The sequence below is a fragment of the Schistocerca piceifrons genome, chromosome 2 (assembly GCF_021461385.2).
Source record: "Schistocerca piceifrons isolate TAMUIC-IGC-003096 chromosome 2, iqSchPice1.1, whole genome shotgun sequence".
Taxonomy (NCBI): Eukaryota; Metazoa; Arthropoda; class Insecta; order Orthoptera; family Acrididae; genus Schistocerca; species Schistocerca piceifrons.
Window position 1 is genome coordinate 653,924,281 of NC_060139.1, and position 1,153,433 is coordinate 655,077,713.

The following is a 1,153,433-nucleotide window of genomic DNA, read 5'->3' on the forward strand; positions in this document are numbered from 1 at the left end:
CACTTCTTACCACAAACAGTTGCCATCACTTTCAGGTGCATATAGCCTTATCATCTTATGATGTTTTAAAATTACTAACCTGAGGTCTTCATTAATGTACCTGAAACACAAAGATATTTTCTGATGTATGTGGTAAAAGTAACCCTGTATCTGCTCTCCTACACTTTAATTTAGTGAATATGTGTTGATAGTTTTCCAATTTAGTGCATTTAACAGATCTGTGTCTTGATCCTAGCTTGTTAATGTGAAATAAATTAGTAAATGCAAATGACAGTCATGATAGTGGTAAGAATTTATGGAACAGACAGTCTGCTCTGTAACTTACTTTACATATTTTGAACCAGTTTTCATTCTATGTTGTTATAATCTTCTTTTATGTGGGTGTTCTGCTGTCCCTTGATAAGGAGATTTTTTATCTATCCAGTTACATTATAAAGACTCATATTGTGCAATTTCAGGTTAGCAATAATTCATTCACTCATTCATAGTGTTCCATGGATCCAACCAAGAAGGAGAAACTTCAGGGATTTGGAGCAAATGCCCTGTCAGCACCAGTAGTCACTAATGGCCATACAATGAACAAACAGACACAATAAAACTTCTTGGCGTGGAGCTGGACAACAAATTAAAATGTAGTCAACACATACATAAACCAATGAAGAACCTATGTTTAGTGTGTTATGTTCTTAAATGCAACTTTCATTCTGTTAATCTAAAGACGAGAGTGGTGGATTATTTTACATATTTTCACTGCCTCTTGCCTTATGGAATTATATTCTGTAGCAGTACAGCATAAGTTTTTTCACAGCTATCGCACTTCATATATTTCCCACAGTGACTTCAATTTTCCATTAGGTGGCCACATGGTTTTACAGTGGACACAAAGGACCATGCACCAGCTAGCATGTTTTCAGTCAAATTTGTGGCCTCCTACATCAGTAAACACATCTTTCAGCAGAATGCTTCGGGCAGGCATGTGACAAGTACCTATCATCTGCAGCCCAAGCAGTGAGCTACTGCCTCACCTCTGAAGTCTGACAGCTGGCTCTGCCCAGCACACATAAGTTGCCATGCCCCCTCAGCTCATGAGTGCATTTGTATGCATGATATTCCTCTGTGGCATAAGGTGTGTACTGTGACATGTTTTACATGGCTGTGGGTGGTACACTAGTCCTTGCACACACATTGAACATGTCGCACTGATACACCAATAAATCAGGCAGCTTCATTTAAAGCAGGTGCAGACAGGAATTTGGCTCACAATATGTGCCCTGGCCCAAGTGATATAGTGCTCCACCTCAATGAACATCTACCCACCACCATGGCACACAGCCTGAGTGCGAGGAGGGAGGAGAGGGGGGAATTGCGAACAAGCTGCAGTCAAATGGCAGTGTAGTCGCACTGCATACAAGTTGGTTTCATGTTTCACATTTAGCAACAACATCGATCACAAACAAAACAAAATTTCAGTATTATTTAATTATCTTCGAGGTGCTGAAAAAATTATAATTTTTATCTGGTACATATTATTCACATACAGAAAATGCAGACAATATCACAGATTTCTCACACTCAGATTGCCAAGTATTTGTGTCACACATTTAGTTTCATAGTAAAAAAAAAAAAAATTGTAGCACTTTCGCAAGCTCATTATGGAGATGTGGAAACTATACATGAGGAAAGCAACATAGACATCATGGATAGTTTTAACACAAAAGGATTTGTCACTCAAACAGGAATTATCTTGCAGATCAGTTAGTTACACACACACACACACACACACACACACACACACACACACACACACACAGGGGTGCTTTCAACTGAAATGGCAACACATCTCAAAAACAGCTTGGAAACTGATGCTAGACTGACAGTGTCCTCGGCACATTTAGGAAAGAAACTATTCCTGTAATTTTTTCATGGTCGCAATGAATTCTTCATACCTCACATTCTCTTTAATGGCAGTGGGCTTAGAAAGCTGGACAGTGTTTCTCAGAATGCATCCCTTCTATAGCACAATTTTCTTTTTAAATAGATCCCCATCTCATCAGAAAGAAGTTGTCTATTATCTTGCTGTGTCTTACAGTGGGCAGTGTACAGTCAAATCCCAAGGTCTGCAATCCATTCCAGATGTTCTAATTTTCGTTCTTGCACTCCTTCTTCCTTCATAAATTCAACAATAATGTGTTTTAAACTGAAAAATCATTCCAAATTTGACCTTACAGTAATATATCAAGGCCCCATACTCTTCATTTGATTCCATCAAAAACTGCTGCAACTGACAGTTTAATAATGCAAGTGACTCCAGAAATTTTACTTTTCTGACCACCAATTTCTTCATGTGTTGCATGCTGCAAATCTGACACAAAGTGCTTCTTGATGCACAGAACAATGATCCTGTCTGTCCATCATTGTATTTTTTGCTCGATCAATGTGAGCTAAATCTTTAAATTCTCTCTGCACAGTATTGTAACATTGTTTCATAACAAATTTGCAGTACATATCACTTACATGTCTGCATAATATACATATTGAGAATTCTCATCCCTCTCTTCGGTCATTCCCATACATTTTTAAAGCTGTCTGACAATAGATCATTAGATCGCCTCTGTTTGTGTAAATAGGCACTGAACCTGTGAAATTTCTGAAGTTCCATCTTGTCTACGTATGTCTTTGTACTGCAGTTGTGACATTACCTATCACATTGGTGTACAATTACTTGTTTTATTTTCAACATAATGCCTTAGTTTTATTTATTTATATAGCATAGCAGTCAGAGGACAGTAATTTCCCCTGCCTTTAACTGACAGGTCTTTCCTCAAATCAAACAGTGGAAAATCCAGGATGGAATGAACAGTATTCTGAGAAGGAAATTTGCTACTCACCATATAGTGGAGATTCTGAGTCGCAGATAGGCACAACGAAGTGTGAAAACCTTTTTGTTGTGCCTGTCTGGGACTCAGCATCTCCACTATATGGTGAGTAGCAACTTTCCTTTTCCTGTCTTTCTTCAAGTTTCAGTTAGCTCCTCAGCAGATCTAGTGATGCTGGTTGCATGCCATTGGTGAGTTACTTTATTTGTTTATATATTTTTGATAACCTCTTCCAGCTTTCTGATCTGTCCTGATATATGCTTTCACCCATATGATCAATGACCACTACATTTTAAATAAAAGATCCTCCTATTGTCTCCCTCATTATTAACTACTATCTTAAATTGAGGGTGCTGGGTTATCAATATACTATGCTTTGGCATTTACACACATTGCCACACAACAAGTACATGTAGTATGGGCATAGTTATGGTGACAGAAAACCAATGGTGGCTATTTCTCACTTTCGAACACTTTTTTTTTGTATGTGGCAGTTGATGATAGGGTGTTATTTGTGGATGTGATTGTATACGTCATTCCTTCTTGTAGCCTTTCCTTGTTTGATGGTCTCCTTCACTTGCCCTCCTTTATTCAACATAGCTTCCAAATTTGACCTCATCGGTTCACATTTTGGCTTCATTGACATGAGACAGTCTCAACACAATGTTGCTTCATATTACCATAATGTTACTGATGTTATTTTACATTACACCGGAACCCTAAGACAACTTTTTGTATTCTACATTTTATTTTGGCATTTTTTGTGTAATACAGTCCAGCTTATTCAAAATTAAGATATTCACTACATATTGTCCACTATAGCAGATGCATTGTTTCCACTTTAGCCTAATGTAGTACATTAATTTTGCATCTGCAATACGGTTTGATTCCAATACCGACATTTTTGCCATTATGGTACTGTAGTTATGGTGAGTGTTGAATGTGATGACAGTTGCTTTTTTAGCATCATGCCTTACTTTTATTTTTTATTTATTTACATATTGTAGCAACCTGAGGACAACAAGTTCTATTGCTAACAGACAGGTCAATCATCAGGTTTTGTTCAGCTTCTCAATGGATTTCTTGTTTCGGGTGTGCCATCAGTGTTACTTCTTCAATTCATATTTTAAAAATTTGTTTTGTTTTTCAACCTTTTTTTCACTGTGTTGTATGTATATTCTCATCATTAACATTTATGTAACTTTTTGAACTTTTTGTCGCTATGGTTTTAGTTGTCTTCCCAGGATTCTCACTACTTTCTAACACTACCCATTTTTCTATTTCCATATGTATTCAATGTGCTCATTATTGTCTTATCTCCAGTATATGTATGGCATTTCTATGATTTGATGGATATTGATCCAAATCCTGTCTTATTTTTATTTTTCAGCCTCTGTTGGTCCTTTATTCATACACTCATATTTTATTGAGAATCTGTTCTCATTATTTTAACATATCAGCTTTCTTCATAAACTATTTTATTCTATGCTATTACTGTTTATAAAGACTGAAAAGGTTTTCATTACAATAATTCTCATATTACATAATGCCATGGTGGCTACTGTAAGGCTTGTCTGAGTTTTAGAATTTATTTCTTCGATGTTTCTATACCAGCATATACAGCTTGAAAGTTACTTTGTTGATGACTTCTGGTTTTATATTTTCTTGTGTTTTATACCTTTCGTTATTTTTAAAATTTGGTTTTTTGGTCAATATGAAGTATGTGTAACAGGATATGTAAATCGTTGTCACATAAAGTGAAAAATAAATAAAAACTTTTTCGATCATAGTTTCTTACTTTGACCTAAATGCAGGATTCACTTCTCGTTTTTGAGTCTTTTTAATGATAATTGCATTCAGTCACATTCTATTTACACTGCTAGGATTACCTTTGCCTTATTCCTGAATTATGTTTATGTATTCGTTATTTTTATTGCTTATTTTTCAGTATTTATGTATTGAGTTAGATCCTGTCTTCAGGATGTTTCGTTACAGTATGACCATTGTATACGATACCACTGTTTGTCTTATGTGACTCAGCATATGCTTTTAATGAAGGCATTTCTGATACAATATGATAACTTTTAATTTGTTGTTGTTGTGGTCTTCAGTCCTGAGACTGGTTTGATGCAGCTCTCCATGCTACTCTATCCTGTGCAAGCTTCTTCATCTCCCAGTACCTACTGCAACCTACATCCTTCTGAATCTGCTTAGTGTATTCATCTCTTGGTCTCCCCCTACGATTTTTACCCTCCACGCTGCCCTCCAATACTAAATTGGTGATCCCTTGATGCCTCAGAACATGTCCTACCAACCGATCCCTTCTTCTGGTCAAGTTGTGCCACAAACTTCTCTTCTCCCCAATCCTATTCAATACTTCCTCATTAGTTATGTGATCTACCCATCTAATCTTCAGCATTCTTCTGTAGCACCACATTTCGAAAGCTTCTATTCTCTTCTTTTCCAAACTATTTATCGTCCATGTTTCACTTCCATACATGGCTACACTCCATACGAATACTTTCAGAAATGACTTCCTGACACTTAAATCAATACTGGATGTTAACAAATTTCTCTTCTTCAGAAACGCTTTCCTTGCCATTGCCAGCCTACATTTTATATCCTCTCTACTTCGACCATCATCAGTTATTTTGCTCCCCAAATAGCAAAACTCCTTTACTACTTTAAGTGCCTCATTTCCTAATCTAATTCCCTCTGCATCACCCGACTTAATTAGACTACATTCCATTATCCTCGTTTTGCTTTTGTTGATGTTCATCTTATATCCTCCTTTCAAGACACTGTCCATTCCATTCAACTGCTCTTCCAAGTCCTTTGCTGTCTCTGACAGAATTACAATGTCATCGGCGAACCTCAAAGTTTTTATTTCTTCTCCATGAATTTTAATACCTACTCCGAATTTTTCTTTTGTTTCCTTTACTGCTTGCTCAATATACAGATTGAACAACATCGGGGAGAGGCTACAACCCTGTCTTACTCCCTTCCCAACCACTGCTTCCCTTTCACGTCCCTCGACTCTTATAACTGCCATCTGGTTTCTGTACAAATTGTAAATAGCCTTTCGCTCCCTGTATTTTACCCCTGCCACCTTTAGAATTTGAAAGAGAGTATTCCAGTCAACATTGTCAAAAGCTTTCTCTAAGTCTACAAATGCTAGAAACGTAGGTTTGCCTTTCCTTAATCTTTCTTCTAAGATAAGTCGTAAGGTCAGTATTGCCTCACGTGTTCCAGTGTTTCTACGGAATCCAAACTGATCTTCCCCGAGGTTGGCTTCTACTAGTTTTTCCATTCGTCTGCAAAGAATTCGTGTCAGTATTTTGCAGCTGTGACTTATTAAGCTGATAGTTCGGTAATTTTCACATCTGTCAACACCTGCTTTCTTTGGGATTGGAATTATTATATTCTTCTTGAAGTCTGAGGGTATTTCGCCTGTTTCATACATCTTGCTCACCAGATGGTAGAGTTTTGTCAGGACTGGCTCTCCCACGGCCGTCAGTAGTTCCAATGGAATATTGTCTACTCCGGGGGCCTTGTTTCGACTCAGGTCTTTCAGTGCTCTGTCAAACTCTTCACGCAGTATCGTATCTCCCATTTCATCTTCATCTACATCCTCTTCCATTTCCATAATATTGTCCTCAAGTACATCGCCCTTGTATAGACCCTCTATATACTCCTTCCACCTTTCTGCTTTCCCTTCTTTGCTTAGAACTGGGTTTCCATCTGAGCTCTTGATATTCATACAAGTCGTTCTCTTATCTCCAAAGGTCTCTTTAATTTTCCTGTAGGCGGTATCTATCTTACCCCTAGTGAGATAGGCCTCTACATCCTTACATTTGTCCTCTAGCCATCCCTGCTTAGCCATTTTGCACTTCCTGTCGATCTCATTTTTGAGACTTTTAATTTATTTCACAATATTATGTTAACATTGTACTGTATGTGGTTTTTATTAATACAGCTGATAGGTACGCAACAGTCCTGTGACCAGTTTTTGTATGTCACACATTTTAGTTCACCATCTTGGTATCTTTGATCTCTCTTCTTATATTTTTTACTAGTGTATATGTATGGTTAATTTATTTTAAATAATGATATAAAAAGGTGCATGAAGATAGTGCCAAATCTGGTAGTCAAATAAAATAATAAGCATTTATTTTCTTGAAGTTCAGGACCTGTGAATGTCCTTCATACCACAAACAAATAGCATAGGTACACAGTGCTGGCACCACAATCCTGCTGAAATGAAGAGAGTTCTGCCAACTGAAAAGTGCCACACAGTTATAGTAAATGACATGCTGTACTATTCCAAGTACTCCTGGCAAGAAACAAGCAGACCCAGAAAGGCCGAGTTTTGGCCCACACACCTGGAAACTCATTAAGTTTGCCACGTCATGGCTGGCCTGACTTACAGTGTGATCATGGTCACAACAATCAAGATAACTCCTCCTGTCATTCTGCCAAGTTTCCACATCAGTTCATCTTACTGCAATCATTCCACACAAATGATTGGCCATACACAACACTTAACTATAATGACTAACATCAGCTGAGGTGGGTCACATGACTAGCTGGTACTAGTTCTGTACCATCTATGGAATTCCAAAGCCATAAGTGCATTCTTTCAAGGTGTTGACTAATACTTTGTCTGGTAGACTAACAACTTTGATGAAGTAATTGTAATAGTGTGAAATGAGCAAAATTTCGTGTAGGATCATACATTTCTCCCGAGCTTCAATGATGTTGAGTTGCAATTGCAATTCAAGGAGTGGGGATCAACTATAAAGTCTGTGGGAAAATCACTAAATCATAGTGTGATATATTTTTTTAACTGTGTGGTGACAAAACTTTGCAAAACAGGAATAATATGTCTCCTCCAAAACAAGTTATATCATGACTAACTAATTTTTAGATTTAAACATTTTACCACAAAGGCAGGATGACAACTTATGCAGCATTGTTTTTTGACGAAGAAATAGCAGAAGTTAAAAACATGAGAACAAATTTCCACGCAGAAAACTTCTTACTCAAGGTAGGTGGAAAAATATCATTACTGAAAAAATAATGGTCTGGAAAACTGTTCTCAGGTGGTGGTGATGAAGTTAAAACAGCAACAAAAAGCAGAAGAGAAGGTTCAAGGGCAAGTGTTTTTTTGTACTGTATGAGAGTAAGACATCCCGCAGTGAGCTCCATCATATGCAGAAGAACAGTGATTTCTAATTTTTTTATAGTACTTAAAAATGTCTGAAGCTAAAACAGATTGTCCATTACATTCTATACTTTATTTCCTATTCACATTTTTTTCCTTAATGTTTGCTTCACCAATTTATTAGATGTAGCATCTGCAAAAGGTCGTAGCAATGTAAGATGTACATGATACAAGGGACTTTGCAAGGGATATTAGGTAGGGTGCAAAAGTAATGCTTGAGCAGTTAATATGAAATGTATAGAGGGCCAGGACCATGGCTACTACAATCATCAAGACAGCATCATGCAGAATGCGATCATGAGGATCTATCAAATGCCCAAAGGCACTAATGACACATTGTTATGAGAATACACATTTATTTATCAAAGGTACAGAGTTCTCTTTCTTTTTGGATGTCTGTAGTGCAGCAAGTGGAAGGGCACTAACCATCCCAGTATGCACCAACACCAGCACATCTCAAAGTGTCAACTGCCACAGTGATGAAGGTGCATACTTGGTGCCTCGTGCTACAGCCATGGATAGCATGGACATTATGTCTGTGCTGCCTCAGCAGCTGGCAGAATGGCCAGTGGAATACAGGGGACACTTGTTGGCATTGTAGACTGTGCCCTGAAAAGAAAACCAACTGCTCTGCCATAGGTGGCCATAGTTGTGGAGAATTATGTCACAGCCTCTCTGTGAGACACTGGCTCAAAACTCTGGACTCTGCACGTGGCTGCAAATTGGGGCTTAAATTACTGTGATCCCAGAACAATGGTGATTAGTAGGTCAACCCAGTACCATCAGTGTTGTGGTCTGCAGAGGCCTGGTGTCAGAATGCATCATGGTCTCCCTATCAACAGACAAAGATGAGGCAGCAGCAGCTCTCAGCAGCATTGTCCATCAGATCTAGTTGGCGGTTTCGTCTCAGATTATAGTCATCTCAGTAGACCACCTTGGTACTAGTTAGCTGCAACACTGAGCTACAACTGAGATCTAAGCTGTGGAAATTAGGATATATGTGATTGTCAGGCTAAACTGGTGACATTACCCTTCTGTGGGGATGGCCGAATGTACCCAAGTTTCCTGAGCTCATCAGCATTCTTGGTCACTTCAGGATGTCACAACTATGCTTTTCATACTTTTTTTTCCACTGTCTCCATAACTGAATAGTTACTCTAGCATCTGCTCTGAGTTTTTTTGTGACATTTTGCACAGTCACTGTTAGGATGACATCCCTCTTTCACCAAGATATCATTTTGCTATGGTGCTTGCTTGAGCACTCAGCCTGTCCAGGCTTTTGCAACTTCTGTGTTTGCTACTATTCCATCAGCATTTCTCTTTAGTTGCCATTATGCATGGCCATTGACCAATTCTGCTCTGCCTCTGGTGTTGCAAGGGAACAAATTTTTAATAGCCACCTGGAGTATCATTCCAGGGCACAACAAACTATCTGAGTATTACCTGATTGAATAGATAAAAAATCTACTCACCAAGCAGTGGCCGAACACACATGTAAAAGACGGTTGTAAGCTTTCAGAACCAGTGGGTCCTTCTTCAGGCAGAAGTGTTGAAGGGGAAGGAAGAGGGGTGAAGGAAAAGGACTGGAGAAATCTAGGAAGAGGGGTAGATTTTGGGAAAGTCACCCAGAACCACGGGTCAGGGGAGACTTACCATATGGCCATATGGGATGAGAAAGAAAGACCTTTCCTTTCCAGGGTGTATACATGGACAAGGAAAAAAAAATTATCGTATTTCCCAGTTAAGAATACACTTTCTCCCAGGTGAAAACACACTTTTTCCATGTCAAGTGACAGTGTATTTTCCCTCTAAACTGCGAAACTTACCAATCCTTTGAATAGTTATGGTTTTATACACAGGCATAGAATTTTCCGGTACTTTAGAAAATGAAACTCTGAGAAAAAGACATGCTTTGGAAATATCTTTAATGTGCAGCAACATGTACACTGCGTATTTTCGTATTACGAAAGTATACATTGGAATTCCACCAAACATCGCATGTTACTTTGCGAAATATTGAAATTGAGATTGTGATGTGCTTTTGTAAGCCAGTCATAGCTCATGTCATGTGATCTCGCCAGCTGATGACAGCGGATATTCAGAGCATAGGATACGTGATGTAATCAGCCATAAGCAACATCACTGTTACCGGTAAGTAGCACAAACACACAAACAGGGAAAGTTAATAGTTTGAATTAGTATATATAGTGTTGCTACAAGAAAAGCAAGGTTTTCACGTATAATTTTGGACTCTAAGATTAATAAGTTGCAAGAGAAGCTAAGCTTTCGCATACAATGTTGATCTTTTCTACGCGTGTTACATCTTCAGGGTTCAAAATTCTGCTAAATGGCTCGTCATCAAAGAGTTGATTTTTAAATGAGAGTCAAATGCTCTGTGATTTAAGAAATTCATGGTAGATTCTCACACATAGTTCAACTTAGGTAAAAGGATATCTACTTTGAAAGTAACGCTTTTCAAACTACCATTCACAATATTTTCCTGCGACTTGTTAGAAACAGGTTCGTTTTAGCAGTTGACAGAGAGTGCAGATAATAGGCAACACTGCGCTTGCGCAGCTACCACGACGTAGGAAGCCTGTATGTACATACATGTAAAACATTGAAAAATCATACATTATGTCATAATATCAGATGATATTCCAAGAGCATCAGAATTTCGTGAACCGTACTAAAAGGCGCACATTTAAAGTGCATACTTAAAGTGCAGATCCCCAATGAAGTAGACCTCAACCTGATATTAAGCTTTTCGGTGTGGTTTTCGGGATGTAAATTTTCCTGGAGCACCAGTACTGTATAATATAATGTTTGGTTCTTTATTATGGCATAATGCCATATGTGCTAGAAGATGAAAATATGCACCTGAAATGCAGCAAACAGTTGAAATTAGCCAGTACTGTGGAACTAACCATTTTGTTTCAAATACATTGACTGCCTCTGTGGAAAAGGTTAATAAAAGTCAAATTTCTTTAGCAAATAGACAAAAATAACTTCATTGTTCTGCAAGGTGATTAATGCTTGACTGTCAGAAAGGTGGAAATAAAAATAAAATCTGAAACCAATAACATATTTTAGCCCTCCGTAATTATGTGAATGTATTTTAATTTACTCGATAGCTCCCGGCCACAGATATACATTTTGTTTTCATTTGACGTGAGAGTAAATGAAGAGGAAGCAGCAAAATCACTAAATGTAAACATGGGTCACATGGAGACTACCCACTATAACTCAGACTGCTCTGCGCATCAGCCCTGGATCTACGATATTTGCTAACTGGGTCAATATGAAAAAACAATCGAATTTTCAAAAATATGTTCATCTTGTAGCACACATCTTTCTGAAAAGTCTGAAACATAAAACATATGTGTTTGAGGAAATGTAAGACTTGTTATTTGGTGTTAAGTGTGCCAAAGGGCAGAGCCACACATCTTCATACAGCATTCTTCTATCTCACATCACTGTATTTCGCTCTGTGGAATTGAAATGTGTATATTTTGTAATGGATGCAATCAAACTATATTCAGGACAGTGGAAATTGAAATGTCCTGTGGTGCCTCTCCTGCTCCTAGTCAGCTGGTTTGACAGCCTGCCCCTCTTAAAAAATATCTCGCAATTATTAGCGGATGGGATTATTTGTAATCGGGAGAACAAGAACTCTTCAGAAAGTTTGCACTCTTTATTGCCTATTAGCTAATAACTTGCTGTTTTGTGTGACATAAAATTAAATATAGGATACATAAAACATATAAAGACAAGAAACAAGCAAGAAAGTAAACATTTCTATAATCCATAGCTCCTAGCATTTTTTTTCCTCTCTAATCTTGCTACAGCTTTACATGGCATGCTTTCCTTTCTGTAAAAGAATCTATTACCTCATCAAAGTTCGTCAAACGTTTTGCTACATGAAAAATCGAAATGTCGTTATCTAACACAGAAAAAGCTGTTAATACAAATAATACCCAAGGCTGGTGTGGTTTCTCGATCTGCTTATGTCCATTTCGTCACTGTCTGCTAGATAAAACAAAATAGGCCTTTCTAATATTGCAGCAGTTTTGTAACACACACCGGAAGTCGTTCTTCCCGCGATCCATACGCGAGTGGAACAGGAAAGGGAGGCAATGACAGCGGCACATAAAGTGCCCTCCGCCACACAGCGTTGGGTGGCTTGCGGAGTATAAATGTAGATGTAGATGAAATAAACAAGACTGTTTTGGCACAAATGGTCATTTTTGTAACGCGACAGAATATAATTCATGAAGTACCAATATCAAATGCCTATAAGGCCTACTACAAGCAAAAAGCTTTATGTTAGAAAATAGTTTCACATTTCTTTCTTATGCACCAGTTTCTCAAGCACGAGATCGAAAAGTAGCATTATGAAATTTTTATATAAATTTGGATTCGTCTTACTCTTCCATAATTTGTATGATGTCTCCATTTCTTCTCCTGTCTCGTTCTAACATTACATGTTCGTACAACACATTTTCCGCATTAATTCCAGAATAGAACTTAAGCAGCTGCTAGCTGAGGACTGTACAACTGGTCCTAACTAGAATAGTGATCTGGCCTAAAATTTACTGTCAAAATGCCATTTTCTTGAATACACCGGAAACATAATACGTAATCTTTCTCACCTGTTATTCCTGTTAGTTGTTTATTTCCATTATGGTAGTCTGACTCTACGTATTTTGATAGTAATTATAACAATGCCGATCATTTGCAAACCCAATCAACCACATAATCAGACAGCGATTGGCATTCATCTGTTCGGCTTTACTCCACTCAGCTCGTATAGCCACATCCCCTTTTGTCTGTGGAAAGTTTATTTCGAGATGCAACGAGGATTCTCCTGACAGAGACAGCACATTCAAAAATCAACTTCTGATTCATTCAGAAATCAACTTAAAAGGTGTTCAAAAATGTTCAAAAACCAACAGGAATGCTTTTCAAAATCATATGAATAATCGATAGACCAACGTGCACTGGATGCTAGGCACTTTGTGAAATAAGTTTTTTTTTTCCTCAAGAACATGAATTTGGTGCCCCCTTTCCCGGTAGCATCTAGCTGCTTCCTGCGACTGCTTGCACAGCCAACAGCCACATTCCTGTAGCCAGAAGTGGGAGAATCTACTACTCAAATGTGACTCACCTGGACATGCACATGAGCCCACTCGTAACTGCTGAAACGAATCTAATGTAAACAGTTGTGATTTCACACTCATCAGACGCAATTTGTTGTTATGAAGCATTACATAGTCTTCCTAAAGCCTTTGACACATTTTGCCGTTGGCAGATACTTGCATGAGCAGTGTGTGTCATTGTTGTATACAGCAAGTTTCCTTTGCAATTTAAGTTATTTTCAATTGTTTCTCTCGTTTACGTTTTATTGTTTAAGTATTATTCTGCAGTAGTGGGTTACAGTAATATCTTTAGTTAGAGTATTGGTTCTTATTAGTCAAAATTACAAAAATTTAACAGGAAAATAAAACAATGAAAAATTCCCAGGTTTTTCCCAGTTTTCTCCCAGATGAAAAAATTCACGGGTTTTTCCCAGATCTCCCAGTTGTCCCGGGTCATATACACCCTGCTTTCTTTCCCTCTCACCCATATGGTAAGTCTCCCCTGATCCGCAGTTCTGGATCACATTCCCAAAATCTACCCCTTTTCATAGACCTCTCCAGTCCTTTTCCTTCACCCCCCTTCCTTCCCCTTCAACCTTTCTGCCTGAAGAAGGAAGTACTGGTTCTGAAAGCTTGCCAGTTGCAACCATCTGTTATGTGTGTGTTCTGACGTTTTTTTATCTATCCAGTTAAATAATTTTGTCAATAATTGACTGTTTTTGTGAGTATTACCTGAGGTAAAGCAGACAAGACAGGCATGGAAATGATAAAGGAAGGAGCATGACATGTTGCTCTTGGGACACAGTTGAGGATGGGTATAGGTACATGCTTTTAAATATAAAAAAAAAATAAGTTAGGTATAAAATCAAATTAACAATTGATATTCTTACAGATGGAGCACTACATCAAATTTCCAAGGATAAGGGAAAGAAATAACTTTGGTATTTTTAAGGAATTAATATTATATTCATTGGAAATAATTTAGGGAAACTATGGAAACTGTTTTGAGTTACATCAGCATGGAAGTGAGTAGAAGAAACATATTAGAAGGATGTAAAAAGAACATATGTCTACACTGAGACTACAAATATAGAGTATGGAACAGGGAAAAATATGGAGCTGATGGACAAGGGAGGGGGTAGGAGGAGAAGACAGAAAAACAGGGAGGGAAAAGAAGAATAGAAAGGAAACTGGGAAGCAGGCAGAAGTAGGTGGAGCACAGGAACTATTTTAGATTGAAACCATGAGGGACATGGGATCAAAAGCTTTATTGGCAAAGCAGATCCAGTCTGTGCAATTCAGGATTTGGCAAACATGTGCATACAGCTGACACATATTATAAGCAGCTGTTGATGTTGAACATACTCTGCTGATATCACACTCTGTAACTGTGTGGTTAAGCATGTCCTTGGCCACAGTCTGGTGGTGATCAATCATTTTTGTGGACAGTTGTACCATATTTATCAAACATAGGTGGCAGCAGTAAAGTTAATTATCGCATAGCTACTTTCGTCAGTGGACTTTCCTTTCCTGGGGCAAGATACTCCAGCAGCAGCATCGGAATACGATGTGCTGCTGGAAGCATGAAAAAAATATTGCAACTGGATCTTCAACAAGACTTGACTTACATGAATTTGAAGTAAAGCACTTTATTACGGCATTACTTGTCGAAGACTCAATACATCTGCAGGTGAACAATAATACTTTTATTTGTTTACAAATTGTATTACTACAGTATCTTCAAAATAAAAATGATATCAGCAAATTTTTGTAAGTCTTCTTCTTTTTTAAGAAATCTGCAGTTCATGATTCACTATATTTCCAGGACTGCTGCTTTTCCTAGTTTCCCTTTATATTTTTCAAGAACTGGTTGAATTTCCTCCTCAAGAAACTCAGTAACCTGAAACAAACAAGACAGTATTGACAAAAGAAAAAGGTGTATATATTATAAATAGCATTTAAAATATGGATAACAACAGCACAAGTAGTAAGAGTGTTTTTCAATAAATGATTTGACATGGCAAGACAAACACGACACATGACTACATCTACTATGTAAATGTTCAAATTGAAACATATGTTGTTAAAGCTGTGAGCTGTAGCATTATGCAATATCTCTAGCAGAGCATTTCTGATCAGTATCAAACAACTGAAAGTCCAGGATGGAATAACATCAACAGATAAAGGATACACTGCTACCCACCACATAGACGATGTGTTGAGTCAGAGGCAGGCACAAGGAGAAAGACTGCTAAAATATTTAAGCTTTTGGACAAAGTCCTTCTTCCAACTACAAAACACACACACACACACACACACACACACACACACACACACACACACACGCGCACATGGCCACTGTCTCCAGGCACTGAGGCATTGTAGTATATAAGCAAGGATAACATTTTTACTCCACAAACATTATATGTTTTGTTGCAAAAACTGCTTCTGCACAAAACAAGGAACTAGCAATTATTTGGATGTATCACATGAGGTGTGATAAAAAAGTAACACGAATTTTTTTAATTTTGTGGGTTTTATACTTCTTTTCAATTTCTTTTATCTTGTTGGTACACGTGTTCCTGACATATGTTTCCATTTTTGGCTGTTCTGAATATGTTGTTTATTGTTTACAGTCAAAAAGCTTACAAGTGATTTTGAGTGCTCAGCGTATTTTTACTTTCAAAAAAGATGGATCAAAGAATTTGCATCAAATTTTGCTTGAAAAATGTAATAAAGTGTAGTAGTACATTTAAAATGTTGACTGTGACTTTTGGTGACTCTACTATGAGGAAGACAGAAATTTACAAGTGGAATAAACATACTGACAACAACGTGCAAGAAGTAAAGAAAATGGTTCTGGAAAGTCACCTAATCACCGTCTGAGATATTGCCAATGATGTCAGCGTATCCTTTGGCTCACACCAAGCAATTTTTCTGGATGGTTTGGGAATGAAACATGTAGCAGCAAAGTCTGTTCTGAAATTGTCAAATTCTGACCAAAAACAAAGCCTCGCAAACATCACTCAGGAGTTGCTGAATGAAGTCAACAACAATCCAGAACTTCTAAATAAGGTTACAACAGGTGATCAAATATGGGTATTAAGTATGATGTCAAAATCAAGCCCAATTATCCCAATGGAAACTGCATGAAGAGCCAAACCAAAAAAAATTCAACAGGTTCATCAAATGTAAACATTCTTGTCACTGTTTACTTCAATTACAATGGGATAGTGCATCTTGAGTTCTTGCCATCTGGTCATACAGTCAACAAGTAATACTATCTGAAAGTTATGCACTATTCACATGAAACAATCTGAAGAAAATAACCAGAATTGTTGCAAAACCACTCGTGAAAACTGCACCACGATAATGCTCATACCTCAACGTTTGCTCGTGATTTTTTTGGCAAAAAACAAAACTGTTACGTGGCCTCAGCCACCATATTGCCTGGACATGGCCTCCTGTGACTTCCTTCTATTCCTGAGGCTGAAAATAACCATGAAAGGTTGTCATTTTGCCACCACTGATGAGATATGAACAAAATCGCTGAAAGAGCTGAACATCATAATGAAAAGTGAGCTCCATAAGTGCTTCCAAGATTGGAAACAGTGCTGGCACACATATTTACTATATATGACAGGGATTACATTGAAGGGGACAAAGTTGATATTGAACAAATAAAGTTTCGTCGGAGGGGGGAAAAAAATTTACTTTTGATCAAACCTCTTACAAACACGTCTCTTTCATTTGAGAGCCCACTGGATGTAAAAGGTGTATGAGATTCTTAGAGTCCATATACAGGAGTGTATGGAAGAAAGGAGTGTCCTTGGATTGACTAGACAATCCATTATACAGTAGTTATCACAATGAGTGGGGAAACTGGAGCCTGGAGCTTCACAACTTGTCAAAACAAAATTTATTGTGAATGAGAGTGGCCATGACAGTTCACTGCAATTTACTCCCACAAATTAGATCAGGCTGAAAATCAAAGAAGCACAATCAATCAGTAAATTTGATTTCAAAGTACACAAAAAATTCAGATCACATGTTCTTTCATTCAATAATCTGAGACAGCTTGAGCTGTTTCATACAGTTACCTCACTGGGTTCCAATACTGCTGATTCAGAAGCCTGCACCATTTTAAAATTGCTCACACATTCAGAAAGAGACTAGATGGGAAGGTGTATAGTATCTTGCTTGCTGACAGCCATGGAAGAAAGCTGGCTGAGATTCTACAAAGTGTTACTCAAAATATCCAAGTAAGTAGTGTGGTGAAGCCAGGTGCGAAAACAAATAACATTGTAATAAACACATCTTTAGATGGCAAAATGTCGCATGACAATGACTATGTTGCATGTATAGCAGGTTCAAATGATGTGGCTTGTAATGAAGCTGATTCGTGTATTGGGAGGTTTGTCTAAATTTCTGGAATGAAACAAATCAAAAAACACTATTGTTGCTACCATCCCGCACTGACACGACTTAATGTACAACTCTTGTGTAAACAAAGAGATTATAAAAACAAATGCCAGGATTAAATTATTGTGTCCAAGCTACGAAAAATGTTTAATTCTAGATGTAAGCAACCTAGATAAGGGCATCCATACTAAACACGGACTGCATCTAAACTATGAGGGTAAGCGTTTTCTTTGTGAAAAAGTAAGCATATTGATCACTGAAAAGATAGAACTCAGTAGCCGAATATATAAAAATAGTTTGCTTTGGAGTGAAATTGATGTTCCTGTTTTAGTGCAAATTGGCCTTCAGTGTGCACACACGAAGGTGAAAGCTTTATTGACTGCATCAAGGAAGACGAAAAATGTAAGATAATGTTTCAGAATGTTCAGTACATTACTAACAAAATAGAGCAAATTGACGAAATTCTAGGAGAATGTAAACCACACATATATATTGGGAATGAATGCAAGTCTGAAGAGGCTCGTAGTTTTAAGTTAAACAATTACAAAATTGTGAGTGCATACTACAGAAAGAATCTTCGTGATAGAAGACCGTGCACGAAACTAAATTATAAGAATGAAAGTAAGATCCAAACAGTAAAGTCAGCATACAGAACTCTCAATTGTGGAATTCCCCAAGGAAGTATACTTGGACTATTCTTGTTTATAGTATATATTAATGATATATCACAGCCACAAAATTCCAAACTAGTGAACTATGCTGATGATACACCTTTTATTAGCTGGGGCTGTACAGAGCACGCAGCAGTCCAAAGCAACAAAGAGAACTTTGAAATGATCACAGAATATCTAACAGTTACACTGAATAAGGACAAGACTGTAGTAATAAAGTTCTTGCTACATTTTAATAATACTCATATCCATTCACTTTCTACAGTTGAAATATATGACAAACATAAGTTTTTAGGCATACTGATTGATGAACATCTCACTTGGAAAGAGCATATCAACTCCACCTGTAAAAAGGTTTCTAGTAATATTTACTTACTAAAATGTCTTGCAAATATAATAGCTCCCCTTGACCTTAAACAAGTGTATTATGGGTTAAAACACTCACATCTGCAATACGGGATTGAGGTCTGGGGTTGGGCACCCACTGTCCATATGGATCGCATTTTCAGGCTTCAAAAGAGAGCAGTTAGGATAATTGCTAATATAAGCAAATGCCAGTCCTGTAGGAACTATTTCAAAAATTATAAATTACTGACTGTGTACTCATTGTATGTATTTAAGGCCATAATGTTTGTAAAAGAGAATGAGGAAAATAGTGTAAAGCACAGCGACATCCGTAATTACAATACTTGAGCCAAAAGTGACTATCATAGGGTATGGACTAACAAGAAAGCTACAGACCACAGTCCATATGTAACTGGGAGACAATTCTATAATAAGTTGCCAAAAAATATAAAGCAACTCCAAGGCAATCTTTTCAAGGGCAAGTTCAAAAATTTGTTAATAGAAAGATGTTTATACTCATTAAAAGAATTTTGAGCTGCAGTACTGTTAGTTTATTCTTTTACATACTGCAGTATATTAGCGGTGGAATTGTTATAATTGGCTAATTGATGTACATAATCATTATATGTATGGAGTGATATACAATGTGCAAATGTGTTTGTAACATTATTGCATGGAATGATATACAATGTGCTACTTGACGTATATATTCATTCTTGGAATGACATGATATCGATATAATTGTACAAAAAAATTATGATGTCCAAGACTGTAAAGTTAACATGGACAAATAAACATTATTATTATTATTATCTCATTAAAAGGTTAATCATAAGCCTCTGGAGCCAATCACATCATTTAAATGTCCGGAACTAATACCAAACAACAATACAAAATGGGATAAATATGTATAATCAGTAGTAGGGAGATTATCAGAGACTTGTTAGGAGGGTTCTGAGAGATTACAGTGAATCTGTAAATGAAACTGCATTCAAAGCAATAATGAGATCAATCACAGAGACCTCCCCCACTGTTTGGAGTCCTTATCAAGTAGGAACAAGTGGAGACATCAAACCAATTTGGCTACATGCTACTAGGGTCACAGAATGTCAATACAAACCATTACATCAGTGTTACTGAGGTGTTAAGGGAATCTGAAAAATAATCTTCAGAGAACCAGTGTTAGAGAAAAAGTGTGTGACAGTTGCACTATATTGCTTTATATCTTGCATAGAGACCATGCAAATAAGATAAGGGTGGTCTGGGTTCATGTGGAAACATATAAACAGTCATTTTCCCTTGCTCATTGCATTAATGGAATAAATCACTAATATTGACATGGTATGTCCACCAGCATGCATTGTACAGCAGCTTAAGGAGCACAAATGTAAATATAAATGTTGTCACAAGGAAATTTTTCACTACTATTAACATCATACCAAACGTTTCAAAAAAATTAATAATAAACATATACAAACCAATATGTTTCAACTGCCGTGCTATTATCAAGACAAAAAAATTACAGTACAGCTTAAAGAATGGCCGTGCACATGCACAGATACAAACACACACTTGCACTAATAAGCTGTTTTAGTCTGCTATATTGTGCCAGCTCTGCAACTTGACTCAGTCTTCAGTTCTCACTCCTGTTCATGTATCTATCAATGACTTAGCTATAAGGCAAGTTGTTACTTTCGCTCCTTTCATTATTAATTAACATTAATTACAATGTCATTACATGCTGGACCAATTCACAACACTATAATTTCACCAAGCCTGCACATAAATACTTAATATCAAAGAGAAGTGTTTGTAGTTTTTATGCCAATCATGAATGTACATGATGTGCATCCCCTCCCTACATCCCTGCCATATGTAATATGACAGAGATCCAGAAGGTAATCTCATTCTAATCAAGCGCTTGAAGATAATCTCATTCTAATCAAGAGCTTGTGTAATAAAGTCCTATCTTGGGAAATGATCATCAGTCGTACTTCCTCCTTTGTGAGTTGGTGGACATGGGCTATGATAGTTCACTTCACTGAGAAAAATTAGCCTTAGTCTCTTCATATCACAAACATATTTACTTCTGCTCTATAACATTTGATTTGGTGACTGAAGGAAGTTTTCCTGAGCCTGTCTGTACTTTTGATTCCTTTCACAAGTGCAGACGAAATAAATCTGCTTCACAATCATAAAGGCTGCTTCTTAAAAGCCTTAATTCCATGTCAGTAATAATTTAATATTGTTACAAAATGCCTGCCTTTGTATGAGATCATTAGCTGTAGTCTGCATGGAATGAATTGCAACCATTTCCATAGAACTACATCATCACTTGGCTACTCTGTGCATCCCATTATGTAATTCTAAACATATCCATCCTCTGCTGTGAAACTGGCACAACAAGCTTTCATCTGTCAAACAGTAAGAGCATGTAATCAAAATTACCATATGCTGTTCACAAAACAGGTATTCAATACACACACTAGGCATGACAACCAACAAGCAGTCTGTCCACATGAATGACCACTGTCAAACTGTGGCCAAAAAACAAGTGGACCACCTCGTTGCTCAACACGCTGCCAAACATGATATCCCTCATCTCAATGACTGCTTCACAGCCTTGCCATATGGATCCTTCCCACCAACATGAGCTTTTCTGAACTGTGCAGGTGGGAACTTTCCCTGCAATACATCCTATGTTCCCGTAACCCTCCTGGCCTCAACCTTCGTTAGTCACTGTCCTCACCCATCCAGACCCCTCCCTGTTCCTATTCCAGCACTACATTTACATCTACATCTACATTTATACTCAGCAAACCACCCAACGGTGTGCCATCATTTCACCACCACACCCAGTCTTTTAATTTCTTTATTTTTATTTCTTTTTATTTCTCTCCTTTCTGCTACATACCCCTCCCCCCTCCGCACCTTCTCTCCTGCCCTCCGTCTAAACTGCAACATTTCACTGTCTGCAACTCCCACCATACTATCCTACCCCCTCCCCGCCCCAGCCTCCTCCTTACCCCACCCAGTCGCCACTCCCATCATGCACTTGTGCTGCTGTTTGCAGTGTGGTTTCAGCTCTCAGACTGCAGACGAGTGTGCAAGTTGCAATTATGAGTGTGTGTGTGTGTGTGTGTGTGTGTGTGTGTGTGTGTGTGTGTGTGTGTGTGTGTGTGTCTACTGCTGACAAAGGCCTTAATGGCCAAAAGCTTTAATTGTGTGAATCTTTTTGTTGTACTTGTCGTGATTCAGCATCTCTGCTATGTGGTGAGTAGCAACTTTCCCTCTCTGGTATTGTTACATTCCATCCTGGATTTCCCATTGTTTCATGTAGAAAATATCATCAGAGAGGTGAAAAACCAAGTAAAGGACTAAGAGAGTTGTTCTTTCTTGTTTGCTTTTAACCACCTTACTTAAAGGTAAGAGACAAGGCAAGCTTACTTTTTACAAGAAGGGCATTTTATTACCTGCAAGCCCATTGCGGAATCATTATGTTAGTCATGAATAATAACTTTAAAAAATCACAGGAATCATACATTTCTTGGCAATCAAAACAGGTTTTGAATGTGTTTCATGCAAAATACTACAGTTCAGTGTCACGCTACCAAGGTATTCTCTGTAATAATTGACCATCTGGTTCATTATAAAAGAGAAAATTATGGGAAATCTATAGAAGAGATGTGCCTCATTATTGTACTAACAAATGTAGTATCAAAATTTGATAGAGATAATTTAATTTATAATCACAACACTCTTAAAGCTACTTGTGCACCTGAATGGTGTATTATGAGCATCATGTTTCAAACTACCTGGCAGATTAAAACGGTGTGCCAGACCAAGACTTGAACCCGAGACCTTTGCCTTTCGCGGGCAAGTGCTCTACCATCTGAGCAACCCAAGCATGACTCACGACCCATCCCCACAGCTTCAATTCTGCCAGTACCTCGTCTCCTACCATCCAAACTTCACTGAAGCTCTTCTGCAAACTTGTCTAAACACGTAATAAACATTGAATGATACATTCCCAGCCTAAAATAATGCAGGAATTACCTTAAACAAAGAAAATGGAGGAAAATATATTGTAAAGCGCATCTCCGATATGTGTGGCTTTGTCTTCTTATTCTTTGAAATGATCTGTTCTGCTCTGGTGGTCACAGTATGAAACAAAACAGATGCCAAATGCATGCCAGGAACTCACAGAATCATTGCATTCCGCAGAAAAATGATGTGGTTGACCCATGGCAAATTCAAAACAAAACCCACATGATCACACCAGCCAGGGTGGAAGGGATTATTGGTTGCAGTTCATTCTTGGTACATAAACGCCTGTAATTTATTACCCCACTGCTTCTATTACCCTCTTCCATTTGTAAATGAACCAGCTGTGCACTCAAACAACAAAATGCTCATCTTATTTAACTGCCATCTGGCTCTCCGTTTGTTATCGCCAGTGTTATACCTGTTTCAGCTGATACTATCTCCAAAACTCTTAGCATTTTTGTCATTGGCCATTACCTCACAATAAAAGATATTAAATTCAGTCTTCCTAATTGATATGTCATTAACATGACAAATTGCATACAACTATTTTTCTTTGAAGGTCATATTCTAAAACAAACCCCTGAAACAAGTATGTCATCTTCCTGTGAAAGAAAGGAAGACAATACTTCAAAGTTCCATCAATAACAATTTCCTGATAATATGCTTAAGTGTGCTGGTGAATACGATAACAAAATGAAAAATACATGAATATTTTCAAAATAAAAAGCTGGGTTTGGAACAGATGTACAGAACACTGTGAAGTTCTTAGAAGATATTTCATTATCTGTATACACTGAAGTTGTATCACCTTCAGTAGCATAATTGTGCTGTGACTTGCCATTCTTTATAAGCAACAATAAATAACAAGTAAATTAATGTTCTAAAATCATTTTTACTATTTCTGTGCAAGTAAATATAGAATCGAATCCATTAGAGACAAACAAGGTGTTTGGTTTACTAACGGTAAAGTAAAGCTTTATACCTGTTCTGGAGCTCTTCCAATGAATGTTGATGGATTGAGGAGATCATCCAGCTGAGACAAAATTGGAGAAAAGTATGGGTCACGACGTATTCTCTCCAGCAAATCATTGTCAAGACCCTTTTGTTTCACCTGTGCTCCAGCTTCATGCGACAGAACACGAATTTTTTCATGGCACACCTTTAAATCAAATATCCACAAATTAAATTCAGATTACTAAATGCATGGTTAAATGATGATTATGCAGCTGTGACTATGTAACACAGACTTCAGTGCACAGCAACATATACCTGAAAGAAATATGGCTTACACATTACACAGTGCCACTACTCGCAACTCTCCCTTTCTCTAAAAACACACACACACACACACACACACACACACACACACACACACACACAGAGAGAGAGAGAGAGAGAGAGAGAGAGAGAGAGAGAGAGAGAGAGAGACTGCAGATTTAAAAACATATTAAGAAGGAAGGAAGAAAGAAAGAAGACTGGAAAATCAGTTGAAAGAGTGTATATTTAAGACAAAAGCTTCTTGTAATAGACATTTATCTTACATATATTTAGGACTCCTAATGTCAGCTTCTCTTGTTATGCTCTCTATCCTAACCAACAAACACATGCACACAGCAAACTCACCCCTACTCCCTACTCATGCCAAGCTTACTAAGCTATTAAAACATTCTATACACTGTTATTACAGGTTAGTTTTCTTAAGTTATTTGGATATTTCAGGGATGATATCTGCAATATCTCACAATGATACTGAATGTGTCAATCACATACACTGATCAGCCAGAACATCATGACCATTTACCTAATAGCACAGACACCAGCAGCGACATGGCATAGCATGCAAGCAATGAGGCCATGGTAGGTCACCAGAGGGAACTGGCACCACATCTGCACACACAAGTCGCCTAATTCTCGTAAATTCAAGGGAAGGGGTAATGAGCTGTGATGCCATGTTCAATTACATCCCAGATGTGTGCAATCAGGTTCATGCCTGGCGAGCTGTGGGGCGGCACATGCATTGGAACTCCACACTGTGTTCTTCAAACCACTCCACCAACTCCTGGCCTTGTGACATGGCGCAATATCTTGTTGGAAAATACCACTGCCATCAAGAAACATGATGATCATGAAGGTGTGTACGTGGTCTTCAACCAATGTACAATATTCCTTGGCTATCATTGTGCCTTGCATGAGCTCCACTAGACCCACGGATGCCCACATGAATGTTCCCCAGAGCACAATGGAGCCACCTCCAGTTTGTCTCCATCCTGCAGTACAGTTGTCAAGAAGCTGTTCCCCTGAAAGACAATGGATTTGTGCTTTCCCAAAAGCATGATGGAGAAGGTACCAGGATTCATTATACCATGCAATGCTCTGCCACTGCACCAACATCCAGTGCCAACATCGCATGTCCATTTCAGTCATAGTGGCCGATGTAGTGGTGTTAACGTTGGCATACGCCTGGGTCGTTGGCTGCAGAGGCCCATCATTAGGAGTGTTCAGGGCACTGCATGTTCAGACGCATTTGTATTTGCCCAGTATTAAATACTGATGTTAGTTCCACCACAGATTGCTGCCTGTCCTGTTTTATCAGTCTGCCCAGTCTACAATGTCTGACATCTGTAATGAGGGGTGGCTGCCCAACCCCACAACACCTGCATGTGGTTTCACCTTGGTTTTTCCATGGGATGAAGACACTTACCACAGTACTCCTTCAACACCCAACAAGTTGTGCAATTTTCGAAATGTTCATGCTGAGCCTCTGGGCCATCACAATCTGCCCTCAGTCAAACTCAGTTTGGTCACACGCCTTCCCCATTCTACACAGGGACAGCATGCTCACAGATACTACATGCACTCTGTGTGTGTGTGTGTGTGTGTGTGTGTGTGTGTGTGTGTGTGTAACAGTCATTACTTGCCAAGTGATGCTACTATTACCTGGACGGGTTTATATTGGCATTAGGTTGGTGGTGATAATTCTATTGCTGATAAGAATATACACATATGAGCCAAAATATTATGACTACCTACTGTATTTAATAGCATGTTGGTCCAGCTTTGGAGCACAACATGAGTGATTCTGTATGGCATGGATCTGACAAGTTCTTGGTAGGTTTTTGGAGGTATGTGGGAACAAATGTTTTTGCACAGGTCACACAGTTCCTGTCATTACATACGTGAGGTTTATGGGCACAGAACTGATGCCCAATAATGTCCCAGGTCTGTTCTTCAGAATTCAGATCAGGAGAATTTGGAGGCCCACACATCACATTGAGTTAATTACAGTGCTCTGCAGACCACTCTAGAATGCTTCTGGACTTGTTACAGGGACAGTTATCCTGTTTGAAGATGTCATCACCATCAGGGAACACATCAAGCCTGAATGGATCCAGGTGATCTGCAATAATGTTCTCATAGTCCACAGCTTTTTGATTACTACTACTAGTCCCATGAAAGCCTAGGTGAATGTCCCCTATAATATAACACTGCCACCACAGGCCAGCACCCATGGTACATTCATGTCTCAAGTAGCTTTTCATCTGGATGAACCTGCAGCTCTGAGCAGTAACATCCAGGAGGATGCTGTCATCATTAAAAACTGCACTTTCCTTTGCTGTTACAACCATGCTGTACACTGCACTTTACTGCACTTTATGTTGCTGCTACGCGAACTGGCAGATTATGGGAATTGTATAGTGTAGCAGTGGAGTTAGATATTGGTGTAGAGAGGGTAGGTGAGTGGTGCAGCAGTACAGGCACTCAAATGATTTTTTTTTTGTGTGTGTGTGTGTGTGTGTGTGTGTGTGTGTGTGTTTATACTGCAGTTTTTGGCTTCCCACTAATTAATACAACTGGCAATTTATTGCAATTTAGCAGCAAAATGTTTCAGGATTACCCTAGGAAAGGCTTAGTGACAATTACTGGTCTGATGAAATCTTCTCGGGCTTCCATCCGGGTAGCTGCGTCAAAAATCTGCGACATTTCGATGAGTGTCATTCTCATCATCTTCTGGTGAAGATGATGAGAATGATACCCTCCGGAAACATCGCGGATTTTCAACGCAGCTACCCAGATGGAAGCCCGAGAAGATTTCATCTGCAGTGTACACCAGGAAAGCCTACATTCACATATAATTACTGGTCTGGTTACCCAGATGTGCTCTGAATATTAGTTGAGTGAGTAACCATTTCCTGGAAGCATCCTGTGTGTGGTATGACTTTGTGATGGGTGATCCATCAGTCACGCCCATGTGTAATTGCCCCAACATGTTGATCAACCCTTCAAGCTCTGTATTTATATATTTGGCAGAATGCATTGTCTACACCTTTACATATTGCTCACAGAATGGCAAAAACTTCACACCGCATTCCCAGCGATGTGTCTAATGTTACCATCAACATATTTTGTGATCTCTCAAAGCCTTTTGATAGTGTGAATCATGAAATTCTTCTAGATAAGCTTAAGTATTGTGGTATGAGTGGGACAGTACACAAATAGGTTAATTCATACTTAACTGTAAGAATGCAGAAGGTTGAAATTAACAGTACAGATAGTCTGCAAAAACCAGCAGAGTCCTCAAATTGGAGAGGTATCAAGAATGGTGTCCCACAGGGTTCAGTCTTGGGTCCCTTATTGTTCTTAATATATAGTAACGACGTGTAACTCTATATTCATGAAGATGCAAAGCTAGTTCTTTTTGCTGATGATACAAGTATAGTAATCACACCCAAGAACCAAGAATCAGCTGAGGAAATTGCAAATAAAGTCTTTCAGAAAATTATTAAGTGGTTCCCTGCAATTGGACTCCCACTAAATTTTGAGAAAACACAGTTTATACAATTCTGTACAGTAAATGGCATAACACTATTGATAAATATAAACTATGAACAGAAGTCTATTGCTAAGGCAGAATACTCAAAATTTCTGAGTGTGTGCATTGATGAGAAATTGAATTGGAAGAAACACATTGATGATCTGCTGAAATGGTTAGGTTCAGCTGCTTATGCTAATACGGTTATTGCAAATTTTGGCGATAAACATATCAGTAAATTAGCCTACTATGCCTATTTTCATTCACTGCTTTCATATTGCATCATACTTTGGGGCAATTTGCCATTAAGAGAGAAAGTATTCATTGCACAAAAGCGTGTAATCAGAATAATAGCTGGAGCCCACCCAAGACCACCTTGCAGACATTTATTTAAGGAACTTGGGATATTCACAGTACTTTCACAATACTTATATTCATTAATCATTACTCTGTGGTGGTTTCCACATTTGTCCACACTGAAAAATATCTGGTTACTAAACATTCCTTAGTGGAAGATGATGTTTGCCATAGGTGATTTAGCTGGCAATACAACAGAGACTGAGATTAGGTTAATCTGCATTTGCTACACAAGTATATAGGGCCCAAAAACAGTGAATTAAAATAATGTAATGCAATTAATTAGTTTATATTGTAATGTCCCTTTACAAAATACTGACTACTATTAACAAAATGCTTAATTTTGTGTCCTTTGCATTAACAGTATGTGACAATTACTGCAAACACACACATGCTGATACATCTATGGCTGCAAATGTACTAAAATTTCTAAGTATTAATTATATCTACAGCAGTTTTTGTGACAAAAATAATCAACTTTTGTAGCACTTCAAAAATTTTATGAATGTTACAGCATCAGTGCTGTCATTGTGGCTGAACAACTTGTTAATCTAACAAAACTGTGTCTCTGGAACAGGGCACTAGCTCAAGATTAAGTATGATAAATTGCACAGAAAGTAATGTAGTATGACTATGTGCTATAGTGAGAAACTTGAGCTCCATGATTCTTCACATTCTTCCAATATGTATGAAATGTTTCCCAGCAAATGGCTAGACATCATGATAATATATTCCACAATAATCTTATCATTTGAACAATCTTCATACAACTAGCTTTACAATTATCCTAAATTCATTGTCCCACTTAAATTATTACTTGATCAAGATATACTTTGGTACTCACCTGCCTATCACCGCCAGCTTTTACCATAGCCATAATGATGTTTTCTGCACACATGAAAGGAAGTTCTTGCCGAATATGCCTTTCTATAACTTTTGGATACACTACCAGGCCTTCAAAAACATTTTGCAGTGTCACCAGCACACTATCAGCAGACAGGAAAGCCTCAGCCAATGTAATTCTCCTGAAAGACATTTGATTAGCAAATGAGTGCCCACATTGAAATTTTTGAATAGCTTTTCATGGTGAACAAATTTTTATCGCCACAAAAAACAAAGCTGCTTTTCAACTCTTACATGCAACACCAAGAAACAAATAGAGACTTTCATTTCATTTGCTCAACTACAAAAAGTAAGAATGAAAATTATTTTTATTATTTTATATAGGGACTGCTATCCCAGCCCATCGGCACCTGAAAGGAAAAAAAGGAACACCTTCTCCTCTAAATAAGGGTGGGCACACTAAGCTCATTCTAAAACTAAAAGCTGAAGCTACATGCAAAAATAAAGTTATTTCTTCACAGTTACACAAAGCTTTAGATGCTTTAACAAGATAACATGCTTTCAGAAGTTGGCAATATGATAAGGATTTCGTTTCTTAAAAGCTACATTTGTTTGACTGGTATTTTCCGTTGCTGTATAAAACAGACAGTGTGCAGAAGATTTCAAATACTTGTGTGACCTACCTAATCAAGAACTAATTAATCAGTGATTCACAATGAACAGTATAATTTATCTGAAGAGTAGAATATGCCAATGCAGTTTAGTTTTTAGATATTCTTCCTAATTGAGTATTCATACATTTGATTGCCCACACTATGCAATGGGCACAAGGTTAATTGTATGTCCAAATGGTAGTGAAGCAATTTTATAAAATGGAACACCTCACTGATGACCTCTCTGTGATTTGAACCCATGGGAAGGACATCCTCTGCTCTTTTTGCCAGAACTTCAGCACCTGCCCCAAAACCCACTCACCAAGGAGTTTTCCTTCTGGGTGTAGATCTTCACCATTCTGATGATTCCTTCAAAACAACTGTCTATATCATACACAGCAATCACATGCAATGCCCCTCTTATATCATCTGGCAGCTTTTTAATGTTAAAAAGTCACTCTTTCTGCAGCCATAAAATGGCCGAATGATACATCTGCCATTGAAAACATGTGCTATCCAAATATATCAATCAAACTGCTGGAATGTTTAAAGCTATCAGCTCAGATAATCCTTAAACCATCTCCTATGTATCATTTATGGTTATTATGCCAAAGAATCTATCACAATTGCTAAACAATCACCAATGAGTACCTCCTTCTCCCGCAGTAAAATCCACACTCAGTTAAAGTTAACCATCTACTTTGAACACTGGAAGTCAGTCTGGAGGAATGATTGGAAAGCTTTATGATAGATAAATTCTGTTAGAAAGTATGAAACAGTCAGTAAATATAATATGTCTGAATGGACAGTGACTTAAAAGTGGAAATATCAACATACTCAAGAAACTTCCACATTACACACTGGCCAACAACTTTTGTAGAACTAAACGGTATGGAGGCTCATGCATATTAGTCCATTCCTCATTATACTATGAAATGAGAGATAATTTTAGCCAAAAATTAAGAAATTACTTTTGAAAGTTGTTGCACAGAACATGAAGAGTACAAAATGGTATCGTCAGTACGTATTGCAACCCTGAGTACCATGTAAGCTCTGTATTCTTAAAGACATTTGAACTCTTTTACATAAATTAAAAACTGAAAAACTGCATAAGAATCAAATTATATGTGCCGACTTCAACGTAGATGTAAGAACTGATGTAAAATTTGCTTCACATTTAAAGAATCTGATAGCCACAAATGGGCTATATCTAATTTTTGGCCAATGCACAAGAGTTACTGCAACTACTTCAACATGTATTGATAATATTATAAGCAGTCATAATTACAGCATCAAAGAAGATTGTATTTCAAAAATTAAATTCAGGCTGCACAACAAATAGATGTAGGGACTTCAGCCAAGCAAAAGTGGAGGTATTTATTAAAAACCAAGCCTCACTGTATGGTCAGTCAGCAAACACACTTCAATAAATAAAAACTACAAGAAGGTTTCAACCAAATTCACATGCATATTCAATGAATGCTTCCCTTTTTTAAAAGTATGGACTGAGTCTCATAAAAGTGGATCATGGGTAATGAAAGAAATTAGTGTGTCTAGCATCAAAAAGAGGAAACTTGATATGGAGGCAAAAGTCAATCAAAATCCTGAATTTCTTAAATATGTTAGCACATTCAAAAAACATTTAACAAATTAGTTAAACTAGCAAATCGTACTGAAAACAATACATTCATTTCAAAAGCAAAAAAAAATCCAAAGCTATTTGGTCTGTTATAAGAAGTGAGGCTAGCAGTGAAATGAGAAAAAAATGTCCCACTAAACTAATGATAAATGGTAGGACAGAAACAGATTCCAGTGGCATTTGTGAATCCTTCAATAATTTCTTCATTAGTTGTAACAAAATTGGTTACTCCTCACCACCAAGTACAGTTCCCAGTATGGCAGAGAGAAATTGCTCGGATTTTAAGTTCTCACATGTTTCAAGATCTGATGTCTAAATCATAATATCTCTAAAACATTTAAACTCAGTGGGTTGGGGTGATCTTCCCATTAGAATAATATAAGGGGCTTTAAAAAGAAACAAGCTGGAGGCATAATTACAGAAACCAGTACCTGTATGTTAGAAATACTGACCCTGGCTGTTGACACAGTTGTCCCACTGTGACACAAGGCAGTGAATGGCTGTCTCTTAAAATTCCCGGGGCTGCGATATTAACAAGTTCCGCATGTACAGCTGGAAGTCGTCATCTGAGGTGAATCGTTTGCCCCTCAGAGCCTTTTTAAGGGGACCAAAACTAGCATAATCACAGGAAGAGAGATCCAGACTGTATGGACGGTGGGTGGCCCAGAACCTTCCATTTGAATTTCTGCAAGAGTGTCACGACTATGTTGGCCGTATGATGCTTTGCATTGTCATGGAGCAGAATGACCCAAGGTTTGCAAGTAATGCTGGGCATACACTGTTGTCCCATGCTGCAGAAACTGAATCAGAAGGGGGCCGTTTTTAGTCCCCTTCAAAAGGCTCTGAGGGGCAAACAATTCACCTCGGACAATGACGTCCAGCCGTATGTGCAGAACTGGTTAACATCGCAGCCCCTGGAATTTTATGAGACAGCCATTCACCACCTTGTGTCACAGTGGGACAAGTGTCTCAACAACCAGGGTCAATACTTCTAACATACAGGTACAGGTTTCTGTAATTATGCCTCCGGCTCATTTCTTTTTGAACGCCCCTTGTACAATCAGTATCAATTAAAATATGCTCAAGTTCTGCCAATTCATAAAAGGGACAAACAAGATGAAAAGGGAAACTATAAGCCTATGTCACTGTTACCAATTTTTTTCAAAACATATTTGAGAGAGCTGCATGTGACCAGATAGAAAATTATAATTCATCCCACAATATTATTTTATACAATCAGTATGGTTTCAGGAAAGGCTCCAGCACACCCCATGCAATAAATGAATTGGTCACAAAAGTTAGCACTTGTCTCAATAATAAAATGTATGTATCAGGCATCTTTTGCGATCCTACCAAACCCTTCAACACTGTAAATCATGACTGGCTTCTTCAAAAACTGACTACCTATGGTTTTCAAGGAAAATCTTGACAAACAGAAAACAAAGTGTACTTGTTAATAACACTGGCAACCAATTCCTTTCTGGCTGGAAACACATACAATTAGGTGTCCCACAAAGCTCAACATTAGGGCCACTGCTATTTCTGTATTACATCAACGATATGCCATGCCAGGTTGAGTCAGATATCATCATCTAAGCAGATAGTCTTCTGTAAAACCAATGAAGACTTAATATGCAATCCACTGTATTGTGCAGACACTTGGGGACGTGGAGGCATGGGTAAAAAACAATAATTTGAAATTAAACTTTGCAAAAACAGAAATTGTTCATGTATAAGTGAAATAAGCTACACAGACAAAAAAAGTTTCCAATCATTTAACTAATCATTTGAATACCACAACAAAAAGTAGAATTTCATCCTACTATTCAATACCGTAGGTTTCTTACAGGATTACTGCATATAGGTGAATGTTCACATTCTGTGAACTCTTGTTATTTCCATAACAAATGCAATCCTGAAACTGGAAAAGTTTTAAGTTTCTTTGTTTGTGCACATCTCTCTCTCTCTCTCTCTCTCTCTCTCTCTCTCTCTCTCTCTCTCTCTCTCTCACACACACACACACACACACACACACACACACACACACACACACATTACAGAATTATGCATATTCCTGACAGTTAAAAATCTTTCACTTGCTAACCTAAGATGCCCTCAAGGTAATGAATGTATTAAAAAAAAATTCACAATGGTATCACTGAAAAAGTATTTTTTTGTTAGATACACCAAGGCAAAACCCAGCTGAAAAATGTAGAGATAAAACTAAGAAAGTGGTTGACCAGTAGATTGCATAAGAATTCTTTTCAGTTTACTTTACCTGTTAGCCGAGTCATCAAGTGTCCTCTCCATCCACTGGGTGGCAGCAGTTTGGAGAGTGTTATTGCACAGTGACATAAGGTGGCGAGCTATGGAGCAACTACGTTCACTACGCATCGGATTGCGTTTGTATGGCATAGCACTTGAACCAATTTGTGTCTGCTCAAAAGGCTCTTCCAGTTCTTTCATATTTGCTAACAAACGTATGTCAGTGCAAATCTAAAAAACAAAATTATGCAAGTATCAATTAAATTTAAGTACATGTTTCTTCTTGTGGAGCTCTATCAAAAAGTCCACGACAACCATATAACGGATAATTTTATTTTAAAAAGAAACTGTTTTTTTGCCAAGTACTTACAATGGGTTTGTGGGTACTGTATATCATGTAGGCAAAGAGATATTTTAAAAAGTGATATTATTTAAAAAATAATCACAATACATCTCTTATCGACTTCAGGAAAGATTATTATTTAATAATAATACTAGAGGTACTTATATGAGTACATTCCAGAATCCTACAGTCAACTGAATGTATATTTATTCCACACTTTTTGTGGGAGGTAAGTATTTCACAGTGCCAACTGACTGCTTCACAATAACAAAACTAAACTGTTTGAATTCACAGCACTGACGAATATTCTTACAGAGTGGTTTATTGGAACATTCTACAAACTGAATAAGAACAAGCAAGCAAACAAACAAACAAGAAACTTAAAGCACATAGAAGAACAGATATTATTACAATGAGTCACCTTATGTACAGAGGCACCAAGGCTGCTCAGCGTTGCTACACACTCAGTGTCCACCTTCCTTGTGTATGTCTGACCACAAATTATGAATGATCTGGAGAATCCTGCCATCTCAGTTACTAGTTTGTCAAGTTCTTTGACCTTTCTGCTGTCACCTGAAATTTTGGGTAAGATTGTTTAGTAGTCATGCAAAATTACCAGCTACGAAATAAAGTTCATTTATTTATTCAATCATTCAATTGCCATGTTTTTTACACTCTACAGGAAAGGAAAACCTATAGGAATGTGGACCAAGTCAAAGTATACATTAGTAAGGATAAGCACAGGTTTGTTTCTTTTTATTTATTTATTAATCTCTCTTTAACCATTTGCATGTAATTGATTTCATGATGAGTAATTTAAAATTACACTAATAATTAACTATTCATATGCTACTATAAACTATGAGGGTGATTCAAATGAAAGTTCAAAAAAATTTTGAAAAGTTGTGTGTTGGAGTTGGTAGGTGGCAGTAGTGTTTTTATTCAGACATGCTGAAAAATCAATTCTGCTCTGCAATCAGGAGTAAACAATTAGGACTTCTAACTTCAGGAGTATTGCTATAGTACGACAACACCCGACCTCATACAGCCCGTGAGATAGTTGAGGCCATTTGGGAACATAAATTTGAATGCCTGATACATACTCCTTATTCACTAGACCTCAATCCTAGTGACTTGCATCTGTCTGGTGCACTGAAAAAAGCAATAGAAGGCAGGCATTTCAGAAATGACAAAGAGGTGAAAACAACAGTGCATGACTGACCACACAAATGACCAAAATAATTATTTCATCATGGTATCTATGCACTCCCAAAACAATGAAATAATTCACTCAACATTAGGGAGACTATATCACAAAATGACATGTAAGTTTGTTGTTCATTGTTACACTTAGAAATATTATAGCACTTTTAAGGTTTTCGTTTGAATCATCCTTGTATTTATGCTCACTCGGCTTAGCTTTCTCATAATTAGATTCCTAACAAAGTTGCAACTTTGGAAAAATAGCTGCTAGTCCACCTCTGTTGCTGAGTGGTCATTGTGACTGTCTTGTGGTGGACCCGCTTATGATTCCTGGTAATACCAGGGAGTTTTCCTTGGTGGTAGAACTGGTATGGAGTGTACTCAGCCTCATGAGGCCAACTAAGGACCTACTTGACCAATAAGTAGCAGTTCCAAGGTCAAGAAACCAGACAACAACTGGGAGGGTAGTGTTCTGACCACAAGCACCCCATACCACATCCAATGATGCCAATGGCAGAGAATGAAATGTTGATCAGCCAGGTCTGTTTGGCTCCTTAGATCCAGGATTCAGATCTTTACCTTTACCTTACCTTCCTTGTGTACTTATTACTAGTTGTTGTTATTTGTATGAGTAAACCACTACTTATCAACAACTAAAGATATCAAAACTACTAAAAAAAACTGTTTTGCAGCATCTGCATATCAGTGGACATGTAGAGTAGCAAGGAATAAATGAATAAACATAACCAAAATAAAGGCAGCCAAATCAAAATCTGCTGTTAATGATGATGATGATGATGATGACGATGATGATGATTGGTTGGCGGGGTACTCAACTGCACAATCATCAGTGCCCGTACAAAGTCCCAATTTTTTCACAGTCCATTTTTTTTACACAGGCCAATCAAGCCACTGTCATGAATGATGATGAGGATGATGATGATGATGATGATGATGATGATGATGAAAATCTGCTGTTAGGCACTATTCCTCCAACACGTGCACTGCACTTAACATGTTGTTTTCTCAGGGTAAATTTAACTCATTTCTATTTGTTTATTAGCAGCTGCACTATTTCTTACCACAGGGAGGGAGTAATCATTCACTATACAACAAATTATTTCAGTATCCAGCCCATACTACTGCAGACATTTGTTAATCTCTTCCCACAGTTTCCCTTATATTCTTACTAAACATTATGATCACAGAATTGGTTATCATTCAATTGTTCAAATGGCTCTGAGCACTATGTGACTCAACTGCTGAGGTCATTAGTCCCCTAGAACTTAGAACTAGTTAAACCGAACTAACCTAAGGACATCACAAACATCCATGCCCGAGGCAGGATTCGAACCTGCGACCATAGCGATCACGCGGTTCCAGACTGCAGCGCCTTTAACCGCACGGCCACTTCGGCCGGCTGTTATCATTCAATTGTGCATTATTTTTATTTTTTATATAACTCAAAAATGGTCATCATCTTTTACTGTTAATATTTGACAATAATGGCCACTGCCTGGTGACATATGGGTCACAAGTCCGCTTCTTGCCTCCTGCAGTTATTTATCATTTAACATTTGTGATCTCCAGAATGCTCTTGGACTTCCTTATGTCTGTACTACTGTAATCTGGTTGGTTTGGGGAAGGAGACCAGACAGCGTGGTCATTGGTCTCATTGGATTAGGGAAGGATGGGGAAGGAAGTCGGCCGTGCCCTTTCAGGGGAACCATCCCGGCATTTGCCTGGAGTGATTTAGGGAAATCACGGAAAACCTAAATCAGGATGGCCGGACGTGGGATTGAACCTACTGTAATCTGTTAGAAAATTCTATGTGTGTATAAATAGGAGCACACACTGCTGAGACAGGTAGTTCAGATATATCTGTACTTTTTTATGAGCTCAATAAATGGAATTTCAGTTAGTTCTTACTGATGATCCAGCTCTCAAAACTAGTACTCATTTCTGGAGAAAGATTCAAACCAACCCAAGAAAGTCATCTCTCACTCACTGCTACTGGTTGAGAATCATGCTACACTATCATTACCAACTACCCACCAGAAGAATGTATTATACAGCTGCCAGTAGGCTCCAGGTTGACCAAGAAACAGCATAGACAAGTGAGAATGTATTATCCAGCTGCCAATTGGACCCAGATTGACAGAGAAACAGCATAGACAAGAGTGAGCCATTCCATGTCAGTTCTTTGGACTGTTCTTCAATGGTCATGTTTTCATATTTACAATGACTTTGCGATACTGAACTCTGCTATTCCCAATCAGTCAGGAATGTTTGCTTGTTCATGAATGAGGTGCAGTCTGCATATAGGTGGCTACTGTGTGTGTACCAACAGTGAGTGCATGCTCTGAGAGTGCAGTCTGTATTAGTGTACTTCTCAATCTGAAAAAAGGTACTGTGTTCTCAAACACTAATTAAATTAGTAATAATATCCTTGAACAGATCACATAAGGGTATCATCAACATATTTTTAGAAAAATTAGATATGCTGTTAGATGTATTTAGAGAGACTAGAACTTTAGAACATATTAATAGGTTGAGATCTGAATGCTGATTTTGAGACAACAGTGTATAAACTTTGTGTCACAGACTGAAAAATGTACTAATACAGTTCAATTTTCATTCTATCAATAATGCGTCCACAAGGGATCGGCATGCCTTGACAATATTTTTGTCACTTTTAAAAGTACTGAAGTATCATGTGATGTGACAGTGTTTCTGTTTTCTGAACATAATTTTGTATCTTTAAATTTTATAAAATGGTTCCCTCTTGCAAAAAGTAATATAATTTGGCCTGTCCCAAAAGCTGTCATCGTCAGACTTGTCACTGATGAAAAAATTATCGGGCTTTGTAGAGCTCTTGTAGAGAGAGACTCTTCTGGCCAATGTTATGGTGACACACAATACCTTTTACATACTGATCTGTCAGGAAAAACAACATCTGATCAGTTTTTAAAGCATTTTTGTTACAATCAGATGACATCATTCCCATAAAGATATGCAATTCAATTGACAAAGGCTTCAACACCAAAATCTCAAAGAAAAAAAATCCATGGTATGACAGACAGCTGACAAATATGAAAACTTAAGTTATGTTCTTGCACAAAATATTTAATAGTCTGAAGACTGACTATGCCAGAGTAGCCTATATTGCATGTAGGAAAGAGTATAAAAAAGCCAATGTGGAAGCCAGAAAAGCACACAATTGCAGCAGTATTGAGAATTCCACCAGTAAGTGCATAGCTGCATGGAAACTAATAAATAGTGTTGCCAAATATGCAAGAAACAAAAAAAAATAATATCAGTTCCCAACAATACAATGATTTTTTATTAAATCAATTGAAGAAATAGGAAATACTACACTCAAACTTAATATCAGCTCATTAGAATTATTTTTAAAAACTTTTTGTAAATCATCTACAACAAATACAAGTATATTTAACTTCTCCAAGGTCTCATCTCATTTCATTCTAAGAATAGTGAAACAGTTGAAATCAGCAGACAATGCAGATGTATACAACATATCTTGTCACATGTTAAAGAAAGTATTGTGTATCACTTAACATATTGTATAAACAAGTGTATATCTGAGGGATATTTTTCTGGTGAACTTAAACAGTCTAGGGTAATTCCAGTATACAAAAAGGGAGATACAGGCTCACCCACAAGTTACAGGCAAAGTTCCATAGTTCCATCTTTCTCTAAAGTATTTGAATGTACTGTTTACCAACAGTTATATGACTACTTTAAAACTCTAGCAATAATTAGTGGATCTCAATATGGCTCTAGGAAAAATTTGTCAGCAATTACTACTATAGCATCTAAAGTCAAATATGTTCTTGGAATGTTTAAGGACAAAGGCTTTGCTTAAATCAATTTAAAAAATTTGTCTGAGTTGCGAAAAAAAAATGTCCAGTACAGAATAAGTTAAGGTAGGTGTTCCACAGGGATCTTTTCTTGGCCCTTTCTTGTTCCTCATATGATTAACAACCAGCCATCATTTATCAAATCCAGTACAATTCTATATGCTGATGATATCACTGTTCTACACACTAGTAATGATTTTAGTAGGCTTAAAACTTGTGTCATAACATCATATTTTTCATTTTTGCAAAGCGTAGTACCATTTGGTATTATCTTACAGGGGCACTCTAATGGTGTGCATGACATCTTATTACTGCAGAAGAAAGATGTTAGGTTCTTCAGATAAGGTACACTGTAAACCTTTGTTTTGTGAATAAAAGAAATCTTGACAGTAATAAACTTTACAAACACACACACATACACAGACACACTGTTTTAATTTATACAAATAATAAGTTAGCGGAAGCACATTACAGAGAAAATATATATTGCTACAACACAAGAAGCAATACATGTATTTATACTTCATACAACATTCACTCAAAATCACTTAACAGCTATGAACTCATAGGGCACAAATTATTTAATAAGCTTCCACGAACTGTAAACGATTTACCAGATCAAGCATTCAAACATAGAAAGTATGACTGGTTAGTAGGCAACCCACTCCATGATGTAAAAGAATTTACCAACTGCAACATAAAACTTAATGTTAAAAACCAGCCTGTTGTTTCTTTTAAATTATCAGTTGCATTGTATTATGTGTGTGGCATTGTGTAGAGTACTTAAATTGTCAGGAGCCTTTGTTCTCTGTTTGGTTCAAGAAGAGTTAGGCTCTGTTATTTTCTGTCATTTATTTGTACTTATTTGGTGTCCAACAAAACCTGTGTTGTTGAAGAAGCAAACATGCAATTACCAAATTAAAAAAGTACTGACAAAGCCCTTATAAACAGCAAACCTAGGAGAAATGAAGGAACGGAAAAGAACTCTTGAGAGAAGGGGAGAGGATAGGACAGATGGGTGGGAGAGGAGCATTCTCACAATGAAGAAAGAGATCAGAAAAAAAATCATTTTCTATGGAATAACGTACCATTGAACAGCTGCAAGAAGGAAGCCTGTGTACCAGTTGTGCCTTTGACTCCACGAAAGCGAAGGTCATCTCTGGCTCGGCAAAGAGCTCGTTCATCCATTAGCAGGTCTTGCAGCCAGAGGCAAGCTCGCTTCCCCACAGTTGTTAACTGTGCAGGTCTACCAAAATTATTATTATTAAAGAAAATAATTTAACAGCAGCCTTCCATTATTTATATGCATACAATAAACAAGAACAGAATACAGCAAAATCTTTGTCTGAAACTGACAATTCTTCATTTGGCAAAAGAAATGAATGGGTGAAGGAAACAGTGTTATTAACCATCTAAGTAATAAATTTATCCAGGAGGTCAAGAAGACCTAGCAAGACAGTACAAATTTACAATAAAAAATTAATATAAAACATTTGTCATAAGTACTCCAATGACTCCTCCCCCCCCCCCCCAAATGCTGTTCAATTTGTGTAATATGTTGTATCTTTTAAATTAGTTTATATCTCCAGTACTAAATGCAAGCACAAGTTAAAACTAATGATGGTCAGTTTTTGCCCAGTGATAAAAACGAAAATTTTCAGTGCAGTAAAGATTTGTTTCCTATATTCTGTATAAAATTTCAAGACATCAGCGCAGAGTGTCACACACTATGAACTTGAAGCACAAAAAAAGGCTGCGAAAAATCTTGCTTCACAAAAATAACAAGTACTCTGCTATACCCAAAATATTTGTATTTTTGTACTCAATGGTGTGTATGCATGTGAAACAAAATCATTCCTGGACTCAGGAGATGAAGATTTCAAGAATTTATGAGTTTTTCAATCACTTGCTAACTAGTAGCCATTCAATGAATAGATGTGAAAGCTGAAACTCACTACAGTATCGCATAACAACAATATTCAGCAATAAACATTCTGTTGTAATTACTGAAGCCACCCAATTACAAATAATAAAAGAAAAAAATTATTGGAACATTGCATACGTCAAAAAAGAGAGAGAGAGAGAGAGAGAGAGAGAGAGAGAGAGAGAGAGAGAGAGAGAGAGAGAGAGAGAGAGAGAGCCTATTAAGAAGTAGTTGTGCAATCACACCAAAAGTGTACGCAAATGTTTTTGTTGACACATTATCATTGAAAATGAAGAGAAATGTGAGTAAAATTAGCCAATTTACTGGCATATTCTTTCAAACAGTCATTCATCCATTCATAGTCAAAGAGCTCCACAGGTTTAAAAAAATTTATCTGTAGGAAAATAGGAAAATACACCTTTATCAACTACACAAAGTAGCAATCACAGAATGTACACTAACTGATATAAAAATGTGCATCTTCATTACAAACCAATATTTATTTTCTAGTTTTGTAAGATAAACCTTTAGAACCTACCCCTTGTACAATCTCATAATGATTTCATCTGGAAAAAGTTATTTATTTTCTTACAACAATTAAACAAGACAGTTTCATAGATGATTTAAAAATACATATAATAATGGAGATTACAGGGTAAAAAGGATATTTCTTAATAAACAAGCATTCATTTCAAGGCACCATTGAGCTATGTAACACTACAGAACTGTACAGTGTTATCGTGACTTGATACTCACTGCATGTGTGTAAATCCAAGTGTAGGCATATCCTTGTATGCAGCTGCAAACTTGGACAGTTTATCAATGCAGTTAGCCAATTTAGGCAGGAGAATGTTGAAACCATCACGAATTATAATCAAGTCCTGCAGAAGTAAAATCAAGCATACATTATTTTTTTAAGCATACTACTATAACAATTTTACTGTAGTGATTAATATGTATGCAAAGTTAATGTAAATCATTAGCCCTTAACTTTTTTGTGATTTCATGGTAGAGAGTATTTAACAATGAGTACAAAATGTTATCAACAGAAACTTCAATATTGCCTGAGCAATGGTGAGTTGGTATACAGTACAGATGGAATGGTCAAGAAGAAACCCAGATTTAAATATATTTATTCTGTCATAAATTTTATTTTTGTAGGTAGATTTTCAAAGTATTATCCCGAATATTCTGAGTCAATGAGAGGACAGTGCACATCATTTTTCTCCTTCTCGTATTATTTTCATGAATATTGTTACAATTATGAAAGTTGAGTCCATTGTGATTGACAGAGTTCAGAAAATGTTGGAGATGGTTATCATCTTATTCTTGTTGTAAGGAAATTTTTTTATACTTGTTTAAAATAGTGTTAATCTGAAATTTGTAAATGATGGCATATGATAGTTAATTTCCATTTACAATTGTTATTAATTTCGGCATTTCTTTAAAAAAATGTTCCCCATTTTGTACAAATGTAGTGGCTGAATAGTCAAGTTACTAAATATGGGCATAAATAAATTAAAATAGAAGACTATAAAGGAACTGTGAGGCTACATAGCAATATGCACATACACAGGTGGCGGTATTGGCACCTACGCATGATACAAAAGGGCAGTGCAAGGTTGTAGCTGTCATTCGCACTCAGATGACTCACAAGAAGTGATTTTTGACATGATTATGGCCACATGAAGGAAATTAACAGACTTTGAACACAGAATGGTAGTTGGAGTTAGAGGCACAGGACACTCAATTTTGGAAATCGTTGGGGAATTCAATATTCCAAAATCCACAGTGTCAAGAGTGTGCCACCAATATAAATTTTCAGGCATTAGCTCTCACCATGGGCAATGCAGTGGCTGACAGCTTTCACTTAGTGATTGAGAACAGTGGTGTTTGCACAGTTGTCTATGCTAACAGACAAGCAACACTGCATTAAATAATCACGGATATTAAAGTCAAATGTACAACGAATGTATCTGTTAGGGCAGAGTAGAAAAATTTGGCATTATTGGGCTATGCCAGCATACAACCGAAGCAAGTGCCTTTGGTAATAGCACAATAGTACCTGCAGTGCCTCTCCTGGAGACGTGTATCTCTAACGTCGATCAGTTGTAGAATTTTGGAACACGTATTATGTTCGAGTATAATGGTTTTTCTGGAGACTAGAAATCTACTCTGAAGGAATCAGCATGGGTTTCGAAAAAGACGATCGTGTGAAACCCAGCTCGCACTATTCGTTCACGAGACTCAGAGGGCCATAGACACGGGTTCCCAGGTAGATGCCGTATTTCTTTTCTTCTGCAAGGTGTTCGGTACAGTTCCCCACAGTCGTTTAATGAACAAAGTAAGATCATATGGACTATCAGACCAATTGTGTGATTGGATTGAAGAGTTCCTAGATATCAGAATGCAGGATGTCATTCTCAATTGAGAGAAGTCTTCCAAAGTAAGAGTGATTTCAGGTGTGCCACAGGGGAGTGTCATAGAACCGTTGCTATTCACAATATATGTAAATGACCTTGTGGATAACGTCGGAAGTTCACTGAGGCTTTTTGCGGATGATGTAGTATATCAAGAGGTTGTAACAATGGAAAATTGTACTGAAATGCAGGAGGATCTGAAACGAATTGACACATGGTGCAGGGAAGGGCAATTGAATCTCAATGTAGTCAAGTGTAATGTGCTGCGAATACATACAAAGAAAGATCCTTTATCATTTAGCTACAATGTAGCAGGTCAGCAACTGGATGCAGTTAAGTCTGTAAATTATCTGGGAGTAGGCATTAGGAGTGATTTACAATGGAATGATCATATAAAGTTGATTGTCGGTAAAGCAGATGCCAGACTGAGATTCACTGGAAGAATCCTAAGGAAATGCAATCTGAAAACAAAGGAAGTACGTTACAGTACACTTATTCGCCCACTGCTTGAATATTGCTCACCACTGTGGGATCCGTACCAAATAGGGTTGATAGAAGAAGTAGAGAAGATCCAACGGAGAGCAGCGCGCTTCGTTACAGTATCATTTAGTAATCGCGAAAGCATTACAGAGATGATAGATAAACTCCAGTAGCTCGGCATGGGCTTTTGTTGAAGTTTCGAGAACACACCTTCACTGAGGAGTCAAGCAGTATATTGCTCCCTCCTACGTATATCTCGTGAAGAGACCATGAGGATAAGATCAGAGAGATTAGAGCCCACACAGAGGCATACCGACAATCTTTCTTTCCATGAACAATACAAGACTGGAATAGAAGGAAGAACCGATAGAGGTACTCAAAGTTCCCTCCGCCACACACCGCCAGGAGGCTTGCGGAGTATGGATGTAGATGTAGATGATCACATCAGTTAGACCATAGATGACTGTAAAACTGTGGCCTCGTCAGATGAGTCCCAATTTCAGTTGGGAAGAGCTGATGGTAGGGTTTGAGTGTGGCACAAAACTCATGAAGCTGTTGACCCAAGTTTTCAACAAGTGGTCCAAGTGTACCTATAATTGACTGGAAATGGTTATATTTGATTACATGCATTCATGGACTTCATGGTCCCAAACAATGATTGAATGTTTATGGATGATAATGCACTGTGTCAGAACATTCTGTACAATTTCAGTGAATGATTTGTCCACCCAGATTGCCAAACATGAATCCAATTGAATATTTATGGGACATAATTGAGAGGTCTCTTTGTGAACAAAATCCTGAACCAGCATCACTTTCGCAATTATGGACAGCTATAGAGGCAGCATGGCTCAACATTTCTGCAGGGGACTTCCAACCAGTTGTTGAATCCACAGTACATCGACTTGCTGCACTATGGCGGGCAAAAGGAGGTCCAGCATGATATTAGGAGTTTCCCACGACTCTTGTCACTTCAGTGTAATTCTGATTACCTCACTTAGTGCAATGAATAATGTCATCATCATCATCATCATCATTTAAGACTGATTATGCCTTTCAGCGTTCAGTCTGGAGCATAGCCCCCCTTATACAGTTCCTCCATGATCCCCTATTCAGTGCTAACATTGGTGCCTCTTCTGATGTTAAACCTATTACTTCAAAATCATTCTTAACCGAATCCAGGTACCTTCTCCTCGGTCTGCCCCGACTCCTCCTACCCTCTACTGCTGAATCCATGAGTCTCTTGGGTAACCTTGCTTCTCCCATGCGTGTAACATGACCCCACCATCTAAGCCTGTTTGCCCTGACTGCTACATCTATAGAGTTCATTCCCAGTTTTTCTTTGATTTCCTCATTGTGGTCACCCTCCTGCCATTGTTCCCATCTACTAGTACCTGCAATCATCCTAGCTACTTTCATATCCGTAACCTCAACCTTGTTGATAAGGTAACCTGAATCCACCCAGCTTTCACTCCCATACAACAAAGTTGGTCGAAAGATTGAACGGTGCACAGATAACTTAGTCTTGGTACTGACTTCCTTCTTGCAGAAGGAGAGTAGACCGTAGCTGAGCGCTCACTGCATTAGCTTTGCTACACCTCGCTTCCAGTTCTTTCACTATGTTGCCATCCTGTGAGAATATGCATCCTAAGTACTTGAAACCGTCCGCCTGTTCTAACTTTGTTCCTCCTATTTGGCACTCAATCCGTTTATATTTCTTTCTCACTGACATTACTTTCGTTTTGGAAATGCTAATCTTCATACCATAGTCCTTACATTTCTGATCTAGCTCTGAAATATTACTTTGCAAACTTTCAATCGAATCTGCCATCACAACTAAGTCATCCGCATATGCAAGACTGCTTATTTTGTGTTCACATATCTTAATCTCACCCAGCCAGTCTATTGTTTTCAACATATGATCCATAAATAATATGAACAACAGTGGAGACAGGTTGCAGCCTTGTCTTACCCCTGAAACTACTCTGAACCATGAACTCAATTTACCGTCAACTCTAACTGCTGCCTGACTGTCCATGTAAAGATCTTTTTAATTGCTTGCAAAAGTTTGCCTCCTATTCCATAATCTCATAGAACAGACAATAACTTCCTCCTAGGAACCCGGTCATATGCCTTTTCTAGATCTATAAAGCATAGATACAATTCCCTGTTCCACTCATAACACTTCTCCATTATTTGCCGTAAGCTAAAGATCTGGTCCTGACAACCTCTAAGAGGCCTAAACCCACACTGATTTTCATCCAATTGGTCCTCAACTAATACTCGCACTTTCCTTTCAACAATACCTGAGAAGATTTTACCCACAACACTGATTAAAGAGATACCTCTGTAGTTGTTACAATCTTTTCTCTTTCCATGTTTAAAGATTGGTGTGATTACTGCTTTTGTCCAGTCTGATGGAACCTGTCCCGACTCCCAGGCCATTTCAATTATCCTGTGTAGCCATTTAAGACCTGACATTCGACTGTATTTGATGAGTTCCGACTTAATTTCATCCACCCCAGCCGCTTTATTGCACTGCAATCTATTGATCATTTTTTCCACTTCCTCAAATGTGATCCTATTTCCATCATCATTCCTATCCCATTCTACCTCGAAATCTGAAACATTACTGATCGCATTTTCACCTACATTGAGCAACTCTTCAAAATATTCCCTCCATCTGCCCAAGGCATCCACAGGATTCACCAGCAGTTTTCCTGACCTGTCCAAAATACTTGTCATTTCCTTCTTACCTCCCTTTCAAAGACTGCTAATTACACTCCAGAATGGTTTTCCAGCAGCTTGACCCATAGTCTCCAACCTGTTTCCAAAGTCTTCCCACAATTTCTTCTTGGATGCTGCAATTATCTGTTTGGCTTTGTTTCTTCCTTCAACATAACTTTCTCTGTCTACCTGGGTTCTGGTATGTAGCCATTTTTGATACGCCTTCTTTTTCCTTTTACAGGCTGCCTTGACTGTATCATTCCAACAAGCTGTTTGCTTCATCCTACTTTTACACACTACTGTTCCAAGACATTCTTTAGCCACTTCTAGTACTGTGTCCCTGTACCTTGTCCATTCCTTTTCCAATGACTGTAATTGACTACATTCAACTAACTGGTACCTTTCTGAGATCGCTGTTATGTACTTGTGCCTGATTTCCTTATCCTGAAGTTTCTCCACTCTTATCCTCCTACATATGGACCTGACCTCCTGCACTTTCGGCCTCACAATCCCAATTTCACTGCAGATTAAATAATGATCAGTGTCATCAAAGAATCCCCTGAATACACGTGTGTCCCTCACAGCCTTCCTGAATTCCTGATCTGTTATTATATAGTCAATGACAGATCTGGTTCCCCTGCCTTCCCAAGTATACCGGTGAATCTTCTTATGTTTAAAAAAGGAGTTTGTGATTACTAAGCCCATACTGGCACAGAAATCCAAGAGTTGTTTCCCCTTCCTGTTGGCCTCCATATCCTCTCCAAATTTACCCATAACCTTTTCATACCCTTCTGTTCAATTTCCAATCCTGGCGTTAAAATCACCCATGAGGAGAACACTGTCCTTGTCCTTGTCCTTTACTCTAACAACTACATCACTGAGTGCCTCATAAAAACTATCCATCTTATCTTGATCGGTCCCTTCAAAATGCGAATATACTGACACAATCCTAATTTTCTTGCTAGACACTGTCAAATCTATCCACATCAGTCGTTCGTTTACATACCTTATTGCAACTACGCTGGGTTCCATTTCTTTCCTGATGTAAAGCCCTACACCCCATTGTGCTATCCCTGCTTTGACTCCTGACAGGTAGACCTTGTATTCTCCCACTACCTCTTCTTTCCCACCCCTTACCCGAATGTCACTAACAGCTAAAACGTCCAGCCCCATCTTACTTGCAGCCTCTGCCAGTTCTACCTTCTTCCCAGAGTAGCCCCCATTGATATTAATAGCTCCCCATCTCATTACCATTTGTTTGCCAAGTCGTATCTTAGGAGTCCCTGGTGTCAGTTAGAGGTGGGACTCCGTCACCTCCAAAGGTCCGAGGCATTTTGCTCTGATTGTTGCCAGCATCATATTTAAAGTACCAGGGAAGCAGGTTGCTAGCCTTACTTGCCCCGAGTCCCATTGGGTTTTACCCCTAACGGCTGAGGGACTAACCGGTGGATTTGGTAGTCTTTGCCGTATGAGCACAAAGGTGACCACGACTCAGAATATGTCCGAGATGCCCAGCCTTATTCCAAAGTAACTGGTATCCCGACTGTCGGGACCACTTACTTGGCCACTCATACGTTGCCCGTGGTTCATGAACTAGGACATGACTACAGGAACCCACACCATGAATAATGTTTACCACAATATTTTCGTGTAGGTAATCATCGAATGACAATGTTTGAAATATGTTAACTAACCTTTCCAACAAAAGTCAGCAGTTTAACCTTAAGATAAAAGAGACCAAATCTAATCATTTTAGCAGCTGTACAGTATGTAGCATCAACTTTATTTCCAATCAATATGTACCACAAACAAGTAGAATTTTCTACCCCATGCTTCCATACTACAGCTGCTAATGAGTTTTGCAAAAACACCATTTCTCATTACCTCTGTTGATCTTTCTTTACTTATTTTGACAAAAGTATAATCCCCAGTTCTCTTCCAAATAAAGAATCATTTACACATAGAGCGAAGGGTAGTGGACTCATGATTGGATTTTGTAGAACAGTTCTTGTAGACAACAGTAGCAATGGTGAAATAGAAATTGTAAATTGCACAGAGTGCTTCCACGGTCTAGTGATTCTAAGAAGTTTGCTTTGTTCTCATTTCTATTTTGATGCAGTCAATCCACCACATTTATCTCGTTTTACCGCTTCTGTCGCCATCTTCCATGTCAAAGTTCACCCATGAAGAAAGATGAATATCTACTGATAAGATGTGCTGTGTGCACTCCATTTAGTGTGCACTTTCTATTATTGAGCCGATACATTCCATTCTTGTACAAGTGGCAAAATTACATAGCACTTTGAGCCTATCAGATCACTATTACCTCTACAGAAGCAAGATGGAGAGAAATTAGCGAATAAATTCAGGATGTTTCCACAAGTTGGTGATTGAAAATTGTACCTCTCCATCTCTTTTCCTCAGCAGTCAATATAAGGAAATAAAATTTTCTTATATGTTTAGGAAGGGAAAAAAATCAACAAATTTTCAACAACGAGCACATTTGTAACAGAGCACTACTTCAAGGAGACAAGTGTTGGCTAAGGAACTAGGTTAACACACCATCCAAGCACTACCCTTAAGGTCTAGAGATGCAACATAAAATGTAAATCAAGGTAATCTAGTGGAAACTTGTATCGTAACCAATGCACCATCTCACTCCAGTTCATCGTTCATAGATAATACGGGTCGACAGTAGCGTCCGATCCCACGCGTCGGCTTTGACCCGTGACGTAAGGGTGTTGTCGTGTGTGACGTCATGACGGCGCGGAGTTTGGTTTGTGAGTGTGGCGTGTTTGTAGATGTCGTCGTGTTGTGCTCTCTGGTAGTATGTTCGGGGTTTTCGTTTGTGTGGTGTAATGGGCTCAGTTTGCTTTTGCTCATTATCCAGAATTGTTCGAGTGTCGGCTGTGTTTGTAGTAGAATTCGTTTCAGTGAGTTAACGATTTTGTGCGAAGGTTAATTTAGTGTTGTTCGCTGTACATCGTGTGGTAATTTTAGTAATATTAATCGGTTGTTCTTTTTGTTCAGGAATGGATATGACGGATAAAATTAACAGTGCGTAGGTCAAGGGAAGTGTTCGATCCCAATGTATGGCTGTGTATGTTGATATTGGTATCGGGAGATGTTTTTAAGTTATATAGGCCAAGGGAAGTGTTTGATCGTAATTTATCGGATCGGGAGCTGCTGTTGAGCTATATAGGTCAAGGGAAGTGTCCGATTCCAGACTATATTGTGTTTAGTTGTATTTGGGGAGTTTTGTGACGTCGGTTTTTTTTCGTCGTTTAGTGTGGTTTTGTATGGGGGTGGGTGTCTAAATTTGTTCATATTTAGTTTGCCCCCACCCAAAAAAAAACCATTTCCCGCGCTTGTCCCGTTAGTGTCATTAGGCTTTTTGTGGAAAGTGTGTGTGTTTTTCGATGTATTTTCGTCCTCATAATGTGTACGTATCGACTTTATATGCGCCATATTGGAATCGTGATTTATGGTCGTTTCCACCATATTTGTGACGTCATGAGTCAAAGCAGACGGGCGGGATCGGACGCTTCCGTATTTCCGGTAATAGTGCAAGTTTGTTGTATTTGTCCAGTTGAAACCACAGCATGTAAGTTACAGTTGGTTATCAGGAGACTGGAAAAGGAAAAGGTCGTTTTAGACAGCCATCAATCAGAATTATGTGTACAGATTTTAATTTTTTATATTGTGTTTTTAAGCAGGTAGAGCTCAAAATGGGGACACTGTCCCGAAGTACGATAAATCTGTTGAATTTTTATACCCAATCTTTCTTGCAAAAAATTAACTTGTTTATCATACCTGAAGAATAAAATTGGTAAAATAAATGATTTTGAAATAAATAATCACGGAAAGGTAGATTGCTACTCACCATAAAGATGACACGCTGAGTGACAGACAGGCAAAATGAAAAAAGACTGTTACACACTGCCAAGCATTCCGACCAGAGTGGCTGGAGATAGCGCTCGCGCGCGCGCGCGAGTTTGCCTTCTTGTGTGAATGTGCGTGTGCTTTCCTTTCTTTTCTGAAGAAGGCTTTGGCTGAAATCCAGTAACAGCCTTTTTATCGAGCCGTCCGCAACTCAACGTCTTGTCTTATAGTGAGCAGCAATCTATCTTTTTCATAATTGTTGATATTCCAACCTGGACTTTCCATTGTTTAATTTCAAATTGAAGCAGATTAAGTTCAGGTTCCAAACGGCACTGCCCTCCACAGATATATAAAGCACGTTTGCCCAACAAGAGTGAACAGACCACTCCTCTGAATGTGACAGTACTTCATGTTTGTATTGTTACTGTCACTGACATCCAGCACTGTTGCCCACCTGATTTTCAGACAGGTTCTCGGGAATTGTCTTCAGGTGCCTAAAATATTCATTGTTCATGTCAAGGACTAGAGAAATGTCTTGTGCATCAGACCTGAGGATAGTGGGGCAGGCATTAAATAAACAATGACTGTGGCAATTACAGAAATCGGGAGAAACCAGAAACTTGCTGGACTACAAGAAAATATGTAGTGTATGGAGAAGAACAATGTTGATCCAGGCACTTAAAAATCTCTTTTAATAATATATCAGGATAGAAAGTAAATAATTTGAAGGAACTCCATCCTGAATATTTACAAGCTGTATTTTTGTTTTCAGTTCAGCAGGCCACAGAAAAATTTCTCTTTTTTTTTCAGGCACATTCATGCAAACACTTACGTAACAGAATTTTCACAGCTGTATTCACGCTAATATCAAGAACAAGGACGTGATGTCACTATTAGTAAAACAAACAACACTGTTCGTAGAGCCATGAAAGGATTGTTTGTGGAATGCCAGTTATTTATTAATGATGTGTGACTCAGTTTGACGTGTTTATATTGACGAAAGGTGTTTATCCAAATGTGTTGTGGCGAAAGCGAAATTTAATGGAAACTGTGCAACTGTCTGGCTATTTTCTCCTGGTTTTGAGTGGGGTTATTGGTTTTGGTCAGCAGAATAATAAACACTTTTGTTAATTAAAACATTTTAGGCAACATTATACAGTAGACACTGTGACAAAATTTTGGAGACGGCTCTTTTCTGTTTCAGAAAAACGTACTGTCCACAAGGCCCGATAAACTGTGTTGTGGTTCAATACAGGATTGTCCAAACCCACTGAACGTTTCTCCTATGAAGTAGAAAATTACCTGTGTGCCATATCAGTTTGCCCCAAAACACGGAAATAGTATTCAATGTGTTTCAAGCAAATGAAAACATTTTCCAACTCCACTAAGCTAGAACTTAATACTAAACATTCCCTTACAAACAAGCACTGTAGTATAACAGAGGAGGTCGTACATGGTACATTTTCATCGACGTTATCTGTGGAAGGAACTGACGTTATCTCTGGAAGAAATAGTTAGTTTGGAGTAATATTCATCTTTCATGAGGGGTAGACAAAGCTTTATTATCAACGTAGAACTGTAAATCAACACAATTAATTTTTGTTTGACTCATATACATGACTATACACACTGAGATCCCCTCCCCACACTAACTAGCCACGTTCGTACAGTAGCCAAATGAAAATGGCGCAGCCCATTGATATGGAGGAGTACCGTGCAGTTTACAGTTGTAGCGGATATGCTGATGCTGTGTTAGGCTAGTCCAGATAGCTGAAGAATTCATCTAGATAGGCCTGACAACTGCAACATTTCCACTTCAAACGACAACGATTTATCGCATGATACTACACTTTGTAAAGGGGCTGTGTCATTCCGATTTGGCCACTCCTAGCGACGTGATACTGTGCTATAGGGCGGGGACTGCAGACATGTACATGCAATCAGACAAAAAATTAATTACGTAACTTTTTTTACCCCCCCATGAACCATGGACCTTGCCGTTGGTGGGGAGGCTTGCGTGCCTCAGCGATACAGATAGCCGTACCGTAGGTGCAACCACAACGGAGGGGTATCTGTTGAGAGGCCAGACAAACGTGTGGTTCCTGAAGAGGGGCAGCAGCCTTTTCAGTAGTTGCAAGGGCAACAGTCTGGATGATTGACTGATCTGGCCTTGTAACAATAACCAAAACGGCCTTGCTGTGCTGGTACTGCGAACGGCTGAAAGCAAGGGGAAACTACAGCCGTAATTTTTCCCGAGGGCATGCAGCTTTACTGTATGATTACATGATGATGGCGTCCTGTTGGGTAAAATATTCCGGAGGTAAAATAGTCCCCCATTCGGATCTCCGGGTGGGGACTACTCAAGAGGATGTCGTTATCAGGAGAAAGAAAACTGGCGTTCTACGGATCGGAGCGTGGAATGTCAGATCCCTTAATCGGGCAGGTAGGTTAGAAAATTTGAAAAGGGAAATGGATAGGTTGAAGTTAGATATAGTGGGAATTAGTGAAGTTCGGTGGCAGGAGGAACAAGACTTCTGGTCAGGTGACTACAGTGTTATAAACACAAAATCAAATAGGGGTAATGCAGGAGTAGGTTTAATAATGAATAGGAAAATAGGAATGCGGGTAAGCTACTACAAACACCATAGTGAACGCATTATTGTGGCCAAGATAGATACGAAGCCCACGCCTACTACAGTAGTACAAGTTTATATGCCAACTAGCTCTGCAGATGACGAAGAAATTGAAGAAATGTATGATGAAATAAAAGAAATTATTCAGATTGTGAAGGGAGACGAAAATTTAATAATCTTGGGTGACTGGAATTCGAGTGTAGGAAAAGGGAGAGAAGGAAACGTAGTAGGTGAATATGGATTGGGGGACAGAAATGAAAGAGGAAGCCGCCTGGTCGAATTTTGCACAGAGCACAACATAATCATAACTAACACTTGGTTTAAGAATCATGAAAGAAGGTTGTATACATGGAAGAACCCTGGAGATACTAAAAGGTATCAGATAGATTATATAATGGTAAGACAGAGATTTAGGAACCAGGTTTTAAATTGTAAGACATTTCCAGGGGCAGATGTGGACTCTGACCACAATCTATTGGTTATGACCTGTAGATTAAAACTGAAGAAACTGCAAAAAGGTGGGAATTTAAGGAGATGGGACCTGGATAAACTAAAAGAACCAGAGGTTGTACAGAGATTCAGGGAGAGCATAAGGGAGCAATTGACAGGAATGGGGGAAATGAATACAGTAGAAGAAGAATGGGTAGCTTTGAGGGATGAAGTAGTGAAGGCAGCAGAGGATCAAGTAGGTAAAAAGACTAGGGCTAGTAGAAATCCTTGGGTAACAGAAGAAATATTGAATTTAATTGATGAAAGGAGAAAATATAAAAATGCAGTAAGTGAAACAGGCAAAAAGGAATACAAATGTCTCAAAAATGAGATCGACAGGAAGTGCAAAATGGCTAAGCAGGGATGGCTAGAGGACAAATGTAAGGATGTAGAGGCCTATCTCACTAGGGGTAAGATAGATACCGCCTACAGGAAAATTAAAGAGGCCTTTGGAGATAAGAGAACGACTTGTATGAATATCAAGAGCTCAGATGGAAACCCAGTTCTAAGCAAAGAAGGGAAAGCAGAAAGGTGGAAGGAGTATATAGAGGGTTTATACAAGGGCGATGTACTTGAGGACAATATTATGGAAATGGAAGAGGATGTAGATGAAGATGAAATGGGAGATATGATACTGCGTGAAGAGTATGACAGAGCACTGAAAGACCTGAGTCGAAACAAGGCTCCCGGAGTAGACAATATTCCATTGGAACTACTGACGGCCGTGGGAGAGCCAGTCCTGACAAAACTCTACCATCTGGTGAGCAAGATGTATGAAGCAAGCGAAATACCCTCAGACTTCAAGAAGAATATAATAATTCCAATCCCAAAGAAAGCAGGTGTTGACAGATGTGAAAATTACCGAACTATCAGCTTAATAAGTCACAGCTGCAAAATACTAACACGAATTCTTTACAGACGAATGGAAAAACTAGTAGAAGCCAACCTCGGGGAAGATCAGTTTGGATTCCGTAGAAACAATGGAACACGTGAGGCAATACTGACCTTACGACTTATCTTAGAAGAAAGATTAAGGAAAGGCAAACCTACGTTTCTAGCATTTGTAGACTTAGAGAAAGCTTTTGACAATGTTGACTGGAATACTCTCTTTCAAATTCTAAAGGTGGCAGGGGTAAAATACAGGGAGCGAAAGGCTATTTACAATTTGTACAGAAACCAGATGGCAGTTATAAGAGTCGAGGGACATGAAAGGGATGCAGTGGTTGGGAAGGGAGTAAGACAGGGTTGTAGCCTCTCCCCGATGTTATTCAATCTGTATATAGAGCAAGCAGTAAAGGAAACAAAAGAAAAATTCGGAGTAGGTATTAAAATTCATGGAGAAGAAATAAAAACTTTGAGGTTCGCCGATGACATTGTAATTCTGTCAGAGACAGCAAAGGACTTGGAAGAGCAGTTGAATGGAATGGACAGTGTCTTGAAAGGAGGATATAAGATGAACATCAACAAAAGCAAAACAAGGATAATGGAATGTAGTCTAATTAAGTCGGGTGATGCAGAGGGAATTAGATTAGGAAATGAGGCACTTAAAGTAGTAAAGGAGTTTTGCTATTTGGGGAGCAAAATAACTGATGATGGTCGAAGTAGAGAGGATATAAAATGTAGGCTGGCAATGGCAAGGAAAGCGTTTCTGAAGAAGAGAAATTTGTTAACATCGAGTATAGATTTAAGTGTCAGGAAGTCATTTCTTAAAGTATTCGTATGGAGTGTAGCCATGTATGGAAGTGAAACATGGACGATAAATAGTTTGGACAAGAAGAGAATAGAAGCTTTCGAAATGTGGTGCTACAGAAGAATGCTGAAGATTAGATGGGTAGATCACATAACTAATGAGGAAGTATTGAATAGGATTGGGGAGAAGAGAAGTTTGTGGCACAACTTGACCAGAAGAAGGGATCGGTTGGTAGGACATGTTCTGAGGCATGAAGGGATCACCAATTTAGTATTGGAGGGCAGCGTGGAGGGTAAAAATCGTAGAGGGAGACCAAGAGATGAATACACTAAGCAGATTCAGAAGGATGTAGGTTGCAGTAGGTACTGGGAGATGAAAAAGCTTGCACAGGATAGAGTAGCATGGAGAGCTGCATCAAACCAGTCTCAGGACTGAAGACCACAACAACAACAACAACTTTTTTTACGGGTGACTTTTAAAACTTTATGGCTACCCCTCGTAGAGATACTTTCTCAGCAACATGCAAAGGTGTTGAGAACGAGACCGACCGTGTTATCACCCACGTAGCAGGAGGTGGCGCCCAGGTGTATAATGGGCGCCGCCAGGGGGCACTGCTTGGCCAGCACGTGCACGTGCGCCATGACGTCATGACGCGTCAGCTTCTCCTCAGCAGCGGCTGCTGCCAGGTCCACCTGGTACACGTGCGCCTCCAGCTCGGCCAACTGCTCCTCCGTCACCGGCAGTCCCAGCGCCTGCAACAATACAACGTTCTCACACACCACTGGTCCACTTCCTCAAGTGTCTGTTTCTGGACAAGCTATCTCACCTCCAAATAGATGCTACGAATTCATCAAAATGCACGGCATAGCAATAGCAAAGGAGTTTCCCCCGCCCTACACGTCCACAGACGGGTCGCTGAGAACCGGGACTGGGCCCGGGGCACGATCTATCATTGGGCCCCTTCTTCAAATACAGCAACCCAATTTTGATGTTATTTTAAACAAGGTTTGACATGATTTAAAAATAATGTAACTCGGGGATGTTGGAAATGCACAAAAAATACTCATTAGAGTGAAATAGAAGAAACACAGTTTCTTATTAAACACTAAGTATATGTTCACAAATGCAATCGGTACTAATATGTTCCAAAAAGCCTCGGGTTCTATTGGTCGCAGTGATAAGGGGTCAACTGTTCTGGATGGCCTCGGCCTAGCGACCATTTGTATGCCTATCGGAAGAATAGGCATTTTGTGGCTAACCAGTACAGGGTCAAAATTTAAGCGTTACACACTTCCTCCAGCCAGAGAAATTAAGAAAATGGGTTGGCTCTTTTGCATTAGGTGGACATTACGTAGCTTATATATAATCATCATTTGTTAATGGATGATTTTTGAGAAAACCGTAATGTTTGGGTACGAAAAGTACCAGTTGTGGGGATGGCCACTTCTATGATTGCTACTCATAGCAAATCGTTGAAAATTTTACCATACTTCCTTAAGATGATATTTTTGGAAACTTTCTAAACTTTTTTCGATATCGGTATCCGTTACCAAGATCCAGAGGTTCAAATTTGCCTTAATTATCGAGTAACGTATGCATTTAATATCCGGTCTGAGGCGACGTTGTGGGCACATGGCAAGAATTCTTGTGTCACCGCAAGGGTTCTGAGGTCACCAAACTTTTTCTTCAGCATTTTTTTACCAATAAAACTTTATGACGTACTGTCTCTGTAAAACTGGCACTTCACGCTTAAACAAATATGCCCAACGTGGTACTGAAGTAACAAAACATGAGCTATAAGGTATCTTAACAGGCCTAAAAAATCTCCAATTTTCTGAGCTGAATCTCTTAAGACCGAGCCTCGCTGACCAAGATATTATGTCACATCAAGTCTATGGGTAGCGTCTTTGATTAGTCATCGAAACGTCCTCGGTCCCAGGTTCGAACCGCGACACTGCTTAAATTCTCAATAAAAGTCACAAGTCATGGCGGCCGAAGATGTCCGGCATAAGAAGTCACCTTCATTCTGTCAACGACCTTGTCAAAGAGGGCGGAGGAGAGTCAGAGGTTAAGTTCACTCTCTTGTCCTCGGGATGGTAACCTGCCCCCCTAAAACGCGCAATATCCAATAATGATCAACGAAATGAGGATGCAGATGGCAATGGAAACCTCTGCTAGAAAGACACTTAATGTGTATCCACAAGACAAGTGGCCTGTATCTGAAAAAATGTCCTGACGGTCTCTCCATTGGTAAAAGATCCCAGACTAACTAGATATAGTGGGAGCCAGTGGCGTGAAATGGAAAGAAGGTAAGGATTTCTGGTCATATTAGTATAGGGTAATATCAACAGCAGCAGAAGATTGTATAACGTGAGTAGGATTCTCTATGAATAGGAAGGTAGGGCAGAGAGTGAGTTACTGTAAACAGTTCTCATCAGAATACACAGCAAACCAACACTAAAACAATAGTTCAGGTACACATGCCGACGTCTAAGCATAAGATGAAGAGATACTGAAAGTATATGAGAATACCGAACGGATAATTCAGCACATAAAATGAAAGGAAAATCTAATAGTCATGGAGGATTGGAACGCGGTTGTAGGAGAAGGAGTACAAGAAAGGTTTACGGGAGAATATGGGTTTGGTACCAGGAATGAAAGACGAGAAAGACTAACTGCGTTCGAGAAAGACTAACTGCGTTTTGCAGTACATTTCAGCTAGTAATAGCAAATATTTTGTTCGAGAACCACAAGAGGAGGAGGTTTACTTGGAAAGGGCTGGGTGATAAACGGAAGAGTCCAGTTAGATTACATCATCGTTAGGCAGAGAATCCGAAATCATATATTGGATTGTAAGGCATACACAAGAGCAGATATAGACTCAGGACACAACTTAGTAATGATGAAGAATAGGCTGAAGTTTGACAGACTAGTCGGGAAGAATCAACGTGCAAATGATTGGGATACGGAAATTCTAAGGAATGAAGAGATAAGTTGAAGTTCTCTGAGGCTATGGATACTGCGATAATGAGCAGCTCAGCAAGCAGTTCAATTAAAGAGGAATAGACGCCTCTAGAAAGGGCAATCACAGGAGTAGAGAAAAGAACGTCGGTACAAGGAAGGTAACTGCGAAGAAACCATGAATAACAGAATAAATTCTTCAGCTAATCGACGAAAAGAGGAAGTACAAAAATGGCCAGAGAAATTCTGGAATACAGAAATACTAGTCCCTTAGGAATGAAATAAACAGGAAATGCAGGGAAGCCAAGGCGAAATGGTTGTATGAAAAATGTGAAGAAATCGAAAAAAGAAATTACTGTCGGAAGGACTGACTCAGCATACAGAAAAGTCAAAACAACCTTTGGTGAAATTAAAAGCAAGATTGGTAACATTAAGAGTGGAATTGGAATTCCACTGTTAAATGCAGGGAGAAAGCGGATAGATGGAAAGAGTTCTTTGAAGGCCTCTATGAGGTGGAGGACTCGTCTGATGTCGTGATAAAGGAAGAAACGGGAGTCAGCAGGGATGAGATAGGGGATCCAGCATCAGAATCAGAATTTGAAAGAGCTTTAGACGACTTAAGATCAAATACGGCAGAAGAGATAGACAACATTCCATCAGAATTTCTAAAATCATTGGGGGAAGTGGCAACAAAACGACTACTCACGTTGGTGTGTACAATGTACGAGACTGGTGAAATACCCTCAGACTTTCGGAAAAACGCCATCCACGCAATTCCGCAGACACCGAGAGCCGACCAGTGCGAGAATTATCGCACAATCAGGTTAACAACTCATACATGCAAGTCAGGATCAATTAGATGACAATCAGTTTGGTTTTAGGAAAAGTAAAGGCAGCAGAGAGGCTGTTCTGACGTTGCGGTTGATAATGGAAGCAAGAGTGAAGAAAAGTAAAGACACGTTCATAGGATTTGTCAACCTGGTAAAAGCGTTCGGTAGTGCCAAATGCTGCACGATGTTCGAAATTCTGAGAAAAATAGGGGTAAGCTACAGGGAAAGACGGATAATAAGAACCGAGAGGGAATAATAAGAATGGAAGACGAAGAACGAAGAGCTGCTGCTGTTCAATCTGTACATCGAAGAATCAGTGATGGAAATAAAAGAAAGGTTCAAGAGTGGAATTAAAATTCAGGGCGAAAGGATATCAATGATACGATTCTCTGATGACATTGCTATCCTCAGTGAAAATGAAAAAGAATTATAGGGACTGCCGAACGGAATGAACGGCCTTATGAGTACATAATATGGCTGAGAGTAGAACGAAAGCAGACAAAAGTAATGAGAAGTAAAAGAAATGAGAACAGCGTGTAACAACAATAGAACTGGGGATCACGGAGTAGATAAAGTTAAGGAATTCTGTACCTAGCCAACAAAACAGCCTATGCTGGAAGGAGCAAGGCGGCCATAAAAAGTAGAGTATCACCAGCAAAAAGGTAAAAATGGCATTCCTGGCCAAGAGCAGTCTACAAGTATCAAACATAGGTCTTAATATGAGGAAGAAATTTCGGAGAATGTAGGTTTTGAGCACAGCATTGTATGGTAGTGAATCACAGACCATGTAAAAAGTGGAAGAGAATCGAAGCATTTGAGATGTGGTGCTACAAAATAATGCTAAAAATTCGGTAGACTGATAAGATAAAAAATGAGGAGGAAAGGAGTATGTGGAAAACGTTGAAAAGAAGACGGGACAGGATGACAGAACCTATGTTAAGAAACCAGGGAATAATTTGCTTTGGTACTAGAGTGGAGCTACAGAGGATAAAAACCGTAGAGGAAGACAGAGATTAGAATACATTCTGCGCAGATGAAAATGTTGGCACAGAAGAAGAGGCTAGGCGCAAATTGAGACGCGTATAGCGCGTGTGGCGCTACGCAGCGCAACGCGCGTTTTTGTAACTTCACTTATTCAAATGGGACCGCGCAAATTCCGACGCGACGTGACTGGGACGCGACACGCGCCTGCCTGCGCCAGGTCGCGCGGCGTTGTGGTTGAGGCACAGTTTCTCGCGCCGAGTGTCGCGCGTGCCTCGTGCACCGTGGGAAATTTGAGGCGGGGAACGGATAAGTAGCCCGGCCATATGCTCACTTCGGAACGGCGCATATGAGCAGTGGTAGCATTGCCCATACGATAAATTTTGTCTTACTGTATAACTAAATTTTATTGCCTTTGGGTAGTGTTTCGTTTTTCGCCATTTAAGCGCTGCAGTATTCATCGTTAGTACATTACACTTTTCTGTTATTTATATCTGTATAGTTTTGTTTTGTTTTTCTTCTGCCAAGAAAAATGCATACTTCAGTAATTGATGAGCCATTGGCCGCTGGAATTGTATTATATGCCTCCGCGATGTTTTCAGATCGCAAGAAGGGACAGAGGGTAGTGGGTGTTGTGTGTTGTCCTTAGGTTAGTTAGGTTTAAGTAGTTTTAAGTTCTAGGGGACTGATGACCATAGATGTTAAGTCCCATAGTGCTCAGAGCCATTTGAACCATTTGACAGAGGGGGTAGTGAATAAGAAACTAAGGAATATTATAAAATCATGTGATTAAGAATTAAGGTAGGAAAGTAAAACAAGGTTATCTTCTCGCTGCCTAGTATGCTGGCGTATCTGTACGATACGTTACAAAAATGTAGAAAGCGATTATCTCCACAGGTGTGATCCCTTTGTGCTCCTGGTAAAAAGCGTCCAAGATCTGAAGTATAGAAGTCTCACTGTGATTACTCTAATATGGATGTAATAATGTAATACGACACATTGTACTACATGCATGTGAACATCACATTTCCACTGCAAGCTAGAAACAGTCGAAAAGCAGTCACAAATAACCATGTTTTAATTGGTTCGCTGTGATGAGAAAAAGCATTTCAATTGTTGCATGCATATTATCAGCATTAGCAAACTAATTATACAACAGGCTACACAAATGAAGAAAATGGTCGGTATTATTACGAAAGTAGGAATATTCTAAAAGAGTGTTATGATTAGATACATTTAATTTGTTGAAATGTACAGCTGACAAAGGCAGATCTACTTTGACGACAATGTTTTTTCCAACTCCAACTCACAAGGCACACATGGCTATCTTGTGCATTCCTGTCGCGCGCATTATCCTCCGCTGCTGACAATACACTGACCATTGTGAAGGAATAAAATCCTTTGTTAATGTTTCCATTCCAGACGCTCATTGTTAAAAATACGGTGGCTTCCGGGGATTCCACCAAAATTCCAACAGAATTGGCAACCTATTTTTGCGTGAGTTGGTAACTTTTCTCATTTGAAGAAGCATCACCGTTTGTGAGTAACGGCCACATTTCTCTTGGCGACTGGTTTAATTGCACTTGCTTTGTCACAGTGTAATTTGCCAAACTCATCTCACAGCAGCTATTGCGACAGAATTCCGAAACGGAGTGCCTCATTAAACAACTACTTGGCAATCACAGAGCTCAATAGCTTACGAAAAACCTCATAGTGTCGCTTTGCAGTAACATAAAAGAAGAAATTTCATGTTTATTTTCATACTAGGAAGCTCTTGATTCGGTAGCTGTCGATAACTCTTAAAAAATTAGTCACTGGAGTAAAATAAATAAAAAGGGAAGTATAAATACTGATATATCCCCATAGATAAGAAAGTTCCGTGTGTTTAAGAATTGGCAAAACACTCTCCTCCTTGTGTGCTATAATTCGCCAAACTTTCGTTTCGATGTCTCGAGCGGTTTAGGAAATATGAGAGATGTTGCGAGTATTTCATTCTCGCGAGCGTGAGATCGGAAGTGAGCGCGCTACATGGGATCCATTTCCTCGAGACCGGAGGCAGATAGAGACCTCCTCCCAAGACTAAACAAAAATTCAACATGTTAGCTAAATTTCATACGCAGCAACATATGGTGTAATACGCACCAAACGTAAAATCATAGCGACCCCTAATTTTCGTTGCAAACTTTTTGAGTTTTGCGTAGGGTCTTACTAAAATGTGTACATCACAATAAGAATGGTCATTGGCAAAATAATTTCTGTATAGTAGTTTTTCGCGTAAGATCCGAATCAGAAAGCCCTTGTTTCTGAATCTTGTAGGTAAACATACCTCATTATAACGACGTTTCATAGTTGTCGAGTACATTTGTTGGGGAAATGTTTTGGGAGGATTTCCAACAACATTTAAAGGAAGCACACTTTCTAATCCATCACAAGGTGGGTTTAGTGCACTGTGTCTAAAGAAAATATTATGCATTTATGATTAAACACGAAATAGAACTGTATGCAGCTGGCCGGTGTGACTCTTAAAAACTGAAGTGGAAACGAAGAATGATTATGCCGCTGCTGGGAGTAACGTTCTTTTATTTATAATTTGATACAAAAATTGTTTTGGAGAAGCAGTATGATTTTCCCAACTTAGCAAGCTGAAGGATCCGAACCCTTGATAAACTGGGGCTCCCATGAAGCTTGAGCACCGGGGATTCCGTCGCCGCCCCCCACCCCCCATAGTCGGGCCTGCTTACAGATGGCGGTAGTATGGTGTACACAAGGTATAACAGAGCAATGCCTTGACGGAGCTGTCGTTTGTACTCAGGTGATTCCAGTGAAAAAGTTTTCGACGTGATTGTGGCCGCGCGGCGGGAATTAACAGACTTTGAACGTAGAACAGTAGTTGGAACTAGACGCATGGGACATTCCATGGAAATCGCTAAGGAATTCCAATATTCCGAGAGCCACAGTGTCAAGAGGGTACCGAGAATAACACATTTTAGGCAACAATGCGTGAAATAACCGCAGAAATCAATGTGGGACGTGCAATGAACTTATCGGTTAGGATAGTGAGGAGAAATTTGGTGTTAACGGGAAATGGCAGCAGACGATCGACGCGAGCACCTTTGTTAACAGCACAACATCGCCTGCAGCAGCTCTCCTGGCCTTGTGACCATATCGGTTGGACCCTGGACGACTGCAAAACCGTGGCCTGGTCTGCCGGGTCCTGATTTTAGTTGGTAAGATCTGATGGTAGGGGTCGAGTGTGGCGCAGACCCTACGAAGCCATGGATCTAAGTTGTCGTCAAGGCACTGTGCAAGCTGGTGGTGTCTCGATAATGGCGTGGGCTGTGTTTACGTGGAACTGACTGGATCATCTGGTCCAACTGAACCGATCATTGACTGGAAATGGTTATGTTCGGCTACTTGGACACCATCTGCGGCCATTCATGCACTTAATGTTCCTCGATACAAAGATATCAAGTCACCATTAGCACTGTAGGACATTTCTATTCGCCAGCAGGGTGCGAGAAGAATGACTGCTTCAATTCCATTGTGCGCACTATAAACTAGTGCAATGTTGTGTTCGCAATTTCTGAGGGAGCGACGCGTAGTGGGGTTCATGCACATTTCTAGATTCTTCACTTAACACCGCTTTGGAGACTTTGTGAACACGCTTTCGCAGAATAACTTGCGTCCACTTCAATCGTCTACCAATTCTGGTTTGACAACATTTCTGCCATGCTCTGCCGTGGCAAACAAATCTGTGACTATTCGTGCTGCTCTTGTTTGTATACGCTTAATGTCCTATTTAAGCTGTATCTGATATGGGTTGCACACACCTGACCAATATTTTTCCACGGTGATGACCTGCAAAAACTGGGAAATGGGTGTCCAGTGATACCAAATGAATCAGTTTGGAGCTAATGGGATACTGATGCGTTGCTCGGCATGAAATCTGACAAGTGGTTTGCCATTGGCAGTTTCAGGCGAGGGCACTGCGCTAAGTGTCTGCGGTAAGATGAGTTAGCGCGGACGTAATTAGGGCAGCATTAGCATCGACGTGATAACTGGCTGGCTCCTCCGGCCTCACCAGCAGTTTCCTTCGCGAATGCTGACGCCTGCGTCTTTAGCGCCCGTTTCTCATATTACGACTTTCTAAGGGGGTCATAAATACAGCTTGTGTGATCTGGCGGAACACTCGGCAAACCCCTGAAAGGGAAGGTTTAGGCAATTACTTTTAATGTCAGAGCCTGCGTGCACAAAAGGACAGAATATAAATGCAAAGTTCTGATGTGATTTATTTCCGTAATGAGTCGACAACAAATGGACCTTCGGTTTCGTTCGCTGGATCATTATTTCTCTCCGCAGCACGAAAGAAAAGACTTTCCAGTGAACTCACACATCACCTGAGTATACTGCCTATTACAATTACGTAGATTTATACGGCAGTTCACTCCTGACGTGCTCCTCAGTTGAGTGGAATCCTCCTGAAAAAAACCGGACCGCAACGGAGTTTAATTATTGTGCAATAATTTAAGTAAACGAGTACTATTTCTATATTTTATTTCCATTTTCTACCTCAGAAAACATCCGTCCCAATTATTTTTAACTGAGCTTGTAGCCTAAGCAACAGTAACTAAATTGTAAGGATGACAGGCGAAAGAGGCAGCTTAGTATTGTCGAGGCGAAATCTTCGTGTGTGTGTGTGTGTGTGTGTGTGTGTGTGTGTGTGTGTGTGTGTGTGTGTGTGTGTGGGTGAGGGGTGGGGGCTGGGGTTGGAGAGGAGGGGAAGGTGGTTTTCGCCCCCTTTGATGTAACTACATCATAGTTAATTAGGTAGATGACACATAACAAGCCATATCTTTGCAAATAGATGGTTGAAACTGTTACCATAGAAAATGAGAACTGCTTGTTGTCGTTTCTAAAAGTTTACATTATCAAACTTGCAGTCAGTCGAATATTCTCAATCCATGACAGATCATCGGAAAAGTGCATAATGGTTCCTTTTGCGTCGTCTGTACTGATGGTATATAACTGATGCAGTGAGCGATGAGACGCCAAACTTCAGACTACATTCGAACCATCTCTACTGGTCAAAAATAGCTGTAAATAACAGTGAAAACATCTGTTTGACTGAAACAGGACTTCGAAAAAAGTATTTCGTATTTTAAGAGATTGCAGTACGGACCAAAACAAGGAGAAAATTTCGAGTAAATATGAGCTCTAAAATGAATGCTTTACGAGCTATGAAGCTTTGTTCTGTACACGACAGCAGTTACATAGTAGTGAAGATGAACAACTGCTCATAGCTCTAAAGGTCCGCATATTGTAGCCTATGTTTACTGGACATTTGTTTCTTGTTTTGATCCATGCTACCACCCCTCAAAACTTATGCTCTGTACATAAGCCGAGTGTTTTCACCGAAGGAGAATGGCACAGAGCACACACACACAAATCCGTTTTCTGTCGCAATGTCACTTTCGTGGATCACCGTACAAAGCACACGAAATCGCAGAGTAGCTTCCTTCATTTCTTTTATATTTTCCAAGCCATCGACATTGGGTGAAAATAGTGTTACTATAGCAAACGTGCCGCACTCCCGGAAACATTGAACCTTACTACCGTATGAACAAAACGCTGAAATACATTAAATGTAATCGCAGTTGGGATGACAACAATGAAAATCTGTGCCGGACCGGTACTCGAACTCGGATTTCCCGCTTATCGCGAGTGGCAGCCTTGCCATTAGACTATCCGACCAAGCTTCAAATGGTTCAAATGTCTCTGAGCACTATGGGACTTAACATCTATGGTCATCAGTCCCATAGAACTTAGAACTACTTAAACCTAACTAACCTAAGGACATCACACAACACCCAGTCATCACGAGGCAGAGAAAATCCCTGACCCCGCCGGGAATCGAACGACCAAGCTTCATGGCCACAACTAACCTTCGGTATGTCCTCAATCATGCGTCTCAAACGTGCACTCGTGCGTCCCTTTGTATCATCTCGTACAGGAGAGACATTTTAATTAAAAGCCGCCTGTCCAATGCGGCGGATATATACGATATGTGAATAAACATAATGAATGTATGAGTACAGACTGCAGACTCATAGTTGACAACATGGAAGTTTGTCTCGCCGTGTAGCGTGCTCGAATAGCACAACAAGGCGACCGCTCGCGACACGCGGGAAATCCGGGCTCGAGTCCTGGTCCTGCACCAATTTTGAATGTCGTCATTCCATTGTACAACTGATTATTGTCCATACTCGCAACTGCATATACATTTCGTGCATTTCGTAACAGCTGTAGTCGCCGCATTGCCTGTTCCTTCATGCATGCATGCATGCATGAGCATAGGAACACTGCGTCGTACTTCGGAACAACACAGGAACTGCAAATTCGTAAAAAGGTGAAAAGAGAACGCTGGGGGAGGGGGAAGGGAGATCCTCCTAGTTCGCCTGTTGGGTCTCTGATGGTTTTCCACTCTCTATTAGGCGAATACTAGGTTGGTCCACACTCTTCGTCTCAGAAAACAAGTTTACAAACAGTGAAAGTATGACAACAAACAGAACACTGTTTACACGATTCATATACAGATAGCACATATGAGTCAGGTCCTAAGTTTATTTGACGACTTTGGCATCACGAAGGGCATGAAGCCACTAAGTTACATGAAAAATAAATTTGTGAAATCATGAAAAGCTGTGGACCCTACACTGATCAGCTGGGACTCTATGATGACCTACGTAATAGCCGGTATGTCCACCTTTGGCGCGGATAACAGTAACGACGAGTCGTGGCGTGGAAGCAGTGGGGCCTTGGTGGGTCGCCAGAGGGAGTTGGCACCACATCTGCACACTCAAGTCATCTGATTCCCGCGAATCCCGGAGAGGGGGGAAGATGAGCTCTAACATCACGTTTAATCATATCCCAGATGCCTTGGAACAGGTTCAGATCTGGCGAATTGGAGTGTCAGCACGTCAAATGGGATTTGTTATACCGGGTTCAGATGTGGCGAGTTGGGATGCCAGAACATCAATGGAACTCGCAGCTGTGTTCCTCGAACCATCCCGTCACACTCCTGGCCTTGTGACATGGCTCATTACCTTGTTGAAACAGACCACTGCCGGGGGGAAAAACTATCATCATGAAGAGGTTTGTGTGGTCTGCAACCAGTGTACGATACTCCCTGGCCATCACAGTGTCTTGTACGAATTCCACTGGGCCCATGGATGCCAACGTGAATGTTCCCCGGAGCATAATGGAGCCGCCGCCAGCTTGTCAGCCTCCCACAGCACACGTGTCAAGGAGCCGTTCCCCTAGATGACGATGGGTTCGTGCTCTCCCATCAGCATAATGAAAAAGGTATCAGGATTCATCAGAGCATACAACGCTCTGCCACTGCACCAACGTCCTGTGCCGATGGTCACGTGCCCATTACAGTCGTAGTTGCCCATGTCATGATGATAACATTGGCACATGCATGGGTCGCCGGATGCGGAGGCCCATCCTTAGGAGTGTTCAGTGCACTCCGTGTTCAGACACACTTCTACTGTGCCTAGCATTAAAGTCTGATCGTAGTTCCGCCACAGTTCGCCGCCTGCCCTCTTTTACCAAGCTGCCCAGCCTACAACGTCCGACATCTGTAATGACGGATGGCTTCCCATCCCATGACGACCGGATGTGGTTTCGCCACGTGTTGAAGATACTCACCACAGCACTCTTCGAGCGCCCGACAAGTGGTGCGTTTCCGACAAGCTCGTGACGAGCCTCCAGGCCATCACAACCTGTTCTCGGTCAAACTCAGATAGGTCGGATGCCTTCCCCATTTTACATGCTCACTGATACTACATGCACAGTGTGTGTGTCTGACTAGAAGTCATTCCTCGCCACGTGACGCTGCTATCGCCTGGACGGGTTTATACCGATAGTAGTTCGGTGGTCATAATGTTCTGGCTGATCAGTGTATATTACCGGATAACTGTTGGGGGGGGGGGGGAGGGAGGGAGAGATAGAGAGGGGGGAGGAGGGGAGGGGGGGGGGAAGATGCTTCTATTGCGGAAAGCTTCACTGCTAGGCTTTGTAAGAGACATGTTGCTACCATGCCTCATGTCAAGCATCTGAATATCTGAATATTTGCTGGGAATTGAGGCAAGTCTTCGCCGGCGTGCGGAAGCAGTGATCATCAGCAAGTTATAGCCAGTAGCCAGCTACTTACGCATACACAGAGTGATGTTCCTACATAGGCACAAGTTGCATGAAATGATCCCAGGGAGGGGAAGGACCAAAAAACGACATATAGACGTATGGCCGGAAAACTACTGCAGCTACACACACTTGAAGGTGGAGATCAAAGATCTTTAACAGTGATACCAGTATCAGCACCAGCCAGGCGGGCGCCAGCATGGAGTAAGCCTTATGGCCGTGTGGAACGTTCTCCACGACGACTGCCACTATTCTTATCCCTTATAATGCGTGCAGCCCTTATTACCTATGCATGTCGCTGGTTCGTCCAAAGGTCACCACGGTGCTGGGATTTTAGTCATCCATCCTATTTGCAAGTGAGACTACCTTTACAGAGAGCAATAGCGTCAATTTTCACAATACCCATCTGTGAGCTACGGGAAATCCCCCATGATTTATGGTGGCAGCAAACCATCACAACCGGTTTAGCCTCAACTTGTGGACGGGGATTATTGGCGACCACCTCGTGTGACCTGTCATCCTTCCACGCCGCCTCACAAGCGAGTAATATCTGCACTTCCTGCGGGTGGCCGAGCCTCCTCTGCCAGAAGGCGTACCTTTGCTGGCACGAAGGGTAAAGCGGGTGCCACACGGTGGTACTCCAGTTCATTGCTCTGTTCAGTTTGGAGCTAGAAAACTAATACACACAGAACATATTCACTTGCCTGGGACGCTTTTATGCGTGCTTTCATCGTTGTAATAAATAGTAATAAATTTTCAAAAGGGTAACTGCAATGAAGTCTTCGTTCTGGTCGAAACAGTCATATTTTGCAGAAATAAAATTGTTGTAATGAATTCCATTTGTATTTCTGCAGCTGGTGCACCCAACCCTTTTACTTGTTAATAATTCCAAATTCCAACTCAGCTGCAATTATTTTATTATTAATAAACATAATTAACAACGATTAGCGCCCAATGTGTGGTTAACAGAATTCATCACTGCAAACTTCGTTATGTATGGAGGAACTGCTGCATGGTTGTGGTGGTTTGGGGCCGTGCATTTCCGTACACCAGACCCGAGGACACATTCGCTGTACTGTGTGGTGGTACGGTACGTGTCGGATCCTCGCCAGGAAACGATCTAACAAGGGAACCTCCCCATAGCACCCCCTCAGATTTAGTTATAAGTTGGCACAGTGGATAGGCCTTGAAAAACTGAACACAGATCAATCGAGGAAACAGGAAGAAGTTGTGTGGAACCGTGAAAAAATAGTAAAATATACAAACTGAGTAGTCCATGCGCAAGATAGGCAACATCAAGGATACCGGGAGCTGAGGAACGCCGTGGTCTCGTGGTTAGCGTGAGCAGCTGCGGAACGAGAGGTCCTCGGATCAAGTCTTCCCTCAACTGAAAATTTTACTTTCTTTATTTTCTCAAAGTTATATTGTGTCCGTTCGTTCATTGACGTCTCTGTTCACTGCAATAAGTTTAGTGTCTGTGTTTTGCGACCGCACCGCAAAACCGTGCGATTAGTAGACGAAAGGACGTGCCTCTCCAATGGGAACCGAAAATATTTGATCGCAAGGTCATAGGTCAACCGATTCCTCCACAGGAAAACACGTCTGATATATTCTATACGACACTGGTGACGGCATGTGCGTCACATGACTGGAATATGTTTGTTGACCCACCTAACTTGTACACTTAGCGAATGGGTAAAAAGATTCTTCTACCTTGCCCGATTTAGGTTTTCTTGTGGATGTGATAATCACTCCCAAAAAAGTGATGAAAACATAAGAGTTTGTCACATAAACTAAAAATAAAAAATTAAACTTTTCACTCGAGGGAAGACTTGAACCTAGGACCTCTCGTTCCGTAGCTGCTCTCGCTAACCACGGGACCACGGCGCTCCTCGACTCCAAGTGTCCTTGGTGTTGCCTATCTTCGCATGGACTACTCAGTTTGTATATTTTACTATTTTTTTCATAGTTCCACACAACTTCTTCCTGTTTTCTCGATTGATCTGTGTTCAGTTTTTCAAGGCCTATCCACTGTGCCAACTTATAACTAAATCTGAGGGGGGTGCGATGGGGAGGTTCCCTTGTAAGATGTTCACATATGCGCCTGCAGTCAGTGTCACGTCTTAAGGCAGATACCTCTTGTGAATCATTCCCTTACCATAAAAAAAGGTAATCAGCGGGTCCTAACTATTTTGGATTTCCATGCTTCGCCTCTTCTATTCTGGATCGTACGTCAGTTACCACGACTAGTCACCCGTAAGTTCAGGAAAGGTGGCACTACTACCCACCTTGTCAATAAGATTCCCGCACGCCTCCATTCTGTCCTGTTACTGTTTGCAGCCTTGCCGTGACGTACTAACCGTGAACATCGTTCGCTCTTGCAACTTTTCGGTTACGGCTGTATAAGCACTCTCATACGACACTCTACATCATCACGGACCTACAGGGTGTTTCAAAAATGACCGGTATATTTGAAACGGCAATAAAAACTAAACGAGCAGCGATAGAAATACACCGTTTGTTGCAATATGCTTGGGACAACAGTACATTTTCAGGCGGACAAACTTTCGAAATTACAGTAGTTACAATTTTCAACAACAGATGGCGCTGCAAGTGATGTGAAAGATATAGAAGACAACGCAGTCTGTGGGTGCGCCATTCTGTACGTCGTCTTTCTGCTGTAAGCGTGTGCTGTTCACAACGAGCAAGTGTGCTGTAGACAACATGGTTTATTCCTTAGAACAGAGGATTTTTCTGGTGTTGGTATTCCACCGCCTAGAACACAGTGTTGTTGCAACAAGACGAAGTTTTCAACGGAGGTTTAATGTAACCAAAGGACCGAAAAGCGATACAATAAAGGATCTGTTTGAAAAATTTCAACGGACTGGGAACGTGACGGATGAACGTGCTGGAAAGGTAGGGCGACCGCGTACGGCAACCACAGAGGGCAACGCGCAGCTAGTGCAGCAGGTGATCCAACAGCGGCCTCGGGTTTCCGTTCGCCGTGTTGCAGCTGCGGTCCAAATGACGCCAACGTCCACGTATCGTCTCATGTGCCAGAGTTTACACCTCCATCCATACAAAATTCAAACGCGGCAACCCCTCAGCGCCGCTACCATTGCTGCACGAGAGACATTCGCTAACGATATAGTGCACAGGATTGATGACGGCGATATGCATGTGGGCAGCATTTGGTTTACTGACGAAGCTTATTTTTACCTGGACGGCTTCGTCAATAAACAGAACTGGCGCATATGGGGAACCGAAAAGCCCCATGTTGCAGTCCCATCGTCCCTGCATCCTCAAAAAGTACTGGTCTGGGCCGCCATTTCTTCCAAAGGAATCATTGGCCCATTTTTCAGATCCGAAACGATTACTGCATTACGCTATCTGGACATTCTTCGTGAATCTGTGGCGGTACAAACTGCCTTAGACGACACTGCGAACACCTCGTGGTTTATGCAAGATGGTGCCCGGCCACATCGCACGGCCGACGTCTTTAATTTCCTGAATGAATATTTCGATGATCGTGTGATTGCTTTGGGCTATCCGAAACATACAGGAGGCGGCGTGGATTGGCCTCCCTATTCGCCAGACATGAACCCCTGTGACTTCTTTCTGTGGGGACACTTGAAAGACCAGGTGTACCGTCAGAATCCAGAAACAATTGAACAGCTGAAGCAGTACATCTCATCTGCATGTGAAGCCATTCCGCCAGACACGTTGTCAAAGGTTTCGGGTAATTTCATTCAGAGACTACGCCATATTATTGCTACGCATGGTGGATATGTGGAAAATATCGTACTATAGAGTTTTGCAGGCCGCAGCGCCATCTGTTGTTGAAAATTGTAACTACTGTAATTTCGAAAGTTTGTCTGCCTGAAAATGTACTGTTTTCCCAAGCATATTGCAACAAACGGTGTATTTCTATCGCTGCTCGTTTAGTTTTTATTGGCGTTTCAAATATACCGGTCATTTTTGAAACACCCTGTATCTATACCTGTTGCACATCTTTCACTCTGTCTCGAGCATCATGGAAGCACATGTATACACACTTTTTAGAAACAATGTTTTCCATACATCTTGTGCAGCATTTCGTAATATTCTCCAGCCATTGTCTGAACTATGAAGTCAAATTTCAGGTTCGTGCGGCGAATACGATGCACCTTTGGTGGTCGTGTGGACCCCTACATTATCTAAATGAAAATGGTTATTAAAGGTTTTCGGAACGAATCCTCTATTTGTCTGTGGAGCCTTGCTGACACATTGGCGAGTTTTATGTTGTTTGCTCTGTTGGTGATTCCTTTAGAAGAAGGGCACGGCCGACTTCCTTCCCCATCCTCCCCTAATCCGATGGGACCGCTGACCTCGCCGTCTGGTCTCTTTTCAAGCAGTGGCGTGCTCTCGCGCGCCTGCAAATGTATCTCGCCCGAGTGCACGTCTCCACCACCACGCTGCTACACTGTCTGAGCGGTAAGAAGGGGAAGAGGGGAGAGCTGCGAACGCACAACATCAAACGAAGTGAAGTCGCACGAGGAACACTTAACGTATTGCATGGGTCATAGTGTCACAGTTAATATTTCTCAACAATACAGATCACAAACAAAACTCATTTTCAGTATTATTTAATTAATTTCGGCACGTTGAAGACATAATGAAATTTATATCTGGCGCAAATTGTCGGCATACGGGCACACGTAGGGAGTCTCACAGATTTTCGTCATCCATGTCGCCATGTAATCGTGACTTGCTTAGATTCATAATCGATAAAAGCCTTTCATGCACATATGTTGACCGAAACATTGTTATCACTTTGGCAACCTCATTATGGAGATGTGGAAACTCTTCCAGAGGAACACAACGTTAAACTCCTGGGCAGTGTCAAAGTAAAATAATTTGTCTTTTAAACAGGAACTACACTACAGAGCGGCTAGTTCCGTCTGTACAAGTGCAGGGGTGCTTTCAACTGAAACAGCTATCAGCATCGAAAATGCTCAAAAACATATGTAACATTGACACTGTCCTCAAAACGTTTAGAAAACTATTCTTGTAATTATTTCAACGACACAATAAATTATTCAAAATCTGCGTTTTCTTTAAGGCCAGTAAGCCTCAGGCAATGGAAGTTGTTTTATGTCAGAAGTTGTCCCTTGCACAATGCGATTTTCTTTTGAAATGCGTCCATCTTCCCCATGAAATAAGATTAAGATGTTCTCTTCTTATAATTCTTTCTGGGGGCAGTCTGCAAGTTAACTCCATTTAAAATGCGAGGTCTCCAATCCATTCCGGATCGTCTAATTTTCGTTCTTGCTTTTCCTTTTTCCATCAGAAATTCAACAATAGCGGGTCTTAAATCGAAAAATCGTTCAAGATATACCCCCTGATTTAACCAACGTCCTTTATAGCTATACATTCTTTCCATACTCAGCTTTCAGTTCCATCGAAAACTATTGCAACTGACAATGTAATAATGTGTGCAACTTCAGAAAAATTGCTATTCATACCATCAGTTTCATCACGAGTTCCATGGCTGAAAAATTAACACGAAATACAGGAATCCTGTACAAATCGTCTGTCAATCATTGCGTTTTTTTACATCATCAGCTAAGTTCAAAAATGGCTCAAATGGCTCTGAGCACTATGGGACTTAACTGCTGAGGTCATCAGTCCCCTAGAACATAGAACTACTTAAACCTAACTAACCTAAGGACATCACACACATCCATGCCCGAGGCAGGGTTCGAATCTGCGACCGTAGCGGTCTCGCTGTTCCAAACTGTCCATCAGCTAAGTCTTTGAACTCTTTCTGCATGGTACTGCAATGGTGTTTCAAAGAACATTTACGGAATCCGTCCATTATGCGACCGCGTCATAGGTAATGAAAACTCTCATGCTTTTCTTCTCTCATACCCATTTATTTTTAAAGACTTGAGACGACATATCGCTAGACACACTCTTTCTGTGACAAGAACCACTGGAACTGTTAACTTCCTTTATACTGACATAGCAAAAGATAAACAGCGCTGACACAACTATTCCGCCGAACTGAAGAAAAGCCGGCCGACCCAAAATGCCTTACATAAAGCCATAAGAAACTGTCCCATCGCACTGCTAAATGAAATATCGTGCTACGCCGAATTAACTGAGACGTAGCGAGTAGTTCCGGGACAACCCGAGTTCTGCACACTGCGCGCTACATAAGGAAACGTTTTGCACGCAGATATATAGATCGAGAGTGACCCGCAGAATGGGCGTCAGACATTCATAACTTTAATTATAAACATTAATAACAATAATTCATTTTCAAGCAAAAACTATCATAACAAGCCTATGTCATTGGTCATAAATGTGACATTATTACAATCGGACGAACTTTTAAGTTTTTCTATCCAGGTGATGGTGAAAGAGTCATCTGAATATGTATGTGAAGGTACAAAGTCACACAGCATGGCTGCGCGGGGTAGCCGAGCGGTCTCACGCGGGTTCACGCGGCTACCCCCGTCGGAGGTTCTAGTCCTCCCTCGGGCATGGTTGTGTATATTGTCCCTAGCGTAAGTTTGTTTCAAGTTAGATTAAGTAGTGTGCAAGCCTAGGAACCGATGACTTCAGCGGTTTGGTCCCACAGGAACTTATCACAAATTTCCAAAATTTTCACACAGCATATTTTGTAGCGCAACTTGTGGGCCTGCGGTCGCTTACACATGATCCAGGTGGCACATCAGTGTTGGTTTGGAGTGCAAACTTTTCCATTTTTGATTTTGTCATATTTATTGATATCAGAAGTATATCACTGTAATGTTCGTGGTGTTTAATTACAATATACACACTGTTAAAGCAATCCAATTTTTCGTTTAATAATGGTAGCTACCAGCTATCCGAAGCTGTACTTCATCGGTTTGCTGCTAGGCAGCACCACCGGCTGCAGGGGACATCATCAGAAGGAACTGCAACACGGTGCGGGTGGAAGGCTGTCTCAGTACTTGATCAAGTGGTTAGCTCACGGCTGAGCTAACCTCACCTTACCCACTCTCAGTGAAACAGAAATGGAAACTGGATCTGTAAGGCACCGAGGTCACTGCTCACGGGTAAAAATCCTGCTTAAATGCAACAATATTAGGGGCAAGGTGTGAGAGCGCTGTAGCATTCTTCCTTTCCACGCTGTTTCCTGTTTCTGTCTTTCACGCTCAATCGTAACACACATCACTACATTTCTCAGAATGAGATTTTCACTCTGCAGGGGAGTATGCGCTGATGTGAAACTTCCTGGCAGATTAAAACTGTGTGCCGGACCGAGATTCGAACTCGGGACCTTTGCCTTGCCCGCGAAAGTCAAAGGTCCCGAGTTCGAGTCTCGGTCCGGCACACAGTTTTGATCTGCCAGGAAGTTTTACTAAATTTCTCGCTGTACAACTCATGACTTTCCGCATTTCTGTCCCTGTTTCACTGCTAAAAGGCAAAACAGAACTCTGTAAATTTGTCTTTGCTCATAAAGGAGCGTTTGCATGTGATACTCTTCTCAATCTGCAGCCGGCTCTTCAGGTCAAGTTGACACAATAGCACAATATGTGGAGAGTCCTTTGCTGGCCATAATCTTAAGGTGATACGCTCTTGTTGCTCAGTCTCGACGAACTGATGCTACTAGGGAGCCAACGCCCCAATGTAGGCCAGCAGAAAGTATTTGGTACATGCGCCAACTGCCGTAGACACACACAAAATGGGGTAAGCGCTGTCGTAACGAATCAACAAAATCTGAAAACGTCGTGTTTTAAGGGGATACGGAATCACCTATCCCCGCAATGTTAATATATGCCTACTATAGGGAACATTTTCTCACAAACTACTGGAGACAGAGAGGTAAAAATTTTACTGTATGTGCATTCATATGTTACAACAATACTGAAACAACAGTTTATTGTCAAAGTATTTTCTTACAGAGATATTGTACATTTATTTTTAAGTAAATTTTTTCCATCGCTTTTTACTAGACTATCACCCCTAAGTCTTTTGTAAATCAAGTAATTAAAAAATCGTTGTTTCAGTATGTAATAGGGACCTATGTCACTACGTCATAAAAATTTCAGACTTCTAGGTTGACCAGTACCTGAGATAATGTTCCTAGATGAAGTAAAAAGTAAACTTACGGGAAACGGAGAAAGAAGATTAAAACATTCCTGATCCGTAGCTAATACCCCCTTCACAGTCTTCATAATCATCTTCAAGTCTTCTTTTGGCACCCCTCTGCACCTGTCTTGCTTTTTTCACTAATGTCTTGATTATATTATCAGCATGCCTTAGTCTGTGCTGATCTAAAAAGAACATAGCACGTACCGTACGGGAACCAACACACATACCCAACTTTTGAAGGACCTGGCATTTAGTTATATTTCCAAGATTGAAGGTTGCCACAGCATCATACACACCAAAATGTAGTGTATTAATTCCGACAAACACTGTTTTTGGGAGACGATGCCATATCACACTATTCAAGCACTCGTTGGGGTTCTGCGTTTTTCCGTGAAGACATTTCATCAGAAGACTTCTGTCAGCCAGATCTCTGAAAATGGGCTTTATTTCTGCTATGATGGCTGATGGTAGACTGTGGTGGTGAATGTATTTCTCTCCTGTTGTTAGTCCCCTATTGTATTTACACCAGCTGTTTTCACCTTTGGGGCACAAACCATGTTGTGGATGCTCATCCGTGGATGCGGTGTGGAAATATAAAGCCCATATAGCTCTCCTCATTTCTTCAAGATTGCCTGTATTTTGCCTGATTGCAAGGCCATAGCAGTTCTGAATGTGGTCTATTATGGAATCAGTCAATCTTCCTCTGCCATCCAAGGTTTTCCCATCATCTAGTTTTTTCCCTTTCATAACTGATTTTAACCTTCTCAGCCTGGCACCCATTCTCTTCTGCACATGTCCTATACATTCAAGTTTGCTTATATTTACACTGTTCCCATATGGTTTGCTTTCCAAAACTTCTTTGAATGCTTTAGAGTCACCATCTCCCAGATATTTGACATAGCGAACATTATACCACTGTGAAGAGCGATGAAAAATTTTCTTCACCCCAGCAACCTCCATGCCACCACTACTACCATAATAATTAGCAATACAGTCATCACTGTGTTCATTTTTCAGCCTGCCTGTGCACCTACAGTATTTAGACATTATTGCAACATCAATAACCTTGCCAGTATCAACACTAGTTGCTGTTACAACACCATTGTTGGAGGTGTGGCCCCTTTTCTGCCACGTGCCATCAAACGCCACTGTGAGGTCACGACTGCCGTCATTTTCTTCCACTGCTTCTTCCACAGCAACCTGCATTGACTTCTGTGCTACATCTTCAACTGCAGATCCTAGTACATAATTGTAAGCTTCAAACTTTGAAGGTGCACTTGGAAGATTTAGAACACCACATAGCATATCACCAGCTGCTTTGCCCTTACCAATTGCTCGCAATCCATAAACTAACCTAATATTTACACTATAAAGTTCAGTTTTCTTGTATCCATTATTTACAGTTACTGAAACCGAACTTGGAAACTTACAGCTGTATTTACAAACACTGCATATTAAATTAAACTGGGCAGCCAGGCCAACATGGGATTCTACTTTCAGAGAAACGTTTCCATGACATTTTTTGCAGCACAAACTGTTTTCAAGAGCTTCACACAATATATTCGTATCAATGAGTTCAAAAACTTCATTCCCTCTATCAAGTAAATTATATTTCTCTTCCAAATCTCTTAGTTTTTTATGAGAAGCACTGTTTTCATTTGGTGTAAGTTCGTTCGGCAAATCAGTAATAAGTGGATTCACATTTTCCAACAGTGATGATGATGAACTGCTTTGCTTTGCTAATGAATCATTATTTCTTTTCTTTTGCCAGTTCACACGCTTTTTAAATACTTTTGCTTTAGCTCTAGGCATTTTCACTGCGAAAAATGAAGCACTAAATACGAAATAACTCAACAACAACTACTTTCTTATATCACACTGTTTACAAAACAGTCCCGCCACAAAGTCAAAGAGTAACTTGAGGAAACCAGAGAGAAACATTTTCGGGCAACTAGTGTATAAATAGTCGCTGGAAACCGGGATATTTGAATTCATGTCACTTTAAAGGTACTGCCAAAAAGTTCATGGTCAGCCACGAGAGACGTGTATAACTAAAGCGCAATACCCGATCTCACAAATATATAAAAATAAAATAGTTATAATTGTAGTAGAGCTATGTATGATACGTCATTTTAAAGAGGAAACATGACAGAATATAATACGCCAATAAAAAAAAATTCGATTTTTTAACCCAAAATCCGATTCCGTATCCCCTTAATGCAGGTCAACTACGGGTTCTAATACTTGCTCATAGTATGGCCTCTGTTCCTGTTAAGTAGGTTATCAGCCAACCTAATTACAATAGATTCTTTCAGAATACAATACTAGTAACGCGTAGCGGCAGCGAACACCAGTGTCTTACTATATTTCGTTCCCTATCCCTTGGCTAATCAGTACTCTGCCACCGTTGTTTTTTTGGGTTGTTGCAACCTTGTGTGGTGACATGCTCCACACACCTGTCGTCAACAGTACAGGTACAATGCTTTACACCAGGAGTCAGCAAACTTTTTAGTCCGCGGGCCACATTGACTCCTCCACGAAGTCATAAGGGCCAAGATCTACGTAGTGGGATTGAAGCACCCTAGCACTCAATGATCACCGCAATGTAAGGCTAAAGGAAAGATGAAATGGCAAAAATCTAAGGTTGTCGGAATAGCTAGCACTGAAACGAACTACGATTTTTATTTAATTGCATAATTTTGATTGGTGGACGCACCTGACCAAAATTCTGGCGTATTTTACTCTGGCGAATTTCACCGACAAAGAAGTATGTCAACTGCACATTCTTCACGAAAGCGCCCTGCAAAGTTAACGAAATCTCAAAATCATTATTAGCAACACTATTACTGCAAGACGTAACAGAGGTAGAGTATGACAACGCATTGTTATTTCAAGCGGCGCAACAATAAGTTTAGTTATGTAGTCTTGTAGCGAGTAGCAGAGCCAATGTCGCGGTGTATTGGTCGCGATAGGCCTCGAAACTCAATTGTTGGCAGTATAGGTACCACCTCAAATATTTTGGCGGGCCGGATACCGGGGATGTCCGGCCAGCTAACGCGGGCAGGTTTGCCGGCCCTCGCGGGCCGGTTTCGGCCCGCGGGCCGTAGTTTGGAGACCCCTGCTTTACACAATGACGTGAAATCTCACGAACACCGGACTCCCTTAGCGCCAGGTCATCTTTAACAGAACACAGAGCACCATTAATTTCTTTCGTGGATGAATCTCAGAAGTGATCTCAAAATTTCTTAATATTCTCCCTATATTAACTAATGCGCTTCTAGCATATGGTAGAATGGTAAAGGATGTAGATCACCCAGCTGTGCTTCCACCAATGGTCCGAAATCCAAGGCATGACGGATCTGTTTCTCGGAAAATCTGTTCTGTTTAAATTTCGACTTCAATTTATTTTGGTAAGCTTTCCCCATCAAATACGCTATAAGCTCTTCGTAGCAGCGTCCTAAGGACCCCAGTGGGTTTGTATGGTGGGTAGTTTTCATAGTGAATATATAACACCTAACACGTAACAAACTGAAGTAAACTGAACTGCCTGGCAAAAAAAAAGTGGATTATTAGAAGGGGATGAGAAAACCATATGAAACTTCACGGTTTGACAGGTTATGTGATATTATGTCAGTGACTACAAAACAGAGTCAAATTTACTACGAACCCACTTCTCAGTATGACGTTGAACCCCCTCTGACCGGGATGCATGCACTGACTCAGTTGGGAAGGGTGTCTCAAAGCTATTGTATGCGATCCTGAGGCAAGATGGCCCACACTTTCTCACTGGCCCTTGACATCCTTGATACCGACTCTGCGACAGGTCTGACGTTCGAACTGGTCCCACACATGTTCTATAGGGGACATGTCTGGAGTTCTTGCTGGCCATATGCGTACCTGAACATCATGCAGACACTTCATAGAGACGCATGTGGTGTGTGTGGACGACATTGTGCTGTTGAAAAATTGCACCACAGTGCTGTCGCAAGAGAGGTAACAGATGAGGAAGCACTTTGTTCGTGACGTACAGTTGTGCCATCAGAGTTCCTCCAGACACTACCAGTCTTAACCTGAAATTAAATTATACACGATGGCTCCTCACACTATATCATACAACACAGAACAGCTGTGCCTCTCCAAAACATAGGAAGTATGGGACCCCCCCCCAATAGATTGGCGCCAAACTCGCTGTCGACGATCGTCAGGAGCACTGCAAAACTGCGATTCATCACTGAACACAATGCGACGTCATTCGTGGTGAGTCCATACTTCCCATCCACTGCACCAGCGCAGAAACAGCCGTTTCTGTTGTTCTGTCAACGCCAGCCTACGTGTGGAACTGCAATTCCCTCGTCCGCCTGCTCCTAGGCTCCGATCAAAGGTGTGGGGGGGGGGGGGGGGATGACACAAACTGTTGCGAAGTACTTGTTTTCAGACAGCAGGCGCAGATGTGACAGGATTACGACGTGCTTGGTGCACCTTACTCCCCAAGGGTGGCCACACGTGGCCGACTGCAACCTCGACGATAAGTATGTCTGCCCTCAAGCGTCCATGCAATCCAATATCAGGCCGCCGCCATATTCGAATGCCCCAATCGAACATTGAGCCACTATCGCATTCGAATTCTTCATAAATCTGGATATTGCACGATTTGACCAGCTGGCCACATGGAGACCCACAATCAAGCCCATCCTAAACTCCTTCAGTTCCTTATAATGGTCTCACACGAATACGCAGCATCACCGTGTCCTTGGAAGTAATCACTCAACATCGTAGAGGACTCCTTACATACCCTACCACACCTGGTAGCAACTCTAAACAAGAACAACAGTAGTGTACTCTGCTGGGCATTCTACGTGACACAGAGAACTGCAACTCTGATCATTTACATAACAGTCGATGGTTCGTACTTGTTCTGACATGCGACCATATCCTTTGGGTGCTTCACTTTTTTGGCAGGCAGTGTATCTGCGTTTGATACAATACAACGGCAGAAAGGCAACAGACGTTGTCCTCGATGGTGAGAGTTCATGGGAGGTGAGGGTGTCATCTGGAGTGCCCCAGGGAAGCCGGCTGGAGTGGCCAAGCGGTTCTAGGCGCTACAGTCCGGAACCGCGCGACCGCTACGGTCGCAGGTTCGAATCCTGCCTCGGGCATGGATGTGTGTGATGTCCTTAGGTTAGTTAGGTTTAAGTAGTTCTAAGTTCTAGGGGACTTATGACCTCAGCAGTTGAGTCCCATAGTGCTCAGAGCCATTTGAACCCCAGGGAAGTGTGGTAGGTCCGCTGTTGTTTTCTATCTACATAAATGATCTTTTGGATAGGGTGGATAGCAATGTGCGGCTGTGTGCTGATGATGCTGTGGTGTACGGGAAGGTGTCGTCGTTGAGTGACTGTAGGAGGATACAAGATGACTTGGACAGGATCTGTGATTGGTGTGAAGAATGGCAGCTAACTCTAAATATAGATAAATGTAAATGAATGCAGATGAATAGGAAAAAGAATCCTGTAATGTTTGAATACTCCATTAGTAGTGTAGCGCTTGACACAGTCACGTCGATTAAATATTTAGGCGTAACATTGGAGAGCGATATGAAGTGGGACAAGCATGTAATGGCAGTTGTGGGGAAGGCGGATAGTCTTCTTCGGTTCATTGGGAAGATGTGGTTCATCTGTATAGGAGACCGCTTATAAAACACTAATACGACCTATTCTTGAGTACTGCTCGAGCGTTTGGGATCCCTATCAGGTCGGATTGAGGGAGGACATAGAAGCAATTCAGAGGCGGGCTGCTAGATTTGTTACTGGTAGGTTTGATCATCACGCGAGTGTTACGGAAATGCTTCAGGAACTCGGGTGGGAGTCTCTAGAGGAAAGGAGGCGTTGTTTCCGTGAATCGCTACTGAGGAAATTTAGAGAACCAGCATTTGAGGCTGACTGCAGTACAATTTTACTGCTGCCAACTTACATTTCGGGGAAAGACCCCAAAGATAAGAGAGATTAGGGCTCGTACAGAGGCATACAGGCAGTCATTTTTCCCTCGTTCTGTTTGGGAGTGGAACACGGAGAGAAGATGCTAGTTGTGATACGAGGTATCCTCCGCCACGCACCGTATGGTGGATTGCGGAGTATGTATGTAGATGTAGATGTAGGCAACAGAAGTCCGCTGTCAAGAGGGAGAAGTGATGTTCTGGTTCTGTTCAAATGGCTCTGAGCACTATGCGACTTAACGTCTGAGACCATCAGTCGCCTAGATCTTAGAACCAATTAAACCTAACTAACCTAAGGACATCACGCACATCCATGCCCGAGGCAGGATTCGAACCTGCGACCGTAGCGGTCACGCGGTTCCAGACTGAAGCGCCTTTAACCGCACGGCCACACCGGCCGGCTTCTGGCTCTGTCACGACCTCATTATCAAGATAAAATACTGCAAAGGCACCACTATAGAAGTGACGTGTTGTTTCAATTGTTGTGGGAGACGGCGAAGTTCAGCGAACTGTTGGGATGGAGCGCTATCGCTATGTGGTGCCCCTCACATTCCCTCATTGCCAACGAGCGCGGCCCCTGGCAGCCCAGTGGGCATGTCGCAGTGTGGCAGCCCAGATATGGCGGCGCTGTGATCCGCGGCGTCACAGAGGGAGCACCCGACAGGTGTGTCGGCGTTATCGGGTGGCGCGAGTTATCTACCGGGCAGGCCACAGCTGCAGCCACGCCAGGACCCGCCATTGTCGGCTGAGACGTGACGCGCGCGGCACCACCATGTCCGCCAAGATCCTCAGCATCGCCTCCATCTTCATCAAGCTGCTCAAGCTGGTGAGTACCTACACGGCGCCCGGCCCTCTCTGCACGCGTCGCGCCACAAGCAGCTGTAAGCTGTACCTCTGCGCAGCTGCAGCAGCAGCCTAAAACCGTGCGGACTTTCATCACACAGTGACACATTTCTCGAGACGCTCAATGGAGGCATTACTGGATTCCTGACTCACTCTCAGGCAGTTCGTCCGCCACGAACAAGAAAAGGGATCTTCCAAGCACTAATGAACATATCGTGACGTTTACTGGCACAAATGTGGTGGTTGTGGAAGAGTAAACTGTTCTTTCTTGCCGCACTTTGTGGTCTAGCAGCGGCCTCTCATTCTCCAATAACGGAGAGATTTTCAATGTGGTGTTCCAATGATACTGGTGGAGTACATGCTATTTCAGTGTAAACGCTGTCGTTGTGGAACTTTGGAAACGCGAAGCTTAAGGTTTCTTATGGGCTTCCGATATAATTTTAAACAAACAATATTTTAACTTCAACTTCAACTTCAGAAATTCCAACTCACTCTCCAATTGGGATATGGTTAAACAATTGCGTTTGTGGTGCCCCTCACATTCCCTATATGGACGTCGACCAGCCAGTTACGAGCATTTGAAACTGTAACGGCTAATAAGAAGCAGGCCACAATGCAATGCGCACTGTTGGCTGGATCTTCAATCACAAAAATTAGAAACGATATCCCCCTTCGCTAAAACGTTAACTTACCTGTGCGGTGTATTATGCTTATTGAGCTTACATGTATCTGTTTACTGCAGATGACTCATGCGATCGTGTTAGGTGCTTGTTAATAAGAGAAGCGAGGCGTTGAAATCCTTTCTTTCTGGATAGCCACTGCGCGTGAGTGTGTGTGTGTGTGTGTGTGTGTGTGTGTGTGTGTGTGTGATATCCAGATGCTGTTTATTCTAAAGTTTAAGTGAAGTAGCGGGATGAATGGTTATTCCTCATATCAGGTTATCAGACATGTCAGTTTGTAATAACAAATATCAATATGAGAAAAAAGAATAGGAATGTCAACAAAAACTAACTTACGTACGGTATTTACAAACCGTCAGCACGCGTGTAGTATAGTAAATTTCATACTAATCCCGCAGATCTCATTCACATTAAAATACGGATAAATTTAAGTTACCTGTGGTATGACTGTGTAGTGGAAGAAGCAGAACTTCAAACTCCTAAAATCTGAAGCAGGTCGGTCAACTGAATTAATAACTATTCTGCTTTATTCCGAAGTACGACTTCATCAATACGTTTTTGACAGACACATATAGGCAAGTGTTTGCTCAGAAAATTATCGCCCAGAATCATGACAGCACAAATCACACCTTTGCGAATGAATATAAATATACAGTATTATAGGAGGACTAAAGCGACACTTTCAGAATTCGAAAGTCAAGAGCCAAACATACAGTACGGTCTTTCCCAGGGTAGTGGATGGATTTCAATAGTTTTTATTGAGTGAGACCAAAGTGAAGCTATTCATGGATTAGTCTTTTACACGTATGGATAAATGTGAGCGCACAACATGTGTCACAGAAAATAAGCTGATTCCCTCTGCCATTGTTAGCAAGCTGATGCAACACTTACTCTTGAGTGTCAGACAGACACAAAGGTACCTGGAGTGTGCCTCAGAACCCTGTAGTAGGCCCAATGACGTTTCCGAGCTACATTAAGGAGTTAGTATACCACATTTACAGGCTGCGACAGACCCTTTTCAATTGAAGCAGTTCCCTGTGACAAAGCCAAACATCATGAAAACTGCACCCTTACACGTATATGGCTGCAGGAGGTTTTGGAGCGCAAATCTCGGAAACGGGTTTCGAAAAACAAATGAGATTATATGTTTAGTAAATTTTAGTTTCCCAGTGATTTCCGATAACAATATTAAGGCACCGACCCAATCCATGATGACAGAAAGAAAATACTTCACACGAAGTAGAGCTGTGGATAAGAAATACACTCGTGTTCGGTAGGTGCGAGGTTCCTATTCTTCTACACGGTGAGGTAAATATTCCTTAAACTGTGTTCTTGTCTGCCATTCTAGTTTCAGCGATCCGGGGTATCTCAATGTAACAGACCAGTAATTAACCAGCACAGTCGTGGAAGCGATCACAGCCGCAGGACAGCAGGTGACTCGCGTCACGATATCGCACAACGACGCTACAGATAAGAGCAGGAGGGAAGCCTGTCATGACTCATTCATACATCTGCCCTGTTTTTCTAAGATCGTTGGTAAACGTTTCGCTGCGACTAATCTCAGTCTGTTTTTTTTATTTTTTTATGTTGTTATAAATGACCTGTCGTCGTCGTCGTCATCGTCTTCCTTTCAAGGGTAAGGATATTGGCTGTTCTGAAGTCACAAAGAAAATCATAACCATTTTTTTCCGAGGTCTTAAAGTATCTCTTTTTCCCATTCGGCTTGTAGTTCAAGATCTTCTGGGAAATTCTACGACCTGTCCTTTACATGCATATTTTCTCCAATTCACACGATACTTTTGACATTTTTCATTCATATTGAAGATATTTAATTCTTTTCTAGTATCTTTATTACAAATCATATCTCTTCTGCTGTAAATTGTAAATGTATTAGCCACCTTGTAAACTATCATTTTTATATCATAACCTTTAGATAGTTCTTAGATCCAGCAAGAAGAATATTTTGTGATTCAAATGTAGTGTACTTTACCCTGTTATCAATTTAGATACAAGTGTTGACCAGTAAGTACTGCGCCGTATTTTTTCTTCAACAATTCTTACACACATGGAAGAATGGTAATCTCCATCCTGTTCTATGGCCTTCCTCCAGTGTGAAACAAGGACGTGTGTGCCCTGTCGGTACCAATCCTTGCCCTGGTGACGGAGCCAGTGCTTTACTGTGTGAATCACTTCCTCATAATCCTCAAAATGTCTTCCACGAACGGCATCCTTCAATGTCCCAAACAACTGGAAATCCGAGGGGGCTAGGTCAGGGCTGTAGGGTGGATGAAGTTAACAGTGTCCAACCCTGTTTCGCGATGTGTCCAGCAGTCCTCAGACTTGTTTGGGGCCGAGCGTTATCGTGTTGCAACAAACCATCTCCTGGATTGCACAAAACATCTCCTGGATTGCACAAAACATCTCCTGGATTGCTGTGGCGCGGAAGTCGCCGGAAGCGCGTCTTGAGTTTTGTTAGTGTGTTGACATATGCTTCTGAATTAATGGTACCGCCTAATGGCATCACATCAATGAGAATCACACCTTCACAGTCCCAGAACACTGTGATCATGATCTTACCGACGGAAGCAGTTAGTTTGTAGCGCCATTCTATCGATTGCCGCTTTGTTTCGCGCTGAAAACGGCGAACCCATGCTTCATCACCTGTCACAATTCGGGATAAGAAGGCCTTCCCCTCAGCTTCAAAACGTTGCAACAAATAAAGATAAATGTTTTTTCTGTGCGATTTGTGACCCTCCGTTAGACACCGCGTGACCCATCTAGCACAGACTTTTTGAATATCCAAGAAAAAAAAATGGTTCAAATGGCTCTGAGCACTATGGGACTTAACTGCTGAGGTCATCAGTCCCCTAGAACTTAGAACTACTTTAACCTAACTAACCTAAGGACATCACACACATCCATGCCCGAGGCAGGATTCGAACCTGCGACCGTAGCGGTCGCGTGGTTCAAGGCAGAAGCGCCTAGAACCGCTCGGACACACCGGCCGGCGAATATTCAAGAGTGTGGATAATTGCATCCACACTTCCCCTGCTGATTAACAGATACAGTGCCAACTGCCCAGTCGTAATGCGTCTGTCCTCGCGAATGACATCAGCTCGCTGCAACATGTCAGGTGTGACAGCCGTGGACGTTCTCCCCGACCGCTGCAAATCGTGGAAGCTCCGCCGAACCGCCTTCTGATGACTTCACCCTCCGTGCCCAGCGACTAACTGTACTTCTGTCGACAGCAGATGCTCAACAGACTTTGCACAAACGTTTGTACATATTCCCCACAGTTTCTGTTTCTGCAATGAGAAATTCAATGACGGCACCTTGCTTGTAACGTACATCACCTACAAACGCCATTTTGAAACTGTCCTGCAGCTACGCTATCTGTCGGAAGTGACGAACACTTGGCGCGCTCACTCAAGAGACTTCAAATAATACATACGTAATGTTTCGCATTCGTAGCATTGTTATCGGTTGAGAAAAAAAATGCGGTGCATTACTTTCTGAGCAACCCTCGTATATTGATAGAAGACACATGTTGTAATTACACCCGAGGGCTTTGTTGAAATTGGTGTATGCCATAAAATGATTAATGTGGAGTTTATGCCATAAAATGATTAATGTGAAGGAGTTCATAATAGTTTGGGTGTCTGAAGATGGGTTAATGATTGTACTTCCATTTTGAACAAAAAAAGACACACACACACACACACACACACACACACACACACACACACACACACACACACATGCTTATAAAAGTTAGTAATTAATTCCGTCTACTGTCTTCGTAGCATTTGTATTATGCCAATATCATAATTAAAAACTCTACGGTCAACACATGCAAGTTGCTTCGTTAATTTGATGTATACAAAAGAAATCAACGAATTTCACAGCTACACGTTTCTGGAGTGTTGATAACAACAGAAAGCCGGATTATTAAGCTGCTACTCCGAAATGTGCAAAGGCGCGATAAAAATATTACGGAATGTATTATCCATTTATTTCAGTGTTTCACTATGTCTACAATCGAATTTGAAATGACCTACAAAGAGGCGGCAAGAATAATGGGATACGTCCTAAAATCGCGTCGGACGTTCTTCTCCCGGTGTAACAGAGTAGCTCGACGTGGAATGGACTCAACAAGTCGTTGGTAGTCCCTACAGAAATATCGAGCCATGTTGCTCCTATAGCCGTCCATAATTACGAGCCGGCCGGAGTGGCCGAGTGGTTCTAGGCGCTACAGTCTGGAGCCGAGCGACCGCTACGGTCGCAGGTTCGAATCCTGCCTCGGGCATGGATGTGTGTGATGTCCTTAGGTTAGTTAGGTTTAATTAGTTCTAAGTTCTAGGCGACTGATGACCACAGAAGTTAAGTCGCATAGTGCTCAGAGCCATTTGAACCATAATTACGAGAGTGTTGTCGACGCACGATTTTGTGCACGAACTAACCTCTCGATTATGTCCGACAAATGTTCTATAGGATTCATGACGGTCGATCTTGGTGGCCATTTTATTCGCTCTAATTGCCCACAAACTTCTTCGAACCAATCGGGAACAACTGTAGGCCAGTGACATGACACAATGTCAACCATAAAAATTCCATCGTTGTTTGAGAAGATGAAGTCCATGAATGGCTGCTAATGGTCTCCAAGTATCAGAACATAAACATTTTCAATCAATGATGGGTTCAGTTGGACCAAAGGATCCAGCTGATTCCATGTAAACACAGCTCACTCCATTATGGAGCCACTACCAGCTCGCAGAGTGTGTTGTGGACTCGTGGGGCCTAGGCCACACTCGAACCCTATCATCAGCTCTTACCAACTAAATTCGGGATTCATCTGACCAGGCCACGGATTTCCAGTCATCTAGGGTCCAACCGACATGGCCATAATCTCTGGAGAGGCGCTGCAGGCGACGTCGCGCTGTTAGCAAAGGCACTCGCGTCACTCGTCTGTCGCCATAGCCCATTAACGCAAATATTCGCCGCACTGACCTAACGAATACGTTCGTTGTACGTAATACAGTGATTTCTGCGGTTATTTCACGCTGTGTTCCTTGTCTATTAGCACTGGCAACTCAACGCAAACGCCGCTGCTCTCGGTCGTTATGTGAAGGCTGTCGGCCACTGCGTTGTCCGTGCTAAGAGCTAGTGCCTAATTAACAGTGTGGGTCGCGAAATCACCGTTCATCGTTCACAATCTGTTAATTCTCGTCGTGTAGCCATAATCACGTGGGAAACATTACACACGAATAGCCTGAGTACCAATGACAGCACCGCCAATGCACTGCCCTTTTGTACCCTGTGTACGTGACACTAGCGCCATCCGCATACGTGCATATCGCTCTCCCGTGAGTGTGTGTTGGTGATTACTTAAGACTGGAATGCTACTAAGATCACTTGATGCTCAAGTCGGCGTTACCTCACAAAGTTATAAAATACGTCGTATCGTCTTCTAGATGCCTAACTCAGTCAGGCCGTGTCTCACTTTGATATCTAGGAACAGAACAGTGCATTCAGAAAGACATTTTAGCACAAAAAGTCCAGTATTTCTGAAAATCTACTTTTCTAATTATGTATAAGATGAACAGAATACGTAAAAAGCTAATCAAAATGTATTGAACAGAATAGGCACCGTGAGATGAAATTATCTTCTCTCGAAGATCTGTCGGTATTATAACATCAGTTTCGCTGTGTATCTGACCGGCCTTCACTTTGGTATTTTCTTTGAGCATCGTCCCCGGCTAGTGAGTTTGTTCACCACTTTAGTTAATAGTTTTAAAGGTATTAGCAACTGAAATACTCAATTATTTACAACAAACGGAAGACGCCAACTAACAGTGGTACGAATGGTAAACTAATTGCTAGGCAGAGTACAGGGGCATCTTTAAGAAGACAACTAATGAGGACATCTCGCAGTAGCAGATCTACACACAGTTACTGTGAAGTTTGCTCATTGTTTCCCTATTGGAAACAGAATAGTTTAGATGTATCACAATTCACAATAGTCACATGAATTTGAAACATTGTTATCACGTCTATTACTAAAGCTGTCGAATCTCATCTTTGATGTAAAGTTTATTCAGCTTGTTAATGACAGTACAGAATCACAGTGAATGTAGACAGTCCACTACTAAAACATTTTCCCCTCTGTTTTTTTATCTGTATGCCGAAACTATAACATCGATACCATTTCTTCTTCGGGGTAAGCTAATATTGCCCCACCCACATATCACTGCAAGCGATTTTTGCACGGCCTGATCCGTTCTTTTTCTAAAAAAACTGATGTACGAGCAGCAATTTTGAGTCTTCTATTGTGAGACAGTTAGAGAAAGTGAGCTGAAGTGACTGAAACATTTCAAATAAAATTTTCCAACACAATTATAGGCGAAAAAAGTATTCTGCGTAAACCAACTTTGGACTGCAAGTATTACCCAAAGGAAGATCGTTGCATCCTTCTGTCCAAAAGATATAGAATGATGTTAACAAGAAACAGAGTTCATTTTTAAAAACAATCTCAGACGCAACAGTATCTTCGTAGATTGCCCCACTGCATACTGTTTCTTGGCCGAAAGCGCAGTTCAGCAGTTTTAGTTATTGGTAAAATATTAGGAACGCCCTGCGTATTCTGCAGAATGTACGGAGCAGAGTGCTTCGCACCATTTTCATCTGCTCCGTTTCTCTCTACATTCGAATATGGACTGAAGGGGGGAAAATATCTGGCTGCATGCCTCTGGACGCGTCATACTCCCTCTTGCCCCTATATGTACTTCTACATCCGCAACATTTTATACATTGTATGTCGCGGGGACTTTGCACCACAACTGGCTACTCTTAATCTTATTCCATTCGTATAAGAAACGAGAGATAATTGTTCTTTATACCTCTACGCATGCCCCAATCTCTCTTCCATTTCTCTTATGGACTCTGGACTAGATGCAGGTATACACTGGGCAGCTGAATTGTTGCGTAATCTCCTTCACATACAGGACCTCCAAATTTGCCGAACAGGGTTTCGCTAGACAAGCGCTTTATTTCTTCAAAAGGTTCTCATTTAATCTCCTGAAGCATCTGTGTTACATTTGCGTACATGCTATACAGAAAGGTAGGAAGCCTGACAATAAGCCGACGTCTTCTGTCAGTGTCACAGGTTGATGATCCTAAGCACTGTGGCATACTGAGCCGTTATCTACTGACCTTTGGATCTCGTGAACGAACAGAGGAGTTTAGTGGGGTACACGTACGTACATTCTGCATTAAAAGAAACAGGAAGGTGACACGGTAAAGCAGAGAGATCTAATACGAAAACTACTGTTTGTATTAAACTTGGTGACGACCGTTGGCATAAGCTGACAAAGACATATGAGCCTCTTAGAACCCAAGTGGCTTATCTCACATAATTCTTGTTTTGAGATATTTAATTCTGTACTAGTACTGTTATACAAAATTGAACAGTACTTTTTGTATTACGTTCGAATCATATTTTTTTAATATATAACTCAGATTAGCAATTTCTAGAAATTAGTGATACAAACACGTAAAGGATTTTATTTACTATGAAAATATACATGCAAGTCAACATCACTGCATTTATATTATTTTATTTAATCTTTGTTAGTCGTCGCCAATACTACCATTTCCATTCAGTGGCTCAGCGTCTTTAGCATTGTTAGAAGAACGAAGACGCTAAAACAAGTCGTGATGAACGGACCGAATGAAGAGGAAACGTTGTTTCCCATCTTTCTTCTTCTCTTTTGTAAAAGCTCGGGTCCTGCGTAAAACTTTCCCTGATGCATGTCATCCAGGGCAGCTTTTGAAATCCCATGTCCGTCGAAGGTGTTTCCTTGAAAGAGACTGTGAATGGATCGCTTTTATTGCATCGAATCCACTACATCTTCAGACATTACACGGCATGTTTTCCAGTGTCGGTCCTTTCTTTTGTGACTGACTTCAGCAAGAAGTCACTGTTTGTCATTACAGTGACATGAAACGGATTTTCATTTCCCTGCCTTGGCGGTAATATTGTACTAATCAATGGGACAAAATATTTATTGTGTCTTGCTGCGGTTTTCTACTGAGGAAAAACCACCATCATTGGGGAAATAGGAATCGCCCTTCTCAGGAATTTTTGGGAGCGACTTCAGTGTCAGTCTGAACTAGTTTCATTAACGCCAGGACTATTATCCATTTCCTGTTATGTCCTGTTGAACTAACGCTACACATTACATCATGTATTGTGGACAGCGCTGTCGCTTCAGTGTGTTTGGCCGAAAGGGCACCAGTTTCCAGGGAACCTCGAGATACAGTCACTGCATCACAGCAGTTTTATGAATCCTAATTTTGATGATAGTTTGTGGCAGTCCAAACTGTAAATATATAAACCAACATTTGTAATAAGCAATTTGTCGGTCTAGGGAAGTCTAGGGCTATTCCAAATCAAAAGAAAAGGCATATTAGGACCTACCATAAGCTGTTTATTCATTGTCCACTTTCATGGACTCCTGAGCTTTTACAGCCTTACGGAAGCGCTATTCGTAGTCTTGTTTAAGCTGTGCAGTCTCTTACTCATCTGCTGAATGCTTGAGTTCAGTATGAAACGAATCACATTATACACAAGTAGTCCTTGTGATGAGCGCGGAAATGCAGGTTGAAGTCGTCATTAAAAGTTCCGCCATAAATGATTTCTGTAACTGCTTCTTTTCCTTGACTTTCACCACGTTCCTTGTATAAATTATAGAGCAGTCGAAAATTCAAATATCTTCTGCTCGGATTGTGGGATCTTATATAGTGGGATTGGTAAGAGGGTGTGATGTCTCTTGCAGCTGTCTCTCCGCGATATTTTCAGAAATTTTATAAATTATATAACTCAGCACATATCTCGAAATATCTGTTCTTATCTTACCGATTCCTAAACTTTAATATACGATGTTATCAATGCAAAGTAGTTTCAAGCCCTATTATTCCTTGGAGCGTGCATTTACTCCATGGAATAGCTTCTCTGCTATCTATGTTTTCTCTTATGAAAAGAATGAAGGAGATCTTGCAGATTAGCTGGAAAGAACGAAGATGTATATGTATGTATTGTTGAGCTAGTCGCCATCTTGACGAGATTCTGTGTGAGAAGGAATTTAATACATGAACTAAACTAAAGTAAGTGTGTTCGCGTACTATTTAACTGATTATTATTGACAGAGTCTGCTTACTACGCTGTGTTGCACGGGATCAGTGGGGAACGTCTGATTTACACTGGACGAACTGCCGTTTTGTATGCTCAAGACATCCAGCTTATTACTTTCAATAAATAGGCTAACACGGTCTTACCAGCAGATCTCCGGTCTTCCCCATGTGATCACCGAAAGTTAATAATTATTACAAGTGTTTTCAGGAGATCGACTGACAATTTTCGTCGCACCGAGACTTCGAAATTGCTTCACTGCCTTATGGAATTTAAGTTAAGCTCGATTTAATCAGGATAGAACAGTATTGAACTGTGTGAATGTGACAAGCCTGCTTTGTGAATGAAAATTCCCTTAATATAGGCATGTTTTTTACTATCCTGATCAGTGAAGCTAAAACAGGCCGGTGTGAGAGAGGTTTTTAAATTTTTAGATCCCACAAAAAATATTAAAAGGGGAATGATGCTACCTGATGACAAACAATCACTATTTCTTGTTCTGGAGTTTTGTTATCAGGAACTATGTTGCCTCATTTATCTTCACCTGTAGGCTGTGTAAGTTGTACCTTCTTTATGGCCTGGGTAAATCTACCACCAGAAAATTCGGAATGTATCCAAGATGTATTTAGTGCACACTGCTCCACTTCTTCCAGCAATGCTCAGATGAAAAATGTTGGTTTTTTTCTTCTTCTTCTTTCGATTTCGGCCATCTTTGGACCACGTTCAACAATTCACTTGCCCGGCTTTTTGATCTTTTTTTCTCTCTTCCCAATACTTCCTCATCATTTTCGAGTGGTTCCTCCTCCGCTCTTCCGACCATTTCCTGTTATTATTCTTTAGTTTCGTTTCTTCTGGAAAACACTTAATTTCGTTCACTATTTGTCTAAACTTTTCCCTGTCCCTGATTGACTCACGGGTGACATTAAAATAGGCCAAATCCTTTTTCACCATCTGTATCCATTTATTGTTGGTTTTTTCGTTCCTGTTACTATGTTCAAACACTTTTCTTGTTAGTCTGTTCCCATCCATCCTCGACAGGTGACCATAAAACGTTAGTCTGCGTTTACGCATTGCCTCACTCACTTTCTCAATAGTTTTGTATATTTCCTTATTACTCTTTAGCTTGTACTCTTCTCCAATCTTTCTCGGTCCTAATATTTTTCTCAAAATTTTCCTTTCTTTCTTTTCCATGTTTTCTATTTCCCCCTTTTTGTTAAGAGTTAGGCACTCCGATGCATACAGGCATTCTGGTCTAATGACAGTTTTATAATGTCTTAATTTGGCTTGAATCGAAATGTTTTTTTTGTTATATATGTCTTTGGTTTTTTGAAAAGCAAATTCCATTTTCCTTGCTCTCGCCTGGTTTGCACTCTTGTCTAAACCATTCACTTGAATTATTTCACCTAAATACTTAAATTTTTCTACTCTCTTAATATTGCCGTATTTAGTAATAAGATTTTTCTTGTTATTTCTATGATTAGACATATACACGGTTTTTTCAAATGAAATCTGCAGTCCAGCTCTGGCCGAAACTTCTTGTAGTTTCTCCAGGTAGTTCTGAGCTATTTCTTCGTTTTCTGTAACTATTGCCAGATCGTCTGCAAAAGCTAAACAGTCCACTTCTATTTTTTCTTTTTTTGTTCCAATTCTGATGTCATTCTTGGTGCCTTTGAGTTCTTCTTTCCATATTCTCAATATCTTTTCCAGTACGCAGTTGAAGAGGATTGGGGATAAACCATCACCTTGTCTAACACCTGTTTTAATTTCGAACTTCCTTGAAATTTCACCCATAAATTTAACTTTGGCCTTACTGTTTGTTAGCGTCTGTTTGATAATTTGAATTGTTTTCTTATCGACCCCAAATTCTTCCAATACTTTCAGTAATGTTTCTCTATCTACCGAGTCGTATGCTTTTTTGAAATCTACAAATACTATTGCAAATCTCTGGCCTCTTGAGATTCTGTAACGAATTAGTGTTTTCAGGTTAAATATTTGTTCAACACAGGATCTACCTTGTCTAAAACCTGCTTGATATTCACCTATTTTTTTTTATCCAGAACTGGCTCCACGATTTGAAGTAATTTCCTTGACAAAATTTTGTATCCTACTGGTAGTAGCGAGATCCCTCTATAATTATTAACATTCATCTTATCCCCCTTTTTGTGTAGTGGGTGTATCAGGGCACACTGCCAGTCTTCAGGAATTCTTTCTTCGTCCCAGATCTTCTTAAACATATGTTCCAAAACTTGTGGGAGGTTGGTATCCATTATTTTTAGGATTTCTGGTACTATGGAGTCTTCACCTGGGGCTTTATTGTTTTTTAGACTGTGTATTATGTGTTTTATTTCTTCAGCGTCTGGAGGTTTTGACTCGGTATTAGTATTTCGGTGGTTTTCAAAACTCATTTTATCTTTGGGTGGTTCACAATTTAGTAGATTCTCGAAATATTTTGCTAATATTTCACAATTAGTCTTGTTTGTCAAACCTAGCTTGTTCTCTTCATCTTTAAAACATAAATTTGGGGATTGGTATTTGGTTAGCTGTTTTCTAAAAGTTTTGTAGAAATCTCTAGAATTATTTCTTTTAAAGTCTTCCTCAATCTGTTCTAGGTTATCCTGAAATTGTCTTCTTTTTTTATTACGGAAAAGCTTAGCTGTTTCTCTTCTCTGGATTTTAAAATTGTCAAGATCTTGAGGATCTTTTGTGGAGTTCCATTTCTGCCACAATTTCTGTCTCTTCTCCAGGTTCTCATCACATTCATTGTCCCACCATGGATGTCTTCTTACTCTTTTCACGAGACAATTTTCTTTTGCTATTTCAACTATTTCGTTTTTGATCTCCTCCCATCCCGCTTCCTTATTTATTGTGGATATGCCATCGCTATCTTTGTGCAATGCTCTTTGAAACCGTTGTTTAATTTCTTCATTTTTTAAAGTTTCTGTGTTATATTTTGGAATTTTGTAAAAGGTTTTCTTCTCTTTTCGAAATGGGAGTGGTCTGAATTTAATCGTAGTCAAATAGTGGTCTGAATCAACATCAAGGCTTTTCAGCACTTTAGTGTTTTGAATTTCTTCTTGACAATGAAGTGAGATAGCCACATGGTCAATTTGGAATTCTCCGAGAAGTGGATTTGGTGATCTCCATGTTTTAGTTTTTCGGCTCAGCTTTTTGAAATGTGTTGTCATTATTTTCAAGTTGAAATGCCTACATACCTCTATAAGCCTTTCTCCATTTTTTGAAGTTCTTTTGTGACCTGGGAAGAGGCCTACTGTTCCATGGTATTTTTTCTCCCTTCCTATTTGTGCGTTAAAATCGCCTACTAACATTTTTATGTTCTTCTTTGAGCATCTATCCAGTTCCATTTCAAGTATCTCCCAACACGAAAACAAAAAAAAACCTGATCACCACTGGATGACCCCGAAAGTGATGGAAAATACTCATCGTTGGATCCATTTTCATCCCAAATAAGTGGTTCCCCGATGCTGTCTTAACACAGCATGAATCACACAGAACACAATTTAGCTTACCGCAAAGCACCTACAGGGGAAGGACAAAAATATGGGATGAGTGCGAGAAATGCATGGTTGAATAAAAATGCAAATGCTAGCCAAGCATGCAGGTTTCACCTACCGTATTTGGCTTTTCACGTCACCTGCGCAATGTCCTCAATACGTTGTAAGGGTCAGTCACTGTCAGAACAGTGTTCTGTGTAGTTGTGAGCGCATCATGTCCGAGCTCAGGGAATTCGAACGTGGACAAATTGTTGGTGCTCGTATTACTTTTTCTGTAACCAGGTATCCGATGTGTTTGGTGTTTCAAGAGACAACCGCACACAAGAGAGCGCGGGAAAACATGATCCGCTAAGTCGGGGGGGGAGGGGGGGGGGGCGTGGAATAGCACGTTTCGGGAGTCTTTCTGAACGTGCAGAGCAATATCTGGCATGTCAGATATTCTGAGCGTTGGCCGATGAACTGACACAACGCCACCTACGTCGCACGCACGCCGCCTCCTTTGAGTACTGAGTTTTGAGACGCCACATTGGCATTCATTTCAAGCCTATATGTATATATGTCGTTTCTGACAAGGGAACCTCCCCATCGCACCCCCCTCAGATTTAGTTATAAGTTGGCACAGTGGATAGGCCTTGAAAAGTTGAACACAGATCAATCGAGAAAACAGGAAGAAGTTGTGTGGAACTAAGAAAAAAATAAGCAAAATATAAAAACTGAGTAGTCCATGCGCATGATATGCAATATCAAGGATAGTGCGACCTCAGGAGCGCCGCGGTCCCGTGGTTAGCGTGAGCAGCTGCGGAACGAGAGGTCCTTGGTTCAAGTCTTGCCTCGACCGAAAAGTTTAATTTTTTATTTTTAGACAATTATTATCTGTCCGTCCGATGTGATGTAACTGCGCCGTAGTATGGGGACGCTACACCTATACAAACATCGAAACACAAGTCAGTCGACTACCGCGCACGGAAGAGAGAGTGTTCCTGCTAACGAGACTCCCTGGCTGGCAGTTGAGTGTTCGCTACTTTGGACGAGAGTGCATTAAATACGTGAGATGTATTCCGTGGGCAATATGAATCCAGCAAATATAGCTCGCGACTTCAATAACAATCACACGATTTTGCGGTGCGGTCGCTAAACACAGACACTAAACTTATTACAGTCAACAGAGACGTCAATGAACGAACGGACAGATCATAACTTTGCGAAAATAAAGAATATAAACTTCTCACTCGAGGGAAGACTTGAACCAAGGAACTCTCGTTCTGCAGCTGCTCACGCTAACCACGGAACCACGGCGCTCCGTAGCTCACGCTCTCCTTGATGTTGCCTATCTTGCGCATGGACTACTCAGTTTGTATATTTTGCTTATTTTTTTCATAGTTTCACACAACTTCTTCCTGTTTTCTCGATTGATCTGTGTTCAGTTTTTCAAGACCTATCCACTGTGCCAACTTATAACTAAATCTGAAGGGGGTGAGCACCAGGAAATTGAGAATCACTGGACAACCCGTTGTTAACTGTGTTATTCGTTCCAATAAAATAATGAGAAGCATCATAATCGTGACAAAAGAATTATTGTGAAGGCAGCGACACACTGAAGATCCACCCAAAAAGGCATTGTTCTTGGTACAATTTGTTATAATTAAATTTCAATTAGTAGCACATATACGATTAAGGTTTTTAGTAAGGGGTAACATAATATGATTAGATGCAAGAGCTGTATTGTTGGTTCAGCGTAATGAGTAGTGTCACTGTCCCGTATTGAGTTGTTTATTAGGGCGGTGGTTCTCATTTTGACGCTTCCATTTTTTTTCTCTTAACATTCCTGTTTTTATTAGGTTCTGATACTTTATTATTAGTTTAATATAAGTATATACTATAATATTTGATGTTATGTAAACCTTTTTTTGAGGGGTGACTTTGTTCGATTGGCTTACTCTACAGGACATCTTGAGCTACTTGTTTAAAGATATTTTGCTCATTTTTCTTTTACGCTTCGTAATTCACATGTTGCAAAGATTCTGCTGCTGGGTAGGAACAGTGATCAAGTAAGACTGACCTGGGGTTTTATTAAAATGTGGGAATGATGAAATAATGTTTATCTTATGCGGAGAAGTATTCCAAATTTGTACCGCACTGTTTGTAATGGAACCTATTGATTGGACATGGTACTTTCCTTTTCGTGGACGATGGAGGAAATGTGCGTTTTAATAGAGCTAACGTGGGAATTTTAGGCGCGCCCGTTGAGTAAACAGTGTGATTTACGAACTAGAAACATCCCTGAACTGCCGCTGGAGTGCGCTGCGATCGCTTGTACCACGTTGGGGCCCACGTACCGTATGCACAATCCGCATCGTTCCTGAGCGTTCAGCAGCACGTTGAACTTGGCACGCTCAACGTTAACGTTCGACAGCACGGTCCGTGTGCCAAAGGCTTTATGTGATCGCGAAGGCCGCTCATTGCAGCCGATAGTGAGGAAACCTAAGACGACGATAGCTGCTAAAGTCACTGCAGAACAGAATGTCGCACTCGCGAACACTGCGAGCAACAAAACAACACGAAGGAAGCTCCTTCAGCTGAAAATTGCAGGACAGCTAGAATTCCAAAACTAGAAAACGTAGTGCAGAAGCCCTAAAACCAAGGCTATGGATCAATGAAAGTATGAGTCTTGTTTCACACTGTTTCCAAATTCTGTCCGAGTTTACGTCCCAAAAGCGAAATATGGCGGGTGCTCATTGATGATTTGGGCAGCCATGTCGTGGTATTCCACGGGCACCATGGTTATTCTGTACGGTTGCTTTACTTGGCTGATCACGTCCATCCCACATTACAATGCTGTGTTCCAAGACGACAGCGCCCCTTTTCGCAAAGTTCCCGACGTCCAGGACTGGTTTTGTGAAAACAAGGATGAACCATCGCATCACCCCTAGCCTCCGCAGTCACGACACATCAGTATTATTCAGTCTTTTGGACAGAAGACTGCACGGTCGCTGTCCGCCTCCAGTATCGTTCCCTAAGTTTCTCCAGTTTTGTGGGAAGAACAGTGTAAGATTCCCTTGATAACAGGCAGGATCTGTATTTCTCCATTCCGAGACGACTGAAAGACGTTTTGAATGCCAACGGTTTTCCTACACCGTTTTAGGCACGGTAATGTGTTGCGTTTCTGGTGCTTCCATCTTTTGTCAACCTCCTGTATCGCTACAGATACCTCTAGAATTACTGCTTCGGTGTACGTGTAAGCTATCTCAATGTCTTAGCCTATGGAATAGCTTTATGTTGGAGTGGATTTCACATTGCAGTCCGACCATCCCGATTTAGGTTTTTCCCATGTCCTCTCTTTTGTGACGGCTCCCAAACCCAAGGTCCTCTGCGGTACTTTTGGAGCAGCCACCACAAATTGTATAAAGCGTGGGTAGTGACCAGGGTGTAGCTATGTCTGTTGGCCGAAAAATAATTAATAACAAGAATTGCGCCAGCTAGAATGAAGAGATAACTTATCTTTATTTCTGACGAAACGTGCACCAGCAATACAAGTTCAAGTAATATCCAAGAGTAAACCGTGTACTGAGCCGAGTCGAATACAATAGCAAATAGCACACTGTAATGGTTCCGCTATAAACTCCACGAAAGGCTAGCAATAGACAATCGACAATAGACTGTCCGTCTCGGAGCCAGCGCTCCTCCTTATACGCAAAAGGCAGAGGGCGCTGCGGACCCGAGCTCAGCCATGGCGCGACATCCGTCGGCGGTAACGCCCTGAGACGCCGACGGCCGCGACAGGAACTGCGGCCAGGGCGCGCGTGCGCGAGTTGGTTGGTCGGGTCCGTGGATACAACACACACTAATTCCAAGAAGCTAATTTCTAGAATGGTTGCCGAGAAAAGGGAATGGCTGGTTTTTGCCCCTCCTCCCCGGAGGTTGTCGAGAGAATCAGGGAGGAGTTTTTCCGGAGGTGGAGCTTTCCCGCCACTTCCACTGGCGCCCAGAGTTGCTCCGATCGAACAGGGAGCGAGGGAATTCCAAACAGCCGGCAGTGTGGTACTTCAAATCCCACATACAGGATGAGGCATCTATTTCCTTTTAAATACTTTTTGATATGATGAAGACACTGACCAGCTATTTTCGCTATGGTAGACAGACAATGTGGCTCCATAAAAAGACGAACACACTGTTAATTATCATAACCATATCGACCTTTGAGAAGATATGGAATTCGCTTTTTTCATTTGAAACTATGCGGATTGTGGATTACAGAATTGTAGTTCTAGCTAGGTTCAACGATTATTTATGCATTCTCTATAAGTTCCATTAATAAAAATCACTGCAGACTTCAAAAAACACAAATTAATAACGCTACGGTACTGTATACGAGGGCCGTTCAGTAAGTACTTCAACAAATTTCTCCTCGGCCAGTTTCGACTGAAAAAATGCGGAATTTCCTGTGGGACATCGTGGAATATTTCTGCTTCAGTCCCTGGTAGTTTCATGAAGCTCCGATAGGTGACGGTGCTATGCATAGCCTTCAAAATGGATGCTGCAACGGAGCTGCGTTCCAACCAGAGAGTTGTCATTCGCGGAAAAGCAGAGCGTCGCTGGTATTCGTAGATGCTTGTATAATGTCTACGGAGTTCTGGCACGACGAGTCGTTGGGCGAGGCGTCTGTCATCATCGCAAGAAGGTCGTGCAAACCTAACTGTGCGATCACTGGGTTCCTCGTCGCCTAACAGAATACCATAAAGAGCTACAAAGAACTATCTTTGCGGAATTACTTGCATGTTACGAGGCTGATTATGACAATTCTTTGTCGAACATCTTCCATAGGTGATGAAACACTGGTCCGTCATTTCGAACCAATCATTGGATTGGAACCACATCCTCTCTCCTCCGCAGAAAAAGTTCAAAGCCGCACCCTCATCTGATGAGAGTCATGGCGACGGTCTTCTAGAGCTCTGAAGCGTTATTCAGTTTGATGTCCTCCCTTATGGTGCAACGATCAACTCGGAAGTGTCCTGTGCTACCCTCAGGAAATTGAAGAAACGACTTCAGCGTGATGAATTCTTCTCGGGTTATCAGCCTTCTGGCGACTTCGCGAAGTCGCCAGAAGATGATGGGTATGAAACTCATTGAAACGTTGCGACAAGATGACGCCACCACTCGGCTGATAACCCCAGAAGAATTCATCAGTGGAATACGCCGAGAAAGACTGCAATCGCAGACTTTAGCGTGTTCGTCGCCACAAAGATGCAAACGAACTCCTCCATGACAACACAAGACCTCATATAAGTCTGCGCACCTGAGAGCAGCTCACAAAACTTCGCGAAGCAATTCTTTCTCACCTATCCCACAGCTCGGATTCCGCACCTTCCGAATTGTATCTGTTTCTCCCAACGAAGAATGCACTCCGCGGGAAGCAGTTCAAATGGCTCTGAGCACCATGGAACTTAACTTCTGAGGTCATCAGTTCCCCAGAACTTAGAACTACTTAAACATAACTAACCTAAGGACATCACACACATCCACGCCCGAGGCAGGATTCGAATCTGCATCGTAGCGGTCGCGCGGTTCCAGACTGAAGCGCCTAGAACCGCTCGGCCACACCGGCCGGCGCGGGAAGCAGTATGTGGACGATGGAGAGGTTATTGATGCAGCGAAATTTGAGTCCGACGTCCACCAGAAGAGTGATACCATACGGGCATACAAGCTCCCCCAATAAGGTGGCGTAAGGCCGTCGCATTGAACAGATATTATGCTGAAAAATAGGATTTTGTAGACAAAAGACTGGGGAATAATATGGTGTATTGGAATCTTGAATAAAACCAACCTGCTTTCATAAAATAAATATGTTGCATTACTCATTGAACGCCCCTCTTACATCACAAGTAGCATAGCTTACATGAACATTTACATGCCAATACACCTGATCTATGCAGTCTTTGATTCCACTGTGTTTCAATCAAATCCACAGAAGGGCAATACACAGTTAACCGCGTCTCTCCTGTCTCGGGGGAGCGTTTTATTGTTAAAAGAAGCACAAAATTCTGGATGCAGTGCAACCCACTATACGAACGTAGGGAAAACCTAATGTTAAATACATTTCTATGCAATACCCAAGCAGCCCAAAAATTCTGGGGAGGTCCAATTTACTTTCCCCTGTACCCAAGTGTTTAAAATTTCGGTCCGAAATACGCTCTCCCCTATACCTGCATGCTGCAGTTCGCTGGTTTAGGAGGGTCCAGACCTCCCAAGCCTTTTTAGTGTCTCCTCTCATCTGTGCTTTTCATTTCCACTGTCTCGTATCTCTTTTGCTCCCACTGCTACTATCTCCATCCATCTCCCTTTCTCTTGCAACCCGCAATGTCATGTCTGTCCTTCAAAAATCATGCGCAAGATTTTCATATTCTCTCGCACACTACGCGTATACTATTAGTCCTATAGAAAAAAACTTAACAGGACGTTTTTCTAGAAAATTTATTGTAGTTAAGTTTTGTACTGGGATACGTTTCCGCTAGAGGCCTTCGTTTTCGAGTTATTCGAGAAAAACGTACAAAAGTAACCTTCAAACGCACCCACACTCAGCCCCCACCAGTCAGGATTTCTAGTATGTTACTCATAGCACTCCCTCCTTCTACCACTGTATCAGAATTTGCGATTGCACGAATTATTCGTCCGTTTCTGGTCTTTGCTGGCTGGCCTTATTATGCCACCGGCTTATTCGAGCACTTACAAAATGTAAAATTGACCTCTGTGTATATTTTACCTAACAATTTTGTGACTAAGAATCTACTGTGCTTCTAACTACGAAACTACTGTGCTTGTAAAGGTTGAGTTTGGATCGAATTTATCAACATAATTAGTTTTAGCGTAACGTTTCCAAAAATCGTTTTCCTTTCATTGTCCTCATGTGCACATTTAAATTAATAATATTAGAAAAACAACCAACTATTCTGGTGGTGTAATGGCCCAATCCATAGAGAATAAAAACGATCGAATATAGGGAATCGTTGGTGTAGTCGGAAATTTTTGTACAATGGTAGGAGAAAGTGGCACGAATAATATACTAGAAATTCTGACTCGTGGGAGATGACTGTGGGAGTGGAGGTGCCTTTGAATGTCATTTCTTGAGTAAATCAAAAATTGTGGCCTCCAGCAGAAACGTATCCCTGTACAAAATTTAATTACATTTCGTAGAAAAAGGATCTGTTCATTTTTGCTGTAGGACTAATAGTTTGTGCGTAGCGAGTGAGAGAATACGAAAATCTCATGCGTAGTTTTTGAAGGCCAGATATAACATTGCAGGTTGCATAAAACGACATCGGTAGGCGCAGCTGAATCGCCCTGTATAAAACAAATTATACCGGTCGGTAAGGTTTTGAGAGTTTATGTATATAATTCGGCACATTTATGCATCTTGACACGTATAAATAACAAAGAAGTACGCGAAATATAAAGTTAACTCAGAATCGTTCGCTTTAAAGTTTTGCTGGATGCTTTGCTCATCGATCGCATTTCATCGAAAACGTTCGGTTTATGATTTGTATCTCAAAAGAGTAACAAAGTTATTAGAAATATTTTACTGAATTTGCAGCCTATGTAGTTTTCCACAATTTTGGTAGTCAGGCATGTTAATATCCTTTTTAGTCAATTTTCTGTCACTCCATTACCACTTTGGTCATATGTGTATAGGCGCGTAGCATCCATAACACAGAGACAGAGCGCTATAAAGTTTTATTGGTGAAAAATGTTGACTAAAAACATAGGTTGGTGACGTCAGAACCCTTGTGACGACTCTAGAATCCTGGCCATACGTCCACAAAGTCAGCCGAAATTTACGCCTCAGACCGGATATTATGTGCGTATTTGACGCGCAAACCGGTGGTAATCTGGTACCTCTGGATCTGGGTAACCGACTCTGATATCGAAAAAAAAGTTTAGAAGTTCTCCGAGAACATTATCTTCAGAACATATGCTAAAAATTTACACGATCTGCCATGAATATAAATTATAGAAGCGGCCGTCCCCAAAAGAGGTACATTTCGTACCCAAAAATCATGATTTGCAGGAGTTTCTCAGGAACCGCCCATTGTGCTTTCATAAGCCGCCAAAGGTCCATCCTAGACCATACCTAATGTAAAAGAACGAACCGACTTAGTCCATACGCCTGGGTTACAGGAAGAGTGTAATATTTAAATTTTGACCCTATACTGTAGAATAGCTACAGTATGACCGTTTTTCCGATAAGTATGGAAATGTGGCTAGGACTACACCAAAAACTTGATTCCTTACCTCTGTGACCAATAGAACCCGAAATATGACCTCCCAGAAAAATCACATGTTCGCATTCTTTTATTGGAACATACTGGTATCGCGTATTGTCGTGCACGGACCGATTTTCATACAATGCACGTATGCAAGTAGAATCCGTGAATTTATATAAATTTTAGTCTCCCTGCTCCTCTGTATGAGATGTTGAGTACAGTGTGTTAAAAAAGAGTCACCTGGCCCAACAGGAGGTGGCATTGATGAAAACCAGAAGAAAAGTGTCTATAATATGCCTGGAAACCAATACTTGTTGAGAAATGGGTCGTTTTACTTGTGACGAGTAATGTGTAGTATTCTGTTCAAATGGTTCAAATGGCTCTGAGCACTATGCGACTTAACTTCTGAGGTCATCAGTCGCCTAGCACTCAGAACTAATTAAACCTAACTAACCTAAGGACATCACACACATCCATGCCCGAGGCAGGATTCAAACCTGCGACCGTAGCGGTCGCTCGGTTCCAGACTGTAGCGCCTAGAACCGCACGGCCGCTCCGGCCGGCGTAGTATTCTGCACTGTAGACTGTCACAAGAGGTCGTGTTGTAAATTACCACAGTATGCACATGCGTGCAGATGAAAATCTCACGAAATCATGGCGATGTGACATGACAACCGCATCAGCATCAATGTATGAGTAGGGACTGTCGGTGACAGACATATAGGGCCATACACTTTACCTAACGGGCTAATAAGTTCTCTGTATCACAGGTATCACAGATTCCTGCGCGATGAAGTACCGGAGCTACTGGGAAAGGCTACCCTTGCAGGAAGAGAACGACTATAGGTTTATACACGACGGAACATCTCCCCATTTTCTACGGATCGCACCACAGTACCTCCTCGCAACATTTCATGGGCGATGGCCCTACTGAGAGCATTATGGACTTGGTCAGGTAGCATGGTCTCCAAGTTACCAGACCTGAATCCGATGGGTTTCTAGCTCTGAGATCATCTGAAGCCATTGGTGTATGCCCAACATACTGACAGTGTGTGAACGTTACAGCAGCGTGTGACCAATTCATGTGACGCAGTCCGAATGCAGCCAGATGTATTTGAAAGTGTGCGTGATTTACTGGAAAGAAGGGTCGAAGGACATGTCAAGGATGTGTGGTAATCACATGCGCACTGCTTTGGTAACAGACACTACTCTTACTAACAGAGGGATGGGAATGAGTGGGCACATTGGCCTGTATCTCAACAGGCACTGATTTCCAAACGTCATTATAGGAACTTTACTTCTACTTTTGACCAATACTCCCTCCTATAGAAACATATGACACGATATTTTAAAAAGTTATATGTATTACAATAGACAGCGTCAATGTGCGCTCATCGTTTTTCGTCAAAGGACGGCCTCATCTGTTTCCTCGTCGCCTCCTTTTGAAAGCACTGTAAGTAACCGGAGGGAGAGCACTAGCCGCAAGCTCCAATATACTCGCCGTTTAACCGGATCCGCTGATCAATTCTGCGAGGTAGTGTTACCACTTTTTCAACAACATTTTTGTTTCTCGTCTTCCTTCCTTTGCTCTTTAACGATACGCACCCACGCCTCCTTAATGTTATCTTCATCTTACGACAGAAAACGATTGCGCCTAAGCCATAAAACGAGTGAGTGTCGCGTCAGTGACTCACCAATGGACAAACTAAACAAGATACGTCATTCGTGCGTATGACTCAAAAGATGGTTGCAACACGCATGTGTTAGAACTGCGATAACAGACCAGTCAGTCCTGAGTGATGATCTGTTTCAGAATACACTAACCAATGTAAACGATATGTCAGCAGCATAAGAATACTTTACGCAAAGTCAGCTGCAAATAAGCAGATACAGGCGCACAGGTTGCTGTCCTGTTCCTTCCGTTATCCTCACTGCTGCCTAATGAACAGGATACGAGCGTACAGATGGTCACAGCTGTGTGACTGCATTGAAGAGTTTCTGGCAAACAGATCACTGTATTTCATTCGCAATGGAGAGAAATTTTCAGACGTAAAAGTATGGTACGGGAACTGGGGCGGCAGTCATTAAAGTAATAGCGTTTCTCGCTGCGCCAGGACCTTCTCATGAAATTTCAATCATTAATTTTTTCCTCAGGAGGTAAAAATACTTTGTTGGCGCCCACGTACAAAGGATGAAACGATCATCATAACAAAATACCAAAAATCAGAGCTCGCATGGAAAGAGTTAAGTGTTCGCCTTTCCCGCGTGCTGTTCGATAATGCAACGGTAGAGAAGTAACTTAAAGGTGGTTCAATGAACACTCTACCAGGCATTTAATTGTGAATTGCAGCGTAATCATGTAGACGTAGAAACGTCAGGCGCAACACAAGGGAGTCTTACAGTACCATTTATTTTCACAATATATGAAAATGAGCTAGTGGATCATGTTGGATGTTCCATTAGGCCTTTCGTGGATGATGCTGTTGTACACAGAAGACGCAACACAGGAAAACTATAGCGAAATGCAAGAAGATCTGTAGACAATCGACGTTTGGAGCAGTGATCGGCAGTTGAATCTGAACACAAACAAATCTAACGTACTGTGTACACATAGGCACAAAGACCCATTACTCTACCATTACACGATTGCAGAACGATCGCTGGAAGCAGTTACCTCCATGAAATGTACAGGGGTATGTCTACGGTGCAGTTTGAAGTGGAACGACCACATAAAAATAATAGCGGGTAATGAAAATGTCAGACTGAGAGATTCATTGGAAGAATCCCACGAAAATGTAGTCCATCAACTAAGTGGGTACACTATGTGATCAAAAGTATCCGGACACTCCCAAAAACATGCGTTTCTCATATTAGGTGCATTGTGCTGCCACCTACTGCTAAGTACGCCATATCAGCGACCTCAGTAGCCATTAGACATCGTGAGAGAGTAGAATGAGGCGCTCCGCGTAACTCACGGACTTCGAACTTGGTCAGTTGATTGGCTGTCACTTGCGTCATACGTCTGTACGGGAGATTTACACACTCCTAAACATCCCTAGGTCCACTGTTTCCGATGTGATAGTGAAATGGAAACGTGAAGGGACACATACAGCACAAAAGCATACAGGCCGACCACGCCTGTTGTCTGACAGAGACCGCCGACAGTTGAAGAGGGTCTTAATGTGTAACAGGCAGACATCTATCCAGATCATTACACAGGAATTCCAAACTGCATCAGGATCCACTGCAAGTACTGTGACAGTTAGGCGGAATGTGAGAAAACTTGGATTTCATGATTGAGCGACTGCTCATAAGCCACACATCATGCCGGTAACTGCCGAACGACGCCTCGGTTGGTGTAAGGAGCTTAAACATTGGACGATTGAACAGTGGAGAAAAGTTGTATGGAGTGACGAATCACGGTACACAATGTGGCGATCCGATGGCAGGGTGTGGGTATGGCGAATGCCCGGTGAACTTCATCTGTCAGCTTGTGTAGTGCCAACAGTAAAATTCAGAGGCGGTGGTATTATGGCGTTGTCGTGTTTTCAATGGAAGGGGCTTGCACCCCTTGTTGTTTTGCGTGGCACTTGTTTTGCGTGGCACTGTCACAACATAGGCCTACATTGATGTTTTAAGCACCTTCTTGCTTCCCACTGTTGAAGAGCTATATGGGGATGGCGACTGTATCTTCCAACACGATCGAGCACCTGTTCATAATGCACGGCCTGTGGCGCAGTGGTTACACGACAATAACATCCCTGAAATGGACTGTCCTGCACAGAGTCCTGACCTGAATCCTACAGAACACCTTTGGGATGTTTTGGAACGCCGACTTCGTGCCAGGCCTCACCGACCGACATCGTTACCACTCCTCAGTGCAGCACTCTGTGAAGAATGGGCTACCATTCCCCCATGAAACCTTCCAGCACCTGACTGAACGTATGCCTGCGAGAGTGGAAGCTGTCATCAAGGCTAAAGGTGGGCCAACACCATACTGAATTCCAGCATTACCGATGGAAGGCGCAACGAACTTTTAAGTCATTTTCAGCCCCGTGTACAGATACCTCGTACTTTTGATCACATAGTGTAGCTTACAAAGCATTCGTTCGACCAAATCTTGAATATTGCTCGTCAGTCTGCAATCCGTACCAAGCAGGACTGATAGAGAAGAGCAGTACTTTTCTCTACTGGTTCATTTAGTAAGCAACACTAAATCGTCACGGAGATGTTCAGTCAGCTCCAGAGGCAGACGCTGAGAGAGGGCGCTCTGCATCACAGTGTGGTTTAGTTTTAAAATTCTGAGACCGCACATTCCTAGAAGAATCAACCAATATACTGCTTTCTCCTACATATAGACTGAAGCGCCAAACTGGTATAGATATGCGTACTCAAATACAGAGGTATGTAAACAGAATATGGCGCGGTGGTCGGCAACGCTCATATAAGACAAGTGTCTGGCGCGGTTGCTAGATCGGTTACTGCTACTACAATCGCAAGTTATCAAGATGTAAGTGTGTTTCAAGGTGGTGTTATAGCCGGCGGACGAGCGATGGGACTCAGCATCTCCGAGGTAGCGATGAAGCGGGGATTTTCCAGTACGACAATTTCATGAGTGTACCGTGAATATCAGGAATTCGGTAAAACATCAAATCTCCGACATCGCTGCAGCCGGAAAAAGATCCTGCAAGAAAAGGACCAACGACGACTGAAGAGAATAATTCAACGCAACAAAAGTGCAACCCTTCCGCAAGTTGCTACAGGTTTCAATGCTGGGCCATCAACAAGTGTCAGCGTGCGAACCTTTCAACGAAACATTATTGATATGGGCTTCCGGAGCCGAAGACCCACTCATGTATCTTTGATGATTGCACGACACAAAGCTTTACGCCTCGCCTGGGTCCTTCAAAACCGACATTGGACAGTTTATGAATGGAATCACGTTGTCTGGTTGGAAGGACGTGTACGGGTATGGAGACAACCTCATGGACCCTGCTTTTCAGCGAGGGACTGTTCAAGCTGGTGGGGACTTTGTAATGGTGTGGGGCGTGTGCAGTTGGAGTGATATGGGACCCCTTATACGTCTACCTCTGACAGGTAACACGTACGTAAGCATCCAGTCTGATCACCTGCAACCACTCATGTCCATTGTATATTCCGACGGACTTGGGCAATTCCAGCAGGGTAATGCGACATTCCAGAATTCGAGAAATGCTACAGAGTGGTTAAAGGAACATTCTTCTTAGTTTAAACACTTCCGCTGGGCACCAAGCTCCGCAGACGTAAACATTATTGAGCATATCTGGCATCCCTTGCAACGTCCAGTCCTGTTACGGATTTATGGACAACCCTGCAGAATTCACTGTGTCAACTCCCTCCAGGACTACTTTAGACGTTAGTCGAGTCCAGGCCACGTCGTGTTGTGGCCCTTCTGCGTGCTCGCAGAGGTCCTACACGCTATTAGGCAGGTGTGCCCGTTTCTTTGGCTCTTCACTGTATCTCGCGAAAACACCATGAAGATAACATTAGAGAGATTCGAGTCCATATGGAGGCTTACTAAGACAGTCTCCCTGTGAACCATTCGCGACTGAAACAACAAAGGGGGGAAGTGACAGTGGCACACGAAATACCCTAAACACTGTAACATGACTTGCGGTGTATACACGTAAACTAAACACGCGACTTCTTCGAACTACTCCTCCATATGGATAGTCTGTTTACAATGAAGACAAACACCTTACACTCACAAAATAGTCCACACGAAACATCTTTAAACGCCTTTACACAGATTTAGAGCACTCTAACTGGCAGAATTTTCTGCTTTTTTTGCTCAATAAATTGTTATCCTAGATAACGTGGGCGACATAACATTGTTTTGGTCTGATTTATTTCCTTCCTTGAGACATGTTACGCATTCGCTGGCGAGATGCTCCGTAAGTTAATGTTAATATTGTTATGTCACCATAGAGATAACGCTGAACAGAAGTAAAATTGTACAAGCAAACGGAACTGAAAGCCGAGTTATAAATCATCTCTGATTGTATACCAATATGTTTGAGACAAACATATCGGTCTCACAATCAGAAATTATGTTTAATATTCCACATACTATAAACTATCCATCATCTCTCCTTATTTTACTTCATCACAAAAGTCTGCTACATTTAACGGTCGGAGGTAATCCCAAGTCTGTCTCCCTCTGGTACTCATTCCAGTGCTTTCGAGACTGCATCGCGTGAGTTAACATATGCAGAGTCTAAGTTGCAGCTATTAATATTTTAATTACATTAGTGCATGTTTATTTTGAGAATTAAATACATAAATAACTGCAAATGTATTTACCTTTCCCAAAATACTCAATTTCTCAACGCATCTTCCAACGACTTTCCTTACTCAGCAGTTACCAGAAAAGCCTCTGCTACATTAAGAATGCTCTGTTGTTCGACTGACATTTCGTGGTTTCCTCTGCCTTAAACCCCTTAAGTGTTGCATAAAACACAAGAGTTCAGTTAATGATCTTCGCTTTTAGTTGCTGAAGCTATGATCAGCTCGTTTCCTCCCATTACATGTAGAGTGTTCAATATTTTCAGTTCAAGTGGCCATTTCTTGCCAACTTCTTTTTGCACTTGCGAAAATTACTTCGCGCTGCCGATACGATACTGATCTTCGAACCAATTGTTCATGTTCTGACTGTGGGGCCACTGATCAGCAGAACTGCATGCCCATGTGGTTAGCGCAACACGCTCCCAGCCGTTAACGCGATCTTCCGAAGCGTGATTCGCTATTTCTTCTTCAGTAACTTTTCAGTTGCTGTGTGAACCTCTTAACATCTCTACCCGAAGGAACAGCACCAGATCGAACGTGTGTCCTCCAAGTGGCGGTCAGTTAACTATGACTGCAGCTCAGCCACAGTGGTGGAGATCTGGTTTATTATTCTTCATTTGTTATTGTTAACATTCAGTTACAAAAAAGGGACTACGTGGGCAGGTGTCAGACGACATATCGAAAGCTCCGCTCTTCCAATTATTATTATTGTTATTATTATTATTTCACGGTCTGACCAAAAAGGTGAAGCACTCGAAAAGGGAAGAGGAAACAAATTGTAACTTCATGCCTTGAGAGGGTGTGTGATGGTATATCGGTGGTAACAGAATGCACTCAGCTCAAGAACTTGGCAGTATAAACCCACTTATCAGCACGACGCTGTACCAATTGTAATCTTGATGCATGCACCGATTCGGCTGGGAAAGATGTCGTAAAGCTGTTGCATCCTCTCATGAGGAAAGCGGCCCCTACAGCTGTGGTAACTGGTTCTTGATGACCTGGATAGTGGCACCAGGACTGAGTTGACGTCCGAGCTGATCCCACAATGTTCTATCAGGGAGAAATATGGGGATATTGCTGGCCGAGGGAGTACCTCAGCTTGACGCAGACAGTTCATAGATATACGTGCCACCTGTGGACGAGCAATGGCCTGTTAAAAATGGAAATACGACACTGTCGCTGGCGCAAAAGAGGTACTACACGAGGGCTCAGGACATCCGTGACGTACTATTGGGCTGTCGCAATTCCCTCGATCACTACTGGCGGTGACCTGAAGTCAAAGCCAATGGTTTGCCACACCATGAGCCAGGGGTATCATCGCTATGCCGCTCCAAAACACTACAAGAATGGCATATCTCCCCAGATAGACGCCATACTAACCAACGATGATCATACCAGGATAATGGAGAATTGCGGTTCATGGTTGAACATCATGCGATGCTATCGAACGGCAGTCCATGCTTCCTGGTGACGGTGCCACTCCAAATGCAGCCGTTTTTGTTTTGGTGTTAAAAAAGAGGCTACGCATGGGACAGTAATTCTATATTCCGACTGCTGCTACTCTCCGATTAATGAAGCGGGATGACGTAGAACGTTGCAAGGAGTCCATTACATGTTCTCGGATGGCAGGCACAGGTGTGAAAGGCCTACGATACGCATGGTGCACAATACGGATTTTCTCTGTCGAGGCGGTCAGAACAGCTCGACTGGGACACAGACGACAAGTACGCCAGCCCTCACGTCCCCATGCAGTCCAACAACGGGCCACTGCCATATTCGAAAACCCCAAGTATCTGGATACTGCACGATTCGAACAGCTGGCAGAATGGAGACCCACAAATGGGGCCTTTTGATTACACCATCTCACAGCAGGACACGGCATCTCTGTGCCCTTCAGAGTGATCACTCAACATCTGACGTTGTTCACCTGCATACCTGACAAGGCCTGGTGGAAAAAACTAAACATGAACCATGCTGGTACACTCTGGTGGCCGTTCTACCTCCCACAGAGAACTGCAGCTCTAATCATTTACATACCAGCCAATGGCGTGTACGTGTGCTAAGTTATATTGGCATCCGACCATATCTTCTGTGCGCTTCACTCTTTTTTATTATGCAATGTATTTTCTCACGTATCGCTTCAATAAAGTCTGATAATACTTGCGGTATGTTAGAAACGTCTTGTTGTAATGTGGTTCAGGTTCCACTTTAAACTGTTAGTCCCCCTATAACTGGCTGAAGTCATTTCAAAAAAGGGAAGAAGACAAGTCCATAATGCGTTCAGTAGGGCCATATTATACAGTAACGCACTGCTATGTTCACACCATCCTTCCTGTTGGCAAAGGCTTTAGTTAAGGAGAGACAGGGAGTAGCAATAAATGGTAGAGGATATACTGCGACAGTCACCGCTGCATGCTTTAGCTGAAGGGATGGTGGAAGAAAGGAACCTTAGTGGTAGGATTTGACTACATACGACAGACCGTTGATGATGCGGTATACAGCAGTTATGGTGAAGTCAGGATACGTCACGCAAGCGGCGGGACTGTGGGAGTGCACCAAACCGACTTTTCACCTCAAACGAGACGCACATTACGCCCGTACACAACCAGCTGTTGACTGTAATCTCATTGCAAGAGAAGCTGCCGAATAGAAAGAGTGTACAATGACCTTGCAGCAGTCAACGTAGATACGCGGCGTGCCCCGGGTCCAATAATGACGTATCGTTTCACCAGGAACATTTACAGAGACAAAAATAATGCTATATTGGTTCTGCCTCAAAAATGGAAGTCTTCGAGCGCAAGTCGATATTGTCCAGCCGGATGAGTGTAATCTAATCTCACTGATAAGGGTTATCGTCCACCGATTATCGCGGTATTTAGTGCGAAGCAGACCCTGACGTGTCGATGGAAAAGCACCTCTGCTCGACTTGAATATGCCAAGCGTTTTCTTTTTTACAGGCTGGCTTAGCATTTTGAAGACCTACCTTCACAGGTATAGAAGAACAATGAAGAAAGGTACTTATATGATACGTTAATTACTAATTGACATAACGCAACATTGGTGAATTAATGAGGAAGACAGGTGACGCAATGCATATATGCAACTTCACAGTCCAAACTTTATCTTTAAGAAGAATGCATTACATTAGTAAGTGGACTAGAAGCTTCCTGTTTCAGTAGAATACAAGGATATTTGATGATAAATACAAGAATATACTCCGTTTCATTACATAAAATATATCCAAGAACTCCCACGCTGAAGGTAAAATCACCTGCGTCATTACGTCGCGTAGTATCCCTCGACGTTTCGATTATTCTGGTGAGATCTTCCTCAGAAGACTTCTGATTTATTTATTTATTTATCGTATGACGACAGGAAAAAATACAAGGCAACTATTTACAATAAATATAAGTATATATTTCTAAGTAGATGCAAACAATCTCATATCATAATGTATTCATCGCCTAAGTTCGGATATGAAATACAATCAGAAGCCTCTACAGGCCAATTGTGGAGGTCCCTCAATGTCCCTTTGAATCCTCTGACGGAACATTCAGCTGTTGTATGATGTATAGTTTGCCGCTGTTCGCCGCAGTCACATTGAGGAGAGGCTTGCAGCTCCACTGATGCAAGGGTGCTCCACATCTGTCCCGTCAATTCTGATCTGACGCAGTACACACTATGTGCTGTAGGCGTAAACGAAAATCTGCTGGTCGCTCCCAAGGAATTTTGATTAGTTGGTGATGCAGCAAGGAAGTCTGCTTCTCTCACTGACTGTTCCAGGCATGCTGCACTTTGAAATGATTGCTCTGCAAACTGACTGATGTGTCCAACCATGATTTTCTAGACCTTAATCGCTGGGATTTTTTCTTTTTGTCCACACGTTTAGCAATGAATGTGATCTTCTTATGGATGCTTGTGGAATATTACTAAGTATCGGTGGCCAGTGCTTGTTTCTGGGGCGAATGCACTTGTGATGAGGCGCATAGCTTGGCTGAGCCGTGTGTCAATTGTATTGTATTGTATTGTATTGTTTGGGGAAGGAGACCAGACAGCGAGGTCATCGGTCTCATCGGATTAGGGAGGGACGGGGAAGGAAGTCGGCCGTTCCCTTTCAGAGGAACCATCCCGTCATTTGCCTGGAGCGATTTAGGGTAATCACGGAAAACCTAAATCAGGATGGCCGGACGCGGGATTGAATTGTCGTCCTCCCGAATGCGAGGCCAGTGTGCTAGCCACTGCGCCACCTCGCTCGGTGTGTGTCAATTATTTTAGTGTGAGCACTGTTTATCCAGGTGGAATAGCAGTATTCTGCGACCGAACATGAAAGAGTTAGAGCAGATGATCTTAGAACTGTTGCAGTGGGACCCCAGGCTGCTCCTATTAACTTATGGAGTATATTTTTCCTACGTTTGATTCTAGCTGCCACATTCCAGAGTTGGGTTTTGTACATCAGTGATCTGTCTACCGTCACACCTACGAATTTTGGAGTGTTGCAATAAATGAGAGTCTGATTTCTATTGCTGATGTTAGGTTTGTAGTTTGCTTGTTTATTCCGCAAGTGGAAAGTTGATGCAGTGGTCTTCTGAGGATTTGGTCCCAGTATTTTGTGTATTTATCCAAATTTTCAGGTCAGGTATTAGCGTTGCGTTAGTTTCCCTAAAGCTTTGACCCTGAGCAATTAAAGCAATGTTATCAGTGTAAATAAAATTTCCTGGACTTTCTTTCTGAAGGGTATTATGTAAACAGATTAAAAAAGCGGGGCCAAAACAGAATCTTGTGGGATACCAGTCATTTATTTTGTGAACGCTGCTTTTGGAGTTCTCCGATGTTTCCGAGTGACTGAACATTGGCGAAACCTAGTTACAAAATGTTTCCCTGGGCTTTTCTGCGTTCTCGTTGGTGATTCGTTGATGGTGTGAATGTACAGATAACATATTGCAACGAGTAGTGCAAAGTCAACAAAATGTTGTGGTTGCTGTGCCACACAGGTGGTTTTCCAACAGTTTTCAGTCTGAAAGTTCCTCTGCTTTTCAAGTTTCCTGGAAGACTAAAACTCTAGGGCGGACCGAGACTCGAATACGGAACGCCGTCTTTCACGGGAAATGCTCTTAACGAGTGAGCTATTCACTACTCGCCCTCACAGCTTTGCTTCGGGTAGTATCTTCCGTCAAACTTCCCAACCTTTCCACAAGCCCTCCTGCATACTGTGCTGGGCTAGTACTCCCGGAAGAAAGGATATTGCGAAGAAATGGCTTAGCCGTAGCCTACTGTTACTGTTTCTCCAGTGAATAATTCACTCTGCAGAGACGAGTACGCAGTTTATGAAACTTCCTGGCATATTAAAAGTGTATGCCGGAACATTGCCTTTCACGCGACTTGCCCTTACCTGATAAACCATCAACGCACGACTCACGACCCGCTCCCACACCTTCACTTTGGCCAGTGACTCTCTCCTACCTGCCACAGAGCAGTGACCGTGGAAGGTAGGGTTCCTGGTTCTAATCCCGGTCTGCTACACAGTTTAAATGTGCCAGGAAGTGTCCTGATATTTGTTTATATTTGATAATTAATTGAAACCCTCAGCTGCCGACAGGTGTTGTTGACATAATTTGATAAGGATAGCTGAAAATCTGTGCGCCGACTGGGACTCAAACCCGGGATCTCCTGCTTACATGGCAGACGCTCTATCCATCTGAGCCACCGAGGACACAGATGAATAGCGCGACTGCAGGGTCTAATCCCTTGCACGCTTCCCGTGAGACCCACATTCCCAATTGTCCACAATCTAGTTACGTAATGTTCCTAATAGATACTTTGCCCATCCACTCGTTACTCGCGCCCACTTAAGTTGACGATCCCCGTAAGAGTTCGGGCAACCTGTGCGCACTCGCACAGACGAAGGTCAATTGAGTAACGAGTGGATGGGCACAGTATCTATTAGGAACATTACGTATGTAGATTGTGGACAGTTCGGAATGTGGGTCTCACGGGAATCGTAGAAGTGATAAGTCCCTGCAGGCGCGCTATTCATCTGTGTCCTCGGTGGCTCAGATGGATAGAGCATCTGCCATGTAAGCAGGAGATCCCGGGTTCGAGTCCCGCTCGGGGCACACATTTTCAGCTGTCCCCATCAAGGTATGTCAACAACACCTGTCGGCAGCTGAGGGTTTCAATAAATCATCATTTATTGTAAGAAGCTGCACGATCATCAACGGTATCTGCTGTTTCGAGAACAGTTACTATCTTCATATCTGTTTATATTCCTTGCGAGTCGTGGCAGGGTACTTAATTAATCGATAGCAAGACTGTACGAAGCGGGAAACGTAGGGTCGCCATCTCTATCGAAATTACACTCATTCTTAGAGATTTCAACTGCCTCCTGGACTTTCTTTCTGCATGTATTACATTCTTCGGCTAATAGTATCATGTTATTAAAACCTATATCCTGACGATAGTATTCCTGATGCTCCGTTACAGCAGATTTCATTCTGTATTCTAAATATGTTTGGCGTTCACGTTCTCTAACGTGTTCTATTAATGCCGAATCAGTTTCACGTATGTATTAGGATGGTGCACTAAGTTCGTAGCTTTTTACCTTAAGTTTAATAAACACAACAGATACACTCAACAGAGACTTTAGTCAACAACAATATATTCTCCTCCATTACTTACAACAGTGGGCCAACGCTGGGGTAACTTTTCGATTCCGCTACTGTACAAGCCACGTGGTGTTACGGCAAACAACTCGTCGAGCCATGTTCGCAGTGTATTTTGATCTGGAAAGGAAGTTCCTTGAAGGTTGTTGGACGGAAAGCGGAAAATGTGAAAGTCCGACGGCGCAAGATCACGTGAATAAGGTGGGTGCAGAATGACTTCCTATCCCAACTACTGTACAGCGTTTTTAGCGAAGCTAGCAAAATGCCGATGGGAGTTATCGTGGAGTAGCATCGCTACACACTTGCTTCCTGGTCGTTATTCTTGGGTTGCGTCTACGAGAGGCCTCAGTTGTTGACAATAAATGTCAGCAGTGACAGTTACACCTCGGGAAAGCAATTCGTAGTACCCCACGCCGTCGCTGTTCCATCACATACATAACGTTATCTTTTGTGGTTGCACACAGGTCTTCGTACGAGGAGTTGCTGCTTTGATAGAGCTCAACCATTCTTTTCTTTTCCTTATGTTGGCATAAAGACAGCACTTATCATCACCAGTAACGATGCAGAATAGGAATAATCGGTGTTGTTCACGAGCCATTTGATGACGAGCAATCAGCGATGCACATCTGGCCACCCGCTGATTTTTGTAATTTTGGCTTAGAGCACGCGGTACCCATACATTCAATTTTTGAACCATCCCCATTGAATGAAAATGTACGATGATGGAATGACTACTGTTCATCACATTTGATACTTCCCGAGAACAATGACGTGGATCATTGTGGATTAACGCGTTTAAACGATCTATATCAAACCCCGAACATCTTCCTGAACGTGGAGGGTCACCAATGTCAAAATTATCGTCTTGAAAACAATTTTCTTGTCGTGCTGTGTCTGATGGCATTATCCCCATACACGGCACAAATGTTTCTGGCTGCCTCTGCTGCTGTTACCCCTCTACTGAACTCAGAATAGGTCGGAAACGTTCCAATTTCTCCACTTGGCACTCCATTTTCTAGCGTCCACAGCTCGATTCACTATCTCCAAAAGACAAAATCTGAACCGAAATAGCAACTTTATTGATTGGCGACTCCATGGAGTGCTGTGTGCACAACGACCATACATGTTAAATTAAAAGGAAGGTCAGCGTTAGCCGCAATATTGATGATGATAGCAAAATCGATTTTCAATTACATAGTTTCAGTTTCAGTTATTGTGATCGCTTCTCAGTTTTGGTTACTGATAACTTGATACCACTGTCTATGAGTATAATTTGTACACCACAGCACTGAAGATTATCACTATGTGATTTAAAATCGATTTTGCTATCAATAAACCATCAATATTACGCCCAACGCTGACCTTCCTTTTAATTTTAATGAAATAGCAACACTGAACTACAAATAAAAAATAATAATTGAGGAATAAACCCACTGCAACCGGAATACCATTGTACAAAACAAAAACCCTACGAACTTATTCACCAACCTAATATAAGGGGCAATGAAATGAAAACGGGACAGACGGAAAAAAATAAATAAACTGGTTATTGTTTCAAAAGTAATCTCCATAAGTGCTAATACATTTATCCCACTACGAGACAAAACGTTAAATGACTTCATGAAAAAATATTTTAGATCACCTAGAGAACCATCATTGCGCCCAGGAGAGCACCTACTCATCCGAAGCAAATGCACGGCCACGAATGTCATTCTTCAGAGATACAAAAATATGTAAATCACATGGGGAGAGATCGGGACTGTAAGGAGAATGTGGAAGGGAGTCGCAGCTAAACTTCCTGCAGCGTAGTCGAAACAACCTTGGCAGCATGTGGGCGGGTCCACATTTTCCCATGAAGGCACTAGCCGTCTTGGTTGGTTGGTAGCTTGGTTGATATGGTGGGTGGGGACCTAACAGCGAGGTCATCAGTCCCATTTAGGAAAGACGGGGAAGGTAGTCGGCCGTGCCCCTTTGTGTCTTTTACAGTTCGTCTGTAATAAGTGAAATCTTTTCTTTCTTTTTGAATCACCCGGCACTACACGCGCGGTAGGAGAAGTCACAGACTCTTGTAGGCTTTTCAGCTGGTACCGATGCTACAACACTGGCCCACCTACCACCAAACAACGAGAGGGCCAACGTTTGCTGCTGGACTTCCTACTCCTGTTGAGCATGCACCAGGGCGTTCGGGTCTTAGCGCGCCCCTCCGACAGCGTACAACTCCCGACGCGACTGTAGTAACTTTGCCACAACTGGTCACTTCTTGGACTGCCGTAGTGGGGAGGCGATCAAGCGTATCCCTTGTAGACCCGGAAAAGCCTCACAGTTTCACGAGAGGGTGTATTTTTTACTGATGAAACAAATGAAATAAAAATGCACTTTACTGTGTTAAAATTCAAGTACTATGCGATACGAGTTTGGTAAAACACATTACAAACATTTAGCTTTGTGTGCCTGTATGGTGAGCTTTGGCGACTGCCGGCAGGTGCTGAACTTCATCGCGCTGCTGCTGTACCGGCTTGGCTACGATGGCATGTTCCTGGGAGTCGGCGGCACGTGGAACATCAACGAGAACAAAGACCCCAGCGCCGAGGTGTTCGCCTCCGGCATCATGGTGGGCTACCTCGTCTACACGTGCATCTCGCTCGTCGGCATGTGCCTCCACCAGCCCAAGACCATCACGGTACGCAAAGTCACAGCATTGTTAACTAATCGCTGCAAATGCAAAAACTTCGCTGTGCACCTCTCTCTCCCTCTCTTCACCAATCCTGACGCGACGTACCACGATTAGCTCTCCTCTGCTAATATCTTGCTCTCAGAGTACTGCACCCAATGTTCTCGAATATATGCCAGTCTCTGTCTTTCCCTAAATACTTTGTCCTCTACGCCCCTTTCTGTTACAATGGAACTTATTCCCTGATGTACTAACACCCTAGCTGGCCGCTGTGGCCATGCGGTTCTAGGCACTTCAGTCCGGAACCGCGCTGCTGCTACGGTCGCAGGTTCGAATCCTGTCTCGGGCATGGATGTGTGTGATGTCTTGAGGTTAGTTAAGTTTAAGTAGTTCTAAGTCTAGGGGACTGATGACCTCAGATGTTAAGTTCCATAGTGCTTAGAGCCATTTGAAACATTTTAGATTGGATTGTTTGGGGGAAGAGATCAAACGCCGAGGTCATCGGTCATATCGTATTAGGGAAGGACGAGGAAGGAAGTCGGCCCTGCTCTTTCAAAGGAACCATCCCGGCATTTGCTTGGAGTGATTCAGGGAAATCACGGAAAACCTAAATCAGGATGGCCGGACGCGGGATTGAACCGTCGTCCTCTCGATTAAGAACCATTTTACTAACACCCTAACTCTTCTTGTAGACAGTGTTTTCCATACATTACCTTCTTCGTCGATTCTACGAAGAGCCGCCTCGTTCGTTATCAGTCCATCTCATTTTCAACATTCTTCTATAGCATCATATCTCAAACCCTTCGATTCTCTTCTTTGCCGCATTCCCAGTATTCACGATTACTACTATACAATGTTGAATTACAATCAAACATTCTCGGACATTTCTTCCTCAGATTAAGGCCAGTAGACTTCTCTTGGCTAGGAACGCCGCCATTGTCTGTGTGAGTCTGCTTTGTCCTCGATGCTTCCTCCGTCACGTGTTACTTTGCTTCCAAGCCAGCAGGTGTCCTTAACTTCGTCTACTTCGTGGTCACCAATTTTGAAGTTAAGTTTATTCCTAATCTCATTTTTGTTGCCGCTCATTGCTTTCATCTTCCTTCAGTTTCTCCTAAATTCATATTCTGTGCCTGCTAGAGTGTTCATTCCATTCAAGAGGTCTCTTAACCCTTTCTCAAATTCACCGAGGCCACCAATGTCATCACCGAATCTTATCATTGATATGCTTTCATCCTAATTTTTAATCCCACTCCTGAACTTTTCTCTCATTTTGTCATTGTTTCTTTGATGTACATGTGGAACAGCAGGGGAGAAAGATCGCATCCCTGCCCGATCTCCTTTTGAATCCAAACATTTGTGTCTTGGTTTATCATTCTCATCGATCCCTTTTGGTTCTTATACATATTGCATATTATCCGTCTTTCTCTACAGCTTAGAGCTACTTTTGTGACAAATTCAAACATTTTTCACCCTTTTATGCCACGGGAGGCTTTTCCTAGCTCGACATACCCTGTGAATGATTTGTCCTCAGCAGATACAACAGCTGCGCTGTAAACTGGATCCACGGCATTAAGATTGCATCAAAACGTTCGAATCTTTTTCACTGACAAAGAGACGTGTAACTACAGGCTTACATCATTGACGTCAATTTATTGTAGATTAATGGAAAATTTTTTTGCTCATGTCGACTGCGCAAACAGCGATAGTGTGAAAATCAACTCGCTCTGTTCGCCCATAAGCTTAGAAGTCAGCCATGTTAATGCCGTATTCATTGACTTCCGTAGACGTTCGACAGTTCTGGACTGTTGCCTAATGAACGAAGTACGAGCTCAGTGAATATTTGACCAGCTTTGTGACACGATTCAGGACTTAATAGCTAATATACACTCAAAAAAAAAAAAAAAAAAAAGGCGGCGCCATGAAAGAATAATCTGAATAGGGCGGAAATCAGGCAGGAGGTGTGATGTACATGCACAGACAAACAAATGATGAAAATGTCAGAAAAACTGTATGCTCTATTCAAGGGAAAAAGCTTCACAAATCAAGCAAGTCAATGACGTATTGGTCCTCCATTATGTACGCAGTTATTCGGCTTGGATTGATTGACAGCGTTGATAATGTCCTCCTGAGAGACAGGGTGCCTAATTGTGTCCAATTGGCGCGTTAGACTGCCAAAATGTCGAGATGGGTGGACTGCCCAGGATGCCTTATCTCAAAGGGCAATAAAACAAAATTTAGAATATCGTCGACGTACTTCTGTACCACGGATGACAATCAAATGGATCTTACTGTGAAATGAAATGGCACCCCAGATCATCACTCTTGGTTGTCGGGTCAAATGGTGGGCAAAGTCATGCTGATATGCCAGCGCTGTCCAGAACGTCTCCAACCAAGTCTTCTCTGATCCTCGGGGTTCAGTTAGAAGCGAGACTGATCACAGAAGACAATTCTACTCCATTCAATGAGATTACAGGCTGCAGACGTGTTTAGAGACGCCCTGGACGGTGGTGCGATACCGACCTGACCGTCGTCCGCCACATCAAGAGTGATGGTCTGGGATGCCATGTCATTTCACAGCAAGACCCCTTTGGTTGCCATCCATGGCACCGTTACACAACAGCGGTAAGCGCACAATCTTCTACGCCTCGTTTTGTTGCCCTTTATGGCAACCCATCCTGGGATTACATTTCAACAACAAAATGTCCGTGCGCACACGGTGAGAGTTTCTGCTGCTTGTTATAGTGCTTGCCAAACTCTACCTTGGCTAGCTGAGTTGCCAGATCTTTCCCCAATTGAGAACGTTTGGAGAGTATTGTGGGCAGGGTCCTCCAACCATGTCGAGATTTTTGCGATCTACACGGGATGTTTGCGATCTACACGCTCCAACTGGACTGTAAAGGCCACAATATCTCTCAGGGGGACATACAAAAACTCTATCAACCAAAGCCAAGCCGAATAGCTGCTTGCATAAGGGCCAGACGAGGAGGAGCGCGTTACTGACTTGCTCAATTTGTGAAGCTTTTCCTCTTGAATGAATTTGCCAGTTTTTCTGAAATCGTTATCATTTGTTTGTCGGTGCATGTACTTTTTTTGAGTGGTATATGCCCGTACGTCGTTCTTTCACTGTAGCTTCGGGGATACCCAGAAGACTGTTATAGGTCTTTTACTGTTAACGATGTATACGTATAAACTGGTTTGATGAACAACGTCGAGAAATTGTGGAAGTGCTTGCCAATGACGCTGTTACGTGTAGGAAAGTCGCAACGGAAGAAAATCGTATATAATCCGGGAGAGCATCAACGCTCAAGCCAGAGCCTGTCAGTTTGCCACCATCATAAATAAATACAATGTAGGCCACAAAAAAGCGAACATATACATTATTGTTCGATTACATGAATAATGAGATCACTACAAACAGTAAAAAAATCGTAGACAGTTAGGAGTATACGTCTGGAACAACCTAGAGTGGAACAACCAACAAAACAAGTTGTAGGAAATGCAGATGCCACACAAAAATTCTCTGGAAAGGTGGTACGGCAATAGAGTTCATCCTTCAAAGCTGCAGCTTACAAAATCCACTACTGACCGATTCTTAAGTGTTGCTCCATAATTTGAGCGCTTTACAGGGAAATATTAATAGAGGAGACAGAGAATCTCCAAAGAAGAGCAGTGAATTTTTTCACGGGTTCTTTCAGTAAGCGCGAGAACATAACGAAGATGTTCGTCAAAATCCAGTGGCTACAAGACAGACGTTGTGCGTTAAAGATGATGAAATTGCGAGGTTCGAAAAAGAGTATCGAAATGTATTACCTCGTCCCACATGTACCTAATGAAATGCAGAAAATCAGAGAAACTGGAGTTCATATCAAGGTTTACGACAGGTGTTCTTCCCGAGCATTACTCGGAAATGGCAAATAACGGTGGTACCCGAAATAGCCTGTGCTACACACCGTAAGGTGGCTTTCAGTATCCAAATCTAGATGAAAGAGTATACATACAAATTTCTACATCTGCAGTATATACTTAAACTTTGCACGGCTGCCACAATTCCGTCAATCAGCCTGCCACACCAAGGTAAGACATTTCTCCCTCTCCAGCCTGAATTACGGCCTTACCACAGTGGTAACACCGATTCCCGTCAAATCACCGAAGTTAAGCAATGTCGGGCTGGGCTAGCACTTGGATGGGTGACCATCCAGTTTGCCGAGAGCTGTTGGCATGCGGGGTGCACTCAGCCCTTGTGAGGCAAACTGAGGAGCTACTTGATTGAGAAGTAGTGGCGCCGGTCTCGTAATCTGACTTACGGCCGGGAGAGCGGTACGCTGGCCACATGCCCCTCCATATCCGTATTCAGTGACGCCTGTGGGCCACGGATGACACGGCGGCCAGCTGGTACCGTTGGGCCTTCATGGCCTGTTCCGGCGGAGTTTATTAGTGTGAATTACGAATCAAAACAAAACACCTGATATAGACGTAGAATTAAGGCGTCGAAATATCCTGTTGTGAAGACGCGGACCACCGGCAAAACACCCGATCCCAACGACATGGCAACGAAACGCCGGGAAAAACTAAGATACTACAAAACCATCTGCGGCCATAAGTATCATAAATTCAATAGCCTTAGGACAAATCTTAAAAGAACGAAGTTGACTAATGTGCATGTGAACAGCTGCCAAGCGAAAAGAAAAGAATGAAACTCGTTCTGAACGATGAAGATTATGCCGTACAATGTACAAAAAAATTTGAAACTTTCAACTGTATGAAGTACCAGGCCATTGCTGCATCCATTAATCCGTAGTCGTTTCTTCATATAATTGCACAGCTCTTTTTGGATTCACATAAGCGCACTAAATGGACTACGACTACTTGTTCAAACTGTAAATTGGGCATGGAGTTATCTCATTGTGAAATTGCGTCTGATAGTTGGCTGGAAGTGAGAAGATCGTGCTATGCCTCGTGTAAGGACGACAAACGTCTATCAGTATGTGTTGGAATTCGACAGCTGTAGTACCGTGGCCTATCAAGACAGCTGTTTATTGCCCCAAACTCTATGCTGTTGTATTTCAACAAGATAATGCAAGACCACATTTCGCCCATACTGTTATGACCTATCTCAATACAGGGGATATTCGACTGTTACCTTTCCAGAACGTTCTCTTTACCTCTCATTTACTATAAACCACATTTCCTGTGTTTAACAAGAGACTGGTTTGCAACCACTCGCCAATTCACTGATGAACTCTGGCAAAGAGTTGAATCAGCACGGAATGACGTAGTCATATCTGTCATCCTAGTTTAATCTGACTCAGTGACTATCTGACAGTCATTGTTGCCTACAAATTTAACCATGCATTTATCGTACTATACAGGGTTATTCGTACGTCTGGGGTTTCAGAAGATGACTGCAAAAACGACGAGACATACAGAAAACACACACTTCAGTGACAGGGGCATCTCTCAAAGTTTTTAATTCTCATTAAAGGTGCTCAATATGGTAACCGTTTGAGATGCAGCAAATGTCGACAGACATGTGGAATTCATTCCCATGGATTGTGTGAGACGGTTTGTCAACAGCCTTCTTTGTAAATCTGTTCATTGGGTTGTAATACAGAGCTTGTTTTCTGACACACCAGCCCCTTAATCCAATGTTGGCATGGCACTTATTACGAATCAAAACTTGGAGAGATGCTGTATGGACTGACCTCTTCAATTTTTCTGTTTATCTTGTAATTTCTGTACAGTCAGCTTATAAAACCCTACATATACATTTGAGTAACCCTTTACTTTATATGCAGAATAAATAAATGTATTTGCTATCCGTCCTTGCATTGTAGTTTTAATTGTCAGCTGTGTATACATGCAGAGTGATTCAGCTGCCCCCACACCTGGGTTATATGCAACTTGCAGCACATTATAATACCACATGCAAGATTTCCATTTCTCTCACTTGCTGTGCACAGTGCTACAGAAAAAAAACAGGACTATTTTTTAAGGAAATTTAATGTAGTTAAATTTTGTACTGGGGTGCGTATTCACTAGAGGCTGTAGTATCAGAATTATTCAGGTAAAACATACAAAAGTGAACTTCAAATACTTTTTTTTCAATAACTTGAACATCGTGATCTCCAGCGAAAAGTTATCCCAGTACAAGGTTTAAGTACAATAAATTTTCCACAAAAAATCATGGACCTTTTTTCTGCAGCAAAAATAATTTGCACATAGCGAGGGAGTGTGTATGAAAAACTCACATGTAGTTTTTGAAGGCGTTGCGGGTTGCATAAAAGCGACCGTTAGGGGCAGCTGACTCACCCCGTACAATGCTCGAGCAGTTGAGGCGCTAAGCCACGCTTGTGTGTGTTCCGGCAGGACGTGATTATGAACTTCATCGGGCTTTTCGTGTGGATGGCGGTGGGCGCGATCGCGATCCACTACTGGATGGGCTACCAGAGCGAGTACAAGTACATCCACATGAGCACCGAGAAGCAGAAGGGGCTGGCGGTGGGCGCGCTCTGCGTGCTCTCGGGCACCGCCTACCTGCTCGACACCGTCGTCTCCTTCCTCTCCTACGCCGCTGCCAAGAACAAGTACTGAGCCTGTCTGCCTACTGTCTCACAGGCTCAGCACCATCACTGCTGGGTTCGTCGTGGGAGTTAATAAGCTCTCGGGTTTCCTCTGCGAGCTCGGATGTTACAATAAAGTGACATATCCTGTGATCATCGCTCACGCTACTGACTCTCGTTTACCATCTTGGCTGGCAAGCAAAGTTCGTATGGTTTACAATAAGAACTCAGATAATTCAATCGTTCATCTCTTCAAGACAGAAATAACTTATACATGCCATTTCATCTTCCACAATTGCGCAATTTCAATTTTTTTAACATTACTGCTACCTGCTTCTTTGTGTTATCTTTATGTAGAAATATAACTGTTATGTAGATATAGTATGTGTAAAGTAAAATACCAGACTATTTTATAAATAAAGTGACATACCCTCAAAATTGTAATTACTTGCTGGCCATCCTTATCCACAATAAGCAGATCTTTCAGGTGTGTCGAAAGGAACTGTGAAAGCTTCGAAAATAACTCTTCTTTGTGTGTTGGACAACTTTTCCTGACTTGTAGGAATCGGTCATTTCCGTGGTAGTCAGTGAAAGCCACCGAAATATCACTGGCATTATTTCCACCTCGGCACTCCAACCACGCAACACCACAAAGGAAGTTAAGCAGCAGTGAGCTGTTCATAGAGATTTTCGGGATGCATTTGAAAAAAAAGTTGATCATAGTCGTCCTAGACAGATAGTGGTGGAGGATGGGAAAGAAATTAACCTCACGTATAATCATCAAACGTGACTCATCTTCACGTAGTGTGTCTGTATTGTTCCCCAGTTTGTCCCACGAATTTTTCTAATCAACCTGTTTCCGTCGACTAGTTACGGCTTATACAACTGTTCAGCAATAACATTCATGTGTGTGTTTTACTTTGGCAGGCAGTTTTTTTACGCACAAGACCAGCGACGGCGTGCTGAGTGGACCGTCTTCAATAGAGAGGCACATTTTGAATGTGGACCTAAGGAACTGTGACAGGCATCATCTTGAAGTTGCCGAGTTCGCTAATCGACTATTAACCGTAGCTCAGCAGTGCGCGACTGTTTTTTGATCTACAACTGAATAATGTGACGAGGGTAATCAAAATCGATCAACTTACAATCGTATTCTTGCGCTCAGCTGCAGAACTTTGGGTACGAGGTCTCGTACAATAGAATCAAAATTGATTCTGCAAATCTGTTCTGTTAGTTGTGTTCCCGTTCAAAGTAGAGCACATTCGAGTCCAAACAGTCCTGCATTTGTTCCTTTCCCCGCTCGAAACAAGGTCAGCGATTATGCCAAGCGTAGTCAGTGAAGAGCCTATATCAAAATTCGACAGTAAGGACAAATATATCTCGGAGGGGACAGGCACAATGTGTGGGAATAATGTTACATTATGCTTCTGGGGAACCAGTGGATGCAAGGAGGTTGTACGGACTGACGACCTGGTAGCGGACTACGTAGTTTGGCCGTAGTACGAGATGATTACTATTTTGTCGTAATGGCTGTAATTGACACAGCTACTTCCACAGTGATGTTCGAATTGTAGCACTACAGCGGGTGGACTGGTAAACACGTGTCAGGCACATTTCCCCGGATGGCAGCAATGGAAGTCATCCCAGCAGAGACAAAAGACAGGTCGAGCCAACTGCAGTTGCCTACTGTGTGTGTGTGTGTGTGTGTGTGTGTGTGTAATCACGCTGCAGCTGTATAGTTTATCTATATCTAAAGACATGCTTTAATGTCGTCTGAAATAAATAGATCAGCTGTCCCTAGAGCTTAGTAGAATGGCCCCAAAAACAAAATGCAAAATACAACGCAACAGTAGCATCAGTTTGTGCAGTTAAACCATTACACTACTGCCGTGAATCAGCATTTCATCCGGATATTTCAAACGAGTAGTTACGACGAAATCCTATTTACGAACTACAGCAAACAAGAACACAAAAAATCACATTCTAGTTATAGTGCGTTTAACACACGAAAACTCGTCTAACAGCGTAGAATGTAAACTTGCAACACTTGGAGGAAATGAAAAGACCAGGAGGGAACGTTATTTGCAGATACACATTAAACCTTTAGTAAGCATCACGCCAAGAGATAATGACTGGTAAACAAAAAAGGAAAGGTGTAATTGCATATGAGCAGTTGATTATCGCAAGCCCCATCCTCAAAAATAACACAAACTTTTGCAGTCTTTCTACCAAGCTTTATAAAAAAAACGTCTGTCTGTAACTGTTGTTGGAAAACATTTACGAACTATACCATACAGTAGAAATATCTAAGCCGAGGAGTGAGCGAACATCAAACAGAAACAGTCACATGATGCTGATATCTGTTTTCACATTTTGCTCTAAGACGTAAACTTTTTTATACCACATGTCCACTTTCTTTTTATACATTTATTCATTACTGATAGAAATAGTGCTGAATTGTTGCTGCTACAGATAAAATTCGTAATTCATCAAAGGAGGAAAAGTTACTTTTGAAACGTAAATCACACAAAGCTCTCACTACAATAATCACACTAATAGGAGGCGTTTTGTGTGATGATTCATAGCGAGGCACAGTGCAATTAAAGCATAAAATCTTGGTGTTGATTTATGTTACTATATGGCCACGCATAAGAAGGGTCGTCGAACAGATGCACAGAACTACAGGCTCTTATATTTGATGTCGGTCTCTTGTAGAATTTTGGAATTCCTTTGTGGGAATCATTACAGGTTCCGAAAACAACGATGATATGAAACTCAGGTCGCTCTGTTCGTACCCGAGGCTCAGAAAGTAGTCAGTAACGGCGCCCACGTGGTTGCCGTTTACCTTGATTTCTGGAAAGCATACGATGCAGTTACCCACTGCTGTCCAGTGAACAAAATCTACATCTACATCTACATTTATACTCCGCAAGTTACCCAACGGTGTGTGGCGGAGTGCACTTTACGTGCCACTGTCATTACCTCCCTTTCCTGTTCCAGTCGCGTATGGTTCGCGGGAAGAACGACTGTCTGAAAGCCTCCGTGCGCGCTCTAATCTCTCTAATTTTACATTCGTGATCTCCTCGGGAGGTATAAGTAGGGGGAAGCAATATATTCGATACCTCATCCAGAAACGCACCCTCTCGAAACCTGGACAGCAAGCTACACCGCGGTGCAGAGCGCCTCTCTTGCAGAGTCTGCCACTGGAGTTTGTTAAACATCTCCGTAACGCTATCACGCTTACGAAATAACCCTGTGACGAAACGCGCCGCTCTTCTTTGTATCTTCTCTATCTCCTCTGTCAACCCGACCCGGTACGGATTCCACACTGATGAGCAATACTCAACTATAGGTCGAACGAGTGTTTTGTAAGCCACCTCCTTTGTTGATGGACTACATTTTCTAAGAATTCTCCCAATGAATCTCAACCTGGTACCCGCCTTACCAACAATTAATTTTATATGATCATTCCACTTCAAATCGTTCCGCACGCATACTCCCAGATATTTTACAGAAGTAACTGCTACCAGTGTTTGTTCCGCTATCATATAATCATACAATAAAGGATCCTTCTTTCTATGTATTCGCAATACATTACATTTGTCTATGTTAAGGGTCAGTTGCCACTCCCTGCACCAAGTGCCTATCCGCTGCAGACCTTCCTGCATTTCGCTACAATTTTCTAATGCTGCAACTTCTCTGTATACTACAGCATCATCCGCGAAAAGCCGCATGGAACTTCCGACACTATCTACTAGGTCATTTATATATATTGTGAAAAGCAATGGTCCCATAACACTCCCCTGTGGCACGCCAGAGGTTACCTTAACGTCTGTAGACGTCTCTCCATTGAGAACAACATACTGTGTTCTGTTTGCTAAAAACTCTTCAATCCAGCCACACAGCTGGTCTGATATTCCGTAGGCTCTTACTTTGTTTATCAGGCGACAGTGCGGAACTGTATCGAACGCCTTCCGGAAGTCAAGAAAAATAGCATCTACCTGGGAGCCTGTATCTAATATTTTCTGGGTCTCATGAACAAATAAAGCGAGTTGGGTCTCACACGATCGCTGTTTCCGGAATCCATGTTGATTCCTACATAGTAGATTCTGGGTTTCCAAAAACGACATGATACTCGAGCGAAAAACATGTTCTAAAATTCTACAACAGATCGACGTCAGAGATATAGGTCTATAGTTTTGCGCATCTGCTCGACGACCCTTCTTGAATACTGGGACTACCTGTGCTCTTTTCCAATCATTTGGAACCTTCCGTTCCTCTAGAGACTTGCGGTACACGGCTGTTAGAAGGGGGGCAAGTTCTTTCGCGTACTCTGTGTAGAATAGAATTGGTATCCCGTCAGGTCCAGTGGACTTCCCTCTGTTGAGTGATTCCAGTTGCTTTTCTATTCCTTGGACACTTATTTCGATGTCAGCCATTTTTTCGTTTGTGTGAGGATTTAGAGAAGGAACTGCAGTGCGGACTTCCTCTGTGAAACAGCTTTGGAAAAAGGTGTTTAGTATTTCAGCTTTACGCGTGTCATCCTCTGTTTCAATGTCATCATCATCCCGGAGTGTCTGGATATGCTGTTTCGAGCCACTTACTGATTTAACGTAAGACCAGAACTTCCTATGATTTTCTGCCAAGTCGGTACATAGAATTTTACTTTCGAATTCACTGAACGCTTCACGCATAGCCTTCCTTACGCTAACTTTGACATCGTTTAGCTTCTGTTTGTCTGAGAGGTTTCGGCTGCGTTTAAACTTGGAGTGAAGCTCTCTTTGCTTTCGCAGTAGTTTCCTAACTTTGTTGTTGTACCACGGTGGGTTTTTCCCGTCCCTCACAGTTTTACTCGGCACGTACCTGTCTAAAACGCATTTTACGATATGAGGGTGCAGAACATCAGACCAACGACGTGATTAGATTGAAGAGTATTAGCAACAGAATAAAGCATGTCATTCTCAAGGGAGAGAGGAGATGAGAAGTAAAAATAGCATCGGGCGTACCCAAAGGGAGGGTTATAGGAACATTACTTTTCACAATATACAAATATATATAAATGACTTAGTAGATAACGTCAAAAGTTTCTTGACAGTTTTCGCGGATGCTGCTGTCGTATACAGAGAAGTAGCAACTTTCGAACATCGTAGCGAAATGCAGGAAGCCCGGACGTGGATTGACGCCTGGTGCAGGGAGAGGCTACTGACGCTTAACATAAACAAATATAGCGTACTGCGAATACGTAAACAGAAAGACCCGTTGTTCTAAGATCACACGATTTCAGGACAATTTCAATAAAGTAACTAGCAGTATGAGTATGGAGCGATTTTAAATGGAACGACTACATAGAAATAACCGCGAGTAAGGCAGATGTCAGACTGCGATTCTTGGAAAGTATCCTCTGGAAACGTAGTCCACCCACAATGGAGGTAGCTTCAAACCCTTGTTCGATCACAACTTGCAGTCTGCTCGTGAGTTTGGAATCAGCACCTTTATAGCACTGATAGAGGAAATGCAGAAGATCCAAAGTAGACCAGAGAGTTTCGTTGCAGTTTCATTTCGTAAGCGCGAAATGGTCACAGAGAAACTCAGCCAACCCCAGTAGCAAAAGCTACATGAGAGGCGTTCTGCATCACGATATGGTCTACTGTTAAAATTCCGAGAGTGTACGTTCCTAGTAGCATCGACCAATATACTGCGTGCTTCTATGTATATCTGGGGAAAAGTCCGTGAAGGTAAAACTAGACAGATTCGAACTCACATGAAGGCTTACCAGCAATCTTCTCGTGAACCACTGGCGACTAAAGCAGGAAAATGGTATGGTGACAAGGTACATAAGGTGTCCTCCACCACACACCGAAAGATGGCTTGCGGAGTAGACGTAGCAGATACTTACGAGACAAGTGCTAGGCAAACACTGTAGTGCGCTACCAGTCAATCCGCTGAATGTACACACATTTCGACCAATTTTCAACTGCAGACAAAGTCTATATCTGAAGATCCCAGTCAATACTTCCGGATTATACAGATTTCCAAAACATTGTGCTTGTTGTAAGTAGTCGCGCTACTAAACTGTAGAATTGTATCGATGGTTTCCCTAAGGCTGTAGGAAGAGTAAACGTATAAAAACAAATAGGAAGTAAGAAACGTAAGAATTCGCAGCGCGTCATAACTCAAAATTCGATGTTTTTGCGTAACTTTCACCCTGGCGCAATAGGAAGCAATTGCAAACGCAGCATATTTTTTTAAAACAGAGCCGCGCCTTTACGGTGAATCGTTGGCTACCACTTCTTTTTCTGTAACGAAATATTGTCAACAATTGACCTGTGTAGACTTGTTGCAAACAAGCGAAACGCCCTTACATTTATCTCTAACAGATTTAAGCCGAAGTCATTGCAGAAGACGAATGCAAATTACTGAGATACTAATGAAAGGCGTGCACAAAATATATGGTAGTTTTGAGGGATGTAATGACGTTCAAAATCTGCAGGACGGTTACGGGCAAATCGTGTGCCTTATCATAATCAAGTGACTGTTGGAGTTGTATGTTAATTACAAAACTTGGCGTTCTGCGCATCTGAATGCTCATTCCACAGACATTCCTACTCTTTGACTATGTATAATAGTGGATGCTACAAAACAGTTGTGAGTGTAAGCCTGCTGGTGAATTAATTTGAAGATTCGCAGTGTTCGTATACGTGTGTTGACATAACTCTTCTGTCCTTTAGACAATCAAATGATGTAGCCTCACGCGAAAACCCCGAGGTTGCGAATTCTACGTGTAGTTAATTTTAATTCACTAAACAGCAGCTTGCTGTTCTTAAAAAAATGTAAAAAAATGCTATGCTCTTAACTAAGCCCAACACAGAAGGTAATTTAATTTAGGTTTATCATGAAAAATAAACAACACCAATCCCAGATGTCGATAAATTAATTTTAATAGGATAAAATATTTAAGACTTACTAATCACTTCTGTTGTCTGATTATTTAGAGACAGTTACTGTCTTCGCCTCGTTAGTGGCGCTTGAATATGGCAATGGTAACTCGAAACTACCACACCTACTGACATGTCTTTGCGAATACTCAGCATACGACGAGTGTCCAAACAACGAAACATTTCTGAAGACAACACCGTTCACGTTTAATACGAAATCACTGGCCTGAAAATCCAGTATATTTCAACAGTTTACAGGCAAGAATTCGTTGCTTCATAGCTGAAGCTTCACATAGAGAAGTTACTTATTCATCAACGTGAGACTTGCAGTACAAGAAGGTAGACGAAGCTACGCGCATGACTGGCTCGAACAAGAGGTGAACGAGTAAGCTTTTGTCAACTGTCTCAGTCTAACGTTATATTGTCGCTAGTGCTAATGCGCTGCCCAAGAGGTCGGCTACCAGGTACTTTTTAATCCAGCAATATTTTCTGAGTTCAAAGACGACAGCTGTTGCACTTCGAGTTCTCGTCTCTTTGCAGTCTGCAGGAGACCGCTAAAGGTAAGACAATTACAAATGAAGCCATAACATGATTTCCGTTGGTCAACACGTATTCTTATTACCGTGTTACATGCTTCCCTTAGCCTTGTTTCTTATCGTTCTAAGGCACTACTCGCTAAGACGTAAAATGAAATTTTCTGAGGGGTAAAAACAAAAGATCCAACTGTGTTTCAGTCACTAAACTAAAACATTTTTAAAGGTCATTACTTTTATCACTATTTTTTTAAGACTGTGATATGGATTACATAAGTTACCATTTCTTTCAAATACGGCTACCATGTGAGCATCACACACAGTGTGATGGAAATTACAGCTTATGAAACGAATTTATGAATATCTTCTTACTCGCATAATCCACCAACTACACACGTACTTAATACATTGCATCATGCATCTATAACAATGAAATTGATACATATACACTACATACGCTTAAGCTGTGGTGTCACCGCCAGACACCACACTTGCTAGGTGGTAGCCCTCAAATCGGCCGCGGTCCGTTGGTATACGTCGGACCCGCGTGTCGCCACTATCAGTGACTGCAGACCGAGCGTCGCCACACGGCAGGTCTAGAGAGACTTCCTAGCACTCGCCCCAGTTGTACAGCCGACTTTGCTAGCGACGGTTCACTGACAAATTACGCTCTCATTTGCCGAGACGATAGTTAGCATAGCCTTCAGCTAAACCAGATATTCATTGAGTATTCACTTCGCAGTAGATACACGAACTAGTCGTCAGCATAACATAACAGTAACTATGTCATCGCTACTACATTGCTGTAGGGCCTGCAAAGTACAGGGTGTTTCAAAATAAATTTTAAGGCTCTGTAGCATTTATTACATTCAACTTACAATTATAAACAATACATCAAGCGAAACAGCAATCAAAACAGTTTTGTTGCTATACCTGTGTGCAAAGGCAAGAGTATGGAACGACCAAGAGTGACTGAAGAAGATGTTGAACGAGACAGTCTTTCGCGCGTAACTCCAAGAAATCAGTTTGGAAGGCTAGTCGTGAATTATCAGTTCCAGCGACTTCTGTGTGGAGACTTTTAAGGAGATGCTTACAACTACATCCTTATTGCTTACAGCTGTTACAAGTTCTAAAGCCTATAGACTCCGGTTTACACGTCAATTTTGCAAATGAAATGTTGCTATATGACGACGAAGATTTTCCGAGTAGCGCCGTCTTCTGTGATGAAACGACATCTCACCTAAGTGGAAATGTGAACACACGCAATGTGCGCATCTGGGGGTTAGCAAATCCCAACTAGATGGTACATTCGCAAGAGAGACCCCTAAATTGAATTTTTTGGTGTCATATCCCATCGGAAAGTTTACCGGCGTTTCTTTTTCGGTGAAGCAACTGTAAGTGGTGTTCTTTATCTCGATGCGCTAGAACTATAGGTCTTTCTCAGCTGGAAGAAGCTGAACCACAGAAGTTCATTTGTCTACAAGGTGGTGCATCGCCTCACTGACGTAACTCAGTCCGCGATAGGTTAAACGACGTTGTAGCCGACCGCTGGATTGGCGCAACGGGCCGGACGTCAAGAGCTTGTTTTTCATTACCTCCACGGTCACACACTCTCTGACACGATGCGATTTTTACCTTTGTGTGTTTATAAAGAATCACTTGTAAATGCCTCCGTTACCAACTGAACTACCCGACATTAGAAACAGCGTTGTCGCAACAATTACTCCAGACACACTCATCAAAGATTGGGAAGAACTCGCCTATCGATTCGATGTGTGACGAATGGTGCTCTCATTGAACACTCGTACGAAAAACTGTTTGTAACTGTAAGTTGAATGTAACAAATGCAACAAAGTCTTAAAAAAATCGTATACTCATTTTGAAACACCCTGTATTATATTATTATTATTATTATTATTATTATTATTAGTTTCATTATTAGTGGTAGTAGTCATAGGAAAAGCACTAGCTGCCTTAAGTCTTCTACTTTTTGCCAATTCAAAAGCAAGGAGTGCAGGAATCAAATGATTTACGAACAGTAATTATAGTATGCACTTTTTATCTCGGTTGCTGTTTAACAAAAGTAGATGGCGTGGGTGAAGCAAGTGTCGCTAGGAAGTGGAGTTCTGCAAAGGAATCATGTTTCGTAACAAATGTCTACCCTCACTGCACATAATTTTCTTCTCTGAAGTGCAATAGTTACACTCACGATGCACTGAAAATTGATTCATCATTCTGTAAACGTAAGCTTGATAGTAGTAAGGAGTAAACATGGTCTCACTGACTAATCAATTGGTGGTTTAATAAAACACATATAAAAAGTAAATACCATTTACCTTTCGTCATTTTAAAAATAAAAGTGCTCAAAGAAAATTCTTTTTCATTCTACAGTATAGAAGGCACTAATGTTAATGATGTTGGGGGGGGGGGGGGGAAGTTATCAGCCAATATCTGATTGTACTCAGGGGCAATGGCCTCCGAAACGTCGGGAAACGCTGTTCTAAAAGGACTTTTATTATATCCGCAGACATGAGGCAGAGTCACCATTCTGCTTTGTTGAGTGAACTTAAACGATCAATATATAAGCATTTGCACAGCTACACAATGCTAGTTTCATGCAATAATTAACTGTACAGCAGTTTGTTTTCGACTTTCAAAGTCACCCGCGTTATTTCGGGAATTAATTTAATGAACTTCATGTCTCTTCACTGAGAGCACATCGCACAAAAACAGAATCGAAATATGTCTCCACTACTCAATATGAGAGCGATATCGAAGTTATTACTTCGACGTGTTACCTCAACGTCACACATGGTGGGTCCGTATACTGGCAGAGATACGCTCTCGTCCTTCCGCCATGACCAACGTAAACGAAGTCCTTCAACCAAAGTTGAAATGAAATGACTCTCCCGCATACTCCGCATGCACTCCCATAAAGATGATGTCGTTTACATCATCACTAAGTCAAAATACGGCGGAAGACAAAAATCTGCTCCACTGTCTGAAATACACGTTCCTCAAATCTACGGGGGCCATACTGTGAGCCATGAGCAAACCAATGTTAAAAACCCAATCCCAAAAACGCAACGAAATACGATTTCATTAGCGTCTATCACATGGCTACAGGTAGTACTTCCAAAATGGCCGATATCAATGTTTCATTTCGACAGCATGCAATTATTGAATTCCTTGTAAAAGATGGAAAATGTTCTGCTGAAATTCAGTTCCGACTTCAACATGCCTATGGAGATGTCTGCATGGATGCCAGCAGTATTAGAAGATGTGTGAAACATTTCAAAGACGGATACACGAGGTATCCATGATAAGCTTCGTAGTGGTTGCTATCTAACTGAATCCACAGAACGCTACAAGGGAAGATTCTGCTTGATTTCCTTGAACCTGAAAAACAACCATAAAGGTGCCTGCTTTATCCAGGCACTTTTGAAGCTCCGTCATGCATTGTGCGATTAACGCCCTGGGAAGGAGATCATCCTGCAACTGTGAAGAAGTTCAGGACATTTGGGTGGGTAACTCCTCCACATCCTCCCTGTAGTTCCGACTTGGCGCCCTTCCACTACCGTCTGCTCGGTTCTGTTAAAGAAGAGATGCGACGCCAGGACTACACGACCATGGAGGGCGTTTGACAAGCAGTGCGTCACTGTCGGTGGGGAAAATGTGTGCAAAGGCACGGAGACTATGATAAAAAGTGACAGAAAGTATGTAGATTAAGATGATGTGCTTCATTTGTCTAAAAAATTAAAATTAAAAATTTTAAACATGGTTGCCCATTACTTTTAGTATGGCCATCGTACGTCAAGCTTTCTGTAGGAGGCCGGTCGCTTTTCTTTGGATATCTTCCCTTACAGCTCACAGTGCATTTCCATAACACATTCATATGGGCAACACCGGTAGACTGCATACACAGCAGCACGTGTCTGAGTTTACTTGACTTCTTCCTTCTGGTAGACTTAATGAGGGATGTAAACAGCCTTACTCATGTTCCATTTGCTGACTGCTACCATTCCTAAGGAGTCTTCTTCAAAACGAAAGCAGCCATATTACACATCAAGAAGTCAAAAGATATTAACATAAAATTCATCTAAAGGTGACAAAAAAGTCAACGCCAAGAGCAAGAAGAGGAAACGTTACGGACTGAGAGCTTATGTGATTTTATTTCAGTGATTACAAACCTGAATCACATTTGCAGTGACGCTGACAGTATGAGCCCACGTATCACTACGACGTTACACTCCTCCTGGCCTGGATACATGAAGTGATTCGCTTGGGAAGGGTTTCATAGAACCATTTTATCCTCTCCTAAGGCAGGCTGGCCTACAACTATTTTAACTGGTCCTTGACATCCTGGGTAACGGGACAGGCACAAAGTTGATTCCTCGCGTTTTCTATTGAGAACACACCTGTAGATCTAGCTGGCCAAGGGAGTAACTCTACATTTCGCAGGCAGTTCATAGAGCCAGCCGGCCGGAGTGGCCGTGCCGTTTTAGGCGCTACAGTCAGGAGCCGAGCGACCGCACCGGACGCAGGTTCGAATCTTGCCTCGGGCATGGATGTGTGTAATGTCCTTAGGTTAGTTAGGTTTAATTAGTTCTAAGTTCTAGGCGACTGATGACCTCAGAAGTTAAGTCGCATAGTTCTCAGAGCCATTTGAACCAGTTCATAGAACCACATGTCGTGTGTGAACGAACATTGTCGTGTTGAAAAATAGCGCCACGATACTGTCGCATCAGTCCTGACGTGTCGGTGTGCCATCAGAGTTCGTTCCCTCAAGAACTACCAACTGTGACCGGAAGTCATACCCGATGGCTCCCCACTCCATGTCCGATGTAGTAAGATTTCCGTGCCTATCCAAACCAGTGGAAGAATGGGAACTCCCCCCCCCCCCCCCTTGATCGCCATCAATGGTGATTCTTGGTAAAGCAAAACCGTGATTCATAGCCGAATGCGAGGTGATTCATCAGCAGTACATGCTTCTCGGACACAACAACTCTACAGACGCAGCCGTTGTGTTGTTGTGATAACGGCAGCCTATGTATGGGACGGCGATTTTCTAGCCCAGTTGCTGCCCGTCTCCGACCAATGGCGCAGGATGACACAATGTTGCAGGGAGTCCATTACTGCATCTCGGATGGGAGGGACAGATATGAAAGGGCTACGATGAACTTGGTGCACAATACGGCGAACCCTCCTTGTGATGGTTAGACGTGGTCGACCGGAACTTTGACAAATATGCCTGCCTTCACGTTCCCACTTGGTAGAACATCGGGCCCCTGTCTTATCCATACGCCTCACAAACCTGGATACTACACGACTCGACCTGTTGGCCAAATGGAGTCTCCTTTCAAACGCTGTCTCACACGAGTACACCGTATCCCTGTGTCCTACACAGTGATCACGTAACATCTGACATTGTTAGTGCTCCGTGGCACTACACACGAAAAACAGTAACGTCTCTGGTGGGCGGTCACTTGTCACAGGGAACTGCAACTGTAATCATTCAAATACGCGCCGATAGTGTGGACATGAACGTTGACGCGCGGCTATGTCTTCTGGTTGCTTCGCCTGCGACATCGCTTCTACATAAATATTTTTCTTTTTTCCTACATAAGAGAAGGAAGGTTTTAATCCGCATATTGGTTCTAAAAGAAAAATTCTTGTTACAGTTTGAATGTACACGTGACTCCGTTTATTTTCGATTCTTTTTTTACTGTTATCTTTTCTGTGGTCAAATATGTATGTCAATACGTTGTGCTTACGCCGTGTCGTATGAAGACGGCGAGTGATGGTGCAATTTCTGAAACTGTAACTAGTACGGCGCCTCCTCTTTCGGAATATTGCGCAATTTGTCGTCTATATCATTGAGATGGGTAACTGACTCACGGAATGCCGGAATATAACCATTTCTAGGAACTCAATATAAAGTGTTGGCTGAAGAGCCAACACCGTGTTGCTAGAGGAGGCCGAAATGCACGCGTTTAATTACACGCAGACTGGCGTGAGGTCTGGAACATTTAAGGGAATTTTTAGTAGCAAATAAAGTACGTAGTTGATGTAATACTTAACTTTAATCCATAATCGGTGTACATCGCTCTTGACGGTACATTAATAATAATATCAATATAAACTGGTAATGGCGCCTTGCTAGGTCGTAGCAAATGACGTAGCTGAAGGCTATGCTAACTATCGTCTCGGCAAATGAGAGCGTATTTGTCAGTGTAGCATCGCTAGCAAAGTCGGCTGTACAACTGGGGCGAGTGCCAGGAAGTCTCTCTAGACCTGCCGTGTGGTGGCGCTCGGTTTGCAATCACTGACAGTGGCGACACGCGGGTCCGACGTATACTAGCGGACCGCGGCCGATTTAAAGGCTACCACCTAGCAAGTGTGGTGTCTGGCGGTGACACCACACAATATATGTAAATAGTTTATGGTGTGATATTCTGATGGGGTGTAAAGTAAACGCTCACAGATACCACTTTCATTCATGTAACGTCACACCCTCAAATTTTATTTGAACAAATTAGCGATCTCTTACTGATCGCTAATCAAAGCGAATTAGATGTACTGCGCCCTCACTTTGTCATTATACAGGGCGATTCCGTAATGATGGTACAAACTTTCATGGATAATTGTTAGGGAACGAAGGAGTCGAAAGCTATAAGTAAAAATTATTCTGATACCGCCGGCCGGAGTGGCCGAGCGGTTCTAGGCACTACAGTCTGGACCCGCGCGGCCGCTGTGGACGCAGGTTCGAATCCTGCGTCGGGCATGGATGTGTGTGATGTCCTTAGGTTAGTTAGGTTTAAGTAGTTCTAAGTTCTAGGGGCCTGATGACCTCAGAAGTTAAGTCCCGTAGCGGTCAGAGTCATTTGAACCATTTATTCTGATACCTCTGACAGTGGGATATACGTAGAGGTACTGTCGGTAAAACTGTACGGTAGGCAACTTTCAGATGTGGTACGCTATTACGGACTAAACTAGAAAAATTGTCTAGTAAATACGGGCTCTAAAATGCATACTTTAAGAGCTACGACCACTTGTTCATCTTAGCTACTGTGAAACACGTGTCTTCCACTGAACAGGTGCGGTTTTAGAGTCCCTGTTTAATAGACATTTTTTTCTTGTTCTGGTCCATACTACCACTTCCGAAAGTTGCCTACCCTACAACTTTAGTAACAACAGTACCAGCACGTTTATTCCATTGTCAGAGGTGTCAGAAACATTTTCACTAATAGCTTTCGACTCGGTCGTTTCCGGACCAGGCTCATTTACGTCGAATTCATACAGTTTCCCTTCTCCATCATCCGTGAAAGTCTAAAACATCATTACGGAATCACCTCATACATTCATCCTCCAGAGCATTATTTATGTGAAGGATGCTTCGCTGAATAAGTGTAGCACTCTTTAACCACGCTCTGTAGCACTGGCCTGTAAATCCTGCAACTCAAGCTCCAGCAGCCTGCGTTCCCTTACTTCATATGCCACATCGGTAATTGATTAATGATGTCCTTTGCTATAAATTTTCGAACCTATTCATTTTCATTTCTCTGGGCATAGCAGTTACACAACAGAATATTTATGTGTACAGTAAACACAAATAAAAAAGAAGAACCCAAAGGACAAGGCCGGATGCTACTACAAGACAGCGTTATCAGCACCTAACAGAGTTTGAAAGGGACTTCACTGCGGATATCCACTTGGCCGGCTAGTTGAATCGTGGGAGTTTATGGGGCATTCGCAGGTGATACTGGCCCGATGTTATCGCAGGTGATACTGGCCCGATGTTACGACTGCATGGGGACGTGAAATCAGGCGTATTAGTCGTGATGATTACGGTCAACCACGTCTGACCTCCATAAGTGAGGATTGCCATATTGTGCACCAAGCACACAGTAAACCCCTTCACAGCTGCGCCTGCCATCCGAGAACATATAATGGGCTCCCTGCAACGTTCTGTGTTACCCCGTGCTACTGGCCAGAGACAAACAGCAACCGGACTAGAGAATTACCGGCCCACGCGTAGACTGGGGTTAACAGCACAACACAAACGGCTGCGTTTGGAATGATGCCGTGAGAGGGAAGCATGAACTGCCGATGAATGGCATCGCAATGTGTTCAGCAATGAACTGCGGCTCTGCACTTTCCTGGATGACCGTCGTCTTCTGCGAGTATGGAGGAATCTGAGGAGAGGTCCCATTCTTCCATCGTCTGAAGAGGCACATCAGTGTTGCTGCTGGCGTCATGATGTGGGAACCCACTGGGCACCAAAGGGGTATGACTTCAAGTCACGGCTGCTAGTGACTGAAGGGACTCTGACGGCTCAACGTTACGTCACGGGCATCCTGCGTCCTCATGTGTTGCCTCTCACGCACCAACATAATGGCGGCCTTTTTTCAGGACGACAAAGTTCTTCCACACGTGGCACATGTGTCCATGAACTGTCTGTGTGATACTGAGGTATCCCCGTGGCGAAGGAGAGTCCCAGATCAGCCCCTCACAGAACATGCGTGGGACAAGCTGAGACGTCGTCAACTCCTTCCCAGAGCCAGTGTGAGGGTATCAAGGGCCTGTTACAGCACTTGTGGGACAGCCTGCGTCAGCAGAGGATGCAACAGCTTTACGGCACTCTTCCCAACCGAATCAGTGCCTACATCCAGGACAGAGGTGGTGCAATGGCATGCTGGTAAATGGGCTCATACCGCCAACTTCTTTGTAAATTTGACTGGATTGTGTAATCAATGAAATAGCTCCACACCCCCTCTTAACCACTGAAGTTTCATTTCGTTTCCTCCTCCCGTTCCGGTTGCTTCATTATCTTTGTCAGGCAGTGTACACACTAGCTCAGGTACGATACACAGTGTACGGAAAAACAGTTTACCCAAAAGCATAAAGAAGAAAGACAGCATCAAATGAAGGAATTTGAGTATAGAAACTAGAGTTCCCAATTGCGTATTTTCGCCGCTATATGAACGTAATTTCAATCTGACATATGGACGACTTTACTCAAAATGATGAGTAATTCACAGAAAATGCATACATAAAAATGTTTTTCGGACTAACTAATCGTCATTAAGAGAACAAGAGAAACATAAAGCGTTACATATAGTGTATCACATTCAGCTGACGTACCACACAGCACATCCTTAGAAATGAAAACAATCGCACTTCCTAAGAAAGTCAAAGTAAATAAAAAACGATTATGGTCTTGTACACAGACTTGCCACCATTTAATTAACATGAGTATGTCGTAGCAAATGTTCAAGCTGATCACTGTTTTCACGGTGTCACAGAAGATACTGGCGATGCTGTAATTGGAGGGATTGGGATGATCTCTGAAATTCACCGGTAGTAGACTGAATCACTTCTGCTGCTGCCATGATGCGAGCCACAACGTTCTGTTCATCCTCAACTGTTGTTTCATACACGCTGGCTTGCGTGGTACCCCAGAGGAAAAAAAAACCAGCGATGTGAAGTCTGACGAACTTGGAAGTCTCCGCGTTGGTCCACCGCGTCCGATTCATCTGTCACCTAATATACTATCTAGGTGATCTCGCACAGCACGTGCAAAATGTAAAATTACGTCGTCACGTTGGAACAACTACAAGCGGTACATCCTCCAGGAATGCAGGCAATACACGCAGCAAAAACACGAAGCACATCTGAGCGTGTCACTCACAATTCCCGCCCACATGTTCACAGCGAATCGCTCTTGATGACCTTGGGCGTACGCTGCAAGTGGATTCTGTGCGGCCCAAACGTGTCTGTTGTGCGAACTGTAAATGCCTTCACGGGCAAAGCAAGCCTCGTCTGCAAATAACACACGTTCAGGAAAAAGCGACTGTCGCCGTACTCGTTGCAGGAACCTGTCAACAAATTCCAGACGCGCATGGAAGCCTTCCGGACCAATAGCTTGTACCTTTTCCCGCTGGAAACCATGTAGACCAATCTCATGAACGACTTTCCAGACCTTGTGCCTCTACGCGACAAGTTCACGAGCGACTACTTGCCACTGGATCTATCTCTATGCGATGTAACACGTCTTCGTCAAAATCAACGGTACGAACAGTACGTCACTTTCCCGTATCATGCTTATTAGGCCACAAAGACCCTGCCACTCTCATACGTCTTTCAATTGACACAAAAGTATTTTTTCTGAGGCGGCCTGCGACGTGGATAACGTTCCTAATAAATCTTACGAGCTGCTCTTGCAGTGTCGTCAACAGCGCCATAGGCCAAATGCACGTCACTTACCTTATCCCATGTGAAACCGTATTCTATGTTGCTACTTCGGAATACTTACTCACTCGTTGGTACTTACTCTAGTCGGACCTACTGAGTACGATGAAAGGGTATTTAAAACCAACGTTCTGCAATGCACGCGAGTCCCACTTAGCGACAGCAATAGAGTGCAGTTTGTTTACGACTGCCAAAGGCAAAGAAGTTGCAGACTGGACGACCGACACATAGCCGGAGTTGATGCTGATGCAGCGTCGCAAATGTGAACTGCGACCCATAGTTCCTATACTCAAATTTCTAAGTTTGATGTTGTCTTTCTGCCCTACACTTCTGGTCAAATTGATTCTCGCATCCTGTTTGACACAGAACACATAAATTAAAGAAAAAAAATTAAAAAATAACGAATCAAAGAGAATACGGTTATTGCTTAACCACCATGGTAGTGAATATCTGAGATCGCCCTCCCGTCCAACGAGCAAGACTAGAATAAAACACACGACCTGTGGCGCTTTATCTGCACAAAATAACAAGACGGAAAGAAGTCGCAACACCAAAAATAATTAATGTATACTAATGAAATTTCGGGAATACATTTGTCTAGGTAAGATATTTGAGTGATGAACACCGCAAGACCACAGGTTAATGTAAACATGAGATCAGCCTTTTGTAAATGTGAAATGCTGATATAATAACCTATATAACCAGCAGAATGTTGAATGCAAGCATGCAAACGTGCATACATTGCGCTGTACAGGTGCCGGAGGTCAGTTTGTGGGATAGAGTTCTATGCCTGTTGCACTTGGTCGGCCAATACAGAGATGGTTAATGCTGCAGTTGTCTTTCGAGGATGTCCCATACGTGCACGACTGGACACAGATTTGGTGATCGAGCAGGCCTATGCAACATGTCGACACTCTGTAGAGCACGTTGGTTTATTACAATGATATAAGGGCGAGCGTTATCCTGTTGGAAAACACCCCTGGAATGTTGTTATGAATGGCAGCACAACAGCTCGAATCACCAGACTGACGTACAATTTTGCTGTTACGGCGCGTGGGATAACCACAACAGAGCTCTTGCCATCATACGAAATCGCACCCCCTACCGTAACTCCAGTTCAAGGTCCAGTGTGTCTAGCAAGCAGACAGGTTGGTTGCGGGCCCTTAATTGGCCTCCATTTAACCCACACACGGCCATCACTGGCACCGAACGGAACCACCTTTTATCAGAAAACACAACAGAGTTAGCTCTCGCTTGAAACAACCGAAGTCGCAAATGGCGGTGGTTTGAGGTCAGTGGTATGCTCGTACAGGCCGCATGGCTCGGAACTGTGCCTGAAGTAACCGAATTTGTCACAGTTTGTTGTGTCACTGTGGTGGCGAACTGCTGCCGCATATGCAGTACGAAACGCCAGGGCACTACGCCGAACACGTGATCTTCCCTCTCAGTAGTGCCACGTGGGCGTACGGAGCCTGATCTTCTTGTAACCGTACATTCTCTTGAAACTTCCTGGAGGATTAAAACTGTGTGCCGGACCGAGACTCGAACTCGGGACCTATGCCTTTCGCGGGCAAGTGCTCTACCAACTGAGCTACCCAATAACGACTCACGCCCCGTCCTCACAGCTTTAATCCCGCCAGTACCTCGTCTCCTACCTTCCAAACTTCACAGAAGCTCTCCTGCGAACCTTGCAGAATTAGCAGTCCTGGAAGAAAGGATATTGCGGAGACATGGCTTAGCCACAGCCTTGGGGTTGTTTCTAGAATGAAATTTTCACTCTACATCGGAGAGCGCGCTGATATGAAACTTTCTGTTGGATTAAAACTGTGTGCCGGACAGAGACTCGAACTCGGGACCTATGCCTTTCGCGGGAAGTGCTCTAACCAACTGAGCTACCCAAGCACGACTCACGCCCCGTCCTCACAGCTTTAATTCCGCCAGCACTTGCCCGTGAAAGGCAATGGTCCCAAGTTCGAGTCTCGGTCCGGCACACAGTTTTAATCCTCCAGGAAGTTTCATATCAGCGCACACTCCGCTGTAGAGTGAAAATTTCATTCTAGGTACAGTCTCTCGACCACCGCTCTCAGCAATCATTTACGGTGTCTGCATTCCTGCCGAGTCTTTCTGCAATATCAAAAAAGAAACATCCATCTTCTCGTAGCCCTGCTACGCAAACTCTTTCAATCTCAGTGAGGTGTCGATAATGGCGTCTTTGTCGCCTTAAAGGCGTACTTGACTAACGTCAGCTCACCACAACCAATCAAAAGGTAACCAAGGCTAACGACCGTTACAGCGGGTATCTAAAGCAAACCTCATTTGCATGCTCATAGTGACACTACTAGCGCCACTCTTATGCGACTGGCGCGAAATTTGAGTAGGCATCATCTTTCAGGTATAGAAACACGCCTACCAACTTTCGTTTATGTCGCACAACTCTTTGTTGGTGCTGCGATTTTTTCCCGGTTGGTTTAGATCGGCCGTTGTGTCCCGTACAGCCGTGGAGACGATGCCTGCATTTGTTAAATTTCCTAACCATTTTTCTTTCTCGCGTTAACGCGCCAGCACGCTACGGATTCAGCTTGCATGTGCTGCTAACAAGCAGAGGGACGGTCCCCTGATACGCCCGTCGGTGAGTTTACCAGGCGCACTTCCGAATCGCGGGCCGGCTGCGCTAGAGGAGTCCGCTATCAGGCCGTCCGTCCGTTATCGGCGCTATCAGACGAGGCGAGCAGCGGGCGCGGCCGCCAGGTCCCAGGTGTCGCCATTGTGAGCCGAGGCAGCCGCGGACGCAGCCATGGACCTCTTCTTCATTGTGTCGGTCGTCATCAAGGTGCTCAAGCTGGTGAGTGTTCGCACCGTACCAAGCACGCCGCACGCGCCTCCTGTCTCACTTGCTGTCTGCGGCACCTCTGCTGTTTGTAGAGAATACGGGTAGTCTCCAGCACCCGGCACATAGTCTTATTTTATTTCGCCGAGTCGCGAAAAGCAGACCGAACTTATTTCTTTAACGATCAAAACGTTTTCCGATTGCAAAGAGTTCCTTGTGTAACCATTAGCCATGTTGGTAAATAACTTTTCTGTGACTGTGTTATAATAAAGGATATATGCGTGTACCACAACCAGTCTAAATGTTTAAGATTATTAATCTCATCAAATTAATTTATCAGCTGCGCGTTTCCAGCCATTAGTGTTCATCATCAGGCACAGTGGTCATCTTGTGTTCATAATGTGATGCTTGTGCAAATATAACGTATTAATCGTATATAAGGGACATATACATATGTCGTTGTTAAGTATCAGCACAATGTTTCGCGTTAGACTCACTTTAGAAAACAAAACAAAAAACATTGAGGAAAGTTAAAAGTGACTGCAAAATTTTAAAAAAAAAAAAAAATAGGGCTACACAAACGAGGCCTGATGCTCGACTACCGCAGCAACCAACGGACGTGCATGCATGGACATAGTAAAGACCCTAGCAACTCAAGAAACAGCGATAGTCTAATTATTGCTATAAGTAGTACAAATAATGTTTAAGTGACCTTAAATAAAATGCCGCATCATTATGAAAACCTAAAATAATTAAAATGTCAGAGTTTCGACTGACTTTACAGCGGTCCTCTTCAGAGCGGCTAGCTGCTGCACTCTAGGATGCGACTGAACAGTTTGAAGTAACGATTTGTATGGAGGGATGGCTGTACGGTAGGATATTGCCCTTGCTACTCTGGCAGTTGATGCGTAAGCAACAGCGAATCGGCAGCTTTATCAGAATCAAGCAGTTAGTTGTCCTGAAGAGCCGTGCTGTAAATTCAGCCGAAACGTCGGCGTTTTGGTTAACCGTTTCATAATAACGCGCCCTTATATCCGAAATCGCTTTATTGAAGTTGACACAGGCCGCGGAAACCTATGAACTTACAATATTTAAGCGGTTTGCGACGCTTCATGCCTGGTGATGAGCACTAGTGACTCTAAGCGCGTCGCTAATAAATTGTCATAAGAGTATCTTAGACATTGGAATGATTGCGTAAATACCTTACATTGACTGGTTTCCGACATCGTAAGAATATATAGTGCAGGTGGTGCCCCACAGCCCGTAGACATTTCAAAGAAAGTCGTATTCCCGAACCAGAACCGTCAAGATCTGCAGATAAAATAATTCTTTATCAACTTGTGTGTCTCGACCATACTCAGACATCATAGAAATTATTTACAGCGTGTCAGATTTTGTACTGTTGCGTCAAACAAAATAAAACCTACCTTGCGTCACTGCCACCAGTAACAAAATGTTTTATACAGTCAATAGTAAAATGCACTACGGTACTATAGGTATAGTTAATTAATCAAGGCAAACAGTCATAATCAGATTTCACATTTCCGAGTGGTGTGCACTCTACACTGTGTATTGCCCTTTACTATTGACGGTAATGCGATATCATGGTTTTTATTTTATTTGACGCCACAGTAAGAACGTTGCGATGCTGTAAGTACTTTTATGATACCTAAAGAGGATTAGATGGTCAAAGCAGGTAGTTAATAAAGACTTATTTTATCAGCAAGTCTACCCGGTTTTGAAATCCGATTCAAAAATGTATCAGAATTGATAATACTCTTCTTTAAGGATCTCACTTCGCTGAAGAAGAAAGGAAGGAAGATTGGCGTCTGACGACTTGTAGACGACAAACTTGTTAGGAACGCATTGTACACGGAAGAGTATGAAATTAAATAGGTGCTTTCCAAAGGAAATAGCCCAGTATTTTTCTTAAGCGATTTACTAAAATTACGGAAAACTTAAAACTGGATGGTCAGACATTTATTTATTTCAGTGTAGCCTATTACCTATAATTTAAACAGGGAGTGTAATCATTCTTACACAAATTACTACTATCATCAGCATTTTTCCTATACACCGGCAACTAGTTATACAATACACACCACGGGGTAGCCGCGCGGTCTAGGGCGCACTGCCACGTCTCGCACGGCTCCACCGTCGGAGGTTGGAGTCCTCCCTCGGGCATGGGGGTGTGTGTCGTCCTTAGCGCCAGTTAGTTTAAGTCAGATTATGTAGTGTGTAAGCCTAGAGACCGATTACCTCAGCAGTTTGGTCCCGCAGGAACTTACCACCACCACTATCAATAAAAACCACACCTACTATCAAATCTACGTCTACCAGTACTATAAGGACATCAGTTCTTGTCTGCTTGATTCCACAATGCACTCCATTACACCCCGTCAGTAGGCATACCCTGCCGGTTCATTGGGGTTGCAGAAAACGTTGAGATTGCATCTGCCCCTTACCGTTGGCTGTCGGCTCGCTGGTTGCAGGGTACGACTCACCTGTTCCGAGGCAGCATGGCTGCTGCAGGTGAAAGTGCAGCCACATGCCGGCCCACATGACGCGGTTGTATTCCTTGGACGGCGAGACAAGGCCCACAGCTGCGTATATACTTTGGTGGTGATGGTGGTGGTGGTGGTATGGTCGTCGTGCATGCGTTGTTGGCTGTTCGCCTTTGGCAACTGTTGATTACAGCTGTCTTCCAAATGTTTATTATTCCAGTCTTTGATCACAGTATCAATTCCTGATTGATATTGTGACCAAAGACTGGAATAATAAACATTTGACAGTATTGGACCACTGTTTGTATACGCGACCATGTCGCAGTTGGTGAAACAGCTGTCTTCGCTGCTTCTCTACGTAACACGCTACCCAAACCTTCCTTGAAGTAGTTTCGGCAGTATTGCCCAGAATCTGTTATTCTATCTTACATCGGGGTATCTTCTTGATGTCCAGTCTTCCGTACGGATTCAGTTCCTGATGATCTGCAACATCGGCATACAGCGGACATGCCGATATAGTATATTCCGGCGAGCCTTCACCACAGGCACTTTCGGAGGTTTTCCTTCGACCAGTTCGATGCCAATTGGTGGCGTAAGGCTCGTGACCCATCAAGAAATGTGAAGACCTCTTAATAGATTCAGTGGCCTCATTCCCAGTCGGTTTTATATTTAGGGAAAAACCATGGGTGCGCCTCGCTGTTTGGCCATCAACTTACCGTTACTGCCACAGGTGGAGGATCTGGTCAAGAATTTACTGCCTGCTTGTGACCCGTATTCCAATTACATTCAGCAGTTTACGATATTGCTCTTTCTTAAGCCAGTACAGAGCAGTTTTTTTCCTGTATCTGGAGATCGAGTGGACATTCCAGCGCCTCAGATTCTGCGTTGCGCCCGGTTGACTACCCGTGCTGGTGTTATGAGTAGGAGTCAGTCTGCCCTTAACACTCGCGCAGTATCCCACGATCGCACTTGGGTTAGCGTATGATATGTTCTTATTGTCAGCACTGGTAGTTAACAATCGCAACTGGCTAGACTAATCATTTTATTGATGGTGCCGGCCGCGGTGGTCTAGCGGTTCTGGCGCTGCAGTCCGGAACCGCGAGACTGCTACGGTCGCAGGTTCGAATCCTGCCTCGGGCATGGGTGTGTGTGATGTCCTTAGGTTAGTTAGGTTTAAGTAGTTCTAAGTTCTAGGGGGGCTTATGACCTAAGATGTTGAGTCCCATAGTGCTCAGAGCCATTTGAACCATATTGATGGTCAGACAGGGGTCTGAATCTCGAATGCGTCTGCACTGCCTTAACCACTGCGCCAAATCGCGCGGTGATTGAAGTTGAAATAGTGCCAGGAGAAAGACGATCGTAAAATTTATGGCTGGCGGAGAATACGCTAGTGATAATTAAAAAACCACCATTCACCACGTGTGACGCGTATCATGTTCTGTGGATAACGTCTACTCAATAATCCGGAAACCACCTGGCAGTGTATGGCGGAACTGGTACTATTAACTCATCTCCCCTTTGTCCGCCCCCGGTAGCTGAGTGGTCAGCGCGACAGAATGTCAATCCTAAGCGCCCGGGTTCGATTCCCGGCTGGGTCGGAGCTTTTCTCCTCTCAGGGACTGGGTGTTGTGTTGTCCTAATCATCATCATTTCATCCCCATCGACGCGCAAGTCGCCGAAGTGCCGTCAAATCGAAAGACTTGCACCCGGCGAACGGTCTACCCGACGGGAGGTCCTAGCCACACGACTGACGATCTCCCCTTTCCCTGATCCACTCACGAATGGCGCAGGTTCGAATCCTGCCTGGGGCATGGATGTGTATGATTTCCTTAGGTTAGTTAGGTTTAAGTAGCTCTAAGTTCTAGGGGACTGATGACCTCGGACGTTAAGTCCCATAGTGCTCAGATCTATTTGAACCATTTGATTGTTGATAAGCCTCTGCATTCCCTCTAATTTCTCGAATTTTCTCGTCGCGGTCATTTTGTGAGATGTATGTGGGAAGAAGTAATGTGTTGACCGACTCTTCCTGGAAAGCACTTTCTCGAAATTTCAGTAGTAGCAGAGGAACAAGGTGAAGTAATGTATTCAACTTTTGGGACAAAGTCATCACAGCACTGGACGCTGCTACAGAACCGTAGCCTGCAGACGACCGGTACATGCCGTATCCCCGCTGCCGACCGTTCCACACTTTGCTGATACATACTAAAATCAATAAAATCAGTAACTGAGTATCTGTTCGTCTTCACATCGCAGCCAAGTCTAGCCAAGGCCGTTAATTCTAATGCTGTATCGGCGATGTTTTAACATTTTGCTGCGATTGTTATCTGCCGTTATTTCATATGTGCTGCCTTAAATATCTTTTAACGGTTCAGACGCTAAAAACAACAAGATAAATCTCTGTTTGGGTGGCAACTTTCCACAGCAGCCGTTATAAATAATTTTACTTCACCTTCATCCGTCTTAAACGAACTGCAAATTGAGAAACATTTTCAACAGAGGCGTTTCGCTTTATTGGAAAATGTTTACAGCGTCTCCGTTAAGAATGATTAGCCAATAAAGTGTAATGAATCTGAAGAATAACTTCCTGAATTTGCAGTGAGGTCAGGGTAGTCGTGCACGAGTACGCTCTTAAGGGAGAATATCTTTTAAGTATTAAAAGCTTTACCTTGTTCTTTGATCTGTTAGCTTCCCTATTTAGTTTCCCTAATTAATTTTCCTAATTTTTAAAATAACAACCAGTAGTCACATTGGCGCACTACACTCACATTTCGTAACGATAAAATGATTAGTTGTTATGAAATGAGAACAGACGATCTGGTACAGCGAAAAAACACGCCTATGCAGGAGAATGGAAGTGCCGATGAAACTTTCCATAAAGTATGCGAACTGTTGAATAGTTCTTTGAAGTTAAAGTGATTACAAATATGTTATCTGCTCTTACATTAATTTATTTTCGAGTACGAAATCTAGTACGTCATTTCTTGAGGAAATGTATAACATTTTTGTCGTACATCAGTGAATGGAGCAGAGGGCAGACAAACTGTGATTTCAAATCCACCTCGGTGCATATGAAGGAGAAAAACGTGCAATAAACACAGCTAGTAAACTAGAACATGGTCTCTGCAAGAAAAAAATGTATCGAAATGAATGTAACAGCCTTGGCCAGAATGAGTCTGCTCTAATTCCAATGCATTTAGCAAAAATAATTCCCAACAATATGTGTATAAACTTCAAAGAATCTCTTCCAACGCTCCAGACAAGTCGGCAATGGTCGACAGCCACCAGCAGTCAAGCTGTTATACGTACAGAGAAAGACTGGTCACGTGCAATTAAACAGATCTAATGTGTGTCACAACTTCCATCCTAATCAAGTTACGCAACCAAATAAATCTTACACAGCCGCAGTGCTTAACCGCACATAACGGAAAGTGATTGCAGATGTATCCTACAAGTTGCCTCTTCAGGTCGGAACAATGTGATAACATGATCCGTAAAGTCCCCTCTCAATTCTTTAGCACGTAATGCGTAACGTTGCCACGACGCAGCGACCAATGGGTCCTACAGTGCACGGTAGGCAACCCGCGTTACTCTGAGGTGCCAACCACCAGCCAGCGGCGAATACACCGAACAGAATGAAAACGAACACAAACGAATGAGCATTCGCAGACGATTCGCCAGTGTTCAGAACCATTCGCTTGTACCTGGGAACAAGCATTTATCCTGGAGCGAACGGAAGGCAACAGGAGGGAACGAACATAGCGAGCCAACCCTGTTGATGTTGTGTTATTGTTTTGAAGCTAATAATCGTCACACACTATATAACGTCACACAGTTACCGCCATAATACAAAATTGTGATATTCAGATATTTTGCAAGGCGAGTCTCTGATTTTCACGAAGTAAGCAAAACGGCGTAGGAAAAGAAGAATTTAGATATCTGAATTTCTAGCGTAAAACAGCCTATATTGAGCACTTATGGACACTGGGATTTTAAATCAAAAATTTGAACAGGGACAAATTATGAAAACATGTATACTTAGAGCCACATTTATTGTGAATCACAATGCGCACATATTAATTATATTTACAATTTATAAAGTTCCAAAAAAGTATTTAGTTTAAATCTACAGTAGTCCAATTTCTGGATACACGGTCTAACACAGACCTTCAGTTTCGTACACTGAACCATGTTGAAAAAAATATGTAACAACATTGGCCCCATTCTAGCACAATCTTGATATCATCACCAACAATAAAAGTGAAAATAACTTTGTAATTCAACTAAACAATCTCACTACATTCATCACAATAATATTTCTTCTTCTTTGATCCCACTCTAGCGTCGTCTTGTTGTGTTCACTCCCGGGACTTCATACATTCAACCATGTACCTTTGTTCATCTTCCTGGGATAGCTTACAGAACCATTCTTCGACACCACCTAGGCAGAAAGTCGTTCTTCGTCCCCTTGGTATTCAGCTTCTTTTTATATCGAGACGAAGTCAAAACAGTACAGTACACAATTCCCCTTTCTTACTCCATTGCTTCTCGACAGCGGAGATATATGCTTCGCCTTGATGTAGGTTTCAGATTTTGGAGAGCTTTCCATATTGATGAGAAGTGGTATCACTTTCAGTACAGTTTCCTAGATCAGAAACGGCTGCTGGTGTAATTCCTGCAGAATCTTCTGTTGAAACAGCGGCTGAAGTTTCTGCTTAAACTGCTGATGAATCTGCTGCTGCAAAGTCGTCATCATCAAAAACATTGCTTTTAACACGCTTAACTCCAGTCCTTTTGAATCCGTTTACAACAAACTGTTGCAGCTAACCTCTATGAATTGTCGAGCATTTCATTTATCTGGAATTGCGTAACAGACTACATAGGATGTTTTCTCATTCAAGTGCCACAAGATTGACTGCGGAACGCACAGAGAGCTTAAAAAGGGCCACATCCAAACGTTGCAGGCGGTGGATAGTATGTGCAGTATGACTCAGTGATCTCTTGCCAAGGTACTGCGGCAAATCTGCGGTTAGTCTGTGTAGTGTGCCTATCCAAAAGCAAAACTTTTAATGCGTTTGGTCGATTTAACAGTGTCATAGTGTTCGAGCCATTGCACAAAAATTTCACTTGTTATCCAGCCACTTTGTGAGCATGCAAATTAAGTTTCTGGAGGAGCTCTTGCAGAGAGCTCAAATTTAAACCAGAGCCTTTGAAACACAAACATGGATGGCACAAACATCCCGGCAACACTCATGCAACAACCTGCCGTAGTGTTGCTTCCTCTTTCGCCACTTGTCATCGCGCCAACTTGATGTTTTCCCTTACGTGCTAATATTTTATGAGGCTTCTATCGACACAGGCTGGCGTTGTCATATTCCAGGGTGACAAGAGATAAATTTGTAATACCACTTCCACCAGCCACCAGCCACCAGCCACCTTCAATTCCCGGTTGAATCCATGGGGTAAGTTGTTCGCTTCCGTTGTTTCAGTTGCTTGGCATAGAAGATCACGGCTCGTTCGACCAAAAAAATCTTTCTTCCAACGTTAATAGGCGAAGCTTCCTGGCAGATTAAAACTGTGTGCCGGACCGAGACTCGAACTCGGGGCCTTTGCCTTTCGCGGGCAAGGTTCGCAGGAGAGCTTCCGTAAAGTTTGGAAGGTAGGACGCGAGGTACTGGCTGAAGTAAAGCTGTGAGGACGGGGTGTGAGTCGTGCTTGGGTAGCTCAGATGGTACAGCACTTGCCCGCGAAAGGCAAAGGTCCCGAGTTCTCGGTCCGGCACACAGTTTTGATCTGTCAGGAAGTTTCATATCTGCGCACACTCCTCTGCAGAGTCAAAATCTCATTCTGTTAACAGGTGAATTACCAAGTCTCTCTCTTCTTTTTCATGGAAATCAACACTTCTTCCAAAAGACTATTTTCTACCGCGTTCATATTAACTCCATCAATACGCCTTTTCAAAGCGGCTTTCGGAGCAATGCAAGAGCGAATTGCACAATTTAACCCCATACACCATTTCCGTAGGCATCTAAGGCTCTTTCCATCATTTTTCCCGCCCAGATACCGTATTTACCAGATTTAGACATTATCTACAAAACAAGAAAGATAATGACTAGTACCAGCTTCATTGATTACGAAATTGAAGTATAGTTTCAGTACTCATAGTAAAAAGTGATTTAGTACTATTTAGAAAAACGCCAAGTTTGGTTTGGATTTATTTTCCTAACCTGTATCACTCCAAATAAGCAGCCTAATATAGGAAAATACCAGTACAGGACAACAGGCGATTTTTATTTCCATCAAGGACGTACGGATAACAGAGTACAGTCACAAAGAGAAATACGGTATTTCTGTCACTATTAAGCACTTTTTACAAAGCGGATAGTACAATTTACCCAATCTGCAGTATACTCGTCTGTTGGCCTAGAAGTAAGGACGAAAATCTATAAACCACAGCTACTTAAAAGAAAAGCATAGAAACAGCACAGCATACGCATATAATATTGCGGAACGTTCTCCTCGTAACGACGAGAGTGCAAGGTTCGGTTTAACGGCGCTAGAGGGTTCCATTATTATTCCTACCCCTTTTTTACTGATCAGTTCAATTTAAGAAGGGATCCAATATAAGAGGTGTTAACCTATGTAAGCGTGAAATGTTTGAAAATGGTGCACTTCACACTAAAATGCAACTCCAGCTTTGCGCTAGTTGACACTTTTTGCTGGCTTCGCAGTACAACTGAAGATGAAATTTAAATGCAGAACATTAACGACGACGAAAAACAACCTGAAGAAAGGCTATCGTTCACTCTTCGGTTATTAACAACTGGAGATGTTTTAAGTTAGCAACTGTTTCGCATTTCAATAGTCGCTCTAACTCCAATAGTTTCCGATATCTGCAGTGATATATGACAAGCAAATCCTGAATATTATTAAAGTACATATAAGGAAGATAAAGTCAGTAAAAGTATGATTAATGAAATGTTAAATATACAAACAACCTGTCACACAGGCTACTTGATAAAATCTGCTACGTAGTTTGTTATTCGGCAGAAAGCGCGAACCCTGTTAAACGATTTTCATGTATCATCAAAAATCTCTAACGTGACATTGATGCACATAATCCACGTAACTGTAACCACAACGAAAGTAAACAACGACAATGACCACATATTTCGTATATTTATTATTTTAATCAGGATCACTTGCGTCTATTTATTTACATGTAAAAATACTGTGCTTTTTTTTCAATAATACGAAATGAAAGCTTGTGCTTGTTCACGGCGTTCCCACCTGATGCAAGCATGTAATGAATTTATCGTCTTTCTCACGCCCCATTTGGACCTTTGAGTGCTTCGGCAGTTTTCTACCAAGCATATTTCTGTTCTTCGGAATTTGTGCTGCGGATCTCTTGGATCCCAAACAGCGTATGACATCTGTATCCTTATATTTCCAAACATTACATTCTCTCCAGGCCACTCCACTGCTCATGAAACAAACGGCGGACAAAAGCATTCTGTGCTGCCAGCGTCCAAGCGTAGAGGACGAGAACTCGCTTCGATGGTTCGTTAGAAGACCAACTTGCGGAATACGAGCAGGCGCTAGCGAATGCGAACCAGACACAATTACCGAGCGAGGTGGCGCCGTTGTTAGCGCACTGGACGCGCATTCGGGAGGACGACGGTTCAAATCCGCGTCCAGCCATCCTGATTTAAGTTTTCCGTGATTTCAGGCAAATGCCGGGATGGTTCCTTTGAAAGGGCACGGCCGACTTCCTTCCCAATCCTTCCCTGATCCGATGGGACCGATAACCTCGCTGTTTGGTCCTCTCCCCCAAATCAACCAAACACGACGAACTGCAATTCGCTCGCGGTCTTTGCCAGTTCGCTCCAGCGCAAACCAGGCTTAACGGGAACTGGGCCGCTTGACAACAATTTCGTACATTAGCGACAATGTTTCCACCTCGGTCATGGCACTGGACTGATGTGTTTGCATGAATTTACAGCGGTTCGTGATATTACTAATTCAACTTCCTGCTGGAAAAAATTTTATAGCGATATGATTCCGCATGATTAATGAGGTTGTAGGCTGCCTAAAAAGCGTCAACTGAATCATAAATAAGAACCTTGAAAGCCTTGTGATTTGATAAAAAGTCTCAAACTTTGCAAGTTAAATGCAAAGGCAAAAGTGCAGTCTCACAATTGAATCTAGCCACTGCTATGGTGGATCAGCTCTGCACGCGCACCCGCTTATCTTTAAAGACGAACATTAAGCAGAGATAATACGTAATAATCTAAATAATGGAAAGAAAAATAATCGCGTCTTCTGCAGATTTTGCTTCAAATTCTGGTGCTATTTCACTGACTTACATCCACCAAAGTGACATATTGCAATGATTTGTTGCATTTTGTGGTTGTGAGCAGCAGCAGCGGGTAGGACGAAGTTCTTATACTGTACACAGTTCAATAACGCAAGAATACACGCCACATATCTCGAGGGGGATCACTCGCATGGTAACAGTGTGTAACGAGATGGTGGAAGGATATGGTTGACTTTCGGCTAGTACATTACGTAGTGTGCGTCAACTTCTCCCCGCGGAAAACCTCACGTTACTGAGATACAAAAGCGAGGAAGAGAAGAGCGAAGAGCAGGGAGGGGTAGACGGGGGGGGGGGGGGGGGGGGGAAGGTGTGGAGACGCCTGAAGATTCAATGAACCAAAATTCTGAACTACCCTCTCGGGAGATATATTGCGCTCTGCCTATCTTTTGGACAGCCTCAATGACATTGTCTCGAACACCTGTTGACGACAAATTATTATCTGTGGTACGTATGCCTCTTACCGGTGAGATAAAGACGATTCTTGAGATCATACGCTTCTCTGATGCACTCTTCCAGCTATCCACAAAAAGGAACTTCTGCTACAAGTTGACATACTGTCGAGGTGTTTACAAGGTCTTTCAAAGCCCCAGTGCCCACGTTACAGGAAACACTACACGATGTATGATTGTTTTTTAGCAACTTTGCAGCAGTATTTATAAAAGTGCACATTCTCCTACTACACAGTACAGACAGACTTAGTCCTCCACTTTCTTCTAATTACTGTTTTCCCTTATTATGAACTCCTCGTGCTGGATTCACGTAATAGATGTGGGTTATCAGTCTGGTGTTTTCGCAGTTGAAAGCCCCAAAATACGGCACTCTGGTAGGCTTGCCGAACTAGTTCCTTAGGTTTTGGTACCACGAGTTTTTTTATCTATAAGTTCCCTGATTGACATAATTTTTTTCTTCTAAGGCGATCTACAGCACTGTGTATCTCTTAGGATATGATAATGCGGCACACGGCCAATAATTTTTCTTTTTTATATATTTCACAATTCGTCAGGGACTTCTTAATTTGTATATAACAAGATAGTTTCTCATAAACGTATTTTCAGACACAGTCACAGAGGATATTGTGCTCGTGTTTACCGCTAGCTGGTGCTTTCGCTAATGAAAGCACTATGACAGCTATGAACTACGATTGCAGTGAGCACGGGATCATAGAGATCAGTGGTAACGTGTCGCCCCGTCGGACGAATCACGTTTCTTGTTACACCAGATTGATCTTCGTGTATAGATATTCCACCATAGAAGTGAACGGCAGCCCGTATCATGCACAGCGTCATGGTGGCAGTCCAGTGGGGGCAGATTATGCTATGCAGCACATTCACCTGGGCTTCCATGGCAGTAACGGAAGGCGCTATGGCAGCTGTGAACTATGCGAACGTCACTGTGGACTACATGCATCCCTATATGCTTGATATCCTCCCCGACGGCAATGGCTTCTTCCGGCAGCATAACTGTCCGTATCACAAGGCCAGAATCGTGATACAGTCGATAGAGAAGCATGATAGCGAACCCACGTTGGCGTCTTGGCCAACAAATTCGTCTAATATGAAACCATTAGAACATATCTCGGATGCTATTGGACGCCATCTCCGCGCCCACTGATCCTGCCCGTAATTTATGGGAATTGTGTGACGTGTGCTTAGATATCTGATGTCACATACCTCCGGAAACCTACCAAGACTTGACGAATCGCTGCTTTATTGCTTTCCAAAGGTGTATCAACATGCAGGTGGTCATTGTTTTGGTTCATTGGTGTAAGTTATTGTGAAGTATAAAAATAACCTCAAATATATTGCTGACCGCTCAATAAAACAGTTGACACGGACCGCTAAACTTGGCCGCTGCTGCCGAGGACTTACGTTGTACGTGGCAGTTCATAGGTCAATGACTGAATGATCACGGAGATTTAATATGGTTCGGTTTTCATAGTCATGTTGTCCCCTAGAGCTCACTGCCCATATACACGACGTCATTGATCGATGGCGTAGTGCAAGAAAATTTTACAGAAAGATGAATGACGATTTATGACATAGCTGTCATATGTATGTGGAGATGATGGATGTGGGAACGGGAGAGGGAGGGAAGGAGGCGGAAGGGAGAGGGGAGAGAGAGAGAGAGAGAGAGAGAGAGAGAGAGAGAGAGAGAGAGAGAGAGAGAGAGACCCAGAAAATATTAGATACAGGCTCCTAGGTAGATACCATTTTCCTTTTCCGCACTGTCGCCTGACAAAGCAAGAGCGTACGGAATATCAGACCAGCTGTGTGGCTGGATTGAAGAGTTTTTAGCAAACAGAACACAGCATGTTGTTATCAATGGAGAGACGTCTACAGACGTTAAAGTAACCTCTGGCGTGCCACAGGGGAGTGTTATGGGACCATTGCTTTTCACAATATATATAAATGACCTAGTAGATAGTGTCGGAAGTTCCATGCGGCTTTTCGCGGATGATGCTGTAATATACAGAGAAGTTACAGCATTAGAAAATTGCAGCGAAATGCAGGAAGATCTGCAGCGGATAGGCATTTGGTGCAGGGAGTGGCAACTGACCCTTAACCTAGACAAATGTAATGTATTGTGCCAAATACATACAAACAAGGAGCCTTTATAGTATGATTATATGATAGCGGAACAAACACTGGTAGCAGTTACTTCTGTAACATATCTGGGAGTATGCGTACGGAACGATTTGAAGTGGAATGATCATATAAAATTAATTGTTGGTAAGGCGGGTGCCAGGTTGAGATTCATTGGGAGAGTCCTTAGAAAATGTAGTCCATCAGCAAAGGAGGTGGCTTACAAAACACTCGTTCGACCTATACTTGAGTATTGCTCATCAGTGTGGGATCCGTACCAGGTCGGGTTGACAGAGGAGATAGAGAAGATCCATAGAAGAGCGGCGCGTTTCGTCACAGGGTTATTTCGTAAGCGTGGTAGCGTTACGGAGATGTTTAGCAAACTCAAGTGTCAGACTCTGCAAAAGAGGCGCTCTGCATCGCGGTGTAGCTTGCTGTCCAGGTTTCGAGAGGGTGCGTTTCTGGGTTGAGGTATCGAATATATTGCTTCCCCCTACTTATACCTCCCGAAGAGCTCACGAATGAAAAATTAGAGAGATTCGAGCGCGCACAGAGGCTTTCCGGCAGTCGGCATTCCCGCGAACCATACGCGACTGGAACAGGAAAGGGAGGTAATGAAATTTGGCACATAAAGTGCCCTCCGCCACACACCGTTGGGTGGATTGCGGAGTATAAATGTAGATTGTAGATGTAGATGGAGAGAGAGACAGAAAGAGAGAGCGTGGCGGATTCTTCAAGAGCGATCTTTGCCTGAGTGTGGTATTGCGACAGTGAAATTTGTCTGGCATTCTGGGAGTGCCTGGGGCTACTTTTCCAAGTTAGCGATCTCATTGTTAGTTTTGGACGGTTGGGTAGCTGAAGGTGGTGTCGAAACCGTGTTAGCAATAGCGCGCTTCGAACAATGAGCTAACAATTTGCGATTGTTTTCTTTCTCATCATGATAATGCCTCTGGCAAACAATTATGCACAAATATAGCTCTGTTTTTGTCTGATTGTAATCCCGTTTTTGACTCCTATAAAATATAGTAATGATTTTATAAATTATAATCCTGATTTGTTCCCGCATTTTGTTTCTTACAGAGCTGTTTACTGTTGTACACATATTCCCTACTTATTTATGTTATTATTAATTTATAAGTGGTGCCTCAGTCTACATAATCACAAAGCCTAACTTGTTTTATTGTTAAATTATCATTTTCAAGTTTTATGAGATGCCCGCCGACAACTGACATAGTGTTTGTGTTCTTTTGGATGACAAACCGGACTACCACTGGGTCAAATCTTTCACCTTCACACACTCATCTGAGCAATAATATGAAGCAGTATCATTTAAGAGCGTCTTAACAAATAAAGAGATGTAGTGCCAGTAAAGCGGCTTACAAAATTATACGTAACAAATACACTTCGCAACCAGTCGGTAAAATTTACATTTATTGCACCTGACGCCCTTCGGAGACTTAACGCCCTCTTGAGGTAACAGTGTTTGACTTCTAACTGAGCTCATCTGCTAATTTCATCACGATAACACACTACATAAATGGGACAAAACTTCAGATATTTCGGCAGCAAGTATCCAAAAGAAGCCTATTATTAATTTGTTGTTCTTCTACGGTTTTCATTGGGATATCTTTCGCCGATGTGTGAATGGAAGCTACGCTGACAACTGAAGTCCACGATTGCTAACTGTAGATGAAGCTAAGTCTTCGAAACGCGCCGTGACTGAAACACGTAAGTTTTTGTGACTGGTTACGGAGCGTCCAGTATATGAAAAGTTTCAGCTACAAGCAGTTTTTCACTGAAGTGTCAGCACACCTGCCTACGCGATTTTGCTCAGTCGATGTCTCTTCCACTACCAATTCGGCTCGACTCCGTACCGAGCGAGATAGTGCAGCGGGTATGGTATAAGACTCGTATGTGGGAGGACTGAGTTTCACATCCCTGTCTGGCGTCCAGATCTGGGTTTTCCGTGGTTTCTCTAAAATACCGGGATGTTTCTTTCGAAAAGGACACGGCTCATTTGCTTCACTATCCATATCCGATCCGTGTTTCAGCTGTCTACAACGACTTTCTCACCTCCATCTAACCGTCCATTTATTGCACATCGACAACCTTTTTAGAGACTTTTCTGGTATTGCCGCAACTGATGTCACGAACGCGTGCAGTCTTCCCTGTAATCTCAAAGACGCTGAGTAGCCTGTTCTTGAAATTGGCAGCAATGTTAGGGGTCTGCACGCCTTCCGCGATAAAATATTAGTGCTGCTGCTGAGTCATAAATGCTGTGTTATCTGCCTTTATTTCACGGGTGACCAGTAGAACTATAGGAGTAAATGTGAAACATTCGGTAACGGTGTGGCATCAATTGTAATTCAGACAACCCACATTATTAGACTCTCTCTTTTAGGTCAACCTCTTCTTTATTTTCCCAATGCTTTGTTCTGCAATTTCTTCATGCAGCTGTTACTGTCGGGAATGTAACAAAACGCTTTCCTGGAAATGACTGTCGTGTGTTAAGGCTACACGCCCATGACGTGAAAAAGGCACTTTACACTTTTATGTCTGAAACAGACGACCTTTCCATAGCATTTAAAACCATTACTAACAATAATCTTTCTTTCTGCGGGATAAACGAGGCGCACGAATCTCTCGTAAATAATTCCTAGAAAAAAAATGGGCAGACTTCTCTCCCTCACCTTTTAATACTACTCATGTTCAGTGTTCTTTCGCCTCATTTCATTAGACGTTTTAGTTTTCTACAACCGTGTACACAGCAAGCTATCTTACGGTGTCGAGCGTAATTTATTTCGAAAATCACAATCGCCCACTCCCCTTTTCCTCTTCCATTCCTAAACGGTTTTCAGGAAGGACTGCCGGTGAGCGTCTGTGAGAACTCTTATTTCTCTAATTGTCCTGCCATAGTGAGACGCGTTAAAGCGTCACATTGCCACTACTGCCAGGGCTCTTCGATATTGGAAAATCACACAATGTTGGACGTATTGGGAAAGTCCTGTATTACATGTGATCGCATAGCTCTTACAATCAAATTAATCTTATAGTTTCATTATAATGATAACGCTCTTTCACACGCAGCAAATCCTAAGCTAGGCGACGCTGTAGTAAGGCACTGGAATCTTACTTGGGAGGACGACTGTTCAGATCTCGATCCGGCCATTTAGATTTACATTTTACATGGCTACATGCCAATTCCGGGATAGTTCCTCCACATACTTCTTCTACCCGCGCACGTCCTCCGTCTCTAATGATCCCATCGCAGACGAGACGTTAAACGCCAATCTTCCTTCCTTCTTTCTTCTTTGAAATTAACAACATATCATTGAGAAGTTAAATGAAAGTGAATCATCATTACGACTGGTGGTTACTTGAAACTTATGAACCACTAACAACATTTTTTTTTCGAGATTGCTCAGTACGGAACGGCTAACACAAGCTAAAGAAATACACAGAAACACATTTTGACTGTGTTTTGTACAATACGGTGTAACAGTCACTATCTTTGGCTGTGCATCGATGTCGCGTGACTCACTTTTGATTCGACAGCCACACGAGATAAGTGCAATAAACTAAAGATTAGATAAACTGTGCTGCGTGGATGTCTCCGATAGCTGATAAGCGGAGTTCACCGGGAAACGCGGAATGTCAGTAAAATTCTGCCAAAACACAAATGATATCCGTGCCGCAGAAATTTGCACGTGACAACTTCAATTCGAGTGCCTACGGTTTCTCTCAACCATTTCACACTAATTTTGAAAAAGACGTTCCAAGAAGACGACGGAAAATTCCTTGCACAGTAATGGCATCAATTTCTCAGTATTTCTTATACCATAGCGTCGTTTCAGATCAGTAGGATATAAACTATTTTCACTGTGAAGAAGAAGAAACTCTCCCTAACGATTTTTTTAATTAGTGTTTTAAAAAAGAGACAGATAATTTGGTACAATTTTATTTCACAGAACGATAATCAGTTTACAGCATTTCTGCTGTCTTACGTAATGGCTCAGTAATTTTAAATAGAGAGTATGTTTAGTTAAGCTACTGAAGTTACGCGAAATGTCGAAATTATTATGAAGTAGCTCATAAGAATTTTTAAATCAAGAAATTTTAGTTTGATTTCCTTGTTGTACTGGTATCTTGAATGCTTATGAATGTCACCCACGCCGAGGTATACAAGCATGGCCAATACTTTTTTTATTATTATTTTTGCCCTCTAGTGAGTCATTTCTCAATAATTACGTTTCTCAAATTTCCTAATTTCAGGAGAAGAATCAATTGCACATACGATTCAAAATATGGAACCGTTGCACAAAATATTTTTTCCTGCACAACCATATGAAGACGTGGATGTATACTTGAACGAGCCCGCCCGGTTGGCCGTGCGACCTAACGCCCGGCTCTCCGGGCGGGAAGGAACACCTGGGGGAACCACCGGGGGCCGAACCGAACCGCACAATAACCCTGGGTTCGGCGTGGGGCGGAGGAGGGGTGAAGTGGACTGCGGTAGTCGTCGTGGGGTTGTGGACCACTGCGGCTGCGGCGATGCCTCTCTGTCGTTTCTAGGTCCCCGGTTAACATACAACACAATACTTGAACGAGAAGATACTTGCGTCATTGAAATCTGATTGAGGTAAACAGTGTTATTTGGAATAGATGACAAAATTATCTCAGCCGTAGCTGAAAATTTTGAAGGAACTGTTATTCACAATTTAGGGATAAACTCTGTCCTTCTCAGAGCGAAGAAACTGAAGTTCTTCGCTGTTTTGACACAGCTTATCTTCGTAGCTCTTGGAGATACTTTTAATTCGTAGAGTCTACATAGTATTATAGAATGGCGTAAGACGCCAACATTTAGCGCAAGTAGTTGTGTGGGAAGCTGGAGCGTTTGTCGCCGACTCCGTTGGACAAAGGTTTTTATCGTAAGAAGAATGCGGATTCGGATAAAATTCGCCATTGATTAAAATAAATAGTGGATGAAAGTGTGCAAATAAGCTCCCGCCAAAATAGATGTGTGTAGGTGACATAAAAAATCTGAAATCAGGTGTTTGAGTGTAGCCAATATCCTCTCTACTCATATGATTTTGTCTCCTTAAGATTAAGTCTTTGGAGGGAGAGAGATTCACAAATGCACTTGTCTAACAGGAAGCTCTTCACGAATAGCGCTGAGTGAGGCAAAAGTATCGGCGTACGAGAAAATAGCTTCGGTGTATAAAGTTGCAAAATAACTACTTCATTCATTTCTACCGCTCTTCCTGTACTCATGGCGTAGCTCTGCTTTTAATGATGTACAACGTATTTTAAAATATAGTTGTCACATCATACGTGATCTAGTCCTAAAATAGAAAAATTAAATTATAATACAGGCCTATTAGTTACCAAAACTATAATTCTTCTAAAGCTCTTGAAATATGTTTTGATGAAAGGAGAGAAACTCACATGAGACTCCGGAAGTGAAGGAACAAGAGAAAGGAACGCTTAACGTCTTGTTGACGTCGTGGTCGCTGGAGACTGACCTCCGCTCAGCCGTGAAAGAGTAGCCAAATTTACGAAACCAACCTGCATTAGCCTTAATGTTGGCGAGTTAACCAGAGTCACAAAACGCAGATTTGAGCCCCAAGTATTCTAGTGACAGTATGACCTTTTCCTAGCAGACACATATCATGAACCGTAAACACTGCCAGTGTCGTTTTTAGATTAACGGACCAGACCAGGTCAGTTGAGTGGAGACAGTGATGGATAGCACTGACGTCACATCCGTTGTTTGCAGGCGCTGAACATCGTGGCGCTGATCCTGTACCGCTCGGGCAACAATGGCGACTTCCTGGGCGTGGGCGGCAGCTGGAACATCAACGACGAGAAGGACCCTGACGCCGAAATGGTCGCCTCTGGGGTGATGGTGGGCTTCTTCATCTACACATTCTCCGCGCTCGTCGCCAGCTGCCTCGGCCAAAGAAGGACGCTCACGGTGAGCAAATGCACACACTACTAGCAAGCTAGCGCCGACTCCCCCTCAGGTGGGACCACGGTCTGTGTGGAAAAAGTATCCCTTCACGTGAAAATCCACAACTTCATCATGTACTTCTTTTGTTATCAGCGAAGCATACAATCAACGGGTTAAAGATATGTGCATGAATGTACCATCAATACGTGCGTCAATGTATCGATAAATAACTCTTCCTTTCATCATTATTCCTCACTGTACCTAGATTATACATTGTCATGAAATTACCACAATGACCGTTTTGAAAGAAACGTGATACGTTCTAGCAATACGAGTGTTTGGTGAAAGACTAGACAAAAAATAAAAGAAAACGACGAGAAAGGGCAGACTTGATGCCTGCAGTCTTATCCGGTTTGCGCCAACGCCGCTGCTCGACGTCTAGCGCTCTCACATGCTGTTCAACTAGTTCGTAAAATTTTGAATAATAATTTCTCGAAAAAGATGGAAAAGTGCACGATGCTAGAGCAGTGTTTGTTGCATTTAAGTATGTACTAGAACCATGCGAAATATGAGCAAAATCCGTGACCTGACCCGTGGGATGTATGCTTCCCCTTTCAGTTTTGCTGCTTCCATCTTCCATGTTTGACTCGTCAGCAACACACCACTAGTCGTTGTCTTAAACACCGAAAGTAATTCATACCGAAGTCCTAATTCCGCGTCCCCCTGTCTTTAATCATTGCTTGGGAGATGAACGACAGCTGTATTACCGTAAATTTCAGTCGACACTCAGGACCACCATTAATTATCAATATTCCGCGTCATAGTCTCGTTACACATACCAGGTATCTCTTTTTCTTGGCCTAAAATGCCGCAAACTGGATATACGTAGTTTGTGGTTTGTCAGAAAGACTAACAGACTTGTTCTCCACTACTCGTAACAAACAAATGTGGGCTCAACTCGTAGCAGAATGGTTGCCGGCAACACACACACACACACACACACACACACACACACACACACACACACTTCAGACGTACTGTATATTCGGGATGAAATCGTCATCTCCTATTTAATCCAAGTCACGGTAGCATCAAAATCTGATTTCGTGACATTGATTTGACTGGACTGATATTTCAGTGATTTAATTGTATCCCAACTATTCTTATATACCCTCAATCGAAACTGCGCTGCATTATTTTGTCCAGTCGTACGATACCGCAAGTGAATACGTTAGTTATTTTACTATATAGAATTTAGATAAACTTACTGATCTGAGACGAGACATTTTTACCGCTCAACAGAATCTTCCTTTACATTATGACAGGCGAGAATAACCAGCATCTTTGGGCTGCCTTCGGAACCAGGTGGTGAGTTCCTTTTCTACAGTTGCATCGTCTAAAAAATGTTCACGCAAAGTGCAATGTTCCTTTATCTGACAGCGCCATTAATTCACAAGAATTCTGGTCAAATATTTTTATGATTGCATACTTTGCTCCTTCCTGTCCGAAAGTAACGTTAAGTTGTAAACAGTGGAGGATATCTTCAACTTTTGTAGTCCTGTCTTCCTCAGCTGCGTGTAATATTACGGTATATTGATAATTTTTACTTATGGGCCGTCTGACAGCAACTGAATTAAAACATAATTTTAGTGCCATATGCGTTTCGCCTTTATTTTCTGCAAGGCATCATCAGTGGCCTGGAATATGTACATATGTTAGCTATTTAATTTACATTTTTGTCACTGTGCCTATAGGTTATAAACAGTTCTGGTGGTTTGCATTTCCTATTAAGTAGTAATGTTTTGAACTGTACTTACAGGTTGCGTGGACAATTTCCTACATATTACGCTCCTGTTGCATTTTTGGTGTTGTTCTTCTTCTTATGAACGCCAATTTGCGGGTTTTTTTTTCCCACATTCCACAGCACTATGAACTGAACGCTTGTTTTAATGCAATGTTTTGGTTTTTGTTGCCGACTGTCAAATGTTTTTACAAAAGATCGGATGTTATTCCCAAACTTATGAGTGTAATTATTGAAGTATCTGTGGTCTGTTCGTATATGCATTTGTGTGTGCGTTTGTGTGTGTATGTGTGTGTCCAGATGGTGTGGGGAAGAGTTTTTTTGTTTTATGTTCTCATTTCCTTTATTAAGTGTAGTAGGGAGTCTGTGTTGATGTGTGTTTGTTCATTTATCACATGTTTGTTTTCTGCTATGGCTTTCTGGATGTGGAAGTTTTCTTGCGTTTGTATAAGATGTTAGTCATGGTTGCTTATTCTCATTATTTTCATTTCTTGTTCCATGTTTGTAGGATGATGTTTATAGTGTTTTAAATGCTCTGCATATGTGGAATGGTTTGTTTCATACTTCCAACATCTGATATGTTCTTTGTATCTTGTTTCAAAATTCCTGCATGTCATGCCTATGTACATTGCATCACAACTTTCACATTCAAGTTTATATATTCCAGATTGTTGGAATTTGTCCCTCTTGGTAGCTGGCTGGCTTAGGTGTGATTGGAGGGTTTGCCCAGGCTTATATGCTATTTTGAAGCCCTGTCTCTTTAGGATGTTTGCAACTCTGTGTGTTAGTTTATGTGTGTAGGTCATGGTGTACCATCTGGTTCTTTTCTGTGTGGTGTTGTCATTGTGTGTGTTTGTTGAGTGTGGTTGTAACTTTTCAGCTTGTGAGTTCTTTTGTATTCTGGAAATGTTGTGTTTGTTTTGTATTTGTGTTTTTATTTTTTGATTGAGCCTGTGTACCACATGTGTGTCATACCCGTTGCTCCTAGCTATTTGTATGATTGTACTCATTTCTTGTTCATAGTTTCTCTTGCTGAGTGGGATTCTGTTTAATATATGTAACATGTGTCTTAGTGCTGCAAGTTTCTGGCTGTGGGGTGGTTGAATGTGGGATGTATTAGTGTGTCTGTGACTGTTGGTTTTCTAGAGATGTTAAATGTATGTTTGCCATTTTCTTTTTTAATTGTAATGTCAAGAAAATTTATTTGATTTTGTTTTTCTTTTTCAAGTGTGAATTTTATGTTCTGATGAGCTTTGTTTATTTCTGAATGGAGTTCATCTATTTTTTCACTTGGCTCATCTACCAGACACACACACACACACACACACACACACACACACACACACACACACACACACATACATACACAAACAAACGCACATACAAATGCATACACGAACAGACCACAGATACTTCAATAATTACACTCATAAGTTGGCAATAACATTCGATCTTTGGCAAAAACATTTGACAGTCGGCAACAGGAACAAAAACATTGCATTAAAAGAAGCGTTCAGTTCATAGTGCTGTGGAATGTGGGGGGAAAAAAACCGCAAATTGGCGTTCATAAGAAGAAGAACAACAACACCAAAAATGCAACAGGAGCGTAATATGTAATAAATTGTCCACGCAACCTGTAAGTACAGTTCAAAACATTGCTACTTAATAGGAAAGACCGACCACCAGATCTGTTTATAACCTATAGGCACAGTGACAAAAATGTAAATTAAATAGCTAACATATGTACATATTCCAGGCCACTGAGGATGCCTTGCAGAAAATAAAGGCGAAACGCGTATGGCACTAAAATTGTGTTTTGTTCATTTGCTGTCAGACGGTCCATAAGTAAGAATTATCAATATACCGCAATAAGTGGAGGCTATTTTTATTCGTAGTGTTTTGTAAAACATGTGTAACGTGTTATCTGTGCTACGTGTGTGCAGTAAAATTAAGGTTCACTGGAAAACATTTATTATGTTTTCCAGAATACTGTGTGCACCAGCAACCAGCCAACGGAAGCCAATAACTGTACATGACTCCCACACCTGTGAACAACCAATAAATATGTACCATCTGATGATGAATCGCTAGTCGGTTCGAAACCGGCAATGGTGTAATACAAATTCAAGAACAAAACAAAAGGCGACTGGTTCCAGTTCTTTCAAGAAAAACAGTTGCAAAAACACTGCTTTCATCGCAATAAATACGGAACAGCTCATAATCCTATTATAATGTTTCTTCCTCTTGGACTATTACTCATAACATCAATCAGTGTCAAGAAAAAACAGCTAATTCGTAGATCAGTATATAAACGCGGTCTCAATTTCCATTTGTTTTGTTCGCATGTAAGAAGATACAGTCCTCTGTTTGTATTAACACGAGTAGATTTTTTTCATAAAATTTACAGACTGCTCAGTAGAGCTAATTTAACTTTTTTTCAATGACTGTCGAGAGAAACAAGAACAGTTAACGGACCCCTAACGTTAATAGGGATATCTGAGGCGTCATGGAGTTCGTCCTATCGATCTCCTTGGCGTGGGCAGCAGACGCAACAGCGGCCAGTTAAATCTAACAAAGGAAACTCCCCCCCCCCCCCGAAATTTAGTGTTAAGATGGCCCAGTGTATAGCCCGTTAAATACTGGACACAGATCAGCATCAAAACAGGAAGAAGGGGTACTGAACTGTGGGAAAAAAAGCGAAGTAGAAACAGCGAGCGGTCCAAGCTCAACATGTGCAACATCGAGCGACTCGGAAAAACGACGACGTCGTGGTTGTGTGGACACAGCGTTCGACTGCAAAGCAGGCGACCCGTGTTTCTAATTCCCCCTGTGCCCTTCTTTCTCACATATTTATGAACTGTCCGTCCTGTCACTGACGTGTCCGTTCTCCTTCTGTAATTTTGATAATAGTCGTACTATACATTGGTTATAGAATATGAGTCATATGGTAAGAATATACTACGGTCGCAAGTAAATGTGATGAATATTGAGAGCAGGAGAGGTGCCTCATAGAGCTATCACAGAAACGAAAACAATAAATAAATTGTCTATATCAGTGAAATTCTCCAACAGCTAACATGTTACTTTATTTTATTTTGATGACATCCAGTTCCGGCAATCCACTATGCCATCTTCAGGCGGCATAAGCATCTCCCAAAATAAACGAAAATGCCATACAATGCCACATATAAGTGGATTTCGTGAATTCAAACCGTTTCACACGTACTTCATTCGAAGACTTGGTAGCAATGAAGCATTTATGGAACGGTCTGAATTCACGAAATCCAGGGATATATGCCACTGTATGGCATTATCGTTTATTTTCAGAGATGCTTATGGGATCTGAAGATGTCATAGTGGAATGCCGAAACTGGTTGTCGTCAAAATAAAATTAAATAGCACATTAGTTGCACAGTTGTTGCATAATTTCATTGATAGTGATAATTACTTAACCAGCTGATGTTCCCTTTCCATGCTGGATCGACAGAGATTGAATGTACAACAAATAAAGGTTATGACCTGTGTTACAACGAAGGTGTTCAAGAGTCAAAACTTACAAAACGTAACGCAAGAAGCATTAAATGCGGTACTTGTGCAGAACGAATAGGAGGTACGTAGGTCTGGAGTTTCCTTCGTTACACGTCGCTGTCGTGAAAGGACGTTACATGACGATACAGACACAAATTTGAATACAGAAAACAGACATCTCCATGAATGGAAGTGCATTTCATTATTTTGTGAAAAAAAAACGGCATCTCCCCCTTCGAAGTCGAACACTGTCACCACATGACCACAACGCCATTCGAAGTCGCTCAATACTGCACATTTTAAACTTGGACCGGTCAGTATTTCTATTTGGCTTCTTTTTACAAAAAATGGTTCAAATGGCTCTGAGCACTATGGGACTTAACTTCCGTGGTTATCAGTCCCCTAGAACTTACAACTACTTAAACCTAACTAACCTAAGGACATCACACACATCCATGCCCGAGGCAGGATTCGAACCTGCGAGCGTAGCGGTCGCGCGTTTCCAGACTGTAGCGCCTAGAACCGCTCGGCCACTACAGCCGGCGCTTCTTTTCCCACACACACAGTACACATACTTCCTGTTTTCATGCCTGATCTGTGTTCAGTTTTTGACAGGCTATCAAGAGCGCCAGCTTACCACTAAATCTGAAACGAGCGAGGTGGCGCACTGAGCACTGGACTCGCATTCTGAAGGTTGAAAGTTCAAATCCGCGTCCGGCCATACTGATTTAGGTTTTCCGTTATTTCCCTAAATCGCTTCAGGCAAATGTCGGGATGGTTCCTTTGAAAGCGCACTGCCGACTTCCTTCTCCATCGTTCCCTTATGCGATGGGATCGATGACCTCGCCCTTTGGCCCCTTCCCCAAATCAGACAACCAACCAAATCTGAGGATAGCGCGATGGGGAGCTTCCCTCGTTAATATCTGACGTGATTTGGAACCTCACACATCAACCTGTTTCTGAGAAAAAGAGGTCTTAACAGACGGACGGACGGAGAGACAAGCGGGCAACAAAGCGATCCTCATAAAGATTGCGTTTTAACCGATTGAAGTGCGGAACAAACAAATTACTTAGAGACTGTAGAAAGAGAAATATGAATTTCAGATTTTTCATATGATTCTTGTGGGAGAGAGATTTTCTGTGACCGCGGAAGGCAGCGCGCTGTGGTGGCTGGCTGTAGACTATTTGTGGCGACCGTAAACGTCAGACTGCGGCTGATTGCAACCAGACTAGAGACACGCGTGTGCGTGTGTGTGTGTGTTGCAGGACGCGCTACTCAACTTCGCGGGCACGTTCCTGTGGGTGGCGGTGGGCGCGACGGCGCTGCACTACTGGGTGCGCTACCAGAGTGAGTACCAGTACCAGTTCCTGGAGGTCAGCGCCGAGAAGAAGGTGGGGATCGCCCTGGGCGCGCTTTGCGTCTTCAACGGCGTCGGCTACCTGCTCGACACCGGCATCGAGTCCTACGTCTACTTCAAGGAGATGTAGCTGCTTCACAGAGTCTAACCAAAGCCTCCCACAGGCAGTCCACTGTGCACAAATACGTAATAAGTGTGTCAACGCGACTGATTACTGACTGCTAACAAGCATACTGTGTCAGACAAATGCAGGCAACACTGTTGCTCTTTCTCTAACACGTGTGTGTGTGTGTGTGTGTGTGTGTGTGTGTGTGTGAGTGAGTCCAGACATTTCATTTCATTAGCATTAGATTAGATTAGGAACATATTAAATGCAACAAATTCCAGTGGTTGGAGATTTTGCACCGTTCAACATACAATTCATTAGTGTAGGTTGTGTTAGAAAACACGTAGTTCATAAACACACAGTGAAACTGGTAGAGCAACAAGTGCTCTGACATGCGAGAAACAATATTTCCGAGTATCACCTACAACTGTTGTCGATCTACAACTTTAAGACGGTGCACTCACATGAAAACGAGACAACGAATTCTAATCTAGTTGTTTCGAAAATCCACACATAATCAGTTCACTATCTTAATTGATTTTTTTAATTCTCAGAGCTCGCAATAAGTACACTTCTCGATGTACGAAGTATTGTTGTGATCTAGCATACGAAATATCAAATGAACAGCTCATAGGCTGGACTAACATGAAATGAACAGCTCGTAGTCTCGAATATTTCAGCCTGTACTCAGATAAATAAGAACTGTAAACTTCTAACAACTCAGAGTGATAAGAACATGACACACCAGTAGATACAGTATATAGATCCAGATTTCTTAGGAAATCTTCTGACATCCGTAATAAATTTCTCCATTACAATATATGTTAAGAAACAATATGCTGACTGCTAATATAACAAAAAAAACTTTTTGTGTAAGACAGAATCTAATTGAGGATATATACGAGACTATAATGTGTAGCTGTACCAGTGGCATGTTTTTGATAATAAAACATTTATTTATACAATACCTTTACAGCGTATAATATGAATGATCTCGCCATATACAAAGAGTGAAATATAATGCATCAATCTAAGCTCCACTGAATTTGGTAAGTCACCAATATCACAGTGACTACCATAACTCTTTCACTAATATGCGTTAATAAATACACAGCTGAGATAACAACTCTTAGCGGAAATATGCAACGATTAACATTTTTGTGGCAAGTTAAAACATCGTCTCTGATTGAGACTCAAACCTGCAACCTCCATATTCGCCTAAAACTTTAAATATTGAATTTTTTCCTTCGTTCTCGTAATGGTTTCAATGCCTCCTCGCGGACTCTTACCAGTTATTGTTGTGACGCCCTGTGTACAGGGCCTTAACAAAACATTCACGTTGGTAGTTACTGACCCCGATGTGGATGCAGTACGAGATTAGGCAGGCACAAAGTTGTACACGCGCGAAATGGCCCACTCTTTGTTATCAGTTGTCACGAAGGAGGAGACCAAGCATTTTGAGGATTATAGCGCAGACAGGGTGACGAAACTCAGCGCCACGATCCGCAGGTTTAGGTTAGCGACAACAGCACTCGATATCTCTAAAACTGATACAGTCGAACCAGAACCCAAAAGCGCATCAATTCATTTGTTTACCTATACAAAAAAAAAAAAAAAATGTGTGTGTGTGTGAATTCCTATGGGACCAAACTGCTGAGTCATTGGTCCCTAAACCTACACACTACTTAAACTAACATACACTAAGAACAACACACACACACACACACACACACACACACACACACACACACTCGAGGGAGGACACGAACTTCCGACGGGAGGGTCCACCTCAAACCGCGCGGCCACTCCGCGTGGCTTACCTTTACAGATCGCACAGATATCAGGCATGGAGAAGAAGCAATTATGAACAGAGAAGAGAACGAACACAGGAGAAAATAAGAAAATGTCTAGCATTGACAAAGAGATCGCCAATATCGACAATATTTTTGTTGCCCAACAACGTAAGTCAAGTATTAATTGACGATCGGAATAAAGTTGGTAATACTGCTTTTCAAGGTAGTCGTTCTGTGTGTGTTTCGTTCAAATGAATAAACTGGACGTTCCAAACTGCACCACAAAGCAAACGTCTAAAAAGTGCACAATACATTTGTGAAAGATTGGCGCCGATTGGGAAAGATTGGCGCCGCGTTTGTTGAATGACGCCCGCAAGCACAAATGCTAAAACGAATTTCTCAGCAATGTCTGTGCCCAGCCAAAAACACTACAGTAGATAATGTGCACCGTTTTGTTTATGTGTAAGGGAATATAGATCCACCACTGCACGTCAGACGAAACAATAACTGAAGCAATGGGATAAAGCCAATGGCAAAAAGGTAGTCGGCCTGTCTGCCGGAAAGGGTAGAACCAGTATTTTCAAGGATGTAAAAAAAATTCATTTTACAGATTATCTTGCAAATGCTAACAAAATAACTAGTACTTTCGAAAACATTTTGGGAAAACCAGCAACAGATTCTCAAAACTTCACTTAGAAAAACAGTCGGCAGTTGACTGCATTCGGAAGTTTCTGCAGTTCTTCCTCCGTGGATCCGTCTTTCCACATCAACTTTGAAGTACGGTCTGAAGATGGTCCGTCCTTGGGCAGAAACCGGACACCAGCAAATATAATGTTTGCGATCTACACTGTTTTCCGAAGCACAAAAATAACTAGTGAAAAACAAAATAAAAATGAAAAAATACATGAGAAAAGCCCTGGATTGTAAAAGGGTGATTCGCGCGCACCTACGCTCAACGTAATTTGATTCTACAATATCAAAATTACTGTCACTCCCGAAACTCTTTCGTTAAAATGTACATAACTGAGATAAAAAAAAATACTGTTAGCAGAGAAAGCGTTACGGTTAACATTTTTTGCCAATGTCAATATATCTTCATACAAAACTCACTGACTATAATATATCTGAGCTATTTGCAGTACGAGTGCTTGGAACCCTGTTCATCAGACTTAGCCCTTCTCACTTCCACTTCCAGCTACGTTTTGCCGTAAATGGTTATTTTGCAGTCACTCTTAAAATTAATCACTGCAAAAATGTTGGAAAGTGCATGCATCTAAATGTGGTGGACTACGTCGAATAGTATGTTCACTTTTGGCAAAAAAAGGCTTATCATTAATAATACACAGAATCATATATTCAATATCTTATCTGGTGGAGGCGCATCAATCGAGGCTTCAGGAGAGTTGTTTATTAAACCATACGCCATGTTCCGGGTAGGTTCCGCATTTTCTGTCTGGTTTATCAATTGGTAAGCAGTAATTTCGATGTAGGTTATCCTTCGATAAGTACCTGTCCCATGCCTGCTTCGCGGAGGCCATAAAATATAATTTTACTGTTTTCTAGCGAATCATAAACTTCCAGCTAATTAGCCAGCTATCTTCACAACTTTTTATTAACTCATCTGGTGTAGTGAGAACATGACATTGTAGTAATAGATGGCAGTTTCCCATTTTTATCAGATAGTAAGAATTTTACACTGTGGAAGAACAATTCAGATCGTGTGCACGGACATCAGTTTGTGTAGAAACATTCCTACTGAGGTTATTTTTGGCTAAGGAGTATAAAGTTTGCAGAGGTAAAGTATTCAACGCTCTTCACAAAAGTTTGCAATCAAATTTCTCGTAAACCACTATGTAAAGAATGGAATGTGTTGAGGCCAAAGTAAAAATAGTGCCCAATGATAAATCGCCCACTGCTGAAACGCAAATACACACCTGGAAATGGAAAAAAGAACACATTGACACCGGTGTGTCAGACCCACCATACTTGCTCCGGACACTGCGAGAGGGCTGTACAAGCAATGATCACACGCACGGCACAGCGGACACACCAGGAACCGTGGTGTTGGCCGTCGAATGGCGCTAGCTGCGCAGCATTTGTGCACCGCCGCCGTCAGTGTCAGCCAGTTTGCCGTGGCATACGGAGCTCCATCGCAGTCTTTAACCGTGCAGTTGACGGACTTTGAGCGAGGGCGTATAGTGGGCATGCGGGAGGCCGGGTGGACGTACCGCCGAATTGCTCTACACGTGGGGCGTGAGGTCTCCACAGTACATCGATGTTGTCGCCAGTGGTCGGCGGAAGGTGCACGTGCCCGTCGACCTGGGACCGGACCGCAGCGACGCACGGATGCACGCCAAGACCGTAGGATCCTACGCAGTGCCGTAGGGGACCGCACCGCCACTTCCCAGCAAATTAGGGACACTGTTGCTCCTGGGGTATCGGCGAGGACCATTCGCAACCGTCTCCATGAAGCTGGGCTACGGTCCCGCACACCGTTAGGCCGTCTTCCGCTCACGCCCCAACATCGTGCAGCCCGCCTCCAGTGGTGTCGCGACAGGCGTGAATGGAGGGACGAATGGAGACGTGTCGTCTTCAGCTATGAGAGTCGCTTCTGCCTTGGTGCCAATGATGGTCGTATGCGTGTTTGGCGCCGTGCAGGTGAGCGCCACAATCAGGACTGCATACGACCGAGGCACACAGGGCCAACACCCGGCATCATGGTGTGGGGAGCGATCTCCTACACTGGCCGTACACCACTGGTGATCGTCGAGGGGACACTGAATAGTGCACGGTACTTCCAAACCGTCATCTAACCCATCGTTCTACCATTCCTAGACCGGCAAGGGAACTTGCTGTTCCAACAGGACAATGCACGTCCGCATGTATCCCGTGCCACCCAACGTGCTCTAGAAGGTGTAAGTCAACTACCCTGGCCAGCAAGATCTCCGGATCTGTCCCCCATTGAGCATGTTTGGGACTGGATGAAGCGTCGTCTCACGCGGTCTGCACGTCCAGCACGAACGCTGGTCCAACTGAGGCGCCAGGTGGAAATGGCATGGCAAGCCGTTCCACAGGACTACATCCAGCATCTCTACGATCGTCTCCATGGGAGAATAGCAGCCTGCATTGCTGCGAAAGGTGGATATACACTGTACTAGTGCCGACATTGTGCATGCTCTGTTGCCTGTGTCTATGTGCCTGTGGTTCTGTCAGTGTGATCATGTGATGTATCTGACCCCAGGAATGTGTCAATAAAGTTCCCCTTCCTGGGACAATGAATTCGCGGTGTTCTTATTTCAATTTCCAGGAGTGTAGCTCGCTCATCGGCTGGTAGTAGCACAGTATCAGGAGAAGTATTAGCTATTATGCCAAACCTTTAAAACGATTTGATCGATTCACTTGTGCCGACCTCACGGTGAGGTACTTCTTAGTGCAGAGAGATAATTGGAGTATCAGCCACGCCGTTGATAGAGACGAATCTCTATTATGGGGTGGTGTGGGATCAGAGAATCCTGCATGGCGTAAAATCAGTGCAAATGCATTTTACAACACAACTGTTATGCACACAAATAAGATTATCAAAGTTATCTGGAATGAAAACGGTGCAAGGATACTGCTTTCCCGCAACTGCACATATAGTAAAACCTCCACATTTTTTGTTAGAGCTTTGTTGTATTCGATTCAGCACTGATTGAATATACTGTTGACATCTTTAAAGTAAAATAGTTATACAATTATTACTCAGTTACGACCCTGAACTTAACCTCAGTCACAGGTCGTGAAAGCAATATGTCGGGCTCCGAGCGTAAGTCAGGACGGAATATCAGCAACGATAATAACTAGAAATGTATGCAGCGCAAGTAAACTGTAGAGCGTACAGTTCTTGGAACGCTAGCAAAAATGAACACGTTGCCAACATTGTATGGATGTCCGCACCAACGCTAGGAGCGGGCAGTTCGTGGAAAATACGCTCGTTCTTTCCGCTTATGGCCATCAGTCGTTAACTGTTGACCAATTTTTCATATCCTCTAACAACATACCAATTTCCAGTTACCTGCGACACGCTAAGATTCAAACGTTATCACATATTCCAATTCAATCGTTCTCTTCGGATTGTAGACTTCTGAACTTTCACAAATGGACACATAACGACTTTCACCACCAGCAAGGACGAACGACAGTTAAAAACGGCCATTAGTGTTTCGTAAACTATCCATCGCTTATAACAGTTTTCACTTTCACGTCTTATTCTCCTTTTTATTCGTGTCCGACGATCCAGATTTAGGTTTTCAGTGATTTCCCTAAATCGCTCCCGAGAAATGCCGGGATGGTTCCTTTGAAAGGACACGGCCGATTTCCTTCCGTACCCTTGAAATAATCGTAGGTTCTGCTTCGTCTCTAATAACCTCGATGTCGATGGGAAGTTAAACGCTAATCTTCCTTTCTTCTCCTCCTTCTTCTGGCTTCTCCGTGACATATATCTAGGGTTCAAAAAAAAATTAAATTTAGATCTGGAAGATCGGTGACGATTCTGTGATAACAATAATAATAATAACAATGACAATAATTTTGTTGTGCAAGTCTTTCAATCGGGCGCCACATCAGCGACTTGCAAGTACCTACCCTACCTCAGTAATCCTGCTCGGAAAGGGACCCTAGAGTCTAATGTGGCATCCGAAACATGTGTCGTTTTTGGCGAATCTCCATATCGTTGAGACTTGAATGCTAGGTTAAAGAGCGGACTGAAAAATCCGTAGTCCGCCCTGGATACGATCACGTAGTCTTTCCGTTTCCAGGAATCCGCTTTACCGGTAGACTACCAAGGCCCGACACGCTGCTCATTAAAGCCAATAAAACGGCTGAAAAAATGTGTAGCTGACGTTTCTACAGAAAGCGTGCTTCATGAACCCGGAAAATACTGCTAGAAACAGCCAAAATGGGCAGATAAACCCTACAAGGATAACACAATGACACTTGTTAAGCTGTTCATTTCAAAATGATCGTGTAGCTTAACAATCTCGTACGAAGAAGGAGCTTATGGGTGCTCAGTGCCGAGGTATGAAGTGCAGCGTCAATACGAAAGAAGTGTAAATCGGCTGTTTTAAGAACGGCGTACAAATTGTCGTACTTGGATTGCTTATTCTTACCCCTTTTTTAAAGGCAGTGGCTGGTGTTAGTTAAAGGTGCCCCTTACATCACGTTTATTTCTTCTCATCTTCTTTCCCATCCGCTTACCTGAAAAAAAATAGGCTTGGATGAGTAAATCTGTAAAACACTATGAAGCAAGGAAGGAGATACAGTAAGAAAGTGTGCATTTCGCTCCTAAGAGAGAGAGGATCATCGTCCTCAAGTACACGATGATAATAATTAAACTTTCTGTACATGAACCAGTGTAGATGGAAAACTATTTAGCATATGGCTACCCAACTTCATAGGAATGATGTTTAGACTGTGTGCTGCAGGATTTGCGTTGTTAGGAGCGTCAGTGTCAAAACTTGCCGTCAGGCGCCGATACTGGTACGGCGACAACGTAGGCTACTTCATTCTGGTCATTGTACTGTGTTGTCTGTGATTCATGCAACGTGCAGCTGTATCGTTATCTCGGCATATATGCTGTGCCCTGTCAGTCAACTATCGTTTATCACTCGCTAAGGCTTTCCAAGGTGCTAAAAGGTGTAAGGAAACGATGTGTTTCAAAAAATTCCGTATATCACATGAAATGAGGCTGGCCTACCTATGATGTGGCGAGGTTCGATAGTATGACGTCCACTGCTGCGAAGGAACGCAATTTCACACATGGTAGCAAAGCGGGCTGCCGGTGTTGGAGACGATCGGTCGAGTAACCACTCAGAATGACTCTCTTGGGTGCATCTATTTCTACATCTGATTCTAAGCACTCATTATGTGAGGGACAGTTAGTACTTTTGTAGCGCCATACCGTTCAACCGCAACATTACATACAAAATTCTATCCAATTATGTCACTTGCCCAAAACTGGAACGATAGTTTTAACTGTTCTCCTAAGTAAGAAAGGAGACAAACAATGGATAAAAATCTGTAGACTCACTGGCTTCTTTTCACAACACATTCACTTAAATTATTACTAGCCGCACAGAACAAAGAATAGATGTAATCAAGCTTGCATTAAAAGTGGTACAGCGCACTAGACCACTGTAACTCATAAATGAAATTACAGAACGAATTCATAGATTCAGAGACTTTGAGAAAACTTTTTGACGCAATTTCGTCAATATCTGCCTCAACAGTAACTGAGAAACAAAGGCACTGATTCAGTCAATGTTGGTTCTGAGCACTATGGGACTTAACATCTATGGTCATCAGTCCCCTAGAACTTAGAACTACTTAAACCTAACTAACCTAAGGACATCACACAACACCCAGCCATCACGAGGCAGAGAAAATCCCTGACCCCGCCGGGAATCGAACCCGGGAACCCGGGCGTGGGAAGCGAGAACGCTACCGCACGACCACGAGATGCGTCAGTCAATGTTAGTACACTAAAGAACATGTGCGTCAGTTAACAAGAATGTGATACAACTAGCTGATTAATTTTTGTATTTGGAACAATCAAAGACATCGACAGCATGGAAATAAAAATATAAGTAGAAGAACCAAAATGGCCTGGGGACTTTTGGTAAACTAAACAGAGTTATCAAATCGGTGGCAATGATACGCGGACCTCTGTTAGCTGTTTACTTCATTCGTCGATAATAAACGGGACAGCTTGGTACGATATGGAACTTGTCAGTAGGGTTACACATCAAATACTGTTCTCAGTGAAACTATGGCTACATACTGCCCATTTACATAAGTGGATTTTTAATTTAATCTTGCTCTACAAATAAGTGTAATTATTTTGTCCCGATCACATACAGTTATTATCTATTTAGAAAGTAATCTTTAGAGCAAGGTAAGCTGGCAAGCAGAAATAATTTCAATTTGTTTTTAAAACTTTTTATTGTTCGCCGGTACCTCTAATACACAAGAAGGTGGTTAAATTTGTGATATGTAATGCTACAGTCTTTCTTTCTCCAAATGTCATGATATTAGTAAATCGTAGTGATCAAAATTAAGGTCATATTCATTAATCTTACGGCAGCTGCATTGTGATACGCGCAGAACATGAAAATAAGATGAAACATTTTTCGTTTGACACTGAGAGACTGTTCTCTATGACAAAGCTTCACCTCTTTTTCAGTTAATCGCCTCTAGGTGTACATATACATTTAGATCTATACCCTGCAAACTAGCGTGAGGTGCGTGGCAGAGGGTATGTCCCATTGTACGAGTTATTAAGATTTCTTCTCATTCCTTTCACGTATGGAGCGAGGAAAGAATGATTTTTTTAATGCCTCTGTGCATGCAGTAATTATTCTAATCTTATCCTCACGACCCCTGTGTCAGCGATACGTAGGAGACTGTAATATATCGCTAGAGTCATCATTTAAAGCTGCTTCTTGAAACTTTGTTAGTAGGCGTTCTCGGAATAATTTACGTCTGTCTTCAAGAATCTTCCAGTTCAGTTCCTTCAGTATCTCTATGACATTCTCCCCTGGATAGAACAAACATGTGACCATTCGAGCTGCCCTTCTTTGTATACGTTCAATATCCCCTCTTAGTCCTATTTGATACGGGTCCCACACACTTGAGCAACATTCTAGAGCCGGTCGCATAAGTGACTTGTTAGCAATCTCCTTTGTAGATTGACTGCATTCCCCCACTATTCTATCAATAAACCGAAGTTTACCATCCGCTTCACCCATGACTGAACCTATGCGATAGTTCCATTTGATATCCCTACAAAGTGTTACACCCAGGTATTTGTACGAGTTGGCCGATTCCAGCACTGATTCATTGATATTATAGTCATAGGACACTACATTTCTTCGTTTTGCGAAGTGCAAAATTTTACATTTCTGAAGATTTAAAGCAAGTTATCAATATTTGCACCATTTTGAAATCTTATCAAGATCTGACTGAATATTTGTCAGCTTCTTTCAGATAGGACTTCATTATAGACAATTTCAGATAGTACTTCATTATAGACAACTGCATCATCTGCAAAAAGCCTGATGTGCCAGTACTACTGTCTGCAAGATCTTTAATAAACAAGATGAACATCAAGGGTCCCAACATATTTCCCTGGGGGCATACTCTAAGTTACTTCTATATGTGACGATGACTCTCCATCCAAGATAACACGCTGTGTCCTCTCTACCAAAAAGTCCTCAATCCAGTCACATGTTTCACTTGATACCCCATATGATCGTACTATTGACAATAAACGTAGATGAGGTACTGAGTCAAATGCTTTTCGGAAATAGAGAAACACTGCATATACATGGTTGTCTTGATCCGAAGCTTTCAGTATGTCATGTGAGAAAAGTGCGAGTTGGGTTTTACATGATCAATGTTTTCGATAACCATGCTGGTTGGCACTGAGGAGGTCATTCTGTTGAAGACACGTCATTGTGTTTGAACTCAGAATATGTTCTAAGATTCTACAACAAATCGATGTCAAGGATACTGGACGGCAGTTTTGTTGATCAATTCTACTACCCTTCTTGTAGGCAAGTCGATGCACTTTGACGAACGTTTCACTGTAAGGTCTGACGAAAACCCACCAAATATTTCCGAGTCACAAAATTCTTTACAAGTGTTAGTAGGTCGAAGTCATAGGGGCCCAAGTCTAAATATGCTGGATGATCCATCGATGTGTACCGAATATATCTCAGTTTTCCGATTACAAACACACCATGGAGGGCAAGTGTACTACGGCGATAAGATTTACTTTCAATTTCCTTGCGTACTTTTTTCATCACTTGATCCATGGGATCGGTGTGATGATGACAATTAATTGTTTTCACCTTTAAAAGGTCATCAATAAGAAGGCTACCTCTTGATTCCGACAGTACCGACCACAGATGGTAGATGAGATCGATTTCCAGTCTTTGTTGCAGAGCTACAAGCTTCCACTCACTGCTTTCCTCGCTGTTTCGTTTCTGACGTGAAGCGTCATCGGAGAAAATCGGTTGCATTATATTTTCAGTCTGCCCATTGATTCGTTTTGCATTTGATTTGATCTTAATTCAACAAGTGTGACATCCCTCTTGTACTGAGCTGCCTCACAGTCAGTTCTTCACGCACAATGTATCGTACTCTTTCTTCATAGAAGCCTGTGGCGTATTTATCTCACACATCTTTGATCCCCGGTAGTACAAACCAGGTAGTACACATTGTCGATGTTTCAATCTGCGGTTACAGTTAGGGCACCTTTCACTTGACCTGCCTGTCAAAGAAGTATTGCTGCGTTTGACTTTAGACATGTATTTCTTAATTTGTCAACAGTTCAGGAAGATTTATTGCAAATTTTTATCATCTTTGTATGAATTTATGTAGTCGATAAACTGAAAAAATAAAAAGAAATATGTTGACACAATATTCCAATTTATTCATGTAAACGGAACATATAAAACTAGCTGCAAAAGCAGGGCAAAGAAAATCAATCCTCAGATGTAGTTGGCGCTTAAATTACATGATTTGTAAACACGTGCCAACATAAGAGGAACGCCTACAATATCCCATAATATCAGTGTCATGTTTGTGCCTGGCCGACAACTGTTCACTTTGCCATTGCAATTAACAAATTTTGATATTGGGAGAAGAGTAAAGTGGGGGGAGGGGTGGTTCTGGTACGAGGCAAGTACGCCCCCCTTCCCCCCCCCCCCTCCCCGACGCAAAATGAGGTCTTGTAATCAGTTAGGCAGCTTCACAATGAGGACGACGCAATGACTCCTTAAAAAGTTTGTATTTATCAAATTATGCGTAGTATCTGTACGACACAACGTTTGATAATTGCGTAGTGTCACCGGACAGACAAAATGGTTCTAATGGCTCTGAGCACTATGGGACTTAACTTCTGAGGTCATCAGTCCCCTAGATCTTAGCACTACTTAAACCTAACTAACCTAAGGACATCACACACATCCATGCCCGAGGCAGGATTCGAACCTGCGACCGTAGCAGCGGCGCGGTTCCGGACTGAAGCGCCTAGAACCGCTCGGCCACCCCGGCCGGCCAGGACGGACAGCTCGTTTCAGTAATTTGAGACGTTTACGAAAGTCAAGGTGTATATCTAGGCGCGGCTGGCTCATATATATGTATGCGCAGTGAGTTGTGGCTCTCCGCGCAACCGCCCTCTTACACGGATGACGCCGCAGCTGCGGCGATACCAAGACCTGCAGCGCAGCCCAGAAGAAAGGACGTCGAAATGCCGAGAACGGCAGTGTCCGAGCGCGCTGCGCCTCCAGTACAGTGTCTGCACCGTCTCCCTACAGAGACAGTTACACAATTCACACTCCCTCGACTTCCTTTTTACAAATTACATTTTTAATAAATTTTTATGTTGATAAAATAAGGTAATAAAAATAAAAAAGTAAAATGACATTAAAAGCATAATACTTATCTTCAAGTTTTCATCAAGTTTCAAAGTAATTAGAATAATTAAGTCAGAAAAGTAAAGCCCTGCAGATATTTCACAATATGAAGGAATTAATTATTTATGGTTTGAGTTTTACACCTTTCCAGACTGTAGAAACTAACCGATGAAAAAGACACGATGTTTCAGGCATAATTTTTTTGCTACAATTTATAAAGTAATAAGGCAAACGACATTTATTTACATGGCAAATGCCTGAAACTTTTCGTGATTTAAATAAAAAAATCTTCAACTGAGACTGGTAGTGGATTTTATTCAACACAGCCTTATATTTTTTAAAGATACCTCTTTGCTATAATTCTCTGGCGAACAACTAAATAAAGTACGAGGGCGTGCTGAAAAGTAATGCCCCGAATTTATCTCTTTAAAGCGTTCGAAATAAAACAAGCGTTATTAACATTCAACACATTTATTCTTCACGACTCCACATTTGCAGCCCCCTGCCGCTAGAAGACTCCGAATTGAAGCGTCTAACGTGGCAGTGCGTAACTTAATACTGTCCGTGCGTGAGAAATAGCGTACTGTAACTTAGTTTCCAATTCGAAGAGTTCGTCCACACATCGAGCAGCCTCTCCTTCAGCACGACAACACCAGGCCATACGCGAGCGCTGCGACATCTGCAACAATCCGATGCCTTTGGTCCACTGTCATCGATCGTCCTCCATACAGTCCCGACTTGGCCCCATCCAATTTTCATGTTTCCAAAACTTAAGGAACACCTTCGAAGGATTCGACTTCGATCATGATGATGCAAGCAAAGCCAAAATAGTGGCTCCGTCAACAAACACTCTACAGCGACGGTATCAACAAACTGGTCTTTCGTTGAGAGAATTGTGTTCGTCGTCAAAGTGACTATGTTGATGAATAAGTATGTAGGTATGAGGAATAAACATTTAGAATGTTAATTAGGTTTGTTTCATTTTAAATGCTTGAACAGTTCTCACACACAAAAATCAGAGGCATTACTTTTAAGCACGCCCTTCTATGAGTTCGTAATTCCACAAGAAGCGAAACGTTTCTCTAACTACGTAAATATTTGGAGAAAAACAATAAGGTTAGAGTAAACTTCCCAAACATCCACAGGTAGGAAATGCACCGTTGTGGAGCTATGCCTGCAAAATCAGAGCCAATACGTGGCATGAGCGCAGAAGTTCGTCCGATAAGAGGACGAGTATTTAGCAACGCACTTTTGTCCAGCTAGGCTGCTGATATGTCACGCTGTGGTGATTGTTCTGCGTTGCATTTGATGACGTGTCTTGCACAGCGCTGGTGTTTGCAATGTTTGATGTGAAAAAAATAAAAACAATGTTTAAAAATTAATTTATGTTTTCTTTTCCAACGTGCTCTCTGCATATAAACGAAATTTAAAAAATGTAGCCTTTAGTTTTCATTGAATAGTATCTTACTACATCAGTTTTCTGCAGTATTATTTCTGCAGTAGAGCTTATTACTTACCAAAGTAATGGCATTACAATACCTTTAGCCTAGCTGATTAAATAGTCGCGCATTAGTCAGTTAACATCACAGCAAAATCGCGTCTTACGTAACCAGTCACGGGTAGGAATTTGAAGTTCATCTTTCTTCAATTGTTCAGTTGAAACCACAATCTTCTGTTATTTTAGTCACTGCTTCATTAGCATACAGGTATTAGCCGGGCAAGTTGGTTCACATTCCCACACTTCAATGCACTTGTCGCTGATGTGGCTGTGTTTTCATGGCCGTAGTTTCTCGACGGTGCATTTCTGACCTGTGATTATCTGGGAAATATTATGTAGGCGGCAGGACACACACACACACACACACACACACACACACACACACACACACACACACACACACACACAAAGAAAATTATACAGGGCGTCTCTGATGTGTACAGAAACTGAAACGACGTACAAATAATGGTGAACGTAAACGAAAAGTTATCTCCCATTTTTCACGCAAACCAATATTTAGGGAGGTATGGCTCCTTTTCCATACTTCAAACGCGACAAGTCAGAACAACATAAAACTGATTCATTTGTAAAATTTTCAGCAATATTCAACTAAATGAATGTGGGAAATTCCCAAGACTACTCTCAAATTGAACTAGAATGGAACCAATCTGACACTTCAATCTGACACACATCCTTTCAGCCATTCAACTGGTTTGCAGAATTCATAATTGTATGACAGGATACGCCACTGTGTTTCATTCCATAGAATTCGAGAAGATACCTACTTCTGAAGCAGGCTATTTCTATGACACTAAAATTTCTGAATTTTTCTAACTGTTGGATTTGAGTCCACACAGGTGAGTCCAACTACAGTATAAAAAGGCAGCGTTTACAAAAATTTCTCGGTCATATAAAACTGAATAGTGTCTCATCTAGGCATCACAGTTACTTTATTCTTTTCTTTCTCGCACCGGTGAAACGGAAATTACTAGTTTGGTTACGTTGTGCAGTAATGATAGGACGGGGGCACGGTGAGGTGGAGGTGGTAGATGGGAAGTTCTTATGGCAACTTGGCACAAACGTTCGATCAGGCACCCAACAGCCACGTTTACGTTCGTTTTATTGATTTTAACTTGCTGCAATGTAGTTTATTTGCTTTTCCTTTTGCATAAAGTCATCTTCAGTAAATTTAATTCGGATATTATCTGTAGTTCTAGAAAACTCACCCCTGCTTACCGTATCTCGTTCAGTAACACTGCAGATCATTTAACATCACTAATAAACATTGCAGAGATTTTGACCGAAATACCATGTAAACGATCCCAGCAGTAGACAGATGACGTAACTTTGTTACCATAGCACGAGAGGCGTTGAATGAGAAATGCAACAAATTTTTTTCTCGGCTAATTTCGGTTGAAAAAGTGCTGAATTTATTGTGCGACATCGTGGAATATTCCCGATTCAGCTCTTTAGTTTCATAAAGTTCCTATGTGTGGTGGCTCTGTACCTAGCCTCCAAAACAGCATCTGTAAGGGAGATGTGTTCCAAGCAGAGAGCTGTCATTTTCTTCTGGAGGAAAACCAGAGCATCGCAGATATTCATAGGCGCCTGCAGAATGTCTACGCAGAGCTGGCAGTGAACTAAAGCACGGTGAGTCGGTGGGCGAGGAATCTGTCATCATCACAGTAATGTCGTGCAAACCTGTCCGACTTCCTGCGTGCCAACTGGCCGCACTCAGCTGTGACTCCTGCAAAGCTGGAACGTGCGGACACTCTCATTCGAGGCGACGGGCGGACCACAATCTGCCACCCAGTTAAACAACAGGAGGTCTCTATTGGCAGTGCTGACACACTCGTCGAACAGTTGCTGTACTCAAAGGGGCATGCCCGCTGTGTTCCCAGTCCACTTTACGGCCCAGAATTCGTACCTTCCGTCTTCCATCTGGTTGGCTCAATGAAGAACGATCTCCGTGGAAACAGTGCGTAGATGATGGGGAGGTTATTGATGCAGCACGACCTTGTCTCTGACGCCAACCAGTAGGGTGCGGGCATACAGGCCCTTTCAGTAAGAAGGCGTAAGGCTGTGGCATTGAACAGCGATTGTTTTGAAAAATGAGGTTTTGTAGCCAAAAGAGTGGGCAATAACATGCTGTTTTGGAATCCTAAGTAAAACCAACGTACTTCCAGAAAAAAGAATGTGTTGCATCAGTTACTAAAACCCTCGTATCGTGGGGTTTTCAAAAGCTACCACTCAGTTGATCTCACATTTTGATGCCATGTCCAAACCAACACTTCCGCTACCAGTACCGTTCAGATTGTAAGTTGCGGTGAATAGCAGCAGCTTCACGTTGATGTTGCACGAAGATAGCGAGTGAATGATCGGTGGAGATCTTCAGACGTTCCGACGATCGAAGATACTTGCTGAGAGGTTCCAAACACGGACGACTCGGGTAGCACGTGCAGAGCCGCTGACGGGAGTTTCCCAGAGCGCTGGCAGGAAGCGGCGCGCCGGCTGCAGGAAGCCGTCGTCGGCTGGCCCGGCCAGTGGTGTCCGGGATGTCGCTGCCGGCGGTCGCCGAGGAGGACTGCGCCGGCCCTGCAACGGCGGCGGCGGCGGCGGCGGCGGCGGCGCGCTCGCCCTACCGCATGCTCATGCGCTCCATCAGGTACTCCGCCACAGCGACCCGCAGCGCGCGCACACACCTGCACTGTCTCAACAGTTTTACATCCGACACGAGCCCACTATGCGGTATTACTGACTAATTACGGAGTTTTTTTTATATTACCTCAATGAATGATGTAGAACTCTACTAACTTGGAGCTGTAGAATAAGAACCAGATGGCAGTTATAAGAGTCGAGGGACATGAAATGGAAGCACTGGTTGGGAAGGGAGTGAGACAGGGTTGTAGACTATCCCCGATGTTATTCAATCTGTACATTCAATAAGCAGTAGAAAAATTCGGAGTAGGTATTAAAATCCATGGAGAAGAAATAAAAACTTTGAGGTTCGCCGATGACATTGTAATTCTGTCAGAGACAGCAAAGGACCTGGAAGAGCAGCTAAACGGAATGGACAGTGTCTTGAAAGGAGGAAATAAGATGAACATCAACAAAAGCAAAACGGGGATAATGGAATGTAGTCGAATTAAGTCGGGTGATGCTGAGGGAATTAGATTAGGAAATGGGACGCTAGAAGTGAATTTTGCTATTTGGGGATCAAATAACTGATGATGGTCGAAGTAGAGAGGATATGAAATGTACACTGGCAATGGCATGGAAAGCATTTCTGAAGAAGTTAAATTTGTTAACATCGAGTATAGATTTAAAGGTCAGGAAGTCGTTTCTGAAAGTATTTCTGTGGAGTGTAGCCATGTATGGAAGTGAAACATCGATCATAACTAGTTTAGACACGAAGAGAATAGAAGCTTTCGAAATGTGGTCTACAGAAGAATGCTGAATATAAGATGGGTAGACCACATAACTAATGAGGAGGTTGTTGTTGTGGTCTTCAGTCCTGAGACTGGTTTGATGCAGCTCTCCATGCTACTCTATCCTGTGCAAAGCCTCTTCATTTCCCAGTACCTACTGCAGCCTACATCTTTCTGAATCTGCTTACTGTATTCATCTCTTGGTCTCGCTCTACGATTTTTATCCTCCACGCTGCCCTCCAGTACTAAATTGGTGAGCCCTTGATGTCTCAGAACATGTCCTACCAACAGATCCCTTCTTCTAGTCAAGTTGTGCCACAAACTCCTCTTCTCCCCAATTCTATTCAATACTTCCTCATTAGTTATGTAATCTACCCACCTAATTTTCAGCATTCTTCTGTAAATGTGGAGGTATTGAATAGAATTGGGGAGAAGAGAAATTTGTGGCACAACTTGACTAGAAGAAGGGATCGATTGGTAGAACATGTTCTGAGGCATCAAGGGATCACCAATTTAGTATTGGAGGCCAGCGTGGAGGGGAAAAATTGTAGAGGGAGACCAAGAGATGAATACACTAAGCAGATGCAGAAGGATGTAGGTTGCAGTAGGTACTGGGAGATGAAGAAGCTTGCACAGATTAGAGTAGCATGGAGAGCTGCATCAAACCAATCTGTGGACTGAAGACCACAACAACAGAGTAAGAATCTTCTACTAACTTTTTATCAGATCTCGTTTTGGAGATACATAATAATAGAGTGTCAGCGAGACGCAACATTTAACAGTATCATATGAAACTAGTACAAAGTGTCTGAACGTAACTTTTTAGAATGAGAATAAGATCGAAACAAATTATAATTAACTTAACTATACAAACATACTGCGTGGTTATAATTTAAAGTGCAGCTGCTCACAGAGGACCAGTGTGGGCTGCAACTATCACACGGCAGCGGAACTTGGTATATATCTAATGCATTATTGCGGAACCTATTTACGCTGAAAAAAAGTTCCACTTTTGACCACCAGGTGCCAATCCGGCGCTGTACTCTATATGTATGACGGTATAACGCCGACGCTTTCATTTGAGAAGCCATAACGTGAGTAAACATTATGGCTATCGAGAAGTCAGACCGGGCGCGGTTAGTGAAACTGCTTTATGTGAACAGCAGCAATTAGAGCGCTGCACTGAGAGAGTATTGCTGACTAAAAGTTCTGAGAAGACGCCCAGTGTCTTTAAATAGTTTTAAGTGGTTTAAATAATGATAATGAAATTAGAGAACAAGGTTGAGCTTGATGTGGTATAACTGACCATGCAGCACGTGCCCCGAGTAGTGCTAGTGCTCGTGCAGTATCACGAGGATTGTCAATCCCATAGGCTGCACAACCGAAAGTTTTCCCGTCTATTTTCCATTGGTACCCTCACAAGATCCGCAGCAACGTCCTGGATTTGCTCTTCGGTTTCTGCCGTGGATCTAAGTTGATGACATGTGGCCGGACAGCGATCTACGGTGTGACGAGGCATATTTTAAACTACAGGGCGTAGTGAATACATAGTGTGGTGTCACCGCCAGACACGACACTTGCTAGGTGGTAGCCTTTAAATCGGCCGCGGTCCGTTAGTATACGTCGGACCAGCGTGTCGCCACTATCAGTGATTGCAGACCGAGCGCTGCCACATGGCAGGTCTAGTCTAGACAGACTCCCTAGCACTCGCCCCAGTTGTACAGCCTACTTTGCTAGCGATGGTTCACTGTCTACATAAGCTCTCATTTGCAAAGACGACAGTTTAGCATAGCCTTCATCAGCTACGTCATTTGCTACGACCTAGCAAGGCGCCATATTCAGTTACTATAAGTACTATCTTCAAGAATTTATTCTGAACAGATACTATTGTCACTCATGTACCGTCAAGAGCAACGTTCATCATTAATGGATTAAAGTTAAGTATCAAACTAATTACGTCCACTTTCTGAATTCTCATTCCTTGTCATGTTCCAGACCTCACGCCAGTATAGTTCTTCCCTCCTCACGCCAGCCTACGTGGGATAAAACGCGTGCATTTAGGCCTCAAAAATGGTTCAAATGGCTCTGAGCACTGTGGGACTTAACATCTTAGGTTATCAGTCCCCTAGAACTTAGAACTACTTAAACCTAACTAACCTAAGGACATCACACACATCCATGCCCGAGGCAGGATTCGAACCTGCGACCGTAGCAGTCCCGCGGTTCCGGACTGCAGCGCCTAGAACCGCACGACCACCGCGGCCGGCATTTCGGCCTCCACTAGTAACACGGTGTTGGCTCTTCTGCTAACACAAAACATAGAACCATCGAATTTACGGTACTGTTAAACGGTATGTTGCGCACGAAGAGCCATTACATTCACCGTATATGACTGTGTCGTGCGGTTTCACAAACATTTTTATTCTCTGTCCGCTCTTCTTTGAAGAGAACACATCCAGAGATCCTGTCAAGTGTACTGTGACGTTTTCACGTTATCGAGGCTTCCTCCTATAAGTGTATGATTCCTGCTCTGGAAGAGCGCACGTGTGTGAAAGCGACTGTTTTCACGCAAGATAGGGCAGCACCAAATGTCGCTCGCCCAGTGAACGATCTGCTTCCACGAACGTCTTATCTCCAGAACGTTTCCAGATACAGGTCCTGCGAAATCACCTGATCTCAATCCATGTGACATTTGGCTTTTGGGACATCTAAAATAACGCGTTTACTACGGAAACGTTCGGTCTCTACCTGATCTGTTGGGCAGTGTACAGGAACACGTTGCTCAGAGACAGAGGAAGTACTGCGGGAAACAGTTAATCACATAGTTTCACGGATGCAGCATCTCGCCGACGTCTCCGATGCTCATACTGAACAAATTCTGTAAGCCGCAAAGGAAGTACTGCGGGAAACAGTTAATCACATAGTTTCACGGATGCAGCATCTCGCCGACGTCTCCGATGCTCATACTGAACAAATTCTGTAAGCCGCAATTAATGATAAAATTAGCAGTATGCGTTACTTACTTGCTTTACCTTTTCTGCCGACGTCTCGTTCCTAATCCGTTAGATATCGGAACATTTCTGTATGTCGTTCTTGCATTCACAGAGACAGATTTGCACATGTTGGCCACAATTGAAACCATTTTTTTTCTTTCCCAACGTAAATCGGTTCCGCAGTAACGCATTAACATATCTACCAAGTTTGGCTGCCATACGATGATTACAGCCCATATGGACTTTCATGAATAGCTGCACTTTATTTATAACCACCCTGTACATGAATACAAAACAATACATCAAACACAGACGTGTGCTCCTGTAGGAGAGGACGCTGAGTCTATGCTTGTCTACTGTGACCCTGTTCTTGTACATCTCCAAACAATACTCAACCGCAATATGTAATCAGAGAACAAATCCACCGACATTGACACACTATGTGATCAAAAGTATCCGGACACCCTAAAAAACATACGTTTTTCATATTACGTGCACTGTGCCGCCACCTACTGCCAGGTACTCCATATCAGCGACCTAAGTAGTCATTACACATCGTGAGAGCAGAATGCGGCGCTCCGCGGAACTCACGGACTTCCAACGTGGTCAGGTGATTGGGTGTCACTTGTGGCACACGTCTGTACGCGAGATTTCCACACTCCTAAACATCCCTAGGTCCACTGTTTCCGATGTGATAGTGAAGTGGAGACGTGAAGGTACACTTACAGCACAAAAGCGTCTGTTGACTGACAGAGACCGCCGACACATGAAGAGGATCGTAATGTGTAATAGGCAGACATCTATCCAGACCATCACACAGAAATTCCAAACTGCATCAGGATCCACTGCAAGCACTATGACAGTTCGACGGGAGGTGATAAAACTTGGATTTCATGGTCGAGCGGCTGCTCATAAGCCACACATCACGCCGGTAAATTCCAAACGACGCCTCCCTTGGTGTAAGGAGCGAAAACACTGGACGATTTAACAGTGGAAAAGCGTTGTTTGGAGTGACGAATCACGGTACACAATGTGTCGATCCGACGGCACGGTGTGGGTATGGCGAATGCCCGGCGAATTTCATCTGCCAGCGTGTGTAGTGCCAACAGTAAAATTCGGAGGCGGTGGTGTTATGGTTCAAGTGGCTCTGAGCACTATGGGACTTAACATCTGACGTCATCAATCCCCTAGAACTTAGAACTACTTAAACCTAACTAATCTAAGGACATCACACACATCCATGCCCAAGGCAGGATTCGAACCTGCGACCGCAGCGGTCGCGCGGTTCCGGACTGAAGCACCTAGAACCGCTCGGCCACAGCGACCGGCGGTGGTGTTATTTTGCGGTTGTGTTTTTCGAGGAGGGAGCTTTGCGTGGCACTATCACAGCATAATCCTACGCTGATATTTTAAGCACCTTCTTGCTTCTCACTGTTGAAGAGCAATTGGGGATAGCGACTGCATCTTTGAACACGATCGAGCACCTGTTCATAATGCGCAGCCTGTGGCGGAGTGGTTACACGACAATAACATACATGAAATGGACTGGCCTGCACAGAGTCCTGACCTGAATCTTATAGCACACCTTTGCGACTTCCTGTCACGCCTCACCGACTGACATCGATACCTCTCCTCAGTGCAGCAATCCGTGAAGAATGGGCTGCCATTCGCCAAGAAACCTTCCAGCGCCTGACTGTATGCCTGCGAGAGTGGAAGCAATTATCATGGCTAAAGGTGGGCCAACACCATATTGAATTCCAGCATTACCGATAAGGGCACGACGAACTTGTAAGTCATTCTCAGCCAGGTGTCTGGATACTTCTGATCACATAGTGTATCTTCATTGTACTATTAATATGTCTCCTTGGAACAGTTCATCGTACTCACCACTCATTACACCGCAATTTTCCCGACAGAAGTCTAAATGTCAGAGGAGAAAGTGCATTTTGAGTGACACGTTGCAGCGTTAGCGACGATACTTGTCCACAAGTTGTTCACCAGTTTAACATAGTTTTCAGCCCATATGTTACCCAATACGTCACGAACAACAACTTTGAAGGCTTCTCAAGCTTGTTTCTCATTGCCCTGGAGGACTAAGGCAATGTTTTGATCAACAAGAATTTTACATATTTCCGGAACAATGTAGAATCCTTCCTTCCATTTCACCTCACTCAACTGTGGAAATTTGTCTCTCACTCACTTAGAAGAGTGGCTCAAATGGCTCTGAGCACTATGGGACTTAACTTCGGAGGTCATCAGTCCCCTAGAACTTAGAACTAGTTAAACCTAACTAACCTAAGGACATCACACACATCCATGCCCGAGGCAGGATTCGAACCTGCGACCGTAGCGGTCGCGCGGTTCCAAACTGTAGCGCCTAGATCCGCTCGGCCACTTCGGCCGGCCTTAGAAGAGTCTCCATCCTCGTTCATTCTCTTTACAAAGTTCTTCTTGGGGTCGAGTTTGATGTGTAAGGGCGGCAGAATAATTTTACTTCAATCTACCAGCGGACTGTGCTGGACGTTCTTATAACCGGATCGCAGAGTTTCCCACGAGACCAGCGTTTTCCGTCGTAGTCTGCAAATCGATCCCGACTGTCCCACTCACATAGCAAACAGCAGTATTTTGTGCATCCCACCTGTATGCCCACCAATACTGCAGTCACTCCGACGTCTCCACATATCTGTCAGTTGTGGCTTTTCTACTAGTTTGTTCCAGAAGAAAAATTCACATTGGTATATGGTTCCTTTATATGGATAGCATACCTACAGGAACTGAAGGCATACAATTGCTGTTATGTAGTAACACAGCTTTCAAAATAAGCTCTGATGCATCTACGAACAACCTCATTCATCTCGTCCACGTACCACATTCATAACTGTCATCAAATTATTCACGTCGCAGCATACATTTTAGTTAGTCTTCTTTCTAAAAATTGAATGAAATCTTTCTCCCACGTGCTATAGATGACAAATTAGTATGTAGTTTCCTCCGTAGAAGACTACATTGTTTTAGCGCAGAACTAAGAAACTCAGTTTTATTTTTTGGAAGGCCTAGGTCTCGAATGAAATAAATTAAATCACCTTGAGCTATTTGTTCAGCTGCAAAATCAAGATTCTGTGATGTGGAAGCAAAGTATATTTGATCAAATGTTCACCCGTTTTGGCTTCATCGACATCTGCCTCCAGTCTGAAATCCCCTGGCGGATTTGGTAAAGGCAGGTCATCTCCATGCGGAACTGCGCGGATAGCAGACGTGATGATGGGGTATGTGATTTTCAATCTCTTTTTTCATGACAGACCTTTGTGAATAGCATGTACTATGCAGGGATCGCAAACATGTACATGACTAGTCGTCTCCATCGAAATCATATGGATGGCAAACGGGACTTAACGCCCACTTTTATTGGTCCAGCCACGCAAATTTGAAAGACAAGAACTGCAGTAAACAAGACGTGCCCACGGTTTGTCTTGATCGTTTAACTTCACCTCAAAATAATGGTGGTGGGCTGTCTGCATTACTGAAGTAATATGACTTTTTTGGCTCTCACATGTCTCGCTCCCACTGATATAGTAGAATTGGTCTGGGTCGCTAACGCATTTAAGTGATATTACCGGTTTTTTAGCCGAGATGCTTCCAAATTGAAACTGAAAGAACAAAAGTCGTTTCAAGTTTCATTAAAAACAATCTTCAAACAAATAATTCAATCAAACATGTAACTATGGGTGTTCGGTAAGTAATGGAAAACATTTTTTTCTGAACGCATATTGGTTTTATTCAGGATTCCACTACACCATATTATTCCCCATTCTTTTAGCTACAAAACGGTATTTTTCAACATAATATCAGTTCAATGCGACGGCCTTACGCCACCTTACTGGAAGGGCCTGTCTGCCCAGGTAGTACCACTCTACGGAGCCAGCGTCTTGTTGCGTCAATAATCTTCCCATCATTCACGTACTGCTTCCCGCAGAAAGCTCCGAAGGCCTATATCGTTGATATTTCGACGAGTGGTTCGCACGCTGACACTTGTTTATGACCCAGCATTGAAATCTGCAGCAATTTGCGGAAGGGCTGCACTTCTGTCACCTTGAACCGTTGGTCCCGTTCTTGCAGGATCTATTTCCGGCCGGAGCGATGTCGGAGGTTTGATGTTTTACTGGATTCCTAATATTCACGGTACATTGGTGAAATGGTCTGGTCGTACGCGAAAATCCCCACTTCATAGCTACCTCGGAGATGCTGTGTCCCATCGCTCGTGCGCCGACTATAACACCACGTTCAATCACTGATAACCTGCCACTGTAGCAGCAGTAACCGATCTAACACTTGCGCCAAATACTTCTACATAGGCGTTGCCGACCGTAGCACCATATTCTGCCTGTTTACATATCTCTGTATTTTAATACGTATGCCTATACCAGTTTCTTTGGCGCTTTAATGTCTATGGCAGCTTGCCCGGACTAAACCAAAAACTTTTAACACCATGTTCGTAGCTTAAATAGAAACCGAGCACCGAACCCCTCTCCCCAAAACTGTGATTCCGCGTGTTTGTTTTTTAGACATATTTTTTGCAGCGCTTCCGCACTGTAACGATTTACGCACGTTTGATTGCTGCCAGCAGAAAGTTATGGGTCATATTAACCTAGAAACAGCAATCAGTACTAGTATACACAGGGGTTGGACAAAAATACGAAAATACATGAGAAATGTATGCCTGAACATAAATGCAGATACTAGCAGAGTTAGTGGGTTGCGCTGTTGTGTTTGACGACGAAGGCACCTGTGCAATTTCCTCAATAAGCTGAAACTGTCAGTCGTGGTCAGAACAGTGTTCTGTGTGGTTGTGAGTGCATTGTGCCGAAGCTAAATAACTGTGAACTTGACCAATTGTCGGTGCTCGTATGGTGGGTGCTTTCGTAACCAAGGTAACAGAAGTATTTGGTGATTCTACAGGGACCGTATCGAATATATGTGCTGCGTACAGGGAAAGCGGAGAAACATTATCCGCTAAGTCACAACATGGGTGGATGTGTGCGCTGAGTGATCGTGACAGACGGTCAATGAAAATGGTTGTGATGAGAAATAACAGGACGACAGCTGTAAAAGTCACTGCAGAACTGAATATCGCATTCGCCAACCCTGCCAGCTCCTACACGACATGAAGGGAGCTCCGTAAGCAGGGAACTGAAGGGCGAGATGGAATTCCAAAACTACACATCAGTGATGCAAAGGCAGGAAAACGTGGTGCCGATACGAAAACGTGGTGCCGAATCCGTAAAACCTTTATTATGGAGCATTGGAAGAGAGTCATTTGGTCGAATGAGTCTTGTATCACACTGTTTCCAACTTCTGACCGAGTTTATATCCCAAGAGTGAAACATGGTTGGCGCTCGGTGATAATTTGCGCAGCCATGCCGTCTTCCCCCCATGAACCACGGAACTTGCCGTTGGTGGGGAGGCTTGCGTGCCTCAACGATGAGTGTAGATGAAGATGAAATGGGAGATATGACTTTCCGTGGAGAGTTTGACAGAGCACTGAAAGACCTAAGTCGAAACAAGGCCCCCGGAGAAGACAACATTTCATTAGAACTACTGACAGCCTTGGGAGAGCCAGTCCTGACAAAACTCTACCATCTGGTGAGGAAGATGTATGAGACAGGCGAAGTACCCTCAGACTGCAAGAAGAATATAATAATTCCAATCCTAAAGAAAGCAGGTGCTGACAGATGTGAAAATTACCGAATTATCAGTTTAATAAGTCACAGCTGCAAAATACTAACGCGAATTCTTTACAGACGAATGGAAAAACTGGTAGAAGCCGACATCGGGGAAGATCAGTTTGGATTCCGTAGAAATGTTGGAACACGTGAGGCAATACTGACCCTACGACGTATCTTAGAAGAAAGATTAAGGAAAGGCAAACCTACGTTTCTAGCATTTGTAGACTTAGAGAAAGCTTTTCACAATGTTGACTGGAATTCTCTCTTTCAAATTCTGAAGGTGGCAGGGGTAAAATACAGGGAGCGAAAGGCTATTTACAATTTGTACAGAAGCCAGATGGCAGTTATAAGAGTCGAGGGGCACGAAAGGGAAGCAGTGGTTGGGAAGGGAGTGAGACAGGGTTGTAGCCCACCCCCGGCGGTATTCAATCTGTATATTGAGCAAGCAATAAAGGAAACAAAAGAAAAGTTCGGAGTAGGTATTAAAATCCATGGAGAAGAAATACAAACTTTGAGGTTCGCCGATGACATTGTAATTCTGTCAGAGACAGCAAAGGACTTGGAAGAGCAGCTGAACGGAATGGACAGTGCCTTAAAAGGAGGATACAAGATGAACATCAACAAAAGCAAAATGAGGATAATGGAATGTAGTAAAATTAAATCGGGTGATGCTGAGGGAATTAGATTAGGAAATGAGACATTTAAAGTAGTAAAGGAGTTTTGCTATTTGGGGAGCAAAATAACTTATGATGGTCGAAGTAGAGAGGATATAAAATGTAGACTGGCAATGGCAAGCAAAGCGTTTCTGAAGAAGAAAAATTTGTTAACATCGAGTATAGATTTAAATGCCAGGAAGTCGTTTCTGAAAGTATTTGTAAGGAGTGTAGCCATGTATGGAAGTGAAACAAGGACGATATATAGCTTAGACAAGAAGAGAATAGAAGCTTTCGAAATGTGGTGCTACAGAAGAATGCTGAAGATTAGATGGGTAGATCACATAACTAATGAGGAGGTATTGAATAGAATTGGGGAGAAGAGGAGCTTGTGGCACAACTTGACTAGAAGAAGGGATCGGTTGGTAGGACATGTTCTGAGGCATCAAGGGTCACAAATTTAGCATTGGAGGGCAGCGTGGAGGGTAAAAATCGTAGAGGGAGACCAAGAGATAAATACACTAAGCAGATTCAGAAGGGTGTAGGATGCAGTAGGCAGTGGGAGATGATGAAGCTTGCACAGGATAGAGTAGTATGGAGAGCTACATCAAACCAGTCTCAGGACTGGAGACCACAACAACAACAATGCCGTGGTGTTCCATGGGATCCACAGTTACTCTGTAAGTTCACATACTGCCGAGGATTATTTGACCATTTTGGCTGATCAGGTCCACCGCATAATGGAATGTTTGTTCCAAGAAGACAGGGCCTCTGCTCACGCAATTTGCATTGTCAAGGACAGGTTTTGTGAACACGAGGGTGAATCGTCGCATCTCTCTTAGCCACCAGTCACCACATCTCAATACTGCTCCGCTTTTGTGGTCTACTTCTGAGAGGAAGGTGCGTGGTCGCTATCGACTTCCATCATGGTCATCTGAGCTTGCCACTGTTCTGCACGAAGAATGGTATAAGATTCCTTCGCGAACCATACAAGATCTGTATTTATTCATTCTGTGACGCCTTTAAGCTGTTTTGAATGCCAGCTGTTTTTCTACGCCGTATTAGGTTTTGTAAAGTGTCGTGTTTGTGGTGTTTCCATATTGTTGTCCACTCCCTGTATGTACATATTTTGCTTACATAAAACCCGATAACTGGTTTCAGATTTGAAAATTTCCTCTTCACTTACCTACTACAGGACTGTCTGTTGACGCTGTGAACAAGGCTATTTTAGTGCTTGAGTGCAACTGCAGAACAGGACAGTCACTGTAATAGTGAAAACGTCTGACAAAAAACTGTCATGAAATTATTATTTGATTTACCGTATTAATGACTCACTTGCGAGGAACTGTCTCCTGAACTGCAAAGTTACCTTTGTAATAAGCAATTTTCTCTTTTAGTAGTAGGCACTTTTTGACTGTTTAAAGGCTTTTATCATAGTGAACTGTGTAACCTAACTACAACCAGGGTGTATACGTAGACAAGGAAAAAAAATTCCCGGATTTCCCGGTTAAAAATACACTTTCTCCCGGGTGGAAACATAGTTTTTCCCTGTTAATTGACAGTATATTTTCTCTCTGAACTGTATAACTTATCAGTCCTTTGAATGGTTATGGTTTTATACATGGGCGTAGAATTTCCCAGTGCTTTAGAAAACGAAACACCTTTTGGAAAGATATTTGATGTGCAGCAACATGGGTGTTGTGTGATGTCCTTAGGTTACTTAGGTTTAAGTAGTTCTAAGTTCTAGGGGACTGATGGCTATAGATGTTAAGTCCCATAGTGCTCAGAGCCATTTGAACCATTTGCAGTAACATGTACGCTGCATATTTTCGTATTACGAAAGTATAAATTCGAATTCCACCAAACACCGCAGGTTACTTTCCGAAGCATTGAAATCGAGATTGCGATGCGTATTTGTAAGCCAGTCATAGCTCATGTCATGTGATCTCGCCAGCCGATGACAGCGAATATTCAGAGCATTGGACACGTGGTGTAGTCTGCCAATAACAACATCACTGTTAAGTAGTGCGATCACATTAACAGGAAAAGTTTATGGTTTAAATTAATATATATAATGTTGCTACAAGAAAAACAAAGCTTTCACATCTAATATTGGTCTCTAAGGCCAATACGCTGCAAGACAAGCTTAGCTTTCACATATAATGTTGGTCTTTTATGCACGTATTAAAATTTAAGATATATCACACAAAAATGCCAGTAAATTTTTTAATAACGACATAAAAGTGTGATCTTCTGGGCTATAAATTCTTCTACATGGCTCGTCATCAAAGAGCTGATTTTTAAATGAGTCCCAGATTCCCAGTGAAGTAGGCATCGACCTGATATTAAACTTTTCAATGTGGTTTCGGGATGTAAATTTCCTTGGGTACCAGTACTTTGTTATCTCATGTCTGGTTCTTTGTTATGGCATAATGCCATACGTGCTAGAAGATGAAAACGTACACTTGAAATTTAGTGAACAGTTGAAACTAGCCAATAGTTTGAAATTAAACCCTTTGTTTCAAATATATTGACTGCCTCAGCGGAAAAGATTAATAAAAGAAAATTTCTTCACCAAACCGATAAAAATAACTTCATTGTTCTGCATGGCAATTAATGCTTGACTGTCAGAAAGGTGGAAATAAAATAAAATCTGAAACTAATAACGTATTTTAGCCTTCCGTAATTATGTGAATGTATTTTAATTCACATGATAGCTCCCGGTCAAAGAAATCAATTTTGTTTTTATTTGACGTGAGTGCAGTAGACAAAGAGGAAAGACTGCTCTGCACATCAGACCCGTATCTACGATGTTTCCGAATCGGGGCAATAGTAGATAGTGGCGTCCATCGAGCGTTTGAGATAGGACGTCAAAAATTTTAAAAAATCGAATTTTCAAAAAATACGTTGATTTTGTAGCGCGCAACTTTCTGAAGACTCTGATACATAAAACATACGTGTCCGGGGAATTGTAAGACATGTTATTTGATCTTAAGTGTGCCAAAGTGCAACGCCACACCTCTTCACACAGCATTCTTCTATCGCACGTCACTGTATTTCGGTCTGTGGAATTGAAACGTGTATATTTTGTACTGGAAGCCATCAAACTATATTCAGGACAGTGGAAAGTAAAATGTCCTATGGTGCCTCTCCTTCTTCCAGTCGGCCGGTTTGATATCCTGCAAGACAGTACACATTTCTTCAATCCCTAGCTCCTAGAAATTTTTTCTCTCTAATCTTGCTATCGCTACAGCTTTACGTTAGGAAATAGTTTTAGACTTCATTCATACGCTCCAGTTTTTCAAGCATGAGATCGAAAAGTAGTAGTGCGAAATTTTTATATAAATTTGGAATCGTCATATTCTTCCATAATTTAAGTGATGTCACCGTTTCTTCTCCTTCCTCGTGCTAACAAACAATGTTGTCATCACTAATTCTGTATCTATTCCTTCCAGTGTCAAAGCTTATTCGCCGGTTAACTTGACTAACTCTGCCAGAATCACCAGTTTAGTTATCCTGCGATTATTCTCGGGTTAGGCGTTATTACGTGTTCCTACAACGCGTTTTCCGCGCTACTTCCAGAATAGACCTTAAAGCGGCTGATAGCCGGAGACTGTACAACTGGCCCTTGCTAGTTTATCGATCTGGCCACAAATTTTCAGTCAAAATTTCATTTTCTTGGACACACCGAGAAGATAATACGTAATTTCTCTTACCTGTTATTCCTGTTAGTCGTTTATTCGCACTCTGGTAGTCTGAATCAATGGATTTCGCTGGTAATCATAACAACGCTCATCATTCGCAAACCCCATCAACCACATAATCGGACAGTGGTTGGCTTTCTTTCGTTCGGCTATACTCTACTCAGCTCGTATAGCCCCTTTTGTCTGCAGGAAAGATTATTTCTAGATGTGACAAAAATTCCACTGACAGACATCACGTACACTATGCACGCATTCAGAAATCAACTTAGAATGTGTTCAACAATGTTCAAAAACCGACAGGGACACGTTTCAAAGTCATACGAATAATCGATAGACCAACGTGCGCTGGATGCTAGGCGCTTTGTGAAACAAGGTTTTTTCCTCAAGAATATGAATTGCCCCCCCCCCCCCCAAACACACACACACTTCTAGATCCAGGGCTGCTGCACAATCTGGCAACTTGGGCGCGCCAGTAAAACTTTTTCCCGGTAGCACCTAGCCGACTGCTTACACAGACAACAGTCAGGTTTCTGTAGCCAGAAGCGGAAGAAGGTACTACGCAACTGCGCATGTGCATGATCCCACTCGTAACTGCTAAAACAAATCTAATGTTAACAGTTGTGACGTCATGCTCGTCGGAGGCAATTTGTTGTTACGAAGCACTGCATAGTCTTCCTAGAGCCTTTGACACATTTTGCTGTTGGCAGACGCTTGTGTGAGCACTGTGTTTAGTTGCTGTAGATGGCGCATTTCCTTTGCAATTTAAGTTTTATTTCAGTTTTTTCTCTCGTTCATGTTTTATTGCTGTAGTATTATTCTGCAGTAGCAGGATACAGTAATATCATTTATCAGAGTATTGGTTCTTAACAGTCAAAATTACAAACATTTAACTAAGAACAAAAACAATGAAAAATTCCCGGAATTCAAAAAAATTACTGTGTTTTTCCCGGTTTTCTCCCGGATGAAAAAATCCCGGGTTTTTCCCGGATCTTCTGGTTGTCCTGGGTCGTAGACACCCTGTACAACAAATGTGTAATGTATATGCAAATAATATGTAACGTGGCTACAGCCAATATGTAACGTAGCTACGACAAGTATTGCCTAAGTTCGTCTGTGAAAATGGACTCGATAAGCAACCTGAGCTATCAGTTAACGGACTCAAAACTGCATAACACTGCGTGCGTTTTGAATGAGTGTCAGTTTCACTGTCATTTAAGCCCTCAACAGATCGTTACATGAACATGTTAAAACTAACATTTCGATAAGCTATCTGACTGCGTGTTTGAATACGAAAAACTACAGGAACATATGAACCTGTAACATTGAAAACCTATGCTATCTGTCTGCGTTTTTAATATGAATTTTCATGTGATACAGAATCTTACTTGTCCAAGGGAATTTACTAGATTAGGGTACATGACATGTTCTCGTGCGTCAATGTCTCTGTTTAGCCCTACGTTTTGCACTCACCTCTTTAGATGACTCTTTTTTCATGTGGTTTACAGCAATTCGTTGCAGCCCGCAGCAGCAGCGGCTAAAACTTATTGTCAGTAAGAATGAATTCAATAAAAAGGAGTTTGCTTGGGTCCTGTTAATTACTAAATAACTTGTGAGAAGGGATTTCATAAATTAAGTCTGTTTAATTCGTCAGAAATAATAGACAATAACAATGACATAGGGATCAATCATGGCTGAGAGTCACATTAACAAATTATTTAAATTTCAAAGTTACACTAACATTTAATAACCACAGCATATTATTTAGATGTGGAGAATGATTATTATTATTATTATTATTATTTGGAGGTTAAAGAGGCTTCTTTAATTGGCAAGCAAAACATGGGACTATTGCAAACTCGGACAAACAATCACAAGCCTAACCCTGCAGCTGCGCTTTACGCTATGCTTGCGAATTTTACCTTGGATTCCATCTTCAAGCGTAGTGAAGCCATCTAAATCTCTCCTGGCTATATAAATGAAATCAGGCCTTGAGTGTGCTAAGATCTGCCACAACCGATGTGGGGGCAGCACGACAGAAGTTTCCGAGTCCTCGACCGACACTACTGAAATTTTACTCTCGCAGACAGACCTTGTCTCACAACAATGCTTAGAATCGCGCTCCCATGTTTCGCTCTCAGATTGTTACTATCGATAACTGAGTGCTTAAATAATATAAGGAATAGCGTTAAGTTGGCTGTATTGTTTTCAATGTAATGGAGAGTTCTGACACACTCCTTACAACTGACATAACAAACAAAAATTGGAATCTCAAAGATAGTGATATATCAGAGAAAAAATAGAAGCGCTGAGGAAAGTATATGTCGCAGAATAAAATATTTCGTCGCTAGTAAGAGACTAACAACAACAAAAAATACGAAACATGCAAGTAAGATTACGTAATACAACAGAGCACACGAACTGAAATGTACAGGAAATAAATGGTCTATGAAACCCATGTGCCTTTGAGGGCAGGTAATACATATGAAGCTTGCAAGTTGTATCAGTATTTCAATTTATATCTATTTACTCGAGTGAAATGCAATACAAAACTCTATACACGTCACTGATAAATTATAGCAATTACAGAACACGCACGGGATGAATTAAAATTCATTCTGTAACGAGCACGCTGTGTTACTGTCATGAATGTGGAAATCTGGAGGCTGATTTGTGTGGTTAACATTATTTAGAATCGTGGCCAGAAATCAAAGTTTAGCCCTCAAATTACAGGTTATGTGTTTTCAAATGAGAAATTGATGATTGTGTTTCTTTACAAAAAAAAAAATACATAATTTATGAATGGATGCTAGTTATGGCTTAAAACTCTATGATATCGTACTAGAAATGAGTGGGCAGTGTGATTTGAAGACAGAAAAGCAAACCAGCCGGTGTTCAAACTGAACAATGTCAGTGACAGAAAATAGAATTGGAAAGAAAGTCACAGATAAATAAGAGATGATAACCAATGAAAGACTTGTGGAAGAGAACTACATGAAATAAAGAATCGGCTGGAAGCGTTGAAGATGATGTATGGTTGACGTTTACCAAACTTCTGATAATGGTGACAGTAAAATAGCGTATTATTTTAAAAAAAAATGAAAACAGAGTAGTAAGACTTTACATCCTGTACGACGGGGTGATCCGATTCAGGCAGAATGGGGAAGCAAAATGGTGGCGTCATTTTAAAAGGAACCATACCGCCAACTACCTTGTGCGTTATAGGGAAGGCACTCAAAAGGGAAATCTGAATGGCAGAACGGGGAAAAGAACCAGGGCCCCCGGAAAGTGGGTCCTGTGATTTTCCAGTACGCTACCTCGCACGGTAATACTACTGCAGAAACGACAAATGGAGAAGAATCTGAAAGAGATAGTGAACCAGTAGCCTGAATGAAGAAAAGGAGAAAAAGTATAACGTACAGAATTGTACTGATAAGAATAACATACAAAGCTTAAGGACACCCTGCAATGATAAAACATTTGTGAAGTAATCCCTTTAACTTTTGTTGTCCTGTCGTCCGAAGTTGCGTGTAATATTATGTTGAGATCCGTCTAATTGCAACTGAATGAAACAAATTTTTCGTGCCGTATGCATTTCGCCATTATTATTTGCAAGGCATCTCAGTGACATGAAATAATACATATTTGTATGGGCGTACCCAGCGAGGGGCAGCTGCCCTCCCCCCTCCCCCTAGAAGATATTCGCAGTTTTTCACTAGTTTACTGTTTTATTTAATAAGATATGCTGCATGTTTTCTCGGATTGTACAAGTGCGTTCTTGTATTTAAAATGTTTATTAAAAGCAGTTTTTCACTGGTTTACTGTTTTATTTAATAAGAAGTGCTGTATGTTGTCTCGAGTCCTTGTTTCCTGAGACTAGTATGAGCTGCCCCCCCCCCCCCCCCCCGCCCCCCAGTTCAGATCCTGGGTACGCCCTTGCATATTTGTGTTTATAGCATATTGTTTTTCATATTCGACATCATACCCTGAGATTATAAACCGTTCTGGCACTTTCTGCTTTCCTATGACATAATAATAATTTAAATATCTACTGACAAATTTCGCAGATGCTGTTGCACATGTGTTCTTTTTCACTGGCAGCTTTTGAACGTGTGTTTGTGATATTAGTGCTCTCTCTCTCTCTCTCTGTCCGTGTGTGTGTGTGTGTGTGTGTGTGTGTGTGTGTGTGTGTGTGTGTGTGTTGGTAATAATATCAATTTTTTTTTCTTTATTGATTTTCGATTCCCCCCGAAGGGGGCGGGCTGGCAGCAGCTTACTACGCTGCTCTACAGCCTACAGACTTTTTTTAAAAAAAAGGAAGAAGAAAGAAACAAGAAAAAACAGGCGATAAAATGGTGATTTAAAGTGGAAAATGGCGTAAAAATGCGGAAAGTTGAAACAGAAAGCAAAAGCGGACGGCAATGTTGATAAAATACACAGGAATAATATCAAATTATGCGAGTATAAGTTCAAACCGACTTCTGTACAAATGCAGTGTGGTAATGCGATCATTGCAAATAAGTTTTATAGAATGATTTTTCTATTAAGTATTTATTACCTCATAAATGAAAATACGAAGGTTGCCCAGAAAGTAATGGACCCCATTTTTTTTCCTCAGCCGAAAACAAGCCTACGAACGCGAAACGGTACGTATGTATTATTTGAAGCCTCCTGCGTTAAGAGCGCCAAGTTTCCGTCACTTCCGACAGATAGCGTAGCTGCAGGACAAGTTCAAAATGGCGTCTGTAGGTGATATACGTTACAAGCAACGTGCCGTCATTGAATTACTCACTGTAGAAAGAGAAACTGCGGGGAATATTCACATACGCTTGTGCAACGTCAATGGAGCATCTGCTGTCGACGGAAGTCCGAAGTACAGTTAGTCGCTGGGCACGGAGGACGAGGTCATCAGACGGCGGTTCGGCGGAGCTCCACGACTTGCAGCGCTCGGGAAGAACGTCCACGGCTGTCACACCTGACAGCCTTGACCTAGCCCTTTCGGACTTCCACTTGTTTGGGCCGTTCAAGAATGCCATACGCGGAAGACATTTTGAGGACGATAGGGAGGCGATTCACACACTGAAGCACTGCCTCCGCCACCGGGACAAGGATTTGTACCGCCAGAGCAGACACGCCCTTGTTTCGCGTTGGAGGAAGGGCATACAACGGGATGGAAATTATGTGGAAAAATAGGGAGTGTAGATAAAACACCATTCTTCCGTGTGTGTAATTATCATTATGTTGAATAAAGAATTGTTGAAGAAAAAACTGCGGTGCAGTACTTTCAGGGCAAGCTTCGTATGTTCAATTTTTTTTTCAAAAATGGTTCAAATGGCTCTGAGCACTATGGGACTCAACTTCTGAGGTCATCAGTCCCCTAGAACTTAGAACTACTTAAACCCCTAACTAACCTAAGGACATCACACACATCCATGCCCGAGGCAGGATTTGAACCTGCGACCGTAGCGGTCTCGCGGTTCCAGACTGTAGCGCCACTCCGGCCGGCCTCAATTTTTTTTTTCCCCCACATGTTGCACATCCATGACGATCATTCCATTTGGGACGCGTTGAAGGTACGTTGGCATATTTGTTTCACTGTAAATACACTGAAGCGCCAAAGAAACTGGCATAGGCATCCGTATCGAAATACAGAGATATATAAACAGGCAGATTACGGCGCTGCGGTTGGCAACGCCTACATAAGACGACAAATGTCTGGCGCAGTTGTCAGATCGGTTATTGCTGCTACAATTCCAGGTTATAAAGAATTAACTGAGTTTGAACGTGGTGTTATAGTCGGCGCACGAGCGATGGGACATAGCATCTCCGAGGTAGAGATGACGTGGGGATTTTCCCATACGACCATTTCACGAGTGTACCGTGAATATCAGGAATTGGGTAAAACATCAAATCTCCAACATCGCTGCGGCCGGAAAAAGATCCTGCAAGAACGGGACCAACGATCACTGAAGAGAATCGTTCAAAGTGACAGAAGTGCAATCGTTCCGCAAATTGTTGTAGATTTCAATGCTGGGTCATTAGTAAGTGTCAGCATGCGAACCATACAACAAAACGTCATCGATATGGGCTTTCGGAGCCAAAGACCCACTCGTGTACCATTGACGACTGCACGACACAAAGGTTTACGCTTGCCTGGGCCTGTCAAAACCGACATTGGACTGTTGATGACTGGAAACATGTTGCCTGGTCGGACTAGTCTCGTTTCAGTGTACGGATATGGAGCCAAACTCATGAATTTGAGTTTAAACGCTTCCGCTGGCCGGCCACCAACCCCCCCCCCCCCCCCCAAGACATGAACATTATTACATTATTGAGCATATGTGGGATGCCTTGCAACGTGCTGTTCAGAAGAGATCTCCACTCCCTCGTACTCTTACGGATTTATGGACAGCCCTGAAGGATTCATGGTGTCAGTTCCCTCCAGCACTACTTCAGACATTAGTCGAGTCCATGCCACGTCGTGTTGCGGCACTTCTGGGAACTCGCGGGGGCCCTACGCGATTTAGGCAGGTGTACCAGTTTCTTTGGCTCTTCAATCTATTTATTGTGTATTCTTGTTCTTCTGACATGTTCTGCATCCCGGAATATCTCCTAACTGAGGACCAATTGGAACGAAAAGTACATCTAATCTAATATCTATAGGAGAGAACCGACGGGACAGCTCTGAGGTACGGCTGCAGGATTTCAGGACAGCATTTGTCTGCACACTTGAATGTTGCGATGTTGCAGCGTGTATCGGTGGCGTGTGTGTTGCAGTGACGAGCCGACCAGCGAGTCGCCGTACGCGACCGGCTACCGCCGCGTCTCCATCTCCGCAGCCCTGCACCGAGCAGACCCGCCGCCTAAGTACGCCACCAGCCTCTGCTCGGCCGCCTTCCTGCTCAAGCTACTGCAGCTGGTAACCTCCGCTCGCAGCTAACGCGCATACAAAATCCTGAAATAAAACAGTCTCAGCTGCGAAGACTTTTTTATTTACTTTTTTTATCTCCCCATTTTAATCTACATTGTCATTTTTTTACCCCTAAAACAATCTGATGATGCCCCAAACGGGTGAAACGCGGTATTCCCAGCAAATAAAAAATATCGTGCAACAGAGACTGTTTCATTTCAAGAAAATCATAACCGGTTGCTGTACCAGGCGGCCAGTATGGGATGGAACCAATTTTGCGTACAAAATGTTCGTTGCGCTGCAACAATGGTCTCCGTCGGCCTGCTATTCGACAAAACAGTTGCGATCAGGCGAAACTACTTTCGTCTCGCCCCGACTTTGATTGCTCTGGGAGAACGCTCATCACATTAGAACACATGAAATATTAGTTCACTTTATTACATCACTGAATAAAAAATTTACCTCACCTCTGACACACTTGTTTGCCACATGAGTACTGCATAATTTACAACTGTCACGATATAGAAAAGCATCACTTCACGCACTAAGTAACAAACTATTTCCTTAAGGTACAATGTCCAACAATGACAAAAGTATATATCCATCTGAAACTTTAACGCCGGCCGTTGTAGCCGAGCGGTTCTAGGCGCTTCAGTCTGGAACCGCGCAACCGCTACGGTCGCAGCTTCGAATCCTGCCTCGGGCATGGATGCGTGTGATGTCCTTAGGCTAGTTAGGTTTAAGTAGTTCTACGTTCTAGGGGACTGATGACCTCGCATGTTAAGTCCCATAGTGCTCAGAGCCATTTGAACCATTTATTTGAAACTTAAACTCTCACTGTCCTACTAGATGATGCTGACTGCTGTAGCTGAGGTCTCAAACTAGGTGAGCTGTGGCATGCTCAGCACTATACTGACCTCAGCATGAGGACGCTGTAAGATCTGATAGGCGGATTGCTGCGAGCCCTCGCTAATGCCGGTCCTTTCGCTTCGCGTTGCCAACTTTGTTCTGGCACTGCGATCTCTGGACGATTTCATAAAAACGGTATCAAGGCTCACCTAATACACTGATATTCAAAACCAACCTGAATCACCCTGCGACTCGGCGAATATAAAATCTGGCTGGCAGCTAGTGAATTATTTACGTTTCTTTGCACAGCTGAAAATAAATAATAAAAATAGCCGGTGGTTTTACTTAAACTTTTCCTATTCAACACATTATAACAAGGAAACTAATTACCGTACCAGTACCAAACTTCGTAGCATTAATGCCCAGAGTATGGGGTGCACAATTTCCAAGCACAACAGCGCCACCGTCCGGCTCCAACTATGGCCGCGACGTGCCGTGATCAGTCGTCTGGACACCTGACCAGTCGTAGTGCACTTATTTAAGTGCCACCGTGACCTTGGACAAAAGAAGCAGGGCATTATTGCTGAAGCTCTATTAACAAAACAACAGTACCGTTGCAGCTGCACTTCGAGAATATCGCCGGCTGAAAGGATCACGGATGGGTTTTTTATTTCCACCTGCTGTGCGGAGCATGATTAAGTTCGAATCAGCTGGAGAACTTGGCGTCGTTCACACATATGCTGATCTGAAGCGCAGCATATTAAGAGAGGAAGACAGCATACCCACCGACATGCATCGTTGTGCTGTGCAGAATGCAATTCTGTGCTTTCAAACTCTTCTGGACACTGATGGGAGCCATACTGAGCCCCTTTCGCAGTACTAATGGTACCTGTATGTAATGGTATGATGTACCGTGGCAGCACAAAAGTGTTTGAATTGAATTGATTCTGCATCATTTCTCTTCCCCATCTCCTTGACATTAATGCTACCAAGTTTGGTACTCGTACAGTGATTAGTTTCTTTGTTATAGCGTGTTAAACATGGAAAGTTTAATTATAACCACCAGTGCTGTCAAGTTCCTTGAGAGGCACCGGATACCAGAAATGGACATTCAATTATTTGTCAGCGATCGACAACAATGGTTCCACAATATTCATATGAAGGGTTTGCGAAGGCCAAGAGCGACGTGTAATTTCACCTCAGTGCACCACCCCTCCCCAATCACTAAATAAATCTTCGGCACTTCAAGCCGAGAGAGTGGGCCTATTATCTATACTAATATATAAATGGGAAAAGTCATTAGCAAAAACTTCGACAAGTTCCTGACAAACTTACTTCAAATTATTACACAATATTCTGCTAAACAGTCGAACGAACATAGGTTATGTATTTTTTAAACAACAACTTCGTTCTTGTTCGGTGTTTGGTAGAATGTGAAGTAATAAGAAAAATAAAGATTTTCTTGATATTCTGCAAGTATTATTTATTTACTGACAATCCGCCTTTAAGCTTCTTGGGGTATCATGATGTGTCAACTGAATGTCACAATCCAAGATAAAAAGTGCAACTTACAGAGACCTTAGCGAAACACAGTATCGGGTCTTGCAAAGGAACGCAGAACATTAAAAAGCACAAAGTATATCGTTACATTTCATAAATGAATAATAAAACTGCCTGTTATATTGTAACCTGCCGGCCGCTGTGACCGAACGGTTCTAGGCGCTTCAGTCCGAAACCGCGCTGCTGCTACGGTCGCAGGTTCAAATCCTGCCTCGGGCATGGATGTGTGTGATGTCCTCAAGTTAGTTAGGTTTAAGTAGTTTCCAAGTCTAGGAGACTGATGACCTCAGATGTTAAGTCCCATAGTGCTTAGAGCCATTATTGTAACATGGTTCAATCACATACACATAACTGAAATTTTTTTGAGAATATAAGCTTTCGGCCGTTGACTGTAAAGTTTTATTTTTCAGTAGAGTATTGCAATTTCGACACTGTTCCCGCCGAATTGTGTATTTTATTTTCTGATACTGTGCTGATGACACAGAGAGAAGCCTGTTTGATAGTATTTTCATTTAACGTCAAATTATGATGCCACTTAAGCTCTCGTGGCAAAGGCCTCACATATCTCGATGTTTGCATAATGCGTAGATACTTTTTAATTTTGCAAACGCGCTGTTTTAAGCACTTTAAAATGGCCTAAGTGACGAAATTGTATATTAAAAAATAAAAAATTATAGGAAACGGCGAAAAGGTTATGTCCTTCAAAAAATTCATTTTGACCGTGGGCCCAAAGCCCCAGCACATTCTGTGTCATAAGGGTTATTGATTTCAAATGTTTCCAGTGGTGTCATCTTACTGTTTTTCTTATTAGTATGTAGAACATCGCACTGTACAAAATACGAATGCTTTACTCTTAAAATATGTTCCCCTAACTAAAAGCTGCCTTTTATAGGCACGGCTTTTTCTATGTTCCGAGAATCCAATTGATAAAGCTCTCCCTATCAGACCAAACATACTTTTCAAAGTGCTTGCAAGGGATTGTATTGGCTCTGAGCACTATGGGACTCAACTGCTGAGGTCATTAGTCCCCTAGAACTTAGAACTAGTTAAACCTAACTAACCTAAGGACACCACAAACATCCACGCCCGAGGCAGGATTCGAACCTGCGACCGTAGCGGTCTTGCGGTTCCAGACTGCAGCGCCTTTAACCGCACGGCCACTTCGGCCGGCTGGGATTGTATTACACACCACTTTGCACCCAAGGTTTGACAGTACTTTCATTACTGAATAATAATATCTTAGTTGCGTTAATGTTATTGTAAAACAAAGTTGTAGGTTTGAGATGAATTCGGAGAGTTTGAAAGCTCAGTCTGGGTTACGGTAGGATTTAAAATAGTGATTTGTCCAAAGAGGGGGGAGTAGTGACCTTGAAACAGCTTTACTAACGTTGCGGTACCGATCACAATGTGTATTCCACGACTCTCGACTGAACGGAGGTCAGGTATAGCAGATATCAAGAGCAGTTTGGACATCAGGCATGATCGTACTGGAGGTGCTATGTCCTTGTCTTTCTCCGACCGATGAATTGATACAAATAACCAGTCACACCTATAGTTTAGAGTAGATTGCGAACCATGTACACATTATTTACAGAGGCGAAAACAGCAACAAAGCAAGGAAACAGGTTGTAGGATCGTCTGTGGATTGAACCTAGGACTTTTATATTTGTAATCTGACACACAGTGTGCCCATTTAGCCACGGAGACACCGGAGACGTGTCCTTAACTGAGTTACGGGCTCCACATTTCCAGAGTTCATTCCTCTGCAAGCAATACAGTTTCTCTTAAAAAAAAGCAGTGGCCGAAAAGTGTTCACTCCTTCAGACATCATTAATTTTCAGAACAATTGCCGCATTTTATTATGTATCAATAAACAATTCGTCCGCTTCGGTCTGACGAGATTTCTTGCTAGCAAGCATTCTTCAAACGATAAGTCACATTAGCAGTTAACGTTCGCAACGCGAAGTGAAAGATATTTTCTTATACATTCTTTTTATATAAACTGGTATTTTTGCGTCAATGAATGCACAGTCTGAAGATTTTAGTTCGTTTCTCGTAGGAATAATTACATACGAAGACATTAATAACAGGTTTCCTGACTACTGTCACAATGTTCTGATTCTCCAGTCTCCCATGTACAGAAAAAAAAATGGTTCAAATGGCTCTGAGCACTACGGGACTCAACATCTGAGGTCACCAGTCCCCTGGAACTTAGAACTACCTAAACCTAACTAACCTAAGGACATCACACACATCCATGCCCGAGGCATGATTCGAACCTGCGACCGTAGCGGTAGCGCGGTTCCGGACTGAAGCGCCAAGAACCGCTCGGCCACATTGGCCGGCTCCCATGTACAACTAAGAATTACAGGAGCTTCGTGGAATGCAACTTACTCGTGTCGAAGAATCGTCCTTAAATCTTTAATTACCAAAAGCATGCCTGTGGAGACAATCAGGGAAATGAAAGAAAGCACTGAGCAATCTGCATGTCAAAAATGAACTGATCTGCCCAAGAATTGAGCGTCGTAACTATTCCGCAAACTCGCTAGGTTCTCTGATGGAGAATAACTTCGCTGCCCATGGAAACTACGCTGTACAAATGTGAAACAAAGTGCCCAATGAGTAATCAGGAAGCGTGGAATGAATGCAAATTATCGGCTGTCTTATCTTTCTGGAAAAAAGTCAAAGACAGGGAAGCGATGAGTAAGGAGCGAAACAGACATGGCTCTTCGTACACTAAACAGTCACCAAGTCAATTGCGAACTCCGAGCGTTTCCAGTGGCTCGCTGCAAGCTTAAAATGTTGTGTAATTTTCGTGTAATCAACTTTACTTGTCAAAGCCATTCATGTAGTTGCGTCAGGAACCGGACTGACCCTGTCCGAGACAACTCCGCTGAAACCTCATGGAAACCGACTCCACGAACATGCAAAACTAGCCACCAAATGGAAGCTCTTATGTGGCACTTAATAACAGTTCACGCAATGCGATGTCAACTGTAGAAAGCCATCAGTATGACAATAGTTAAGCGAAAAATATTCAAAGTTGTTCACTGACTGACCGAGTCTCTGCACCCACCAGTCACACCATAAAACCACATCCACTATAGGTTACACCTAGTATCGATTCTTTGTCGGTGGCTACAACCCTTACATTTGATAATTTTCTCCAGTTGCTATTTGGCTACACAAAGATGTTGTGTAATTTCAGTTTCATTACACTATTAAGTTTCTTATTTTAACATCCTTAGATTGTGCATCTTTCATTTTTCGAACAGTTTCTTCTGCTATCCACTACTTAAAGTCTCAGTTTTCTGCTTCCGATCTGATCAGTTGGCAGGGCTTACAGAACCTAGTGTGTCATAAATCAGTACTATCTTGACAATCCTGTCCGCTTGAGTGTATGAGCGACGGATAATTTCCATTAAATTCAAAAAATAAAACATTCACGTCGTTTGTTAATAGTCTTCATCTATTCATTGCAAAAAAGAAGAATTTACTGTATTCTACGCATCGAAGTAATTAGCGTTTAAAAGTGAAAAGTAGGTGATGAAAGAGGGGTCACATATGGCTGTAGGCGTTCAAATTCGCGAGTCATGTATTGCAGGACATTGTTCGAATTAAGGCCGTAGGTACAGGAACGGCAGTTCGGATATTGACCAAGCAGCAAGTTTTGCCATTTGGAACGGTAGTAAAAAGTAATAAAGTCTTTAACAGTGAGATTTGTTTGGACGTCATGGTGCATCACCTGCTTTCCGTATTAAAAATTACGCCGCCAGTTGGTTCATCTGATATAATTCAACATGATAAAGCAAGTCGATCATCTCAAAGACTGTCCGTCTTCTATTGTACTATTATGCTTCGAAAGGGCCCTTTATAGCACACTACCTGGAGATTTCCCTACTTCTGATGGTATGATTACGAGCTCCTACAACGAGCAGTGAAGGTAGGACCGGGCAATTTATCTACGGTCGTCGCCCGCGCAAGTGAGCTAATGTGTTGATGTGGTGAAGCACGGAGCATTCACAGAACAGCTCTAATTAACTTCTGATATGTCGGTTGATGGCTGGTGATCAAAATGTGCACAAATTACAACAAATTTTTTTGTAAAAGGTGGCGAGGCTACAATCAAACCAAGTAACGTATTTTGGAGTCACTTGTTGGGTATATTTGAATCTGCTGCTACAAAACATCAAAGCCTTATAGCACGTCAGCCAGAAGAGCGAATTTCCAAATTTCGATTTTTCGAAGGTAGTTACTTTCCCTTCCCTCTAGGAGAGGATACAGTTGATACAGTTGTGAGGAAATTTTATTGTGTGCTTCATTAATGTGCGTACTGAAGGTGTTGTTTATCGATTTAGTTAATCGAATCCCACGAGGAGAGGTTTAAATCATTGGCCTAGGTGTTGTTAATCGACAACCTCCTCCTAGTAGTGAACACGACTGATTGCCATTTCTGGGGATTGATTTTAGCTTTTTCAGATGTTGCACAAGTTGGTAATTTGGTTAAAGTGGTGGCGGTATAGTCTAAGGGCGGTGTAATTAAGGGTAATGCAGCTGTAATTTTGGGTTGTATCGTCTGCATACAAAGGAATCTGCCCGCCGGACTCATTTGTAAAGATCAACTAGAGAGGGAGGATTACTCTGCGAGAGACATTTTCCTGAGTTTTCATCGGACTTTTGCCAGTAGTCGAAAGCGGCAGTTTCCTTCAAGCGACGCCATCTCCTAGCAGGCTAATTGTCCATGACACAAGGCCACAATCCTGCTACAGTGGTTTCAGGATTCGCGCAGATGTTTTGGCCGCCAAATTCGCAAGATCTGAACACGATGGGACACACGAGTGACGCTACTGGGCGGCAGCTCGGCGCGCATTAACAACCAGCACGTAATTTATGGGAACTGTCACCTGTACGTAGACATATGGTGCCAAGTACCTCCGGAAATCTACGAAGGACATGCCAGATCCACGGGTCGCAAAATGACAGCTGTACTGTATTCGAAAGGTAGAACAACATCCTGTTAAACAAGTGATCATCGTGTTCTATCTCATCACCGTGTGTTATGCTTCATTATATTACGGGTTTCCTCTTTGCGCACGCACAACTTCTTTTTGAGTCATCCAGTTTTCTGACTGGTTTGATGCGGCCCACCGCGAATCTCTCTCCTGTGCCAACCATTTCCTCTCAGAGTAGCACTTGCAACCTACGTTCTCAATTATTTGCCGGATGTATTCCAATCTCTGTCTTCGGCTACAGTTTTTACCTTCTACGGCTCTCTCTAGTACCATGAAAGCTATTCCCTGTACCTTAACAGAGGTCCTATCATCCTATCTCTTCTTCTTGTCAACGTTTTCCATATATTCCTTTCCTTGCCGCATCTGCGAAGAAGAACCTCATTCCTTACCTTAACCCACCATGTTTTCAAAATTCTTCCGTAGCACCACATCTCCAATGATTCGATTCCCTTCTGTTCCGATTTCCTCACAGTTCATGTTTCACTAACATACAATGCTGCGCTCTAAACGTACATTTTCAGAATTTTCTTCCGCAAATAGAGACCTGTACCTGATACTTCTTTTGGCCAGGATGACCTTTTTGGCAGTGCTAGTCTGCTTTTTATGTCCTCCTTACCTGATCTGTCATGGGTTATTTTCCTGCCCATATATCATAATTACTTAACTTCTTCTACTTCGTCACCACCAATCCTGATGTTAACTTTCTAGCTGTTCTCATTTCTGCTACTTCTCATTACTTTCGTCTTTCTTCGATTTACCCTCAACCTAGTCTCTGTACTCATTACACTGTTCATTCCACTCAGCAGATGCGGTAATTCTTCCTCAGTTTCACTGAGGATAGTAATATTATGAGCGAATCTTATCACTGATATCCTTCCACCTTGTATTTTAATTCGACTCTTGAACCTTTCTTTAATTTCCATCATCGCTTCTTCGATGTATAGATTGAATAGCAGGTGCGAAACACTACATTCCTGTCTTATACCCTATTTAATCAGAGCATTTCGTTCTTAGTCTTCCACTCTTATTTTTCTTTCTTGGTTCTTGTACATATTGTATATTACTCATCTTTCCCTATAGCTTACCCCTATTTTCTCAGAATTTCGAAAATCTTACACCATTTGATACTGTCGAACGCTTTTTCAGGTCGACAGATCCTATGAACGTGTCTTGATTTTTCTTTAGTCTTGCCTCCATTATCAATCGCAACGTCAAAATTGCTACTCCAGTGTCTTTACATTTCCTAAAGCCAAATCTGATCATATCTGACAATTACCCGGCGAATAATTCATAACATCCGTTGCCGCCCAATGAATTACGGGTATGAAAAACTCGTTCAAATGACTCTAAGCACTATGGGACTTAACATCTGAGGTTATCAGTCCCCTAGACTTAAAACTACTTAAACCTAACCAACCTAAGGACATCACACACATCCATGCCCGGGGCAGGATTCGTAACTGTGACCGTAGTAGCAGCGCGGTTCCGGAGTGAAGCGCCTATAACCGCTCGGTAACAATGACCGGCAATTACGTGTATGAAAAAGATAATTTGCAGACAGCATATGCAGGTGCCCGAAAGTCAGAGCCCAGTGATCCTAACTACAGATTTAGCGTTTTGTTGCTCTACCTAAAAGGCCAGTAAACAGCCTGAAGAGCAGATAACAAAGTGGAGGGGTAAAGAGGTGACGCGTGTGTTCTGCGACAGGTGCTGACGACTGCGGCAGCGGCTCTGCTGGCCGAGGGCAACGGGCTGCTGCATGTGCCCGCCAGCCCCAAGCTCATCTTCCCACACGTCACCTACACCGCCTACATCGTCATCCCCAGCGTCATCGTGCTCAGCTACCTGCTCGGACAGAAGATGCACGAGATGCTGGTCAGTACCACGGCTCGGCCGCTGCAAACCTACCACGCTTTAACAGATAGTCTCAACTCTACCAACTAATCAGCAGACTACGTTTGTACCATCTCCTCCAAGCTTAGCATTATAAAAACATTTTTCATAACCCGCAGTAGCAAGGAAGTGAATTTTTTTTAATTCATTAACAGTTGTTGAATTATAGCAATACTAGGGTGAGTCAAATGAAAACCTTAAATTTGTAATAGCAAATCCAAATTTCGCGCCGTTATCCTGTAAGTTGGTAAGCGTGCTACAAAGCTACAAACAGCGTGCAGAATGGCCTGTAGGTGGCAGCATGGTGCAGATGCACACAAACCGTCGCAGTATCAGTATAAATATGGCCGCCCCACTTGCGACTTGCACCAGGGAAGAACAGCGTTCTGTTATTCGGTATTTGCGTAGTGAAGGTGTGAAATTCATCGACGAATGAAGGTTCAGTACGGTGATGCATGTCTGTCACAGCAGCAAGTATACGAATGGAGTAGGAGGTTCGCAAATGGTGTGACTTCAGTGGAAGATGCTCCTCGTCCAGGTCAGGCACAACGAGTTGTGACTCCACAGAACATTGCAGCAGTTGATGCCATAGTGAAGGAAAACCGCCGAGTGACACTGAATGACAATGCAGCATTTTTACAGATTAGTCATGGGTCAGCACACCACTTTGTGCATGATGTGCTCCAGTTTCACAAAATGTCTGCAAGATGGGTGCCACGGTAGCTGACTCCTGAAATGAAAGAACGACGTGTTGATGCTTGTGAAGAAATTCTTCGGTACTTTAAACGAGAAGGTGATGGCTTCCTTGCAAGAATCGTTACTGGAGACGAAACCTGTGTTCACTTACACCAACCGGATACGAAGAGAGCGAGCAAGGAATGCCGCCATTCCTCATCACCAAAACCAAAGAAGTTTCGAACAGAGCCATCAGCAGGGAAGGTTAAGCTGACCCTTTTGGGACGAAAAAGGCGTCACTTTGGAGCATTACATGCCTAGAGGGACCACTGTCACCAGTACCTCATTCAAAGATTTCCCAAAAATTCATCTGCGGCCTGCAATCACATCAAAGCGACGTGGATTGCTGTCAGCAGGTGTCCTTTTGCAACATGATAATGCAAGGCCCCACACGGCCCGTACAACACTTGCAACAATCACAGACCTGCATTTTGAGTGTCTTCCTCATCCACCATACTCACCAGACCTTACCCCAAGTGATTTCCATATGTTTGGACCACTCAAAGACGCAATGGGAGGAAAGAAGTTCCGTTCTGATGAAGAAGTACGCCACATGGTGCATGAGTGGTTGCGCGGACTACCAAAAGAACTTGTTTCTAAAGGAATTTATGCACTTCGTAAGCGCTGGAGGACTTGCATTGAGCGTGGGGGAGATTATGTTAAAAAGTGATACAGCTTTGTACCACTTCTGCACAATAAATAATATTTTTAAAAAATATTTAAGGTTTTCATCTGACTCACTCTCGTATCATATTGTTAAATAAGTACTGATGTGTAAGTAGAGTCCAGAACCTGAAAATATCATTTAGCACCCTCTTAGCGATATCAACGCATTTTCAATAACGTGTACGGCCCACTTTATGACCACCACAAAAAAATTTAAAAATTGAAATTTCGTTCATTGTTGTTGACTCTTACTCTCAACATAATTTTTAAGGACATACTGATGTCTAAGTAAGGCCCTGAACCTGGAAATATTGAATACCACGTTCACTGGGGAACGTACATCTACAACTGATGTTTAAATTTTTGAGTTACGTTTAACTTCAAAAGATATATGCACTCTGGTAGAGAAACTTATTAAAAACAATACATATTTTTTTTCAAAATTTTAAAATACAGGGTTATTACAAATGATTGAAGCGATTTCACAGCTCTACAATAACTTTATTATTTGAGATATTTTCACAATGCTTTGCACACACATACAAAAACTCAAAAAGTTTTTTTAGGCATTCACAAATGTTCGATATGTGCCCCTTTAGTGATTCGGCAGACATCAAGCCGATAATCAAGTTCCTCCCACACTCGGCACAGCATGTCCCCATCAATGAGTTCGAAAGCATCGTTGATGCGAGCTCGCAGTTCTGGCACGTTTCTTGGTAGAGGAGGTTTAAACACTGAATCTTTCACATAACCCCACAGAAAGAAATCGCATGGGGTTAAGTAGGGAGAGCGTGGAGGCCATGACATGAATTGCTGATCATGATCTCCACCACGACCGATCCATCGGTTTTCCAATCTCCTGTTTAAGAAATGCCGAACATCATGATGGAAGTGCGGTGGAGCACCATCCTGTTGAAAGATGAAGTCGGCGCTGTCGGTCTCCAGTTGTGGCATGAGCCAATTTTCCAGCATGTCCAGATACACGTGTCCTGTAACGTTTTTTTCGCAGAATAAAAAGGGGCCGTAAACTTTAAACCGTGAGATTGCACAAAACACGTTAACTTTTGGTGAATTGCGAATTTGCTGCACGAATGCGTGAGGATTCTCTACCGTCCAGGTTCGCACATTGCGTCTGTTCACTTCACCATTAAGAAACAATGTTGCTTCATCACTGAAAACGAGTTTCGCACTGAACGCATCCTCTTCCATGAGCTGTTGCAACCGCGCCGAAAATTCAAAGCGTTTGACTTTGTCATCGGGTGTCAGGGCTTGTAGCAATTGTAAACGGTAAGGCTTCTGCTTTAGCCTTTTCCGTAAGATTTTCCAAACCGTCGGCTGTGGTACGTTTAGCTCCCTGCTTGCTTTATTCGTCGACTTCCGCGGGCTACGCGTGAAACTTGCCCGCACGCGTTCAACCGTTTCTTCGCTCACTGCAGGCCGACCCGTTGATTTCCCCTTACAGAGGCATCCAGAAGCTTTAAACTGCGCATACCATCGCCGAATGGAGTTAGCAGTTGGTGGATCTTTGTTGAACTTCGTCCTGAAGTGTCGTTGCGCTGTTATGACTGACTGATGTGAGTGCATTTCAAGCACGACATACGCTTTCTCGGCTCCTGTCGCCATTTTGTCTCACTGCGCTCTCAGGCGCTTGGCGGCAGAAACCTGAAGTGCGGCTTCAGCCGAACAAAACTTTGTGAGTTTTTCTACGTATCTGTAGTGTGTCGTGACCATATGTCAATGAATGGAGCTACAGTGAATTTATGAAATCGCTTCAATCATTTGTAATAGCCCTGTATGTAGTAACTGACTATATTACAACATTTTTAAAACGGGCATAAAGTACCCCCCCCCCCAACCTCCCATCCCTTCCTGTACTGCAGGTGCTAATTCCCTCAGTCATCTGCTTCCATCCAACATTTGCCCAAAACATGTTCATAGTACTAATATATCAGTCTTGTTTTTACTCGGATGTTTAAATATCAAACATTTTAATACCTCTCGCCATTTAGTTCTTTATGAGCATCCTCTTGGCATATCACGGGTACAACTCCCACAACTACACACATAAACTGTAAATGTTTAATAGGGTAAAGAATAAAATGGAAACATCAGATGTGAGCCTCACTGTAAACTGCATTCAAAGTTTTCCCAGATATGGAAACTGTGATGTGTGTATGAGAAATAAGTGTCTAGTCTCTTGGTGAAGTCGTCAGTTTAGTGCCACGAAGGAGCTATTCAGACTTGTTCTGCAGATAGAATCATCGGATGGAGTTCTCGGGCGCCTGATAGACTGGAGACAGACCTGATTTTCAGCATCAATGAATGTGTAATGGATTCGTGTGAAGGATTTGACGACGGTTCCGATACAGCGGAATGGTTCGTCGCTGGCGAAAGGGAGCCAATGTAGAGATGAGGTTTCGTTTTAATATAAGGATGCCATGCTGTGTTTGGTTAACTACTAAACAGGTGCAGCATCAAAATGCGGAGGAAAGAGCTTCATGGAATAATTTGACTAACGGATGTCATAGTTTGATAAGACACATTCTGACAAATCAATGGATACTTCTTTGGTAACGGAGAGAAATGTGTGGGGTAAAAATTAAGGAGGAACACCTAGGCTTGAACACAGTAAGCACAAATGTACGTAGGCTACAGTAATCCTACAGTGATGAAAATAGGCTCCAAGCCAAAAGAAAAAAAGAATCAAGGAATTATCTGAAAGCAGTTTGTACATGTACATCATATTTCCGTCCCATTTGGATAATTTCTGCGTGGTTCCTTTTTCTTAATTTTTGTATGTTTAGAGTGTATATCAGCTATTAGGTCCTGAATCGAGTCTCAAATATGGTCAGATATTCCTTGAGCTCATATTTTTATCACTAGGCAACAGGGCGGAACTGTGTCGAGTGTCTCCTCAATACAAGGAACACAGCATTAAAATGGGTGCCGATACCTTCTGCCTTCTGAGAGCATGGGCGAAGAGAGCGACCTGATCTTCAAGCTATTGCTGTTTGCGCAAGGCACGCGAGCATCAAAATTTTCTATTATTATACAATAAATTCACGTCAGTGACGCAAGTCTATAGCTACGCATACCTGCCTGGCAGTGAAAATGCTTCGAACGTCTTGATACAATCTTAATGTGCAGCTATATGTCCGCTAAGGAAAAATCTTTCACAAGCCTTGCCGACCTAGCAATAGCCTTCCATGACTTAAAATCGAGCAACTTGTCTGAGTTGTAACTGTAAGCTATAGGGAATGATGGATAATATGCAATACGTATGAAAATCAAAAGGGAACAATGAGTGTGACAAAGACAAAAATGTTTGGATTAAAAAAGATATCAGGCATGGATGCAGTCTTTCTCCCCTGCTCTTCAACATGTACTGACGTAACTAAAAGGAAGGTTCTTAAAATTCAGGATAAAAGCATATCAATGATAAGATTCGCTGATGACATTGGTGTTGTCAGTGAATATGAGAAAGATTTACGAGACCTCCTAAATGGAATAAACAGTGTAAAGGGCACAGAATACTGACTGAGGGGAAACTGAAGAAATATGAAAGCAGTGAGCAGTAGCAAAAATAACATTAGCAACATATTTAATGTCAGAATTAACGACCACGAAGTAGACGAAGATAAGGACACCTGCTGGCTTGAAAGCAAAATAACACGTGACGGAGGAAGCAACGAGGACAAACCAGGCTGACACAGACAATGGGGGCGTTAATGGTCAAGGAAAGCCTATTAATATCAAACATAGGCCTTAATCTGAGGAAGAAATTTCTGAGAATGACATTGTATAGTTGTGAGTTATCGACTCTGGGAATTTCAGAAATGAAGAGAATCGAATCGTTTGAGATACAGTGCTACAGAAGAATGTAGAAAATTAGATGGACTGATAAAGAACGAAGAGACCCTTTGCAGAATCGGCAAAGAAGGGATCGTACGGAACACACTGTCTAGAAGGAGAGTTAGGATGATACCACATGTGATAAAACATCAGGGAGTATCTTCCAAGGTAATGCAAAAAGCTGTAGAGGACAAAAAACACGAGGTGACAAAAGTCATGGGGTACCTCCAAATATCGTGTCAGACCTCCTTTTGCTCACGTCGTGCAGCAACTCGACGTGGCATGGACTCAAAAAGTCGTTGGAAGCCCCCTGCAGAAACATTGAGTCATACAGCCTCTACAGCCGTCAATAATTGCGAATATGTTGCCAGTGCAGGATGTTGTGCACGAATTGACTGTTGATTATGTCCCATAAATTTTCGTTGGGATTCATATTATGACGATCTGGACGCCCAAATCATTCGCTCTAATTGTCCAGCATGTTATGCAAGCCAGTCGCGAACAATTGTGGCCCAGTGATATGGTGCATAGTCATCCATAAAAATTTCATCGTTGTTTGGGAACATGAAGTCCATGAATGGCTGCGAATGGTCTCCAAGTAGCCGAACATGACTATTTCCAGTCAATGATCAGTTCCGTTGGACCAAAGGACCCAGTCCATCCCACGTAAACACATCCCACGCCATCACGGAGCCAAGACCAGTTTGCATAGTGCCTTGTTGACAACTTAGGGCCTTGCCGCAGTGGATACACCGGTTCCCGTCAGATCACCGAAGTTAAGCGCTGTCGGGCGTGGCCGGCACTCGGATGGGCGACCACCCGGGCCGCCATGCGCTGTTGCCATTTTTCGGGGTTCTCTCAGCCTCGTGATGCCAACTGAGGAGCTACTCGACCGAATAGTAGCGCCTCCGGTCAAAGAAAACCACCTTAACATCCGGGAGAGCGGCGTGGTGACCACACGCCCCTCCTATCCGCATCCTCATGTGAGGTCCAGATGGGCCAGTTGTGGCCTGAAGACGGAGTGCTTTGTTGAAAACTTATGTCCATGGATTCGTGGGGTCTGCACCACACTCGAATCCTACCAGCAGCTCTTACCAACTAAAATCGGGGCTAATCTGATCAGGCAACTGTTTTCCAGTCGTCTATGGTCGAACCAATATGGTCACGAATCCACAAGAGGCACTGCAGGTTCTGATGCGCTGTTAACAAATGCATTCAGGTCTCCTGTCGTAGCTCTGTAACGCCAAATTTCTCCGCACTGTCCAAACGGGTATGTTGACCGTACATCCTGCATTGATTTCTGTGGTTATTTCACGCAGTGTTGCTTGTCTGTTAGCACTGGCAACTCTACACGAATGCCGCTGCTCTCGGTCGTTAAGTGAAGACTGTCGGACATTGGGTTGTTCGTTGTGAGAGGAAATACCTGAAACTTGGCAATCTCGGCACATTCTTGAGACTGTGGGTCTCGGAATACTGAATTCCCAACCGAAATAGAATGTCTTATGTGTCTTGCTCCAACCAACATTCCTCATTCGAAGTATGTTAATTCCCATCGTGCGACCATAATGACGTAGGACACTTTTTCCCATGAATCGCCTGAATACAAATGACAACTCCGGCAATGCACTGTCTTTTTATGCCTTGTGTATGCGATACTACTGGCATCTGTGTATGAAGGTATCAGTATCCCGTGACTTTTGCCACCTCAGTGTATGTCGACTGCTGTGTGACAGTATGTACTTGTATCTGTGCTGCACACACGGTGGAGAACTCGTACGAAGCGAGGGGCGTGGTGTTGCAGATTCGCCTGGTGCTGGCTGTGGGCATCGTGATGCACGTGTCGGCAGCGGTGTGCGCAGGCGCGGAGCTGCGGCCCAACTGGGAGCAGTGGTCGGAGGGCAGCCTGCACCTGGGCAGGTGGCTGTGGGTGCTGGAGGCGCTCATGGCGCTCGCCGCCGCCGCCGTCCAGGCCGCGGACCTCGCCACCTCCGTCACCCTCTCCTACCGGCGCGCAGCCTCCCTCTGAAGCCGCACAGACCCATCACTCCTCTGAACAAGAACAGACTGAAGTGCAGGCATAGTGTATGAGCGACACTATCTTTGGACATGCTAACAGTTTCACTTGTGTTGCAATTATGCGATTCAGAGTGTCGTTAAATGTAAATACACCTAGGTATGGTCCCCCTTAGTTTAAGAGCCGCTGTTTTATAAAAACACAGAAAATTAAATTAGCGCATTTATTTACTGACAAGAAGGTATACACCGTCCTCCCAAATAGTTTTGAGGCTATTTTATTACTGGCGTATAAGTGACATCAGCGCAGTAACTACGATGGCAGCAAAACTGTGTGCAGTGTTTGTCTCACACACCTTGACTCCCAAACAAAAACAACGATGGACGCCTACTGCAACTGAAATGCGAAGCGCAGACAATTGTTTTATCGAAAAAATCGTCACGGGTAACGAGACTTCGTGTTATCAATACGAACCTACCAAAAAAAGAGAAAGCGCAGAAATTCACATGAAGCCTCAACGATTTGACATCATAACCAACACTCACTACACAGGGTGTTCAAGGAAAGGTATCGAATACTTTGAGAGGCCGTTGTACTGACCGAAACAAGAAAAATAAGTGAAATACACATGGGTCCGGAAACGCATAATTTCCGAGATAAACACGTGTGCATAGGAAAGCGCTGCATCGTGCTTGGTTGCGAATATTAGCGCAATCGTTGCAATGGCGCTCCGCCAAATGTGTCGGCAGGGTATTATGGCGTCTTACTCACAGTATTCTACCTACCATTAGGTGGTCTGCAGTCTAGTCGTGTAGTGGGCTACGTTAGCTTTCGTCGTGTTTGTTTGCCTTGTTGTACAGCACTGTGAACCCTGGGTACGTATCATGGCGTTTTATCTCCTTCCAAACCCGGATTCACTTTTGTGTTTACTATCATTACGCTGTTTGTACGCGCAAATGGTATACGAGGGTGGTTTGAAAACTTCTCGGAATCACCACGATAGGTCAGCGCCAGCGGAACGAGTTGTTCACGTGGTATTCAAAGGACTGTTGCCTGTAAACATGTGCCACGTCAGTGCTCTTGGAAGAGAGCTGTAGCGGTAACGTGGCTCTGTTGTTGTTCCCGCGTAGCGATTTGCGAAGATGGAAAAAAATCTAGATTCGAGCAATGATTACGTACTTTGTAAAGGAAGGTATGAAAGCAAAGGATATTCATGCCGATTTCCAGAATACAGTAGGGGACTCTGCTCCTTCATATTCAAGTGTTGCCAAGTGGACAAATGAATTACAAATTGGTCGGGAGAGCTTAGATAATGATCCGCGCAGTGGTCGGCCAAGATGCGTCACTACTCCAGAAATCGTTGCAAAAGTGCACAAAATGATCATGGAGGATCGCCGATTGAAAGTGTGTCAAACTGCTCACGCTTGTCAGATGTTATCTGAAAGGGTCTATCACATTGTAACTGAAGAATTAGAAATGAAAAAATTATCTGCAAGACGGTTGCCGCGACTCTTGACGCTGGATCAAAAATGCACGCCGTCGCCATGGCAAAATTACGTGAACTAAGGTATGAATTGTTGCCACACCCGCCTTGTTCACCTGGTATGGCTCCGTCAGACTTCAAAATGGTTCAAATGGCTCTGAGCACTATGGGACTTAACTTCTGAGGTCATCAGTCGCCTAGAACTTAGAACTAATTAAACCTAACGAACCTAAGGGCATCACACACATCCATGCCCGAGGCAGGATTCGAACCTGCGACCGTAGCGGTCGCTCGGCTCCAGACTGTAGCGCCTAGAACCGCTCGGCCACTGCGGCCGGCGTCAGACTTCCATCTCTTCCCAAAACTGAAAATTTTTCTTGGTAGACGAAGATTCACTTCAAACGAAGGGTTGATAGCCGGAGTTGACAACTATGTTGCAGGTCTGGAGGAAACTCATTTTCGAGGCGCTTTTTTTTCTATTCCGTTCCAAGAACTTTTCAAACCACCCTCGTATTTCTCACTTCCCTCACTTCTTAGCAATGGAAGCCTATTACTCGACAAGTGAAGTGGCGGATATATTATTCTGCCATGGTTTAGCAAATGGACGAAGCCCGCGAGCCCGTGCCCTCTACGGTGAAAAATATCCACAGCGCAGACTGCCCTCTGATGAGCTATTCGGTAGACTTTTCCAGCGACAGGTACCCCTGCACCTGGGAAGACTGGCAGTGGAAGGGCTCGCAAAGTCCGCATGCCTGACATGGGAGAGCGTGTACTACAAAAAATGGTTCAAATGGCTCTGAGCACTATGGGACTTAACATCGATTGTCATCAGTCCCCTAGAACTTAGAACTACTTAAACCTAACTAAACTAAGGACGGCACACAACACCCAGTCATCACGAGGCAGAGAAAATCCCTGACCCCGCCGGGAATCGAACCCGGGAACCCGGGGCGTGTACTACATCCTGTGGAAGAAACCCCTGGAAGAAGCAGCTGTGTGCGACGATTAGCAGCAGCAGAAGGCGTGTCTCACTCTCTTATCTGGGGGGAGGGGGTATTTCATGAGGAATTGTTGTACCCGTATCATCTACAGCGCATTCAGATCCTAAGGCCACAGGATCATGATGACAGACGGCGGTTCTGTCAATGGCTTTTTGCAGAAGTGTGTCGCAGATCCACTGTTCACATCCAAGATTTTATTACCGATGAGGCATGGTCCACAAGAGACGGTGCTGTGAAATCCATAAACAGCATGCATAGGCAGATGTAAATCCACAAGCAATTCAAGAAAGAGGGCATCTACACCGATTCTCAGTCACATATAAACAGGCGTACTTGGCGACAGATTAATAGGGGCCGGCCGTTGTGGCTGAGCGGTTCTAGGCGCTTCAGTCTGCAACTGCGCGACCGCTACGGTCGCAGCTTCGAATCCTGCCTCGGGCATGGATGTGTGTGATGTCCTTAGGTTAGTTAGGTTTAAGTAGTTCTAAGTTCGAGGGGACTGATGACCTCAGATGTTAAGTCTCATAGTGCTCAGAGCCATTTAGATTAATAGGGCCGTACGTCCTACCACAAAGGTTAAACGGGGAGCATTATCTGGACTTTCTCATTAATGTATTGCATACCTTGCTGGAGGCTGTGCCATTGCAGCAATGAATAAAAATGTGGTTCATGCGTGATGGCGCACCAGCACACTTTCGGCACACTGCGAGATCACTTCAGTGTCACCCTGCATTGGTCAGGGATGCCCGACACCTTGGCCTGCTCGTTCCCCAGACCTCAATCCCCTAGACACCTCGTTATTGGGACACTTGAAGGAATTGGTCTACGCCATGCCAATCAACGTTGTGCGGAAACTACAGAGCTGCGTCTTCAATGCGTGCTTGCAGGTACAACAACTACTGCATATACTTCAATGGGTGCGCCTTCGTCATTCCGTACGCTGGAAGGCAGAGTGGTGCTTTGTCATGAATGGACGCCACGTTGAACACCTCCTGTAAACGTTAAAACCCCGATCTTAACCTGAATTTTTTATTAATACATTTTCAAAACTTAATGGACTGACGGGGTATTGTATGCATTTCGCTTCATAAATTTCTCAAAAAGGTTTTGCATTAGCCTCAAGACATCTACAGCGTGTATTTTCTTAAAATATTGGAAACCGCGTTCTCAGTAGCCTTTTCACCTTAGAAATTGCTACCCACTGCCACTTCTCGAATGGATGTTCAAATAAACTTAGAGGTGTCTGCAATCGTGAACGAGACAATGCGGCTGTTGTAGTCTGTGGTGTTAATCAGCAAGCAGTCAAGCATCACATCAAATTCAAGACTGCGCATGCATTCTCACTTTATAGAAAAAGGATTGTCAGCACGGGAAATTGCCGGCCGAATTGGCTATGTAACAGCGACGTCATCCCAACACCCAAACGCTATCGTGACATCTGGGCGTTTATCATCGGCAATAGCGCAAGCCCTCCAATACTGTGCTCCACGAAGAATCTGGGCAAGGCGAAATCTACAATAGAACCTGGCTCAGTGATGTAGCGCTCTCTTCGCTGACTAGTCCAGGATTTCTCTGCCCACCTGATGATCATCACAGAAGACTGTGGAGATGGCCAAACACCAATGCGTTTGAGGAATGTAGCCCCACGGCTTCAGAAGGAGGGAGAGTAATCAGGTTTTGGGCGGGCATCGTGTACCAATGCCATACGCGTTTTACAAGGGGTCTTTTGACAGCTGAGCGCCATTGGGACAGGAGAGTATCCAAGCTATTGCGCAGTCCTGCAAACAATGTTTTAGTGTTGGCCAATACACTGTCCTGAGGTATCTGCTGACATAAACCTGGCTGAGCGTGCTTTAAGCGGTTGAAAATTGAGGAGCTTCGTCGCAAGTACCCTCGTCACACAATGGGTGACCTCAGGAGGACCGCCCTCGAACAGTGGGAGACGCCTGACCACCAACCTTGTGGCCTGCACAGTTACAACGCATATGGTGAAGCAACTCGGCACTTCGTTTTTACATCACAGTACGCCTTTTTGAGGCTCATTCTTTCATTTGCTGATCACCTGAATCCACTCCCCCACACATTCGTAGATTGCAGATATGCTTTTTTTAACTTTAATCTATGCTATGATGAAATTATCTGAATGCTACATTAATAAGAATCACGTGAAATGTCCCTACAAGTGTCAAAACTAAAACACATTGACGAAAAAAACTCGAAACACCAAAAATTATTAACGTAGAGTAATGAAATTTCGAGAACACATTTGTCTAGGGAACATATGTAGAGATTAACAATACAAGATTACAGGTTAATGTAACGTGAAATTCTGGTACATTAATAACCGGTGTAACCGCCAGAATGTTACATGCAAACGTGAACGCATTATGTTGTACAGGTGCCGGATCTCGGTTAGTGGGATGGACTTCCATGCTTGTTGCACTTGGTCGGTCAATAAAGGGACGGTTAATGCTATTTGTGGATTATGCTGCAGTTATCGTCCGATGATGTCCCATACATGCTCGATTGGAGACAGATCTGGTGATCGAGCACGCCAAGACAACTTGTCGACGCTCTGTAGAGCATGTTGGGTTACAACAGCGCTATGTGAGCGAACGTTATCCTGTTGGAAAACACCCTTTGGAATGCTGTTATGAATTACAACACAACAGATCGAATCACTGACGAACGAACTTTCAGTCACCGTGCGTGGGAGCCTGCTCTCATGCGAAATCGCACTCCAGGCCATAACTCCAGGTGCAGGTCCAGTGTGTATAGCATGCAGGCGGGTTGGCTACAGGGCCTGAAGTGTCCTCCTTCTAACCAACATACAGCTATCGCTGGCGTCTGGGCGGAACCAGCTTTCATCGGAAATCACAACAGACCTGCACACTCTCGTTTTTCCCCAGTCACCGACCCAATATATGTCATACAGGTTCTTTTTTGTAGACACAAAAGGATTGTGTTCTGCAGATTTTCCATGTTACTCACGATTATCCGCAGACCTAACCGCGTCGAATGCCTGGTCACTAGATGCATACGAGTCGACGGCCATTGCTCCTCGGAGATACGTTTGTTTTGTCCTAGGAGATTCTGTGCGTTGTAAAATACTAAAAACATCTTATTTTTAATTAAGGAAGATGGACACTAATGGTTTTGTTCTCTGGTGGAGTAACGTTATCAGTGTTATTCTGGAGAGGTTGTAACTAGACATGCAAATTTAGTCGATTTTAATAAGAGTCAAAGTCTTACGCAAATTGGCGGTGTTTGTTTTTGTGTACTTAGATACTGACCAGGATATTTTCGACGAGGGATTTATTTTAAAGATAAGACTGATATTGCTGAAGAGTTTACTCACGTTATTACTTGAAGTTAAGACTTTAGTACTGAGAATTTTTATTAGATATTGCTTATACATAGTCTGTGGCAATGAGGGCGGCATATTTCAATTCACTGACGGCAGCTTATGCGGAAGAAGTTAATTATTGTCGTCATTCCTGCACTTCTCCTACCAAATGATTTCTCTGTGGTTGTGAGATAACGAACCCCTACTATATTTTAAAAATTAACTCACAGGATGAGGTTATCGGGCTTTTGTGACGACCAAGATTGTTTCACGCAATTTCCAGTCTCACGTAACACCGCGACATGTAGACGAGATATGGTGGCGTTCAGTTCCCGTGCGCCATACTGAGCGACAACGTCCAGGACAGAGCGGAGTATCCGTGCCCACATGACACTAAGACATATTCTGCATACAGCTCTGAGGTAAATAGAAGACGACAATCCCGAACACATCAGTATACATACTGAGCACCAATAGAAAGTGATTACAGCAAACAGTTTCGGTCTGAAGACTCGACATTTACAAGGCTTGTTTTTAAGTTAAGAATCGTTTCTATATTAAACAAATATAATTACATTTTTAAAAATGCGAGGAGTGTTCAATAAGTCATGCAACACTTTTCTCTGAAAGCAGGTTGGTTTTATTCAGGATTCCGATACACCCACTCTTGTGGCTATAAAACCCTATTTTTCACCATAATCTACATTGAATGCGACGGCCTTACGCTACCTTACTGAGAGAGTCTGTATGGCCGAATGGTACTTTACCACTTCACTGATCGACGTCGGAGCCCACATCTTGCTGCATAAGTAACATCCCCGTCATCTACGTACTGCTTTCCACGGAGCGCATCCCTCATTGGGCCAACCAGATGAAAGTCGGAATGTGCAAGATTCGGGTTGTAGAGTGAAGTTTCGTGAGATCCTATTTGGCGTGAGGACTGTGTGAGGCCTTCCGTTGTCATGGAGAAGTTAGATTTCAGTTTTGTGGCGACAGACACGCTGAAGTCTTTGCTTAAACTACCTGAGGGTAGTACATTACACTTCAGAGTCGATCGCTGCACCATGAGGCAGGGCATCAAGCATAATTCGGTGGAAAGGCGGTGTGGCGCCACTCCATGGATTCCCGTTTTGTTTCCGGTTTCAAGTGATGAACCCATATTTCATCGCCTGTGACGACGTTCGACAAAAAATTATCACGATCAACCCCTCGTAATGCGCAAGCAATTCAAAACAGATCGTCCTTCGTTGCACATTATGGTCTTGTGTTAGGCGTCAAGGAACCTAACGGGCACACACCTTTGAGTAGCCCAACTAGTGGACGAGTGTGTCAGAGCTACCAACAGAGATGCCTAGTTCACCAGCGGAGGTTTGATTGTGATCCGTCGATCACCTCGAATGAGAGTTTCCGCACGTACCAACATTGCATGAGTTACACCTGTATGCGGCCAGCCGGCACGCGGGAGATCGTACAGATTTGCGCGACGTTGCGATGTGACAGATGCCTCGCCCAACAACACTGTGCTTTTGTTCACTGCCAGGTCTCCGTACACATTATGCAACGCCTATAAGTATCTGTGAAGCTCTTGTTTTCCACCAAAAGAAACTCAATGACAGCTCTCTACTTGGAACGCACCTCCGTTACAGACGCCATTTTGGAGGCTGTGTATAGCGGCGCCTCCCATTGGAACTTCATGAAACTATAGGGGCTGATGCGGGAATATTCCGCGATGTCTCACAGCAAATACCTAAATTGGCCGAGAATTAAAAAAAAAAGTGTTGCATCACTTATTGAAGGCCTCTCATTTTTAAAAGTTACCAGTATGCATGCACCTTAAGCGACTTTTCAAAATAATTCCCACCAGTATTAAGACGTTTATTATAACTTACAACCAACATCTAACTTGCACTCTCAAGAGCCCGCCGCGGTGGCCGAGCGGTTCTAGGCGCTTCCGTCCGGAACCGCGCGACTGCTACAGTCTCAGGTTCGAATCCTGCCTCGGACATGGATATGTGTGATATCCTTACGTTAGCTAGGTTTAAGTAGTTTTAAGTTCTAGGGGACTGATGACCTCAGATGTTAAGTCCCATAGTACTCAGAGCCATTTTTTTGCACTCTCAAGAAACTCTGCCGCCAGATTTTCTAGATCAGGGATTACGTTGAGTCGTATGTGGACGGGCTTGTCATGAGCAACAAAGACTATTTTACTGAGCTCTCCACACCTGTTGTTTTGAATTGCTCGGTGCAGTTTCCTCTTACAGAAGGCCTCACAATAGGAATTAATTCTGATAAAATTAAGTAAAAAGAACCGCTGCTTAACTTAAACAACAGTGAACATCAATTTTCGGACTGAAATTGTTTGTTTAAACTTCACTCTCTTTGATTACGTTCAATGCTTCCATTTCAGGAGCTGTTATTTCCATTTAGGTGTTACTGGAATTTGGCATCATCATTGTGCACTACGTCTTCTGCGATGACAGATGGTCGCGCACTTCGCACTTCATCATAACCATTAATTCTGTGTTTGTAATCTGTCATAAACTAAGTAGGTTACTGCCGCGAAACACGTTTATAGCGTGTGGAAACTAAGATCGACACTAAGTTAATAACCGAAACGCAACAGACAGAGAAAGTCACGCCTGTAAATAATGTGAGGCCAATGAACAAAACAAGAATCGTCTTATACAACACACTATCACAGTCACAATCAATAGCCACGTCCGAAGACGATGTAATAGTCGTATTTTCCAATCGGCAAACGAAGGCTTCAGTACCGGCAAAGAGATACGATTACTGGGTCATGTATTTATTTCCAGTAGCCGGCTACCGGCCATCCGCATGAGACATGTTTGACGCGACCCGTGGAGTGGCAGCGGCTGAAAGGAGAACTATCTGTCACACAGGTAACTTTGCCGCCATTCTCTATGTGCCACGCAGATCACTTCGTCGACATTCTCCGAGGCTGCCTCCACCCCGAAGAGGTGGCGCGAAATTAGAGAAGTAGCATGTCCATCTTTGAACGCTGTAACCCATTGTCTTACGATTCCGTCGCTCGTTGTGCTTAAAATTATTCGAGATACAGAAACATGCTGCCACAGGGCGGGAGTGAGGAGGCAGTTACCAGTCCACTTCACCTTGTCTACCAAGACGGCATTTCTACTGAACCGAGCTTCCAGTCTAGTGCGAAATCACATACGTTTCACGTCAAAAATTGAAGACCCTCAAAGGACAGACAAGCAGCAATATCCTTTGGTGCTAGCTGGCGGGATTACGAAGACGTCGACATACTGGCTGTTTCAAAGTGTAGTGGTAGATTGCGCCATGGGGAACAACTTTTGTTACAGGCAGAATGTGCGCTGACGCTTCTCGACGACACTAGGTGTCATGCCACTGAGAGGCGACAGGGCGTAGGCACACTGTGGCGTGAGCATGCAATGTGTGTTGCCTATAATCAGTCACCTGCTCTGCCTGAAAGAGAACAGGTATAGTTGATGATTTTCCTCTAAAATATCTCTCTATGCCTAGAGACACTCACTCTTGAGAATTTTCTTGTAGAAAATCATTCTATCAGTTTATTAGGGTAGGTAATATGCAGATACAGCACACCTGCTTAGTATATCCCGCTAATCTGCTGAACTCTCGTCGACCTACGGCCGGAGAATCCAATTAAAAGACGTCTGCCTCACTGGGAAACACTAGCGAACATTTTTATCCTTAACAGAAGTTGTTCGTCGTGACGTGATCTACCGCCCCTGATGTTTCTCACAAAGACTTTGAAACACCCCGACTAAATTAATTTGCAACGGAACGTGGCTTGTTCCCAGCGCGGTTTGTGGAGGCTGTGTGTGGCCAGCGCAGCTGAGAGGATGTGACGCACCGAGATTGCGTGTGCGTGCGCTGACATCACTGCGCTAAGCCCGCTCCCTGTCTTTCGTACCGCGCACACTCAAAACATCACCGGCACATAGACTGGTAATCCCGCTTTGCGACGCTCTATTGTTACAAGAAGTCTTAACGGCTCCAATTCGGTGATCTCACGACCAGTCAAAAGTTTCAAGTATTGTATATGACGATAGTATCTGTTCCCGAAAGAACAGTTACCGTTGATGACCTTGCAGCTTTGCTAGAAATGAAATGATAAGTAAATGGACACCCTAGCTGCAACAGGCTTTGATATACTTCACTGGAGACATGTTGAAAATGTGTGCCCCGACCGGGACTCGAACCCGGGATCTCCTGCTTACATGGCAGACGCTCTATCCATCTGAGCCACCGAGGGCACAGAGGATAGTGCACCTGCAGGGAATTATCCCTTGCACACTCCCCGTGAGACCCACATTCACAACATGTCCACACCACTACATTCGTAGTGCGCCTAATAAATGTTTGCCCATCATACTCATTACTCGTGGCAGATTAATCTACATGTCCCGTACGAGTTCGGGCATAGCGTGTGCGTTCGCACAAGAAGGTCAATGGCCGGGAAGCCATATTTTAATGAGTATGATGGGCAAACATCTATTAGGCGCACTACGAATGTAGTGGTGTGGACATGTTGTGAATGTGGGTCTCACGGGGAGCGTGCAAGGGATACGTCCCTGCAGGTGCACTATCCTCTGTGCCCTCGGTGGCTCAGATGGATAGAGCGTCTGCCATGTAAGCAGGAGATCCCGGGTTCGAGTCCCGGTCGGGGCACACATTTTCAACATGTCCCGAGTGAAGTATATCAACGCCTGTTGCAGCTAGGGTGTCCATTTACTTATCATTTCATTTCAAGTATTGCATATTATGGCAACTAAATAACTTTTACTGTGCTAAACTAGTCTGCCAAATAAAATAAGTACCGCAATTTGTCTCCGGACCCTAGCGCTTTACCTGCCGTACAAGGGCAAGAATACATTTTCTCTCAGAAATGGCGTTGATACCACTGGTTTTTGTTTTTGTTTTTTTATTTTTTCGTTATGTCGACACACGTTGCGCAGAAAAGTAAGTCAAGTTCCAAATTATTTGCAGAATAATCCTGTTAATTACGCTTCTTACGAGGGGTAAGTTACAAATTGGCAGACCAAGTAAGTTTTACTTAATGCTGATCTACATTGCAAAAATTATACAGATGCATGGAAACTATTTTTCAACTTAGTCGCCAGGTCTCTGTAATAAACAGTCGAACGATCTACCAATCGTTCACTTCTCGACGATATAAAACCGCCCCTTGTTCAAGGAGCTGTTCGAGAACAGCTGTGTGAACGTCATCATCTTTGGGAAATCTCATCCCCCTCACATACTCTTACAGCTTGCCGAAAAGATGGATATCGCGTAGTGCGAGTTGTGGACCACGTGATGGATCAGCGTCATCCACGTTTGTGCGTCGTTGGTCAAATTACCGACCACATATCACTACGGCTAGATTTAACATTGCATTTCATTTCATATACACACCACCAGAATTTCACGGTGAATGTGTGCGCAATTTAGACGTTCTGCTTTCTAAAACTGTCCTGTCCCAAGTACTTGAGCTTTGGAGTAAACTGCACCCTGTGGTGCACCTGTTGTCCGTATCGCCGCAGAACGGTGTCTACAGGGAACCCGCTTGTGGTGAGGTCAAACAGAGCAATAACAACATTCTGCAGTCACAAAAACTTTTTGTTCTGTCGCTTCATCGACAATGTAAATCAATACAATGAAGTTGAAGTTTTATAAGTAATGGTTCAAATGGCTATGAGCACTATGGGACTTAACATCTGTGGTCATCAGTCCCCTACAACTTAGAACTACTTAAACCTAACTAACCTAAGGACATCACACACATCCATGCCCGAGGCAGGATTCCAACCTGCGACCGTGGCAGTTGCGCGGTTCCGGACTGAGCGCCTAGAACCGCTAGACCACCGCGGCCGGCTTTATAAGTAATCTGATTTTAAATTTTAACCAGTTAATAAATAGGCGACTGGACTCTAACTACGCTGTGCATTTCTTGAAGATAATCTCCGTGGAACATATCAAAAAGTTGCCACCACAAATGTCCAGAAAGTGCATAGTGATTAAAGGTGTATCAAATAGTTGACGCAAGAGGCACATTAGAAGAAAGAATAAGGTAGATTTTATGCCAAGACTTAGTAATAACAAAGCTTTTGCCAAGACGTTGCTGTATTTGTTGAATTCTGAGAAATGTGTGGGCAGTCTTATAAAGAATCCACATAGCCAGCTGACGCAATGATTAAGATACTGAACTCGCGTTTGGAAGACGCTGACATAAAATTCCAGTCATGCCATCAAGAATTAAGGTTTCCGTAGTATTCATAAATTGATTAATACGAATGCCAACATGGTTGTATTATGAAGAACACGGTCGATTTTCATTTCCATAAATGTGCTATCCAAGTATGTGGTACTGCTGTAATCATCATCGACTTGATCTTCCTTTCTTCCTCAAAATAACCGACCTGATATTGTGCCAATTTGTTAGTATGGAGGAGACATGGGTCGACCAATAAATGAATAGCATTCACAGTAGTGGGTAACAGGTTGCAAACTTGAAAAAATACATGTGATCAATATCGTCTGCCGGGAGCTAGTGGCCAGTGTGTATTCTGCAACGCAAAAGGGTGTCTTCTTTTTCATTACCTGGGAAACTGGTAAAAGAATGCTTGACAAACATTACGCCAGGAATTATATTAAAAACCACCTGAGAACAGGTCTACATTGCAAAAGGGAGAAAAAGGGGCACGTCACTTGTCCAAAAAACGTGATTTGACAAACGGAAAACAGAGATTTCAACTACGAATTCTTGGAACATCCACCTTATTCATCGGATCTGGCACTCTCTGACTTCCAGGACACAAAGCATGAATTGGAAGAGTTCGTCCACACACGGAGCACTCTGTCCTTCAGCGTGACAATTCCAGACCACACACGAACGCTGCAACATCTGCAACATCTGCAACAATCCGACGCCTTGGGTTCACTGTCATCCATCATCTTCCATACGGTCCCAACATAGCCCCACCCGATTTTTATCATTTTCCAAAACTTAAAGAACACCTTCGGGATTCCGGTTTGATAATGATGAAGCAGTGCGAGCAGAGATGAGTTCTGGTTCCGTCAACAAATTCAAACAATCTACAATGACGGCGTCAACAAACGGGTCTCTCGTTTCGAGAAATGTCATCGTCCCCAGGGTCGTTTTGTTGAGAAATAAATATGTAGACATGAAGAAAACGATGTAGAATATTAATTACGTTTGTTTTATTTAAAAATCTTTTAGAGTTTTCACATAAAAAATTCGGGACATTTCTTTTCAGCACACTCCCGAACAGAGTACAATATAGTCAAGTCAAGGTAAATACGGAGAAATGTAAAAATGCCACCGTACTCTCTTAGTAGACGTCTCAGACACAATTCTCTGGTGGTAATAATAAATTCATCAAAAAAGCGGCCTTCTGTCGTTGAGACGCCAGCTGCTCCAGATGCTCTATTGGTCCGAATTCTTGCTGCGGCCGCCGAGCGATATGCAATGACTGCAAGCCCAATGCGACAATCCAAGCGAGAATCTGTACGCCGCTGCCACCCGGAATCAGGACGATGAATATTGTACCACCGGCACCAATACTGTCACCAACCAACCGCACGTTAGGCGTTGGGTAATTCTTTCGTATGACTATCCATCCATGAAGTCACGAATACGAACTCGCTAAAATTCAATTAACCGCGCGATATGTGTTCGTCGACACCGCCTTGTCATGTCTACAATCTCTGCTGTTCTATAACCATGTTCAAAATCAGAAACCGCTCTTCAGCAAGCCTCACACAGTTTTTATGGGTTCAGCAGATGGTCGTTACTCGATCCAAAGGACGACTCTTTCAGTCACTGTCTTTACTGCACTCTTATCACCGACTCATGCAAATATTGTGTTTTTAAGTTATCAGTGTTTCTTACGATGATTTCACCAGCGGGTTATTTTCCATTCTACACTCCAAAGAGCAAAGTGAGTTTTTTTGAAATGCGACTCATTACAGATATTACTTCTGTTTTACTCGATGACTTTCCGTCAATCATTATAAACTGTGACCTTTCTGACAGGAAATCACTAATCCAGTCACACAACTGACAATAAGATGATACTCAATTTAGAAGTCGCTTGTGAGGAACGGTTTGAAAAGCCTTCTGGAAATCTAAAAATGTGGAATCAATATGACGTCCTCAGTCGACAGCACTCATTACTTCGTTAGTATAAAGAGCTAGTTGTGTTCCACAAGAACGATACTTTCTGAATCCGTGTTGGCTATTTGTCAATGAATCGTTTTGTTCGAGGTGATTCATAATGTTCGAGCGCGTATGTTCCAAACCCTGCTGCAAGTCGACGTTAGTGATATGGGTCTGTAATTCAGCGGATTACTCCTATTGCCTTTCTTGGGTACTGGTGTGACTTGGGCAAATTTCCACTCTCTGGGTACGGATCTTTCTAAGAGTGAGCGGTTGTGTATGATTGCTAAGTATGGAGATGAATTTTATCCGTAGTAGATGCTGTTGAACTCCGTGACTGTTCCTTTATAAGGTGTAGAAAAATTTCCGGTGCCATCCAGAATAAAAGATTATTTATTTGTCACACGACGGGTTTCGGGATCGTGCCCATCCTCAGGTGTTTATACATTCGTGTACATGTTACTACTGCTGGAGATCACTGTATAAATACAAAAAGTTATTTGCCGGTGACTAAACAGATACAAGTGGGACAATTGTAAGTGGCAAGACAGTATGGGGATACTGTGTCAGCATATTCTAAAAGGAAGTTAATGGTATACAGTCTGAACCGGAAGCCTTGCCTTTTTAAGTGTTTTAAGCTGCTTTGCTACACCGTGGATATCTACTTTTAAGTTCTTCATGTTGGCAGATGTTCTTGATTCGAATTCTGGAACACTTTCTTAGCATTCTTTTGGGAAAAAATTTCGAAAAATCATGTTTAGCAACTCCACTTCAGCGGCGCTGTTATCAATAACATCGCCACTGTAATCGCGCAGTGAAAATAGTGATTGCGTCTTGCCACTGATGTACCTTACATACGCCCAGAATCTCTCTGCGTTTTCTGCCAGATTTCGAGACAGATTATCGTTGTGGAAACTATTAAAAGCATCTCGTATTGAAGTTCGCACTACATTTCGGGCTCCTGTAAAACTTTCTCAATCTTGGGGATTCTGCATTCTTTTAAATATGGCATGCTTTTTTTCGTTGCTTCTGCAATAGTGTCCTGACCTGTTTTCCTCTCATGAGGGATCAGAACCACATCTCATTAATTTATTTGGTATATATCTCTCGATTGCCGTCGATAGTATTTCACTGAATTTAAACCAAATCTGATCTACGCTTACATAGTCAGACTGGAAGGAGTGCAGACTATCTCTTAGGAATATGTCAAACGAATTTTTATCTGCTTTTGTAAATAGACGTATTTTGCGTTTATTTTTAACGGATTTAGATTTTACAATATTCAATCTAGCTACAACAACCTTGTGGTCACTAATCGCTGTATTAGTCATGATGCTCTTTCTTTGATCAGGATTATTTATTGCTAAGACGTCAAGTACGTTTTCGCAACCATTTACATTTTGACTTGGCTCCTGAACTAGTTGTTCTACATAATTTTCTGAGATGGCTTTCAATACGATTTCGGATAACGTTTTATGCCTACCACCGACTTTAAACATGTGTTTTCGCCAACAAATAAAGTTTTTTGGAAATTTGTGGTAAGTTCCTATGGGACCAAACTGCTATGGTCATCGGTCCCTTGGCTTAACACAACTTAATCTAACTTAAACCAACTTACGTTAAGGACAACACACACCCACGGCCGAGGGAGGACTCGAACCGCCGACGGGGAGAGCCGCGCGAACCGTGGCAAGGTGCCCAAGACCACGCGGCTACCCCGCGCGGCAGCAAATAAAGGGTAGACTGAGGTCACCACCAACGATAGTTGTATGATTGGGATACCTATTGAAATGAGACTCAAGTTTTCTTTGAACTGAACTACATTATCTGAGTCGTGGGGTCGGTAAAAGGAACCAGTTATTCCGGTAGTCAAGTAATAGCGTCTACCAATACTAACTCATAGGAACTTTCTACTTCTATTTCACTACAAGGTAAACTATTTCTGACAGCAATAAACACTCCACCACTAACTAACTGTATTTAATCTAACCTTTCTGAACATGGTTAGGTCCTTTGTAAAAATTTCTGCTGAACTTCTTTCCAGCTTTGGCCAGCTTTCCATACCCATAACGATTCGAGATTCAGTGCTCTTATTAGCGCTTGGAGCTCTGGTTTTTTTTCAACACAGCTACGACAGTTTGCAACTACAATATTTACTGTTCAAATGTCTACCCTCTTCCTGCGTGCGCCCAGCATCCTTTGAAACTGAAGTCATTTCTGCACGTTCCAGAGACTCTCTTATCTATTACCCACCCAGTCCCCTCCACACCGCCCCCGTTACCTGTGTAGATGCTTCCTGCGTGTAGTGGACCCGTGATCTATTTAGCAGAACCCGGAAACCCACCACCGCCGGCCGAAGTGGCCGTGCGGTTAAAGGCGCTACAGTCTGGAACCGCAAGACCGCTACGGTCGCAGGTTCGAATCCTGCCTCGGGCATGGATGTTAGTGATGTCCTTAGGTTAGTTAGGTTTAACTAGTTCTAAGTTCTAGGGGACTAATGACCTCAGCAGTTGAGTCCCATAGTGCTCAGAGCGATTTGAACCATTTGAACCAAACCCACCACCCTACGGCTCAAGTCGAGGAATCCGCAACCTACATGGTGGCAAAACCGTCTGAGCCGCTGATTCAGACCCTCCACTCGGTTCTGTACCAAAGGACCACAGTCGGTTCTGTCGACATTACCAACGGTGAGCTTCGTGTTCATCTCGCAAGCAAGACTGACAGTCTTTACTACTTCAGCTACCCGCCCGAAACCAGAGAGAATCTCTTCCGATCCAAAGCGGCACACATCTTTAATATCAAGATGAGGCACCACCTGCAGTTGGCTGCACCCTTTGCTCTTCATGGCATCTGGAAGCATCCATTCCGCATCGGGAATGATTCCTCCAAGTATGTACACAGAGTGCACACTGGATTCCCTCCCATCCTTTGCAGTCATATCCCTGAGAGGTCCTACTAAGCACCTACCGTTCGAAGTCCCAACTACTACTAGTTGCACCCACTACGAATGCCACCGAGTGCGAGGGAATTCATTTGGCCCAGGGACTTTTGTAAGCCACACATAGCGCCCAAGCTTGTGTGTCAGACGAACCGAGTAAGCCCACCCATCGGCCCACCGGGAAGTCTTGTGCTGCCGGCCACACTCTGAAATGACCTCCCACTTGAGGGGACCAACCTCAGTGTGGGCACTACCTGGAATAGCCACAATAGAGGACCGATTGGCGGACACATGGCTTGTGGTCGACGTCCCTCAGATTGCCCTGTCTGGTACCCCACAGTGATCCCCATGGGTAACACCCTGAAGCTGCGTAACCAAAGCCAATGACACTCGGAGCTGTGAGGGAAGGGTCACCAACAAGGCCTACATCCGAACAAACGAACAGTGACCTCATCTTTATCTGCAGCAGGAACGCAAGTCCTCTCTCACTAATGGTCTACGAACTGCGTACACTGATCTACCTTAAAAATGCTAAGTACACAACTCTCAATAATTCGAGATCGATGTAGATTATAGTGGACGATTACGATTGGTATGAACTGATGGAACGCCAAGGACACACCTATAGAGCGAGTAAATGGCTTTGTAATTTACACACTGCAGTGGAGAGTGGGCGGGAGTGACTATCGTATAAGCATCCACATTTTGACAGTCTCGGAGTGCACCTCGTACAAAGCAAACAACACAGCGCATACACGGCCCTCGAGAAAGGGCTGCAAGTGTCTTGCACCTATCCCTGCGACTCAAATCGCTGAAACGTTAGTTATTTTACTCTACGTATCAGAGTAAAAAAATGGCTCTGAGCACTGTGGGATTTAACTTCTGAGGTCATCAGTCCCCTAGAACTTAGAACTACTTAAACCTAACTAACCTAAGGACATGACATACATCGATGCCTGAGGCAGGATTCGAACCTGCGACCGTGGCGGTCGCGCGGTTCCAGACTGAAGCGCCTAGAACCGCTCGGCCACTCCGGCCGGCACGTATCAGAGTACAATAACACAAATTTGTGTACTGGAAATCTATGACAGCCGGCCGCTGTGACCGAGCGGTTTTAGGCGCTTCAGTCCGGAACCGCGCTGGTGCTACGGTCGTAGGTTCGAATCCTGCCTCGGGCATGGATGTGTGTGATGTCCTTAGATTAGTTGGGTTTAAGTAGTTCTAAGTCTAGGGGACTGATGACTTAAGATGTTAAGTCTCATAGTGCTTAGAGCCAAATCTATGACCAAAAAAAAACCTGAAACTGCGTAAGATTATATACGTCGAGCATCGGACACGGCATTCGTATTAGGAAAGTATGGAGTTGAGCGCCTCGTCGAATCACATACAAACCTAGGACATCGTTAGTTTCCCTGGGCTCCTTAACGCGAATGCCAGGGCAGTTATTCCAAAACGACCATGATTTCTTGCTCCAGGCTTGCCCTTTTCGAACTAGCGCTACCTCTCCCATGAAGTCACCATCAAATCTATTTTAAATTCTAAATTTCCACGCTTGCTTTTTCAGAAACATCCAGAAGTAATGTCGGGGTATTGGTATTTTTGTTGTTTTGGTCATCAACCCAAGATCTGTTTGATTCAGCTCCCCATTGCCATTGGTTGCTAGCTATCCTTTCATTTCAGCGTAACAGCTACACTGCACGTCATCGACATCTGCCCTACATACAAATACGTAATATGATCTTGCTCTACCTTCCCTTCAACTACTGTTTTCAGCACGCCTAATGCCGCAATACACTGAAGTGACAAAAGTCATGAGATACCTCCTCTAATATTGTGTCAGGACTCCTTTTGCGCAGCGTAGAGCAACAACTCGACGTTTCATGGGCTTAGCAAGTGGTTGGAAGTTCCCTGCAGAACTACTGAGCTACACTTTCTCTCTGTAGTCGTCCATAATTGGGAAAATGTTGGCGGTGCACGATTTTGTTCACTATCTAACCTCTAGATTATGTACCATGAATGTACGATGAGATTCATGACGGGCGATCTGGATGGCTGAATCATTCGCTCGAATTGTCCAGAGTCCAGAATGTTCTCCAAATCAATGATGAACAACTGTGGATCTATGACATGGCGTATTATCATCCATTAATCACAACGTTGTTTGGCAACATGAAGTCCAAGAATGGCTGCTAGTGGTCTCCAAGTAGTCCAACATAAATATTTGCAGTTAATGATCGGTTCAGTTAGACCAGAGAAACCAGTCCATTCGATGGGTACAAACAGCCCACAATATTATGGAGCCCCTACAAGCTTGAGCAATGCCTTGTTGAAAACATGGGTCCATGGCTTCGTGGGATCTCAGCCACACTCGAACCCTACCACCAGCTCTTACCAACTGAAACCGAAACTCATCTGACTGGGCCACAATGGCAACTCCACCAACGCACTGCCCTCTCATACTTTGTGTAGCCGATACTACCGCCATCTGTGTAGATGCATATCGCTATTCCATGATCTTTGACACCTCAGTGTACATAATCAACTATTCTTTTTGTTGCATTACTTTATTATGAGACATACTTTTTCCTTGAGTTGTTGCAGGACTTCTTTAGCTCATACTCGATCAAACTATCTGATCTTCAACAGCCTCCCGTGACACCACATTTCAAGCGCTTCTAATCGTATGATCTCCGTCTTCCTCTCAGCTGTGCTGCAAACACCGTTCTTCATCAATCTTCTTTAGGTCCCAAGATTTATATTTTTGGATGTTAGTAGCTGTTTCTTTTTATACCAGTCGGGCCAGTTGGTTAAAAGCTTTTAAGGTTTGCCCCCCCCCCCCCCCCCCGCATCACTCTCTCTTCATGCTGACTCGTGACGCCTCCCAACAGAGAAGTCAATGTGTCGACTTTCATTAGTGTTTAAGTACACGCAAACGAACAACAATGGTTAACACCATGCATTAGTGTTCAGAAGAAGAGGAGTTCAAATCCACATATAGGCTTCCACTCTTTGGTTTTGCATGTTTTCCATAAACAGAGGTGAATGACAAGATGATTCCACAGAAATATAAATATTTTTGAAGAATGGTAATTATTGTTACAGTGTGAGGTGTTATACAGGGTGAGGCAGAAACGACGGACGTTTTTAGAACAGCTAGTACTCCGGCTCAGACGGTCGGAGTGCGGTGAGTGATGTGATAATGTGATCGGTAGCTCCTGCATTTTGTTTAATCAAGGTCATGGAGCCGTGGACTGTGCAACATCGTGTGTTTAGCTATGAAAGTTTTGTGCGCAACAGTGAGTCTATCGCTGCAGTGCAGCGTGAGCTTCGTCGCCATTTCAATCTCGCTAGACATGATAAGTGTTCCCACTCGTAACACCATTTTACGTTGGCTAGAATCATTTCGAACACGAGAAACAGTTATGAACAAAAAACGGCCAGGAGCTCCTCGCTCAGTTCGGACACAAGAAAATATGGAAAGAGTTCGGCAAGCCATACACCGTAGTCTTGGTCGATCTGCTAGAAGACACTCGGCTGAGCTGCGCCCCCTTAATCGCTCGGTAAGGCGTATTTTGCACACTAACCTAAAATTTCATCCCTACAAAATGGCCATTGTGCAAAAATTAACCCAAGAGATTATGAACAGCGGATAAATTTTGCCCGAGAAATGGAGGCCATATCTGAGCAAAATGACAACATTATTTTGCATGTGAGTGATGAAACTCATTTCCATTTGAATGGAATGGTAAATCAGCACAACTGTTGTTATTGGGCCAGTGAAAACCCAAAACTACTGCATGAGAAACCATTACATAGTCTCAAGGTGACTTGTTTGGTGTGCTGTGACAGGTACAGATGTTATTGATCCATACTTTTCCATGACGAGAACGACCTATCAACGATATAGAGAGATCCAGATTGAGATTTTCACTCTGCAGCGGAGTGTGCGCTGATATGAAACTTCCTGGCAGATTAAAACTGTGTGCCGGACCGAGACTCGAACTCGGGACCTTTGCCTTTCGCGGGCAAGTGCTCTACCAACTGAGCTACCCAAGCACGACTCACGCCCCGTCCTCACAGCTTTACTTCTGCCAGTACCTAGTCTCCTACTTTCCAAACGTTGCAGAAGCTCTCCTGGTTCGCAGGCAAAGGTCCCGAGTTCGAGTCTCGCTCCGGCACACAGTTTTAATCTGCCAGGAAGTTTCATATAGAGAGATGATCACTGAACTCTTCCTACCTCAGATTACTATCCGGCGAGTGTGGTTTCAGCAAGATGGAGCTACAGCTCACACGGCAAAATTGACTATGGAAGCAATTAAGACTCTTTTTCGTGGTACAGTTATTTCCCGGTTCGGAGACATTCATTGGCCTCCTCGTTCTCCTGACCTGTCCATGTGTGACAACTTTTTGTGGGGTTACCTCAAATCACGTGTGTATGCGCATAAATCACGTACACTTGAAGAATTGAAAGAAGCTGTTCGTGTGGAATCGTCGAAATAGACAGTGGCATCTTGCAGGGAGTTGAAGCCAACTTCCGAGAGCACCTTGAGAAGTGCATCGCTCAAAACGGCCGTCACCTGAGAGATGTTGTTTTCAAGCATTAATTTTGTTAAATGGTAATATTATTTTAGTGTTATTCTGCAATTAAAATTTTTTTGAAGCACCCCTAACGATGTATTGTTCATTTGAAAACCGTTCATCCCTTTTGCCTCACCCTGTAGATGGGTACGGTGCCTACTGTGGAAAGCGGCTCTCTATATCTGACACGTACACCAGTGGGCCCTGTCCCAGATGACACAGTGGCAGCTTATCAGAACGCGGACGGAGGATGCGGTGGTCGGACAGCGCAGGAAGAGGAAGCCACGGGACCGCGGCGTGGGTATGCGTGTCAGGCTGGCAGACAAGTGCGTGCGGTCAGTGTGCAGCTCAGCACAGCACAGCACAGCAGAGGCCAGCCAGCCAGCCATGGACGTGAAGGCGGCCGCCCGCACGCCAGCGCAGGCCCCAAGCAGGTCCTCATACAGGTCAGTCCGCCCACACACTCACAACACGCGGACTCCCTAATCGCAATGCCTAACGTCGTTACACATACAACATTATTACTTTCCTCTGGGCACGTATTACTGGCAAGGAAAACTGAAGATCTGGCCAGCGTGGCACCACCGTCGCGACTACGCCAGATAGACATGGAAGGGAGTTACTAACTGCGTAGAGTACAATACTGTTAACAATGGAGCGATGCCATACGTTACACGTCGATGTGCGAATGTCTTGCATAGCCCAACATTTCAATACTGGGCGGCACTTTCCTTTGACAATACTCCTCGCACATTGGACCCATTTACTCACAGAGTAACGTGTGCGTATCGAAATCCCTTCTGAATAAACCATTGCGCGGTTTAGTTCTGTTGCTTTAATTTATCAAAAAATATAGTATCGCTTTTTGAAACTATGTCTTCAGGTTTGCACGCGAACACTCGCTTAATCTAGTATCTTTCAAATCTAATCTTTCAGTCCTGCGAGGTATGCGGGAGAACAACTGTGAAATATGGAAGGTAGGAGAAGAGGTACGGCCAGAAGTAAGGTCGTGAGCGGTGGTCATGAGTCATGCTTGACACCTCAGACAGCAGAGCACTTGCCTGTGAAAGACAAAAGATCCCAGGTTCGAGTCCCGGTCCTGCACACAGTTTTAACCTCCCTGGAAGCTCTGAGTAAGCACGCAACCCCCTGCAGCGAAAATTCATTTTGAAATGCCAGACAGCCACCAGAGGAAGCTTTTATACATAAGTTGAAAGCAACTTTGGGCAACGTGACTGGTAAGGGAACATTCCCAGGTGTAAATAAGCGACCTTGATGAAACTTGGCGGCTATGTAGAGCTATCAAAATTACGCAATACGTTTTTGTTAGCTTTTCCCAATTTCACTTTTACACAGCCCAAAATGTTATTTGGCATATTAGGTTCAGAGGAAATATATTCGAAAAATTGAAGTATAAAAAAAGTGTATTAAATAAAACCTGGAATGTACTTAACGTTCTTGAAAACTCTATAATCAACTTTTATAACAATCCGAAGTTTTGCAAAATACCTCACCACAATTAACTAATTCTGAATAATGAAAGCTTTTGTTAGAACGTAAATTAAAGAATTATCCATCCATATATAATAAAGTTGGTTTCTGAAATACCATTTTGGAAAACAAGCTGTACACAATATACTCTCGTAGTATTTTCAACACACCTAATCAAAATATCTAAACATTTATTGTTACTCTAATTATTTGTTTTGTATTGTATTGAATTGGGGACCTGGAAACGACGGAGAGGCTTCGTCCCCGCACAAGCCCACACAACAGGCCACAGCAGTCCACTCACCTCACCTCCACCCCACACAAGACGAGTGTAGCCCCAACGTTTGCGTGGTAGAGTAACTATCTTGTACGCGTACGTCGAGACAGTGTTTGCGCAGCAATCGCCGACATAGTGTAACTGAGGCGGAATAAGGGGAACCAAGCCGCATTCGCCAAGGCAGATGGAAAACCGCCTAAAAACCATCCAGACTGGCCGGCACACCGGACCTCGACACTACACCAGGCGGATTCGTGCCGCGCAACGGCACGCCTTCCCGCCCGGAAAGCAAAATTATTTGTTTTACTTATTATTGTTTTATGTTTTAAATTTTACGTTTTAAATTCATGTTGCTTGTCTTTCTAGTTTACCCTTTCATATATGTGTATTTTGTTAGTAACTCATTATTAGGATACAAACTCATTATAGAAATATTGTAAATAAATGCTTAAAATTTAACATTTTTTTTACACAGTGCACATAAAATAAACCGAATTTCTACACAATATACACGACAGATAAAGAAATATAAAACAAAATTCAGAATGCTACCCTGAAAACTAATACACAATCGTCCGCCATGTGTCCACGATGTTTTCCAATGTTTACAGTTCATAACCATTTATAAAACAGGGACCATGTGACTGAACCACGTAGGACAAGCTAACATTAAATACACTGATGGAAAATAAAACTGCAACATCCAAAAATAATTAATGTAGAGTATTGAAACTTCGGGAATGCATTTGTTTAGGTAACATATTTAAGTGATTAACACTGCAAGATCATAGGCTACTCTAAGCGCGAGATAAGCCATTGCAAATGTGAAATGCTGGTACATTAATAACCGATGTAACCGCCAGAATGTTGAATGAAAGCATGCAAACAGGCATGCATTTTGTGGTACAGGTGCCGATGTCAGTTTGTGGGATGGTGTTCGATGCCTGCTGTACTTGGTCGGTCAATACAGGGACGGTTAACGCTGTTTGTGGATGACGCTGCAGTTGTCATCCGATGATGTCCCACAAGTGCACGATTGGAAACCGATCTGGTGATCAAGCAGGCCAAGGCAACATGTCGACGCACTGTAGAGAATGTTGGGTTACAACAACGGTGTGTGGGCAAGCACTGTCTTGCTGGAAAATACCCCCTGGAATGTTGTTCACGAATGGCAGCACAACAGGTCGAATCACCAGAGTGACGAACAAATTTGCTGTCAGGGTGTGAGGAATGGCTGCGAGAATGCTCCTGCTTGCATACGAAATCGCACCCAAACCATAACTCCAGATGTAGGTCCAGGGTGTCTATCATGCAGAGGTTAATTGCAGACACTCAGCGAACCTCCTCCTAATCAACACACTGCCATTACTGGCACCCAGGCAGGCCGAGTTTCCATCAGAAAACAAAACAGATCTTCACCCTGCCCTCCAATGAGCTCTCACTTGACACCACTGAAGTCGAAAATGGTCTGGGGTCAGTGGACTGCACGCTACAGGGCGTCTGGCTCGGAGCCTTCCTTTAAGTAACCGATGTAGAACGATTCGTTGTGTGATTGTGGTGCCAAGCGTTGCTCAAATTGCTGCTGCAGATGACGTATGACGTCACATAGTCATGTGCCGAACACGATGGTCTTCCCTCGCAGTAGTGCCACGTGACAGTCCGGAGCCTGGTTTTCTTGAGACCGTACATTCCCGTGACCACCGCTGCCACCAATATGTACAGCTGCTACATTTGTGCCAAGTCTTTCTGTAATGTCGCAGAAGGAACATCCAGCTTCTCGTAGCCCTATTACACCTCGTTCTAACTCTGTGAAGTTCTGACAATGGCGTCATTGTCGCCTTAAACGCATTCTTGCCTAACAACTCATCGCGTCCTATCTCAAAGGTAACTAACGTTCCCTGTATGCAAACTTGCAAAGTGATTTCATACAACAGTTAACCCATTTCTCATCAACCATTAGCAACTAATTAACAACTCTCCTTCATCAAAATAATATATTAATTTTAATTACGATATTTTTGATAAATGTAACCTTACTCTAAAATTCCAAAAGACTAAGATGGTCCTCGATGGTGAGTGTTCACCGGAGGTGAAGGTATCATCTGGAGTGACTGAGGGAAGTGTGGTAGGTCCGCTGTTGTTTTCTATCTACATAAATGATCTTTTGGATAGGGTGGATAGCAATATGCGACTGTTTGCTGATGATGCTGTGGTGTACGGGAAGGTGTCGTCGTTGAGTGACTGTAGGAGGATACAAGATGACTTGGACAGGATTTGTGATTGGTGTAAAGAATGGCAGCTAACTCTAAATATAGATAAATGTAAATTAATGCAGATGAATAGGAAAAAGAATCCCGTAATGTTTGAATACTCCATTAGTAGTGTAGCGCTTCACACAGTCACGTCGATTAAATATTTGGGCGTAACATGGCAGAGCGATATGAAGTGGGACATGCATGTAATGGCAGTTGTGGGGAAGGCGGATAGTCGTCTTCGGTTCATTGGTAGAATTTTGGGAAGATGTGGTTCATCTGTAAAGGACACCGCTCATAAAACACTAATACGACCTATTCTTGAGTACTGCTCGAGCGTTTGGGACCCCTATCAGGTCGGATTGAGGGAGGACATAGAAGCAATTCAGAGGCGGGCTGCTAGATTTGTTACTGGTAGGTTTTATCATCACGCGAGTGTTACGGAAATGCTTCAGGAACTCGGGTGGGAGTCTCTAGAGGAAAGGAGGGGTTTTTTTCGTGAATCACTACTGAGGAAATTTAGAAAACCAGCATTTGAGGCTGACTGTAGTACGATTTTACTGCCGCCAACTTACATTACGCGGAAAGACCAAGAAGATAAGATAAGAGAGATTAGGGCTCGTACAGAGGCGTATAGGCAGTCATTTTTCCCTCCTTCTGTTTGGGAGTGGAACAGGGAGATAAGATGCTAGTTGTGGTACGAGGTACCCTCCGCCACGCACCGTATGGTGGATTGCGGAGTATGTATGTAGATGTACAAATGGCTGGATGGCCTTCAGGCCAAAAGCCACAAATTGTAAAATAATAATGAAAAAAGAAGGAGCATTTACTTGTTACAGGACCTTGCAGACATAGATTTAATGCACTATGCAGTAGTGCCTGAATAGCTGAAGACGGAGCAAAGTGTCGCTACAGTCTTATTGTAAATGGGAAAAGATTAACATTGCGGAGGGGGCTGGGTGGGCACAGTAGTATCAGCTGCCTGGACAATGTTGAGCCCAGAATGTTGCATGTCGTTTGTGGAAGTGAACAAACCAGCATTTCGGAGCTCCATATTTATCGCCAAAACCGTAACAAGATTTCGCTGTGCAACTCTACATTATAATAGTGAGCAGCCTGCCGCTTTGACGGATTTCGCTGCAGAGGGGTGCTGGAGTGTTGAGGGCGCTGTGTGTGGACGTGTTGCAGCATGGACCCCAAGGTGAGCTTCTGGCGGACGGCGGAGGGCGGCCGCGCCAGCATCTGCGGCAGCTCGTCCTCGTCGGCCTACGTGTACGTCGACCTGCCGCCCGCCACCGGCGCCGGCGACGAAGACCTCAAGGGCGCCGCGCCGCCCGTGCTCTCGCTCAGCTTCGCCGCCAAGCTGTTCGAGCTGGTGGGTCTCACTCGCTCACACATCGCGTCCCATACAGCCCGTCGTGAAAGAGACCCACGCACCCAGGCGTAAATCAAGAGGCAGAAACAGCTGCTTCAGCGTACCTCTGCAGAGTTCACTAACACGCATATGAGCCGCGCGGGATTAGCCGAGCGGGCTAGGGCGCTACAGTCCTGGACTGTGCGGCTGGTCCCGGCGGAGGTTCGAGTCCTCCCTCGGGTATGGGTGTGTGTGTTTGTCCTTAGGATAATTTAGCTGAAGTAGTGTGTAAGCTTAGGGACTGATGACCTTAGCAGTTAAGTCCCATAAGATTTCACACACATTTTTTGAACTAACACGCACGCAAATACAGCTTGTCCCTGGAGGAGCTGTCAATATTCAAGGATATGACAGGAACAATCATCTGAAGTAAAAATCTTCTTGTGCACCTATGCGCTATTCCGAATGGTTTCCGAGGTAGAACATATTTCAGGTGTATTATTCAAGTGTATTATTTTTGGACTAGTGTCGTGCAAGCACGTCTTTTGCCCACCCAACCTCTTTCACGTTTTATTCCAGTCCAACCTAACTCGTTGCCTTCAGCCTTTTTGCTCGGGATGTCTTTCTGCCATTAAACCAGACCACTGATCGCGGAGTTCTCCGTGGTGCGCTGTGAGTGAAGTACTGCGACGGATTGAGATGGTATCAGAGAGAAGCATAGGTTAACTGTGTTTGTACACATGCTGGCTAAAATATCACACATCTACAGTAATGAAGAACATGCAGATATTTTGCACGAAGGTGGTTTGATAAGTCTGGTAAAAATGCAAGAAAAAAATATTTGTTTCGTAAACAACTCAATCCGCTTCTCGACAAAGTCTCCTTTGAGGGATATGCACTTGCTCCAGCGATCATCCGGCATTTTCATTCCATCGCAAAAACACGTTGTGCCCAACTCCGCAAAATACTGGTCGCTTCCTCATTTGATGAAAAATTCTTACCAGCAAGTTAACGTTTCACGTTAGGGAATAGGAAGAAGTCACTTGGAGCTAAGTGTGGTGAATAGGGTGGACGAGGAAAGAATTCAACGTCCAATTCATGCACTTTCGACATTGTTATCGCTGATGTGTGAGACGGTACATTATCCTGCAGAAAGAGCACTTTTTTGTGTGCCAACATTGGTCTTTTTCCAACCGACGCAAGTTTCAAACGATTCAACAATGAAACATAATACGGTGCTGTTAAGGTTCTACCTTTTTCCAAGTAATCCATGAGGATTACTCCTTGGGAACCCAAAAAAAAGTGACCATCACTGTACCAGCTGACAAAATAGTCTTTGCCTTCTGCGGTGCACTTGAACCAGCCCTTTTCCATTGTTTTGACTGCCGTTTTGCGCCGGTGTGTAATGATGGACGCATGTTTCATCAATAGTCACAAATCGCCGCACGTCTTGCGTATTGCGACTAAACAACGACAAGCATTGTGTTGAAATGTCGTGCAAGATGCGCTTTTGAACGACTGTAAGCAATAGTGGCACCCACATCGCATACAGCTTCTTCATAGCCAATTCTCCGTGCAGGATATTTTGTTCCCGCTCAGTTTTGATGCCTACAGTCTCACCAATCTCATGAATTTTCATTTAGCCGTCTTGTATTGCCATATCATCGATTTTGTCAGAGGTTTCCTTTGTGCTGACCTCAATTGGCTGCCCGGAGCGCACTTCTTCCTCAGCTTGTCCGACCGTTAACACAAAAACAAATGGTCTCAAATGGCGGTGCAGAGTGCGTGTGAACTCCTCCGAATTCTGTTTTGATTTCTGCGGCTGTCCAACCCTTCAAATGAAAATGTTTAATAAGAGCACGAAACACAGGTTTCTCCCATTTCAGTCGCAGGAGACACGCTGACCAATTCAGACGGCTGTCAATAATAAACTGCACGCTGTACATTGTGGAAATTCTTTATACGACCCTTAGAATAATGAAGCTTACCTACCATGGAGGTGCAACAAAAATGTTCCATTATTTCATGGAAATTCACGAGACTTATTAAACCATCATCGTATGTTTACGGCTTGTGCAGTCGTGTACGTCTCCTGCTGCTGTCGAAGAATACCGTCGGCGCTTTCCGACAAGTCAAACACGTCGAATTCCTGGTCGTAGAGCGTTTACCGTATTTATCAGCACACTGCGTGAAACAGGTATTCTTCCAAGTTCTCATATTTCTTCTGAACGTGCACTTCAACAATCTGTGCGGGAATAGTGACGCATTGTTGAGCTGGTTCAGCGTAGTCCTGCTACCAGTACTAGGCGACTTTCTGACTGTCGCCCAGGAAAATGTGTATGGCGAACATCTGATGGGAAAATTTGTACTCGTTTCAGATACTGCGTGTCCACAATCTTCTCACATTCGACAATGCCACACGACCTGAACTTTGTCACTAACAATCGCCATTTGCTATACTATGAAAAGATGTTTACACGGAGTGGATGAAGAGCACAATTAATAATCGTCGATGGTCGCAGGAAAACCTACACGCTATAGTGGAAATCAATTTCTAACGTCGCTTTTCGACCAATGTTTGGTGCGTCACGATCGCTAACATGCTGACAGGTCCAGTCATTTTTAAAGAGCGAATTACGAGACAGAATTACTTGCAAAACTTTGCAAAATTCGTTTGTTGAACGCCTTGAGGACGATCCTTTGGCCACGCCAACTGCAATGTACTTCCAGCATAACGGAGCCTCTCCACATTTTACCAGACATGTGAGGAAACACCTCAAACGGAATTACCCTAATCGCTGGGTTGGTCGTGGTAGCACAATCAACTGGCTACCAAGATCGCCAGACCTCACGCTAATTAGGTTTCAGTTTATAGGGTTGTGGTTGGGCACACAAATGAAAGGTGAATATGCGAGGTGAACTGTTTGGTTGCATCATGGACGCTGCTGCAGTTATTAGGAATCGTGCAAAAGCACTGAGACAAGCAACGCAACATTTTCTCCCAAGATCGCACAAATGCAATTAAGTTGACGAACATTTATTGTGAACAGCTCGAACGAGACGTGTACGTAATTCTTACAGGCGAAAGTGTTAAAAATACGCAATTTTTCAATTTTTATTTTATAAAACGCATGATGTAATATTTACGAACAGCTGTACATATGTGTACATCATACAAACGTATGGCAGGAAATGCGTTCCAAGGGAATTACACTCACTTTTTAGGTGTTGATAAAAGATCTTTGACAGTTTAAGTTTCAATGATTAGCACAGATGAGGAAACTCCAGGTAATACATTGTACTCCGCAGGTATGCTTAATTAATGAGTACACATGACGGCACTAAAACGTAACAAAACTGAGTTGACTCTCCGTAGTAGCAAAAATGGTTCAAATGGCTCTAAGCACTACGGGACTTAACATCTGAGGTCAGCAGTCCCCTAGACTTAGAACTACTGAAACGTAACTAAACTAAGGACATCACACTCATCCATGCCCGAGGTAGGATTCGAACCTGCGACCGTAGCAGCGGCGCGGTTCCGGACTGAAGCGCCTAGAACCGCTAGGCCACAGCAGCCGGCTCCGTAGTAGCAAACAGAGCAGATAGCCGAAGTAATATAACTCGCTCACTTGCTGGAGCAGTTAGTAAACAAATGGAAACACGAGAAAAACGCGCACTGCTCATTTAGCCAAGCGTCTTTACTTGAAGATTTGTGTAAGTACGATGTAGACCAACGAGGAGAACGTAGAAATGCTACTCGTCTCTGGAGAATGTACGTTAGCAGAAGAGTAACTGCAATAACCTTTTCTTATTTACAATACTGATACATGCAGTACAGTACTGTAGCACTTTTAAACGACAGATTGGCGACGGTAAAGACAGGTATTCATTAAAAACTGCATCACCACACAAATCTCAACTGAAGAAGGCTGACTGAATGACGCACGTGCATTTTCCTTGTGTTTCCATTTGTTTACCGTCAATTAGCCCAGGTACGTGCACTGTTTACTATTACAGGAGATTCAAACTCAGTTTTGTGCTAAGTTTTTAATAACGCCATGTTTATGTAAATGGTACACTGTGATACGTGTTTCAACAAGTCTTGAGAGAACGAAGTGGCTTACCGAATAACAAAAATATATAGTGCTACTTAAAGAAGATGAACAAAGTTCGAGGAAAGTCAATTATGCTGTCTCACTAGTAGCTAACCAACATTTGCTCTTGGTGTAAAAGTTATTTGGGGTGTTCGAGATAAATTGGTTGGATGTCTGTCTATATTACTAACCAGTACTTCCAAAAAAAAGTACTGTATTTACGTAACTTTACACATAGATCTATCATGTGTCTACATATTGTCCAAGACAAATCTGTTTAACAAGCTCATAGATCAAAATATTGGTCAGCCTCTTAAAAGAGTAAACTAGTCGCTTTGGAGCGCTGTAAATATCGTATAACTGGTATCGCTTAATCATGTGACCCTCATGACGTCATAGCAGTGAAGTGCTGTCTACGTGCCAGCGCAATGAGATGGGTCGCTGTGGATACGTGACTGAATGGCAGAAAGAGTTATCGTGTTTGGATGTCCCCATGAGCACACCGTGAATGAAGTTGCCCGATTTGTTGGCACGCCAACGGAGACTGTTCAACTTGGGCGCAAGGGGTGGTGCATCACTTACAGCCACGGAATACGGCGTAAGAACAGCGCTAGGGAAAACATCCTAATCGACAGGGACCGGAGACGAATATTACGACTTGCTAATTTCAGTTTGTTGCTATCAATGAATGCAGGTCCATCTTAACCAGTTTCCGAGCGAAAATAACGAAGGGGACCGCATTCGGAGTCGGGTACCTCGTACAAGGCCACTAGTCACAACAGCACGTCTACACAGGGCCAAACAACACAGGAACTGAACAGTCGCTAACTTGGGGGCGAGACGCGATTTTGCCCTTTATCTCAAGACGGAGCGCGCCGAGTCCGCCAACGGCCCAATGAGGCACTTAACCTACTGTGGGTGGAGTATGTAGTTCAGGCCGGTGGTAGTTATGTAATGTTGCGGGAATGTTTTTCACAGCGTGATTTAGGGCCATTCATTCAGGTTATGGCGAAAAAGAACCAAAATGTTTATCTCAGCATTTTCGGTAGCCTCGTGTTGCCCTTTCTTCTACATCTGCATGATGAGTCTGCTGTGAACAGTCCCGCCTTCCAAGACATTGCCTGTGCTCACAGGGCTGCCTCCAGCACTGGCCTGCTAAATAACCCGATTTTAAACCCACAGAAAGTATCTGGGACTACTTGGAGGAGCGGCTGAAAGCAGCAGTCAAACTCCCTGCAATTTCCCAGCCCCGCGGTATCCAATCGTCAATGAGTGTTCTTAGCTGCTTATGTCGGAACTGAAGACGTGCTTTTTCTTTTCTTTTTTTAATCGTTGCTTAGATGCTGCTCTCTACCTAGTAACAAATCAGAAGGATACTAACGTAATGATTCCTCGCATACGAGGTCCTCTTTTAATATTGATTTCTTTGTGTGTGTGTGTGTGTGTGTGTGTGTGTGTGTGTGTTTTTTTTACTTTGCTTTTTGTGCTAACTATGGCTGTAAAATTTATGTCTTTTCTACTGAATACTGTAAAAAATACATAGTTGTTTACTAATCAGGATAGCGTTTCATTTCACTCCTTGAAGAACTGCCTTCCCTCATACGACCTGCTAGTGAATATTCGGCCATTTCTATTAATAACTGAGGCTATTTAACTCCGGACGTAACATCAAAGTCCGATTCACCTAATCAGTAGCAGAACATTTTCCCTGGCTTCGCCCAATAGCGGACGGGAGCGTAGGTAGTATTACATTATCTCCTTGTGGTTGGTCTGGTTTAGCATGCCCTAAATGAGGCAAGCTGTTTCTCTGTTGATGGTTAATAAACCTCAACGAATAGTAAGAATGAAATGTCTTCAGTCGCACCTGATGAGCTTCATACTATATCCTTCGGTAGTCGCGTGCACCCGGTCCCATACCACTAATGACTGGCATGGATACTCTCTCGGAGGATCGCTCATACTTATCCTTCCATTCCGTAATTACAAACGAGACTAACTTACTCGTATAAGGCGATCCTGGCGGTGTTACGCGAAGCAGCAGACTTCCATCAGCTGGTCTTACCTGCAACAAAAAAAGAGAGGGTAGGTCATTGGAGAGTGTTATCGCAGTCTTCCTTGTCCTGTTGAAGCACTGCAACTGCAGATGGGTTTACGAGAATATAAACGACAATGAGATGAGCTTATTGTTTCCTTCCCGTTGTATATAGTTTTACCAATTTAGCTGTCCTGTTGGGTTTTACCCTAGTGGGTTGATACAGAGAAAACTGCTATTTATTACGTTCCAACAATATACACCACTGTATCACCTTTAGACGGCCACAATCTTTAGTGCAACAAAGTGTTAACTAACCACTTCAAGATACCTGAATGTACAAGATCTAAAAAGTCGCATCAAATGTGGGGATGCTAAGTCGGGTAACCACGCTGTACTCATGTAAGAAGATGCCTTCCCCGATACAGTGTTCCTCCTAATAGTTGTTCACATGTATCTTAGTGGCTAATATTAACTAAACAGAAACAGATTCGAAATTTACTTGTCCCACTTGCAAGAGCAACATCCACCCTGCACCGTACGGTTCTGTGATTGATTCAAAACACGGAAATCAATTGTTGATATACACTAATGGGCAAATCAGGTGCATGTAACTGCTACATCTACATGGATACTCTGCAAACCACATTTAGGTGCCTCACTGAGAGTTCGTCGAACCACCTTCGCAATTCTCTATTAGTCCAATCCCGTATAGCACGCGGAACACCATCTTTCGGTAAGAGCTCTGATTTCCGTTATTTTATGATGGTGATCATTTCTTCCCATGTAGGTCAGCGTCAACAAAATATTTTCGCATTCGGAGGAGAAAGTTGGTGATTAGGATTTCGTCAGAAGATTCCTCCGCAACGAAAAAGGCCTTTGTTTTAATGATGTCCAACCCAAATCCTGTATCATTTCAGTGACACTCTCTTCCCTATTTCGTGATCATACAAAACGTGCTCCCTTTCTTTGAACTTTTCGATGCACTCTGTCAGTCCTATCCGGTAAGGATCCCACACCGCGCAGCAGTATTCTAAAAGAGGAAGGACAAGCGTAGTGTAGGCGGTCTCCTTAGGAGATCTGTTAAATTTTCGAAGTGTCTTTCAATAGAACGCATTCTTTCGTTAGCCTTCCCCACAATATTTTCTGTGCGTTCGTTCCAATTTAAGTTTTCATAATTGTAATTCCTAGGTATTACACTGGAAAGACACCACTTCCTGAACCACGACACATAAAATAGTTGTTGAGTGCGTCAGGTCCTGTACTGACCGTCAGTCGAGCAAACGCGAGAGTCAAGCACCGCAAGCAACGAAGCGTGAATGACTGGGACTGATTGTAACAATGATAGACAGGCCACGGGCCAGTTCAGCGTTGGATAGTAACAACCAGAGAGCAGCCATACTATTCAGGACCACCACTGCGCTATGAGGTACAGAACCCGACGTCCGACACGGGTGCATCTATACTCACTGCATGCCATAGGTTACAGGGTTATTATGGGCATAGGAACAGGGCTACTGGATGCTCTAACAAGTAAGCATAGAATAAAGTCACCATGGTTGATGGTCACGGATACATACAGATAGACATATGTCGCTGGCCAGGTGGGAATACGTCTTAAACAACCTATCCCGGGCGACGGACTAGACAAGCTGAGGTCGTGTTCTCGTCAATAGTGGTATACGAGACGCTGAGCCACACGTACACATGAGCAGTGGCTGACGTGCGTGTTGCAGGTGCTGACGCTGGTGGCAGAAGGCCTGTACGCGGCGGGCGACGCGCTCATCACGGACAACTTCCGCACGTTCATATTCCCGCACGTCGTCTACAACACGTTCATCATCGTCAGCGGAATCGTCGTCACAAGCTACCTGCTGCGCATCAAGATGCAGGAGCTGCTCGTGAGTTCACTCTGTCTTCGTTCACGATTAGAAAATGTGCCTCGTTATTAATACGATGATATCAGGCAACAAAATTCTTTTGTGCTACTGTCGCATCTACTATACTAACTTACAATGCGACCGCTAATTAAATCATGGATCTCCTCACTTGATATTTAGTAGGTTTGGAAGTTCATTATACCTGTGTGACAGGTATCAGACATTCTAGTCCTAGGTAAGGGTGCAGGTGGCTGTAACAACTCAGCAGACATTTGGTGTCATGTTGTTAATTTTTAGTTCATCTGACTCGCAGCATTTTAACAGTGTATGGCTAGCCATACGTGAGGCATTGATTGTAACTCAAAAATGCCTGCTAGCGGGTTATAATGCACCACGTGAAACTGTCTACACAACTGAAACTGCGCAGCAGTGGAGAATCCAAAATAAGACTCCATGTTACTATAACTAACGACAGCCAGTGCGGCAGACTGTTGTAATTCAGAAAGTTGTTTTAGCTCTGTAACTTACCGCAACTAAAATACTTTGAGACACTGAAATTCAGTAACGCTTATGCAAATCTAGCGCAGTAAGCTGTTCTAAGCTACTCTGCTGCCTAGCACGCACCCAATCCGCCTGGAAACCCGACAAGAAATGCGGTCGGACGCAAAGCAAATGGGGGCTCACAATTTATTAGAGGCAATCATCAATACTCTTGTCAGACAGCACACTCACAAGAGCTACTCAAAATTGAATGACCCACTGCCTGACCTAAGCCAAAATGTCTATTGCATTGATGTTGTTCTACATTTCAAGTAAGTTATTTATATACTAGCTGAGAAATTCGACGTTGCCTTAGTACACATTTATCGCTGTGCCTGAGACTTCGTATGCGCGAAATTGATTTGTGACTTATAAAACTTCTTTGTATACAACGTTTGAAGTAGTACGACAGGAGTCATGAACGAAGAGGTTCTATGCTTTACTAACACGGGAGAGACTCAAGCAGAGCTGAGCGTGCAAAAGGCAACTACCACATGGGTCACACCCACAGCAAGTGGCATCTGGTCTTGTACTTACTTTTGGTCACGGAATAACATAAGCTCACCGTAAACTGCGAAAATTTAAAGTGAAATGGTGAACAGTTACATATGAAAACGCGCTCGCCTCCGCCACTTCCCGTCAAAATTTCCCCTTCTATGACGTTACTTTGGAGAGAAGTAACTTTAAGCCTCTTTGGTGAAAGGTTTTGAGGGCGAGATAATTCGTGACTCTCACGATCAGAGCTACGCCGCACCTCGCTTTCGGAAGGAGTTTCCAAAGAGCGATAGACGTCTCAGTTTCCTATTCATAGGATTCTTGAGATAGCATACTCTTCACTCTTTCAGCCGTTCTGATGTATTCAGAAGGACGTGACTATTTTCAATGCATTTTTATTTGTAAATAAAACAAAATCAAAATGTAATGAGTAGACACCAAGATCACAAAGAAATGTTAAATAAATTCGATTTTCCTAGCAAAGAATATAAACGAAGCGTATTAAAACAAGCAAAGGAATGTCATTAGGATTTTAATAAACAAAGCGTAATCAGTAAAACATGTATATTCTACCCAAGTAAATATGCTCTAAGATTTTATTTGTAAAGATAAGATAACGGCATTTAATGCTGTCACTGACGTAAACTTCCGAAAATACATGACGCAGAGTTAAAAAAACTAACAACGCCATGTACTAGTTCTTTGGTGTACTACAAAACTAACAACGCTGTTTATTGATTACTCAGCGTACTACGCTATGACGGTTATACATGCGAATTACTAAACAGCAGACAAAACTTTAAATTATTAAAAATGGTTCAAATGGCTCTGAGCACTATGCGACTTAACTTCTGAGGTCATAAGTCGCCTATAACTTAGAACTAATTAAACCTAACTAACCTAAGGACATAACACACATCCATGCCCGAGGCAGGATTCGAACCTGCGACCGTAGCGGTCACGCGGTTCCAGACTGAAGCGCCTAGAACCGCTCTGCCACACCGGCCGGCTTAAATTATTAAATTATGATTTTTTTTCGTGATCCGAGATTGGTAAAATAAAGCTTAAACGTTACTTCAAGCTACGCTCTATTTATCAGTGAAAATCCCAGGGAAATGCGTTTAGTAGTTTTACAGAGTAGCATCTTCAGACAAACACGTCAGTTTTACAGTTTTAGTATAGACATGTATCGCCTTGAGCAGCTAATAGACAAACCTTTCCCGCGCGACCGCTACGGTCGAAGGTTCGAATTCTGCCTCGGGCATGGATGTGTGTGATGTCCTTAGGTTAGTTAGTTTTAAGCAGTTCTAAGTTCTAGGGGACTAACGACCTCAGAAGTTAAGTCCCATAGTGCTCAGAGCCATACACAAACCTCTATTTGCTGCCGGTTCAATCTAGCTGATCATGAACAACAACATGTTGTTGTTGTGGTCTTCAGTTCTGAGACTGGTTTGATGCAGCTCTCCATGCTACTCATTTAACCATACAGTAAAGCTGCATGCCCTCGGGAAAAATTACGGCTGTAGTTTCCTCTTGCTTTCAGCCGTTCGCAGTACCAGCACAGCAAGGCCGTTTTGGTTAGTGTTACAAGGCCAGATCAGTCAATCTTCCAGACTGTTGCCCCTGCAACTACTGAAAAGGCAGCTGCCCCTCTTCAGGAACCACACGTTTGTCTGGCCTCTCAACAGATACCCCTCTGTTGTGGTTGCACCTACTGTACGGCCATCTGTATCGCTGAGGCACGCAAGCCTCCCCACCAACGGCAAGGTCCATGGTTCATGGGGAGGGGGGTGGGGGGGGGGGGGGGGGACGACAACATAAAAATTGCAATTTCATCCTATGTGACAAAACTACTGTAGCGGTGCTAACAATAAAAATAAAATTCATAAGAAACCATTATTTGTCACTGTCGTCAAGAGGATGCCCATTTTTCGTCTACATGTTGAGTGCACTCCATAGAGCAGCATCGAATATTAAAGCTCACATTGTAGTACCATTTTACGAGTATGCACATGGATTTCATCCTTCCAACGACAGTGACTCAAAATAGTTTCTTATAATTTAATTTTATTGTTGACTTCACAGCAGTAGTGATGCTACACAATAAGACCGCCAGCAGTCACACTGGGCTCTCATTCGGGGGGACGACAGTTCAAATCCACGTCCAGGCATTCCGCTTTATGTTTTCCGTGATTTTCCTAAGTCGGTTCAGAAAATTGCCGGAATGGTTGCTTTTAAAGAGCATGGCCGACTTCCTTCCCATCCTTCCCTAATCCAATGGGACCGATGACTTCGCTGTTTGGTCCCCTCCCCCGAATCAATCAGCAGTAGTGATGCCGCACTGTAACTTCACCATCTGGACCTCGTGGGCCAATCGGCACCGACTGTCCGCCGTGTCATCCTCTGCCTATGGCGACATGGGGATGCAGTATGGCAGGGAGGGGGTCAGGGGTCCCGGTCGTTCCCAGCTCTTCGACGCGATACTTCTCAATCAAGTAGCTCCTCAACTGGCATCACGAGGCTGAGTGGGTGGTGGTAAAGCCCTCCCACTAAGGAAAAATCACTGGCAGTACTGGAAACTGCACACGGGTCCTCCACATGGCAATTAACCACGCTGGCCACTCAGCTACGGATGTGACGGATGATGCTACGTTGCCATTTTTACGTTGCTGATAAATGTAAATGTCGTGTGACTAGGGCCTCCCGTCGGATAGGCCGTTCGCCGGGTGCAAGTCTTTCGATTTGACGCCACTTCGGCGACTTGCACATCGATGGGGATGAAATAATGATGGCCACGCGGGATTAGCCGAGCGGTCAGAGGCGCTGCACTCATGGACTGTGCGGCTGGTCCCGGCGGAGGTTCGAGTCCTCCCTCGGGCATGGGTGTGTGTGTTTGTCCTTAGGATAATTTAGGTTAAGTAGTGTGTAAACTTAGGGACTGATGACCTTAGCAGTTAAGTCCCGTAAGATTTCACACACATTTGAACATTTTTTGAGATAATGATGATTAGGACAACACAACACCCAGTCCCTGAGCGGAGAAAATCTCGAACCCAGCTGGGAATCGAACCCGGGCCCTTGGACTGACATTCTGCCGCGCTGACCACTCAGCTACCGCGGGCGGACATGTTGCTGATGATGATCAGCTAGACAAATTGGAAGCAGATAAATGTCTGTTCATTTGCAGGTATTGCTTTTACACATAAAAATGACATCCTTGAAAATTTCGCAACATATTTTTCTCCATTCCCTTAAAATTAATTTTTGCTGGTGTAATAAATGCTTTTGATCACTCTTAGATGGTTGTAAACCCCAGAATCTTATGTGTTTGTGATAAATTTGATCAGTACCTGTAATTTTCCGCTGGTCTGGTACCCAGCACAAGCACGTGCAAAAGGAAAAGAATGGAGCCCTTTGTGACAGACAGAGTGACCAATTAACGAAATATTCAGTTTGCGTAATAAATGATTCAACTGGCTCTGAGCACTATGGGACTTAACACCTGATGTCATCAGTCCCGTAGAACTTAGAACTACTTAAACCTAATTAACCTAAGGACATCACACACATCCATGCCCGAGGCAGGATTCGAACCTGTGACCGCAGCGGTCGCGCGGTTCCAGACTGAAGCGCCTAGAACCGCCTAGCCACTACGGCCGGTATTTTGCGTAATAATTCATCTCTTCAAGGAATGCGACAACCTAACAGAGGATCAAGCCAGGAGCCCAAACTTTACCCGCATTCATTGGCCACTACAAACCGTAGAATCGATAAGCGACTTTCTTCCCGCCTCTTTTCCTGTAAACATGACTGATACAGATTTACACTGTTTTCTGCTTGGTTGTATGATGCTCACTGTAAGACAATGATGACATTCTGGATCAGTAATGTCAGCTTTGGCTCGGAGGTTCTTGTCGTCAGTGTAGCCAGATTGCCGGCCGAAGTGGCCGTGCGGTTAAAGGCGCTACAGTCTGGAACCGCGCGACTGCTACGGTCGCAGGTTCAAATCCTGCCTCGGGCATGGATGTGTGTGATGTCCTTAGGTTAGTTAGGTTTAAGTAGTTCTAAGTTCTAGGGGACTGATGACCTTAGGAGTTAAGTCCCATAGTGCTCAGAGCCATTTTTGTAGCCAGATTTCTGGATGCTGAGGCTGGTAATTGGAAGGTACAGCGGTTAGCTCGACGCAGTGTGGTGAATGTCTGCTTTGCGTGCCGGGCAGATGCGCGTGCTGGGCACGATGGCGGCGGTGATGATGCTGACGGCGGAGGGCGCGGTGCTGCGCTACTGCGTGACGGCGTGGCCCAAGTGGTCGGAGTACATCGAGGACGAGCAGTCCAACCCCGAGCAGCTGGACGAGGAGGTGAAGGGCGCGGGCCCGCGGCGCGCCTTCCTCGCCGCGCACCTCGCCGTCGCCGGCCTGCTCGCCGCCACGCACCTCGCCGACGTCGCGGCCTCGCTCGCCAGGACGCTGCGCGCCCTCTGACCTCACCTGTGGCGCTCCACACACCGCCGTCTCGTGGCCGCTCACAACAACGGTGACAGACTGGGGAGGCGATCGCTGCGATGTGAACTTTCAGTCACCTCTCATAACAGCTGTTGCAACAAACGCGCCGTAGTCGGTTTCCCTACTTAAAAGAAGAACGCGCTTGAGCCGGGTTTTCCTGGGAGCAGGGATCTTGCACAGCGCTAACAGGACGGGGCATTTTGCGTCGTTAGGGACGCAAAAACTTAAGTAACTAACGCCTTTGTGTTCTCCCAAAAGATGAAACTGCAAACGCATTAATTATTCAGTCCACACGTGCTGTCTGCGTAGTACGATGGGCGTTCAATAGGCACTGCAGCACTTTTCTTCTGGTTTTATTGACGATTCTAATACACTCTTTTCTAGAAAAACCTATTTTTCAAAATAATCTCCAGCCTAAGGCCACTGTACTGGGAGAGTCTGTACTACTCTCCTGGCCTGCCCGGTTGGCCGTGCGGTCTAACGCACGGCTTTCCGGGCGGGAAGGAGCGCCTGGTCCCCGCCTCGAATCCGCCCGGCGGATTAGTGGCGAGGTCCGGTGAGCCGGCCAGTCTGTGGATGGTGTTTAGGCGGTTTTCCATCTGCCTCGGCGAAAGCGGGCTTGTTCCCCTTATTCCGCCTCAGCTACACTGTGTCGGCGATTGCTGCGCAAACAAGTTCTCCACGTTCGCGTACACCACCATTACTCTAGCACGCAAACATAGGGGTTACATTCGTTTGGTGTGAGACGTTCCCTGGGGGGGGGGGGGGGGGTCCACCGGGGGCCGAACCTCACAATAACCCTGGGTTCGGTGTGGGGCGGCGGAGGGGTGAAGTGGACTGCGGTAGTCGTCGTGGGGATGCGGACCACTGCGGCTGCGGCGGGGACGAAGCCTCTCCATCGTTGCTAGGTCCCCGGTTAACATAACATAACCACTCTGCTAGTCGACGTCAGAACCAACGTCTTGCTGCATCAGTAACCTCCCCATCATCAACGGACGCATCCAGCGGAGTGCATAAAAGTCGGAAGGTGCAAGAACCTGGGGATGAGAGAGGACACTCCAATTATGACAGACGCCTCGCCAACGTCTCACCGCGCTATTGTTCACTGACAAGTCCCCATAGACAGGCTGCAAGTGCCTATGAATATCTGCGATGCTACGCTTTTCCGTGAAAAGAAATTCAGTAACAACTCTCTGCTTGGAACACATCTTCGTTTCGGACACCAATTTAAAGACTCGTTACAGCGCCGTTACCTATTGGAATTTCACTGAATTGTAAGGGCTACAGCGGGAATATTTCACGATGTCCCACAGCAAATTCCGCATTTTTTCAAGCGAAACTGGTCGAGAAACAAAATGTGTTGCATTACTTACTGAACGCCTCTCGTACAGTGTATGAAAGCAGTTATCGTATTGTTGTTATGAATAATTTTTACTATTTGGAAGAAATTCAATGAAAATATAATCGTTTTACAGATCTATAACACACAACAAAAACTTCTGCTACATACAACCACAAAACATTTACATAAATTTCAGTCTGTTTTATACGCAAATAAAGCATAGAACTTATACAAAATATTTTCCCTCTCCGTAATATATGATGTATTACTAATACTCATCAATAAGGACATTTAGTGAAAAGCCGAGTGCTTGAGTGACAATAGTCACTTGTTCGAGTAAGTTCACTACGAGGTGTTGCAGGTGTGTGAGTGGTCAATCTGGGGAACGAGGCTAGCGAGTGCTGAGGGGACGAATACCTTTCACTATCGTACATAGTCGGTGAATTATAACGGTACTGACGCTCTTCATTTAACACTCCCAGCCGACCGCGGTGGCCGAGCGGTTCTAACGCGCTGCAGTCTGGAACCGCGCGACTGCTACGGTCGCAGGTTCGAATCCTGCCTCGGGCATGGATGTGTGTGGTGTGAAACGTCCCCTTAGAAAAATTATTCATGACTGTCCTTAAACTGACACACAATATTTTTTAGCGCAACGCAATCTGACTTTCAAAAATCTCTACGAAAGAAATGGCCTGAGTAACATTAACCTATACCTTTCACAAATCACTTACCTCACCAAAAATCTTCGTTACTCGCACTACCGCAATACAGCGAGCGCCACTACTGCCAGCTAAATAAAAGATTCAAACTACTGAAGGCACTAACTACTGATAGGCATAGTTAGCAAATGAAAGATTCTGATAGAGAACAAACAATGTATTTACCTTAATAGTCATTATATATATATATATATATATATATATATATATATACATCCACCACTGCTGGCGGCTCACCTCCAACTGCGCAATGCTACGCGCTGTTAACAGCCGACAGCCCAACACTACAACAATGTCACCCAGCCACAGACTGCACACAGCACAGCCAGTGATTTTCATACAGAGCGCTACGTGGCGTTACCAATATAAAAACCTAAACAGCCTACTTACATAGCCCCCATGCTCCCCACAAAAAATTTTACAAATTGTTTTGAGCAGTGGCCAATGCAGATTTGAAAAAAATTTTCATAGTTACAATATCAAAGATATCAAATGCACACACTTATTGATACAATGTTGGTCATAAACTAAAATTTTCTCACAGTCCATAAAGACAGTCCTGGTCATTCATCACAGTAAAATTGCAGTGTTTTTCTCAAAGTCTGAGCAGTAAAAGAAAATGCACATGCAAGTAGTGGATTTCCATGCAGTCTTGAAGAAGTAGTGTTGTCCTTCCAACGGAAAGACAGTGCTGACTCTTGACATGCAGACAGGTAATGGGCCACAACAGAGGAAACCCACAGCAGAGTCATTCGACGTTTTGAAGAATATTGTTAGGTAGGTCATCACAGAGTAGACCCACTGTAGTCCTGGTAGAGATTACGGTATTGGTGGGCCACCAGAGGTGCAGACCCACTGTAGTCCTGGTAGAGATTGTGGTATTGGTGGGCCACCAGAGGTGCAGACCCACTGCAGTCCTTGTATAAATAATGGTACTGGTGAGTCAGCAAAGGTGTAGACCCACTGTAGTCCTTGTAGAAATAATGGTATTGGTGGGTCATCAAAGATGCAGACCCACTGTAGTCCTTGTAGAGATGGCCAGCAGCCATCTGTTGTGACTGTGCAGGTACACAATCACCATTGAAGAGTCTCGCGGATAATATAGCAAGTCCATAACCACCACTTGTGCACTCACAAAGTGTTTGGAATTCTCCTTAGAACCAGCAATGCTGTTACCCAATCCCTTGCTGAATTATTAACACACGTGCAAACACTAACAGTCCCTACTTCTCACATATTGTCCATATACTATGACCAACAGAAACGTGTGCAGTGAAATGGAACTCACAAGTTAATAATATGATGAACTGGTGTCAATTACAATTTTATAACATAAGAATACAATTACAAAGGTACAAAATACATCATTAAAGAACATAACAATACAGATAACATTTGCAGTACAAGCTTTACAAAAGAATCGAAATAACATGTACATCAGTGTTACAGGAATTATGACATGAGTACATACATAAAAGATCAGAATAACTTTCGAAACATCAACTTCACACATGAGCATAAAACAGAACAGAATAAATAATGTCTAAACATCTTTACAAAGAAGATAACATAGTATCTGAAAAATTCTACAACATAAATCTTATTAGCTAAACACATAAAGACAGGAAAAAGACAAATACACAAGGGTACATAAACACATAGCAGAATAACACAGGAGAAAAGGACAGGGTTTGTTTTCAGTGTAACATTTGGTACTGCAGTCCAACCCAAAACTTCATTCCATAGATCTTTCATCTTATTTCAACATTTGTTTCCACCAAAAAAAAATCCTATTCAAGCATGCTTTCTGTATTCTGTTCACACCCTCTTTCAAAAATAGTTTTTCTCCACTGTGCACTACTTTTTTGGCGAAACCATTTTCTTATAGCTTCTCAATGCATTTCTTCCAATTCATCATAGTTATGTTCTTATATAGTCTACCCCCTCTTAAGCTAACTTAAATCTTCTGAGCTCAGATGCTAAACTAAGGGACAAGGCAATGCAGCAGCACAAAACAATTAACACAGACAGCAATGACAAAAAATTCAAATTGGCAAAGCAAGCTGCAGTACATATAAATTAGCAAAGCAATTGCAATATTACAACTAATATAAGGCAATGTGCAGCAAACAAGAAAAATAAATCCGTAGTACAACTGGATTAACACAGTAATACAAAGTCAAATTCAGTAACATTATGCCTGGCAAACAGCAGCAGCAAATGAAATAATTTATACCTAAACATGACATAGCTCAAGCAGAAAAATTATTACACTAAAGACAACAACGCAGATAAGGGAAATGTCTGTTCACATCTTAATATCTATGTCATTAAAGTAGTGCACCACAAAAACTAATTCTACAAAAAATTACCAAGTACTTGAAAAGAAAATTATATATGCAGTTACTGTTATTAGTCCCTTCTTATTGTTCTTTCCATTCCAAGAGCTCCTTTTTCGAAGAATGTGGATCATAAAGTAATTATTTAATAGATCTGTTGACAGAAAGTGTTCACATTAGCAAATGCATTTAATTTTATTTTATAAAACTAATGCTGCAACACAGCTGGAAACCAGATATTAAACAAAATGAGTAATCTCTCAACTAGAAAGACAATAGATGTAAAATGTTTCTCATCATTTCATTAGGCATTTTAGTAAATATCATAAATTAAGAGCTCCACAGATTAATCATATGTTTCCAAGTTATGAGCGTGTCGTATTTGCAAGGCTTTCTACAAATAAATGTCAATAGCGAGGATAATGGCCTCTCCTTTTGTTTTCTCCGCCTGTGCCTCTGAAAGGCACACACTAATGGCTTTTTTCCAGGCGATTGTCCAGCAGCTGGGTGCCCACGACGCATTACGTGCAGGTGGTCACTTAACTTTCTTATAGAAATATTTACGACACCAGTTTGCACTACAGTGACAGTCTCATATAAAAAGTTTCACAGGTCAAGAATTTGTGTTACAGATATGTAGAAACAAAATCCTATTAATATAACAGTGTCCAAAAAATTTTCGTCGGCATTGTAATACATTCATGCATTTACATACATTTCATAACTCTTACAGTACGATTCTTTGTTTCCAACATCCTTTTTCACAAGTCAGAGTCCCTAACTACTATTCATTATTCCTTACCTTATTACACATATAAATATTCGTCGACAAGTGAATCTTGTGGCGACACTTCAATATTTCATCATAATAAATACATAGCAAAATCAAATTTCTCATATAGCATCAGCTTATTGACCATAAACATACCTCAACAGCATAATACACATTGTCATCGTAATAAAAACATCATAAAAACTCAGCCAAATCTCAAAAACGTCGTAGCTTTCTGCAATAATTTCAAACCCTAAAGAAAATTCTCTGCTCATTTCAATAGTGTCATCTACCTCAAACGTACTTCAAAAATCATGATCCCTTACCAAATACATCATTCAAAGCTCTCATAGTATCACAGTCGTTCCGAAAAAATATGAACAGTTCACAAAGTACAGACAAAATACAATTTCATAAGTATGAAATTATCCAACTGTGTAATTGCGTAAACATGTGCCACTGATACAGTAAAAAAAATGTTTGTCTCTCTCAGTTAAATGATCAGATAGCTGTGTAATTTATGTGTTAGAGAAATATAATACCAATGTGTAAAGTTGTATAAGCAAACACCATATTAGCTAGGACTCCTTGTGCTTGCCAAACACATGGTACACAAAGTAAGCGTGTACCCCCCTGAGGATTAATGTATTTATACCCTCAGGTGTTACAGATTACAGCAATGGAATGAAATGTATCACGGAAAACCTTTGTATCATTGTACTTCAAATATCCTTAAAAATAAATGATTTAAGTACAAAATTAATCACTCAAATACGTGTCCTGTATCGCTAAACTGTGCGTCTTGTTGTAAGATAATCCCTGTGGAAGTGTCGTAGTTATCGTCCTCCAAAAGCTAAGTTCTGCAGAAGTCAATGTACTTACCTCATGATAAACAAAAGTGAAATGCTTTCGTATAGATACTGTAGTTATTACGTACCTTACCGTGATCAAGAAAGTACTACAATGTAACGTATTGTTGTGCTACGAAAAAGGATGTCTCATTGTAGCTATACCACAAACGTTACTACTAAAACGTGTTTTATTTCCAGAATAATACAGAAAAACTGTGCAGATATAAAACAGATACACAGCAAAAACAACATTGTAAATTGTCACTCATTAGTAGCGTCGTGATAAAATCATGTAGCTGTCACATGAACTAACCACTGTGTCATCTGGTATCTCACAGAAAGTACTTTAAATCCAGAACGTATTTTCAAGTAAACCAAAATGTTGCATTAAAATCTCATTAGCAGTACTGGTAATTGTTCTAAGTATGTGAGCCTTATAGTCGTTACATAATCGTGCAACTAACAAGCAAGAATGTACACACACAATAAGACTGTCTTGTCTGTTCACTATAACAATGCATTCGTAATTTCTGTTTAAATAAGTTCTCTTGGTTCTTGACTGGATATTTAACTTCAAACATTGTTGCATGTTAACAGATTCTAAGTCTGACAAAGCATACTAGTAACGTAAAGTGAAAAGTTATATGGCAAAGACAAAGTTAAAAAGCAAATTATCTTTCAATAAACGGTTTTACATGTGAAAAGTGCTGTAAAACTTTACTCTTCCTAGTACGCAGAGTTTCAGCTTCAGTGGAATTATCATGTGGTATATGGTACATCGGTAAAGAACGCTAAAATTTTTCTCACAGTTAGCATCTATGTAATTTTCCCCTGAGCCAACCGGCGCACGTGGCTGCCTGCGGTGCGAGTCATTGTCTGTCTCTTTGTTGGCGTGCGTCGTTATTGGGATTAGGAGACCTAACTTGTACAAATTCACCTTGTCGAGAGTGCCCTGCTCTGTTTGAATCCCGCCAGTTCTGATGGAATTCAGGTCTGTCGTTTTGTCGGTAGTTTACATAGTTTCTTTTTTGTCGGTCATGTGGTGAATTTCTCCCAGAATCGTAACTGCGCGCTGAACTGTTGCATCTGAAGTTATTCTGTCTCCCTTGATAATAATTGTTTTTGTTCCCATACTGTCTGTTTCTATGGCTATCTCTGTCATATTCATTACTACGGAAATGCGATCTTTCTCTGTAACTATTATTACTCTGCCAACGGTTGTCATATGGGTGGTGTCTGTTTTGGTCACGATTTGCGTTGTAGGAATAGACTTGTCGTGTCCAGTTATTGTTTCTGTCGTCACGGAATTGTGACAGATGTGACCTGTAGTGATTGTTTTCCTGTTTTCGCATCCCACGACTGTCTGTGTCAATTTCTAATTCTGGTAAGAGTCCCTGAAAAGCTTCAATGTTGTCTTTGCAACGTCCTGCCAAAATAATATTTCTTAAATGTTCAGGCAATTTCATTAAGCAAATGCGGATGAGTTCTGAGGGGCTGTATGGGTTTGACAGGTACTGATTCTTGTGCAACATGTCTTCAAAATATTTCACAAGAATGGAAAATTCAGATTGTTCAAAGTGTTTCATCATCATGATGCTATGTTTTACTCGGTCTTGTGTAGCTTGAGACCAATATGCTGAGAGGAAGGCATAGTAAAATTCTCCTTCACTGTGACAATCGTGAATGACCGATCGCATTCTTTCAGCTGGTTCATTCTCTAAGTAGCTACACATAAATTCTAATCTGTGCTCTAACGACCAGTTGGGAGGAAAACAATGAGAGAATTGATGGAGCCACGCTTGTCGATGAATGTCGTTGCCAGAATTCTTAAATGTTTTGAATTTACGTGTGGTAATGAAAAGCTTATAGTCAAAATCATCATGTCGGCGAATCGCATATCGGTCATTGTTACGTAGTTTCGGCGGTTCCATTTCAAAATTCGGGGCACCTTGCAAATTTCTTTCATAATTTCCGAAGTGTCCTGTGTTATTATTTTGTGGTTGTTCCGTATTTCTATGTCCCTCTTCCCGTACTGGAGCGCGAGTGTCCTCTGATATATGTAATTATTGTATTACTTGTGCCAACTGATATTGTACTTCCCGGATTTCTCTTTTGTACTGTGTATTGATTTGATTTTGATTTTCTAATTTGTTCATACTCTTCAGTGTCCGTGAAGGCTACAGGTCTTGTGTCATTCAGATCATCATCTACCTTTGTAGATAAGTTAGTGAACTGATCTGAAAGTTCGGCTACTTTATCCATTAGTGAAATTATTTCCTCTGTGTGTTTTTCTGAACCAAGTTTCAGAGTGTCCATTTGTGTTGAAATCGTATCTACTGTGTCTTTTAAGTTTTCCTGTTGCTTTGCAAGTTGCGTAACCGAATCGGTAGATGCAACTGAGTCAATTTTAGCTTGCAAAGTGTCGTGATTTTCATGAACAATAGTTTGCAGTTCTTTTATGGCTGCTTCGTGATTCTGTAATGCATTTTCATTACGCGAAAAAATAGGTTCGAAATGCTCACAAATTTGTGTTTTTTACGTCGTTACAGACTTTTTGACATTTCGATTCGATTTTATGTAACTCAGTAGTTAAATCTTCACATGTTTGTTCAAGTGTGGTGTGAAGATTTTGTTCCATTGCGTCTAACTGTTGCTGTGTTTGTCTCTGGTGTTGTTCCATTGTGTCTAACTTTTGAAGATTTTGTCCCATCTGTTTCTGATTTTGTTCAAGCGTTGTGTCTAACTTTTGAAGATTTTGTTCCATTGTGTCTAACTTTTGTAGCCTTTGTCCCATTTGTTGCATTAACTGTAATAACAATGCACTGGTGTCTGAAACATGTTCCTCAGTGCTATTCGGCAGTGCATTTGAACCGGCAATATTCGCATTTTGAAAAGCAGAAAATGTGTCTTGATTTATTTGAGAAAACGGTGAGGACGCAAAACCTGAATCTACAGTATTTGCAAGATTGTGTCTTGTCATTTCGGAATCCTGAGGCGAGCTGTTGCCGACCGATCGATCGATAATGCTTCCCTGTTCACTAATTGTTTCACTGTCTACACCATTATTTGCCGCCCGCTCCATTTCCCTATGCACAATTACCAAATTACTACTTTGAATGTCTGTTAATTCATTACACAGCGGTGCTGATAAGCTACGCTCGTCATCACTATTATTTCTCAGTTTACTTTCGAGCCTAGTGTTACGTTTTTCACACGCCATTGTCACAATATTTCACACGATAACACAGAAAGGCACAAGAAAAGCACAATTTGAAGAGCAAAAATAAGAACACATTAACATAGCACTGAAAATAATATCTAGTTAATTGCAAGCGCAGCTGCGAAATACTTGGTGCAAATGTACATGCATGCCACAACTGTTTTACTGTACAACAATGAAAGACTGCAACTACAAAGGAGATTCTCTCTACAATTACGCGCTAGCAATAAACAAAAGCTACACTAATTACACAAACTACAAGAAAAAATCGGAAGATTCCAGTCAGGTGTCCTCGGCTAAGGGTCGACATATGAAACGTCCCCTTAGAAAAATTATTCATGACTGTCCTTAAACTGACACACAATATTTTTTAGCGCAACGCAATCTGACTTTCAAAAATCTCTACAAAGGAATGGCCCTGACTAACATTAACCTATAACTTTCACAAATCACTTACCTCACCAAAAATCTTCGTTACTCGCACTACTGCAATACAGCGAGCGCCACTACTGCCAGCTAAATAAAAGATTCAAACTACTGAAGGCACTAACTACTGATAGGCATAGTTAGCAAATGAAAGATTTTGATAGACAAAAAACAATGTATTTGCCTTAATAGTCATAATATATATATATATATCAGTTCATGACATCCAGTCTTACAAATTTCAAAACTCCGCCATCTCTCTCCCCACATCCACCACTGCTGGCGGCTCACCTCCAACTGCGCAACGCTACGCGCTGTTAACAGCTGACAGCCCAACACTACAATAGCGAATATTACAACAATGCCACCCAGCCACAGACTGCACACAGCACAGCCAGTGATTTTCATACAGAGCGCTACGTGGCGTTACCAATATAAAAACCTAAACAGCCTACTTACAGGTGTCCTTAGGTTAGTTAGGTTTAAGTAGTTCTAAGTTCTACGGGACTGATGACCTCAGATGTTAAGTCACATAGTGCTCAGAACCATTTTTTGTAACACTCCGATCCCCGTGACGATTCGGAAAACTCCAGTCACGGTGTGAGGAATGGTATCTGGCCGAATTTTTTTCACAATCGTAGTCATGGTTCTGAAGAACATATCTATGCTTCATCCTCTTGTGGTGGTGGTTTCGACAACTCTTCCAGACAATTTGGAAAGCGGAGTCTATCTTCCTTGATCTCATTTAAATACTTGAGAAGGGCACTCTTTCCTTCTACTTTTTGGTCGGAGGACGTTCGGATGTGGCTGAAAAAGGTGGTCCCAATGGTTGCTGAGATAGGGGAGAATGTGTTTCACACTTAGTTGTTTCTGGACAATTATCGTCGCTGTTGCTGCAAAGGCCTTCCTTGGGTTCCTCAGACATGTTGGGGCAAAATTCCGTACTTTAAAAAAGTGTCCTGCCATCTTACACACAGTCTAGAAATCTCAGCCTATCGCTGTAGCTCGCTCTTTTCTTTTTTGCAGGAGACCCTATATTACTCACTTCTACTTTTGTCTGTTGTCTGTAATGATCCCTTCGTGAAACCATGTAGCACATTGTTGGCACTTTATACAGGTGGAGCTACCTACAGCACTTGTTACTGCTTGTTTCATGTCTTCCTCGGGCCATGACGCACTTGGCTTTTTCCCTTTGCGTGCACGGACCATCCGAAAAGAAACCAATGCAACATATCCAACTTACAGGTAACGTGGACACAATCTTAACTGATTGTGCTCCGTGCCGTCGTTGGATAAGCAGCTGCAGCAGCAAGTCGTATACTCCTAGCTCACTCATTTGTTACATAGTTTAATTCTTAATTTATTTGCGTGTTTTTCGTACTTGCATTGTTTAATTCATAAATTTCGGGCGTATTATAGTATTTGAGAGTTGTAGCATCGCGTTTTAGTACATGAATAGTGTAAAATCGCGTAGTCACCTTCCGCCGCCAAATAGTGTGTCAGCAGTGCGCAAGTAGCAGCATTACTGCATTTACTAGGTGTGGTGTCACCGCCAGACACCACACTTGCTAGGTGGTAGTTTAAATCGGCCGCGGTCCATGTAGTACATGTCGGACCCGCGTGTCGCCACTGTGATCGCAGACCTAGCGCCACCACCAAGGCAGGTCTCGTGATACGAGAGTGGACTCGACCCCAGTTGTACGCGAACCTAGCTATCGCCCAGTTGTACGCGAACCTAGCTATCGCCCAGTTGTACGCGAACCTAGCTATCGCCCAGTTGTACGAAGCCTTTCTCTCTCATTAGCCGAGAGACAGAATAGCCATCAGAAGTTAATGGCTACGAACTAACAAGGAGCCATTTGTATCAGTGCCTATAGCTTACGAGTAATCAAGAGAGATGTATTCCAAGGAATTATTAAAAGTTAAGTAAAAAGCATCTACATACTTTTCTTCTTATTCATTCATAAGTTTTTATGTTCCAGACTTCACGCCCGTATGCTTATTGCCGTGCGTGCACTATCGGCTACAGCTTTAGTCTAGCATTCCTTTTCAGCAATCCACATCACGGTGTCGGTCCAGCTACCGACACTACAATTATTGGCGACGAGGATGGGATAAGTGACCTTTTTTCTGCTTGCTTACATTTATTTCTGATTGCTTACATTTCATTGTGTCATGGCTTCGCCACATTCTCCAGATGTACTGTCCGAATTTTATCGCTTGCAGAATCAGCAGACGCAGGCGTTACTGGATGCCCTTGGACAGCTCGTCCAGGGTCAACGTACCATTCAAACCGATGCGGCCGCCGCCGCTTCTTCGCTACCGCTGCCACTGAACGCTGTTGCACCTCCCTTTCGACCATACGTGGCAGCCGATGAGACCTGGCAAGAGTGGTCTCGTCAGTTCGCCTTCCACCTTGCTGCCTACAGAATTCAAGGTAATGAGCGGCAGCCGTTTTTGCTTTCTTGTGTCGGTGTGTCCACATACCGTGTGATAGTGAAATTGTTTCCCCGCCGCGACGTAGCAACTTTGTCTTACGAGGAAATTTTGTCTGCATTAGATGCCTATTTCAAAGAAACAGTTAATGTGGTTGCAAAACGGTATACGTTTTTTCGTACAAAACGTACGGCCGGTCAAACTAATAGGGAGTGGGTAGCAACATTGCAAGGACTTACTAGGGACTGTGCCTTTGAATGTGACTGTGGTCTTTCTTATTCAGATACAATGGTGCGTGATGCAATTGCACAGAACGTTTCTGATGTTCGCATACGGGAGCAAATTTTGAAACTAGTTAATCCCTCCCTTCAACAAGTGATAGACATATTGGATAGACAGGACACACTTGACTGTGCTCATGAATCTTTTGAAACTTCGCCGGCCGTGTGTAACATTAACCGGCCCGCTGGACGCGCTGCACGGCCCGGTAACCGGACCTCGCGCTCGTCCGCACAGCGACCGCCGCGTGCTACGCCAGGTGTGCCGCGCCAGCCCACAAAGGCAGTGAAATCGTGCCCGCGGTGTGCTACTAGACATTCGCGTGAACATTGCCCGTCACGCCAAGCTATTTGCTTTTTCTGCAATAAGAAGGGACATGTTCAAAGTGTTTGCCAGAAAAAGCTCAGATCAGACAATCACAATCATTTCAGGCCCTTTGCTTCGCGCCGGAATCGAACCAAGGACGCTCAGGCTCGTGGACCTTCGCCTATGGACATTCATGTCGTTAATTCCGCTTCGTACAGTGACACTTTCTCTAACAGTAACTGTGATCGTCCCACAAAAACTGTGCGTCGACGTCGCCGGAAATCACGTCAATTAGCAAGTGATTCTGTACCAGTGTCTGTTCCAATTGCACAAAACGGTCGCTCTTGTCGTCAGCAGGACAATAAACTTTTTGTGGACTTAGACTTTGAAGGCCAAGTGATACCATTCCAGCTCGATACCGGAGCTGCAGTTTCATTGCTCAATCACGACACATACAAACAACTGGGCGCACCTCCGTTGCGTGCCGCAAATGTTAAGCTCACTACATATTCCGGACAGAAAATTCCTGTGTTAGGACAGTGCAGCCTTCTTGCAACATTCAAGGGACAAACAAAACTTGTGTCATTTTACGTTCTTCGTTCTTCTTCTGCAGTGAACTTATTTGGTCTAGATTTATTTAAGTTGTTTAACATGTCTATTGTAAATCAGGTCCTATCAGTGAATCAGACTGTGCCTACAGACAGTGTTTCTCGGCTGTGAAACGAATTTGCAGACGTTTTTGCACCGGGCTTAGGTTGCGCTAAAAACTATGCAGCACATTTAGAACTGAAGGTAAACGCGCAACCGAAATTTTTCAGGGCGCGCAATGTTCCCCACGCATTGCGTCAGGAGGTCGCAAGAACATTGAACAATGTAGAATCACAAGGTGTGAGTGAATGTGCGCAATGCCTCTTCCATTTCAGCTCCGCTTCATCGCTTACGCCGTAAAGGTGTTCCGTTCGTCTGGACGCCGGAATGTGAACGCGCCTTTCGCCAGTTGAAATCGGCGTTGCTTTCTAATACTTGCCTTACGCCATTCGATCCCCAGAAACCCCTTTTATTGATGGTAGATGCATCGGATTTCGGGATCGGTGCTGTGCTTGCGCACAAAGTTGGCTCCCATGATCGCCCTATTGCCTTTGCGTCCAAATTGCTCTCGTCTGCGCAAAGAAATTATTCACAAATAGAGAAAGAAGCTTTGGCTCTCGTGTTTGGTGTTACTAAGTTCCATGATTTCTTGTATGGTCGTCACTTTACCATCATCACAGACCACAAACCTTTGACGTCGCTTTTTCATCCGACCAAGCCTGTACCTCCACGTACAGCGCAGAAATTCATTCGCTGGTCTATTTTCCTCTCGCAGTACCGCTACGATATCTTGTATCGGTCCACTGCTAAGCACGGAAACGCCGATGCGTTGTCCCGTTTGCCTGTTGCTGAGGATAAAGCATTCGATTCTTCCGAACTTGCTTGCATGTTCATTGATTCGGAAACCGATGAAGTGGTCGAATCGTTTCCGATTGATTTTCGTCGTGTCGCTACAGCCACAGCTGCTGACCCTGTCCTTGCTACTGTTTTACGTTTTGTTGCTACGCAATGGCCTTTGTCAACGTCTCGGATCGAGGATCCGTTGGTTCGCCGATTTTTTGCTCACAAGGAGAGACTTTTTGTTCGACGTGGTGTTTTGTTGTTGCGTTCTGATAATGATCAGTCCAGAGTCGTGGTCCCACGTTCGTTACAGTCCTCTGTTTTACGGCTTCTTCATCAAGGACATTGGGGTATAGTGCGAACGAAACAACTTGCTCGTCAGCACTGTACTTGGTTCGGAATCGATGCTGCGATTACGAATATGTGTTCTTCGTGCCCGGCGTGTGCCGAACAACCGTCCGCACCGCCGCGGAAAGTCTTTGCGTGGCCAAAAGCCACTTCCCCTTGGCAACGCTTGCACATTGATTTTGCTGGTCCATTTTGGAATGCTCGATGGTTGGTTCTGGTCGACGCCTTCAGTAATTTTCCTTTTGTTGTTCGGATGTCTTCCACGACGTCCTCCGCCACCATCCAAGCGTTGTCTGCTATCTTTTGCATTGAAGGTCTTCCGCAGACTATTGTTTCCGACAATGGCCCACAATTCATGTCCGCAGAATTTCAGTCATTCTGCCAGGCCAATGGTATTCAACATCTGACTTCCGCGCCGTTTTCGCCTCAGTCCAACGGTGCCGCTGAACGATTGGTCCGGACTTTCAAGTCACAGATGTTGAAATTGAAAGAGTCGCATTCTCGGGAGGACGCATTGTTGCTCTTTTTGTCTTCGTATCGCTCTCAGCCCCGAGATGGTCGCTCGCCGGCTGAGTTGCTCCACGGTCGTCCTCATCGCACCTTGATGTCTTTGCTGCATCCGCCGCATCAGGTTCCTGCGCAGCGGCAGACTCCTGCTTTTGCTCCAGGCGACGTTGTATTTTATCGCAACTATCGAGGTTCACGGCGTTGGCTCGCAGGGCGCATTCTTCGCTGCCTCGGCCGCGCGATGTATTTGGTTTTGGGGGCCTCTGGTGAGGTGCGTCGGCATCTCAATCAGCTGCGCCTCTGTCGTCGCTCGGGTTCTGCCGCTCCCCGTCTGCTTTCAGCGACGGTGCCGTCCGGTCAGCGCCCTGGGGACCCATCTACTGGCTCGCCTCATCCCCAGGTGTTACCGACGATGCCTTCCATTTTGCCCCATGGCGACGCGCCGCCGCCGCCGCAGCAGCAGCAGCAGCAGCCGCCGCCGCCGCCGCCGACCGCATTCGACGCTTCGTTGCAGCCGCCAAGCGCCTCCCAGGGTCACGCGCCGCCGATCGCTTCCCGTGACCAGCTGTCCTCCGCCATGGAACGCCCGCCCGCTCCGGACCACATGACGTCATCGCGCGTCGGCTACCCCGACGCAATGGAGGTCGACCCTTCAGTACCTCCTGTCTCTTTACGGGCGCATACACCGCATGTTGACGTGCACCCTGGACTAGTTTTGCAGGCGTTTCCTAGCTCCCCTCGGACCGGATGGCCGGGTGCGGGTGGCACAGCCTCGCCTGTTGTTAGGCTCCCCACCTCATCGCATACGTCAACATGTGGTCCTCCCCACGGCGGGCGGAAGCCTTATTACACGACCGTTCGCCGATTTGCGGGGGAGGAATGTGGTGTCACCGCCAGACACCACACTTGCTAGGTGGTAGTTTAAATCGGCCGCGGTCCATGTAGTACATGTCGGACCCGCGGGTCGCCACTGTGATCGCAGACCTAGCGCCACCACCAAGGCAGGTCTCGTGATACGAGAGTGGACTCGACCCCAGTTGTACGCGAACCTAGCTATCGCCCAGTTGTACGCGAACCTAGCTATCGCCCAGTTGTACGCGAACCTAGCTATCGCCCAGTTGTACGAAGCCTTTCTCTCTCATTAGCCGAGAGACAGAATAGCCATCAGAAGTTAATGGCTACGAACTAACAAGGAGCCATTTGTATCAGTGCCTATAGCTTACGAGTAATCAAGAGAGATGTATTCCAAGGAATTATTAAAAGTTACGTAAAAAGCATCTACATACTTTTCTTCTTATTCATTCATAAGTTTTTATGTTCCAGACTTCACGCCCGTATGCTTATTGCCGTGCGTGCACTATCGGCTACAGCTTTAGTCTAGCATTCCTTTTCAGCAATCCACATCACGGTGTCGGTCCAGCTACCGACACTACACTAGGTAAGCTTGTATTTTAATAACCGTTTAAATTTTGTGTCGATTTGTTTGCGCTCTCTGTACATTAGTTCAGACGTTCTTTGCACAACAGTTTTTAGCATGGATAGGGACTGCAACTGCTGTGTTCGGATGCAGGCTGAGTTGGCATCCCTTCGCTCCCAGCTTCAGGCAGTGTTGGTTTCGGTCACACAGCTTGAGGCTGTTGCCAATGTGCATCACTGTGGGGGTCCAGATAGTGGTTTGTCGGGGACGGCCAGCTCGTCCCACGCACCCCCCGATCGGACTACGACTGTGGTTGCCCGGGATACTGCCCGCATTGAGGCTGATCCCTCACCTGTGATAGAGTGGGAGCTCGTCTCAAGGTATGGCAGGGGGCGAAAGACATTCCGGAGGGCTGAACGGAAGGCCTCTCCAGTTTGTCTGACGAACCGGTTTCAGGCTCTGTCTCAGGCTGATACTGATCTTCGGCCTGACATGGCTGCTTGTCCTTTTCCAGAGGTTGCCCCTCAGCCTGCAAGATCTGGGTAGTCGCAGAGGGTGGGCTTACTGGTAGTTGGGAGCTCCAACGTCAGGCGCGTAATGGGGGCCCCTTAGGGATATGGCAGCAAGAGAGGGGAAGAAAACCAATGAACACTCCGTGTGCATACCAGGGGGAGTCATTCCAGATGTGGAAAGGGCCCTTCCGGATGCCATGAAGGGTACGGGGTGCACCCATCTGCAGGTGGTCGCTCATGTTGGCACCAATGATGTGTGTCGCTATGGATCGGAGGAATCCCCTCTGGCTTCCGGCGGCTATCTGATTTGGTGAAGACTGCCAGTCTCGCTAGCGGGAAAAACCCATCGTGGTACAACAACAACGTTAGGAAACTACTGCGAAAGCAAAGAGAGCTTCACTCCAAGTTTAAACGCAGCCAAAACCTCTCAGACAAACAGAAGCTAAACGATGTCAAAGTTAGCGTAAGAAGGGCTATGCGTGAAGCGTTCAGTGAATTCGAAAGTAAAATTCTATGTACCGACTTGACAGAAAGTCCTAGGAAGTTCTGGTCTTACGTTAAATCAGTAAGTGGCTCGAAACAGCATATCCAAACACTCCGGGATGATGATGGCATTCAAACAGAGGATGACACGCATAAAGCTGAAATACTAAACACCTTTTTCCAAAGCTGTTTCACAGAGGAAGACCGCACTGCAGTTCCTTCTCTAAATCCTCGCACAAACGAAAAAATGGCTGACATCGAAATAAGTGTCCAAGGAATAGAAAAGCAACTGGAATCACTCAACAGAGGAAAGTCCACTGGACGTGACGGGATACCAATTCGATTCTACACAGAGTACGCGAAAGAACTTGCCCCCCTTCTAACAGCCGTGTACCGCAAGTCTCTAGAGGAACGGAAGGTTCTAAATGATTGGAAAAGAGCACAGGTAGTCCCAGTCTTCAAGAAGGGTCGTCGAGCAGATGCGCAAAACTATAGACCTATATCTCTGACGTCGATCTGTTGTAGAATTTTAGAACATGTTTTTTGCTCGAGTATCATGTCGTTTTTGGAAACCCAGAATCCACTCTGTAGGAATCAACATGGATTCCGGAAACAGCGATCGTGTGAGACCCAACTCGCTTTATTTTTTCATGAGACCCAGAAAATATTAGATACAGGCTCCCAGGTAGATGCTATTTTTCTTGACTTCCGGAAGGCGTTCGATACAGTTCCGCACTGTCGCCTGATAAACAAAGTAAGAGCCTACGGAATATCAGACCAGCTGTGTGGCTGGATTGAAGAGTTTTTAGCAAACAGAACACAGCATGTTGTTATCAATGGAGAGACGTCTACAGACGTTAAGGTAACCTCTGGCGTGCCACAGGGGAGTGTTATGGGACCATTGCTTTTCACAATATATATAAATGACCTAGTAGATAGTGTCGGAAGTTCCATGCGGCTTTTCGCGGATGATGCTGTAGTATACAGAGAAGTTGCAGCATTAGAAAATTGTAGCGAAATGCAGGAAGATCTGCAGCGGATAGGCACTTGGTGCAGGGAGTGGCAACTGACCCTTAACATAGACAAATGTAATGTATTGCGAATACATAGAAAGAAGGATCCTTTATTGTATGATTATATGATAGCGGAACAAACACTGGTAGCAGTTACTTCTGTAAAATATCTGGGAGTATGCGTGCGGAACGATTTGAAGTGGAATGATCATATAAAATTAATTGTTGGTAAGGCGGGTACCAGGTTGAGATTCATTGGGAGAGTCTTTAGAAAACGTAGTCCATCAACAAAGGAGGTGGCTTACAAAACACTCGTTCGACCTATACTTGAGTATTGCTCATCAGTGTGGGATCCGTACCAGATGGGGTTGACGGAGGAGATAGAGAAGATCCAAAGAAGAGCGGCGCGTTTCGTCACAGGGTTATTTGGTAAGCGTGACAGCGTTACGGAGATGTTTAGCAAACTCAAGTGGCAGACTCTGCAAGAGAGGCGCTCTGCACCGCGGTGTAGCTTGCTCGCCAGGTTACGAGAGGGTCCGTTTCTGGATGAGGTATCGAATATATTGCTTCCCCCTACTTATACCTCCCGAGGAGATCACGAATGTAAAATTAGAGAGATTAGAGCGCGCACGGAGGCTTTCAGACAGTCGTTCTTCCCGCGAACCATACGCGACTGGAACAGGAAAGGGAGGTAATGACAATGGCACATAAAGTGCCCTCCGCCACACACCATTGGGTGGCTTGCGGAGTATAAATATAGATGTAGATGTAGATTGGTTGGTTGGTTTGGGCGAAGGAACCAAACAGCGAGGTTATCGGTCCCATCGGATTACGGAAGGATGGGGAACGAAGTCGGCCGTGTCCTGTCAAAGGAACTATCCCGGCATTTGCCTGAAGTGATTTAGGGAAATCACGGATGGCCGGACGTGGGGTTGAACCGTGGTCCTTCCGAATGCGAGTCCACAATCTTAACTGACCAAAGATACTTGGAAAACTACCGTAATCTAGGCTTCCTTATGGTAGTTTACAGCAGGCTATGGTAGTTTTACAACTCTACGTAACGCCATTGTTCATGCAATACTTTCCCACTTATCTTGACGCTGTTATATGGCAACGAGGAAATTCACAGTGACAACGTCCAACTGATATCTTGGTTTTACTTTTAGCTTCCCGTTTGCAGTCTGCATCACACCCGGAAATATAGTGACAGACTAAAAAAGGTTGCCCGTTCTTGTCGCAAAATGAAGCTCTTCCAATTCTAGAGTAATCTCGTTCTATAACATACTTAAATAGCTGATTCCCACCGGGTGGTTCGGTAAGAAAGTAGAAACAGTTACCGAACGCGGAGGCGCTGTAGTTAGCACGATGAACTCGCGTCCGGCCATCCCGATTTAGGTTTTCCATGATTTCCCTAAATCGGTTTAGGCAAATGCCAGGATAGATTCTTTGAAAGGGCACGGTCGACTTTCTTTCCCTTCCTTCCCTAATCCAATGGGATCGATGACCTCGTTGTTTAGTTCACGTTCCCAAATCAACCAACCAACCACAGCCAACTAACTGATCATCAGTTAGACATCGCCATACATTCAAAGAGAAGCGCTGACGGAGTGACGTGTGTATTTCCATAGAGCTACTAGTGAGACGCGGTTGTCTGTGATTCCCTCACGAGTGAATGCAATTTCAACAAGCATACATGAAAGTAGTAGTCAACTAAGAGTTATTTAAGCTAGATTACTAAACACTCGTAAAATTTACGATTGTAGTAGGGTATAAAACAGGACATGTGGTACCTAATTTGGTACGTAACAAACCATGGAGATCTAATAACTGTAATTAACTAATGCATAATCTATAAATGACTTCATTTGAATAAAATTTGTAGTAGTAAAATTTACGATGATTTAGTAGCAATTTAGCAATCTTCCCCCTTTAATGTTCTAGGGTTAAAGGAAAAAATAGATGTCATCCAACTGCCTCTCCTCGAAGGTGCTTCATCCGCTGTCACTACGCAAGAAACAAGCCACGTTGTTTTTAATTTACCCGTGCCATAGCTTTTTCCACAGAGACGTTTCCCAAACTCTGCAGCTGCTTCTCGTAGGACTCCACTATGTTGGCTGAAATCCTTTTCTGCATCCCATTTCGTTACCAGTCTAACAAATACGTTCAAAACAATTTCAAACATGTTTAATATTCTTAAATGCGGCATTCTGAGGCAGATAAGGCATAGACTTAAAACAACACACAAGAATGTAAATAATTTATCGACACATTCACATCATGTCATGACATATGGCGTTGTCCAGAAATATGATCACTTCTATTTACCTATTACAACTTGTTTACAAATGACGTGAGATCGATAGAACCTTACCGGTTCTTACGGGTAGCACAGTTTAATGTGGTATCTGAAACGCGGTACTGCTAGATCTCTTCACGAACGCAAAGCACTCTCAGACCGAGAACGTCACGTGAACAGCAAGAAAAATCCCAGGATCAGCAATTGACCCCAAGATATCTGCAATCATACTCTGACCCCCATGCAGATATCAATCCACCATTTAAAAAAACTGCAAACAAAACAGTTACCGACTACGAAATTTATGAATGGGAACAATTTTTCAAAATCATCTGCATGGACGGAAGTGAGGAGAAAAGAAAAATCGCAAGTCACAACGTCAGTGAAAGACAAAGATAATTCAGAGATCAAATAATTCAACTATTTTATTCAGGACATTTTGAAGGCTGGATTTCTGGGACATAGCCGAAATAGTGAGATAACAGACAAATTTGAGAGAAGACATGTCATACACAAAGAACTACACGTATTTCTTATTAAGGAACACACACGGAGTGGTTGTATAATTGAAGTGCACCAACTCACATAGGCCGGCCGCAGTGACCGAGCGGTTCTAGGCGCTTCAGTCTGGAACCGCGCGACCGCTGCGGTCGCAGGTTCGAATCCTGCCTCGGGCATGGTTGTGTGTCATGTCCTTAGGTTAGTTAGGTTTAAGTAGTTCTAAGTTCTAGGAGACTGATGACCTCAGAAGTTTAGTCCCACAGTGCTCAGAGCCATCTGAACCATTTTGAAACCCCGCTCAAACAATTTGTTCAATATGAGACGTCGACGAGACGCTGTATCCGCAAAACGATATTGAGTAACATTTGTTCACAGCAGTTCCGGTGATTGCTGCTGTTCACATAAAGCAGTTTCACTAAAAGCGCACTGTCTCTCTTCTCGATAGCCACACTGTTCACCCACGTTGTGGCTTCTCAGATGAAAGCACACGATGTCATACAGTCACACAAACAGTGTACAGTGCCAGATTTGCACCTGGTGGCCACAACTGGAACTATTTTTTCCAGCGTAAATCGGTTCCGCATTAGCGCATCATCTACACTGAAAAGCCAAAACATTACGATCACTGTCCACTGCCTTAGTGGCGTTGCAAGCGCGTGACGCGGTAACAAAAGTATGTGAGCGGAGCAGATATGGCCGCAAATGAGGAAATCCACTGAGATAAGCGACTTCGACAAAGGGCAGATTATCATCACACAGAGGTTGTAAACGAGTATCTCAAAAACGGCGCAGTTGGTCGAATGTTGACGTGCAGTTGTCTTGAGCGTCTACGAAAAGAGGTAGTTGACAACTGACCAAAAGGCGCTAAACGATTGGACGTCCACAACTCTTCACAGAAGGTGTGGTGTGGAAGCTTGTCTGCTCTGTAAAGTAGGATAGATCGTGATCCGTGACATCTCGGCCGAAAGAGTGCAATGCTGGTGCACGCACAAATGTTTCGGAGCACGCCGTTCACCGTACATTGTAGAACATAGAGCTCCGTAGCAGACCACCCCTACGTGATCCCATGTGGACCCAACGACATCGTCAGTTACAATTGCAGTGGGAACGGGATCATCGGGATTCGATCGTCAATCAATGGAAACGTGTCGGCTCTTCGGGTGAATCACATTTCGTCTACGTTTGGTCGCTGGTCGTATCCACAAACGCCGTCATCGGGGTGAACGACGAATCTAAACGTGCAGCGCGCCACGAACGCGGACTGGCGGGAGCAGTATTATGCTATGGGAGACAGGGAGACATTCTCCTGCGTTTGCATGTAGTAAACGAAGACACGCTGAGCCTACGAACCATCTACATCCCTCCATTCTTGATGTCTTTCCCGACAGCGATGTCGTCTTTCAGCAGTGTAATTGTCTCGGAGCCCGAACCGTGTTACAGTGGTATGAGAAGCATTATAGTGAACCCACGTTGGTGTCTCGGCGACTAAATTCACCTGATGTAAATCCTATGGAAAGCATCTGAGCCTCTATCGGACGCCATCACCGCCTACGCAAATCAGCGGCCCTTTATTTACGCGAATTACGAAACCTGTGCGTAGACATCTAATGCCACATACTTCCATAAATATACCAAAAACTGTCGGATCCCTGATACGCAGAATCAGTGATGTGTTTCATTCCAAGGAAGGGCAAACAAGCTATTACCCACGTGATCGTAATGTTTTGGCTCATCAGTATATCAACCAATGCAATAATTAAGAGCCCACAATGAGCCTCCGTGAGCAGCCGCACTTTAGTTATAACCAGCCGGTATTTTGCGACCTGACATTCTTGAGTTGTAGGCACATGCGAGAAAAATTGGTCACGGAACGCAGTGCTTCGTGGCCATCAGATGCAATTATCCTGTTTCTAGGTCTTCGCTATATCACATCAGCCGTTTACGTATGAGAATCTGGATGATGTAAGGGCCACAAATCGTTTCAGCTCACTGACAATGGATAGGTCCAGCGATGCCTGTTACGTGTTCGACACTTTCACCTGTCCGACGTCTACCGATTTTCTTTCTTTGAAGGCATGTCAAGAGGTTACGAACATTATTCCAACTGTTATCAGAACACAGTCACTGGCCGAATTAATTATAGCTTTCACGGCATTCTGCCATGCTTGACAGATGAAGGATCACTGTTGCGAAGCTATCAAGCACGTAAAAACGCTCAGGCCAGAAACTTTCAAAGCCTGCTAAAAGTGTAGCCAGACATGCCTTTAATGAAACATATGTTGTGTGTATTTGTTATTATCCACTCTCAGAAATGTACGGGCTTGAATATGTATATAATCATAAATAACATGCTTAAAAAGAATGTCGTCATTTCAGCATCCATGGTGTCTGTTAAAAGAGTACCATTACGTAAGCTAGTTCAGTTAGGCGAATGCTAAAATAAATACGCATTTTCAGCTGCTGCACAGACGAAGTAATTATAATAATGTGTTCGTTCAACAAATCTAGACTTTCGTTTGTGACTGACCTTTCGTCGAACAGGCTCTGAAATGCCCTACATTTAGTATTATGGAAAATCACGAAAGCGACAGCTTTTAACAGACAATTGTTTACAAGGCCTACACTTTAGGGAGAGTTTAACTCATGAATACCCTGTATCACAGAGTGATCTGTTTATTATACAAAGGTTGATCATCATTTCTGTTTTGAAGGAAACCCACAATTGTACAGAGCATTAAAAGTAATTTATATTGCATCCCTTGCACAAGGGAGTATTTCTGAACATATGTAAAGAACAAAACTGAGTAAGCTACGTTGGCAAATAACGCAGCCATCAGATCGTGTTACTCACCAACAATCATTAAAGGCGGCGGAGTTCACGTAGATAAAATAACATTTAAACTATGAATATTGTTAGGGTTCCGCACCTCAGTCGGTAAAAACGAGCTCCTTAAGGAATCATTTTATTGTCCGTCTGTTAAGACCACTTTTTCTCAGGAGCGGGTAGAGGTACAACTTGAAATTTAGATAAAGAACTAGGTCTTCGGTCCATTGGAAGTGTACAAAATTTAAGTTTCTACGTCAATGCAGTCAAAAGATACGGCCATTTATGTCACGTATTTTGATACTTGCCAATCACTCGTTAACATCTACAGAAGAACTGCTGGTCAGAAACAGTCTGAAAAGCTTGTAAGGGTGTTGCACGCTAGGTTGTGCTGAGAAATAACTGTACCAAAAAAATTCTATACGATAAGTTAGCCAATCAGGTCGTTGCGCGCGAAAATTCAAGCACCCCGACAAACGACGGTGTCGCCAAACATGTTCTTCATTTGGTTTCCCAAAACCGAACAAGAGAGCGATGCAAAAATTGGACAAGTGACGGTAGTAATGATCGAACCATAGCCAAAGGCTGAGTCTCGTTCGTTACCATCTACGCCGTGAGAAGAACAGATACTAGTTGTATCTGTGCGTTGCCTGAATTAGCGCGTCCAACGGCCTGATTGGCTAACTTCAATACTAATTAACTCGGAAACGACGCAACGTATCGAATTCTTTTCTTAACAATTATTTCTCAACACAGCCCATCCTGCAACACCCTTACTACTTTTCGGACTATTTTTGGCAAATCTATCTACATAATTAAGTTTGTACGGAACAGTCAGACAGCGAGTCCGGCTCGCGCTTGTCCGGTGTTATCTTTTTTTTTTTTTTTGTTTTCTATTCGAACTAGGAGTATGGTTGCGTAATTAGTGCTTACCTGCCTTCTCAAAATAACATTTAGACTGTTTACAAGCAGAATTTCCTTTTTATTGCTTACAAGCGCAGTATGTTTTATCACTTCAGGGCCAGAGTTTTTCTTTTTCTTTCAGTTTTCATGATGACAAGTAATAGTAATCCATAGACTACAGTGACGAATGACTTCTTCATCCGTTGTCTACACAATGTTTTCCTTAAAAAATGCTACTTTATATTTTATATCCTACACTATTATCCTACCTGGAGTACATTTACACACAAAATTTTATGCATACATGTTGCTAAGCGGATAAAACTACGTGTATACGTTCCAGTCAATAAGAAAAACTGCGGTGTATGGACAAGACGGATCCTAATGCATAAAGAGAAGAATCTAGACAATTCCTTCATAATTTTTTATTTAAATTTATGTCACGGTTGCGCGTATAAATTAACTGATGTGTAGTTTCAAACGTAGCCATTCTTTATCAAAATAGATCTGCATGGAAAGTGCTTGTCAAAGCAAAATTCCACTGACATATTCGCATTTGAGTAACGTCCACAAGAACTGCACAGTGCAGTTTCATCTGCTGTATGTATCACGCGTGTAATTAAAACACACTATATGTGCTGTATGACTGTTGTGTGGACGCTAACCAAGTACGTCTGTGGAATTTTGCTTTCATAAGCACTTCTAGTGCACGCCTTCTCCAAGAAAATGATGGAACTACGTAAATTCCTTGATATTTATGAATATGATTATCACACGTGTCCCAAATGACTGTATTAAGCGAAAGACATTTCTGACCAGTTAACAATGGCAAATGTACTGTGTAACTGGACTTGCTAGGAGCCCCGCGTTATATATTTGCCACCTCTTCGCTGAATACCAACGCTGAACATCTACTGTGCCTTCGAAAACAGCTGGTGGCACGACTTCACGACCAGTAGTACCGACTAGCGGTCTGAGGATGATGTGCCACGTATGTCGACGGTGACACGGCACACATGCCTTGCGGACATCACTTTCTCTGTTCTTACGACCGTCCAGCGTACCGAACGACAGCTTTATGAACATTTCAAAATCTTGGCCTCGTCTCAGCTCGCTACGCCGACGCCAGGGACGAAATTATGTCGCAAAAATTTTGGCTGTAAGCGAGATAGACCATTTTGCCAGCACGTACTCCAACATCGCCCACAACAGCAGTTACTTCATAAATCAATGCGTATTCACAAGCTATATACGTGCATGCTACATACTGATTAGTACAGTGTCGTAAAACTCACAGTGGAAACCGTTATTGGTGAACACACAAAGCAGATGAATGTTATCACTAAGATTTCATAGAACCAATATTCATTAGCGACCATTTATCTTACGTCGGCACAACACTTTGTCACTAGTAATGAACCCCTCACATTCCGCTTGCAACAAGCAACGTGCCATTTCGATCAGCGTCATGTTAAGGAAATTTATTTCGACTACCTTGTTAGAACATACACAGACGGACCACTGCGTTACTTGAACTGATCACTTTATAGGAACATCAGGTTAAACGCAAACATATGGTGGGAACGACTTTTTTTTTCGTTGAGCAAGTTAGTCCACGTCGCTTATAGCTAGAGCGAATACGAACCTCGCCAATGAAATATGGGAGGTTTTTAAGGTAAGTATGCTAAATGCTTTCATATAAGCAACTAATCTTCTCCAACAGCTCATAACGAAATAGCCTGATGTTCAAATTGTAGACAGTGGTTCTGGTAAGCAGGTTTTGACATTACAAATAATCTATCATTCACTCCGTCGTGAAAACAGTTATACCACGTGTACAGGAAGAGACAACTAAAACTTACAAAACGTGTAACATGAATAGTATCCACATAAAGCCAACATTACCATTACAGCATTATTGAATATCTTTTTCGAAACTGCACTAAGTATTATTGTAAAGAAGTTGTTCAAAATATAACGACGAACTGAATAGTAACGCATTAGATGCTTTACCATTGCAGCAGTTTGGTGCCCTAGCTGCGCTGTTGCGACATTCCTAGCAGAAAAGTTCGAGTGAGCGTCGCCTAACGGCGACATACCTGGAGACAGAGCTGGTCACGGAGAACGTCCATCGTGACCAACTACCGTACTCCAAAATGTACTGGGGTATACAGAGTTCATGGAATATTTCCAGAAATCAGTGCAAATAAATGGCCAAGAACAATTTAACAAATGATATAGTACGGCGCCCGTGGCGGCTACGCGAATGGCTGGGCCAAACCAGCGTTCACAACACGGGCTATCCAGCGACGTGGCGACGTTTCATTCAGGTAATCTCGTACAGTATTGTGGAATGGCGCCATCTTGTTGAAAGATGAAATCCCTGCTATCACTTTCTAATTGTGGCATGAGGCACAACTGCAGCATGTAGAGATAGGTAATATCATTCACGCCTATTTCAGCGAAGAAGATCGTTCCATGGACGATCTTGTTGGACATGGAACAGAACACGTTAACTGTCTCAGAATAACGGACGTGTTCGATAGTTGCACATGGAGTCTCTGTCCTCGATATGTCTGTCTTTTGTCGGCTGACCTTTCCCGACAGACGAAAAATGGCTTCATCACTGAAGTTTACTTTGGTTACAAGTCGTCATTTTCAGGATGGTTCTGTATATGAACGCAGAACTGCAGAAGGCGCAATTTTTGTTGCAACTTGTACGGCTTCCCTTTTAATGGCTTAAGAAGGTTTTCCCACACTTCTGGCAGAGGCATGTTCACTTCCGCACTAGGTCGACAGGTAAACGTTGTGGGACTTCGCAACATCTTGTCCTCACGTGGTCCACTGTTTGTTCCCACACACCTGGTAGGCCCCAACATTTTGCATCGCATTCCCCTCGAATTTCTTTTACCAGTTCACTATACTGTTGTTAACTAGTGGTGTGAAATGTGTCTCGGGAAGCTCTTTGCACACTCACGACAGATCGGGAATGTGCAAACTCCAACCCACAAAATACTGTCTCTGTCTGGTTCGCCCCCCATTTTCAGCAACTACTGTCGATGCCGTCCCAGTTCGCAATTTTCCAAATTCGCCGAAATAAAAAAAGTGAGAGTTTATCTTTCACATACTGAATCATTTGTTACGTTATTTTTACCCATTTACTTACACCGATTTTTTAAAATGTTTCATGGACTTAATAATACCCTTCACTTCAAGATGGTCCTCAACATCGCCTGCGGAGTTTGACCGAACCCTATAATATTAAAACTTAGAACGCTTACGGATTATCAGCGATCGGGAAATGATAACATTCGACAACGTGCATCTGCAGACCAGGGACACCTGACAAATTATTTAACAAACATGGCTAAATCTCCTCTGCGGGTTTGTCGGTATAGTTCAGAAACACACTGAATAGCTGCGTAAAGAATTGCAGGACGGTGAACCTTATACAGCACAGACACCTGTTCCATTTATTCAGTGTAGACTTTTTCAGTATGCTGTACAATTTCGCACATTATGTGTTGCTCTTAGAAACCGAGGATGTTTTGATCATCTATGTGTAACTAAAAAAAAGAGTTTCACTTCTTTCAAAATATCAGCAATTAAAATCGAATAAGCAACAAATAGGCTACAATTTTCAAAATACAAAGGCTTCGATGCATAATAGAAAATAGCTCACAGTAGACTATCAGAACAACAATACAGTAGCAAAGTTAGTGACAGTCGGCTTTGACAACGTAGGCTATCCAGGAAGAAACAAGAAAATAGTTCTTCTCTAAGCCATGACGGAAAGGCCTGATGCTACAAGACAAAATATTTCTAATCCTCCATCAGTCATCTACAATAATGTCTTCTGCTTCTTCTCATATCAATTCGGGTACTTCCAGGATACTTGGAAATCACTGTCTACATCACTAAAGATAAATGCAAAATAAACCACACAATGTGTGGGGCGGCGGGTAGAATTAATTGTTATATTAATGTTTGAATGTAGAAACACTGCATTTCCCGGCCGATTAACCATATGTGCGGCGGCGGGTGGAATTATTGTTGTTAAATGTTCCTATTATTTATGCTGTCTTTTGCCGTTCTCAACACTGGCTTTCTAACTACAATATTGGCAACCAGAAAGTGATTAGCAAAACGTGAAGCCTGTAATTAGAATTCCTAGTGCCCACTTCATCTGAGAATACACTTATAGTTACAGCTTATAGCTCTGAGGAATTAGGAGATTGTTGGGATTTCTAATCAAAAACGGTCGTGAAAAAAACGTTCTGTATTCTGAAAGTCATGGATGAAAATAAAAGAATCCACACAATCTAACTAACAGAGCAGTTCAGAGTCTAATGCGCTGAAGTCACTATAACTGTCCAAATTAAATATTTAAAAGAATGCTCGCCATAATTTGATGATTAGGTTCATCAAACACCACGCTAAATAATGATAGAATGTTTGTCCCGCGGCGGCACGTGAAAATACGACAATACGCAAACTGAAGATTGATAATTAAGTCAACCCAGAATTAACACTTCACTCGAAAATGATTTCATGGTTACGCGTATCTCGAGTAACTTAAGACGGCATCCGAGGCTGTTTGTAGCAATGATACCGACGCGACTCCCGACACAAATGGCGTGCTATTCAGCGTCTGGAGAGAACTGGGGCCTTGCTTCCTCGCGCAGCGTTCTTATATATAAAGCCGCGGTGCGGACGGCTAAGGGAACGCCTGATCAAATCGGCTCTCCCGACTAGCCGCTGGGCTAGTAATGCACCACTTTAAGTTACCTAATAAATTATAGCTTCTCTTGCTGATGGCCGATGAAGCTCTTAATTTAAATGTGCATTCAGCACACAGGTAAGCATTGATAATAAAATTTTGACGTGGCTAAGTTAAATATTTTGGGCGAGAGAATTAATTTAATTACACTGCATGCAGTAGACGAGCTCTGAACTGGCCCTTTGGAGATACGCTATCGCTATAGTTTTATAGGTATTCAAATGAAACTTCTCACATTCTTATGGTGATAGCGGATCTCCATTCTACCTAAATATAAACATCCTAGCCTTATTTATTAGCCTACTTAATCTATCTTGCTTCCTTAAGTTTTAAGACGAAAACCAGAAAATCATGAATTTCCACTAAAATCTTAATTCGTGAAATCCAAAGTACTGTTTTTATTAAATAATTATGAAAAATGAATCTAATTATAAATTTTTAACTCTCTAGCTCTTTTCTGTTGTGCCAATGATTTTTACAGAAAAACGTCCAAATTTCGAAAATGGCTAAAGTTATCGAACTGATATTCAACACACATTAATTTAGTATTACTCCTGACATGCTAGAAATGTTTTAGGTTATTTGCTTGATTTTTAATGTATTGCGCAACATTTATGACGTCAGAGCTAGTTACAGCGGACTGGCTGGCACACAATGGAAAGACTGATGTGAATTTACTACAGCGTGAGTAGGCTGCTTCCCTACAAATGGTTAACTGAAACTACGTGAACAAAGGAGCAACATACTTGGGCGCATTCATCTCTGTCTAAAGCATTCATTGTTTCTTTCTCATAATGAACATGAACTATATCAACTGTTCAATAAGAATAACGAAAACTCCAATTCGCATTACTGCCTGTTTGAAATCAGAGTGACGCAAGTATAATTTGCAAGGCAGATTCACAGCATATTTACAAGAGAAAATATGAATATTCTTGACGCACAGTCTCTCGCTATCACACACAAACTGACAGCACGAGAAACTGTAATAACATGATAAGGTAAGGAATGAGGAGGTTCTCCTAAGAATCGATGAAGGAAGAGACATATGGAAAATGCTGACAAGAAGAAGGGACAGAATGAAAGAATGTATGTAAAGACACCAGGGAATAGCTTCCATTGTACTAGAGGGTGCTGTGGAGGGTACAAATAGAATCTGTGTTAGGCATCAAGGAATAACTTCCATGATACTAGAGGGTGCAGTAGAGGCTAAAAACTGTACAGGAAGACGGGGACTGGTATACACCCAGAAAATAATTGAAGATGAAGGTTGCAGGTGCTACTCTGAGGTGAGGAGGTTGACACGGGAGAGGAATTCATGATGAGCTGTATATAACCTGACAGAAGACTGGTGAATCAAAATAAGTAAATAAGTAAAAGTAAAATAAAATTGTCGACAGAGACAGCACACAAAAAGCAGAATACTCTGCAAATTTTCCTCTGGCTATGGAATCTTTAGGACGATATATGCTTTAACAGACCTTTTCTCACGCCGTTTAAACTTTTTTTTCTGTCTCCTTAACCAAAGGTAGCGCGTAGTGGCATGGGATTTGAAAACTTTGACCATTGGTCGATTAGGAAGGAGTTCTGGAGCCAAGTTTTAAGAAGCTCTGTATGAATTGTAAAATTTTGCAGGAACCAACTTGATGAGGAAACCGGGTGAATCACAATGGACACTCAATCAAATGCGGGCCCGTAAAAGCATTTTCAGTGAAAAGCAAAGATCATATTTTACACATAGAGTGGACAAAATAAAACTGACCATGACAATATTTAATGCACTTTAAGACAACCCAGTTTACATCATCAGCCGTGAGAGGGGAAGATGTGCGCGGTCTATCCTAGGGTACATGAAATGTTTTCCAGGCCGGTCTTCTTTTGTCCACCCTGTACAAGCAGAATAATGAACATCTATGGAAAAAATTAGTCTCAATATTTCAGGGTAATTCATCGCAGATAATAAATAAGACTCAGAATGCCCCACATCCTATGTGACATCAGAGAATGCAGACACAACGAGTCAGTACGATAGAGATATTTCCTCTCAACAAGAAATGACAGAAAGAATTGTGTGATATCTAATTAGTTCAACATCTCTATAACAGGCATAAGAAGTTAAGGATATGCGCCACCGAAAATTAGAACTCATATAACGAGCCACTGTCAGATTACCTTGTCAACTAATGTGGGGGATACATGTTACACTCCTCCAAAATTCAAGTCACAGAATTATCCGCTCAAAGATACGACATGAAACCCGTCAAACGTCTTTGAATTAAATTCGCTAAATGAAATGGAGTCAGTAGCGTTAGACTCAGTGAGGACAGAATGACGTGAAATAATATCAGTGAAAACCGTTCAGAGGTATGGAACCTGAAATGTTATGAATTTGTCACAAAAAATAAAGATTTGTGCCAGAATGGGACTCGAACCTGCGTCGCCTCTTGATCGCCATTTGGCTGTCTCAACACAACTCCAGGCCTGATTCATAGGTTCACTGCCACTGATGTTTCCTCCAATTTCTTCTGTACACTGTATCAAGAGGTTCTCCCACTAGGTACATGGGAACAGCAGGAGCCGCCTAATACCCAAGTACCGGTTGTCTATGGCTTGGACACGATTAAATAAATAACCCAAGTACAGACCTGTGACATCGCAAGATATATGGGAGTAGTGTTTGCCAGGCAGCTTACTTTCAAGAAGCTCTGCATGAATTGCAATACTGAACCTCTGCACAAACCACCTTTTGGACGAAAGTAGCTGGATCGCAGTGGAGGATTCAACAACAGACAATCTGGACATGAACATTGATCCACTCCAATGTTCTGTTGCAAAACACGCATGCCAGAGACTCCTATACAGTAAACACTTCATATAAACATCACGATAAATAACCAGGTCATTTGAAACGGAAAGAGGTGGGTCGTTAGAAAAAACCTTCCCCAGCATCCCACGACAGATCCCGCCTCACTGCCTCACTACGCCCTATACAAATATACAGCTGTGGGCAGGACAGGAAATGTTCAAAGACAATTTAGTGAGATGGAGATACATCTATCCTACGTGCATCAAATGTAACGACAGCGAAGAGCAAAGTAAGAAACACATGCTGCATTATTCGGAGTGTTTTTCTACGAATAGATCCAGGTAGCATAGTGGTCATGTCATTGGTCCGACTTTCGAGAAGACCGAAGTTTAATTCCCTGTCTGGTCATCTAGAACTGGGATTTGCATGGTTTTCCTACATAGCGAAAGTCAATTTTCGGGACGATTCCTTTGAAAAAGTCGCGACTGGTTTCCTTCCCAAAGTCGAACTTGTGCTCCGTCTCATATGTCCTCGTCGGCGGCTTCTTTCCTTACCCTTTACTGAAGGTGAACTGAGTCAAAAACGCCAATTAATGTCACAACGCAACGGCACCACTCGAGGAAGGTAATAATTAACGGAATTGCCTACCTACCTCAATTAGTATAATAAATTATATCGAGGTATCAAAAAACAATGTTTAAAATATTTTACAACCTGTAGACTATGCCTTACTACTTCAAGAATCAGAAGACGGTCTACAGCGTTCAATCAATCATTTAAGTAACCTAGGTAAAGAATATAATGTACAAATTTAGTAAGGTAAAACGAAGGTAATGGCGTTCCAAGGCAGAGATCCAGGCTCAAGTAAAAACTGTTATAGATGACATAATATTAGAGCAAGTATCATTATTCAGCTATTTAGATTGTTACATTGGACACGATAATAATAAAGATCTTAAAACATAGTTGGTCAGAGTTGAACATCCATTGAGGAGCCAAAACATAAATGGTCACGTGCTTACCAGCCTGTTGCTCCACCTTTCGAACTTTATATAGCAGCGATTCTGTGTAGCATGCGTTCGGCAGGTCCTTCGTACTTTTCTGGAGGCATTTGGCAAAAAAAGTCTACGTGCAGGTCACGAAATTAGGGGCCGGTGGATTGTGGACGAGGACCTGATGCTCCAATGTGTCCTAGATCTGTTCCGTCGGGTTCAGATCAGGCGAATGTGGTGGGAAGCACATCGAGAATTGACTATCATGCTTCTAAGCGCACCATGTAACTGTTTTTGTGATACTGACAATTACCCTACTGGGACATGCCATCACCGTTGGGGACCCTGTCATGGTGCCTTCGATTACTACCAAATGTCTCACTGAAGCACAGGCTAATGTCCCACCTAGCATAATAGTGGCCCACCGGCCTGCGTCCGGGCCGCGGAGCATGTTTAGAGTAGCTGTTCATCTGGATGACACCGTATCCGGACTAGATCATCGACCTGGCATATGAACGACCGGTTTCAGCTGATCCGCAGTGCAAATTCGATGACCCTGTGCCCACACCAGCCGTAACTGTGAGGCGAGAACGTCAAACACTCTTTCGCCTGCTCAAGGTTTCACCGGGGTTCAACCACTTTCCATAGATGCTGGCCATAAAAATTTGCCACTTGTCAAACTCGTCTACGTCAGCGGATTTCCCCATTTGCGGTCCGCACCATCGCTACAATGATTCCCCCTTTGTTCCTGCTTCGCTTATGCACTTTCCTTACCGTGTCACACGCCAGCAGCGCCTCCACTCGGTTCCTTGGTGGGCTGTGGTCATAGTGGAATTATCTATAACGCGCTGAAGGTGGAAATGCAGCAAAAATAACGGTGCATGAAGCTGTGGCCCTTTCACTACTTTTATATGGCAGCGAAAGCTGTGTTAGAAAAAAAAAGGGGAGGAGCAGTAATTCTAATATATGGTGCGGAAATAAAATTTCTAAGAAGAACAGGAGGTTACGTTAGAACACAATGTAAGAGGCGACTTCAAAATGGCTCAAATGGCTCTGAGCACTATGGGACTTAACATCTGCGGTCACCAGTCCCCTAGATCTTAGAACTACTTAAACCTGACTAACCTAAGGACATCGCACTCATCCATGCCCGAGGCAGGATTCGAACCTGCGACCGTAGCAGCCGCGTGGCTCCGGTCTATAGCGCCTAGAACCGCTCGGTCACGCCGGCCGGCTCTCGTTTAATGGTCTTAGCGTTGGAGGACACGTGTTGCTTACTTTCTGAAGTGCCTACGCATTACGAAAGAAATAGGACGACAAAATCTAGACGCTGAGACATTCCAGGAGAAAATAAACAAGTTCCCTAACAACTGTTATGAACACATATAAAGAATGAATGATAAAAAACTTCCAAAAATAAGCTTCAGATTACAAACAATATGGGAGAAGAAGCCTCGGAAGATCTAACAAAAGATGGTGCGATTTTTGTGACGACTAAGCACACTTACAAGTCTAATCCATGAAATGAAGAAGAACAAGGAATTCCGATCGACCTGAATGCATTGGAACACCTTGGTTCAAAAAAATGGTTCAAATGGCTCTGAGCACTATGGGACTTAACTGCTAACGTCATCAGTCCCCTAGGACTTAGAACTACTTAAACCTAACTAACCTAAGGACATCACACACATCCATGCCCGAAGCAGGATTCGAACCTGCGACCGTAGCGGTCCCGCGGTTTCAGAATGTAGCGCCTAGAACCGCTCGGCTACCCCGGCCGGCGGAACACCTTGGGAATCAGTCAGAACGTCGACTTCGCTCCAGACACCAGTGTCCCTCTAATCAAAAGTATCCGGACACCGTTCTGTGAAATTGAGCACCAGATGTCACGAGAGGCGTATCCGCCAGTATAACAGAAAGCAAGAAGTATTGCGTTGTCAGTAGAGAAGCAGTAACAGCTCAGTGGGTCGGTCAGCAGAGCTTTCGAACTTGGATCTGTCACTGGATATCTCCAGAGTAAGAAACCCATCAGGGGCATTTCAATCCTGCCACAGTTCTTCAAGTCAACAGTTGGTGATATGACTTTGAAGTGAAACGGCGGAAAACAACCACAGGTAAACCAAGGTCAGGTAGACCTTATGTAATGACGGCCACGGACCGTTGAACATACCGGAGGGTGGCTGTAAAAAATCGCATGAAATCAGCGGAAGGAATCCCTTGTGAATTCCAGCGTGCTACGCTCTGTCCAGCTAGCATAATGACTATGCATAAGGGATTGAAAAGAATGGGTAAAATTGGTCGAGCAGCTTCTCGTAAAGCCACACAGCTGTGTAGTCAGTGCTAAGCGATTCAGCAGGTGGTGGAGTGATGACTCATGCTGTATCCTGTGCCAATCCGATGGAACAGTTTCGTTTTGGCAAATGTCAAGAGTGAGGTACAGAGGAAGTGGTGTTGCGGTATAAAAAAAATGTTCAAATGTGTGTGAAATCTTATGGGACTGAACTGCTAAGGTCATCAGTCCCTAAGCTGACACACTACTTAATCTAAATTATCCTAAGGACAAACACACACATCCATGCCCGAGGGAGGACTCGAACCTCCGCCGGGACCAGCCGCACAGTCCATGACTGCAGCGCCTGAGACCGCTCGGCTAATCCCGCGCGGCCGTTGCGGTATAAGGATGTGTTTCGTGGTTAGGATGTATTCCCGTCATTACGCTTAAGAAAACGGCAAATTTGGAAGGATATCAGCACATTTTACAACATTCAGTACTGTGTACAACAGAGGAACAGTTCGCAGACGATATTTGTTTGAATCAGCGCGATAAAGCAGCATATGTGAGTCAATATTCCTGAAATGGAGAGGGCCTGCCCAGAGTCCCGACCTGAACGTAGTGAAGCACTTTGGGGGTGAGTTAGAAGGTCGACTCCGCTCCAGATACCAGTGTCCAACGTCATCACTACCTGATCTGGTTTCGGCTCTTGAAGAAGAATGGGCTGCCATTCCCACAAAGACGTTCACACACCTGTTTGAAAGTCTTTCGAGAAGTGTTCAGGCCTTCATAAAAGCCAAGGGGACATAACCCATATTAAGACGCGTGCACACCTCGCCAACGAAGACCAACGAACGACAGGCAACCGCTTCGTTGACCGATATTTGCTTGGTGTGCAAGGGCCGAAATCGGAGCAAACAAAGCGGTTCGTCTTGGTTGTGGTTTAGTCTGCTGGCGGTAACATCGGGCCGGCCGCTGTGGCCGAGCGCTTCTAGGCGCATCAGTCCGGAACCACGCGGCAGGTTCGAATCCTGCCTCGGGCATGGATGTGTGTGATGTCCTTATGTTAGTTAGGTTTTAGTAGTTCTAAGTCTAGGGGACTGATGACCTCAGATGTTAAGACCCATAATGCTCAGAGCCATTTTTTGTAGCATCGAAGTGCTGGCGGTTGGTTAGCCTAGGGACCCCTCTCCTAGTGTGGACACCGGGTCGAATGTTCGCTCGCTCAGTATCGATTTGCTCTGTCTCTAGAACGGGTTCGTATATAAGTTTTTTAGAACCGCAACAAGGCGCAGTTAGTATGTTTTATTGACCAGTTTAACTCCTTAATTTAACAAGAGGACCATCAGAAACTCTGGAATTTACATTTTAACGTACAGCAGTTAACTGTTAAAATTAAGGACCAAACCGCCCAATACAACGTATTGAGCTCGACTTGTAGCTGTTCTGAAGACCTTAACTTGGAAGTAGTGTTCCCCCTCCAAGCATTGTTCGATCTCTTTAAGGGTGTGCATTTACTGCGTTTAAAAATATTGAAGTATGGACTGGAATATGGAGAGAGAAAAGGTGACGGAGTTTTATTGTGAATGGATATATTTATGGGCCTCTAAGAACTGCAATTATAAATTCAAATTAAAAAGATTAGAGGCTTCGAGAGAAATAAATGAGCCATTTGAAAGAAATGTGTAGGATGTGAAAAAGAAAATGGAGTCTTTATTTACATTTTTTCCGCCATTAAAGACAAAGAGAAAAAAACAAAACTAGGAGTGAATAGTAATCTTACTGCTGCAGGTACAGCTCTCCTAAAGAGGTGTCATCTTTGTAAATTTTAGGACCTACGGAATTAGATAACAGTTCGAAATCCGAAGCTTTCATTCGGGGAAAAAATAATGAAATAGCTCATATTCCAGTTCAGCTTCAAGGCGACACTAATATTGTTCTTTAACACCTCTACTTTTTACAAGAGAGGTCTACCACCACCACCAACATCGTTTCTTCTTGTTCTTTTCTGATGATCAGCTTCTTGTAGTAAAATAAGCGCTGCACATGCAACGATTGCTAAATTCTCTGCTTCCCTCATAATATGGGCTCGTGAAATTGTAATTAAAACGCTAATTTTATAACAATAACAAAACGGGGGCAACGTCGGCAAGTTATCAGAGCCGACTGCGTTTCCACATGGCCGAATCCCTTGGCTTCGAGCCATTCGTTTGGTGACGATGTGAAGCCGAACGCCACTGCAGCCGAATCCAGTGTCTATCGTTCGTTGGCCTAGTGTGTACGCGCCTTTAATCTCCACTAATATGTGTCCGGATACTATGAATCAGAAGGCGACCGTTCCACGAGCGTGGCCAGTGGTGCAGGCAATGTGTCGGTATTTGCACAGTAGTGGCCGACCGCCACGTGTGGCCCCTGCCACCTGCCGGCAGCTGCTGGGCGGAGCAGCGGTCCCGCGTCTGGCGGCAGCAGTCGCCGCACGCCTCCCGGCCATGTCGTTCACAACGTCCGTGCGCATCGGCCTCAAGGTGCTGCAGCTGGTGAGTGCTCGCCCGCGGTACTACGCTGCGCTGCTCTACCTGCAAGCGGCCGCTCACCTCGAGTACTGTGTGCTCACAGCACGCTCCGGGAGCAGTTCTTGTCCCGCCAACACTTAAAAACTCAGCGAAACGTAAACTTCGTGGCTACTGAGACTATGCAGACTACCTGCAGTTATGTTCGGCAAATGTGTCAAAATTAGACGCCGAAGTGACATACGCGCAAGCTCACACGCTCAGTACCGCTTTAGAAGCTAACCAGAAATGTTATTCAGGTCTACGGCATAAACTAACTCTTTGTGGATCGGCAAGTATGGCCTGATTTCGGGTTTGGAATATTTAAATAATCCTTTTCACAGTGTTTTCGTTGTAGACTTCACCTTCCTTCAGAATTCCTTATCGTGACAAACATCTGAAGTGGCTTCTTGTCAACTGGACTTGCTCTTCGTAAGAGACAGAAAAGCAGTAGTGTGTCGGTATTCATCCCGAATGTCTATCAGTAACATCTTTAGCGCAAGTTAAACGGAGGTTTCTTACATGGAGTGTCCCCCAAAATAATTTTAAACCTTCGTCGATTCCGTTATAAACATCTAACCTTTCTTAATTTAATAACCGAATGAAAAACTGTACACTGGTCTATCTTAAGAGCTCCAGAGGTCATCGCCAACAGAACATTTTACACTTACGTATAATCACGAGATATATTTATATCACATCGTTTACCAACGGCGAGGAAGTTCTCATTCGAAGCTTTTTACATCGTAGCGAAACCGTTTCTACCACAGACTGTACAGTACGTGCGAGTGTAGGTCTTAAAAACTCTCTCTACAGTGTAACAAGCATCTTCTCGGCTAGATTGCGTAAAAAACGCAGCCTCTGCGGGAATTGTATTTCAAAATGTCAAAATGATGGCAGTTAAATTCTTTACCCCAGAAAGGATGAAAGGAACATTAGAGGGTTCAGCGCCCCACCCGTAACTGCGCCATACTGCTAGATCGCTCTTCCCATAGAGACCAGTGGTCTTACATAAAGGATCTACAGTGAGTTCAAAATTCCAGTGATTATAAACAACAGAAGTTGCACATGAAAACGTGTAATAACGCACTCTTTCGCATGCTTTTCAACAAGCCAGAGAATGTTATATTTGTTGTCCGCAACTGAATCTATACTGCGGTAGTCCAACATTTCCTCACAAATGAATTCGCCCAACACAGTCTTCCGCAAATACATCAGTCCCATATAGTAAGTTAAAGCTGACACGACAAGACAGTTATTTTCGATGTCTACAGCCTTGGTCTCGTTTCACTTGTATCTCAACAGTGAACTGGTCTTTCACGTGTTTTTAAGTACACTAAACGACAGCAGAATACCGTATCGAATCTCTCTTGCAAATTTTCAGTAACGCATTCTCAAAACTTAGTGCGGTGAAGCAAGTCCTGACTTTAACAGACGTTAAGTATCTGAAGAATTGTGACTACTTCGAAATAAAATTCTTTGCAGCTACACTAGAGTGTCAGACAGGAACTTAGAGCCACAAAGTGACCGCACAGCTTACGGAAAAACTGAGTAAAACTGGAAGTGTACGGCATTCAGGGAGTCGCGCTGGTGCGATTGTGTCGGAGGCAGGGTCTAATCAGCGCGTGGCAGAGGCCTTGCCTCTATTTAGCGACGGCTCATTACCGGCGCACAAACAAGGGCGGCTGGCCACGGACAACGCCTGGCAACGGTGGCACAACCGCAACATCCCCTCCCCAACTCCCCTGTTAGGGGCCGTTGCCTACAGTACAGAAGAAATGACTTAAACTATCCCCAAGAGTATTAATCAGTATGCATGACGCAGTATGGGCTCTTAATACATTGCAAAACGCCGCGCATAGAAACCGGGTTTTCAGGTCTTCATACCTCGGGTCCTACGGGTGACAAAAAGCCAGCGTCAAAGTGTTCTGGATAGCCCGTTGGCTAGGGACCATTTGTATGTCCAACAGAAGTATCCTCTTACTGTCACTATCCTACAGTACAGGGTCAAATTATGAATATTACACACTTCCTCTTGATTAGGCGAATGGGGGCAAATCGCTTGGCTCTTTTTGCAGAGTATGAGACAATGCCAAACAGGAAGAGTGAGATAGTGGCAGTGAGAAGAGAGAGCAGTAGTAGGAAGGAATAAATGGATGAATGAAAGAGTAGCAGTAGGAGAGAGCAAGAGGGAGACAGAGACAGTGAGAGGAGACTGTAGTAGTGGGACAGAACGAAGTGGACGTTGGCTGTGCCACGAGAGACACACAGAGATAATGACAGTGAGTTGGGCTAAATGAGTGAGAAAGAGCAACTGGAAGTGGGTGGGCATGAGCGACTTACAGCGATGGAGTAGTTGGTGTGAGTTACGGTTACGGGAGCTTGTGGGAATTTGAGGTTAGTCCCATGCTCAAAAAAGCGCGAATATATTCGTAATCCAGTACTTTTGGGAAACTTTTAAAGGTGCTGAGGAAGGTAGAATGAGGCAGTTGGTAACCCACCTTCCAGTCAGTCTTTTAAACAGGAACGTATTCGCATGTTTTGTGCTCCGATAGGAGCATTTTTCCGCTGGTACTTACCTGGGTGTAATTCCCCACCGTCAACTTCAAAACTCCTTCCACTCAAAGCGCAAGAGCCCCTCTTCGTTATGTTTCTACTTGAATTTCCTGAAAAAGAGTCAAATATTTACCCACGTGCACTTGATTTTTCACCCTCGGGAGGAGAAACGTGACGCATGGGGCTAATTTTCCGAGAGAACTACGTTCAGAATATTTGGTTTAGAAGGAACTCGCATGCGATGTACGTTTACAAACAGCTGAAGTGTTCGTGAAACACTGCCGCTTTCGCTCTGATAGAAGTGGCGAAATCACGTCACGTGACCTGTTTTAGAACATCGAAAACGGTCGGGAGCCCGCTAATACACAACGCTCAAATAGTAAGTAGTGTCTATGTAATCTTCCTCAAGGCATTCTGACACACAACTTCCCGAATACGAGAACCGAATTTTAGAAAACATATCGTGTTTAGGTGCCATGCCTCAATCGATTTTGTTAGCCCGATCAAATATCGGTGCATGTGCCAACACAGGGGAAAATGACCATCATGATAAAATAAGAAAAATTAGACCTCGCACGGAATGATTGACGTGTTCATATTCCCAACGTGCTACTCGTGAGTGTAACGGTAGTCTAAAAGTGTTCCTCTGAACCTTCTGCCAAACACTTAACGAGTGAATTATATAGTAATCATACACATGTACAACTACATTTGTCGCCACACACAAATGAGCTATCCTGTCTCTACTTAAATTGGTCGTGAGTAATGTTCTACACCGTTTTATGGCAGGGAATCCAGTTCTTCGTGTGCATCTTCTATTTAGCTGCATGTTTCCCCGCGGTCGCCTTAGAACTCTTCTTATAATCTGTCTTGTCAATAACAAATATTCCAAGAAGCACGGACATTGTATGATCCTTTATTTTTCCAGCTGTACTTAGCCTGGGATAAAGAAAGATATAGTCATTGCCACTATCTGTGCTTAGTTTCAGGATATTAGCCACATCCCCAAGACTGGTCGCCTAAACCTGTCATTCAAAAAAATTCTATTCACTTAGAGCAGTTGCTGAAGTTTCCACCAGTGTCAGAAGGGGCTTAATTTCTATCTATGATTTCCCACAATTCTCCGCGATCGTAATTAAGTTCAGATTTCCTGTAGTGCGCGTATGGCGCCTCTGCACAGACAGAGAGAGAGAGAGAGAGAGAGAGAGAGAGAGAGAGAGAGAGAGAAGAGGGGGGCAGGGAGGGAGGAAGCGGTGGAAGTGTGGAGTGGTTGAGGTTTGCTTACTTATTGTGGCAAAGAGATGGCAAACATTTCCCATGTCGCCAAGCTTTACAAAGTGTTTCTGCAACAACAATGAATTCTCCGCCATTCTTGTACGACCACACTGCAGTCTGTTGGAAAGCATTTATCGCTGTCCAGTATAATTCACGTCAAGGAGCTCCGAGAACGAATGCATGTCACTGGCTCTCCGAAGTTAGTACTGCAGGATGAGCAGAATAGTTCAAAACAGGGCCACCATCCAATGTGAGACGTAGAATAGCACTCGCTGACATGTACAATAAATTCGGTCAGAGAAATACAGAGGTGTTGGACGATCTGTTTACAACATCGCTTTATTAAATTCCGCACTTCTACGAAGATTCCTCGTGTGATGTCATTAGTACCTGTCGTCATCTGTTGGATACGGATGGACCATTTAGTTTCTGAAACGCTAATCCAGCTACAAGTTTATGACAGGCGTTAACTGTTGTAACCAAAAGATCCCCTCAACATTAAGTGCGTTCCTGCGCCGTTTTTCCCAATGTTAAAATTTCACACTAACAATATTAGACTGGTTTTTCAGACCATGCACCGCAAACTCGCGGAAACATTAAAATGGAAATACGTTTACTGAAGATTAACACAGCCACTGAGATAACTTCGCACGTCTGAGACGAAGGAGCGTGAGCTGCAATTACTGGAAGATCCTGGAACTAGCGCACGGCGATTAGAAGCAGAGAAAGGGGGCGAGTCATCCTTTTGTCTGGGCGGTACGTCATGGGCGATATCTGTAGTTTAGGGAGTGAGTGATTTCTTAAGCCTAATGGCAGAGGGGTACAATGCCATGGGCTGGCGTCACGTTACACCCCTCCTTTGAGCAACGGACCTCACAGAGTTTACGTACTCGGGCCCATATTTATTGGCTTTGTTTGACCTGTTACTTAACACCCTGTACAAATAAGAACAAAGTTGGAGGTGAAGCTTAAAGACATGTCCGAGCCTGGTGCTGGACTCCAATGACAGGTTTGTATTCGATATCTCTCGTATTTGTGCGCAGGTGCTGAGCATGGTGTGCCAGGCGCTGGCGGTGCACACGCTGCCGGGGAACATGTCGACGGGCGTGCTGCAGCACATCACGTACGGCGGCTACATCATCATCGTCACCGTCACCCTCATCGGACTCTCCACCAACGAGCGCATACCGCGCAAAATCGTGAGTGCCCGCGCACGCACCACCATGCTACCAGCACGTTACCTCATAGACTAACTCGTATTTCATTTAAAGTCTTAAGAACAATGTGAAGAGTTCTCGTTGATCCCATTAATTATTCTAAACAAAATAAATTTTAGACCGTATAACGTTTTTTTAATAAAACCGGCATATCCCTTTACAACACTCGGCATATGTTATGTCGTTTAAAAGAATCTTGCAAATGAACTCGGTATATCAGATGCTCTGCCGCAGTTGCTTTTTCGAGAAATGCCGTTCTCAAAATACTATAGAACATGTTACGTCACAGATGTTGCCAAACGGCGAGGGAAAGGTTTTTCTTCGACGAGAGAAAGGTGTTTCTTCAGTTTTCGCCTGAGGAAGTAACTAAAGGCAGTGAGTTAGAGTGTTAAGCAGACAATGGACACCAAAAAAATTGAAGAAAAATGCGTGTAATGTAGTAGTGTTCTAACCAGCCTTGTTAGTTGTCGTCTAGCTTGTTGTAATCTCGAGTTTTCAATATCTATCGGCATTTTACTTTTGGAATAAAAAATTCTTACACTGTAACTACATACCGCGCTGCATAGTTTATGCGGGTAGACTAGTGTTTAACGTCCCGTCGAAAACGACGTCACTAGGGACGGAGCACACGCTCGGATTAGGGAAAGATGGAGTAAGTGCTCTTTCAGAGGAACCACCCCGACATTTGGCTTAAACGGTTTACGGAAATCACGGAAAACCTAAATCAGGATGGCCGGACGCGGGTTTGAACCGTCGTCCTCCCGAATGCGAGTACAATGGGGTAAGCCACTGCGCCACCTCGCTCGGTATAGTTTATATGGCGAGTTGACCGTTTCCATATACACTGATAATTTCTCTGGTACACAATTTCCTAAGACAGTGACACGGAAAAACGATCTAGTCTTAATCGCCTATAATAACAGAGAATTGTACTGGTTTCTAAATAACAGTCAAAGAAAAATGTTATCTAAAACAGGTGTATTGAAGACCATACACTCTTACACGGACTGTGCGAAAAGATTAGGAAAAACTATGGGATCCCCTGGAATATTTGTTGTATGGCTGTCTTGACTTTCACAATAGCTTTATCCCCTAGTATCTACGTACAAAACTCATGAATGGTGGTCAACACGACTTTATATCATTTTTATTCCAATCCATTGAGGCATGCTAGGAGGGAGGTAACTGGAACGTAGATTGTTTTCCTTATAGATCTTAACATTTGTAGCGCATGTACTCCAAATTTGCCAGTTGTTGAGGCCACAAGGATGTGTTATTTCATTCTAGTGACCAAAACCGATGTTAGATATTTAGAAACGTGAGAAGGCGGCGTAATAATCTTCGAAGATGCAATCATTTAGTCCGCAGCTCGTGGTCGTGCGGTAGCGTTCTCGCTTCCCACGCCCGGGTTCCCGGGTTCGATTCCCGGCGGGGTCAGGGATTTTCTCTGCCTCGTGATGACTGGGTGTCGTGTGCTGTCCTTAGGTTAGTTAGGTTTAAGTAGTTCTAAGTTCTAGGGGATTGATGACCATAGCTCTTAAGTCCCATAGGGCTCAGAGCCATTTTTTGCAATCATTTATTCGAAACCATGTCTATGCCGTAGGAAGAAGACAGACATCTTGGAAAGTATCACGGATCTTACCATTTACCTTTCTTGACATTAACATACTGGAAAGCTGTTTCTTTTTTCGGTTCTGAAGCGAAAATATGAAAGATTTATATTTCCATTCGCCAGGGTATTTCATTTTAGCCACGCCGTTTATTGTTCCACATCTGATGTTTGTACGGGCTGTGTTGTCACTGTTACTCGAAGTTACTTTTGTCTTTTCAAAGGATATTTACAAGCTTCCATGTTTTATCACTTCCATTAACACATTAAATTCCTATGAAGCAATGAAAAATGCCCCGTCATCAAGAATATATCATCCCTTAGGCATTCTATTTACATTTCGTTCTTCTACGACCCTATCTTCAACAGACCTACCAGGGCCATCTTTAATACCATACGCCACTCCTGGATATCATTCACCACGCAACTGCAGACGAGTGTTGAGAATCTATTCCTAGCAATATTTCTGTCCTGATCTCAAAAAAGGCTCAGAAAATCCTTCTTGCAACTTCCCTCTGTACTTGGCAGTGATTAAAATTACCTTTATTACTGCTATTTCCATCGACTCTCATTTATGTACGAAATAAGGGTAATGCAACAGGAAGCAACAACCGTTTGCGTCCGATCAATTCAAGAAATATTTTATTGATATTAAATATATTGGTTACAAAATTGAAGCTTACTTTATTTCTCCTCGTAAGCACCTCCGTTACTTTAACATTTCTCACGTACGTCCAAGAGCTTTATAATTCTTGTGTCATAGTCAGCTGTCGGCTATTCATTAATCCAGATGTTTCACTGCATTCTTCACCTCGGTATCACTTTCAAAATGTCTCTCACCCAGGCAGATTATGATCTTCGTAAGAAGGAGAAAATCATCGAAGAACGTTTCAGGCCCTATGGTTGGCGATGAACAATTTTCTATTCCAATTCATCGAACTATGCTCTCTGGGTGCAGTGATGTGAGATGGGCACTGTCGAGGAGAAGCACAATACTGCGGGAATGCATGCCACGCCTATGATTGTTGTGGTTTTCTAAGGGATTCACTGTATCTATCTGCGCTGAGAGTAATGGCCTTTGGCATGAAAACCACCCCGAGAAAATCCTTACTATCATCATCATCATCATCATCATCATTTAAGACTGATTATGCCTTTCAGCGTTCAGTCTGGAGCATAGCCCCTCTTATACAGTTCCTCCATGATCCCCTATTCAGTGCTAACATTGGTGCCTCTTCTGATGTTAAACCTATTACTTCAAAATCATTCTTAACCGAATCCAGGTACCTTCTCCTCGGTCTGCCCCGACTCCTCCTACCCTCTACTGCTGAATCCATGAGTCTCTTGGGTAACCTTGCTTCTCCCATGCGTGTAACATGTCCCCACCATCTAAGCCTGTTCGCCCTGACTGCTACATCTATAGAGTTCATTCCCAGTTTTTCTTTGATTTCCTCATTGTGGACACCCTCCTGCCATTGTTCCCATCTACTAGTACCTGCAATCATCCTAGCTACTTTCATATCCGTAACCTCAACCTTGTTGATAAGGTAACCTGAATCCACCCAGCTTTCGCTCCCATACAACAAAGTTGGTCGAAAGATTGAACGGTGCACAGATAACTTAGTCTATATTACTATAAAATATATTACTATAAAAAAAAATAAAAGCAAAAAGGACGTCGCCACGAGTATTCATGTTATCCGCGATTCTTTGCATTTCAGTGGTTTTCTGGGTGGTGAGAGTGATTAGCGCTTAGTCCGGGACTGAGATGAGACATCTACGTCTCAATACCAGCAACAATTTGATCAAGGAAAGTGTTATCATCAGTTGAGTTCCCGCTCGGGTCGGAGATCGTGTTCACTCGGAGATATTACGTTCAACCTCATCGACGCGCATGTCGCTGAAGGGCGTCGAATGGTGTGACTTGCACCAGGCGGTCGAAACCCCGGCCAATAATGTCACAGGACTACTTCATTTTTTCATCTGCGTCATAGCGCGAACGAAATATCAGTGCTGCCGCCGATCTTTCTTTCAAGTGTTGATCACTCAGTTACTGGGGTCCGATCGACTACCAGTTTTGATATTCGCTAGCCACAATATTCGGAAACAGTTTCACCAAGAAAAGAACTAGAAATATTTTGGTAAGAAAAGTTTGTATCTCGTCTATGTTTGTATGAATGCAGAGTCTCGCGGCGATAACATTGAATAAAATGTTATCGGGTTACAAACCGTGTCAATTGGTTAAAACTACACGAGCTTTCGGCCAAGCACTTCTTGGCCAATGTTAAGTGTCATGCTTGGCCGAAAGCTCGTGTAGTTTTAACCAATTGACACGGTTTGTAACCCAAGAACATTTTATTCGTCTGTGTTTATGCGTCTGTCTTGCACTATTCCGTTCTCCACTCGATTTTTCAGTTATCTGTGACGAATGCATCCCCTGTTGAAACTTTCCCACAATTCTTTCGTTCATAACTGGTGGTTGGCTTCCAGGAATTCAAAATTGGAATACCAAATCAACTCATTGCTTCTGGGACTTCGTTACACACATTTAACCGTAAATAATCACAGTATTTACTATAAAGAAATGGCTCTGAGCACTATGGGACTTAACATCTGAGGTCATCAGTCCCCTAGAACTTAGAACTACTTAAACCTAACTACCCTAAGGACAGCACACCCATCCATGCCCGAGGCAGGATTCGAACCTGCGACCGTAGCAGTCTCGCGGTTCCGGACTGAAGCGCCTAGAACCGCACGGCCACCGCGGCCGGCATTTACTATAACGACTTGTTTCGATTGGCACTCTTGAGACCTTATAACGAGAAAACCATTTGACCTTCGACAGAAGCTTGATATCAATCTGCATAGCGCAAATGGGCAATAGATTGTTGCTTCCAGGGCCATTCCCGTAGTAACTGCAATAGTTATTAACAAAGTCAGTAAAGCTGCACTCAGCCTCAGCGTTCAACAGCATAGTGCTTTACCAATCATACTGGTATTGTAAGTCGTACAGCCTTACCTTCCTCCGACCTGTGAAGAGGCTTGCGCTACCTGATCAATATTATTCGGACATCCCTAGGTAATGCGGAATTGATCAGTAGATGTCAACGATGGATGCAACCGCTTAAAAGGAGGCGGGAAGGAATGTGTTGTCAGTACACAGGCAGTAAGAGCATAATGGGTCGGTCAGAAGACCTAATCGACTTTCGAACGCGGACCGGTCACGACAGTAACAAATCCACCATGTACCTTTAACCCTTCCAGAGCTGCCCAAGTCAACAGTGGGTGAAGTGAGTGAGAAGCGGAAAGGCGAAGGAACAGCAACAGTTAAATAAGACTAGGCATACTACACGTGCTAACGGGCAGGAAGCGTCGAGCATTGCAGAGGTCTGCTGTAAAAAATCGCATAAAACAAGATGAAGGAATCAGTCATGCGTTCCAAAGTGTTGCCAACAGTCCAGCTAGAAGGATGATTGCGTAGGAAGTTAAAAAACAACCATGGTCGAGCAGCTCCTCGTACGCCAAACATTTTTGTAGTTAATGCTAAACGAAGCGTGAGGTGGTGTAAAGAGAGACGTCTCTTGGTAGTGAGTGCCTGGAAACGAGTACTTTGGGGTGATGAATCACGCTATATCCTGTGGCAATCCGACAGAAGAGTCTGTGGAAACGAATGCCTAGCGAACGTGCCTGCTATCATGAGTGATGCCAACAGTGAAGTGCAAAGGAGGTAGTGTTACGGCTTGGCGGTGTTTTTCTTGGTTAGGGACTGATTCCATTATTGTGCCAAATGCTGTAGGATACGAAAACATTTTACTGCATTGTGTACTGAATACAGTAGCGAAAGAATTGGGAGACAACGATTGTTTGTATCAGCATAGTAATATGCTCTGTCATACATCATCATGTATGTGGCAATAGTTTATGGTTAATAATAACATTCCTGAAACGGTGAAGTCACTGATGACAGTGTCACTAAAGCAGATATATTAACACGGTTTTCCGAAACTCCTTCACCAAAGAAGACGAAGTAAATATTCCTGAATTCCAAAAATTCAAATGGTTCAAATGGCTCTGAGTACTATGGGACGTAACTACTGTGGTCATCAGTCCCCTAGAACTTAGAACTTCTTAAACCTAACTAACCTAAGGACATCACACCCATCCATGCCCGAGGCAGGATTCGAACCTGCGACCGTAGCAGTCGCGCGGTTCCGGACTGTGCGCCTAGAACCGCTAGACCACCGCGGCCGGCTCCTGAATTCCAATCAAGAACAACTGCCAAGATGAGAAACATAGAAGTAGATATACTCGCAATAACGAAGCAGCTTAAATCACTTAATAAAAACAAGGCCTCCGGTCCAGATTGTGTACCAGTCAGGTTCCTCTCAGAGTATGCTGATAAAATAGCTCCATATTTAGCAATTACATACAACCACTCGCTCACAGAAAGATCCGTACCTAAAGACTGGAAAATTGCTCAAGTGACACCAATACCCAAAAAGGGAAGTAGGAGTAATCCGCTGAATTACAGGCATATATCACTAACGTCGATTTGCAATAGGGTTTTGGAACATATACTGTATTCGAACATTATGAAGTACCTCGAAGAAAACGATTTATTGACACACAGTCAGCACGGTTTCAGAAAATATCGTTCTTGTGAAACACAACTAGCTCTTTATACTCATGAAGTAATAAGCGCTATCGACAGGGGATGTCAAACTGATTCCATATTTTTAGATTTCCAGAAAACTTTCGACACCGTTCCTCACAACATCATCTAACCAAGCTGAGTGCCTACGGAGTATCGCCTCAGTTGTGCGACTGGATTCGTGATTTCCTGTCAGAAAGGTCACAGTTCGTAGTAATAGACGGAAAGTCATCGAGTACAACAGAAGTAATATCCGGCGTTCCCCAATGAAGTGTTATAGGCCTTCTGTTGTTCCTGATCTATATTAACGACATAGTAGCCGTCTTAGATTGTTTGTAGATGATGCTGTCATTTACCGTCTTGTAAAGTCATCAGATGAACAAAACGTGTTGCAAAATGATTTAGATATCTGTATGGTGCGAAAAGTGGTAATTAACCCTGAGTAAGGAAAAGTGTGAAGTTATGCACGTGAGTACTGAAAGAAATCAGCTAAATTTCGATTACGCGATAAGTCACACAAATCTAAAGGCTGTAAATTCAACAAAATACTTAGGGATTACAATTACAAATAACCTAAATTGAAACGATCACATAGATAATATTGTGGGTAGAGCAACCCAAAGACTGCGATTCATTGGCAGAACACTTAGAAGGTGCAACAGGTCTACCAAAGAGACTGCTTACACCACGCTTGTCCGTCCTATTCTTGAGTATCGCTATGCGGTGTGAGAACCGCATAAATTGGGACTGACGGATGACATCGAAAAGGTAAAACCCACCTACATAGGGAGAAATGATCATCACGATAAAACGAGAGAAATCAGGGCTCGCACAGAAAAATGTAAGAGCTCGTTTTCCCCGCGTGTCGTTCTCGAGTGGAACGGTGGAGAGACAGCTTGAAGGTGGTTCATTGAACCCTCTGCCAGGCACATTATTGTGAACAGCAGAGTAATCACGTGGATGTAGATGTAGACGCCCTGCCCAGCATCCTGATCTGCACTCAATGGAACAGCTTTGGGATGCGTCAGCACGTCGACTTCGCTCCAAACCTCAGTGTCCAACATCTCTACCTTCCATGGTTCCGGTCGTTAAGAAGACTGGGCAGCTGTTCCTCTACATACGTTCAGACACATCGCTGAAAGAATCCCCAGCACATTTCAAGCCTTTACACACGGTATTTTAGCTGCCCCTACCTATGGGTTTTAAGCGACCTGCAAACATTCATAAACCACACGCGAGATATTTATATTCTCTAGCTCGTGAAGCACAGAATATAATCCTATATAAAAAATGAAGAGGGCCGTTTTGTAACTTCATGTAGCTAAATTTTATACTGTGACACGCTTCCGTCCGAGGCTACATTTTTCGAGTTGTCCACGAAGACTTACAAAAGTGACCTCCAAACGCGTTTTTCTTCAATAACTCGAAAACTGTGGCCTCCAGCGAAAACGTACAACAGCACCAAATTTAACTACATTAAATTCCATACAAAAAGATCGTGCTCATTGTTTCTGTAAGACTAACAGCTTGCACATAGCGAGCGAGAGAATATGAGCTTCCCGCGCGCTTTTTGAAGGCGTTGCGGGCTGCATAAAACCCATTGGTAGGGACAGCTGAATCGCCCTGTGTAGGCGAAGGATACAGACACCCCACGTTAATGTCCACTAATAATTGTCCGCACACCTTTGACCAGTTGTGTATTCATAACTTTATAGAGGGACTTGCTGTTTATGACGGACTAATAATCGTTGGTGTCATTATAGCGTTTCTGACTGCTGGCTGGATAGTGTCACGTGCTGACTTGCGCTCTGCTGCCTGCAGGACATGGTCTACTCGCTGACTGGTGCCACGCTGCAGATGGCCGCGGGCAGCAACCTGATCGACAAGGTGCGCAGGATCCACAGCTGGCCGCCGCTGTACTACAACGGCCGTGCCTGCGGACTCGCCTGCGGGTCGCTCGCCATCATCAACTCCGCCTTCTTCCTGATCGACTTCATCATCCCCTTCTTCGACCTGGATGACGACGAGGACGACTATTACTACTGAGCAGCGGCTGGTCGCTCTCATGCGAACGGCCAGATGCGCGCCGTTTCGGTCTCGGCGCCCGTGCGGTTATCGTGGCAAACTGCGAACTCAACTGGATCATCTAGTGTTAAGCTGAAAGTATACAACTGTCAACGATTACCAAGCGAAAATGTGCTTTATTACCCTGCGTCGTTTTACAGAGCTGTTGCAGGAACAGTTCCTCGAATGGTCCTCTCCACAAACAGGTCTTTCTCGACAAAAAAATTGGAATCACACGTGCGTAACATGTAGCATCGTGAAACCCTTGGTGAATTCCTAAAAGCAGAAATTAAAATCAAAACACCATTTACATTTGGTGCCGACAGTTCAAGATAACAAGAAAAGAAGTAAAAGCAGAAGATAATTTACAACTTACAAGATTTGCGTAGCTATCTCTGTTGATAAACAATTAACGCAGAGACAGCTCCAAACATGATGGCGTAGGCGCATCCTTCTCGTTGTAGACGAACAAACTCGCAGGAAAGCAGTTTCACGAATAAGTTTCTAGGCGCAAACAATGCTGACTAAAGCGCATTTCAGTCCAACGACAAATTTCAAATGCGTGTTGATGTTAGACCACCTTCCGTCTTCTCTGAACGGTTTCATTTACGGGAGGGTGCTGTTTCAAAACACAGGCTGCGAATCACTGTTCTGGCAAGAAAAATCGATTTGTACTTCTCGCCGGTCTTTCAAGCATAACATAAAATAACGCCACTCGTTTTACAAACAAGCGCAACAATAGCCGATCAAATATGATTATCATTTAGCAGAAGAGTAAAAAAAATTCTCGTACTAAATTCCGGAAGTCTTTACGTGTAGAATTCGACGGTCTACCGTGATACTCAACACTGCCGACATAATAACGTAAAAAAACTGTTTCTTTTTCTTCTCGCAGGCCTTTTTACACACCTTTCATTATAAGTCACAAGTGATCAGTTTCAAATTTGTTAACGAACTGATAATATTTGACTAAGAAATTTGCATTGTTATCTGAACGTTATTGTTGGTTCTGTAAGTTCAATTAAAATATATAAATTAAATAGCAGTAATTCACTGATCCTCGATTGTAGCTTCATTTTATTGGTGACTTATGACATAACAGTTAACAGAAGATCTATCCATTTATATTGAAAAATTATAGATAGAATATAGAACTTTTATGACCAGCACTCACCACGGGCATAGCAGACAGTATAACGTACTTTCTTCTAGAGTCTTACGGACGTCTGTCTGTGAACGTAACATTGTAGTTGTACTGTATTTTATCAGGGCGGAGAACCCAAACTACCACCCACTACTTGACAGAGATATTAAGAAAAGCGCGAATGTAACAGCTAATTTTGCTTAAATGTTCTGATAGTGAGAATACACGGCCGAGAACGCACTAGGCACAGGTACATTGGAAAGCAGGAGACGACCAACCTTAAAACCCAACAACAGTCCTTCTGAATAATGTTAAGATTTAATAATTCACAGTGTTTATATACCGAAATTTTCGATGTTTATCTGTAGCATGCACTTACCGCTTTTTTTATTCCGAAAAACGTCACTGGTGGAGGTTTTCTGAACAAGCATACATTTTCATTACCATCTGTTCCTCTCTCACAAAAAGTAACATGTACGCCGCATTCTTACAGATCACAGCAACATTATATTCACTCGTAGGTGCACTGTTACTAATAAATATAGCCTTTCAGCTTTGAGACAATAACGTGGTAGCTCCTCCTGGTCTTAAAAATATGTTTATCTTTTCATGTCTTAGAATCAAGAAACCAGCATTCTGATTACATATACATTCTTAATCAGGAGACTACAATACGGTTTGGGTAGAGGAGACCTGTTACCTCTCTCATCTGCCTCGTTCCCTTTCCACTCATGGTTGGAGATGTGGATAAAGCAAGTACTGTAGGCCGCCAAATGCATCTTTCCCCTCTAAGTTTATCAAATACGTACACGAATGTGGTGAGTCATTGTATAGTCTTTGACTAGGTCTAAGCAATAACTTCGGATTAAAATAACATTTAACCCAACGTTCCTTAATGCCCTTCTTGTAAAGTCAGTTTCGAGTTCGTTGAGCTCATCAGTACCTCTGACTAATACAGTTTACCGGGATATCCCACTTGATAGGCGTTCCGGTAAGATTTACTCTTTTTATTTCAATTCCATTGGCGTTTGGTGTAAGTAACTTGTGGCCAGACCAACATTAACTAAATGTGGAACGTCTAATGAAGAAAGAAACGTATGTAAGTTTGCACAGAGTACGTAGAAGCTGATATCAGATGGCAATAGCATATCATGCTAATGAGTAACAAACACAATTCTTTCAGTTCTAATTCCAAAAGGTAAACTTTTACGAAATACTAAGATACGTCATTATTCCCTGAAACGCAGATATGGAGAACAGTAAAGAATTAATCAAAGTGTCACTTTACATGGAACACCTTTTCACAGGCAAGTTAACACTTCATTCAGCCATAAGTATTATGTTACACTAGCTTAAATTCATCTTTAGCTCCAGTTACTGCACCCAACACAGAGCAGGAATGCCTATGGAGTAAGCATGGCGTACTGCGCAAGTCACCAACATCAAACCGTAACTGTCAGATGACTTGAGCATAACGCAGTTTGTTTACACTTCGCGCTAACTGTAAGACTCACATTTAATACTGAACTTATCTGCTCTGAACCTACACATTTACATATAAGCAACAACAACGACGAATGACTGTTGCTGCTATGGATGCAAACTGAAATATGTCAAAAGGAGGTGCAGTTACTTTCGATAGATACGTACCACAGCAGTCTGATTATAATTATCACACTAATAAGAAACGCGTTATGTATTGAAAAGCGTCAAGATACAATGTAATAAAGAGGTAGTACTGCAGGTACAATTTTTGTGACTGTATGGCCATATATTTATGAGACACGTGATAGATAAATTCCATAGAGTGGGAGTGTGGAGCTAGTCAGTCCGTTGACTGTACAAACACATTTCGAGCGTTGTTCAGCTGTAATTAAAATTTATACATGAAATTCTGAGTCATTACCTCCGAATTATACAAGCCACCATGCTTATTTTAAAGTAGACATACTGCGAAACTGCACTACGACGAGGAGAATGAGTATGTGTTTAATACTTGGACGTGCTTAAAAGTAATGCTTCCGAATTTTCTATGTGAAACTCTTCAATTTTTTAAAATAAAATATACGAGGGTGAGTCAAATGAAAACCTTAAATTTGTAATAACAATCGAAATTTCGCGTCGTTATCCTGTAAGTTGGTAAGCGTGCTACAAACAGCGCGCAGAATGGACTGTAGGTGGCAGCATAGAGCAGATGCACAAGTACTATCGCAGTATCAGTATAAAGACGGCCGCCCCACTCGCGACTTGCACCAGGGAAAAACAGCGTTATGTTATTCGGTTTTTGCGTAGTAAAGGTGTGAAACCTAATGAAATTCATCGACGAATGAAGGTTCAGTAAAGTGATGCATGTTTGTCACAGCAGCAAGTCTACGAATGGAGTAGAAATGGTGTGACTTCAGTGGAAGATGCTCCTCGTCCAAGTCAGGCACAACGAGTTGTGACTCCACAGAACAGTGCAGCAGTTGAAGTCATAGTGACGGAAAACCGCCGAGTGACACTGAATGACATTGTAGCATGTTTACAGATTAGTCATGGGTCAGCACACCACACTGTGTATGAAGTGCTCCAGTTTCACAAATCGTCTGCAAGATGAGTACCACGGCAGCTGACTCCTGAAATGAGTGAACAAAATGTTGATGCTTGTGAAGAACTTCTTCGGCGCTTTGAACGAGAAGGTGATGACTTCCTTGCAAGAATCGTTACTGGGGCGAAACCTGGGATCACTTCCACCAACCGGAAACGAAGAGAGCGAGCAAGGAATGGCGCCATTCCTCATCACTAAAATCAAAGAAGTTTCGAACAGAACCATCAGCAGGGAAGACTATGCTGACTCTCTTCTGGGACGAAAAAGGCGTCATTTTGGAGCATTACATGCCTAGAAGGACCACTTTCAACAGTGCATCATACACAGATCTAAAAAATCATCTGCGGCCTGCAATCAAATCAAAGCGATGTGTATTGCTGTCAGCAACATGACAATGCAAGCCCTCACACTGACCGTACAACAGTTGCAACAATCAAAAACCTGCATTTTGAGTGTCTTCCTCATCCACCATACTCACCAGACCTTGCCCCAAATGATTTCCATATGTTTGGACCACTCAAAGACGCAATAGGAGGAAAGAAGTTCCGTTCTGATGAAGAGGTACGCCTCACGGTGCATGAGTGGTTGCGCAGACTACCAAAAGAATTTTTTCTAAAGGAATTTATGCACTTTGTAAGCGCTGGAGGACTTGGGTTGAGCGTGGGGGAGATTATGTTGAAAAGTGATACAGCTTTGTACCACTTCTGCACAATAAATAATATTTTAAAAAATTTAAGGTTTTCATTTGACTCACCCTCGTATATTAAAAATCTATATCTTTATTCCCCGTGTCTAGATATTAGCAGTCTCCTGCCGCTAGATAGCTCCGAATTCTAGCGTGTAACATGGCGGTGCGTAACGCAACTTTGTCGGTGCGTGAGAAACAGCGTGCTGTAACAGAGTTTCGAATTCGAAGTGATCGTCCACACGCGGAGCACTATCTCTTCGGCATGTCAATGTCAGACCCCACACGAGGGTTCATTCTCGTCGGTCATCCTTCCTACAATCCCAACTTGGCCCCATTCGATCTTCATCTGTTTCCAAAACTTCGGAACTTCGAGGACTTCAGTTTGATAGTGATGAAGCGGTGCACGCAGAGACGGGGTTGTGGCCTCATCAACGAAGTCAGACACTCTGCAGTGACGGTATCAAAAACCTGTTCTCCACTTGGGAGAGAGGTGTTTGCCGGCAGGATGACCACGTTGAGAAATAAAGTCAGACACTATGCAGTGACGGTATCAAAAACCTGTTCTCCACTTGGGAGAGAGGTGTTTGCCGGCAGGATGACCACGTTGAGAAATAAAGTCAGACACTCTGCAGTGACGGTATCCAAAACCTGTTCTCCACTTGGGAGAGAGGTGTTTGCCGGCAGGATGACCACGTTGAGAAATAAACACGTAGACAAGAAGAATAAAGATGTGGAATGTTAATAACGTTTGTTTTATTTAAAAAGTTTTAAAGGTTTTCACTTAGAAAATTCGGAGGCATTACTTTTCAGCACACCCTCGTATTTCTGCTCCCCTACAGATCAACGAATACTGAACATAATATACCAGAAAGTAAAAACGGAAAAATTTCAGCCCCGAAATAATTTCAATGTTTCATACGTCGCTAATTTGCTACATGTCATAGCTGCAGTTCAATTCTTCCCGAGACACTTCAAATGGTTCAAATGGCTCTGAGCACTATGCGACTTAACTTCTGAGGTCATCAGTCGCCTAGAACTTAGAACTACTTAAACCTAACTAACCTAAAGACATCAAACACATCCATGCCCGTGGCAGGATTCGAACCTGCGACCGGAGAGGTCGCTCGGCTCCAGACTGTAGCGCCTAGAACCGCACGGCCACTCCGGCCGGCCGAGACACTTCCTCTTTACAGTATCGTGTATCAATTCCACAGTGCCGCAGCAGCATAACTGATTAAAACAGATACTTGGCAATACTATAAATTGTTGCGGAAGACCTAAAAAATAGAATGGCTCTCACTTTTTCCAGTAACGAAAATACCAGCGATGCAAACAAGTAAATAATTTGGTACTGCATACTGTATTAACTACAAGTTATCACTATTCTGCTTATTGCTATTCGTGGTTATGCCACCTAAATTTAGATCAGCAAAAATGCCGCTACTTTAGAAGAGCTGCTGCCTCCACACTTTCATCTTTATAGCTGCCGTTTTTCTGCTATTAGAAGTTTATTATTCACTTGATTGCAATGGTATTCTTCAAAGGAAATATTTTTTACATATATAAATACTGAGCCAATTTAACAGTGCATCATTACTTGTCCTACAGCTATTGGGATACTACTTTGAAACTTCCTGGCAAATTAAAACTCTGTGCCGGTTCTGCTCACACTATTTTTTTTTAATATCGCAGTGAGCCTTTAGTTTTTTTTATTTTAGATAAATTTCTTTATCTCCTTTCTTTATAATTTGTTTTTTCGATCCGTTAGTGATGGACTACCTACAATATTGTTTCAGTTTTCTTTGCATCCCTCACTTTTTTTTTAAAGAGGTTCTAACGAAGACTTACTTTTTTTACATACAGTACCTGTATATGATTAGCATATAGAACATATTACCCATTTCATTTCCCATCCAGCACCGCGCAAGGTGTCGTAGCGGTAAGTCATCAGGCCGGCATTCCAGAGGACGGCAGTTCAAATCCATGTCAGTCCACTCCCATTTAGTTTTCCCTTAGTTTCCTAAAATCACTTCAGGCAAACGCATGAACAGATTCTTTGAAAAGGACAGAGTTGACTTCCTTACCCAAACCTTCCCAATCCGAACTTTTGCTCCGTCTGTGATGAATCTTCGTCGATGGACCGACTTACGGGGACAACGTTTGTAGTGACTAAGAGACTAATTATTGACAGTGATGAATTCTGCGGATGACAGGCAGTGAAAATCCAAGCAGCGAGATAGATATCAACAACAATACCGCCCATATTGCAACAAACTAGTACCTAGAATCACTCTACAAACATCAATATGTAACTATTGCATGCCCCATCTGAAGATAAGCCTCAAAAGGCTCGAAAACTAGATTACGGAAACAGACAAATATATCGCATTTATCTTTATTTATATTCAATTAATATACAGTTGCGTTGTTCTGCAATAACCACAATGGATAAGCTTAAACTGAATCTTTTTTGGTTCTCTTTGTGACTGTCTCAAGCGATAACGAAAGCAAAATTGTCTGAAATAAATTAATGTACAGCAAATGCACGATAATGTCAACTTCAACATGGACTTCATTAAATGCTACTTTCTATGAAATGAAAAAACCTAGAGAACTAAACCACAAGTTTATATCTTATCCACTGCATCAAAAACAGCCAATAGTGATGGATTTTCATTGGTTTAGAAACTTGACAAATTGTTTCCACATAGGTTTAATCACATAGAATGACTTACACTAACATGCGAGGGCACCTCTTCCTAGCAGTCACATCAAAATAAGTGTGCGCACTCCATCACGATGGCCGCAGGATGGTTTTGCGGTCTCTAACCCAATCATCGCACTCTATATTGAAAGATGTTCACAAAATGCATCCTTGCCAAGTTAATGGGGGGACATCACATGAGTTGTTCATAATCATGTGTTAGGACAAGTAGAAATTTCTCAGCCTGACACAGCGATGGCATACATACCAATGAAATTTTCTTTTTATTACATTGGTGACTGATTTACAATAACGCAAGTCAAGCATCAGCATTATCTGCGAAATATTTTATTTCGTTCGCATTTTCAAAGCAGTCCTAATGTGTGAGTTAATCATTCAAATGATAATCTGGAATAACGTGCCTTAATTTTTAAGCGGCTATAGTCAAGTGAAATTTAAATTTGATAATGATTTCTAAAATTTTAGAAATCGGTAGCTGCAACTAAGCATGGCTGTATTTGAGGGTCATTATGAAGCACGTCCCAAAATTGCAACCACCGCTGGAAAAGTGGGGACAGTGCATAATATGATAATATGGTTCTGGGCAGACGACGTTTGCAGCCGATTCTGTGGGTATGTCTGAAGAAAAATAGTACATTTAACAAGCATAATTAACTGTAAAGGAAGTTTTGTGAATCTGAATGCCGACCAAAATCCAACGTGAAAATGAGATTCACTGCAGTGTAAGAGCCATTTTAAAAATAATTTAATTTGTAAGCCAATTTGTTACAGCAGATAATACGTGCGTGCGCCACTTCGTGCTAGATATGGAAAAGCAATCAAAACAGTGATTGGAAGCTGGTGGCATCGCGTCAAAAAAGGCGACATCTATTTCATATGTCGAAATGATAATGATCAGTAATTTCTGGTACGCAAAAAGGAGACTGAGTATATAATGGCTTTACTGCTTATACTGTAGAGTAGGTGTGGCATAACTTACCCTCAGCAAAAAAAGTCTGCTATTGTGTCATAAGATTTAAAGGTGTTGCCAAATTTTAAGGATTGGATTGGATTGGATTGATGGATGGAGTTAAAGAGAACAAACCATGAGGTCATCAGTCTCTCCACCCTACATGCAACGAGCCGGAAATAGTCCTCAAAGAGGAGGGACACAAAAGACAAATCCTGATGAACCCGACTGCAGCCAATAATCAATACAACCACGAGATAAAAGCAAGTAGAAGTGAGAGAGGGGTGAGGAGGAGTAAGGTGGGAAACTTTCTCCGCCCAGAAAGCAGCTGGCAGTCTTCGGGACATATTATGCGGTGGGAGACACATCCCTTGCATCTGACCGGAATTTCCTCACCCTCTATTACTACAAGAAAACTAGCAACGTGGACAAGCTGATATAATCTGGAACGAGAACTACGAAGACGAAACAGTAAACCTACGATAAATTGTAAAGAACAAGAAGAATAAAAAGCTGGGAAAAGCAGGAGCCAAGTCGGACCACCGAGCCTGAGTAGCCAAGGGCCCCTGGCTCAGAGCAGATGACAGGGCACCCTTCCAATCCATCAAGTCGTCAATAAGGCCAAAGTGCATTACCACACAGAAAGGACTAGAAACCGCCTTCACGACTAAAACGTAAAATCAGATCAGCCAGTTTGACACCGTCCACTAGCACAGAGGTAGCATGTTAGCAAGTTTAAGATTGCATCGACAGGATTTCCCACAGGAATCATGAATGGCCGCAGCTTGTTCCGAGAAACCAGGGCACACCATTCCACGTTCCAAGTTTCCAACAACTGATAGCGAAGAGTCGATTGAAGGTCCGTTTCTGGTGTACCCATTTCCAAAGTCAAAATCCTGGTAGCCAAATTGGCCAACCAGTCAACATGTGCATTCTCTGTGATCTCGATGAGACGAGGGGTCCAGATGAAGACAACTGACCATCTAGACCAATGGAGATCAGAAAGGAGATCCTGGATAGTCACAACCAATGGCTGCCTTGGGTAGCACTGGCCGATAGCCCGAAGACTAGTCAATGAGTCACTGCCAATTAAGAACATCTTGCCAGTCCACAAACGAACATGACTGAGGGCTTGACTGATGGCAACCAATTCAGTAATGAATAAACTGCATCCCTTCGGCAGGGAGCATAGTTCACTGCACCTTGCATTTGTGTATCCAAGACTGGTTCATTTGTTGACTGTTGAGCCATCAGTGTGTACCACCCCAAAACCAAAAATGCATCAAGGATGGCCGGGAACAGGCAGCGACAAACCATGGGGTTCTTTCGGCCCAAATGATAGGTCGAGACAGATCCAAGGACAGGGTACACACCTTTGGGGCATAAGCAATCGCTCACTGACAAGAGCCGACAGTGGAGGAAGGTGCAGTTCAGAGCAGAGGCACTGTATGTGAACTGCGATTGTGACTCCAGTCCTGGACCTCTATTGCAGGAGGTAGAACTCTCCACCAGGATAAAAAAACGTGGTATTTCGCATGCTCAGGGAAGCAGCAAATGCATATTACAGAACTGAGCAGCAATTGTTGCTGCCAGATCTGTAGAGGGTAACCCAGACCCCACACGTTGGCTGGTCACAGGGCTGGACTAAAAGGCACCCATTTCAAGTTCGGCCCCTCAATAGCGTGTCAAGTTTAGCGTCTGCAATACTGAAGGCAATGCCGAGCCATACACCAGGCTCCCATAGTCAAAATGGGACAGGATCAGAGCTTTGTAAAGCCACAGAAACACAGAGCGGTCTGTACCCTCGGTGGCGCTACTGAGGCAGCGAAGACTATTAAGGTGAGACCAGCACTTTTAGCTTAAACTGGTAAAGATGAGTAAGTCACATCAACTGGACATCAAAGAGTAGTCCCAAAAAAAGATAAGATTCCACAACATTCAGTAACTGATCCTCAAGGTACAGTTCTGGTTGTATGTGGGCAGTACAACGACGACAGGAGTGCATGACATGTCTCTTGGCATCCAAAAACCAAAGCCATGGGGGAGAGCCCAGGATTGCACCTTTCATATGGCACGTTGCAGTCGACATTCAGCGACACCCACAGTTGAGCAGCAGTATTAAAAGCAAAAATCAACACAGAAGAAGACACTGTAAATGCCACAGCTGCAGCTAGACCATTGATAGCCATTCGAAAAAGGGGCACACTCAATACAAAGCACTATGGGACCACATTTTCTTGCATATGAGGGTACTGCAGGAAGGACCAACTTGAACTCTTATAGTACAATGTGATAAGCATTTCCAGACAAAAATCAGGAATGGTCCGCAGGAACCCCCCTGATCTAGGGCAATGAGGATGTGTTGACACCTTGTGGTGTCATAAGACCACTTACAGCCAAAGAAGTCATCAATAATATGTTGTTGGCAGGCAAACACCATCCGGATAGCAGATTCTAGGCAGACCAAATTGTCAGGGATAGAATAGCTTTGGCGAAAACTACTCTGGGACAGAGCCAGAAGGGCCCGATTGAAAGCAAGGAAGACAATATAGTGTCCTGTCGACCTTGAGGTCAGTAGAGACAGAGTATAAGTTCGGATTGTGTGAAGGAAATTGGTCATGCCATTTCAAAGGAACTATCCCAGTACTTACCTTAAATGATTTAGAGAAATCATTGAAACCTAAATCTGGATGGCCAGGCACGTGTTTGAACTGTCATTCTCCTAAATGTGCTAACCACTGTGCCACATCACTTGGTTAAAAGGGCCCTGTGACTCAAGGTACCCACACAACTGCTGGCTCACCAAACGTTTGAGCAACTTGCAAAGAACGTTAGTTAGACTACTGGACAATAGCTGTCCATTTCAAGGGGGTGTCATTGAGATGGGAACTCACCCTCACTCCAGGCAGAGTTGAAAATGACTAGGACATGACTTTGGCAATCCACCACCAGGTGTTTGAGCATTTGGCTATCGATGCTGTCTGACCCTGGAGCCATGTCAGGGCAAAGGGCTAGGGCACTGAGGAGTTCCCACTCACTGAAGGCAGCATTTGTGGTGTCACCGCCAGACACCACACTTGCTAGGTGGTAGCTTTTAAATCGGCCGCGGTCCGCTAGTATACGACGGACCCGCGTGTCGCCACTATCAGTGATTGCAGACCGAGCGCCGCCACACGGCAGGTCTAGAGAGACTTACTAGACTCGCCCCAGTTGTACAGCCGACGTTGCTAGCCATGGTTCACTGAGAATTACGCTCTCATTTGCCGAGACGATAGTTAGCATAGCCTTCAGCTTAGTCAATTGCTACGACCTAGCAAGGCGCCATTTATCCTTTGCTATGTATCTAATGAAGCATGTACCGTAACACGACCAATGTTCACCAATTGTGGATTAAAGTTAAGTATTCCAGAAGCTACGTACTTTTCTTTATAGCATTCATTACGTATCCTGTTTCAGACCTCACGCCAGCCTGCGTGAGTTTAAGCGCGTGCCTTTCGGTTACCCGTCACTGTGGACTGGCTGTCTTGTCAGTCCACTACATTTTTGGCGACGGGTAAAAACAGGGTCTTGTTCTTTATACTTGCTTAGATTACTTGTGTCATGGCTTCGCCTCAATCTCCAGATGTACTGTCCGAATTTTATCGCTTGCAGAATCAGCAGACCCAGGCGTTATTGGATGCCCCTGGACAGCTCGTCCAGGGTCAATGTGCAACGCAAAACGATGCGGCAGCCGCCGTTCCACCGCTACCGCAGCCACAACATGCAGTTGCACCACCGTTTCGACCGTATGATGCGGCAATGGAAAGCTGGACGGAGTGGTCACGCCAATTTGGATTTCATCTCGCCGCCTACAGAATTCAAGGTAACGAGCGGCAGCCTCATTTATTGGCGTGTGTAGGGGTACAAACGTACCGCGTGATAGTGAAATTATTTCCCCGACGCGACGTAGCAACTCTGTCCTACGAAGAAATTTTGTCTGCATTAGATGCCTATTTCAAGGAATCAGTCAATGTAGTTGCAAAACGGTATACTTTCTTTCGTACAAAACGTATGGCCGGTCAAACTAATCGGGAGTGGGTTGCGACTTTGCAAGGCCTTACAAGGGATTGTGCTTTCGAGTGTGAATGTGGACTCCCTTATTCAGATAGTATGGTGCGTGATGCAATTGCACAGAACGTTTCCGATGTTCGTATACGGGAGCAAATTTTTAAACTAGTCAATCCCTCCCTTCAACAAGTGATAGACATATTGGATAGGCAAGACACACTTGACTTTGCACAGGAATCATTTGAAACTTCGCCAGCTGTGTGTCACATTAACCGGCCCGCCGGGCGAGCTGCACGGAACTGTAAACAGCCCTCGCGCACGTCCGCGCAGCCACGTGTCCTGCGCCAGCATGCAAATGCAGTACTAAAGTCATGCCCGAGGTGTGCTACTAGACATTCGCGTGAGAATTGCCCGTCACGCCAAGCTAATTGCTTTTTCTGTAATAAAAAAGGACATTTTCAGAGTGTTTGCCAGAAAAAGCTCAGAACGGACACACACACAACCATTCCAGGCCCTTTGCTTCGCGCCGGAATCAAACCAAGAATACTCAGGCTCGTGAACTTTCGCCCATGGACATTCATGTAGTTAATTCCACTCCGCCCAGTGCCACTCTCTCTAACAGTGACGGTGTTCGTCCCACAAAAAGTGTGCGTCGACGTCGCCGGAAATCACGTCAATTAGCAAGTGATTCCGTACCAGTGTCTGTTCAAATTTCACAAAACAGTCGCTCTTGTCGTCAGCAGGACAATAAACTTATTGTAGACTTGGACATTAATGGCAACGTGATCCCATTCCAGCTCGATACCGGAGCTGCAGTTTCATTGCTCAATAAAGACACGTACAAACAACTGGGCACACCCCCATGGCGTGCCACAAATGTTACGCTAACTACATATTCAGGTCACAAGATCCCTGTGTTAGGACAGTGCAGCCTTCTTGCAACATACAAGGGACAAACAAAACTTGTCATTTTACGTACTTCGTTCTTCTGCTGCAGTGAACTTGTTTGGTTTAGATTTATTTCAGTTGTTTAACTTGTCTATAATAAATCAGGTCCTATCAGTGAACCAGACTGTGCCTTCAGCCAATGTTTCTCGTCTATGTGAAGAATTTGCAGACATTTTGCACCGGGCCTTGGTTGCGCTAAGAACTATGAAGCACAAATTCAAATGGCTCTGAGCACTATGGGACTTGACTTCTGTGGTCATCAGTCCCCTAGAACTTAGAACTACTTAAACCTAACCAACCTAAGGACATCACACACATCCATGCCCGAGGCAGGATTCGAACCTGCGACCATAGCAGTCGCACGGTTCCGGACTGAGCGCCTTAACCGCGAGACCACCGCGGCCGGCTATGAAGCACATTTGGAACTGAAAGTAAACGCGCAACCGAAATTTTTCAGAGCGCGCAATGTTCCCCACGCACTGCATGATGAGGTCGCCAGAACATTACACGATTTAGAATCACAAGGTGTAATTGAACGTGTGCAGGCTTCTCTCTGGGCCTCACCCTTAGTAATTTTGCCAAAACCTTCCGGAAAGTTGCGACTTAGTGTGGACTTCAAAGCAACAGTGAATCCACAACTAGTGATTGCAACTTATCCTTTACCCTGCCCGGAAGATCTTTTTGACAAACTGTGCCCGGGTAAATATTTTTCTAAGTTGGACCTCGCAGATAAGTACTTGCAAATACCGGTGGACGAAGAATCCCAGCGCGTATTGGTGGTTAACACGCATCTTGGTTTATATCGATTCATAAGACTGACATTCGGGTGCGCATCCGCCCCTGCATTGTTCCAGCAATATTTACAAACTGTTTGTGCGTCGGTCCCTACTGCAGCAAACTATCTGGACGATATTGTGATCTCCGGAAAGACGGAAGTGGGACATTTAGCCAATCTCCGAACATTATTTCAGGTCTTGCGACAAAATGGTCTTCGCTTGCGGAAGGAGAAATATGTTTTTTGCTCGTGACTTACCATATTTGGGACATGTAATCAATGCCCAAGGCATACATCCGAGTCCAGAGCACCTCCGTGCCGTACAAGATTTGCCTTCGCCGCAAAATTTGAAGCAGCTACAGAGTGTGTTGGAAAAATTTATTATTATAATAAATTTGTGCCGCGCGCTTCTTCTATTTCAGCTCCGCTTCATCGCTTACGCCGTAAAGGTGTTCCGTTCGTCTGGTCGACGGAATGCGAACGCGCCTTTCGCCAGTTGAAATCGGCGTTGCTTTCTCATACTTGCCTTACGCCATTCGATCCCCAGAAACCCCTTTTGTTGATGGTAGATGCATTGGATTTCGGGATCGGTGCTGTGCTTGCGCACAAAGATGGTTCGCATGATAGCCCTATTGCCTTTGCGTCCAAACTGCTCTCGTCAGCGCCAAGAAATTATTCACAGATAGAGAAAGAAGCCTTGGCTCTCGTATTTGGTGTTACTAAATTTCATGATTTCTTGTATGGTCGTCACTTTACAATCATCACAGACTACAAACCTTTGACATCGCTTTTTCATCCGAACAAGCCTGTACCTCCACGTACAGCGCAGAAATTCATTCGCTGGTCTATTTTCCTCTCGCAGTACCGCTACGATATCTTGCATCGGTCCACTGCCAAGCACGGAAACGCCGATGCGTTGTCCCGTTTGCCTGTTGCTGAGGATAGAGCATTCGATTCTTCCGAACTGGCTTGCATGTTCATTGATGCGGAAACCGATGACGTGGTCGAATCGTTTCCGATTGATTTTCGTCGTGTAGCTACAGCCACAGCTGCTGACCCTGTCCTTGCTGCCGTTTTGCGTTTTTTTGCTAAGCAATGGCACTTGTCAAAGTCACGGATCGAGGATCCGTTGGTTCGCAGATTTTTTGCTCACAAGGAGAGACTTTTTGTTCGACGTGGTGTTTTGCTGTTGCGTTCTGATAATGATCAGTCCAGAGTCGTGATCCCACGTTCGTTACAGTCCTCTGTCTTACGGCTTCTCCACCAAGGACATTGGGGTATAGTGCGAACGAAACAACTTGCTCGTCAGCACTGTTCTTGGTTCGGAATCGATGCTGCAATTACGAATATGTGCTCTACTTGCATGGCGTGTGCCGAACAACAATCCGCCCCACCGCGGAAATTCTTTGCATGGCCGAAAGCCACTTCCCATTGGCAACGCTTACACATCGATTTTGCTGGTCCATTCTGGACTGCTCGATGGTTGGTTGTTGTCGATTCATTCAGTAATTTTCCTTTTGTTGTCCGGATGTCTTCCACGACGTCTTCTGCCACCATCCAAGCGTTATCTGCTATGTTTTGCATTGAAGGTCTTCCACAGACTATTGTTTCCGACAACGACCCACAATTCATGTCCGCAGAATTTCAGTCATTCTGCAAGGCCAATGGTATTCAACATCTGACGTCCGCACCGTTTTCGCCTCACTCAAACGGTGCCGCTGAACGATTGGTCCGGACTTTCAAGTCACAGATATTGAAATTAAGAGAGTCGCATTGTCGGGAGGACGCGTTATTGCTCTTCTTGTCCTCGTATCGCTCTCAGCCCCGAGATGGTCGCTCGCCGGCTGAGTTGCTTCACGGTCGTCCTCATCGAACCTTGATGTCTTTGTTGCATCCGCCGCATCAGGTTCCTGCGCAGCAGCAGACACCTGCTTTTGCACCAGGCGACGTTGTATATTATCGCAACTATCGCGGTTCACAGCGTTGGCTCGCAGGGCGCATTCTTCGCTGCCTCGGCCGCGCTATGTATCTGGTTTTGGGGGCCTCTGGTGAGGTGCGTCGGCATCTCAATCAGCTGCGCCTCTGTCGTCGCACGGGTTCTGCCGCTCCCTGTCTGCTTTCAGCGACGGTGCCGTCCGGTCAGCGCCCTGGGGACCTATCTACTGGCTCGACTCATCCCCAGGTGTTACCGACGCTGCCTTCCGTTTTGCCCCATGGCGTCGCGCCGCCGCCGCAGCCGCCGCCGCCGCCGGCGCCGCCCGCAGAGGACGCGTCGCTGCAGCCGCCAAGCGCCTCCCTGGGCCACGCGCCGCCGATCGCTTCCCGTGACCAGCTGTCCTCCGACATGGACCTCTTGCCCGCTCCGGACCAGATGTCGTCTCCGCCAGTCGGGTGCTCCGACTCGATGGCGGTCGACCCTTCGGCCCCTCCTGACACTCTACGGCCGCATACACCGCATGTTGGCGTGCACCCTGGACTAGGTTTTCAGCCGTTTCCTAGCTCCCGTCGGACCGAATGGCCGGGTGCGGGTGGCACAGCCTCGCCTGTTGTTAGGCTCCCCACCTCGTCGCATACGCCAACATGGGGTCCTCTCCACGGCGGGCGGAAGCCTTATAACACAACCGTCCGCCGATTTGCGGGGGAGGAATGTGGTGTCACCGCCAGACACCACACTTGCTAGGTGGTAGCTTTTAAATCGGCCGCGGTCCGCTAGTATACGACGGACCCGCGTGTCGCCACTATCAGTGATTGCAGACCGAGCGCCGCCACACGGCAGGTGTAGAGAGACTTACTAGACTCGCCCCAGTTGTACAGCCGACGTTGCTAGCCATGGTTCACTGAGAATTACGCTCTCATTTGCCGAGACGATAGTTAGCATAGCCTTCAGCTTAGTCAATTGCTACGACCTAGCAAGGCGCCATTTATCCTTTGCTACGTATCTAATGAAGCATGTACCGTAACACGACCAATGTTCACCAATTGTGGATTAAAGTTAAGTATTCCAGAAGCTACGTACTTTTCTTTATAGCATTCATTACGTATCCTGTTTCAGACCTCACGCCAGCCTGCGTGAGTTTAAGCGCGTGCCTTTCGGTTACCCGTCACTGTGGACTGGCTGTCTTGTCAGTCCACTACAGCATTGTACAGCTCCAGGTGATATGCAATGAAAGATAAGTGAATTTGCTCCTCCTGTTGTTTGAGGATACGAAATGCAGACTGATAATTCTCAGATGCACAGGCTCAGGCATAATTCAGACCAAAATGTTCAGTGAAAGTGTCTGGGTCAGTAGAGACAACACCAATCATTCAGGTAGGTAGCAGGTACACTTGTGGGGGTCTGGTGTCCATAAAGGTATCAAATCTTTGCCCATGCCTGAGAAGAAGGGTGTGCAACCCAATGGTAATACCACACCATACCCAGTATTCTTGTTTGTATTGTTTTTTTTAGGTGGAAGACCAGAGCACAGAGCAATTTAAACATAATGAGGCGCTCCAAACATGAATGTTGCTTATGGCATTTGAGAGCTCATCTGCAATCACTAATGGCCACTACAGTTTCATAGATCCACCACGGTACTGTCTTCCGACAGTGATCCCCTATTCCTCAGAATGCCACTAAGTTGGCTGCTGATAGAAAGGCTGCAATTGTGCTTTGGACAGCCACATCGATACCTGCATGTGGCGACATGCTAAACAAGATGGCAGAGGTGAAGGTATCCCAGTCAGCACTATTGAGAGCCCATCTAGGTGTATGTCCAGGTGAATGATGCTGAGGGAGGGACAAGATGATTGTGAAGTGATCACTGTCACACAGGTCATCATGGACTCTCTAGTGGATGGTGGGGAGAAAGCCAGGGCTGCAAATTGAAAGACCAACAGCCGAATAAGAGCCATATGCCATACTGAAGTTTGTGTGTGTGTGTGTGTGTGTGTGTGTGTGTGTGTGTGTGTGTGTGTGTGCGTGTGCGTGGTCTTGAGGGGGGGGGGGGGGGGCACCAGTATTGAAGAGAAAAAGATCAACCTGTACAAACAAATTTTACAGTAACTTTCCTGTGGCCAGTGATCATCATTCCATACCACAATGGGTTATGGGCACTGAAGTCACTCAGAATTAGGAAGGGCAGGTGGGGGGGGGGGAGGGGGGGAGAGCAGAGAACACAATGCAAACAACGCATTCTGTGACTACTATAGCAAAGAAGACACACATTACCAACGATAAAATATGGGGATATCCTCACATGAACAACCACAGCCTTCAAAGATGTATCATGTGGCCGTGTTCATTGTAGACACAGTTTAGAGCATACGTGCACACACTGTCCAGCACTCTTCCTCAGTCAGAATTATTCTTAAAATGGACCCAACAGCCACATTTCTAGGAAGCAAGATTTCGGGGGAACAATGCAGAAAGCAGAGGAAATGCATAAGAAACATCAAAGCTCAGGAAAAAACGCTACAGTTCCACAGGAGGACCTCAATATTGGTATCCTGTGCAAGTGTTAAGGGACCAAGGAAGCGGTTCGTGTCCCAGAATCACCTGCTGCCACTGGCTGCAAGAATATGGCATCAGTACACACTATTTTCTGAATCAGGTTGTGCAGAGGGGGCGCGGGGGGGGGGGGGGGTATTGTCTGGAGCCACAGGCGTCACCAGGAAATCTGCCTCAGATACACAGGCGCAACATGCCAGGTCCAGTAGCATGGAGGCCATAACATCTCTTTCTTCTTGGAGGACTGCTCCTTGTCCTTCGTCCCCTTAGATGAATTCGATGCCTGCAAGGGCTTGTCTGCCTTAGTTTCACGGCCAAAGGAGGAGTATGAAGTCCTACAACCAGCATCCTTCAGCCGCACACTGACATCCAGTTGTGGGACAGCAAAAACCTGGGAGCATCCTGTGGGACCCCTTCCTGGTGAGAGACGTTGGAGGACAGACATGCTACCGAGCGAGGTGGCGCAGTGGTTAGCACATTGGACTCGCATTCGGGAGGACGACGGTTCAATCCCGCGTCCGGCCATCCTTATTTAGGTTTTCCGTGATTTCCCTAGATCACTCTCTAATGACCTCGTTGTCGACGGGACGTTAAACACTAATCTCCACCTCCTCCTCCTCCAGACATGCTTCTCCAGAGGGCGGTTGGGGTCGACATCCCCAACAGGTAGGGTGTGGTGCATGCAATAGGAGGAGAACCTCCAACTACCAGGGGAGCAGGTGTAATTGAGCAGCCCCAAGGGTCTGACTTAGAAAGCACAAAGGGTAAGGGGATTGTTTTAGGCAGTATGACACTGTCATAGTCATAGTATACATCGTCGCTGTAAGTGTAGAATGCAAATGATAATATCTCTTCTTGGCCTCTTGATAAGTCAGTTGGCTGGCTTTTCTTTTTCCATTGGAAGATGGTGCAGTCTTGAGAACAGGAGGAATAGTGCTCTCCAAAGCTGACACAGACACGGGAATGGCCACAAAGAACATTTGCTTGGAACTGACATCCATAACTCCTACAGATGGACCTAGCTTTACTACACAAAGAAATGTGCCCAAATCCCATGCATTTGAAGCACCACATGGGAGTGGGTACATATGGCTCCACATAACATCGATACGCCATCACCTTGATCTTTTCAGGCAACAACAAGTCTTCAGAGGCCAAGACGAAAGCTCCATTAAAAACCCAACAATCCTTTGGTCAACATTGGACACAATGGACAAAACGCACATCCCATTGCTCCACAATGACACGTAACTCGTTATCAGTCCATAAAAGAAGGTTGCAGTGGAAGATGATTCCCTGTAACATACTGAGACTTTCGCAAGGGGTTATAGTTACAAAAATGTAACCCAGCTCAACACAGACGAGCAGCACTCGTGACTTGGTAGAGGATGCAGTTTGAATCAGAACCGAATCACTCTTCATTTTCGAGATGTCTGCCACTTCCCCTACCTGTTCTCAAGGTGTTCAACAAAGAATAATGGACTTTGTGGTCACAAAGGAATCCCCATCGGTCCAAGAACAAACGAAGTACTGGGAGAAGTACTCCTCCCCTTGTCTCTTAGCCCTACGTTTCTCCCATGGCGAAGACAGAGAAGGGAACATTTTGGGGTCATATGTCTCTGCACTGTAAGAACCTTTTTTTTTTTCAAAAGAAATTGTTGGGGTCGTGTGGCCACCAGTCGAAGAAAGATTAATCTGTTCCACATGCGAGTCATCTGCCATGGTGCTACCGATGCTGAATAGCGTCTCTCCCCACGGCCACCACCCAGCCACAGCAACAGCTACTTGGCCACACTGGGCGCATAGTCCTTGCCGCATGTGCAGAGTTTCTAGCTCAGGTAGGTGAAATCTGGGTTTCGCAGAACAGAGCAGATCAGGTTATTGTTGTGGAGGGGGCTGTAATCAAACTTTTGTTTCCTAAGAGCCACTTAATTATACATTGCCTTAAAAGGGTCAAAATAAAACAATATGGCTGAAGGCCCAGTTAAGAAAACTTGACATACCTCCTGGGCTGAAGGCCCAAAACCACATCCAAAAGCCGGCCGCGGTGGTCTCGCGGTTCTAGGCGCTCAGTCCGAATCCTGCCTCGGGCATGGCTGTGTGTGATGTCCTTAGGTTAGTTAGGTTTAAGTAGTTCTAAGTTCTAGGGGACTGATGACCACAGATGTTACGTCCCATAGTGCTCAGAGCCATTTGAACCACACCAAAAACAGGAATGGCTGAAGGCCTGAACAAAAGTTATAAAAAATTGCTTCAAAGAATACACCCGGCTGAAGACCCTACATAAAAAAAAATTCACGTAAATAATCGGCTGAAGGCCACACACAAGACATAGAACAACTCAGGGCTTAGGGCCTGGATAACAAGAATTTCAGATAGAGCAAATTTCTAAAAAAATTCCTTTTAAGCAAATGAATCTTCAAATTCTGATTTAAGGTGGCTGAAAGCCTTATCTTAAAAATATTTCACGTAGAAGCTCAGGCTACACACTGGACACTTAACAACTCAGGGCTGAAAGCCCGAATAACAAGAATTTCAGGTAGAACAAATATTCAAAATTTAGTTTTTAAACAAATCAAACTTCGAATTTTAATTTGAGTCGGTTGAAGGCCTTATTTTAAAATGAAAACAAACTAAATTAATAGACAGCTGAAGGCCTCACGCAGTACTTTAGGCTAAAATGAAAATCGCATTATAAAATCAATTGAACAGTGGTGCTCAGAAGTGTTCCAAGGGTCGGCCTGAAGAGGTAGCTCTAATGCAAGGTGAGGTGTGACAGGCATCCAAGAGTAAGGTTAAATAATCAGATGGCAACCCGACCCAGGGACAGCTGAAGGACCGACCAACGATCTAATCAATTCCCTTCCGCCCAACCAACGGTGCGACAATGGAATATATCAGCCAGGACGAAAATACCAGCCGCACTACGTCTTCAAAATTGACATGTAAAAATAGCCAAGGCACAATAACCACTCTTAAGAAAAAAATATGAACAAACAACTAAAAGGCTGTCAAACTACATGCCATGCCGGACAGCATCAACACAGCGAGAAAAAACACCGCCAGAAAACTACGCTAACGACCAGGGCAGGTAACTGGGGCGTCAACGGCTACTTGGCAGAAAACACCGCTGGTGCACTTCACTGTTAAGTAACAACCAATTTAATAGTTAAAGATCATACAGGAAGACAGCTGCAAAATTTCGCCGACTCCAACACACCATATGTTGCCGCTAGCCGGATCGGCCCAGGAAGCAACAACCGGCAATGAACGAAGAGATGTCACAGCAGCTGAGGTTTCATAACAGGTTAATTGATCACTCAACTTCATTGTCCAGGTTCAGTGGGCAACGAACTTTGTTGCTCTCACAGCTAGCGCCTCACAATCTGACCGCACGTGGACGCCGCCAGCGGTCCCGGCCTGACCTCGAGCCACGGAGACTTCCTCGCTGCTCTGTCACAACTGACCAACTCAATCCAGCACGCAGACAGCATTAAAATAACTGCTCCGTCGAAACCACACAAGCTACAAACGGTTCTGCGAAACACTTCTACAAACAACTCGAACAATACTAAAACCAGTCACCATGGAACAACAATAAGGAATCACAAGTCGACACACACAGAGAACCTGGAAGTGGTCGGCGACCAAATACACGTCGTCCGATGAGACGACCGACTGAACGACAAAATAAGGTCGTCCCCACTGAAGTCATGTGCGCCAGCAACGGTCGTGGGAGTCATAGCTGTCCGGACCTCACTGCTACTCCGTCCCCCACTGAACTCCCGACACACGACGACCCGGAAATACTAGCGGTCGCTCCAAAGATAGTGTGACAGTGCTCTTATCGATAAGCGCTGCTGCTGCCGCCACTAACGGGCAGGCAAGCCAGGAACTTAGTGATGCCAGTAAATCGAATAACAAACGAGACGGGAGTACTGCCAAGACATGATGTCAAGCAATAACGGCACGAACACGAGCCACGAATAGCTCAGCAGGAATATTGTGATCCCTGCATGGTGAAGGGTCTACCACCACGCACGTAATTGGCCCACCCTGCTGCCCCCACTCACAAGGAAATGGCTACCGTGCTGGGTTTTGGGCTTATTACTGTTGCCAGATACACGGATGCAAAGACAGAAATGCACAAAGCTGGGACATACACTGCGTTGGGCGACCATCCCTTCACGATCTGCATTTCTGACAAATCTTGAAGAGGAATGGTTGGTCAGACTCAATCATGGATTTTAACACAAGGTGTGTAAAGTGTCAGAAGAGAAAAAAATGGTATGTCCGAAATCGCGGTCGGCGCCAAGAAGACCGTCTAATCTCTAATGGAAAGACAGAGAACAAGAACAGTAGAGGAATGGACTCGGGGCACAGAGAGGTAAGTAGTGCTGCAAAGGTTGGGCCCCGTGATGGCCAAGCTTATACTCACAGAATAGGTGTGAGCCTCTGGGGGGGCCAAATATTAAGGAAAAGTTATCTAAGTATGGGGGATTCCTACACACAGCGGGTATGACTTGCTTTATTTTCATTTATATTTTTTTCCCCACTGACTTTTTTTGGGTAAAACGTCTAATGCAGACATCAATATACGGAACTCCTTATGTCAATCTAAATGAAATCAGTTACCAGCATACGAATCAAAGTTGCATAAAACAAGTAAGATTGCACTTCGTAATGAAATGCTTTGTTCAGTTTTAGAAGAGCACTGTAATTACAAAACATATTTCTCGTAGAATTCTGCACAAAAACGATCGGACGAATAGTTTTACTGGTATAAGAGTTGTAACAGGATTCTGTTACGCATATTTGCCGTACCTTTTTTGTTGCTTAATCAGTTATGCAACTGAAAAGAGTAATTAAGTATATGGAAATATTTCGCACATTTTCAACTTGATGAAATTTTTCGTGTGTTCAAAATTTTTGAAATCAGGATTAGATGCCTAACAATGAAAACGGCAAGTTTCCCTTCCTGTATACTCACCATTCCCCTACCACTGTCGCTAACTCACACAGTTCAGTTTAATTGACTTCATGTTGCTAAGTTATTAAAGGTATGCGGGACAGTTCAGTTTGTTGTGTTACGTAGTGTTTCTTCTTACTCTGTTTTCCTTTCTGTGGACTGAGAGATGAACAATGCTAGATCGCTTCCACCTGTGCGGCAAAACTATTTCGGAAGGAGAGACATCAAAAGCGACAGAGGGGTTGGAAACTTTGATGAGCGTCAGCAAATACTTATTATTATCAGTCAGGATGTTGATCTTCTAGTGCTAGTTCTAGCTCTTGCTCCAGACGACAAAGACATTATCATGATGAAGGAAGGTAAAGGCAGAGTCAGAAAGAGGTGTTACAGCTCTGAAGATATACGTGGCTCCTCACTCTCCCACGACAGCAAGGAGTCAACTTATTTCTTCAACCAATGAGTGGTTGCGACAGCACTTCAGCCCTGTTTGGTAAAGCCAAGTTACAGGTTTTCCATTTATTCGACCGATTCCCACCACTTCATAGTATTCCACGAATATTCAACGAGTCAGCTTTGTCTCCTGAGGCCAATACAAAAGGAGGAGAAAAATTCATATTCTCTCTCTCTCTCTCTCTCTCTCTCTCTCTCGACACAAAAATAGGATTAGGGCCTGGTGATGACACTTTAAATGATATCATATTTTAAAGTTTCAATATATTTGTGGGTTAGGAAAATAATTTTGTAATACTCTCTTGTTTGCCACCCACTTTTGACGCAGTATGCCTCCACTCCTCAGCTACAGATGGCGAACAGCGTGGACTCCAGCAAATGGGGTTGGAGAGAATCAGACTTATGACTGTCTCCATTTCGTATGAAACAACCACCAGCTCCATGCAAGATATGACTTTGATTTCATGCAGCTACACACAAAGTTGCGGGAGAGAATACAAATGTGTGAAGGCTGACTTGCTCTGCACAACAATATGTAAAAGCTTTCGAGAGGAAAGTGGCACTAACATGGTTGAAATGGCTCTGAGCACTATGGGACTTAACATCTGAGGTCATCAGTACCCTAAAACTTAGAACTACTTAAACCTAATTAACCTAAGGACATCACACACATCCATGCCCGAGGCGGGATTCGAACCTGCAACCGTAGCAGTCGCGCGGTTCCGGACTGTCGCGCCTACAACCGCTCGGCCACCTCGGCCGGCCGCAGCACTAACATGACTCACTGTGATCTGACAGAACAAATGCGGGACAGTTTTCTGTAAATAAATATATACAACAAGTTATTTGTTCATTGCTGTATTTTAGTTGTACATATGATGACTGTTAATGCATTATAAAGACAGTATTTTTTATTTACTCTACAATAATTCTTAATTCTCGTGATAGGTCGTTTTTATTTCAATATAAATATTACGATGCATAATACTGAACAAAAAATCTGTATGCCAGAATCCTTCTAAATCACTAAATATCAGTTTTAGAAGGGATCTCTCTCTCTCTCTCTCTCTCTCTCTCTGTATCTACCTATCTATGTATTTATCTCTCTTAGGACTATATTTATGCGTTATATGTAAGTTTCTATGCGCATAAAAGGCAAAGAATTGTGAAGAAAACTAAGAATATTCAACAAAATTAAAACTGAAGTTGAAAATTATGCGTCATCGGTGGTAATGTGAAACAGTGAAAACTACCCCGAACAACTAGTCTGCCAGATTATCTTCGAAAGAAATATTTCAAACCTCCTGGCTAAATTTTTTTCGCGAATTGCTGGATAAATTTACTGATCTGGTACTGCACGACAAATCTACTGCCATCGACATGTATCTTGCGTAGGGATTATAAGAATAAGATAAGAGAGATAAGCGCGCGTGCACAGGTATACAGACAGTTGTGTTTCCCTCCCTCAATATGTGAATGGAATAGGACAGAATATCTATGATACTGGTACGAAGCACTCTCCGTTTCCCATTGTATTACGGTTTGTGGAATATATATGTAGATGGATCGACACACGACAGTTCCCAACAAATAACACAGATGACACACTGCGAGATCTCTTCGCTACGGCCGGCTGTTGTGGGCCAACGGTTCTAGACGCTTCAGTCTGGATCTGCGCGACCGCTACGGTCGCAGGTTCGAATCCTGCCTCGGGCATGGATGTGTGTGATATCCTTAGGTTAGTTAGGTTTAAGTAGCTCTAAGTTCAAGGGGACTGATGACCTCAGATGTTAGGTCCCATAGTGCTCAGAGCCATTTTAACCTTCGTTACGTAGCGTTTCAGCACTACAAACTGCACTGTACAAACAACGTGTTGGACGAGCAGAATGACGTTTTCTTACTATGCTGATTATTATTTTACGATATCCTTTCTTTGGTAACACTTCAATATTTTGACCATCGTAGATGTCCAGGATGTCTGTTTCGGAATTAACGTAAAATTAGAACAAAACGGTATGTACGTAACAGCACGTCACCTTGCGAAGCTGACAGATGTACTACGAGGTGCATTGAACTTCTAAGGCCTCCGATTTTTTTTCTCCGGACTGGAAACAGATAGAAACATGCGCATTGTTTTAAAATGAGGCCACGTTCATTGTCAATACGTCCCAGAGATGGCAGCACCGTACGGCAGATGGAATTTTACCGCCAGCGGCGAGAATGAGAACTGTTTTAAATACTTAAAATGGCGACGTTTTCCTTACTTGAACAGCGTGCAATCATTCGTTTTATGAATTTGCGTGGTGTGAAACCAATTAAAATTCATCGACAGTTGAAGGAGACATGTGGTGATGGAGTTATGGATGTGTGGAAAGTGCGTTCGTGGGTGCGACAGTTTAATGAAGGTAGAACATCATGCGACAACAAACCGAAACAACCTCGGGCTCGCACAAGCCGGTCTGATGACATGATCGAGAAAGTGGAGAGAATTGTTTTGGGGGATCGCCGAATGACTGTTGAACAGATCGCCTCCAGAGTTGGCATTTCTGTGGGTTCTGTGCACACAATCCTGCATGACGACCTGAAAATGCGAAAAGTGTCATCCAGGTGGGTGCCACGAATGCTGACAGACGACCACATGGCTGCCCGTGTGGCATGTTGCCAAGCAATGTTGACGCGCAACGACAGCATGAATGGGACTTTCCTTTCGTCAGTTGTGACAATGGATGAGAGGTGGATGCCATTTTTCAATCCAGAAACAAAGCGCCAGTGAGCTCAATGGAAGCACACAGATTCACCGCCACCAAAAAAATTTCGGGTAACCGCCAGTGCAGAAAAAATGATGGTGTCCATGTTCTGGGACAGCGAGGGCGTAATCCTTACCCATTGCATTCCAAAGGGCACTACGGTAACAGGTGCATCCTACGAAAATGTTTTGAAGAACAAATTCCTTCCTGCACTGCAACAAAAACGTCAGGGAAGAGCTGCGCGTGTGCTGTTTCACCAAGACAACGCACCTGCACATCGAGCTAACGTTACACAACAGTTTCTTCGTGATAACAACTTTTAAGTGATTCCTCATGCTCCCTACTCACATGACCTGGCTCCTAGTGACTTTTGGCTTTTTCCAACAATGAAAGACACTATCCGTGGCCGCACATTCACCAGCCGTGCTGCTATTGGCTCAGCGATTTTCCAGTGGTCAAAACAGACTCCTAAAGAAGCCTTCGCCGCTGCCATGGAATCATGGCGTCAGCGTTGTGAAAAATGTGTACGTCTGCAGGGCGATTACGTCGAGAAGTAACGCCAGTTTCATCGATTTCGGGTGGGTAGTTAATTAGAAAAAAATTTGGAGGCCTTAGAACTTGAATGCACCTCGTAGTAATGTTACGTTTAACGAACCGATTACGAGCAAGCGTAACGAGAAAATGGATTCTACTGTTCAAACTCTTACACTAAGATGCGTGACCATGGCGCATCGTACCGTGGCGAAGTTACGGAGTATGTGGAATGACTACGACATGTCACGGATTTGTGGCACAACGATCGCACTGTTAATTTCTTCGCGACTGTCACGCATTTTGACGACGAAATGTAGCGTTTTCAATGTCGATTCCCATACATAAAAGTAATGTGGCTACATTGTCAGTTGGAGTACAGAGCGGTTGTTCATTGATACAACTGCTGGCTCTTGAAGATGTTTTGCAGCGTATACACGAAAGACCACTGTTGTCCAGTCAAGTATGGCCCTGCGACATTTTTCTCGTTTAAGCGGCAGTCTCCACATTTCACAGGACTTGGCTAAGCGAGTGCTGAAGAATTAAGTACTGTTCACCGGCCTGGTTTCGGTTCACACGGTTCGAAGCCCCTGAAAAAACAGTAACCTGCTTCACCAGCGACGCTCTGTGAAGTGAGGCAATGAAGTGTCTTCTGACCTGGAGGCAGCCGGTTCGAATCCTAGCTGTAAAAAGAAACCATCATAAGACTTTGTCTTCCAAGGGGAGGAGTGGTAGTTGTGTGTGGTTTACGATTAACTGGCCTTGCGCGACAGTATTCTACGTCGCACTAATTATCTTCTCAGCAGTGCCTCCTGGAGTTGGGGCATCTGACGATTCTGGTACTGGTCCAGTTATACCATTCGAGAGGAGTAGGCTAGGCGCCAAATCTGGCTTTTGCTCTCCTCCTCACACTAATTACCATAAAAAAAATCATATGGCTCCCAGTCAGGCATAAAGCCTTCGATTTAACGTCATTAGGGCGGCTTCTATGTGGGTTTCGTAACTTAATTTATCAGACAGTTTCTTATTTGGCCTCATGCGGCCTAGTGGACCTCTTTTCAGACGGTTCCACCGTACAAAAACTAAGGAAGCGAATTTTTTTCGTCGTTGTAAACTTCGAATGGTTCAAATGGCGCTCAGCACTATGGGACTTGACTTCTGAGGTCATCAGTCCCCTAGAACTTAGAACTACTTAAACCAAACTAACCTAAGGACATCACACACATCCATGCCCGAGGCAGGATTCGAACCTGCGACCGTAGCGGTCGCGCAGATCCAGACTGTAGCGCCTAGAACCACTCGGCCACTCCGGCCGGCAGTAAACTTCAAATATAGCTCAACGCAAGTACAGTATCAAAGTATACATCAGTTTCACAATTCAGCACAGTCTCACAATGTTGGATAAATTTTCTTTGTAACAAACTTATGCTGAAAAAGAGATGGTTTATAAAAACGTTGACTTGCAGTTCGTGTATGGCACTGCAAAAATGTAAATTTATAGGAAGTTTATACTTAATTTCTAGCAGTGTTTATAGCCAGCTGGGCCGTCAAAGATTACGGGAGCAAGTACCTCTTGGAACTTAATAGTGTTCTTCTTCAAATGGAAAAATCTCTGACTCAGTAGTTAGCAACGCTAGCCACTGGAACACGGACGTGCGTAACAATTTGTGCAAAGTGCAAATGCTCGTCACATTCATTCGCACGGTAACTTGCCCATTGTCGATGGACAGCAAGCCATCTTCACTTGCATTTCGCTGTAAGAGCTCCGTGTTATTCCCAGACTGTCAGTAACCTGCTCGAGTACCTATATTCGTTAGGCGTGCCTAAAACGTAATACGAAACAACTGCCTTAATAATCAAATGGTCCAGAACAAATAGAAGAATCTTCCTATACCTAGCACAGCACAGTTTTAAGCGATGAAGCATCAACCGAGGAATTCTGTCGAAGAAGAATTCACTAGGAACCGCTGAACGTACAGTTCTTCTCCCCGCTATATTTCGCTCATCAGTAACATCACGTACAGATTTTAGCGAATCTATTCATCCGTCTACACTGGAAAAAGACTAAAAATTATCTATAATACTCTATAATGTTATTGCGCTCCAGTGTTTCCCATCTGCTTACAAATATCTGCCCGCGGGAAAAGGCCATTGTAAAATGATTCTAAGCCAAGCACCGAACGGTTTGTATCACCTGACATTCACACAAGTTCAAACTGGTGGTAAAGCAAGCGGGATGCCTGCTTCGTGACATTAATGGTTAAATAGCTAACAGTGCGTCTATTACGCGAGCTGATCACTATCGAGGCTGCCCGTCTGGGATGGCTGTTTTCGGTCTCCGGTTCTTTGGAATACTATGCATGAAACTACACATAATTCCTTATTTACGTTAACCCGTTGCTTCCTCAATACAACTTGCACCAGTTCAAGTTCTAGTGCACAATTCGCGACACGTCTCCGTAGGGCAACCATCTCTCTCTATGAGAGTAGGGTCCTGCGATTACGCACGTTCCTCACCTCTGCTTTCTCAATAACACGGGTGGTTGTGTACAGGCTGGCGTTCTCATGTATGAAGGTGAAATTACGGATCACTCACTCAACACTCTACTAAGGAGACTGCCTACACTACGCTTGTCCGTCCTCTTTTAGATTATTGCTGCGCGGTGTGAGATCCTTACCAGATAGGATTGACGGAGTACATCGAAAAAGTTCAAAGAAAGGCAGCACGTTTTGTACTATCGCAAAATATGGGAGAGATTGTCACTGAAATGATACAGAATTTGGGCTGGACATCATTAAAACAAAGGTGTTTTTCGTTGCGACAGAATCTTCTCACGAAATTCCAATCACCAACTTCCTCCTCCGAATGCGAAAATATTTTGTTAACACCGACCTACATAGGGAGGAACGATCACCACGATAAAATAAGGGAAATCAGAGCTCGTACGGAAAGATATAGGTATTCAGTCTTTACGCGCGCTATAGGAGATTGGAATAATAGAAAATTGTGAAGGTGGTTCGATGAACCCTCTGCCAGGCACTTACATGTGATTTGCAGAGTATCCATGTAGATGTACATGTAGAACACCGCGAAAGGCTTGAAGGCAACCTGTCACTATTTCGTACAACCCTGTTCCTGCGTAGCCTACCCTGAAGCGAATGCACGCAGTAATTTTTGTTGAACTACCCACTACCCGCAACAATTATATAAACGTTCATTTAAATAAAGAAAACGCCTAACATGTCCTGTAATATTAAAATTAGAACTTCAAAAGTATTACGCCTTTCATGTAAAAGGATCTTCAATGAGTTTCCCGAAATACCCAGCAGTTCTTGTTGCTCTCACCTTAGTTATAGATTTAAAACAGATCACAACCCGTTTTTTATACACAATTAAAATGGTACTAACAGTTAATTTTACTTGTTGAGACGAGCGTTTTTCGTGCATGTGGTCACAGGTCAAAAATCGCACTTTCACTTACGTTGCGAACACTTTCACCATATTCCCGCTGAAACTACCGTTTTCACGATCGTATTTGTTTTTCCCGAAGACTGCTTTGCAGGCACTACTGATGACAAAGAGTAGGCAACACTTCCACACACAAAGAAGACTACGGAAGCCTGGCAAACAAACAGCATTCAAAATTACAGCACTTGTCGTGTTAAGAGTACTGGCTGGTAGCCAGATCATGAGTTAAGTGCTTAGATCACAGGGTGCACACAGGAATGAACATGACAATATACAAACGAACAGTTTCGACACGAATATGCCAAAAAGGCTTGCAACCGAAATGCAAGTACATTTTCCTACCCCTACCGCATAAACAGAAAACACGGAAATTGTCACGGCATTTAAAATTAAATGCAAGTGTAATTTTAAATTATAATTAATAAGAATGAAACCAGAAACTGTAGAATGGTTCAGAATGCTGTGTAATATCTGGGAATACCTACAAACGATGTCTTTCGCATGAAGGGCTAAACGCACCAGCGACAGTAAATTTCGACATTGCCGCACGCACTAGTATGTTTTCTGTTCTCTTCACATAAGGAAGCACATCCCTTTGTTATCCTAATAATTTTTCCCTAAACAGTTAACAAGTGTGGCCATTTCTCTCTCCAGGGTGAAGAAAACTGTAATTACTTCTTCCAATTATGCTCCTTCGCCTTTTCGTTTGTCAATCATTCACACAAAATTCTTTATATATAACTCTTCATTGCTTGTTACCTATCTTAATTTCTCACTTCTCCCCAATCCCCCCCCCCCTCTCGCTCTCTCTCTCTCTCTCTCTCTCTCTCTCTCTCTCTCTCTCTCTCTATCTATCTATCTATCTATCTCTCACTCTTTTCTCAGAGCCATTCCAGCCACAGTCTTAAATCCACCCGCTTGTACATTACTTCCATTATACTACTCTTCACAAACAAATAAAAGTTGTTTTCCAGTTACAGTTAATACTATTTTTATTATTTCTATCAATACTATTTGTAACTGTGACATTACGAATGTAAGACTTGCTGGAATACGTGTGTCAGAGTAAAATGATAAAATAGGAAAGAGATCTAAGATATGGTCATAAGACCCTAATCTTCCCATGATAAGAAACTCGGTAAATAAATAAAAGGAACATTTCTATTCCTCCCCAAATACTTGTCTTCAGACAAAGTAAGAAAAACCTTTCTATTGGACTGGAGCATGTTCCAGATCTTATAGTCACATAAAAATCTGACTTGTTCACCGGGAATACTACTGAGGTAGGCATCTTTCTCCATTTCGGTTGATTTCTGGAGTGACACTTTTCCATGTTAGTACCCACACCAAACCCCCCTTTTTTCCTTCTTTTTTTTATGAGCCTCCTTCGAGCCCTTCAGCCCTTCCTTACGCTCACCCATGTTTGCCGCCGCGGCATGGTTTCACGCGCCATTAAACAAAACTTTCTCTTCCTGAAGAAAATAGATTGGTTTCTAGTTTGTTATCGAGCAAGGAAATTATAGGGTTGATGATTAAGTTGACAGCGTTTTCGTTTTCCATGCTGGATTTCATGGGTTTACTTATCGATTGACATTTTTTATTTGTGGTTCACTGTTGCAATTTGAGTTTATATATTGTCATTTTGACGTCTGGAGACAATGAGTGGAGCTGTGGACGCTACAAAATTCAGTGCCAACTGCAGTAACCGGAAAATGTCCGACATATTTTTCTGTTTGAGTTCAATAGAGGGGTGACAGCAGTGGAGGCAGCCAGAAACATTTGTGGCGTAAATGGGGATAGTGCCACTGGAAAGAACGCTGTAAGAAAATGTTTTTTTCGTTTTAAGGAGAATCGTTTTGACATTGGTAACTCTCCACGTTCATAATAACTTTTTGGGTTTGATTGAAATCATTTAAACGTATTAATCCACAATGATCCAGGTCCGTGTACTCGAGAACTGGCAAATGAGATGAACTGTCATCATTCCACCATCGTGCAGCATTTGCGTGCAATGGTGAAGGTTCAAAAATCGGGTGTCCTAGTAATGCATGCTCTAAGCCAAAATCACAAAAATCAGCTGGTTTCCATATGTACATCTCTGCTTACTCGTCATCAATTGGCTCGTGAACATATTCCTATCTCGTATCGTTACTGGTAGCGAGGAATAAAGTCTTTAAGCTACCATGAGGAAAAGAAAAGAATCGCTGAGCCCAAATAAAGCAGCAACTCCCCGTACAAAAACATGTGCACATCCACAAAACAATGTTACGCATCTGGTGGAACAGCGAGGGTTTGGTGTACTTGTTTTGCTTTCCCGAGATGTAACCATCACTACTTCTGTCATTTATTGTCAATACCTGATATGTCTTGCAGGCGCAGTCCAAGAATAACGACCAAGAAGACTGCGTGCAGTGATGCCACTCTACGACAATGCCCGCCTGCATTGTGCTAGACTGATACAAAACACTGTACGGGAGTTGGACTGGAAAGTCATTCCACACCCACCTTGTTCATCTGGTCTTGCGCTCTCACCGCTCTCTATAGGACGACCTTCAAGGAACTTCCTTTCCGGGTGAAAATGTGCTGCGAACGTAGCTCGACGTCTTCTTCGCCTCAAAACTACATGATTTCCACAGTGACGCAATCAAAACATTAACCAAGCGTTCGCAGACTGTTGTAAATAGTGAAGAATAATGTGTTATTGATGATTAAACTATCTGTTGTGTGTATCTGCTGTGTTTATTCAACTTATGGAAAAACGCTACGAACTTACGCACCTGTCCAGTACAATAAACATGAATTTTTGCTTCTTCATAGCAACGTAAATGCTTCTTGATAAACAAAACTAGTGTTTCCACAATTAATTACATGATATGATTAAATTCTTCTCTTTAAAATAATTAGATCGTCATGAAAAGGCACTTTCTTCGATTCTGTTCTTTAAAAAGACAATAAAATCCACAGATATAATGAAATGCATGTATGTATGGGTGTATGATCCTAAACCGCCGGAGAAATTTCAACCAAACTTGGTATACATATCCCACAATTTCAGGTAACAATTGTTGTGAGGGTAAGAACCACTTGTCTATCATAGTTACGGAGATACGACGTGATAAACAATAAGATGCGCGAAAAACTGCCGCAACATGCATGACGTCTAAATTTATTACTTCTCTGTTAGTAACTCTGTCCACAACATATTTTGCCTACAGTATCCACATATGCCGCTGAATTTACCTACAATTTACACGGTTCAGGAGATATGCCGTCATTAACATTGAGATGTGTTAAAAAATACCGCATCATGCACGACCTTTTAATTTTTACGTCTTTATTACTAACATAATTTGCAACGAATTTCTCATCAGCATCCAAAGGAGACGGACCCAGGAGGAGATGCGCAGATAGAGGACGAAGAGTAAATGGACAGAAAAGCGAAAGAGTACGAGAAGGGTGGAGAGAGGGGAGAGGAGAAGATGGAAGGAGAGTATAGTGAGGAAGGGATGGACAGAGAGAGGTGGGATGAGAAGATGGACAGAGGAGGCAGGAGGAAATGGACTAACAGGATTGGAATAGAAACCCAGGCAACACCAGGCATTCAGCCAGTAAAGAATAACATACTGGATTTTTAAATATACCATTATGATACTGAGAAAAAAAATAAAGAAAATATACAGAAATAAATCCTTCCTTTGAAAGCCTTAATATATGCTGTTGAACAGACGACATGAATTACATAAATGTCAATTCACCTCCTTAAAGTAGTTTAAACAGTTAATGAATCTAGGTCACATTCTTTATACAGATGACAAACACTGAAGTAGTTAGCACTTAGTGTTCAGCTTCGGTCAATATGTTCAGTGGCAGAATTCATGTCTTGTTTCAGTTTTATTACAATATTAACTTATTCATTGCCTATAAATATTATTTTTAACGTATTGGCAAATTTTTCTTACGATCTTCATAGAATTAAAATCCAATATAATATTAATTATTTTTGTATTCCGCAGTAGAATCGGTCCTATTTTGATGTTTATATAGCTGATAAAGTTACCGACATCATATTTAAAATTTCATGGCATCTAAAATAACTGGGATCATTTCGTCCTGTAATACAGCAATACCACTGATTTCCACTGTTTACTGCAATGACTAAGAATTTATTGCATGAAGATTTCATCACTTCCAGTATCAAACAACATTTGGAGTGATCCGTTGGTTGTCGATGCCCGATTTTCCTTCTCGGCTTCCATTTCAGTGAGCCACTCCATTGTACCTACCATTTTATCCTTATTTCTTCCGTTCAGGTGTCCTTCTATTTGGAGTGAGATCGTTGGTTGTCGGGCCTTCTCCCATGCTTGCTCATTTTCCTGGGCTGAGAGAGGGGTGGCGTTCGTTGTCGTCCTTGTCCTCGTTGGTTTTGGAATTATCGACGATGGTTTTTTTTTCCTTCTGATATGTCGAGAGTTTGTTTTGTGTCCTTCAACTTGATTTGACGTGGTGTATCACTCGTTTTTGAAGCATCAGTTTGGACTGCTGTATGAGCCATTGTTCTTTTCTTATTCTGAAATGATGTTTCAACATTATCTGAAACTGCATTACTGGCCATGTCCACGTTATTAATGTCACCTGGTACGGATTCTGGTACGAGAACTGCACAGGTGTCGGTGGTCTCTGTAGGTTCCATTTTCGGTCGACTATAATCGGTATGCCCATGTCCTGACTCAGTGCTCATTTCTATGATTTCACTCTGTGAGACGTTGTCGCCTTCCGTTTCCGGCGTATTGTCTGTCGTCACAGGCGGGGACTGCGCTGCCTCGCCGGCCGCGCCCGCGTACGTCAGCGGCATGCTGTCAGCGCCGGGCTTGAGCTGGGCGGTAGCTGAGCCACGCGCCGCCGGCAACACTCGCCATCTCAAACGCTCGCACACAAACCTCCTGATGTCAGCCAGTCACATCGGTGGCAAATGTTGCATATCGACGGAGAATCAACCAAAGCTCCAATGTAGTTTGTGCTACGCGCCGTCGCCGGCCGCGGTGACCGAGCGGTCTAAGCGCTCAGTCCGCAACCGCGCGACCGCTACGGTCGCAGGTTCGAATCCTGCCCCGGGCATGGATGTGTGTGATGTCCTTAGGTTAGTTAGATATAAGTAGTTCTAAGTCTATGGGACTGATGACCCCAGATGTTACGTCCCATAGTCCTTAGAGCCAGCCCAATGGCTCCCCACACGATCACACCAGGTGCTGTGCTCAGATGACAATGACAAATGTAAACTGGCAATATTCGTTCTCTTCAGGGTCTCCACACACAGATACTTCCATCACGATGCTGTATGCAGACCTGGAACTCATCTGCGATTCCTGAGTCTAGTATTGCCATTCGGCTGACCGCTGTCTGTGTGGCTCACTCTATTGCCACATCAGGCGAAGTCGTAACAATGGTCCGACAGGCTGTGGTGCTCCAAATTTCATCGCATTTTCTGCCTGGATACTTGTCTTCCTTCGAACAAACCTATTTCCCGACTCCTGTATGTGATGTGGCTGTACGATACTGCACAACTGAGCAATGTGTCTGACCTATACGGCCAAGTCGCGTGGGGTTTCTGAGACTCTGGATATCCTTCAGCATAGCCCTGCTGAACCAGTCAGTTCCATATGACAGTCACTGGATCCCAACCAACGCTACCAGCAATAGCGCAGAACGATACACAACAGTCTCAGTAGGCCACCACCCCGCCACTGCTGAATTTCGACACAGGTTAATCGACCTTTCTCGTTGTTACACGAGACACAGACACAATCTTCTCATAAAGAACGTAGTTTTCAAATGCGTTTACTAAATTACAAACCCGCTGCATAATCTTCCGTTGTGTACAGAATGCTATTCGATGGCTTATCGAAGCACGTAGTCCACATCATGCCTATTTGACGTTTCTTGCGAGTCACCTTCTATTCTTCTTTTCCATCTTCCTTACCTTTTCTCGTATTCTATGGGGTCGACATTGTTATAAGGGTTTTGTCAATGCTAGTGGGCGCGATGCCCTACGTGACGCCACGACTTCGCCGGGAATGGTGTCTGTATACAGCATCTGGGACAGGCTCGCCTCCTTGACTCCCGGAAGCGGCGCGTTAACGCACACGGCGATCTGGGTGGGTGCGAGCCGCTTTCCTGGTGTTGTAGTTCTCGTGTCCAACAGTGTGGCGGTTTGGTATGCGGGAGGAGAGCAAAGTGGCCAGACATTATCGGCCTAGCGAGAGAGAGAGAGAGAGAGAGAGAGAGAGAGAGAGAGAGCAGTTAGTGGGCCGCTAAGACGAGGGCGGCGGCGCCACACAGTCAGTAAACACGCTGCTTCGCCCCATCCCATCCCATCCCGCGGCTAGGCGCGGCGTGTCGCGTCCCGTCGAGTGGCCGGCGCGCTTGTGAGCTCCCACGCCGCCTGCTTTACCGCTCTGCGCTCACCGCCCCAACCGAGCAGATGACGTCCCGTCCCTTTCCGTCCCGTGCGGACAGAGCAAATCTCACGCCACACCTCACGGCAGCGGTCCGCAACGCACTAGCGGCGTCACGTTAAGGTCGATTTACACTAGACGCAAGGGAAACGAACGTCACCGTCAAATGAAGGTGTGTACACACAAGACGGAACGTCACTACAGCGTCATGCCGCGTAGCTCACGGCTGAACGGAGAAACTGAGGTTATCATCTACATCTCCATCTACACTCAGCAAGCCACCTTGCAATGTGTGGCGCAGAGTACTTTGTGTACCACTGTCACCTCCCCTCGTACCTTTTCCAGTCGCGAACGGTTTGCGGGCAGGACAATTGCCGGTAAGCCTCCGAGTGAGCTCAAATCTCTCTCTGATTTTACCTACATGGCGTTTTCGCTAAAGGCATAAATACGTTGGTTCACACTTCTAGAAATGTAATCTCTCGGAATTTTAACAGTAAGCTTTTAACAGTAAGCCACACCAAGATCCGTAACTCCTCTCTTGCAGCGTCTGCCATTGGAGTTGGCTGAGCATCTCCGTGACACTTCGTGCTGCTTACTAAAGTAATCTGTAACGAAGCGAGTTGTTGTTCTTTGGATCTCCTCTATTTCCTATATGAATCCTACCTGGTACGGATCCCATACTGACGAGTAATATTCAAGTATTGGTTTTGTATGCTACCTCATTTGATGGTCGACAACATTTCCCGAGGATTCTTCCAATGAATCTCTGTCTGGAACCTGCCTTTCCAACGATTAATTTTATGTGGTCGTTCCACTTCAAATCGCTTCTATGGAACTAACTGCTTTCAGTGATTGTTCTGCAATCGTGTAATCGCACAATAAAGTGTCTTTCTGTCTGTCTATGTGCATTATGTTACACTTGCTTATGTTGAGGGCCAATTGCCACTCCCAGCACCAAGCATCGATCCTCTGCACCTCTTCCTGAGATTTCCCTACAGTCTTCTAGCATTTCGACTTCTTTGTACACAACAGTTATCTATTCTACCGCTTGAGCCTTGTCCCGCAGTTACGCAGGGTCAGCCATCGTTAATCGGATTTGGCATGTTAATGGTGAAGGGGTGGCCGGATGCCCTTCCTGCCGCCGCCCCGTATCCCCCAGGACGGAATTAGTGTACCCCAACTGTCTGCGTCGAGTGTAATCCATGGAACAGTGCGAAAGTGTTCAGATGTCTGCGAGCCGTGTAACTGAGGCGGAACATGGGGACCAGCTCGGTATTCACCTTGCGGGATGTGGAAAACCGCCTAAAAACCACATTCGGGCTGGCCGGCAAATCGGCCCTCGTTGTTAATCCGACGGGCGGATTCGAACCGCGGTCGGCGCGCCTATCCGAGTCCAGGAAGCAGCGCGTTAGGGCTCCTTTTTTTTTTTTTTTTTAAATAGTTATGACTAGGTGGAGACAAGGCGGGCAGGGGTCGGAACCCGAGGTGTTGTAGTGGGGCACTTGATCTTTATGTTGCAAGACACACTTAAAATCGCCCCTAACCGAATAATGGTCGCAGCGTCCAAGAAACAAAGGAGCGATTTCTTCTGAATAGAAGAGTGCCCTGTCGCGTCTGCGGGTGGAGCCTGACGGAGCGTAAATGTTGACGATACGTGTCCCCATGACGGTGACGGCCATGCCTCTGGCAGATGGAAGGTATGTGATATCGGTCACTGGAATGCCTTCTCTGGCGTAGATGGCTACGCCGCGTCCCAGGTGGTCACCAGGAGAAGGATAAGTGTTATGCCGGCCGCGGTGGCCGTGCGGTTCTAGGCGCTCAGTCCGGAACCGCGTGACTGCTACGGTCGCAGGTTCGAATCGAGCTTCGGGCATGGATGTGTGTGATGTCCTTAGGTTAGTTAGTTTTAAGTAGTTCTAAGTTCTAGGGGTCTGATGACCACAGATGTTAAGTCCCATAGTGCTCAGAGCCATTTGAACCAATTAGATAAGTGTTATATCCCGCGACGTCTGGAAGTGTGCGATATCGACGTCGTTGCAGAAGGTGAATCGTAATGTTGATTTTCTAAAACGGTTGGCCATGGTTCTAGTGCACGTAAGCGACACGTAAGTGACGGCCGCTGAAATGTAAACAACAGCGAGCGCGCGCGCTCCGCAGGCGGAAACAACAACACGTCCGCACTGCACGGCGGCGAAAGCCGGACTGTGATTGCGTTAGCGCTCTCGGCTACCCTGGCGGGTCTTCTTTGTATACAACAGCACCATCCGTTAAAAGCCTCGTTCAACTTCCGACGTGGCCTACAATCTCATTTATATATATTGTGAAAAGTACACTCCCTTGGGATACGCCCGATGTCACTTTTACGTCCACTGGCAATCACATGCTGTGTTCGGTTTGTTAGAAACTTCAAATGGCTCTAAGCACTATGGGACCAAACATCTGAGGTCATCAGTCCCCTAGACTTAGAACTACTTAAACCTAACTAACCTAAGGACATCACACACATCCGTGCCCGATGCAAGATTCGAATCTGCCACCGTAGCAGCCGCGTGGTTCCGAACTGAAGCGCCTAGAACCGCACCATCACAGCGGCCGGCTGCTAGAAACTCTTCAATCCATCACACAGTTGGTATTATAATACTTGCGCTCGTATTTTCCTTGTGTGTCAGTGCGAAACTGTATCGAAGTCAAGGAACGCGGCATTTACGTGGGTGCTTGTACCTGTTTTATCTCGTGGACGAACAGAGCAAGCTCGTTTCCACACGATCGCTGTTTCCGGAACCCATGTTGATTCCTACTGAGGAGATTTACGGTCTCCAGAAATATCGTTAATATGGGACCATAAAACATGTTCAAAAATTCTACAACGGACGGACGTGTGAGATATAGCCCTATAGTTTTATGGGCCTTTTCGACTACTCCTCTTGAAAACGGGATGACCTGTGCTCTCCTCTGCACTGTGCACTACTGCTAGAAGGCGAGAGAGCTGTTTCCCATACTCTATGTACACTCGTACTAGCATCCCATTAGGTCCAGTGGCCTTCCCTCTGTTGAGCGATTTCACCTGCTTTTCTATCCCACAGTTGCATGTTTTGACATCAGTCATTTCGTCGTTCTTTTTTTCTGAATTTAAAAAAAATTGGTTTTTTCAGCCTTAAAGGTTGAAATACATTTCCTTTGGATTCTTGTAATAAATCACAATTTGTGATCTGCCTTCCCTCAACGATAAAGATATGTGAGAAAGAGATCCACTTTTAATCTGCCGGGATGGATATTCCTACATCTTTTAGGATTGTAACTGCACGCATTAATCGATTTGCGATGGTGTAGTTAAACATGATCCGGTGTTTTCGCGCATTAAATTACGTTCTGTTTCACCGACGGCCAGCTGACAGCTTTTTCACCTCACACTGATCGTCTTCAAATCTGCATTTCGCAATCTGTTTCTGATGACGCTGTCTCCCCGTGATCAAATGCGTAATCCGCGAACACAGTGCTACGTATGTTATCTACCGGCTACTGTCACTCACCCTCTCTAATTTCGCGACAGACAGTGTTTCCCCACTGAGAAACGTGTACTTTGCTCTTTTTGCTAGGTAGCCTTCAATATTATCCTGTATCAGTGCTGATATTCTGCGAACTCTTATTTTGTTTCCAAGGTTCTTTGAAACAACGATATGGAGAAACCTGGCATGCCACCAACACGTATCACTCAGTAACTGGACAATCTCACCCAATAGAGGTAGGTGGTACCGCCACAGATAAAAAGCAATCGTCATGAAAACTAAAAGCAGAATAAACAAGAACAACAGCCTTAGTATGAGATGCCTGTCCGAAATATTGTGAAACCTCCCCTTAGAAAAATTAATGAATTACTGTGCTGATAAACCTCTTACATTATTTGATTTTCAAACAGCTGTGCAAAACTGAACGTACTCAGACATTTCGCTCTTTACCTATTCTGATCAACACTAAACTGACACAGAATATTTTTAGCGCAACGCAATATGACTTTCAATGATCCCTACAAAAGAATGGCCCTGACCAACATTAACCTATACCTTTCACAAATCACTTACCTCACTTACCTCACAAAAATCTTCGTTACTCGAACTACTGCAATACAGCGAGCGCCACTACTGCCAGCTAAATAAAAGATTCAAACTACTGAAGGCACTAACTACTGATAGGCATAGTTAGCAAATGAAAGATTTTGATAGAGAACAAACAATGTATTTACCTTAATAGTGTTCAAAACTCATAATATATATAGCAGTTCATGACATCCAGTCTTACAAATTTACTGTCTCTGATGGACACACGTCCAGATCATCCGCTCTCAAAACTCCGGCATTTCTCTCCCCACATCCACTACTGCTGGCGGATCACCTCCAACTGCGCAACGCTACGCGCTGTTCACATCCAACTGCCCAACACTACAATAGCAAACAACAATGCAAACCAGCCACAGACTGCACATAGCACAGCCACTGATTTTCATACAGAGCGCTACGAGGTGTTACCAGCATAAAAACCTAAACAGCCTACTTACAATTGTTACAGCTCGAAAGAGACCACTGTCTCATTTGCCTGAAAGCTCGAAGTAAAACGATGACACGCTTCACGCCGAGTATCTTTGATGACCGCTCAAACGTTTCCCTTTTCCATCTGCAAGATGTATTGAGAAGCGTGAACGCACTGTCACAGAGTAAACGTACATGATTGATCTGTAATTTGAGAATAATTAAGTGGAACTTATGTAACGTACAACACAAGAGGTCTGTCCAACACGATGGAACACTCGTAACTAATTAAGTTGTTAATAAAATATAAAAGAGGTAACAAACATGGGACATGTTCTTTACAACGTCCATCTCTTGATATAATTTGTACTGAGATTTTGAAATGCAAATGTCACTCACAGCAGACCAAATTGTAGTTTCCAGCAACTGTATTTACAATGAGATTTGAGCTTCAGTGTACCAGTTTCAGTCACAAAAGAAGGAAAACATTATTTTGAGTGGCGGAAGACTGGTCTGGATAGTTTTTAACTTTTCTTTTTTCGTTAACTAATACTTACATTTATTAAAAAATATTTTCAACACAGTTATGACCCTGCCCGCTTGTTTAGAAGCGAATGACACGCGATAGCTGCGCGACGAGAAACCATCCACTGCTGGTACCAAAGAGAGCAAGTAATTCGCTTTCGGATCTCCATCACCTGGCTTCAGTTACAACAGGCGTCGAGAGATGAAATTTTTTTCTGTATCTTCTGCCTTTTTATGTCACACATTTGTAACTACAGACTGAATTACAGGCACTTAAGGTATATGAAGTAGAGTTACCGTTACTATGATCCTATACTAAATGATGGCGAATTTCGTGCCGCGCTCCACACCCCGTGCTAATGGAGAATAGCGCCAGATGCCAAAGCCTTGTCCCTGTTTACTCCTATGTCGCATTCCTCAAGCACAGTAACTGTCGTTCGTCGTGATACGTCGTTCTGCCCAAGAGGCGGATCGGGGCGAATCCGCGCCGTGACACGAACACCCAACAAATAAGGTCAAGTTTAAATCAATTGAGGGGAACACACAGCCCGATAAAACCGCAGCGTCTTTCACTGTTCTGATTGCCTCCCCAATTGCCGCGAGAGCAAGACGTCAGCACGACGAATTCTCTTTTATTGTTGGTGTTTGCACAGTATAACCTCGCACCCCGACCACACAGTGTTTGTGCCTGAGAATGTCAGCTGTGTCACATTCGAAGAATAACAACGCGAGCTGTTCATCTACTCAGCCAAACAAAACACGCAGTACTGAATATTTTATATTCCTCATTATTCTTCATCTCGTGGATGGAATACAAAATAGCGAGGTCCACATAGCGAGGCACAGCTTGATTAAAAGAAAGATGATGATCACGATGACATACCAGCTTCGACGCACGACATCGTTAAAAGAATGACTAAGACGATAGGACACCAAGTTTGAAAGACAGCAAGCAGGGTCAGACGGATGCACGTTGCAGTACTTATGCGGTGAAGAAAGGACTTGCACACGATAGACTAGCCTAGAGTGCTCAAACAATCCAATCTGCAATAACACAACAAGAACGAAAGACGTCCTACACATACTGAATCTTAAATAGTTCCTAAACGCACCTGTGTTCAAGGCATGCACTTCGCATGGTCAAACTATAAACGCTGCATGCTGTATTACTTATTGTAAACAGATGGCGACTTCGAACACCCGTAGCCAGTAAAAGTAACGTATCCTGGATTACCACAAGAAGACCACGAAGTATTGCTAACGAAGAGGAGTTCGCACAATAAACTACATAAGCTTACCATGTGAAACGGAAAATGTACCTGATTTAGATGGACGTAATATGCGTAAAAAGTATTATTAACAAATTAATGTGTATTACTGCTTCTATTCATTACAACTCAACGTAAACAGAATATGTGCAAAGTCTTCAAAGAGTTGTAAGAGTTGCCGACATACTACCGTATATTACCACATCCTCATATAATGGATACTGCTTAATAACAAAATTCGGCTGCAGCGTCGCAAGTATAATGACCGATTCATGTAAGTTACGGCGATATCTACACTGACTTACTGAGCGCGTGTATTTTTTATATCTACAAATGTTCAAACATAGCGCTTTCGTACATAAAAGCATTAGAATTGTTCACGTCCAAAAGCTCTATGAAATTCGAAACGGGGCATCTATATAGTGAAATAAAAAAGAAAAAAGGGAAACGCGTGGTTGAAAAGTTCTCGGTTTAGCAAACAGAGTCGTTCAGTTCCTGGGTAACCCGTCACATAGCAGTTTACTAGGAGGGAACGCAGACTTGTTTTTCCGGTTGTGAATAGCAGCTAATTTAAAATGGCTCTGCGCACTATGGGACTTAACATCTGAGGTCATCAGTCCCCTAGAACTTAGAACTACTTAAACCTAACTAACCTAAGGACATCACACACGTCCATGCCCGAGGCAGAATTCGAACCTGCGACCGTAGCGTTCGCTCGGTTCCAGACTGTAGCGCCTAGAACCGCACGCCACTACGGCCGGCTAGTAGCTAAGTATTCTTAAAATAATAATCATTAGTTATCGTAGACATTGGTATTAAAATGAAGAAACGCAGAGATAACATATCACAGCATCTAGAGGCTGGTACAAACAGGCGGGACAGGCAGCTCCCATATTTGTAGTAGACAATAAACTGCAGCCTGACAACAATAGATAGTCTGTAGTGGAAAAGATGTAAGTATAACAGCCAACGGTTCCCGTCAGATCACCTAAGTTAAACGCTGTCTGGCTTGGCTAACACTTGGATGGGTGGCCGTCCGGGTCTGTCAAGCGCTGCTGGAAAGGGAGGGGGGGGGGGGGGGGGCTGCGGCGTCGGCGTCACTCAGCCCTTGAGGAGCTACTCGATGGGAAAGTAGCGATTCCTGCCACAAAATCTGACAACGACGGGAGAGCGGTGTGCTAACCACATGCCCCTCCATACCCGCATCCAATATCTATGACGTGATGGTCGCTCAGTATAGTTGGGCCTTCCGAGGCGTGTTCGGACGGAGACAGAGTTTCAGTACAGTAGATACAGATCGTACTTAGCAATGTAACTTACCTAGGAAGATCGAAAATAGAATAAATGGGCAACATAACAGGTTAGACATTGCGGATAGCGTACTGCAGAATTATTTTGGGAATGATAAGCGTTGATGTTAATACCTGTACCTGTATCAGAATAACAAAGTGATTGGCAGTTGAGTATGCAAAAGAACGCACGCAGTCGGTTCGCCGTAACACGCAATCGCTATATACTTCCAGCAGCGGCGGCGGCTGTGCAGATCAGCACAGAGTACGTTCATACCTTCCCCGTTAACGTACAATATAGAGTTCGCTTTGTAAGATCCTAATCTGCACGTATTGTAAATTAAAGTCCCCTTTGCTTTTTTCTGTCTGTACGTGAAGGCTAATCTCAGGAACTATACTAGCGATTATGATACGGTTTTCACTAATACAGAAACACATTAACAGACTCATTCACGAGAGAGGTTTATTTATATAATATTTATACAGGGTGTTACAAAAAGGTACGGCCAAACTTTCAGGAAACATTCCTCACACACAAATAAAGAAAAGATGTTATGTGGACATGTGTCCGGAAACGCTTAATTTCCATGTTAGAGCTCATTTTAGTTTCGTCCACCTACGCTCGATGGAGCACGTTATCATGATTTCATACGGGATACTCTACCTGTGCTGCTAGAACATGTGCCTTTACAAGTACGACACAACATGTGGTTCATGCACAATGGAGCTCCTGCACATTTCAGTCGAAGTGTTCGTACGCTTCTCAACAACAGATTCAGTGACCGATGGATTGGTAGAGGCGGACCAATTCCATGGCCTCCACGCTCTCCTGACCTCAACCCTCTTGACTTTCATTTATGGGGGCATTTGAAAGCTCTTGTCTACGCAACCCCGGTACCAAATGTAGAGACTCTTCGTGCTCGTATTGTGGACGGCTGTGATACAATACGCCATTCTCCAGGGCTGCATCAGCGCATCAGGGATTCCATGCGACGGAGGGTGGATGCATGTATCCTCGCTAACGGAGGACATTTTGAACATTTCCTGTAACAAAGTGTTTGAAGTCACGCTGGTACTTTCTGTTGCTGTGTGTTTCCATTCCATGATTAATGTGATTTGAAGAGAAGTAATAAAATGAGCTCTAACATGGAAAGTAAGCGTTTCCGGACACATGTCCACATAACATATTTTCTTTCTTCGTGTGTGAGGAATGTTTCCTGAAAGTTTGGCCGTACCTTTTTGTAATACCCTGTATAATTTGTAAATATTTCGTGAATATTCGCTGAAATCTGAAGATTTTTTTCCGATTAATTTGTGCCATCTGACAACTTTCTTGGGGTGCACTACTTAAATCTTTTAAGTTATACTAAAGTTTGGAGTTACCTAAATCCATTCTCTGAATTTTAATTACAGCTCTACGCAGTAGTGCGTAAACAAAACAACAGCTACGCGAGACACGTCGTCCGGCCGCAAATACACCGCGAAAAAAAATCGCAACACCAAAAAAAAATTCATGCAGAGTGACAAAATTTCGCGAATACAATTGTCTAGAAAATTTTTAAATGATTAACACTGCAAGATCACAGGTTACTGCAAGAGCGAGATAAGCCATTGCAAATGCGAAATGCTGCTACATTAATAACCAGTAAAACCGGCAGAACCTTGAATGCAAACATGCAAAAGTGCATGCATTCTGTTGAACAGGTGCCGGATGTTAGTTTGTGGGATGAAATTTCATGCCTGTTGTACTTGGTCGGTCAATACAGGGACAGTTAATGCTGGTTGTGCATGACGCTAGAGTTGTCTTCCGACGATGTCCCACGTGTGCTCGATTGGAGACAGATGTGGTGATCCAGCAGGCCAAGGCAACATGTCGACACTCTGTAAGGCCTGTTGGGTTGCGACAGCGGTATGTGGGTAAGCGTTATCCTGTTTGAATATACCCAATGGAATGCTGTTCAGTAATGACAGCACAACAGGTCGAAACGAGACTGACGTACAAATTTACAGTCAGGGTACATGGAATAACCACGACAGTGCTCTTATTGTCGTACGACACCGCACCCCACACCGTAACTGCAGGTGTAGGTCCTGCGTGTTTAGCATGCCTACATGCTGGTTGCACACTCTCAACTTGCCTCCTCCTAAGCAACATACGGCCATCACTGGCACCGAGACAGAGCCAGCTTTCATCATAAAACACAACAGAGCTCCATCCCGCCCCCCAATGAGTTCTCGCTTGACACCATCCATGTCGCAAACGACGGTGGTCTGGTGTTAGTGAATGCACGCTACAGGATACCTGATTCGGAGCTGTCCTAAAGTAACCTATTTGGAACAATTTGTTGTGTCACTGTGGTGCCAACCGCTGCTCAAATTGCTGCTGGAGATGATGTACGATACGCCAGAGCCCCAAAGGTAACTATCGTTCACGATCATTACAGCGTGTGTTTAAAACAAACCTGATTTGCATCCTCATAGTGGCGCTACTGGGGCAACTCTTATGGGACTGGCGCGAAATTGGAATAGACGTCATCTTTCTGATGTAGAAACACGCGTCTACCAACTTTCGTTTATGTCGCACGCCTTATTCATGGTTCTGCGATTTTTTTTCCAGTCAGTGTAGTTGGTGCTACGCGTCCGAAGCAGGGACGCGTCGCTTGTAGTCGTATCATTTTCATAAGCAGTTTCACAGTCAGTTTCACACATTCTATCAAATAAACGTACTGCAAAGGGAAACAAAACATACAAGTCAGAACAATTATGTCACGGATGGCAAATGTCGTACAATGCTGTCTGGTACTCGGCAGCTGAGGCAGCAGAAAGATACGAGAACTGTGCACAGGGCAGAAAGTGTGTCCCAACTCGTGCTGTGATTGGTTGTTACTATGGTAGCTATTCTGTAAATAACTAGCTGTCAGTCACTGAGTTATTTTGACCTAGTTGTGTCCACGTCATTTCTTGGCGAATCCGTTTTTTCTATTTGTGCTCGACGATAAGGCAGCCTGTGTGAAGTTTCGAAAGTAGCACTGAGGTACTGGCAGAATTTAATCCGTTGAAATGGGGACCATGAGTCGTAGCTGCATAGCTCAGACGATGAGAGCATTTCCGCCCGCGTTCGATTCGAGTCCAGAACGCAGTTTTAATCTATCACGAAGTTTGAAAACAGCGTACACTCCAGTTAATCTCAAGGAACAATGGTCTTTACCGCGTACTAGTTACGTAGTCTTTCAATCGTCATGGATGATGTGGAAAATTAAACAACCCTATTGTATGCTTTCGGAGATGGTCAACGGTAAATTCTCTGATTGGAGTAAAATAATTTCCTCCTTAGTCTCACATGTCAAGTTTCACTTGTTGGTTTATGTTTCCTTAACTGTATTCGTATCGGAGACAAACACTGTACTTCGAAATGCATACTGTCCGACAAAATCGGCGAACTGACACACACGAAAACGTGCAACGATTCACGCAACGACGAGAGGGACCCACGAAAGCGACCGCTAGCCAGTTTATTATTTTATAACGCGGAGGTGATGTTCAGAAATGAAGAAAGATCAGTGGTTAACGTCCCATCGACGCCGCAGTCAATAGAGACAGCATAAATTCGGATTGGGCGAGCAAATCAGCCATGTCTTTCGAAAGATCCAATTTGGCAGTCACCTTACCCGATTTAGGGCAATGGCCGGACGGAGACTTTGAACCACAGTCTTCTGGAATACGAATCCAGTGTATTGCCGCCGCACCATCTCGCTCCGTAGCGTTTTAGCTATGCGCACGACTTCAAACCGAGCGAGGTGGCGCAGTGGTTAACACACTGGACTCTCATTCGGGGGTTTCAAAGCCGCGTCCGGCCATCCTGATTTACGTTTCCTGTGATTTCCCTAAATAGCCTCTACATCTACATTTACATTTATACTCCGCAAGCCACCCAATGGTGGCCATTGTCATTACCTCCCTTTCCTGTTCCAGTCGCGTATGGTTCGCGGGAAGAACGACTGCCGGAAAGCCTCCGTGCGCGCTCGAATCTCTCTAATTTTACATTCGTGATCTCCTTGGGAGGTATAAGTAGGGGGAAGCAATATATTCGATACCTCATCCAGAATCGCGCCCTCTCGAAACCTGGACAGCAAGCTACACCGCGATGCAGAGCGCCTCTCCTGCAGAGTCTGTCACTTGAGTTTGCTAAACATCTCCGTAACGCTTCACGCTTTGCTTCAGGCAAATGCCGGGATGGTTCCTTTTAAAGGGCACGGCCGACTTCATTCCCCATTCTTCCGTAATCGGATGGAGCCGATGACCTCGCTGTTTGGTCCCCTCCCACCAAACCAACCAACCACCGGCGACTTTAAAAGCATTGCACTGGGTAAGTGGCGTAAATAGCGAACACCTGTAGGAAACGCAAAATAGTTTAGCATCTGTCGTGCCTAGACTGCATACGTAGAACATTGTTAAACGGAGCTGGACAACATGCTTTGCCGAAGTCGCGAAAGCTTCTACATAGTTTTTTCAACGCCACTGTAGGACTCACTTTAATTGGATACTATACTGTCAGATAACACTGCACTATTTCTCGAGGTGTGAAGCGATAGTGTCTCACATCTCACATTAATAAGACGTGAATAGATTTTAGGACGATGGTGACGTGCACTAATATGAATGCTGTAGGACGATCACGAAATGCTGTGAATCTATATAGCTGGCTCTGGCAGAAGTGTGAAGTTTGGATTAATAACGCGAGTGGACGCAGGTCTGACTAAAGGAGGACTCGCCTACATCTTCCATGCCCACTTCCTCTGGTAATGCAATCAACTTTGCTGACGCAAACGGGCCTCTCTTCTCGTTAAGTGGCGTCGTCACACAAGCTAATTTGAGCATCAGCATAGAGTTCGTCACTTTCGAAAATTTGTGACGAAAGAAGGAAAAGGGCATCATCAAACTATTCCTTCTTATAAAGTATGGAAGGTTAAAGTTTAACATCACATCGACCTTGTGATTATTATGAATCAACAGTGAATCAGAATGAACGCGAAGCTTCCTGGCAGATGAAGACTATGTGCTGCACCGAGACTCGAACTCGGGACCTTTGCCTTTCGCCGGCAAAGGCTATACCAACTAAGCTACCCAAGGATGACTCCCGACCTGTCCGCACAGTGCAGTTTCTACATCTACATCGACATCCATACTCCGCAAGCTGTCATACGATGCGTGGCGGGGTAACCCGTAACACTAAGTCATTTCCTTTCCTGTTCCACTCGCAAATAGCGCGAGGCAAAAACGACTACTTACACGCCTCCGCATGAGCCTTAATTTCTCTCATCTTATCTTCGTGGTCCTTACGCGGAACGTGTGTTGGCGGCAGTAGAATCGTTCTGCAGTCAGCTTCAAATGCCGGTTCTGTAAATTTTCTCAATGTGTTCCTAGAAAAGAACGTCGCTTGTCCTCGAGGGATTCTCATTTGAGTTCCTAAAGCATCTCCGTAACGCCTGCGTGTTGGTCGAACCTACCGGTAACAAAACCAGCAGCTCGCCTCTTAATTACTTCGCTTCGATCCGACCTGCTACGGATCCTAAACACTCGAGCAGTACTCAAGAATAGGTCAGACTATCGCCCTGTATATGGTCTCATTAATGATTAACTACACGTTGGAAGGTAGGAGATGGGGTACTGGCGAGAACAACTTTGCCATTTATCTGAAATGATTTAAGAGAAACCATGAAAGTCTAATTCATAATGGTAGGTCGGTGACCGTAACTCCTCTCTTTCTGCATGTATCAAATCACTGCCCCAGTCTGGTCGGTGGGATTGTATAAACAGTTCGCTAAAATTCTCATTCTCATAACCTATACCTATGACGGCAGTTTATGCCTCCCATGCAGGTACGATATGCTAATGAGTTTTCCAATACAAAAATACAGTAATTACATGTGTGACTACGGGAAACAGACTGATGACGGAGAATCAAATGTCTGACATAATCGAATGTCACATAATTTCAAAGGGAGTGACTTTAGGAATGACACAAGCGGACAGGAAGCAGGATAGAAAGATATGCGTTTAGTTGTTGTTGTTGTTGTTGTTGTTGTTGTTGTGGTCTTCAGTCCTGAGACTGGATTGATGCAGCTCTCCATGCTATTCTATCCTGTGCAAGCTTCTTCATCTCCCAGTACCTACTGCAACCTACATCCTTCTGAATCTGCTTAGTGTATTCATGTCTTGGTCTCCCCCTATGATTTTTACCCTCCACGCTGCCCTCCAGTACTAAATTTGTGATCCCTTGATGCCTCAGAACATGTCCTACCAACCGATGCCTTCTTCTGGTCAACTTGTGCCACAAACTTCCCTTCTCCCCAATCCTATTCAATACTTCCTCATTAGTTATGTGATCTACCCATCTAATGCGTTTAGTACGACACCGATACTCGTCATCATTATTATGTTATAAGGCAAAACATTGTGATCACCAGTTAACAGCGTGCTCGTCCAACTCGGATCGCAATACACCAGCTATTCTGCGTGGTATGAATTCCTTGGTAGAGTTCAGGAGATGCGTGGCACCAGATGTCTACGCACAGGTAATGCAGTTACCGTAAAGGTCACGGAGCGTGTTTTGTGGTCACGGAGCAGCCGTCCGACAGCGTGCAGATATGTGGTCAGATGAATCTGGCAGCAAAGACATTAACGGGAGTTCAGTATCGTACTTCTCAGAGCACTAAAGTACGATTCCAGTCTTGTGACATGGATAATTTTCCTGCTGGAAGATGCCATCGCCGTTGAGAAAAGACACTAAGGATGAAGGGACGCGCCCGTGGCCCGCAAGTAACATTCACATAGACCACAGCTGTCATGGTACCTTCGGTTAATGGCATAGGCCTCATGGAAACCCAGATGAAATCTCAAGTATAATACCGTCACCTCCGGCTAGCTTCCGTGGCGTGTTGCATGTTCGAGCAGCTGCTCACTTGGATGGCGGCATATCCGGGCACGACCACTGAACACATGTGAACAAGAAACGTGATTCATCCGACCAGGGCGCACGTGTCCACTGATCCACGTTCCAGTCTCGATGATTCAGTGCCCACAGCAATGATAATTGCCGTTATCGTTGGGTCAACATGGGAACACGTAGGGTTCGCCCACTGCGGACCACCGTGTTTAACAATGGGAGCTTCAACTTTGTGCTCCAAAACACCCGAGCCTGCACCAGCATAGTTCTCTGTCGTGAAATCTGCCACAGATCGCAGGCTATCCTGCTACAGACAACGAGCAGGCCTCCGACCTCCACGTTTTGTGAAGAGTCGTGGACATCGAACACCTTGTCATCTACCCGTAGTTTCACCAGCCTCCAACAACTTTCCATAGATTCTCACGACGACGCGAAAAGCCGACCAGCTTTGCCAATCCCGACGTTCTCTGTCCCAAGCGTCTGGCAATTGATATCTGCTCTTTGTCAGAGCCGCTTATGCCATTTGCTGCCTACATCGCCACTTGAAACACTGCCTAATCGTCTCTGCTCCTCTTATACACGGTGTTTCACAATTTATGTTACACGGTTCTTGGACGTGTAGAGGGAACTTAGTGGATAAAGTACTGATAAGGAACGCATCTGCGAATACGTACCGTTTCGATGTAAAACAAGTCTGAAGATGGGATCACTTTTAAACCTCCCGCTTCAGGATAAGCACACAGAGGAGACAATGAGATCTGACCTGTGCGCACTACACTAGTCCATGGCCTGGACAGTGTTTCGAACAACCGTCGTGACGAAGGACGACCTCTTCAAAGTCGAGAATGAGGCGCGTCCGTGGAGCACCACCGCCAACCCTCATAGTAATTGCGAACGTACCAGCTTCTCGCAGCCGTTGTTGAAATCGGACGAAAACGGCATGTGACGTCATAATTAGAACATGAACTGACAACGACGCTCTCTTCTCAGCCTACAAGGGAAAAAGAAGAAAACTAACATCTCCACGAACAATTTTCCGCTTTACGGTTCGATTCTCTTCCAAAAGACTACTTTACACAAATCGCGCCATAGGCAGCCACAGCGCATCGAGCTATGATTTTATTTACGCCAGCAATTAATACATGTTTCGATAAGACTCGCTAAACTGTAACAAAATATTATTTTAGAAAGACATTGAGCAAGAAATAAAGTACGCCCAATAAATCTACAAAGAAGAAACCATTACTCCGATTACGCGGGAACAACACACGTACACTTCCTAAAAGGGAAAAATTAACAAGCAGTTCTACACATTTATGTTCGGTTGCGACGCAGACAGCAGCATTTGTCATTTACGTAAGGTTATGTTTGTGCTGGAATCTCAGTTTCGAGAAAAAAAATAACACAGAGGCTATTCTACTACGATGCAACTACATTCGCCATCCTACACATGGATCTTCCAACAGCTGACCACCAACAGTCATCTTTTTAAAAACACATACTGATTGTTTCTCACCAACATTGAGATCCAAATCTGTTTCGAAGGTAAGGTCGGAAAATGAAATTAAAATTGCGTGCATATACCACCAAAACAAGACAATCATACCGAAAGTAAGATTCAGTTCTACAATCGCAGACACTCAGCGAAGTCCCTTACAACCATCAAAGTAGGAAAACTGATTGACTGTACAGCGACACGCATAAAAACAAAAACCGAATATGCAGAAAATCTATTTCTACTTCAATATATAGTCGATGAAACACACAGACCACATACTCGAAGATGTTCGGAAAATTTACACGAACGAGATGTTATTACTGAAAGTGATTCCCGCTGTAATCCATCCGCGAAGATTTAGTGTCTAACGATGGTACAAAGCTACATGTACAGCCTTCATACTGTGGTGTCACCGCCAGACACCACACTTGCTAGGTGGTAGTCTTTAAATCGGCCGCGGTCCATTAGTATAGGCCGGACCCGCGTGTCGCCACCGTCAGTAATTGCAAACCGAGCGCCACCACACGGCAGGTCTAGAGAGACTTCCTAGCACTCGCCCCAGTTGTACAGCCGACTTTGCTAGCGATGGTTCACTGACACAGACGCTCTCATTTGCCGAGACGATAGTTAGCATAGTCTTCAGCTACGTCATTTGCTACGACCTAGCAAGGCGCCATTATCATTTGCTATTTATCTTGTGATGCATGTACCGTCAGACCGATGTCCACCAATTATGGATTAAAGTTAAGTATTACATCATCAACGTACTTTATTTGCAATTCTCAAGATATTGTCCTGTTCCAGACCTCACGCCAGTAAGCGTGTAATTAAACGCGTGCATTTCGGCCTCCTCTAGCAACACAGTGTTGGCTCTTCTGCCAACACTACACATACCACTGCGAAGTGCCTGGCGGACAGTACTTCCCATTACACCACTTATAAGAGTTTTTTTCCCGTTCTATTTACATATCGAGCGTGGGGAGAATTTACGCATAAATGCCTCTTTGCTGTCTGTGTCTTTGCGAAGCTTACGAGAGCGAAACGTATGGAGTTGTAGTATATTCCTTGCTCCCTCTCTTAAAGCTAGTTCCTGAAACTTTATGAGTACGTTTTCAAGGAATAGTTTGCGTCTATCTTCAAGCACCTAGCACTTCAGCTTCTTCAGCATCTCCCTGACTCGCTCCCATGGACCACACAAACCTCTATCATCCGGCCCCTTGCGGCCAATCCAGCTGTCGGGTACAATGTCGTTTTCGCAATCGCGTACTGAGTTGTGCCAGTGAGGCGGCGCATCATCTTGCTGCCATATGCAGTTCTGTTCTGCGGTTCAGGTTTTACTAACTCAGGGAAGGCCCACAGTGTAGCGCCTCACGATAAGAAACACTAGTTACAGCTACTTCAGCGACAAAGAAAAGCCCACATACTTTCCGCCGGAGTATGGCACAAAAAAACATTCAAATTAGTCGAGTCTCGTTGCTCCTGAACCACATCGCAGCGATTTTGTGACACCCATATGCGCACATTATATGTGATCGCCTTTCCACTTAGCTGAAATGTCGATTCATCACTGAAGACGACGAGGTCAAGAAAATCTGCATCGTCATGCTGCAACATTTCGTTTGAAACTTTGGCACATAAACCGTAGTCTGTAGCCTTTAAAGCTTGTAACAACTGTAAACGATAAGGACGTACGAATATACAAATACGTCCGACCTGCTGTAGTAATCTCTAAGTAGCTATAACTGCTGTAACGTAATATTTGCGGCAGTTCCCAAAAGATGTTGCTTGACGATATTTAGTCTAATTTTAAATAACCAAGAACACACGCCACTTGGCCTTCTTTATTCACTTTACTTAGCAGCAATCTCAGAATCGCCACATATTTGCTACCAAAGAATAAACAAAACAAAAATTTAAAGATATTACATCATGTTATCAGTAATGAACTATTAACGGTCTTAGCAACTTCATAAAATATAAAAATTCAATTTAGATTTCATCACTGTTGCCTTTACATAGCAAACAGGACTCTAACGGAGAAAGACTGCAGATAGGTGGCGCTGGATGGGAGTGTGGATCAGCTGTGAGGAGAATAATCTGTGCAGTTGCGATAACGCTGTGTCCCGGATGGCGCAGTGGTTACCAGACCTGCCTAGTAAGCAGGAGATCCCGGGTTCGAATCCCGGTCCGGTACACATTTTCGCTCGTCGTCCCTGATACTGCTTAATTTCCCGCTGCAGTTGAGAGCAGCGATCCCCCTTCAATTTACATATAGTGTTTCACAGCTGCTGGATCTGCGTGGTGTTTGTTCTCTCACAGACATTGAGCATTCAGATGAGAACGTAGTTGTAGGCGTCTACTTAAAAATCTCCACACGGTCTTCACTGGAACTGTTAAAGACTAATCTACTGAACTTATTTCTTGGAGCTACGCATGAAAGACTCTCATTCGTTCAACGCATTCTACAGTCACTCTTGGTCGTTCCATACTCTCCCCTTTGCGCACAGGTGCACACAAACAAAACCGTTTGAGTTACTCTTTCATTTGATGTATTATTTATGATTGTAAGTTGAATGTAATAAATGCTACAAAGCCTTAAGACCCGTATACTCATTTTGAAACACCCTGTAGTATGTGCCCGGGCATTAATATGCAACAAGAATAGCAACAATCCCAACAAACTTGCCCGAGGCATTCTTCAAGTTACTTCTATATTTGTGAGGAACGCAGATGTCAGACTAAGCTTCAATGGAGATATACTAAATAAGTGTAATGCGTAAAGGAAAAAGACCCCCTACACTATTGTTCATTCGTATGGGACCAAATCGATTACCGAAAGAGAGAGAGAGAGAGAGAGAGAGAGAGAGAGAGAGAGACAAGATTCAAAAGGAGATGCGCAACACGTGACTGGTTTTTGCTGACAGCGTGAGAGTGTCATAAAAACGCGCGACACATGCGAGCTAATGACAAGATGTTACCTGTTACGGAGAAGATTATATTTCAAATTCTGAAAGCATAGGTTCCAAAGAGTGCCAAGAAACAGTCTACTATCCCCATACAATTCACATCACATCATAACCGTGACAACAAAATTACAGAATATTGGATTCACTAAGAGACGTGCCAATGACCGTTATTTCCCTGTAACACCAGCGAATGGAATGTCGTTGTTGTGGTCTTCTGTCCTGAGACTGGTTTGATGCAGCTCTCCAGGCTACTCTATCCTGTGCAAGCTCCTTCATCTCCCAGTACCTACTGCAACCTACATCCTTCTCAATCTGCTTAGTGTATTCATCTCTTGGTCTCCCTCTACGATTTTTACCCTCCATGCTGCCCTCCAGTACTAAATTGGTGATCCCTTGATGCCTCAGAACATGTCCTACCAACCAATCCCTTCTTCTAGTCAAGTTGTGCCACAAACTCCTCTTCTCCCCAATTCTATTCAATACCTCCTCAATAGTTTTGTGATCTACCCACCTAATCTTCAACATTCTTCTCTAGCACCACATTTCGAAAGCTTCTATTCTCTTCTTGTCCAAACTATTTATCGTCCATGTTTCACTTCCATACATGGCTACACTCCATACAAATACTTTCAGAAACGACTTCCTGACACGTAAATCTATACTCGATGTTAACAAATTTCTCTTCTTCAGAAACGCTTTCCTTGCCATTGCCAGTCTACATTTTATATCCTCTTTACTTCGACTATCATCAGTTATTTTGCTCTCCAAATAGCAAAACTCCTTTACTACTTTAAATGTGTGATTTCCTAATCTAATTCCCTCAGCATCACCCGACTAATTCGACTACATTCCATTATCCTCGTTTTGCTTTTGTTGATGTTCATCTTATATCCTCCTTTCAAGACACTGTCCATTCCGTTCAACTGCTCTTCCAAGTCCTTTGCTGTCTCTGACAGAATTACATATACAGATTGAATAACATCGGGGAGAGGCTACAACCCTGTCTCACTCCCTTTCCAATCACTGCTTCCCTTTCATGTCCCTCGACTCTTATAACCGCCATCTGGTTTCTGTACAAATTGTAAATAGCCTTTCGCTCCCTGTATTTTACCCCTGCCACCTTCAGAATTAGAAAGAGAGTATTCCAATCAACATTGTCAAAAGCTTTCTCTAACTCTACAAATGCTAGAAATGTAGGTTTGCCTTTCCTTAATCTTTCTTCTAAGATAAGTCGTAAGGTCAGTATTGCCTCACGTGTTCCAACATTTCTACGGAATCCAAACTGATCTTCCCTGAGGTCGGCTTCTACCAGTTTTTCCATTCGTCTGTAAAGAATTCTCGTTAGAATTTTGCAGCTATGACTTATTAAACTGATAGTTCGGTAATTTTCACATCTGTCAACACCTGCTTTCTTTGGGATTGGAATTATTATATTCTTCCTGAAGTCTGAGGAAATTTCGCCTGTCTTGTACATCTTGCTCACCAGATGGTAGAGTTTTGTCAGGACTGGCTCTCCCAAGGCCGTCAGTAGTTCTAATGGAATGTTGTCTACTCCCGGGGCCTTGTTTCGGCTCAGGTCTTTCAGTGCTCTGTATCTCCCATTTCATCTTCATCTACATCCTCTTCCATTTCCATAATATTGTCCACAAGTACATCGCCCTTGTATAGACCCTCTACACACTCCTTCCACCTTTCTGCTTTCCCTTCTTTGCTTAGAACTGGGTTTCGAGAAGGAAATAGTATTGTTACATCATGTACCATATATCACACAGTTTACGGTGGCGAATATGTAGTGACAACTGAATTTGTGCCACACCGGGACTTGAACCTGGATTCAGCGACTCATACTGCATCAAAGAGTATAATTAAATGCACTGAAATGTAACGGATGAATCTCCTAGTGGTGTCTGGAAATTATAGATGGAACTGAAACCGTTAGTGACAACGATTTTTGAGCTAGACCGGGAGGCGTGCTCAGATAATACAGGGTGTTACAAAAAGGTACGGCCAAACTTTCAGGAAACATTCCTCACACAAAAAGAAAGAAAATATGTTATGTGGACATGTGTCCGGAAACGCTTACTTTCCATGTTAGAGCTCATTTTATTACTTCTCTTCAAATCGCATTAATCATGGAATGGAAACACACAGCAACAGAAAGTACCAGCGGGACTTCAAACACTTTGTTACAGGAAATGTTCAAAATGCCCTCCGTTAGCGAGGATACATGCATCCACCCTCCGTCGCATGGAATCCCTGATGCGCTGATGCAGCCCTGGAGAATGGCGTATTGTATCACAGCCGTCCACTATACGAGCACGAAGAGTCTCTACATTTGGTACCGGTGTTGCGTAGACAAGAGCTTTCAAATGCCCCCATAAATGAAAGTCAAGAGGGTTGAGGTCAGGAGGGCGTGGAGGCCATGGAATTGGTCCGCCTCTACCAATCTATCGGTCACCGAATCTGTTGTTGAGAAGGGTACGAACACTTCGACTGAAATGTGCAGGAGCTCCATCGTGCATGAACCACATGTTGTGTCGTACTTGTGAAGGCACATGTTCTAGCAGCACAGGTAGAGTATCCCGCACGAAATCATGATAACGTGCTCCATTGAGCGTAGGTGGAAGAACATACTGACGAAACTAAAATGGGCTCTAATATGGAAATTAAGCGTTTTCGGACAGATGTCCACATAACATCTTTTCTTTATTCGTGTGTGAGGAATGTTTCCTGAAAGTTTGGCCGTACCTTTTTGTAACACCCTGTATATTAAGACGAGTGATCACGATAAGCAGTAAATCCGGGTTCGAGTTTCCCGCTCGCACAAAATTTCACTTTTCATTATATATTCATTACACTGCAGGTTCAGCATACGCTAATGGTTCTCACTGCTGTCATTTTATGTCACTGCATATTCACTGATTCCATCCCCAACAATCCATTCATTTCATTTCAGTGCACCTAATGAAATTCATATACTGACGGAGATTTATCATCCTGCAGCGGACGTACAGCCACACTCATACTGTAATGAGGAGCGGAGAACAAAAGACGTGGATCAGTCTGAAGGCTACAGGGGAAAATGAACGTAAGTCCACGCGAATGAATTGTGCAGAGGGCAATTTGCAAAAATGAAACAATAATAATTCAAATGGTTCAAATGGCTCTGAGCACTATGAGACTTAACATCTGAGGTCATCAGTCCCCTAGAACTTAGAACTACTTAAACCTAACTAACCTAAGGACATCACACACATCCATGCCCGAGGCAGGATTCGAACCTGCGACCATAGCAGTCGCGCGGTTCCGGACTAAAGCGCCAAGAATCGCTCGGCCACAGAGACTGGCAGTAATAATTCAAACATTATTCAAGTTCAGATCTTGAAACTATGTTTTATTCTTAGTAGTATAGATCTGGAGGGGGGAAGGCAATAGTACGCCTTCTATTAGTTATACGAGCACTTTTTATATTAAATATAAATCAGAATGTTACATTCTTCTGCTCACGGGAGAACGAGGTAATACCAAATTATATGTACAAAAACACATTCAGTTCGTTGTAGGTTTTTAAACATTTTCAAAAATATGCAAATAATTTACTTCCTTGCTTATTGGAAAGTCACTCAACATTATAAAGGGTGTATCAAAAATAATCTTCCGATTTTTTAAAAAAATCGTATCTGTAATGTTACACGAGATACGTGCGTGAACAACGTACTGTTGGAGAACACTGTTACTCGAAGCACATATCTCCATATGCTTGAGAACTTCCTTTGTCCACATTTGGAGACTGATTCGAACGGCTTCATTTACCAACAGAACGGGCCACCGCCACACTGGCATCTGGAAGTAAGGGAAACTTTTAAATCAAAGGATTTTATTGAACGATGGATCGGTCGCACTGGACCAAATGAATCAGCCTTACATTACTGGCCTCCAAGGTCACTGCACCTGACTGTATGTGATTCTTTCTCGTGGAGGTTAATAAAAGACTCTTGTTTATGTGCCTCTGTTGCCAAAAACAACCAATGAACTGAGACATCGCATAACAGCAGCTGCGGAAGCTGTAACTCAAGACATGCTCGCTGCAGTGTGGGAACAATCTGAATACCGCAGTGACATATGCTATGCATCTTAAGGGAGGCATACTGGACACCTAAGAAAAGGTATGAAAAAAAAACTTTTTTAGTTTCCCGTTCATCAAAAAACAAAATTCATTGTGTATGTTTATTAGTTTCAGATATACAGGCGTGCCAAATAGGATGATTCTTTCTGATATACCCTGTATTTTCTACCTAATAATACAGGAAGCACTATGTGGCAGTGAATACAATAAATTACCCAAACGGTAGTGATGCTGATTCTGTTGGGTTTTGGAAGAGCGTTGTTTCTGGAGGTCTACGGAATTCTCTGTTGATATTGGAACGTAATCTTGAGAAAAAACACCTCCGTTGCTGGCACACTTCTTTCCACATTACTTTCTAACGTTACAATGCAGATCCGAAATTATTATTCTTGGTATGTTTTGTCCACTTCATTTGCAGACCTACTTTCCTGTTTTGTTGCCATTTGGGAAGTTATTCGTGGTCGTCTGTATGGCTCACGACGAATCGCAAAATAGTAAACAAATGAAACTGAACGCCTGGTTTAAAGTTACGACCTTCGAGGAAAACAAAGCAGCTGTCTGTATAACAAGTAAGAGCACGTTGGCCAACTAAAATAAAAAATAAAACCAACTGTTAGTACTATGCAGAGCGCAGTTTACGGACGTGCCTCCCCCCCCCCCCCCCCCGCCGCCACCCACCCCCAGAGAGAGCTGCGCCCCCTTCCCCTTTCTCTCCTGTACATTTATATTAAAACAGTCAATATTTTTGTGACATCTTTGATCAATAAAGCATTTGAAGACTGTAATACACCGAGCATAAGGTATACAATCGGACAAAAAATGAATGACAAAAATGCACTATCCGTTTTTCCTACGTGGTCTTCTTACATAATACAGGTTATCGAAAATGGTAAGTTAACAGATACGTAAAGGCAAAAATTTCAGTGCCAGATATAAGGAAACGCTGAGCAGCACTGCACTAGTAGAACTACTGATGTCTTAATAAAAGAAATTTAAAAAAGAGCAATACACAAAAGGAAATGGAAACTTATGAAGATAACTTCAAATACCAGAATATGTATTTCAGTGGAAATCCCTCGATGATAGGCGACTTACCTTCGACGTAATGTTGAAGAAACCCAAACTATGTTTATAGCAAGTGCGGATTTGGAGAAAGATATCTGGTGATGTTGACACACACTTTGAAATTCTGGAATAAACTATAGGCAGCAAAACTTTATTTACACAAATCAGACAGCAATTCTAACAGTGGAGGAGTAGGAGGAGATTAGTGTGTAAACGTCCCGTCGACATCGAGGTCATAAGAGACGGAGCACAAGCTCGGATTAGGGAAGGATGGGAAAGGAAGTCGGCCGTGCCCTTTCAGAGGAACCATCCCGGCATTTGTCTGGAGCGATTTAGGGAAATCAGGATGGCCGGACGCGGGTTTGAACCGTCGTCCTCCCGAATGCGAGTCCAGCAATTCTAACAGTGGATGACATATAAGGGAAGCAGTATTTGAGAAGGAAGTGAGACCGGGTTATTGCCCATCCGCAGTCAGTCTGTATACAGAGCAAGTTGCCAAGAAAACCAAGGAGAAATTTGGACAGGGAAACATTAAGTTTGCCGATAACACCGTAATTCTGCCACAGAGGGCAAAGGGCTTGGAAGAACAGTTGAGCGAGGTGATTAGCATCTTTGAAATATATTATAAACATCAGCCAAAGTACGACAAAGATAATATAATATAGTCGAATTAAATCAGGCGTTACTGACGGAATTAGATTGACAAGAGAGACACTAAAAGTAGCAAATGAGTTTCGCTGTAAGTTAAGATGGTCGACGTAGAGAAGTGTAAAATTGGGACTGGGAATAGCAAGAAAAAATTTTCCGAAGAAAATACATTTGTTAACACGGAACGAAAATGTAGGTGTTAGGTAGCCTTCCCTGAAGGTGTTCGTCTGGAGTGTAGTCTTGTATGGAAATGAAACATGGACGATAAGCTGTTCAGGCAAGAAGAGAAAAAAAGCTTTTGAAGTGTGGTGCTACAAAACAGTGCTGGAGATTACATGGGTGGATCGCGCAACTAATGAAGAGGTACTGAATAGAATTCAGGAGCAAAAAATTGATAGCACAATTTGTCGAAAAGAAGGCGTGGGTTGATAGGACAGATTCTGACACATCAAGGCATCACCAGTTTGGAACTGGAGGGTGTAGTACCGTAGATTATCGACACTGCCGGATCCGGTGCCTCGAAGATTCCTGCGGAGGCCGCGAGCGGCGGTTTCTATATCGCCCCCGATGAAGAATCTGAAGTGTGCAGACCAATGAAGAACGCCAGACACCTGGGCACCAGTCCTCAAGTCGAGGTTACGTTTAGTTGCTAGTTGGTGCCGAAAGTTATACCGAGTTGTTGATAGACAGACGTACCAGCAAACATTCAATGTACATAGATGCACGTCCGTGTCGGGCCTCTGCTTGTAGCTTGCCACGGCTCCCCGAGTTGTCAACAGTGTAACATTCCTTCACTCACCAGCTGAGTACAATATAGGCTGATCCCAGCGGAGGTTCGAGTCCTCCCTCGGGCATGGGTGTGTGTATGTTAGTCTTTAGGATAATTTAGGTTAAGTAGTGTGTAAGCTTAGGGACTGATGACCTCAGCAGCTAAGTCCCATAAGATTTCACACACATTTGAACATTTTTAGTACAATATATTTATTTAATGTGCACTTGTATCAAATGGTTCAAATGGCTCTGAGCACTATGGAACTTAACTGCTGAGGTCATTAGTCCCCTAGAACGTCACACACATCCGTGCCCGAGGCAGGATTCGAACCTGCGACCGTAGCGGTCGCGCGATTCCAGACTGAAGCGCCTAGAACCGCTCGGCCACTCCGGCCGGCTCCTGTCTATTCATCATTATCAGCGAGGATGTAACTTTTGGCTCCTCCCAACATAACGGTTACCGACATGCATTGTAAGAGGGGGAAAGGAGGGGGCAAAAAATCCACAGGAAGACCAAGAGATGAGTACATAAGCAGGTTCAAATGGATGTAGGTTGCAGAAGTTATTCGAAGATGAGGAGGCTTGCACGGACTAAAGACCACAACAATAGGGTAGTGAGTAGTGCTTGGCTAGGTCAGTAGATAAAGCATTTGCCTGCGAAAAGTAAAGGTCCCAGGTTCGAGTCCCCGGCCAGGCACACAGTTTTAATCTGCCTAGAAGTTTCAAAGCACAGGAAAATTTGTCGGCCGACTTGGATTCTACCCTAGCATGTGACGATAAAAGACAAAGTGAGCCCGCCAAGTGTCGAGTACGGTTCGGGAGCGTGGCGGCGACCCCAAACAGTGACGGCGTTTACGAAAAGTTCGCTGCTCCTGACAGTCGGCCTTTGTGGCGAGTAGCTATGAGGGGTCTTTGGGTGGCGTTTAGCGGATTTCTGCCAAAAAGCGCTGGAAAAGCACGCCGCGCCTCTGGCGGCCGCGGTGAGTAAGCGACGCCCCCCCGGCGGGACGCGCCGGCGGCGGCAAGGACGCGCCGAGCGCTCTTTTATGGCCGCCGACGCACGCCCCTGCCGCAGTTAGGCTCTGGGCTCTGTGGCGACGGCACCGCGGCGACCATGTCTCTCAACACCGCCTTCCGCGTCTCCATCAAGGTGATGCAGCTGGTGAGTACGCGACTAGTTCATTCTCCCCGAATCCAACGCCGCCTGCTGAGAAGGGCGTTGCTGCATCCGTGTAGCGCACTGGATCTGTTAACCACTGTGCAAAGAGCGAGCCGTCACCAAGGAAGTGTCACGCGTCCTCATTCCCATGTCCTGGCAGCCTCTTCCTACGTACAGGATGCGTATTTATTTATTCGTTTCGCACTAACCGACAAGAATCATACTCTAACTTCATTTCCTCATCATCCCTATTTTCTGCTTTCCCAATATTATTTCACCTTCTTGTAGCTTTACCGTTTACTTTCTGCTGCCATCTAATACTTGATTCTTGAAAGATTATTTCTCAATTTCGATTTTAGAAACTCTTTTCTATCCGGTTATTTTTTTCTTTCTGCTCTGAACCAAGATACTATTTTACTTGTATAAATACAATCAACTATTTGTATCGTTGTTGTCTCCTCACACAGTCTACAACGATGACGAAAAATTGTCCATCTTCATTTTGTCATTCAGTCCTATTTTTCTGTATACTTTACTAAATTTTCTGATTATCTATAATTTCCCCGCCGTCTTCCGTCTCTATTGCACCCATTACGTCTCTTGCAGCGCTTCTTTCTGATGTATCAAGTTCTGGATACACTACGACTATATACTGTACAGTGTAAAGTACTCACTGGCATATGGACATTCTGGTCTGACCGCTGTAGTGCACTGACTCAATCTTGTGTTTCGAAATATGTATTTTAGTTACAATACATATACAAAATTACAGCGAATGTTCCAAATATTACCGATATTTCTATAACCCATTTTTACTGCTGAAGCCAGCAGCATTTATAATAATTTCCTCCATCAGTTGTCACTGAGTGTCAAATCAACAATCTTGGGGGCTTCCATTATGTCTAGGAACGGCATTTTGGGTATTTCCAGTGTACGTCACTGGGAGAAAATGGTGAAATTTATTTTCTTCGTTATTGCCACACTAGTTTCTAACCGCGTGTCGTAAGTTCAACACAGCAAAATTTATAGCTTACGACAAGAGTGGAAGTGGCCACAACACCAAGAGGGGTTTTATTTGCCACGAATTTGAATCCCTGAATCCGTCTCAGAAACATATTTTGGAACATTTGGTAGATTATTAAGTAATTCTTTGTGTCCTTTATGTCTCAGGATGTAGTATCTACTTGTCTCTCTCTCTACGATTTTTCTCTTTTTCATGCCCTCTCCTGGAACGAAAGTATCAACTCTCAAATTTCCGTGCTTAAATATTACTGTTGAAACACATTTTTCGTTAAATTTAATTTTGTCATTGGACTAGAGTTATTGTGTCTTTATTATTTTTAGCCGGCCAAAATTCACTATGTATCTTAGCGAATATATGCCCCTTTATAAAATTCAAGGCGGTTGAACGCGTGTCGTTGCGTTTTATTTCTAACGGCGACAAGCTTGCCGCGACTTAAGGTTTTTTTAACAACCCTTGTAAAGTTACAGTGCATTTAAGTGTCTTTGATCTCTGCCTTCAAAAAATTTGGCCACTACTAAACAACTACTCGCCGCGTCAACGCTGTATCAGTGTTTACACGTGTTCTATTTCAGATGAGTGTACTAGTTCAGTTGCACAAGGGTGCGGAAACAAACTCCCCTTGGCCTCATAAAATGAATCATCTTGGAATTCATTGTACTGACGGCAAGCCACTAGTAGATTTAAACTTTGGTCCTCCTGAACGCAATACTCGTCCCTTGACTTGCAGTTACCCGTTGGCCATACTGCTTTTCCGATAGTTTAAACTCGGCCATGTTACCTTTGTGACACATCTTCGCGCACTTCTCAGCTATCTTTTGAAGCGGTTTTCTATTTCGCAACTGCATACATATAAGGGTACCCCTATATAGGTAAGAGCCTAACCTAGACCAACAACTTAGGCTTCAAGTGTCCAGCACAACACTACCTTGAGGAGTGAACGTTTACATCTCTACTGGCCTCGCGGCGGACATGAGCTCGCGAGCAAGAGCGTTTGTTTTCACAGTTTTACGAGTATGAGTCAGACTGCCGCTGGAGCAACAGCTGCTGTGCGTTCTTCTGGAATTTCTTGATCACCGCGGCTCCAGCTCACTCCACAGTTCGTGATGCACGGCAGGCTACAGACGACGTAGCTCCTACCACAACCGTTCTATTCAGCTTCTAAGTCGAACGGCTCTGATTTCTGGCCTAGAATGTAACCCATCCGGTTATACACATCTCAGACCCAACTGAAACTTGCTCCGGGCCACATAGAAACTGCAGCTTATTCTGCTGCTGTTCCTTTTTAGTTAAGTGCGTTCGGAAAATTACCGACACAACTTGGTTCAGAAACAACGATGGAATTATCCATTTCTTAGTAGAAATTTATGTATCTGCGAAGCTAGCTTAGAAGCACGAGTACTCGAAAAGTAGAAAGATTTCGCTACTTGTTTCTCACCTTATTTATTTTCTGTAATAACAAAAAATACGGAGTTTTCTTTTACTTAGCCAGTCCAGCTTAGAATGTCATCTTGCAGATAGAGTGCAGCCTTTCTCTGCCGCAGCCGCCTTTTACACCACGGAAACAACACCAGTGTTATTTGATACACTGAGTGAACCTAGGTCCGTCGGAAACGGCTGAAAAGAGCAAAAATCCACTCTCGTATTCGAAACTTATCTTGTACTTGCAGAGCCGGATTCCACTGCTCCACCCACTATACCATCACGACCACACTTCCCTCGGTGTAGTGTGCTAAACATGTACCTATCTCGTTTGCACCACATGGTGGCTTCTCTGGAATTACAGTCCTTGCTGTATTTTCGTTGTTATGAAAGTCTAGGTTTTACGGTCCCGTCGACGATTATGTCATTGGAGGGCAAGCACTGAAGGCGCAAGGCTGGGAAAGAAAGTCGATAGTGGCCTCTTAAAAATAACAAACTCAATATTTTCTTTAAGTAAATAAATCACGAAAAGCCTAAATCTGAGTGACTGGACTGGGACTTTTAACCCGGGTCCCGCCGAATACGAGTCGAAACGTATTAACCACCTCACTCAGTTTTCTTGTTATCTATAATGGTGGAACTGAAACGAAGACAAGAGGGTGGAGCCCGGTCACAGCGCACGATACTCCCTGCCTATTTTCTGGGAAGGGACACCTGAGTTAAATCTACATTTCGAACTACGGAGAGCAGAGAGATTGGAGCCTGAAGTTCCGTCGACGACAAAGACAGTCGAAGCGAAAATACGCATTGCGTAAGGATCGAGCACGAAATCGGTTGTGGCCTGAAAATACACAGTGATTGGCTTCAGTCAGTTGGTAAAGTCCGAAATGTGGACGGCTGAACGAGAATTAAGACTCCCACACTGCCGAATAAGAACTCAGTATCTTTACTGTCCCGTCCCGGTAAATGGATAACCGACAGCAGTGCCAAGTAGTCTCACTCGACATTACTTTGCGGAATGGTTTGCGTTTTAATATGGACGATTCCGCACAATCTGAAAATCAGGAACAGTACAATAGCAGAACTCTTGCAGACCCAAATGCTGATAGAGAACATTTTTTCTATCATCCGGATTCGAAATGACTCCCTCCAGGTCTGGTGCCGGAGTTTCTTAGGCAGTCGGGCTGCGAAGGAGTTTAGTCGGCAAGCGAGGGACTCAGAAGCTGCTTGTATTCAACGGCCCCCTTAAAGAAAAGATAAACGGTTCTCCCTAATTTCAGCTCAATGAACGTGCAGGATTAAGGAATCCTATTTTAACGTCCCGGCGCCTAGTTGTAGCCTCCACTTTCTTAAATGTTCGGTTCATCATCTGTGTCCGTGTCTTAATTTTTCGACATACAGCCACAAAGGACTTGGAAGAGCAGTTGAACGGAATGGACAGTGTCTTGAAAGGAGGATGTAAGATGAACATCAACAAAAGCGGAACGAGGATAATGGAATGTAGTCGAATTAAGTCGGGTAATGCTGAGGGAATTAGATTAGGAAATGAGACACTTAAAGTAGTAAAGGAGTTTTGCTATTTGGGGAGCAAAGTAACTGATGACGGTCGAAGTAGAGAGGATATAAAATGTAGACTGGCAATGGCAAGGAAAGCGTTTCTGAAGAAGAGAAATTTGTTAGCATCGAGTAAAGATTTAAGTGTCAGGAAGTCGTTTCTGAAAGTATTTGTACGGAGTGTAGCCATGTATGGAAGTGAAACATGGGCGATAAATAGTTTGGACAAGAAGAGAATAGAAGCTTTCGAAATGTGGTGCTACAGAAGAATGCTGAGGATTGGAGGAGTAGATCGTATAACGAATGAGGAGGTACTGAGTAGAATTGGGGAGAAGAGGAGTTTGTAGCACAACTTGACTAGAAGAAGGGATCGGTTGGTAGGACATGTTCTGAGACATCAAGGGATCACAAATTTAGTACTGGAGGGCAGCATGGAGGGTAAAAATCGTAGAGGGAGACCAAGAGATGAATACACTAAGCAGATCCAGAAAGATGTAGGCTGCAGTAAGTACTGGGAGATGAAGAAGCTTGCACAGGATAAAGTCGCATGGAGAGCTGCATCAAACCAGTCTCAGGACTGAAGATCACAACAACAACACAGCCACAAGTACGCAGAAAGACCAACAATGTACGCGTCTAGCCCGGGCTTGTGGGCCACGGTGGTGGCGCACAGGAAGTGGGTGTATTTTGCAGCTGCGGCCTAAACACGCCGTAAAACGCTGCTCACGCTTGCGACTGAATGGACCACCCGAGAAACTGGGTCGGGTCTGACCGTGACAGAACACTCAAGCCACACGCTCACAGACGCCTGGACATGTATGCGAATCTAACAAAAACACAAACGTGCCGCGGCTCCGCAGATTGCTGTGAATTATTTTGAAACACTTAACGCAGTTCTAAAGATTGTTGTAGGCCACAATTCACGGAGATCTTTATTTACCTAAGACTCAGTGAACGGCAAAATTATTGCTACAATAATAATAATAATAATAATAATAATGTAAGGTTATTCTCAAATACCTTTGCGGTTTCAGAAGACGACTGCACTAAAACAGCACGACGTAAAACAAATAGACACACATACCAGTGGTCAGAGCATGTCTCCAGGTTTCGATTCGTACCATGCGCCGAGGCACAGTACACTACTGTCAGATCATGGTGTATAATGGAGAGATGCTTGCATTTTGTGTCATTGAATTGCTGAAAGTGAGTCAGTTCTGACAGCATGTCGTTCCAAATATCAGGTGAAAGCACCAACAGATAAAGTTATCCATGGGTGGCACAACAAATTTCGTAAGACTCGCTGGTCATGTGGTGCGAAGAAAGCAGACTATCCGGAACCGTTAGCAGAGGAGGAGGACCGTGGGCGGGAATCTTTCTCCAGGAACCCGAAGAAATCGACGACACTTGGCCGCGGGGCGAGGTCGGTCTGTCGTCCTTTCCTCTCCTTACTCTGTCTCTCACTCACTTTCATCGGACAGTTTACCCAGCTCTATATTTCTTCCTTCCGACGTCCCTTCACTCTGCAGTAGTAGATGCACGCTAGGCAGAGTAATGCAGCGTTGATGAAACCACTACCTAATACCTACCACACGGAGCCCGCGTAACTCAAGTTGCAAATCATTTCCTGTAAGTTCATTTTCACAAATTTCGGGCGATAGGAGAATGCAGTTTAATTGCAGTAAGCATTTGAAAATTCTATTAACGTCTTTTTATTTATAAAAAAGCACCTGAAATGGCTATCAAGTCCGTGTTTAATAACGCAAATGCGCTATCATTCCAAGTTCACTGTTTATCCCGCATATTTCACACGTAAAAGCAGCCAGATTTCCTGCAAGTCCGACCTGATTAATTTTGCGATCTTCAGTCACTGACCCATCATTATTAGCGAGTTGAACATTCGGTCGTTTCAGTGGTTTTCTATGTCAGAAGTGCTCGCCACAGTCCATAAAGAACACGGAATATGCCACGCGGAATTGTCTCTACGACCAAAAGATCACACGCTTATAAAACTTCAACTAATTTTTTCAGAAACATCAAACTTTCCTCAAAATGTTCGTAACTTAAGCCGCCTTAGCCACGACACGTTCTAAACGCAATGAACTCACTAGTTCATTTTACATATTTTCACGGAGACATCTAGCATGGTGTTAGCCCGAAGCAGGTTAGGGAGCGACTCTCTCGGCGCTCCTCTCGCCTCTCCCTATCCACTTCTCTGCACGCGGAAACTGCTTCATTCTGATTGGCTATTCATCTGAACGGCCAATCAGAATGATCCTTCTAGATCATTCTCGCGACAAACCTTGCCTCAGCCAATCACGAATCAAATAGTCATTTACGTCATTACAATTTCAACTTCTAATATATTGTTTAATAAAATAGAACAAAATGCAAAATATTCTTTAAATTAGTACAGAAACTTTTTCCGCTTCAGACTTTTATTCTGGCTACTCTTTTACAAAAGCAGGCACACATCAGCATACGTCATCAACATCGTGGTTCCAACACAATTTTCCCACGGTTCAATTTTATAAGGTTTTACATAAAATGACATTAAGTTTTAACGTATGTCCCACATACATTCTCTGACTCATTCCCACGTACTCACAAAACAAAAAATAATAAACAAATAATGATTTTGAATGATTTTTATACTACGTAACGTAGAGTGATTAAAGTTTTGAAAAGAAAATTCCAATTAAGTGATTTTAGATACTGTGAGATTTGTTATGACTTCAGATGATAATAAAAGACATTTGGTTATTGTTCCTAACTGAGTTTTGAAACATAAGAGTCGGTTTTAGGATATTTAAGTGATTTTCCCGATCTCTGTAACTACGATAGATAAAATCTGAGATTCTGACAGGATCCTTTCCTTAATAACAAAAGATTGTGTACCAAGTTTGAACAAGATCGGTTGATATTTACTATGGTTTATTTAGATTCGTAGAGGGTATGAATTTGCATACCGACAATGTTACTTGAGACCGTTCTCACGGCTGGTAGCGTCAGCTGCGCTATGAGTCAGAGCGAAGAGAAAACGTAGCCATCCTGAAACCACCCTGCTACACGGCTACGTGCCTTACTGCATCGAATGTTATTTCGTAATAACTTGCTACGTTACACACTTGCGAACAGAAACTGTAGATACCACAGTCAAACGTCTGGTGCATGGTACGCAGACGTCTGCATGTGAACCAAACTGGCTGACGTTGTTAGATGCGCTGACTACTTGGGACACTAACATGAGTTTTTGCAATGACCTGAGCGGAAGTTACTGCAAGAAGACGGTTCTTCACAAAAGCTGGTTTTTAGTTGTGAAGCCATGTATCACGTGTCTGGAAAGATGAATTGTCATGATCTGCGTATTTGGGGCATAGAACATCCACACCAGATTGTGAAACGCATTCGTGGTTCACCTAAAGTTAACATCTTTCGCGCCAATGCTCTTCAAAAGTATGGACCAATTTTCTTTACGCATAAATCTGCGACTGATTTCGTGTAGCTGGACATATTTTAGCAATCCTTTATGCCAAAATTACAGCAAGACAGTAGAAATTTCATTTTGCAACAAGACGGCGCTCGACCACATTTACTTTCAGACATTCGTGATTGCCTCAGTGCCGAACTGCCTCAGCGTTGGTTCCCATCACGACTCACCTCTTCGGACGGCCGCTGTGATCGAGCGGTTCTAGGCGCTTCAATTCGAAACCACGCGGCTGCCACGGTCGCAGGTTCGAATCCTGCCTCGGGCATGGATGTGTGTGAAGTCTTTAGGTTAGTTAGGTTTAAGTAGTTCTCTAAATCCAGGGTACTGATGACCTCAGATGTTAAGTCCCATAGTGCTCAGAGCCATTTGAACCATTTGATTTTGTAAACGTCTCTACGGCAGCGCCTCATCAAAGCTCTATAGCGGGCTATTGTTTCAGCCTACATCCGTTTAGGCTTCGCAGTTGAAAGCTGTTAAAAAGCCCTGCAAGGCATCAGGGATTTCCTGAAGTTGACTCTAAGGTAGGAGTGTCTTAGTTGCAAAGAATAAATGTATTATTACTTCATGCATGATGCATTTTTTCACGCATCTCATTTTCTTATAACGTTATATCTCCTGAACTACGATAGGTAGGTGGTTTTTACCCTTACAGCGATTGTTACCTGACGGTAGGAGATGTGAGTGCCAAGTCTGGCACATACGTACATCCATTTTTCTAATATGTCTGGATTCGCAGCCACAGCAATCTGGCATGTGAGCTCAACTTCGAATCAGCAGAGGACTCGACATAAAGATGACATTTATAAATCTGCAGAGCATCATAAGTGGAATAAAAGCCAGTGGCAACTGGTAAATTCAGTAAATAATGATGTAAGGTGATAATATAATATAATTGCTCTTCAACAACGATCGTCATTATTTAGAGAAGATGATCAATTGAAAATACATAACAGCCATATTAAGTACGTTTCTTTTGCTTAGCAGGTAAATATAGCTGGATAATATGGTTACAGTACTCGCCTTACTCAGTTAGCATAAATATACAGGTAATCGCATGAAGAATGGTCAATTCTGAGGAACATGACAGGAACGAAAATTCAAAGCAAAATAGTCTGGTCAATATGGACTCTACAGTGCATACCTTAAGAGCTGTCAGTAATCTTTTCTTCTTCGATACTGTAGATCAGAACTCTTCTGCTGGAAGCTCTTTGCTTTCCACATTTTGTGAGGTGGCAGTATGAAAACAGGAAAAAAAATCCAGTAAACATGCGTTCTAAAAGACATACCTTCAGCACTATGAGCACTTGCTCATCTACGCTACTGTGAAACACATCTTCTCCATTGAACAATGAGCTCATATCTCTTAAGGTATGCATTTTATAGCCCATGCTTACTAGACTTTTTTGCTCCGAAGCAGCATTCCTGTGAGACCCCTGAAAACTGACCATTCCTCTTGGCACACCATGCATGCGAGGTTGCAGTAAGATGAAGCCTGTAACGCGTATTAACATTCGTCTCCCGTGCATCATCTTTCCGCACAATAAAATTTCACGACTACAATTGCTGATGACGTATGCACCGTACCGAATCATTATTAGTTTGCCGCGTCAGAGGCTGCAGGAGAGTGTCACCTGAAAACGTCAAGCACGTGAGGCTGTTGTGGAACAATGAGCTAAGTGAGCAGGGCCTTGTTTTCAGTTAGAGCAATTAGCGAGGGAACAAAACAGGTTGCACAAAGCGTCGGCGGTGGAGCACTGCCCGCCCCAGCACGGGTTCCCGCCAAGTTGAATCACCTGTATTACACCGCGCCAGCCAACGCCACTCCACCGATGACGCACTCATATTTCTATTCCTCGCGTGCTCGCATCTAATGGCACATGTTCCGGTCGACTCAGCAGCTATTTGCAGTGCTTCTCCAGCAACGACGAAGCTTTCTGACGGTCCCTGATATCTCACGAATCGTCTTCAAATTCCAATCCCCTTTCGAATCTCTACCCCCCCCCCCCCCATTTCCTTCTTCCCAGAGCTGATGTATGCCTACATTTCCCACCGATAATGCGATAATGTGATTATTTCATTTGCTGTCTTGTACCGCGTGATTTCCAGCATTCCGCTAGGTGTCATATTCGCGCCAAAGAAACTGGTATAGGCATGCGTATTCAAATGCCGAGATACGTAAACAGGCAGAATACGCCGCTGCAGTCGGTAACCGCTATGTAACACAACAAGCGTCTGCGGAGTTGTTAGATCGGTTACTGCTGCTACAATCGCAGGTTATCGAGATTTAAATGAGTTTGAACGTGGTGTTATAGTCGGGGCGAGAGCGATGGAACACAGCATCTCTGATGTAGCGATGATGTGGGGATTTTCCCGTACGACCATTTCACGAGTGTACAGTGAAGATCAGGAATCCGGTAAAACATCAAATCTCCGACATCGCTGCGGCCGGAAAAAGATCCTGCGAGAACGGGTCCAACGACGACTGAAGAGAATCGTTCAACGTGACAAAAGTACAACCCTTCTGCAAATTGCTGTACATTTCAATGCTGGGCCATCAACAAGTGTCAGCGGCGAACCATTCAAAGAAACATAATCGATATGGGCTTTCGGAACCGAAGGCCCACTCGTGTACCCTTGATGACTGCACGATAAAAAACTTTACGCCTACCTGTCAACACCGACACTGGACTGTTCATGACTCGAAACATGCTGCTTGGTCGGACGAGTCTCGTTTCAAATTGTATCGAGCGGATAGACGTTTACGGGTATGGAGACAATTTCATGAATCCATGGAGCCTGCATGTCAGCAGGGGACTCTTCAATGTGGTGGATGCTCTGCATGGTGTGGGATCCCTGATACGTCTAGATATGGCTCTGGCAGGTGACGCCCACTAAAGCATCCTGTCTGATCACCTGAATCCATTCAAGTGCTTTGTGCATTCCGACGGACTTGGGCAATTGCAACAGGACAATGCGACACCCTACACGTCCAGAATTGCTACAGCGTGGCTCCAGGAATACTCTTCTGAGTTTAAACACTTCCGCTGGCCACCAAACTCCCCAGGCATGAACATTATTGAGCTTATTTGGGATGCCTTGCAACACTCTGTCCAGAAGAGATCTCCACCCCCTCGTACTCTTACGGATTTATGGACAGCCCTGAGGATTCAGGGAGCCAGTTCTCTCCATCACTACTTCAGACATTAGTGGAGTCCATGCCACGTCGTGTTGCAGCACTTCTGCGTGCTCGCGGGAGCCCTACACGATATTAAACAGGTGTACCGGTTTGTTTCGCTCTCAGTGTATATGCCCCGTGTAATTTCATTGATTCCAAGACTCCAACTGGTTTTAAATATGCCAACAAGTCGTATTTTCAAAACCAACGGAACTGTTGCGAATGCAGCTACTCATGCTAAATACGAGAGATTTTGTTCCTTGTATTTATTAGTCCCCCAAACTTTCGCTTCGTATATTATTTGAGTTCTTCTACAAGATCAGAACACTATGATCTACGGTAAATAAGCGCCGAACAATCATGTTCAGACAGATGGCAACATTTCGTATTGCCTAATTCGTAAGGAACACCTACAGGGGCACGAAATTTGCAGATAAATATCGCACAGCGTGTAAAGGAAACTAATGACGGAATATATTTAAAATCTCGTCTTCTAAATACCCTACTGCGTAGCCGTGATAGAACACGTTATGGTAAACAATACTTGGTTGGCAGTGGTGTCCAGTAGGTGGTGTACAGTTCCAGAATATCAGACTATTCCATAATGTTGCTGGATAAACATCACCCCAGTAAGTCTGCATATGAAATACTTGGTGACGATCCAGCAGTGGCAAGAGGATAGCTTAGGATGTCGGGCAGCGTCAACATGCGCACTTGTAAGTACAAAAAGACACTCTGTCGTACAGAAATGTTGCTCTACGCGATAATGTATTGTGAGCAGGCATTTCTAAACAATATTACTCATTCCAAGGTAAATGATCCAAAGCTGGTGAGATGCTTCACTTATTCTTGTATTTTACTGAGTGTTATTTGAATTTAGTTCTTTCATCTTGAATAGTTTTGCTGCTGAAAAAGAGAATCAATGAGGTTCATCCTGTCACGTTTACTGCTATTTACAAAATTTTACCTTCCATTTCTCTCGCTTAAGACTGTGCGTGTTGGAGACAATGGTGTCAAGCTTTGTGGACGTGAACTATTTCAGGTTCCAATGTTTACAACATTTCACGTAAAATCGTACAGCTTGTAAGAGCGCGAGTGAGCTGGTCTTTGACCACAGTGTATCCAACAGGAGAATACCTAGTAAAGAACGGTCGTGTTCGTGCTACTGTTTCCTCTCTTACCAAACAGACCTTCGTGGCGCAGTGGTTGACCCCATAACCTACGATTTAAGTTCCAACGGCCTTGGCACAAAATGTGCACACGACTGCCCAACCTCCGACCCATCCCACGGTACAGCAAATCGGTCCGATGTTGCACCAATCGAGCACGACTTACGGAATAAGTACATGTGTAATATCCAACTGGTTTAATTTTGTGAAATATTTGATAAGTAATTACAGCCTCAAATAATAATTGTGTAAGAGATACAACAAAGAATTTAATATCAATCAGTACAGTACAATATAAACCAATACCATTTATCTTCAGTTCCTGAATACATTCATAGTTCAAGTAATTAACACTTTTACAAAAAGTAAAACACAAATCAGCGATCTTCAAGGGAGTGGTATAGTTCGAAACATGTGGGTACATCTAATGGAACTTTGCACTCTCACGTTGTTTCAATAATTTTTTTTTTATTTCTCGTGCAAACTTTACAGTTTTCATGATCTTGATTCTGATGCTCTTGGGTCAATATGTACAGGAAAACAGAGCCACTGTTCCGCATATAGTCTCTCTGATAAATCTCCGCACGATACTCGTCCCCGTCCTTTATATATAATCTGGTTTTGTTGTATTCTTCAGTAATGTTTCGACTATTTCAATCCTATAATCAATGTAACTCTGTTTTCCCGTTTTCTTATTTTACTGCAATATGTGTAAAAATTGAGAAGATCGACATCGAACAGATAAAATTTTTCGACATCCTTTCATATATTTTCTCATGTTTGGGAAGCACACTGGTACTTGGTCTTGTCGATCAATAACAGTCATTCCCTTGTTGTACCCAATGACACAACTTGTTTTAGAAGTACGATTAGATCCTTGTGTAACCATTTCTATGAACATCACGCTATTTTTCCATTTTAAGCGAGTATTCGATTGCAGCTCCTCATTCTGTACCCCCTCTTCCGTAATTTTATTTTACAGAACTCTTTTGGCGTATTGTTTCTAATCGAATAGCATTTGTTTTACAATTATAAGAAAGTGTCATAAATAATTTTGGCGAAGATTACTAATTGCCTAGGTATAAGGTTTGTCCTGTGCACAACACCGACTGTGATAGTCTTTTGGTGTCACCACACTTAATCTTATCATGGCTGTATATGTTGTGACGACACAGCAATAACCTGAATCTGACTCTCGCAATTTGTAAAATGCATGTAATACCGAAACGTGCCCTTTTCGGTGGATTGAACTGTTTGTAAGATATGCATTCCTTCTATTGAATGAGCGATTCATCGATAGTAATGTCCTGTTTCATTGTATGCATTTCTTTGAATTTCTAATTCAAGTATAGAACTTGGTCACAGGTCTTATTTTGCTCAGTTTGTCTGTATTGGCAACCAGATTGGCAGAGTGCAGGCATCTTATAATGCCGTCGAAGTGCAAACATCTTGTAATTTGTAGATATATTTTTAGCGGCATTGTTTTGCTAAATATGGGCGTTTCTATAATAACTCCCTTCGACCAGTTTAGTTGAATTTTGGTTTTTTCACCTGAGGCATTATTATCGATAATGCTAAGTATCTTTTAATTTCATTACAATCCACAGGAAACCTATTGTCGATTGTTCATATTCTGTTTGCATTGGTTCGTATATGTTCTGCGTACCGGTTAGTCTCGTTTACAATATTTTCCCAGAACATGTTATCAAATCCTATGTTAAATATATCTAGTTCTCTTCTATTTACTCCTACTTGACGCACGGTTCCCCCTTTCACGTCAGTAATCACTGTACAGTTCCAAATCTTTTGACTACTACTTATTTCTTTCCATATCCAGGCTCTCCGTAGCTGATCTCCGTCAGCTGTATCATCCTCAGTAACTAATCGCTTGCATTTTTGTCGTACAGGACGTATGATGTCATTATTGTCACTGTCGGCAGCAGAAATATCAACATAGCGCTCAATGTAACCACTTCATTTGTGTTTTGAAACATTTTGTGGGGAAACGCCCCTAATATATAAGAAGATATATTTCGACGAGTGAACGTGGCCAAGAATGACGTGTAACTGAGTGTGATACAAAGAGAGAAGAATCTGTCACGAGCCTAGTCTGCGGTGTGCGTGGTGGACGCATCCCAAGTCGCAACCGATGTACCACGGACCACTCCCGTGACGTTTACGTTTCGCCCGACCAACTTACCACAGGCCACGCTCGTAATAATCACGTTTGGGCCGAATACCGGACCACGAGTCTCACACATGGTTGCAGGTTATGGGATTAAGGCACTGAGATCGCAATCGGAAACAGCAGTGTTCAAACCGCTGTCTGCCATTTCAGGTTACGTTTACCGTAGTTGGTCTAAATCATTTTTGACCAATGCCAGGGTGTTCTTGTGGAAAGGATAAAACCGATTTATTTTTACATCTCTGTCCGTTCTGACCTCCTAATCCGTCTCCAATAGCCTCGTCGTCGAAGGAACACTCCTGTCTTTTTTTCCTTAGTACGGCGCCGTTTAAACTACTAGGTACATTACGTACGTAGATTGTGGACAGTTGGGAATGTGGTTCTCACGGGAAGCGAGCAAGGGATTAAGTCCATGCAGTCGCGCTATTCATCTGTGTCCTCGGTGGTTCAGATGGATGCCGGCACGGTAGCTCAGCGTGTTCGGTCAGAGGGCTGCGTGCTCTCAGTAATAGAAAAACTGAGTCAAGGAACCAACGATCAACTTTGAATGGATGTCTTGTGACGTCCGCTCAGACCAAACGCAACGAACTATATCGAACAAAAAGGAAAAAAAATGGATAGAACGTCTGCCATGTAAGCAGGAGATCCCGGATTCGAGTCCCGGTCGGGGCACACATTTTCAGCTGTCCCCATCGAGGTATATCAACAACACATGTCGGCAGCTAAGTGTTTCAATTAATTATCATTTATAGACTAGAAGTATCAGAATGCCTTGCTAATCACAGCCGACAGTTCAAAAAAAATCCCTTTGCTATGCTAAATTTACAATTCCTATACTAATAGTTTTGCAATTATTAACTGGGCCCCTTTGCAAGAAAAGAAATTTCGCGGAAAGACGCAGGCACAACTATCTCAGTAAATTAAAGCAGATATATGTAGTACGAGCTGCTCAAGGCAGCTGGTACAATACTTTTCCAGAAAAACAGACACACCGTGGCTTGGTCCCAGCTGTTGTCGGCGAGTGCCTTCCTTAAGGCGCAGTAGCCAACCGAGAACTCGAGAGAGGCGGCGGTGTGTAGGCGCTGTCGTAACGCGTGCCATTTCCTGATTCCGCAATATAACTGATGTCACATCCAACGCCCAAACGCCGTCACAACGGACTTCACTCAGAAGCCGACATCTCGATGTCCTCAACGGGCGTTTATAGCCCGCGCTTACGACCCACTGCGAGGGAAACGAACAGCGCGGCTCTGTCCTCCCCCCCCTCCCCTCACCCCTGTTCCAGCTTTGAGTTGATCTGAAAAGAAACAGGCAGAAGATTAAGATTTTAACCCTTTCATGGCGAAAACTTCTTTTGCTTAGATCTGGAAAATAAAAGGTCAAAAATTGTCTCGTTTTGTGATAAATAATACACATTCACTTCCAATAAACTTCTAAACTGGTCGTCTCTGAAAATCGAAGTTGTACGCATGTGTCTCACGAACCTAACTAGAGTCATATTTTCACATGAATCTAGGATTTTCAGAGTTAATTTTTTAACTTAAGACATATTCCATTAGGAAGGTAAATAATGGAAAAAAGTATAACAAATCAGTACCAAAACACATTTGTTCTTCTGACAATGAAAAACATGAAATATTGCATACAATTTTTCAACATAACATTTGAAGATAGCTTTCACATATCACACACCAACTTTTTCTACATTCCATGAAGTTTTCTTGGACATACTACATCCTCATTATGTAAACCGACGTGTGTAGCAACGTTTCAAAACAATGTCTACGATGTATACTTATTTTTGTTTCTCGTGGACCTTCAGCGTTGTATATGCTCTGTAACGGCATTATATATTGAAAAACCAATTACGCTGCTATATATAACAATATAAAATACACAATGAAATATATAATGTCCTTACAAGATGCATAATTAGTTACTTCAGACAGTCTTGGAATGGACAGGATGGTGATTAGATCTGATTTTCGAGGAACAAACGTACTATGCCACATATAAACACACGCCGCGCCATTTTATCGCACGTCCTTCCACATATCCACCTCAAGGTCTGTAGTATTTTTCTCCAAGTTCCGAAAGCAACCACGAAAGGGCAAAAATATTTGTCGCTGTCGTGGTACCGATAGGTGGACCACAAGAACCATTCACAGAAATCCTTCCGCCATTCACCACACGTCGTACAGGAAAACCATGGAAAATCTGTATGAAGATGAGTGGAAGGCAATTTCAGTGTCGCTCCTTAAGAATACTGGTTCAGTGAGTTGATCAGCCGGCCGCGGTGGTCTCGTGGTTCTAGGCGCGCAGTCCGGAACCGTGCGACTGCTACGGTCGCAGGTTCGAATCCTGCCTCGGGCATGGATGTGTGTGATGTCCTTAGGTTAGTTAGGTTTAAGTAGTTCTAAGTTCTAGGGGACTGACGACCACAGCAATTGAGTCCCATAGTGCTCAGAGCCATTTGAACCAATTTTTTTGAGTTGATCACGGTGACAGCCAGTGAAATTTCGGTTTTCCGTTCTCGCATTTACAGAGTTCCGTGAGCCATCACGCTAGATTACTACTTCAAACGTGCAATACAAGTCGCCATCCAGCATACTCAGAGGCAGCCACCGTTCGGCGCACAGTACTAGATATGTAATAAGAGAAACGATAATTTTACGGTGCTTAATGGAAGTTAATTAAAATTTGTTATTTCTTTCGAAAACTTAAGAATATGTACAGGAGAAGTAATAACGACATAAATTTCGCCATCTCAGTTGGACGTAAATGACACCAAAAAAAGCTTGTCAGCAAACTGTTAAGAAAGTTTGTTATCAGAAAGACCAACAAACGCCCCAAGCCCGATTCTTTCAAGAATGGAGCTCCAACGTATAAAACAGTTTCAAACGTTTGATTACCTTACAAACTAATCAATGTGTTAAATTTTGACGTTAAACATGCAAGTGACAAAAAAGAATAGGTTTGAAAATATGTGTAAAGTACTCCCACTTGCCCATTCTCACTCACTCACTCATTGTCATCACGTCTTTGTGTCTCTCAGTCACTGTCTCCTATCTCACATCCACACTCTCCTTCGTTCTGCGCCAATTCTAGCGTCTCCTCCCACTGTCCCTGTCAGTGTCCCTGTCTCACGCTTGCTCTCTCTTACTGCTACTATCTCACTCATTCATTCCCACTGCGGCCACTCCGGCCGGCCCCTTCGTTTCCCTGCTACAGCAATGCATTTCACTCGTAGGAAAATAACTTCATGGGTCACTAAAATTTTGTTAGTTTACTTATGTGCAATTGAAATATTGCAAAACTAATTTTACACTGCAGATCGGATTTGACACACACAAAAATTTTGCATGCGATTCAGTGCTACAAAATGGTGTTTCCAGAACCCTTCTTATAACGGAGGCACTTTGCAGTATACTTTTCCGTTGTACGCCACTTTATAAACTTTGTTTTCGCCTCACAGCAGTTATTACGTACGTATTTTACGTGTACAAGGAGGGTAAATTTGAAACACTGTATCCCGAAAACGGAAAAAGAAATCAAGAAAAGGTTCAAGGTTGTCCAAGATCTATATCTTAGTAATATCTTGAAAAAATACAAGCCATTTGTTTTGTATGGTAGTCTTTGAATCCGTGGTTTGAATTTGTTACCCAAAAACCATGGGTGTTTCCCGATAACGAATAAATATTTTTGGAAACGTGAAGATGACACTTCTAGATGAAAGCCTAGAGAATATACCGTTAAAATTTAAGCAGTTTGTTGTTATATACACACATCAAAAAACTTATGCATCACCTCGGTTCCGAGCGTTCCGGAACATCTACAGAAAATTGAAAGAGAGATCAACATAAACATCATTTCCGCCCTTTTTATTGCTTATGAAAACTACACATTGCATGTTATACCACCATACAGCGAGACCTTCAGAGGTAGTGGTCCAGACTGCTGTACACACCGGTACCTCTAATACCCAGCAGCAAGTCCTGTTGCATTGATGCATGCCTGTATTTGACGTGACACTATCCATAAGTCCATCAAGGAACTGTTGGTCCAGATTGTCCCATTCCTCAACGGCGATTCGGCGTAGATAACTCAGAGTGGTTGGTGGCTCACGTCGTCCATAAGCAGCCCTTTTCAATCTATCCCAGGCATGTTCGATAGGGTTCATATCCTGGAGAACATGCTGGCCACTCTAGTCGGGCGATATCAATATCCTGAAGCAAGTCATTCACAAGACGTGCACGATGGGGGCGCGAATTGTCGTCCATGAAGAATACCTCGCCAATATGCTGCCGATATGGTTGCACTATCTGTCGTAGGATGGCATTCACGTATCGTACAGCCGTTACGCCGCCTTCCAAGACCAACAGCGGCGTACGTTGGCCCCACATAATGCCACCCCAAAACAGCTGAGAACCTCCACCCTGCTTCACTCGCTGGACAGTGAGTCTAAGACGTTCAGCCTGACCGCGTTGCCTCCAAACACGTCCCCGACGATTGTCTGGTTGAAGGCATATGCGACACTCATCGGTGAAGAGAACGTGATGCCAATCCTGAGCGGTCCATTCGGCATGTTGTTGGACCCAGCTGCACCGCCCTGCAAGGTGTCGTGGTTGCAAAAATGGACCTCGCCATGGACGTCGGGAGTGAAGTTGGGCTTGCGCACAGTTTGAGTAATAACACGACGTCTTGTGGCTGCACGAAAAGCATTATTCAACATGGTGGCGTTGCTGTCAGGGTTCCCCTGAGACATAATCCGTAGGTAGTGGTCATCCACTGCAGTAGTAGCCCTTAGGCGGCCTGAGTGAGGCCTGTCATCGACAGTTGCTGTCTCTCTGTACCTCCTCCATGTCCGAACAACATCGCTTTGGTTCACTCCGAGACACGTGGACACTTCGCTTATTGAGAGCCCTTCCTGGCACAAAGTAACAATGCGTACGCGATTGAACCGCGCTATTGACCGTCTAGGCATGGTTGAACTACAGACAACACGAGACGTGGACCTCCTTCCTGGTGGAATGACTGGAATTGATCGCGTGTCGGAACCCCTCCGTCTAACAGGCGCAGCTCATGTATGGTTGTTTACACCTTTGGGCGGGTTTAGTGACATCTCTGAACAGTCAAAAGGACTGTGTCTGTGATACAATGTCCACAGTCAACGTCTACGTTCTGGAATTCTGGGAACCAGGGTGAAGCAAAACATTTTTTTTATGTATGTATTATGTAGATTTCGCCTTACACCGGATTAAAAGTACAAGTAGGGAAACTTTGAATCTCTGTATCTCGTAAACGGGCAAAGATACCAAGAAAATTTTGAAGGCTGTTCGAGGTTGGAATCTTAGAAATATATAGTAAATATTTCAGCTTTTTGCTGTGCAGAAGCGTCTACGAATCCACGGTTCGCTTTTTGTACCCAAAAACCATTTTTCGATTTTTCTCAAGAACCGCGCAGGAACTAAATGACACCTGCACAAGTCCCTTGAGACATACTATCGACCACACATAAAGCAAAAAGAACCAACGGATTTGCTCCATTTGCCTAAGCTGAAAGAAGTGTGTAATATGCAAACTTTGACGATGTACTGTGGGATAAGACGATCCTTCTGTTGAGCCTACAAATGGACCCTATTCCAAGGAGTATCCGAAACACTTGACACTACCTTTCTATCACCAATAGAACTGCAAGGTATGAGCCACAGGAAAACCCCTTTTTTATGCGCGATGTTTTGGAACATATTAGGTAGCACATGCATAGCTATAGCGATCAGTGTATCGTAACGTCATCCAAAGATGGTACAGAACCTTGGAGTTAGAGGGACCGAGGTCTGCCACCACTAGAAAACCCCTTCAGCAGAAAACATGACTTCGTCCGTTTCCTCCTCTGCCTCCAGCGCGTTTAGCGTTCTCTACGTTGTTGTGACAACCGAGGACGCAACCGACGTCACCTAATATTCCCAGCGCCGTTAGACCCACTGGGAACAGTTGCTCTTGCGGTCCGTCGGTGTACAAATGTAAATTTGCTGCCGAAAGGGTGTGCCCCTAAATTTTGCCACTCTATATCGACAAGTTTCTGCCCTCTACAACGTCAGTAAGTTTGACGGTGTCGTTACGTGACAGCCTTTACATTATCGTACTCGAAAACTTCTCTCCTATTAATCATCACCTTGTCTCATATGGACGGCATCTAGAGAATCTCTGACTGTCGTTTGGCTGCTCCTCGAGATACATTCATCGCGACACAGTAAAATGACAAGTTATCGTACTGACTCCGAGAAACAACGTCGCTTTTAGCACGGGCATCCTGCAGAATCAGTCGTGGCGTGTGTGAAGCCGGCATGGCTCAAACGCTCGCTAAGTATAAATGTGGATATAACAAAACTGGGGAGAAAACAGACAGTCTGGTAAACAGTGGGTAAGTTTATAGAAACTAAAAGCGCGCCTAGTCATTCGGACAACCACGCGAGTGCGTCACACAAGGATTACGTGCGTTACGCTCGCCATATGTGGCTTCAAGTCGCCGCCTCTTTGATAACACAAACCCAGCCCAGTCGCCGTTTTTGCTACCATTTCTGGTGACAGCTGTCGAGAAACACAATGTGTTTTGACAGACTCCATAACGGAATATCGCCCTTGCCCAAAACAGTAAAAACTGCTGATACTGTTCTAGCCGCATTATCTCCCGAGTCTTGTTCCAGCACTGGCGACGTGTTGACAGATGTTCTTTCACATCTTTTTGCAAATATAGACAGCACGTCGTACTGCTACGGCCCAAGAATTCACTCAAACGAATATAAAACGAGTACACTTCCTGCAGTTAAGAACAGGTCACTTCCATTTTCCCAACGAATTTTCGTATATGCCATTCTTGTTCATCAACAGCCATATTTATCTGTTTTTCATCGTACACTCGCTTCAAGTAAGTTTAAGTATGAAACAATTCGAGAAAAAGCTAAATGTTGTGTGGCACTGTTGCGTGTGATATCCCACGGGGTGGGTTCGGCGCCTGTCGGAAAGTGTGTTCTTCCGCCGCGCGCATCAGACCTTTTCGTTGTGGATATGTGAAAGTTGTGTGGCATGTGTATTTCAGAGTTTAAGTAAGTGTAATGGATGCTTATATAGTGTAGTGCTATGTCTGCGTTGCATGATTAGGATGAGAGAAAGGAGAGGGTGAGCTGCGGTGCTGGCACGTATCCTAGTCCTCTCGGACAGGACTCAGGGGGCCGCCGTGTTTCACGTCCCCATCCGACGGACGGATCACCATCAACAGCTCACCTGTCCTCAGTCATAAGTCAGTACGGGGAGATTTGGTTCAAAATGGCTCTGAGGACTATGGGACTTAACATCTGAGGTCATCAGTCCCCTAGAACTTAGAACTACTTACACCTAACTAACCTAAGGACATCACACACATCCGTGCCCGAGGCAGGATTCGAACCTGCGACGTTGCGGTCGCGCGGTTCCAGACTGAAGCGCTAGAGCCGCTCGGTCACTCCGGCCGGCGGGGAGATTTGGAATTTAATCCATGGCAAAGGTGCAAAGACAGGTGATGAAATTTTGTACTACCTTCTCTCCTTCCTCTTTCTGTCCAAACACTGTCAACGAAAATTTCTGACACCACGAGCATTCGAATCGGCTTACCTCAGAGCCTAGAGCCTCCACGCAGGCATGCGTTAGCGACTTCGGCTATGTAGGCGCGTTAACAATTCGGTTAAGCGAATGTGCAGCCAAACTATTGTAAATTTTTGTACGATATCTAGCAGGCACTTTCACACTTGGGCCAAAAAACTAAATGAAGTTGTAATTACGGTTTGACTACGCGGATTGCTGTTGCAACTGCCCGTCGGTTTTCATCAAAATCGAAAATTTCTACCGCTGTTTTTCAACATTTATCCATTTCATTCAAGTGTCAAAGTCTGGTATATTTTAGCGCAGACTCATAAAACAACATAGACAAATAACTACCGATTCATGAAAAGGATCTTCGTAATTTATTGTGTGTTTTTACACGAACGCAGACGAAAAAAGCTACTCTTACAGTTCTCTGAATGTGGTTAACCCTTGTAGAAACTGCACAAATTTTCCTCCTGAGTACTCGACATACGCAACTCAAGACAGCTACAACCGACGGTGGAGTACTAACACCTAGTGTAATTACGTCCTTGCTCCTCGATAAACCGAGCCAGATGGCGTTGTTAGCAAACTGGACTCGCGTTCGAGTGAGGGACGGTTAAAATTCCTGTCCGTTCATCCAGTTTTCGGTTTGCCGTGATTGCCCTAAATCCCTCGAGGCAAATGCCGGGATGTTTCCTTTCAAAATAGACGGCGGATTTCCTTCCCCATCCTTCCGTAATCCGAGCCTGTGCTCCGTCTCTAATTATCGCGCTGTCGAAGGGACGACCTCTTAATTCTTATTAGCACAGGTGAACGGCGTTGAAATTTCGTCGCACTCTATTCCAAGTTTTCCTACACTCGATTAATATTTACTGGCGTTCGAACTATTTTCGGATGGTTGCGGTTTTTCCTAGCTACGGAACCCGTTTCGCGCCTTTTCTGCCACTAAGTTTTGCAACGGAGACTTTGCTGGAGCTTTAGCCCAACCACTCCCTGCGGAAATCAGTGTGTTGGTTAGAAAGAGACCAGCTGACAGCTTGCAAAAAAGCTGTCTGCGTGCTGGACGCACTGGACCTATACTTGGAGTTATGGTCTGGCGTCCGATTTCGTGTGACAGTAGGCGCACTCTCATGGTTATCCCACGTACCATACCCGCAAATTTGTACTCAGTCTGGTTATTCGACCTATTGTGCTTCCATTCACGAACAGCATTATAGGGGGTGTTTTCCAACAGGATAACGCTCGTTCACATCCCGCTGTTGTAGCCCAACATGCTCTATAGACTAACGACATGTTGCTTTGACCCGCTCGATCACCAGATCTGTCTCCAATCGAGCACATATGCAACTTAATCGGACGACAACTCCAGCGTCATCCACAACCAACATTAACCGTCCCTGATTGACCGACCAAGTGCAACAGGCATGGTGTTCCATCCCACAAACCTGACATCAGACACCTGTTCAACACAATGCATGCACTTTTGCCTGCTAGCGTTCAGCACTCTGACGGTTACACCGGTTATTAATTTATCACCATTTCACATCTGCAATGGCTTATCTCGCGCTTACATTATTAACCTTTGATCTTGGAATGTTAATCACTTACATATGTTACCAAGACAAATATGTTCCCGGAATTTCATTAGTCTACTTTAATTATTTCTTGGTGTTCCAATTTTATTTTCCGTCAATGCATTTATGACAAAATACCAGTTCCACGACAACAATTAGCTTGCTTTTCGACCCCCCACCGTCCCCCCTCCCCCGCGGAAACAATGCAGAAAGATGCATTTTATCACGAACATACTGGATCCGTTACCATACAAAACAGCAGAGGATAACAGTAGTGGTACTGAAAGTCACTTTACGTGAGAACACAGCTGGTCCAAAATACATCCTCCTTTTTTCTTACTTTTTCACATGTCGCACAGAAATCCTTTTACGCCTCGAAGTGAGCCCTTCTCCGCTGTTCCAGATGCTGTGCTGCGTCTGCATCGCGCTGGTGGTCTACACGATCCCGGGCAACTTCTCAGAGTCAGTGCTGCAATACATCACGTACGGCGGCTACATCATCATCGTCATCGGTGCCATCGTCGGCCTGGCCACCAGGGACCCCATACCAAAGAAAGTGGTGAGTGCTTCCACCCGACGCCAAGTGTCTGAGCAATGCCGTACCTCCCTGCAGCAGTCACTCTGCTGTAACATTCATGCTTCCACGCGGCACGGCGCTATACCTGTGTGTTCCGTAACTTACATTTTTTCTTTGAGGGGCAGGGGGTGGGGAGGGGGGGTTAACTTAAGGTACTGGGTAAGGCTTTTGTTACTGTATACTCTTAGCTGGCATGCCTGCATGAAATATTTCGGGGACTTAAACACCAATGCTGGTCCAGCTGGTAACATTTTTGCTGGTGGTCTAAAAATGCATGGAGCACTTGAAATAATTTTTAAGTAATTTATCCTTCATCTTTCGATAATCATTAACCGCAATTACCGGCAATTGTTTTTAGGGAATATTTTCTCCCGACTAACAAAGCATTACATTTCTCTCATTATTAGCGCACGATTCGATAGCCTGAGCGTAGGGACAGTCTCGACACTCACTGCAAATTCTTGCGAGACATTTCACACGTACCACACCGTACGAATTGTATTTGCGGTTACCTTACTAGCATACTAATACTACATTGATTAGAGGAGTGCGCTACAACCCTCTTAATTTTTATGCTTATAATACTAGCCTACAACGGGGACAACTTGAGTTCGATTTATCATAACAGGTGCATAATGGACGATGAGTCATGGTCATTTCGAGCTGCGAGCCTCTCCGTTCCACTGAAGTACGTCTGACGTACCTAATCGAAGAATAACAGTCCACTAATTTATTTTCACCGCTTCCAACATACTGTTCGGCATAATGGGTGCAACGCAGCATTAGGCTTACCTGCAGCATCAAGAGAGAGTAGGCATTGTAAATATGAGTTTATTCAGTCAACGGTACGTGGTCGGTAGCGGCAATGAGAAGAGCTATATCGCTCCTCTTATTGATGTGTTTGACATAGTTACAATGGCAGTTACAGCCGCAGCTTAGGCGCGAACAACAGAACTCCTCTGAATCCCCACCATCTTACATGGAAAATGAAGTCTCTGATTTCAAGACTGTCTCGAAAACTATGACCGACAGACGAGTGCAACAAAAGCTATGTTTATTGTGAAAGCTGTAACAATCTTATACATATACCATACTGAAGTTTCGAAATTGTTCGAAAAGCTGCTGAGAGATGCCGCTGTACGCTGCGCAACTCGTGCAGTGTCAGTGTCCATAACTTGCAAGCAGTCTGTGCGGTCACATCACAGTCTTTTCGTAATGTCCACCACTCACAGGGCCTAGATGGCGCTAATGAACAACGAAATTTGGCAACAGTGTCTCAATGGAATTGGGTTCAGATGCTACACAGACCGCCGATTCAAGCTCGTCCAGCGTGGTGGCGTGGTTCCCGTAGGCAGGATCTTTCCATGTGCCCCACCAAAGGAGGTAAAAACAAGTTAGATCGGGCGAATATGGAGGCCAATCCACCCCTGCCCCATTAAATTTGCTACAATTCAACTCCCGAAGTATTCACCAAGAAAGCGAAACACCTGTTCGGTGCGATTGGTGTGGACCCATCTTGCACGAACCAGTCAATGCCTGGTCTATCATCCAATGCTCACTCAGTAGCGACAAACTGTTTCAAAATTCCAACTTAACAATCACTGGTGATCGTTTCTCGCATGCCAAAGGGCCTGTAATACCCCTATTGCATACCGCAGCCCAAACAATAATTTAGGGAGAACACATTGAGTGCGCTTCACACAAATGGGAATTTTACTGGAACGCCAGAATCGTCAGTTTTGTTTATTCACGACTCCATTCAGATGGAAGTGTGCTTCATCCGTGAACCAAATGCAGCCAACATCAACTCCTTCACGGTGAGAATCTGGTTCCCAAAGTCTGGCCACACTTGCAATGCTCTGCATTTTGAATGGAAAAGTGTAGGCTCATTCTCAGTACATACTGCGTGCTGGAACGCTTCAAACCAGTCTCTGCTGTAATTCTTCAAACCGATTACCTTGGATTTCGCCTTAAAATTTCTATAAAACGTGGCGAAATTTTCAGTATGAATTATAGTTTCCCTGGAGCTAACATTCACCGCTAGATCATCGGCCACGCTGCCTGTCCGTTGGAATTTGGCGTAGATCTCGTGACTGATTTTCGCATCGGGTCCGTTTGGAACATTAAATCGTGTTTTAGAGCCGCGCCTTGTTGCCGTAGGACTGTGATCTTACCTGCAGTGTTCCAGTACCAGAAAAACATGTTGTTCAGTGGAATAGATGATTTCAACCTCTTTCTTCGGTACGGTGACTTCCTTTCACGTTTCAACGATGGAGCTGATCGCTCTGAACTCTGGCGCACTGCTTATAGGCACCACGTATTGCGATTACAGCGCCATCTGTTTGCAGCTTTTCGAATTATTTCGAAACTTCTGTATAAAATTCTGACAACTTTCACGACAAAAATACCGTTCGTTGTACTCCTGTATTCATCTTAGTTTTCGACATATTTCATCTTGAAATCAAGGACTCCTTCGCTGGACACCCTCTACATCCAGCGCCGCCACGAGAATAAGGAATACGTAGGTGTCACCATCATCCTCATTTTTCTCTTACATTACTGTTGAAAGTAATATAGCCAAAGGAAATTTATATTATGGTTAAACATAGTTACCATTACTTTTCCGTATAGAGAGCTTCGGGTTGGATGTGGAATGTTGCAGATTAAAAATAGTATATCTGAAACTGCTCTACTTGTAATTGCGTAAAAACTAAACGTAAATAGCACATATGTATCAGACGGAGAGAACAGAGAATATAAACACATGTTAGCTAGGCTATTTTTATAGTTGTACACATTCCAGTCGTTGTCACAAGCAAATTAGGAGTCCCACTAATAGTCAACGTACTATATTTTACGAAAAGAACTGCGGCTTGCGCAACATGCTGGTTAGCTAGGAAAAAACAGATATGAATGAAATTGTCTCGGTTTTCAAGCCGCGTCAATTCCAATAAAATTCGAGCTTTCGACGGTTATCTGCATCGTCGTAGTCAGGAGCTAAGCTTGAGGTAAAATGTCACAATGTCACCGGTGGATCTCTGTCTTATTGTAGGGTAGATTTGTTCTATCCTACAATGATGTCATTCCAATGACATCATTGGAGTGCACGTTGATGTCGCTGTGGGGCTTGAAGTCCCATACCACACTCCGATAGCGTAAGTTCAAGGTAGCAGGCAATGGGTACCACAACTACATAGGTACTGATATTATCTGCTTATATAGCCACGATTAAGGCCGCTGTTATCGGTCAGAGAGAGTCGAAACGACGCGTGCGCAGAAGGTGAGTTGGGCAGCTCCGCTCCACAGTAGGACTGAGTGACGTCAGGTGACGCGGGATGCCGGCGCCACGCATGAAACTGCCGCTCCCGCCATACCACAACGGTTGAGCACCGTCGTTGCTTCCCCTGGTCTCCGTTAAAATTGTTGCTGTTCATTCTGACCTCAGCCGTCGCCTTTATAAAGGAATCCCAATCTATCAATGCATGAGTCAAGACTCGTGTTTTCAAACTGTACTTTGTGTCCGTTTTCCAGGCAATGCTCAACTATGGCCAACTTGTCAAGCTTCTTTTGTTTAATGTGTCTCTTGTGCTCGCCACAACGCTCTGCAACTCTACGAATTGTCTGACATATACAGATATTGCTGCACTCGCAAACGACACCATACACACCGGGCACACGAAGAGCTACGTCGTCTTTAACAGGACGCAGCATATCTCGTATCCTGAGGACGGACCGAAACAGTGGTTTCAGTCTTTGTCTCTGCAGCACACGTCCTAACTTGCTATAACCATTTTCTCAAAAATGGTTCAAATGGCTCTAAGCACTATGGGACTTAGAACTACTTAAACCTAACTAACCTAAGCACATCACACACTTCCATGCCCGAGGCAGGATTCGAACCTGCGACCATAGCAGCAGCGCGGTTCCGGACTGAAGCGCCTAGAACCGCTCGGCCACAACGGCCGGCTTAACCATTCTCTCTGAGCATCTGTCTCAACTGCGGCAGTTCAGACTGTGGACGGTAGTTGTCAGAAATAACTTCTGCTCTGTCTATTAACGTGTTCAGGACCGCTGTCTTGTGGACAGGTGGTGAAAACTATCGGCGTTCAAGTATCGGACAATATGCGTCGGTTTCCTGTACCCTGAATTACCAAGCCGGCCTCTTGCCTTCTGCACAACTAAAACATCCAAGAACGGAAGCTTGCCATCCTTCTCCAGCTCGATGCTAAATTTAATGTTGGGATGGCCACCGCTCATGTGATCGACGAAGTGCTGCGGTGTATTTTCGAATTGACGCGACTTGAAAACCGAGAAGATTTTATTCAGACACGCCGCCGCGAAAGACTCCGAGGAAATACACAGATCTCTGCTCGCTTGTGAAGTTTCTCTCGTGTTACACGTTTCCCTGCTGTCCACGCTGAATCGTCACATGTGTGTTATCCACACATCTTACACTTGACAAACAATTCATTCACCCTAAACGCCATTCTTTCACAAGACCTAAGCAAAACTGATGTTGAAGATACGATTATTTAAAGGATGAGTATATTATGCTTCATAGGATAATGATACGTGACTGAAATATGCTGTGTGTGAATAGTAACTGAGGTGAGTGAAGACGCCTGATTCCACTGAACCGCTGGGGCATTAGTAACACATTTTATGTCATTCTGTAAATAACTAAACTATCGTTCGGTCAATTAACGACACTCGCCCAGTTACACCGAACCTAAGTCCTCAGAGTTTTCCAGAAGTAGTTCTCAGCGGACTCTCTTGTCACTTCATATATCCGTCTCAGCTAACTGCCTTCTCGGATCGTACCATTGTCCACGTTAATGGATACCCGCCGAGTTCTCAGTAAACGAAGAAGACATGACAATTTTTCTTCTAAATACGAGGATAGTAAATAAACAAGCAAGTACCACTTAATTCTGAACCACGTGTTGCCTCTCACCTTGCATTCCACAGCAGCCCTTAATTAACCTTTTTCCTTTAAGATGCATGTACCTGACGGTCGCCGTTCAACGTCTGAAGTCCAGTACTGACACATTACCTCTTTCATCCAAATTCAAGCACTTATAGCTCCTTCTTGAAGTACTGCTCATCGAATTCCTGACAACTGCTCACAAGGGAAACTCCCCATCACATACTCCTCAGATTTCATGGTAAGATGACCCAGTGGAAACCTCACCAAAAACAGAACACAGATCAAGCATGAAAACAGGAAGATGTTGTATTGAAATGTGGAAAAAAAAACGAAATAAAAACTAGAAAGATTAACAAATGTAAGGTTGAGTGAAGCGGCAGAGTCACAGTGTAGAGGTTAAGTGGTCACGGTGTTGGACGGCAATGCGGACGAGCCGTGTTCAAAACTCCTTCGTGGCCTTTATTTTATTTTGTTTTTCACAAAATTATGAACTGTACGTCCGGTCATTGATATGCTTGTTGTCTTCCGGTCACTTGTTGTCATACTATCACTGATTACAGAACATGAGTCATGTGGTAAGAATACATCACCACGCAAGGAAACGTCATGAATAGTGAGAACAGGCGAGATACCGCACAGACGTCTCACAGAAATGGAAAAAAAAAAAACAAATAAACGGGTGTGAACTATGTTACATGAAGGGAATTCAAGAGTAAAAACTTCCAAAACGGAAAGTAACGTCAAAAACGTTAAAACGTATGTTTTGATAGAGCACAGGGAAAACAGATTGTGAAACTGTTGCATTCATTTTTTGTAGCTTATGTGACAAACTATTACGTTTTCATTATTTATTCGCGAGTAATCACATTCACATTCATACGAACATCTAAACTGGGCAAGGAGGCATATCCTATTGACTTACCAGGCGTACAAGTTACGTGCTTCGATAAAGATTCCTATCACATGACACACGTACTGTCACTAATGCCGTGGCTGACACAACTAACATGTTTCTCGGTGGAGGACTCGGTTGAATTGTCGCCTAGTCATTAAACGTTTGCGGTTCCCATCCGAAAGCTACTTACTTTCAGCTGCTAATAGAGTAGTTGTGCGGAATCAAGTTTCATTATAGGTCCCATTCTTACACCTCACTGTTGATAACGGAAGTTACACCACGACAAAGGCACAAAACTGAATACAGCGAGAAAAAAAAAGAAAAAAAACGTTGGTACAAGGGAGCTTTGAAAGCAGCTCGCCTGCTTTGCAGTCCAACACTGGAACCACTGAACCACGACGATGTGACTCTTGTACGTGCCATATGTTGCACTTTTTGTGATTGGACCGTTCACTGTTTCTATATCGTTTTTTTTTTCCTTCACAGTTCAGTACACCTTCTTCCCGTTTTCTTGCTTCATCTGTGTTCAGTTTTTGACGGGCTCTTACCACCAAATCTGAGGGGTTGCGATGGGGAGTTTACCTGGTCAGCATGCGACTGCCTGAATGACCTCTTGCTTCGTATTACGCTTCCAGCAGAAGCATTATACTCTGCGCATCATATACGCATGTAAGACCGAAACTATAAGAAATTAATTTAAGACACTCAAGGAATTGTTAACAACTGTAATGCACAAGCTATTGCATGAATGCATGACTAACAAAACATTTATTAAACTGCATGTTGTTGAAAACCTTTATTACTTTGCAAATGTTTTACCATGGTGGATAAAAAAACGCATCTGACTGGTGCGAAACGCTATACATCTGTTCAAATGAATAATGTAGCAACAATTATTGCAAATTAAAATGATGTAATTTTTTGTCTATCAATGTTGGCGGTCACGACACGGCAAAGAGCATGCACATAAATAGTGCTACAAATTCAGCTGCAGAATTTTGTGGACTCTCCAATATTTAAATACAGCATCTGTAACCAAAACTTTCTTAACTTCCTTGCAGAAGCAGCTCATAATTAATTCTCCAATGAAAGTCACGGCGACTTCCTTCAACTGTCCAGGTAGTGTTTGCAAACGATAGTGGATGCCAAGTACACTGCTGCAACCAGGTTCCGCATTGTGAAAGTACTGTCTCAATTTATTCAGGCCCAAATTAGGTAGCACTAGCGATTATGTTGATGGAATTCTAAACCATGCCCTTAACACGCTGGTACATCTTATGCAGAAGTGTAACTTTTGTAAACTCTCGTCACCAGTTTTGTAATGGCCTCTTCGCTACTGCTGTGGAGGCCGAGTTGCCACTGTTTTTAGGGTAGGTCGAGTCTGAGTTCGTGAAACGGTTTCTGGTGCGGTACACCGGTAAGACAATTTCTCCCTGCCACTATTACACAGCTATTCCCCAGTGCCAGTTAACAGGATAGATAACGAAGGTTCTACAACACTCCAACGAAATAGTAACAAAGTCACAAAAATGAGTTAAACAGGTTTACTTATCTTTGTGACTTGTCGAATAATGAAGTCTACAGCACTGCTTGTAATATAACACGAAAAGGTTCTCAACGGTTAAGTGCAAATAATCGTAGGCAAACTTCACAGTAGCTAGCAAATACATTTTACAGTAGCTATCTTCACTTCTAAGAGTTCACTAAACGACGTTCCATCTCTAAGTCAGCCCTGGACGATGCTGTATAACCAAGTGGGCGAGAGCTGCTCTTCTGTCTTCCGAGTAGGTTTCTGTCCGTTGTCGTCTGGTCATTCGCGAAGTGTACACAGGTGGCAATTGGCCGAGGCGAAGTCGATATCTTCATCCTCAGCGCCGCCCGTGGGGCTGGCGGAACCTGCGCAAGTGGTGAATCCCCATGACACTGCCAGCAGCTCAACTGTTTGCGCCTGTGGCCCTTTTGCCCTCGTTGTGTCTTGTTCGGACGAAATAGCAGCAACAGAGACGTTCAAGGGACTCTAACTGGGATCCTTCAAAGAAAGACGACGTTGGACTCGTGAAACGCTGTTGGGTAAATTTACAGAATCCTTATCTGAGAGAAAATAGGAGAGGTGTTCAAAAGAAAAGGCACGAAACTGTAGGTATTTATTCAAAAAGTCTTTATTCAAACATAATCACCAGAGGCCTGAGCACAACTATCCAACTGTTCCACGAGCCGAAGGATGCCCTGTTCGCACAATTGCTGAAGCTGTGACAGGAACCAGCCCTCCACTACGTCCTTCAGTTCGTCATCCGAGTGGACGCGCTTCCCTCTGAGACTTTTTTTTTTTTAAACATTGAAGTCGCAAGGCGACGTGTCCGCGCTACAGGGCGGATGCTCTAGCTGGCCCCTCCTGGACGCGGCCATTACACTTCGTGTGACTACAGCCAAGTGCGCACGCACGTTACCGTGGAGCGGAATCAATCCCACCGTGAGCAGCCCAGACTGTTTGGTCTTGATGGACCAGCTCGGGCTTCGGAGTGTCTCACAGTACACGGCAATGTTATTGGTTTTCACGCTCGAAGAATTCGATGAGTGTCGGAAATCGGACGCTGAAAAATACGATGATCACCAACTTGCCTGCTGAGGGCACAGCTTCGAATTTTTTAGGCGAAGGTTACGACACTACATTCGCGTCCCTAGCTGCATCAATCCGTTATGCCAAAGCGGCATATCCAAATTTCAACCGGTCTGGTTGTTACGATGGTTCGTACCTTATCATTTGAACACTCTTTATACAACAGTTCTACTGCCTCCATCATACATGTCGAAAACGGATTATGAAGATAACGTGACAGAGATTAGGGCTCGTACTGTGACATACATGCAGCCATTTTTTTCTGCCTTCTTAGAATAATGGAGTAAGACAAGCTTCAGCTAACATTCATACAATGTACCCCTCCGCCATGCACTTTTCAGTGGTTTGAAGAACATGTCTGTACATAAATATTTAACAGGCGAGTAATGAACTGCAACATTTCATTGTAGGCTTGTCTGATTCTGCTAATTAAGATATTACATTGCGAACAGTGCTGCCGCGCTGTCATGAGTACTATATTGCTCATTAGTAATGATGCTACTACTACTACTACTAATAATAATAATAGTAATAATAATAATAATAATAATAATAGTAATATTGTATCAGAATAGCGCGGGAAATTATTTATCTAAATAAGATAAAATAATGAAGTTTCATGCTGCTAAACTCAAATTACTAGCGCAAAATTATCATCAACTTTCCGAGTATCACGACCTATAGAAATTTCTGAGCGTCATGATATTGAAGCATGTGAGGTGCTGAAAATGATCCGAGATATCAGTCAGCACACAGATTCGATGGAAGTCTACACATCGTTGAGGTTCGCTGCTATAGGACACTATGGGTTTATTTTTCACACAGACACATGCCTTGCGAATGGTCACGCCAGGGAGGACGTGATATCTGCTACTACCATGTGGTATCTGCCTCAATAATCAGCACAACGAGTGGCATACGGCTGTTGTGTAGCAATGAAGCACCTACTTTTTTTTAACAATGTGTGCACCGAAGAAAGACCGCTACATCTGCGTTTACCGCTATAGTGAGGAAGGGGTTGCGTCAGCTGTGACCACAAATCTCCCGTGATACAATTATTTCGCTCTTTACTAGCATACCATGGATCAGCCCAGTAAAATCCTATAAATCCTGTGTTGGAAAATGACGACGGACCGTCCAGTCTTAGGGCTGTAACTAGCATATGAATGCACATGGTCTGCAGAAACTACTTTTAAAAACATTGTGGAGCACATGTAAACAAACCACTTCCACAAAAATGGTAAGAGTTCTATACTACAACTTTTTTTATGTAGTGGCCTAAATGTCAAACTGGTAGCAAAAGTTAACAGTAACAATATCCGTTAAATTTTTAACACTTTTCAAATCTGACACGCTGTTACAATAGCAATGGCACGACTTACCAAACGGGAAAGGTATTTGTTGGGAAGGGAGTTTCAGGCGAGTTATCTCCCCCCGTCGGAATGCTCCTAGTTCTACACCTGAACCCACAAAAAATAGATCTTTGTTGAGGAATCAGGTGCTTTCGATGGTACTAATTTCCAACACCTATGACGCCCACAGAAATAACTTAGCGTTCCCGATCCACGCATTTTACGTAAGTCGTTTGTTTTTGTGAACTGTATCATAGTTTGCAAAACAAGTTTTTCGGCATCCTTTAGACCGTGGCACGTGGTTGGCGCCATGTTGTATACAGAGAGTACCACGGTCCAGAACGTGTTTTGGACACAAAGACTGACACGGCAGGGACGATGATACGAGTTATTGGTTACCGTCGGCGGCCACAGCTGTTAAGAACTGGGGCTGTTGCCAAGATTAGTCGCTATCTGGGGAAAGGTTCACAAGCTTAAATTGCACACCTCCTCCGGTATATTCTGGTTGTGTGATCCACAACGAGGCAGGGCACTCATATGTTGCTAAAGATATTGTACGTCATGTCCGTAGCACTGGTAGATAAAGTCCAATCCTTGGCTTTTTCGTACACCAAAGACGTCCTCAAATGAAAACATCTCACACAAGGGGCAGCCGGTAACCTTTACGTGCACGCCAGAATAGACTACATAAGAAATGGGACGTTCATTGCACGTGTGTATATCGGAAACAGGCGCAGTGTTTATGTAATTCTGCGCCTCAGTACGAAAGTTTTCAGTGCAGGTCGTAGTGGTTACGCAAAATGCTCATTTATGCCACTGTACTGTTCTGCAGCGAATCCATTACTTGATTAACAAGACTTTTTCTTGGTCAATAGTGCAATTTGTTGGAATCTTTCTATCAAAACTGTACCATCAAAGGTAAAGATAACGTTAATGAATAAAGGCGAGATTCGTTTCACTGCTGACTGTATTCCAGCAGGCACAGCAGCACGACGCTCGTTGGTAGCTTTTTCTTTGCAGCATTCCTTCTTGCCAACACTGGCTCAGTTTTGACGAAGGTGGAAAAACGCTTCTGACAGCGCTAACGGAACTGCCACCTATGATCTCAATAAATTACCCACGAATTGAAATCGGAATAGCTGGATCAGGGCATGAATCTGGCATCTCTGGATTACGATTCCAGCATTTACGACCGTGCCGACTAGTACGAAGTTTGACGTGGATACGACAAATGAAAATAGAGTCCATAAAAAGCAATAACACAGCAATGAACAGTGGCCAGCATGTAAGGTATTGGTCACAAAACAGCACATTTACAGTCGGCACAAAAATATTACAACAATGATTGCACAGCTAGTGGGTTCCAAAAAAGCATCAAGCATCATTGTCACCAACGTCTAGTCATTAGTTAGTAAAGTAAAAGGGAAGCATGTTGAATGCTTTGCTCAGTAAAAACACGTTAATGTGTTCTAAACGCACTTCTCAGTCATTTCTTTTCAACAGCTAGTATCAGTTACCACGATACAATCTGTCAAGGCCTTTTGACATTCCATATTCAGATCAGCAGAACTGTTTCCTATTGCATGGGGCGTGATACCGAGGAGCGCGACCAGAATTGCTTTATATGTGACGAAGTAAAATACATTTTGTCCAGGTAGACCTAGACGACATGTTTCCCGACAGTTCACTTTTTCTATGCCCATTTGGCTCAAGCCCATATTTACCAGCGTGATTAAGTGGGTAAGTGGCGAACTACGGATCGAAATGTTTGGGGGACAAACTTCCCTTGTCCTACGATTTATATTGTCACTTTATGTGTGCTTCACCCCTAGGAAGGATCTAAATAAGTGGAAAATGCCAAATTGCAATCCAGAATACACATAAAACTGTAGATCCCCCTAGAATTAGCCAGGTTAATCAGTTCAAATTTCAGAGGAAGAAGAGGGTATACGACCTCCAATATGACCACTTTTCTCTTCCTCAATCTTGCTTTCCTTGTCCTTCAACCTCCAGCTCCATTCCTTTCCCTTAAACCTCCACCCCACTCCACCTCAACCTCATCATCACTTTCTCTTATTCTCTGACAACCTCCCAGTCCTCCCCTCTTCCCCTCCCTTAACCTCTCCATCTCCTTCCCTGTTCTCTCTTACTCTCCCCAAACTTCCCCGTCCCTGTCCCTCTCTCCCTCTCCCATAACCTCCCTACCCATCTTTCTTCATCTCCCTCACTTTGCCTCTCTCTTTCTTGACTTCTCTTTGCCTCTAAACATTGTTCCCAATCTCTTTCTACATCAACTTTTCTCTCTGGTCGCCTTTCTCTGTATTCAATGTAGCTCCTGCTGTTCATCACATTCCATTCTAATCCTTCACCCTTTACCTTCTCTCTTTTCTCATCCCACACACATTTCCTGCAAATAAAAACCCGACCCCCTTAACGCTGTGTCACATCGTGTTGTCGGATAGCCTCACCAGTACTTAGCTATAAGTACGAGACGTAAAGCCGTTACAAACATACACCCCTCGGGAAGATTATGCTGTACGGAGAGCAAGTGATGCCTTTGCCGTGCCGTGGCCGCCTGGTGTCTTGTATTGTGGTGTGGTGTGGTGTGCTATGGTGTGGCGGCCGCAGGAGCTGGTGTTCCTGCTGACGGCGGTGGTGCTGCAAGTGGCGGCGGGCAGCTGCTGCATCCACCACGCGCGCCGCCGCACCTCGTGGCCGGCGCACTACTCCAACGGGCGCGACGTCAGCTACGCGTGCGGCTCGCTCGCCATCATCAACGCCGGCTTCTTCCTGCTGGACGCCGTCCTCGCCGTCTTCGAGGACGAGGAGTACCGCGTCGCCTCGCAGCGCGGCTAGGCCGGTCCGCCGCACTCCGGAACTTGCTTCACTACTCTACCTTACGAAGCCAGGCAGCTTCTTGTCTCTTTGTCTCCTCTTTCCCATGGCAATGACTGCATCAGACATTTGCGTGTTCCTTGAAGACCAGGCGTACATGTACTCTGTATCACAGTTGTGAACTGGGCCGGAAATCGAATGCGAGGAAACTTATTGTTCGCGACAAATCCGAGTTCTCTTCGTGGCACTTTTGAGACGTCATATTTACTTCGACAGATCTTGCTTCGATTTCCGATCTGGTGTAGTATATATTGTGCCAGCAACAAAAGAAATTTCAAGGTGCTGAAGCTACCCCACTGAATACTGCTGAGTATTAATAAAAATCGTTGTTATACGACGTTTTGTTACTGGTCACTGAAATTATGTGTTCGCTTGTACACGTCATTTCCTACCAAATAGTTACTAGTGTATTGTCATTCCTTATCAGCTACTAACAACAGTATTATACTTCATTTTTAAAATAAATTAAATTTTGTTGTACTATAAAATAAACCTCGATGTGTAAGACTGTACAAGTAAATCCCTATTTTTTGCTGAACATATTCCACAGAAGGCACATTCCTAAGGTAACCTCTCGTGAAACTCACGATCCAGTCACGATTGTCAAATACACTGAGGTGAAAAAGACGTAGGACAGTCATATGCACATATACAGATGACGGTAGTATCGCGTGCACAAGGTATAAAAGGGCAGTGCAATGGCGGAGCTGTCATTTGTATTCAGGCGATTCGTGTGAAAAAGTTTTCGATGGGGTTGGCGCCGCACGATGGGAATTAACATACTCTGAACGCGGAATGATCGTTGGAGGTATACGCTTGGGAAATTCCATTCCGAAAATCGTTAGGGAATTCAGTATTAAAATCGTTAGTGAATTCAGTATTCCGAAATACACAGTGTCAAGAGTGTGCCGAGAATACCAAATTTCAGGCATTACCTCTACACACGGACAGCGCAGTGGCCGATGGCCTTCATTCAACGACCGAGAACAGCGACGTTTGCGTAGAGCTGCCAGTGCTAACACACAAACAACACTGCCTGAATTAACCGGAGGAATCAATGTGGGACGTACGACGAACCTACCTGTTAGGCCGGAGCAGCGGAATTTACAGTTAATGCGCTATGGCAGCAGACGACCGACGCGAGTGGCTTTGCTAACTACACGACATCGTCTGTAGCGCCTCTTCTGCACCTTATCGGTGGACCCTAGACGACTGGAAAACCTTGGCTTGATCAGATTAGTCCAGATTTCAGTTGGTAACAGCTGATGGCAAGGTTCGAGTGTGGCGCTCACCCCACGATGTCGTGGACCCAAGTTGTCAACAAAGGCACTGTGAAAGCTGGTGGTTGCTCCATAATGGCGTGGGCTATGTTTACGTGAAATGAACTGAGTCCTCCAGTTATATTCGACTACTTGGAGACAATTTGTAGCCTTTCGTGGACTTTGTTTCAGAAACGACGGAATTTTTATGGATGACAATGCACCATGTCACCAGACTACAATTGTTCGCGCCAGGTTTCAAAAACGTTCTGGACAATTCGAGAGAATGATATGGCCACCTTGATCACCAGACATGAATCCCATCGAACATTTAAGGGACATAATCGAGAGATCAGTTCGTGCTCAAAACCTGCACCGGCAACATTTTCACGATTACTGACGCTTATAGAGGCAGCAAGGCTCAATATGTCTGCACTTGTTCGGTCCATGCCACGTCGATTTGCTGCACTACGCCGTGCAAAAGGAGATCCGACACGATATTAGGAGGAATTCCATGACTTTTGTCACTTCAGTGTAGTTTGTACGCCGTTCAAACCATCTCTACAGAAACCACGTCATTTGATTAAATCTAAGTAAGTTATCGTCCATCAATTCCCTGCCACCCCCTCCTTGCTCCTCATTCTGGCGTTCCATTACCTAAGGAGTAAACACACAATTTTCTCAGATGAAAAACCTTAATGTAGTTGCCTAAAAGATTTGCACCAATATTTTTAGTTTATCAGGTCCCAGATCTCCATCACCTCCCCATGAAGTGTATTCCCACTCCAGAAATGAGGCAACACGTTGGTGGTTTATTTACGTACATTCCTAAATTTTTTAATCTCGCATCAAAATGTGCAGTGTAAACTTGAAAGGCGAACATTAGTTTCTGCACCCAAATTAAATTTTATGTTCGAAAAATTATTGGATTACAGTAAAATAACAAAATCACGGAGTAAAATATTGCACAAGTAGTCCACACACCTGTTTAGAATATTTTAATGACATGTGACATAACAGTGGTCGCAGTTCACCTTGCCACGTCCCCTCCGGTAACAGACACAGACGGATGCGAATGTCTTCCTCTGTAACCGGAGGTGTAGTGGTGTCTGCTGCGGCTGTTCCCCCTCAGTCATACTATCATTTTAAATACCAGCGGCTCCAATATCTTCCGCAGCGACATGTGCTATGGTAGACATCATTTCTTAGCCAAAGAATTACACACTTCAATATCAACACTTAACTTTCCCAACTGAGAAAACCATTACTCATGCAAACTTGATAAGAATGTAAAGCTGATTTTTCTCCGTATTATAAGTGGCAGCACCCGGACAACTAAGGCACTATTTGTCTCTCATAAAGTAAATGTTATGAACATGGGTATAACTCATCTGACTATGCACGCTGGGGTCTGAAGTACACTTACTTTCAGAATGCTGTCCGCTCTTGCTAAAACACCAGCGTAAATGTAGTTTTGATGTAAGTCACTTGCAGCAACGCTTCGCTTACAAGTAAGCTTTTAACTGATGGGTATGCACAGTGAAATTCTGAGGTAATTGGAAATGTAGTAAGTACTGATTCTGATGAGTCAAGTCGATTCCTGACTGTACCTACCACTCTGTTTGTTACTTCTACTTTTTCCTACCTTTTATCACTCATGCTGTTAGTAACACTTGTGGCCATCGGTAAGGTTTCGCTAAACATCGATAAATATGTAACCACTATCGCATTTCCAGTTTCCTGTTTATGATTAGTTAAGTTAGGAACAATTGTACTTATGTGGCCAAAGCAATGGCTAAAAAGCTCACCAAAAACCCCTGGAAAGATTTAAGTCAAATTTGGTACACATATTAATTACATTCTGGAAAGAAACATTGTGGGGGTTAGAGCCATCAGCCTCCTGTTGATTGGAACGTGTTACAGTGGAGGGACAAGGGGAGGAGGAGATGGACAGACAGTGTGGGGGAAGGAGGCAATAGGCAAAGATAGGAGGAGAAGGAGCTGGACAGAAATAGGGGAAGGGGAAATGGGCAGAATAAGGTAAGCGAGAAATGGATGGGGAGGGAGGGAGAGGATAGGAGGAGTTGGCCGGAGAAAGGAAAGAAGAGGAGATGAACAGGGACAATGAGAGAAGGTGATCAACAGACAGAGGCAGAGGAGGAAATGAACAGAGAGACGGTAGAAGAGGAAATAGGAAAAGAGAGGAAAGGAGTGGAGATGAACAGGCAGAGGAGGAGAACAAGATAGACAGAGAGAGGGGGAGGAGGAGATGGACAGAGGGAAAGAAGGAGTGGGAGACTGACAAAGAGAGGAGATAAGGAAGTGGAATTAGAGGGGGCCGGAGGAGATGAACAGGGGAAGGAGCAAATGGACAGAGGGGTAGGAGCAGATTGACAGAGATAGCGGGAGAGGAGGAGATGGGCAGAGAGAAGGGGATGGAGGAGGTGGACAAAGAGAGGAAGTCAGACAAGATGAAGAGAGAGAAGGTGAAGGATGTGATGGAGAGTGATAGTGAGAGAGAGAGAGAGAGAGAGAGAGAGAGAGAGAGAGAGAGTAAGAAAGTGTGTGTGTGTGTGTGTGTGTGTGTGTGAGAGAGAGAGAGAGAGAGAGAGAGAGAGAGAGAGAGGAACAGAGAAGGTGGTCTAATAGTTAAATGGAAGAATGTGATAAATAAAAACTTTGGCCATGCCGGGTACTCAATCCAGTAAATTATAAAATTAAGCCATATCGCTGTCACATATATCGTTAATAGAAACTTAAGTTACGATTTTCTAATAATGATTTTAATTAATTTAAAATTGTAGAAGTCTCACAGCAAGGTAGATCTTCCACACCAGAAAAACGTAACTGGAGTTATATAAGATGGGACGATGCCAAATCAGGGAAGCCACTAACGCTGCAACTTACACAACACGTTGCAGACGACACAAGCGAAAGAAAATATCTGATAGTGACAAGGAAGTTTTTATAAATGTACAGAAAGTGTAGTAATATAACCGGTCTTCCACAATGATACTATGCGCTATAAATTGCTGGTTTGTTCTACATTAAGTAACTGAAATTAGGCCCGATGTAGCTGGAGGAATGCAATTTTGTGTGGGTGAGGTAAAACATGAATACGTCAATCGGTGAACATGTTACTACCCTTACTTTCATCGAAGTACAAGCAAATGTACAACTGATAACAGTTCATAGGCTTCCACGGCCGGTGTCATTTTGGATAAAATAATTTCGGGTTTTGGGCCACGTCATCGTAACTACTAAAACAGCTAAATTGTCGTCGTTTCAATCGACTTCCTCCGGTCCTCTTCAGGGCTGTACACTCAAAAATGTACAAGTGGCTGACGTCGAATGCTTCGTGAATCGGCACTTGTATTCGCTAAAAAGCATAGCAAATTACCATTTCACTGCCACACGTTTCTTCACTTTGTTTCCTTAAGTGACAAACATGTCGTTTAACAGTTGCGCAATCTTTTAGTGATTCTGCTGACCACAGTGTTCCTACGCTGGCCACTCACAAGCCAGATAATCAAAGGTTTCAGAGTCCTTCCTTCCATGGTAAAGAAACTCCGCTACTTTTCATTAAAGCAAATCTGTTATAGAAAGCCTGCAGTTTGACCCTCAACTTCAGACTTACGTATTCTTTACTTCTACATTGTGTACTTCCGACATGCTACACACTTCTACTAAATTGATAGCTCTTCTTCTAGTGTATTCACTTTTAAATTAAGCTTTTTTTCATAATACTGCCATAACAAAGACATTTCCAAACCACCCCGCTGCCTATGTTTTTGTTCCAGCTCGAAGCCATTGTAAGGGAAAAGAGAACTCGTTTTCCGTCGTTTTCACTGTGACACAACTGATTTGGCCCCACAGCTTCGAGAAGTCAGTTCTTTTGCATTCAGAATCTCATGTTATAGGATACGAAAGTCGTTTTCCTGATAACGGTAAGTAAGCAGTAGTAATCTTTTGTTACACTATACACGCCGTATTTGACGCCAGAGGCTTAATACAGTTTCTACATCTTTACGGAATGTAGAAGCTACTCATACGTATTATTGATAGGCATCAATTGTCATCCAATTTCTGATTAAAAATTTTAGCTAAATGCTTCAAACACATGATTGGTTGACGAGATATATGCAGCAAGTAAATGAGTCTCATAGCACAAGCCACGCGACTCTGCTTCAGTGATAACGTATCCGTATATGTTTTTGTTTTTCCCGACTTCATCCAGATCGCTCAAGAATAACCACTTGAGACGATACGAAACAATTTGGAATTTCATGTGCAGCTACTTAATCCTTTTAACGCTAAGGCCCAATCACTTCCTTTATTATTACGAGGCTGATGTAACAAAACACGACGTCCTATGCAAATGTACACCGTAGTATCGTATTGGTACTAATTAATAGTCGATATAGCATTTTTGTCTAAACGTGGGAGTAGGATTTGTTGTAAAGTATACAACATCTAGAGCTTATAAGAAAATACTGTAGAGTACAGAAACCAAGTACAAAGGGCATAAAATTAAAGACGATTTCAAGGAATACTCAGTTACCAGCTAGGAGAAATAAGAAATTATGTCAGGCTAAACTGGTGGTGGGTCAGACAGAAGCAGAACTGAAACCGTATAAGTTTAATTACTGATAAAAGTAAGGAAGAGGAGGAAGAGCAGAAGTCTTTGGGGCCACGTTATGCCTCCTTGCGGAAAGTTTTCAGGCGTTATGTACCGTTTAGTAATTATGTTGAACGTAAACATAGTACTGCCATAGAATAAAAATCCAGTATAACTTCAGAATTACTTTTGAATGCATTATGGGAACAGCAGTGATCAATAAAATTGTAAATAATTACTATTAAAAACAGTCTTGATCACAATTTATTTTATAAGGTGACCGGTTTCGACCACTGCTGTGGTCATCTTCAGACCATTGAGTGGAAACCCCTTTCTGTTGGAGAATCACACAGAAAGGGGTTTCCACTCAATGGTCTGAAGATGACCACAGCAGTGGTCGAAACCGGTCACCTTATAAAATAAATTGTGATCAAGACTGTTTTTAATAGTAATTATTTATAACTTCAGAAGCCTAGCCATTAATTTGAAAGAGAATGATGTGATCCATTTTCTTAGCTATTTTTGAAATAAACTGGACTAACGTAGGAACCACCTCTCATTTCCTAAACAAAGTGCGTCACATGTGTATACTTGTTGTGTAATAAGTTCTTGTGCAGTGCATTATTATTTAAGAAGTGATCAAAAAGTTTCCGTCTGAGGATGTTGAGGCAATTCATATGCAACCAAGCGCGACTCCAATGCGGTATGTCCACACCAACATTTAGGCAAGGAGTCTGTGTGGCCTTCGATCGCAAACTTTTTGATCATCCCTTGTAATTGTGTTATTGTATAGTAGTGTCTTCGATAATCTGAGTACACTTCAATCCACCCGTGGCAAGTGCCGAGGGGCTAAACAAGTCAAGACCATCGAGGACTCCCTTCTCCGCTATAAAAACTAGGGAAAGAGGTGTTTTGTTGAGTAGCGGCGAACGCTGGAATTGCGGGGTAACGAACTTGCAGAGGTCAAAGAGGGCTGTAAGTTTAATGATGTAGCTGTAGACGTTCTCTCTCAGTTGTGGCACATGGTCATGTGTCGGTGGGGGAACGAGGGGCTGGGAGTGATGGACAACTGCTGTCAGACATGACGACAATTATTGCACTAGGGAGCTGTCCATTGACACACTACATTCCTTCTCTGGCAATAGGAATCTGTTCGCATAACATATAGTGAAGAGGTATTTTCTGTGGCGGAGCAGCACATGGTTTGGCTTGCTGTTCGTGTTTACACGGAAGAAATGACATACATCATAAATTTTTCCGAAAGACTTCTCCATGAAAACAGAAACTAAGCGGGTGGAATGGGTACTTGTCTTAGAAGGCTAGTCGGAACCGCCAAAAATATGAACAAAAAATCATTTTGGAGGTCTCTTCAAATTTCTATACTAGTTCTTAATGTAATTTCTATTCTGAATTTACTCTCTGACTCATTTTTTCCAGATTCTTTATTTACTTGTACATACCTATTAATGACAACGCTCACGTATACTCTTGACCAAAACAACAATGGAGTATCAAAATTAAAACGGTGCCAGTTGCGGGCAAAAGACTTGCTACTCTCGGTCCCACCGGGGCCAAGCTTAATCATCCGACTGACGGGCAGGTCACATGCCCTCACTCCATGAGACACTACATATTATGTCTGGTATTTAAATCAGGAGGCTTGCGCACAGTCTGATGAAGAAACGTAAATCAGCACTTCCCCTACATTCCTGGCCATGTACTCAACATGCTTTTACTCCACAAGAGACTGCAGGTCTATGCAACGTAACCAAAGGCAGTGGGAGATAGTATGCTGGTCACGGACTGGACATTATCACTTCTCCATACTTTGCTGGCCGAACATTGGTATTCAAAATGTATTCCGTGATCAGGATGCGAACTGGCAACATTCGTGTCAAGAACCCGGCAAGAGCACTCGTTCGTATCCTCAGCAATGAAAGCCAGCTGTCAAGAGTATCAACCACTGAAACCCTGTCTTCATTGTTGAGGTCGCTAATGTAAACTTGTGTAGTGGCACTCGAGCCTGAGTAAGCCAATTCGAATACCGACGACGTGGCAAACGTTCTTCTTCAACACGCCCTATTTGGCTTTCATGGAGAAGGAAAGAGGCAGCTTAAAGTTCGTAATCGCTAGACCTTGCTGGTCCAATGCTGGTCTAAATTCCAAATAGCTCTGTAATTTCTTATGAAGCTCCGTCCGTCACATGGGGCGGTAAGGCCAGCGTTGTCTATCGTGCTATTCCAGACGATCAGGCTATGTGACGCCGTTACATTTTAATCTCTTCTGTCCTATCATGCTATGTTCATCAGGGTGGTCCGCAGTTTTTCGAATTTCGCGTTTCTTCACGCATACCCCCAATTTTCTTTTTTGTTTTAAGAAGAGTGTTACGAACTATTTTGCTGAAACTGAAGACGAGGAAGCCATGTCGCAGCAGGCGGGAAGTTGCGTCATGTCACTACGTGTTGTTTACTATAGCTTACACGAGCGCTTGACTACTTTTGGCTGTAATACTCCACTGAAATCTTACAGTAACTCCACGTTCCGCTGAACAGTCTGCCACCTGAAGATTTTTCTTAGCCTCTTTGGCACTAAAGCAGAAAGTGTTTGAATCCAAAGAAAAAGGAATCTTGTTTAAGAAATCTAAATCTATACTTAACTCCTGACTGAAGTGAACTCGTCAATCCGCTGCAGAGTGAAAATTTTATCCCTTAGGTTGTGGCAAAGCCATGTCTGGCAGTATCCTTTCTTCCAGGAGTGCTAGTCTATCAAGTTTCACAGCAGAGCTTCCGTAAAGTGTGGAAGGTAGCAGATGAGGTACTGGCGGAAGTAAAGTTGTGAGGACGACATATGTGTCAAAAAAAAATGGCTCTGAGCTCTATGGGACTTAACATCTGTGGTCATCAGTCCCCTAGAACTAAGAACTACTTAAACCTAACTAACCTAAGGACATTACACACATCCATGCCCGAGGCAGGATTCGAACCTGCGACCGTAGCAGTCGCGCGGTTCCGGACTGAGCGCCTAGAACCGCTAGACCACCGCGGCCGGCGGCATATGTGTCGTGCTTGGGTAGCTCAGTCGCTAGAGCACTTGCTTTCGAAAGGCAAAGGTCGCGAGTTTGACTCTCGGTCCGCCATACAGTTTTAATCTGCTAGGAAGTTTCATATCAGCGCACACACTGCTGCACAGTGAAAATTTCATTCTGTAGTATGATGGCAATCAAGCACACCCATAAGCAGTAATACAGAAGAAGTAATGACATGGCGCAACTTCTGGGCCACTGCGGCATGAGTTCCAGTCTTCAATCTCAAAAAAATAGTCTTAAAATTCTTCTTAAAAACGGAAAAAAGTCTAGGGGTGTAGGTGCAGAAATAGGAAGCCGAAAAAATGGCCGGCCAGAGAGGGCGAGCGGTTCTAGGCGCTTCAGTCAGGAACCGCGCGACCACTACGGTAGCAGGTTCGAATCCTGCCTCGGGCATGGATGTGTGTGATGTCCTTAGGTTAGTTAGGTTTAAGTAGTTCTAAGTTCTATGGGCTGATGACCTCAGATGTTAAGTCCCATCGTGCTCAGAGCCATTTGAACCATTCGAAAAAATGTGCATGCATAAGAATATGAACACTGTTCTGCATTAGTTCACATTATCACATTACAGGACAGATCGCAACAGCAAATGATTCTCATAGGACCTTGTTTAACACAGCCGTGCAGAAACGTCGTACTGTTCGTGCACTTAATGCCTGGGCATTATTGTGGTCTGTGCTGCGTGCAGACGCAATAACCATATTGAAATCCTACAAGACGTCACCTATAACTGTTTACAATGTACTACGTAGCGTTGGGTAAGTCAACACGAACAATTTGATACAGAACACATATGGTCTGTCAGCCTGGGAAATAACCTCAAACTGGCCTGTAAACCCCCCAACGATACAGCGCATGCGAGCCGCACTTTATTTTCAGTATCCTATCGGCGTTCTTACGCCACACGCTTAGTCAGTCCCGACCTACTAAAATAGTACTTGAATATTAAACACAGCTTCTTGTTGCAGTTACAAATCATGAAATTGACGTTTCTGTAAACTTTACCACAAAATTTTGTGAACATTAGCAGCGTAAAATTAACAGTGCCTTCTTGCTATGAGCCTACTTTGCTTGTCAGCGTTAAGTTTAGATCGAATTGTAGACGTAATTTATGCATAACGATTACGTAAGTCTGTTTTCTTTTTGCTGTGTACTGTTTTGTATACAACAGTAAGGAGAGGTGGGCTACATAGTGGTAGGAGCTGTCGTTGCAAAGAAACTAGACAACAGCAGAAATGATTAAAGAACACGTAAATACAATAGACACCAGTTTTACTTAACTTACAGCTTCCTCCGAAGGTTTCGAAGAAATTTTACAGAAGAACGAACAGTAATGAAATACAGCTATTACAGGAAGAAAACTAAATGTATCGTGCAGCAATAGGCTCCCGGTACTACTAGTGCGCAAGCGAACTGTCGAAGGCTAACCAAGACTGAAGACTGTCAAACACTGGCTGGCCATCATGTAAGTATATAGCGGCGGACAGAAGGCGCACTGAAGGCGTGGCTCAGCGGGCGTGCATCACTGGATCCGGCGGGTCCGCACGCGACCGTGTCGTCGTCCATCGGAAATGTTCGTTTCCGTTGCCAGTTGTAAGACGCCAGTGAGTGTGGTATCGATCCGTGACAGCACAATTTTATCAACTTCACAAAAGCTTAAATCGCCAGTGTTAACGAAATACAAATTTTAAAGTCTGGCCGAGTAAGCTGGTTAAGAGCGAGAGAAGATATTCAGAATCACGGCACGCAAGCGCTGTAGCTTAGGTGTCTCTTGAAGGCCAATATGGCGTCGTTTCATACACCTTGAAGTATGTTTTGTACGCTGTGTAAAATTCATCGAAGAATCTCTCTTACTTATGAAGAAAAGTGTATCTACAGCAACAAATGCAGCCAATAGTAAGTGAAAAAATGATGAAATTTCATATGTAAAAAAATTTATTTTGTAACGTTTTTTAACTTCCACTGCTATGACTGTGAATCCTGAATCCTTCTTGGTTATACTGACAAAGTTTCATAATTTATTTGTAAAAGTATGGACAGTGGAAATTAAAATGTCCTGTGGTGCCTCGCCTGCTCCAAGTCGGCCCGTTTGACGTCCTACCCCCCCCCCCCCCCCCCCCCCCCCCCCGCCCCACCCCCTTAGGGAAACGATGGTACGGGGATTTGAACCGTCGTCCTCCGCAGAAACAAGGTCTAAATGTGGTGTTTACCCCAAAATTGACAATTATCACTGTAGTCAACGGATAGTGTGAGTACGGTGTGGGGGAGAAGGAGAGAGCACACTGCAGATGCCCGTACCTCTCGTGCACAGTGGATGACGCACCCGCCTTGTTGCTTGCACACCCCTGTAGTTGACACAGCAGCTGCGTTGACTATCAGCTGAGGCCGCAGCGCGGGCTCCTTACAGAGTGGGCGTGCCGTAGGACATGCTGTTCTGCGGGATGGGCGCCGTGCTGCAGCTGGCCGCGGGCAGCGCGCTCATCAACTCGACGCGGCTGCGAGGGGTGTGGCCCGCCGCCTTCTACAACGGCCGCCAGTGCGGACTCGCCTGCGGCTCCCTCGCCATCTTCAGCGCCTTCTTCTTCCTGCTCGACTTTGTCATCGGCTTCTGCAGCCTCAACGACTACGACGACGAGGACGAGTGAGCGGGTGCCTCTGCTGTGCACTTCCGTGCAGCCAGAAACTCCTCGCCGAGTCTCCGAGATGGCGGCGTATTTCGAAGAGCGCGTTACTCACTGTTCTTCAGTGCCTACAAACATAACAGCTCGTTCTTTGTATGTCTCACACCTGTCGGTCAGACACTATTTCATGTTCTAACGACAAATGACATCACTTGCCAAACAGAATATGGAAATTAAATCTCTTAGTCACCACAATTATTTTTAGATTTGTTTATTTATTCGCGTCCTAAAGTGGGGATCGTTTTCACAAAAATCAACATCTACAAAAAACCAAATTTTCAGGAATCATTTTATTGAATTACTTTAACAGTATGCAGCGTATTGCTGATGCCTTACAAAATTACATCTCGTAGATAAACTCTAGATACATAATACAATATTACCTCAGCTTTCAGTTGCAAATATGCACTGACCGGTCAGAACATTATGACCACCTAGGTAATAGCCGGTATATCCACCTATGGCATGGATAAGAACGGCGATGCGTCGTGACACGGAAGCAATGAGGCCCTATTAGGTCGCTGGAGGGAGCTGGCGCCGCATCTGCACACGCAAGTCACGGAATTCCCGTAAATTCCGGAAAGGGGGCGATCAGATCTGACGCCAAATTCAATCACATCCCAGATATGTTCGATCGCGTTCAGACGTGGCGATTTGGGGGATCAGCACATCAATTGAAACTCGCCACTGTGTTCCTCGAACCACTCCATCACACTCTTGCCCTGCGACATGGCGCACTATCTTACTGCAAATTGTCAATGCCGTCGGGAAACATCTTCGTCATGAAGGGGTGTGTGCGGTCTACAATCAGTGTACGATACTCCTCGGACGTCATGGTGCCCTGCACGAGCTTCACTGGACCCACCAGCTTGTCTCCGTCCCGCAGTACAGGTGTCAGTGAGCTGCTCCCCTCAATACGACCGATTCGCGCCCTCCCATCCGCATGTTGAAGAAGGTATCGGAATTCATCACACCCATGCAACGCTCTGTCACTTGTGCCAAAATCCAGTGCCGATACAGTGTTAACATTGTCACATGCACGTGTCGTCGACAGCGGATCCCCATCGTTAGGAGTTTTCGGTGCACTGTGTCTTCAAGTACACTTGTACTCCACCGGCCGTTGGTGGCCGAGCGGTTCTAGGCGCTTCAGTCTGGAACCGCGCGACCGCTACGGTCGCAGGTTCGAATCCTGCCTCAGGCATGGGTGTGTGTGATGTCCTTAGGTTAGTTAGGTTTAAGTAGTTCTAAGTTCTAGGGGACTGATGACCTCAGATGTTAAGTCCCATAGTGTTCAGGGCCATTTGAACACTTGTACTCCGCCCAGCATTGAATTCTAACGTTACTTCCGCCACAGTTCACCGCCTGCCCTGTTTTCCCAGTCTCCCCAACCTACGACGTACGTCACCTGTACTGAGGGGCTGCCACCCAACCCCACAACGTCTGAACGTGGTTTCTCCTCGGTTTCGCCAAGTGTCGAAGACTCTCACCACGGCTCTCCTCGAGCAGCCGACATGTCGTGCTGTTTCCGGAACGCTCGTGGCCTGCCTCCGGGCCATCACAATCTGTCATCTGTCGAACTCCGATAAACTGCGCGCCTTCCCCATTCTACACACGGACAGCATGCTCACTGATATTACATGCACCGTGCGTGTGTCTGACTAGCGGTCATTCCTTCTTGCCACGTGACGCTGCTGTCGGCTGGACTGGTTTTATCGATGGTATGTCGGTGGTCATAACGTTCTGGCTGATCAATGTGTATGCATCATTTGAAGAAAAAAAAGAGAGACAAGAAGAAGTGTTCCCGGTACAGCGAACTTCCGGACTTTTTTTAAATTTAGACTCGTAAAACATTATTTTAGCCCTTTTTTCGTCAGAGGTACCGGTAAGGCGTACCGGCGAGTACCGTCACAAATCAAACAATATATAATGTTCTAGTTTATTTTGACCCTTTAGCTCCTTTAAATCGTCAGGATTCATAAGTGTCTTTGAAACTAACTACGTTAGTTTCCTCACTTCAACCATGATCGGAGAAGGTAAGTATGCTGTTTCGACTTTGCAGATGGGACTACCTTTTTTTTTAAGTAAGTAACAACTATGACTTGAGACAATTTGAATGGTAGCTTCTCTTTTATTACATTTCAGCAATAGTCTCAAAATCCTACACGTGCCAGTCCATGCCACCAAACATATAGGTAACATGGTGACTGAGAACCTCATGGTAGTATGATGGTAAGGTTATGGTTTGACGCTTTCTCAATTCCTTTTTAATGCTATGAAATTCCCTGTCAGGGCGGGGGGGGGGGGGGGGGGGGGCACGTACCTGTGGCCACAAACTGGGAAGTAGGTAGCTGCTTTGTCGAAAACTAACAACAAATGTCTACAACAAGCAGTAGATGTTCACATCTTATGTAGATGTCGAGTCTAGAAAAATTTCTCAGTTTTGTGTGTATGATTGAACAGCCAAATAGTTTTCATAAAATCTGTGTACTGCGATAGAACTGTCTCATTTATAAGTACATGAGTACCAACGTAACTCTGGCCGAACACCGTAGTTGTTGAGTATTGTGAAAACGGTGCTCAGTTGTTAAGTTCAGAATCCTGTACCAGCAATTTTAGATTACAGAATTCCAACTGAGGCTGAAGTTATTTATGCAAAACAGAGATTTGACTATTCACTACTTGTCTGTGTCTGTTCACTACTTGTTTGCCATCCCGCCTAAAACTTCCAGAATTTTGTCGCATCTCTTAGGAACAAAACACAGAGCTCACTACAGTGATTCTTATTTCTGCATCCTGTTCCTCATTGGTGCAGTGTTCAACAAATGAAATTAAGTATATGTTACTCCATAATTTCAACAACGTTACTTCAATCGAAATGAAAAAAGCGAAGAAAACTAAGTGCATCAAGCTTAGTCTTTCAACTGGATACATTTTTGTAACATCCGACCAGGAATAGCGGCTCTCTTCGCACTTAAAAGCACTGTAAGTACGTGCCTATATACGGTGTCTCCCCTACGAGTCATCAGGCTTATTTGCTCTGGTGTTTCAGCAGATATTTGCAATTTCGTTTTTGCATCGTGTAACTGGAGTCAGCCCACATAAATAGCGCTCGTCACGTGTTTCGCGAGACGCCTAGTGTCTGTCTCCCGTTACAAGCAAAATTATTTTCAAAGCGGAATTTTACGTGCCGATTCGATACAGCGGTCCCAGTTTAGCCTAATGCGATCCTCGTCGTATCGATATGTATCGACGGGGACAGTAAAACACGAAGAAAGAGCAGTACTCCGGCAGCGACAGCACTGCCCTGGCCCAAGTTGACAGCTACCGCCAAGCATGCAGCGCTACTGAGTCGCTACTGGATTTGTGCTTTTTCCTCGCGTTTTACTGTCCCCGTCAATACATATCGATTAGACGAGTATCGCACTAGACTAATATGTGATCGCTCTATCGAGTTGGCACGTAAGATTCACTTTAAAGATCATTTTGTCTGTAATGGGAAAGAAACTGCCGCTTTCCGTCGACATTGCGCCTCGCATGTAACACGTGGGCTGACTCCAGCTACACGGTGCAAAACCGAAATTGTAAATACCTGATGAAACACCAGAGAAAATGCGCCTCACGACTCTTAGTTAGGAGAGACACTCCGTATGGCGCAGTTAGTTACACTTTGTGGTTTTACTCAGGGACACACTACAGAACACACGTCGCGTATTTAGCACTATTGCAGACATCTAACTCTTTTGTTTCTTGTATTCCACGCGCACGCGCTTACACTCGTTGAGAATACTGCTGCACCTTCCAGCCTTGGTACACGTAACTGTATACTATGGCTACGCGACAAGCAGCCGCAGTGGTATTTAAATGTGATGACTCTTCTATTCTGTTAAGGGGATACGGAATCACCTATCCCCTCAATGTTAATATATGCCTACTATAGGGAACATTTTCTCACAAACTACTGGAGACAGAGAGGTAAAAATTTTACTGTATGTGCATTCATATGTTACAACAATACTGAAACAACAGTTTATTGTCAAAGTATTTTCTTACAGAGATATTGTACATTTATTTTTAAGTAAATTTTTTCCATCGCTTTTTACTAGACTATCACCCCTAAGTCTTTTGTAAATCAAGTAATTAAAAAATCGTTGTTTCAGTATGTAATAGGGACCTATGTCACTACGTCATAAAAATTTCAGACTTCTAGGTTGACCAGTACCTGAGATAATGTTCCTAGATGAAGTAAAAAGTAAACTTACGGGAAACGGAGAAAGAAGATTAAAACATTCCTGATCCGTAGCTAATACCCCCTTCACAGTCTTCATAATCATCTTCAAGTCTTCTTTTGGCACCCCTCTGCACCTGTCTTGCTTTTTTCACTAATGTCTTGATTATATTATCAGCATGCCTTAGTCTGTGCTGATCTAAAAAGAACATAGCACGTACCGTACGGGAACCAACACACATACCCAACTTTTGAAGGACCTGGCATTTAGTTATATTTCCAAGATTGAAGGTTGCCACAGCATCATACACACCAAAATGTAGTGTATTAATTCCGACAAACACTGTTTTTGGGAGACGATGCCATATCACACTATTCAAGCACTCGTTGGGGTTCTGCGTTTTTCCGTGAAGACATTTCATCAGAAGACTTCTGTCAGCCAGATCTCTGAAAATGGGCTTTTATTTCTGCCATGATGGCTGATGGTAGACTGTGGTGGTGAATGTATTTCTCTCCTGTTGTTAGTCCCCTATTGTATTTACACCAGCTGTTTTCACCTTTGGGGCACAAACCATGTTGTGGATGCTCATCCGTGGATGCGGTGTGGAAATATAAAGCCCATATAGCTCTCCTCATTTCTTCAAGATTGCCTGTATTTTGCCTGATTGCAAGGCCATAGCAGTTCTGAATGTGGTCTATTATGGAATCAGTCAATCTTCCTCTGCCATCCAAGGTTTTCCCATCATCTAGTTTTTTCCCTTTCATAACTGATTTTAACCTTCTCAGCCTGGCACCCATTCTCTTCTGCACATGTCCTATACATTCAAGTTTGCTTATATTTACACTGTTCCCATATGGTTTGCTTTCCAAAACTTCTTTGAATGCTTTAGAGTCACCATCTCCCAGATATTTGACATAGCGAACATTATACCACTGTGAAGAGCGATGAAAAATTTTCTTCACCCCAGCAACCTCCATGCCACCACTACTACCATAATAATTAGCAATACAGTCATCACTGTGTTCATTTTTCAGCCTGCCTGTGCACCTACAGTATTTAGACATTATTGCAACATCAATAACCTTGCCAGTATCAACACTAGTTGCTGTTACAACACCATTGTTGGAGGTGTGGCCCCTTTTCTGCCACGTGCCATCAAACGCCACTGTGAGGTCACGACTGCCGTCATTTTCTTCCACTGCTTCTTCCACAGCAACCTGCATTGACTTCTGTGCTACATCTTCAACTGCAGATCCTAGTACATAATTGTAAGCTTCAAACTTTGAAGGTGCACTTGGAAGATTTAGAACACCACATAGCATATCACCAGCTGCTTTGCCCTTACCAATTGCTCGCAATCCATAAACTAACCTAATATTTACACTATAAAGTTCAGTTTTCTTGTATCCATTATTTACAGTTACTGAAACCGAACTTGGAAACTTACAGCTGTATTTACAAACACTGCATATTAAATTAAACTGGGCAGCCAGGCCAACATGGGATTCTACTTTCAGAGAAACGTTTCCATGACATTTTTTGCAGCACAAACTGTTTTCAAGAGCTTCACACAATATATTCGTATCAATGAGTTCAAAAACTTCATTCCCTCTATCAAGTAAATTATATTTCTCTTCCAAATCTCTTAGTTTTTTTATGAGAAGCACTGTTTTCATTTGGTGTAAGTTCGTTCGGCAAATCAGTAATAAGTGGATTCACATTTTCCAACAGTGATGATGATGAACTGCTTTGCTTTGCTAATGAATCATTATTTCTTTTCTTTTGCCAGTTCACACGCTTTTTAAATACTTTTGCTTTAGCTCTAGGCATTTTCACTGCGAAAAATGAAGCACTAAATACGAAATAACTCAACAACAACTACTTTCTTATATCACACTGTTTACAAAACAGTCCCGCCACAAAGTCAAAGAGTAACTTGAGGAAACCAGAGAGAAACATTTTCGGGCAACTAGTGTATAAATAGTCGCTGGAAACCGGGATATTTGAATTCATGTCACTTTAAAGGTACTGCCAAAAAGTTCATGGTCAGCCACGAGAGACGTGTATAACTAAAGCGCAATACCCGATCTCACAAATATATAAAAATAAAATAGTTATAATTGTAGTAGAGCTATGTATGATACGTCATTTTAAAGAGGAAACATGGCAGAATATAATACGCCAATAAAAAAAAATTCGATTTTTTAACCCAAAATCCGATTCCGTATCCCCTTAACGTTCTTATGCATTTCCCTAAAAATATTTAAGAATATACTAACTTAGAAACGCAGCTTCAGTATTTTAGCACCATACAGTACAACAGTCGTACATTAATCACCGTACAATATTTATCAAGGTTGATTTTATCAATTTCGTAAGTATTTTTACACATTTCTTTTCACTTGTAAACTTTCGTATTTCATTTCCTCGAGTTTCATGTGAGTACTTACGACCACAAAAATTTTGTAACAAATGTCCAGAACTTAAAAGAATTTACATTTTTTGCTTTCTGACCTGCCTAATGTTCGACAACAATGAATTACTGTTTCGGTAAGGACGAAGAGAGGAAGCTTTTTCGAAGAAGGTAAGTAGGAAAACAAATACGAGGGTTGGAACTTAAATAGTGGCAACTATTTATTCACAACCGATACAAAAGAGTTACATGTTTGCACCTGTTACTGTCCTTCAAAGTAGTCACCAGCGTTGTGTAGAACCCGTTGCCAACGATGTGGAAGGCGTATTATATCGTCAGCAGAGCTTGTCCTGTTGATGGTGCGAATGTAGCTGTGTACTGCCTGTCGAATCAATGGAACAGTTCTGAAGCGAATGCCACGAAGTGATTCCACCTTCGGAATCAAATCAAGGTCACAAGGACTTAAGTCCGGGGAGTATGGTGGATGGTACGGTACTTCCCAGTCCCATCGACCGAACAGAGCAGCCACAGCTTACACCGTAGGCGCCCACGCATTGTCGTGCAAAATGATGGGTGGGTTGCACAGAAAGTGTCACTGCTTCTTTCGTCAAGCTGGTCGCAGGTGATGCTCCAAAAATGAACAGTAATACTGTGCATCGACGGTCTACCGTGGAGGAATGTAATGTGTTAGGGTAACACCATCACAGTCGTACACGAGTCACCGTAACTTTAGACCGTTCCATTTGCAAAAAAATGGTTCAAATGGCTCTGAGCACTATGGAACTTAACATCTGTGGTCATCAGTCCCCTAGAACTTAGAACTACTTAAACCTAACTAACCTAAGGACATCACACACATCCATGCCCGAGGCAGGATTCGAACCTGCGACCGTAGCAGTTGCGCGGCTCCGGACTGAGCGCCTAGAACCGCGAGACCACCGCGGCTCGCGTTCCATTTGCACCATCAGGAGAACAGGCTCTGCTAACGGTATACTACGCCTTGAACATCGCTGTCAACTTGTTCTCCACAACGCTGGTGACTACTCTGAAGGACAGTAACAGGTGCAAACATGTAACTCTTTTGTATCGGTTGTGAATAAATAGTTGCCACTATTTAAGTTCCAACCCTCGTACTTACGTTTTTAAGATTATAAATTACTGAGAAAAAACACGTAAGCACTGCTGAAAGTAAGATGCCTACTGATTAATACAAATTACGTATACATCTTTATTTGTTTCTTCTTCTTCTTTTCCGGCACTACAGCCCAGGAAGGGCCCGGGCCTTGTCAACCACCTGTCTCCTCGAATCCTCTCTTGACTTCGCCAGCCTTTTCCAGTTACGTACTCCTAAGCATCATCCAGCCATCGTAATTTCTCTCTCCCCACTGAGCGGATACCCTCTGGCTTTGCAGTTAGCACCCTCCTTGGCACTCGTTGTTCTTCCATTCTCTGCACATGCCCCAACCACTGTAATCTTTCTGCCTTTGCACCCATGGTGATTGGTTGATTTTTTATAGAGTTCATACAATTTTCCGAGCACCATTTTCACAGAGTGCCCCAAATATCTTGCCCAGTACTTTGCGTTCCCAAGCGTCCAAGCATCCGGAAACGCGCGACTGCGACGGTCGCAGGTTCGAATCCTGCCTCGGGCATGGATGTGTGTGATGTCCTTAGGTTAGTTAGGTTTAAGTAGTTCTAAGTCTAGGGGACTGATGACCTCAGATGTTAAGTCCCATAGTGCTCAGAGCCATTTGAACCATTCGTCCAAGGCATGTCTAACCTGCTCTGTTATTCTGCACTTTTAGGAGCTATACACAACTGGTTTTATAATCATTTTGTAAACTGTCATCTTCAGCTATCTTGAAATGTTGGAGAATCTCTATCGGCTTCCCTTTGCCAAGACTTTTTTTTTTTTTCGACCCCAACGGTATTAGGTTTCGAGGCCCGAGGGTAAGTCTGTTTTTCCCCTTCCTGTCTCAACGGGGCACCTAGGTACGGAGGGTAGTAATACTAACCTGCTTCCGTGTAGGAAGAGAAGAGATCCTCAAGGACTGAGGGATCATCTCTGACAGCAAAGGCATCCACCCAACATCTTTATTTACGAGACATAATTTCATGGTTATTTTGCTGTAGCCTATCCGTTGCTGGGGTGTGAACACTACCTTGACGACACTAGTTGATGCTGAGGTTATTTTATTGTAATTCAGCAGTAATATTTAACACTGTATTGGTATATTAATTATGGTTTTTTTTACACAAGATCACACAGTGTAGAACCTTCATTTATCACACGCACAGCACTAATGCCTATAATTAGTCATTAAATTTTGAAAATAACAAAAATATTTACAAAAATCTACCTTCCAAGCAACCTTCTTTGCAATATCATTAATTTCAATTCACCCGATAGGAGAGTCCTATCAAACAGGTGAACCACAAGCGTAATTTAGAATCCTGTCTCTCATATAAGACGCATCTGTTGCCTGTATTTATATTTTCATAAACTAGCAATATAGCAGCTTTGAGTAAAAATTAATAACTAGCCTGCTGATGGATGGAGCGCTCAGCCTTAGCGAACGGATGGGCTGCACCCTCGGGTGCGGCTGCCTCTATGCACTTTAAATTCTGTTAAGAATTTGCTCCTAGCACTTTGCAGTGACATTCTCAACGAAAAAGGGCTTACGTTTCTCTGAAACAAACATGTAATCCATACGTCCAGCTTCTGTGAGAAACCTACTAGAGTTCAGCAAATGCAATCTGTTTTAAAATTTTCGAAGCACAGGTAATGTCTACGCTGGTTAAACTGCGGCTGAACACTTATGATCAGCGCCAGTTTACTCTTGCCGCTTTAAGGGGGCATATTTCTTTTGACTGATAATTAGTCTTTCCTCATAATTGTCGAGCTCAAAAGACAGTCAACGACAGCTTTAGTTGCTATTCTCTGTTCCTCTATGTTAATGCGTCAAAATGTAGACTACAGGTTTGTGCAAGTTTCATACTTCAACTCCCTCCCCTTTCCTACACTATTAAAGCACGAATAGAAGAACTCTGGGCGGGATGGGATACTTAATGTTTAACAATTTTTGTAAAATAAGGAAACACAAACCACCTTGTAGTATAAAGTAATGTAATTTACTTGAAAATTACTTAGAACTGTATGTTATGTATTTTTTTATATTTTTTCAAAGAAATGCGTGCACATTTCCCGTTTTACCCCACCCACAGAGCAGAATGGGATAAGGTAATTTTCTGTGAAATTACTGCATAAACTATGAAATTGTTAGGAATATCATCTTAAAACAAAGATATAAAATTGTTCAATGGACAGTTCAGACTAAGGAATGGGGAATCTTCAAAAAACATCGTTGACAGCAATTAAAAATTTCTGAAAAATGCACAATTATTTTCAATGCTTAATAGCAAGTTACCTTTACTGTTACTGTCAGTATATCAGTTTACTAAATACCACTGCTCGTGCAACAGATGTATTTTCTGGTTTCCGAACAGACTTATCTAGTAAAAAATTCTATAACGTAGTCCTTTCCATCTAGGCACGTTTCTTTGTCAAGTCTGCGTGGTAAGACAACTCTGTTATCCTTTCTCACAACGACTGTTACTGTTCAACGCTACTTTATCTATTTTAACCGCAGACGACCATAACTCCTACAAATTCATCTGCTCACGCCTAGGACTGTTGATGTTTTTTAAATATCTGGAATCCGATACATCGATATTTAAAAAATATCGTTATCGGCTCTCGATATATCTAAAAGGGCATCGATACACCGCCGTACATAATATCGATATACCGACCTATAAAAATATCCGCTGCGCATTGTAAATATACTGCCGGTCTTAGAGCTGTATATGTTAAGTATTCATTTATTATTAGATGTTCTTTATATAAGATAGCAGCCTGCCTATCCCCCCTTAGAGCAAAAATTAAAGGAAAACAATGCACGGTCACGCTTGGCGATAACCACTTTGCTAACAATGGTAAATGCTTGTAAGTGGCACAATAAAAGGTTTCCGATGGTTTGTCGTTCGGCTTCGTCACAAAACGGATTTGTCCGGAATGCTTCATGTCGACTTCTCGTTTTTTTTTTTTTGTTTTTTTCCCCTTCCCTGAAACGTCAGCCACCTAGCAGTTGTAGTGTCAAAATTGCGTGGTGAAGTTAAACGTTGCCAAGCGCCAATTACGTCAACATTTCCCTTCGCATGTCTCCGCCCACCGCAAAGACGAGTCTTACCATTTAGATTTTTGTTCATGATTTTCAGCTTCAAGATTGCCCACGTGAAAAAATAGCACAGGACTTGCGTTAAAAATTGTTTTTTTAACGCACCTGATTTGCGATTTCTTCACATCGGAAATCCTGCTATTCCATTCACACCGCCGCTCCCCAGTGCACTCTTTGTGCCACCTATACTTGCTTCACACAGTCAGAGACAAAGAATGGACTTGGTGAAAGCTGAAGAAGTAGTGAGACTCCTTCACTCGGTTAAAGCAAAAGTATGTTCTACTACAATTTCAAATATTTACAGAAAACTACGAAAAAATATAATATGAAATAAAATAACGGCACTCGGTATTGCCACATCGAGAATAAAGTTAGCCTCTACAAATATCGATATTTTTGGAGAAAATATCGATATATTATCACCAGCCCTAGCCTCACAGACACTTCAGCAGCGCACTTGGGCGCGCACTTAGAAAGTGTGGATTCACGAGCGTGGGCAGTAGGAGGTAAGAACATACTGAACGCAAACACCGGACTCGTAGGTGGACTGCGTCAGTGCCCAGAGCACCGTACGGAGCACCATTTTGAAGAATTCGCATGCCACACACTGATCTCTGAACAGAAAGAAAAACCAGGCGAACAGTCGAGTCGATGTAACATCTAGACTGCTGTAGCTCGCAGACGTTACCGGTATCAATTGTACCGTCAGGCGGGGATACGACAGACAGTATTAAGAAATCAACCCATGCTGTCCTAAGTCTACCCTACAGAGAAAACAATGAAATCTGGAGAAGTAGGAAACAGCACAGAAGGAATAAGAGATTCAACATCACACTGCCATGAGGTGTCAACAGGTATACAGCGCGCACTCTTACAAAAAGGTAGGTTCAAATGGCTCTGAACACTATGCGGCTTAAACAAACTTCTGAGGTCATCAGTCGCCTAGAACTTAGAAATAATTAAACCTAACTAACCTAAGGACACCACACACATCCATGCCCGAGGCAGGATTCGAACCTGCGACGGTAGCGGACGCTCGGTTCCAGACTGTAGCGCCTAGAACCGTACGGCCACTCCGGCCGGCTACAAAAGGGTAGAGGAGACATTGTTTTGTACAGGAAACCATCATTTATGCGGGGTAATTTACAGTAATCAGGGTCGCTCTCTCTCCTCACTATGTTACATGAACACAGTATTTCAAGGTACAGTATCATCTTCACATTGGACACGTTATCTTTGCAGCTACCAATAACATCCATGCAAGAGGAAAAGATTAAAAATGCTGTAGACGAAATTCTTAAAAACTAAAACCGAGGGACGGGGAAAAATTGTTGAAAAACTGTTGTCTTACATGACACCCGCACCACCTGCTTCCTGCTACTAGATATTTTCCTCTAGCATGTGAAGCCAATGGAGAACGTTTAGACACAGCGTTTGAAGAAACAAATTCGGTGGGTGACGTTGCTATTCCATCATACCAGTTTTCAAATGAAAGATAATAGTTATTATATTATATGTATTGTTTGACGCCAAATACGGGAAGTGGATTATGCAAGGAACTACTTGGGAGAGTTCTACGATGGCATTGGGTATGGCTGCTGTGGTGTCGCTACAACATAATTCAAAAGAGAAAACCGCATTAGATGGATCCGTGGTAAAGACACTGAAACCATGTTCGCGAAAAAGGAACGTTCAAACCTTGGAGTGGCCATCAAGATTCTGGGCTCCATGGTTTCCCTAAATTCCGTCGTAAGAAAGGCACGATAGATCCTTCAACCAAGTCATAATCTATTTCTTGCCTGATCCTTATCCACCTGAGGCAGTTACCGTTCTTTAATGACCTCTGTGTCGACGAGACGTTCAATTCCAGAGTGCCTTCAACACCTGTTGTTCGACAGCGCATTGCAACATTGATTACTCCTGAAGTAATACGAAGTATGCAGTTGATTCCATTCGACGAACTATTCCCATATTTAGCTGAGCCACGCACGCAGCTTGATACGCAGGATTAGTGTTATCCAAGACCAGAAGACTTGATAAGAACTTTCACGACAAGAAGTTTGGCAAACACGCTGTCCGTTCCAGTACCATTACTACGTATAGGGAACTGAAAGAAACTGGGAGTGTCATACTTAAATGGAATCTAAACGCTCTGGCTGAATGGGTCTACGAATTGCTGACACTTTGGAATCATGCTCAGTGCAACTGTGTTGAAAATTTCTTTTGGCTATTGTTTCGACGCCACATAACGGTGATGATACAGCGGTGGATATATACCAAATTATCTAGACATGATGATTCCACAGAGTTATGTACATTATGTTTTCCTGGTCTTTTCTGAACTTGATTTCAAACTTGAAACTTTTTTCACCGAGGCCACGTGATAAGCTCTTTTAGAGGACCTGCGCGTTCGATCGGGGGTAATACGCTCTCAGGGTGCGTCGTAAGCCTGCTGCTTCAATACGAGGGGCGTTTGAAAAGTCCGTGCAAAAATAAAAACTACTTACCTGTTTGGGGTAAACCTTTTTTATTTTTCGCCATAGTCTCCTGTTAGACTTATACACTTCGTCCAACGCTGTTCTAATTTGTTGATTCCTTGCGAATAGTAGGAACTGTCCAAGTCTGCAAAACTGCTATTAGTTGCTGCAGTCACCTTCTCGTTTGAATAAAATCTTTGTCCTGCCAGCCATTTCTTCAAATTGGGGAACAAACAGTAGCCCGAGGGAGCCAAGTCTGGAAAATACGGGGGATGTGAAACGAGTTGGAATCCTATTTCCATTAATTTTGCTACCACAACTGCTGAGGTGTGTGCTGGTGCATTGTCGTGATGGAAAAGAACTTTTTTGCGGTCCAATCGCCAGCGTTTTTCTTGCAGCTCGGTTTTCAAACGGTCCAATAACGATGAATAACATGCACCTGTAATAGTTTTACCCTTTTCCAGATAGTCGATGAGGATTATCCCTTGCGAATCCCAAAAGACAGTCGCCATAACCTTTCTGGCCGAAGGAATGGTCTCCGCCTTTTTTGGTGCAGATTCTCCCTTGGTAACCCATTGTTTAGATTGTTGTTTGGTCTCAGGAGTATAGTAATGTACCCATGTTTCATCCACAGTGACGTTTCTTCCTGAATCCTGCGGATTCTTCCTGAACAGCTGCAAACAATCCTTGCAACACTTCAGACGATTCCGTTTTTGGTCAAGCGTGAGCAATCGCGGAAACCATCTTGCGGATAGCTTTCTCATGTCCAAATGTTTATGCAAAATATTATATACCCGTTCATTCGAGATGCCCACAGCACTAGCAATCTCACGCACCTTAACTCTTCTGTCATCCATCACCATATCATGGATTTTATCAATGAGTTCTGCAGTCGTAACCTCCACAGGACGTCCAGAACGTTCAGCGTCACTTGTGCCCATATGGCCACTCCTAAAATATTGAAACCACTTTATAAACAGTTCTAATCGAATGTACAGAGTCACCGTGATGTTTATCAAGCTTCTCTTTAATCTCCTGAGGGGTTTTGCCTTTCAAAAAGTAATGTTTAATCACCACACGAAATTCTTTTTCGTCCATTTTTTGACAATCAATCGACTTCCTTGACTCACACGAATGCCAAATACAAACAAATAGACCAATATGGCTGAAACTTGGTGTGCGTTCTTTCCAAAGAACGCGCCGGTGGTGCCATCTCTCGGACTTTGCACGGACTTTTCAAACGCCCGTCGTATGAGCCGTCTTCTATACCGCGCACGCGCATTTTTACATCCTTTCACACTCTTCATCAGCAAGAAGTCGATTCTCGGCCTACGTGCAGGCTCACAACTGGTGTGGGCGTGCAGGGTGACGTGATGGCCACCCAACAGCGTGTCGCCTCCAGGCGTTTACATGCCGGAGCCGCGTGTGGCGGGACCAGGCAGTGCAAAGAACTTTTGTGGCGGTGTAAAGCAGAGCTTTTATATTGTGTGGAGATTGTTTTTATCTCGAATACTTACACCACTCTCGACAAGCATCTACTGTCTCTGAGTAGTAACGCTTCTCATCGTGTAATCTTTAGTTTAACACCGTTTCTTACTTAATGTAGTCCGTAATACTCAATTTTATTATATTTTATGTAGCTTTCTTAGATTACCGCTTATTGCAAGAGACAGCCAGTTACCCAATATTTTTTTAAAAAAGAGTAAACCGCCATCTGACCGTGTGTTACTACATTTACCTTCTGTTCTATCTCGGTTTCGGCTTTTACACCATTATCAAGTAAAATCCTAAACCTCGCTACATCATTATTACACATATCCGCTAAGGCAGTTCAAAGAAATTATAATAGGCTAACACAAGAATGAAATTTTCGCTCTGCAGAAGAGAGTGCGCTGTTACGAAACTTTCTGGCAGATTAAAACTGTGTGCCGGACCGAGGCTCAAACTCGGGACCTTTACCTTTCGCGAGCAAGTGCTCTACCGATTATCCGCTTCCCAGCCAGTTAGCTTGGCCGTTGCGCTATTTTTTTTCCTCCTTATCGTTTGTTGTAATTGGTCGTAACGGACGTCGCATGACATCCGTTGAAGTTCCTTGTTGATCCCTTCGTTCAGTTGTTTTATTACAGAGACCAGCTAGCTCTCTGACTGAACACGCTGAGCTACTGTGCCGGCATAACTTACGCTAAGAACAACACACACACCCATGCCCGAGCCCGAATGAGCTACCCAAGCACGACTCACGACCCGTCCTCACAACTTTAATTCCGCCCGTACCTCGTCTCCTACTTTCCAGCCTTCATAGAAGTTCTCCTTCTTCCAGGAGTGCTAGTTCTGTGAAGTCTGAAAGGTAGGAGAAGAGGTACTGGCGGAATTAAAGCTGTGAGGACGGGTTGTGAGTCGTGCTTGGGTAGCTCATTCGGTAGAGCACTTGCCCGCGAAAGGCTTAGGACCCGAGTTCGAGTCTCGGTCCGCAACACCGTTTTAATTTGCCAGGAATTTTCAAGGCTAACACGTGTCTTCAAGATGTAACTGTCAGAGACACGTCTTAAAGACATGCGTTAGCCTTGTTTACCAGCTTCGGACTGCCTTAACAGATATGACTTAATAATGGTCTAACAACATTTAACATTGTACTTGGTACTGGCAGAAAAGCCCAAATCCAGATAGTAGAGAAGATAAATGTAGTAATACCCAGTGAATTGATGGTTTACTCTTTTAAAAAGTATTGCATGACTGTGGCTCAACACCATCGAAATCTTTTTAATAAATGTGTTGACAGGTCCCAGTAATGCCCAAAGCAACATGACGTGAAAAGGCTACAGGCTATTTGTGTTCTAACGAGGAACCATTACTATCCGAGGGAAAAAGTAACATCGCTAAAACATGACTTAATTAAATCGAGGATTCATTACGATCAACCTCATTTCAAAGAAATGTCCTCCGCGTTGTCATTTTTCTTGACAAGGCCCAACTTGCTCTTTTATTTAATGTCCATTTACTGTTCCATTATATCAGCTTCCGACGAGTATAGGTGAGAAAATTACCATTGAAAGTTTCCCCGTTCTGCACCAAATAGCCAAACAAGAAGAATTTGTCTGTCGGTCTGTGCGCTCTTCTTCTGTCCCAAAGAAAAAAGGTGCTATTTCACAATTATTCCCGAGCATGCCTGCGGCGCTCGTTTATTCCCAGGCCTAGTCGCGAATTGAGGGTTATACCATACTCCAGGACCATCAGTCGCATATTTTTGTCTTTATCGAAATGCTTTATGATTCACAGTTATGAAATTTGGACTCCAGCAATCACTTGGTAGGTAATGCCTCTCACTATTCCCACAGCTCACGTAAAAAGTCTAGTGCACCGGTCCATATGCCACAAAGATTGCAATCGCCGCTACGTCTTCCAAAATAGAAGCAACTTCTCAGCGCCTAGTTACAGCAGATACCAGCGTGAAATGTTCGCTTGGAGGCTCCCTTCCAGATGGTGGGAATCTGTCTCCTGGACGTCTACAAGACATGGTGAAGTTGGAAATGTGACCTTTACAAGATGCATCACGAGCTGAACGGCTGTTTCAAAACTAAGGTTCTATCACAATTCGCATCACAATGTGGTAGTGACTAGAAATCAGCTTCTAATTACGGTGCTATTCACTGTTGAACCGTAAAGCCAGTTACACGACTATAACTATGGATACTGTAAAAATGAAAACGGCGACGTATGAACGTTCACTCTGGCGTCTAAACACTCCTAAGAGTCATTCGCGTCACTAAGTCATTAGTATATGCTGATGTCATTCTCGCAGTCTATGGACTAATCCTCAGTCCTACGAGGTATGAATGTAAATATACGAATTTTGCGTCTCTAATGACTAAGCAGGCTTTTGATTCTTTAATGCAAAAGGAGTAGTAGAAAATACTATAACAACCTTTTGAATCTCTAATCAATTTATTAGCTGCTTAGAAATACCCGTTTTGTCTCTAGACACAGATACAAGGATCTGGATCACTATCCACGTAATCATATATGCCACCGGATCTGATTATTACCTATGGCTGTAATCTTATCAGTAACAACCGAAAACTGCACAGCGCGACAACTGTGATTACGTTGGTCAAAAAGGACAGGCTACGTGAGGAAAAAAAAAAAGAGATTGAATCACTGTTACCTATAGAGCCCATAGAAAAAAGACCGTTAATGCTGTACGGCCTTCGGCTCTGTATAATGATACTGATACGATGTAGTTAGGATTATCCAGGAGTATAGTATAATTTATGTAAGAAGTCTAACTGCTGTTACAGCAGAGGAGATCGTTTGACATTAAAGTGCGATGGCTGCATGGTTCCACTGGCGAACTGGAAGTGATGATGCAAAATATCCGATGAGGTGATCGTGGGATTAATTTCTAAAAACGATACTAATAAACGAAAGTGAATAATGAGTCATCGTTGTCCTCACTTTACAGTGCTTGTTGTGATACACTTCCGCCATCTCAGCATATTTGCTGCCGCGTTCTTCCCTTCAAATGCAGAACACGAATTACGGCTCGATATTGCACTTTAGCGCCATTTTGTTTTGGGCCCTCTCGCGGCGTGCTACAGCAATGTGGCGCGCGGGGTATGAAAGTTTATCAGGACAACAGACAGACTCTTTTTAGATTTGGCTCACAGTGATATCAAACGCGTACAAAGAAGGAATCGTTTGATTTGAAAAATCATGCTGATACTTCAGGAAAACCTGCTACTATTATTTCGATAGTACAAATCCGCACGTATCACGCGACTACACACCAATGATCCCGCAGGAACTATACTTAAACTACAGCTAGCAAGGAACTCCGTAGTCATTACTTGGGTATTTCATCTGTAAATGCAATACGAAGACCATTTAATATGACGTATGGCACAATCAGAATTACTCTCCACCATGCGTTTCACAGTGATATGGGCAGTATACATAATCATAGATAATATACATAACATAGATGCTCCACTCCACAATTAAATGCTGCTCTCATTTTGACTAACGCGTTTCCAGAATTTGATCTTCAGCAGCGTTACGAAAGAGAGGCACTCACGTAAGAAAACTGCAGCATTGCTTAAGACATTTTCGGCTACTCGCTGTCCATAAAAAATCACGTAAACTTATATGCAAGATCATAAGAGTGCGTCAAACCATGTTAGTGCTGAAAATCACTACTCTGCTAAGCTTGCCTCCATATGTTCAAATGATTACGATGCGCCGTTCTTAACTGGCAGCCACTTGATGATGTTACGGTGACGCGTGGAACTGAAGGTGGAGAAAAAAAGAGTTTCGGCCGGTTATTGAAAATTTTCATTTGAAGAATTCGACAGCTGCATAGATTCCGACTCATTACATTAATGTGCTCTCTGTATTGGTTTTGACACAATTTATTTATGACTTCGTAAGCTCAAACGTCGCCACAGAAGTAGCCTACAGACCTCGAAGGATGTTCCAGTAGGATACGCGAGCTCGTCACGCAGCAGATTAAGAAAAAAGCTCTTGGTAACTGAAGAGCACACAATCTGCAAATGTGCGCTAGATTGTTCATACAATGTGTTTATCATCAACTAAACTAGTATCCTTCACAAAAGTGTGAACAAAACTTTTTCTCAAAACATGCGTCGCAATTAGTAATTTTTTTTTTAAAAGAAAAGGGATATGGACAGACATTTTCAGGTCTGGAATTGTGTAGACACTATTCCCTGGAACTTTCGCGTTGATCTGAGATTGGGGATTCAATCAATAGAATGGATTATTTCGTAGAACGTAAAAGAATCTAATCCCCTGATACGTTGAAAAACTTGCACGCGCACTAAATCAAATTTACGATTACCGAAGTTTTGATAATCCAAGAAGACGGTGGTTCAATTCCTTAACTATATATATATATATATATTGTATTATTGTCGCTATGTCGCAATGATGTTGTCGTGTACTACGAAGATATTCGGTAACGCAAGATTCCCCGATCACACTTTACCCTACACATTACTGGAAAGAATTACGCGTTTGTTGCATGACGCAAACTCAGACTTCCCTCGTAATCACGTACTAGACGACTGAGTTTCCCTCCAATAGCATTTTTCTTAGCGTAATTAACAGAGACGGAACTGCTTCATGGCAATTCTCGGTAAGATTTGATTCAAGCTTTCGCATCTTACTTTGCTACGTCTCTTCCAAAACAGTAAAAATATATCAATACGTTTTCCAACTGACTACCGCGAACTACATGGCAGTTACGATAACACAATGCTACGGCGCTGACGCTAGAGCCATCTCATGGCCCTCGCCTACATCTCTTACGGTCAGCAGTTCTTCGTTCTGACACCTGATGTCGCTGCGGACATCTTTCTCGACGAGAAGCTAGCAGCTGATTTGTTTCTATACGCAACCTCGCGAACCCGGCAATGCACGCAATGCTCCACAACTGTTAAATTTGTATAGGAATCGGATATACATCCTAAACGCCTTCTCCCCTCTCTCTGCCCATCTCCTCCAACTCCCTCCGTCCACCTGCTCCTGCTCCTCCTCCTCCTTGCGCTCTCTCTCTCTCTCTCTCTCTCTCTCTCTCTCTCTGCATCGACTCCTCCCCTCACTCTCTGTCCACCTCTTTCTCCCCACTTTATCTGACCATGTCCTGCTTCCCCCTTCTATGTTCCTTTCCTCTCCCCTCTCTATCCATCATCTCTTCTCCCCTCTCTAACCACTAGCCTTGATTATTGTTATTGTGAACGAAACCTTGACTGGGAATGGAAATCGCTTAAAATGAATGAATAAATCAACTGGTACCATTGGTATACGGGTACAACAGATACCTTCAACTGCTCAATCTGTGAGGATAATATTTTCAATGACAGTATTTTCATAGTTTTAGCCTGTGAATCGATAAGATTACAAAGTTTTCGAACTAATCAGATTCCGTAGCAGTATTCTAATCACAACTGATAAGTCATAAACACATATTCAAGGGCGGATTCAGGGGAGGGCACAGGAGCACGTTTTGTTGTTTCCTTTTTTTTTTTTAGGACGCAAAAACAACTAGGGTCATAGGCGCCCATGTCTGAACTGTAGAACACGAAGACAGAGAGAGGAGTGGCAAATGTCCGCACACCGTTAAAAACGACTACACGGGAGCACGTGCCTCCCTCTTCCCCACCCCTAAATACTGTACCTAATAACGATGCTACTGGGATCAGATCTTCAGGAACTCCATTAACGTAGAAAAAACGACAGACTGGCTCGTAATTTGTTTGAGTTTTGCACTCAAGAATTCAATTCCTCACTAGTTGGTGACAATCATAAATTTACCCCTACAAGGTCCGACCTATCAAAGACAAAAAGTGATACGGTCAGTTTTTGTAGTTTAACTTTAAAATTAAGCTAGTTTGTTATGTTAACGAATTTAATGCGGAATAGTCTCCATAATGACAAAATCTATTGCAATAATCGGATTCATCACCGAGAGGAAGGTAGTTTGTGCAAAATATTTAGAGTTCTGGCGACCGATTTAAAATGAACGAAACAGTAGATGTTAACTTCAAACATAGTTGGAGACTGCCTAAACTGTTTGCATGACACGTAGCGTTTAATGTGGCACGACGAGTCGTAGTTTTTCCTTCTTCCAAATGACATAAGGCTTCTATTGCACTGACGACCAATGAGGCGCTAAGCCCGGAATGTGTGGAGAACAGAATTCTCCGACCGGAGGTGGTTCTGTGACGTTTCCGGGGTGTTTCTCGTACCGTGACTTTCGCCCACTCTTTCGCGTTACCGTGAACATTAACAAGGATGTGTATTTCAACATTATCGGTGGCCATGTGTAGCGCTTCCTTCTACATCTTGATAGAGTATGTGCTGTGGACACTTCCGTCTTCAAAGAAGACAACAGCCGTGATCACAAGTCTACAAGGATATGAATAATCAAGACACCCTATCGCACTTGCATTACGCCGCTTCAACACCCAGTCTTAACCCCACAGAAACAGTCTGGGGCTATTTGAGACAGCGGATCAAACGTAGAAATCTACATCCCAGCAGGAAGGCAGTTCTGCGCATCGAATCATTAATAAATGGCTCGAGCTGGGTATGGCATAACTGAAGAACTTTTTGTCCAATATGCTTAGATCGCCATTATTCAAAATTAGCGAAGATGTTTTCTTAGCAAATCAGTTAACGATACCCCCCTCCCCCACGATACACACACCCGCACGAGCATGAAAAATTATTTCACTGTATAAGGGGCGATGAAAAAGTTTCTATTCAAAGACCGTGCAGCTGGTCCCGGCGGAGGTTCGAGTCCTCCCTCGGGCATGGGTGTGTGAGTTTGTCCTTAGGATAATTTAGGTTAAGTAGTGTGTAAGCTTAGGGACTGATGACCTTAGCAGTTAAGTCCCATAAGATTTCACACACATTTGATTTCTTTTTTTTTCTTTTTTTTTACTCAAAGACCGTACAGTCCAAAACCGGTATGCCAATCAGGCAAAATCACCGTGAGCACTGAGTTAATCATTCCACTAACGCACCTGGTTCAAGATACCCATTTGGTAAAACACCGTGGCCTGCTGCGGTAAGAAATCCGTAACTGCTTGCTGCACGTCCCCCTCCGACTGGAATCATCGACCCTTCAAGGTCTTCTTAAGGAAGCGAAAATGCGATAATCGCATGGGGAGAGATTAGGACTACAGGGCGGGTGCTCGAGTGTCTGTCTCCCACTTGTTATTCCAGATCGACCGACATTGGTGTCAAACCACGACCAGCACGGAACTTGGTGCACCATTCCACAATGGTGGTTTTCGACAGACATGCCGCCCCACACACATTCTTGATTCTCCAGTCCTTGTCCTTCAGCAGCCAAGAAAACAACAGGACGTAGGCCCTGTTTAGACACATTTCGTAATACAGTTGCTATAGTTCACACTGCTGCATTTACCGCACGCACTCTGAAAAGACTAGAATGCCACACTACATTAGTGGAATTACTTATTACCTCCCCTCCTATAACTGAATAATTTTGTTAAGATCGTTGAATATCTTACGGTAAACTGGCTTGATTACCCTCTATTTCTATACAAAGCAAATATACACTGTAATGCTTATCAATTTTATCCTCTTGATTTATTTATGTAAAAATGAATTGTGATTTGTTTATATGTTATATGATCTGTTTTTTCTTATACTTCTGCAGAGTATCCTTCTTCTTCTGGGCTATGAGGATTTCTCACAGAAGAAACTCTCAATGTTAATTTTACGACATAAAAATGATAATTTTGTACACACGCAGTTAACTCATCTGAATCCACTGTTGCCAATTAATATTTGGTCGGTCCTCTAGATGCCTTAACCACCGCTTTGCATCGTGTATACATTGAGAGGATTAACCTTTTAATGTATTACTCACTCAGTTCATGAAACCACAACCACACAAGGCTCTCCAACAGTTCTTGTCGATCATTTATTTATTTATTTTACATTTCCCATAACCTTCCAACAGCCCTCAGTATGGCTGAGATCGGTGCTGTTTCCCGGCCATTCTAACGTTTGAACTCCATTTTCTCTAATCTCTGTGGCAAGGAGCAGAATCATCCTGGGAAGTACAACTAGAAATATCTCCAAACTAGTATCGTATTGTGGTTATAAGCTTTCTTTCACGAGAGTTGATGTATACATTTGCATTGACTGTGCCATTTATAAAGTCCAAACGACTTACTTTGTGGGTAGTAATGCATCTACATACCGTCTGTCCTGATGCATGTTTGACTGTTTGTGTTATATACCGAGACAAAATTCTTCATCTACTCTACGACCCACGAACACGTTACCATCGGAGCCTTGTAGATTACATTTTGGCTAATCTAAAAAGATTACCCTGTTCCACATCGCCGGCGTCCATGTCACATGTGCTTTTGCCAATTTTAGCCACCGCTGTCGCATCGTTCTAGTCAGTAAAGGCTTTTCTCTAGGTCGCCGGGCAGCGAGTCCAGCTTCCAGAAGTCTGTTTCTAACATTTCTGCTGGTTGACTCACGCCCGGTACTCACAGCTTTACTTCTGCCAGTAAAGCTGTGAGTACCGGGCGTGAGTCGTGCTTCGGTAGCTCAGTTGGTAGAGCACTTGCCCGCGAAAGGCAAAGGTCCCGAGTTCGAGTCTCGGTCGGGCACACAGTTTTAATCTGCCAGGAAGTTTCATATCAGCGCACACTCCGCTGCAGAGTGAAAATCTCATTCTGAATTTCTGCTGGTTACTGAGGCGTCAGAATTTTCTTCCCAGTCCCGCTTTGGTTCGTCTGATGACAGGCGACGCTCCATGAGATAAACTGTTTCCAACACCCCACCTCGTCTTACAGTAGACGCCCTTTTTTGACATAATCTTTTCTCACGAGCACCATTCCCTTTCTCTGTATACTTTTTGAGTAACTTCGAAATTGTACACTGTTGTCTTGCGGTAGCGTTCTCGCTTCCCGCGCACGGGGTCCCGGGTTCGATTCCCGGTGGGGTCAGGGATTTTCTCTGCCTCCTGATGGGTGGGTGTTGTGTGTTCTTCATCATCATCTCATCATCATTGACTCGCAAGTCGCCGAAGTGGCGTCAGCTAAAAAGGACTTGCAATAAGGCGGCCGAACTTCCCCGCATGGGGCCTCCCGGCCAACAATGCCATACGATCATTTCAGTTCATTTTGTACACTGTTTACAACCTACCTACCAGTACAACTCCCTTGTTCAGAGACCAGATGACGCTTAAGCAAGTGCAGCAGATTTCTTCTTTGGCATTAATTCCACTGACCTTAACTTCTTTTCATAAAGTTCAATGTGTCAACGCAACATGACTATGAATACTGCTTCATTGTAGATTACAACTATGGCGACCAGGAGTTGGATGTTGTTGGAAAAAAATGTGACAGGAAGTGAAACAACAAAGGCAAGAACAATACGTAACCAACGATTTAACAACAACCGACTGCTCCTGGGAGAGGCTGACGACCAACTGCGCCACAAGCTGCTGGCTGAATCCTGAGCCAATGATGAGAATCAAAACTGATTCAGGGATTAGTGAATACAGGGTTGTCGCAGCGAGACTGAACACTGTAACTACCAAACCAACCAAAATAAACAAAAAATACATCTATTAAAAAAAGCAGATACAAATTCGCTTGATGCCTTCCTCAAACACAATCTCCCCTCCTTCCAACTTCACAATTGTAAGTTCCACACTATGTGTTTCTGTATAAAAATTAGCCCAAATTTACGTCCCACTCTACAAAAAGTAACTATGTACCCACAAACTGTTATCCAACTTACACTCGTTGCTAACCTTTGACTAAACAGAATCTAATCTTAATCGAACTGTTACTAGTCTGAATACAACTTGTCTTTACATGAAATGCGGAACTGAAGTAAAAAAATTATCTGGTCCTAGTCAAAATTTACATAAACCTAACGCGCCGGCCGGAGTGGCCGAGCGGTTCTAGGCGCTACAGTCTGGAACTGCGCGACCGCTACGATCGCAGGTTCGAATCCTGCCTCGGGCATGGATGTGTGTGGTGTCTTTAGGTTAGTTAGGTTTAAGTAGTTCTAAGTTATAGGGGACTGATGACCTCAGAAGTTAAGTCCCATAGTGCTCAGAGCCATTTGAACCATTTTAAACCTAGCGTCTTGACAACATTGTTGCAGATTCCTCGAAAGCACATCAGCAAACAGCAAGCACGCAGTGGCTAAGTTAGGTTTCTTCTTTTAAATAAAATTTCCAAATACTGTTCAAACTGTTGCATACCACATGGTGCAGTGTATTAAAACAGTGGGATGGGGAGTGTAACTATTCCTATGAAATGATATTTCACGACAACAATTTTAGAATGAAGTATGTATTCACAAAGAGTAAACTTTCGCGTGATCTTCGAACATAACATTGGTCTCAACAGTACTATGCGTAACAAAGTGAACAATGATTTAAAAAGGGTACAGAGTTAACAGAGAATTTCTATAAAAACCAAAAAGCCTAATCAGTTGATATGTTAATTCATGACTCGGGAAAGTGTGGTCACTGGGTGGTCTTTCTCTCAGCTCTGAGCAAGTGAACTAAATTAACTACCTGACAATAATTATTCCGACAAACTAGCTGCGCAGTGCTGCAGTCTTACTTTAAACTACTTCTATTAAAAAAGTTATTTACTTATATTCTTTTCGCCTTTCAGTACATACATCACATTCATCCACGCTGTCCTTTAAAATAAATATTTCTTCATCTAACAGACACAATCAAAAGACAAGGCAGCACTACTTCTGGATATGTCCATCACCTACCACACTTCAAAAAAGAATCAAACTGCTCAGAGCGTAAGACTGTACCACAACAAGACCAAAGATTGTTTAACAGCAACATAACTTGCTTTCTCTCTGACGTGCACATAGATAACTCACAAAAATCAAAATGACATGCATACCTCACACAATGTAATTTGCAGGTGGGCACAACAAAAAGATTCTTACAATTATAGCTTTCGGCCATTAAGGCCTTTGTCAACAATAGACACACACTCTCTCTCTCTCTCACTCACTCATGCAAATGCAACTCACACACACAACTGCAGTCTCAAGCAACTGAAACCAGTTGTGCCCATCTGCGACTCAGCATCTCCGCTATATGGTGAGTAGCAACTTTCCTCTTCATAATATTCGCATATCCATAGATGAAATGGAGGACAGTGGGACGTCAGCTGGTATAAATATACATTAAAAATGAAGAAATTCCTCCAGTTGTATTTAAGGTGTCGATTTTATTTTGGCAATTAGTTTCAACGTTGTAACAACGCCATCTTCAGGCCCATACACTTGTTGACGTCAACTGCGTGCGGCTGATACTAGAAGTCAGTTGTGAGATATGGACGTGCTCCGTTTTTTTTTTTTTTTGTGGTTTTAGGGCGCACAACTTCAATGGTCATTAGCGCCCAGACTACGTTAAGAATGCACCGCGAGGCACTAGTTAAAAACAACAACTAAAAGGGAAAACACGATAAAAGACAGACTGAAAGGCATAGGATTAAAAAAAAGCATAATCAAATGTCCTTAGAGAGGTTTGTCAAGTTGATAAAACGAAGAACGCGAGCAGCTGCTCGTGGGTCATCCGCTAAAATGGCATCTAGAGTACATGGCAGGCCAAGGTCAAGGCGCAGTGTGTTAGAATCCTGACAGGACGTTAAAATGTGGCGGACCGTCAGCAATTGCCCACATGGGCAGAACGGCGCCGGCGCAGCCGTCAGCAGATGGCGATGGCTGAACCGGCAGTGTCCAATTCGTAACCGGGCCAAAACGAACTCCTCCCGCCGAGAAGGGCGGGAGGAGGACGTCCAAGCCGCGGGAAGAGGTTTCAAGGCCCGAAGCTTGTTGTCCGTAAGTGCAGCCCAATCGGCATGCCACAGCGATAAAATGCGCCGACAAATTACCCTGCTACAATCCGACGAAGGGACACAACAAGAAGCTGTCCGAGGCTGGAGGACCGCAGCCTTGGCCGCGGCATCTGCAGCTTCGTTCCCAGGGATACCGACATGGCCAGGAACCCACATAAAGCTAACCGGAGAACCGACGTCCACCAGCTGCTGAAGAGAGCGTTGGATCCGGTGCACGAAAGGGTGAACCGGATACGGATCACTGAGGCTCTGGATGGCGCTCAGGGAATCGGAGCAGATGACATAAGCAGAATGTCGGTGGCGGCAGATGTAAAGAACAGCCTGGTAGAGGGCAAAGAGCTCAGCTGTGAAGACCGAACAATGGTCATGGAGCCGGTATTTGAAACTTTGTGCCCCGACAATAAAGGAACACCCGACCCCGTCATTGGTCTTTGAGCCATCTGTATAAATGAAGGTCATATTAATAAACTTCGAACGAAGTTCGACAAAACGGGAGTGGTAGACCGAACCGGGGGTAACCTCTTTTGGGAGCGAGCTGAGGTCAAGGTGAACGCGAACCTGAGCCTGGAGCCAAGGTGGCGTGTGGCTCTCGCCCACTCGAAAGGTTGCAGGGAGTGAAAAATTAAGGTGTTGAAGGAGGCGACGAAAGCGAACTCCATGGGGTAGCAGGGCAGAGACATACAACCCGTATTGACGGTCGAGAGAGTCGTCAAAAAAGGAACGATAAGACGGGTGGTCGGGCATTGACAGTAGCCGACAGGCATACCGACAAAGCAGTATATCGCGCCGGTAGGTGAGTGGCAATTCGCCAGCGTCAGCATGAGGACTCTCTACGGGACTAGTATAAAACGCTCCGATCGCAAGTCGTAAACCCCGATGTTGTATGGAGTTGAGGCGGCGTAAGATGGATGGCCGTGCAGAGGAGTATACGAAGCTCCCATAATCCAGCTTGGAGCGGACGATCGACCGATATAGACGAAGTAGGACGGTTCGATCCGCTCCCCACGACATACCACTGAGAACACGGAGGACATTTAAAGAACGGGTACAACGGGCAGCGAAATATGACACATGTGGAGACCAGCTAAGTTTCCTGTCAAATGTAAGACCTAAAAATTTTGTTGTCTCCACGAATGGGAGAGCAACGGGACCGAGTCGTAAGGACGGTGGGAGAAACTCTTTGTAGCGCCAGAAGTTAATACAGACCGTCTTCTCGGCAGAAAAACGGAAACCATTGGCGACACTCCAGGAGTAAAGACGGTCAAGAGAACGCTGAAGACAGCGCTCCAGGACACGTGTACACTGCGCGCTGCAATAGATGGTAAAATCGTCCACGAAAAGGGAGCCTGATACATCAGCTGGGAGGCAATCCATTATTGGATTGATCGCTATGGCGAAGAGAGCGACGCTCAAAACTGAGCCCTGTGGCACCCCATTCTCCTGGTGAAAGGTGTCTGACAGGACAGAACCCACACGTACCCTTAACTGTCGATCCATTAAAAAGGAACGAATAGGAGGCGACCGCGAAGACCCCATGTATGCATGGTGCGGAGAATGCCCGCCCTCCAACAGGTGTCGTAAGCCTTCTCCAAATCAAAGAACACAGCCGCGGTCGGGCGCTTCCGCAAGAAGTTATTCATAATGAAGGTCGACAAGGTAACCAGATGGTCAACAGCAGAGCGGCGCCTACGAAATCCACATTGTACATTGGTAAGTAGGCGTCGAGACTCGAGCAGCCAAACCAAACGAGAGTTAACCATTCGCTCCATTACTTTACAGACACAGCTGGTAAGCGAGATGGGTCGATAACTGGAAGGCAAGTGCTTGTCCTTCCCCAGCTTAGGAATCGGGACAACAATAGACTCGCGCCAGCATGCGGGAACATGTCCCTCAGTCCAGATGCGATTGCAAGTACGAAGAAGAAAACCTTTACCCGCAGGAGAAAGGTTCTTCAGCATCTGAATATGAATAGAATCAGGCCCTGGAGCGGAGGACCGTGACCGGGCAAGTGCTTTTTCGAGTTCCCGCATGGTGAATGGGACATTGTAACTTTCACGATTCGAGGAGCGGAAGTTAGGTGGCCTAGCCTCCTCTGCCTGTTTGCGGGGGAGGAAGGCAGGGAGGTAATGAGCGGAGCTCGAAACCTCTGCGAAAAAGCGGCCGAAGGCATTGGAGACATCCTCCGGGGCCACAAGGACGTCATTCGCGACCATCAAGCCAGAAACTGGTGAGTGGACCTTAGTGCCAGATAGCCGGCGCAGGCTACCCCAGACAACAGAAGAAGGAGTAAAACTGTTGAAGGTGCTTGTGAAAGCAGCCCAGCTGGCTTTCTTGCTTTCTTTAATAATACGACGACACTGTGCACGTAATCGTTTATAAGTGATACAATTCGCCACCGTAGGGTGGCGTTTAAAGGTGCGTAAAGCACGTCGACGAGCACGTAAAGCGTCTCTACATGCTGCGGTCCACCAGGGGACCGGTACGCGACGTGGAGAAGAAATAGGGTGAGGGATGGAATATTCAGCAGCAGTGAGAATGACTTCCGTGAGGTGTGCGACCTGACGATCGCAGCTTGTGAAGGTTTGATCCTGAAAGGTCACCCTGGAAGAGAAGAGCCCCCAGTCTGCTTTGGAGATGTTCCAACTAGATGAGCACGGGGAGGGGGTATGCTGCAGGAGATGGATAACACACGGGAAGTGGTCGCTCGAATATGTATCAGAAAGCGCATATCACTCAAACCGGCGTGCAAGTTGGGTAGTACATGTAGAGAGGTCTAAATGGGAATAGGTGTGAGATGTGTCCGAAAGAAAAGTAGGGGCGCCAGTATTGAGCTGGTTGAAAAGGTCTGCTAACAGGGAGCCCCTCGGGCAGGTTGCCGGAGAGCCCCAAAGGGGATGGTGGGCATTGAAGTCTCCAGTTAACAAAAATGGGGCAGGTAGCTGAGCAATAAGCTGCATCATGTCTGCCCTGGTAACGGCAGATGACGATGGAGTGTAAATGGTACAAATGGAAAATGTAAAAGTGGGGAGAGCAATGCGGATGGCAACTGCCTGCAGGCCAGTGTGCAATGTGATGGGATCGTAGTAAATATCATCCCGGACCAGCGACATAACCCCTCCATGAGCCGGAATACCTACCACAGGGGGTAGGTCAAAACGCACAGAGGTGTAGTGTGCCAAGGCAATTTGATCGCATGGGCGTAGCTTCGTTTCCTGGAGGGCTATGACGAGCGGACGGTGCAAGCGGAGCAGCAACTTCAAGTCGGTTGGAGCGAATGCTGCGAATATTCCAGTGAATAAGTGCCATCGTAAGAAGAAAAGGAAGATGAAAGAAGGGGTCACCTCGAAGGCCGCTGAGGGCCTGGCTTCGAGCGAGCACTGCCGCCGCTATCAGTAGGCGGACAGTCATCGTCCATTGGGTCTATAGGTTCATCGGCCATCTTGGTAAGATGGCCGGGAGGGGGAGCTTCCTCCGCCGGTGAACGGCCAGATGTTCGGCTACCAGCGGTGCGGCCAGGCGAAACGGATGACGGCCTGGGGCGGCAATCGCTGGGTGGCGCAGGAGAAGAAATGCGCCGTGGCGGAGAACTGTGCTTCCTATGAGCCTTCTTGGAAGGTCGTTTGGTAGAAGTACCGGTCGAAGGCTGGGAGGTCGAGGTACGTAGGAAGTCTGCACAGGACGGTTCCTTCTTGAAGGCCCGTGCATCTGACTTCTGGATCTTCGTCTTAGCAGAAGCCGATGAAGGGGCTGGTGTCTGTGGGGTGACGGGAGGAAGAGGAGACGTCGACCGCGCGATCTTAGCACTGGCCGAACGGACGACCGTGGTGCTGAAGGTCAGATCGCATGTCTGGGTTGCCACCTCCCTGGTAGTCCGAGGAGAGGCGAGGACAGTACTGTATTTCCCCGCTGGGAGCAGCGTGGGCTTCCTACTAGCCAATAGCTTGCGATCAGCCGAGGTGGACACTTTCTCTTTGCCCGAATTTCTTGGATACAGCGTTCTTCCTTATAGACAGGACAGTCGCAGGAGGATGCGGCATGGTCACCCTGACAGTTCACACAATGAGGAGACGGAGGCGGACAGTCACCCTCATGGGCATCCCTGCCACAAGTGACACATTTAGCCGCATAGGAACAAGACTGTCGAGTGTGATTGAAACGCTGACACTGGTAGCAGCGCGTAGGTGTCGGACATAGAGGCGAACAGAAATAACCTCGTAGCCCGCCTTGATGCGCGATGGCAGCTTAACACTATCAAAGGTCAAGAAAAGTGTCTGGGTCGGTACAAGGTCATTGTTGACCTTTTTCATGACCCTATGGACAGCCGTCATGCCCTGCTCAGCGAGGAAAGATTGAATCTCCTCGTCAGTCAATCCGTCGAGGGATCTAGTATAGACCACACCACGAGACGAATTCAAAGTTCGGTGAGCCTCCACCCGGACAGGGAACGTGTACAGGAGTGTGGCCCGAAGCAGTTTTTGTGCCTGAAAGGCGCTCTCAGTTTCTAGTAATAAGGTACCGTTACGCAACCTGGTACAAGATTTGACAGATCCGGCTATGGCATCTACGCCCTTCTGGATAACGAAAGGGTTGACAGAGGAAAAATCCTTTCCGTCCTCAGATCGAGAAACGACGAGGAACTGTGGGGCAGGCGGTAGTACTTTTGTCACTGGTGGCTGGTCAAGTTTCCGTTTTTGGGCAGAAGTCGAGAGAGAGGGAGTGAAATCCATTGCAGAGGAATCCCCCATGATTGCCAGCGTCTCCGATGGCGCACTCCTTCCTTGTGGGGACCCTCTCAGAGGGCACTCCCGCCTTAGGTGAATGTTTACACCTCAGGTCACACCTCCTGAGAAACAGACGGAGGGACCAATTGGCATGGTCAGAAGGTATCAGCTCAGGCAATCACCCCTCCCTGGGCCTGGCCTTTACCAGGGGGTACGTGCGTGCCTTACATGTCTACCCAGGGCGGGGAATTACGCGTTACCCCGTCACCGGCTACGCGTGCGAACGCGTGGGTCGGCCTTCAGGCGCGCACAGGGAGGAAGGAAGAAGAGGAAAAAGAAGAGAGAGAGGGAGAGAGAGGACAGACTGTCTCAAACGCCGAGGCTGAGACCAGAGAGGGCAAGGAGAAGAAGGCAATGAGAAGGCAAGGAGAAGAAGGCAATGAGAAGGCAAGGAGAAGAAGGCAATGAGAAGGCAAGGAGAAGAAGGCAATGAGAAGGCAAGGAGAAGAAGACAAGGGAAAGAGTAAGGAAGACAGTGAGGTGGAGAAGAGCAAAGAAAGGAACCAACTAAAGGAAGGAAGAAACGAGAAGTGAAAAAGCAAAATGACCGCAAATAGAGGTCGTGGAACCGTCCGTCTCCGGACGCAGGCGCTAACTACCCCCTTGAGGGGGAGCGACTCCTTTTAGTCGCCTCTTACGACAGGCAGGAATACCTCGGGCCTATTCTAATCCCCGGACCCGCAAGGGGGGACGTGCTCCGTGTGGAAGGTAGGTAAGTTCGAAATTTGGCGCGGACTTCAATTCGAGATGCTTTTAATAGTTTCCATAGTAAAACTTTGTTTCGAAACCTAGCAGAGAATCCAAAGATATTCTGGTCGTATGCATAGTATGCTAGCGGCAAGACACAATCAATGCCTTCTCTGAGCGATAGCAATGGAAATACTATCGATGACAGCGCTGTAAAGGAAGAGTTACTAAACACAACCTCCCGAAACTCCTTCACAAAGTAAATAACCCAGAATTCGAATCAAGAACAGCAGCCAACATGAGCAACTCAGTACCAGTTATACCCGGAGTAGTGAAGCAACTTTAATCACTTAATAAAAGCAAATCTTCCGGTCCAAATTGTATACCAGTTAGGTTCCTATCAGAGTATGCTGATGCAATGGCTCCATACTTAACTATCATACACCTCCTTGAAGAGTCTGAATTCATCAAGATCCAATTTCTGCCTCCCAACACCACTTCAGCATGTGGACAGTAGATTATTTCTAGCTTTAAGAAGCTCTGCACTAAACCACTCTTCGAGCATTCCTTCGAGTTGACTGAAGCTACCAGTCTCACTCTCCAAGAGTTTTGGAAACATCACTTCAACATCGTTGCCTGCGTCAAGATGATCGAGAAGGTGTGGGAAGCGTTACCAAGACTCTCACTTCTGCTTGGAAAAAGTTATGGCCGCAGCGCGTTGTCGAATGCGACTTTAGAGGCATTTGAGTCAGTACCTGAGGACCCTGTAGTCAACGAGATTGTCTCTTTGGCCAAGAGCATGGGACTAGACGTGGATAACAATATCGACAATGTGGAAGCTAGCAGCCAAGAAATGACCACCGAAGAGCTTATAGAGTTGCAGTGTGTTTCACAGCAGAAAGTTGTGGAGAGGAGTTCTTCAGAGGGGGAGGAGGTCGCAACAGCAAAGCAGCAATACGAGAAGTGCTGAAAGCATGGGAATAGGTTGCATCGTACATGGAAAATCATCACTCCAGTAAAGCAGTGGCTACGCGCGGTACTAATTTATTTGACAATAATGCTGTGTCGCATTTTCGCCAAGTCTTGAAGCGTCAGCAGAAATAATGACTATATATAGCTTTCTAGTAAAAAAGAATTAGTTACGTATCGTGAATAATAAACTACATAATACTGTATGTATAATTTTATTTGAATAAATGGCATGAATGAGATAAAACTTTTAGTACTTTTTCTACATGAACTCCATTATCGCATTCTGCATTAATGTATATAGGATAAACTGTTCCGCTTAACGAGTGTTTCGCATTACGTGACCCGCCAGCCGGCCCCTTCCATGTGTGAGGAGTAGTGACAGATGCTGCTGCTTGGCGCCATTATGCCAGTAGCAGATATGATCTTTCTGTGATGTGATAGTAGTATGTACAACCGCTCTTATCGGAGTTGCTGCGGATCCACAAAATGCATATCTTGTGTCAATATTGTGGCTGTGTTTGTCCGATACTTTTATCGTTTTTTTTTGACACTGCTGGACGCACGTGGCAGTACTTCACGACTGCATGGTAGCTCAGTTTTCCTGCCAGCAACTGCGAGTTGGTTACAACGTTCTATTACTGTTGCTGCATGATACGCGCATATTACGCGTCTTAAACTTACATTTTCTGATTCTAATTTGCTACTGATATATGATGGCGCAAACAAAGTGCTAAATTTGACTTTACTACTTTGGGGTGTGAGCTTGTATTGCACTGTAATCTGTATACAGAAGCACTACCTTGCTCAACTACACTGATTAATTTACTGCGGAACGATCCACAGATACTGATGACTGCAATCAGCTGCGCACAGTTTTTCAAAGTATTACTACAAATACTACCACACTTACCAACGTACTGAAATCGAGTCCAGAAAAACAGCAACCTGGAACATACCTGTAAAAATAAAAGCTACGTTAAAAGACATACAAATCCACCACATCTGTTTGTCGTAAGAACATAATTTTATAACAAACGGATGTGGGTAACTGCTAAATAAAAATAGCGACACAAGGTAATATGCAGTTTGTCCCAAACCTTTGGGGTGAAAACAAAATACACTGAGGCGACAAAAGTCACGGGATAGCGATATGCACGTATACAGACAGCGGTAGTATCGCGCAAACAACGTATGAAACAGCGGTACATTGGCGGAGCTGTTAGTTGTGCTCAGATGATTCATGTGGAAAAGGGACTGATGATCCTGTAGTTTGGTCGCTATATACCCCAAACCAACCAACTATGTGGAAAGGTTTCCGACGTGATTATGGCTGTACGAACGCGGATGGTAGTTGGAGCTAGGCGAGTGGTTCAAGTGGCTCTAAGCACTATGGGACTTAACATCTGAGGTCATCAGTCCCCTAGACTTAGAGCTACTTACACCTAAGGACATCACACACATCCATGCCCGAGGCAGGATTCGAACCTGCGACCGTAGCAGCAGCGCGGTTCTGGACTGAGGCGCCTAGAACCGCTCGGCCACAATGGCCGGCTAGACGTGTGGGACATTCGGAAATCGTTAGGAAAGTCGATATTCCAAGATCCAGTGTCAACAATGTGCCGAGAATACCAAATTTCAGGCATTGCCTCTCGCCACGGACAACGCAGTGGCCGACGGCCTTCACTTAACGACCCAGTCTGTGCTAACAGACAAGCAACACTGCATGAAATTACCTTTGAATTCAATGTGGGAGGTACGACGAACGTATCCATTAAGTAAGTGAGGCAGAATATTACGTTAGTGGGCTACGGCAGCAGACTGACGCGAGTGCCTTTGCTAACTGCACGACATCGCCTGCAGCGCCGCTCCTGGGCCGGGGACCATATCGGTTGGACGCTGGACTACTGGAAAACCGTGGCCTGGTCAGATGAGTCCAGATTTCAGTTGGTAAAACCTGATAGTAGGGTTTGAATGTGGGGCAGACCCCACGAAGCCATGGACACAAGTCGTAAACAAGGCACTGTTTAAGTTGGTAATGGCTCCATAATTGTGTAAGCTATATTAAATGGAGTGGACTGCGTCTTCTGGTCCAAATGAACAGATAACTGACTGGCAATTGTTATGTTCGGCCGTTTGGAGACCACTAGCAGCCAGTCATGGACGTCATGTTCTCAAACAACGATGGAATTCTGCACAATTCGAGTCGGCCGGTGTGGCCGAGCGGTTCTAGGCGCTTCAGTCTGGAACTGCGCGACCGCTACGGTCGCAGGTTCGAATCCTGCCTCGGGCATGGATGTGTGTGATGTCCTTAGGTTAGTTAGGTTTAAGTAGTTCTTAGTTCTAGGGGACTGATGGCCTCAGATGTTAAGTCCCATAGTGCTCAGAGCCATTTGAACTATTTTGCACAATTCGAGCGAATGGTTTGGCCACCCAGATCGCCTGCCATGAATCCCATCGAACATTAATGGGACATAACCGACAAATCAGTTCGTGCACAAAATCCTGCACCGGCAACACTTTCGCAACTGTGTGCGGCTACAGAGGCAGCTTGGCTCAATTTTTCTGCAGGGGACACCATCCAATTTCGAGCTGCTGCGCAACAGCCCGTAAAGCGAGGTCCAACACGATATTAGAAGTTATCCCACGACTTTTGTTACCTCGCTGCAGATGGCAGATGACCATAAACTGACTACTTTCAGGCAAGGAACAAAGGGGGCGGAAGTTAATATTTAATATTGGTCGATATAAACAGTTTTACACCTTATAGAAAGAACTGTTCAATGTGATGATGGCCAATCTCACTGCACTGGCACATAAAATTTTACCACAATAAGAATTCTTAATCGATAGATCCCACCGTCTGCGCGTATTATCTATGATAGGGATGTATTCCTGCTCCGCCAGTAGTCCACACCGTAATTTTGGAAAAGTGCATTTCACAGGCAAGTTGAGCGCTGCTTATTGATCAGTCTTCTCCTTATCACCATCTTCTCCAATTCTTCGTCGAGAACCTTGCTGCCGGCCGCGGTGGTCTAGCGGTTCTAGGCGCTCAGTCCAGAACCGCGCGACTGCTACGGTCGCAGGTTCGAATCCTGCCTTGGGCATGGATGTGCGTGATGTCCTTAGGTTAGTTAGATTTAAGTAGTTCTAAGTTCTAGGGGACTGATGACCACAGATGTTAAGTCCCATAGTGCTCAGAGCCATTTTTTGAAGAACCTTGCTAAGATCTCTGTGGCTTGTGTCAAGAATTAAATGAGCGTCTGGAAAATCATATAACGAGTAACGTTCGTCTTCGGTAACCCGTCTCTAACTATATACAGTCGTAAACGCCAACGTGGAAACAGCACAGACGATTTTTTTTTAGTGATATACAAGATAATTTTACTAATACGGAGAGGAAGACATTAATTATCAAATATAAGCAGTTTAAAAACCATTTCCATGACACTCGCTGCTTATTCAAAATCTTTTATCGGCTGAAACATACATCAAAAAAAGTTTTGTATCATCCCGGTTCCCAGACCTCCTGAAGACAGACGTTGATTGTGGATATTGTATCACAGACATTGTCCTTTTCACTGTCAGAGATGTCACAAGTCCACCCAAAGATGTAAACAACCATGCATGAGGACCGCCTATTAGACGAAGGGGGTCCGACAGCCGATCAGTTTCAGCCATTCCACCAGGAACGAGGTACATGGCTCGTGTCGTCTGTAGTTCAACCATGCCTAGACGGTCAATACCGAGGTTCGATCGCGTCCGCATTGTTACTTTGTGTCAGGAAGGGCTCTCAATAAGGGAAGCGTCCAGGCGTCTCGGACTGAACCAGAGCGATGTTGTTCGGACATGGAGGAGATACAGAGAGACAGGAACTGTCGACGACACGCTTCGTTCAGGCCGCCTAAGGGCTACTCTGCAGTGGACGCTACCTACGGGTTATGGCTCGGAGGAACCCTGACAGCAACGCCACCATGTTGAACAATGCTTTTCGTGCAGTCACAGGACGTCGTGTTACGACTCAAACTGTGCGCAATAGGCTGCATAATGCGCAACTTCACTCCCGACGTCCATGGCGAGGTCAAGTTTTGCAACCACGACACCATGCAGCGCGGTACAGATGAGCCCATCAACATGCCGAATGGACCGCTATTAAATGGCATCACGTTCTCTTCACCGATGATTGTCGCATATGCCTCCAACCAGACAATCGTCGGAGACGTATTTGGAGGAAACCCGGTCAGGCTGAACGCCTTACATACACTATACAGCGGGTGCAGCAAGGTGGAGGTTCCCTGCTGTTTTCGGGTGGCATTGTGTGGGGTCGAGGTAGGCCGCTGGTGGTCATGGAAGGCGCCGTGAAGGCTGTACGATAAGTGAATGCCATCCTCTGACCGATAGTACAACCATATTTGGCAGCATACTGGCGAGGCATTCGTCTTCATGGACGACAGTTTGCGCCCCCGTCGTGCACATCTTGTGAATGACTTCCTTCAGGATAACGACATCGTTAGACTAGAGTAGCCAGCATGTTCTCCAGACATGAACACTATCGGACATGCCTGGATAGATTGAAAAGGGCTGTTTATAGACGACGTGACCCACCAACCACTCTGAGGGATCTATGCCGAATCGCCGTTGAGGAGTGGGACAATCTGGACCAAAAATGCCTTGATGAACTTTTGGATAGTATGCCACGACGAATACAGGGATGCATCAATGCAAGAGGACGTGCTACGGAGTGTTAGAGGTACCGATATGTACAGCAATCTGGACCACGACCTGTGATGGTCTCGCTGTCTGGTGATACAACATGCAATGTGTGGTTTTCATAAACAATAAAAAGGGCGGAAATGATGTTTATGTTAATGTCTATTACAATTTTCTGTACAGGTTCCGTAACTCTCGGAACCGAGGTGATGCTAAACTTTTTTTGATGTGTGTGACTTCCCGACAATTTGGTCTTTCACTACTCAAAACATTTCACTACTTAAAACTACTGAGTTTTGGGCCCTATATCAAGAGTGTAATTTTTATCCTAAGTATTTGAGGCAGTCCAGTAAGGCTAAATAGCACAGCGGTTGTAACGCCCCCCAACACAGCGTTAGTTATATTTTTTTGTCTCAAATATAAAATAACGTGGTCCTTTTTTCGTTTCCTGTGACTTGTAGGACAAGCGCACTTTAATTAAAAAATTCAATGCTTATAACGCATAAGCTGTGATCAGTGGGAGACTACAGCGCAAAGGGAGTTGTGAAGGTTAGGATTGGTACGTCTTCCTAACAGTGATTTTAAACTTGGCGTCCGCGAGTGCATGCTGGTGTGTGATGGAGCGTTCGGCCGCTGTACGCGTCGTTAGCAGCAGATCTGAGCCACGGGTGGAGCTCGTTAAGGGGCGACTGCGCTCACCTTCTATTGTGAGGCGCGACTTAAAAACATGCCCAGTTTCTCGCAATCGTGCCACTGGCGGCTAGCATGGACAGGGAAGAAAACTCTAACAATAGTTTATGTCACTGCACGACATAAACGGATTGTCGCAGCCGTCGCTATGACGCAGTTCTGCGCTACTGTCGCTAGCGACCAACCTCACCACGAGATTACGGACATTCGACGCCAGCATCTCGAGACTGTAAGATTGCAGCTTTGAATGATCAATGATTTAAATTGTAAATCCCTGCGACTCTTTTGAAAACGATATTTTTCCTATAATACACATCTTGGTATCATTGTATGAGGGGCCTTCAATATGTAATGCAACACAGATTTTTCTCGGCTAATTTAGGTTGAAGAAATGCGCAATCTGTGGAACATGGTGGAATGTAGTTTCATATAGTACCGACAGATGGCGGCGCTATACGTATCTTCCAAAATGGCGTCTGCAACGGACGTCCGTTCCAAGCACAGAGCTGTCACTGAATTTCTTTTGGTAGGAAACAAGAGCGTCGCAAATATTCACAGGCTTTTGCTAAACGTCTACGGAGACCTGGCAGTGAACAAAAGCACGGTGAGTCTTTTGGCGAGGCGTCCGTCATCATCGCAACAAGGTCGTGCAAACCTGTCCGATCTCCCTTGTGATGGCCGGCCGCACGCAGCTGTGACTCCTGCAATGTTAGAACGTACGGACACTCTCGTTTGACGTGATGGGCGGGTCACAATCAAACGCCTCGATACTCAAATGGACGTCTGTTGGTAGTGCTAACGAAAACTTCATTGGACTGTTCTTCCTAAGCCACCCTACAGCTCAGATCTCGCAGCTTTCGATTGCCATCTCTTTGGTCCAATGAAGGATGTACTCCGCGGCAAGTAGTACATGGATGTGGGGATGTTACTTTTGCAGCAAGACCTTGGCTTCAACGTCGACCAGTGGTGCGGTACCACGAAGGGCATACAGGTCCTCCCAGTAAGGTGGCTTAAGCCCGTCTCAATGAACGGAGATTATGTTGCAAAACAGGGTTTTGTAGCAAAAAGAGTGAGGAATAATAATGTAGTTTATTTTAATCCTGGATCAAACCAACGTACTTTCAGAAAAAAACGGTGTTGCATAACTTATTGATCGCCCCTAACTACATTATTGATCTACATCATTATTACTTGGGATAGGTCCCTGATTCCAAGATTCTTATTTACATGACCGAGTATCATAAATCTGTAAAGCAATTTAATACAATTACACCAAACATTGTTCCTCTGAAAGATTCACGAATAAATCTAAATTAAGCCTTTAAGCTAGGAATCTTTTATTTGAAGCCAGTTATTTAACTGAATATGAAACAAGCACTAAACTAAGTTAAATTCCGAAATAAATTTTATTTTGCTTCCAAATTTTGTGTTGGTCACCAGCTTTCACCGTTGTTTGAACAGTTTATATTTCACAGAGAGCTACAGTGGTTTCGAAGTTTTATTTTTCTCTTTTGTTTAATTCAGCTAGAAATAAATTCGAGACGGTAAATGTTAGTCTGCTGTGAGTGTATGTTTTGCCCTGTTCAAGGACATTTCAGTGTTACAGTTATCAGAGTACTTCAAAGAATTACGGGTGTCTATATAGAATGATATTTTTCATCTTGTACAAACTCTAGGGACTGTTCGTTGAGAGGATACGGAACAAAGAAGGTCTAATAAACTTATGTCCGGAAATGCGTGGTTTCCATGCTAGGAACCATTTAATCAATCATACAATGTTACACAGACTGCGATCTAATGCGCGCTGTAACACCCAACAACAGTTACAGTTCGACATGTGTGTACGCGCCGTAGCATGTTCTGTCTCACACGTTCACATCGGCCAGGCTGCATCCGAATAGTGTCCAACATTCTCGGCTGTATATGTTTCCACATTTCGCTTCGGCAGTACTTGGAACCGATAGTCTTGCTTCTAATATCCTTACGTAGGCGACCATACGGTTACGTGATTTAATCGTCCCATGTCTGCGGCCATTATTTACCTTGCACACTGAAGACAATTTCTCAATAAAACGTCGTGAACGTTTTACTGAACGCTGATAAAGTGTTCGTTTGTCACAAACAGCAAAAACATCACAAGAAAGGAGAGCGCAGCAATAAGACGTTCTTTGAGTCAGAATAAGGAAAGATCTCTGTTTTCCCTGGACATTCACAACTAATTGCAGATTTCTTCTCGCAGTAGCTCATTGCACGAAGCCACCAGTTCCACTCATGTAATCACAAAATCTCTGAGAACTCAATGAGTAAATATTTCCAGAAGTGATAAACTTACGTAAAGACGCAGAGATGGAGGGGCACTGCACGCTGCATCAGCAGTTGACATTAACTGGAGGTGAGCTTTCTACAAACACACTTAAACGGTCCGTCGCACCCGGACCTACAGTATGTCTTTCGCAGTCAACGTTTTCCAACTGACTGGCCTGCAAGACTCGAGACAGACTTTCAGTCTGCTGCTCTCTGTCTAAGAGTACCGCATTAATACTTCCCAAACTCCACAGAAGGCTTCCAGTACACGCTGCTGAATTAATAAGCATCCCTAGAAACATAAAACAGCAGTATATGGTGGTGTAACGAGAGCCTAGGAGTTGATTCCAGAATAGAACAATGACTATGCGTATTTTAATTTTCCTGGGAGATTGAAACTGTGTGTCAAACCAAGACACGAACCGTGTCTATCGCTCTAGACAATAATGGAACTCCAGTGACTATCTTGCGAAACACCAACAGCAACGTGGCTAGTGGGTTCGAGTCTGCTTTCAGCGTAGCAGGGCGCTTGTGTGTTACTTTAAGTGATCCTGTAAGCGTATTCAAACTGCCTCGGGGACTGAAGCTGAGAAGAAAAATCTTTATGTTTGTGCTGCTATCTCCCATTGTTACCTTTGGTACGATATATTCTAGTAGCCTCAAGTTCCTTTTTCAGTGTGTAACAAGCTTTGTTGCTGTAATGTCTGTAAAAATTATTCCATTCTGGAACTTTTCAGACATTCTCACTCTCAGCGAATGGTTGAAACACAGTCGTCTCACACTGCACCACGGCGTTGTTCACCGGCGATGTGGCTTTGGGCGAAGTCCTCGTCCCTCAATACACAAAGAACATACCACATTAGTAACTTTCCAGCCACACCATTCGGAGATAAGCATATAGTACAGCCAAATGAATTTCGTCTGCTTAACTTTACACTGGGGTAAAAAAAAGTGCTCCATATTCTTACAGGAGAGAGTTTTAGTCCAAAACAGAGAAACATCCTACAAATTATCCCCAGAAACAATAAATTATCCCCAGAAACCGACACTTGTTGAGCTATCAACCATTTTATTTTTGTCGACAAAGGTCAGAATCCGGAGGTGTACGCCATCTTCCTTTAGACGTCCATTGCTAGTTTCTCATGTCTTGTGTTTCTCTCTGTGCTTAGTGTAGCTTCTGTCAGATGCACAACTTAATAATATCTCCTAAATCAACCATCCGCACGCATCGTTTTGAGGTTGTGTCGTTATCAGAACTAGCTGATTCCATTTGGTGTGTCGGCCGGAGTGGCCGAGCGGTTCTAGGCGCTACAGTCTGGAACCGCGCGACCGCTACGGGCGCAGGTTCGAATCCTGCCTCGGGCATGGATGTGTGTGGTGTCCTTAGGTTAGTTAGGTTTAAGTAGTTCTAAGTTCTATGGGACTTATGACCTCAGCAGTTAAGTCATATAGTGCTCAGAGCCATTTGAACCATTTTGCACCGTTTGGTGTGAAATGGAGTTGTATTGTTTGACGCGGGAAATGGCAGACTTATTATTCTACTATGGTTTAACCAGATGCGTTATTCGACAAGCATGTGTCACGTACGCCTAACATCCCTAACAATAAAATGCAGCAGTTTTTGCCATCTACTTGCAGACACGAAGCCTTTCGCAGCAGTGATAAGGGATTGTGGTAGACCTTGCAGAGTTCGCGTGTTGGATCTATATGACGAGGAGGAGATGATCCTGAAACAGGTGTGCAAAGAATTATAGTTGCGGAATGCATAAACATCCTACTTGCATGATATAGTCTTCTCGCGCAGCAACTTAATCCCTAACACTTACACCATGTGCATCATCTTGGGTCGCAAGATCACCATACCACACTGAAGGTTTTGTGCATTACTCAGCTGGATATTTTGGAGGGACTTGACATTTTTATGAGCAAAATTAAGGAGCCGGATACAGTTTTGAACGAACAAGTCGATTTTCGGTTTAGTCGGTCTTTTGCCCTGCTCCAAAATGCAGTACAATTCATACTCTCTTCCCCTTCCACCAACCCCTTTGTCCTTTCCGTCTACCCTTCGACCACACGCTCCTCTATACAGGTTTCCTCACCTCCCCATTTCCTGTCTCCCCCCCCCCCTCCACCAACCTCTCCTTTTCTGATATTTTCGTAATGACATTCTGTTACTCGATTTGATTGACATGTGCCGAGTCTAGTTATCGATTTTTTCATAGATCTGCCTACCGCCCGCAAATCGTGAATCCTCCCGTTCCTTCCTTCGCGTTTTCCACCCCTCCCCCTTACCACATCATCATTTCTCCTTTTCATTGGAATGTATTGCATATTTTATCGTCTGTAGTTCTGTTCTTGGAATTACCAACGATTTGTCATGTGCCCCCCAGTCCCCCCTCATGATTGTCTTCCATTACTGATATACTGAACGGTCCAAGTGTTTATTTCAGTATCCGCTATTTTCTGTGGTGCCTATAAACTGCTGCTGGTTGGACAATAAGGTTTCTGTGTTTGTAGAGCCTGTACGCTTATGTTGTGTAAAGTGTTTGGCAGATTATGAAGCTCGTTTTACTAGTTAATCATTTGGTCTTCACCATTAAATTATTTTAAAAGTTGTTTGGGTTCTTTTTTGTTACCATATATTATATGTAGGATCACTCTTGAGTAACATACGTATATGGTTTCTCTGTTGAATCCGTTATTCGGTGGCATTTCTTATTGATTTGATTTAAGAAAAAAGGCAAATATTCGTTTTTGGTCCTATTTTAATACGTTTGTTTCGGAATTACTGATTATAAATTATTTACATTCTTGGCATGTTTTTCTGCTTGACCTCCATTTTGGTCTCCATCTTCATCTTCCTCCCCTCCCCCCTCGGTCTTTTTTTCCCATTCCTCCATCTCCCCTACCTTTGTCGCTTCCCCACCCTCCTTCAACCGTGTTTTACTGTTTTGCTAAAAATTATGAAAGTATTAATCTTATTGTCCACCTGTACTGTTATTCTATTAATTCTTACATTTTTGATGTCTGAAGAATAATGTAATAAATAAAAAGATATTTCCTGTATCGTGATAGGGCGTATGCCTAGCTGAAAAAGAGAAAGAGAGGGAGATACATACGTGAATAAGATAAACCCCTTCTCTCAAAAATATTTCTCGCCTTCATACCTCCTCTGTCTTACCACAGATGACGTCTCACTGATCTCATTTGGACTAAGATCGCAGTACACGCGAGGTGCCTATTTGCTTCCACCGCCCAGAGTGGAATGCGAAACTTCTAATAAATGTTCATCAACCTACTGTCTTCTATAGCTGTTGTCACCTGCGCATTCCGTAATCTTGAGGCTGTAAGAAACTCTTAGCGAGGAACTGTTGTTGTAGAAATGATTAAATTTCCAATCAGTTTGTTTATAGGGGATGGCAATCGCTTTTTTATTGGCAGGACACGAGAAACTGTACAATTACATTCCACTTTAGAGTCACAAATAATTTCTGTTCTTCAAACAATTAATAAACGGCGTGTTTCTGGAATTAGAACACACTGTTCTCAGCTACACGTCCATATAACCATACTTGCTAATAAAGCCTTAACCTGACACCGACCGCGCCAGACAACATGTCTGTTCTCCGAGGCTTCGGAACCAGCTCTGATCTTACAGACAGAGCCGAACCAATTCGCCCGCCATCCAAGTCAGGTGCGATCCGAAGATTACCGAAGTGCTTCGTCTGCCTTTTCGTTTAGCAGTTGTTTATTATTCTGCTGGTTATTACTACTCGTGAAATAATGAAATGATAGCACGCTATTGAGAGATGCTTTAATGTGACATTCAAGAAAATACGCTGTTTAGTTTGTCTAACATTAATAACAGAAAATTATCAATTTGCCGCGCAACCTCTGAACGCAGCAGCCAATCACGGAGAAGGACCACAATTTAGGCGATTTTTCTCATGATACCCGTAGCGAACAAACCATTTGTCATCGGTACCTCACACCGCATTAGTCATCTTGCCACTTCTGCCTTCTCAACTGCTCTAAGAAGAGCAGTTTAGTCGGCTCTTTGCCCTGCTCCAAAATGAAGCATAATTCATTCTCTCTTCCCCTTCCACCAACCCCTTTGTCCTTTCCGTCAACGCTTCGACCACAAGCTCCTATATACAGGTTTCCTCATCTCCCCATTTATTTCCTGCCCCCCCCCCCCCCCGCCAACCTATCCTTTTCTGATACGTTCGTAATGACATTCTGTTACTGATTGATTGACATGTACCGAGTCTAGTTCTCGGTTTTTTTATCCATCTGCCTACCGCCCGCAAATCGTGCATCCTCCCGTTCCTTCCTTCGCGTTTTTCACCCCTCCCCCTTACCACATCATCCTTTCTCCCTTTCATAATAATATGTTGCATATTTTATCGTCTGTAGTTCTGTTCTTGGAATTACCATTCAAAAATGGTTCAAATGACTCTGAGCACTCTGGGACTTATCATCTGAGGTCATCAGTCCCGTAGACTTAGAACTACTTAAACCTAACTAACCTAAGGACATCACACACATCCATGCCCGAGGCAGGATTCGAACCTGCAGCAGCGCATTTCCGGACTGAAGCGCCTAGAACTGCTCGGCCACAGCGGCCGGCTCCTTACGGCAGCGGGAGGAGGAGACTTAGACATCTGTATGTTCTGTAGCTGTTCATTTGCACTTTTTTTATACGTATGTGTTTTCTTGGTATTGTTCTTATATTTTGGGAAAAACCATTTTGCTGGTAAGTACATCTTGAAACGACACGTTCTGTACGTTCGAAGTGCGCTTAATAATTTGGTAACAGCTGTACCGCACATGACTGTAATTTTGGTTTTCTGTCCTACAGGATGATTTGAAAATGTGTCCTGGTGACTCGTAACTAGCCATCATGTAAATAAAATTTAAACATGCAACTCTGGCTGTTTTTCCGTCGAACTGACCTTTTAAAATCAGTTGCACTGGCAGACGATCCTTATCAAACAAAATCGAGACAGACGGGAAAAAAGTAAGTTAACTGTTTATTATTTCAAAAGCAATGGCCGTAACTGTTAATACATTAATCTAAATATGAGACTTGATGGTCAATGCCTTCATGGAAAAATGTTTGCGGTTGCCTACGGAACCTTGTTGTGCCCAGGCGTGCGCCTCTTCGATCGAAGCAAATCGACAACAACTAGTGTCTTTCTTCATGGCTCCAAACGTACGAAAGTCTCGGAACTGTATGGGACATGTGTAAGGGCTTTCCAGCGAAACTTCTGCAGTGTAGTGGAAACAACCTTGGCAACATGTGAGAGGGCACTATCTGGCAACAGAACGATGGCATCCGTCACCATTATGGGCGTTTGAACTTGCTGGCGCGCGCTTCAATTTTTGCGGAGTGTCCACGTACCGCTGTGCGTTAGATGTGGCGCCGTGCTCCAGAAAGTCAATGAGCGACGAACCCATCCAATCAAAGAAAAAGGTCATCAAGACTTTCCCGGAGCTGGTGTGCCTGTTATTTTCGACTGCGGTACTTAAGTTTCGCTGGGAAACCATGAAAGGGCTAGGTTTTCATTACGAATCGGTATGAAGTGGAGATACCACGTGTATTAGGTTGTAAAGGGGATGAAGGGAAGGCAAACTTATCGTAAACATTCCGGGAGAACGCAGTCTATGTGCAAACGATGGCGCACACGCGATTCTCATGCAAGTAACCCTTAGTTACTGCTAGTGTGATTATGATACTCACTGTAACAACCCAAAGCAGAATTCGAATGAATTCAGACACAACAGCTGTGTATGATCGCATCGTTAGGATAAGAGTGCTGTTTATATGCGTAGGGTGCTTCAGTTTGGAAAAAAGATATACTAACAGCACTCTACTGAGTAACCGTAGAGAACCAGCAGTAGATATATTAATTTGTCTGTGTGTAACCTAACAGGCGTGGTGTTACATACTGCTCGGGGAGAGTATTGTGTATCCCTACGCATTCTTACCGACGAGTGATACTTGCGAACGAGAAACTACAATTCGAGTTATTACATATGAGAGCTTAACTACTGCTCGGATTTATTGTTTTATTTGGATGTGGAGAATGACGCTAAGGGACAACGTGTATTTTCAACATGGGACAGAGATCGTGGTGAAGTTCGCGAGAGTAAATTCCTATGCGGGCATGATATGAGAGTTCCGTGAATTGCCGGCCTACACTGGAGAAACGTGACGTCCCAGGAATAAATGCATAAAACGACAGCAATGAATGTAATTACGTTGAATCAAATGAAATTTTGATTGAAAGTTCGGTATGCGTCCTTCGTTCTCTGTAGAAACTTGTATATAGTTGATTCGAGTTGAATATTATGAATGAAGTTTGATGTTCTCTGAAGAATACTGGAAATGTTTGTGGACAAAATATGGAGTATATATACTAAAAGTGTCCGAGTAATTATTAAAAAAAAGGTCTTATGCAACATTTTCTTCAGCAAGAATGAGTCAATCAAAAGAAGAAGTTCTTTACCGCCACATCCAAGGCAACGGTCGAATAAAACTAAGAAGTTAAATCGGAATAACATTAAACCTCCGCTGAATTAAGTAAGTCAAATCCAGCCCGAAAGCTACACAGGTAGGAGTTTCAAGCGCCACGACCCTGTCATTTTGAAAATGGCCAACGACTGAAACAGTCGCGAGATCTATGGAGTTAGTACGATTTTGATGAGAACGAAGCCTTATTACATACGCAAGCTCACACATTTCATTTTTTCGGTCAGAGTGGCAAACAGAAGGATAACATCAGTATATAAGTACATGAATTCGTTTCTCCATGCGTGCAGAAAAGATATACCCAGTGCCTTTCCGCAAAACTGGATCAGTCTGATGCAACTAGATACTTTATTTACGTGGCAGTCACTCGTTCGCTGTCTCCCGTTACCTGTGGTAGTGACGAGAGCGCAGGATACGACACTCGCGAAAACAGTTGCATCACCGTTCGTGCTAATATCGCCATCAATCCCAATGTATACACGAGAGTTATCTATTGGCTTCTTAATGAACAAATGGTTCAAATGGCTCTGAGCACTATGGGACTCAACTGCTGAGGTCATTAGTCCCCTAGAACTTAGAACTAGTTAAACCTAACTAACCGAAGGACATCACAAACATCCATGCCCGAGGCAGGATTCGAACCTGCGACCGTAGCGGTCTCGCGGTTCCAGACTGCAGCGCCTTTAACCGCACGGCCACTTCGGCCGGCCTTAATGAACAGCTTCGATCACTGTTGTCGGGCAAACACTTTACCCAACGTGTTTACCGTATTCTGTCACGAACTAGAATGCCTCGTTTAATAATTGGGAATTAGTGCCAAGGGCTAAGTTATGAATCACACAGTACGGCGGGAGCCACCTCTCTCGATAAGCAAAGCAAGAAACTGCTATTTAACTTAACCAAGTAGTTAAGACACCTGACGATTTATTTGGAATGGGGGAGGGTTAGCTGAGGTTTTCCCACATGTGTGGCTGTAAATAAATTAAAATCCGAACTACACAGACCAGCGGCTCACAATGCACAACTGAACACAACTGAATCCAGGTAGACAAGCAAAAGACACTCATAGATAATATGCCGTATGCCGCAAATCAAAGCAAAAAGGTATACATTATAACTGTATGTTGCAGCAAACCAACACTTTCTCATGAAATGATACAGTGACGACTGCAGTGCATACAAATATGTTTTCGTGGCGGATTAATTTCTTCATGCGTGCAAGAAAGATATGGGACCGAGTAACGAAAGATGACCCCATACCTTGTAATCATGTACATGAGGATATACACAAATTCCCTGCAGTAGCGCTAATCAAGTGTAGCCCCGATTCAGCCTAATGCATCCGATGAATAAAATGCAGAAAAGTAAGGGGCAACCCCTACTAAGGAATACGTTGTACCTACAAAAAAAAAAATGGTTCAAATGGCTCTGAGCACTATGGGACTTAACATCTTAGGTCACCAGTCCCCTAGAACTTAGAACTACTTAAACCTAACTAACCTAAAGACATCACACACATCCATGCCCGAGGCAGGATACGAACCTGCGACCGTAGCGGTCGCGCGGTTCCAGACTGTAGCGCCTAGAACCGCTCGGCCACATCGGCCGGCGTACCTACAAAAACTTGCCCTCTAAAAAAGTAGAAGTCAAGGATAAAAAATGTCTACAGTTTGCTAAAGAAGTAAAAACAATGCAAGAATCAAGGGTGAGGTATTTCGGCGATACGAACGAATACAGAAAAAATTAATTAAATGAAATTGGGCGAACAAGGCTTGTACAAAAACATCACACAGTAATCCGATAGATATGAAGAATCGGAGAACACATAATTCCTATTCATGTTACAACATGAGTCTGCCACTTCCGCATGATTCGTACGTTTAGCATGTCTTATGTTTCTGCCAACAAACTTCGTATCTGTAACATTATTTTCAAAGCAGTAGTTAGCGATAACTAAGAACAAGTATGAAGAATCTTGAATATATAAGAGTCGATGGTATGAAGTTCACTTAGTATGAGCACTCGAGCGGCAATCATTTCAAACAATAAAAAAAATGCATTTACAGACAGTGCATCTCGTCGATACAGATTCCTGCTAAGCCGATTTTCACTCCCCGTTCTAAACCGCTCTTCAGGAACTGTAAGACACGAGTGCAGTATGCTGCATGCACGGCTTACCTTTATACACTGCTGGCCACCGTAAGTGCAACACCAAGAAAGACACAACAAAATTTATTTTGCAGATAACATGTTGACCAAGTATCAAATGATTACGTTTACAGACGTCTGTGACATGTGGTTCCTGCCAGAATCAGTAGCCAGAGTAGCCGCCATTGTTGGAGATCACCGCTGCCACACGCCTCGGCATTGAGTCAAAGAGACGTTGGATGTGTTCCTGGGGCACAGCAGCCCAAGCAGCTTCAACACGTTGCCAAAGATCATCTGGTGTGGCAGCTGGGGATGTAAGCTGGGTCACTCGTTGAGCAATCATGGACCACATGTTTTCTATCGGCGAAAGATCCGGAGAGCGAGCCGGCCAAGGAAGCAATTCAATCTGGTTATTGACGAAGAACCTTTGGATAATGCGTGCCACGTGTGGTCGCGCATTATCCTGTTGAAATATAGCTGTGGCCGAGCCCTGAAGGTAAGGAAGGACAACTGGCTCCAGCACCTCGGATATGTAGCGCCGGCTATTTAAAGTACCGGCAATGCGTACTAGAGGCGTGCGAGAGTAATATCCAATACCGCCCCATACCATAATACCCGGTGCAAGACCAGTGTGGCGGTGCATAATGCAGCTGTCCAACATCCTCTCTCCACGGTGTCTCCACACTCGAATCCGACCATCGTGGTGCTGCAGACAGAAGCGTGCCTCGTCAGTAAAGACAACGTCATTCCATTCTGCCGTCCACATCCGTCTGTCATCACACCATTGGCGACGGAGACGTCTGTGGTTCTGCGTCAATGGTAGACGAAGCAGTGGACGTCTTGCGGACAGACCACTCTGCTGTAAACGGCGTCGAATGGTACGCGCAGACACTGGATGATGCGTTACAAACGCAATGTGCTGTGCTATGGTTCGGGATGTCACTGAGCGATCCGTCACTGCCATGCGCACAATTTGCCTATCAGCACGTGCAGTGGTGCACCGAGGTGAATGCGATCGACCACGTCGGTCCGTCGTACCCTCCTGCATCCAACGGTCACATATCCGCATTACAGTTGTTTGGTTTCGTCCAACACGACTAGCGATTTCTCTGTATGATAATCCACAATCTCGATAAGCCACTATCCTTCCTCTGTCGAACTCGGATACTTGATCAATCTATGTTCGCTGTTGTCTACGAGCCATAACTGATCGTCTTGTGAAACAACCACAAGGTAAACACACGTGCCGAACGTACACTCGTCGAAATCGCCAAGCCTTAAATGGCGCTATGAGGTGGCGCCACAGGCGCGCGTCATGTGCGTCTGCGCTGAAATTCTAATCAGTTGCATATCTCATCGCTGCAAACCCATAGTGTAAATTTTACTTGATTCGGATGCTTCCTTCAGGGTGTTGCATTTACGGTGGCCAGCAGTGTATTATGAAGATCAGGGATGCTGAACCTGAGAGCGTCGACTGCCGTGCTTCTTAAGAAACGAATTACGTCAAACCGTCTGATATTTATTCGAGCAACACTGAAGGGTATTTTTTGCTGCAAGATACATTTGTTACATCATCCATACTCCAGTGCCAAAAAAGTGTCGGAATGGGTACAATGAAGTTTGGAAATATCCTGACTTGCTCCATCAGCTCTCTTATGTTTTATACTTCGCTGTTACCTATGTACTTTCATTCTCACGACAAAAACGAGATACATTTCTCAACATTCGACCAAGACAGGTGCAACTCGAATCACAGAAGAAGGGCAGCTCACATGGTTCAGAACCGGTTGCCCCAAGTTGAAGTTCTCTCTTGATCGCAGGGAAGAAGCTTGGCAGCTGATGTCTGTGTCTATAAATTTTTCTTGAAACTTCATATTTTCCTATTTGTCACACAGGCAAAAATTTAGTGCACTTCTTCCTTGTCATTTATTTCCAAGCTGAAACTGAACGGTATCCTTAAGGAAAAACGTGCCACTTACTCATACCTACGCAACGAAGAGATAGCTCGACTTGGCAAAACGTCAATAAGGAAAATGGCAACAGTCATAACACACACAGGCGTCTCTTTCCAGCTGTTAGCACCAGTCGCGAAGCTAGGTAAACACGTAAAGCCACCTATCTTGCCTAGAGACCCAAATTACACCGCCGTTTTATTTAAGAACATTTGCAATCTGATACACTTAAGACGTTGAGAGACGTAGCCATTACCTATACTCTGATCAAAGGTGTTACCTTGTCTCTGAAGCATGATGAATTAAAATTTACTGATGCTAACGTATCTCACTGAAAATGTTGACAGGGAGAGATGGCATCATGTTCCTAGCAACTGACCCTTACATTAGTGGAATACGGTTCAGATATGCAGACATTGTGTTTTAGAGTTTCCATATACCATTTATACCAACATCTGTAACAACGATAGTCTTTGATGAATTTAGCCCAAAAGGACAGGTGCTCAGCCTCGTAAATGTGAAAGAAAAGATTTGTCAATAATATTCTCACCAACAACAAACTTCACACAGATATCGTGAAAATCTACACAACAGATGACAGTTTTCGGTAATCCACGAACAAACATAAAAAATGATTCCATTCCGTCTCTTTCAGTGTGCAAAAAAAAAATAATAATAATAATAATAAACACACACACACACACACACACACACAAAGACAGTATTGTGGTTCCGGGACCCAGTGTTAGGAATGATGTTCACATATCACATTGCTCATTAAGTCTTCCAGTGATGATCCGCGCCTAGTTCGACAATAAGAACTCTGGTAAGCATTCGATTTGTTACGTTATTAGCTAGTTGATTAGAAGAATAACAATTACCAGGCTACAAGTAATCTCTCAAAGTGAACAGTAACCACTAAAAGCCAAAATGCTTAGGTACTCGAGCCATCATAATCAACATCCACTTAACATACACTGATGGATAAAGGCCTTGCCTAGACCTTCCCGAGCATTTCGGTCCTCAGCTCCACGCATTAATGTAGCTCCTGTGGATTTTCTGATTTAATTTACCCTTTCCATGGGGTCGTTATCTTCAGTCAATTGAAGATCGCAAAACGAAAGCTGAAGTTTTAACTTTAACGTCCACACAGGTGAATCGTCCAAACATACCGTTATTTGGCCATCGGACAGACTACCGTATGGACGACATAGTAATAATCGTACCTGGCGTAGAGAAACAACTGAAAGATATGAAAGCAAATAAATCACCGGGGCCGGATGGAATCCTAGTTCGATTTTACAAAGGGTACTATACGGCACTGGCCCCTTACCTAGCTTGCATTTATCGAGAGTCTCTCGTCCAGCGCGAAGTCCTAAGCGACTGGAAAGAAGCGCAGGTGACTCCAGTATACAAGAAAGGTAAAAGAGCGGACCCGCAGAATTACACATCAATATCCATATGTTCTGCTTGCTGCAGAATCCTTGAACATATTCTCAGTTCGAATATAACAAACTTTCTTGAGACTGAGAAGCTTATGTGCACGAATCAGCATGGTTTTAGAAAGCACCGCTCGTGCGAAACTCGGCTTCCCCTTTTCTCACATGAAATACGGAGAACTATGGATGACGGGCAACAGGCAGATTCTATATTTCTAGATTTCTGGAAAGCATTTGACACGGTGCAGACTGCTAACGAAGGTAAGAACATACGGAATACGTTCACAGATTTGTGAGTGGCTCGAAGACTTATTGAATAATAGAACCCAGAATGTTGTCCTCGACAGCGAGTGTTCATGAGAGACATGGGTATCGTCAGGAGTGCACCAGGGAAGTGTGATAGGGGTGCTGTTGTACTCTATATAAAAAATTGATTTGGGTGACAAGGTGGGCATCAAACTGCGGTTGTTGGCTAATGATGCCGTGGTGTACGGTAAGGTGTCAACGTTGAGTGACTGTAGGAAAATACAAGACGACTTAGACGAGATTTCCAGTTGGTGTGACGAACGTCAGCTATCCCTAAATGTGGAAAAATGTAAGTTCAGACGGATGAATAGAAAGATCAGGCCTACAATGTTCGGATGAAGTATTACGAATATTCTGCTAGACACAGTCAAGTCGTTTAAATATCTGGACATAGCGTTGCAAAGCGATATGAGGTGGAACGAGCGTGTGAGAATCGTCGTAGGGAAGGCGAATGGTCCGGTTTATTTGGAGAATTTTGGGAAAGAGTAGTTCACCTGTGAAGGAGACCGCACACAGAGCGCTGGTGCGATTTATTCTTGAGTACTCCTCGAATGTTTGGGATCTGTACCAGGTCGCATTGAAGGAAGACATCGAAGCAATTCAAAGGCGGGCTGCTAGATTTGTTTCCGGTAGGGTCGAACAAGGCGTAAGTGTTACGGAGATGCTTTGGGAACTCAAATGGGAATCCCTGGAGGGAAGGCGACGTTCTGTTCTAAGAACACTATTGAGAAAATTTAGATAACTGGCATTTGATGCTGACTGCCGGAAGATTGTACTGCCGCCAACACACATTGCGCGTAAGGACCACGAAGATAAGATACGAGAAATTACGGCTCATACGGAGTCAGACAGACAGTCGTTTTGGTCTCGCTCTTTTTGCGAGTGGAACAGCAAAGAAAATGACAAGTAGTGGTACAGGGTACCTACCGCCACGCTGTGGCTTGTCACGCGGTGGCTTGCGGAGTATCTATGTAGATGTCGAGGTAGTTTCCACCAGAGAACTTCCTTGGTCTGTCTATCACCCATTCGCCTAGTCCCATCCCCCCTTTTCACATCCATTTTATTTTCATTTCAGTCATTGTGTCTTCTACTTTGCTTTCTACTCTCTCCTACTATTTCCCAATAGTTATCTCTTCACTGTTCACTGTCCATCACCTACTTTTTGATGGCCCACTGCCACTGGTACAAGCCAAAGTTTTTAGATTCATCGGTAGCTTAGTTTTAATATCGCTCCACCCCTTTTTTTACGCATATTTATTTTCCTATCTATCCAATCGTTGTCTTCAAACGCCCTAAATCCAAACACTCGTCAACTAGTTCTATGATTACATTGTACAGTTTTATTTTTCATGTGTTCATTGAACATAATGTTAGTCTTATTGTAACTGATATTCGAGCCTACTTTCAGGCTTGCTCTGTGCAGTTTCTTCATTGACCGTTTAATCTTATCTGCACCAGAAGAAGGATACAAGGTCCTCATCGAAAAGAAGGTGGTTCAGGTACATCACAATAACGTGTACTCCTTGAATGGCTGAGAATGTTTTTGGTTACATGGATTCTCCTTGCCTGGAGAATTTCTCACTGGTTTGATGAAATACAATGGAAGTTTGAAGTATTATTTTCTATAAAAGCTTTATCTTTAGTGTAACATCCAGTATGAACCTGTTTCACGAACGTGTTTTCTTTGAATACATGAAAGTTTTACGTAAATCTTTGTGAGTCAAGAACCACCCAATGTAAATATAATCGCAGTAGTACATTCTAGAAAATCAGCGATATAAAATCAGCCTGTGGCTGAAACAAAACACTTATATGAAGTTGGCTTTCTCTCGTCATTTGTAAGAGCATAGCTCTGCATATTTTTCATATGTCTCCTTCCTCGGTCTGGCTTAGTGAGCAGATGCATATTATAGGTGTATAGATGTTTGCTCGTTTTCTTCTTAGAATTAAATAGGGAACAAGTGTAAAAAAAAGCTCTTGTAATTATTCTTGTCATAAGCTCTCATAGTCTGGATATTTACATTTTTATGTATTAATTAAAACTGTTTCTGATCGCTTTGGCTGAGACAGCGAAGTCGCAGATCATTGTGAACAGAAGTAATGGCGGAACGCGCATTCTGTTCAGTCCTTAATTTGTCACTGATCATTGCAAATCACGGTTCTGAAATTAGATATCGAACATTTTAATGTGTCTTGAGCTTATTACGTGGAAGAAATTATTGCGAATGAATTCATCAATCGTCTCTGATCAACGATGCTGGTGGGCTTCGATCCCGTCAGATACAGGCCCCACTAAATAATACTGACTGCTGGTGGTTGATGAAAACTACCTTAAGTATTTGCTAGTAATACATCTATAATTTTAGTGAGCGTGCGATATTAAGACCATATTTCCGCCATCTAATTGATGTTAGTCTCTCTGGCGATGGTTGCATTTTTGCTGAAAAATTCCAGTACTGTCAGTTTCCATTAAATTAAGCTGATCTCCTCACTTGATAACCTTACGCTCAAGCAAAGCAATAATTAACTTATACTGAGAGATAGGGGAGTAACCCCCCCCCCCCCCCCATGAACCATGGACCTTGCCGTTGGTGGGGAGGCTTGCGTGCCTCAGCGATACAGATAGCCGTACCGTAGGTGCAACCACAACGGAGGGGTATCTGTTGAGAGGCCAGACAAACGTGTGGTTCCTGATGAGGGGCAGCAGTCTTTTCAGTAGTTGCAAGGGCAACAGTCTGGATGATTGACTGATCTGACCTTGTAACAATAACCAAAACGGCCTTGCTGTGCTGGTACTGCGAACGGCTGAAAGCAAGGGGAAACTACAGCCGTAATTTTTCCCGAGGGCATGCAGCTTTACTGTATGATTACATGATGATGGCGTCCTCTTGGGTAAAATATTCCGGAGGTAAAATAGTCCCCCATTCGGATCTCCGGGCGGGGACTACTCAAGAGGATGTCGTTATCAGGAGAAAGAAAACTGGCGTTCTACGGATCGGAGCGTGGAATGTCAGATCCCTTAATCGGGCAGGTAGGTTAGAAAATTTAAAAAGGGAAATGGATAGGTTGAAGTTAGATATAGTGGGAATTAGTGAAGTTCGGTGGCAGGAGGAACAAGACTTCTGGTCAGGTGACTACAGGGTTATAAACACAAAATCAAATAGGGGTAATGCAGGAGTAGGTTTAATAATGAATAGGAAAATAGGAATGCGGGTAAGCTACTACAAACAGCATAGTGAACGCATTATTGTGGCCAAGATAGATACGAAGCCCACACCTACTACAGTAGTACAAGTTTATATGCCAACTAGCTCTGCAGATGACGAAGAAATTGAAGAAATGTATGATGAAATAAAAGAAATTATTCAGATTGTGAAGGGAGACGAAAATTTAATAGTCATGGGTGACTGGAATTCGAGTGTAGGAAAAGGGAGAGAAGGAAACATAGTAGGTGAATATGGATTGGGGGACAGAAATGAAAGAGGAAGCCGCCTGGTAGAATTTTGCACAGAGCACAACATAATCATAACTAACACTTGGTTTAAGAATCATGAAAGAAGGTTGTATACATGGAAGAACCCAGGAGATACTAAAAGGTATCAGATAGATTATATAATGGTAAGACAGAGATTTAGGAACCAGGTTTTAAATTGTAAGACATTTCCAGGGGCAGATGTGGACTCTGACCACAATCTATTGGTTATGAACTGTAGATTAAAACTGAAGAAACTGCAAAAAGGTGGGAATTTAAGGAGATGGGACCTGGATAAACTAAAAGAACCAGAGGTTGTACAGAGATTCAGGGAGAGCATAAGGGAGCAATTGACAGGAATGGGGGAAATAAATACAGTAGAAGAAGAATGGGTAGCTTTGAGGGATGAAGTAGTGAAGGCAGCAGAGGATCAAGTAGGTAAAAAGACGAGGGCTAGTAGAAATCCTTGGGTAACAGAAGAAATATTGAATTTAATTAATGAAAGGAGAAAATATAAAAATGCAGTAAGTGAAACAGGCAAAAAGGAATACAAACGTCTCAAAAATGAGATCGACAGGAAGTGCAAAATGGCTAAGCAGGGATGGCTAGAGGACAAATGTAAGGATGTAAGGGCCTATCTCACTAGGGGTAAGATAGATACCGCCTACAGGAAAATTAAAGAGACCTTTGGAGATAAGAGAACGACTTGTATGAATATCAAGAGCTCAGATGGAAACCCAGTTCTAAGCAAAGAAGGGAAAGCAGAAAGGTGGAAGGAGTATATAGAGGGTCTATACAAGGGCGATGTACTTGAGGACAATATTATGGAAATTGAAGAGGATGTAGATGAAGATGAAATGGGAGATACGATACTGCGTGAAGAGTTTGACAGAGCACTGAAAGACCTAAGTCGAAACAAGGCCCCCGGAGTAGACAATATTCCATTGGAACTACTGACGGCGGTGGGAGAGCCAGTCCTGACAAAACTCTACCGTCTGGTGAGCAAGATGTATGAAACAGGCGAAATAGCCTCAGACTTCAAGAAGAATATAATAATTCCAATCCCAAAGAAAGCAGGTGTTGACAGATGTGAAAATTACCGAACTATCAGCTTAATAAGTCACAGCTGCAAAATACTAACACGAATTCTTTACAGACGAATGGAAAAACTAGTAGAAGCCAACCTCGGGGAAGATCAGTTTGGATTCCGTAGAAACACTGGAACACGTGAGGCAATACTGACCTTACGACTTATCTTAGAAGAAAGATTAAGGAAAGGCAAACCTACGTTTCTAGCATTTGTAGACTTAGAGAAAGCTTTTGACAATGTTGACTGGAATACTCTCTTTAAAATTCTAATGATGGCAGGGGTAAAATACAGGGAGCGAAAGGCTATTTACAATTTGTACAGAAACCAGATGGCAGTTATAAGAGTCGAGGGACATGAAAGGGAAGCAGTGGTTGGGAAGGGAGTAAGACAGGGTTGTAGCCTCTCCCCGATGTTGTTCAATCTGTATATTGAGCAAGCAGTAAAGGAAACAAAAGAAAACTTCGGAGTAGGTATTAAAATTCATGGAGAAGAAATAAAAACTTTGAGGCTCGCCGATGACATTGTAATTCTGTCAGAGACAGCAAAGGACTTGGAAGAGCAGTTGAATGGAATGGACAGTGTCTTGAAAGGAGGATATAAGATGAACATCAACAAAAGCAAAACAAGGATAATGGAATGTAGTCTAATTAAGTCGGGTGATGCTGAGGGAATTAGATTAGGAAATGAGGCACTTAAAGTAGTAAAGGAGTTTTGCTATTTGGGGAGCAAAATAACTGATGATGGTCGAAGTAGAGAGGATATAAAATGTAGGCTGGCAATGGCAAGGAAAGCGTTTCTGAAGAAGAGAAATTTGTTAACATGCAGTATTGATTTAAGTGTCAGGAAGTCATTTCTGAAAGTATTCGTATGGAGTGTAGCCATGTATGGAAGTGAAACATGGACGATAAATAGTTTGGACAAGAAGAGAATAGAAGCTTTCGAAATGTGGTGCTACAGAAGAATGCTGAAGATTAGATGGGTAAATCACATAACTAATGAGGAAGTATTGAATAGGATTGGGGAGAAGAGAAGTTTGTGGCACAACTTAACCAGAAGAAGGGATCGGTTGGTAGGACATGTTCTGAGGCATCAAGGGATCACCAATTTAGTATTGGAGGGCAGCGTGGAGGGTAAAAATCGTAGGGGGAGACCAAGAGATGAATACACTAAGCAGATTCAGAAGGATGTAGGTTGCAGTAGGTACTGGGAGATGAAAAAGCTTGCACAGGATAGAGTAGCATGGAGAGCTGCATCAAACCAGTCTCAGGGCTGAAGAGCACAACAACAACAACAACAACAGGGGAGTAACGCATCAAACTGTAACAACAACGTATACATTCTTCAGTATCATCATATAGGTTGAAGCAATCCTTCTTTGAGTACCGCTGCAAAGATGCCGCTGAAACCACGCTAAAAGCTTGTTCCCAAACAAAACGATAATTCACACTCATGGTTACGTTTTATAATTTTGTTCACAACTTGCAAGTGATCTACTATGACATACGAACCTCCAAAGCTAGCTTGTTAGTTTGCCCATTTGAAAGCTACTTTCTTTTTCCTGCGCTGTCGGTGCCAATAATAGTAACATTCTTGTGAGGCTAACAGATTTTAAAAGTTTTCAACGTCTTTCTGTCTTTCTTATGAAATACATTAGTTACAGAATTGTTCCATTCTTGGGGAACAGTCTTTGTGCACAGACATTCTGTTAATAATTTTGGAAGTTTATTTTGCATTTTTTTGCTTCCGGTTTTCTACTGGAAGACCACAATCTCCAGGTGCCTTTCCTCTCTTCCTAACTACAATTGCTTTGTGCACCTCACCTGGCATTATTTCTGACAGTTATTTTCATTGATAATTATCTAGCTTTTTGAACTATGTAGACATTTAAAGACGTTGTGAAATTCTTGTATAATTTTCTCCGTGTATTTAATGTGTCAACTGTCACCTTGTCTGATGAAAAAATTGTGTCTATTGCACGCAATTTTCTGTTTTATTTTTCTCCGAACTCTTATTACCGTCATTTGCTTCATCTTCTGTCGTCCTGTCGATGAAATTTCCCTATAATATTAAGTCAACATTTTCTACATGCTCACTTTAGCGTTTGTTCGAATCGATCACCTTCATGTTAATAGCTCCAACGTTATATTATCTTTACTTCTGATTTCTTTTTTACCTTTAACATCTTTCTCCTTTACCGTAAAAAACTTTTGTCAAATGACAGTCCCTTTCATCTGTGCCCGCATAACCTATTTTAAGATACTGAATCTTATGGTTAATTTAATTTTATTACACTCCCTCTTAAATAAATTGTTATAATATACTTCGTTGATTTCCTGCCTGATGAGATCAGTTCTTTCTAGCTTTGTACCTGTATTCTGCATCTTATCACTTCGTGAGCCGCCACAACCTGTACAATTCCTTATCGTTTCATTAAAAGTGTTAAGTTCATTTTCGTTCTTGTCGAGTCTATTTTCTACTTGTTTTCTTTTTCTCAGGTAGAATGTGCTCAGGACATGAATGGTGTTCTGGGCAACTAGTATTGACGAATGATCTTTTCTGGTATCGTAACCGAAGATTCCCAGCGAAAGTCATTGTTTACTTCCCATCCTACTTTCACATGAAAATCAGTCATCATCATCATCATCTTGTTGTGGGATTGCTGTTATTTATCAGCTTCTGTAATTCTTCGTATAAGACTGGTTCAAATACATGAGCGATTTCCATGGAAAATCTTTTGTTTAATGTAAAAATAAGTTTCGCTATATATTCTTTAAAATATCAGTAGTTTCTGCTGAGACTCTGAATACTCGTGGCGTGTGACCGACAGACAATAGTTACAATTTTTTTTTTTTTTTACCGGACGAATAACATTTGAAGTTTATTCCACACTGGCATGGAAAATCAATATCACAAAATCTAGAGCTTACAGGCCATTTCTTGTTAGGGCAGTAGCTGAACTCAGAAGCAGACATAAATTATAAATGTAATTTTTACGTTCACAACAACATTTAGGCAGCTTATGTTACTGACATTGTTGGAGTTCGTCGTGCTGTTAAGGCTTGGTATCGGCCCTGTTGTAGAGTTGTTACTACTGGCCAATGTTGGACCCACCTACCGCCAACACCTCGCAAGAGTAGCGAAAATATCGGTATGCATGCTATCGCATGCGTGCCTAATACACTGACGGAAAAAAATGTAACAAAAAATAATTAATGTGGGTTAATGAAATACGTTTGTTTAGGAAACACATTTAAGTGATAGCATTGCAATATTACAGGTTAATATAAGCGTGAGATAAGCCATTGCAAATGTGAAATGTAGGTACATTAATAACCGGTGTAACCACCATAATGTTCAATCCAAGCATGCGAACTTGCTTGCATTATGTTGTACAGGTGTCGGATTCAGTTAGTAGGACGGAGTACCATGTCTGTTGCATTTGGCCGGGCAATGCAGGAACGGTTAATGCTGTTTGTGGACGACGCTCGAGTTATCCGGTGGTGCTCATATGTGCTGCTTTGGGTTCAAATCTGGCGAGCGACCTTGCCAAAGCAACATGTCAACACTCTGTAGAACACGTTGGATTACAACAGTGGTAGGTAGGCTAGCGTTATCCTGTTGGGAAACACCCCCTGGAATACTGTTCATGAATGGCAGCACAAGTCGAATCACCACAACGACTTACAAATTTTCCAGCAGGGTGAGCGGGATAACCGCGAGAGTGCCCATGCTGTCATAAGGAATCGTACCCAAGACCACAACATCAGTTTGTCTAGCACGCAGACAGGTTGTTTACAGGCCCTGAACTGGCCTCCTCGTAACCAACACACGGCCATCACAGGCACCGAGCCAGAACCAGCCTTCATCGGAAAACACAACAGACCTCCACCTTGCCCTCCTCGCGCTTGACACCAATGAAGTCGCAAATGGCGGTGATTTGGGTTCAGTGCAACGCACGCCACAGGGCGTCCGACTCGGAGCTATCTTTGAAGTTACCGAAATGTAACAGTTCCTTGCATCAATGTGGTACAAACTGTTGTTCAAATTGCTGCTGCAGATGCAGTACGATGGTACAGAGCCATACGTCGAACACAATGGTCTTCCCTCTCGGCAGTGCTACGTGATCGTCCGGAGCCCGGTCTTCTTGCGACCGTACATTCTCGTGACTACCGCTGCCAGCAACCTGCCAAGTCGTTTTGCAGAATTGCAAAAGGAACATCCAGCTTCTCGTAGCTCTTCTACACGGTTTCGTTCCAACTCAGATGTGCTGATAGTGGCCACTTTGTCGCCTTAAACGCATTCTTGCCTAACATCAACTCACCACGTCCAATCTCAAGGGCAACTACGGCTCACGACAGCTATAGCGTACCTGATTTGCATCCTCATAGTGCTACTACCGCCACTCTCACGCGGCTGACGCGAAATCAGAAAAGGCATCACCTTTCATTTATAGAAACACGCCTACCAACTTTCGTTTATCACAACCCATTTTTGGTGTCGTTATTTTTTTCCCCATCACTATGCTCCAAATCGCCGCGCATACAAACGTGATTCTCTGGTGTTCATTACTCGGGTTCTATTGGTGATAAAAAGTTTGCGTCAAGTGTTTTGGATAACCCTTGGGCTAGGGGACCATTTGTACACCCAGCAGATACATAGACTTAGTGTCACTATCCTACACGGTCACATATGAATATTACACATTTCTTTCTGTTTAGGGAAATGGAGGAAATCCGTTGCTTCTTTATCCATTTGATGTGGTCTACGCTGGGCTTGCTGGGACTTACGGGAGGAACCCTATTTCAATGGGTGTTTCCTTGAAAACTCCCACAAAACGATTTTTTACTATATTTTCAACGTTCCAGCGGACCAAAACCCAGCCGATGATTCCAAGACGCTATGCACAGCAAATGGCTGCAACTTATACGACATACTCTTAAGATCCCGATCTCGAACAAACTTGATCATTTTCTTCATATATTTATCCGTTTGCGAGATACAGAGATTCAAAATTACCCTACTTGTACACGTAAAATACGCACCTAAAATCCTATGTAGGCGAAAACGTAGTTTATAAAGTGCCAGAGCACGGTGGAATATGTTGTAAAGCGTCTCCGTTAACATCTGGGAACCCCATGTTGCACTGTAGCACATGTACAGTTATTTGCACGTAAATTCTTGTCTGAGGTGTAAAATTACTTTTGCGTTATTTCAGTTTTACGTAAATAAACTTTCTAAATTTTAATGACCAATACATTTATTTCCATATGAGTAACATGCCCTACTGCAGCAGAGAAAAGACGGGAACCAGCACAAATATGCTCCTATTGGAATACAAAAAATGCGTGTATGTTCCCTTTTATTTAAAAGAATCTGAAAAGCGGGATACCAGCTGTCTCATTATTCCTTCCTCAACACCTTTGAAAATTTTCCCGAACGTTTTGCCATGCGAAAATATGTTGTTGTTGTGGTCTTCAGTCCTGAGACTGGTTTGATGCAGCTCTCCATGCTACTCTATCCTGTGCAAGCTCCTTCATCTCCCAGTACCTACTGCAGCCAACATCCTTCTGAATCTGCTTGGTGTATCCATCTCTTTGTCTCCCTCTACGATTTTTACCCTCCACGTTGCCCTCCAATGCTAAATTTGTGATCCCTTGATGCCTCAGAACATGTCCTACCAACCGATCCCTTCTTCTAGTCAAGTTGTGCCACAAACTCCTCTTCTCCCCAATCCTATTCAATACCTCCTCATTAGTTACGTGATCTACCCACCTAATCTTCAACATTCTTCTGTAGCAGCGAACATATAATTGCCTTTTTATACTGAGTGATAAATGCGGGAAAGTAATAAACACTGTAAGAGAGAAGACGGTGGCTGCGTTACAGTCTCGAAGCTTCTGAAATATGATGCTGCAGAAGAATGGTAAAAATTAGATGGGTAGATGAATAACTAATGAGGAGGCACTGAATCTAATTGGGGAGAAAAGACATTTATGGGACAACTTGACAAAAGGAAGGTTCAAAATGGCTCTGAGCACTATGCGACTTAAATTCTGAGGTCATCAGTCGCCTAGAACTTAGAACTAATTAAATCTAACTAACCTAAGGACATCAAACACATCCATGCCCGAAGCAGGATTCGAACCTGCGACCGTAGCGGTCGCTCGCTTCCAGCCTGTAGCGCCCAGAACCGCACGGCCACTCCGGCCGGCTAAAAGGAAGGAAGCAGTTGATAAGAAAAATCCTAAGGCATCAAGGAACTGTCATTTTGATAATGACAGGAAGCTTGAATACAGCAAGCAAATTCAAATGGATGTAGGTTGTGGTAGTTACGCAAAGATTAATAGAGGCTTTCACAGAACAGCCTAGCGTGGAGACCTGCAACAAACCAGTCTTTATACTGAAGACCACAACAACAACAACAACAACAACGATAGAAAATCCACAGGCGTCTTTGTGGCATCACGTTGCAAACTTTATCAAGAGACTACACCCTGCTCACAAGGAATTGTAAACACAACTGAGACATCACAGGGCCAATCCAACGCTTTTACTTAACCTTTGAAATTTTTGGAAATTCGTGGTAAGTTCTATAGGACAAATTGCTGACGTCATCGGTCCCTAAGCTTACACACTACTTAATCTAACTTGAACTAATTTACGCTAAAGGACAACACACACAGCCATGCCCGAGGGAGGACTCGAACCTCCGGCGAGAAGAGCCGCGCGAACCGTGACAAGGCGCCTCAACCCTTTCATTACGTCCCTATTTAAAGCAGGAAATTTTGCTATGAAAGTCTCGCAATTCCGGAAATTAAATTTACAGTGATTGCTCTTTTCATCTTTCCGTTTTTCTCTTTGCCTGACAATTTTTTTTTTTTTAACTGTGTATTATGACACATCGCTTTACAGTCATAGGCGGGTCTGACACTTGGATGGCACCAAAGGCACTGGGCTAACACAGCAGTGGCAGGCAGACACGTGCTGTGCGACACCGCTGTGTTCCCATTTCGCCCGTTACGGCGCTTCCTGCAACGCTCGACCCAAACAAAACAGAAGCACAGCTGAGCCGTCAGGTGCTGGGCACGCGGCAGCTGGCGGCCGCGTTCCACAGGCGCCCAGGCTCGCCTCAGACAACACGGCTACCTGGGCCCGGGTTAGGGCCGAAGCTGTTGCTTCCCCCCCCCCCCCCCAAGCCGCAGCCTGTTGCGCGCTGGTCGCCCTGCCTCCAGTGACGTAGCGCCGTCTTCCAGCTGTGGCTGCCTGCCCGGTACACGGAACTGGCCCCGTGCTGCAGCACGTACGTTTCGCTTGGAGCGTCGCATCATATCGTCGCGCTTCGCTGTCTTACGTGAGGCTTCGCACGTAACGACCTGTCAGCAGCCTCGACTAGAACTGTCAACGAGCTGCATCGTAAGTTAATGGCGCAATACTGCGTAACAATAAAAGCTTCTGCATAGCTGTATTTTGCCATGTACTGTATACGGATCAGGAGACCTAGCATCTGACTATCGATCGACTTCAAAGTGTTAGGTTTTCTTCTTTATTTTTCAGCATTTTCTAGACACTGACACGTTGTTGGGACTATATGGTGACGAGGCCGCCATTGCACATACTGTATGTGTGGTGTCACCGCCAGACACCACACTTGCTAGGTGGTAGCCTTTAAATCGGCCGCGGTCCGTTAGTATACGTCGGACCCGCGTGTCGCCACTATCAGTGATTGCAGACCGAGCGCCGCCACACGGCAGGTCTAGAGAATTCCTAGCACTCGTCCCAGTTGTACAGCCGACTGTGCTAGCGACGGTTCACTGACCAAATACGCTCTCATTTGCCGAGACGATAGTTTAGCATAGCCTTCAGCTATGTCATTTGCTACGACCTAGCAAGGCGCCATTACCAGTTACTATTGATATTGTGAATCATGTACCGTCAAAACCGACGTTCATCATTAATGGATTAAAGTTAAGTATCAAACTAATTACGTCCGCTTTCTGAATTCTAATTCCTTGTCATGTTCCAGACCTCACGTCAGTATAGTCCTTCCCTCCTCACGCCAGCCTGCGTGAGCTAAAACGCGTACATTTCGGCCTCCACTACTAACACCGTGTTGGCTCTTCTGCCAACACAACAGTATGTCCCCCCGGAAGACAGTGCGGAGCATCGTAATCCGGACTCCACGGACAAAATTTCGGAAGTTATTCAATGGTATTTTCAGAGTATTTTGGTATCCGGTGGCTCGTTACAGAGTAATGATATATTTATGTTCAGTTCAATTTGTTAGCACGATTCCTTCGTTTCTGTAATAACTTAACAACAGTGAAAAAGCCAAATACTTTGAAAATATTCCTGAAAAACCCTCGAAATTTTGTCGGTGGAGTTAAGATTCACTTTGTACACACTGTAACCAACACCGACGTCCCGCTGAAACTGTCTAAAACATTGACGAGAGCAGCTAACGAGTAGACACGTGTACCACCGTTAATCCAAAATATAACTTAACTTGCTCTTTGTACCAATTTACCTTGAACAAAAGCAGAACATTAAAATACATCGATCACTATCTTTCTTTTCAATATTTGGTCATTGACATACAGCCATTAATCACACTTGGATAGTATCGTTCTGGAACTATTGTAGTTTCTTAACTTCAGTTAGCAAAAGAAAAGCAAAGGATTAACGTCTCGTAGCACCAAAGCGAACAACAATGTATATGGCCGTCAGTATCATTCGGGAAACGGTTACGACCATCATACTACTCCGTGCACAAGTTGTACAGTATGTGACATGTCTCCTCTATGCAATGGCTTCCGCGTACTATAATGATGTTTAGTTTTTACAGGTACAGAGCTTTTGGAAGCATCCGTCGTGGCGTTTGTTGGAAGAGATTCAGGGAGACAACGGTAGACCTACATCAAAGCAGCCGTACAGTCATCAACCCCCCCTCCCCCCCTTCTCCTACTGAATGCATATCCAGTCTTAACTTTTGCGCCACCTCTTCAGTATTGGCACGTGACCACAAATTGTACTGGGGGACAAGTGAACAGCATATTCAGAGGCAACTTAGTTGCAATGTAATACACATTGTGAACATCTTACTGGCTAACTCGACTCTACTGTTGCTTGTTCCAGCCACGATGTCCATGCCTCCGCTAAAAGACTTGCCTCTACAGGGGCATAGGGTATGCTTTTCTGTTGGCGCTTTGTTAACACTTGTTCGTTATATGCGTTTTCGGCTACAGTATGTCGGTTCCACTTTTGGGTAGATAAGAACTGCAGCACTTGAACACGCGACGTGTGACCATTTCCGTAACATTTACCCAATTGTCAACGTCGCTCAAATAAGCAGCTCGCCCCATTCTGTTGAAATTAAACTGACAAACGTACTCTTCCGTTTCCTGAAGAATTTTAGTTGAAGTAACGTATCATGTGACCTCTGGATGAAATTGGCATACTCAGGATTGAGCGTCCCGTTGATACCTAGGCCGCTAAAGATGGAGCAGAAGCTCTCATTCTGAATAAGTTGGGGAAGAAAATCAACCGTGTGCCTTTTCAACGAACTACCCTAGCATTTGCTTAAAGATGTTTAGAAAAAAAAATTCTGGATGGCCGGACGGGGATTTGAACCGCTGTTCTCCTGGATGAGGGTGAAAAGTGTATCACTGCCTCACGTCGCTAGGCCTTTGTAGACAAGAACATATTAACACTGACGTGGACAAAACCCAATTGCAAACTGCTGATACAATGTTGAAAGCATAGTATTGCCAAACGTTTTCTTAAATATGTGTTCGGTTTGCATCGTTCGAAACCAGTGAACCGAGCCCAAAACAGGGAGAATAGTGTCGCACCATAGCGCCATTTACTTCGGATTTGTCTACTGCCTAACAAAGTCAGAGATGAGCGAAAGCCTTTCACTTGACGTATGCCATAACCATGATGTTATGTATCAGATTATATATAACGGCTTTATCACTTCATGAAATTTTCCTCTGCTTCACAAAACAAAAACGACATTTTTTTGCACAGCATCAATCGACATCCCGCAAAGGTGACTCTGTCACTATACTGTTTAACGTAGCTGCGGATGAATTATGCGCAACAGTCGACAATGCCATTTGATGATTGGCTCGTATGGTACCTTTATAGTTCAGCAGTCCCCATCAGTTAATTTATTAGGCATGTAAGAACGATAACGATAATTGAGTTTAGTATTTCCCATAATGCTTCCATTCACAGCGACATCATTAAAATGGCCACAGGCCACCACTCCTACTGAACTTACAATTCCCGATAATCATGTTCCTTTTGAAACCGCTCATTATGCCTTGACTACTCCAACATAAAGCAGGCCTCTGACGATGACACATGATGTCTGTACCTTTGAAACCACAGGCTGTTTGCCGGCCGCGGTGGCCGAGCGGTTCTAGTCGCCTCAGGCCGGAACCGCGCGACTGCTACCGTCGCAGGTTCGAATGCTGCCTCGGGCATGGATGTGTGTGATGTCCTTAGGTTGGTTAGGTTTAAGTAGTTCTAAGTTCTAGGGGACTGATGACCTCAGCTGTTAAGTCCCATAGTGCTCAGAGCCATTTGAACCATAGATAGTTTATTCAAATGGTTCAAATGGCTCTGAGCACTATGGGATTTAACACCTGAGGTCATCAGTCGCCTAGAACTTAGAACTAATTAAACCTAACTAACCTAAGGACATCACACACATCCATGCCCGAGGCAGGATTCGAACCTGCGACCGTAGCGGTCGTGCGGTTCCAGACTGTAGCGCCTAGAACCGCTCGGCCACGACGGCCGGTATAGTTCATTCAACACAGTTTCCAGGTATTAGGACCTCAGTGAATCTGGAGGTCGTCTGCATGTAAATGAGAAGTACTGTACGAGTAGGAGGATGATTTGTGCTTTAAACGCACGGAATCCTTAAAGTACACCTACTGTCAACCTCTCCAATGCGCTTTTAATATTGGTATGGCTTCTTGCCGGATGGAATATTTCCACTGGACTGAGTTGGTGGTGGTGAGGGAAGGGATAGGAGTAAACCATGTGCTGGCACATACCTTGCTACATATCGACCAAAGTTACTGCTGAGGTTAACGTCCCCATCCAACGGATGCGCTATAGTATATTTCAAATCGCTTCCATATTGGTAGGAACAGAAGACGAGGACCAGGAAACAGTTGGAGGAAGGTTAAGCCCCAAGACTAAAAGCTGCTTCTGCTGCCAATTGGAATTCCCACGATCGTAATTCTTCAGAGAAGACGTTCTTAGCTAATCACACATTCCCCTTTGATAAACGTGCGTAATACGTACGAGGAAGAATCGCGGAGGAGACCCTAGGCTGCCGATAGCGCGGCTGCTGTCGTGCGAGCCGTACACAGGAAAGAGGGAAGGCCCGCGCGGCTGGTGCTTCCTTATCTCTGAGCGCCTCCTGATAGCCGGAGCAGAGGCCGGCGCAGGTCTGCTCGCTGCTCACCCCAGGCGCCCCGGCCACGGCGTCACAGGGAAACCGCCTCTCCTCGCTTATTTTCTGTGACTGGAGTTGTGAAACTACCGTAGGCTTCCGTAAGCTACCATAAGTAACCAAGGACTACGGTGGTTTTTCTAGTAGCTTTGGTCGGTTATGGCCGTACCCGCGTTACCTGTACGTTGGGTATGTTGCATACCTATCGGGCGTTATCTCATAGCAATCGCTTTCTTTCCACACGCGATCAGGAAACCGGGAGAGATGAAGCATCTAGAAACTGAATGAGGATGTATAATGGGACAGGTAACTTACATAACATTTTTGTTCTACATAGTTATCCTTCTGTCTGTAACTTAAGAATAAACAGTGTTTGGACAGTGTCTTGAAAGGAGGATGTAAGATGAACATCAACAAAATCAAAACGAGGATAATGGAATGTAGTCGAATTAAGTCGGGTGATGCTTCGGGAATTAGATTAGGAAATGAGACGCTTACACTAGTAAAGGAGTTTTGCTATTTGGGGAGCAAAATAACTGATGATGGTCGAAGTAGAGAGGATATAAAATGTAGACTGGCAATAGCAAGGAAAGCGTTTCTGAAGAAGAGATATTTGTTAACATCGAGTATAGATTGAAGTGTCAGGAAGTCTTTTCTGAAAGTATTTGTATGGAGTGTAGCCATGTATGGAAGTGAAACGTGGACGATAAGTAGTTTAGACAGAAAGAGAATAGAAGCTTTCGAAATGTGATGCTACAGACGGATGCTGAAAATTAGGTGGGTAGATCACATAACTAATGAGGAGGTATTGAATAGAATTGGGGAGAAGAGAAATTTGTGGCACAACTTGACTAGAAGAAGTGATCCGTTGGTAGGACACATTCTGAGGCATAAAGGGATCAACAATTTAGTACTGCAGGGCAGCACGGAGGGTAAAAATCGTAGAGGGAGACCAAGAGATGAATACACTAAGCAGGTTCAGAAGGATGTAGGTTGCAGTAGGTACTGGGAGATGAAGAAGCTTGCAGAGGGTAGAGTAGCTTGGAGAGATGCATCAAACCAGTCTCTGGACTGAAGACCACAACAACAGCTAAACTGGAAATGTCGATGTTTAATTCAGGTTTTGTTTGAAAATTGTTGATTTGTGAAGTGAAACGGAGGGATGTTGTAGTAAAAATGAGGAAAACAACGAAAATTTATCATATGGCTCTAGAAGATGCAATTTCCTCAACAAGAAGATTAAAAAACAAAAAAATATCAAACATCGTTTCAATCCTTCATTGAACTTAAATAAAACATGTTTCTGTAATTACAGACAGATTTGGCATTTACCAATAATAATAGCAAACTCTTGCGTTTCCCAAGGGGGGAAACGCAATGGAAATAAATGAAAGGTGCAGAAAAGCAGGGCAGTTCTACAAATGCATTAGGGGGCTTATTTGGAACAAGGAGGTGCCACAGAAATCCAAGGGAATTATATACCGAACCTACTTTGTCCCCATATTGGCATACGGAAGTGAGACATGGGTAATGCACAAAAGCGACAAAAGTAGAATACAGGCTAGTGAAATGAAGTTCCAGAGGAGCAGGTTGAGTGTAACAAGACGAGACAGATTGCGAAATGTGCATGTGAGGGAAAGACTAAAGGAGGAACCAGTACAGGACAGGATAGAAAAATCAAGACTGCAGTGGTATGGACACATGAAGAGAATGGATGAGGGAAGAATTCCAAAGAGGATGTTTGATCTGCAACTGGAGGGGAAGAGGCCCAGAGGAAGACCAAGAGATAGATGGGTGAAGGGAGTGAAGGAATGTGTGACGAGAAGAGGAGAGAACTGGACGAAGGTGGAAGAGGGGGAATGGTGGAAAGACAGAACACGATGGAGAGGCTTGTGTTCCCGACAGACCCAGCCAGTGGCTGGAAACTGTCCAAGATGATGATGATGAATAGCAAACTCTTGCCTTTGGTCATGATGAAGAACGTTCTACTGAGTACAAAACAAGAACAGTTATACATATTTTTTTATGTTTATGCATGTAAACTGTACTTGCATAAAAAGTAATTCAAATCAAATGTGTGTGAAATCTTACGGAACTTAACTGCTAAGGTCATCAGTCCCTAAGCTTACACACTACTTAACCTAAATTATCTTAAGGACAAACACACACACCCATGCCCTAGGGGGGACTCGAACCTCCGCCGGGACCAGCCGCACAGTCCATGACTGCAGCGCCTGAGACCGCTCGGCCAATCCCGCGCGGCAAAAGTAATTCCTTTGAAATTACAATGAAATGAAGACTCTTAGCTGCTTACAGGCGTTGACATACGTCAACGGGGACAGATGAAAATGTGTGCCCCGACCGTGACTCGAGCCCGGGATCTCCTGCTTACATGGCAGGCGCTCTATCCATCTGAGCCACCGAGGACACAGAGGATAGCGCGACTGCAGGGATTTATCTCTGGCACGCCTCCCGCGAAACCCACATTCTCAACGTATTGTCCCGCACTACATTCGTAGTGCCCCCGCCCATTATACTCATTAGTCACGGCGCGTTGCCGATTCCCGTATGAGTTCGGGCACTGTTTGTGCATTCGCACAGAAGAAGATGGTCAAGAGGCCGGTGAGCCTTAACTATATATATATACTATGATGGTATCTGTTCTTTCGGACGTGTCCGAATTAATGCAATGTATTTACAGGTAATCACGCTGTAACAGCATGCGTTCTCATTGGAACAACCGAAATAAAATGTTCAAACGTACCTACGTTCTGTATTTTAATTTTAAAAACCTACCTGTTACCAACTGTTCGTCTAAAATTGTGAGCCATATGTTTGTGACTATTACAGCGCCATCTATCACAAAGCGAAAAAAGTGGTCCAACTAAAACATTCGTATTTCTTTACGTACTACACGAATATGTAATAAAAAGTGGGGTTTCCTTTGATATCTGTTTGACCTATGGCAGTACCATCTAGCGGGCCAACCATAGCGCTCTCTGGTTTCCCCCTTCAAGCTAGACAAGTTTCGTCTTTGTACTTTTTTCGTTTGACGCTTATTTCGTGAGATATTTGGCCCGGTCACGATCAATGGACCACCCTGTATATTTTCACGACCAAATAAATGAGGACAAATAAATGAGGATGTTGTGAAATGTTTGGACGTCACTTCCCCTATTTTTTCGGATCTCAGTTTACCATACGATATATGGCAAGAGCATCTACTATGGATTTCACTTTGATCATTGTCATTGCTTGTCCCTACATTCTGTAATTATATTCCCAACTTCCGTAGAAAGCACGGTCTCTCGCAAACTCACTTTCGAGGTTCAGGTGTCAAACTGGACAGCAGGAAGCTCGCACGCTATATTGTCGCTGATGTGTAAATGAAAATGGTCGCCGGCCGAATTGGCCGTGCGGTTAAAGGCGCTGCAGTCTGGAACCGCAAGACCGCTACGGTCGCAGGTTCGAATCCTGCCTCGGGCACGGATATTTGTGATGTCCTTAGGTTAGTTAGGTTTAACTAGTTCTAAGTTCTAGGGGACTAATGACCTCAGCAGTTGAGTCCCATAGTGCTCAGAGCCATTTTTTTTTTGAAAATGGTCACTCGTGACTAGTGGGAATCAGTACAGGAATGAAACGCCAGGGACGCTTCGGTAAACTTAACTTACCAGGAGTAGTCGTAAAAGGGGCTCAAGCCGGCGTCGAGAGGTGATAGGAGCGCTGAGGTGGAGGGGAGTCCCGGGGCGGCAGCCGACTGTCCTTGGGGTACTTTTCCGCCCAGGGCTCCCTCCGCCGGCCCTGCTGGGGGCTTTCTCGCCGACGAGTCCACCTCCCCTGGGCCCATCATTAAAGGAACACTCTCTCCGCAGAAGAGCCCACTGGTGACTCCAAGGACGCAAGGTACTCACAAAGCACGATCGCCGACTTACAACCACATCGGCCGTCCACGCGGCACACCATTAGTCGATCTTCTCTCTGGTCTTGGTGAGAGCATCACCAACAGCCTTTCTCGCTTTCCTAAACATTTATTCGTCTACATTTACATATACATATCGTAATCCACTCAACAAAGCATGGCGGAGGGTAAGTCATACCAAATCACCGGATTTTCTTTCCTGTTCCATTCTCGTATTGAGCCTCTGTACGCACTTTGGTGTCTGTTATCTTATTCTCATGGTCCCTATGCGAGACATACGTTAGTGGCAGCAATAAGGTCGCATTCCACTTCGAATACAGGCTCAAGAAATTTAGCCGACAGCGTTTCGCGAGAACCGGGCCATTTTTTCCCAAGGATTACTATTTAATTTCCACAAGCGTTTCTATTACATTTTGCTGACCTGTTAGTGTTATATCCTAGCCAGTAATGCCACCCGAGCCCGCTGCCAAAAGGTTGGCAGCATCAAAGTCCGGACGCCGTCCGCATAAGCAGCGCCAGCGAGACAGCAAATCGCCGCAAGTCTGCGCGCGCCACCGCTGGCTTCTGGCTTCTTAAGCGCTGGAGTCGCGAGCGCTAGGACAGTTCTGTATTCGCCGCTCAGTTGTATACTCGCCACCGAATTGTGTACTTGCTAGTCAGTTGTGTGTTCATCGCAGCAGAGTTGTTGTTTGTCGTCAGCCGACGCTGACCTAGCCGCTCCGACTCGAACTAGACAGATTTCTGTAGACAGGGAGTTCACTACTGTGTTGCTGTATCTTCGTTAATAAAGATGAGTACCGACTTTTATTTAATCAGAGTGTTTGGGTTTTCATCTTTCTGTTCACTGTTCCAGCGGACCGGTCGGCCCGCTATTAAAAGTGTGGCGGTGACTTCGTAAGCCGTTTCTACAGCGAATTGCTTGTCGCTACGAACACCGCCACAAAAGTTAGGATCCTAGATATGCACCTCTGAATTCCTTCGACGTCTGTTGTCAAGCCTAGTTGATAACGACCCCAAACACTTGGACAGCACTTCCGAGTTTGTCATGCTAGCGTGCTGCATGTCATTACAATTTCCCACAATAGGTATTATACTGTAGGAATTTGGAAAGGAAACTATATACATCACCTACATCTACGTCAATCTGCAATTCATAATTAAGTGCTTGGCACAAGGTTCACAGTACATTTTAGGCTATTTCTCGACCGATCCACTTTCGAGTAGCTCGTGGGAAAAACGAGCTCTGGTTTCCCTTACTTTATTAATTGGGAGTCAATAAAATGTTTTCGCATTCGGCGGAGAAAGTGGGAACATTTCATGGACAGGTCCCGTCGCAATGGAAAGTGCCTTTCTTTTAATCACTGCCGCCCAACCCGCGTATCATATAGGGAGGGGGAAAACCGAATGGTTATAAGCGATGCCGGTATTTTCGTTCTGAATAATCGATATTTTTCGGTATTAGCTCTCGGTTGTAACAAGTTTCTTTTATTTTTACTAATTACTGGGTAACAGAACCGACATACCAATTTGACATCGCAGCACTGCAAAAATCTTTGGTTACTAAATAACACTTTAAAAAAATCGAGTAATATTTACCCGTAAAATTTCCATTGAAACTGGGAAGAGCGATCACTACTAATTTCGTAAAAAACGCCTGCAGTTTGAAAATCGGAACAAATACATGGGATAAGAATCGCTTCAGCACAGCAGAGAGAATAATGTAGCTGCTACCGTGTGGCGTCGCCTGCTCGACGGTACGCGCGTGTAAGTGCAACAGTCTGCAGTATCCCCCCCCCCCCCCCCGGTAGTTTCCCCCCGTCGTCATCGGGCATCAGTAGTATTGCAGAATGACACCATCCCTAGTTCGGAAGTATTTTACGAAGTGCGGCTGCAGTGAAACACAATGCTGCATTTACTTTAAAAGATTAAAAGCGGGAGGCGGCACAACATACTTGCGACATCATAATTATCAGGAGAAAACATCCCCAACTTCCTTGGAAGAGAAGACAAATTCGGTTGATATACCCATAATTTCAGTGATCTGCTCTAAAATTATTGGATATAGGTCCTGCCTTTTGTGCAAAACTGTTTTTTCTTGTTACCCAGACACTGAAACTAACTCTTTTAATTATTTTTATTAAACCCTGGCCAACAGAATATTTCCTGACAAAGACAACTCAAACTTAACCTATTCATTTATTACCTCCAATATACAAGCCCAACGCAATCTGACGTATATATTGACAACATGACTTCCAATAATCAACACAAAGGAATGGCCAAGAAATCCTAACAATAATACAAATCCAAAAAATAATATATTAAAGAAATAAGAAACTACCTCCAACTCTATTAATTGCCTAAACTCATTTCAATCACGAATCCCAATAGTGCAAACCCCATTCTTCTTCATAAGTCACTTACCTCACAGAAAAATCTTCATAACACGAACTACATCAATTACGGCAAGTAGCAACTAAAGCCAGCTAAATAAAAAGATTCTAACTACTATAGACTAACTACTAGGAGGCTTATCGTTAACGAAAGAAAGATTTTTTGAAGAGCAAACTACGTATTTAGAAATTTTACCTTTTTCATGTGACATCCACTTCCAAAAATTATATAGTTGTCAACAATTCCACTGCCCAAACATTATCAACCAAACATCCATCATCATATATTTCCTTAACAACAAAAACTAAAAAACTGTCTTTAGCCCTCATTTTGTTAGATCAGTTACAACCTAAAATATTTTCAGTTTTTGCAGTTTTTTAATAAACAAAACCCACCGATGATGGCACAGAAGTGCCGAAACATGTTTGGGTAACAAGAAAAAACACTGTTTTCCATAAAAGGCGGAACCTACGTCCAATGATTTTAAGTGCAAACACGGAAAAATACAAGAGCTGCAAATCCAAAAGATTAGTAGAACGTGCTATAAACTTGGGATAGTAACTGATCCCTTAATTTTTTTGGTTACTTCAGGGTGAAAAACTGATAACATCTAAAAGTGACAATTAAATGAAATGAAATGTCGTGTGGCTAGGGCCTCCCGTCGGGTAGACCGTTCGCCTGGTGCAGGTCTTTCGATTTGACGCCACTTCGGCGACCTGGGCGTCGATGGGGATGAAATGATGATGATTAGGACAACACAACACCCAGTCCCTGAGCAGAGAAAATCTCCGACCCAGCCGGGAATCGAACCCGGGCCCTTAGGATTGACAGTCTGTCGCGCTGACCACTCAGCTACCGAGGGCGGACAAAGTGACAATGAAGGGAAGTCATCAACTTTTGGGGCCTTTCGTTCTCGCTGTCGCTGCGCCCGTCTCCTTCACTTTCACAATCTTTGCTGGAGACAATGGCAACTGATTTCTGCTGCAGCCTCAGCCCACATCGATCGTGACCTCTTACTCCATCACATCCAAGAGAATTTTTCAGTCTGTGTTTGAAGTCTATGTTTATTAGTGAAAAAAAAACAATAAACCGGAAGCCGGTTATTTTGAGCGACTTTAGCACTGAGTTTACCCTGTGTAACCGAAAATCGGTTGTTTCAGGGATAACAGCCATCCCCGGTATCATATCGGTAACACTCTCTTCACTATTTCGCGATAATACAAAAATAGGTGCCCTCCTTTCGAACTTTGTTCTCCGTCAGCCTTGTGTGTTAACGGTGTCATACCGCGCAGCACAATTAAAGAGAACGGACAAGCGTAGTTTAGGCAGTCTCCTTAAAAGATTTGTTGCATCTTCTAAGGGTTCTACCAATAAAACTCTGTCTTTGGTTCACCTTCCCCACAACATTTTCTATGTTTTGTTTCCAATTTAATTTGATTCGAAAGATTTGTGTGATTTTACCGTGTAACAAATTTAGCTGATTCTTTTTCACACTCATGAGGAGGACTTGCCCTTTTGTATTGCTCAGAATCAATTGCCACTTTTCGCACCAAACAGATATCTTATCTAAAAGATTTTGTAATTCGTATTGATCTCCTGATGACATTACTAGAGGTAAACGACAGCAACATTTGTAACTAATCTAATAGGACTGTTCGCATTGTCTCCCAAATCAATTAAATAGTGCAAAGAGACGAAATACGAACTTTAACGGTTTGCCGATGGCATTGTAATTCTTTCAGAGAATAAAAATCTGCATCACTTCGCGCTCCACAGCTGAATAATGCAAACGTCAATCAAAACCACCACAGCTGTATTTCAGGTACGTTTATTACGCCACAACCGTTTAGGTGTTCCGGTGACTGCAATGGTGACCTGCCTGCAAATCAGCAAGACAAAGGGTCACTGCTAGGATTCTTCTTTTCTCCCTAGCTTTTTAGCTATCGGCGACCGTGGCTTTTGCAGCCCCGCTGTCCCCCACTGTATCCACTTGTGCGTGCAGCGCAGCGCGTCCTCCCAGAAACAGTTACAGCTCCAAGACGAGTCCGCTACCCTGACGCAGAACAAAGCAACGGGACAGCACGTGCAATTTGCTGCTCGTCACTTTCCAGAGAGGCTCTGCGCTTATTGTCGGCTCCGCAGCCGGGAGCACTCTCTTTGCTTGAAATAGCCGCACTGAACGTGAGCAACTTGTTGCAACCCTCTTCATCCAGTGTGCACCAACTGTGTGCGTCCACTACAAATGACGTAACGGAAAACTCAGTCGGAGAACAGCCGAAAATGGTACAAATGGCTCCTAGCACTATGGAACTTAACATCTGAGGTCGTCAGTCCCCTAGACTAACTAACCTAAGGACATCAAACACATCCATACCCGAGGCAGGATTCGAACCTGCGACCATAGCAGGCGCGCGGTTCCAGACTGGAGCGCCGAAAACCGCTCGGCCACAGGAGAACAGCAAAGAGAGGATAAGAAAATACTTCTACATTTACGAATGATTCATTCTTTATCTCGCTATCATTGGCTGATGATGGAGAAGGAAGAAATTTCCTCAATCGTGGCGAAACGACACCAGGACCGATCCGGGTTATATAATCCACAGAAGTGCCACAATGAAAGTAAGACAAAGATCTTCATTCTCAGGTAACTACCTAACAGTATGTTGGCGAAGATGTACAATAATGTAAAGCATTCCGTGCTGTGAAGTTTCATCGATGTTCCATTACATCCTTAAAGGTCACGGTGTAATCTCTGAATCGTTCCACTCCACGCTAATACTGTGGTGGTTCCTGGAAAACGTAGCACAACTGATTTACAGGCCATCATTGTTCAGTCTGATTTATTCCCTCTCTGCAAGTTGCGCAATTGCAGAGAGAGAAGCCGAAAGCAGCCCACTTGGGTACCAATGCGAAACAAGAGCGAGAACGTCCAATGTGTAGACCGGACCCATTCAGAGGCCTCGAACGAGTTGTTGAATACAGTGAACACTTACTCAGAAGGAACGAAGGTTCAGATTCATCCTGCACCAAAAGTCGTTCTCATATGCAATTTTCTTGTTTTTCCTAAACTAATTGACGAACAAGGGGAGGCCGCGACGTTCGGATCACGGATTTACTTCAAACTTTGTACACCTTTAGTAGGCCATTGAAACCATATAATGTGCAAGTAGTAAAGTACACTACTCTGGCAATTCCGAGAAAATCGCAAGGGAAGTTTACGCGGCTATTACGTAACTGATGTATTTCTACATCTAAAGCTGCATATATACTCCGCTAGCCACCAAGCGGTGTGTGTGGCGGAGGGCACAATTCGCGCCAAAGTCATATTTCCCCCCTCTGTTCCACTCGCGGATCGCGCGAGGGAAAAACGACTGTCTGAACGCCTCAGTACGACCTCTTATTTCCCTAATCTTCGAATGGTGATGATTTATATTTGTGAGTGCGTAGAGACCAAAAGTTAGACTTCACGGTGGTCAAGTGGTTCGCGTTGGAGCTTCGTAAGACGAACGGTTCGACTGCCCCTCAAACCTTCATTTTTGTACTACACGGGTAAATTCTGTGATATTCAGAAATTTGCACGTACACTACTATACATGAGCAACGTCTCACGGCTACGCAAGTTAACTGCCAAACGGGGTCGATAGTTATAAATATGTTTGTTCTAATAACTAAATTTAATTAAAAATAGTAAGTAGCCAAATAACATGAAATCCACAAAAACTTCACGCAAATACACTATTGGCCATTAACATTGCTACACCACGAAGATGGCGTGCTACAGACGCGAAATTTAACCGACAGGAAGAAGATGCTCTGATATGCAAATGATTAGCTTTTCAGAGCATTCACACAAGGTTGGCGCCGGTGGCGACACCTACAACGTGTTGACATGAGGAAAGTTTCCAACCGATTTCTCATACACAAAGAGCAGTTGGCCGGCGTTGCCTGGTGAAATGTTGTTGTGATGCCTCGTGTAAGAAGGAGAAATACGTACCATCGCGTATCCGACTTTGATAGAGGTCAGATTGTAGCCTACAGCGATTGCGGTTTATCGTATAGCGACATTGCTGTTCGCGTTGGTCGAGATCCAATGACTGTGAGCAGAATATCGAATCGGTGGGTTCGGGAGGGTAATACGGAACGCTAGGCTGGATCCCAACGGCCTCGTATCACTAGCAGTCGAGATGACAGTCATCTTATCCGCATGGCTGTAACGGATCGTGTAGGCACGTCTCGATCCCCGAGTCAACAGATGGGTACGTTTGCAAGACAACAACCATCTGCACGAACAAATGGCTCAAATGGCTCTGAGCACTATGGGACTCAACTGCTGAGGTCATTAGTCCCCTAGAACTTAGAACTAGTTAAACCTAACTAACCTAAGGACATCACAAACATCCATGCCCGAGGCAGGATTCGAACCTGCGACCGTAGCGGTCTTGCGGTTCCAGACTGCAGCGCCTTTAACCGCACGGCCACTTCGGCCGGCCTCTGCACGAACAGTTCGACGACGTTTGCAGCAGCATGGACTATCAGCTCCGAGACCATGGCTGCGGTTACCCTTGACGCTGCGTCACAGACAGGAGGGCCTGCGATGGTGTACTCAACGACGAACCTGGGTGCACGAACGGCAAAACGTTATTTTTTCGGATGAAACCAGGTTCTGTTTACAGCATCGTGATGGTCGCATCCGTGTTTGGCGACATAGCGGTGAACACACAGTCGAAGCGTGTATTCGTCGTCGCCATACTGGCTATCACCCGGCGTGATGGTATGGGGTGCCATTGGTTACACGTCTCGGTCACCTCTTATTCGCATTGACGGCACTTTGAACAGTGAACGTTACATTTCAGATGTGTTACGACCTGTGGCTCTACCCTTCATTCGATCCCTGCGAAACCCTACATTTCAGCAGGATAATGCACGACCGCATGTTGCAGGTCCTGTACGGGCCTTTCTGGAAACAGAAAAAGTTCGACTGCTGCCCTGGCCAGCACATTCTCCAGATCTCTCACCAATTGAAAACGTCTGGTCAATGGTGGCCGAGCAACTGGCTCGTCACAATACGCCAGTCACTACTCTTGATGAACTGTGGTATCGTGTTGAAGCTGCATGGGCAGCTGTACCCGTACTCGCCATCCAAGTTCTGTTTGACTCAATGCCCAGGCGTATCAAGGCCGTTATTACTGCCAGAGGTGGTTGTTCTGGGTACTGATTTCTCAGTATCTATGCACCCAAATTGCGTGAAAATGTAATCACATGTAAGTTCTAGTATAATATATTTGTCCAATGAATACCCTTTTATCATCTGCATTTCTTCTTGGTGTAGCAATTTTTATGGCCAGTAGTGTACATGTGGTTTTTTTAAAATTATATTACCTTCCAAATGTAATATAAATTAAATATAACCAGTGATGAAAAATAGATGAAAAATTAAGTTTTTGGGGGATCGGGCCATCGCCTCTTACACGCTCGTCTTCCGTAGTTCGAACGCTAACCACTTGACCACCATTAGCTCTAACATCGCAGCACCTACGGACAGATACATCAGTTACATAATAAACGAGTAAAACTTACGATTTTCTCAGAATTGTTAAAGTAGTGTACCTTACTTCTTTCACATTACGTTGCTTTAATGGCCTCCTAAAGTTGTACAAAGTCTGAAGTAAATCTGTGATCCCAATGCCGTGGCCTCCCCTCTTAAGTGCTGATAATTTAGCACCTATTATCTTAAAACACTAATCGTCATAAATCAATCGGCGCTAATGACTGGATGACTTCTTGAACCAGTTCACGGCCGACGTCTCTCTCCATCCTACTCTGCCTGAGCTAGTGTCCCGTCAGTATGATCGCACTGTTCGGCGAGTCGTTGAACCCTGACCTTCCTTACTGTCATTCAGAAACATGTACGACAGCTGTAACACCTGCAAGCTTCCTCTCGATATGTTGTCTTTGTCTGCTGCCGAACGCCGATGAATAGGCCAGTCTTCCCTACCTCTGGTGTTCATCATGCGACTGTTCTGCGACATTCCCGTTTGCCTCATGCGTCACCTCATTTCACTATGGCTGCTACGTCAGTTCGATGAACCGATCATTGGTTTCGTGTGTTGCAATAGCTCGAACTGTTTCAAAAGCATTGCAGTGGTGGCATGAAATTTTCTGCAATGCTGAGACACATGGATCCTTTTAGTTGTTTATAACTGCATTTACGGATAGCTGTGCACAGCTCTTTTCTACCGTGACCAATGACGTCTTACTACCCGATCTAACTTGAAATTGGCATTTCCACGATACCACGTCTGTTTCACTTCATGAAACCATTGATTCCGTTTCCAAAGGCTGCTTTTTATCGCGCAACACTTTCGTTAGTCACCAAATGTGTATTTACATTTATTTCAGCGTATGTCGTAATTATCGTTCCGTATAAGCCTTAGACTAAAGTCCTCTTCAAGCTTATCTGTCACATACAAGCTTCAGTCTTGAATAGGTCAAGAACTGTTTGTGCGCGTCAGAGACAAAAGTGTTTGTTCTGAGTTCTAAGAATGAGAACATCACCACTGGTGAAACAACTCACAAACACGTCGTGGTTGATAAGGCTATACACATACTATGCACGGAAAACGTAAGACTTCTGCATCTTGAGCGAATTCCGGGAATGCGTAGGTAGTCAGAGAAGAAGGCCACGCACAAGATTCGTAGAAGCTATTCTCGCATTTTTGAGAACCCCGAAACTCGGACGTAAAGAACTGAGTCACGGTACCAATTTTATAACAGCCCGATACAATCCATACCAGAAGGTTACAAATGGACGAAAGGAGATGTTTCGTCGCGGTAGGTCCGTGAATTTATGTAGAGATGTAGTAAATTTTTTTATGAAATCTGTCGTTTTCTGGCAGCTTCGCGAGTTGTGGATGCGTGTTCTGGATACAGACGTACTGACCGGTCGCCTACATAAATGGAACTACAGTGGAGCGTCGATTATCCGAAGTCATTGAGGGACATGGGTGTTCGGAAAATTGGTTTGTTCGGATAATCGAACTGTACATGTTTATTTGCCAAAAAGAAGTATTGTACAGTAAATTTATCCATAAAAACAGGCATCTCTTTTAGTATTACAAAGTAACATACAAAGGCAACTTCAGTAGGAATATATAGTAATAATCTCGTGCTTGTCCCTCATAGAGAGGACAACACGTTTACGTTTAAGCATTTTGTATAGTCAAGTTCACTTCTTCACGCAGCAGCACACAAGTGGTCGTAACAGAGAACAGAAGGTGACTGTTTGCACCGTGAGAAGCTCTTCTTGGGGGCGCGCAATCCTTCAAACTGCGCGGAGCGGCACGCCTCAACTCTAAGCTGGCGCAGCTGTTGCTGTGAACAGCTTTGATACTGCCGCTACTTCTACTGCCAGTGCCAAGCCGACAGAAGTGTGCTGATTGTTGAAATACAGTGACTGGCGGCTTGGCCGGTCAGCAGCGCTTTGTGAAGGCCCCATTAGAAGCAATGTTCCGCCAACGTTGGCCCAGTGCGGCGACTACTGAGGGAAACTTTGGGAGTGAGGGGGATGATGGACGGTAGGGTGGGAGAGTAACAGGAGCGAGCGAGTACACAGTTCGGTTAAGCGGTCGTTCGGTTGACCGACGTTCGAATAATCGACGCTCTACTGTATTGTCTGCATCTGGTGCTAGGATTGACAGGGCCACAAAATAGAAAAGCCAGACTCGGCGCTATATTTAGCCGAATTTTTGCCCTAAAATAGAATCAGCTGGGTATTTTTAGTTGTTTATTAATAATCAGTTACAGTCAGATTTTTGCGTGATCAACCTTAAGCGTGCTTAAAACAACTGTAAACAGCTTTATAGTTTGACAACTATGACAGCGACTAGTTGCTCACTCTTCTTAATCGCTGACTTCTTCGTAAAATAATCTTGCAAAAAACTCAAGTAAAAGTCCTTCATTACTCACAATAAGAATTATCTACCCTACTGGAAGGGAATAAGGACAGCTAGTCAACAACTTTGGTCATTTCAATTAGACTTATAAAGAAATAACAATAATCTTTACTTAAATATCAATATTTCTGGTTTGGACCCACTTTATGAAGAACGTTATTTTTCTTGGAAATCACGTCGCGGAACTCTCGGCAGTATAATTTTAAATTATACAGCACCTTCGTAACTGTGTCGGTAGCCCGCCCGGTTAGCCGAGCGGTCTATCGCACGGCTTTCCGGAGCGGGAAGGAGCGCCTGATCCCCGTCACGACTCCGCCCGGCGGACTTGTGTCGAGATCCGGTGAGCCGACCAGTCTGTGGATGGTTTTTAGGAGGTTTTCCATCTGCCTCGGCGAATGCGGCCTGGTTCCCCTTATTCCGTCTCAGCTACACTATGTCGGCGATTGCTGCGCTAACAAGTTCTCCAGGTACGCGTACACCACCATTACTCTACCACGCAAACATAGGGGTTACACTCGTCTGGTGTGAGACGTTCCTTGGGGGGTCCACGGGGGGCCGAACCGCACAATAACCCTGGGTTCGGTGTGGGGCGGCGGAGGGGTGAAGTGGACTGCGGTAGTCGTCGTGGGGTTGTGGACCACTGCGGCTGCGGCGGGGACGGAGCTTCTCCGTCGTTTCTAGGTCCCCGGTTAACGTACAACATACATACAACTGTGTCGGTTTGCACTTTATCGGTAGGGGCAGCGCACGAGCGTGGCGAGGTGGGGCCGACTGGTATCGGCTGGCTGGTCGGAACCTTCTACTTAGCCTTGCTCGCTCTGCGCGAAGCGTGGTTGTGACGTCGTGTGTTAGGATCGTTCGGTCTACGAAAAAACGAATGGGAGAGACATAAGAATAGCATTTGATAATTTTCATCGTATATCTCGATATTCTTCCATACACTTGTTCGTCGTGCTTACGTCATTAGCTTGGTACGCGGAGCCAACGAGATATACGGACCCTGCAACGAACTCGTGACGGAACACTAGTCGGCTTGTCTACCACACTTCGTAAACGCTCCGTTCCGTAGAGGGCTTAAATTTGTTGTGTGCTATCGAGAACTTCCAAGCATTTAAACGCGCATTCAAGAATTATTAAATTCGTCTGAAATAGTTACCTGCTCCCCTTCGGGAATGGCTTCTGGCACTCGTAAGACCTGTAGTGACTAGTGTCGCGCGCTGTAACGTAAGTCACGGCCTGTCTTCCTCGTCCTACGCTTACTCAGAAATTCTTTTTTTCGTTTCAGTAACAGTAGAGTGCAATAACGGCACTCTGCTGGTTTGCACCGATTTTCCAATTTTCGTATGCTGGGCTATTTTCCGTCCAACCTGTGTAACTGCCACGATTACCATCGTAGCTAACGTGAGGAATTGAAATGTTTTGTAACGAGCTGTCGGCATGTTTTAATGTTCACTTGAATTGACAGTGATATAAAGTTTCGTTGGTAAAAAAGGGGGTTGCGTCGCACAGGGGGTGGATAAAAATATGGAAACACCACAAACGTCGTAGGAAAATCATTGGCATTCAAAACAGCTTCCAATCGTTTAGGAAACGGTAAATAGGGAAAGTAAGTTAAGGTAACGACGGTAGAGGTGGAGAGCGATCACGTGTCTTACTCCCCAAAGTAGACCGCAAAGGTTCAATAACATTCAGATTTGGTGACTTTGGTGGCCAGGAAAGAAGCAACAGTTCATCCTGGTGGTCACAAAACCAGCCCTGGACGATGCAATCCGTCTGAACACGGGCTGTGTCGTCTTGGAACACAGTATCATCGTTGGGGAGAAACATTTATCATGGACGGATAAGATCTGCCAATAATGCGACCTCGCAGAGTTCCCATGGTGCCCATTGAATACCAAGATATGGCTGCCCAAATCATTACCGAACCCCCGCAATGTTCCAATGTTGGGACGTCCACCCGGCCATCAGCTGGAAACAGTGTTAAACAAGACTCATCCGACCAAATGACACTCTTCCGTTGTTCCACAGTCCAGGTTTTATGGCTTCGACATCACATTTTACAGTTACGGGCATTTGAATCACGGGTTTTGGAATTCCATCTAGCCCTGCTTATGGAGCTCCCCTTCGTGTTCAAAATGGCTCTGAGCACTATGGGACTTAACAGCTGTGGTCATCAGTCCCCTAGAACTCAGAACTACTTAAACCTAACTAACCTAAGGACATCACACACATTTATGCCCGAGGCAGGATTCGAACCTGCGACCGTAGCAGTCGCGCGGTTCCAGACTGCGCGCCTAGAACCGCGAGACCACCGCGGCCGGCGGCGCCCTTCGTGTTGTTCTGGCGCTGACAGGCTTCGCGAATGCGTCACTCATTTCTGCAGTGACTTTTGCAGCTGCTCTCCTCTTTATTTTTCGTCACAATCCTCTTCATTGATCGTCGGTCACAATTGCGCAACACACGCTTTTGTCCGCACTGTGAGTTAGCGGATGACATTTTTCAGCTTTTCATGTGTGCAGTACAAAGCTTCGATACAGTGCCTCTTGAAACACCAAACACTTTGCCTCGTTTGGTTACGTAAGCACCCACTACACTGGGCTTACAAGAAATATAGGGTCCGCAACGAACTTGTGACGTCGCATTAAAATTGGAGTCACGAACGGTGGCATTCGAGTTTAGACTTGTTCTGCGCATCTACGTCACGCGTTCTTCGACAGCCAGTGAGCGTCCAGTAGTGCTCTGAGGGCACTGCTGCGAGTGTTCTATGAAAGACGAGCATTATATGTGATCGCAGTTAGTTATTTAGTGAATTTTCATTCTACTTGTGAATTGTCAGGGTTGGTGGTGGTGGTACGCGAAAAATTCTACACAAGCAAGCGTGAGACATAATTTGCAAGATACAAGCTTTGATCAAGCGCAAATCACGTACCGCAACTGTCACTTGGAAACGGCAGCACCCCGCCCTCGTTTCGATCTGCGCCTCGCCCGTCGTACTTCACAAATGTTCAGCTCGCTGCAGGTCCCACGAGAAATTGAAAGGTACTCACTGTAGGTCTTGACTCTGTCGTGTGCTATCGAGAGCTTGCATGCATTTAAACGCACAGTTAAGAATCATTAAATTTGCCTGAAATAGTTACTCGCTCCTTGCCGGAGGCGGTTGGTGGCACTCGCAAGATCTGCAGTGTCACGTGATGCGACGTAAGCGCCACGGCGTGTCTTTCTCATGGACCTCGCTGCTATATGTGCACCAATAACGTGCCCCAGGTACTGAGGTTACTGCACATGTGCCGTTCGTTGTCAAATACAGCAGAGCAACTTGCAGGCTTGATGAGCATCTGCGCAAGCATTTCTCGTTGTGTTTCCATACATCGGTCTAATCCCTATAGTAGATTGGCAAATTTCGAAGCGCAGGTTCAACGCCGAAAGGAAAGTATTTCTTTCTTCGCACTCATTTGAATATTTCCTTTCGCGAAGTAGTGACTTGAGTGCGCCGCGAACATATCTGTGACCATGACTCCTAAGCATTCGACACTCACAATTTCTACGCTTCAGAGGTTTAATAAGTATCTTTGAACTTTAGCTGAGAGTAAAGCAGCTGACTCACGAATTAGAAAATATTCGCATCACATTTTGTTGATGACAAGTAATGCGTCTACAACGCGGTCAGATACAGAGAACAAGTGTCTACAGGCCGGACTCAAGGGTGACGCAGCAGAGGCTGCTGGGCTGTGTACGACGCATCAGGTGAGCAGCGGGATCGCTCAGGAAGAGTGCGGTTGGCGATGTCCCCATTACGGACGGGGGACGGAAGCAGGCTGTGACTAGCACGTTACTGGAAGCCAAGCACTACGAAGCGCAAGTGGAATGGCGGCCTCGTCATGTAGGGAAACACGTAATCAGCATGCGCAAGTCTGCTTCCGCGGATAACGCGTTTTGACACGGATTTTCTGTCACAACAGCAAGTCCGGGTGACGGTTTCAAAACGTAACATACTCAGAACAATATCTTCATCTCTAAAGAGGTTCTCATCGAACTCCAGTGATAGTCGTTACGGAACAGCTAGAGCGCGCTCCTGAGGTATTCCAATGGTTCAACCCTACGTTTCAAGTGACAGCGTCAGTAGGCTTCCAACAGAAACGGGAAAAACTGATGAGGTGCGAGTAGGATTCGGGCTGTCACGCTTCCGTAGGTCCCGGAAATTCCAAGACTTTTGAGAAAGTTTTAATTTTAAATTAAGTCTAAATACGGATTACAAATGACAAAAAAATATTTTTTCGTGATGTATATAATAACAAATTAACAATTTTCGAATTTTTTCTTTTATTTGTACTGTTAAACCTCGCTTCTTGTCAAATTTCGTGATTGTTGGCCAACGGCAAGTACCCTATAGACCGACTGCTGTGCAGAATGGCATCTTAAAAACTGTCAGCTGGAGAAATCTGCAGTTGTAGGACACAGGTTCACAAACAAACATAACATACTGTTCGACGAAACCAAAGTTTTTTCCCAAGCTCCCACATACTGGGACTCCGTAATAAAAGAGGCTGTAGAAATCAGAACTGTGAGAAAATCTTCAACCGTGAGAGCGGATATAGTCTTGCGGAGCATGGAAGCGAACTCTCATTGCAGAGAGAGCCACAGATTCTCGTCGAAATGATTGCGCTACGATGGGAGCGGTGGCAAAACCAGCGCAGACGTTGACACTACAGCAGCAGTTTTCACAGTCCGTTGCTCTTAACGAAGATGACGGAGGTAATCGTCTAATGTTCGAGGTTTCATCTTCAATTGACGTGGCAGGAAGTCCGAGAATGTTTTACATAACAGTGCTGTCGCGAAAGACTTCGTTCTATAGGTTTTGATGAGAGAGTGAGAGTTTCAAAATATGTGACACAAACGGCCTTATCTTTAGATTGCATTGATTTAGAAGTTTATGTTTATTAGACCGCCAAGGAACTATAGACCTAGTATGTGACATAAATTTCAACTTGATACATGTAACTGTTCCCAAGCAAAAGGGATGCTTGAAAGATGGAGAGACAGGCAGACAATTGGATAACAAATGACAAAAGAAGTTTTTTCGTATGATATAATTACAAATTGACAATTTTAGAATTTTTTCTTTGCTTGTACTGGCTTGCACTGTGAAACCACACTTATTGCAAACTTTCATGATGGAGGATCAACGGGAAGTAACCTACAGTTTTGGTGAGTTAGTTTCCGAGTATCAAAATATGTGAAATAGCAGGCCGTATCTTTTGACTGCAATTACATAGGAGCTTACGCTTTTTAAACTGCCAAGGGATCATAAGACTTTGTACGAGACGCAGAAGTAAATTGGACGCAGATGTAAATTTGATAAATGTGCACGTTCCTGACAAAAACGACTCTTGACGGACGGACAGGCAGGCAGTGAGTAAGGTAACAAAGGTGGAAAAGAAATTGTTTTCGCTTGATGTAATTACAAATTAACACTTCTCCTATTTTTTCCTTTAGTTGTCCTGTAAAATCTTGCTTCTTGCCAAATTTCTTGATTCTGGATCAACGAGAAGTACCCTATAAGTTTTGACGAATGAGTTTGCGAGTCTCAAAACATGTGACACATGGCAGTATCTTTTCGTTTCACTGATTTAAAGACTCAAAATATGACAAAAAAATGGCTCTGAGCACTATGGGACTCAACTGCTGAGGTCATTAGTCCCCTAGAACTTAGAACTAGTTAAACCGAACTAACCTAAGGACATCACAAACATCCATGTCCGAGGCAGGATTCGAACCTGCGACCGTAGCGGTCTTGCGGTTCCAGACTGCAGCGCCTTTAACCGCACGGCCACTTCGGCCGGCAAAATATGACACTTCCAAGGAAATGTCGACCTTAGTATATGACATAAATTTCAACTTGATACGTGTACCCGTTAGTTAGTTACATGTTCCACAAATCATTTGAACGATTGTTTTATCAAAATCATGTAGAACGTGTCAGTTTATAGGATGTGCATACATGATTACTGTTAACATTAATGACCACATTATTTTTAGTCCTACTCGTGCAACTACACTTATATAAAAAGCGTAGTCATACGAGTAGGACTATATATATATACTGGCTGCCAGTTTTTAAGTAAAAATTCTTCAGTGGAATAGAAGGAGTTGTCCAGGAGAAATGATTTTAAATTAGATTTAAAACTGGCTTCGCTAGCTGTCAGACATTTTATGTTATTGGGCAAATGATCAATAATTTTTGTTGCTGCATACTGAACTCCTTTCTGAGCCACTGACACTTTGACAGTGGGTAATGAAGGTCATTTTTTCCCTCTTAGTGTTGTAGGTGTGAGCATCACTGTTCTTCTCATATTGTAATGGATTATTTATGACGAATTTCGTCAGCGAATATAAGTAGTGTAACGGCGCAGTTAAAATGCCTAGCTCCTTCAAAAGGTACATGCATGACGTCCGTGGGTGGACACCGCACATTATTCTTACTGCTTGCTTTTGTGCAGTCAATACTTTCTTTCTAAGTGATGCGTTACCTCAGAAAATTATTCCGTACGACAGCTCCTTCTGGAAATATGGAAAATGTCAGCAGATTGATCCGTTTGTTTCCAAAGACTAGCACTTACGCGTAGAGCAAAAGTAGTTGAACTTAATTGTTTGAGAAGCTCAGTAATACGCTCCCCCCTGTTCAAGTTTTCATCAGCACGTATACCCAAAAATTTGGAGAATTCGCCCTATTTACTGACCCATGATCATGTGCTACATCAGCTGTTGGTACGACTACTTGTTGTACAGAACTGAATGTAATGTGCTTATTCAAAATTTAGGGGGAGTATCTTCAGAGAATCACTTAATAGCTCACGTATCAGTGTCTCAGACGGTCCCATATTTGTATAAAGAATCCCATTAGGATATTAAAAATATAGACGATGGAATTGGGTCTCGCACACTGAATTAACATTCCTAGCAACTTAACAGCTGTTCATAGTTCAAGACAGACTGCTGCATCATCTCATCAGCAGTGAATTTTAGCAAAGGGGCACCGATTCAAAAGTCAAGAATCGCACAAGAAATAACACTGAAGGTGTGTAAGAAACCATTTCTATTTTTGCCAGTAGTGACATGGGGAAGCATCGAGAACGTAGTAAATGACGAAATTGGCAGCGAAGTATTCGCACATGAAGGAAAAACGTATTACAATGATTTACCGTCTGGCAGGTTCAACTCACGCACGTAGTTGCGGAAGGGCGTCTGCATTTACCATTCTCTGGACGTCTGGCTCGCTGTACAAGGAAATGCTGGAAACACAAGGTGGTCGAGCCTTAAACGGGACCAGTTCTTCAATGACGAACTATCACAGTAGTACGTCACAAAGCGCTGCCCAACGCACTTCAACGCACTTGGTTGGTCTACGAGTATCGCCCCGTTTCTTTTACACTTCGGCGAAGGGAGCAAAAGTTAAATGACTGCACTTTTTGGTAGCAGCTATTTGCAGCGCTTTGAAGACAGTAAAACGACTGCAGTTTTCGGCCGCAGTTGATATGGACCCCTTCGAAAATAATGACATTGCGGCGATAATAACGTAAATGATGTAACAGTTAAGTTTATCCTGAAAGCTGTTTGTGCATTCACTCTACATTGGGGAGAAGTTAGTTACAAGTGATGAGAAGACCCGTCTACATCTGAATCTACATATGCAAGGTGACTCAAAGGTCATACAAACAGGGTGGGCCAGAACTCCACCGACAATCTTTCAGAGGTGGTAGTATGGACCAAAACAAGACAAAAATGTCCAGTAAACAAAGGTCTATAAAGTGACAACTTTAAGAGGTACCAGCATTTGTTCAGTAGATGAGACGTGTTTCACAGTGACGAAAGTGAACATGTGCTCATAGCACACAGTGACGAAGATGAACGTGTGCTCATAGCTCTTCAGGTATGTATTTTAGAGCCCACTAGACTTTTTTTTATTATTGTTTTGGTCCATACTACCACTTCCGAAAGTTTTTCGATGGAGTTCCGATTCACTCCATCTGTTTATGGGTCACGAATTTTAAATCACCCTGTGTGCTCTGCAATCCACCGCACGATGAGTTGAGCGATTAATTCTGGTACCACTACTATCCCCTCTCCCCACCCCTTCCCCTTTCCTATTGCATTCGCGAATGGTGCGGGTGAAGAATGACTGTTGGTAAGAATCGGTATGATCTTTAATTTCTCTGATTTTCTCTTCAGTGTCATTTCGCTAGACGTCCATGGCCGGTTCTATATGACACGTACTCTCATGGAATTTCAGCACCAAATCTCTCCGTGATGCACAGCACAACGCCTCTTCTATAGCATCTGTCACTGTAATTTGATGAGCTCTTATTAAAAGCTCCCGCTCTTCTTAAATGAACTGGTAACGCAACGAGTCGCTCTTCGCTGCCTCTTATATTAATACTTTGCCGTCCGCACGTCTCGTACAAATTTATTCGCTTGTCGCCGGCAGCGCTAAGTCGGATTACTTGGCTTGTCGACGGCCGCTTGTCACCTTTCCGTTGATGAGAAGCTTCAAATACATGACTTTTGCGCGCTTTAATTTTCCGGAAATCCTCTATTTTGCAGTATCGTACCACAAACTCGAATTTTCTTTTCAAGTAACTTCTCTGGAAGTTCCACACTGTTATAATAATTATCCATGCAGAGGTGATGCCACTTTCCATCAGAAGGTGTCAGTAGTTCCGTCACTGTTTTTGCTAAAGGCTGTCCAGCGCCGGAATACATCCTGAATGAGGAAATGTATCCCGTACTCGAATCACAGCATCCGAATGAGTTTGCCGTATTTCGTAATTTTCGACGGATTGTAAACTTTAAAATTTAACCGTCCAGGCCACGGTATCATTCCTTCATCAATCGAGATGTTTTGACTTAGATTAAACGTTTCTTTAAACTTTTTGGAAAAATGATCAATTACGAATAGCACTTTGACAAGCCGGTCGGCATTATCCAGTTTATCGTTGCTGTCGGGAAAATGTAAAAATGATAATATTTGTCTGAATCGGTTGGGGGACATCGTTTTGCGAAGTAGCTGTGTGTCTACCAACGAGTTCGTTGATTCTTGCTTTTCTTACGACTCCCATAAGGATAGCAAGCCCAAACCATTTTCTAAGTTCGGGTCCCGTAATGTCGACAAATTTGGCATTTTTTAAATCCAGTTTCCTTCTATTGCAATATTGACTGTAATACTTTTTGGTTTCGTTGCTCACATATTCAAATAGATCGTTCCCAATATACAATTGTACGATATCCTCGACGCTCTGTGTATCTTTGGGAAATATGTTTGGACCCGGGGATCCTACAAATTAGTTATTGGTCGTCGGTAAATCAAAGTCTGACCACTGTGCACTGTCTTCTTCGTCTGATTCAGCCGAATCAGTTGGCAGCCGTAGTGTTCGCCGAATTCTTCGTGGAATTTCACTGTTTTCCTACGATTCTGCTTCACTTTCATATCTTTGATATCGAATGTCTTCTTCCCAATCGGCCAAGTCGTCCGGGACATCAGACAAGATGTCCGCGCATTCATCGTAAATAATCCTATTGCCTCTTTCGTCCGCCATGATGAAAGGGCACAGGTACTTATAAAAACAAAACACTTGTTGGCGTGTGTAACTTATTGTTACCTAAACAAAACGCCAACAGAATGCAAAAGATACTAACGTGCTGTCGGCGGCCATTGCGCGATACTATGCTCACGACACCACTGTGGTGTCGCCGGCCATTGACCGCTATTTCGCGCACGATACCACTATGGTGTCGCTGGACGGCATAGTGTTAATCTAACCTGGGAAGCGACAGACTGCAAGCTCTACTCAATAATCGGCCGAAAGCACGTTCCAAAAGCAATTTCTTTCGTGGATGAACCAAATTTCTTTAGGATTCTTCCAATGAACCGCAACCGGGAATCTGCTTTTCCTACAACTATCTAGGCATTTTACGGTTGTTACTGTTTCCAGTGATCTATCGCCAGTAGTGTAACGGAACAGCAACGGGTCTCTCTCCCTCTCCCTCTCTCTCTCTCTCTCTCTCTCTCTCTCTCTCTCTCATATATGTTGATAGCGGTAGCATCGCGTACACAAGGTATAAAAGGGCAGTGCATTGGCGGAGCTGTCATCTGCACTCAGGTGATACATGTGAAAAGGTTTCAGACGTGATTATGGCCGCCTGACGGGAATTAAAAGACTTCGAACACGGGATGGTCGTTGAAGCTACACGCATGGGACATTCCATTTCGGAAATTTTTACGGAATTCAATATTTCGAGATCGACAGTGTCAAGAGTGTGCCAAGAATACCAAATTCAGGCATTGTCTCTCACCAGGGACAAAGCAGTGACCGACGGCCTTCACTTAACGACCGATAGCAGCGGCATTTGCGTAGAGTTGTCAGTGTTAACAGACAAGGAACACAGCGTGAAGTAACCACAGAAATCAATGTGGGACGTAAGACAAACGTATCGGTTAGGACAGTGCGGCGAAATTTGGGGTCAATCGGCTACGGCAGCAGACGAGCGATGCGACTGCCTTTGCTAACAGCACGACATCGCCTGCAGCGCCTCTCCTGAACTCGTGACCATATCGACGACTGGAAAACGGTGGCCTTGTCAGATGAGAACCGATTTCAGTTGGTAAGAGTTGAATATAGGATTCGAGTGTGGCGCAGACTCCACAAAGGCGTGGACGAAAGTTGTCAACAAGTCAGTGTGCAAGCAGGTGGTGGCTCCATAATGGTGTGGGCTGTCTTCCGGTCCAACTGGACCGATCACTGACTGGAAATGGTTACGTTCGGCTACTTGGAGACCATTTTCAGCCACTCATCGACTTCATGTTCCGAAACAACAATGGGATTTTTATGAATGACCATGTCACCGGGCCATAATTGTTCGCAATTGGTTTGGAAAACATTCTGGACAGTTCGACCGAATGATTTGGCCACCCAGATCGCCTGACATGGATCCCATCGAACATTTGTGAGACATAATGGAGAGGTCAGTTCGTAAACAAAATCCTGCACCGGCAACACTTTCGCAGTTACGGACGGTTGTAGAGACAGCGTGGCTCAGTATTTCTACGGGGGACTTCCAGCGACATGTTGAGTCCATGTTAGGTCGAGTTGCTGCAACGCGCCGGGCACAAGTAGATCGGACGCGATACTAGGAGATATCCCAGGGCTTCTGTCACCTCAGTGTAGAGTCCTGATGGTGCACACTCCTAAACACTGTATAGCTTCATCACTATCTTTTATGTATTTTAGGAAGTGTGCTCTGCGTAAAGCTATTAGTTTCAGAAGGGTTGATAACGTATTTCAGCTTGCTTAAGGCAAATATGAGCTTTAGAACACTTTTACACAAATTCTGTAAGCGGTTTCCTTTACTGGAACATGTTTTCAACCTCTCCTGTGGAGTTGCAAAACGATGATGAAAGATCTAAAAAGGGTTATGACCAATATCCTTCGCGAACATTATTCAGCTGTGTATTAAAATGTGTCCGCTCGAAATGCTTTTTCCATTACTGGACTGAAGATTGTCAGCCAACTGCCTGGTCCTTCAGACATGCATGCATCGCTGAATACATAGTAAAAACACAGGCACTGCAATAAATAGCGTCAGTCAACTGCAAAAATTATTTAAACTCCGATAAAACCATTTAATACCACACAGAATGGAAAATAAGTTGCAAATCCATTAACCGTTGTGGTTTCGGACTGAAATGTAACGAACGCCGGAAGTTATTGGCTTATTCGGAAATTTCCATTATAAATCGAAGTTCATCGCCCTGTGGCAAGAGTAGCACACAGCAACATGCTGACAAGAATAGAACGCAAGAATGTCATCTCAGGCGTTACGGAAGATGGTCGAGCTATTTTATTTACAAGCACTAGTGTCAAATGATAGTGTAAAAACAACAATTCTTTCGTTCTAGTGCATTTGTCGCATGAGAAACATCCGTGCCTAGTAAAAAGAGCTCGTTTTGGAAAGATATTGTCAAAACTAGAGTTAACTTCACTAGTCATCGCTGAAAACCTTTACAGAGACTGAACTGCAGCAGAACGAAAGTATCTAATGGAAGCAACATTTGCGTGCGTACTGTATTAAACTTTCAGACAATGGTGACGCCCTTGACGCCCAAAGTTGCTCAGAGAATGCAGACAAATGATCTTAGTAAAGACGCGGCACACCAATTTAGTGGGAGAAGGATTTGGTTGGATTTCGCCGTGACCTGCTTAACGGATCACTCCAGCATTCGTCTCCTGCGACACACAGGAACCAGGAAGAATCCGTCAGGATGGCTGAAAGAAGATTTGCTAAACGGGAGTGCTCTGCAAGCCGCTACGCATCTCGCGCTCAAAGAGAAGTAAGGGAGAAGGAAGGAAGATTAGGGTTTACGTCCCGTCGACATACAGGTCATCAGGTTCGAGCACAAGCACGGTATGTACCAAAGGGAAACCACGGAAACCTCAATCTGGATGGCCTAACGCAAATTTGAACCGCTGTCCTCCCGAATGAGAGTCGACCTCGCTCGGTACAAGCGAGAAAGAAAGAACAAACGTTGACTTCCAGTTGGAATGGAGAAACAACACAGTAGGACCAATATCGGAGGAGGGTTAACTAGTGGCCCGACTGTAGGAAGCAGCCCGGTAGTGTCCTGTAAGGAAGAACAACTGGAAGTGACCGCAGCGGGAGTCGAACTCGTGGCGGTCGTGAGCGCGCGGCTGCACAAGGCTGGCGCTCGCGGCCGCCGACCTGGTTGGCCTTGGTCCGCTTCTGGAGCCTCGCAGCTCAGCCCTGCCGAGCCGTAAGGACAGCACGCTACACGCCAGCGCCTCCGCCGCTCACAGGGCCACCGCGTGCGAGATACCGCCACACATGCTGCCCTCGTCACCACTGCCACTCGTGACGTCTACTTCGGAGTCCATAAACTAAAACCTAGCCTAACTCTTAATCTAGACGAATGGAGAAAGTACTAGTCTCTCACGATTAACGAAGCACAACTGCAAAACGTTCTATCGTACGGATGCCAAGGCAAAACAAAATGTGGAGATTAGAAATGGAATGAACACATAGGGTCATTTCTAAATAAACTAACGGGCAAGCTTCAGTTTACTGCTAAAAGAAATATAGATGTGACATGAAGTCAAGCAGGAGGCAGGTGACCATTATAATGATGATCAATAGTTCTGCATTCAGGCCGACTGGGTCGCAACGGTAAAAGTCAAGCATCGGACAAGGAATGCCTTTATTGCTGATGTGATGCGTTTCGAAATGCATCCATCATCAGATATCCACGAGCGATTGCTGCACGTAGGTGTAGCGTTGGATGTGAAACAAACATTCGCAGATTAGTCTAGCTTGTTTCACATACAACTGGAAGCGTTATATCTATGTGCAGAAATCTCTCCTGGGTATCTGATGATAGGTAAATTCCGAAACGCATCATATGAACAATAAAGTGATTCCTTGCCTAACGATTGATTTCTGCCAATGCGACTCTGTCAACCTGAATGCAGAGCTCCTGATAATTATAAAAATATACTTTAAAATTTGTATCCTGTAACATCGAAAGCTCTTGTTACATTCATTCTTTAATATGCCACCGCTTCCGATCGAAGACCATTTTACAGCATCTGTAGTACTAACCCAATGAACACGGAGAATGTACCTGAAAAGCGTTATTCAATATTGTGTCAGAAATACAAGGAATACTTATAGTTTCCGTTAAGGCCAAGAGTCACATTGGAATTACAAATGGAACAAAAGGTCAGAAATTGATCTGGAAGATAGACAGGAAACAAAACAAGCAGCCAGAAGATTGTATGTACAAATATGAAATGTGGAATAACAAACCATTTTACATTACAGTACCTATAAGGGAATACACATGCTTATATGGTACAGAATAGGTAAATGATAACATAAATGAACGATTCTCGCATTTTGGAGACTTATGATGATTTGATTTGGTGGAAGAGAGCAAACAGCGAGGTCATCGATCTCTCGGATTAGGGAAGGATGGGGAAGGAAGTCGGCCGTGCCCTTTCAAATGAACCATCCCGACATTTGCCTAAAGCGACTTAGGGAAATCACGGAAAACCTAAATCAGGATGGCCGGATGCGGGATTGAACCGTCTGCCTCCCAAATGCGATTCCAGTGTGCTAACCACAGCGCCACTTCGCTCGGTTTTTAGAGGCTTGTACGTGCAGACTGCCGCTCCATACATCGTACCAAACATGGTCGAGCCGATAAACAGATACAACAAGTTCAACCATGCGGCTACTGCTGTCAACCAGGCGGCTACTGCTGCATGGTCGACCTTGATGTATCTTTGGGATTTTATGTTGCTTATGAGCTTTGGCAGTCACATTGCTGCACGACTGTAGTGTGCAGTGCTGTTGGGAAGTTTACGGGGAGTGTCACATCGTATTCCCGTATGGGCTCGGTCCTGTCCGGCATTATGTGTGCAGTGCCAATTTACATCAATGACAAATGTACTACAGGTGCTAGAAAATGGTCTTCGACCGAAGAATACTTTTAACACCAGATTACGGTGTTACATGAACTCATTTCTAAAGTTTATCACAGCTGCACACCACAATCAACAGAAAATATTTTAAATTAATCCACAAATGCAGTTTTTCAACAAAAGACGGTAATTACAAAACATCTGTACGTTTCTGCCCAAATACTACTCAACTGTTCGGATTCTACACCAGGTTGCAAAGGGGCGTCTATCGCATACAGTATAGTGCAGCGCGAATAGTTACAGGCTATTGTATTAGTTATTTTGAAGTTACGTCTAACGTACAAGTGAATAACTATGCAATCTATGTTTTGCCATTCCCGTTTCGCCTTAATTTAGTATGAAACTTTTTCAATGACGGTGTCTGTGTTAATGTTGCTGTTTAACAGGTGCCCTGCATTTTATGTAACCAAAGCAGCACGAACTGTTCATACACGCTACAAAGAACACACTGATGCCTTCAGAATCAACTACTATGACAGATATTCAGTAGCTAATCATATGTACTAGAATAGACGTACAGTAAATGTCAAGCACTACAGCCTAACTGGACTCCACATAAAAAGTAACGGTAGAAAACTTGATCTGCTAGAACAAAAATAAATCATCTTACAAAGTGAAAAAGTTTCTGGACCCGCCTGCGTGGCCACGCGTCTTAAAGCGCCGCTTCCGGGACGAGGACATGCGCCGGCCTCGAATCCAATCCGCCCGGCGGAACAACGACGGGGATCGGTGTGGCGGCCATCCTGAATTTGCTTTTTATGCGGTTTCCCTCATCCCACTACGTGAATACCGGGCTATTACCCAAGTTCTCCCTCAATTACACGATTATCAAACATTTAGAAACCTTTCGCTCACTTTCATACGAGTAACACTACACGCAAGTAGTTGGGGGTACACACATATTCCGTTCGAGGAGTAACGGGGTGGCACCAGGAAGGGTATCCAGCCACCCCTTCAAGCCACAGCTTTTTCAGCAACGTGAAACGTTTACTTTTTGCTGAAGAAGCCAGAATTTAATAATTTTAAGCATTTTACAACACTCAGTCGCATCTGGTATCGGCAGAAGAAAAACTTTTTCGCAAATGACATATGTGTGTATGTAATAATACAACAGCTTTTATCATCTTAGAAACAGCAACGTCTATATATGTGGAACTGTAACATCTTTACATTTTTATTTTCTTTAACTTGTCTGAATTTTGTTTGCAAAATTTTCTATGAAAGTGAAAGTACTTACATGTAGGCCTATATAAATATATCTGCTTATACTGTGCCTAAAAATTATGTAACTGCTGCTGGTAAGATTTAAGTAATTCTCGTTTAGCACCTGAAGATGAGCCCCTAACGCTCGACAGTCATTATGTATTTAAATACAGATGACAATTTGTGACTGAAGGCCTTTTTTACGAAATTAATACAGTTACGGAAGTAACACGGAAACAATCGACAAAATTACTTTAGATGTCATATATAAAGTTATTTTACACATGTATAAATTTACAAACGTCAGTATTTGATGTGTCAGGTATCTATGTCTGCTTCTTGTGGGCAAAGTGGCATTAGGCCGTATGGGGTGTCGGTTGTGCTGTTCGGCATACCCCTAGGTTCTACAGTCCGACCTCTGGCGACGTACAGAGAAGGGAAGTAACCCATACGATCATGCAAATTAACTGACTGGTTGGATGTGGTCTGCCATAAATTCCTCTCCTGTGCCAACCGCTTCATCTCAGATTAGCACTTCCGACCTACGTCCTCAATTATATGCTGGATGCATTCCAGTCTCTGTCTTCCTCTACAGTTTTTACCTTCTACAGCTCCCTCTAGTACCATGGAAGTTATTCCGTGATGTTTTAGCGCATGTCCTACAATCCTGTCCCTTCTTCTTGCCAGTGTTTCCCATATATTCCCTTCCTCGCCGATTCTGCAGAGAACCTCTTCATTGCATATCTTTATCGGTACACTTAACTGTCACCATTCTTCTGTAGCACCACATCTCAAATGCTTCAATTATCTTCTGTTCCGGGTTTTCCACAGACCACGTATCACTCCCATAAAATGTTGTGCTCCAAACGCACATTCTCACAAATACGCTGTACCCAGTGACAATCCGACGAAGGGTTTGGTTTTGGCGAATTCATGGAGAATGATACCTACCATCATGTACAGCGCCCACAGAGAAGGTGGTTTTACGATATGAGGGTCTTTTTCGTGGTTTGGCTGTGGTCCCCTTTTGCATATTTTTCTCGTGAGTCATCAGTCTTCTGACTGCTTTGATGCGGCCTGCTACGAATTCCTCTCCTGTGCCAATCTCTTCATATCACTTGCGACCTACGTCCTCAATTATTTGCTAGATGTATTCCAATCTCTACCTTCCACTACAGTTTTTCTCCTGTACAGCTCCCTCTAGTACCATAGAAGTTATTCCCTGATGTCTTAATAGATGTCCTACCATCTTCACCCTTCTTCTTGTCAGTGTTCGCCACATATTCCTTTCTTCGCCGATTCTGCGGAGTACCTCCTCGTTCCTTACCTTATCAGTGCACCTAATTTTCAACATTCTTGTGACGTCGAGTACGACAAAAAAGATCGCTACCGTTAACAGTGAAATGCTTTATAGACAGTCGACAGTGAAACGCACGGACATTACTTATCAATCTTCGTACACTGCCATAATCAGGTTGCGTCCCTCTGTGAGGAGTGCAGTCTGCATACTTTGGTGATCTAAGTCTATACTCATACTCTGCAAACGACTGTGAAATGCTTGTCAGACGGCACTTCTAATTGTACCAGTTATTTTTCAGGGCTTCTTGTCATTTCACTCATGTATGGGGAGCGGGAAAAATAATTGCTGAATTGCCTCTACGTGCACTGTGTTTAGTCTAATATTGTCCTCGTGACATCTAAGCGAACGATCGATAGGGGTGTGGTATATTCTTACTTTCATCACTTAAAACTGGTTCTTGAAACTTTGTAAGTAGGTCTTCTGGGCATAGTTTGCGTCATCTTCAAGCGTCTGCCAAATAAGTTTCTTCGGCACCTCCGTGGCGTTTACCCATGGGCCAATGAAAACTAAGACCACTCGCGATGCTCTTCTCCGCAAACGTTCAGTGTCCTGTGTTAGTCTTATCTGATACGGGTGCCAAACACTTGAGCAATACGCAATGTTGCAATTCACAAGGAAGGACAGATCATCGTTATGACAGTGTACGAAGATTAATAAACTACATATATGCATTTTCCTGTTGACTGTGTTATGAAGCATTTTATGACTGACGTCTGTGACACCATAGTAAAACCTCGCCACACACATCGTTGTAAATAATTCTATCATACCTCAGGATAATCAGACAACTGAAACTGGTAGTTAGTTTATTTATTAGCAGCTCTTAGTGGTTCTGAAAGATGATTTAAAAAAAAATACGTAGGAGATGTAGTTCTCCACCTGAACAAAGGTGATGAGAATTAGTGTTTTATTCTATTTTTGTATACTAAACATATTGTATGTTTGTATGTGGATCAAAATAAAAAAAAATTGACCGACAGAGAGTTCTGTACAACACAGATAGCACAGCATTAACCAATCATAGCACGAGTTTGGACACACCTTCTGTCATGTGCACAGTTGTTATACATGAAATGGACAAAAATGAAAGACCAAAAACACAACACGATATTATGCCTAATACGGTACATCGAAACCGCTGGCATTGAAAACTTCAGCCGTCTCGGATTAGATAAATAAAGGTGCTGTAAGGTTATCAAGATCATGTTATACCATTGTTCCTGCAAAATAGTGGCAAGTTCTGGAAACGGAGATGTAGGTGGATAAGTATCATGCACCCTTCTCCCCAAAATATACCACAAAGGTTCAATGATACCGAGATCTGGTGTGTGCAGCGGTTAGGGGAGACGGGAAAATTCATCTTCCTGCTGACAAAACCAGTCCTTGTAGATGCGAGCTATGTGTACACGCACCCTGTCAAATTCGGACACATAACCACTGGAAAACAAAAATTGTACCGAGGGATGGGCCTGATGAACGAAAATGATCACGTAATCCTTGGCAGTTGCGACCTTGCGAAGTAACGATGGAGCCCATGGAATACCATGATACGGCTGCCCAAATCATCAACGAACCAACGCCATGTTTCATTCTTAGGAAGTAAACTGGGCCGCAAGTCGAACAGAGTGTAAAACAAGACTCATACGGCCTAATGACACTTCCGTTGCTTCACTGTCCAGGTTTTACAGCTTCGGCACCACGTTTTCCTGTCACGGGTATTTGCATCCCTGATGAATGGCTCTTGCTGCAATTCACTGGTTGTAGAACTCCCTTCGTGTCGTTTTGGAGCAGACAAGGCTCGCGAGTGTGACCTTCAGTCCTGCAGTGTCTTCTGCAGCTGTTGTCCTCTTATTTTTCATGACGATCATCTGCAATGATAGTCAGTCACGGACGCTCAACACACGCCTTCGTCCGCACTGTGATTTAGCGGGTGATGTTTTTCAGTTTTCTCTGTAGGCAGTATAAATCCACGATAGGTGCCTCTTGAAATAGGAGACACTTTGGCTACGAGCACCAACAATTTGCCTACGTTCGAATTCACTTAGTTCCGACACAATGCCCTCAAAATTACACAGAACACTGTTCTGACTACGAGTGACACTTGCAACGTGTTGAGGGCATTCCAGAGGTGCCGTTCGCGGTTAAATACAGCAGCGCAACCTGCAGGCTTGGCCAGCATCTGCATCTACGTTCACACATGCGCTTCTCGCGGTACTTCCATATTTTTGTCAGTACCCTGTAAGTTATTGCTCTGCTGCCTCAACTGCCGGTTACGTCACCTGTGGACGAGAACTGTTGCCCGTAAGTTACTGTAACGCGTCCGGCGAAAATGCGGTATATTTGTTCTGCACAGCTGGATATTTAACAACCGCGTGCCTCAGTCCCACCTACCTGATTTCCCGCAGCCGTTACTCTTCTCTCCTTGCACTGCCTGCTTCGACGTATCCTGTAATAATTACTATCTAAAAGGGGGAGAACCCAATCACACAAACAATGCCAACTTAATGTTGTAGAATTCAGTATTTTCTGCTAAACACACATACAGTGTTGGACTGCACTGTTCACAATTACCATCATTCCATAGCTGATGTAGTCAGTTACTTGCCTTACAATCACGTAATCCGTTGTGACGTACAAGGGTTATTGTCGAAGTAATTTTATGCAACTCAGATAAATGCAAGACACAACACGCATAAAGTTCACTATTCAAAAAGTGCTGTATAAGTCGACGAACGCCACAGTCCTTCCAGTTGGTACAAACAGTTCCTTCATTCATTACACAAGCGTGAGCGTGACCGAATCGCGACGCATAAGCTTCAAAAGGTCTAAGTGCGACATCCGACACTAGAAAGTAACTACGCTACTGACATTCACACAGTCCAACCACACATTTTTCTTTCACTTGGAACTTGTAATCAGTGTCAGTCCAGTCCACGATATCTTCCGGTAACCATCCCGACGCGGTTGATTAATGACCTGCCAACAGGACACACAAGATCGAAAATCGTCTCCTCTGAGATAAACATTAACATCGAGCCATGAATAATCATATGAATAGTACAACTTGCGCGGCAAACATTTTTTAATTACATCACAATAACTTGAGAAATGTGTGCTGCTGCCACGGCATCAACACAGCACGATGCCCGTGTCCACGGTAACTACTACGACACTCTCTCTTGTGCTCCACAGTCGCCAGAGAGGCGACTAACGAGAGGTTAGCGATAAAATTCTACGCTTACAATACTTGTGGTTTGTTCTTACATGTTTTGTTTCCCTCTGCGATAAGTTTCTTTCATGGGAATTGTTAAAGTAGGGTAATTGTGAAAGTGGTTATGAAAGTGGTATGACTATGCACGTCCTAAAAAATGGACTCAATACGCAGAATAATGGGGAACGTATTTGCTGCTGTAGCGCCTACCATTCTCAACTATCAGTCACTTGGATATTCTGATCCAGGCATAATAACTGCAGTTATTTATGTGGTATAAACATTACTTTCTTGAAGTAATGAAAATGTCTTCGCTATCTGCAACGCTGGGCAATAATGGGTAACGTAGAAAACCATATCTTCGAAACGTTTGTGCTACATTGAAGAGCCAAAGAAACTGGTACACCTGCCTGATATCATGTAGCGCCCCCGCGAGCACGCATAAGTGCCGTGACACGACGTGCCATGCACTTGACTATTGTCTGAAGTAGTGCTGGAAGGAACTCACACCATGAATCCTGCAGGGTTGTCCCTAAATCCAAAAGAGTAATAGGCGGGAGCACAGTGCAAAGCATCCCAGATATGCTCAATAATATTCTTGTCTGGAGATTTTGCTGGCCAGCGAAAGTGTTTAAACTCTGAACAGTGTTCCTGGAGCCACTTTAGCAATTCTGGACGTGTGAGGTGTCGCTTTGTCCTGCTAGAATTGCCGAAGTCCGTCAAAATGCACAATGGACATGAATGGATGCAGGTGATCAGACAGACGTACGTATCACCTGTAAGAATCGTAACTAGACCTATCAGGTGTACCTTATCACTCCAACTGCACACTCCCCACCCCACCACGGAGCCTCCATCAGCTTGAACAGCCTCCATCAGCTTGAACAGTCCTATGGTGACATGTAGGGTCCATGGATTCATGAGGCTGTCTCGATACCAGTACACGTCCATCCGCTCGATACATTTTGAAACGAGATTCGTGCGACCAGACAACATGTTTCCCGTCATCAACAGTCCAACGTCGGTGTTGACGGCCGCAGGCGAGGCGTAAAGCTTTGTGTCGTGCAGTCATCAACGGTAAACGGGTGGGCCTTTGGCTTTGAAAGCCCTTATCGATGATGTTTCGTTGAATGGTTCGCACCCTGAGACTTTATGGCCGAGCACTTAAATCTGCAGCAATTTGCGGGACGGTTGCGCTTCTGTCACGTTGAAAGATTCTCTACAGTCGTTGTTGGTCCCGTCCTTGCAGGATCTTTTTCCGGCAGCAGCGATGTCGGAGATCTGATGTTTTACCCCGATTCCTGATATTCACGGTACACTCGTGAAATAGTCGCACGGGAAAATCCCCACTTCATCACTACCTGGGAGATGCTGTGTCCCATCACTCGTGTGCCGAGTACAACACCACGTTCACACATACTTAGGGAGGAAACCACATTACGAGGTTCAAAAAAATCCGATTTTTAAATCGCATAAATCGTTAGCTTAACTATCCAAGAATACGCTGTCAAAATTTCAAAGCGAAATTCGCATTCGTTTAGATTTTATGAGCATAGAACCGAGTGCACATCGGGTGCAGGCTCGAGCGCAGATAGGGCGGAGAGTTAGAGGCTTGACCGGTTCAACTGCACAGTCGCTTTGTATATTAAGGTAGGTTTGAAACGGAACCCGCATTTGTATCTTTCTTTTCAAATAACGGTATAGACGGTACTAGAAGCAACAAGATAAGGGATTATTTCGGTTATATTACGTTAGAGCGTCACTGTACCCTACTTTGAGTCAGTTCTGACTCAGCCTTGTACGAGTGTGTTTGTAACTGAGACTGAGAAATGTCTCCGCATTCGAAAGCCGACAATGAGTCTAAAGGACGGCGCAGTAGGCCGTGCAAAAGAAAGTTCCACGGGAACCAGCACTGCTGCAAACGCAAAAGGAAGCCTATGAGGAAGGAGGATTACTATATGGTGCTGGAATCGCAGATTAATCGGTAAGCATTATATGTTATTTGTTAACTTGAATTTCTAGTTTCCGACAATTCATTATTCTAACGCGTTTATCGCGAAATGACTTTTTTTTCACATTTGAGTGCTATCTTACTCAAAAAGTGTAGAAGCCTCATTACGAAAATTTATATTATGATTCTTTATAAAATTACAAATTATATGAACCAACTTGTCAGATGATGATACAATTTTAAGGGTATTTTTCTTTGCATAATTAGAGAAAAAAATTGAAGTACACTACTGGCCATTAAAATTGCTGCACCACGTAGATGACGTGCTACAGACGCGAAATTTAACGGACAGGAACAAGATGCTGTGATATGCATATTATTAGCTTTTCGGAGCATTCACACAAGGTTGGCCCCGGTGGCGACACATACAACGTGCTGACATGAGGAAAGTTTCCAACCGATTTCTTATACACAAACAGCAGTTGACCGGCGTTGCCTGGTGAAACGTTGTGATGCCTCGTGTAAGGAGGAGAAATGGGTACCATCACGTTTCCGACTTCGATAAAGGTCGGATTGTAGCCTGCGGATTGTAGCCTATCGCGATTGCGATTTATCGTATCGCGACATTGCTGCTCGCGTTCGTCGAAATCCAATGACTGTTAGCAGAATACGGAATCGGTGGGTTCAGGAGGGTAATATGGAACGCCGTGCTGGATACCAACGGCGTCGTGTCACTAGCAGTCGAGATGACAGGCATCTTATCCACATGGCTGTAACGGATCGTGCAGCCACGTCTCGGTCCATGAATCAACAGATGGGGACGTTTCCAAGACAACAACCATCTGCACGAACAGGTCGACGACGTTTGCAGCAGCATGGACTATCAGCTTGGAGGCCATGGCTGCGGTTACCCTTGACGCTGCATCACAGAGAGGAGCGCCTGCAATGGTGTACTCAACGACGAACCTGGGTGCACGAATGGCAAAACGTCATTCTTTCGGAAGAATCCAGGTTCTGTTTACAGTATCATCATGGTCGCATCAGTGTTTGGCGTCATCGCGGTGAACGCACATTGGAAGCGTGTATTCGTCATCGCCATACTGGCGTATCACCCGGCGTGATGGTATGGGGTGCCACTGGTTACACGTCTCGGTCACCTCTAGTTCGCACTGACGGCACTTTGAACAGTGGACGTTACATTTCAGATGTGTTACGACCCGAGGCTCTACCCTTCATTCGATCCCTGCGAAACCCTACATTTCAGCAGGATAATGTACGACCGCAAGTTGTAGGTCCTGTACGGGCCTTTCTGGGTACAGAAAATGTTCGACTGCTGACCTGGCAAGCACATTCTCCAGATCTCTCACCAATTCAAAACGTCTGGTCAATGGTGGCCGAGCAACTGTCTCGTCACAATACGTCAGTCACTACTCTTGATGAACTCATGGTATCGTGTTGAAGCTGCATGGGCAGCTGTACCTGTACACGCCATCCAAGCTCTGTTTGACTGAATGCCCAGGCGTATCAAGGCCGTTATTAGGGGCAGAGATGGTTGTTCTGGGTACTGATTTATCAGGATCTATGCACCCAAATTGCGTGAAAATGTAATCACATGTAAGTTCTAGTATACTATATTTGTCCAATGAATATCCGTTTATCATCTGCATTTCTTCTTGTGTAGCAATTTTAATGGGCAGTAGTGTATATTGTTCTAAAGCCAGCAACATTTTTAATTTTCATTATTTTCACCTGCATCGAGGTTCATATTCTTAGAAAATAAGTTATTAATGTAAAATCAAAACCTTTTTGATTTCAGATGAAAATCGGAATGGCTACACTGCACGCAATTGGAGAACTGTACTCAAAAACTTCAGCAGACATCAAAGAGTAACTTTGTTAGTTTTGGTTGAAATTATTCAAAAAAAAATCACAAAAGATGTTCGGTACATGAATGAAATGCTGTCAAAATTTGATTAAATTCTAATTAATTCTTCCCACCCAAAATATATCCCAAAAAATCTGTGTCAAACAGCCTGATAATGTGGTTTCCCCCATTACATCTTGATAACCTGTCATTGTAGCAGCAGTAACCGATCTAGCAACTGCGCCAGATAATAAAGGCGTTGCCGACCCTAGCGCCGTATTCTGCCTAATTACATGTCTCTGTATTTGAATATGCTTGCCTATACCAGTTTCTTCGGCGCTTCAGTGTAAATCATCATAAGAACTGAGCACGCTGGTTGCTTTGACGAGACGCCGCTCTACAGTCTTAAGACCCAGTACTGATAGGGTACGGCTGCGTTTGCTCTCAGAGCCGCATGGTTCGCATTTGCTTCCGACAGGCAGACGGCATACGTGCGCGGGTGTCGCTCTTCGCGGACGTTGCGTGAGCGCGCGCGCCGGCCGGGTCAAGGTGACTCAGCGCCCGCCGTGTGCACACCAATCCGCGGGAAAATCTGCGCTGGCGCGGCGCGGCGCGGCGCGGCCTCGCAGACGGGAGGAGCCGGCGAGCGCTGACCCAGTTCGCGGAACACCTCGCAGCGATGCGCGCGCCGCCCGCCGCCGCCGCCACAGCTCCTGGCTCTGGCCGCGGCTGCGCCTCACCAGCCAGTCGCCCGCCAGGACGCGCCGTCTACACATCGCTCCCCTCCACTGGCGTCGCTGCTGTAGAGATGCGGCCCGCCACCACCACCAGACACCTGCAGTCCGTCAGGATCGTCATGATCGCCGTCGAGCTGGTGAGCTTGTCCTGACAGCGCGTGCGGCCACTGCTCTACCGTCCAGTGTCCCTAACTACTCTTTTTCCGACGTCCAACAAAGACATTGGGACAGTGATGTGTTGTGGACTGTAACTAAATGGTGACAGTGGTATTTACGTATAGTATTTTTTTCCTTTCCTTTTTAAGAGAGTGATCGACACAGCGAATTGGTTGAGTGGGTGAGTGAGTGAGTGTGTGTGTGTGTGTGTGTGTGTGTTATAGCTCTCATCCACCTCAAAGTTCTTTTTAACACCTCACTACCTCACTTGGAATGGCCATAATGGAGTTTACATCCGGACGCCTGCCTCAGACCCTACCCACCAGTTAGTTATTAGACAACTTACAGTTCACCGTGGACACCGAACGACGGTGCAACTCGTCATTTTTCACATTAACTTTCATTGCCTGACGTGAAAGAAGAGTGAGATAAAAATCCCAGAACTGACCGGAGATCAAGCTCAAGATCTTTGGATCCGTTCTGTGCCTTTTACCAACGAAACGCGGAAACACTTGTACAGGACGCGTATTCAAGGGTAGCATGGCTTCGTACAGTCATTCTGATCGACCTTTGCCGTCGTGCTCCTAAACCAGGGTTTCCCAGACTGTGTTCCGAAAGAAGTGAATAAGTGCTCCATCAAGAACTGCTAAAGAAATAGCGTTTTTTCGACATTCTGACGATAATAGTTTTGGATCAAAATTTTATTATGGTTTCTTTGTTACTAGGTATGATTTACAATTGAGGTAATCACAGAAAACTAATTTTTCTCATCTTTTAAAAATCTGTTAACCTTCAAAATAAACAAATTCTTCCATCAAAGTACTAGGATTCTCAAAGTGTTCCGTTGCAGGACAAGTTTCGGAATTCCTGTCCTAACTCACTGGAAGCAAATATCGAAATGGTTCGTTAACACTGTAGCACTAAATAGGGGAAAATCTTGTGCTGCTACTAAACCACGGCAAATTTAGTACTCCAAAATTTATTCTGAGGAAGTCATGATTGCCGGCCGGAGTTCTAGGCGCTTCAGTCTGGGACCGCTACGGTCGCAGGTTCGAATCCTGCCTTGGGCATGGATGTGTGTGATGTCCTTAGGTTAGTTAGGTTTAAGTAGTTCTAAGTTCTAGGGAACTGATGACCTCAGACGTTAAGTCCCATAGTGCTCAGAGCCATTTGAACCATTTGAAGTCATAATTTATACGTTATGCGTTAGTTCATTACCTTCATTAGTTCCCCAACGGTCAGATACATACCAAATTTAGTACAAACTATCCAGTTTTATACCCTAATGCAATCTCAAATTTTACAATGGTTAACTAATCTCCTTCTCTCGTCCTTGATCGATCGATGTAGAATTTCATCTCTCTCTCTCTCTCTCTCTCTCTCTCTCTCTCTCTCTCCCCCTCCCCGCCCCACTCGGATGCCATTTTTAAACATGATATTCCTACCACGTGAAGCTGTTGTATTACTCCGGAAAATCACGGAATGTTTTTACTGAGTAAGAATGGAAGACCCACAGGGAAACGGTCCCTTTTTCTGCGTAAAATTTAACTTCACCGTTTCAGTCTAGATTTGTGAAAATTAGGATGGTGATTTTTTTACTTTTGGGTCCAGATATGATGAAGATTGTTATGACTTTAAAGAGTCATCAGTCCCTCGTTCCCATGCAAATTCACGTAAACTATGTGGAACGAGAAAAGGAGAATTTACAGCTTCAGGGTCTGTGACTTTGTTGTGGTTGAAAATCTGCGTGACACTAGCATACGTCAGATAATTAAAAGAGATAAAACCCAACCAACTAAAAACTGTAGACCCTGAAGGGTATACCAAGAAGTGTCGTTACAGTCAACAGTACTAAAACAGGATGAGAAAATGAAAACTGTACGTACCAGAGCGTCAGTTAGCTTAACCTCTTACTTAGACAAAACGTATACACGTAACTTCAAAAACGCGTGACAGCGCAGAGGTGGAAACCAGCTTGAGACCACCCAGGCGTGGCAGCCACACGCCACAAACACAGGTGCTCCCCAAACATTCCGCCTCTGACGCCGAACGTTGAGGTGCATTAAATGTAACGACAAAGCGCTTTACACACTAACTGCCTCATGAAGTAAATACAACTCAAGGGCATATTTTCATTTAAAGTTCCGTGGTAACTCACAAATCATGTTCGTGACCTACGATTTTCAAGATCCGAAGAAAAGTTACTGGCACCTGTAATCGTGAGTTGCATACAATTCACGGACTCAGTCATCTTGGACTTCCTTTTTACAATTTATTATATATTTTTACATAATACTTACACACAGTTTTTATTTACATTTTCAAACAGGAGTTGTGACCACAATTAAATTGATAATATTTGTGTGGTGGTCCTTTCGTACCTCTAGCACTTATATACACTTTGGTTTACGAAAATACGTCCTGCACAAAAAAAGAGTCACAATTCATACATTTTCGTGCAGTTTGTTTGCATTTCTTGATAGTTGGCTCTTGTTCACACAGCACACTATACACCTACGTATGCCTGCTCCCATGTTCACAAGTGCGAAATTCGAAGGCAATGCCGAGCGGTTCTAGGCGCTTCAGTCTGGAACCGCGCGACCGCTACGGTCGCAGTTCAAATCCCGCCTCGGGCGTGGATGTGTGTGATGTCCTTAGGTTGGTTAGGTTTAAGTAGTTCTACGTTCTAGGGGACTGATGACCTCAGATGTTAAGTCCCATAGTGGTCAGAGCCATTTGAAGGCAATGCGATGGCTTTAATGAGAGATGTCTCAAGCTCATCTGCATCTTCTGTGTGGAGTTTCAAAGTCATCTTCACTCTGAATCCAGTCACTGAGATGTTCTTATTGTTGATGTATCGGTATTTCGCAAACCGTCTTAGACAATCGGAGTAGACTCTGTCTGGTAAGAGAGATCTATAAACGACTTTGGTTGATTATAGTCAATTATCATTGCTGGTTTTTTTTTCTTTATGCATCTTTTGATTTGGATATCTTCTTCTCCTGCCCATGAATAGTACTTAACATAACACATCCCACTTATCTTTCCATGTCACTGCTACATCTATGCTACTTTCTTTTGCTATGTGTTCGTCCTTCCTCAGATTCGCCTGTACAACAGATTTGCCTGGCACCACTGCACTTTGAAATCTTTCTGTAATTTCTCAATAAGTGGTTGAAGTTGTAACAAACTGTCTTCTCGAGGGCACTTATTGTCATCTGAAAAATGCTACCCACGCAACAGCAATTGAAAATGATTTCGTGACATTGGGTTTTGATGAAGGAAATTTTTTGACCAATAATTTGGAAACTTTGACTTCACATTCAGTGGCATACAGAACTCGTAAATATCGTCCAATTTCAATTTTGGTGACATCAGTCCATTTTCTCAGTCGTGAATTGACACTAACTGATTAATTTTCTAGGACTTGTTTGGCGTGTAAGTTAGATTGCTGCGTCACATACTCTAAAATATCGTTAGTACAAAATATCTGAAGCAATGGTAGGATGTCTGGTCTTGGAGATTTAGTGTAACAAAAGTTTTTACACAAAAATTGGTGTGAATAAAGTATAATGTTTCATGTCTTTTCCCACATCTGAAAGCCCCGTCCCCAGACAATCTCATTAACATTATTTGTAGGGTTTTCATCTTTGGAGATTCCTGGTGTTACAAGTATTTCATTGCAGTATCAAACATCTGTCAGTTATTGCACTAACAGGGCTGGAGGTGCATTGTTGGCTGGTTTTTACACCTGTGTAGCCTGCCTCAATAGCTGAATGTCGATATAAAACTTTTCTTCCTGCCTTCACCAACGGTGGAAGATCGTCTTCATTAATTTCTTTCACTTGCAGACTCCGCTGGTAAATTGTCATCTGAGTTAGACCTAAATAATGACGGAGTAACTTCATCAATTATATCCATCACTTCAACTAAAGCTTTTGCACACGCCTTTGTTCACCTTCATAACTTCTGCGTGAGGAGTACCAACCTAAAAGTAACAGCCACATAGTAAATGGCTCCCCTGGCTGGCATACTTACTCTGGCGCCGCATGAGTCATACGTAACTCACACAAAAAAACGCTATTTAAGGTACTATACTGACATATTTTCAGCTTATTTATACATACATTAACAGTTTCTTTAGTGTAAAAAAAATGAAAAAAGCTAAATGGCCCCAAGGGTCGGTAACCCAAGTATTCTATGGCAGTCAATGTGTTAAACTTGTTGGTCGGCGTCTGTCGATGGTCTGCTCAAACAGATGTTGAATGTGTATCCAAAAATGGCAGTCAGTCTTACGTACAATACTAAAGTGTTATAACACTGTCAGTTTGTATCGTACCCAACTGAAAGAACGTAAGCTTTGAAGTTAGCACACGTTGCACGATACATGCTGGCAGACATTGCGTATGACAGTGCACGTTAACAGCACACATTTTGTCCGTCAGTGCACATTATATCGATTACACTCAGTTTAGGTATATTCACAGACGCAGAGATTGTCCAGACAGGTAAAAACCACCGACCTTTGTCAAAGTTCGTGCCACGCATGTCCCACGAATCCTTCGCATGATATCTAGACCAACTTCGTTCTAGGCTCTCTTGTAAGACAAGTTCTCGTCGAATGGTAACATAATATTTCCTGTAACTTCATGCAGCTTTTATCGTTATTCTTTAGCCTGTCAGTGAATTAGATGAACAGTGATATCCCACAGGTAAAAAGATGCCACACTAAACATTATTCATGTGAAACTTCCTGCCAGATTAAAACTGTGTGCCGGACCGAGACTCGAACTCGGGACCTTTGCCTTTCGCGGGCAAGTGCTCTACCCGTCGCGGGCAAGTGCTCTACCCGAGTTGGAGTCTCGGTCCGGCACACAGTTTTAATCTGCCAGGAAGTTTCATATCAGCGCACACTCCGCTGTAGAGTGAAAATTTCATTCTATATTGTTCATGTGACTCGCCTTCTTTCACTACACTGGGAATGACTGTTCTAATTAGATTTCTTGGTGTAAGTACAGTCAACTGTAAACGCCTTTCAAACAGTTCTGTATCCCGCCCGCTAGAGGTAGACTTTATGCTTGTTTCCCTCTTTGTATGGCATATTACTGTATTACAGGTTCTTAAATATTAATTAGACACGAGGTGCAGAGATCGCAGACATCATTCTAATATCGTGGTGTCACGGAAGTTGTTTGCGTGTTTTAACAAAGTGGTAGTCATTGTGTGTTGTCATTCGTTAGTTTTAATCAGGTGCTTACAAATAATAGCAATTTTTTGCAGATTCGCATTGAAGAAACAGTTTCAAGTGAGGTAGAAATTACCACTGTCGGTGTATATTAAGTTAATTGTAACAGAAATCACATAGGCAATTAGAAAAATGTCGGTTGTCTTCGGGAAAAATGAAGTCATGGCAAAAAAAAAAAAAAAAAAAAAAAATTAGTCATCTAGGAAAGAACGCCAACTTGACATAAGCGACACAGTAGTTTGTAGGCCACTGGGCTTTGTTGAAAGTCTTCCGAAAGCCGTACTGCCGGTGATGCAGTTATCTATAATGAAGTACTGTCAGAAAAGAGTGTAACGTATTACTATGTTTACGCCGATTATCATCGAGCCATATACGCTATCTCGCATTTCTAGCTGCTTCTCTCACACAATTAATGATAAAAATTCAGAAATTCAGAGTCGCCACCAGCCTAAGCCCTCCCTAACCATTTAGAAAAAAACGGAGCTGGAAAATTATTAGTTTAATTACTTTAATAATTTAATTACAAGTACGCAAATTTCTTTAAGTAGCCAGATAAATAGCACTCCATGTCGTGCATGAAGTAACTTGATTAATTCAGGATTGGAAATCGGAGTAAGGTGGTAAGATCGACACCAAAGAATTTATCTTTCACGTAGGTTATTTACTGTAACTAAATATTTGGTTGCACATCCTAACTACACATAACTGGTGCCTGACTCTAAATATTTAAGTAAGAATTACGTGAAAATGAAACAGAGCACAATTTAACTACAGCAAGAAGAAACACAGAAGACGGGGGTGGGAGACAATTTGTGATGTCACAGCCAGACACCACACTTGCTAGGTGGTAGCCTTTAAATCGGCCGCGGTCCGTTAGTATACGTCGGACCCGCGTGTCGCCACTATCAGTGATTGCAGACCGAGCGCCGCCACACGGCAGGTCTAGTCTAGAGAGACTCCCTAGCACTGGCCCCAGTTGTACAGCCGACTTTCCTAGCGATGTTTCACTGACTACATACGCTCTCATTTGCAGAGACGACAGTTTAGCATAGCCTTCAGCTACGTCATTTGCTACGACCTAGCAAGGCGCCATATTCAGTTACAAGAATGTATTCTGAACAGATAATATTGTGAATCATGTACCGTCAAGAGTGACGTTCATCATTAATGGATTAAAGTTAAGTATCGAACTAATTACGTCCGCTTTCTGAATTCTAATTCCTTGTCATGTTCCAGACTTCACGTCAGTATAGTTCTTCCCTCCTCACGCCAGCCGGCGTGAGCTAAAACGCGTGCATTTCGGCCTCCTCTATTAACACGGTGTTGGCTCTTCTGCCAACACAACAAATTATACTATCATCTCCTTTGCATTAATACCACAAAAATATCTCAGGGAGATTTGCATTACCATTCTACGCATGCACTATTCTGGACAGAGGTTTAACCATTACACAAGGCTGTGCGATAATTATTTAACATACTAACTGCGTCTGCTGCTTGCAAACGGCCGAACGAGAGCACTTGATGCATTCTGACTCAAACTGTTGTGCTGCTTTGTAGAAAGCGCACGAAAGAACAGATATTCTTGCAGAAATTGTAGCTCGTTAAATAAGCAAACTGTTAAATTAAAGCCTATTGCGGTGCCGTGGTGGACCAGAAGGGTCATTAATTACCAGACACGTGGCACAGAATCGACACACAAAGACAAAAGCAATTTCCACAAAATATAAGATTAAAAATCATTAAAAAAAGTAACTCGCTTCACACGCTTCAGTTACGCTGAAGTATTTAAGTATTTGACCAATAACTCAGCCTGCTTCCTATCACCTGAAACCCCCCTTAAGAGCTACGATCCGTACTCACCAAGCGTTCACCGAAGAATGCCGCTTCCTCTTTCGAGATTACCTAGCTCCCCGTGCAGCGGAAGCTACCAGAGAGCTAGCCCTCCGTCATCAACCTCACACACAAAAACAGCCTTCGAGACAGGCCTCGACTAAGATGGGTAAACCTCTCTGTTCAGGTATTGGAAACCTAAGTTCTTCATCCTGTGCTCTCCTTCGAACGAGAAGCAACAGCGTTTCCCACAAAACAAAACCGAAACCCCACATTAAAACACACATATAATAATCAATAGACCTTATTTCAGTGCTCAGTCTTTCTGGAAGAGTTCATGAATTGAGCTAAAATCAGGTAGTAAAGTGAATTAGTTGTGCTGAATTCGACAAGCGTCTTATGAAACGACTTCACAGAGACGTTTCAAGAGTTACACAAATATTCAAACGAATCTTGAGACGATTTCAAAGTGGTGCTTTTAATGTTTAGAGAAGTAAAATTGTGCAGTTCACAAAACGAAAAATGCGTAGTATCGCATGACTGCTATCATATCAATTTGGAATCGGTGAACTCATATAAATACCTGGGTGTAATAATTTGTAGGAAATGAAATGGAACTATCACATAGGCTTAGTCATGGGTAAAGCAAATAGCAGACTTCGATTATTGGTACAATACTGGTAAAACTTCAATGGGTCTACGAAGGAGATTGCTTACGCAACACTCGTGCGGCCCACCCTGGAAAACTATTCAAATGTCTGGCACAAGTACCAAATAGGACTGACAGGAGATATAGAACATATACAGGGATGGGAAGCATGCATGACTGGTCACAGGTTTGTTTAATCCACTAGAGAATGGCGCGGACATGCTGGAAAGACTGAACTGGCAGACACTTGAAGACAGACTCAAACCATCACTAAAGAGCCTACTTGTAAAGTTTCAAGAAGCAGCTTTAAATAAATCTAGACATGTATTACAACCTTCTATGGTCGTTCCCGTTGGGATCAGAAGGACGAGATGAGATTAATTACAGCGCGAACACAGACATTTAAAAAGCAAATCTTCCTAACACAGGCATTTTAAATGTCATTCTTCCCGCGCGACTAACATTCTACTTACGCGTAGCACGTGCTACATGTATAAATAATGAAGAGATGATCGGTAGCGTGCATCTGCTTGCGTGTCATCTGCTATCTCGTGAATAACATCCATCGCATGTATTCGTTCGGAGTTTCCGTCGGATATGAAAAGTGGTACATCTCAAGAAAAGAAAGGATTGACGAAGCTCCAACAATAGTTTTTAGATGTTACGGTCTTGTGTCATAAAGGAGGCGACATGTACAAAGGACTGCTTCCCAGGAACGTAACCATAAATTCCGAGATTTATCGCCGACAACAATGACGCTTTGCGACCGTAAAGCTCCACAAAAGTACCGAGAATACTGCCTCAAAAGTGCTGCTGCAACGCCAGTGCACAAGAGCTGCGCGAGGCGGGATTCCACACCCACCTCCCCATACTCAACCTATCTGGTGCACTTTGTTCCGTATTCACAAATCTTCCGGTATAACTTCTTATACAAAGAGGATATTTTCTCAAACGCGGCTTCACAACATGTTGCACGTTAAAGAAGCAGAATTATTCCGACGTGATCTAGGGAAATACCCAAACATTGAGATAGTCGTGGGATAATTACGGAAAATGTATTACTGATTTATTTTCGTATCGCGGGTATCTCAAATTTATATCAGCTCAAAATTTCAGCACGAACCCAATAACTGTGTTCCGCGAAACATTGACCTTGAACTCAGATTCTTCGTCGGAAGGACACTTATCCCTGTGACTGTCAACTATACATTGAACTGTCAACTTGGTCTGCTGTGGATACTACTTCTAATTTTTAAAAAGTACAAAGCGCTGTTATGATGTAAAGAATGCAAATGCACCGCAAAGGCACCGAGATCGAAATGGCTTGTTAATCTGAGTAATAGAAGAATCAGTTAACCAGTTGCACTTTCCGCACTCAAAAGTTTTTGCGATAAATTAGCGTAAGTTCTACTCGGAAACATAACCACTTAAGTCTGCTCGAAAATGTGAAAGGAATTTAGGGGCTTGGAGGACAGAAAAAGCTAAACGACTTCACAATATTTTGTGGGGAAGGTCCAGAAAAACAAATACGACGTCGAAGTCTTGGATAGCAAGATCCAGCACTCGGAAATTCATCTCCAATGGAACATACGTCCAGTTCATATCGGGTTACAAAGATATCCCGTACTTAAAAATATGAGCTGTGCTTTTGCTAGGCGGCCGCTGTGGCCGAGCGGTTCTAGGCGCTTCAGTCCGGAACCGCGCTGCTGCTAAGGTGGCAGGTTCGAATCCTGCCTCGGGCATGAATGTGTGTGATGTCCTTAGGTTGGTTAGGTTTAAGTCGTTCTAAGTATAGGCGACTGATGATCTCAGATGTTAAGTCCCATAGTGTTTAGAACCATTTGAAACTTTGCTAAATTTTATGTAATTTGTTTGCAGTATGACAGTTTCGTTTCGTACATATACACATGAAAATCTATGCTCTGAAGTCTTAGAACTTGTTCTTATTTTTCTTGCTGCGTTTGAGTTATTACTATCGGTCTTCGGGAATCACACACATAGCTTCATAAAATTTTTACAAAGCAAGAGCGAATCTATATTGTCACTGGAGTAAATTATTATAAATCTTAATGTTTACTTAAGCAATAGTGGTTTCCTGTATTATAAAGAAGGAAAAAGCATTATATCTCATAGGATATGAAATGCTAAAACAGAAATAATACAGTAAAAATGGTAGGGAGTTACTAGTGCTAACGTCTCGTCGACGAGAGTATATGACTTACACTGGTACAAAGAAACCACTAAACGTACACCCGTAACACAACGCTGCATACAAAAAAAGTCTTTTCGTGAAACTGCCTCGCTGAATTAAGCTCATAGCCTTGAATCATACAAATTTCAAATTCGCCCCGTAAAAAGAATTACAAATACTGTACCTCATATAGGGCTACAAAATTTCGCTATACCGATAATTTGCATAAGAAGTGAACCGTTTGCAACTGCGCTGCCAGAAACATTAGACTGTGCTTCCATCTAGCATGATGTCCAAAGCACAGGCCGCCAATAACAGTTGTATGGTGCGGAGGAAGAGAAACAGAAGCATTTCCGCGCGACAGTACCTCAGACGGCTTCTAGCCATAACATTGCGTCACTGTGATGTGGTCTTGGACACGGAATGCAAATTATAATATAGAATATATTTTTGTTTATGGGGGATGACATCTTTCGGGAGGATACCGGTCCTAGCCATCCCACATGATGCGTGAACGGGGTCCGTACACGATAATGGTTCGAATAATGTGACGCAAACTTGATTTTCTCGAGAACCAAACTCACAACATCTAAAACTAATTGAACGCTTGAGACGTCTATATCCCATAGCTCGATTATGTTCGTAAACTGTTATGATAAATGAAAATCAGTTCGCAACAGTGGTCGGACTTTTGGTCTATATACCATGACGACAGGAAATGAAAATAACAATGTACGCGCCGAAGATGGTCATTTATGAAATCTTCTACCGTCATCTTACTAAAGAGGCGCCACATTGCAAAGGAAAGCGGTGACACATCTGAGTCCATCGTTCCGTCGTTGGCGACCTCGTTACAGGTGGAGCACTAGCTCGGATTAGCCAACAACGGAAGCAAATCAGCACTGCTCTTTCAAGAACCCATCCATCCCATCATTCACTTCAAGTAATTAAGAGAAACCACGTAAAACGTAAATCAGTTTTTGACGCAACCTGATTTGAACTCCTCTCCTACCAAATGCAGCTTCACTGCCTTAATGGACACCCAGCTGTACTTAAGGTCAAAGCTGGAGTTACGAAAGCTAGAAGGCTGATGGTGAAAAATGCGGTGAATGTACATTGTATTTATGGCACTTTCACGCTTTGAGTGCTTTGTTTATTTAGGTCGAACAAGTTAGCTTTCTACCGAGGTTGAGCCCCAGATTATTAACGAAGGCTGAAGGTCTGACAGTGGAAATGTACGGCCCAAGCGCAGTGGTTTAACGAGCAGTCCGTCGCACGCTGTAATAATGTGTGCATTAGCCAAGTCAACAAAAAAAGTGGTTCAAATGGCTCTGAGCACTATGGGACTCAACATCTGAAGTCATCAGTCCCGTAGAACTTAGAACTACTTAAACCTAACTAACCTGAGGACATCACACACATCCATTCCCGAGGCAGGATTCGAACCTGCGACCGTAGTGGTCGCGCGGTTCCAGACTGAAGTGCCTAGAACCGCTCGGCCACACCGGCCGGCTCAAGTCAACACCAATTTGTAAATGACTTTCTGGAAATATTGTTTCAGGAAGTAGACTACAGACAGATGTACACTGATCAGTCAGAACATTATGACCATCTACGTAACAGCCTTTATGCCCACCTTTGGCACGGATAACAGCGGCAACGCGTCGTGGCGTGGAAGCAATAAGGCCTTGGTAGGTCGCTGGAGGAAGTTGGCACCATATCTGCACACTCAAGTCACCTGATTCCCGTAAATTCTGAGGAGGGGGAGCGATGGGCTCTGACGCCATGTTCGACCACATCCCAGATGTGTTCCATCGGATCCAGATCTGGAGAACTGAGGAGCCAGTACATCAATTAGATCTCGCCACTGTGTTCCTTACCAGCTCCACCACACTCAAGGCCTTCTGACGTGGCGCATTATCTTTTTGAAAAATGCCACTGCCGTCGGGAAACATGATCGTCATGAAGCAGTGTGTGTGGTCTGCAACCAGTGTACGATAGTCCTTGGCCGCCATGGTGCCTTGCATGAGTTCTATTGAACTCGTGCATAACCACGTGAATGTTGCCCAGAGCATAATGGAGCCGCTACAGACTTGTCAGTACAGGTGTTAAGCAGCTCTTTCCCTGGAAGACGATGGTTTCGCGCCCTCCCATGGAGAAGGTATCGAGATTAATCAGACCAAACAACGCTCTGTCACTGCGCCAACGCCACGTGCCGATGGTCATGCGCCCATTTCTGTCGTCGATGCCCATGTCGTGGTGTTAATTTTGGCACATGCATGGGTCGTCGGTTGCGGAGGCCCATCGTTAGGAGTGTTCGGTACACTGTGTGTTCAGACACACCTGTACCCTGCCCATCATTAAAGTCTGGAGTTAGTTCCGCCACAGTTCGCCGCATGTCCTGTTTTACCAGACTGCCCACACCTGTAATGAGGGATGGCCTCACAACCCCTAACATCTGGACGTGGTTTCACTTTGGGTCGCCACGTGTTGAAGAAACTCACCACAGCACTCCTCGAACACACGATAAGTCGTGCAGTTTCCGTAACTCTCGTCCCGATCCTCCTGTCCATCGCAATCTGCTCTCCGTCAGACTGAGATACATCGCGCGCCTTTCCCATTCTACACGCGGACAGCACGTTCACAGACAATACATGAACCGTGCGTGTGGCTCACTAGCAGTAATTTTTTGTCACATGACGCTGCTATCGCCCCAAGGGGATTATATCGATAGTAAGTCTAACGTCACAATGCTCTGGCTGATCAGTGTATAAGAATAACATTAATCTCTGGTGGTAATTCGCCCAGCGCGAGCTGTAAGATGTTCGCTAATACTGTCTCCCAGTAGGTATGTCTGCACGCAATCTTTCTGTCCTGGTCAAAAAAAAAAAAAAAAAACACGATTGTCCTCGACGGCACATTTCTCACAGATTCACCATTCATTCATTTTGTAGCTTCCAGATGTTAATGGTTTTACTGTAAAACAGACGCAAGAAATTACAGAGTATATTCTTGAGATGACTTTCCAGTATTCTCAGTTACCTTATTTTTCTCGCACACTGTCTTATGTACATTCCGCGTCTCTGCGCTAGTTGTCGTGCTGGGATTTTTGCATGGGGTATGTTTCTCCATCTGCTTTTACAGGGTCTCTCACTCAGGGAATCACCCATTGATGCACTTCTATGAAAACTTCATGCACTTTGAGACAGGTAATGTAAGTAGGTGCACTATGACTTGCAAGGTCCGCAGCTCGTGGTCTAGTGGTTAGTGTAGCGATCGCAGGGTCCCCGGGTTGTTTCCTGGCCATTTTTTCCATGTAGCTATACTCAGCCACAGTTGCACGCGATAAGTTTACGTGCATAGAGGTTTCAGGTATGCTTCCACCCTTGACCTCAAAGCCAATGATCATGCCCTTTTGGACGTCAGATAAATCGCTCCGTTTTTCATCATCTGCACTATCCCCGCACCCACCCCTCTCCCGACAGGATTTACATACTCTCCACCGCTAGTGCTGCCACCTGCCATCTGTGACCGGGTGTTGCACGATGACATGGAACGTAGGCGTTGGTCAGACTTGCACAAGGCGGTCGGATTACCCCAGACGGGGGTCACCCGGCCAATAATGCCATACGATCATTTCATGTCATTACCTTCAATTGTAATTGCTGGCGGAAGTGACGGTGCAGGCTTGGCGGTATGCTGACCACTTTTCCTGTGCTTGTGGCTCACGTTCTTCGATTAAATTCTCCTCTTGACTGTATTAAGAGAAGCAGCGCTGCGTCAGCGCTTCCTTGTGGTGCTATTGTCCGGCACCACGTCTTGGGCTAGACAGTGCATTATGTAGTCTCTTTAAAAACTGCCCACTGGTCTTCTCCACAAGTCATTCACTATTAGATGTGATGCTACAGTCACTAGACTCCCATCAATTATTAGACATTTCTTACGTTATTTTCTTTAATTTGTGGTAGAGGTTACCTTTGTTTCTTTTGGGCGCTTACTCTAAGGTAGTGTCTTGAAAGGAGGGTATAAGATGAACATCAACAAAAGCAAAACGAGGATAATGGAATGTAGTCGAATTAAGTCGGGTGATGCTTCGGGAATTAGATTAGGAAATGAGACACTTAAAGTAGTAAAGGAGTTTTGCTATTTGGGGAGCAAAATAACTGATGATGGTCGAAGTAGAAGGGATATAAAATGTAGACTGGCAACGGCAAGAAAAGCGTTTCTGAAGAAGAAAAATTTGTTAACATCGAGTATAGATTTAAATGTCAGGAAGTCGTTTCTGAAAGTATTTGTATGGAGTGTAGCCATGTATGGCAGTGAAACGTGGAAGATAAATAGTTTAGACAAGAAGAGAATAGAAGCTTTCGAAATGTGGTGTTACAGAAGAATGCTGAAGATTAGATGGGTAGATTACATAACTAATGAGGAGGTATTGAATACAATTGGAGAGAAGAGAAATTTGTGGCACAACTTGACTAGAAGAAGTGATCCGTTGGTAGGACATGTTCTGAGGCATCGAGGGATCGCCAATTTAGTATTGGAGGGCAGCGTGAAGGGTAAAAATCAAAGAGGGAGACCAAGAGATGAATACACTAAGCAGATTCAGAAGGATGTAGACTGCAGTAGGTACTGGGAGATGAAGAAGCTTGCACAGGATAAAACGGTTCAAATGTCTCTGAGCACTATGGGACTTAACATCTATGGTCATCAGTCCCATAGAACTTAGAACTACTTAAACCTAACTAACCTAAGGACATCACACAACACCCAGTCATCACGAGGCAGAGAAAATCCCTGACCCCGCCGGGAATCGAACCCGGGAACCCGGGCGCGTGCACAGGATAGAGTAGCATCGAGAGCTGGATCAAACCAACTTAGGACTGATGACCACAGCAACAACTACTCCAAGGTAAATCGCCAACTAATAGGGCAACACGGATCAAGGATTGGTTTATTACTAATGTCGTAGTGCATGGGCTCTAGTATTGCCATTCCCATTCTATAGATAATGCAGCCGATGCGCAGCTGAAGCGTATATACGGCTGTGGTTAGCTTTTACTGTGTTGTTTCTCCCGATATTGGACCAAAGATTAACGGACAGTGAAGCCCAGTGCAGCTGGAAAAACGTAGAGAAAACTGCCGAGCCTCACGCACCCAGTCAATGGACTGATCACCTCTAGCTTCTTACGCCTTTAGTCGGTCAGACCACTTACCACCAGAGAACACCAGATGATCAGGAACAGAGCACGGCTACGTCGCCTCCATCTGCCAATGAAGTGTTACGGTTAAATTCCTTTATCGCGACAATTCGAATCGCTAATCTCCGTAATCGAGCTCCACCACATCACAGCGTTCGACCTCGGCTCTTGACGTTCATATAAGGCGGACCTAACATTCTCAGTGTCCGCCTTCGTAGCTGAGTGGCCAGTTTAGATGACAACCATGCGGGGCACCCGGCTTCAATTCCCGGTACTGCCAAGGAGTTTTCCTTGGTGGGAGGACTGGTACGGAATGCACTCAGCCTCGTGATGCCAACCCTGGAACTACTAGAATGAGAACCAGCGGCTCCACGGCTGGAAAGTCCGCAAAACGGTCGGGACAGTGGCGTGTTGACCACAGCCACAGCCCCCCTCCCCTCATACCGCGTCTGCGCGACACCTCAAGGGATAGGATGTCACGGCGGTCGGTCGACATCTCTTGGGCCTCCGAGGGGGACAAGGAGTTTGTTAATACTGCCAGTATTCCCAATATGAATCGCCTTGGTATTCCTAAATGACTGATCGCTGTATTTTTTACAGAAAAACGAGACTATCAGTAACACCGCGTGACTGATTACATAGCGGAACCGCAGTAATTCACATAGCTGTACTGAAGCAAAGCTTTCACAGATAATGCAAGGAATAGAACATCAGAAAAAATTAATATCTCCTATTTTCGACTACAAAAGTGAGGAAGTTTGCTTCTACTCATCACGACTGCTCTCATTTATGGTATACTTCTGTAAATCTGAAACATCTAATACCACACATACACCTGCAGTATCACAAAAAAACATGTTTCATATCTGTTGAATTAAGTCTTTTTGTCATACCTTTACGATTCTTAACATCGTAAATATCAACTGTTGAACACTGCTGTTTTACTCTGCTTTCAGTTTTTGGTTTCAAAACTTTAACTCTTCCGTAAATCAAGAAAGAGCAACGCAACACAGAAAATGATGCCGCATGCATACAGTGAAATGTGGGCAAAGTATACAAAAACCCACTTTCTTGCCACTGGTCGCAAACAAAAATGTGACGGCAGCAGTGCAGAAAACCTACATCGTACTGCTGTCACTAATCGATTCTTTTGTTTTTTGAGTACCATCTTACGGGATTGTCTGTGAAACCCTGCTTGACATAGGGACGTCTTTACTGTTTACTAAAGTTAGGCAAAAATTAATGCTCTGTAGCACGCAGTCAAGAGATGAAATTTTCTAGGTTTGGATCTTTGGAACCACAATTCCATATAAGAATCAAGACGATGATGCCATATTTATGGGATATCGGTTCATCCCAATTGGCCAGCCTTCTAAACCGTCATGAGTGCAGTGTGCGGTATTGCCTTACGGTGGTCCAGCGCTCATTGTCTGTGTGATTTCTTTCATCTTAACACAACGTGCATCATTGCCCGAGTCGAAGAGTATCATCGTTCAAATTTGTGATGGTTTTTGGCATACCTGAATATGGTTGGTTTCACTATGATGAACTCTTTGAAGCACATTTCTCTGATTTACTCAGTTGATCCGATAACAGCTTACTATGAATGGATGTTCCTGAGATATTTTCACTTCTGTGCAGGAATATAACCAGTAATCGTTGGTGAGAACGGCAAAACGTTGATCGTCCGTGTTGGCTTACCTGAAACAATAGGAAACGAAAGTTATGTACCACTTGTGTAATAGAAGATAAATGTTTCTATTTACTAAGTTTCATTTAGCACGTCTCAACATTATCGAACTACTTGTGCATTAATTTTAGACCGACCTTTGTACATATGTTTGAAAATAGGCAGTTAAGACAGTATTACGCAGTGTATGAAGGTGAATGAGCGGTGGCAAATGGTAGGGAGTGGCTAGCGCCAGTGAACATACCGTTTAGTTTGCTGTCAGCGGTGATCTCATTACAACTGTTTACCTGTTAAATGTAATCTGATGAGTGATTCGGAAACATCCTGTAGGCATATTCCGATGTAGTAGACCTCTACTTCTCTGCAAAACCCTCTCCAAACATTATCCGAAATACTATCCTTCCTTCCTAATAACACTCTTTATGACATTGGTTCTGGTTGTGTGTCCGCTTCAATAATTTACATTCACACCTAAATTTAATGTAATTTGTTACTTCCTACCTTCACGCACCGTTCCTTTGGTTATTTAATTTATTTACTTTGCATTTTCTCCGGACCCAGTCCGTCAGCAGGTTTAATATTCTCACTCTTTGCTATTTCCTTTAGCTCTGTACTTTGACTGTCAACAGAATCTGTACCCAATTAGAAAGAGCGCTAATAGTAAGTTAAAGAGTAATGCTCCATTGTTGTCTCGTATAAAATCAAGAGGTTTCAGGACGAATGGGAAAAGCATCCCAAAGTCAAACTACAGACTGCTTCAAATCAAAATGTTCGCACAAACAATGCCCTCTTTTCAGTGAAAGTGGGGTTAGAAGTATGGCAGTTACACTGAGGTGATAAGAGTCATAGGATAACGATATGCATTGGTATCGAGTAAACAAGGTATAAAAGGGCTGTGCATTGGCCGCGCTATCATTTCTACATACGTGAACCATGTGAAAAGGATTCCGACGTTTATTATGGTCGCGCGACGGGAATTAATAAATTTTGAACGCGGAATGGTACTTGGAGCTGGAGGCACGGGACATTCAGTTTCGGAAATCGTTTGGGAATTCAGTATGCCGAGATCGACAGCGAAAAGAGAGTGCTGAGAATACCAGATTTCAATCATTACCTCTCACCATGGGCGGCTTTCACTTAACGACCAAGAGCAACAGTGTTTGCGCAAAGTTGTCAGTGCTAATAGACAAGAAACAATGTGTGAAATAGCCGCCGTGGAGCGAAATTTGGTGACATCGCCTGCAGCGCCTCTCCTGGGCTCGTGACCATATCGATCGGACCCAAGGCGATTGGAAAACCGTGGCCTAGTCCCGTTTTCAGTTGGTAAAAGCTGATGATAGGGTTCAAGTGTGGCACAGGCTCCACGAAGCCATGGACCCAAACTGTTAACAAGGCACTGTGCAAGTGATATGGACTGTGTTTACATGGAATGGACTGGGTCATCTGGTCCGATGAACCGATCATTGACTGGAAATGGATGTTCGGCTACTTGGAGACCATTTGCAGCGAAACAACGATGGATTTTTTCATGGATGACAATGCGCCATGTCATCGAGCCACAATTGTTTGCGATCGGTTTGACGAACATTCTGGACAATTAGAGAGAATGATTTGACTACCCAGATCGCCCGACATGAATCCCATCGAACATTTGTGGGCCATTATCGAGACGTCATTTCGTGCAAAAAATACTGCATGCGCAGCACTTTCACAGTTATGGACGGCTATGGAGGCAGCATGACTCAATAATTTTGCAGAGTACTTCCAACGACTTGTTGAGTCCATGCCACATAGAGTTGCTACACTACGCCGAGCAAAAGGAGGTCCGACATGTTTTCTTTCTTCTTTTTTTGGGGAGGGGGGGGGGGGGATCTCATAACTTTTGTCACCTCATCTCATTGTATATATGTATGCAATTTTATTAAATTATAAAAAGCAGAGAGATATTTTAATGGCTTTCCACATCAATAATTTACTTACTAATATTCTACAGCACCTTAAATTTTCAACTATACCGGCAGTGTCTGTAACACAATTTTCAACTTTCTTGATAACTTAACGACATAACGAGTAGTTCTGTAGAGGATGCCAGCCTCTACTTAAACGATGGTTCAAATGGCTCTAAGAACTATGGGACATAACATCTGAGGTCATCAGTCCCCTAGAACTTAGAACTACTTAAACCTAACTAACCTAAGGACATCACACACATCCATGTCCGAGGTAGGATTCGAACCTGCGACCGTATCGGTCGCGCGGTTCCAGACTAAAGCGCCTAGAACCGCTCGGCCACACCTGTCGGCTACTTAAACGAGGCAGCATTGTTTGTAAAGTGAGTATTTGACTCTATTTACGTTTGATTTTTCTCTACCGACTTGTCATCCAACACGACTGACAAAATTACAGTTGAGTAACGTCTTTGCCAAAGAACTCTACCGGAGCGATCGATTCGTCGGACGCGATTTTGGGTTGGGTTGTTTTGGGGGAAGAGACCAAATAGCGAGGTCATCGGATTAGGGAAGGACGGGGAAGGAAGTCGGCCGTGCACTTGCCTCGATCGATTTTAGAGAAATCACGGAAAACCTAAATCAGGATGGCCGGAAGCGGGATTGAACCGTCGTCCTCCCGAATGCGAGTCAGTGTGCTAACCACTGCGCCACCTCGCTCGGTAGAGGCGATGTCTTGGCTTTAGCTGAGGCGTAGAATGAGCTGGGGGCCTCCGCGGTTTTGAAGAGAGAAGGAAAATGTAATCTTGTAAACGAAAGGAATCTCTGTCAACAACATTAGGTGCAGTTACCAACTGTTGATGGTTCCACGCCACAGCACACGTTTGAATGAAGTTATGCTGGAAATGTGTCTCCACGGGAATGGAGTTCCGTTACGCGATAAGTTACGGATGTTGTTGATACCATACAGCGTAGCTGCATCGGTGATTAATATTAATAAAATTGTGGAAAAATTACGTACTGCCCCTGAAGATTAAATAATTATGTGTTTTTATTTTATGTACTTTTTACAACAAGATCACATGAGCATTTCACAACGCTGTAACCGATTTCGACTGACCTGTGATAATCTTCAGACAAAAGGCACTTGCTGTAAGCAGTTTCCATTGTATTGTCAACAATACTATTACGTTTGACGGAGGTAAACTTGTTCTTTCTCGTAATTGTATTGTATACTATTGACAAAGCGGCGGAAATACACTCCTGGAAATTGAAATAAGAACACCGTGAATTCATTGTCCCAGGAAGGGGAAACTTTATTGACACATTCCTGGGGTCAGATACATCACATGATCACACTGACAGAACCACAGGCACATAGACACAGGCAACAGAGCATGCACAATGTCGGCACTAGTACAGTGTATATCCACCTTTCGCAGCAATGCAGGCTGCTATTCTCCCATGGAGACGATCGTAGAGATGATGGATGTAGTCCTGTGGAACGGCTTGCCATGCCATTTCCACCTGGCGCCTCAGTTGGACCAGCGTTCGTGCTGGACGTGCAGACCGCGTGAGACGACGCTTCATCCAGTCCCAATCATGCTCAATGGGGGACAGATCCGGAGATCTTGCTGGCCAGGGTAGTTGACTTACACCTTCTAGAGCACGTTGGGTGGCACGGGATACATGCGGACGTGCATTGTCCTGTTGGAACAGCAAGTTCCCTTGCCGGTCTAGGAATGGTAGAACGATGGGTTCGATGACGGTTTGGATGTACCGTGCACTATTCAGTGTCCCCTCGACGATCACCAGTGGTGTACGGCCAGTGTAGGAGATCGCTCCCCACACACCATGATGCCGGGTGTTGGCCCTGTGTGCCTCGGTCGTATGCAGTCCTGATTGTGGCGCTCACCTGCACGGCGCCAAACACGCATACGGCCATCATTGGCACCAAGGCAGAAGCGACTCTCATCGCTGAAGACGACACGTCTCCATTCGTCCCTCCATTCACGCCTGTCGCGACACCACTGGAGGCGGGCTGCACGATGTTGGGGCTTGAGCGGAAGACGGCCTAACGGTGTGCGGGACCGTAGCCCAGCTTCATGGAGACGGTTGCGAATGGTCCTCGCCGATACCCCAGGAGCAACAGTGTCCCTAATTTGCTGGGAAGTGGCGGTGCGGTCCCCTACGGCACTGCGTAGGATCCTACGGTCTTGGCGTGCATCCGTGCGTCGCTGCGGTCCGGTCCCAGGTCGACGGGCACGTGCACCTTCCGCCGACCACTGGCGACAACATCGATGTACTGTGGAGACCTCACGCCCCACGTGTTGAGCAATTCGGCGGTACGTCCACCCGGCCTCCCGCATGCCCACTATACGCCCTCGCTCAAAGTCCGTCAACTGCACATACGGTTCACGTCCACGCTGTCGCGGCATGCTACCAGTGTTAAAGACTGCGATGGAGCTCCGTATGCCACGGCAAACTGGCTGACACTGACGGCGGCGGTGCACAAATGCTGCGCAGCTAGCGCCATTCGACGGCCAACACCGCGGTTCCTGGTGTGTCCGCTGTGCCGTGCGTGTGATCATTGCTTGTACAGCCCTCTCGCAGTGTCCGGAGCAAGTATGGTGGGTCTGACACACCGGTGTCAATGTGTTCTTTTTTCCATTTCCAGGAGTGTAGCTTACAACATGTGCCGTTAGTCTGAAATTGACCACTGGTTGGTCCAAAGCAATTACGGCATCGTGAAATGCTCACGTGACTGCGTCGTAAAAATAAATAAGTAAAGGAATGTGAATGAAATTATTCCGCGATAAGCTATTCGAATTGTCACGATACAAGCCATGTAGACGAGACATTTGCAAGCTATGTCGTAGATTATGTCCGTGTTGAAGTTTTTCATGCGGCTGTCAGACGATAACGTGACGTTCTGCTTGTACTGGGCTCATAATTTTTCAATTGCACATAAAGGAAGGAAGGAATATTGTTGTTCAAAATCCAGTTGACGTCAAGGTCGTTAAAGACGGGGCACAGGCTGATAGGGACAGACAGAAGGAAATCGACCGTAGCCTTTTCAAAGAAAAATCCCCTAAGCGATTTACGAAAACCGAAATTGTATGCCTGAAGGGGGATTTGAATTCAGTTTCTCCAAATCCGAGTTCAGTAACTTCCTCGTGAAGTTATGGGTATTGGAAAGCGCAGCAGTTTCAGGAATTGTCTTGAAAATGAGTGAACGTTGTGGAATTTTGTACCATGCCGTTAAGGAAACAATCAACGGCATACTTCACAAGCAGCTAAAGCAATTCCACTGCAAAAGGCTTAAAGAAATATGTCGGCACACTCAGCATCTGTAATGATGAGTTTGACTTTTGAAATACTTATATTAAAGCAGACGGAAGACTTGAAACTTCGCCCTTGTTTTATTTAGACACCAGATTCATACGTTTAAGGCTTCATATGGCAACTTCTATGCCTGCTGAAAGTCTGACACATGTCTATATGTACTTCTGCTTCGGTACTGTACCCACAACTATCTTGGAAATACTTACTAATCTTAGTCATCTGAACAGTGAACACATGCGTTCCCTATCTTTTGCCGCTGGTGATGCGCCACGAAGTACCCGTTCCTCTCGAGGAACTGTCAAACATCCAGGGATAAGACCCTCATGTATTATACGCTGCACTGGACTGAGGGCGACTGGGGAGGCGAGGTTTCTTCGTCTCCGATCTAGAGTGATACCAGCGGAACATGTGCCGGAAAAGTAAACTGAAATTTGAGATGGGAAAATGTAAGGAAACATCACGTGTAGAAATAGTTGCTGCATAAGCCCTGCTGCGTAATTACACTGAATATAACTGAATCACAACTGAAAAGGATTTTGAAACAAAAGCGGTACAATAAGGTCCTACATAAAAGTCATCAGAGACAGGAACAATCTTGGTAAGAGAGAACTAGGAGCAGGAATTGTCTGTGGGCTTATATTACGAACCATTCTGGCATTTGCCAGAGATAATTAGAAAAACCACGCAAATCTTAAACCCGATTGCCCTCGCGGGGATTCGATTGCTTCTCCTCCTGAACAGAAGTCCTGAGTCTTTAACCATTGCTCTTATTAGCTCGAACGAAGTTTTGGTTGTGACCAAGAGCTTTCTGCGTGAACTGATCCAACGATTTAGCTATTTTATAGTACCTCTTTTTTGACTTTAATAAAATTGGTAACAGAGTATAAAACATTGATCTCTGTACTTCTGAACGTTAAATCACGTAAAGAAATATTTCGTAAAATTTCAGATGAAAGGGAACAATGCTTTAATCCATTCCGTAGACATCATCGGGAGGTGACACGAGGGCCTCTGGCCAACCAATAAAGAAGGCAGTTAACGGTAAGCGAATTGGTTTCGAGTCAACAGTTCGTTTTGTTATCATGTTTACCGCTCTGCTTGACGCCTTCTTGCGCAGTAAACAGTGGAGATTCACCTTTCGGCAGGAGTAAACAGGGCGCTAGCATTCCTTTGTTTACTAACACAGATTGCGGCATCCCACGACGCATACATTATCCATATTTCCCCTTCCAGTGGTCAACGCTTTTTACCAGGCATCTGCGTCCGAAAGACGCATTAACGATAAAGTTTCGGAACTGAGGGAAGGTAATGGAAAACTGTTTTAATTATTTCACTTGTAGCGTTACATCAATTCATGAACTGGTGCAGAGAAGTTACAACGCAGTGAGAGGCTTTAACACAAAGACGAGGCTGGCTGTTCTTAATAAACTATTCAGTGCATTTATAGTGATTTAATATACATTTGTAACTAATGTACCAAATCACGTTGTCTGTACATACTTTACTTCACCGGTTTCTGCTGCCTTCTAGAGAATGAACAGCGTAACTGAAATTGTAATTAGAGAAATATCCACATGGCAACTCTCGAGTAGAAACGCCCCACACCTCTAGCTACCCTTAAATCATCATTAATGATTCCCTCATACCAGCATTGAAATCCGCGTGCGTACTGCCGCTTACGACGACAACGAGCAACAACAACTAAAACAAGCACTCTGGTACTTCGCAACGTTTATTATGTACGCCAGGTCGAACAGACACGTACCACTACATGCGTCAGTAACAAAGGACGGGCGTTCTTTTACGTTAGTGAGAACTGAGCTGCTGCCATCACAGTGACTTAACCCTAGCAATACTAATGCATTTTTCATAACGCTTAATACCAAGAGGGGGGGGGGAGTTAATTGTGGTCACAACAAAAAAACCTAAAAAAACTTACGTTAAATGTCTTTAGTTTTTATTGACAAGAGACTTCGCACTGAGGTATAAGCAGGGTACAGAACCGGAAAACATCTTGCAAAATCTTAGCAACACAAACGCATTTTTCGTGACGTTTACACCGAGTTGACCGGTACTTTATGACCTCCACAAAATATTTAAACAAAATACATATTTCGTTACCTGTCTTTGATTTTTATTCACAACATACTTTTAAAGTTACTTAGATGTGTAAGACGGGTCCTGAATCTTAAGATACGACATTTGTTGCGAAAAGTTACATTCACTGTTAAGACTTGAATTTTTGGGTTAAGTCTGACTGGAAAAATTAAAACAGGTACGGAATCTGAATTAAGAAATCATTAACCGTTTGCATGACACGTGTAGGAAGATACAGGGGTTGTTGTCAACACTGGAGGTCACGAGGGCCCGGAAGGCCAATGCAAAAACGTTTCAGTTAGTTGTTGAGTGGCTGGTGTAGTGGATGTTGCCTCAGCTATTTCAAGGTAAGGTAAAACTTTGTTTTTCGTATAATGCTATAGGCCATTTCGGCCCACGTATCACCTCGGCTAATCTGACCTACGTGTCACCAAATAAATTTACGCATGTTGTTACCTCGGTATTTTGTGCAGATGGATCAACCTAGTACATCTAAAACCTGTCCAACGAGGATAATACGATACTTCGAGTTAATGAACCAGATTCTGGCAATGCTCAGTACACCCCAGGGTGACAAAAAATGATACATGTATATTTCATAAAAAGAACAACGAAAATCAATGGCCTCCTGCTGCAACGGCATTGTTAGATTCGGACATAAGATATGTAGATCAGGATCCCAATTACGAGGCGTGTTTTTTAACTAATTACTGTATTGAAATTTAAAAAAAGACGTGCTAAGATATCTCAATAATTTTATTTTTACATGAAAGCCTGTACCTAAAAATGGTTCAAATGGCTCTGAGCACTATGGGACTTAACAGCTGTGGTCATCAGTCCCCTAGAACTTAGAACTACTTAAACCTAACTAACCTAAGGGCATCACACACATCCATGCCCGAGGCAGGATTCGAACCTGCGACCGTAGCACTCTCGCGGTTCCGGACTGAGGGCCTAGAACCGCGAGACCACCGCGGCCGGCGCCTGTACCTTAATCTAATTTTCTACATAATTTCCGTCAATATTGAGGCACTTATAACGTTGTACTAGTTTTCGAATACCCTTCTCACAGAAGTCTGCTGCCTGACTTGTTAACCACTGCATCACCACTGCTTTGACTTCATCGTCTTGAAGACGCTAACCGCCCAGGTGTTTTCTTCATGTGCAGCAACAGATGGTAGACACTGGGCGCAAGATCGGGGCTGTACGGAGGATGATCTAAAGTTTCCCATCGAAAAGATGTGATGGGATCTTTGGTCTGATTCGCCACATGCGGACGGGCATTGTCTTGCAGCAAAACGATGCTCTTGCTCAACTTCCATGGACTGTTGGATTCTGGTGTGACGTAGGCCACCTATGTTTCATCACCCGTAAAAATTTGGTTTAAGAAATCATCACCGTCGTTGTGGTACCGCTCAAGGAAAGTCAATGCACTGTCTAAACGTTTGGTTTTGTGCACATTCGTCAACATTTTCGGTATCGGTACCCAATGTGCGCACAATTTTCGGTAATGCAAGTGTTCTGTCACAATGCCATACAAAACACTACGAGGAACATTAGGAAAATCATCCTGCAAGAAGGAAATCGTAAAGCATCTGTTTTCTCTCACCTTACTGTCCACTTCCTGCACCAAACTTTCATTAACGACCGAAGGACGCCCACTCCGTTGTTCATCATGCACATTTTTGCGGCCATCTTTAAATGCTCTCACCCACTTTCTTACCAATCCATCACTCATAATGTTGTCACCGTAAACTGAACAGATCTCACGATGAATATCGATCGCTTCTAGGCCTTTAGCCCTAAGAAATCTTATAACAGCCCGTACTTCACAGTCGTCGGGACTCACGATTATCGGAGGCATTTTAAACACTCAGTACACAACGTAAACAAGGGAGAATCAGGCTGTAATGGAGTCAGTGCGTAGATTAAGGTACAGGCTTTCATGTAAAAATAAAATTATTGACATATCTTAGCACACCTTTTTTTAATTTCAAAACGGTACTTACTTAAAAAACACGCCTCGTATATCCCAAATAATTGTAGTTATGCTGAAACAGACCCATCTTATGTCGAAAACGAAAGGGAATCGGACAATGAATCAGCTACTTATGGTAATGTGGTTCACGACAAAATCTGTGTAGCTAAAATTGGAATAGAATGGAAAGCCACAGATCCAGAAAGGAGAGGGAGACCTCCTGCTCACAATATTTTGAGATGTAACTTACCAGGTCTCAGTAGGTATGCAACGCAAAGCTTGGGCGATGAACCTTATGCGTCGGACGCGTGGAAACAGTTCGTTGATGATTAGATAATGGAAGTCACGCGTCAGTTTGTCCATCATAAGGAACTACTGGATATAACAAAGGACGAATTGGACGCGTTCATTCGGCTATTGGTACTGACCTCTATAAACAAATCCAACCATGAAAACAGTCAATCTTTCTTTTTCCACGGTTGTAAAGGGCATCCTATTTTTCGAGCTGCCATGTGTTTTCGCCGCGTTGTGGCCATAAAAGAAGCACTTGGGTTTGATGACGTTGCTACAAGAAAGTAGACACGTAAAAGCAACCCTGTTGCTCCAATTTCGGAAACTTCCTCGAAGTTTCTGGCACACTGCCAGACGATGTACGCAGTCAGTGACGGACCACTGTGGATGAAATTCTACTTCCTTCAAGAGGTTATGCAGATTCGGTGTACATAAGCCAAACAAGCCAGGAAAGTACGGCATAGAGCTGATGAACTTAGCTGATGCTCATACCAGCTACATGTTCAATTCCTATACGTACAATGGAAAAGGATCGGATGGAAAAACGTTACAAAAGCTGAAAAAATTACGGGTTCCAACTCAAGCTTCGCTCACGGTAACAGCCCCATTTCAGGACAGCGACCGAAATGTGACAGCTGACAACTGGTTTAGCTCAACGGAGGCTGTGAATGACCTTGGTAAAAGAGGGTTGACGTATGTAGGCACCGTGTGGAAAAATAAAAGGGATTGTACCCTGAGTTCACCACCACCGAAAACGCCTCAATGATTCACTCTGTGGATTCTCCATAGCTGATGAAAGTACCTTATTCTCTTCAAAAGTAAAAAGCACAAGGTTATGAAAATTGTATCCTCTGTGAAACACTCTGAAGGAACGGATGACAATGGTAAATCTGGAATTAACCTTTTCTACAACGCTACCAAGGGAGGCGTTGACACGTTGTATCACAAATACGCTATCTACTCAACACAATGGAAGGATGAGAGACGGTCTCTTTGTGTATTTAGTGGAATACTAAACATTGTTATGGCAAAGAGCTACATTGTTCACAAAAATTTTGCCGCGAACCCTATAGCACGAAGGTTCAATATTATCGAGAGCCTCGGAACACAGCTCGTTCAAAATCGTTCAAATGGCTCTGACCACTATGGGACTTAACATCTGAGGTCGTAAGTCCCCTAGAACTTAGAACTACTTATACCTAACTAACCTAGGGACATGACACATACAAATGCCCGAGGCAGGTTTCGAACCTGCGACCGTAGCGGTTTTCAAACTGAAGCGCCTAGAACCACTAGGCCAGAACGGCCGGCGACACAGCTTGCGGAACCACACATGACAGCAAGGCTAGCAAACCCTGCAGTGAATAACGATGTCAAATCTGGGAAAAGAAAAATACTAAAGATCGAGATTTGTGCCTCAACCATTCCAATGGATGATAAGCTGGAGAAAAGCAAATACTGTTATCTCTGCCTCCAGCGCAGGAAGACAGTTAATAAATGTGTCGGAGGTGAAAAGCCTGTTTGTGCATAATGTTTGAAGAAAATCTACACTTCTTGCCTTCAAAAGAAAAAGAAATAATTGGGTGAATGAGGTAGATAATGTACAGTCTGAAATGTATGAAGCATTATTTTCTATTTTCATGGTATTTTGCTATTTTGAATAAACTAGATTTTATACTGCCATGTTGTTACTAACATGCATTTACTTCCGTGATGAAAATTTCTAGTTGACTACAGCTACTAGGAGACTGGCTATGATCAATAATTACAGTTTACGCCGAAATCTCTTCTAATTTCCTAGTTTGACTTTTCTGGTTCTGTAAGACTAAGCATAAAAAAAATTATTTTAGAAGGATACAACTACGTTCACTTTGTAGTCTTTTTTATTTTCATGAATCGAGTACGATATTTTCACAAGGTGGGCACAAAATACTCCCTCCAACCCCCTGATGTTACAAGTGGAAAAATTGCTGAAAACAAAATACGCGAGTTAATTTTCGGTCAAAGTAACTGCTACGACTTTTGGAAGAGTTGCAGAGTAAAACTGACTGTTAGTTTCACTTCTCAAACACTGTAGAATGATAACACTCTCTTATTCCATGAATGGGCGGAGTACAAGAGTTAGCAAAAGTTGCTGGCTAAGGATAGCCCTGCGTTTCGCTCCTCGGCTGCAGGTGATCCCTAAAACAACCAGTAAAACGGATTAGCAGCTGGCCATAAAGATACCTCGTTATGTAACTCTTTCTATCTACGCAGTAATTCTACGCTTCGTATTTCGCGTTATCAGTGTCGGCAAACACAATAGTTGGAGGAAATGTCGGATGATATGCAATAACACACATAAGATCTTGGAACACTTCGTTCTCCTTCACTTTTTAAATATCAAATTCTCCGTAGGAACGTATTATTCCTCAATTAAAGGGAAAAAAAAATTTATAAACAGAACCTTACCAAAAGACGATCTATTGCCCACTGAAACGCACATCTTTTTTCAATTTAACTTGTGATGTACAACGAAAGAGTTACTTCTGATACAACGGATGTCTTATGACGTTTCAGCATCCTCCGCACCTGTCGCACAGGGCTCAGTATATACAAGTTTTGACCAAAAGGATATGCAGAACTGTTCCATTTCGTGTGCTGTGCACGAGTGTTGTCAAAATTGTAGTGGCAGGATACCTGGCCCTAGCATACACTGCCGGGAGAAAAAGCAACGCCCTCAAGGACATGGGCCTTTTATTGGCAAGTGACGTGACAGGTAGTAACAAATGAAACACACGTCACAGTAATAGTTGCCCAAACAGTCACATTAGTACATAGGGTACCACCTTCTGGTGGCAAAGCACGAGTGTATTTTCCCATGCAAACGATCGCAAAGGTGCCCAATGACATTCTACGACAGTGTCTCCCAACAAACTTGCGCCTTCTGTTGCAATTCGACAACGGTTCTTGCACGCTTTGGAGAACGAGTAAGTTCCCGCTTCATAACGTCACACACGTGTTCGGCTGATGCAAGATCTGGTGATCTTGCTGGCCATGGCAGTTGTTTTACAACGCGAGGAGCACGTGGCGTCGAAGCAGCCGTATGTAGACGAGCATTGTCTTGCTGAAAAAGCGCATCACCTTCCTGTCGAAGAAACAGCACTAGCGCGGGGTAACAGCCTGTGCAATGTAGTGGACACTGATTACTTTATCCTGCAGAAACACCAAATGTGGCCGCGAGTTGTAACTGATGGCTCTCCACGCGATGAAGCCTGGGATAGGGCTTGGGTGACGTGAGCGACTGCACTCTGGAGTAGGTCGCTCACCAGATCTGCGCCATACACCTTTAATCGCATGCTACAGAATATACTCTCATCACTGAAGACAACAGTGTCATTTCACCTCTCCAGTCAACTCTTTCACACCAGAGTAGCCATGCTTGGCAGTGTCGTGGTGTGAGGGCGGCCTGGCCAGAGCCACACGTGATCTTAAGCATGCTGCATGCAGACGGTTCCCAATGGTCCAGATACGATACAGCAGCTGGAACATGTGCCTTGATTTCGCCCCTGCACGATGATCGGTTGGCCACCGCTGTGGCTACGTCGATCTTGGCGCGCGTCTGTACTACGTCCAGAACCTGATCTGCAGGTGTTGTGTGTGTTACAAAGATCACGGTTGAAAACAGCGACACACCACCGGTACACTGTGCCCAAAATCTGCAGCAGTGCGTCGATACATCCATCCAGCTTCCCGCAGGCCCACAATGTGACCTTGTTCAAACGGCTGAAGCTGTTCAACAGGAGTATGCACCCGTCAGAGGGACGTGGTTGTACCCTAAAATGAATTTTGCAACACTGTTCACCTCTAAAATCTGTACAGGTGCTGCCTGTAGAGTCAAAACAGAGGGGGCAGAGACAGGCTCCTGAGCGCCATCGGTTCGCCGATGACAGTGAGAAATGAATGACTAGTACTACAACCCTCAGTATGCACGTATTCTGCACTAGTGTCACAGAACACAGTCCTTGAAGGGCTTACATTTTTTCCGGTGGTTTATTTTGAAATTGAAGCAGTACTAGATGCTTACTGTATTGTTAACTATGTAGAAGAATACACTTTTTTTTAGTGTGCTCCGACTTTCTAGCTTCTGGAACGAAGATTTGAATTAAATTTGGTTTAACAAGGGAATCAACTGCAGCAGTCCGTTGGGAAGGGTGAACGCTGCTTTTGGTATATCCTCTATAGGATGATTCACGAAGATATGCAAATATTTTAATATGTTATTCTGCAAGTAAAACTAAAGCAACAACTTCTTATAAACATAGGCCCGCTTATGTTTCGTTACGGAGTTACGGCTAATAAAAGATTTTGCATGAAACTTGGCAACTTCGTTAAAATGAAGTCATCGCAAAACTGTACGAGGTTAAAGTAAAGCACGATTTCCATTTGCTTTGTTGTTATTGGTCTGGTGAATCTAATAAAATATGTCCCAGACGTGTATCTGCATTAGTTTTCACGTGTGCTATGGTATTAATAAAAGCATATTATCTGACGCATTCATACACTTTCAGTTAACGTTATTACCATCATTTTTCCAAAATTAAATTCTCTACAACTTCTGTTGAAAACTTTGTGTAACTGTCTGGAATTTGAAGTACAAATTGGGCTAAATAGTTAATAAATTAAAAATTTTACGAAATTACTTCTTTGTTTCTCTGGATGTTGTGGAAAACTACTGCAGATACACGTCGGGGACATGTTTTATTAGATTCACCAGATAAATAACAACAAAATAAATGGAAATCGTGCTTTACGTTGACCTCGTACAATTTTACGATGGCTTCATATTAGCAAAGTTGCTAAATTTCAGGCAAAATATTTTATTAGCCGTAACTCCGTAACTAAACATTTGCGGACCTATGTTTATATGAACTTTTTTCTTTAGTTTTATCTATAGAATAACATACTAAAATATTTGCATATCTTCATGAATCACCCTATATGTACAAAAAGTGACACACACGTCCAAGATGGCCGTGAGGGCGTTGAAGATCAATAATCTTACCAGTAACTTACGACATCATGTAAACAGAATCATTGGTAATCGCCGAACCATTATCATAGTGGTTGCTGATGATGCTGCCATTTAATTTGTCTCAAGTTTAAGATGTGGCAGCAAAATTTGTTTCGTGGTCGTTGAGTTTCGACCAAAGCCAGTGCCGATTAAGAATACTCAGGAGATGCTGTATGAAGTTCACGATCCAGAACTCCTCAAGGCCAAATCGTCCCTTGGAAAAATTTGGATATTTGTGGTAAGGTCTTATAGGACCAAACTGCTGAGGTCATCGGTTCCTAAGCTTATGCATTACTTAATCTAACTTAAACTTACTAAGGACAACACACACCCATACCCGAGGGAAGACTCGAACCTCCGACGGGGTGGGGGGGCTTGGAAGTTTCCTGAATAGCGAATGGATTCTTCATGAATTAAGAAGACCGTTTGCTGAATTCCAGAACATAAGACATAGACGCTACTTATTTGACGCTAGGTAGGTGACCTTAGTAAACATTCAGTAGCAGCGTGGATACGTATAGCTAAAAACTCCACTGCTGGGAGCTGTCCAAGCGTGGTTTTTAAGCAGCATTAGACGTCAAACACACACACACACACACACACACACACACACACACACACACACACACACATACACAGAGAGAGAGAGAGAGGGGGGGGGGTTGGGGGGGGGGATACGTGGCTGCCTGTAGCTTTACACAAAGATAAGCGTACCGCTCTACAGACCAGATAGCGTTTTGGAGAGTAGGCTTGACACCGTACCGAACGTATATACCGTGTACCATATATGTCTCGTTGACAGATTAACTGTCATGCAGAGAAGCTCCGTGGCGGTTTGAGAGAGCTTAGGGCGTCTGCTTCATGCGTTTGTTATGGCCAATAAGGCAACGTGATTTTGTTTACATTTCCCTGGCAATGCAACATTACTGCAGCAATTGGGGGCGACCATTGCTTTCGATCAGTTGTCAGAATACTTCTCTCGACGGCAGGTTTACCAGCAGATAATCCTGTAACTGCCCTATTTTCAAGATATAAACATTATTCGGCCGTAATGTGACAATTTGAGACCAGTGCTTCATACACACTTCGTACTGGTTTGTGGTTTCGATGGAGTTTGAAGCGACGGAACCGAGACTATCACCTTTATTGAAGTGCACCAGGAATACTTAGTCTGGGCGAAGTAACAAGATCCTATTCACGGATTCGTGCGTCCCGCTTTTCTGAGACGTATTTTGTTGTTAATATGCATTCAGCAACTTATGGCCGAATCTAAAAACATCAGCTAACGTTGAAGATTTCTCAAGGTTGTTGTTTCCCTACTCAATAACAAAACTACTTACAGAGATAGTAATATTTTAAGATGTGCTCAATGTCAATTGATGTTGGTGAATTCGGCCGTGAGCTAAGTTGGTCGCCTATATTAGCGGCAGAGAGGTGAAGTAGCGCCACCACTGCAGGACTGTAGGAGGGGGATGTTTTACTGTTCTTCTTCCGGTACTGACAACTCATGGACGTGCACGATCTGTACCAATCAGCTGCTATGGTACGACTATAAATTTTGACACAGATGTAACATGGATGCAACTAGACGCATTACAGAGACGCTCATCTTCGAATGCGGTACTTATTTATGAAAAGGAACATGAAATTAATGGTTCAAATGGCTCTGAGCACTATGGGACTTAACATCTATGGTCATCAGTCCCCTAGAACTTAGAACTACTTAAACCTAACTAGCCTAAGGATATCACACAACACCCAGCCATCACAACATGAAATTAAATTAAGGCTGTTGTGGTACAGTAAAATTAGTAGAAGAAAAATGGCATTCAAAACATCTAGTAAACATTTGTGATCGTGTCTCACAATGCATAATGCATTTAAGTATAACTACAATTATTGTTATGAATCAATTAATCATCCGCTCACACAGAAACCACAACATCACTTCGTCAGCACTTACAGTGTCACAAGTTCTGGGTCGCTGAGGGTAGCAGGAACCCGAAACAGAGAACAGTAGACAATATGTGTTCCAAATGGTGCCGACTTCTAACGATCAGTACTTGGTGCCTGGCGACCAATTATCGCGCCCTTACTACGGTTAGAGTATCGGAGGTTCATAACACACTAATTTACATAGAGTATCAGTTAAATAACAGGACCGGTACATATACTGCCCGAGGTGCCGCCCCAGCAATGTCAGTACTGGTTTCTTTAGCAAAAATGTTTGACCGCCACTGCTCTACAAGGTGTGATAGGGCCCGCCTGTTTCTCTACAAACGATAACAGATTGCCTTTCTTCACTTGCACCCATTTAACCTCACTCTATCACAAGACCATCTGCTACACAATCAATAGCGAGGTGATGGAAGCGTATGTCCTTACTTGTTCGCCGCAGGCTTCCTCGGCTTACACATCGTTTAGCACACTATCATGGTTTCGGCCATTAAGCACAACAACATTTTCCCTTATCTGCAAATGTTGAAGAGACTTACTGTAGTGTCATACACTTGTGTTCAATGGAAATAAATGCACTGACGGAATTGGAGGAATACGAAGGACTTGAATCACAGTTGTTTCTCATGTGATTGAACCTTCAGGACTGCGTGGAAATCAAACCGCAAATCCTATAAACACGACTGAACGGACAAGAAAACTTTCCTGTCTTTTGTAATCAAGGTATATTACCGAAGATTGCTGCTTTCATTTGAAATACAATAAAATGTACATAGGATGCATGTTGAATGAAGTCAGTCACATTGAAATCATTTTAAAACCACCATTGAGTAAACTGTAAAGCCATGGTGGGAATTTGCTTACGTCTTTAGAAAGATTTTTCACATTTTTTATGCCTAACTCTTGCGTTACCCATTCTCGGATTCCAAATAGTGGCTAATGCTTACTTAGCTATCAGTTTAGTAAGTCTTCGTTGCGAAATACTACCACGAATTCTGTACAGAAGGAAGTAAAACTGGTAGGTGCCGACCTCGGTGAAGATCAGTTTGGATTGCGGAGAAATGTAGGAACACGCGAGGCAATACTAACACTACGACTTACCTTACAAGATAGCATTTGTAGACTTATGGAAAGCTTTTGACAAAGTAGACTGGAATAATCTCTTTGAAATATGAGGGAAGCAGGAGTAAAATACAGGGAGCGAAAAGCTATTTACAGCTTGTACAGAAATCAGATGGCAGTTACCAGAGTCGAGGGGCACGAAAGGGAAGCAGTGGTTGAGAAGAGAGTGAGACAGGGTTGTAGCCTCTCCCCGATGTTATTCAATACGCACACTGAACAAGCAGTAAAGAAAACCAAAGAAAAATTTGGAGTAGGAATTAAAGTTGAGAGAGAAGAAATAAAAACTTCGAGATTTGACGATGACATTGTAATTCTGTCAGAGACGGCAAAGGATTTGGAAGAATATTTGAACGGAGTGGACAGTGGCTTGAAAGAAGGCTGTAAGATGAACACAACAAAAGCATGTAGTCGAATGGAATCAGGTGATGCAAATACCATTAGATCAGGAAATGAGACAGAGTTGTAGGTGAGTTTTGCTATTTGAGCAGGAAAATAACTAATGATGCACGAGATAGAGATGATATAAAATGTAGACTGGCAACGGCAAGAAAAGCTTTTCTGAAGAAGAGAAATTTGTTAACATCGAGTATAGATTTCAGTGGAAGGAAAACTTTTCTGAAAGTATTTGTATGGAGTTTAGCTATGTATGGAAGTGAAACGTGGACGATAAACAGCTTAGATAAGAAGAGAATAGAATGTTATGAAATTTGGTGCTACAGAAGATTGCTGAAGGTCAGGTGGGTAGATAAAGTGACTAATGAGGAGGAACTGAATGGGAACGGGGAAAAAAGAAATTTGTGGCACTACCTGACTAGAAGAAGGGATCGGTTGGTAGGACACATTCTGAAGCACCAAGGGATCACCAATTTGGCACTGGAGGGGGGAGGGGGGGGAGAGAGAGAGAGAGAGAGAGAGAGAGAGAGAGAGAGAGAGAGAGAGAGAGAGAGAGTTTGTGTGTGTGTGTGTGTGTGTGTGTGTGTGTGTGTTTGGCGGGGAGGGGGGGTAATAATCGTAGAAGGAGAGCAAGAGATGAATTCAACAATCAAATTCAGAAGGATGCAGATTGCAATGGTTACTTTGAGATGAAGAGGCTTGCACAGGATAAAGTAACATGGAGAGCCGCATCAAACCAGTCTTCAGACTGAACATGAAAAACACCACCACTTAGGCTTGTTGAATATACATTTAATTAACTTTTTCTCCCGCAATTAAATACATAAAGACGGCATATAATGCTTGTCCTCCAGAAAAATGTGCAAGGGCAGATTAATCTTCGAAAACGGCCTTGAATCTGCGCTAAAGTATATCTCTTATGATAACTACGCCTCAGTGAGTTACACTAATTTATTTTATTTATCGTATGGCAACAACAGCAAACATTGACAGCTTATGACAGTTATTTAAACTAATGCTTATCGAAGTTGCACATGACTAAATGGAAATTTATACTACAGACCGACATGACAATACATAAATAACTGTTGGTTTTCTGTCTGAAGAGTGGTTTGGTGCAGCTCTTCTTACTATTGTATCCTGTACTTGCATCTCCTTTCATCTCTGCGCAACTACCGCAACCTATATCCACTTGAACCTGCTTGGCAAATCTTAGCCTCCCTGTATAGTTTTTACCTGCCCCCCTCCGCAACACACACACACACACACACACACACACACACACACTCACTCTTCCCTCCATTAGTACATTAACCATTCATTTATGTCTGAAGATGTGTCCGTACAACCCGTCCCTTCATTTAGTCACGTGCTGCCATAAAGCTCTCTTCTCCCCAGTTCGACGCAATAGCGTGATTGCTGAAGGACCACCACGGGAGATTTGCCGAAGGAAGGAAGGAAGGAAGGAAGGAAGGAAGGTTATTTCTCTGCTCCTCATTGACGATGTCATTAGAGACGTGACACAAGTTCGGCTTGACGGAGGATGGGGGAAGGAAGGTTGGTTCGTTGGTTGGTTGAATGTGGATCTCTCGATCCAAGAATAGTGCATCTGGAGGTAGACTTCCATCGAGAACGTTTTCTGCTGTAGCCGTCAGATTCGTAACAGTGAAAGCGAGAAGGCTAAAATCGAAATGGGTATCTTTCGTACAGTCAATAATAGCAAGAGTCGGTAGGTGGGCATCCCGGGGCTCTGCATGCGACAGTAAATTGGTTGTGTTAGGGTTGCCCGGCGTCCGACTTTAGCAGGACAGCCGCGCGGGAATAGCCGAGCGGTCTTAGGCGCTGAAGTCATGGACTGTGCGGCTGGTCCCGGCGGAGGTTCGAGTCCTCCCTCAGGCATGGGTGTGTTTGTTTGTCCTTAGGATAATTAAGGTTAAGTAGTGTGTAAGATTAGGGACTGATGACCTTAGCAATTAAGTCCCATAAGATTTCACACACATTTGTTTTTTTTTTCGCAGGACATGTCCGGCTTTATACAGTCGTGTCCGATGAAAAATATAAAAGGCAGGCCTCTTCTACTTTTGTTAGGCTTTTTAGCGATGAAGACTAGCTAATGATGTAAGCACGGTGGATGAATATTAGGAGGACTAATAAACGACTGAAAATACGTAACTGACAATTGCTATTCAAAACATATAGTCCTGCTTTTAGGAGAAAACGCCCTGCTAAATACAGCGCCGAGCGCGGCTTCTCTATTTTTGGACCTGGCAACCCTAACTGGAACTTCCGTTCTCCAGTTTCTTAACTTTATACACGGTGTTGCCTTTTTTTTTTAAAGTTGCGTTCCTGTCACATCTGAAACGACTTATTTTAATTAAAATGCTTAAGGTCATCACAAACTGATGATACCTGATGCAGGATAAAAAAAGAATACTGGGTTTCTCGCAAGAATAGTCTCGTATTACGGTCCAGCTGATATAATTTATTTCCCGATATTTGTACTAAGCTGCTAATATAGCGCCCGGGATGAGCAGTGACAAGCTTATAAACTTGGTAACAGGTTTTAGATGTTCGTATCAAATGCCTTTCGGTGGAATACACCTATTGTTTAGAATGTCACAATCAGCACATAAAATACCGAATGTTAGTAACAGCTGGTACGCTCTTACTTCGCAGTGATGACGCACAGCCCACCGCAGCCGTACCTGGTCATCGCCGAGTCGCTCGTGTCTTGCCGCGTGGCTATGACTGGGCTTCCGGCCAGTCACACTCTCCACACGGACGGGCGTTACCCGTTTTAGTAGACGCTGTACGCTCACTTGAGGGGATCCCTGTTGATTCTTTTGTGTCTGGAATGGAGGATTATCGTCTCCTGTTGAATCCACGACAGCGAATACATCTCTGTCGCTTCATTATAATCTATTTATTCGTTGAATTTTGCTGAAAAGTGCCTACGTACATCAGATCAGCTACAGTCTAATTCCCTTGTAACATTACATAGCAGCACCTTCTTCATCGACGTCAAAATGCCACTATTTATAGTAGTTGGCTAACGAATGGAGACGTTTCATTATTATTTTGATTTGGTGGTCTTACAAAGTATTATGACAACAGGGATCATCATTATTGCTCTGAATAATGCCTGCCTGACGGGCAGTTTATCTGTGACTCCATTAGCGCATACCAGAATGTCGTCTACCTTATCCTGCGCCTTCGGTGTGGTACTTCTGCACCAATCGACGAAGTCAACAAATTTTATTTTCAGCCGCAGTTATTTGTTATTAAATCCTGTTGAGATAAAACTACGTTTTCTCTGTGTCTGAGGTGGCTGAAACAGAACAAGTGCAAAAACCTTGCACGTAGAGCGAACCGACAGTATTTCAGTCTGGTGCGGCTATTTTTCACCTGTTACGTTTCTATCACTCATATCAGAAGATGCGTATTTTTAGTAACTGTTATTCAGGGTGTAACAGAAGGACTTTGGAGTTTATCATACCGTCTATGTCGAGGTCGTTGGTCATTAGAGACTGCCCACGAGCTCGTATGATGAAGGAAATAACAATGCTCAGGTGGGTATTTCAACCCCGTTCACCCCGGATAAGACTGCAAGGTCTTAACTAATGAGCCACCTCGTCCAGTGGAACCATCCCGGACTTGGTACGAAATGATTCAGGCAAACGATGTAACTAACCATTTGAGTGACTTTTTCCCCAACGTAACACTGAACACATGTAAGTATGTAGCCTCTGTGGAGCAGCAATGAACAGGTGAGGCATGGTAATATAAAGTTTCGCGTTCTGGCCCTAGACGAGCCAGTCGGGCCCGAATGACCTTCATGTCGTCTTCTGCACATGCCGTCATTCGGATGCGGTGTGGAGGCACATGTGGTCAGCACACCGCCCTCTCAGTCGTTGTCGCCTTTCATGACCTTGGAACCGCCACTAATCGGTAGAGCAGCTCCTTGGTTGGTCTCGCGAGGCTGGGTGTATCCCGTACCAGTCTTTCCAAACAATTCCTGGCAGTACTGGGAAACAAACCCGGTTCCTACGCTTTTCAGTCAGCCGCGCTGAGCATCAGCTACTGCGGCAGACAATAGCAATGAATAAACCTGCCAAATTCACTACGTATATTTAACTCTGCCTTGAGATACGGAGTTGTAAATATTCATACCAATCAATCATAAGAAAAACAATTATACTTCATAATTCCAGTTTTTTTACCAGCGGTATATAATTATTTACCAATGTTCGTTGGTTGGGGGGGAGAGTATCAAATAGCGTGGTCATCGGTCCCATCGGGTTAGGGAATCACGGAGAAGGAAGTCGGCTGTGCCCTTGCAAAGGAACCATCCCAGCATTTGCCTCAAGCGATTTAGAGAACCTACGGAAAACGTAAATCAGGATGGCCGGATCGGGTTTGAACCGTCGTCCTCCCGAATGCGAGTCTAGTGTTGACCACTGCGCCACCTCGCTCTGTTCAGCACTGTTACTTTAAGGCTTAAATCTGGATGGTAAGACGAGTATTTCACACGGAATAATCAGATTTGCAACAACATGGCACGAAGACAACTCGGCTCATATGTACACTAGATACTTCTATTACTTTTCATCCCATATCCCTAAAGGTAGAGTGGGTTATTCGAGTAACGACCCATTGAAGGGTCAGGGACTTTTCTGCCAAATACCAACCTGACTGGTAGTGGGGCAGAGGGAATGTGAATTGGAAATATAATGGGGGGAATTTCCAGTTTCGGCGCTTGCCTTACAACGAAGGGAAAACTCCCGGGAATATTCTTCAGAGCCGGAGGATGGAAGCTGTTTATAATTTAATTCTGGGACGAATGACTCGGAAAAAGATGAAGACCTAGTGCATGCGAAGGTGTAGATGTCTGAGCATACAGAGTAAAGTCAGAGACTTGATCGAAATGTAAAGTACACGATGATGGGCACGACGTACACCGCAAACTCTTCCTTGCTCCTTTAAGTGCTTTCTCGCACAAAGAAACTGCGAGGGAAAAGGGAGCAGAGTTTGAAGAACGTTCGCAGCATTTGCCGCCGCTAATTCTGGACAATCTAAATCGGGATGGCTGAACGATGAATATAAGCCGAGCCCAGAGCGTCGGCCTAAGCGACGCGAAAAGACCTCAGGCACTGCGCGCAGCCCTTTCTTTTCCTGCTTATCCACCGTCGTGATTCCCATTCTCCAGGTGTGCAAACGAAGGAAGCAACTCACATTTAGTTTGCCGGGACTCAGGTGCATAGAACTTGGCACTACGCAACTCACCTGTGGAATTCCGCAAGCCAAAGCGCTACTAAAATGGCTGGCCACCGCCATTTTCGTGTTTACAAATTGTTATGTAGTGTTCAACAGATGTTCAGAAAAGTATTTCATATTTTGAAAGATAAGTATGGACCAAACAAAACAAGACAATGTTCAGTAATCATAGGCTCTAAAATGAATACCTTAAGACCTTTGAGCAATACTTCATCTTCGCTACTGTGAAACACATCTCTTTAACTGCAAGCTTCTTTGTGTTACGAACGACTTACAGAATGCAGTAAATAAATGATAACACATTCCTCTGTTACTGTCCCTAGATCCAGCATGCAGTGAAGACCTGTTACTGCTGTTATTGTCAACGGTATTCACAGTTTTTAAATGAGTGCAGCGCATACATTAGTCCTAATGGAACCAATATGGGTTTTGGTAGTTTTTGGTAAGCGTAAATATAAAACTGCCAGCAAAAGCATTTCACAACTTAGCAAAACACAAAGTGGTTCTATTAGCTCTAATGTATGCCCTGCACTTCCTCAGAATTGTAAACACGGTTTATAGTACCAAAACTGATAACTGTTTACAGCGTGCTCTATCCATGGGCAATAACAGAGGGACGTGACCTCATTCGTTTACAACATTCTGTAGGTCGTTCCATAACAAGGAGTTTGCAGTACAGCAGATGTATTTCACAGTAGCGAAGATGAAGGAAGTGCACATAGCTCTTAAGGTAGGAATTTTAGAATCCATGCTTACTCAACTTTTTTCTTGTTTTGGTCCATACTATCACGTCTCAAAATATGGAACACTTTTTATAACAACTCGTATATACATCTCTACCGTTTAATACTTGGCTGGTGTATACGTCGAAGGAAATACATCCACAGGCATTAAAAAAATTACCTGAATGTGCGCTTACGCACAAAGTTTTAGCACATTACGAAAGTTGTTTGTAAATGAAATACAGTATATTAGTTACGAAAAACAAATATTAAACGAAGTTTACACCGAAAACCTGAGACCTGTTACGTACTTTCAGAGCTATGTAAGGTACAGGAAGAGCTTCAAAATTGCATTAATCGCTAACGACAGTCCCATGCCATATAAAGGATTCTTTAGGCTCTTGATTTTCAGTTTACAGTTTACTGCAAACACCATAATAAAAAAGTAAAACTGCGCTGCAGTGTCAGTAACTTTGCTAGGGTGACTAAATTAGGTGTATATCTGCAACCTCGGGCATGGGTGTGTGTGATGTCCTTAGGTTAGTTAGGTTTAAGTAGTTCTAGGGGACTGATGACCTCAGATGTTAAGTCCCTTTGTTCTCAGAGCCATCTGAACCATCTGCAAATGTCGGCCCACTGCCACATAAGTATTACAGCAAAAATCCTCTAAAATTTTGCAAAATCGGATACCGTTATTTGGGGTAGGTGTTTCGTAGCAACCTTGATTTAAATGTTAAAGGAGAAGGCCGACAAAGAGAAGTAGCCCTTAAACAATTCATTCTATTACATGTTACAAAACTGAACCTATTTCAGGGCACATCAATAAATAATATTTTCAGTGTTTTAAAACCTTTTAGTTGAGAAGTAAAGAGTTAAACGTGCTGCCAACGTAGAGATCACTTGTAGTGAAGTATTATTTTCGCTGAGCAAAGATAGGGGGTGGTAATAGCCGTGGACGATAGAGATGTAATTCAAGATGGGCAGGCAGACATTAAAGTCCATTCCTCCAAAATACAGGTACACTCCAGTGAAGCGTCAAGCTTCGGTTTCGGGAATGCCGCATGTGACACATTCGACGTTGCCCTAAAGCTGACATTAGTGATTCAGCGTTTGAAAACGAAAGTGTATTACAACTTTTGTCTACACGATTTATGCGTACCATTGCCATATACTACCCACGGGGTAATAACACTGAAAATTACAGGCAGTGGATCAAACGAATACTCTAAAGATGAACAAACGCTTACAATTTCAGAAAAACTGGATGATTTATTCAAGAGAAAGAGCTGCCCAGTAAGCAAGCCAGTAGCTAGTTGGTCCGCCGCTGGCCATTGGGCAAGCAATTATTTGGCTTGGCATTGACTGATGAGAGTAGCTGGATGTCTGCCTGAGACATATTGCGCCAAATTCTGTCCAGTTGGCGCGTCAGATCGTCAAAATCCCGAGCTGGTTGATTGCAGGGCTCTGGGGAGAGATCCGGCAACAGTGTTGGTTAAGGTAGGGTTTGGCAACCACGAAGACAAGCGGTAGACAGTCACGCCGAGATCGGGTGGGCATTATCTTGCTGAAATGTAAGCGCTGGATAGCTTGGCTTTTTCTCTTGAATAAATCAGCTCGTATTTTTTTCTTTTTTTAAAAAATTCTAATAATTTCTTTGTCTGTACATGTACTTCACATCTATCTGTTTCCGTCCCATTCAGATAATTCCTACATGATGCGCCTTATTTTTTCATTGAGAGTACCTGAACGTCTCTAAGGATTTTGTCGAAGAGCACGAGAAAATTTGCTAGTAGGTTCGGAGTTTGTCACGTCTATGGAGCATGCTTGGACGGCTTAGGCAGTATTGACTTACCCGCAAAATATAAAGATTCGGGTTCGAATCAAAGCCTAGAGAAGACTTCTAATCTGACATAAATCTCATCAAAAAGGAGAACCTTAAGGAATGTGGAAATAGCCAGTGTGTACATTAACAAAAGACAAGAAACAATCTGTTTACTTTATTAATAACAAACCATTACTATGTTGATTAATACTGTACACACTGCGTTTGTCAGCTAAATGTAACGAAGTATATAAGAAAGGAAGTCGCTGCTTCCAGAGTTAGATCAAAAAATTCCTGTTCTGGCTTAATACGAGGGCACCATGGAAAGTAATGCCTCCGGATTTCTTATGTGAAAACTCTTAGTTTTTTTAAAAAACAAGACAAACGCTGTTAACATTCCACATCTTTATTTTCCATGCCTATATACAGGTTGATTCACTAACTATTGTCACCAAGAATAATTACGAAAGTATGGCAGGAGATGAAACATTTGAGACAAATGTTGCATGGGACAACGGGGACCTTAACATGACGGTTTTTTGTTGCTAGGCGGGGTCGCTTCAGAGATATGAAGGCCAACTTAGTTTTTTTTTAATAGGATGCTATATTTTGGTATTTATTTTCTAATAGCGGTTATCGAGAAGAACCCACAGATGTGTAACAGTAAGGTCTTTGAAGATCAACGAAGGTAAAAAAGGTGGCACAAACGTCCATTTACTGAAGGTGTTCGAAGTGATAATCATTGGTATCAATGCAGTGCTGCAATCTTATCATGGATTGGGTGGTATTCCTTATAACATCGGCACTTATCGAAGCACATGCTCTAACAATTTTCTCTCGCATATCTTCAGGTGTAGTTGGAATGTCTTTATAAACAATGTCTTTTACGAATCCCCACAAGAAAAAATCCAGAGGCGTCAAGTCTGGCGAAAGAGCCGGTCGCGACGTATCTCCTCCGTGTCCAGTCCAACGATTTGGGAATAAATTGTCTCTGCAACTCATGTCTAGCCATCAGCGAAAAATGAGCGGACACGCATTTGTGTTGATACCACATTCTGTCCCTTGTTCCTAAAGGTATTTCTTCCAATAACAGACCTAAAGCTTCTTCCTGGAATGTGGTGTACTTCCTACCACTAAGAAACAGGAGCCTATAATTCTGTCCTCCAGAATCACGCAACGTACATTCACCGACCACGGTTTTTGGTGTGCACCTTGCCGCAGCCAACGTGGATTTTCAGTTGCCCAGTAATGCATGTTATACAAATGAACATTTCCATGGTTCGTGAATGTAGCCTCGACAGTAAATAAAATCTAGTTAATAATTGTGTCATCCCTCTGAATCTGAAGTTGAGCCCATCGGTAGAATTCAGTGTGACATACAATCCGTACCGGTTAATTCTTAGTGGCGACTGATATGGTAAGGATGATATTTATGGCGATGCAGAACACGAACAACACTACTCTGGCTCATGCCAGATTCCCTTGCGATTTGAAGCAAACTAACACAAGGATCTCGAACCACAGTGGCAAGAGTACCAATTTCCGTTTCCTCGTTAGTAACTTTCCTTGCCGGATATGTTGCCGATGCGTTAAAGATGCAGTCGTCCTCAATTTATCATACACATATTTGAATGTACGACGTGTAGGGTGAGTACGTTGAGGACATCTTTCAGCGTATAAGTCTCTAGCTCTCACTGATTTTCGTTGGCATTCTCTGTAAATGAGAAGCATATCGACTTGTTCTTCGAAGGAATACATCATTCACATTCGCTTGATTCAACGATACTAGTCTTACTGTCCCTATTAGTGTTGCACTGCGAAACCGTCGAATGGTGTTTCCATGTCAATGACGCGTTAGATGGATACGCCGTATTCGACAAATGTTTACTATTTACACGATATGCGAGAGAGAATTGTCAGAGGATGTGCCTTGATAAGTGCGGAAGTGATAAGGAATGCCACTCCATGATAAGAAGACTGCAGCACTGCATTGATACCAATGGTCATCATTTCGAACACCTTCGTTGACCCTCAAAGACCTTACTGTTACACATCATTGGATTCGCCTCGATAGTCGCTATCAGAAAATAAGTACCAAACTATAACATCACATTTAAAAAAACAGTGTTGACCTTCATATCTCTGACGCGACCCCACCTAGCAACAAAAACCAACTTCATATTATGGTCCCCATTGTCCCATGCAACATTTGTCCCATAAAATTTTGAGCTACTATCACACTTTCGGAGTTATTCTAGGGGACAATAGTTAGTGACTCACCCTGTATTTGCAGCCCTCTGCTGCTAGAGGCCTCTGAATCGTAATGCGCAATATGATGGTGTGTAACGTAACTATGTCGCTGCGTGAGAAAACACTTACTGTAATCGAGATTCATATTCCAAGAGTTGGTCCACACAAGGAGCACCCTCTCCTTCAGCATGACGATGCCAGGCACAACACACGAGCACTGCGTTATCTGAAACAATTCGATGTCCTGGGTTCACTGTCATCAATCGTCCTAAATACAATCCTGACTTGGTCTCATCCGATTTTCATCTGTTTCCAAAACTTAAAGGATATCTTCGAGGACTTCACTTTGAGAGCGATAAAGTGGTGCAACCAGAGGTGAAGTTGCCGCTCCTACAACAAAGTCAAACATTCTACAGTGATCATATCAACAAACTGGTCTCTCGTTGGGTGACATGCGTTCGTCGCCAGGGTGTCTAAGTTGAGAAACAAATATGTAGACTTGAGCAATAAAGGTGTAGAATGTTAGTAACGTTTGTTTTATCTGAAAAAGCCTTAATAGTTTTCACACAAAAAATTCGGAGGCATTACTTTTCTACATGCCCTCGTAGATACTACATCATGTTGTTGTTGTTGTTGTTGTGGTCTTCAGTCGCCGGCCGGTGTGGCCAAGCGGTTTTTAGGCGCTACAGTCTGGAACCGCGTGGCCGCTACGGTCGCAGGTTCGAATCCTGTCTCGGGCATGGATGTGTGTGATGTCTTTAGGTTTAAGTAGTTCTAAGTTCTAAGGGACTGATGACCTTAGAAGTTAAGTCCCATAGTGCTCAGAGCCATTTGAACCATTTGGTCTTCAGTCCTGAGACTGGTTTGATGCAGCTCTCCATGCCACTCTATCATGTGCAAGCTTCTTCATCTCCCACTACCTACTGCAGCCTACATCCTTCTGAATCTGCTTAGTGTATTCATCTCTTGGTCTCCCTGTACGATTTTTACCCTCCACGCTGCCCTCCAATACTAAATTTGTGATCCCTTGATGCCCCAGAACATGTCCTTACAACCGATCCCATCTTCTAGTCAAGTTGTGCCACAAACTTCTATTCTCCCCAATTCTATTCAATACCTCCTCATTAGTTATGTGATCTATCCATCTAATCTTCAGCACATTTCTGTAACACCACATTTCGAAAGCTTCTATTCTTGTCTAAACTATTTATCGTCCATGTTTCACTTCCATACATGGCTACACTCCATATAAATACTTTCAGAAACGACTTCCTGACACTTAAATCAATACTCGATGTTAACAAATTTCTCTTCTTCAGAAACGCTTTCCTTACCATTGCCAGTCTGCATTTTATATCATCTCTACTTCGACGATCATCAGTTATTTTGCTCCCCAAATAGCAAAACTCCTTTACTAGTGTAAGCGTCTCATTTCCTATCTATCCAGTCAACATTGTCAAAAGCTTTCTCTAAGTCTACAAATGCTAGAAGCGTAGGTTTGCCTTTCCTTAATCTTTCTTCTAAGATAAGTCGTAGGGTGAGTATTGCCTCACGTGTTCCAACATTTGTACAGAATCCAAACTGATCTTCCCCGAGGTCGGTTTCTACCAGTTTTTCCATTCGTCTGTAAAGAATTCGCGTTAGTATTTTGCACCTGTGACTTATTAAAGTGATAGTTCGGTAATTTTCACATCTGTCAACACCTGTTTTCTTTGGGATTGGTATTATTATATTCTTATTGAAGTCTGAGGGAATTTCGCCTGTCTCATACATCTTGCTCACCAGATGGTATAGTTTTGTCAGGACTGGTTCTCCCAAGGCTGTCAGTAGTTTTAATGGAATGTTGTCTACTCCCGGGGCCTTGTTTCGACTCAGGTCTTTCAGTGCTCTGTCAAACTCTACACGCAGTATCGTATCTCCCATTTCATCTTCATCTATATCCTCTTCCATTACCATAATATTGTCTTCAAGAACATCGCCCCTGTATAGACCCTCTATATACTCCTTCCACCTTTCTGCTTTCCCTTCTTTGCTTAGAACTGGGTTTCCATCAAAGCTCTTGATATTCATGCAAGTGGTTCTCCTTTCTCCAAAGGTCTCTTTAATTTTCCTGTAGACAGTATCTATCTTACCCCTAGTGAGATAAGCCTCTATATGCTTACATTTGTCCTCTAGCCATCCCTGCTTAGCCATTTTGCACTTCATGTCAATCTCATTTTTGAGACGTTTGTATTCCTTTTTGCCTGCTTCATTCACTGCATTTTTGTATTTTCTTCTTTCATCAATTAAATTCAGTATCTCTTCTGTTACCCACGGATTTCTACTAGCCCTCGTCTTATCCCTCAAAGCTACCCATTCTTCTTCTACTGTATTTCTTTCCCCTATTCCTGTCAATTTTTCCCTTATGCTCGCCCTGAAACTCTGTACAACCTCTGGTTCTTTCAGTTTATCGAGGTCCCATCTCCTTAAATTCCCACCTTTTTGCAGTTTCTTCAGCTTTAATCTACAGTTCATACAGTAAAGCTGCATGCCCTCGATAACAGCAGTATTTTTCGAAGACAATAGCTACCTACATCTGTGAATAATAAGTCCTATTTACGATACGTTACTGCGTCTCACGCACCTCAGCAATGAATGATAGCTACGGAGAATCTTTCTCTCGTTGAAAATATTCTAACTTCTTATCACTTCCTAGCAGACTCAGAAATCGAGATACCAGATTTACACTGGTCATAAAATGCAAAGTCGCGCAATCTTCTTGGTGAGACAAGCTTACTTCTGTTGCAGGTGCTATCGTGTGCGTGCGCAGTGGTGCTGCTGCCGATGCTGGACGAGTGCTGGCGCATGCGCACGAGCGTCGTGCAGATGACGGCGTTCAGCTGGTACTCCTTCACGGCCGTGACGCGCCTTATCTCCTACCTCAACCGTGACTTCATGCCGCCCAAGATTGTGAGTACACAGACTGCCTGCCACGAGTCAGCACAACGCGCGCCTGCACTTTCGCTTCCTTATCGTACTGCCGACTCGAGACAATTCCTACGCACACCTCAAGTCTCAACATTTCCACGGTGCTGTAGAGCCTCCAGCTCCCACACAGCTCCACAGTTATGAGCACCACGTTATTTTTAAGCTAGCTTGCCTTCGTCGTTACCTTCCTCCGCAACGGGCACAGTATGACTAACAAGGCAAGCACCACGGCTAGAAAGGCTACAACCGAATAAAATGGTTTGAAAATATGGAGGTGTGTGTGTGTGTGTGTGTGTGTGTGTGTGTGTGTGTGTGTGTTCTACCACTCATCAAGGTCATTTGCCAGTGGAACTCTGGCGTTCTGCAAATCGACGTTTGAACGTTATCGAATCTAGACTCCACAGGAGAATAAGTTACTGAATTAGCAGTACATGACTATTCTGTAATTCACTCTTCAGTGCTTGGCAAAGGCTTCATAACCACCATCCGACTATTTCCCAACCGTTCCACTCTCGAATGGCAACATTTTCATTGTTTAGGGTTAACTGTCACTTTTGGCGCCCTACAGATAAAAGGTCTAAATCATTTTTTAATTGGTTTTGATTTTCCGAGAATTTTAACAGGTGGTAAGCGACAGCAGCAAACAATCTCAGTAGCTGCTCAGATTGTCTCCTAAATTGTTTATACTGATTAGGAGCAGCAGAGGGTATTATTTGGCAAGAAGCTAAATATTTGCTTGGAACTATGTTAACACAAGCAGTACACACACTCATTTTTCCAAAAACAGAAGAGCTGTGTTTTAAGTTGTCCTTTATTCATAATCGATGTACCAATATATGTAGTGAGTTTCACTGAAGTGATTAAAACATGGCGGAATGTGGCAGCTCGTAGCAAATATCTGCGTAATATTCGACTGCCGCAATGCAGATGGACAGAAAATTATGTACCAGATCCACCCGTCGCCCTTATGAAGTATAAATACGTTCCATCCCGCTGTGTTTAAATAACTTCAGTGAAACTCCATACTGGAGAACGTACTACTCAGAAGCTTCTGTGTTGGGAACTATTATTCTGTAAGCACTGCACATCTTAACGTATCACGTAAGTCCAAGAAGTATGGAGACTGGATTAACACAAAACAGAGAAACGTAAAGCTGGCGATTTTAATAATTCAGGAGTGCTAAGTATCTCCCCCAATTGAATACAGTGCAAAGAACGTTCATAAAGCCATGAGAAACTGTCAGAAAAGCATTTTTTGGGATGTTGTTCAACTAGGTCGTCAAATTGGCTTAAACAGCGGTTATGTCGCCAATTCGTTGACCCCTCATATGGTTTTCTGCACTTCGTCGATTTGCGGTAGCTTCATATTGATAACTCCGAGTCTCGTCGCTCGTGATGATTTTTTCCAGAACAGAATTGTCTGCGTTTTGCATTTTAATCAATTAGCACGAATCGTTTTTTGTCCTGGGTCATATTGTACGGTATATACTTTGCATTCACTTTTCTCTTCTTCAAAACACTGGAGAATGTCCTGAATATGTGATGTAAATATATTGCTCCATTATGACTCGTGTCACAACACCGTTGACGCACTATGGCTACACGTCCATTACATAACACTGCCTGCCCACAACTGACTCATCGTATGCACATCTATTGTTTGCAGTAGTTAGTTCAAGTTGCCAACGTAGTTAAGATGTCGTTCATATGCCAGGAATAAAATTACTATCTGAACTTTTTGGAGGGACTGTGTGTGCTTTGTTGCAAAAAAATGTTTCGACTTTTCCATGTAATACCTCACTGATGGCTATTGTGGATCTGATGGTCACTGCTGTACGCAAGTGGAAAATATTATAAATAAAGGACCTAGAAGGGTGATAGAACACAACGTCACCGTTCTTTGAAATAATTTTTATTCGGTTTTAGTTGTTGGAATTGAGGTCCTTATAGCGTGAAACGCTTACAAGGAGCCACAAATCTTTTGTGCCTTGACTATGTGTGTGTCCAGTAGAGCTGCAGCGTGGCACGTCACATTTTGGATGAAAGCAAATGCAACTGGCTGTGTACTCGGGACGCATGATGAATGACTAAGCATACTAGGTGTAACAATAAGGCATCCCCAAACGTACATAAAATTTGGCACCTACAAAAGACGAAAAAATGTTACATAGGTATGCGTTCGGAAACAATGTTCACGCTGGAAAGCACTCTTCAAAGCACTTTAACCATGGGAAAGCTATTGGAACAGAATGCACCGACAACACCTCTATAGTTTGAAAATTTCGTCTCTCAAGCCCCGATACATGCTCACATTGGTAAAACTGCAAAAACAAGCAAAATACTCAGCGATACATCTAACCTCTGTCTGCGCTAACAATGGGCTCTTTAAAAATAGTTTCATATCGGTTGCTGGCACTAAACATTATGTCCCTGTGTATTTCCCAAGATAACGTACTATGATGAGTCATGTAAACGAGTCCTGAAATGGAAATAAAACGTTCCCGGGCCCAAGTGTGGCAATAGGTTTTGTTACACACTGTACACCACCTCACAGAGTTAACTTCTGCTTTACGACATCTGCGATGTTTTCAGTTCTTGCACTGTTCAGGGACGGGTACAATATCCCCAAAGGACTCCTCAAAAGTTTAGTACCCACCAGCATGAATAAAGGAGCAACATGTGTGTGAGTACCCAAGAGGGGAAGTTTGACCTCAGTCGAACACGAATGTGTTGTGGACTGTGGGCGTCCACTTCGATAAAAATATCGCTGCTGCTGCTACTGAAAAAGATTAATACAAAATCTTCTTGTGTGGTATCTCAGTCCACCACAGAACGCACCATTTTTCGTTACAAATACACTACTGGCCATTAAAATTGCTACACCAAGAAGAAATGCAGATGATAAACAGGTATTCATTGGACAAATATGACATGTGATTACATTTTCACGCAGTTTGGGTGCATAGATACTGACAAATCAGTACCCAGAACTACCACCTCTGGCCGTAATAACGGTCTTGATATGCCTGGGATTGAGTCAAACAGAGCTTGGATGGCGTGTACAGGTACAGCTGCCCATGCAGCTTCAACACGATACCATAGTTCATAAAGAGTAGTGACTGGAGTATTGTGACGAGCCAGTTGCTCGGCCACCATTGACCAGACGTTTACACTTGGTGATAGATGTGGAGAATGTGCTGGCCAGGGCAGCAGTCGAACATTTTCTGTATGCAGAAAGGCCCATACAAGACCTGCAACATGCGGTCGTGCATTATCCTGCTGATATGTAGGGTTTTGCAGGGATCGAATGAAGGGTAGCGCCACGGGTCGTAACACATCTGAAATGTAACGTCCACTGTTCAAAGTGCAGTCAATGGGAACAAGAGGTGACCGAGACGTGTAACCGATGGCACCCCATACCATCATGCCGGGTGATACGCCAAACACGGATGCCACCATCACGATGCTGTAAACGGAACGTGGATTCACCCCAAAAAATGACGTTTTGCCATTCGTGCACCCAGGTTCGTCGCTGAGTACACCATCGCAGGCGCTCCTGTCTGTGATGCAGCGTCAAGGGTAACCGCAGCCATGGTCTCCGAGCTGATAGTCCATGCTGCTGCAAACGTCGTCGAACTGTTCGTGCAGATGGTTGTTGTCTTGCAAACGTCCCCATCTGTTGACTCAGGGATCGAGACGTGGCTGCACGATCCGTTACAGCCATACGGATAAGATGCCTGTCATCTCGACTGCTAGTGATACGAGGCCGTTGGGATCCAGTACGGCGTTCCGTATTACCCTCCTGAACCCACCGATTCCGTATTCTGCTAACAGTCATTGGATATCGACCAACGCGAGCAGCAATGTCGCGATACGATAAACCGCAATCGCGATATGCTATAATCCGACCTTTATCAAAGTCGGAAACGTGATGGTACGCATTTCTCCTCCTTATACGAGGCACCACAACAACGTTTCACCAGGCAACGCCGGTCAATTGCTGTTTGTGTATGAGGAATCGGTTGGAAACTATCCTCATGTCAGCACGTTGTAGGTGTCGCCACCGGCGGCAACCTTGTGTGAATGCTCTGAAAAGCTAATCAATTGCATATAACAGCATCTTCTTCCTGTCGGTTAAATTTCGCGTCTGTGGCACTGATCTTCGTGGTGTAGCAATTTTAATGGCCAGTAGTGTATATGACTCCACTTCTGTTACGTAAGTACTGTGTTTTATGTTTCCCATCATTGCCTGTGGTTATTTCTTAGCAATTGTGAAGCAACATAGTATCTCAGAATTTTAAAGGGTACTAGAGGATGTCTGTCTGATGAAATTTTCTCAGTGATCTTCTTACGCCACTTATGCGTGAGCATCTCAGCTACTGTACACGATTTCGGGTCTCATTCAGAGGCGCGTCAAATGTCTGTGTAACCTGTTTTGTTTCTTATAATTGGTCAAATCATTTGGGCGTGTTTCTTTTTTTGAGCTGTTGTGCTGGTAACGCGCAGGAGCGGCTGCACGTGATGGCCGGCGTGGCGCTGTTCTCGGTGTCGGGCGCGCTGGGCGTGGACGGCGCGTGGCGCGGCGGCCGCTGGGAGGACCGCGAGCTGGCGGCGGCCGTGCTGGCGCTGCTGGCGGCGCTGCTGCTGATGGCCGACGTGGCCGCCTCCTACGGCGGCGCGCGCGCGCTCGACCGCGACCCGGCCGCCGCCGGCCCGCCGTACTGCTCGGTGCGCTCCGCTGCCTCCGCCGACGACGCCGAAGCCGCGGACGACGCCCCGCCGCCCCCCTACGCGGTCGCCGTCGCCAGCCGCCCCGGCTGCCCACCCGAGACGCGATGACCGCAGGCCGACGTCACAGCCTCCGCTGCTTCTTCTCCTCAACAAATACGCCGCGCGCAACGCTACAGCTGCTGCTGGATCTCCGCAGCTTACACTGCGCAGCGTTCTACTGCCAAACGAGAGACCGATGTGTACAGAGTTACGTGACATGTACCTGTCTGTGTTACCAAAGCACTGATTTTGCGTCCACTGATATTTCCTCACAATCTGTGTCGAAAACGCTTAAATTTGAGATGCGTTAGTGCCCTCAATTCTCATCACTGAGTCAGTCACAACAGAGAGAACACTGCTATTGCGGATGTTTACATAGAAACACATTCACAATGACCTCATAGTCCACATCACGTCGGAAGGCGCAGGGAGCGCAGAAGCATGGAGAGGATGTCATTAGCTCACGAGCCAAAGGGAGGACAAAAGCCTTCCATGTTGCCAACCAAGCCTAAGGAACTGTTGTTGGGGACACCAGAGATAAAACTGTATCACTAGTACAGTATGGAACGCATTATCGCCGCCGTTATTCATGGCAGATTAAAACTGTGTGCCGGACCGAGACTCGAACTCGAGACCTTTGCCTTTCGCGGGCAAGTGCTCTACCAACTGAGCTACCTAAGCACGACTCACGCCCCTTTTTCTTTCAGGAGTGCTGGTTCTGCAAGGTTCGCAGGAGAGCTTCTGTAAAGTTTGGAAAGTAGGAGACGAGGTACTGGCGGAAGTAAAGCTGTGAGGACGGGGCGTGAGTCGTGCTTGGGTAGCTCAGTTGGTAGAGCACTTGCCTGCGAAAGGCAAAGGTCCCGAGTTCGAGTCTCGGTCCGGCACACAGTTTTAATCTGCCAAGAAGTTTCATATCAGCGCACACTCCGCTGCAGAGTGAAAATCTCATTCTGGAAGCATATGGAGGTAGGCTAAATATCAATGGCTGTCGGGTGTTAGTAGGGGATTTGGAGGAGGGGGGGGGGACGTGGGGACAGGATACCAGGACAATTCAAAACTGGGCCGCCTTCCGATGTGACGCGCATAACACTCGAAATCACGATCAATGGCAAACACAATGGACTTCCGAAGTGGTAAGACGTGATCGAGAAGCAAAACTGGCTGGTGGTGAATCTGTTCAAGACTAAGTGGAACATAAGTTACCTATACAGGACGATAAAAAGAAACTGAGCTGTATACGACGCCTCGAAGGCCGTCTTTAATTGGATACACAACGCAATGACACGTGCTTGTGAACTGGAAATCAGAGAAAGGATCAGTATCACAAAGAATACCAACCCAATAGATGCAGCGTCTGTCTGCATCAGACAGTCATTCTGAAAATGATACAAATTACAGTGCGTAACACAGTATTTAGCTTAACTTAAATTCAGAAAAAAATCCTCTCCAAAGCTGAGCAGGAACATGAAGATACCAAAAGCCGTTTTCGGCAGGCGTAGCATTTTATTGCAGAAGAGTGTGTCGGTGAAGTTGTTCCCGCCTTGCGGAGGATGTGAAGATGACTGCGGTGCAGTGGAGTGATTTCTATGTATTTGATGACGTGTAGACTGTGTAAGCAGCTTTTAGTATTTGCGAAACGCAAATATGCTTGTGTTCGGCGACACTGTACAAGGCATGTGATCGCTCAGGTTAAGGAATTGTCGAAACCGTCCTGTGATGAAATCCTTTTTCTGTGATTTTGATCAGTGAGTACTTAATGTGTTCCTGCAGTTTGCTGACTGATTGTTGTAAATAATTAACTTATTTGTACCTGTTATCAATGTCATTTACAAAAATAAAAATGTCATTATTAATGTTTGACACACTACTTTCAATGAATTTGGTAGGAACATGGATTAACTGAATTCATGAACACTGTAGCAAGGTTGTAGTCCTTTTTATTTGATTAATGAAAACAGGATACATATATTAATCCACTCAAAAAAGATATGTTTTGTTACTTTATGGCAGCCATAGCCTGAAACTTGTTTTCTGCAGCTTTGATTGTGTTCAATTGTTTTCCCCTTTACTCACTTTTCGTTCACTAACACAACCCGTATCTTAAAAGACCATGTACACAGTGCCTCTGATCTGAAGGCCACAGTGGAACTCTGAAATAAAAGTAGACTAGATCATCTCTAAACTCTGGAAGACACTTCAGTTTACATAACCACCACCCAGCCTAGGTTACAGTACTTGATCGCTGAATTACGACCAGCTAACAAATACAGTGTAAGTCCTCCTTTCGCTTTTCTGTAATCAGCGTTGTAAATATACTTTGTTTTCGGTTTAGTGGTATGGCTAGGGCGACGTCAGTATCGAACTTGGTGGGAAGCGTACTGCTGTACCACTCTATAAACTCTGCACTAATATTTACTTTATATCTTTGCTATCTCCACTCAATATTATGAATGAAAGTTAATATTGTTACACAGTTTCTGCATTAGAGAGTCTATATGGGACTATCACACTGAAAACCCACCGTACTTCATTCTAGAGACACCAAAGGTCGGCTTCCACAGCGTGTTAAGATACCACACAATATGCTGCTGTTAGTGTATACAGGGAGCACCATGCTTTGAGTGGTGTAAAAGCCATGACTAATAAGATCAAAGATTTCTCCAACAACATCAAATAACTTTCCATCAGGAAAGTGAAATGTGCTCAACGACTGTGTTATGATTTTCAAAATGATAGCGAGCAATAATCAGTCGTCGTTTCCGGTCTAGCCACATTATATCAGATCTAAATTTCTGCTAGTAACTAGCCATTATGCCGGCCGGGGTGGCCGAGCGGTTCTGTGCGCTACAGTCTGGAACCGCGCAACCGCTACGGTCGCAGGTTCGAATCCTGCCTCGGGCATGGATGTGTGTGATGTCCTTAGGTTAGTTAGGTTTAAGTAGTTCTAAGTTCTAGGGGACTGATGACCTCAGAAGTTAAGTCTCATAGTGCTCAGAGCCATTTTTTGAACTAGCCATTATCAGTGCTAAAAATGCAAAGAGTACATAACTTATTAAATTACATATGTAGTATGAATTGTAATTTTTTTACACTATGCTCCGTCTACGTACTTCTTGTATTTTTAGCACTGATAATTTCTGGTTACTAGCCGAAATCTGGATCTGCTTGAATAAAGCTAGAACGGAAACGACGACTGACTGCTGCTCCCTATCATTTTGAAAGTCAAACATTTTTTTCCAATCATCAGTCGACCAGCTGCCATAGTGGTGAAGGGAAGTGACTGCTGGTGACTCTCACAGTGCTGCCACTTACAGAATTACCCGCAGCAAAAACCAATGGCTGCAGAAAAATCTTCAGCTGCGTGAGGGTAACCCTGAAAGTGTCAATAATAGAACAAGAAAGTTTATCAGAACGCGAAGGCTTTGAGGCTTTGCTTTTTAGAACTTATTAGAAAAGAACAAAACTCAGGAAAAGCAAAATACGAAGGAAGGTTGTTTATAGCTGTGAAATTACTACAACAAAATGTATTGAGAAGAAAGAAGACAGCGAATAAAGAAAATTCGGGGAAGATGTCTTATTACAAGTGGTATGTTGACGACTAGGTGTTTTGTGTTTTAAAGGGAGGAAAAATGAAATAGAAGCTTTTTAGATTTGACAACAAAAACAGGAGGGGGAAAGCATACCTACAGCATCTTCAGAAAAGACACTTGCTCACAATCTGACAATATCATAGATGAGATCTCGTGCCACCCAGTCCCTCATAAGAAAGCATGCGTTGTGCAACAGAGCGCTACGACTGTCACTCAGGAACACAAATTGCAAAGAGAATTTGGAGTTATTAAACAAGCTGGAACAGCAAATGGATTGAGGGCACGAGATGTCACGCGTATGTTTCAAAAACTAAATAACTAAGACAGTAATTAGGAAGGTACCCGTAGAAAAAGGTGGAAAGAAATGTCTCTTTAGCATACAAAGAACGAGTGTCATAAAGAATTGACAATTTTTTTCTAGTTTACCCGCACAGCATGTCGGAATGAAGAGCAGACTGCACACAGATTACGGCATAAACCCAGCTGAGGAAACAAGAACCAATGATATAGTAATTTAGGAGTATACAAAATCAAATGTACTGTGCTAATATATACAGCTGTCTGTTATGTCAAAACTGAAGCTTGACTTTAGTCACGGCCTCGAATATCCCTGTTGCTGAGTGGCCGCTTTCTTCCAATGGAATCGTCTTGAATGTTGTAATTTGAGCTTTAAATGAAAATACCGTTCGGTCTGAAACTAAATATGAACTTTTATTAGTTCACAGAACGAAAGCAACACGATTAGACTCAAACCGAAAAAACGCAAAACAGCACATACACAAAAGCGTCCATAGCGACGCCGCCAAAGGCGAATGTTCTAGCAGACGCACTGATTCTAAATGAAATTTCCAACACCCACATTAGAAGCCATGCCTCTTAGTACCTCAGCTTTGTAGTCTAAATCCTTAGATTAGTTGATGATGTCTGGTTCTTGGCAGTGGCTTCGTCGTAGTGTCTGCGAGCATTTCTTCTCTCGTTGAAATCTGGTCCACTGTGATTTCTCCAGAATCAGTTTTTTTTTCTCATGAAATGATGTCTGGTGTCAATGTGTTTAGTGCGGCCTTTGTATTCACTTGGCTTTGACAGATCAACTGCATGCACCTTTGCTGTCGCAAAACAATTTAATCGAACTTCCTTTTGGGAAAGGGGATATTTCTCTTTGTAGCCAAAGTGCTCCTGATATGCAGAAGCTAATGCCACGTACTCTGCTTCCTTCGTCGAGAGAGCTACTGTTGGTTGTTTTTCGCTGTTCCATTAAACTGCTGCACATCGTGACACAAACAAGAAAGTGGCGGTCGATTTTCTATCTGCAGTGTCCCCAGTCAGCATATTTTGTATCTTGTGATGCCATCTTCAGTTCCTTCTAGATATTGTAGGATTCTGTTTACTGTTTGCCAGTGGTGTACTCCTGGCTTAGTATAAAACCGACTCACCACTCCAGTTGCACATATACTAGGTCTGTTCTAGTACCTAGTTGAGAATGCGTTAGCCCACCTACAGCTGCACTGCAAGGGACATTCTTCATGGCAGTTTTTTCTGTTCCTGTCTTTGGGCTCATTTCACGAGCTAATACTTCACTGTCATTCAGTGGTGTGGATAACGGATGACAATCTTCCATATCATATTTCTGCAAAATCCGATTTTAATTTCATGCTTGCGATCTCTGGTTACTCGGATTCGTAGACAATTACATACATCTCCGAGATCTTTTAGTTTAAAGTGTTCCTTTAATTTCTCTTTTAATGCAAATTTTTCTTGCAGATTGTTGTAAAAAATTAGCCTGTCATCTACATAAAATGCTACAATGATTATATCGCTTCCTTAATTTTTGTCGTAAATACAAGTGTCAGCTGTAGATCTGCTGAAACTCAGGCTTAGTAGAGCTTTTTCCAGTTTAATGTTCCAACAGCGACGTCCCTGTTTAAGCCCGTAGACTGATTTCTCGAGGACTTTTGATGCCTGTCTTTGTCGCGTAGTTAAGTGTGGGAATTTTAACATAAATCTCTTCTTTTAAATCAACTTGCAAAAAATCTGTCACTGTATCAGAATGAGCAATGTCCAAGTCATATTTCGCAGCTAGAATAAATACATATCTTAGTGAACTGTGTCATCACTGGCACGTATGTTCCTTCATGGTCCAAACCTCTGATTTGTGCACAACCCTTAACTACCAGACTAGCTTTGCGAAGGATTATTTGTAAGTATCTCTTTACCTTAAAGACCCACTTGACATCGATAGCTTTTTTCCCTGGAGGCAGGGTTGCCGATTCCCAAGTTTGATTTTCGGCTTGTGACTTTAATTCCTCCTGAATTGCTTCAATCCATTGCATGAGGGCTTAATTATTAAATTTGAAAATAATTTTTATTTTTCGTAGCTGTATGTCCGATTACGTAGTCTCGTAAACGGTTGGCCCTGACTAGTATTTTTACGCAATCTGACTGCATAGAATAACAACAAAGAATGAAAGGAAATATTCGTTAACACAATTAATTAATTAAGTCCCCAGCAACTATAAAACCAACGCAACAACAAGCACAAGAGTAACTGTTCTGTGTGTGGGAGTGTGATTCAACGTACACATCTGGCACGGTTCTTCTTCAACAAGACAAGAAATTTTAAATACCATTTATACTGAAGTAATTAAAAAAAATAGAAATACTATAATTGCGCAAGAAAACCAGAATTACACTCTAATACAAGAACACAAGCCAGATGCTTTGTTGACTGAACCTGTAATGACGCATTATTTAAAACATTGAGATAATAAAAGGAAAAGGAATTTTTTCTTTTTTTTACCTTCATATATATTGACGAAAAGCACTCTAATCATTACAATATCTCCACACCGACTCGCTATTACCACATCTCAACAAGAACTGACTACTACGACCTCTCGACAAGAACTCTTCACTACTACATCTCAGCAAGCACTCACTACTACGAGTTCTCAACAAGCACTGCCTACCACGAGTTCTGAACAAGCACTGCTCTCCGCTACTTCTCAATAATCACTGCCAGTGGAGGCGGCGAAACAAAACTCTCTGGCGCTGTGGCTCAGTGTAGCCACCTTTCATATGCCCTTCCTCCACGGGCTAGAATTTGACGGTATTTTTGCCAGCATTGGTGGTGAAAATACCACCAAATTCGTCAAAAAAAAATACAGACAAAAATAAAAGATAATATTAATACGTAAATATCACATAATTAGGTAAAATTTTGGCTTTGCACTGACCTTTCAATAACCTAATATATGAAATACAGTAGGCAATACAAATTCTTTCATACATGTGGCTTTACATAGCAGTTTACATAATACACAAAAAATCAGTTTATACAAATGTTCACATAAAATACTTTTAATTATTCAAAACAAAAAAAAAAATAGTTGATAGTTCCAGCAGCAGCACCCAGCAATGGTCAACAGGTGCAAACACCAACAAGTGACATCATTTTAATAAAAGCAGTTCCATTTGTGGCACCCAGTAATGTTGAACAGGTGCAGACAGCAAGAAGCAACATCATTTCAGTAGAAGCAGTCCATCAGTGGCACCCAGCAATGTTGAGCAGGTGCAGACACCAACAAGTGACATTATTTCAGTAGAAGCAGTTCATCAGTGGCACCCAGCAATGTTGAACAGGTGCAGAAACCAACAAGTGACATTATCTCAGTAGAAGCAGTTCATCAGTGGCACCTAGCAATGTTGAACAGGTGCAGACAGCAGTCCATAATATTCACTATCACTGATCACACTGTTCATCAGAGTTTATAAGCAGAAATTAAACATGTCCTAGTGGCACCAATCATGTAGAAAAAGTACAAGTAACAGTCCATAATATTCACTATCCTAATCACACAGTTCATCAGCAGAAATTAATCATTTCTAAGTGGCACCCATTATGTTGAAAAAGTGCAGGTAATCCTAATGCAAACCTCATCATCCCATACAATCCGAAGACACACTGTCAACACACAACCTCTGTGTAATCCATCTGACTCAAATCTTCTACTCATTATAAATTATAAGATGGATTTTGGTTACCTTGTCCATCATTAAATAAAAGAAATGCTTACATGACCTCTAACAGACTTAGTTCGAATAACTCTCAGTAATTAAGTACGATTACGGAGTGTGAATGATCATAATATTTCACAGTGTGTACACCACTTCAAGAATTATGGCAAACAGAAGCAAACATGTGGAGTATTTCTTATGTCAAGTGTCACTTCCTATTTCAATTGCTCATGAAAAATGCAGTGTAATAACTGTCAATGGTCTAAACCTAGTTTTGGTATGTCATGTCGTTAGCTTCCTTCCTATTAGCATAAATTTATACAGCTTCCATAAAACCTCCAGCTCATGTGACTTCTATGAAGTTTCTTGTACTAATGTCGTTTATGTCGAATTATAGCAATTCATTTTCCTATCTTAAAAATATAAGGCACTGAGCGTAAGCAAAACATGCAATAGCGAGTAAATATACCAGTAGAGAACAGAATGTCAACCAGTGGATGCAGCACAATTCTTACAACGAGGCTCTGCCAAGCGAACAATCTATAATTAATACAATAGTGTGACCTAAACTCTATGTTTGTACACAGTATATCACCATTTCTATATACCAAATTAAAGAGTAGTTATGACAACAAACAGAAATGTATAAATATGCAATCCATACGCATAGCAGCAAACATATATCTTACGTAATAAACAGGTCATTAGCATCATATCAGCATAAGCAAATAAATGTTCATATGTCATCTTAATAAGTAAACATGAAGGCGCAAGCAGATAAATCACAAAGTATAACTTACATACATATCAGCACAACTAATCTGGTGACAATTATAATTTAAATAAATAAGCACAGCAGACACATAATAAAAAAATATGACATCAGTGAAAAGCAGTGCAGCCAAGCGATGCATAATATATACAAATAACAACCCTGTTCATTAATAAAACATTGACAAAAATCAGCAAATGTACGCAAGCACGTCGCTTCACAAGTAAATTCATAGAACATGAAATTAGCACAAAGTATGAATCACGTAATTGCGAGCAGCAAATTACGTCTAAAGTACGTACCTAAGTGGAAATATGTTACCTGAAAAAATAAACTCAATTAATAGTTACCTTTTTAGTTTATTAGTTTCTTCTTGGAAATGACATTCTTTCTGAAATTTTCTCGATAGCAAGTCCTCTTAACGTCGGAGACACAGAATTTACCTGAAGTTCTTAAATATTTTATACAACCGTATCCTGAAAAATACTGAACGTTAATAACATAATTCATCAAGTCACTATAGCTTTATACTGAATTTAGTCGGAGAAATTAGACTGTATTTGTTTACGGCTGTCAGTGCATTCGCACTGAGCGCTCGATCAGCTGTAGGCGCGTGACGTAGGAAGCAATTGTTTGCGGTCAACGACTGCCTTGTGCGGCGGGCAGACTTGACTGTTGCTTTGAGTATATGCCGCCGCCAAAACACAGCGCGGTATCCTTGTATCCTCTGCATGTTTACGTAAACTGTTGGTTTCTCGAAAGTATGTCATTCCACAAAAATTTTAACGTTTGATATATGATGTATTCCCTTAGAGCGTCGTGATTTAAGAGTTTCTACTTCAACAGTGTTATCATGAATAATTTTGCGAACTCTATATGGACCGTTATAAAGCAGAAAAAATTTGCGACACAAGCCTTTTCCTTTGTGAGACAGACGATGAGACTTAATTAACACCTTTTGACCAACTGACAAGATTTTTGAACGACCAGGACGCTTAGCTGATTTCTCTCTTCTAGCAGCCGCAGATGTAATATTTTGTAGAGCCAGGTTGACAACTTCAGAATGCCGCAGTTTCCGTGAAGGCGGAAAAGGAACGATTTCAGATATGCGATTTGTCGGTGCTTTGTTTTTTAATATCAGTATAGGCGGTAAAGAAGTTGAGTCATTAGGAAGTTCATTCAGAATGTTTTGAAAAATATGAAGATACTGATCCCACGTTCTGTGATTCTGATGACAATAAAGACAACACAATTTATTGATTTCCTTCATCCATCTCTCTAGAGCGTTAGATTGATAGTGAAAAAGTGAAATGAAAGTTGGTTTAATTTTACGACGCCGTAGAGTACGAAGCCAAATTTTAGTACGAAACTGTGATCCATTATCTGATATAACCTTATCAACATGACCAACTTCTTTAAGAAAATGTTTGATGAAAGCGTTAGATACTGAACGAGCTGTCGCTTTGCGTAACGGTGTAAAACACACATATTTTGATGTCAACTCCACTGCTACGAAAATGTACGCAAAACCATTAGTAGAACGAACCACTGGACTGAACAAATCGACTGCAGCCATGTCCTTTAATTTCGCTGGAATGATAGGAAACAACGGTGCTCTGTGAGAAATTGTTGGCGGCTTAGCCTTTTGACATAATTTGCATTTGGCCAGAACAGATCGAATACGTTTTTCCATATTACTGAAGTAGCAATTTTCCCGTAATTTATGAAAGCATTTTCTGGGACCAAAGTGTGCATAACTGAAATGCGTATACCAAATCAGCTTATTAACCCACTCATCAGGAATACAAACTAACCAAACAGAGTTGTCGACCGATTTTCATTTAAAAAGAACTTTCCAGATAGTTCGCAAAAACGAGGTGTGGCCAAATCGTCCAATTTAACAAAGCGTCTAAGAAAATTACAGACACCAAGGAAACTACGAACCTCACGTTTTGTGGTAGGAACAGCATAATTACGAATAGCGTCTAATTTTTCTGGATCAGGAAGAATACCTTCTGTAGAAATAATGTGACCAAGAAATTTCACCTGTGAACATCCAAATTCAGATTTTTCCAAGTTCACTGTAATGCCAACTCTTGCAAAAATACGTAATAATGAATCCAAAATTTGTTGTGTTCACTCCAAGAACGTTTAGCAATAAGAATATCGTCAACATATGAAGTAATATTGTCACGAAGATAAACAGGTAAAATTTCGTTCAAACTACGAATGAATGCTGCTGAAGATACAGTAAGTCCAAACGGTAATTTCCGAAATCACTTTTAGGTAAAATAGTCATATCCGGTTATTCTTTAACGATTCTCTAGATAGATTGATAGTAGAAGAGTTGTTTTGACAGACGCAAAGAATAGTAAAAGAGTAGGCAGCGGTGCAGAAAACTAAAAGGGTAATAGCACCACTACCGCTCGGGGCCCTATGCACGCTACGGCACATATTCACTTAGTGTAGTGAATCCCCTGAGGACATTAATAGCTGCACATAATTTCTAGTTTGTGACTTAGTGGCAAATTTGGCGGAAGTGCGTACATAAATTGATCTAAGCATGGACATGGATGTATGTCATTCTTAGAATTGCGGAAGATCTTAAATTTCCGAACAGTCAAAAAGTGTTTATAGTCAAAGTTTTCGCCTCGTGGCGACAAAGACCTACCGCGTCTGTCCCAGTCCCAACGTCGATTATTGTCAAGTTTGCGCGCCTGGCGCTCTCTTGTTGCATCCCGTAAATGAAACAAATTATTTTCTTCAAACCCCTCTGCTATCTGTGATTCTAAATTTCTTCTACTGTCTTTTCCTACAATTTCGGCTTCGATTTGTTTGACTTGCTTTCGTAATGCCTCAACTTCCCTTTTAATGCGTTCATTAAATTTTCCCTGATTTTCAACATGTTTATTTATGTTCTGATACTCTTCGGTTTCTGCAAAGGGCAATGGTGCTGTATCATCTGAATCTCTGTCCCCATTTAAACTAAGACTTGTCAATTTATCTGAAATCTCCTCAACTCTTTCCGATAAATCACCTATTTGTTCTTTCTGTTTATTTACGTCTTCCGTAAGTGTCGCGACTCGGGTTTCAGTATTAACACATTTGGTAGTTAACTGTTCATATTGTTGTGTTAGGTTATTTATTCTGTCATTTGGTACGGATTCCTCGATTCTCTCAAATATTTCTTCCTTATCGTGTGCACGTTGTAAATTTAACTCTGAAAATTTTTGTACTATCACGCGATCTCTTTCTTCCTGTTCTCTATCCTGTTCCTTTCGTCTAATCTCTACTGCAATTAATCTATTATTGTGAGCATTCAAAATCGGTTGTACTTCTTCTCTGATTTCTTTCTTTAATTCATCTTTCATATTTTTGAAACATGTCCCTATTCGTGAGTCTAACCGTGTTTCCATTGTTTCCATCTCTGTTTTAATTGTCCCTATCTCTGTTTTTAATTCAGATCCTAACTGTGATCCCAATGAGTCTAACCGTGTTTCCATTGTTCCCATCTCAGTTCTAATTGTTCCTATTTGTGTTCCCAGTGAGTCTAACCGTGTTTCCATTGTTCCCCTATCTGTTTTTAATTCAGATCGTAAAGTTCCCATCTGTGATCCCAAACGTAATATAGCACCCATCAACTGCTCCATATTAGCCGGTTCGAAATTCTTTTCGCCCCTAACATTTCCCGCAAAACTAACTTCCTTCTGCATAGCCATAAAGCTATCTGTGTTCGATACTATTTCAGAATCTTCTACCGTTAATCTCGTATTCTGTGAATTTTCTGATTGAGAAAAATTTTGAAATGGTTCCGGACTATTTTCCCGACTTATTAAATTGTTTTCCACTTCATTATTCATCATACTGTTCCCCTGTGTTGGCGAGTTCGCCATGTCAACAATTTGGTCATTCTGACTATCCATCATTTTTGCCTTTTTCATCGATCGCGTAATCATTTACAAAACATACAAAACTCGCCACTGTACGAAAATTACACACAATGCCTCCTTATCTCCAACAATACCATTCACACGAAATGTTTCCCTCAAACACGATTAACGAACAATTGAAATAATTTCACTAAATTGTCAAACCCATAGACAAGACAACAAATTTAAATTTTGAAAAATACCATTAGAAGAATGCCAATTACCAAATCTACACATGCAAAATAGACTACAATTACTAAACTACAAATTACTACAACAATACTACTGTCTACTATTTTTACAATCAGAAGAATTCCAAGGGACGATCCGAAGCAGCGGTCGCCACGTGCATGGGGGCTTAATTATTAAATTTGAAAATAATTTTTATTTATCGTAGCTGTATGTCCGATTACGTAGTCTCGTAAACGGTTGGCCCTGACTAGTATTTGTACGCAATCTGACTGCATAGAATAACAACAAAGAATGAAAGAAAATTTTCGTTAACACAATTAATTAATTAAGTCCCCAGCAACTATAAAACCAACGCAACAACAAGCACAAGAGTAACTGTTCTGTGTGTGGGAGTGTGATTCAACGTACACATCTGGCACGGTTCTTCTTCAACAAGACAAGAAATTTTAAATACCATTTATACTGAAGTAATTTAAAAAAAATAGAAATACTATAATTGCGCAAGAAAACCAGAATTACACTCTAATACAAGAACACAAGCCAGATGCTTTGTTGACTGAACCTGTAATGACGCATTATTTAAAACATTGAGATAATAAAAGGAAAAGGAATTTTTTCTTTTTTTTTACCTTCATATATATTGACGAAAAGCACTCTAATCATTACAATATCTCCACACCGATTCGCTACTACCATATCTCAACAAGAACTGACTACTACGACCTCTCGACAAGAACTCTTCACTACTACATCTCAGCAAGCACTCACTACTACGAGTTCTCAACAAGCACTGCCTACCACGAGTTCTGAACAAGCACTGCTCTCCGCTACTTCTCAATAATCACTGCCAGTGGAGGCGGCGAAACAAAACTCTCTGGCGCTGTGGCTCAGTGTAGCCACCTTTCACCATTTCTGCGGGTCCCTAGGCTGCAGTGCTTCTTACAAAGTTGATGGTTTTGATTCTTATGCATCTTTAGTATGCTACGACACGTATTCGTCCATCTTCTTCGGTCTGTTCGGGAAGATCTTCTGAGTATCTGTTGAGGTTGTTCAGAGTCTTCGTTTATTTCGACTGAGTCTGAGTCTTCTGAAGCTCTATTATCTCCTGTGGCGTCCCTTGAATAGTCTTCCGCCTCAATGCTGTCCTCCTCATTTGTGAATGGAATAAATATCTTGTTAAGTTCCTCAAATGATCGGGATCAGATATTTCCGGCTCGTTATTACCCTTCTAATATGTTTGTTTTTTTAAAAACTACGTCTCTTGCTTTTACGATTCTTTGATGAACAGGACTGAAAAACTGGTATGCCTTACTGTCTTCGCTTTATCCGGTAAGTATGCACTGAACATATTTCTTTTCCCATTTGTGCCTGCTGGTTTTTGGTATGTGGACATAAGCCTTATCCCCGAATAATCTCAGATGTCGGAGGTCAGGTTTCTTCCCTGAGAAAGTTTCCTCTGGCGTTGTATTGTTCGAAGCTTTTGTTGATGATCTATAAATAAGATAAACAACGGTGGAGATTGCTTCTACCCAAAATTTCGTAGGTAATTTCGCGTAAAATAACACACATCTTGCCTTCTCCACGATCGTTCTATTGATTCTTTCTACTACACAAATTTGTTCTGAATTTTGCGGAACTGTTGTTTGATGTCTAACCCCCTCATCCCTTAAGAATTTCGTCAGTCTTTCGTTTACATATTCCTTTCCATTATCAGTTCGTAATATACGTAGTCTTTCACCTCTCCGATTTTGTAGAAATTTCTTAAAATTGTGTGTAATATCAGATACGTGGTATTTATTACTGACAGTGTCCAAAAAATCTTTCTCGAAAAATCATCGGTCAGAGTTAGAAAATATTTAGCTCCCCCAATTGACGTGGTTTGTATTGGCCCAAACAAATCTGAATGTACCAACTCCAAAATACTTTTAACTCTAGAAGTAGAATGTGGGAAGGACACTCTAGTTTGCCAACCGTCTACGCACGTAATGCACGGCTCCTTTTTATGTGATGCCATTAACCAAACCTTTTCCTAATTCTTCCATCGCGTCTGAGTCCTAATCTTCTGTGCCATTGATCTGCATCATCAGAAAAGGAAGCGCACTTTGCTTCAACATTGTGATCACTTAGTTGATCTAGTTCATACATTCCGTTGATTAACGAGGTTGTGATCTCAATTTCTGCTATGTAACACGAATTCGACAGGTTCTATCATCAAAAATGATCTAGCGGCCCTGCTTCGCTATTTTGTTGACAGAAAGAAAATTTGCACCCAGCTGAGGAACATCAGCACATCTGTCGCCCCCTATGTTTGTCGTCTCTCTGCCTGCTTGCTGTAATATGCATGCAGTCTGTCCCTTTAACGGGCAAATTTTCGTCGTTAGCCACGACCACTTGTGAATTGGGCGCTGCCGCTGTGAAATTCAAATTCACATGGGTGTTTTCACACATGTGCTGATGCACCAAAATCCATGTACCAGTCTTTTCATATGGCTTTAGCTGACGCTGACGTCGTTAAGAATGTCTCATAAGTAGCAGCTTTCACGGCAGATTTTCCGCTAGCCTTGTTTTCACTGCAACAGTTCTTCGCTGTGTGCCCATATTTGTTGCAATTGCAACACCTCGGACTGTAATGAGGGTTGCGGTTGTGCTTTTTGTTTTCTTGAAGAGCTGCGTCATTAAAACTTGAATTGCCGCACTTGTCATTCTTCACTTCCTGTAGTAATTTGTTTTTAATGGGATCACACGTTATCGACGTACTGGAATTCTCTAAACCCACTATCACTGATTTGTACTCATTAGGCAGCCCAACTAGTGGAAAACATCCTACCATTTCGTCTTGCACTTCAAAGTTAAGACCATTTAATTTGGTTGACGTTGTAATTGTTCTCGATTTATATTCTTTCACAAAGGAACATTTCTTCAGTTCTGTAGTAAAGTGTTCTCCACAAACTTGTTCTTCGATAAAGTCCTGAGTCTTCACAAATTTGTTTTAATTTATCCCAAGCTTCTTTCACAGTTGAGATGTTCTGTAGGTGCATATAAACAACAGAGTCAACCGATAAGATTATTTTAGCCCTTGCGTTACATGTCTTAACTTCGTCTTTGATCTCCCCCATTGCGCACTGCCGTAATTGTTCGTGTTGTACATAAGTTTTCATTTCAAATTGCCATGTGTTGTAGTAGTTTTCCTTTTAGAAGAACGAAGTGCTCGGATCAAGAACGGTGTAAGATAAGGACGCGGTCTTTCGTTCCTACTGTTCAATCTATACATCGAAGAAGCAACGGGAGATAAAAGAGAAGTTCAAGAGCGGAAATAAAATTCACGGTGAAAAAATACCAATTCTAAGATTCGCTGATGACATTGCTATCCTTAGTGAAAGTGAAGAAGAATTACAGGGTTTATTGAATGAAATGAACAATCTAATGAGTACAGAATTTGAATTGAGAGTAAACTGCAGAGAGGCGAAAGTAATGAGAAGTAGCAGAAATGAGAACAGCGACAAACTTAACAGCAAAATTGAGGAATTCTGCTATCCAGGCATAAAAATAACCGATGACGGACGGAGCCAGGAGAACATAAACAGCAGACTAGCGCTGGCAAGGAGGGCATTCCTGGCCAACAAAAGTCTACTAGTCCAAACACAGGACTTAATTTGAGGAAGAAATTTCTGAGAATGTACGTATGGTGCACAATATTATACGGTAGTGAAACATGGAGTGTGGAAACAGAGAAAAGAAACATCTGAGGGACTCTGCAGAATCGTTGAGAAAATGGCTATATGGAAAATATTGGCAAGAAGAAGAGAGAGGATGATAGGACATCCGGTAAAACATCAGGGAATAACTTCTACGGGGCTGCTCGGAGTAAAAACTGTGGAGGAAGACGGAGGTTGGAATACATCCAGAAAATAACTGAGGACGTAGGTTACAATTGCTGTTCTGAAATGAAAAAGTTGGCACAGGAGAGGAATTCATGGCTGGCAGCATCAGACTAGTCGCAAGGCCGGCGACTCAAAAAATGACACTCTACAAATGAAAGTCTGTTTCTTTCGTTCCTTGCTTGTTGATTCATTTACATGTGATTGACATGTCTACATTAAAACGTTTAGCTATTGCAATTCTTTTTCTGTCATCGTGCTCCAATGTTATCACAATTAATGAGTCTCAATAATGGAAGTTATTTTCGAGGTCGAGTACCAGTATACAAGGCTAAGTCAATTATTATCGGCAATTTAGTTATTTTTTTTTATTTTGGTAGTACTGTCGTTTTACGTTGATGACGCATGCTTTGTTTATTTGCTGTTATATCGATGCAGTTTTTAAGGTGCTAGGTTAGTTTCGTTATCGCTGCCGTGCTGTTAATCATGGCTGCTCCGCTGTCTATCTGCACCAAAGAAGAGCAGTAATCCGTTTTTTGAAGTTGGAAGGTGTATCAGGGGCCGAAATTCATCGAAGACTTTCGGTACAGCACGGGAACAGTGTTTTGCCACAATGGAGTGTCTACGAATGGATTGAAAAATACCGAAATGGACGCATCACAGGTGTTACGCAAGATGAAGGAGCCGGACGACCGTTTACTGCCACAAATGAAGACCCCATTGTGCATTCACGTGAAATGATTCTCTTAGACGATTAACTATTGACGAAGTGGCACATCGTCTGCAAATTAGTCACGGTTCTGCCTACGAAATCATCCACAACAGACTTTGATTTCATAAGGTTTGTGCAAGATGGATCCCAAAACAACTCACATAGTTGCATGAGCAAACGCGCTTGGACATCTGCAAAAACATTTGGATCGCTGTGGTAAAGAAGGGGACAACTTCTTATACAGGATCATTACTGGTGACGAAACATGGATCCATAATTACGAGCCGGAGAGTAAACGCCAGAGAAAGAAGTTCAAGACCTAACCGTCCGCAGGAAAACTGATGCTTACGGTTTTTTGGGACGCACAAGGCCCAGTACTGGAACATTATGGGGAAAGGGACACAACAATAAACAACGTAATTTACAGTGAGTTGCTTACAGCCAGGCTAACGCCTGCAATTCGAAGCAAACGCCGAGGATTGCTGTGTTGTGTTGTTGCGTGACAATGCCCGTCAGCATACTGCTGCCCGCACTGCTGCAACGCTCCAGAAACTCAAATTTGGAGTACCGGATCATCCTCCATATAGTGCCGGTCTTGTCCCTTCTGACTATTACTTGTCTGGTGCACTCAAACAGGCATTAAGATTTTGCCTCGGACGAAGCAGTGAAAGAAGCGGTGCATTTCTGGCTCGCAGCTCAACCGAGAACCTTCTTTTATGAGGGCATCAGGAAGCTTGTACAACGATCGACCAAGTGCGTTGAAACGCAAGGAGACTATGTCGAAAACTGACGTTCTTGGAAGTTTCCTATATGATTACAATAAAATTTTATAACTACTTTGTGGATAATAATTGACTTACCCCCCTACATGAACTGTTCTGCTTCAAGACTTAGATTCTGGTATTGTTGTTATTAAGGTTGAGTCCTTTTGCAAAAGTGTTACGATTTCCATTAACATGGCTCGCATGCGAGTATGCTTGTACTGCCAACTATTCTATGAATGCCACCTACTAATCGTTCACTATGTAGGGCACATAAATTACATTACTTCTAGTTTTCTACAGCTATGAAGATATTCACTGCTTTTTCTACGAAAAGCAAAATAATTCTCCGTCTTTTCTTTCTGTTATGTGAAGCTGCAGTGATCGCTTATAGCTAGCCAGAATACTGAAGAAGGGTCTGTGAGATACAGTGATTAAAAAAAAGGAAGCTCGTAAATGTCATAAACATAGACCAATGGCTTCAGGTACTGCAGGTTCTAAGAGAGTCATATATTCTAACCTGGCGCAGATCTTTCCTTCAGCCGGATGCGCCAGCTCAACAGTGGCAATCGCAAGCTCTTCCGCGAACAGCGTTCATCATAGCTATATTCAGCTGATTACGGGTAAGACCGATGACACTAGTGATTGCCACTATGTAAGATAAAAACAAAAAAAACTCCTGTCTTTATCTTGAAATGATAGGGGGAATCAAGATGCGAATTTCAATCCGGATGGAAGGACAGTGAATTGAATCCCTTATATCTGTAATACTAGTCCATTGCTTAAGACTCCTACGTTCATGTACATCTACATACAGACTTCGCAAGCCACCGTATGGAGCGTCGCAGAGCCCACCTTGTACCACTACCACTAGCAAATATAGTGACTCAAAAACGGCTATCTATATGCCTCCGTACGAGCCCTAATGTCTCTAATCTTTTCTTCATGATTCTTAGGTTAAAAGTACAATGGCGGCAGAAAATTGTTCTGCAGTCTGCCTCAAATGCCGCTCTAAATTTTTTCAATAGTGCTCCTCGAAAAGAACTTCGCCTTCCCTCCAGTGTTTCCCATTTGAGTTCCCGAGGCATCTCTCTAATAACTGCGTACTGCTCGAACCTACCAGGAACAAACCTAGAAGCACCCCTCTGAATTGCTTCGGTGTCTTCCTTTTATTCGATATGGTGCGGATGTCAAAAACTGGACCAGTACTCAACAATAAGCCGTACTAGTGCCCTATACACGGTCTACTTCACAGATGAACCATACCTTCCTAGAATTCTACCAATTAATCGAAACTGACCATTCGCTTTCTGTAGTACAGTCCTTACGTGCTCATTCCATTTCATATTGATTTGCAACGTTACACCTAGATGTTTCATAGATGTGACTGTGTCAAGTAGTACACAACTAACAGTGTATGCGAACATTAAGGGTTTGTTTTTCCTGCTCACCTGCATTAACTTCTATTTTTCTACATTTAGAGCTAGCTGGGATTCATCACACAAGCTAGAAATTTTGTCTAAGTCATCTTGTATTCTTCTACAGTCACTCAACTTCGACACCTTACCGTACACTACACCACACTCACCTCAACATCATCAGTGCACAGCTGCCGACTCGTGCTTCCCCTTTCCGCTAGATCATTTGAGTACAGCAGTCCTATCACACTTCGCTGATGGTACCCTTGTCTCTGAGCAACTCACATACCTGGAAACCTATTCCGTATGCTAGTACCTTCGTTAACAGTCAGCAGTGTGGCACCGTAGCCAATGGTTTACGGAGATCTTGTAATATGGAATCCGCCTGTTGCCCTTCGCAGGGTCTCATGAGAGAAAAAGGCAAGCTGAGTTTCGCACGAGCGGTGCTTTGTAAAAACCTGCTGATACTGTGGACAGAAGCTTTTCCAAATGTTCAAAAGTGTGTGAATTCCTAAGGGACCAAGCTGTTAAGGTCATCGGTCCCTACACTTACCATTACTTAAACTACTTAACCTAACTTACGCTAAGGACAGCACAGACACCCATACCCGAGGGAGGACTCGACATCCGGCGAGAGGGGCCGCGCAGTCCGTGACACGGCGCCTCAAACAGCGCGGTCACTCCGCGCGGCAATCTCTTCCCTCTGGAGGAAATTTATTATATTCGAACTGAGAATATGTTCAAGGATTCCGCACCAAACCGATGTCAGAGATATTGGTCTGCAATTTTGCGGGTCCGTACTTCTACCCTTCTTATACACATATGTCACCTGCGCCTTTTCCAGTCGCTTGGGACTTAGCGTTGGGCGAGAGATTCGCGATAAATGGAACCTAAGTAAAAAACTAATGCTGTGGAGTAGTCTTTGTAAAACCGATCTGGGATTCCATCAGGACCTGGCGACTTGTCTGCTTTCAATTCTTTCAGTTGTTTCTCTACACCAGCGATGCTTATTTGACCTCCATACTAGAGTATGTGCGACGGTTAAACGGCGGGAGGTTTGTACGAATCTCCTGTGTGAATGATTTTTTAAAGGCAGAATTTAAAACTTTGGCTTTCGTTTTGTTATCTTCGACTGCCACATCAGACTGGTCAGTGAGTGACTGGGTGGAAGACTTAGATCCGCTTAGCGATTTTACGAAGGATCGGAATTTTCCCAGATCTTTTGCTAAGGTATGAAGGTGGTAGTTATTGTACGCTTTGCGCATCGATCTTTTATAGATGCACGAATTTCTATTAAATGGTTGGCTCTGAGCACTATGGGACTTTATTAACTTCTGCCTGACGTCATTTGCGCGTTCTCTTTTGAACTGCGAATCAACACACAGTGACGAACCACAGCGACAGTGAACGTCGCCAGCAGGCGCTGCGGGTACGTGGCGCGACGAATGAAGTATGTAAGCAGAGCAAAGAAGAATGGGCAATAATTCTGCCGACTTTATGGACCGCAACGGGGAAATGCACCAACGAAACAGACTGTTGCGCATGTCGTCTGAGAACATACATCTCGGAAACTATGAAGCTAGTCCGCTGTTCGCGTGTTCTGTCGTGAGCATCTGTGGAAAGTTGTAGGACAGTGAGGCCGAGAATAGGCGACAAGGTGAGAGAACGTGGAGAGCCTTGTCCGCTCTGTACAGCAGGATAGGCGCGATCTGTGGCAGATATGACGACAGAGTACAGTGCTGGTACAGGACCGTGGATCAATGTAAAAGTGTCAGCTGGTCCGATGAATCACGTTTCTTGTTACACCAGATTGATTGTCGCGTCCGGATAAGGCGTACGCCGACATCCAGGCGAACGACTGTTTGAAATACGCACCGCGTCACCCCAGCAGGCCGGTTGGGGGCAGTATTGTGTCATGGAGGACATTTACTTGGGCTTCTACGGGACCTCTGATAACAATGGAAGGCACTATGAGAGCCATAATTTTTTATTTATTTTTTTTATTTTACACATCTAGTTCCGTAGGACCAAATTGAGGAGCAGATCTCGAAGGTCATGGAACATATGTGCAAACGCAGTCAACAATATAACATAGGAATCAACTTCATTTTTCAAGGAACTACTCGACAGAATAGAAGGAGTGACCCAGGAGGAAACTCTTCAGTTTCGATTTGAAAGCGCTTGGATTACTACTCGGATTTTTGAATTCTTGTGGTTGCTTACTGAATACGGATGCAGCAGTATACTGCACACCATTTTGCACAAGAGTCATGGAAGTGCGATCCAAATACAGATTGGATATGTGTCGAGTATTAACTGAGTGAAAGCTGCTAATTCTGGGGAATAATCTGATATTATTAGCAAAAAACGATAGTAAGGAATATACATATTGAGAGGCCAAAGCCAGAATACCCAGACTAACGAACAGGGGTCGACAAGAGACTCGCGAGCTTACACCACTTACTGCCCGAACTGCCCGTTTCTGAGCAAAAAATATCCTTTTAGAATGGGAAGAATTACGCCAAAATATAATACCATACGACATAAACGAATGGAAATACGCAAAGTTGACTATTTTCGTGTCGAACGTTCACTTTCTTCAGATACCGTTCGAATAGTAAAAACGGCAGCATTAAGTCTTTGAACAAGATCCTGAACGTGGGCTTTCCACGATAGTTTACTATCTATCTGAACACCTAGAAATTTGAACTGTTCCGTTTCACTAATCATATGCCCATTCTGTGAAATTAAAACGTCGGGTTTTGTTGAATTGTGTGTTATAAACGGTAAAAACTGAGTATTACTGTGATTTAGCGTTAGTTTATTTTCTACAAGCCACGAACTTATGTCATGAACTGGAGCATTCGAAACCGAGGCAATGTTGCACACAACATCCTTTACTACCAAAGCTAGTGTCATCAGCAAACAGAAATACTTTCAAATCACCTGTAATATTGGAGAGCATGAAATTTATATAAATAAGGAACAGGAGCGGTCCCAGCATTGATCCCTGGGGTCACTGTTGTTGATTGAAATGTGAGTATTGCGTTTGCGGTGTGTTTGCCGCTACGCGCCTTGTGATGTAAGAATTTTCTATACTTGTGTTTTTCTTTCGCCTCAAGGCAATCTTTCTTTTGTATTAGTATACAGGGTGTTACAAAAAGGTACGGCCAAACTTTCAGGAAACATTCCTCAAACATAAAGAAAGAAAATATGTTATGTGGACATGTGTCCGAAATCACTTACTTTCCATGTTAGAGCTCATTTTATTACTTCTCTTCAAATCACATTAATCATGGAATGGAAACACACAGCAACAGAACGTACCAGCGTGACTTCAAACACTTTGTTACAGGAAATGTTCAAAATGTCCTCCGTTAGCGAGGATACATGCATCCACCCTCCGTCGCATGGAATCCCTGACGCGCTGATGCAGCCCTGGAGAATGGCGTATTGTATCACAGCCGTCCACAATACGAGCACGAAGAGTCTCTACATTTGGTACCGGGGTTGCGTAGACAAGAGCTTTCAAATACCCCCATAAATGAAAGTCAAGAGGGTTGTGGTCAGGAGAGTGTGGAGGCCATGAAATTGGTCCGTCTCTACCAATCCATTGGTCACCGAATCTGTTGTTGAGAAGCGTACGAACATTTCGACTGAAATTTGCAGGAGCTCCATCGTGCACGAACCACATGTTGCGTCATACTTGTAAAGGCACATGTCCTAGCAGCACAGGTAGAGTATGCCTATGTAATCATGATAACGTGCTCCATTGAGCCTAGGTGGACGAAACTAAAATGAGCTCTAACTTGGAAATTAAGCGTTTCTGGACACATGTCCACATAACATCTTTTCTTTATTTGTGTGTGAGGAATGTTTCCTGAAAGTTTGGCCGTACCTTTTTGTAACACCCTGTATAATGAATACTCGAATCGAATCAAAGTTCCCATATGCAATTTTCATTACTTTTTACAGTCTTGGACATTGGTTTGCTACAATATATTACTTTTACAAAGACATGTGTTTCATTAGGTCTCATAAAAGCGTAGAAATGGAGAAAATGAAGGCATTTGACAGGCACGTCCTGAAGACTACGAGAAAGTACTGCGAGAATTGTCAGAAGAAGAATTACAAGAATTGTCAGAGTCATGTGAATCTGAGTCGGAAGAGGAAGTTATTGAAGAAGAAAACCACAGCAGTGACTCCGAATAATCAACAGAGGAAGCAGAGGACGACCTGGTTGAAGAGGGGAGACAACAAACAGAGGATTACCGATTTTACGTAGGAAAAGATAAAGAAACTATTTCGATAAATGAACCGCTTCCTTCTTCTCCTAAAACCAAGGCCAAGAACATCCTAAAAGATTTTCCAGGTCCAAAAGCAAGTGCTGAAATTACGGAAAAAGAAATTGATGTATTTTACCTATTTATTACTGATGGGATGGTTATTTTTCCTTAGGTTGAAAATGTAAAACTAATTGCGGTGCAAAAGCCGCAACGCACCCACTCATGGAAGTATGAAAGGCGCGCTCACCGAAGGGTTAACGTCCCGTCGACAACGGCTTCATTAGAGACGCACAACACGCTCTAATTCTCAAAGGATGGGAGAGGAAATGTGGCCATGCCATTTTCAAAGGAACCATCCCAGCATTTGCCTGGAAAAATCACGGAAATCTAGCTCTGGATGGCCGAATGAGGATCTGAACCGATGTCCTCCCGAATGCGAGTTCAGTGCGCCACCTCGCTCGGGAAGTACTTGTTGAATCCGTTGCACGCAGAATGGTTGCTGTACTGCGTTCCAGATGTGGGCCAACACTTTATTAAGCAGCTGCTCCAACTGTTTTGGTTCGTCAGTGTATGTGCTATAGTGTTCGCATTTACTCGTGGTGCCTGCGTAGGTCGTTATCACTGCAAGGCTCACCGTGCACTGCAGAGACCGAGCAGAGCCACAGTAGAGCAGCAAGACATCTGCAGCTCTGCACAATGCGCTCGCAACGCGTAGCGCGTCCCTCAGTGCCCACTGTAAACTTCTCGGTGCAGTTGAGAGTTCGATTCTGAGTCTGATTCGGAACTCAGAAATGTTGTATTTTTTTGTACAGTGCCTACAAGAGTAGTAACAAGCAAAACCAAATGACATGCCGAATTTGTGTTGTATACGGAAGCTCCTGATCAATCAGTAAAGCAAAGATTCCGAGTAAAGAGATGACAGTTCGAAGAGATTCAAACACTGATACAGGAAGACTGACATGGGAAACAAACATGCGACATCCAAAATTACTACAGAAAAATTAACAATACATTTAAGGTATGTGGTCAAATCAAATTTAGTCTTATGTTAGTATTATTCAAGGATTCAAAGCAATCGTATATAGCTGACTAACAACAGATGTTGTGCAGGTTGTCCAAATTCATATCACAACAATAACATTCCGAGCATATGTAGACATGATAGATGTAGTAGGATATACAGAGTAGAATGCTCCCTGAACAGTGGGGATTTTCCCGTACGACTGTTTCACGAGTGTACCGCGAATATCAGGAATCCGGTAAAACATCCAATCTCCGACATCGCTGCGGCCGGAAAAAGATCCTGCAAGAATGGGACCAACGACGACTGAAGTGCAACCCTTCCGCAAACTGCTGCAGATTTCAATGCCGGGCCATCAACAAGTGTCAGCGTGTGAAACATTCAACGAAACATCATCGATATCGGCTTTCGGAATCGAAGGCCCACTCGTGTACCCTTGATGACTGCACGACACAAAGCTTTACGACTCGCCTGGGCCCGTCAATAACAACATTGGGCTGTTGATAACTGAAAACATGTTGCCTGCTCGGACGAGTCTCGCTTCAAATTGTATCGAGCGGATGGACGTGTACGGGTATGGAGTCAACCTTATGAATCCATGGACCCTCCATGTCAGCAGGGGACTGTTCAAGCTGGTGTAGGCTCTGTAATGGTGTGCGGCGTGTGCAGTTTGAGTGATATGAAACCCCTGATACATCTAGATACGACTCTGACAGGTGGCACGTACGTAAGCATCGTGTCTGATCACCTGCACCCATTCATGTTCATTGCGCATTCCGACGGACGTGGGCAATTCCAACAGGACAATGCGACAATCCACACGTTCAGAAATGCTACAGAAATGCTCCAGCAACACACTTCTGAGTTTAACACTTCCGCTGGCGACTATACTCCCCAGACATGGTCATTATTGAGCATATCTGGGATGCCTTGCCACGTGCTTGTCAGAAGATACCTCCACTCCTCGCCTCGTACTCTTAAGGATTTATGGATAGCCCTGCAGGATTCATGGTGTCAGTTCCCTCCAGCACAACTTCAGACATTAGTCGAGTCCATGCCACGTCGTGTTGCGGCACTTCTGCGTGCTTGCGGGGGCCCTTCACGATATTAGCCAGGTGTCCCAGTTTATTTAGCTCCTCAGTGTATTTTTTCGCCAGGATAAGGAGGGACAAATCATCATCGTAATGAAATAAGAGAAATCAGATATCGTGCAGAAAGATTTTCGATATTCCTTTTTCTCACGCGCTGTTGAGAGAATGGAACGGCAGTGAAATAGTCTGAAGATCGTTCGATGAACCCCCTACCAGGCACGTTTGTAAGTGTGTATTTGCAGCCTAGTGACATATACGTGCTCACTAATGCAATTCCTCCGCTATCTTCCTGCTTATTTCTTCCTTTAACTTTTCCTCGCACAGTCCGGATGATTGGTAATCATAAAGCAGTAGGTTATCCTTGAATAAATGAATCAAATCTTCCATCATTAAATACAGGGTGTACATAAAAGTCCGGGAAAGCTTTGAATTATTTATTGCACAAGAACCAAACATTGTACAGATATTATACATATGGCACTTTGAAGACAAACTCTGAAAGTTTTTTTCATGTATACCGCCACTTCATAGTTTGGTAATATGCCGATAGCCAGCGCTAGTCGCATACATGGTGAGTTCAGGTGCCGAGCGAGCTTTCTGTGTGTTGGAGTTCGCCAAAAATAAGTGTGCTACTGCAGTTCGACGGATGTTTAGAACCGAGTACGGTAAGAAGCCACCAACAAGGATGGCCATTTACCACTGGCACAACAAATTCATTACGACTGGTTGCTTGTGCCCGGCAAAGAGAAGCGGACGTCCCAGTGTCAGTGAAGTGAATGTGGAGCGCGTTCGAGACACATTCATAAGGAGTCCAAAGAAATCGGTGCGCCGTGCATCCCGTGAACTCGAAATGGCTCCAATGACAGTGTGGAAAGTTGTCTATGAAATCATTCGGATTGGAGCTAGTGCAGAAGCTCAATGACGACGACAAAGACAAGCGTTTTGAGTTTTGTTCGCAGTTGCAACAATTGAATGAGGATGTGGATGGCATTGTTGATCGCTTAATTTTTAGCGACGAAGCCACTTTTTACACTAATGGGAAAGTGGACAGGCATAATTGTTGAATGTGGGGTACGAAGCACCCGCGCGAATGCATTGAATTTGAGCGTGATTCTCCAAAGTTTTTTTTTTTGTGTGTCTTGTCACGTCGAAAGCTGCACGGGCCATTCGTCTTCGCCGAGAGCACTGTCATTGGATATTCCTACTTGGACATGTTGCAGCAATGGCTGTTGCTTCGAATGCAATCGGACTCTCCGTTCATCTTTCAGCAGGATGGAGCTCCACCCCATTTTCATCGTCAAAACACAGAGCTGCCGCATCGATGGATCGGCCGTGCTACAGAAGGGCACAGCTGTTTCTAGAAATGGCCTCCCCGATCACCAGATCTCACTCCGTGTGACTTTTTTCTGCGGGGACACATTAAAGATCTGGTGTATGTACCACCTCTACCACGTGATGCAGCAGAGCTCCGGGAGACAATACGGGAAGCAACTGCCACAGTCGACGATGCCATGCTGGGACGGGTATGGCAAGAATTCGATTACCGTATTGACGTCTGCCGAGTCACTCATGGTTCGCATAGAAATGTGTGCTTGTGCGAGCCAGTTACGAAATAGATTCTGACAAGGAATTATTGTTTTTAACTTTGTAATTGGCCATTAAAATTGCTACACCAAGAAAAAATGCAGATGATAAACGGGTATTCATTGGACAAATATATTATACTAGAACTGACATGTGATTACATTTTCATGGAATTTGGGTGCATAGCTCTTGAGAAATGAGTACCCAGACCAACCACCTCTGGCCGTAATAACGGCCTTGATACATCTGGGCACTGAGTCGAATAGAGCTTGGATGGCGTGTACAGGTACAGCTACCCATGCAGCTTCAACACGATACCACAGCTCATTAACAGTAGTGACTGGCGTACTGTGACGAGCCAGTTGCTCGGCCACCATTGATCAGACGTTTTCAATTGGTATCCAGAAAGGCCCGTACAGGACCTGCAACATGAGGTCGTGCATTATCCTGCTGAAATGTAGGGTTTCGCAGGGATCGAATGAAGGGTAGAGCCACGGGTCGTCACAAATCTGAAATGTAACGTCCACTGTTCAAAGTGCCGTCAATGCGAACAAGAGGTGACCGAGACATGTAACCAATGGCACCCCATAACATCACGCCGGGTGATGGCATCGCCAGTATGGCGATGACTAATACACGCTTCCAATGTGCGTTCACCGCGATGTCGCCAAACACGGATGCGACCATCATGATGCTGTAAACAGAACCTGGATTCATCCGAAAAAATGACATTTTGCAATTCGTGCACCCAGGATCGTCGTTGAGTACACCATCGCAGGCGATGCTGTCTGTGATGCAGCGTCAAGGATAACCGCAGCCATGGTCTCCAAGCTGATATTCCATGCTGCTGCAAACGTCGTCGAACTGTCCGTGCAGATGGTTGTTGTCTTGCAAACGTCCCCATCAGTTGACTCTGGGATCGAAACGTGGCTGCACGATTCGTTAAAGCCATGCGGATAAGATGCCTGTCATCTCGACTGCTAGTGATACGAGGCCGTTGGGATCCAGCACGGTGTTCCGTATTACCCTCCTGAACCCACCGATTTGATATTCTGCTAACAGTCATTGGATCTCGACCAACGCGGGCAGCAATGTCGCGATACGATTAACCGCAATCGCGATAGGCTACAATCCGACCTTTATCAAAGTCGGAAACGTGATGGTACGCATTTCTCCTCCTTACACGGGGCATCACAACGTTTCACCAGGCAACGCCGGTCAACTGCTGTTTGTGTATGAGAAATCGGTTGGAAACGTTACTCATGACACCGCGTTGTAGATGTCGCCACCGGCGCCAACCTTGTGTCAATGCTCTGAAAAGCTAATCATTTGCGTATCACAGTGTCTTCTTCCTGTCGGTTAAATTTCGCGTCTGTAGCACGTTATCTTCGTGGTGTAGCAATTTTAATGGCCAGTAGTATATATATATATATATATATATATATATATATATATATATATATATATCCGACGTCGAGGAACGTACTCTACTGGTCCTATGTTAACTACTTTACGGAAACACGAACATTTTTTTTTCAATTTATAAGTAAATGAGAGAACACACTTGCAAAATTTTTTAATTAGTTCAGAATGTCTGTGACCTTTAGAGGAATTATGTGGTGTGCTGAGGGCTGTTGTAACAAAGGAAAGTACGCAAATGAGGCACAGTATATTTCCACAGGAGAGTTTAAATTACTTTAAGGTAAATGAAATGCTTATTTTCTATATACATTTATTTTTAAGGTAAGTTTTAAGTAATTTGTTCCGGTGTATAATACTGAAATACAATGAACCAACTTTTTAATATTTACGCTACCCAGAGAATAAATCAGTGACCACTGATGAATCAGATAATGGAGGAGGAAGTGTGGCATCACGATTTGACTTACTTGGACATGGACTGCATACAATATATACAATTACTGGTATGTATGAAGTGATTTGAAAATCACAGTTTTCTAGTGAACTGTAAGACTTGCTGCACTTCCTCAAAACTGAAATTACTTCAAATTTAGCGCCCCTCTTGAAATGCTGTGGCACACATTTCGAATCATCTAATAATGATAGTAGAAAATGCTAATCACTGTCGTCTGCTTCAGTCTTTGATGAATTTATTTTCTTGATGTTTGCTGTAAGTACTGAAATAGTGTCTCCTCTTCTTTCATCCTTTGTCTCTTAGGAGGGTTGGAAGCAACTCCATCCTGTGCATCGGATCATTCGCTCCACCAGTATGAGCAACAACTTCTTCCGACTCTGCTGGTTTAATGGCAATTACAGCTGATAGGAAAGTCAGCATATCAAAACATACATTATTTTTGTTTGATTCTGCAGCAAAACCAGTTTTTGAGGCTTTCCCTTTGTTGAGTTCTGTTGTGTAACAGTAGCGAGTGTTCTTCCACTTGTTGTGAAACTGTGTGACTGCAATAAGACAAATGTCCGAATGTCTCGCACTTCAGGTACCTAGCTATAGGCTGCAAATTTACAGAGCAGCATTATTCCATCAAATGTGGTACTTCCACTATATCCACGATCGTGTGAGGCACTTCTTAGGAAATGTGGAAAGACCTACAAACCATATGCATGCCACCTGCATAGCTAGAAGACTGGATTAACATAGCAGGAAAGTTTAAAATGCACGTTGATTTTCTGAACTGCCTTTGTGCAATTAACGGGAAGCATTTAAGAGGTGTTAAAACTGAACATAGTGGCTTTTCATAACACAGGTACAAACACTATTTTTCATTGGTGTTACTAGTAGCTTGTGACGCTATTACTTTCCATTCACAGACGTAGATTCATATGGAAAAAGGGGAGACTCATAAATTTATAAAAATAGTGACTTTCATAAAAGAACGAAAAATAATTTAAATCTGCCAAAGCCTCAACCTTTGTCTAATTCAGGTAAGCCATTTTGCTTTGTCGGCGATGAAGCATTTGCTCGTTTAGCCAACATGCAACGTCCGTACAGTGAAAAATATTTGACAGAGAATAGGAAAGTCGATAATTACACGTTATCGAGGGCGCCGCGCTACATAGAGTGCACGTTTGGGATCCTATCCAGCAAATGGCCGATACTTCAGCCCCTTCATATGCGAAGGAGATCTTGCATACAGTAATAATTCGAGCACCTTGCCTTCTGAACAGCTATGTTCGCAAATGAGATGGATTGAAGCTGGATGAAACTTTAGAAACAACTGGTTTAGAAGACGTAAAGGGCGCCACGCCTGTAAGAACCCGTGCGCTATGCCGCGAACGTACGAGACAAGATTGCAGATTGTTCTTTTAACACTGAACATCCTGTTCTTTGGCAAATGAACAAGATTTAAAACGTATTCTAATAAGTAACAAACAAAACAACACATGTTACATTCGTTTTTCTCCAATACAGTTTCATTTTCGAAGCCAGGAACAAACCTTTTACATATTTCTTTCCAAGCGTTGCGTTTTTCCATCTTAGCTGTGATACTTCTTCCCTAAATCCCAAATTACAAGACGACATTGTAATTCGGTGATAAAAAGTTCCAGGTCTGAAGTCATTTTTGCAGCAAAAAAGAAAATCCTTGAAGAGGGCACAGACAACGAACGACAAATACAGAACAACGAGGCAAGGCAGCAAGTGTTTACTCCCGCCCTCTGCAGCCGCGCGGCCAGATCGCCACGTGTGAAAGGCTCAAACGTCGCGGGTTGCGCCGTCAAATCGCCAGTGTGTAAGGCCTAACCCTTTTTACCATTTTCACTCCCAGTCTTGAAGGGATTGGGCGGACCGCTGAGAGATTTGGGCTCTGTTGGGCCAGTGTTTACATTTTCTTTCATTTATTTCCTTAATTTGATCATCTCCTTATTCCAATTGACTTCTTGCTCTCTTCTAATTACACTTAATTACAATCTGTCTTGTCTTTTTTATTTTGTTTACAGTTTTCTTATTCTTGTTAACTACAGCTAATTAGAATTTGTTTTGTTTCTTGACCTATATGTTTATAGAACTAACTTACATCTAATATTATGTCTATTTCACATTTCTCTGATTTTTACGTTGTTGCGTTGTTATGTCTACGATAAACATTACATTTTTGTTGATTCTACATTATTGTGTTGTTATGGCTATGATATATAAAATGGTTCAAATGGCTCTGAGCACTACTGAGAACTACTTAGTCCGCAGCTCGTGGTCGTGCGGTAGCGTTCTCGCTTCCCACGCCCGGGTTCCCGGGTTCGATTCCCGGCGGGGTCAGGGATTTTCTCTGCCTCGTGACGACTGGGTGTTGTGTGCTGTCCTTAGGTTAGTTAGGTTTAAGTAGTTCTAAGTTCTAGGGGACTGATGACCATAGATGTTAAGTCCCATAGTGCTCAGAGCCATTTGAACCTTTTTTTTTTTTTTTTTTTTTTTTGAGAACTACTTAAACCTAACTAACCTAAGGACAGCACACAACACCCAGTCGTCACGAGGCAGTGTGATATATAATATATTGTCTTGTAGTATGGTGGTGTGGCGGTACTTCTTTTTCTCTTTTTGTTTGTTTAGGTTTTATTGTTTGTGTCTTTGTTCTTGTCAGGTATTTGGGTTAAGCTTTTTATCGACAGGATTTAGGACTTGGAGGGGTGGGTGTTATATGTATCATTGTGAGTACATCTTTGTTGTTTTCTTCGTTGGTAAGTTCTTCGTATTCTGTTGGGATGTTGTGTCCTGTAGTTATCGGGGGGGGGGGGGGGGGTATTTGAATTTGGGCTTTGCGGTTTGTATCGGGGTTGTGTTGATAATAGGTGTGTCATGTCTGCTCTGTCTGTTAGTATTTGTCTGCCATATTTCGCTCTTAGTTTGGGAAGCCTAGTCTGTAGTGGCGTTATGTTGGCTGCCAGAGTAGTATAGTTTTAGTATACTTCTGATTGTCCGCCCGGTTAGCCGTGCCGTCTAACGCACGGCTTTCCGGGTGGGAAGGAGCGCCTGGTCCCCGGCACAAATCCTCGCGGCGGATTTGTGTCGAGGTCCGGTGAACCGGCGAGTCTGTGGATGGTTTTTAGGCGGTTTTCCATCTGCCTCGGCGAATGCGGGCTGGTTCCCTTATTCCGCCTCAGTTACACTATGTCGGCGACTGCTGCGCAAACAAGTTCTCCACGCACGCGTACACCACCATTACTCTACCACGCAAACATAGGGGCTACACTCGTCTGGTGTGAGACGTTCCCTGGGGGTTCCACCGGGGGCCGAACCGCACAATAACCCTGAAAGAGTGATTCGGTGTTGGGCGGCGGAGGAGTGAAGTGGAATCCGGTAGTCGTCGTGGGGTTGTGGACCACTGCGGCTGCGGCGGGGACGGGGCCTCTCCGTCGTTTCTCGGTCCCAGGTTAACATACAAAACATGCATACAATACTTCTGATTAGTCGTCGTTCAGTCCTATATAGACTTCCTATGTTCGGCTTGTGCATACCTGCGAGGAGGGCAGGGGCGTATTCTATTATCGGGTGGATGAATATTCTCTGTGTGTGTACTTGCTGTGTTATTATTGCATCGATGGAACTTTTCCTGGACTCTCCTGATAAGATTGTCTTTTTCTGGTTTTGTCTATTAATTAGGTTACATGGGAGTTGAAATTTAGGTACTTATCAATATGAACACCAAGGTATTTAATTTCTTCAGATAGGAAGAGTTGTTTATCCTATAGGCAGAGTCTGATGTTTTGTTTTTGTTTTTACGTTTTGTATCTGTGTGTTTTGTCAGTATTTGGTTTGATTCTCCACTTCTCCATGCATTCTGTGTCTCGATTTGGTAGTAGTAGTTACTCCCGAGCACCAGTAGGCAGTATCGTATGTGTGTAGTTGTACGTTTTCATTGCATAGGGTTGCTTTGGGGACAACTGTGCTGCATAGTGAATACAGAAGTGGAGAGATTATTCCTCCCTGCGCAACACCTACTTGAGCGGGGCGGGGGAGGGGGAGAGAGAGAGAAGGAGATGGATAGTGCCCCGTTAACGAGGACCGCACATAGTCTGTTGGCTAATGGTTTTTTGATTAGTCGAACTGCGTGTTAAATGAAGAACGCGTCTCTGCCACGCGGGCAAGTCGCGCGATCAAACCGTCAGTGTGTGAGCGGCCTTATACTTGGCAATGGTAAGTAAAGTAATTTAGTAGGTTCTGAAGTCCATCCCATTTTCATCGGTGCGGACATGAACAGCACTGATGTGAAATTGGGTACTAACACGCAGTGACGAACAGAGGTTAAGACACTGCACTCATGTTCGCGCGGGGCGATGTACAAATTGCAGTCCGGTGACTCAGAATAAGGTTTCCCGTGGTTTCTCTACATCATTATAGGCGAATATGAACTGTCTGTCCCCCTGTTCCTAGTCAAAATGATATAATGATCAGCCCTAAGTATTTTCTTATGGGGAGCCGCTAAACATTAAACTTCCTTTCTTTACCGTACACAAACAAGAGTAGGACACGATACTTACGAGCTTTGCCGTAATCAAACAAATGATAACTTTATCCAGTTCGGAGGACGAGCTTGAATATCAACATCAGTCACTAAAAAATCAACGCCACCACAAAAAAAACAAACGGGCCATGCAGAACATCTATAATCTTTGAAGTATCGGCATTCATATTACAATCAGTCTCCAAATCAATAACAGTCTTGTAATCAGTTGGACGCCAACGAGACACGATGCACACGACGGCGAGACATGTTGGTGAACGAGTAACAGCGTCTGAGCACAGAAGTCACAGATAACGGACTTAGAATAATTTCAAATGTTGTGATGACGTTATCGCGTTCGCGAGCCAGCCAATGTCCGTAAGGCAGAATCGACGCGAAGAATAGCAACTGTAACTCACTCTTGAGCAGCTTGATAAACATCAATCAATCGGTCATTGTGCGCTCTGTCGCTCACGTAGGACACGGCCATACTCAGCATGTATCATGTTGTTCCCCACTCTAGAGCTAACGACCTCATCCAGTGGCCAGTATTTATTCAACTGGTTTCCAACATATAAATTAAATGGAATGGTGACCAGGCGCCACATAAAGAGGGAAATGGTCAGTCGTATACAGGGCCGGTTTAACTCATGTGGAGGCCCGAGGACGGAAAAATTGTGTGGGCCCTGCTGACTTCATGTAGGCCCCATACATTTGTGTGAAATTGCAGTAGGAAATTTATGGAAGGACAAATATTTCTACGACATCAACCATGCCATGCATTAGATGATATTCATAATGGAACTTTCTAAATACACAGAAATACACACGAAGTAACCCTATTATATAAATTCAATAAATAAGAAAAACTAGTACCTAACAAACTTCTTTTCCTACCTTTGGTCGTAGCAAAGTTGTCTATCACATCCGGGATGTCAAGAGAACTGGTCACTTCATGTTCAACTGCTAGCGAGAGGGTAAATCCGTTCTTCTCGCAGTGTATCCAGTGTATCACGTAATTCGTTCTCGATATGGGTTAGTTGGGAGAATCCATTCTCAGCTTTACAATTCGCGATTGGTGTCGAGCGGAAAATCTGGGAAGCAATCATCACATGTGGAAAAACATCACCAACGTCATTTTCAATTATTAATTCACATAATTCGACTGGTGAAACGTTGGCAACCTTTTCGTTGAGAGAAAACTTCAAATATTCACTAACATGAAGCACTTCAGAACGCAAACTTTCTGCATCGCTATCACCTTGGTATTTTTCACAATGTTTTCCACGTTTCCATGAAGATTTCTGTAGTTTCCTGCCTCATTTGTCTCTTAAAAGTCGGAAAAGATCGACTTCTCCGCAATACTTTTTTCTCGCTTTTTTGGTTGTGCTTGTAGTTCGTCAACAACCGTAATAAGTATCACACGAAATTTATCACGTTCACTCAGCTCTTCTAATTTTCTTCCATCCTTACGTCGCTCAATATTTGATACGCGTATTCACTCAAAACTCCTAGCTGGGAATTCATATTCTTCAAAATTTTCGCCAACATTGATCAAAAACAGAGTCAACGATTCCAACGCTTGACACCCGCTAATTCAGTCCAGTCCAGAATTTTGCAAATATTTGTTGGTTCTGTCGATTCGACACAATACGTCGCTCTATAAAACAAGTAATATAGCTTTTTCAAGTTTTTTTAACATGTTCCGAAGCGATTTTGCCTCATTTCCTGTCTCTGCCTTTTTAGTTCTTTGTTGCTGACTATTTCTTCGAATGACACGTAAACGCCATCGAAATTATCTCGAACAGCTGATACTGCTTCTCACATCTGGTATCGGACAATGTCTTAAGTAGTCCATTATTCTTCACAAGAATGTGCCATCGACGAGTAGAAGCTACAAAAAAGCCATTTAGCCCTTGCAAAACTTGAACAAGTCAATTGACTCTGAGGATTCTTATGCACTGTTTCGGGTCACGAGGTTAGTCTTTAATCTTTGCACTTAACCCCGTATATTTACCAGTCGTGTTAGTTCCACTGTCGTAGGACTGCGAATTTTTAGACAGCCAGTTGAGATTGTGATTAGAATGGAGTCCACCTGGAGGCCCCCCCCCCCCCCCCCGGTCCAACAGCGCGGATGGGGAAAACCTACTGGTTAAAACCGACGCCGATATATTAGTTCTGAATAACCGGAATTTTTCGGTATTAGTTTGATCTCGGTTACAACAGGTGTTTTTTTTACTAATAACTGGGTAGAAAACCGAAATATCAATTAGCCACAGCAGCAGGGCTTTGAAGTACTGCGTGATGTAAGAAAATGGAAAAATCGGTTAGTGCTCTTTTAATAGCAATGCCAATGCCAACAGATACGAGCGACAAATACAAGGCAAAAGAATTGGTACAGCACAGCTGAGATAAAAATGTACTCGCTACTATGTGGTGTAGCCTATTGGACGATGGTACGCGTGTATACGGAGCGTGTAAGACTTGCCCTATCTGCTGTATTTGATAGTTTCACGCTGTCGTCATTGGTCATTAGTTGTATAGACAGAATGGCAACATCCCTAGGCTGGAAGTATTTTACGAAGTGCGGTACCAATCAAATACTATGCTCCAGTTCCTTTAAGAGATTAAGAACGGGAGAACCACAAAGAACTTGCGACATCATATAAGGAGAAAACTTATAATTCAACAATTCATTCATATTTTACAATAAAAAGAGAAAATAGCTGATCTGTCGCCTGTGTTCATGCAATGTTTCTGCTTGTAAGCCATTAGGATGGACAAATTAACACGAAGCACTAGCTATTTCTGATGCCCAAATAGTGGTATAATCCTCAATTACAAAACTATTTTTGAGCAGAGTTACAAAAAATTTGAACCAATTAGAGAATACTGGTGAACTTTGGTAGTATTCAGCCACTTACCACTTGTCGAGAAAAGCAGCGACGGATTAAGTTTTCAATTTAGTTTAGTATTTTGATACTACGTATCTTCAAATTGAGGGAGACAAAATTTTTCCCCTAGCCTACAGCCCTCCATAAGCCCCCCCCCCTCCCCCTCCTTCCACCCCTGAATCCGGCCCTGGTGACTGGCACAGGCGACTTTTCTGTACAGCCGGAGAGCTGTCAGTTATTTTATACATGAGACCAGTCAGTGGATACCCAGCAGGAGGTTCCCCAAGAAGAACAAACGACCGTTTTCGTCTGTTCGACGTCTTGTGCCCGGCCTGTCGATGAGTCACAACGGCCGGTTTGGCGAGGAGCGACCGTGTCTCGTGTCAGGCAAGTTGTTCGACCGGTTACTCGCGCAAGTCCGCTGGCAAAGTAATGAAGTGCGTGTTCCGGGCGTAGGTGAAGGTGATTACGCCAGTTACGTCCGAAGTTTCTAAAACAAGCCATTACTAACTTTTCCAGGATTTTTGCATGTACTACTACAAAAGGCTCTCCAAACACATTAGGGTACTACCACTCCCCGAATCCTACTACAACAGCTTATTAGTTCACATACCTTGGAGTTCAAGCCACTGGTGTTACATGGCAGAGCCTCTTCATTCATATGAATGTACTGTCCTGGGACCTTTGCTCCAGTCTATGGATGTACACTGAGTTGACAAAAGTCATGGAAAGTGATATGTACATACACAGATGACGGTAGCATCACATAAACAAGGTATAAAAGGACAGTGCATGGGCGGAGCTGCCACTTGCACTCAGGTGATTCAAGTGAAAACGTTTCCGAAGTGGTTATGGCCGCACGACGGAATTAACAGTCTTTGAAAGCAGAATGGTAGTATGAGCTAGAGGCATGGGCCATTCCATCTACATCTACATGGAAACTCTGCAAATCACATTTAAGTGCCTGGCAGAAGGTTCATCGAATCACCTTCACAATTCTCTATTATTACAATCTCGTACAGAGCACGGAAAGAATGTGTGTGAAATCTTGTGGGACTTAACTGCTAAGGTCATCAGTCCCTAACCTTACACTCTACTTAACCTAAATTATCCTAAGGACGAACACACACACCCATGCCCAAGGGAGGATTCGATCCTCCGCCGGGACCAGTCGTGCAGTCCGTGACTGCAGCGCCTCAGGCCGCTCGGCTAATCCCGCGCGGCCAGCACGGAAAGAACGAACACCTATATCTTTCCGTATGAGCTCTGATTTCCCTTATTTTATCGTGGTGATCGTTTCTCCCTACGTAGGTCAACAAAATATTTTCGCATTCGGAGGAGAAAGTTGGTGATTGGAATTTCGTGAGAAGATTCTTCCGCAACGAAAAACGCCTTTCTTTTAATGATGTCCATATCAAACCCTGTATCATTTCTGTGACACTCTCTCCCATATTTCGCGCTAATACAAAACGTGCTGCCTTTCTTTGAACTTTTTCGATGTACTCAGTCAGTCCTATCTGGGAAGGATCCTACACCGCACAACAGTATTCTAAAAGAGGACGGACAAGCGTAGTGTAGGCAGTCTCTTTAGTAGGTCTGTTACATTTTCTAAGTGTCCTCCCAATAAAATGCAGTCTTTGGTTAGCCTTCCCCACAACATTTTCTGTGTGTTCCTTCCAATTTAAATTCCTTGTAACTGTAATACCGAGGTATTTAGTTGAATTTACGACTTTTACATTAGACTGATTTATCGTGTAACCGAAGTTTAACGCGTTCCTTTTAGCACGCATGTGGATGACCTCACACTTTTCGTTATTTAAGGTCAACTGCCACTTTTCGCACCATTCCGATATTTCTTCTAAATCGTTTTGCAGTTTGTTTTGATCTTATGATGACTTTATTAGTCGATAAACGACAGCGTCATCTGCAAACAACCGAAGACGGCTGCTCAGATTGTCTCCCAAATCATTTATATAGGCAAGGAACAGCGAAGGGCCTATAACACTAGCTTGAGGAACGCCAGAAATCACTTCTGTTTTACTCGATGACTTTCCGTCAATTACTACGAACTGTGACCTCTTTGACAGGAAATCACAAATCCAGTCACATAACTAAGACGATATTCCATAAGTACGCAATTTCGCTACAAGCCGCTTGTGTAGTTCAGTGTCAAAAGCCTTCCGGAAATCCAGAAATACGGAATCGATCTCAAATTCCTTGTCAACAGCACTCAACACTTCATGCGAATGAAGAACTGGTTGTGTTTCAAAGGAACAATGTTTTCAAAACTCAATTGACTGTTTCGACTTAGGTCTCTCAGTGCTCAGTTAAATTCTTCTCCAGTATCGTATCTCCCATCACATCATCATTTACGTCCTCCGTGCTTTCTGTTATACTGTCTTCAAATTCATCTCCCTTGTATAGACCTCTGTATACTCCTTTCAGCTTTCCCTTCTTTACTTGTGACTGGTTTTCCGTCTGATCTCTTGATATTCATACATCTGATTCTCTTTTCTCCAAAGACCTCTTTAATTTTCCTGTAGGCGATATGTAACTTTCCCCTAATGAAATAGGCTCCTAAATTCTTACATTTGTCCTCTAACCCTCACCTGACCATAAGGCTTGTTCCTGCTGCCCAAAATGGTTCAAATGGCTCTGGTGAGCACTATGGGACTCAACATCTGCGGTCATCAATCCCCTAGAACTTAGAACTACTTAAACCTAACTAATCTAAGGACATCACATACATCCATGCCCGAGGCAGGATTCGAACCTGCGACCGTAGCGGTCGCGCGGTTCCAGACTGAAGCGCCTAGAACCTCTCGGCCACTGCGGCCGGCCAAGTGGTGAGCGGAATGGCTTCTGCCTCAAGTCGCAGAAGCAGTTAAACGAGCCGTCCGGCGTTCCTGCTGCAACTGAACTTCACTAATTCCCACTGTATCTAACTTCAACTTATCCATTTACATTCCTAAAAATTTTCTGACCTTTCTGCGCGATTAAGCGGTCTAACAACCCACGCACCGATCCATAGAACGGCAGTTTTGTTTCTCCTGATGACGACATCCTCCTGAGTAGTCCGCGTGCGGAGATCTGAACATCAATATTTTGACCAAGAGGATGCCACCATCATTCAACTACACGGCACAGCTACATGTCGTCGGGAAAATTACATCTGTAATTTCCCCTTGTTATCAGCTGTTCTCAGTACCAGCACAGTAAGGACGTTTTCGTTGATGTCACATGGCCAGATTAGTCAATAATCCAGACTGTTGCCTCTGCAACTTCTGAAAAGGCTGCAACCCCTCTTCAGAAAGCACACGTTTGTCTGGCCTCTCAACAGATACCCCACCGTTGTGGTTGCACTTGCGGTACGGCTATCTGTACCGCCACGGCACGCAAGCAATCCCACCAACGGCTAGGTTCACGGCTCATGGATCGTGTATGGTGATGTATAAATATCAAATAAGTGCTTCATGTAGTCCTCAGTATTTCGTCAACACAAGCAAACAATATTGTACCCCAAGGAACTTCCACCACAAGAGGGAATAAAGAACAGTAAACCGATTTAACAATAAAACAACTGTGTATCAAGACGCATACAGCGTATGAAAATGAACCTGTTGGTTCGTAACCGGTAACGGCGCTTTTTATAAATAAATAGAATCAGCAGTAGTGGCTGATTGCCGTTTTCTTCTTCGAAAAAATCAAGCTGGAAATGAGGATGTACTGATTCGAATCGGGGAAAAGAAATTACACAACTTGAATATGAGAAGGGATCGGTCGATAGGACACATCTTGAGACATGAAAGCATTGTCAGTTTGGTAATGCAAGGAAGTGTGTGTGTGTGTGTGTGTGTGTGTGTGTGTGTGTGTGTGTGTGTGTGTGTGCGGATAGGGAGTGAGCAATACTTGTACAGGGACACCAATGTTTGAATACAGTAAGCAGGTTCAAATGGTTGTAGGTTGCAGTGAGCTTGCGCAGGATACAGTAGCATGGAGAGCTGTATTAAACAAGTCTTCGGACAGAAGCTCACCACCACACCGAAAAACAAGAACAGCAGCACAATAGTAGACATGACGGGTCACAGTGCAGAGAAATCGCTTGCCAATTTAATGGTGGACACTGATAATACATTCCATTGAAAACCATCACCTCACTGTGGAGTACAAAAAAATCTACCGCCCCGCAAGTGTGCCCCCCCTCCTCACCATACTTGAAAGCGCGTAGAACTTAACATGGGTGTAGGAACGTCCCAACTGGATGCCGGAAGCATGGAAAATGTCGCCTGACTGACGAGTAACAGCAAATGTTGGTACACGCAAATGACGCAGAATGAGTAATTTGTACCAGTTCCGGGTTATCTTCCATAGCAGTGTGTGTGTGTGTGTGTGTGTGTGTGTGTGTGTGTGTGTAATATACCAAAGATGGCATTAGAGAACAGCGAGTCGAAGGCAACCTGGCGGTCAAAGCAGGAACTCTTTCAAGGACAGATGAACACGACTAATAAACTTGAAAATTTTCTTGAGTTGAAACTTCCGGGCTGAGAGGCCGTGGTCGATGTATAAAATTTTCACCTAACGTTTCGTCTCCATCTGCGGGAGACATCTTCTAAGGTCATCCGGCTACTGCCACTGAGGCTCCAGTAGCCGGACGACCTCAGAAGATGTCTCCCGCAGATGGAGACGAAACGTTAGGTGGAAATTTTATATATCGACCACGGCCTCTCAGCCCGGAAGTTTCAACTGGAGACAACACCGGCCGTGAAAGCCTACATTGTGTGAATGGAAATTTTCGATGGCAAATTGCTTGAGGAGATTAGGCCAGCCGCGAGTGCCATTCGTTGTTAACATATGACGTATCTGTCCCTTCACGATCTTCGCGTACGTTAGGAAATAAACAGCCAAATATTTGTGACAAGGAAAATTATGAATTTCATTGCTGCTTCTTTCACAGGCAGCAATTCTTAGGTTCCTGCTTAACCACACAATCAGAAATCGCCACATATCGGAAATATACAGCCAAATACGATGTGTGATCAAGAAGTAATGGAAATTGTTTTTCTTTAAGAACCTTTATTTATTACAAATGGCTCTGAGCACTATGTGACTTAACTTCTGAGGTCATCAGTCGAAAGAACTTAGAACTAATTAAACCTAACTAACCTAAGGACATCACACACATCCATGCCCGAGGCAGGATTCGAACCTGCGACCGTAGCGGTCGCTCGGCTCCACACTGTAGCGCCAAGAACCGCACGGCCACTTCGGCCGGCCTTTATTTATTCATCAACATCAACTTCAAAGTAATACCAAGGTATAATACACTTACGCCAGCGCTTTTTTCCAATCATGGAACTCCTTCAGGAACTCACTTTTCGTTATGGTGTTCAGGTGCTTCAGCGATTCTCTTCTTATCTCATCGATGGTAGCGAAACGACGTACTTTCATCGTTCTCTTCGACCTCGGGAACAGGAAGAAGTCGTAGAGGACCACGTGGCCGAGGCAACGTAAGGGTTTTATTTTTTGGCAAGAAATCACGAGCTTGAGGTGTGAGCGGGAGCATTGCGCAATTTCCACGAGTCGTTTTATCACAATTCTGGTCGTTTTCTTCGCATTGTTTCATGGCGCATAGTTTAGAGGTGGTGTTCCTTATTGACCGTACGGCCATTAGGCAGGAACTCGTTATGTACTATCACACTGTAATCGAAGAAAACAGTACGAAGAACCTTAAAAAGTGATCGAACTTGTCGAATTTTTACCGGTGCTGGCTCTTCAGGCAGTTTCCATTAGGACGGTTCGGCCTCGGTTTCGTCACAACAGTATATCCATGTTTCCTCACCTGTCGACTTCATTCAGAAATTCCTGAGCGAAAGCTAAGTCACGTCATTTCTGGTCGAAATTCGGAACAAACTTTTCTGTTTCACATTTCATGCTCAAAAGACCCGAAAGAAATGGCTTAGCATGAGCCAAAGAATATCCCGTCAGGGTGCCTAGGACGGTCGTCGTCTTCGACGTCTTCTCGACCCTCGTTGAAACGTTTATACCACGCGTACACTCTTGTGCATAGTTGTTTGTTGTTGTTGTGGTCTTCAGTCCTATGACTGGTTTGATGCAGCTCTCCATGCTACTCTATCCTGTGCAAGCTTCTTCATCTCCCAGTACCTACTGCAGCCTACATCCTTCTGAATCTGCTTAGTGTATTCATCTCTTGGTCTCCCTCTACGATTTTTACCCTTCACAATGCCCTCCAATACTAAATTGGTGATCCCTCGATGTCTCAGAACATGTCCTATCAACCGATCCCTTCTTCTAGTCAAGTTGTGCCACAAGCTCCTCTTCTCCCCAATTCTCTTCAATACCTCCTCATTAGTTATGTGATCTACCCATCTAATCTTCAGCATTCTTCTGTAGCACCACATTTCGAAAGCTTCTATTCTCTTCTTGTCTAAGCTATTTATCGTCCACGTTTCACTTCCATACATGGCTACACTCCATACAAATACTTTCAGAAACGACATCCTGACATTTAAATCTATACTCGATGTTAACAAATTTTTCTTCTTCAGAAACGCTTTCCTTGACATTGCCAGTCTACATTTTATATCCTCTCTACTTCGACCATCATCAGTTACTTTGCTCCCCAAACAGCAAAACTCCTTTACTACTTTAAGTGTCTCATTTCGTAATCTAATTCCCTCAGCATCACCCGATTTAATTCGACTACATTCCATTATGCTCGTTTTGCTTTTATTGATGTTCATCTTATACCCTCCTTTCAAGACAATGTCCATTCCGTTCAACTGCTCTTCCAAGTCCTTTGCTGTCTCTGACAGAATTACAATGTCATCGGCTAACCTCAAAGTTTTTATCTCTTCTCCATGGATTTTAATACCTACTCTGAACTTTTCTTTTGTTTCCTTTATTGCTTACTCAATGTACAGATTGAATAACATTGGGGAGAGGCTACAACCCTGTCCCACTCCCTTCCCAACCACTGTATCCTTTCATACCCCTCGACTCTTATAACTGCCATCTGCTTTCTGTACAAATTGTAAATAGCCTTTCGCTCCCTGTATTTTAGGCCTGCCACCTTAGGAATTTGAAAGAGAGTATTCCAATCAACATTGTCAAAAGCTTTCTCTAAGTCTACAAATACTAGAAACGGAGGTTTGCCTTTCCTTAATCTATTTTCTAAGATAAGTCGTACGGTCAGTATTGCCTCACGTGTTCCAACATTTCTACGCAATCCAAACTGATCTTCCCCGAGGTCGGCTTCTATCACCAGATGGTAGAGTTTTGTCAGGACTGGCTCTCACAAGGCTGTCAGTAGTTCTAATGGAATGTTGTCTACCCCGGGGGCCTTGTTTCGACTCAGGACTTTCAGTGCTCTGTCAACCTCTTCACGCAGTATCATTTCTCCCATTTCATCTTCATCTTCTTCCATTTCCATAGTATTGTCCTCAAGTACATCGCCATTGTATGGACCCTATATGTACTCCTTCCACCTTTCTGCTTTCCCTTCTTTGCTTACAACTGGGTTTCCATCTGAGCTCTTGATATTCATGCAAGTGGTTCTCCTTTCTCCAAGGGTTTCTTTAATTTTCCTGTAGGCAGTATCTATCTTACCCCTCGTGAGACAAGCCTCTACATCCTTACATTTGTCCTTTAGTCATCCCTGCTTAGATAATTTTGCACTTCCTGTCGATATCATTTTTGAGACGTTTGTATTCCTTTTTTCCTGCTTCATTTACTGCATTTTTATATTTTCTCCTTTCATCAATTAATTTCAACATTTCTTCTGTTACCCAGGGGTTTCTACTAGCCCTCGTCTTTTTACCTATTTGATCCTCTGCTGCCTTCACTATTTCATCTCTCAAAGCTACCCATTCTTCTTCTACTGCATTTCTTTCCCCCATTCCTGTCAATTGTTCCCTTATGCACTCCCTGAAACTCTCTACAACTTCTGGTTCTTTCAGTTTATCCAGGTCCCATCTCCTTAATTTCCCACCTTTTTGCAGTTTCTTCAGTTTTAATCTACTGTTCATAACCAATAGATTGTGGTCAGAGTCCACATCTGCCCCTGTAAATGTATTACAATTTAAAACCTGGTTCCTAAACCTCTGTCTTACCATTATATAATCTATCTGATACCTTTCAGTATCTCCAGGGTTCTTCCATGTATACAACCTTCTTTCATGATTCTTGAACCAAGTGTTAGTTATGATTAAGTTATGCTCTGCGCAAAATTCTACCAGGCGGCTTCCTCTTTCATTTCTTAGCCCCAATCCATACTCACCTACTATGTTTCCTTCTCTCCCTTTTCCTACTCTTGAATTGACTATTAAATTTTCGTCTCCCTTCACTACCTGAATAATTTCTTTTATCTCATCATACATTTCATCAATTTCTTCGTCATCTGCAGAGCTGGTTGGCATATAAACTTGTACTACTGTAGTAGGCGTGGGCTTTGTGTCTATCTTGGCCACAATAATGCGTTCACTATGCTGTTTGTAGTAGCTTACCCGTACTCGTCTTTTTTTATTCATTATTAAACCTACTCCTTCATTACCCCTATTGGATTTTTTATTTATAACCCTGTTTTCACCTGACCAAAAGTCTTGTTCCTCCTGCCGCCGAACTTCACTAATTCCCACTATATCTAACTTTAACCTATCCATTTCCCTTTTTAAATTTTCTAACCTACCTGCCCGATTAAGGGATCTGACATTCCACGCTCCGATCGGCAGAATGCCAGTTTTCTTTCTCCTGATAACAACGTCCTCTTGAGTAGTCCCCGCCCGGAGATCCGAATGGGGGACTATTTTACCTCCGGAATATTGTACCCAAGAGGACGCCATCATTATTTAATCATACAGTAAAGCTGCATGCTCTCGGGAAAAATTACGGCTGTAGTTTCCTCTTGCTTTCAGCCGTTCGCAATACCAGAACAGCAAGGCCATTTTGGTTAGTGTTACAAGGCCAGATCAGTCAATCATCCAGACTGTTGCCCCTGCAAGTACTGAAAAGGCTGCTGCCCCTCTTCAGGAACCACACATATGTCTGGCCTGTCAACAGATACCCCTCCGTTGTGGTTGCACCTACGGTACGGCTATCTGTATCGTTGAGGCACGCAGGCCTCCCCACCAACGGCAAGGTCCATGGTTCATGGAAGGGGGGGGGGGGGAGTTGCATAGTACATTCATCAAAAGCCACAGTCAACATTTCGAATGCTGTCCTGCACTTTATTCCATTTGTCAAGTAAAATTTAATGCAAATTCTGTGATTCGTCTTCTTCGAAAGTAAAAACTCGCTGAGCACGCGAAAACACATATAACCTTTTCGACTGTCAACAATAAACTATTCTAAACAGCTGAAAATGGAACATAGATCGGGAACATGTATACCAACAACATATAAAAATATTTGAAAATAGGATGAATAAAGCCCGCAAAATAAAAAAAAATTCCCGTTACGTTTTGATCGCACTTCAAATTTATTTCATGCTTCGTTTTCTAATCACACGGAAATACAAAAAAGCATCAAACATAGCAGAACATACGTGTATTACATTCACAAGTAAGTCCTGGAATGTGTTAAAAACGGTAAGATGAAAAAAATTAGCATATTGTGAGACGTGAACCTACTTGCTTCGTCTCTGTAATTCACATCCTTGTCCATTACGCTACGCCGAAAACGTGTGATTTTCGTCTTTCGTGTGGGTTACCGTTGTATCTTATGATGATTAGGTGATGCGTCATTAAATGACATTTAATTATAAGAAAAGCGCGTTTGGGATCATCTTCAATACCTAGTTTCCTTGAAACGGCATTCTCCAAGTTATAATACAAAACATCAAAATATGCGGAAATGAATATGACGTCTGTCACATCAAGTGACACATGATTCTGACGCCACTTCCGATGGTATAACTCTGTAGTTTTGACATATACTGCTGTACCAGAGCTTGTCAATGTCTGCCCCTCTGCTGACCACGTCGTCCCTGCTTTTTCGTAATCCTTGCCTCGCTATAGGCGAAAACTTTTAATTCGTACGTGTTGTACATCTAGTGTTAAGATGCATTCGTAGTGGGCGTGACGTTATAGCGTGAGCCAAGTTTTCGTGGAGTATGAACCATGTGAACGAATGGTACTGATCTCCTACCCCATTTAGAATCCACTTCCCAAACCACCACAAAATTTTCTTCCGGTTTTCTTTGGGTTCCACCATATGAGTCATTCACTGCGCTAAAACAGCAGCGAAAAGTAAATTCACTGCAGTTATACTTTGCATGTGGTATCGTTCATGGTTGGCTTTTCGCGATCAACTGGGATACGTATTTGTAGACACTTCAGCAAGGCCGTGCATCGCGCCACATTTAACCGCCCGAGCCCATCCGCGATGCGACCGACAGCTCCGTTCTGCATGTTGCTCGCACAGTGGGCACTGGAGCTAAACCTTACCTGGGGCAGAAAGCGCGAGCCACGATGTGCCGTGGAGGTCCCGCGGGAGCCCGGCCAACCCGCGGCGTCAACAGGGCTCGGTAACAAGAGGGGAACAGACAGCGATGGGAAGACGGCAATTACTACCTACACACTATCGGAATTGCTCTCTGAATCGCTTGCACTCCTTTGGGAAATGAGAATCGTGAAGGTTTGATACGCTAGAAATAGGGCGTTCTTGATCCTTTGTAAAGAAAAATAACTCGTAATGTAAAATAATGGATGTAACACAGTAATACGTAATACAAGCAACTTTTTACTGTTTTAAACAATTACTCGTTTCCTTTTTTTTCCGCTTCTTTCTAAAGCCTCCAAGTTTCTGAGCTCTCTTATGAAACTTGATCTCAAATTCTGTATCTAAGTTTTTATTGCACTTCGGTCCACAACTGGAATATCGTCTAAAAATGTTCAAACAATCTCTTCGTACACAAATAAGGTCCCTCTCTCTCTTACTCATGTACACACACGGTATAAACATCACAAACAGAAGTTAGTCTTGAGCATATACTTCGTTAGTTTGGCAACATACCAAAGAAGATGAAACACGTAATGGAGTCGCAATATTTACGCTGTGACACGGTATAAACATCATAAACAGAAGTTAGTCTTGAACATATACTTCGTTGGTTTGGCAACAAATAGGTAAAAATACCAAAGAAGATGAAACACGTAATGGAGTCGCAATATTTACGTTGTGAAAAAGAGTGTACGACGAAATAGTTGTATCGAGTAACAAAAGAACAATAGTCCACCACAAAAAAGAGTGAGAAACATGGTGAACAGTGTGCGGAAGGCGAGAACACAAAGATGTGATTATATGGCAGTAATAACAGTGGTAGTGCGACCTCCAGACCAGATGTGAGGAAACGCAGATCAGCAAATCGTAAGTAATTACTTTTTTTTACAAAAAAAAAAAATTGTGAAGTGAACCGTTTAATAATTTAAAACTAACAAACCTGTATCGTTGTAGATCCCACTGATGATGCCTTAGAACAGGAGAAGGCGAAACGCGTATGGGGCAAATAAAGTAACTAGCAGCAGGAAAAGGCAGTTTTATTTACAAAACAAGTATTTACAAATAAGGTCTTTTGTGATATAGTTTCATAAGTTTTTCAATGTGGTCAGTGGTCCACTCCTTCGCCATACTGGAAGAAACTAGAACTTGCTGTCACGCGAAAGCCGCTGGAAAACTCATGGACTTTCTGAACGTGGCCTGTCCCGTTGCTGCAGAGACCCGCACGTGTGCGCTCAGCTAATGAGGCCCGATCGACTGTTCTGTGAACTGCATTCGACGGCGTCGAGGTCGTGTCTCGAGTAATGCACAGACGAAGACTGCAAGTGTTCCAGAATCAGTCGGAATTATCCGTGGCCCGTCTTTAATATCCCCTAGTGTGCGACCGGCTAAAGGAGCCCTATTCACACAGTTCAGCACAAGACACTATGACCACCCCCTTTTCCGTTGTCCTATTATATTATTACGTCAGAAGTACATATCGAACAGCAAAGACCACTCCAACGTCCAAGGATCAGAAAATGTGCAGAAGAGAAAAAAAGAAGTGTTACAGCGCTAAGTCAAGCGCCGGCACGCCGGTAGAGAACGACTGAGCAGAGAGGGCGTGACAAGCCGTCAGCCAATTGCACGCTCACCGACCCCTCTCCAGGAAGACAATGCGATAGTAGCGCGGCCTCTGTGGGAAGAGGACATGCGCCGCGCCCGATTGGTCGGACCGAGTCGAAGAGAAGCTTCAAGACTAGCGAAAAAAAATTAGAATTATATTAACACCGTCAGCTGCTCACGGGCGTTGATATATATCAACGGGGACAGGTGAAAATGTGTGCCTCGACCGGGACTCGAACCCGGGATCTCCTGCTTACATGGCATGGCAGACGCTCTATCTACCTTTTTTTTTATCTCATTTTGTTCGTTTTCGTTCGTTGTATGTGCTCGTGACGGACGTCGCAAGACACCCGAATCAGTTCGTCGTTGATCCATTAACTTAGTTTTTTTTATTACAGAGGGTAGCTAACCCTCTGACCGAACACGCTGAGTTACCGTGCCGGCTGATCCATCTGAGCCACCGACGGCACAGAGGATAGTGCGACTGCAAGGACTATCTCACACACGCCTCCCGAGAGATCCACAGTCTCACCGTGTATGTCCACACACTACGTCCATAGTGTCCCACCCCAACACACTCATTACTCGTGGAAGACATTCTTACCAAGTCCCATACGAGTTCGGGGAATATGTGTGCATCCGCACGGAAGAAGAAGGTAATGGCCGGTATTGCCAGAGCTATATACTTGGTCTGTTCCGAAAGAACAGACAACAAACCCATATAAGCGAAAAAAATGGTTCAAATGGCTTTAAGCACTATGGAACTTGACATCTGAGGTCATCAGTCCCCTAGACGTAGAACTACTTAAAACTGACTAACGTAAGGACATCACATCCATGCCCGAGGCACGATTCGAACTTGCGACCGTAGCAGCAGCGCGGTTCCGGACTGAAGCGCCTAGAACCAAGCGGCCACAGCGGCCGGCTAAGACTAGCGAACTGAATAGAAGCGTCAAATCTATTACTTCACTTGTATAGCAGAAACTTAGGAATTGTATACACTGAAGAAGCTTGTTTATTTCGTAGGTCGCTCTTTGTTTGCGACACATCTGTTTAAGTCAAAGTTAAGTATTGTAATCGTGTCCTTTTGTAATAAAATTCATTAATACGATTGTTTGAATGTTGTCTAGCGATCCGAGAAAGCAGGTTTCTTATACATCCCATATTCGACGACTAGGCAGGATTTAAAAAGGAGTTTCACTGTAACTGGAGGAGGGAAACTACACTCGCCTGAAGCATTCAGGAGATAACTTGGTATGGCATAACTTTACACAGATTGTAGATAATCTGTAGGTTTTGCAGAGTGTAGTGGGAGTCGAACTTTATCAGCTTTCCGTGATGACAGTACCAGTACCTTGTTTCGACACCAGATACCTGCAAGGCTTCTCCTAATAGTCATATCAATAGTAGTTGCTACCTTCCGGCGTCTGGAAAATCCACTGTCCTGGAGAAATGCGTAACAATGCGAGGAAGAGATCTGCGGCCGTTCAGCGAAGTTGCAGGAGAAGGCTTTCTACATCTTGCACAGACACTGCCAGAAATAGGTGTACAGTATCCACTGCAAGTGCAAGACACGCGCTTCCTCACCTGTCAACAATTTCTCACAATTAAAAAGAAATAGCAGACGAATACCGTGTGGTTATGACCCCCAACTATTACAGGATGTGGAGGATGGTGCGTGCGCTTGTGTAACTGACATGTGGACAGAAGCGTACTCTAAGCGCATTATTTGATTCCTACTACGCATTCAATCTCGCGAGATTTGCAACGCAAAAAACCGTTTGTTGCAGAGTTCCCATCAGATGTGGAGAAAAGTGCTACAAATATACGAGACGAAATTGAAATTGACATGAACTGAGGGTTACGATCGTTAACGATCAGGGAGCAAATGTGGAAAAGGCACCAGAGAGCCATTGTCGCCTGCCGTACAACAACCACTCCTTCAGCACTGTTCTACGCCACACCCAAAATGCCGGGAGCTATTTAAAAAGGAGTGATCATGTGAAAAACTCAAGGTGTTTGTTTACCGTAAAGCAGCACGTCGAGATTCGGCGGAATACTTTGTGCGTCATGTTACCGAGATAGGTGGTGCAGTGGTTAGCACACTGGACTCGCATTCGGGAGGACGACGGTTCAGACCCACGTCTGGCCATCCAATTTAGGATTTCCGTAATTTCCCTAAATCGCTCCAGGCAAATGCCAGGATGGTTCCTTCGAAAGGGTACGGCCGATTCCCTTCCCTATCCTTGACACAATTCGAACTTGTGCTCCGTCTCTAATGATCTCTATGTCGACGGGACGCTAAACGCCGACTTTTTCCCTACCTTTTGTGCGTCATGCTAAAATCTGAAGAAATTGCAGCATGAACAAATTGAAGTAGTTTGACGTGTATTCGCAAAAAGTACACTTATTTGGAGACTGGTATTACAAGGTAGTTGGCAAATTAATCCAGTTTCTCGAATCATTTCAAGAGGCCACGGACGCTATGGAAGTTGACGGCAGTCCGGCGCCGCAGTTGTGCCACTGGCGTACCAGCTACAGGAACACCGTGTTGAGAATGTAGCGGGCGGTGTCGGTAAGCACTTCCATATATGTAAAACGGCGCTTTTATAAGCAAATAAAATTTATATTTTGGTTAAATATTTTAAACACCTAGAACTGAATAACACATTGTACTTAAAGGAGACCGCGTGTCTCAATATTGTGAAGCATTTGAGGGGAACAGCACTGCTGGAAGTAAGCGCTCGAAACCTCTTAACAGAAAAACGGAAATAAAGTCAGTGCATTTGCCTTCATTAGTCCTGAAGAGGCGGCAGTAGGATTGCCATCCGTCCCGATCTATCGCAACCGTCACAGTTATATGGATCTTCTTGTCCCGGCATCCCGACAAGACCCAGTTTTGTCACGATTTTGCAAAACACTGTAACGAGCTTGGTTCAAGTACTGAAGTAACACCCTCTGTTAACGCAACATGTAAACGTAGCCTCAGTTGTTTTTATTTATGTCAACAAGCTTACGTTGACAAGGTCGTCTCACAGTGGCGTTGCGTGTTGCGTATCCTGTATCGATGTGCAAGCACCTTGAAGATCTAGTGCCGCCGGCCGCGGTGGTCTAGCGGTTCTAGGCGCTCAGTCCGGAACCGCGCGACTGCTACGGTCGCAGGTTCGAATCCTGCCTCGGGCATGGATGTGTGTGATGTCCTTAGGTTAGTTAGGTTTAAGTAGTTCTAAGTTCTAGGGGACTGATGACCACAGCTGTTAAGTCCCATAGTGCTCAGAGCCATTTGAACCATTTTTGATCTAGTGCCATCACTCGAGAAAAAACCAGACTTCTCCAGTAGTACGGGGCTGGAGCTATTTTAGCAACGTCACGTGGAAGAATCGGGCAGTTTCCATTTGAATAGCGATCTGGTAAGACGATTCCTTCTAAACGTACTACGAACAACGTGTGCTAGTTAGTAATGTTTAAAGTGTTTACTGCGGGTATATAGGGCGTGAAGTGTGTAGTGACCAGTACATCGATGACTGAAGTGTTATTGTCAATCGTTGACCGCCTAATAAACTTATCACAGCTTACGAAAATTCCTAAGGATGCAAACAGGAAGTATAACTTTTCGGATGATTAGACATAAGAGTGGTCTTCTGTCAAGAAACGACATACAGATGAGGAAGTGCTGAGTGAGATTTGTACCTGTTTTATCTCAGTAACTCACGGAAGTAAGACAGATGTGAGGCATCACATTTTTGCGAAGAATCAAACAAACAGATTGGCGGTAGCATAGACATCAAAGTCTATTTCTACATTCGTGGTTAAAGAAGATACCCAGGAAGAATTATTCGTTGCTGTTGTAGAACTAACAACGACATATTAAGTTAATCCGATGGGACTGATCACCTCGGTGTTTGGTCCCCTGCCCCAAAACCAACCCACCAACTAACCAACCTCATTAAGTTGTCCAGCATCGTCAGTCCTTCAGTCTTCTCGACTGTACCGTTAACTTGAATGCTGCAATATTTCCCGACTCCAAAGTCGCCGCAAAGCAGTCTACAGCCAGGACCAAAGCTACAACGATTGTTAAAAATATTCTCGCACCACATTCCGTTTCCGAATACATAAAACAGTTGCAAGAAATTTCATTTTGCGGCATAGGCAACGACGCGTCGAACCACAAAGGCTGAGAAGATGTTTCCCTTAGTTCCAGAAGTTTCGTATCAGCGCACACTCCGCTGCAGAGTGAAAAATCTCATTCTGGAAACATCCCCTCAGGCTGTGGCCAAGCCATGTCTCCGTAATATCCGTAAAGTTTGGAAGGTAGGAAACGAGGTACTGGCAGAAGTAAAGCTGTGAGGAAGGGACGTGAGTCATGCTTGGCTAGCTCAGATGGTAGAGCATTTGCCCGCGAAAGGCAAAGGTCCCGAGTTCGAGTCTCGGTCCGGCACACAGTTTTAATCTGCCAGGAAGTTTCGCTTCCTATAGTTGTTCAGTACTTTAATGAAAATGACGGAATCCAACAGAAGCTGTTGAAGTTTGCTTCGCTGAATAACGAAACATAGGAGACAACTACAAAGTTTTGTCTTGACACTTTAAGACATCTGCAAATTCCATTAGATAAATTAATCGCGTTTTGTGGCGACAATACTAATACCAACTTCGGAGGCCTTCATCGACGCGGCCAACGGAATGTGTTTCACCAAATCAAAGAAGAACTAGGAAAAAATGTAGAAGGAATTGGATGCCCTACCCATATTCTCCATAATAGTATATCAAGCGCTGCTGGAGTCATAACTGTCGGCAATGAAATATTCGTCATGAAAAAAATTTAATTATTTTCCAATACAGGGTAAGGACAGAGAAGCTGAAAGAGTTCTGCTTAAACGTTGACATCAATCGCCACACTCTTCTACCTCACTCAAAAACGAGATGGCTGTCATTAATTCCCGCTGTTAGGACGCTGCTTAAGCTTTGGATTCCATTAAAACAATTTTTTGACGCCGAAGACAGGTCACCTAAAGTAATGTAAGATTTTTTTCAATACTCCAATCACTGAAGTTTACTTCATGTTTCTGTAGTCAAACTCTGTTAGCAAAAAATATACAAAGCGTGGAGAAGAATAAAGTTTCGATAACTGAAATAAGAAATATAGTAATCGATACTCAAAAACGTGTGAATGAAAGGAAGACGGACAATGTTATTGGCATGCAATCCAAGATGAATTTGAACAAATTAAAGACTGAGAACCATAAACCAGAAATAATTAATTTGATTTAGAAACCTGAGGAAGAGAGAACGGTTTTCTATACCATAGTATTTGATTACTTAGAGAAATCGACTATTTCTTTTAATAAATATCGAGTATTTGATTGGATGACGCTACCTGAAAACAAAGATTGGGTGATGATTGAAAACATTATTATATACACGACTAAAAATTGTGTGAAGGTTTCAGTCGACAATTGTTTTCAGGAATGTATGTATCTGAAGAGCTTTTAAGAAAATAAGCGTGACTCGGAAGAATGGAAGTTTAAACAGCCCGTGGAAGAAAGGTGGATTTACTTTCGTAAGGAAACCGAAAATCCTGAATGCAAAAGCCAATTGCTAAAATTATGCGAGTATTTATTTTTTATTCCCGCACACAACGCCACTGTGAAAACAGTATTTTCGCTGACATCGGCACAGTGGTTTGATGAAAGAAATCGATTGCTGCCAGGAACTGTGGAATCAATGTTACAGTGCCAGTTTAATTATCAGCTGATTGCAAGGAATTTCATAAATACGTAAAAAGCAAAAAATACTTGCTGAAAAAGGTGAAATCATACGAAAAATATGGTGTACCTACTACTTCTGCCGCAACTGATTGCATGTAATTGTGTTCTAAATAAAAAGTAATTATATTAAATAAAATTTGTTTGTCATTTCTGGCCGGCCGAAGTGGCCGTGCGGTTAAAGGCGCTGCAGTCTGGAACCGCAAGACTGCTACGGTCGCAGGTTCGAATCCTGCCTCGGGCATGGCTGTTTGTGATGTCCTTAGGTTAGTTAGGTTTAACTAGTTCTAAGTTCTAGGGGACTAATGACCTCAGCAGTTGAGTCCCATAGTGCTCAGAGCCATTTGAACCATTTTATGTCATTTCTACACTCTCATCTCAGAGTGTCCCGACAACCATTGCAATACCATTGTAAGTTTCAAATACGTTTGCACAATATCCCATTTTCGTTATCATAAATCTCTAACACCTCGAGTGCTTGTTCTAGGTATAAACTGATGCAGGAGGTCGTTACAGCGTTACGAGATGACGAATATTTCTTTGTTTAATTGAAGCAAGAAAGTTTTCAATAAGCTTCTTGTCCGCAGTTTGTGTTCCTTCATTATTTTGCTTTTAGTTTTAACAAATATATTTGTAGCTAATAGACAATTTTGTTGGCGTGTCGTACGAGTTTGGTGTCATGTAGATATTTTTGCATACATCAAAGAGTAGTGCTTTCTGAACTTTTTCGAAAAAGGTACTTACTCATTACGAGTAGACTGGGACAGATTGAGAAATCAGCTGTAGCGGAACACGTTTTCAAAGACAGTGATCACGAAATAAAATTTAGTGAGACAAACGTGATAGCTAGGACCTCACATAATTATACTCGCATGTATAGAGAAGCTATAGAGATTTACAAGCACGGAAATAATTTTAATAGAAAAGAAGGATTAAAACTAGATAAGATATGGCGTTCGACTTTGTACCAACGAAGTGACAATCGATTACCTGTAATTGAGAGATATGGCACTAGCGAGAGATAGTTTTAAAGTCAAAAGCACGTGACGAGTGGTGGCGCCATCTAAGAGCTCTATATAAGTGGGACCACCAGCGCCTAGAAGCCAGTCGCCGACTCACCTCGAAGATGTTGCCCGCAGTAGGCAACGAAACGTCAGGAAGGAGAAGTAGTTTTATATATGGACCACGGCAATTCAGCCCGAAAGTTTTAATTAATGAAGACGCCGGCCGTGAAAGCTTACATGCTATGAAAAGGTACTTACTGTACCAGAAGTAACTGGATTCCGAGTAAATGGTTTAACAGCCGTAACGCTTCTGTAATGCTTTGCGTTTTAGACGTACCACATTAAAAGGGCTGATGAATGGCTTTTGGACATTGGACAGCTCTGGTACGCAATACTGAATTATTGTACACTTTCCTGTTAACCTATAGGTTGTGATTGTGGAATTAACTGACCCAAACCTTCTTTGGAATCCAGTGAAGTGGACCCGCTTGCTTAGCATGACACATAACTTACCGTTTTATTTGACAACACCGGAAACTCTGTCTTTAAGCATAACCAGAAAGTTACCGGTGACAAAGATTTATTTTCTGCAACTTACAGTCACTGGAAGTTTCGAGTAGCTGCTCGTTAAATTTACACTTCATGTGGATTCCAAAATTATTGTCTCTTCCAAGCGATTGCGAATCCAGTTGTTATTACCAGACAGAACAGTGAAACAGTCTTTGAAAGCTTTTCCAATCCCGTCAAACGTTCCTTAATTATGTTCTTGACATTTTCGTCCGTAGTGAGATGAATTTCTACTAGGAAATCGTGAAGGGTATTGAAGCACAATTTGACTGGAATCCAAACAGATATCGCAGACTCTACGGTTCTTAATTAACGGTTCGATACTGTTGTGTTTGGTCCCTGAAGTAATAAATTTAACCTGTTGATTTTTAACAAAATGTCTGCCATACAGGCTACAGTTTGAACCCACACTTTGCCTTCGCAAAGGAGAACCTGGTAAAAAAAAAAAGATAAACTTCATACAACATCAGCACAATTCTGCCTTGCTATAGCCACCTAACTTCTACGTGTGTGAATCAAAACTTTTAAATAATTTTTCCTCACATACAAAAATTCGTTAATTTGTAAGGCGACCTTTATTAAAATTAACTATTTTCACTCATCGTAAGATACAGAGTTTTTTTCATATGCACGTTACAGTAAGATGATTTAACAATTACAAACAACGGTGGAGGTTTAAGTAACCATCTTGTTCCCGATGTTGCAACCATCAGTTTTGTACTGTAACGCCGAAGATAAACTACTGTGTCGGTAAGGAATACGAAGGTAAGAAAGTGCTTGAAAACGGTCCACGGAGTGAGACGCCGGCGGGCGCGGCTTGGACGAGCCGCACGGGCACCCGGCCGGACTCGAGCCCTGGCGGGGAAGAGGTCGGCCCGGCCCGGCCTCGGTGCATCTCCACGGGCTGACGGGCAGCAGCCGGGGCTCACCCACCAGTCGTGGCTGCGATCCCGGCCGGTCGCGCAGGCTCGGTGCACGCTTCGGCACTTGAGGCCGTCTGGCGCACCCACGACTGGTGCGGTCACGCCCACAAATACAAGGAAACGAGTACCAAAGTGTGGCATGTAGCATTATCCACACAACACGCTCTAGGACAGCGTTTCCCAACCTTTCTTAGGGCATGTGTGATAGAATGAATGACGGAAGACTTCGTTGTGTATCGCAAGTGCTACCCGAAACTCCCTTTCAGGAAAGAAAGCTGATTATCCACAGTGATGGTACACATTCGTTACAAAACATTCTTCCCCGACATGACTCCTCTCCATTGCGGCACCTGCTTCACCTGCACTCCGCAAACCTATTTACGTGAATCACTTGACTTCTGCACTCCTTACTGCTGAGCTGGCAGAAACTGGAAGGCTTCAGGCTGTGAATGGTTTGTGTCTGACTACAACCACTAACAGTAATAATAATAATAATAATAATAATAATAAACACCAGATATTACAGCAAGCATATTATTAAGGATCCCAATACCACGACAGATAAATGCAGACTTTGCAAACAACAAATAGAAACAGTAGATCACATCACAAGCGGATGTATAATGCTAGCAAATACAGAATACCCCAGAAGACTCCACAATGTAGCAAAAATAATACATCAACAACTTGCCATACAACATAAACTAATAAAACAACACGTTCCCACATACAAGTATGCACCACAAAATGTACTTGAGAATGATGAATACAAATTATACTGGAACAGAACCATTATAACAGATAAAACAACACCACATAACAAACCTGACATCATACTCACCAAAAAGAAGAAGAAATTAACACAACTAATCGAAATATCCATACCCAATACAACAAATATACAGAAGATAACAGGAGAAAAAATTGAAAAATACATCCAACTGGCTGAGGAAGTCAAGGACATGTGGCATCAGGATAAAGTTGACATTATACCAATTATACTATCAACTACAGGAGTCATACCACACAATATCCACCAGTACATCAACGCAATACAGCTACATCCAAACATATATATATATATATATATATATATATATATATATATATATATATATATATATATAGCTACAGAAATCTGTAATTATTGATACATGTTCAATTACCCGAAAGTTCCTAAATGCAATGTAACATATACCGCACAGTTAAAAGGAAGTCACGCTTGATCAACGTCCGCGTCGCTTTCCATTTTTAACCAGACCGTCTGAGGAAGGAAAGATGATAATGATAATAATAATAATAATAATAATAATAATAATAATAATTGAGCCGTGGTAAAAATTGCTGTTTTGAAGAGCGCGCCGTAGCAGTCACCCTCCGTTTCTGGCGGTGGCGCCGCTGTGGCAATCGCAGCTTTGGTGTCTCCCACTGGTGGGAAAACGGAAAGGTTGCCTGTTCACGTGCATTTAAGGGGCGCTATGAGCTCGCCAAGGGGTCAGTCGGAGTCAGTCTGGGAGTCGGTGCAGTGAGCCGACAGAGTCAGTCGGAAGGCAGACACTCGCATGTTAGTCAGTCGGCTGTAAGTCTCAGTCGCTGTTGGGTTGTGGACTGAGTCGGGTTCGTCGTTACTTCGCTGTTGGACGAGTGGGCAGTCAGCAGCAGGCACGTCCGCAGGGTGCAAGTACGCGCCGGAACCGTGGTCGACGCAGACGGAAGGCCGTTGGTCGATCGGTCGGCTGGTCAGCGGATGGCGACATGTGGTCTGCTGAGCACTGACACTAGTATCAGTCGCGAAGAGTTGGCAGCCAGCAACATCGGGTCCGTATGGTGTCAGTATTCGCCGGGACCGCTGTCGGCGAAAGCGCGCTCCCGTTGGTCGTTTGCTTGGCCGGTCGTCTTAGTTGATGACATCTTGGATCCTCAGGATGAACAGCATTTTCCGAGTCGGGATGTGGTTGGACCTTGTTGGTTCGCTGGAACTGAGCAGCGACGTGGTCTCCACAGCGCGAAGCCAGGCCGGGGCTTTTGGCGGCGGGCACGCGCTGTTGCATTTGGAGGCCCTAGCTGCGAGAGCGACTTTTCGCTTTCCTCCGAAGCAGGATCCTCAAGTTGAGTAATCAGTTACTTCTTTTTAAATCTCGACTGTTACGATTTGTTCGTTATTTGTGGATTGTTGTTTCCTCAGCCGTTCACGCGTGGAATAACAAGTGGTGTGAGTTCAAAAAATGGTTCAAATGGCTGAGCACTATGGGACTTACCATCTGACGTCATCAGTCCCTTAGAACTTAGAACTACTTAAACCTAACTAACCTAAGGACATCGCGCACATCCATGCCCGAGGCAGTTTTTCGAACCTGCGACCTTAGCGGTCGCATGGTTGCAGACCTTAGTGGTCGCATGGTTGCAGACTGAAGCGCCTAGAACCGCTCGGCCACACCGGCCGGCCAGTGGTGTGTGTTGTTGTCTAGAACCCGCAGCTTTCTTCCGTAGTGATTTGACAGTCGTAACTTCTGTTTTCTGTATTCTTTTAAACTTGCTTGAGTGGTGTTTGATGCCTTGATCTTGGTGAGGCCGAGTTAGGTGTAGGTATCTTGGTTTACTCGACATCGGCCGATATTCTCCGTTTGTGCAGTTGGATCTGACGGTTGGAAATCGGTCAGATTGTCGGTCGGAGTGCTAGTATGTCTGTCGTTCGGAGCTGTCTGTGTCATGTTAGTCGGATTTGGTGTCTTAACGAATTTATTGCTTGGAGTGTAACGGCCTAATTCCTGAAATATGTTTTGATCTTACCTATCATCGTGAGAGGCGGTATCTGTGTACTGTAGAGCATGTTAACTTGTTTGGCCAACCTTGTACAATTTTATATAAGATTCCATTTCATGGGCTTTTAAGTGGCCATTTTAGGGTAATGTTAGTGTTTTGTACCATTTCCATCCTTCCTACGGGGTGCATAGTTTGTGTGCTTGTGTGAACTGTTAAAACTTTGAGTTTAAAGTAATCTGGTGTGCTGCAGATTTGCACCAGTGTAGTCTTTCAGAGGTTGTTGTGAGCGGTCGTGACTACAGCCGTGTCAAAAGGGAGCGGCAAGGTTCTCAGCCCGAAAGCTCGTACAATCAAAAAATGTTTCTTTCTGCCTCTGAATAAATTTTAACTTGATATTCAGAGGGTATTTTCTGCTTATAATTCTAAATGTTTCTTTTAAAAAAAAACTCTTTTAGGAATAACATTTCCATTTGTTAAAAGCAATTTGATTATGATTTCATCAGTTGCTCCCTTGCAACTACTTCCACGCTCACATAGTGTGATTAAATGTGTTAATGTTCTTGATGAATCACTAGGAAATAAAATAAAATTTTAAGAATATTCTTTGAAGATAAGACACGGTTCAATAATAATGTGTACAGCACTATAGTAGCCCTTATGGAGTTACTGCTGGGTCGCGCTCTCAATTAATTCATTTATCTGTTTCGAAGACAGTAATGAAGAAATTTATGGACTACAGCATGTACTATATCTACAGCTTGCAGAAGACATTTTCTTGAGATATTTAGCATTTGTTACATATATTTCCCACTTTTAACCCCAGCGATGTACAGGACAAAGCACAGCATACGTGCGCAGTGGGCGGAATCTGTAATCTCCATCGCATTAATGCTACTAACTCAGAAAAAGTAACTATCAATAACTTATATAATCAGTATTAGTCTTACAAAATTGTAATAAGAGTAATGTTCTTTCGAAAATAATTTAATTTCATGACAAACAGAATCGGATGGTTTAGTTTTTACCTCTTAGAAAATTTCGTTTTACCCCTCAGGTTCAGAACAACTTCTCTAGAACTATCCGAGGAACCGGTCAATACATATTTCCCCTCAGTGACTCCATCATTGTAGAAGATTTTGACGTGCTGTTCACTTTTATTTGCAATAGTGCTTGTGCGCGTAAATGTTTCGCTGTCTAATACAATTCCATTTACTTTCCTGCTATCATCCTGTTGTGGGATTCTATGCACACGGTAGCGTCTTGTAATAGGCTAATAATAACTTGCCTGGCGCTCAGGTAACTGAATTAAGTGAACCCTTTAAGCATGAACTAATTCTATAGGAATTTATTATCCTGGAAATTCAAGCCTCAGTGCGCATTTTATAAACTCTGAATGTATATGCCTGTATGAAAAGACTGATCAAAAAAAGTCTGAACCTTGTAGCAGCAACTGCAGACATAAGTAGATTGGAAACAATATGAAGTGATGTATTTCTCTTGCCAACGGGGTATACAGTTCAGGCAGGTAATGAATGTGTTCTCGTGCATTTACGTAATATGAAATACGGCCCAATATAAGGTCGAACGGTACAGGAACAATGCGTTTGCTCTGACAGCATCCCCTGGCGACATGTACCTCCAACATGGCAATGCCCCCACCAGACACCTTTCGAACTGAGTCTGAAAGGCCAGACTACGTCTCCTTGGACTCCAGTGTCCTTCTGTTGTCCTCCAGCCACCTGAGTGAAGTCATCCGAATATAAACAAGTTGAGAAAATTTGGGGCACCACTGACGTGAGTTACATGTTGCACAAAGCTCTGACAAATGTCCGTGAGTTGAGGCTGGCGTTTTAACTCTCATCGATAACGATGGCTCTGCAACGGTTTCGTTGTCTGACGAAGTCGATACAACTACCGTCGGATAAATACAATACTGCAGCGCCCGAGTTGTTAAGAAGTGCGATGTCCTTTGGACATGAGAGGAACACTGATCGTAGTTCTTAACACGGACTCTGCAATATCGCATGAACTTCATGATTTAGTGGGCCAGTGGCGTATGATAGGATGCGAGAGCGTTCGTCAAACAGGCTATTAAGCAGGCGGTCATTATGTTCTGGTTTATCAATGCAAATAAAAGTGCGGCACTTCTGGCAACCGTAGCAAGCGAAACTTCCAGCGACGTAACGGAAGCTCCGAAGCACGGCCAAAAGGAATCCGAAGAAGGCACAATCGTACAGCAGAAGCAGCTTTCCCAGCAGCACAGTCAAGATAAGAACCAGCTACGTGGATCGCCAAGCTTCGCTACCAGAGGGCATACTTGGAAGAGAAAAATAAGGAAGAGGTAGGTGAATGGGATATGGGATAAGGATTTGCGGAAACCACGAGAAATCTAAATTTGGATGGCCGGGAGTGCTTTTGAATAGATGTCCTCCCGAATACGAGTCCAGTGTTTCGAGAGTGCGCGACCTCCTCAGATGGTACCTGGAGCTGGGCAGGAATCGCGATTGGACAACGGCGCCGTGCCGGCTACGCCGCTTCCTGGTTGACGCTGGGCTAGCGACATGGCGGAAGCGGCCCGGCTATCGCCGCCTGCAGACGTACGGCGACCAGTCTCCAGTCAGTCTCAGCTACAGCTTGGGTACGGGCGCTGCCACTCGCACAGCTGCAGTACGCAACTCATACACAACTCACACCTCGCCATGGGTCTGGTCTCCAAGCTGAGGATTGGCCTCAAGCTCTTCGAGCTAGTAAGTACACGTCGCTGGCTGCCCGATCTGGCGTGCCCACTTGACACAGTGGTTATTTTTGTTGTTGTTGCTGTTGTAGCTACTTGCTACACGAACCAGATGCTATTGCGTAGTATGCAAAACGTGTCAGTAAGTTAATTTAGATACGGCTACAGGCTGGTCATTTACATTGTAGTCCTTACGTGAATATGGCTATGGAAAGTATGGAAGATAGGATATCAGGTACTGGTTGAAGAAAAACTGTGAGGGCGAGCTGCCATCTTGCGGAAACTTTCTTTCAGGAGTGCTAGTTCTGCAAGGTTCGCAGGAGAGCTTCTGTTACGTTTGGAAGGTAGGAGACGAGGTACTGGCAGAAGTAAAGCTGTGAGGACGGGGCGTTAGTCGTGCTTGGGTATCTCAGTTGGCTGAACACTTACCCGCGAAAGGCAAAGGTCCCGAGTTCGAGTCTCTGTCCGACACAGTTTTAATCTGCCTGGAAGTTTCAACAAATTTTTACTTATATTGCATTTTTTCAACGTCAGTCTGACAAGAGAGTATTAAAACAGCCCAAAACAACCGGTTTCTGAAAACGATTTTCGATTTTTATACATGTTATTTCCTGTAATAAACGCAGAAATCGACTCTCCCAGTTTCAGGATACACATAATCAAAATACTAAACTAAATAGGGAAATAAAAAGAAAACTTATTCCGTCGATCGTTCGCTACTTGTCTCGAAAAGTGGCTGAATACTACCAAAAAAAAAATCATCAGTATTCTCCTATTGATCGTAATTTTTTGAAACTCTGCTCAAAAATCATGTCATAATAGAATGGCTCTGAGCACTATGGGACTCAACATCTTAAGTCATAAGTCCCCTAGAACTTAGAACTACTTAAACCTAACTAACCTAAGGACATCACACACAACCATGCCCGAGGCAGGATTCGAACCTGCGACCGTAGCAGTCCCGCGGTTCCGGACTGCAGCGCCAGAACCGCACGGCCACCGCGGCCGGCATGTCATAATAGAGGATCATATCACAATTTGGGCACTTGGAGCAGTCGGTGCTGAAGGGTGAAAACTGAGGTTGAAGAACTATTTTTTTTAATTTGTGCGTTTTCGCGGGGTACAAGCTGATAAAGGCATATTACGTAGACAGAAGCAAAATGTCACCTACTTTCAGCCGGCTGGGGTGGCCGAGCGGTTCTAGGCGCTGCAGTCTGGAAACGCGCGACCGCTACGGTCGCAGGTTCGAATCCTGCCTCGGGCATGGATGTGTGTGATGTCCTTAGGTTAGTTACGTTTAACTAGTTCTAAGTTCTAGGGGACTAATGACCTCAGAAGTTGAGTCCCACAATGCTCAGAGCCATTTGAACCAACGCTGTACCAACTCTAATGCAATGTGTCTGTTGCACGTCCCTGTAGGCATTGCTATTAAAATAACACTGATCGCTTTTCCTATTTTCTATAAAAACACAATATTTTAAAGCAATGGAAATTTTACGATTAAAAATAACTTTTATTCTTTAAAGAAGGTTTACTCAAAACCAAAAATTACAGCACTTCTGCTATGGCTGATTGATATTTCGGATTTTTACCCGGTTATTCGAAAAAATTAAAAAAAGCACCTGTTATAAACGAGACCAAATATAGAAAAATACCGCCTATTTAAAACTAAAACACTGGTATCGGTTTTAACCGGTCGGTTCTTCCCTCCCTATCCGGCGTACAGTTTTAATCGGCCACGAAGTTTCGAATCAGCGCACGCTTGACTGTAGAGTGAAAATTCATTCTGGATCTGCTGGGAAAACAAACACGAGTCAGTAACGAGCAGTACTGAATGCGATCTTGACGGGAAAGAGTAGTGTGCGTCTTATTGCTATCACCAGTAAGTACCGTGAGTGAAAAGAACCAGATAGTATCCCAACAAGACACACGACGCATACTATCGGCATTTACTCTGTTCTGCAGATATTTACGATCCAATTGAAAAAAATTGTTCAAATGGCTCTGAGCACTAAGGGACTGAACAGCTGAGGTCATCAGTCCCCTAGAACTTAGAACTACTTAAACCTATCTAACCTAAGGACGTCACGCACGATTCGAATCTGCGACGTAGCGGTCGCGCGGTTCCAGACTGAAGCGCCTAGAACCGCTCGGCCACTCCGGCCGGCGATCCAATTCAGATACAACGAAAAATGTGGGTAAAAAAATCGAACTAAATGCAATTGTTCTGAAACGTGCCACAGGCGATTACGGGACCTTATAACAAAATACTGTGAAACTGCCCTCAACAATATGTGGAAGTAGATACATCAAAACAAGTTTTGCATCACCTCGGTTCAGAGAGTTCCGGAACCTGTACAGAAAATTGGAATAGAGATCAACATAAACATCATTTCCGGCCTTTTTATTGCTCACGAAAACCACACATTGCATGTTGTACCGCCATACGGCGAGACCTTCAGAAGTGGTGGTTCAGATTCCTGTACACACGGGTACCTCTAATACCCAGTAGCACGTCCTTTTGTGTTGGTGCATGCCTATAGTCGTCGTGGCATACTATCCACAATTTCATGAAGACACTGTTGGTCCTCAATGGCGATTCGACGTAGATCCCTCATAGTGGCTGGGTGGTCACGTCGTCCATAAACAGCCAATTTTCAATCCATACCAAGCATGTTCGGCAGGTTTCATGTCTGGAGAACATGCTGACCACTCTAGTCGAGCGATGTCGGTATCCTGAAGGAAGTCATTCACAAAATGTTCACGATGGGGGCGCAAACTGTCGTCCATGAAGACGAATGCCTCGCCAGTATGCTGCCGATATGATTGCAACTATGGCATTCACGTATCGTACAGCCGTTATGGCGCCTTCCATGACCACCACCAGCAGCGTACGTCGGCCCCACATAATGCCACTCCAAAACAGCAGGGAGCCTCCACCTTGCTGCACTCGCTGGACAGTGTGCCTAAAGCGTTCAGTCTGATCGGGTTGCCTCCAAACACGTCTCCGACGATTGTTTGGTTGAAGGCATATGCGACACTCATCGGTGAAGAGAACGCGATGCCAATCCTGAGCGATCCATTCGTCATGTTGTTGGGCCCATCCGTACCGCGCTGCATGGTGTCGAGGTTGCAAGGATGGACCTGGCCATGGACGTAGGGAGTGAAGCCTATTGCGCACAGTTTGAGTAGTAATACGACGTCCTGTGGCTGCACGAAAAGCATTATTCAACATGGTGGCGTTACTGTTAGGCTTCCTCCGAGCCATAATCGTAAGGCAGGGGTCATCCACTGTAGTAGTGACCCTTGGATGGCGTGAGCGAGGCATGTCATCGACAGTTGCTGTCTCTCTGTATCTCCTCCATGTCCGAACAATATCGCTTTGGCTCACTTCGAGATGCCTGGACACTTCCCTTGTTGAGGGCCCTTCCTGGCACAAAGTAACAATGCGGACGCGATCGAACCGCGGAATTGACCGTCTAGGCATGGCTGAACTACAGACAACAGGAGCCGTGTACCTTCTTCGTGGTGGAATGACTGGAGCTGATCGGCTGTCGGACCCCCTCTGCCTAATAGGAGCTGCTCGTGCATGGTTGTTTACATCTTTGGGCGGGTTTAGTGACATCTCTGAACAGTCAAAGGGACTGTGTCCATGATAAGTATCCATAGTCAACGTCTGTTTTCGGGAGTTCTGGGATCCGGGGTGACGCAAAAGTGTTTTTAATGTGTGTGTGTGTGTGTGTGTGTGTGTGTGTGTGTGTGTGTGTGTGTGTGTGTAGGCTGCTACTACTTCCTCCTCTACTTAGCGTTAGTCCCTTCTAGTACGAGGTCCGCCGTACTCAAGATTTCGACTTTCAGATGTATCTACCTTATGCGGCCGGTTGCTGGTCCTGTCGCTGTAGCCGTCAGTTACCTACAGGAAGGAAGTCGTGTGCATTGTGTAAACTTTGTTCTGTGCGTGATGGATTGGTCTTATTTTAACTATCTGAGTCGTATTTTGTGAGGTGGATATTGAGGAACAGCCCAGGATTTGCTTAAACGAGCGTGGGAAACCACCTGAAAACCAGATTTAGCCTCGTCAGTGCATTAGCAGCGGTGGTTAGTAAACCGCCAGGATTCGATCTTGGTTCTCCGCATCTGCATATCTCATGAGGAAGGGCGCTGCGCGTTACGCTGTAAGAGCAAGATAGTATCAGTCTGTCCACAATTAAATTAGTCATCAGATGCATACTAGTTTAATTTGTTGTTGAAAATTATTTTTATTAACCTGTTAAAACCAGTCCGATTACCGGTTAAATGAGCAAAGATTTTTATTGCTTCGAACATCAGCCTGCGTCACTGTGTGGTGTAGATCACTTTTCTGCCAATAATAAATTGTATAAATATTTCCGTTGTCTGTGGTATGCAACTGACGGTTGGCAACAAACTTTGTTTTGGAAGAATGCTACTGTAAGACAGTAGCTAGCATGACACGCTGACTAATTAGTCAGAGAATGGACGACAAGCTTAACTTCTGGAAAGATGCTGAACCAAGTTCGTAATTTTAATTACACTGATAACCTTGGGGCAGAAAAATAACTGTGAGGATGAGAAGAGGGGAGTCGACCAAAAAAGGAGAGAGCAGCTTCACTTTAACTGTCACGTAAAAATTGCGAAATGGCCGAAAACCACGCTGAGCGGGCTGCTTTGATTTTATAATTCACCACACTTCTCGCCCACGTTTCACTGCAGGCACTGAGGCAGATAATTTTATGTGTGGCACACCTTAATATGCACACACAGCAGGGCGTTGCTTGTTTCTTCTATGCATCGAGCAGTTTTCCCTCAAACACGTCACAAGCTTTACGACCTGATGTTCTCTGCACGGTCGTAACTGCACCACTAAGTGGACTACGCCTGTCCGTATAGACTAACAGTTTCGCGTCCACCCATCCACACTGCAAAACACCTTATCTGGAGCCCAAGGGAAAAGCATTAGCGACTTGCTCTTGCGACATGTACTTGGACGTACTACCCAACCTAAATGTAAAGGACTTTTAATAGCTGTAGTTGTCATGTTGTTCAGCACACTGTCCTCGGTCACTAACAGAAATATGTGCACTTATACCCGTTACACCTTGTATAAATAATTTTAGCGCCCTTCCCAGGGGTACTAAATGCACTTTATTATGGTCTTCATATCTCAGTAGGTGAAAACTGGAGAGCATTAAATTTACAGCGATATATTCACCACTTGAGATGCTGTGAGTTGGCTGAAACATTGTTTCGCTTTTATGAAACGTAGGGTATAATCAAAGTGTGGCTAGTATCGACATTACGTGGAACGGCTTGCACTTTAACTCAGGAGCTGACTGCATACTCCACATCAATAAAGGCGAGATTAGTTCTGGATTATACGATGTACTGAAGAACAGCAATGGATGCACGCTTGTGTGTGTGTGTGTGTGTGTGTGTGTGTGTGTGTGTGTGTGTGTGTGTGTGTTTAAGAGAAGGAGAGGACGTAGCTTACTCTGGACAAGTACCGTGCAGGTAGTGAGATGACGGATGATGGCTAATTTATGGAAACCTGATGGGGATGGTTCCTTTGACAGGACACGGCCGATTTCCTTCCCCATCCTTCCCTAATCTGATAGGACCGATGACACAGCTGTTTGGTCCCTTCCCCCAAATCAATAAATAAATCAATAAATAAATCAATCAATCAACCAACCAACCAACCTGACGGTATAATTTCATATTAAACAGAAAAAGCTTATACTTTGTAAGATCTATTTTCCAATCGCAGCAATCAGCCTATTATTAAAATCCTTTAGAACTCCTACTGTGCAATAAACAATTAATTACTATAAGTATATCAGCAGCATTTAAGCCTTTGAAAGGAAATAGATTGTTAATCAACTACATGAAAGGAATACCTGAAAAAGGATTATTTCCATTTCATTATGTCACATCATACTTTGAGCTGGAATGTAATTATGTATGGCCTTAATTTTCTGTATACAGTGGTATATCTCGTAATGAAATATAGACTGTTTCGAGAGATGCACGCGAACATTTATATCTGGCTGCTTAACGCGTATTGTGACTGGGAACAATTCTTCTTCGAACAGTTTACATGTCACGCTGATAGTACTTGTACGTCATGAGATTTATTGATTCTCACAGTGTCTTCGGAAAAGGAACTATGGTCTTCCCGTTTCCACCCATTACGTGGTTCTGTATGACGCGCACGGTATAATGCTTTGTAATGAATCACTGCGGTTCCCGTTCTAGAGCGCGTTCTTTTCTGCGAAGACAGTGACAGCAAAAGGAAGAGACGTTTTGACATCACATTTGATTTTGCGCAACATCGCAGCCACGCGAGGTGACAACAGGAAACCAACATCCGGGCCATCCTACCAACGACAACTGCTGTCGTCAGGAGCAACCGAAAAAAAAGCAAATATCCTTCTTCTGGCGTAGTCTGAAAACGTTAAATTTGAATGTGGATGGTACTCGATAGGAACAGGTTGTCACCTAAAACAATTCTAGGCAGGAACGAAAGCAACATAGAGCGCGACATCCCGGTGACGTCATTACGCAGGGCTACGAGGTCAGTCGGGTAGGTTTGGGGGAAGGAATTCACCGTGGCAACGTTCAAGGAACCATGCCAGAATTTTCCTGAAGAATTTAGCGCAATAACTGAATCTGAATGAGAATTTATTACTTGCTGTTACAAATTAACCCTGCAATCTTGTTAGCTAATGCAGATTGTGTAACACAATCGCTGATTGTCGCAAACATTGAAAACGACGCGTTCATAAAATAACAACACAGTGTTGAATGTACAGGCTACAGCGAGAATAATCTGTCTTAAACCCGTCGGCACACGGGACGGGGCAGCTACAACGTTAACCTGTGCGTAGACGGGATGTCTAACGTCCCGAGACGCAGCGCCGTCGGCACACGGCACAAGCTGGGTCACGTGATTTTCTGCTCTCAGAGCTCTGCAGCGGAGTTGTCGGCCTTATTTGGCTCACTAACAATACAATCCGCGCAAGAAAACGGGCGCGCCTAAAATTCCGACGTTGGCTCCATTAAAACGCACATTTGCTCCCTTGTGTCCGCATCAGTGAGGACATCAGCTTGTAAAAGCTCAACAAATCTAACAAACTCACTCCTGACAGAACGCACATATATTTATATAACATGAAAAATTAAAGATGCTATTCCTATTAATTTCTTAAGAAAGTTCCACAACCTTTTGGAAAACATGAAGATAAAGAAGAAAATTACATACAACAGGACTCCAACCCTATACCGACCTAATCTCTGAAATGTAAGATAGTGTGTGTAAACACTATCCAAGGTTGTAGCTTCATTACAAGACGCTTTGGGTTTTATCATATAGTCTCCTACAAGCTTTAATCGCCGATATGTTATTAATTTACATTTAGTTATAACAAATCCTAACAAGAACGACACATTTTTTCATGAATCTTTAACGTGCCGTCGCCTTAAAATGGCTTAGTCTGATAACACGCGACTTACTGCACAACATTTACTAAATACTTTTATTACAACAAATCGTACCAATAACGACTCTTTTTTCCAGACATTCAGTATGCTGGCGCTTAGAAATAGCGTACATTCAAGGGGTGTTCAAATGTTTCAAATGGCTCTAAGCACTATGGGACTCAACATCTGAGGTCATCAGCCCCCTAGAACTTAGAACTACTTAAACCTAACTAACCTAAGGACATCACACACATACCTGCTCAAGGCAGGATTCGAACCTGCGACTGTAGTAGCAGCGCGGTTCCGGACTGAAGCACCTAGAACATCTCGGCTACAGCGGCCGCCTTCATGTGGTGTAATGTATCACATAAAACGTACCAAAGATGGGCTTTTATTGAACGAGACAAGGACAATATGGCGTCTCGCTTTCTGCGCATCGCAAGCTTTCTGCTTGTGACTCAGGGAGCGTTCATGCTTCCTGTTGGGTTATACATTACGCGACACGCCGCTGAAATATCGCAGAACTTCTTTTACGCTTCAAGTGACGAGATGGCCCCTCAACGTGAAATGGCAGGAAGTGACGTCATAAGAATCGTAGAGCGCTACGTCGACGTCAGTTAACTCGTCCCGTGTGCCAACGGTTTAAGAACGCACAGCCCTACTCCTCTACGGGCCATATTATGTAGCAATTACAATCTGTAATTCCCGAAGTAACTCGTCATCTGGTCCTCAATGCCTATACTTAATTAACTAAAAACAACCAAATTCTAACAACTTCCTTACACCTACCACTGCACTGCTATAATGAGACTACTATTCACGCACTCCATTCCGTGTTAACATATCCCGTCCATCGGAAGCCTCGCACATGAAATTGTTTACTATCTGTGACAACGATAATAGGCCAATCGATTCGGCTCGTATTCACTAAGTGCACAACCTAACATTACAGACTACGTTATTTAGGCTCAACACCTCCCCCTTTCTGAGAAAACTACCCCTGAAGTTTAGGATGCATAGTCGACTGAGAGTTGCTAGTATAGGTAGATTATTGAAAACTGCATTTCTCATCGACATATATGGGTCTGCAAACGCATATTTTCCAAGAAGTTGATGAAAAATTTTTTTTGAACCTGTGTCTGATTACCAGTTGCATTCTGCACTTTTTTTCTTGTATTTTTTTCCGCTTCGAAACTGGTAGGAAAAGAGGATTAACGTAAGTAAACCCACAAGCAGGCAGGCAAGCAAATTTCTCAAATGACTAGGATTAGCAACGAATTAAAATATTAAGCCTCGTCGTATGAAGCATTTGTCTAACGACTGGAACTCACGATATCCAGTGTTTTATGGCGCCATATGATAGGTTCATTTATTTGGACAAAAGTGTATGTTCGTTTGTTTTGATAAAAGCGTTTGGGGCCTGAAGATAGCAAAATGAATGGTCGAAGCTGGTTGCTTTCAGAATAAAATAAAATATCTTAAAATATACGGCTGTTGGTGAAGTTTATTGACATTGAAAAAAAAATCATTCATGTCATCAGTTAACCTAATGAACGGGAATCGCGTATGCGATATGTCTTTGGATCATGTAAAAATTTTTTTGTGTGTCATTGTATTTTAAAAGAGGTGGGGACCGAAAACTAGCCCAGCATTTTCTTCGAAGGACGTGGAAAACCGCCTAAAAACACTGTGAGGCTGAAACCTGTGCGCAGGAACAACGGTCGTTAAACCGCCGCGCTGATTCGAACCGGGACCGGCTCACCTCGCTGTCTCACATGCAAACATATTGCGCGTTCAGCACTACAAGCGCAAGTATTTCTGGTGATTTTTGCTATACAGCAGACGCGATTATAATGAAAAGTGAGTCCGCCCCGGTAGCTGAGTGGTCAGCGTGACAGACTGTTAATCCTAAGGGCCCGGGTTCGATTCCCGGCTGGGTCGGAGATTTTCTCCGCTCAGGGACTGGGTGTTGTGTTGTCCTAATCATCATCATTTCATCACCATCGACGCGCAGGTCGCCGAAGTGGCGTCAAATCGAAAGACCTGCACTAGGCGAACGGTCTACCCGACGGGAGGCCCTAGCCACACGACATTTCCATTTTATTTCCATGAAAAGTGCGGTATTTCTTGTTCAAACAGCAGAAGTTGTAGGGTGAGGACCGAAGACTGTAACTGATAATGGAACGTAGCTGTACGTTAGAAATGCCTGGCTCGTGTCTGCAACAAGAAAGCATACATGATAGTGAAGCCTAACTCATCGTAGGGGAAAATTACGGAAAATTACGAACTTGGTACTTTAACAGTATTTGCTGTAATAATTTTAGTATTGTTATAGTAGAAAAAATGGAAAATTTACACGGGTGTGCTGAAAAGTAATGTTCCAGAATTTTTATGTGAAAACTCTTAGCTTTTTAAATGTAAACAAACAATATTAACATTCCACATCTTTATTTTTCATGGCTACATGTTTAGAGCCCTCTGCCGCTAGAGGGCTGTGAGTTGTAGCGTGTAACATGGCGGTGTGTAATGTAACTATGTAGGTGCGTGAGAAACAGCGTGCTGTAATCAAGTTTCGAATTCAAAGAGTTCGTCCACACATGGAGTACCCACTCCTTCAGCAAGGCAGTGTCAGACCACACCCAAGCGCTGCGACATCTGCAACAATACTACACCTTGGGTTCAGTCATCCATCCTCCTCCTCACAGTCTCGACTTGGCCCTATCCGATTTTCATCTACAAGGGCTTCACTTTGATAGTGACAAAGAAGTGCAAGCGGAGGTGGGGTTGTGGCCACGTCAACAAAGTCAAACTTCCTACAGTGACGGTATCAACAACCTGCTGTTTCGTTGGAAGAAATGTGTTCATACCCAGAATGACTGTTAAGAAATAAATATGTAGACATCAAGAATGAAGATGTAGAATGTAAATAAGGTATTATTTTATTCATAGCTGTAATCTTAAGCAACTGATAACAACATTCATACCATTATTAAAGAGGCCTTTGATTCCACTAATTCTCTCAATCCTCCCAAAGACCCTGCTAGATTACTAAGCATCAGTCCTAAAACACCACCCTTATGGTCACAAGTTAAGATTCATAAAAAATTGGCCTGTTTGTCTAGTCGTTAATGGAATTGTTAGCCCTGGATACTTCGTGTCCAAGAAATTACTGGTTCTTTTCGAGAAATACTATACACACACAACATCATTCTCTGTGAAGAAAAGGGATTATTAACCTAAAAAATTTCCCTTTTGCTACTAGTCATATATTCGCACCTTTTGATATTAAAATCTCTGCACTGACATCCGTATAGATAAAACTATATTATTACTGAAGACAATTTCACTAAGTAAAAGAAACTAAATTCAAATGAAATTAAAGAATTTAATGATTTTTGAGAATCGTTCAAAGCACAACTACTTCAGTTTCGATGGGCAGCTATATCAACAAGGGGACAGCCTTTCTATGGGGAACTGCCCTCTTGGATTTCAAGCTGACATCTCCATTAACGTCTCTGAAAAGCATTTTTTAAATTCCAACAACACTTTAGCAAATAACATTTATTTCTACAGATGATATGTCGATAATACCATTATTGTATTAACGAGAGGTGTGGAGTACGTGAAACTGCTTAGTGAGTCATCAACTGCTAAAATTAAATTTACATATGAAACAGAAAATCAACATAATGAACTTCTGGACCTGAGACTACGTTTAGTACATGATAAAATTAACCTTGACTTTTACAGGAAACCGAACACAACAGAGAATTTCATACATGGTTAATATTGTTACCCCTTTAAGCACAAATTGGCGTTTTTTCACGCTATAATCGACCGTATTATTGAGGTGCCCCTTATTCGTTCCAACATTGCTGCAGAAGTTAGTAATTTTATGCGTGTAGCGATCGAAAACGGAAATCAAGCAAGACTCATGTAAATATTTTATAAAAATAAAAACAGCAAATTAAAACGACCTTACTGTTAAAAAATATGCTACAATACCATTTCTAGGTTACATTTCATATAGTATAGCTAATTTGTTCACAAAAATATGACATCAACGTGTTCTTTAGCAACAATAATGGCAACAAGTTGCTCTCTATAAATAATGAGAAATCTCCAACTGTCAAATTTCTCAAACCTGGGGTATACAAAATACATATGTCCGAGTATTTATATATGTTTCATTATTAGTTATTCATAATACAATTTCAATTATCTGAACAATAGAAAATAATCTTTCACATTATCACTACTTCTGCTGCACAGCAAAAATCACCATAAATAATTCTGATTGTGATGTGATCTGGCGTGTTGGACAAGAGGACTACATATTCCTTTGCCGAGCTAGAAATGTCCAGTCCAGTGGTGCAAAATAATGAACTTGCTTCTATTCATGAGAGGAAGCAGGAGGGAGAGGGGGGGGGGGGGATGGCATATGGCAGGAAACGGCGCCTTCCTTCCTGTTTCAGCTCTGCCTTTTTCTTGGCGCACGTCTTTCGAAACGTCGTCCCGAAATGTCGGTTGTTGTTGGCAAACACATCACACACCTGTGAAACACAGAACCGTCATAGATGATCTAAATGTATTTGCAAGACCATTATCTGAGTGTGAAGGGCAACAATGCTCCCTGGAATTGTTGGTTGTTAACCTTCGGGAAATGTCTTTACTATGTGGCAATACGGCATTGGTAACAATCACATCACTCAGGTTTATTAGAATGTGATGTACGCCTCCAATACCAAGCGGTCAGTTTTTAACATCCGGGTTACAATCCGCTACTATTTATAGTTTTCCCTAGGTGGGAAGACTGGAACGGAGTTCGCAAGTGTTTGACCTTGTAGCTCGTGGACGTAATTCTCTTATTTTTTGGAATAGTTTACGATTTTTAAAAGTGGAGTAAATCACGTTGCTGGAGACAAAAAACGTGTACTCGCATGGCTGTGAAGATTAATGGTCTAATCCCTCCTGTAGTAATAATACTGTGATCCCATGCGCGCCGAACTCGACATTCGCGCCAAGGTGTGTCAGGTCATCTTTACTAATTTCCTAGATGTTTGTCTAATTTCTTGAAAATGTATGATTCTTTAAAAAATATATTACAATGAGCTTAGAGCATTCTGAGACACAGGAATGTTTGTACACAAATGATTGAAGACAGTCGCAGAAGGGATCGACGAGTAATTAACTTACATTTTATAAATGACTGCATTCTGAGAGACGGTTTGCACGAAAGCTATCTCTGAATGTGCGTATTTTCCTGCAGCAGTAAGTACCGGGTGGTTGTAATTAAAGTGTAAGGAAGATACTGACGGAGGTCCAATGTGCTGTAATTATCATATGGCAGCGACACTTGATAGATATGCTGATGCATCAATGTAGAACCTATTTACGCGGAAAAAAATTGTTCTAATTTGGGCCACCGGGTGCAAATCTTGGGCTGTACAGCATCTCGTCGGCGTCTTCGGTGCTCATATCGAACAAAATGTGTAAGGGGGCGATTAATAATAAAATCAACATTATGCCTTTCTCACTTGCCTGATCTTTTCTGCCGAAGTCCAGTTCCTAAGCAATTACATATGGAAATGGACACTAACAGTCTCGGCCATAAAAAACCTGTATTTTTTGGTAACCGGTTTCGGTCAGTTTCTGATGATCTTCAGGTCTCACATATGATAATCTGAAGATGGTAAAAAACTGATCGAAACCGGTTACCGTGAAATAAAGTTTTTTGCGGTCGACACTGTTTGTGTTCATTACTGAAGTATTTTTTTGCCAGACCGTTGTTCTCCAAGAGAAATTCTCTCAAAAATTACATATGGAAACATTTCTGTACGCCTTTCTTGCATTCACGCCGTCAGATATGCACCTGGTGGCCAAAAACTGGAACTCGTTTTCTTCCAGCGTAAATCGGTTCCACATTAATGCACTGGAATATCTACCAAAATTCGCTGCCATACGGCAGTTATGGCCCACAGTGGAGCTCTGGGAGTAGCTGCACTTTAATTATAACCGCCCAGTATATTGCCTTTCGCTTTATTACAAATCATTATAATCTGTCATTGTTTATAGTTCATGCTGACGTAACATGTGATTGAATAAGACGTAGTGTAGTTGCTATACTCAACTGCAAAGCTGAAAGATAGGCATCCCTCGCTGTTCTGTAGATGATACCAGCCTACTGTTTCACGAGGATTTTCTGACACTCGTGGAAGGTACCGTTATATTTGTTTTTAGTATCGATAAACAGGTTTCGTGTGTTGCATGTTGCAGGCGCTGGCGTGCGCGTGCATTGGCACATTCACCGAAACTCAGCTACACACGGTGCTGGACGTGTACATACTGGAGATCACCACATACAGCGGCTACGTCATCATCATGAGCGGCTTCCTCATCGGCTACATGACAGGCGAGCGCATACCTCCCAAGATGGTGAGTCCTCATGCGGGGAGGTCAACGCAACGGGGGCGCCTTGATATTTCAAAAATTGTTCAGTACACACGCGGCAAGGCTTACTGTAACTGATAAGTAAGCTAAGTTACTAGTATTTTACCGTACGTTCAAGACCCTTTCTGTCGGACAGCTTCAGTCACCTTAGTCTGCGGTCACAGTGGCACGTACATCGACAGATTCCTCCTCCGATCGACATCGGCCGAAGACGGCCAATCTTCTAAATTAGTACACCAGTACGTACCTTTATTTATATATACGTTACGAGTGGTACTGTAGCTCTGTTCCTGTCAAAGATATACTTTGGTTTTCTCGAAGGCATCGATAGATGTCTCTGCTGTCAAGGTATCGTCACAATCTATCGTCGTGACTCCGGCAGCCATTCTAGCAGACGAATTACAGTAGCAGCTCGTTATATATTCGGTTGATTCATTCACAGCAAATATGTTTTTTCTTTCTTTGGAAGTGACAACCTGTCCACTTCATACTCGTTATTTACACAGTGGTATGTGTTACGAAAAGTACTTAAGGAGAAGCTGTCCCGCTGTTAAAAATAAATGTGCTAGCTGTGTGACGTATGTTCTAATTTGTGCGAAAAATTACAGTTCACTTCCATAAAAGTAAACTTCTTGCTTTGTTGTTTAAAGTAAGTGAAATAACGAGGGAAAACACCAGCAGAAATATGCCAGTGCCAACACCAGAATATATATTCGTCTGCTTACATTCTTTACTTGAAGATGTTCTTGTTTGACAATAAGTTTCCTAAAATAGTTAGCTTGGAAATTTTCTTTTATGCTTATCGGCGGCTGATTGTGAGACTAAGTCACCTTTTAATTCTTTCTCCGTTGCGTCAGTCTTGTCTACGTTTTTTTATTTGAATGGTAGTTTGTTTTTACCGGATGATCAACATGTTTTCAATATTCACCCAAATTTCCGTCTCCCATGCTTAATTTGTAAATTATTGAGAGTGACAAGTCCCCAAAGCTCTAAGAAACGTGAATCTGATTAATAAAATCTTTACCGATGGCAGGGCGCAAATCTTAGCTTTCCTATTCCAATACCACCTCTTTCCCCCAAACCGGAGAGTTTACACATTACACCAGAGTGACGATATGCAACTTACTATTTTGTTCTGTGCCATCCTCTCTTGAAAACTTCGAACGGCAATAACTCATTATCAGACATTTCATATCAATAAATTGTACCTTATGCGAGAGATCCTCAAAATGCTAGTGTTTTGAAACAGCATTCATTTGTAAAACGTAAGTTATAATGTGGTTATAATATGAAATACTTAAAATACGAGCTTGACGAAATCCAGTATGGTCTCCCGCAGGTGCTTTAGCTAGACTACATCTTCGAAAGGAGTGCAGCCATAGTACATCTTTGAAAGGACCACAGCGACAGTGCCGTGTAATGTGTATGAAAATAAAGGCATGTGTACAGCAGTACGTGCCTGGTCACAGTGCCGTGTAATGTGTATGAAAATAAAGGCATGTGTACAGCAGTACGTGCCTGGTCACAATGCAACCGATGTAATCGCCCGATCGTATAACTTCGAACGTCGGTCAGTGAAATTCAAATCTGTTTTCGATCAAATCGGCTGACGTTCCCACACGCAAAACATGGACTGTGAGATATTTTAAATTTGTTACATGAAATGAAGAGTTTGTGGGATCCTGAGGATGGGAGATGGAATTAACAGCGACTTATCTCGGAACCTATGCTCTGAAATCGCTGCTTTATTGGAAACCATAAGTTTCGGACAACTTAAAAATTTAATAATAATTCATTGAATGTTAGCTTATATTACATTGTGCATGTTCTGTGGCTGTTTAGCCATTTCAGCCACATGTCTGTACTTAAAACTAAGCATGCCATGCAGGCAAAGCTAGTATCGGAAATTTTAGGCCTAGATTATAATCCCAAAAAAACGTGTGATCAAGTGAGAAAGGTGGTGTAAGTCAATTTCGATGCTTAAAGTTACTACAGAGGATCTTATTTCGGTTATGGCAAGTGGGCACTGTCTACGAGTTATTATTACTGCTTAGTTGCGTTTTTAGGTCATTAGGTAGTGATTCTACTACATGTGACGGTTTGCAAATTTGGTGCGTGTTTGTGTGTTTCCGCTTTTCAGTGCTTTGTGTGTTCAGAAAATCTTATTCCAAAATTTATATTTGTCTCTCGCACATGTCCTAAATTACAGCCAATGAAAGTTAAACTACATATGTCTGTTTTGGTGAGTTTATCTGAAACTGCAGAAAGTTTGTAATCTTGATTTCCCGTGTCACCACGAATCACCTCTTGTTTGTTTACCTGGTTATTCCAATAACTGAGGAATGAGTATACAGTACTCGCCACGTTCTTTTCGAGACAGATATGTTTCAGTAGATTCGTAACCTCTAACTCCCCTTAAAAACTGACGAAGATGATCGAACGCACTGCGACCAAGCTGTCGGCTGATGTTATGGGGCGACCTCTCTGATATTGGGACAACATAGAAAAGCGCCAAAAAAATGTTCAAATGTGTGTTAAATCTTATGGGACTTAACTGCTAAGGTCATCAGTCCCTAAGCTTACACACTACATAACCTAAATTATCCTAAGGACACACACACACACCCATGCCCGAGGGAGGACTCGAACCTACGCCGGGACCAGCCGCAGTCCATGACTGCAGCGCCTTTAGACCGCTCGGCTAATCCCGCGCGGCTGAAAAGCGTCGATGTGTAATAATTGTAAGGATCTAGTTCTGGTCCCACAGTGGTTTATCACTCGCAATCAAGCAACAGAAACTGCCACCAATTGTGGTAGCCAGTATCACAACGGAAATGGCCTTGTAACCGCGAAGTTTTTCATTTGCCGTTATCATGAACAGTCTGATAACGATAAAGCTGTGATCACTTATCAGTATATCCTGCGGAATTGAATAATACTGCTTACTCATGGCTCCGGCGATTTTGCTTAAACGAAGAAGAAATATTGATTTAAGAACTAGATGCATTAGTATTTCACTAGCTTAAAAGCTACTGCGATAATACTGGGACAACGTGAGATTTTGTCAGCCTGATGCAGTTTTGATATTAATGGAATTTCATTTTTGTTATGTTGGTACATGCAGCACAATAACTTAAGGCACATTTCAACTTGATTTGCGGAATATTTTTCTTTGCGCGACTTTTAAATATATCGTTTTGTATACGCCACATGCAAATCGATGAACTACAATATCTTACCGCCATAAAAATTATTTTATCTGGCCAGTTTAGACCCAATGCAATGTTTCCCAGTGTTGAGATACACCTGCAGTGAGACTGCTCCTTTATTTTTAATAGTAAAGTGGTGGGCAGCAGAATAGCGAAGACAACGTATGCGCACTTTTCCTGGGGTCGAACTGCTGTGTATGAATAGTGGATCTAACAAACGCTGAACGCAAGAAGCAAAATTGCAGTATGTTGAAACCGATATTCCTCACCATCACTCGATTTCATCTTCCGGGATGCACAAAGGATACTTATAATAAACAGATCACGTGGCAAAGGGTACAACAGTAACTTACGAGTACTGCGCTAATTATTTGGAGCAACTAGATGAAAAAATTTGATAAGAGGCGAGAATTGCAAAAGGAAAAGGCTCTTATTTCATCATGACAACACAGCTGCAAATCAAAATCGAGTCAATAGTTTGAAAACAGTGTCATGTGAAATACGAGCCGCTGGAAAATTGGCAGCACTCGTCAGATTTGGCGCCAACTGACTTCCACCTCTTATCATACACTAAGAAAAATTGTAGCTTGAAAATATTTTGAGATCAATGGAGTTCGGTGTGGGGCGGCGATGGGGTGAGTGGATTGCTGTGGCCTGTTGTGGTATTGTGAACCAACGTGAGCTACGGCGGGGACGAAGCCTCTCCGTCGTTTCTAGGTGCCCGGTTCAACACACACACACACACACACACACACACACACACACACACACACACACACACGCGCACACGCACACACACACACACTACTCGCGTTAAATTACATTTACGTTCTGCATTAGGAGAACTACGGCGTCTACGCACTTGTCCAAAAAAGAAAAAGTAGGGAAGCCACTCGTTCAGTGCCGAATGGGAATTGCCTCACTTTCGTGTTGTTTAGAGGCCATGCAAAGGGCTTGATATACCATCGCACTGTTATAAGCTAGAAAAACTTCTACTGGAACGTCATTACACACCAGCCATACAGACGATACAATGGTGTTTTTTTCCTGACGACGATTGTTGCACGTTAGCTGAACTGAAGGGAATAAAACTGAATTAAGCATAAGGAGAGTGGTGTCAAAATCTATTATTTCTGACATTACAAATTATTTGAATTCGTTAAGTGTCTTAATGCAAAGGGAGAATCATTTGATAACAGATGTGGCGGACAAGACTGATGCCACAAACAAAAATTAATCCTGTGGAAAATTCGTCTTCAAGTTTATAACATGAATCATTTTCCATAACTCAAGGCAGTCATTTGTGGATCAGATATGACTGAACAAGTTTCAGTAATTGCGACATCTCATCACAAGTTCTCAAAGAGACTGCATGACATTGCACGATCGAATGTGGATTTCGATTTATTTGTCAGACCACTTTCGCTTTTCGCTACTGATGTACCTCGTTATTTCAAATGGCTCTAAGCACTATGGGACTTAACATCTGAGGTCATCAGTCCCCTAGACTTAGAACTACTTAAGCCCAACTAGCCTAAGGACATCACACACATCCATGCCCGAAGCTCGATTCGAACCTGCGACCGCAGCAGCCGCGTAGTTTCGAACTGAATCGCCCAGAACCGCTCGGCCACCGCGGCCGGCCTCTTCGTAATTTCTGACACGGTGTGATAGATTTACGGTGTAATGTTGGCCAGGCCTGATCTAATGGATAGTAGTTGAGTTAGTGTGAAGTCTAATTCTCTTCTTAGCTCATCAGCTGCCACTACACTTTCATTCCATCACACTACAATCCTTTTCACAGCAGTAATCAATACAGACAGTTGGTCAAGCTTTTCAATAGATTTTTCCTATCCGCAAAACATGATATACGACTTCTTTCAAACGCTGATTCTACTCGTTTAACCATAACTGCTCCTGAATCACTAACCACTACCCATATTTCCTGCTACTGAAGCCCCACCCCCTTCATTACAAGTCTGTAATCACATGTTCAAAACATAATCTGTCACTCTGTTAATTCTTAGATATCAAGAGTAGCCGTTTCCCTTTTATTGCTTTCAAAATAATGAACGGTAATTCCGAGAACACTTTTACGTTCTGTTGTGTCTGTCAAAATATCTGTCAAGAGTGTTAAATTGTCCACGTCCTGAATTTTATTTTAGAAATAGTTCCAAGTAACTTCTATTTTGTTTTCCAGCATCCTCTTGCAAGTATGTCTTGACGGCACTTTGCAGGAACGTACAATGACTTTCAGCAAACCTAAAAATCCTTCATTTTCAACAATTTGAAAAGGTTGTTCATCGTAACAATTCATGTACAAAATTGCTTTACACAAGCGTACACCTTCCGTCCCAGCTTGTGATGCATATTCTGAGACATGCCAAAAACTTGAATTTCATATTGACTGAAGAGAATTTTTAGGCAATGCATCTGAAGTACTGAAAGGCATCAGTCAATCCGTCTCCCATATAATTGTGGTGATTTTGCCTTATCAATTTCGGCAGAGTATCTTTTCGTCCGCCTGCTTTTGCTAGTATTTTTCATCCTCATATTTTCCATGGCAGGGACGAAAATAGCGCTGGGAACCTGAATTCCTGTGTCTTTATTCTCACCTTAACATTGAATTACTAAATCCTAGTAAAATTTACGATATTAGTTGGTATCTGTACACATGAGCGCCACGTGCTCTTGAGTATCTTCATGGCAAACATTGTTGTTAACAATGACTGAACTATTTATTGCCAGGCTACAGTTGTTTGCTGGCACCTGTGCTCTCGTCATAAATACTGCGAATGTCTACTAATGGTGTGCCTGTTTCTAATAGTCGGCATGTTCCTTTTATCCCTTAGAATTTATCTTCGAGTGACATCTTTGGTGTAATATCAAGCAGTCACATAGAAGCGAGTTAGTTTGTATCACATCGGCCCTCTGCAGTGTTAATCTCGTGTTTTGCTACTGAAATCAGCACAATACGGATGGTGCTGACCTTGATTTAGACAGTAACATAATGCACGATTTGCTTGAAGAAGCTGATAAAAATACAGGCAATGGATAATTTAGTGAAGAAGAAGATAATGTTGAGTGTACAGATGACAGTGACGCAGAGCCAGACCCTGAAGCAGCAATGACGAAAACGAGGAATCTGAAAAAGCAAATTTGGGTGACCGGGATGACCGAGCTAGGTCGCGATCAGATTGATGTAATAGTGTCTAAAGCAGAAAAGACTCTGTCACTTTGTGTGGAAAATACTTTCGGAGTTATAATAATTTGTAAATAGTGCAAACACAAATTATGACTTCTTTTCCGATAACATTCTAAGGAATGAAATTAACACAGGATATTTTGTACTTATTTTGTATCTAACATACCACTGGAGATGAAAATAATAATAATAATAATAATAATTACATGACTTATAAATTGTGAGTTCCAAATTCAAATAGCTCTGAGCACTATGCGACTTAACATCTGAGGTCATCAGTCCCCTAAAACTTAGAACTACTTAAACCTAACTAACCTAAGGACATCACATACATCCATGCCCGAGGCAGGAGTCGAACCTGCGACCGCAGCTGTCGCGCAGTTCTGGACTGAAGGGCCTAGAACCGCTCGGCCACCGCGGCCGGCTTGTGAGTTCGTTCGTATAAAAGTTGGAATAGTCAGATTTACGGTGCCTTGGTGGCAGTGTAGCATTTTCCCTCAAAGCTCTAGGGCTAGTTCCAACTGACAGCAAGAACAACATGTGCGTTTTATCACCTGTCCCAAACATGGATGCTTGTTCACTCGGAATGAATGTGATCGTAATAATAAATGTATGCAACTCGGCAAACTCAGGTTGAAGCCCTTGGTTTAGTTTTGCAGTAGCATCCTGGGAAGGTGACTGAACATATTTTCGAAGCCTTTTGCGGTGGCATCAAGTCGGCGCTACTCTGTGCCGCCCGTCTCCCGGCGTGGCGCCACGCGCTTGGTCGTTCCGTGTCCTAGTGCTGCGACGCCAAGCAGTCTTGGTTGGTTAACATGCCCTCATCAAGTTTCGTCGCTCTGTCTATGCAGAGGTGAGGGAGCTGAAGTTTTAAAGAGAATTTGTTGGGGTGAGGAGGAGAGCAGTCGCAGCACGCAATCGCTGCTCCGTGATCTAGTTAGCAGTTTTTTTGAATGGGAATTAGACCGATTTCGAGTTACGTCTCTCCGTAACGATGCGTATTGTAGGCCCTCTGCTGTTCCTAATCTATGTACATGATTTACGAGACAATCTGAGCAGCCGTCTAAGGTTGTTTGCAGCTGATGCTATCGTTCATCATCTAGTAAAATTATCAGAAGATCAAAACCAACTGCAAAACGATTTAGATAAGATGGTGTAAAAGTTGGCAACTGACCATAAGTAATGGAAAACTGTGAAGTCATCCACATGATGATACAAGGAATCCGTTAAACTTCGGTTATACGATAAATCAGTCAAATCTAAAGGCCGTAAATTCAACTAAATACCCAAGAATTACAATTACGAATATCTGAAACTGGAAAGCATCCACAGAAAATGTTGTGGGGAAGGCGAACCAAAGACTGCATTTTACTGGCAGAACACTTAGAAGATGCAACATAATTACTAAAGAGATCGCCTAGATAATGCTTGTCCATCCTCTTTTGGAGTGTTGCTGCGAGGTGTTGGATCCTTACCAGATACGATAACCAGAGTACATCGAGAAAGTTCAAAGAAGAACAGCAGCTTTTGTACTACCGAGCACTTGGAGAGAAAGTATCACGAACATGATACAGGATTTGGGATGGAAATCATTTAAGTAAAGGCGTTTCTCATTGCGGCGGGATCTTGTCACGAAATTTCTGTCGCCAACTTCCTCCTCCGAATGTGAAAATATTTAGTTGCCGAGCTACATAGAAAGAAACGATCATCACAATAAAATATGGGAAATCAAAGCTCGCACGGTGAGATATAGGTGTTCGTCGCTTCCGGGCGCTTTTCGAGAGCAGAATAAGAGAGAATTATTGTGAAGGTGGTTCGATGAATCCTCCGTCAGGCACTTAAGGGTGGTTTCCAAGTAGCCATGTAGACTTTTTCAAAACCGTTTTTACAGTTCAGATGAAACCGAATTCCGTGTTTGATACGTTACGAAGCATTTCAGGCAAACTATGCGCAGTTGATTAACATGTATCTTTTCGCTGTGAGTCACGAACTAGCTTTGGTGATTCAGTTACGAGGGGGGATCAAATATAAACTGGATTTTTGTTCCTGAACATCCACAGTCGGTAGGACTGGCCCCTGCGCTTCTGCTATGCTTAGGCGGGACCGTTAGAAGTGAGGAGAGCGTGCTGTTGGGATGACTGTTCAGTATAATCTCAAAACTAACACATACTCGTTGCTGTCCAAACTTTTAACTGAACGTAACTAATACCAAGTCTCAATAGCAAGCTAGCCTACTCGGTAGTAGAAGCGATATTTCCAGGCCGTCTGCTCTTGAAGAAAATGGGGCGAAATCGAGACGGCACTCCCTAAGCTCCACAGCGTCGGCCAGAGGGCGCTCTGGTCGGCGTAGTTAGTCTTCTCTCGTAGTGCCAACTTAACGAGAGCGTGCACCTACGTTGTGGCATTGTCACTATCGATGCCACACTGTATTGACGCCAAGATCCATGATAGACCTGGAAAGCCTGCAGTAGCTTATTATCATCACTTTCAACAATCATATTAGATGCAGATGACGGCACGAACAGAAAATAATGCGGATTCGCTGCTAAATGTCATGTTAATGGATAATGGGCATGTTTCGATTGATGGAAGTGTAAACAACATGTGTACAAATATTATAACCTCACTGTACAAACGATGGGTTTATGAAGTGCCACCTCTTGCGGATACGCGGAAAACTTTTTTTTTTTTTAAATAAACGAAAATCCTTCTTTGTCGTTCTGTGGAATCCTCGACGAGCTTCTGCTAATCTCTACGTTTAACTGTTTTTTTTTTTTTTTACTTTTTTGTCCTTTTGAGATCCGCTGGAGCTTCACCTGTATTACCATTATTTGTCTGTGACTTGTTTGATAGTGCATTTTTTTTGTCAGCACAGTGTCTTTGTTGACTACTGTGCTTGTGCGGTTGTAAGCGGCTGCTGTGTGCCTCAGGACCTGCTGCTAACGGCCGTGGGCGGCGTGCTGTTCGTGGTTTCGGGCAGTCTACGCATCCACGGCACCACCTTCAAGCCTGACTACTACAAGCCCGAGAGCCTGTCCAACACCTGCGGCGCCCTCGCCATCGTCAACGGCTTCTTCTTCGCCGCAGACGCGCTCGCTTGGTTCCGCGATGTCAACGAGTACAGCCCGCACTGAGCGAGCGAGAGCGCGCGCGATCTTCCTCTCCCCCCCCCCCTCTTCTCCCCACTCCTTCTTACTAGTGACTGTTACAAACTTCCATCTATGTTGTTGGAAATATACAATAAAGAAATGACAATCTGTTGTAATGTACCGCAGAGTTACTGTCCCCTGATTTACTCTCCAATATTCCATACAAAATTTTACGACTAGTGCACAAGCTGACTCTCAAGAAACTATTCGATTTTGTACTCTTACAATCAAAACCCAGAAATAAAGAACACATGCTGTTATTTTATGCAATTTTGTCAAATAAAAACATGGTTGGAGACCGTGGTTGTTATTGTATGAAATAAATTGTTCATGGTGTATAGCAACCAGCCACAAATTGGTTTTATGTTACTTTATTTAAAAAGTACAGTTATCGCTTTCGAATTTTTCACATTTCAGCATCACACTGTTTTTTCATGCTTTCATCAAAAAAATTATACATTATTTTCCTGTGGGTTGCCGTGAAATGTCCAACTGTCGTTTTCTTGCAATGAAGAACATTCTCAAGGATGTTCGTATTTTCACCATCACACACTTTGCACTGAATTGTAAACCACTTTCGTTCGGTTACAAAACGAATTTCCAATTTGCACCACACGTTTTGCTTTACAACATACGAAAACAAATACACAGTTTACAAATTACTCTGTTATTTACATTAACATTTACAAAGAATAAACTTAAAATTTTTGGACGTTCGCAACATTCAGACGGCATCAGCGCAGTAATAATATCAATCGGACCCTCAATACTTCAATTTTTAGTTGTCTAAGAAAGATAATATGCAGTCATTTCGTGGTCGAAGCTCTTTCCTCGGCTGCGTTTGCTTCCTAATACGTAATAAGGAAATATGGCTCTGCCTTGAGCAACAATAATTTTTCTTGTTTTACTTCCCATACATGTTTCGGACAAAAACCCACTGAACATGAAGCAGCTTCTCCAAAACTTGTGTGGGTAGTAAAACAAGAAAAATTGTGATTGTTCAAGGCTCAAGCACACTTCCTTGTTACGTGTAATGGACAATGATTTATTTTCAGAAATTGGAAAGACAATTATTTTAAAAATCTGCCTGCTGAGTCTCTCACAGAAACTATACATATAAGCGTCGATGGATGTCTAGGTACGCGTAATGCACAGACTACATCAGAGAGTTTTGTCAGGACTGGCTCTCCCAAGGCCATCAGTAGTTCTAATGGAATGTTGTCTACTCAAGGGGCCTTCTTTCGACTCAGCATCTGGTGAGCAAGATGTATGAGACAGGCGAAATACCCTCAGACTTCAAGAAGAATATAATAATTCCAATCCCAAAGAAAGCAGGTGTTGACAGATGTGAAAATTACCGAACTATCACTTTAACAAGTTACTGCTGCAAAATACTAACGCGAATTCTTTACAGACGAATGGAAAAATTGGTAGAAGCCGACCTCGGGGAAGATCAGTTTGGATTCCGTAGAAATATTGGAACACATGAGGCAATACTGACCTTACGACTTATCTTAGAAGAAAGATTAAGGAAAGGCAAAGCTACGTTTCTAGCATTTGTAGACTTAGAGAAAGCTTTTGACAATGTTGATTGGAATACTCTCTTTCAAACTCTAAAGGTGGCAGGGGTAAAATACAGGGAGCGAAAGGCTATTTACAATTTGTACAGAAACCAGATGGCGGTTATAAGAGTCGAGGGGCATGAAAGGGAAGCAGTGGTTGGGAAGGGAGTGAGACAGGGTTGTAGCCTCTCCCCGATGTTATTCAATCTGTATATTGAGCAAGCAGTAAAGGAAACAAAAGAAAAATTTGGAGTAGGTATTAAAATCCATGGAGAAGAAATAAAAACTTTGAGGTTCGCCGATGACATTGTAATTCTATCAGAGACAGCAAAGGACTTGGAAGAGCAGTTGAACGGAATGGACAGTGTCTTGAAAGGAGGGTATAAGATGAACATCAACAAAAGCAAAACGAGGATAATGGAATGTAGTCGAATTAAGTCGGGTGATGCTGAGGGAATTAGATTAGGAAATGAGGCACTTAAAGTAGTAAAGGAGTTTTGCTGTTTGGGGAGCAAAATAACTGATGATGGTCGAAGTAGAGAAGATATAAAATGTAGACTGGCAATGGCAAGGAAAGCGTTTCTGAAGAAGAGAAATTTGTTAACATCGAGTATGGATTTAAGTGTCAGGAAGTCGTTTCTGAAAGTATTTGTATGGAGTGTAGCCATGTATGGAAATGAAACGTGGACGATAAATAGTTTGGACAAGAAGATAATAGAAGCTTTGAAAATGTGGTGCTACAGAAGAATGCTGAAGTTAGATGGGTAGATCACATAACTAATGATGAAGTATTAAATAGAATTGGGGAGAAGAGGAGCATGTGGCACAACTTGACAAAAAGAAGGGACCAGTTAGTAGGACATGTTCTGAGGCATCAAGGGATCACAAATTTAGCACTGGAGGGCAGCGTGGAGGGTAAAAATCGTAGAGGGAGACCAAGAGATGAATACATTAAGCAGATTCAGAAGGATGTCGGTTGCAGTAAGTACTGGGAGATGAAGAAGCTTGCACAGGATAGAGTAGCATGGAGAGCTGCATCAAACCAGTCTCAGGACTGAAGCCCACAACAACAACTACAACAACAACATCAGAGAGAGAGGAAGGAAAAAAAAAACTTTAATTAATTCTGGCTGATATAGGTATGGTACGTTGGATGGCCCATCAATGTTTCCCCCCGTTAACGCGGAGAGGAGTACTGCCATTTTGCAGAATATTATGCTGCCTTAACAATCGTTTAGTTGCGTCCCACAAGCGAATTCTGAGTAACAACCAAACGCAGAGCTGTCTTAATCCTACAGTTGCACCGGAGAATGTTTCGATACACTATACTGTACGTAACACTCTTGTCGTTCTGCGCTGCAGTTCGTTATCATGGCGTAACAGATATCCATGTGATAAGCGACAATGTACGCAGCATAGTGAGAAACGTCTTAGGTTACATGTGAGGCTGCAAGATAGTGTGTCAGAGCCTGACTCCATTTCACATACTGTAAAAGTTGACAGCTTTGTGACACTTTGAACCGTTTTTGTAACATACCCTTGTAAAACTGTACTGACGTTTAATTCCCACGTGCATGTAATTTTAGCTATTATCCCTTAACTTTGATAGCAATAAGGTTTTCTGTGCATAGAGTTACTCGGAAAATGGAATTTTAATATTAATTAACTTCTCCAACAGCTCAGGACAAAGCGTTCGCAAGAGGCCTAAGGCAGGTAAAGTAAAGTTAAATTAACCTGTCACACAGCTGAGCTGACCTAATATTTCTTTACGACAAACAGTGACAACTTGGTTACAAATTTGCTCAGTTTTCTAAGTTCTGTTTTACCCACATACAGAAAAACATTTGTCACAAAGTTTGTCAACTTGGTGAGATTTAATTTTCCAATTTTTCTTACAATGCAAATGATTGTAGGCCCGCACTCATTGAAACAAGATGAGATTGAACAAATAACTGATCTGAGTTAAGGAAGATAGTTAAACAAAACTGTTACACAGTATTTACTCATCTGTTCAGCGCAAATGTTTGAGTAACAAGGGATGTCGCATCACTTATATTTAACACATCTTCTAAGAAAGATAATTAGAACATATTGTTAGACAGTTACTTTGAAGTTTAGTGGTGTGAGATAAAACAAAACCATGATACATTTGATATAATATCTTGAGCAAATGTATGCTTTATTTAGAAACAGAGCTGTAGTTGGAAATAAAAACATAGTCTTTTTCAGTAAACCATTCGTAAATGTCTCTAATTTCATTAATGAGACTTGTTTTTTCTACAGTTTCAAATGTTGCATTTGTTTCTGCAGGTATCCGTCCTGTCACAAAGTTACGTTTACAATCTACAGATATAACTTTTTCACATTCCAACGGCTGAAGAAAATGTTACTAATATTTAACTCTTTTACAGAATGGTCAGCACATGTAACTCACTTATATCGATATACCTTAGGTTAGTCAGCTCTTCAATGTTATAGGCAGTAGAAAAAAAGTTTTCAAGAAATCCACAAACACGTTTTTCGGCCTAAAAACAATACAGCTTTGTGACTAACTCACATACTTGTAATTTCCATCACTAACGGCAATACCATGCAACAGCACACTGCCACAGAGCTACCTGTTGCATGGTAACAAGAGGTACAGTATCCGAAAATAAAAAGCTAGGATGTGCTGTTGTCGCAAAGTAATACCTAAGTCACAAAGTTGTCCCCTTTCACGGTATAGTAATTCGTAATTTGTCAGTCCTATTCTCTTGTTCTGCCATCAGTGCACCACTTTTTCCTTCAGTATCGATTAACACGAACTGTTAGTACGACCGGGCTTATCATTGTAGGTGGTATGTCAATTGCAGGTAATAAGCAACATCCCCAAAGTAGAAGTGAAGGGCTACTAGCACCTGGACACAATAAAAGACTGCTGTCAAATAATAACACTCGCTTGAGCTAAATCACTGTACTCTCAACTTTCTTCTTTAATACTACCGCTCCAGAAAAGCTGCAGACATGAAATCACGTGTGCCTTTGCCGGAAGGACGACGTACGGCTTCCAAACGCGGTAACTGCAGGTAACATTCCTTGAGCAGGTCCTGCCTGCCTACTCATAGAGTGTGTAACAAAAGCTTTGAATCACCCCTTTATTTCGAAATTCGTGGCACAGAAAAGACAAAATTGCCTCCGAGTGATGCGTGTACGAGAGTCGTTTGATGAGTCTGGTAAATTTCCAGGAAAGAATGGGACATTTTTGTTGAGCCTTCATGGTTGGTAATGCTTGATTGTTCCAAGGATCGTATAAAGAACTTCAACAATGTACAGTGTACACTTCATAGTTGACAGCCATCGAGATTGCTCACAGTCGACCATAAACACACCCGGCACACCACTTCAGCACAACGACTGGTGATGTTTAATCGCAATCCGCACGACTTTTTACGAAGATTTGTGACTTTTGATGAAACCTGGATCCATCATTACACAACAGAGTGAAAACGGCAGTCAAAACAATGGACAAAGGCTGGTGAAAGTGCACCGAAGAAGGCAAAGACCATTTTATCAATTGGTAAGTTGATGGCCACTGTTTTTCCGAACTCCCAAGGAATAATTCTCATAGATTACTTGGAAAAACGCGCCATTGTAACTGGATCCTATTATGCTACATTTTTGAATAGTTTGAAACTTGCGTTTGCTGAAAAAAGACCAAGGTTGGCACACAAAAAGTGTTCTTTAACCAGGACAATGCCCCATCCCACTCATCAGTGATAACAATGGCGAAAGTGCATACACTGTGCTTTGAAATGGTTCCTCATCCACTCTGTTCACCAGAATATAGCACCAAGTGATTTCTTCCTGTTCCCTAACTTAAAACTCTGGCTTGCTGGTAAGAAATTTTCAGCAAATGAGCAACTGATAGTTGCAGTCAATGAGTATTTCCAAAAGTCAGACAACCTATTTTTCCGATGGGATGAAAAAGCTGGAGGATCTCTGGACCATCTGTATATCCCTCAAAGAATACTACGTCGATAAGAAAGGTAAGTTGTTTGCGAAACAAAGAGTTTTATTGCTTTTTTACCAGACTTATCAAACCACCCGCGTATATTCATTCGTTATGTGCCAAGGTTCACCAAAAGAAACGAACAAAACATTTGTGTAACGATAAAATCGTCTGGTTCCCACGGGGGATTTTTCGCAGCGCTCCTGAGCAACGTCAATGCGTGGTGGAGCATCCCCTTGCCCGGATACAGCCTCGAATCAGTCGTGACAAAGCACTAATGAGATCATGATGCCCTCTGGTCCAAATTGTCCCACACTTAAAATGTAAATCGCGTGGTGTACGTGGTCGTTGTCGACGTCCAAAAAGAGATCGTTTCAATCGATCCCACACATGTTCGATTGCGTTCATGTCGGGCGAGAAGGCTGTTCTAATGACCCTAGCATGTTGAGGGAACGCAGCATGAAAGCAGCAGGATGAGCACGCGAATTATCCAGATATCAAGATGAAATCATCCCCAAAATGTTAGTGGTACAGTCCCATTATTGGTTGTAGAATTTCGTTCCTGTACAGTAGATTCAGTGCGACTGCCCTCAACAACCACGAGAAGTGTACGGTGGCCCCATGTAATGTTACTGCTCATGTACGACACACTGTTGGGGGCGTTCAATATTGTCACATTGTCTCCGTATAAGTTATCTGCGATTATCAAGGTATAAACAGATCCGAGTTCCGTCCGAAAACATCACCCCAGCCCTGGAGCGTCTATCCCACAAGGTATCTTGCTCATCGGTAACGGAGTGCATAGTATTGTGGTGCTCTGCATGGTCCTCAGAAATGCACATTTCGTCATGCAATCAACTGTTTGATGCGATACATGACTTCCCGTAGCCTCTTCGAACGCTGAATTCAGTTCTAAAAAGTCGTAGATATCCTGTTCACATGTCTTATGCGTACAGCCTGCGCGGTGTAAGTCCTCAACACTACCTATCATTTGGAGCTCATTCCCTGTCCGCACCGCATCACGTTGACCGCGGTGCACACGCCGAGCGACTCTCCTTGTTGACAAGCCTTCTGTGCGCAAGGTGATGATGTGGACCTGATCACTCCGTGGCATGACTTATGTTCACTTTACTGTTCCGCAGACATCTCTAATGCGTCACTACTGGTGCTTTGCCTTAAAGTGAAATGCTGCAATCCATTCGAGTGTGGCATTCTGCACGTAGGCAGCGCTCATAGTGACTGTGTATTCTTGCAAACAATGTCACGGGTAGCCTTACGATCGTACAGGTACAGCCACACTAACAACACACCTGCACGCCATATCGAGATAATGCGAAACTTTTGCTGATGTGTGTATCTTCTTCATTACACAAAGGTCAAAGACTACATCACTGAGTTCGCGGGTTCAGGATAACTCTCAAAACTGCTGACCACTTGCGAGCTGTTATCTAACCAAAGCCATGGCTGCACAATGATTTCGCTCATCTACTGTTAAAATCCACTCTCCGCATGGTGCTGCCACCTGGTAGAAATACTCTTTGCCTTATTTTGCAAATTGGTAATCAGAATAGTTTCTGTGACACAAGAAACTCACTCAATAAAAGTACCACCATGAACCCCCAAAATTTCAGCATAGTTTTCACCGTTCATCGAAATCCTCCAATTATTATACAACCGCCGGGATCGACGGAAATCCCCTACATGCCCCGAAAACTAACAGCAAGCTCGCTCTCGCTCTGCTACGGTAGCTCTCACTGCAAGTAACGCCCGCACAATTGCTCTCTCAATTGAAATATTGATCGAATAATTACTTTTCCGACAAGCGGATCTTCCCGGTTTGGAAGAGATATGTTACAACACTTTGTTGTTGGTGACTTGTTAACGACATAAATACGCAACGCAAATCGCACAGACTCCTTAGCTCAGCTATAATAAATTCACGAACGCAGAAAATGCCATGCAATAGTTATTTTCTTCCCAACTGACGCTGCTGCTTTGTCACAGCGACATGGGTAAGTCAGAGACGGTATCTGAAACTTCATGAATTACTCTTTCAAACGTTCTTTATGAAACACAAGGGCCTTGCGAAACACTCTACAGGCATATCAGTTTCTGTTAATGAATGAACTCTAAGTTCTAACGAATTAAGGTAATAAAAAGTCATAGATAAAAAATGGCTCTGAGCACTATGGGACTTAACTGCTGAGGTCATCAGTCCCCTAGACCTTAGAACTACTTAAACCTAACTAACCTAAGGACATCACACACATCCATGACCGAGGCAGGATTCGAACCTGCGACCGTAGCGGTCACGCGGTTCCAGACTGTAGCGCCTGGAACCGCTCAGCCACTCTGGCCGGCAAAAAAAAGTCATAGACCTAAAAAATCGAAATGACGGGTAAAAGTTGAAAGTGGGAACATTTGCAAACAAGACGAGCCGTAATCTAACTTGACTACGACAGACATGAATGTCCCATTTCCAAGGGTCGTGAACGGATATGAAAAAAGTACACGACCCCGTAACAGACGGCAGTCTATCGCACAAGCAATCATGAGCACTTGGTACATATTCCAAGACAATGGCAAGACAATATCCCTGCCTGACGCGATTACTAACTGTATCTACTGATGATGAGGATAATTATGATAATCTGGAGTATATACTCAGCACTGGTATGGTTTGAACAGCTGCTCATTACGTTCTTGATATTTTAACATAACTCGACAGAAGTTCAACTCTGTACTTTGCTTGTGATCTATGAGAGACAATTACACGACGTAGTAGATTTCTTTTAATATCTTCAACAAGAAAAATCTAAAATGTGAACTACTTACGCATATGCTGCAATTCTGGACAAGTGAACAGACGTGAACCACATACCTAAAACAAAAAAGTGCAGTCTTTTATGACACTGCTTATGAACAGGTAATCTGCTTTACAGTATACAATAAACTGAACAGACAGAAGGCGAAATGTCGTACAATTTTCAGCATTTGCAAGACAAATTAAATGCGCTTAATTCTATCTATCCTCAGGTGGTGGTACCATTGGAGACAGTTAAGGACACAGGTTTGTAGCTGACAACTGAACATCTCACCTACGTTTTCATTGTCGCTCTCTATATTAATTTCTATTGTTCCGAAAGCGGAATTGTGAGCATCGTACGCGACCAGGACTTTTGGCAAGTGTTTACACTACTATCGACGACCTCACAATTAAGCGCATTTATGCATAGATTAAGTGTGTATAGCTTCTAGTAAAATTCTAAATGTGAATCGACATCATATGGAGATGGATAACCTCCCACAGCCACCTCAATAAGAAGCTTTAGAAAAAGTGATCTACGACAACAGAAATTATATGCCAACCAGTATGAACCACCGCAGACATACATACAACTATAACACAAACACAAAAGCGACTTCTAGCAGAACGATAAGAAACTGGAAAGTCCAGTAGGCCAGAAAAAGTATTGTGGTTATATGAAGCCGAGGAAAAGATTACCACAGAACATCATACACAACAGCAGTCCCTTAACTGGTAAAATAAAAAAGGAGTATATTTATAATTAGTTATTGTGGCCCACGTTTTGAGTCAGTACCCAGTAACAATTTTCATTAGACAAGAAATAAAGGTAGGATGCGAACTCTAAAGGAAATTGTTAACGTTTCTAGCACTATCGTGCAAGTTGGTTGATTTCCTAATAAAGACATATGGGCATATACACATATATTATGAGTGCAAGAGCAAAGCCGCTGTTATATGCTGAAAAGAGAGGGGACAGGTGGAAAGAGAACACTGAAGACATCTAAGAGGAGGGCCAACTGTCTGACAAAGTCATAGAAGAAAAAAATGGGAGTCGATATGGAAGACGTAGGGGATCCAGTATTGGAGTTAAGCAAGGCAAAGAAGAATTGTGGTCAACAAGGCGGAAGGCACAGATAACTTTCCTTCCAAATTCGTAAAATCATGGGGGGACGTGGCAACCAAACGACTATTCAGGTTGGTTTTTAAAATCTATTCATCTGAAGAAATGCCAGCAAACTTTTGGAAAAATGTCATTCAATGAATCCCAAAGCTAGCAAGAACAGCCGTGTGCGACTGCTATCGCGCAGTAGGGTTAACATTTCATAGGTACATCCATCAGAGGGGCAGTTCTGACACTGAGCTTGATAATGCAAGGAAGACTTAAGAGAAGACGCGTTCATAGGATTTGTCAAGCTACAAGCTACAAGCCACAAAAACTGAAGTTCGCCACATCAAATCAACACAGGCGGAGAAAAAGGAAAAATATAGAGAAGCTGATGGATCATCAACTTCTCTTCCGGAGGTACGCGTGAAGTTGCGGCGTCACGGTTTTGTTAGTAGGGTCTAAGTGGTTATTTTGTGCAATCATTTACAGCACACAAAAAGTCGATCAGAATGGCGTGTTAACTCTGTTCTAAAGGTTAAGTGTTTAAAAAATGTATGAGGTCTCTGTGTTAATGCGAGAATATCGGTGTGAGCGTAGCGTAATACGAGACATCTGCTGGCCGCGGTTGGAGATTACGCGAGGTACAGAAGGTTGCTGCTGCCATCTGGTGGGACTAGTAGCAAAGGTTCAACACAAGTCTACACAACGGAACACAAATAGCCACTCTCAAACATTATTATTATTATTTTATGACAAAACATCGTACGACTGAGAAATCTGACATTGTATCTATAATTGTTGAACTAATGAACAAGGATGTCGCGCTGTTTCTATGCCTTGTAGGATGTGTGTATGTGTAGTTACTGCCGCTGATACTTGACGCACGCATTTTGTCAAGACTGAATCAAAGTCACCTGTCTGGTAAAACACACTGAAACGAGCTCGCGTGCTACTGAGTTTTGGGGTGGCAGCTGATGTCATTAAATTAACCGTGATAAGTTTTATGGCATTCTAAAATGCGAAGCCAGCAACGTATATCCCAACAAGTACACAAGCCCTTGTTTTTTTATGGTATCGAATTAAGTGGTGGTGCTGAAATAGACTAGCCTAGATTTTTTAAATATTATTTTTAATTGTAGACAAATTAGGCGTCGTCACTACATAGTGCAGCGGCGCCAATGTAAGCTTTCAGAAATAAACATTCAAAGTGGATGGTTTTTAAACACTATTCGGTGTTCCATCAATTATTTCATATAGGCCCCCCCCCCCCATACACCGTAACACAAAAGCAATTATCACCAGAGCGGAGGAGTCGGCGACACACTGTTACTTGGAGAAATCTACGCCTGATAGTATTTTTGGTATATTCAATTTTTACATGATCAAATGACTACACAATGCATCTCCCATTTAAATCTAATTCTACGTTGTTCTTAGTACCCCTCTTCGCCGAATCTAGTTTGTTTTCTAAAAACAATCACATTTGGCTTTTGTAGCTCAGTTTCGACAGTAATGGCAAGCTGAATGCTAAGTTATTTTTGTGACATTTCGGTAACTGGAGTATACTGTTTTAATGAAACCTCAGTTTGTAATCAACACCCTTATAATTTATTTACTGGCAAATAGTTTGCACTGATTATTGTTAAAAATGGGCATATCTGCAGTTTTATTTTGTGATTTGATAATCTTTATTTATTATATGTATCTGCAGATATTCCTACGAACAGCCAACTACTAAAAACTGTAAAAACGGAAGTAAAAATGTTACTAGGATAGTAATATGCCATGCAGGGCAACATCGCTATAATCAACAATACGGATTTTTTCGGGCCGAATGAGACGAGCTTTTTATATTTTTGTAGCTGTGAGTGCTGCTCCAATTTTCTGCTAGTCCAATATTACTAGGGACCGATGACCGTCGCAACCAACCAATATTACTCATAGACTATTCATCGAGGGAGAGAATTTCTTATTTGTCCCATTTAGGGCTAAATATAGCAGGAATTCCCGTGTTTATGGCTAACGAGTGTAGTATGACCAACTTATTTCTTTCTTCTACTCTGCAGGGATTAGCCTTTGAGTTTGTTCCTTCACCATAAAAAAGATTTTCATTTCCTTTTTGGCCTTCCTATGTCTCTTCATTTCTTTATGTCACATCAAACTCGGAAACCTTGTTTTGAACATGTTTTTCCACCTTTTGTGATTAGTAATTATTTTTCTTTCAACCCCCACTATCAGTTCTTGACGTACAGTTTTTTTTTATACGAAACTGTTTAGTGTGTCAATGAATAACTGACAATCCGTTTCTGTATACGTGTAGACGTTCAGAAATTGCAGTGTGGTTAAGACCTACCATTTTTGCAGCCGGTGTTACGCAGTTAGCATAAAGAAATTTCGCAAAGAGGCATCTCCAGTAATTTTGTGCAACAATTTTTCTCGAGCGCTGGAAATGGATAACTGCATCCAAGAAAAGACGCCAGTGCTTGGAGACCACTTTACCCTATGAAGAACGTGAAGCGAAGTACACTGTGCTAGCAGCAGCTCAAGGACGTAACCGTTCAAGATTATCTTCGTTGGCCACTGAAGAAAATGTTGCTGGAAAACGGAAGCTAGTGGAGGAAGACGTGCTTGTGTCATACCGGAAAACAGAGATAGCTTTGAGCCTGCATGCAGATCAAATCAGTCACCAAGGTCATATTAAGGCGAATAAGTTACGATTTTGAGAGTTCCGTTCACACAGTCGAGGAAACACATGGTACTCCATGCCTCGTAGTGCAGACAAATACTCAGAACTTCCGCAGATGCTTTGAGAATATAACTGTTACACGCGATGTAACTAGACTTCATTACTACGATGTTTTAATCATGTCACAAAGCAAAATTGATCTTCTAACACAAGGAGCCATCCTCCAAAGTTCGTAAAAATGTCTGTTAGGAACACTGCTACACGCTCTAATCGACAGTAGGGTGGGTATAAATGTATTACTTTTCGGCTTTCAAAGAACATTCAGGGCCAAGTGGTGAGCGGAATAGCTTCTGCCTCAAGTCGCAGAAGCAATTAAACAAGCCGTCCACGATTTAAACTGAACAGCTAGTTCTTTCAGCCGGCCGGAGTGGCCGTGCGGTTCTGGGCGCTACAGTCTGGAACCGAGCGACCACCACGGTCGCAGGTACGAATCCTGCCTCGGGCATGGATGTGTGTGATGTCCTTAGGTTAGTTAGGTTTAATTAGTTCTAAGTTCTAGACGACTGGTGACCTCAGAAGTGAAGTCGCATAGTGCTCAGAGCCATTTGAACCAGTACGACTTTCCACAACATCGGTTAATGAAGTGTGTACTGGAAATGTAGTTTCAAGAGACGTCGAAGTCCCTCAAGTGACCACGATCTTCCATTAGAAGATTTTTTCATGATTTCCACAAATTGAGCCATTGTGTGTGTGTGTGTGTGTGTCCTCCACATCTTCTCCTAAACCATCAGACCGATTTCAACTAAACTTGGTACACATAGCCTTACTGTCAGGCAACAATCTCTGTGGGAGTAAGAAACATCTATTATAGTTCAGGAGATATGTACCTAAGCAAATATAGTATGACACAGTTTATGAGATATGACGTCATTAACACCGAGAGACGTGAGAAAATTCCGCATCATATATGAAGTTTTAAAACAATCTTTACTATTACGACACTCCCACAGTCCATTCAACTTAAGGAAATCCGTGACACCAGGCAGCGCTTTTGACAGGTCTCAACTGCCAAGCGCAAACGGCCGTGCGCGAAAACAGTAGCCGTGTACAGAGCTACGAAGAAGCGTTGCCACAGACTTTTACAAAGTCGAATTGTAGATACGTGAAGCAGATGCGCTCAACGTACAGAAACTGTACGTTTCTAACAGAAAACTGGCAAAATGGGTAGCCCTGCAATTCCGGGTTTGTGACTAGTAGCTTGTTAACTCGAGTGCAACTTCCTTAAATATAAGACTTTCTCGTGCAAACTGCGCCCAGATGACAGAAGACAGCTCTAAATATAATAATATCAGTGGTTTCGAAGTAGAGACGCATTGAGTCTGCTTGAAATAGGTTTGCTTAAGTGGATGAAATGGGTATGTAATATGTACTTTTCTTAGTATCTTTGGTATGTGCGACAGTCCTAAGAACTATTATTATTTTGTAACAGTTTCAGTGCAGTTATTTATGCTTACAGCCGTGTCACTGTTTAACAGTTTGGCACTTCATTGCACTGTGGAGATTAATCGCCATCAGTACAAATAAGCACGTTTATCTATAACTATTAGTGCTGCATAAAAACAGGAGTAAAATAGCGTTCATACTGTGAGCAGGTACATTTATAATACCGACAGTTTTCACGAACAGTAAAAGCAGCAGTTAATAAATGCCAGGTTATCGAAATAGGCCTGCGTGGGCATGACACTGTAGTACAGACTTCTGCACATAGTAAACCAATATTGGTAGTAGAACAAAAGTATCACATTTTTAGAAAACAATAGAAGCAATTTTTGGTTTCTAAGAAGAGGAGACCGCAAACAATGCAGAAAACCACTGAGATATAAGCTCAAATGGTTCAAATGGCTCTGAGCACTATGGGACTCAACATCTATGGTCATCAGTCCCCTACAACTTAGAACTACTTAAACCTAACTAACCTAAGGACATCACCCAACACCCAGTCATCACGAGGCAGAGAAAATCCCTGGCCCCGCCGGGAATCGAATCCGGGAACCCGCGCGTGGGAAGCGAGAACGCTACCGCACGATCACGAGCTGCGGACGAGATAGAAGCCTCTTAAATTCAGTATATAAATCGCATCTAAGAATTATGAACATGACACTTAAAATTATTTCAGAAATTATTATTCTAAGAACAAAATGATTTAGAAACGGCAGACCAACCAGTGACAACAAATTCATTTTTCAAAAGTACAGAAGAAAAGAACAGAATTTAGCCGACAAATACATATACCTTCTACAGACTTTGTAAAAGCTTCTGACAATTTTAAAAGAAGTTTAGTCTTGGTCAGTAATGGTACATAATTAGTACCGCAACAAGTTATGTCTAGATATAGACTTAAAAATCAGTATGAACACAGGAGAAACTAAGACTGAGAAAGTTTTAACAAATGAGGGTGGGCGGCTACGGTGTCCATTACCACCTATACATCTTCATATTTAGGCAGATGACTTAATCAAAACTGGAGGCAGCGTGCATGCAATGGTATCAGGTTGTCAGGAGGAAATGAGTTAAACATTTCACTCATTCCTGACGATGCCTTGGTACTCCAAGACGCGGGAGGTGAGTTACAATGACCAATGTACCACTCAAATCCCGTATGCATATGCCAAAATTATGCTGTTGAGATTTCTAAAGAAAGAGAGTACAGTGATAACTTTCTGCGTTAAGAATCCAGCAAGCACTAAAATCGTCTTGAATAACTCTAGTCTGCGGTAGGGATCATTTCTAAGACGAGCATGATAACAAAAAATATGTTATTGTCGTTGTTGTGGTCTTCAGTCCAGAGACTGGTTTGATGCAGCTCTCCATGCTACTCTATCCTGTGCAAGCTTCTTCATCTCCCTGTACCTACTGCAACCCACATCCTTCCGAATCTGTTTAGTGTATTCATCTCTTGGTCTCCCTCTACGATTTTTACCCTCCGCGCTGTCCTCCAATACTAAATTGGTGATCCCTTGATGCCTCAGAACATGTCCTACCAACCGATCCCTTCTTCTGGTCAAGTTGTGCCACAAACTTCTCTTCTCCCCAATTCTATTCAATACTTCCTCATTAGTTATGTGATCTACCCATCTAATCTTCAGCATCCTTCTGCAGCACCACATTTCGAAAGCTTCTATACTCTTCTTGTCCAAACTATTTATCATCCATGTTTCACTTCCATACATGGCTACACTCCATACAAATACTTTCAGAAACGACTTCCTGACACTTAAATCTATACTCGATGTTAACAAATTTCTCTTCTTCAGAAACGCTTTCCTTGCCATTGCCAGCCTACATTTTATATCCTCTCTACTTCGACCATCATCAGTTATTTTGCTCCCCAAATAGCAAAACTACTTTACTACTTTAAGCGTCTCGTTTCCTAATCTAATACCCTCAGCATCGCCCGCTTTTGTTGATGTTCATCTTATATCTTCCTTTCAAGACACTATCCATTCCTTTCATCTGCTCTTCCAAGTCCTTTCCTGTCTCTGACAGAAATACAATGTCATCGGCGAACCTCAAATTTTTTATTTGTTCTCCATGGATTGTAATACCTACTCCGAATTTATCTTTTGTTTCCTTTACTACTTGCTCAATATACAGATTGAATAACATCGGGGAGAGGCTACAACCCTGTCTCACTCTCTTCCCAACCACTGCTTCCCTTTCATGTCCCTCGACTCTTATAACTGCCATCTGGTTTCTGTACAAATTGTAAATAGCCTTTCGCTCCCTGTATTTTACCCCTGCCATCTTTAGAGTTTGAAAGAGAGTATTCCAGTCAACATTGTCAAAAACTTTCTCTAAGTCTACAAATGCTAGAAACGTAGGTTTGCCTTTCCTTAATCTTTCTTCTAAGGTAAGTCGTAAGGTCAGTATTGCCTCACTTGTTCCGACATTTCTACGGAATCCAAACTGATCTTCCCCGAGGTCGGCTTCTACCAGTTTTTTCATTCGTCTGTAAAGAATTCGTATTAGTATTTTGCAGCCGTGGCTTATTAAAGTGATAGTTCGGTAATTTTCACATCTGTCAACACCTGCTTTCTTTGGGATTGGAATTATTATATTCTTCTTGAAGTCTGAGGGTATTTCGCCTGTCTCATACATTTCGCTCATCAGATGGTACAGTTCTGTCAGGACTGGCTCTCCCAAGGCTGTCAGTAGTTCTAATGGAATGTTGTCTACTCCCGGGGCCTTTTTTGACTTAAGTCTTTCAGTGCTCTATCAAACTCTTCACGTAGTATCGTATCTCCCATTTCATCTTCATCTACCTCCTCTTCCATTTCCATACTATTGTCCTCAACAACATCGCCCCTGTATAGACCCTCCATATACTCCTTCCACCTTTCTGCTTTCCCTTCTTTGCTTACAACTGGATTTCCATCTGAGCTCTTGATATTCATAGAAGTGGTTCTCTTTTCTCCAAAGGTCTCTTTAATTTTCCTGTAGGCAATATCTATCTTACCCCTAGTGAGATAAGCCTCTACATCCTTACATTTGTCCTCTAGCCATGCCTGCTTAGCCATTTTGCACTTCCTGTCGATCTTATTTTTGAGACGTTTGTATTCCTTTTTGCCTGTCATTAACTGCATTTTTATATTTTCTCCTTTCATCAATTAAATTCAGTATTTCTTCTGTCACCCAAGGATTTCTACTAGCCTTCGTCTTTTTACCTACTTGATCCTCTGCTACCTTCACTACTTCATCCCTCAGAGCAACCCGTTCTTCTTCCTGTCAAGTGTTCCCTTATGCTCTCCCTGAAACTCTGTACAACCTCTGGTTTAGTCAGTTTATCCAGGTCCCATCTCCTTAAATTCCCACCTTTTTGCAGTTTCTTCAGTTTTAATCTACAGTTCATAAACAATAGATAGTGGTCAGAGTCCACATCAGCCCATGGAAATGTCTTACAATTTAAAACCTGGTTCCTAAATCTCTGTCTTACCATTACATAATCTATCTGAAACCTGTCAGTATCTCCAGGCTTCTTTCTTCACAAAATACAATGACTCGAAACTAGCAAAGTTGGGAAAAATATGAGTAACTATTTTTTTATATCCATTGTTAAGTTAAACTGTATGATCAGGAAGGGCACAAGAATAGAATTCACGCAATTACAGCTCTCCCATCTGGCATAGCAGCCTGCGTAGAGATAAAAAAAAAATAAAATAAAAGAGAGCCCCGAAATGAAATTCTTGAGAAGAAAAAGACGTTTCTCTCAAGCAAAGCACATAAGAAACGCTTCTGTGCGTCAAATACTCAAAGTGGAAAAAACTGAACGTAGACCCATAAAAGGTTCCCGAAAGTGACGTTAAATTGTAAATCAATTGGAAGAAGAGAGCTACACTATCAGATCAAAACCCCTATGTAGTGCGGATATGACCACTAGATGTCACAAGAGGTGGACGCGTCAGAATAAAAGGAGGCGGTGAGTATTGTGTTGGCAGTACAGAACCAGTAACAGCAGAATGGGTCAGTGAGGAGAGCTCAGTAACTTCGAACGTGGACCAATTCTTAAATATCATCTAAGTAAAAACACCATCACGGACATTTCATTCCTTCTGAAGCCGTCCAAGTCGGCTGTTGGGGAGGCGGCACTGAAGTGGAAACGCGAAGGAACGACCTCAGCTACACCAAGACAGGCAGAACTCATGTAGTGACGGACAGGGACTGTCAAACATTGCGGAGGCTGGTTGTAAAAAATTGCGTGAAATCAGCGGAAGAAATCAGTTGCGAGTTTCAAAGTCCTATCACCAGCCCAGCTAGCAAAATAACACTGCGTAGTGCGTTAAAAAGATTGGTACAGAATGGTCGAAGAGATGCTCAAAAGCCAAACATTTATATCATCAATGATAAGCGACGCTTGAGGTGATGTAAAGAGCGCTGGGCAGCGGACGACTGGAAACAAGACATTTGGATTGACGAACCATCCTATATCCTCTGGCAATCCAAAGGAAGAGTTTGGGTTTGGCAAATGCCTGAAGAACGTTACCTGCCACCATGTGTACTGCCGACAGCGAAGTATGAAGAAGGTTGTGTTACGATTGTTGTTGTGGTCTTCAGTCCGAAGAACGGTTTGATGCAGCACTCCAAGCTACTCTATCCTGTGCAAGCGTCTTCATCTCCGAGTAACTACTGCAGCCTACATCCTTTTGAATCTGCTTACTGCATTTATCTCTTGGTCTCCCTCTACGATTTTTATCTCCCCTGCTTCCCTTCGGCACTAGACTGGTGACCAGTTGATGTCTCAGGATGTGTCCTATACGTGATCTAGCCATCTAATCTTCAGCATTCTTCTATAGCACCACGTTCCAAAACCTTCTATTCTCTTCTTATCTAAGCTGTTTATGGCCCATGTTTCACTTCGATACACGGTTACACTCCATAAAAAATACCTTCAGAAAAGACTTTTAAAAACTTAAATCTATACTCTATGTTAACAAGTTTCTCTTCTTCAGTAATGCTTCTCTTGCCATTGCCAGTCTACATTTTATATCGTCTCTACGTCAGCCATCATCAGTTACTCTGCTGCACAAATAGATGGGTGTTGTGTGATGTCCTTAGGTTAGTTAGGTTTAAGTAGTTCTAAGTTCTAGGGGACTGATGACCATAGATGTTACGTCCCATAGTCCTCAGAGCCATTTGAACAAATAGCAAAACACATCTACCACTTTAAATGTCTAATTTCCTAATCTAATTCCCTCAACATCGCCTGATTTAATTCGACTGCATTCCATTATCCTTGTTTTGCTTTTGTTGATGGTCATCTTATATTCTCTTTTCAAGGCAGTGTCCATTCCATTCAGCTGGTCTTTGAAGTCCTTGTGTTACGGTGTGGGTGTGTTTTTCGTGGTTAGCGGGTGGCCCTGTTATTGCGGTTACGGAAACGCTAAATGCAGAATGATACGAACATATTTTACAACACTGAGTGCTGCGCACAGCAGAGGAATAGTTCTATGACCATGGCTGCTTCTATCAGCATCAAAATGCATAATGTCATAAAGTAGCATCTTCGAGGCAATGGTTTGTGGGCAATTACTTTCCTGAAATGGACTGACTTGGCTACCCAGAGTCGCAAACCTTAAGTCAACAGAATACCTCTGGGATGAGCTGAAAGTCAACTTCACTATTATGTCTGGTTTCGGCTCTTTGGGAAGAATGGGCTGCCATTGCTTCGCAGACATTGAGACACCTCAGTGGAAGCATCCCCAGCATAGTTCAAGTCGTCATAAAGGCGAAGGGTGGACACACCCCGCATAAACGACCGCTAAAATGTGTCCGAATACTTTTGATCAGATAGTGTAGAAAGACCAGAAAGTGAAATAAAGATAAATTGTGAAGACAGACACGGCTCCAACCCTAATCCATGACGAAAAGAAGGAGAAGAAGATATCGAGCTCAGAAATATGTGTTGCAGTGGCGATATCTGAACGTTTGGATTCGAATGTTGGTGCATCTACCAGGCTCCCACTTCAGAATCTACATACCTCCAGACCCTACGTCCCTGCAGCAAGAACAGTGCTGTATCATCATTTGTCTTATCGACACTTAAACCACTCTGCACGCCGTATTCCAAGTGCTGATACCGGAAGAAAGAAACAAGCTTTCGGCATCAGGTTTGTACACCCGTAGTCACTAGAAGCACCTAGGGGAACCGGTGCGGGAAAAAAAGGCGGTAGCACTCCTCTTGTTAAACGAACTGTGACGCAAACTGATACTTAAAAGTGGGGCGAAGATTCTGCCGTTCGCTCACACTCCAGCGAAGTATGGCAGACAACTAAGTGAGCCACGAGGCGTTGGGTGGGCGAGCTGCCGAAAACACAGCCATGACATGTTACCTCATCGGAGCGGAACAAGAGACTGGCCAAGCGACGGTGTGGCGTGCGTGGCATCTGGAAAGCGTAACTAAGCTCTCCCTCCGGCGGAAGTGACCAGCGATGGTGCTGGGGGCTGATTTCCAGCCTGCTGCTACAGGTGGAGGCGATGGAAGGAGTCGCCATAATCTCCACAAATATTCTGAGTAATTTAAGGAACGAATACGAACTTATATGGACTCAAATGAACCCTAGTCCGAAGGCCACCACCACTACCACCAACTGAACATATTTGGTAAGTACACAAATTCTCTGCATCAGGCCCGTTTATCTTGAATAGGTCTTAGTACAGGACATTGACCAGTGGAGCATAGGAACGCACCGGTAGTAAACTGCTCGCCCAGTGCAAGAATTCTTCGATTTTAATCAACCGATCTCAGGATGGAAATGAACGTCGGTTAACAAAATTACACAAGTAACTGCAGGTTAATGTCCACGAAGTTCGAAGTACCTGAAAAGGCTGGGCATTTTGATCTAATTAATACCCAAGTCTATTGCTGTTACTCTCTACTAAGCTCTGTGTGTAATTTATGGTTTCTACTGTGACTTGCCCATGTCCTTGTGAGTGGAAATTTCCAGCGTGGACTACGGTGCCACACCTCTACTTTTTAATCCCGATTTTTTCCAGTGAAGCAATCGATGCACAATGACATAGTCTTACCAATACGGTGATGAAAGAAGATCCGTGAAAAACCAGGTTTACAATGGTCTGCGCTGGCAAGAGAAATGAGATGGGTGTCCACAGCGGAAAGATAAGACATGCGCACTAGTCACCGATGTGCGGAAGCACTTACTCTTGTCCGTTACTTGCTCCCTTCCTGTAGAAACCAGCTAAGCAGCACATGGCAACAAGGACTGAAGCAGTGGTAAGCAAGCTAAGCACTTGTTTCCAAATGCACCAAACATGCTACCAATGCTTTTGATAACGTGACACTATAATTTAACACAGACTTTTTCGAGTAAATCAGGACACAGTTAATTGTTGATGTTTAGATTTGACTAAGATGCATGGATCCCTGTTGTGATCAAGTCTGTGTGCACTCCGGTGGTAGGAAGAAAGGAAACAAGGTTAGAGTTTAATGTCTCAACAATAGAGAGGTCACTAGAGGCTGCGCTCAGGCTCCGATTATGGGAGGATGGGGAAGGAAATCGGCTGTGTCTTTTCAAAGGAACCGTCCCCGCATTTAGGGGAAATCAAGGAAAAAAAATCAATCTGGATGACCAGATTGTAATTTGAACCGCCATCCTCCCAAATGCGAGTTCATTGCGACACATCACTCGATCACTCCGGTAGAGGTTATATACACGTCTGCAGTGGTTGTTTCATGGCATGCATTGGCGGCGCTGAACTTACTAAGACGTCATTTACTTACGGCCATTATGCCAAAGACAATTCTGGACAATAATGTACCCTCTAGATCACAACTTTTCCTCTGACAGAAAACTTTGAGAATCCTCGTACTTTGATGGAACTCTTTGTTTATTCTGAAAATTAGAAAAATTTTGGAAGACGAGAAAATCTTGTTTAATTCAGCGCTTACTTCACTTTTTCAATCATAACTAATAACACAGACACCATAATAAAATTTTAAAAAATAATTAGTATCGTAAAAATAACTACAGAAAAAAACGCCATATTACGAGGATTGCCCAGAAGTAACGCAACGCATTTTTTTTTTCAACTCTTTATTGAACATAATGAGAAATACACACACGAAAGAATGGTGTTTTATCTACAAACACTATTTTTCCACGTAATCTCCATCCCGTTCTATGGCCTTCCTCCAGCGCGAAACAAGGGCGTGTATGCCCTGTCGGTACTAATCCGTGTGCTGGTGGCGGAGTAAGTGCTTCGCTGTGTGAATCACCTCTTCAACGTCCCCAAAATGTCTTCCACGGGTGGCATCCTTTAATGGGTCGAACAAGTGGAAGCCCGAGGGGGCTGGGTAAGGGCTGTAGGGTGGATGGAGTTAACAGTGTGTTCAGCAGTCCTCAGACTTGTATGGAGCCTAGCGTTATCGTGTTCACCTGGGTTGCTGTGGCGCCGAAATCGCGGGAAGCGCGTTTTGAGTTTTGTTAATGTGTTGACATGTGCTTCTGAATTAATGGTACCGCCTCTTGGCATCGCATCAATGAGAATCACAACTTCACAGTTCCACGACACGATGGTCATGACCTTACTGGCGGAAGCAGTTGCTTAGAATTTTTCTTCTGTGAGGAGTGGGAATGGCACCGTTTCATCGACTGTCGTCTTGTTTCGGCTTCAAGATGGTGGACCCAGCCAGGTTTCATCAACTGTCACAATCTGGGACAAGAAGGCCTTCCCCTTAGCTTCAAATCGTTGCATCAAAATCGAGACAAATGTTTTTTCTGCGCGATCCGCTATAAGACACCGCGGGACTCATCTTGCACACACTTTTGAATATCCAAGTGTGCGGGTAATTGCATCCACACTTCCTTTGCTGATTGACAGATAAAGCGCCAACTGCCGAGTCGAAATGCGTCTGTCCTCGAGAATGACAACATTAGCTCTCTGCAACATGTCAGGTGTGACAGCCATGGATGGTCTCCCCGACCGCTGCAAATCATGGAACTCCGCCGAAACGCCTTCTGATGACCTGACCCTCCGTGCCCAGCGACTAACTGTACTTCCGTCGACAGCAGGTGTTCCGTAAACTTTGCACAAGTGTCTGTGAATATTCCCTACAGTTTCTTTCTCTGCAGTGAGATACCCAATGCCGGCACGTTGCTTTTAACTTATATCACTTACAGACGCCATTTTGAAATTGTCCTGCAGCTACGCTATCTGTCGGAAGTGAAGGAAACTTGGAGCGCTCACTCGGGAGACTTCAAGTAATAAACACGTAACGTTTCGCAATCGTAGCATTGTTTTCCGCTGAGAAAAAAAAAATGCGGTGCATTACTTTCTGGGCATCCCTCGTATTAGTAGTTTTTTACAGAGCATTTATTCACTTCCCACGGAACACGATTGGTTCTGCCAGCAGCATACTGAACTTTCTTATGGCGAAGAACTTCCGGTCTTCGTTTGATCAACTTTCTGGAATATTTTAACTTAATGCCCATCCAGTACCTTCAAGTGACAAGAACTGCAATCATCAATTACAGACCACGGCAGGTTGATTTGCGTATACCAAGGATCATCCACCTACACACAATACTTTCACTACGGGCTGTGTTACAACACGGTAAAAAGAAATAAACCAAGCGAGATAATCAATTGTAAAGAACCGAACAATGACAATATATAAGAGAATATCCCTGGATATCAGCATTACCTCAGCAGTCACATGCAATGTAGACACCTGCGGCTCAGTAAATTGGGCGTTAAGAACTATAGAAAGAAAAAAAAAAAGGTTTTAAAGATGCAGCTGCAAGGAATGCTGAAGTCAGAGGGAACACGGCAGTAACTAACACGGGAGTGTTGAGAAGACTGAAGAAAGAATATACTACACTGAAAAGTGTCACCGCAAGGAGTAAACAGCATGGTAAGTTATTGAAGCCAGTTTCGCAACATGAGAGAGGCAAAAATGATGAAACGAAGTCAAAGAAGAAGGTCACGATGCAAGGACATGCATGGCATCAGAGATGGAAGCATAAAGACACTAGATGCGACACACGCTCTACGCTGCTGTTTGGACGCAACAGTTTAATATCAGTGTCACATGGAGACACAGGTGCTGCTACACGGTATTACCGCGCTCGTATGCAATTGGGCAAGTATTTTGCTCTGTTATCAGAGTTCCACAGCGTCAGAGAAGTGCCAGTGGCGATGTGGGCGATTTGCGAGAGGTTAAGGAAGTAGGATGTTACTGGCGGTTTGGCGACCGCACACATCCTAGTGTAGCACTGCTCGGTAACAGTAACTTTGCCGCCTACAGCCAGTGTCCATCGTAACGTAGCAGCAGCCAGCGCCGCCATGAAGAAACTCGTCAAGTTTAGGCTTGGGCTCTGCGCCATCGAGCTGGTACGTGCCAACTGAGACCACCTCTCACCTACCCTCTCCCCAAATCAGTGGCTTATCCTACTTAAGCCATCGTCCTTCGTTGGTCGCTTCGGCCTAGACACATGCTTGCTGTGAACTTCTCCTCTACATCTGTCGGTCGGTTGACGCTACTATCATTCAGTTTTCCTCAGTCCAATATCTTCAGTGTAATTGTCTACTCACATTATGCACGGCATTTCTCGTCTAACGCTATCACAGACTACTCTCTCACATTTTGCCTTCTTGCATCCACATTGTGAGACCTGGGCAGCTGAGCTTTCACTTTAATTTTATTCACAGTGTCGGTACTGTACGATCTGTTTCAAAGTGTGCCTGTTTCTTACTCACGAGTTTCGCGGTCTCTTATAGATCCGAAGATGTTTCTGTTTAAATGCTGTTAAAATTTGAGCATTTGTCTGCCTGTAGGGCAATGTTTGAAATTTACATACGTTACTGTTTGTACAGAAGACTGAGAATGTCTAATTTTTGACATGTGTCCAGGTGATTTATTATCAACGCGCGCTGACATTTTTGCCTCAGTTTCGAGTGCACTGTTACTACATTCATGAAAAATTCTTCCCAATAATTTAAAGAAGGCCGTTCATTTCACTTCTGTAGCAATATTACTCTAATCTTGCAACGTGGACAAAGAAGGCGCAAGCAAATTTACTCGTTTTTAGGCTGCGGAACTACTACGTGCCCCAAAGCAGTGGTTTCCAGTCTTTCTGAAACCATTATCCCCCGAGTGTGATCAGTAATTAGCTAGTACCCACTTATTCTCGCCCCGCCCCACTCCCCTCGGCGCCCACCACCACTATCCGCCCACCACATCAACATTACCCTCAAGTAAATTTTAAGATGAGAAAGAACTTTCTTTAAACATATTTATTTTTCAAACTACGAAAGATAAATGATACTTTGTTTCTGTGGATGTTTTGTTAAACCATGAACTAATGAGTTTGAGACATATGGTACTGCTTGTTTCTAACAAACTTTTTTATAGAATGATGATTAATTTCTCAGCGCATCGCGAGTGCTATCTACAACTCCTTTAAGAAATGAAAGCTGACTACCCACACTAGGGAAGACACTTGTAGCAAAACATGCTTCCTCCGCAAAATTCCTCTCCCTAGAGACACTTGCTTCGTCCACATACTGTACTCCTCATTTAAAATTAACAAGTTACGTTGTGTGCACTATACTTAACTGTTTGTAAATCACTTGACTGCTGGACTCCTTACTTCTGAACTGGCAGAAATTACAAGACAGCCTGCCAATGGTTTTTTTTTTTTTTTTCAGGGCATTACTGCTGCTACACCACTACCACTACCACTACCACCACTACTACTACCACTACTACTACTACTACTACTACTAATAATAATAATAATAATAACAACAGCAGTTTAGTAGCCATTACATGGTTACTATTGTGCTGCAGTGTCAATTAGTATGTTTATGTGTTGCGATGTGAATAATGAAGCATTGTAGGAACTACCTACAACTCGGAAAATTCATTTTCATGACATATTTAAGCACATGCGTTAGACGTGTGTCTGACCTCTACTTTCATAGAGGCACTGTAAAAAGTGCAAAGTGTCTGCATAGTGGGTGGATGTGTGAAGATGATGATAATTCATTCCTTTCACAAGCTGAAACCTCCACCACCCACGTAGTGCCATACGTTAATGCTTGTATTTGAAAAAAAAGTCTGTAATTACTGCAAATACAGGAAAATTACATACTCATTGTACAGTCACACGAAAAAATAATTATTACCTTTTTAACATAGCTTAGCTTTGTCAGCGACACACAGTCCAATCCTTTTGTTTTTACCTCTCAGAAAATTTCACTTTACCCCTCAGTGAGTGACCATGCATAGGTAGGGAACCACTGCTCTAAAGGTTAGATCTAATAGTACTTGCGTACAATACTTTTATGGAGTGTATAAATGCCTAGTCGTAATCGAGGAAGAAGTAGACTACTTCAAAGAAGCGATGCTAGGATTATGACCAGCCACTTAATACACCAGTTCCCGAGAACAGTCGGTAATCTGATTTGTGAAACGTTAAGAGTGTCGACACGCCGTAGTACAACTGTTTACTTCCAGTTCTCAAGACAAATATTCAAATCAGTCCACAAACCCTGTTACGCCTTTTCATGGAAGCAGTACAAGGACAGAGAGATTACGACGCGTCCGCCACAGCCTAGCAACTGTGCCCGGAAAGAAACCACCACTCTGCAGCGGATCGTCTTCTGTAATGAAGCTTTCTGACATTAAACTTTTGCCGTATAAGGAGTCCAAGCGAGACTTTTGTCCTTCAGGGACGGTGATCATATGATCTCCTTTCTCCTCATTGCGCTAGCTCAGCTAGATTTACAATTAAACTTTCTTGAGGGCTGCAAGACTAGAACAGAGATCAAAAGTTTCCATAGCACCATCATTCGTGTCGAAAGGCAGAAAACTGGATTCAAAACTCGGTTCGCTACACATTTATTGCAGCTCTTAGGCGTGTTAACAAGGGGCTGGAGAAGGCACTGATGGCATAGGGCACGGGTCACATTTCAGTGGTGCCAGTTCAATCTATCAGTCGATCGGGTTTCATTAGGCATGGCCTGCACCTCGGTAGGTACGGGAAGGTGAGGCTGGCAAAGCTTATAGGTGACAAGCGTAGTGGGTGGTGGTGGGATCACTCATGGAAAAATTCCTGTAGTAGTTGGTATTACAGCTGCACCTTTTTTAGATTGAAGTCAGTTGTTAGGTATACCTGCTTGAAGGAAGTCCCTCTCACTAAGGGCTCACCTTCAGAGGACGTCATGTTTCCAAGTAGAGAAGGAATTAGCATATTCCATCAAAGTATAAGAGGTGTTAGAGATAAAGTTAGTAAACTGCTTGTAGATGTTGACTCTGAAATTATTGGTATATCGGAGCACCACATAAATAATTTTACAGTTAGATTAATTGGCTGTTTTTCAAGGAGTTCCGCCTTGTGAGGTGGTGGAGTGGCCATGTACGTAAAGAACAGTATTCCATTTGAGTCCATAGACGTATCACAGCACTGCACTGAACAGATTTTTGAATGTTGTGCAGGGGCAGTTGAATTTAGTGAAACTAAATTTCTAATTGTTGTTCTTTATAGGGCCCCTAACTCTGACGTCAGAGCATTTCTGCTCAAGCTGGAGAGGGTTCTTGATTCACATTTTGTAGAAAGTACCAGAAATTAGTTATATGTGGTGACTTCAATATTAATTTTGTGTATGCTGGTGCAAGAAAAAGGATGTTGGTAGATCTAAATTCATATGATCTGATGCTGACTGCGTTTTCTCCAACTAGGTTGCAGGGGAACAGTAGCACAGCCATACAAAATGTTTTCATTCATTCTTCATTACTAGATGGGCATTCTGTTAGTACAAGGGTGAATGGCCTTTCAGACCATAATGCACTAAAAGGTTTCTGTACTCAAACAAATGTCACATATAATTACAAACGATGTAGGAAAGTTAATCCAACAGCAGTAGAGTGTTTTTTAAACCTCATCAAGAAACAAGAGTGTCAGAATGTTTATAGTGCCGATAACATAGATGACGAAGTTGCTTTCCATTAGAACGTTCTGAACGGGGTACTAGCAGTAAAATGCACCCCGGGTGGCTGACTAGTGGGATAAGAATATCTTGTAGGACAAAATGGGAATTATTTCAAAATGTAACAAGTAGTCACAATCAAGCTGCAGTAGCCCATTACAAACAGTACTGTAAGGTGCTTGAAAGTGTTATCAGGAAGGTAAAGAGCATGTGGTACACAAATAGGATAGCTACTTCACAGGATAAAAAAAAAATCCATATGATCAGTTGTGAAGGAAGTGTCTGCTCAGCACCACAATATTGACGATATAAAGTCAGTTCGTAGTAAAAATATTTCTGTTACTCATAAATCAGATATATTTCCAGTATTTAACAATCATTTTCTGAGCATTGATGGTGAATTAAATAAAAATTTAGTTTCTACAGGGAATCATAACTCTCTTGGCAAATGCATTTCCGAGATTGATGTCAGAAATATTCTTCTGTCATACAGACAAGGGGGAAATTTAGTCAATAATTAAATCACTGCAGACTAAGGACTCTCATGGATACGATGAACTGCTTAGCAGAATATTAAAGTACTGTGCTGCACTTGTCAGCCCTATATTTAGCCATATTTTTAAATTTTCCTTTAGGAATGGTCAGTTTCCTGAACGATTAAAGTACTCAATAGTAAAACCGCTTTATAAAAAGGAAGAAAGGGATAATGTAGACCTATTTCTGTAACATCAGTGTTTGCTAAAGTTATTGAAAAGGCTGTGTATGTAAGGATAATTGATCATTTTATATCACACGATTTGCTATCAAATGAACAGTTCGGCTTTAGGAGTCGTTTAACAACTGAAAATGCTATATTCTCTTTTCTCTGAGAGATGCTGGATGGGTTCAACAAAAGGTTTCGAACACTAGGCATATTTTTTTTATTTAACTGATGCGTTTGATTGTTTTGATCCCAAAGTATTGCTCCAGTAGTTGGACCATTACGGGATACAGGGCGTAGCTCACAATTGGTTCACCTCTTACTTTAGCAACAGACAACAAAAGGTTATTATTCACAGTGTTGAGAGTGGCTGTGATGTGGGGTCTGAGTGGGGTACGATCAAGTGGGGGGAGGGGGGTGGGCTCCCCAGGGATCAGTATTGGGGTCACTCCCGCTCCTCATTTATGTAAATGATATGTCCTCTAGTATTACGGGTAACTCTAAAATATTTCTGTTTGCTGATGACACTAGCTTGGTAGTAAACGATGTTGTGTGCAACATTGGCTCGGTTTCAAATAGTGCAGTTCACAAATAGTGCAGTTCATGACCTAAGTTCATGGATTGTAAAAAATAAACTAACGCTGAACCACAGTAAGACTCAGTTTTTACAGTTTCTAATACACAATTCAACAAAACCTGACGTTTTAATTTCACTGAATGATTATATGGTTAGTGAAACTGAACAGTTCAAATTTCTAGGGGTTCAAATAGTATAGTAAACAGTCGTGGAAAGCCCACGTTCAGGATCTTATTCAAAGATTTAATGGTACCATTTTTACGATTCGAACGGTATCTAAAGTTAGTGATCGTTCGACACGAAAATTAGCCTACTTTGCTTATTTTAATTCGCTTATTTCGTGTGGTATTATATTTTGGGGTAGCTCTTTTTGGCTCAGAAACGGGCCGTTCGGGCAGGGCAATAAGTGGTGTAAGTTCACGAATTTCTTGTCGATCCCTATTCACGAGTCTGGGTATTTTAACAATGGCCTATAAATATAAATATATATATATATATATATATTTCCTTACTGTCATTTCTTGTTAACAATATTAGTTTATTCCCAAGAATCAGCAGCTTTCACTCAGTTAATAATCGGCAGAAATCAAATCTGCATTTGGATCGGAATTCCTGAACACTTGTGCACAAAGGTGTGCAGTATATTGCAGCATCCATTTTCAGTAAGTTACCACAAGAATTCAAAAATCTTAGCAGTAATCCATGCGCTTTCAAATCGAAAATGCAAAGTTCCCTCATGGATCACTCCTTCTATTCTGTGGAGGAGTTCTTTGAAAAATTAAGCTGATCCTTGTTGTACTGTTGATTGCGTGTACTTAATGTTATGGCCTGACTTTTTTCGGGGTCACAAACATTTCTGTTATTACTTTTATGTTTTAATATCATGTACTGACATGCTCCATGACCTTAAAGATTTGCTCCTCAATTTGGTCCTAAGGAACTTAAGGTGTAAATAAATATATTTATTCTCTGCCAAGAATAAAGCAGGCACCTGGCAGTAGGCTGAGAGTTTAAGCCTGGAATGTCAATAAGATCACAATGTCATTTTGGTGGAATCTGTGAGATGGAAAAAAATTGAACTAGGTGTCGCAGAAGGAAGCGTGTGCACGATACTTGAACAGCTGGGGCTGAAAAAAAAGCTGTACTACTAAGATTTCTGGAGCTCTCATTAATGACCGCAAAAAAATTGAATCGCTGAATGTTTACAATTATTGGTACAGTATCACCGTGGTGCAAATACATTTCTTGGCCCTATCGTGAAAATAGATTTCACCATTTCGAATCAGAAACAAAAAGGCAGTCAGTGGAGTATAGATGCAGCAGTTTTCAGTCCGAGGAATGGTTTGATGCAGCTCTCCAAGCTACTTTATCCTGTACAAGCCTCTTCATCTCTGAATAACTACTGCAGCCTACATTCTTCTGAATCTGCTTACTGTATTCATCTCTTGGTCTCCCTCTACGATTTTTATCCTTCACATTTCCCTCCAATACTAAATTGGTGATCCCTTGATGTCTCAGAATGTGTTTCGTCAACCGATCGCTTCTTTTAGTTAAGTTGTGCCACAGATTTCTTTTCTTCCCGATTCTATTCAGTACCCCCTAATTAGTTACATAATCTACCCATCCAATCTCGAGCATTCTTCTCTAGCACCACATTTCAAGACCTTGTATTCCTCTTCTTGTCTGAACTGTTTATCGCCCATGTTTCGTTTCCATACATGGCTACACTCCAGACAAATACCTTCAGAAATGACTTCCTAACACTTAAGTCTATATTCCATGTTAACAAATTTCTCTTCTTCAGAAATACTTTTCTTGCCATTGCCTCTCTACATTTTATATCCTCTCCAATTCGACCATCATCAGTTATTTGGCTACCGAATCAGCAAAGCAGATCTACTACTTTGTCTAGTGTCCTGATCTAATTCCCTCTGTATCATGTGACTCAATTCGACTTCATTCCAGTATATTTCTTTTGCTTTTGTTAGTGTTCACCTAATATCTTCCTTTTAAGACGTTGTCCATTCCAATCAACTGGTCTTCCAAGTCCTTTGCTGTCCCTGACAGAATTACAATGTCATCGGCAAACCTCAAAGTTTTTATTTTTTCTCCCTTAGATTTAACTCCCATACCAAATTTTCTTTGGTTTCCTTTCCTGCTTGTTCAGTGTGCTCATTGAATAACATCGGGGTACGCTATAACCCTGCCTCACTCCCTTCTCAACCACTGCTTGCCTTTCATGCCCATTGACTCTTACCACTGCCATCAAGTTTCTATACAAGTTGCACATAGTCTCTCGCTCTCTGTATTTTACACCTGGTACCCTCAGAATTTCAGAAAGTTTATTCCAGTCAACTTTGTCAAAAGCTTTCTGTAAGTCTACAAATGCTATAAATGTAGGTTTGCCTTTCCTTAGCCTATCTTCTAAGGTAAGTCGTAGTGTCAGTATTGCCTCACGTGTTCCTACAGTTCTCCGAAATCAATACTGACTTCCTCGAGGTTGGCGTCTACCTGATTTCCACTCTTCTGTAAAAAAATTAGTTTTATTACTTTGCAACCATAACTTATTAAACCAATAATTCGGTAACATTTACACCTGTCAGCACTTGCTTCCTTTGAAATTGTAATTTTTATATTCTTCTTGAAGTCTAAGGTTTTTCGCCTAGCTCACATATCCTGCACACCAGATGAAATAATTTTGTCGTGGCTGGTTGTCCCTGTCCCAAGACTGTAAGTAGTTCTGAGGAAATGTCGTCTACTCCAGATGTCTTGTTTCCAGTTAGGTCTTTCAGTGCTTTGCCAAATCTTTCTCAGAATATCGCATCTCCCACCTCATCTTCATCGACGTGCTCTCCTCATTCTATTACACTGCCTTCAAATTCATTTCCGTTGTATAGACGCTCAACATACTCCTTCCACCTTCCAGTTTTCCCTTCTTTGCTTAGAACTGGTTTTCCAGATGAGCTCTTGATATTCATACATGTGGCTCTCTTTTCTCCAAAGGTCTCTTTAATTTCCCTGTAGCCGACATCTATCTTCCCCCTTGTGATATATACTTCCAAATCCTTACATTTGTCCTGTTACTCTTCCTGTTTAGCCATTTTGCACTTTCGTCAATCTCACTTTTTAGATGTTCGTATTCCCTTTCGCCTGCTTCACTTACTGCATTTTTATATTTTCTCCTTTTATTAATTACATTCGATATCTTCTGAGATATCCAACTATTTCTACTACCCAAGGATTTCTTTGCGTATTTGATGCTCTGCTGCTTTCACTATATCATCTCTTAAACCTACCCATTCGTCTTCTGTTATATTCCTTTCCCGCGTCCTAATCAGTTGTTGCTAATGCTCCCTCTGAAACTGTCATTAATTTCCTGTTCTTTCAACTAATCCTGGTCCCATATCCTTACTTTCCTAGCTTTCTGCAATTTCGTCAGTTATAATCCACAGTTCACTACCAATAAATAGTGATCAGAGTCCACAACCGAGATTGGATATGTCTTACGAACTATAATCTGATTCCGAAAGCTCTGTCTTATCATTATGTAATCAATCTCGAACTTCACGCTGTATCCAGGTCTTTTTCAAGTATACAACCGCCTTTCATGATCCTTAAACCAAGAGTTACTGATTATTCAATTATGCTCTGTGCAAAATTCTACCACGACGGTTCCTCTTCCATTCCTTTACGAGTCTATATTCATCTAGTATTATTTCTTCTCTTCGTTTCATTATCATCGAATTCCAGTCCCCCATCACAATCAAATTTTTGTCTGTCTTAAGTATACGAATAATTTCTGTTAATATCGCACATTTCCTCGATCTCTTCTTCATCTGCGGAGTTAGTTGGCATATAAAATTGTACTATTGTAGCGGTTGTGGGCTTAGTATCTATTTTTGGCTACTATATTGCGTTCACTACACTGTTCATAACAGCTTACCCGAATTCCTATTTTCTTATTGATTATTAAAGGTGCGTCTGATTTTGTATTTGTAATACAGTATTCAACTGACCAGCAGTCCTGTTCCTCCTGTTGCCGAACTAATTACTACAGTATCCAACTTCAACCTTTCCATTCCTCTTTTTAAATTTTCTAGTCCGTCTGTCCGATTAAGGTATATAACGTTCCACGCTCCGACCTGTGAAACGCCAGTTTTGTTCATCCTCATCATGAAATCCGCCTCACTAGTCTCTGCCCAGAGATCCGAATCGGCGACTATGTTACCTCGGGAATACTATTTTACCCATGAGGATGCTACCTCGGAAACAGTAATAAATATACTGTCGAAAAAAAAAATTAGTACATCTCGAAAGACGACGATGATTTCGTTCCGATGACAGCGTGTGCCAGATAGGAGATAGCAGTTGTACCATTATCAAATGGTTTCAAATCGTCTGCCAACAGATAGCGTAGTAGCACAGCTACCAGAGCGCCATCTGTGTCTACACTTTAACAGGGAATGCTCATAGCCAGAAGGCTCGGTGTGGTGCAAACTATGTAAAACAAGCAGGTAACCATGCCACTGAGATGTACTCGTGCTTTCTACAACGGAATGAGCGAGTTTGGAAGGGGTCAAATCATGGCCTTCAGAGTGACGGAATGGCCCTTTCGGAGAACTGCCGCAAAAGTTGGACGCGCTGCGTTAGGTGTACAACGATGCTGATATCAGGGGTCACGTGAATATTCTCACACCCGAAGACGAGGTTCTGGACGTTCATGCAACAAATACGCCCGGCAGGATAGCCGTATTGTAAGGGTAGCAATGGTAGATGGTTCAGCGACCGCAGTACAGAGCCCAGACATGAACTTTGGCGAATCGGTTATTAGCAGTGGGATATGGGCATGCACAAAAAAAGGTTCAAATGGCTCTGAGCACTATGGGACTTAACTTCAGAGGTCATCAGTCTCCGAGAACTTAGAACTACTTAAATCTAACTAACCTAAGGACATCACACACATCCAAGCCCGAGGCAGGATTCGAACCTGCGACCGTAGCAATCGCGCGGTTCCAGACTGTAGCGGCCACCCCGACCGACTGTCATGAAGAGCTGTACTTGGCATGCATAGACGTGCATGGTTCGAGTGGTAGTTGCTACCTTAACCCTTAAGAGAAATTTACCCACCGGCATAGCTTTTCCGTTCAAGTAGTCTGGCGGGCCAATCAAACTTATTCCAAAAGTCCTTGACGCATGGAAGAAAGTGATTAAATCGCAGCAATGCATCATCAACAAAATATTCAGCGAACCCGAGTTCAACCAATTCATCACGCTACACAAAGATTGACAGTTTTTCCTAGTTGCAACATTTACTGAATCCTAAGCGTTCATAACAGGAAATAAAACAACTGGAACGAAAATATTTGCAGTCTGATTGAATATATAATTAAACATCGTAATATTAAGGCACAATATGACCTAAATGATTTAAAATAACCGGAATTGCTTTTCAGTGTGGTGTAACTGACGCAGAACCATTCCCCGTTAATCCGCATCAAAAATACAAGTGTTTCTCTGGGTTGTGCTCGCAACGTGTTTGTATGTACACTAGGGGCCATTAAAATTACTACACCAAGAGGAAATGCAGATGATAAATGGGTATTCAGTGGAGAAATATATTAATCTAGAGCTGACATGTGATTACATTTTCACGCAATTTGGGTGCATAGATCCTGAGAAAGCAGTACCCCGAACAACCACCTCTGGCCGTAATAACGGCCTTGATACGCCTGGGCATTGAGTCAAACAGAGCTTGGATGGCGTGTACAGGTACAGCTGCCCATGCAGCTTCAACACGATACCACAGTTCATCAAGAGTAGTGACTGTTGTATTGTGACGAGCCAGTTGCTCGGCCACCATTGACCAGACGTTTTCAATTGGCGAGACATCTGGAGAATCTGCTGGCCAGGGCAGTCGTCGAACATTTTCTGTATCCAGAAAGGCCCGTACAGGACCTGGAACATGTGGTCGGGCATTATCCTGCTGAAATTTAGGGTTTCGCAGGGATCGAATGAAGGGTAGAGCCACGTGTCGTAACACATCTGAAATGTAACGACCACTGTTCAAAGTGCCATCAATGCGAACAAGAGGTGACCGAGACGAGTAACCAATGGCACCCCATACCATCACGCCGGGTGATACGCCAGTACGGCGATGACAAATACACGCTTCCAGTGTGCGTTCACCGCGATATCGCCAAATACGGATGCGACCATCATGATGCTGTAAACAGAACCTTGATTCATCCAAAAAATGACGTTTTGCCATTCGTGCACCCAGGTTCGTCGTTGAGTACACCATCGCAGGCTCTCCTGTCTGTGATGCGGCTCAAGGGTAACCGCAGCCATGGTCTCCGAGCTGATGGTCCATGCTGCTGCAAACGTCGTCGAACTGTTCGTGCAGATAGTTGTTGTCTTGTAAACGTCCCCGCCTGTTGACTCAGGGATCGAGACGTGGCTGCACAATCCGTTACAGCCATGCGGATAAGATGCTTGTCATCTCGACTGATAGTGATACGAGGCCGTTGGGATCCAGCACGGCTTCTGTATTACCCTCCTCAATCCACCGATTCCATATTCTGCTAACAGTTATTGGGTCTCGACCAATGCGAGCAGCTATGTCGCGATACGATAAACTGCAATCGCGGTAGGCTACAAGCCGACCTTTATCAAAGTCGGAAACGTGATGGTACGCATTTCTCCTCCTTACACGAGGCATCACAACAACGTTTCACCAGGCAACGCCGTCTTCTTGGTGTAGCAATTTTAATGGCCAGTAGTGTATCTACAGATTTCTTTACATAATAATCAGCATGTCTATTGTGAAACTTTTAGCTGTGTTCCAGCTATCCAGTACCGTCTACAAAGACTGGTGTCTGTTTTGAGCCATACCTTGGCGGCATTCCGTTGTCTCGTTTGAGATAAAAGTCAAAGTGAGAAGTGGGCCGTAGATGTGCCATTCTACTGTATTTATTTATGGTATGGTTTTTAAGTAGAATATTAAATATAATACAAACAATAATACATGTAGAGTAAAAATCTCTCGGTGTACATGCCGCGTCAATTCAGGATAAAACTCCAAGCTTTCGACCACTACCTCCATGGTCGTCGTCAGGGCTAAAACTGACTGTCATGAACTAGCGAGGTTCCCACTTTTATATGCAAAGGACGGCTTCTGATTGGCTGGAATACGTCATAGCAACAGCGATATGGCGCGTAGTGAAGTGGTGCCCTCTACTTCCATAGATGTGGTTACTATCCCGCGTTGCTTGCAGCGCCATCCCTTGAATCAGGAGGTAAAGTGCGAGAAGTTTTTCTCTGCGATTTTTCTTTATCCAGTGCACTCTTCCAAGTGTAGCTAAGTGCATAGCTGTTGTCTCTGTTAAAGTTATTATCGCTAAGTCTAATTTCGACTGCTTCCCGGATCACAGAGTCCCAGTAATTCGATGCGTGGGCTATTACTCTGGTTTCTTCAAATAAAATCTTATGCTTGTTAAGCAGGCTATGTTCAGCCACCGCTGATTTTTCCAAATACCTGTATTTCAGGTGACGTTGGTGCTCGATGCAGCGGTCGGCAACAGTTCTTACAGACTGGCCCACGTAATTCTTGCCGCATTCGCAAGGAATAGTATAAATTCCCGGCACTCTTAAGCCAAGACTATCTTTGACTGGTCTCAACATTTCCTTAATTTTTCCTAGGTGGTCGGAAAACTGGTTTTATTCCTTGCCTCTTCAGGACTCTGGCTGTCTTGCTCGTTGTAGCACCGCAAAAAGAAAGCCGCGCTATGTGCTGGTCCTCTTCTTGTATGTGGCCGGGCATCGTGTCTTACTTTCTTGGACAATACTGATTTAATTTCACCGGCAGAATAACCATTCCTCTTGAAAACAGTCATCAAATGGTTAATCTCGGGACCGAGGTGGTCTTTGTCGGAAATAGTCCTGGCTCTGTGTACTAAAGTATTCAGCATAGAGCTCTTCTGAGACGGATGATGGAAGCTATGGCTATGCAGATATAAGTCTGTATGGGTTGGCTTCCTGTACACATAATGGCCCAGTCGTCCATCCGGCTTTCGTTCCACCAACACATCTAAAAAAGGTAACTTCCCTTCCTTCTCTACCTACAATGTAAATTTTATGTTTAGATGTACACCATTCAAATGTTCGACGAACTGCTGCAGCGTGTCGCTGCCGTGTGGCCAGATTAAAAAAGTATCGTCGACGTATCTGTAGAAGCATGATGGGCGGAGGTGAGCACTGCTCAGCGCTCGTTCTTCAAAGTCCTCCATGAAAAAATTCGCTATTGCTGGTGACAGTGGCGAACCCATGGCTGTTCCATACGTCATTTCATAATAATTTCCACTGTATAAAAAGTAAGTGGTCGTCAAGGTATGCCGGAACAACTTCAAAATTTCTGAGGAGAAATGAGCAGCCAACAGTTGTAATGTGTCATCCACAGGTACTTTGGTGAACAGAGAAACCACGTCGAGGCTGACTATGATATCACTTGGGCCTATCTTCATCTGTTTTACGATACCAACAAACATTTTTGAATTTTTAATATGATGTGGGCAGTGACCAACTATAGGCGCCAACAATTTAGTTCAAATGGTTCAAATGGCTCTCAGCACTATGGGACTCAACTGCTGAGGTCATTAGTCCCCTAGAACTTAGAACTAGTTAAACCTAACTAACCTAAGGACATCACAAACATCCATGCCCGAGGCAGGATTCGAACCTGCGACCGTAGCGGTCTTGCGGTTCCAGACTGCAGCGCCTTTAACCGCACGGCCACTTCGGCCGGCTAACAATTTAGTTAAGTGCTTTGCAAGCTTGTACGTAGGAGAGCCAATAGCGCTAACAATCGGTCTCAACGGGACGGTCTCCTTATGAACCTTTGGCAAACCGTACAGTCTTGGTGGCCTAGGTGCTCTCGGCCGTAAGTTCTTCACCAGTTCGTCGGAGAGGCCAGAGTTTTTTAGTAGCTCCCTTGTCTTCCTGCTGAGCGCCGATGTGGGATCCCGTCTGAGAATCCGGTATGTGCTGTCCTCCAGTAATAATCCAACTTTCTTGTGGTAATCTGTAGCATTGAGGATTACCATGACGTTCGCCTTGTCAGCAGTTTTCCGACCACCTAGGAAAAATGAAGGAAATGTTGAGACCAGTCAAAGATAGTCTTGGCTTAAGAGTGCCGGGAATTTATACTATTCCTTGCGAATGCGGCAAGAATTACGTGGGCCAGTCTGTAAGAACTGTTGCCGACCGCTGCATCGAGCACCAACGTCACCTGAAATACAGGTATTTGGAAAAATCAGCGGTGGCTGAACATAGCCTGCTTAACAAGCATAAGATTTTATTTGAAGAAACCAGAGTAATAGCCCACGCATCGAATTACTGGGACTCTGTGATCCGGGAAGCAGTCGAAATTAGACTTAGCGATAATAACTTTAACAGAGGCAACAGCTATGCACTTAGCTACACTTGGAAGAGTGCACTGGATAAAGAAAAATCGCAGAGAAAAACTTCTCGCACTTTACCTCCTGATTCAAGGGATGGCGCTGCAAGCAACGCGGGATAGTAACCACATCTATGGAAGTAGAGGGCACCACTTCACTACGCGCCATATCGCTGTTGCTATGACGTATTCCAGCCAATCAGAAGCCGTCCTTTGCATATAAAAGTGGGAACCTCGCTAGTTCACGACAGTCAGTTTTAGCCCTGACGACGACCATGGAGGTAGTGGTCGAAAGCTTGGAGTTTTATCCTGAATTGACGCGGCATGTACACCGAGAGATTTTTACTCAAGAAATATGTCGCGAAAGACTTCGTAGCCAATAATACATGTAATTTACAAACAGACCTCCAAATTTTTAATATAATCAGTTGCGTCATTCGTTTCCATCAGGAAATCATCGAAAGCACCACGATTGGCCCTATTGTGATTTTCTGCAACTATGTCACGAATTGTTTGCATGGCTGCACCACAGTCTCAATTTGGAGATGGAGCCTTGCCCCAGCTATGAAGAGAGTCCATGCTTCAGCCATGATTGGTGCGTATTCTGCTAGCCCCTTAACACCTAAATAAATTTCTAGATGAAAGACAAAAATTAAAAGTCGTGGCGTTTGAAGGGTACCCGAAACACTGAAGAGAATGCAGCACACGTCAGAAGCGTTGGCAGCTTCGTGTAGAGAGAGCATCTACCGGCACTGGCGCTCAAAAACAGTTAATCTTCCATTTATTACCACAGCATTGGTATGAAGCGAATTCGCGACATTCGGAATTGAGGGGTTACAGATAGTGCATGTTCTGTGCGTTTGGTCAAAGGCAGGTGGTTTCTTTCTTAAGCAACGCAACTACTACCAATTCTACTGTAATTAAATTCGTACTGTTATCCACGCTTCTTTTATTCTCTAACCATGCAGTTCTTCAGAAAATTACCTTTTGAGAATGGGGAAGTAATGATGTATAGCATGGCAGTTAGATCGCAAGCGCCGACACAGAACAGGAAGATTACAGATCATTAAAAAAAAAAAAATCGCTGATCGAGGGTCTGGAAGGTAAATCTGACGTTCTTTTATCGAGAAAACCGACGTTCCTGTAACTCCTTACACTTATGATGTCATGGACATGATCCAGAGAGAGCCTGTGAACATGTGCAGCTCCTTCTAGAGTGACAGCTGCTGGCCAATGACTGTTCCAGGTTTTCGGCATCGTTCTGCTCTGCATGGAGGCGGGCTTCCAACGCAAGTACCAGTACTTCGGCGTCACTGAGGTCGTCACGTACGGCAGCTTCACTATCATCCAGGCCGCCAGGCTCGTCTGCGCTTTCTTCCTAGAATTTGTGCCAAATGACATCGTAAGTGCCAACTCACATTGGTGACAACCGCGATAGCTTTAACACCCGTATGATGATCTTCCCTTTTCTCATTTATTTCTTTTGTGGCGATCCAACTCGATGTCCTTACACCCGACTATATAACATTCCGTATAACTAACAGAACATGAGAATAATGGGAAAAAAACATTTTCCAGACAGGCAATAAAAACCCCGCAACATGACAAGAAACAAATGAGTATAAAACATCGATTGAAGTTGTGTGTTACAAAGAGTAGGTCACTAGTAAGGTATAATTAATGGTAATTTGCGAATAGCCTTATATGTAAGTATTCGACAACAACATACGTTATGAAACAAAAAGAGCAAAACATTATTTACAATATACAGTCCTCCCTGTTCGTATCAATCGTTTGTTCTCATTACCGACATCCATGTTACGAACGTATAGGAAAGATGTAAAAAGAACCAGCGAATACACACAGCGAAAAGATTTGAACTACAGTTGTGAGATTTATTCTAGACCCTTTATTGAAAAGTTCATTCTTGTAACACCACGAGATGTAAGTAGGTTGTGTTAATGCTAAATCAATTTATTTACGATATGTATACTAAATGTTTATCGTTTTTTGTTATATGTTTATTACAAATAAATAGATTTACCTGTTAAGTTCAATATTTTACGAGATAGTGCAGTTTCTCATTTGTTTGTTCCGACAAACCAAATAATAAATGCGTAGACTATGATTACTGCTTTAAGCAGCGAGGAAAAAACATTCCGATCAATGTTGTAACTGCAGTAGTCAGCAACACACAGTTGCTGTTGTTGAAGTGAGACTTACTTAAGGTGAGCTGAGTTGCACCGGAAGACAGTATTGAAAACAACGTCTTCTGTACCGAAAGTTTCTGGTTGGTCATCGTGTGAAAGGATTACGGTTACTAAGTTCCATGAAGGAGGTTATATTTACGCATAAACAACAAAGAACGTTGGTTGCAGAAGCTACAGATTTGCGTGTTAGGAAAGTCACCCTGCAGGCGGTCTGAAGAAACTGGGTCAACCACAACTGCTCCAAGGAGTGACAGAAAACAAATACTGACTGATCAAGACTCTCTCAGAATCTCCCGTCTTCCTCTGCAAGAATGTCGGCGTATGTAAATGTCATCTTGGAAATTTCTGCATTTGAAGTTTCTCACCGAATGGCCAGACAAGAACTTTGTGAAAGTGTTTTGCGAGCCATGACTCCAAGAGAGAACCCTTATGTGAACAAAATGTGCAGCAAGAAACGTACACAGTGGGCTGTAGCACACAGGGAGTGGACGCAAGACTGGGCTAGTCATTTGAAGTGACGAGACTAAGAGTAGCACATTTGGAAGCGATGGAATTAACCCTTCACTACGGACGGGAGTCAAGTTGACACCACACTGATAGATGCTCAGCTATTTCACACTGTTGTTGAGGTTAAGTTAACTTTCAAAAATTTTGCTATGCTTTTTATTATGTGTGGTAGTTTTTTTTACCAGATGATCAACGTCTTTTGAATATTCATTCATATTTGTGTATTTCAAGCTTACTTTATAAATTATTGACAATAGCAACTCTAGAGAGAGAGAGAGAGAGAGAGAGAGAGAGAGAGAGAGAGAGAGAGAGAGGAATGGCTCTGAGCACTATGGGACTTAACTTCTGATGTCATCAGTCCCCTAGACTTGGAACTACTTAAACCTAACTAACCTAAGGACATCACACACATCCATGCTCGTGGCAGGATTCGAACCTGCGACGTAGCGGTCGCGCGGTTCCAGACTGTAGCGCCTAGAACCGCTCGGCCACCTCGGCCGGGAGGGGGGGGGGGGGGGGGGAGAGGGAGAGAGAGAGAGAGAGAGAGAGAGAGAGAGAGAGAGAGAGAGAGAGAGAGAGAGAGAGAGAGAGACTCGTCGAACCGTACCTTCAAACTAATCTTTCTCCAGTTTGCATGTACAGCGTCACGACCTAACACTTGTTTCTTGGTGAGGTACTTGTTGCTGAATTTAGTGATGATTGCGTAGTCTATTTGACATCACGACTGTGACTGTGTGAGAAAAAAATTGCAAGCCTTGTGCATTAATTCATGTACTTGGAAAATGCGTTTAATTATTTAAACACAACAAAACGTTTTTTAAGCTTCTAGTCTTTAAATGAAACAACAATTTCACTGTTACCAGTCACCGTTTTATTTATTTCCACGACGCGTTTCGAAGGTTTAAACCTCCATCATCGGGTGGGTTTACATTAGTAAGTATTACATTTGAGTGTGTGTTGTGTTACGATTTTTGGAGGAACTTGTGGCACTGCCTTCAGTGATCACAGGTTCCTTTTGCTGTCGTAACACATCACATGTATACTGCCACATTTGTAAACAAATATGGCCATATTTGTTTACAAATGTGGCAGTATACATGTGATGTGTTACGACAGCAAAAGGAACCTGTGATCACTGAAGGCAGTGCCACAAGTTCCTCCAAAAATCGTAACACAACACACACACAAATGTAATACTTACTAATGTAAACCCACCCGATGATGGAGGTTTAAACCTTCGAAACGCGTCGTGGAAATAAATAAAACGGTGACTGGTAACAGTGAAATTGTTGTTTCATTTAATGTCAGTAACAGTCACGGTAAAGCCTAACCTAAAAATGTTCGCATTTAAAGTTAAAACTTCTAGTCTTATTGTTAACATTTATCTTTCAATGCCGGTGTACGATGAATTCTCTACCTGGGCCAACTAGAAAGAAAATTCGTCCAAATGATACAGACTTTCAAGAGTTTTAAAGCTATCGTTTGAAAAACTGAGAGATCAAATGATGATGAAAGTGTTATCTTAGTGATGCAAAAACGATTCTAAGCAAAACAGATCAGGAAAGTGGTAGTTCCGAAGAACAATCAGGTGAAAATATGAGAGATTTACGGTATGGAAAAAATGGTTTCTAATAGTCCACACATCCGTTTGATAGGTTTCGTTCTAGAACGCAACAATACAGTGGTGCAATTAAGTAGACTTACACAACAATTTAGAAAGCCACCGACGACTGAAAAGAAAGCTTGGTCCTGTTTACTTTTCTAGACAGTGGTGGAGTCTGCTGTGGAATACATGAATCGGGGATAGGCCCGGGAATGCGAAGAAAGTGTCCGTTTTTCTTGGCTTATTGTTTTATATTGAAGTTTTTCCTCCAAACCTGGAAAATATCAGACGGTTATTTGCAATGAGATTTGATGATGCAAATACATGAGATGAAAAGAAATAAAGATGATCCTACAGCACCAATACCAGAATATCCAACAAATTTGTGCCTAACTGCTAGTCAGCCTACAGTATTGGTTCTTGGATTCTGGTAGATGCGATGTTTGTAGGTTTTAATGGAAGGTGTACATTTAACATTGCGACGGGGGTTCGGTAAGTACTAAAACACATGTTTTTGTGAAAGCAGGTTAGTTTTATTCGGGATTCCAACACACCTTATTAATACCGACTATTTTGGCTAGAAAAGCCGTATTTTTCAACATAATCTCGTTTCAAATCGACGGTCTTAGCCACGGTATTCGAAGGGCCTGTATGCCTGCTCTGGTCGACGACGGGGCCAACGCTTTGCTGCGTCAATGAACTCCCCGCCATCCACGTACAGCTTCCCGCTGAGTGGACCCTTCATTGGGCCACACAGATGTGGGCTATGAGGAAGAACAGGCCAACGATGTTTTGTGAGCTCCTCTCGGGTGCGCAGACTTGTGTGAGGCCTTGTGCTGTTATCGAGAATTTCGTTTGCATTTTTGTGGTGCCAAACTTGCTGAGGTCCTTTCTTCAATTTCTTGAGGGTAGCATAATACACTTCAGAGTTGATCGTTGCATCATGAGGAGGACATGAGACAGAACAACTCCTTCACAGTCCCAGAAGACCATCACCATTACTTTACCGGCTGAGAGTGTGGCTTTGACCTTCTTAGGAGGAGAGCTGGTATGGCGTCGCTCCATGGATTGCCATTTTGTTTCCGGTTCGAACTGATGAACCCGTGTTTCATGGCCTGTGAGGACGTTGGACAAAAAGAACCAGCCTCTTAACGCGCAACCAATTCCACAGAGATGATCCTTCGTTCCTCTTTGCGCGGTCTTCTGTTAGGTGACGACGAACCCAGCAGACACACACCTCTCAGTACCCCAACTGGTGGACGAGAGTGTCAACACTACCAGCAGAGACGTCCAATTGAGCAGCGAAGTGTTTGTGATCCGTCGAACATCGCGAATGAGTGTGTCCGCACGTTCCATCCTAGCAGGAGTCACAGCAGTGTGTGGCCGGCCGACACGCGGGAGATCGGACAGGTTTGCGCGACCTCGATGCGATGATGACAGACGCCTGGCCCAACGAGTTACAGTGCTTTTGTTTACTGCCAGGTCTACGTCTACACTCTGCAAGCGCCTATGAATGCAATGCTCTGGTTTTCCGCGAAAGGAAACTCAATGACAGCTGTCTGCTCGGAACGCAACTCCGTTACAGACGCCATTTTGACGGCTACATCTACACATCTGCATCTACGTGACTGCTATTCACAATAAAGTGCCTGGCAGAGGGTTCAATGAACCACCTTCAAGCTGTCGCTCCACCGTTCCAGTCTCGAACGGCACGCGGGAAAAACCAGCACTTAAATTTTTCCGTGCGAGCCCTGATTTATCTTATTTTATCGTGATGATCATTTCTCCCTATGTAGGTGGGTGCCAACAAAATGTTTCGCAATCGGAGGAGAAAACTGGTGATTGAAATGTCATGAGAAGATCGCGTCGCAACGAAAAACGCCTTTGTTTTAATGATTGCCACTCCAATTCACGTATCATGTCTGTGGCACTATCTCCCCTATTTCCCAATAATACACAACGAGCTGCCCTCCTTTGTACTTTTTCGATGTCATCCGTCAGTCCCACCTGATGGGATCCCACACCACACAGCAATACTCCAGAATAGCGCGGACAAGCGTGGTGTAAGCAGTCTCTTTAGTAGACCTGTTGCACCTTTTAAGTGTTCTGCCAATGAATCACAGACTCTGGTTGGCTCTACCCACAACATTATCTACGTGATCGTTCCAATTTAGAGTATTTGTAATTGTAATCCCTAAGTATTTAGTTGAATTTAAAGCCTTCTTATTTGTGTGACTTATCGCTTAATCGAAATTTAGCTGATTTGTTTTAGCACTCATGTGAATAACTTCACACTTTTATTTATTTGTAGTCAATTACCACTTTCGCGCCATACACAAATCTTATCTAAATTATTTTGCTATTCAGTTTCGTCATCTGATGACTTTACAAGACGGTAAATGACAGCCTCATCTGCAAAAACTCTAAGACGGCTACTGATTTTGTCTCCTATGTCGTTAATATAGATCAGGAACAATAGGGGGCCTGTAACACTTCCTTGGGGAACGCCGGCTACTTATAGCGCCGCCAGCAACAGGAACTTCGTGAAGCTATGGAGGCTGAAGCGGGAATATTCCATGACGTCCCACAACAAATTCCTCCTTTTTTTCAACCGATACCGGTCAACAAATAAAAAAAAAACGTGTTGCGTTACTTATTGAACACCCATCGTAATAAGCCACGCAAATTTGAACTAAAAGTTACGGTTTTAACCGATGCCAAAAATAATTATTTTGAAATAGATACATATATAGTGGAAGGGATTATGATGGTATAACACTCTCAGAACAGAAAAGGAAGCTAAAGAAACCAGTTCAAGCATTATTGAGGTTGTCTTCTCCAATTCATGGCTGAAATAGGAATATCACGGCTGATAATTCGTTTTCATCTGTTGAACTGGTGATCACCCCTGAAGCAAAGGAAACTGACATACATTGGGTCGGTAAAAAAAGTCACTAAAAAAGAGTCACTAAAAAGAGTCACTAAAAAAGAGTCACTAAAAAAGAGTCACTAAAAAAGAGTCACTAAAAAGAGTCACTAAAAAAGAGTCACCGGGAAATACCATCATAATTTTTATCCCTCCAGAATAGAGAGGTAAGTTGCATTTACGGTTCCTCAAAGGATATAGCACTGCTATCAGATGTACAAAAGAGGGGCAGAGCTGTACAACTTATGTCGTCTATACATGCTTCTCAAGGTCAGGATAAAGAAGTTAAAACTCAGAAATTGTTGGTTTCTACAACAGTACAAAATCTGGAGTTGACGTTATCGGTAAGAATGTGTGAATACAGTACTAGTCGTAGGACAAGAAGTAGGCCCATGGCATCATATTTCGCATTCTGGACATCAGTGCAGTCAATACATTTATTCACCAACTGCGACATAATCGCGTGTACAAACAGTGATCCAATACCGTAAAATGCTTTTTTATTCCGGTCTCTGACCACAAATGAATTCTTTAGACGATGACCGGTTTCAGTCTGTAATGACCATCTTCAAATCTTTTTTACACCATGTCCTAAAGTGATACGGCCATAATGGACAATTGAATAGCTAGTTGGCAATAATCACTATGTGGACGATGTGGCCTATTCTACACCATATTTTAAATCTATGTGACTATGCTATGCTGATTATATGTTTTGACGATGCTATTATGGCCGTATCACTTTAGGACATGGTGTTAAAAAGATCTGAAGATGGTCATTACAGACTGAAACCGGTCATGGTCTAAAGAATTAATTTGTGGCCGGAGACTGGAATAAAAAAGCATAATACATTTATTCTTCCCAGGCTGCACCTGAAAAATCTCAATAAGCGAGGCCTCAGTTAACGAAAAAGCTTGCGAAACAACTAGTTAGTGATGAGATAGAGAGGAGATTATATAATACTCATATTCCCTAGAAAATTAAATCATCAATCAGGAAGATTCTTGATTAAAAGAAAAGAGGAACAAACAGTATCGGGTAGAAATTCTAGAAAATGTTGCTCTTTATCACCCAAAAAACTGAAAAGTATGCACGTGCTGTAATCGTCCAGATTGTGGATAGTGCTCATCATTTTCGTGTCACAGTTGTGTATGACATATTTCTTTTCTAAAAGTGAACACTGTTTTACATTATTTGTATCTGACCCTCCCCCATGTACGAGTCGTTAGAACGTGCGTAGTGGGAGTTGGAAGGAGCAGTGTACCCCGTGACGCTCCAGCCAATGCCGTCTTTCCGCCGTGACTGACAGTAGCGTGTGGTGATATATAGTTCGCAAGACTTCGTGCAAACTTTGACGTCATTTTGACGTCACACGCTTTATTGAAGACGAAAAGGAACTATCTATCGACTTTCGTGATCGTTCGTTCACAAAACATGAGGCGAACATGACTTTCGAAGCAACAACATTCACCTCAAATACAAAGAACCGGCGGTTATGCTTTTTCTTTACTGCAGGGTCCGTTAATTTCGAAGTTACGTTGTTTATAAATGTTTAAAGTTTTGCAGTCATATGGACTAGCAGCAGATAAAGGAGGGATTAAAGTGTCTGCAAGAACTAAGTCCGATACTTGCTGAAAAATTGAACCAACTATTTTTCCAAACACCCCTTCATCACCCCCAAAAGTGGGACACCTTGCTGATTTACTGACAAACAATAATCTGAAGCCAGGCAGTAATAATGTTTACTTTGAACAGTGTTCATTAAGGTGTCTGAACAACGTAAGTCTGAAACCTAGTTTCAGGTGTTGGTCTTTAATTTGAAAGGTTGGGCTGCTTCAATTCGACGAGACAAAAACGCGTCGGTATCGTAAAATTTGTTGTAATAAAATGACGAAAAACGTAATATTGGTGATAAAATATGTGCTGTAATTGAAGACCTTCCTTTTTTGGAAAAGAAGTTTCCTGAAAGAACTAGCTCGTAACTTTTCCTTCATACTCGTGCTCATAGATGACTGAAGTTAACTTTCAAAAATTTTGGTATGCTTTTTATTATATGTGGTAGTTTTTTTTACCAGATGATTAACGTCTTTTGAATATTCATTCATATTTGCGATTTCATGCTTAATTTATAAATTATTGACAATAGCACTCATTTGTAAGTAACGTCGAAATTTACAGAACTTACGTACACTGATCAGCCAGAACATTGTGACCACCTACCTAATAGCCGGTACGGCCACCTTTGGGACGGATAACACGGCGACAATTCGTGGCATGGAAGCAATGAGACCTTGGTAAATCACTGGAGGGAGCAGGCACCACATCTGCACACACAAGTCACCTAATTCCCGTAAACTAGGGGACGAGGGGCGATGAGGTCTGACGCCACGTTCGATCACATTCCAGATATGTTCTATACGGTGCAGATCCCCCCCCCCCCCCCCTCATACTCCTGGCCTTGAGACATGACATCATCTTGCTCAAAGATGCCTCTGTCGTCCGGAAACTTGATCGTCATGAAGGAGTGTATGTAGTCTACCACCAGTGTACGATAAGCCTTGGCCGTCATGGTGCTTTACGTTTTAGAAACGCAAAGACAATAACAATAATACTAATTTTTACCCATGGCAAGATGCGAACCTGTCAGTTCGCTACTTTATAACTCCATGCTTACACTCCTGGAAATTGAAATAAGAACACCGTGAATTCATTGTCCCAGGAAGGGGAAACTTTATTGACACATTCCTGGGGTCAGATACATAACATGATCACACTGACAGAACCACAGGCACATAGACACAGGCAACAGAGCATGCACAATGTCGGCACTAGTACAGTGTATATCCACCTTTCGCAGCAATGCAGGCTGCTATTCTCCCATGGAGACGATCGTAGAGATGCTGGATGTAGTCCTGTGGAACGGCTTGCCATGCCATTTCCACCTGGCGCCTCAGTTGGACCAGCGTTCGTGCTGGACGTGCAGACCGCGTGAGACGACGCTTCATTCAGTCCCAATCATGCTCAATGGGGGACAGATCCGGAGATCTTGCTGGCCAGGGTAGTTGACTTACACCTTCTAGAGCACGTTGGGTGGCACGGGATACATACGGACGTGCATTGTCCTGTTGGAACAGCAAGTTCCCTTGCCGGTCTAGGAATGGTAGAACGATGGGTTCGATGACGGTTTGGATGTACCGTGCACTATTCAGTGTCCCCTCGACGATCACCAGTGGTGTACGGCCAGTGTAGGAGATCGCTCCCCACACCATGTTGCCGGGTGTTGGCCCTGTGTGCCTCGGTCGTATGCAGTCCTGATTGTGGCGCTCACCTGCACGGCGCCAAACACGCATACGACCATCATTGGCACCAAGGCAGAAGCGACTCTCATCGCTGAAGACGACACGTCTCCATTCGTCCCTCCATTCACGCCTGTCGCGACACCACTGGAGGCGGGCTGCACGATGTTGGGGCGTGAGCGGAAGACGGCCTAACGGTGTGCGGGACCGTAGCCCAGCTTCATGGAGACGGTTGCGAATGGTCCTCGCCGATACCCCAGGTGCAACAGTGTCCCTAATTTGCTGGGAAGTGGCGGTGCGGTCCCCTACGGCACTGCGTAGGATCCTACGGTCTTGGCGTGCATCCGTGCGTCGCTGCGGTCCGGTCCCAGGTCGACGGGCACGTGCACCTTCCGCCGACCACTGGCGATAACATCGATGTACTGTGGAGACCTCACGCCCCACGTGTTGAGCAATTCGGCGGTACGTCCACCCGGCCTCCCGCATGCCCACTATACACCCTCGCTCAAAGTCCGTCAACTGCACATACGGTTCACGTCCACGCTGTCGCGGCATGCTACCAGTGTTAAAGACTGCGATGGAGCTCCGTATGCCACGGCAAACTGGCTGACACTGACGGCGGCGGTGCACAAATGCTGCGCAGCTAGCGCCATTCGACGGCCAACACCGCGGTTCCTGGTGTGTCCGCTGTGCCGTGCGTGTGATCATTGCTTGTACAGCCCTCTCGCAGTGTCCGGAGCAAGTATGGTGGGTCTGACACACCGGTGTCAATGTGTTCTTTTTTCCATTTCCAGGAGTGTATTACCACTACACCACGCTGTATTTTCAAAGGCCGACTTATGTGATGTAAATTAATTTCATGTAAAAACGCCGATATGTCATTAAGCGACGTTTAATTATAACAAATCGCACCAAAAAGGATATGTTTTTATAAATCTCCAACGTCCCGTTGTCTTGAAACGGCATATTTTCATGATGCGCAAGGTACGATACGAAAACCAATTTCGGAATCCAATACGGTGTCTCCTAAGCGTCAAGTATCGAACACTAACGAATGTCGATAGCAGTCACTGCGATCTCCGTACCGTGACGTCAAAATGACGTCACGTGTGCCCGAAGTCTTGTGAACTGTAAGTTACCCTCTAGGTCTAGGGCGAGCTTCGAGGTGCGCGTAGAACATTTAGTGTTGATTTTGACGGTAGTTTAGGTATGGCGAATATACTCAGTCATTGTAGCGCTGAGTATAGGTAGCATAAGGCGAACACGACCAGTATTACATTAAGAAGCGACGAAGCAACCTTTCATTTATCTGGAAAGGTTAATCGGTACAATGTGATAGTGTGGATCACTGAACATCCTCATGAATTTGTGGCGGATGAAGGAGATTTGCCGAAAGCTAATGTTCCCTGTGCATCGTCAAAGAAGAAGCTGTATGGGTGGTTTTTCTTCTGTGAGAAGACTGGGAGGGTATCTGTTACCTTGATATGTTGTAGTTGCTGTTGTCTCCACAACTGATAGCTTATCCCGAGGATTTTACCTTGAAACAAGCGGGGGCAACCCCTCACTGGAGCATCGATGTTCGTCGCTATCTAAACGACGAACTTCCGCATCGCTGGATTGGGCATAGTGGTGAAGATGAAATGGCTCCACTCCGCCTGACCTAACGCCTTGTGGCTAGGAATGGCGGTTTTCACTGAAACAACTGGTTTTCCACCGGTCGGTGTGGCAAAGCGGTTCTAGGCGCTACAGTCTGGAACCGCGCGACCGCTACGGTCGCAGGTTCGAATCCTGCCTCGGGCATGGATGTGTGTGATGTTCTTAGGTTAGTTAGGTTGAAGTAGTTCTAAGTTCTAGGGGACTGATGACCTCAGATGTTAAGTCCCATAGTGCTCAGAGCCATTTGAACCAACTGGTTTTCAGTTATTTAGGTTTTTTTCACATCAGTTTCACCGGTGTGTTAAAAACGCCCAAGGTAATCGGTTTCAGAAATAACTGATTTTTGGTTTTTTATTACTATTATTTGCTGCAATAAACTTAGAAATCGTACAAAGATCGAAAAATTTTGGCTTTCTCAGTTTCAAAATACATAGAATTACAACATTAAATAAAATGGGCAAATAAGAGAAAACTAAGTTCGTCCACCATTCGCTGCTTTTCTCGAAAAGTGGTAAACGGCTGACTTCTACAAAAAATCACCAGTATTCTCCTATTTATCCTAACTATTTGAAACTCTGCTAAAAATCATTTTGTAATCTTGTATCATATCACGGTTTGCATATTACAAATAAGTGAAATCTGAAGTTGAAGAACCCCGTTTTTTCGTGTTTATTTGTCCATTTTCCAGGCGACAAGCAGATGAAGGCATATTGTGTAGACACAGGCAGCAGATAAGCAACTTTGTACTATACTGCCAGTTATGAATTATGTCTTAAGTTTTAAATTATGTCGCAAATTTACTACGGGTGGCGTCATTCTGTAATCAACTAATGTCCAACGACGAGAGCGTGAAACCATCATATACAGGATTATTCTAAATGATGGACCCGTTTTCAAAACTTCGTCTTTGTTGTTGTTGTGGTCTTCAGTCCTGAGACTGGTTTCATGCAGCTCTCCATCCTACTCTATCCTGTGCAAGCTTCTTCATCTCCCAGTAACTACTGCAGCCTACATCCTTCTGAATCTGCTTAGTGTATTCGTCTCTCGGTCTCCCTCTACGATTTTTACCCTCCACGCTGCCATCCAGTACTAAATTGGTGATCCCTTGATGCCTCAGAACATGACCTACCAACCGATCCCTTCCTCTAGTCAAGTTGTGCCACAAACTCCTCTTCTCCCCAATTCTATTCAATACCTCCTCATTAGTTATGTGATCTACCCATCTAATCTTCAGCATTCTTCTGTAAATAGTTCGGAGAAGAAGAGAATAGAAATTCTCTTCTTCTCCGAACTATTTATCGTCCATGTTTCACTTCCATACATGGCTACACTCCATACAAATACTTTCAGAAATGACTTCCTGACAAATCAATACTCGATGTTAACAAATTTCTCTTCTTCAGAAATACTTTCCTTGCCATTCCCAGTCTACATTTTATATCCTCTCTACTTCCACCATCATCAGTTATTTTGCTCCCCAAATGGCAAAACTCCTTTACTACTTTAAGTGTCTCATTTCCAAATCTAATTCCCTCAGCATCACCCGACTTAATTCGACTACATTCCATTATCCTCGTTTTGCTTTTGTTGATGTTCATCTTATACCCTCCTTTCAAGACACTGTCCATTCCGTTCAACTGCTCTTTCAAGTCCTTTGCTGTCTCTGACAGAATTACAATGTCATCGGCGAACCTCAAAGTCTTTATTTCTTCTCCATGGATTTTAATACCTACTCCGAATTTTTCTTTCGTTTCCTTTACTGCTTGCTCAATATACAGATTGAACAGCCTCGGGGAGAGGCTACAACGCTGTCTCACTCCCTTCCCAACCACTGCTTCCCTTTCATACCCCTCGACTCTAATAACTGCCATCTGGTTTCTGTACAAATTGTAAATAGCCTTTCGCTCCCTGTATTTTACCCCTGCCACCTTCAGAATTTGAAAGATAGTATTCCAATCAACATTGTCGAAAGCTTTCTCTAAGTCTACAAATGCTAGAAACGTAGGTTTGCCTTTCCTTAATCTAGCTTCTAAGATAAGTCGTAGGGTCAGTATTGCCTAACGTGTTCCAACATTTCTACGGAATCCAAACTGATCTTCCCCGAGGTCGGCTTCTACCAGTTTTCCCATTCGTCTGTAAAGAATTCGCGTTAGTATTTTGCAGCTGTGACTTATTAAACTGATAGTTCGGTGATTTTCACATCTGTCAACACCTGCTTTCTTTGGGATTTGAAATATTATATTCTTCTTGAAGTCTGAGGGAATTTCGCCTGTGTCGTACATCTTGCTCACCAGATGGTACAGTTTTGTCAGGACTGGCTCTCCCAAGGCCGTCAGTAGTTCTAATGGAATGTTGTCTACTCCCGAGGCCTTGTTTCGACTCAGGTCTTTCAGTGCTCTGTCAAACTCTTCACGCAGTATCGTATCTCCCATTTCATCTTCTTCCATTTCCATAATATTGTCCTCAAGAACATGGCCCCTGTATAGAACCTCTATATACTTCTTCCACCTTTCTGCTTTCCCTTCTTTGCTTAGAACTGGGTTTCCATCTGAGCTCTTGATACTCATACAAGTGGTTCTCTTTTCTCCAAAGGTCTCTTTAATTTTCCTGTAGGCAGTATCTATCTTACCCCTCGTGAGATAAGCCTCTACATCCTTACGTTTGTCCTCTAGCCATACCTGCTTAGCCATTTTGCACTTCCTGTCGGTCTCATTTTTTAGACGTTTGTATTCCTTTTTGCCTGCTTCACTTACTGCATTTTTGTATTTTCTCCTTTCATCAATTAATTTCAGTATCTCCTCTGTTACCGAATTCGTCTTTATTCACGTACAAATCCAAAATGAACAAACTTTATACCAATGAAAAGAGGAAGTTTCAAGGTTCTTTTCATAATGTTTGATATCAATTTGAATCCGTCGGACATCATTCTCTGACACACGCGTTTGGCCTGTGCTGCTTCCTTTGCACGCATTCCCAGCCTGTTTAAATTGCTTAAACCAACTGCTAATGCTTTTGTGAGTTCGTGGTTGAATACCGAATTTGGTACGAAATGCTCGCTGCACTGCAATTTGCTACTCACTTTTCGCGAACTCAATAACGCAGAGAACCTTGTGCTCCACAATCGCCATCTCTCTCACTCAACCCACAGTGATACGGAATGACGGCCCTATTGCCGCGTGAACTCTGCAGGCCTGTTTTTTTAAAGGTTTTCAGAAAGCATCACCGCCCACCCGCCAAAAACTTTGAAACTTCCTCTTTTCATTGCTATAAAGCTTGTACTTGAATACATACGAATTTTTGAAAATGAGTCCATTATTTAGAATAACGCTGTATTATAGACCAGATGGGGCAAGTCTCGCACACGTGCCGTCTCATGACACACCACGTGACAGTAGGTACATTACTATATCAGCAATGCTGTACCAATTCTTATGCACTATGTTTCTTTGCTCGTTTCTGTCGACATTTTTATTAAAACAGCACGGACCGCTTCAGTCACTTTCATTAATAACGCAAAGTTACAAAACAATGGAAATTTTAAGAACAAAAATTACTCGTTTTTTTTTAAAGGTTTACAAAATTTTTAGCACTATTGGCTATGACCAAACGCTATTTCGGCTTTTTTACCCGGTTATTAATAAAAATAAAAACATTCATGTTAAAAACCGAGAGCAAACAATACCAGTTATTGAGAACGAAAATAACGGTATCGGTTTTAATCGGTCAGTTTTTTCCGTTCCAATTTGTGACTTTCTCCACTGGGGATACATTAAGAACCGTCTTTATGTACCCCCACTGCCAAGAATACTGGAACAGCTGGGAGACCGCATCAACGTTGCTGCGATGACTAATGACAAGACAGCTTCTACACAACGAGGGGCACTCCTTGAACAACTGCAGACTGCAAAACGCATACTGGCTTTGTTTGCAGTTATATCATGCAGCAGTCATATTTGTAGATATAATGCCTCGAGAAATAAAGGTCTCTGAAAACGACTGAATCATTTATAGATGGCCCGAATTATAAAAGCAGTTGGCATCGATTCGCACAGAGAATCGACATTGTTGTCCGCGACTGCACCAGCAGACTATGAATCACGAGACACAGCTGAGGAAAGCAGCTACATCAGAAGAAAGTCAGTTTTACGCAAACATCTACATCTACATTTATACTCCGCAAGCCACCCAACGGTGTGTGGCGGAGGGCACTTTACGTGCCACTGTCATTACCTCCCTTTCCTGTTCCAGTCGCGTATGGTTCGCGGGAAGAACGACTGCCGGAAAGCCTCCGTGCGCGCTCGAATCTCTCTAATTTTACATTAGTGATATCCTCGGGAGGTGTAAGTAAGGGGAAGCAATATATTCGATACCTCATCCAGAAATGCACCCTCTAGAAACCTGGACAGCATGCTACACCGCGATGCAGAGCGCCTATCTTGCGGAGTCTGCCACTTGAGTTTGCTAATCATCTCCGTAACGCTATCACGCTTACCAAATAACCCTGTGACGAAATGCGCCGCTCTTCTTTGGATCTTCTCTATCTCCTCCGTCATCCGACCTGATACGGATCCCACACTGATGAGCAATACTGAAGTATAGGTCGAACGAGTGTTTTGTTTGCCACCTCCTTTGTTGATGGACTACATTTTCTAAGGACTCTTCCAATGAATCTGAACCTGGCACCCGCCTTACCAAAATTTTATATGATCATTCCACTTCAAATCGTTCCGCACGCACACTCCCAGATATTTTACAGAAGTAACTGCCACCAGTGTCTGTTCCGCTATCATACAATCATACAGTAAAGGATCCTTCTTTCTGTGTATTCGCAATACATTACATTTGTCTATGTTAAGGGTCAGCTGCCACTCCCTGCACCAAGTGCCTATCCGCTGCAGATCTTCGTGGATTTCGAAACAATTTTCTAATGCTGCAACTTCTCTGTATACTACAGCATCATCCGCGAAAAGCCGCATGGAGCTTCCGACACTATCTACTAGGTCATTCACATATATTGTGAAAAGCAATGGTCCCATAACTACCGGTTGAGCGCTGCAAACGGTCATGGGCAAGCTCTATCGTACGTCCTGTTTTTGTTGTTGTTCTAAATGGGCATTTCATTCAGTGGCGCGTGAAGACTTGGTCCCGTTGTGACAGTGCTACGGGAATGTGCGCCATAGCTATCTCATCTTCCAGTTTGTCGGGCGCAGACATGACGGTGCTACCACCCAGCCAGGTCTTCAGTTCGCTTCGTCGGGTAATTAAGTTACTTTTTCAATTTCATAAAGCATATTTTTTTTCATTTCTAACTCCTCACCCGCGTTCGCAGGTATACAGATAGCGCTACATGTTTTCCGAGTAGTTTACAATGACGGCAGAGCCGAAGGTCAATCAAGAAAGTGTGTGTGTGTGTGTGTGTGTGTGTGTGTGTGTGTGTGTGTGTACGAGTAGTAGACTGCTAATAGTGTGTGTCGCTCGCAGGACCTGGTTTGGACGCGCACGGGCATGGTGCTGTACACGGTGAGCGGCTGGGTGCAAGTGGTGGAGTGCAAGCACGACCTCGACCGAGCTGGCCTCGGCTTCATCGCCGCGTTCATCTTCCTCTTCGACCAGACAGTCTTCTTCCTCAACCACCCCATCCCGGAATGGATGCTGGAGCCGCCCCCGGAAGAGACTACCTGCGAGGAAGAAAAAGCCGCCGCAGACTCAGTCCAGCAGGAGCAAAACAAGGCACTGCTGGAGGAAAAGGGCAACTGTGTGAGGAGGGCTGTCGCATCGTAGGCTTCAGACCCGCTGTGGACGGACTGTTTTGAACACCAGCGCGACAGACAGCGAGTTAAGGTGTCTCCTATTCCTGCCTATCGACACCCGAAACATACACAATGCAAATTAACTATGCAGAAGCAGCACAGTTACTACGTACTCTAATTTTATTCTTAAATCAGAGCTGCAGACATGGTTTTACCGAATACGTGAGGAGCATCAAACCGAGCCCTCCTGTCACAAATTTTGGTGCTTTAAAATAACGTTGGACAATGCATTTCGGTCCCTGTGAGTCAATCAGCTGATGAAATTTGAGTGTTACATCACGTCTCGTGGTCTGGTGAGGTGAGGTCATAGAAATGCACGTTTCTGTTCAAAAAGTTTGGGTGCTGAACACTGAAAATTGCGAATCACAAAAAACTAAAGAAAATGAGGCTTAGATAAGAAACTTACTAACGTACCAGAAATGGGAGAACATTCAATGTTGTTTAACCCGTAACTAATACGGTGAAATTTTTCTAGCACTGCTAATATCGTGGGTTAATCGAACACTCGGTTATTCATTTCAGAATTATGGGAATGGAAATAAAACCGACTCTTACGAATATTTTAAGGTGAACATGTTTAAAATGTGAAAATATAATGATTGTAATTATTTTCTTGTTAAATAAATATTGTGAAGTAAGAAAAATACAGTGTACAAAGGATTGGTGTGTTTCACCATTACAAAATTGTTTACATTCAGAAATTATTAATGGACTACAACAGTACTTGAACCAGGGAGTAAACCATATCACACGAGTTCAACAAACAGCGCTCAACAAACACTTTACGCACAGTTACTTGGTATTGGTGTCCTACAATTAACACAGCAAACGTTTTGTTTTCTCGCCTTTTAATCTAGTTGCCTCTAAAACCTCTTCAGTTCACACCTCATTTTCATTTTCCTCTCCGTCTCCTAATTCTGAATCCGTTTCATGTTTGCTTTTATAGTGGGCATAAAGATGTCGGCAATTGTTGCTGTTCAATTCAATCGCTACTTCATCAAGGACTGACCGTATCCATTCATCGTGGTTAGGATCGCTTACTGTCATTTATTACGAAAAAGAAACTCCATTCACTCTAGGATAGCAGAAAATACTTCGTCAGTAGAATCTCATACTTGGTATGATTGAGTCAGTCTGAAGAAATGAAAGAAAAACTGGTCTACGGTCACAAACTTGGTTAATTTGACCATTGTCGAGCAAGTGATGTGCAATGTCTGATGTTTTGAAGTCATTCAAGCTGAAGACAGTCGTACGCTGTTGGCATCGGGTTTTTATGTTTCTCCCTAGACGAGCTACGAGTGCCACTGGTCTGGGGAAAAAACTGTCAATAGGGGAAGTTTGGTGCTTTTACGGCCTTACTTTCGCATCACTGGGATGAGCCCTGATTACCTGATCTATCAACATTGTTATGTTTATAATCTTAAAAATACATTTCAAGATGGCGAGTCCACTCGAAACGTGCACATTAGTTGAACAACGATCTGTTACTCGTTTTTTACTTGCTCAAGGCGAGAAACCAGTGCACATATACTGTAGAATGTCTAAAGTTTATGGTGAAGGTTCTATGAATCGTTCAAATTTTTACAAGTGGGTAGATTGGATCAAAAATGGTAGCCACTCCGTGATTGACGAACGCCGGCCGCGGTGGTTTAGCGGTTCTCGGCGCTCAGTCCGGAACCGCGCGACTGCTACGGTCGCAGGTTCGAATCCTGCCTCGGGCGTGGATGTGTGTGATGTCCTTAGGTTAGCTAGGTTTAAGTAGTTCTACGTTCTAGGGGACTGATGACCACAGATGTTAAGCCCCATAGTGCTCAGAGCCATTTGAACCATTTGATTGACGAACACCGTTCCGGCCGACCAGTTGCAGTTTCAACTACCTCACTTGAAAGTGGAATAGATGACATTATTCGTGCCGACAGCCATGTAAGAGTGGAAGTGGAAGTGGTAGTTGGTAAGGTACAAGTTCGTACCGGTACAGTTCATAACATTAACTGTAACAAGTTGAAGTACCGCAAAACATGTGCAAGATGGGTCCCAAAGGAATTGACGCGGCTACACAAGGGAACAAGGTTGAGAATGTGCACAGAGCTACAGGAACGTTAAGAAAGAGAAGGTAAGCATTTCCTCAACAAAATCTTAACTTGTGATGAAACTTGGGTTCACTATTATGACCCAGAATAAAAAAAACAAAGCATGGAGTGGAAGCACACCAACTCACCTGTCAAGAAAAAATTCAAAATCCAAGAATCAGCAGGAAAAGTCATATTAACGGTGTTTTGGGATGTTGAAGGTCCACTTTTTTGTGATTATCTCGAAGAGCAGCGTACAATGAACAACCAATACTACTCGGACTTGCTTTTAAACAAGGTAAAGCCAGCCATGAGAGAGAGAGAGAGAGAGAGAGAGAGAGAGAGAGAGAGAGAGAGAGAGACGTCGTGGATCTCAGAGGAGAAGTGTGATTCTCCAGCAAGACAGCAAACGTCCTCATATTGCTCAATTAACCCGTGAAACCATCGACAAAATGGGCCGAGAAGTACTGCCTCATCCCCCTTAAGTCCCGATTTAGCACCTACTGATTTCCATTTGTTTAGTGCACTGAAAGAGTCATTACGTGGGACAACGAGGACGTGATTAGTGGGAAATTGGTTCAGACATTGCGATAAAGAGTTCTTTGCAGCCGGAATAAAAAAGCTTGTAGCCCTTTGCAACAAGTTCATAAATGTTCAAGGGGACTATTTTAAAAAGTAGAAAACGTATTTTTTTATAAAAGTAACCGCTTTTGTCTCCAGACCAACTTATCTCTAATTATTGAATGACACTGGTAATTACAATGTTTTATATACGCCACTGTTGCTGATTTTTTGGTTGATTTTATGTAGTGGACTAATAAAATTAATCATTATATCGCATCCTGTAACTGGTGGACAATAAGCTTGTGATATTTTTATAATCAAGTTACCAATTTTCTTATGAAATACGAACTAGAAATGGGATGCTGTCACATATTTTCTCCCCGTTTCCTATGCTACAATTTGTATTCTTATTTTGCTGTTTCTGTGTATTTGTGGATATGATTTATCACATATTGTTGGCTGTGCACCCATGGTTTATAGAAATGATTTTCGTTGTACTTCATTCTTTTTTAAGGTCACTTTGCTCTGAATTTAGTGAGGGCACTCCGTGTAGAGCTGTAGGTGGAACCACAACGGAGGGGTATCTGTTGAGAGAACAAGACAAACGTGTGGTTCCTGAAGAGGGACTGGAGACTTTTTCTAGTTGCAGGAGCTACAGTCCGGATGATTTATTAAATTCGCCTTGTAACATCAACCAAAACAGTATTGTTGTGCTGGTACTGCGAACGACTGAAAGTTAGGGGAAACTACAACAGCAATTTTTCCCGCGGGCATCCACCATTACTGTATGGTTAAATGATAGCGTCCTCTTGGGTAAAATATTCTGGAGGTAAAATAGGTCCCCATTCGGATCTCCGGGCGGGGACTACTCAGAAGGACGTCGTTATCAGGACAAATGAAACTGGAATTCTACAGATCGGAGCGTGGAATGTCAGAGCCCTTAGAAAATTTAATAAGGGAAATGGATAGGTTAAAGTTAGATATAGTGGAAACTAGTGAAGTTCGGAGGCAAGAGGAACAGGACTTCTGGTCAGGTGAATACCGGATTATAAATACAAAATCAAATAGGGGTGATGCAGGAGTAGGTTTAGTAATGAATAAAAAGAGAGGAGCGCAAATAAGCTACTCCGAACAGCATAGTGAACGCATTATTGTAGCTAGTAATTGTGTCAATAGCCATGGGGGATTGGAATTCGATAGTAGGAAGCGGAAGAGAAAGAAAAGTAGTAGGTGAATATGGACTGGTGGTAAGGAATGAAAAAGGAAGCCGCTTGGTAAAATTTCGCACAGAGCATAATTTAATCATAACTAACATTTGGTTTAAGAATCACGAAAGAAGGTTGTATACGTGAAAGAGGCCTGGAGACATTGGAATGTTTCAAATAGTTTATATAATGGTAAGACAGAGATTTAGGAACCAGGTTTTAAATTTTAAGAGATTTCCATGGGGAGATGTGGAATCTGACCACAATTTATTGGTTATGAACTCTAGATTAAAACTGCAGAAACGATTGGCAATAAAAGGGGAACGGAATACAGTACACGAAGAACGGATGGTTTTGAGAGACGAAACAGTGAAGGCAGCAGAGGATCAAGTAGGTAAAAAGACGGGGACTAGTAGAAATTCTTGGGTAATAGAAGATATATTGAATTTAATTGGATCAGCTAGAGGACAAATATAAGGACCTAGAAGCATACACTAGGTGATCAAAAGTATCCGTACACATGGCTGAAAATTACTTACACAAGTTCGTGGCGCCCTCCATCGGTAATGCTGGAATTCAGTATGGTGTTGGCCAACCCCTTAGCCTTGATTACAGCTTCCACTCTCGCAGGCATCCGTCCAATCAGGTGCTGGAAGGTTTCTTGGGGAATGACAGCCCATTCTTTACCGAGTGCTGCACTGAGGGGACGCATCGATGTAGGTCGGTGAGGCCTGGCAAGAAGTCGGCGTTCCAAAACATCCCAAAGGTGTTCTATAGGATTCAGGTCAGGAGTCTGTGCAGACCACTCCATTACAGGGATGTTATTGTCGTGTAACCACTCCGCCACAGGCCGTGCATTATGAACAGGTGCTCGATCGTGTTGAAATATGCAGTCGCCATCCCCGGATTGCTCTTCAACAGTGGGAAGCAAGAATTTTACAGCATACTACAATAATAGCAGACACTATCATGATTTACAGGCAAGCAACTAGGAGTTTTCTTGATCCCCATGAAGCCGCAGCGAAGTTTACGTCTGAAGAGGACTTGGTAGATTTGCATTCTGTGTTCTAACATTACTGTGTTCTCCAGTGATTCTGTCAGTTGCGATTGCTAGAAAGGATTCAATGTGCGGTTTCCAAACAAACACGTTTTCAAACATAGACACACGACGAAAGTAAATTTCGCCAAGTTGGGCGAACAGTATAATAAACAGGTTTATTTAAATAATGATTCCGACTGCTCTTCTAACCGTCCGGCTCGAGAAAAATTGAAGACTACAAAAGGGGTTGAGGCCAATTTTGACAAAAATGATTTATTGGCATCATTATTTAGTTCATCATTCAGATGGGTCTCCTTAGCTGAAGGTTTATTCTCAGAGTTACATTCAGATAAAAACATGGTGTACACCGAGAATACGGGTCAAGTCCACCCTAAACACGAAAGGAAACAGTGAAGTCCTGCAGGTGTGGATTTCTGAGCTGTATTGATTTTTGGTCTGGTTTTACGAGAGTTTTATTGTTGATATTGTTAAATGTCATGTCATTATTGGTTTCCTTGTATTGTAGAAGTTCGCTATTTCTGCTAACTCAGAGTAGACTCGAGATTCGATTCTTTGCTTTGTTATTGTGGAATTGAATTTCATGTGACATCCAACTGCGGTCTGTGTTTTGAGAAATGGAATATCCAGAATCAAGCAGCAGTGGTAAGTCTAGAAAAAGAAAATCAAAGTTGTGGTAGACAATCTGAAGTACCTAAAAAACTAAGAACAATGCCACATGCATGAAACACTGAGCTAAAATCTAATTTCAGTCTAATAAAAGACTGGAATGAGTAAATTTGTCACATGTCAGGCCTCGAAAGTACGAGACAGCAGCTGCTTTGAGTGATTATACTTTTCCATACAAGGTAAGAATAATGAGAGATAATACTATAACTGAATTGACTGTTTATCAAAAGGCCTTTATATCACTGCATGGGATTTCAAAGAAAAGATAAGGAACTATTTGGAATTCTTTATAAAATGAAAGCCTGTCTCCAGGTGACTAACGAGAGAAACGCAGAAACGAAGCTCATGAACTTTCAGTAGAAACAGAGCAAAATATGTTTATTCACGTAATGTGATTTAAAGGTAGTTCCAGCCAATATAGCATAAATAAAACACAGAAAGAGTATCTGACTGAAGAACTAACCATAAAGATGATTTTCAATATGTTTCAAGAGACACATTCTACCTATTCAGCTTCATATCAAACCTGTCGTAAAATAATTAATACAAATTAGTATCTTGCTTGGTTTCCCTCGAAGTGATACATGCAGTATTTGCCAATTAGTTTTCTGAAAATTTCAAAGTTTTAGAGGCACATCGCACATGCAACGGATGAAAACCGAAATTTGACGTACTATTCGGAAAGTAAGGAACGATTGGTCGCGAAATGGAAACCACAGTGAAAATCAAAACTGTTTTATTTACAACAGTTAGCTACAACTTCCAGCCACCTATCTCCGTAGTCGCCGTTCCGACTTAGACGTTTGTCGTAGCGTTGTACCAACTTTCCAATACCCTCGTTGTAGAAGACAGCCGCCAGTGCTTTCCGCCAATTCTCTAAGCTGGCCTACAGCTCGTTGTCGGTGCCAAAATGTTGTCTTCATATCCAGCGGTTCATGTGAGCAGAGATTAAAATCAGAGGGAGACAATTAGGGACTGTATTGTGGGTAATCAAAAATTTCCAATTGCAAACGAAGCAGGAGCATCTTCATTACCGCTGCAGAATGCGGCTCAGAATTGTCTTCAAGAAGAAAACGCACGACAGTTATGTAATGTTGGCTGCGTAGCTTCAGGCGAAATTTCTCACCAGGCCCTCGTACTTGGCGGAGATAATATTGTTCTAGATATCTTTATGTGCTCCCTGTGTGCTCAGAACTAAAAAGAACGACGTAACGCGATCGACGGGCATACTAGAGACACTGTCCAACACACCTGTGCAGAACTTCATCAGATTTTCACTGTGGTTTCCATTACGCGACCGATCGCTCCTTACTTTCCGAATAATCATCGTAATACCGAGAGAGAGAGAGAAGATTATATAGGGTGCCCATAAAGTAAGTATCCATTTTGCGGAAAACGAATGTGTGGATTATATCTGTTACAGGTACTGTGAAGAGACACCACAATGCTAACAATTGTCGAAAGAATCACAATTCTGGAACTTCGTTTACTGGCGAAACCTGTGCTGAGGTCCAGAGGCTATTTCAGAGAAAGTATCGGAAGGATGCCCCTACAGGACTTGCCATTCCGAAGCTCGTCAACGAATTCCGGCGTACAGTATCTGTAGCTGATGAGAGACGCGCTGGGCGACAACCGTCAGCCCACAATCTCTGCAGCGTGTGAGGGAAGCTATGGAAAGAAGTCCAACGGCATCTACCCGCCGGCTAGGTCCTGAACTATCCATGCCGAAATCCACAGTGTGGAAAATACTTCACAACATCCTTAAAAAGAAGACATGTGATACCCAGGTGCTTACCAGCTAGATGATGAAGATAATGCGGTACAAGCAGCCATCTGTCATGATCTGTTGGAGGCTGTAGCCGAGGAGGACCTGATGAATCATGTTACGATCAGCGACGAGGCGACATTTCATGTCTGCGGCGTCGTCACCAAACACAATTGCCGGATCTGGGCAGAGGAGCAACCCCATGAATGCACTGAGTGGCAAAGGGACTCTCCCCGAGTCAATGTGTGGCTTCGTCTCATGAAAGATAGGATCTATGGGCCGTTTGCTGAAAAGCACTACCGTAGCAACCTACCTGGACATGCTGCACTTGTTCTTGGAGCCAGAGTTGCAACTGGATGGTATCCTTGCTCCTGTTATGTATCAACGAGATGGGGCGCCACCCCACTATGCATACATCGTCCGGGACTACCTGAACGAGTCCTTTCCTAACAGGTGGATAGGAAGAGCTGCAGGTCGCATGTGGGCTGCTCGCTCCCCAGACCTCACTCCCCCCGACTTTCTTGCGTGGTGTTTCATCAACAGCCGAGTTTATGCTACCAGGGTGCCACATCTGAATGAACTGAAACGGCGAATACGAGAGGCATGCTTGCTAATAACCCCTCAAATATTACAGCGCGTGTTCCACGCAACCACAAGGCGATGGGAACAGTGTGTTGCCAATAAACGTGGACATGTTGAACAGTATTAGCTACTCTCTCTAAATATGTTTATTTTGTTGCAGCACATCTGGAAAATGAAAATGGATACTTTACTTTATAGGCACCCTGTAATATGAACTAGGCCGCCGGAAAGCTTATGTATTCTTCCAGTGTGAAACACTGAATCGACGAGTGTGGATTTCCATTTTTCATGCTCAAACACTACTGCTAATATTGTCTATTATAAGAGCCAGCTTTCTCTCTATCTATTTAACATAGATCAACTCTCAGACAGTAATGCAGTATTTCGTGTTTATCCTTAAACAATTGGGAAGAAAGGTTTAAATGAAGTAGTTTCTTCCCTGCACCATTATGTCACAACAACGATTCTGGATCTAGAGGCTAAAAATGTGGGGTTCACAACAAAACCTACACACTTTTCATTTTTATTCAGTATCTCATTCATCATTCAAAGGATTTTGAATAAATTGGTATTACATTCCCAATTAGAGCACATTCATACCTGAAAAGTGACAAAGACATGGGCCTCTCAGATGTATAACAAAAGTTGAGGCTCTGAAGGTCAGGATGGACATAAATATCCATGTGCGAAACCCATTCATTTCAACTTTGTTAAAGTTGATGGCTGAATGATATGTGAGTGGGCCGATTTTTTTTAGCCAAGATACCGACCAAAACACCCATATCCATCTCGAATTATTTTGAAGTTAAAGGCAGAACTTCATCATCCAAGGCTTATTAAACATCGTGACACAACAGACCTTGGATCACATAATTTTTCACTGTTCCTGCTGGACAAAAGGTAGACGAATCAGAACTTGCTTGTTCCCATCATGTTGCGGAGGTAAGCTTCAAATGGTTCAAATGGCTCTGAGCACTATGGGACTTAACATCTTAAGTCATCAGTCCCCTAGAACTTAGAACTACTTAAACCTAACTAACCTAAGGACGTCACGCACGTCCATGCCCGAGGCAGGATTCGAACCTGCGCCCGTAGCGGTCGCGCGGTTCCAGACTGTAGCGCCTAGAACCGCTCTGCCACACCGGCCGGCTAGAATTATCATTTGTACACCTTTCTTAAATGTAATCATGTAAAAAAAATTAAAAAATTAAAATAAAAAAGTAAGGGAATAGTTAAGGGCAACGCCTGAAAAGGGTTAGTTCATTTCTTTTTTTTTATGGCAGAGTTAAAGTGGCGGTGCCAAGTAGGGGTTGATTTGATTTTGTTTCTTTTATTTTTGGAGATTAAACTTGTCTGAATGAGAAGATAGGTCCACAAAAAGGTAAGCAGGAGACCAGGTTCAACTTCCCCCATTGATTTAAATGAATCGCCACCCGCAACTAATGTCTGTAATTTCTGTGTGTGTTACTTTTGTTCGGTTTTAGTTTGACACACGCGTCGAGAAACGTAAGTGCATCCTAGTTCTTGCGAACTAACTACGAAATTATCGTTCACCTATACCTCTCAACAAAATATTCGCTTTCTTCCAGTCATCTAATACATCTTTTGTAAACCGTGACGAACTGTTTGAATACGCAACTCTGCAAATAAAATAGAAAAGTTTCTCTTTAGATTCTGTATAACACAACCAATCTCTTACGTTTTACTCATTAGATTATGTCTATGTGAAAACTGACACTTGACAGAATCGTGATTTGTTTCCTTTGTCGTACATTTTCTTTGGCAGCTCAAATGGCTCTGAGCACTATGGGACTTAACATCTGAGGTCATCAGTCCCCTGGAACTTAGAACTACTTAAACCTAACCAACCTAAGGACATCACACACATCCAAGCCCGAGGCAGGATTCGAACCTACGACCGTAGCGATCGCGCAGTTCCAGACTGAACTGCCTAGAACCGCTTGGCCACAGCGGCCGGCATTTTCTTTGAAGACAAAGAATTGCTGTTCATACGTTGCACTTCACTATTTCCATTTGCAATCCAATAATCTCGTTGAAAGTTGATCGGCCATTCATTAACACCGTCGGGGTACAATTTGCTTCCATTTCGCTTTTGGTTTGTAAAATAATAACATCAACACATTTTTTTCCGAAAGTAGGTTGGTTTTATTCAGGATCCCCATACCCTATATTATTCACCTCTCTTTTGGCTACAAAACCCAAATTTTCAACATAATCTCCGCTCAAAGCGACAGCCTGAATTCTTATTGGGCGGGCCTGCATGCCCGCGTTGTTGCATAAATAACATCCCCATCATCCACGTACTGCTTCCCGCGGAGTGCATCCTTCATTGGGCCGAAACGATGGAAGACAGAAAGTACGAGATCCGGGCTACAGGATGGATGAGGAAGAACAGTCCAAGTTTTGTCAGCTCCTCTCGGGTGCGCAGACTCGTGTGAGGCCTTGCTTTGTCACGGAGAAGGAGAAGTTCGTTTGCATTTTTGTGGCGGCGAACAAGCTCAAGTCGTTTCTTCAATTTCCTGAGGGTAGCACAATACATCTCGGAGATGATCGACGCACCATGAAGGAAGACATCAAACAGAATAACCCCTCGAGAGTCCCAGAATAGCTTCGCTGTGACTTTACTGGCTGAGGGTGCGGCTCTGAACTTTTCCTTAGGAGGACAGGTGCTGTGGCCCCACTCCATGGATTGCCGTCTTGTTTCCAGTTCGAAGTGATGAACACATGTTTCATTGCCTGTGACGATGTTCTACAAAAAATTGTCACAATCAGCCTCGTGACGTGCGAGCAATTCCGCACAGATGATTCCTTCGTTGCTCCTTACGGTCTTCAGTTAGACAGCGAGGAATCCAGCGGCCATACACCTTCCAGCGGCCATACACCTTTGAGTACCCCAACTGGTGGACGGATGCGTCGGTACTACCAACAAAGACATCTTGTTGTGCTGCGAGGTGTTTGTTTGTGGTCTGTCGATCATCTCGAATGAGAGTGTCCGCACGTCCCAACATTGCAGGAGTCGGAACTGTGTGCGCCCGGCCGGCACGAGGGAGATCGGACACGTTTCCGCAACCTCGTTGCGATGATGATAGACGCCTCACCCAGCGACTCACAGTGCTTTTGTTCATGGCCATGTCTTTGGAGAAATTGTGCAAGCGCCTATGAACACCTGCGATGTTTTGGGTTTCCACCGAAAGAAACTCAATAACAGCTTTCTCTTTGAACGCACCTCCGTTACAGACGCCATTTTGAAGCCTGCGTATAGCGCCGCCACCTATCTGAACTTCTGAAACTATAGGGGCTGAAGCGGCAATATTTCACGATGTCCCACAACAAATTCTATTTTTTTTTTCAACCGAAATTGGCCGAGAAAAACAATGTGTTGCATTACTTATTGAACACACTTCTAAAATACTTTCCACCTCTCTTTGGTTTGAAGAAGACGTATCATGGGCGGGAGGGATTGCGTGCTTCTAATTTCTCTTTGGTTTGAAGACGAAATGTGGCCGAATGCGAGGACTTGCTGGCCGTTCGATTACAGAACCACTTGTAGAAAATACGGCTGCGCATCGGTAATAGTAGCAAATCGATATAAATATTTTATAGTTGGGCTACTGCCATCATCCATACAATGAGGTGCAATTGCCGTACTTCTGCTTCAGTTTCTTTAGATTTAGGAAAATCAATCATAACTTTTCAAACTCAAACAGCTTAGGTGTTCTTGATGTAACACAATTCCGTTTCACCTTTTGCCTTACGCTCTGCACTTCCAGACCGATAGTGTCAGTCCTTATGCCCTGTTGCTCATGTTGGCTACCTCGATCTGCATGGAACGGAAAATAAATGAAATCTACTTTACGAAACCACCGATGCAATGGTGTAAGGTTGGATCCCAGGTTTCGCATTCTTTAGCCTTTCACCTTGGTGAGCCCTTGTTTGCGAAAAATAAGTTTTGTGGTACAGCAGCGCATGGAAAATGTGCGTCCATTCATTCCGAAACGACAGTGCACTGCAGCGAAACTACCAGAAAATTAATTTTTGAACAACGTGCTTGCAAGAAAAACAGGTATCAGTCAGTCACAGACACAAAATCAACAAAGTTCTCCACAGAAGAACAAGCACTTAATGTTATGAGGCCAAGTGCTGATAATTTTTCAACAAATTGGAAAGGCAACCTTTCAAAAATTACTATGTTTCTTGCTTTTCTTCTTTTGCGTGTGAAAATGAAAGTAACTCATTCTTTGGAAAGTTCTAGTAGAACGATTTCTGTGTTGACAAGTACTCAAAATCATGTACCGTACATGAAACGTCGTGGTAACACCTGTTTACATTTTAAGTCGCTGTTCACAGCGAATACTAAACTTATGATTGTGGGTGAACCGTATGAGATGAACATGTGCTACTGCGGTGTTTTATATCCATATTTTTGCGATCTAGATTTGAGTACGACGACATTTTGATGCTATTGGCTAGGGTTTAGCCAGCATATGGTAAAAAACTACACACGCGGGAAAATTTTCTCCTAATTCATTCCCTTACATCCACACAGCTTATTCGCTGTACTCCCTAAGGTACTAAATTGTACAGGGTGTTACAAAAAGGTACAGCCAAACTTTCAGGAAACATTCCTCACACACAAAGAAAGAAAATATGTTATGTGGACATGTGTCCGGAAACGCTTACTTTCCATGTTAGAGCTCATTTTATTACTTCTCTTCAAATCACATTAATCATGGCATGGAAACACACAGCAACAGAACGTACCAGCGTGACTTCAAACATTTTGTTACAGGAAATGTTCAAAATGTCCTCCGTTAGCGAGGATACATGCATCCAACCTCCGTCGCATCGAATCCCTGATGCGCTGATGCAGCCCTGGAGAATGGCGTATTGTATCACAGCCGTCCACAATACGAGCACGAAGAGTCTCTACATTTGGTACCGGGGTTGCGTAGACAAGAGCTTTCAAATACCCCCATAAATGAAAGTCAAGAGGGTTGAGGTCAGGAGAGCGTGGAGGCCATGGGATTGGTCCGCCTCTACCAATCCATCAGTCACCGAATCTGTTGTTGAGAAGCGTACGAACACTTCGACTGAAATGTGCAGGAGCTCCATCGTGCATGAACCACATGTTGTGTCGTACTTGTAAAGGCACATGTTCTAGCAGCACAGGTAGAGTATCCCGTATGAAATCATGATAACGTGCTCCATTGAGCGTAGGTGGAAGAACATGGGGCCCGATCAAGACATCACCAACAACGCCTGCCCAAACGTTCACAGAAAATCTGTGTTGATGACGTGATTGCACAATTGCGTGCGGATTCTCGTCAGCCTACACATGTTGATTGTGAAAATTTGCAATTTTATCACGTCGGAATGAAGCCTAATCCGTAAAGAGAACATTTGCACTGAAGTGAGGATTGACACATTGTTGGATGAACCATTCGCAGAAGTGTACCCGTGGAGGCCAATCAGCTGCTGATAGTGCCTACACACGCTGTACATGGTACGGAAACAACTGGTTCTCCCGTAGCACTCTCCATACAGTGACGTGGTCAACGTCACCTTGTACAGAAGTAACTTCTCTGACGCTGACATTAGGGTTATCGTCAACTGCACGAAGAATTGCCTCGTCCATTGCAGGTGTCCTCGTCGTTCTAGGTCTTCCCCAGTCGCGAGTCATAGGCTGGAATGTTCCGTGCTCCCTAAGACGCCGATCAATTGCTTCGAACGTCTTCCTGTCGGGATACCTTCGTTCTGGAGATCTGTCTCGATACAAACGTACCGCGCCACGGCTATTGCCCCGTGCTAATCCATACATCAAATGGGCATCTGCCAACTCCGCATTTGTAAACATTGCACTGACTGCAAAACCACGTTCGTGATGAACACTAACCTGTTCATGCTACGTACTGATGTGCTTGATGCTAGTACTGTATAGCAATGAGTCGCATATCAACACAAGCACCGAAGTCAACATTACCTTCCTTCAATTGGGCCAACTGGCGGTGAATGGAGGAAGTACAGTACATACTGACGAAACTAAAATGAGCTCTAACATGGAAATTAAGCGTTTCCGGACACATGTCCACATAACATCTTTTCTTTATTTATGTGTAAGGAATGTTTCCTGAAAGTTTGACCGTACCTTTTTGTAACACCCTGTATATTGAATGATCTACATGACAGTCCGTGACAGCATAGGAGTATAATTACCTCGCGCGATTCACACGCAAACACCATTTCTTGTTAGGTAGCTATGTCACCTCGCATGTAACGCGTGTGGGGCAAAATTCACGACCTTGAAATTCTACACATGCGCCAAAAAGTTTCACATAAAATCTGACGAAAGCTCTAGGATCGCAAACTGCAGGTTATGGGTACTGTTCCAGTTGCGAGCTTAAATTTTTAGTTATCTTAATCGAAATTTCTGTCGCCTTTGTTTTCATCCGTGTAATTTGGATTTAATTTTTATTTAATTTCGAATCCTTGTCCAAGTCATTTTTTATTTTATTTTGCCTTTTTCTTCTTTTTATTCATTTTTCTTTTGAAATCTTCACTTGCGTCATTATAAATACGGTATTTTTAATAATATGAATATCATGACATATCGATTATACTTAGCGGACGAATCATTCCATTTACAGTCTGTAAAAGCTTTAGGAAGCCTTGCACCGAGGGGTATGCGGGGAGAGGAGATGTGCATAAACTTCTGTGGGGTAATGGGTGAGGCTCACAACGTATTTCGTGACGATCATCTGCTGCGGTGGAAATGCCACACCAAAGTTTCGTAGGACCTCATTATCAACAGGCCCACTTTACATGTGGTACTTATTTCTAATGATTAATATGAAATTAATTTGAATATATATATATAATTCAATAACATGAAGACTGGCAACAGTGAGAAGTGACAGGAGTCTATGGAATTCTACAGACATTTACCGAAGGGAACTAGAACGGGCAGGCTCACCAAAAGTTTTACAGACTGTATATTTGGCCTGCATTAGTCCCACATCGATATGTTAATTTTCTTGTTTGATTATTGTCATGCAAACATTTAAAGCACATTCTTTTCGCATCACTAGAAACTATACACGCTACCTTACTGCAATCCCATTTTTACACAATTCACTTGATTAAATTTGCGCAAAATAATAAAGTTAATAATTTGATTGAAATGAGATCTTCAAGGATTATAAATTAAAAATGAGTACATTCAAAACCGAATTTACCGATTAAATGAAGACCACAATCGTTTTGTATGGATTTTAAAAAGTACACTCCTGTAAGTGTGGCCAACGGCCTCGCCGCAGTGGTAACACCGATTCCCGTCGGATCACTAAAGTTAAGCACTGTTGAGCTGGGCTAGTGCCAAGCCCTGTTAGCAAGCGGGGTGCACTCAGCCCTTGTGAGGCAAACTGAGGAGCTGCTTGATTGAGAAGTAGTGGCTCCGGTCTCTTAAACTGACATACGGCCGGGAGAGCGGTGTGCTGACCTCTTGCCCCTCCATATCCGCATCCAGTGATTACTGAGGTTGAGGATGGCACGGCGGCCGGTCGTGTATCGTTGGGCCTTCCAAGGGCTGTTCGGACGGAGTTCCTGTAAATACTGAATATCCGACCTTTAGCTTACGATACTAGCGCCATCTTACTGGGAAAACTGCATGTTATTTTTTATAGTTTAATGTCTAAAGAGAAATTATTTTCGTCGCATTTTCATAAAGGAGGATCCACCGTATGTTGATCTTCTAAATGCGGATGCAACCAGAAATCGGGCGCGAGCTCACTTCCCTTCCAGGTATCGGCCAACCGCCACTTCCCGCCCGCCGACGGCAGTATCCGGGCCTCTCGCAGTCTGGTCTGGCACACCATGATGCAGCACACCAGCGTCTGCCGTGAGCTGGCCTCACGCAACATCAAACTCGGCCTGAAGACCTGCCAACTGGTGAGCAACAAACATCCTAATCCAGCCCCCACATAAGTTCCACCATATCGCTGTTCTGTGCTATTCTTCGCTACATTCTTCTTTTGTTTGCCTACTTGTTTATGAGAAGTTAGAGAATCTACGGTTCGGTACAGACTTGGTGTTGATGTAAATGTAATTTTGTGCTTATGAGATTGGTATACTACCGCTAGTCACATGGCAGAGAGGGGCGGAAAAAAACTTTCGATTACATGGGCACAGAATAGAGAGTATAAATTAAGCAAAGCTGAGTACGGCTCCTTCAAATGTTTTGAATTACACATAGACCCATAAATTCACTAACATACTGCGTAATATGAATCATATTCATTTAATAAATGACGATTGATAACTGTCGTAAGGAAATTTTTGTCTCCAACGTTGTTCTAAATATGTGTTCAGCTAATTTATTATCTAACTGTTGGTGTAGAGTCTTCTTCTCCTTCATCATGTTGTTCCAGTAATACGTACTACAATAGATCTCTCACTAGTTTGAGAAACGTGCGTTTACTTCCACGAACTGTTCACGACTGTTTTCACAATGAGTATGACCCGAGCAAGTGTAAATCATCAGCTGTAAAATAACGAAAGCTTCTAATTTTATATACGAAGTTCTAGTGTCCAGCTTAAAATTGCTTCCTGGAAAATTATATGTAATCCAAATTTTTTTTTGCCTTTCTTTTTCGTGCTTTTTATGAAAGTATTAATAAATACAATATATTAAACATTATTTCTGTTTATTTTGCAGTGTAAGTAACGCAAAAATTGTGAATAGAAAAGGTACAATAGTTTCAACAGACGGACTCGAACCCTCAACACTCAGCTTACCGTTCCACACTCCTTCCACCATGCCATGCATCCCTCACCCGAGCCGCGCCAAAAACACTATTTTCTTTTAAACCCTTGGCCACCTGCCGTTCCCACTTGTGTCCCTTTTATTTCTGGCCAAGCCCTGCATACATCACAAACCCCGACGAAATCGGTGGTGATGAGTAAGCGCGCTCTCCTTGTGAACCGCAGTCTACTTGTGCGTGGAACACTCGCATAAAATATTGTAACTTCTATTTTCTACATACTGAGTGAGATTGGTTTTCCTTCCAACTTTAGAAACAATTACATGTTAGCTACATTCAGTATACAGCAACGTGAACTAAAAATGAATCGAATGTAAATGAGGCAGCGAACACATTTTTCACAGCAAACCTTTCAAATTTTATGAAACACATTACTTGGAAATTGAGTGTCACAGTAACTATGACCCACAACGAAAAACTGGACAGTTCATCATCAGACTGTGGTATGAAACTGTAAGACGCGAAACAAATCAATTTTACATGCCAAGTCTTTTTCTCGGGATCGAATGAGAGATTTAGCAGTGAACACGCCGCGCGAATGGGAAACAAGTATTTTTTAATTTTTTTAAAGGAAAGGGAGAACCTCTTCCGAAGAACCAACCACAGGAGTTGACGCAGCTTTGTTTCATTAACATACAGTATTTTCTACAGTTTAATGAGCTTTTACTGTTTACAGCAAGAAATCGGAAAACTCGTTTTTCTCATGTAATGCTATCAGTCGCTTCATGAGAATCACTCAGTTACTTTCCCGTGTGGCCTTTTCTCTTACTACTGCTCATTATATATTCCTTTTACAGTAGATCTAACAACTGCTTACTTGTAGGTAGGTTCGCCTTTGGCTTCTTAACATCTGTTTACTCGGTTTCAATGCGGCAGACTTCGTGCATGCATACTAAATTTTGGTGCACGAATTTCAGCTGAGTTTAGAAAGCTCTACTCTGTGACATGGTTTTATAAGTAGGGGTGTTGTTCATGTTTCGTAAATTAATGAATTAACTTGGATGCAGAGCCGCCAAAAAAAAGTTTTGGTTTACTTATCGCCAACGGAAATTCATCAAGGGTAGGTGAAAGTTCATAGATGAGCGTGTAAAGAACGACTGCGCGCTGTAATTAATCTGTCTTCGCGGTCACTACGGGATAGATTCTTAGTTGGTTCTAGTCCATTCCTAGCATTATCATTTGACCCTGTTGTTGTCTGCGAGTCAATACAACCCAGGAGGATGTAATACTTTAATATTTAAACGCTAACGCTCGGTTTAGTGATAATTTTTCGATACATTCGACAAGGTTTAACGTTCAAATTAGAAGTAAAATAGGTTTTCTCTCTACTGTTATTGTTTAATTTGTTACATCGCGACCTTGGAGTCTATACAACTGAAGGGTTTAAAAATTCAAAATATGTACAAACATCGGCACCCATATGTAAGTTTGTAAAGGAGGGGAGGGGAGGGGAGGGGAGGGGAGGGGAGGGGACGGGAGAGGAAGGGGAAGGGAAGGGGAGGGGGGAAACTAGACATAAGGCTACAGAGTATTTTTAATATTATGGAAGACGAACGGCGACTTGCATGAAGCCTTGATAAAGTTCCAGGTCCGATCCCGTTAATAACCATCATAATACCGGCTTTTATATCGTTTTCTTGAAAGAAAATCACCTCACTACACTATATTTTTTTCTTTCTCTGTGAGCAGTGGAGGTGGGGGGGGGGGGGGTGCCCCTTGCCACCGGGTACGAAGTCAATTTGACGTCACTGAGGTCTAAGGTACAGGCCTAAGCACACACCAGTTTGGCGTCAGCAGTTTTGTGTTACTGTCGACCGACGTACGAAGCCTGAGGCCCGTATTACACTGTAAACGACCTTTAATAATGATCTTTCTCAAAGCTTTCGTCAAACCTCTTCGACCAGACTACTTCAATGGAGTTATTACACGATCATAAAATATTTCGTCGTAATTCTTTGGGAATGGACGCCCAACAATTAATCGCCTATACAATAGCATATATTGGTAGCGACAGTATTGCTTGAAAACGAAGAGGGATGGAAATGATTGCGGGTGAAACCGTGGATAGCGAGAAGAGAAGCTCGAAGTGTTCACCAGAATTTGCTTTGTGACTACAGTGCGAGGGCATAAACAATTAAATTTAGTTATTATGGGCGAAGAGACATTTCAGTTTGCCCTCACGAAAGTGGCCCCTCATATCCGCATACATGGTAATCATTCCCGACATGCCATTTCTTACTTTCAGTTAATCGTAATCGATGTTTTTCGAAAGCCTGCAACTGATATTCACGATTTAAATAATAAAACACTGCACTAGTAAGGTCTTTTTTCATGCTCAATGAACTCGTTTCGAGAATTTATTTTCATTATAGAGAGGATATATTTACGTGGGTATTTTATATGATATTTTATGAGGTGTTTTATTGTGTGTTGTTTTGCCTCTCTTGCCCTGCAGTTGCCTTTTTATGGTTTACTGCAGTCGGAAAGATTTATTTTGTCTGATTTTCCGAAACATCAAAAACAATACGTATGTCAGTACTTGTACTTGAGATCATGAGAATAAATTGTCGCAAAGCGTTGTGAAAAAGTACGTCTGGTGCTGTATTTCATTATTTAGATCATGAATGTTATTTCTGTTACAGATGGTTTAACGGTTAGGTTAAGACTGCTAGCAACATGTGAAAGATATTCCTGTTTGCAATATGCTTGTAGCAGTCGAATCCCACAGTTACCATTTTACGTATTATTCCAGAAACATGTGAATAAATATGTAAATCAGCTAAAGAGGAATTTATTAAGGTTACGATAGATTATTTAGAGTACAAATAAAAACATTTATTTAACTTATGTACGTTCTGAAAACACTCCATCTCCTTCCACATTGTTTCTTTCTTTTTTCTTAATGTAAGCTGATCATCCACAGTGTAGCCACCAGCTATTCCAACCGCTTATTACGGTTTCTGTAGTTAGTGTGCTTTGTGTTATGACGAATTTCGTATTCTCCATACTTTCCAATGATCACCGTGGTGGTAGCCATGCACCAAATATACTTCATCATTTTATAGCTTAAATGAACTAAAGGAAGCAAAGTTACATGTGTACGACGGCAAATTGGGTTAGGTCCTGGCTTTCGCTTTTATTAAAGATCCTGGCTAAAAGCTTCCCTACTACACTATCAAAGATTTAACCAAAGGGCTTTGATAAGTATTAATCGTTGCCCACGAACGCTCCACTGCTGACGTCACACAGCGTGCACTTAGGCCTGTATTTATCGTAAGCCACGGACGTCACGCACAATGGCGAGGTCAGCAGCAACTACTATAGATTTTCGGTAGTGTTTGATACAGGCCTCTCACAAGACGTCATTCACACATATCGGATATTTATAAAAAACATCATTCTTGGAATGATTTATTGTAATTACTTTTAGAACAAAAGTCATGTAAGTAGTAGGGCAACAAGGGTGTCAGCACATTTTGTTAGTGTCGCTTGCATACATTCAGGGGCAAACTTGATTGATTTATGACCCCCTTTAACCTACTGTTCTATTAATTGATTTATGATTCCCTAGGGATAATCTGTCCTTCTGAGAAACCCACCTCACCCTTCTCCACCCTGCTGGGAAACACTCTCGCCAATACAAGCACACGTTTGGTATCTAATAAATTAAACTCCACCCCCCTCTGGGAAATGCCACAGACCCCTCTCCCATTCCCTATCTGGAAACTCGTAGGAAAAGGACTCAGTCTATGCTGGAGAGGAAGGATCTCATGATGAAATTCAAATCAATGTCAATTACGCAGCAAAGGATATACTATTCATTTATAAACTGTACCTGTATGTAGTTTGGAAATGCACCACAATGCAGTAGCAAAATCCTCTTCCTCCTTCCAGTTCCCGTATGATGTGAAGCCTTGCTAATTTTCCCATTAAACAGCAGAATAGCTGCTCATACTGTGTTTTGTACTACCTAGTATTGCAGTAGAAAGCTCTGTTTGCCACTGGCCCTACATATTGAAATTGGTTGACAGAGCTAAAACAACATGTTCCCATTTCCACAGAGAGGTCAAAAGATGTCCCTGTTGCATTAAGTCAGCTTGTCCTGTTTTTCCATGGGATGTGGAGGGTGGTAGATATAGTGGCTCATTTCCGAATTAAACTGGAGCAATCACACAGACAAAGCTGCAAGAAGGGTGAGGCATGACTGAGGTACAGTTACATGATGCAGAGGGACTGTCTAAAACCACATTGGAGTTTTGCTATACAGTGTTCTCAGCACACAGGTTTGATTATGGTGACTCATTATGAGACGTGAGAGTGCCAGAAACATGATTCACCAGTGGCTGTAATCATTAAAACACATCTCTATAGGATCCAATGTAAGAGTGTGGTTAGAATTTATACCAAAAAGCGTAACACTGTAGCTCTGGAAAGCCAATGTATTCGTCATAGGATTTTGTACATTTCTTATGACTTCAATCTAGCATTGCATTTTTTAAATGATTCCTTACATAGCATACCATCTACTGTACGTAGTCAATCAACTCTCCTACCGCACCTCTAGCCCCATGGATATATCGCTTAACCTCTGTTACATTGAATACATAGTATCAAGATAGAATGTGTTACAAATACTGTTTGTTAGTGTGGAAATATCTAGCAGTGGCATGAGGGAGTTGGAAGTATCGGCTTCATACCGTGTTCCTTAGCTGAATCACTTTCTGAATTTGGTGAGAATAATGATTTTATTACGAGCTTACACCACTGACAACATGCACTTGCACTTTCAGGCTGTTAATACACACACCGCTATTAGGGTCTATATTCAATGTTGCGGTATTTGTGTGGAAGACCACTTCATTTGGAAGCAATATCATATGTCATTTTACAAGCAATGGGAATACATTTGTCTAGGTAACATATTTAAGTGATTAACATCGCAAGATGACATGTTAACTTAAGTGCAAGATAAACCAATGCAAATGTGAAATGCTGAAACATTAATAACTGGTATAACCACGAAAATGTTGAAAGCAAGCATGCAAAAGTGCATGCACTGTGTCATACAGGTGCAGGGCGTCAGTTTGTGGGATTGAGTTCCAAGCCTGTTGCACTTGGTTGGTCAATATATGACAGTTAATGCTGGTTGTGGATGATGAAGCAATCGTCGTCCGATGATGTCCTGAACGAGCAGGCCAAGGCAACATATTGGGAACCTGTAGAGCATAGTGGGTTACAAAAGCGGTATGTGGGCAAGTTTTATCCTGTTGTAAAACACCCCTGGAATGCTGTTCATGAATGGCAGCACACCAGGCCAAATCACCAGACTGACATACAAGTTTTCAGTCAGGATATGTGGAATGGCCACGGAAGTGCTCCTGCTGTCATAAGAAATTGCACCCCAGACCGTAACACCAGGTGTAGGTCTACTGTGTCTACCATGCAGACAGGTAGGTTGCAGGCCCTGAACTGCCCTCCTCCATTACTGGCACCGAGGCCGGGCCGGCTTTCATAATCAGAAAACACAACAGACCCCCACCATGTCCTACAATGAGTTCTCACTTGACACCACTGAAGTCGCAAATGGTGGTGGTTTGGCGCCAGTGGAATGCATGTTACAGGACATCTGGCTCAGAGCTGTCCTTGAAGTAAGCCCTTTGTAACAGTTTGTTGTGTCACTGTGGTGCCAACTGCTGCTCAGATTGCTGTTGCAGATGCAGTACGATGTGCCACAGCCACATGCCACATGCCAAAAACTATGATTTTCCCTCTCACTAGGGCCACGTGGCCAACCAGAGCCCAGTCTTCTTGCAACTGTACATTCTCGTGACCACCGCTGCCAGTAATCATGTACAGTGGCTACATTCCTGCCAAGCCGTTCTGCAATATCACAGAAGGAACATTCAGCTTCTTGTAGCCCTTGAAACTCAGTGACAAGCTGATGGCATCTTTGTCACCTTAAAGGCATTCTTGACGAACATCAATTCACCACGTCTGATCTCATAGGTAACTAACACTCACAACTTTTACAGCATGTATTTAAAGCAAACCTGATTTGCATCATCATGTTGGCGCTACTAGCGCCACTCTTACGCGACTGGCGCGAAATTTGAATAGACATCATCTTTCAGATGAAGAAACATGCCTATCAACTTTTGTTTATGTTGCACAAGTCCTCTTTGGTATCACATTTCTTTCTGTTAGTGTGTTAGTGTGTAACAACAATATTGGCGGCCCTATTATGCTTCCTTGGGACTCCTTTCAATTTTGCGAACACACTTTGTCCAGTACCATGTACCCCGTTGTATAGACTTGGGGGGGGGGGGGGGGGGGGGGGGAGAGACACACAGATTTATTACAACATCTGAGTAGCTACTTCGCATAGTTGGTTGGTTCAAATGGCTCTTAGCACTATGCGACTTAACTTCCGAGGTCATCAGTCGCCTAGAACTTAGAACTAATTTAACCTAACTAACCTAAGGACACCACACATCCATGCCTGAGGCAGGATTCGAACCTGCGACCGTAGCGCTCGCCCGATTCCATACTGTAGCGCCTAGAACCGCACGGCCACTCCGGCCGGCTCACATAGTTGACATCGAACCATCCGATGATTAGAATAACAGTGTGTGGCAAGTATCATTAACTGGTTCTGTGTGTTACCGTAACTACGATCATATATGTCAGCTCCAATAACACAATGGTTGCTTCGTTCCAAACTAAAGCTGTCCTCAGACCTCAACCTATAGGTTGATCTGAACACCACAGTACTTTGGTATGAATGGTCCCACTGGAGGTGGTATGCTCTTCACTTCCTCCGTCTGAATTGACTTACCCTGTCAGTTGTTCAGAGGAAGGGGTGGGTGTTCCATGTCAACGTGAACCCCAAACAATGTTGTAATTTGAAATTTTTTACTTTAACAAATCGTCACCAGGAATGAAAGAAGTGGTAAGTAACAGATAAATTCCTAGGAGCAATTTAAGATTGAACCATAGCCCCTCAGGTGCTTTATACTGTAAGTCACAAAGTGCTTATCATGAATGTGGAACTGGAGAAAGTTGCCACTAAAAATAACACAAGTGGCTTACATTATTCAGTTCCTGTTTACGTAACTTTTTCCAATTCGAATGAATCGACACTTGCGGGAGATAAATAACAAGAACATTAGTACGAGTGATTATTAGCTTTTCACAGGTGCTTCTAACATTGACTCGTTACCTTGCACAGATGACAACAGGTGCGCACAATTTACGAAAGTTATTGAAGGAAGATGTAACCTTGTACCTATTACACTTAATATTCGTAGTTAATACACTCAGTAAAATGAGATTTGTAACGGGTCTGTAACACATTAGTTGTGTGGTTCGCAATGCCGCAGGTGCTGTCATTGGGCTGCTTTGTGGGAATGGTGCTGTCGCCACAGCAGCCGGCAGAACCTGCTCTGTTCTTCACCACGTTCGGTGGCTACATCATCATCTGTGCAGTCTCCATCGTTGGCGTCGTACGGCGAGCATTAATGCCAAAAATATGTGTAAGTATTTGATGCACTGCTGGTATTTCCTGACTAAACTGGAAGGGATATTTTACAGCAGGGCCAAAATTACTCAGAGAGTATGTTGGCACATGTTGCACAGTAACATAATCAAATGTTCATTTGATGTGTGTTACGTTTTCCTCCATGAGGCTTTTCAAATTAGCCATGTTGTCACAATCTTTCTCCCAGAAGGAAATTAATACTATGTGCTGGACCCAGACTCTAACCTGGAACCTCGAGTTTAAGAAGTAATGACCTTATCGCCTGAGGTATCCAGGCACAACTCATGCTCCGCTTTTGCAGCAGTGATTTTCTACCAATCCCTCTAAGTCACTTTCCAAACTTCAGGGAAGTTCTCCTGCGTATGTTGCTGGACTAGTACTCCCGTAAATAAGGACTACGGACAGATAGCTTACATTTAGCCAGAGCATACCAGTGGTTTCCAGAATGGGCCACTCACACTTCAGCAGAATCGAACTTCCATTTGTTTGTTTCGTTCACATGGAAAAACTGCAGTACTACACCATCATCAAATCTTTCGTTCTGGATAGTTTATTACCAACAAAATACCTTCCGCCATTCATAAGGGTTTCCTTCAAGTTAGGTCCTTCAGTTGAAACAGCATGTATAGCTCCATTCAACCAAGCCCTCGAACTCTTGAAGGAAATGGACTTAAGAAGCCTCCGAAAATTGACAGCACAGATAACACTGCCAATGGAATACATCATGAGCTATTGGATGAAAAACCCACACTTACAGACATACGGAAAAAGCTGACATCATTGGCGTAACAGAAATAACCGAGTGGTACATTTTTCATGAACTACGTACAGCCTGGCTAGAGAAACGTCAGTGAGAGTTATGCACGGTGGGAAAAAGATGAACTTGACCATTCATGACGTCACTTCTGGTGTCAGGTTACTCCTGATTTTGAGAGGAGATATCCTGATACAGCTGACGCAACTGGGCATATGAGATGATCTTGATTTGACTGTGAGTAACTGACCATTCATCATCATCATTATATTACTATTATTATTATTGCATTCGTTCATACTTACGATTTGCACTTTTTTCCCAGCAACAAAATGCGCTCCTTATTGATAGCAACAGAACTGCTGGGCGAGGACACACACATACTATTGTCTGCACTGCCGCAGCAGCAGCAGCAGCAGAAGGTCGACGGTGAGCTTTGTGATTTATTACAGCTGGTGTTGCTGAACTATTCAGTGCCACAGTCGCATCAGCAGAAGTCACCTCTGCAGCTAACAGCTCACAGAGTCACAGTCAAGACCCTTAAAGAGTACTGCTTCTCGCCAACATTTATAACGTGACAGGCAGCGGATGCAAACATGTAAATGTAGGCCTACTACAGGGTGTGACTTTGATGTGGGGGATACAAGTGGAAAATGCACACTGTGTCGGTGATCAACTTCAATATTCATGGTATGAGTGGGATTATCTTTGTAGGGTTATGGAGAAGAGAGGAAGATCACAAACAAGTATAACCCATCCGATACATCTATTGATGTTCAAATATTTTGTTAAAAGTTGTCTATAGTAGTTATGTATGTTGAGGCAATGTTAGACCTATTCACCATGGGACACAAACGTATATGTAAAATACTGAAATGTTACACACCTGTATTGTGCACTATCAATTGCCGCAGACAGACTGTGTTGTTAGAACCCATGTAAAAGGAGAGTACTATGAACTTGTTGAACATTTGCGCAACAACAGTGTAAATATACACCAACTTGAGTAAAATATCATTGCTTGTGTTGCCCCTACACAAAAATGTTTAGGTTTCCAACCTGTCAACAACGTGGAGACTGACTTCACAAACAGTACCCTGCGTTGTGTGTTCACACCTGTTGGACAGAACGCAATACAAGCAGTATTTAAGGCTTATAGAAGGCTGTTTTTTACAAAATACTGTGCTACCACTACACAATGAAATATGTGACAATGTGCTTGGAAAGTAAGGAAACAGTATATTTTGCACGAAAACTTATTATTTAGCTCCAGTGTTCAATCCAGCTAACTATAATTAAAATTATACAACTGCGTACAATGTGTCAGCATGCCCCTATTGCTGCATTCATAATCGTCAAAGCCTGAAGTGGAGCGGTGATCCAGATACGGCTGAGCATGTGTCGTTGAGACATGCGGGTCCGATAAGCAGCCACCCATACACGCATAGCTACAGCTTCACAATGGCTAGAGAATGAACACCCACACGCACGCGAACACGCACACACACACACACACACACACACACACACACATACACACACACACACATACACACAGTGCTTCCTCTTTCAGGCAGCCACTGCACGAAATAAGAGAGAGACATGGCGAGCTTGTTAATAATTTTTATGATGCTACAGGGCCTGTGTTGTTAAGAAATACTCACCAATGTTCCTTCTGACACGCATGCATGTCCACAGGAGCAGGCACTGCAGCACTATAGCTGTAATGAAATACATGAAATGTATTGGAATGATGACAATGAAAATTTGTGCCAGCTTGGGACTCAAACCCAGATTTCCCACTTTATGTGAACAGTTGGCTTAACCCCTTTGGCTATCTGTGCATGACCTATGGCTACATCTAAACTTCCATATGTTGTTGTTCGTGCGTCACAACCTGCACACATACATATTACGTAATTCCCGTACAGGGGGTGGACATTTTAATTGAAGGCAGCAACTGCAAATACATTTCACGGACGCGTTGAAAAAAAACAGCATGCGTCAGATGAGTAGGCGTGGTAAACAGATGAATAGTGTAACGACTCGGAAGGACAGCTCACCAATTGGACAGCAGAGGTTCAGCAGTCTCAGCGTAAAGGCTCTCCATGGGGCTAGTGTAGAAAGCTCCAGACGCTAAATGAAATCCACGGTGGTGGACAGAATCTAGACACCGAAGAATAGACGGCCGTGCAGAGGAGTGAACTGTGCTTCCATACTCCAATTTCAAGCACACTAAGTCGCGGTATAGGCGAAGGAGGACCTTTCTGTCCACTCCTCACGAGGTACCACTCAGATCATGGAGGGTGTTGAGGGATCGAAGACAGCTAGCTGAAATATACAAATATATGAAACGTGGGAACACCAGCACAGTTTTCTGTCAAACGTAAGTCCCAAGAATTTGGCAATGTGCACGAACAGAAGGTCAACAGGGCCTAGATGTAGGGAAGGTAGATAAAATTCCATACAATGCCAAAAATTTACACGGATGGTCTTACTGGGAGAAAATCTGGAGCCGGTTTCAATGCTCCATAAGTGGAGGCGACCGAGGCACTCTTGAAGACATCGTTCAAGGAGGCTGGTCTGTTGAGAGCTGTAGTAGACTGCAAAATAATCGACAAAGAGGGAGCTCGAGACATCGGGAAGTAGGCAATCCATAGTTGGATTTATGGCGATGGCAAACAGTACAACACCTAGCACGGAGTCCTGGGGCACCCCGTTTTCTTAGGAGAAAGTATGGCATAGAGTAGTGTTCACCCCCACCTTAAATATACGCTCTGACATAAATTCACATATGAAGAGTGGTAGTCGACCTCTAAATTTCCAAGACAACAGTATGCGGAGGGTGCCTCTCCTCCAGTAGGTATCGTATACCCTTTCCCGATCAAAAAATAAAGTTATCGTTTGGCATTTCTTGAGAAAATTGTTCGTGAATTAAGTGGAGAGAGCAACAAGCTGGTCAACTGTGGAACGATGCTTTCGGAAACCGTATTGGGCAGCTGTTAAAAGGTTTCGGGACTCCAGCCACCAGCCTAAATGGCAATTTACCATACGCTCCAAAGCCTTACAAATGCTACCCGTGGGAGAGATTGAGCGATAGCTGGTGGGGAGATGTATGTCCTTTCCACGTTTAGAAACAGGAATGACGATAGCTTCCCGCCATCTTCTGGAAAAAGTACTGTCGACCCAAAGTCGATTATAAAGGCGAAGGTGTTAGCACAGACTAGGTGATAGATGCAGCAACATTTGGACGTGAATACCATCCGGTACCAGAGCAGAAGAAAGATAGGAGGAGAGCGCATGGCTGAGTTCCCGCATAGACAAAATGGCATCATAGCTCTCACGATTTTGAGAGCAAAAAGTAAGAGGTCACTCTTTCGCAAAGCTGTTTCTCTAGGAGAAAGACTGGTGAGTAATTAGAAGAGCTCGAAATCTTAGCAAAGTGTTGACCCTGAGAGTTAGAGATTGCTACTGCCTCCACTAAGGTATCCTGCGTGACGGTTAGCCCAGAGGTCGGGGAAAAATTGGACGTGTCGGGTATCCGTCGGATTTGAATCCCAATTACTGATGAGGAACTGAAGGAATTAAAGGAGCTGGTAAAGAAATCCCAGCTTGCCTTCTTGCTATTGCATATTATGCAACAGCATCATGCATATAACTGCTTATAGCAGATACAGTTGGCCAACGTAGGAAGATGGCGGAAAATTCAAAGAGTACGTCTCCACTCGCATATTGCGTCACGGCACACCTCGTTCCACCAAGGAACTGGGGAACGTTGGGGCAAAGGGGAGGTACGTGGTGTTGAACATTCCGAGGCTGTAAGACTAACTTTCGTAACATGAGTGACCTAATCGTTGATGCTAGGAAATTAAAGAGCATCAAATGTTGCTAGAGAGGAGGAAAGTGTCCAATCGGCTTGGGAAAACTTCCAGCATCTTGGCGCATAGATGGCAGTTGTGGCTGTAATCAAAGGACACATGAAAAATGTGTCACTCGAGTGGGTATCAGCAAGAGCGAACCATTCAAAGCGTAGAGCTAGCTGAACAGTACCGACCGAAAGATCCTAATGAGAGTACGTTGATGTGGAGGCAGACAAAAATATAGGTTCCCCAGTGTTGAGGCAAACAAGATCCACTTGGTGGAAAAGGTCAATCAATAGAGAGCCTCTTGGACAAGGACGCGGAGATCCCCAAAGCGGGTGGTGGGCGTTGAAGTCCCCAACCAGCAAATAGTGGGGTGGGAGCTGACCAAGGAGATGAAGAAAATTGGCTCTTGTCATTGGTGTGGGCGATAGAATGTGTATGGTACAAAGAGAGAAGCTGAATCCAGGAAGGAAAAGACGTACAGCGACAACTTAGAAGGAACTGTGTAATAGGACTGTGTGATAATGGATAGTATCATGGAGAACAAACATAAGTCCCCCATGTGCCAGAATGTCAGCAACTGTGGGAAGATCAAACCGGACTGATTGGAAATGAGGGAAAACAAAGCGATTTTGGGAACTTAGCTTTGTTTCCTGAAGATAGAAGATAGAAGATGACCGGAGAGTAGGATTGTAAGATGATTGACAGTTCATCCCAACGAATTCCGCAAATGAATCATTGACATAGGGTGGACGAAAAAACGAAAAATCTCACCACGGTTGCTGTCAACTCAGCAAGCGCCGAGAGCCAGTGGACGATGGCGTAGAACTGCATTCAGCCAGAGGCAGAAGCTCCAGATCCATAGGTTGGTTGGGGGCAGCTCCTGCCGCCAGTGATCAGATGGTTGATTGGCTGCCAGCAGTGTGTCTCGGCGACACGGAAGACGGCTGAGGGCAGCTACCACCTGGTGGCAGTGTAGAAGAAACACGCCATGGCAAAGAAGGAGAGGGACTTTTTGGCTTATGAGCTTTCTTGGAAGCAGGACGTTGAGATGAAGGAGGAGTTCATGGTTGTGAGGTCTACGTAGATAAACAATCTTCACGAGTAGGCTCTTCTATGGAAGTCCGGGCATCCAATTTTTGGGGTTCATGATTTAGCAGGAGCCGATAAGTGAGTGGGTGAAGACACCCTTTCTTTCACTTGGATTTCTTGAATAATTTTTTCATCTTTAAAAACTGGTCAACTGCTAGAGGAAGCAGCATGGTTACCCTTATGGTTGATGCAACGAGGGGATGGAGGTGGACCATCATCCTCATAGGCATCCCTGCCACAGTTAACGCATTTGGCATATTGGAACACGACTGGCTGGTATGATTAAACCTCTGACACCGATAGTAACACGTTGGGTTGCGGATGTAAGGGCGAACTGAAATGATCTCATATGCCGCTTTAATGTTTGATGGATGTTGCATTCTGTCAAATGTCAAGAAGAGAGGGCGAGTCAGTACCAATTCCTTTTCAAACCTTTTCATTACTCGATGTACAGCCGTTACTCCCTGATCAGACAGGTAATTTTGAATGTCCTCATTGGAAATCCATCGAGTGATCTTGTATAAACCATACCGCGTGAGGAGTTTTAAGTACGGTGCACTTCCACCTGAACAGGGAAGGTGCGTAATGTAGTTTGAAGTAATTTTTGTGCCTGGAGGCCACTATCTGTTTCTAACAACAAGGTGCCATTTCGTAACCAGGAACAAGACTTTACAGGACCTGCAATTGTGTCGACACCTTTCTGAATAATGAAAGGGTTGACTGTTGAGAAGTCTTGACCTTCGTCAGACCAAGAAAAACTAGTAACTTTGGTGACGATGGCAGAATTTTCTATGGTGGAGACTTATCTTGCTTTCTCTTGTGTGCAGAAGTAGAAGAAACCATCACGAAAGTATCCCCCATGATTACCGGCATCTCCGATGGTGCGCTCCTTCCTTGTGGGGGCGCTCTCCGAGGGCAATTGTCCACACCTCAGGTCACACCTCCTAAGAAACGGACGGAGGGACCAATCGGCATTTTCAGAAGGTGATCACCTCTCCCTGAGCCTAGCCTTTATCAGAGGGTATATATGTGTCTTTATCAGAGGGTATATATGTGTCCTACTTGTCTATTGGGGACAGAGAATTACGCGTTACCCCATCACCAACTACGTGTGGGTCGGCCTTCAGACATGCACAGGGGGGAATGAAAGAAAAAGGGAGTAACAAAGAAAAGGAAAGAAGAGAAGAATTCTCAAATGCTGCAGTGGAGAAGAAGGTAAAGAGAATAATCAAGGAAAGAGAATAATCAAGGAAAGAGAATAATCAAGGAAAGAGAATAATCAAGGAAAGAGAATAATCAAGGAAAGAGAATAATCAAGGAAAGAGAATAATCAAGGAAAGAGAATAATCAAGGAAAGAGAATAATCAAGGAAAGAGAATAATCAAGGAAAGAGAATAATCAAGGAAAGAGAAGGACAAAGTACGAATAGGTACTTTACATGGTAGACATAAAAGAAGAGAAACCTCTTCATTTATTCACAAGTGTCCGTCTCTGGATGTAGGCACAAATCATACTCCCAGAGAAAGGGAAGGGACAGGGGCAGGGCAGGGAGATGGGCAGGAGGAGGGGGGAGGGGGGGGACAGGGAGGGATGTAGAAAGGGAAGGTATGCAGCCCGGAAAACAAAGAGAGCTGCACGAGCTCGGAGTCCAATGCTCGTCACGCATGTATCCACAAAAGAGTTTTAGACATGTGGGGGCCCCCAGTACTGTAATGATGTAATATAGAGTGCAGGTTGTGAAGCATGAATGACAACGTACATAAGTTTGGCTCTGGCTGTTGGTCATGCACAGATAGCCGAAATGATTAAGGAGACACCTCGTATAAAGCGGGAAATCTAGGTTTGAGTCTCAGTCTGGCACAAATTCTTATTGTAATCATTAATTATACACCTGATGGTTGTCTGCGTTTGCAACTGTGAATACATTTTAGATATAATTTTTAATGAGAAGAAAAACAATAATTCAGTTCTTTTTTACAACCAACACAGTACAGTTTAACAGGAGTCCCGCCAATCTGACAGTGTGCATTCTCATCATCATATTTATAGCACGGCTCATACTTCAAGGAAAGTATATCCTTTTTAAACAGTTGAGGCATCAGTTTAGATTTATTTGAAATCATACACAGCGAAGGAATGCGAATAAGCTCTCTAGGTAATAATCAATAGCATTCAAACCACTGCCTCTTGCTGCAAGTTTCCTATAAACGACTGAAACATTTTGCCTACATTTCTTGATTTCAGGCACTCAAAAATGTGATGAGCAGTAACTCGTTAATTGTCCACTTCCTGCAAACGATAGTATTGCAGTGGATTAATAATAATGTATTCGAGGATATCTAGAGTGACTGGGTTAAGCAGTTTTCTCAAATACACATAAATTTTAGTCATCATTCTCATTGAAGATTGAGAAAATGACTGTATCCAAATATGCATCACGCAATATACTGTTACACAGTAGAATAGTAAGTATACAAGAAGGAATAACATTTTGTTAAATTCAATGGAGATGGCGAAGTGGGGCAATGTGCCAGCTACACAACAGTGTCTGAACTGAGTGTGAATGTGGATTGCGCACAGTACGAACAAGCTGTGAGATCATTTCATCAGACTGTATGAGAGGGGAGCCAAGAACAACTGATTCAGCACTTTGATGATAATAATAGTGTATTGAGGGCCCAATACAGCTAGGTCATTAGCACCTCTCAGCACTTTGACAACAGTGCGGAATAGACAGAACATGCAACTGTAACTTCACTTGAAGATGTCATAAGAACACCTTACAGGATGCAAACTTCGCATAAAGGAATGCTATGAAACCCTGAAGTTAAACACTGTAACAGCCGAGAATGTGTCACCAGAGAGAGAGTGTGTATGTAGGGGAGGCACAGAGGGGGAATAAAATAAACCTCCACCCCCTTAAGAACACTCTCAGTGTTAGGCCACACCATCTGCATTACAGATACTGTGGAAGTTCAGTTCTATTATGTTGCACGATACTTTGGTGAATTCAACTAGTGTCTACAAAAAGGTTTGACTTACTTACAAATGTTAATACATTTAAAATGGGACAAAAGGACAACACAGACAATAGACTTCAGCCAGGAAGGCTCAGTAGGGTCAATACTGGGTTTCTCGAGGAGTCAAGTTTGGTTAACAATATCGAGAAAATTTACAAATCAGATCAAACAGTGGATATTTCACATGTCAGCCTGATCCATGTCGAGTGTAATATTGTAACAAGTTCATATTTCAATGACCAATTAATATAAACTATCTACGGATTTTTCCCTACCCTGGAGACATGATGCAAACTCGCTGAAGTTCCGAACAATTTGATATACCTCCCAGTGATTGTTCACACATTAGCTCAATCTCAAGCTGAACACTGTTCACTAGACTGGAAATCTAGTCGATTTTTGACGAGAGGAAATAGTTGTCTTCTTCATTTGAAGCAGCACTATTGTTGAAACGTATAAAACTAATACACACACCAGTCAGTACTCCATGTATGGTCCAGCCATTACGAAGCTATGCATACGTGACAGATGCTTATCAGGCACGCATTTTGCAACAGGGCACGCTCAGCTTTATCTCTAACAGTGCTCCAGTATGGGCTTTTGACGATCATGAGCGCAGTGGTGGTGCTAACTCGTGGTACCAGTTGTATATATAATGGCTGTTTCTTATTAATGTTTAAAAACTACCAAAGCGACACCGAGATAAGAAATTTAATATAAGACACAAGGGTGTCGCATACTTGGAAATATATCAAAAAGGGATGAGAAATGTTGAACCTGTGACGTCATCAGACGACATACATCGCTGCACATGTAGCGGTTGGACTTGGGTGTGAAGGTATGATTAAATGATGTAATACTTGCATTCAAGCATACTTATCTGGTTATGTGACATATTCATATTGTGTGTGTGTGTGTGTGTGTGTGTGTGTGTGTGTGTGTGTGTGTGTGTGTGTGTGTGTGTGTGTGTGTGTGCGCGTGCGCGCGCACGCCACTTAGTCATGAAATTTGTGACAATGTATATATATAATATAATAAAATACATGTACTTCCTACAGAAACTTGTTATTTAGCTCCCACATCCTATCCATATGGCTTGGACATGGGAGCTAAGTAACAACTTTTCCGGCAAAAGAAATTATTTCATTACTTTCTATACACTGTCACAAATTTCATTGTGTAGTGGTAGCACAGTATTTTGTAAAAAGCGGCCTTCTATAAGCCTTAAATTCTGCCTGTACTGTATTCTGTCCAACAGGCGTGAACGCATGCATGCAGTACTGTTTGTGAACTCATCATCCACTGACATTTAAATACGTGGGCAATATAAGAACTGATACATTGCTCTGTTTGGTCCATACTTATTCTGTTACTGGGAAAAGACTCAACAAATTCATAGTACGCACCTCTTACATATGGGTGCCAGTGTTTTTTTCACTTGTATCCATACGTCAAAGTCACAGTCCAGTAATAGGCCCCCAATTTACATACTTATATCCATTCACTGTCACGTTTTAAGTAGCTGTGGCTCAGTGAGCTGTGATAGTTGCAGAAGTGACTTCTAATGTAACTAGCACCAAATAGTTGAATGACACCAGGTTCAGTAAACCAGAAAGCTTGCTGGCAACCTGCAGCAGCAGCAGCAGCAGCAGCAGCACAGACAATAGTATGTGTGCCCTCGTCCAGTAGTTCTGCTATTTATCATAAGCACATTGGTTGCTTGAAAAAAAATAGCAAACTGTAAGTATAAACGAATTTATTATTATAAATAACAATAATAATACTGGAAGGTCAATTACTCACATTCAAATGTAAGACACCTATTTTTATTCTGCCTGCTGGCTCTGGCTGATCCCTCTTCTAATGTTTCATACTTTTACTATGCAGAATAGTCCTTGAATGAGGAGGATCCAAACAAAAATGGATTCTTAATATAAAAGGGGGAGGAGACGGAAGAAGCTCAATTCCATTTGATCACAGTTTCCCACCTTTTTTTAAGCCTTCTTACTGGACCAAAGGGCACTGGAGGTGTGTGTGTGTGTGTGTGTGTGTGTGTGTGTGTGTGTGCGCGCGCGCGCGCGCTTACCTGTCAAGGTAGAAGAGTCACCTCATATGTCCAACTACCTCTGCTGTAACACGATACCCGCTCTCAAGGTCACGTGTAACATAACACCAAAAGTGACTTCATCAAAGGTAAAGGTCCTCCCATAGCCACCCAACATAATGATTAGGAAGTACACATAATAAAAAAAACTCTTAGTACCTGAATAAGATGACTGGGACGTTCTTCCACATATTGTGCACAAAATGGAAATACCAGCTTAGCAGAATAACAAGAAACACACCACTGACTATAAAAAAGCTTCACTTGATACGGGTGCTGCATTCGCTAAGGGTGTACCAAAGGAAAATCCAAATACAAATTTACTAGCAAAAATTTGGACTGTTTTACAAAGAATCCAATGAAATTATTTTGTGCTGATTTGGTACTGTGGATGAAACAAAGTCCACTGTGCCTAGCTACAAACTATACTGTGCAAGTCTGGGTGCACGCAACAGGAAGTCTATGGGATCTTACGTGTGAATTACTGGAACATCCACCACAGTGACATTCTCCCACATATAAAGGAGTTTGTTCAAGGAAAAAGTTTCAATCACAATTAAGTGGTTACAGCAATTGTCGATGGGTGCTTTACAGACCTTCCTGAATCTTACATCATGGATGGAATTCGATCATTTGAAATACTTCAGACAAAATTAATTGACCAAAAAGGGGAAAATAGAAAATAATTTTCCACCTATATTGCCAGATGCAGAAATTTTCTATTTTATGACTAAAATTCTCATCAACAAGAGGATAAAGTATAACACAATGGTGAATTGTTAGCAATGGCCCTGATGGAAGTGGCACGCCCTTATCTTTCTGTGAATCACCTCATTGTCGACATGACATTAAACCCAAATCTTCCTTCCTTGTCTTGCATCGACTTCCGAATGGGCGTATTAGTCAGTTAAAGCAGGACCAACAGTTTCACATTAACTTCAAACCACATTGCGAACTGCCATTTTCCCCTTAAATTGTTGACAGAGATGAAAGAAATAATAAGTAACTCCAAAAAAAATCCAAGGATGAACTGAGAATTCAACCTTCTGTATCTACTGATCCATCTGAAATCTTACCCATTTACACATCTTTGCAGTGCTTTCACACATAACAGTGTATACCTACCATATGAGCACCAACAATTTGCCCACATTATGGACTTCATCAGTTCTGTACACCCTGTATGACAATAAAATCTTCAGATGTATACATATGAGTGCTAAATACCACTGTCAAAATGGGAATGCTTCCTGTTCTTACTGCCAAGATTCCCTCATTACTTTTGACCAGCAGTGAGTAAGGCATCTCTTGGTTCACATTGACTAATAATTTGTCCACTTAATATGAGTCAGTTTATAATTTGTTTCGGTATCCCTGACAAAAAATTCAGTTACTTCTGACATAATGCACTCACAGCCACAGAGAACACTCTTCTGACCACAACTGACACTTGGAACATCTTCAGGCCACTGCAAGTGCTGTTTGTGATCAAATACAACAATGTCACCTGCAGGCTCGGCTAGCCTCTGCATTTACGTTTAAGCATGCATTTATCATTGCATTTCCATCCTCAAAAGATCAATGACTGGACTAAAGTACTCGATATCAAACAAAATTTATAATCATCTCCAGTTCTTGAATTTACATTCAATTAATTTTAAAAGATTGCGTGCATCTACTCATCCTCCTGCTGATGTATCACCCCATACCGCAGCAGTCACGTCACCACATGCAGTAAGACTGCACACTGTGCAGCAGTATCCATCACGCAAGTCTCACTCACTGGTTGCCACATCTCCTAATTAATATGCACTGTCTCTTCTACACTCCACCAAATGTTTTACCAACACAATAGTTTGTTGCATTGAAGGCTCTGCAGAATGGAAACAATCAACCCACCCCCTTTTCCTTGGGACATATGTTTTCTTAACTTTTTATAACAGGCAGTAATTCATTTCTCAACTGATAGTATTCCTTTCTTTGTTATGCCTTAGTGAAAAAAATTGTGTATATTACTACAGATATACTAGCCACTGTAGCAGTGCACATGGCAGAAATGAAATAATTAGACAACCCTGAGGATTCTGGATTCCCAGTTACTTGTCAGGGAAACCCAAACAAATTATAAACCGACTCGCATTAAGTGGACAAATTACACTGTTCGACATGGGTTCTATTTCTGATATTAAAGTATGTGCTTCTAGGCCATTTTACCATGGGAAATTCAAATATGTAAACAAAATATCGTTGTCCGGGATACTTTTTATGTAATATGTATATATATGTATATTTACAATTCATGGCAAACACAGAGACGTTATAGAGAAATATGGGTATGTTGCCGCATCCAGTAGTGATAGAACGTGATAATTTCCTGTGCAACAGCAGGTGGGAAGAATCAGACATCATTAGGTTATCCCCCGCCACACCTATGGCATTAAGACCACCTGAAACATCTCATTAACTCAAACGGCAACAGCCGGCCGCTGCCTCGGCAGTAAAGCTTCATGCCTCCTAGGGGCAGGTGCATTGAGTTTACAACAGTGGTGTTAGCCGCAATTTGTGTCAGTCTTAACGAGTGGGTGTTTTGGCTGACAAGTAACTGTCTGTCATATTTTCGAGCACAGTTGAATTTTTTAGTTCCTGTGTGTAAACTGATTGAGCCTGGTGCTGAAGGTAAAACGACTGCTTGTTTTTACACATTAGCGTTCCTCCAGTTCCCTACTATTAATTTAATACAGGTGTATTACCAAAGTAGTATTTTTAAATTTGCAGAAATGCCACGTCATCGTGGATGTCGATATAAGCCGGACAACTTCTGCTACATCTGTGGGAAGTTCACTTTTGCCAGAAATAGGAAGAAAATTTCTTCAGTCATAAAGAAAGCATGCAAACATTACTTTGGAGTAGAGGTAGGAGACCAAGATAAAGAATGGGCACCACATTTCTGTTGTGCTACATGTTACTGCAAACTAATTCAGTGATGGAAAGGTAAAGAGAATGTGGCGTTGTTTGCTGTTCCCATGGTGTGAAGGGAGCCTAAGGACCATGTTACTGATTGTTATTTCTGTCTAACAAAAATTCAGGGTTTTACAAACAAAAAGTCGAAGAGGCACATTGTTTGCCCAGATCTGCCTTCAGCGAGAATGCCAGAGCAGCATTCCGACAACCTTCCAGTACCTTCAAGAGCTCGAGGTCAAATTCCGAGTGACAGTGAAATAAGTAGTACTGAAGAAATCACAGATGATGATTCTTTATATCACTGCACAAGTGAGTCATCGCCACATTTGTTAACACAGGCAGATTTAAATGATTTAGTGATCTAGGACTAAGTAAACAAAAGGCACAGCTGCTTGGTTCAAGATTACAAGAGTATACTCTACTGCACCAACGCACTAAAATCAGTGTGTTCAGGCACAGAGAACATGCCTTTATTTCTTATTTTTCAACTGACGAAGCACTACCATTTTGAAATGACGTTGCTGGCCTGATGAAAGTGCTGAACTTCACTTATATTTCACAGGAGTGGAGACTTTTCATAGATGCATTGAAAACAAGTTGAAGGATGTTTTGCTCCACAACGGAAATAAAATACCCTCTGTTCCAGTAGCTTACGCTAGTTTGACAAAAGAGAATTACGAATTCGTACAAAGGATGCTACATTCATTATAATACAATCAACACAAATGGAAAATATGTGCAGATTTCAAGGTAATTGCTATGGTACTGGGAATGCAACAAGGCTACATAAAGTATGCCTGTTATCTTTGCGAGTGGGATAGTCGAGACCGAAATTCTCACTACGTGAAAAAGAAATGGCCTACGCGAAGATGGAAAGTTGGCGAAAAGAATGTACAACGTGAAAGTCTGGTAGCTCCTGAATATATACTACTTCCACCGCTTCACATCGAACTTGGCCTGATGAAACAATTCGTGAAGGCCTTGGATCCAACAGGCTGTGGGTTTGCATATCTAGCTGCCAAAATCCTCCGTCTTTCAGCTGCAAAAATAAAGGAAGGTGTATTTGTGGGCCCACAAATCAGGGAGCTGCAGAAAGGTGCAAATTTTGAAGCATGCTTAACTGATAAAGAAAAAACCGCATGGGACTGTTTCAAGATGGTGTCAGAAAACTTCCTCGGAAGAAGAAGAAGAGCTACTAACTACAAAGCAATGGTGAAGGAAATGATCAAAGCATATCAGGATTTGGGGTGCAATAGGTCTTTGAAGGTTCATATGATGGACTCTCATCTGGACTGCTTCACAGAGAGTTGTAGTGATATATCGGATGAACATGGGGAAAGATTCCATAAAGACATTTCTACCATAGAAAGGCGCTATGAAGGGAAGTGGGTACCTTCTATGTTAGTAGATTATTGCTGGAATATCATTCGAGATAAGAAAGATTCACAATACAAGAGAAAAAAGTGATGTGCATTACAAGGCAGTGGCTCATTGTTTGTCAATTTTCTGTAATTTCTCATCTCAAATAAATGCTTCAAAGTGTATACACAAAGGTTACTGTGTTATATGTTAGATCCCACCCTCCATTAATGTGATGAACTTATAACATCATAAAGATGTGCATGTGTTTGTCGACTTTCACCTCACGTTTGCTGCACTATATCAGAAACTGAAAAGATAAATAAAATTGTGATCACTCATAAACTATCCCGGACAGAAAAAAACCAAAGACAGTTTTCAATTCAGCACTCAAAATACAACTAGGATCACAATATTTTTTACCAGAAATAGAAAAAAAGGTTTCCTTTTTGTAGAACAGTGTTAATAGTCAATGTAAACCAAGAGATGCCTTAGGACAGAAGTAATGAGGGAATCTTGGCAGTAAGAGCTGGAACCATTCCCATTTTGACTGTGATCTTTAGCACACATATGTATACTTCTGAAGATTTTATTCTCATACAGGGTGTACAGAACTGATAAAGCCCATAATACTTCTCGTCAAGTGCATCTGCTACATAACATGACACACAACAAGAACACAATTTGGTCCTCCTGTGTCAAGACAGTATATGAGACTGTTTACAATGGGCTTAACAATGACAAAAAGTCATTCGAGCACAGCAGTATCTCATATCCGGGTTTTAAAGAAACCACATATATCCACTTTCACCTAATAACACATCAACCAAAGGCTAGTTCTCGACAGTATCACTTTAGACAGCATTTGGGCCCACAAAATTCAAACAAACAGTTTTTCAAACAGAAAGAAACAACTTGTCTTTACCCCAAATGACTGAGTATTCCACTCAACCCTGCAAAGTGATGGATCTGTATAGGCTCACAGGACCTTAAACCAATATTACTATGTTGTGTTCTCTGAGTTGCATTCCAGTTTACTGACAGATTCATGAATGTCTGGAAGCAACATGCTGCAGTTCTCATGATATCACAGAAGGAAATCAGTATGTTGATGATGACTTAATACTTGTGACAGAAATCTCAATTGTTAAAAGAACCTTTGTGTAGCCTGTGTTTGTGACATAGTAACTGCACATGATACAAAATATCGGTGTCCATTGTAAAATCTGCTTTTCACATTCTTGTACGCGTTAGTTAAAGTCAGAGTTGGCTACTTCTCATTATACTCAATTTCCTTCCTCGTGTTTACGTCTTCATTAAAATGTAATTAAACGTACACGTATTATTTCATTTTTTGATGAACAGCATGAATAGCACAATGCGACACAACTATATTATGATAGCATACGCATAACTAGTGAAATTTGTTGCAGGATATATCATTCTCTCTGGTGGGAGTGGTCCTGAACTGGGCATCTGGTGGAATTCTGATAGCTGAAAATCGGGTTGATGATCACATGCAAGTAACAATGGCATGTGGTGCTACTGCAGTGATTAACTCCTTTGTTTTCCTTGCTGACGCTATTATTGTCTATAAGGACATTGCACCTTACCCGCAGTACTAACAATCTAGTTATTTCATAAAAATGTACACTGATTATTGTGTGTGTGACAGTGAAACAATATTTCATCATTTTCATACAACTTTCTTTAGTTGTGATATCTCAACAATTTTATTCTTGTCTGATCACATCTTATAATGTTTTTTAATAAAATAAAATAATACAAAAATATGGCAATGCAGATTTATTCAGAATAAATTCATCTTTCTTTCCAATGAAAAATACATTCCACTTAACAACATTTGTGGTTGAGACACACACTACTGTGTTCACATTTAAATAATAAATCAAAAATTCTTTATTTTAAAACTGTATTATAGAATGAAGACACGTTTTAGTCAATGGAATAATTTTTTCATGAGAACCGATGTGTATATCTACATCGGTCATTATAACACAAGATGATGATAAATGCACCAACTTACACTACAGCCAAAATGACTGAATATACATTCTTGATGAGCAACAACAATTACTTTTTGATAACCATGTTCAATCTTCATTCTTTATTAAAGTCTCAGAAAAGAAGATTTATAGCATCAGATATTACATGTTAAAGAAACTTTTATTCAGGATAATAGTGATTAGAATGCTACAAAGGAATAAAATATAAAACATGTTAAGTTTTAATCAAATAATGACTACAATATCAAAAGAACAGCTTATTTTTTTTAATCTTTTTAGTTGCCACACTTAAACTCGGATCAAATATTTTTACTTTTTGTGCTGGTTACGAATGATAATGCCGTTAAAATTAAGCCCTATAAGTTGCAAACACTGAGCTCTATATTTCACATAGCAATAAAATACAAATAAACACTTTTCTGCACTGCATGAGAGCCATCTTAATTCACAGCAATGGTATGGAATCAAAAATTGTCTGGGATCATTACAATTCCTCAGAACATGATAATTCATTCTTCACTAACAAGGAAAATGATTTATGATTGTGTGAAAACTCTTAGTGGGTTTATCATAGAGAAGCATTGTGGAATAAGCTCTCTAAATGTATGTCTTTACCAACTCTGAAAAGTGTAAAAAATGGAGACAACCCACTACAAAAAAATAAAAATAAAAAAATCCAGAAACATACGTTTTACTCAAAAGTACAAATATTTAATCATAAATAACTACTTTCCTTTTTTTAAGTTGTTACTTAAGATACCATGCACAATAAATATGAGCTAAAGCACTTCTCTAAATTATTTACTATCAAAGAGAAATTACCAAGATTTCTTAAACTACAAATTAAATCTTACTGAATATAATAATAAACAGATTAATGTGACTGAATAACAATTCTTTCACAACAATTCTTTGTCTGTCATTGGGCATATATACCTAGTATAAGAAATAACTGGTACTACTGGAATGCATGATAGTGTATGCAATGATTAATTCAGTTCACTAGTTTCTAATCAACAGGAAACTAAAGTTCAGGATCTTCTTATATGATCATTTTCAGCACAAGAGTGGTGATAATGGATTTTAAAATGATAAAAAGAAGAGTCAAGAAACTTCTCACAATTTTTTTCAGCAAGTACCATTCATTTATCACCGTCTTCTGCTGTTTATCATCATTCAATTATCAGGTCATTAAGATGATCAGAACTTTTGACAGAGGCTTAACCATTTTCTTCAGTGTTAATATGTAAGACTTCTCTTATTTTTATGATGCACTAATTTTTAATTGTTCATGCCTCGCAACAATAAAAGCCCAACTACTAACAAATGATAATAAAATGCTAAAACTTTCCAAGGTTAATATTATTTTCTAATGACGAACTCACATGACTGTCATCACCCTCTACATGAGCACACTAACTGATTCCACCACTGACTGACATTTATAGAGCAAACAAAGTCATGGAGAATAAAACAATGCCTCACATTTATGCCTGCAAAGTACCAGTAACTACAGGAAAACTAATAAAACTGTACATTTGTGTTGTTAGAGATTGCACTACTTTGCATCTCAGTACAAGGAAATGCATAACACTTCAAGCAGTTGTGATTACTGAACAAAATACTGCAATCAATGAAACTATTTTGATTTCCATGTCCTGTAGAGTTTCAGTTACATGTATATTGAAATACTAATAATGTAATGATCTCTTGCAGATCAAATATATCTCATTAAAAGCATACAGTGCTATTACACACTGCTGAGCTTTACTACCTGACAAAAGGTACATACAACCATTTGCACATACTTTACCTACAAACACACACATTCTTTCATCATCCGGACTATGTGAAGGGAATTTCACAGCAGAAAAATACTGTGAAAACTATACTCATGATGTTGAGAGTTCTGATTAATGTTTTACCTCAATATTTTCACAATTTTTGAATTCGTATCAGATTATGAGAAAGTCAAATTCTTGAAATCATTTCTCACATTTTTGCAACAAAATTATTGTGTAACATTCTTCATTGATTCCATAGCGAAACATTAAAACATGTACATGTACAATTTGTAGTTCCGTAGCGAGTACAAAACAAAAATCAACTACCTTCTAATTACAGTACACAAACAGAACAAATGGACATTCATTGAACACAATACACAAAAGAAACATGCAAACAAGACTGTTCACATAAACAGCTACCTGAATGAGAATCAGGGCCGATAGTTATTTGACTAGACAGCTGAACTGAGGTAAATTTAGTAATAGAAGAAACAGAATGAATAGCAGTGACAGAGAAACATTGTTTCAATAGGCCTACAATGCTTTATGCAGAATGGATATGCAAAGTATTACTGTGACTGCTGAGGAAGCATCAAAACAAAACAAGGCATGGGAATGTTGGTTAAGGGTGTAAACGCCACTAAAGAAGAAGAAGAATTGTGATCCGATGTGTCTGAACTGAAGGAACTGTTTCCACCATTGCCAGTGTGATACCAAGGTTCCAAAGCATGTGCTGACAAACTGGTTCCTTGGCCCCGTACAGGCCTCGCAGCGATCATGGTTGGCTGAAATGGCAGCTGCGTCACTTCAGCAACACCAGGATGGAAGCCAGCTGAGTTTCCAATAGTTGCATGCTGTTAAAATGTTTCTAGGTAAACATATAGCACAAAAGACATACAGGTAGATCCCATTATATTGTTGCAGAAAAAGCTGAGTAGCGCAGTCACTGCATGGAGGGTCGTGAGTTCAAAACTCACCTCAACTGAAAAATTTTGATTTCTATATTCTGTCTGAGTACATTCTAGAAGTATCCACAAATGGCAAGAAGCATTGTACTTGAATGTTCTGTAGCTGTACATATATATATATCGAATGTGTTCTGGCCAGAGGCAGTTCGCTCCACACTCTTGTATGTACAAGTGCTGAATAAACCTTTGTTAAGCGAAGTTAGTGTTTGCCATTCATCTACTTACACCTTCCTCTACGTGACTATATGTGGATTTGTTATCCACATTTGTCCAGTGCTAGCACCCGTCAATGGGTAAGCAGAAGCAGTAATGTATTACTACATCAACAAATTTTCTGTTGTGGTTGTCGATACATGAATCATCAGTTCAGGTCAGCAGAGCTTTGAATTTGGACTGGAGAGGGTCTGTATTTCAAATGTTGTGTACAAGGAACAAATGTGTGATTGTTGAGGGAAAGGAGTATGTACCAAGACAGTATTCATTAGAAACAAAGTTAGAAGTTCTGGATAATTGTAAGAAAGATGGGCATATCGTTGACATTCAGTGTACTTTGGGAGTTATTGTGAGAACTAGGCATGACAATGAGGAATCAATATTCAACTGAGTAAAGTGTGACTAGGTTGAAAAAACTTTGCTCAGAGTAGTCAATGGAAAGAATGGAGAAAATGCTAAGCCATCAGACTGGATATCACAACCAACAGCCTGTGCCTCCCTCTGGATCTGTTGTTTAAGCTAAAGCCAAAATCTTGTATGCAGATTAAACAAAAGAAGAGTATGATCCCACACCTTTCTCAGCAATGTCAGGTTGGTTTGATCCCATCAAGAACTGTTTTGGCTTTCACAACATATAACGACAGGAGAGGCAGCTGCAGTAAATGAAGTTGGAACAGAGGAATTTTCAAAAGAGGTATAAATTAACTGTGGCAGAAAAAGGCTATACTGCAAAGCAGGTTTTAAATCTTGATGAAGCAGGCTTATTTTAGAAATGAATGCCTAGCCACACACTCATTTTTGTTGAAGAAGCAACAGCATCAAGATTTAAGGCTGGCAAGGAATAATGCACCCTTCTTTGCAGAGTAAATGCTGCAGGGATTGCAAATTAAAACCATCTATCACTCTGAAGATCTTAGGGAATTAGAGCTTTGTGATGAGAACAGGCTGGGAGTTCACTGCATATGATAAAAAATGGTTGGATGACTTCTGCTATTTTCAGTGACTATTTTGTTAATGAAATGAATAGAGATCCAAAGACCTACTGTGATAAAAAATCTTTCAAAATTGTTGACAAACATTTCTTTGCAGAGCAGTGGGCACTTTTAATAAATAACAGGTACCTAGCGAGAACACTTCAGCTGCAAAGCATTTCCATGTAAGGATATTTGTCATGGAAACTGAACTGACAATAGCATCATCAGATTCTTCTGAAGCAGATTATCCTGAGGCTATTTAGGATACAGAGAGACTTGAGGAAAATGATTTTAGAGCATTATTGTGTCTCTCAGTGTTAAATTGTAAGTGTATAGAATTTCCACTAAAATACGTTGATAATGATTACGTCTGGTAAAAAAAGTAAGAAACTTGGCCATTTTAAACTAATACCTGAGTAACAGAGAACCTAAGCAAATATTTTACATATAAAAGAAATCACAATTTACGCAAATTTTGTATGTGCGACAATTTTGCATACATAACTACCATGCATAATGAGATTTACCTGTATTTCGAGTATAAAACTAGCCATGACAATAGCAAAAATAGAATTTTAGTATATAATAAACACACGTGAATATTAATAAAATGGAACTGAGATGACATTTTTCTTCAGTTTTTACACACTACCATTCCAAAAAATGTAATTTAATTTGTTAAGTATCACTGATGTGGATTAATAAACATGGTAAGAAAGCTACCATTCAACATTCTGCATAACTGTTTAAGCCAGCTAGTATTGTCACCATGGAGTAGCCCACATTTTGAACACGTTTCATGATAGCAGGGTCCAATGAAAATGAACAAATAAATAGCGACAATAGGCACTTAATTGTGACTTGCAGAGTAGCCATATAAATGTGTATGAATGACAAAAATACTGGTATACAGCAACAACACAAAGAACTCCTAAAAATGTAGTGAAACAAGAAAACAAGTACTAAGCGAATGCTACCACTAGTTTAACTCAGAGAGAAGTCAGAGAGGGCAGTAAAGTCAATCATGCTGCTTAGACTAGTTTATGTTCATTTTCCTTGTAGCAACAGTAGGTTAAAAATTTAAAATTGATTTGACATCAAATGATCAACTCACAAAATTTGATTAAAGCACTGTCAAGTATATTACAGAACTTACACTCAAGAATTTATCATTTTTAAGTAATGAGAAAAAGTACTTCATAACCTGAAGAGAACATAGTATGGCCAATAATGTGCAGAACGAACATCTGCCTATCAAAATTTTGAGAATTAGGTTTCGACAAAGTTGGACAATAACCTCAACTCAAATGAATTCTGCACATGCATGAGAGCAAGAAATATTCTCTCTCTCTCTCTCTCTCTCTCTCTCTCTCTCACACACACACACACACACACACACACACACACACGAACAAGTGCTCGTGCGATTCTAAAGGTTTGACATACAATGCTTGGTTTCTGTGGGTATTTAGACTTGTCATCTAAAGAGCAATGTTATTAACTTACCAGAAGATTATATCATAATTTACTATCTCCATGATACACGACCTCATAGAATTTTTATGGGTATAACTCCACAATTGACCCCACCTCAGTTCTTCCATAACTCAGTCAATACTTTTCCTGATGGTATGACGAAGCTAATCTTGAACACTGTGCTCATTTCGAGTTCTCTATTATTTAAAACAACAGACTCCAACAGAATATTTAGAGATTGAGATGTTCAGTTTGATAATGATGAAGGAATGAAATCAACAACGATCTTGTTTAAGGAACCATCCCAGCATTTACCTCCAGCAATTAACGACAAGAAACCAAAATCTGGATACCTGCACACAACTGAAACCTCATTAATCTGCTGTTATCATTGTTTCAGCATTTCTTTTAGCTATTACTCTTATTTCATCTACATATTACACACACACACACACACACACACACACACACACACACACACACACACACACACACACACACCTAAAGCCCAAGCCCAGTGGCAGTTTTTATTATAGAAAATGTCTTTTAATCAAACAACTGCGCTGGGTATGCTAAGCAGTATTCTTGATGACATTCCATAAACCGTAACGGTTCAACTTTAACACAACATCATGATGAGACTTACCAAACAAAAGCGCTGGCAGGTCGATAGACACACAAACATACACACAAAATCCTAGCTTTCGCAACCAACGGCTGCTTCGTCAGGAAAGAGGGAAGGAGAGGGAAAGACGAAAGAATGTGGGTTCCACATCAAACGGTCCCTTCCCTACAGCCTAGGTCTTCGTGGCAAACGAATCTGCTCCAGTCCGGAATCCCTGAACCATTACACCAACAACCCGAAAACAGGTTTCGCATCCTGCAATTACCCTCCCGACCTGGTACAGAAGCAAATAACCAGAGCCACTTCCTCATTCCTTCAAACCCAGAACCTCCCACAGAAGAACCCCAAAAGTGCCCCACTTGTGACAGGATACTTTCCGGGACTGGATCAGACTCTGAATGTGGCTCTCCAGCAGGGATACGACTTCCTCAAATCCTCCCCTGAAATGAGATCCATCCTTCACGAAATCCTCCCCACTCCACCAAGAGTGTCTTTCCGCCGTCCACCTAACCTTCGTAACCTCTTAGTTCATCCCTATGAAATCCCCAAACCACCTTCCCTACCCTCTGGCTCCTACCCTTGTAACCGCCCCCGGTGTAAAACCTGTCCCATGCACCCTCCCACCACCACCTACTCCAGTCCTGTAACCCGGAAGGTGTACACGATCAAAGGCAGAGCCACGTGTGAAAGCACCCACGTGATTTACCAACTGACCTGCCTACACTGTGAAGCATTCTATGTGGGAATGACCAGCAACAAACTGTCCATTCGCATGAATGGACACAGGCAGACAGTGTTTGTTGGTAATGAGGATCACCTTGTGGCTAAACATGCCTTGGTGCACGGCCAGCACATCTTGGCACAGTGTTACACTGTCCGGGTTATCTGGATACTTCCCACTAACACCAACCTGTCAGAACTCCAGAGATAGGAACTTGCCCTTCAGTATATCCTCTCTTCTCGTTATCCGCCAGGCCTCAACCTCCGCAATTTCAAGTTGCCGCCATTCATACCTCACCTGTCTTTCAACAACATCTTTGCCTCTTTACTTCCACCTCGACTGACATCTCTGCCCAAACTCTTTGCCTTTACAAATGTCTGCTTGTGTCTGTGTATGTGTGGATGGATGTGTGTGTGTGTGTGTGTGTGTGTGTGTGTGTGTGTGTGTGTGTGTGTGTGTGTGGGCGCGCGCGCGGGTGTATACCTGTCCTTTTTTTCCCCCTAGGGTGGGTCTTTCCGCTTCCGGGATTGGGGTGGCTCCTTGCCTTCTCCCTTGGAGCCCGCACCCTTTCGTCTTTCCCTCTCCTTCCCTCTTTCCTGGCGGGGTGGCCGGGGGTTGCGAGGGCTCGGATTTTGTGTGTGTGTTTGTGTTTGATATACACAAAAGCGCTGGCAGGTATATATATATATATATATATATATATATATATATCTCTGAAAGCAGGGATGATGTGACTTGCCGGGTGAAGGCGCTCGCACGTCAATGGACACACGGGCAGGCACAGGTACGCAGACAGAATTCTAGCTTTCGCGGCCAACGGTTGCTTCGGCCGGGGGGGGGGGGAGTGGGTTTTGGGGGGGAGGGTGGGGAGTCGTTCCGGTCCCGGGAGCGGAGGGCAGACACAGCAATATGTCTGCTTGTGTGTGTGTGTGTGTGTGTGTGTGTGTGTGTGTGTGTGTGTGTGTGTGTGTGTGTCCGCGCGCGAGTGTATATCCGTCCTTTTTTCCCCCTAAAGTAAGTCTTTCCGCTCCCGGGATTGGAATGACTCCTTACCCTCTCCTTTAAAACCCACATCCTTTCGTCTTTCCCTCTCCTTCCCTCTTTCCTGACGAAGCAACCGTTGGTTGCGAAAGCTAGGATTTTGTGTGTATGTTTGTGTGTCTATCGACCTGCCAGCGCTTTTGTTTGGTAAGTCTCATCTTCTTTGTTTTTAGATATATTTTTCCCACGTGGAATGTTTCCCTTATATAGGGTTATTACAAATGATTGAAGCGATTTCATGTTTAAATGCCTCTGTGTGTGCTGTAACTTATCTAATCTAGTCCCGTTGGTACCTATGTGAGAGATATGTAGAAGGTGGTTGTATATTCCTAGAGCAATCACTTAACATTAATTCTAGAAACTTTCTAAGTAAGTTTTCATGGAATAGTCTACATCTATCTTTAGGCATGTGCCAATTCAGTTCTTTCATCATCTTTATGATATTCTCTCATGGGTCAAACAAACCTGTCAGCATTTGTGCTACTGTCCGTTTATGTTCAATACTCCTGTTAGTGCTATCTCATACAGGACCTACACAGTTGAGAACTACGAGTATTCTAGGATGGGCTGCATGAGTGATTTGCATGCAATTTCCTTTGTAGAGTGATTGAACTTCCCCCATTATTGAAGCATGTTAAAGCCTGCAAACTGTTTTACCTACAACTGAGCCTCTGTGATCATTCTATTTCATATCCCTACAAAGTGTTACAATTTTTATGAGCTAATCGATTCCAACTGCAACTCACTGATATAATAGTCATAGAATACCACATGTTTTACTTTTGTTAAGTTCACAATTTCACTTTTCTGAGCATTTACAGCAAGTCACCAATTTTGCACCACTTTGAAATCAGATCAAGACCTACTGAATATTTTTGCAGATCATTAACATTGCCTGCAAAGTCATTAATATGTAACATTAACAGCAAGGGACCGAATACCCTGGGGTACACCCAAATCAAATTTACCTCTACATCTGTTGATGACTCTCCATCCAAGATAACTTGCTCCCTACTCTCTACCAAGAACTCCTCAATTCAGTCACAAATTTCACTTGATATCCCATACGATCATACTTTTGATAATAATTATAGGTGTGTACTGAATCAGATGCTTTTACGAAACTGAAAAATACTGCTTCTACCTGACTGCATGCCTTTCACTCTGCCAAGGGAGGAAAGCGCAAGTTAGGTTTCACATGATCAATCTTTTCAGAATCCATGCTGACTGGCATGGAGGAGGTAATTCAGCTGTTTCTCACTGCCACTGACGATAATATTTATATCACTCATCTCTGCAGTGGTATGATGATTAAATAAGGGCAATTTTCTTCAGTTTTTCTTTGTAAAGGAAAACTGAAATAATTCTGGTACTGTTTTTCATTGCGCCTGTTGGGACTCAACACTTCCTCTATGTAGTGAGTCGCAATCTGTCCATTCCATATTGTTATTATTCCATTTTGAGACTTTCCAGTACACGCGCACACACACACTTACACACGCACACACACACACACACACACATGCGCGCGCGCACACACACACGCACACACACACACACACACACACACACACACACACACACACACACACACACTTTCTGCACCATCATGAGACAAGTCACTAGTTTTTATTGGTCTCCCAGTGTCGACAGGGCAAATGATTCTAGGCTATAACAATTCAAGCTTCTCTCCTGGTCACAACAACAGGTAGTCCAAACTGATGGGAACACTGACATACACTGAAAGCACAAAAAATAACTCTGTGGAACCTCACTATTATAACAGATAAACTGAAGACAACGGTAGTGCAAGCTCCTCTTTTACCTTTTTTAAGTAGCTTTCCACAGCCAGTAAATGGCTTAACTGTCATAAATTGTATCAAGTCTTAGATGTTTAACAAGGGCAGAGAGAACTATTAACCCTTAGTTCAAAGAATAAATTGTCTTTAATTGGCCTCTTTTAGTATTTCAACTTTTGTTGTAACTGCATTTCACACTAAGCCTTTACGGTTGTAAATAATTTGTAGTTGCAGGTGAATGCCATTAGAAACTTTGACTTGCTCCCAGTATTCACTAAACAACCACTAATTTGCATCATTCACTCAAAATGGGTACTGCCTCTGGGTGTTCGGTTGCAGCATTTCACTTAGGAGCACAGACTGACAAACACTGCAAGTAAACTTGCAGTATATTTTGTTCAAATCACTTGCTTGTTAAAAGTATCTTGCTCTGTCCTTATACTCCTCACAAAATGTTACCACGTTACTGTAATGGCCAGCATGCCCACAATGGCTTCACACAACCCTCAAGGAACGTACTTTCTGTAAAACAAATTAAAGAAGGAGCTACATCTATTCTTCCCTTCTAGATTTTGTAACCAGTTAGCTAACCAACAAGGCAGTTGATGTATTAATGCTGCAAAAAATTAGAATTTTGGTGTAAAGTTTGCTGACACGCATATTAATAAAGGAAGGACTGATTATGAAGCTACTAAATGAAAAGGGTGAGACCACTGTTCACATGACACATCAAGAAGTTACATTTTTTTATCAGTGCTGCATGGAATTGCTACCATCCCTGGTGATATCTACAACCCGCACAAAAACTGTACACACTTCTGCTGACAGTTTAATTTCCAAACAACAAAATTTAGAGTGTTCTCACCTCTGAATTTCTCTTTATCTGGACAATCACTCCTTCCAATAATTTCAATTTTATACTATTAATAATTATATATATATATGCAAAGAACTGCCTCTGCAACCAAGGTTTCTATCGTACATCTCTGTAGTAGCGCTTTACATAGGTGTATGCTTGTTTGAATCCTAGTCGTCGAAAATTTTCACTCTCAGTATGTACCTGGCAAAGGGAGGAGAGGTTGTGCCATGAAGGTCCTGATTACCAATACATTACGCCAATGCCCTGATTAAATTCCAAACCCCTCTGCAGCCTCTCATGAAGTAAGGTGATGTGCCACTGTTGACAGTAACCCGTCCATCAGAGGGGGACATTAATCTAGATGGCCCCTTGGTGCTATTTGAGAGCAGTAGGCTGTGTGGCCGCACCAGGTTTCACCATATCTCCTCTCTTCACCCGTAACAACACAAAATCCAACACCACGTGATATTTTTACACACTTGACACTCTGCAACAGGTAGGAGGAAGGCAATGGATACCAACTCCACTATGACCTTGCCACAAGTAATGATGCAGGAGTCCCGCATCTGTTCCCCTGCACTCGATTTCCTAAGCATATAACTACTTTGTTTTTAATGTGTGCAGTGCACGATATAAGCTGAGTTTTGTTACTAGAAGTCTGACTAGCACAGCACTTTCAGGTACTTTAAAAAAAAAAAATTCTTGATTTTCTGAGTACTGTGGTTACAAAAGACCTGCTTGTATTATTAGTGATACAAGTAGTTCCTTAGTAAGCTATATTTGTGGAAAAATGACTACTACTTCTAATTTATATGCACTGTTGCGTAGCTGACATACAGTGACAAAAGTTGTAAGGTTCTCGATGGTAGGCAACTTAAACTGGTCACAACAGTGAAACTAAAAGTTCCGTTATGACTAGTTACTCTGTTAAGCACACGAAATGATCTGAAGATGAGATATGGTGAGTCATGCACATTCACAGCTCTCATTAAGATAATATTACATCATAATTAAGTAAATTAATACCTATTGTAAGCTAGCAATTCAAGGTTTCACATTTTTTTTGCACATTTTCTGAAAAAAGAAAACATTTCATAGGTGCGAATTTGGACTACGATTTGTTTATGCAGGATTTGTTTATGCTGTGATATACTGTAAGTTACGTGATTATTTCAATAAAGTAAAGTTTGTGTTGTTAAAGTATTCTTATATGCTATCCATTTGATTCTCTAGTAAGTAGCCGAAGTGAACAGTTCTGAAATAAGTGGAAAGTTAATATAACGTAGCCTCAGTTCTTTGTTTACATTTTGTTCCGTCACATAAAGAATACAGGTTATATAGTTTTTGTTTCGAATTAGTATCCGAACTTTAGGCCTAAACTTTCTAAGAAATTTAATATATTAATTCAGTAGTATACCAAGTTATTCTTGATTTAACTTAGACTAGAGCTAAAATTTGTTTGCCATGAGTGAGAAGTGTATGACTTGCCGTAGGATTGTTAGTTCTGGGGTGTGGTGTGAGGATTGTTGCAGTTTCTTTCATGTGGGTGACTGTAGCGGCGTGGGAATTGGGGAAATAAATAAGGCTCATTGGTTGTGTAGGATTTGCTGTAGAGACAGGAAGATAGTGGAACAGGAGGAGAAGATTGTTGCCCTTCAGGCGGAACTAGATAAAATGAAAGAAGATCTGGAAAAGTTAAGGGGGGAGAGGGGAAAAGAGAGGTGCGAAGTGACAACAGGTTATAGAAGAAGTAGGAATAGGACTTTCTCAGACAGTGTGGTTGTGAATGTGGAAAAAGGGTTTGATCTGTTGTCACAGTTCGAAACTGATGAGCCACAAATAGATGTATGAGTAGACAGGACACAACAAACTTTCAAAAAGTGTATGAAAAGTAAGAAGTCAGAAAAAGCTGTAGAAGAAGAAAGTTTTGTTGTTAAGTAGTTCACATGATATAGGTGTTAGCCAACTATTACAAGATGAACTAGGGCCACGTTACCAGGTCACAAGTTTTTTAAAACCTAGTGCAAGTCTGGGTCACGTGATAGAGATTGTAGGTTCACAAAAGGAAGACACCATGGTAATAGTGGGTGGGGTAAGCAACAGCATAGATAGGAACCCTAATTATTCAATTGAAAGTGACCTGGTAAAGACAGCTTCAGCAATGAGACATACTGGTGTTGGGCTTGTGTCTGCTCTGAGGCACCATGAACGGCCTCATTTAAACTCTTCTGTTAGGAAAGTTAATTTAGAGCTGGAACGGCTGCTTGTATCATATATGGGGTCTCATATCAGTGTGGTTCCTGGTGACTACCAGCAGGTGGAAATATACTAGGCATGGCCTTCACCTCAACAGGAAAGTGAAGAGAAAACTGTCTGGGCTAATAGCAAATAACTTAAGGGGCGGGGGGCACTGTCACAAGTGGTAAAGTACCAGTGGTTGCAAGTGACAGATCAACAGTTTTTTTAAGGTAGGGAGGTCAGAAACAAAAGATGTTCAGAGACAGTCTGAAAATGACATTCACATTGATAAAACAGGCAGCCACAAAGCAAATTTTAATGTACACAATTCATGCAGACGGCCTCTGATTGAAAATAGAGATACTCAAAAATTGACAGGAAAATTAGGTTCATCCAGTTGTAATTCAACCAGTGCACAAAATCAGTAATCGTTATTGCATCCGAATTTCTGAGAACTTAGGGGTAAGCTTGATGAGTTGCTTATTTGTGTTGAAGAATTGAGTTGAGCAAACCAGTTAATATAATCTGCCTCTCTGAACATCATGAGACCACTGGTAAACTTATGTTAAATGTTACAAGATTCAAGTTAGCTTCTTATTTCTGTAGAGAAAATGTGGAGAAAGGAGAAGCTGTCATATTTACCAGAAACTGTTTTGATTTGAAGAATGTTGATATTAATAAATTTTGCTCAGGGCAGCACTTGGAAGCTTGTACAACAGAAGTAGTATTTCATAAGAAGTCCTTTACAATAGTAGGTATACACAGATCACCTTCAGGAAATTTTAAACTCTTCATAAAGAATCTGGAAGCTCTGCTGTCCTATCTCGTGGTAAAAAACAAGAAAACAGGGGTTGCTGGTGATTTTAAAGTGGATTTATTGAAAAGCTCTGTCAGTGAACAGTTATTGCAGTCAGTAACACTATCATTCAACTTAGTTCCTACTGTGAACTTTGCTACTAGGATATGTAAATGCTCAGAGACTGGTATTGATAATATCTTTGCACACAAATCGAGGGAAAAAAGACACATCACAAAAGCATTAGTAAATGGGCTATCTGATCATGAAAAGCAGCATCCTGTGTTAAATGTTGAAACTTGTCAGGATTTAAAAAAAATCTATTAAATCTGAGTACAGGAGGGTAATAAGTAAGTCAAAAATTGAGAAATTCAGGAAACTGCTTAAAGGCATGAACTTGATAGATGTTTACAATACTTCTGTCTCAAACGGAAAATACAAAGCATTCATTAATAAAGTTACCTCCACTTTTGAAATTTGTTTTCCGCTATAGGTAACTAGAATCACACACAAGTCAAAAAATAAACTGCGGATTACACAAGAAATAAAGGTATCATGTGGGACAAAAGGGAGACATTGTCTACTATCTAGGAACAGCTCTGATGTTATAATTGTAACTGATTACAAATAATACAGTAAAATATTGAAGCAATAACCCATGAAACGAATCAGCTTTGTTATAAGAAAAAGATTATGACATCAGGCAACAAAATAAAAACTGTATGGGATATAGTGAAAACAGAGACATGTGGGGCCAAAAAGGAAGAGGAACACATAGCTCTAAAAATAAATGAGGCTTTGGTAATAACAAGTAAATGTAGTGTTTCGAACCTCTTAAACAAGTACTTCATTTCTGTTACTGACAGCTTGGGATTATCAGGTTCAGTGAACAGTGCAATGGAGTATCTGAGGCCAGTCTTTATAAATAATCTCAGTAAAATGGAAATGACACGTCTCCCAAAGAAGTAGCATCCATCACAAAATCCTTAAAATCTAAGTATTCCAGTGGGTATGATAACATATCAACGAAATTAATCAATGAGTGCTCATGCGAGCTGAACTCTATCGTAAGTTATTTGTGTAATCAATTTCTTATGAGCAGAACATTTCCAGACTGGCTAAAGTATGCTGAAGTTAAGCCTCTTTACAAGAAGGGGGATAAAGAGATAGCATCAAACTATTGATCAGTTGTTGCGAAATACCTGTGCAGTAAGCATTCAGTCTTCATCTGACTGGGGATTAACGACATGTGGTGTTCCTCAAGGTTTCATCTTGGGTCCACTGCTTTTTCTTGTGTACATTAATGACCTATCATTTTACATTGCTAGATGCTAAGTTTGTTTTGTTTGCAGATGATACAAACATTGCAATAAGTAGCAAGTCAAGCACAGATTTAGAAACAGCTGCTAATCAAATTTTCACTGACATTAATAAGTGGTTTAAAGCTAATTCACTGTCATTAAACTTTGAGGAGACCACTATATACAGTTCAGAACCTGTAAGAGATTTTCTTCCAGCATGAGTATAGCATATGAAGACACCCAGATCGAAGAGGTTCACAGTGATAAATTTCTAGGATACAACCTGATAATATATTCAATTGGGAAGAGCATACTACAGAATTGCTTAAGCACCTAAACATGTCTGTATTTGCCGTGAGAATGATGTCAGATGTAGGAGATATAAACATAAATAAAACTTGCATACTTTGCATACATTCATCTATTATGCCATATGGGATTATATTCTGGGGCAACTCATCAAACCGAGAAAAAGTTTTTAGGGTGCAAAAGCATGTGATAAGAATCATTTGTGGTGTAAATTCGAGATCATCATGTAGAAACCTGTTCAAGGAACTTTGTATTCTCACCACTACTTCTCAGTATATTTATTCCTTAATGAAATTTTTTGCAAGTAATACATCTCTATTTCCAACCAATAGCTCAATACACAGTGTCAGTATTAGGAATAAGAACAATCTACATACAGGCCTAAAATCATTTATCTTGATCCAAAAAGGGGTCTAATATTGAGGGGCGCACATTTTCAATAAATTGCCAGCAACCATCAAAAACTTGGTTTCAGATAAAGCACAGTTTAAACAGAGTTTGAAAGACTTTTTGACAGGCAACTCCTTCTACTCCATAGATGAATATCTTAACAGAGACTGTTAAGCCAGCTTAAGCAAAAATATCTGTTAGATTTCAGATCTGACAGCACTTAGTCACAACAGTCAAGATTAGAATATTTTAATGGTAAATTTATTGATAGTGCATAACAATGTCTGATTCTGACAGGATGTTAATTCTGTCAACATTAGCAGTTCCAGTTTACCGCATTGCATTCACCTGTTTCGACAATCTCCTGACAAACGATCAGGTTAGTAAGTATTATATTCATATGTTTTATGTTTGTATATTATACTTTCTAACATGTTCCACATCCACAAGAATCATCTAATTTTTTTTGGGTCCGTGCAACGAAAACTGAATCCAATTCAATCTGATCTTGCCTATAAATGACATTCATCTCTAAATGCAACTGTGTGAAACTTTCAGAACTTCGTTGGCATGTAAAATACTGTTACATACTATTACCACTGGTTCTTTGTGGCAAACTATCATGTAACTTATGATGACGGACTGATAGAGATAGGGTACAATAATTTCTAATGCTCCAGTATTAACGCTAACCAACAAATTATCATCAGCATGTAAAAAATTGCAGGTCACTTACAGAACGATATCTGTTTGATTTCAGTTTATTTTGTGCAATCAGTGAAGACAGACACCAAGCACAGCTCTAGTTATGGTTTACAATGGATATAAGAATGAAACAAAGCAGCTTGAATTAAACTGCAATTTATTTCAATACCACATAGTAGAAAAGATCATGCACCCATGAAGAATTTTAATCATTTCTTTATAGTAGCTATAATCAACACAAAAAAACAGTTTGCAGTGGGCTGAGAAATTAGGGACTAAATCGACTCATTCCCATCCACAAAGTGCTACTTAAGACTCGTGCTTCAAGTGTCATCATTACATGACTGTAGCAGGATACAAAATTATTTTGACAGAATTTCTGCAAAGGAAAATCCAGGACGGAGTTCAACAATATTATGAAAATATTGTTGCTACTCACCATACAGCGAAGATGTTGAGTCGCAGACAGGCCTAACAAAAAGACTGTCAGAAAATGAGCTTTCAGCCAAGAAGAGCTTTGTCTAGACAAAAAACACACACACACACACACACACACCTTGTTGGCTGTAAGTTCACTTTCTGACAGTCTTTTTGTTGTGCCAACCTGCGACTCAGCATCTTCGCTATATGGTGAGTAGCAACCATCCTTTTCCGTAATATGGTTATACGGAATTTCTATTTGATGTGATTAGTGGCAACTTGCTATAAAGGTAGAAATGCAAGTAAATGCAGATGAGTACAAGAAATAACCCTCTAATATTTAAATACAGACTGGTGGTGTGCTGTTTGACACATTCAGGAAATATCTAGATGTAACATTGCAAAGCAATATGAAGTGGAATGAGCATGTACGACAAGTAGTAGGAAAGGTAAATGGTAGTCTTTGGTATTCTGAAAGAATTTTAGAAAAGTGTAGCTCAAAACAGACTGCATACAGAACATTTGTGTAACCCATTTTTGAGTACTGCGCAAATGTCTGGGATCCCCAGAGGTGTGCTGAGATTTGTTGCAGCAGTATTATGGAGATGATACGTGAACTCAAATGGGAATCCCTGGATAGAAGACAATGTTCTTTTCATAAAAAATTATGGAGAAAACTCAGAGAACCAGCATTTGAAGCTGACCACAGAACGATTCTACTGCCATCAATGTACATTTCGTGCCAAGGACCACAAAGACGAAGATGAATTAGGACCTAGTCTGTGTAACTAATGTGGATTTACGACACATTCCAAAAATAGGTTGTTCTTTCTAACACATTTCCTATTCTCTCATAGAATAATTTTTAGGCAACCTGCAACTTTTAATATATTTAGCCTTAAATGGTACAATACATGCAGGGTACTGCAGGAGGTGGAGCTGCTTTCACACAGAGATTGATCACCTGTCATTTAGGTCCTGGGCTACGACTTAGTCACCTTGAATTATTTTTAAATGGATTAATGAGCGAATGAACTGTCCAGTCCACTACTGCTTCCTAAGTAACAGTTAAAGTAAGTCTTGTTTGCAAACCGTCTGTCCCTTGACCACGGGGGAGGAATAATTAAGAGAAAGGCGGAGGCTACAGACAGGCAGTAAATGAATGCAGTGAGTATGGCAGGGCGAGGGCAGGGGCGCACTACTCATTGGCAAGACAGTCTGTTAAGAAATACAACTATCATAAAAAAAACAACTGAACACGAAATAATTAGTAGTCTAGTACATATAGAGCCTCATGTAGGTAGATGTGACGAACTATCAGAAGTAACACACAAGTGAGTCCATGCTTGGTGTGAGGAATATGAGATGCAAACCCAAAGGGCATAAAGCGCAACAATTCTTAGCCAATCAGCATCAGTAAGTACATTGAGCAGGCAGCTCGCGATGCATGCTGTGCTCTCACAAAATCATTCTGGACAAAGTAGGTAAGTGTGTACTCACGCAGCTTGACAGAAATGCTATTGCCGAGACTTGAGACACGACTGGTTCTAAACTAATAGGAACCAAATCATGTTAAGTAAGATGACAGTAACTTCCACACCATCTATTCAGCAATACCTCTGTGAATCTGCACACGAACGAGATCTGCAATCAAATGGGAGCTGGGGAGCATCACCCTGTGGATTTTTGGCCTCCAAGAAAACACAACAGAGTCCCTAGTCTGAGGAATAGTAGTTCCTGTAGCCAACCTTAGCGGAGGGGTGGTGCAGCATTGGTTCCTACTGCGGCTCTTTTTGAGGGGGAGGGGGAGGGGGCGAGGATGAAACACACACTGGCAATTAGATTGGTCACCATGTGATGGCAACAGAAGAGCACTTCTGTGAGAAAAAAGTCTCTTTCCACATTGCCATGTCTGGGGCCAGTATTGTAGTGTAACAGTCCTGTCTTTTGCTGACTTACACCATTTTGTGGTTTTCTTAAATTTACTACCAGCTGATAATCTTGATTAGCTGATAAACTTAATCTGTCGCTATCATCTGATGATCCCGTACTTAGGCAACACATCAGTAGGTCAAAAACACTAAGGAAAACTGGTAATACAAATGTGCTAATTAGGTTTTCCAACTTGTTGATTAATTACGCAACTGGCCTGAGATTAGCACCACTGGATTTGTAATCTAGTCCTCCGTATTAATATGTGAGTATAACCTCTTATTAAGCAATTAAGTATGCTTCATTTTTAAGGGACTGGTCTATACGGTCACTGAGGCCTCTCCCCGTGTGTTTTCTACATTGTGGAAATGTCTCAGGTTTACAATGTGAACATGATGCACGTGACATACGTAAACTGCACTCACCTTCTTAGCGTTAAGACGAACAGTTCATGATGGCCCCAAAGAAAGTATACAACATATGGATACTAACAATGACCCAGAATGAAACTTCTGTGCGCAGTGTGGTTAAGGAATACTCACTGAGAAAGGTCACATTATTTCTTGATGTTCAAATTGTTAATGAACTGTGCTTAATAATCAGTTGTTGAATGAAGAATAATGAATTTCCCTGAAGTTCTCCTATGCTTCACACGGAAGACATCTCTTACTGTGATTTGTGGTGCAAGGTACTGAATATTAGAGTGGTTTCCAAGCGTCATGATAGATTGACTCCTAACAGATCTATTTCCCTGCTTGTCCAGTTAAGAAAAATAGTTTGTTCACTAGTGACAGTATTTCTTCAATCTACAAATAAAGTTCAACAAATATAAAATGTATATATATAGTAACTAAAAATCTCAATTCTGCCTATCTTCATTTCTAATAGGTTATGCTACTACTGACACTAAACAAACATTGCAAACATACAGGAGAATGCAAATGGCTATAAACTGGGTTAAAAAGATAGTGCCCAATATGCAACCTAGTTAAAATGATGCCGAAGTGACACTATCTGCTGACAGATGGCAACTCGGAAATCACTGGAAGGAATGGAAGAACTAGCACGCCGAGGTAGGAGGACTGCAGCCTTGGCAGCAGCCTCGTTTTCCATCAGACAGATGTGACCAAGGACCCACATAAACATCACAGTGGCTCCCTCATGAGTGAACATGTGGAAGCTTTCTTGGACCCATTGTACTAAGGGATGGACTGTGTACAACACACAGAGGCTCTGAAGGGCACCAAGAGAATCTGAGCAGATGACACAATTGAAAAGCCTGTATTGCCGGATGTACTGTGTTGCCTGATACAGGGTGCAGAGCCCTGCTGTAAATACTGAACAGTGTTCCGGAAGCCGATACCAAAATGGTCAGTGCCAATGACGAAGGCAAACCCAACACTACGGTCAGTTCAAGAGCCATCAGTGTACAGTAAGGTACTATTGCTAAGTTTCACGCTAAGGTCGAGAAACTTACACTGATAGATAGAATCTGGAGTAGCGTCCTTAGGAAGCGAATGAGTCCACAGTGAACACGGGCCACCGCACGAAGCAAAGGTGGTAAAGGGTTCACCCCCATCTGCACGAAGCAAAGGTGGTGAAGGGTTCACTCCCATCGGGAAAGTGGCAGGTAGCGTGAAGTAAGTTGCTGGAGCAATAGCCAAAAGTGAGCTACAGGAGGTAACAGAGAAGAGGGACGTGCCCTATACTGGAGGTCACAGGAGACATTGAAGGGGGAGGCATAGGATGGGTGGCTGGGCATGGTAGACAAACGGCATGCATATCTGAACATCATGTTGGCATGACAGCAGTGGTTCAGCAGCTTCTGCATACAGACTCTCAACTGGGCTAGTGTAAAAGGCGCAAGTGACCAAACAGATGCCACGATGGTGGACTGTATTTAGATTGCATAAGATGGACAGACATGCAGATGCATAAACAAAACACTCAGTCTAGTTTCAAATGGACAAGGGATCTGTAGAAATGGAAGAGGGTGGTCCTATCCACTGCCCTAGAAGTACCACTGAGGACACGTAGGACACTGATGGACTGGGTACAGCGGGAGGCCAGGTAAGACGTGGGAGGACCAAGAAAGTTTCCTATCAAGCATGAGCCCCAGGAATTTTGTAGTTTCAGTGAACAGGAGAGCAACAAGCCCAAGATATAAAGATAGTGGAAGAAACCCATTGCTCCGGCAGAAATTCGTACAAACGGTTTTGTCAGTGGAAAAACAAAAGCCATTGTCAATGCTTCACGAGTAAAGACAGTGGAGACATTGCTGAAGATGCATCAAGGAGAAAAGTCAGTGGAGAACTATAATAGATCACAAAATCATCAATGAAAAGGGGGCCGGAGATGCCCAGGGGGAGACAGGTCATAACAAGGTTAATGGCAATAACAAAGAGGACGACACTCAGGATGGAGTCATGAGGCACCCTGTTTTCCTGGATAAGGGTGTCTGACAAGGCAGAGCCCAGACATACCTTGAAAATTCTGTCTTTTAAAGATTCCTGAAGAAAATGGGGAAGACAGCCTCTGAGGCCCCACGTGTAAAGAGCACAGAGGATACTAGTTCTCCAGCAGGTGTCGCAGGCTTTATCCAGATCAAAAAACACTGTCACAGTCTGGTATTTTAAACTTAATGACTGGGGTTGACAATGTGACGAGATGGTCAACTGCAGAGCAGTGCGCCTGAAATCCACATTGTGTAGTGGTTAGTAAATTGTGAGACTCGAGCCATCATACCAGCCAGGCACAAGTCATACATTCCATCACCTTGTAAATGCAGTTGGTAAGAGAGATGGGGCGGTTACTAGAAAGAAGGTATTTTTACTTACTGGGCTTAGCTACAGGTGTGGCAATGGCTTCACGCCAGCATCTGAGAAATGTGCCATCTGCCCAGATGTGATTGTACATATGAAGGAGAAACTGCTTGCCCGCAAGAGAAAGATGCTGCAACATCTGAATGAACATCGTCCAGCCCTGGGGCAGAAGATCAGGATAAAGTGAGAGCATGACACAGCTGCCACTTAGCAAAGGAAGCACTGTAGCATTCACTACTCTGAGAGGAGAAGGGTATCACCCAAGCCTCCTCCATTCATTTCCGATGGACGAAGGCATGGTGATAGTGGGTGGAACTTAAAATCTCTGCAAAATAGTGGCCCAAGGTGTTGGAGATGACAATGAGGTTCACAATGACATCATCTGCTATGGCCGGAAATTGGGGAATGAACCTTGGTCACATGGAGTTGTCAGAGGTTGGCCTACACGACAGAGAGGGCTTGGAACTGTTAAAAGTAACTAAATCCAGTTAGCTTTTCTGCTATACAGAAGAATGCAACGATACTGTGCACACAACTGTTTATAATATATGCAGTTCTCCATCGTAAGATGATGAAAAATATGGAGAGCATGTCTCTGCATAGCAACTGCGTTGCAGTATGCCTCAGTCCACCAAGGGAGTGGGACACTGCGCGGTAAAGATGAAGTGCAAGGAATGGAACATTCTGTGGGGGTGAGGTTAATGTTTCTAAGGTATTCTACCTGATCAGCACAACTGGGGAAATGCTGTTCATCAAAGGCCACAAGGGAGTAGTAAAGCCTCCAGTCAACTTTTGAAAGCTACCAATTTGATTTGCACATTGGTATGGCTGGAGTCAGCAAATGGATAGCACGTGGGAAATGGTCACTCGAATACGTGACAGAGAGAACGGACCAATCAAGATGACAGACAAGCTGGGCAGTGCAGAATGAGAGGTTCATATGGGTGCATGGACTCTGAGAAGAATGTGGGTGCTCCAGTGTTAAGGCAGATGAGGTTGAGTTGATTGAATACGTTAGTCAAGAGGGCATCTGTCAGCCAGTTTTGTGAGGAGACCCAAAGGGTATGGCACGCATTAACATCACCAAGCAGCAAAAAGGGGTGAGGGAGTTGCCCAATAAGCTGGAGGAAGCCCACTCTGGTGACACCAAGAAATGGAGGGATATAGACTGTACAAAGAGAAAAGGTGAAGTGAGGAGGGCAAACATGAACTGCAACAGCTTGCAGTCGTGTGTTCAGTGAGATGGTTTCACTATGAATGTCATCCTGGATGAGCAACATGACTCCCGTCTTCGAGGGAAGGTCAAAGTGGACCACAAAGAAATGTACGCAGTTTTGTTTCCTGGCGGCAGAAAACAAGTGGATACTGTGATTTCAAGAGCAGCCTTAATTTCTCCTTGTTAGATCTAATGCTGCGAACATTCCATTACAGGAGAGTCGTGTTGGGGAAAGGAAGGAGAGAAAAAATGAAGGGCTGTCAACTGGGTAGCTGCCGAGTGCCACCATTCAATCACTCACTGCTACAGGGAGCAGAGGCTGGAGGTTAGTGCTCTATGGAGGTGTTGGCATTATGACTGGTTCAGCCGGCGGATTCCAGAGAAATGGTTGGTGGTGCGCATTGGCGAAACGGAGGTCGGCCAAGTGAGGGTATTACACGGCAAGACTGTGGAAGAGGATCTGAGAGTTGGCAAAGGAGAAAACCGTTTGCCTTTGTTTGGATTTTTTTTGTGCCTTTACAGTCGGCAAATGAAGATGCAGGTTTTAGCCGGCTGGAAGGACATAAAAAGTCTTCGCGGTAGCATTTGTTCTGTCCTTTCTTACCTGCTGGTTGTATAGCAGGTGACTTCCCTGATGGAGTTGAGAATTTGGTGACTTGTTGCACAGCTGGAGGAGGAGAAGGAGGCAGGGAAGCTACCATGAAACTGGGCGATTTTACAACCGTAGTGCTGAATTCGAGGTCACAAGTCTGTGTGACCGTGTCAATAGAGTGAGGTATAGTGGGAACGGTACTGTAAGCGCCAGATGGCGAAACGGAGGGCTTTCAACTAGCGAACAACTTGTGTGCGACAGGATAAGGCACATTTTCCTTTCCCCAGATCTCCTGGATGGCCTGCTCATCAAGATACATGGGACATTCTCAGGATGAGGCTGCATGGTCACATTCCAATTGATACAATGGACGGGAGGAGGTGAGCAATCGCCCTCATGAGCATCCCTACCACAAGTAATCCATTCGGCTGGGTTTCGAGAGTGGCTGTAACGTCGACATAGGTAGCAGCACATTGCATTTAGAATGTACAGTTTGACCATGGTGACTTCATAGATGGCTCTGATCTTTGATGGAAGCACTACTTTATCGAAAGTGAGAAAAAGAGTGCACATAAGCACGAAGAATGCATCAATCTTTTTCGTCACCTGATGCGGACTGCAGTACCGCCCTGATCAGAGAGGCAAGTTTGGATTTCTCCCTCTGTCAGACCACTGAACAGCCTAGTGTAAATAACACCATGCAAAGAATTCAGCATTTGATGTGCCTTGACATTAACAAGATAGCTGTGGAGGAGTGAAGTTGCAAGCAATTGTTGCACCTGAGAATCACAATAGTGTCCAAAAGCAAAGTGCCATTGCATAAACAAGAGCAGGATTTCACAGGGCCAGCAATTGCATCAAGACCTTTCTGAATAATAAATGGATTAAACATAGCAAAAGACTGACCTCCTTCAGTACATGATACCATGAGGAATCGAGATGCAGTTGGAAGAGTCTTGGAGTCTTTAGCCTTGTTCTGCTTGCAATTAGCAGATGTAGACTGAGTAGGTGGTGATTGGCTCATGGTGAGAAAATCCCCCATGATTGGCAGCATCTCCTATAGCGTGCTCCTTGCAGCTGGGGGCACCCCCTCAGAGGTCGGTTCATCACCCACCTTAGGTGACTGTTCACACCTTTCATCACTCTGCCCAAACTCCTGACAGAGGGACCAATTGACAATTTGGGAAGGTAACAGCTCAGGCTATCACCCCTCCCAGGGCCTGGCCTGTACCAGGGAATACGTGAGAACCCCACTTGTCAGCCAAGAGCTGGAAACTACGCATTACCCAGTCACCTTTTATGCCTCAAACATGTGGACCAGCCTAAAGGAGTGCACAGGGACAAAGAAGGAACAAAGAGGAACCTCAAATGCTGCAGTGGAGGAAGAATAGGAGATAGAGAACGAAGAAAAGAAGAAAAAGCAGTGGATTGATTGTTCTGATGTCAGCCTACTGAAAATTAAGACACATTCTGATGTCAGGCTACAGAAAATTAAGGACACATTCCCAAAACTATCCCAGAAAAGTTCCACAATGGAGGGGAAAAGGAATAGCATGAGAATAGACAGGCACACATAAGGGAAAAGATGCTGCAAAGGCTGGAGCCTTGTGGTAGCCAAATATGAACTCAACAAACAGTGGTGAGCCCCGGGGGTGTGTTTATATTGGCTTCTAAAAAGTAAGCAGATGTTCCTACATCTCGATTTCATTCACTAAGGTCCTGATTAAAGTAAGAAAGAAGTACAAAAGAATGTATGTAGTCTATCAAAATACCGAACTTTGCCAATGTTATTGTTTCTTCTGGCAGAACCATGGAAAACTAATAACTAATAAGAAGCAGAATCTAGATACTGTACCACTCACGTAGCTAACTTAAGATCAAGCAAATCAAAACCAACGATACCAAGGGACAGCAGAAATAAAAACAACCAAGACGCGAACGAACAATGTGAAAGACACAATTGGTGATGAAAAATATTATGTAGCATGCAACGTTACATAAAACAATCCAGGTTTGAATTATGAAAGGGAGAGGGAGAGAGGGGGAGGGGGGAGAGAGAGAGAGAGAGAGAGAGAGAGAGAGAGAGAGAGAGAGAGAGAGAGAGAGACTAAAACAGCAGAAATAGTATCATTCTTCAACAAAGGGTCAAAAAAAGATACAGGTAATTAACAGCCTATATTTATCTTTCTACCTTGTCAATAATATGTAAGAAAGTCGCTGCTATCCAGATACAAAATGTTATTGTAAAACAGGAGTTTATTGTGAACAACCAGTTTGGTTTCCAAGAAGAAGAATATGCTATATGTGTATAAATAACTTTGTTGAGAAGACTAGCAGCTGATTAGACAAGAATAATAAAATGGTAGGAATCTCCTGTGACACCCCAGAGTCTTCAACTTCGTAAACTACACCTTGTCATTAAAAAACTTGGTAAGTATGGCATTAGGGGCAGCGCATTTACAGTGGGTTACTGCATGTTTATGTAACAAAAAGTGGAGAGTTATTATCTTCTCCAATGCAGCAAATTATAGTTGACAATAACGAACAGTGACACACCATTTCCCTCGGGGTTTTGTAATTTGTCCATCAATGTCAACTCTCATCAGTTCTGCTTGTAGGTGTTACATTTAGTGCCAGTGACTTGGACACAAGAAAATGTGCATACCACATTTATTCTAAATGATAATAAGGTATGGCAATTTTATGAGGAAGAGCTAGTAATGTTTAACATATGCCAACAGTTCAGAAACAAGTCCGTAGAAACTTTTGTACATCAGTTCCTTAGGAATCATTCTGTTAATTATTTAAAAAGCTGGAACCTACAATGAATAATGATAATTTTATGCTATTGGTTCATTGATTAGAATTACCATATATGCCCAGCCTCCCCAATTCACAGGAATGAAAAGCTACAACGGATTAAAGACAACATTACAGGTCAACTGAAATAGAAGCTAAACAATAATCTGGTATTGAAATGATGCTACTAGGTAGGGAGAATTCATGAACAACAAACTGATAATTTAAATACGATGTCATTGATTATTCGGTATTGTTACATGCACCAGAAGTACTTTTTAAAAACCATTATTTTTGGGTTGTTGCACTGTTTGCTAACAGTGCCCATTATACCTGAATTAAAGTTCACTCTAATAATAATAATAATAATAATAAAAAAGTCGCAGCTTATGAAGTTTGCAGGAATACACAGAACTTCATAGAACCTTCCAGAAGAAAATAATTATATTTCACGTCCTTCTGTGTCTAATATACAGTGCATCAGATAGTACTAACAGTAAGTAGCACTCTGTAATATGAAAGAAGGAAACTTTTTACATCTCATAAACAACAGGACTATTGGAGAAGAATGCAATGAGGATTTAGCTATAGAACAATTAAAGAAACAATTGTAGCATTCACCTGAAATAATCTAGGGAGACCTTAACCTGGATGGCTGGACAGGAATTTGAATCCCATTCTTCCCCTGTGTAATATGAAGACTTGGTTCAGTAGGTATGTAAGAACGCTGAGCATAGTATGTGATTGAAAAGAATGGAGGACGTATCTCAAAGTTGAAGGCACATTAATAGTTCTTGCAACACATATAAAGTCTCCTGAACAATGCAAGCCACTGGTATATTCTTTGAAGTGTACAATACTACATATGTGGCGTCACCAATGTTTTTATTTGTACATTTCAGCTGTGGATGTCATTTGCATATTTTGTTAAAACTATGCCATTTACTTCTTGTGGGTGGTCATTTGGCTCATGTTTTTGCTAAACACATACACTGTCTAGTGGAGATTACAACCCACTGAGTAGCAATAGCTTTGATCATGTTCTGTACTGAACCTACATAGATCTAGTGGATGTCATGGGTGTCTGTACTTGTGCCAGATTAATCTGCGGTGTATCTTGAGGTCTTTGTTAAGTTGGAAAAGGGCAGGATTGGTTGTCAGTTTCTGTATGTTGTGTGCTCCCTAAAGACATTTATGCCCCCATGAAATTCATACTCTCACACTGTAGTCAGGTATTTTCAAGTTTTTAACACATTCATATGTTTCAATAATAAGAACATCCCCAACAAAAACATCCTATTCTTATGGAGATCCCACTTGTTTGTCGACTTCTGTTTTAATAATGTTTTAATGCTGTTAGTGCCACCATCTCCTGGTTGTTTCTAGAGGCTCTGAACTCTGTCGAATTTACGAATTCCTCAGTCTTGGACAGTTACAGAAATTTTGTAACAATAGTGAACTCTCTACAAAAGTAAACACTTTCTGTTATATCACCTGTAATTGTACATGGGCAGCAATAAAAATACAGTAAGTAATGAGTTAATTTTGGGCACTTTTCTCACAATATCCAAAAGCTGAACAAAAGTGTCTGGGCAACAGACCTAGCAGTAAAGAAAATTTTGCGGAGAGAAGCCAACTCCTGTGTGCATACATTTTCCTGATGGCAGAAAACAGAAAATTGGAAATTGAAATTTATGGGGATAACATCTCAAAAACTTGTAAGAGGGTGCAATTAAACTGATGATACTTCAATACAGAGTGAAGATGAGTGACATAAAAGGTCAAGCTGATATGTTAGAGCGTCACCTATAATAAGTTGACCAAAGTTTTCTCCCTTTCATTAATCTTCAACACCAACATTTCACTATGTGTACACAGGGACAGTCCTATCATACACTCGAATTTCATCAGAGTTCCTAGGAACTAAATAATAGATAAATTTTGAAGCCCAATGAAGGATTAATTATAAATTAAACAATTTTTTTCTTTGCATTTCAAGTTGCTGACCATCACTCAACTAGATATGATGATAAATGTAACTTAATACGAAATCTGGATTATGGTATGATGCAGGACTTCTCAAACACCATCTGAGGTGATAGCAATCTAAATGTCAGAAGGAATCCTACTAGGAACAATCTGTAACCGGCCATATAAATTCAAAATAAAATTAAAAACACACCTAATCAGGCATTCCTGGAAATTACCTGGTTATCTACAGTCAAGGAGTCGTGATACATGTTACCTACTCTGTAAGTAGGCCATTATTCTTACGTTATCTAGATAAATGTTATCCCTTGATAAATTTCAATGCAGTCTTGTAAATTCTGGTTAGCTCTAGGAAATAACCAGCAACTATTCAATACAGCTGGGGAAGCAACAACTTCTTGTGCAGTTTGAATCTCAATATTCTGAAAGCACAGTGTTGACAATTAGTTTCGAACAGTTCCTACTACTTCAAGCAGCAACATTACTACTTGAAATAAAGTCAAGTACAGTCACTGGACAAACCTGCTTCTCATTGGAATCAAACCTCATACAGCTTCTATCCATTGCTAGTGCACAACATGACTTATTTCAAGTACCTGAACATTCTACTTCTGGTAAGATCTACAGAATACACAGAATGAATACAGCCAAATTTAGGAATAGACAGTGGAGAAAAGGACAGCAATTAATCGTGAAATCCATTGTTTTATTATAGCAGATCTGGATTTCAGCTATTACATAGTCACCTTCAGTGCATATAACAACAGGTGACATTAGTCCTAACTATCAAGTAGTAAACATAAACAATATTGTTTACAATGTAACACTTTGGACTAACATCACCTGCTATATGCACTGAAGATGAGTAAGTAGGCCGAATAGTTGAAATCTAGATCTGCTGTAATAAAATCACAGATTTTGCAACTGATCCTTTCCTCCACTGTTTGTATTCAACGATTGGTAACCACAACATGATTATATGGAGTCCAATGTAATTAAAATTTAGGAATACGTAGCAACTGAGCTTCCAAGCGCATTACACAGCTTTGTCAGTATGCAAAACTGTTCAAAGCTATTTACCGTAGGGTACTTCGTATCAATACTGGCAATCATCTGCCAAATTTCATTCATTTATGAGGGGGGGGGGGGGGGGGGGGGGGAACTTTGCTGTTTACATTTCTTGTTATGCATCCATATATCTCTTAACTTACTCTCATGACATGTAAATAAGATGAATGATAGATGCAGTACAACTGTCGTACAGTATTTCCTTGAATCCTAGTTCTCTAAATTTTCATGACAATATCTTTATTTATTCTTTATGCTGAAGATTCTCATTTATGTTTGCTGAGTACTTTCAATACTCTTTTGGATGGCCTAAACCAACCAACTAAAGCTTAGAAGGATGTGTTTGAATTTATTTGATGTCTAGTGACATGCCTACTAGATCAGTTCTTCAAATGGCAAACAAATGCTGTAGAATTTGTCACATGTGTATACTGCATCCATTGCTGACAAACTGTATTAATGCAGTTTAATTAATGCTTGCATTTACTTTCCTTGCAACTGAATACATGTGGTCATCCCATTCCATACTGCATCTTAGTGCCACTCAAACATAATTAAACAATGTGACAAGTGCCAGAAAATTAGTAGTACTCTTGTAACTAGACACTTGTGAGGGACAACAAAACAATTCATTTCCATTAACAGACCATATAATTCCACAACAAGTATGGTTGGAAGAAGATGCAAATAATAAGGTATGCAATGGACTACATATTTTTCAAATAAAAGAACTCCGTACATTTTTCTTCAAGGCCACAAGACTGGATAGGGTAAAGACAGGGGAGAGTTTTTTCAAAGTCCTTTCCATACACCAGTACAAGTAGTCACCTTAACTGATTTAAGGAATCCACAGAAAATCTAACCCATGATGGCCAAATGAAAACTAAAAACTTATTCCTCCCAAATTCAAGTACAGTGCCTTAACGACAGTGCCACCTTGTTCTGCAAGTCAATGCAAGGGTGTCACAGAAATCCAGAAGAAATCACTTAGCTTTAAAGTACAAGAAAGATCATATGCATTGCATAGAGCTTCGTACTCTCCAAACTCAGGAACTCATATTTGAATGTGTGCAAAGAAACATTTTACTTCATTAAATTACACTGTGCACAATAAGCAAGTGGTCAAAATTAGAGATGTCCAGATACACAAAGACCTATACTAACAACAGTAACCAATACAAAAGCTGAAAAACAATTCCATTAGCTACAGCATGTATCTTCCGCCACATATACTATGGAACGTAGATCACAGCCCTATATCAAATTGTACCTTCCACAAAACTGAAGAAAGGAGATCAATAAAATGCAAATAAATAATAATGGGATATACAGGCCCTCTAAGCTCACTGAAGTTAGAGAAATTACAGGAAGGAGGTATCAGGTGCATTATATACTTGGCCCCAGAGCATTCCTGTGGAGAGGGATTCAGAGAACTAAATAGGTCCTATACTGACTCTTCATATATGTGAAAGAAAACTATACTTAATAAGAAAGCGCATGTACTTAAGTTATTGTTCTCTACATTTACAAGAAGCAAATTTATAGAGTGGAAAACATTCCTTTCAAAGAATATATTTTTGTATCACAGAATATACATAGGCAAATGAATATACGGTACATTATGTGTATTTACATTAGAAATATTTGTGCCGCTATTTTTCTCTCTCATTGCTTCTATGAATCCAAATGTGCAGCAGGCTGGTAAAATATACCTTGCAAATGAAGAAGGGAAGTGAGTGAAGCTGTATATAAATGTGTGTGTGTCTGTGTACAAAATAATCCTTATAACACTGACTCCCTACTGCTTCAAACGTTTAAAATAAAATGAATCATATCCGCAACTTATTCCTTGTTCTTGACGGACTGATATTATGTTGCAACTAGCGAGTAACAGTGAGAAACTACAACACAAATTTTATGATACCAGTGTTTTTCAGTTTCAAAAATAAATACATGACAAATGATGGCGCAAAGCGAAACACTAGAATTATGACATGCACCAATAGCAGTAGCCTACTAGTAAATACTCCCTGTATCTGAGCCTTGCAGAGATACATATAAATGTAAAGTTCTCAGAAAGAAACGCTTATCCTACTCACACGCATTGCGCAAAATCCATTATTCACATCGGTAACACCTAACCTAAAATTACCGGTGCATATCCAATGTCGGGCAGTGCTGAACTATAAGAACTCACAGTGAATATAACAAATGCAGTGTCACATACCTTCTCCGCCTTGGCGAGGTATATCCACAGTTTCCTCCAGGTAGAAAATTTCTTCATGTCACTGAAGTTATACTGCATTTCTTTCGAGGCATACCGAGTAGACAGCGGAGACCGATAGTTGCAGAACTCGCTGTTTTCTTTGTACCCTTCATCCATTTCGGTGACAAAACTTAACCCACAGAATCAAGACGAATAACTTTTCGCGCACTAAGCTCAAACACGTGCGGGCATTAACAACTGACTAACGACGCGCGCCGTAACCAATGTTGCTGAGCGACCGTGTTGCCAAGACGACACCCACAGCAGACGACAATTACGAAATTTCAAAACCGAGCGCGAGAAGATGCACAGTTCTTAATCCGCAATTTCTGTCAAAGTTACTAAGCAACTGAAGGTCTGTTCCCACCTCTAGACTTAACAGAAGCTTACAACATTTGGTATAAATACAAAGTTAGTTACATAATTCACGGAGGGGGTCCCGGTTCAAATGTCAAGTGATAAGTTGCTCTAAAACTCAAGGCAACGCATTATGAAATCGTAACTTGTAATCTATGTAATATCCAAGACTACAAATAAAATACTATAGATCAATCGGCAATGAAGGTATCACAAAGAACTAAACGAAATAGAAAAAAATAAAAATTATGAATATTCGAGTGGTTGATTTTTCCTCAATACAAATATTTCTTTAGAACCTGTGGGGATCTTCGTGGCTGAAGAGTCGTCTAGCGCAAGATCCGATGCCTGTTTGCACCATTGCCTTTTTCTGGGATATAAAGATTATTTGTTGCTTCTGGAAATTATATGCTTCTGTTATTTTGACACCTGCTTTACAATACTTGTGCCCATTAACTTCCTTCGTCGTTATCAATTTTTATCCTTTCTCAAAAAATGCATATGCATAAATATAATACTAAGGCCAAAAACAATCTCTACGAAGACCTAGAGGCATAACATTAGTACAGAAAGGAATCCAATAGATGGTTAAGTACTGAACATACAGTCAACAACTTGCCAGAGACTACTAAATATCGTACTAGGTGAAACGTGGTGGAATTTACGATTGAATCATAAAAAGGTCTTAATGGACAATTCCTTCTACACCTTTGAAGAGTGATACTCATATAAATTATTAAAAGTACCGTTTTGTGTTATTTTATAGTTAAAATTAGCTCTATAATTCGATAATATTTGTTAATGTTAAGTCACTTCATTATATCGTAGTTCTTTGCAAGTCCCAGAGATATCCATTTCATAAGAAACCACGCTGCGTAACTGTGAATAAACTGTCTTATTTTTGAAACTTCCTGTCTTATTTTTCACGGCCTTATTCCGTATCTTCACGGGGTCCGCAAGTTATTCTGTATTTGGCCCGACGCGATTATGGCCCCACGACGGGAATTAACACATCTGATTGCGGAATGCTAGTTGGAGCTAGACGCATGGGACATTTCGGAAATCGTTACGGAATTAAATATTCCGAAATCCAGTGTCAAGAGTGTGAAGAGAATATCAGATTTCAGGCATTACCTCTAACCAAGGACTACGCAGTGGCCAGGTCTTCACTTTACCTAGAACAGCAGTGTTTGCTAAGTGTTGTCAGTGCTAATAGATAAGCAACACTGCGTGAAATAACTGCAGAAATCAATGTGGGACGTATCCATTAGGACAGTGCGTCGAAATCTGGCGTTAACGGGCTACGGTAGCAGCCGACTGACGCGAATGCCTTTGCTAATAGCTCGACATCGCCTGCAACGCCTCTGTGGGTTAGAGACCATATCGGTTGGACCCTGGACCAGAAGACCGTGGCTTGGTCAGATGAATCCCGATTTCAGTGGATAAAAGTTAACGGTAGGATTCCAGTGTGGCGCAGATCCGACGAAGCCATGGACCCAAGTTGTCAACAACGCACTGTGCCAGCTGACGGTGTCTCAATGGACTAGGTCCCCTGGTCCAACTGAACCAAAAATGGCGCCCGCACGGTCCGCTGCCTCCGCGCATGTTGGTATGTCTGAAAGGGCCCACAATGGCACAAACGCCCAAAAAGGGCTTGAAATTATGAGTGACGTTGTTGGTGTCTGTGAGGGTATTTTATTTTGGTATAGCCGTGCCACCTTTCGATCGTTTCTATTTGTTTCGCTGTACACAAACATCATCTCGCTTTGTTCCCGTCACGAATACCGGACCATTCTGGTGCTTACAGTAAGCTGCGCCAATCACACAGTCAGCAACACACAAGGAACACACGGCACGTGGTCTGAGGAACGGCCATTCGTCAGCGCCATCTACCGTGGCAATGATGCATTTGCGGACATATGTGCACGGGACCATTTCTCCTTATTTATAGTCAGGAATCCGTCCCTGCAGTTTGCCGGTATTATTAATCTTCACCCTGTATGCTTTCCCAACCGCGTCACGTTTCTGGAACGCCACCACGCGGCATACAATGTCGCAGCAGGCAGTGGTCTCAATATTCTGGGTCAGCAGAGTTTATCAGATGTGACAGGCTGCCATTCGCCAAGAAACCTTCCAGCACCTGATTGAAGGTGTGCCTGCGAGAGTGGAAGCTGTCATCAAGGCAAAGGGTGGGCCAACACCATACTGAATTCCAGCATTACCGATTTAGGGCGCCACGTACTTTTAAGTCATTTTCAGCCAGGTGTCCGGATACTTCTAAACGAATAGTGTATGACGAGTAAAGATATAAAATGTAAATACGATTGTTTTATTTTAAAAGCTTTACAAGTTTTCACATAAAATATTCGGAGGCATTATTTTTCAGCACGCCCTCGTATCGTATGTGGTTGTACCATCTTACGTCGCTTCGGACAGATATTGTTAAAATACCTGGAGGCTACGTACGACCCATTCCAGTCACTGGTCTCCGATCGCGTAGTCGAATCGTAGCAACATTTTCGTCTATTTACGTATATTACCTCACATTCAGTTATGTCCACAGTACACTGCCGATACTTGCGTCGTTGCACCAGGCACTGATCATCTGGAGGCCTCAATGCATTCTGAAACAAATTTCTAACGATATCACCACCCTGTATACAAGCGCACCGCCTGCAACGTCATCACTGGCAATGCTGAAGCTCACTGCAACAGTAGATGAATGCAGCGTAAGAGGTGCTGTTCGCACACGTGTACACCATCAGCTAATTTTGCAACGGTGAAGCGTGATACCCGTTACCGTAGAAAGGACTGTAGGTTACGCAGCGGCCATCAAATTGCTCGCTTTTCACTCTTAGGTACATGAGACTTATTTCTGTTGTGTCTTTACATGCAACAAGTTCGCTGAGCAGCGAACGATGGATGTCTAAAAATTATCCAGCTAGTTTAGTAAACATAGTAAAAGAATGACTAAGACATAAGACATAAGGTCTCGAACAATTGGTGCTCTGCAGCTTGCAATCATTGAAAACACGTCACGTATTTCAAAATACGTTTATCTCTTTTCTATAGTGTTTCGTATTACCTATTGTGACTGCTGATTTTTCCTATAATTTAACTTGACTTATATACTGATTTCTCAGCACGTGCCACAGATGCTTGGCAATAACAGAAACCAACAATTTATCTCCAGTGGTGAATTACTATTTACAGCAATACAGAGAAGTAATCGAAATATACAGAGACGCGAGTAATTTTAACAGAAAAGAAGACGCCATGAAGCTCAGTTATATATCTTTGATGCTAGTTCGACAGTAAAAGCGCATTTCTAACAAGGTAACAAGGATTATCTCTGCTGATCACGCACAAACCTCTACCACGCCCCTTCTTCACAGTATTTATGTCGCTCTTGTAAGGCTCGTGGTACCATGAGAATCTCTGACGATGTCCAATCCAGCTCTGGACGAAACGTAAGATACCAAAAAGATCAATGTACCACGACCATACAACCTAGAATGTACACAAGCAGCTATACTTACATTGTTTTTCGTATTCTGCAGTTACGAACGAGGCTGGACAACACTATAAACAGGTTCTCGATATAAGTTTTCTTTACAACACCAGCAGCTGTTCGCCCCTTTTTCTTTTACGGATATTATTTTTTCCAGTTGGCTTATTCGACAACGAATCATCTCAGAATGCATCGCGTCCAGGTGCTAATTATAATGTGAAGTAAAAAAATTGTACTCCTGAAACGAAAGAATAATATGAGCAAAAGAGTAAGATCTGTGGTTCAAAATATGTTCAATTGGCTCTGAGCACTATGGGACTTAACATCTGAGGTCATCAGTCCCCTAGAACTTAGAACTACTTAAACCTAACTAACCTAAGGACATCACACACATCCATGCCCGAGTCAGGATTCGAACCTGCGGCCGTAGCGGTCGCGCGGTTCCAGACTTTAGCTCCTAGAACCGCTCGGCCACTCCGGCCGGCATCTGTGGTTCCTTTAACTAAGTTCTCAAAGGGGTAACCACTCTCTGCTCAAAAGCATCTGGTGCAATTATCTTTCCCTGAAGGGGAGCAGTGTACGTGGGATATTTTACAGAGCAGTCTGCTTTCAGGCATGTTGTTTTGTTGTTATGTACCAAGATCGCGCCGGCCGGAGTGGCCGTGCGGTTCTAGGCGCTACAGTCTGGAGCCGAGCGACCGCTACGGTAGCAGGTTCGAATCCTGCCTCGGGCTTGGATGTGTGTGATATCCTTAGGTTAGTTAGGTTTAATTAGTTCTAAGCTCTAGGCGACTGATGACCTCAGAAGTTAAGTCGCATGTGCTCAGAGCCATTTGAACCATTTGAACCAAGATCGCGTTAAACAGCCCTTACTGTGTTGCGGCAGCGTGTGACTTCTGGTCTACTGCTACGTCACTGCGCCAGAACCGCCACGGTCTCTTCTGATAACGCGCTATCAATAGGAAGACAGCGTTGTGCCTTTCCGAGACGGTACACAATGCCCTAAATTTGACGAGTTTGATTTTTCAAACGCTCTGTCGCTGCAGAGTGCTCCAGAGGAAAAAGGAAAAAGAAACACGAGGAGGAACGGCATTTATCCGCAATCAGTATAACGGAAGGAAAGTTGTGAAGGAAGGGCGGTTTGCTTGTGTGTTGGGGCTTTGGGACACAAAACAGCTGAGGTCATAAGCGCCCACATTTTGACCTAAAACGGACCGTTTTCTAGGGGAGCACGTCGTGGTTTTTGAATTTAGTCGACAGATAGGAGCTTTAACGACTTTAGTAGTGGGTAAAACTGCAATGAGTAGTGATAGTGAGCCTGGAACGCTAGTTAAAATGCAAGGAACATAGCGGAAAGATAAAACGAACCATTACAACAACCTTCCTACCTTAAGGGGCCGTTCGATGAGAATTGTAGGACATCTTATGTTCACGGAAAAAATCTAAATAAATCTCCTTTGCCATGTTGATACGGCGAGTAAAGGGCAGAGCACATTCTACTGCACGCTGTATCTGCTAAAACTTCGGATAACGCAGATGACGAACATACTTAAAGGGACGGCGGTTAAGAAACTGACAAAGTTAGAAAGTAGCGCACCGCCGTTGGTTCATTACTTGAAAACGAAGTGAGTTAAGGTCGCCACTTAGCTACACGTTTCAATGATCATTTGAACGATTCTTTTATCGAAATGATGCGGATCGAATCAGTTTACAGGATGCCTATATATGGTCAGAGTTAACATTAATGAACGTAGTATTATTTTAGTCCTACTTTTGCAACTACACTATTTTTTTACTCCATAGCAATTTCCAAATAGAAACTCGTCAATGGAATATAAGGAGTTGTTCAAGAGAAATGATTTTAAATTGGATTTAAAACTTGCTTCGCTACCTGTCAGACATTTTATGTTATTTGGTAACTCACAAAAAAGTTTTGTTGCTGCATACTGAACTCCTTTCTAAGCCACTGGCCACTGATAGCTTTAACAATGGGTAATAAAGGACATTTTTTCCTCTAGTGTTGTAGGTATGAACATTACTGTTCTTCTCCAATCAACGAATTTCATTATCGAATATACACTGACGGAAAAAAATTGCAACATCAAAAAAGAGTTGTCTGACATAAAAGAAAGTTGACAGGCGTGTTTCTACATTTGAAAGATGGCGTCTATTCAAATTTCGCTCCAATCGCATACGAGTGGCGTTCGAAGCGCCACTATGAGGATGCAAATCACGTTTGCTTTAAATAACGGCTGTAGCAGTCGTGAGCGTTACTTACATTTGAGATTGAACGTGGTGAGTTTATGTTAGCCCTTAATTCACGAGATGAGTTTTCTGTAAAGTATACTACAAGGTATCGCCTCTGAGGCCCCTACCTTTAAACCAAATTTCGAGCTGTAAATCATTTGAAAATTTAATTTATGTTATATAACATTTATGGTTACAACAATATAAGTGTTGTTTAAATACTCCTTGTTGACCGTATTGCACTAAATAAAGTCAATAGTATTTTATTTTTGTATCACGCAAAAATCACATACTTCTATGAAAATTTTTCAATAGTGCACGTATAGGAACTGTTAGAGGACTGAATTTTATGTATTGAAAAATTATAGTATCTCTGTAGAAAGCAAATTTTCACATAAAACTAATTTCCAGTGTTGAAACTTGCATGAGAAAACTGAACCCGATAGCAAGAAAAAGAAAGGCTACAAAATTAACATTCACTGCTGAGATCTACATTTCTCTTTACCACCACTCAGAGCGCATTTAATATTAATTAACACTTTAAAGAATGTGTTGGTGAAACAGAAAGGTGCGCATCACCACTGTCCTCAAGTTCTTTCTCTGAATGGTCCTCTTGTTCGCTAGCAGAATTCTGATCACTGGCTATTGAAAAACCGTTACATTCTTTGTCTGCTTCTTGTTCTATGTCATTGACATCATTCTCCAACCACTGACTAATAATTTCATCGAAATTCTCACATTCTTGCGAACACATTTTGTACTGAGCTGACGAAAACAGGTGCGTAGTTCATTAGGCGCGGTCTAGGAGACCCCATCACATTTCAACAACCCATGTCAGCAATGATCAAATAAGGCGATAACGCAATTTGTAGGGTTGGTGATTAAAAGAGGGTAGGTGATGTATAAAACTATTCGACCATAACTGACCTGAGAGGGCGACTTAGAAAAATCTGGCGCGGACTGAGAGACCACACCTCATGAGTTAAAGGTTAGTCAAGAATTCCTTTAAGTCGAAAAGATGTCATTATCAACACCTCACTCAGTGTGAACGAGGTCGTGTAAATAGAGCTACTAAAAGCTGAATGTTCCTTGCGCGATACTGCAGAAGGACTTGGCAGGAATGCAGCCACTGTACATGTCTGCTGGCAGCGTGGTTCCGAAAATATTCGTTCACAACAAAGACCGGGCTCCGGAAGACCACGTGGTAGTACCGAGGGGGAAGACCGTCGTGGTCGGCATATGCCTCTGACGCATCGTACTGAATCTGCAGCAGCAATTTGTGCAGTTGTTGGCGCCACCACAGTAACACAACTAACTGTCACAACACGGCTACTTCAAGGACAGCTCCGAGCCAGACGCCCTGCAGCGTGCATTCTGGTGACACGCGTGGCCCACGAGAATAACAGGCTGTGGCGCGTACCTCACAGCACGTGACACAACAGGTCTTACGAGTGCCAGAAACCGTCTCTGACGAGCAGCGAGCAACTATTTCAGAAGCGTTTAACAATTCTCAACTATACGTTTAAATGCATGCACGTTTTCGATAACACACGACAAAACTGAGACTTTTAGTGGGTTGCTGTTCTTGTTGTGGTCTTCAGTCCTCAGACTGGTTTGATGCAGCTCTCCATGCTACTCTATCCTGTGCAAGCTTCTTCGTCTCCCAGTACCTACTGCAGCCTACATCCTTCTGAATCTGCTTAGTGAGTCCGCTGCTCGTGGTTGTGCGGTAACGTTCTCGCTTCCCGCGTCCGGGTTCGATTCCCGGCGGGGTCAGCGATTTTCACTGCCTCGAGATGACTGGGTGTTGAGTGATGTCCTTAGGTTAGTTAGGTATAAGTAGTTCTAAGTTCTAGGGGACTGATGACCATAGATGTTAAGTCCCATGGTGCTCAGAGCCATTTGAACAATTTTTTTCTCCTTAGTGTATTCATCTCTTGGTCTCCATCTACGATTTTTACCCTCCACGCTGCCCTCCAATACTAAATTGGTGATCCCTTGATACCTCAGAACATGTCCTACCAACCGATTCCTTGGCTAAATGGTTGGCTCTGAGCACTATGCGACTTAACTTCTGAGGTCATCAGTCGCCTAGAACTTAGAACTAATGAAATCTAACTAACCTAAGGACACCACACACACCCATGCCCGAGGCAGGATTCGAACCTGCAACCGTAGCGGTCGCTCGGTTCCAGACTGCAGCGCCCAGAACCGCACGGCCACTCCGGCCGGCTCCAACCGATTCCTTCTTCTAGTCAAGTTGTGCCATAAACTCCTCTTCTCCCCAATTCTATTCAATACCTCATCATTAGTTATGTGATCTACCCATCTAATCTTCAGCATTCTTCTGTAGCACCACATTTCGAAAGCTTCTATTCTCTTCTTGTCTAAACTATTTATCGTCCATGTTTCACATCCATACATGGCTACACTCCATACAAATACTTTCAGAAACGACTTCCTGACACTTAAATCAATACTCGATGTTAACAAATTTCTCTTCTTCAGAAACGCTTTCCTTGCCATTGCCAGTCTACATTTTACATCCTCTCTACTTCGACCATCATCAGTTATTTTGCTCCCCAAATAGCAAAACTAGTTTACTACTTTAAGTGTCTCATTTCCTAATCTAATTCCCACAGCATCACCAGACTTAATTCGACTACATTCCATTATCCTCGTTTTACTTTTGTTGATGTTCATCTTATACCGTCCTTTCAAGACACTGTCCATTCCGTTCAACTGCTCTTCCAAGTCCTTTGCTGTCTCTGACAGAATTACAATGTCATCGGCGAACCTCAAAGTTTTTATTTCTTCTCCATGGATTTTAATACCTACTCCGAATTTTTCTTTTGTTTCCTTTACTGCTTGCTCAATATACAGATTGAATAACATCGGGGAGAGGCTACAACCCTGTCTCACTCCTTTCCCAACCACTGCTTCCCTTTCATGTCCCTCGACTCTTATAACTGCCATCTGGTTTCTGTACAAATTGTAAATAGCCTTTCGCTCCTTGTATTTTACCCCTGCCACCTTCAGAATTTGAAAGAGAGTATTCCAGTTAACGCTGTCAAAAGCTTTCTCTAAGTCTACAAATGCTAGAAACGTAGGTTTGCCTTTTCTTAATCTTTCTTCTAAGATAAGTCGTAAGGTCAGTATTGCCTCACGTGTTCCAACATTTCTACGGAATCCAAACTGATCTTCCCCGAGGTCCGCTTCTACCAGTTTTTCCAATCGTCTGTAAAGAATTCGTGTTAGTATTTTGCAGCTGTGACTTATTAAACTGATAGTTCGGTAATTTTCACATCTGTCAACACCTGCTTTCTTTGGGATTGGAATTATTATATTCTTATTGAAGTCTGTGGGTATTTCGCCTGTCTCATACATCTTCCTCACCAGATGGTAGAGTTTTGTCATGACTGGCTCTCCCAAGGCCATCAGTAGTTCTAATGGAATGTTGTCTACTCCCGGGGCCTTGTTTCGACTTAGGTCTTTCAGTGCTCTGTCAAACTCTTCACGCAGTATCATATCTCCCATTTCATCTTCATCTACATCCTCTTCCATTTCCATAATATTGTCCCCAAGAACATTGCCCCTGTATAGATCCTCAATACACTCCTTCCACCTTTCTGCTTTCCCTTCTTTGCTTAGAACTGGGTTTCCATCTGAGTTCTTGATATTCATGCAAGTGGTTCTCCTTTCTCCAAAGGTCTCTTTAATTTTCCTGTAGGCAGTATCTATTTTACCCCTCATGAGAGAAGCCTCTACATCCTTACATTTGTCCTCTAGCCATTCCTGCTTAGCCATTTTGCACTTCCTGTCGATCTCATTTTTGAGACATTTGTATTCCTTTTTGCCTGCTTCACTTACTGCATTTTTGTATTTTCTCCTTTCATCAATGAAATTCAGTATGTCTTCTGTTACCCAAGGATTTCTAGTAGCCCTCGTCTTTTTACCTACTTGATGCTCTGCTGCCTTCACTATTTCATTCCTCAGAGCTACCCATTCTTCTTCTACTGTATTTCTTTCCCCCATTCCTGTCAATTGTCCCCTTATGCTCTCCCTGAAACTCTGTACAACCTTTAGTTCTTACAGTTTATCCAGGTCCCATCTCCTTAAATTCCCACCTTTTTGTAGTTTCTTCAGTTTTAATCTACAGTTCATAACCAATAGATTTTTCCTGAGGGCATGCAGCTTTACTGTATGATTAAATGATGATGGCGTCCTCTTGGGTAAAATATTCCGGAGGTAAAATAGTCCCCCATTCGGATCTCCGGGCCGGGACTACTCAAGAGGACGTCGTTATCAGGAGAAAGAAAACTGGTGTTCTACGGATCGGAACGTGGAATGTCAGATCCCTTAATCGGGCAGGTAGGTTAGAAAATTTAAAAAGGGAAATGGATAGGTTGAAGTTAGATATAGTGGGAATTAGTGAAGTTCGGTGGCAGGAGCAACAAGACTTCTGGTCAGGTGACTACAGGGTTATAAACACAAAATCAAATAGGGGTAATGCAGGAGTAGGTTTAATAATGAATAGGAAAATAGGAATGCGGGTAAGCTACTACAAACAGCATAGTGAACGCATTATTGTGGCCAAGATAGATACGAAGCCCACACCTACTACAGTAGTACAAGTTTACATGCCAACTAGCTCTGCAGATGACGAAGAAATTGAAGAAATGTATGATGAAATAAAAGAAATTATTCAGATTGTGAAGCGAGACGAAAATTTAAGTCATGGGTGACTGGAATTCGAGTGTAGGAAAAGGGAGAGAAGGAAACATAGTAGGTGAATATGGATTGGGGCTAAGAAATGAAAGAGGAAGCCGCCTGGTAGAATTTTGCACAGAGCACAACATAATCATAACTAACACCTGGTTTAAGAATCATGAAAGAAGGTTGTATACATGGAAGAACCCTGGAGATACTAAAAGTTATCAGATAGATTATATAATGGTAAGACAGAGATTTGGGAACAAGGTTTTAAATTGTAAGACATTTCCAGGGGCAGATGTGGACTCTGACCACAATCTATTGGTTATGACCTGTAAATTAAAACTGAAGAAACTGCAAAAAGGTGGGAATTTAAGGCGATGGGACCTGGATAAACTGAAAGAACCAGAGGTTGTACAGAGTTTCAGGGAGAGCATAAGGGAACAATTGACAGGAATGGGGGAAAGAAATACAGTAGAAGAAGAATGGGTAGCTTTGTGGGATGAAGTAGCGAAGGCAGCAGAGGATCAAGTAGGTAAAAAGACGAGGGCTAGTAGAAGTCCTTGGGTAACAGAAGAAATATTTAATTTAATTGATGAAAGGAGAAAATATAAAAATGCAGTAAATGAAGCAGGTAAAAAAGAATACAAACGTCTCAAAAATGAGATCGACAGGAAGTGCAAAATGGCTAAGCAGGGATGGCTAGAGGACAAATGTAAGGATGTAGAGGCCTATCTCACTAGGGGTAATATAGATACTGCCTACAGGAAAATTAGAGAGACCTTTGGAGATAAGAGAACGACTTTCATGAATATCAAGAGCTCAGATGGAAACCCAGTTCTAAGCAAAGAAGGGAAAGCAGAAAGGTGGAAGGAGTATATAGAGGGTCTATACAAGGGCGATGTACTTCAGGGCAATATTATGGAAATGGAAGAGGATGTAGATGAAGATGAAATGGGAGATATGATACTGCGTGAAGAGTTTGACAGAGCACTGAAAGACCTGAGTCGAAACAAGGCCCCCGGAGTAGACAACATTCCATTGGAACTACTGACGGCCTTAGGAGAGCCAGTCGTGACAAAACTCTACCATCTGGTGAGCAAGATGTATGAAACAGGTGAAATACCCACAGACTTCAAGAAGAATATAATAATTCCAATCCCAAAGAAAGCAGGTGTTGACAGATGTGAAAATTACCGAACTATCAGTTTAATAAGTCACAGCTGCAAAATACTAACGCGAAATCTTTACAGACGAATGGGAAAACTAGTAGAAGCCAACCTCGGGGAAGATCAGTTTGGATTCCGTAGAAACACTGGAACACGTGAGGCAATACTGACCTTACGACTTATCTTAGAAGAAAGATTAAGGAAAGGCAAACCTACGTTTCTAGCATTTGTAGACTTAGAGAAAGCTTTTGACAATGTTGACTGGAATACTCTCTTTCAAATTCTAAAGGTGGCAGGGGTAAAATACAGGGAGCGAAAGGCTATTTACAATTTGTACAGAAACCAGATGGCAGTTATAAGAGTCGAGGGACATGAAAGGGAAGCAGTGGTTGGGAAGGGAGTAAGACAGGGTTGTAGCCTCTCCCCGATGTTGTTCACTCTGTACATTGAGTAAGCAATAAAGGAAACAAAAGAAAAGTTCGGAGTAGGTATTAAAATTCACGGAGAAGAAATAAAAACTTTGAGGTTCGCCGATGACATTGTAATTCTGTCAGAGACAGCAAAGGACTTGGAAGAGCAGTTGAATGGAATGGACAGTGTCTTGAAAGGAGGATATAAGATGAACATCAACAAAAGCAAAACAAGGATAATGGAATGTAGTCTAATTAAGTCGGGTGATGCTGAGGGAATTAGATTAGGAAATGAGGCACTTAAAGTAGTAAAGGAGTTTTGCTGTTTGGGGAGCAAAATAACTGATGATGGTCGAAGTAGAGAGGATATAAAATGTAGGCTGGCAATGGCAAGGAAAGCGTTTCTGAAGAAGAGAAATTTGTTAACATCGAGTATTGATTTAAGTGTCAGGAAGTCATTTCTGAAAGTATTCGTATGGAGTGTAGCCATGTATTGAAGTGAAACATGGACGATAAATAGTTTGGACAAGAAGAGAATAGAAGCTTTCGAAATGTGGTGCTACAGAAGAACGCTGAAGATTAGATGGGTAGATCACATAACTAATGAGGAAGTATTGAATAGGATTGGGGAGAAGAGAAGTTTGTGGCACAACTTGACCAGAAGAAGGGATCGGTTGGTAGGACATGTTCTGAGGCATCAAGGGATCATCAATTTAGTATTGGAGGGCAGCGTGGAGGGTAAAAATCGTAGAGGGAGACCAAGAGATGAATACACTAAGCAGATTCAGAAGGATGTAGGTTGCAGTAGGTACTGGGAGATGAAAAAGCTTGCACAGGATAGAGTAGCATGGAGAGCTGCATCAAACCAGTCTCAGGACTGAAGACCACAACAACAACAACAACCAATAGATTGTGGTCAGAGTCCACATCTGCCCCTGTAAATGCATTACAATTTAAATGCTGGTTCCTAAATCTCTGTCTTACCATTATATAATCTATCTGAAACCTTTTAGTATCTCCAGGGTTCTTCCATGTATACAACCTTCTTTCATGATTCTTGAACCAAGTGTTAGCTATGGTTAAGTTATGCTCTGTGCAAAATTCTACTAGGCGGCTTCCTCTTTTATTTCTTAGTCCCAAATCCATATTCACCAATTTCGTTTCCTTCTCGTCATGTTCCTACTGTCGAATTCCAGTCACCCATGACTATTAAATTTTAGTCTCCCTTTACTACCTGAATAATTTCTTTTATCTCATCATACATTTCATCAATTTCTTCATCATCTGCAGAGCTAGTTGGCAAATATACTTGTACTACTGTAGTAGGTTTGGGCTTCGTGTCTATCTTGGCCACAATAATGCGTTCACTATGCTGTTTGTAGTAGCTTACCCGCACTGCTATTTTTTTATTCATTGTTAAACCTACTCCTGCATTAACCCTATTTGATTTTTTATGTATAACCCTGTATTCACCCGACCAAAAGTCTTGTTCCTCCTGCCACCGAACTTCACTAATTCCCACTATATCTAACTTTAACTTATCCATTTCCCTTTTTAAATTTTCTAACCTACCTGCCCGATTAAGGGATCTGACATTCCACGCTCCGATCCGGAGAACGCCAGTTTTCTTTCTCCTGATAACGACATCCTCTTGAGTAGTCCCCGCCCAGAGATCCGAATGGGTGACTATTTTACCTCCGGAATATTTTACCCAAGAGGACGCCATTATCATTTATTCATACAGTAAAGCTGCATGCCCTCGGGAAAAATTACAGCTGTAGTTTCCCCTTGCTTTCAGTCGTTCGCAGTACCACAACAGCAAGGCCGTTTTGGTTAGTGTTACAGGGCCAGATCAGTCAATCATCCAGACTGTTGCCCCTGCAACTAGTGAAAAGGCTGCTGCCCCTCTTCAGGAACCACACGTTTGTCTGGCCTCTCAATAGATACCCCACCGTTGTGGTTGCGCCTACGGTACGGCTATCTGTATCGTTGAGGCACGCAAGCATCCCCACCAACGGCAAGGTCCATGGTTCATGGGGGGGGGGGGGGGGGGGGGGGGGGCTTTAGTGGGTACCTTTTCAATTAAATATTGATGTCCCGTGAGCCCTGCACGGAGCCGAATGTTCACGAAGTCTGGTGGACAAGTCAACTAGTGTGACGTCACAAGTTCGTTGCAGAGTCCGTATATCTCCATGGCCCCGCATGACACTAAACCACCGCCATTTTCGACTTTAGTGATGTCAAGCTCACTGGAGGGCAGGGTTGAGATCTGTTGTATTTTTTAATGAAAGCTGGATCTACATCGGTGCCAGTGACAGCCGTATGTTGGTTCAAAATACAGGGTGTTTCAAAAAGGACTTTACAACTTTGAAAATTCATACAAATTAATTGATAGTAGCAACAGAGGTAATTGTAGTGTCAATTTGTAGGAAATACATCAAATTTTCCCTCACATGGTTCGCTAGTGCCGAATTACACCGTAAGGAGCGCTAACAGCAGTTGCATTAAAAATGGCAGCCTTCACTGAACCCTAATGTGCTAGCTGTGTGGTTTGGTTTGAAGCATCAAAGTCAGAGACAACAGTTCAGCGTAATTTCCGTACAAAGTACGCTAGAGATCCTCCTAGTAGATCTACAATTTATGAGTGGCATAAATGTTTTGCTGAAACGGGGTGCTCGGTAAGACGTGGGAAATCATCAGGTCGTCCAAGCACATCTGACGATGTCATTGAGCGAGTGAGACAACGTTTTGTCAACAACCCTACAAAATCGATCCAGCGTGCATCTCGCGAACTGCGCATCCCACATATGACTGTTAGACGTGTGCTGAGAATCAATTTGTATTTGAAACTGTACAAGCAATAAAAGACAATGATAAAATTGGTCGAAAGAACTTCTGTGCAGATATGTTAAAGCGATTACATGAAGTTGAAGGTTTCTCGGACAAAATCATCTTTTCTGACGAGTCGACTTTTTGCTTAAGTGGCAAGGTTAACACACATAACAGTAGGATTTGGGGCAGTGAAAATCCACATCAAACATAGCAACATTTCGTGACAGCCCTAAACTGAATGTTTTTTGTGAATTGGGCAAGAACAAAGTGTACGATCTCCTTCCCCCCCATGGGAGAACCATCAACGGGATAGTGTACCTGGATATGTTAAAACAATTTTTGATACCACAGATCGATGAGGATGACCAAGAAAGAAACGTTTACTTCATGCAAGATGGAGAACCACCCTACTATCTGGCTGACGTCCCAGATTTTGTCAGTGACAACTTTCCAGGTCAATGGATTTAGCGTGATGCGCCAATTACATGGCCCCCACGTCCCCAGATTTTTTAAAAATGGAGATTCATAAGGATATCATGTTTGTAACTCCCGTACTGGCTTCTCTACCTGAACTTGAGCAAGAATTTACGCCGCCACTGCGCAAGATACACCTGCAATGCTACAGCGAGTTTGGGAGGAAACTGAATTCTGATGGGTTGTGTGCAGGATAACCAATGGAAGCCATATACAAGATTTAAGGTAAAAAACTTGATGTGTTTCCCTACAAAATAACACTAAATCCAGCTCTATATCTTCTTTCAATAAATTTATATAAATTTTAAAGTTGTTAAGTCCTTTTTCAAACACCCTGTATAGGACGAGTCCATTTTCCGAGAACCGCGTAATAATTCTTTGGAAAATACCATTTACCAACTCTTCTGTTGCTCTCTCTCTCTAATGGTATCTATTATAACACTAGTATTGTCTGCAAAAAGCACCAATTTTGCTTGCTGAATGTTAAATGGAAGGTCATTCACGCATATACTTAAGAGGAGTGGATCCAAAATTGAAACCTGGGGAACTTCCTTTGCGATTTTTTTTTTTTCTGGTCCATAAAATTTTATACGTTTCCGTTATTGTGTGAATTATTCAGCACAACATTTTGCATTGTTTTTCCTAAATATGAGGCAAACCAGCTGTGCATAAAGCCATCAATTTCACAAACCTGAATTTTTCTGAGAACAACATGGTCTACACCAGGGGCGGGCAAACGTTGCACGCGGCTCATGAGCACACAGCGCTGCTCGTGTGCTGCTCGCGTGCAATCTTCGACAGGGGCAGTGGCGACAGCCAGCAGGTTGCGGCAGTGTAGTACCAGGCTAAGATACGGACGTTGAAGCGAAGCGACCACTACGTAGTGAACGTTGTATTTCAATAACCGGAAAATGCGGAGTGAATCAAGGAAACGGAGAATTGGAGATTTGCTATCTTTTAAAAAGGAATGGGAGAATCATTTTTTTCTCTGTACGAAAACGTGAAAATTGGAAATGTATAATATGTGACAGTATTCTGGCTGGTGAGCGGAAGTTTAATATTGAACGCCATTATAATAAATTTCAGTATGTTGCCGTTCTTGGTGCAATAAAAGGGGAATTTCTCAATCGACTTGGGGATATATCCTACTTATCCCAAGGTTTTGAATAGTTCTCGAGACAGTTTGCTGTTTCTATAGATGATATTCATCCCAGTTTGCAAATGGAATTAATAGATCTACAGCGTAATTCTCGTCTGAGAGACAAGTTCCTTTTGGCAAGACGTGTAATAGATTTTTATCACGACTTTCCACAGCAAGAGTTTCCTCGTCTCCATCGAGAAGCCATGAAGATAATGTCAATGTTTGGCTCGACATACGTTTGTGAGAGATTTTTTTCTGTTATGAAAGTCTCGGTTAAGAGCAAACATCAGTAATGAAAATTTACGTAACTGTTTGTGTTTGTCTGTATGTAGAAATTTTGTTGCAGACATTAAACGTATTGTAAACTCCACCTGTGATAATTAAATAAAACGTATCGTAGGTAATAGGTACTCTTTCAAACCACGATTACTTTCAAGCACTCCTACTAACCTCATTTCTTCATTCAATAAAGCAGGCCAGGAAACAAGACGCATTACAAAGGAAGAAGCGGTGAGACGGTATGGCGGGGAGGGGAGAGAAGCGGGTGGCCAGCTTGCCCCTGTGTGCGCGCAGAACACATGTTAACTGCACACGTGCATGTGCACCGCACACGTGCAGAATTCCTGCCCGCCCCTGGTCTACACAATCAAACGCCGTGGAAAGATCACAAAAAATACCTGCTGGCAATATATTGCTATTTACGGGTTGTACTATTTGATGAGTGAATTTATAAATAGCATTCTCAGTTGAGCAACCCTTCTGGAATCCAAACTGTGACACGCCGTTAACTGTTTCCACGTAAGTGTGCGACTGCCCTAGAGTAAATTACTTTTTCGAATTTTTGGAAAAAGACTTCAGTAAGTAACTTGACAAATGTGGCTGATAATACAGTGTGCTACACGTAGTCTAGTTAAAATTATCTCCCCGTGATGAGGTGGACAAGAGGAAGTCACCCAAGGCCGCAAGAAGGGGTTTAATCTCCCTGAGCCTATTCCAAGGAGAGGCGATCAGTGTTAATGCCAGAGTGATAAAATGTTGCTAAATAATAGCAACGCTGAGATCATCCGAGTGGACAGAAATAATAAATGACAGGGTAGTAGGGGTGCTGTTTTGGTAGTGTATCAACAGACCCATTCTCCGAGACGTCGACGAACCGAAGCGCACGACACGCTGGAGCCAGCATCAGCGGACGAGTGAAATAACGCTTGGATCTGTTGTGGTAAAGGGTGCTACATGCACGGTGCACAGAAGCTATGTTGACCACTGAGGGAATAAGAACGTATAACAGATTTAGTGAAGGCGTGTCACCGTCAGTACATGGTGGCCTGATAAAACGCAATTTGAGAACTGTTCTAAAAGGCGATATCTATAAACGTCTGTGCCGACGTCAAAGGCGCATCCTGTACCATGGACATGAAGGTGCTCATCCCAAACTGCATACGAAGCTCCAAAAATGTTGTGTGAATGCTCGAAGCCGGAGTAGTGTTTTTTGGAAGCGAAATTAGTCTTGGGGGAAGGAGAGGGGGGTGAAGTGAACTTCGAAAGGCAACAAGGACGCAGAGCTTGCTTGATATTGGCGCCCATGGGAGTTAAATAAAAAGGACACACAAGATTAGCAGCTGGATACAGAGGGCAGTCGGCAAGTATGTTTGCAGAGGAGGACCGCGCCGGAATGACAGTGGTAGTTTAGTAGTTTCCGCGTGGAGGTTCAAACTGGACAGGAAAGGCGGTAGTAATGGTACGAAAACCATAGTGAAGGTAAGAAAATCATGACATGATTTGATGAGCGAAGGAAAACAGTCACTTCTGAAAAACACCCCGGACAATTGGCTCAGCCACCGCTTGAAAACTGCTATGAGGTTCTCACACAATTAATTTACAAACTGGATTTCATCTAAGGTTACATATCTATTAGTTTACTCACGACGTTATTATATTATGACTATGAGTTTCATAAACTGACGGAAAAAATCGCATTCGCAGAAGGAGTTGTGCGACATAGCTGGTAGGCGTGTTTCTGCATCTGAAAGATGTCTATTCAAATTTCGCGTCAGTCGTAGAAGAGTGGCACTAGCAGTGCTACAATGAGGTTGCAAATCACGTTTGTGTAAATAACCAGTGTAACGGCCATGAGCGTTAGTTACCTCTGAGATTTCACACATGATGAGTTGACATTGGTGAAGAATGCCTTTACGACCACAAAGATGTCGTTGTCAACACCGAGTTTGAACGAGGTCATGTACTATGGCTATGAGAAGCTGCGTGATCCTTCTGTGATACTGCAGAAAGATTTCAGGAAAGTAGCCATTTTACTTGACTGCTGGCAGCGGTGGTAACGAGAATGTACAGTCGCAAGAAGATCGGGCTCGGTACGACCACGTGGCACTACCGAGAGGGAAGACCATTGTGTTGGGCGTATGGCTGTGATACATCGTACTGGATCTGCAGCTGACACCACAATGACGCAACTAATTGTACAAATCGGTAACTTCAAGGACAGCTCCCAGCCAGATGCCTGTAGCGTACATTCCACAGAAACAGCACCGTCATTTGCGACATCAGTGGTGTCAAGCGAGAGCTCATTGAAGAGCAGGGCAGAAGTCTGTTACGCTTTCTGAGAAGGCTGGTTCAGCCTCGGTGGCAGTGACGGCTGTGTGTTGGTCAGAAGGAGACCAGGTGAGGGCCTGCAACCACCCTGTCTGCGTGCTACACACGCGGGACCTACACCTGGAGTTATGGTCTGGCATGCCATTTCGCGTGACAACAGGAGCACCCTCGTGGTTATCCCACTCACCCTAACTGTCAATGTGGTGATTCTACCTGTTGTGTTGCCATTCATGAACAACATTCCACGGGACGTTTTCCAACAGGATTACGCTCGTCCAATAACCGCCAACATCCTCTACAGGTTACCGATATGTTGCCTTGGCCTCATCGATGACCAGATCTGTCTGCAATCGAGCACACATTGGACTTTAGCGGAAGACAACTCCAACGTCAACCACTAGCATCATTAATTGGTCCTGTATTGACCGACCGAGTGCAACAGGCATGGAATCCCATCCCAAAAACTGACATCCGACATCCGTACAACACAATTCATGCACGTTTGCATGCTTGCATTCAACATTCTGGCGGTTACAACGGTTGTTAATGTAGCAGCAATTCACATTTGCAATGGCTTATCTCGCGCTTACATTAAACAACGATCTTGCAATGTCAGTCACTTGAATACGTTACCTAGACAAACGCATTCCTGAAATTTCAGTACTTTTCATTAATTATTTTTTGGTGTTCCGATTTTTTTCCATCTGTGTAGTAATGCCTTCACAAAAAAAGACGAAGCAAACATTCCAGAATTCGAATCGAGAACAGCTGCCAACATGAGTAACGTAGAAGTAAATATCCTCGGAGTAGTGAAGCAACTCAAATCACTTAATAAAAGCAAGTCTTCTGGTCCAGACTGTATACCAATTAGGTTCCTTTCGGGGTATGCTGATGCTTTAGCTCCATAATTAACAATCATATACAACCGTTCGCTCGACCCGCCAGGTAAGCCGAGATCGCTAATGGGCTGCTTCCTGGACTCAGGTAGGCGCGCCGGCCCCAGATCGAATCCGCCCGCCGGATTAACGACGAGGCCCGGTGTGCCGGCCAGCCTGGATGTGGTTTTTAGGCGATTTTCCACATCCCTCTAGGTGGATACCGGGTTGGTCCCCACGTCCCGCCCAAGTTACACGACTCACAGATATTTGACATACAACCGCACTTTTCTGTGGTTTACACTAGACGCAGACAGATGGGGTACTCTGATTCCGTCCCGGGAGGGGGGGGGGGGGGGGGGGTACGGGGTGGCGGCAGGAAGAGCATTCGGTCACCCCTTCAAATTAACATGCCAAATCTGATTTAACCACGCCAACCCCGCGCGCAATGCGGGACAACGGCGACAGCGATAAAATAGAATACAACCGTTCGCTCGACGAAAGATCCGTACCCAAAGACTGGATAGTTGCACAGGTCAGACCAATATTCAAGAAAGGTGGTAGGAGTAATCCACTAAATTACATGACCATATTGTTAACGTCGATATGCAGCAGTATTTTGAAACATATATTGTGTTCGAACATTATGAATTACCTCGAAGGAAACGGTCTATTGACACACAGTCAACATGGGGTTAGAAAACATCGTTCCTGTGTAACACAACTATATAGCTCTTTATTCACGTGAAGTGCTGAGTGCTATTGACAAGGTATTTCAGATCGATTCCGTATTCCTGGATTTCCGGAAGGCTTTTGACACTGTACCACACAAGCGGCTCGTAGTGAAATTCCGTGCTAATGAAATATCCTCTCTGTTATGTGACTGGATTTGCGATTTCCTGTCAGAGAGGTCACAGTTCGTAGTAATTGACGTAAAGTCATCGAGTAAAACTGAAGTGATTTCAGGCGTTCCCCAAGGTAGTGTAATAGGCCCTTTGCTGTTCCCTATCTATATAAACGATTTGGGAGACAATCTGAACAACCGTCTTCGATTGTTTGCAGATGACGCGGTCGTTCATCGACTAATAAAGTCATCAGAAGATCAAAACAAACTGCAAAAAAATATCTGAATGGTGCGAAAAGTGGCAGCTGACCCTAAATAATGAAAAGTTTGAGTTCATCCACGTGAGTGCTACAAGGAACTCGTTAAACTTTGTTTACACGATTAGTCAGTCTAATCTAAAAGACGTAATTTCAACTAAATACCTGGGTATTACAATTACGAACAAACTTAAATTGGATAGAACACAGACCTACTATGGGGACTGCCTACACTATGCTTGTCCGTCCTCTTTTAGAATACTGCTGCGCGGTGTGGGATCATTACCTGATAGGACTGACGGAGTACATCGAAAAGTTCAAAGAAAGGCAGCACGTTTTGTATAATCGCGAAATATGGGAGAGAGTGTCACAGAAATGATACAGGATTTGGGGTGGAAATCATTAAAAAAAAGGCGTTTTTCGTTGCGACAGAATCTTCTCACGAAATTCCAATCACCAACTTTCTCCTCCGAATCCGAAAATATTTTGTTAACACCGACCTACATAGGAATGAACGATCACGACGATAAAATAAGGGAAATCAGAGCTCGTACGGGAAGATATAGGTGTTCATTCTTTCCGCGCGCCATACTAGATTGGAGTAATAGAGAATTGTGAAGGTGGTTCGATGAACCCTCTGCCAGGCACTTAAATGTGATTTGCAGAGTATCCATGTAGATGTAGATGTAGAAGTGATGGCGAATGTGCAGAATATGGCACACTAAACTGAAGCAGATATGAGTGTTGTGAACGTTCGTTTTGCAGTCCAATATAGACACGGATACATATCGCCTTTTATTATAGGATACGAAAAGCGGCGGCGAAGACATTGTTGCATTACTAAACGGCTAACCGGGGAAACAACTCCAGTTGCAGGCTGTCTATCTAACGACTTCCACAGGAAATAAAAATTTTGTTTTCAATTTGTGATACACTTACTGACAGAATATAAAAATTTGATATGCTGTAATAATGTACTCACTGGAAATTATAACCTTTAGTTGGAACAAGAATACAATAAAACAAATACTACAGTTAGATACTGTGTGCACCTTTTGATGCAGCGTAACTCACAGTGTGCACGTTAATCGGGTTATATTTATCGCGTATTTGAGGATGGGAACTCTTAGCGACTTTCAACAATTTTTACCCATAATTTCAAACCTTTTCAAACACTTTTCTCGCCGACACACCCCACAAAATGATGAAAGGAAGAAAGTTTATCACTTACAATGTTTTCGTGGTTCTTGCAGCTGTGCAACATCGGGTATGGCATTTTAATTGATTATTTTTTCAGTACTAACTCCAGTTGCAAAGCGTTTTGCAGATAGTAACTGTAAACAACACTGAATGTATCTGCAAAATTATATCATTGTACGACACATAGGTCGGGAGAGGTGACGTTTCATACATTGGAGTTCGACTCTTTAAAGAATGAGTGTTTGGGGATTCACTGGTATGGGACAGAAGCTTGAGCAGAAAATGTGTTAGCAACCGGTTCACATTCTCTCGGAACAGGAAAGAAAGTGTTAAAATTCGACCGTGATCACGCGTAATACTACACGCTATTAAGCTAGTGGGACAGGTGTTGGCACAAGATCAGCGACTATCTCTAAAACTGATATCTGGGAATTGGCGGATAAACAGGGGCAGTGTCAACGAGATTATTCGCGAAAATCTGGGTAACCAGGAGAGATATGCCGAATTTCATGCCGACAGACTCACTGGCAGAATGCAACACAGCCAGAAGCTGCTCGGGATTTGTTTGATACTTGTAAGTGGGATCCATTCCGACTATTCTACAAGCCGAAAATCACAGTGCAATAGGCCTTTTGTTACTACTCTGATTTGTCGCAGGTGTTTGCAGACAAGTTTTCAGCGGCTTTATATAGGTCGTGGGTGTTAGGGAAACGTAAAGTAGATATGCAACAGTGGTAAGGCATGTTTTCCTGTGGAAACACTAGTTGCTAATAATATTTATAATTAAGTCTCTAGTGCTGGTGAACATAATATGGAAAGAAAGCATGTACTGACTGAACTGAATTACCTGAAATGAAATTAATGGTATCAAATCAATAAGTATAATAACGAGAAAAAATCTGTGTGAATTCCCTCCAGAAGTGCAGAACCTGCAGGGTAATGAATATCTGCTGACGAATGAAAATTCGTGTTAGACATGGATCCGATCCTGAATCTGATACGTGAAGCCACCTTTGCCATAAAACTATGTGAAGATGCCTCCAATCCTGACTTAACCTTTCATGTGCACTGTTGTTTCCGTCCCATTACTTCCAAACAATTGATGTACGAACCTATGGTAGTGGTGTTATTACCACAAAGCTTATGGGAGAACCTACAGTCGTGGCGTTCGGTAATAACAGGAGGAAACAATTGTATCAGTGAAAATCTGAGTTAGGTGTGACGCCGTGATCAAAAAGCGCAATGATAAAGATGGTGGAAGAAGATTTAAGTTTTTGAACACGTTCATACGGTTGGGAAAATTCAGAAACCAAGTTTTGCCGACAAAATTTATGTTGACTGACCTTCCCGTAGTGAAAAACGTTTGAAAATTTCGGACTTTCTTGTTTTTCAAACAATCTCAGTTTCTTGTGCTCCTAGCGCTTTGGCGTCTATTTTCCTCTTAATAGAGCACAAAATTCTCTACAACTCTGGTTATACCACTTTTTTCTGTACCCAGTTCGTAAAAAATAACTATTTTTTAAAACTTTGTGCAAAATGGGAAAATGCTAAGTTTCTGTGCACTTTTATACCAGTTTCTATTTATATAGTGGATATATGTTATGTTATACACTGTAACTTAATATCTCACTTTACGGCATGGCTAGAACATACAGCATCGCTTACATTACATTTACTAGCTACCAACACAGTCAGGTCAGATTACGTGAAGCTTGATTTTGTGGCACGTACGCCGCACGTTTTTTATTGTTGAAAAACGTTAACTATCAGTTATTAGAAAAAAGGGTTTATGAATTGTTACTAAAGTAGATTACACTGCTTGTATTCCAAGGCGGTGGAGCGAGATTTTCTTTGGTGACTTCCCACAACGCGCTCACAGCTATTACCACACAACAAGAAGGTTAGTACATTACTGTAGTGATTTCCTTGCAGCATGTTTTCGTGATATTGTGATGCTAAAAATGAGTGCGTGTAATATGAGTGATGAAATTTGCTACTGTATTTGATGGGTACCCATGCGAGGAAGAACAATGCGCACAAAGAGTGCTGCGAGAACTCGTGGGTCTGGAAAACGTTCTTCGGTTGAAGTTGTAGATGAATCAGAGATGCTAAACCAAGTCTCTCTGGACAAGTTTTTGTACGATGAATCGCTTGATCACACTTCCCAAAAAAGAATTTCGGAAATGTAGTATGGAATTGGACCAGGCACAAGAAGATGCTTGACGTTATGATAGTAACATCTGCCACTACAAGAACCGACGATTTTGGAAGATTGGTCACAGTGGGAGAAGATATTGACCTTCATGTGCACATGAATATTTCAGGACAAGCCAATGAAAACTTATTTTTTTCTCAAGCCAGAAGGAGCAAGCGCATAATACAAGTGGTTTTGCACTGCATGCTACAAGTTCGATTCTAACATTCAGTGCACTCACTCAATTAGTGGGTGTGGTACGACAACTGCTTTTTTGGTCAAGGATATATAATTAATATAATGAATATGCAAGCACAGCACTTGGCACGTTCAAGAAACCAGACGCTATCCGTGAATAAATAATAATAGCTGGAGGACAGTGTATTATCGCATTGTATAGTTGAGATGTAAGTTGTTCCAAGACTATAGACGATTTGCGGTACCAGATATTCGCCAAGTTTGCCACAAAAGCAAACAATCTTGCAAGATCGCCGCCCACAAAAGATGCTGCGCAACATTATTTGTTACGGAGATATCAGCGAGTCCAAAGCTTTATGGGAAATTGGAAACCTGAAGAACGAGGCTGGACACAGTAGCCACGGTCCGAGGCCTGTTGTAATGAGACAAGATCCGACGCCTGAGTCAGTTCTTCACCTTGTTTCGTGCTCATATAAGTTGAGATTTGACGGAAAGTGCTCTGCAGAAAGATAGGTTTAAAATTTCTTTCATTTGCAACAGCTGCAGTATAGTCAACTGTGAAAACGTGCCAGATTTTTGTAGGAAGAAAGTGAACAAGAAGTAGATTTTACGGAAATTATTGACGAAACAGGCATCGAAATCAACGAACCTTCGATGCTGAATTATTGTTGGAAGAACACGTCCACTCGGACACTTGCTTGATCTACTTATCCTTATTCTACTCAAGGAATTTCCGCTGACACCGAGAAACCTCAAGTGCACCTATGGGTGATGTACACTGTCAGAAGTGTTACACATCCAGAAGTGCTATTAATAAGTGTTAGTACATGTTAATACCGTTTCAATTATAATAAAGACACCTACGTTCCATTTGTATTACATAGTTTCTTTACACAAGTATAATTAGCTACCTATTTTGGTCTGACTATTTCAGCTTATAATAATGTTCTTCAAACCAATGGCGAACAATTGCGGCCAGGTGACATGGCTCATTGGCATCAATAAAAATTCCATCGTTGTTTGAGAACATGAAGTTCATGATTAGCTGCAAATGTTCTCAAAGTAGGCAAATATTACCATTTTCAGTCAAGGATCGTTTCAGTCGGACCAGAGGATCCAGTCCATTTCATACGGCCCACACCATTATGGAGGCACCACTAGCTTGCACAGTGCCTTGTTGACAACTTGGGATCGTGGCTTCGTGGGGTCTGCACCACACTCGAACCCTACCATCAGCTCTTACCAACTGAAATCGGGAGTCATCTGACAAGGTCACGGTTTTCCAGTCGTCTGGGGTCCAGCCGACAAGGTCACGGGCCCACGAGAAGCGCTCTAGGCGATGTCGTGCTGTTAGCAAAGCCACTCGCGTCTGCGCTGCGCTACCATAGTCCACTAACGCCAAATTTCGCCGCACTGTCCTAACGACCACGTCCCACATTGATTTCAGGGGTTATTCCACGCTATGTTGCTTGTCTGTTAGCCCTGACAACTCTACGCAAAAGCCGCTGCTGTCGGTGGTTAAGTGAGGGCCGTCGGCCACTGCGTTGCTCGTGGTGACAGGTAACGCCTGAAATTTGGTATTTTCGGCACACTCTTGACACTATGGTCACGGAATATTTAATTTCCTAACGCTTTCCGAAATGGAATGTCCCATGCGTCTAGCTCTAACTGCCATTCCGCATTCAAAGTCCGCTAATTCCCATCGTCCGCCCATACTCACGTAGGAAACCTTTTCAAATGGATCTCCTGAGAACACATGACAGCTCCATCAATGAACTGACTTTTTATACCTTGTGTACGCGATACTACCACCATCTGCATATGTGCACTTCGCTACGACTTTCGTCACCTCAGCGCATAACATAATGAGTAAATGATGTGGTTTTATAAATGTGCATGAGTCAGGGCTGAAATGCCCTGGATCTTAACGTCGACAAGTGCAAAGTGAGAAGCAGAATTCCAATATATCACATTAAACAAACATATTTCCACTATATAAACAGAAACAGAAATAAAATCGCTCAAAATCTATGTATTTTGCCATTTTGCTCAAAATTTGAAAATTTGATTTTTTTACAAATTGTAGCGCCCTTGGTGTTGAGTATAGAAAAAACATTTAGTAATCATATTCGTAAAGAATTTCGTGGTCTTTGAAAAGTAAAGCAGGCATCAAAGGGCTAGAACTGAATTTTTTTGAAAAAATGAAAGAAGTCCGAAATTTTCGAAGTTTTTGACTATAGCAAGTTTACCTATTATAAATTTTGTTGTCAAAACTTCGTTTTCCAATCTTTCCAACCATACAGACGAGTTAAAAAAGAAAAATTCTTTTACCTGCACCTTTCACTAGGCATATCCTCTATTTCACTGAGCTAGTAAGGTAACTGCTGACAATGAGTAAGAGATCAGGGCTCGAATGTAGGTGCTGTAGAAACTTTCATTTGTCACGATATATTCGTTAAAACCTAAACTACTAACTGTTACAAACACACCTTTCTCACAAATTTTATTTTATTTTTTTATTTATTTTTTTATATTCGCACCTTGGAAACATGAGCTTCATTCCATGTTGAACGCCAGAGGGTGAGTATACCAGCTTAAGTCTCGGCAGAGGACTTATCTTTTCGATACTAGCTACGGGGAACTTCAATAAATAATGCAAAACTTTTCTTTCTCCATCCAAATGCGATATTTGCTGTGGGACATCATGGAATATTCCCGCTTCAGCCTCTTTAGTTACATGACATTCCGATATGTGGCTGCTCTATACGTAGCCTTCAGAATGGCGTCTGTAACGGAAGTGCGGTCGAAGCAGAGGGCTGTCAATGAGTTTCAGGGGCGCTTGCACAGTGTGTACAGAGACCTGGCACTGAATAAACGCGTGGTGAGTCGTTGGGCCAGGCGTTTCTCATCATCGTATCGAGGTCGCCCAAACCTGTCCGATCCGCCGCGTGTCGGCTGGCCGCACACTGCTGTGGCTCTTGCAGTGTTGGAACGTGCGGACACTCTCATTCTAGATGTTCGACGGATCAAAAACACTTCGCTGCTCAATTGGAGTCTCCGCTGGTAGTGTTGACACTCGTCCACCAGCTGGGGAACTCAGAGGTGTGTGCCTGCCCAGTTCCTCGTCACCTAACAGAAGACCACGCAAAGAGCAACGAAGGGTCATCTGTGTGGAACTGCTTGCGCGTTACGGGGCTGATTGTGACAAGGCGTTACACACATCTGCGCAGTCCAGAGGAGCTCACAAAATATTTTTCCTCATGCACTGTGCAGACCAGATTTTGCACCTTCCGAAGTCTATGTGTTTGGCCCAATGAAGGGTGCATTCTGTGGGAAGCAATACGTGGATGATGTTGAGGTTACTGACACAACAAGACGTCGGCTCCGTCGTCGACCAGTAGAGTGGTAACATACGGGCATACAAGCCCTCCCAGTAAGGTGGCGCAAGGCCGTCGCATTGGACGGAGATTATACTGAAAAATAGGGTTTTGTGGTAAAAGAGTGGGGAATAACACGGTGTACCGGAATCCTGAATAAAGCCGTCCTGCTGTCAGAAAAAAAAAGTGTTGCATTACTTACTGAACGCTCCTAGTACAAGAAACAAAGGAGTCTAAGCTAGTGCCGCAGCCTGGAGCGTTATACACTGAGTATGTACCTGCAGAGGAGGCGGTGGGGCGGCGCGGCGGCCTGCAGACGGCGCCGAGGGCAGCGGCGGCGGCTGCGCTTTGGGGGGCCTGCCGCCGGCGCCGGCGCCCGTCACCGCTCTCAGCGTGCGCCGGCCTCCGTCGGGCACCTCCTGCCTGCAACCGTAACGCACACACCACTGCCAGCGATCTTTAATATTCGACAAAGCGAACCGCAGACCAGAGCGTACCCAGAAGTAACTCGCAAACACAAGCACACAGCAATCAGTCGCAATCCTATTAGTTTTTCTTACTCTTGTATATCTAGTTTTCACCGGTTCCCGTGAGATCACCGAAGTTAAGCGCTGTCGGGCGTGGCCGGCACTTGGATGGGTGACCATCCAGCCGCCATGCGCTGTTGCCATTTTTCGGGGTGCACTCAGCCTCGTGATGCCAATTGAGGAGCTACTCGACCGAATAGTAGCGGCTCCGGTCAAAGAAAACCATCATAACGACCGGGAGAGCGGTGTGCTGACCACACGCCCCTCCTATCCGCATCCGCAACTGAGGAAGACACGGCGGTCGGATGGCCCCGGTAGGCCCCTTGTGGCCTGAAGACGGAGTGCTTTGTATATCTAGTTTTCGACTACAAATAGCCGTCTTCAGCGCATTTGAGTTACAATATAACGAACTCGCGGCATTACATGTCACCTAAACATCTTACTGTCACCACATGCAGAAGGAAACTGAGTAATAAAAACTAATCGGAATGAGACTGATTGCTGTGTGCCTCTTCTACCTTATAGTGTACGGTCACTGTGCGCAACAGTTCCTTATAGAATCAAAATTGGAAGTAACTCAGTCACGTGAATAAAGCCGACGGCGCGCGGACCGTGCTGTCGAACGCCAACGTTGAGCGTGCCGAGGTCTGCGTGCTGAACGTTCACAAACGATGCGACTTATGCATACTGTACGTGGGCCCTAACTTGGTATATGCGATCGCAGCGCGCTCCTGCGGGAGTTGTTGATTGTATCTGGCTTGTAAATCACCCTGTTTAAGAAATGGACGGGCGTAAAACTTCCATATTAGCTCTATTAAGACGTACTTTCCTCCCTCGTCCATATGCTGGTCAGGTTGTTATGTCTGTAGTATACATAAATACAAACTTCAGCATCCCTGAAAATATTGTAACGCAAAAAGGAACGTAACGTGCCCAGTCAGTTACGACATCGGCTTATAAAAATTCCACTACAAATAGTGCGATACAAATTTACAATAGTTTTCCACATAAGGTAAAAAATATTTCATCATTTGCACTTTTTAATAAAACCCTAAGGTAATTCTTACTCGGCCACTGTTTCTAATTAGAAGTAAAAATCTCCACATGTGAATTACAAAACTTAAAAGAAAAAAGGGCAAAATATCTTACTACAAGTACTGCAAGGTGTCCTGTAGATTACGCCAATCGAACAAACTCACCCCTACAAAACGGCGCCCTTATATTTACATAATACTGAACATTACAGTAAATATTTATATTAAACTAATGAGAACGTATCAGAAGCTATTAAAAAAGCGAAGGTTATAAGAAATAATTTCGAGGTGCAGTGGGACGTGAACCACCAACATTTCAAAATTTCGCTGCAAAATTGTGACGCTACCAATAACGCCATCATGACCACCACAAGCGTTGTAAGACCAGATGTAGCTTGTTACCACGTCCTGAAAGCATTAATTGAAGCTATATTACTAACAGAAATTTAATTATAACAAACTGCATGAATATGACGTTTCTCGTCATGTTATTACAACGAATCATACAATTAACGAAGGGTTTTCGAAAGCTACCCAGTCTTTTGACGCTCAGAAACGGCATATGTAATACGGCTTTCAACTGGAAGCCAATATGGCGCCTCACAATTCTGCACCGAAGGCGGATGGCATGCATGTGACGTAGGGTGGGTTTTGCTGTCTCACTGGGAAGAGGAGATTAGTGTTTAACGTCCCGCCGACAACGAGGTCATTAGAGACGGAGCGCAAGCTCGGATTAGGGGAGGACAGGGAAGGAAATCGGCCGCGCCCTTTCAAAGGAACCATCCCGACATTTTCCTGAAGTGATCTAGGGAAATCACGGAAAGCCTAAATCAGGATGGCCGCACGCGGGATTGAACCGTCGTCCTTCCGAATGCGAGTCCAGTGTGCTAACCACAGCGCCACCTCGCTCGGTGCCTTCTCGCTGGTTAACGTTCAACCTCACGTTCAGAATATCTGACAGGATAGATATTGCTCTGCACGTTCTGAAAGACTTCCCAACGTGCTGTTCCACGCTATGACGTCAGAAACTCGGCACGCTCAACGTTCGAATGCACAGTCCGCGCAACGACGGAATAAGTACAGAACAGCGCACGTTGTTACCTCGCTGTCCTGGCACTGAAGGCGATAACGTCATTAAAATTACTGACGATGAAAAGCAGAAATGAGTCACAGTGCTGACACAAAAGGGTAACGGACCGTGCAAGCAAAACGTGCAAAGTGACTACGTCGGTGCTGCGCAAATTACGGGTCGAGGCACACGATGCTGAACGGAGCGGGATTCGGGTACGTAGGGACTTCAAAACGTAAGTCGAACATCTCGACCCACGCTAAGACACTGCGTAAAAGGAGTGGTGCATTGTCAAATGAGACTACATGATCTTAGTTTCCTGCGGATACCGTTCTGTCGGGGCACGATCAGCAGGGTGCATCACACTATGCAACTTAAATGGCGCAACCAATAGAAATGCACTCCAACGTTGAAGTACGCAGGACACTACGATTCCTTTGGGTAAAACATCTAAATTGCACACAGATTCACCGTGAAATTCTGCAGGTATCTGAACCAAATGCAATGTTGCATCCAGTCGTAGTAAAATGATGCCAACATTTAAAGAAGGTCGCAAAGACGTCCGTGATGTTGATCTTGGACCACGTGATTTCCATCTTTTCTCCAAGTTGAAATAACATCTGGGGCCAAAGAGATTTTCTTGCCATCAGGACGTTCATAGAGCGGTTCACGAATGGCTTCGTGAACGACGAGCGGATACCTATTGTCGAGGAACTGAATCATTAGTACAATGATCTGATTGCTGTTTACAGGCACTTGGTGACTACTTTGAAATATATTGTCAAGTATCTGGGTCCCTTAAAGTATAGTGCAATATTCAATAAAAGTTACTTGGCCTGCGATAATGAGTCATACTCAATTTTGAGTTACATTTTTATTAACGCCATGATTATGTGAATGGTACACAGTACTTGTTTTTGAACAGTTCTGAAGAGAGGAAGTCGATTACCGAAGGAAATATATAGGGAGCGATTTAACGCAACGAAAAAAGTTACAAGAATGTCAACCATGTTGCTTATTATCCCCCTGAGAATTAAACAATATTTTCTTGATACATTTATTTTGCTTCTGGACAAAAAATTATTTCGGTTGGTGAAGATTAATCAGATACTCTGAATAAATGAAGCGGTGAAAAATGTCGAAGCTCAATGACGCTGTTCGCGAATGATGCTGTTGTATACTGTGTGCCGGCCGGAGTGGCCGAGCGGTTCTAGGCGCTACAGTCTGGAACCATGTGATCGCTACGGTCGCAGGTTCGAATCCTGCCTCGGGCATGGATATGTGTGATGTCCTGAGGTTAGTTAGGTTTAACTAGTCCTAAGTTCTAGGGGACTGATGACCTCAGAAGTTAAGTCCCATAGTGCTCAGAGCCATTTTTTTGTATACAGTGAAATGGCATCGCTAGGAAATTGTAACCAAAGCAGGAAGACTCGCAAAGGATCGATGCTAGTTGCAGAAATTGCCAGTTGACCCTCGACATACATAAAAGTAAAGTATTGCTCATAAATAGGCGGAAACTTCCGTTACTATCTGATTTCACTTTCACTGGAGACTGTGGCATCAGTTAAATATCTCGAAAAATTTGGACGTAGCGATTTATTATTAATTGTTTATTTATTTATTGTTCCGTGGAACCAAATTAAGGAGAAGTCTCCATGGTCATGGAACGAGTCAATACATGAAATTATAACACGATAGTAGAAACAGATAAAATGAAATATAAGTAACATACAATTCGTAAGTTTAAATAAGGAAAATCAACAATGTAACACTTGAATTTGCTTAATTTTTCAGCTCTTCCACGAGCTCCTCGACAGAATAGAAGGAGTGAGCCATGAGGAAACTCTTCAGTTTAGACTTAAAAGTGTTTGGGCTACTGCTGAGATTTTTGAGTTCTTGTGGTAGCTTATTGAAAATGGATGCAGCAGAATACTGCACTCCTTTCTGCACAAGAGTCAAGGAAGTGCATACCACACGCAGATTTGATTTCTGCCTAGTATTAACTGAGTGAAAGTTGCTAAATCTTGGGAATAAGCTAATATTGCTAACAACAAATGACATTAAAGAAAATATATACTGTGAGGGCAATGTCAGAATTCCCAGTCTATTAAACAGGGATCGACAAGAGGTTCTCGAACTTACACCACACATAGCTCGAACAGCCCGTTTTTGAGCCAAAAATATCCTTTTCGAATCAGAAGAATTACCCCAAAAAATAATACCATATGACATAAGCGTATGAAAATATGCGAAGTAGACTACTTTTCGTGTTGAACTGTCACTTATTTCAGATACTGTTCTAATGGTAAATAAAGCAGCATTTGGTTTCTGAACAAGATCCTGAACATGGGCTTTCCAAAACAGCTTACAATCTATCCGAACCCCTAGGAACTTGAACTGTTCCGTCTCGCTTATAATATGCCCATCCTGTCTGATCAAAATATCGGTTCTTGTGGAAGTGTGAGTTAGAAACTGTAAAAACTGAGTCTTACTGTGATTTAGCATCAAATTATTTTCCACAAGCCACGAACTTATTTCATGAACTACATTATTTGATACTGTTTCAATATTACACACACGATCCTTCACTACCAAGCTGGTGTCATTAGCACACAGAAATATTTTTGAATCACCTGTAATACTAGAAGGCATATCATTTATATAAATAAGAAACAGCAGTGACCCCAGCACCAACCCTTGGTGAACGCCCCACTTAACAGTGCCCCATTGGGACTGAACATCACTACCACTCTCAATTATGCGGAGAATTACCTTCTGCTTTCTGTTTTTAAAGTAAGAGGCGAACCAATTGTAAGCTACTCCCCTTACTCCATAATGGTCCAACTTCTGCAGTAATATTTTGTGGTCAACACATTCAAAAGCCTTCGTTAAATCAAAGAAAACACCTAGCGTTCGCAACCTTTTATTTAATCCGTCCAAAACCTCACAGAGAAAATTCAATATAGCATTTCCAGTTGTTAAACTATTTCTAAAACCAAACTGTACATCTGACAGCAAATTATGTGAATTTAAATGCTCCACTAACCTTGTACATACAACCTTCTCGATAACTTTAGCAAACACCGATGGCATAGAAATAGGTCTATAATTGTCAACGTTATCCTTGTCTCCCTTTTTATAAATGGCTTCACTACCGAGTACTTTAATCGGTCAGGAAACCGACCACTCCTAAAGGAAAAGTTACAGATATGGCTAAGTACTGGGCTAACATACATAGAACAATACTTCAGTATTCTGTTAGATACCCCGTCATATCCTTGAGATTTCTTGGTCTTTAGTGATTTAATTATTAACTCAATCTCCCTCTTGTCAGTATCATGGAGGAGCATTTCAGGTAACAGTCTCGGAACACTTTTTTCTACGAGCGCTATATGATTCCCTGTTGGGACTAGGTTTCTATTTAGTTCACCTGCTATATTCAGAAAGTGATTATTAAATACTGTACATATATGCAACGTATCAGTAACACGGACATTCCCACTACGCACTGATTCTATATCCTCGACCTGTCTCTGCAGACCAGCCACTTCCTGTACGATTGACCATATGGTTTTAATTTTATCCTGTGACTTAGCTATTCTATCTGCATACCACATACTTTTTGCCTTCGTAATAACTTTTTTAAGCACCTTACAATACTGTTTGTAATGGGCTGCTGCATTTGGATTTTGACTGTTTCTAACGTTTTGGTATAATTGCCACTTTGTTCTACAGGATATTCTTATCCCTCTAGTCAGCCACCCAGGCTGCCTGTTTTTGCTAGTAGGCCTACCCTGTTTTGAACGTTCTAACAGACTTTCAAAGAGCACGAGAAAAGTCTTGAGGAAAGCATTATATTTATCGTCTACTGTATCCGCCCTATAAACATCTTCCCACTCTTGTTCCTTGATAAGGTTCACAAAGTTCTCTAAGCAACTGGATCAGCTTTCCTAAAAAGTTGATAACTATATTTAACATGTGTTGCAGCACAAAAATCTTTTAGTGTTGCATAAAAGTAAATGTAGGAGAGGGGGATACGAGACGTATCCATATTAAAGGGAAAAATTAACAAGACGTCAGTCCACCGACAAAGAAAGTAACTTACAAAACTTTCATTCGTACGAGAATTACATGAAAATTTGGATACTTTTTTCCCGATACTGTAGCAACACTTTTATTTAAATGAAAGTATGCGAAACCCGTTACTAGAGTTAGTTATTAATGTATTACTATCCTGTATCAGATTAACTCCTCCATGTAGATTTGAACATCATTTTTTCTGCAAAAGCAACGCTTGAAATAACGGGCGCAAGGAGCGCGTGTTGCTCGACAGGTTTCCTCGCATTGTTGGAAGACCTCGGCTGAGTCATGTAAACCACTACAAGCGGAGACGGCAGTTCTAATGGATGCACGGCCAAACATGGACACCGGTTTCCTGTACTTTCTTCAAAGTACAGCAAAACCGCATAGTGCAAAACCTTGTAAAATTTCCCCTTTTGCTCCTCTTTTATTGTACCATGAAGATACTCAAATACACAAAGCCATTTCCGGTTTTATACGGGTTCATGGCGTTGTGCATTACAATGTGGTTTACTGTTGAGATTCCTAGAGCGAACGTTTCTAGAAGTCGACGAACTTTTGGCTTACCCTACGCATCTCTCACCAAAAGACGATGACAGTGAAAATAAAAGAGTCGAATTCACAGGGAGGCTTACGGACAGGTGACGGTGACAAACGAAGTACCCTCTGTATGCAGAATATAGCAGTAAATGTAATTATACCGACGGTAAATCGACGGGATAGCGCAGCGCGTTAACGTGCCGCTTCCAGGATACGGGCATGGAATCCGATGGGGCTTTAAAGCACTGTACGTGCATAGGCATCGGCACATGGCGTTGTCGCCTCCGGCGAATGTGAGAGCGACTGAGTCTTGTGGAACCGTGGGGGAGCTGTTCACACGTGGAGTTGACGCCGCGGGACTGGCACAGTGTCACCTTGGACGGAAGTTCGGCAGCAGCATTTATAGTAGATGTTCACGCCATGTGCGTGTGAAGTGGAGTTGGAGTTTTACCTGGCGTTAAAACTGGGCACTGATAGGAATGTGTTACGCTTGCCGCCTGGGTAATTCTCAGTCGAGATTACGAGTGTGCGCGCTCTTGAATGGACTGCCAGCTGTCAAACGTCAACGGGCGCAATGTATACAGCTCGTGTCATCTGGTAATTCGGCCGAATGTCACCGTACTGCTTGTGGATTTTTATTGTGGCAAGGGAAGGACATAGCAAACGAATAAGCGGTGAGCGTTACAGTTAATACGCAAACATTTGTCAGCTTTGCTATTAATGTACACCACAGATTAATCTTGTTCAACAGTTTCAGGGTGTTTGAGGACACGCTGTTCAAGTCTGTGCTACGAATATACACTCTATGCCCAGACGATTCCCCGAGTTTTGCATTTTGGTTTTGGCATTGCGCTGTTAAGTTTTAAGTACTAATGTTGATGTTTATTGGTCTAGACATTGTAAAAAAAAAAATAAACATATACACTGAAGAGCCAAAGGCCGGCCCGTGTGGCCGTGCGGTTCTAGGCGCTTCAGTTTGGAATCGCGTGACCGCTACGGTCACAGGTTCGAATCCTGCCTCGGGCATGGATGTGTGTGATGTCCTTAGGTTAGTTAGGTTTAAGTAGTTCTAAGTTCTAGGGGACTGATGACCTCAGATGTTGAGTCCCATAGTGCTCAGAGCCATTTGAACCATTTTTTGAAGAGCCAAAGAAACAGGTTCACCTTTCTAATATTGTGTCGGGCCCCCGCGACCACGCAGAAGTGCCGTTACGCGACGTGGCATGGACTAGACTAATGTCTGAAGTAGTGCTAGAGGGAACTGACACCATGAATCCTGCAGGGCTGTCCATAAATCCGTAAGAGTACGAGGGGGTGAAGATCTCTTCTGAACAGCACTTTGCAAAACATTCCAGATATGCTCAATAACGCTTCTGTCTGGGGAGTTTGGTGGCCAGCAGAAGTGTTTAAACTCAGAGTGTTCCTGGGGCCACTCTGTAGCAATTCTGGACGTATGGAATGTCTGCATTGTCCTGCCGGAATTGCCCAAATCCGTCGGAATGCACAATGAGCATGAACAGATGCATGGATTAATGAGGTTCTCTCCATACCCGTACACGCCCATCCGCTCGATACAATTTGAAACGAGACTCGTCCGACCAGGCAATATGTTCCAGTCATCAACATTCCAATGTCGGTGTTGACGGGCCCAAGGGAGGCGTAAAGCTTTCTGTCTGCTCCGAAAGTTCATATCTACGCTGTTTCGTTGAATAGTTCGCAAGCTGACACTTGCTGATTGTACAGCATTGAAATCTGCAGCAGTTTGCGAAAGGATTGCATTTTTGTCACATTGAACGATTCTCTTCAGTCGTCGTTGGTCTCGTTCTTGCAGGATCTTTTTCCGGCCGCAGCGGTGTCGGAGATTTGATGTTTTACCGGATTATTGATATTCACGGTACACTCGTAAACCGATCGTGCGAGAAAATCCCCAGTTCATCGCTAGCTCGGAGATGCTGTGTCCCATCGATCGTGGGCCGACTGAACACCACGTTCAAACTTACTTAAATCTTGATACACTGCCATTGTAGCAGCAGTAACCAATCGGTGCCAGACACTTGTTTTCTTATATAGGCGTTGCCGAACGCAGCGCCGTATTTTGCCTGTCTACATATATCTCTGTATTTGAATACGCATTCCTATACCAGTTCCTGTGGCGCTTCAGTGTATGACTCTTGCCTTGCTAAGTGTTTCTCCTTGTTGCTCTTAGAGAGAGAGAGAGAGAGAGAGAGAGAGAGAGCGATTTTGACTGCACTGCGATTCATGTCAAACAAGGTGCTTTTGAAATAAGGTTCTAGTAAAGTTGTTTTAATCTTTTAATGTCTGAAATTTGTTCAAGCATTGGTACAATATTGTTATTTAAGTCATAGTTACGAGTTGTATTTTATTCAATGGGGTCCCAGATTTTAAGATTTGCTTTAGTTCCGTTACTTGGTTTACAGATCACATTACGCAACGAAGTTTCTCGTTCCTTTGGAGTGTAAAGCATATAGTGGCCTGTTTCACTTTAAGACATGTGTTGTAACTGTTTTTTTTTTACAGGTGCTTTATACTACTGATGAGTGTGATTCGCTATGTATTGTAATTAACCTGTTTGAGAACGCCTACTGCAATCTAGGAGGCCGGATTCGGCATTATTTTTTAGCTGGTACGAGTCGTTGGGTTCCACAAAGGAACTGTATTTAATTTAATGTTTGCATTGTACATGTTTAAAGGAAGATAATTCTTTCCCTTGGCGGCCTTTAATGTTACTTTTAATTTTTTGAAGATGGCCATCGTCCAGAGACCCGTTTGGTTCCACAAAGGTGATGTATTTAATTTAATGTTTGCATTCTACATGTTTAAAGGAAAATAACTGTTTCCCTTGGCGGACTTTAATGTTGTTTTTAATTGTTTGAAGATGGCTATGGTTCAGAGACGCGGTGCCACAACAAAATCGGCAACGCGAGTTGCTGCCACAGGCATTAGCGAGGGCTCGCTGCAATCTGCAGCAACCAATAGAAGGCACCCCTGAAGACAATGCCTCCTCTCTCAGCACAGCAGCGCGCTCAGTGTAGTGTCGAGCATGCGATGACAGAATTGAGGCGGACGCCCTGAAATCTTTCTCAAAGGATTTTACAGGAACTATTCGGTAAAAAAATTCATTTTTGTTTCACGTACAGCTTTATATGTCATATTTAAGACGACGTGCCCATTATTTCGTTAATGGTCAAAGCTATTGTGAAGTTTCCATTTAAGTAAGGCACTGCTCGAAATTCGAAAAAGATTGCAATGAAAAATAGGGGTCGCTATGATTTTGGGTTTGGTGTATATTGTATAATATATTGCTGTGTATGTAATTTAGCTAACATACTTAATTTTTCATTAGACTTGGATGGAGGTCTCTGTCACCAATCTCGAGACAACTGATCTGATGCAGCACACTCATTTGAAATGGCGCGCGCCAGCGATAAACGAGAACGAAATATCCACAATATTCTTGATATTTCATAAACATAGACATGAGAATGAGATTCTGGCAAATAATACCATGCAAAGAGGAGAGTACTTTGCCATACGGTTATTATGTGACACTTTGTTATCTATTGTGTTAATCAGCGAACTACGACTTTTTGATTTTTAAGAACCATCGATAGCTGGTGAAACGAGAAATTCTATGGGTTTTGGAACAACATAAGCGAAAACATTACACATGTATTTTTGTACTGAGGATGCGCTTCTTCATTAGCTATTGAACTTACTTTTCCTCAGTCCTTTACATAATAAACTTAATAAACTACTGTTTCAGAATTCTCTCGCAACTACATCTACACAAGATGTTGTTCAGGTGACATTGTGTAAACTCTATTGTGCTTTGGCAAAAGAAGCAAATTTTAACATAGCAATAAGAGAAATGTACTTTTACCCAAAATTTGCCATTCATGGGGTTTCTTCGAAAGCGAAAATCAATTGCTGCTTTTGTTGCTTTTCAGTGCAATTCGTTTTACGTACTAGCAGATAACATAAAAAGCAGATGTGACAGCAGATTTTTTTTTGGATGGTCACCAAGAAAAAGTGGATGTGGAAGGGCTCCGCTTAATATCTACTAAAAATATGAGTGCAGGCTTCACTTCAGGATGGCACTTTCCCCTCAAGCGCTCGGCATTTCCCCTACAGCGTCTGCCTCCAGCCCCCACCACTACTGCTCTCCCCACGTGTGCCCTGCCAATTGCACATCTACCAACGACGGTGTTTTGCGCGCATGCTGTAAATATTCCACGCTCTCACGTGGTAAAGGACTGTATCAAGTAAAGTTACTCTCTCATTCAAGTAATAAAGTGAACTGATATTTCATCTGTTGTAGTTAAAAATGAACGTCCCCCAGAACGCTCAAAAGAACCAACAGTTGTGGACAGACTATTGTAGTTTTGTCTGGTCACAAGATCAGAGTTATTCGATAAAATAAAATTTTTTAAAAGACTGCCTATGTTTATTTCTCTGTGTGTGCGTCTAGCTCCTTCCACCTCCGAAATCACGGTTGTATCTTGTGGTAATTTTGAGACAGCACAGTTTTTAGGCGATTTGCTACATCCAATTAAGTGAATACAGGGCTGGTATCCACGTCCCGCATCAGATGCACGTCGCGCACGTCCTTGGAGAACGTATTCACGTTTGTAAACAGACTTACTCTGCGTGCACTGACACTGCCTCGACGCATACAACAATGCCGACCCCGTAGGGGGGAGAGTACAAGGCAGAAAGAGAAGAAAGAAGGCAGCGCTACTGACTGTGCGTCCCCGGGCGGCGAGGCGGCGTGCCTGTGTCCGGCGGCGGCGGCGGCGGCGGGCCCCGCGGGCAGCCAGTCGACGCGCAGCCCCACGCAGGCGGCGAGGCGGCGCCGCGCCAGCGCCGCGCTCCGGTGGCTGTCGTACTGCACCACCAGCGACGCGCCGCGCGGCTCCACGCCCACCACGCCGTCCGTCATCCGCTGCAGATCCTGCCACCACCAACGCTGTTCAGACCCTGGCATCTGCGGTACACATCGGCTCACTGTTGCTTTCCGTTTAGTTGCGAATCGATTCTTTTCTTTCTTTCGCGAAACGGTATCGGTCAGATCGTTACGTATCTTTTTGTGAGGTGGCATATAACACTACTGGCCATTAAAATTGCTACACCGAGAAGAAATGCAGATGATAAACGGGTATTCATTGCACAAATATATGATACTAGAACTGACATGTGATTACATTTTCACGCAATTAGATCCTGAGAAATCAGTACCCAGAACAACCACCTGTGGCCGTAATAACGGCCTTGATGCGCCTGGGCATTGAGTCAAACAGAGCTTGGATGGCGTGTACAGGTACAGCTGCCCATGCAGCTTCAACACGATACCACATTTCATCAAGAGTAGTGACTGGCGTATTGTGATGAGCCAGTTGCTCGGCCACTTTTGACCAGACGTTTTCAGTTGGTGAGACATCTGGAGAATCTGCTGGCCAGGGCAGCCGTCGAACATTTTCTGTATCTAGAAAGGCCCGTACAGGACCTGTAACATGCGGTCGTGCATAATCCTGCCGAAATGTAGGGTTTCGCAGGGATCGAATGAAGGGTAGAGCCACAGGTAGTAACACATCTGAAATGTAACGTCTACTGTTCAAATGGCACCCCATACCATCACGCCGGGTGATACGCCAGTATGGCGATGACGAATACACGCTTCCACATGTGTTCACCGTGATGTCGCCAAACACGGATGCGACCATCATGATGCTGCAATCAGAACCTGGATTCATCCGAAAAAATGACGTTTTGCCATTCGTGCACCCAGGTTCGTCGTTGAGTACACCATCGCAGGCGCTCCTGGCTGTGATGCAGCGTCAAGGGTAACCGCAGCCATGGTCTCCGAGCTGATAGACCATGCTGCTGCAAACGTCGTCGAACTGTTCGTGCAGATGGTTGTTGTCTTGCAAACGTCCCCATCTGTCGACTCAGGGATCGAGACGTGGCTGCACGATCCATTACAGCCATGAGGATAAGATGCCTGTCATCTCGACTGCTAGTGATACGAGGCCGTTGGGATCCAGCAAGGCGTTCCGTATTACCCTCCTGAACCCATCGATTCCATATTCTGCCATCAGTCATTGGATCTCGACCAACGCGAGCAGCAATGTCGCAATACGATAAACCGCAATCGCGATAGGCTACAATCCTACCTTTATCAAAGTCGGAAACGTGATTGTACGCATTTCTCCTCCTTACACGAGGCATCACAACAACGTTTCACCAGGCAACGCCGGTCAACTGCTGTTTGTATATGAGAAATCGTTTAGACGTTCCTCATGTCAGCACGTTGTAGGTGTCGCCACCGGCGCCAACCTTGTGTGAATGCTCTGAAAAGCTAATCATTTGCATATCACAGCATCTTCTCTCTGTCGGTTAAATTTCGCGTCTGTAGCACCTCATCTTCGTGGTGTAGCAACTTTAATGGCCAGTAGCGTAGTTTGTTCATTTGTATCTCGTATAGGCACATTTGACAAGGTTTACAAATACGTGTGGTTCTGTGGCAGTGTTTCCTAAGATTGGAGTATTAGACGCAGAGGAGTAAAATGAAACTTTCAACTGTGTTTCAGTCACTAAACTAAATTATTTTTAAAATATTGCCGCTGTTACCATTGTTTCGAAAGAATGTAATATGTGTATATGTTTGTTTTGAAATACTACCATTAACGTGTGATACAACGTAGTGGAAGTTAAGAGTTTGTGAAACGAGTATACGTATAAATACTCAGATAGTTGGAGAGATATAAATTTGCATTGTCTGCTTAGATAGAGTTGTTATCAAGCCAAACGTTGGTTTGAATACCACAGCGGTTTACTGCGGTGGGTCCTTTTGGAGGTGGTGTACCCTTCCTTCTTCACATGTTTGAACAGGCTTACTCATTCAGATATGAAGGGCTTATTTCAATAGTGGTACAAGTCCATTTTTGTTCACTTTGAGATACAGAGTCCTAAAGTTAAATGAGCGCTGAAAAATCTGCAGTTGAGATGCCAGAAATATTCAAGCATATGGCTTCTTCCTAGAGATGAACCTTTCTTTCTGTTTGTTTGTTTGGATCATTAATTTCAGAAGCATTATAGGCAGAAGAGTGGAGGTTATCGACTTGTACCACTATTGAAATAAGCCCTTCATATATCGGCACCTTCAGTTTAACGCGGACTCCTAACTACGATGTAGCTTGGTATTTTGCCCATCTACAAATATTGCCACTGTCGGATGCGAAAGATATGAAAAGTGGAAAAAAAATTAGGACCGATGTGGAATCGAACCCCAGCCCTTTGATTCTTTAGTCCAGCATGCAATCATTTTTGTAATAGTCTTTTATGATGTGAAGTGCAATGAATTTCAACTGAACCACCGAGACATAACTCCAGTTGAAAATTGGCGGCGAAATGTGAATTTATATGTGTTTACTATTTCTGTTCATTAACGCACGAGAAGCTGTGATAATTTCACCACACGTTCTATAGCTATAAATTTAGTATGAACTGTTCAGGCCTACAGATCATTTCTGTAAAAGATGTTCAGTCATTATTCGCTGCTTTCGAACGCCACATACTTAACTGTTTACTGCAAATACACTGCCTGGCCAAAAAGCACCTACAAGACATGGTCGACAAGAGTACGTTATTGTCGTCCATGTTTGGCGTTGTTACCAGTCTTGCTAGAGAATACTAGATGTTGAGTGATCACTGTGATGGACACGGGGAAGCCGCGTACTCAAATGAGACAGCGTTATCAGCGCTGGACAGAGTAAGGCTCCTCATTGGGAGTCTCCATTTGACCGGCTCATCGGATCGTGCAATATTCTGGTTTGTGGCGCTGTCGGATGTGACAGTGACCTTATGCTGAGTGGCATGAAAACATGATGGCAAGCATGCTCGTCAAGGTTTCGGGCGACTACGTCTTACCATCAAACACTTTATAACCTCTTCGCATACACGAGTGCCATCTGAGAACCAATGATGGACTCCCAGCAACATTTTGAGTCATCCCGCGTAATTGGTCGGAGACTAGTAGCAGCTGGACTAGGAAATCACCGTCCCACGACAGGGTGCCCTTAACACAACAGAAACGGTTGCGCTTGGAGTGGTGCTGTGACCAGCAAGTAGGAACTGCTGATGAACGGTGTCGTATTGTGTTTCAACAATGGATCACGGTTCTGCCCTACACAAGATGACCATTGTCGGTGAGTATGTCGGCGACTTGGGAATGACAGTATCTGGGTGCCATTTTTCAACAGGACAAAGCTCACTCACACACGTCATGTGACTTTCTGAACTGTCTTCTGACGTTGAGGAACTCCCGTGGCCAGCAAGATCCCTCTATCTGTCCCCGTTTGAACATGAGTGGGACGAGCTCGAACATCAACTCCGTCCAAATGCCAGCATCCAGGTTATCAACGACCAGTTACAACAAGTATGGGGCAACTTGCCTCAGGAGAGGCTACACTGACTTCATGGCAAAGTGATCAACGGAATCAGTGCATGTATCCAGGACAGGAGTTCTTACTGCCATTTTCTTCGTTAGTTTGACTCGACTTTTTTATCACTGCAATAATGTCACACACGCTCTCAACCTGTGTAATTTCATTTGACTTCCTCCTGCTCTTCTGGGCGCTTCATTTTTTTTTTCAGTCACTGTATATACACAGTATCAGAGAAACTAATGACCACAACCTCATCTTTAAGTATTGTTTTTCTGTGATATGATCTTTAGCATTAATATAGACAACATGGCCACATGATGCGTATTATCTTATTTACTGTGACCAGTTTCAGTTGTCAGACATGAAGTTTCTCAGATTTCTTATAACGTATTGCCAGTATGGAAATGAATGTCGGAGGACGCTCGCATTTGACAAGCGTAACAAGTCGTAATAAATCAAATAACACACGACTTGTGAGTGTGTTCTGTATGTTAATTACAATGCTCAGTTCTCTACTGTAACTAAAATGATTGTTGTGTTCCTTGCAAGCAAAACTTGTGTATGCTGAGTTATCTTTTACATTTAAGTCAATGAAAAGAACCCACTGATGGTGTATCTAGCCTGAAGCACTTGTACGTAGAGGAGTTAAAGAAGAATTTTACCCAGGGTGATATCTCTCAAAAATAACTGGCATGTATTTATATTCAGTTTTGGAGAAAATAAAGCATTATGAAATTGTTCAGGTAATTTTTCTGTTGCTTAAGGCTGCATCACATTGATATGCTATTTGTAGCCAAGCATTTTATATCTGACATTTGTAGTATCTTGTATCGATACCACCCTACTGGAGTCTTTAGACTGACAGTGGAACTTCAAGTGGCCACTAGTGGTAGTGCGCGGTCTTGTGGGCCCAATGGTCCACGCCCGTTGAGCCACGCCTCCAGCACATACAGACTACGAGCGCCCTCTGCCGCCGCGATATATGATGGCTGGCGGTAGCAACCAGCCCTACTTGCACTTGGAGCCGCTTCGCTACGACATCGTTATTCGTGCTTAATTCAGAGAGTATTGCCTTTGTTCACATGGAGAGCTGGACCCCATTTCTTGCTGTATTATTTGTAATGCGTGTTCACACACTTGGAGAAATACAAGTTAAGAAAACATTCAGTTTACTGTGTTAACTTGTCCGCTAACAGTGTTTGGTTCTGTCCAGCTTTCCTACGACGACAGTTATCGCATCATGCTGTAGCCCACTTCTCTGTACTGTTGTGTAGAAAATCGTACACAACAACAGTATAACGTCGTACTGTATTGGAGCTGAATAGGCCGCTTCAAAAATGTCGTACAGTCAGTGAAAAATGACTATTACTCAAACTGCTCAACTGATGCGTTTCGGGTTTATTCCCATCGTCAGATATCCAACTGCACAGAGGTTCACAAGATACGAGAGTTACTAGATTTATATGTAACAGAAGCTGACAGAGTAACTATATTATTTTAGACTTGTTCTTGACGCAAGAGGTAGTGAAACCGGTCACTTTGAAGTCGAGACAGAAAAACAATTTCTATACTACTAATTGTAATCCGTCTGATTTTCAGCTGTACATGAACTGTTCTTGAAAACCATCCAACAGACAAGATCGCACAAAATATTTCTTTATCCAAGACAACTGGTTTTAACAGACTATGCTGTCATCTTCAAGTCTTAAAATCTTTTTTGTTGCAACATTTGTTGATTTTACGCTGATCTCATTCACAAGATGTCAAGTGGATGGAAATAGCACATTATTTCGCGGTGACTCCCTCCCGCCCTCGGCGGTGTGCTTGTGGCCGCAAACACGATAGGTGCACAAGCGCACCGCCCAGAGTGGATTTTTATCCACTACACATCTTGTGCGTGAGATCAGCGTAAAACGAACATGTTTTACAAAGAAAAGACTTTAAGGCCTGAAGATGACAGCATAGTCTGTTGAAACCGGTTATCTTAAAGAAATAATTTATGCCATCTTGGCTGTTGAATGGCTTTTAACAATTAAACAGATCCTTCAGTTCTCTCAAAATGAGAAAATTCAAACACCAACTGTTGGCACAAGCAAGATGCTAAGGCAGAGGACTGAGAGCTGTGGCAGGTACTGCACTGACCTCTGCGAGGAGATCGCGCGAGAGCTGCGGCACGCTGGTGGTGCCCGGCGCTGGCTGCGACGTCACCAGCAGGCGGCTGTTGTCGGCGGCGGGCAGCACGGCGACGCGCCTGCCGGGCCGCACCTCCCGCCCGTGCAGCAGCCGCGCTGCGCGCTCCGCCTCCTGCACAGTGGACAGCTAATTAATTGCAGCAGTCTGTGTGTACCGTCCTCAACGTAAAACAGTCCACCGTTTGTGTCAGTATTGCAGAGAACGAGTGACCATCCGGTTAACACTCTGATAATTTTTTCAACAACTTTAGCAGTAATGAAGATGTTGTGAGACTAAAATAGCCTAGATTTATTGCGTAAGACTGGAACTGGACAACTAGCACGTGTCGCTCATGTGCACCCAGTCTGATAACGGTTAGCTCGTCTCATTTGGTTGTTGATGTTTTTGCTGATGTTGTAAAAGTTCAGGAGGCACAGAATGATCGTTATCATTATCATATTAGTAGTTATAAAAATTGGAAATTAAAAAAAAAGAGTAATAAAGTAACCAAGAATTTAAGAAAGGAATAGGAGCACAAAAAATATTTGAAAATACAAAAAGAGCCACAGAACAGAATAACTTAAAAGTTACACAATTACAACAGGTGTGAGGAGTAAAACAGATGTTTTGTCACTACACTAGTAGAGTAGGAGACACTCAAACAAAACTTTAAAAGGTGCTTGGCATCATACATCTATAAGAGGCGATCAAAAAGTTTCCGTTTAAGCGTCGTACAGTCCAAAATCGGAATGCCAATCAGACAAAATCGTCGTGAGCATTGAGACATTCATCCCACAGACGCACTGGTTCCTGATACACGTTTGGTAACACACCGTGTCCTGCAGCGTGAAAGAAGTCTGAAAATGTCTGCCACACACCCTTGTCTGACTGGAATCGTCGACCCATCACAGTGTTTTCTAAGAGATTGAATGCGTGATAACCGCACGAGGAGAGATCAGGACTATAAGGCAGGTGCTCGAGTGTCTCCCACTCAAGTTGGCGTAATTTCAGTGTTAGAACATTTGAGATATGAGGATGTGCGTCATCATAATGCAGCAGCATCCCTTGCTGCACCATTCCACAACGAGGGTTTTCGACAGACATGCTGCCCCCCACACTTTCTTCAGTCTCCGATCGATGTGTACCGGTATTTATCTGTCCTTCGGCAAGAAAAGAAAGAATACCTCGACGCGCAAGTCGCCGAAGTGGCGTCAAATCGAAAGACTTGCACCAGGCGAGCGGTCTCCCCGACGGGAGGCCCTCGTCACACGACATTATTATTATTATAAAAGAATACTAGCACGTCGGTCGCTTTTGGAAGCATTTGGTAATAGCATCACCGTAGTTCAAGTGCTCGCGCTTACCGCACACACGTCGGAAAGACACGAATGGCACACTAATCCCTTACCGTCATGTAGACGGTGCTTATATATCCACACCGGAGTTGCACAAAGTTAAAAATGTTCACAAGTGTGTGAATTCCTAAGGGACTAAACTGCTGAGGTCATCGGTTCCTAGACTTACACACTACTTAAACCAACTTATGCGAAGAACAACACACACACACGCCCCTTCCCGAGGGAGGACTCGAACCTCCGGCGGGAGGGGCCGCACAATCCGTGACATGGCGCCTCAAACCGCGCGGCCACTGAGTGCGGCGCACTGTGTTACGTATACGCTGCAGCTAAGCCCTCAAACGGAAACTTTTTAAATGACCCTTAAATTTCTTGTTTTATAGCCATAGATCATTTCCGCTGAATGCTAACCAACAGAAATGATATTCAGAAATCGTCTATGAACAAGACAGCCATTTGGGTCCCGAAGAAACGCTGAACTGTGACATTTAGTGAAGGCCACAGGTCAGTAATTACCAAGGGGTTGGAGCCGCATACGTCTCTGGATATTGAGAAACCCATAAATTGTTTAGAATTACAGGAATACAAGTGTGATTACACTGGAAGTCATGTTTACAAAATTTCGATTTTATCTTTGCGCCAATAAGCACTCAATAAAGTAAGTGGAGAACTTTCCCTCAATGGCACTGTATCACTCTAAAAGCGACTTGCATTATTTTTATGTTATTATGTTATGACAGTCATAAGAGTACGTCACGTGGAAACTGTCTTTGACGCTCAAAATATAATTTGTAAGCAGTTAGGAACGTACTGACGTACATACCGTGAGGGACTTTCAAAATATGGAAAATAGAGCAAATAACTACTGACTGCAACTTCCACAATAATTTTTACTGTAAATTTCTTAAATAATGCTGTCAGTTTGATGTTATTAGAATTGGCGCCACAAAAAATTGCTTTTGTTATTGCTGCTTTAAATTAACATATGGTCAAGGTGGCTTATTAAACCCAGTTTTATGAACGAGTTCTTCCATCAACACTGTGTAAACCAGAGAAAATAAACTTTACTATAGTCTGATTAAAATTGCTCGACAGCTGAGGCTATAATGTCGAGATGTAGCACAGTGGTGAAGTTACAGTCTGCCGTCCAGAAGGCAAAAAAATCAAAACTGTAACCGAGTGGCGGATAACCGATGAAAACGAGAAGTTACAAATCGCTTTTAATACTGAAACAAATTTTTCTGTCTTGAGTTTGCTTGTAGATGTCGGCTTTCATGTCCGTGAACAAAGTCAGTATGATAAACAGTTTTGTCGCATGTTGCTGACTGCCATTTTCTCCAATACATTGCAATTCAAGAGGTTGTTGTATGGTGAGGACACAAGTGTAAATTCAGTGCTACAAAACGCTTCGTCTGTTGCAGTTCAGTCATTGGTCACTTAAGTCGGCTGTAAACAGAGAATCTCGCACTCCCACCATACCTGACGGCAACCGCTTCCAATATTGCTCCGCGGAAAAAAAAAAAAACTTCTGCACTTGGCGACGGACCCGAAACTTCTGCACTTGGCGACGGACCCGCCGTGTTTGCATGTCGTCTTTAACCAAGCGGTAGCCAATGTGACAACACTGTAGAGGCAAGTAGTAGACGTCAACTGTCAAGTAAGTTTAATCGGACTGAAGCATTTCGTGCTTTATGAGTTTAGTCATCTACAACAGTGCAAGTCCCCGTCCACATGAAGTAGGCAAGGAGGGTAAACTGTTCCCTGTAGTGATAGTCGTATGACGCAAGAACAGCACGAGTGTCCTCTTACAGGAGAAGAAATCCGTACTAAATGGCAATGTGCTACTGGGAGGAATGTTAGTAGAATTCGATACGGCCTGGTAATTGTTATTCTGGGAGTTCTCACAGGTTTATTTCCAGCACTTACTGGTAAATACGTGGTTTCACGAGGAGTCTGTCGCTCTTAGGCCAGCGTATGAGGCTTCCATCACAAACCACTAAGATTAAGGAAAGTGTGACCCGTCAGGTCCCAGATGGACAAAGCTCATAGCGGAAGCCAGCTTTGGCGTCGTCCACAATAGCTGCAACAACGAGCACAAGTCGCGGCCAAGAATTTTATGTTGCAAAGCCATTGTTGTCCCCCGGTTTGGACGCGTCATTGTCCGGTGGCACACAGCAGCGGCGCTCACTAAAGATGTTATAGGCAGTTAACTTACAAATGTAATTTGGATTACTCTGTCTCAGTTGCCGCAGTAAGTCAATAATAATCCGGTCCTTTCCAGCAGCCGGAGTAACAGTTCGCTGCATCAAGTCGGCCCGTACCTATATCCAGCAAGAGAAGCAGCGGTGGCGCGAGCAGCGAGCACGTACCTCTGGACTGGTGTACATGGCGAAGGCGTAGCCGCGGTTGCGGCCGCTGAAGTCCATCATGAGGCGCAGCTGGTAGAGGCGGCCCGCGGCGCTGAGCAGCGGCACCAGCACGTCCTCGTAGCAGCTGCGCGGCAGCCGCCCCACGAACACCTCGCACTCCGTGCCCGGCGCCGGGCCCCTCCAGCCTGGCGGCGGCCCGTACCGCCGCTGCCCGTTCTCCTGCGAACGCGTCCAGGGGCCGCTCAGCACAAACGAGCCACCACACTCTACACTAGGGCAGGTGTTCCCAAACTTTTCCTCTGACGGAACGCTCTGAGAATACTGGTACTCTGACGGAATATCTTCTTTACTTTGAAGATGGATACATTAAAAAAATGAGAAACACTTGTATGTTTGGTGATTACTCCAATGTTAAATCATAACCAATAACAGAGGAATCACAATAACTTTTTTAAAATAATAATTAGTATCGTCAAAATCTCGAATAAAAACGACGCGTTCCTCGCAACAGGTTTGGGAAATCCTTCAGTATATAAGCACCCATTACACTCACGTACATGCCGATTCGACATTTTTCCATATATGTTGTACGTGGTATGTTGTACGTTAACCCGGGACCTAGAAACGACGGAGAAGCTCCGTCCCCGCCGCAGCCGCAGTGGTACGCAACCCCATGACTACCGCAGTCCACTTCACCCCTCCGCCGCCCCACACCGAACCCAAGGTTATTGTGCAGTTCCGCTCCCGGTGGACCCCACCAGGGAACGTCTCACACCAGACGAGTGTAACCCCTGTGTTTGAGTGGTAGAGTAGTGGTGGTGTACGTGGAGAACTTGTTTGCGCAGCGCCGGCCGAAGTGGCCGTGCGGTTAAAGGCGCTGCAGTCTGGAACCGCAAGACCGCTACGGTCGCAGGTTCGAATCCTGCCTCGGGCATGGATGTTTGTGATGTCCTTAGGTTAGTTAGGTTTAACTAGTTCTAAGTTCTAGGGGACTAATGACCTCAGCAGTTGAGTCCCATAGTGCTCAGAGCCATTTGAACCATTTTGTTTGCGCAGCAATCGCCGAAATAGTGTAACGTAGGCGGAATAAGGGGGAGCCAGCCCGCATTCGCCGAGGCAGATGAAAATCCCCCTAAAAACCATCCACAGACTGGCCGGTTCACCGGACCTCGACACAAATCCGCCGGGCGGATTCGTGCCGGGGACCAGGCGCTCATCCCGCCCGGAAAGCCGTGCGTCAGACCGCACGGCCAACCGGGCGGGCTTTTTCAATATAAGTGACATATAATTTGCCGACCACCAGCCCCCAGACATAAATTGGCTTTCCTTTGGCTCTTGATAAGCTCTTTAAAAATAAATAAAACCTAGTGATCGTAGAAATGGATTGTTTTTCCTTTTAAAATACTTCCTACGAAGACATTCCTGTGGAACAGAAATGAATCCTGAAACTTATTTCAGCGCTAAATATTAAAACTGAGAGCGATTCGTTTATATTTAAAGTAATTCATGAGTTTCTTAAATACTTTTATTGACAAAAATTGTTATTCTACAGACTGGACCAATAAATGTATACTTCTCTGATTGTCCATAACTTCCAAATTAACCGAGGGAAATGTCGAATTATCGATAGTTAAACAGTTTATTGTTCTGGCGGTCGCCATATACACATTTTGTTGTTTTGTTACGTGATAGTCGCCACGTAAGTGTTGCTTTGCTTTGTTTTGATTCAAGTGAGTCAACAAGGTTGCTGAAAGGCTGATATGCGACTAAAGTTTCAAACCGAGCCACCGACACGTATGCAACTGGGGGCATTCGGGACAAATTTGAAGTCGATGGCTATTTCACATATGTACACGACGATCCGGACGACCTGTTGTAGTGAGAAGTCCGGCGAACTTCCATGCTATATTACACCAATTCGTTCGCTCACCAACAGAAGTCTCAGAGAGTGTGGCCACGAAACCAGGGTTAGTCACTCAAGTCTTCAGCGAATTTTGAAGACTGAGGTGGGGGGAATGCAATGATGAAGCCAGTGAACGTTCTAGCGAGATCCTCTTCTGGAAATGCAGAATTTGTAGAAGAAATAAGCTGACAGAGGAGCAGCTGCGTAAGAACTGTGCGTTTCAGATACAAGACGCAAAGGAGGAACTAGACAGGTTGAGGAGGGTGAAGGGTGCTGGGAAATGGGAACTGGCAGTTGGTAAGAAAGCAGCTAGGAGGAGGAGATATTCACACAGTAGCGCTTTGCGTATAAGCAATAGTTTTGATGAGCTGTCAGAGTTGAGTGGAGAGAAGCCTCTTGTCACTGCAGGTGTAGGAAACACACAGCAGTCTTCAGCAGTTATGAAGCCTAAGTCAGCTGCAAACTCTAACGGAAAGGAGGAGGTTCTGCTGCGAGGATCAGCAGTTTCGGGGAGTTGGCTCAGGTGACTGACAGCATAGGGGAGTTATGTAGGAATTTTACGAAAGAGGATCAGATAATGATTGTGGGTGGAGCAGGGAACTGTCTTGATAGGGACGGGAATATGATGTATGTGGTGACCTGATGAAGATAGCTACTCAAACTAGTGGCACTAATGTACACTTTGTGCAACTATCAGCGTCATTATCGGCCTCATCTTAATGCTGCTGTTAGGCGTGTTAACATGGGGCTGGAGAAGGCACTGATGGTGGAGGGCATGGTTCACCTTGCAGTGTTGCCAGCTGCGTCTGCCAATAGATAGGGTTTCACTTGGCATGGGCTGCAACTCAATACGTATGGGAAGGGGATGCTGGCAAAGCTCATAGGTGACAGTGTAGTGGGTGGTGGTGGGAACACTCACGGACAAATCCCTGTAGTAGTTGGTGTTAGAGCTGTTCCATTTTTAGACTGAAGTAAGCTGATAGGTATACCTGCTTAAAGGAAGTCCCTCCAACAAAGGAATCAGCTTCAGAGGAGATCAGGTATCCAAGTAGAGAAGGAATTAGCATATTTCATCAGTATATAAGAGGCATCAAAGATAAAGTTAGTGAACTGCTTACAGATGTTGACTCCGACATTATTGGTATATCGGAGCACCACCTAAACAATTTATCAGGATACAAATTAGCTGGCTGTTTTTCAAGGAGATCTTTGCGGATTGGGGGGAGTAGCCATGTACGTGAAAAAAACAGTATTCCATTTGAGTCCATAGACGTATCATTGCACTCCACTGAACGGGTATTTGAATGCTGCGCAGGGGCAGTTGAATTTGTGAAACTAAAATTCTGATTGTTGTTGTTTATAGGTTCCCTAAATCTGACTTCAGATCATTTCTGCTCAATCCAGAGAGGGTTCTTGGTTCACTTTATAGGAAGTGCCAAAAATAAGCTGTATGTGGTGACTTCAATATTAATTTTGTATGTGATTGTGCAGGAAAAAGGATGTTGGAAGATCTCGTAAACTCATATGATCTGATGCAGACTGTGTTTTTCCCAACCAGAGCGCAGGGGAACAGTAGCACAGCCATAGACAATATTTTTATTCATTCTTCATTACTATACGGGCATTCTGTTAGTAAAAGGGTGAATGTCCTTTCAGACCATGACGCACAAATTTAAACAGTAAAGGGCTTTAGTACTCAAACAAATGTTATAATTGCAAAGTATGTAGAAAAGCTAATCCAACGGCAAAAGAGAATTTTTTGTTTTTTAAGGAACAAGAGTGGCAGGATGATTATAGTGCCGATAACACAGATGACAAACGCTTTCCTTAACACATTTTTCATGCACTTTGAGAGTTGCTTTCCATTACAACTTTCTAAACAGAGTACTAGCAGTAAAAGGCAGCCTGGGTGGTTGACTAGTGTGATAAGGATATCATGTAGAACAAAGTGGGAATTATATCAAAATGCTAAAAGTGGTCACAACCAAGCTACAGTAGCCCATTACAAACAGCATTGTAAGGTGCTTAAAACTCTCATTAGGAAGGCAAAGAATATGTATTATCAGCTGCACAAGGACGACGATAGAAAGTCAGTTCATAGTAAAAATATCTGTGTTACTGGTAAGTCAGACATATGTACAGTATTCAACAATCATTTTCTGGGCACTGCTGTACGCAAAAATAAAAACTTAGTTTCTACAGAACATTATATAATTCTCTTGGAAAATACCTTTCCGAGATTGATACTGAGTCAATAATTAAATCTGTAAAGACTACGGATTCTCATGGATGCGGTGGGAGTGCCTAGCAGAATATTAAAGTACTGTGCTGCACATGCAAGCCCTGTACTTAGCAATATTTGTAATTTCTCCTTTAACAATGGTCAATTTCCTGAACCATTAAAGTTCTCAGTAGCAAAGCCGCTTTATAAAAAGGGAGAAAGAGATAATGTAGACGATTTTAGACCTGTCTCTATGTTTGCTAAGAGTTATTGAAAAGACTGCGTATGTGAGGATAATTGATCATTTTATGTCACATAATTTTCAATCAAATATACAGTTTGGCTTTAGTAGTGGAATAACAACTGAAAATGCTGTACTCTCTTTTCTCTGTGAAGTACTGGGTGGATTAAACAAAACGTTTCGAACGCTTGGTATCTTTTTTTAATTATTTAAGGCGTTTGATTGTGTTGATCAGAAAATATTGCTCCAGGAGTTGGACCGTTATGAAATACGGGGAGTAGCTCACAATTGGTTCACCTCTTATTTCAGCAACAGATAGCAAAAGGTCACAATTCAGTGTTGAGAATGGCTGTGATGTGGGATCTGACTGGGGCACAGTCAAATGGGGGAGGGGGGGGGGAGGTGCTCCAGGGATCAGTTCTGGGGCCACTCTTGTTCCTTATTTATATATATGATACGCCCTCTAGTATTACGGGTAATTCTAACATATTTCTGTTTGCTGATGACATTAGTTAAGTAGTAAAGGATGTTGTGCGCAACAATGGCTCTGTTTCAAATAGTGCAGTTCATGACATAACTTCCAAGTTTGTAGAAAATAAACTAACGCTAAATCGAGAGTGCGCCTTATGTCACTACAGGTTACATACCTAAGTCGAGCTTTGTAGCCATATGAAACATGTACACAAGACAATTTGAGAGACATGGAAAATATGAACACTCGAATACGAGTAACAGCCGATGGGGACCACAGAAAACACGGGAGGCATAATTGTGAGAAGTATAAAAGAAGAGTTTCACATCTTACGCTTGTAAATTGCTAACGAGAGTAATATAAACCTAAACATGAACTTTATGTGATCTACCAACGATGGCATGTTGCAGTTGGCTTTTTTTAGTCATGAGTCATCCATTGGTTTAGAAATTCTCATCCTGCCATACATTAATCTTTTGTTAGTTTGTATCAACTACAACTGAAAGCATCGATGATCTGTTTTGAATATTATGATCTTTGACTACCTATACAGGTTTGCTGCTGTATTGCTCCTTTCAGTAGTTGTCTGTCTATTCCGTATTGTTTTAACACGTACCCAAAGAAACTGTTCCTTCTTCCAGTGACCGTTTTGCATACACTTAGTACCTCTCATTTATTAGTCCACTCATCACATTTCTCTATAGCGGAGTTAATCAACTATTTTCCTCTTTTGATGCTGATATTCGTCTTTCTGCTACGCTATATCTCTTTCGTTTTCGCTATGTTTATCCTCAACTCAAATGCCGTGCTTAGCCGCTTGTTCTTTCCATTACGGAAATCGTCTTATCTATTCCCCTCTACTTTTCTTCCATTTATCAAATTTCCATTCTCTTCCTTCACTAATTCTCCGTCAAATAGGCCGAAGAACGACGAAAAACAACAGTTGTCGTAAACCTTTTAACAAGGTCTTTTCTTCATATACTTCCTTATTTCTTAATTTTCAAATGCAATCAGACAACAGCTGTCAGTAGGTACGCCGCTCGCTTGGTGAGGATGCGAAGTAGTTAATCAAAAAGCAGAGGAGAAATAATAAGCAATACGTATTTGTGACGGAAGGTTCTTGTAAGCACTGAATAACAGTCGTAAATTCGAAATTTTAACTTCATTAACATCGATAACAAATCTCACATTCAAAAACAGTGTTGTTGCAAATGGAGTGTTATGAAACACAACGTTTACTAGTTTGCTACTGCAGTAGCCGGACGACCTCAGAAGATGTCTCTCGCAGATGGAGACGAAACGTTAGGTGGAAATTTTACACATCGACCACGGCGTCTCAGCCCGGAAGTTTCAACTGAAGTCTAAATCGAGAATTATAAAAATGTGACGTAAAAGCTATTTAGCTTCGATAAATTGAATGTCACACTGAGCCAATGAAGAACATCACTCATTACAATAACTTTTCAGAGAAAAAAAAGAACAAAATTCAGTAAAGGCTAATGACATGTATCAAGGGCATGACTCAACAAGACAATTTTACCATGAAGTATCATGTTACATTGAAACTCATGATGAAACTTAACTTGTAGCTGAAACAACTAAAATTATACGTAGTAAAACAGTAGGGCAGGTGGAACACCAGTAACTGAAATAAAGTAAAATATGGGGCATATAAGTAGAACGGGTAATTCATCAAGCTGTCTGCATGGTATTATTTGGCAGTATCTGCAGTTTGAAATGCTGAGTAAGGGAATATGATTATTCACTACCACGTTTGGGCGAATAGCCAAATGTTTAATTTCATGACAATTAAAAAAAAAATTTTTGCCTTATTTCGCGAAACTTTATCATTAATGTACGACATAGGTTTCGGGGTTATAAGCCTATTTTGTAGTACACAACTAGTTCCAAACACGCCAACCAAGTAGAGATAAATACATGTCAATTTCTTAATCTATCAATTCTTGACTTAAAATGTCTGTGGACAATTTTGCTCAGTTACATCTGTATCCTGCCACACTCATTAGCACGATGTATATGTACAGACAAACAAATTGATGAAACTGGATGTTTTATTCAAGGGAAAGAGTTTCATAAACTGAAAAAGTCAATATCGCGTTGGTACAATTCTGGCCCTTATGCAAGTAGATACTCAGCTTGGCACTGATTGACAGAGTTGTTGGATGTGCTCCTGAGGGATATCGTGCCACATGCGGTCCAATTGATGCGTTAAATTGTCAAAATCCCGAGCTGGTTAGAGGGCGCTGACCATTATGATCCAAGCGTTCTCAATTGGGGAGAGATTCGGCGACCTTGCTGGCCGAGGTCGGGTTTGACAACCACGAAGAGAAGCAGTTGAAGCTCTTGTCTTGTCCGACCTAGCGTTATCTTGTTGATAAATTTGGACAACATTGAGCATCTTCATGTTTTCGCTGCGTTAAGACTGTTCCATAAAATTTCGGGCGTGCAACGACTGCGCAGCCATAGATTTAATTTCCTTGCATATGTTACACCTCTTTGCCGCCTATCAACGTCTATGGCGCCTTGTGTATCTTTGGCCTCATACGCAGTGGTTCGGTCCTCGGGTGGAAAAGGACGGAGCAAGTGCTGGAGCACTAGCCACCTGGGCTCACTACGAAAATGGCTGACAGTATTCAGCCGAAATATTAGAAGAAGAAACTGAATTTACGCGGCTGGATGCCCGAAATTTTATGGATTAGACAGCATTGTCTATGAGGCGCAGCGTCTGGTGCTAACTTTGATTATAAGAAGAGGTGAGATCGCAATAACATTTGTTTATTATTACCGGTTTCGGCGCATGTTAAAGCTATGCTCAGGCTTTTTGGGCCCCCTATGGTTAGTGCTGGCAGCTCCTCTGTTCTTCATGTGATACCAGTGTACGACCGTTGTATCATGTGAAGGACCGAGGGGCCGCCAGTACTAGCCATAGGGGGCCCAAAAAACCTGAGCATAGCTTTAACATGCGCCGAAACCGGTAATCATAAACAAATGTTATTGCGATCTCAACTCTTTATTTAATCAAAATTATCTTCTTGAAACGTTACCCCAGGATGGCTTACCATGAAGGGCAATAAAACAGGGTTAGAATATCGTCGATGTGCAGCTGTGCTATAAGGGTGCCGCGGATGACAACCAAAGGGGTCCTGCTATGAAAAGAAATGGCACACCAGAACCTGGCTTTCGGACCGTACGGCGGGCGAGAGTCAGGTTGATCCGACCGTTGTCCGTCGCTTCTCCAGACATGTCTTCGCTGGTCGTCGGGGCTCATTTCGAATCGGGACTTATCACTGAAGACGATTCTACTCCAGTCAATGAGATTCCAGATCGAAGACGTATCGGGAACTGCTAGCGTAACGGCAAGAGGTGGACCAATCCATTATTGACTTGCTCAATTTGTGAAGCTATTACTCTTGAATAAACCACCAAATTTTTCTGAAACTGTAGTCGTTTGTTTGCCTGTATATGTAAATCACATCTACCGATTTCTGTCCCATTGTGATAATCCCTTCGCGCCGCGGCTCCTTTTTTTACAATGGAGTAGAATTTTTTGTAGACGAACGGGTATTTATAACATTATCTATTTACGAATTAAGGCAACAAAGTTCTCCTCCTAAGTAGAGGTTATAATATTGTCTAAAAGGATGAAAAATTGAACTGATTTGGCTCATTTAATACTAAATGTGGAGATGCCCATATCTACATTACTACCCTGAAATTACACTTACGTGTAAACACCAACTAGTTGATGGTTGCAGACACAATATCGCTTTTATAGTATTCTTCGGAAGCCAGTTCAGAGATGTTGGCCGCTTATGGGATCGTGATACGATTGGAGTTAAGCTCCTCAGCGTCAGGTAAGGCCTGGAGATGGTGTACTGAGTCACCGAAACTGGTTGCAATATAACGAAATAACATCTAAACGACTGCTGGTGTTTCTTTTTATTACGTAAGTGAAATACTGAGCCGGCCGAAGTGGCCGTGCGGTTAAAGGCGCTGCAGTCTGGAACCGCAAGACCGCTACGGTCGCAGGTTCGAATCCTGCCTCGGGCGTGGATGTTTGTGATGTCCTTAGGTTAGTTAGGTTTAACTAGTTCTAAGTTCTAGGGGACTAATGACCTCAGCAGTTGAGTCCCATAGTGCTCAGAGCCATTTTTTTGAAATACTGAAGTCCCCACATGGACGGAGATAGAAAAACTATTCAAATTTTGTACAGAGGATTCTAAGACTGAAGCAATCTACCAAGAACTCTGAAAAAATGTATATTTCTAGATAGTCGGGTTCCAACTTCACCAGACTATTGAAGCAAGATGTTGCAGATCTTGGAGTGGTAAGCATGCATGTTCTCGCTGAACACCAAATTCGTTTAGTTGTGATGCATTTTGAGCATTACGAAATTCGTTAATTAGTAAGCATTAGTATTTTTTGTTTTCTTTGCAACTCACCCTCGTAAATTCAGTGATTTTTAAGTGGTTCTGGACTTGGCGCCAGACATTTGCCCGGTAATTCGAGCGAGCGAAACCAGTCATTGTTCACGTCACAGAAAAACTATCTGTTCTTAAGGTTACTATATCGCCTGCAGCGTCATTTTCCTATGAATTTTCGTAATACGCATGTGAAATTAATATTATATAAAAGATAATTTTTGTTATGTAGGCCCGTGCTTCTTTGTGTTCCAGCACGCGGCCACGTGGCGAGTGGCTGACCTTACATTAAATTGATCTCTTTACCTACTGCTTGCACTTGAGTCGTGTAATCTTTATTTCACAAACGAAGAACCGTGTGATGGATTTTATTGAGATTTCCATAATTTGCGGATGGGAGGTCATTTTGCCACTCAACTAGTCTTGTACCGCTCTCTTCCTCTGTTTATTCTTTATTAAAGACGGTTCCATAATGACAACTTCTTTCTGTTGTTGATTAATAACGTAACTACTTAGTCATAATGATCAGGTTCCATGATTCCTTTAATGTTACGTTTCCTTCGCCATTGCGGAGACGCCACGCTTCTAAGACAATTGTTCCTCCCCTCAAACACGTCAAATTGTTTCACAACAGACTTAAGTATTGAGATAATTCTGTGTTTATATGATACCAAGTTTCCTTTCGTAATAAAAAGTTATGTTCATCATTCCTTCTTTTACTGAAATCTACTGCAAGAGCCCTGTAGATGTCTTTCGTACTGCCGGCCGGAGTGGCCGAGTGGTTCTAGGCTCTTCAGTCTGGAACCGCGCGACCGCTACAGCCGCAGGTTCGAATCCTGGCTCGGGCATGGATGTGTGTGATGTCCTTAGGTTAGTTAGGTTTAACTAGTTCTACGTTCTAGGGGACTAATGACCTCAGCAGTTGAGTCCCATAGTGCTCAGAGCCATTTGAACCATTTTTTGAGATTAAGCCACAAGACGCCGCTTTTATTGGTTTTAACTTTGGTCCAGTGGTTTAAGTCTCTGTCTAATTTGTAACACGATGACAAGAGTGAAATTAGTACAGGGCTGACTGGGATATAGTATTTAAGGAGTTTAAGGAGGTCACAGAGCCTGGAAGCTATAGGATTCATGTTGATAAGAACGTTGGAATCTGATCAGATATTACGCTGTTACATAGTTTAATACAACTAACATGATGATGGTCCAGCAGTTGAACACCGGTTAGTTAACAATTAATATTGTAGACTCTTACACAAATGTATGTTCTTCATTCACAATGTATATATTTTACTATAAACCACCAGAACAGTCACATAACACGAGAACGTGGTAATTTCTATACCAAAGAAGGCAGTTGCTGACAGGTATGAATAATACCGAGCCATCAGTCACGGTCACAAAATAGCGACCCGATTTATTTTCACAAGAACCTAAAATTGGTAGACGCTGACATCGGGGAAGATCAGTTTGAATTCCGGAAGAATGTAGGAACACCCGAAGCAGAACTGACCCTATGACTTATCTTACAAGATAGACGGACAGAAAGTTTCTGACGGAACACACTTATCGAAATTCTGACTCGCTCGGATTGCCAAGCGCGTTAATGCGCCTCTTCCGGGATTCGGGGAGGCGGGACTGTCCCGGAACGAGTCCGCCTCGCGGATGAACGACAAGCGGGGATAGTGAGCCAGCCAGCCTGGATGTGGTTTTTAGTCGGTTTCCCACATCCACCTACATAAATACCGTTCTGGGATCCACATCCGTCTCAGATACACGCTACGCAGGCATTTAGAAAAAAAAAACTCTCGCTCTTGAACTCGAGATTTACTCTAGACAGAGACGGATGGCGTACACAGATTCCGTTACGATTGGCATCCGGCCATTGACTGTCACGAACATTGATTGGCAACACCCATAAAACAGCGCCGACGTTGTAGAGAAACGGGAAACGCCAAGGAAGAGGAAGCAGAGGAAGAAGAAGAACGTGAAGAGACTCTTCGAAATTCTGAAGGTAGCAGGAATACAATACAACGAGCTTAAGGTACCCAAAACTTGTACAGAAACCAGACTGCAGTTGTGAGAGTCGAATGGCCTGAAAGGGAAGCAGTAATTAAGAGGTGAGAGGCATTGTTACCCAATATGCACACTGAGCAATAAGTGAAGGAAACTAACAAGACAGTTTGAAAGAGAAAGTTCACGAAAAAGAAATAAAATCTTCTAGGTTTGCCGATGACATGGAATTTCCATCACAGACTACAAAGCGCCTGAAGCAGCAGTAGGACGAGGTGTGTCTTCAAACGAGGTTATAAGATGACCATCAACAAAAATAAAACGAGGGTGTTGGACTGTAGTAGATTTACATCAGGCAGTGCTAAGAGAATTAGAGTTGGAAATGAAACATTAAAAGTTTTGCTATTTGAGCAGGAAAATAATTGATGACCAAAGCATGGCGGATACAAAATGTAGACTACCAACAGCAAAACAGCAGTTCTGGAAAAAAAAAAGGATCTTGTTAAGATGGAATATAAGCTTCAGTGGTACTACTGAAGAATGCTAAATATTACAAGAGTAAATTCGATAACTAATGATGAGGTACTGAAGCAAAAGGGGAGAAAAGAAATTGATGACACGAGTAAAAGAAGGGAGCGGCTGACTGGACACATCCTGAGGCATTAAGGATCGTCAGAGTGGTAGTGGAGGAAAGTACGGGTGGGAGAATACTGCTGAAGGAGACAAAGGCTTGAACACAATAAGCACTTTCAAGTGAATGTACGAGTAGGCTGCAGCAGTTATGCAAGGATGAAGAGGTATACTAGCGTGGAGAGCTACAGAAAACCAGGCTCAAGACTGGAGACGACAGAAGCAACAAATGCGTCCAATGTCAGCCGCATGTTTCGTAATGCAGTGCTTGTGCTTTCCAGTATTCTTCATTCTAACAGTGTGCACCACTTTTAATGTTCATGGTCATTCTGGACTTGTATCTTTTTAATAAAATGTCCTGTACCTAACGAAAATTAAGACCGTGGATCTCTAATAGCTGTGGCGCCGGAACACATCTATTTATCATATGTCATGATTCGATATACATTATTTCAACTTACGGATAGTAATAGCCACGAAAGTCACAAACGAAAGAAGAGACCGATCCTTGTTAAATTTACAAAGTCTGGTAGATTAGTTACATTATCATAACAGGGTGGTCAGAAACAGACTGCCGGCCGCGGTGGCCGTGCGGTTCTAGGCGCTACAGTCCGGAACCGCGGGACTGCTAATGTCGCAGGTTCGAATCCTGCCTCGGGCATGGATGTGTGTGGTGTCCTTAGGTTAGCTAGGTTTAAGTAGTTCTAAGTTCTAGGGGACTGATGACCTAAGATGTTTTGTCCCATAGTGCTCAGAGCCATTTGAACCATTTTGAACAAGAAACAGACTGAAAAGCTTGTATGGTAGGGTGTGCTAGAAACAAGCGCTAAGAAAAAAATTCGATACTCTGCGCCGTTCCCGAGTTAATTAGCACTAAACTTAGCCAATCAGGCGGTTGCGCGCGCAAATTCAAGCGGCGCACCAGAGACGGCGCCGCCAGACATGTCCTTCGTTTGGTTTCCTAAAACCAAACAAGAGACCGATACAAAAATTGGACATGGGACGGCAGTAAGCATCAAAAACGAGTCAAAGGCTGAGAAGTCTCGTACACAATTATCTATGCTATGAGAACAAGTGACACTAATGGTATCTGGGAGCTGTTGGAATTCGCGCGCGCAACAGCCTGATTGGCTGATTTCAATGATAATTAACTCGGAAACGGCGCAACGTTTGGAATTTTTTTCTTAACACTTGTTTTTCAGTACAATCTACCCTGCAACATCCTTACAAGCTTTTCACACTTGTTTCTAATCACCCTCTATACGAGACAGTCAAATGAAAAAGAGACATGGAAAATAAGTAAATAAACTGTTTATTATTTCAAAAGTAATCGCCATATTTATTAATACATTTATCCCACTGTATGACAAAATGGTCAATGCCCTCATGGAAAAACGTTTGCGGTTGCCTATGGAACCATGAATAAACCGAGGCGTGCATCTGTTCGTCGAAGCAAATCAACGCCACGAAAGTCTTTCTTCTGTGGAAATCGCATGGATAGAAATCAAGATAGTATGGAGATGAGTATGGGCGGTTCTACATGTTGCCAAGGTTGTTTTGAGTACACTGCAGAAGTTTCGCTGGGAAGACCTTACATATCCTACATAGAGTCCCGATCTATCCCCATGCGATTTCCATGTTTTCGAGCCCTGAAGACAGATATTCATTGCTCTCGATTAGCTTTGGAAGATCAAATGCACGCATAGGTAGAAGCATGGTATTGTATGCAACAGCAAACATTTTTCCCTGAAGGCACTGACCGTCTTGTCTCAAAGTGGGATAAATGTATAACAGATAAGGCGATTACTTCTGAAATAACAAATAATTTACTTACTTTTTTTCCTTATGCGCGTTTTCATTTTAACTGCTGCTTATGCAATTTGCGATCGCGTCAAGCACTTACAGTAGGCGATGGTAGGAAGCAGCAACAATACTGCAGCATTCAAACAATTGTAACAGAAACTCTTCTTAACACTACTGTTAGTCTGTCTCGTGATGGAAAGATCATGACAAATAACACACACACAGTCCAAACCGCTGTAGTGGCATTGACTCAATGGTCTTGGGTACCGTGCGAGCGCTAGCAGGTGACAACTTCATGGGAAGTACAGAAAGGCTCGGTGCCGGGTGATGAGTTGTTGGCTACGGCGTGTCCAGCTGCAAGGCACCTGCCGGCCGGAGTGGCCGTGCGGTTCTAGGCGCTACAGTTTGGAACCGCGTGTCCACTACGGTCGCAGGTTCGAATCCTGCCTCGGGCATGGATGTGTGTGATGTTCTTAGGTTAGTTAGGTTTAAGTAGTTCTAAGTTCTAGGGGACTGATGACCACAGCAGTTAAGTCCCATAGTGATCAGAACCATTTGAACCATTTTTTTTTTTTGCAAGGCGCCTGCCCTCATTCAATGTTTCGCGAGCGTCGATTGTCTCAACACGCGGTGCGTCTTCTGTATCTAGTCTCCGGTGATATCATCTTTGGTCATGGGTTTAAAGAAATGTTCATAGGTCACAAGATGACGTCAACATACCAGCAGCATTTATGTAACGTCCTCAATACGTTGCCAGTGTCAGTCGTGATCACAACAGTCTTCTGTGTAGTTTTGGTTACATTATGTCGGAGCCAAGTGAATTCGAAGGCGGGCATATTGTTGACGGTCGTGTGGTGGGTTTTTTCGTAACCAAGGCAGCCAAAGTGTTGGGTGTTTCATGAGGCGCCGTATCGAAGATTTATACCGCGCACGTGGGAAACGGAAAACATCACCCGTGGACAAAGTGAGTGTTGAGCGATCGTGACAGAGGTCACTGAAGAGGATTGTGACGAAGCATAAGAAGACGATAGCTGCAAGTGTCACTGCAGAATGCCACGTCGCGCTCGCGAACCCTGTCAGCACCAAAGAAACACGAAGGAAGCTCCATAAGCTGCCAACTGCAGGGCGAGCTGCAATTCCAAATGACTGCGTAAGAGATCAAAAGCTTGTAACAGGGAAAAGTGATCATAAGTCATGGAAGCTGAACTATGGAGCAATGGAAGAAAGTCATTTGGTCGGATGAGTCTTGTTGTACACTGTTTCCAACTTCTAGCTGAGTTTACGTCCCAAGAGCGAAACATGAAGGGCGTTCGAAGAAGTTTGTGGCAGCCATATCGTGATATTCCATGAGCGCCATGGCTATACTGGCTGATCAGGTCCATGTCATGGTACGCTGTTTATTCCCAAATGGTGATCCAATACAACAAGGTTCCTGTTCACATAGCTCGCATCGTTCAAGATTGTTTTTTGAGCAAGAGGATGAAATGTTGCACCTTCCCTGGCCACCACAATCATCAGATCTCAACGTTATTGAGCTTCTAAGGCCTACTTGGGAGAGAAGGGTGTGTGATCGCTATCCACGTCCATCAGCGCTACTTGAACTTGCCACTATTTTGCAAGAATAATGGTATAGAATTCCCTTAAAAACCATACAGGACCTGTATTTATCAATTCCAAGAAGACTGGAAGCTGTTTCGAATGTCAAAGGTTTTCGTATATCGTATTAGCCATGGTAATGCGTTGCGTTTGTGATGTTTCGATATTTTTGTCCAACCCCTTTACATGCTGCTTCTCCAGAAGATCGGGTGCGGTGGAGTAGGGCACTGAGGTCCAGCGCTTAAAAAGACAGGGAGTGTTCACGATGCGGAAGGAGCACCAGGCCATAAAAACAGTCTTCCCTGGGGATGGCAATGGACAGATAGGGGCGGCAAGCTACACTGAGTGACATTGTACCACTCCATGCGCCAAAACATCCATCTTCGATATTTCCGTCAGCATAAACTGACAAAAAGACCGTTTTGAAGTAAGTAGTGACAATAATGTCCGGATATCCGTCTGGCATCATTGGATTCTCAGATACTCCAGTAGGTACAGATCATGTTAGCAACTCTGTTTACACTTGGAACAGGTGGAATCACACACAAATTTACGGGCTGAAGTTAAAGGGTTATCAAATAATTATTTAATTAAAATTCTTTCTGTACATTAAAATAACGTCTCACAATCAGTTTCAAATATCAGTCTTTGCCCTGAGTCAATAACTAAGTCATCGCAAATAATATTTTTCAGGCCTTTCAGAATCGCATATGTTGGTTCTAATCTTCTGACTGGAAAAGCACTGAACGAGGTGCCGGCCGGAGTGGCCGAGTGGTTAAAGGCGCTGCAGTCTGGAACCGCAAGACCGCTACGGTCGCAGGTTCGAATCCTGGCTCGGGCATGGATGTGTGTGATGTCCTTAGGTTTAAGTAGTTCTGAGTTCTGGGGGACTTATGACCACAGAAGTTAAGTCGCATAGTGCTCAGAGCCATTTGAACCATTTGAACCACTGAACGAGGTACATTGTCCAAAAACAGAGCTATTTCAAAAAAAGCACTTTTTGATCTAAATATCATTTACTACAAGGCCGTGAACCACTGAGTTTGTCCTCGATCTAGGAAGATTATGTGAAAATCTCAGGAGGAAGAAGATAGTTTCAACTGTTTCTAAAAGAAATAATTGCCTTGAAATTGCACCACGTCTAATTACAAGTAATGAGAGTAAGAGGGGAGCGCAGAAGTAACTGAGGAGCGCAAAAATAACTGCAAACAAATGAGTAATCATGATCTTCTTTAAGATGAAGATGAGTGCGCCTTTGACAGTAACTGCTTTACATCCCTTGGGTTTACATGGAATTTCCTTTTTTTAAATTTAGCACAGATTTTAAAGGGTCTTTCTGTCACGGATACATCCAATTGGTGACCAAAAACTGGCGATTTTTTAGGATTCGTAAGAAAAGGTAACCGCGTACCTGTTGCCACAGCAGAAACGTCGCAGACGTGGGCCACGCTACTATGCGCGAGAACGTCGTGTTAACTTTAACCGCAGGATCTGACATATCGATTTAATGAACTATTAGCGTGCATACAAGTTTAATAATCAGTAGCCTCAGTGCTTATGAATAAAATATGAAACCCGAATGCCACCTCTCGACAGATCAATGGCAATAATTAAAACAAAGGCGTTTTTCGTTGCGACGGGATCTTCTCATGAAATTTCAATCACCAGTTTTCTCCTCCGATTGCGAAAACATTCTGTTGGCACCCACCTACATAGGCAGAAACGATCATCACTATAAAATAAGAGAAATAAGGGCTCGCACAGAAAAATTTAAGTGCTCGTTTTTGCCGCGTGCCGTTCGAGAGTGGAACGGTAGACAGCTTTGAAGGTGGTTCACTGAACCCTCTGCGAGGCACTTTATTGTGAACAGCACAGTAATCACGTAGATGTAGATGCACATTAACTCTGATAACTCAGTTGTCAGCAGGGTTTGATCATGAGCTCATTTCAGTAATGTTCTTGCTTTGTGTTAATCGTCTACCATTTGATTTGATTTGGGAGACATAATTGGTATTTTTTGCGTGTGATACTAGCATTATTCTCAAGTCAACAAGCATCTTCAGCGAAAATAGCAAATTATATTTTTTGTTGAAGTTGGTAACAGGTATTGCATAAATGGATTTATTTTGTATTAAAAAAATATTGGCCTTCCATTTCCGTAATTTCAAAAATACCCCACTTCCCAATAGTGCAGAAAATCAATAACAAATCGTTAACATAGTAGGAAGTTGTAAGCTCTCGGGTGTATATATTGATGAAAAAACTGGAAAAGTTATGTCCTAGGCCTGCTGAAACGTTAACTTTTGTCGTAAGTATAATGGCGAACATAGAGAACACAGAAATCAGTAAGTTAAAATACTATGCATATTTGGTTTCATCGACGTCCTAAAGCATGATAATATAGGGTACCTCCTCACTTAGGCAAGAAATATTCATTGCACGATAGAAAGTAATTGGTTTAAATGTGGCGTTTACACACACATATGCAAACATCTTGCAGGCATTTGTTTAAGCAACTGGGAATATTAACCACAGCATCCCAGTACATTTATACTCTGATGAAAATTGTCCGAGACAACCTATTGCAGTTTGAGAGTACTAGATACAATCATAAATTCAATACTAGAAGGAAAATTGAGCTGCACTTCCCGCTAGCGAATTTTAGTGGGAAACACGGCTATATAACATCTCTGACACTTTGCTAACAGAAATGAAACAGACGGGTTTTCAAATGTAAAGCTGTTTTGCCTTAATAATTTCGTCTACGTCACAAAGGAATTTTTGAAATGGACTAAACAGTTAGTTACATATCTGTATATGTTCAAATGTGTGTGAAACCTTATGGGACTTAACTGCTAAGGTTATCAGTCCATAAGCTTACACAAAACTTAACCTAAATTATCCTAAGGACGAACACACACACCCATGCCCGAGGGAGGACTCGAACCTCCGCCGGGAGCAGCCGCACACTCCATGACTGCAGCGCTCTAGACCGCTCGGCTAATCCCGCGCCGCTACATATCTGTATATGACATGCTGTAAACGGTTCACATGAAGGAAAGGAATCGATTAAGGAAAATATTAATTGCTGCCAGCAAATTTAAAAATCCCTGATCTGCCAGTTTGAATAACAGCAATAATGGACCTATGTGTAAAACAGTAACAAGTGGCGCAAGATGTCAGCAATAGTATCAAAATCGCAAGATAATAGATGACTGATCTGTAAATGTAAACTCCACCTAATGTTACGAAGCTTTAGTTGACTTCTTTCCCCTCTTGCCTTCGACTGTTTGTACGGCCTGCAAACTGTGAGGAAGCTTAATGTTCATTGAGTTTATTACTGTTTAATTCGGCATCACAATTACAAAATTTTACAAGATGACCAACGTTTAACTACATTAAAATGTATAAAAATTAGCCGCACAGATACATTAAATACTGAAAATTATGGACATGCGCCTCTGATAGATGGCTGCCTACTAAATCTAAGCCAGTCTTTTTGATGATGTACCACAAACATTCTGAATTTGTGATGTTTGGAATGATTTATATCTACTGGTTGTCTGTTTACGAGACCTTCTTCACGCAAAAAAGACTAGTCCTCATGAAGACACAGCTTTACAAGTGTAATATATTTCGGCCCACAACATTGAACGGAAAACTTCACATAGAAAGCTTTCATCTACAAGTGTCATAGTTTAGTTGTAACGTGGCTAGACCTATAGTTAGCGTAAGTTGTTATTAAGGAAAGGCATGAGAAACTGCAAAACGATTCTCGATAAACAAATACCGCGATCCGTGTGCTTTTCACCATTTCAGTCCATTATAGCGCTGATGGTAGTCCATATTCACAATTGCGAGTACATTTGACGGATTATCTTTATGTAATCTCACAGCACGGCCATAACAATTAACTAGAGCCGATAAACTCAGTGCTAGCTCCCGTTGTAAATACAATGGGACTCTCAGGCAAACAGGAAATTATATACTGTTTCATGTGTAATTGATCTTAAAAATTCTCAAAACCGAAATTGGTCTACCGAAGGAGTAAATGAAGAAGCCATTAATATCTTTTTAAAGTCGACATTAAACATCATTTCTAGCATTTCTCATCGAATATGTTATGAGAAACTAATTTACTTCCGTATTCCGAGCACAAATGGCGGAATCAATGAGATACACAATTAAAATGTATAATTGGCTATAAAATTGTCAGCTGCTAGCACATATCGTATTTATATTAACGGACGCACAATGCCACTTTGCTCTTCTGTGATTTTTATGACCTTCTACTGGAGGGAAGAAACAAAAAGGAAGTCAGAGAGAAACTGGAATGGTGAGTTACACTGACGTAGGCTCTAATGAAGAGCGACTACCTTCCATCAGTGATCCACCCTTTGTGTATAGGAAAATAACAAAGGAATAAGAAAAGCAGAGAATGACGGAGAGATAGCGAGAGGGAGAGAGAATGACAGGATTGTTAATAAGTGAGGCCTCTTCTCCTTAAAGGCTACTTCTATACAGATCGTCTTGCAGAAATAATCGCTACTGCAAATCTTTTGCAATCGAATTTAATTTCGTTTCGTAACCAAATACGTTTCTTCTAGCTGCTTAACAAATACAGGGTGTTTTAAAATGAATATACGGGTTTTAAGGTTTTGTAGCACAAATTACATTCACCTTACAATTAGAAATAATACACCAAATGAAAGAGAAACACAGACAGCATTTCTTACAATTATTCAGCGTCAACACCGATCGCACATCGAGTCGACAGACGAGTTGTTCCGGAACCTTGATCAATGTGTCACGAGTAACTGTTGCAATAACACTGATTCTAAAGTCGAAGAGATCAGCTGGTACTGGAGGCACACACACATGATCGCGTCAGATCGTGTGTGAACTTGGAGGCCATGTATAAAATGCTGTGTCAACCGGCCCCTTGCGCCCAATCCGCCGGTCGGATAAAACGTCGTTTAACCAGTCGCGTACTGAGTTACGCCAGTTAGGCGGTGCACTATCTTGCTCCCAAATAAAGATGTGTTGTTCAGCTTCTTCCCATTGAGGCACGGGCCATAGCCGTAGCACATCAAGATAAGAAACATCAGTTACAGCTTCGAAAAAGAAAGGCCCATAAACATTCCGCGGGGATATTTCTTGGGGCTAAGCGTGAAAGACTCGCACTTGTTCAACACGTTTTTCAGTCACTCTGTCATTCCATATTCTTCCCATTGCGCACACGTATACAAACAAAACTGTTTGAGTTTCTCTTTCATTTGGTGTATTATTTACAATTGTAAGTGGAACGCAATAAATGCTACAACGCCTTAAAACCGGTGTGTTCATTTTGAAACACTCTGTATATTATAATGTATAACAGAAATTATTAATGCGACTATTTTCTTACTACAGTTCTTTTGATTTTATCTATCTGGATTAGATATGCAGTGTTGCTTATTTTTATTTTTGAGTTGATGTCTTATTTCCACTAGTTATAAGTTTTCATCTGTGCTATATGCTCCATGTATCCATTGGATAACTACAAATATTTATAACAAGGGAATCATTCTAAAAAGCATTTATACTTGAGATCGTGAAAGATATCTCAAGAAATTACGCAAAAAATGTTTGTTTAAGAGGAAACTACAACTGAATTGCAACAGACAACTAATAACTATTCTTTTCTTCAATTGAAAGAACACTAAAATCACATGAATGTTTTATTTTTCACAGCACTGCGGGTCAAAGGCTCAATCAGGCCTAATTTGAAGCAATTACTACCGCAGGATGAGCCTTTGATTATTGCCCGAACATTTCAGAACGCGAATGCTCTGCGTCAAATGAACTGGAAAGCGTTGCTCGCGACTACAAGAACAGTGCCTGAACCAGAATGAGGGTGTCGGCGATATAAAGGCTAAGCAGCGCAACTGAAGTCTTTATGACGACCTTGAGCAATGACAATGGCATCGAGCAGCTGTATAATACCTGTCACTAATATAACCCCACCCTTGAATGATCTGTCGCAGATGGCAAGCAAGTCCGCCAAATGCCTTACTACCCAACGTGACTGCCTCAGAGGTTTTTTCCCCCATGACACTTTTATCCCGCTGCCCTTAAATCCGCTATTTCTTCAAATGTTTCCGTCTACTATCTCCCGGTGGGCCCGTATTAGCGGGTGATCTCACCCAGGTGTACGGACATCGCATACCCATAAACTGTGACTCGTCGATTGAAATACCTTTTGCAGAGGTAACAGCATAAATTTTTTGGATGGTTACCATGCTAGTGTGGGAGTAGACACTCTCCGATCTTTACTTTTTTTTAAAAAAAAGATTAAACCAAAAAAGTGTGCGTCACCTGTACGATAGGGTACCCCGAGGTGGTCATGAGTGCCACAAGACGCTCGTGCGGATCTGCGTCCCCCTCGCGTTCGTCCCGCTGTTGCCGTGGCTGCCACATGCTGCCGTCTCGCAGCCCAATGCACGGCTACGGCGCGCTTTGGCCGTTTTAGGCTGGCCGCTTTTTAAATCTCAACTGACGGCCGCTGCCTGCCCAACAATATGATGCCACAGCTCGCTGCATCTTCTTTAGCGCCTCAAGAATCAAGTCTGTCGCCTCGCCAGCGCGCGTCGTCTAACGTACGCTTACAAAAAACTTGTACATCCATGTTAAGCAATTTCCTGTCCCTATCCAGTACTTGTTACAAACTGTTCAACGTATCTCCTTGTTTCCTTCTTTCTAAATTTATTTGAAAAAAAAAATGTATATGCTTGTGACCAGTCCCACTAGAGGTTTCTTCTAGCTCTTTTCTCTCTCTCTCTCTCTCTCTCTCTTTTTGCGTTATGTGGGCATGTAATGTGTCGGCCGTTTTGGCGCAACTTATGTATTATCAATGTATTGTATTTTCACTACTTTCGTTTATGGCGAACAGGTAACAGTTGCCACTCCACTTGATATCAGCACAGCACCATCTTTATTCTCGTACAATCGTGATATTCAGGAAACAACAATCTTTTGGTATATGTAAAGAAAGGTAAATATAAATCGACAAATAGAAAGTGTAAATTTATTCGACTTACTAGGATACATTCAACTTACTAGGACAGGTATTGTCATTTTAAGAAGAATTCAGCACAGGAACAAAAGAAAACTTCAATTAAACTAGTCTCAAACCACACAGGACTTAAACAACGTAAATTAAGAAGAGAGAGAGGTGGGGGAGGGCGAGTATGAGGGACATCTACCAAGCAATCGAGTGACTGTGAGCTAATGATACTAAAACGAGACAAACAAGGATTACAGACAGCAAAAACTAGAGTTTTCAATAAATTGCAGGTTACACAATAAGAGTTACGGGAAAACAATGAAGAAATAAGGACAGAATTTCAAGCACAAAGTATACAAAAAAATTGCTTACAGTACTCCAGAACAAAACTGGTGATTGACTTGTGTACAAAAGACAATAGTCAAAGTTCTACACCTCACTCAAGGGAGCAGAGAGAGAAAAAAAGACAGAAAAAGAATAATAAAGTGAACGCCATAAATATTAGACACCACAGTATGCTTATCACATGATGCAGGAGGAAGAAGAAGAAGAATTTACGAACATGATGTGCCACCAAAAGAATTATCTTCAGACATTTCCAGAAACATTCAGCTGACGGAACGAGGTCTTCCGCAAGCAGTAGGACAGAAAAGGGTGTGCGTATTTTGCTGTAAATGCCCGTTAAGATTTCTCATTCCGGAATACTGAAGGAACTATGTTTTTATTTCCATTTCTTTTTTAAAATTAGCCACTTGTTGTTTTTAAAGAAACCAAGAGCCCTAGAAATACACTGATAAGATGCTTATCATTATTTTTCGTGGAATTAGCCGTAAAGGGAAGCGGAAACAGTGCTATGAGTGAGGACTTACATTATGGTGTGTTACGCGTTGGTAAATTACGTGCAAAGCCAGTACTTTGACAAAAATGCTGCTTCTCATATTTGTTCTCTTTTCCTCTTACTATGCGACGTGGCACAGTGGTTAACAAATTGGACCCACATTCCGGAGGACAGCGGTTGAAGTAACCGTCCGCCCTTCCAGATTTAGGTTATTAATGTTTTCCCTAAGTTGTGTTACGGCAAATGCTGGAATGATACCTTTGAAAACAACTCGGACAAAATTTTTTCCCCATGCTACCTCCAGTCTGAACTTGTACTGTCTCTTATGAACCTCGACATGGCGTTAAACACTAATCTTCCTCTCCCTTCGTTCGATTTTTTTTTTTTCAGAGAAAGCACTTACCTACATTTGTGACAACAGGGGCCCTATTACTTGCAACGCAACTTCTGTTTAAGTTTAGAGGGACGTTCGCGGTGTAATTGGACCAGTCTTCGTGAAAATGGCACATTTCGCATTTTCTTTTAATTTCAAATAACCTGTCGTAGATTCTTTATAAGACTTTACATCTTTATTTCTACTTCTAGGTAGAAATCGTTCCTAAAATTCTTCTAATCGCGAAAACCTTCTTTCGCTTCGATTAATTTCGGTTGCCGCGGCAGATCAAACTGAACACTGACCCTGGGGCATAGTCACCAAATTTATTCTCGCTGAAAAAATTGGTGTTTGTTTTATTCTGCTCCTTGTCGATGGGGTGAGCTATGAATTCGTAAATTCAAATTTTAATAATTCACATACATTATAGGACCCCTTCAACCTGATATCAACTCTGCTTAAACGGATATGCGAATCAACTTTCTATATGTATTTTCTCTGTCGTATGGAAAGTTAATCACTAGAACAGTTGTGCTTTAGTCGTTGCCGTAGGAGAGAATATTGTGCGGAACGGAAGCCCTGCGGCTCCCAGACACACAGTTGTCCGTAGTTGTGACTTATACCCGGAAGGGAAGAGGAGAGACAAATACAGAGCAATTTTTGTGTCATCCACACATTCCTATACAAGAGCTGTTTTATGTAAATAATACCAATCAACTTACCTTTCGGATGTTAGGTTTCTAGTGAAAGTTCTGGTTGCGGCATAAAAAATTTAAAAGCACCGTTGTAAAACTCAGGACATAGAACATTTTCTGTTTGGAGGCGGCAGTAAAAATTTTCTATCTGAGATGATTTTCAAATTGGCGGCATTAAACATTTATTTTCTGTGCCAATGATTTCAGAAGTTACTTCTATGCCGTAGTACCGATTGCGCGTAACTATTATTTTTGACTATGAAGAGCTTCAAACAGAGTGTGAAACCAGCCTAGTGGCTTCTGGAAATCGTACGACAGTTTGTAAATGGAGACACAATCCTATAATTTCAGAACTGTGAACCGTCTCACTTACGGCATTGCCGCGCCCAACTGAAACACACCTGCCCAAAAAATTCGAACAAGAGAGTATGGGAGATTTTCTCACCAGTATAAATAACTACGCAAGTTTGCACCAGTTATGAATAGTATAACGCCCCTTTTTTCATGTACTCGTCTGGCATTACTGTAAATAGATTGCAAGAAAATAAAGATGTATGTAAAAAAAACCTTGGTTAATTATAGACAAAATAACAATAACTGCAGCCTGATACTTTAAAATCGCCAAGACAATCTGTTATGGTGGTAATGTTTCACTCTCGCATGTCACCGATGATGTGTGATGAGACGGACGTTAATAACAACATTAAACTGATACGTTAATGGATGAATATGTAGCTCTCATAATCAACAAAAGCAGCAACAATTTTAATTTTTTTCTCTCTGTTATAATGCGCTTCCATATCAGAAATACAAGTTTTATCGCCATTTTACTTATAGCGAAGAATATTAAAAGTAACGACACTAATATCATAAAACTCAATTTTCTGGAGAATATCTTCACTACTTTTACAATGAATAGCTGGAGCTCATGCATGCGCACTTCTCACAGCTTGTCCGCTACTAAATCTCTGACTCTTATTTGCAGACGTACCATACCCTAGAATTTAATCGCACTACTTATGTGGTTTGTTTCAATTGGTCTGTTTCTTTTACATTTCAATATAAGACAAGATACAGTTCGCTTCATGACTCTTTGACACTGCCGTTTGCAGATACTTGTTGTTTCAGATACTTTCTTCATCATGCTGAAGAACGCAAGGAAAAAATTCTCCAACATGACAAGACGCGACTTGAAATCGATACTACAAGCCTTTTTTTAACGCAAGAACACCATGAATGAGGATCAAAACATCCGGAAATTCAACTGTGCTTATAACAGTGTAAGTCGGGTGTAAAATAGGAACGCCTTCCTTAGCATACAAATAATAACAGTAATAATAATAATAATAATAATAATAATAATAATTATGTTTCAACAAGAAGTGCTACGTATCGGCTATACCTCTAGATGTTTCAGCATAGTATTCAGTTTCATCTGAATCCATGAACACGAGAGATCAAAAACGTTAGCGGCATTGCAATTTGTGAAGAATACAACTGATACGCTAGTACATGACGAAAGGTATAGAATATGATAAAGGCGCTACACCGCCACGACAGTGATGTCATGGTTAAAATGGAATAAAGGGACTTAATCTCAGACAGTACTGGATAACGAGTAATATAACAAAAAAGTAACATCTAATTGTAAATTTGCAGCAACAATAACAAGAACCGTAATAATCTTTGATTAAAGTGCATGAACACATGAAATTCTTCACCTCTCAGATGTTACGAGGATGAGACAAGGCCTTAAAATAGACCACTCTTCACGTGTTTTAGTATACCTTTTTCTATAGAAAAAGATATATCCAACACAAGAAATACTGAATTCTATAATCCAAAATATCTAGAAGGAACGCTGAATTCGTAGAGAAACTCTTTAGAAACAGTTTACTTCTGTTTGTATCTTACGTAACAGACCGTTGTCGATGGATTCCACATACGCTGAATCCTAATCAAGAATAATAACGTCTAAAAAATCTGAAAAAATTCCAGGGCGTTACATCAGATTTAGTTTGGAATATCATTACTGGTGATGACTCTTGAATGTATTGTTATGGTCCTGAAAATATAGATCAGAACTCATGACTGCAAAAGACCGACGAATTCGCAGTGCTAGCGAGAATGTGTGTTTTTACCAAATACATATTGCTTATACAGTATTAGAGAGTAGACGTGTCGTTACTGCCGATTGGTACACAAATATCCGTTTACCGCAAAATTTTAAAAAGGCCATGAACAACGTTGAAATGGGAAAATAATTTTACGTGCAATAATACAGTGTCGCGTTAAGCAAAACTACCAACTGAGAATTGGGTTGCCCTAAAGGTTAAAACCATGGACCGTCCAGCATACAGTCCAGACCCAGCACCTTGTGGTCTCTTTTTATTTCCAAAAATTAAAGATAAAATAAGTGGAATCACTTTTTCGTCATCACATGAAGCAGCAGAACTTTATAAAAACCTGGTTTCTCAAGTGCCTCAGGAAGAGCGAAGAACTAGTTAAATATAATGCAAAAAGGTATTCATGTTAAAGGGAAATATTTTGAAAAACAACAAAACCATTTAATTTTTTAAAAAAGAAGTCCTTGTTTGATATTCTAAATAGTTTCAGTTTAGCTCTCGTATGCTTTACTACGCAGTATTCGGTTTTCGATATCATGCGATTAGCTACAGCCGCCAAAGATCAAAACATTCAATTAAACGCACTTAAGAAAAACAGATGCTGCAATCGAATGCTATGCGGAAAACAGATTGCAAAGTGTACCTAGTTGTTTTCTATAGTGTATGAGGGAGGATGCATCGTATCATCAGTAGTCGCTTCCAGTCACGCTTCAGTAGAAAAATGACTTTTTTTTTAATCTTTGAGAGTGGAGCTATAGCAATTACGTAGATACGTAACGCCAGCTTACGCTCTGTATTAAATCCATGAACGAGGATGAACGAATAAGTTAGTTTGTAGAGAAAGTGTGCGAGAACAAAACTGATACTACTGTAACTAACGATATACATGCGCATTATGTATTTTAGCTTTAAAGGTAATAATTTTAATACCAGTGACATTGTTCTTCCAGGGAGTGAGAGCAGAATTCATTACAATGTTTTTCCTTTTTAAGTTCAGCGACAACTAAGAACCGTATGTATTATTAACAAATAGACAATTGGAAGCATTTATTTCTCGATCTATGGTCAATTCAGTTAGAATTTATAATCTGTCGTGTAGTTCTCAGCTACTAATACATATTTTAAGCATTTTGTGAAAATATTCTAACGAACGAACGATATCACTGTTGTACGTAATTATTTCTCTCCAGTTGTTTTATGTGCAGCATGCACGCCTTTCAAGTGAAATGCATATGATGATAGAGAATTTCAAAAGAAGAAAAGTAGGTGGAGAACTATTCTCAGAATGAATGACCTCTCCATGACGTCTAGCTGTCTTTAATCGTCATGGCAAACGTTATCGAGGGGAGAAAATTAAAAATAAGAACAATATTACAGGACGGGCAACAACAAAAAAACCTTTTTCTATCATTAATGCTTGCGGCCATTTTCATCAGTTTCTAAAAAAGCTGTTCTGTCATCTGTTATTTGCTGCAGAAATATTAGTACAATTATTTTCTTGCTATAATTACTTTGTTTCGAGTTGTCTAACTATTTAGTATTACTTAGCAAAAAAATAAATTTAATTGGATCGTTGAAAGGAAAACACTTAGATTATACAGTGAGCTTATTTCTCGTATCTGCTAGATGTGTCCGAGACCGCAATTACGGACCCAAAACCACAGAACTGCGTTTTACGGTTTACACATTTCACCACACCCACCGGACTTAAAAGAGTGTTGTAGCGCATTGGAGTTCAGCGGTACATAGAAAGAACCTTCTTATTCTGGTTCCAGAATAGTCACAGTTTTGGTTCCAGCATGCTAAACAAAATAGCCAATGGACATGTTTGGCAGATAGGAGATACAGAAATAAGCGAGTAAACTACGTACTTTAGCGCCGCTACGAAACGCTAGTTATCAAAATTAAGTGACTCAGAATAAAATAATTACAGCAAGAAACTAACTGCACTATTTTTTTCTTGTGTGGACCACTGATGACGCATACAGCGATTAGGTAAAACAAGTTTGGAAAAAAAAAAAAAAAAACTGTTGCGAAGGTTGTGCGAGCGAGATGAAACAGCAGTGAAAGCAAAGCAACGATTTATTTTTCCCAGTGCCGGGACTATTACGCAAACTCAGGCCGAAAGTGAAGTTTCTAGGGCTGAAGGACGAGCCTTTGACTACTTGCCGAATACGCCCTAGCGCGAACACACTGCGCCAAATGAACCGGAACGCACTGCTGGCAACTTTGATTTAAGGGCTACGCGTCGCAGGGCGTGCGTCACCTGTACGATAGGGTATCCGGAAGTGGCCATGAGCTGCAGCAGGCGCTCGTGCAGATCTTCGTCCCCTTCGCGGTCGTCCCGCTGCTGCTGTGGCTGCCACATGCCGGTCTCACTGCTCACTGCACGGCCACAGCGCGCTTTGGCCGTTTTAGACTGGCCGTTTTTTAAATCTCAACTGACAGCCGCTGCCTGCCCAACAATATGATGCCACCGCTCGCCGCTTCTTTTTCAGCGCCTCAAGAATCAACTCAATCGTCTCGCCAGCGCGCATCGTCTTACGTGCGCTTAAGAAAAAGACATGTAGATCGATGCTAAGCGAATGAAATGAATATTCCAATATTGTAAGTTTTGTACTACTTGAATTAAAACAGAAGTGATTGGGATGTATCGCCGCACGGTGGCTAATTAACGCCTTTCGTGGCAAATTTATTTTCTAAGATAGTTACATTAATGAGAAATGACAATGAAATGAGTCTAACATTTCTTATAACACATGAAGCGAAGATCGTGGGCAAATAAATACGAAACATTACATTTCTTACGATTACTGCAACCTTATACCCCATGTTGTTTTGCGATAAAGTTTACATAGATATCAACTTGTGACTGTTTTAGCCACACGTTCAACATAAAAGGAATGGATGCCTATGAATGCCACTTATATTGCTTTTGATTACAGCATCAGTCTGTTGTATCACTTTCTAAGCACTGCTAATTCGAAGATAATCTTTTAATGATAGATGATCAGCCCAACAGATCACCCACGCCTGAGGTACGGGCAGGATTCCCCGTTTATGTCTAAAAGCTGGCGTGCTATTGCGAAGTTGAGACTCGTAGGAGATGGGGTGTTCATTGCAGTTGACAAAAATATTGCCTTTATTGAGGTCAAAGTGGAGTGCGAAAGTGAATTTATCTGGTCGCGTGTAACAGCCGTAGGAGAATCAGATTAATTGTTGAATGATTTTACCGCCACCCGATTCTGCAGTGTGTGCAGAATAATTCAAAAAGTCCACAATCAGTAGCGCGTAAACACCTAGATCATGCAATATTAGTTGGAGACGACATCCAAGTATAGACTGGGATGTCAATGGATTCATTGCAGGGGGGACAGACAGACAGTCGTTTGAAATACTTTTGAAGATGTTTTCTGAAAACTGTCTTGAGCAGCTGGCTTGGAAGCCCACGCGCAATGGAAATAGCTTAGACCTTGTACCTGCAAATAGACCAGATCTTATCGACAATGTCAGTATAGAAACGGAAATTAGCGATCATGATGTCATTATGACAACTATGGTTACGAAAGTTAATAAATCAGTCACGAAGGCTAGGAGAATGCTTCTGCTACATACAGGAGATAAGCAGTTGTTAGAGAGTGAGCTGACGTCACTTAGTTACTGTAAGATGGACGTAGACGGACTATGGACAAAGTTCAAGGAGATTTTAAATCGTGGAGTGTCATGTGCCTCGCAAGTGAATAAAGGATAGAAACGGCCCACTGTGCTTCAGTAACGAAATTCAGAAGATGCTGAAGAAGCAGAGGCTGTTGCACTCGAGGTTTAAAAGAGAATGCAAAAATGACGACAAGCAAAGGTCAGTAGAGGTTCGTGCGTCTGCGAAAAGATGTATGTGGTGGTGGTGGTGGTTAGCGTTTAACGTCCCGTCGACAACGAGGTCATTAGAGACGGAGCGCAAGCTCGGGTTAGGGAAGGATTGGGAAGGAAATCGACCGTGCCCTTTCAAAGGAACCATCCCGGCATTTGCCTGAAACGATTTAGAGAAATCACGGAAAACCTAAATCAGGATGGCTGGAGACGGGATTGAACCGTCATCCTCCCGAATGCGAGTCCAGTGTGCTAACCACTGCGCCACCTCGCTCGGTAAAAGATGTATGTGGTATAAAACAACTACCACCATCATACTTAAGCAAACGATTTGGCACAAAGAACCCGAGGAAATTCTGGTCCTATGTAAAATCGCTAAGGAGGTCTAACGCTTCCATTCACTATCTTGTTCACCAGTCTGGTGTGGCAGCTGATGATACCAAACGAAAGCCGAAGTTTTAAATTTCGTAGTCAAGAAATCGTCCGTGCAGGACAATCGTACAAACATACCGTCATCTGAAAAACAGACAGACTCCTGTATGGACGACATAGTAACAAGCTCCCCTGGCGTAGATAAACAACTGAAAGATTTGAAAGCAAATAAGTCACCAGATCAAAAGGAATCCCGACTCGGTTTTACGAAGAGTACTCAACTGCATTTCCTTCTTACCTAGCTTGCATTTGTCGTGAATCTCTCGCCCAGAACAAAGTCCCAGCGACTTCGATTTGCTGCAGAATCCTTGAACATATTCTCAGTTCGAAGACAATAAATTTTCTTGAGACTGAGAACCTTATGACAACAAATCAGCATGGTTTTAGAAAGAATCACGCATGTGAAACTCAGTTTGCCTTTTCCTCACATGATATACTGCGAACTACGGATGAGCGGCAACAGGCAGATTCCATATTTCTAGATTCGCGGAAAGCGTTTGACATGGTGCACCCTTGCAGGCTGTTAACGAAGGTACGAGCATATGGATTAAGTTCACAGATATGTGAGTGTCTCGAAGACTTCTTAAGTAAGAGAACCCAGTATGTTGTCCTCCACGGCGAGTGTTCATCACAGACATGGATATCGTCAGTAGCGCCCCAGGGAAGTGTGACAAGATCGCTGTTGTTTTCCATATACATAGCTGATTTGGCAGATGGGGCGGGCAGCAATCGGCTGTTGTTTGCTGATGTTGCTGTGATGTCGAAGTTGAGCGACTGCAGAAAGATACAAGATGACTCAGACAAAATTTTTAGGTGATGTGATGAATGGCAGCTAGCTGTAAATGTGGAAAAAATGTAAGTTAATGAAAGTGAGTACGAAAAACAAACTTGCAATGTTCGGATACAGCGTTAGTAGTGTGCTGCTTGACACAGTCACGGCGTTTAAATACCTGGGTGCAACGTTGCAAAGCGATATGAAATGGAACGAGCTTGTGGAGATCACAGTAGGGAAGGCTAATGGCGACTTCGGTTTATTGGGAGAATTTTATGGAAGTGCTGTTCATCCGTAAAGGAGACCGAATATAGGACGTTGTTGCGACCTGTTCCTGAATACTGTTCTAGTGTTTGGGATCCGTACACTTTGGTTTGGAGGAGGACACATATCGATTTAGAGGAGGACATCGAGGCAGTTCAGAGGCGAGCTGCTAGATTTGTTAACGGTAGGTTCGAACACCACGTACAGTATGTGACCAAAGTGTCTGGACACCCCCAAACACACCCGTTTTTCATATTAGGTGCATTGTGCTGCCACCTACCGCCAGGTACTCCATATCAGCGACCTCAGTAGTCACTAGATATCGTGATAGAGCAGAATGGGGCGCTCCGCGGAACTCAAGGACTTCGAACGTGGTCAGGTGCTTGGGTGTCACTTGTGTCATCTGACAGTACGGGAGATTTCGACACTCGTAAACATTTCTAGGTCCGCTGTTTCCGATATGATAGTGAAGTGGAAACGTGAAAGGACACGTACAGCACAAAAGCGTACAGGCCGACCTCGTCTGTTGACTGACAGAGACCGCCGACAGTTGAAGGGGGTCGTAATGTGTAATAGGCAGACATCTATCCAGACCATCACACAGGAATTTCAAACTGCATCAGGATCCACTGCAAGTACTACGACAGTTAGGCGGGATGTGAGAAAACTTGGATTTCATGATCGAGCGGCTGCTCGTAAGCCACACATCACGCCGGTAAACGCCAAACAACGCCTCGCTTGGTGTAACGAGCGTAAACCTTGGGCGATTGAACAGTGGAAAAACGTCGAATGGTGTGACGAATGACGGTACACAATGTGGCGATCCGATGACAGTGTGTGGGTATGGCGAATGCCCGGTGAACATCTGCCAGCGTGCGTAGTGCCAACTGTAAAATTATGATGTGTTATGATGTGGTCGTGTTGTTCACCCCTTGTTGTTTTGTGTGGCACTATTACGGCACAGGCCTACATTGACGTTTTAAGCACCTTCTTGCTTCCCACTGTTGAAGAGCAATTTGGGGACGGCGCTTGCATCTTTCAACACGATAGAGCACCTGTTCGTAATGCACGGCCTGTGACAGAGTGGTTACACGCCAATAACATCCCTGAAATGGACTGTCCTGCACAGAGTCCTGACCTGAATCCTACAGAACACCTTTGGGATGTTTTGGAACGCCGACTTCGTTTCAGGCCTCACCGACCGACATTGATACCTCTCCTCAGAGCAGTACTCCGTGAAGAATGGACTGCCATTCCCCAATAAACCTTCCAGCACCTGATTGAACGTATGCCTGCGAGAGTGGAAACTGTTATCAAGGCTAAGGGTGGGCCAACACCATATTTAATTCCAACATTACCGATGGAGGGCGCCACGAACTTATAAGTCATTTTCAGCCAGGTGTCCGAATACTTTTGATCACATAGTGTTAAGCGTCACGGAGATGCTTCGGAAACTGAAATGGGAAACCCTGGAAGGAAGGCGACGTTCTCTTCGAAGGACACTATTGAGAAAATTTAGAGAACCTACATCATCTGAAGCTGACTGCTGAACGGTTCTACTGCCGGCAACATACACTCCTGGAAATTGAAATAAGAACACCGTGAATTCATTGTCCCAGGAAGGGGAAACTTTATTGACACATTCCTGGGGTCAGATACATCACATGATCACACTGACAGAACCACAGGCACATAGACACAGGCAACAGAGCATGCACAATGTCGGCACTAGTACAGTGTATATCCACCTTTCGCAGCAATGCAGGCTGCTATTCTCCCATGGAGACGATCGTAGAGATGCTGGATGTAGTCCTGTGGAACGGCTTGCCATGCCATTTCCACCTGGCGCCTCAGTTGGACCAGCGTTCGTGCTGGACGTGCAGACCGCGTGAGACGACGCTTCATCCAGTCCCAAACATGCTCAATGGGGGACAGATCCGGAGATCTTGCTGGCCAGGGTAGTTGACTTACACCTTCTAGAGCACGTTGGGTGGCACGGGATACATGCGGACGTGCATTGTCCTGTTGGAACAGCAAGTTCCCTTGCCGGTCTAGGAATGGTAGAACGATGGGTTCGATGACGGTTTGGATGTACCGTGCACTATTCAGTGTCCCCTCGACGATCACCAGTGGTGTACGGCCAGTGTAGGAGATCGCTCCCCACACCATGATGCCGGGTGTTGGCCCTGTGTGCCTCGGTCCTATGCAGTCCTGATTGTGGCACTCACCTGCACGGCGCCAAACACGCATACGACCATCATTGGCACCAAGGCAGAAGCGACTCTCATCGCTGAAGACGACACGTCTCCATTCGTCCCTCCATTCACGCCTGTCGCGACACCACTGGAGGCGGGCTGCACGATGTTGGGGCGTGAGCGGAAGACGGCCTAACGGTGTGCGGGACCGTAGCCCAGCTTCATGGAGACGGTTGCGAATGGTCCTCGCCGATACCCCAGGAGCAACAGTGTCCCTAATTTGCTGGGAAGTGGCGGTGCGGTCCCCTACGGCACTGCGTAGGATCCTACGGTCTTGGCGTGCATCCGTGCGTCGCTGCGGTCCGGTCCCAGGTCGACGGGCACGTGCACCTTCCGCCGACCACTGGCGACAACATCGATGTACTGTGGAGACCTCACGCCCCACGTGTTGAGCAATTCGGCGGTACGTCCACCCGGCCTCCCGCATGCCCACTATACGCCCTCGCTCAAAGTCCGTCAACTGCACATACGGTTCACGTCCACGCTGTCGCGGCATGCTACCAGTGATAAAGACTGCGATGGAGCTCCGTATGCCACGGCAAACTGGCTGACACTGACGGCGGCGGTGCACAAATGCTGCGCAGCTAGCGCCATTCGACGGCCAACACCGCGGTTCCTGGTGTGTCCGCTGTGCCGTGCGTGTGATGATTGCTTGTACAGCCCTCTCGCAGTGTCCGGAGCAAGTATGGTGGGTCTGACACACCGGTGTCAATGTGTTCTTTTTTCCATTTCCAGGAGTGTACATTGCGCGTAAGGACCACCAAGATTAGATAGAGAAATTAGGGCTCATACGGAGGCACACAGACAGTCGTTTTTCCCTCGCTCATTTCGGGAGTAGAACAGGAAAGGAAATGACTAGTTGTGTTATAGGTTACCCTCCGCCAGGAAAGGAAATGACTAGTTGTGGTATAGGGGACCCTCTGCCAGGCACCGTACGGTGGCTTGAGGAAGGCCTATGCAGATGTAGAAGAAAAATTTAATTCCATCCAATAATCTTTTAAGTTGGGCTCTGTCAGTGAGCTTCTGCGGGTAGATATTCATTTCTTCACTGCGGAAAAAGTTACCGCAGAAGTATGTAGGTTCAAACATCGAAATAATAGTAACGAACTTCTAACGTAAAAATTTTAGTTGAGGAAAATTTTTGTACAGGTCTACGAGACTAATTTTATTACGAAACAAGCATTACCCGGGTATTCATTCTGCAAATTTTCTATTAGAAACGGAAACAAAAAAAGTGAACTGTTTCTAGTGCGATATCGAAAAAATTTCATTCCCATGTATTTGTGAAAACACCACTGATATTCTAAAACAGTCGTACAAAGAAATATGAATAATTTACACTACTGGCCATTAAAATTGCTACACGAAGAAGAAATGCAGATGATAAACGGGTATTCACTGGACAAATATATTATACTAGAACTGACATGTGATTACATTTTCACGCAGTATGGGTACATAGATCCTGAGAAATCAGTACCCAGAACAATCACCTCTGGCCGTAATAACGGCCTTGATGCGCCTGGGCATTGAGTCAAACAGAGCTTGGATGGCGTGTACAGGTACAGCTGCCCATGCAGCTTCAACACGATACCACAGTTCATCAAGAGTAGTGACTAGCGTATTGTGACGAGCCAGCTGCTCGGCCACCTTTGACCAGACGTTTTCAATTGGTGAGAGATCTGGAGAACGTGCTGGCCAGGGCAGCAGTCGAACATTTTCTGTATCCAAAAAGGCCCGTACAGGACCTGCAACATGCGGTCGTGCATTATCCTGCTGAAATGTAGGGTTTCGCAGGCATAGAATGAAGGGTAGAGCCACGGGTCGTAACACGTCTGAAATGTAACGTCCACTGTTCAAAGTGCGGTCAATGAGAACAAGAGGTGACCGAGACGTGTAACCAATGGCACCCCATACCATCACGCCGGGTGATACGCCAGTATGGCGATGACGAATACACGCTTCCATAAGCGTTCACCGCGATGTCGCCAAACACGTATGCGACCATCATGATGCTGTAAACAGAACCTGGATTCATCCGAAAAAATGACGTTTTGCCATTCGCGCACCCAGATTCGTCGTTGAGTACACCATCGCAGGCGCTCCTGTCTGTGATGCAGCGTCAAGGGTAACCGCAGCCATGGTCTCCGAGCTGATAGTCCATGCTGCTGCAAACGTCGTCGAACTGTTCGTGCAGATGGTTGTTGTCTTGCAAACGTCCCCATCTGTTGACTCAGGGATCGAGACGTGGCTGCACGATCCGTTACAGTCATGCGGATAAGATGCCTGTCATCTCGAGTGCTAGTGATACGGGGCCATTGGGATCCAGCAAGGCGTTCCGTATTACCCTCCTGAACCCACCGATTCCATATTCTGCTAACAGTCATTGGATCTCGACCAACGCGAGCAGCAATGTCGCGATACGATAAACCGCAATCGCGCTAGGCTACACTCCGACATTTATCAAAGTCGGAAACGTGATGGCACGCATTTCTCTCCCTTACACGAGGCATCACTACAACGTTTCACCAGGCAACGCCGGTCAACTGCTGTTTGTGTATGAGAAATCGGTTGGAAACTTTCCTCATGTGAGCACGTTGTAGGTGTCGCCACCGGCGCCAACCTTGTGTGAATGCTCTGAAAAACTAATCATTTGCATACCACAGCATCTTCTTCCTGTCGGTTAAATTTCGCGTCTGTAGCACGTCATCTTCGTGGTGTAGCAATTTTAATGGCCAGTAGCGTATTAATCAATAAGTACAATACCCAAATTAAGAAAAAATTCTCTGAAATTTCTATGCAACTCAGAGCTTATTATAAGCAATAATTTTAGTTACACGTCCAGGAGCTAAACGCGATTCTGTAAACTTCTCTGTAGCAAAATCTCTTCATAACTCTATAGACGGCTACTGTTTTCCAATGTAGCCGTTTGCGCTTCATAGTTGAAATCTGTCAAAAGCGCTGCCAGGTGCCAGGAATTTCCTTAATTTTACTCGACTGTACGAGTGTCTCAGCAGTAATGAACAAATATATTAAAACTTCACGCATGGTGCAGCATTTTTTTTACGCATCTCAGTGTTTATGACTTCATACCTCTTGAACTGTGTGCTGTGCAATTTTAATTTGTTTAGGTGCATTCAGCGGCATATGAGGACACCGTCTGCGAAATATGTTACCAATAAAGTTAGTAGCAAAGAAGTAATCAATTGAAATGTCGTGCATGATGCGGCAGCTTTTCACGGATCTCAGCGTTTATGGCATCATATCTCCTGATCTACGTGTTATAAAGTGATATACAGTAGGTACATTTAACGGAATATGTGTGTACTATCTGCAAAATGTGCTGCGAATAACATTAATTGTAAACAAGTAATAAATTTAAACGTCGTGCACAATGCGACAATTTTTTAAGCAGTTCAGTGTTTATGATGTCATATCTCCTGGTACCATGATATAATTTTGTGGGTCCATTTAGCGGTCTATGTGGATGCCGCCTGGGAAATTTATTACGAATACAGTTAGTAGTACAGCTGTAATACTTTTAAACGCTATGCAAGAGGCGGCAATTTTTCACGCATACAATTGTTCATGACGTCATCACTTGACCTATGTTAGACAGTCGTTATTACCCCCCACAGCGATTGTTGCTAGACAATGAATGATAGTTATATCAAGTTTGGTTGACATGGCTCCAGCGGTTCAGGAGGAGATGTGGAGCATGCACACGTACCTACTTCCATTTTTTATAAGATGTATCGATTTAACACGTAACTGCCTGTCACAGTGACGGTTTACAGCTTCTAACTGTAGCTAGTCATCCTACAATGAGTGTTATAAACTGATTGATGTTGGTTTGTCTGACCTTCGCTTCGAAGTTCCGAGCCCAGCGATCATGCTACTTTCCATCGATTTAAAATAAGTTACTCCCCACTTTAATGACTGTACCGAAATATATAAGCTTGTTTCTGACGCTACGGTGAACGTTACACATGATGATTCCACTAAAGTAAGCGCACAGCTTGCACTTCCCCTGCTTTACGGAAGTACGTCTGACCGCCTCACTTCACCGCGAGCGCTTTCCGAAAGTTTCATGATCAGATCCAGGTAATAGTTAAACTGGAAAATGTATAACCTGAATAACTCATAGAACTTTGTCTTCGTTTAATAAATGACGATTGATAAGTGTCGTAAACGAAATTTTTGTCAAGCCTTGTCTTAAAGATGGAAGGTGTTTCCACTTTTCCATTATGCAGCTGTTTGAATAGAACGTCTTCTTCTTCATCGACGAACTGTTTGTTGTAGCTCGACATGTGTACGACTTGACTGATAGGAATTGTGGCTCACTGATACTGAGTGACTTGAGCCATCATACCGAGGGAAGCCAAGATATGCGAAAAATGGTTAGGTTTGTTTATCGTCTTTAAAATTATTTAGTGTTACTAGATGATCATCAAAGTATAACTCTGTATATATACTTCTAACTCAACATTACATTTAAGAGTACAAAATAATTATACATACGCACAAGTCGAGAGGGTGAACATGTCCCTGGTATGGAGCAGGTTTATGCGCCTATAGAGGCACGTTTACGCAAATCACAGAACACAACAATACAGTTTCCCAAACTGTGTTCCGCGAACACTGCTGTTTGGTGGGAAGTTAATTAAGCGCTCCGTGAAAAAGTATTAATGGCATGGCATTCATTTTTGTTGACGTTTTGACGATACCATTTTTTAAAATTTCATGATGATTCCTGAATTATTAGCATTGATTTAAAGTTTAAGTAATCACTGAATAAAACAAGTTTTCCTAATTTTTAAAATTTTTATTAATCTTCAAAATTAACCACGTGTTTCATTAGGATTGTCAAAGTGTTGCACTACAGATGAAAAGTATGGGAACCCCTGCAATAATGAGAAAACAAAACACACTACTAAAACTTTCAAAATATGTTTTACTGGCAGTAAACACGACAATGTTACTGGCAGAAAACAAATTTTTGGGCGAATTTCCACCTATTAGGATAATGTAGTCTACACAGAAGTTTGAGTGTTAATTAAAGGCCTATTCACCATCATCTTCCATGCTGCAATTTATGCACGCAAAATTAATGTGATCCATCATCGTGAGCCGATAAGATCTAAGGCACTGGACCCATTCTTGCTTTCTTTTTGATTGGCTACATATTTCAAGCAGTAAATAGAAAGACAATTTTCATCCACTTCATCAGACTGCCGCAAGTTATAAGAAAAAGGAAGAAGAACCGGGCGGGACTTTCACTGAGGCGGGAGTGCTTGCTAGCAGACGATTTCGAAGGACTAGTTTGTGAGACAAAGGAGGAGATACAAGATGACAGACGACATAAGAGGAAGCGAAAGTTACGTGGACATCAAGAGGGTGGCAGACGATTGGAGAACATAGTGAGTAAACATGTAAAACCCGCCTTTGGGCAGAACACTGATGATGACGTCAGAATTAGACCTATCCACATTTTTCCATATTCTTGCTCTTAGCAATTTCTTGCCCCAATCAGTTGTTACTCTCACATAAATAATTCTTTCAACTTGAGGTTCATTAGGTTCAAATAGCTTTTTTAAGCTATTCTTACCTTTTACTCTCTTATGCGTTCATCATTTTAGACTGCGTTTCCGGCTGCTGTTGCCTTGAAACTTTCTTGAGTATGGTATCAGATGGAATGGAAATGCAAAATAGTGCATAAACGTGCCCTAAGAGAACTGCATAAACGTGCTCCATCGCCAGGTATAAATTAGTTTCGAAACTACAGTAGTAACTTTCAGGCTTCCAAATTAGACAAATGTACAGGGTGACAATTATTGAACTATATGAAAAAAAACGTAAATTAGTTACACACAACGGCGTGCACACACTTTATTCAACGTGTACACGTGATTACAGATATTCGGATTTAGGTTATGGCATGTTCAATATTCCTGCCATCATTGGCGATGATGGGGCGCTGACGAATAGCGAAATTCTGCATGACCCGCTTAAACGTCGGAACATCGATGCTGACGATGGACCTCGTGAATCGTTGTTTTTAGCTCACCAATGGCTTCGGGGTTATTGCTAATCACGTTGTCTTTAACATAGCCCCACAAGAAGGAGTCGCATATGTTTGGATCCGGAGAATATGGCAATCAATCGATGCCCATGCCAGTGGCTTCTGGGTACCCCAGAGCCAGAATGCGGTCCCCAAAATGCTCCTCCAGGACCTCAAACTATCTCCTGTTTCGATGGGGTCGAGCTCCGTCTTGCATGAGTCACATCTTGTCGAAATCAGGGTCACTTTGGATAATGGGGATGAAATCGTCTTCCAAACCCTTCACGTACTTTTCGGTAGTTGAGGGTGAAGAGACTTCTCGATCGCGAGACGCGGATTCTCAGTTCCACAAATGCGCCAATTTTGTTTACTGACGAACCCATCCAAATAAAAAGTGAACTTCGTCGCCAAACCAAACCGTACTAATTCCCCTTCACGACCGGCGGCCTACTGTGCAGTTTGAATGCCCTAACGCAAACCTTTCAGAAGTTATGACGATTTTATTTAATATAGTTCAATAATTGTCACCCCGTACCTTGTAAAGTAGAATTCTCTCCTGTAAACGAACATGTATTAATTTACGTATTCTCAATTCTAAAAGGTATGATCCCCAGGAGCTTCGATGTTTGAATAACAAAACTAACTCATCTTCCACGAAAACGCGAATATGTTCTTCGCAATAAAATGTTCACTCAAGTGATGCCGTGAAGTTTGTGGGGGCCCTCAGTTAATGGCAGTACTTATCCTCCATTGTCGGTAGCACTCTGGCAAGAACGGTTCCCGAGAAAAGTCTCTGTGTAGATGTGCCCCGGTCTCCCCAACCTCCAGAAAAAAATCCAGCCTACTGTGTTGCTGTTCCTACCGCATCAGGGACCTTTGCTTATTCAATAGGGCAAAACACTCACTTCTCCTATTACCGAACTATTTTTGCTATACGTTCGATTGCCTTGGCTGGTACGCATTCGTAACCACTTAATTACCTGCTTCGATAGCAGGGAGAGCTTCCAATTTCTAGTTAGATCGCAGTTTAGTATTGTCCTTTACGGCAGACTGAAAGGCATTAATCCTCTACCAATTCTTCTTCAGCCAGTTTTCGTATTCATAACTCTAAATCGCGAACCGACCACAGTTCAACTCCTCCACACTTACATCGGATAGTCAAAAAGGACTGCGACTGTTAGTCCCTTAAAAGCACAGAAAACCCGGTTGCTACAGAACTGAAGGTACCTCTTCCAACGAGGGATCCTGTTTTATTGTGTCATGAAGATCCTCAATTATACAGTCTTTTTTTATTTTATACGGCAGGTGTATGCTTACCAAACTCTATTGAGTATTCTTTTCTACATATCTGATTTTGCCTGTAGTTGATATGTCAGGATTCCTTAGATATAAGTACTGATCCTTTGTGAAAACTGCAAAATAATTTAAAACAGTTGTTCAAGCTACTTATACTGTGATTCCTCTGTATATATGATCTTATATTTGTAATGAGTTGCGCAGTATGGTTCAGTACATAAAAGCCAAATAAAAGAATTTAATAAAGTAGCAAGCACTTGGGTTGTCATCGATTGCTACTTACTGAAAACTCTTTCTTCCTTTAAGACAAATTTTCATATATTAAACGTTAGATCTGATGCTGCATAACATTTACTATCGACTGTAACACAAAACTGCTCTTTTCATACATGTAATTTTATTCATATTTACACCTAGAGTTGTCATCATGTGATTCAAGTGTTCGCTTTTAGTTTCGTCTTTCAAAATTATGTCTAACCTACAATGTATTGAAATCTCAGAGCCACCTTTTGATGGCAGTGAGGCAACATGTTTTACGAGGAATATCTTCCACAACCTAATTCTTTCAAGTCTGAAATGAAAGTACCACTCCATTTGTTTTTGACTTTTTTTTTTAATCTTTTGGCAGCAACTGAGCTATCCCAGTCGAAACAAGGGGTCAAAATAATTCTATTCGGTCATGTAATTTTTCATTGAAGACGATATTTGAATTACTGTGAATTAATTGAAACATCAATGTACGAGGGCAGTTCAATAAGTAATGCAACACATTTTTTTTCTGAAACAGGGGTTGTTTTATTCAGCATTGAAATACCCCAGGTTATTCCCCAATCTTTTAGCTACACAACACTATTTTTCAACGTAATCTCCATTCAATGATACGGCCTTACGCCACCTTGAAATGAGGGCCTGCACGGCACCATTCCACTGGTCGATGTCGGAGCCAACGTCGTACTGCATCAATAACTTCTTCATCATCCGCGTAGTGCCTTCCACGGATTGCGTCCTTCATTGGGCCAAACATATGGAAATCCGACGGTGCGAGATCGGGGCTGTAGGGTGCATGAGGAAGAACAGTCCACTGAAGTTTTGTGAGCTCCTCTCGGGTGCGAAGACTTGTGTGAGGTCTTGCGCTGTCATGAAGAAGGAGAAGTTCGTTCAGATTTTTGTGCCTACGAACACGCTGAAGTCGTTTCTTCAATTTCTGAAGAGTAGCACAATAGACTTCAGAGTTGATCGTTTGACCAAGGGGAAGGACATCGAACAGAATAACCCCTTCAGCGTCCCAGAAGACTGTAACCATGACTTTACCGGCTGAGGGTATGGCTTTAAACTTTTTCTTGGTAGGGGAGTGGGTGTGGCGCCACTCCATTGATTGCCGTTTTGTTTCAGGTTCGAAGTGATGAACCCATGTTTCATCGCCTGTAACAATCTTTGACAAGAAATTGTCACCCTCAGCCACATGACGAGCAAGCAATTCCGCACAGATGGTTCTCCTTTGCTCTTTATGGTGTTCGGTTAGACAACGAGGGACCCAGCGGGAACAAACCTTTGAATATCCCAACTGGTGTACAATTGTGACAGCACTACCAACAGAGATGTCAAGTTGAGCACTGAGTTGTTTGATGGTGATCCGTCGATCATCTCGAACGAGTGTGTTCGCACGCTCCGCCATTGCAGGAGTCACAGCTGTGCACGGCCGGCCCGCACGCGGGAGATCAGACAGTCTTGCTTGACCTTGCGGCGATGATGACACACGCTTTGCCCAACGACTCACCGTGCTTTTGTCCACTGCCAGATCGCCGTAGACATTTTGCAAGCGCCTATGAATATCTGAGATGCCGTGGTTTTCCGTCAAAAGAAACTCGATCACTGCCCGTTGTTTGCAACGCACATCCGTTACAGACGCCATTTTAACAGCTCCGTACAGCGCTGCCACCTGTCGGAAGTCAGTGAAACTATACGAGACGAAGCGGGAATGTTTGAAAATATTCCACAAGAAATTTCCGGTTTTTTCAACCAAAATTGGCCGAGAAAAAAAATGTGTTGCATTACTTATTGAACTGCCCTCGTATTGCCATAACAAAATCTGATTCCATTCTGCCGAAATCTAATGCCATTTTTTGGCACATATATCAATAACATTCTTTCTTTGTCAATTTTTTCCGTTTTTCGTGGTTATTTAGATGCTTCAACATTCATGGAAGTGTGTTTCGTCTTTGAAACTAAATGAAGGGCAGTTTTTTCTGCCACATGCCTTTCTCTTCTTTTACTTAAGAAGCATCTTTAGTGGCCTGTAATACTTTTTTTTGTATTGGATACATAAAATTGCATTATCTAGTGCTTACAACTGTGTTACTACGTTACGTTTCCTCAAGTTATCCATTGTTTTTCAAGTTTGAAACAATTGTTGCAGCACGAATTTCGTGAGGTTAAATTATCGTTTTAGGATTTCCAATGTTTCTAGCCCATGAGGGTCCTGAAGATGCGTTTACTCGATGCCCATACTCCAGACGGCCGATTTCCGGCGTGTTTCTAGCCTGAAAACGAAGACTGTAACATGAGAAAACCACACAATGAATTCATTATACAGTAATACAGGCCACTGATGATGCTTCATAAATAAAAGAAGCGAAACGTGTATGTCAAAAAACAAATCGCCATTCATTTAGTTGCAAACACGGCAGATACCTCCACGTACACTATTTCTATTTTTATTACGGTAACTTTGTGTTAAATATCTGACCTCATTTGAACCCAGTCCAATCTACATATCATAAACGTATTTTTGCGTGCATAGAGAACTGGTACTCTGAGGGACTCCCAGTTTCTATTACCATCCGCTGGTCAGCGCAAAATATGAGGCTTCAGCCTAAAATAACGATATGCGAAACTCAAATCGAATTAAGAGACTCGTCGAACAAGTTGGTGACGCTGTATCTATGAGGCCACAAGTTAACAATGTCAAAAGAATCTGCCGTAGCCGGCCGCGGTGGCCGAGCGGTTCTAGGCGTATCAGTCCGGAACCGCCCGACTGCTACGGTCGCAGGTTCGAATCCTGCCTCGGGAATGGATGTGTGTGATGTCCTTAGGTTAGTTAGGTTTAAGTAGTTCTAAGTTCTAGGGGACTGATGACCTTAGATGTTAAGTCCCATAGTGCTCAGAGCCATTTTTTTAAGCTGCCGTAGCTGAAGGGGGGTAGTGTGTCGTAGTCAGCGTTGTGGGGACGTCGATTCTCCGTGTGTTGTGTCACTGGAATCGTTTGAAATAATTTCGTGGTAGCAAACAACAGACTCACTCACCTTAAAAATTTTTAAGTAGTGCTTGAACTCGTTCTTTTTCTTTTTCTCTTTTGCTAGCGGAAATCTTTCGTTTTAGTATTTACCTATTGGTAACATATCTTCGAAATAGCCTCAGACCATCAAGAGAAACTGTGGACCTGACCATCCAAATAAACGCGCGAAGTAAAAAAATATATAATAAACGTCGAATGAAACAAGTCTACTGCTACCAGTCTATTCATTTACTTCCGGAGCCGGCCCTTTGTAGCCGAGCGGTTCTAGGTGCTTCAGTTCGGAACTGCGCTGCTGCTACGGTCGCAGGTTCGAATTCTGCCTCAGGCATGGATGTATGTGATGTCCTTACGTTAGTTTGGTTTAAGCAGTTCTAAGTCTAGGGGACTGCTGACCTCAGATGTTAAGTCCCATAGTGCTCAGAGACTTTTTTATTTTTATTCTTTTTTTTATTTCCGCAACAACACGTTCCAGAGGTTGAAACCTCCGTCGCCAGGTGGATTTGTGTGGATTAATATGGCCTGTATGTCTTGTGTCACGACTTCGAGGTAGCCTGTGGCACTGTTTCCAGTGCTCACAGGCTCTGTTTTCTGTTGTAATACATCACATATTCTTCTTCACCCGATGTCTTTAAAGTGTGGTGGTTTATATGTGATGTATAACGACAATATCGTGCTTTCCCTTTTTTATTATTACTATTCTGATCCACAGAGAAGAATCACGTAACTGAGAAAAGAGCCTGTGAGCTCTGGAGACAGTGCCACAAGTTATTCGGAAGTCGTAACACGACACATACATGCCACATATATCGACCTGACGATGGAGGTTTACACTTTCTAAACGCATTGTGGAAATAAATAAACAGGAAACTCTTCATTCGATACTTATAAAAGTCACGGCAAAGCATAGCCTAAAATGTTCGCTATAAAGTTAATTGCCTCCACGAAAGGTGTGGATCTGGGAATCTACATACGAATACTCATGAGCAGTCAAGTATTTGTCAAATGAACATTACTTAAACTCAAACTACCCCAGACTGAACTGGTTTTATGAAATTCGGGGTGACTTCTCGAGTGGTATGAATTACCAGGAACATCACCCGTGATTTACTCCACGCACGATTGCAGAGCTAAACCGAAGACAGTAGAAAATGCACTATGTGATCAAAAGTATCCGGACACCTGGCTGAAAATGACCTACAAGTTGGTGGCGCCCTCCATCGGTAATGCTGGAATTCAGTATGCTGTTGACCCACCCCTAGCCTTGATAACAGCTTCCACTCTCGCAGGCATATGTTCAATCAGGTGCTGGAAGGTTTCATGGGGAATGGGAGCCCATTCTTCACGGAGTGCTGCATTGAGGAGAGGTATCGATGTCGGTCGATGGGGCGTGGCACGAAGTCTGCGTTCCAAAACACACGAAAGGTGTTCTATAAGATTTAGGCCAGGAGTCTGCGCAGGCCAGTCCATTACAGGGATGTTATTGTCGTGTAACCACGCCGCCACAGGCCGTGCATTATGAACAGGTGCTCGATCGTGTTGGAAGATGCAATCGCCATTCACGAATTGCTCTTTAACAGTGGGAAGCAAGAAAGCACTTAAAACATCAATGTCGGCCTCTGCCACGCAAAACAACAATGGGAGCAAGTCCCCTCCATGAAAAATACGACCACACCATAACACCACCGCCTCCGAATTTTACTATTGGCACTACACACGCTGGGAGATGACGTTCACCGGGCATTCGCCATACTCACACACTGCCATCGGATCGCTACATTATGTACCGTTATTCGTCACTCGACACGACGTTTTTCCACGGTTCAATCGTCCAATGTTTACGCTCCTTAAACCAAGCGAGGCGTCGTTTGACATTTACCAGCGTGATGTGTGGCATATGAGCAGCCGCTCGACCATGAAATCGAAGTTTCCTCACCTCCCGCCTAAATGTCATAGTGCTTGCAGTGGATCCTGATGCAGTTTGAAATTCCTGTGTGATGGTGTGGATAGATGATGTCTGCCTAGTACACATTACGACCTTCTTCAACTGTCGGCGGTCTAAATGGTTCAAATGGCTCTGAGCACTATGGGACTCAACTTCTGAGGTCATTAGTCCCCTAGAACTTAGAACTAGTTAAACCTAACTAACCTAAGGACATCACACACATCCATGCCCGAGGCAGGATTCGAACCTGCCACCGTAGCGGTCGCGCGGTTCCAGACTGCAGCGCCTAGAACCGCACGGCCACTTCGGCCGACCACGGCGGGCTCTATCAATGAACAGACGAGGTCGGTATGCACGGTTTTGTGCTGTACGTATCCCTAAACGTGTCCACTCCACTATCATATCGGAAACTGCGGACCTAGGGATGTTTACGAGTGTGGGACTCTCGCGTACAGACGTATGACGCAAGTGACGCCCAATCACCTGACCACGTTCGAAGTCCGCGAGTTCCGCGGAGCGCCCCATTCTGCTCTCTCACGATGTCTCAATGACTACTGAGGTCACTGATATGGATTACCTGGCGGTAGGTGGCAGGACAACGCACATAATACGAGAAACTTATGTTTTGGGGGTTGTCCGGATACTTTTGATCGCATGGTATATGTAACATACTAATATTGTCGAAGTCGATCTGTTCGTGGGTATACTGCTCTGCAATTATTCTCACATTCTACAGTCTTTACGATAGTTGAATAAAACTCGTTTTGTAGGATCACTGAGTGAAGGGATAGGGGGGGGGGAGAGGACGACGACTCATTTTTAACGTTCCAATAATGTAGCAAGAATCACGAAATATGTGATTGACATATGATTCCTCTTTTTTCATGCTGCGGAGAAACTGGTCAATTATTTCTTCATCCACAACGCTAAATCGGAGTTTCGTATGCACAGCAAGCGGTCATTGCGCTTATCAAGCGTATAGAGCACTTGCTGCAGCCATTTAGTCTACAGTGACTGGAGCAGACATTCTAATGAAGTCTGATTATAACCTGTACGGCAGACTAACAGGAAGCTAATAAACTCGACGCCTACAGGAGACGTTCAGTCGTGCGTGGCGGACACGCTTCGCATCAAGTACGGCCCAGCAGGCAACTACTCCTCGCACGTCGCAGGCATTAAGATTGCAAGCAGTGCTCTCTTCCAGGCTGTGATGTTCACAGTTGTTCACTCCCTTCAAGACACGAAGATATCGAACCGCTGGTCACACTGGTGAGTTAAGAGTTCAACACAGCTATCAGAAATTAAAAAAACAGTTTATAGCTAAACTAGTACCAAATACGTCATAAACAGGTGTATTTCCGAAATCAAAGATATAATTTCAGCAAATCCCACGATTGCGTAAATACTAAATAAACTCTGAGGACACGTTATAGGATGCAGTCTCCTGATATCGGAACTTTACATTCAACTTCTTCCTGCCTAATCAATTGTTCAAGTACGAATGTTGTGGCCCATTGTCAGGCGCCGTGGGACCGATACCTACGCAGTTAGGTCCGGTCAGACAACAATCACCCTCACCCTCCTCCTCCTCCTCCTCATCATCATCATCATCATCATCATCATCACTGCCACCATCATGTCAGGCACCGAGCGGGGTGGCGTTGTGGTTGAGGCAATGATGGACTCACGTTCAGATGATGGCTTAAAATCCCCATCCAACCTTTCAAGTTGAGGCATTTACGTGGCTGTTCGTGAGATGTACTAAAATACAAAGCCCCTCGTCTCTCCGCTGTATACTGTCATGTGTGTATCTGTGTAGTTCTGAAGTATGAGACTGGAGGATGCTTCGGCTTTAACGACTCTCCGACGACAAGAGCATTACAGACGGAGCACAACTTCAATCTGGATAATGATGACGAAGGAAACGGTCTGTGCACTTCACGGAGGAAATATCTCAACATTCATCTTCAGCGACTTTTGTAAACTAAGCAAACATTAAAATTTTTAATCTGGATGGATGCGAGTTCAATGTTTTTACTGCTCAGGCCATCTTGGCCAGGGACCGAAATTAGAAACTCTTATAGTGATGTTGACTGGGACAAGCCTCTTGCAAAGGGCTTCATGCCACGTACAAAATGGGACGTTTCCCCGTGTAGTATGTAATATCCACGGTGGTTCTGTCCGGGTAAGTGGCTGAGAGAGTGCATGTACAGTCTGCACACGGAACCATTCAAAAGGAACACGTTTACGACACGAGTTGGTTACGGGTCGCTTGGGAAGACTGCCTGTGTCAGTCAATGGAATGCCGCACATGGCGCTACCAGTTAGACACTAGTGCGTGATCAGTCGGTAACCAGTTCTAGGTGAGTTATGCTGGTCGCCAGAGACTGCAGCTCCCTGATTTCGAGAAACAAGTGCGTTTATACGATGGTGAGTGAACTCGTTCTTAAGAATAACATGATCAAAGGAACGCTTCATATACAACAAAATATACTGCCAGAAAAAAAAAATAGTACACTCTTTTACAGTGTTTCTATTTACTCAAGATTTATTGTTGCAACCAGTGCATATGGGGTACATGAAATGATTACATTTGTAGATCAATAGCAGAAGCGTTTATGAGGTACCAGGTATTGACCACGCTGAAACATCCATATTAGCACTAGGTGAAGCCTCCACAGGTGGTAATGCAGGCCGACTCTGGCTTCCAGTCGAACGTACAGAGGGCGAATATTGTCTTGGGATGCGTCATGCCATGCCTGCCAGGACCGTTCACATAGTTCCGTAAGAGTTGTTGCTTGACGGGTCGCACGAGTCACTTCTCGTCCCATCATATAACACATGTGCTCGACTGGAGACAAGTCCGGTGATGGCGCTGGCCCGCAGTTGCTGCACGGCCAGTGTGTCTTGGACGGATGCACTCTGCGAGACAGCACTCACCTAGGTCTACTTTGTATGCGCATACGACCATCACTTGCGTACAGGCAGAATCTGCTTTCATCGCTGAAGACCACGGCGTGCCATTCCATCTTGCAAGTGATCCTCTGACAGTACCAATCGAGCCGCACACGTCGACGTTGTGGCGTGAGTGGGAGACGGGATAGAGTTGAGCGTCACCATTGTTCCACCATTAATAAGTAATAACCGGTTCGTTGACACGTCTGGGATCACAAGCCTTCTTATCTGTGCTATGGTAGCTGTAGGATCTGCAACTGCTGCGTCTAAAATACGACGATCCTGGCCGGGCGTCTGTACTGCGTGGACATCCAGAACCTCGTCTACGGCAGTAAGTGTGTTTGCATGACCACTGATAGCAGCATCGCTCCACAACTGACGTAGCACCGTCCACCTATTGTGGTAGTTCTCCGAAAAGATCATCCTGCCATTCGGTAGTCCGTCACTGAACCAACCCCTTTCAAACTCGCTCAGTTGGCTGTTGGAAGCACGAGTGTGTCTCCGTGGCATGGCTCCCCGTTTGCTTCACACTTATGCATCACACGGAGCCTCTTGGCTCTGAGCATTCCCTATTAAAAGGTAGACACAGATGGCGCGCTGGTAGCTATGCAACTACGCGATATTGACGGACGACGTTGAAACCATTATGAGTACATTTACTATCCGCCATGTGGCACTTCCCATCATCGGATCAAAATCGACGTCTTCTTTGTAGGTGTACTTTTTTTTTCAGCAGTATAATATGGAAAAAGAAAATTACACTCTTCGCACGTGATTGTCAGCGATCTAATATCATGGCGTCCACGCGTTACCCAGTGTTTCTTTAATAGAGCGCGAAATATTCCCCTGTCACTATTTCTTTCAGCTAAACCAGTCTCGATAGTGTAAGATAATCCATCGGCATCGCAACATGCCATTAATGTAGTACAGTGATATGATTTGTAACTGAAGTGTGTTGAACTACTATATACCAATTTTTAAATGAGTAAAACGTTCGGCGGTCTTTTTCCAGTCATCTCCTTTTCGTTCAGCCTTACACATTCCCTAGAGTACATCTTTAAATATTTTTGTGGTCTCCGCTACAATGTATTCAACAGTGTTTCTCCTCGTGCAAAGTACAATGAAAGTGAAGCAAATGCACAGTCGACAACAAAGCATCCGTAAATGAAACAGTTTGCACTGGCTTTATGGAAGGACTGACAGTTGATTCTGAACGCAAATAATTGCATTACACTTTGGCAGAAAGAATCATTACAAGCAGAATATAGTATTTGAAATAATAACAGTCGTAAAACATGTATTACGTAACCGCCCAGTGCGACCACATAAAACCAGATGCACGGCTAAAAGTCAGGCTGAGATATATTATATGGATCACGTGAAAAAATTCAATTTCGTTCAGCAAATGTCTTAAAGAAAGGCCGGACCGATCCTCGAGTGTTGCTCCTCACTCTTTGATCCTTACCAGATGGCGAGTTTAGTCACGGGTCAGTTCAGATGCATTGTGCACCGAGAGATTCACTGTCAGCACTACAAGGGCACGCGTTTCAAGAGTCATTCAACGTGTTACGTGCTCCCACATGTAACTTGCAAGACGACCGCTACGTGAAAATCGAGTTCAGAGCTCAAGCGGGGACTTCCAGATGCCGATTCTATTTCTCTCTCTCTCTCTCTCTCTCTCTCTCTCTCTCACACACACACACACACACACACACACACACACACACTACTCGCAAATAAAACAGTTAATGGAAGGATGAAAGGATAGTAGTATCAGAAGTATCCTATGCTATGAACCGTAGTTCGCCAACGCAATACAGCCCCCCAGATAGGAGACTACACGCATTTTTGTAACTGTGAGATGGAACATGTGTTGTTGAAGATAGCAGATCACTTGCAATTCGCGTTATGTGAACAAAACTCAACCGTGGTACTACCCAATTCTTTAGAAAATCAAAATTACAATCTCACCACAGTTACTTAAAGGAAATAGGAATCCCGGGATCACTGGTGATGCACAAGCTTGTGATTGTTTTACAATTTTAATTTGACTCAAAACAGACTTTATTATAGACTTCAATTCGGACATTTGCCCTCGCCGGCCGCTGGTAGCCGAGCGGTTCTGGCGCTACAGTCTAGAACCGCGCGACCGCTACGGTCGCAGGTTCGAATCCTGCCTCGGGCATGGATGTGTGTGTTGTCCTTAGGTTAGTTAGGTTTAACTAGTTCTAAGTTCTAGGGGACTTATGACCTCAGCAGTTGAGTCCCATAGTGCTCAGAGCCATTTGAACCATTTGAACCATTTGCCCTCTTACTGATGCAATATACAAATCTTCACTTTGATTGAATTACATAAACTCGAAATAAGAATCATATTATTTTGCGTCCACAACCAAAATCATTGATAGTAGGCACGGTGAATAATCAATCACAAACAATCGTTCTTGTTTAACCATGTCTCAATGGACAAATAACACTATACATAGCCACATAATACTACAACTTCATAAAGAACAAAGAGATCTTAAAGCTTAATAAAACTGAACTTCCAACATAAAGGTCCACAGTGAAACATGCTTATACTAAAAATACGAAGTGGGCCGATCGAGGTCGCCAAACTTGCACACAGGAATAGTAACAAGTTGCACGTTCATTAAAGATACACAAATGATTAACATAAGTTTTAAATAAGAAGTGTGGTGTCACCGCCAGACACCACACTTGCTAGGTGGTAGCCTTTTAAATCGGCCGCGGTCCGCTAGTATACGACGGACCCGCGTGTCGCCACTATCAGTGATTGCAGACCGAGCGCCGCCACACGGCAGGTCTAGAGAGAGACTTCCTAGCACTCGCCCCAGTTGTACAGCCGACTTAGCTAGCGATGCAACACTGACGAAGCCTCGCTTATTTGCAGAGAAGATAGTTAAAATAGCCTTCAGCTAAGTCAATGGCTACGACCTAGCAAGGCGCCATTACAGTCAATATACTTGATAACGTACCGTCAAGAACGATGTATTCAAATGATGAATTAATGTTAAGTATTCCAGCGGCTACGTACTTTTCTTTATAGCATTCATTACGTATCCTGTTTCAGACCTCACGCCAGCCTGCGTGAGTTTAAGCGCGTGCCTTTCTGTTACCCGTCACTGTGGACTGGCTGTCTTGTCAGTCCACAACAAGAAGGGCTAGTAATAACTCAAGCAATAAAATGAGTTACAGAAACGCCAATATTAACAAGGTAGCCTCACTTAATTAACGGACATAATGACTCAGAATGATTCCCACATTGCACTTAACTTTAGAGAAAAGCGTTAAGGCCCATAGCAGTGTTTGGAAGCAATAACATCACGGCCGGCAGGCAATGCGAGCGTTCACTCCCTACGGCTTGTGCGCAAAGGCACATAGAAGGCGGTATATATTTATATATAATCTGGCCGTACCCACAATGAGCGGTCCTGACAAGAATCCATAACCGCGCCGACGCCAGGGAACGAGTAGTCTTTAAAAAAATGGCCTGCAGCACAAATAGATTGCAATGAAAACAAGGTCAAATCACAGCCACACTGGAACATATAATAAACACGCCCCCAAATTCTTAAGGAGCAATACTCTAAATTACCCGTCTCCCAGTAAATTAGCAGTAAACTTCAAGATCACTTCCAGTTGCCTTAAGGCACTTTCAACATTAAATAAACATACCATATGCTGCCGTGACAAATGATTAAACCATTAACTCTACGGCTGCCAGGAACGTACGCCGGCCGGGGTGGCCGAGCGGTTCTAGGCGCTACACTCTGGAACCGCGCGACCGCTACGGTCGCAGGTTCGAATCCTGCCTCGGGCATGGATGTGTGTGATGTCCTTAGTTACGTTTAAGTAGTTCTAAGTTCTAGGAGACTGATGACCTCAGAAGTTAAGTCCCATAGTGCTCAGACCCATTTGAACCAGGCACGTACACAACCACCACCAGTCCCAAAGCGGACAATATGTCCTAAAACAAGTTAAAATTTGCATGAAAACCACTTAAAACACACACTCGACCAATGATCAAAAACGGAATGAGGAACGTCAGCCTCCTTAAAATAGCCACTGTGGAACCAAGTTCACAATCATCTCTGGCAGCTACCCATGCCACAATAAGTTTCAACAATCTTCTTGGTTAATTAAACACAGAATAAAAGTCATACGTAACTTGGAGCTTGCAAATTACGAGCTGGGAAGCTGTTCAGCGTGAGCCGACGAACCCACCACAATTTTGCACGTCAAGGCCCCAATGATCGGCACCATACATCCGGCGCGCGCTAAAAGATAAGGGCGGCGAGCACGGCGAGGCCCACGCATCACGGTTAGGGACGCGGGCTTGTTTTCAACACAAGTTGGCTCGTTGAACGCCGACCAGAGACTCATTCGTCACACGTCCACCCGGAAAACCTGCCAGGGAAGCAGTCAAAGATAGCGAGACAGCCGGATATCGATATCAGCGATGCAAGTCGAACACCCTAGCGCCAGCCGCCACGGCTCAAAAACAAATGCACCTGTTCGAGTAGCAAGGTCCTATTATCTCTCGTCAGAGAGACGATGGAACATACAGTACATTCGGGGTCCCATTTCATCGCATAGCAACATTCCTTCCCTTCCCTCGCGCGCGCGCACACACACACACACACACACACACACACACACACACACACACACACACACACACACACACGCGCGCGCGCACACGCACACGAACATCATCACCTGCCTGAATGTACAGTGAGTTAAAGCCGATACGTAGGAAAAAAATATTAGCCGGCCGGAGTGGCCGAGCGGTTCTAGGCGCTTCAGTCTGGAACCGCGCGACCGCTACGGTAGCAGGTTGGAACCCTGCCTCGGGCATGGATGTATGTAATGTCCTTAGGTTAGTAAGGTTTAAGTAGTTCTAAGTTTTAGGGGACTGATGACAGATGTTAAGTCCCATAGTGCTCAGAGCCATTTGAACCATTTTGAAAAACTAGTCTGTAATATTCGAATACAGTATTAGTCGTGTGGTGCTTGACACATATCGATTAAATATACAGGGTGTCCCAGGAGGACTTGTCAGTATTCAAGGACATGACAGCAACTACGATCCGGAGCAGAAAAGTCTAGTAAACAAGCGCTCTAGAATGCATGCCATAAGAGATATGAGCACTTTATCTTCGTTACTGTGAAACAAATATCTTCTGATGAAAAAGTGCTCTTACGGTATGCTCCACAGAGCCCATGTTTACATGATTCTTTTTTTTCCCCTTGTTCTGGTGGATGCTACCACCTCTCAAAATATGGTAAGCAAGTAGAGGAGATCTGAGGTCTGCTTCACAGTATCGAAGATGAACAAGTGCTCTTAGCCGTTTAAGTGTGCATTACCAGGCTTTTTTTGTCTCGAATGCTCGTTCCTGTTATATACCTGAATACTGACCATTCCTGCACGGACAGCCTGCGCAGGCGTGAAGCTGTAAAGCGACATGAAATACAATCAGCACGCAGGGTCGTTTGTAGAGAAGGCAAATGATCGATTTCGGTTATTGGGAGACCTTTAAGAAAGTACAGGTCATCTACAAAGAAGGCATCGTGAGACTCTTAAGAAAGTATGTCATATACAAAGGAGGCATCATACAGAACACTTGCGTGACCCATTCTTGAGAAATGCTAGAGGCTTTAGCGTCTCCACCACATCGGGTTAAAGGAGGGCATCGAAGCAATTCAGGGGTGTGCTGCAACGTATGTCATCAGTAGATTCGAACAACACGCGAGTATTATGGAAATTCCGTGAACCTAAATGGAAATGTTTGGAGGACGTATATAGTTCACAAATTTAAGGAATTTAGAATTTATTATTTATGATTTTTTACTTTAAGACCCATTTTATATTTGAGATTTCAAATAATTGTATATATGAGTAATCACAAAGCATCGAACTAATGTGACATTTGACTCTGAATTTGAGAAACAAATATATAGTATTAGGTTCGATAGAAGTGGTTGCTATTCTCAGTCGTTCATATGTCAGTATGACTATGAAGCATGGGATATTTGTCTCTGGGCAGATATGACTAGCAACAGTTCAGTAAAGATATATGGCTCAAATGGTTCAAATGGCTCTGAGCACTATGGGACTTAACATCTATGGTTATCAGTCCCCTAGAACTTAGAACTACTTAAACCTAACTAACCTAAGGACAGCACACAACACCCAGCCTTCACGAGGCAGAGAAAATCCCTGACCCCGCCGGGAATCGAACCCGGGAACCCGGGCGTGGGAAGCGAGAACGCTACCGCACGACCACGAGATGCGGGCAGTAAAGATACATGATTAAATTTTTCTTTTAGGTGGTTCAGACTACAACTCTATGCATTCCATAGGAAAATCTTATGGCAACGTACTGACCTGACATGGGGCGAAATTTTTGCAACCAGACAGTACAGTACAACCACGTTATAAGAAACTTTCTCTGCTGTGGGTGGCTGTGAGGAGAATGAGCGCTATGACCGATGCGTAGCGGCAAAGGGCGAGGGAAGCAGTTTCTGCATCACGTGTTGCATTAACTAACGCATTTCGATTTGTACCGATCATAACATATAGTAGAATTGCACACGAAAGTAAAACGATTTCGTGACACCCCATTATCGAGACGTTAACGTTCAAACATGCTTCTTAATTGTAGCAATGGATATGATATCGCATTAAATTTTTATAACAGAATTACAGTGTTGTTATATACCAAATATCTACAGTAATTGCAATCCACATGAAGATTTCTAATTTCTACCACTTTTTAGTACGGTAAAAAGATTCTATATCACAACTGTACGGACATAACACAAAATATCCTTGTATTTCCATAAATTAATTTCATACACGTCTATAGACGTCCAGTTTCGCAGTTGCAAGGTAAGAGACCAGCACGCATGACGGATTGGCCGATTACGAGAACGAGACTGTGGGTGTTTCAACATAGCACGAGCGGCAGTCTTACGAACGGTGCGGGCCACCATCGTGTGGCGAGAGTTTCAAATTTAAAATGTTCAGTTTATCGTACGTTTACATAAACAAAATTTTATGGAACTTTTCTTACCGATCGTGTGATAGTTGCTCACTTCTCGGTCAGCACTGATACTTGCTATATTATAAAATATAAAGAACGAGCATTTGTGACAGATTGCGGAACGAATCTACTACCACCAATATTTGAAGGCGTGCTGAAAAGTAATGCCTCAGAATTTTTTATTCTGTTCTCAGTATCGGTTGAGATATTACATGTCATGCATACTACTAGGGCGACTTTCCCGGTTCGCTGACGCAATTTACACCCCTTTGCTAGAGGGCTCCGAATTGTACCATGTGGCATGGCGGTTTGTAACGTAACTATGCCGGTGCGTGAGAAACAGCGTGGTACAATCGAGTTTCTGAAAGCACGAATTCGAAGCTCTCCTTCAGCAAGACAACACTAGACCACACAGGAGCGCTGTGACATCTGTAACAAGCCAACGTCTTCAGCTCGTCGTCGATCACCCTCCGTACAACCTGGAATTTCATCTGTTTCCGAAACGCAAAGAACGTCTTCGAGGCCTTCGCTTTGACAGCGACGAAGCGGTGTAAGCAGATGTGGGGTTGTGGTTGTGGCTACGTCAAAAAAGTCAAATATTCTACAGCGACAGTATCAATAAACTGGTCTCTCGTTGGGTGTGTTTGTGGCAAGGGTTACTATGCATGGAGCTCTCAGGTCGAATTGGCTGTTGATAGATGGGGCGGCTGTGTTGAGAAAAGGCAGTATGAACAAACTGAAGCGCCGGCCGCTGTGGTCGAGCGGTTTTAGGCGCTTTAGTCCGGAACCGCGCTGCTGCTACGGTCGCAGGTTCGAATCCTGCCTCGGGCATGGTTGTGGGTGATGTCCTTAGGTTAGTTAGGTTCAAGTACTTCTAAGTCTAGGGGACTGATGACCTCAGATGTTAAGTCCCATAGTGCTTAGAGCGATATGAACCATTTTTTGAACAAACTGAACCTCCAGGGTCACCGCTCCACGGAAAGTATTTGTTTAAAGTATTTTTCAGGTACAGGTTGGACTGTCCAAGCATCACTCACGACCCGCTCTCACAACCTTACTTCTACCAGTAGCTTCGTCCTACTGCCCAAGTCAAATCTCAAAGGTTCGAATCCTGGTCCGGCACACAGTTTTAATCAGCCAAGAAGTTTCGAATCAGCGCACACTCCGCTGAAGAGTGAATATAATTTTGGTGGTTGGTTAACGGCTATGCTTTAGCTACACGGACCTATTTGGTGTTAAGTTCTCAATAGGCTCCATGTCCAGTGGAGCGTCAGCTGCTCGTGGAGGTGGCTGCACAACGAGCTTTGTGAAAATTAGCGATACTGTGACATCTGCGTTGAGTTGCGGGCGGGCGCGCACGTTCTCGCGGGATGGCGTTGCGGCACGCACTATCGCAGCGGCAGGAGAAAGTCACGGAGCGCGTGTGATAGCGCGTGCGTGTGCGTCCATGCACGTGGGTTACGACACAGGCACCGCCCCAGCCAGGCTGTTGTGGACGAGCTGCTGCACAGTTCCCGTGACAAAGCAGGCTGTCGGCGCCGAGCGTCTTTCAGTGACGCAAAGCAGGTGATCACTAGTCTCGCTCGGAACAAACCATTACAATGCTAAGAAGACTATTCATGACGCGCTGGACGCTTCTTAGCAGCTCTGTGACTAAGCGGTCCGCCGGGAACGGTGCAGACTGTTACTCACTGTTACAAGCTGTTACACGCTTTTAGAGTAAAATGGATGCCTCATAACAGCGATTTGCTGGGCCAATACTCGTTGTTATGTTTCCAGGGACGTTCACAGAAGCTTCTGTAAAAGTAACAAAATAGCCGTTGATGTACATAGCAGTACAAGAGCGTAAGGGTCAGTTGACTGCTGGCATTTAAAAATAATCTCAGCCAGCGTGTACACAGACATGCAGACCTTGAGGACGAAAGTAACTTTCGCATGATCAGTACTGCCAAGTAACACAGCTTGATGAAAGTTTGACCAAACATAGAAAGAAATATTGCAGTACAGTAGAAAATATAACTGAAAGAATATGCATTGAGACAAACAGGAAAGACCCTTTTATTCAAGGGCAATAATTCACGATGGTCCCGTAGAAATTACTAAAGATGGCATATGGTTCTTAACAGGGGATTGCATCACCACGGCCAGCAATATTCTCTGCGACATGCTATTTAAAAAATAAAATAAAATAAAGGCTCTGAGCAGTATGGGCTTTAACATCTGAGGTCATTAGTCTCCTAGAACTTGGAACTACTTAAACCTAACTAACCTAAGGACATCACACACATCCATGCCCGATGCAGGATTCGAACCTGCGGCCGTAGCAGTCGCGCGGTTCCGGACTGAGGCGCATAGAACCGCTCGACCACCGTGGCCGGCTAACATGCTCCAGTACTGGCCAGAAGATTGGTATAGAGTTCCTGTGGTAGCAGCGTTCAGTTCCTCCACAACTGCTGCATTGCCGTTGGTGGATGTGGACTTGCTGCAATGCGTCTTCCCAATGCAAACCACACGTGCTCGAGGGGATTTAAGTCGGTGGAACGGGCAGGCCAGTCCACTCGCCGAATATTCTCTCGTTCCAGGAGGTCCTCCACCTGCACAGTTGGCTGCCGCCGCGCATTGACATTCATAAAAATGAAGTCAGGGCCAAATGTACCCCTGAAAAGACGTACTTGGCGAAAGAGTAGTTTCACAATAAGGTTGGTCTGTGAGTGCACTCTGTATAAAGATTTGGAGGCCAGTTCACCAATGGAACATTATGACTCCCCACAACGTAATACCTAGGCCATCAGATATATCACGTTAGATAATATTGGACATAACCTCACGAGGCATGACATGGGAACACGTAATGCACCTAGGAACGTTATCGAACGCGGTGGTACAGGTGTTATGGCGTGTCGTGGCATAATGATCTAAATCTTTAAGCACGGCACACTCGCCGGTCAACGTTTTGTGAGAATGTACTCCTTCCCCGTGTGCCTTTTTTCAGGGGTGCGTTCGGCCCTGACTTCATTTTTATGGATGACAATGCGTGACCGCAGATGGAGAAGCTCCTGGTACGAGAAGATATTCTGCGAGTGGACTTGCCTGCCCGATTCTCTGCCTGCCCGAGCATGTGTGGGATGCGTTGGGGAGGCGTACTGCAGCACGTCCACATCCACCAACCGACTGTAACTTACCAACCATGTCCCACCTTCACTAATGTCCACAGCACCGTCATGAATCGACGTGATTTCAGTGTAATTACTGACTTCGAATAGAAGTGTCATCCCTGATCGTCTCATTTCGTATTTCTTACAGTTACCTTTCGCACTACATCGTATAAATTCTCAATATGTATATTCCAGTGACACATCATACAAAACTTACTATCGTCTTTTAGTTTCGCACACCAGTGTATGCAATGGGAACACCAATGTTGAGCATTTTTCGTCGTTGCGAGAGAAACTGGGATTCATAACTGCGTATTCAATGCCACAATAAATGCAATCAGCACATAAGAGTGCCAACTTTGAAACTGGAACTACTATTTTTTCTATAGTGGCAAATATAGTAAACTGTGATTTATTATCTACTGAATCACAGAGCTACAACATTTTGGAGCAGTTGTCCGAAATTATATGAAACTACAGAATCACAACATTACTGAAGTGTGTGCAGCAAATGCCCGTCAATTATCCACCGGAGGAAATCTGAAAAGACACTTGAAAAGGGCGAGGGTAAATTGCAAAATGCTCATCTACTCCGTCCGAGCCGGCCGGGGTGGTCGACCGGTTCTAGGCGCTACAGTCCGGAACCACGCGACCGATACGGTCGCAGGTTCGAATCCTGCCTTGGGCATGGATGTGTGTGATGTCCTTAGGATAGTTAGGTTTAAGTAGTTCTAAGTTCTAGGGGACTGGTGACCTTAGCAGTTAAGTCCTATAGTGCTCAGAGTCATTTGAGCTCCGTCTGAACAAACCTCGGGAGGCCCAACGGTACCCACCGACCACCGTGTCGTCCTTAGCTGGTAGACGTCGCTGCATGGGGATATGGAGGGGCATGTGGTCACCACACCGCTCTCCCAGCCGTTGTCAGTTTTCATGATCGGAGCCGCTACTTCTTAAAGAAGTAACTCCTCAATATCCCTCAAAAGGTCATCCTGCTTGCCAATCCAAGTGCTAGCCAAGCCGAACAGAGCTTAACTTCGGTTATCTGACGTCAACAGATATTACCACTGTGGCTGGGCCGTTGGCACAAAATGCTTATCTGCAAACTCTTGCCTTTGAGGCATGCCGTAAGGGGAACTGATGAATGGCACAGAGCCAATAGAAATAAAAGTAATTCGATGTATTACTAACGTGTTCCACAAGCAGAACAGTACTCCATTAATAGTCATCAAATTCGAATAAGAGAATAAGAGACTCGATGTACGATGTCCAGAAAAATTAAAGAATTTATAGTAAAAGTAAAAATAAGCAGGGCGTTTGACATAAAGTGGACCGCTCACATATTCATAATTGATTCAACATACCGACGTAAGGTTTTTGGTAAGAGAAAGTGAAATTTTGCAGTACCACGAATAGTCGTTACGTTTCTATATGAGAGATAGTAAAGGCACATTAGTTTTAAATAGAGTGCAATTTTTATTATTTACTTATTATTGCTTTATTTATTTATTGTTTTCCTGGCTACCAGTATTTAAGCATAAAATTAAATTATTGGGCTTGCTAGTTACTGAACTCCTTTCTGAGCCACTGTCAGCTTTAACAATGAGAGACGTCTTATTGGCGTGCCAAATGTGAAGTTCCTCGCTGTGCAGCACCGTGTTTTAAAGCAATTCACACAGAAAACGACTTACAATTACGTGAAAATAAAATTTCATTTTCTTCTGTAATACATTCTAACGCAACGTTAACACCACTCACGGATTACGCCTGTGGTCTGTTACATTTTATTAGATCCTAATCCACTGTAGGTTTTGTTCATAAACTTAAGTCAACTAAGAAATGTTTTAACGAGTGAGCCCAGGGAAAGTTATCTGCTGAGGCGGAGGAGTGCGCACGAAACATACCTACTTAAGCGGGTAAGGTTCCTACATGATTTTGTAACTTTTTGTCGCGAATGTGTAATTAAGCTGTGCCTAGCCGGTGCAGCTGCGAAGGTCAGGGGAGGGGAGAGGAGGAGTACTTTTGCAACGTGCTGCGTGCAGAAGGCACGGCGGCGGGCGCCTCCCACCTCCCAGCCAGTCCTAGGTAGCCACAGCCGGCGTCGGGGCGGGCGTCAGTCGCGAGCCAGCCATGGCCTGCAACAGGAGCGTCGCCTTCAAGGCGGTCGAGCTGGTGAGTGCCGCGCACACGCTGTCTCCTCCCGCCAGGCTGCTTCTCCGGCCGGAGAGTCGCGCTGTCAGACGGGTGTCGGTGGCGAAAACATTGCGTCACCGGGGCTGTCCACGGTGACCACGTCTGACTTATTAGACTACCTCAGAGACCATCCGCGGAGGATTCTGTCGATTACAGTGGGATACTGTTCTGAGGCAGGTGTGGAGGAATTTGACAACTACATCAGCATGACAACTCTGCAGTTCACATTTGTTTGGCTGACTATTTCTCGACCGTTCCACTCTCTGATAGCACGTGTGAGAAAGGAACACCTAAATCTTCCAGTGCGAGCTCTGATTTCCATGAATTCGTGGTCACTTTTCCCTTTGTATGTAGCAACCAACAACATATTTTAACATTCGGAGCATAAGCTTGGTAAGAGAAACTTTGGTAACCGACTAAAAACAAAGAAAAATTTTAATAATTATCACCTCTACTCGCTTATCATATTTATGACTCTCCCTCATCTGCTTCGCGATAATACATGACGAGCTGCCAATCTTTTAACTTTTTCGATATCCTCGTCAGTCCTATCCAGTAAGGATCCCACACTGCGCAGAAATACTCCACAACGGGACGGGCAAACGTAGTATGGCCAGTCTCTTTAGTACGTTTGTTGCATCTTGTAAGTGTTCTGTCCATAAAAGACACTTTTTGGTCCGCCTTTTCTACGAGGTTTTCTGTATGAATATTCCCGCATGTTTGTAATTATAATTCCTACATATTTACTTGAATCGATAACCTTTAAATATGCGCAGTTTACCGTGTAACAGAAATATAATGGAATTTTTTTACTTTCCACGGTATGCAGATACCTTGTCTAAATAATTTTGCTGTCCGTTTTGATATTCTGAGGAGTTTAGTGGACGGTAAACGACAGCGCCATCTGCAAACGATGTTACAGGGTTGCTGAGATGTCTCCAAGTGTCGTTTATCTAGGTTAATAAAAGCAGAGGGACTGCAATACTTCCTCAGCGTATCCCAGGTGTCACTTCGATTTCACTAAACGAACTTCCCGTCAATTACTATGAACGATCTCCATTTTGAGAGGAAATGATGAATTCAATGCAAAACTGTGGTGATACTAAGCAGGCACACAATTTGATTACAAGCCACATCAGGGAGATTTGCAGACGATCAGTCGAGGAGACAAGGCACGGTGATTCACAATACAATATCGTTCATTTGATATTTTATTTAACAAAATCACAGAATTGTTTTATATCTTTAATCTGTATTGGCCACCATTGGCCGTCATCAGAACAATTGAAAACAGCTCTGTTGGTCACCAAGTAATGTTTTGTCAAACTGTATAAAACTTATGGTGCAAGCACTTTATCCAACGTGGCAATGCATCTCTTGCCGTTGCTGCCGAAACAGACCAGTGTACTGTCAGTGCGCCGCTCTTCCATTGGATACAGTGAACCCAGACACGACATACATATCAACCAACTCTTGACCAGTATGCCTATCCATACTCCTGTGTCTTACTGTCAATGTACAACTAACACTGTCGGAAGAAAAACCGAGAAATAACCAAGTAGCACTGAATGCAGACTCGAGGGCGAAGAGTAGAGTGGGCAGTACTGTTGTTTACAGCAAATACAGGGACTGTGAAAAAGAACTCTCTAGCTTTAATGTGTCCTAGAACCTGTACAAAGTGACATACGCTATTCTAGTTTGTGGCTCCCCTGCAGTTGGCAGATCTGCTTGACCTTTAGACAGCACCAGTGTAGTTTTTTTCCTCTGTTGCCTCAGTTCAGTCCAGTGGGCGTGCAGTGCAGTGCAGAGCAACTCAGCAACAATGTGTATTTCGCAACAGAAAGAGCAGTGTGTCATTCAGCTTGTGAAAAATGAGTCAGTTATAACAGTGTAACATGATTTTAGACGTCTGTGTGGTGGTGAACCACCTGCGTGTGACTCTTTGACACACGCTTTCGAAAGAGTTACTCGCTTTCCAGGTAGGTGGATAGGCAGGGCTGGCCCAATACCTTGGCCACCACGAAGCCCAGACTTAACCACACTGGAATTTTTCTTTTGGGCCACATAAAAAATGATGTGTACTGTGAATAGATCAGAGACATCAATCATTTACGGGAAAGAATCGTCGAGCAGTTGTAGCAGTTACACCTGAAATGTTGGTGAATACGTGGCGAGAAGTGGAATATCGTCTCAACGTGTGAGGGGCAACAAATGGATCCCACGGTGACGTCTAATAACATTAAACAAAACTTGAAGGAATTCTCTTTCATGATACGCACTCATTGATGTAATTTTTTATTAATTTCCCCAATAATAATATACTTAAAACTAGGGAGTTCTTTTTCAAACACCCTGTACAACGAGTGAATGGTTTAAGTTTGTTTCCGAACACGAGACACCACGGCATACTGTCAACATCTGTGCTGTTGTACACGTATTTTTAGTATAGTATAGATACAACGTGGGTATAATGGGGTGCTGGATGTACATGGAAGTATACTGTAACGTGCCACCCGAGATGACAGGTTCCTTACACCAAAATAGTCAGGAAATGTCCTTGAAGTCACAAATTTAGTAAGTGGTGTTCCTGTTGATCCTGTGTGTGTGAGCCCTTGGTTGGCAAAATCACGAGATACCTCCTGATAACGTGTAGGACCTCCTTTTGCCCGGCGCAGTGCAGCAACTCGACGTGGCATGGACACAACCAGTTGTTGGAAGCCCGTGCAGAAATACTGGGCCATGCCATCTCTATAGGCGTCCATAATTGCGAAAGTGTTTCCACTACAGGATTTTGTACACGAATTGACCTCTCGATTATGTCTCATAAATGTTCGATGGGATGTTTTACAAACATATAGCGAACAGTAGTGGTTGGGAGACACGGTGCATTGTCATCCATAAAAATTCCATCGTTGTTTGGCAACATGAAGGCGATGAATGGCTGAAAATGGTCTTCTGGAAGCCGAACATAACCAGAGGACCTAGTCCACTCGATGAAAACGCAGCCCACAACATTATGGAACTAAATGCCTTGGGTTCATGGCCTTGTGGGGTCGGTGCCACACTCAACCCTACCAAAAGCTCTTACCAACTGAAATCAGGACTCATCTGACCAGGCCACTGTTTTCCTGTCGTCTAGGATCCAATCGGTATGATCGTGAGCACAAGAGAGGCGATGTCGTCCTGTTAGCAAAGGCACTCATGTCGGTCGTCTGCTCCCATAATCCATTATCGCCAAATTTCGCCGCACTGTCCAAACGGTTACGTTCGTTGTACCTCTCCTATTGATTTTTGCTGGTATTTCACGTCTGTTGCTTGTCTGGTAGCACTGACATCTCCGCAAACGCTGACGCTATCGATCGATAAGTGTAGGCCGTCAGCTACTGTGTTGTCCGTGGTGACAGGTAATGCACGAAATCTGGTATTCTCGGCACACTCTTGACGTTGTGGATCTCGGAATATTGAAGTCCCTTACGATTTCCGAAATGGGATGCCCCATGCGTCTAGCTCCAACTGCAATTCCACATTCAAAGTCCGTTAATTGTCGTCGTGCGGCGATAATCACGTCTGAAATTTTTTCACATGAATCACCTGTGTACAGATGGCAGCTCCGACACTGCACAGCTATTTTATACCTTGTGTACGCGACACGACCGCCATGTATATATGTGCACATCGTTTCTAAAGACTTTTGTCACCTCAGTATAATGTGCGAATTCACAGATATGATGATACGACAAGAAAAATACGAACTATTAGGTAGCTCCGAGGCTAAAAGTCGCACTCTTTCAACAGCCATGTCCATTTGTGCATGGTATACCTCTTAACAGGAGCATTGACCTTCATGTGTCGTGGCCTGGCGACGACGAATACTGCACGAGAAAGCACAACGCATCAGTGGTGCCGATTTATGCCGCAGGATCAAATTATAAGATGTGATCAGAGACAGTGTCATAATTTATACTATATAAAATCGAAGGGTGCATTTGCCGTTATCACTAATTCACTTAGCACTAAGTTTGTTAAGATATGTCTGCGTACTATGGCTTTCGAACGTGTGAATGGGGGAACACTGTCTCCGTAGTCTCTGCCTGCGTTTGAAAACGACCAGTCTTTATGGTGTTTTTTTTACCTTAGTGAGAGGTCTTTCCCTTCCTGCTTTGCCTCACTCTACTTCCTTGGTCACGAACATACTAGATATTTTCTTATCAGGAAGCACAGTCAGGCTGTAAGTGGGCACCTTTAGCTGGCTGGAACGTTCTCTGTAGCCCGTAGTAAGACTGAAAGCCCATTCACGTGGGCTAGCTCTCAGAGAAAGATACAAGAAGTACAATTCGTTGCCATTTTCACCCCTTTACTCTCCTAAATCGGTGCGAAAATTGAAAACTGACATGTGTAAAAGTATAAATGGTTTTGGCAAATTGTCCTTTTCTGGGGTCGTTACCCTCGTGATCTTCACATTAGATCCGCGTCTGTAAAGCTCATTGATATACTGCAACGTTTCTCCCGCGACGCTCGTCGAAGTGTCATTCAGATTCAGGTAAAAGATATCTATTTTTATCAGTATTATAGGACATCATTTCTCACCTTCACTTTCAAAGTAATGGCACACAGTTTTCCTGATTTTCTGAAAGCAGATTGGTTATATTCATGATTCCAATACACCATATTATTCCAACTCTTCTGGCTACAAAATCATATTTTTCAACATAATCTCCGTTCAATGTGACGGCACCACGCCACCTACTTGGACGGCCTGCATGCCTGCACAGTACCGCTCTACTGATCGTCATCGGAGCCAATGTATTGCTACAACAATAACATCCCCACCATCCATGTACTGTTCCCGAGTGCATCCTTCATTGGGAGAAACAGGTGGAATTCGGAAGGTGCAAGATCCAGACTGTAGTGTTGAAGAGGATGAACAGACCAGTTAGTTTTGTGAGCTCCTCTCGGTTGCGCAGAATTGCTTGAGGCCTTGCGTTGGCATGAAGAAGGAGAAGTTCGTTTGCCTTTTTGTGACAACGAATACGCTGAAGTCGTTTCTTCAGTTTCCTGAGGTTAGTGCAATACACTTCAGAGTCGATCATTGCACCATGGGGGAACACATCAAACATAATAACCCCTTCAGAGTTCTAGAAGACCGTCTCCATTATTTTACCGGCTAAGGGTGCAACTTTGAACTTCCCCTTCGGAAGAGAGATGATGTCGCGGCACTCCATGGAGTGCCATTTTGTTTCTGGTTCGAGGTAATGAACCAACGTTTCATCGTCTGTGATGGTGTTCGACAAAAAATTGTTACGATCAACCTTATAACGCGCAAGTAATTCCGCACAAATTGTCCTTCGTTGCTCTTTATGGTCTTCTGTTAGGCAGCGAGAAACCCAACGGGCAACACCTTTGAGTACCCCAATTGGTAGAAGAGTATGTCAGCTCCAACAACAGAGACGTTCACCTGAGCAGCGAGGTGTTTGCTTATGATTCGTCGGTCACCTCGAATGGGAGTGATCGCACGTTCCAACCAACACTAAAGGAATCACAGCGGTGTACAGCTGGCAGGCACGCACCCGATTGGAAGGTTTGTGCGATCTTGCTGCGATGATAGCAGACGCCCCCTCCAACGACTCACCGTGATTTTGTTCACTGCCACGCTTCCGTAGACATTATGCAAGCGCTTATGAATATTTGCGGGGGGTCTGGTTTTCCCCCAAAAGAAACTCATTGACAGCTCTCAGCTTGGAACGCACCTTCGTTACAGACGCCATTTCAAGGGCTATGTAATGCCGCGCCATCTATCGAAACATCATGAAACCATATACCACGATGCTCCACAAAAAATTTCGCGTTTTTTCAACCGCAATTGGCCGAAAAAGAAATGCGTTGCATTTCTTACTGAACTTCCCTCGCACGTGAACTACATGTCATTCATTTTTATGAACCCTTCGTGGTACAGTAATTCGATTAAACAGCAGGATTAGCTGTAACGAGTGAGTTGCCTGCAATGAGTAAAAATATACGACATTCCTGACATCTCTTAAGAAAGTCAACAGTTATCAAATATTCGTATGAGTGATACCGTCCACAAACGAAGTCATGGCAGATGGTACCGACATAACAGGTGCACATGTAGAGTATCATGTTAAATGTAAAATTACCATTAATGCTGAGAATTTAGATATGCATCATCATGTCGATAAATAGGCAGATTACGAAAGAAGACATACTTTGCATATGCTCTTCTGTTTACGATTCTACAATGCTTGATCGACTTCATCTACTGGTACGGACAACGGGTAGCAGGTCCGTGTAAGGCGAAGCGTGCGAATCTATTTTTAGAGAGAATGCTTCTATCGTCCCTTTCAATTACATATCAGCTTGAGTAAAACCCTTCTGGATGGGTGTTGGACCGCGTCATTAAGCAACGCTAAAGCAAATATAAAACCGAAGTTTCGACTGTATTTGTAAAGGCCTTCTTCGAAGGCACTAACCTGCTGAAGAGGACAACTTCAAAAACGATCGAAACCTCGGGTTGATACTTGTTTTAGCGTTTCATAATGACGAGGCCTAGCACCCAAAAGGATTTTATTCAAATTGACAATCGTCGTGGAAGCCTATGCATTTATACATATGGGCTGTTTGTGCACTTCTGATTGAAACCGAAAATCACAGATTATATTATTTGCTAAAAATCACAGATTATATTATTTGCTATTTCGTACAGCACAAGATTCCACCGTGTGCTTTTTTTGCCGAAAAAGTAAATGTCTTTCTGAGGATGTGAACTGATAGGTGTACCTCGGTCAACTTCGAAACGCATTTACTGCAGGTGTACATCGGGTCATGTGGCGCATCGTTTATGTAATGCTGAGCAGCATGTAAAAGCTTGGTAGAAACTGAATGTACAAGAGCGATGTGCAGGTAGAGATTGTGAGTAAACCTCATTTAAATTGCTTGTTATGTCTTATCCTCCGCCACACCGAAATAAAGTTGTACTGTATGAATTAAGGAATTAGCTATTAAAAAAAATACTTATCTGACTACTTTAATTTCAAGCTTCATATACATCAGCTATAAATCAAATAAAAGTAAACAACAAGATCACTTACCCAGAGAAAGGTATCTGCAAGCCAGACACGTTCCAGATCTGCTCGATCATTCAAGAGCGCGCCGCAGACGCCCAGCTGAGGAAGAGAACGGCCAATGCCGCGCTGCATTCAGTGGTTCGACTTCCCTTAAAGACAATCGCTTCCTGCCGCTAGCCCGCCTAACGTCATGGGGACGAGCGCCAGGCTCGGCCTGTGTACGATTCATGCTACGACGCAGCTAGCTTTCCGAACAAAAGTCTCTGCAGTCATTGGGGAATGCTAGGTTGATTCCCAGCTTGCAAACTGTTTTTAGTATTCGCAAAAGTGTGTAACGCTGTCTGCAGTTCATGAAAATACAGGGTGGCTAGAACCAGTCCAAAAGTTTTTAAGGGTGTCATAGAGTAGGTTGTGCTGAGAAATAACTATTAAAAAATTCGATACGTTGGCCCGTTTACGATTTAGTTAGCACTGAAGTTAGCCAGGCAGGCCGTTGCGCACGCTAATTGAAGCGGCCCACCAGTTACCGTAAGTGTCAGTTTGTTGGCACTGCGTACGTGATAGCGCATGAGAATGCTCAGCATTTGGCTCGGATTAGATTCTTACTGCTGTCCCACATCTAGTTTTTGTATAGGTGTCTTGTGCGGCTTTAGGAAACCACACTAGAAACACATTTGGCGACACTGCCTTTGCCGGGCTGCTTGAATTTGCTCGTGCAACGGCCTGATGGGCTAACTACAGTGTTAATTAACTCAGAAACAGCGAAACGTATCCAATTTTTTCTTAACAATTATTTCTCAGCAGAACGCACCCTCCAATACCCTTACAAACCTTGCAGCCTGTTTCTAACCACACTATATACACACTGCGTTTCGGAGCTCTATCTCAGTGATTAGATGACCCTAACTGAATTTACGATGCAGTAGTCAAATTTAATTAAACCTGTTACCAATCTGAGGGCTGACTTCGAATTCACAGAGCAGTGGTACTGTTAGCGGTACTACGATCCGGTCTCTCCCCAAGGAGGCAAGAAATTGCTTCAGGGCAGTCTGATGATCACGTACCACCTCTTCTCCTGTTGCCGTAAAAAAAAAAAAATAAATAAATAAATAAAATAAAAAAAGGTAATGAAAATTTCCTGCGCCAGTGCATTTCGAAGGACTTACTGCCATACACCAAGGCAGCAATGTGCAGCACAGACTGCGGTTACAGAGCCACGTATTTAATAAGTTAATAAATATAAACTTGTTATTTTTTTCTTCACATCAACATACAATTTCGAATATTTCGTAGGCCATTAAGATTTGAAAGTTCGCAAGTTCGTGACGTTTGCATGTCATTCTATCAATATTTCTAATGCATTATGTTAATGTCATAGGTTGGATCATATTTGATTTGAGCGTTGTAATGTGTAACACAAACAACTGTTTGCATGCTGTTTAAAATCCACGTGAAATGAGATGCGAGCTTTCAAAATGCATACTGATCGATACTGAAAATCTTAGTTTACGCAATTACAATTTCACCGCTGTGGCTTTCTGAGTAACAGACTGAGCATGGATAAAATGTACTCTTTCTTTAAGTTATTGAAAACATCGGACTAACAGATTAACCTACAATTTCTTATCTTAAAATTAAAAATCGGCGTCAAAATTTTCTACAACGTCATATCTTTACCAAGAAAGTTAAACTATAAGCCATAGCAGCCGATACAGATCTGCCCCTAGTTGGCCCAACGCTTTCCGTTGGGCCAGATCTGATTGGACCAAGTCCACAGCAGTCGCATTCGGGAAGAGCTTGGTTTAATTTGCTATGCTGCCGTCCTGTAATCCACCGCTCCACCAAATCAGTTAAGGCGAATGTTGTGAGAGTTTCTTCGAGGAAAAAAAAAAATAAAATAAAAAACCAACTGGCTCTTTATTCAGGAAAAGTAATGAGTGTTATCGACAAGTCTGTAGTTAATCCAATATTTTTAGATTTCCAGGGTTTTTTTGACATATTCCTCACAAGACGCTTTTAACAAACTGCGTGCTTATGAAGTATCGTCTCAATATGGGACTGCTTTCCTGGTTTCCTTTCAGAAAGGCCACAGTTCGTAGTAATTGACGGAAGTCATCTAGTGATACAAGGATGATATGTGGGGGTTCCCCGAGGAAGTGTTACAAGGCCTCTGCAGTTATTAATCTATAAGTATATAAATGATGTAGGAGACTACAGAATAGCCTTTTAGATTATCTGTAGATGATGCTGTCGTTTATCGTCTAGTAAAGTCATCAGAAGATCAAAACGAATTACAAAATTATTTACACAATATTCCTGTATGGTGCGAAAAGAAGCAACTAACTCTAAATAATAAAGAAATATAAGGTACTAAAGTACTAAAAAAACCCACAACATTTCGGTTACACAAAAAAATCATCAATTTTAAAGGTTATCAATTCGGCAATCCTATGGATTACTATTACGAACACCTTAAATTGGAACCATCACACAGAAAATGTTGTGGCGAAGACGAACCAGACTGCGCTTTATTAGCCGAACCTGCAACGCATCTAGTAAAGAGACTGCCTACACTATACTTGTCCGTCATCTTCTGGGATACTGCAAAGGCGTATGGGATTCTTACCAGATAGGATTGATGGAGGACATCGCAGAAGTTCAAAGAGCGGCTATCTTGTATTATCGCAAGATAGGGGAGTGTGTGTCTCGTGTTGCGGCGAGATCTTTCACGAAATTTCAATCACCAACTTTCCTCTCCGATTACGAAATTATTTTTTTGACTCTCATCCACGGAGGGAGAAATGACTATCGTAATAAAGAAAAAAGAGAACTCGGATATCGCACGGAAAGATTTAGGAATTCATTTTTCCCTCGTGGAACGGTCGAGAAATAGTTTGGCTTTGCTTCTATGAACTATCAACCATGCATGTACGTGTGAACAGCAACGAAGTCACAAATATGTAGTCATGCAGACTTAGTTGACTCCAATCCCAATCCTCACACATCAGTGATTATGCTTCCACTGTACGTAGATGTAACCCGTCGCCCCTACTCCCTGTCAATGAAAAGGTATAGCCCAATTACATTTAATTGGCAGTTAACGTGTGTCACTTGTCTCTACAACGTCGCCACATCGACTGCTGGCTACCGCTTGGTTATAAGCGACACATAAACACGTAGGATCATTTCACAAATGCTATTAATGTGTACCGTGGAGCAACGTTGGAAACGGCCGATAAGAGGTATGACGGAAATTCGAGGTACTCTGTTGACAGCGGATATTAAGTGACGAACGACCGAATTGCGGCAGACGAAGAGTTTTTTAGCCCTGAATTTAAATTCATGTGCTAAACTCACCACCTTGTGCAATATATCCGAGAGAACGGCAGTCAACAATCTGCGGCAGAACTAAAATCACGATCGCTTTGCTCACAGCGATAAGAACTAGCCTCTACGAGCAAACCCAAGACAGAACATTTTCAGTGTCAGCACTAAAAGCAAACTAATTTCCCGCTATCACTGATTAGCTGAAACTATCTTCACACTGGCCGCCGCATTAGCAACCGAAGTGCAGTCCTCGTTGGCACTCGGTTGAAGATTATAGGAGACACAGAGTACACACGAAAAAAGAATGATACGAAGAAAAATAATAGCAAATAAAAGCAAATAAAACAGTCTGCAGAATGATGAAAAGGACGCTTAGCATAAATAAAAAATAATACATTTAGACTAATTAACTGACTAAAAATAATAGTCAAAGTCTTTTGATTAATTTAGAAATTAAAAAAGAATTCGCAGTATTTGACGAGATCCGAACCTACGATCTTCTGCACATCAGGTCAAAACGCTGATCACTGCACTTCGCCACTAGGCTACATTTGTGCTGCTATATTTATGACTCTACTGTCGCAGTCGCAACGATGACTTGCAGCCTTAAAAAATTCGGCTTCACGTCATGTCGTACGAGGCTTATCTAATGCAAGGCGATCTCTGTGATTATAATAACTGTATGTGAGACGATAAATCGCTTCTTGTATGGAACGATCCAGTAGTGATTGGTTAGCGCTGTGCATGAAACGTACGTGCGCGCGCGTGCGTGCGTGCGTGTGTGTGTGTGTGTGTGTGTGTGTGTGTGTGTGTGTGTGTGTGTGTTGTTTTTAGTGTGGTTATCACGTGTGAAATCCGAAATAAAGCGGCCACATTCAGGATTTGCGATCTGAAGACATCAAGAAAGAAAGCCGGACAAGGAACTACATGTGAACTGACCGACTAGTGTGGCAGTTTGGCAATGGCGAACGGTTCGGGCGTGATGCTGAGCGCTGATTGGAGTAAACCAGCTCCAACGCATGATGTGTTAGATACCAAGTAATTTTAATCGGACTATAATTTGGGATCGTCGTGCAACAATAATATACTCTCAGTTGACTGTATTGTTTATGGATATAAAAAATTACGTGTGCGGTTGTTATCCTCTTTGGGCCATTAGTGTAGCATCGAAATTTCTGATACGAAGAATTTACTGGAAGAATTCGTTCAACGATGATACTTTACAGTTTGACTTGAAATTTTTAGCGACGTATTACATCTTTGGCTAACAGATTTAAGCGTTGACTATTCTCAGTTGTCGGCATGATTTGGCATATTTTAGAATTTTTCCTTTTTGACGTAGTTATTGAATTATTAATTGCACAATAATTCCGTAGCCAAGCATTCGATAATAACCAAATAAATAAATGTCTCTATTTCTCGAAAACTTTGCTTCTTAACTAGACTTTAAAAGTACTGTATTGCCTGACGCCACCAATGGCTACACTTTTGTCGATGGTTTCTGTTGCTGCCTCTTTGCCTTGACGGCCGCGGGTAGACGCCGTGAAAAGGCTGTCTGCAGTTCATGCTGTGTGTTATTCGACAGAGATTGAGGTCAACTGGTCACTGAATAGACAGTAAATGAATGCTCTGCGACACGATGCACGTGGTCAGTGTGGACAGAGAGACTTCCTGCATCGTGTTTAATATACTCCTGCTGCGAAAAGTGGGTCAACCAAAAGAACGATTCGGAACGGCGGCATTTTGTTGCAGGAGAGGTCAGTGATCTTGTTTTATTATTTATTGAACAAAACAGCGTACATCACGTTTATATTAAGCAAATACGGCAGGTTTCCGCCAAATTAGTTCATCCTCAGATTTAAGATTAAACTACGTCACTACTGCTATCACCAGCCTCAGCTGGTTTGCATGCCTACCAACGCTCACCAGCTCACGCCAGTGGTAGCAACAGTCTTGTGTTTTAGACTTAAATTTGAGGATGAGTTAAGATGACCGAATCTGCCTGTAATTAGTATAAAAGTGATCCAGACTGCTTTGTTTATTAAATAAAGGGCGTTTCCTGCTTAAGGGATGTAGCCAGATATGAAGACTTCACTGCAGTTTAGTGCGAAAAACTACCATTCCTTGATGGGTACATACTATCTTTTATTTCTTTACTCTTTGTATGATGATGTGATGTGCTACAATGAGTACTGACCTATTAGAGTGAGGAATACCACTGCATGAGTCAGCGAAATGCGTAATAATAAACAGAACTAGCTTTGATATAATAACGTATATAATATTTTAGAGAGTTCAGAGGAAATAGAAAGAAACTCCTTTTTTATGTGTCAAAACCGTCACAAGCATACGGTTTCCGAGAAGGTTTTGACGCTAGTGATGTTCAGAGACGGTTTCCAGACTGCCATTTACTAAATTTTGTTTTAGAGATTTAACTGAAAACGTCGTCCGTTCATATTACTGCACCTCTGGGACTAGCGTTCAAAAATGGTTCAAATGGCTCTGAGCACTATGGGACTTAACTTCTGAGGTCATCAGTCCCCTAGAACTTAGAACTACTTAAACCTAACTATCCTAAGGACATCACATACATCCATGCCCGAGGCAGCATTCGAACCTGCGACCGTAGCAGTCGCGCGGTTCCGGACTGAGCGCCTAGAACCGCCCGGCCACCGTGGCCGGCGGTATTAGCGTGCTAATGATTGTCTAATATGGCAGGTACACGCTACACCAACGAACGACAACCAAAATTTGCATAGTGTGTACGGGCGGCAAATCGGACCCAATGAAGCCGTTGGCCTTGGCTGCTGCTCGGATTACCGACGGTAAGATCAAAGCACTGGCGGTGAGTTGGGCTTGGATCCCACCTACTACTGTGGATGCCGGGACGAATGTTCGTTGGTTCCGTAGCGATTTGCTGTATGTTGAATTGGCATGTACTTATTGTGTCTAAAAATATTGGAGTGCTCAGTGGAATAGAGAGACTATATTAAATTTGACAGTTTTTTCGTGAACGGGACTGTTTATTGGACACTGCGAACTCCAAGAGCACAAACAAATTGGAAAGACTGGGCGCTTGGAAGGAAATAAGTGAGCTGTTCAAAAAGTAAGGCGGCCGGAGTGGCCGAGCGGTTCTAGGCGCTACAGTCTGGAACCGCGCGACTGCTACTGTCGCAGGTTCGAATCCTGCCTCGGTCATGGATGTGTGTGTTGTCCTTAGGTTAGTTAAGTTTAAGTAGTTCTAAGTTCCAGGGGACTGATGACCTCAGAAGTTACGTCCCATAGTGCTCAGAGCCATTTGAACCATTTTTAAGAAGTAACGTGCACGACGTGAAAAAGAAAATGGAGCCTTTATGGATATCTTTTTAATGAATGTGCATCATTCCCAAAAGCTGTCACCTTTAGAAAGTTAGGGGCTTATGCAATTGAATAAAAATTCGAAATCTGTAGCTCTCACTCGCAAAAAATTATAAAATAGCCTCTATTCCAATTCGGCTTTAAGGTCAGACAGTACTCGCCCCATCACACTTCTCACTACTTTTTAAAAGAGAGATAGTCCACCAGCGTCGTTTCTTCTTCTGCTTTTTCTGAAGATTAGCTTCAGATTTCTACATTTACAAAGGCTACTAAATCCTTTTCTTCCCTGATAATGTAGGCTGGTGGAACTGTTATTAAAATACGATACTGCGGCGCATGTGTTGTTCACAAATGCGATGTAGTGTTCCTTCCGATATGCATGCATATCCGAAGGAAGGGACACTATGGCGACTATGGACATCCATCGGCTGCAACGTTATTAAAACGCTACTTACCAACGATGATAAAATGGGTGCAACCTGGACAAGTTATGAGAACCAACTGGGATTCCATATGGCAGAATCCCTTGGTCTCAACCCCTTGGTTTGGTGAGGATGACAGGCCGAACGCCAATGCGTTGGCGACCAACTTTCGGCCGAATCCATTGGATGTTGTTCGGGCACCTGTAGAATTTTTATCCCATAAAAACGTATTTCTTTATATATCCTCTAAACACTCCAAAATTTTGTATAAGATTCGTAGTTTTAAACAACTTTGATTTCATCAGGAACCGTTGTCACAGCGAGCGTAGACTGTAAGGAAGGAGAGGCACACTACAGTGAGTCGCAATCACATTAGCTTTTATTATGCTTGCCAATCTAGATTTCGGCTATAAACAGCCATCATCAGTGCATTTTCTTTACAATTCAACAGATTCACGGCAGTTCGTGTCGCCATATGTTCTTACAGGTGTATAGGTAGAAGGTTAGCTCATCTCTCGCTCTGTTAAAAACTAGTGACAGCAATCACGATGTGAGAAACCTGTTGATAGACTGTAATCAAAAACTTTGCCTCCTGTCGTTTTCCAAAATAATCTTCATTACATACAGGGTGAGGCTACTGTATACTTCCATAGTTGATAAGGTTAATCTGCTGAGGTTTTTGCATGTAAGGAATCTTTATCTCAGCGACGAAATCCTGATCGATCTCTAAAACCCTGTCGATAGATTTCGGATTCGCCCTGCATACTTAACAGTGACTGGTGCGGTTAATGCGGATCGGTTCTAAGTGAAACGACGATATGGAAAACACGGACGCCCACAAAGAACAAACGTAGCTGAGTTCTGGTTACGTTGACTGCTTTCTCTCTTGTCTTATCGTTAGGGCCATTACACGCCGAGGAAGTGCGCAGAGGCTCAAAGCTTTTGTGAAATTTACCGGTAGTCAACTGTTGGTTCTCCCGCCTCTATTCTCCTACTGGGCAACTCTTAAGTCTATCGCTACACATGTGGCAAAAACGGATTGTCCACAGCTGTGAAGGCTCTTATAAAATATAAAGAAGCTAGCGCGTACTTTTATCTGAACTCATCCTATTTTTTTCATTTTTTTCTGGCGATCGCCGGACTGTCTGGATAGAAATTCCATTCAGTAACAGTAGGATGTCAAAGCTGGTTATCAGAATAATCTAAATACCAAAGTACCGCAAAATAGCGCGTTTGAAACGTGGTACCACTGATGATGACCTGCGATTGTGTTCTATTATGTCAGTAGTATTCACTAGGCTATGGAAGAAAACACCAAATCCTATCCCGGACGGCTCGGAGGTTCAAGTCCTCCCTCGGGCATGGGTGTGTGCGTGTTGTCGTTAGTTTAAGTTAGATTAAGTAGCGTGTAAGCTTAGGGACCGATGACCTCAACAGTTTGGTCCCATAAGTCCTTACCAAAAACTTGCAACTTCCTATCCCGGAGCCGAAGGAAGAACTTCCGGCTGGAAGTAACAAATCCTTCTCTAACTGGAAGGCTCTCAACATGCTCACCAATAGGCTCTCAAATTGCAATTATAATCCTGTCCGATGGGGCTACTTCGATGGGAACTACATTGCGATTATGGGAATGTCCAAACGGCAGAACCACCTACCGACGAGCGCAACACGTAGCGTAACACGAGATAGATATAAGGAGCCTTTGAGCAAACGTGATATGAATTACGTCAGAACTGAACCATCACCTCGAACACTGTTTCTCTAAACTCTGACATGACATTAAGTCTGATTTACAACAGTTATTTGGCAATAACTTTCTGCGAAATTTCTATAAAGTGGAGAGCAATTTTGTCTTCGGCCATCGTTGTCGGTAAGCGCGATTCTCGTAGCGGATGTAAACAAAATCTGAAATACCAGGTGATCAAAAAGTCAGTATAAATTTGAAAACTTAATAAACCAAGGAATAATGTAGATAGAGAGGTAAAAATTTACACACATGCTTGGAATGACAGGGGTTTTTATTAGAACCCCCCCCCCAAAAAAAACAAAAAAAAAACGAAGTATTGCTAGACGCATGAAAGATCTCTTACGCGCGTCATTTGGTGATGATCGTGTGCTAAGCCGCCACTTTCGTCATCCTTGGCCTCCCAGGTCCCCAGACCTCAGTCCGTGCGATTATTGGCTTTGGGATTACCTGAAGTCGTAAGTGTATCGTGATTGACCGACACCTCTAGGGATGCTGAATGACAACATCCGACGCCAATGCCTCACCATAACTCCGAGCATGCTTTACAGTGCTGTTCACAACATTATTCCTCGACTACAGCTATTGTTGAGGAATGATGGTGGACATATTAAGCATTTCCTGTAAAGAACATCATCTTTGCTTTGTCTTACTTTGTTATGCTAATTATTGCTAATCTGATTAGATAAAGCGCCATCTGTCGGACATTTTTTGAACTTTTGTATTTTTTTGGTTCTAATAAAACCTCATGTCATTCCAAGCATGTGTGTCAATTTGTACCTCTCTATCTACATTATTCCGTGATTGGAGTTTTCAAATTTATACTGACTTTTTGATCATCCAGTAGATGCATTCGCCGTCTGAAGTGGTCTTTGGAGCAGCTCCTACAGAATAGAAAACATACGTGTCTTCCGCTATGACTAAACACTTTCATTTGTAGGACTTGATTGCAGGACAGATCAAAACTCGAATTTTGAAGACCATTTGCTTTTGAAGTGAGTTTAAACATAATCGCGGAAGTACTGAAGATGAAAACTGCTACTGGCGTCCATTTTTTATTGCTTTATTGACATTTAGGTCTCTACCCTAACAATCATCTACATACGATTTCAATCCTTAGTTTCTCTTAACAGGTTAATTAATTTGTGTATGTAGGTTGAATACAGTATCTTCTGGTTAACTAAATAACAAACAATAAATACTGTAGAATATTACACCAATGTTGTGTGTGCTTCATTTATAATAAATAGAGAATACAACGAGTGAGAAAGGAAGTTCAGAATTAACGTTATGTGGTATCACGTTAGTTAGAATAATAAAATAACAGAGCAAAAGAGAGAAAAATAAAACTGTAATCTGAGTTCCATACAACATGCTAGATAATTAACACATTATATCAAAGATAAAAGTTCTGACAGTATATGTCAGCCAGTTCCTGTCTCATTTTGACAGTTATTCATCACGTAACGAAACGAGAGCAGCGGTGTTAGCGTTACCGGCTAAGGCTACCCCTACAGTGGGTCCGTGTTTCTCTCGATCCGATGTAGAGTGATTATCTGATCTGATGTCGTCCGACGTCGTCGGTCATGCCTGACTTATTGGCCTCAATTAACGTCCGAATGGAAGTTGCACTGCAGTTCTGGAGGTATCAAGAGTGACTCTGGGAATGATTATTTGCGTTGTCTTCTTCTGGAAAAAACGCACTCTAATGATGATAGATTTTCCAGGGGAGGTACAGAAATTTGAAACCCAGCATTAAAAATATTGCAATAGATATTCACATGTTATTAATAATTGCTCCCCAATATATTTCCACAGACCAGGTTCTTGTCCCTGTCATGGTAGTGTTTGTTGTACTAGTCCCTTACCCGACCCTCATTCCTCACAAGATCATTCTCAAACACTCTGTCAACTTGCGCCGCCATTAAGTGCTATCGGTTTGAGTTATCGAATTGGAAACAAACATGTTTTGGGATGTCAGCTCGTCGGTCCATAATCGGGTTTCATCTGCTGATGTCGCATCGGGCTTCGGCTTCCATTGTACGCACTTACATTGTAGCCTTGGTGTTTGCTTTCCTTCCGATGTCGGTCGACGGTCGCCTCACATCGGATCGGGAGAATTACACGTCCAATGTAGGTGTGGCTTAAGGCGGGAGGCTAGAAGCTTGTCCGCACAGCTTTCGAGTCTTGTCCCTTTTTCCACTCCTAACACTCGTATGATGATTCTTCAGTCGCTTTCGAAGATCCTGGTAAGCCCTTAACTTCAATGAGTATCTTCGCAGTATACACTGACGAACGAGCATCCTGAATGGTTACGGACTGTTGACTAAAACACACACACACACACACACACACACACACACACACACACACACACACAAGCTCGCGCGCGCGGAGGTGCTTTCTATTTTTGATCCAAAATCAATAAAAATGTGTCATGGGTGTCCGCAGATATTTATCCAAGAGGAGACAAAATTTTATATACCGTAGATGGTTCAGTGAGTTTGAGAACATGACGTGCCACAAGCACAATTCTGGCAGCAACTATCCAAAACCAGCTGTATCTCAAATGATTGATGGTGACCCACTTCATAGTTTCAAGGTACGCCTATATTACTTTTGATACCAAAATAGTGGATGCAGTCTTTGGATATTATTATCACGAATGCTACTATTTCATTCAACATTCTGATATTATATCATTATGTAATTACATCCGGGGTAAACAATGAATTATGAAATATAGGTAGAAAGTATTCGCAAAAATTGTTACGTCCCCCTGACATTAGGCTGACACTGAAATTAAAAATCTGAAATACAAAAATTCAGAACAACAGAGAAAATCCTGAAGGGTATCAACAAAAGTAACTGACAAAAATGACACTTTAATTTTCCACGGAGAGGAGAAACAAGGAATAAACTTTGAAAAACGCTTATTGCACTTTGATGACTTCCATAGCACCATGTTCGCTTACGAAACTTGACATCTGACCACAGTAATGGTTTTATTGCATTACTTACATACTTCCTATTTTTAATGTCGACTGGCATGACTAAAGTTGAATAAAATGTGTTCCGAAAGTTACATTGTGGGGGTTATTTGGAAAAAGTGTAAATCAGAGCCAGCATTCGTCTTAATGAATGTAGGAAATCTATCAAAACGACCCTCGAATTAGCCTGTAGAATCGGCTTTTAACAGTTCAAAGTTGGAATGAGTCATCCGGCATCTATCCATTTTGTCCTACTTTAGTGCAGAATTCGTAGCTTTGTGAGTGAATCTGAGGCTGTGTTGCACCCGTAAAGTTGAGAAGTTCGCAATGGCTGGAGAGGACATCTTATCAAATTTGTCCCTCTCTTCTATCGCCAAAACGGTGTTTTTTTTCAGCTGGTGTATTTAGCTCCCAACCGTAAATGAGGACATAGACAGTAAGCGTGGCCGCATTGTTCAGATAGGACTACAGTAGCTTCTTTGTGTACAATTAGCTGTATAGTCAGCTATCTATTACGGATCTCCTCCCGCCGGATGTTCGAGTCCTCCATCGGTCATAGGTGTGTGTGAGTGTTGTTCTTAGCATAAGTTAGTTTAAGTAGTATGTAAGCCTAGGGACCGATGACCTCAGCAGTTTGGTCCCATAGGAATTCACACATTTGAACGGATCTCCTTTGTCTACGGAAAACGGTAAACTAGTAATGCGATTACGTTGTGCAATCTGTAGTTCGGTAAGGGGTGTTTCAGAAGTGCTAGGGAATAAATGGCACTATTTCAGAGCGGTTCTGAAAAGTTTATTGACTGCATAACAGCGCCAGAATCGCCGCCGCATCTAGCGATCAGTATAGTTTTCCGTGAACAGCAATACAACCAATAAAATCCAAGAAACACGGTGATTGCTAAAGTCGCAGTATTTCTCGTCGGGCTCAGCAGTGTCAAACTTGCTCTTCAGTTGAGTTGTTGACAGAAATTTGTGAGAATTCTGTAATGAATAAAGAAATTCTACTCAAAAGAGCCCAGGAGTAGGCATATGGCCCCTCTTCACCCCTCTCCCTCACCCCACACACACATTGCGGATGCATATGAAAGGAGTGTATTACCTGCTAATTTAACAATTGCCGGCGGCAGAACGCAGAAGTAAGCTTTCTTTACATACTCCCGAGGCCGTAGGCGTCCGACAATACTCGACAGTACACGAATGACGCACGTAGCTCAAGTTATTGTCACGGTGCGTTACTACTGCTGTGTATTCTTACCATATGCTGAAATGGCCAGTGATCGCGCAAATATGTCGATGAGTACTCTCAGACGGAAAAGTCTTAATTAATAACGTAGTTCAGTTCTGTCGAGCAGAAAAACGAAAAGGTTCGCTAATATCGTTAGAGCACTGGAGAGAGCAGCAGCCGCAGTAGCCAAGAGTGCAAGGAGTGCGCATAACGTTGTGAACCAAGTTACGAAAGCCAGACGGAGCGCTCAGAAAATTGTGACACCAAGGAAGAACAGACTGAGGAAGAAAACGAAATGTCTCGACGACTTTGGTAAGTGTTTGCTGAAAAGAAAGTTCTTGGAATATTACGATGTTAAAAGAGAAATATCCACTGTCTGAAAGCTATACAATTGGGTGAAGGATGATACAGACGTTAATTTCACGGGGAAACGAACCACTTCCTGGAAAATTTTGGAAGGATATGGGGTTTCGTTTTAACAAATGTAAATAGACGAACATTTCTGGGTGAGAGGCAGGCATCTGTTACATTTTAAATTCGTGCTACAGTCGTTCGTTGCACGCTTCCGTTACTCCGCTTACTCTAAAGACCTCTACACGCGCACCAGTTTATCGGCTGACCCACCGGCAGATCGACCAATTCCATGGCAGGCTACACTCGTCCCGACCGTCTGCACTCCGCGATTACAATGCCGCCATGTTGTGATTTATTTGTGGTCCATTGCTTTTATCTTCTACGATACCCCACGGTTTTACACAGGAACAAAAACGAGGGTTTGCAACGTCATTTATTGTTGACTGAAGAAATACATCATGGAAAAGCAAAATAAATTAAAGGCGTTTACGTAAACGTTATTAATACATTTATGTATATAGAACAGAAGATGACGTGTACCATTAAGAAACTGATTTCAGATTCGAAGAAGAAATATTACACATGGTGGTGGCGCACATCATCTAATAAATACAACAGCAGATAGATAACAAAGAAGTGAAGGTTAGCAACTGTTAGAACGATAAAAAAAATCACCCTGTAAAAAAAGTGCTTCGTTTCTTGTATCTATATTGTCAAACTCCTCGCACGACGTTTCCCGCAACATCTGTAGTCCTTAAATTTGTCCGCAGACGCTGTCCTCAAATTTTCGTCTGTCTCCCACCCTGTTAGCATTTAACTCCGCGTACAGTGACAAAAGACGAACTTTCGTCGGGCGGTTGGCAGGACAGCGCTACTACACACGGCTTAATTTGTTGGGCGGAGAGAGGGTGGGGGAGTAAGGTCGGCTGTCGAGTGGTCCTACCAGCCCGACATTACGACAAGGAAAGTTCGTCGGTTGTCGGTCGATCGGTTGGTGCGTATGTAGGGCCCTAAAACACAGATGTGTTTGCTTACTTGGTGCTGAACGCGAACAAGCGAGTGGCACCTACCTAACAATGGCAGCAGACGGGGACGCGGTCGCCGCGCGTGCTGCTTTACACGAGAAAGCCAGCCTGTTTCACATATACAGATTAATCCAAAGCGCAATAGTTTCAGTTTTTTCATGGCTCGAAAGCCGTTATTGGTATACTGTGTGGGTATCTACGCAGGCCCGTAAATGTCCAACACTGTAAAGGCGATATACCAAACATGCAGCGCCTATCAACGGGCAGCTGTCTATCTATCAAGTAACGTCCGGCAGCTCTTTCCATATCTTCGTCAGTGTGTCATTTTGGTCCACTAGCGTCGGCGGGCATCGACAAGAACAGCCTAATTTAAGCACATCTGATGACGAGGTAAGACATAATTCTTAAAAATGTCTACGCCACCTACAAAATTTCAGTGGTTGTTGAGTGCAAATATTGGAGGTACGTGCTGCAAATTGTTTGTTAACGAACTTGGCCCTTTCACTCACGGAACTGCAGTAATACCCACTTTATACTTCGCTCTCAAGTTTGCATTAAAAGCGGCTCATTTCTGTCTCGTGATGTTTTTCCGTCAGAGTTAGCTGCACGTTAACAGCGATACACCGACAAATGGATAGGGTCACTGAGAGAGCTGGCCGATATGCACACCGTGTATGAGTTCCCTCAATGCACTGGAGCAGCGGCGTAAATGCTCAATGTACAATCTGTGTTGTACGTTTTGCTGATGGCATATTACAGTATTTTTCACTGCTGTCTTAGGTATTTTCGTAGAGACGAAGGTAAACGGAACGAAGTATTCAAAAATATCTCTTGACGACCTCGGAAACTTTTTCCGTGGAGCTGTGGATCACGCTGTATACTGTATCTTTATGAAATCCCATCGCTAATCTGAAAATTAGGTGGCACAGGCTTTCGAATCAATTTATGTCCTGAGCATAGAATTTATCTTCTCTTGCACTAAAACAACCCTCAAGTCGGTGTTGCTAATAATGAGTGAACCAGACGAATCCACGTGTGGTACTGAGGCGCGGTCAGGAGAGGCAACCAGTACCAAGCTGCACATAGTATGCAGATATACCTCATTTTTGTGACATTACCCATTTCTTACCAAGTCTGTTTGACACGTTGCGTGTTACAACATAATCTAAATCGTAGTATATAAATTATCTTGTCATAAATTCTTGAGGGATGTTCACAGACTCGCTAAATGGTTTTCTACCACAATGTACTCAATCTGCAATTACAGCCACATCGGTACGTTGCTAATCACTCTGCAGTATGTGGCACAAAATATGTTTTGTGTGTCGTGTTATGACGGATCGTTTCCGTTCGATTTACGAATGGGGGATGGGAAGAAATAGTATTCAAAGGAATATGTACGATTTTTTATGCGTCTAATTTCATCTTGTTGGTTTTTGATATAGAGTATTAATAAGACGAAAGAGTATTCAAAAGGTTCCTCCACTGCAACTGGATTTAGAAGCTTCATGTCTTTCTTGCGGTACTTGCCAGTTTAAATCCATCAATATTCCTGACACACTTTCCCATGCGTAAATACAGCCTGTATGATAACAGTCTGCCGCCATGGCAGCTACTGGTGTGATTGCAATTCCCTTTTAGTTTGCAATCACTACAACTACGTAGTTTCGCTGCGATGCTATTTTCAAGTGGAGGTCTTGCACAAACGTCTCTCTTCTGTGCTTGAACTCTCTGCCGACCTAATAACATACTTAACACTGAAGTGACAAAAGTCACGGGATACCACCTAATACCATGGCAGACCTCCTTTTGCCCGGCATAGTGCAGAACACGACGTGGTATGGACTCAACAAAACGTTGGAAGCTCCTGCAGAAGTACTCAGCCATGCTGCCTCAGCCGTCCATAATTGCGGAAGTGTTGGCGGCGCAGGATTTTGTGCACGAACCAAACTCTCGATTATGTCCAATAAATGTTTGATTGGATTCATGTCGGGCGATATGGATGGCCGAACTAATCGCGATCAGTTGTGGCCCGGTGATACGGCGCATTGTCGTCAACAAAAATTCCATCGCTGTTTGGGAACATGAAGTCCATAAATGGTTGCAAATGTCTCCGGAGAGCCGAGCCTAACCATTTGCTGTAAATGATCATGTCAGTTGGACCAGAGCACCCAGTCTATACCATGTGATCACAACCCACACCATTATGGATCCACCACCAGGTTTCACAGTGCTTTGTTGACAAGTTGGGTCGACGGTTTCGTGGGGCCTGTGCCACATTCGAACCCTACCATCAGCTCCTTCCAACTGAAATCGGGATCCATCTGACCAGGCTGCCGTATTCCACTTTTTTAAGATCCAACCCACATGGGCACGAACCCATGAAAGGCGCAGCTATACCATGACTTTCGTCACATTAGTGTACGTTCCATGTACAAGTTCTCGATCATTCATTCATCATTTTGCTTACATCCCATCAAAAGAAATGATTTATACGAGCGCTAAAACAGGTTTGTACTGTATTTCCTAACTAGTAAATCGGAACGAACTGGGCGAGCTGCTCAAGAGTATTCAAAAGTGAAAGAAAGTGAATGTCAACAGTAGTTGGAATGCATATCCACAACACCCAATTTTTTTAGACTTTAGTGTCATGGCGTGATCGACTAAGGTGCCTTGAAAGTCATCTTCATTCTATGATTGATAAGATGGAAGAACGTAAGGCAGCGTCACTCCTTCACTTAGACACTACTGGATCACTGCCCGCTCTAAAGTCAAGAGCACTGGGACTGTAATAGTCCGTTGTCGATTAATTTGTGAGAGCAAGATATCTTGATGTCTTGGCGGATGATCAAAAAATATCCAACAGAAATTAGTACCAGCAAACTGCACAACCAGCAGAGTGACAGGTAATACGTCACAAATACATCAAACCTCTCCGCAACATTACGGAAAAAGATATAAAGACATCGAACGCACTTTTTCGCTAATAACATCGCACACACAAAGAATCAAAGTATGTAAATGCGACCGACATCGAATCTGGTAAACTACAGTCCAAAGGCTGAAGTACTAGAGCAGACTCATCACTAACGATTGGACAGTTTATCAAAAAGAGGGTAACTGACCGCCATAATTTCTATGACTGTTTGAATTTCTATGACAGTTTAATGCAAGTGAGTTAATGTGGCAATACATTACGAGAAGATAAGCAGCAGTCAGTAACCGTGGATGTACAAAAGAAACAAAATGTATCTGTAGTAAGATATGTAGTGTGAAAGCGTATAAATTGATAAAGAGAGCAACAAGAATGAAGTATTTGAGAGTTTTGAGTTTACTAGCCAAAAGTTACTGTTTATCTTAATTGTTATTTATAAACATTTCTAAAAGCGCAAACGCAAATATTTGATAAAAATTAGTTTTTAGCAAGGAAACAGAGACAGAGAGAAAGATTGACAGGATTTGATCACGAAGAGAGAGAAAAGAAAAAAGAATGAGCCGAATAACAAAAGATGCTGTTTACGAGAAATGAACGTTTCGAAATGTTTAGCGTTAGTAAGAAAACGCGTTTAATAACAGTATCAGACGATGTAAGGCAACAGACTTGCCGCAGTGGTTACAACGGTTCCCACGCGATCACCGAAGTTAAGCGCTGTCGGACGTGGTCGGCACTTGGATGGGTGACCAACCGGGCCGCCATGCGCTGTTGCCATTTTTCGGGGTGCACTCGCCTCGTGATGCCAATTGAGGAGCTTCTCGACCGAATAGTAGCGGCTTCGGTCAAGAATACTATCATAACGACCGGGAGAGCGGTGTGCTGACCCCACGCCCCTCCTATCCGCATCTTCCACTGAGGATAACACGGCGGTCGGATGGTCCCGGTAGGCCACTCGTGGCCTGAAGACGGAGTGCTCATCAGACGATATAAACGTAACAGAAAAAAAGACGAAATCAGTAATTAGAAAACTATTGGCAGTTGCTCCATCCAGTTATAACGTAATTGCACAGAAAGCTAAGGAACTTGTTTAATGACGATATTCTGATTGTGAGAGTAGTTATGCTTTTCATCGGCAGACTGCGCTTCGTTTGTTTCAGTACCAAAATTCACTTGTGTGCGTTTACACGGCAATTAAGCAAAACGCGCCCAACTTTCTCCGGATATCTAACAGCAAGTCCATATTATTTTACAATTGCACCAGTCAGGAAGTGTCCATGACCTGTTGGTGTAAAGATGTAACTCTTTTGGCAATAATTATTGGGCATTTATCTGAAAGTTGTATATGAAAGCACTTCCCAAATTACTTATTATTCACTTTCTCTGTTAACTTTATATCACTTTACTCTCACAATATATGACACGTTTACTCTGATACAGAAATTCAGGAAACTGTATATAAATTAAAGGGAATGACCGTGAAAAGACAACATTGATTCGATATAAATGGGGAATGATGGCAACTTTTATTGTTTCGAAAATAACAGTCTTACTAAATCTTAGTCAATATGTTAGGATCATACCAAATGTTAGACAATGCCGTAAAGGGTACAAGATACTACATAATTTGTTGTGGATGTTCAGGAACTGCCTGCAAAGTGTAAAACTGAACACGTAACGAGCGAGGATGAAATAATAATATAACAAGTGCTCGCCAAGTTTACTGTGTTATTTTTATATTGTATGACGCTCAGGAGTAGTGGTGACCTGTTCGGAAAGGAAGACACCGTAACGTTCACCAGACGTAAACAATGAGTTACGAAAAACAAGAAGGCTCCCCCGCATGTCAGCCAGACGCACCGACAAATGAGCTACGGTGGCGGACTGAATAACTACTTCAATATACATCAGTATGAGCCTGCTTACTGCAGCCAAACTTTGGTCTCCTCCTACAATTTAGCTCCCCTTTTCCTCCATTACCAAATCTACGATTCCTGGATGCGTTCGATCCGGTCTTTAAGTTTTACTGTATATCATGTTTCTACTAAGTTATGTTAACAGAACAGCCGCCACAAAGGGACCGTGGAATGGTTCCACTGACAAGTAATCACAGCACGCGTTAAGACATTTATCCCAGTGGGAGACGAGACGATTAATTCCTGTTTCACAGAAAACGGTCGGCCGCTGACGCATCCACAACCACTCGTTCTTGCATTTCCTCCTCTGACTGAAACCGATGTTCGTGCATGTCTTTCTCCAGCTCGCCAAAGACGTGAGAACCCCACGGTGAAAGATCCAGACTGTACGAAGCATGTTACACCGTTTCCCAACCGCATCGCTGAAGCGTTGCCTTGGCAATGTGGGGGCAGGCGTTACTTTGCGACAGGAAGAGTCCGTCCAAAAGCATTCCGATAGACCGAGGGAAAATGGCAAAGCCAACAGTGGGAACGTCCACATCTTCTCCGCCAAGGTTATTCAAAGCTGCTCGTACAAGTTCCGGTAAGGTCAGGATGACCTTCCTCAATATAGCCCAGATCTTTCATAGTGTGAGTTTCACATCTCTTACGATTTAAGACGTGCGAATGTCGGTTTCAGTCGGGTGCGGAAGTGCATGAGTGGGTGCGGTTGTGGATGTATTAGCGGCCGACCGGAAAAGGAACTGATTGTCTCGTCTCCCAATGGTATAAAAGTCTTTACGCTTGTGGTGATTATTTTTGAATGGAACCATTCCATGGTCTGGTGGTGGCCGGTATTCCGTTTTCATGGGACTGCCCCTTATTGATTCAGAACCTCATCATTAGTTACTCGTTATCATATAGCGAACGTTTCCTCTGTTTGGTTTGATTACTTCGTCAGCCGACAAATGACCGACAGTTGTCCCTAAAATGCGAGGTTTGGTGCCTTACAAAATTTTTCGGTACTTAACTTTCACCTTCGGACATGCTTTCTGTAAACGTTACAAAAATGCCGGTGATATGAATTAAACGTTAACTTGCAAGTCGATTACAAGTAGCTGGATGAACCAGTTTCCAAGTGGATGTCGAGAGTATACCAGTTCCAAAACGTCTATACATAGTAAAGAATTGTATTAAAATCAGTCTTCTGGTTGAAGACAGCTTTACTGTTGTACAATCATTACCTTCTGGTAAAACAAAACGCATGCATGGTATCCGCATAAAACGATGCGCTTGGAATACAAAAGAGAATGACGCCAGCATTCTTTCATTGCGTAGCACAAAATACCTTGGTCCACTGTTTGTTATTACTTGAAACATGAAGCAGAAAAAAACTATATTTGCAGAACTGTCTGTGATGACAGATCACTAACGCAAGCAATCAGAAAACTTATACCGATAGCCTTATACTCCCTCAAACAGCAATTACTTGCGCCAACTTAGGCAACTGTGTCTGTGCGGGCGACCAGCAAAGCACGCTACACTACCGTGTTGCGTACAAGCTGGTTTGTGAGTCATAGAAACCTGCAGTGCATGAGAATTGGCTAGTGGGAAGTCCGTCGTGAGGAAGCACATGAACACGCGCTGCTGCTATTCCTGTTTTGTGCGTTCTGCTGCTCCGGTAACAAATGTGCTATTCAAAATTAGCTACCAGACATTTACGATCACGTTTAAGAATCAAACACGAGCTAGAATGAAAAAAAAAATCATAACTCTACAGCAGTACACAGTGAGAAAGTTTTATGGTCTCCTGAAAGACTATTGATAATTATACTTCCGCATTTGTACGTCTATAGACACGTTCCATGTTCTTCCTACTCCAACTTCGCTGTCACGTATATCTTCGCGACGCCCGCTGAGCATGCGTTGTGTAACTCTCGAGCCGTCACGCGAACTGATTCCTAACGCCTTTGTTTGGGGCATACATAATAACTTAAAGTCTTTAACCCAAGCGAAGATGTCAATTGTGAACCACTCTAAGTAACAGCCGCACGAATGGAATTACACTTCGATGTGGCAATAGTCGAGTGGAACGCGAGGTTGCATAATAGCGGAGTGAGAAGCATGTGATTCTTTGGAATGAGATTTCCACTCTGCAGCGGAGTGCGCGCCGATATGAAACTTCCTGGCAGATTAAACCTGTGTGCCGGACCGAGACTCGAACTCGGGACCTTTGCCTTTCGCGGCAAGTGCTCTACCAACTGAGCTACCCAAGCACGACTCACGCCCCGTCCTCACAGCTTGGCTTCTGCCAGTACCTCGTCTCCTACCTTCACAGAAGCTCTCCTGCGAACCTTGCAGAACTAGCACTCCTGAAAGAAAGGATATTGCGGAGACAGGGCTTAGCCACAGCGTGGGGGATGTTTCCAGAATGAGATTTCCACTCTGCAGCGGAGTGTGCAATGACATGAAACTTTCTGGCAGATTAAAACTGTGTGGCGGACCGAGAGTCGAACTCGGGAACTTTGCCTTTCGCGGGCAAGTGCTCTAACTATGAAGCTACCCAAGCACGACTCACGCCCTGTCCCGAGTTCGAGTCTCGGTCCGGCACACAGTTTTAACTTGCCAGGAAGTTTCATGTGATTCTTGGTTGGAAATGGGTCGTGTCAACCTAGGCCGTTAGCAGAATATTAGCAAATCTGTTCTGAAAAAATCCCATTTCTGTACCACGGGTACAGTCAGAATAAAAGTACTTACTTCCATGTCAAGATCACTCGAAACAACACAGGTTTACCTACACGACGACTGTCTAAGTATTAGATCGTGACTTGACAGATGGAATAACCCGGCATTCCCAAGTGGTGACTTGGGGAAACAGTAAAAATATGAAGCAGGATCTATGCGGGCAACGAATACCGTTCAAGGAAACCTAATTATTAGTCGACAATGATAGACTTTTCTCTATATTCGTCATGTCTGGAGTAGATCGGAACTGTTTTCAACATAGCTGCTGAATGTGTAAACGTTTTAGAACTGGATAACATTGTCAACAATACAACTTGGCGAGCCTCTACTTCCCGCTCTGCCACGAGGGATTTCCTAGGTGGTGTCAGACTACCCAGTCTATTAATCTATCCGGTCCGGGCCCATTTCGCCGACAGATATTGCAATAGCCGGTTCGCCCGATCTCATTCTCTGATATGGTTGCAGCTCCATTCCAGGCGGTTTACTGTTAATGCTTCTCACTGGGTGGGCTCTATTTCATGGTTTGGTTCCCGTCTTCTGAAAATCTTTGCAGCAGTAAAAAATGGCCGTATATCATGTATAAGAGGGCGAAGTACATTGTTAAAATCGTTACTAAAAAAACTTAGCGAATATCGTGAAATTTCTCAGAAACCTACGACCTCACTATAATTGTTCTCACTGCCCTCTTTCGTCGAAAAACAAGAATAGCGACGGCGTACTTTAACTAAAGGACAACTTCAAAACAGAAAATAAGTCTTTCTGTTAAAAGCGAATGCATTGTACAACTTTAGTTACATTGGTATTTATTACCCTTTGTTCCAGAGAACCCATGTACCTATGATACATGGTTATTTAACATGTCCTTACGTATTTAGAACTGTTTTAAAGAAAAATTTGTATCTGTGGCAAAATGTATTTCAAAATAAGTCTGTCGCGAAGAACGAATGACAGTTCTGTAGTAAGAGATCAACGCTTTTGCAGCCTAAGTTTCTTACGCAAGGGTGAGGCAAGGCAATAATAAACAAAATTTCTCGTTTTCTAAATTGTCCTTTCATGTACTGTACATAGGAAACAAAATACCCATATTTATTTATTTACATTCGTAGGTATTTTTCAGAAACAGACACGTCAAGATTGAAATATGCACGTGATATGCTTGTTACATGAAGACTGATATTTGTATTGAGTAAACTTTTTTTTGTTGAATTCCATCTAAAGATATAAGAGCCTACAGTGTTATCCGTGTTGATTGTATATAAAAACACCTTTATAACTCTTTCGTTTGTAGTGTTGTTGTTGTCGTCTTCAGTCCGAAGACTGGTTTGATTATTCTGAATAACTATTGTAACTTAAGATTCTTTTGAATCTGCTTACTGCATTCATCTCTTGGCCTCCCTCTACGATCCCCCCCCCCCCCCCCAAACTTACCCCCAATACTAAATTAGGATTCCCTTCACGTCTCAGAATGTGTCCTATCAACCGATCCCTTCTTCTAGTCATGATTTGCCACAAATTTCTTTTCTCCCCAATGCTGTTCAATACCTCCTCATTAGTAACGGTTCTCACAAACTAGTCTTCGGCTTTCTTCTGTAACACCTCATTTCAAAAGTTTCAATTCTCTTCTTGCCTAAACTGTTTATCGTCCATGTTTCACTTCCAAACATGGCTAGATTCCACACAGATACTTCCAGAAAAGACTTCCTGACACTTAAATCTTTATTCGATGTTAACAAATTTTTTCTTATTCAGAAACGCTTTTCTTACCATTGCCAGTCTACATTTTATATCCTCTCTATAGCGGCCATCATCAGTTGTTTCGCTGCCCATATAGCAAAACTCATATACTACGTTTCCTGATCTAATTCCCTCAGCATCACCTGATTTAATTCGACCACATTCCATTATTCTTGTTTTGCTTTTGTTGATGTTCGCCTTATATCCTCCTTTCCCCCACACTGTCCATTCCGTGTAAATACTCTCCCACGTCCTTTGCTGTCTTATGACTAATCCTTGAATTTTAATTCCTACTCGAATTTTTGCTTTTATTACCGTTACTGCTTGCTCAATGCACAGATTGAATAAAATCGGGGATGACCATAACCTTCTCTCACACCCTTCTCAACCACTGCTTCCCTTTCATGCTCCTCGACTCTTTATAACTGCCGTTTGGTTTCTGTACAAGTTGTAAATAGCCTTCGGTCCCCGTTTTTTATCCCTGCTACCTACAGAATTTCAAAGAGAGTTTTGCAGTCAACATTGTAAAAAGGTTTTTACAAGTCTAGAAATGCTATAAACTTAGGTTTACCTTTCCTCAACCTATCTTCGACGGGAGCTTAAGCCCAATCTTCCTTCCTTCAACTTACTTTCTATGAAAAGTCATAGGGTCGGTATTGTCTCGCGTATTCCTACATTTCTCCGAATCTAAACTGATCTTCCACGAGATCGGTTTCTACTAGTTTTTCCATTTTTCTGTAAAGAACTCGTGTTAGTATTTTCCACTCGTGATTGATTAAACTGATAGTTTGGCAATTTTGACCCGTGTCAGCAACTGCTTTCTTTGGAATTGGAATTAGTACAGTCTTCTTGAAGTCTGAGGGTATTTAGCCTGTCTCATACATCTCGAACACCAGATGGAAGAGTTTTGTTGAGGCTGGCTATCTCAACGCTATCAGTACTTCTGACGGAATGTCGTTTCCTCTCCGGGTTTTGTCTCGAGTCACATCTTTCAGTGCTCTGTCAAATTCATCTCGCAGTACCATATCTTCCACCTAATCTTCACCTACAACCTCTTCCATTTCTACATTATTGTCTTCATGGCCCTTGTATAGACCCGCTATATACTCCTTCCACCTTTCCGCTTTCCCTTCTGTGCTTAACACTGGCTTTCCATCTGAAATTTTGATATTCATGCAACGCTTCTCTTTTCTCCAAAAGCCTCTTTAATTTTCCTACAGGCGGTATCAATCTTTTCTTTAGTGAAATAAGCTTCTAAATTCTTACATTCGACGTCTAGCCATTCCTGCTTATACATTTTGCACTTCCTGGCGATCTCATTTTGTAGATGTTTGTATTCCTTATCGCCTGCTTCATTTGCTGGATTTTTATATTTTCTCCTTTCACCAATTAGTCTTCAACGTCATTCAAGGATTTCTTCTAGGCCTTGTCTTTTTACCTATTTGATCCTCCGCTCCGTTTACTATTACATCTCACAACTATCCATTCGTATTCTACTGCATTCCTTTCGCCTGTTCTAGCCAATCGTTTCCTAATGTCCCTCTGAATCTCTCAACAACCTCTGGTTTTCTCAGCTTATCCGGGTTCCATTTCCTTACTTTCCTACCTTCTTGCAATTTTTTTCGGTTTTAATTTACAGTTCATCACGAATGAATGGGCAGAGTGCACATCTGCTCGTGGGGAACGTCTTGTTTCTATACGTTAGCTGTTTTCTTTCTGTATTGAGCACAGAAAATAGTGTTTGGTGTTTAATATTATGAATTTCTGCACAGGTGGACCCCAATAAAACAGTAAGAATCTTTTTTTTAATTTTTTTTTAAATTTGGCATCACCTCGACATAAGTATTGAGTTTCTGCACAAGTGGACCCCAAGAAAATACTAAGAATTTTTTTTTTTAATTTCGGCAGTAACTCTACGTAAAGATCGACCATTAATTAAAAATTGTGCGATTATGTATATGATATTAAATACAAAAGAAAAGTGCAGCACATCTCACATCTAAAATGTCTCAGATAAATGGAGTAACACAAGAAAACCGAACTTGAATATGGGAATAATTTGCTGAAACTCGTCGTCTAAAATATAAATTGAAGCCGGAGCGGCGTAAAGTTTTGCCTGCAGCCAGCCAGTAACTCACTGGAAGTACGGCCGATACACTGCAGAGCGAACTGCACACGGACCGGCCGTCGATTACGACGGCAGTAGGGCCTCATGCGGGTAGCCGCGCTCGTGACGCAACACACACCGGAGCTGCTGCTGTGTTACTCCCTCGCTAATGCGTCGGCCAAGATGTTCAACCCAAACCAAGTCGCGGAAATAGACCTCGTGACAAACAATCAGCAGTTTAAGTATCGCTGCTACTTAGTCTGAATTGATAACATCTCACACTGAATTATTATTGCTCGTTAATGAGATGTGCTTCAATGTTCATCTGAGAAGTAGAACGCCTGAGATCGATTTGCTGCTACCTTTCTTCGGTCTGTTATGATGTATCTGTGTCATGTAGATTTGTGTAATGAACGGTATTTCACTCGCAAACTTGCTGCATTTCACGAACTTTACGCAAACATGTTTCTCGGTGTACAGAACAATCATAGTAATGCCAACTCCTGCACGATGATTGGACGTAGGAGTACACTTAATGATGAATAAGCGAGACTGTGTACACAGAAGATTAAATGAAATTCAAGTGTTGAATTTCACTTGAGTCTTCTGTGTACACAGTCTCACTTATTCATCATTAAGAGAACTATGGAACACGTAGAAGCAAAATGTACGCAACATCAAAATCAGGTTCGCCCCTTCTGTTGTATGTCCCGAATCGGATTCTGCAGCCCTATAGAAAAATAATGCGTAGCCTATGCATACGAAGAGAAAAATCTGATACTGTTTTGAAGTCACCGCAAACGAATTCAACTATATTTTGTCGACACCACGCAGCTCTTAAGTTGCAATAAATTATTAGTCACAATACAAACATTCCGAAGAAGGCAGCTGCTGACAAGTGTGGATACTACCGAACCAGAGTTTAAGAAGTCAAGGCACGGTTTCCAAATACAGTCTTGACTACAAAACACTGACAAGAATTGTTTACAGAAGATTGGAAGCAACTGGTAAAAGCCGACCTCGGCGAACATTAGTTCGGGTTCCGGAGCACTGTAGATACACGCGAAGCAATACTGACCTTGCGACTTATCTTAGAAGGCAGATTAAAGAAAGGCAAACCTACGTTTATAGCATTTGAAGAGTTAGAGACTGCTTTGGGGAATGATGATTAGAACACACTCTTTGAAATTACGAAGGTAGCAGGGATGAAAGACGGGGAGCAAAAGGTTATTCACAGCTTCTACAGAAAGACATAGAAGGGAAGCTGTAGCTGAGAAGAGAGAGAGAGAGACAGGGTTGTCGTCTGTCCCCGACGTTATTCAATGAAGCAGTTGAGTAAGCAGGAAGGAAACCTACAATAAATTTGGAAAAGGAGTTAAAGTTAAGTAATAACAAATAAAAACTTGGAGGCTTGCAGACGACATTGCAATTCTGTAAGGATAGCATAAGACTAGGAAAAGTAGCTAAACGGAGTGAAGAGTGGTTTTGAAAAAGAGTTCGTAACTTGAACATCGACACCACTAAAACAAAGGTAACGGAAAGCAGTCGAATTAAATCAGGCGAAGCTGATAGACAATAGGAGATGAGAGACTAAAGTAGTAGAAGAATTTTGTTACATGGGCAGCAAAATAGCTTATCAAGACCGAAGTAGAGAGGATATGAAATGTAGACTCACTAAACAAGAAAAGCATTTTCTGAAAAAGAGAAATTTGGTAACATAGAGTATATATCTAAGCGTTCTGAAGGTGTTTGTCTGGAGTATTGCCTTGTAGATAAGTGAAACGTGGACGACAAACAGCTCAGACAAGAAGAGAATAGAAGCTTTTAAAATGTGAGGCTACAGAAAAAAGTTATACTTGTGCATGCATAGACTGGGTAATTAATGAAGAGGTACAGAATCGAACTGGGAAAAAAGAGAGTTATTGTACAACTTGACTAACACAACGCGTCCGTTGCTAGGACACATTATTAGGCATCAAGAAACAGTAAATCTGGTAATGGAGGAAGTATGGCGTTTAAAAATTGTGGAGGGACGCCAAGGCATGAATACAGTAAGCACATTCTATGGATATAGGTTGCAGTAGTTCGTCAGAGATGAAACGGTTTGCACATGATAGACTGACGTGAAGACCTGCATCAAACATCTTCGGACTGAATATAACAACAACAACACAGGCAGCCACACACTGGCACTTCGCATGAAACGTGGGAAACAATCTGCCAAGTAACTTGTGTCTGACCAACCCATGCTGCATTCAGGGGACTTAAGTATTTATCAGTCCTATTTCTCGATAGGCACACCTGTTTGGACAGAAGAGAAACAAATAACACTACCGGTTTCTGTTTCTTTTTCTTTCATAATCTCATAGGCTTCAGGCTGTTATTTGGGCCAATCAGCTTCCAGACTACACTTTATTTTATTTTAAACTGCCGTCATGCCATTCTGTTAGCATATTGTCATTCCCATGTGATATTATAAGAGTTGCATTTATACAGTTTTAATCGTATTGACGTTATTGTTACATTTGTGTTCATTGTTGTTGTTTTTGGTGGTCTTCAGTCCGGAGATTCGTTTGATGCAGCTCTGCACGACAGTCTGTTCTTTGAAACTGTTTTCATCTCCGCATAACGACTGCAGTCCTGTCTGTCTTGCCTTACAACTTTTACCCCTCCCCCCCCCCCCCCCCCAACCACTTTACATTCGGTGATGCATTATGTTTCATCAATCTATTCCCTCTTTTGTCAGTTTGTTTTTCCACAGTTCGATTCAGTATTTCTTTATTGATTATCCTATCCACCCAAATAATTTTCAGCGTTCTTCTATAACACCACATTTCAAACGTTTATCTTTTCTTCTTATCTTTATAGTTTGTATAATGCTCTACACTCCAGAAAGCTACTTTCAGAAATGACTTTGTGAACCTGAAATTCGATGTAAAGACGTTTCTCTCACTCAGAAAATATTTGCTTTTCTGTTCACAGTCTGCATTTCATATAATGTTTACTCCTGCCGTCATCAGTTTTTCGTTCCCGAAACAGCAGAATTCGTTTCTTACTTTCGATCTCTCGTATTCTAATTTAATTCCCCCGATTATCACCTGACGTAATTCGCCCACCAGTCCAGTCAAATAGTGATTCTTAGCAGAAAGTTTTGTAGAAGTTTTTTGAACAAACTTTCTAATGGGACTTCTTTGGGTTTTTCGCTTATGACTCTGAAACGACGCAATTTTGTGTATTTATTATTAAAATAAAGAGAATAAAATTTCCCTCAAAACAAGTCTAGATGACGTTTTTCGTCAGACCAACCTTGCAGCGTGTAGCGCGAGTTGAAGTTAGCCCGATTTCAAAGCTGAGCTATCTCAGGACGTTCCCCCCACCCCCTTTCTGTACTACCGAATTCTGTCCTACAGTAGTGTCGTGGTATTATTGGAGATGGTAGCTGATACTTACCGTGATGGAGGGGTAGGATGTTTGTGAAATAGCACTGATCTCACCCCCCTGACGGGGGAAATCCAGTTCTTTGTGTTGGTTTCCTGTGTCGGCAGTTATTTACGAGTTCGCTCCCGGATGGCTGTTTAAACATACTCGTTTAAAAGTGTAAAATAGTCGCACATAATGAGTTCAAGTGAAAAGTGTGTTGTGTGTGATGGTATACAGGGTGATGGGAGAAAAGCGTCATAACTTAGGCCCGAAGTTGACTTGAAGAATGTTCTTGAGGCAAGTAGGAAGAGGAAGTATGGGATAGTTGCCATTTTGAAGGGCAAAACTGTGGTTAAGATTGGTGAATCATGTCCAAAAAAAGTGGCCTAGGGAAAAATTAAATGCTGCGGAGGCTAAGAGGGTTGCGGCTGGTTGCAGTCGAAAAGAAACTCGATCTGCTCAACCGAATTCTGATTTTAAAACCAACTGTACTTTGTGTGGGTCGGCTATTACGCCAGAATTTTTGGCTCAACAAAACAAGCTCCCAGTCAGTCGAAGGAACCTAGTGTATCGTGGGCGTAGACTGGAGCTGTGAGAGACTATTCTGAACCTCGCTGAGGGACCTAACAATGAACTATGGTGCTCAATAATACACTGGATTTTGGCCAGTTCCTGACTTGTTTGCAGGAGATGACCAATAATAGATTAATGCATGAATGTCCTGCATGACAATCCCAAGCAGATAGGGAGGGAAGGAAAAGGTCCATATGCCAACGAAATTGAGGGTACTATGCAGCAATTTTTCAACTACCTCAGTGAAAATGATGAGTACAGTAGTGTCAATTTTTCCTTTAGCAGTTAATAGACCAGATCCACGGTGACTACCATCCTGACGTCAAGACTGTGAAAGACCAGCTTTTGAAGTATTGAAGTCAAATAATGATTGCACTATCTGTGAAGAAATGTCACCCTCCAGACCACTTTCTTACAGAGAACGAGTTCCTCATCCCTGATAACGTCCTCGATTTCGTTATTCGACTAATTATGAAGAAGAAGCGAGGAACTTGAATAAATGGAAGACCAAAACTATGGCTATAGGACATAGCATGGCGCCAGCTATCAGACAGATTCTTTCTTGTCACCGTTAAAAGTTGGCTTGCTTGCATTCATCTACAAGAAGTATGGTCCTAGGAAACTAGATGATGTCCTGTCTGCTGTAGGATACAGTGCCTCCTACCCAGAAGTAGTGCATTTTAAGGTGTTACCATCTGGCAAAGGGATTTGGATTTTGGCCCTTTCCACGTCATTTCAATTTGTCTTCAACAACGCTGACTACAATACCCAAACTCTTCGTGGAAATTAACACTTTCCATGTAATGAGGAGCACTGACTGATATCAACTATCTTTAAGAATTTTGCACTCGGTGTTTTTGAAACAAACTAGAGTTGATTTCTTCAAAGATGAGGCAATAACTATATCACTTCCATACTTCTTCAGCAGTTGGGCTTTAACAGTCTTAACATCATGGATCTGGTCTATTAACTCCTGAGGGAAAACTAATGCTCATCATCATTTTCGCGAGTTAGTTGGACATTTGCTGCATAGTAACAGCAATTTCAGTGGCATATGGAAGTCGTTGTTTTCGTTCTAGCTGATTTGGATTGCCATGCAGCACCTTCATGCACTTCATATGGTACTGAGCAACTGCTGCAACCAAATCAGGAACTGATCCAATCCGACGCATTACCGAGCGTCCTGAATCACTACACTGCCTCTCAACAGTTAAGAACACTATCTCACAGTCCTAGGTTACACACACGGTACACTAGGTTCCGCCTGTTTTATTCAGCCAGAAAATCTGGCGTAACAGCTGATCCACACAAAATACAGTTGGTTCAGAAATGAATATCTGTTTGATCAGATCGAGTTCCTTCTCGACTGCAGCCAACGCAATTCTCCTTGCCTCCGAAGCATTTCATTTTTCGTTAGTCTACTTTTTTCGACATTGTACATGAACCTTAACCGCAGTTTTGCCCACCAAAAGGGCAGCTACCCCTTCCTTTCTCTTCTTACTTCTTCAAGAACATTCTCCGACACCATTTTGGACTTAAGTAATGACATTTTTCTGCCATCACCAAGCACACCATCACATAGAACTTCTCACTTGAACTCATTATGTACGACTGTTTTATACATTTAAAGTTAGTTAACCAACCGCAAATACGTTCTAAGCAACCATCCGAGGTGAACTCGGAAGCAACTGCCGGCGCAGACGACCAACGCAAAGGACTGGCCTACTCCTATCAGACAGGAGAGGTCAGTGCCCTCTTATAAAAATCCTACCCCTCCAACCCGACATGTACCACTACCAACCCCTCCAATAACAAGCGACACTACTGGGGGATGGAATTTGGCAAAGGGTGTGCAACAAAGTACACCTTACTGTTGGTCTGACGAAAAAAGTCACCAAGTCTATTTTGTGTGGGATTTTGTCCTCTTTATTTACATAAATATTGAACTTTGCAATTGGTAGACAAAATTGGAACTAATTTTTTTCCAGTGCAAACCGACATTAACGCGTCAGAATATCTACCATGTATCGCTGCCATACGATAATTACAACCCACATCGGACCTCTTGTGAGTAGCTGCACTTTAACAATAATTCTCATAAAGTGTCTCTGCAGCCTTCGTGCACCATAGGTGCTTCATAATCGAACGTATGTGGTTATATGCAATGCCATTAATTTTTTGTTGGGAAAGGTAAAAAGAGGAAGCTAAAAGACTTATCAGAAACTGTGCCTGAGAAAGTTGCAGGAGCTGCCGGCTATTTTAGTCGCACAGTATACAGAATGGAGGAAAGATGCGAAAGAAGGAGAAGAAAATTTTATTTTTAGGTAATATTGCCGAACAGTTTGTCACGGGAGTGGTACGTAATATCCACAGGACACACTGTCTTTATTTTACACCGTCAGCGTCATATTAAACGACGTTGCCCACTGCGTTACTTTTTTTGTTATAAAACTTGCTCCTGGCAGCATGCTGTCGGACTTGCTTCTGTTGGTTGGCCCTACGTTTGTGTGACTATTTTTCGGTAGTCTAGTGACTACTGACTTTGCAGGTCTATATTTGTCGAATTGTTGGCCATACTGAGAAAATCTGCTAATGTGATCGGTTGCAGACTCGTTAGGTGTAAAGTATCTATCAGTGTGTAGGCCTCCACTGTGGAACTGCAGCTCCACTGCCGTGCGGGGTCCTTCACATCAGTCCCTGCCACTACCGTTGTCCCAACCGAGCGAGATGGCGCAGTGGCTAGCACACTGGACTCGCATTCGGGAGGACGACGGTTCAATCCCGCGTCCGGCCATCCTGATTTAGGTTTTCCGTGATTTCCCTAAATCGCTCCAGGCGATGGTTCCTTCGAAAGGGCACGGTCGACTTCCTTCCCTGTCCTTCCCTAATCCGATGAGACCGATGACCTCGCTGTTGCAGTTACAATCAGCCTGCACAATGAGATTTTTAATACACAAGGTCATCTTAAGTCATATCCACTGTGTACAATCAACAAACACGCTACTAACTCTGTCACCTGAAATGAGAAAAACTGTTTCGTCTTAACATTCGCTACACAGTTGTTTGGCATTTCTCGCAATGTCTGAGGTCTCTACTTGCACGGAAACGCAAGTGGAATGGACAACAACTTCTCTTCCTGTAACCGAGAGCGACACTTAAAAGATACCGCTTATCATCTAAACAGCTGGCAGCCAATGACAGTCTTGCAGTGAAAGCACTAAGCCGTTTTCTTGCGCCACTTTCTACACTGTTTGTATACTTTAGAAAGTTAACTTCGGGTCATATCCAGTAGGTATCGAACTTATTATTAATTGATAACATACTGAAATTAGTATGTTGCAAGCCTCCAGCAGACTAGCTATACTCATGGCTCGATAAATTGGCCGCCGGCCCCCAACGTCTGATCGTTAAAAGCCGTCACATTGGGAACACATCATGTTGACTGTTCTATATTTCATATTGCTGCCACCCTCAGCGACCATAAAAGTTTGACATTGTAATTGGCTGGTGAAGCGGTGGTGTGTTGTCGGTGTGAGCCGACGATTAATTGATTAAGAATAGTAATTGCACTGATATTTAAATGCACTGTGAGATACGATCACAAACTTTTACTAAATCTTTTGAACGTGATTTTCCTTCTACTCACTGCGCTGTACTATAACAGAGTCAGTTTCAACTTCATATTCCTCACTAAAGACAATATGTAACGTACTTGAAGAATGTCGTCCCTATGAAGCGCGTTCGCGTTCACGAATCTACGTTACTTCCGTGTCAAAAATTTTACCACAGCAGCTGATCGGTACAAGTCGCGCATGTCCTTGTGTCGGCAGTACTGGAAGACAAACAATAAAACATTCCCCCCTCACACCTTCGAACCCTGCAGCGGCCGCGGTACTTACCCCTCTGCCCCTGAGGTAAACGAGCAACTTTGCTTAGCTCACGGCCGAAGTCACCAACATGAATTAAAATCAAGCACATCTTAAAATATTACTGTATCTGTAAGTATTTTTGTTTGTTACTGACCAGGAAAACTACGCTCTTGAGAAGCTCTCAACGTGCGTTGAGGTTTCCGGATTCGGGTTGAGGTTTCCGGATTCGGCTGTTAGTTGCTAGGTGGATGTTATTATAAAATATGACTGAGAACTGCGGTCTTCAGAACATGTCTCTATGAACACTCCAAAGCGTAAAATCAAAGAGCGACTAAAACAACAACAAGCAAAGAAATAAAAACATGCACATTACTTCTTGTGGACAACTTTTGTTCGGCGATAAATAGAACAGTCCTCCTTACTGTAAGGTGAACATCAGAATCAGTAAGTCTGAGTAAAGTACACTGCCGTAACAATAAGAGATCAGACCAAGTATCACGCAGTAGGTCCGTATGCAATTAAGCAAAGCAGTCATCCCAGAATTTTCCTTGCGTGATTTAGTGAAGCCACAGAAAAAACCTTAATCTGCATTCTCGAACGGGGAACTGCAGAGTGTCCAATGTTTCACCACTGCGCAAGCTCGCTAGGTGTACGGTAACTCTTATCCACTGACAGAGCAGGTGGTCACCTCGCTAACAAAGATTGCTGACACATACGTGGCTTGGGTTCCGAGAGAACTGACGACTTCCCTAGAGCGTTTTGCCACTGTCCAAGAAGAGCGGTTTCTCACTCTGGCCCACTAATGTTCTATGTTGGCCTAGCTGCCAAACGTGTTCTAAACGAATCCCAGAACTGTTTCATTGGATTCAAGGAGAATGGAAACTCTGGCCACGACATCAGAGCGACAGTCTTATCCTATGGAATGCCGTCCACCAATTGAGCTCTTTGGTGCGCAGGAAATGTCGTTTACCATGAGGAAATGTTGTCCTCCCAATGTTTGACAGTGTCTACAATTCTGAAATTTTGTTCATGGGGATCCAGTGGTGTTTGCTACCCCGTCCTGCGACAGACCATCTTTCGCCCATTTCAAGGGCATATCAGGCCACACATCACGGAAAACCACACTGCTATGTGCCATCTTTGCTGTTACCGAAATAAATACTATTTTTGGAACACCTTTGCTTGAGAAATTGTCCTCCTGCCAATCACGCCTCTGTCTGCTTTGTCTACGTGCTCAGAACTGCCTTTATCTATTCGTGAAACAAAACTGAATGGCTCTACTCCATGTTGTGCAGACAATTATTACGCGAATGTTTATGGGTGTCTTCAATGACCCTATGATTTTACTGACCTTCGTATGTATGACCATAAACAAAATTAGTGCTGCTTTAGTCTTTCGTTGCATGGGGCATGAATCACTAAAAATGTTGCCAAGATGACTAACGCCGCTCTGGAAATCAGAAAATCTGTCTTCGTCGTTGGATAAATATTACACAGAAGCACAAGCTTAACTTCAGTACTTTACAAAAAAGATCATCAAATTTACTCTCCTTCAAGCAGACAGATGCACAGGCATACCTGAAACTTAATGTACATTGTTGGCATGTAAAATTGCAACGTCTGTAACGGCGGCAAACAACGTAATTTAACTTACCGTGCGCATACAGTGTAGTAGGAAGAAATTTAGTAAACCGAACTGCTACTTTCGAAATGAGTTTGGATTCAGTGCTGCTCCAAATCTGCGCCAGATTTCAGCAGTCGTAGTGGCTAGTGAGCGTTGGCTTGCTGGTCTCTCGGCAACCCATGATCAGATGTTGTTATAGGGTCAGATTTCGGGACTGTTGAACAACATCTGTACAAAGTAGGTCAGTACATTATCGATAGCCGGCCGGGGTGGCCGTGCGGTTCTAGGCGCTACAGTCTGGAACCGCGTGACCGCTACGATCGCAAGTTCGAATCCTGCCTCGGGCATGGATGTGTGTGGTGTCCTTAGGTTGCTGAAAGATAACGTTACGGAGACCATGAAGGTATGGCACAGCCAACAGATTTAACACGTTATAAATGTAACATCTGCTGTCCAAGAGCTAGCCACGCAAACCAGATATGATAGCGTGCACCCAATGGCACTCCATACCATTACGCCAGTCGCTGGGCTCCTATCACTTGGACAAATGCAATCTGGCAAAGATCGTTCTTCTCACAGCCTTCACACACGGATACGTCCTTTGTGAAGCTGTACACAGAATCATGATTCGTCTGAAAAGACGATGTGGGGGGCTACGTCTGTGTCCAGTGTTGTTGGGCGCACCACTATCGCTGGGCCTCTTTCTGCTGCCACCTGAAAAGAAGCTGCAACAATGGTCTCTTAGCTGACAGTCCTTCTAGACGTCTTCTCACTGTTCGACTGGATACTTGTCTTGTTAAAAACGCGCCAATTCCCTGACATAAGGTATGTGAAGTGGCTTTACGATGCTCTACAGCCGTGTGAATATTGCTCCTGTCCTCTCGCGCGCTAGACGCGTGGTGCAATTGATAACTTGCGTGATACTGACTATGACGCTCCTGGACTCATCGGTTCTATATTCGCATGAGAGTCGTGCGATCTCTCTCAAAGTGAGCAAGATTAGCGTGGAATAATGGGCCGCACTCTCTATAGGGCACGATGTTGCCCCTGTCTAATTCCCACACGAGGTTTAACAAGATCGTCTTAGAAACAAGAAAATTCAAATGTAATTTCTGAATGAGAATCTCACTGAAAAATCTTTACTTATACTGAGAATTCAGACGGTTTTATTCCAAATTACTTAATGTAGTTGCATTGAAATGCTTTTCATTTGCATCAAGGATCCATTATACTCCATACCAGTTTGACGTTTGTTCGATGCCACCTCATTGTGTTCCAGTTTAATAGCCAGAAGTGTATTTTAAACTAGTACACTATCAGGAAGGAATATTACTATTTGCGATTAGAAAGTGATTAGTGATGACGGGTTAGATCAGTTTTATGCAAAACAGCGTGTAAAGAGCGCGCGTCTCTTGTAGTAACACTGTAGATGTCTTTTCTAACTTCCACCCTTTTGCCTTCACTGCGCTTAACTCATTTTTATTGGCAAAGAAGTAGTCTAGCGGCAGGCCATTGCCACTGTAACTCTGCGATCTGCAGCATCGCTGGATGATGGGTTCCTATCCTCGACTCATTCCTCAAGAGGCGCTCTACAATCCCTCGAAGCCTGTCAGTATATTTTTGTTACACCGTGTATGTTTGTACGAAGCATTACTCTGATGCCAATAAATAACAAAACAAAAATTACGTATCCCTGCATTCGTCTTCGTAAATTTAGAGAGATCAGGCACATTCCACATTCCTAGTTTCCGGAAAGCTTTTGACACAGTGCCACACCGAGAATTGTTAACGTAGGCCCGATCATGAGGAACAGGTTCTCAGATAAGCGGGTGGCTCGAAGGTCCCAACGTTGTACTGCGGGGCGAGTGTTCACCGGAGACAAAGGTATCATCAGAAGTGACCCATGAGGATGTGACAGGACCGGTTTTGTTCTGTACGTATAAACGACCTGACGGATACCATTCTGTAACTAGTTTCTGATGACACTGAAGCGTAGAGAAAAGTGTCGTCTTTGAATGATTCTAGGAGGATATAGAATGACTGGTACAGAATTTCTATTTGGTATGATGTATGACAACTTGATCTAAATGTGGAAAAATGCAAGGTACTGCAGATGAGAAGGAAAAACAATCCTATTCTGTTCGAATACACTATTAATGCTGTGCTGTTTGGCCCAACCACGTCGATTACATACCTAGGCGCAACATTGCATAGTGACGTGAATTGGAACGAGGAAGCGAGATAGGGAGTAGGTAAGTCGTATGGTGAATTTCTGTTTTTAATGCCGACAGCTTTACTGTGGCTGTTATTGACACCGAATTAAAGAAGAAATTTACTGTTGCCAGTCACTTTTTACTCATATCCACAAAACGTTTCAAGGGTTTAATCCCTCCACCATCGGGTGGATTTATAGCGTTAATACGATATGTGTGTGATGTGTGTGTTGTGTTACAGCTATGGAGTAACCTGTGGTACTGTCTTCAGTGGTGACAGGCTCCTTTCTGTGTCGTCATACAGCATATATAAACTGTTATATTTTGCAAATAAAGATTATGAACGGAAAACATCTGTGTTTACAAAATGCAACAGTTGTTGTGACTCGACACCATATGTGTTTACAAAATGTAGCAGTTTATATGTGATGTGTTACACAGAGCCGGCCGCGGTGGTCTCGCGGTTCTAGGCGCGCAGTCCGGAACCGTGCGACTGCTACGGTCGCAGGTTCGAATCCTGCCTCGGGCATGGATGTGTGTGATGTCCTTAGGTTAGTTAGGTTTAAGTAGTTCTAAGTTCTAGTGGACTGATGACCACAGCTGTTAAGTCCCATAGTGCTCAGAGCCATTTGAACCATTTTTTTTGTTACACAGAGAAAGGAGCCTATGGACACGGGAGACAGTGACACAGGTTACCCCAAAGACGTAACATAGACATGTAGTATGAAAACATATAAATCCATCTGATGATGAAGAGATTAAACATTTGAAACGCGTTGTGGATAGAAACAAGCAGTGACTCGTAACAGCAAACTTGTTGTTACTTTCGAACTGCTGTGTATTGGAAGAACTCTAGGACAGTGTAGCTCATATAGAAAGGAGAACAAATGTGTAGCCCATTGTAGAGTACTGCTCGTGTGTTGGGTATCTCCACCAGGTCGGATTAAAGGAAGACATCGAAATAAGTCATAGACGTGCTGCTAGATTTGTTATCTGCAGGTTCGATCAATACGCGAGTGTTCTGTTTCTTGAACTCAAATATGAATCCCTGGAGGGGAGAGGACATTCTTTTTTGCGAAACCTAACTCAGGAACTTCAGAGTAGCAGCATTTTGCGACAGACTGGGAAACGATTCTACTGACACCAACGTACACTCTTTGACATAAAACTCGACCGGCGGCCGGTCGCTGCAGAGGCTAAGTCCGCGCCGATCGCGACATGGGACAAATAAACTGACCAACTCGCTAATTCTCTAAGTCCGGTTATCTGCACAATCTGGCAACACTGTAGACTGCGGCACTTCCTGGAATAAATCGTGTTCCACGATAGAGGAGTCGTAGGCTGTTTACACCTATGGTCTAGCGGTAGCGTTCGTTGTATTTGTTCACAATGTCTGTGGATCGAGAGCAGCTGGCGCAAAACATTTTTATAGCCTCTTCTGTCTGAATGCTGAAGACGTGAATGTAATGGTAGCGCAGATTCAATCTATTTCGTCTTCTGACACACCGTTATCAAAATTTAATCCAGTAACCATTTTGCGGCAGATTTCCTGCAGACTGTCCTCCTCTGGACGCCGCATGCGGCAAAGCCCCGGGATCCATTTGCTGGCTGCCGCGGTGACATAAGCGGCGCTGCACTCCCCCGTTCTTTATCGAATGCGCCCGCTACCGCTCATCACTTTTGATAATTTAAAACGCTTTATTATTAAATGTTGCTCCACAGAAAATTTCTGCAATTTCCATTCACACTCGAAAGCAACGGAGACAGACGCCCCATAGGTACATAGGTACTATCGGCAAGGGCTGAGTATGGCCCGAAATTAATTTTATAGACTGGGACGAAATTAAACCATCTCACTACATCCGATGAATTTATAAAAGCTTCTTTTCCTTTCAAAGTCAATTACTTGAGCAACTTTTGGCCAATATTCGGATGTTTTCGTCAAGCAAGAATGAGCGTCTGTGGTGTAAAGTGTATTACAGTTTTTGTTTCATTCCATATGGTAAGTCTATGCGGTAAACTGTGTGAATACCTTGCAATGCATGCTCTGTAGCAGTGCAGGAACACTGCACATTTGGAGTTCCATGTATGGATTCATAAAGTATTTAACGTTGATCGGAAGTGATAGTTAAGGTCATCAGATTTAAACCAGAAAAATGTATCGTTTTGGAGGTTTCAGAGAACGGAAAGAAACTGCTAACGCCGGTGTCAGAAAGTGTCTACAGTTAAATGCTATTGCAAAAATTTAGAAGAGAGGAACTATATTAATCAACATGTGCACTTCATAAACAACCTCCTGACATGTTAGACCTATATGACGAACAAACCTTAAGTTTGTATCATTGACAATCGGTTTGAATCTTTTCGGGAACTACTTTACAGTGAAGCACCTTGGCATTTGCAAAGGAGACATCCGTGATATTAACATAATTTACTAAGTCGAAATTGCACGAAGATTGATGTGTAAAGGCATACTTCAGACTTCGTATAAGGAATTTTTACTAGCAGTTTGCAACTCCATATATAAAATGGAAAATAAAAGGTTGTATTCAGGGGTTTTCACCGAGCTTGGAACTGCAATCTCATATAGCATTAGCAACGCAACGCATTAAGGGAACCACTGAGCTAACGACACATTGGCGGTAATAGGCGGACTATAGTCATTGCGATATTGCTTGAGCCTCAAAACACAACTTTAAACACACAAACAGGTGTTTCTTATGTGAAGAACGCCGTTCTTGGAGTCCAGAAATTAAATATACTTTCTAAGTCTCATCTTACACTGGGCTATATCATATGAGTCTTCGATGCGGAAAACGAATGTCAAGTGAATTTAGCGAGGTAATGCCGGGCTACACCCGGAAGTAAATGCACTATCACATTGTTGACAAATACTTGCTACGACGCTACCAATTCTCGGCTCTCTTACGAGGCAGCTCTTCAGCGAAATGCTTGTCAGAATTTCCAATACGGTTCTTCAGACGGGAGACGCGCCCGCACGTTTGGCTTTTATGCGGCGTTCTCCCCTGATAGTTTCTGACGTCGCCTTGTGGGCCCTGTATAAATTTGAGGCATTCAATCATCATAACCCAGAATGATGAAAGTTTCACCTTCCGGCGTGGAAGAAGGTTGTTCACATTGACATAATATCATTTCAACGTAGGGAAAGCAAACCGGATGATTCAGTGTTTCTCATTCAGCATAAAGCATGTGAGATAATTTTCCGTAATGTTCATAATCACCTCAAAATACAAACGAACAAAAAATACATCGGAAGCTAATCTGAATTGAATATAATATGAGATATAAAACGCTTTGCACCTCGATTTCGAATAATGTCCACATGCAGTCTTTTGCAGCATACTTATAGACTGTCATGATTACCACTAGAATGAAGGAATATGTTGGTAGGGATGGAAACAAGAAGAGATGCAGTCAAGAAATACTCGGTTCCTCATGGCATTCATTTCATTTGAGATGTAAGAAGAGGTAAAGCGGGATATCACTTTCGTTAACACGAAAGAAATGCCACACATATGGATAACGAGGAAGTCTGCGTCTTCATACGTTTCCTCCTTGAAATCTGTATACTCTATTATATACTAAGTAGCCTGATCATTGTTTCGGTAGTGTTACACTTTTGTTTGGTCTCTTAACGATGAACAGATTTTAAATGCATGTCTCTCCACGAAAGTAGTTGTTTGAACCCTTCCTGCGTTCTTTTTGTGTTTTTTTTTTTGCTTGGAATTCATGAAGCAGACCGCTGTGCCCCCCCCCCCCCCCCCTTCGAGGGTTAGGTCTCAAAACTATACCGTTTTTTATCCAATGGCATAATTTATTCAGACAGCATCAGCACAAGAATATCAAACAAAGCCTTCCATTTGCAGTTGCAACATTATAATTAGCAGCTGACCCAAGGGTAATCCACGGTCATGGTCCGAAATTGGCAGCTCTCTGCTACTGTGGCAAAGTCCGTACTACATTTTCGATTCTGCAGCACCAGTTTATCTTATAACGCTGTGTTAAATCAACAGGAGTAGTTGCAGAGTTGTGCCAGCATATCTGTCCTCCCATTGTCAACTTGATCTATCTCACTTCTCCTGTAGCGTTGATCACGAGGAGCCGAAGTAAATGAGTGGCTATGAAAGAAGGGAATACTGAATGTTACTTCATGCAGAATACACTCTTCATGTGCATCGATACCAAATAGGGATGTGAAAACTCTTGCGAGTGAGAGATTGACAGTAGTACTCGTAACAAGAGCACACAAATAATGAATTAAGTTTATTGCAATGCAGAACGAGAATGGCTGCGAAAATAAAAATCTATAAAAATACGTTGATCGTTGAGTTGGCACAATGGATGTTTGCAGAGGAAAAGGAAAAGTTGGTACTTCTCGCTAGTGTAATATAATGTGAACCAGCAACTACTCTTTCCCTAGTAGACGAATCAAGCAGATCACCAAGTAGCTACCAAGGCACTGCTGCATTCTGTTCCCTGACATTGCTCTGAAGACGGTTAACGGAGATAGTTCCGATTATGAAATACAAAATGTTTTGCAGGTTAGTTCCTAAGATCGCAATATTAAATTTGCGAAGTAGATGGCACATGAACGTGACGACTATCCAGATTGTTCGTCAATATAAAAAGACAATATTTTGGGAATTGAGGACGGTCCTTCGGCACCAATCCTGAAAGAGAGTGAATCACCACAGGCGTGCCAAACCCTTTCAAAAAGTCGGCCAAGTACCAAAAACAGTAGCGATATGAAGAAAGCATTGGACTGATCAGAAAGGTCTTACTGCTATCTACAGCCTGTTTCTGTCAGCCCTAGTGGAGCTGCGCAGCCAGACGCCAACCCGATAGCTCATCACACCACTGAATTCTATGAATGAATTGTGTACTTATAGCGATCAGCATCAGTGAAATTTGTGATACAGGACTAGAACATCAGGTGTTATTCTGGATAATAGTCCAAGACATGGAACTAATGTGGTGGATTCACAAAGAAGAATGTAACGTGAGACTACTGATGAAGAAAGGGAACAATGGGAAAATGCGCTGATGCGCATTTTCATACGTTTTGATCTTCATAGCTGCCATAATTAATACGTCAATAATAACTTTGTTTATTGCTTCAGTGACTGTTACGGTCTTGTTTCACACCGAGATGATGGGTAAACACCACAAATTCTGGTCCCTGACAGTTAATTCCAGTCTCTTCAGGGACTTAGTCTTGTTCTGTTGTTGATGTAAATTGGTATTCGCGAAGAATACTACCGTCGTAAATCCTGAGAGGTTTCCAGAACACATATGATACGGAGGTTCAAAATGGTTCAAATGGCTCTGGGCACTATGAGACTTAACTTCTAAGGTCATCAGTCCCCTAGAACTACTTAAACCTAACTAACCTAAGAACATCACACACATCCATGCCCGAGGCAGGATTCGAACCTGCGACCGTAGCGGTCGCGCGGTTCCAGACTGTAGCGCCTAGAACCGCTCAGCCACCCCGGCCGGCTGATACGGAGGGTTAAGAGTAGTCTCTTAGTTGTGACCTTCAGAATAGCAGTTGCCGGGCGGGGTGACCGCACTGTCTAGGGAGATGTGTCACAGATTTCGCGGCCGCTTCTGCCGGAGGTTCGAGTCCTCCCCCGGGCATGGATGTGCGTGTCGTCCTTAGAATAAGTTAGTTTAAGTTAGTGTAAGTAGATTCTACGACTAGGGACTGATGACCCTAGCAGTTTGGTCCTTAGACACTAGAACTTAAAAAAGAGCACTAGCAGAAGGAATTGATAAGATTAAGATTTTGCAGAAAAACTGGAACTAATGAAAGAAAGAGCTATAGTTATATAAACTGTTGCTGCAGCAGTGCTTCGTTCGCACAGTAGTAAATACTGGCCTTACCATAATCGTAGCTAACGCATACAGCTCGTAACGTGAAACATGAGAGTACGGCTACCTTTTGCATGAAGCGACCATTTTGAACTGAAATACGTTTCCTAACTCAAAACCACTCCTTCTGTGATAATTATTCACAATATTTGATCGAGATGACAAGAAAATATTAAATGGATGTAGCAGATACAACACAGTCCCACAGCCGCAAATCATTGTCATACCAACACATTTGCCAAACAATGCGTACGACGTTGTGAGTCCTTGATTACGTTAATGGCAAGAAGATTCCGTTTTCTTAGCAGGAATTCTTCCCGGACGGATGCGGATACAATGCAATCCGAATGACAGATATGGCGGTAAGCCTACATTCTTAAAAAGAGCAGAAAACCTAATTGTTAACCCTTTGAGTAATATTCCCACTTCTGTGACTCGTATCATGGTTATGGCCCTGGTAATACCACTGTTCATGCTTACCGACTGTTACCTACATCATCAAATAACAGCAGGAACGGAGGGAAATACTTTCGGAGTAGACGCCTTGATATTTGAATTCATTTTTGGATGAAGCAGGGTTTTTTTTTCAATAAGGCTATTGTTTCTAGAACCGCGGGACTGCTACGGTCGCAGGTTCGAATCCTGCCTCGGGCATGGGTGTGTGTGATGTCCTTAGGTTAGTTAGGTTTAAGTAGTTCTAAGTTCTAGGGGACTTATGACCTAAGATGTTGAGTCCCATAGTGCTCAGAGCCATTTTTTTTTATTGTTTCTATTTCCAGACAACATTTCATATCCTTCTTACTTCTGCCGCAGCAATTATTTTGCTGCCCACATGGGAAACCACGCCTAAGACTACTATCGTCTCGTTTCCTGACCTAATACCCTCTGCATAGCCTTACTTAATTTTACTGCTGCCCTTTTATTAAAGGATATACACCAGGGAAAGAGAAATAACATCTACATGTAATGTTTACCGCGATGCAATCAGGAAATTGTGCTTATAAAAGCGCTCACGTCCGCTGAACGAGCCTTTCAATTTGCAGCACACTCCAGACCGAATGAAAGAAAATAATATTAACAGGAGGAAGTTGACCATAGCGAGCGTGGGGAGGGTTTGACGTAGTGCCGTAAGTTGGACCAGTTTCCGTCGAATTTAGTTCCTGATAGACCAAAATATGGTCTTGATACAAAAGCATCAGTGTACTCATATGGGAACTACTTCCAACGTGTAATTGATAGAATAACTGGTCACGTTACGTAGCGTTTCGCTTGCGACCATCACTAATTTTAATTTCGCCCATTCCTTGATGACGCGCTGAAATATTTTCGAACTTTTCTCATTGCTTCCGGCCTCAGAAATTTCCTGAAGCGTTATATCGTGTGTTAGTCACACCGTAAGTTAGACACCAATAAAGCTCTGACTTGCTTTAGAGCATCAAATCATTTGAGCAGCGATTCTAAAATACAAAAGACCATTTCTGAAGAAGGGCCTGCTGGCAGCGGGTCCTGGAATACAACACTGTGGGCAGTAACAATGGCCATGTCTTACGTCACAAGATGCAGAAGTGATTTATATACTTTTCGAGGAACTCATTTCATGAATGCTTCCGAATCTGGTAGCGTATGGCAAGGGTGTTTTTGTTATGATAAAAAGTCAGGTAACGCAGATTTCACTAGTTCCGTTGGATTTGAGAATGGGAGTCAGTTTTTGGGTAGTCGAGTGATGTGATCATGGTCAAGACCGACTGCTATTTCTACATCACAGTGGCTGGCGCAGCGTTCCTGTTTCGTCAGCACAAACACCACGTGACTAGGCATACTGCTCATGACGTCACATGCTGCGAGTGGCAGTGTCAAGAGGGCGCAGTGTTTTTTCATGTTACTTGAGTAATAAGTCAAATGGATTACATGAATATTATAAGTGGGACAGAAACCTTAATTTACCTTTTATTCCTTATTTGTGGTCTGCCTTAAATGAACAACAGCATCGTTTAATATCTTGCCTAATGATTGTCGTTTCTTTCTTAATACTGATTATTGACAAAGCATTTTAAAGAAGTTTATATATTTTTGTGTCAGATAACTGAAAAAGGATATTCTTTTATTTTGTCAGTCTTTATTTCTCCACTGGTAACGATGCTAATATCATACATATCTGAGGTTCAGGAAAACTTATCTGAAAGTATATGACAGGTTTCCTGCTATTATGTACTGTCGCTTGTTTCAGTAGACATATAGATAACACATGGCAGAGTTTCTCGTCATCCGAATCACATAAATTGGAATAACAATCAGAGGGTTATTACTAAATTGCAGGCACATGGCCACACCACATATCTAAAATTTGTAGAGCAGTATCTCTCGATAGATTGGATGTCTGGATCCTATCATGAAATATTCAGGCTACAAAAACACGTTCTTTTTGCTGACAGCGTGTTCCAGACTGCAACGATGTAGAATCCTTTAGCAACCCTGTTGGCATAACAATGATTTGCAGCTGTGGGACAGGTTTATCCTGCTAAATTCGCCTCATATTTTCTTGTCATCTGTATGAAATATTCTAATATTTTGTGAATACAAGGTCATTTCATGCAGAAGCTACCCCTTGTCTCATCCTTCACGTTGCGAGTTATCAGTTATCTACTGCAGCCGCGATTATGGCAATGACAGTGTTTATGCAGGAATTCCTTGGCAGCATAGTTGTAAAGTAGTGACTTAATAAAATGGTAGTTGCCTCCAAAAGCAGTTCCAGGTTTTCTGCAAAAGATGTATCAATTCCTTTCGGTAAGTTTTAAATCAGGTGCTACCTGTCACATGAAAGTGTGTTCTAGCAAACTCGCAGGGGTTGCCACGATCGTAGACCTGACTAATCTTCAAAAACGGTTCAAATGGCTTTGAGCACTATGGGACTTAACATCTGAGGTCATCAGTCCCCTAGAACTTAGAACTACTTATACCTAACTAACCTAAGGAAGTCACACACATCCATGCCCGAGGTAGGATTCGAACCTGCGACCGTAGCGGTCGCGCGGTTCCAGACTGAAGCGCCTAGAACCGCTGAGCCACAACGGCCGGCCCTCGCTAATCTTAAGTCACATCAAAATTACTGACAAAATTACTGAACAGATTCGAAGCATCTGTAAGAGCCAAGAATTTGTCCTTTTTTTTAATCAACTCGATGTGAAATAAGAGGGAAAAAAACTACAGAGGCAATGACTAAGTTTGTTAGTATGCATTATCTGTGGTAGATATGGAGGTGAAAACGTATGAAAATGCACAACTACACTTTTGCGAACTTCTTTTTTTTTTATTTTCGCATCAATAGTGTTGTGAACCCACTATCTGGTATCAACGCATTACATTAGCATCCATTATACATAATCATTTTGATAGTACACCTGATATTATAGATGAGTAGGACAGAAGAAAGGACGTAGATTACGTCCGTTTGACGTCAACAGTCTGGAACATTTTATTTTATTATTATTATTTTTTTAATAGGACAATATTGCTCTCCAATAGTTTTTAGATTAGTTACAATAAGGTTACGCTGCAAGAGAATTCGCTTGTATTTTTCAATATGTGGTCTTTTGTCGGCTTGAAGGCCTTCCATCACATCGGCAACTTAGTGCAGCTCCACCGAGGGCTGTCTGGAGTGGGGTGGAGATAGCAATGTGAAAGCTGCGAGCTGTCGAAGACGATCTTCACACTGTTAGTGCGATTGGGACTTCGTATGTTCTTGACGACGTTTATCACCTGTGCGGTCAGTCACCCAATTTCAGAATTCATGTTGAGAAATCCTGCTCAATTCCCAAAATTTGTCTTTTTATATTGACGAATGAATAATCTGGATAGTCGTCACGTCCATGTGCCATCTACATCGCTAATTTAATATTACGATCCTAGGAACTAACCTACAATACGTTATGTATTTCATCATCGGAACTATCTGCATTAACCGACATCAGAGCAATGTCAGAGAACAGAATGCAGCAGTGCCTTGGTAGCTACTTGGTGACTGCTTGAGTCATGTACTAAGGAAAGAGTAGTTGCTGGTTCACATTATATTACACTAGCGAGAAGTACCAACTTTTCCTTTTCCTCTGCAAACATCCATTGTGCCAACTCAACGATCAACGTATTTTTATAGATTTTTATTTTCGCAGCCATTCTCGTTCTGCATTGCAATAAACTTAATTCATTATTTGTGTGCTCTTGTTACGAGTACTACTGTCATTCTCTCACTCGCAAGAGTTTTCACATCCCTATTTGGTATCGATCCACATGAAGAGTGTATTCTGCATGACGTAACATTCAGTACTCCCTTCTTTCATAGCCACTCATTTACTTCGGCTCCTCGTGATCAACGCTACAGGAGAAGTGAGATAGATCAAGTTGACAATGGGAGGACAGATATGCTGGCTCTGTGGTGTCACCGCCAGACACCACACTTGCTAGGTGGTAGTTTTAAATCGGCCGCGGTCCATTAGTACATGTCGGACCCGCGTGTCGCCACTGTGTGATCGCAGACCGAGCGCCACCACAAGGCAGGTCTCGAGATACGGACTAGCACTCGCCCCAGTTGTACGGACGACTTTGCTAGCGACTACACGGACGAAGCATAGCTCATTAGCAGAGCAGATAGTTAGAATAGCCTTCAGCTAAGTCAATGGCTACGACCTAGCAAGGCGCCATTAGTAACATTGCATGTATCTAAAGATTCTCACTTGTATCGCCACAATCTCCAGATGTACCAAAAGGATGGATTAAAGTTAAGTATTCCAGAAGCTACATACTTTTCTTTATAGCATTCATTACATCCTGCTTTAGCTTAGCGCGTGCCTTTCGGCTTCCTCTCATTGTGTCTAGGCTGTCTTCTCTAGACACAACAGGCACAACTCTGCAACTACTCCTATTGATTTAACACAGCGTTATCAGATAAACTGGTGCTGCAGAATCGAAAATGTAGTACGGACTTTGCCACAGTAGCAGAGAGCTGCCAATTTCGGACCATGACCGTGGATTACCCTTGGGTCAGCTGCTAATTATAATGTTGCAACTGCAAATGGAAGGCTTTCTTTGATATTCTTGTGCTGATGCTGTCTGAATAAATTATGCCATTGGATAAAAAACGGTATAGTTTTGAGACCTAACCCTCGAGGGGGGGGGGGGGGGGCACAGCGGTCTGCTTCATGAATTCCAAGCAAAAAAACACAAAAAGAACGCAGAAAGGGTTCAAACAACTACTTTCGTGGAGAGACATGCATTTAAAATCTGTTCATCGTTAAGAGACCAAACAAAAGTGTAACACTACCGAAACAATGATCAGGCTACTTAGTATATAATAGAGTATACAGATTTCAAGGAGGAAACGTATGAAGACGCAGACTTCCTCATTATCCATATGTGCGGCATTTCTTTCGTGTTAACGAAAGTGATATCCCGCTTTACCTCTTCTTACATCTCAAATGAAATGAATGCCATGAGGAACCGAGTATTTCTTGACTGCATCTCTTCTTGTTTCCATCCATACCAACATATTCCTTCATTCTAGTGGTAATCATGACAGTCTATATGTATGCTGCAAAAGACGGCACGTGGACATTATTCGACATCGAGGTGCAAAGCGTTTTATATCACATATTATATTCAATTCAGATTAGCTTCCGATGCATTTTTTCTTCGTTTGTATTTTGAGATGATTATGAACATTACGGAAAATTATCTCACATGCTTTATGCTGAATGAGAAACACTGAATCATCCGGTTTGCTTTCCCTACGTTGAAATGATATTATGTCAATGTGAACAACCTTCTTCCACGCCGGAAGGTGAAACTTTCATCATTCTGGGTTATGATGATTGAATGCCTCAAATTTATACAGGGCCCACAAGGCGACGTCAGAAACTATCAGGGGAGAACGCCGCATAAAAGCCAAACGTGCGGGCGCGTCTCCCGTCTGAAGAACCGTATTGGAAATTCTGACAAGCATTTCGCTGAAGAGCTGCCTCGTAAGAGAGCCGAGAATTGGTAGCGTCGTAGCAAGTATTTGTCAACAATGTGATAGTGCATTTACTTCCGGGTGTAGCCCGGCATTACCTCGCTAAATTCACTTGACATTCGTTTTCCGCATCGAAGACTCATATGATATAGCCCAGTGTAAGATGAGACTTAGAAAGTATATTTAATTTCTGGACTCCAAGAACGGCGTTCTTCACATAAGAAACACCTGTTTGTGTGTTTAAAGTTGTGTTTTGAGGCTCAAGCAATATCGCAATGACTATAGTCCGCCTATTACCGCCAATGTGTCGTTAGCTCAGTGGTTCCCTTAATGCGTTGCGTTGCTAATGCTATATGAGATTGCAGTTCCAAGCTCGGTGAAAACCCCTGAATACAACCTTTTATTTTCCATTTTATATATGGAGTTGCAAACTGCTAGTAAAAATTCCTTATACGAAGTCTGAAGTATGCCTTTACACATCAATCTTCGTGCAATTTCGACTTAGTAAATTATGTTAATATCACGGATGTCTCCTTTGCAAATGCCAAGGTGCTTCACTGTAAAGTAGTTCCCGAAAAGATTCAAACCGATTGTCAATGATACAAACTTAAGGTTTGTTCGTCATATAGGTCTAACATGTCAGGAGGTTGTTTATGAAGTGCACATGTTGATTAATATAGTTCCTCTCTTCTAAATTTTTGCAATAGCATTTAACTGTAGACACTTTCTGACACCGGCGTTAGCAGTTTCTTTCCGTTCTCTGAAACCTCCAAAACGATACATTTTTCTGGTTTAAATCTGATGACCTTAACTATCACTTCCGATCAACGTTAAATACTTTATGAATCCATACATGGAACTCCAAATGTGCAGTGTTCCTGCACTGCTACAGAGCATGCATTGCAAGGTATTCACACAGTTTACCGCATAGACTTACCATATGGAATGAAACAAAAACTGTAATACACTTTACACCACAGACGCTCATTCTTGCTTGACGAAAACATCCGAATATTGGCCAAAAGTTGCTCAAGTAATTGACTTTGAAAGGAAAAGAAGCTTTTATAAATTCATCGGATGTAGTGAGATGGTTTAATTTCGTCCCAGTCTATAAAATTAATTTCGGGCCATACTCAGCCCTTGCCGATAGTACCTATGTACCTATGGGGCGTCTGTCTCCGTTGCTTTCGAGTGTGAATGGAAATTGCAGAAATTTTCTGTGGAGCAACATTTAATAATAAAGCGTTTTAAATTATCAAAAGTGATGAGCGGTAGCGGGCGCATTCGATAAAGAACGGGGGAGTGCAGCGCCGCTTATGTCACCGCGGCAGCCAGCAAATGGATCCCGGGGCTTTGCCGCATGCGGCGTCCAGAGGAGGACAGTCTGCAGGAAATCTGCCGCAAAATGGTTACTGGATTAAATTTTGATAACGGTGTGTCAGAAGACGAAATAGATTGAATCTGCGCTACCATTACATTCACGTCTTCAGCATTCAGACAGAAGAGGCTATAAAAATGTTTTGCGCCAGCTGCTCTCGATCCACAGACATTGTGAACAAATACAACGAACGCTACCGCTAGACCATAGGTGTAAACAGCCTACGACTCCTCTATCGTGGAACACGATTTATTCCAGGAAGTGCCGCAGTCTACAGTGTTGCCAGATTGTGCAGATAACCGGACTTAGAGAATTAGCGAGTTGGTCAGTTTATTTGTCCCATGTCGCGATCGGCGCGGACTTAGCCTCTGCAGCGATCGGCCGTCGGTCGGGTTTTATGTCAAAGAGTGTACGTCTCGCGTAATGATTGCGAAGGGAAACCGGAGGTCGTACGTAGGCATATAGAGAGTCGTTTTTCTCATACTCCATTTGCGAGTAGAACAGGAAAGGGAACTGAACCGTCGATTAGGTAGGTTCACAAACAACAACTCAAGTACACATGTTATTCCAAAACGTTATCGTCGAAGTAGGGGCCAGGAGGTGCTGGTGAAATAACACACTGCTAAAGATACCTTTTTATTTTAAAGTTTCTCAATAATAAAATTTTAAATCTGGCATTTCTTTAAAATAATAATTTCAAAACAATTTCAAATAGCTTGAAAATTTTCATTATGAAAAGGAGATTACCAGGTATGACATTAACAACTTGCCAATAATGAGATTTTAACTTAACACACATATATAAGACAACAGTAAAAAAAAAAACTTTTTATAAATAGCTCTATCTAAAGGATATTGCAAGGTTTGACGTTAACAATAAGAAGATTTTAAACTTGTTCTATCAATAACGGAACAATTACAAAAAAACGTTGAGTAGCTAGCTTGTACTAAGCAAAAATAGTTGTCTCAAGCCAGTTACATAACTTATATTTGTTACAAGATAAATGTGAATGAGCCAGCACACAAACCTTCACATGAAAGGCAGTTCCCAAAAAAAAATTTCCTTAGCGTGGTGAGGGTGTGACACGTGTAAAGGGGCCCAAACCACAATAGGCGGAATAGTTACTGGTGGTCTACAGGGACATAGCAGATCAGCCCCAAAACTTGCATTACAAGCCGCCACCTCCCTGAGTTACTCAAAACCAGAAGATGTAACAAGGGCGGTGCCTACACAGACCCGAACCACGGAGACCCGCGAAACCGACCCTAAAACACCCAATCGAGGTGTGAATGAAAACAACCCGATCAAGAAGCAATTACCACATTCCCGCGGACAGGCTACGAAAACTGCGGTGGGACGACCCCAACAAAAACACTGGTGAAGAAACTCATACAGTTCGCTAGAACTTGGAACCTTCTCTTATATAACTCTGTTACACAGAAACAGTACTCAACGTCTCACACTCCACCCCATCGCCGGGAACACGTCGCACTTCCAAATGCTCGTCAGAGCCAACCGCTGCCAGTGGTTTCAACGGCGGATAAGAAGACATACGGTCCCACGCGCTGATCTCCTGCACCACGGCTTCTAAGCTTCATAAGCCACGTACATGTGGGTAAGGCAGACTTAGCCCCTGACAGCCAAGAGGTCGGCCAAAGCACGTGGCGAGCAGTTGACGACCCCCAACAGCAGGGCGCCGCTCGTGCCACCACCTCTCTCGGTCACCGCCCAGTACTTACTCCACAACCGTCACGCGACCGTACACTTGCTCCCCCTCCCGCCAGAGGGCGCTAGCGATCCAAACAGCGCGCCAAACGGAAAGCACCAACGCAAACACTAGAAGCGAAGCGAAAGCACTCCGCCTCGCACGTTTTTCGAAGAGCCGGACACAACTACGGCTCAGGAATGACTAGTAACGGTACAACTTATGGTGATTTGCGGATGATGTATGTAGATGTGCCGGCCGGGTGGCCGAGCGGTTCTAGGCGCTACAGTCTGGAACCGCGCGACCGCTACGGTCGCAGGTTCGAATCCTGACTCGGGCATGGATGTGTGTGATGGTTCAAATGGCTCTGAGCACTATGGGACTCAACTGCTGAGGTCATTAGTCCACTAGAACTTAGAACTAGTTAAACCTAACTAACCTAAGGACATCACAAACATCCATGCCCGAGGCAGGATTCGAACCTGCGATCGTAGCGGTCTTGCGGTTCCAGACTGCAGCGCCTTTAACCGCACGGCCACTTCGGCCGGCCAGGATGTGTGTGATGTCCTTAGGTTAGTTAGGTATAAATAGTTCTAAGTTCTAAGGGACTGATGACCTCAGATGTTAAGTCCCATAGTGCGCAGAGCCATTTGAACCATTTTTTTTATGTAGATGTAGGAAACCTACATCTCCGCTTGTACCATCTTAGTGGCTAATGCGAGTCCAATGCCCTCAAAAAGGCAGTACTATACTCGTTCACGACCCTTCGATTAGCCACGCAGCTGCAAAAATGAAGTGCATCGGCACGCGTGTTAGGAGCCACCTGGGGAGGACAAGTGGCGACAGGCGGGCGCGCTGAGGCGAGAGCAGGAGGCGAGGCGGGGCGCACGCACGCGGCGACCGCCGGCGCCCACGCCTGCCGGCTGCTCGTATGACTCGGCGCGGCGCGGCGCGGCGGCGCTCGTTAAGTGTTGTCCGTGCGTCTGCCGTGGCGCAACGTCCGCTCCACAGAAGCCGGGCTGGGCAGATGGCAGGCACATGGCGCCCGTGCGACCGCCTGTCTGCTCCGCTCCGTCCGAAGGACGGTCGCGCGCCGCCGGTCACGCTCCGTGCAGTCACTGCCGACTGCTGGCGGTCTCGTCACGCCCCGGCCAAATCAAATATGGCCGGCGGATGCGAGGCGTCTCTAGCGAACAGGCTCAACAGTAGACGGAACGCGCAACGTGCCTGTGATTAGGGACACGTAAATAATATCGATACTTCTCGCTATCCCGTACTCTCCTCTCCATACCCGTACTTCTTAACTGATACTTTTACTCACATCAGCGGTTTGTAGCAAGCATAGTATCGAATGATCTGACTAATAATTGATTACATTTTTATTATTTACCCAAAAATTTTTGCCGCCTGACTCAATTCTAATACTTTCAATACCGAACGCGCGACCATCAACAATCGACTGTGCGGTGAGGGTGCGAGCGGCAGAGTGCACGAAGACATTTGCGACGCTTTCACAACATTGGCGACGTTTCTTTCGCAGTTCGCTCACTTCCATTCCCCTTATTTTGACTGTCAGCTTGTTAATACACTCTATGACACAAAAACCACGCGCGACGAAGGATAAAATACACTGTATGGCAGAAAAAAAACCACGCACCTCGAAGGAATCCTCCGACTGGGATTGAAATTGGTAGATGAAATGTACACGTACAAACAAACAAATGATTATTATTTCAGAACGATTGCATGATTTATTCAAGAAATCGAGCTTCGCAAAGGGGCAAGTCAAGAAAGCCCTTATGCGAGCAGTTATGCAGCTTGGTAATTGTTAGTAAGAGTTGTTGGCAGTCCTCCTGAGAGATATCGCGCTAAATTCTGTCTAATTGACACATTACATCGTCAAAATCACGATCTGGTTGCAGTGCCCTGCCTATAATGCTCCCAATATTTTCAACTGGGGAGAGAACAGGCGGGGTAGGGTTTGGCAAGCGCTAAGACAAGCTGTAGAAATTATCGCTGTGTACTGGCGGGCATTATCTTGCTGAAGTGTAAGTCCAGGACGTATGGACAGAGCAACAACACGGGGCGTAGAATATAGTCGACACACCGCTGTACTGTAAGTATGCCGCAGATGTCAACCAAAGGGGTCCTGCTACGAAAAGAAATGGACGGCCCCCACAATTACTCCCGGTTGTCGGGACCTACGGCGGGCGACAGTCAAGTTGGTATCCCGTCGCTGCCCAGGCTATCTCGAAACACGTCTTTGGGCTAGAATCTCGTTGACTGGAGAAGAGCTGTCTTCAGTGATGAGGCTCCCTCCGAATTGAGCCCCGACTACCAGCGAAGTAGTGTCCGGAGACGCCCCGTGCAGCGATGGGACACCAACGTGACTGTCGCCCGCCATACGGCCTGACAACCAGAAGTGATGATCTGGGATGCCATTTCGTTCCATAGCGGGACCCCTTTGGTTCTCGTCCGCGGCGACCTTACAGCACAGCGGTACGTCGAAGACAATCTACGCCTCGTTCTGTTTCCCTTCAAGGCAAATCATCCTGAGCGTACACCACTGCAAAATAATGCCCGCCTGCACACGGCGAGAATTTCTACTGCTTGTCTTCATGCTTGTAAAACCCTGCCTCGGCCAGCAAGATTGCCGGATCGCTAACGATCGAGAACATTTGGAGCATTACGGGCAGGACCCACCAACCAGTTCGGGGTTCTAACGATGTAACGCGCCAGTTACATAGAACTTGGCGCGATATCCCTCAGCAGAACAAATTGCCAAGCCGAATAACTGCTTGTATAGGGGCCAGAGGTGGACCAACGAGTTAATGACTTGCTCAATTTGTGATCTCTTTCTCTTGAATAAATCATTCAATTTTCCTGAAATTGTAATCATGTTTGTATGTAGATGTACATCACATCTACCGACTTCCGTTCCATTCGGATAATTCCCTCGTGGCGCCTCGTACTTTTGTCTTTGATTGTAATTTACAAGCAAGAAATACTTATTCAGCAGACAGAACGCCGCCTACCAAAAGTGAAGCTTGGCAGTATTTTGGTAAAGTGGATAATAATTACGTGAGGTGCCAAATAAGTTCCAAAAATTTGAAGTCCTCGGGAAATACTTCTGCTGCTGATAGCTGTATACGTACCCGTCACCCGATTATACCGCAAGACTGTACATTTGGTGCTTAATCGTGGGAGCTAAGCACACCAATCAATACAGTTCTCTGCGTTAGAAAGGGAAAAAGTAACATTTCATCGTCGAGACTAAGACATTCTCAAACTCTACGGGATGCGACACAGCGCCATTGGCTTCAGCGTCCCAGCGCCGAAATAACTGATAATCTTAAAATATGTGGAGCTTATGAAAGTAATACCTCTCCATAATCTACGGTTCCCCACAAGGGCAGTTTAAAATTATCGTAGACTGACGATATTTTTGAAAATTCAGTGGAGGAAATTATCGTTTCATTAAATAACAGTAGTGACAAGCGACATTTCAAGCATATCTGGTAGCAAAGAGAGTCAAGTCAGTGCAGTTATTCCGCTGTTGCAACAGAGGTGATATACACGTGGATTCAGCTGAACGTTTGGAATATGTGATTTTCAATGGTTAAGTAGCTGCATAGTGAAGTTGTAATTTCTTAAGCTTTAGAGTCCAGTCGAAGTTCATCTCAGCAACTCAGTTATCATGGCACAAAAGAATCCTATCTTATGAAACTTCCTGGCAGATTAAAACTGTGTGCCCCACCGAGACTCGAACTCGGGACCTTTGCCTTTTGCGGGCAAGTGCTCTACCATCTGAGCTACCGAAGCACGACTGAAGTTTGGAAGGTAGGAGATGAGATACTGGCAGAAGTAAAGCTGTGAGGAGCGGGCGTGAGACGTGCTTCGGTAGCTCAGATGGTAGAGCACTTGCCCGCGAAAGGCAAAGGTCCCGAGTTCGAGTCTCGGTCGGGCACACAGTTTTAATCTGCCAGGAAGTTTCATATCAGCGCACACTCCGCTGCAGAGTGAAAATCTCATTCTGGAATCCTATCTTATGTTTGCACCATAACTGTTGTAACACTGCGGTTGCGGTTTCCGTATCGCTATTCTCCTTTCTCCAAATACCGGCAGACTTTATAAGACGGGGGTTGAGTAAGTAATGCAACTCATTTTCTTATCGACCAGTTTCGGTTGACAAAATGGGAATTTGGTGTGGGACATTGTAGAGTATTTCCGTTTCAGCCCCTATAGCTTCATTAAGTTGACAGATGGCGGCTGTGAAGGAGGTGCGTTCCAAGCAGAGAGCTGTCATTGAATTTCTTTTGGTGGAATACAAGAGCTTCACAGATATTTATAGGGGTTGCATAATGTGTACGGAGACCTGGCAGTGAAGAAAAGTACAGTGTTGGGCGAGGCATCTGCCACATTGCAAGGTCGCGCAAAGCTGTCCTATCTCCCGCGTGCCGGCCGCCCGGACACAGCTGTGACTACCGCCATGTTGGAACGTGAGGAGACACTCATTCGAGGCGATAGACGGATTACAATCAAACATCTCGCTGCACAACTGTGCGCCTCTGATGGTAGTGGTGATACACTCGTCCACCAGTTGCGGTACTCAAAGATGAGTGCCGACTGGGTTCCTCAGCGCCTAACAGGAGACCGTAAAGAGCTACGAAGGGCCATTTGTGCGGAATTACTTGCGCCTTGTGAGGCTGATCGTGACAATTTTTGTTGTTTTTGTCGAACTCGAACCAGAAACAAAATGGCAATCCATGGAGTCGCGCCACACCACCTCTCGTCCGAAGAAGTAGTTCAAAGCGCCCCCCTCCCCCTCCCCTCCCCGTAGGCGATAAAATGGTGGCGACGGTCTTCTGGGACTCTTAAGTGGTTATTCTGTTTGATGTCATCCCTCATGGTGCAACGATCAACTCTAAAGTTTGTTGCCCTACCCTCTGGAATTTGAAATGACGATCTCAGCGTATCTGTCACCACAAAAATGAAAACGAATTTCTCCTTCTCCAGGACAACGCAACGCCTCACCCAAGGCCGCTCAACCGAGAGGAGCTCACAAAACTTCACTGAACTGTTCTTTTTCATCCATCCCACCTCCTGGATTTCGCACGTTCCATCTTCCATGTCTTTGACCCAATGAAGGTTGCATTCCTCGACAAGCAGTACGTGGATGATGAGGACATACACTGTTGTATTGAGACGTTGGTTCCGACGACAAGTAGTGTGGTACTATGCAGGCGTACAGATCCTCTCAGTAGGGTAACTCAAGGCTTATGTTGAACGGTGCTTATGTTGAAAGAAAGGGCTCTGTAGCCAAAAGAGTGAGGAATAATATGGTGTACTGGAACCCTGAATAAAACCAACACGCTTTCTGAAAAAAATGTGTTGATAGCTTCTTGAACGCCCATTGTATAATATTTCTCACCCCTATTGACACCCAAAAAATTTTAATTTTTTCTTACGTTAGAAATAAATAAGCTGACCATAAAAATCAATACTTCGTTAATTATAAAATCAGTGAGCTGTTTGTCGTAATGAAACCATATTCGAGGCCGCTTAGCTCGTGATGGGCGAGCGGAGCATTAAGCGCCACATTTAACTCATATTATTTCATGTTTGAGATATCTGACAGCGTTCCTGTTTGGAAAAGATGAAAATAATATTTATTCTTAAGATTCTGTTCGGATATGCGTTCATCCAGATTCAATATGAAAAAGTATTCCGCAGACCGAAAGTTCGGTAACGCATTTTCCGTAAACATCCCGTATATCTTCTTTATTAATTGGCTACCGTAAATAACAAAAAAACCAGAACATAGTACGGCTCTTCCGGAATCAGTACATTTTGCCAGTTCCATCTTTGTGCCGTGAATAGTTTGCGAGCTGAATGGAAGGAAAGATTACGCGCGTGTTCCGTGGGGAATGTGACAACCGTTATTTGTGCCTCTCGCCCTCCAGATGCTCCTTTCGAAGTATCAGTCCTAAAGTAATATCGAACAAAGCTTAGTAAAGCATTGATGTGTTAAAGAATACCTTTGTTTTTACCTTATCGCTAAACAGACTTTTTCCATGTGGTAAGTTCCGTTCGCGCCTTATGCTTTTCCTGTGTTGTAATCGCAAGATTGCGCGTTACTGTTAAGAGGCGACTGCAATAAGGTCGCTAGCTGGTGAGTTGTATTAGTTCATGATAAGCGACACAATTTCCAGTGCTCAGACAAACGGCTGTTCAAGACATGAGGTCTATTCAATGAAGGACGAAACAGTGTGCGGTACCAGGAAGCAGTAGTCAGTTCGTAGTGACTGGCGTTTTGGTCCGCGAAGATGAACAAGAACTAACAGTTCATCATGAAAACTACTGTTTCTCTTTGTTTCCTGCCAAATTTATCGTCACTACTGCATAAAATTTTGTCGTACAGGTTGAGATTCCACAAAATGGGCTCCCTGACAATTGGGCTTTTGATAACAGGAAATTAAAAAAGGGCAGTGTTAAGCACTGTATCCTCGATAAAGAGGAAGATTTATTCAATGGCATAACATCGCCACTTTGGCGGAGACCTGGGTGTTGCAAAAGACTGAAACAAAATGACAATACACAGAGCGCAGACGTACCTGTCTGCTGTGTAAGACCAAATCTGGCAGTCTATAATCATTACATAATGTATTGCTAACTAACTTTATGGACCGCTACGCCACTGCCAACGCCAAATCTATTCAAGGAAATTCCGTCGTGTAATTCAAACAAGCGACGCGGTGTTGTTCTCACCCACGACAATGCTCGTCCTCAAAACACGGCCGCAACGCAGCGGCTCATTACGGACTTTTACTGGGAAATATTTCCTCGTCCTCTCTCAGCTCCGACCTTGGCGCGTCTGATTTTCTACTATTTTTGCTCCTTAAATCTTTCCTCGATGGCATGGCATGCTAACAGGGGCCTACTTGCTTATCATTGGGAACAATTTTTCTCAGTTACGAGGATCAATTAGCTCGGGTGGAAAAAATCTGGAAGATAGTCACAGGGTATTAATTGAAATCTCCATCCGACCGTCGTCAGATCTCTTACGGCAATTCCAGGATGGTTCCTTTCAGACTGAGAGAGCAGACTTACTTCTTCATCTTTGTCCCAGGCGAACTTGTGCTACGGCTCCGACCTTCTCGTCGACGGGACGCAGAATCCTAATCTTCCTTCCTTTCTTTTTGAACTTCACTTTGCAATACATAGATCTCTTACATTACAGTTTGTAACTTCGTGGTCATCTGCTGCCCGCCTTAGTACCCTGTGTTCGAACTTCTCATGTTTTAATAATATAAAACAATATTTCACCGAGAGGATGACAAGAACGTTTGATGTTATGAAATGCTAAGTCTTATTAACTCCAGAGATATGAAATAATCACTTAAACAATGGATGTTCCGTCCGTCTGCTTAGGTGGGAGGTAACGTGCTTGCCTCCCATGCACTGGGCCCTGGTACGATTCCCAGCCGGTTTGCAGATTTTCTCCGCTCGGAGCCTGGGTGTTGTGTTGTCATCATCATCATTTCATCCTCATCATCGGCCTCAAGTCGCCCAATGTGGCTCCGACTGAAATAAGACTTGCACTTGGCGGCCAAACCCTAATGGGACATCCCGGCCAACAATGCCATGCAATCATTAATGAATGTTCCGAATTATCGTAAAGAATGCAGAATTACAATACAACAGAAATTTCAAGGTGTGTATGTCCTATATTTTGCCACGACAATGTTAATAGAGAAAAAGTATGAACTTAGTAAAAATGTAACGCCGTAAAGACCGAGCCATGTTTAAGGTACAATCTCGAGCAGTTCGTAGGTAAGACAAGTTCTCTGATATTTATGCCTAACAAACTGTCTAGGCCATTTGCACTTTTCGTAAATCATATGCTTGCCACATCCTTCGCAAGTGAGAAGTGCAGTACACACCTAGACATGAATTCGAAGATTCTGCCGCAATTTTATGACTGGAAGCATGAAGAAAAGAAACACAGACAGGTTCAATCTTCTTTCCTGACCGTAGTGTACTACGTGTGTATCTGTGCCGCATGACTGTAATAAATGCTTGGGCAAGTGTACTGTCGTGTTGGCGTTGTTATGGGCGAGTATGGAATGAGAGAAAGGGAGATTGTGAACTCTGCTACTGTCTCACATCCAATTCCTCTTAAAATGCACTAAGGACGTCACAATCAAGCCGATTGACAAACCATGTGACATCCAAAAACAGTTATTACATTTTACCGAGATTTTAATCCGCATCTTCAAAGTAGTCTCCTTGGGAGTGAATACACCGATACCACTATTTCTGCTACTTTTAAAATGTATCATGGAAGTCTTCCTTTGTTGTGTGTTCCTGCGATTCCACTTGGATGTCTTCGGCCTTTCAGCTTCATTTTCACCTTAAGGAGCAGGAAACCACGCGGAGCTAAGTCACGAGTACGGTGGATGGGGAACAACTGTCATTTTATTTTTATCAAAAAATTCAAAGTAATGTAGGACGTATGCAGTCGTGCATGATCATGGTGGAATACCCAGTAGTCAGTACGCCGCTTCTGTAGACGTTTCCTCCTCATGTCTCTCAAAAACGTCTTCGAACGCTTTATTCGCCATAGGATCAGGATGGATGAACTCAAAAACAGTCCGATCCGTATCAAAAATACAAGAACTTAATGATACTGCTGACTTGAGCGTTTTTGGTGGAGCTGAAGAATTCCGCACATTGCGACGATTGCTGCTTAGTTTCAGCTCACAGGCATAAACTCAAGTTTCGTCACCAGTGACAAACCTTTGAAACCAAGTTTGGATCGTCTTGAAGCAAACTTGGCCGCTATCCTTTTCTTCTTCTGACAGAATACGTTCGCAGCTATCATAACTTATTCCCGAGGTTCTGCAGAGATCTTGAATAGTCTCTCCGATCTTGCAGAATCAGACCCCCCACTTCCTGAACATTTGCTGATGTGAGGCTAATCGACGGCGGAACGAAAAGGTCGTCATTAGCCGATGTTCGACCGTTTTAGAAACGCTTATAGCAGTCTTAAACCTGTGTTTGACTTAATGTTTCGTTTCCAAAAGCTTTCTGCAACATTTAGTGCATTCTCAAATTTAAAACAAAAATTTATACAAACATGCTGCGCTTTAAGGTCAACAGTAGCAAAACCGCAACTTCACGGAGACACAAGAGTAATATGACCATGACAATTACCCAGACAACTCCGTTCGACTTCAATTGCCACACTGATTCGGGTAGGATGTATGGGGATACATGTAGCGATATTTCAATGTACCTGTAACATTTGTGCACAAAATTCAAATTGCAGGAGCTTCCAGGCACAGCATCATATCATCAGCAGTGTCAAATTGCTCCACTCTGTGAGACACTGCAGAGATGTTCGAGAAGGTACTATGCATTTAAAATAATGAAAATATAAAATTACTTTTGCTGGAGATTATGATTGTTTGGCATATGCTTTGTGCAAATATAAAAGGATTTTAGACCAAATCCTTATCGAAGGGCCTAAATGTCAGTTTAAATGGCAGCTTTCAGATCCGAAGCAAACTTGGCCGCTATCCTTTTCTTCTTCTGACAGAATACGTTCGCAGCTATCATAACTTATTCCCGAGGTTCTGCAGAGATACCCTTGGGAGTGAATACACCGATACCACTATTTCTGCTACTTTTAAAATGTATCATGGAAGTCTTCCTTTGTTGTGTGACCTCTCGTCTTTGATTTCATAATCCTAGGGACAATTTGTTTGCTGATTTGAGCTTTCAGTTAAAACCTATACTGTTTGTTGTCTTGCACTTAGTTGTTTTCTACAGTAATAACGTAACATGCGCGATTTTTTTTCTGAGCAAAGAAATGCCGGGATCGACCTTCAAAGTTGATAGGAGAAGCTCTGCTGGACCTTGTGGAAAGGAAGGAGTGAATATAATGAAAACAATATTAGGTTTGTGTTTGGTATTCAAACTACTGGAAAGGCGTTAACAGCATGGAAAACTTTATGTGCCTTCCCACAAAACTGAAGAAATATAATTCTTTACTGCATTCTGTTTGTAAATCAGTGCCAGAGTAATCTATGACAGATGCAGTGAAAGAAGTTGTGATTTTCAATGGTGAGTGCGTAGCAGGAATGAATTAAACTCTCTATGAGTGCAAGAAAATCTTAAATTCTATTTCCCGTAACTTTTTTTTTTTAGTCTAATGTACCTCTTCACTGAAATCCTTTTTTCCAGAACAACGAAATTATAGCAGTCAATTGTCCTAGAACATGAGCATGAACTGACCTTTTTTTACCTTTCTAGCTATACCATAAAGGAAACTACGATCTGTTTTATTTTAAAAATTTGCCTGAAAATGGGCCATTATTAGAACATATTTCAAAATTGCAATTTTAGTACACTAAAAAAGTCAGCGTGTTGCCAAACAGGGCAAATGTACGTGAAAAAAATCAGTGTTCTACTGTTAAAACTTCATGTGATAAGGTACATTGAAAACGGTCAATTCAACATGGCATAGACAGGAGGTATCTTCTCCCCTTAAGCCACTACAGTAGTGTGTTACAATCTGGAGGAGAAAATACCCAATCGGGGTTCCATCCTACTATCTCCTTGTGGAGCGGCACTGTACAAGATGCGTCTGCGATCTCAGTGGGGTACGCGGATCCTGCTGTGTACAGAGTCAGCAAATATGTCCAATTGAAGAATAGTGAAAAGAATACGCACTATATTCAGCTTCAAAGAATTTATCAAACCAGGTACTTAGAAAATGAACCGACACGAAACTGCTACCGAGGTTTTTCTGCAATGGCTTTGTAAAAGGCTCATAGACAATACGCATTGTACACCATTTAAAGAGCTGGAATGCAGATTATTTCGGAATCAACAACGTTCTTAGTTTTGCTCACGAGGCAACACACCAAAAGGGACACTGCCCATCTAATAATTGTAGCCTGACACTCAAATAACAGATAACAACACATAAGACTTGGCGTCGCAGCTTGTAGTGATTTAGATGAAACTTGCGACTGTACCACGATGTGTCTGATGTGACCTGGAAGTTGCCTCATACTCGTATAAAGCTTTTTACTACAGGGGGACTGAGCATAGAAATTAATTAATTAATATGGGCGCAACACAGTGGCAAAGTGGTCGCAGAGGCACGCGTAGAGCACTTGCCGAGATACGAGAGGCAGCTAATTAAGTGCGACGGCCACCGACAGACAACACGTGTCTCACGACAGGCAGAGTCACCAGTAGCGGATGACTGAGGGGGCACTGTTGACGTGCTTCGCACCCCGCTCCCACGGCTCACAATGGCTCCAACTCGACCTTGTCGGCCGCTACACTTGCGAAACGGAGTTCCCTCAAGGAAAACGACACAAGGCAGGCACCCAGTTCCTAATCCTCTGTATCTCGTGTGAAACGTGACGCACCTTTACATTTCCAAGTAGCAACTCACTCGTACTTTTCCTACCGGAGCTGATTTTCTTCTTTGAATACTCGGTCCAATGTTGAAGCTCTCCAGATGTTTATGCTAGATGCATTGCCATCCTCACTTACAAAGAGCGATATTTGCCCTTAGTGTCATCTCTTAGGTTATAATGACTCTGATGTTGTGTGCATGTGATGCTTGGTATTCTGCTTTCAGCCTCAGATCTGGATCTGGGCGCAATCGTATCAAAACGTAGACAACGAATGTGGCTATATGATTAGGGTTCTGCTTGTACACTTTTCATACGCCTCACTAGTATGGATACGTTTGATCACGCACTAGAACGTAATGGAGAACGTGTATGAAACCCATCAGGAAACGCAAGACACAATAACTTTCAACAATCAGGGCCAAGATAAACGGTAGACGTTGCAATCTGATGCGTTATTAGGCGTAAGCCTATTGCAAAAAAATGGCGCAAATGGCTCTGAGCACTGTGGGACTTAACATCTGAGGTCGTCAGTCCTCTAGACAGAACTACTTAAAACTAACTAACCTAAGGACATCACACACATCCATGCCCGAGGCAGGATTCGAACCTGCGACCGTACCGGTCACAGGTTCCAGACTGTAGCGCCTAGAACCCCTCGGCCAAGGCGGCCGGCGCCTATTGCAGGTGGTACATCTCTACCCTTCTCCCACGTGAGAACGGGCTCTCGTAATCAGTTTAAGTCAGAGCTGAAAGTGACGGTTAAAAAAATGTTTATGGATAATATTTCCGAAATGGACTGTCCTGCCCACAGTCCCGATATGAACCCAATGAGTTGGGATGAGTCAGAACGTCGGCTTCGTATCAGACTCCAAAGTGGAACATGACTACGTTCTCTGGTATCGGCTCTTGGGGAAGAATTATCTGCCATTCCTCCACAGACATTCAAACACCCTTTTGAAACTGTCCCCAGCTGAGCTCAAGGCGTCATAAAGGCGAAGGGTGGACACACTTCATATTAATATTCATTAATATGTGCCCGGATACTTTTTATCGGAAACTGTGTTTTGACTTATGATTAATAACTGATACCGTGATTATGCTGTAAACTGAAACCAACAGTTGTAATAAAGGGTAACTAAACAGCTGTGTGACAAGCACGTTAAAAAATACATTACAGCTGCTGGAAATCGTCTTTAAAAATGTTTTTCAGGATAAAATAGAATGTGGAGCTGCATCAAATGTGTTTCACCGTTTCTGTTTTTTATAACAGATTACATTGTTAGATATAGTCAGGTTTACTCCAGATTCCTTCTAGTTTCCAAAGGATGATGATGATGATGATGTTTGGTTTGGGGGCGCTCAACTGCGCGGTTATCAGCGCCCGTACAATTTCCCAACCTTTGCTCAGTCCAATCTCGCCACTTTCATGAATGATGATGAAATGATGAGGACAACACAAACACCCAGTCATCTCGAGGCTGGTGAAAATCCCTGACCCCGCCCGGAATCGAACCCTGGACTAGTTTCCAAAGGAGTAGGCTTGGAGACCTAAGAACTTTCCGAATATTTTACGTGAGATATAGACGGTTCTTAAAAACTCTATATCTTTTATTTCATTGTCTTTACTACTTCCTAGACTTTTAGACAAAGTGCTTTTCAAATTATTTGGTCTTTATACCAGTCCACCAATGATGCCCTCCATGACATCTGTTTTTACGTTCCACATTCGACTGACTAGATGCTTGTATTTTAGTTTCTTCTGAGTCGCCTTATCGTTAGTATTCCGATCACAAGGGATTGCAGACATCGATTAAGTTGTGATCTTTCATTGGCTGAGTAAAATAATATGTGCTTCCTTTCGATACGTATATATGAGGGGCGTTCAATAAGTAATACAACACTTTTTTCCTCAGCCAATTTATGTTCAAAAAATGCGGAATTTACTATGGGGCATCGAGAAATATTCATGCTTCATCTCCTATAGTTTCATGAAGCTCTGATAGGTGGCGCTATACGTAGCCTTTAACGTAGGTGCGTTCCAAGCAGAGAGTTGTCATTGAATTTCTTTCGGTGGAAAACCAGAGCATCGCAGATATTCACAGGCGCTTGGAGAACGTCTACTGAAACCTGGCAGTGAAAAAAAGTGCGGTGAGTAGTTTGCCGAGAGTAGTTTGGCGAGGCGACTGTCATCATCGCAACGAGGTCGATCTAACCTGTACGACTCCCGCGTAACGGTTGGCTGGTCACAGCTGTGACTCTTGAAATGTTGGAACGTGCGGACACTCTCATTCGAGGTGATCGACAAGTCGCAAAAAACATCTCTCTACACAACATGGCGTCTCTAATGGCATTGTTGATCACTCGTGTATTTGTTGCGGCATTCAAAGGTGTGCCGCGCGGGACTAGCCGAGTGGTTTAAGGCGCTGCAGTCATGGACTGTGCGGTTGGTCCTGGCGGAGGTTCGGGTCCTCCCTCGGGCATGGGTGTGTGTGTTTGTCCTTAGGATAATTTAGGTTAAGTAGTGTGTAAGCTTAGGGACTGATGACCTTAGCAGTTAAGTCCCATAAGATTTCACACACATTTGAACTTTTTTTTTTCAAAGGTGTGCCCGTTGGTTCCACGTCGCCTAACAGAAGAGCATACATAAAGTGCAACGAAGGAACATTTATGGGGAATTACTTGCGCATTATGAGGCTGATCCTGACACCATCAAAGACGATGAAACATTGGTCCATCACTTCGAACCAGAAACAAGTGGCGCCACACCATCTCTCCTCCGAAGAAAAAGTTAAAAACCGCACACTTAGCCAGTAAAATGATGGCGACGGTGTTCAAGAACTCTGAAGGGGTTATTCTGTTTGATGTCCTCTTTCATGGTGCAATGATCAACTCTAAAGTGTATTGCGCAACCCTCAGGAAATTAAAGAACCGACTTCAGCCTGTTCGTCGCCACAAAAATGCAAACGAACTTCTCCTTCTTCATGACAACGCAAGGCCTCACACAAGTCTGAGGGAACAGAGAGGAGCCCACAAAACTTCATTGCACTGTTCTTCTTCATCCACCCTACAGCCGCGATCTCGCAGTTTCCGACTTCCATGTGTTTCGACCATTGAGGGATGCACTTCATGGGAATCAGCACGTGGATGGTGGGGACGTTATTGCTGCAGAAGGATATTGGGTCCGATGTCGACCAGTGGAATGGTATCACGGGGCGAAAGACCATCCTAGCCAGGTGGCGTATGGCCGTCGTATTGATCGGAGATTATGTTGAAAAATATGGTTTTGTAGCCAAAAGAATAAGGAACACGCTTTCAGAAAAAAATGTACTGCATTACTTACTGAACCCCCATCGTATTTGCCAATACTACAGGATGTGCGACGTCCAGCTGTCGTGACTGCCTTACGTGCTTGGCCGTACCATTTGTGGGAGATAACTGGTACTCCTAGACTAGAGCTCTGCCTCTTGAGGTTCTCGCTATTCGTCAAGATAGCACAGCTTTGTATTACATTACTCGCCGTTTGAGTCTTATCAATACAAAAAGTGTATAGTCAACCGGTTACATACGTAAAATGTAAAGACCTTTCCACTAAGGGTATCTTCTTCAGAAGGATATCAACTATAACATTTAAGAGTTTCATTAGATAAACGTCTAAAATACTTAATACTTGACCTCAGTGAAAAGGAGAACATGGAATACAACTGGTACTTACATAAATTCCATGATGTTAAAACTGTAAAAGTACATGATGAGTTGAGGAGTTCCAATCAAACAGCAGAAAATATGAAATTAAGTCCTCCATAGAAACAGTAAAAATTTTTACAACACGTACAGGATGTTAAAAGAGCAGACATCAGATTGGACGTTTAGCAACTAGTGACTATGCCAGGTAATCACAGTGTAGAGGGCGCCTCCACCACTTACTGGGCACTAGTAGCGTGGTAAACGCTCTACTATGCAGGGTGGTCCATTGATAGTGACCGGGCCAAATATCTCACGAAATAAGCGTCAAACGAAAAAACTACAAAGAACGAAGCTCGTCTAGCTTGAAGGGGGAAACAAGATGGCGCTATGGTTAGCCCGCTAGATGGCGCTGCCATAGGTCAAACGGATATAAACTGCGTTTTTTTTTTTTTTAATAGGAACCCCCATTTCTTATTACATATTCGTAAATAAATATGAATGTTTTAGGTGGACCACTTTTTTCGCTGGGGTAGATTGCTTGGTTGATTTGTGGAATGGGACTAAACAGCGAGGTCATCACTCCCATCGGATTATGGCAGGATGGGGAAGAAAGTCGGCCGTGCCCATTCAAAGGAACAAATGGTTCAAATGGCTCTAAGCACTATGGGTCTTAACATCAGAGGTCACCAGTCCCCTAGACTAAGAACTACTTAAACCTAACTAAACTAAGGACATCACACACATCCATGCCCAAGGCAGGATTTCAACCTGCGACCGTAGCCGTCGCGCGGTTCCAGACTGAAGCGCCTAGAAAAGGTCGGCCACTGTGGCCGGTTTTCAAAGGAACCATCCCGGCCTTTGCCTGAAGCGATAGAGGGAAATCACGGAGAACCTAAATCAGAATGGCCGGACGCGGGTTAGAACCCTCGTCCTCCCGAATGCGAGAGTCCAGTGTGCTAACCACTGCGCTACCTCGCTCGGTCGCATGGGTAGAGATTTGGAATGTATGGAGGATGTGTAAAGGCTTCCCAACGAAAACTTCTGCAGCATACTCGAAAGAACTCTGGCAACATGTGGGGCTGCTCATCCCCGATCACTACCCATAAGATTTTCATATTTTTGGAACCTGTAGGAATTCGTGGCTGTCGATTTGCTTCGGACGAAGGGGTGAACGCTTCGGTACAATCATGGTTTGATAGGCAACCTGAAACAATTTTCATGATGGCACTGACCGTCTTGTCCCACAGTGGGAAAAATTTATTAAGACTTACTGCGGTGACTTTTGAAATAATAACACACACACACACACACACACACACACACAAATTGATGAAAGGAAAACAGTTTATCGCTTACAACATTTTAGCTATTCATAACTGCAACACGAGGCATGACCTTTTAATTTATTACTTCTTTACCACTAACTCTATTCGCAACACACCTTGGAGACACTACCAACGTATACCGCCGAGTAACCTGCACAATTACATCATTGACGATACATAGTTCAGAAGATATTAAGTTTTATACAGTGGAATCCAATTCTTTAAAGAATTAGGGGTGGAGGGTTACTGATCATTAATAAATGTTTAGCGTCCTCTCGTCAGCCAAGAGACAGAATTCAGAAATAATACTGGAAGTAACGTCAGCAATGACTATCTGGTGAGATTCAGGGAATCCGTAAACAGAATGAACAAAATGACACCTGAAGCGGCTCTTCCAGAGTACGAGTGCAGTTTCTTAAAACGGTTCCGCTTGTTATCTATGGAAGTGCTTCGCCAACTGTGACACCGATGTCAGATCGCCATTAAGGCTACTTGTAATCGAGATTAAAACACGCGGGACGTGAACAAGAGGCAGCCACCGTAGGCAGCTGAGAGGTCTCCGATTAGCGAAACCCCTCAGCTCGGTGGCGTCGGCAGAGCTAGAGGCGAGGTCGTCGCGCCTCGGCCCTGGGGTCGTGCGAAGAGGCCCGAGGTCGTTCCCAGGGCCTGGAGGCCGGCGGGTCGCACGCTTCCCTCTCTTGGCCAACTCTTTCTGGAAAACACACACGACACCCTCGTGTCTCGCTTTCTGACAAAACTGCCGCAGACTCTATTCGGTCTTTGGTCCTCTGACACGACCTTGTGTTCAAAAATGGTTCAAATGGCTCTAAGCACTATGGGACTTAACATCTGAGGTCATCAGTCTCCTAGACTTAGAACTATTTAAACCTAACTAACCTAAGGCCACCACACACATCCATGCCCGAGGCAGGATTCGAACCTGCGATCGTAGCAGCAGCGCGGTCCCGGACTGAAGCGCCTACAATCACTCGGTCACTGCGGCGGGCGACCTAGTGTCACTTAAATAAAATGGAACATACGATATCTTCCGCACCATAGCTGCAAGCCAAGAAACTGATTCTATATTCCACGTGTTTGATGGATCTCGGAATTACGGTTCTGGAGGGCCTTTAGATTATCTCTGTTTCACAGCCACAGCTCACTGGACATGAAATGATTTCCAACATTCCAGCAACGATTTTTTCTTTTAAAGGATATCGGTTTCAGTGTGGAAATTATTTATTTCACAATTGCAGTTTTGGCCTTCGGGCCATTTTCAAGTGATAGTGCAAAATATTTTGCTTCAGCACGTGTCAGACTTTAGACTCCTCGTCAAAAATAGGCCTTTCCACTGTAGAAATACGGCAACATCAGACGAGTGTCAAGCTCTGTACATAGTGAAAGTATGTAAATTGCGTCAAATGTTACCAGTGTTAATATCATTCGCGTACATCGCTACAAATCAATGTTCTAGCACACTGTTTACATGTTAACTTAGGCCTCAAGTTTGCATATAACATTTCACGTAATTTACATCATTTCGCCATGTATAGAACTTAAAAATGGTTCAAACGGCTCTGAGCACTATGGGACTTAACATCTGTGGTCATCAGTCCCCTGAAACCTAACTAACCTACACACACATCCATGGCCGAGGCAGGATTCGAACTTGCGACCGTAGCGGTCACGCGGTTCCAGACTGAAGCGCCTCGAACCGCTCGGCCACACCAACAGGCTGTATGGAAATTAACACTCATCTGACGTTACCGTATATCTATAGTGAAAAGGCCTATTTTTGATGATACATGTGTACATATGGGATGATTTTAAAGTCTATGAGATGTGCTGAAGCAAAATCATTTGCAGTACCACTTGAAAATTGCACAAAGACCGAAACTGCAATTGTGAAATAAATGGTTTGTACAGTAAACGGCGAATATGATATCCTTTAAAAAATTCTACATGACATTGAACCACGACTATGAGAAGTTAATCGTTTTTCTTTTAGGTATGACAACAAATAGAAGTCACTAAGCACCAAATCCTGTGAAAAAGGATGATGTTACAACAGTTCAGGCTTAAAATTCCTCGGTTCCTCCATCGTAAAAGCATTTTCTACTGTCCTGATGAAAGATGGTCTTTCCCTTTCTGTTGACGTTCAATTGTCCTTCACCATTACAGAATTACAATCTCATCAACAAACTTATGAAAAAAAAACTTTTAATGCTTAGATCGCAATTTTTTCCCTTATACAATTTAAGCACGATGACTAGTTTCGGGCCGGCTGGGGTGGCCGAGCAGTTCTAGGCGCTACAGTCTGGAACCGCGCGACCGCTACGGTCGCAGGTTCGAATCCTGCCTCGGGCATGGGTGTGTGTGATGTCCTTAGGTTGGTTAGGTTTAAGTAGTTCTAAGTTCTAGGGGACTGATGAACTCAGAAGTTTAGTCCCATAGTGATCAGAGCCATTTGAACCATTTGACTAGTTTCGGTTGCTTTCCACAACCATCTTCAGATCATCCAACCGCAAAAACGAGGTGAATATGCAGTAAAAACTGGCGTCATTGGCTGTAGTCATGCAGTTACATGCATTCGTGATGTGGGCCAACAAGACAATGACATTATGAGTTACGTAGTTCGTCATTAAGAGCCAGGAAGCCAAGTTGTAAATCATAATCTTGCAATATGGCGGTAATAAGAAGCCGAATAGCCAGTTGTATCAAAAGCCGATTATTTCCAATTGTTCAGTAAGTGTTATAATGAAAACAGTATGTGCAACGTCTACAAGAATTGTCAGCTGTTCCATAGCCTGGCTCACAAAGGAATAACCCAGCTTTTCGTATAAAATAGTCATCTCTATAAAATTTGCATTAGTTGAAAAACAAAACTAAAATGCCAGAAGCCCAACCAGCCTGCTACGACCTGTCAGAACTAACTCTAGTCGCAACAGTGTATTCTACAAAGTTAGTTGCACCTCGTAGTACGACGTATGCCGTCCTCTCACGCAACGTCAAAAATCACGTGGACGGATGACAGGTGACGTATGGCGTGAAATACTACGTTTCATTACACTGTGAAGCATGAAATGAAGACTCTGGCATATCAGATTTTTGCCTCGTGGAGAAGAACGTGGACAATACGATGCGACATCGTTTTTACGTCACAAGCAGAACTTCGGAGCCGACATTATGTAGAGAGTTACATAAGTATTTGGAGTTTCTTTTAAATTACAGAGTAGGTGGTAAGAACATAAGCTTATTTTGTGCTGCTTCGCACAACGCGTTTCGAGAATTTACTATCTCTTTCAAGTGCATTTGTTTACATGAATATGTTTGGTCATGTTGGCATGATAACCGTGACAATTTCCATAAATCCATACATTCCCTCCCTAGGGAAAACACACACACACACACACACACACACGAGGGTTGGAACTTTAATAGTGGCAACTACTTATTTACAGCTCGTACAAAATAGATACGTGTTTCAAAGTTTTACTGACCTTCAAAGTGGTCACCAGCATTGTGTATAACCCGTTGCCGACGATGTGGAAGTCGTAGGATACTCTTAGCAGTGCCAGTTGTGTTGGCAGGTCGAGCGGCGCCGTCTATTGCCTGAAGAATTTGTAGCAGTTCCGAAGCGAATGCCGTGAAGTGTTTCCTTCAGTTCGTAAATCGAGCTGAACGTACGAGGGCTTAAGTCAGCGGAGTGCAGTAGGTGGTATAGCACTTAGCAACCCCGTCAGTCAAACAAATCAGTAACAGCTTGCAATGTACGTGCTTGAGCATTGTCCTGCAAAATGATGGTCTGGTCCTGCAGAAAGTGTCATCGTTTCTGTCTCTAAGCTGTTCAAAATGGTTCAAATGGCTCTGAGCACTATGGGACTTAAGTGCTGCGGTCATCAGTCCCCTAGAACTTAGAACTACTTAAACCTAACTAACCAAAGGACCCCATGCCCGAGGCAGGATTCGAATCTGCGACCGTAGCGGTTGCGCGGTTCCAGACTGTAGCGCCCAGAACCGTTCGGCCACTCCGGCCGGCCTAAGCTGTTCATTTTTGGAACACAACCTACGACCAGCTTAGAGACAGAAGTGATGACACTTTTTGCAGGACCTGACCATCATTTTGCAGGACAATGCTCAAGCACGTACAGTACAATCTGTTACTGATTTGTTTGACTGATGGAGTTGCTAAGTGCTATATCACCTACTGCACTCCCCTGACTTAAGCCCTCGTGTTTTCAACTCGATTTCTAACCTGAAGGAAACACTTCACGGCATCCGCTTCAGAACTGCTACAAATTCGTCGGGCAATACATCGCGTCACTCGGACTGTCAAAACAACTGGCACTGATAAGAGTATCCTACGACTTCCACAACGGGTTATACACAATGCTGGTGACTACTTTGAAGCTTATAAAACTTAGAAACACGTATCTATTTTTAGAGCTGTAAATAAATAGTTGTCACTATTAAAGTTCAACCCTCGTATAATGCCATATGCTCATATTTATCTAACACTTTAACAACTCCGACTGTGTACAAACTCTTGGTGAAGCCACAGTTTCATAATATCTTTGCAGCATATTTTGTAAACAAACTGCTTAAGTGATGACTTGCGTATGTGATATTCTGTATAATGGAAGAGGTAAAATATCTGCAAGTAAACGAACGAAAATACCATTCTAACATTAGTATTTAAAAACCCTCAAAAATTCATTCTGTCCGGTTTTCCATCGCGGTCTAACTTCGAAAAGACACAAGACTGGCAAAAATTCACACATTCCAACGTCATCAAACATATTCCTGTAAAAAATACACAAATTCGCTTGAAAATGGGAATAAATTGTCGAAACGCGTTGTGTTAAGCAGCAGTAAATAAATAACTGGTACAGTTAACATTACTTAAATCTTGAATGACACAGCTGCAGGCTTTCCAGAAACATCTAATATGATGAAGGAAATTAAGAATACAAGCTGTTTAAAAGCATTAACAAATTGAGGATCCCTCGAAAACGCGTGGTTTTAGCTACAATCTGTTATAATAACATGACAGTAACCTACATATCGGCAGTTAAGGGATCCCGTGGTTAATGCTTTTAGTGTTACAATTCGAATACTATGAAAATATACCATTTCAATGCTGCTGCACAACGATTAGGTTAGGTTAGGTTAAAAGCACATAGTTTTGGTTCAATTTGTCATTGTTAAATATCAAATAATGACATTTGTAGCTGCAGTCTTTACGCAGTGTATACCACAGACGGAGGCCCAGCCGTCATGTAAAAGCGAAAGCGTAGTTGATAGCGTCGTGAGCTATGAAGAGTAAATGCAGGTAGTTTGCGTCCACATCCTCCCAATTTTTTTTCACCTTCTGTTTTCGGAAAATTATTCGTGGTCAGTTTTATTAACTTAATAGAAGTATTCTTTGCAATCGTTTATGTTATAAAATATAACAATAATATATTCGTTGCAATTCTCGTTGCATAGACCAATAACCGGAATGTTTCCCCAGTGGCCTGAAATCTTAACATGACTGCCGGTCTGAAAGAAAGTAAACACAATTTACACATGCAGGTCTTTGCTATTATAAAACTTTCTGTAAAATATATATACGTATTTTTTGGTTGTATGGACTGCCTCACGTTTGGATCTTAACGGGAAATATCTTTTGCAGTGCTGGTGCGTAGCTTCGAAAAACTCTCTCTTCCGTTCAAACGAAAGTACGAAATGTTTTGAAAATGACGAAACGAATCTCGATCTTAAAATCCACATGACGAAGAACATCTCTACAGTGTGTTGGCAATCAATGCGATATCGAGAGTATGGATATTATGCATTCGCAAACTAACACCGGGCACCGTACTGTAATTAAATTCAATTTAAAACCGAAAACGAGATGAAGAGTACATTGAGTTAACGAATAACTTTTACTAGTATGTACCTCAGATCGCGGTACAGGATCATGTAGTGCTTCTCTACCAGAGATTTATTGTTAAAGCTACAGACGAATCCAAATATTCTTCGCGATGTTCTCCTCTCTTCTTCGACAATCGCTAACAGCGATAACGCAGCGTAATTTATGCGCGTCATTGCTGTAAGAAATTACACTATGTAATAAAAAGTAATCGGACACCCTCAGAAACACATGGTTTTCATATTAGGTGCATTGTGTTGCCACCTACTGCCATGTACTCCATATCAGCGACCTCAGTTGTCACCAGACATTGTGAGAGAGCAGAATGGGACGGACTTCGAACGTGGTCAGGTGATTGGGTGTCACTTGTGTCATACCTCTGCACGCGAGATGTGATAGTGAAGTGGAAACGTGAAGGAACATGTACAGCACAAAAGTGTACAAGCCGACCTCGTCTGTTGACTGACAGAGGCCGCCGATAGTTAAAGAGGGTCGTAATATGTAATAGGCAGGCATCTATCCACACCATCACACAGGAATTCCAAACTGCATCAGGATTCACTGCTGCAAGTACTATGACAATTAGGTTGGAGGTGAGAAAACTGGTTTCATGGTCGAGCGGCAGCTCATAAGCCACACATCACGCCGATAAATGCCAAACGACGCCTCGCTTGGTGTACGGAGTGTAAACATTGGACGATTGAACAGTGGAAAAACGATGTGTGGAGTGACGAATCACGACACATAATGTGGCGATCTGATGGCAGGGTGTGGGTATGTCGAATGCCCAGTGAACATCTTCCAGAGTGTGTAGTGCCAACAGTAAAATTCGGAGGCGGTGGTGTTATGGTGTGGCCGTGTTTTTCATGGAAGGGGCTTGCACCCCTTATTGTTTTGCGTGGCGCTGTCACAGCACATGCCTACACTGATGTTTTAAGCACCTTCTTGCTCCCCACTGTTGAACAACATTTCGGGGATGGCAATTGCATCTTTCAACACGATCGAGCACCTGTTCATAATGCACGGCTTGTAGCGGAGTGGTTACATGACAATAACATCCCTGTAATGTATTGGCCTCCCCTCCGAGACCTGACCTGAATCCTATAGAACACCTTTGGGATGATTTGGAACGCCGACTTCATGCCAGGCCTCACCGACCGACATCGATACCTCTCCTCAGTGCAGCTCCGTGAAGAAGGGGCTGCCATTCCCCAAGAAACCTTCCAGCACCTGAACCTGCGAGAGTGGGAGCTATCATCAAGGCTAAGGATGGGCCAACACCACATTGAATTCCAGCATTACCGATGAAGGGCGCCAGGGACTTATAAGTCATTTTCAGCCTGGTGTCCGGAGGCTTTTGATCACTTAGTGTATGTGATTTACGAGCCAGAAGCAGCCGGGAACTGCCACTGGAAAGCGATGAGGAGTATGTTTCGTGGGCTGTAGCAGGTCGTTTTAGAGGGAGCAGCAACCCCGACAGACAGCACGTCAGTTATGTTCCGCGACGAGAATCGTGTACCACGTGAGGACAGCCGTACAGTGGAACCTCGCTTATCCAAAAGTCAGTATTCTGGATCTCCGTTTCACAACATATTTTTTATTGCAGTAACTGTACATTATTTGATACTCCGGAAGGAAACAATCCAGTACGACAATCACTAAATTTCAATTCCGCCAAGCGCCATACACGTATCTTGGCAAGGTATCAGCAAGCAAGCTGACACGGAGCTGCCCCCATTCCTTACGAGTGTACAGTGACATCAAAGACAACGAAGATATTATAATAGTAGTTGCCCACAGAAAGTAAGATTCATGTACTGCACAGGATGGATAGAGGAGAATTGTTCAAAAACATTACTGCTGAATTTAATGTGAAGTATTTACAAGGATGTTCAGACGTAGGCGTTAATCACGCGAATGACTGGGTGCGAACCGCCAGTAACCTCTGTATGATTATCGCCGTTTGTTCGTTTGCACACAGTGACGATGGTGGTGATGGATTCGCTGACGATATTGAGACTCACTCTGAGGACCTTATGACAATATAAAGGCAACTGCGCAAAATATGGTTTATTTGGAATGCCAGGTGATCCTGTGTGATCATGCTGCACATTAACGACAAACGAATCCACTTCAAAAGAAACTAATTATTTCAACGAATAAAATTCCCTTTTTTCCAGTGTCAGATAAACATTTGTGTAGAAACAACATTTAATATGTGTCTTTTCTTGAAAATAAATACTTTTTATCTGACTTTCCGGATTTTCGCTCATCTGAATGACCTACGGCTGTACCCCGTCCTGATGAACGGGATTCCACTGTACCTAGGTATAGGTTGAGCACTGGCCAGGTCAGCGCTGGTAGACCGCGACAGAAATGGCGGAAGCGCGCCGATGCGCACAACCTGTCACAGATAACGCCGGGTGACTTTCACGGCGGCGACACGCGCCTTCGCTCTGGACAGTTAGTGCACAGCAGAGCGCACGGCGTTGGAACTTGCTACTGGTGCTGCACACTTGTCCGGGCTACACTGAAAAAAAAACGCGGTATTACATGTCATACACATTACTCGGTCGACTTTCCCGGTTAGCAGACTTGCGGTGCGGCCGTGGGCCATATGGATAAGCGAACATCCGGAAATTCAGAAAAAAATAGAATGATAACGGGTTAAATCCTATAAAGGCTCACGTTATAATTGTTTTCCAGTAAAGACACGAATTAAATATCGATTTCACGCAAATGTTTATCTGCTGCTGGAAAAAAGTAGTTTACACATTGAAATAATCAGTAAGTTTCTTTTGAAGCGGATTCGTTTGCGTTTATGTGCAGCATGATCACACAGACTCACCAGGCGTTCCGATTAAACCATTATTTTGTGCAGTTCCGTTGTTTATGTATGTGTCACAATGTCTTCCGACAGTCTCAGTATCGTCAGCTAATCCACGGAAGTTGCTACCCTTTGCCGCTAGAGGGCTCCGAATTGAACCGTGTAAATGGCGGTGTACGACAACTATGTCGGTGCCAGAGAAACAGCGTGATGTAATCAAGTTTCTAAGCGCAGAAAACTTCGTCCGCATATGGAGCTCCCTCTCCTCCAGCCTGACCACACACGAGCGCTGCGACATCCGCAACAATTCGACCTCTTGGGTTCACTGTCATCTATCATCCACCGTACAGTTCCGACTTCGCCCCATCCGATTTTCATCTTTTCCCACAGCTTTAAGAGCAGCTTCGAGAACTTCACTTGGATCTCCGTCTACAAACTCACACACTCTACAGTGACTGTATCAACAAACTGGTCTCCCGACGGGAGAACTAGGTTCGTCGCCTGGGTGACTATTTTCAACGAACATCTATATGGTGATCGTTTCTCCCTATGTAGGTCGGTGTGAAGAAAATATTCTCTCATTGGGAGGAGAAAGTTGGTCATTGAAATTTCGTGAGAAGATCCTCCGCAACGAAAAACGCCTTTGTTTTAATGATGTACATCCCACATCCTGTAACATTTCAGTGACACTCTCTCCCCTACTTCGCGATAATACAAAACGAGCTGCCCTTCTTTGAACTTTTTCGATGTACTCCGTCAGTCCTATCTGGTAACTATCTGGTAAGGATCCCACACCGCGCAGCAGTATTCTAAAAGAGGACGGACAGGCGTTGTGTAGGCAGTCTCCTAAGTAGACCTGTTACGTTTTCTAAGTGTCCTGCCAATAAAACGCAATCTTTGGTTAGCCTTCCCCACAATATTTTCTATGTTTTCCTTCCAATTTACGGCCTTTAGATTTGACTGATTTATCGTGTAACCGAAGTTTAACAAATTCCTTTTAGCACTCACGTGGATTGCCTCATACTTTTCGTTATTTAGGGTCAACTGCCAATTTTCACACCATACAGATATCTTTTCTGAATCGTTTTGCAATTTGTTTTGATCTTCTGATGACGTAACTAGTCGATAAACGACAGCGTCATCTGCAAACAATCTAAGACGGCTGCTCAGACTGTCTCCCAAATCGTTTGCATAGATAAGGAACAGGAAAGGGGAACGCTACAAATCACTTCTGTTTTACTCGATGACTTTCTGTCAGTTACTACGAACTGTGACCTCTCTGACAGGAAATCACGAATCCAGTCACATAACTTGAGACGATATTCCATAAGCACGCAATTTCACTACAAGCCGCTTGTGTGGTACAGTGTCAAACAGAAATCCAGAAATACGGAATCAATCTGAAATCCCTTGTCAATAGCACTCACCACTTCGTGCGAGTAAAGAGCTAGTTGTGTTTCACAAGAACAATATTTTCTAAATCCGTGTTGACTGTGTGTTAATAGACCGTTTACTTCGAGGTGATGCATAATGTTCGAACACAATGTATGTTCCAAAATCCTACTGCATATCGACGTTAATGATATAGGCATGTAATTTAGTGGATTACTCCTACTGCCTTTCTTGAATATTCGTGTGACCTGTGCAACTTTCCAGTCTTTCGGTTCGGATCTTTCGTTGAGCAAACGGCTGTATATGATTGTTAAGTGTGGAGCTATTGCATCAGCATACTCTGAAACGAACCTAATTGGTATACAGTCTGGACCAGAAGACTTGCTTTTATTAAGTGATTTAAGTTGCTTCACTATTAAGAGGTTATCTTCATCTGCTTCTATGTTACTCATGTTGGCAGCTGTTCTTAATTCGAATTGTGGAGTATTTACTTCGTCTTCTCTGGTGAAGGAATTTCGGAAGGCTGTGTTTAGTAACACTGCTTTGGCACCACTGATTCGATAGTATCTCCATGTTGTGAGATAAATATGTATACATGAAGAATATAGATGTAGAATGTTAATAAAGTTCGTTTTATTTAAAAAGATTTAAAAGTTTTCACATAAAAAATTCGGAGGCATTAATTTTCAGCACGCCCTCGAACAAAATATTTTTACTTATTGAAAACACTTACGCAGAGATTTCTTTCAGTCACTGATATCGTCGCCCAAGTAGCGGTGGTTACCCAACAGAAAATGTTGATGCCATTTGTGGAAGTCGATTTAGCTTGGAGCATCATCGCTGTTGAGACCGTTTATGGAAGTCGACTTGGCTTGGAGCATCACTGTGGGCGGTGCAACGTCGAATTTAATTCCTATAGGAGTGCAGCAGATCAAAATTTCTCTAGCGGTGGCATACTTTCACATAGCACATGGAAAAAATCATATGGGTCAAATCAAGTGACTGTGTGGTCTGACTTATGTTACTATGGGAGGACTATAGAAGTTTTTAGTCAAAATTGAATAGAAGGCTATTCATGGTACACACACACACACACACACACACACACACTATCCGATCGAAAGTATCTGGGCACCTACACTGAAGCGCCAAAGAAACTGGTATAGGCATGCGTATTCAAATACAGGGATATATAAATAGGCAGAATACGGCGGTGAGGTCGGCAGCGCCTATATAAGACAATAAGTGTCTGGTGCAGTTGTTAGATCTGTTATTTCCGCTACGATGGCAAGTTATCAAGATATAAGTGAGTCTGAACGTGGTGTTAATAGTTGGCGCACGAGCGATGGGACACAGCATCTCCGAGGTTGCGATGAAGTGGGGATTTTCCTGTACGACCATTTCACGAGTGTACCATGAATGTCAGGAATCCAGTAAAACATGAAATCTCCTACATCGCTGCGGCTGGAAAAAGATTCTGCAAGAACAGGACCAACGACGACTGAATAGAATCTTTCAACGTGACAAAAGTGCAGCCCTTCCGCAAATTGCTGCAGATTTCAATGCTGGGCCATAAGCAAGTGTCAGCGTGCGAACCACTCAACGAAATATCATCGATAGGGGCTTTCGGTGCCGAAGACCCACTCGTGTGCCGTTGATGACTGCACGACACAAAGCTTTTCGCCTCGAATATTCAAATGTATGTAAATTACTAAGGGACCAAACTGCTGCGGTCATTGGTCCCTAGACTTACACACTACTTAAACTAACTTATGCTAAGAACAACTCACACACACCCGAGCCCGAGGGAGGACTCGAACCTCCGGCGGCAGAGACCGCGCAATCCGTGACATGGCGTCTCAAACCGCACGGCCACTCCGCGCGGCTTTTACGCCTCGCCTGGAGCCATCAACACCGACAGTGGACTGTTGATGACTAGAAACATGTTGCCTGGTCAGATGAGTCTCGTTTCAAATAGTATCGAGCGGGTGGGCGTGTACGGGCATGGAGACAACCTCATAAATCTATGGACCCAACGTGTCAGTAGGGGATTGTTCATACTGGTGGAGGCTCTGTAATGGTGTGGGGTGTGTGCAGTTGGAGTGATATGGGACCCGTGATACGTCTAGAAACGACTCTTATAGGTGACACGTACGTAACCATCCTGTCTGATCACCTGCATCCAGACAGGACTTGAGCAATTCCAGTAGGACAATGCGACACCCCACGCGTCCAGAACTGCTACGGAGTGGCTTCTGGAACGCTCTCCTGAGTTTAAATACTTTCGCTGTCTACCAAACTCCCCACATATGAACATTATTGAGCGTTTCTGGGATGCCTTGCAACGTGCTGTTCACAAGAGACCTCCACCCCCTCGTACTGTTACGGATTTATGGACAGCCCTGCAGGATTCATGGTGTCAATTCCCTCCAGCACTACTTCAGACATTAGTCAAGTCCATGTCACGTCGTGTTGCGGCACTTATGCGAGCTCGTGGGGGCTCTATACCATATTAGGCAGGTGTACCAGTTTCTTTGGCTCTTAGGTGTATTAGTGAACATTATATGGTGTGTGTCAAACGGCTTGAACACTGCTGGGAACATTTACCGTGACGTGTCCAGATGTCTATGGGGGAATGACAGTCCACTTTTTCCTCAAGACCCCACACTAGAGGAGATAGTGTTGTTGGACGCTGGGAAATGGAGTGTAGCCGATCTCCTCATCCATCTCAAAGCTGTTCCATTAGATTCGTGTCGGGACGTCGGGCGGGCGAAGTCATTTTAGAAATGTTATTATCCACAAACCATTTCCTCACAGATGTTGCATTGTCATACTGATATAAACAATCTTCGTTTCCGAACTCTTCCTTTACTATAACCAGCACATATTGCTGTAATGTGTGTTAATATCCTTTCACATTTAGCACTTTTCAAGTGCAATAAGGGGACCACGCTCTAACCGCGAAAAACACCCCCACACCATAAAACCACCTCTTCTGAACTCCACTGTTGGCACCGTACATAATGGCATGTACCGTTCCCCAGGCGTTCGCCAAACTCAAACACCTCCATCGGATTGCACATGGTATAGCGTGGTTTGTCATTCCAAATCACTTGTCTCCAGTCATCCACTGTCCAGTGGCGTCGCTCTTTATACCACCTAAAGCGCAGCTTAGCATAAACTGCAAAATGTGTGGCTTATGAGGAGCTGCTCGACCATTGTACCGTGTTCTCTTTAACTCCCTACACACCATCATTATGCTAACTGGACTGCTGGTAGCAGTTTGGAACTGACGAGTGATTCGTTCCGCTGATTTCATGCGATTTTTTACAGCCACCTGTTCGTCAGTGCATGAGGTCAGCCTGGTGTTGGTTTCGCTGCGGTAGTTCCTTTGCGTTTCCACTTCGCAATCACATCACCAACAGACGACTTGAGCAGCTTTAGAAGGGTTGAAATGTCCTCATGGAATTGTTGCTCAGGTAACACCCAATGGCTAGAATGACTAGTCCACGTTCGAAGTCACTGAACTCTCCTAGCCGACCCATTCTGCTGACAACACAGTACTCCCCGCATTCTTAAATTGATCAGCCAGAATATTATCATCACCTAATAGCCGAAATGTCCACCTCTGGCACGGATAACAGCGGCGACGCGTCGTGGCCCGGAAGCAATGAGGCCTTGGTAGGGCGCTGGAGGGAGTTGGCATCTCATTTGCACGCACAAGTCACCCAACTCCCATAAATTCTGGGGAGGGGGTGATGAGATCTGACGCCACTCAGGCACATCCCAGATGTACTTTACCGGGTTCAGATCTAGCGAGTTGGGGGGAGGAGGGCGGCAACACATCAATTGGAACTCCCCGCTGTGTTCCTCGAACCACTCCATCACATGCATGGCTTAATGAGACGGTGCATTATCTTGTTGAAAAATGCCACTGCCGTCGGGAAACATGACTGTCATGTAGGGGTGTACGTGGCCTGCAACCAGCGTACAATACTCCTTGGCCCTCATGGTGCCTTGCACGATCTCCACTGGACTCATGGATGCCGACGTATATGTTGCCTAACGCATAATGGAGCCGCCGCCAGTTTGTCTCTGTCGTGTAGCACAGGCGTCAAGGAGCTGTTCACATGGAAGACGACGGGTTCGCACCTTGCCATGGACATGATGAAGAAGATGTCGGGTTTATCATATCATGTAACGCTCTGTCATTGCCCTAAAGATCAGTGCCGGCGGTCACGCGCCCATTTCTGTCGTAGTTGCCGCTGCTGTGGTGTAACATCGGCACATGCATGGGTCGTTGGCTGCGGAGGCCCATCGTTAGGAGTGTTCGGTGCACAGTGTGTTCAGATACACTTGCACTCTACCCAGCATTTAAGTTTGATGTTATATCTGCCACAGATCGCCGCCTGTTCTATTTTGCCAGTCTGCCCAGCCTATGACGTCCGACATCTGTAATGAGGGGTGGCCTCCCAACCCCAAGACGTCTGGACGTGGTTTCACCCAGGTTTCGGCACATGTTGGAGACACTCACCACAGCACTCCTCGAACACCCTAAAAGTTGTTTAGCTTGCGAAACGTTCAAGCCCAGCCTCCAGGCCATAACAATCTGCCCCCAGTCAAAGTAAGATAGGTCGCGCGCCTTCTCCATTCTATACACGGACGACACGCTCACTGATACTACATGTACCATGCTTGTGTCTGACTAGCAGTCATTCCTCGCCAGGTGACGCTGTTATCTTCTGGACGTGTTACATCGATAGTAGGTCGTTGGTAATAATGTTCTGACTGATCAGTGTAGCTGTGTGGAGTGGCCGCGCGGTTATAGGCGCCATGTCACGGATTGCGCGGCCCCTCCCGCCGGAGATTCGAGTCCTCCCTCGGGCATGTGTGTGTGTGTGTGTGTGTGTGTGTGTGTGTGTGTGTGTGTGTGTGTTGTTCTTAGCATAAGTTAAGTCTAGGGACTGATGACCTCAGAAGTTTGGGCCCTTAGGAATTGACACATTTGAGTTGATCAGTGTATGTACCGACGGGGCCGCCTCTCGGGACATCTAGTGACCAGTTCCTAATTGGGTATGAGTATCTGGATACTTCTGATCAAGTACTGTTTTTATCAAGCTCAACCAGTCTGGTCGGCAGGGTGTTCTACAGCTGTTCGTGCATGAGATCCACAAGGCAGTAGATTACGGCGCTCAAGTTAATGCCATCTTCATTGACTTCTGGAAGGCTTGCAACAAAGTTCCACACTGTCACCCGGGGAACAAAATACAAATTTACGGAATATTGGATCAGTGTTGTGTTGGGTTCAGGAAGGCATCTGGGGCATCGAAACTGATGGTTTGGTGTGGAATATGTGGATCTCAGATTCTTGGGCGCTCCTTCTTGCAGAGTACACTAACGGCAGCCTGTTATCCGCGTTTGTTAAACGAGGATGGTGCTTCACATCCTTACGGGCTTGCTGTCTGGGAATATCCAGATATCCGTTTTCGCAGGAGATGGATAGGTCATAGAGACCTGGTGGAGTGGCTGCCATGTTACACGGATTTAAGTCCATTAGATCTCTATCACTAAACCCCAACCCCAATTCTTCACAGAATGGAACTCCCATGTATAAAGCGTCAGTCTCTCAAGCTATGTGTGATACAGTAATAGGCTGTAAAGTTGGAAAGTGCATCCAGTTGTATATGCGGATAATGTCTGCAAAATGTGTTGAGATGTATTTAGTAGCAAAGAAGTAATAAATTAAAACGCCATGCCTGATGCTGAAGTTTCTAGTCTGGGTAATTTGTACACCCTTGGCTGGGCTGCCTCAAGACATACGCACTGTTTCTAAACTTCATATCTGACACTGTGTCAAACCTTTAACATAAGCTTATACTTTGTAATGAGTAGCTTCGACAGCATTCTAAATTTTTAAATTCAGTCAATAACTGTATGAAATACTGAAAACCAAATTTGTCTCGTGAGAGCAGACGTCCGAGGAGTTTACACAGTAGGATAACAGAGTCTCTGAGAGCTGAGAGATCACTCTCCATAAGATTCTTCAGTCATATTTCTGAGCGTGAAGGAAGAGGCTGTGATGGAATAGTGTAAGGCTGCAGCTGCACTTTTAATATTTTTATTGGCAACGAAAGAACATAAAAGAACATGTTTGTGTTGGATAAATGAATGAATTAGCATGCACGAATTTCACTGTAGAGCTTGAAATGAAAGACCCATAACAATACAGAATTTTCCGACAATGACAGTGGTGGAGATGGAAGAAATATTCTTTGTAACTGGACCCAAAATTGGCAAGCAAGACACCATTATGTGTAAATCCATTAGTATTAGAGACTTACTGCTTATGACTTACAGAGTACCAAAAGAAGCTTCCGATAAGAAGGCCTAAATACTTATTAAACAATATTTAGGACAAATCTATATTTATATTTATTATGAATGATCTGTGACCGAATGTTTATTTCTTTATTTAAATATTGTTATAATATGTTAGTTTAGTCCAAGAGTGATCAAGCTGACTCACATGAAGTCTGTCGAACGTAATAACCATGTATGTTTGGATGTTATGGCCTCCATCCAGTGGAATAGTGGAACACTACGGGAGTCACGTGGAGACTGGGACGTTTTCGAATGAAGTGCTCAAGGGAGCGATTCTAGACAGCTTTACACGAGTTCTGGAAGGAGGCAGATCTTTCTTGGTAACGATTGGTATTCGATCATGGAAATGTTTGAATCTGAGTGGTGAATAGTCGCTATCATACTTTACTTCTGAAGGCATTTTGTATTTCGAGTGGCCTGAATGTGCTCCAGAGTAGGACTCTTAACTTTTTCCACTTGTATTATGGGAAGTGAGGATAGGCAGAGTATGAGTTACTATTTTTTGTGTCGTGTATGATAATTTGTAAATCATCATGCTGAACTCATAACTGTCTTAAGGTGGTGAATATTTCGTGTATTGTGATTACGAAATGGGCTTAGTTTTCACGTACATTTTACTACAATTTAGTTTGGGGACTTTGCTACCATTCTCGTAACACTCTCAATGTAACTTCACTGCATTTTATAAGGGTATTTTCTGTCTGCATTTTAAGTTCTCATTTATTTCAGATGTCCTTTCTTGAATTAACTTTATTTCAACATAATTCTCTGTTGTCTGCATCAATTGCAGAAGTTGTAACAGAAACTCGTTATTAAATTATTCATTTAGCTTTTATTTCGTATTTCTTTATATTTTATTAACTTGCAATTCTTGTCAATGCATAGACTATCGGGCTGCAAGAGACAGCTACAGATTATTATCTACAACGAATTAGTTGCAGGGCATAAAAACACACGTGGAGGGCTAGATACTATGACTAAATCGAGCTATTCTTTTAAACTGATCTGTGCTTAGCCCAAGTACCTTAAGTACGAGTAACTGCATATACAAAACATAACTAGTTTCTCGTGTGGGATGCTGATAGGAGGAGCATTAAGGGAAGGTCCCCTATTTTGGGGAGGCTCCTCAATTTGGGGAGGTCGTGAATTTCCGTCAAGTAGGTGGCGCCACAACGTGACGAAGACTGGAACTAGAAGACAGACACGTGACTGACCTTGGAAGTCCACGTTTTCAATAGAGCGCCATTGTATTGTGTTGCTACAATCAGTAACGCTTTGTTCACGTTCCTGAGGGTTTTATTCGTTGCTAGGAAGCTGGAAATATGTTATGTCAGTACATGATTGAATACTTATACATAATTAAATCTACACCGCTTTAGGACTGCAGTGGTATAAATAGTTTTGTTGTTCACGAACTGAGAAGTGCATTAATGGAACATGTTTGGGGGAAGTCTGGGATTAGCAATATGGGACTCCCCAAACTGGGATCCTAAATTATTTGTTGGAACTTTTAAGTTCGTCCATAAGCACGTTTAATCACAGTTGCTGTCTATAAAATTAATTATAGTTAAATCCTACTCGTGCGGTAGCGTTCTCGCTTCCCGCGCCCGGGTTCGATTCCCGGCGAAGTCAGGGATTTTCTCTGCCTCGTGATGACTGGGTGTTGTGTGATATCCTTAGGTTAGTTAGGTTTACGTAGTTCTAAGTTCTAGGGGACTAATGACCATAGATGTTGAGTCCCATAGTGCTCAGAGCCATTTTTGAAATCCTACTCACGTATCTGTAAACATGTTTTCATTTTGTATGCTGAATGGCGCACCGCAGAAATTATTTTAACAGAAATTGGGACCCAAAACAAATGAAGGCACCATTTTGGATATGTGCAGTAAGGAAACGGAAAGCTATAAAACATCTCACATCTTCGGTGTTCATCAGACAACATTGGAACTCTATGATAAACAAATGTCCAGATGAATGTATGAACACCAAAATAGGAAAAAAAATTATTTTTCTTCGAGAACTGCAAGACGACATGAAGAATTACAGCATCCACATGAAACAGCGATTCTATGGTCTCTCTAGAAAAAATGTCTGAAGACTTGCCTATCAGCTTGCTATAAAAAATAACACTGGAAGCCTGTTTTCGAAAGAAAAATTGCAAATTGATAAAAATGGTTACGCAACTTCCTAAAAAGGAATCCTGAAATCTCTGTTAGGTCTCCCCAAGGACTTTCAGTCGCCAGAGCTAAGGGTTTTACAGCCAAAGCTGTCAGCAAGTTTTTTGACATTTATTAGCCAGCCTTAGCTTCAGTCAAGAGCAACCCAGCCAGACTGTTTAACTGTGATGAAATTAGTATCACAGTTATGCATCATAAGCACACTAAAAGTGGTGCACTGAACGCGAAAAAGCAAATCGCTTCTCTACAGGTTGCTGAAAGGAGTGCACTCATTACTGTTGTGACATGCATGAGCCTTTCTGGACACTTCATACCACCTCTGATGATCTTCCCACGCAAGAATATGAAGATGGAGTTAATGTAGGATAATCCTCTAGGTTCCATTGATGCATACCATCCTTCAGCAGGGATTCAGACAGACATTTTTATACAATGGTTCCGTCATTGTATCTCTGCTGCATCTATCAGCCATAAAACGCAACCATTAGAGTTTCGTTTATGGGCTACTGCAGACATTTTATGCTCCGGCGATTGAAAGCTGGATCAAGAGCCATGTTGATCGTGTTGTAACTGTGTTCCAAATAAGCGATATTTTCCAAAAAGCTTATGTACAGGCAGTGACAGCAGAAATAGCAGCGAACTATTTTAGGAATCTGTTTTTGTAGAAGAACTGGCTGATTCTCCCCAGAATAGTCCATCTGCAAATGAGGATCCACAAGAAGGAACTTCGTGGGGATCTAAAAAAATAAAAGAATGGGGAATAATATGGCGTATTGGAATCCTGAGTGAACCAACCTAGTTAATACTTTCCATTACTTATTGAAACCCCCTCGTAATAATGATATTTTATAAACAATTAAGTTTTGTGAACGAAATACAATTTAACACTTTTGTTTTTACCCCACAGAAAATTAAATTTACCCCTGAGCGGGTCATTACGCAACAGGTTGGGAACCACTGTCTTAACCATATGGTGCCCATGTCCGCTGCAACGGACAACAGTTAATGGTCGCTTCTTTGGCGTTTTCAATCAGCCCTGGAGCTGCAAATGCACACAGTCCACTCCTGTGGCCATTTCCTATTGGTGCTGTGCTTTGCGTGCATTTGTAGTCTGAGGACTAATTGAGAACGCCAAAACGAATTTAACAGCTTTCCACTGTAGACGACAACTGCACCACAGGGTTACGGTACACATTTTGGAGTCCATGTTTACAGACTTTTTTTGCTTCGAATGATCGTTCATGTTCCCTATCCCTGAATAATGACCATTCGTCTTGAGACACCCTGTATGAGCATCAGCTATAGACACTTCCGCAGTGAAAATGGCAAAAACGTCGCGATTAACCGACTCTAGACGTTGGATGATAATCGGTCATACAGAGAACATCGGAGATCACAAAATAATTCGGGTTTATGAGGTCAGCAGTGTGTATGGTGATTCTTGAGTAGCTCAGAGACAATGTTGGAATACGCCAAAACCGCCGCACAGGACCACCACCAGAGACTGACCTGCGGACGTCACATCGCCCTCGCAGAGCGACGGTGTCCTCTGACAACGCGTTACATCGACACAAGCGGATGCACGGCGCATAGGCCTGCCAACGTACGAACATCACATCCGGTGACTTCCCATGTCTTGATTACTTGGTGTATATAAGAAAAGTATGGACTGTATAGTACTACAGACTTCACACGACATGTCTTCGTATGTCATCAGCATGTTATGTTAGTTATGCGCAAGGTCGTGACATACGGGGACGTGTCTGCATTAACCGTACTGAAGTAACTGCGGCTGCAGATGGCAGCTGTAAAATCAAATTTGTGGCGGCAACTCACATCAGCATATCAGAGTATAATATGTGGCTTAGGTTTGACAGAAGCAGAAAGAAACAAGCTGCCTATTGACATAAGTGTTACACTGTACCAAAAAAGAATCACTTTACCTGTCTCTAAATTACGAAGAAACTAGCTTGAGAGTAAAGAGAAATACAATGTTGAATACTACAATAATTTACCCTCGCCTGTCACGAGACGCAAAGATGAAGGCAACAGCGTGTAAGCGTGACCTAATGAGGTCAGCGTTGGCGATAACCGCTGTCTGTTAATCAACAAGCTACGCACTATTAACAGCCGAAGACTTCCGTTTCAGAGAAATCAACATATTTTTCTTGTTGCTACGAGTAGCAAGCAAGGTGAGGTATGGCAGTTACTTCAATTCTACCGATAGAAACCATGGACTCGACAGTTATAGTTATTACGCTTCTCGTGTTTAGGGACATGAATCAAGATTTCTCATGATTTCTTTATGTTAAGCCGAGCAGATCAGAAAGTGCTGTAATTCATGAAACAAAAAGCTGAAGAGTCGTGCGGGATTAGCCGAGCGGTCTTGGGCGCTGCAGTCAGGGACTGTGCGGCTGATCCCGGCGAGGTTCGAGTCCTCCCTCGGGCATGGGTGTGTGTGTGTGTGTGTGTGTGTGTGTTTGTCCTTAGGATAATTTAGGTTAAGTAGTGTGTAAGCTTAGGGACTGATGACCTTAGCAATTAAGTCCCATAAGATTTCACTCACATTTTAACATTTTTTGAAAGAGGTGAATAAGGTAAAATATGTTCTTAGATTTTGTGTATATCGTGCCTTAGATGACAGAATCAGTGAGGAGACTTCATTGTTTGTGGCACACTGAAGGGCCCCAGAGAAAAATTATGAGATTGTAATCGAAGGAAAGAACGAGCTGTGTGTATGAACTAGTGCGAAGTTTGACGCAGAAAAACGAAATTATTTCCTTTGAGCACATGTTGCTGACTGACTGCAGATTCTATTTCGTGCTACTTTCTCTCTGTCTTCAAGGCTGTTCCTCTCAAATACATGGTTCGTATCTGCTAACCAATCAACACGAACATCCTAACAGAAAGAATGTATCGATCATTAAAATATATACATTTGCTTGGCAAAGCCGTGAAATGTCTCGACAAAATCACCCATGCATTAACTAGTTGAGAGGCTCGTTATTTTGACAGAGAGAAAAGTCATCCGCAAATTCCACCTTATTCGCTGGTAGAACAATCGAAGTGCAGGACTAACAGCGAATGCACATTCGAAGAAGAAAACCGCTCTCCTAGAAGTGAATATAATTTACTATGTAAAACAAAATTTGCTGGCTGCAGCTGAAAATAGACGCATCCATCAAGACCCATGCCCACCTATCAATTCCAGTATAATGTGAAACATTTGCAATCGTGATTATTTTTATAAATTGTAGAAAATAAGACAGTACTCAAGTACAGCAAATGTCGATATGCTTACATGTTGTTAACGACGACATCAAAACAGATAAATTAACGTTTAGGAATAAGCAGGCTCAAAAAGTGAGAAACTATGTTTATTAAGTGACTTTAGCAGAAAACATAGTGGCCTTCATATTCAAATCAGCAAGAGAAGGAAACACAGGAGGAAATTGCTGAAATGATAGAATTTTTTTCCCCAAAGTACTAAACGCCTTATGTCAAGCCTTAAAACCTACATTAGCTGCTGTTAATTCCGATAGAAACCATTAGCGGACTGGATCCTATACCACTTTACTGAAAATTAAACAAACGTACAGTGCCTGACAAAGGCTGTTCTTTAAAAAGAAAAGGAAAATAGTGCATTTAAGGATTAATACATTACTATTTCTCTATTACAAGACAATAAACAAACACCAAGCGGCATGTACAAGGCAAAAAATTACCATTTATTATACGTACATTATAATTTTTCACTTTTCTGGGAGCGAAGGGCGTCGGTTGAGTTCGCAAAGTTGCTAACTTTGCCAACCCTAGCAAATAAAAAAAAGCGACACGCTGTGGGATTGTAGCGCACTGTGAATCGTGGGGGTGAAGCTCGTATAGGGACTTCCAGCAACACCATCTTGGTTCGCTGCAACACCACTTGGAGCGCTGAACGTTTATAAGTTCATCATATCGCTTTCTTATTGGCTGATTTTTAGTCTTCTATGTTTCTTTTTCTTTCATAGATAACAGACGCTGGTTTCACCACATTTCGCTTCTGATTACGAATTCTAGTGTGTATTACGCTCTTTGAATTGCATTGTAAATATGTTCCTCGTATTCTGATTGAGTTCTGCTCGCATCCGTAATATTGGGTGGGGTAAATGGTTCCATGTTTTGTTTTGTTTCACACAGAACATTAGCTCTTCGTCACATGGTGCTCTGTGGACTTTTGTGTATTTGTTATGCTTACGAATCTGTGTGTGAAATGCTCAATTTAAATGCATGTTAGGTACATTGCTTTTATGATACTTTAATTTTGTTTGCATCCGTTCCTTGCATTTAATGCAGAGCTCTGTGTTAGCAGGTTTTGACAGCATTAATATTCAGCTTCATTGCATCTTGACATAGAATGGGTATATAATTCTGCTTAGAATGGTGCTGCTTCTTGCCACTGAATGCCATGCATTTCACAGTGGCTTGCAGGGTATGGATGGAAATTTATAAGAGTATGCTTTGTAGTCTTGATGACTAGGGCATTATTTCTTGCAAATGATGAAAGTGCGCCAGTGGTTACGCGAAAGTTTTCACACGTTATTATCACGAACTACAAACAGCACATTTTTGCAGAAGTCAATAAAAATTTCAGTGGCCTGCGTTAAATGCGGGAGTACGAAAAACGAGTCGGAACAAAAATAACGTAGAATGCAAACAATATAGTTATAATGCATTTAAATCGAGCAGTTCACACACGTATTAGGAAGCAGCAATAAATAAACATGAAACCACAGAATAACATGCGACAAAACCAGCTTCTCTTCAATTCTTATTCCCCATTGATAGTATAGTGCGAAATAGGCTTCGTAACTTAAGTTACAGACATTCATAGTTACAGATATAAAAAATACAATTTGAATTTTAAGAAGAAATATTAACACTATTTATTTGAAAGAAATTTTTTGTAGGGATCTTTTATAGAATTAATTTTCCGACGTCCAATAACACAGTTTAATGCGCAACAATTTCAAAGACTCAGGCTAGGGCGCAAGTGGTAATTATTTCCGATTTCAAGGGACTTGCTCTGGGTAAGATGGGCTGTTTCTTAAAATATCAGTTTTCATTCTGGCGCAAGCTGCTGTAAACAAGTACAAGGCGTCCTTTTGCAATGACATTTAATTTCCGTGTGTTCATATTATTTCATCACCCTAATAATATAATTTATCAGATGGATTTAACGATCTATCTGCCTTCGAAGATTGAGTCATTTGTACTCACTGAAGCTCAGGATGTTTTACAGCCTGGAAACAGATTTGCATTTCATCAAATGCTAGACCAATAATACCCTTGCCTGTAGCCGTCAAGAGGTCAAAAGTACATCACTGGTTCAGTGTGAACTCCATCTACATAATGGATAGTATGTGGTCCCATGGTGTAATGGTTAGCACTCTGGACTCTGAATCCAGCGATCCGAGTTCAAATCTCGGTGGGACCTAAATTTTTCAGACGGTTCTTCAGTTCACACATAAACTGCTTGTCCTTCCTCACAACATGGTTTATATACGGTCGTAATTTGTTGATTTCATGTGCACACATCTGTCTGAAAAATTCAGGTCCCACCGATATTTGAACTCAGATCGCTGGATTTAAACTCTAGATTGCTTATCTTTACACCATGGGACAACATGCCTTACTTGAGTTTTATCAGTTTAAATAATCGTTGTTTTAAAGTACTCGGTCACCAAATAAGGAAAAAAAGGGACGAAGTAAAATACAAGTTACAGAGGATTTCGAAGACCTACTACGTAAGTGAAAAAGCAACAAAAATTTTAACAGTCGCAAAAGAGTGTCAGAAAGAAATAGGCAAGGACATTTTTTCCAGCTCTTTACTACTTGCATCTGGCTGCGGAACGCATCTTTCCTAAAAGCACGCAACTGATTTTGTTAGCAGAACGTAAAGGGATCTCCGACAGAATGTCGCTTGCTCAGACTACAGTTGGTAATGAAATTCTGTTTTTAAAAAAAATCTTTGTAGTAGAAAGCCATTCACATTACAAATTTTTAAAAGTGATTTAAATACTAGTGAAGAAGGCTCTGAAAACGGTGTTAGGTACGAAGAGATTTTGCGGCACTCACGACTTTGGAAGAGCAAAATTTTTACGTAACAAGACAGTTTACTAAATGGCGCAAAATCAATCATACATGCAAACTTCTCAGATATCGAACTCTCCAAAAATAGGACAGAAAATTGCGTACATGAGGTACGTAAAAGAACCGACGCTAGACACGATTACGTCAACAGGTCCCATGGTGTAATGGTTAGCACTCTGGACTCTGAATCCAGCGATCCGAGTTCAAATCTCGGTGGGACCTAAATTTTTATTTCTTATTTTGCATTCGATTCTTTGCATTAACACGTGTATATTCCGTTTATGCTAATCAAATCTAGATACAGCAGAAATCAATTTGCTCATAAATTTGATTGACGGCAGACAACCGTAATATACAGTTGGCTCTTTACAGACAAAACTTGAATAATTAAAGGCGATAACTTAAATAATACAATACTGTACCAGATACTGTTTCATGCACAGCGCAATTTATTCCCATTTTTAAGTGGTGTCGGAGTTAACCTTATATTTGCTCGTATATGATGTCTGCGTGTGTGTGTACTGTTCTACTTTTCGTGTCCAGCTGAGTGCTGTCGTACAATGCGTTACAGGAATATATTCTTATTTTTAAGTGTTGTGGGGAATGACAGTATTTATTTGTATATATGCAGGGCATCACGTACAAGTACTAATGATAAATCGTGTAATGCACGGAAAAAGTAACTGGTGCAGAAGTTGATTATCAGACACTCTATTGACAATGATCCACGGTTTCGAAAAATACTGTTTACGATAAGAGTGCTGAGCGATTCCAGTTATTAAATACAATCACCATTACCTGCAAGGAGGAAGCTGTTCTACGGCTTTCGAAATTTAGAAACAATTAAAACAATGATACATTTGAACCTATCACGCAACTGATTCCATTTCCGATACACATACAATAACAACGAATATTTATTCAATCTAGCCCGTAAAGAAGATCTTCACGTTAATGGTTTCGGCCAATTTTGGCTATCAACAGACCTGGCGATGTACTGTAGTCACGAAGTGTTACAAAACGATACTTTTAGTGGAAGTTATCGACTGATACAGAAAATCATTATACCAGAAAATATTGCCGTATTCAAATACATTTACACATGGGAATAGAGCAAATACATCCTGAAATTTTTTTTATCCATTAAGCTTTAGAGTGTCGTATTTCTCCTACTGGCACTGGTGTTAAAAATTACACCATCTCAACCTTCAGCGCCAGTCAACACTACCAAAGATTTTATATATGTATTCCGTTCTTGCCTTCTCACTCCCCTCGCCACCTTCCGGCACGAGAAAAGAAATAATATTGGTATGTTTGTGTCTTAACGATTTTTTAGACTCTTTTACCCTCGAACATTTTGGTTCCATATTTAATTTCGTACACATCGGGACTTGCTTTCTCAACAGTTCTGTATACCAAAAGTTGCATGTATCTTTTGTCTTTCGCTGATGTTTTCTCAGCATAAACTTCTGAGGAACTGGTAACGCATTTCTTACTTTCTTTGGGTTCAGTGATGGTTTTCATTTTCACATATACATTTTATATCGACTGAGTTCATACTTTGTTCACCAATTTTGCTCAGTGTGTGTGTATCTCTCCTGTCACTCGCATTGCAATTTCTTGTCTGAATATCTTTAAATTCTGGTTTGTAGTTAACCCCCAACCCCCCCCCCCCCCCCCCCGGAACGGAATCTGAATGAGTCTAGAGTAAATCTTATGTGCAAGTTTGAGAACGTTTTCTGAATGTTTGTGCTGCGTGTATCTGAGGCAGGACCTAGCAATCAGCTCGGTATTCTCCTAGTGTGATGAGAGAAACCGAATAAAAACCACAACCAGGCTGGCCGGCTCACAACCCGCCGTCGTTAATTCACGAGGCGGATTCGAACCTGAACTGATTCGCCTCCCCGAGTCCCAGTAGTGGGGCGTTAAAGCTCTTGCCTATCCAGTTGGGGGTCTTAATTGAATATCGATTCCATACTGCACATAACATGAATAGTTTCGTCCTACATGGTAACCAAAATCACAATTTTCTTGTAGTGCTGGGTGGTTATGATGAAAGTGGCGGGGTTCCGAGTGCTGTAGAATAGGCTGTACACATTGCAGGACGCTGAAACATTGTAGGTATGTTCACTAATTGGTGCGCTCGCGGAGTATGCTGAAAAAAATAATAGTTCCACTTCCTGCCAAAAGGTGAAAATATGGCGCTGTAAGCAGCCAGTATGCGATGTGGGTGCAGAAAAGGGGAGGACCTATTAAAACATTGATTATGGATGGTCTGGCACGTTTATTAGAATATGATCTCAAGACACAACATTTGTTCAGTATGGTCTCCCGACTCAGGCACCTGCGGAATCCGTTAACACAACATGATTGACAGTTGCTTGCAGCACATCCAGTGCAATCAGAGCGATATGTTGTCATATGCTATCCTTCAGATCAGATATCCCCACAACCAGGATGCACTTGGATTCAGGTCGGGGGATCTGGACTGTCCAGAGATGATGCGGTCATTCCCGAAGATTTCTTGAAGCAAATCTTTCACCTGGAGGGCGACATTCAGAGTATTCCCCTCCTCGCTTGAAAACAGTGGTGTGGACACAGTTGCGTCCTTGTAAAGCTGAAATCACGTGTTGCACAAGGAGGTTCTTATGAAGTGCAGATGCCACTGTACAATTAACAGGCCCTTGAGGTGTCATCTACTGGAAGAAAAACGGACCGAGAGATAAGGAGCTTGTGATACCACACCACACAGTCATATAAGCTGAGTGCGATGGATGTTTCTGCACCACACGTAGCGGAGTAGAATCCCATGTACGATAGTTCTAATATTTCACAGCCACATGCTAGCTATTTTCACGTTTGCTAAAAAACGAAGGGCAAAGTCACAGCGTTGTGGCCTATTTTGGAGCTTCATTTGTTGCACATTCTAAATCTCGTAGGGATACCAGTGTCAAATGCACCCAAAATCTCTCGAGCTGTTGACCAGGGGAGAGACAATTCCCCAACAACACGAGTACTGGCTGCAGAATTTGAGGTATATGCTGTACGGTCGGCTATAGCTATAGCAACTTCATCGCCAACTGCAATGGGAATGGATCGCCTCCCTCTCCCTTCTGTACCGACTATTCACCTGTTTCTTCAAGTATCTTGATCACATTCTTTAGTCTATTTATTGACAAGCAGCCTCCTCACAGCTGCTTCTGTCAGCAATATTCTCGCAAGGCAGTGCTGGGCATTGCTGCCGTTCTGATAAAACAACTTTACCAGCGCTGTACGGTACAGCCACTGCACTTCGTACAGAAAACGTCCGCCTTGTTACCCCTTTACACGAACAGTCACTTCACAAACGAAATAAAAAAAAAATTTCTAAGCGACAAACAGCGTACTAATGTCAAAACAGGAAACATTTCACATTCTGATTGCTTACACCGCCCAATTTTCATCCGGTGACCGAAAGTGGAACTATTGCTTTTTTTCAGCCTACTCCGCGAGTGCACTGATTAGTGAATGCTCCAGTATCTGCAATGTACACAGTCCTCAATGCAGCACTCAGAACACCGTCAGTTTAATTATAACCACTCAGTTATTGATATTTAGAAGTTAATTCTGGCGTTTTACTTCCTACTAAAATTTTTGCCAACTTTAGTCAGCTGATGACAGTGTCGACAACTATTTTGCAACAAAAACAAACACATGGACTGTGCTGCCGAGTCTCATGTATCCAACAGTGCATAGCACTTTCTCTGCAATAACGAAGGGTCGACTCAAATGCAGACTTCACCTCTGGAGAAATTACGAACCACGCGGTTTCAACAGCTGCTCAAAGCTTGCATCAAGCTAGCATAGTGTACATTTTCCACGTTGAAACATGATCAGTTTAACGTAGTATAAACTGAAAAAAGAGAACGTCCCTTCTAGCAAAAAATCAGGAGTAATGTTAATATTGCAATTTGTTAATATCAATATCACATCTGGCTCAGTCGTGACGCCATCTCCTTCTACTGCTCCTGCTACTCTTCTACATATACATCTACACCCTGCACGCCACCTTATGGTGTGTGGCGGAGCCGACCGAGGTGGCCGAGCGGTTCTAGGCGCTACAGTCTGGAACCGCGCGACCGCTACGGTCGCAGGTTCGAATACTGCCTTAGGCATGGATGTGTGTGATGTCCTTAGGTTAGTTAGGTCTAAGTATTTCTAAGTTCTAGGGGACTCATGACCTTCGAAGGCATAGTTCTCAGAGCCATTTAGTAAAGGAAACCAAAGGGAATTTTGGATAGGCAGTTAAAGTTCTGGGGTAGAATAAAACCTTTGAGGTAGATCGACGAATTGTAATTTTAACAGAAACGGCAAAGGAGTTAGAAAATCGATTGAACAGAATGGACAAGGTATTGAAGAGAGGTTATAAATGAAAACTGAAACAAGGGTAATGGAACGGCTTCGAGTTAAATCTGTTGATGCTTGGGTAACTACATTTGGAAATGAGACGAGTATTGCTATCTGGGCAGCAGAATAACTGACACGCCACAAGCAAATAATATGCTTGTACTGGCAATAGCAAGAAAAGCTTTCCTGGAAAAACAGAAATGTTAACATGAATACAAATTCAAGTCTTTTTTCGTATTATTTGTGAAGAGTTTAGCTCTGCTTGGAGGTGCATAGCAGACAATAAAGAGTTCAGATAAGAAGAGAATAGCCGGCCGTGATGGCCAAGCGGTTCTAGGCGCTTCAGTCCGGGACCGCGCGACTGCTACGGTCGCGGGTTCGAATCGTGCCTCGGGCATGGATGTGTGTAATGTCCTTAGGTTTACGTAGTTCCAAGTTCTAGGGGACTGGTGACCTCAGATGTTAAGTCCCGTAGTGCTCTGAACCATTTGAACCCAAGAAGAGAATAGAAGCTTTTCTGATGTGCTGCTCTACGGACATATCGCGCGACCTGGTGATGGGTTTGTACGAGCTGTTTTATATGAAACGGAAACAAACATTGAACCATTTACTCAATCCAATATTACTGACGGGAGCAAAAATTAAGCAGAACGCGAGAAAGATATTTACAGCGCAATTCAAAGAGTGCTGTACTCACAAGAAGTCAGGTACACAATGCGATGAAACCAGCTTCTTGTTAAGTCATGTCAGATGATTTTCAGGTTTTCATCTCTTCTAAAGCACAATTATTTCCATTTGATAAGGGTCACACAATCGGAATTGCAATATTGTGTTTAAGAAATAAATAATTCTTCAGCCAGAAGGCGATCACGACGTCACAAAATTTTCCGCGATTGTGAATGACAACTGCGAGAAGTTAATCTTAGTTTTTGATTGAGATTTCTTGAATATATTACTTTACAAGGTGACAAGAACGTTTCCAGCCACACACTTCACCGTTAAACTACGAGGGCCAGCCATAAAGTATAAATGAAAAATCATCTAATACTCGTATTTCGCAAAGCAACATTACGGATTTTCACGGCAAATTTCCCCATATTCGAAAATAACTGCCAGCCACTAGGAGCCCTATTGTCGTTCTCTGTTTCCGTATAGTAACATTGGCCCAAAAAGTTTGTACATCTATGGAGTGAACGTGGTCCACTGTACATGTTCTCAACATCAAACCGGGCAAGTCAAGTGACTTTGGGGCTTCAATTTGCAGTAATGGCAAAACTTGAATATTACAAGTATTCGCCTTGTTTTATGTGCGTTTATGCACGTTTGAGTTTTAGTAACAGCTACTATTGTTGCTACGGATGTAAAGAGAAGTTTGTGAAAGGAGGGCCAGACACTCTTCATAGGTATGTACAACAATGAATAAGTGCAATAGATAACGTTGTTGGCTGTCACTTGTTACCCCGCTACCGAAAAAACGTAAATCAACTGCTTTTCACATCTTTGAAGCTAACTTGATATGACCTAAAATGCGCCGATCCGAAATCACTTGGTTTGAACTGCAGCAGATGATGATGTGGACAGAATTCTCGTTCTGTGCATCCGAATGCTCATTTCATAGATATTTATTTACACTCTACGGGTACGTCCCCAGACTGCACAAGTGTGAGCAAACCACAGAACATTTTTTTAGCTATTGCAGTAAGCACTGTTTTGAAGCTTGTGCTGTAGAAGTAGAAATTAATAGTAAGTTGATAGTAACATTCACAATATAGCCTACTGGGATCCAGCAGGTGTTTTATTTATGAAACAAATTTACGCAATTTGAAAGTTTTTCAGTTCCAAACAGAATTAACTGGACATTTTAAATTAAACGTTTATGGAATATTTATTCTGCAGCATATTTAAGTTCCGCTTCATTTCATATTACTCTCCCTCATACACTTAACAAAATTTGTTCAAACCATCAGAGCTGCTTTTCACAATAAAAAAAACTGGCGAAGAATACCTCCTAATGCAAGACACCGTTTTATAGTTCTACAATTACTCAGACATGCTTCAGTGCTTTATGCAGTGAGATTTTTGCTATTTTCTTTCTGAAAAATTACTGTTGCATGTTAACCTCTCGTGTAAGTTATATGCGTTCTTGTCTCAAAAGTATTTACATTTGCAAAAGAGGCGGCTATGGCTCGAACTGTGTCAATGTTAGTGAAGAAAATCGGCCGTGTCCATCTGTCTTGGGAATCTTTAGAGAAATCACGGAAGAAATAAAATAAACAAAAATCCCACTGCAGATGGCACTGAAACATGTCTGGGTAATGGACGAAGTTTAAAACGGTGTCTAACATTAGGGGGGAGTTCATCTCCACTTCTTTTCTAAGCAAGCACACAAATACGAAGCGCTACAACATCCGAAAGATGGCTATTCATAAAGACACGCGGAGGCTACAAAGCCACTGTGTTAACATCTGTAGTTAAACAACAGTAATAACTGAAAAATGAATTGAGTATCTTATGATGTACTTACGAAATACAGACTTGGTGTTAATGAAAAATGTATATCTTTTAGATAGCCTACAGTTCCCAAGAAAAGCGTTCCAGAACAAATATAATCGAATTTACACCCCCTTTTATTGGCTTAATTTATTGGAAGTATTAGCAGACGTACGAAGAACAACTGCAAATGCTACTACACACAGCAGTTCATTTTGCGTTGCAGAACTTTATGATACAGTGAAGTTTAAATGCGTATTGAAATAGTTTTGTAAATCGCTCCTTTGAGGCTGTGTCGAAGCAAGTTACCAATTGGAGGTGATTTCACCAGCGATTCATCGGTCTTTTTTGGAAGGCCCTTCAAGAGAATGTTTACGCTGCAGCGTCGCGAATTGCAGATCATCCTATAGTGGCGCAATTAACGTGTTGCTGTGTTGCCGTCCTAGCGGTCGATGAGATCCGCGCCAGGCGACGTTAGTTTGCAGCTGCTGCATGTCTAAGCTAACACCCGAACAATAAAACGCCAGCTTCCATGTAAGTGTAACTCGTAAAAACGACGAACTGCGAGCAAACTATACAATTGCCAAATACCATTTAGAACAATCCGTCGAAAGTATAATTAGTATACGGCAAAACTCCGTTAATATACGTCACACGTGGATCAGGCTGTCTCAAACATCGGATATTTTATCTGCGTGAGGTATATGAAAGTTCCGAGATAGTAGGGATTCCGCCGTACAACCAAAACACTGAAACGACTCGAAACCATCCAAACGATACATTTTTTCTTTTTCTTTAGTGTAATACCGTTTCTACATCCCGCCAGCTTTCTGCAATCACGTCAGGCAGTCGATGCATTGCATTCTAGTCCGCTGATAGCCAGAAAATCTGTTTTTCGCAATATACACTTTTATCTGGCTCAAAAAAGCTCTATGGAGTTCAAGATGCAATGGTTCGGTAATAATCTAACGACAATGGGACCGCACCGTTTGCCATTTCATCAAAAAAGAACCAATGTACAGTGTGAACATTTTGCTTTTGTAATTAAAGGTTAACTATAATAGAATGGGCATTAACTCCCACTTCTAGCAGTCATTTTGTAATGTCTCACGTTTTTCAATATTTTCGTGATCCTGATTCAAATCTGATGGTACTGTAGGCCTACGGCGCATTGTTCACAACACTGAAGGGTTTAGCTACGTGGTATATCTTTGAACCATTTTCGAAAGACTTCTTCAGCGTTCGTGTCTTTATTGCAATTTACACGTCTTTTAAATTCGAAAATCAAATGAGCACCGTCCACAAAATCACTGTTCCTACATACAATAATCTCCCAATTTTTCCCGTCGGATTCCTCCTAACATGTGACTGGCCTACGGGGAAGGCTTCTCCTTTGTCAGTCATTATATTTTGCAGTTCATACTTTTTGCGTCTCAGGTTCTGCAAAACCGAAGTGTTATTAAGGTAATAAACAACATATTTCTCGCCTCTGAAATCTTGAATTTGATTAAGATAACGCCTCATCCACAAAGAAGTAAAATCTCTGTTATTACGTTATTTCGTTTTTATTTTCGCACTTAAAATCACTATCTCTCATTAACTTGCACAAAAACAACTTCTCTAAAAAGTTGGCAGATTTTTATCATTGTTACCTTTCTTACTGCAGGCGCTTCATTCCTGAAACGCATGCACCTCCGACCGAGCGGCACATTCCAAATGCGATTGGCGTCTTCTGTCTTGCTTTGAGCGGGCACTTTACTGGGTGATATTTTTCTTACTCACTCGACTGAGAAACACCGGAAAACTCTTTATGTTACTTCTGAAGTCTGGCGTACGCCTAGCGACCGGTATTTTTCTTCTTAAAAATCTTTCGAAAATATGAAGCACAATAATTATGTTTCTTACCGGTTTTAACAACTTTCCGCACATAATTTTAACCAAAGAACACGGAACAGCTTCACGCATTTTCGCAGTCACCAACAACAAGACAACAGGGGCATGACTGGCTCGAGAGGAAAGCAACTGTCGAGTAAGATATCAAACAAGAAGTACATGGGTGAAACATTTAGCACAGTGATTAGGAAAAACACTTACGACTTACATTGCTTCAGCGTGCCTCAGTGCATCATTCAGACTAGAATAAAAACAAAATACCAAATTATAAGTGGGGCCTATTTTCAATGGCGCTACAATACCCTGCGGATGCGCACAGCATGGACGACCAATCGCCGAGCTTGCGTTTGTTTATGAAGCGTTTGACGAGGAGCAAGCAAGTCAGCCAGGGTGCCCTGCAGTAGGAGTTTGTTGAGTTTGTTCAAGGGAATGCAGGCTTCTGTTTCTTGTATACAAGGCGGTATTATTTGAAAAATTCACTACGGAGTTATCCGCATTCTTGCCCTTTGACTAAACTGTCTTTTCTTAGTCGCCAGAAGCAGTAAGACTTCGAGCATGTTGAGTAGTACAGTCATAATCTGCATGCCACTTTTGCAACGTGGAAGAGGGCAGATAGTAGTTAAAAAAATCTATCTGTACTTAATTATGAATCTATCTGTAACGCACATCGCCGGCCTTGGTGGTCTCGCGGTTCTAGGCGCTCAGTCCGGAACCGCGCGACTGCTACGGTCGCAGGTTCGAATCCTGCCTCGGGCATGGATGTGTGTGGTGTCCTTAGGTTAGTTAGGTTTAAGTAGTTCTAAGTTCTAGGGGACTGATGACCATAGATGTTAAGTCCCATAGTGCTCAGAGCCATTTGAACCATTTTTGTAACGCACATCACTTCTAACCCAGCCACTGGAGATGGACAAGCATCCCCGAGGCGAAATGCACTTTCCTTTTTAGTATAACTAATAAAGAGCTGTACTCGTATTTGGTAGGATGGAAACTCAGCCCCCCACAGGAAACTCAGACAGGCTTCCGGTGGTTATGGAAATTCTGAAATCAGCTCTATTCGCTATTCATTCCAGAAGGTTTATTTGAGTAACTACTTCTATCAGACGCAAAACCGTCTGGGGAAGTCAGACAATTTACCTTAATTACATTTAATTTCTCTCTCTGAATTATTTTGTGATTTTTTTAGCTCCAGATTCTTACAATTTTCTCGGCCACACATTTCCTCAGTAAAGTTGTTAAGCAATCCCATTGTCTAACACAAGTTTGTATTTAAATCTTTGATATTTCTTCCATAAAGTTCACTTTATAGATATCACGTTTGATAGATTTTCACGAATTATGTTTGTTCATTTTGCTTTAAAAGCCTCTCAATAAGTTTTCCTGTTTTTTTCACAGTTTTCCTTCTTATTTAATCCTATTTTGCCACTTTCATCTTTGAAAGAAATACTTGATACCTTTAAGTAAGTGTTGATAAAAGTTTGATAAAAATTACTGGTATAATTTTTGATGAAATTTTCTTGTGTTTCAATAAGCTAGAATTTTCAAATGTTCTTTTGAGTTTTCAGATTACTTTTGATACTTCTTTCCTTTGTTGTCTGCATTTCTGAACTGCTCTAGATGTCCTTCTTGTATTTTTGAACATCTCCACTACCTCCATTTTTGTGCTCTTTGTTCCAGTGCTGCTTCACACTCCTTGTCCCCCCCCCCCCCCCCCAAGGTCCTCTTTTTATATTTGCCCGATCCTAATGTTTTCTCTACCGCTTTAGTAATTTGTACCTGGAGTTCTTAGACTATGGATACATACAGACTAAGCTAGTACCTTCTGCTACACCGCATGCTAAAGGTATGAGGTCATCTACGAAACTTAGGTAATCGACTACTTACTATTCTCAGTCTAGAGTCATCTGCATCTTCGTCTATTCACTAATAACTTAATAAAGCAGGCATTTAAAGAGAAGTGGGAACAGACCATCTCCTTGTCTAAAACGTTCTGATCTTGAAGCTCCTTGACTGTTGTCTGAATTTTACTTTGGATATCGTGTTGATGAATATTGCTTTCATAAGGTTTAAGGCCTTGCTCTAGGCCTCTGGAAGAGGGAGTGTCTGTCAACCTAGTCGTAGGCCTTTTTGAAGATTTCTACATAAGGTGAGGCTCTTTAAGTTGTCTGTAAGGATGGTTTTCAGGCTCTGTGTCTGTTTTGTACATGATCTTGACATCCTGAATCCCTCTTGATACTGCCCAGTCCTGTGAGTAATCCCATAGAGAAGATTATATAAGTCACTGGCAGGAGGTCAACGTCTGACGTCTCTGTCTTCTTGTGTAGCACATGGATTATGACACAGGTTCAGTCATTTGGAAGTCTTACTGTCTCCCAGGTCTCGGCAACGATGTTATGAATAACCTGCATTGAATCGTTCCCTAATATCAGTGATGCCATTATATGGATGTGTGGGGTAGGCTGTATCGTTCTACATACATAACAGTTTTTACTGTGATGTTGCTTGATAATGCTCAAGGGAGCGAAATTAGCTAATTGCTAAATTACGAAATGAAACGTTTATTTCAAAATAAAACAACAGCTTAATCAAGAAAAGGTCTTCTTTCAAGAGATATCCACTTCCCCTTCCGTTCAGTTGGATTTGAGTTCGGAAGTAATCATCTGGATCTCCTCTTTAGGTGGTGGAAGGCTATCCAGCTTAGTAAAGGTCATAGGTTCAAAGTGCAATTCCCCTGCAGCTTCCCGCGAGTTGAGTTCGTTGAAATATTCTGCTAGTACTGCCGTGCAATCATGATTATTGAGTTTCTATTCCCCGTCTGGCTTATGGAGGCGACGTGTCTACGCAGAATAGGGAGTTACTGCGGTTTGATAGCTTCATAAAGGTCTCTGGCGTTGCTCCTTTGTAAGCTCCTGTCCACTTAGTCGATGGTGTTCTTATTGTACTGCCTCTTGGTGTTTCTAATGATCTTGGCTGTGATTTTCCTGGTAGTTAGGACGATCGCGTAATTAGCCATGCTCTTATTATTGTTTCATTTGAGTCATGTCACTTGCTGTTGTCCACCACTGATTTTTGTTCTTCTTGGGCTCTGGGATAGTAGCGGCTGCCAGATATACCATGGCCTTCTCTAATTGAGGCTAGTGCTCTTTACTCTTGCTAGTTAGGGACTTGGCGAAGTTGTTATCTTGCAGACGGGCTGGATTGAATCTCGAAACTACTGGTTTACTGCGGTTGTTATTTCTGCGCTTTGTGAGCGGGTAGAATTTTCTTTGTCAGTACCGTTCTGAATCAATGTTGCTACTTCTCAATAGCCTCATTTTAAGTACTTCCTTGCTGCTTTCCCTGCTAACGGCGACATGATCTAGTTTAAAGTCCCCTAACATAAGAGTATCATGGAGAGCTGCATCAAACCAGTCACAGGTCTGAAGACCACAACAATAACAACAACAACATACTGTTGTGATATCTCTGTGTTTCGGTTTTCTGGGGAGATCTTACAGCTCAGTAGATTTGAGGACCAAGTCGCAGTTTCTACACCTGTCCATCAGTCACTTTCCATTTCTTTTGTACTCTAGTGAGCATTGTACTCTCCGATTTTGTCCTTTGAAACTCCTCTGCTTTCCAGTCTGGGCGTTAAAGTCTTCCACTAGAGCAGCTGCATGATGTATTAGAATCTTATCAATTATTTTCTCTAGTTGTCTTCAAAATGTTCTACTTCTTCAATATCCTTCCTATTTATGTCTTTTGTGGAAGCAAAAAAGTTAGCGATCGCATATTATGCTTTGTTGAGAATTTTGAATAATTTGGTAGATGTTTTGCCACTTGTAGATAAGAAGTAGATACGGAGTTTACCATTCTGTTGTTGACGAAGAAGCCTGTACGTAGGTGAGGTCTCTGACCTGGTTGTCCTTTGTAGACCCTGTGAGTGCATCGCATCTTTATCTGTAAATTTAGTTCCTTGGAGTGAATTTATTACTATGTTGTATTTCGTGAGAAAATTTAATGCATGTTTCAGTTTCCCTGTCTAAATGAGGCAACTGATGTTGGTTGTTGCCACTTAGATAATACGCTGCTTATTCTTGCAGGCATCCCAAAATATGTAGCCCTGCTTGCTCCGCCATTTGTGAGTTGATTGATTATCACCTAGGCTATCCGTTCCGTTAGCCGTTTGCTCCATGTTACCTGTATTTAAGCCATGAAGCCACCAGCATTAATCAACTTGGCTATCTAGTTTTCTGCTGGGACTGGTTACCCAGGTGCTCAGCTCGTGTAGATTGCATCTTGGAACTGTTGTGAAAATGGTTCTCCTGCTGAGTCCAACATGTTCTGGAACGAAGATTGGTAACTACGCATTTCACCACATTTTCCAGAGCTAAGAGCTCTTCCCAGGTCAATTTCTGGAACCCTTCTTGTTTGCCACATCTAAACATGTTTTATAATAATTTCCAAGCGCCTGGGTTTGCAGTCAAGTTAATGTTGTCATTGTTCTTTGCATGATATTTCACGACTTTTCTAGTCGTCTTCGTCAGGTGTCGAGTACAAGTTACGTTGCTCGCTGTTTAGACTCCAACGACATTGCGCTGAGATTAGATTAGATTCAGTTGTCCTTCCATTGACCCAAAACTGAGAAAATTCTCTTTGGTGTGGAAAATATCAGGAAGTATAACATAAAAAACACAGAACATTTGAATATAATATTCCCTTCCTTGGTCATTTGACTCAAAATATACGAATACATTAAACTAGAACTGCTAATACGTAGGTTGGAACTTAAATAGTGGCAACATTGCTGTGGAGACGCTATGCAATGGAATCTACTATTGTCGCTGACAGCACACGTTGTTGACATACCTACCTATCTTACCTCCGAGCAAATGGACTCGCCCGTCCCACGTCACCGGCGCGCACAATCGAGGGACACAGTCACTTATGAGCCAGCGGTCCAACGTAACAGCGTCACTATGTTTTCGAAACAGGAACAACGGAGCTAGATCAAGATTGAATGTGCCAAAAGTCATACAGCACGACAGTGTCATCAAGGCCTTCAGGAGGCGTGCTACGAATTGGCATTGCCGTCATAACAGTGGCACGTTGGGTAAAAGCCTTCAACGAAGGTCGGCAAACAGTGGGAGACATGCATCGGCCAAGTCGTCCTGGCGTCTCAGAAGACGAAGTGCATACTGTTACCGCATTAGTGGACAGTGATCGACGCCATACGATTCGTGAGCTCGCCCACGAAACCGGATGCGTTACGACGCTGCTCAGACGCACTAGGAGCGCTGTAAGCGCGAAGGAGAGGCTTTCTTACGCCGTATCGCAACGCTGGATGAGACATGGTCTTCATCGTACGTGCCAAAACTGAAACGCCAATCCAACGAATAGCGTCATTCTGGGTCGCCGCGAAAGTCGAAAGTGCGTCAGAGCCCCAGTGTGGTGAACGTTATGGCGATTCTCATGTACGACTGTGATGGTGTTATCCTAACGCATCACGGTCCTCCACGGCAGACCGACAATGCACAGTACTACTGTTAGTTTTTGGAGCATCACCTGGGACCAGCTTTGTGGAAGAAGAGGCGGTACTTTCTGCGCAACCCACCCATCATTTTGCATACAGCGCAAGCTGTGGCTACTCTGTTCGGTCGATGGGACTTGGCTTCAGAACTGTTCCAGAGATTCGACAGGCAGTAGACCGCTCCATTCGCACCATTAACAGAAAAGGCTCTGCTAACGGTATACTACGCCTTCCATATCGCTGGCAACGGGCTCTACACAACGCTACTGATTACTTTGAAGGGCAGTAACAGGTGCAAACATGTAACTCTTTTCTATAGGTTGTGAATAAATAGATGCCACTATTTAAGTTCCAATCCTCATATTTACAAAATCAATATACTGTCAGAATGAAACATAGTTATGCACTTCTAATAAATTTATTACACACAAAATACCTAATCTTAACTAGTGTGACCAAGTGCTGTCAAAATTAAGTTGGTTTAACAGTCCTTGTTAAGATATTCATCTACAGAAGAAGCTGCCTACCAAAAAGTCTTTCAAGCTCTATCTAAACTGTGCTTTACCTGAAACCGAGTTTTTAGTGGTTGCTGGCAGTTTATTGAAAGTGTGTCTTCCTGTATGTTGGACTCCTTTTTGGACTAAGGTAAGTGATTTTAGGTCTTATTCCTAATATTGATACTATGTAATGATCTATTGGTTGGAAATAGGGACATATTATTTGCAATAAATTTCATTAAGGAATAAATATACTGAGAAGCGGCGGTGAGAACACTCTGTTCCTTGAACAGGTTTCTACATGATGTTCTTGAATTCATATCACAAATGAATCCTAATATAACTTAAAAACTTTTACTCAGTATGATGAGTTACCCCAAAATACGATTCCACATGAAAAAGTAGAATGAAAGTAAGCAAAATCTGCAAGTTTTTTTCCGTATGACAAAATAGAATGAAAGTAAGCATAATCTTCAAGTTTTTTATATTTATATCTACTTCATCTGACATTATTCACATTGCAAATACAAACTTGTTGAGGCGCTTGTGGTATGCCCATTCCAACTGAATTTAATATTGAGCTGTAATCCCAGAAATTTAATACTGTCACCTCTTCTGTCTGCACGTCTTCATATGTTGTACACATGCTTGAAGGAAATCCCTTCCAGATTCTGAACTGCATATAGTGGGTCTTTTCAAAGTTTAATGAAAATGGATTAGCTTTAAATTATGGAACCTTGAGGAACACAGCATGTAATTAATTCCCAATCAGATGAAGGCTGATTGCTTACCCCACAGGTATTTCACGACGACACCCTTTGTTTCTTGTTAGTTAGCTAAGACTTGAACGATTTTGCAGCAGTGCCAGTGACACAATATTCTAATCTACTTACGAAAAAGCTGTGATTCACACAGTCAAAGGCTTTTGACAGAAAATGCCAGTATCTTCTAATTAAGTAAATTCTCACTGTATGCGAAAATTGCTTTTTTATATCAGAACTGTTAAGAAACCCAATCTGTGACCTTGACACTACCTTATTTGCAGTCAAATGCATAAGAAGATGCTTGAAGACAGTCTTTCCAAATATTTTTGAAGAAGCCAAATGTTCTGTTGATAAGAGATCGATTACATAAATAACTTAAGATAGAACTCAACTCATGAGAAGACACTTTGATTAACTTCATTGATATTTTATCACTACCTCTAGAATACTTTGCTTTTAAGGATTTTATGATGGATACTTCCCCCCATGAACCATGGACCTTGCCGTTGGTGGGGAGGCTTGCGTGCCTCAGCGATACAGATAGCCGTACCGTAGGTGCAACCACAACGGAGGGGTATCTGTTGAGAGGCCAGACAAACGTGTGGTTCCTGAAGAGGGGCAGCAGCCTTTTCAGTAGTTGCAAGGGCAACAGTCTGGATGATTGACTGATCTGGCCTTGTAACAATAACCAAAACGGCCTTGCTGTGCTGGTACTGCGAACGGCTGAAAGCAAGGGGAAACTACAGCCGTAATTTTTCCCAAGGGCATGCAGCTTTACTGTATGATTACATGATGATGGCGTCCTCTTGGGTAAAATATTCCGGAGATAAAATAGTCCCCCACTCGGATCTCCGGGCGGGGACTACTCAAGAGGATGTCGTTATCAGGAGAAAGAAAACTGGCGTTCTACGGATCGGAGCGTGGAATGTCAGATCCCTTAATCGGGCAGGTAGGTTAGAAAATTTAAAAAGGGAAATGGATAGGTTGAAGTTAGATATAGTGGGAATTAGTGAAGTTCGGTGGCAGGAGGAACAAGACTTCTGGTCAGGTGACTACAGGGTTATAAACACAAAATCAAATAGGGGTAATGCAGGAGTAGGTTTAATAATGAATAGGAAAATAGGAATGCGGGTAAGCTACTACAAACAGCATAGTGAATGCATTATTGTGGCCAAGATAGATACGAAGCCCACACCTACTACAGTAGTACAAGTTTATATGCCAACTAGCTCTGCAGATGACGAAGAAATTGAAGAAATGTACGATGAAATAAAAGAAATTATTCAGATTGTGAAGGGAGACGAAAATTTAATAGTCATGGGTGACTGGAATTCGAGTGTAGGAAAAGGGAGAGAAGGAAACATAGTAGGTGAATATGGATTGGGGGATAGAAATGAAAGAGGAAGCCGCCTGGTAGAATTTTGCACAGAGCACAACATAATCATAACTAACACTTGGTTTAAGAATCATGAAAGAAGGTTGTATACATGGAAGAACCCTGGAGATACTAAAAGGTATCAGATAGATTATATAATAGTAAGACAGAGATTTAGGAACCAGGTTTTAAATTGTAAGACATTTCCAGGGGCAGATGTGGACTCTGACCACAATCTATTGGTTATGACCTGTAGATTAAAACTGAAGAAACTGCAAAAAGGTGGGAATTTAAGGAGATGGGACCTGGATAAACTGAAAGAACCAGAGGTTGTACAGAGATTCAGGGAGAGCATAAGGGAGCAATTGACAGGAATGGGGGAAATAAATACAGTAGAAGAAGAATGGGTAGCTTTGAGGGATGAAGTAGTGAAGGCAGCAGAGGATCAAGTAGGTAAAAAGACGAGGGCTAGTAGAAATCCTTGGGTAACAGAAGAAATATTGAATTTAATTGATGAAAGGAGAAAATATAAAAATGCAGTAAGTGAAACAGGCAAAAAGGAATACAAACGTCTCAAAAATGAGATCGACAGGAAGTGCAAAATGGCTAAACAGGGATGGCTAGAGGACAAATGTAAGGATGTAGAGGCTTATCTCACTAGGGGTAAGATAGATACCGCCTACAGGAAAATTAAAGAGACCTTTGGAGATAAGAGAAAGACTTGTATGAATATCAAGAGCTCAGATGGAAACCCAGTTCTAAGCAAAGAAGGGAAAGCAGAAAGGTGGAAGGAGTATATAGAGGGTCTATACAAGGGCGATGTACTTGAGGACAATATTATGGAAATGGAAGAGGATGTAGGTGAAGATGAAATGGGAGATGCGATACTGCGTGAAGAGTTTGACAGAGCACTGAAAGACCTGAGTCGAAACAAGGCCCCCGGAGTAGACAATATTCCATTGGAACTACTGACGGCCGTGGGAGAGCCAGTCCTGACAAAACTCTACCATCTGGTGAGCAAGATGTATGAAACAGGCGAAATACCCTCAGACTTCAAGAAGAATATAATAATTCCAATCCCAAAGAAAGCAGGTGTTGACAGATGTGAAAATTACCGAACTATCAGCTTAATAAGTCACAGCTGCAAAATACGAACACGAATTCTTTACAGACGAATGGAAAAATTAGTAGAAGCCAACCTCGGGGAAGATCAGTTTGGATTCCGTAGAAACACTGGAACACGTGAGGCAATACTGACCTTACGACTTATCTTAGAAGAAAGATCAAGGAAAGGCAAACCTACGTTTCTAGCATTTGTAGACTTAGAGAAAGCTTTTGACAATGTTGACTGGAATACTCTCTTTCAAATTCTGAAGGTGGCAGGGGTAAAATACAGGGAGCGAAAGGCTATTTACAATTTGTACAGAAACCAGATGGCAGTTATAAGAGTCGAGGGACATGAAAGGGAAGCAGTGGTTGGGAAGGGAGTAAGACAGGGTTGTAGCCTCTCCCCGATGTTGTTCAATCTGTATATTGAGCAAGCAGTAAAGGAAACAAAAGAAAAATTCGGGGTAGGTATTAAAATTCATGGAGAAGAAATAAAAACTTTGAGGTTCGCCGATGACATTGTGGTTCTGTCAGAGACAGCAAAGGACTTGGAAGAGCAGTTGAATGGAATGGACAGTGTCTTGAAAGGAGGATATAAGATGAACATCAACAAAAGCAAAACAAGGATAATGGAATGTAGTCTAATTAAGTCGGGTGATGCTGAGGGAATTGGATTAGGAAATGAGGCACTTAAAGTAGTAAAGGAGTTTTGCTATTTGGGGAGCAAAATAACTGATGATGGTCGAAGTAGAGAGGATATAAAATGTAGGCTGGCAATGGCAAGGAAAGCGTTTCTGAAGAAGAGAAATTTGTTAACATCCAGTATTGATTTAAATGTCAGGAAGTCATTTCTGAAAGTATTCGTATGGAGTGTAGCCATGTATGGAAGTGAAACATGGACAATAAACAGTTTGGACAAGAAGAGAATAGAAGCTTTCGAAATGTGGTGCTACAGAAGAATGCTGAAGATTAGATGGGTAGATCACATAACTAATGAGGAAGTATTGAATAGGATTGGGGAGAAGAGAAGTTTGTGGCACAACTTGACCAGAAGAAGGGATCGGTTGGTAGGACATGTTCTGAGGCATCAAGGGATCACCAATTTTGTATTGGAGGGCAGCGTGGAGGGTAAAAATCGTAGAGGGAGACCAAGAGATGAATACACTAAGCAGATTCAGAAGAATGTAGGTTGCAGTAGGTACTGGGAGATGAAAAAGCTTGCACAGGATAGAGTAGCATGGAGAGCTACATCAAACCAGTCTCAGGACTGAAGACCACAACAACAACAACAACAACTGCTTCTTTGGGAGAAGCGAGTTTCATTTCCATTTTATTAAACTTATTTGTAGAGACTGGTCTCAGATATTCCACTGCACTATTTCCTGAACCTGATAATCCCAAGCTGTCGGTAACAGAAACAAAGTACTTGTGTGTTTGCAACACAACATGCACTTTTTACAAATGTCTCTTTTATTTTTATAGCTATTTTGTTCCTCTTCCTTTCTGGCCCCACCTACCTCTGTCTTCACTATATTCCATACAGTTTTAATTTTGTTGCCTGATATTTAGTATCTTTTTCTCATAATAAAGCTGCTTTTATTCCTGGATTATTTGCGTCAATATTTTGCGGTTTTCTTTGTAATGCAATTACAATGCCAACATCAGAGCTGTTTATAGATAGTAGATACAGCTCCCTTTTTGTCCCACCTCTACAGCAAAACCAATGAGACTTGTTCATTTCTCCACTTTCCATGCCACTAGCCCGTCAACTACTTTAAGGAAACTGAAACAACCCTCAAACCACACCCTGGAACTAACAAACCTATGGCAAGTCATATAGCAGGGTGTTATAATTAAACTTTCCCTATTTAACATGTTATAACACAGAAACTAATTACCATATGAGGACCACACTTGGTAGCTTTAATGTCAAGGACATGGGGAACAGAAATAATGTAAAATCAATTCAAGTGACACACTTTTAATGTGCTACTACGGTACATCACACCATCACATACCGGTACCGTTACTGCTACAAAAGGGGCTCAATATGACGCCCATTAGTATCCAGAAGAGTCTGAAAGCGCAGGATTGCATTCTTCATAGCAGAAGGAAGCATGTCCGTAACTATGCTGGCTCTCTTGATATCCTGCGCTTCAGATCAGCACATGTGTGAATGTTCCCCTGGTAAACCCTGTCCTCCAGATAACCCCACAGCCAGAAATCACAGGGAGTGAGATCAGGTGATGGTGCCGGCCAAGCATTTGGGAACGATCAGCTGATAATTCTATCGTTTCCAAATGTGTTTCGGAGAAGCTGGTGAACTCCACTAGCGGTGTGCAGTGGGGCCCCATCTTGCCTGAAAACTGTTAATTGAGTTCAATGCGTCTCTCTCCTGTAGGGCTGGTATAACATGCTGGCGAAGCAGTTCAAAAAAGAATGGACCAATGATGAACGTAGATGTGAAACCACATTATGCGGTGACACATCACTATACAGAGGAACTTCATGCACAGTGACTCTAGGTGAAGATCTCCACACTTGGCAATTCTGTGTGTTCACCTCACCCGTCAGAGAAAAATGAGCTTCTTCTGTCCATAGGATGGTCCATCCACTGGTTCATCAACTTCAATCCTTGCGAGAAAGTGGAGAGCAAAGTCAACACGTCGTTGTGCAACCTGTCGTACAAGCTGCTGTACGACATGAATATTGTACGTATACCAATTGGGAATGGTTGGAAGTACCTTTCGAACAGTGGACCACAGGTGTTCAACTTTTGTGACACAGCAAACGCACTGCCTGATTATCGGAAACTGCGTGTTGTCTGCCATAGCAACAGCGATTTCATCAACCACCTGTGGTGCACCCAGTCGTCGGCCTCTTCCCGGATCGACGCCCAGTTCGCCAGTTGATTGGAACTACTTCATCATGCTCCGCACAGCAGGTGGAGAAAGAGGGCCCTTCAGTAATCCCTTCAGCCGGCGATTTTCTCGTAGTGCAGCTGCAACATTACTGTTGGTTTGATAATAGAGCTTCACCAATAATGCCGTGCTCCTTTAGTTCAAGCTCATGTAGACACGTCAACAAGTGCACTGCGACTGCTCAGGTGTGTGAGACTATGGATCACGATGACGGATCATGGAACCTGGGATCTATTATTGGAACTAGTCGGTGGCGCTGTGACGCATGGAAATCATGCACCCCATACTCTGGACATTAATGCTACCAAGTTTGGTACTCGTACGCTAATTAGTTTCCGTTACATAGGGAAAGTTTAATTATAACCACCTGGTACTTCTCACTCATGGTAAACAAATTTAATCTTTAGTCTATATTACACGAGAATAACTTTCTAGACTAGTCAATTAACACATCAAATTTCTTAGAAAAGATAAGCCTACAATTTGGATACTAATTCAAAAGTTCCAAAGAAAAAGAAACGATTAAATCTGTAAAAAAAGAAGCAATTAAATCTGTATTGTTTACGTGACGAAACAAAGGTAAATAATGAACGAACTGAGCCTACACTACATGAGCTTTTCACTTATTTACAAACTTTTTCACTTTGGCTACTTACGATAGGGTCAAGTGGATAGTGTGTAAGAATATACCAACAACACAAGCTGTACTTTAATGAAATAATTGCATAACTTACTGTATACGGTAATGTAAACAAAACTTAGGCCAAAATTCGCGCGTATGAAATGTTTTATTTTTCCGAAAAATACACAAATAAAAGTGAAACCTTCAATACGTACTTTGCAACAGGTACTAACTTACTTATTTATGATATAATATTGCCTTAATTAATTGTTATTACACAATTAAACACTTATCTTGATTAGAGTTCTAAATGTACACGACTCATCAACAAAAGCTCTTGTAAACAAGTATAACCTCGATGTTGAGCGCCCTAAGTCACACATTCCAACGACATTGTGATGTTCACAGTTTGCTTGGAGTTCAAGCAGCGAACTACTAAATGCGCACTCAACGCCTGACAAAGACAACTACGGAAGTTGTTGAAATAGATATAAAGAAAAATGAAAACAATAATGGCTGCATATCCGAACTACTGGACATCATTAATTAAACCGAAACATCCTGAAAGATAAAGTATTTCTTAAATGAGCATTCTTTGAGGTGTTTGGTCTACAGTTAACACACGAGTCTTGCAACATACATTCCTTCATTTGCAGAACTTCAAGATATAACACTTACGAAAAGTTGCAATAGAGACACCAATCTAGCAACATGGAGCACCCTTTTCGTCCATATGATGGCAGCGGCGACTCGTGGTATGGACTGCACGATACACTTAAATGTTGGGGAACAGTCCCAGTCCACGACCACTCAAACTCCGCGCACACTTAAACGACACCGGGAGAGTTCAGTCTGCAGACCCCGCACTTTGCTTAGAGGTGTTCGAGATGTGCTCAGTAGTACATATGGCAGGTTACTTGGGTGGGTATAAGCACTTTCTGGTCGTGTAATGTTCCTTAAATCATTATGTCTCAGATTGGGAGCGACTGGCTGGTGCATTGCCCTGCTGGTGGACAGGCCGCATGTGAGAGACTGTATTGGACTGTAGACTGCCGTAATTTTCGTCGTTAACAGGCGATGAGAAACGCACCAGCATCTCCAAATCATGCAGAAATTCCTTGCAAGGTTAAACGGCGCCTTCCTCAAGCGGAACGCAGTATTTTATGTGTTTTTCGAAGTATTCATTGGAGTGCACTGAGACTCGTCATGCCATGCTGCCAATACAGTGTTTAATGCCCATGTTGTCTGTGCCGTCTGATGGACAATAAGCAGAGGCACCTGTGGGAGGTAGGCTGTTTTGGATGATATGGTTGTTCACAGGTTGATACTGTCCAGCAATGAGCTGATACGTGATATGCTGACCCCACTGTTACGGTCTATGATGGTCGATAACAACGTTTGTGAGCAACACGTATCTCCCCACAGCAATGGTCTGTGGTGGCAACAGCTTTCGCCGTCTCGAGATACGCAGGATACATGCTTAACACAGTAGAACATGACAATACCAATACCTGCACGACCTCGGATACAGTCTATATGTCTGCCAACCATGATCTGGCTGCGATCAAATGCGCTGGTTTCGCACAAAAAAAGGTTCAAATGACATTCTAGCTCAAATGACATTCTAGCTCATTGAGGAAGAGGGTAAGGGACTTGACCATTGACTTATCAATGGTACCATCCCAGCATTCACCGTAAGAGTTTTGTGGAAATCATGAAATCCTAAAACAAGTTGCTTGATGAGGATGTCGACGGCACTTTCAACGGATTGTATCCCAATGTTAAACGTAGCGCTACCTCGCTCTATAAGTATTGGATTTTATGCCTCTGTAAGCTGTAGTCGAGTCGGCGTAAGAAAATCTGTTGCTAGCTTTCAGCGGTTTATCATTGACGGCAGCAGGCGGAAATAATAGTCGCCTATAAAGTTGCGACAACACTGAGACGTTGCCATAAAGACGTTACAAAATCACGTTACGTGACTGGTTGAAGCAGGTACAAGATGCTGCCACGTCCACCCCTCTGCAACTGTCAGGAATCTTCTTACAGCGACTCCACTATAGGGGCGAGGCTAAATGTGCATTGTCTGTTTTCACACAGCCCCCTAGACCCTGAAGGGAAATTTTCTGAGAAAAAGACGCATACAATGGTCCTTTCAACTCTGTCTTGCAGACCAGTTCGTCCTTTTGGACGTCCCTGGAGACCGACAACTGACTGGGCTGTGATCCATTTTAGCAGCTGTAAAACGTTGGATTCACATAGGGTGCAAGGTGCCGAATTCCAGTCTGTCGGTCAGTAAATCTTAACGTAACTTGTCAATTTAATGTCCGATGCCATCTGGACCTCACGCCAGTCAGAGTCACTTTTATTCAGATACGTAATTTAAAATTTGCGTAACAGATTTCAAAGAAAAGGCCCTTGCAAGTGAATAATGGGCCCAGGCTTTGCAAAACCACAACTGACCAGGCACCTCCATGAAAGTACAATCTCACTTACTGCTAACGGTCAGGTGAGGTGCACAAGCCATCACCACCCTATACTGTGAGAGAAGACTCCCCTCAGGAGTCCAAATCCATTGAAAAATTTGAAAGTAACCTACCAGTCGCCCCTGCGAAAGAAAAACTGTGTGTAACTGCTAACGGTCAGGTGAGGCCCCGAGCTGTTGCCTCCTTATGAACCTGAGCGAGGGCACCCCTGCGAACCCCTCTGCCCAGAGAACACCCAAGACGACCGACGAAACTGAATCGAGAACACTTATCCTCGCTTCACGGAGGAAATTTTTATTACTTTAATGAAATCGAAACTACTCGTACACTGCCATAGTAAGAGTTACGTTTAACTATACAGGAAGATGGCGGGATAATGGTGCTGGCTACTTATCATATCGCAGTTATTTCCGTTATGTCTGATATAATCTTGTTCTCAGTTCAAATCAACTGGCGAAATTAATCTTAAAAGGCAGTCAGAAATATGGCAGATGCCATCCAGACTGCCCACTATCACGTGTGGCTCCCTTACGCAAAAGAGGGATCCACAGTTCGCTTGATGACGAGGTCCACGTCTTTCCTTGGGCATCAAGTACACTTCTGAACTTCCACCAGTGCTGGGCACAAATGATAACAATCAAAGATGGCAGCGAAAACATCGATACACAATTGTCACCTACTGACACCACACCTTAGGCGTAGGGAAAAAGTACTGTGAATGATTATCCTGATCACACATCGAACTCTACAGTGTTATCTGATGTGAGGCGTGAGCTGCACTTGCTATGTGACTGAGGGAAGAGAGAGGAAGCCACACTGTCTGTCCTGTAACCACCAGGGTACACCCAGCCAACAGACCACACGATCATTTCTTTTTTTTTTTTATCACAGTGTAGAGCGCGCACAAAATATCTTGGCGCTTACCTGCTCGGGTGGCGCAGTAGCAGAGGGCACAACGGTAATGAATGGGGCTTTGTTGTGAGCCACAACGGTACAGTAGGGAGATGCAGTTTGACACCAGAAGCCAACGTACAAACATGTATCTCATGTAACTCACAGTTAGGCAGCCTGAGAAAGATCGCATTAACGTGTTATGTCAATATGACCACTAATCTGACGAATATAGACATGCAATGTCAACAGTTTGTAAGTACAGTACCGAAAAAGAAATAGCTGCATGAACAAAGAATTAACCAAACAAAAACAAGTCTGATCATATGCTGCTGGGGTAGAGCCTCATTAAAAAAATAGAAAAATAAATAAATAAGTATTACGAATTGAATTATACCAGGTGATCAGAAAGTCAGTATAAATTTGAAAACTGAATAAATCACGGAAAAATGTAGATAGAGAGGTACAAATTGACACACATGTTTGGAATAACGTGGGGTTTTATTAGAACCAAAAAATACAAAAAGTTCAAAAATGTCCGACAGATGGCGCTTCATCTGTACAGAATAGCAATAATTAGCATAACAAAGTAAGACAAAGCAAAGATGATGTTCTTTACAGGAAATGCTCAACATGTCCACCACCATTACTCAACAATAGCTGTAGTCGAGGAATAATGTTGTGAACAGCACTGTAAAGCATGTCCGGAGTTATGGTGAGGCATTGGCGTCGGATGTTGTCTTTCAGCATCCCTAGAGATGTCGGTCGATCACGATACACTTGCGACTTCAGGTAACCCCAAAGCCAATAATTGCACTGACTGAGGTCTGGGGACCTGGGGGGCCAAGCATCACGAAAGTGGCGGCTGAGCACACGATCATCACCAAACGGCACGTGCAAGAGATCTTTCACGCATCTAGCAATATGGGGTGGAGCGCCATCCTGCATAAACATCGTACGTTCCAGCAGGTGTTTATCAGCCAGGCTGGGTACGATGCGATTCTGTAACATATCGGCGTACCTCTCACCCGTCACGATAGCAGTTACTGACGTTTTGCTGTCCAGCGCCATCTGTCGGACATTTTGTGAACTTTTTTTTTGGTTCTAATACAAGCCCATGTTATTCCAAGCATGTGTGTCAATTTTTACCCCTCAATCTACATTATTCCGTCGTTTATTAAGTTTTCAAATTTATTCGGACTTTTTGATCACCCGGTATATATAGACAATATCAATAATTTCGTGTGGCTCAGTGGCCTGGCGCAAGTCTTTCTACTGGACTCAGCTTTGGCGACCTTTGTCTCCCAGTTATCCAACCGAGGAAAGGGAACATACAGTTTAACATGGAATCCGAAACCACACATTATTTCTTGCGACTCCTCACATCGTTGACAGGTGAAGGCTAGGTTAGAAGGAAACCCGAAAAAATCGGTGAATCAGCGGAGATTCGATTCCGCGACTTCTCAGTGTCCAGGCTCACGCTTTACTGCTAAACCAACAGGTCCAATATGTTTATGGGTAGTTCATGTATAAGTTTTGATCAGTGAGTTTGTGACTATCAAAATATGTGTCTTATATAGCCGTATCTTTTGACTGAATTGACTGAGAAGTTTAAATCATTTACACCGCCAAGGGACCTTAAACCTTAGTATGTGAAATCAATTTCAATTTGATACCTCCACCTGTCCCTGAGAAAAAGGGGTCTTAACAGTGAGAGAGACAGACAGACAGACACACGGGCAAACAGACAGAAAAGTGGCACAGTTTTAACTGATTGAGATACAGAACGCTAAGAAAGAGGTAAAAAGTGTAACGTAGCACAAAACCGTCACTTAGTATGATACTGACAAAGTAAAACAAAGAACAGGGGTCATGTGGATTTTATTTGTTAATCCCCCGACAACCTCTTCAGCAAAATAACCTAAAAATAAAATTTCCTCCTCCTTCTTTCATACAAGGGTTCTCCAGAACGTAAGTTCCGATCGGTCGCGGGACACGACAGTGAAAACTTGATGAAGCTTTGCACAGAAGTGCGGGTAGTGTCTCTAGTATGACTGTCGATCGCATCAAGACACTGCTTTCAGTTGTGAGCGCACTGTGAGCGAGTAAAGGTGCCTAGAACAACGATGTCTCCCGCCAAGTAGGAGGGGCCGCTGAGAGGCTTCACCTTAATGAATGCAGCCCACCTAACACAACTGCCACGCACTTCCTTCTTCGTGGAAATCCTCAGCTGCACTCTGCAGGGGCAGTGAAGACGCTCCTGCAACCTTTTCGATGGGAAGAGTTCGATCACCCACAACACAGCCCTAATTGGCTCGTACTGAGTATCATCTCCGTTCACATGAAACGCTGGATATGAAGACAACACTTGGGCACAGGCTACGCGCTCTAGACCAGCGTAGAGAATTAGTGGAAAGCACAGGCGGCTGCCTTCTATGACGATGGCGTTGGAAATTTGGTATAACACTCCAACAAACGTCTAAGTCGGAGAGGCGACTATGTAGAGAAGTATCCGAAAAGTGTAGCTAACTCTTGGAAATAAAATGTTTCTGATTTTCACTGTGGTTTCCATTTAGCGACCAATCGGAACTTACATTCTGCAAAAACCTCATATGTTTCAGTAGTAGTGAAGTCCTAGGAAGTACTCGTTACTAAAGCCCGCCCGGTTAGCCGATCGGTCTAACGCTCGGCTTTCCGGAGCGGGAAGGAGCGCCTGGTCCCCGGCACGAATCCACCCGGCGGACTTGTGTCGAGGTCTGGTGAGCCGTCCAGTCTGTGGGTGGTTTTTAGGTGGTTTTCCATCTGCCTCGGTGAATGCGGGCTGGTTGCCCTTATTCCGCCTCAGCTACACTATGTCGGCGATTGCTGCGCAAAAAAGTTATCTGCATAGGCGTACACCATCATTGCTCTACCACGCAAGCATAGGGGTTACACTCGTCTGGTGTGAGACGATCACTGGTTGGGTCCACTGGGGACCGCACCGCACAATAACCCTGGGTTTGGTGTGGGGCGGCGGAAGGGTGAAGTGGGCTGCAGCAGTCGTCGTGGGGTTGTGGACCACTGCGGCTGCGGCGGGGATAGAGCCTCTGTGTCGTTTCTAGGTCCTCGGTTAAGATATATAATACATACAACTCGTAGCTATGTTTTCCCTCTCCTCCGTTACTCTCATTATTGTGCCATTGCAATAGCTAGCGGTCCTGCAGACCTCTCAAGCACAGTATTTAAAGAGATTTTTGTTCCCTCGCATGCCTCTTTCGAAATAAATTTAGTGTCACTGCATATAATCACACGTGCCTGGGTCTGCAGAACTTTCTCCGCAGCTGTAGAGTGCAAAGACGCTGACGCCGTGCTATGTGTTGAAGAGATAGCAACAAGAACGGTCGAAGTGCGCAGGTCGGCAGACGACAGCCCGCTGAGGCAGCCGCCCCTTCGGAACAACGGGATGGACTCGCCCAGTTCTGCGCCGGTGGCACGTTATTCCGCGCGAGCTCTCCTCGCAGCTGCCTCTGGAGTTAGTGTTTGTTCCTGTGTTGTGGACAGGTGCTGAGCGCAGCGTGCCTGGTGTTCAAGCGCGTGACGGACGACGAGGCGCGCCGCCAGCGGCTGGCGGACCTGCGGCTGGGCCGCGAGTGGCCGCTGTACCGCGCCGTCGCCATCAGCATCGACGGCTCCGTCGCCACCAACGTCGTCTTCGGCGCCTACGTGCTCATCTCGCTCGCGCTCCTCGTCGGACACCTCACCGGCGAGCTGGGCCCCCAGCGCTGGCGCATGGTTCGTAGTTTACCCGCTCACCTACTCTCACACCGTTACACTTCATTCTGCTCTACCTGGAGACTCTCGTAGGTGTGCGGTACATTATACACTACTGGCCACTAAAATTGCTACACCACGAAGATGACGTGCTACAAATGCGATATTTAACCGACACGAAGAAGATGTTGTGATACGCAAATCATTAGTTTTTCAGAGCATTCACACAAAGTTGGCGGTGGTGGCGACACCTACAACGTGCTGACGTGAGGAAAGTTTCCAAAGGATTTATCGTTCACAAACAGCAGTTGACCGGCGTTGCCTGATGAAACGTTGTTGTGATGCCTCGTGTAAGGAGGAGAAATGCGTACCATCACGTTTCCGACATTGATAAGGTCGGATTGTAGTCTATCGGGATTGCGGTTTATCGTATCGCGACATTGCTGCTCGCATTGGTGGAGATCCAATGACTGTTAGCAGAATATAGAATCGGTGGGTTCAGGAGGGTAATACGGAACGCCGTGCTGGATCTCAACGGCCTCGTATCACTAGCAGTCGCGATGACAGGCATCTTATCCGCATGGCTGTAACGGATCGTGCAGCCACGTCTGGATTCCTCAGTCAACAGATGGGGCCGGCCGTGTCACCGAGCGGTTCTAGGCGCTTCAGTCTGGAACCGCGCGACCGCTACGGTCGCCGGTTCGAATCCTGCCTCGGGCATGGATGTGTGTGATGTACTTAGCTTAGTGAGGTTTAAGCGGTTCTAAGTTCTACGGGACTGATGACCTCAGATGTTGAGTCCCATAGTGCTCAGAGCCATTTGAACCAACAGATGCAAGACAACAACCATCTGCACGAACAGTTCGAAGACGTTTGCAGCAGCATGGACCATCAGCTCGGAGACCGTGGCTGCGGTTACCCTCGTCGCTGCATCACAGTCAGGAGCGCCTGCGATGGTGTACTCGACGACGAACCTGGGTGCACGAATGGCAAAACGTCATTTTTTCGGATGAATCCAGATTCTGATTACACTGTCATAATGGTCGCGCTGTGAACGCACATTGGAAGCGTGTATTCGTCATCGCCATACTGGCGTATCATCCGGCGTGATGGTATGGGGTGCCATTGGTTACGCGTCTCGGTCACCTCTTGTTCGTACTGACGTTACATTTCAGATGTGTTACGACCCCTGCCTCTAACCTTCATTAGATCCCTGCGAAACCCTACATTTCAGCAGGATAATGCACGACCGCATGTTGCAGGTCCTGTGTGGCCTTTCTGGATACAGAAAACATTCGACTGCTGCCCTGGTCAGCACATTCTCCAGATCTCTCACCAATTGAAAACGTCTGGTCAATGCTGGCAGAGCAACTGGCTCGTCGCAATACGCCAGTCACTACTTTTGATGAACTGTGCTATCGTGTTGAAGCTGCATAGGCAGCTGTACCTGTACACGCCATCCAAGCTCTGTTTGACGCAATGCCCAGGCGTATCAAGGCCGTTATTACGGGCAGAGGTGGTTGTTCTGGGTACTGATATCTCAGGATCTATGCACCCAAATTGCGTGGAAATGTAATCACATGTCAGTTCTAGTATAATATATTTGTCCAATGTATACCCGTTTATCATCTTCATTTCTTCTTGTTGCAGCGATTTTAATGGCCAGTAGTGTATAATGGTCAGAGAGTTCTGGACCAGTTTGTAAACTGTAAAACGTTTCCAAGAGCAGATGTGACCTCTCGCCATGATTTATTGCTTATGAACCGCAGATTAAAATAGAAGATATTACAGAAACCTAGAAAATTAAAGAGATGTAGCCTGGATAAACTGAAAAAATCAGATGTTGTTGAGAATTTCAAGTGGACTATGGAATGCAACAGAATATGGCTGGGTAACTTTCAGAGATGACATTATAAAGGTAGCAGAAGTCCCAGTAGACATTCTTAGATAACAAACGAGGTGTTGCATTTAAATGACGAAAGAAGAAATTATAAAAGTGCAGCAGATAAAACTGGAAAAAGGGAATACAGACGCATAAAAAATTAGACTGCCGAAAAGGGCAAAATGGCTAAGTAGATATAGCCCTTTTTGGGAGGCCAAATGCAAGGCTGTAGAAGCGAGCATGTTTATGCGAAACACAGATAAAGCCTGTAGGAAAATGAAAGAGACCTTCGAATAAAAGCGAGGCATTTTTGTGAATATCAAGTACTCAGATAGCAAGCCAATAGTAAACAAAGAAGGGAGCGCTGAGAGATGGAAGGAATATGCAGAAAGGACATGAATTTGGCGATAATATTATAGAGAGGGTTCAGGAGACTGGAGATGTGGTACTGCAACGACAATTTGATAGGAGAAAGGAAAAACTAAGTCGAAAAAGACACCCGCAACAGACGATGTTCCCTCAGAATTATTGAGATCCTTGGCAGAGCCAACCACGACTAAACTAGTTTCTGTATGTCCATCTTTTCAGAGATGGTTGCGAGATACGGTTGTTCGGTAGAGAATGTCAAAGCCAACGCCTTTCAGCCGTCTAATTTCCGAACTGTTATTTTATTGGGTTGCCAGTTTCGGTGATTTACTACGCCATCTTCAGGTCCTCTGACCGACGTGTCGGAAGATTCCAACCTCAGTTCCGGTCAAAATAGGGGCCAGGATTCAAAGACTGATATCTGTACATTTCTGTTTGGTACAGTGATCACTTCAACCATCATTTGCCGACTGTCGGCAGGTTCTATTGCTAATCTGAGAAGATATCCTCAAGAAAGGTAAACTTGCCTTTATGTAAGTTGCAGATTTGCGGAATATTTTTCATAATGTTGTCTGGACTGCACTCTTTGAAATTCTAGATATTACAGGAGCCGGCCGAAGTGGCCGAGCGGTTCTAGGCGCTACAGTCTGGAACCGCGCGACCGCTACGGCCGCAGGTTCGAATCCTGCCTCGGGCATGGATGTGTGTGATCTCCTTAGGTTAGTTAGGTTTAAGTAGTTCTAAGTTATAGGGGACTGATGACCTCAGCAGCTAAGTCCCATAGTGCTCAGAGCCATTTTTTTTGTTACGGGAATCAAATACAAAGAACGAGAAGAATCGTAGGAAATAAAGCTAATCAGTAGTTGAGAAAGGATTGAGACAGGGATGTAACGTATCCCCAAAGCAGGATAGCTACAGGCATCTGGAAACAGATAACGACCCTAATTCCAAGGTGACTCCTCCCCAGACACCTCCTCCCCCCCCCCCCACCCCCCCTCAGCCAGGGGATCCTCTGCCCTGGCCATGCATCTAAGGCAACTGGGCAACTGTATGTGGTACAGTTATACAGTTAGGGTCCCATCCATCCCTATTCCCCTACACACCTCTCCCATTCTCACTGTACCATTAAGAAGCAAGCTCCCTCTCCAATTTTTATTACGGAGTAATTGCACGGGCCTTATCATTTGTGATTTGTATGCTGTAGTGGAAGAATCACCAGCAGTCAGGTTATCCTACTTCAAAAATTTATGACATAATACACTTTCACATTACAGTCTGTGGCTGAATTAGTATAAAGTAATGATGTTATGGCATATTCTGCAAAAAAATATGAATGTAATCTGAAGTGTTAGTTGAGCTGTTTAATCATTCCATAAAAGCTAAACATCCGATCCCCGCTGACCTACAGGAAAGGGAAGCTCCCCATAAGATAATGCAAATTTAAGGGAAATAATGTCGCACAGTGGATAAGATTTTATTACATCAGAATTACTAGGGGTGGCCCAATTAAATATGAAAGTGTGGATACCATGACTCACACTGATGTATTAATGAAGTGATTTATCGAACTACCACAGGAAACTAGCAGTCAGAGTATCAATTATTTTCCCGCTGAGTCAAGCATATAAATATTTAATAAGTGGACAAGAGATTGCAAATACGAACTACAGGGTTTGCAGAATATTAAACTCCACTACTGGCCATTAAAATTGACACCAACGTAAAAATGTAACGTCCACTGTTCAAAGTGCCGTCAATGCGAACAAGAGGTGACCGAGACGTGTAACCAATGGCACCCCATACCATCACGCTGGGTGATACGCTAATATGGCGATGACGAATACACGCTTCCAATATGCGTTCACCACGATGTCGCCAAACACAGATGCGACCATCACGATGCTGTAAACAGAACCTAGATTCACCCGAAAAAATGACGTTTTGCCATTCGTGTACCCAGATTCGTCGTTGAGTACACCATCGCAGGCGGTCCTGTCTGTGATGCAGCGTCAAGGGTAACCGCAGCCATGGTCTCCGAGCTGATAGTCCATACTGCTGCAAACGTCGTCGAACTGTTCGTGCAGATGGTTGTTCTCTTGCAAACGTACCCATCTGTTGACTCAGGGATCGAGACGTGGCTGCACGATCCGTTACAGCCATGCGGATGAGATGCCTGTCGTCTCGACTGCTAGTGATACGAGGCCGTTGGGATCCAGCACGGCGTTCCGTATTACCCTCCTGAACCCACCAGTTTCATATTCTGCTAACAGTCATTGGATCTCAACCAACGCGGGCAGCAATGTCGCGAAACGATAAACCGCAATCCCGATAGGCTACAGTCCGACCTTTATCAAAGTCGGAAATGTGATGGTACGCATTTCTCCTCCTTACACGAGGCATCACTACAACGTTTCACCAGGCAACGCCGTTCAACTGCTGTTTGTGTATGAGAAATCGGTTGGAAACTTTCCTCATGCCAGCACGTTGTAAGTGTCGCCACCGGCGCCAACCTTGTGTGAATGCTCTGAAAAGCTAATCATTTGCATATGACAGCATCTTCTTCCTGTCGGTTAAATTTCGCGTCTGTAGCACGTCATTTTCGTGGTGAAGCAATTTTAATGGCCAGTAGTGTATAGAAAGGGTGGTAATATTTATGTTATTTTTTATTCCATTTGGTTTCATCTTCTTGTACTGATGTATGCATCAGGTCACACATCATTCGCATCAATACGTGAAGATGCAGTAGATCCTGAGTGGTTCGTTCCGAGCCTCGTCTGTATTTTGAAAGCAATATATGGATACTTTCTTACTGGCTTGCTAGGCCTAACGCAAGAAAGGATTTTCTGTTTGGGTTGTCTCCCTTAGCCTTTGGAGTTTCTCCTCCACCACAAGGCAGTGGTTCCCTTCCCATTTAATCCACAGAAAGGAGGGTTGCCTCATCTGCCAGCTTCTCCGTTCCGAAGTCCTTCTTCTCCGCCGTCGCTGCCATTAAGGTCTTCATCCGTGTCCCTGGATATTGGTTCCGTGTCCCCACAAGATTGCGTCCCTGCCTGAACTCAGCCATCCTAGCACTCCGGCCTACTGAAGTGTAGGATGTCCACCCCCGCGACGTGGACGCGCCAGACAGGAATTACCCAAGTGGAGGATTAGGGAAGGGCACCCTACCTACCTGGAGCCGGGTTAATGATTGTGTATGGTGCCACAATCAAAGGCGTTTCGACCAACTTACTGCGGTCGTCGGCAATTTAGTTATTTTAGTAATTTACAATGACGCGGGTCAATACCAAAAGGTATTTTATCCAGAATGACACCAGCCATGGAACCCTACGAACTTACGGTTAAATATGTTTGCTAAAAGTTTTAATGTCATTTTTCTTATACTCAGTGGATTGTACTACACTGACTAAATTTAACTTCATGTTCCCCGTCTAACAACCTCTTACCCCGTAGTTGCCACGATACTTATCTGTACCCATGAGGATAGTGGCCAACTTTACTTAACTCATGGCTGGAGTCACCACCCTCAATTAAAATTAAGCCCATATTGAAATATTACTTTTGTTTTTTACTGAGCAGGAATACACTCTTAAAAAGCTCTTAAAGTTAGCTGACGTTTTTTGAACGGCCGTTAATTGTTATTATATTATTGTTTGTATGTATATATTATTGTATATTAGATATTGTATATACTTTTGTATATTGTATATTATATGTAGTTGTTGCTGTATTGTTGTAAAATACTGCGGAGAAACGCGGCCCGCACGAATACTTGATTCGGGCCGTATGCAGCTCGAGGGCGCTGTGTAGATGATCGCGCACGAGACTGCAGTCTTTCGCTCGCGTTCAAAAATGGTTCAAATGGCTCTGAGCGCTATGGGATTTATCATCTGAGGTCATCAGTCCCCTAGAACTTAGAAGTACTTAAACCTAACTAACCTAAGGACATCACACACATCCATGCTCGAGGCAGGATTCGAACCTGCGACCGTAGCAGCAGCGCAGTTCTGGACTGACCGCTCGGTCACCGCGGCCGGCTCGCTCGCGTTCGATCCTTATTACTGTCGCAAGTTCTATTTTCGGATCGATCTCTTGTTGGGTTTTAGGAAAGTAAACGAAACCGTCTCTGGCGGGCCGCTTGATTTTGCGCGCGCAACGGCCTGACTGGCTAACTTCGGAAACGATGCAACGTATCGAATTTTTTTCTTAATATTTATTTCTCAGCACAGTCTACCCTGCAGCACCCAGACTGTTTCTGACCACGCTGTACAGGTTACAGCAAAATAATATTTGTAACTAATGTAGTTGCCTGATTCATTAGACCTAATAAAAGCACCTACAATAATTCACTTTCACATTTTTGTTTCACTTTTGTTCTAACAGACGCTCTTCTACGTGGTGGCCCATGATTCGCCAGGGGACACGTCTTTTCTTTCTCCAGCCAGAATAGCTTTCCATGTAAGATATGAGTGATTCCGTCGTGTGAGATTGTTTCTACAGTTGTTTGCCTTCGGTGTATATTAACGACCTGGCATAAAGTTTTTAAGGTCTCAAGAACTGTTCCTCGTCCCAGTATGCCGATAACTGCGCCTGCAGTCACTCGCAGACAACGTCCTACGGCAGCAACAACAGTATAACAAGGCCGTTACAGTACAAAATTATCACGCTATTGTTCAGAACATGTGAAGGACTTATTTCAATAGTGGTACAAGTCCATTTTTGTTCATTCTGAGATACAAAGTCCTACAGTTACACGAGAACTGAAAAGTCTGCAGTGGAGATAATAGAAATATTCAAGCATATAGATTCTTTCTAGAGATGAACCTTTCTTTCTGTTTGTTTGGATCATTAATTTGAGAAGCATTATAGGCAGAAAAGTGGAGGTAATGGACTTGTACCACTATTGAAATAAGCCCTTCATGTAATCTGTGTGGAAATGTTAACTGGAAAGGAGAGTTGCTTCCTGATTTACAAATATTTTCAATTTAGTAAAGCTAAAGGATATTAGTCACCTACAACGATCGAAGCTCTTGCATACGCCATCAAAGCAAACGCGAAATCGATGTTGTGGCACAACCGCCTGGAAGAAACCATCACAGAACTGAAGCTAGAGGTGTTAAATTCGTCATGTAGTCCACCAGTATAGAGTCAGAGCAACTTACAAATAGACATCACTCTAGCAAATATGGCTGCGGTATGCCGTGTAAAAGACTGGATGGTTGAGAGTGGAATGCAATCGTGTGATAGAAATATCATACACTATATCAGTACTAGAAAGATAACCCAAGACGCCACATTTAAAGGGCAAGAACTGCCAGTGGCTATACACAGGCGTCGATGCCTATCATAAGAGGTTCTAGAGCAGTACCTTTCATCTGGATCGAGACACAGCAGAAACTGAGATATGAAATAAGGACAGCCAGGAAGCTCTACTATACCAGAGAAGCATGAGTCAAGGGGAAAGAATTCGAACTCTACAGGCATGTTAAACAACATATTACGGAAGACGCCTGATACCCCCGCTCAACCCGCTGGGCAGAACAGGTGATTAGGGTTGTGCAAAGGGCCAAATAAGGTTAGGGTCAGTTTCACCTTTAAATTATAATTTATTGTAATTTAATAACACATTTACAACCAAAGCGGCACATAGCCGAACTTTTACAACTACGAGTTTCAAACTCCAAATCTTTGAGTATATATCTATATATACCACTGGCCGTTCATATTGCTACACCAAGAAGAAATGCAGATGATAAACGGATATTCATTGGACAAATATATTATACAGGAACTGACATGTGATTACATGTTCAAGCAGTTTGGCTGCATAGATCCTGAGAAATCAGTACCCAGAACAACCACCTCTGCCCTTGATACGCCTGGGCATTGCGTCAAACAGAGCTTGGATGGCGTGTACAGGTACAGCTGCCCATGCAGCTTCAACACGATACCACAGTTCATCAAGAGTAGTGACTGGTGTATTGTGACGAGCCAGTTGCTCGGCCACCATTGACCAAACGTTTTCAATTGATGAGAGATTTGGAGAATGTGCTGGCCAGGGCAGCAGTCGAACATTTTCTGTATCCAGAAAGGCCTGTGCAGCACCTGCAACATGTGGTTGTGCATTATCCTGCTGAAATGTAGGGTTTCACAGGTATTGAATGAAAAGTAGAGGCACGAGTCGTAACGCATCTGAAATATAAAGTCCACTGTTCAAAGTGCCGTCAATGCGAACAAGAGGTGACCGAGACGTGTAACCAATGGCACCCCATACCATCACACCGGGTGATACGCCAGTATGGCGATGACGAAAACACGCTTCCAATGTGCGTTCACCGCGATGTCGCCAAACACGGATGCGACCATCATGATGCTGCAAACAGAACCTGGATTCATCCGAAAAAATGACGTTTTGCCATTCGTGCACCCAGGTTCGTCGTTGAGTACACCATCGCAGGCGCTCCTGTCTGTGATGCAGCTTCGAGGGAAACCGCAGCCATGGTCTCCGAGCTGATAGTCCATGCTGCTGCAAAGGTCGTGGAACTGTTCGTGAAGATGGTTGTAGTCTTGCAAAGGTTCCCATCTGTTGACTCAGGGATCGAGACGTGGCTGCACGATCCGTTACAGCCATGCGGATAAGATGCCTGTCGTCTCGACTGGTTGTGATACGAGGCCTTTGGGATCCAGCACGGCGTTCCGTATTACCCTCCTGAACCCACCAGTTCCATATTCTGCTAACAATCATTGGATCTCGACGAACGCTAGCAGCAATGTCGCGATACAATAAACCGCAATCCCGATAGGCTACAATCCGACCTTTATCAAAGTCGGAAACGTGATGGTACGCATTTCTCCTCCTTACACGAGGCATCACTACAACGTTTCACCAGGCAACGCCGTTCAGTTTGTGTATGAGAAATCGGTTGGAAACTTTCCTCATGTCAGCACGTTGTAGGTATCGCCACCGGCGCCAACCTTGTGTTGAATGCTCTGAAAAGCTAATCATTTGCATATGACAGCATCTTCTTCCTGTCGGTTAAATTTCGCGTCTGTAGGACGTCATCTTCCTAGTGTAGCAATTTTAATGGCCAGTAGTGTATATATATATTCAGCTAGGCCGAAAGCCTCAAGGCAAGGGTGGATAGGCACACATAAACAAGATGCAATACAAACGGGTGAAGGCCCACAATAAAATTTACTGGATTTTAAAATAAATTACCATAACCTTTCAAAGGCAGAAGGCAGCAATGTTTAAGCTTGAAAGGTACTTTTAAGAATAAGGTTCCAAGGCTGAAGGCTCACAATTAATTTTCCAAAATTGAAAAAATATATAAGCTTAAGCTTTAAGTTTTAAGTAGCTGGAACCGGACTAAAAGAAAAGACAACCCAATGACAATAATCTTTCAGCAAATAGCCACTTGCCGGAATTCAAACTCACTTACATAAAACACAGTAAAACAAAGAATTTTTTTATCGTTCACTATGATGGATTATAAACAGAGAATTAAATACTGGTGAGAAAGTCAATAAACACAACAGCACTCAGAAGACTCCAGGGGGTCGGTCTGCCGTCGTTCACTTAGGCGGGACAGGTGGTGAGCCCAACTACACTTGATCAGTCGGAACCTAGCCAAGAGACAGCCACAGACTGACTGACAAACGACTTGCTTGCCACCAATCAGTACATGAGAATTCAAACACAAAATGTTACGGGCGTGATTATCCACAATCAAATACGTATATGTACAGGGCTATTACAAATGATTGAAGCGATTTCATAAATTCACTGTAGCTCCATTCATTGACATATGGTCACGACACACTACAGATATGTAGAAAAACTCATGAAGTTTTGTTCGGCTGAAGCCGCACTTCAGGTTTCTGCCGCCAGAGCGCTCGAGAGCGCAGTGAGACAAAATGGCGACAGGAGCCGAGAAAGCGTATGTCGTGCTTGAAATGCACTCACATCAGTCAGTCATAACAGTGCAACAACACTTCAGGACGAAGTTCAACAAAGATCCACCAACTGCTAACTCCATTCGGCGATGGTATGCGCAGCTTAAAGCTTCTGGATGCCTCTGTAAGGGGAAATCAACGGGTCGGCCTGCAGTGAGCGAAGAAACGGTTGAAAGCATGCGGGCAAGTTTCACGCGTAGCCCGCGGAAGTCGACGAATAAAGCAATCAGGGAGCTAAACGTACCACAGCCGACGGTTTGGAAAATCTTACGGAAAAGGCTAAAGCAGAAGCCTTACCGTTTACAATTGCTACAAGCCCTGACACCCGATGACAAAGTCAAACGCTTTGAATTTTCGGCGCGGTTGCAACAACTCATGGAAGTGGATGCGTTCAGTGCGAAACTTGTTTTCAGTGATGAAGCAACATTTTTTCTTAATGGTGAAGTGAACAGACACAATGTGCGAATCTGGGCGGTAGAGAATCCTCACACATTCGTGCAGCAAATTCGCAATTCACCAAAAGTTAACTTGTTTTGTGCAATCTCACGGTTTAAAGTTTACGGCCCCTTTATCTTCTGCGAAAAAAACGTTACAGGACACGTGTATCTGGACATGCTGGAAAATTGGCTCATGCCACAACTGGAGACCGACAGCGCCAACTTCATCTTCCAACAGGATGGTGCTCTACCGCACTTCCATCATGATGTTCGGCATTTCTTAAACAGGAGATTGGAAAACCGATGGATCGGTCGTGGTGGAGATCATGATCAGCAATTCATGTCATGGCCTCCACGCTCTCCCGACTTAACCCCATGCGATTTCTTTCTGTGGGGTTATGTGAAAGATTCAGTGTTTAAACCTCCTCTACCAAGAAACGTGCCAGAACTGCGAGCTCGCATCAACGATGCTTTCGAACTCATTGATGGGGACATGCTGCGCCGAGTGTGGGAGGAACTTGATTATCGGCTTGATGTCTGCCAAATCACTAAAGGGGCACATATCGAACATTTGTGAATGCCTAAAAAACTTTTTGGGTTTTTGTATGTGTGTGCAAAGCATTGTGAAAATATCGCAAATAATAAAGTTATTGTAGAGCTGTGAAATCGCTTCAGTCATTTGTAATAGCCCTGTATTAAGCTGTCAAAACTACACACCGTGTTGGACAGCGACAACAGGTGAGGAAAGGACACTACCTGAAATTACGTTAGTGGCCAGGGCAGGAAAGCGGAACACTAACGGCCACAAGGCAGAAAATTCCGCTGTTGCACTTGAATTGTAGTCCAACCAATAAAGTTAATTCCACCTCATGGCGGCTAAATTTCTGCAATACAAACACTCGGTGTTGCTCACAGGAAAACCTCCTCAAAAGCAAACCACCGAAACGAACCATACAACATGAATTGACGTGGCTTGGGTACTTGAAACCACTACTCAACTTTGACGTCCTGTGTCGGTGAACCACGAAGCTCGTAGCGATCGGACAGCTCCACACACGCTCCGACACTGCGCAGGGACCGCCAGCGGACCCAGCCGACTGCACCGCGCGGACATAATTTCCCTGGTTCGCAGCAACCGACCGACTCCCCTCAGAGTGGCGACAACATCAAAATAGTCGTCAGTGTAGATAACGCCAACTACACACACAACCTGACAAACACTTGAACGAAGACCTGAACGATACCCAACAGTAACTAAGCACGCACGAAAACAAATCGGCAGTCGATGCACACACACGCACAGCCGACCCATGAACGATAGGTGAGCCACAACGCGTCGTCCGGTAGGACGACCGACCGACGATCCACCAAGACCGTGGCCTGGCTCAAGTGATGCATGGCGGCAATGGTCGGGCGAGCCATGTCGACGCAGATCTCACTGCTGCTCCAACCCGACTGCACTACTGCCGCATTGCAACTCCCTGACTGGCAGGTCCAGACTGCGCTCCAGACGCGTAGACGCGTTCCAACCGACTGGCAGCCCCAACTCGCGACCCGAACTCCTCTTAGGACAGACAACGACCGGGAAGTAATAGCAGTCGAGCAAGGATACGACGAGAGTTGATATATCGATATGCGCTGCTAACGCCGCTTATGGTCAGGCGAAGCAGCAACTCAGTGACAGTAGTAATTAAAATTAACGTAGTGAGGTGGAAGTACGATAAAAACAGGGTGTAAAATACATGATGACGGGAACACGAGCCACGCACGGCTCAACGCCTGGAAAACAAAAATGGGAGAATGGAAAGGAGATGTGGCTGGGCTGTGTTATACAAAATTGTCAGAGAGAAACGACCACCAACTGTCTTGTCCAGGCTCGAAAGAAACGATGGGACAGTATCAGACAGCTGGGAACAGCGAGCTACCCTGATAATGAAATCACTGCTCCCTGGTGATGCCGAAGAAGGCTAAACAGTAGGTCAGTAGGCCAGCGGAGATTACGATCAATGTTATGAGAAGACTAAAGAAATAATAAGCTTGTGGATCCCTTCGCACAAGAAGAAATTAGGCAAACAATTTTAATATTAAAAAAGAAAAAAAAATCTATGACTGGTTGGGAGCCCTGCAAGAGTAGTACAAATCTTATTCGACCAATTATATACCTACCTGTGTCAACTGTACGACGAGTGTCTTTTGTGGGAATTGTCTCTGCACCGTAGAAGAGTGCTGATGTAGTACTTATCAATAATGGATAAGACAAAGATGCTATGATACCCGAATTTTACAGATCAATTTGTTTTCTGAAAGTTGTCCGTGAGATATTTAAAAAACTATCATGAAAAAGATTGCAACAATATAGATTGTTACTCGAGATGAGCGCTCACCAGTACGGATGGAGAAAACGAAAGGAAATTAAAGACGGAATAAATTAGGCGATCCCACTAGCGACAGACGCTGCTTTTACGTACGGTCTAGAGTTAATGGTAGACGTTACTGGCGCTTTCAATAACCTATAGCATCCAGCTTCCTTTGACCACCTCAAGGAGATGGTGTGCTGAGGTGCTGTACAACTGCCTCAGATACTACTGCCATGGAAGACATGCGTCTTTAGTATGCCTAGGAAAGGACATGACGGAGACGGTATAGACAGGTTGTTAGCAGACATCAAGCAGAGTTCTCACCACTTCCACCATTGGTTTGCCGTTCTTCTATTGAGGACACCATTCTTCCTTTCTGCCACTCATTGTTCGTGGAAGCTTATTCAGGAGGATAATCCCTAGGGTCGTTCGAGTAAAGCTATCACAGCCGATTGTAACCGTTTTCAAATTGTCTCTAATGTGTATGCACGGTTTCGTGATTGTTTCGACTGTAAGAGCACTTTGGGTTTACTCGAACGCATATTTTGTGTGTTTCGTTGTCTGACCACTTGGCACCTCTGCTGTCTTCGCGTTGCTCATATACTTCTGATTTAAATAATGAAATAGTGCACCTGGTACGTATTTTTTTCTTGCTTAGCATTACGCATTCTCATTGTCAAGTGAAAATGTTTACGTCAGTAACATATTTTGTGTGCCATTTGTATGTGTGTTGCGCCTCTCTTCTCTTGCACTGTATTGTGTCGTCTTTTTGAGGTTAAGGCACGGCACTGTGCCCACCACATTATGCAGCAAAACACACACACACTGTGAAATTTCGCAAACAATAAGAGTGATGGTTTGCGTGTGTCTTGTTTTTTGCGTAATGGAAAAGGCACCACCAAAAGACGGCTACAGTGCAAGGCAGGCAGCGCAACACAAAAATACGAATGTGAATATTTGACCATGACGATGAGAAATTCTCGAATGCATCGTGCGAAGCATGAAAAAATACGTAAGTGGTGCAGGGTTTCATTACTGTTTTGAAAGAATGATTGACAGTTGCAGGCTTTCCAAAAACATCAAATATGATGAATGAAATTGGGTCAAATTTCTCTGCATCCCACTTCTTGGAGAACCAGTGATACAAAATGTTAAGTGAAGACGTTCTTAATTATTCCTGACACCACATTACTCGTCGACATGATGTTTTATTTTACATATTCTGATTATATGCATACATTGAAAAAATTTGAGCAGCATGTCTCATTGATTTTGGTAACACAAATTTTGTTGCTGACTGACAATACATTGCAGATATTAGAACCAATGTTAATAAACAACAATATAGTAAATGGTCAAACATTACATATGGCGGAAATTATCCAATTAGAAGAAAAATTATCGTTGGTTTAGGTCGTAGGGAGTGGTCGCAATGTATCCACTGGTTAAGAATCTGGTATGCAGCTTAATTTCACTAACATATGTGTAACAGCATAGCATGCTTGTTTCTAACCACGCCACCTCCGCTCTAAAAAGAGCCAACTTAATGTGCGCGTGTCATTTATAGCAATGAGTGTACTGTGTGACCCCCAATTATCAGCTCTTGTGATGGGATCCTTGTGTGGAAGAGAAAAAAATTATTCATTTTGAAAGTGACGTTAAATGATAGTGAGATCTTTTAACTTTTGATACCCCAGGCTTTATATAAGCAACACATTTCTACAGAAAAATCCCTCATGGGAATAAAATTATACTAGACTATATTAAATTTAAGTTTGAGCAATACAGTTTCTGTAAAGGGTTCCTAGGAACCTAGAACTTCTTATCTTCAACGAGAGTGATACGAGACTGAACACAAAAAGCTCTGCACATACGCGCGCTGATATCTTTGGGGCAGGCTTATTAAAGACTTTGGAGCTAGTCAGAAGAATATCTACTGGTCAGTCGAAAGTAGTTGCAACCATCCAATGGCCGCAATTCCAAAAGATTTCATCCACTCACAAACCACGGGAAATGGGAGAATGCCTGCGTCGAACGCGTCCGCGTCGTTGCGACGGTTGCAACTGTATCTGGAACGAACCTCCTGTAACCCCTCGACCGACTGCCCATGCGGCCGACAAGCGTGACACCCTGCACTGTAAATGTCCGCTAGCTCTTCCAGGACGTCTGAAAGTTCCTCATGACGTGTACCATTGGAGCTTATACTACAAAAATTCCTTTCGTTCATACATCGGAGCCTCTGTGGCGTCGTGTGGAGTCCAAGTCGAGTCCACAGCCACAATACACGCACACTTTCAGCGGCGCGACACAAACCACGTGACATACTGCCCCGCAGATTTAGATGTAAACGTTTATTAGCTGAACCGGATCAGTTCCCTGCACTTATAAAATACTTCTAAATAAAAAAAGATGCGCCATGAAGGATTTACCCGAATGGGACGGAAATTGGTAGATGTGATGTACATGTACCGACAAATGATTACTGTTTTTAAAAAAATTGGATGATTCATTGAAGTGAAAGAGCTTCACAACTTGAGCACGTTAAAAACGCGTTGGTCCACCTCTGCCCCTTATGCAGGCAGTTATCCAGCTTGGCACTGATTGGCAAAGCTGTTGGATGTCCTCCTGAGGGATCTCGTGCCGAATTCTGTCCAGCTGGTGCTTTAGATCGTCAAAATCCCGTTCTGGTTGAAGGGCCCTGCCCATAATGCTCCAAACGTCTCAGCTGTGCAGCGATCTGGAGATCTTGCTGCCCATGGTAGGGTTTGGCTTGCGCAAGGACAAGCAGTAAAAACTCTCGCCGTACGCGGACGGGCATTATCTTTATGAAACGTAAGCCAAGGGTGGCTTCCCATGAAGGGCAACAAAACGGGGCGAAGATTGTCGTCGACATATCGCTGTGCTGTAAGGGTACCGCAGATGAGAACCATAGGGGTCTGCTATGAAAAGATGGCATCCTAGACCGTCACTCCTGGTTGTTGGGTCATGTGGCGGGCGACACTCAGGCTGCTATTCAACCGTTGTCCGCGGCGTCTCCAGACAGTTTCTCGGTGGTCATCGAAGCTCATTTAGAAGCGGGACTTATCGATGAAGACAATTCTAGTCCACTCAATGTGATTCCGGGCGGACCAGTTGAAGACGTGGAGTGATGGTGCTCGGTGTCGTTTGATTTCCTAGCAGGATCCCTTTAATTGACATCCGTGGCACCCTAGCAGCACAGCAGTACATCGACGATATTCTATGCCCCGTTTTATGCTCTTTCACGAAAAGTCATCCTGGGCTTACATTTCAGCAAGATAATGTACGCCCACACACGGCGAGAGTTTCTGCTGCTTGTTTTCTTTGTTGCCAGACCCTATCTTGGCCCGCAAAGTCACCGGATCTATCCCCAATTGTGAAAGATGGAGCATTATCGCCAGGACCTCCAGCCAGCTTGAGACTTTGAAAGTGTAACGCACCAAATCGACAGAGTTTGGCACGATATCCCTCAGGACGAAATCCAACAGTTCTGCTAGTCAGTGCCAAATCGAATGACTGCTTGCACAAGGGTCGGATATGGACCGCTGCATTGTTCACTTGCTCACTGTGTGAATTTTTTTTTGTTGAATAAATGTCCGTCCCTTTAACTGAGTGGTCAGCACGTCTGACAGCCATGCAGCCGGCCCAGGTTCCATTCTGGCCAGGTCGCAGATTTTCTCCACTCGGGAAGTGAGTATTGTTGTCCTCATCATTTCATCATCATCGACACACAACTCGCCCAGCCCGCGGTTGGGGACTCCTGGCCATCAATGTCAACGACCATTTCTTTTTAATAAATCGTCCGTTTCTCCGAATACCTACACGGTATGTCGTTTTTTTTTTTTTTTAATTTTGTGTCTTCGAGAACGCTACGTTTGTAGCCTTGTGGAGGAGGCGTGCGGAGTGTGATTATAAATGAGGACTTAAACACCTGTTATCAGCATTGGTTTGGGTACAGTCCTCGCACACCGATAAATGCAGCGCACGCAGCCGGCTCCGCCCACGTGGTGATTAAGGCGAGGCTCTGGCGCTTGCAGGAGACGTTCCTCCTGATGGTGGGCGCCGGCGGCTTCGTGGTGGCGGCCAGCATGGCGTACGTGACGCTGGACTCGGTGGTGCCGTCGCTGCTGGACAACGCGGCCGTGCTGGGCACGCTGGGGCTAGTGACGGGGCTCGTCTTCCTGGCCGACGCGCTCATGCTGCTGTCCGCGCGACAGGCCAAGCCGCCGCCCCAGGAGCCGCCCAGGGAGCCGCCCAAGGCGCCGCCCGCCGCCAGGCACGACAAGGTAGCCCACTGCTGCTCTTCCTCATGTTTCAGACGGCTGCGCACACTGCCTCGTACAGTCAAGTACAAAATTCAGAACCTTGACAAAGAGTTAAATTTACATTACATTGTAGAGTGTTAGAAATACCCGGTGGTTATAATTAAAGTCAACTACTCACTAACGTCCAATGCGGGCCATAATCATCGTATGGCAGCGAAACTTGGTAGATATTCTAATGCATTGATGCAGAACAGATTTACACTGCAAAAAAGTTAGTTCCAATTTTGACCGCCATATGTAAATCTGGCGCTATGAACTCAAGAAAGACGTGTAGAAACGTTTCCATATGTAATAGATTAGGAATGGAACATGGTCAGAAAAAGACAAACAACTGAGAAATGTGTGATGTCTATTTATTTATTTATTTAATCATATCGAAGAGACATTTGTTAACATCGAGTATAGAGTTAAGTGTCAGGAAGTCGTTTCTGAAAGTATTTGTACGGAGTGTAGCCATGTATGGAAGTGAAACATGGACGATAAATAGTTTGGACAAGAAGAGATAAGAAGCTTTAGAAATGTGATGCTACAGAAAGATGCTGAAGATTAAATGGGTAAATCACATAACTAATGAGGAGGTGTTGAATAGGATTGGGGAGAAGAGGAGTTTGTGGCACAACTTGACTAGAAGAAGGGATCGGTTGGTAGGACATGTTCTGAGGCATCAAAGGATCACCAATTTAGTACTGGAGGGCAGCGTGGAGGGTAAAAGTCGTAGAGGGAGACCAAGAGATGAATACACTAAACGGATTCAGAAGGACGTAGGCTGCAGTACGTATTGGGAGATGAAAAAGCTTGCACAGGATAGAGTAGCATGGAGAGCTGCATCAAACCAGTCTCAGAACTGAGGACCACAACAACAACAACATGGTGATTTTATACAATATAGGCTACAGTTGATATAAGACAGATGATTTTATACAATATACGTATGATACTAGACAAGATTAAACCTTCAAGTCCGTGTTTTTCGACCAATTAATTACGCTGGGTGTGAGACAGAACAAGTCATCGGGAATTCCAGGGTATGAATGAAGTGGACAGCGTTGGACTAAATGTTCAGTTGTCCGCTCTTCTTGATTACATTTACACATTGGTGAACTGATCCAGCCTCATTTGTACCTGAAGTAACTACGACAACCATGTCCAGTCCTTAACCTGTTGAGGCGGCACCAAAGGTTCCTCGGTAGGTCAAAACCTTTTGGCTTCTTTGTGGGATGAAGGTGATGGGATCTTGTTCCCAATGTTTATGTTGACCATTCATGCTTCCAGCTTTCATTTAGATAAAAACCATCCGCGATGAGTTGTCCTGCAGTAACACTTGCTGGTCTTCTTGATCCTATCGTTGCTGTGGCGGATGACAGAATTCCTGGTGCAGTGGTAGAGAGGGTGATGCAGAGATTTTCTTGGCCTCCCTCAGTAGAGCTTGTTTCCGTCTTAAGTGAGATGGAGGGATGTAACTCAGTACAGGTTACCAGTGGCATGGGGTTGATTTGATGAAACCAGTAATGCAGCGCATTGTGTCGTTAAGTTTTGTGTCTACCTTCTTCACATGTACACTTTCCAACCAGACAGGTGCACAGTACTCGGCAGCAGAGTACACAAGACTGATGCCAGTTAAACGCAGACAGTCAGCAGGGGTTCCCCAGGTGGTACCACTGAGCTTATGTAGAATGTTGTTTCTTGCAGCAACTTTATGAGAAAGCTTGGTGATGTACTCTTTGTAGCTCAGGGTTCTATCTAGAGTGATTCCGAGATATTTTGGGAAAGGATTGTACCTCAACGCTTCGTGATGTACTCTTTGTAGCTCAGGGTTCTACCTAGAGTGATTCCGAGATATTTTGGGAAAGGATTGTACCTCAACGCTTGGTGATATACTCTTTGTAGCTCAGGGTTCTATCTAGAGTGATTCCGAGATATTTTGGGAAAGGATTGTACCTCAACGCTTGGTGATGTACTCTTTGTAGCTCAGGGTTCTATCTAGAGTGATTCCGAGATATTTTGGGAAAGGATTGTACCTCAACGCTTGGTGATGTACTCTTTGTAGCTCAGGGTTCTGTCTAGAGTGATTCCGAGATATTTTGGGAAAGGATTGTACCTCAACGTTTGCCCATTGAGCAGAACTCTTGGTTTGTAGTTCGCAGCTTACACAGTTTGTTCAGTATGAACACCGGAGACGTCATCTAGATGCGACATCTGTAAAAGTACGTGATTAACAGTTGCTTGCAGCAGTTCTAGCGGCGTCTGAACAACGTGTTCCTGGATACTGGCCTTCAGATCAGATAGAGTCCTAACGTGCCTCTGATAAAAGCGGTCTTTCAGTTATCCTCAGAACTAGAATTCACACTGATTCGGATCAGGTGATCTTGCAGACCATGCGTCTAGGAAACCTCTGGAGATAACACGGTCATGGAAGGCTGCATTCAGCTTATCTTACTCTGGCCGAGCGACATGAAGTGTTGTCCCATCTTGCATGAAAACGGTGGTGTCTTCACAGTTGCTTGCGCTCTTCTTTCAAAGCAGGAATCACGTACTGTACAAAGTGGCATCGATAACGTGCATATGTCACGGTACACCTGACAGGTTCTATGCGTGTAGCCTCTACAAAGAATAACGGACCGAGAATGAAGGTGCTAGTCAATCCACACAACACAGCCACATTGGTGAGTGCATTGGGTAGATATACTAATGCGTTTATGCGAAACCTATTTATGCCGGAAAACAATTAGTACCAATTTTGGTCACAAGGTGCAAATCTGGCACTGTACAGAGTTTGTATGATGGGATAACATCCATGCTCTCATCCGACGAGCCATAGCGTGAGTGAACAGTGTGGCTATCGAGGAGACAGACCGCGCGCTATTAGTGTTTTATGGGAACGATAGTAATTATAGCGCTGCACTGAGCGAGTATCGGCGGCTGAAAGGTATGACGAGGGGCGTGATACCATTAAATGGTTTAAAGAAGATAATAATGAAATCTGAAAACAGGTGAACTTGGCGTTGCAACTGGAAGAGGAAGGGGTCCTATCGTGGTGGAAATTATTGACGAGGTTGCTGTTACTGTAACATCATGCAGCACGTGCCTCCAGTAATGCTAGTGCTCCTGCACTGTCACGAGAATTATCCGTTCCATGGTCAACAATAGGGAAAGTTTTGTGGTCCATTTTATACTGGTACCCGTGCTGAATCCAGATGGTGCAGCGACTGAAACCTCATGTTCCGCAGCAACATTTTGAATTTGTTGTTCTGTTTCTGGCATGGATCAAAGATGATGACGTGTAGCCAGGCAATAGTATATGGAGTGATAAGACACTTGGCGCAGTGAATACACAGAACTGTCGATTCTGGGGTATTGTTAAACTGCACGTTGTCCGCAAAGAGCCATTGCAATCGCTGTATGTTTCTGTATGGTGTGATTGACAAGCATCTTTGTTCTCAATCCGTTCTTCCTTGAAGAGAATACCCCCAGAGGGCCTGTCAGTGTGCCATGACTTCTACATGTTATCGAGACCTTTTTGTAAAGCATAGGATTCCTGAAACTTCCTGGCAGATTAAAACTGTGTGCTGGACCGAGACTCGAACTGAGGACCTTTGCCTTTCGCGGGCAAGTGCTCTACCATCTGAGCTACCCAAGCACGTCTCACGGCCCGTCCTCACAGCTTTACTTCCGCCAGTACTTCGTCTCCTACCGGGGTGGCCGAGCGGTTCTAGGTGCTACAGTCTGGAACCGCGCAACCGCTACGGTCGCAGGTTCGAATGCTCCCTCGGACATGGATGTGTGTGATGTCCTTAGGTTAGTTAGGTTTAAGTAGTTCGAAGTTCTAGGGGACTGATGACCTCAGAAGTTAAGTCCCATAGTGCTAAGAGCCATTTGAACCATTTCGTCTCCTACCTTCCAGACTTCCGCTGCAGAGTGAAAATTTCGTTCTGGAAACATCCCCAGGCTGTGACAAAGCTATTTCTCCGCAATATCCTTTCTTCTAGGAGTGCTAGTTCCGCAAGTTTCGCAGAAGAGCTTCTGTGAAGTTTGGAAGGTAGGAGACGAGATACTGGCAGAAGTAAAGCTGTGAGGACGGGGCATGAGTCGTGGTTGGGTAGCTCAGATGGTAGAGCTCTTGCCCGCGAAAGGCAAAGTTCCCGAGTTAGAATTTCGGTCTGACACACAGTTTTAATCTGCCAGGAAGTTTCGTATCAAGGCTCATTCCGTTGCAGAGTGAAAATTTCATTCTGGAAGCATATGATTCCTGCTTTGAAAGAGATACCGTGTGTAAACAATGGTTTTCAGGGAAGTAGGGACAACGCCTTACGTCACTTACTCAGTAAAAGATCTGTTTAAAGCAACCTTCCACGAACATGTTATTTCCAATGTTTACCAGATACATGGCCAGCAAGATCGCGTGATATGAACCCCTGTGACTTTTGGCACTGTGGGTGTCTAAAAGAATGCATTTACCAGGGACACATTCAGTTTCTACCTCATCTGAAGATGTTATTTAGATTCCACCAGAACTGTGTGAGCAACTGTTGAGTGCACTGTTTTATGGGCACAGAATCTCATCGACGTCTCTGTTGCTCATATTGAAGAAACTGTGTAAACAGCGGCTAATAATAAGATAACATAATGCCCTTCTCACTTGTTTGATCGTAACTGTCCACATGTCGTTCCTAATCCGTTACATATGGGAATATTTGTACAAATATTTCTTGAATTCACAGCGCCAAATTTGCACGTGGTGGGCAAAATTGGAAATAATTGTTTTCCAGCCCAAATCAGTTCTGCATTAAAACATTAGAATATTTACCAAGTTTCACTGCCATACAGTACTTGCAGCCGACACTTGACCTCTCCGAGTAGCTGCACTTTAATCATAACCAACAGGTAGAGAGTACACAGGATACAGTGGCTGGTGCACAGTGACCAGTTTTCGTCCAAGGCGCTGGGCGAGTTCATTCGTTTGTTCAGAAGGGAAGATCTGCTTTAGGCCAGTTGGCTACGCACTATGATGACAGAATCAGTATGCATGCCCTACAGTTTTCCTCAAACGATTTTATAGAAACTATTCAGTAAAATATTTTCATTTTCTGGTTACTTATAGCTTTATATATCAGCTTCATGATGACGTACCCGTCATATCGTTAGTACTCATAGTTATTGTGATATTTCCACTTAAGTAAGACACTGCGCGAAATTTTAAAAAATTTGTAATGACAAATGGGGGTCGCCCTCATTTTACGGTTGGTGCTCAATATTGAATTTTTCGTTAGACATATTTCATAAACGGCTTGAGATATTGAAACAAGATTTTGACAAATGACACCACTCAAAGAGGATAATACACTCCTGGAAATTGAAATAAGAACACCGTGAATTCATTGTCCCAGGAAGGGGAAACTTTATTGGCACATTCCTGGGGTCAGATACATCACATGATCACACTGACAGAACCACAGGCACATAGACACAGGCAACAGAGCATGCACAATGTCGGCACCAGTACAGTGTATATCCACCTTTCGCAGCAATGCAGGCTGCTATTCTCCCATGGAGACGATCGTAGAGATGCTGGATGTAGTCCTGTGGAACGGCTTGCCATGCCATTTCCACCTGGCGCCTCAGTTGGACCAGCGTTCGTGCTGGACGTGCAGACCGCGTAAGACGACGCTTCATCCAATCCCAAACATGCTCAATGGGGGACAGATCCGGAGATCTTGCTGGCCAGGGTAGTTGACTTACTCCTTCTAGAGCACGTTGGGTGGCACGGGATACATGCGGACGTGCATTGTCCTGTTGGAACAGCAAGTTCCCTTGCCGGTCTAGGAATGGTAGAACGATGGGTTCGATGACGGTTTGGATGTACCGTGCACTATTCAGTGTCCCCTCGACGATCACCAGTGGTGTACGGACAGTGTAGGAGATCGCTCCCCACACCATGATGCCGGGTGTTGGCCCTGTGTGCCTCGGTCGTATGCAGTACTGATTGTGGCGCTCACCTGCACGGCGCCAAACACGCATACGACCATCATTGGCACCAAGGCAGAAGCGACTCTCATCGCTGAAGACGACACGTCTCCATTCGTCCCTCCATTCACGCCTGTCGCGACACCACTGGAGGCGGGCTGCACGATGTTGGGGCGTGAGCGGAAGACGGCCTAACGGTGTGCGGGACCGTAGCCCAGCTTCATGGAGACGGTTGCGAATGGTCCTCGCCGATACCCCAGGAGCAACAGTGTCCCTAATTTGCTGGGAAGTGGCGGTGCGGTCCCCTACGGCACTGCGTAGGATCCTACGGTCTTGGCGTGCATCCGTGCGTCGTTGCGGTCCGGTCCCAGGTCGACGGGCACGTGCACCTTCCGCCGACCACTGGCGACAACATCGATGTACTGTGGAGACCTCACGCCCCACGTGTTGAGCAATTCGGCGGTACGTCCACCCGGCCTCCCGCATGCCCACTATACGCCCTCGCTCAAAGTCCGTCAACTGCACATACGGTTCACGTCCACGCTGTCGCGGCATGCTACCAGTGTTAAAGACTGCGCTGGAGCTCCGTATGCCACGGCAAACTGGCCTACACTGACGGCGGCGGTGCACAAATGCTGCGCAGCTAGCGCCATTCGACGGCCAACACCGCGGTTCCTGGTGTGTCCGCTGTGCCGTGCGTGTGATCATTGCTTGTACAGCCCTCTCGCAGTGTCCGGAGCAAGTATGGTGGGTCTGACACACCGGTGTCAATGTGTTCTTTTTTCCATTTCCAGGAGTGTATTTTTTGCATGTGTTTATTATGCCACACTTCATTATCTGTCATGTTTTTCCACTAACTACAGACTTCTTCAATGAAAAATTGTAATTTTTAACGGCCATCGGTAGCTGGTGAAACGGGATATGCTGTGGGTTTTGGAACAACATAAGTGAAAACATCACACATTTATTTTTGTACCGAGGATGTGCTTTTTCATAAGCTATTGATTTTATTTTTCGTCAGTTCCTCACTTGATAAATTTAAAGAACCACTGCTTCAAAATTCTCTCCTAATTACTTCTGCACAAAATGTTAGTGAGGTGACACTGTGTAAACTCCGCTGCGTTTTGGCAAAGAAGCACATTTTAACACGGCAATGGGAGAAATGTAGACGTTAATCCAAATTCGCCACTCATGACGCTTCTCTGAAAGTTGCAAATGGTTAACAAGTCAGGCGAAAATAAATAGCTGCTGTTGTTGCATTTTCAGAGGAATTCTATTTAGATACTTTCCAAAGCATAGGTGACATTAGATCATTTTTGTGGTCATCATTCAAGTTTGTGTGTGGAGGGACTCCACTTAATACCTACAAAAAATGATTCAGTTTAGAGCAGCACCTCCTGAATAGCACTCAGTATTTCCCCTGACCCCCACCACTCATGCTCTCCCCACAGTTGGCCTGCCGACTGCGCATCTGCCAGCCATGTTATTCTGCGTGCAGTCTACCTCGGAGGTTTCAGGAGATGAATGTGCAAAAATTACAAACTGTACAGGAAATAGACCTGTATTAGTGGAGAGGGCATCTCTCCGTGTTTCGATTCTTAATATGCGCCCTGCCGTGGCTGAAGAGCACACCACTAAGGGGCAGGTGTTTCACAACATGGCATATAGTGGAACGATGTGTCTATTTTGTGTCCCTGAACTCGCTTTGTGAATCAACTGTGAAGGTTCAGCGACAATTTCGTACCAAATATCAGGCAATATCTCCAACAGAGAAAACAAACCAAAGCTGGTACAACACATTCCGTAAGACAATTGCTTATGTACTGCGAAGAAGACAGGTTGGCCGGTACAGTCTGCAGAGTATGTGGAGAGTGTGTGGGAGTCATTCGTCAGGAGCCCAAAGAAACTGACGACACGTTCAAACAGCATAAACTGCAATCAACCGTCTGGTGCGTTCTACGCTAATGTCTCGGGGCAGTGAGTTTCGTTCTGACTTTTGTTGTGGCTTGCAGCAGCTAACGAACAAAGGTTGTTACCACAGAAGTTGATTTTCAGTTACAAAGCCTTTTTTCACGTTTCTGGAAAGGTGAATGGTCATAACATGCGTCTTTAGGTCACAGAATAACCTCACGAAATTTTAGAACACATTCGTGGTTCACTTAAAGTTAATATCTTATATGCCATGTCGACTTCCGAAGTTTATGGACCGTCTTTCTCTATAGAGAGCACTGTGTGTCGTTTCGAGTGCCTGGATATGCTGCAGCAATGGCTTATGTCACAATTACAGCATGATGGCGGAGACTTCTTTTTGTAACAGAACGGTGCTCCACACCACACTTCCTTACCTCAGTGCCGCATAGCCTCCACTTTGGATTGGACGTATTTCCCATCATGACTCTCCTCTTCTTCAGTAGCCACGATGGCCACCTAACTGAACTGCATGTCATTTCTTCCTGTGAGGTTGTGTCAAAGATCGTTTGTTCCTGCCTCCGCTGTGACTTAATTTGGAAGAGCTGCAAGAAAGGGCAACTAATGCAGTCGCTGATATCAACTTTGTCGCGTTGGGACGTGTACGGCAGAAGTTTGGCTATCGTATTGACGTTTGCTATGTCACAAACACTGTCCATACTGAGCACCTGTAACAGGAGTTAAAAACTTGAACATCTGCTCTGTCCACTGATGTGTGTCTTTTCTGGATGTCTTATTGCTTTCTGACAGTTGTATCCTGAAAGCCCAGAGGAACTTACGTATAACCCTGTATATAGGGTCAACCTGGACTCCGCTGACGGAATTTTGGAGGTTGTCTAGAGATATTTTCTGAGTATTTTGATATAAGGGACCAGTGATTTCTGGTGCCTCGTTACATAATAATGATGTAATTATGGTTTATTCACTATGTTAGCGCAGTTACTCTTGTTTCTATGAACATATTTTAAAGCAGTGAAAAAACCTGCAATATGCGGACATCAAAATGTGCAACACGAAGCACAGTTTGATGCAACAATCTTCACATGCCAGAATACTGTTAGGCATTCATTTCCTAAGCTGACGTAGTGTAAGGAAGTCTACTGTGCGAAGGACAGGCAGTTCGAATGTGTAATGGTAAGCCTGCCGGGGTGGCCGAGCGGTTCTAGGCGCTACAGTCTGGAACCGAGCGACAGCTACGGTCGCAGGTTCGAATCCCGCCTGGGGCATGGATGTGTGTGGTGTCCTTAGGTTAGTTAGGTTTAAGTCGTTCTAAGTTCTAGGGGACTGATGACCTCAGAAGTTAAGTCCCATAGTGCTCAGAGCCATTTGAACCAATTTTATAATGGTAAAACAGAACGTAAGTTCTGTACACTGATCAGCCGGAACATTATGACCACCTACCCAATACCCGGTATTTCCACTTTTGGCACAAATAATAGCGGCAACGCGTCGTGGCATGGAAGCAATGAAGCCTTGGTAGGTCGTTGGAGGGAGCTGGCACCACATCTGTGCACACAAATCACCAAATTCCCGTATATTCTGGGGAGGCGGGCGATGACCTCTGACGCCACGTTCAGTCACATCCCAGATGTGTTCTATCAGCTTCAGATCTGGCGAGTTGCTGGGCCAGCACATCAACTGGAACTCGTCACTGTGTTCCTCTGACAAATCCCTCGCACTCCTGACTTTGTAATATGGTGCATTATCTTCTTGAAAAATGCCACTGCTGTCGGCAGATATGATCGTCATGAATGGATGTACGTGGTCTGCAACCAATGTACGGTACACCTTGGCCGTCATGGTGCCTTGCACGAGCTCCACTGGACCCTGGATGCCCACGTGAATGATCCCCAGAGCATAATGAAGCCGTTGCCAGTTTGTCTCTGTCCTGTAGTACAGGTGTCAAGGAGCTGTTAGAAAAAGTCGGATTCGCGCCCTCCCATCGGCATGATGAAGAAGATATCGGGATTCATCAAACCATGCAACGCTCTACCACTGAGCCAACGTCCAGTGCCGATGCTCATATGCCCATTTCAGTCGTAGTTCCTGATGTCGCGGTGTTGACATTGGTACATTGATCGTCGGCTGCGGATGTCCATTGTATGGAGTGTTTGGTGCAATGTCTGTTCAGACACATTTGTCCTCTGCCCAGTATTAAAATCTGATGTTAGTTCCGCACTAATTCACCGCCTGTTCTGTTTTACCAGGCTGCCCAGCCTACAACGTCCTACATCTATAATGAGGGGTGACTGCCCAACCCCAAAACATCTGCACATGATATCACCTTCGTGTCGCCACGTGTTCAAGACACTCAGCACATGATTCCTCGAACACCCAACAAGTCGTGCAGTTCCCGAAATGCTTATGCCGAACCTTTAGGCCATCACAACCTGCTCTTGATCAAACTCAGATAGAGCACACGTCTTCCCCAGTCTACACACGGTCAGCACGCTCACTGATAGTATACGCACGTTGTGTGTGTCTGACCAGCACTCATTCTTCGACAGATGACTGTGCTATCATCTGGACGGGCTTATATCAATAGTAGATCGCTGGTCATAATGTCAAGGCTAATGAGTGTATGTTCCACTGAAATTATTTTGCAATCACATAACGTAGACCCAGGCAATGTTTAGAAAATGAATGTCTCGTTCGAAAGCAGGCACTATAAGGAATATGTATGGAACTCTGACAGGAAACTAAGTAAATAATCACTGCGGTTGCTGTCATTGCGAGAACAGCTGATTATTGTGTCGCTGTCCCAATCTTCCATTGCAGTCAGTGAATCTGGTCCGCTGGATCCCGCACAACCGCCGTCGGTGTATGACGGAGACTTGAAATTCCATTGCCAACTTTCTGGTATTGATACATGATTCCACAGAGCCCATACACGAGGAGCATGTTGGTCAACTCTTCATCGGTAAATCTATCCATACTGCTGTGTAACATTGTTAAGAGACAATGGTATTATTACCACGTTAATTAGCTGATTACAAGTGCAGAAAGTGTCAGAGTCACAAGGAATTATTACCGAACTCGAACGTAGCAAGCATAGGAGAGGGGAGTACATTACTTTTTGTAAGTTGTGAAGGTTATCATGGCTGTAATCTTTTATCACAAAAGTGTTCTGGGTATAGATGTAAATCAGCTGCCACTACATGGATAAAACGAACATCTCCGCTGCAGTTGCAATGTCCTCCCTCTCGGCTTAGTAATGTAGAAAATGGTTTGTCTGTTTTCGTGGTTTAATTTATACTGTGTCACGATCACTGTAATGGGCATGGCATAGCGTCTCAGTTATAAATTGTCCAGGCCAGGCCAGTAGCAACACGCAGCCGGGAGAACGAGGTCTACATTCGAACCTGGACAGCACAGCACATCGATGATGGCAGGACACTTGATAGACTCAGGTAAGAAGGTAAAATTCAAAGAGAATTGTTTGTTTGTCAAGCAGCCAGTGAGGGTGAAGCGCAAGACCAGGTAGACCAGTGAAATACCAAAACATCGTAACAACATGGTCGCCAGCCATAAAAGGCCAACAGGTCGCACTGGCAACTTGAGGCGCGAGTGGTAAAGGCAAGAAACTACCACTGCGCATTCGAGGTCCGGCAAGAGGAAAACAGCGCGCAAACGAATGAACACCCCATGGCCGACGACTTAACAATCATCGCCCTTATTGGATGGGGCAATAGGAAGTAGTAGACTTCTATCCACCACAGGAAATCAGTCTAATGCACTTCCAGCGCCTTTCACCATAGCAAGCCATTCAGTTCCTTTTTAACTGTGAAATTATTCGGTGGCAAGTAGAGAGGTCGTGACGAAATATAAGTGGATCTTTGGCAACGCAGCAGGAAGAGGATCTCCTACTACTGAAGTCTTTGCTGTTACAAGGCAGCCTGCTCACACGCATCAGTTATGCAGATTCGTCCCTGGGTCATGCTGTGTTAGGGCTCAGATATGGCAGAAATAGATGGCAATACAAATTAGTAACATTTGCAATGATTTATTGATAGAAGTTTTACAATACTTGATTAGAGTATGAAAAGTGTGACAATATGCAGGGTAATTCCAAAAGGAATTTTAGACTTTACTTATATACAGAATTTTATTGAGAAGGCTTATACAGAAAGTGGTGTCATCTTGTAGTACCCATACTCTCACGTGCACTTTAACTTCTGCTTTTGGCTGAATGTGCCTGCCATTGGTCATACAGCAAACGTCCCATATGACTTCGGTTTCTTGCCACACTTTATTCGGGATATCTCGCCTCAGTTCTGCAATGTCGTCTGTAAGGCTTCAGGTGCCATCGTTTTCGTAAACTCTCCAGACTGTTGACTGAGTAACATAAAGCTCTCGCGAGCAGGATGCGTTGGTTTCCTGCCACTCCAAACAAACCTCTCTCGCTCGCTCGACGGCAGCCTCAGAAACTCATGCGCGACCTGTGGATTTGTTATGACGAATGCTGCAACCAGTCTGAAAAAAATTCTGACGGCAAAAGTAAATTGTAGGCCTGCATAGGAGGTTCCTTGTGGTACTAGGTACGAAATTGCTGAACCATTGTTGCTGGCTTTGTTTCTTCCATTCAAAACTCGCAACGAGCACGGTCAAGTCCTGTGAAGTTTGCCATTTTGATTTTCAACTTTCTGTCGTTCCTAGGGACAGAATTCGATACTAAGAAAATGAATGAAACTTTTACTATGAGATGACAACTTCACCACCTGATTTTCAATTTTCTATCGCTCCTAGCTGCGGAATTCGGTACCATTGTTGTTGGCTTTGTTTCATCCATTCAAAACTCGCAACCAGCACGATCAGGTCCTATGAAGTCTGCCATTTTGATTTAGAACTTTTGGTCGTTCCTAGGGGCAGAATTCGGTACAAAACAGTAAGTGAAAGAAACTCTAAGTATTCTGTTACAAGATGCACCTGAACCACTTGTCAAAGTCGTCTCAATAAAAATCTAAATGGAAGTGAAGTTGCACAGAATCACCCTGCAGTTCAGTGTTCACTTGCACCGATATGTCTTTAAATACTGATATGGTTCTAAATCTAGTGAAGATTGGTACCATCACTTGGTAGTGTCCAGTTTGAGCCTTCTTGGCAGCGACTGTAACTGAGTCCTGAGGCACTCGCTTAAGACACAGTCCCGATGCTATCTGGGGATTGTCTTGAGGTACTATCTGCTGAGCGGGACCGTGCGTCTGCCTAAATTCAGGATTCGCGGGTGGATGTTCACTATTTGTGTGACGTAAGGCAGATATGTAAAGCTGTGGCTGTGCCTCCTTGTAATGTTTTGTGGTACTTAGCTGGATGAGGAGAGGGTGGTATGATAGCTGGGTGGCCGGTTTCCTCATACTACAACACAAAATGTGCACGTGGTTAAAATATACTTTATTACAGGAACCAATTGAGTCCTTAACTTCAATGCTATCCAATCGGAATAAATAACATGCACTAATTCTTGAATCTCGTCTGTATCCATTGCATCACCTCGGTTCGGAGAGTTCCGGAACCTGTACAGAAAAATGGAATAGAGATCAACGTAAACATCATTTCCGTCCTTTTTATTGCTCATGAAAACAACACATTGCATGTTGTACCACCATACAGCGAGACCTTCAGAGGTGGTGGCCCAGAGTGCAGTACACACCGGTACCTCTAATACCCAGTAGCGCGTCCTCTTTCATTGATGCATGCATGCATTCGTCGTGGCATACATCTACAAGTTCATCAAGGCACTGTTGGTCCTCAATGGCGATTCGGCATAGATCCCTCGGAGTGGTTGGTTGGTCACGTCGTTTATAAACAGCCCTTTTCAATCTATCGCAGGCATGTCTGATAGGGTTCATGTCTGGAGAGCATGCTGGCCACTCTAGTCGAGCGATGTCCTTATCCTGAAGGAAGTCATTCACAAGATGTGCACGATGAACCGCGAATTGTCGTCCATGAAGACGAATGCCTCGCCAGTATGCTGCCGATATGGTTGCACTATTGGTCGGAGGATGGCATTCATATATTGTACAGCCGTTACGGCACCTTCCATGACCACCAACGGCGTACGTCGGCCCCACATACTGCCACCCCAAAGCAGCAGGGAACCTCCACCTTGCTGCAATCGCTGGACAGTGTGTCTAAGGCATTCAGCCTGAACAGGTTGCCTCCAAACACGTATCCGACGATTGTCTGGTTGAAGGCATATGGGCCGGCTGGAGTGGCCGAGCGGTTCTAGGCGCTACAGTCTGGAACCGCGCGACCGCTACGGTCGCAGGTTCGAATCTTGCCCCGGGCATGGATGTGTGTGATGTCCTTACTTTAGTTAAGTTTAAGTAGTTCTAAGTTCTAGGGGACTGATGACCACAGCAGTTAAGTCCCATTATGCTCAGAGCCATTTGAACCGTTTGAAGGTATAAGCGACACTCATCGTTGAAGTGAACATGATCCAATCTTGAGCGGTCCATTCGGCATGTTGTTGGGTCCATCTGTACCGCGCTGCATGGTGTCGTGCTTGCAAAGATGGACCTCGCCATGGACGTCGGGAGTGATGTTGCACATCATGCAGCCAGCTACGGTGCGAGGCGACAATTTACACTGTGGAAAACTAGAGCCCGTGCGTCGTATTGAGGTGGAATGCGAACTGAGTCCCGATGCGACGTACTGAGGTACTGAGATTGAGAGACTGAGACAGCTCGGTCGGCAGCACGTTGCCCAGGGGGCGTTATCGGCGCGTGGCCTGGGGGCGTGTCTTGGTCTTCTCTTGTCATAAGCGCGCCTAGTTCAGCCCCTGTTATACAATGTTTCCTATTGCCGACCATTGTGCTGGCGAAGGTGTACGGCAGCATACGTAAGATTGTCGTTGTCGAATGCACCCTGTCTGGAGTCTAACCTTAAGTTGCGTCTGAGTGGTAGGCAGCTGGGCGCTCTTCTATGTAGGCTGTGCTCCGAGTCTTCTGGAGGACACGGCAGGTATATAGCACATATCGAGGAAGTCATCGACTGCGTGTCCCAGGAGGAGTCGTTAATATTCAGGGGTATGACAGGAATGGTTATTCGAAGTAAAAAGCTCCGGAAAACATGGGCTGTAAAGTGCACGCCTAAAGTGATATGAGCACGTGTTATGTCGAAGAGATGTATTTACAGTAGTGAAGATAAACAAGTGCTCATAGATCTTAAAAAATAGTTCAAATGGCTCTGAGCACTATGGGACTTAACTTCTAAGGTCATAAGTCCCCTAGAACTTAGAACTACTTAAACCTAACTAACCTAAGGACATCACACACGTCCATGTCCGAGAGGGCATTCGAACCTGCGACCGTAGCGGTCGCGCGCTTCTAGACTGTAGCACCTAGAACCGCTCGGCCACTCCGGCCGACATAGATCTTAAGATATGCATTTTAGAACGCATGTTTACTAGACCTTTCTGCTTCGAATGACCATTCATGTAATATCCCTGAAACATGACCGTGCCCCATCGACATCCTGCATACATAAACAAATACACTGTATACACTAGGCTTTCGGACGTATTGTTCAAGAATTATTCCATTTCTTCTAGAAACTTAGAAAATATTCTGAGCTCAAACATAATGAGATATCTCGAACAGAATGACGTCCTCTGTGTCAACCAGCATTGATTTCAAAACCACGCATCATGTGAAACGCAACTCGCACCTTTGTCACATGACATCCTGAAACCCATGGGTCAAGGCAGTCAGGTAGATGGAGTAGTTCTCGATTTCCGAAAAGCATTTGACTCTGTACCACATGTAGACGTATTATCAGAAGTTGAATCGTATGGGCTATCATACGATTTTTGTGATTGGATTTAATGTTTCTTGGTAGGGAGGACGTAGAACGTTATGTTGAATGGAGAGTCATCGACAGATGTAGAAGTAACTTCTTGTGTGCTCCAGACAAATGTGTTGGGAAAAATATTAAAAGCAACCTCAGACTTTCTTTAGATGATGTAATTATGTGTAATGAAGTACTGTCTGAAAGAAGCTGCATAGATGTTCAGTCAGATCTTGATAAGAGTTTAAACTGGGACAAAGATTGGCAACTTGGCCTATACGTTCTAAAATTTAAAATTGTGCGCTTCACAAAACGAAAAATGTGGTGTACTATGGCTATAAATTAATGAGACGCAGCTGGAATTGTCCAGCTCATACAAATACCTGGGTGTAACATTTTGTAGAGATATGAAATGGAATGATCACATAGGCTCGTCGTGGGTAAAGCTGGTGGCAGATTTCGGTTTAATGGTAGAGCCGTAGGGAAGTGCAATCAATCCATAAAGGAGATTTGGTTTCAAATCGCTCGTGTGACCCATCCTAGAGTGTTGCACAGTTGTGTGGCACCCATACCAGATAGGACTAACAGCGGATATTGAATGTATACAAAGAAGGGAAGCACGAATGGTCACAGACTTGTTTCACCCGCAGGAGAGTGTCACAGAGACGGTGAAGAAACTGAACCGGCAGACTCTTGAAGATAGACGCAAACCATACCGAGAAAGTCTGTTAACAATTTTTCAAGAACTGGCTTTAAAAGTTGTTTCTAGGAATGTATTACAACCCACTACTTATCGCTCTCATTGGGATCGTGAGGACAAGATTAGATTAGTTATAGCACAGAGAGAGGCATTTAAACCATCCGCTTCACAGTGGTACATAGAGCATAGATGTAGATGTAGACCTCGCAGTTTTGATCGACATTTCTGGGAACTTTCCCTTGATTGTAAAGCAAATGCCGGAACCGGAAATCCGCACACAAATAGTTTCAGTTGGGCCTCCCTCTTCCCCGTTGTCAGCTTCATGGTGTTCAGCTGGAAAGCCCCAGACCATGCAGTAGCTATAGGACACCATTTCTGCATTGCTAGACCCAGAGGATATCCACTAAAACCGTGATCCTAACGTTAGGTTTTCTCCACTTAGTGACGTTTATTTCTTTAATCGAAGTGGCTCATACATGGAAAACTATTATGCCAACATTATTGTTTTCGTGTCTTTTCCTGCAATACAAAAACTATACGTTTCAAGAGGTAATTTCTCATTCAGAGCAATACGTGCTTGGCCTCACTACAGGTATTGGGGACGCGTGACAGAAATTTAGAAACTAGTTGTAGAAATAATTTAGAGAAAGAAAAATGTAGTGTTCGTGTCCTTCAATTTCTCCTGTGTCCCTGGCCGTGTCACTTAGTATTATATGAATTAAAAAGTGAGATAAAATCATTAGGTTTGTGCTGTGCTATTTACATTTGTATCTCGCGCTATCACCCGCCCCTGCTACCTGTAGACAGACAGCGCCCTATGTGGAGGTTCGGCGTGTGCGGCGCTGAGCGGTCGCGGGGTCGCTGACAGTGGTTCTCAGATGTCTGGCCGCGGTGCGGGTCCTTGACCCCTAATTGACCCCGCAGAGCAGGGCGGCTCTACTGTCGCTGACACATTTTCCCGGTGGGAGACATGTGGAGGCATCGGAAACTGCACCGTATTTGTGGTGTTGCATTGACAGACTGTTCGGCATCGAATTCACGTTTCACATTAAAACTGCACCAAACCGCGGCCCAACATCCAAATTTTTCAGTGCTTCTGCAACGCTCTACTAGACTTACTGAGTGTGATATCGTAAAAATATGCTCAGTAACATACCGGGTTGTATTAATGTGCAGCTACTCGTGGAGGTCCAGTGTGGGCTGTAAACATCGTATGGCAACGAAACTAGGTAGAAACGCTAATGCGTTAATGTGGAACCGATTTACGCAAGAAAAAATTAGTTTCAATTTTAGCCACCAGGTGCAAATGTGATGCTGTGCATTGTCTGTATGACGGTATGGCATCCACGCCGTCATTTTACAACCCGTAACATGAAATTTTTTAGCATAGAAGAGAGACCCCGTGCGCTGTTAGTGAAATATTTTTATGTGAATGGCAGTAATTACAGTGATGCATTGACGAAGTATCACTGAGTGAAAGGTCTGAGGAGAGTCACGATGTCGTTTAATGGCTTAAAGGAGATGATAATGAAACACGAAAACACGGGTCAGCTTGACGTGGCACCTGTAGGAGGAAAGCGTCCTATGCCGGTGCGAGTTGTTGACGAGGTTGCTGTTGCTGTAACTGACCAAGCAACACATGCCAGGTAGTGTTAGTGCTCTTGTAGTGTCACGAGAATTGTCTGACCCATGGTCAACAGTACGGTAAGTTTTGAGGTCTATTTTACACTGGTACCCGTACGAGATCCAGACGGTGCAGCAAATGAAGCCTGAACGTTCTTTGCTCTTCGTTTTCTGGCACGGATCGAAGTTGGTGACATCCGGCCAGGCAATATTCTTTGAAGTGACGAGGCATATTTTATACTAAAGGTTGCAGTGAATACACAGAACTGTCGAATCTGGGGTACAGTTAAACCACGTGTTGTGCACGAAGAGCCATTGCACTCGCCGTATGTGACTCTGTTCCGGAACCGCGCGACTGCTACGGTCGCAGGTTCGAATCCTGCCTCGGGCATGGATGTGTGTGATGTCCTTAGGTTAGTTAGGTTTAAGTAGTTCTAAGTTCTAGGGGACTGATGACCACAGATGTTAAGTTCCATAGTGCTCAGAGTCATTTGAACCATTTGTGACTCTGTATTGTGGATTCACAAGCACGTTTTTTCGCGGTCCATTCTTCTTTCAATAGGATACCCCCAGAGGGCCTGGTAGTTGTACCCTGACGTTTGCACGTTATCGAGACCACCTTGTACAGCATGTGATTCCTGCTTTTGAGTAGCGCAGTCGTGTAGACACCATTGTTTTCATGCAATATGGGGCAACGCCTCATGTCGCTCCCCCAGTGAAAAATTTGCTTAATGCATCCTCCACGAACGTGTTATCTCCATAAATTTTCCAGATACATAGCCTGCAAGATCACCTGATCTGAATCCTTGTGACTTTTCACTGTGGGGATATCTAAAAGAAAGCGTTTATCATGGACACGTTTGGTCTGTATCTGATCTGAAGGCCAGTATACGGGAACACGTTGCTCAGATTCCATCGGAACTGCTGCGAGCAACTGCTGACCACGTTGTTTTACGCATGCAGCATCTCGTCGGTGTCTCCGGTGCTTATATTCAACAAATTGTATAAGCGGCGATTTATCATAAAATCAACGTTATACCTTTTCCACTTGTTTGACCTTTCTGCCCACATCCCGTTCCTAATCCATTAACATATGGAAACATTTCTATACATCTTTGCTGCACTCACAGCGCTGGATTTGCACCTGGTGGCCAAAATCGTAACTAATTGTTTTCCAGCGTAAATGGGTTCCGCATTGACACATTACAATGTTTACGAAGTTTCGCTGCCATTTGATAATTACAGCCCACACTGGACCTCTGCGATTATCTCCACTTTAATTATGACCGTCCCCGTCGGGGGTTCGAGTCATTCCTCGGGCATGGGTGTGTGTGTGTTGTCCTTAGCGTAAGTTAGTTTAAGTTAGGTTAAGTAGTGCGTAAGCTTAGGGACCGATGGCCTCAGCAGTTTGGTACCATAGGACCTTACCACAAAAATTAAATTATGACTGCCCAGTACGTTTTGTTGCAAAAATCGGTGCTTTGGCCCACTGGGATTCCATCATTATTATTAGTAGTGGTAGTATCGGTATTTGTTTTGATGCTGTTAAGCCCATTTAAAACAGCACAAAGAACTTATAAACAGTGTTTGGTCTTCCACAGTACAAGTCTAAATTTCCGCTGCAATGTGCCGGAACGACGTTCCAATATCTCCCACACAATTTTTTTTAACTCACTGTGGCAAGTCGACGCCGGAAATTTAAAATGCTAGACATGTATTAACTCGTAGTGTAAGAATAATTTGCCAATTCGCTAGCACCAGCGAACGTGACAATGACGACCGAAGTGATGCGGTGGGCAGGGGCGTGGGGCGAATACTGTGAGTGTGTGTGTGTGTGTGTGTACATTTTATCCAAGTATCCAAGATAAGCTGCAATGCAACTGTTTAAACGTTGCGCTGGCAGCAGTTGCAAACATGACGTCATAGTAACGAAGACTACCAACTTGTGCTAATATGTATCGACAAGAACTAGGGAGGTAAGTGACACTGCTTCGGGCTCAGACAGCAACGCCTGTTACTTATATTAAGTGGCGTGATTTCATTGTTGTGATACTAGAAATTACATTTTTAAAACCTGAATTTCAGGGCAGTATTTCGAAAAAAAAGGATTGCTAATTGTAAGTTTTATCACAAGTTTTCAAAAATTCAAACTTTGTTTTTTATTGCTGGAGGGTTGGGGGGTGGATGGTTGTATGGTTGTAGAGATGCGTTCCAGCACCTAACATTTTAGAAACTAAGCACTGCCACAGAGCCCGTATTTCTATCATTGTTTTGCTAAGAGCTTGGTTTCTTACACCTGACGTCGTCGACCAGGTCTTCTTTTTCGGGTTTTCTTCCTGGTAAACTTTCCACTGTTGATCTTTGCCAATTCTGGATGCCTTCTCCTTTGATTTTTTAAAGTTTCTGATTTTTTTGGTTTGTTTGTTTCCCTGACCGACTTAATGCCCTTGTTTTTGCATTAGGACTGATGACCATAGATGTTAAGTCCCATAGTGCTCAGAGCCAGAGCCATTTTTGCATTAATGATGGTTTCATAATTTTCAACATTTATCTTATAAATCTACATAGTTTCATTCTACTGACATGCTCACGAAATTTTAATTTGCGTTATCTGACTTCACTGTGAATGTATATCGTTCGATTTCTTCGTCGCTTCTTCGCCCGAACCGATCACCTACGCTTTTTAATGCAAGGATTTTTTTCTTGGTCGTTCTCTTATTTCATTGGTCTTGATCTTTGAATTCCCACATAAAATTAGTGTTTTTAAGATACATTGTGACTTAATAACAGAAATATTATTAGTGTTATGATTATTTTCTCAAACAACACTTTGACATCACCGACAACATCTTTATTCGACGAAAGCTTGTTCATTCCAAGCGAACAACAAGACGTCATCTAGGCCACACCTGGATGGCGAACCAATTCGAAGCACAAATTTTGCAAGTTTGCTGTCTCAGCCACCGTTGTGGAAGTTTGCACACTGACCGTGCGCAAGGGCACGCTTGTGTGTGCAAATCTTGGTCGACTCTGCCTTAGCAGGCTGTAGAGAGGGAACCTGCAGTTCACCCGATCCACAGCGCTACTCGGCATTTTTTACGGGTGTAGGGTGCTACAGAACCCCAGAGTTATTCATATAATCGTGTTACGTCCAAGCCATCCGTCTAGAGAAGTTTACAGAGTGTAGACAAACTGAGTCAGACTTGATGGACTAATCTCTTTTAATGCCCCCTTCGAACATTTTGGTAAAAGTAACTTTCTTGTGTGACAATATGAGCGTTTAGAAGACGCAAACATTAGGGGTTGAGAGTAAAAGTGGGCCAAGTCCATATTTTAATCTTTCGAGAAAAACTAATACAAAGTTAAAGTAATATACAATTTAACTGCAGACGAAGAATCAAACATTAATTTTATACTACCAAAAGGAACAAATACAAGCTAATCTAGGAAACACAGTACATGAACGTATTCATTAATGTAAAAATTTTATTTACAATTTATTTTTTGCTTATTGGACATGGTTCACTACTACCCTGGAAAATTTTCACTTTTATTCTGACGTAATGAACCAGCATGTTAATGAAATCTTGCTAGTCTGTTGTGCCCTTTCTCTTGTACCAGTCTTTGAAGTTAGCATGTATGTAATGGTGGAATGAATTTCAGTAAATAAAGTATGCCCTTCTTCTTTCCATTTCTAACTGACCTATTTTCGTAAAGCTGTTTCTGATGCTCACTGGCTAGTGGGTGAATTCCACCAAATCACTTAGTCTTTTTAAACATTAAGAAAAACTTTGAACATAGCTGCTAAGTTTCAGTGACCGTGTCAGAATTATATTAGAACAAATAAGCCCTCGGTCACAAATATTAAGTCAAAATTGACCAGGTTTCGACGTTACTATGAGCGTCGTCTTCAGAATTAGACCAACTGTTCTAAAACATATTAGGTATATAATACATTAATAAAATTAAAGTTTGTACTGACTGGAAAAAGATGCAGTACTTACAAGTCACATATTAAAAAAGATCTAAGCCGGAAGGGCGACGTCATGAGTAGTTGAAGTGAGATGGCGAGCCTGTAAGGGCACTCGTACTGTTGAAAGAGCTCCCTGCACACATTCATGCATCTTTATTTCGTTTCTTATGTCTATCTTGAACATAAATACGTCATAACAATATGATGGGCTGAACCGATACTAATGTTCATCATTGCTGCAATATCAAGCACCCTAATACGCCTATTTTCCCGTGTCGACTCATCAACTCTCGGAATGTTATTCTCCGTGGCTGAACAAACAGAGCATCCTGGGCGTGGCGAATCTACAGGACTTGCTACAACCCGTTCGAGCTTTTCACCATATTGCACTGCCATTCGACGGTGAATTTCGATTGGCTTCAACCCTTCAACTAACAGAAATCTAATGACACTCAGATGCGCCACGTTAGTGCAAACCTGCAAGGGTGCCTTCATCTTGTTTCTCTGATTCCCAGCATCCGGTTTGAGAGGCTGGCTTGCCAGGCCCATCTGATAATAGTTCTAGGACGCCACCAAAAATAACAAAGAATCTTCAAAACTTTGTCGAAATTCTGTGTTTTTTATTCAAATTTTCCGGTTTTTATTGAATGGTCCTTACATATGATACTGGTCAGCCAGAACATTATCACCACATACCTAATAGCCCACCTTTGGCACAGATAACAGCACTGAAGCGCCGTGCCGTGGAAGCAATGGAGCCCTGGCAGTTCGCTGCAGGGAGTTGGCTTCACATCTGCACACACAAATCACCAAATTTACGTACACTTCAGCGAGGGGCACGATGATGTCTGTCGCGACGTGCGATCTGGTTCAGATTTGGCGAGTTGGGGGGCCAAAACATCTACATCTACGTCTACATGATTACTCTGCTATTCACAATAAAGTGCCTCGCAGAGGGTTCAATGAACCACCTTCATGCTGTCTCTCTACCGTTCCACTCTCGAACGGCGCGCGGGAAAAACGAGCACTTAAATTTTTCTGTGCGAGCCCCGATTTCTCTTATTTTATCGTGATGATCATCTCTCCCGTTGTAGGTGGGTGCCAACAGAATGTTTTCGCAATCGGAAGAGAATATTGGTGATTGAAATTTCATGAGAAGGTCCCGGCGCAACGAAAAACGCCATTGTTTTAATGATAGCCACTCAAATCATGTATGTGACACTATCTCCCCTATTTCGCGACAGCACAAAACGAAGCGCCCTTCTTTGAACTTTTTCGATGTCATCCGTCTCTCCCAGCTGATACGGATCCCACACCACACAGCAGTACTCAAGAATAGGGCAGGCAAGCGTGGTGTAGGCAGTCTCTTTGGTAGACCTATTGCACCTTCTAACTGTTCTGCCAGTGATTCGCAGTCTTTGGTTTGCTCTACCCACAACATTATATATGCGACCGTTCCAATTTAGGTTGTGTGTAATTGTAATCTGTAAGTATTTAGTTGAATTTACAGGCTTCAGGTTTGTGTGACTTATCGCGTAATCGAAGTTTAGCGAATTTCTTCCGTACTCATATGAATAACTTCACACTTCTCTTTATTCAGGGTGTAACCTCCCCACCATAATTTAAAAGGAAAATGAAATGACAATACTTAATACACAAATGGGAGCCGAGTGTAACCTCCCCATAAAAATTTGAAAGAAAGAAATATGACAATATTTAATTATGAATGCTAATGGACATTGCGCTAAGCGTAACCTGCCCACAATGAAATGTACTGACAATGGCAACAAAAATGTGAAATACGCAATCTGACTCGAATGTAAATTCTTCACCAAAAATTAAAGTCTATTCAGTGACAAGAAAATTCAATTAAACCGAAATATCGGTCTTTGGCCCTGTGCAAAACAATCAGAATTAAAGTCTTACCTCAGAATAAATGGATGTCACATTTCTGCTCTTGTTGTTGCGCACCGCTTGGAGGAACTGCATTGCAAATAATAATATTCTCTTTTTTTGTGATTCTAGTGAAATTTTTCTTCAAAAGAAGTGGAATGAAATGGGAAGTGCAACGAGATCTTTAGTTCAATAAAAAATTAAATTTTTGAAAAAATGCTTTTGAAATAAAAATTATTATTGGGGGACTTGTTGGAGAATAATTACAATAAATAAAATTTTTCATTATCTAATGATTATATTAATTAACAGTATACCTTATTCTCCATCTTGACCAGTGTTGCCGACCGCCTACATCACACTACCGCACTGGGCTGCTACTACTGACCGACCGCTCTGCATGATGACTATTAGCGTACTGCACTGCACGACTACTGACAGAGTACTGCTCTCAACTAGACAGAGCTACAGACTCGCAACGACTACTGACCGACTCGCAACGACTGACTGACAGACTAAGAACCGCTCGCAACACTCGCGCGGTCAAGCGCATACTCTCTGGTCACAGATGCTACAATGCCTCGCCATCGCTGCTGCGTTACATACGTGTTTCATAACCCTCCACTGGGGGGGCAAAAATTTGGCAGCGATGGTGAGTCATTTGGACTTGCCAATTGCGGCAAAATTTTTTTAATTAATTAATAAAATTCTACAACTTACAGAATATTTAAATGTTGTGCACACGCACTAAGTACAAGATATATCAGACAAAGACAAAATGTGAGTACAAAACATAGTAACAAATCAGAAAAATATATATACAACTTATTTGACAGAAAACAAAGTGCAGAGGCACTGAAAAAATTCATTAGCATATTCAGAACAAATAAACAGACTGGCAAAAAATATTATGTTGACAAGTGACATGAGTGTACTCGCACTGGAGTTGAGAACATATCAGTAAATGATGAAATGTATATACAATTAGTAACGAATGACATAAGTGCATACGCATTGAAGTATTGAATATACAGAATGAGTACAAATCATATTGAAAAATGAGAAAAGTGTACAGGCACTGAAGTTCAGTAGAAAACATATTAACACCTAACATAAGTGCACATGCACTGTAGTTCAGAACATATCATTACAATAAAAATGTATATACAATATAAAAGACAAGAGTGTACATATACTGTACTTCAGAACAAATCGAAAAAAATGTCTTTAGCATTTTCGCAATAAATAAATATAATGGCAAAAAAATCATGTCCAAAGTGCACACGCACTGAAGAAATGTCTTTAGCATTTTCACAACAAATAAACATAATGGCAAAACATCATGTCGACCAGTGACATAAGTGTACTCGCACTGGAGTTCAGCAAATCTAAAAAAAATGTATAACCTACGAACAGAAATGATTTTCATTATGTGACAAGAATTAGGATAGGAAAGGGAAGGATTGCATCATGGTTGTAGCACTTTAGATTGCACACAGCTGTTCTGAAAGTCCATATCTTTCCACAGAAGTACAACACCAAGTGACACAATTTGAAGTTCTTTTCCCATCAGAATTTATCAGTGTAGCCAAGACACTGAACTGTCGTAGTAATGTTCCATGTTTTCATTTTGGCAGTACATTAGGTACACCAAACAGTGCGACCATAATAATGTCTTCATCGCTCACGGTGGTGGACAGCATGTCGTGTCAACACCACGCTCTTACAAGGTGCACCAACGTAGAATTAGTGCAAAACCAAAGATAGTGCTCCGTGATCACTAGGATAAACAGGACAAATGGACATTGCAATAATTCAGGGTAGTCAGCTTATGAGGTGAAGGACATCAAGTCACATAATATTGACAATTAGAGACTTAATTAGTTTGTGGCATTCATAACCCCAGTTATTGAACATTTCTGTACCAAGTATGTAGTATTACAGAAAAATGTTCATTAATTGTTTTACATGGAATCAGTAGCCTTCTTTTCCTGGTTACAAAGCATTATTAAGTAATCGCATTCTTTTCAGTAACAGAGTGTAATTAAGAATCATTAACCTTCTCCTAATTACAGTTAATTAAACATTTGTCATTCCAATAATAATCATTAGCCTTTTCCTAATTACAGTTAATTAATCATTTGTCGTTAATTAATCATTTGTCTAATTACAGTTAATTAATCATTTGTCGTTAATTAATCATTTGTCATTCCAATAGTAAGAATTATTAGTCTTCTCCTAATTACAAAGCATTATTAAACAGTACCATAGTTAATTAATTATGTGTCATTCCAATCTATTAAGAATCACTAGCTGGCATCATGGGTAATCGTATTACAATAAACAGTGGCGGTCCTTGGCCAGTTACAAAGTATATTTAGTATGACAGAATAATGTTCATCAGAAGTCTTAGTTGAAAAGGAGAGTCAATTATTGGCCTAGCATTAACATAATACATTGAGTGATACAAATTATTGGCACTCATTGGCCATTAACCAAAACATGAAAACTCAACATGGGAAAAAAAGGGCTAATTAATGGCATAATTAATAACAATTCTTCAAGTGACATTAATTATTGGCACTCAGTGGCCAGCAAGTATTGAATCATTCAGTATTATTCAGATTATTACGAAGTCATTATTAAAAATCAGTTAATTACAGTCATAGCATTAATAATCATGGGCATTATAAGTAGTCTCATTACAATAAACAGTGTTTCTCCTTCAGTAGTATTCAGATCATTACAAAGTCATTATTAAAATCAGTTAATTACAGTCAAAGCATTAATAATCGTGGGCATTATAAGTAGTCTCATTACAATAAACAGTGTTTCTCATTCAGTAGTATTCAGATCATTATAAAGTCATTATTAAAATCAGTTAATTACAGTCATAGCATTAATAATCACAGGCATTATAACTAGTCTCATTACAATAAACAGTGGCAATTATTAGCTAGTGACAAAGCATTATTTTAAATATATACTTTTTTTTTTGTCTCATTAAGAGGTCATTACTCAAGTGACATACTATTCAGAGCTAATCAGTATTATTCAGAATTTTCTCAAACTGGTATCACTACTTGGGACTGGTAATACATTTTTTTTTTTGATAGCAATGCATTGCGTTGGGATCGATAATTAATTGCTCAGATATAACACTATTTGTTTTTGACCTATTGCTGCAAATGAGGATAATAACGTCATTCGTCATGAGTCAGCTGTAGCAAGGTTATGGAACAAGGCAGTATATGTGATCACATTTATAAATGATAAACACAAATGGGTAAAAAATAAAAATGCAAGTGCTAGAACAGGTATAATAACTAACAGGTTTAGTAAGTATCATGAAAAGCTTCTCCTGGAAAAAATACAAAAACGGATTATTGACCTGAAAGAAGAAACGCACACTATGCTGAAAAGTATTGAACTTCGAATTAACAGGTAGTGAAATGTGTATAAATTGTGTTCCATAGCTGTCCTTTCCAAAACTTTCTGTCATCCTACTATGCAATGTAACACCTGCTGTCAAAACAAACTGCAACAAATACTTAAATAACTACGTAGCATAAATACATAACTTCAACATTATCCTCATCTGTAAAGAAAAAACTTCATTATCCACATTACCATAACTTCATTATTATCATCACCTGTAAAGAAAAACTTCATTATTCATAATACCATTTCCTTCATCATTATTCATCAGTATTCATTATCATCTGCAAAAAATCACTTCATTACTCATTACACAACTATTCCTTATCTCTAGCATATTTCATCACTAAAACTAAGATGTGTAGTTCTGTCTGACAGCCTGCATCAATCACCTTGTATTCTGAAAGAAAAAATTAGTTAAGACTGCTATTCTGTGATGAGTATTGTATATTCTTTTTAATGCCTGCCAATCCTGATCCATTTACTCTTCCTCATAAAGTTATTGCATCTCCTTTCGTTTATTCCGTAGGTGAAATTCCCATTTCTGTTGAATTTACTTCTTACACGCATCATTTCTTTCTGAAATTCATGAACAAAGATTAATGTCCTGCATTTAAATCATATACCCACTAGATAATGACTGGTTAATGGTGACACAATTAAGCATACAGCATAACATGACAGAAAACGTAACGTGTCAAAGACATTGACAGTGTTCAGATGCAAAAATGTACAGAGAATATCACAAAGCAGCAGCAAAAAAAAATGTAAAACAGTCACAATGTTGAGATGTCATAAGGCAAAAAAAAAATGTCAAGTCGACTGGTGTGTGTTATATCTTAACTATTGCACAGTGCATACAAACAAAACTGGAATACAATCATATACACAAAAAATGGAAAATGTGCACGGTCTGATGTGTAACGACAAGAAAAGCGACCTGCTAACCTTACCTTGCCGGGCACTTGCCAAGAAAAAATACAATAATCATCAGTAATTAGTCAGGTGAAATAATTGCATTAATAAATGGCATCATAGTGTGTTGAATCATACAGTGGTTTCACTCAATAAACGGTTTAATGTTTGAGATGTGGTGATTGCCTTTCGATTTTCTGGTTCTCAAAGTTTCGACGTGTACAACATTGGGGTGAGGGATGCTTCGAATCCGATATGGACCTGCGTATAGAAGTTCAAATTTACTGCACTTACCTTTTAATTTGCTGGATAAATAGTGTGTACGTACTAGTATCTTCTGTCCAACGTGAAAGTCGCGGCGTGTACAAACCTGTTTTTGCTGTCTTCTCCGGCGCTCTGCGGCACGTTTGATGTTGTTCAGCGCAATGTCAATTATTTCGTGGTGTCGTAATCGACGAGATGTAGGAAATGTTATTAATTCTTTAATTTTGTTAGGTGGTTCAGCATTTTTCAGTATAACAGACGGAGATAGCATAGTTAATTCATTTGGAATGGAATTAATTACATCTTGGAATGAGAATATGTGTGTGTCCCAATCAATATGTCTTTTGTGGCAGTATATTCGGCACAGTTTACCAATTTCTTTCATTAATCGTTCACAGGGGTTCGAAGAAGCGTGGTACTTGGATATATAGATCGGAGAAATGTTTCTGGCTCGTAACATGCGTGTCCATACGCTACTACGAAATTGAGATCCATTGTCAGAAATTACTTTCATTACATGCCCTACATGAGATAGAAAATGTTTTACAAATGCTTTCGAAACAGTTTTAGCAGTAGCTTTGCGTAATGGAGTGAAAGTAACAAATTTTGAAGTAAGCTCAACAGCGACAAATATGTAGCAAAAACCTCTGTTAGTTCTCGGAATCGGACCAAAAATATCTACTGCGGCCATGTGTCTTAATTTAACAGGTATAATGGGATATAAAGGAGGAATATGTGAAGTGGTGTCTGATTTAGCTTTCTGGCAAATTTTACAAGACGCTAAAACTCGTCGTATACGTTTCTCCGTGTTGGTAAAATAACAGTTCTGTCTCAGTATAAGAAAACATTTTCTTGCTCCGTAATGTGCGTAACTTAAATGTGTGTACCAGATTAATTTGTTAACCAGTTCGTCAGGAATGCATAATAACCAATTGTTGCTGTCAGGATGAGAGCGGCGAAACAGAATGTCATTGCGTACAGTGTAGTGGTTTCTAATCGTAACATTATTCTTATCTTGCCAAAGCTGTTTAATTTCTTTCCACACGTTGTCTTTATTTTGTTCTTGTGCTATGTTCTGTAATGACGATGAAATAAAATTTTCAAATGCAACTTGCTGAATGTACATGACACTGAAATTTGTTTTGCAGAAGTTGGTTGCTACGTCTTGCTGATTGTTGCCGAGAGAACGCGATAGTGCGTCTGCTATAACATTTTGCGTGCCGGGAATGTGAACTATTGTAAAATTAAATTCCTGTAAATATAGTTTCCATCTGCTTAACCTGTCGTGAGTGAATTTAGCTGAAAGTAAAAATTGTATCGCTCTGTGGTCCGTGTAAACGGTGGTATGTCTGCCATAAAGAAAGTGCCTAAATCTCGTAAAAGCCCATACAACACATAATGTTTCCAATTCTGTAACAGAGTAATTTCGTTCAGCGGGTGACAAAATGCGACTTGCAAATGCGATGTTTTTAATTACTGTTGAACCATCTTCTTCTATTTCCTGGAAAATATGTACACCTAAAGCGGTGTTGGAACTGTCGGTGGCAATGGAAAAATTTCTAGTAAGATCTGGGTGCGATAAAAGTGGAGCATTCAACAGAGCATGTTTCAGGTTCATGAATTCAGAATGTGCTTGCTTATCCCAAGACCAAATAGTGTTTTTACCTGTTAATTGGCATAGTCTAGGCGTGTCTAAAGCAGAGTGATGAATAAATTTACGAAAAAAGTTAATTAAGCCCAAAAAACTGCGTAATTGTTTCTTCGTCGTAGGAACACTAATGTAACGTAGAGCCTGAAGTTTTTCTGGATCAGGCGCAATGCCTTCTGCTGAAATTACGTGTCCAAGAAATTTTATAGAAGTTTTGCCAAAGTGCGATTTACTAAGATTAACTGTAAGTCCTTGTGCATGAAAAGTTTGTAACAGTTGTTCAAGAATCAGATTGTGTTCGGACCAGTTAGCTTCTGCGATAAGAATGTCGTCTACATACGTCGTAATTCTGTCTTTAAGTTCTGTCGGAAGTATAGTGTTCAAACCGCGAATAAAAGCTGCAGAAGAAATAGTTAAGCCGAACGGTAGTTTGCAAAATTGATAACAGTCGCCGAAACAGAGAAAAGCTGTATATTTTCTGCAATTTGGATGAAGTTGAATTTGCCAAAATCCCGATTTCAAATCTAATGTAGAATAAATAGCTGTACCATGAAATTTTTGTAGAAGTTCCTCTAGTGTCTGTGGTCGATCTGTTTCATTAATAATAATGTCATTAATGTGACGTGAATCAAGTACAAGGCGAAGTGAGCCATCTTTTTTCTTAACAATATGTAGCGGGTTTATGTACGGACTAACTGCTGGTTCTATAATTCCTTGGTCGAGCATATCCTGCAATTCTTTTTTAACTTGTTCTCTGTGAATATACGGAATGGGATAATGCTTTGCTTTAAATGTGTCGTGCGGTTTGACTTGAAATTCATACATAAAGCCGGACATAGTACCGGGAATGTTGTCAAAAACTGGAGCTTGCTGTAAAAGAATTTTGTGTAATTGCGTTCGTTCATCGTCTGTAGTTGCACTGCTCTCTTTAACCTTATCAGAAATCAATTGCATTACGTCGTAGTCAGCTTCGTCTGGAGTATTATAGTTGTGTACGTACGTATCCGTGAACAATGTGGGATTACAGTCTATGTCACGTGTTGCGGAAATGACCTCTGTGCGGTTAATTGTTTGTTCTTCCGCAGATAAAGAGTGCTGAAATTCTAAAGCCAATTGTACATTTTCATCCTTTAACATTAAATAAGAATTTTGAAAATCGATAACTGCGTCGTGTTGTACCAGAAAATTCGTACCTAAAATAACGTCTGTTGTCAATAAAGGAACAATCCAAAAATTAGAGTGAAAAGTGTGACCTGCGATAAAAAATGATAAATGCGTCTGTAATTTGACGTCTACTCCTTTACTCGATACTGCTCCTTTCACTTTTGTTTTGCCTAATGGTAATGTCGGATAGGTATTCTCTTTGTTGCACTCATTAAAAGTTTCTTCATTTATTACTGATATTGGTGATCCGGAATCAATTACTGCTGAGAATTTCGATGAACCAATTTTAATTTCGATAACAGGATGAGAAATGGTTTTCTGAATAACTGGTCTTTCCTGCAAGAGAGTGTCTCTGATATCGTCAAAAGTAATTACATTTTCGTGAACAACATTTTGCGTGTCTGAAGTAGTGCTTGTATTATTGGAAGATGCGATCTGTACAGTATCTAGTCAGATTCTATCTGACGTGTTATTATTATTAGGAGGATTCTGTGGCATTTCGACTATTTGAACTGTCCTATTACTTCTTCCAGACGTGTTACGCTCTGGATGGTACCTACTGTCGGGTTCATTCATGAGAATAGGTCCTTGTTGATTATTTTGTTGCTGGTGAGACCGACTGTTATTATATGTACGCTGATAATTCTGCTCATCGTTTTTACGTCTGTCGTGATAGTCATTCCTATACGGTGCATTACGATAGGCATTGAAAAACTGTCTTCTCTGTACGTAATTGTTTCCTTGCTGCCGCGCGTTACTATTTGTTGGATCTTGGACTATATGCGCACGCGGCGGAACATTAAAGCCTGGTTGACCTTGTGCATTACATTGTTGGTTATGTATTCCAACCGGCTGACTTTCATGCTGTTGTGGTGGAAAACGTCTATTGTTACCAAAATGTGTTTCCTGTTGCTGAAAATTTTGACGATATTGATAATCTGAATTCTGTCTGGGATTTAAGTCCTGATAGTTGTCGTTCCTAAAGCGTCTGTTACTTTTCCTATTGAAATTACGTGTCTGATCATAATTGCTGTACTTTTGTTGACCTTGGTTATTATAAGAAAAATTTTTGTTTACAAAAGAATAATCAGATTGCTGTACTTCCAAGAGCTGTAAAAGATCTCTGAACGCTGAAATATTTTCTTTTTGCTGACCTGTTAGGAGTGACACTCGTAATGACCGTGGTAATTTGGAAATGCATAATTGTATCAGTGCGGATTCACTGTACGGTTCACTTAGGTATTGGTTTTGTTGTACCATGTGCTCAAAAAATTGCGTTACACTGGGAAAATTTGAGTTTTCATAGTTTGGCAAACTAATTAGTTGATCTTTAATTCCGCGCTGTGTCGTCTTCGACCAGTACGCTGACAGAAAAGCATTCTGAAATTCCTCTACCGAGTAACACTGTCTCGCGATCGGTCTCATACGAGTTGCCGGTTCGCCTTCCAAAAAACTGCAAATAAATTCAAGTTTGTGTGTTACAGGCCAAGTCGGTGGAAGAGCAAAGCTAAATTGTTGAATCCAATCCAGTGGGTGAATCTGCGTTCTATCGTTTTTAAAAACCTTAAACTTTCTCACTGACAGAAAATGTTTGTAGTCGAAATTATCATCTCTGTGTGATGGAACAGGTTCAGGATCGTAAGAGAATCTATTGAACTGTGGTTGATCGGAATCTAAGTCCCGTACTCTCTGTAGATTACCCAAATTATACGCACTGCGTGAGTCTGACACGTGTTCATAAAGTGGCGTCTGTTGTGGCATGTTATTAACTGAAATGTTTTTCATCTCTGTTACTTCTTGTTGTAAATTTGACAACTTCCTACGCAACGTGTTGTTAGATGAATCAATCTCATTAATTGTCTGCTGTAAATTTTGAAATTCAGGTGTTTGGTTAAATGAAACCGGTGCAGTATCGTCTGATTTATTGTCATTAGTATTTTCGATAACATCAATACGACTGGCCAATTCATCACATTTTTCAGTCAGTATTTTAACCTGATCGTCGGTTTTAGAATCAGACGCATTAATCTGTTTTTGTAACTTACGCGTAGTTTCGCTCAGTTTTTTAACATCAGCTTTGATGACATCGCAATCCTGTGTTAGTTCTAATTGTTCGAATCTGTCTGTCACTGTTTGAATATTTACTGTGTGTGTATCTGTTTTTGATTTAAGATCAGAAATTTCATCCCGTAATTCCGCGTTCAATTGTTCTATGGTATTAATTTTGTCGGACACCGTAGTAATATTATTGTCTACATACGTCTTTGCTTTCGCGAACATTTTACGTTTGTCCTCTTGTCTTTGTGCAGTGATTGTTTCCATGACTTGTCGTTTTACTTTGTTTTGATCTTGAATAAATCTGCGGAAACGCGTATCACTGTTCTGTATGTGCTGATTAAAGCGCTCGTTAATCTGAGTGTTCTGCTGTTCGAATTTCGCGTCTATCTTTGCGTCCATTGTGCGCGAAAGTTCTACCGTCATTACTTTAAACTCGTCCCGTAATTGTGCAGCTTTTTCAGAGCATTGTTTAGCGACTCCGCTAATTTCGTCTCTGAGTGTTTCTGTTGCGGCTGTCTGCATTTCCCTTAATTCTTGCGCAACAGTCTTAATTTCTTCGCTATTTTTTTGAGAACAAGCCTCAATTTCCACGCGCAACTGTTCCTTAGTGTCATGGCACTGCGCGGCAACGTCTCTAATTTGCTCACTAAGCTGTCTGTTCTGTTCCCTAAGTTGTTTAAAATCTTCACTCTGTTGTCTGAAATTGTTGTCTGTTTTCTCACTCTGTTGTTTGATATTTACGTCATTATTGTCAAGTTTTTCATTAATTTTATTAAATTTTTTGTCCTGTTCACTAAGTTGTTTGCTCATTTGTCGCAACAAAGCCATAATTGGATTCGACTCAAGGTCAGCATTTCTATTCTCTGTGCTGTTCAATAGTGGATCTGGAATTGTTTCACTTTCTGTAACCATTTGGTCATTTTGAAATTTACAAAAACGTTTGTCAGTCAAATGTATACTATCAGTCATTGTTTCGGAATTAAATAAATCTGTCCTACTTTGTGTGATCTGTTCATTTTCATTAGACAAATTTGTCTGTACATTACTTGAGTTTTCCGAATCGGGTGTGTTAAGCTGGGCAGCGCTCATTACAATAGAGCGTTCTGCGTCATCAATTGTCGTCAAATTAACAGACGAGACAATTGAGTTTGTTTGTTCATTATCAGGGTAAAAGTCATCACTAGTGGTTGGAATGCATTGATTGTCAGTGAACGCAGGATTGTCATCATTACACTGCGTGTCACAATTACTATTGGTCACGTTGTTTAAGTCGGTAATTTCGTTCATAATACCTCGCGATACACTATTCACAGTCTTTCGCGGCATTTTTACAATAGTCACAATTATTCAAAAACAAATAAGCACAAATGCAAAAGCAGCACACAAATACAATAGAGCAACGAATTGCCGTTGACCTGTAGAAAGAAAGTCACAAGTTAATAAAAGCGTTGCGCCAAATCCTAATTATATCTAAGCAAATAAGAGCAGATATCTGACTGTCGCTCAAAGGACTCTCAACGAAATACGATCCTGGACTGGGTGTCGCCAAGTGTAACCTCCCCACCATAATTTAAAAGGAAAATGAAATGACAATACTTAATACACAAATGGGAGCCGAGTGTAACCTCCCCATAAAAATTTGAAAGAAAGAAATATGACAATATTTAATTATGAATGCTAATGGACATTGCGCTAAGCGTAACCTGCCCACAATGAAATGTACTGACAATGGCAACAAAAATGTGAAATACGCAATCTGACTCGAATGTAAATTCTTCACCAAAAATTAAAGTCTATTCAGTGACAAGAAAATTCAATTAAACCGAAATATCGGTCTTTGGCCCTGTGCAAAACAATCAGAATTAAAGTCTTACCTCAGAATAAATGGATGTCACATTTCTGCTCTTGTTGTTGCGCACCGCTTGGAGGAACTGCATTGCAAATAATAATATTCTCTTTTTTTGTGATTCTAGTGAAATTTTTCTTCAAAAGAAGTGGAATGAAATGGGAAGTGCAACGAGATCTTTAGTTCAATAAAAAATTAAATTTTTGAAAAAATGCTTTTGAAATAAAAATTATTATTGGGGGACTTGTTGGAGAATAATTACAATAAATAAAATTTTTCATTATCTAATGATTATATTAATTAACAGTATACCTTATTCTCCATCTTGACCAGTGTTGCCGACCGCCTACATCACACTACCGCACTGGGCTGCTACTACTGACCGGCCGCTCTGCATGACGACTATTAGCGTACTGCACTGCACGACTACTGACAGAGTACTGCTCTCAACTAGACAGAGCTACAGACTCGCAACGACTACTGACCGACTCGCAACGACTGACTGACAGACTAAGAACCGCTCGCAACACTCGCGCGGTCAAGCGCATACTCTCTGGTCACAGATGCTACAATGCCTCGCCATCGCTGCTGCGTTACATACGTGTTTCAAGGGTCAATTGCCATTTTTCGCACCGTACAGATATCTTATCTATATCATTTTGAAATTAGTTTTGGTCATCTGATGACTTTACGAGACGGTAAATCACAGCATCATCTGCAAAAACTCTAAGAGGGCTACTGATTTTGTCTCCTATGTCGTTAATATAGATGAGGAACAATAGAGGGCCTGTAACACTTTCTTGGGGAACGCCGAATAACTGGAACTCGCTGTTGTGTTCCTCGAACCACTCCATCACACTCCTGGCCTTGTGACATGGCGCATTTATCTTGTTGCAAAATGCCACAACCATCGGGAAACATGAGCGTCGTAAAGGGGTGTACGTTGTCTGCAACTCAGCGTGCGATACTCCTTGGCCATCAAGGTGGCTTGCAAGAGCTGCACTGGACGTGTGCATAGCCACGTGAATGTTCCGCAGAGCATAATGGAGCCGCCGACAGCTAGTCTCCGTCCCACAGTACAGATTCATGATGAATTACGTGTCAGGATTCACGAGACCATGCACCGCTCTGTTACTGCGCTAACGTCCAGTGCCGATGGTCACGCGCCCATTTCTGTCGTAGTTGCCGCTGTTGTGGTGTTAACATTGCCACATGCATGGGTCGTCGGCTGCGGAGGCCCATTGGTAGGAGGGTTCGCGGCGGTGCACTGTGTTTTCAGACACACTTGCCTCTGCCATATCATTGAAATATTATAGTTCAAATACCATCCTTGCTACCCTCCCTGTTTACCTTTCCTTGTTGCTTCATAACCTGGGTTGTGAGTAACTGAATCCACTTTCCCTTCTTCCCTTTTTTCCCCTCTCTCCTCCCTGTTGAAGGAACAAAGTTCTGAAAGCTAGGAATGTAAATTTTCTGTTCTGTTTTGTGTATCTATCGGCTGTACTGAGCTGAGGTAAGTACTGGCCAGCCCTTCTATCTCTTTGTTAGTATTTGTTTCACATCTTAATATGAGATTTTCCATTAATCATTTAAGTATTATAGTTACGGCACAGTTCACCGCCTGTCCCTCTTTACCAATCTGCCCATCCTACGACGTCCGACAGATGTCATGAGGGCTGGCCGGGCAACTCCACGACGTCTGGGTGTGATTTCCCCTTGGTTTCGCCACATGCTGAAGACATTCACCACAGCACTATTCGAACACGCGGCAAGTCGTGCCGAACCTCTGCGCCGTCACAGGCTGTTCTCGGTCAAACTCAGATAGATCTCGCGCCTTCCCCATTCTGCACACGGACAGGATGCTCACTGATGCTACATGAGCGGTGCGCGTGTCTGACTTGGAGTTCAAATGTTCAAATGGCTCTGAGCACTATGGGACTTAACATCTGAGGTCATCAGCCCCCTAGAACTTAGAACTACTTGAACCTAACTAACCTAAGGACATCACACACATCCATGCCCGAGGCAGGATTAGAACCTGCGACCGTAGCGGTCGCGCGGTTCCAGACTGAAGCACCTAGGACCGCTCGGCTACATCGGCCGGCTGACTTGGAGTCATTGCAAGCCCAGGTGACGCTGCTATCGCCCGGACGGATTCATATCGATGATTGATTGGTGGTCATATTTTCTGGCTTGTGAGTGTGTGGAGACCTTCAAGCGACTGGCAGGGAATACCGTGTGCAGGGCTGATTCTGGTGGAGTTGATTACCTCCGCGCCGGCCGTTGGTGGCCGAGCGGTTCTAGGCGCTTCAGTCTGGAACCGCACGACCGCTACGGTCGCAGGTTCGAATCCTGCCTCGGGCATGGATGTGTGTGATGTCCTTAGGTTAGTTAGGTTTAAGTAGTTCTAGGTTCTAGGGGTTGATGACCTGAGATGTTAAGTCCCATAGTGCTGAGAGCCATTTTGATTACCTCCGCTTCCCTGTGCAACCCTCTGAACAGAGGAATAAAAGGTGTGGAGAGTTTGACCGTCAGAAGACGTGTATTAGCAGGACCGAATGGTGAGCGCGAGGTGTGTGGCGCAGGTGACGCAGACGCCGGCGGGCGAGGCGTACTCGCGCGTGTACACGGGCGGGCCGCTCAAGTCGTCGCTGCGGTCGCCGCGGCGCGTGCAGTTCCCGGCGCCGGGCGCCGAGGCCACGGCCACGCGGCCGCCCTCGCCGCCGCCGCCGCCCTCCAGCAGCTCCGACGACGGGTCGCCGTCGCCGCCGCAGAGGGACCGCGACGACAGCCCGCCGCCCAGCCACAGCCGCAGCCGCAGCCCCGGGCCCCTAGCTGCAGCTGCAGCTGGAGCTGGAGGCGCGCCCTCCGCAGACGCCCCGCTGCGGCTGCCTGCCTTGGGCCCAGCCGTCCCTTTGCAGCAGCGACAGCGCACTCTGCAGGTATATATAGCACTTCGGAAATGCACAAAGAAACTTCTTCCTCACTGCTTTGCAGATGACTCGCTGTCAGAAACGACAAGAAAAAAAAAAGAGCAAAAAAATCCATGTATAATAACGCAGAGAAACAATAGATAAGGTCATTAGTGAATTTGGTGTTAATCAAAGTTAGCAAATATAATTCGTGAAACACTAATACGTACAATATCTAAAGTAAAATTTATGGGAGAAGTATCTCAGCCATTTGAAATAAAAACTGGTGTTAGACAAGGTGATAGTTATAGCTCTTCACGCTTCCCCGGCGAGACCTTGATATGTGGAGTAATCGGGTCTACTGCCGGATGTTTGTGACGCTCTGGCACAATATTTCGGCCACGTAACTCGTTGCCTTCTTCAGGAGCTATCTGAGACTGCCGTATTGGAGGATCTTGTCCAGTATTTATGCCCAGAGGTCGCTGGGCACTGTTTTTGCATAAATACTGGACAAGATCCTCCAATACGGCAGTCTCAGATAGCTCCTGCAGAAGGCAACGAATTACGTGGCCGAAATATTGTGCCAGAGCGACGCAAACATCCGGCAGTAGACCTGATTATTCCACATATCAAGGTGATAGTTTATCACCTTTACTGTTTAATTTTGTTCTAGAAAAAAATTATAAGGATCTGGAATTCGGAGCTAAAAAATCACGAAATTGAATCAATAACTCTGGGAAGGGAAACAAATGGAATTAACGTAAACTGCTTGCCTTTTGCGGATGATTTTGCAATACTTTCAGAAAACCTGACAGAAGCAGTTATTCAAATAAACCTTCTAGAAAAAAATAGCAAACAGAACTGCTCTCAAAATTTCAGCTGAAAAAACAAAATTCATGACAAATATAAAAAATGCTCCAAAATTCATAGAAACACAAATAGGTAAAATAGAGCGAGTAAATAAATTTAAATATCTTGGAGAAACTATACTACAGAATGGACTAGAAAAATCTGCAATAGATGTAAGAATTAACAAAATGGAAACATCATATGGTCTGATCAAAAATATTTGCAACAAGAAATGTATATCTATAAAAACAAAACTAAAACATTACACCACAGTGGCACGACCAGAATGTTTATATGGATTTGATTACCTAACGATCAACTATAAGATGGACAAACTAGAGGTACTGGAAAGGATTATTAGAAAAACAATGGACGCAATAAAAACTGCACATGGTTGGAAAATAAGAAGTAATGAGGAGATCTACAAAAATATAGAGAAACTATCTGGAGTAATGGCCAAACGAAGATTAACCTTTTTCGGACACCTCTACCGAATGGATGCAAATAGACTAACAAAACAAATATTCCTATATTTCTGGAAGAAGAAATCGACAATAGCGTGGATTACAGAAGTAAGGAAAGATCTAGAAAGAAACAACATCAAAGAATCAGAAATAGCAGAAAGAAACCGTTTTAAGAATAAAATACTCAATTTGGAAGGCTTTCGAAGCAGACGAAATAACAAATCGGGAACAACATGAACAGCAGTAAGGAAGAGACTTCATGGGGAGAAAATGAAGGAATACTGGAAAAATAGGAAACAACAACAAAGGAAGAAGAGGAACTGAAGTTGTCAACGTGATCCCAGTTGGTCAATAGGTTGAAAAAAAAAACGCAGTTTCATTAGCAATATAATTTAAGTTGAGAAAGCAAAACAAACCAACCAAAATGCACATGTTATAATATTTAAGCGAAACGTAGATAAATGATTATAACGTTTGTATTATACCTAACAGAAATAAAGTCTGGCCCACAGAAGAAGACACATAAGCGTCGAAAGGTGTTTGAGCGAATAAAAAGAAAAAGAATAGTGTTTCCATAATGTTTATTTTCAAACCAACTAAAAAAAAAGGTATCTATCACTTCGTCCTACGTGAACAATCTGATACGAATGTGGCACGGTAGGGGACAACGCAAATATTCCAGCAGCCCAATGCCAAATGGTGCGATATGGGTGCTCTGGCCTATGTTTGCAGCACAGCTACACTACACGAATTGTCAGTGAAGCACTGAGCAGATGTGCCGTGCTTTATGAAACGTAACTCGTCATCTGATTTTAAGAAAACTATTCAGTGAAAAAACAATTGATTCTTTCGCATCTTAGAGTTTGATGTCCTTGCTCGACAAACGACCGAATTTCTTTTCGTTATTTGTCATAATTATTGTACTGCATCGAAATTAGCTACATCACTGCACGAAACTTTTAAGAGTTTGCAGAGGTAGAAACACATTACATATACTTGGTGTAGGGTCCATTTTAGGTCATACCTGCTGTGTATGAAATGTAGCTAACATGTAGAAATTGCTTTTGAAGCTGAGAGTGATATCTGTCTCGGTTCTCGAGATACTGATTTTTACGTCTACTGGAGGGTCAAGCACAGTGCACCCAGTTCTGCCGAACGCAGTGTGAATCGTGTGATTGAACATCTGTTGTGTGTCACAAACGGTTCAAGATAATGAAACGAGGAAATGCAAATGATGGCATGCAAATAAGCATTGCCATGTGGTTAATACTCAAAACCTTGTTACGGATCAAGATATATAAGTAACTACAGATTTTCGACGCAATAATCAACTTCTTTTGATAACCATTTCATCTAACTCGTCAAAGATGAATTCTGTAGCATTGTACATATTAATTGTTACTGTTATGGGCCACTTAGCTTTAACAGAAACCTGTTTATTGTTATATGCAAGATGTAAACGCTAAGTAACGACACTAAAGGGCCAAAGAAACTGGTTTAGGCATGCGTATTCAAATACACAGATATGTAAACAGACACAATACGGTGCTGCGGTCGGCAACGCCTATATACGACAACAGGTAACTGGCGCAGTTCTTAGATCGGTTACTGCTACTACAATGGCGGGTTATCAAGATTTAAGTGACTTTGAACGTGGTGTTACAGTCGGCGCTCGAGCGATGGGACACAGCGTCTCGGAGATAGCGATGAAGTGGGGATTTTCCCGTATACCCATGTCACGAGTGCACCCTGATATCAGGAATCCGGTAAAAAATCAAATCTCCGACATCGCTGAGGCAGGAGAAAGAGCATAAAAGGACGGGTCCAACGACGACTGAAGAGAATCGTTGAACGTGAGAGAAGTCCAACCTTTCCGCAAATTGCTGGAGATTTCATTACTGGGCCATTAACAAGTGTCAGCTTGCGAATCATTCATCGAAACATCATCGATATGGGCATTCGGAGCCGAAGGCCCACTCGTGTACCCTTGATGACTGCACGACACAAAGCTTTACGCCTCGCCTGGTCCCGTCAACACGGACACTGGCCTATTAATGACTGGAAACATGTTGCCTGATCTGACGAGTCTAGTTTCAAATTGTATCGAGCGGATGGACGTGTACGGGTATGGAGACAACCTCATGAACCCATGGACCTTGTATGTCAGCAGGGGACTGCTCAAGCTGATGGAGGCTCTGTAATGGTGTGAAGCGTGTGCAGTTGGAGTGATATGGGACCCCTGATACGTCTAGAGAAGACTCTGACATGTGACACGTAAGGAAGCACCCTGTGTGATCACCTGTATCCATTCATGTGTATTGTGCATTCCGACGGACTTCGGCAATTCTAGCAGGACAGTGCGACACCCCACGCATCGAGAATTGCTACAGAGTGGCTCCAGAAACTCTCTTCTGAGTTTAAACACTTCCGCTGGCCACTAAACTCCCCAGACATGAAAATTATTGAGCATATCTGGGATGCCATGCAACATGCTGTTCTCCACCCCTTAGTACTCTTGCGGACTTATGGACAGCCCTGCGGGATTAATGGTGTCAGTTCCCTCCAGCACTACTTGAGACATTAGTCGAGTCCTTGCCACGTCGTGTTACGGTGCTACTGCGTGGTCGAAGGAGCCGTATAAGCCGTATACAATATTAGGCAGGTGTACCAGTTCCTTTGGCTCTCCAGTGTAAGTCGTGTGGCACTGCTAGCTGGGTCACCCCAAGGGCTGGGTTCGGCCGTCTAGCCGGAAAGGGCTTTCTTTCTTCACTTACACTGGCCCCAGATATGTGAATGTAGGTGAGTGTAATGGATGTGCATATAGTGTAGTGTTACGATTGTGTTATACAATCGCGATGAGCAAATGGAGGGGATGAAGGGCAGTGCCGACACACATCCTACCCCTCTACTCCTCTCGATTAGCACCAAAGGGGTCGCCGAGATCTAATACCCCGTCCGTCGGATTGTTCTCCATCAATACTGCCAGCAAGGGGGGGAGATGTGGTGGTGTCAAGTTCCTGGTCATCAGACTTCGCGCCAGTGTCCTGGATTACATATGAAGACTCTTTTCATTATCTCATAAAGGCATGTGACACTGACGATGGTGATCCAGACGTCAGATGGAGCTCACTTGCTGCTATTAGAGAGAAGTCGCTTTTTGACTGGCGCCGACTTTCACTGTGTCCCTTCCCTCGATCAGTAACAAGAGAAACACAAGACTGCACTGTACAAGCACTCATCGCAGTCGTCCACAGATCACAGATGCACACTTGACACTTCACGACAGGTCGCTTAGAAACGTTAGCCCTAAGAAATTTGTTTTAAGAAATTTGACGCAGCTGTTGCCCATTTGAGTCTTACGAGTGACCTATTAAGGACGCAACGTAGTGAGGGCAGCGGCAGTGAGCGGACGTGGTGGCGGTGTGCAGGTGGTGGGCGAGCCGCTGGAGGTGCGCAGCTCTGGAGATAGCGCGCTGCTGGACTCGCTGCGCGCGCTGCACGCCATGGACATCCCGCCGCCGCCCAGGGAGCGCCGCCGCGGCTCGCCGCCCAGGGACGCGCCGGCCGGTGCGTCGTTGTGCCGCCTCTTCAGTTTCTTACTTACCTTCCTGCTTTATTAACCACTTACCTTAGTGTTGACTAATCGGTGCCACGTGACTCCTTTCAATTTCAGTGTGAAAAGTTCTTACGTTCACCTCGAAAGTCCATATGGGAGCTAAAAATTCTAGGCTGACGAAAAAAGAGGAGCTAATCATGCATTGGGTATTGACGTTTTCCCTCTATTAACAATTTTGTACACCGGACGGTCACTGTTTACAAACAAAATATTAACAGTGTTATTTGGGAACCTTGCTGCTGTTAGTTTTTTGGGCAATTTTACAGAGGTGGTCAGGTTATTATGGTGAAGCTGTAGCATCAACATTTGCTTTGAAATTTTGTATTTAATAAGCATTCTACACAGTCAGGTCAGATAAAACTATTCTGAGGAGAATGTGGAGTGTTCAGTGGTAGCCGACCAGAGTGGCCGAGTGGTTCTAGGCACTACAGTCTGGAACCGCGCGACCGCTACGGTCGCAGGTTCGAATCCTGCCTCGAGCATGGATGTTTGTGATGTCCTTAGGTTAGTTAGGTTTAAGTAGTTCTAAGTTCTAGGGGACTGATGACCTCAGAAGTTAAGTCCCATAGTGCTCAGAGCCATTTGAACCATTTGTTCAATGGTAAATTTGGGCATTTGTAGAGAATTTCGAATTGCGTAGGTTGGCTACAACGACTGCAAGACACTGACAGTTGAAACTCGGGTTTGTGTACCCACTCCTGCTTCCATTACGCAATGAGAATTTTTTGAGTGTTGTGTTGATTGTTGAGAATGTTAGCGACTATCAGTTGTTTAATTAGTGAATAACGATTTAAGTAAACTATTTGGAATTAATTTCAAGTAACAGATCAGAGTCCAAGTGAGCGGTTAATTTCAGTTCTTTTGGAGTCACACATTTTGACATCGGAGGTTCGAGTCCTCCCTCGGGCATGGGCATGTGTGTTGGCCTTAGCGTAAGTTAGTTTAAGTAATGTGTAAGCTTAGGGACTGATTACATCAACAGTTTGGTCTCATAGCACTTACCAGCACCACACAGTTTGATGTTGTAGGTAGGAAGAAAGATATTTCATCCACTGCAGTTGCCATTGTTAGGACAATTTTGGCAGAAGGGCGTTACGTACAGCATCAAATTGCTTCCAGACTTAGGATCTCACAAGAGACAGTGAGTAACATTAAACATTTTAAATCAGAAAAATTTGGTGATCGATAACAATGAATGGGGAGATATGGAACTAAACCAAAATTGAGCCCTGCAGTTCAGCGAAAATTGAAAAATATGATCATTCTCAATTGTAAAGCTACAAACATGCAATTCTCTGTGCAGCTGGAGGATTCTGGAGTGACAGTGTCAGCTAGAACTGTAAGGAGACTTCTGTGTAACGCAGGTCTGCCAGCACGTCGACCCCGTCCTAAGAGCATCCCAGGAATTGCCTTATAATGGTTAAACTGGGGAAAATCCCCCTAGCACTGGACTGTTGAGGACTCGAAAAATGTAGATACAAAAAAATTGTCCATTAATACGAATTTAATTGAACGAACTCATTCCCAAATGTTGCTCTTGAAAAAATTTTTGGATGTGGTGGACATGGCTAGCAAAATGTGCCCATGATAATCACTAAATTTTTTAGTAATGCGATTTGTGGTAGTAATGAAAAGCTTAATATTTACTTCCATGTTTGTTTCAGTGATGAATCAATGTTCTGAGGCATGGAAGAAAGTAGCCAGTATGTGAGGAGGGAATTGGAGGAGCTTCATTGTGTATGCCATACTCTGAAGCATCCGACTTCAGTTATGATCCGGAATGTTTTTTGGTGAAAGGGTACAGGAAATCTGTACACTGTTCTGTGAATCAAGGACAATGAGAGAGTGTTAAAAGAGAGACTTCTGCCTCAGACCAGGCGATTGTTTAACGTGAAGATTATGTTTTCATGCATGACGTAGCACCATGCCATAAGGCAGAGTGTGGGAAAGTTTCTGGATGAAAATGATATTACTGTGGTTCCATGGCCTGGGAACAGCCCAGATATGAACCCAATCGAAAATCTGTGGGCAATAGTTAAGAAGAAAATAAGAACACAGAAGATCACAACAAAGAAAGGTTTGATAGAATTGCTGACACAAACATGGCTCTGTGACCCAGATATTCAAAACTGTTGTAAAAAACTAGGAGCAAGTATGCCTAAAGAAATGCAAACAAAGTATTAAAACATTTGTAAACTGACACTGTTATGTAGTTACCTAAATTTTCAATAACAATTGAGTTTAAAGCAGCTTTATTGTAATAATTTAGCCACCTCTACAGAATCGATGAAAATGTGTTTTATGAACTCACCTGTGTGATGTATTGTTGACAAGGATAGTGAGTGGTCAGCAATTGCTGTCGCCAATCTTATTTCAGAAGCTTTGGCGTCCTCTTCGAGCTGAAGACTAGCGGTGCTTATAGTAGGTAAGTCCATAGGGTCCTTCGAGATGAACGTAGGACTTTTCAAATGAAATTGTAGGGAGTCACGGGGCCCCAATTGTTCAGTACGATGAAAGCACTGATTATGTCTTAATTTGTGACACTAGATTTTTGCGGAATCCCGATTTGCGTGTTTCAAAAGTTCGCTTTTTCCAGTACACAAACTATTACACACCCTGCATCACACATGGTAACTGTCCTTGGGCTCTGCAGTTAACCATCCTTTAAACTGTTCTTCCTCTTGCCGCACTTCCCTAAATTTCTGTTTTGGGGTTTGGCTGTCACTGTTTTGTAACTCTCTTTTCCTTTTCGGTGCTGAAAACGTAACAAAAAATACTAATACTAGAGTTACACACCAAAAAAAAAAAAAAAAGAAACTTATGCTAAGGCTAAAGGAAGCAAACTGATCTAGGCGAGCTGTTGATCCTTTATTTTCAACATGTGAACACACAACAAAGACACAGTCGCGGCGCCACGGGAGTTAACCCGTAACTGGTACACCTATAAATTGTAACACATAAGGTACATCTGGGTCCTCGGGACCCACCCAAGTTTTGAGTATATTTTGGTAAAAAAAACACATTTAAATGAAATTTAAATATGAAACTTTTATTAATGTTTTGTTACTAATGTTTTAAAACCACATTCCTCATTTATGGTCATACCTTAAAGATGTTACAAAAAAGGACAATAAACTGCATAAAATACGAAATGTGAAAAATATACTTTTGGAAAGTCCTGCACATCAGTTACAAATAGTAAGATAGACAACTGAAACTTCACGTTTAAACACAAAATGTACTATGCTTCACAACAGTAAGCCAGAAGAAAAGTTCAAAATCAATATAAAAATTTCTGCAGGCACAACTTTTGGATAAATTTTAGTACATTTCTCAGCTAAATGACTATGTGATCTTTGAAAATAGCAGAAATTATGACAAAATATTAGGTTTCAATTATACAGCATCTTCACCAGTCCATTTCAGTTATTTCATTCATCCAGACTACCGAAACAGTTTGGACATAAAGCAGTGGAACATTCCAAACATAATGGTGTTCGACATCTGGCACACGCCCGGGATGCTTTCCTGTCTTTTTTAGATGGGCACACTGAGCATCTTTTCCTCTTCGATTTAGTAGCACCAGCTTCACTGTGAACCTGGGATGTTCCTGATGCCTTGGAGGGGGTCATGCCTAGAATATCACAAATGGAATTTCGGATATCTTTTCTCAAAAATGGAGAATCCAATCTTCTTTTCATACAATCACTTATGAGTTGTGTACCTAGTTCAATGAGGAATTCTCTGCGTGTCACATCATCAGTATCTTCTTTCCCATGGTACAAAACAAAAGCATTTACACCTGCTATATCTAGCATAGTGTAGAAGACTGCCATAGGCCACCGCCTTGTTCTTCTAGAAGTCGTGTAATTATGCGTCTTTTCGTCAAGTGCGTCAACTCCACCTTTTGTTTTATTGTAGTCATGGATTATTTCAGGCTTATTTTCCACCATACATTCTCCATGGTGCATTGTCGATATCAGGTTGACAACCTTGTTCTTTTTGGGGACGTGTGAAAGTATTGTTACAGAACCAGAGTATCCGTAGATTGAAGAAGACACATTTCTGCCCTTTGCTGTTGAAAAGCTTGGTGGTAGCTCAGCCTTGTTCTTTCTCATGGTGCCAATATAAGTCAAATTACAGTTCGACAACTCATTGACCAACTCCACACTTGAGAACCAGTTGTCCCCTGTCACATTTCTGTTACTTCCCTTGATTGGTTCAACCAACCGCATGACAACAGCTGTTGGTAAGAGGACACGGCGCGGGATGGCTACAGCTGATTTTCCCGAATATATCTCTGCATTCAAACAGTAGTGCATTTTGGCATCAGCTAGAATAAATATTTTTATACCGTATTTCCGTGGCTTGGATGGAATGTACATCCTAAATGGACATCTACCACGGAATCCTACAAGCATTTCGTCAACAGTGACGTACTCTCCGACTGAATAGTTTTCTTGACAAGCTTCTATCAATGAATTGAAGAGCCAAGAGATGTGGTACAGTTTATCTGTGAGTTTCCTTGCGTCACGGGTTGCTGCATCATCAAAACGAAGGCAACGTAATAAAAACAGCAAACGTTTCAAGGGCATAGTTGCCCTAAAAATTGGTCTACCAGTGCCGTTTGTAGCATATAAACCATTCAGATCTTCGTTGTTTGACTTGAAGGCTCCCCACAAATAACAAAGACCTATGACAGCTTTTATTTCAGTACTGTCTGTTAGATTTGAAAAAGAATTCTTTTTTGACTCAGGTGGCAATGACATAATCTTTTCATTGGTTCTGAGTACTACCTCTGCAATCATTTCTTTGCTGAAAAGTAGTTCCCAAAATGCTAGAGGGGTCTTTTCTGTTACCTGTCTAGCTGCATTACGTATGCCAGGAAAGTGAATTGGAGCAATGATGTTGGTTTGAGAGGTTCTTCCACGTATGCTGGGTGTTGTTGACCACTTGAATCTGTTTCTTCCATAGATATAATTAGTTCCAGATTGTTCGTTGTTACTGTCTCCATCATCACTTTCATCACTTCCAGTTTCATGTTCACTAATTTCATAGTCACTGTCGCTTCCACTTATGTCTTCAATATCACTGTCCAATGGTTCGTTCAGATTATCTGTAGTATCTTCCTCGCTCATTTTTCTGAAGCACTACACCGTAAATCCAAGATACCGGAAATAATGCCACGAAAAGAAAACTTTCACTAACGGTACACCTGGGTCCACGGGACCCGATCACCTTTATAGAAACAAAACTAACAAAGAAACGCCTGCAACAATGTTGTGGGCTGGTAGCCAGTTGATTGTTAGGAGAGTACAGGGAGAGGGAAGTCAGTGCTACCACACACATCACGGAGCTGGAAAAAAGAAATTTCGCTCGGGTCCCTGGGACCCAGGTGTACCAGTTACGGGTTAAGAATGTAACTGTGGAGGTAACAATGGTGCAGGGATTACAGTAGACGCGCTAAAAGCCGCCTGATACGCCCCTGGTTTCGGTCACCCCAAGTCGGCCCCATTCGCGTTGATTGCCTTTTATTCACGGTTTTTGTTAGCGTCAGAGTTTCCTAGATAGTGCCCATCTTTCTTACAACCATTGCACTGTATTGCAACAACTTTGGTTTAATTTACGTTCGTTGCTACAAATATGTACTGCATTTGGAAATGATTGCCTCGTAAAGCGAATTCACGAATCTACTTTAGTTCCCTACGAAATTGGTACCTTAGGAGGCAGCAGCTCATCAGCACGAGGAGCGCAAGGAAAAAACGCGTCAGTATTTCCCCTGTCACGTGCCCTCTCCAGGCAGCGACTAAAATACTTTCTTTCTGCACCTCGTTCTGTACCTGAAGTAGGCCATTATAGGCCAATTTTGCATACGCAATGGTGACAGACGTATACAATGTCTAAAATTTGTGCAGTTTGGAAATTTTTTCTTTTTAATTTCTTATTTTGTTAAGTTTTCTGTCTTGGACAAAAAGTCGTTATGCTTTACAGACGGTTCGAAAATTCATCCTTTCAATGTGGAAGAAAGAACCAAAAGTTCCTACGCGTGGGGACATGCTCCCACGGTTGGCAACAATGCCTGGTGCCACTGCTTCCAGCGTTGTCGCTGGGCGCATTTTATTGTGTGTGCTCGCGGCTCTCTCAGCAACCGCGGCAAATAACGCCGCAAGAACTGTCACAGTGCTCGCTGGCGCAGATGTCGTCCTCTGCGTGTGGAGACTTGTCTAGCTACAAACAGGCTCATTTCCTCACTCAGTGTAAGTCACTTGACTGAACGATCCCGCACACCCGACTGAACAACACGGCTGTCCTCTGGAGCGATAGTCGTGCAGAGATCCGCATGGGCCTGCAGACACCATGGATACCATATTGACTTGACATTCGTGGGAGTCAGACCAATGCGACTGGCAGTATCGCGAGACGATAAAGAGGAATCTCGGTCCTGCTGGTAGACGTATCTCCGTCCCACACGAGCCGCAACGCGGTCTCATCACGAACGACTAACATTCAAATGAGATTTCTGCCTAATCTTTCCTTGTACACTGAATATAGGCGGCGTTGACCGTATGTACTTTGTGCAGCTTCGCTGAAACGCTATTCACTTGGGTATCCCAGCATGTCGCATACTTCGTGCCAATTCGCCTTTCGTTGCATGCTGCCTTTGTTGTTTTTCTGTAGTAATGGTCAGTAGCGTAGTTAAATCTTAACCATTCTGATGAATACATAAGATACCGTTTTATCATTTTGATGTAGTGTTTTAGTTTTGTTTTCTAAAGAATTACTTGTTGTACATATTCTTAGTTAAACTACATGCTTCTTCCCTTTTATTACTTTTTACTTGTATTGCAAATCTTCCTGATTCATTCTACTGTACGATTCTCCAAGATGTTAAAATTTACTAGTAATTTCTGTTTTACCTATTTGTATTTCTGATCATTTTACTGTTTTTTTGTCATAAAGTTCTGGGACCAGTTATGTTGCCTGTTCTTTCCGTAAGATTCATTTGAGTAACTACTTCCGTCAAGATCTTATGGAAGTATTGAAAAATTGTCTGCAAGAGCTAGGCAGTTTGCTGCGTTACTGTTCGATGTCCGTGCCAGAATTGTTGTTTCAGTGAACCTGCATCTCGTGAGTTTCCTTATCGTGCACTTGGAACTTGATTCTTTAGAATTGCTAACCCTGCTGCCACCACGTCAAGCTAATCTGAAGGTGAGCTCTCACTCTGAGAGTAGAATTAATCCTAGCCTCTGTGTTTTCGTGTTTTACCGACGCGTGTGTTACGTTCCTGAGATTCAGATGGGATTTAGTACGACATTCACCAAAAACGGTTGATGGAAATCACACAAACGTTTATCGACCACTCATTAAAATCCCTTATCTCACGCTAACAGAGTTCCCGTCGAAAGCACTGCAGCTTGATTTTGATGTATTTATGCTAATTAAAGTGAGGGAATAGTGGGCAAAGAGCCTCGTTTTGCTGTGTTGTCTTCACTTCCACTCTCAAACTAGCACTTTTTGACGCCTCGTATACAGACATTCCTGCGCTTGTCTAGCGGTGTGCTTTCTGTCTTGGTGACGTAAGAACAACAGTGTTAAAAATTTCTAAATTTTGTGTAGGGGAACGACTCCTCCTTAAATTGTCGCAAAGTTTTCAGCACGTTACAAAGGCGTAGACACGATTCTTAGTTTGTAATGCATAACTGTTGTTTCATTTTAGTTTTCTCCCATGGCTATATTTTTAATACCTTTCTTTTCGCATTAGTATTAGGTTTTATATGTTAATCGTTACTATAATATAGTGTAAGCGGTGTGTATAATTGTATTTAATTTACATGTGAGCACTTACACTGTTGAACGAAAATGTTATGACACCTGCCCACCCCAAAACTGAATACTGGGTGGTGGCGTTGCGAGCGTGTGACGCCGTAAGGAAAATATAATTATAAGCCAAGAAGAGAGTAGCGGGGAATCATTCTAGAGACGATACGGACCGCGTCTGTGAAAATCCGCTGACATAAGCGACTTTGACAAAAGGCAAACTATAGTGACCCGGTCCCTGGGAACGAGCAACTAGGAAACGACGAAGCTGGTCGGCTGCTCGCTTGCTAGTGTCGTGAGCATCAATGGAAATGGTTGGATGACGCGAAACCACGAGTGGGCAACAATGAGTTGGACTTTCGCGCCTCATCACAGAACGTGGAGTAGGAGGCTCGCACGCTCTGTAGAGCAGGATAAGCTGCGGCTTGCGGCTAATCTGACGACGGAATGCAATGCTGGTGCAGGCACAAACGTTTCGGAGCACACCATTCAGCGCAATTACTGAATAACCCCACGTGTTCCCTTGTTCATCCAACTACATCAGCAATTACAACTGCAGTGGGCACGGAACCATCGAGATTGGACCATAGATCAATGTAAACGTGTTGAATGAATCATGTTTCTTGTTGAACCAGTCGATGATCTTGCCCGGATGAGCCGTCATCCGGGCGAATCATGTTCCATCCCATGGACGTGAATAGTATGCAGTAGGGGTCATTCAGCTGTGCTTCCATGCGACTTGTGGTAGTAATAGAAGGCACCATGACGGCTGTGGACTACGTGAATGTTATTGTGGGCCATCTGCGTTTCCTCGTGTCTGATATCTTCTCCAATATCGTTAGCATGTCCCAGAAGGAAAACTGTCCGAGTCACAAGGCCAAAATCTTTCTACAGTCGTTTGAAGATCATGATAGTGAACTTATGTTGATGTACTGGCCACCAAATTCGCCTAATATCAACCCAATGGAACAAATTTGAGACGCCAAACGGCGCCGGCTCTGCGCCCACAGACCAGCGACCCGTAATTTACGAGAACTGTGTGACCTGCGCATAGACATCTGTTGTCACATACCTCCCGAAATCCACCAAGGAGTTGTCGAATCCACGGCATGCAGAATTGATGCTGTATTCCGTTCCAAAGCTGGACCAACACACTATTGAGCAGGTGGTCATAATGTGTGTGTGTGTGTTGGGTGGGGGACACATTTCAATTTGTCTTAGAGCACATTACTTAATTTTGTATCTGACTGATCTAAGGGCGATAAAGACTGAAGTGCTGAGCTTTCACAAATCGAATCTTCCCTGAATAGCTGCTGTTCGCTTTTTAGTAGGTGGTGAGAAGGATCGTGAGCTGGCGGAGGAGGTTCAGGAATCGGCTGCGAGGGCGCAGCACCATCGCCAGCTAACGCAGCAACGGGAGGAGTCCCCGCTGAGTGCCCGCGAGCTGCAGCTACTGGACTCTGGAAGAGACGACGGACTGCCTCTGGACTCCAGCAAGGAACGCGACCTGCTCCAGGTGAGCATCCACCAGGTAACCGTCGCTACTGGGCAGCATTGTAGCCTGCCACTTCTCTGCATGCCGTTTGGCAGTTCAGGCTGGGCACAGTAGTTTGCGGTCTCATTTTCGTACATAAAAATCCTTTACAAATAATACAGCATGACAGTCGAGTTTTTTTCACGCATAATGTCTTCTAGATCACTTAATGTATGTTTATTTATTGCGACGTTTCGGCTCCTGCCATCCGATGTACAATTAAGAATAAAGTAACATAAGGATGAGAAATGTTAACTATGCGATACAAGTAGACAAAAGTAAGAATTCACCCGCTAAAACGCAGAAAGAACTTCAGAGCCACTTTTAAATAGATCTTATGCCAAATCAAATGGTAGCAGACAGGTGGCGCTTGTACAGATTCGTTCTTTTTTCCGATCAGGTACATGTGAAATGGGTGAGGGCGTTTAGAACTATACTTCTTCTTCTTCTTCTTCTTCTTCTTCTGTGACGCTATAGTCCAGGCTGAACCTTGGCCTTCTCAACGAGCTTCCGCCATCCATCACGGTCACATGTTACCTTCCTCCAGTTTGTGCATCCAAGTTTCCATAGGTCTTCTTCCTCTCCATCCAGCCATCTTGCTCGAGGTCGACCTCGCCCTCTTTGTCCTCCTGAATTGCCAAAGAGAATCCTCTTTATCATCTCAGGCTCCTCCATTCTTGCCACATGACCTGCCCATCTTATCCTTTCTGATCGTATGATTTTTGTTACAGTTATTACAATTTCTTTATCCACCTGTAGGAGTAGCCGATCAAAAATATTACGTAACACCTTGTATCCCAGGTTCAGGAGGGTGATTCCACGGAGGTTTCCACGCTCCATTCGATCGCCCTTTTTATGTTTGGGACATAATATTCCTTCATTCCATTCATTTGGTATCCTTTCCTGTTCCCATATGAGAGTCATAAGTTCAGAGACTGCTCTAATGTTGTTCTTCCACATTTAGCAATTCTGCAAGAATGCTATCAGTGGGGAGCGCCTTGTTATTCTTCAGTTTCCTTAAAGATTTTTAACGTCCTGTAACCCTAGGCCATCCAGTGGCTATTCATCATCCAAAACTACAATTACCACAATTTAAATCAGACAACACGAGTTCAATATTTATTCTTATGAAATCGTACCCGTAGAAATCGTGTTTTGTATCTAGCGGTAGGATACCATAAGGGAAACAATTTTTAAATGTGGAGAAAGATTCTGCTAACGTAAACTGAAATTCGTATTCAAAACCTAAGGCAACTAAGAACTGAGAAAGAGAAAAGTGATTATCATATCTACGAGTGACAAAATGTGATAATCAACATCCACATATACGTCTGTAGCCACGAGTCCAACTACGGTGTGTGACGGAGGATACTTTGGGTACCACTGCCACATCCCTACTTTCCTGTTCCACCTGCGAATGGTTCGCGGGAAGAACGATTGTTGGTAAGCCTCCTCCTTCTAGAAACGTATGCTCTCGGAACTTTAATAATAGTGGACTCCACCGTGATGCCGAACTCTTGCCTTACATCGTCTGCCATTACACTTGGTTGAGCATCTCGTGACGCTTTAACGCTTACTAAATAATCCTCTAACAAAACACACTACTCTTCTTTGGAGCTTCTTAATTTCTGCTATCAGTCGTATCTGGTAGCGATCCCAGACGTATAAGCAGTATTCAAGTGTTTGTCGAACTAGGTTTTTGTACGCGACCTCGTCTATGAGTGAACTACACGTCCCGAGGATTCTTCCAGTGGATCTCAGTCTGGCGTCTGCCTTACCTCTCATTAGTTTTGTTTAGTCGCTCTACTCCCAGGTATTTTATGGGTCTGACTGCTTCCAGTGAGTGTTGTGCAGTTGCGTAGTCATACACTAATGGGTCTCTCCACCAGTTTATGCGCAGCACGTTACATATATTTATGCTGATGATCAGGTGCAAATCCATGCATTAAGCGTCGGTCCTATGCAGGTGTTCCTGCATTTCGTTCCAGATTTCAAGCGTTCCGACTTCTGTGTATACAACAGTATCGTTCGGGAAAATCCTCATGGAACTTTCGACATTATCCACTGGGTCATTTATATACGTTGTGAAAATGAATGGTTCCAAAACACTCTCTTGGGTACGCCGAAGTTACTTTTGCGTCTGAAGATTTCTTTCTGTTGCGAATGAAATGCTGTGTTCTGTTTGTCTGAAATTCTTAAAGCTAGTTACACAGCTGGTCTTGTATTCCGTATGTTGTCTTCTCCTTTAGCACTCGCAGTTGGACACAGAGAACAGTGGATTGATAAATACACACACAGTCACTAAACACAACTCTTTGCTTCGCAATGATGGAACACTAATCTTCTATAGCTTTCCCATGTGCTATGATATTCACAAAAGCGCTCTGTCTGCAGGCCGTAAGTGGCCCATCGGGACCATACGACCGCCGTGTCATCCTAATTGAGGATGCGGATAGGAGGGGCGTGCGGTCAGCACACCACTCTCCCGGTCGTTATGATGGTTTTCTTTGGCCGGAGCCGCTACTATTCGGTCGAGTAGGTCCTCAATTGGCATCACGAGGCTGAGTGCACCCCGAAAAATGGCAACAGCGCATGGCGGCTGGATGGTCACCCATTCAAGTGCCGGCCACGCCCAACAGTGCGTAACTTCGGTGATCTCACGGGAATCGGTGTATCCACTGCGGCAAGGCCGTTGCCGTGACATTAACAAGCGTGACAGTGCATATACACTGAGGTGATAAGTCATGAGACACCCCCTACTATCGTGTCGGACCTCCATTTCCTCGCGTAGCGCAGCAACTCGACGTACCGTGGACTCAACAAGTAGTTGGAAGTACTTTGCAGAAATATTGAGCCATACTGCTTTCACAGCCGTCCATAATTACGAAAGTGTTCTGGTGCAGGGTTTTGTGCGCGAACTGACCTCTCTATTATTTACCGTAAATGTTCGATGGAATTTATGTCGGATGATCTATTTGGCCAAATCATTCGCTCGATCTGTCCAGAACGTTGTTCGAACCAGTAGCGAACAATTGTCGCCCAGTGAAATGGCATTCGCTGTTTGGGAAAATCAAGTTTATGAATGGCTGCAAATGGTCTCCAAGTAGACGAACATAATCATTTCCTGTCAGTGATCGGTTCAGTCGACCCATTGTATGTAATTACAGCCCAAACTATTATGAAGCCACCACCAGCTTGCCCAGTGCGTTGTCGACAACTTGGATCCATGGCTTCGTGGGGTCTGCGCCACTCACCTGACCAGGATGAGGCTTCCAGTCGTCTAGGGCCCAACCAATACGATCACGAATTTAGGAGAGACGCTGCAGGCGATGTTGTGCTGTTAGAGAAGGCATTAGTTTCGGTCGTCTCCTGCAGTAGCCAAAAAAATGTTCAAATGTGTGTGAAATCTTATGGGACTTAACTGCTAAGGTCATAAGTCCCTACTTAACCTAAATTATCCTAAGGACAAACACACACACACCCATGCCCGAGGGAGGACTCCTCCGCCGGGACCGGCCGCACAGTCCGTGACTGCAGCGCCTGCGGTAGCCCATTAACGCGAAATTTCGCCGCACTCTTCTAACGGATACGTTCGTTGTACGCGCCACATTGATTTCTATGGTTATTTCACGTTGTGTTGCTTGTATGTTAGCACTGACAACTGTACGCAAAGGCCTCTGCTCTTGGTCGTTCAGTGACGGCCGTCGGCCACAGTAATGTCCATCGTGAGAGGTGATGTCTCAATACACTCTTGACACTGTGTATCTCGGAATATTGAATTCTCCAACGATTTCCGAAACGGAATGTCCCATGTACCATTTCTGTTAATTTTCCTTGTGCGGCCATAATCACGCCGGGAACTTTTCCACATGAATCACCTCAGTACAAATGACAGCTCCGCCGTTGCACTGCCCTCTTATACCTTGTGTACGTGATACTACCTCCATCTCTCTATTTCTTATGTCACCTCAGTGTATAACTCTTGATTGTCACCAGAACACAAAGAAGCAGCCGGCAGCACTCAACACTCAGTATTTTATAGTCTGAGATAAGTTTGGTAGAGCGAGGACCCGGACGACTCCATCCACTAGAAGCAAAAGTAGAACTGTCCTGAGCTCGCAACTCCGGCGTGGGGGGGGGGGGGGGGGAGGCGGGGGGGGGGGGGGGCGTGGCTCAAGCCTCATCCCGAAGGGTGCCGCCGATGATGCAGCGTTGACATGCAACATCTTTGCATCTTTGCGGTGGTGGACTACTGGCGTGAAGTTATCAATGAGCGACGATACTGCACCGAACACTATATAGAAGTCAAAAATGTCTCAAAGAAGAGGGAAGGAAAGCTGCGACACCAGAATCATCCCACAGCCTCGAACGGCATTCATGCTTGAAGAGCACGTTCCTCCCCTAAAGAGGAAGGAAGGAAGATTGGGGTTTGACGTCCCGTCAACGACGAGGTGATTAGATGCGTAGCACTAGCTGTATTGGACAAGGACAGCCTAGGAAATCCATCATGATCGCTCCAGAAGAACCTTGACGGCATTGACCTAAACGATTCAGGAAAAGTGTATGAAATGGGGATTTCAACCCCGCTGCTGAATGAGAATGCGATCATCCAAGAGAAGCACGCACTCGCTTAGCCATCAGACAGAAGCGTAGTTTGCCTAACTAGTCTGGAAGACTATCTTAAAGAAACTTTTAAACATACCTTTCGTTTCGTTCTGAGAGAGGTCGCAGGCACAGCACGAGGCCCCACTCGCAACTGCGGCCAGAACTCACGCGCTGTTCTTAGCGACGTACGACGCGCGAAAAAAAAAAAAAAAATGATAATAATTACGCGACGCATTGGTGCGAATTTTAATTGGGAAGCTTCAGTGGCCGACCCGCGTTAATTCTGTGCCCTGTTTAAAAGCAGTGTAAATATGGGTCGGCAGCCCATCCATGACCCGCGGGATAGTGCTGACAGGTTATCAGTCCAAACCAGAAATTATTACCCTTTATCTACAAGGTGTTCCGAAAGTATTCGTTAATATTAATATAGGAGGTATAGAATATAAAAAAATGTACTTAGTTAAGACACGTATGGCATGCTAATTGCAACAGTGGCATTCACAGGAAGTGCCCGAATGCGCGCTCGACGATTGGGCTGTATGCATCCAGTACATTGTCGGCCCATTTCTTGTGTTCGTTCGAAGATTCCTGGCATGTCCGTGATGGTACAAGCAGCGGCGGCAATTCTGGCAGTGAGATCTTCTACTGTTGCCACAATGGCTTCGGGCACCACCAGCTGCTTCATATGCCCCCAGAGGAAGAGATTCAGACACGTGATCTGGGTGCCCTGGTCACATGATCATCTCGGCCGATTCATCGGTTCCCGACGGTGGATCTCAGAGATTCCTCACATCAGTGCTGAAATGGGCTGGCACCCCATTATGCTGGAAGTATATCCTTTGTCTAAAAATCAGAGGTATATCCAACCACTACAGGCAACTATCCGTACAAAGAGCAGTTTTGAAAGTCAGAACACATCCCCAGTCAGCGAAACCGACGCAACGGCTTGCGCCGGCACCACTAACAAAATGTTCGCTAACATTACAAGTTGAGTACAGAGATCATATGTTCACTGTCGAAATATATTTATTTTGATATTCTTTAGATCCTGTATTCATTTGAACGAATAGTTTCGGAACACCCTGTATAATACTACACTCCTGGAAATGGAAAAAAGAACACATTGACACCGGTGTGTCAGACCCACCATACTTGCTCCGGACACTGCGAGAGGGCTGTACAAGCAATGATCACACGCACGGCACAGCGGACACACCAGGAACCGCGGTGTTGGCCGTCGAATGGCGCTATCTGCGCAGCATTTGTGCACCGCCGCCGTCAGTGTCAGCCAGTTTGCCGTGGCATACGGAGCTCCATCGCAGTCTTTAACACTGGTAGCATGCCGCGACAGCGTGGACGTGAACCGTATGTGCAGTTGACGGACTTTGAGCGAGGGCGTATAGTGGGCATGCGGGAGGCCGGGTGGACGTACCGCCGAATTGCTCAACACGTGGGGCGTGAGGTCTCCACAGTACATCGATGTTGTCGCCAGTGGTCGGCGGAAGGTGCACGTGCCCGTCGACCTGGGACCGGACCGCAGCGACGCACGGATGCACGCCAAGACCGTAGGATCCTACGCAGTGCCGTAGGGGACCGCACCGCCACTTCCCAGCAAATTAGGGACACTGTTGCTCCTGGGGTATCGGCGAGGACCATTCGCAACCGTCTCCATGAAGCTGGGCTACGGTCCCGCACACCGTTAGGCCGTCTTCCGCTCACGCCCCAACATCGTGCAGCCCGCCTCCAGTGGTGTCGCGACAGGCGTGAATGGAGGGACGAATGGAGACGTGTCGTCTTCAGCGATGAGAGTCGCTTCTGCCTTGGTGCCAATGATGGTCGTATGCGTGTTTGGCGCCGTGCAGGTGAGCGCCACAATCAGGACTGCATACGACCGAGGCACACAGGGCCAACACCCGGCATCATGGTGTGGGGAGCGATCTCCTACACTGGCCGTACACCACTGGTGATAGTCGAGGGGACACTGAATAGTGCACGGTACATCCAAACCGTCATCGAACCCATCGTTCTACCATTCCTAGACCGGCAAGGGAACTTGCTGTTCCAACAGGACAATGCACGTCCGCATGTATCCCGTGCCACCCAACGTGCTCTAGAAGGTTTAAGTCAACTACCCTGGCCAGCAAGATCTCCGGATCTGTCCCCCATTGAGCATGTTTGGGACTGGATGAAGCGTCGTCTCACGCGGTCTGCACGTCCAGCACGAACGCTGGTCCAACTGAGGCGCCAGGTGGAAATGGCATGGCAAGCCGTTCCACAGGACTACATCCAGCATCTCTACGATCGTCTCCATGGGAGAATAGCAGCCTGCATTGCTGCGAAAGGTGGATATACACTGTACTAGTGCCGACATTGTGCATGCTCTGTTGCCTGTGTCTATGTGCCTGTGGTTCTGTCAGTGTGATCATGTGATGTATCTGACCCCAGGAATGTGTCAATAAAGTTTCCCCTTCCTGGGACAATGAATTCACGGTGACCTTATTTCAATTTCCAGGAGTGTATTTTAGACGGTTAATCCGGTGTAGGTGCATGGATCTAATTGCAGGTCGGCTATCTAACGACTTCGAACGCCAACAAAAATTATTGCTCGAATTTAAAAATGTAAAATGCTGTCATAACCTACTCATTCATAGTCGTACATTTATGTGAAAGATTTAACACAGTAAGACAAGTATTACAGTTAGAAACTGTGTGTATATCTTAAGGCAGACTTACTCACGGCGCGCAAATTACCTAGATTATATTCATCCAGCAGTTGAGATCGAGGGCGCTTAGCGACTTGTAACAAACCTCACACATGATTCCAAACTTTCAGAAACTTTTTCTTGGTAACACTCTTTGCAAAATGATGAAAAAAAAGAAGTTCATCGCTTACTACATTTTCGCAGTTCGTGCAGTAAAACATCAGGATCAGACATGACGTTTTAATATATCGCTTCTTTACTACTTACTCTATTCTGAACAAATTTTCCAGACAGTATCCATATATACCACTGAATGTATCTGCAAAATTATATCACTGTATGACACATATTTCAGGAGATGACGTCATAAATATCGAGTTGCATGAAAAACGAGCTTTTACTTGAAACGGAGCGCAAATTGCCCTGACAATACACATCCAACTTTCAACAAAACTTCAAACGTTGTTTAAACTTTTTCTCACTTACGTGCTTAACGTCAAACATTTGACACATTAACTCGTTTGCAAAGTAATCAGATGTCTGAAGCTTTTTCATTCATGGGGTTTCGATTCTTTAAATAATCGATGGTGGGACGTCTATTTGTAAGTATATGACTACACTGAGCATCATTGGACTGCAAAACACAGATGCTAACTGTGAATATACGACGGCTAGATAGTACCTAACAACATCCAACAGTAATCTCCACAAAGACAAATCTGGATAACGGTTCAAACTTAATTGCCCACTAGTCACACGAAACAGGAGCCTTCAAGCTCCCACGGAAGCAACCGTAATTTATTGGCTTCAGTATCCTTCTCTTTGCGTCTCATCCATTAGACGATATGAGCCTCTGCCAACCGAGCAAGCACACACACAAAATTGCAACTCTCGCCTAGAGCGTTAGAGAATGACTAACAACAATTCTGCAGCGCGGCGTGGGAATGCACCTCAGAACTATCATAGGCTTTCAGTATCAGAAAAATAACTTTAATGATCGTTAACAATCACTAACTACCAAGCAACATCCCGGATCCAGATTGGAGTATCAAGAATGGAAACAGGCATAAGGCAGAATAAGAAGCTGATACTCGCGCTGCGTTTTGCGACTCCGCAGCCGTGGGGCTGGGTAGAGCCGGGGCACGCAGTGGCGCTCGTGGAGAAGGGAAGTGAATACGTAGGCTCTAAATCGTTGGGGCGATGCTATAGCGTTCTATTAGGGCGTGAAAGTGACTAGCCCGGCCGTTCGCAACAAATTGACAATCTCAAATATAAGCTGAGAAAGTATACTATGAAATGATATAAATGACGCCGAAGGCGCTTGGAATTTAAAAATTTGGATAACCGATGAGACAGACATCAAACTGACCATTTAAAAAATGAGGGGTTGAAATAGTATACTATAATGTAATGTGAATGACGAAAAATGCGCATAAAATGTAGAATGCTTAAAAATATGGGCTAATGGATTAGATAAAACACATTACAATAAGGAAACAACTTTTTTCACGTCCATAAATACAATCACAGTAAACAACTCTAAAAATTTTTCTAAGTACTGAGAAAGTGTTATTTAGTGAACGTTAATTCTCTCTGTTCAGTACTTTGTGAAGTACACTGAAGAGCCAAAGAAACTGGTACGCCTGACTAATATCGTGTAGGGCCCCTGCGACCAGGCAGAAGCGCCGCAACACGACGTGACATGGACTCGACTAATTGGAGGGAATTCACACGATGAATCCTGTAGGGCTGTCCATAAATACGTATGAGTACGAGAGGGTGGAGATCTGAACAGGACGTTGCAAGGCGTTCCAGGTATGCTCAATAATGTTCATGTCTGGGGAGTTTAGTGGCCAGCGGAAGTGTTTAAACTCAGAAGAGAGTTTCTGGAGCCACTCTGTAGCAATTCTGGATGCGTGGGGTGTCGCATTGTCCTGCTAGAATTGCCCAAGTCCGTCGGAATGGACAATGGACATGAATGGATGCAGGTGATCACACAGGGTGCTTCCTTACGTGTCACCTGTCAGAGTCTTCTCTAGACGTATCACGGGTCCCATATCACTCCAACTGCACACGCTTCACACCATTACAGAGCCTCCATCAGCTTGAGCAGTTCCTTGCTGACACGCAAGGTCCATGGATTTATGAGGTTGTCTCCATACCCGTACACGTCCATCCGCTCGATACAATTTGAAACTAGACTCGTCAGATCAGGCAACATGTTTCCAGTCATTAATAGGCCAGTGTCCGTGTTGACGGGCCCAGGCGAGGCGTAAAGCTTTGTGTCGTGCAGTCATCAAGGGTACACGAGTGGGCCTTCGGCTCCGAAAGCCCATATCGATGATGTTTCATTGAATGATTCGCAAGCTGACACTTGTTAATGGCCCAGTAATGAGTTATGAGGATTTTTTCCGGATTCCTGATATTCACGGCACACTTGTGAAACGGTTCTACGGGAAAATCTGCGCTTCGTCGCTACCTCGGAGAGGCTGTGTCCCATCGCTCGTGCGCCGATTATAACACCACTTTCAAACTCATTTAAATCTTGATAACGTACCATTGTAGCAGCAGTCACAAATCTAACAACCGCACCAAATACTTTTTGTCTTGTATAGATGTTGCCGACCGCAGCGCCGTATTCTGCCTGTTTACATATTTCTGTATTTGAATACGCATGCGTTACTAGTTCCTTTGACGCCTCAGTGTAAAACTTGATCAATAACTTTCTTATTCAACAGTCACTTCCATCTCACGTCCTCACTATTCCGTCAAAACTGTTAATTATTTCTATATTTCTAATGCAGTCTCAAGTAAATTGTCACCTTCTCCCCCATGTACAAGCATTCCCAAGTCAGTGGTCACTCTCTTGTTTCTGTTTTGATACTACCGACGCTGCTGTGGCGTCCCTCCCCAGTAATTTAGTTTATTTACGTCGCACCTTCTGCTTTCCGCCAACTGACCCACATGACTTCATTCGATGTGCCATTGAATACAATATTCTTTTAAATCTTATCTTTTCATATAGTTGCTTTTGCTTAACAAAGTTCTACATAAAATTGGGTTTCTACATCTACGTGATTATTCTGCTAAAAATGGTTCAAATGGCTCTGAGCACTATGGGACTTAACTTCTGAGGTCATCAGTCCCCTAGAACTTAGAACTACTTAAACCTAACTAACCTAAGGACATCACACACATCCATGCCAGAGGCAGGATTCGAACCTGCGACCGTAGCGGTCGCGCGGCTCCAGACTGGAGCGCCTAGAACCGCTCGGCCACTCACAATGAAATGCCTGGCAGAGGGTTCAATGAACCACCTTCGAGCTGTCTCTCTACCGTTCTATTCTCGAACAGCGCGCGGGAAAAACGAGCACTTAAATTTTTCTATGCGTGCCATGATTTCTCTTATTTTATCGCGAAGACAATTTCTCCCTATGTAGGTGGGTGCCAACAGAATGTTTCCGCAATCGGAGGGGAAAACTGGTGATTGAAATGTCATGAGAAGATTCCGTCGCATCGAAAATGATTGGCACTCCAGTTCACGTGTCATGTCTGTTGCACTATCTCCCCTATTTCGCGATAATACAAAACGAGCCGCCCTTCTTTGTATTTTTTCGATGTCATCCGTCAGTCCTACCTGATGCGTATCCCACACCGCACACCAATACTCCAGAATAGGGCGGACAAGCGTGGTGTAAGCACTGTCTTTAGTAGACGTGTTGCACCTACTAAGTGTTTGCCAGTGGATCGCTGTCTTCGGTTTGCTCTACCCACAACATTATCTATGTGATTGTTCCAATTTAGGTTATTTGTTATTGTATTCCCTAAGTATTTAGTTGAATTTACAGCCTTCAGATTTGTGTGACTTATCGCGAAATCGAAATTTAGTGGATTTCTTTTCGTACTCATGTGGAATAACTTCACACTTTTCTTTATTCAGAATCAAATGCCACTTTTCGCACCACACAGATATCTTATTTAAATCATTTTGCAATTCGTTTTGGTCATCTGATGACTTAACAAGACGGTAAATGACAGCAACATCTGCAAACAATGTAAGACAGCTACTAAGATTGTCTTCTACGTCGTTGTTATAGATCAGGAACAATAGAAGGCCTATAACACTTCCTTGGGGAACGCCGGATATTAATTCTGTTTTACTCGATGTCTTTCCATCTATTACTACGAACTGTGACGTTTCTGACAGGAAATCACGAATCCAGTCGCACAACTGAGGCGATATTCCATAGGCACGCAGTTTGGTTGGAAGACGCTTGTGAGGAGCGGTATCGAAAGCCTTCTGGAAATCTAGAAGTATGGAATCAGTTTGACATCCCCTGTCGATAGCACTCATTTCTTCGTGAGTATAATGGGCTAGTTGTGTTTCGAAAGAACGATATTTTCTGAATCCGTGCTGACTAAGTGCCAATAAATCGTTTTCTTCGAGGTACTTCATAATTTTCGAATACAGTATATGTTCCAAAACCCTACTGCAAATCGACGTTAGTGATATGGGCCTGTAATTCAACGGATCACTCCTACTTCCCTTTTTGGGTATTGGTATAACTTGGGCAATTTTCCCGTCTTTAGGTACGGATCTCTCTGTGAGCGAGCGTGCGTATATAATTGCTAAATATGGAGCTATTGTATCAGCATACTCTGAGAGGAACTTGACTGGTATACAATCTGGACCAGAAGCCTTGCCTTTAGTAAGTGATTTAAGCTGCTTTGCGACACCGAGGAATCTACTTCTATGTTTCTCATCTAGGCAGTTGTTCTTGACTGGAATTCAGGAATATTTACTTCGTCTTCTTTGTTTCGGAAACCGTGTTTAATAAGTCTGCTTTAGTGTCACTGTCATCAGTGACTTCACCGTTGTTATCGCGCAGTGAAGGTATTGATTCCGTCTTGCCACTGGTGTGCTTGCTTTATGCATGCCCAGAATCTATTTGGGTTTTCTGCCAGATTTCGGTACAAAGTTTCCTTATTGAATTTATTAAAAGCATCTCGCATTGAAGTACTCGCTGTATTTCGAACTTCTGTAAAACTTTGCCAGCCGTGGGGATTTTGCGTTCTTTTAAATTTGGCAAGCTTTTTTTCACTCCTCCTGCAACATCGGTCTGACCCGTTTTGTGCACCATGAGGGATCAGTATCATCACTTATTAATTTATGTGGTATATATCTCTCAATTGCTGTCGATACTATCTCTTTGAAATAATTCAAGTTTCCTTCCCTTACATGATCAGATCGGAAGGAGTGAAGACTGTCTATTAAAACGGCGTTAAGAGAATTTTTATTAGCTTTTTTATATAGATGTACTTTGCGTTTCGTTTTGATGGTTGTAGGTGTTACGGCATTCAGCGTAGCAGCAACTGCCCTGCATTCGTCACGATTGAGTTCGGGGTGCGTTTCCTTACCTACATAATAGTTTTAGTTATTCAATAGTTAACAGAATGTGAGAAGGCTTCGAGGTTACCAAAGGTACCGCCATCTTACGCCTGTTTGGCATCCCTGACTGCCAAGAAGAATACGTTACGGGGTGGCAAGGAGTGGTGTGTTACAACTTTCAAAATAATTTTAACTGGTCAAGGAAAAGGCTAGCACTATCCATTTACGCCGGTTGCACTGACTTTGTAAGGTAGATCTAGTGAATGTAACTGCATTGAACGAGTAGCACATGTGGTGCAGAAATCTGCTTATACATAGATTAAAGGAGGATTTGGGAGTAACAGCTGAGAAAAGATAGGCAAAATTCTAGCTCAGCGACTCGCACAGGTTTGAGCTTTGTAACATTCAGGATGGACCCCATACTTTGCATAATGCAAACCGTGTCGCACTCATGTACTGGCAGTTGGAACGTCGGTGTACGACATCTGCAACCTTAAATCGATATTCATGTCCTTCAGTCTTCTCATGGGCGGTCGAGCAATTCTTCATACAAGCAACGTTGATATGGGTGTATGGAAGCAGAATGCGGACTGCGGCTGTTTCTGTTGCAGATGTTGGCACCACTGTCGCCGGCAGAGCGAGAGAGGCTGCTGCTGGACTCGCTGCGAGGCTCCGGTAAGTTCCGCTGGGGCCGGCGCCAGCAGGAGCAGGTGTCTCCGCCGCCGCACTGGGGCTACGATGCCAGGGTCGCCAACCGCGCGCACAGGGACCGCGAATCCCCCAGCTCTCCGCTCGATCCAGGTAATGTGTCGTTACGTATTTAGTCTTCTGAGTTACCAAGGACACGGAGAGGACACAAATACTGCAAAACCTTAGGCAACTCGTAGGTAGTGACAGAAACTTTATTGGAAAGTAAAATCGAATAGAGTTTAATGAACGCGGTATAGGTATATATTCACAGTGGGGTAAAAAACAACAGGAATACTGGAGGCTCATCGGACACGGCGTTCAAATAATCCAGAGGGAGAAAAGAGGCATATAACGATTTAACAGTAGCCTGGAAATAGTCAATGGGCATGAGACCAAAGTTTTCGTCATAATATCTATGGAACTACATTGATTGCTATACGACAATTGTAAAACAAACAGCATCAATCGCTTTTATTTAATGTTGTTAGCACTTTCTGTCAGTATACCATCATCGGAGAAATATGAGGCAGCAGTGGCGTGGGCAAAGGAAGTAATACCAAATGATATCAGTCATATGATGCACAGTAATGATCTCCGCACTTCACTGATATCATTTGGTATTACTTCGATGTGCACATGGCTGATGTCTTAAAGTTGTGTGATGATGGTCTGCTGACCGAAACTGCTAATTACATAAAACAAACGCGGTTGATGATTTTTTTTTTCATTCAGGGTATGCGATCACCTTGTACACACACACACACACACACACACACACACACACACACACACACACACAAACACACACAATACAGGCACAAAATTTTGTCTTCTTTGTTTTTTGGGCTCTTTTTACACAGTTGCATGTATACAAGTTGTACAGTATATGTTAACTACCGTCTGCCGCAACTCTAATAAAAGTCTTACTAAGACCAGACGCGTGTCACTTTATTTTCAGTGGTGACTGTAACAATATGGTTTTTTGTCTTACAGTTTTGTTTGCGTTGAGTTCTTTGGGGAAGGAGACCAGACAGAGAGGTCATCGGTGTCATCGGATTAGGGAAGGACGTCGGTCGGGCCCTTTCAAAGGAACCATCCCGGCATTTGCCTGGAGCAGTTTTGTTTGTTTTGATCATTAACAGTTCCCATACGTTACTTATTACTAGAAAAAGTTTTTATTCTTTTCGTTATTCATGTTTGTTTTGTTGTCTATTCCATTCTTCTTCGCCTCCACGTGTATGTGTTGAGTATTTGCATTTGCACACAGGACCTTACTGCGCTTAACACATTTACACTTCTGTGTTGGGAAGTACACTACTGGCCATTAAAATTGCTACACCTAGAAGAAATGCACATGATAAACGGGGATTCATTGGACAAATATATTGTACTAGAACTGACATGTGATTACATTTTCACGCAATTTGGTGCACAGACCCTGAGAAATCAGTACCCAGAACAACCACCTCAGGCCGTAATAACGGCCTTGATACGCCTGGGCATTGAGTCAAACAAAGCTTGGATGGCGTGTACAGGTACAGCTGCCCATGCATCTTCAATACCATACCACAGTTCATCAAGAGTAGTGACTGGCGTATTGTGACGAGCCAGTTGCTCGGCCACCATTGACCAGACGTTTTCAATTGCTGAGAGATCTGGAGAATGTGCTGGCCAGGGCAGCAGTCGAAAATTTTCTGTATCCAGAAAGGCCCGTACAGGACCTGCAACATACGGTCGTGCATTATCCCGCTGAAATGTAGGGTTTCGCAGGGATCGAATGAAGGGTAGAGCCACGGGTCATAACACATCTGAAATGTAACGTCCGCTGTTCAAAGTGCCGTCAATGCGAACAAGAAGTGACCGAGACGTGTAACCAATGGCACCCCATACCATCATGCCGGGTGATACGCCGGTATAGCGATGACGAATGCAGGGTTCCAATGTGCGTTCACCGCGATGTCGCCAAACACGGATGCGACCATCATGATGCTGTAAACAGAACCTGGATTCATCCGAAAAAATGACGTTTTGCCATTCGTGCACCCAGGTTCGTCGTTGAGTACACCATCGCAGGCGCTCCTGTCTGTGATGCAGCGTCAAGGGTAACCGCAGCCATGGTCTCCGAGGTGATAGTCCATGCTGCTGCAAACGTCGTCGAATTGTTCGTGCAGATGGTTGTTGTCTTGCAAACGTCCCCATCTGTTGACTCAGGGATCGAGACGTGGCTGTACGATCCGTTACAGCCATGCGGATAAGACGCCTGTCATTTCGACTGCTAGTGATATGAGGCCGTTGGGATCCAGCATGGCGTTCCGTATTACCCTCCTGAACCCACCGATTCTATATTCTGCTAACAGTCATTGGATCTCGACCAACGCGAGCAGCAATGTCGCGATACGATAAACTGCAATCGCGATAGGCCACAATCCGACCTTTATCAAAGTCGGAAACGTGATGATACGCATTTCTCCTCCTTACATGAGGCATCACAACAACGGTTCGTCAGGCAACGCCGGTCAACTGCTGTTTGTGTATGAGAAATCGGTTGGAAACTTTCTCATGTCAGCACGTTGTAGGTGTCGCCACCGGCGCCAACCTTGTGTGAACGCTCTGAAAAGCTAATCATTTTCATATCACAGCATCTTCTTCCTGTCGGTTAAATTTCTCGTCTGTAGCACGTCATCTTCGTGGTGTAGCAATTTTAATGGCCAGTAGTGTATCACTGTCCCCTTGTCATTTTGCATGTTTTGTTTTGTTATTGTGGGATGCGTTCGTGTTTTGTTTGTTTTGATAGTGGTGAAGGCATCTGCTGTCACTCTGTGAGTGTTTTTGTATATTTTCTGGCTAGAGAGAGAGAGAGAGAGAGAGAGAGAGAGAGAGAGAGAGAGAGAGAGAGTTTGTGTGTGGGGGGGGGGATGGGGGATGGGGGGGGGGGGGAGCTAATATGTCCCGGCTACAGTGTGTGTAAGTTATTGCTTTATTATAGTACAGTGGTGGATGGTCTAGGGTGGGGATATTGTCTAGTTTGTGATATTTTGTGTTTTCTATGGGGATTGTTCTTTCTCAACAATATGTTTCAACGTGATTTCTTCTGCTCTTTGGAGACGGTGACAGTGGGGGCTCCTGGTAGATGTAGGTGCCAGATGAAAAAGGATGTAGAGTTTATATGGGGAAGGAATTAGTGATTGAGAGACTGGTAGAATTTTAATGAAGCAAGAAGAGAGTGGGTTGGATTCTTAATTTGTGATGGGACGGAATAAGTTATTGTTCACAGAAGGCACAGATCCCAATAAAAATGATTAAAATTGCTCTGGGAATGGATATGGACTGTTTAGCGCGAAAGAAAGGAAAGATGTGCTGATATACACACCATATAAGCGCCACATCTGGCCAGGCTTCTCGTAGATTGGAGACCTCAGAGGGGTGTTGAGACTCAAGTTAACGGGAGATGTAAGATAAGGAAAGCCGTTCTTGAATCTGGATACTGTATCTGAGAGGTTATAGGTCTGTAGGAGCAGGTAGTGATGTGGATGTGAGAAGGAAAGTAAGGCAAAATGCATGTTATGCGAGGATTTGTTGGGAGTAGAACAATTTGGGGAAATCAGGGATGCATGTTGCACAGCATATGTGTGATTGAGGCAGATGTGGGACTTGCATGTGTGAATGCGTCATTGGATGTAGAATGGATGGGCATGTTGTCACCACACCGCTCTCTCGGTCGTTCTCGGGTTTCTTAACCTCGAAATCGCTACTAATCTTTTGACTAGCTCATCTGTTGGCCTCACGAGGCTGAATGCCGATCAAGGAAAAATCCCTGACAGCGATGGAGGCGGAATATTAGTGCTAGGTATATTTATGTTTTGGTTGGTTGGATTCGACGACTGTAGGTTGTTGGTTAAAACTCTTAGCGATAGATTGCAAAGGTGTTTTTCACCGTAATTATTGTTGCGTTTTCTGCAGGTTTTTATGGAAGGGTGCCACTGTTACCCCGGAAGAGTAGATTGTTTAGTTAGTGTTCAAGGGATCGTTGGAATGAGTGAAAGCTGGGATGGATGGAAGGTGATCTGTGGTGGAGACAAACCATCGGATGAGACAGTGATCTTTGCGGTACCCTGCAGTGGGGCGGAAAATGTCGTAGAGGATTGCGTAGGACTGACAGTTCGTCAGATATGATGAAAAATGCTGCTGTAATTGACTGCAAGCGCTTATCAGTGATGTCTGAACTGGAGGCTACGATTCAGTACACGACCGTAGGCTTTTTCGGTGTCTAGTAATAGGAGGAGCGAGTGTTGATGCCTGTTGTGTCCTTGATATTCAGAGTGGAATAAGTGCAGGACTTGAATGTATGTGGAAAAGTGGGGTCAGAACTCACACTCGCTCGTTGTAAAATGAAGAAAGAAAGAGTAGCGCTTAATGACTCATCGACAATGAGGTCATTAGAGAAGGAAGAAATGAAGATTAGGGTTTACGGTCCCTTCGATGACGAAGTCGTTGCAGGCGGAGCGCAAGCTCAAATTGGGGAAGGACAGGAAAGGTAATGGGCTGTAGGCTTGCAAAGGAATCATCACAGCATTTGTTCAAAGCGATTTAAGGATATCGCAGAAGACCTAAACATGGATTGGAAGATTTTGGCATACTGGCACCTCGTGTGGTATTACTGACAGAACACGAGCTCGGATGGGACAAGGATGGGGAAGGAATTTACATGTATCCTTTTCAAAGGTACTAACTGGCATTCCCTTTAATCAGTTTAAGGATATTAAATACTGGATGACTGGAAGGACTTCGAACTTCGTTTCCTGGATGGTAGTCCTGTGTGCTAACCACGTCACCACCTTGTTCAGTAAGAAACACTTTTTGGTGGTGTTTTTGGATGCGTTTGGAGAGACTGAATTCAAGGACCATGCTGAAAAATGAGGCAAGGCTAATGCTTAGGAAGGAAAAGCTATTGTAGGAGGTCTTTTGGGTTTTGGGAAGATGAGAATTTTTGAAGTAGTCAACCACCTGAGGTTAAAACTGGTGCAAAGAATGGTGTTACATAGGGCTGTTACCATTAATCGGAAGGGATCGGTGGCTTTAAATTTGCTTGTGGAGTGCAATGTAAATACTGGAAGTGGAAGCGAGGGACCAGTTGATGCGCCACTGAACTCGTGATGGTAAGGGTCATGGTGTGGCCATAGTTGGGATTATCAGAGAAGGTGAATGTGTCTTAGAGGTAGAGGGCGTAAAGTTTGGCTTTACTTAGGCTGCCAGGAAGGAGTTAATTGTTTCTGAAGAACTGGTAGCGTGCACAAAATTCATGGCTTGTGAGTAATGATGATTACTTGAGTTTATTGGTATAGTTGTACTGAGTATGATACATGTCAATCGCCAGTTATACTAAGTTACGAAAGTATCTGTAATGGACGGTGGCCTCTTGGTGTGTTCACGTTGTGGATGCTGAGACAGCGCCATTCATTTCGCAACGTTGACATTCGACATTTATTTAAAATTAGCTCACACGACAGACATTGTCCTGTCCAAATTTCAATAAATCTCCTTGTGATCGTTTTGTGAATCTGTGAAAAGGTATGGGAAATGTGTAAAAAAGTAAAAACGAGGAGAAAGGGTATTTAAGTGTGATCATTGACGCATGGTGCAGGGAATGACAATTGAGTTTCAATTTAGACAAGTGTACTGTGCTGCGAATACATAAAAAGAAACATCCTTTATCATTTAGCTACAATATAGCAGGTCAGCAACAGGAAGCAGTTAATTCCATAAATTATCTGGGAGTATGCATTAGGAGCGATTTAAAATGGAATGACCATATAAAATTAATCGTCGGTAAAGCAGATGCCAGACTGAGATTCATTGGGAGAATCCTAAGGAAATGCAGTCCGAAAACAAAGGAAGTAGGTTACAGTACACTTGTTCGCCCACTGCTTGAATACTGCTCATTGGTGTGGGAGCCGTACCAGATAGTGTTGATAGAAGAGATAGAGAAGATCCAACGGAGAGCAGCGCCCTTCGTTACAGGATCATTTAGTAATCGCGAAAGCGTTACGGAGATGATAAACTCCAGTGGAATATTCTGCAAGAGAGGCGCTGAGTAGCTCGGTACGGGCTTTTGTTGAAGTTTCGAGAACATACCTTCATCGAGGAGTCAAGCAGTATATTGCTCCCTCCTACGTATATCTCGCGAAGAGACCATGAGGATAAAACCAGAAAGATTAGAGCCCACACAGAGGCATACCGACAATCTTTCTTTCCATGAACAATACGAGACTGGATTAGAAGGGAGAACCGATAGAGGTACTCAAGGTACCCTCGGCCACACACCGTCAGGTGGCTTACGGAGTATGGATGTAGATGTAGATGTGGATATTAACGATTGTAGCCTTGGATGTTCAATATGAGGACGAGTACATTCATAAGCCCACCAAAGGGAAATTGTAAATGCGAGCTGACTTCTATCTTCATTACAACGCTGAAATGTGTGATGTGCCTGGAATGAGATCGACTTGGAACCATGTACCATTTAAGTCTCAATTTTAAGTCAGAATTTCCTATCAACCAAATGATTTATTTCCTTCCATTAAATTTGGAATAACAATAAATTTTAAACTGTTTTATTTACATTTTGAATCAGATTGCAAGATCCATGTTCAAGTAATTAATCAAAACAAAGAAATGCTTTATTTCGATTGGTTTGCTGTGACAGTATCATTTCGTTCATTGCTCAGCAGTTTGATTAGATCGAAAAATCGTTTGGTTTGCAGCGTTGCTGCGACCTAAATTACTTCGTTTTATTGGCGGCATTGCAGTGCTATTTAATCCTTTCAATTCAATTCAACTGTGTCGATCGCGACATAAAATGCGATGCAAATAATCACATTTCAGCTGAAAAAGGACAAATGATTCTCTTTGTTGTTACTGTATAACTGTTTGTCACTTCAAAATTCACAGTATTTCATATGTAAACCTGCAAATTTGAGATAAAACGACGAAACCTAATTCATTTCGTGGAACTATTGCGATGAGTTTACTACACCATCAGAGTTCAACTGAAAATAAACGGTGGATCAGTTGTTTTCACTATGTAAGCGACTGGCTATATGATAAGTCTGCTGTCAAACGACATTTGCACACAAAGTAGCAAAAGAAAGTACAATTTGAATAAAAATAAAATAACTACATTTGTTGGACAGAGTGCGAAACAACACAACAGTAAAAAAAAAAAAAACTGAAATTTTTTTTAATCTAGGCTTGAACACAACGAACAAAACAAACAACGAATTCACAAAATATGTGATTCCTATCGGAAATTATGATAGAGAGTGCATACAAAAACTACGGTTTTTACAGTTTGCCCGAATTTTCCGACTTTCCTCTGTAATTGTCCCGATATTTGTTCTGAAAATTTCTCCAGTACCATAACGAACAAAACATAAAAAGAATTAAGCTTAGCCATCTTTCGAATCGTGAGTTATGGTTTTCCCGAATGATCCGGCCAACTTTTCGAATTTTTCCATCCCCCACAACCTTATTCAGACTACGAAGAAAATTTTAAGAAATTAGCCACATCTATCTAGCTGTTCTCAACTGATGCACTTACCAACAAACAGCACTCAATTTTTATTTATGAAGGTGAATTCACTGCCTACTTCGACTTGATACCTAGTCGTTCGTATTCTACCGTCCTCAATGTCAATGAAACGCTGTTCTAGTTCGTTTCCATGGATTACACGAACAATACTATGCCGTTTCCCGGTGTCACAACCTCACATGTTCTAAATGATTGGTACAGGAAGACAGTGCGTGTGTTCATATTTCTGATGCAAATGTACACAGGATTCGTACCTCATAGAGCAATCTAGCACAGCTTATACACGAAGGTCAGTCAAAAGATTTCTGAGCAGAAGCCTTTTACTTATTTATTTATTTTTAATAATCAATGCAAGAGTTTAATCACGTATTCCCCAGACTCACAACTATTTTAAATGTCTTTTGGCTATTTTACTGCTTCTATCATCGCAAAACAGTGTCTTTCCAGGACACTTTTCAACTTCCAAAAATCGGGGAAACGCAAAGTGGAAATTTTGAGCTCTGATTGTCGAAATGCGATCAGTGCACGTCGTGAGCGGCTTTTGTGCTACGTATATGGACGAACATTTCACTAAAACTTCAACTTCATTCACCTGGGAATGCTATTCGATTAATCTTAAATTACTTTCGGATTGTACAAAGTACTTTGACAATGCGTATTGAATAGCATTGGGCAAAATTATTAATTACGAGTAACAACCAAATAACAGGTCCCAGAAATCGATTGATTATATAATAGGATCCGAGAAGGCCGTGACGTACACTGAAACCAGTGGGACAGTTTCCACTACAGCAGGAATGTTTTCTAAGTACAGGACTATTACAAATGATTGAAGCGATTTCATAAATTCACTGTAGCTCCATTCATTGACATATGGTCACAACACACTACAGATACGTAGAAAAACTCATGAAGTTTTGTTCGGCTGAAGCCGCACTTCAGGTTTCTGCCGCCAGAGCGCTCGAGAGCGCAGTGAGACAAAATGGCGACAGGAGCCGAGAAAGCGTATGTCGTGCTTGTCAGTCATAACACTTCAGGACGAAGTTCAAAAAAGATCCACCAACTGCTAACTCCATTCGGCAATGGCATGCGCAGTTTAAAGCTTCTGGATGCCTCTGTAAGGGGAAATCAACGGGTCGACCTGCAGTGAGCGAAGAAACGGTTGAGCGCGTGCGGGCAAGTATCACGCGTAGCCCGCGGAAGTCCATGAATAAAGCAAGCAGGGAGCTAAATGTACCACAGCCGACGGTTTGGAAAATCTTACGGAAAAGGCTAAAGCAGAAGCCTTACCGTTTACAATTGCTACAAGCCCTGACACCCGATGACAAAGTCAAACGCTTTGAATTTTCGGCGCGGTTGCAACAGCTCATGGAAGAGGATGCGTTCAGTGCGAAACTTGTTTTCAGTGATGCAGCAACATTTTTTCTTAATGGTGAAGTGAACAGACACAATGTGCGAATCTGGGCGGTAGAGAATCCTCATGCATTTGTGCAGCAAATTCGCAATTCACCAAAAGTTAACGTGTTTTGTGCAATCTCACGGTTTAAAGTTTACGGCCCCTTTTTCTTCTGCGAAAAAAACGTTGTAGGACACGTGTATCTGGACATGCTGGAAAATTGGCTCATGCCACAGCTGGAGACCGACAGCACCGACTTCATCTTTCAACAGGATGGTGCTCCACCGCACTTCCATCATGATGTTCGGCATTTCTTAAACAGGAGATTGGAAAACCGATGGATTGGTCATGGTGGAGATCATGATCAGCAATTCATGTCATGGCCTCCACGCTCTCCCGACTTAACCCCATGCGATTTCTTTCTGTGGGGATATGTGAAAGATTCAGTGTTTAAACCTCCTCTACCAAGAAACGTGCCAGAACTGCGAGCTCGCATCAACGATGCTTTCGAACTCATTGATGGAGACATGCTGCGCCGAATGTGGGAGGAACTTGATTACCAGCTTGATGTCTACCGAATCACTAAAGAGGCACATATCGAACATTTGTGAATGCCTAAAAAAACTTTTTGAGTTTTTGTATGTGTGTGCAAAGCATTGTGAAAATATCTCAAATAATAAAGTTATTGTAGAGCTATGAAATCGCTTCAATCATTTGTAATAACCCTGTACTGATGTAAAATTTCTGTATTTGAATTTCCTGTAGTACTGTATAACCCATTTGCATGATACACGAGTACATTGGAGTGCCTGAGTAACACCTTGCCCGGCCAGAGCTACTAATTGATGACTCAAGTCTACAGCGTGGAACGGCCGTGATGGAACTTTCCCGTGGTAGGAATGCGTTGTAGGCGCACCCTGACTGCACAGAGCTGTCTGTGCTTAGTGGATTGCGAGACGGAAGTACTGAGGCTGCCTATTACATTGGCAAGATAGGAATAGTAGTGATTTGTTTAAAATTACTGAAATTTTAACAGCATTGCAATAAAATAATGGTTTCCTCATTTCTGTCTAAAAAATGAAGATAATGATGAAAACTCGTTTTTTGTTGGTGAAGCTTACCCCACTTAAAAATTTAATTTATTTATTTATTTATTTATTCTTTGCCCATGGAATGGTTCAAATGGCTCTGAGCACCATGGGACTCAACTGCTGAGGTCATTAGTCCCCTAGAACTTAGAACTAGTTAAACCTAACTAACCTAAGGACATCACACACATCCATGCCCGAGGCAGGATTCGAACCTGCGACCGTAGCGGTCTCGCGGTTCCAGACTGCAGCGCCAGAACCGCGCGGCCACTTCGGCCGGCTTTTGCCCATGGACTCCAGCTGAAAATCCAGCTGAGAGTATTGGGTGTGTCATACAATAGGCTATTAACATCAAACTTGATTTCATTACATATAAATGAAACAAATAATTAAACAGAAATAGTCTATAAGCATACAAAGATATTAATGTTTCACATTATATATACACACAATCCAAACAACATACAGAAATGATGGTTTTTAAAGGTACATTTCAGTAATGATACAACATATTTAAACACCATCTTAGTATTCACTCAAACTGTATATACATTTCTCTGTGAGATAAAGTTTCAAATGATTTTTAATAGCGTCCTATTGTTTGATTAAGAGGTACTACTCATTAATACTGTTAGTTTAATAGTTGCATAAAATATTGCATGTTCCTGTCACTGTAGGATCTGCACAGGGGTTCTATTATCCTCTGGTTGGATGGCGCATTAGCTCATAGATTACTGACAGTTGCAGCGAGATTAGGAATGCTGATTCGCGCGTTTACCTTAACTATTCAAGTCACACGGTTTTGTGTACGTTCCTATGGCAACACCATAGGGTTTTCACAGCTCAGTAGGCGTCTAGTTTTCGCCGTCAGCAGTTTGCGATTGAAATCTGGCAACAATGCTGCCACCTCTCAGGCATCTTCTCTGACTAACTGTGTTACAGGCCCCTGTAAACGAGCAAACTTGTTTGTCAAACGCACCTTTGTCTAACAGCATATTTGTCAAAAGAAGCCCGCAGACTAACAAAGTTTGCCACTTTGAAGCAGACTGTGTTCGTGAGTATTTTGACACTAGTTAGTATGCGAAAATTTATCCTCTTCTACGTGCTCCTTTAACGGCAGTTCGTTAAAATACGGATACCACAATATATATAGCCCACATCGTCCGTGGAAGAATCAGAAAACTTCGTCTTCTTTTATTTCGTTGCACTCCAGCTTGTATGTTATGCGTAAAATATTGATTTTGTTCGTAACCTCTTCCTGCGTAACATATGTCTGGGAAAGATATGATGTCTCGACCGTTTTGGTAATTGTATATGCTGTTTTGTTTTTATCCTTGATCTTAGGTTCCATAGTGGTGGAAACTCTCGATACAGTGAGATGCATTGTTATAAAACAATTTTGTTATAAAACAATTTTTCACTAAACTTCCGTGGCGAACCATCGACGAAAACAAATCCGCCATCTTGTCAAATTCTCCGCCAGTCAAAATTTCTCACAACTATGTCAAACACGATCTGTGCTTGACAAACGCGTCAAATAGCACCGTACACGGTCAAATGTTTAGCAGACGTAGCCAGTTTGACAAATTATAACATACATGTGTGGGGGAGGTGGGCTTAGACAATAATGTGTTACTATGAATGGTACTGCGCATGCGCAGGCTACGTGCGGCACGCGGCGTCAAACTGGCCGGTGACGCCGCCATCTGGGTCCCGTACGCCGCGCACGCCGTCTCAGTCGCCCTCTGGCTCCGAGTCGTCCGGATCTCCGCCCCCGGCAGGCCAGGCTCCGGGGGCAGCAGCGGGGGCGACGCAGCGAGGGGGTGGCGTGGGCGGCCGGGCCCCGCGGCGCCGCGACAGCGACGACGATGACGACGACGACGTGCCAGCGGGCGGCTCGCTGACGACGCAGCTGCTGCAGCGCTGGCTGCGCTCCAGGCACGCGCGTGTGGGAAAGACCACCTCACAGCCCTGAGCCACGGCCGCTTCACATGTCTTCATAGTGCATGTTGTGGTGCGACTCCAGGAATCTCGATTTGCAGATACGTCACGTGCAGTAATACTGACACTTGCGAGCAGCTACTCCAAAATGCCATAAGTTCGTGCAATCGATAATTAGTACATGGTTATTGGTTTAATATGTATTTGACAAAATGTTTAATAAGATCGTGCTATTGTTATACTACAGTAATTTTAGCAGTCCACCATCGGTTGTAAATAAACTCACAGTCTCCAGCAACGAGATTCAAAACTGTAAATAAAATTGCACATATTGAAAGGGGCCATGTAAATACTGACGAATGAGGCCAATGCGGTATTGCCTTTTAAAAGACACTCCTCAGAGCGGAAACTTATTTCACACCGTGCACGTCGCTTTCTGTAAAAACGTCTATTCACGTGTTCTTTGTCATACATAATGATTTAATTTTTCTGAAAAACTAACTTATTGAAAAAATACTAGCAGTTACTGTCTGAGCACAGGAAACATAAATTTTACCTATATTAGGCAAATAAAAACGATAATTTTCCAGGAGAGAACCTCACTCATCGTACCACTCTCTCAAACTGAGGTACTGTAGTATGTTCATTAGACACTGGACCCGTCTTTGGGAGGACAGTCCTCTGAATCCTTGCCCAGTCTTCCATATGTAGGTTTCTCTAAACCATTTTCGAAAGGGCATGGTTAATTATCTTCCCCACTCTTCCCCAATCTGAGCTTGTGCTCTGCCTCTAATGATCTCATTGTTAACAGAAAATTAAACCCGTACCTTGATTCTTTTCAGACAATATTTTTGCCATCTTACTAAATGAAATATAAAAAAAAGTTTTGATCAGAAGCGCCAATCTTCAGAGTTTTAATTGTTAATTGCTAAATAAAATATTCCAAAAATTTAAAGACTAATCCATCCTCCGATAAAAATGTAAGACTGAAATTACATTGTTCATATGCAGTTTCATTTTAATTCCTGATAGAGAGAAGCTCTTTTGTAAAAATATCAACAAATTTCTGATTGTTAACCTTTCTGTTGTTAATGTACCCTACACTTATTGATATTGTTCAGAATGCATTTTTAGGCACAATTTTTCACCCTAGATTCATAGGTAATTTTGTGCTTCCCACATCTCCTTAGTGGGGAAAATACATCTTCTTACAATAATAGCAAAATTTACTCACCAGTAAAGGTGGAAATATTACTAGGTATCTACATTTACACATGTTCTCTGCATGTCACCATAACACATGTTGAGAATACATCACATATAAATATCATTCTCCCACTTCCATACACTGTTCTCTAATGATGAATTGCAAGAGCAATAATTGGAATGTAATTTGTGAAATTTTCTCATACAGACTAAACAAATGGTGACTAATTATTTAGCTCTTATCTGAATGTTCTCAGTCACATTCACCATCAAACATGACAGGTGTCATCCAGTGTTAAATATATTTAGGATTCCAATCTTGCTTCTATTCAACCACAGTTCCTTCTTCAGTGGATTCTGTGTAACCAAAACATTTTCAATTGTTACTATATCAAGAGCATTATTTGAAAATTAACATTGAAGAATGACAAACAAATACACAGTTATGCAGCTTGTTGAGAAAAACTATACAGTTCATACAATATGTGTTCATTTATTTATCGTGCATGTAAGAAGATGATTATGATTTAACTGTAATCAATCCTCAGAACTGCTTATTCATCTAAACCAGATTTAGATGTTAAAAAGCAAATATAGTCAGCAGCCAAAACTACTTGGTAGTATTCACACCATGCACATTTTCTTTAATGTTTTTTTATTAAAACTAATCATGCAACACTTCACCTCAGAGAGAACTATTAATTTGTGAATCTTCTTTTATCTTAAGCTAAATGGTTAGTACAATTCTACATTCCCAGGACAAACTCAAAACTATTTGTATCTTCTAGTTCAAGAGTGTTGTCTTGTCAGACCCGTTTACTGTCTTCAGAACCATGTGGAACAGTTATAATTATTTTATACCATGATAGCAGATGTGTTGAAAAACACAAATAATGACAGTAAGGCCTGTTTATTATATCAGATTGCTAAACTAAGCTGAGTACATTGATTCTCATTCAAATATGGAAACCATTTACCCAGAAAATTAACGAGGGTGGTAGTTAATAATTATACTACATGCTATAAGAGATTAGACTGGCTGTACATGATCAGAAAATGAAGGTAGAGAAATAGACAGCTAATTGTGACATAAGGAAGGAACTGAAAGGGGAAAGAAAAAGAGAATAACAAAACTGACTTCAGTGTTATTCTCAGAAATTTCTTTTTGGTTAACAGAAAGCTAAAATTATATCACAATTTTGTGGTATCGTATTTCAGTCACTGCAAACGAAATGGACAAACTTTTTTAAGAGACCCCATGTGCTATTTAAAATCACATACATGATTTTTCTATCACAAAATAAATAATTTTCTGCAAACTGACAGTGGGACATGTTAATGTCATATGAGTCATCCATCATGATGACATGAATATTACAGTTTGAGTTTTTGAAGCCATTACTTTTTACAGATCACAGTAATAGAGTTTGTGGCTGACTTAATCTAGTTGAAATGTGTAATGTCAGAAATACAATTGTTTTGTAGCCCTGTAGTCTTGTAAAATACATTTAGCTTTGTGTAGTTTGCTAGTAATAGAATTCTAAATTTGTCTGGTGGACATTGTTAATTGTATAAATTATTTTGAATATATTTATACTTCAAGTGATCTTGTACTTTAATTGCAATTGCAATTTTAACTGCAATTGAACAATATATCATGTGTAATAATGACTGACTGTGGAATAGCAAAATAAATAATGCTAGAAAGATGTTACTTACGTGAGACAATTCTCTTGAACATCATTATCCTACCATACTTATTGTGCCTATCTTCAAATTTTCGTAAACAGCCTGAATGTCACCAACAGCATTTCTTCAAAAAGTAAAATATATTTATATTTCATCATCTAATACAGCCAATACTAAAACTAGTAACTGCAAAGAATTCTGTATTTTGGCAAAGAAGATTGGAATGTTTAAAAGATTCAGTAAGATGTTAATGTAAACTTTAAAAAGAGCTAGGCATTTAAATGAAAAATGTTGTCTTATTTGTAGGAGATGACTTTGAAATAAAACATTGGAGTTATGGTCTGTCTTCAGGTGGGGGATAGCTTGGGACTCATTAAGTAAAGTTGAGGGTTTCAGCGATATTTTTAGGAAGGACTGAACAGCAAGGCTGGAAGTGGCTGTCTAGAACATTTACAACCCAAAGCGATCCTCCTCCTCTTCCTCCTCTCTAGGCGTCATAGAAGTTCCTCACTTCCAGCATTGCCTCTCAGTCCTTGACGAAAATATCAGTGAAACCTTGAACCTTACTAGAATGGAGCCCCAAGGTATCCATGTTCTAAAGGCAGACTGCTCTATCATCATCCCCCACCACCCCCAACCCAGTTCTTTGCAGACAAGAACTTGGCATGAGGAGTATGTGGGAGAGGGATAATGTAAGCTCTTGGGCACTTCAACATAAAAAAATGGTTTTTAATGACTCCTTTTCTCCCATTCAAGCTGAACTGTAGAAAGTCCTGAAAACCCCAGGCCCTCACAAGGACTCATATCTGCTTGCACATAACTCATTACCCCTAATGATCCCCACATCACAATTTTCTACCTACTTTCCATAATACACAAATACAATTATCCTGGTCTTTCCATAGCAGCAGTCTTTAAAATCCCGCACCAAATGCACCTCACCCATGGGGTACCAACACCTCCAAGCTATCACACAGAGCTTCCCATCCTGCTTAAAAGACATCAATAATTTCTTGGAATGACCCAAATTCGTTCCCACATATCTCCAACCTGGAACTCTCCTTGTCATCATTGACACAATCTCACTTTACACAAATGTCGCAGACACACATGACATGTCAGCCCTAGAACACTACCTCTGATAACAACCACCAGAAGTTTATTGTCACCATAGCCTACTTCAATGTTCCTGTAAATACTTCTCTTTTGAGGGCCAGATCTATCAAAAATCAGGGAGACCGCTACGGGAACCAGGATGACTTGGTACTAGGCCAACCTTCTCATGGACCACATGGAAGATTCAGTCCTCTAGACCTGGAAGCAGGGCCCCTGGCTTAGTACAGATTTATCGATGACATCTATGTGGCTTGGACTCATGGCAAATAACAACTTCCCCTCTATTTCCTGCAACAATGTAACTGCTTTTCTAAACTCTTATTCACTGGTTCATTTCCAAGTCTAAAGCTACTTTCCTTGATGTTGACCCCCCTCTCACTGAATCCCAAATGCAAACCTCAGTCCATATAAAATCAACCAATAAGCAATGGTACCCGTACTTTGACAGCAGCCAGCCTTTGCACGTCAAATGCTCCCTTCCCTTCTGCCTAGACACCTGCTGCAAATATATATGCTGCACCATTAAATCCCTCAACACCTGTAGCAACAACGTCTACCAGCAGAGGCGCCAACTTGAAAATATTTTTGGGGGGCAAGAATCATTTTATTAGGTACTAAATTTGACAGATAACTTTGTGTTTCCATCTAAATGTTTGACACTCCAAACCAGTCCTATTTGAAGGTAGAAATAGAAAGGTCTTAGGCTGTATGCTGAAGTCACAAATGAAAAGATTTCAGAGTGGTTTGTGAGGAATAAGCATCTGATTAACCATTAAAAGAAAAAGAAAAAAAAACTTCCACACACAGCAAAATTAAAAATCCATTACAACCAAATATTTCTTTGGAAAACCAAAAAATTAAGTGTCACTGAAACAAAATTGCTTTGTTTACTTACAAGACAATCTGAAATGGAATTCCCACATCACATTCTTAAATTCTAAGCTATCTAAAATGACCTATGCAATGAGAATTATATGGAACAACACAAGTGCTGAAGGAAAGAGGTGTATTATGCATGCATACTTTCCCTTTTGAGTTATGACGTCATATTCTTGGGAAATTCCCCTCACAGCTTAACAACTTTCAAGAAACAAAGATTGTGAGGATAATGAAAAATGCAAACAGTTGAAAATCATGCAAACTGCAATTGGCTGGCAACTAGCCCCTACCTCTCTGAAATGTCAATCACAATGTCATTTCAGTCGGAGTATAGGTCAGTAGTGGTACAAAACGAATACATAAATAAAGTTGAAGAAACATACCTTAATTTTTGATGGCAATTGGACTCCTCTTCAGATCATTCCTGCACATGAACTCGTCTCATATGGCATCAAGGTCGAGTTTCATCGATTCATCTCTATGGGTGTCAAGAAGAGCGATGGCATTAAGACGATCCTGCCTCATTATAGAATGAAGATACGTTTTCACCCACCGCAGACAAGAAAACAATCGCTCAGCGGTGCAGGACATTACTGGAATCGTCAGCACTAAACGTATGAATTTCACCAGTTCAGCCAGTAGGTCAAACAGGTGGTTTTCCTGTTTTAGGTATTTCACTATGTCATCCAACAAACTAATATTTGCAGAATCACTACTTTGTATAATCTCATGAAACATGCTTCGGTGGAGAAGCAAGGGTTCTTTGCCTATATCTGATTTGTAGAAAGATAAAATATTGAATGAATGTTTGTTATCACAAAGAAGAAATTGTTCAATTTGATTTACAAACATGAATAATTGAGTTTTGAACTGTGATTCCAAGAAGCTGATGGATGTATCCATTGTTTCATAATACAATCTTCTATATTCATCACACACTTCAGTGAATGTTTCTACAGATGAATTGATGGAGTCGTCAAAATTCTTAGGGACTTTTCTTCTACGGGGTAATTTTGGGGAATCAACATCCATATCTTGACATATCATGACTTCACCCCAGAATGATTCAAAATTGTTTCTAATAAATTTAATAGAAGTTACAAGAGTGGAAATCATCTTATTGGCCTCCTCTAAGTGTAGGGATTTCCTCTGTAGTGCTATGTTTATGGTATCCATGTGACCAAACAGTTTCACCATAAGTGATAACATGAGAAAGAAATCATGTGTCTGCATATTAGTCAAAAAGCTGTTTGCTTTGGCCCCAGTGTCTGAATTGTCATTTCTTGAAACATTTAGAAAAAATTCCTGGTTCTGTATAGTTGGTCAAAACTGAAGACATTGCCAAGTATCTTATGGCCCACCTTGTAGGACAGAGTGGTTTCAAATTTGTAGAGGCATCTACCTTCAGGTGAGCAAAAATATCTAATCTTTTAGGTGAATCTCTCACAAAATGTAATAAGTCCTTCATAACATTCAATGCATTTCAACATTATAGAACTGCTTTCACAGTGTCTTCTAGTGTTAGATTTAAACAGTGTGCAAGGCAGTGCACAAACATAGCTCTCTTCTCCATTTCCATAAACTTTACCTGGACACCGTTATATAATCTGGCCATGTTAGCTGAACTGTCAAAGCATTGGCCCCTACCATTAGATGTAGGCCAAACAAATTGTCTTAAAATGAGCCTTAGATGTGGTACTTTGTATTGAGTATAGCCCTAAAAAATATTCTTCTGTCTCTAGCGAAGCATCAACAAATCTTACACAGATACTAAATTGCTCTTTGGTGGCTATGTCTGTTGTTTTGTCTGCTATTATTGCAAAATACTCTGCACTCTTGATATCCTCCAATAATTTTCTAAGAAGTGTACGACTTAAAATGGCCAAAATTTTGTTTTGCAGATCATGGGATGTCCATTTGTAAGTTTCACGCTGTAGCCATGTTAAAAATAGCTGGTTATCTTCACATCGAAGGCTTAACAAATTGTCAAAGTTACTTGTTTCATCAGTATGCCCATGTATTGCAAGCCCCTGCACTGCTAAATAATGGAGGGAAGATATGATTTTTAGTAAACAAGCTTGGTTTTCTTTCATTTGTGTCAGTTTTTCTTTGGAAATCTGGCTAAATACATTGACATTCGATTTTAAGGATTTGAATTTCAGTACAGCTTTTCTGTGGCAGCTCGATGCTTCATGCACTTTCAACTTTTCTACCCCTTTCTTCCAGTTCAAAAAACCAGTTTCCATGGAAGTTTTTTCCATTTTGTGAGAAATTTTCTTCTAACATTTGTTTGCAAATTTTGCAAAAAATAACATCTTTTACCTTGTTGTTGCCGGCTGGAGTGGCCGAGTGGTTCTAGGCACTTCAGTCTGGAACTGCATGACCACTACGGTCACAGGTTCGAATCCTGCTTTGGGCATAGATGTGTGAGATGCCCTTAGGTTAGTTAGGTTCAAGTAGTTCTAAGTTCTAGGGGCTGATGACCTCCGATGTTAAGTCCCATAGTGCTCAGAGCCATTTTTTTTTTTACCTTGTTGTAATCGATCCATGAAAATTGGTGTTTCCAAGAGGGCTGATAACAGTGCTGTTTTTTTCCGGGAACAGTGTTTTTTGTCACCGCCACAGTTCCGTCACTATCTGTGTCTTTGTTGTCACACATAGCACCACTAACACTGGGTCTAGCTTCACCATCGCTAACACATGCCACATTGTCACATTTCTTCCTAATTATAAACTTGTCCATTTTAAACTGGACAGTAAGGGACGAAAGATTAACAACTGAACTGAGTCACAGTAAGACTAACTGGCCACTGGCGGTGCCCAGCTCTGGAATATTTACGTTTGCTGCCAACATTAGCTGCAGCCTGTGTAACAGTACTGTACACCTAACGAGAGGACAAGAAGTAGCCATGTAACAATAGTGTTGATTATTGTCAGGGCCAGCTCTAGGGAGGGGGTGGGCAGGGGGAGGGGCGAATCATGCCATCGCCAAGGATGGCAGATTTTTGGGGGCGGCAAATCCATCTTGCGTAAATGAAGGAATGTGAGAATAAATAGGAAATACGAATTATTCACAAAATCAAGGGTCTTATTGAAAATTATCTATGGTACAGAAACAGTGTGCTCTGACTTAAGAAAGAAAATGGCTTAAAATGTATTGCACTGTAAACTTATCACTGACTGCTGCTTTGATCTTAAAGGCAAATTCACAACAAAGAGACAAATGGGTGTGATATACGAAAATAAGGTGTCATGTATGAAATATATTGTGGGAAAAGTTGACTATGTCGAAAAAGGGGGTGGCGGTGGGGGGCGCTTGACTTTTTCGCGAGAGGCTGCAAAATCCCTGGAGCCGGTGCTGATTTGTGTGGTGTTGTACCTAGTGATTGTCAATAGAATTTACAAAAATGAATGAAGAGTCTTTAATGTTACCTAGTCCTTCTAGTGATCGCCATCAAATTCAGTGTCACTATTGCTCATTAGTTTCTTTTACAAGCTGCCAGCAGGCTGCTGTGGTAGGAAGTGGAGCTCATCCTAGCAGCCAAAGCGCTGCGAGCTCATGGTGAGCTTTTGTTCCCCGCATACCTCCATACAGTAAAAGTGTGCGAATAGTACACCTTCATAATCATTATACACTATTACGCAAAAATGTATTTGCAAGTTTTAACAAATTTCCCAGTAAAGTATGAGGAAGGGGGGGAGAGCGGTGAGAAATGCATGTTTGAATATTGGGGGAGGGTGGGAGGGGGGTGAGGCCCCTACTTTTAACTACTGGGGAGGCACAAAGTACCTTGCCCCCGTAAGTCGGCACCACTGTCTACCGGGCTTTACTTTCCTGCAATTACCCTGTAAATCTTATACACAAACGAATCTCCCAGACAGTATTTTTTTCTCACCCTCTGGCTAATACAGTCCCCATCTCCAGAAAACTCAGAAGCACAACTCTCATCACCCAGAATCACCCAGGCTTTGAATACCTCAATACTTTAATCCACCAAGGCTATAAATTTCTCAAATAAAGTCCCAAAATGGAATCCCCTCTCACAGACATCCTTACCACAC

The 1,153,433-nt window shown here is 42.9% G+C and overlaps 10 protein-coding genes and 4 non-coding genes across 15 annotated transcripts; 10 read left to right on the plus strand and 4 right to left on the minus strand.

Moving 5' to 3' along the window:
- Positions 1-14,923: 14,923 nt before the first annotated feature.
- Positions 14,924-507,164, minus strand: LOC124775900 (adenylosuccinate lyase). The gene is made up of 9 exons (XM_047250735.1): positions 507,088-507,164; positions 55,511-55,714; positions 41,398-41,522; positions 39,806-39,963; positions 34,055-34,206; positions 33,304-33,521; positions 28,735-28,915; positions 23,706-23,882; positions 14,924-15,138 (listed from the first exon to the last, which is right to left on the minus strand). The coding sequence occupies exons 1-9, from the start codon at positions 507,094-507,096 to the stop codon at positions 15,052-15,054; spliced, it is 1,311 nt and encodes a 436-aa protein (XP_047106691.1). The 5' UTR covers positions 507,097-507,164; the 3' UTR covers positions 14,924-15,051.
- Trnat-ugu lies at positions 237,262-237,336 on the minus strand. Its single transcript has one exon. It is a non-coding gene; the product is annotated as a tRNA-Thr (tRNA).
- Positions 237,677-237,751, plus strand: Trnat-ugu. Its single transcript has one exon. It is a non-coding gene; the product is annotated as a tRNA-Thr (tRNA).
- LOC124775901 lies at positions 249,103-320,246 on the plus strand. 2 transcript variants are annotated; one of them, XM_047250736.1, is made up of 5 exons: positions 249,103-249,221; positions 253,984-254,170; positions 262,012-262,176; positions 310,890-311,045; positions 319,145-320,246. In XM_047250736.1, exons 1-5 carry the CDS (start codon positions 249,163-249,165, stop codon positions 319,367-319,369), a joined length of 792 nt encoding a protein of 263 aa, XP_047106692.1. In that variant the 5' UTR covers positions 249,103-249,162; the 3' UTR covers positions 319,370-320,246. The 2 variants fall into 2 exon arrangements, with proteins under 2 accessions (XP_047106692.1, XP_047106693.1); XM_047250737.1 differs by lacking the exons at positions 310,890-311,045; positions 319,145-320,246 and adding an exon at positions 267,410-268,269.
- Positions 383,030-420,108, plus strand: LOC124775902. Its single transcript, XM_047250738.1, has 3 exons — positions 383,030-383,144; positions 406,758-406,913; positions 419,351-420,108. The coding sequence occupies exons 1-3, from the start codon at positions 383,097-383,099 to the stop codon at positions 419,576-419,578; spliced, it is 432 nt and encodes a 143-aa protein (XP_047106694.1). The 5' UTR covers positions 383,030-383,096; the 3' UTR covers positions 419,579-420,108.
- A 32,494-nt stretch (positions 507,165-539,658) lies between the features above and the next one.
- On the plus strand, positions 539,659-592,739 carry LOC124775704. Its single transcript, XM_047250531.1, has 3 exons — positions 539,659-539,856; positions 587,721-587,882; positions 592,407-592,739. Exons 1-3 carry the CDS (start codon positions 539,662-539,664, stop codon positions 592,737-592,739), a joined length of 690 nt encoding a protein of 229 aa, XP_047106487.1. The 5' UTR covers positions 539,659-539,661.
- A 62,168-nt stretch (positions 592,740-654,907) lies between these two features.
- LOC124777264 lies at positions 654,908-678,960 on the plus strand. The gene is made up of 3 exons (XM_047252594.1): positions 654,908-655,108; positions 668,869-669,027; positions 678,387-678,960. The coding sequence occupies exons 1-3, from the start codon at positions 654,923-654,925 to the stop codon at positions 678,588-678,590; spliced, it is 549 nt and encodes a 182-aa protein (XP_047108550.1). The 5' UTR covers positions 654,908-654,922; the 3' UTR covers positions 678,591-678,960.
- A 23,586-nt stretch (positions 678,961-702,546) lies between these two features.
- Positions 702,547-735,577, plus strand: LOC124777084. Its single transcript, XM_047252364.1, has 3 exons — positions 702,547-702,662; positions 718,237-718,392; positions 734,671-735,577. Exons 1-3 carry the CDS (start codon positions 702,615-702,617, stop codon positions 734,968-734,970), a joined length of 504 nt encoding a protein of 167 aa, XP_047108320.1. The 5' UTR covers positions 702,547-702,614; the 3' UTR covers positions 734,971-735,577.
- Positions 735,578-750,756: 15,179 nt separating this feature from the next.
- LOC124777085 lies at positions 750,757-776,230 on the plus strand. Its single transcript, XM_047252365.1, has 3 exons — positions 750,757-750,875; positions 759,127-759,279; positions 775,871-776,230. The coding sequence occupies exons 1-3, from the start codon at positions 750,801-750,803 to the stop codon at positions 776,060-776,062; spliced, it is 420 nt and encodes a 139-aa protein (XP_047108321.1). The 5' UTR covers positions 750,757-750,800; the 3' UTR covers positions 776,063-776,230.
- Positions 776,231-778,581: 2,351 nt separating this feature from the next.
- On the minus strand, positions 778,582-808,195 carry LOC124777061. The gene is made up of 2 exons (XM_047252334.1): positions 807,732-808,195; positions 778,582-779,105 (listed from the first exon to the last, which is right to left on the minus strand). The coding sequence occupies exons 1-2, from the start codon at positions 807,885-807,887 to the stop codon at positions 778,821-778,823; spliced, it is 441 nt and encodes a 146-aa protein (XP_047108290.1). The 5' UTR covers positions 807,888-808,195; the 3' UTR covers positions 778,582-778,820.
- A 211,704-nt stretch (positions 808,196-1,019,899) lies between these two features.
- Trnaq-cug lies at positions 1,019,900-1,019,971 on the plus strand. The gene has a single exon. It is a non-coding gene; the product is annotated as a tRNA-Gln (tRNA).
- An 806-nt stretch (positions 1,019,972-1,020,777) lies between these two features.
- On the plus strand, positions 1,020,778-1,020,849 carry Trnaq-cug. Its single transcript has one exon. It is a non-coding gene; the product is annotated as a tRNA-Gln (tRNA).
- Positions 1,020,850-1,104,434: 83,585 nt separating this feature from the next.
- Positions 1,104,435-1,109,625, minus strand: LOC124775705. The gene is made up of 2 exons (XM_047250532.1): positions 1,109,498-1,109,625; positions 1,104,435-1,104,825 (listed from the first exon to the last, which is right to left on the minus strand). The coding sequence occupies exons 1-2, from the start codon at positions 1,109,623-1,109,625 to the stop codon at positions 1,104,435-1,104,437; spliced, it is 519 nt and encodes a 172-aa protein (XP_047106488.1).
- Positions 1,109,626-1,109,635: 10 nt separating this feature from the next.
- On the plus strand, positions 1,109,636-1,144,515 carry LOC124775706. Its single transcript, XM_047250533.1, has 4 exons — positions 1,109,636-1,109,681; positions 1,118,880-1,119,064; positions 1,132,390-1,132,579; positions 1,144,202-1,144,515. The coding sequence occupies exons 3-4, from the start codon at positions 1,132,390-1,132,392 to the stop codon at positions 1,144,513-1,144,515; spliced, it is 504 nt and encodes a 167-aa protein (XP_047106489.1). The 5' UTR covers positions 1,109,636-1,109,681; positions 1,118,880-1,119,064.
- Positions 1,144,516-1,153,433: the final 8,918 nt, after the last annotated feature.

What these genes read in the sequence shown, in the direction of transcription:
- LOC124777264 (XM_047252594.1), top strand. Translation starts at nt 654,923, where the DNA reads ATGGCGGAAGCGGCCCGGCTATCGCCGCCTGCAGACGTACGGCGACCA. An exon ending in GCCTCAAGCTCTTCGAGCTA is followed by an intron (nt 655,109 to 668,868) that starts GTAAGTACACGT and finishes TGCATGTTGCAG; the next exon opens with GCGCTGGCGTGCGCGTGCAT. An exon ending in AGCGCATACCTCCCAAGATG is followed by an intron (nt 669,028 to 678,386) that starts GTGAGTCCTCAT and finishes TGTGTGCCTCAG; the next exon opens with GACCTGCTGCTAACGGCCGT.
- LOC124775902 (XM_047250738.1), top strand. Translation starts at nt 383,097, where the DNA reads ATGTCTCTCAACACCGCCTTCCGCGTCTCCATCAAGGTGATGCAGCTG. An exon ending in CCATCAAGGTGATGCAGCTG is followed by an intron (nt 383,145 to 406,757) that starts GTGAGTACGCGA and finishes CCGCTGTTCCAG; the next exon opens with ATGCTGTGCTGCGTCTGCAT. An exon ending in ACCCCATACCAAAGAAAGTG is followed by an intron (nt 406,914 to 419,350) that starts GTGAGTGCTTCC and finishes TGGCGGCCGCAG; the next exon opens with GAGCTGGTGTTCCTGCTGAC.
- LOC124775704 (XM_047250531.1), top strand. Translation starts at nt 539,662, where the DNA reads ATGCGCGCGCCGCCCGCCGCCGCCGCCACAGCTCCTGGCTCTGGCCGC. An exon ending in TCATGATCGCCGTCGAGCTG is followed by an intron (nt 539,857 to 587,720) that starts GTGAGCTTGTCC and finishes CTTCTGTTGCAG; the next exon opens with GTGCTATCGTGTGCGTGCGC. An exon ending in ACTTCATGCCGCCCAAGATT is followed by an intron (nt 587,883 to 592,406) that starts GTGAGTACACAG and finishes GGTAACGCGCAG; the next exon opens with GAGCGGCTGCACGTGATGGC.
- LOC124777084 (XM_047252364.1), top strand. Translation starts at nt 702,615, where the DNA reads ATGAAGAAACTCGTCAAGTTTAGGCTTGGGCTCTGCGCCATCGAGCTG. An exon ending in GGCTCTGCGCCATCGAGCTG is followed by an intron (nt 702,663 to 718,236) that starts GTACGTGCCAAC and finishes TGACTGTTCCAG; the next exon opens with GTTTTCGGCATCGTTCTGCT. An exon ending in AATTTGTGCCAAATGACATC is followed by an intron (nt 718,393 to 734,670) that starts GTAAGTGCCAAC and finishes TGTCGCTCGCAG; the next exon opens with GACCTGGTTTGGACGCGCAC.
- LOC124777061 (XM_047252334.1), bottom strand. Translation starts at nt 807,887, where the DNA reads ATGGATGAAGGGTACAAAGAAAACAGCGAGTTCTGCAACTATCGGTCT. An exon ending in ACCTCGCCAAGGCGGAGAAG is followed by an intron (nt 779,106 to 807,731) that starts GTATGTGACACT and finishes ACATTTTAACAG; the next exon opens with CATGCAACTATTGGAAACTC.
- LOC124777085 (XM_047252365.1), top strand. Translation starts at nt 750,801, where the DNA reads ATGATGCAGCACACCAGCGTCTGCCGTGAGCTGGCCTCACGCAACATC. An exon ending in GCCTGAAGACCTGCCAACTG is followed by an intron (nt 750,876 to 759,126) that starts GTGAGCAACAAA and finishes GCAATGCCGCAG; the next exon opens with GTGCTGTCATTGGGCTGCTT. An exon ending in CATTAATGCCAAAAATATGT is followed by an intron (nt 759,280 to 775,870) that starts GTAAGTATTTGA and finishes AATTTGTTGCAG; the next exon opens with GATATATCATTCTCTCTGGT.
- LOC124775901 (XM_047250736.1), top strand. Translation starts at nt 249,163, where the DNA reads ATGGACGTGAAGGCGGCCGCCCGCACGCCAGCGCAGGCCCCAAGCAGG. An exon ending in CCGCCAAGCTGTTCGAGCTG is followed by an intron (nt 254,171 to 262,011) that starts GTGGGTCTCACT and finishes TGCGTGTTGCAG; the next exon opens with GTGCTGACGCTGGTGGCAGA. An exon ending in TCAAGATGCAGGAGCTGCTC is followed by an intron (nt 262,177 to 310,889) that starts GTGAGTTCACTC and finishes ATTTGTGCGCAG; the next exon opens with GTGCTGAGCATGGTGTGCCA.
- LOC124775706 (XM_047250533.1), top strand. Translation starts at nt 1,132,390, where the DNA reads ATGTTGGCACCACTGTCGCCGGCAGAGCGAGAGAGGCTGCTGCTGGAC. An exon ending in CAGCTCTCCGCTCGATCCAG is followed by an intron (nt 1,132,580 to 1,144,201) that starts GTAATGTGTCGT and finishes GCGCATGCGCAG; the next exon opens with GCTACGTGCGGCACGCGGCG.
- LOC124775705 (XM_047250532.1), bottom strand. Translation starts at nt 1,109,625, where the DNA reads ATGTCCATGGCGTGCAGCGCGCGCAGCGAGTCCAGCAGCGCGCTATCT. An exon ending in ACTGCCGCTGCCCTCACTAC is followed by an intron (nt 1,104,826 to 1,109,497) that starts GTTGCGTCCTTA and finishes ATATACCTGCAG; the next exon opens with AGTGCGCTGTCGCTGCTGCA.
- LOC124775900 (XM_047250735.1), bottom strand. An exon ending in CTTGATGACTCGGCTAACAG is followed by an intron (nt 28,916 to 33,303) that starts GTAAAGTAAACT and finishes AATGTCTTTCAG; the next exon opens with GAGAATTACATTGGCTGAGG. An exon ending in AAGCTGGCGGTGATAGGCAG is followed by an intron (nt 23,883 to 28,734) that starts GTGAGTACCAAA and finishes TTTGATTTAAAG; the next exon opens with GTGTGCCATGAAAAAATTCG.